Source organism: Xenopus laevis, chromosome 7L (assembly GCF_017654675.1).
Source record: "Xenopus laevis strain J_2021 chromosome 7L, Xenopus_laevis_v10.1, whole genome shotgun sequence".
NCBI lineage: Eukaryota > Metazoa > Chordata > Amphibia > Anura > Pipidae > Xenopus > Xenopus laevis.
In genome coordinates, this window is record NC_054383.1 from 43,795,937 (window position 1) to 44,939,701 (window position 1,143,765).

Sequence of the window (1,143,765 nt, forward strand, 5' to 3'; positions counted from 1 at the left end):
TTTATTATAATACACACGTTTCATTGAGTCATGTTTACTAAGCGTCAATTATGACAGATGACATCTCTAAGCACCATTCATAAGGATATAAATTACAGGATATTCATGGCTTGTGTGTTATATATAGGGACGATTTACTAAAGTAGGTGCTAAGTTGAACCAGTGCAGTTGCCCATAGCAACTGTGTATTTTCTATATTGGAGTAGAGTTATCAAAATGCTTGTAAAATGATCCTTATCCATTTTAGGTTTATACAGTATAGCACTGTTAATTGTACAGAGAAGGGGTGCTTCGCCAATGAGGCAAGTTGAGGCCTTAGGCGGCAGCGCCCCACTAGGTACCAGGGGCAGCAAAAATGCTGCTCCTGGTACTTTAAAGGGGACCCGTCGCCCAAACCAAATTATTCCAAATCCTATTTTATCATGTTAGTCAAGCAAAATGAACTTTAATTACACTGTATACATTATTTGAATATTGTTTCCATCAGTCTGGGAACTCATAATTATAGCAACCAGGAAGGAGCCATTTTGTGGACATTGTTATTAAGACAAGCCTTGTATCATCTCAGAATCTTGTTTGTGCACCAGGGGACAGGGACCCAATGTCCATCCCCATGCCCTGGTTACACAATTAAATCGTTAAGAGAGCTGGGGGAATGCAGGGAGAGCAGTGACATCTAGGAAGTGCTGAATGGAAAGTGAAAGTAATTGTCTGCCCCGCCTCTATGCCACTGGCATAGAGGAGGGGCAGACAATATTTGATTGACAGCTGATATTTTTAAATGAGTTTACAACAGCTATGAATGCTTTAATAAAAAAAAGAAATTGGATTTCATATTTAATTTAAAAAGGACTTTTATTATACAGATTTTTAGATCTGGGTGACGGGTCCACTTTAAGAGCGAATTTACGGGGGAGGGGGGGCAGCAGCAACTGGCGGCAGATGGGCCAGGATCGCCCCTAAGCATAGTAAAGACATAGGGGTAAATTTATCAAAGAGTGAAGTTCCGCCACTAGAGTGAAATTCCGCAACTCTCCATTCATTACTATGGAATTTTGAAAGGCGTATTTATCAATGGGTGAAAGTGAAATTTCACCCTTTGATAAATACGCCTTTAAAAACCCCATAGAAATTAATGGGAACTGGCGGAATTTCTCTCTAGTGGCGGAACTTCACTATTAACTTCACTCTTTGATAAATATACCCCATAGTGAAAACCTACTATCCTGTCCAACAGAGCTTGGATTTTGGTGCCTAAGGCACAGGGTGGATACTTTAGTTGTCTGAGGCTACAAAGAAGTAGCAAAGAATATGATATATCTGCTGTTAAAATGCATGTATTGTTTGTATTTATTATCATTTAATAAAGTGTTACCCTTTAATGAATGTTTGTGTGGTATGTGTTTACCCTTCTCAGAGGAAGCGGATACAGGCTTTGTGGTTAACTATATCTCCTGTCACACTGCACAGAAATCACCAGTATGTGTCCAGCAGTGAAACAATATGTTACTGGTGTCCATTACAACTGCAGTCTTGCTTCCATTTTGTTCAGGAGGCAAGTCACACAGAGCTCAGCAGACCAAAAAGACAAGGATTTACAGACTGACAGGTGAATTCCAAGTGGCTCAGCAAACTGAAAATATAGTGGTTAGAACTCCTCCTAGGAGTGGTGTTAGCGTAATGGCACTTGGTAACATTTGTTGTTCACGGTTTAATACTTCCATGGGCTTCAAGTCTCCATAGTATTGCCATAGTATAACACTAAGATCACCACATGCAAAACCTATTACTCACTGCAATCTAACGTAATCATGGGAAAATGTGTATGCCCAATCCTGTAGTGTATCACCCTTAAAGGCACACTTGACATCCAGCAACATACAGTACATAACATTATATCTCAAGAAGCATGTTTGTTTGTAAGTACATTTAATTATTGGTAACAATAGTTGTGCCCATTTTAATGTGACCGCACTTACAGCTGCATTTTTAAATGAGCCCTAAACTCCTTGTACTCACCATTCATTTGTTCCGTTCCTTAGCATGCATCAGAGGAAACAAGAAGTAGAGCATCTCCTACTTCATGCTGGGAGTGTGCAGAAGAAGACAAAAGAATGGTGGTGTTTATTCTATAAAAAAAAATGTCTATTATAAAGGTGGCAATGGATGCCTATTTGAGGTGTGCTAGTTTGGCCTATATTGACCATATATCTGGGCACATATGGCAGGCTGTGAGTTTTTATCTTGAGAACATCACAGAACATATTAATGAAAAAATCTTGATTGGATTAAGAGCAGTCGTTAAAAAAGTAAAATAAAAAAAATCTGTCACAATTATAACATGCATTTCAACGAGGCAATAACATCTGGATGAACGTCAACTTGCTTCAGTGTTGAACATATGCTTTCCTCTGACTTCTATAGTATCTCACCAGGTTTAAGGTGACAGCATTTTCCATTCCCGTTTTAAAGGCACATTTTTATTATGAATCTTGATTATTCCAGTTTAAAAACTTAAATACAGTATAACCCTGATTTTACGTCAAGCCAGAATTGACACCATTTTGTTGCATTTTTTCCCATAATTTACACTGTTTTGGCATGGTCCCACTGGAAATGTAAAATCGATTTTAATCGAGACCGCATTATTATTATTTTGCTCAAACTGAAAAAACCCATCCAAAAAAATAAATCATCTTTGTGATCAGAACCAGTCCAGGGTTCCAGAACTTGGCTCTGACTATGGGCCAGATTTAATGCAATGAGAAAAGATAATCTCCTGGTTTATCACATTAAAACTTATAAATGGGATTCAATTCAAGGAGAAACAACTTTTCACTGGATAACTCCATGTCATACTTACAGGGATAGCCCCTGCCCCAGTGCACCCATCCGGACCCTCCCCAAAGCTTTAAAAGCCCAATCAACCCCCCCCAAACCGGTGTCTTTTTGTCGTTCTGCTTAAGTTTATTTTTGCTCCTGTTAGAAGCAAGTTTTCTTTTTAACCTTAGGGAAGCATTAGGGCTTGCTGTAAAGTGTCCTAGGGACTGGGGTTTTGGTCCTTGTGATCTTTTTCCCCTAAGCACATTACCCTCATGTATGGCGTCTTCAGTATTTCATCATCTGGATCAGGTAGGCACAGTGTTACTGTAGCTAATATCACTGGTTTGTCCTTGATCCATGTGCCCTCTGGGTCTTAGTATAACCTTTCCAATGGCAAGTGCTATGTCCCCCCATCCGTGTGCCTATCTGGGCATGTCATTTATGGATGGGAGAGGGAGGTGGCAGTTAGTTAATCTGTTGGAATCCCAGGTTTGCCCTGGGGAGTGGGTTATAAGACAGGTTTCCTTATGTGGAACAAATACCCTCCCATTTGGTATATTAGCTTGCTAAGTCCCAGTAAGTATGACATGGAATTGTCCAGTGAAAATAGTATCATACTTACAGTGATTTTCCTTTCATGGACAACTCCATGTCATAGTTCTAATCCCTTTTCCGGTAGTTTCTAGAACAGGGATCCCTGTTTTAAACCTTTAAAACCTGTGAGCAACATTCAGAAGTAAAAGGAGTTGGGGAGCAACACTAGCATGAAAAATGTTCCTGGGGTGCCAAATAAGGGCTGTAATTGGCCATTTAGTAGCCCCTATGTGGATTGTCAACCCACATTGAGGCTCTGATTGGCAGTGCACCTGATTTTTATGCAAACAAAACTTGTCTCCAAGCCAGAAATTTAAAAATAAGCATCTGCTTTAAAGCCACTGGGAGCAACATCAAAGGGGTTGGAGATACTGTTGCCACCTGTCCGGTTTTGACCAGGACACCCCGGTAATTTGAAGAGCTGCCCGGGTCAAAATTTCCTGCCCGAAAAGCTGGCAGGATTCCTCATGATTGAAACAACCACTGGCATCACGACCCCGCCCCTGTCGTGTCACTGCCCCACCCCCTGCCCGGTCTCCACCGGCAGAAAAGTTGCAACCCTAGTTGGAAAGCAACATGTTGCTCACAAGCTACTGGTTGGGGATCACTGTTGTAGAAGCTTATTACGAGACACCATATTGGTTAGGGTTGCCACCTTTTCTAGAAAAAAATACCGGCCTTCCTATATTCTTGCCTTTTTCCTATTAAAAACATTGGCATCAAGCATCATTTTTGCCTGCCAGGCTGGTTAAATACCGGCCAGGTGGCAACCCTAGTATTGGTCCATGACTTTTCACGTGATAAACCTTTTTCTCACTGAATTGAATCTGAGACAAACAATGCCATGAGCCTGTATCTCATGGAAACAGATGGATATCTGACGTCCCTGAGCCCACATAAGTCTAAATAGATTACCTCATAACATGCTAAATTTTAACCAAACAATAAGGGGCAGATTCACTAAGGGTCGAATTTCGAAGTAAAAAATACTTCGAAATTCGACCCTCGAATTGAAATCCTTCGACTTCGAATATCGAAGTCGAAGGATTTAGCGCTAATCCTTCGATCGAACGATTAAATCCTTCGAATCGAACGATTCGAAGGATTTTAATCCAACGATCGAACGAAAATCCTTCGATCAAAAAAAGGTTAGCAAGCCTATGGGGACCTTCCCCATAGGCTAACATTGACTTCGGTAGCTTTTAGCTGCCGAAGTAGGGGGTCGAAGTTTTTTTTAAAGGGCAAGTACTTCGACTATCGAATGGTCGAATAGTCGAACTATTTTTACTTCGATTCGTTCGATTTCGTTCGAATTCGAACGAATTTAACCAATTCGATGGTCGAAGTACCAAAAAAATACTTCGAAATTCGAAGTATTTTTCATTCGAATCCTTCACTCGAGCTTAGTGAATCTGCCCCTAAGTCTTAGATTGCAGAACAAAAGGTGACTCCATTTCATCCTCCAGCTACTGTATTTCTACAGCCAAGGCAGCAGTGCTGTACATGATAATACACATGCTGCTGCTATTTATACTGTACAAATGAGGTAAATATACGTAATAAGCCTGTCAGAGAGGAAGTCAATACAGACACAGTTCAGTATAAGGCCAGAAGCGAAACTGAACGTTACTGTTATGTTTATAGTCTACAGTCTCGCGTCCATTTTGTTTAGAAGGGAAGTGGCACAGAGCTCCACAAATTGTAATGACTAAGACTTCTTGGAGGACAGGCAAATGCCCGGTATAGTGGCACAGCAAACTGAAAGCGAAGTTTAACCTTTTAAATGCCACAGATCGTAGAATCTACGTTCTGTGGCAAAGGTACTTGAAATGCCACAGAACGTAGATTCTACGTTCTGCAGCATTTCCTGTTTCAGGAGCGGAGGAGCGGCTGTTAGAGCCGCTCGCTCCGTTCCTGCTCGATCCCCTGCCCCTAGGCAACGAGCAGAGCAGGGGATTGAGTGGCCCCTGGGGCGCGATCGCCCAGGGGCCCAAAAACAGCAGCAGGCACGTGTTACTTACGTGTCCTGCTGCTGCAGCCTGCACCGGATCGTCGATCTCCGCCCCCACAGCACACAGACAGGAACCACGAGGCAGATGTCTTCCAGGGGCTCTTCCTGATCGCCTGCAACAGTCTCCAGCGATTTTTTCAGGTTAGTGCAACAATTACACACACAAACACACCAACACACACTTATTACAGTAATACACACTTAGATTCACACTTACACACACTTACACATACATTTTTGGGGATTGGGGGGGTCACTTACACTCACTGCACTTACACACATGTGCACACGCACACACGCGCACATAACATGTAATTTACCATTTGTACACACGCACACGCACATACATGGCATTGTGGCCTTTTTTTTTTTTTCTTATCGCATCGTCTCTTTTTTTGGCTGAAAAAAATGTTTTATTGCCATTACGCATAGCGTATTCGCTAACCGTACTGTGCAATACCTTTTGTATGTTATTTCGGTGATTATATTGCAATTTTGGGTATTTTGGTGCATTTTTAGCCATTTTATTGAATTTTTAGCCATTTTATTGCATTTTCAGCTCTGCATATATTGTGTTCACTTTTTTCTAGCCGTATAACCTGTTTGGCCCATCTAAAATATTCAAACTGTGATTCTGACAGCTGATAACACTAGTCTGGAAAAAAAACATTGATTTTTGTGGTTTTATTGGATTTTTTTGCATTTCACCCTTTACTGCCTTATTTTGTTTTGCCTTGTAAATTTTATCTACTATATATCCATTTGGGGGTCTCTGTGCGCCACATAGTTTGGTATATCTATGCATTTTGGGCATCAAAGTGTTCAGTAGACCTCTGGCGTTCATATTTAGGATGTTTTATGCTGATACGTTACGAAATGTGGGGCATATAATGGGGTAAAATTCAAGCTTTCTGACAATTTTCAGAAATTTGATAAAAACCGTTATGTTCAGCATTGCTTTGCAGTTTGGCAGTTTGCAGTAGAAACACTTATTTACCCATATTGGATTCGTCAGAATATGTACTTTCTGAAAATATATGGTTTTCTGGGGTCTCTGTACTGTTAGGGGGGTCTAATGTCGCATAATACACACACCAGGTGCTTATATTGCAGCAGCCAGCGCGTCAGCTGTGAAAATGTATATACACTATTGTCATTTGGGGGTCTCTGTGCGCCACATAGTTTGGTATATCTATGCATATTGGGCATCAAAGTGTTCAGTAGACCTCTGGCGTTCATATTTAGGATGTTTTATGCTGATACGTTACGAAATGTGGGGCATATAATGGGGTAAAATTCAATCTTTCTGACAATTTTCAGAAATTTGATAAAAACCGTTATGTTCAGCATTGCTTTGCAGTTTGGCAGTTTGCAGTAGAAACACATATTTACCCATATTGGATTCGTCAGAATGTGTACTTTCTGAAAATATATGGTTTTCTGGGGTCTCTGTACTGTTAGGTGGTCTAATGTCGCATATTACACACACCAGGTGCTTATATTGCAGCAGCCAGCGCGTCAGCCGTGAAAATGTATATACACTATTGTCATTTGGTGGTCTCTGTGCGCCGCATAGTTTGGTATATCTATGCATATTGGGCATCAAAGTGTTCAGTAGACCTCTGGCGTTCATATTTAGGATGTTTTATGCTGAAACGTTACGAAATGTGGGGCATATAATGGGGTAAAATTCAATCTTTCTGACGATTTTCAAAAATTTGATAAAAACCGTTATGTTCAGCATTGCTTTGCAGTTTGGCAGTTTGCAGTAGAAACACACATTTACCCATATTGGATTCGTCAGAATGTGTACTTTCTGAAAATATATGGTTTTCTGGGGTCTCTGTACTGTTAGGGGGGTCTAATGTCGCATAATACACACACCAGGTGCTTATATTGCAGCAGCCAGCGCGTCAGCCGTGAAAATGTATATACACTATTGTCATTTGGGGGTCTCTGTGCGCCACATAGTTTGGTATATCTATGCATATTGGGCATCAAAGTGTTCAGTAGACCCCTGGCATTCATATTTAGGATGTTTTATGCTGATAAGTTACGAAATGTGGGGCATATAATGGGGTAAAATTCAAGCTTTGTGACGATTTTCAGAAATTTGATAAAAACGGTTACGTTCAGCATTGATTTGCAGTCTGGCAGTTTGCAGTAGAAACACTTATTTACCCATATTGGATTCGTCAGAATGTGTACTTTCTGAAAATATATGGTTTTCTGGGGTCTCTGTACTTTTAGGGGGGTCTAATGTCGCATAATACACACACCAGGTGCTCATATTGCAGCAGCCAGCGCGTCAGCCGTGAAAATGTATATACACTATTGTCATTTGGGGGTCTCTGTGCGCCACATAGTTTAGTATATCTATGCAAATTGGGCATCAAAGTGTTCAGTAGACCCCTGGCGTTCATATTTAGGATGTTTTATGCTGATACGTTACGAAATGTGTGGCATATAATGGGGTAAAATTCAAGCTTTCTGACAATTTTCAGAAATTTGATAAAAACCGTTATGTTCAGCATTGCTTTGCAGTTTGGCAGTTTGCAGTAGAAACACTTATTTACCCATATTGGATTCGTCAGAATGTGTACTTTCTGAAAATATATGGTTTTCTGGGGTCTCTGTACTGTTAGGGGGGTCTAATGTCGCATAATACACACACCAGGTGCTTATATTGCAGCTGCCAGTGCGTCAGCCGTGAAAATGTATATACACTATTGTCATTTGGGGGTCTCTGTGCGCCACATAGTTTGGTATATCTATGCATACTGGGCATCAAAGTGTTCAGTAGACCCCTGGCGTTCATATTTGGGATGTTTTATGCTGATAAGTTACGAAATGTGGGGCATATAATGGGGTAAAATTCAAGCTTTGTGACGATTTTCAGAAATTTGATAAAAACCGTTACGTTCAGCATTGCTTTGCAGTTTGGCAGTTTGCAGTAGGAACACATATTTACCCATATTGGATTCGTCAGAATGTGTACTTTCTGAAAATATATGGTTTTCTGGGGTCTCTGTACTGTTAGGGGGGTCTAATGTCGCATATTACACACACCAGGTGCTCATATTGCAGCAGCCAGCGCGCGTCAGCCGTGAAAATGTATATACACTATTGTCATTTGGTGGTCTCTGTGCGCCACATAGTTTGGTATATCTATGCATATTGGGCATCAAAGTGTTTAGTAGACCCCTGGCGTTCATATTTAGGATGTTTTATGCTGATAAGTTACGAAATGTGGGGCATATAATGGGGTAAAATTCAAGCTTTGTGACGATTTTCAGAAATTTGATAAAAACCGTTATGTTCAGCATTGCTTTTCAGTTTGGCAGTTTGCAGTAGAAACACTTATTTACCCATATTGGATTCGTCAGAATCTGTACTTTCTGAAAATATATGGTTTTCTGGGGTCTCTGTACTGTTAGGTGGTCTAATGTCGCATAATACACACACCGAGTGGTTATATTGCAGCAGCCAGCGCGTCAGCCGTGAAAATGTCTATACATATTGTCATTTGGGGGTCTCTGTGCGCCACATAGTTTGGTATATCTATGCATATTGGGCATCAAACTGTTTAGTAGACCCCTATGTTTATATTTAGGATGCTTTATGCTGGTAATGATACATGGACAATACGATGCTGGAAAGTTGAAGCTTTGAGGCAATTTCCAGATATTTCACCAAAACCGCCAAATTTGGCAAAGCCTTGCGACTCAGTAGTTTGGAGCAGAAAGGCATGGGTACCCATTTTAGATTCCGTAGAATGTGTACTTTCCAAAAGTATATGGGTTTGGGGGGTAAACATATATTTCTGTGTTTTTACCCCGCAAAAATGCAGTCAATGTGTTGATTTTTCATTAGCTGAAGTTACCCACGGGACTGTTTGTATGCGCTAACTTCATTTTGGGGCCTCTAAATGCCAGATACTTTGGTAAACTTATGAACAATGGCCACCAAAATGTTCAGAGGAACCCTGGCAATCATATTTAGGGTGCTTTTTCTTAGTACGTAATGACACATGGGTGATATGGTGCTGGGAAGTTGAAGCTTTGAGGCAATTTTCAGATATTTCACCAAAACCGGCAACTTTGGGAAAGCCTTGCGACTCGGTAGTTTGGAGCAATAAGGCATGGGTACCCATTTTAGATTCTGTAGAATGTGTACTTTCCAAAAATGTATGGGTTTGGGGGGTAAACATATATTTCTGTGTTTTTACCCCACAAAAATGCAGTCAATGTGTTGATCTTTCATTAGCTGAAGTTACCCACAGGACTATTTGTATGCGCTAACTTCATTTTGGGGCCTCTAAATGCCAGATACTTTGGTAAACCTATGAACAATGGCCACCAAACTGTTCGGAGGAACCCTGGCAATCATATTTAGGGTGCTTTTTCTTGGTGCATAACGATACATGGGTGATATGGTGCTGAGAAGTTGAAGCTTTGAGGCAATTTTCAGATATTTCACCAAAACCGACAAATGTGGGAAAGCCTTGCGACTCAGTAGTTTGGAGCAGAAAGGCATGGGTACCCATTTTAGATTCTGTAGAATGTGTACTTTCCAAAAATGTATGGGTTTGGGGGGTAAACATATATTTCTGTGTTTTTACCCCACAAAAATGCAGTCAATGTGTTGATTTTTCATTAGCTGAAGTTACCCACGGGACTGTTTGTATGCGCTAACTTCATTTTGGGGCCTCTAAATGCCAGATACTTTGGTAAACTTATGAACAATGGCCACCAAAATGTTCAGAGGAACCCTGGCAATCATATTTAGGGTGCTTTTTCTTAGTACGTAATGACACATGGGTGATATGGTGCTGGGAAGTTGAAGCTTTGAGGCAATTTTCAGATATTTCACCAAAACCGACAACTTTGGGAAAGCCTTGCGACTCAGTAGTTTGGAGCAGAAAGGCATGGGTACCCATTTTAGATTCAGTAGAATGTGTACTTTCCAAAAATATATGGGTTTGGGGGGTAAACATATATTTCTGTGTTTTTACCCCACAAAAATGCAGTCAATGTGTTGATTTTTCATTAGATGAAGTTACCCACAGGACTATTTGTATGCGCTAACTTCATTTTGAGGCCTCTAAATGCCAGATACTTTGGTAAACCTATGAACAATGGCCACCAAATTGTTTGGAGGAACCCTGGCAATCATATTTAGGGTGCTTTTTCTTGGTGCGTAACGATACATGGGTGATATGGTGCTGGGAAGTTGAAGCTTTGAGGCAATTTTCAGATATTTCACCAAAACCGACAATTTTGGGAAAGCCTTGCGACTCAGTAGTTTGGAGCAGAAAGGCATGGGTACCCATTTTAGATTCGGTAGAATGTGTACTTTCCAAAAATATATGGGTTTTGGGGGGTAAACATATATTTCTGTGTTTTTACCCCACAAAAATGCAGTCAATGTGTTGATCTTTCATTAGCTGAAGTTACCCACGGGACTGTTTGTATGCGCTAACTTCATTTTGGGGCCTCTAAATGCCAGATACTTTGGTAAACTTATGAACAATGACCACCAAAATGTTCAGAGGAACCCTGGCAATCATATTTAGGGTGCTTTTTCTTAGTACGTAATGATACATGGGCGATATGGTGCTGGGAAGTTGAAGGTTTGAGGCAATTTTCAGATATTTCACCAAAACCGACAATTTTGGGAAAGCCTTGCGACTCAGTAGTTTGGAGCAGAAAGGCATGGGTACCCATTTTAGATTCAGTAGAATGTGTACTTTCCAAAAATATATGGGTTTGGGGGGTAAACATATATTTCTGTGTTTTTACCCCACAAAAAATGCAGTCAATGTGTTGATTTCTCAGTAGCTGAAGTAAAGTCCTGATCAATTTGGATGTGCTAACTTCATATTGGTGTCTCTAAATGCCAGATACTTTGGTAAACCTATGCATAATGGGTATCAAACTGTTCAGTGGACCCCTGGCAATCATATTTCAGGTGCTTTTTCTTGGTACCTAATATAGTTTGGGATATGCGGAGCAGCAAAATAAAACCTTTGAAATGATTTTTCAGAATTTTGAATTTTTTTTTGAAAAACCGCTATTTTCAGACAAGCTTTTATGTTTGGTAGTTGGGAGTAGAGAGACATAGTTACCCATTTTGTAATCGGCAGAATGTGTACTTTTCAAAAATGTATGGTTTTCTGGGGTAAACCTACGGTTTCAGGATTTTTTGCCTTGGAATCTAAAGCATGCCGTTTTCTGCCTTAGTGCTTTCAAAATTCGGTAATATACTGCCGGGAGTTTTTGCTGTACAGAAATCCTAAATCTCCCTAAAACTATACATATCTGGTATTGACACGTTCGAGAGACATAAGGCTTTCCAAATCAGTTGGATTTTCATCCCTAAAATGAAATATTTTTCTGGTATAAATTGATATACGATGAAAAATGGTAATTTTTCTTTTTTTTTTGGTATTTAGCACTATAAATTTTTTTGCACAGGTGGAAATACATGAAAACTCCGGCAGATTTAGAAAGCTCAGTTTCTACCGAAAAAAACAATGTATAGTTTTCCTAGGTAAACTATAGGTTTCCCCTCAGAAAATGCCCCTAAAGTGAGAGAGCACAAAATGTTTCAAAAACGGCTGGCATTTCGCGTAACCAAAATGTGAAATTCTGCTGGCACTTAAAGGGTTAAAGTTAGGAAGTGGCTTGAGCTCCTCCTAGGGGTGGTGTTAGATTTGAATCACTAGTCAGGGCTGTGCTGCTGCTCTCCTTCTCCGCCCCATCCTCTCCCTCTCTCTCTTTTTATCTTCTGCCCTATGTCCCACCTCCTGGCTTTACTATCAGCGCTTTGGGCTTCCATTTACACACTGGGTTGGGGGGGAGGGAAAAAAACAACAAAATAATAGGAAGGAGACAAGAGCCAAAACAATAAAGAAACAATAGGAAAAGAAGATCCAGCCTCCTCCAACTTGCAGCCTGGGATCCCCCTGGAGAAGAGAAAGGCTAGGAATATACTAGAGAGAAAGGTAAGAGAGACAGCAGCCCTCTTGCTTCACATCTCTCGCAATGAATGGCTTCTGCTCTGCACATTAATAAGCACAAGCAGAAGAACACACACAATATATAGACGACAGAGAGATTTAAAGGGGAAGTGCCCCCCTGTAGCCCGTGAATAGGCAGAGAACAAAAAAAAATCACCTTGTTTTGCATTTAAGCCTTTCAAACAAAACAGCCGCCTCCCCGTGACAAAGGCTGTATACTGATCTCTTTCTTGCAGTCTATTGAAACATTAACTGCCATTTCTCTTTAATTTCGCTGCCATGTTTACCTTTATGACGGTGGGACGGGAGAGTAATGATCACCCATAACTAAGCAGAATCGTATATTCCTAGCTAAATACAGTATATTTCTCCTTCGCTGTACAGCAGCCCCAACTCGCTGAATCCACATAAATGCATTAACTCTTACTGTGCCTATCCATGGGGCTGCGCTGCTTTCTGCCGCCTAGGCCTATTCTTTGGCGAACAGACAAGATGTGGTTCATTTATTTAGGCATTTGTCTGTGGGAGAATGAGGCACGACTGTAATATAAACCCGGGATTCTCTCTCTATTTATTGTTTGTGACAATTATTGGTTATTAAGGGAATAAATTGCATTACAAGCGTCGGAAGTGTATTTGCGTAGAAGTCATTTCTCTGCCGTTCTTGATACCCTTTAAAACTGGAGCATTTTTCATTTCTATGTTCTCTTCATTGTTTGTATTTTTGGAGGGAAGGATTGAAAAGATATTGCTTTGAAAGCTGAAGTCACGCGCATATTTATTTGTATCTTGGTTAATAGGGTTTGCCCCTTATACCCAGTAAAATCGTCATTATATTTAGGCTTTGGTTTCTTTTCACCAAACCCCCTTCTCTTCCTGCTTTTAACCCCTGAAGCTCCCAGGGGAAACAATGTTTACAGATAGCTGAGGTGATTATAACACCGGTTTTGTCTAACCTGCTTTCAGCTAAAACTCCCAGCATCCTCTCTGAGATATGTTGAGTTGCAGTTCAACAACAGCTCTGTAGGGCTACAGATAGGGTTGCCACCTTTTCTGGAAAAAAATACCTGCCTTCCTATATTCTTGCTGTTTTTTCCTATTAATAACAGTGGCATCAAGCATAATTTTTACCGGCCAGGCTGGTAAAATACGGGCCAGGTGGCAACCCTAAATACAGATTTGATATACTTGAGTGGCATTAGCCAGACGCATTTTGTAACACAACTGTTTGCACAATGGTGTTGAATTACTGTAAGTATTCCCCCGCCCAACTTCACAATGAAACATTCTACATTCTCCTCACAGGATTTTTAAGCTTTTTCTTTATGTCTGGCGTCATGTACAGATGTACTGTCCACATTGTGTGGTGGGGTATTTCAGAGAATCTGATCTCATTTTTTTATCCTGAATTAATCCCAGTGTGTATGTGGGATCTGCAACAACTAAAATTTTACAGTTTTACATTAACATATCTACAGCAAATCCATATTTGAAGGCCATTTGTGGACTGTGGCAGAGCTAGGCCTCTTAAAGAAGCAGGCTGCTTGTTTCACGTAAGGTTACAGACAAGGAGTTGAAAAGCCTCCCTCCATTTTCCCTCTACTGTGTGCATGTGCCTGGTAATTACATTGTCTTGCACACTGGGTGTGCATAAATTATCTGTGCACTGTATTTTAGTTTTCTAAGCCCCACTGTCAGATTGGATCAATATAATGTCCAGCTATTACTTAATTATGCTATTGTTTTTATAGAAAAATTGGCCATTGCAATAATTCACGTTTAAAATACAGTATATTAAATGCAATCTACACTGATGTGACCACTTTTAAACTTGTATATGTTTATTGCTAAAACTATACCTAGTACTTAATGAGACAGTCCTGTAATTTAAATTCTACCTCCTTCTGTGTTCTGGTCCCTGTTATTGTTAAGCAATGCCTTATTTACAATACAGATTTGATTCCACAAGTGAATGTCTCAAACTGACAAAAATCAGACCTGAAAGAAATTGCTGAGCTTTGGTTCTCACATGGCTGTACTAAAATTAATCGTAAGATGTATTTTATTTATTTTTAATAAATGTCCATGTGATTTCAAAAAGGAGAATGCACATGTGGTAGTTGCAGAACTTCATCATGTCACACTACACTCTTGCACACAGGCTTTTTATTCATTTGTTCCTGTGCAGAGTTGAGGTTTTTTTTTTTTTTTTAGAAGTTTAGCTTTTAGAACTCCATTCTTTTTAATGGTTATGTACCCACAACACCATTCTGAATTGCAGTGCAACCCCCATAAGGGAAAGCTTGAATGAATGCTCTGTAAGGGCCCTAGGATGAGATTTCAGTGCTCTTATGGGTATTTACCATCTCTGAAATCTTTCCAAATACTGAAGTGGTAGAGTGGCAACACTGTGCATTTTTATTGTCAGGAAAATGTTCAGTGGTTCCACAACATATGTACTGTACATTCCCCCATAGTGTTTTTATTCTTTAGGTTGAAGAATACTGGATCACATGACCTTAGATGTAAGTGGCATCACAGTGCTAAACCACTTAAGAATGTGCCTCCTATGGTTGTCCCACTTACCTTCTAAGTTCCTCAAAAAAAGTATTTATTTATTGCACTGGCCCTGATATTGATATACAGGTATGGGACCTATTATCCAGAATGCTTGGGGCCTAGGGCTTTCCGGATAACGGGTCTTTCCATAATTTAGATCTTCATACCTTAAGTCTACTAGAAAATCATGTAAACATTAAATAAACCCAATAGGCTGGTTTTGCTTCTAATAAGGATTAATTATATCTTAGTTTGGATCAAGTACAAAGTACTGTTTTATTATTACAGAGAAAAAGGAAATCATTTTTAAAAATTTGTATTATTTGATTATAATGGAGTCTATGGGAGATGGCCTTTCCATAATTCTGAACTTTCTGGATAACGGGTCTCTGGATAATGGATCCTATACCTGTACCACCAGCTCATTGACCCAGTATTTTATATGGGCTCAGTCAAATATCAGTTGGGCTGACTGGTTAAAAAAAAACTGAGACTGGAAATGGTCTTGATTGTGGTACTCGTCTGAAGGGTCTGCACATAATGTGATCTGATCATGGCTTTTGAGAGTTAAATGAGAGTTAAATGACTGGACAATTGTATCCACTACCTCAGTGGCCAAAGTCTAGTAGGCTGAGCAAACATGGATAAACAGGCCGAATTTTTGGGAAGGCCTGGGCCTAGGGCTGCAGGAAGGGCAGCATACCACCCAGCTGCATCCACATTGATTCTGAAGCACTGGGGAAATGCAGGAGATTTGATTTTTTTGACCTGAAGAAGGAAATGTGCGCATGTGTCAAAGGGAGGGTAGTGGGGGCGATGGGCCTAGGGGTGCCCGATGAGTAAATCCGGCCCTATGGCTGAATATAGTTTACATTTACACAACACACATAATGAGGGGCCAGTTAAACTTCCTGTTATGTTTTCCATACACACAGGGCGAACATACTTCTTGCTGACAGGGCCCTGGTCAAGACAGAACTCAAGATCCCAGAGTTGCAAGGCAGCACCACTAACCCGAAAGTTCTGTTCTGTCACAGCTGCACATAATATAATGACTTTTTTTTATAAAAAGGTGTTCTTAACTGCTGCTCATCCTCACTTTACTCAATAAGTTATCATTATACCAAGGGTTGAAGTATTTTGCAATCTGTAGTCCAGCAATATCATTGTATTGTTAAAGCAATATTTCTAACATTTCCCCCCAGCTCTCCAGGATAAGTGACACCATTAAAATCACATTGGAAGAGAATCCTCCAATGTTATTCTGACCTGATGTGTCTATGCATGCGGCCATCTTCTTTCTTCCTGCAGCTTTAAATAGATGTTTTAAACACAGCTTCTCAATCTAAAGATAAATAAACAACAATACAACTTCTGATGTTTGTTTATAGTATAATATCATCAGTGTCAGACTGGCCCACCGGGATACCAGGAAAACTCCCGGCAAGGTGTCAGTGGGCCCTCCTACTTCTAACCTTTTGGCCTATTTCATGGTCATTCTCTTATTTTTTTATGGGAATAAAGAGGCTTAATAACGGAAGAATAGAGTATAGTGTTGTAGGGCCCCAAGGGGTTAATCTGCCCTGCAGCTTTAAGGCCCCCACCTTTTTCTTGGAGTGATCTGCCAGGAGAGGTGTGACAGCTTCCTGCTACACTGCATTGTAGTGTGTGTAAGGAGTGGCTTCTTCCGCCTCTGGATGCTGATCCAGCTGGGTGTGCTCAGGGGGACTGAGTACTCCAGGCCTAGAAGAAGGCATGTGTCCAAGTCGGGGACCAGTAAACCCCGTGAATGAGGAATAGATATACTAGGGCAGACTTGTCATAGTCTCTCTAGGAGAGAAAGGCAGAGAGGTTCGTTAGAGAGAAAGAGCAGTTCTGAGCTCCAACATAGGAGTGTTAGATTGGAGGTATCTCTCCCAGGTCATATTACCTGTAGTATAGGGAGAGGGAATCAGGAGAGAGTGATTGCCCTGAGGTTGATCCAGAGACTACTACTGGAATATGTTGCAGAGGTGAAGTGGGATACCTGCCAAGTCTGTCCCCAAGGGGTGTCAGCCGGTGTCTGCTCTAAGTGAGCCTGCCTACAGATCTGTGTGACCTCTCTATATGCTGTCGCCTCAACTCCTGCGTGAATAGAAACCTGATGTCACTTGCCTAGTGCATAGTTCAATAAACCTTGTTCCTGTTTTATTAAGAACCTCCTGGTGCCCAAGTCTTTTGTTATTGCACAGTAGCCTGTGGGAGATGTAGTTTCACTACACCACACCTTTAATCTTCCATATAGCAAAGGCCCTAATCTGAAGTGTTAGAGTCACGTGTAACCCATGCTTTAGTGCCCTAGCTGGTGAATTAACCCCGTATGGCCCAAATAGGTGTTACAGTGTGTAGAGAAAAGAGACTAGGAGAATAAAGAGGTTGAGTGAGGAGAGGAGATATAAAAGTTTGGAAAGTGGGCCCTCAACCTAAGGTTTTATGGTGGGCCCCTGGTATCCCAGTCCGACACTGAATATCATGACACCAAAACAACACAATAGGGGTGTGAATTGCAGTGTATTCAATTGTAAAACACGGGTGTAATGCCTTCTCGTGCGGCTACCCTCGTGCATACAACACTGCCTGTTTTTGGCAGTGCTGTATTCACGAGGGCAGGTGGTGGGGGGCACATAGGTGTACCCTCTCCTACCCCTAACTTGTGCATCATTCAAATGTTTCAGCATCACCTGTTTCTCCTTAATTATATTAGTAATTAAAAAATAGCATTTAACTAGATGAGCACATTGTGGTTAGTGGAGCAGCTAACCCTTGCATTATTTCTCAGTCCTATTGAATAGGTTTTACATTACATAAAGGTCAACATGTTATCACTTCACGGGGGAGGGGGGGCAGCAGCAACTGGCGGCAGATGGGCCAGGATCGCCCCTAAGCATAGTAAAGACATAGGGGTAAATTTATCAAAGAGTGAAGTTCCGCAACTCTCCATTCTGAAAGGCGTATTTATCAATGGGTGAAAGTGAAACACCCTTTGATAAATACGCCTTTAAAAACCCCATAGAAATTAATGGGAAGTGGCGGAATTTCTCTCTAGTGGCGGAACTTCACTATTAACTTCACTCTTTGATAAATATACCCCATAGTGAAAACCTACTATCCTGTCCAACAGAGCTTGGATTTTGGTGCCTAAGGCACAGGGTGGATACTTTAGTTGTCTGAGGCTACAAAGAAGTAGCAAAGAATATGATATATCTGATGTTAAAATGCATGTATTGTTTGTATTTATATTCATTTAATAAAGTGTTACCCTTTAATGAATGTTTGTGTGGTATGTGTTTACCCTTCTCAGAGGAAGCGGATACAGGCTTTGTGGTTAACTATATCTCCTGTCACACTGCACAGAAATCACCAGTATGTGTCCAGCAGTGAAACAATATGTTACTGGTGTCCATTACAACTGCAGTCTTGCTTCCATTTTGTTCAGGAGGCAAGTCACACAGAGCTCAGCAGACCAAAAAGACAAGGATTTACAGACTGACAGGTGAATTCCAAGTGCCACAGCAAACTGAAAATATAGTGGTTAGAACTCCTCCTAGGAGTGGTGTTAGCGTAATGGCACTTGGTAACATTTGTTGTTCACGGTTTAATACTTCCATGGGCTTCAAGTCTCCATAGTATTGCCATAGTATAACACTAAGATCACCACATGCAAAACCTATTACTCACTGCAATCTAACGTAATCATGGGAAAATGTGTATGCCCAATCCTGTAGTGTATCACCCTTAAAGGCACACTTGACATCCAGCAACATACAGTACATAACATTATATCTCAAGAAGCATGTTTGTTTGTAAGTACATTTAATTATTGGTAACAATAGTTGTGCCCATTTTAATGTGACCGCACTTACAGCTGCATTTTTAAATGAGCCCTAAACTCCTTGTACTCACCATTCATTTGTTCCGTTCCTTAGCATGCATCAGAGGAAACAAGAAGTAGAGCATCTCCTACTTCATGCTGGGAGTGTGCAGAAGAAGACAAAAGAATGGTGGTGTTTATTCTATAAAAAAAAATGTCTATTATAAAGGTGGCAATGGATGCCTATTTGAGGTGTGCTAGTTTGGCCTATATTGACCATATATCTGGGCACATATGGCAGGCTTTTTATCTTGAGAACATCACAGAACATATTAATGAAAAAATCTTGATTGGGTTAAGAGCAGTCGTTAAAAAAGTAAAATAAAAAAAATCTGTCACAATTATAACATGCATTTCAACGAGGCAATAACATCTGGATGAACGTTAACTTGCTTCAGTGTTGAATATATGCTTTCCTCTGACTTCTATAGTACGGTATCTCACCAGGTTTAAGGTGACAGCATTTTCCATTCCCGTTTTAAAGGCACATTTTTATTATGAATCTTGATTATTCAATCTTAAATACAGTATAACCCTGATTTTACGTCAAGCCAGAATTGACACCATTTTGTTGCATTTTTCCCCCTAATTTACACTGTTTTGGCATGGGCCCACTGGAAATGTAAAATCGATTTTAATCGAGACCACATTATTATTATTTTGCTCAAACTGAAAAAACCCATCCAAAAAAATAAATCATCTTTGTGATCAGAACCAGTCCAGGGTTCCAGAACTTGGCTCTGACTATGGGCCAGATTTAATGCAATGAGAAAAGATAATCTCCTGGTTTATCACATTAAAACTTATAAATGGGATTCAATTCAAGGAGAAACAACTTTTCACTGGATAACTCCATGTCATACTTACAGGGATAGCCCCTGCCCCAGTGCACCCATCAGGACCCTCCCCAAAGCTTTAAAAGCCCAATCAACCCCCCCCCCCAAAACCGGTGTCTTTTTGTCGTTCTACTTAAGTTTATTTTTGCTCCTGTTAGAAGCAAGTTTTCTTTTTAACCTTAGGGAAGCATTAGGGCTTGCTGTAAAGTGTCCTAGGGACTGGGGTTTTGGTCCTTGTGATCTTTTTCCCCTAAGCACATTACCCTCATGCATGGCGTCTTCAGTATTTCATCATCTGGATCAGGTAGGCACAGTGTTACTGTAGCTAATATCACTGGTTTGTCCTTGATCCATGTGCCCTCTGGGTCTTAGTATAACCTTTCCAATGGCAAGGCTATGTCCCCCCCATCCGTGTGCCTACCTGGGCATGTCATTTATGGATGGGAGAGGGAGGTGGCAGTTAGTTAATCTGTTGGAATCCCAGGTTTGCCCTGGGGAGTGGGTTATAAGACAGGTTTCCTTATGTGGAACAAATACCCTCCCATTTGGTATATTAGCTTGCTAAGTCCCAGTAAGTATGACATGGAATTGTCCAGTGAAAATAGTATCATACTTACCGTGATTTTCCTTTCATGGACAACTCCATGTCATAGTTCTAATCCCTTTTCCGGTAGTTTCTAGAACAGGGATCCCTGTTTTAAACCTTTAAAACCTGTGAGCAACATTCAGAAGTAAAAGGAGTTGGGGAGCAACACTAGCATGAAAAATGTTCCTGGGGTGCCAAATAAGGGCTGTAATTGGCCATTTAGTAGCCCCTATGTGGATTGTCAACCCACATTGAGGCTCTGATTGGCAGTGCACCTGATTTTTATGCAGACAAAACTTGTCTCCAAGCCAGAAATTCAAAAATAAGCATCTGCTTTAAAGCCACTGGGAGCAACATCAAAGGGGTTGGAGATACTGTTGCCACCTGTCCGGTTTTGACCAGGACACCCCGGTAATTTGAAGAGCTGCCCGGGTCAAAATTTCCTGCCCGAAAAACCTGGCAGGATTCCTCATGATTGGCCAATCACCGCATCATAGCCACAACCACTGGCATCACGACCCCGTCCCTGTTGTGTCACTGCCCCACCCCCTGCCCGGTCTCCACCGGCAGAAAAGTTGCAACCCTAGTTGGAAAGCAACATGTTGCTCACAAGCTACTGGTTGGGGATCACTGTTGTAGAAGCTTATTACGAGACACCATATTGGTTAGGGTTGCCACCTTTTCTAGAAAAAAATACCGGCCTTCCTATATTCTTGCCTTTTTCCTATTAAAAACATTGGCATCAAGCATCATTTTTGCCTGCCAGGCTGGTTAAATACCGGCCAGGTGGCAACCCTAGTATTGGTCCATGACTTTTCACGTGGTAAACCTTTTTCTCACTGAATTGAATCTGACCCAAAGTGTGAGGCAAACAATGCCATGAGCCTGTATCTCATGGAAACAGATGGATATCTGACGTCCCTGAGCCCACATTAGTCTAAATAGATTTACCTCATAACATGCTAAATTTTAACCAAACAATAAGTCTAAGATTGCAGAACAAAAGGTGACTCCCGTTTCCTGTTGCAGCAGCCTCCATTTTATCCTCCAGCTACTGTATTTCTACAGCCAAGGCAGCAGTGCTGTACATGATAATACACATGCTGCTGCTATTTATACTGTACAAATGAGGTAAATATACATATCAAGCCTGTCAGAGAGAGCTGCTATATATACTGTATAAATGAGGTAAATATACATAATAAGCCTGTCAGAGAGAGGAAGTCAATACAGACACAGTTCAGTATGAGGCCAGAAGCGAAACTGAACGTTACTGTTATGTTTATAGTCTACAGTCTCGCGTCCATTTTGTTTAGAAGGGAAGTGGCACAGAGCTCCACAAACTGTAATGACTAAGACTTCTTGGAGGACAGGCAAATGCCCGGTATAGGGGCACAGCAAACTGAAAGCGAAGTTTAAAGTTAGGAAGTGGCTTGAGCTCCTCCTAGGGGGGGTGTTAGATTTGAATCACTAGTCAGGGCTGTGCTGCTGCTCTCCTTCTCCGCCCCATCCTCTCCCTCTCTCTCTTTTTATCTTCTGCCCTATGTCCCACCTCCTGGCTTTACTATCAGCGCTTTGGGCTTCCATTTACACACTGGGTTGGGGGGGAGGGAAAAAAACAACAAAATAATAGGAAGACGACAAGAGCCAAAACAATAAAGAAACAATAGGAAAAGAAGATCCAGCCTCCTCCAACTTGCAGCCTGGGATCCCCCTGGAGAAGAGAAAGGCTAGGAATATACTAGAGAGAAAGGTAAGAGAGACAGCAGCCCTCTTGCTTCACATCTCTCGCAATGAATGGCTTCTGCTCTGCACATTAATAAGCACAAGCAGAAGAACACACACAATATATAGACGACAGAGAGATTTAAAGGGGAAGTGCCCCCTGTAAGCCCGTGAATAGGCAGAGAACAAAAAAAAATAACCTTGTTTTGCATTTAAGCCTTTCAAACAAAACAGCCGCCTCCCCGTGACAAAGGCTGTATACTGATCTCTTTCTTGCAGTCTATTGAAACATTAACTGCCATTTCTCTTTAATTCCGCTGCCATGTTTACCTTTATGACGGTGGGACGGGAGAGGAATGATCACCCATAACTAAGCAGAATCGTATATTCCTAGCTAAATACAGTATATTTCTCCTTCGCTGTACAGCAGCCCCAACTCGCTGAATCCACATAAATGCATTAACTCTTACTGTGCCTATCCATGGGGCTGCACTGCTTTCTGCCGCCTAGGCCTATTCTTTGGCGAACAGACAAGATGTGGTTCATTTATTTAGGCATTTGTCTGTGGGAGAATGAGGCACGACTGTAATATAAACCCGGGATTCTCTCTCTATTTATTGTTTGTGACAATTATTGGTTATTAAGGGAATAAATTGCATTACAAGCGTCGGAAGTGTATTTGGGTAGCAGTCATTTCTCTGCCGTTCTTGATACCCTTTAAAACTGGAGCATTTTTCATTTCTATGTTCTCTTCATTGTTTGTATTTTTGGAGGGAAGGATTGAAAAGATATTGCTTTGAAAGCTGAAGTCACGCGCATATTTATTTGTATCTTGGTTAATAGGGTTTGCCCCTTATACCCAGTAAAATCGTCATTATATTTAGGCTTTGGTTTCTTTTCACCAAACCCCCTTCTCTTCCTGCTTTTAACCCCTGAAGCTCCCAGGGGAAACAATGTTTACAGATAGCTGAGGTGATTATAACACCGGTTTTGTCTAACCTGCTTTCAGCTAAAACTCCCAGCATCCTCTCTGAGATATGTTGAGTTGCAGTTCAACAACAGCTCTGTAGGGCTACAGATAGGGTTGCCACCTTTTCTGGAAAAAAATACCTGCCTTCCTATATTCTTGCTGTTTTTTCCTATTAATAACATTGGCATCAAGCATAATTTTTACCGGCCAGGCTGGTAAAATACGGGCCAGGTGGCAACCCTAAATACAGATTTGATATACTTGAGTGGCATTAGCCAGACGCATTTTGTAACACAACTGTTTGCACATTGGTGTTGAATTACTGTAAGTATTCCCCCGCCCAACTTCACAATGAAACATTCTACATTCTCCTCACAGGATTTTTAAGCTTTTTCTTTATGTCTGGCGTCATGTACAGATGTACTGTCCACATTGTGTGGTGGGGTATTTCAGAGAATCTGATCTCATTTTTTTATCCTGAATTAATCCCAGTGTGTATGTGGGATCTGCAACAACTAAAATTTTACAGTTTTACATTAACATATCTACAGCAAATCCATATTTGAAGGCCATTTGTGGACTGTGGCAGAGCTAGGCCTCTTAAAGAAGCAGGCTGCTTGTTTCACGTAAGGTTACAGACAAGGAGTTGAAAAGCCTCCCTCCATTTTCCCTCTACTGTGTGCATGTGCCTGGTAATTACATTGTCTTGCACACTGGGTGTGCATAAATTATCTGTGCACTGTATTTTAGTTTTCTAAGCCCCACTGTCAGATTGGATCAATATAATGTCCAGCTATTACTTAATTATGCTATTGTTTTTATAGAAAAATTGGCCATTGCAATAATTCACGTTTAAAATACAGTATATTAAATGCAATCTACACTGATGTGACCACTTTTAAACTTGTATATGTTTATTGCTAAAACTATACCTAGTACTTAATGAGACAGTCCTGTAATTTAAATTCTACCTCCTTCTGTGTTCTGGTCCCTGTTATTGTTAAGCAATGCCTTATTTACAATACAGATTTGATTCCACAAGTGAATGTCTCAAACTGACAAAAATCAGACCTGAAAGAAATTGCTGAGCTTTGGTTCTCACATGGCTGTACTAAAATTAATGAAAAAAACTTCTTTTAATCGTAAGATGTATTTTATTTATTTTTAATAAATGTCCATGTGATTTCAAATGTCCATGTGATTTCAAAAAGGAGAATGCACATGTGGTAGTTGCAGAACTTCATCATGTCACACTACACTCTTGCACACAGGCTTTTTATTCATTTGTTCCTGTGCAGAGTTGAGGTTTTTTTTTTTTTTTAGAAGTTTAGCTTTTAGAACTCCATTCTTTTTAATGGTTATGTACCCACAACACCATTCTGAATTGCAGTGCAACTCCCATAAGGGAAAGCTTGAATGAATGCTCTGTAAGGGCCCTAGGATGAGATTTCAGTGCTCTTATGGGTATTTACCATCTCTGAAATCTTTCCAAATACCGAAGTGGTAGAGTGGCAACACTGTGCATTTTTATTGTCAGGAAAATGTTCAGTGGTTCCACACCATATGTCCTGTGCGATACTGTACATCCCCCCATAGTGTTTTTAGCTGGGAAACTAGGTTGAAGAATACTGGATCACATGACCTTAGATGTAAGTGGCATCACAGTGCTAAACCACTTAAGAATGTGCCTCCTATGGTTGTCCCACTTACCTTCTAAGTTCCTCAAAAAAAGTATTTATTTATTGCACTGGCCCTGATAATGATATACAGGTATGGGACCTATTATCCAGAATGCTCGGGCCTAGGGCTTTCCGGATAACGGGTCTTTCCATAATTTAGATCTTCATACCTTAAGTCTACTAGAAAATCATGTAAACATTAAATAAACCCAATAGGCTGGTTTTGCTTCTAATAAGGATTAATTATATCTTAGTTTGGATCAAGTACAAAGTACTGTTTTATTATTACAGAGAAAAAGGAAATCATTTTTAAAAATTTGTATTATTTGATTATAATGGAGTCTATGGGAGATGGCCTTTCCATAATTCTGAACTTTCTGGATAACGGGTCTCTGGATAATGGATCCTATACCTGTACCACCAGCTCATTGGCCCAGTATTTTATATGGGCTCAGTCAAATATCAGTTGGGCTGACTGGTTAAAAAAAAACTGAGACTGGAAATGGTCTTGATTGTGGTACTCGTCTGAAGGGTCTGCACATAATGTGATCTGATCATGGCTTTTGAGAGTTAAATGAGAGTTAAATGACTGGACAATTGTATCCACTACCTCAGTGGCCAAAGTCTAGTAGGCTGAGCAAACATGGATAAACAGGCCGAATTTTTGGGAAGGCCCGGGCCTAGGGCTGCAGGAAGGGCAGCATACCACCCAGCTGCATCCACATTGATTCTGAAGCACTGGGGAAATGCAGGAGATTTGATTTTTTTGACCTGAAGAAGGAAATGTGCGCATGTGTCAAAGGGAGGGTAGTGGGGGCGATGGGCCTAGGGGTGCCCGATGAGTAAATCCGGCCCTATGGCTGAATATAGTTTACATTTACACAACACACATAATGAGGGGCCAGTTAAACTTCCTGTTATGTTTTCCATACACACAGGGCGAACATACTTCTTGCTGACAGGGCCCTGGTCAAGATAGAACTCAAGATCCCAGAGTTGCAAGGCAGCACCACTAACCCGAAAGTTCTGTTCTGTCACAGCTGCACATAATATAATGACTTTTTTTTATAAAAAGGTGTTCTTAACTGCTACTCATCCTCACTTTACTCAATAAGTTATCATTATACCAAGGGTTGAAGTATTTTGCAATCTGTAGTCCAGCAATATCATTGTATTGTTAAAGCAATATTTCTAACATTTCCCCCCAGCTCTCCAGGATAAGTGACACCATTAAAATCACATTGGAAGAGAATCCTCCAATGTGATTCTGACCTGATGTGTCTATGCATGCGGCAATCTTCTTTCTTCCTGCAGCTTTAAATAGATGTTTTAACCCTTTAAGTGCCACAGAACGTAGAATCTACGTTCTGTGGAAAAGTAACTTGAAATGCCACAGAACGTAGATTCTACGTTCTGCAGCACTTCCGGGTTCTGGAGCGGAGGAGCGGCTGTTAGAGCCGCTCGCTCCGTTCTGCTTCGATCCCCTGCCCCTAGGCAACGAGCAGAGCAGGGGATCGAGTGGCCCCTGGGGCGCGATCGCCCAGGGGCCCAAAAACAGCAGCAGGCACGTGTTACTTACGTGTCCTGCTGCTGCAGCCTGCACTGCGCCATCCAGCTCCGCCCCCACAGCACAGAGACACGCAGATCGTCGCAGATGTCTTCCTGGGACCCCTCCACATCGTGTGCAACAGTCTTCAGCGACTTTTTCAGGTTAGTGCAACAATTACACACACAAACACACCAACACACACTTATTACAGTAATACACACTTAGATTCACACTTACACACACTTACACATACATTTTTGGGGATTGGGGGGGTCACTTACACTCACTGCACTTACACACATGTGCACACGCACACACGCGCACATAACATGTAATTTACCATTTGTACACACGCACACGCACATACATGGCATTGTGGCTTTTTTTTTTTTTTTCTTATCGCATCGTCTCTTTTTTTTGCTGAAAAAAATGTTTTATTGCCATTACGAATAGCGTATTCGCTAACCGTACTGTGCAATATCTTTTGTATGTTATTTCGGTGATTATATTGCAATTTTGGGTATTTTGGTGCATTTTTAGCCATTTTATTGAATTTTTAGCCATTTTATTGCATTTTCAGCTCTGCATATGTTGTGTTCACTTGTTTCTAGCCGTATAACCTGTTTGGCCCAGCTAAAATATTCAAACTGTGATTCTGATGGCCGATAACACTATTCTGGAAAAAAAACATTGATTTTTGTGGTTTTATTGGATTTTTTTTCATTTCACTCTTTACTGCCTTATTTTGTTTTGCCTTGTAAATTTTATCTACTATATATCCATTTGGGGGTCTCTGTGCGCCACATAGTTTGGTATATCTATGCATATTGGGCATCAAAGTGTTCAGTAGACCCCTGGTGTTCATATTTAGGATGTTTTATGCTGATACGTTACGAAATGTGGGGCATATAATGGGGTAAAATTCAAGCTTTGTGACGATTTTCAGAAATTTGATAAAAACCGTTATGTTCAGCATTGCTTTGCAGTTTGGCAGTTTGTAGTAGAAACACTTATTTACCCATATTGGATTCGTCAGAATGTGTACTTTCTGAAAATATATGGTTTTCTGGGGTCTCTGTACTGTTAGGGGGGTCTAATGTCGCATAATACACACACCAGGTGCTCATATTGCAGCAGCCAGCGCGTCAGCTGTGAAAATGTATATACACTATTGTCATTTGGTGGTCTCTGTGCGCCACATAGTTTGGTATATCTATGCATATTGAGCATCAAAGTGTTCAGTAGACCCCTGGCGTTCATATTTAGGATGTTTTATGCTGATACGTTACGAAATGTGGGGCATATAATGGGGTAAAATTCAAGCTTTCTGACGATTTTCAGAAATTTGATAAAAAACCGTTATGTTCAGCATTGCTTTGCAGTTTGGCAGTTTGTAGTAGAAACACTTATTTACCCATATTGGATTCGTCAGAATGTGTACTTTCTGAAAATATATGGTTTTCTGGGGTCTCTGTACTGTTAGGGGGGTCTAATGTTGCATAATACACACACCAGGTGCTTATATTGCAGCAGCCAGCGCGTCAGCCGTGAAAATGTATAAACACTATTGTCATTTGGGGGTCTCTGTGCGCCACATAGTTTGGTATATCTATGCACATTGGGCATCAAACTATTTAGTAGACCCCTGGCGTTCATATTTAGGATGTTTTATGCTGATACGTTACGAAACGTGGAGCATATAATGGGGTAAAATTCAAGCTTTGTGACGATTTTCAGAAATTTGATAAAAACCGTTATGTTCAGCATTGCTTTGCAGTTTGGCAGTTTGTAGTAGAAACACTTATTTACCCATATTGGATTCGTCAGAATGTGTACTTTCTGAAAATATATGGTTTTCTGGGGTCTCTGTACTGTTAGGGGGGTCTAATATCGCATAATACACACACCAGGTGCTTATATTGCAGCAGCCAGCGCGTCAGCCGTGAAAATGTATATACACTATTGTCATTTGGGGGTCTCTGTGCGCCACATAGTTTGGTATATCTATGCATATTGGGCATCAAAGTGTTCAGTAGACCCCTGGCGTTCATATTTAGGATGTTTTATGCTGATACGTTACGAAACGTGGAGCATATAATGGGGTAAAATTCAAGCTTTGTGACGATTTTCAGAAATTTGATAAAAACGGTTACGTTCAGCATTGATTTGCAGTCTGGCAGTTTGCAGTAGAAACACTTATTTACCCATATTGGATTCGTCAGAATGTGTACTTTCTGAAAATATCTGGTTTTCTGGGGTCTCTGTACTGTTAGGGGGGTCTAATGTCGCATAATACACACACCAGGTGCTTATATTGCAGCAGCCAGCGCGTCAGCCGTGAAAATGTATATACACTATTGTCATTTGGGGGTCTCTGTGCGCCACATAGTTTGGTATATCTATGCATATTGGGCATCAAAGTGTTCAGTAGACCCCTGGCGTTCATATTTAGGATGTTTTATGCTAATACGTTACGAAACGTGGAGCATATAATGGAGTAAAATTCAAGCTTTGTGACGATTTTCAGAAATTTGATAAAAACCGTTATGTTCAGCATTGCTTTGCAGTTTGGCAGTTTGTAGTAGAAACACTTATTTACCCATATTGGATTCGTCAGAATGTGTACTTTCTGAAAATATATGGTTTTCTGTGGTCTCTGTACTGTTATGGGGGTCTAATGTCGCATAATACACACACCAGGTGCTTATATTGCAGCAGCCAGCGCGTCAGCCGTGAAAATGTATATACAGTATTGTCATTTGGGGGTCTCTGTGCGCCACATAGTTTGGTATATCTATGCATATTGGGCATCAAAGTGTTCAGTAGACCCCTGGCGTTCATATTAAGGATGTTTTATGCTGATAAGTTACGAAATGTGGGGCATATAATGGGGTAAAATTCAAGCTTTGTGACGATTTTCAGAAATTTGATAAAAACCGTTATGTTCAGCATTGCTTTGCAGTTTGGCAGTTTGTAGTAGAAACATTTATTTACCCATATTGGATTCGTCAGAATGTGTACTTTCTGAAAATATATGGTTTTCTGGGGTCTCTGTACTGTTAGGTGGTCTAATGTCGCATAATACACACACCGGGTGGTTATGTTGCAGCAGCCAGCGCGTCAGCCGTGAAAATGTCTATACATATTGTCATTTGGGGGTCTCTGTGCGCCACATAGTTTGGTATATCTATGCACATTGGGCATCAAACTATTTAGTAGACCCGTATGTTTATATTTAGGATGCTTTATGCTGGTAATGATACATGGACAATACGATGCTGGAAAGTTGAAGCTTTGAGGCAATTTTCAGATATTTCACCAAAACCGCCAAATTTGGCAAAGCCTTGCGACTCATTAGTTTGGAGCAGAAAGGCATGGGTACCCATTTTAGATTCGGTAGAATGTGTACTTTCCAAAACTATATGGGTTTTGGGGGGCAAACATATATTTCTGTGTTTTTACCCCACAAAAATGCAGTCAATGTGTTGATTTTTCATTAGCTGAAGTTACCCACGGAACTGTTTGTATGCGCTAACTTCATTTTGGGGCCTCTAAATGCCAGATACTTTGGTAAACTTATGAACAATGGCCACCAAAATGTTCAGAGGAACCCTGGCAATCATATTTAGGGTGCTTTTTCTTAGTACGTAATGATACATGGGTGATATAGTGCTGGGAAGTTGAAGCTTTGAGGCAATTTTCAGATATTTCACCAAAACCGACAACTTTGGGAAAGCCTTGCGACTCAGTAGTTTGGAGCAGAAAGGCATGGGTACCCATTTTAGATTCAGTAGAATGTGTACTTTCCAAAAATATATGGGTTTGGGGGGTAAACATATATTTCTGTGTTTTTACCCCACAAAAATGCAGTCAATGTGTTGATTTCTCATTAGATGAAGTTACCTACAGGACTATTTGTCTGCGCTAACTTAATTTTGAGGCCTCTAAATGCCAGATACTTTGGTAAACCTATGAACAATGGCCACCAAACTGTTTGGAGGAACCCTGGCAATCATATTTAGGGTGCTTTTTCTTGGTGCGTAACGATACATGGGTGATATGGTGCTGAGAAGTTGAAGCTTTGAGGTAATTTTCAGATATTTCACCAAAACCGACAATTGTGGGAAAGCCTTGCGACTCAGTAGTTTGGAGCAGAAAGGCATGGGTACCCATTTTAGATTCGGTAGAATGTGTACTTTCCAAAAATATATGGGTTTGGGGGGTAAACATATATTTCTGTGTTTTTACCCCACAAAAATGCAGTCAATGTGTTGATTTTTCATTAGCTGAAGTTACCCACGGGACTGTTTGTATGCGCTAACTTCATTTTGGGGCCTCTAAATGCCAGATACTTTGGTAAACCTATGAACAATGGCCACCAAACTGTTTGGAGGAACCCTGGCAATCATATTTAGGGTGCTTTTTCTTGGTGCGTAACGATACATGGGTGATATGGTACTGAGAAGTTGAAGCTTTGAGGCAATTTTCAGATATTTCACCAAAACCGACAATTGTGGGAAAGCCTTGCGACTCAGTAGTTTGGAGCAGAAAGGCATGGGTACCCATTTTAGATTCGGTAGAATGTGTACTTTCCAAAAATATATGGGTTTTGGGGGTAAACATATATTTCTGTGTTTTTACCCCACAAAAATGCAGTCAATGTGTTGATTTTTCATTAGCTGAACTTACCCACGGGACTGTTTGTATGCGCTAACTTCATTTTGGGGCCTCTAAATGCCAGATACTTTGGTAAACCTAGGAACAATGGCCACCAAACTGTTTGGAGGAACCCTGGCAATCATATTTAGGGTGCTTTATCTTGGTGCGTAACGATACATGGGCGATATGGTGCTGAGAAGTTGAAGCTTTGAGGCAATTTTCAGATATTTCACCAAAACCGACAATTGTGGGAAAGCCTTGCGACTCAGTAGTTTGGAGCAGAAAGGCATGGGTACCCATTTTAGATTCGGTAGAATGTGTACTTTCCAAAAATATATGGGTTTTGGGGGTAAACATATATTTCTGTGTTTTTACCCCACAAAAATGCAGTCAATGTGTTGATTTTTCATTAGCTGAAGTTACCCACGGGACTGTTTGTATGCGCTAACTTCATTTTGGGGCCTCTAAATGCCAGTTGTGGGAAAGCCTTGCGACTCAGTAGTTTGGAGCAGAAAGGCATGGGTACCCATTTTAGATTCGGTAGAATGTGTACTTTCCAAAAATATATGGGTTTGGGGGGTAAACATATATTTCTGTGTTTTTACCCCACAAAAAATGCAGTCAATGTGTTGATTTCTCAGTAGCTGAAGTAAAGTCCTGATCAATTTGGATGTGCTAACTTCATATTGGTGTCTCTAAATGCCAGATACTTTGGTAAACCTATGCATAATGGGTATCAAACTGTTCAGTGGACCCCTGGCAATCATATTTCAGGTGCTTTTTCTTGGTACCTAATATAGTTTGGGATATGCGGAGCAGCAAAATAAAACCTTTGAAATGATTTTTCAGAATTTTGAAATTTTTTTTGAAAAACCGCTATGTTCAGACAAGCTTTTATGTTTGGTAGTTGGGAGTAGAGAGACATAGTTACCCATTTTGTAATCGGCAGAATGTGTACTTTTCAAAAATGTATGGTTTTCTGGGGTAAACCTACGGTTTCAGGAGTTTTTGCCTTGGAATCTAAAGCATGCCGTTTTCTGCCTTAGTGCTTTCAAAATTCGGCAATATACTGCCGGGAGTTTTTGAGGTACAGAAGTCCTAAATCTCCCTAAAACTATACATATCTGGTATTGGCACGTTCGAGAGACATAAGGCTTTCCAAATCAGTTGGATTTTCATCCGTAAAATGAAATATTTTTCTGGTATAAATTGATATACGATGAAAAATGGTAATTTTTCATTTTTTTTTTGGTATTTAGCACTATAAATTTTTTTGCACAGGTGGAAATACATGAAAACTCAGGCAGATTTAGAAAGCTCAGTTTCTACCGAAAAAAACAATGTATAGTTTTCCTAGGTAAATTATAGGTTTCCCCTCAGAAAATGCCCCTAAAGTGAGAGAGCACAAAATGTTTCAAAAACAGCTGGCATTTCGCGTAACCAAAATGTGAAATTCTGCTGGCACTTAAAGGGTTAAACACAGCTTCTCAATCTAAAGATAAATAAACAACAATACAACTTCTGATGTTTGTTTATAGTATAATATCATCAGTGTCAGACTGGCCCACCAGGATACCAGGAAAACTCCCGGCAAGGTGTCAGTGGGCCCTCCTACTTCTAACCTTTTGGCCTATTTCATGGTCATTCTCTTATTTTTTTATGGGAATAAAGAGGCTTAATAACGGAAGAATATAGTGTTGTAGGGCCCCAAGGGGTTAATCTGCCCTGCAGCTTTAAGGCCCCCACCTTTTTCTTGGAGTGATCTGCCAGGAGAGGTGTGACAGCTTCCTGCTACACTGCATTGTAGTGTGTGTAAGGAGTGGCCTCTTCCGCCTCTGGATGCTGATCCAGCTGGGTGTGCTCAGGGGGACTGAGTACTCCAGGCCTAGAAGAAGGCATGTGTCCAAGTCGGGGACCAGTAAACCCCGTGAATGAGGAATAGATATACTAGGGCAGACTTGTCATAGTCTCTCTAGGAGAGAAAGGCAGAGAGGTTCGTTAGAGAGAAAGAGCAGTTCTGAGCTCCAACATAGGAGTGTTAGATTGGAGGTATCTCTCCCAGGTCATATTACCTGTAGTATAGGGAGAGGGAATCAGGAGAGAGTGATTGCCCTGAGGTTGATCCAGAGACTACTACTGGAATATGTTGCAGAGGTGAAGTGGGATACCTGCCAAGTCTGTCCCCAGGGGGTGTCAGCCGGTGTCTGCTCTAAGTGAGCCTGCCTACAGATCTGTGTGACCTCTCTATATGCTGTTGCCTCAACTCCTGCGTGAATAGAAACCTGATGTCACTTGCCTAGTGCATAGTTCAATAAACCTTGTTCCTGTTTTATTAAGAACCTCCTGGTGCCCAAGTCTTTTGTTATTGCACAGTAGCCTGTGGGAGATGTAGTTTCACTACACCACACCTTTAATCTTCCATATAGCAAATCTAATCTGAAGTGTTAGAGTCACGTGTAAACCATGCTTTAGTGCCCTAGCTGGTGAATTAACACCGTATGGCCCAAATAGGTGTTACAGTGTGTAGAGAAAAGAGACTAGGAGAATAAAGAGGTTGAGTGAGGAGAGGAGATATAAAAGTTTGGAAAGTGGGCCCTCAACCTAAGGTTTTATGGTGGGCCCCTGGTATCCCAGTCCGACACTAAATATCATGACACCAAAACAACACAATAGGGGTGTGAATTGCAGTGTATTCAATTGTAAAACACGGGTGTAATGCCTTCTCGTGCGGCTACCCTCGTGCATACAACACTGCCTGTTTTTGGCAGTGCTGTATTCACGAGGGCAGGTGGTGGGGGGCACATAGGTGTACCCTCTCCTACCCCTAACTTGTGCATCATTCAAATGTTTCAGCATCACCTGTTTCTCCTTAATTATATTGGTAATTAAAAAATAGCATTTAACTAGATGAGCACATTGTGGTTAGTGGAGCAGCTAACCCTTGCATTATTTCTCAGTCCTATTGTATAGGTTTTACATTACATAAAGGTCAACATGTTATCACTTCATTGCTTCTCTTTTGTTTGTCTGTAATGAGCTATTCACTTTCACTTTTTATCTGTACTAAATTTGTAATGCTATGTGTCTGACAGCAGCATAAGAATCTTTTCATGACGGGCATTTAAAATGTGTGAAGCCAGTGGCATTTGGAGAAATTCCAATTGTTTTTGCCCCTACATATGTTAATAGCCGGGAGAAAATGCATGGAATTACCCATATGCTGTTGCAGGTATATAAACATGGGATCCAAATCAGATCATTGCTTATTTAAGGCACTTACTGTAAATAACACCACAATACATTATACACTACAAAAGAGTGACCTGCTACATTTTATATAGCCAATTATTTTAACACTATAAACATAATTAAATTCATTAATTAATTGTATAGGCATGGGACCTGTTATCCAGAATGATCAGGAACTGGGGTTTTCCAGATAAGCAGTCTATTCATAATTTGGATGTTTATCCCTAACTCTACTAAAAAAAAAAAAAGAAATATTCATTTAATTTTGCCCTCAAAGAGAAATATTTAGCCCTCAAAGATAATTATTTTTTTTTATGATGGGCCTTATTTATCAAAATTCAAATTTTTCTGAGTATATGAATAAAAAAAGTCTGACCAAACTAGAATCCACAATTTGACCTTATTTATTATTAAAAAAGGCATGATTCAATCGGATTGGGGAAAACTCAATAAAATCAAGCGAAAACCAGAAACATACAATTTTTTGGGGTTTTTTTCCCAAAAAACCTGCATTTTTCTGATTTTTGCCCAAAAAGTCCAATATAGTTGGATTTTCAGGCTAATTCCAGCGCAGACCACAGACACTTCCTAATAGGATAGCGACTTCTCCCATTGACTTATATACAACCTCGGTAGGTTTGAGATGCCGTATTTCGGATTCTGACTTTTTCCATGCTCGGGGTATAATAAATCAGAAATAAGAAAAATTCAAGGTTTTTTTTTCCACTAAAAATTTGGATTTCATAGTAAAATATATAATTTTATATATATATATATATATATATCTATATATATATATATATATATATATATATATATATATATATAAATATATATAGAATTTAGACTTTAATAAATAACCCCCGCTAATTTTCAGCGAAGCAAAATGGGTCTGATTCGCCCAACACTAGTGTTGAGGAGTCCATGCTCCAGAAATATTGACAAACAGGCGATATGACTGGCTTTTGATAAGCAGTAGGAATGCACTAAATCCACAGTCCTAGGAAAAAGGATTCACCAAACTGAATCTGAAAACCTAATTTGCACATTCAATTCTGAGAAAAATAATTGTATTGGTTGTGAGCAAAAAATGCTCCGTACAAAGCTTTAAAGACATGTAGGTTTAAAGGAGAGGGGAAGTTGCAATCTAAGGGGGGTGCCAAATGCTAGGGCACCTCTCCAAGGTACAAAAATCTCCCCAGGCTCGGGGCACTTGCGAGCAAGTGAACCCCTTCCCAGGCCGGTGTAGTTTTCTGCTAACAAGAGCACCGGCCTGGGGTATCAGGTAAGTCATTTCAGTTCTTGGGGGGTGCCCTAACATTAGGTTCTCCTATAGAGGAAGGGCCCCTTTTTCCCCAGACCCCCACAAGGTTTTGGGTTAAATTCAGCTGAACAATTCTATGATTGTGTCTTAGAATATATCTCGCAGGATAAATACCTGCTTCTCCCCAGACAGGCAGCTTGTGTAACAGTGTTGGGAGCGTAAACAAGAGTGGTAGTGGGGTTTGTTTTGTTATTTTGTGTTTATTTTTTCAAAGCAAGCATTATGTGTGATATCACAAATTGACAGTGGCATTTATAAACACTTTTTAATATCAGTGAGTTTCAAAATTGGATTTCACTTAAATCTTGTAGCAATTGTATATGTAGCTGAAGCTTATGATTGCCAGTTGAACACAAAGTGCAAATACTTTTCTTGTGCCTGCAGCTGGTATGTTTTCAAAATGTCTTGTTTCATTGATCATAAAACATTGTTTTTAAGCTTCAATTATATTTTAAGACCATCAATCCTCCAGGTACCTGTTACCTGTTTTCAAGTTAAGATTACTGTTAATTTCCCATGTGTAAAACAGAAGTATTTTTATTTAGCCAAGAGTGTTCTTACTTGGTAAGTATTTGTGATTTTTCATACTAGAAATGAATTTAAATTTGATATTAAGATTAACAGCATACTAAATTATATATTCTTAAAGGGTTTGTTCTCCTTTGAGATAACTTTTAGCATTATATAGACCAGTGGCTCGTGAGCAACATGTTGCTACCCAAATTCTTGGATGTCGCTCCCAGTGGCCTAAAAACAGGTGCTTATATTTCAATTCCAGGCTTGGTGGCAAATTTTAATTGCATAAAAACCAGATGTACTGCATCTTAGGCTGCAAGTACACATAGGACTACCAAATAGCCAATCACAGCCCTTATGTGGCACCTCCAGGAACCTTTTTCATGCTTGTGTTGCTCCCTAACTTTTTACATTTAAATGTGGGTCACAGGTAAGAGAGGTTGGGGACCCCTGATATAAAGAGCTATATTTTGAGACAATTTGCAATTGGTTTTCATTTTTTATTATTTAAGGTTTTTGAGTTATTTAGCTTTTTATCCAGCAGTTCTTTAATTTGCATTAAGCAATCTGGTAGCTATGGTCCAAAGTACCATAGCAACCATGCATTGGTTTGAAGAAGAGACTGCGATATGAATAGGATGTGGCCTGAATAGAAAGATGAGAATTGACCATTCTTTTGTTACCTTAAAGGCGAACCATCCCTTTAAATAATATATAAATACACAAACAATTTATTGATTTACTAAAGTTTTATTAATTATGTTTTCATTTTAAAGTCAGAGCTTCCAATTTTTATTTTACAGTGTAAAACTTTTGTGATTTTTAAGAGAACATATGGAAAAGTTGACTACCCACTTTGGATTGTGCAACACAGTGCACATACATTACTGAAACTTCACAGTTGTTTCTTGAGCTAAACAGGCAGCTAGTATCCTGTGAGGTACATAATAAGAGCTCCACAATACAATGCAAAGACCTTGCACCTTTCCAATAAATTCAGCATTGTGCTCAAGAGGAGCAGTGTGGGGTGCCATATGGATTTCCCAATGATTTGGGAGTCCAAATGTCTGTAAATCCCTGAAAGTATTTTGTATTACAGAATCAAAATTAATGGCTGAAAGGAAATTATTAAAGGGGTTTTTTACCTTTGAGTTAACTTTCAGTAAAGTTCTGAGACAATTTGCAATTTGTTTACAATTTTTATTAGTGGTTTTTGAGTTATTTAGCTTTTTGTTCGGTGGCTGTCCAGTTTCCAGTTTCAGAACTGTGGTTGCTAGGGTTCAAATCACCCTAGCAACCATGCATTGATTTGAATAAGAGACTGGAATATGAATTGGGGAGGGCCTGAGCGGAAAGATGAGTACCGTAATAAAAAATAGCAGTAACAATAAATAGGTAGCCTTTCAGAGCATTTGTTTTTATATGGGTCAGTGACCCCCATTTGAAAGCTGGAAAGAGCCAGAAGAAGAAGGCAAATAATTAAAAAAAATATAACAAATAAATAATGAAGACCGTTTGAAAAGTTGCTTACAATTCACTATTCTAGTACTAAAAGTTAACTTAAAGGCGAACCACACGTTAATACAATTCCTAATAAATATGTAATATTCTGCAGCATTCTGTAGGTAATGGGTAGTGAGCTCAAGTTGTGGTAATACAGCCTTATTTACACCATGCCCTGTGCTTAGTGCACTCATAAAGACTCATTTTACTTAAATACCCTGAAATTGCTCAGTGAGAAATGAGGGGCGCAACTCGTATGAGGGGGCTTTAATAATTGAATTACAAAGCATTCAAATAAAACTAACATTTTTTATAGCAAGTATTTGTGTGAAAACAAATTTTCATTTTTAGCAGGTCTATGCCAAGTCTTTCATGAAGGGACTCCATTACTGGTACAGGTATGTGATCGGGTTTTCGGAAACCCGTTATCCAGAAAGTTCCAAATTAAAGGATGGCTGACACTCATAGACTCCATTATAATCAAATAATTCAAAATTTTAAGTGATTCCCTTTTTCTCTGTAATATTAAAACAGTAGCTTGTTCTTGATCCAAACTAAGATATAATTATTCCTTATTGGAGGCAAAACATGCCTATTGTGTTTATTGTAAATTATTTTTTAGTAGATTAAAGGCACAGAGATCTAAATTACGAAAAGATCTCTTATCCGGAAAACCCCAGGTACGAGCATTCTGGATAATGGGTCCCATACCTGTATAGTACAGTTATGGGATCCATTATCCAGAAAGTTCCAAATGACAGAAAGGCCCTCTCCCATAGACTTCATTTTATCCAAATTGTTTTTAGAAATGATTTCCTTCCTTTTCTATGTAATAATAATACAGTACCTTGTATAATGAATCCTTATTGGAAGCAAACCCAGCCTATTGGGCTAATTTAATGTTCAAATGATTTTCTAGTAGACTTGAAGTATGAAGATCCAAATTATGGAAAGATCTGTTATCTGGAAAACCACAAGTCCAGAGCATTCTGGATAACAGGTCCCATACCTGTACTATGTTCAATAACAATACAGGATTCCAGGTCAGTTGTTTGTGTGCTGCCAGAAAGCTGCTACATGATAGTGTCCAATAATGCATTTAGCTTAAAGGAATTGTTCAGTGTAAAAATAAAAACTGGGTAAATACATAGGCTGTGCAAAATTAAAAATGTTTCTAATATAGTTAGTTAGGCAAAAATGTAATGTATAAAGGCTGGAGTGATTTGATGTATAACATGTCAGTCTGAACACTACTTCCTGCTTTTCAGCTCTCTTGGTTTACACTGACTGGTTACCCTGGTTACCAATCAAGAGACTTGAGGGGGGGCCACATGGGTCATATCTGTTGCTTTTGAATCTGAGCTGAATGTGGAGGATCAATTACAAACTCACTGAACAGAAATGTACCATGTGGCCCACCTTCAAGTCGCTGACTAGCTCAGAGTTATAAAGCTGAAAAGCAGGAAGTTGGATTCTGGCTGTTTTATTAGACATCTGTTCTAATAAAATGTCCAGCCTTTATACATTACATTTTTGGTAACTAACTATATTAGAAACATTTTTTATTTTGCACAGCCTAACTATTTAGAGTTTTTATTTTCCCACTGAACTGTTCCTTTAATGGATCAGTGCATCCAAAGCTCCCTTTTTTAAATCATGACAAAGCAGATACATCCAATACATGCTATACCACAGTAGAGACAAATAACTACATGTACTAAATACGTAAAACATTCAAGAAAAGAGACTTGTTTGGTTTGCTGAAACAGTTTTGCTGTTGTCAGTTGTTGTGTTCCCACTGAGACTGCAAAACATTAATCAATAAATAACATGGTATCACCATTTTTATAAATAAATGTAAAGGTCTCACACCTTATTAATTAATTTAATGCTTCACTATTTCATCTGCAGTACACATCATTTGGTGCCACTGTTCTGTTGCAGCCCTATAGAATAAAATGCTTGTAAAAATAAAAGTAGTCCTGCCGCTTTCAGGTTTTTTTTTATCAGCAGAAATTTAAGCCAACTCTCGAAAATGACAGAACCCCTTGTTTTTAGCATCTCAACAAGCTTTGCAATCTATGTTTTCTTAAAAAAAAATATAGTACAATGGGAGGTGACACCTATGGATACCGAAACTCAAATCTTCCTGCAAGTAGTAATTAAACAATCTGGCTTAGGAGTAGAATGATACAGTATTGCTAGTGGTATCAGGCTGCTCTGTTCTGAGGGAGCTAGCACACGGGCAGATCCGGGGCGACTAATCGCCTCTTCTCTGGGGCGACAATCTCCCAGAACTACCTTCCCCTTGCCTTCTGCCTGCTATAATGAGAAAACACCAGAGCCAATGCACTTGCAGCGCTTTGATTTCTCGATTTTTCTCACGAGGAAACTTCAGGCGACTTCAGAAATCGAAGTAACGCGAGTGCATTGGCGCTGGCGTTTTCTCATTATAGCAGGGTGAAGGCAGTTCGGGGAGATTGTCGCCCCACAGAAGAGGCGATTAGTCGGCAGGCGACTAAATCTCCCCGAATCTGCCTGTGTGCTAGCTCCCTTATGGTTTATACCCCCTGACAATTTTTCTGTAAACTTGCAATCATTATTTCATTAGATCCACAAGCCACACACCCTTTTTCCAGCTTTTCTGGTCTGCTGTGTTGAAATTTTGGCAGCAAATTAAACTCCTGTTGCCATTCTGGCAGACAGGCCTTGGCACATGTAGAACTCTGCCATATATGATATTACAATTAGGTTTTCCCACTGCATATTGTTAAGAGAGTTTTAATGAATCCAGACTTCAAAAATAATTTGTCTACACCCTCATCGTCAACATAGAATTCTGGCTCAGCAACTTTTCTGCCGAGAATAATATGTATGTATGTATGAATGTATATTATTCTTTATATAGCGCTACTTATGTATGCAGCATAGCTAGATGGTGTTTGTTTTGCAGGATTCCTCAACAAAACAAAAAAAAAACTAAAATGCAGCAATGTGATTTAATAAAGTGATTTTTAAAAAAACATTTTTCTACACCACAATCATGGATTATGAATTTATGTTATACAGGCTATCATTGCCGTTTTGGGGATACTCCTTTTTAGCGTATGCGGGTTCTTTGATGATGCATTTTTAGGTTTCCCAAAACTTTAAAGGAGAGTGAAACCCAACCCCAGACCTCCTCCCTGATTCTCTCATCGCACCACCCATTACTATCAAAAGTGTCTTTGTACCTACGCAGGTACCTACCCAGTAGGGTTGGTAGGCAATATCACTTTTGTTTTGGTTCCTCTTCATTCAGATTGTGACAGGAGCATGCACAGTTGAAGCAAATTTGGACCTAGCTTTAACTTTGCATGCACCGGTTGGCGAGCTCTTACAGAATAAGACCTAAATGACAACGCATGGGGCTTAAAGGAATTGTTCAGCATAAAAATAAAAACTGGGTAAATGTATAGTTTGTGCAAAATAAAAAAAAATTCTAATATAGTTAGTTAGGCAAAAATGTAATGTATAAAAGCTTGAGTGACTGGATGTCTAACATAACAACCAGAACACTACTTCCTGCTTTTCAGTTCTCTTGCCTAACTATTTTAGAAACATTTTTTTGCACAGATTATCTATTTATCCAGTTTTCATTTTTACACTGAACTGTTCCTTAATGGTTCTGCAGAACTGTGATTTGTTACCAACATCCAGGATGCTGGGGAGCACTGAGAACTGATAGGAAATTGCAGTCTCTCTCACTTTTGGATCTACTGATCTCTTATCTGAATGCCAAGAATTCATTTAGCAGATGAAATTATTGGGACATACTGACCAGTTGCTATTCACAGGTGACATTATTGAATTTACCTTTAAGGGGGCCATGCTTGCAGATGATCAGAAAGTATGATAAACAGTAAAACTGCCAATCCAAATCTAGAATGTATGTCAAACATTGGCACAGAACATTTCATTCTGATTGTTCTCCTAATTAAAGTAGTGGACCTACAACACTGCTGCAGAGGGTGCACTTTAAAAGACAAAGACATACTAATTCATTGAAGAGTGCCAAAATGTTATGCTCCCCCCCAGGGAATGAATCCCTGGGGTGGTGCTCCTTTTGGGGAAAAAATGCACCGGCTTTGGGAAACAGCACCTTGCCGCATTCCCAGACAACCCTGGCTTCATTTTAGGATTTTTGCGTGCCTAGTAGAATAACATTGTCATATTTTAATCTATTGCTCCCAGAAATGGCTTTATATCTATATATTATTATATATATATAAGAAATTTAATGTCTATAAATATAGATTGTGATTTTGAACGTTTAATGAATCTGTTTTACAAATGGTCAGTATTTTTCAGATAGAATTTGCATTGTTCATTTTGCAACCAAAAAATCTTTACCTTCATAAAAACTAAGGTTGTCTTGGATAGATTTGGTGGAGGAAGTCAGTCAGTGATTTCCCTTGTCTTACACACTGCTCTTTGGGGGTTATTTACTATAATCAAATTTATCTCATTGTCTCAATAAAAAAAAGCTCAACCAAAATCCCATGTCCGATTTTGCCTTAGGGCTCTTACACACGGCCGTTCCGACCTGCGCTCCCCTGCGTTCCGTCTTTTGGCGTTCAGCCGCAGGGGAGCGCAGGTCGGAACGGCCGTGTGTAAGAGCCCTTACTTATTATTAAATTAACTCTATTTAATTGAATTGGTAAAAAAAAAATCGTAGGAAATCCCAAACCGTACAATTTTTTCGGCTTTTTTCCTGGACAGCTTGTTTTTTCAGAGTTTTTGAAAACCGACATTTTCAAGCTAAACCCAGCACAGACCACGATAACTTCAAATTGAGATAGCTGCTTCTCCCATTGACTTATACAGGACCTCGACAATTCTGGGATGGCAAATTCTCGGATTCTGTCTTTTTGCAGCATATAATAAATCTTGAAAATGTTCTAGTTTTTTTTTTTTATCCTAAAAAAAAAATTGAGGTTTAGTAAATAACCCCCTTGAGTTACCTTGTAATGCTAAGAAGATTTATTCCAATGCCCCCTTTAAAAGCCCAACCTATTAATATTATCTTGTGCTGATTAATACCCATTAGTATATGTACTCACTTTTAATCTAATTCATAGCATAATCTAGCTCTTTTAGCAATAGTTAGTTTCATTAATAACTTACATTAAAAGGAATCTTGAGAAGTCCATAAACTTGTCTAGTTGTGTGAAATATTTTCCTTTAATCATGCTGTTTAAAACATACGTTGTAAAAACCAGTAAAATGTGTTAATGAAGAACAAATTAATTACACCGTTAATATATCTGCTTCCTGAAAGGCATCGGTATTAGATACAACACATTATTCACCTATTCATATAAGTCTAGAGCAGTTATATCTTACTTTACTTATAGCCATGAAAAACATATCTTTATTAAAAAAAAATTAAACATAATTTAACATTTTTAAATAATTTTTCCTGTTTCCTAGCCAGGCAAAGCCATTCTTATTTTCCAATTTTAAATAATGATACGATAGGAAAATTATACCCCCAAAATGAATACTTAAGCATATACTTAGGCATATTAAAGAATCTTACCAAACTGGTATATATATTTAAGTAAATATTGTCCTTTTACATCCTTTGACTTGAACCACCATTTTGTGATGGTCTGTGTGCTGCCTCAGAGATCACCTGACCAGAAATAATATAACTCTAACTGTAACTTGAAGAAGTGTGGAAGCAAAACACAGAACTCGGTCTGTTAATTGGCTCATGTGACCTAACGTATGATTTGTTTGGTTTGTTTGTGTTCACTGGGAATCCTAGGATACCAGGGGCCCTTATTTTTTAAAATGGCAATTTTCTATTTATGATTACCCAATAGCACACACTACAGGTATGGGATCCGTTATCTGGAAACCCATTATTCAGAAAGCCTTTTTGCAGGCAGATTTTTGCTGTCTTCAATTCACTTAAAGCTATACTGACACGTTCCTATAAAAATCAAAGGAGCGTGTCAGTATCAAGTAGTTGCTGCACCCGCAATAGTTCCCATGGAAGCACTGCTCAAAGCTGCCCGCAGCCCCGTGATCCTTTGCGCAGCACAGCTAACTGATCTTCTGTCTTGCTTCCGTGACACTGGGCTGAGGCGAAGCGATCTTTCCATAGGCTGAAGTCCTGTTTTCATTTGTAACTAGCCTATGGCAGGATCGCGCCGTCCCTAGCCCAGTGTCACTGAAACTGCACAAATCTTTTAGCAGTGTCTGAGGGTAACTATTGCAGGTGCAGCAACTACTTAATACTGACATGTTCCTATGATTTTTATAGGAACATGTCTGTATAGCTTTAAGTGAATTGAAGACAGCAAAAATGTGCCTGCAAAAAATATGCCACATGTGCTATCAACCCAAGGGTACTACCACACCACACTGTTTCAAACATCCACTCCACTCAATTCTGTTTTCTCTTGTGACTGCACCCAGAGGCACTGCGTCGGCCTGGGTGCAGTGGATTTTGGTTCGAAAATTTGCTCCCATGCCGACACAGTGGAAGCCATTTATTAACACTGGGCAAATTTGACCATGGGCAGTTATCCATTGTTGCATTTATCTGCTTGAAAAAAACCAAGCACTGATTGTGTCATTTATCAGCACTGGGCAAATAGCTATAGTGTCTGTTGGGGCAGACATAAAAGATTCATTAGTATACATTGAAAAAAAAACACCAAGACAAATTAAACTTTAAAATCTCAAAGTCTTTATTAAGAAATAACTTACCGAAACCCTGCTTCCTCTTAAGAAAGTGATCGGGCAAACCGTCGTGCAGCGCTCGATTTCTCCTCCCTGTCTTCCTTATAGGAGATAGCCGCACGATGGATTGTCGCCTTTTCTGAAGAGGAGCGGAAGCAGAGTTTCGGTAAGTTATTTCTTAAAAAAGACTCTGAGATTTTAAAGTTTAATTTGTCTTGGTGTTTTTTTTTTATGTTATTGCTGTTATTGCTGTTATATGGCAGTGTACTGCCAGACTGCTTGAATACTAACAAATTTTTTTAAAAATGTTTTTAACATTAACTGACGGGATTCTGTCGGGATTTCTATGGTTTACTTTTTATTTCTAAATTACACTGTTACATTGCAAATAATTCACTACCATTTAAATTTTATTCTTGGAGCAACAAATACATGGTATTTTTTCTAGCTGTTATATTTGTGTGGAGCCAGCCATCTCAGTGCATTATGCCTGATTCTAAGCTTCAAGAAGGAACCAGCACTTCAGGATGGAACTACTTTGAGACAGCTATTGTTTCTCCCCTTCCCATTGCATTATCCCACAACCCTAGGTCTTGTTTGCATTGCTAAAAGTGAGAATAGCACCCAAGCAGGAAAAAACAGGGGTTTGCTTTGGTGCTGTTCTCATGTCTACCACTAGGTGGGGCTTTTAGCAATGCAAACAAATCCTTCAGCTGAGGTGTCCGATAGCTGCTATCTGGTTAGCTGCCAGATGATATCACTCCAACTTGCAGTGTAGCAGTAAAGAGTGACAAGTTTCTCAGAGCACAAGTCACATGGCCTGAGGGCATCTGGGAAACTGACAATATGTCTAGCCCCATGCCAAATTGCATAATTAAATATAAAAAAAATCTGTTTACTCTTTTAGGGTGTTGGCACATGCTGCGATTCAGGAAGATCAGTCGTCCAGCGACAAATATCCTCTTCTTCGGCTACAATGTGACTCGCCAACGGGATGTCACTTGAATCACTTAGGTTTTCCAAAGTCACCCGAAGTTTCCTCGTGAGGCAACTTCGGCGACTTTGAAAATTGAAGTGATCCGAGTGCCATCCCGCCATCGATTCACATTCTAGCCGGTGGGAAGGCATTTTGGGGAGATTAGTCGTCCGAAATAAGCAAAAAATTTCGTGGCAGTAATATGGTTTCATATTGTATATACCTAACAGCTTTTAGTGCTTATGCAAGGAGTATGTCAGCCTGGAGGAATGTTTGGGCTATGTACATTACATTGGATAAGAGAATACAGCACAAGGAGCATAGCGTCACGGTAGAGTCCTGCGCGGGTCCATATTTTGGAACCTGACCCGTACTTGCAACCCGCTTGGACCCGCTACCCGACCCGCAAGTACCTTATCTGCAACCCGGACCCGCGACCCACTAACCATCATGAATCAGGAAGTGCTGTCATTGTAAACCGGAAGTGACATAATCTGAAGTAGACTTGATCAGAAAAAAGGAGTAAAAATCACTATTTAGAAGACCCTTAGCCCGCAGAACCGGTGACCCGCGTCTATACCCGGAACCTTTACCCACAACCGCCAGGGTACCGCCGGTTTTTGCGGGTAACCCGCGGGTACCTGACCCGCTGCAGGACTGTACGTCATGGTATACAGGCTAGCCCTGTTGTGGCTGTGGCCTGTGGTCTCTGTAGGGATGCACCGAATCCAGGATTCAGTTTGGTATTCAGCCAGGATTCTGCCTTTTTCAACAGGATTTGGATTCGGCCGAATCCTCATGCCTGGTTCAATATCCAAAATGGGGGATTTGGTGCATCCCTAGTTCTCTACCACTCATTAACTGGCATGACGTGCGAATTAGGGGTTGGGAGGGGGGGTTGACTACATCTCTTCCTCCTCCCACCCTCATGTATATAGCACTATCAATCATAGTCAGCACTATATTCATCAGGGCAGTTTCAGCTGGTCTTTGTGATCCTGAATGGAGTGCAGAGCTCTGCAGCAATTCAGGGACAAATGAAGGCAGTTGGACAGTGCCAAAAATATTGCTTTTTTGGATTTTCTTTTTGCATTTCCCACATTGCCTTCTGTCCGTTATTTTGCACACTGCCTTCCCTTAACTATATGATCGCTAAAATGTTGTCACTTAACAGCGGCACCTTTTGTTTGTGCTTCCTTTTCCCTATAAAATTAGATTACATAAAATAGTCCATATGTAAACACATTTCATATAAGTACAACGTAATGAAAAATATATTTTTCTAGTATCGACTGGATAAGACACTTTAGGGTAGTTAAGTTTTATTCAGAAATGATGGGGTTTATTTTGTGACATATAAAATATGCTACAGTGAAGCCATGGAAAGTTAAAATCCACATAACACAGTAATAAAGCAATTAAGCCTCTTAAGTCATTGCTATACATGTCATACAACTAATCAAAAAACCAACCTCTGTTGCAAAACTGAGACACCCCCCCCCCAGAATCTTTCAGTTCAGATGATACATATGAAGCCACAATTACAGTTTGTGAGCCAATTTTTCATACATTGTCTTCATATCTTTATGGAGCTGGTATTGTATTATCATATTTGTTTGAGTGATTTTACTTTTTTAAGGATTGTGTGTATATCTGAATGTGTCATGGGGAGCATGAACGTATGGAAATATCTGCTATTCACTCCCCATGAAAAACCTGCCTAGTTTTTGTAAAATTGCAAATCACATTGCCTCCATGGAAGATCCTCCAATAACTTTAATGCACTTTTCCCAATTTTCTTTTTGTGGCACTGAAATAATTGTAATGTCCCCCTTTAAGGTCAAGAATACTGGATTAAACTGTTAAAAATATTTTGGATGTAAACTCAAATCCAGGCTCAATTTGTAAATCTAATCTTATACTGTATTTTATTGTCTTTTCAGCCACCGCCTTCATTGAAGAGTAGCAGCAACTAATCAGTATATAGAGACGGGAACCAAAAAGAAAAAAAGATGTCTGCTCGAGGGGGGAAAAAGAAAACCACCAAGCTGTCCCGCTCATCCAGAGCAGGAGTCATTTTCCCAGTTGGTAGAATGATGCGCTACCTGAGAAGAGGAACTCACAAATACAGAATAGGCATGGGGGCACCAGTATACATGGCTGCTGTTATAGAGTACTTAGCAGGTAAATCTTAAACTGCAGATTTGCACTAATAGAAAGGATTTCCACATGCACACTTTTATAGTAGACAATTCATAGTAGAAATATTTGTATTTCTGTGGTGAGATATGGTGTAAAAAGGCTCAGGGTTTTATCTTGGGCCAGCAACACAATTTGCTTAAAAAAAAAAAAAGAAAAGAAAACTATATCCCATGCTTAGGACAATATTTCCACATGCACTGATTACAAAAGTCAGATAGATAGCTGGGAGGATTTAAGAAAAAGAAATTCAACTTTTTTTTTATAAATGGGTCCTGTTATCCAGAATGCTCTGAATCTTCATATCTTAAGTCCACTAAAAATAATTTTATCCAGGGGTGTCCAACCTTTTGGCTTCACTGGGCCACATTGGAAAAAGAAAAATTGTCTGGGGCCACACATGAAATATACAAACACTTTTGATTTGTAAGAGTTAAGAAAATACACAGAAAAGAACTACAATATCAGCTGGATAACCAGATGGAGCTATATACTGGAATATGGGACACCTGGATATTAAATAGACTTATTATTATTAGGGATGCACCAAATCCACTATTTTGGATTCGGCCGCATCCGAACCCTAATTTACATATGCTAATTAGGGGTGGGAAGGGGAAAACATTTTTTCTTCCTTGTTTTGTGACAAAAAGTCACACAATTTCCCTCCCTGCCCCTAATTTGCATATGCAAATTCCTCTGGAACTAAGCGTTTCAAGCTGGGCCGCATTCACATCCATCCTGGGCTGTAGGGTGGACACCCCTGATTTAAGCATTAATTAAACGTAAATAGAATTGTTTTGCCTACAATAAGGATTAATTATATCTTAGCTTCAAGTGCAAGGCACTGTGTTATTGTTACACAAAATATTTTTCAGAAAAGTCTATGGGTGATGGACTTCCCATAATTTTGAGCTTTCTAGATACTGGATTTCCACATAACGGATCCCTTACCCATATAAACATGATTATTAACAAGTATGTATAAAGCTCCAAAATATCCCACAATGCTTTACAAGAAATGGGTGTATACATTGAACATACAGATTACATAAAAATATAACAATTAATACAAGAGGTAAAGAGGACCCTCTAAAAACATAAATAGAGGACTCCAAAAGCTGCACTCTTAAAGGCCTTTGGGCATGTGCTCCATATGCCCATATTTAGAATTACAGGTGCAAAGATTGCTCCAAGTCTTGTAACCCACTGCAAAACAAATTAGATATTTGCTTTTAGGAGACTAGAAAATGCTGCTAGATAATATGTTGCTATGTGTTATCTGAAGTACAGCACCTGCATTACTCACTTTATGCTGTAAAATTGTATTAAAAAAATTATTTTTGTAAACAAATAATATACACCATATTTTATGGTTTGTATGTGCATTAATATTTCTTAGGTTAATAATGGCACATGGGTCTATCCGCTGCCTTTCACACCTTGTATGTGTGTTCGGTGGATTGGCTGATCAGTGAACAAAGACTGAATTTCAGCACGTAAAAACTAATCTATGAATTTTCATGTTGAAATCTGCCCTTTGTTTCCACTAACAGACTGGCCCCTTTCCATGAAGTTAATACTAACTCATCTTGCATTTTAATCCTTATTTAATCTTCCATTTTCTTTCAGGTTTACTGATCACATTCTTCTCTCACTGCCCCTACACCTTCAATTGTGTTTCAATCAAATTACAGACTAGAATGGTACCTGGTCCTGTGTGACCAGCCAAAATATACCATTACTAGCTGTCTCCATAGCAGGAGCACCTCAGGTTTTCCTCATAGAATATACACAGAGTTTTGCTAAAAATCTATGCTAGCAGAGGTATTGCCCTGTAAGAAAGAACAATTCAACAGGAGTATTTCAGTGTGGTCAGTTAATTTTACCATTAGAAAACATTTAACAGTTTAGAAAAAAATATATATTACAGAAATACTGTCATGAAATAAAATCCATATTTGTTTTACATAAACTCTAATGACTGATAATAGTTCTACGAATATTTCCCTTTTGTATGTTTAGCAAATGTAATCAATATAAGTATAAAACTAAAGCTTTTACCATTAAATGACAAACCCATAAACCTGGTAACAAAGGGATTATTGCTTGACAGATGCTGCAGTCTCACTGTAGAGTCGTGACTCACATATAAAATGAATAACAAAAAAGACAGTCTGAGGAGTGCTTATGCACATTAAAACCTTCACTTGGATATTATATTAGCAGATAGAATTTATATAACTTTTATTGGCCTTTTAACTAAACATTTATGCGGAAAAGAGGATAGACCGCATAGTCTTCATAAAACAAGGAAAGAAATATATATAAGACATTATTATAGGGTTATTGGGCTAAATGTCAGTTCTAACAAGCTGTCAAAAACTCAAGGGAAGTACCGGTAACTGCATCAGTTATCCTACAGCTTCAGTGTTCTAGCTGAAGATACCATGTCATATTCATGATGCCACAAGTTAGGGACACAGGGCTGGCAGAGGTTTCTGCCGTTTCTTGCCATCACAATGTTATTTCCTCATTAACAACATCTTTTAACAATGTTTGCCAGTGCACCGGTCAGCTGTCATTGATTATTACATACTACCAGTCCCCCTCAGCTAGTACCATAGTCTTAACTTATGTTAATTCAGTGAGTGGTGAGTTTATTCAATACCCATTCATCTACAATATCCTGCACATATGGGATGCTGGGATGTAGCTGTAGCAAATGTGCAGTTTTTACTTAATTGAATGATGCTGCTACTGTGTTTGTTTTTTTTTTTACATTTTTAGTAATGTTAATCTCTGTCTCTGTCTCATTCATAGCTGAAATCTTAGAGCTTGCAGGAAATGCAGCCAGAGACAATAAAAAGAGCAGAATAACTCCAAGACATATCCTTCTAGCAGTTGCCAATGATGAAGAACTCAACCAGGTACTAACTTTATCTTTGTGACATTTATTGTTTAACTTTGTGCTATAAAATAAACAATATAAATAAATAAGTTGAGGGGTAGAAGCTGGGAACTGGTCAAAGTATAATAACTAAGAGCAGATGCAAAACGTTTTAGGAAAGACCAAACCTACAGGTATGAAGGAAAATGTTAAGATTTTTTAGAAAAAAAATATAACTTGCTGTGTAAGCAAAAAATCTGCCTTTTTTTGCAGGGATTTATAAAAATCTAGCATGTGATGAAAAAAGAATCCCAGGCCTTTGTACAGTAATTAGATTGCTTGTAAACGTTATACTGAGTCAAACCAAATTCTGAACCCTAAGGGGCAGATTTACTAAGGGTCGAATATCGAGGGTTAATTAACCCTCGATATTCGACTAGGAACTAAAATCGTTCGACTTCGAATATCGAAGTCGAACGATTTAGCGCAAATCCTGCGATCGAACGATCGAAGGATTATTCGTTCGATCGAACGATTAAATCCTTCGAATCGAACGATTAAATCCTTCGAATCGAACGATTCGAAGGATTTTAATCCAACGATCGAAGGAATATCCTTCGATCAAAAAAACCTAGGCAAGCCTATGGGGACCTTCCCCATAGGCTAACATTGAGTTCGGTAGCTTTTAGCTGCCGAACTAGGGGGTCGAAGTTTTTCTTAAAGAGACAGTACTTCGATTATCGAATGGTCGAATAGTCGAACGATTTTTAGTTCGAATCGTTCGATAGTCGTAGTCGAAGGTCGAAGTAGCCCATTCGATGGTCGAAGTAGCCCAAAAAAACTTCGAAATTCGAAGTTTTTTTAATTCGAATCCTTCACTCGAATTTAGTAAATCTGCCCCTCAAAGTTAAGTGACTAAAGCACAACATTTTTTTCTGAACATGCACAGTAGGGTCCAGATTTGGTTCATCATCTGTATTTGGAATACTGCATGTATTTACATGTTTTATAGCCTCTTTGTAAAGGCACTGAATGCAAATTCAATATTGTTTTGAAGAAAGGGGAGAAATGTGCTGGAAGTCTCTGATTGTGTACACAAATGAGAAAGCAGAATTTGTTTTTTAAATAGTTTCTTTCAATCAAGACTAATTTAAGTATTTACATATCTATTGCTGTGTGTCATTTATACAGTATGTCGATTTTTGGAAATACAGTACAGAAAAACTTAATTAGTAGCCTTTGCATTTACTTATTTCTGTACACATTTATTAATCCTAGCTGCTCCGGGGGGTAACGATTGCCAGTGGAGGGGTGCTTCCAAGAATTCATCCTGAGCTGCTTGCTAAAAAGCGAGGCTCCCGTGGTAAGGAGACCATTCTCTCTCAGCCAGTGGAGAAGAAGAAAAAGAGTGGTAAATCACCGGGGAAGAGTCTGGCAAAGAAACCAAAATCTGGCAAAAATAAACTGCTTAAAAAGGTAGGTACAGCTGGCCTAATGGGACCTAAAACTTTTTAATTTGTAATTAACATGGAAGCTCATTTTGGAACTACATTTTAATATCACATGCACACTGATATTCTTAGTCCATTTGAAGTTGATCTTCTTTTTGAATATTTTGTTTTTCTGTTCTGCATCTGCCTGGTTGCTAAATTCAGTTGCACCAGAGGCATATAGTATATACTAAACACAGTTTTTGAAACTGAGTAAAAGGAATTATGTCCGCTGGTGTGAAGGCTTCTGCTAAAACAGAAGAAAACAAACCAAAGCATCCATTAGTATTCATAAAATACAGATAACTAGTATGTTCCTTACCTAACCTTTTACAGTTACTACTCACCCATGGGTTTATATAGATGTACTGTATATTATTACGTAAGATTTCTTGATGTGTGTGTTGTTCTTAAAATGCAAGCCTATTTTAGTGGCTAAACATGTGTTTAGAAATTAGATAGAAAGCATAAGAGGGCCTGCTCTGAAAGGACAAGAATGGGAACAATACTTGAAAAAAAGTTTTAGACAGCAATGTCCCAAAACATTTGCCCAGGGATAGCTACGTGTCTAGAAATGACTGGTAGCCATTTGTATTCTTCTATTAATTGGAGTAAAGAAAGAGGGTGTAATAAAGTACATCAAATAAAACCCCTCACTGAACTCTTTTATTTTTCCATAAAAGTCTATATGGCACAACTTTTGTATGTACATCTTTTGTATTTATGTATGGATCACTTTATTTGTAAAGCACTAGAAGAATATGCAGCACTAATCTTATAGTATACAAAAGCGCATGCAGTACAGTATAAGTACTCAAAGATTAAGTGCCTTGTAATATGAGACACTGTAGGCAAGGGGGGGCTGCTTCGAAGAGCTTACAGTTTAAATGGTTGAATAGAATGGAGGCATTGGCCTTTAAGACCAGGACTAAACTAGACAAACTTTATAATTTAAATGTTATAATTCTGTGATATCTTTAAAGGACAAACTGGCAGATGGAAAAGAAGTGGCATCCAGTTCAACCTCTGATGATGGGCCTGGAGATGCATTTACTATTCTTTCATCTAAGAGTCTAATGGTTGGACAAAAGGTAAGCATAATTCACGGATATTGAAATGATACACATTTAAGCCTTGGAACCATTATCACAGTAAAATAAGCAACTACAGACCTATCTTATTGTAAGATGTTGTAGATGTGCTTGGTACGCTAAAACTATTTCAGCTAAATTCAGACTAAATTTTTTTTGTTCTTCTGTAATATTCTACAGAAGAACAGAAACGTAAAGCTTAACTTTGATATTTGGGGGATGATTTATTACCCTGCGAGGTACAGATTTGGATTATGTGATGTAAATAAACGCAAGAGAGCTCTTTAACTCTTTTTTGTGATTTTTATTTTTTTCCTCATGTGAGAGTTTTCTTCCACAATCATGTTTTTTTCAAAATAGCAAGAACACACAAGTGAGCTTGTAAGCATTTTCATATAGTAGCCTTTGGGGGCTTTATAATGCATCTTCCCAACAGCTGCAAAACCTGCCGCTACTGTTAGATAAAAAGAATAACATGGTTATAGACACTATTGATATTGATTCAGTAAAGATGCCAATACATTTCTAGAAATGAAAACAATGTAATATTTGTTTTTACATTGCATTAATTTATTTTGACCTTTTGTTCTGAAATAAAAAATAATAGAATTTTAAAGGTAAAGAAAGCATTAAATAGTTACTGACTTTATTAGTGTCATATATTTGCATCCTTCCCATTGAGCCATACAGTTTGGAAACTTGAACTGTTACTGCTAGAACCACCGTTTATCAATTTTTTGCTGCATTTAAATGGCTTCTTAAAAACACTAAACGTTAAATAATTTCAACATGATGTTAAAAAGTCGTTATTTTACCCCAGTTTGTAATGTTGCTTACAAGTCTCTTTTGTTGATTTGTCTAAGTTTTGACATTTGGCACTGTTTTAAATGATAAGAATTTATATACCAGCGGCTCTTCCAGGAGGTACAAGGTCACTGCCAGCATGTAGTCATATAGGTTAAATTTGGAGGGTTCCAGCAATGTGTATATATTCCATGCATAATTACAAACCTTCAGTCATTTACATTACATTAACTTGAATTGTATAATGATTTTTTTTCACTGAGCTGGCTTTACTTTTGTGCAGTTGTCCTTAACTCAGAGTGACCTGGCACATATAGGTTCAATGAAAGTGGAAGGCATCATCCATCCAACCTCTGCTGAAATTGACCTTAAAGAGGATATAGGTGAGTAAACACATTATCATACATACTTATACTCATCATTTAAAATCTCAGTTATGGCCGGTTCTTAACTACAGTTTCAGGCATAGATGCAGGACAAGATATCTGTTTTGGTATTCATCAGGGTGTTGCGTGATCTAAAAAAACCTTGTTCATCACCACAAGGCAATATACCTAACCTTGTATTATATATACATATTTGGATTTGTTGAACTGATCAAATGATGTCTTCCTTCAACCCAGATTAACTATATAACTGAAACTGGTCACTTTCAACATTCCTAGACATTCCATACCCAGAAATATATTCTATACTCAGCAATGCACTAGCCAGGATCATATTTATTTGAACTGACTTTGCATTTGCAATTAATTGACAAGTCTTATGGATAGTCTAATAACACTTTAGCTAAACCTATTCTCATGATGTTTTTTTTGTTCTCCACAGGAAATGCCTTGGAAAAAGCTGGAGGAAAAGAGTTTCTAGAGGCTGTAAAGGAGCTCCGAAAATCCCATGGACCCCTGGAACTGACTGGAGGTAGAGTTATGTTTTGGCAAATCAGTCAAAATAAAGATACATTTTTGTTTGAAACTAATGATTTTTACAAGGTATCGGCAATTAGCAGAACTCTCCATAAGTTATCTGTGTGCAGCTATTCTATTTGATATAATGTTTATATTATATGTGTATCAGCTCCCAATAACTGTACTGTGCATACAGGTCTAATGGCTAAATAATGTTAATATAATTTATACATCAGAACAAGCAAAATAAATGGATAACTGGTAACTGCTATAATAAAGGAAATATTTTAATAAAACGGTTCTGGCTGTCTGACAGCAAACAGCACAGTGAGATCAAAGGTTTTCTGCAGGGAAAGTGTTAAAGAATCTAAGGTGGTTATGTGATTGTCATGTACGGCTCCCTAAATTCAGAACAAGTGCTAGGCTCCCTGGTCACAGCTCAATCTTCTGCCTGTAGCAGCCACCTTTGGCCTCGTGAGGATACTTCCGCTACTCAGATGTTGCCAGGTCTTCATTTTCAAAGGAGCAAAGCAAGTGCGAGCAAAGGGGCACGCTCGTTTCCAAGGTTTAGGATGGAAAGCAACACCAGGTTTAAACGATAAAGCGCAGTAAGGCAGGCCGGGGTCGGTACAGGCAGATTTGAAGAATAATCAGGCAGAGCGGGTCATTACAGGCAGAGTTCACAGAATTGTCAGGCAGGCAAAGGTCAGGATTGGCAGAATTCAGAAGAGTCAGACAGGCAGGAGTCAAAACCGGAATACAAACAGACAAATCACTTCCCAGGAACTAAACAAGTTAGAATTAGCAATGGGCAATGATCAGCATGCAGCATTTACTGGTCTCCTGTAGCCCAAACAGCTTACTGGATGCTATGGGTTACTGCACCCAATCAAACTTTGTGCCTTTGATTGCGTATGGTATAAGGTTCATTTACAAATGCAGTGCATAGTGCAAAGCGACTGTTGTCATGTTTTTTTGCCCCATGCAGCATTTCCCCCCAGAATTCCAGCAAAAAGTTTGTCCCTCACAATTGCAGCAGAAAATATTGGGGTTGGCTTCCCTAAGGAGACAAAAGGAACTGAATGGCAGGAAAACTGGTGCTAAATTAAGATGATGGCTTATTTGCTGCCCTATATATTAGTGGTGCCTGCACTATTTCAATGTTTTTAAATATCTATAAACGTAACAACGTAAGGCAGCCAGCAAAACAATATTCTAAACATTTTTTTGAAAAAAAAACTTGAATTTTTTGAGATTTATTATATTCCCATGCTGCGAAAAGCCTGCATCCTAAAAACAGCCCTCTCAGATGTCCCTATCCCAATTTGACGATATTGTGATTTGTGCTGGGTTTAGCCCTATAATCTGAAAAATTCTGGGTTTCCTGTCAATAACCCGAAAAAATCGAACGATTTGGAAGTAAAGTCAGAAAAAACATAGGATTTGGGTTTTCTCTCGATTTTTATTGAGTATTTTCACGTTCTGATTTAATCAATTTAATTGCAAAATTGTGGATGGGAGTTTGGTCAAGCTTTATTTAATAATAAAAAAAATAGATAAATTCAGATTTTAGTAAATAACCCCTTTAAATTCACCTCTTAGTATGGTCATTTATGAATTTACTTGCTGCGTCCTCGTATCCCTTACTCAGCACTTGTGGCAGGGCATTTCTTTGCAGCCTGTGTCTCACACTGGATTTTTTACAGGGCACAATAGAGCCCTGTATTTATACCATAGGGCAGGCAGTAAGTACAGGGCCCTGCTGTATCCCGCACCTGACAGCATTCCCTGTTCCATTGGAGGTGGAACAGGGGACTCCTACATTCCATCTGCAGCCCATGTCTAATGAAGAACCCATGAACACAGGCAGTGCTGTATTCATCAAAGAGACACACATTTTACTCTATGTCCTACTTCAGTTTATTTTGACATGTAAAAGAGACCCATATATTCTAAGATGTAAACAATACTTTTATCCTTATAAGTGACCTATCAAAAAATCTTATCAACGTAGCATACGGTATACATATCAGTAAATATTGCCCCTTTACGTGTTTTATCACATATTTTGCACATTTTGGGGGTTGTTTACTAAACTACGAATCAATCATTATTTAATTAAAAAACCCACAACCAAACTCCCATGACCAATTTGACCTTTTTTATTTATTTAAAAAATCAAATCAATCGGATTGGGGGGAAAAAACTGATAAAATCAAATGAAAAACCAAATCGTCTGATTTTCTTTTTCCCCCGAATTGTTTGATTTTTTTGGGATTTTTGCGCCGGATAATCGAGCTAAAGCCAGCTCAAACCACAATATCTTCAAATTGGAATAGGTGCCTCTTCCATTGATTTATATAGGTCTGAGATGGCGGATTTTTGGCTTCAGGCTTTTTGCAGAATCGGGGTATAATATATCTCCAAAAAAAAGGTTAAGTAAATAACTTGCTATGTGATGTTTTGTGTGTTACTCATTGATCATCTCACAGGTAAAATTGCAGGCTCTTCCTGTTACAGGAAGAGTATTGGATTAAAACATACAAATCTATTCATTGGCTGATGTAATCTGGCGTGTTTCTGTTCTCTTTAAAAATTAAATTCAATAAAATAAAAACAAAAATTTGAAACATTGTTGTAAATATGGTTTGTTTTATGTCATATACTGTACATCTATAGAGATCTGCTATATTTAGGGGTACAATTTCCCTATTATAACAATGCAGCTATGGATGATAGTACATGAAGCCTTCAAGATTATGATAATCTCTGCTCTGAAGAAGAGATCTCTTTAACTTTATAATGAAACAGCCATCTTGCTCTGCAATCATATATAATTTCCATGTATTGCATTTTATTGCAGTATTTGTACAGACATTTATATTTAAAGCGTTTATTCCTTACTCTTAGGGGCAAATTCATCAAGGGTCGAATATCGAGGGTTAATTAACCCTCGATATTCGACTGGGGAATGAAAATCCTTCGACTTCGAATATCGAAGTCGAAGGATTTTGCGCAAATCGCTCGAATCGAAGGATTTTAATCCGACGATCGAAGGATTATCCTTCGACCAAAAAAAGTTAGCCAAGCCTATGGGGACCTTCCCCATAGGCTAACATTGAGTTCGGTAGCTTTTAGGTGGCGAACTAGGGGGTCGAAGTTTTTTCTTAAAGACTATCGAAGTTCGAATCGTTCGATTCGTAGTCGAAGGAGCCCATTCGATGGTCGAAGTAGCCAAAAAAACACTTCGAAATTCAAAGTTTTTTTTCTTCTATTCCTTCACTCGAACTTAATGAATGGGCCCCTTATTCTTCTAAACTACTTCTGGGGTTGAGTGGCATCATTCATCTTGAGCCTATATCTCTTTTATATCTATGATGTACTGTTTAAATTTAATGTCATTCATTATTGTTCTTTAGCTGCTCTTAGCCAAGCCAACGGATTAGCCGCCAAGTTTGTCATCCACTGCCACATCCCACAGTGGGGTTCAGACAAGTGTGAAGAACAGCTGGAAAAAACTATAAAGAACTGTTTATCTGTCGCTGAGGACAAGAAACTTAAATCTGTGGCATTTCCTTCTTTCCCTAGTGGCCGGTATGTTGTTTCCTTGCTTTTAACCGAGCTAAATAAACTGTATTATTGTGTCTAGTACAAACAGTCGGTCAGCCAGACAAACATTTTTGTCTGGTTGTGATGAAACACTTTCATAGCATTTCTTGATTCTTTATCATTTGGGAGATATTGGGCACCTAATTCCCTGGCCCACAGTTCCCAGTAGAGCCGGTGGCCAGGTACTGGGAAGATTAGCACCTAGGCAGTAGTCCACAATTACTGAATATTTAAATGGACAAAAAACAATAGATGTATCTATTTATAAGTTATTAACAACTGTAAAGGTTTTTTTTTAATCCATGGTTTTGAATGAGGGAGACAAAGATAAAACATATTAACAATATCATAACATTGCCATAGAGATTTAAGACACCTTGCTTGGTAGACCTCATAATCTAATGGATGACACATAGACTGCAGTGTTTTCCAGCAGAATAATTGTATATATAGTATCATTGCTTTTAGCCTTTTAGATATTGTAGATGCATGTTACATCTTAGCTATCCTTAGCTGACATTATTTTAAGTGAACAAGTATAAATTATTACTTAGGAGAGAATCTAAAGTAATGACTGTATTAGCATGCAGATTTTAGCTGAGGCATAGCAGATACATTAGAAATTATACCTAGATATTCATTTAGTTGTTATTGTTGGAGGTCTAAGTATTAGGTTAGGACTACACGGATGTTTTCGGTGTGATCCGACACACTGCTACAAAAGGCATGCGACGGAAATAAAGTAAGAGATAGAAATGTCGGATGAAGTCGCAGTGTTGATCCGCATTGCATCGGATCACGATGAAAACGTCCATGTAGTCCTACCCTTATTAAACTAAACTGCAGAAGCCATGCCTCTCAGAAATTCCCTGTATTTAAATATAAGGAATACTTGATAAATATTTCAGAGCGTTATATCTTGTTTAGTATATACTTTACCTTTATACCATAGTCTTTAACACATTTTCTTTTCTTTATTGTGAAAATAAACAGAAATGGCTTCCCCAAACAGGCTGCAGCTCAAGTCATCTTGCGCGCCATCTCCAGCCACTTTGCAGCTTCCAGCTCTTCCACTGTGAAGAACATTTATTTCCTGTTATTTGACAGCGAAAGCATTGGCATCTATGTGCAAGAAATGGCTAAGCTAGACACAAAGTAGAGAGCGAAGTTTCTACAGCAGCTTTGCAGACCCAGAATGGTTATGAAGCAGTAACAAAAGGAGTTGAAGATATAGATCTGGTGTTTTCTTGTAATGAGTGTGGAGGCGTGAACCTTGCTTGAAGTTTTGTGGTTTGAGGACAACTTTTGATTTTTATTTCCAGTGGGTGGAGGAGGGCAGAGGAAGTATGTGTGGGTTTTACGATCCTCATTGTGAATGCCTTCTCTTTCTTTAACAAGCCAGCACCCCTTTACATTTTTATAGAACCCAAAAAAAAAAGGAAATATATCCCTTCTCGTCACCAACCGTTTTTCTTCAAGGATGTTGTTCCCCTAGTTTTCTCTTTTCATTTCTTGTTATTTTAGCCTTAGTGTTAAAACAAAAAGTTGAAAAATCTTGTTTTAGATTTGTAGTAATGGATTTTTCAAAAAAAAAATAGACCATGACGTTATTTAAACCAGTTGAGTCACGTTCTTACATTTTGTGTCTTTTTGTCTAATTCACTGGGTAAATGTTGTAGTTATTTCCTTATTTTATCCTGAATTAGAAGTACACCAATAGAAACGCAAAAAAACCTTTGAAATACGTGCTTCTGTTTCCAAACATGCCAGTCACGTTTCTTTTTTCAGCTCGGTACATAATAAAACTTGTTTATGATTGGTCTACAGTTCACCATTCATCCTTCAAAATACTTTGACACACAATATAAACTGCATACACTTTTTCTGTTATTACATCTTTGTAATGTGTATCCTTAAGCTAGCTCAGGATTTCTGTATTCTCAAGCTGTGCTGAAGAATATTTAGCCCATTATATGTTACTTACCTTGTCCCTCTCTCCCTTCTCTTTTTTTTTTTTTACATTTTCTGGATAGGAAAAAGGCTACATTTGTTGTACTAATACAGGTATGGGACCTGTTAACCAGAATGCTCGGGACCTGGGGTTTTCCGGATAATTGATCTTTCCATAATGGATCTTTATACCTTAAGTCTTCTAGAAAAATCATGTAAATATTAAATAAACCCAACAGGCTGGTTTTGCTTCCAGTAAGGATTAATTACATCTTAGCTGGGAACAAGTACAAGGTACTGTTTTATTATTACAAAGAAAAGGTAAATCACTGAAAAATTAAGATAAAATTGAGTTTATGGGAGACAGACTTTCCGTAAAGCTTTCTGGATTACGGGTTTTCGAAAAATGGTTCCCATACCTGTGTGCTGTATTTGCACTCGCTGTACTTAAGGGAAAATAAGTAATACCAACAGCTTCAGGGGAAAAGGCATATTCTGCTTTTCAATTTCTGATTTGATGATAGCTTTTTTTCATACACGCTGACCAATCTCCGCTCTCCTGTGATGGCAGCTGGCACACATATAAGCATGTTTGGGTGGATGCACAGTGCATTTTAGACACATACACTGCTCTGGGGGTGATACTTGACTTTGATAGGCTAAAGGCACACAAAATCAATTTCAACCAGAGCTAAACAGAATATGCTTTTTCAGTAAACACTGTCATTATTACTTTAATGCACATTAAGTGCATGATTAACTTCACTTTTTTTTTCCAGGTTTAAAGCTAACGTAGAAGGTGCCGACTAATACTAGTATTTTTTGCTTTTAAGGGAGGTTGTCACCCCTTTCTAAATCCCCTTTTACTTTTATATGCACAATAAACCAGTTCTGTGCAGAATTCTGTGCAAGCTTTCATAAAATTATATATTTTAAAATGATCGTGTTTTGGTTTTCTCTTAGTAGAGAATCTTTCTGACTTCAACAGCTTAGCTTTATATACCTCACTTTTGCACTGCAGTGATACTAGATAGGATCTGTGACAGAATGCTTAGTGGTAAGTGTATATAGAATGACAGCTATAAAGATTCACAGGGCTGATGCTTTTGCTTTTGGAAGGAGGCACACATGTGTAAAGGAATATTCATTACCCTAATTGAGCACCAAAGTTAGCAAAAGTTTTTCATCATGTAAGATAAATACTTTTCCCAACACATCTCATAACTACACATTGTTTTCAGGTATAAATACAAAGGTAAGATTTTTATAACACTGTCTTATTAACATGTAATAAGTGTTGCTAATGCCCCTGCAGTATTAAAAAGCATAAATACTGTACAAATTCTTAACAGTGATGTTGTATCAGTGCCCTATTGTACAGGGCATTGCATAATTCCCGAAACAACCACATTAGGGATGCACCGACTCCATTATTTGTGATTCAGCCGAATCCCTGAATTCTTCATGAAAGATTCAGCCAAGAACCGAACCTGAATCCTAATTTGCATATATATTTTTTACTTCCTTGGTTTATGACGAAAAGTCACATGATGTAATTGTTGCAAAATGGTATATTATTTTACCTAATTTCATTTTACACACATAAATGTCTGTGTAGGAGAAAATATTAGTGGTCATTATTGTTATTACTTTACAGTCTGGAAAGGAAAAAGAATCTATAACCTCATTTTTAAGCATGGTGCATGTTGCAAAATTGTTGGACACAAATCAGCAGGTTTTTTTTTTTCCCAAAATGCAGCATTTAAGGCAGGGGCAATGCGTCAGAAACATGCGTGTCTGCCATGTTACACTGATTATGATAACACTTTTTGTTTCCTTTTGGCATTTTATTGGTTGCACAGAGATAGCATTAAGTATCAGCAGGGTCAAACATCATGCTATAGAGTTAATAAGCTACCACACTGGATCTAAGGCGGATGATCGAAGGATTGACAAAATGCATCATGCAACTGATTTAAAGAAAAATACTGAGTTTCAATAAATGCATCTCCCTTTTATGTTCTTCTTCAGTGACGTTTTCTTTACTTTTTTCCATAGGTTAGCTTATTTTCCTCTTGCTTACGCACTTCTTATTTCACCTTTTACCCTCTCACCCTTTTGCTCTCCCTTCCTATATACCTCTTCACTCTCACACCAATTCTTCTCTTCTGTTCTGACATTCTCCCTTTAGTTTCACATCCCTTCTTCTGTTCTCCACAATCACTCAACCATTTCTTCTGCTTTTTTTCTTTCGTTATTATATCCTTTCTTTATTATATCCTTCCATTCTGATTTTTCATACCCTGCACACATTCAGCTCTGTCCTCCTGGTATCCCCCTGGTATCTTTCTTCATTTTACAATTGTTTGATTTACTTAATGGAATACGTAAAGGCCAGACCAATACCTGTTTTCCCTGTTCATACATTTTCCTAGGCTATTTGTAAGTGATGTTGTTTTTCCTGCCATTGATAGGACCAGCATGTTAGGGAATGAGACATGTAACTATAGTGGGGCTAAGGGTGAGGATTTTTTTTACAAAATAGAACAATGCCAGGCTTATTTGTAAAAGTGGCCATTCACAGACATATGTAAACCCCCTTTGGCCCCTTCAATCCGAGTTGGTAATTTATCTGCACTTGTATGGGCCCTGTCAGGTGGTCTATTCAATAAATATCAGACCAAAAATCATCATCAGACAGGTTTCAAAATACCATCATGATGAGGTCTGCATCAGCTTATTGATAGCCTGCATTGCCACCTATTATGATGTGATTGTTTGGCCCTCAGTATTAGCCCAGTAACAGTACAAAGTTGCCATATAGGGTCAATATCCGCTTGTTTGGAAACCTCCCTAGATAACCCAATCATAAGGTGTAGCCCCTCTTAGAGCATGCTAGAGAGTCAGGTCGAGAGGTAATGCTAGGCCTGAGGACAATGTAGAGCTTGCCACCGGTACTGTCATAATTACTATTATTGATAGGAACAGGGGGTCAGAGAGTCAGACTCTTGGGCAGTGCTGTGCTCGGGGTTTGCAAAACAAAATGCTGTGCTTATTTGTTAGTGTAGTAACATGGATTGTGCCAGTATTTCGGGAATTCAGTGCCCTTCCTCCTAAGGCTTACTTAAAGCAAAGGATTCTTTACCTGTGTGTTGGGACTCAAGGATGAGTCCCTGTGCTATTTAGCTTGGATCTCCATGACCCACCTAAATATTGTGAATTAAATATAAAGATTAAACAAGGTAAATATGTGGTTATAAAAAAAGTATAAGAATGTTTTTTTTTTGGTTGCTGGCTCCCATTGACTCCCATTTAAATGCAAAAAAGCAAATAAATAATTAATAAACTATAAAAAATAAAAATTGAGACAGACAAGTTGATAAAAATTACATACTAAGAGTTAACTTAAAGTTGAACCAACCCTTAGTAGAGTAAGTAACAATGGGTGTAAGGATTTCAATTGCATTAAACAGATTACCCAAATTAGCAATAAAGTATGGGTCACAAAGCCTTCATGTTTTTAGTAGGGATGCATCGAATCCACTTTTTTGGATTCGGCCGAATCCTTGGTGAAAGATTCGGCCGAATACCGAACCGAATCCGAACCCTAATTTGCATATGCAAATTAGGGACGGAAGGGGAAAACATTTTTTACTTCCTTGTTTTCTGACAAAAAGTCACGCTATTTCCCTCCCCACCCCTAATTTGCATATGCAAATTCGGATTCGGTTCGGCCGGTTAGAAGGATTCGGCCGAATCCGAATCCTGCTGAAAAAGGCCGAATCCCGAAAACGAAAACCTGGATTCGGTGCATCCCTAGTTTTTAGTAGTAGTAGCGATGGGTGAATTTGTCCCTTTTCGATTTGACAAAAAATTAGCAAATTCCTTGCAAAATTCGTGAAATGGTAACATAGTAAGTAAGATTGAAAAAAGACACACGTCCATCAAGTTCAACCTTTTAGTTTTTTTTTAATAATCTGCCTAACTGCCAGTTGATCTAGAGGAAGGCAAAAAACCCATCTAAAGCCTCTCCAATTTGCCTCAGAGGGGGAAAATAATTCCTTCCTGACTCCAAAATGGCCTAGTCCCTGGAGCAACTTGTACTATGAGCTATCTCCCATAACCCTGTATTCCCTCACTTGCTAAAAAGCAATCCAACCCCTTCTTAAAGCTATCTAATGTATCAGCCTGTACAACTAATTCAGGGAGAGAATTCCACATCTTCCGAATATTTAGGAGGAACCTCTTTTCTTCTAATCGGAATGGGTGACCTTGTGTCAGCTGGAAAGACCTACTGGTAAATAAAGCATTAGAGAGATTATTATATTATCCCCTTATATATTTATACATAGTTATCATATCTCCCCTTAAGCACCTCTTCTCCAGCGTGAACAACCCCAATTTGGCCAGTCTTTCCTCATAGCTAAGATTTCCCATACCTTTTACCAGCTTAGTTGCCCTTCTCTGTACCCTCTCTAATACAATAATGTCCTGTTTGAGTGATGGAGACCAAAACTGTACATCATATTCTAGATGGGGCCTTACAAGTGCTCTATACAGTGGAAGAATGACCCTCTCCTCCCGTGACTCTATGCCCCTTTTAATACAGCTCAAGACCTTATTTGCCCTTGATGCTGCCGACTGGCATTGCTTGCTACAGCCAAGTTTATCATCTACAAGGACTCCAAGGTCCTTTTCCATAATGGATTTGCCTAATGCAGTCCCATTAAGGGTATAAGTGGCTTGGGTATTTTTACATCCCAGGTGCATGACTTTACATTTATCAACATTGAATCTCATTTGCCACTTAGCTGCCCAGATTGCCAGTTTGTCAAGATCGTGTTGCAAGGATGCCACATCATGGATGGAATTAATTGGGCTGGATAGTTTTGTGTCATCTGCAAACACTGATAAATTACTTACAATACCCTCCCCTAAGTCATTAATGAACAAGTTAAATAAAAGTGGACCCAATACCGAGCCCTGAGGGACCCCACTAAGAACCTTAGTCCAAGTAGAGAATGTACCATTTACAACCACCCTCCTTACCCGATCCTTACTGCCCCCCGCTGTCCAGCATCTTACTTACCTCATCATAAAAAGCAATCAATTATAAATCAATTTTTGTTGTGTGCTTGGTTAATAATCATTTGTTCTGCCTTTGTGATGTATGTGGTGTCATATGCAAACTAAAAGAATCTTTTAGACTTTTTGAAAGCATCTATGATGTCCCAACAGATCCTGAAATAATGAACTAATGTAAACTGGCAGCCTTTAAGGCAGCAGGTAATATCAGTGAAATTCTGTGTGATATGTATTCACTTAGGTCCATTTCAACTGGTTTCTGAAGGACAAAGCACCATGTACCAATAAACTACCCCTACATACTAGGAAAACAAAGGTTAAATTCATTTTCCAACTGAGGTACAACTAGATGTCAATTAAGGTCCAAAATAGAACATTTATTCTGAAGACACTGAGAATGTTCATATATGTCTTCCGACAAGTTGCCACTCTAAATCATTTGAAATGGTAAATAGTATAGCTGAGACCCTTTAGTCACATTCACTAAGCAGCTCTGCTTCCTTTCTGCTCCATTAAGGCACTAGCACACAGGGAGATTTGCCTTGTGAGGAAACTTCTTTGTATGACAGTACCCTTTATTGATTTGACACACCTCCACTTAGCAGCCATCTTCTGCTTCCTCACTTCCAGCCCAGTTCTTTTTTTTAAAATCACACTGTTTTAATGCATGGGGTACAGTATTTCCTGCTACTGCCTTGCAGCACTGGGGTCCTATGTTTAGTTCTAAATACAACATTATATGCTTTCTTCATAGAGTTTGTATGTTCTTCCCATATTCACATGGTTTCCACTGGTCACATCGATCCGTTTGGCGGCGCACTCAAGGGTCCAAAGAATCGCTGATTCAAACGGTTATTGTAGGTAAAAAATATTACTTCATTAGAAACATCTTAATGCTAAGAACAGCGCCCAAAGTCGCTCGGATGCTGTTCTTAGCATTAAGATGTTTCTAATAAAGTAATATTTTTTACCTACGATAACTGTTTGAATCAAGCGATTCTTTGGACTATTTTTTTTGCGCCGCATACGGATCGATGTGTAAGGTGGATACGTTCTTCTTAGTGACAGACTCAGGAGGGGGGAACATGGGTCACCTCGCCGACCGGGTAAGATCTTTTAACGAATAAAGCAGCATTGTGTTTCACATTGAAGGGGAGGTGTAACAGCTCTGGTTTACAAGTTCTCGGTCCGGGGCTGAATGCACCCGGGCCATTGAATGGGAATGGCCCCTGCCTATATATAGCTATTTAGCATTTAACAACACACTATTACTGCGGGTTGGCTTATTTGATTTAACAAGTGAACCCCTAACATAGCGCTATAGGGTATATGTGTTTGGTTTCCACTGGTTCCCTACCAGTGGCTTTTCAGGTGCCAGTGGCATAACTATTACTGGCTGGCCGGGTGCTGGATGTACACCTGGGCTCCCTCCGTAAGTGTGCGTGATCTTCTCCAGACAAGAGCGTGCTGTTTCACCTGCTTCACCATCATGTCTCCTGTAATGCGTGCCTCAAAGGTAATTAGGCCACTGTCACAGGTACACAGAAGGCCAAAAAGCCGCAGGTCCAATAAATAGCGCATCTCTATGGTATCTTACAGCAGCACCTCTGGTACTTGCCAAAATCCACAGATTGCCAATCCGGGCCTGTTCTCCAAAACCAACTTCAACATATTCTGTATCACTGTATCACTTTACTAAGATTATACATCAGATCCGTCCCCAATGGAATTTACAGTTTAATCTACTGCCTGTATGACCTTACAGATCCGCTCCCTTCCCCAGCTCTGTAGATCTGCAACAAAAAGTGCAGCTTCTGCTTACATGCAGGCAAAAGCAGAAGTCGCGCCGAAAATGCCTGATTTTGCTTTTTCAGGCCGACCATTGCTCCACTCTGTGTATGTGCACGCAAGCAGAAGCTGTACTTTTCAGTGCAGATCAACGGAGCTGCAATGGAGATCTGCATCTCTCAGGCTGCAAAAAACACAGGCTGAGAGCAGTGGAGCCAGCACCCTGTGTGCCCGCCCCTCAGCCTAATGGAGTTAAACATGGAAAAGTAGTTGGGCTGCAAAAAGGTAGCAGGTAGTCAAACCTGTGTTTTTTTTATCTGCAGCCCAGCATTCACTACTTTACTACATATCTTTCAGATGTTGGAGGTTTGTAAATCTCTATCTTGAATAACTGGACTGGGAGCCAAGGTGCTTGGCACAAACGCCAGGTAGGTGGGGATGTCCCCCTGCAGCCATGCAGTGCAACAATACATTTTATTTAATTGCAAATAAATATTTTCATGTTGGTGTTACTGATCACTATTCTACTACACTCTTCTTCACAGATGCCACAACTTTGTTATAAACAGAATCTCACTAGCACCGCAGGGCAGTTTTAGGCTTTGGATTTCACAAACTACACGATGAGAATGTCAGCATAATAAAAGAAAAATGGTTGACAGTAAAACACAGTACTGTTTTATGAGTCAACTAATAAAGCTAAATTCTGACAGCTACTGCACAGTAAAATGTTATTTGTAAGGATGTTCCTAAACCCCTTTTTATTCTATTGACTGTATATAGTGGATATTACCTGTAAGTTTTTATTTTAAGGGTTGTCTGCAGATATAATAGACTTTTTTCCAATGTATGAATGCTTTCTAATACAAGGCTTGAACAAATAAAAAAACATTCTTAACCAATTCTACTTTCTGCTTTAGACACAGGCATAAAAAGGGAAGTCGAATGGTAATAAGGGAATAGCGTAATGCCAAAATCTCACTAAAATATAGTAGAACAAAATATATATAAAAAAAAGTAAAAAATAAAATCCAATGCAGAACAGTTATATGGAACTAAACATATGCCCCTGTAAGTGCCCCCTTGGCTACCTCCATGTGTGCAGCATAGTGCATTGACCTTGTTAACAACGTGCAGTTGGATCTTGGAACATCACAAAAAAAAACTTTTTTTATAACATTTGTGTTTTATTGTGTTTCTTTTAACACAATACGTTGCATTTTTCTGAGTTTGACACTCAGGACAATAGAACAGAGGGGTGCATTTGGAAATCAGAGACATACTAAGTTGCATTAAAAAGAATATTAATACAAAGATGCTCTATTCTAGTTCTCTGGTGTAATGTTTTATAAGTAGGAAGTATTCTACTGAGAAAGTGTTTGAGTCTAAGATGCAGTGCTCCTTCCTTGGTAATCAAAAAATTTCTTGTAGTTCTGCAACTGTTCTGTATACATTTATTTAATAGAGGTCAGAAATAAAACTGATTCCTTTCTGTATCCAACTCTGTCTCTGTCGAGATCCTGAAGCAGATATTTTATGTTGGCAATAGGAGTTGGGGGAGGGAAATTATCCTATCCTCCCTTTTTTGTTAAATGTGTCCAATGTTGATAGGATGGTTTTTGGTTGTAGGCAGTATGTTTGAGTCTTTCAGTCTATTTTTAGCAGGCAACCATAGTAGCTGGTATGGACATGTTTGATGAAATACTTGTTTCAATGTCCAACCATTTCCAGGCCCGGATTTCAGGCTTGGCTGCCCGTAGGACGCTGGGTCCTAGAGACCCCCCATGTGTAACACTTATGTTAGGCTTATAGTGTCTAAAACAGGGGTAGGCAACCCGCGGCTCTGGAGACTCATGCGGCTCTTCATCCTGCTTGCTGCGGCTCAGTCTTGTGGCTTTGGCTGTCATGTTGTCTATAAAGCCCTCGCACTTGATGGAGGCTTCTTCAGTGTGCGGCCGCGGTAAGCAAACGGTTAACTTGCCGCGGTCGCACACTCAATAAGCTGCCAGCAGATGCGAGGGCTGTATAGACATCCCAGGAGTGACTGGCAAGACCAAGCCACAGCAAGATGATTCATCATGGTCCTTAATGCAGTCACACACTCAAGACAAGAGAGGGAAGCTCAGCATGGAGCTTCAGAAACAGAAGTCACATTAAACACATTGTACTTCTGTTTGTTGTATTCTATTGTTGTAACAGTTACAATTAAAAAAAAAAGGTTAAAACTTTTAAAAGATTATAAGCTGTGTTATGTTTTGCGGCTCCAGACTATTTTTCTTAAGTGGAAGAGGGCGGCAAAATGGCTCTTTTGATAGTAAAGGTTGCTGACTCCTGGTCTAAATTTTGCCCTCACCTTGTTAACTATAGCAACCAGTCAGATGGGTGCACCAACTCTGGGTATCTTTGTACTTAAATCAAACATAGGGAGGTATGCAGGCACTATACCAGGCACATTAGGGACTCTGGCCACTGCACTCTGGTTGCAGAATTCTTAATTCCAGGAAGCTATCTAGTTATGTTTACCACTCTACAGTCAGAACCAATACAAACATCTCTGTTTTTCCTTAAAAGACATACAAATGTGTCTAATAAAAGAAAACATAATTCTAAGCAACTTTGCAATATACATTCCTTACAAATTGTCTATGTTTTTTTTAAGTTCAGTTATTTGTATATGTATTGCTATTGAAAGCAGTCTTTGTCTGTCCCTTTCTATTCTCTGCTCTGATGGCTGAGACTGTTGATACAAAAGGCCAGATTCAATTCAGTGAGATACGGGTTTATCATGTGAAAATTCATGGGTGAGATGCAATTCAATGCAGAAAAACTTATCTCACTGTTTATCACGTTATCTGGCCCAATGTAAGACAAATTGATTAACAGACCTGTCTTTGCTGGGGAACTAAGGGGTAAATTCACTAACCTCCAAAAATTCGCCAGCGACAGCTTCGCTCACAGCGCAACACTTCACCAGGCATAGATTTTCGCCAGGACAACACTAATTCACTAATATCCTAAGTTGCGTCCAGGGCGCCAAACGCTGGCGAGAAGTTGTACTAGCGTTACTGCGCCAAGCGTAGTTGCGCTAGCGTTGCCTAATTTGCATATGGCGGGAAGTTAAAGTTGAATGGACGTATATGTTGCAGCAAATACATTACACTACACAAGCCTGGGGAACCTTAATAAAATAAAATAAACTTGTTGTATTGCCCTACACATGAGCCCAGTGTATAGTTTATGTGCCATATGTTAGGAAATGTTGGGGGGAAGCTGGTTACTCCAAAAAAAATGTATGCTCCTTTTCAGCCTATCACCCTGAAAAAAGGAAAAGACGCTAGCGTTTTTTGGGACTTACAAAAATTTTCAACTATTTTTTGAGGAAGTCCTATCTACTCTATTGCACTTCGCCTGGTCTGAGGTAGCGAAGGCAAGTCTGGTGCAAGAGGTAACGTTCAGTAAAATACACATTTCAGTGAATTTGCATAGTTACGTCCATTTGCCAGAGCGCAAATTCGCCAGGCATTAGGGAGCGAAGTACCGCTAGAGTCTATCTCCGCTAGCGAAGTTACGCTAGCGACCGTCACTTTGCAATTTAGTAAATTTGCCCCTAAGACTTCGTTTAAACATTGTTTAAAAAGGAACAACCAGGATTAAGTAAATGCTACTTTCAATAGCAATTGTTTTTTTTACAAATAACTTTAAAATCCCTGAACATTTTTTACAAATGTATATTGCAAAGTTGCATAGAATTTATTTTTATTTTTATTTTGGGGTTGACTTGCCCTCTAAGGAGCTGTGCAGATGAATGCAAATTAGCTGAACCTACCTTCAGACTGCTTGTGTTTCCTCGATTACAGCCCTCTGTTAATCTGTACACGTTGTCTACATGCAAGTAAAACAAAATATTTGTATGGGCACCATTGTAAAAGGGAACAGTTTCCGTGCTCTTTTTATGGCAGAATGCCATTTTTTAAAGCCAGTGTCATGGCAAGGACAACCCACACTTTGACTTTTCAGAGTTTGTCCAACCATTATGAGGAACATTTTATCTTGGACAATCTTAAATTAGTATTGCATTGATGTATCATATCTAACTAATGGAAACAGGCTGTCTGGACATTTGTAGTTATGGCTATGAATATGTAGGCTGTATCTGTGCTAATAAACCAGATGTTCTTTATGTATACTTGGCCACAGGGACATCAAGGAGTCATTTGCTTGTCTTTTCCCATGTTTCCTTGAGTGAGATGTGAATAACGTATTAATAAAGACGTCTTTAACTGCATTGCTTGCCTTAAGATATATGCATATGCTCATTATATGCATAATACTCATATGCATAATACTCATTTTACACTGTATAATGTCTAGCGGTCAAGTAAAATCCAACATTATTGCTATTTTTATTAGATACATAGCAAAGATTTACATGGAACCAGCACAATACAATATGTAACAACAAAATAGATTGTGTGATAAATAGTTTTTCTATGTGTTTATGTAACCTCCATATCTATGCATATCTAAGTTGTCTATATTTATTTCACAGTATCAGATATCACCTCGGATTGGTTTGCGTATTGCCATTTGACTTACTGCTGTGATTAGGGTTGGATAATGAATCCCATACCTGTATTTACATTGAAGATAACTGTCTTTTGTGTCCTGTATTGTGAGAGACAGTAGAAGCTAGGAAGGTGTTATTTACTGCACAGTTGTACTTCTACTATTGTTTTTTTTTATGGCCTCCATTCCCTCATTATGACCTAATATATATAATATATATATATATATATATATAACAAACAAGGGAAAGTTGTACTCACCACTATTTTTTAAAACCATTAGGCGGGGGTGCAATGAGGCTGTGAGGGGTGCAGAGGACTCTTGTATTTGTCTATATATATATATATATATATATATATATATATATATATATTCACATATACACACATATATGTAAAGCAAGGCACTCACAGAACTTTAAAATATGGTGAAAAAGATAACGTTTATTTATTATTCCAACTTTTCGGTCTTCCTTGAAACCTTTGTCAATATATATATATGATATATATATCATACTTCGTGAAGAATCCGCACTCTCAGGACTGCAGGCCAGGCTTCCAGGTGGTTGTAGCACCCCCACAGCTGTCTCTTTAAATGGTGGAACAATGCCTTTGGAAATGGGTGTTGGTCTGGGCAGTTTCTCTCTCTTAAAAGCCGCAAGCGGGGGAGGATTAATCTCATTGAACCAATGCTGGGGTCTAGGTTATCTCTCCCCTTTGAAAGCTAATGGCGGGGGAGGACTAAGCCCTATGATGAAAACCAATGCCCAGGTTGGGAGACCTTATTTTTCAGGTAATGCTCTTATGCCGGGAGGCTTTAGCATTTGAAATTATGACCAGAGGTAAATAGTTAGGCACCGCCATATGGGTTTTACCTTGACGTGGTATGGTGGCTTATCAATCTTATGATCATAATTTTGTAACTAAAAAACCCCCTGTCTTTGTAAATACATGCATCTGCATAGATTACTGATATGACAGGGGACCAGGGAATGTGCATTGATCAATTTTTCTTCTTTTTGTCTATGTCTGTAGTTAATTTGGCCAGATCAGTAGCACTTCCAATGTATTTTAGTACATTTTTATTAAGCCATGGAGTGCTCTCACAATTTTTCCTTTTTGTATCTTATAAAATAAAATAATCACTTTGAGAAAGGCCTTTGATAGGGCCGAAACCTAAGATTGAAGTTCTGTTAATAAATGATTATTTTATTTTATAAGTCCTGAGAGTGCAGATTCTTCGTGAAGTATGACGTAAATATTGAAGTTTCTGCACTCAGGCATACAAATTGATTTTGTCGAGAGTGTTGGTAGCCCTTTGGATTGTGTGTGTGTGTGTATATATATATATATATATATATATATATATATATATATATATAACAAACAAGGGAAAGTTGTGCTCACCACTAGTTTTTAAAAACATTAGGCGGGGGTGCAATGAGGGTGTGACCACAAAATACATATAGACAAATACAAGATTCCTCAGCACTCAACCCATTATCAATATATTTAAGACAGAGACATTTTGTGCATACTGCTACTGAAAAATGCCTTACCCTTTAAACAAAACAGGGATTGTTTGTCCATATATTGCAATATATTTAAGCTGGCCAACTACGTCAAAGTCATCCCATATCTGGCCAGTCCTATGCTCAATTTTCATCTGATTCATTAAGAATTCTATGGTTTAATTATACATTTTATAAAAGGGACGAATACGTTTTACCTGCAACTTACTAGCTGCTTTCAAAGTAAAACTCCCAAACTTGGCTGCCCTTTTATTAGACACCAGTGGGATCACCTGACTATAGTTGGAGGGGGTGGGAGCTACAACATGGAGCTGGTCACTGCTCTTGTGGAACTATAACAAACAAGGGAAAGTTGTGCTCACCACTAGTTTTTAAAAACATTAGGCGGGGGTGCAATGAGGGTGTGACCACAAAATACATATAGACAAATACAAGATTCCTCAGCAAAAACAGGGATTGTTTGTCCATATATTGCAATATATTTAAGCTGGCCAACTACGTCAAAGTCATCCCATATCTGGCCAGTCCTATGCTCAATTTTCATCTGATTCATTAAGAATTCTATGGTTTAATTATACATTTTATAAAAGGGACGAATACGTTTTACCTGCAACTTACTAGCTGCTTTCAAAGTAAAACTCCCAAACTTGGCTGCCCTTTTATTAGACACCAGTGGGATCACCTGACTATAGTTGGAGGGGGTGGGAGCTACAACATGGAGCTGGTCACTGCTCTTGTGGAACTATAACAAACAAGGGAAAGTTGTGCTCACCACTAGTTTTTAAAAACATTAGGCGGGGGTGCAATGAGGGTGTGACCACAAAATACATATAGACAAATACAAGATTCCTCAGCACTCAACCCATTATCAATATATTTAAGACAGAGACATTTTGTGCATACTGCTACTGAAAAATGCCTTACCCTTTAAACAAAACAGGGATTGTTTGTCCATATATTGCAATATATTTAATTGAGCATAGGACTGGCCAGATATGGGATGACTTTGACGTAGTTGGCCAGCTTAAATATATTGCAATATATGGACAAACAATCCCTGTTTTTGCTGAGGAATCTTGTATTTGTCTATATGTATTTTGTGGTCACACCCTCATTGCACCCCCGCCTAATGTTTTTAAAAACTAGTGGTGAGCACAACTTTCCCTTGTTTGTTATAGTTCCACAAGAGCAGTGACCAGCTCCATGTTGTAGCTCCCACCCCCTCCAACTATAGTCAGGTGATCCCACTGGTGTCTAATAAAAGGGCAGCCAAGTTTGGGAGTTTTACTTTGAAAGCAGCTAGTAAGTTGCAGGTAAAACGTATTCGTCCCTTTTATAAAATGTATAATTAAACCATAGAATTCTTAATGAATCAGATGAAAATTGAGCATAGGACTGGCCAGATATGGGATGACTTTGACGTAGTTGGCCAGCTTAAATATATTGCAATATATGGACAAACAATCCCTGTTTTTGCTGAGGAATCTTGTATTTGTCTATATGTATTTTGTGGTCACACCCTCATTGCACCCCCGCCTAATGTTTTTAAAAACTAGTGGTGAGCACAACTTTCCCTTGTTTGTTATAGTTCCACAAGAGCAGTGACCAGCTCCATGTTGTAGCTCCCACCCCCTCCAACTATAGTCAGGTGATCCCACTGGTGTCTAATAAAAGGGCAGCCAAGTTTGGGAGTTTTACTTTGAAAGCAGCTAGTAAGTTGCAGGTAAAACGTATTCGTCCCTTTTATAAAATGTATAATTAAACCATAGAATTCTTAATGAATCAGATGAAAATTGAGCATAGGACTGGCCAGATATGGGATGACTTTGACGTAGTTGGCCAGCTTAAATATATTGCAATATATGGACAAACAATCCCTGTTTTGTTTAAAGGGTAAGGCATTTTTCAGTAGCAGTATGCACAAAATGTCTCTGTCTTAAATATATTGATAATGGGTTGAGTGCTGAGGAATCTTGTATTTGTCTATATGTATTTTGTGGTCACACCCTCATTGCACCCCCGCCTAATGTTTTTAAAAACTAGTGGTGAGCACAACTTTCCCTTGTTTGTTATATATATATATATATATATATATATATATATATATATATATATATATATATATATATATATATATATATATATATATATATATATATATATATATATATATATATATATATATATATATATATATATATATATATATATATATATATATATATATCACACTATATATACACTATATATACAGTATATAAGAATACATTTAAACATTTCAATTAAAAAAAATCTATAAAATTTAATCTATAATGATATCAATACTAAATCTCTAATGTAACAGGGGACTACATATATATATATATATATCTATATATCTATCTATCTATATATCTATCTATATATCTATATATCTATATATCTATATATATATATATATATATCAATTTAAACCCATGATATGTACTGAACAGACATAAAAACAAATTCAGGTAAAAATGGTTGTACTTATGGTGCTCTCGTTTGGATCTGATCAGCAAGCTTTTCGTTGAATTATTATGCAGTTTTTTTACAAGATAAGGAAATAGGAATATCCAGTGCAATAGCATGAACCTTCTGTGGGAACAGTTGGCCAAACCTTAAAAAGAACATTTTCCAGGTTTGATGTAGTGTTAGCTGGTAGGTTTTAGGGGTCTTGCTCACGGGCAGTTTTTCCTGTGATCCCCTGCGTTGCAATTTCTTCCGTTCAGCCGCAGGGGAGCGCAGGAGTAGACGCACTCAATTATTGTCAAGAGGGCTGTACTCACACAGACACATGTATGCGCTGAACGCAGGTGAAATGTAACATGCTGTGTCCCAACCTGCGTTTAGCTCTTACATGCATCTGTGTAAGTACAGCCCCCTTGACAATAATTCAGTGCATCTACTTCTGCCCTCCCCTGCGGCTGAACGGAAGAAAGCGCAATTCAGGGGATCGCAGGAAAAGGCGCCCGTGTGTAAGAGCCCTTAAAAAGTGTCTTTAATTGTATGCATTCCCCAATCTGTTACACACAGTCACATTTGCACAAACATCAGTAAGGGACTTATAGACAAATGTCCATCCAGTCTCTGAACTTCATCTTTAACGAGGCATCACTTGGCCCATATCCTTCCAGCTCTTTGAAACAAAAATATCCCCACTTTTGTACATGATCATAAAAAAACTACCTAAATAAAACCCATTGAACTGTCCGACTCCATCATTTCGTCCCATTGACAAAAGCATAGAAACAGCCCCTAGAAAAAGAAGTAAAGAAACTTTGTAAATTAATTAATACTACATAGACATGTATTATAGACTTCCTTTTATCCAAATAATCCAAACTTTTAAAAATATTTCCTTGTTCTCTGTAATAATAAAACAGTACCTTGTACTTGATCCAAACTAAGATATAATTAATTCTTATTGGAAGCAAAACCAACCTATTGGGTTTATTTAGGGGCAGATTTATCAAGGGTCGAATTTCGAAGAGCAAAAAAAGGCAAAATTCGACCATCGAATAGACTAGTTCGACATTCAAAGTCGAATTCGTAGGATTTTTAACATCGTACTTCGAATTGGACGATTTAATCGTACGATTTCACTTCAACTTTTAAAAACTTAGCCAAATGTTGGCTATATGTTCTAGGAGGTCCCCATAGGCTAACATAGCAATTCGGTAGGTTTAAGGTGGCATAGTCAAAGTTTTTTAAAGAGACAGTACTACGATTATCGAATGGTGAATAGTCTAAGCATTTTCACTTCGAATCGAGTCGAACTTGGCCGATTCGATGGTCGAAGTACCCAAAAAATACTTTGAAATTCAAAGTTTTTCAATTAGAATATTCAATTTGAATTCACTTCGACCCTTAGTAAATGTGCCTCTTAATGTTTACATGATTTTCCATAAGACTTAAGGAATTAAGATCCACATTACAGAAAGATCCGTTATCCAGAAAACCCCAGGTCCTGAGCATTCTGGATAACAGGTCCCATACCTGTACAAAGGATTTATATGAAGGTGAATTTTCCTTGTACCACTAGATATAAAAAAGAAAGGGCACCAGTGGAAGGATATTGTGCTGCTTGATTCATTCACTTTTCTGACTGCAGATGGAGCCCATTACAGATTAAGCAGCTGGTCATGACAAAGCCTAAACAGAATAGTTGCCTCTGCTAGGGATTTTGTGTTTAGTGTGACTATAGCAATCCTCCAGGATATATAAACAATTTCTTTATGATAAATTATTTGCATTTCCATCCAACCACAGCATTCCAGCATTTTTATAAGCAACTTTTGAATGCAATCATGTGATTTTGAACATAATTTAGATTAATTGGGTTGCTTTAAATCCTTTTGGGAATACGGTATTGCTCTAATTGAAATAAAACACAAAGCTATATTTATATGCAGGATGCTGCTTTTTTAAATTATATTTGGAGCATAACGTCACTTCAGGATTATTGACCACATTGGCTCAATTAGCTCATTAAATAAATATGTCAAAGTTGCCACAAAGAAGTCAGCTTTATCATGGAATTAGCCAAAGTGCAAATTTAAAGGAACACAGCCCCCCACCGTACCTGGTATGTATGTTTTAAGTGACTTCCCAATCAAGCTGTTCCGAACATTGGTTGCTGCCACTCTGGCATGAATGCCTGCATTATATGCCATCTTGGGTTCATTAATAAATGCACAGTCCCCAACTGCATAAACATTGGCATGTCCTTCCACCTGAAGATACTCATTGACTTTAAGGGAGCCGTCTTCTGCCATTTTGTCGCCTGAAAGTCAAATAGTCAAGCTGTCATACATTATGCAGGCCTGCAGGGGTACATTTAGCAAAGCAGAGAGGTTACAACTTGAGATAATATTAAATGACAGCAATAAAGGGTTAAAACTGTTTCTGAATACTTCACTGTCATCCAAACAACCTGGGTAAACTTTTTCTTAACAAGACAGGGGGTTCAGCCTTGAGAGGATGGTTTATGCCAGCAAGGAGGAAAAATCAAGGATCATAATGTCATCATAATAAGTAATAAAATAAGTGAAGTAGAGCCAGGCACTTGCAGATTTACTGCAAACAGTTTTATTTCACGACATGTTTCGGGCAAAGCCCTTTATCAAGTGATACCCACAATGCAACCAAGCATACAATATAAAGAGTCAACCACACCCTCTAGTGTAATTAAGTGGGAAGGGCCACTGCTGTAGGGAGTAACGTATTGAGCCTAGCCCTTAATTCATTGTAATATATCTGGTTTTGTAAAAAGTCATTTTGGGCTCAAATTAGTTACAGTCATACAGTGTACAATTATAAAACAATTTATAGAAAAACTATTTTTTTTTTTAGAAAATGTGACCACCAAGAAGCTGGAGTGAATAAATCAAGTCCATAGATTAAAATCCACAGTTTAAAGTCATCATAATAAACCATAATAAGTAAAACAGACTCTATTCCTCATGGGTGTCCCAATTATTAACCTAGTTAATAACTAGTTGAAAACTAGTAGAATGGGGCCCTAATGGGGAAAAAATGACCCTCTGAAACACGGCCTGCCCCTGACCACAAATACACCCCCAAATCACATTTTTTAAATTGGGCTGTTGACAACAGCATACGTCTCTAAATAGGCTATGTAATAAATGGTCTTACGTTTGATACATAACCCATAGCAACCAAACAGAGGGAATCTTTTACTGGGAATACCTTTTTAAAAGGATAATACATAATGCACAGAATTTAGATTTCTATACTGTTTGGCTGGATATGCACAGAATGCAGCATTTAATAGAATAGGTATCTGAGGACAGTCACTGGTAAGCTATCAGCACCCAACAACGAGCAACCAAAAAAGGCCAAGCATGGTCCTGGCATAACAGAACAGCATATATTTTAATATTTCATACCATAAATTTATACTGTCACTATAAAATAGCTTTCGTGGTGTCAAGCATTTTTTAAGTTAAACTGCACTATTTTTAGTGGTACAGCTGGCCAAAAGTCTTAAAAGAAATCTGAATACATGGTTAAAGGCGTAAGTTCACGTAGTATGTTATAGAATGTCCTTTTCCTAGCAACTTTGCAAATGTTCTTCATTATTTATTTTGTATATTTTTTTAATTATTTGCCTTCCTGTTCTGCTTCTTTCCACCTTTCAAATGGGGATCACTGGGAGCCAAAAACCTATTGCTCTGTGAGGCTACAATTTGATTGTTAATATTTTTTTTGTATTACTTATCTTGTTATTGAGTCCGTGCAGTCTATCATTTAGGGCTCTTACACATGAGCGTTTTTACCTGCGCTCCCCTGCGTTCCGTTTTTCGGCGTTCAGCCGCAGGGGAGCGCAGGAATAGATGCATTTAATTATTTCAAATGGGGTTGTACTCACACAGGCGCATGTAGGCGCCGAACGCAGGAAAAATGCAGCATGTTGCGTCTCAACCTGCGTTCGGCGCCTACATGCGCCTGTGTGAGTACAGCCCCATTTGAAATAATTAAATGCGTCTATTCCTGCGCTCCCCTGCGGCTGAACGCCGAAAACCGGAACGCAGGGGAGCGCAGGTAAGAACGCTCATGTGTAAGAGCCCTTAAACCACTGTCTGATTTCTAGGGTGAATAAGACCCTAGCAACCAGGTAGCTGCTGAACTACCAAACTGGGGAGCTGCTGAACTACCAAACTGGGGAGCTGCAAAAAGCAAAATAACTGCAAAAACTACAAAAAAATGATGACCAACTGCATATTGTCTCTGAATATCAATGTCTGCAAAAGTCCATTTAAACATGAACTACCACTATAAGTTATGGACCAGATGTGATATTGTTGGGGAAGGGAGAGTGGATCTGTGAATTTGAGCTAAATTAATTTGTGGGGGAGGATTAGATCTTCAAAGGGATACTGTCATGGGATAACATGTTTTTTTTTTTTTAAACAAATCAGTTAATAGTGCTGCTTCTGCAGACTTCTGCACTGAAATCCATTTTTAAAAGGGCAAACTGATTTTTTAATATTTAATTTTGAAATCTGACATGGGGCTAGACATATTGTCAGTTTCACAGGAGCCCCCAGTCAAGTGACTTGTGCTTTGATAAACTTCAGTCACTCTTTACTGCTGTACTGCAAATTTGAGTGATATCACCCCTCCCCCCAGCAGCCTAACAACTGAACAATGGGAAGGTAAAGCAGTTCCAACCACAAGATAACAGCTCCCTGGTAGATATAAGAACAGCACTCAATAGTTAAAAACCAGGTCCCATTACGACACCATCAGTTACATCGAGTAGGAGAAACAATAGCCTGTCAGTATGTAGTTCCATAGTGCAGCACTGGCTCTTTCTGAAAGCACATGACCAGGCAATGTAACCTGAGATGTCTGCCTACACACCAATATAACAACTAAAAAAAAAATACACTTTTGGTTTAGGAATTACATTTTATATGGTAGTAAATTATTTGCAGTGTAAAAACTACACCATAAAAATCATGACAGAATCCCTTTAAGGGGACATAATACAACATAGATATAAGCTAATCATTATAGTGTAGGAATACAAAGCTGTTTCAGGTTGCAAAGAGGTTGCAGATATGCTTCTATATCAGATGTTCTTTCTGTCCACCCCACTCCTTGCTTACACATACATCAGCTTAATTGCACTTGCACTTTCTCTCTCCAAAGAAAAATAGGAGATAATCCTTAATTACACAGACTTAGGGCTCTTACTGACGAGCCGTTGAAGCTGCACTCCCCTGCGTTCCGTTTTCCTGTGTTCTGCGCAGGAATAGATGCATTAAGCTATTTTCAATGGCGCTGTACTCACATAGGCACGTGTAGGCGCCGAATGCAGGAAAAATGCAGCATGTTGCGTCTCAACCTGCGTTCGGCACCTACACGCGCCTGTGTGAGTACAGCCCCATTGAAAAAAGCTTAATGCGTCTATTCCTGCGCTCCCCTGCGGCTGAATGCAGAAAAGCGGAACGCAGGGGAGCGCAGCTTCAACCGCTCGTCAGTAAGAGCCCTAAAGCTTAACAAAGAAGTAAGGTTATGATTGGCACATTATTCACATTATGTTTTGGTGCTCTATACCAGCCCAAGGCAACCACAGCCCTTTAGCATTTAGGATTTGTACCCCCAAAGGTGGCCCAGTAGCTCCCCATCCTCTTTTCTGCTGATTCACAATATATGCTCTGTGCTGCTGCCAGTTACTCAGAGGGAACAACTCAAAATATTCATTACATGGCAGCTCTGAAACCAGTGTAAATAGAATCATATTTTAATAATCAGCCTTGTAGCTTAGCTAATATGATAGGTCAGCCTCATTATCTGCTTGATGATTTGCGACCACCCCTAAGCTTAGCTTCTCAACAGCCTCCCAGAGCTCAAAGACGTCACTGACACTTCTAACAAAATCCAAGATATCGAGCTCCTGTGCACAACTTTAAGACCTGGATCATTAATGTTATAGAGATTCTGAGCCTTTAGGCTGGTACAGTAAGTTCAGTAAATAAAATACGGTATGTAATTTCTAGCCATATTCATTTTTACGACCACAAGTGCAGTTGCAGTCAAAATAATTTACCCACACCCTGTATGTGCAACATTTCAATGTATTAAAAGGTATTTGCATGCACTTCCTACTAAACATCAGTAAGGAGGAAATGTAGTAAATTACATATAATACAGGTATAGGATCCCTTATCCGGAAACCCGATATCCAGAAAGCTCCGAATTACGGAATGGCTGTCTCCCATAGACTCCATTTTATCCAAATAATCCAAATTTTTGAATGTTTAAATGAATTTCTAGTAGATTTAAGTATGAAGACCCAAATTACAGAAAGATCCATTATCCGGAAAACCCCAGGTCCCGAGCATCCTGGATAACAGGTCTTATACCTGTACTAAAAATATATGGAAAAATGTAAAACAGACCAACTACTACACAAGTGACTGCTCCTGCCAGCATCTCTACAGTTTCATTTAATTTCCTTCATAGGTGAAATCAACAAGGTCAAACAGAGGCACAATATTTGCCATTCTTTGCTTCCCTGTCATTAATGTCATGAATTACACCCCCTGAGAGACTTACCAAAAGCACTACTGTAACTCGAGGAGCTGATATTAAATCCAGTGCAACATAAAACAAGGTCACAAGTTACAACCTCAGAGTTCTTTTCCAGCTGCAACTCTATGTTCTCTTGGGCAACATTCGGAGTCACTTGGTTCAAATTGGTGACTTTTTGTGCTGTTAATAATAAATAAATAAATAAGTACAATACAACCAATGTAATAGTCCCATGGTCATTTATAAGGTACCCATCATCATAAGCATATTGTTTATAAGGGCACTCAAAGTTAATAAAATAAGAATAGCAATCTGTATTACTATATAACCAAACAACCCACTAATATAGCCAAGGTTGTCCCCTTTAAGCCCTGTCTCTCGTCGTTCGGTCCCCAGATGTTGCTGGACTACAACTCCCAGAAGCCTCCAATAAATGGTGGGTCCAGGCATTCTGGGTTTTGTTGTTCTGTAACATCTGGGGTCCAAAAAAAACTGTATCTGAATCAAAGTACTTACCAAGGATTAGTCGGACACCCTTTCTCAACAGGATTTCCTTCACAGTTTTTCTGACACTTGGTTGCAGTTGAACATCTGCTAAAGCAACCTTGGAATGAATTAAAGTGACCTGTGGTGACAAAAATGGGGACATCCTGTAAAATATGTGAAGCATGATGACAAGCTGTTAGGTGCCCCCAGTGATTGTAGTTGCTTACTTTAGACTCTAGGCTGGAACTTCTCTTCTTCCAAAAATGCACCAGCCCGGGGAAGTTTACTTCTCCTTTACTTTACCCTTACTCTTCCTGTGCCGTGGGCATGTGCTTTGGTGGAACATAAAATTATTTGCCAATTTATGTACTGTGCATGTGCAAAAGATGCTGGAGCACTAGAAGAGCTGGAGAGAATATAAGCACTCCTGGCTGCAGGTATCAACTAACTGACCCTTGGTACTAACCAATGGATACCCGGTCTGTCTGAAACCAGACAGGGCCATGTTACATTTTCAAATATATCCAATGGATGAACCAATGTTTATTGTTCGGAAACCCCTCTTAATTCTTTGGATTTTTGTTTATCATTGGCTGATCTTTCAAAGTAGCAACTTCCTTTTAATATATAACATGCTTTGAGGATCCCATGCTGTCACTCTTCAGAGGAGAGTCAAACAGAAGCACAACTTGCAATTGGCCACCTTAAATACATTTTCTCATGATTGGACACACCTGCCTATGAAGTTTAAGGCTTAACAAGCTAATCCAAACAATTTGGTGTTGCCTGTAATCAGTATTGAGCAGTTACATGCATTCAAATAAGCAAAATGACAAGGGTACCCACATTTTTGTACAGCCAGTTTTTCTCATTTGACTTTTTTTTTTCCACCAAACAATGCACCCCCCAACTACTAATGCTCCTCTTCTCCCACACCAAAAACAAGCCTCTAATCCCAGAATCTGGTTAAACATCACCACCAGAGTACTTTGATCCTGCACTCACTTATCAGAACAACAATGGAGAAAATCCAACGCACTTCGTTCAGTCCAATTATATTTTGATGCCTGCGATTGCATCCGACCTGCCACCTGCGTATTGTCGCCGTGCACCAATGTGACGAAAAATGCCTGTGGAGTTCAGCCCTAACAATTTTCCTTTGTTAAAAACCACCTATTAGATGAAGCACCTCACTAGCCTTCTTCTGCAGCAACGAATCCTTATCCTACTCACTTACAGTATAACCCACCCCCTTTTTGTTCCTGTTTTGTTCTCCTCTTCCTTATAGATTGTAACTGAAATTGTAATGTCTAGGGACCTCACCCAAACTGTTAAGGTGGCCATAAACGTTACAATTATGATCTTTCCTGGAAAATATCTTTTCAGGAAAGATTGTTCATTTCAATAAACAAGTGTAGATCTGGATCTTCATATACAGGTAGAAACAATAGAATTCTACCTTTATCTGACGATTCAGCACTAATAATGGCCAATGTTTGGATGATAGATGAGACGGCCAGTATATCCAAGTCTTTTGCCGATATCAGTTGACTCGTCTCCCACCATACACACACACCGAATATCATACACCGAATTAATTTCTTACGATATTGATGCATCTATAGCCACCTTTAAGCATTGTGTTATCTATTGTTACTGTATACTGTAACTAAATTATTACTATACTCCCATTTGTGCTCACGCTTTGTAAAGCACTATGTACAACTGTGGTGCTATATAAATAAATACATACATACATTTGCCTCTTTAAATAAAAAAGAGCACTGTTATAAAAGGTAATATCCATTATTCCTCCCCATACCTCTTTTTCTGGATAATCAGTCTTCACCTCAGCCGCCATCTCAACTCCTGTAGATCCACCTCCGACTACCACCACATGCTTAGCCTTCTGAATCTAGAGAAGATGATCATAATGTTAAACTCTTAATTTTCTATCAAGTGTGATGTGATAAAGCAGTTAGAAGGCACCCAAACTGTGTTCAAAGGGCCATTTTATAATTGATTAAAACTAAATCAGATTTAGAAAAAAAACAATAAAAAAGTGCATGTAGCTAAAGGTACATTAAACCCATTTGTACATGTATAATCCCACAGAGTCCACTGAATCAAGTCACTCCTAGTAATATTACTAATTATTACACGTGATTGTCAATAATAGCAGTGTATAGCACTTTAGGCTTGTGAAATTCCTCAATTTGAATCAGCACAGTCTATTTGAAAATTAATTGTATTAGAGATAATTTCCCCTTGATACAGATGACCCGATTGTCAGGACAAAGTCACAAATACAATATGTTTTCCATGGACTTCCATGGAAGTCAAGCATTTTATTGCAACACTTTTCTTTAAGAAACAAGCTCGAAGCAAGCACAGTTTGCATATTCATATGATGTTTCTGCAAACCACAATGAAGGTTATACAGAATTTAAGCAAGATTGATGTGATGTGATTGTTACATTAAAAAATAGGCAGTAATTACATTTCCTCCAAATCTCCAATATCTCACCTCTTTAACTAGATCTTCATACAGCTGAATAGCATGGTCTTTGGGGATGACTTTATTAAACTTGCCAGGGAAGGGCCCATTACTCCCAGTTGCAATGATGAGGTGAGAAAATGGAAGTTCCTGTAACACAGGAGAATATAGAATGGTAATCAAATTCCAGATAAACATCAGTCAGTGCTTTGTAAAGGTATAAGGTGTGTGGTATAATAGAACAAACTAACTGACCTACAGGAAGTGTGCCATTACACAAAATTAAGCATTCTATCTCCAGGAAAGAGAATACCATCAACATATTGCGGGTTATTTATTAAAGTTCGAATGCAAAAAAACTAGAAAAATTCTTTTACTATACATTCCGAATTTTTAGTTAAAAAAAACTCAATTTTTTTGAGATGTATTATACCCTGAGGATAGAAAAAGTCTGAAAATCCTCCATCTCAGACCTGCTGAGGTTGTATATAAGTCAATGGGAGAGGTCTCAATCCTATTTGGAAGTTGCCTGTGCTTGATTTTATCAAGTTTTTCCCCGGTCTGCTTAAATCGTCCTTTATTTAGTAATAAATAAGTTAAAAATGGATTCTAGTTTGCTCTGACTTTTTACAATAAAATTATCAGAAATTCGGATTTTGATAAATAACCCCCATTGTGTCTTGCTACAAGGCAATAAAGTCACAAAGCAACCTGTTTTAGCTTTTTACTTGTACATGCTTGCTCCATTTTTGGGTCTATTTATAAAACAAGGAATAATTCTGAGAATTAAACTTACTGAACAACACCATCTGAATTAAAATAACCATCCTAGTTAACAGGGCCGGAACTAGGGGTCGGCAGAAGAGGTACCTGCCTAGGGCGCAACAACAGGGGGTGCCAGGCATGTACCTGTAAAACCATGTTCTGCCTACCTCTAGTCCCTGTGCCCTGCTCTCCAGCCTCCCCTCTGTGGCTTTCCCCTCTGTGGCTTTCTCCTCCCATCAGACGATCTCCCCTCCCTCTCGACATTCTCCCCACTGACGCTCTCTCCTCTGATGCTCTCCACTCACTCCCATCCGACGCTCTCCCTCATACCCCTGACTTCCCTTTGCTACTGCGCATGCGCACACAGGTTGCTTTCCGGAGCGCTTGCGGAGGGGGGGGGAGCTTGCGGAGGGTAGAGCGGGTTGGCCGGCCAGGTTGTCTAGGAGATCCGGACTGCTTGCCCCGGCACTACTGGTTAACAACATACATGATGCTTTCAGCATTTAGTAGATCAAAAATATAGTGCATAGTGCCCCAAATCACAGTCAAATTCATTTCAGACAATAGTTGCTCAGAAAAGGTAATTTATATAATCACAAATGAACTGCACTCCATATACTGACTCACCATGAACATCTAGATGGTACCATAGTTATTGACACTCTGGCTACCAAATAACTGTCGACGCACACTGGGATTACACATAAATATATAATATAAACATATAATATCAACAGAAAAACAGATCCAGTGCAAAACACTGCACTCAAATTAATCTTAAAGGGACAGTAACACCAAAAAATTACAGCGTTCCAAAGTAATTAAAATATTATGTTCTGTTCCCTGCACTGGTAAAACAGGTGTGTTTGCTTCAGCAAGCCCATTATAGATTATATAAAGAAGGAGTTGTGTACCCATGCGGCAGCCATTCAAGGCTAAGGTTACAGAGTAGATAACAGGTGCACGCTGTACAATACTTTTTTGTACTCTATTACAAAGCTTATCGATTATCTATTAAGTAACCTGTGCCTTTTCTCCCTTTTCAGCTTAAATGGCTGCCCCCATGGTTACACAGCAGCTTGTTTATATAAACTATAGTAGTCTTTCTAAAGCAAACACAAACATCTACCAACACAGGGCAACAGTACATTTTAATTATTTTAAAAGAATTTTTTTAAAATTTTTTTGGCATTACTGTTCCTTTAAAAATCAGGGTTTATTCGAAGATGTAAAAAACCTCTAGTATTTTTATAAATGGGCCTTGCTGAGTGAACCAACATAGACAACACACCCTGGTCACATCATGCCATAGCATGCAAGAGAATCAGAATGGAATATATAAAGAAATGTATCTGGGCCTGGATACTAACTACGGGCTTTCTACATGGCCAAGATCGTTAAAATTAAACATATTATAAATAACTTCAGGTTAATTAGATTAATTAGCAAAAATATTAAATCTATGAATTCCAAAAACCAAAGCAGGTTCCTTACTACAGTTTCACTTTATTGCACCTATGCAAAGTCCCTCCTATACAGGTCTGACTGGCAGTTTTTGGACTCTGGCAAATGCGAGAGGGGCTGCTGTAAAATGCCATGCACATTCACTATTTAGTGGGCATGTGTACTGTGTACTCAAAATGTCAGGGCCTATTTAAAATTCCAATCCAGACTGGCTCCTATATCCAGCTGTTTGGGCTGTGAATCAGTCTGTTGTTTGGAGGCAGAGCCATTAGTAATCATGGCGCTTCATACTACTGGTGGCCATACATGCAGAGATCCGCTCGTTTGGCGAGGTCGCTAATCGAAAAGATCTCCCCCCAATATACCCACCTTGAGGTGTTCTCCTTGCAGTTCTCCTCCTGCACATCCAAATATAAGGTGTGTGCTTGGGGGAGGGGCTGGTGGTGGGGGCCCCAGAGAGGATGTGTGGGAGCTTGGGGTAGCAGCACTGGTGGGCCTTGCACACCCCAATCTGACCCTGTACAGCACTGCAGAATGTTAATAATAATATCCCATTTAAGGTATTCAGTGCACTAATGTAATAAGAAAGCATTGTCTGCAGCCATATTGACATGAAGCATACACTACACTGCTGTTGTATAATAACACTTCTAATCAAAGTGCCAATACTGTATTTTAGCCTGGTCACCATAATTCATTCACGTTAGCTATTACTTTTTAGGTTAGAATACTGTTTTTTCTTTTTCTGGAAAATATGTAGTAGGTTTGGATTCTACTTCTGAACAGTTTAGAGATGAATGTGTTAACATTGTCAAATATAACACGCTGTAATATACTGCTAAACTGGAAACATACCAGCAAAAAAATCTTATTAACCAATGACCTCCATCAGCATGTGTGTGACTTCATCGTTGTTATTGTAAAGCAAAGCAACCTTACATTAACAACAAAATATATCAAAACTGAGAAGAGATTCAGCAGTGTGGGTATGGAATTGCTTATCCAGAAACATGATATCCAGAAAACTCCAGACAGGCCATCCCTCAAAGTAATTTTCAAGAAAATACAATTATTTTCTTAAAGTTATATCCTTTTTTTTTTTTTAATAAAAAAAAAACTGTACATTGTACTTGATAACTAAACTGCATAAATCCATATTGGTGGTAAAACAATGATATTGGGTTTATTTAATGATTAAATGTTTTTTTAGTAGCCGTAAGTTATGGAGATCTAAATATGGAAAAGACCCTTCTTTTTTTTTTCGTATAATGACAGTTTATTTTTTTTCAGCACAATAAAGATTTAAGGAGAATAATTCTGACAAGTTACTTTCTGATTAACAAAATAATTAAAAAAAAAAAAAAAAGACTTTTCTATAACCTATATTTACAAAAGTATAAAACAATTATACTTCCAAGTGAAAATGTCTCTTTTTCCCATGAGGTATGCAGGTGGAGTGGCAGCCTTCTCCCCTATCTTCTATACAATAAGGCACTTTGGGTATAAAAAGATGACTTCATCTGAACTTTGGCATTCACTAAAATAGTCTTTTGCTTTGTTAGAAGACAAACATGGTTTCTCTTATGCCAAAAAACCCCAATCTTTAGGTGATCTAAAGCAATACTCTGACTTTTATTGCCACCATCCTCCACAAGGTATGACAATCATTTTTACAAAAATTGAACCTCGAATTTGCAGAATTACAAATGTCCACTGTTTGTATATGGTCTAAGTATTAAGTATCATTTTCTGTAGGCTATATTTTTTTTTAACATCTAAAGATAAGGGCTCACTGTTTAAGTTGCATTAGCATTTTGACCAGCACTGTTGCGTCCATGTAAGGAAAAGACCCTTATCAGGTCCCAAGCATTCCAGATAATACCATAACTATAGCAATAAACAGCAAACATATATGACATGGTAGCAAGCAGAAGAATCTTTGTATAGATACAGAATACAACCAAAAGAAACAATGCTGCATTATAGTGACCAGGGGAATAACTACAGAGGAGTCAGACCCTGCGGCTTCAGGGGGCCCAGGAGGTATAGGGCCCCATGAGGCCCTAATTAAAGAGTAATTTTAATATTGGTAAAGCAGGACAACCTTTTGGAGAGTTTGGGGGCCCCTCAAATGATTTTGCGGTGGGGCCCAGTAACATCTAGTTATGCCACTAATAGTGATAATGATTAAAGTTACTATGACTTTGTAGTTTTCCACTTAGTTGTTGCATTTTTTTTAAATACATATTTTAAAATATTACCTCATTGCTTTCTAAAGTCACGAGCTGGGTCTGAAGATTTATTCCAACCACTTTGCCTTGTTTGAAGTTGTCTTGAAAGGTCTCTTTATAGGAAATGAAAGTTTTTCTTGCAAAGCCTGTAACAAAATTCCACACTTTAACCTGCACTCACACCAATAGGGAATCTTCAAAGCAGCAATAATATCATTCACAATTCTACAATTCAAATTACAGCATTATGAAATGTCTAAATGAGTTTATTATAGATAAATGTATCCTTTCTCAGAATAGAGGTCCCCGCTCTTGCTGTGGAGGGATGCAAATGATACAATCAAGCCTCCGGAAACCTGTTATCCAGAATGCTCTGAATTACAGAAAGGCCATCTCCCATGGACTCCATTTTATCCAAATAATCCAAATTTTTAGAAATGATTTCCATTTTCTCCATAATAATAAAAAAGTACTTGATCCAAACTAAGATATAATTAATCCTCATTGGAAGCAAAACCAGTTTATTGGGTGTATTTAAAATTCACAAGATTTTCATTAAGGTATCCAAGTCTCATAACTGTACTTTAAACAAAAAATGCTTTGGCCATATACTATGCAAGCAGTTTGTATCTATGGGGGAGGGCCCATGACTGGAAATGGATTTCCCTACTAAGAACAATAATAAACATTTGTCCTTTACTTGTGTTTGTTAAAACTGGATATAGTTAATCGGCAAATACTGCAGCAAAAAACATAATGCAGCTCCTATGTCTACTTAAAGCAATACTGACACATTCCTATAAAAATCATAGAAACGTGTCCATGTCAAGAAGGTGCTGCATGCTGAGAGAGAGAACCAACTTCATATCTAAACCTTTGGTTTAGAGTCAAGGCACACAGGCAGATTCAGGGCGACAAATCTCATCTTCTTCAGTGTGACTAATCTCCCCAAACTACTTCCCCTGCCTTCCTGCCGGCTACAATGAAAATCGCTGGCGGGATGGCACTTGTGATTCATTTTCCGAAGTCACCCGTTCGGGCTTAGTCGCCCCGAAGAAGAGGAGATATGTCGCCGGGCGACTAATCTCCCTGAATCTGCCTGTGTGCCCTGACCCTTAAGTATGAGATGTTGGTCAGGCAGCATACTTTTCACCATATAGTGTAATTTGTTGATGATTAATAAGGAAAATAAGCAAAGGTTTTCATAATAAAGGGTAAGCTTACCACTCTCTACAGAAGCACGAAGAGCAGCTACGTTATGATGAAATGCATCCCTCATATCAACTAACAGAAAAGGAATTCCAAAGGATTTCAGCTGACTGGCAGCAGCGATACCCGCAAAACCTCCACCAACAATTACAACTCGTACCGATTCATCCACCGAGACCTTGGCTCCCATATTTATATCTTGAATGCCAGGAATGGAAAACTAATAAGACAAAAACAGATTTTCTTATCATGTGACAACCCTGAATACAAAAGAAACATTTGAGTAGATTTGTAACAAGGCTGATTTTTTTTTTAAATAAGTAACAAGTTTAAATTACACATTAACACACAATGAAACTACTGTTGCAGCTTCATTAAAGGAGACATATAGGATAAAGGAAAAAACCCCAATTTTGTAGGTCATTATGAGTAATATATGGTGTTGCTTTTACATGGTGCTAAAAATTAATATTATCTTGAAAAATAGCCCCTTTATTGGAGCTCCCTATAGTAGTTCTCTGGTCCCTGTCTGTGTTTTAAATGAGGGGTGAGCGTGTCCTAACAATCCCTGCCAGAAGCACAGTAGGAGGGGGACAGCCAATCACAGCCCTGCAGTCACACACATACACACAGACAAGCTTCAGTTCCCTATCAGGTCTTGGTAGCTGCTGATTGGTTCCTATCCTACAGTACAGTGAGCTAAGTGCCGCCGGCTCCCCTGCACAGCCTGGGAATTCAGGAAGCAGGAAGTGGAAGAAAGGGGAGGAATTATTAGGGTTTTTGCAGAAATATTCAACAAATCAGCCTGAAACACTACTTTTTTAAGCACAATTCTTCTATATCTAAATGAGTATAATGCACTGGTACATTCTTATTTTTCACACAATATGTCTCCTTTAAATTCAAACAAGCTGGTATGGTGAAATCAATGATTTACATTTTGGACTCATCAAGTAGTATATCTACTGGTTCATATGTGCCTTTATAAACATGCTGAATTTACACATGCACTGGCCTCTATTTTTATGCCATCTACCTTTGCCCCTTTACATATTAAGGTATTTTCTAATTTTAACCTTTCATGTTTCTAGCTACATTGGTGCAACAACTCTCTCAATAACAGTGCACAGGGCTTGTGCCTTGCTTTCATCAAACGTCGGTGGTTCTTCACAGTCAGGACAGTGAGATTGTGGAATGCACTGCCGGGTGATGTTGTTATGGCTGATTCAGTTAATGCCTTTAAGAATGGCTTGGATAATTTTTTGAATAGACATAATATCAAAGGCTATTGTGATACTAAACTCTATAGTTAGTATAGGTATGGGTATATAGAATTTATGTGAAAGTAGGGAGGGGTGTGTGTGTATGGATGCTGGGTTTTCATTTGGAGGGGTTGAACTTGATGGACTTTGTCTTTTTTCAACCCGATTTAACTATGTAACTATATAACCATACATGCGTCTGTTCCATCAAATACCGCTGTTATCTTATTTATGCAGGAAAAAGTTGAAAATTTCCAAAAACTAAGGAGCAAAGAGAAAGGGAAGGAGAAAATGAAGCATCCAAGGTCTATATTATGCTCCTACTAGACAGAGAGGAAACCTTTTAATGATACAGCATAGAGAGTGATTAGTCAAATAGTAGTGGAGCAAACTGCATAATATGGGGCCATGTCAATTGTCATAGACACCTAGTTGGCTCCAGCTTAAGAGAAGGAAACACAAAAGAAAAAAATGCATGTGGTAACAGAGTAAAGTAGTGAAAAGGCATGCTGAACATGTAGAAATGCATATTAAAAAGTGCATACAACTGCAGCATATTGCTTTAAAAAAACACAACTCAGTTCTGGATGCACATGAGTACAAAGGAATACAAGATCATAAAGGAATCAATTAAGCGATATATTTAGGTGTTGTCAAACCTGCATCTCAGATTCATGTATTACAGATCAGAATCTCCCAGCCACATGATTACATATGGCTGATCTGATCAGGAGCCACAAGCTACATAAAACCTTTGGCTGTGACAAACCATGGGCAAGTGTACATCTTAGCAACCCAACAGCAATCAGAATTCATGGAGTAAAATGCTGAAGGCACATTGTGGCTTTTTTTCAGGCAACTGCAGGTAGAAAAAGAAATACAACATTTTGATTGGTTGCCATAGGTTACTGCCCATGGGCAAGTTTGCCCAGTGTTGATAAATGACCCCTAGTAGTGATGTGCAGGTCAGTCTGAAACCGGCGCTTCCTTTTGCTCTCCCCATCCGCGACCTCACATTTACGGCTTCCATTCCCTGTCCCTTTCATGATGTCGGAGTTGGTCCGGCGTGGATCTATATATAAGGGGATGGGGCGGGCTGGACTGGGTTGGGAGGGGCGAGTTAGAGTTGGGTGTGAGGGAAACATGACCTGCACATCACTAACCCCTAGTGTATGTGCACCTTCCATAGAGTAATGTAAAAAAATGCTGCTGGTCTAGTAAATCATCTCAATCAATCAGCAAGCAGCATGTTACATGTAAAGATGGGACTGGATATCACTGAATTTGTCCCCCTCCCCCAACATGTACTTTAGGTTTCAGCTCAAAATAACCCGTTATTCCTGATTACAAAGAGGTTCTACAGCAGCTTTAGCTTTTACTGTACTGATCTGTGTCCAGATAACCATAAGAAAACTTATGAAAATTTTAACTGTTCTAAATTGATACATTTAGTTGATACATTTCTTATCTTTGTCCCTACTGAGAAGAATCCCTGAGATTAATTAAAGGCAGGCAAGAATTAATAATAGTTGCTAATATTCCACAGATATTGTACTACTGAGAAATATATCAACCAATTTAGCAACTAAATTGTAACAGTTTGGAATGCTCCTGGATCACTGAGCTGCCAGACTGAAACACCAAAGGCATGAACATTAAACTTTAAGTTTAAATTTTGGATAAACGGTAAAAAATAAAAGATCGAAAGCAATTGAAAAAAGTATCTGTTTATGGAGAACAATCTGAAAACAACTGAACTGAAAAAGTGTTAGGAAGTTGAACAACCCCTGTAACGCTCCACTGTCCTGCAACTACAGTACATTTTGCCAATCTCAGTTTATTCAGGCTGAAACTACCCAGTCATATATAAGCTTTCAGAGATCACTTACTTACACACAATGTAAATCTGCTAAGTGTGAGCTGCACAGACTCCACGTTCGCTGTCGGCAGGAATGATCACAGAAGTGTCCTAGCACTGAAATCAAATCGAGTGAGTAGCACAGGAAGCATGAGTTGGCAAAATAGTGTGCTGCTCTGCAGAGACTGCTGCCACCAGGTGGGGATACCGGGGATGTAGAATGGAATGCTCAAATTAGTGATTGGAAAATGGCACAAGAATGAATTGCATTTTAGCAGATTTAAAAAGTAGTTTTTACATTGCACAGAACCAGTTAATTCGGCAGGGAGTGGGGCTGCATCATTGTTTTAAACATATTCAAAACCACCCCCATACATGGATCAAGCCCACCATATCATGTTTTGTTAATGGCCTGTGTTAAGACCTATTCCTTTATAAAAAGGAATGCTGATTCTCAGCACAGTTATTTCGAATCATACATAATATTACAAGCAAACTAAATAGGTAAGATCAATTACTCAATTTTAATTTGAGCTGGGAAAAAGTCTTTCAAGCTCAACCCTTCCAAATGCCCTCAGCACACACGCATATATACTGCATATAGGCATGTAAAAAACATCAGCATATCAATATGATACAATTGGAAAAGATCTAGAAAATGTTACTTTGTGGTGTTTCCAAAAATTAAGAGCTCTACCTCTTTCTTCTGTGGAAAAAGTAGGTACACTAGTGATATGTGGGTGAGAAAAACACTCAACTCAACAAAATTTTGCCATTGTGAGACCCGCGCCCAATCTGTACCCATGTCGGATTCTACTGCAGTGCCTCTGGTTCCAAAACAAGGAATCTTCGGGAGTAGAGCAGGAGTGTACTTTCCCTGTCTGACCCGCATCAAACCCTAATTTGCAGTGGTTGGCCATATTTCAACCCAAGCCCACCCAACTAGGTGACAACCGTAAGTCACCGTGGGTTTCAGGTCAATCCACACTTCACTTAAGTACACACTTGGCTCTAATATCTGGAATTGCCCAGACCAAATACACCTTTCTACTAGGGATGCACCGAATCCACTATTTTGGATTGGGCCGATCCCCCAAATCCTTTGCGAAAGATTCGGCCGCATACCGAACCGAATCCCAATCCTAATTTGCATATGCAAATTAGGGCTGGGAAGGGAGGAAACATTTTTTACTTCTTTGTTTTATGTCACACAATTTCCATCCCCCCTAGCAGTTCATCTTTACCATATAGGCATTTGAGGGCCTGTGCCTAGGGTGGCAGCTTTAAGGGGGAGGCCCTTGAATGCCCATATGTTAAAAAAAAGTTTAAAATTAAAAAATACCTTTTCCCCTGCTGCTGGATATATTTCCATGAAACCCAGTGGCAGAGATGGGGGTAGAGGGTATTAGGTTCGGTGAGAGTGACTTCATGCGCATGTGTGAAGAGGTCTGGTGCCTAGGGCAGCACCGGACCAATATAAATCCCTGCCCATCACTGCCCACCAGCAGTAGAATGTCTGGTTCCCACTTCTGTTCTACTGCTTGAATACTGCAGTGACATCTAGTCCAACCAATCATAATGAATACATCATACTTTAGAGCAGCTACTTGAGTTAATAGGCTTTATTTATCCAGAAAAACAGGAATTTCCAAAGTGTTAGGCTATAGAACCATTAGAGACCAACAATTCCATTGAAAATACTTTTACCAGCGGTGTAACTAGATGTTACCGGGCCCCACAGGAAACTTAAATTAGAGCTACAAAACATTGGTAAGGTGACCAATTCTAAAAAGATATATTGAAATTGCTCATTAATCAGGGTCTTACTGGGCCCTCTACTCTCCTGGGCAAATACAGCTGCATGATCTGCTTCATCTGTAGCGGCACCTATGGAATATGTACTTATACTTGTGTATTTATTGTAGTTTTTGGACAAATCTATATCACTTATAATACTTAAAATAACCATAGCTGTTCTTCCACACCTTTCTATGGTTTGTTTGAGCTCTGTTACAGTATGATAGTCACCTTTTATAACCCATATGTAATGAGAGGCTCAAAGTCTGCTCAGCTGCAGTAACCATAGCAACCATTGCTACAGGCTACTAGACCCGACACATACTGAATGTTTACCATATCACTCCCCTTGGACCAGTTATTAATAGCAAGACAAAATACAATACTTTTCAGTGCATCACATCTGACCGATGTCCCATCAATGAACCAGCCCATATTTAAAAGATATGAGATGTAATCTTCCACTCAACATTAACATACCAAAATATCATACAATTTTTATCAGCACGTGTAAGTTGCATGGAGTAATGGTTACATGGATGTTTCTTATTGGTTCAGTGGAAGTGATTCTACACTAGGGCAATGTTCTGCTGCTATGTTGACTTTCATTTCCAAATTAGAATTGCAGACAGGTCAAAACCATCAACATTGTAGGAGACTGGCTAGAAGTGGACTTATTGGTCAGTTTCACCCAGAGGGAATAACTTTTATAGCTTCTAGGCGCCTGAGTGTTTCGGACATTGTGTAATTTATATCTGTGTTAATCTGTTTCCAACATTCATGCAGAATATGCAGAGCAGTCTCCAGTGCTCAGCCATATAGCTTTTTGTCCTGTATATTCAGTTTGGGGGAAACACAGGTCAAATGTAAAAGGATAGTCCACCTTCAAAACAGGGGCTGATTTATGAACCCTAATTCTTTTTTTATGAGCGGTAGTGACATTTACTGCTTGTAAAAAAATTCCTTTACGATTCCCCAGTTAATATTTTAGTATCTAATCTACCCATGCTGTTTTAAAATAATAAACCCAGACAATTACATTTTTCAGTTTCTCTTAATTTTTATTTTTATATTTTTACTGTTTTTATATTTTAGAATTCCCAATAGCATCTGAGTGACCAGGTCAACTCAAGGAGTGTGATTGTAATTTCTTAGCCCTTATCTGTAAATAAATGTAGAATCTGCAGTAAATGAACATTTCAATTTGCTTACTGCACTTGCAGTAACTACTCTCTTGTGTGTTTACTGCCAACACACAAAGCAACTACAGCAAAACTGCAAAATGGGTTAAAAATAGTCACCAGAAGGCAACGTCCTCAGACTGGGCCTGTGGGACACTGGGAAAAAAAATTACCCATCCCCTCAAGTTTGCAGGGGGAGGATTGGGTGCTGCTGGGACTTGTGGTTGGGGGGCAGGGGATGTGGGGGACCCTGAATAGGAAAACCTGATGGAGTCCGACACTGATAGAAGGTTTGGAACCGTCAGAGAAAACAATAGTATGAAATTAAACAGAATCTTTGTATTTCAATGTTTTTTGGGGAATGTAGCTAAAGAGGTGACTTTTATTGGTACTTTTTAGTTTTTTTGGATTTTATTTAAGAAAAGGTTCAAATGGAAGCAATGTACTTGCTTAAGCATGTGCATTTCCAGCATCCTATATCAGAAGCAGCCATATTAATTACAGAACATTTAATAAAAAAAGGTGTTTAGGGAAATGAAGGATAAACTAGTACAGTAAGTAAACTGTCCGAATTGGAAGCAAATTGCCATGTTTTCTGACCACAACACTGTTATTTTAGCTAAAGTGTAGCAAATTGCAAGCAATGCATCATTGTAGATGCAGACTAGCATTCTCTTTGGGAAACTATGTACACTTGGAACACTGCCTCAATAATGACAGTGCACAATTCAATAGGTGTAAGTATGTGCAGCGTATTTGGGCACAAGTTCCCATATTTATTTTATGTTTTATTCAATTTTCATATGAATGCAAATAAAAAAAGGAAAATAGTTGGCTTACAAGCAGGACTGTATGTTTTAATAGGCACCCTAAAAAAAATCCCCCAGTCCAACAATGGACACTTGCAACTAAATCTGACAGCAGATTTCAAGATTTCAACATCAGTTAATTGGCAAGGGGAGGAGGTGAATGTCCAGTGCATAGGTATGTGCTGCACATAATAGAGTGCTGCTCACAGGACTGTGAAAGAGGAGAAGTTAATACACCAGTGAAAAAAACATCTTTTTTATAGCATATCCATATCCAAACAAATATATGACCCATAATTAATTTTAATTTCCATATTGCATGACAAAATCAATGTGTTAGCTAAAAGTAAATACATATATATATATGACATTTATTCAGTTACAGTAGCCGAGCTGCTTATTAGCTACAATTAAAGAGAGGCAATTATGTATTTTATGTGTAAATTGTATTTTCCTTTCTAGAAATACGACTGAATAAATATTGAAAAAGCCAAGTGACGGGCTTCCCCTGGGAGTTCACAGAGTTTTTTCTGCAGAACGACGGCACAAGGGGCTTGTATACTAAATATGAAAAGTGTGGTTGTTTGAGCAAAGCAAATATATACATGAAGCATATTTCTTGTACACATGGCTGAGCTTGTCTGTTTTTCTGTGATTCTGCAACTTGTGAGCAGAGTTGACCCATAAGAAAGAGATTCATTTTGGGGGATAAAAGTTATCCTGAGCTCTGTCCTACTGAAGGAATCGAGGAAGAAAGTCGCTTGTCAGGAAACAGGAGCTGAACACTTGCCCCTGAAAGAGGAAAAAATAACAAATGTAGATTTTTTAACACATTTTCTTGGAATAGAGGTTTACAAAAATGTCCAGATTTGTTTGTTGGCGAAAATGTCCAAAGATTACTTAGATTTGGGCATATAGTTGGCACACACATCTCTCAACATGAATGTGTCTGATTCAAAGCACTTCCCAGCCGTATCACTGCTCTGCCTTTCAGAGTCCTATAGAGATAGACGCTGGAACAGAAAGAACAACCCTGGTAGAACTGTGCAGTCATCGCCTACCTTCTTCTTACCTGCTTTTAAATTAAGTTACCAAATGTTTATGTTTGAACACAGGAAACAATTGCTCCTACATTTATTTTTTAAAGAAAGATAAACCCTGGGGAGAAAAAAATGCTGGAAAAAATACCAGCCTTCCTATTGCTATTATGACAATGGCATAAAGGATAATTTTCACCAGTCAGGAGCCAGCCCTACTCATAGCATGGGTATACTAAATGTTGAATTCTGTCCAATATTCAAAATTGGCATCTATGTTCTTTTTTTAAAAAAAAAAAAAAAATCATAATTTTTGAGAGCAAGCTCCTTCTTCTGTGATGTATAGGCAGCCATTGGCATCCTTGTAATGTGTTGGTGACCTTAGTTTAATACTGGGGGCTTATGGTCCCTGCTACCAGATATAGAATTTCATTAACAAAACCCCTGGGCCAATGCAGAAACCTCATGCTAGCCAGAGCTTACTGGGAGTTGTAGTCTACAACAGCTGGAAAGTCACAGGTTGTACATTTCTGAATTTTTGCCAGTGATTGTAGTCCCCTTTGGCATCTCCCCTGGGCTCTCACTTCTCTAACTCCATGTCTTCCTGACCCCCCCCCCCATATTCCTCAGATACAGTCACTAAGCTCATAGGTAGTCAGGGTGGAGAGGGACAGACTGAGCGAATTAACATCAGCTCCTATGTTTCGGTTTGGTTGCTTCACTTCAAAACAGATCAATGGGGCAGGAGTTGAAGATTGAGTTGAAGAAATTAGGCAGGGGAGTTCTTTGCCCCTCGGGCGGTTTGAGGAGGTTTCTGGAGGTGCAGCCAGCAGCTAATAATCCACATCTAGAAAAAATGTACAAAACATGTAAAGCTATACTAATATTAATAAGGCACAAATTATATCTGACAGATTAACATAAAATTAGTTATTTTCAAAATGTTGGTACTGTGTTCTACAAAACACACATGTAGTAATATTTTTTAACAACTATCAGCCTGCATAATAATTTACTCCACTTTCAATTAAAAAATAACAGTGGTATGTCTTTCATTTTCCCAGGAGTGTTTTCTGAACAAAGATTTTTAGTGAAGCAGTATTCAGTTGTATGAAATTAAATCATGTTGGGGTGCCCAAATTTATGCACCTGTCTAATTTTGTTATGATGAATATTGCATATTTTCTATAAATCCAATAAACTTTTTGTCACTGCTGAAATACTACTGTTTCCATAAGGCATGTTATATATTAAAAGGAAGTTGCCACTTTAAAAGCTCAGCCAATGATAAACAAAAATTTCAAAGAATTACGAGAGGTTCCCACCAGCCCAGTCCTACACTGAACAAATCATAACCATTACTTTAAAAAACAAAATCATCATAATACTTATATCCACCCATGACAACACTGTTAGGGCACAAAAGGCCAGATTAATTTGTTACATAAAAGATAAAAGCAGGATTACAGAGTTGAGGTGATCTAATAAAACCTGTCCCTCAATCAGGAAAATAATGTTCATGAAAATAAAGCTGAACCTAAGGAGCCTTAAGTTGAACTAAGGAGAACATGCATGAAGTAAGCAAAAATTTACAAAAATAAAAACATTAGGGAAAAAGAAACCCTTCGGGAAAGAATAATCTGAAATATTTGTTTTACTTTCTCTACTGTCTTTAGATTAAGGGGCAGATTTACAAAATTCGAGTGAAGAATTCGAATGAAAAAAAATTCGAATTTCGAAGTATTTTTTGGGTACTTCGACCATCGAATTGGTTAAATTCGATCGAATTCGATCGAATTCGAACGATTCGAAGTAAAAATCGTTCGACTATTCGACCATTCGATAATCGAAGTACTGTCTCTTTAAAAAAAAATTCGACCACCTACTTCGGTAGATAAAACCTACCGAAGTCAATGTTAGCCTATGGGGAAGGAAGGTCCCCATAGGCTTGCCTGTGATTTTTTGATCGAAGGATTTTCCTTCGATCGCTGGATTAAAATCCTTCGAATTGTTCGATTCGAAGGATTTAATCGTTCAATCGAACGAAAAATCCTTCGATCGATCGATCGCAGGATTTGCGCAAAATCGTTCGACTTCGATATTCGAAGTCGAACGATTTTAGTTCCCAGTCGAATATCGAGGGTTAATTAACCCTCGATATTCGACCCATAGTAAATCTGCCCCTAAATGTTTGATATTTTTGTTTCTCTTAACAAGGAGAAATCTGATGGCTATAACAATTGTGACAGTTTTAATGTATCTGATGATCAGGCCAATAGGTGTGAGGTAAGCAGAGAGACTAACTCGTAAAAAAGTTACAAATATGTATGGCTTTGTATTAATTCATATTCTATTAAATGAATGCTTTTCTCCACAAGGCTAGCACTGAAGATGGATTCGGGAAACTGTACAGAGTAAGCAATATTTGAACCATGTACAACTCTGATGTAAAAGCGCAGTTCCCATTGTTTTACATAATTATTCCTGTCCTCAGTTGTCTCCCTGTATATTCCCACCTATATTTTCCTATTAAAACAATAAGAATTTACCCAGCGCATTATGATGTTTATATATTGCCTTGATTATTACATTTTACCTATAAAACTGTATTTTTGTTAGAACCCCATTGGTTTTTTAGAGCTCAGAGAAATTGTTGGATCAGGTAGATTTGGACAAGTTCACAATGATAATGATTTGCTATATCAGATAAGCTTTAATATTCATCCCAAATCTTCTTTATTTCAGGCCTGGCATAAAACCTTGCCATCAAATTATTAAAGAACCTTGTGGTAATGTATAATATTTAACTCATTATAATGAGAATTTTGGAAAAAGTATGGTGTTACACCTACATAATAACTGTCAGGAAAAACAAGCCAAGCTCAGCAGGCCCCCCTTATATAATGGATGCCCATAATGCAAAATTCATGAGGATAGGACCAAGCTCTATATAAGTCAATTTTAAGATTCGCTAGAGTTTTTCAGATAATTCTATTGCATAGCAGTTATATGAATGAAGCACTACTAAATTAATTGACCCCATGTAATATTTTAAGGTTATAAAGGCAATGATGTGACCTATAATTACTACTCTCTATAACAATATTATTGATTAATCCCTTAATTCAAACAAAAGGAGAACACATTCCTAGCAAGCAGAACCTGCAAAGCTATAGGATTTAAAATCAAATGGTAATGGAAATTTACATAACACAATGCATTGCATGCTCAAACATTGTAGCAATAGAGTATAATTTTTTCTATCAGTTACGGAATTGCAGTAATAGACATGCAACTTTTACTTTGATGTACAGTATAACTGTTAATTTTTTTTTATTTGACTTTTATGATGTGAGTATATTTTCTATGATCCACAGCACAGCATCAGGCCTTTATTTCATTAACACTGTATCTGTTATTTGAAACTAGGAAGAAGAAAAAGAAATCCACACTGAGCTCTTTTGTCTGCAAACAGTTTCTGGCCATATAAACTTTCCTGCCTTCTATGGAGCTCATTATCAAAAGCCTACCAAATTGAAGGAAGAAGGTCTATGGGTATGGATATATTTATCTGTATAAATAAATATAAGCCATATCTTATACAGAGCACAACATTGATGAGTACAGACCAGCCCTGTCCATACCACCATAGGCCAAGCAGTTAGTAATGGGACCCATTGCAGCTTGTGTTTGCCGCTACTCCCTACCTTGCATCTGAATGAAGTACAAGTTAGGGAACAAGTGGGAGCTAGAGGGGTAGACTTGTAGGTGCTACCAAACACTATATTCATATATACAAGTTAGTTGTCAGTCTGTGTTCTAAAATGGAGTACAGAATTTTGCTCTTTGCAAGATGAAATGCCAGTCCTGTAAAATGTATTTAGATGTATTCTTACCCAGAAATAAGAACCCCTTTAAAAATAATCCTAAATAAGTAGCAAAGAAAGAAAATCCTGTTACAAAAGAAGAGAGAGAGAAAAACTGTAACCATAGGGTTGATTACTTGGCTCTGAATATAAGAACACACTTTAGGGATCAATGTATCAAGTAGAGTTCAAAGCACAAACACACATTAAAACACACAAGAGTGGCTGCATGGAAATAATGGTTGCAATCACACATATTTGGTTAAACCTGGGTACAAATCAGGCATTGTAACAGGGAGATACAAATAGTACCCCACCTCACTGCTAGAGGTATATACACAGTATTAAATAAATTAGGGCTTATGCTCAACAATACAAACAGTATACCTTACAAATATTATTAATATCCTCAAATAGTTTGTAGTGCCCAAAAAGCACATACATTTACCTCTGTAACCACATTTAACAATGTCTAATACACCTGTATTGATATTACACTCTCAAGATCACAAGTGTATGCAAATAAGGGCCCATGAAAAAGCTGGCAATGCAAAATATCGTGTAGAGGGTAGAGGAAGACTTGAACACTTATTTACATACACTTTTGCCTGGGATCCTGGGCGGTAGAAGTGGCATTTAATAATACAACTGCTTTTGGTTGCAGCCCTTTAGTCTTTTCTTACTAACAATTATGCGGATATTGTGCTACTCTTTTATATAACCTATGTATCTGTTACCTGATCCCCATAGCCCTGATTCAATGACACCATAGACCAGGGGTCCCCAACCTTTTATACCCATGAGTCACATTCAAATGTAAAAAGAGTTGGGGAGCAACACAAGCATAAAGAAGTCCCTTGGGGTGCCAAATAAGGGCTATGATTGGCTATTTGGTAGCCCCTATGTGGACTGGCAGCCTAAAGAAGACTCTACTTGGGACTATAATTAGTTTTTATGCAATTAAAACTTGCTTTCAAGCTTGGAAATCAAAAATAAACCCCTTCTTTGGGGACCTTGAGAGCAACATACAAGGGGTTGGAGAGCAAAATGTTGCTCACGAGCAACTGGTTGCCATAGACACATTCCACCTGTTTAAACATTTCCAAAATACATCACTCCAGGGGTTGTGGTAGTCTCTAGAAGCATAAACTACAACTTTAGATATGTATGGGGCCCTATCCACAAAAACATACTGGGAGACAAAACTTACTCTAAATTGTTCCCAGATTTGTTTTAGAAAAAGTTTAAACTAAGCGCCTGATGCATGTTTAACCTCCATGAGGGCTTTGTCCAAGACAAAGAAGGTATTCAGGATGGTGGCAGCCAAATACATTACTGATATATAGTGTAAGATGGCAATTGCGATTTTTATAGTTTGCAGTAGTGGGCAGTGTATGCAATAAAACTTTTCTACTTCTCTCTAAAAGTTTACACCACCTTGAATTGGATGTTAAAGGTTTGCGATGCGCAATTAAGATTCACAATACCATAAAAGCCTAATGAAGAATATTACATTGCGACATGCAAATTTTTACTTGCAAATTTGTTCTCTTTGGGAATTATATTACATTCACCCTATTTCTCTAAAACAACAAATGCCATTAAACGGATACTGTCATCGGAAAACATGTTTTTTTTCAAAATGCATCAGTTAATAGAGCTGCTCCAGCAGAATTTTGCACTGAAATCCATTTCTCAAAAGAGCAAACAGATTTTTTTTATATTCAATTTTGAAATCTGACATGGGGCTAGACATTGTCAATTTCCCAGCTGCCCCTGGTCATGTGACTTGTGCCTGCACTTTAGGAGAGAAATGCTTTCTGGCAGGCTGCTGTTTTTCCTTCTCAATGTAACTGAATGTGTCTCAGTGAGACATGGGTTTTTACTATTGAGTGTTGTTCTTAGATCTACCAGGCAGCTGTTATCTTGTGTTAGGGAGCTGCTATCTGGTTACCTTCCCATTGTTCATTTGTTTGGCTGCTGGGGGGGAAAGGGAGGGGGGGTGATATCACTCCAACTTGCAGTACAGCAGTAAAGAGTGATTGAAGTTTATCAGAGCACAAGTCACATGACTTGGGGCAGCTGGGAAATTGACAATATGCCTAGCCCCATGTCAGATTTCAAAATTGAATATAAAAAAATCTGTTTGCTCTTATGAGAAATGGATTTCAGTGCTGAATTCTGCTGGAGCAGCACTATTAACTGATTAATTTTGAAAAATGTTTTTTCCCATGACAGTATCCCTTTAAGATCTGACTATAAAAAGTACAAATGGAAATAAATGCTGAACCATGCTCTAAAAAATACAAATATTTCTTAAACCTCAAAAATGTGCATTTTTCAGACAATTACTAGTGAAAAGAATTAGAAAACCTCCAAAAGTCTGAATGGGTAAAAAAAGGTCCAATAGGATAAGTGCAGCTCCCATCGACTTCTATGGGACTTTGACTGTTTTTACTTTGCACAGGTTTGTATGAGGGTTTTTCGTGATTATTGCACTGTATAAATCTTGTTTTAGAGTCTTAGTGAAATTTAAAAAAAAAATTTTCGTGAAAAAAAAAGAAATCTGAACGTTAGTATATTGGCCTCAGATTGTTAGTTAAGAGTGATCACTATTCTGCCACGAGTGGAGAATTAACTTTTTGCTTGTAGCACAGAGCCATATTCCATATGGTATTTATTTAATCAGTATAAACCTCTTAGATTATAGCATGAAATAAATTAAGATTGCTCTCACAAGCAATTAATTAAGATCCTTTATTTGCAGTCAATTGAGCTGATTCACATAAGTAATATTTGTTTTCATATCCATTTCTGTGTGGACTGTGCAACAATCTACTGTATCTCCTCTTGGAGTCTTTTTCTCAACAGTAGTGTTTTAGAACTGGCGTGTCCACTTTCTGATCCCTTCCGGAGAGATAAGTTATTAGGGGGTGTGGAAAATAATACAAAAATTTGAATAAACTTACATGTAGTACTCTAAGCAAGCAATCTTAAACAAAGACTTCAACACAAATAATGCAAATAATGTGCTTGTTTTATGATAGACACAATCCATTTTAGAGCATGTAATATTAGCAGCTCATTTGCAATGTTTCAGGCCTCCGTGGGACTTTCCTCAAGTTGTCTGGGGTCTTTTTTTCAATAAACCCTTTTAATATTTTCAACCATTTAATTCTGGATGGTACTTTTATCCTACAGAGTACTGAAAATATGGCAAAATCAGTTAAGCCCTTTGGTGCATGGGGTGCAGTGTGTATGGTATAACATAGATGCAGAAATAAAGTCTAAATAAAGAATAAAGTAATTAAATAAATATAGCAATATGGTGGATATATATCCATCTACAGCTCCAACAGCACTAACCGCACACTCAAGAGTAGAGTTGTACTTACTTTATTCTGTCTTACATTCTCAAGTACTTTCAACCATAAGGCTCATTCCTACTTTTCTCTTTTTTGGGGGTGCGAAACAGAGATATGAAGATGATTTAGGATTCACGTAAAGCATATTTCATATGGGGAAAGTTAGAGGAGTAGCAGCGGGACATTCATTAAAATTTGAATACTTTTGTATTCAAGTTTTTCAAATTAGAATTTTTGAGATTCACAAAAATGAGAATGCAAAAATGTAGCAGCTAAAACCTGGCAAGCTTTTATATAAACCAATGGAGGTGTGTTTTTGACATTCATGCTATTTTATAAGACTCATTTTGTTAAATTAATGAAGTAATGTGAATGAAACTACAGCAAGATCCACAAAACGAAATATATTAGTTTTGGTGACTTTTTTGTAAGGACAACTTTTTTTATAGCAAGTCTAATAGCGTTTTTTTATGGCACCTTTTTTCTATTGTTGGGCTACCAATAAAAAACTTTTATTGACAGTTTTGAGCGAATCTGCCATGAAATGCTTTGTGTGAAAATTCACAAACTGACATTTGCTAAATTGCACTGGAGTCAATGGGAAGGCAAAACCACTGCTACACACATGCCCAACATTGTTAGAGAACCCCCTATTCACTATGCTACAACTGCTTTTTCAATAGAAAAAAGGCTCCCATGTTGCCAATTCCTTAATGTCTGTGAATTTTTACATTACCTCTTGTCATAATGGTATCTACTACTACACTTAGTAATTACTTGCAAACACAGGCACATAAATCCGACCACCATCAGATAATATCTGGGTGCTCAAATCTCATTAATTAATGTGGAAGGAAAGGGGAGAATAATATGATGCACACATTTTTCTTGTCTACCATGCATCATTTGTTTCCATAAATGAAACAGACCATGTGGCAATTTTTTGGTACCAAACTTTGTGCTGGCGGTGAAAGTCAGAAATTTACTGCAAAACCATACCTGATGACAAATGTTCGCTTATCACTATTCCTGATAAAACTGACCCTACTGTGTGTGAATGTGATAAGAGCCTTGTATTTTAAGATCCTCGGGGGTAAGGATTAATATGGATGATGTATAATCTCTGTAAATATATGTAAAATAACATAATAATATGTCAATACAAAGACTTCAAATACGTATTTTTATACTGGTTAGTTTTTATACACATGATGCCATCTGTAGAAAATACACAAGAGGGCGCCTGTTTGCCAGACAAGCACTTTTTGTAAAAGGTAGAGCTGTAGGTAGGTTTCTCTTTATAATGTAGTGCCCATGCTTATATCTGATATTAGTGTTTATGCATTCTATATAGTATTTCATGGGGTAATATGAGTTGAATCCTTGTACAGTGCTATGGATCATTTTATGTACTTTATATAATATATTGTTTATAATATATTTATACTAAATATAATATATTTAAATACTTGTTAATAGTAATCATCATTGCCCCAATAGCACAAGTGTTTATCCATAGTAAATTGCAGCACTCCCAAGTAGTAATAAAACCGCCTTTATTAAAACTGGCACAGCAAAGTTTCGGACCTCCCGGTCCTATTTCAAGCTGACAAAGTATTGGTTGCCCTAGACGCAACTTCGCATGTTAGTGAATTAGCGTTGTCTGAGTGAATTTTCGCCTGGCGAAGTGTTGCGATGCCTGCGAAGCCGTCTCCGGCAAATTTTCGCCGCTTAATAAATTTGCCCTCGTGTATCTTGACCTGACGTGTGCTACTTAAAATTGTAGTAGAACTGTAAATACTCGCAGAGGGGCACATCTATAATCTGTAGGTACAGGAGAGTTTTGCCTTTAGTTAAAGTGATCGACTTTCATCCAGTTAATATTCACAGCCACATTTTTTTTAAATGATCTGCCACTTGGTTTATACTGCTGCCTGTGTGCTGAAACTGTTAGCAATAGACACGTATTGGCACGTAGAGATGCGATGCTCTCGCATACTTCTTTAGTTTACTGTACTGGCACGTCAGTACGTCTATTGCACCTTCAGCCCTATGAAGTATGAAGTATGTAAGAGCGGTGCGTCACTACGTGCCAGTACATGTCTATTGCTAACACCTTCAGCACACAGGCAGCAGTATAGACCAAGTGGCAGATCATTTCACTAATGTGCCCAAATATTACTGCTACGGCTACGCGACTCCTTGTTTAAATGAGTTCAATGATGCTAATGGTTCAAAGAATGTCAGGCTAAATGGTCGGCCCCCACACATTTTCACCTCACCAAATCTGGCCCTCATTGCAAAAAGTTTGGACACCCCTGATTTAAGGCATGAAGATCCAAATTACGGAAAGACCCTTTTTCCAGGAATAGGTCCTGAGCATTCTTCATAACAAGTCCCATACCTGTTTTATTATTATTGTTAAAAATAATAAAAGAATACACATTTGTTTAAAGCAGATGGAAGTATTTATTAATACAGATATTAAATATGCACAATATACATGATCTAATAGGAATAATTCTCATTCATCAGGGTACTTGTGCAATTGCTACATGTACAGTAGCTCTTGTTACCCATTCTCCTTCCAGGTTCCACATAGAGAGTTGCACTTAAAGCACATGCTAACACAATTTCCAGCAACCAAGTGTCTCCAGCCCAGAAATGATGCATGCTGACCCAAGAAAAACACAAGTCACAATGCATGCTATTACACTGGGATTCTGGCATAAAATGCTGCATTGTGGATTTACACATTTTTTGCACCTTTTTGCAATCATAAATTAGCCATAATATATATACTCCAGAATCAAAAATGACTGTTTTACATAACATTTTAATCAAATAATTACAGTTTTAAAAAATTATTTCCTTTTTCTCTGTAAAATAAACATTACCTTGTTTGTGATTCCAAATAAATATAATTAATGTACTAAATGTTTTTGCAATCTTGTTGTGGTATTTTTCTATAGAAATAAAAATATAATTTTATAGATCATTTGGATTTATTTACTAAAGTAGCTCTAAGTTCTTTTATAAAAACACTCCACTCAACCTGCATGGAGTTTGGGTTACCCAGGTTAAGATTTTGCATGTGTATGTATGAATGTTTTATATATAAACAAATATATATATATGATATAATATGATATAAATGATATAATGGCAGAGCAACAACTATACGAGATGTGGGACAGGTTTACAGAAAGGGGCTACCCTGAACATGTGCTTAAACGGGCATTAGAGTCGGCTAGACATAGGGTGACAACCTCAGTAGCTGAGGCTAAAAAAACATCTTTTATTTATTTTAATTGGAGTATTATTCAGGCAGATGGGGTTCTGAATAAGGTGGTCCCAGATAAACTTATGAATTGTTACCAGAGGGGCACTAATCTAAGGGATCTTTTGGTTAAAAGTGATCCAGTGAGGTGCTATCAAACTAGACAGGAGACCTGGCTTCGAAGTGATTTACCTGGATGTTTTAAATGCCCAAGCTGTGTTTCGTGCAGGTTTATGACACCAGGGAATAGCTTTTTACATCCCCATACCGGTAAGCGGTTTCTGATAAAACACCACATCACCTGTACTACAACCCATGTAATTTATATGATTACTTGTCCGTGTGGGCTATCATATATAGGTAAAACTGACCAAACATTGCGGTTAAGGATGGATGGACATCGATCCGCAATTAGTACAGCGTTTCGTGATGGTAGTACGAATAAACCCGTGGCAAATCATTTTCTTCAAGTTGGGCACAGGTTACCTACTTTACGCTATATTGCCATTGACCATGTTCCTCCCCCTAGAAGAGGGGGAGATAGATCCAAAATGCTTCTCCAGAGAGAAGTGTTTTGGATTAAAAAGCTCAATACTATGGTACCGACAGGGTTAAATGAGCACTGCTCCTTCTTGTGCTTTCTGAAACAAAGATAACACAAAATAAGATGTACATTAATATTTGATAAGGTAACTGTGTTTATTTTGCAACATTCCTGTTTGCAAAATATTTGTTACATTTGTTGCAACTATGTAAATACTAATGAAAGTGTCTCCTCATGCTCTCTTCCTTTCTATATGGTTCAGGTGTTGTTTGGTTTAACCCCTGGCTGGGGTGGAGCCTGCATCACATGTCCCATGGGGCTGCACGGGATTGGGTGAGTGTTAATTGGTTTTACTTATTTATGGATACAATGTTTTTAAGTGTGTTATTGGTCTTGACAAAGGTCTTAGGAACAGACCGAAACGTTGACCTCCTTTTAACATGTATTGAATAAAATTTATCTTTTTTAAAAAAGCTACAAAGGATCCCAGTGTGCACCTTACCTTTTTGGATTTTATATATATATATATATATATATATATATATATATATATATATATATATATATATATACACACACACACACACACACTTAGCTGAAATGTTATTTTCATATACAAATGTATTTTTGAAAAGGAAATAGAATTGTTTTTCCCGGTCTAAAAATGTGCTCTGCAGTTGCTTATTATTGTTCTTTCATTCTTTATATTTATTTTTTGAAACAGACCTTTCAATTATAATCACAGTTCTGTCAGCAGGTGTATTTTTAGACTTTACGCAATTACTTCCAGGCATGGCTTTAAAATCAGAAAACTGTAGACTATAATTTTGGGTAAATAGGTGGTTTTATTTGTTCAAGTGTGAATTTAAAGTGACCTTTATGCAGCCACTTACAAAATGATTCTTTTTACAGTCCAATGATTGAACAAGATGCTAAAGCACAAAGTGTAAATACTTATGGAATATAAGCAGTTGTTTACAGCTGTAAATGCAGTTGCGGGGTCACAAATTTTCCCATAGTCAGTTGCATGAAAAATCCCATTCTTAAATGGGTGGTTCATCTTCAAGTTAACTTTAAGGGGTTTATTTATCAAAGTTTGAATTTTAGAGTTTTTTTATAACTCGAATTAATTCATAACTTGAATGATTCCTAATTTAAGAAAAAACTCTAATGGAAAAAACTCAATCCAGCGTGTTTGGGGTTAATAACCAAGAAACTCTATTTGCGCGAGTTTTTAGGCAAAGCCCTCCAGGAAAAAACTTGAACATCATGAAGTCTATTAACATCTTCAAATGGTTCAGGGGACCTCTGCTATTGACTCCTACATGACCTTGATAGGTTTTAGATGGTGTATTTTTGTATTCAAGCTATTTCCAGGGTTGGGGTATAACAAATCATGAAAAATTAAATTTTTTTAGAAAAAACAGACAAAAAAATATTTAACCCAAAAATCCATTAAAACCGCCTCAAAGCGATTTTTATGGCACTTAGTCTGAACAAGGACTTTATTATTAATATTATTTTAAAATAAAGATTTATCATTATAGATCAGAATTGATATGTTTTATTAATATTTCTGTATATGTAGGTTGAAATATGTATATTTCTAATAGATGTAGGTAGCACATTGATTCTGACCACAGAACTATTTGCATGGAGTTTGAATATTCTCTAAGTTCTTGGGTTATATGGGTTTCCACTGGGTATTTCAGTCTTTTTTTCTCACACTTGAAAAACATACAGGCAGTTTCATTGGCCCAGTATAATGTGATGACTCTGGTGACCTTACCTGTGGCTCATCTGACATGAGACCTACTAACCAAAGGATTGCTGGTCAACTGCACCCCCCCCGCAACACCACCACCCCCTGCTGTATTCTTTAGTAATTAATGATCATCTCATGTGATTCTGATACCTTATAACAGTTCTCTGTTACTACATGTCAGTGAGTCACTGTGAGTCTGTGCTAGAGTAACAGACGTATCTGTCTCATAACATGAAAAAAGTGAATTGAGAAGTACAGTAGATCTCACTGTCTGGCTAACGGTGATTCAGTCCTTCCTTGTTTTCATCCATACTGGCACAACCACTAGAGTTGAAAGTTAAAAAATGCACCTTTATAAATGTTTGCTAAGGCAATGACTGTAGTCCCTGAAATATGTGGATATAAAAAGGGTCCTGGTGAGCTTAATCAGTAAGGTAGAAGGAAAACATCAGAGACAAATAAAGGCTAACTAAATAGGAATACTGCATGCTACCGTATCAGAGGTCAGTTATATAAACTCTAAGAAAACAGAATATGATTTATTTTTAGGATATATATAGATTTAGGAGGTATGTAGCCTCATACGGGGTCGGACAGGGCCACCAGACACTGGAAAAAACCCTATGGGCCCTGCCGACCCAGACCTGCTCCCTGCCTGAAGCCTTGTGTGGTGCTGCCCCCTGACCTCCCATCCAGCTCTGACTGCAGTGTGAGAAGAAAAAGATGTTCATCGGGTGGGGTTGTGGTTAAGGCTGGGGATAATTTAACAAAGCTTACAGTCTACAATAAATAGTATGTCTTATAAATCCACTGTGCAGAATCTGTAAAAAGGGTATACAGAAGGGATCTGAAAATACAGAAACAATTTTCTGCTCAAAGCAGTATAATTTTGGATGCACATACATAATTCACAAATTGCTTGAAAATGCTGACCATATTGGAAGTACTAATCAACCAGCAGTAAGGCAGGTTAAAATAGAGTTAAAAGGTTGATCTTGATGGACGTGTGTCTTTTTCCAACCTACCTAACCTACTACGTAATCTGCACCCTCTCTAGGTGCTCATTAATAACACTAAGGGACCCATTTATTAAACCTCAAATTTATTTGGTCAAGTTTTTAAAGGGATATTTAAAAGGGGGATTTATTACTGCTAAAAATCTGAATCGGAAAATACTCCATCTTTTTTTAATAAAAAATTTTTGATTGTTTTAGTAAATAACCCCCTAACAGTGGACACAGTGAAGATATGTGATGTATTTTTGAGGAACTACTTCTACAGGACTTGACTGCTTTTTAATTGTTTTTTTCATGGTTTTTACATTTAATAAATCTCAAATTTTTTGAGCTTTAGAGAAATAAAAAAAATGTCTAGGGAAAAATTACGATTTGTGAAAAAAATAAAAATTCAAATATTAGTAAATTGGCCCCTAAGTAGTTCGGACTGAAAGGGCAGTTGTGCCTAATACTTTAGAAAAGCTTGTGGGAAACACTCATGCAACTCATAACAGCTACAGTGGGTACAGCAGGGTGTACTCTTCATGGAAATATTTAGGGAAAGTCTAGTTGTGTGTTTGTCAGAAAGTATTCCCACCTCTAAAACATACTATTTTGAGTCAGAATTAGAAGTTCTGCCATGTTTTGACCTGGATCAGCAAAGGAAGGTGACTGGCACACAGCCAGACCTAACAATAGATGTAAAACATTTTTCGTGCACTTACTAAACCAAACCTGCACACGTGGCCACCAATAAGTAAAAGAAGCAATAATTACTGTGTAACCAATTGGGAAAATACTTAGCCTGTAAATGATTAACTACAAAACTACTCAGAATAAATGAAAACAATGCATAAGAGGACCCAACATAACAACTACATTAAGGGTTGCAACAAATTAGAACTAGGAAACGCATATATTTGTAACGACCAACCAGAACATTCCTTTCAGAAACAGTACTCTTTTTAGCACTTTTATTATTATTATTAATGGACCCAAAACCACCGTGTAAGTAGATGTTTGTTCTGGAGAACATTGTGCTGTAAGACGTCCTGGGGGCAGGGCCGGAACTAGGGGTAGGCAGAGTAGGCACGTGCCTAGGGCGCAAAGCTGGGAGGGTGCCAGGCACGTACCTCCTCTATCGCCTACCCCAAGTCTGGTTCCCTTCTCTTGCCGACTTTTCGCGCTTCTGCACATGCGCAAATGCGTGCATGCGCAGACGAGCGCAAATGCGCGCAGGCGAGCGCAAATGCGCGCATGCGCACACTATGCAGGTGCCGCGAGTGCCGGGCCTGCCTAGGGCACCTGCCCAAAGTGGCCCGGCACTGCCCGGGGGATTGGCTTGCTCCCTTGACTCACGCGTGCCTGTCCTCAACTCGTGGTGCGCATGCGCGGGTGGCACTTGGTCCCGGGTCTGTTGCTTGTGTCATGATGCTCACGTATTTTGGTGAGCATCATGATGTAATTTTTCGGTGCAAGGTTTTGAATTTTGCCTCTTCTAAATAGCCTTTCCTTCTTTGTGCCCAAGCTGGCTTCTGTTTACAGATCCTGCTATGACATTATATTTTGTGTGATTTCCTGGTATTTTGAGCTCTGCCGGTCTGACTGCGATTTCTGTCACCTGCCTTGACCTTTTTGCCTGCTTCTTGACTACCATTTTGCCTAATCTTTGCCGGTACTTCCTTTTCGCACTCTCTCTCTCTCTGGATCTCTCAAGTTCACTGTTGGTTCCGCAGCAGAAAGCCGGGGACCCAAAAGGGTGTCGGTGAACACTAGAATACGCAGGGGATCCCTTGTGCATGAAAGAGTTCTAGCTGCCATAGAGGTTCCTGACTGACGAGTCGTTACATGTGCATTCTTAAATGAAAAGGAACGTTATTATCGCAGGGGGAAGGGGGGGGGATGCTGGTGCTCCTGTTAGTGGAAATTTGCACTGGCCCCGGTACTTCTGGCATTAGGGAACCTCCCGAATAGGACACAGGTAACAGAAGTTGGGACTTTCCTACTGTTATGTAGCAATACCTGGTGGCCTGGTGGAGCAGGGGGGAATCCCTCTCTTCACAAGGATGCCCGTGTTCTTCCATTTAGTTGTGATCACGTTTTGGCACAGCCATAAGGATGTGTGTCTGGAGTCATTGCGCTTGGCACAAAATTCAAATATTTAAAGGCACCTTGTCCATTTTTTTCATTTGCCCAACCTAGGTCTATTGTCAGATAGTTCCTATTAAATGGTATTTAAAGGCACCTTGTCCATTTTTTTCATTTGCCCAACCTAGGTCTATTGTCAGATAGTTCCTATTAAATGGTTTTCTGTGGCTGTCCCTGCCCTCTGCTGATTCACTGCCTGACCTGACCATTGGCTGTTTTCTGACTATTCTTCTGAATCCTGATTCTGTACTTTGCTGACGGACTGGTAATTGACCCCAGCCTGTTTCATCGACTACACTTTGCTCTAACCCTGTTGCTCCTGTCACACGTTATGATTCCCTTGTCTGCCCAGAACTCTTGCCTTGGTTCTCTCTCTTTAAGAACTGTTGGAATCCGAGTAGCTGAGGGTTCCTCCCAAAGCGAAAAGGTGGCTCTTATAGGCAGAAGTATGAGCTGTGACAGGAACCTTGGTGTCTGTTCTGGGTCTGGGTTTGAAATTTCAGCCCCTAGGTCTTCAGAAGGAACCCATGCAATTGGGCTCTACCCATTTGTTCTCTGAAGAAAAGGACCGTAGACATGCCACTGGGTTGTGCCTGTATTGTGTGGATAAAGGGCATTGCCGTGACATCTGTCCCAGGAGGCAGAAACAGCAGCAGATGTGGGGAGGTCTTTTTAGGTCATGCGGTTTCAACTGCAGTGGGGAATAGACTGAGTTTCATCTCTAAAACGTTCCCATGTCCTTGCTGCTACATCTGTGGAAAGGTTACCTTAAAACTATTCTATATTTGTAAGTGTCTGTTCTAAAAAATGCAGCAGAGACCCATCCTCTGCACAGGCCTTATGCCTGTACTATTGACTTAATTCCTAGCTCCTCTCCTCCTAGGAGTAGGGCATACCCTCTTTCTCTTGCTGAGTATCATAGGCAGATGATACTTATGAGGCATATATTAAGGAAAACCTGGAAAGAGGGTTCAAAAGGCCTTCCTCTTCTCCTGTGGGTGGCAGCTTCTTTTTTTGTAGAGAAGAAAGACGGTGGCCTGAATAAGATCAAAAATCAATATCCTCTTCCCTCAATTATTGAACTCTTCGATAGAGTTAAGGGCACCATAGTTTTTTCTAAACTCAATGGGGCAATTTAACCTACCTAGCCAGCGACGGCTTCGCTCACAGTGCAACACTTTGCCAGGCGTAGATTCTCCAGGACAACGCTAATTCACTAAAATCTTAAGTTGCGTCCAGGGCGCCGAACACTGGCGAAATTGCTCTAGCCTTACTGTGCCAAGCGAAGCGGAGTTGTGCCAGCATTGACTAATTTGCATAAGGTGGGAAGTTAAAGTTCAATGGACGTATATGTTGCAGCAAATATATTATACTACACAAGCCCGGGAAACCTTAATAGAATAAAATAAATTTGTTATATTGCCCTACACATCAGGCCAGTGTATAGTTTATGTGCCATATATGTTAGGAAATGTAGGGGGGAAGCCGGTTACCCCAAAAAAATGTTAAGCTCTTTTTCAGCCTATCACCCTGAAAAAGGAAAAGATGCCAGCGTTTTTTGGGACTCTATTTGGGACTCTATTGCAGGGCCGGAACTAGGGGTAGGCAGAGTAGGCACGTGCCTAGGGCGCAAAGCTGGGGGGGCGCCAGGCACGTACCTGCTCTGATGCCTACCCCATTGTCCGGTCCCATCTCTCCCCGACTTGCACGCGTATATTTTTGGAATTGCGCATGTGCGCACAAAGTTTCACGCATGCGCGCCAGAGTGCATTTTCGCACTTTCGCGCATGCGCGCCAGAAACCATGCTCAGCCGGCGCCGTACCCGGCCAGGTTGTCTGGGGCGCCTGGCTGGGTTGGCCCGGCTCTGCTCTATTGTAAGACAAATTGCTGGTTCCAGCGTATAAGTTCAAAAAGTGTATCGCTGTGAATTCCTAGGAGCCTGTGTCACACTTCCAAAAGGTATAAGATACTGTAATAAAGTTAGAATAAACAGCTTCAAAGCAGTATTTTCAAACTGCATGTGTTTCTTTTATTAGCAGTGCAAAACACCACATGTTTCGGGTACAACCCTTTTTCAAGTAAGGAAGTGCAATTGAACATGAGATTAAATACCCTCCTCCCATCCAGGATCCTCCCCCAATCATGTCAGAATATGCCAAGATTCAACAATCTACACAGTGTAAAACAAATAAATATTGATATAAAAGTCCATACGATCAAATCCAAAGTGTCCTGGTGTATTATCCAAGGTGTAAGTGGTATCCACAAGTCCAGTGATATAGTATAAAATTCATAACCGGGAAATTGCATTCTCAGCCTATCCCTGGTAATAAATGCAAAAATTCAAAAGTACTGCAAAAAAATTGCATACTTAAGGGTAACAAGAAGCATGTATGTATTATTATTTAAAATTTGAAGAGATAAACCAGCATAATTAAAGTATAGTTTATGTATAGCTCTATTGCACTTTGCCTGGTCTGAGGTGGCGAAGGCAAGTCTAGTGCAAGAGGTAAACGTTCAGTAAAATCTGCATCTTAGTGAATTTGCGTAGTTACGTCCATTCGCCAGACTGCAAATTCTGCAGGTGTTAGGGAGCGAAGTACCGCTAGAGTCTATGGGGCAAATTCACTAACTGGTGAAAATTTGCCAGTGCTGGCTTTGCGCACATCGCAAAACTTCAACAGGCGTACATTCGCCTGGACAACGCTAATTCACGAACATCCGAAGTTGCGCACAGGGTAACGAATGCTGGCGAAATTACGCTCAGCAGTTCGAAGTTACGCTAGCGTTGGCTAATTAGCATACAGTGTGCAGTTAAAGTACAATGGATGTATATGCTGCAGCAAATACGTACATTACACTACACAAGGCCAGGGAACCTTAATAAAATGATATAAAGTTGTTATATTGCCCTACACATGTGCCCACAGTATAGTTAAGGTGCCATATGTTAACAAATGTAGGGGGGAAGGAGGGTACCCCAAAAAAAAATTACGATCTTTTTCAGTTTATCACCCTTTAAATAGCAAAAAATGCCAGCGTTTCTTGGGACTTTTCAACTATTTTTTGAGGAAGCCCTATCTATTCTATTGCACTTTGCCTGGTCTGAGGTGGCGAAGGCAAGTCTGGCGATAGAGGTAACGGTCAGAAAAATCAAAAACACAGTGAATTTGCGTAGTAAAACTACCGAAAATTCACCTGGTGTTAGAGGGCGTAGTTACGCCAGCGAAATTACGCCAGCTACCATTAGTAAATCGGCGAAGTGCCAAAATGACGTCACGCTGTCGAATTTTCGCCACTTTTCCCTTTAGTAAATTTACCCCCATCTCCTTCGCTAGCAAAGTTACGCCAGCGACCATTAGTAAATCAGCGAAGTGCCGGAATGACGTCGCACTGGCGAATTTTCACCAGCGTTAGGGACTTCGCCCTTTAGTAAATTTGCCCCAATATGAGGAGTACATATAATCTTATTTGAATCAGGATAGGAGACAAATGGAAGATGGTCTATAACACTCGTGATGGGCATTATTAATATTTAGTAATGCACTTTGGCTTATATAACGCACCTGCCATCTCCTAAGAATTTGTAAACAACATTTTTTGTGATCTTCTGGGTCGCTATGTAGTGGTGTACCTAGAGGATATTCTGATTTATTCTTATAATTTAACTGACCATCATGTCCATGTTCAGGAGGTGTTAAGTAGGTTACGTTAGAATCAGCTATATGCTAAGATTGAAAAAAATGCATTTTCAAAGTATACTCCATCCATTTTCTGGGGTATATTATTTCTCAAAAGGGATAAGAGATGGAGCCAGCCAAGGTTCAGGCCATTTTAGATTGGGTGCAACTACTTTTATTGCAAGCCATTTAAAGATTCTTAGGATTCACCAATTATCACAGGCAATTTATTTAAAAACTTTTCTACCCTGGTGGCTCCGATCACTGCCCTTATCAAAAAAGGGGAAGATCCTAGTGTTTGGCCTGTAGAAGCAGTAAAGGCCGTTGAACAATTGAAAAAATCATTAATTTCTGCTCCGGTGCTCCAGCATCCAGATTTTACCATTCCTTTCCTGGTAGAAGTGGATGCTTCTGAGATTGGTGCAGGAACAGTTTTGTCACAGTGACACCTTGTTACAAAAATTTATCCTATGGAGCTTAATTAGGACATTGGTAACAGGGAATTGCTGGCCATTAAATGGGTATTTGAAGAGTGAAGATATCTTTGGAGGGCTCTGAATATGTGATTACAGTGTTTACCGACCATAAAAATCTTTTGTAAATTTAGACTGCCAAGCAATTAAATCATAGACAGGCCAGGTAGACATTATTTTTTACCTGTTTCAATTTCATTATGACATATAGGCCTGGGTAAAGAAATGCTAAGGCAAATGCCCTTTCCAGAAGTTCTCGAGAGAAATCTGAGTCTGATTCTATTTTATTTAAAGGAGAAGGAAAGGTTAAAACTAAGTAAGCTTTATCAGAAAGGTCCATCTAAATATACCAGTAAACCACCAAAGTAGTGCTGCTCTGAGTCCCCTGTCAAAAGAAACACAGCATTTCTTTCCTTCTATTGTGTACACATGGGCTTCTGTATCAGACTTCCTGCCTTCAGCTTAAACCTCCTTGCCCTGGGCAAGAGCATGCTCAGTTTGCTCCTCTTCCCTCCCCTCCCTTCTCTACTGTAATCTGAGCCCAGAGCAGGGAGAGACTCAGGCAGGAAGTGATGTCACACCATGTTAATACTGCAGCTCATATCCTAAAAATACAGAGAGTTTCTAGAGCTTTTTACTCAGGTATGGTAAAACATTCTACAGAATAAATATAGCATTCTAGCTTGCACTATTGCAGCTAATCTATTGGCAATAAAATGCCTCCGTAGCTTTTCTTCTCCTTAAAGGAAGTGACTGTAACGGCAGTTTGTATTCCTCTTTTTCCAAAGCCCAGGTTAATTTAATTTCTACTGTACCTCTGGACAAACTCCTTGTTCTGAAAAACCTATGTGAAGCAATTTTGGCCGCAGTAAAACCTGTTTTCTTCTGGCCCACACCCTCTGGTGGTCAACATTAAGACAGGATGTTGGTAATTACTGTATATTGATTCTTGTCTAGTCTGTCAACATTCAAAACCATCCAGGTCCTTACTTCAGAGTCTACCACAGTCCCTTTGTATTACCAACAGGCCATGGTAAACCCATATCTCCATGGATTTAATTGTGGAATTACCTCTCTCTAAAGGGAATACTGTTATTTGAGTGGTAGTCGACCAATTCAGTTAAATGTCTCATGTTATTCCCCTTCCCACCCTCCCCTCTGAGGGTCTCTTGCTGAACTCTTCCTATCCAATATATTTAAGCTTCTTGGGGCTTCAGTGAATATTGTTTATTATAGGGGGGGGTTCAACTTGTTTCAAGGTTTTGGGGGGCTTTTTATTCTCTTATAGGCACTGATTTGTCGTTGGAGTGTGTTCTCGGTTTTGGGATACCATGCGTGACAGGTTGTCTCTAAATTGTATTTTTACATTTATGCATTTTGGTTCTTATTAAATAAACCTTATTGTCTGTTTATGGAAATACAAAATGCTTGTTTGGCCTTGGGTGCCCCTCTAGTTAAGGCTGCAGTAAATGAGTAAAAGGGGAACTTTTTATTAGTCTACTAGGACAGGTAGGCCCACCAGGGCCCATAGGTAAGTCCATTTAGCCACAATTTCTTTGATTTAAGTACCTGCCAGATATGGCAGACCTTTCATTTTAATTGTAATTCTACACAATTCTCACAGCTACAAAAAAGTCATACAAGACGCAAGGGCTCATTTACAGTAACTCCATAAGTGGGCAACTTGCACTTTTGCCCACACTGAGTTGCACCTTAAACACTTTTATTAAAGGTACTTATGTCAAAATGTGCTCTTCACTCTTCTGTATAGTTACAGTTACTTCTGTTCCAAATTGGGCACTGTTGTACCTACTGACACAGGGGAACACTGGAGGTACAGTTACCTCTATATCGGCTGCATCACTAGACACAGCACACATATGCCTAAAGAATAGTGATGGGTATTCGGCAGTTCCGACGTCAGTGTCAATTCCGACACCGGCGGAATTGTCGCCGGCGTCAATTTTGATGCCTGCAAATTGACGCTGGCGTCAAAATTCACGTTTTGCGTCAAATTCGCCCATCACTACTAAAGAATTGAACGCAGAGAACTGGATATTGCACCAGTGAATAACAGAAATAACACCAGACAGACTTCTAAAATATTCAGTGCAGCTGCAATCATTCTTTTGCATCTGCAACAACTCCAGAATTCTGGGGAGAATTTGTGGGCAAAGACATGTCAATTGCTGTCAAAATTGTACTTTACTCACTGTGTCTAGGTATGTGAATGGGCACTACTGTATCAATAAATCTAACAAAAGATAATGGGACTTTTTACACTGGGGTGAAGTGCAAAGCTCAAACATTTTCACAAGTCACCACTCACCCCACAGTATTTTTAAGAACCGCAGCCTGTTAATGGTTTGCAAGTTGCATCAACATCATTATGGGTTTTACATATGTAGGACAAGGGTGCTCTCTTTTACACTCTTCTGATTTCATTAGTTGGCGCAAGAAAGAGCTTGTGGATGCAGTGCAAGAGGAAAACTATGCATTGGGGCATATTTATCAACAAGTGAAATTAGAGCTCTCCAAATTCTGCCAGAGTGGAATTCCAACACTCTCTATTCATTTCTAAGGGTTTTTTAAAGAGCCAACGTGAAGCCACCCTTTGATAAATTCTCACTTAAAAATCAAAGAGAGACAAACAGAGAGCAGACTGTGGTGAGCCCTAGTTTGTGTGGGCAATAGCATGTATACCAGGTTCTCCATTGTCCTATTGAACTGTGCACTGCTTCTTCCACCTAAACACTAGAAATAGACAGTACACACTCTTGCATGTAGTGTTTTGGCACTCATTTAGGTTTTTAACTCTTCTTTTTATTCAGGCTTTTATCTTCTCTACATCACAAACTTGTACGTGCATGGTTGTTAGAATCTGAGATTGCACAACAAATCCAAAATAAATAAATCACAAAGGAACTGTTAAATGGACACGGGTATAGTTAAAGCCAAGACAGATCAAATACATAAATAAATAAATAAATAAATAAATAGCAAGAGGTGCTCTTCATAATATGAGGCCTATTCACTAACAATCAAATTTCTCTCTAAAAATGTGTGTTCTTTGTTTCTCTAAAACTCTAAAAATTTGAGATTTAATAAGTATAAAGACCACATTGCCAAGTAAAAGCAATCAAGGTCCTATAGAAGTCATATTGGCAATTTTTTGTCAGACTTTTTTTTTTTTCCCACTAGTCACCCACAAAAAGTGGATTTTTCTAAGTTTTTCGCATTTTTATTCGGATTGTTCACCATTTTGATTTTGTTCTTGCTTTTTATATTTGGATCTTTTAAGAAATTAAATCACATTCATGGCCTTAGAGAAAATGAGTTTCTTCATGGTTTCATAAAGCTCTTAAATTACTAAAATGAGAATGGTGATAAATGGGCCTCCCCATGTTACAGTACTCCCACTCCACGCCACCTTTAGCTCTTACAGTCCACACCCTCATGTAGACATTTGTGATAACTGTAAGTCTAAATTATTTGCTCTCTTGGCTTGTGGTTACTAGAGATGTCGCGAACTGTTCGCCGGCGAACTTGTTCGCGCGAACATCGGGTGTTCGCCATTGTTGGCGCTTTTTTTTGCCCTCTCACCCCAGACCAGCAGGTACATGGCAGCCAATCAGGAAGCTCTCCCCTGGACCACTCCCCTTCCCTATAAAAACCGAAGCCCTGCAGCGTTTTTTCACTCTGCCTGTGTGTGCTGAAGAGATAGTGTAGGGAGAGAGCTGCTGCCTGTTAGTGATTTCAGGGACAGTTGAAAGTTTGCTGGCTAGTAATCGTTTTGATACTGCTCTGTTATTGGAGGGACAGAAGTCTGCAGGGGTTTGAGGGACATTTAAGCTTAGGTAGCTTTGCTGGCTAGTAATCTACCTTCTACTGCAGTGCTCTGTATGTAGCTGCTGTGGGCAGCTGTCCTGCTTCTGATCTCATCTGCTGACTGCTGCAATAACAGTAGTCCTTGTAAGGACTGCTTTTATTTATTTTTTTGTTGTTTTACTACTACTACTACTACTACTATAAGAGCCCAGTGCTATTAGTCTAGCAGTGTTGGGGAGTGGGACTGGTGTGCTAATCTGCTGCTCCTAGTAGTTCAGCAGCACCAACTTTAATTTTTTTTTTTAATATTCATTTTTTTTTATTTTACTTTTTTTTATTTTACTACCGCTGTAGTAGTGTATAAGTTGACCTTTTAGGCATTATTTGCCCTGTAGGCATTTTTTGCCCAGTGTGTTATTCAACCAACTGCCATCTAGCTGTGTGACCTTGTTCACATTCTGTCTAAATATCCATAATATTACCGTCTCCAGAAAAAACACCGGAGTGACTTTTTTCAAGCAGCCATAATATATTTTACGTAATCCGTATCCACCGCTGTAGTAGTGTATACGTTGACCTTGTAGGCATTGTTTGCCCAGTTTTTTTGGCCGCAGCCACTGAAGCACAGAGGCCAGAAAAAATATGCCATATAAATGCTGAAAATAGTCATTTTTTGCCATACGTTGACTCAACGTATATGGCAAAAAATGACTATTTTCAGCATTTATATGGCATATTTTTTCTGGCAACTGTGCTTCAGTGGCGGCGACCAAAAAAACTGGGCAAACAATGCCTACAAGGTCAACGTATGGCAAAAAATGACTATTTTCAGCATTTATATGGCATATTTTTTCTGGCAACTGTGCTTCAGTGGCTGCAACCAAAAAAACTGGGCAAACAATGTCTACAAGGTCAACGTATGGCGAAAAATTACTATTTTCAGCATTTATATGGCATATTTTTTCTGGCAACTGTGCTTCAGTGGCTGCGTCCAAAAAAACTGGGCAAACAATGCCTACAAGGTCAACGTATGGCAGTTGTTTAAAGAGAACAGTAGATTACTAGCCAGCAAAGCTACCTAAGCTAAAATGTCCCTCAAATCCCTGCAGACTTCTGTCCCTCCAATACAGAGCAGTATCAAGCAGATTACTAGCCAGCAAACTTACTATCATCTGTCCCTGAAATCACTAACAGCTCTCCCCCTACACTATCTCTTCCAAGCACACACAGGCAGATTTTTCAGATACATTTTTGCCCTTGATCCCCCTCTGGCATGCCACTGTCCAGGTCGTTGCACCCTTTAAACAACTTTAAAATCATTTTTCTGGCCAGAAATTTTTTTTTTAGATGTTAAAGTTCGCCTTCCCATTGAAGTCTATGGGGTTCGCGAACCGTTCGCGAACCGCTCGCATTTTTGCGCAAGTTCGCGAATATGTTCGCGAACTTTTTTTCCGACGTTCGCTACATCCCTAGTGGTTACGACTAGGGTACTAATTCCTCTCATGCAATGTGGGGTGTTTAAATTAGACACATGACCTTGGTCTTGAACTATCAAAGCACCTCAACTTGGCATCCAACCCTACCACTTGCTAAACCTCATACATAGGACTCCCATGCTGACTAATACGTCACTGAATCTTTGCCTAAGACTTTGGATTTACTTGAACTGTCTTCCAAAGGGGGATCGAAGAAAATGAGAAAACTCCTCCTCTTCCTTTTTGTATTCTATAGGGATCAGTGAAATGCTGTTGAGGTTGAGCTAGGTCACTGTTTCTTTCTCTGCCTCGGGGAATCACTCATCTGAGAGTTCTGCTCCTCATATTAACATAGGGGACACAAATTTAGTTTGCCCCTTCCGCTACATCCCTACAGAAGGTATACTGAGTATCATATACATTTTAAATAATTCTTTGGTGTTATAACTTTATTTGTGTAATCATTTGGTAATACAATCATGATAAACTTGTACTTGCTTATTCTTATGTCTGCCTTAACATTTTTCTCCTTTAAAACATAACAACAAGTTTAAAGTATAAACCTATTTATAGTGATAAATGTATGTCTTATTGTACATTGCCAGAATATTAGAATTCACACTGGAGTTCTTTGGCAGCTCAGAAACACCTTGGGAACTTTCTCTGCAGTATACTGTATATTGTACAGTGAGCTATACATTAATAATAACAGTAATTATCCCCTATGCGATATAATATGACCTAATGCATGTCACATATGGTTGATCTGTGAAATAAAAGTAATCTCTGTTAAACAAGGATTATGATTCGTCCTCCCTAAAACCCACATAAGTGATATTCTTTTTTTTTTTTTTTTAGATACATATTTCTTTAATTTCACTGTTTTCATCCCGCAGTTACTTGTTGCCCGGTATACAGTGACATCACTGGAATCACACAAAGCACACTGGGAATATTTCCATTCTATGATGTTCCTGCTGTGTGATGTTCTAGTTATTAACCCATTGCCTTCCATCAGCATGCTGCATTATATGACCAACGTGCTACAAAATAAATCCTTTCTGAATACTGCTAGACTAATGAGTAGGGGGAAAAAACGATTCATTGAGCTACATGAAAAAGTGACATTCATTTTTTTTTTATTTAAATGTACTCGCTCCACATGCCAAAAAGGGCTGGGCTAGCTCCTGCTTTTTACCACAAGAGTGTTCTCCTTGTTCTCAGTCCATGAAAAAGGCTTTGTAAAGCAGAAGCAAGTAAGGAAGTAACTCAGTAGAAGCCCTGTCACTGTTTCAGGACGTAAGAGACAGAGGAATATTTCACAGGCTTTTTGGACTCTACTTCTGTACACACATACATAAATACAGTATATGTGTGTGTCCCTAATAAAGGACAGATACCAGCTGGTGAAAAATCGAATGAGAATTTGTTCAATGTCTCACTATAGGTATTTTGTAGCTTTATTATACAGGTTAAGTGAGCACTTTATTCTTCAGAGCTGTACTGACCACATTCTAGTTGAAAATGTGGAAATGCCCCAGGGTTTTTTGGAGAGTTTATTCTCACCCAGTGTGCCTAGTTGGATTCTGCATAGAAGTGCATGTCATCCCACGAATTAAACACCTTTGGGGTGTTGAAATATTGCACTGCTGTGCCTGGCTTTCCGTTTTTCTGAATTTGCGTTGTGCACAAATATTCGCAAATGAGATGGGTATTTGCCTGAGTGCAGCCACTGTGCAAGGTTGTTGCACGTGAAAATATCGGCAACAGTAAATTAAATTCACAATTTGCAAAACTCTTTTGAGAATATTTTCTCCACCACCAAAGTCGTGGCGTAACTGAAACACAGAAATATTCGCAGATTTGCAATTATGGCATATTTATGCCCTATTTATGGCAAATTCACAATTCTGTTTGCACATTAAATACACCACCAAGCCCCCTTGTTACTTAATAAACACCCCATTTGCTCTCACTGTGACTGTTCTATTCGAAAAGGAGTATATTCTGAATAATGCTCCTGGCTCACTACTTGTTATATCTTGGGCCTCATGCATCAAAATAAACCAGCAAAATGATGCACAGTGGTAGTATATATGAGTACAAGTAGGAACAAGTCAATTGTGTTTGTTAATGGGTTAAATTCTGTGCAGATTATTACATGAAGCATTGCCCCTATAAATGAGTCATTAAGCCTTTTAATCTGTTATGCTCAGATGATTTATAGGAGTACTTAATTAATATCTTCTTTTTACACATCACTGTACACCGGTTGCTCAGTTGCAATTATACCCTGTTTAGCAGGGAGATTACATGACTTGAAGACCACAAAGAACTGACACATGAGTTGTAAGCAGGAATCAAATCCAGATACCTCTGTAAATGTATGTATGTGTGTGTATTTTAATTTGTATAGCCCTCCTTGAGGGCAAGCACTGTACATTAAAACAATACATTAGTAGTAACAAACAAGGGATCACTGCAATAATAAGTAACAATAAGTGCATTATTAGAAATACAATTCATATAAATATAAAATATAATTACACTCAGTGGCAGATTTATCAAAGGTCGAAGTGAAAATTCCAATAAAAAAAAAAATCGACTTTCGAGCTAATGTTTGTGTACTTTGACTAGGGAATAGTCCAAATTCGAATTTCGAAATTTATCATGTACTGTCTCTTTAAAAATTTTACTTTGTCTATTCGCCTTCTAAAACCTGGCGAACTGCTGTTTTAGCCTATGGGCGACCTCCTAGAATCTGGAGTCGATTGGTGGACTTTGGAAAATCTAGGTTTTTTTGGGGGAAGAAATTTGAATCACACACTTCGAAAGTAGTGATGGGCGAATTTATTCACCAGGCGCGAATTCGCGGCGAATTTGTGCGATTCGCCGCCAGCGAATAAATTAGCAAAACGCCCGCGAAAATTTGCGGCAAAAATTCGCCGCCGGCGCTGTTTCGCAAATTCGCCCATCACTATTCGAAAGCGATATTACTTCGATTCGTACTACAGACCTATTTGATCGAAAACAGACCTATTAGGCCAAAAAAAACCTTTGATTTAATTTCGGTTGGTCTTTTTGAATTCAAATTTCGAAGTTTTTGAAATTCGACCATTGATAAATCTGCCCCTGAGTGTCAAGGAGACAAAAGGATGGAGGACATTACACCTTACACCTTAGGGCTACAGTCTTAATGGGAGAATAACTTACAGACACAATTCGGAGCCTAGTCACTTTACCACTGAACACTTTCTTTTTTTAGACGCCATTTTCTGGTTGATACAAATGTGCTTACTCTTAGGGGCAGATTTATCAAAGGTCGAGGTGAAGTTTTAAGTGAAAAAACGTAGAATTTCGAGCTATTTTTTGTGTACTTCAACTAGGGAATAGTCATACTTCAATTCAAATTTGAAAAAAAAATTCGAAATTCGAAGGTCAGATTTATTTGAAGTACTGTCTCTTTCAAACTTCGACCATTCGCCACCTAAAAGCTGCCGAAGTGCTGTTTTAGCCTATGGGGGACCTCCTACAACCTGTATGGAGGCAATTGGGGGAGTTTGGGAGATCGAAGGTCGAAGTTAAAAAAACTTACGATCGAAGTATGATCGTACGATTCGAAGTAGGCCGAATTCAGCGAACTTCGACCCCAAAAAAACTTCGACCTCCATTCGATTGGTCTTTTTGAATTCGAAGTTCAAAGTTTTTTTAAATTCGACCTTCGAATTAATTTTACCCATTCTTCTCAATGACTGCAGCCATGAATATGGATTATAGACCACTTGTAATAAAAATAGGGCTTCCATTGTATAATGGAGAATAAAATAATGAAAAATATGTAATTTCAAGGTCGCAAGCATTACAAACAATATTTAGAACATGGCAGCCAGTTCAATGAAGTACCAGGGATTTTATAATGATTCTGTGCTATTTCTGTGGAAAAGGAAAATCAGTTACATTTCTATACAGGGCTCCCTTCACTCTCCTGACCCCCTTTAATTTTTGGTTTCTTCATCCCACTTTATCTTTACTCAAGGTGGACATACATGGTCCAACCAGGCATAATATCCAACTAATTGACTTTCATACAAAGGGCCATACATGTGTATTTGTTCAGGCTGACCACCCAAGCAATCAGAACAATGCAGAGCTACAGCTCCTTTTAACTTCCTTTCAGCCGACTGGTGGGACATTCCCATCTGGACTGATATTCTTGATTGATCAGGATTGCAGAATTAATGGTGTGAAGGGCCCCTTGACTGGCCATACATGTCCATGACAATGGTCCATGCACTGAAATTTGCCAAACTGCCCAACCATATATGGGCATATATGACCAGCACTACAGAGCAGGTAAAGTAAGGGCATTAGCTTTGAGTATATTAGTCAATTCGTTTTAGCCACTAAAGAGTCAGTCAGGATAGCAAAAAAAAAAACGAATCATCTCACTAGTTTTCCAGCACAGATATTGGAAAATCCAATCTTGTTTGCATATATAGGCATCAATGGGATAGAGATAGAGCATCCTTGCAGAGTAAAGGTGGCCATACATGGAGAGATCCGCTCGTTTGGTGATGTCGCCAAACTAGCGGATCTCTCTCCGATATACCCACCTTGAGGTGGGCAATAGTGGGCTGATCTGATCGTGGGCCCTAGGGCCCAACAATCGGATCCTAACGAATGTGAACGGACGGTCGGATTGCGGGACCGCATCAAAGAACAGATGCGGCCGTGATCCGACGGGATTTTTTGTCCCATCTTTCGGCCAGATCTCGATTGGGGAAGCCCGTCAGGGGGCCCCATACACGGGACAATAAGTTGCTGACTCGGTCTGTCGGCAGCTTTTATCGGCCCATGTATGACCACCTTAAGTGGAGAGTCAGCAGACACATTCACTTTGAGTTGTAATTTTCCTTTGCTTACAGCAATAGTTGCATGCCAAAATTATGTGCACTCACAGGAAATGTTGTGCAAAGAAATGAACTAAAGTAAACAATATTTACATATTTTCCTAGCAGCTTGATTTTAAGGATAACACGTATCCATTTGTTAGCCTAAATAGCATCTTAAATAGCTTTTTAAATGCCAGTTTTAGCTGAGAGACACTAAAGATATTTGTATTGACATGAACTATGATTACTCCTTGCAAAACAAAAACAAGCTCAGCACAACTGTCTCTCCCATTTGCACAGGAGTAAACCAGAGGCAACAACTAGTTTTCTTGATAAGTCAACAGAAAGTTGGTCAAGGGAGGGGAATTCTGGTAATTTCTAAAGAAGCAAAAAGCCAGTTTAAATATATGCTATCCTTGTTCCAGGCAAACAGAGGTGGCTGGTCACATACAAAAAAAGTCATCTTCAAACGGCCAGTTCTGGAACTGCTAAGAATACAAATAAGCTAACTATTCATCGCTATGTTGGAGCAGTAAATTACATTTAGGCAAATATCAAAGCTCTGTGTCTAATGATTTGGATGATTATTTTTGTCTTGTAAATATTCCATGATGGAAAAAGAAGGAATCATTGGCTGAAAATGTGTCCTGATGTTTGTGCCTGGCACCTGGTTTACTGTCCAATGAAAATATGTGATCTGTTTAGTTAGGAAACCTGTTTGCCATTTTAGGGAGACACATCATTATTAATGACTAATATGAGCTTGCTCACACAGCCCTCACACTCATCAGGATTGCTGTATTTAACATAGTGCCCAAGTTCTATCTGTGGATGCAGATTGCATTTTTATTGGATAATACAGGTATGAGATCTGTTATCCGGAAGCCCATTATCCATAAAGCTTCAAATTATAGACAAGCGGTCTCCTACAGACTCCATTTATCCAAATAATCAAAATTTTTTTGAAATTATTACCTTTTCTCTTTAGTAATAAAATAGTACCTTTAACTTGATCCCAACTAAAATACTATTAATACTTATTGGAAGCAAAACCAGCCTGTTGGGTTTATTTAATGTTTACATCATTTTTCTAGCAGACTTAAGGTATGAAGATCCAAATTACAGAAAGATCTGTTATCTGGAAAACCCCAGGTCCCGAGCATTTTGAATAACAGATCCTATGCCTGTACTGACTGAATTTCTTGATGCCAATTATTTTCTCACGTTTATATGCCTCTTAATTCATAACTACTACAGGTATGGGATCCCTTATATGGAGACCTGTTACCTGAATTATTGGAAAGCCAGTTCCCAATAAAGATTTAATAAGAAAATGGAATAAAAAGGGATTTTTTTCTTAAAAGGCAAATACAGCTAAAGATCAAGAAATTGATAAAATAGGCTGATACACCTAGGTTTCAGCACATGACAAGTTTATTGTTATATTTTGATGGCCTGATAAATGAAATCCCCAAATTTCCTGTTATTTTACAGAGATCCTGCATTAAGAAAAACCAATAGATGTGCCTAGGTGCACATGGTACTCTTGTATGCTAAAGTTTTGTGATCTTGGAATCACACACAATTGAGCTGCTTTTAAATATATGCCTGTCCATTTTATTGCAGTAAATGGCGCAAAACATTGCCCCTGAATAATTTGGCACTAAACCAGCACCTTGTAAGCAGTGAGGAAGATGCAAAACTTAGTAATTAGACTGGATACATATATTACATATGCCACTTTTCTGGTTCTCAGAGTAATAAGCCTGGGGGGGGGAAATCATGATTTGCAAGCAAAGTGTGAGTGCACCACCCATAAATGCAGTGATTTGCAGTTCAACAATAGTGGTGTGCAGAGTAATTAGATTCACAATTTGCAACAAAAATTCAAAAGAGAAAAGAAAAACTCATTCTGGCACTCCCCCACTTTCGAGATACTTACTTAGAAAGCAGAATTTAGAACTATAAAATTAAAATTACATTTTTAATGATCTGCATTAAAAACAGCTATTCAGTACAACAGACCAGACAACCATTAGAAATCACATAGGTTAAAAACCTTGCTCTGAGACACAAATCATGTGCCATATTATTGTAGAGTGCTTAGGTGACCAAATCAGCTAATGTAGGGCAACGTAGAGTCAGGTGGGCTCAGCCTCACCTCTATCCCTGCCTCATTATGAGAAAACAAACCAGGACACCAGTACAACACTATTCTCCCCAGGTGCTCTTCTAGCCCTCAAATGTATTGCTAACTCTATATTGTATAGCTGCTCACACTCAAATTGCATCTGCCACTGTACCGTACAGTCAATACTCAGGCACATAGAGTTAAAACTAGAATGCCACCCTCAGAGAGAAACAACTGATGCACTTTTTACTCATTAAAAAAAAAGCATTGACAAAGGAACTGGGCAGCTGTGAGTATGGCCTTAAATTGATACAGCCACACCCCTTTGCTGACACCTGCCAATCGAAATCACAAATAGCTTGATTTGAAACGATGGGCAAATGGGTAGTCAGTAATTTAAATAACAGACAAGCCTTCACATTTGTGTGCAGTGAATAGTGACCTCTCCTTCTTTACTAATTAACTACCAGTAGGGGAGTGTATATCCTTTAATATCAAGGGCAAAATTCACAACATTGCTATGACAGGTATCCACAATTATGCTGCATATATCGATCCATTTGAAACATCCTATCTGATCACAAACAACTGTGATTGTTACAAATAGTTAGAAATGTCAGCCCACATACAGATATTCAATTATGCTATATATTTGTTAACCCAGGCTATAAAAATTAAGAATAGCCTTACATGATTTCTCAATTGTGACATTACTAAATACATAATTGGCCTCCCACAATCCTAGAAACAGATTAGCATGTGCAGGAATGAACGCAGTACCAATTGCTACACCCCTTCTCGATAAACCTAGAAAAATTTGGATTTTCAGGCAAAACCCACCGAAGACAACAATAACTTCAAATTGAAATAGGTGCCTCTCCCATTGACTTATACAGGACCTTGACAGGTCTGAGATGGCGGAGTTTTGGATTTTTGCAACATCAGGGTGTAATAACTGGGGGGGGTTTTTCCTCGAAAATATTGAGTTTTGCCTCAAAAATCCCCGACCAGAAAAATTTGAGGTTTAATAAAAAAACCCAAAAGTTGTGTCTCTTCTCAAATAGATGTGATTGAGTTATTATCATATAACAATATATGATTTAAGTTATACTTAAACAAATCCATACTGGTTTGCTGAAAAATGGCACTATATTGGTTAGTATGATAATTACATTTGTGTTGGAAGCTTTGGGTTATTGATCCACTTTATGCTAAATAATTAATTGAAGCTTCTGAAATATCTTTGATGGCTCATTGTTTTGCACTGTCTGGGTCTCCGTCATTTTGAGGGGGGTTGTCAGTTTTGTATAAAGAGCAAGCTGTTCAGAATAACATGAGATGCAATATTGGTTGCATATTGAAGCTGAAAAAGTGATTCCTTTAAATGACACCATGTATTTATTTATAGAGCAAATTATAGTCTGGGAATAGTTGCTGGCTCAAGACAAAATATCTCAGTGTGCGGTATTTTTTTTTGTACATTTTCCTTCAGTTGTATTTTTTTACACGCCTCCTGTTTTTTTCCGGCAAACTCAAGTAGCTTGCCAGAAGTCACATCCCTTGTGTTTACATCTGTTAGGAAATAGCTTTCCCTGTTTGCAGGTTTTGGGATGCTCTTGTGAAGCACAAAGTTCATCTTGATCTAAAATAAAAAAAAAAAGGATTGAAGAGAAATTTTTTATTGCAACTTTTTATTACTTATCTTTCTATTCAGACCTTATTCAAATCAATGCATGGTTGCTAGGGTAATTTGGACCCTAGCAAGCAGATTTCTGAAATTGCAGACTGAAGGCTGCTGAATTAAAATGCTAAATACCTCAAAAACCACAATTGCGAATTGTCTCAAAATGTCACTCTCTAAATCATACTAAAAGTTCCTTTAACCGATTACACAATGTCTGTAATATGTGGTGTCAGGTAGAGCCCTGCAGTGGGTCGGGTACCAGCGGGTTACCTGCAAAAACCTACAGTGCCCTGCGGGTTGCGGGTAAAAGTTCCTGGTGTGGGTATAGATGCGGGTGGGCAGTCGAGGGTCTTCTCAATAGGGATTTTTACTCCTTTTTTCTGATTATGCCTTCTTCCGATGATGTCACTTCCCGTTTACAATGACAGCACTTCCTATTTTACTCCTTTTTTTCTGATCATGCCTACTTCCGATGATGTCACTTCCAGTTAAGGTACTTGCGGGTCGGGTACCGGGTCCAAGCAGGTAAATATGTGGGTTGCGAGTATTGGACCGAGGTGGTAAAATATCTTTCAGATCAGCTCCTCCTACCGGGAGTACTAACTCCGGAGATGTGCCTCCTAGGGCTTGTTGATCAGGTGGTCCCCCTGAATAAAACTAAAATACTGCAAAAGACAGTGTACTTCTATGCAAAGAAGCTTGTAGCAATGAAGTGGATGAGTCCTCAAGCACCAACAACCAAACAATGGGTGCAGAGGTTAAATAATAAACTACCTGTCATCAAGCTCAGGGTACAATTACGCTAAAATTCTTATTTTTCTCTTTCCTCCATGTCTCTATGATGTCTGCAGCGTACTGTATGTGTGTGTGCTACAATGCAAGTAGCTCTAATGACTTGCTATGAATATGCTTTAACAATGAAAAAATTGACCAACATTTTTTAGACCTCAAATGAATTTACATACTGGAATGGGAGGTTATTTAAGAAAAAATGTAAATGTCTAATATTCGATCAATTAGTCCCGACCTGAAAATTTTAATGGAATTAGGTTTTAGGTGGTAAATATTCTAATATTCTACTTTATTAGCAACATGTGACATGGAGTCACTTTATACCTCAATAGCACACACATGGGGTTTATTGGCAGTAAAACTGGAGTTCTGAGTATATTGACTTTATTACTACCTTATTAGTTTTCTTTCTGATTTATAATTTCTTTTCTTATTTAACAATATTAAGGGGGTAATTTACTAAAATCCAAATTATTTAAGAAAAAATTTAAAATTCTAATATTCTAATATTCGATATTCGAATAGTCCCGACCCGAAAATTTGAATCGAATTCGGTTTTAGTTGGTAAATATTCTAATTAGAACTGTTTCCATGGTCCAGGTGTGATAAATCTCTCATTGGAAATTACATTTGAATTGGGGGATTAAAATTCCAATGTGTGAATTTTGACACCAACATTTTTTTTTAATTTACTATTCGATCCTTAATAAATCTGCCCCTTATATGCAGTGTTGCTGAACAACGTCAGCAGTTTACCAGTATAATAACTATAAAACTATCATTAAATAGATTGAACTTTTGTATTCCCGATTTCATGGGAGTCTGCAGAAAATTTTACAGGTGGGGGCAAGAAATCACACAAATTACATTATTTTAGTTTCAGAATCTACAAAGCTTTTCTATAATAGATATAATATAATATATATATATTATAATGATATATAAAGTAGTACAAATTGCATACATATAGCATTCTCATTCTGTAACCGTCAATCATTCAAGCGAGAGGATATTGCAGTGTATGGCCAGCTTAATTGTATTCAGTGCATTCACAGGATTTGTATGAGAGACCAAACAACACACAGTTTACAAGGTTATTTTGAATTCTTTCATAACTGTCTTTAATTTAAAGAGTATTTGTTTTTTAAACCCCAGCCTAGTAAGAGTCTGCTCTGTGGATTTACATTTTGACTTTTTGATCTTTCACAAAGCTAGCCAGCATTATACCTACATTATACCTATACCAGCATTATACCTACACACACATTATTCTGCACTAAACCATCTTTATTAGCGACATTAGTACCTTTGACATGTACCTTTAGCAAGGTGAGTCAGTCCAATCAGATAAAATAGCCAGCTTGCTAGTCTGTGTAGAACCAAAGCAGTGCCTTAGATTCATGAGAAATAAAAATGTTTTTGTGGATTGATAGTGGACAAACTGATTATTAATCACCTTTTTAAAGTAACGACAGCAGGAAGATGTGTACAAAATGTCCTTTACTTTGGCTGCCAACAACCTACTTTCTAGGTGGTTGTCAAAGGCATTAACATAATGACAAGAATGTAGAATTTATGTTTAAGCATTCTGTTAGCTAGTGGAAAGCGGCATTATTACCAGAGTGGTGTGGTGGTTTAGAAGGCAAAGGGTTAAAAGATGAGTCATTCAAATAGAAGGCCTGATAGTACAGTACTTATGTTGTGGGAGGAATAGGCAAAGGTGAGCTTAAAGCAGAAACAAAGAGGTAGAAGAAGGACAGGAGCAGGAGATTATAGATATATTTTGCTATATGAATATATAGAGCAGTGAGGAGGCATAGGGCATTAGAAACTGAGAGGTGATTGTGGAGTAAATCATCAGAGTGAAAATATCAATATAAATATGAGAAGTGAATAGAGTTAAAAGATCCAATGAGACAGTGGGACAATGATACCCTGGAGAGAATGGTTGTAGGTAAACTAACACCCTACTTGTACCTATAAGATTTAATAATGTGAAAATAAGTATTTACACAGCTATCTATACTCAAGTTCATATACAGTATACGCTCTATCACACACACACACACAAATGCCCTCCTTCTCTGATTTTATTCTTCTTCACACAGAGGAGGAACAGGAAACTTACTGAGGGAAGGGGCGAAGCTAAGATGGAACTGCATGAGAATAGGCAGCAAATTTAGCTGAATAGCTTTGGGTTGGTCCATTTTTGAAGGGTGCTAACTCCAGGATAGCCTTGCTTAATCTTGTGGCAGCTCTTTAATGGGAATGATAAGAAATGTGCTCATAATATAATGAAGCATAAAACAAATGAATATATATATATATATATATGGCAAGAGAATGTAATTTATTATTAAGTACAAGTCTGGGGGGGGCAGTGCCCCCCTCATGCCCCTATTTGTGGATGCCAATGCCCCATTTTGATTTATTAAGAATTCAGCCATAACCGTTTGTTCTTGTCTAAAAATATCTCTAAATCCTTTTTCTAACTAAATTCATGTATTCTGTCAGTGCACCATCCCCTGCAGAGAATTCAGAGACACAATTTCTCTCACAGGCAGGAACCTTTCACCTTACAGAAAGGGAAAAAGCCTCTGATCACAATATGGGATATCCTGCTGTAAGTCTTCCAAGACACATAACCACATGGACATTACATTTCTGTTATATTTTTTTGACAAAATGATTGATTCTTGGAAAACAAGTTCATTATAGAGGACAGGAAATCTTGTGTGAACAGCAGCCAGCATGTTCAGTAAGAGATGAGAGGAACTCATCTGCATCTTTGGCCTTTTAAACCTATTCAAATAAATAAGTTTTTCATATTTTGTGAAATTGAAATCAGGATAATTGTGTTAATTTCAATCTCTCTCTCTGTCCTCTGAGTTTTTTGCCAATATACACCTAAAGTGGCCCTAGGGCCAAACAATGGGATTACAACATTGGAAATACAAGCAGTCAGAACAAGGACCACATCAACTAGACAATTCAGCCATGATCCAATGGGAAAATCGAACCTGACTGATCGACATCTGGACAATTTTTGGCCAGATATCAATCGGGTGCACGAGTTGGAGGTCTCCAAATTGGTCTAAAGGGCCTTAAAGAGTTTGTTCACATTCAAATAACTAGTTGTTTTCAGATAGATCACCAGTAATAATGACTTTTTCCACTTATTTTCTATGTGTCACGGTTTTTCTAATTGTGGTGCATTAATTTAGTGCATTTTTTTTTGTGTTTTAGCCTGAGAGTTTCTAAGGGGAACATTTCTTAAAAAAGTTAATAATGTGTTGTTATTTTACTGCTGGTAGCAAACAGCAATTTTTTCTCCTCTTTCCCTCTTCCTGCTAATTAAGGGGAGGAGTAAATTGGGTAAATTCTAATCAGGCTTTGTGTTCTGTGGTTTGAAACCTTAACTCTGTGAATTCAAAGTGAGTGTGGGAGCTACTAAGCAATTGTTGTGTGTGATCTAAGTGTTGCATGTGAATCAAGTGTTAAGCTGCGTTAAAAACCTTAAGGCATTTAAAACCAAAAAGGCGTTTGTGAGGAATTGCACTTGGGAGACTGTAAGTACCCAGTGTAAATTTGAGTGCAAGTGGGTTTGCTGTATTACTCAGTGTGTGTCTTGTCACATGTATGTGGTGTTGGAGCAGCAGTTCCATGCAGTATTTACATGTGAGAGATGTCAGTGAGTTTTCATCTTGGAATCTGAACTGAAGACTCTAAGGGGGAATTTGCAGCAGCAAACGTGGGGGAGGAAAGGAGGCTCATAGAGCAACCACTGGCAGGGGCTAGTGGAGTGGGGGAGGAGAAGGGACAGTGGAGGCTAATGAGGGAGGAAGGTTTGTGACAGTCAGAAGGGGATGTAGGGGACAGAAGGGTAGGGGGCTGGTCCACAGCTTCTCCAAAACAGCAAATTCACCATTTTGGCTGAAGATGCTGGGGAGGAAAGCTCTGCACTGGTGTATGGAGAAGGCTGACTCTCAGAGCACCTTGGGAGGCAGTGGCTCTGTTACGGGTGGTGGGGGGAGTGCAAGGAAGGAAAAGCAGGTTCTAGTTATAGGGGATTCAATTATTAGAAAGGTGGATAGGGTAATCTGCCGTAAGGACCCTTCATGCCAAACAGTCTGCTGCTTGCCTGGTGCTAGGGTTCGGCATGTGGTGGAATGAGTGGACAGATTATTGTGAGGGGCTGGGGAAGACCCGGCAGTCTTGGTACACATAGGTACCAATGAACAAGTTAGCTGAGGTGGTGAAGTCCTCAAGAACGATTTTAAAAAACTAGGTGTAAAGTTGAGGGCGAGGACTTCCAAGGTCATTTTCTCAGAGATATTACCTGTGCCACGAGCAACGCTAAGAAGACAGCGGGATATTAGGGAGATTAATGCGTGGCTGAGAGATGGAGGAGGGGTTTGGGTTTTTGGAGAACTGGGTTGATTTCTCAGTCGGCTACAGGCTCATTGCTAGGGATGGGCTGCACCTCAATGATGATAGTGCAGCTGTTTTGGGAGAGAAAATGGCTAGATGGTTGGAGGGGATAGTGGGCAAAGAAAGGGAAAATGGAGGAGTAGATTTGGCTGGGGGTACTGTTAAGGATAGTGAGGACCACATGTCATATGTTCAATATCGTACCAGTATTAAATGTATGTTTGCAAATGCAAGGAGTCTGACTGGTAAAATGGGAGAGCTGGAGGGAAAATATGATGTGATTGGTGTTCGGAGGGACAGAGGCAATAGAAAAGGAGGAGGGGTATGTCTGTTTATTTAAAAGCTTATATAAAGGAGGAGGTGATGTTAGAAAATGAGGGGGCAGAAGTCTTATGGGTAGAGTTTTTCACCAATTGTAAAGAGTGCAACATACTATTTGTAGCAGTATGCTATAGACCCCCTAATGTAAGCTCCTGATTCAAATAGAAAAGGCTGCTAGTTTGGGTAAAGTAATGATAATGGGGGATTTTAATTACCCAGATATTGACTGGAACAACAGTACTGCCAGATCAGTTAATGGGAACATGTTTATAAACTTGTTGTATGACAATTTTATGGCACAGGTTGTTGAGGAGCCAACCAGAAAAAAATGCTATTCTGGATCTAGTGGTCTCAAATGACCCAGAACTTATAGCAAAAGTGCAAGTCATTGAACCCCTGGGTAATAGTGACCATAATGTTATATCATTTAATGTCTGGTGCAAAAAACAATTATACACTGGGGCAACAAAACCCATGTATTTCAGAAAAGCAAATTTTAGTGCCTTGAGGGCTGCCCTTCAGAGCATTGATGGGGGCATTACGTTTTCAGCTAAAAACACAGAACAGAAATGGTTGTTATTGTTGTTTTAGGCAGAGGAAGAGAGGAAGAGGAGGAGGGAAGAAAAAGCAGAGGGAAAGAGAGAAGGAAGGAAGTATAACCTGTGGGCACATTTTGAAAAATCTCTGTATAATTTGCTGTCTCTGGGCTGGATAATCTGAATAAATCGGTTGATCTCTGGGAACCTTGGTTGCATCCTTTTACCTGGCTGTGGTAAATTGCGGATATATGGATAATATTGCGGAATACACAACTGTTGTCATTTCAAATGATATTAAATCATTACTGTTCTCAATTTATTCCCTTAAGGAGTAAAGCTCTAAGAATCACTTGATGTGACTTAATTTAGAAGTAAATAAGTTAATAGGAAAGAAGAGAACAGCATTTAAAAACTACAAGTCTGTTGAGACAGAAGCTGCATTTAATAAATATAAACACTATAATAAATGTTGTAAATCAGCAATCTGGAAGGCAAAGAAAGTAAATGAAGAGTGCATTGCAGCGGAGGCTAAGACTAACCCCAAAAAGTTTTTTAAATATATTAATACTAAAAAGATGCAGGTTGAGAGTGTTGCTCCATTAAATAATGGTGCCAGTATGGTTGTAACAGATACAGAAAAGGCAAATGTGCTAAATCAGTTCTTTTCTTCAGTGTATACAATAGAGGAGTCTGAGTTCCCAGGCTCACTTTATAGCTGCACTAGTGGCTCAGCTCAATCTAGTCATTGGCTGACTCAGTTTATGATCCATAAAGCTTTAATAAAAATTAATGTAAACAAGGCTCCAGGGCCTGGTGGCATACATCCCTGGGTTTCTAAGAGCGCTAAGTTCAGTTTTACACCAGCCCCTATTTCTGATTTTCTCAGATTCACTTTCATCTGGTATGGTGCCTATGGATTGGAGAAAAGCTGATGTCATTCCAATATTTAAAAAGGCATTACGATCTCAGCCTGGCAAATATAGGCCAGTAAGTTTGACATCTGTGGTGGGCAAATTATTTGAAGGCTTGTTATAGGATCACATTCAAAATTTTGTCCTAGTGAATGGCATTATGAGCACCAATCAGCCTGGCTTTATGAAGGATAGGTCATGTCAGTAAAATTTGGTTGCTTTTTATGATGAGGTAAGTAGGATGCTGGACAGTGGGGGCAGTAGATGTGATCTATTTGGATTTTGCCAACGCGTTTGATACCGTGCCCACAAACAACTACTTTCTAAACTAAGGTCTGTTGGGCTTAACGAAGTCGTTTGCACATGGATAGGAAACTGACTACAGGATTGGGTACAAAGGGTGGTTGTTAATGGTACATTCTCTACTTCAAGTAAGGTTTTTAGTGGGGTCCCTCAGGGCTCGGTATTGGGTCCACTTTTGTTTTACTTGTTTATTAATGACTTAGGGGAGGGTATTATAAGTAATGTATCAGTGTTTGCAGATGACACAAAACTATCCTGCCCAATAAATTCCATCCAGGATGTGGCATCCTTGCAACAGGATCTTGACAAACTGGCAATCTGGGCAGCTAAGTGGCAAATGAGATTCAGTGTTGATAAATGCAAAGTCATACACCTGGGATGTAAAAATATCCAAGCCACTTATACCCTTAATGGGACTGCACTAGGCAAATCCATTATGGAAAAGGACCTTGGAGTCCTTGTAGATGATAAACTTGGCTGTAGCAAGCAATGTCAGTCAGCAGCATCAAGGGCGAATAAGGTCTTGCGCTGTATTAAAAGGGGCATTGATTCATGGCAGGAAGCAGTCATTCTTCCACTTTATGGAGCACTGGTAAGGCCCCATCTAAATTATTATATAGAAATACACTGGCACTCAAGGCAATTGAAGTGCAGGGTTACCCCTTGCTGTTTATTTCGTGCGAAATAAACAGCACAAAATAAACAGCAAGGGGTAACCCAGCACGAAATAAACAGCAAGGGGTAACCCTGAACTTCAATTGCCTTGAGTGCCAGTGTATTTCTATACAATTGTCTTTTGGGGGTTGCTGTACCCTCTTGCATTGTGCACCAGGCCACCTGGAGAAAGGAGGGAGTGTGCTCAGCTTTACTTTGTTCCAGTTCAGCCCATCTAAAATATGCCATACAGTTTTGGTCTCCATCACTCAAACAGAACATTATTGTATTAGAGAGGATGCAGAGAAGGGCAACTAAGCTGGTAAAAGGTATGGGAAATCTTAGCTATGAAGAAAGACTGGCCAAATTGGGGATGTTCACGCTGGAGAAGAGGCAGTTAAGGGGTGATATGATAACTATGTATAAATATATGGGGATCGGTAGGTCTTTCCATTGACATGAGGTCACCCATTCTGTTTGGAAGAAAAGAGGTTCCGCCTAAATAAATTTTAGCAAGTGAGGGAATACAGGGTTATGGAAGATAGTTCATAGTACAAGTTGATCCAGGGACTCAATTTTGGAGTCAGGAAGGGATTTTTTCCCCCTCTGAGGCAAATTGGAGAGGCTTCAGATGGTTTTTTTTGCCTCCCTCTGGATCAACTGGCAGTTAGGCAAGTTAAAAAAAGTTAAAAGGTTGAACTTGATGGAAGTGTGTCTTTTTTCAACCTAATTTACTATGTTACTAGGTATTTGTTCCTTGTTTTCATTATAGACAGCTGTTGGAATTGATATAATCGTTGCTAATACTCCAGAGATGCTGCTGAGAAATGTATAAACTAAATGTTTTAAAATTGTAACAGTTTAGAGTCTGCACCTGAATTACTGAGCTGCAAGACTCAAACATCACAGACACGAACATTCAACTTTAAACTTAGATTTTGGAAAAGCAGTAAAAAATAAATAGTGGAAAGTAATTGAAAAAAGTATTTATTTCTGGGGAACAATCTGAACTTAACTGAAAACAGTGTTTGGAAGGTGAACAACCCCTGTGATTGGGAGTTAAATCTGCCAATGTGTGGCCACCTTTACTAAGTTAGGTGCTTAGCATCACCATTTTCCAGGGCCAAATTTCTATTTTCGGCGCCCCTAGTCCAGCCCAGGTCTACTAGATAGCTTTAGTATTTATCTCTGAATAAATTCTAAAATCTTCACCATGTACTTCTCTAAGGCTTTATTTTAAGTGTACATTTTGGGGCCAATTCATTAACTTCGAGTGAAGGAACAGAAGAAAAAAAACTTTGAATTTCGAAGTGTTTTTTTGGCTACTTCGACCATCGAATGGGCTACGTCGACCTTCGACTTCGATTTTGAATCGAAGGATTCGAACTAAAAATCGTTCGACTATTCGACCATTTGATAGTCGAAGTACTGTCTCTTTAAGAAAAAAATTCGACCCCCTAGTTCGCCACCTAAAAGCTACTGAACCCAATGTTAGACTATGGGGAAGGTCCCCATAGGCTTGCCTAAATTTTGTTTTTTTTCCAAAGGATAATCCTTCGATCATTGGATTAAAATCCTTTGAATCGTTTAATCGTTCGATCGAAGTATTTGCGCAAAACCCTTCGACTTCGGAAGTCGAAGGATTTTCATTCCCCAGTCGAATATCGAGGGTTATTAACCCTCGATATTCGACCCTTGATGAATTTGCCCCTTAAAGTAATCCTCATGTTATATATATTAGGGATCATTTGCAAAGCTCAGCTACAGTTGCAGTTGCAAAGATGGCTGCTGTGCAGCTGTTGCATGAATTTGCACCATTAATTAGAGTAAAATAAATAGAGAATTTATGAATCAGAATATTTTATTTCATGCAGATTTTATGCGGGTTTATATATGATGTAACCTATACAAGTTAATGGGATAAATGTATATGGCAAGAGGATTCCTGCAGTAAAAAGTGCTGTAAAAAATATTTTTCTCAGGAGGATCGTCGTTTTTTACATTTTCAACCAGTTGCTAGATTTTATGAATGAATTTTACCAGGAGAACATTTGCAACCAAAAATATACATCACCTACTGTTATGTGGTGTTTTTTTTGGTTATTTTACACAGCATGAATAACAGGCCTCCAGGAAACAAGTACAATTCTTTCACAATTGAACTAAACTATTTGTCGAACCAATGCAAAAAACACTTATTTTTTGATTGGACAGTTAGCGCACTCTAAAAAAGCATCATAATTAGTACATGAAGTTATGAGCAAGTATCGTGAAGGCCAGCCTTAACGTCATTAATGGATATAAAAAAGAAGTGGCCCAAGGACGGAACCCTGAGATATTCAGCATTTAATAATAGTCCAGATATAATGATTTCTGCCCTTCAGCACTTTTCATGGAAATAGTCTCTCTGCCTATAGGTCACTAGTGTTCATTTTATGCAGTAACCTTCTATGCAGTGCAGCATTCAGAGATTAGGAAAAAATTGAGCAATCTTTACCAAGCTCATAAAGGAAAGCAATTATTATTATTATTATTATTATTATTAATAATAATAATAATAATTTGTAATGACAAGCTCTATTCATAAAAAACCCTGCAGGGTCACCATTATAAACATGTTACTAACAGTTAACCAATTGCTGCATCTCAAAATAACTCTCTTTATAAATACTGTAAGATACAAACACTTTTTATTTACTTACTGAATACTAGCTTCTTCCACTTTCAACCTATTTATGTGACAGCCAATAAGTTAAGGTTTCTCTACAATACATATAATAAATACTGCAGATGAGAATGCGGACATGGGCATACTGTCTGCATGTGTTAATACACCTTTAAGAAAATTAAAAATAATTTCTTTCTCTCTTCCTATTTTCCTTGGTTATTCTTTTCTCTTTTGTAACACATTCTGAGTTGGTCAATTTTGTCTTGTTTTTATTGGCTTTAATACTAAGCCCTTGGCAATTGTCTTTAGTCGAAACAACTGCTTTAAGCATTGCTTGTCTCATTATTTTCAGTTCAAAGCATAGCTCTTTGAATTTCCATTGGTCTAATAACCTGATTCTGCATCATTTGTAAATTATAGTAACCACATAGAATTTTTTATGCCAAATACATTGCCTGTTTATTTGGTGCCACAGATGTGAGCATGTCATTGCAAGCAATGATTAGGGGAATAAGCCTCCTAATAAATAAAAGGACTTGCCTACCTGATATGTTGCTTGCCATCACAGGGTCACATCTGGGCCAGAATAAATAAGCTGTGTGCCCTGCATCAGAAATTGTGTGTGGTTTTATTAATTCCATAATGCTTAGTAATACTAAGCCAGATATCCAGGGAACCTATCACCACATGAATTCATGTTTGCAGGAGTTTTTTCTCTTTTTGGAGCACACACATTTTATTACTTTGCTATTCATAATATAATAATATTATAACAGAAAAGGGGTGATGTTTTTAAATGTTACACTTTCTGCAGATTGTGCTATTTTTCGTATATGTACGGCTTTACCTTGATAGATACAAGCCTACAAGGGCCACTGTACCTTCATCTTTTTTTGTTCTGCCTGTGCCACAGACTGGCAATATATGCTTTATGTTGTGTCTATCGTGCCAATTCAAGAAGTAGGAAGCAGCAAACCAGGGGCATGACTTGATGTCACTGAAGTACAGCCCAAAAAGAACCGTAAAAGCTACTCTGCAGGAGAGACAATTCCCTTGGTATTCTCATAATGTGAAATTTGTGCTACCATCAATCATGTCAGTTTAGATATTCCTTTGTGGATATAGTGAATAAACTCTGCTTTCCCGTTTGCGTTTCTTTTCTTACTTCATTCTGTTGATCCATACAGTCCTCCATTTGTTTCCATGTAAATACACTGAAATATATATCAGGTCCTTGAGGCCTGGCATTATTTAGTGCATGATTATCTTATTTCTTTCATACAAATATCCAGTAGTTTCTAAGGCTTACTCACCGATGTCTTTCAATACCTGCATGTGGAATAGTAAAATATTCATTCCTCTTATTGCCTATTTTCTTTCTCTGTGGTGAGTGATCTAAAAGATGCAGTTCCTGAACCACTGGAGCTGTGCCCCCTGATGTGTAACTCACACTCTTTACAATGATTTTGTATTCAGTCTGTTTCTTGTTCCTAGCTATAGTATTTGCTGCACAGATTATAGTTATGGGGTAAACCTTTTGATATGAGGCATAACAAAAGTGGTGAAAAGGTGATAACTTTATTGGCTAACTAAGATGATAATCATAACAAGCTTTCAGTTCCTTCTTCAAAGTTTTACCCTATAACTTTTTCAACTGACTAACATGGTACACAACATTGTACCTTAACAGGTTATACCAACTGAGCACTATATTTAGACTGTGTGTAATGTATATAAATTGCATTCAGTCTATTATATAAGTATGCAGGGTCAGACTGGGCTGTTGGGACACCAGCAAAAAAACTGGTGAGCCCCACCAACCCAAACCCACTCACGGGCTCAAACTTTGCCCCTTACCTCCCACCTTGGCCGCAATAAGAATAACATTTGCAGGGAGGCAGGAGTGGTTGCAGTTGGGGTAGGGGGCACGGGGAGGAGGAGGGGCATTTCAGCTGGGGTGGGGAGCTCAGGGAGGGGTGTTGTACAGGTCCCTGAGGTGGCAGGCCTGGTGGGTCCCAGACCCCCCAGTCTGACACTGTTAGTATGTACAATATAAACATTCTATTTAGTTCTAAATTAATAATATTCCTAGTCTGACAGTGCAGACTTTAATCATACAGATGAAATCTAACAATAATATAGATTTTGTTACATAACATAAATTTATGACTAGATGTACAGTCATGTTGCCAACAATGATTTTCAGTTTTACTGACACAATGACCTTGCTAGAATGCAACTGGTTGAAGGGTACTGATATATTCATTGGAGTCACTGACCAGAAGCTCGAAGGGTCATCAGCCATTCTCATTCACTTTTCACGAGCAGCAATTTTCCTATCATCAGACCCTCTAATTCACGCTTAAGCAGCTAGTGATGAGAGATTTAAGAACAAATGCTTGCTGGCCTCTAGGAACGTTTAAGATAAAAGCATTGCTAATAGCATTGTGAAACTACAGTAGCACTTTACTTTTGAACCTATCTACAGAGGAATGGATCTGATCTTACCATATACTACACTTTCTGAGTACAATCATCTGAGAACACCATGGTAGATACTGTATGTGACTACTGTTATCTGTATTAGTTTATATTCTCTATTACTGCCATGCCAGTAATTTATTTTCTTCCTTGGGGAGTATTCTGATTTCATATAAATCAGAATACTCCCCAAAATGGAATGTATATAGAATTATGCGAATTTCAAAGTTAAGAGACTCAAGACTCTCCTGTGTTTTGTGGCCCCTAAAGTAAGATAGGGGGATTCTAGAGGCTAACACTATGCCTCCCACAACCTGCCCCTCTCCGAAAGCAGCACATTTAAACACAGCACCGTATTAAGAACAAGACACAATTCCTTGCCCTCCATTTCAGGACCACAAAGGACTTATTGTATTTTCACATATAATTTTATTTGTACTGCAACATTCTTTCAGCAATGAATGACAATGTCAATACCTGGGAAAGCCGAACGTATGAAGTTGCCTAATAATGAGGTGACTATGAATATTTTCATTCATCCAGGTCATGGTATATCTAGTATAGGTAATTCTAACACAACTGGACTTGCTGAGTAATCATTGAAGACATTTCACTACTCATCCGAGCAGCTTCTTCAGTTCAACTGACTGGTATGAGAAGTCCTGAGTATATAAACTCTTCCACTAATCCAAGTACAATGGCAATTGTAACTTTTCTGAGGTGACATCTGAAACTCACACAGGTTGTGATTGCTTTGTAGTTACTGTGATATCACAGTAACTTTTTAGAGAGGTGATATCACAGTAACTACAAAGCAATCACAACCTGTGTGAGTTTCAGATTCGGTTAGTTGAAGAGTTTATATGCCGAGGACTTCCCACACCAGTCATTTGAACTAAAGACGCTGCTCGGATGAGTAGTGAAATGTCTTCACTGATTACTCAGTTGTTTTAGAATTACCTATACTAATAAAGAGGTACATTTAACTTGGCTTTATACACCCCTTTGAGCTCATTCAGGAGTTACTTCAGTAAAAGATAAACGCTGATTGGTTTCCCCTGGACTCCAACCCCTCCCAAATATATAAGCCTGTCCTCTAAATAGGCTACTTGACTCAAAATGCATTTTATGAGAAAAAAATGCATAATTTTGAAAACAAATGTTCATAGATTGATCCCTGGATGGAAGTTCATATTAAGTAAATCCATACATTATGTGTGTGCCTTACATTACTCAATAGTCTTGACATGGAGCTTTTTAGTCTCTTCATAATACTTTCCAAAAATTGAAAAAGGAAGAGCCACACACGGTAAGACAGAGGCATCCATTCAGCACAGTTGTTACATTTGTTTTTCCATCTGATTTGTTTCTCCACCTGACTTCCAATAATTAATAGCCAATAATAACTTGCTTGCTCTTAACTCTAACCATAGTTGGTACTGATATGTGAATACTGTCTGGTAAATGTTGCCTTTTCCACAGTCTACAAAACATTAAACAGTCCAAGCTGATGCTTAACTGAAAATCCTGGCAGCCAATGGCGGAAGAAGCTGAGGTTACATATTCCTGCACTAAAGAACTGAGTTCTGTTTCTGAGTTGTTTAATAAGCCAGTACTAATAATATGTAAATGTCAAAGGGAATTAAAGGCTGGAGAGTTGGAATTGTAAAAGTGCTCAACTTTTGGTAATTACTCCTCTAATAATTTCACGTGCAATGCTCTACACAGAATATATTATGCAGTTTATACATGTAGCCCTATTCTGTTACTGTAGGGAATCTAGCACTGATATTTTTTCCTTGTGGAGCTACAGGAGCAATGTTCCCTGTAAGCTATGCATTCATGCGTATGCACACAAATTTCGTGGACAGTGCACACAACAAATTGTGATGCGCACAAAGAATTTTGTTTTAAAACATAATTTTCCATTTATTCTGACCTGTGCACACAGTTTTTAAAAATACGCACATAAGTTTAAAATGTGCATACAAAAAAATGTTCTTGCACGCATAACCAAGAAGGAATTAGAGGGAACATTGTAGGAGTCCTGTGTCTCTGCTACAGGGGAGAGCAGGTACATTATAATTTGGCCTCTACCAATGATCAGAACAGACTGGACTGTGATACCCCTCCCTGGGAACTTCTCTGATCCAGAATCACACATACAGAGGAAATGTTGTTTTGTTTATTTGTAGGACACTGTACCTTTAACTGTACTACATGCTGGCAGGAAAATGCTCTGACTGGCAAGAACGTAGTACTTACGTGCTGATCAGTAAAAGGCTTCCTTGCTGCACTAGTGGCTGTTTGCCGCTGTGCAGCAAGTCCAATGGGCCCCAACCCCGTAGGCAATGAGGAAAGTCGCCTCTCACCAAGGTCCTGCAACCCGATTGTCACAGGACCGACTACTTACTGACATTGTCACAGCACCACATGGACCCATCGCAGGACATCACAGGACCTGACTTCCAGTGCCTCCAGCGCTGCCCACTCACTTCCTGCAACCTGATCCTGGGACCCTCAATGCTGACATCCTTTCTTTGTACATTTACACACTTTTACACACACATATTTGCATTTACCCACGCACACTATACATTCTACTAAAGTTAGCTTTTTTTTGTTTGCTTTCCTGGCCTTCCTTTTTCTTTTGCAAGCTCTTGCACTCTTTTGCACATATTTACACACTCACATACACACATTTACATACGTTTTAGAGCTGTACACACATGCATACACAAACACACACTTATACTTTTTTTTAGTTAGTAATTTTACCATTTTGCCTCGTTATTCCACTAAAAAATGTTGATTTCACAGTGAGACTATTCGATCAAGAATGCTAAATGCTAACCACGCTGTCGGATCCGTTATATTGATATTTCAGTGATTTTCCTAATTGTATTTGATTTTTGCAATTTTTGCAATACTTTTTTTAGCATCATTTTGTAGTTTGATCGTTTGGAGTAGAAACACATTTTTTTTAGCAATTTTGTATTCGTTAGAATGTGTACTTTCCAAAAATGTATGGTTTTTGGGGGTCTTTGTACTGTTAGGGGGTCTGCAGCACATAATATACAGTAAGGGGGCATTGTTCAGAGAAGGCGAAATGGCAGCCGAAAAACCTCATATGCACTATTTTCAATTGGGGTCCGCACATGCCATCTGCCTTACTATATCCATGCATATTGAGCATCAAACTGTTCAGAAGACCCTTGTTCATATTAAGTGTGTTTTACCATTGTATATAAGCAATTGGGTGAGATAAATACAGCATATTACAATAGGTGGAAGTTTTGAGGTGATTTTTGGAAATGTTACCAAAATCGTCAAATTTAGGAAACGTTTGTGGGTTGGAGCTTTAGAGTAGAAAGACATGCATACCTAATTTGGATTCAGGGGAATGTGTACTTTCTGAAAATAAATGGTTTTCCTGGGTGAACATACTTTTTCTATCTTTGTCCCCTAAAAAATGCTGTAAATGTGTGATTTTACAGTATCTGAAATTACAGAAATGATAGCTCGAATGGGGTGTCTTATTTTGGAGCCCCTTTATGCCACATACATAGGTAAACTTATACATATTATACATAAAACTGTTCAGTGTACACCATGTATCCATATTTAGGGTGTTTTATCTTGGTACCTAATAGTATGTGGGAGAAAAGATGCTGCAAGGTTGAAGTGTTGAGGTCATTTTTCAAACAATTTACACATTTTTATAAAAAATTATACATTTAGGAAAGAATTGCAACTTGGAGTAGAAAGCTATATGTTACTTGTGCCCATATTGGTACCATCAAAATCTGTTCTTTCCAATAATGTATAGTTTTCTAGGGAAATGTTACTGTGGAATGTTTGGCCTTGAAATCAGAAGTATGCCGTTTTGTGGAGCATTGATTTGGAAATTTGATGGTGCACTGCTTAGAGTATTTGACCAATACAAGTGAGAAATATCCATAAAACAATATATATTTGGTATTGGCATGTTCGGGTGACATAGAACTTTCCAAATCAGCTGTGTTCACATTCATAAAATTATGTTTCTGATATATTTGTTTATATTATGGGAAACATGATTTTTTTGACAATTAGAAGCCTATATCTTTTTTACAGAATTGGACCCCTCCAGGAAAGGCCCTAAAAGTGAAAGAGTGCAAAATATTCAACAATGATCTGGTAATAGAAGTAACAAATTGGCAAAATGAACTGGTATTGAAAGGGTTAAATAACCTTGATACATACATCCTGCCAGCCAGGAGCAACTTTACATAATATTTCAGATGGCTTTATCTCTAAGCTGCTGGGGGATCCCTACTTATGTGGCAGTTTCTTCAGAATCCTGAGAAGAGCACACTTTTTTTTTTCAGAGCCCTGACAAGGACCCCCTTTTTCTTCCACAACCTAATTAGAGATGCTTTTCTGCCACTCATTTTACACACAGTTCTCTCTAGGATCTAGGGTCGCCAAACAAGTGGATTTCTCCCAAATATGCCCACATTGAGGTGATCGATATCGGGCTGATCCGATCGTGAGCCCAGATGCGGCCCAATGGCATTTTTTACCCTAATCGAGCAACATCTAGCCGATTTTCGGCCAGATGTCGATCGGGACGCTCGTCGGATGGCCCCACACATGGGCCAATAAGCAGTTGGCAGCTTTTATCGGCCTGTGTATGGAGGCCTTTAGTGATGCAATAACCCCACCCTAGCATCATAGCTCCACCCTAATGCTCTCCACCAAACCCCCTTTGTTAGGGTTTAGGCGCCAGCAAAAGTGGCAACCCTACTGGGATCCTGCAGCACCTTGTTTTCACTCTGCTGTTTTTTTTTCCCAGCACTTCCTCTGCAGCACTTCCTTCCTGTCAGCTCACAGATGTGGGGACTTCTCCCCTCCTTGCACAGAAACATCACAGAGAAGAGAAAGATATACATAGCTTCCTTACATATAGCTTTAGGTACAGGGAAACTAAATGGAGGTCAGAGGGATTGGTCTTCACTCTGCATACAGTACCTGTCAGCATGACATTGTCCCTTAAAGGAGAACTAAATCCTAAATAGGATATACTGAACTTATTGCACCAGCCTAAAGTTTCAGCTTCTCAATAGCAGCAATGATCCAGAACTTTAAACTTGTCACAGGGGGTCACCATCTTGGAAAGTGTCTGCGACACTCACATGCTCAATGGGCTCTGAGCAGCTGTTGAGAAGCTAAGCTTAGGGGTTGTCACAAATTATCAAGCAGAAAATGAGGTTGGCCTGTCATATAAACTAATGCTACAAGGCTGATTATTAAATTATGATGCTAGTTGCACTGGTTTCTGTGCTGCCATATAGTAATTTATCTGTATTCATTACTAAGCAGACTTATATTGTGACATTTATATTCTATGAAGTACCAATTTGATTCAAGTGGGGTGCATACAAAATTATTGAATCGGTGGCCTATGTAGATCAGAGTGTCCACAACCGAAATAAATTGTAAATATGTACCGAAAAAAGGGGCCTTAACCTCCAACTTCTAGCCCACCGATATTTCAATGTTGCAATTAATCAGAACATCACTGTAAAAATAAAGTTAAAAGGCAATATTTATTCACCACCATGCCATATGTAAATTAAAAACACTTAAAAACAAGCAGTGCTGCATTTAAAACGAGGGATTCCTCTACTCTGGATATTAGGTCACTAACCGATTCAGTGAATCGGTTATGATAAAATGCATGCACAATTATGATGTAATATATGCCCAGCTAGATCAACTTCTTATAGGCTGTGAGTGGCCTTGATTGTATTAAGTCAATGGATAGTTCATATACTGAAGTTGGGATCCCAATTATATAGTGCACACTGACACAAATGGCATGAAATTGGAGAGGTTTCCCTGGATGCAATGCTCCCAAGTCCATAGTGAAGGGTCAATGCATCCAGGGCAGCCATCAGGGGGGGATAGGGGGGAGAGTTGTAAGGGGCCCTGAGGGTAAGGGGGGCCCTGGCCACACCACACTTACTTGATTAGCCGGGCCCCCCATCTTTCTGAGTGCTGCTGACTTCGGGAAGGCATGGACATTTAAGGGGCCCTGGCCACCAATTTTCTTATAATGTGGGGGGGGCCTGGCCACCAATTTTTTTTCTCATGTGGGGTCCTAGCCACCAATATTTTTAATGGGGGGGCCCTGGCCACAAATGTTTTTTTATGGGGGGCCCTGACCACCAATATCTTTTTATTTTTTATTAACATGTGGGAACCCTAGCCACCAATATTTTTTTTGTTTTTTTACTGTGTGGTGGGGAGGACGGACCTGTAGGTGGGGCTTGCGGTGGGTGCAGCCCAGGGGGGCCCAGGAAATTTTGACGTATGGGGCCCTGCGATTTCTGATGGTGGTCCTGAATGCATTTCATGTAAGTTGGGCAAATCACCCCTGAGTGAAGTTGTGGGGCCAATGTGAGGCTTTAGTGAATATTTGCAGCATTAAAGTTTGAGTTCTGCAGCATGGGTACACTAATGGGATAAATTATCTTGAGACGGGTAGTAGGTTCAATGGTGGATTTAGCGACACAGCAGTCGCAAACTTGCAGCCAAGGTAATAGCCAATCCAGCCTACCGTTGTATCCCAGAAGTAACCCGAAGCCTGGCAATAAACCTGCATCAATGCACAGAAAGAGTTTTACAGACCGTAGTTCAATCACGTCCAGCACCGAACCCTTTGTTTCCAATGGATTGGACCAATTGACATGCCGCAGTGGAACACTCTCCGGCTCACCACAGATCGGGATTTTCAAACACAGTGCTGCGCCTTGGCGCCTCACCACCAAGCATGGCTTTGTCAGGATATATATATTCTATGTGTACTGTTTATTGTGAGTGGGTCCCTAAGCTCAGTAAGTGACAGCAGTAGTGATGGGCGAATTTATTCGCCAGGCGCGAATTCGCGGCGAATTTGCTCGATTCGCCGCCAGCGAATAAATTCGCGGAAAAAAAACCCCGGCGTCGGAAAAAACTGGCGCCGGCGTCAAAAATGGCCTGTTTTTCCGGGGAAGCTAAACGGCGCAATTTCGCCCATCACTAGACAGCAGCACAGAGCATGTGCAGTGAATCAGCAGAAAAGATGATGGAGATCTACCGGGGCATCTTCAGAGGCACAAATCTTCCCTGCTTTAGGGTTGAGGTTGCCATGGGCTTTTACAGAAGCCCAAAACATAATGTACAACATTTCTAGCCAACTTCTTTAGTTAGTCTTTAGTTCTGCTTTAAAGTTCTATTCACTTTGGTGCTCAAGGCAGAGTATTTATGTGGTGCCAGTACTCCATGCTAGTCTTCAGATGGTCCTCCTCATTAAAATATTCCAAAAAATATGCTGTCAGACATCATTTTATGGGTTGTTACTTCTCCTCTATGGGGTCCTCATCCAGCTTGTTGCAGCAGAAAAAGAGGGGTTCATTTAAAAACGTTGCAGTGCAGAATGAGTCACACAGTGAACATATTAGCCCTGTTAATGTTTACATACAGTATATAAAGCTGGGCAAGATTGGAGTATTTATTGTGAATCTTGGGGAGGGGCAATTTTTGAGACTTGACATCACAAATTTATATTGTGATTTACCACTGCTATCTGGTGTGTTTTTTTCCAGCACATTTCTAATTTTTTTAGAAAGAACATAAGAAACTAGGTGGTATTCTGGGTGGACTTGAGTTGGTCTGAGGGCATGTTCAGTAGGCATAAACATTTGCTAATGCTGAAAGGCAAGAGACTCAGACTAAGCTAAATGATTTAGAATTCTGGATCCCTATACTATTTTGTTTCCCAGAGAGATGCAACATAAAGTGTTCCCTAAGAACAAGAATGTATGAAGTGCAAATGAGGATAATTTATTTCAGTGCAAATGTATTACTTTGGACAGGTTATATAAATAAGAGTTGCTCATGTTGAAGAGATTTTTGTAAATGAGACCATCTGTACACACAGCCATATATTACATGAGTGATAATGGAACAAATGGCTCACAAAATTGCTCAAATGGAAACTGTTTTAAATAGAGCCTCTACTGTTGCTTCATTTTTCACGGTGTACCAAAGTTCTTACAGCTTGTTCCCAATTTAGATAGGGTAGATGCAAAATGAATGGAGGTAATATATTATTAGAGGAAGAGAGAAAGGGGAAGAAGTTATTTTCAGAAGAGACAGTTAAAGCCGTCTTGTCTGTTATAGCTGAGCATTCGCTACTCCTTGTTATGGTGAGTCCAGTGATGCATTACAATTGGCATTTATTGTGCCAAGTAAATCAATATGCTGTCATATTAAAATGGATGTGGCAGCCGATAATATGGCACTGCTTTTATTGCTATTTCTGTGCCACGTAGTTTTCTCCTAAACAAATGACTGTTATTTTAAAGGGATTCTGTCATGATTTTTATGGTGAAGTTTTTATTCCTAAATTACATTGTTTACACTGCAAATAATTCACTCTGCAATATGAAATTTAATTCCTAATCCAACAAGGGTATTTTTTTAGTTGTAATATTGGTGAGCAGGCAGCCATCTCAGGTCATTTTGGCTGGTCATGTGCTTTCAGAAAGAGCCAGTGCTGCACTATGGAACTGCTTTTTGACAGGCTATTGTTTCTCCTACTCAATGTAACTGAAGGAGTTGCAGTGGGACATGTATTTTTACTATTGAGTGCTGTTCTCATTTGTACCAGGGAGCTGTTTTCTTCTGGTGATCTGGTTACCTTACCGCTGGTTTGCTAATGGACTGCTGGGGGGTGGGGGTGGGAAGGGGTGATATCACTCCTACTTGCAGTACAGCAGTAAAGAGTGACTGTCACGTGACTGGGGGCTCTTGGGAAACTGACAATATGTCTAGCCCCATGTCAGATTTCAAAATTAAATATAAAAAATCAGCTTGCTCTTTTGAATAAAAGAATTTCAGTGAAGAAGTATGCTGGAGCCGCACTATTAACTGATACATTTTAGAAACATGTTTTCCCATGACAGTATGCCTTTTAAGACAAACAGTCACAAGGCTCACCACTCTAGCATTGATACTCAAAATAAGCAAAGGTTTGTTGGCTGTACTTTGCTAACCGGTGCTCTGAACATTTCAGACATGGAACATAAGGAAAGAGTGAACATGCTTCAGACTAGTTGCAACAGCCTTTTCTTCCCCAGGTGACAAAGTTATATGTGTATCACTGTGCTTAGATTACAGGCCAGTGTTTTGCAGAGCTTTTGATATGCTTGACCAACACCTACATGGCTTTATACTGGATGGTAATCCTAATAGCTTGTTCCTGTGTAATAAACCTGCTGTTTGGTATGGAGGAGTCTGGCCATGGGGAATACCCCTGAAGCGTCACTGTGTGACATAATAATCTACACACGTTCCTCCGCTTCACTTGCTGTGCTGGTCCTATTTCTTGTTGAATATATACTAGAGGGTCACATTATAAAACTGGGGGAAAAAATCAAACAAAAATATAAAACATTATATAGAAATAAAAAAATCATTTTGGTTTAGATTTAGATTGTACCAGCAGCGATAATGTCTGAATTATCTAAATGTATGACTCATTATTGATTAAAAAAGCTGAAGGGAGTATTATTGAAATTCATATACTAAATTAATTGCCCCAGTGAAACAAGAGTGCTTTTACTTTACACAGATTTCAGAAGAATATATTCATTAGTGGGAGTTATTCCCTGCAAGGGAAATGATTGTTACAATCTTTTTAACAGCGTCCAACTAAATAAAATGTCAAACCTCGTACTGAAACACATTGAAAGAGTTTGTTGAAATAACTAACTTGGTTCTGCCTAATCAACTCTAAGACTTGTGTAAAATGACTGGGTCAGTAACTACTGTGCAGCAGATAGAATATTAAGCATGGCATGAAAGAACTACATTTCCATTGTGGATTTCATGAGTAATAAAGCTGAAATGCAAGTAAAACAGATCATTTGAAACATTTGGTATAGAAAATAAAGTGATAGGTTGTGACTTGAAATAGATCCTACATAAATGAAAATACTACCGGAATTTTTGAGGGTGTTTCAAGAGCCATGCAGATGCTGTCTAAAGCTAGCCACAGACACAGGGATTTTAGCACAATTCAGTCAGTTTTTGACCAAACTGTGCAATAAGCCGTATGTGTGTGGCACTTTTAAATGATTGATTTGGCCCATTACCAAAAAGGTTAAATGGCTACTAACATAGGTTTTGGAACCAGGGGTGGTGTGGCACCCCTAAGAATATTTACTCCTGGTTCTGAAATGTTATGCATGTTGCAGGAACTTTTGGCCTTCCCTTTGTCCTACTTTGTTGGGCTGTCCCTGCAAGAAGGAAAGTGGACATAACTACAGGAACAAGCCTGTAAATGGTTTGATATGGTGTTGTTATTCACTGCAGGGAAAACCCATATCAGTATAGGCAGTTGAGATCCCTGTACTAAGTACAGTACAGCAGGGACAGGTTTTAGTGTAGTGGTCCCTGGGTTAGTGACAGGTAAATGCATGCTATAAGTACTTTTTCTTCAGTTGTCCAACCACTACATTTCCTTTTTTTGTCTTCTCCCTGCAAGAAGACAGCAAATAATTTGGCAAGGTTACAAAATATGGAGACAAAATAATATTGTCTTGACATGTCTGAAATCATCTAGATGCTCTGAAAATGCCAAAATTCAATACTTTTCTGAAATTATTAAATGATTTCCTTCAAATACAATTCCAAACCCATCTAGATACCTTGTACAGCTGCACAGTGTTGTGTCTTAAAGAAGGCATTATATACTATCCATGACATTGAAACTGACACTTCCAGTATGCATAAACTTTAGATATAAAAATGCCTCGAATAGATAGACTTTATATATGAAAATGCCTTTTCACCATTTCAGGGCATAATTATTTGTGTCTAAGTCTAACAGCCAGGTCCTCAATATGTTCTTCTAGTTCAGTTTTGTTTATATATTATTAGCAAAGCCTTATTTTGGGGTGTACCCTTATTGTTTCATTTTCTTTATTAAAGGAAGACCTCAAAAGTTCCTGCCCTTCAGAAATAAATTGTCTTTGTTCACAAACCATTAGCTTTTATCACCTGAAGGCTGTGTCTACCTCATAAAACGTTGTGTATTTTGGTTAACTCAAAGTGAAATAAAGTAAACCCCCATTTTGGAATTGCTGCTGGAGTGCCTACCTCAAGAATATTACAAACATAACAACCAAAGAATACTAATAACAAGCTCAATTATAAGGTGCTCCTTCAGCTCTAGCAATTCTTTACCACTATTAAGGTAATAGATAGATTGGCAGAGGCTCGAAATAAGCCATAGAGCCATATGTGATTGTACAGATTTGCAAAATGTTCACCAAAAAAGCCATGTCCATAAAGTACTTAAAGATTTATAGATTTACTAAAGAAAATCTACATTATATAAATTGCTGGATCTAAAGGGAAATTAGGATTAGGAGATAGTTAAATCTAGGTTTAAGAGTTAGAATAAAATAGGGTTAGCAGTTAGTTGAAGCTAGGGTTTGTAGTTAATTGAAGCTAGTTTCAGTAGTAAATTGAAGCTAAGGTTTAAAGTTAGTTTAAACTAGGGTTAGCAGTTAGTTGAAGCTAGGGTTAGTAGTTAATTAAAGCTAGGGTCAGTAGTAAATTGAGCTAAGGAGAAGGAAAGGCTAAAATTAAGTAAGCTTTATCAGAAAGGTCTATATAAATACACCAGTAAATCCTCAAAGTAATGCTGCTCTGAGTCCTCTGTCAAAAGAAACACAGCATTTCTTTCCTTCTATTGTGTACGCATGGGCTTCTATATTAGACTTCCTGTTTTCATCTTAAACCTCCAGGGCTAGGGCTAGGGCTAGTGTTTGAGTATGCTCAGTTTGCTTCCCCCTCCCCTCCCTGCTGTAATCTGAGCCCAGAGCTAAGACTGAGCATGGAAACTCAGGCAGGAAGTGATGTCACACCAAGTGAATATGGCAGCTGCTATCCTAAACAAACAGAGAGAGCTTCTAGAGCTGTTTACTCAGGAATTGTAAAGCATTTTACAGAATAAATTGTGTTATAGCTTGTACTATTGTGGCTAATCTATTGACAATAAACTGCTTCGGTACCATTTCTTCTCCTTTAAGAGTTGAAACTATGGTTAGCAATTAGTTGAAGCTAGGGTTAATAGTAAGTTGAAGTTAGGGTTAGTAGTTAATTGAAGATAGTGTCAGTAATAAATTGAAGCTAAGGTAAGAGTTAGTTTAAAATAGGGTTAGCAGTTAGTTGAAGCTAGGCATGGTAGTTAATTGCAGCTAGGGTCAGTAGTAAATTGAGCTAGGGTTAAGAGCTAGTTGAAACTATGGTTAGCAGTTAGTTGAAGCTAGAGTTAGTTGTAGCTAGGATTAAGAGTTATTTGAATCTAGGGTTAGGTTGACCTATTACCATGATTTAGTTGAAATTGGGTTAAGGATTTAATTGAAACTAGTGTTAGGAGTTAGCTAAAGCTAGGTTTAGCAGTATGTTGAAGGTAAGGTTAGCAATTAGCTAGGGTCAGGAACTAGTCGAAGCTAAGATAAGGAGTTGACTGATTCACCGGTGTTTAATTCTTTATTATAGGTATTTTCATGGAGTGCACATTGGTGTTCTTTTAAAGCAAAGTAGACTGCCTCACAAATTTAGGAGTCTTGGTACAATGAAAGAAGAGAAAACAAAAAGAAAGTAAGAGGCAGGTGTTCTATTTCCAATACCATTAGCTAAGGAAGAACTGTAACTTTAGAAACACCCCTGTTAGTTATACCAGTAATTCATCCCTTCACTAGGTGTAAATGTTATTTTATAGAATTGATTCCATAGAAAATATAATGTCCATTCTACACGCAACTTGTGGCAGCTGCTTCTTATAGTGAACATATGTAAATGCTAAAGAGAAGGGGCCCTAGGCACTACAAAATAGTGATGTGTAGGTTGACCTGAAACCAATAGGACAGGTTCAGATTGAAATTTGAGCGACCATTGTGGGTTTGGCTTAGGTGCAGGTCAGACTGGTGAATTACACACCTCCTCTGTTTCCAAAGATTCCCTGGTCTGGAACCGGAGGCCGTATGAGTTGGGTATGGGTCCTACTATGGCAACATTTTGCAGATTATGGTTGGTGCTGGAGCAGGCCTGGGATTGTGGGGCCCATGAAGGTCAGGGATCACTTGGGTTTTTTCATGGTGTCCAACACTGTACATGCAGGTTAATTAGCACCTTATTAATTTGAACATAGCGTGTAAATGTGATAGGGATCTAAGACTGTAAGCTCCACTGGGGCAGGGACTGCATGGTGTGTAATATCTGTAAAGCACTGTAGAAAAATGTATGTAATTCAGGTTTGTCCAAGTTTCTGAACTGGCTACAGATTGGTTGTGTATGACATCTATACTAATAATTTTTTAACCACGTATGTCTTTTGTGCTCTCTACATTTTTTTTCCTTAAGGGGCCCCAAGGATACTTTGGGCCCACTGGAAAATCTATGTCTGCCTAACTAAAAGCATAACTTTTAAAATGATGTTGCCAAGCAATGCAAGCAGACACTGTGCAGGGAAAATTATTTGAATTATAAGAGAGAAATGCCTCTAAGTAGGGATAGAGGATAAAGTAAATACATGCTACCGTTACTACTTTTATACCCTACAAAGGACAACGAACTATAGAGATGTACTTTCCCTTTCGCATCTCTCCTATATTATTTATAATGTATACAGGGATGCACTGAATCCACTATTTTAGGATCCGGGCGAAATCCCAAAGCCGTTGTGAAAGATTCAGCCGAATACCGAACTGAATACAAACCCTAATTTGCATAAGTAAATTAGTGGGAAAAGAGGGAAAAAGAACCACACACACAATTAAAAAAACTTTGACTTGTTTGTGTGACAAAAAGTCACATGATTTTTTGGATTCGGATTCAGGTCGGCCAGCCACTTGGATTTGACCGAATCCTGCTGAAAAGGGTTGAATCTTGGCCGACTCCAGAACGAATCCTGGATTCAGTGCATATTTATTGAGTTGAATTACAGTAATGCAGGAGTGCAGTATGTTGAGTAGCACCAGGGCCGCCATCAGGGGAGGGACAGGGGAGAGAGTTGTAGGGGGCCCCGAGGGTAAGGGGGGCCGGCCACGCCGCACTTACTTGATTAGATGGCCCCCCCTGCTTTCTGAGAGCTGCCGACTTTGGGAAGGCAGGGTGGGAGCACAGGGGGAGGCATCTTCTGTCCATTTTCTGTTTAAGTCCCGGTTGAGCTGCTCAGGTTTTGGATAGCTCATCCAATCACCATGCAGCTTTACTGGGACTTGAAATTCTGGGACCAATAAGGGAAGAAAATGCTGTCACCGAAAGAAGATGCAGACACCTGTGCTCCCCTCCTCCTTTCTATAGTTGTTAGCTCACTGACAGCAGGTGGGCCACGCTAATGAAGTAAGTGTAACATGGCAGGGACCCCCTAAAGGTAACCCTTTCTGGTCCCTTTTGTGCGGTGGGGCCCTGAGCACCAATTTTTTTTAAACTTCTGGTAGGGACAAATTTTTTTACATGAACGTTTAAGGGGGGCCCTGGCCACCAATGTTCTTATAACGTGAGGGGGGGCCCTGGACACCAATTTTTAATTTTTTTTTACATGTGGGGTCCTAGCCACCAATATTTTTTAATGGGGGGCCCTGACCACAAATGTTTTATTTATGGGGGACCCTGACCACAAATGTTTTATTTATGGGGGGGCCCTGACTACAAATGTGTTTTTTTAATGGGGAGCCCTGAACACAAATCAGGGCCGACCACCAATATTTTTTTTTTCTTTATTAACATGTGGGAACCCTAACCCTTTTTTTTTTTTTACTGTGTGGTGGGGGGTGTACCTGTGGGGTGGGGAGGGAGGACTTGTAGGTGGGGCTTGCGGTGGGCACAGCCCATGGGGCCCAGGAAATTTTTTCGTATGGGGCGCTGCAATTTCTGATAGCGGCCCTGGGTAGCACTACAACCATTTTTTCTTTTTTATAAGTATTTATATACAATAAATAAATAAGGTAAAGATGGTGAGAAATAAAGTGAATTTGGTTCCTGAACAGCAGAGCTGGCTCTAGGATCATCAGACAAGAGAAGGAATGTGATTCTTTTAGTAACTTGTGTTAGATGCTTAGATAAAATTGGGTTAATGTATTCTTCTAGAGAAGATAGATATTAATAGGTTGAAATATTAAGGGTGGCTCCTTAATTGTGGAGGTGGAGGTCATGTCAGTGAAAGTCATAAAAGGGGCCTACATGGCTAGATTCTTTCAGGCAGTTTAGCCAATTGTAACCATACTCACCTCTCACTTCTGCTATCCCGTGGGCTTACCAGTCACAAAACATGACTGTAAACCCATTTACGACTTACCTTGAGTTGAACAGGAATCCCTCTGTGAATATAGTATTTCCACATCTTGGCTGTATTTTGCTCCTATATGACTGCTCAATAGTCATCATTTTTTTCTGTGTGGTGTGCAAGTTAACATGAACTTTGCAGAAGTTTAACCTGACACTCAGATATTGTGACCAAAACATCCATTTTAATGGTTACTTTGTATTTCTGGACCTCCACCAAACAAGAAAGTACCAAATGAGTATATTGCCCGATGAGAGGGAAGAGTAAAAAGCCAACCAAGTTCATCCAGCCTGCACCATATGTTCAGAAGCCTGATCTAAGACACACACACACACACATATTAACATGATGTATTAGCCAGATTTGCATGGAAAAGTATAAATGCATTTCAACACTTCAAAAATAAGTTATACCTGTTTTTATTAGTATATATGTATTTTTATGTACACTAAAAATGAAGATGGAAGATGCACCTCTATAGAACAGCATAAATAAACTGTCATCCTTTTGAAGTAATTGGGTCTTTGCAGTACCTGGCAAAACCTTTTTATAAATGGTATCTTCTATATGCACATTAACCTATTCATACATTGATATATGCTTGAAGTGAAATGAGTTAAAGATAAACTATATTTTTCCCATATGTTCCATCAGTGTATAGTAGTCATGTATAAATGTATCTTTGCTACACCGTTGTTTTTTAAGAGCTTTTACATTAACTAGACTTCTTGCTATTAGATCAGCCAATACATCTTAGTCCATGATTTTAGCTGTATAGTTAATGCTTGATCTATAGCACTATTTAGTAAGAAAGTCCCGTTTGCTTTCCTCTCTGTCAGTTATATGGTGAAATCCTAGCCTGAGTCTGAGGCACCGCTGCTCATTCCTGTACACATACGTTCTTTGTTTAACACGTGTGAGGATCTCAATGATGATGTGGCATTTTATAATCCACGCCATGTGAGTTCATCCACAGCTCTCCATTGGCAACGCATTACTGTAACATAAATGGAACTGAAACAGTTGACCTCATCTTTCAGAGCGAGCGTATAAATGCCTCCCCTTTGATCCGACTTGGGAATAACACAGTTTCCTCATTACTACAGTTTCTGGGCAAATCAAAGCAGTATGTAAGCTTTTCTATCCTAAACATTTACCAATGTCCCAGTGTGATTTATACATTGGCTAATCATGCACAATACCAAGAAATACAACCAAGGAGCTATTGTTTTAGATTATAGCAGCCTTTTGGATTTCATGAAAAGGCCTCAGTAGTCTGCTGCCTGCATTCCTGAGTCAGAAGCCAGCTCAATAAACTCCACACAATCCACACAGTTTGCTGGAACTTTCAGGCTTCTGATATATCTAAAGTTTTGCCCAGGAGGCATGAAATTCTTCACGGTTTATACTACAGATAAACTGTAACTGTGTTAAACAGCTGATACATGAATTGCAGTTTTGTAGTACCCCAGTTACTTTTTAAAAAGCTACAACTATAAAATGATAGTACCCCACACAGTACTATAGAGGCAGATTTACTGCACCAGTACAGTTCCCTAAAGCAACCAATCAGGTATTTGTTTTGATCAGACATATACAAGAAAATGCACTGGTGCAGTTTAAGACTTTGTCCTCTTTAGCATCATCGTAACTTTGTATAAGACAGTAATTTTATTATAGCAGAACTTGCACAGAATCTCTAAAAAACAAAGGGACGTCATATTCATCACTTAAACAAGGAACAAATTAAGGGAGGGGTTGAAGGACTGTGCTAGCCTAAGGAGGGTTGAGGAAAGGTCCCTGCGGGCCTGGACTGGCAATCTGTGGGTTCTGGCAAATGCCAGAAGGGCTGCTGTAAGATCCCATAGACAGTCACTATTTAGAGGGCTGGTGGGAGGCTTTTGGGGCCTCTGTATACTTGGAATGCCAGGGCCTATTTTAACTTCCAGTCCAGACCTGGGTCCCTGCAAGTCAGAGGTAGACCATTATGTACTGCGGACGCACACACATTGCTGGCTATTATTTATATAGCAATTGCTTTGATATCAATGAAATAGTATCTGATCTGCACTAGGGCTGGTCTAAAACTGGCCATAGATGTGCAGATATACCTTCGCTATCGGACGCAATCTCCCAACCTGCCACTAATCATTCAGAACAAATACCGTTAGGCCCATAAATCTTTGGACAGAGACAATTTTTTTTCTAATTTTGGTTCTGTACATTACCACAATGAATTTTAAATAAAACAACTCAGAAGCAGTAGAACTGCAGACTGTCAGCTTTAATTCAGTGGGTTGAACAATAAGATTGCATAAAAATGTGAGGAACTAAAGCCTTTTTAACACAATCACTTCATTTCAAGGGTTCAAAAGAAATCAGACAATCGACTCAAAGGCTATTTCATGGGCAGGTGTAGGCAATTCCTTCGTTATGTCATTATCAATGAAGCAGATAAAAGCCCTGGAATCGATTTGAGGGGGGGGGGGTGATTGTATGTGGAAGATTTTGCTGTGAACAGACAAAATGCTGTCAAAGGAGGCAGATTTACTAAATGGGGCGAAGTGACTAACGATGACAACGATTCGCCAGCGTTACTGTTTTTAGGCACTTTACCTATTTACTAACGGGCGCAGGCGTAACTTCGCTAGCGCTCATTCCCACTCTATCGCCAGGCGAATTTGCGATCTGGCGAATGGACATTACTCCACAAATTCACTAAGATGCAGATTCTACTGAATGTTACCTCTTTTGCCAGACTTGCCTTCGCCAGCTCAGACCAGGCAAAGTGCACTGGAGTGCATAGATCTTCCTCAATCTTACATCATATTTTATAAGTCCAAAAAACACTGGTGTATTTTCCTTTTTTCAGAGTAATAGCCTGCAAAAGTTCTTGAAATTTTTTTGGGTAACCGGGTTCCCCCATACATTAACATATGGAACATTAACTATACAGTGGACTCATGTGTAGGGCATTATAACAACTCTTTTGTCTTTATTAAGGTTCCCTGGGCTTGTGTAATGTAATGTATTTGCTGCAACATATACGTCCATTCAACTTTAAATTTCCTGCTTTATGCAAATTAGCCTGAGCGAAGACCTCTATCGAAGTTGTGCTAAGATTTGCTCGCATTGCCGAAGTAACGCTAGAGAAAATTCGACAGAGTTTGGAGTCCTGGACACAACTTCACATTTTAGTAAATTAGCACTGTCTGAGTGAATTTTCGCCTGGCTAAGTGTTGCGACGGCGAATTTTCGCCGCTTAGTAATTTTACCCCGTGGCAAAATCTACAGTTTGGTACATCCTGAGAAAGAAAGAAAGCACTGGTGAACTCAGCAATGGACCTGGACGTCCATGGAAGACAACAGTGGTGGATGATCGCAGAATCATTTCCATGGTGAAGAGAAGCCCCTTCACAACAGCCAAACAAGTGAACAACACTCTCAATGGCGGAAGCGGTGTGATGACTTAGGCATGTATGGCTGCCAGTGGCACTGGGACACTAGTGTTTATAGATATTGTGACACAGGACAGAAGCAGCCACATTAATTCTGAGAAATGAATGTTCAGAGACATACTGCGGCTCATTTATAAAATCTGGGCAAATTTGCCCATGGGCAGTTACCTATAGCAACCAATCAGTGATTCGCTTTTTAAAGCTAGCTGCAAGTAGAACAATGAATGCAGCAATTGGATTGGTTGCCATGGGTTACTGCCCATGGGCAAATTTGCTCAGTTTTTATAAATGACCCCCACTGTCTGCTCAAATCCAGCTAAATGCAGTCAAATTGATTGGGAGGTGTTTCATAATACAGATGGACAATAACCAAAACATACAGCCAAAGCAACCCAGGAGTTTATTAAAGCAAAGAAGTGGAATATTCTTGAATGGCCAATCAGTCACCTGATCTGAACCCAATTGAGCGTGCATTTCACTTGTTGAAGACTAAACTTCAGACAGAAAGGCCCACAAACAAACAGCAACTGAAAGCCACTGCAGTAAAGGCCTGGCAGAGCATTAAAAAGGAGGAAACCCAGAATCTGGTGATGAACATTTTAATTTCAGTTTTTTAATTTGTCCAATTTCTTTCGAGCCCCTGAAATGAAGTGATTGTATTAAAAAATGGCTTTTTATGCAATCTTTTTTTTCAACCCACTGAATTAAAGCTGAAAGTCTGCAGTTCAACTGCATCTGAGTTGTTTTGTTTAAAATTCATTGTGGTAATGTACAGAACCAAAATTAGAAAAAAAGTTGTCTCTGTCCAAAGATTTATGGGCCTAACTGTAAATTAGTAAAAGAATAAATCAGAAGATGTTCTGCCCCTAACAGCAATAGTGCAAAAGTTATGTCCGACAAATCTGGTGACAGTATCCCATTGATATCATCAGATATCCAGTTGGTGTAGGGATCTCTGTAGGGAATTAAGTGATTTTCCTAGATGTGGCTTAGACCTACACAGTAAGAAATTATACTTGTAATCACTGTTTATTCATCATGTCTCAGGGCAAGGAGTTATTTTATAAAATCTTCCTCCATAATGCCCTTATGGGGAGGATTGCACAATGCTGCCTTTGCCATATTTCTCTTTATACACTTATAGGTGGGCTTGTCCTGCTTTTTTATGGAAATAGTCACTGCAAGTCAGAGGCAGACCATTAGGAACTACAAATTTTATCACATTGGTGGCTAATATATAATTAGCAATTACTTTGATTTTATTATTATTATTATTATTATTATTATTATTATCAGTGAAATAGCATCTGACCTGCACGGACTTTGCTATAGCTGGCATAACAGCAAACAACAATTCCCAAATGCACTACTGAGTTCCAGTTGGTGTAGAGATCTCTGCAGATAATTCTGGGATTTCTGTAGATGCCTCCAACGCCACTGCTGAGACCTATATGGTTAGAAAATATACTTGCAATCACTGCACTCTTTATTCATCAGATCCCAGTGTCAGGACTGTATTTCATAATATGTTCCCTTATAATCCTTTTATGGGGGGGTTGCACAATGCATTGGCTGACTTTGCTGTATTTCTCTTTATGACTTTCAGGCTCTTTCAATAGAGCGCAAAGCAGCAGTTAGTGAGTCTTTTACAAGCTCATAAAAGTGTGTCCCTCTTTTTATTTGTATACTTTGTAATGGTTACCTGTTAATGTGCTTTAATTACCACAGCAGTAAACATAGTTTAATTTAAAAGAAAGATTATATTAATTAACAAAACCAGTTATTGCGCTTAAATCATATCAATGGTGCAAAAGAAAGGCAACTCTTAAAATTGCATTGTGCAGTGTATTAAATGCAAAGGGGCTGTAGCAGAGAGAGCCAGAGAAGGTTGTTACTCCCTAAAGGACTTGCACCCAGTAATTCAGATGCAAACACTGTTTTAAACATTTGCTCCAAAAGTGACACCATCCCCTCTCTGATGTTTCTTGCACCTGATTTGATTTGTTTTAAAACACAATTGTATCTGGATTGAAGCATCTGGCACAACTGTGGTGGATGCAACGCAGAGTACCACTGTAATTCTGCTGGAAATATGGTTGGAAATGCTGCATTACGGGTAAAAACATGTCAATTGGAGCCCAAAATTGCACTATGTATACTGAAGTTTCTCCCATTGTAGCCAAAGGGAAAAAGTCAGACAACAGGTTTTTACTTGGGTACATATTCACATTTACACAGCTTTATAAATATACATTATTTTTTACAGGGCATTTTATTCTAACCCCACAGCTTTAAAAAAGGACCCTTTGGGTGAAAGCTTTGTTCTGCATGAAATGCTTTGTTCTGCATGAAATGCAGTGTAAGAATAAATGCAATTTAATGTTGCTTGTCTCTTGGACAGATATAGTTGGCTAGTTCACAGTAGTTGCAACATTTTCTGATACAATTAGATTTGTAGTTAAGGTCTCCCAATTATTGCAGTGGATGATGGGAATTTAGTTAGCAGCAAATAGTGAGTTAGTCCTGCATGTGCTTTGGTGACAATAGTTTGTAGTAACAGCAGTTCATGCATTTTTTTATGAGCTATGTATTTCAGGCCTTGTCACAAACCACGTTCCTATGATTAGTGAGATAGTAAAGAGACAAGATTCCCTTGCTCCATGCTTTGACCCTGTGCTTTTAAAAATCTTGGGTGCCAAAGCTGTAGATGAATGCATCAGATGCATGATTCAGTGCAAACCCATTTTCACCATAATTTCTGATGATCCACACATCTCTGCAGAAGTCGCAACCCTTCTCCCCCACCTCCAATAATTTATTTTTAACTTTTTGTGGCTGGGTAGCAGGTAAAGTTGTGTCACCCAGGATTTCTGGCACTGAGCGGTGTCTGGGTCGTGGGGCCACCAGGTTTTTCCCGGGGTCTCACCTACCCAGTCCGAACCTGGGTAAGGGGGCTGCACTTGAATAGAAAATTGTGATGGCAAGGAGGGATTGGGGAAATAGTAAATGCAAACAAAAATACCGGAACATGGGTCAACACAAGCAAGGAAGGTGCAAGGCCATATTTATGGCAGAAAATAGTGAACTATCCTTTGTTATAAATGTGGCTAAAAGCCTTGCACCTTCCTTGCTTTTGTTGCCCCATGATTCTATATTTTTGTTTGCTGAAATACTGTTATAGTGACACTGGATGCTGTAGGGACTGGGAACACCAGCGCATATAATATAAAGAAGGTTTATACACTTATAGGTGTGCTTGTCCTGCTTTTTTTATAGCAATAGTCACTGCAAGTCAGAGGTAGGCCATTAGGAACTGCACATTTAAACACATTGGCCCATATTCAATGCAGTGAGAAAAAGTTATCTCTTGGTTTATCACGTGAAAACTCATAGACGAGATTCAATTAGACGAGAAAAAAACTTTTCTCCAAATTCAGCTCCAGTTTTTGTCACATAGACATCTATAAAGTTTTCACGTGATAAACCTTGAGATATGTTTTTCTGGATTGAATATCATATTGAATCACGTTCATGACTTTTTATGTGATAAACCCTTTTCTCACTGAATTGAATCTGGCCCATTGTTGGCTAATGTACAATGAGCAATTACTTTGATATTATTATTATCAATGAAATAGCACCTGACCTGCACTGAGTTTGCTACAGCTGATATAACATCAAACAACAATTCCCAAATGCACTTCTGAGTTCCAGTTGGTGAAGGGATCTCTATAGAGAATTAATGGATTTCTGTAGACACCTCCAACGCCACTGCTGAGACCTACATGGTTAGATGGTTAGAAAATATACTTGCAATCACTGCACTGTGTATTCATCATACTGCAGTGTTAGAACTGTATTTTATAATATACTCATAATCCCCATATGAGTGGGGCTGCACAATGCATCGGCTGCCTTTGCTGTATTTCTCTTTATGACTTTCAGGCTCTTTCAAAAAAGTGCAATGCAGCAGTTAGTGTGTCCTTTACAAGCTCATAAAGGTATGTCCCTCTTTTTATTTGTATAATTGCAGTGATTACTTGTTAATATGCTTTCACATACCTGTACACAGAGTTTAATTTAAAAGGAAATTTTTAAATACCAGTTATTGCCATTAAAGCATATCAACAATGCAAAAGAAAGGAAGCCCCGAAAACTGCATAAAAAGTTGAGCAGTTGTACAGTGTTTGTTATATGCAAAGGGCCTGTAGCAAGGACAGAGAGAGAGAGAGACAGAGAAGGCTGTAAAACAAATGCACTAATGATGTGAATTAATCATTGGTGTTGGGGAACCCTAGAGTTTCATCACACTGGATCTGGTGGTAGCTCCAGGGTTACCACATCTTGTTGAATCAATAGGTGCTCCAGATGTGCTGCAATCACCACTCTAAATTCTAGATCAGGGATCCCCAACCTTTTAAACCCGTGAGCAACATTGAGAAGTAAAAGTTGTTGGGGAGCAACACTAGCATGAAAAATGTTCTTGGGGTGCCAAATGAGGGCTGTGATTGGCCATTTCATATCCCTTATGTGGATTGTCAACCTACACTGAGGCTCTGTTTGGCAGTTTTTATACAACCAAAACTTGTAAACCAAAACTTATTTAAAAATAAGCACCTGCTTTGAGGCAACTGGAAGCAACATCCATGGGGTTGGAGAGCAACATGTTGCGCACGAGCTACTGGTTGGGGATCACTGTTCTAGATGCAACTTGACACAGACACCTTTTTAAAAAATCTGATGCAACTTGGAGTGTAGCCTCAATCCCTCAGGGGAGTGGGCCTTGCTAGTTTAGTAGATTAGCAACAGAAGCGATCCTAGAGGGGGGCGGGCCCTGGTGCGTGACACACAGCCGGGCCCGCCCCCTCTGTATGGCCGCATTTGTTGTGGCGAACGGACTGCTGGGGGGCCCTGAGGGGGCTCGCACCCCCTGCTCCCCCGGTAGTTCCGCCACTGATTAGCAACCCAGTTAAAAAAATGGCTATGCCCTTGATCCAACCAGTCACATCCTAAATAACTTTAAAACCACTCAAAATTTGTAATGAAAGTTTATGGAATAGTAGCTTAAAATTACATTTCTTTCAATGTGGAGGATTCCTTTAATATTAATAATTCAATTTTAATTAAATGAGTTCACCTTGCTGTCTGGCAATACAACTTAAACAGAAAAATAATATAGTGTAGTACTTATGAATGGAATGTTCACATACACTTTTAAAACTTTTATAAGTGCTAATTCACACCCAAATTTTGTTGCGTGCCACCTTAAGGTATATTCACTATATTATTTTTCAGTTTTTTTCCCCCTCATTGGCTTTTTGCCTTTGAGATATACAGCAAACAAATTTCTCTTTGAAAAGTGTCTTTTTAAGGGTTGAGGAGAGCCCTCTTTGATTGCCGGATTGGGGATACACCATTCGTTTTAGAGGATTAATTACTTATATCCAATACAACTTAAACTATGCAAATGAACAAGGAAGGGGCAATAGAACTGAAGTTTGTGTTGTCCAGTCTCTGCCAGGGTAAACCACTGCTGATTTCTGCCTGAAGTTACTGGAGAAGGGAGTAGGTGACCCTAAACTCCAGTAGGACACAGGTGGCCTTCTGATCCATTAAGTGATTGCTTTAAAACTAAAAAAAAATTCTTATTTTTTTATTAAACAATTGCCTTTTTTAAAATGGTATTTTAGCAATGAGAGCAGTTCGCAAAGATGTATGTTACTCTTTAATTGATTTGTGTCCCTGGCCACCACTCGTTGTAGAATATAACCGATGAAACCAATTTCCCTTCAGCCCTTTAAACTCCTTGGTGTTTACAAGAATATATATTATATTTACATAGTAGGTTAAATTGAACTGACAGCAGATTTTATGCAGAACCTCCAACTTATGAGTGCAATCAATTATCCTAGTTTTAACCCGAAGACATGAGCAGCTGGAGTATTACCATCTTTCCCCCCAAACCACAACCATTATTCCCATCTTTTACTTGAAACCACTTCCATTGCAGAGGGTGTCTCTTTTGTACCACTGAGCAAAACAAACACGTTTGCCCTGTATATACAGGAATACGACTGCCTGTTAGGATGAAGGGATTTCCCTTCTCCAGATCAGTTACCCATTTCTAAATGGGCATAACGTCTTACAGATGTTCCTTAATGAGATGTTTTTAGGCATGCACAAGACTATCCCCACAATGACCGAGATCTATTTGTATTCAATTTTGTTTTTAATAAATATGTAATCTCTTTGAAATTTCCTCTCTGAATACATATCAATAACAAGCACATCTGGATTTCATATTACAACTGTGCTAAATGCTCTGAGGATGAGGATTCAAAAAATTCCTTTGTAAGTGTGACGTCTTTCCAGGCTCTGCAAATAAACATTGCTTTATTAACACTTTGCACCTCCAGCAGCCCCCAAAGATTGCAACGGATTCCTAGAATTCTAAAATCCCCCAAAAAACTTCTTATCAAATAATTGTTCATACTTTTATGTAACCTTTTGCTCCCTATAGTTGACACAAGTTGTTTTGGGAATTCTGTTCTCAAAGAGTCAATGACATTTAAAGGGGATGTTCACTTATAAATTAACTGTTAGTTTGATATAAAGAGTGATATTTTAAGACCATTTACATTTAATTTCTTCTTATTATTTTCTTATGTGGTTTTTGAATTATTTATTATTTTATTTAGCAGCGTTAATGTTTGCAATTTTGGCAATCTTGGGTCCAAATTACCTTAGTAATCATTTCAATGATTTCAATGGTTTCAATAAGACTAGAATATGAATTAATTCAAATACTATAAAAAGGAAAAAAATTAAGGCCAATTGAAAATTAACATTAACTTTCTATAACATGCTAAAAGTTATCTTAAAGGAGAACTAAACCCTAAAAATTAGTGTGGCTAAAAATACCTTATTTTATATACTGAACTTATTGCCTAAGTTTCAGTTTCTTAATAGCAGCAATGATCCAGGACTTCAAACTTGTCACAGGGGTCACCATCTTGGAAAGTGTCTGCGACACACTCAAATGCTCAGTGGCCTCTGAGCAGCTGTTGAGAGGCTAAGCTTAGGGGTCATCACAAATTCTAAAGCAGAAAATGAGCTTGGCCTGTAGTATAATCTGATGCTTCAGGGCTGATTATTAAATTCTGATGCTAATTGCACTGTTGTATTTATTTTTCTGGTTTCTGTGCTGCCATGTAGTAATTATCTGTATAAATTACTAATCAGCCTCATATTGTGACATATATGTTCTTTGTGTACTGTATATTATGAGTGCATATATATATATATAGTGAATAAAGTACCCCCTCTTGTAAATTATAAGTTACCGAGGAGTTTCATGACCATATAAAAACACGAGGCCGAAGGCCGAGTGTTTTTATACAGGTCATGGAACTCCGAGGTAACTTCTAATATCCTCATAATTTGCAACTGGGGGTACTTTATTTATTATAATACACAAATTTCAGTGAGTCATGTGACAGAAATGACATCAGAACTCACCGTTTATAACTGATGACATCAGAACTCACTGTTTATAAGGATATAATTTACAGGATATTCATGGCTTTTGTGTATTATATATATATATATATAACACCTGATGACGGCTCAAGTCTAAGAGCCGAAGCGTTGGAATAAAAAACACTTCTTTTTGTTTATAAGAAACCTGCAAGTGTGGTTCATTTGCTGCTTTAGAGATATATATATATATACACACACACACACACACACATATATCAGTAAGTAAATATTGCACTTTTATAGCTTTTACCTTGAGCCGAATTATATTTTATGAAAATGGTTAATTTAGATGAAACAGAGTTTTATGTGCTGTTTTAAGTAATACATTTTTTTAGAGACCTGTAATGTTGAGGGGGTATAGTTTCCCCTTAAATTACAAAGCTAAACATGTGCCCTATACCCCAGCAAAATGCCAGAAGAGCTGCTGTAAGATGCCCTAGACGGTCACTATTTATTGGACTGGTGGGGGGGCTGTTTGGGCCTCTGTGTACTTAAAATGACAGGGCCTATTGTGGATTCTACTCCAGACATGACATTAATTGCATTTTCTCTAAAAGCTAAACTGAAAATCTAAACATTTCTTTATTTCATTAAAGGGCAAGGAAAGTCAAAGGTTCACCACTCATCAACCCAAGTATCTTATTTGTTGTGGCTGCCCTGGTTCCGGAAAGGCCACCAGCACACCCTGGCCTCTTGAAGAATATTAGTCCGGTGCTCAGTAAAAAGAGTTCGGCACCCTCAATTGCACTTGGGTAAGGAAGAAAATTACCGGCACTCGGGACTTAATGCAAGCGGACCAAGCCCTGCGTGTTTATTACGGAGTAGCGTTAACACTGATCATGTCCTAATAATGTTTGTGTTTTTAGGGCGCATTGACATGCAAATGAAATTGTGGCCACAGGAAGCCATATCAATATAGCATGGGTGGGGCAATGTGGGGCACAGAATGTGAGAGCAGTAAATATATACAAGGTAAGGTAGTAAAGGTCTACTAAGCCATAGCAACAGATGGTTATTTTCAAACAGCTGACCAGTAAACAAGTTCCCTGGTCCCCCTCCAACTGCGGTGTCAGTATCGCTTTAAAATGCAAAAATATTAACATACCGTACCACACCTATTCTTCTAATATTAGTTGATTATAATCAATAAGGGGAAACTGGCTTGTGAATTTGAGTATGCAAAACACAATTGCAATAAAACTGTTTGTGAGGGAAACCAAGGTATTTCTGGGCAAATTAGCAGAGTAACTTTACAAAGGAATTTAATTGAGGTGGATAGCACTCTAAGGTCTAAGGGTTGGGGCACACGGTAAGATTCGGGGAGATTTAGACACCCGGCGACGAATCGCCTTTTCTTTTTGGCGAATAATCTTCCCGAAACTGCTTCTGCCTGTTTTCCGCCTGCTAGAATGAAAAATCGCCTGCGGCATGGCACTCGCGGCGCTTCGTTTTCCGAAGTTGCCTGAAGTTTACTTGTGAGGCAACTTTGGAAAACGAAACGCCGCGAGTGCCATGCTGCAGGCGATTTTTCATTCAAGCAGGCGGAAGACAGGGGGAAGCAGTTCAGGGAGATCAGTCGTCCAAAAGAAGAGGCGATTAGTCACCGGGCGACTAAATCTCCCTGAATCTCTCAGTGTGACCTTACCATAAGCAGCAACCACAAATCTAATTATTTGCTTACTGGAGGCTTGCCTTAACCATACCGCCATTCAACCAGGCAAAACTATAGCTCTAGAATTCGTCCATCCATATTATGAGTGGAGATAATGCAAATAAATTATCTCAGAACTTAGAAGTGAAATATCATGGGGAAGATGTGGCTTAATGCTCTTTTATCTGTGCTTACTTGCTTCTATAAGAATAATTTTTCCTTGTCAAAAATATACAAAATAAATAAGGCTTGTGTTGCAAAAAACTTTTACGTTATTTTTTGTAACTAAATAATACAAAACAATTTTGTGGAAACACTTTGATTTTACACTTAACCAATCCTACACAGTTCTTTAGAAGGATCATTGGAGGAGGGATGGTAGTTACTCATAGTACATGTCTCAGTTTTCACCTCCTAAATCTAAGACACAAGCAACAGTTGATGAAAGAGAGGTGCTTGATTACTGATAGGAATTTTCATCTTGTTTTTGTAACTTTGCTTAGTAACTAAAAACACCACTTCTCAGTTTTGTTCTAAAATTAACCTTGTAAGAGGTAGTGAATCCTTGTGTTATCACAAAGGAAGCCGTAAAGCTTGCCCAGGCAATAACAACCCTATTTTGTTCTTCTTCTCAAAGTTCCGATGTTTTACTTGTACTTGTGGGCAAAATCATGTCACTCTAGTGAAAATTTTTTTTTTTCCATGTGTCATATCAGGAAACCTATAAAACCCCAACCACCCTTCAGTCAGTTCCAAAGTGATGGTATGTGTTATCAATAAACCTTTTCTCATAAAGTAATATTCACATCTCTGCCTCTAAAGGGGTTTGAAAATTGTACAGAACTTTATACTGAAAAAACCCCAAAAAGAACATTTTTTTAGGGCAGAACACCTTATTCAAGCCCAATTTATGTGGCTTGTGTTGAACATATTACCTCTTTAAATGTACTATAGTAATATTCATCTGATGCCTGCAGCGCTTATTCCTGGAAAGTGAAAGTGAGGCCCGAAATGTGGCTAATATCTGGCAGTGGTTGCTCATTACCAAAACAAAAGATTCCCAACAGCTTTCCACAAAAGTTAATTTATTTTTTTTTTTTAAATTTTTGGTACAGCTCAAATTCCCTGCAAATAAAATTATTAATCTTCCTTTTTCATACAATAAATAAATAAAATTATGTGGAAATTACAATATTAGAAAAGCAAAATAGCATCACATTAAAAAAAATAGAAATTATTCAAAAACAAATTAATTGAAAAAACATTATAGAACATTATACGATGTAACATTGTGGCTTTAGAGGCAACATGTATTCATGTTTCATCCCTCTTCCACCACAAAATGTTTGGTCTCTGCAAAAATGGCATATGGGGTGTCTGCAGGGAGCAAAGGTGTACCAGACCTGTTATCCAGAATGCTTGGGACCTGGGGTTTCCCAGATAAGTGGTCTTTCTGTAATCATACTTTAAGATCATCATACTTTAAGACAAAATATTTAAATGTTAAATTAACTTTAAAGGATTGTTTTATATGTTAGTTTGGATAAAGCACAGAGTACTTTTTTATTATTACAGAGAAAAAGGAAATTATTTTAAAAATCTGAATTATTTGAGTGTATGGGAGATGGCCTTCCCATAATTGGAGCTAACTGGATAACAGGTTTCCAGATAACAGATCCCATACCTGTACAAGACTTTAAGAAATATATGACGAAGGGGGGCGTCTGAGCACTATGACTGTCATAGAGCCACTTTAACAATAATGTATTGAAACAACAGTTATTGTAGGTGAGTGTATGTTTATGTATGCTTATTTAAAGCTCAATCCTAGTGCTACCATCTTCTCTTAGGGACAGAAAATACTATTACATCTTTTTAGGAAATGGGAATACAGTAAGAAATACTGTACTGAATAGTAATCAAAGAGGGGCTCAAATCAACCTGGTGCCTCTGCAAGTACAAGCAACCTCATAGAACAGAAGAAAAGGAAATGGAGCCACAAAGAAACGTTTACATAAGGTTTGTTAACACAAAGTCTCACCATGAGCAATGTGCAAACCAATGCCAGCAAAGGGGCGAAAGTCACATTAAAGGGGAAAGGAACTCCAAAACCAATCCATGAAGTTCAGTATCATATGCCAGCACTGCAGTATTTACAAGGTGTCTTTAAACATGACTTTCTCCACTCCTCATTGCCACTACTGATTTGTGGATTCCAGGGAGGGGGACTTTCTTTTTTCTGAGGAGGGTGAATGTGATCTTAATAGCAGGTCAAGGGTCTCATATGAGCAATGATTGTCAAAAATGACTGACCAGCTAACATATTTTTTAACTATGAAGCTGATCTCCAAAGGGCAGGAACAGCCAAAAGGGCAGTAAGGATGAATTTTTTAATTGAATAGTGATGCACCATCTTGGCTACCCCTGACTATGGGGTATATTTATCTGTCTAAAATGATTAATAACAAGTTAATTACAAGTACAAAAATCAGCACAACAATAAATATGTCCTATAGAAAATGGACCAAAAAATATATCCTTTTTAGCATTTTAGCACTCAAATTTTAAATTAAAATAAAATGTAGGTTTGCCATTTTTTAACGTTTGAAAATGTTATATATCCAGAATCCTTAGGGTTACACAATGAGTGTAGTTTAAATAAGGTTTATCTAATAAATTATGTACAAAAATATTGTATATAAGAACATAATCCCTATTGCATAGAGGATATACAGTAATTTTTAAGACAATCTTGAACAAATACTTCATCATGCCCCATTATATTTAATTGTGTCATTTTGGTTGTAAATCACAGGAATTCTTGCTATGAAGTAAGATATATATGGTTAGATGGTGTGCTGGCCATGTATTGGTTGCTTAAAATTGCCAACTTGGCATCTCATGTCCAAGTTTTATTGGCCCCTGCATAGGGAATTTGTCACAACAATTCCTGCCCGTCAATCAGACAGATATTCATTGGCAATTTATAAAATCCCATTAGGCGAAGACTGCATTGGTGGGTTCATGTAGTCCTCTCCCTATAGGCCTAATCAGGCCTCCATTATGATCAAACAGTTCAACAGGATTTGTCAAAATCAAAGATCTGCTTGTTTAGCAACCTCGCCAAATGAATTTATCGTATTGTGTATGCCCAGCTTTGTTAAACAAATTGAGATAATTTTTTCTATGAATTCTGATCTTGGCTTTTTGCAAAACAAAGGGTACAGTAAAAGTAATATTAGGTATAATTAAAAAGAATTAAGTGTGACTTAATTTGGGTCACATTTTCTAGAAACTGTAGCATGCAAGTACATAACTTTATTCTGACAGCTGGAATAAAACGATAGGAACCCTGTTGAACCAGGTAGGTATTCTGAGGACAGAAAGTTGCAAAAGTATATAGAAGGCTAGATATATGATCTGAAGGGCTTACGGGACATCTAACAATGAGAGCTTAAGAAAGCCTTATAAATAAATTTAAAAAAAGACAAGCTGAGGATTTACACCTTAAACTCAGTAAATCACAGGAACAGAGCAAGCCTGTACTGCCATGGTCTGACTTTAGAGCCCATAGAAATCTACAGGGACTTACTGGTTGTCAGCCTTACACAGAAAGTATTATGGACCTATAAAATGTACAAACTACTGAAACCCATCTCACTGCTAATTTATGACCATAAGAAGTGTGAGCCTGAGTGAATTAGGTATTTTCAGTTCCCACATACAACCTGGAAATGCAGCTTATGTCTCTCTGCCAGAAACCACCTTAAGATGGTTTTATGTGAAATTTCTGCACTAAGGATTTTCTTGCCAATGCTGTTTATTCTAAATCAATGACAAGGAGAGAGTTAAAATATAAAAATATATATATATATATATTGAGCGACTAGCGAAACATATTTTAAAAACAAAGCCAGCTCTTGACATCCCAACAACTTTTTTAAAAAAAAGTTTAAAGGGGACACAAATATTCTATAGAAGTATTCCTCAAACCAGGCATAGATTCTTGATATTGCTCCATAAAATTACCTCCAATCCTCAAGAGCTAACAGACTAAATGATCCCTCCTTATAAAGTTTGATTACAGTGTTATACTGTCAAGCAAATAGTATTGGTAACCTAGTTGGCCTTAAAACATTGGGCAAAGCAGTTATCAATGCAGTAACCCACAAAAACCAATCAACATGTAGCATAGAGCAGACATTATTCTGAAAGCAAATATTTAATTGGTTGCTACAGGTTACTAAACTAAGGAAATTTTGCCCGTTGGTAGTAAATGAGCCCCTATCAGTGTGCAAATGATATCTGCCATTGGTAATTATGTTTGTAACACCTATACTGAAATTATAGGTTGTCTGATTTGCTTTTTCTCTGCAACAATAACCTTGTACAGGACAGGAATGGGCATCCAGAATGCTGGGAATCTTTCCATAATTTGGATCTCCATGCCTTAAGTCTGCTTAAAAATCATTTAAACATTAATTAAACCCAAAAGGATTGTTTTGCCTCCATAAGGATTAATAATATCTTACTTGAGATCAAGTACAAGGTACTGTCTTTATTATAGATAAAATAGGAAATAATAAAAAAAAAATTGTTATTAAAATGGAGTCTATGGGAGATGGCCTTCCTGTAATTTGGAGCTTTCTGGATTCTATACCTATAATTTGATATTAACTAAATTAGCATAAATCCATGCTGATAGCAAAACAATTTCATTCTGTATTATTAAAGTTTAAATGGTTTGGAGTTGCTTAGGAAGGTGGTCCCTATCTGGAAAATACCTGCTTTTAGCATAGGTATGTGTAAGGGCACAAGTGTGGATCCTGTGGATTGGGTGATACCTTTTACTGGATAGATACAATGATGACCATAGTAAGTTTTCAGAACATTTTAGTTGTTTGAAACTTGAACTACTTGAAAATAAACTACTATGTTCTGTGACACTGCTTATTACCATTTATATAAAAAATTTTACTTTGTGACTAAAAAGATACCATTGATAAAAGGTAAGACATGATATTAATTCATAGCTTGGTCTGCAGTATACTTAAGGGGGGATGTAATATGTTTGCTAGCACAAAAAAACCCTGCACAAAGGCAATTCTGAATGTTGGCAACCATGTTTGCATAATTTTTGACTGATTAAAAGACCTCAATGACTATTTGATCGCAAAGTTTACAAGCAAATAGTTTTTGCGAACGTTTGCAGTGGATGTAATAAAATGTTCTAATCGCAAAATCTTTTTGTGCTAAACTTTTGCTTAGCCAAAATACACAATGTAATATTCGACCAGCAACTGATTTTACAATGTGAGCAGTGCTAAACATTGGCAAAAGATGACATTTTAAATAATGCTTGTGATTTTCAATTACATTCTTCCCATAGTATACTGCAGTTTACATTCTTCCCATAGTATACTGCAGTATCAGTGGGAATTTATGTAATATTAAGCTTGGTATAAATGGGATGATAAAAGCAGACAGCATATTGGTCTATGTATGGGGGGGCTTCGGACATCCTACATAACCAATATCTAACTGAAAATCAAGCAGATACCTATTAAGCAGATTAAGACATCCTGTCGGGCGATAATATCATCAGCGCATTAATGTAGCGCTCGCTGGGTGGGCCGCCATTGATCTAATTGTTTTGGTTGCCAAATTGAGAATAAATATGCTAATTTTGACCTAGCCAAAAGAGCATATCTGAAGGTGTATAGCCATTTTAACAATCACAAATTATCTCTGACTAGGAAGAAGTGAGTTTGGGCACAGGCAGTTTGCTCATATTTTATATTATGCTCTGATGCAGAAAATCCAGATGTTTACAGTTGTCAAGATGGCAGAAATTGACTGCTGATTCTTTTATGCACAGTTGACAGGAAAGGAAAAGATTTACACAAAACTGATGGAAAGAACATGCATGCAGCAAGATAGAGTGAGAGAGATGGAGGCAGGTAACAAAGCATTAAAATGGAAAATGGAGTATAAGATGTTTACTAGGTAATGGTTCTTAGGCTAGATTCTATGTGAAAGACACATAGGGCCTTTATTTAAGCCTTATAGATGACACAAATGCAGCTAACTCCCACCCCTGTGGCTAGTTCATTGTGGGTTCAAGATGATCATTGCTACCTTGGTATGATTTCAAAAAGACCCTTTAATCACTGGTAAAATATGACAAGTTAACTATTTTAAGAAACCAATTTGCAATGTTTGGGCTAAGCTTTCTGCCATCAGTACCCGACGCTGCCCAAGCAGCAGCCTTTCTGAAAAGTTTTCATTATCTATTTATAGTCTTACACAACAGAGACAACAGGTGAGAGGTCTGCTTAGACTTTATGGAGTGTTAGAATAACTTGGAGTGAGAAACAGGTGGTGGTAAAGGGGGGGAAAAGGCTCTCTCTGTTTTGGAACATGAATTGTTTACTTATGCAGAGCCTTAGCTGGTTCTGCACCCATCTGGAAACAGAACAAATTAAATAGCAAAAACATTGTATTAATCTCCTTGTGCTGCACTATAATGTCTACTGCAAGGTATTTTTTTTTTCAAGTGCGGCAGGGAGTTTGAGTGCACAAGCGCTCTCTTGATCAAATGCACTGCATTTAAATGTCTAAAACATATTCATAGTTTCATATAGAAAATAGGTTTAGACCTCAACACGCTCGGTAATGTCCAATGTGAGAAAATATGTATTTTTTTTTAGGAAACAGCCATCCTAAAATGTAACACTATAGTTAGTATTAAAAAATACATAGCAATTGTAAAGCTGCTTCAGAATTAAAGTCACATTGTGCATATGTTTTAAAATCTCTTTGGGCGTATTTTTAGTGCAGAGATCAACCATTCAGCTTGAGAACATTGAATATGCTGGGAAGATGCTTTGTTAAAAAAAGAAGCCAGCTTTCTTTCTCTCACACTAGCCTTCATTTAGTTGCTGGATCTAAGTAGGCAGTTTCTATACATCAGCAGGATTCATCCAATTTTAAAGCCAATCTAAAGAATCAGCCTTGAGCATCTTCTTAGTCACTGCAGTTATAGAAAAAAGCTTCCTAATTTAGGAAACAATTCACTGGAAAATGCATATAGGCTTCAAAGATGGGACTTTGTGGCTCAGCAGGTGCAAATCAGCTCTTTTCCCATCTTTGTTTTGAGGACTTGATAGAAAAGCGAAATATAAATAATTAAATGGAACATTACGTCACCCAAAAATTAACCCTTTCTTCTAACAAACTGATGGAACGGTTTGTAAGTGTCTCTAAATCATTGGCCAGTTTATAACCAAACAACTTCATAGCTGGCTTACAAACATCTTGGACCACCTGAGCCAGTTTGAAGGGTATACTGAACCGCCATTTCTCAAACTGTTCTGAAGAGTTCTTTTGTGTAGAATATATGCCATTGCTATCTTGGGACGCTTGTGTGTTTTTGATGATCCATTGCTCCACCTGCGGAGTAATTGAAATGCCAGCAAATTTGTACATCTCTTTGGCCTTTTGAAGCGGGGACCTTGCAATATCTTCATAACGTATCAGCATGTACCTTCCACGAAGCCAATCTGGTTGCTTTAAACCTAGCTCAGCAGACATACGGATGCTTTCACAGTTGCCCTTTAACTTTTGGACTTCTTCATCAGGTATTGGAGCTGCACCCTCCAAGGCCCATTTTTTCCATGACTCATACTTGCCTGAAAAAGCTACCATGCGTGAAGCTAGCACAGCTCTTGGATCCCGTACCAGCTGGATAATCCTCATATCCAAACGTGGGTCTTCAACTAAAGTGCGTAAATATTCCAGCTGGCGAATGCGCACTGCTTTAACAGCCACGTGCTCTTTATTTAAGCAGGCTTCCATAGCTAGTGTCATGTTCAGGGGGCCACATCTGCGATTTTTGCAGTGGTACCTCTCAAAGACCTTTTTTACAAATGGGGTACATACAGGGTCTTCACATAATGATTTGCTAGAACCTCTACGAAACATGAATCTTGTAAGGTGATTTTCAGGGGGTGGTGAGATAAAGTTCTCCAGAATATGTAGATCACATAGGAAAAGTTGCTTAAGGACATCTCTGTAGACAATTGCTGAACCCACAGCATTGGCACCAACAGATTCAAAAGATACAGTTCTTTCAATGTGCCAGAGAGGTTCAAACAAGTAGAAGATATTTTCCTGCTGATTAAAGAATTCCCCTACAAAAGAAGAACCAGTACGTGTGGTGGCCATGAGGAGAATATGTCGACGAGGACTTTTTGTAATATCTTCAGGAAATGGCTGTTTTCCCCCATATTGCAGAGTGACATTCGCTAATTTGTTCCTGAACTGTGAAAAGGCTGAGTCCAGCTCATTGAGTGACATGAGAGAACCATTCTCTAAGTAGACATCATTCTCTGTACTGTTAGCTTCAAAGATGTTCTGTGGGATTTGCTTCAAATTAAGTTTGTCTGACACCCTAGAGAATAAAACGAAATGCAATTTATTAGAACAAGGTTATATATGAATACTTGTTTAATTAAAATCTAGTAAGATATAATTTATAAAAATGGAGGGAGAAATTTAAAACTCACATCATATCAATTGGTACAGCATTAACTATTATGTGCCAATACATGCCGTGTGCCCTGTTTTGTAACAGAAATTACTAGATCCAGCTCCTTCCAATAGAGAAATACACAGCCAAAAACTATACCTCGCCTTCTTCTGTACATATATATCCCCTGATTTTAAGTTTTTCCTCATTTTACATTGTTGTTTGGTGGTCCCACCTATGTATTATGCATTAAAGTTTCCCTGATTTTACATTTTCCTGGATTTTACAACATTTTTTTCTGGTCCCCTGAAAAATGTAAAATGGGGGTAACAGTGTAAGTATTTGTGTATTTGTGTGGTCAATAAACATTGTGCCATGGCAAAAACTAAAGTGGCACTATTTTGTTTACATATTTATTTAACTACCATGGCAAAAACTAAAGTGGCACTATTTTGTTTACATATTTATTTAACTACCATGGCAAAAACTAAAGTGGTACTATTTTGTTTACATATTTATTTAACGACCATGGCAAAAACTAAAGTGGCACTATTTTGTGTACATATTTATTTAACTAATAAATATGGTATGTGCTGTATTCGTAAGTACGTTTTAAGCCCTGATATTCTATTTGCTAACATTTCTTACTTTGAGATGATCTTGTTTTCTTTCTCGATAATGACCAGAACCACCACAAAACCCAAGAACAGTGCATATTTGGCCTTCATCCTGAGAGTTCTCAAAATATCTCTAAAATCCATAGGCAGGTTTGGTATTTTATCCATGGCAAAGAGAAAACTTCAATGGCTTGTTCCTTCCTTTCTAGTGCGGGGGAGAACTTCCTGCCCCCTTCATGGAGAAGCTACAACCTAGGCATTGTTTCAGGCTTCCTTTTTCCTTGAGCACACGGTCTGTGTTTATCTGTGGGAAGAAGTAGATATATGCTTTGTTTATGATTCTTTTTTAGCAAGATTGCTAGCCGTTTATTACACTCAATAATACTTGTATCAAGGAAACAAAACATGCATTTATAGCACATATGTTATTATGGCCTGTCATTTAGGTGGCATGTTTGGTTTGCACAGTATTAAGTAAACATAATCACAATGATGTGGCTGATGCATGAGATGCTTGGAACTGTGACGTATGTTGTCATTAGCAATGAAATGACACACATACGAGTGCTGTGTCAGCAGTAGGGATGGGCAAATTTTTTCACCTTCTTTCACCGTGGAAATGACGCCCATAGACTTGTATGGCGTCCTGCGTCAAAAAAACATTTTGGCGAAACAAAATGGGTCAAATTTGCCCATCCCTAGTCAGCAGTTCAATTTACATTATTTTCTTTTACTTGTCATAATTTTTGCAGGTTTACACTGTTAATATTACAAATGTGTAACATCAACAATGCCTGGTGTTCTGTCTGCCTTAGGTCTTGAAATCAGCAGGTGGCATTTACTGATCATTGGAAATAAAAAAAATGATTGATTGCTTTGGATTACTAGACCCAAACTTAACAATTATTAGTTTATCACTTATCAGTACAGAAAGGACCACAATATAGTGAAGATAAGTAGAGAGAGTATTAAGAAAGAACGCTCTTCACCTTTAAGTCACATAAGGTAAGTTATGAGGACATACCAATCAATAGTAGACATGTTTAAACCAATACATGTAATGCACAGAGCTAGTGGAGTTTTAATTATATTTTACCCTTACTATTTCCATGGAAAGAAACAAAATCTCTAAGTTGCCTGTCTGGGAGGAAGGAAGAAAGCTTTAAAGGAGTTGTTCACCTTTAAATTAACTTTTAGTATGATGTAAAGAGTGATATTCTAATAACATTTGCTATTATAGTAAAAATATATTTTTATTATTTATGATTTATGAATTATTTAGCTTTGTGTTCAATGCCTTTCCAGTTTGGAATTTCAGGAAATATATGGTTGCTATGGTCCAAATTACCCTAGTGGTTTAAAAGAGAAACAAGAATAGAGGAGGGTCTAAACAGAAAAATAAGTAATGAAAAATAACAATAAAAATAAAATTGCAGCCTCACAGAGCAAAAGTTTTTTTGTCTGCTGGGGTCAGTGATCCCCATTTGGAAAAGATACAGAAGAGGAAAGAAAATAATTTAAAAGCTATGAAGTCCATTTGAAAAGAATAGTCTATTCTACAACATACTGAAGGTAAACAACCTCTCAAACTGTTTTTATGTCGGACATCACACCTCATAATGTTACACTTTTGTGTGTTTTCAAAGTTGGGTATTTTTTTTTCTTTGCTATGTCTCTTTCTTATATTTCATACTGCCGTAGTTGCATTTCATTCAGCAGTTCGGGCAATGTAAATTCAGAAATGACAAAATATTAGATAGAAATTTAAAACATAAAATAACGGTTTGATATTAGGAGAATGCAAAATCTTAACATCTTTTCTTTGCTCTATTACACAGTGGGCAAGAGGAAGCCCCCCACCACGAGTGATGAGTTGCAGGTTTCCGTACTTAACTATAGGCAACTATGATTCATCTTCCTTAGTGGCTGTTAGTCAGCTCACAAGTCATTGTTCTGTATCTGCCACATGACAACCATAAGTTTCTGTTTGTAACAATGATAACAACTGCAGTGTGAAAACCATGGGTTTACTAGATAGTTACATCCCACTCCTAGCACACTAGCAACTTTTTATAGAGGAAAAACACATGAGGGTAATTGCTAAATCTATTTTTTTCTGTAATGATTCATTTTCAAGGATGTCTGCGTGCCAGACATTTGTGAATGTGTGCCGTCGTTTACGCATGTGCACAGGGGTCCAGAGTTCGTGGTTTGGAATCCGGTGGGTCCCCCAATGTCCAGTCTGACTCTGGGCTTCCCTGAACTATATCTGGCTGAAAGTCAGGCAGATATTGAACAGTAAGGTTGAAAAATCCCATCGGGGAAGTCCTCACGGACAGCCTGCATTTACTGTGATCAAGCATTGTCTACCGCAATTGGTATATTGGGAAAAAATCTGTTTGTTTAGCAGCCTCGCCAAACAAGCGGGTCTTGACATTAATGACTAGCTTAAGAGAGCCACAAACTTTTTAGGGATGAATATGTACAGATGAGTCTAGCAGATACGTCATTACATTGAAGATGCTGGCCAGATCTTGACTATTTTATCTTCTCACAAAACTTAGGGGCGGTATATACTAAAACTCAAATTTATCAAATTTTTTTTATTAAAACACAGTCGACCTAACTCCCATCCATGACAAAATCGCTCAACGATAATTCAAATCCTACACATTTTTTGAGTATGATGCACGAATTGTACGATTTTTTCAAGTTGACGCCCCAAAACCCCCAACTCTCCATTATGCAATTTTGGTTCTGGTTGCTATGGTTCAAATTACCCTAGCACCCATGCATTGATTTGAATAAGAGACTGGAATATGAATAGGAGAGGGCCTGAATAGAATGAGGAGTAATAAAAAGTAGCAAAAACAATACATTTGTAGCCTTGCTGAGCATTTGATTTTAGATTGGGTCAGTGACCCCATTTAAAAGCTGGAAAGAATGAGAAGAAAACAGCAAATAATTCAAAAACTATAAAAAAAAATACTGACCAATTGAAAAGTTACTTAGACTTGGCCATTCTATAAAATACTAATAGTTAACTTAAAGGCAGGACCGCTCCTAATCATGAGACAAGGTGAGAACCTTGCCTCCGACGGCATGGAGCGGCCAGTTACCAGAGGTGGCAAAAAGCCTCACCTGGTAACTTTGAGTCCAATTTCTGTTTTTTAACACAGCTCTGTTAATGTAGCAAGCACAATATGGCTAACTGCACTATTGATGCTGCCCCCTGGACCCGCTCTGAGGCTAAAAGTTGAAATCGTGGAACGCCGCTGCTTAAAGGTGAACCACCCCTTTAAATAAACCCAATAGGCTGGTTTTGCTTCCAATAAGGATTAATTATATATTAGTTTGGCTCAATTAGAAGGTATTATTTTAATATTGCAGAGGAAAAGGAAATCATTTTTAAAAATATGTATTATTTGGATAAAATGGAACTTTGGGAGAGACAACTTTATATTTAATAACTACACCATAAAGAAAAAAACCCAAAACCAGTGGATATCATACACAAGAATATAGTATTTCTTCGCATGATGTTATTGGATCACAAACCCCTTTTGGTAAATTTAATAGTACAATAAATACCGGAAGGTGAATTTTAGACACAAGTGTGTATTGTCTTTGCAAAGAAGCGCTAATCTTTTTGTGTACATTTTTGAATCTTTACAAAAAGCTCCTGTGTTTGTCATTCTGCAGTGCTTGTGTTTTTTCAGCAGGAGGGTCAATTTAATTATTACAGTTTTATCCTTTATTGAACAGAATGTCAAATAGGTCCCCTTAGGGCTTATATGTACACAAGTACTTCAGTGATAATTACACTATAAACATAATTTAAAAATGCTTGCAAAAGGACTTCTGTTTCATCTCATTTCCAAAATGTGTTATGATCCACTGCAGTATTTCCTAACTCAGTAAAGTAGGCTGCTCATTTGCTAGATACTTTCTGCTAGGGAAACAGTAGCTCAAGCCATTTCTATGGTTTTAATTACAGTCATCTTGGGAACATATGTTCTATACAATTGCAGAGATATTTCACACAAAGCAAAAGAACTAGACGCTAGGTTTTTTTGTTGCTAAAAATCGCATATTTGGTTTTCAGAAGTAACAAAATAGAGTACAACCATTTGCACTCACATGTATCCAATGGAGAAAAGGGTTGAAGCAAAACACTTTACAACAATTCTATCATTTATAAATAAATTGTAAATTTGCATTTAAGCAATATTTATTATGGGTGTTATTATTCATATGTTAACATATTTAATATTGCATTACAGATTTGGACTGTATGGTATTTGGATTTTGCTCATTGAAATGTATCCATGTTAGCTCAAAAAAATGATAAGAAACATTTCGGCAAACAAAAATTAGAAGTGGTGTCTTTGGGATCCAAGAAGGTGGGGCCTCATGAAGTAACCTCCGCAGTAACCCTAACTTATGCATGAAAGACCATAAAATCCATATTGATGAATTTGTTTCAATAATCTGCTGTTTCCCTAAATCCTTTTTTCCTCTTTTACTTTAATCTTTGAATTGCTAAACTCATTGTTAAGGCACAAGTGGCAATAGGATATAGAATCACGAAAGAGGATCCAGTGAGCACCCTTCTATGAAAGAGCCGGTGGCCATTGAGACAAGTAAGGACAATAAATATTTGGACGGAGACTACTTTTTTTCTAATCTTGGTTCTGTACATTACCACAATTAATTTTAAATTAAACAACTCAGATGCAGTTGAACTGCAAACGTTCTGCTTTAATTCAGTGGGTTGAACAAAAAGATTGCATAAAAATGAGAGGAACTAAAGCCTTTTTTTAAGACAAAAACTTAATTTCAGGAGCTCACAAGCAATTGGACAATTGACTCAAAGGCTATTTCATAGGCAGGTGTGGGTAATTTCTTTGTTATGTCAATATTAATGACATAAGATAAAAGCCCTGGAATTGATTTGAGGGGGGTGGGGTGGGGGTGCTTGTATGTGGATGATTTTGCTGTGACCAGACAACATGCAGTTAAAGGAGCTCTCCATGCAGGTGAAACAAGCTATCCTTAAGCTGCAAAAACTGAAAAAAAACCCTCAAAGAATTTACTACAATATTATGAGTGGCACAATCTATAGTTTGGTACATCCTGAGAAAAAAAAGAAAGCACTGGTGAACTCAGCAATGCAAAAAGACCTGGACATCCACAGAAGACAACATTGGTGGTCGCAGAATCATTTCCATGGTAAAGAGAAACCCCTTCACAACAGCCAAACAAGTGAACAACACTCTCCAGGAGGTAGGCGTATCCATATCCAAGTCTACCATAAAGAGAAGACTGCATGAAAGTAAATACAGAGGGTGCACTGCAAGGTGCAAGCCACTCATAAGCTTCAAGAATAGAAAGGCTAGATTGGACTTTGCTAAAAAAAAAACATATAAAAAAGCCAGCACATTCCTGGAAAAACATTCTTTGGACAGATGAAATCAAGATCCATCTCCACCAGAACTATGGCAAGAAAAAAGTATGGAGAAGGCGTGGAACAGCTCATGATCCAAAGCATACCACATCATCTATAAAACATGGTGGAGGCAGTGTGATGGCTTGGGTGTGCATGGCTGCCAGTGGCACTGGGACACTAGTGTTTATGATGATGTGACACAGGACAGAAGCAGCCGAATGAATTCTGAGGTGTTCAGAGACATACTGTCTGCTCAAATCCAGCTAAATGCAGTTTGATTGGGAGGTGTTTCATAATACAGATGGACAATGACCCAAAACATACAGCCAAAGCAACTCAGGAGTTTATTAAAGCAAAGAAGTGGAATATTCTTGAATGGCGGAGCATTAAAAGAAGGAAACCCAGAATCTGGTGATGTCCATGAGTTCAAGACTTCTGGCTGTCATTACCAGCAAAGGGTTTTCAACAAAGTATTAGAAATGAACATTTTATTTTCAGTTTTTTAATTTGTCCAATTACTTTTGAGCCCCTGAAATGTAGTGATTGTGTTAAAAAAGGCTTACGTTTCCCACATTTTTATGCAATCTTTTTGTTCAACCCACTGAATTAAAGCTGAAAGTCTGCAGTTCAACTGCATCTGAGTTGTTTCATTTAAAATTCATTGTGGTACAGAACCAAAATTATAAAAAAAAAAAAAAAGTTGTCTCTGTCCAAATATTTATGGACCTCACTGTTTACTAGTATACTAAAGAACTGTTTACTACATAGATTAAAATAATGGACTTTCTGCCTTAACCCTTTAAGTGCCACAGAACGTAGAATCTACGTTCTGTGGATCAAAGGACCAAAGTGCCACAGATCGTAGATTCTACGTTCTGCAGCACTTCCGGGTTTGCGAGCGGAGGAGCGGCTGTTAGAGCCGCTCGCTCCGCTCCTTCACGATCCCCTGCCCCTAGACAACGAGCAGAGCAGGGGATCGTGTGGCCCCTGGGGCGCGATCGCCCAGGGGCCCCAAAGCAGCAGCAGGGACGCGTTTCCTATGCGTCCTGCTGCTGCCTGCGCTGCACTTCCGCCCAGCTCCGCCCCCACATGGCTGATGACCGTTGGAGCTGCAGATCTGCTGCGTGGAGCCCTCTCTCATCGATCTGAGGCATCTACCCCAGGTAAGTGTAACATTTGCACACACAAAAACACACAAACACACCAACACACACTTATTACAGTAATATACACTTACATTCACACTTACACACACTCACACATAGATTTTTGGGGATTGGGGGGGTCACACACACTCACAGCACCCATGTACACTTGCACACGCGCACACGCGCAAATAACATGCAATTTACCCGTTGTACACACGCATATGTACATATATGGCTTTGTGGCTTTTTTTTTTTTTCTTATCGCATCGTCTCTTTTTGGGCTAAAAAAAATGTTTTATTGCCGTTCCGAATAGCATATTCGCTAACCGTACTGTGCAATAGCATTTGTATGTTATTTTGGTGGTTATATTGCAATTTTGGGTATTTTGGTGCATTTTTAGCCATTTTATTGAATTTTTAGCCATTTTATTGCATTTTCAGCTCTGCATTTGTGTTGTTCACTTGTTTCTGTCCGTATAATCGATTTGGCCCAGCTAAAATATTCAAACGGTAATTCTGGTGGCCGATTACACTAGTGTGAAAAAAAAAAGCATTGATTTTTGTGGTTTTATTCGTTTTTGGTGATTTATTTGCATTTCACACTGTTCTGTGTTATTTTGTTTTGCCTATGTAAATTTTATCTACTATATATCCATTTGTGGGTCTCTGTGCGCCACATAGTTTGGTATATCTATGCATATTGGGCATCAAAGTGTTCAGTAGACCCCTGTCGTTCATATTTAGGATGTTTTATGCTGATACGTTACGAAATGTGGGGCACATAATGGGGTAAAATTCAAGCTTTGTGACGATTTTCAGAAATTTGATAAAAAACGTTATGTTCAGCATTGCTTTGCAGTTTGGCAGTTTGCAGTAGAAACACTTATTTACCCATTTTGGATTCGTCAGAATGTGTACTTTCTGAAAATATATGGTTTTCTGGGGTCTCTGTACTGTTAGGGGGGTCTAATGTCGCATATTACACACACCAGGTGCTTATATTGCAGCAGCCAGCGCGTCAGCTGTGAAAATGTCTATACATATTGTCATTTGGGGGTCTCTGTGCGCCACATACTTTGGTATATCTATGCATATTGGGCATCAAAGTGTTCAGTAGACCCCTGGCGCTCATATTTAGGATGTTTTATGCTGATAAGCTACGAAATGTGGGGCATATAATGGGGTAAAATTCAAGCTTTGTGACGATTTTCAGAAATTTGATAAAAACCGTTATGTTCAGCATTGCTTTGCAGTTTGGCAGTTTGCAGTAGAAACACTTATTTACCCATATTGGATTCGTCAAAATGTGTACTTTCTGAAAATATATGGTTTTCTGGGGTCTCTGTGCTGTTAGGTGGTCTAATGTTGCATAATACACACACCGGGTGGTTATATTGCAGCAGCCAGCGCGTCAGCCGTGAAAATGTCTATACATATTGTCATTTGGGGGTCTCTGTGCGCCACATAGTTTGGTATATCTATGCATATTGGGCATCAAAGTGTTCAGTAGACCCCATGCGCTCATATTTAGGATGTTTTATGCTGATAAGTTACGAAATGTGGGGCATATAATGGGGTAAAATTCAAGCTTTGTGACGATGTTCAGAAATTTGATAAAAACCGTTACGTTCAGCATTGCTTTGCAGTTTGACAGTTTGCAGTAGGAACACATATTTACCCATATTGGATTCGTCAAAATGTGTACTTTCTGAAAATATATGGTTTTCTGGGGTCTCTGTACTGTTAGGGGGGTCTAATGTCGCATATTACACACACCAGGTGCTTGTATTGCAGCAGCCAGCACGCATCAGCCGTGAAAATGTATACACTATTGTCATTTGGGGGTCTCTGTGCGCCACATAGTTTGGTATATCTATGCATATTGGGCATCAAAGTGTTTAGTAGACCCCTGGCGTTCATATTCAGGATGTTTTAGGCTGATAAGTTACGAAATGTGGGGCATATAATGGGGTAAAATTCAAGCTTTGTGACGATTTTCAGAAATTTGATAAAAACCGTTACGTTCAGCATTGCTTTGCAGTTTGACAGTTTGCAGTAGGAACACATATTTACCCATATTGGATTCATCAGAATGTGTACTTTCCGAAAATATATGGTTTTCTGGGGTCTCTGTACTGTTAGGGGGGTCTAATGTCGCATATTACACACACCGGGTGCTTATATTGCAGCAGCCAGCGCGCGTCAGCCGTGAAAATGTATACACTATTGTCATTTGGGGGTCTCTGTGCGCCACATAGTTTGGTATATCTATGCATATTGGGCATCAAAGTGTTTAGTAGACCCCTGGCGTTCATATTCAGGATGTTTTATGCTGATAAGTTACGAAATGTGGGGCATATAATGGGGTAAAATTCAAGCTTTGTGACGATTTTCAGAAATTTGATAAAAACCGTTATGTTCAGCATTGCTTTGCAGTTTGGCAGTTTGCAGTAGAAACACTTATTTACCCATATTGGATTCGTCAGAATGTGTACTTTCTGAAAATATATGGTTTTCTGGGGTCTCTGTACTGTTAGGTGGTCTAATGTCGCATAATACACACACACCGGGTGGTTATATTGCTGCAGCCAGCGTGTCAGCCGTGAAAATGTCTATACATATTGTCATTTGGGGGTCTCTGTGCGCCACATAGTTTGGTATATCTACGCATTTTGGGCATCAAAGTGTTCAGTAGACCCCTGGCGCTCATATTTAGGATGTTTTATGCTGATAAGTTACGAAATGTGGGGCATATAATGGGATAAAATTCAAGCTTTGTGACGATTTTCAGAAATTTGATAAAAACTGTTACGTTCAGCATTGCTTTGCAGTTTGACAGTTTGCAGTAGGAACACATATTTACCCATATTCGATTCGTCAGAATGTATACTTTCTGAAAATATATGGTTTTCTGGGGTCTCTGTACTGTTAGGGGGGTCTAATGTCGCATATTACACACACCGGGTGCTTATATTGCAGCAGCCAGCGTGCGTCAGCCGTGAAAATGTATATACACTATTGTCATTTGGGGGTCTCTGTGCGCCACATAGTTTGGTATATCTATGCATATTGGGCATCAAAGTGTTTAGTAGACCCCTGGCGTTCATATTCAGGATGATTTATGCTGATAAGTTACGAAATGTGGGGCATATAATGGGGTAAAATTCAAGCTTTGTGACGATTTTCAGAAATTTGATAAAAACCGTTACGTTCAGCATTGCTTTGCAGTTTGACAGTTTGCAGTAGGAACACATATTTACCCATATTGGATTCGTCAGAATGTGTACTTTCCGAAAATATATGGTTTTCTGGGGTCTCTGTACTGTTAGGGGGGTCTAATGTCGCATATTACACACACCGGGTGCTTATATTGCAGCAGCCAGCGCGCGTCAGCCGTGAAAATGTATACACTATTGTCATTTGGGGGTCTCTGTGCGCCACATAGTTTGGTATATCTATGCATATTGGGCATCAAAGTGTTTAGTAGACCCCTGGCGTTCATATTCAGGATGTTTTAGGCTGATAAGTTACGAAATGTGGGGCATATAATGGGGTAAAATTCAAGCTTTGTGACGATTTTCAGAAATTTGATAAAAACCGTTATGTTCAGCATTGCTTTGCAGTTTGGCAGTTTGCAGTAGAAACGCTATTTACCCATATTGGATTCGTCAGAATGTGTACTTTCTGAAAATATATGGTTTTCTGGGGTCTCTGTACTGTTAGGTGGTCTAATGTCGCATAATACACACACTGGGTGGTTATATTGCAGCAGCCAGCGCGTCAGCCGTGAAAATGTCTATACATATTGTCATTTGGGGGTCTCTGTGCCCCACATAGTTTGGTATATCTATGCACATTGGGCATCAAACTGTTTAGTAGACCCCTATGTTTATATTTAGGATGCTTTATGCTGGTAATGATACATGGACAATACGATGCTGGAAAGTTGAAGCTTTGAGGCAATTTTCAGAATATTTTACCAAAACCGCCAAATTTGGCAAAGCCTTGCGACTCAGTAGTTTGGGGCAGAAAGGCATGGGTACCCATTTTAGATTCTGTATAATGTGTACTTTCCAAAGATATATGGGTTTGGGGGGTAAATAAACCTATGAACAATGGCCACCAAACTGTTTGGAGGAACCCTGGCAATCATATTTAGGGTGCTTTTTCTTGGTGCGTAACGATACATGGGTGATATGGGGCTGAGAAGTTGAAGCTTTGAGGCAATTTTCAGATATTTCACCAAAACCGACAATTGTGGGAAAGCCTTGCGACTCAGTAGTTTGGAGCAGAAAGGCATGGGTACCCATTTGAGATCCGGTAGAATGTGTACTTTCCAAAAATATATGGGTTTTGGGGGGTAAACATATATTTCTGTGTTTTTACCCCACAAAAATGCAGTCAATGTGTTGATTTTTCATTAGCTGAAGTTACCCACTGGACTTTTTGTATGCACTAACTTCATTTTGGGGCCTCTAACTGCCATATACTTTGGTAAACCTATGCACATTGGGCACCAAACTGTTTGGAGGACCCCTGGCAATCATATTTAGGGTGTTTTTTTTTGGTGCGTAACGATACATGGGTGATATGGTGCTGAGAAGATGAAGCTTTGAGGCAATTTTCAGATATTTCACCAAAACCGACAATTGTGGGAAAGCCTTGCGACTCAGTAGTTTGGAGCAGAAAGGCATGGGTACCCATTTTAGATTCTGTAGAATGTGTACTTTCCAAAAATATATGGGTTTGGGGGGTAAACATATATTTCTGTGTTTTTACCCCACAAAAATGCAGTCAATGTGTTGATTTTTCATTAGATGAAGTTACCCACAGGACTATTTGTATGCGCTAACTTCATTTTGAGGCCTCTAACTGCCAGATACTTTGGTAAACCTATGAACAATGGCCACCAAACTGTTTGGAGGAACAATGGCAATCATATTTAGGGTGTTTTTTCTTGGTGCGTAACGATACATGGGTGATATGGTGCTGAGAAGTTGAAGCTTTGAGGCAATTTTCAGATATTTCACCAAAACCGACAATTGTGGGAAAGCCTTGCGACTCAGTAGTTTGGAACAGAAAGGCATGGGTACCCATTTTAGATTCTGTAGAATGTGTACTTTCCAAAATTATATGGGTTTTGGGGGGTAAACATATATTTCTGTGTTTTTACCCCACAAAAATGCAGTCAATGTGTTGATTTTTCATTAGATGAAGTTACCCACAGGACTATTTGTATGCGCTAACTTCATTTTGAGGCCTCTAAATGCCAGATACTTTGGTAAACCTATGAACAATGGCCACCAAACTGTTTGGAGGAACCCTGGCAATCATATTTAGGGTGCTTTTTCTTGGTGCGTAACGATACATGGGTGATATGGGGCTGAGAAGTTGAAGCTTTGAGGCAATTTTCAGATATTTCACCAAAACCGACAATTGTGGGAAAGCCTTGCGACTCAGTAGTTTGGAGCAGAAAGGCATGGGTACCCATTTGAGATCCGGTAGAATGTGTATTTTCCAAAAATATATGGGTTTTGGGGGGTAAACATATATTTCTGTGTTTTTACCCCACAAAAATGCAGTCAATGTGTTGATTTTTCATTAGCTGAAGTTACCCACTGGACTTTTTGTATGCACTAACTTCATTTTGGGGCCTCTAACTGCCATATACTTTGGTAAACCTATGCACAGTGGGCACCAAACTGTTTGGAGGACCCCTGGCAATCATATTTAGGGTGTTTTTTTTTGGTGCGTAACGATACATGGGTGATATGGTGCTGAGAAGTTGAAGCTTTGAGGCAATTTTCAGATATTTCACCAAAACCGACAATTGTGGGAAAGCCTTGCGACTCAGTAGTTTGGAGCAGAAAGGCATGGGTATCCATTTTAGATTCTGTAGAATGTGTACTTTCCAAAAATATATGGGTTTGGGGGGTAAACATATATTTCTGTGTTTTTACCCCACAAAAATGCAGTCAATGTGTTGATTTTTCATTAGATGAAGTTACCCACAGGACTATTTGTATGCGCTAACTTCATTTTGAGGCCTCTAACTGCCAGATACTTTGGTAAACCTATGAACAATGGCCACCAAACTGTTTGGAGGAACCCTGGCAATCATATTTAGGGTGTTTTTTCTTGGTGCGTAACGATACATGGGTGATATGGTGCTGAGAAGTTGAAGCTTTGAGGCAATTTTCAGATATTTCACCAAAACCGACAATTGTGGGAAAGCCTTGCGACTCAGTAGTTTGGAGCAGAAAGGCATGGGTACCCATTTTAGATTCGGTAGAATGTGTACTTTCCAAAAATATATGGGTTTTGGGGGGTAAACATATATTTCTGTGTTTTTACCCCACAAAAATGCAGTCAATGTGTTGATTTTTCATTAGCTGAAGTTACCCACGGGACTGTTTGTATGCGCTAACTTCATTTTGGGGCCTCTAAATGCCAGATACTTTGGTAAACTTATGAACAATGGCCACCAAAATGTTCAGAGGAACCCTGGCAATCATATTTAGGGTGCTTTTTCTTAGTACGTAATGATACATGGGTGATATGGTGCTGGGAAGTTGAAGCTTTGAGGCAATTTTCAGATATTTCACCAAAACCGACAATTGTGGGAAAGCCTTGCGACTCAGTAGTTTGGAGCAGAAAGGCATGGGTACCCATTTTAGATTCTGTAGAATGTGTTCTTTCCAAAAATATATGGGTTTGGGGGGTAAACATATATTTCTGTGTTTTTACCCCACAAAAATGCAGTCAATGTGTTGATTTCTCATTAGATGAAGTTACCCACAGGACTATTTGTATGCGCTAACTTCATTTTGAGGCCTCTAACTGCCAGATACTTTGGTAAACCTATGAACAATGGCTACCAAACTGTTTGGAGGAACCCTGGCAATCATATTTAGGGTGTTTTTTCTTGGTGCGTAACGATACATGGGTGATATGGTGCTGAGAAGTTGAAGCTTTGAGGCAATTTTCAGATATTTCACCAAAACCGACAATTGTGGGAAGGCTTTGCGACTCAGTAGTTTGGAGCAGAAAGGCATGGGTACCCATTTTAGATTCGGTAGAATGTGTACTTTCCAAAAATATATGGGTTTTGGGGGGTAAACATATATTTCTGTGTTTTTACCCCACAAAAATGCAGTCAATGTGTTGATTTTTCATTAGCTGAAGTTACCCACAGGACTGTTTGTATGCGCTAACTTCATTTTGGGGCCTCTAAATGCCAGATACTTTGGTAAACTTATGAACAATGGCCACCAAAATGTTCAGAGGAACCCTGGCAATCATATTTAGGGTGCTTTTTCTTAGTACGTAATGATACATGGGTGATATGGTGCTGGGAAGTTGAAGCTTTGAGGCAATTTTCAGATATTTCACCAAAACCGACAATTTTGGGAAAGCCTTGCGACTCAGTAGTTTGGAGCAGAAAGGCATGGGTACCCATTTTAGATTCTGTAGAATGTGTTCTTTCCAAAAATATATGGGTTTGGGGGGTAAACATATATTTCTGTGTTTTTACCCCACAAAAAATGCAGTCAATGTTTTGATTTCTCAGTAGCTGAAGTAAAGTCCTGAACAATTTGGATGCGCTAACTTCATATTTGTGTCTCTAAATGCCAGATACTTTGGTAAACCTATGCATAATGGGTATCAAACTGTTCAGTGGACCCCTGGCAATCATATTTCAGGTGCTTTTTCTTGGTACGTAATATAGTTTGGGATATGCGGAGCAGCAAAATAAAACCTTTGAAATGATTTTTCAAAATTTTGAATTTTATTTTGAAAAACCGCTATGTTCAGACAAGCTTTTCTGTTTGGTAGTTGGGAGTAGAGAGACATAGTTACCCATTTTGTAATCGGCAGAATGTGTACTTTTCAAAAATGTATGGTTTTCTGGGGTAAACCTATGGTTTCAGGATTTTTTGCCTTGGAATCTAAAGCATGCCGTTTTCTGCCTTAGTGCTTTCAAAATTCAGTAATATACTGCCGGGAGTTTTTGCTGTACAGAAATCCTAAATCTCCCTAAAACTATACATATCTGGTATTGGCACGTTCGAGAGACATAAGGCTTTCCAAATACGTTGGATTTTCATCTGTAAAATGAAATATTTTTCTGGTATAAATTGATATACGATGAAAAATGGTAATTTTTCATTTTTTTTTTGTTATTTAGCACTATAAATTTTTTTGCACAGGTGGAAATACATGAAAACTCAGGCAGATTTAGAAAGCTCAGTTTCTACCGAAAAAAACAATGTATAATTTTCCTAGGTAAACTATAGGTTTCCCCTCAGAAAATGCCCCTAAAGTGAGAGAGCACAAAATGCTTAAAAACGGCTGGCATTTCGCGTAACCAAAATGTGAAATTCTGCTGGCACTTAAAGGGTTAAAGGAAGTGTTAACTATTAAAAACATTAACAATTTCTCGGGTGCGTTTCTTTATTTAGTTGATAAAATGCTTAATAGCTTTATAATGAAAAAAAAATCAATGTAATTTGCAAAAGTACTAAGAAAAGCACCCTGAGCAATTTTACATTCATTTTTTAAGGTTTACGTATTTTTTTAAACAATATGCATGCAAGGTTTTATTATCAGGAAATTATCAGGAAACATATTATCTAAATAGCTTCAAAATACAAGTTTTACCTTTTAGTTATTTTCTCTGCAATAATAAGAGGACGCCTTTGCATCATGCTAAATAACTAACAAAAAACTGTCAGTAGCAAAAACAATTCACAAATTACAAAAAACACCATTTACTTGAAAAACTCTGGGTTCCTCACATTCCAGATAAAAGGTCCCATACTTGTTTGTAGAACCTCATTATTCCTAGCAGCTAAAACACTCTGCCATTATCTAATATCTGAATAAGTAATCCACTATCCTTATTGCTGCTAGCATTGTTCATGATTTCTTGATTATTTAAGGGAGAAGAGATGACCATCTGTACGTTACCTATTTTTTAAAAATTTGTCTATATACAAAATGTTACATCAAAATGTTTTCATCAAATACTAACGCAAACCAGAAACACATTTTGTATTAAAATGTCACAATGTTTTTAAAGCTGTCTCTTTCATTTGCCCAGTGCGTTAAAGTCCTCTGACTTTTACGATTCTGTTCAGTTAAACAATTAGAGCCATCTTATTACTAATCCTGCAAAAAGTGCAGACATTCAAAGAGATTTGGAGAATTCAAGCACCGTGGTCACTTTAATCTACACCTTTCTGTATAAATTAATTCTGAAAACCAGCTTGCTTCTCCAGCAGACAAAGGGGCTGGGCGTGAAAATATTCACAATAAAATGCATAATTGTATCTGTAAGCATATTATTCATTTGTTTATCATCACCTTGTATCTGCAACTTCAAACAGCCATGACATAGGCCTATGAGATGGTAAGGGCATTAGACTTTCATCAGGCCCGGATTTGTGGAAAGGCCACCTAGGCCCGGGCCTAGGGCAGCAGGATTTTAGGGGGGGCGTCATGCTGCCCAACCTCACCCACATTGGTTCAAAAACACTCGGGATGAGCAGAAGATTCAATAATTTTGTAAATTTCCCATGCCCAATCCACATTGTTCAGGTCCCGGTTATGAAAATTTGCATGAATAAAGGGGGGGGGCACGGGTGACGAACGGCGGTGGGCCTAGGGGCGCCCGCTATGTAAATCCGGCCCTGCTTTCATGGGTTTTTATAGTCCCCAGAAACTCAAGGGCTACTTATACATCTTTGCAGGTCTTCATAATTTCAGTGCAATCTTTTCCACAGCTGGCCAGCACTTTAAATGATGAGTAACAACATTTTTATTTTCCATTAAAGACTTGCATCTGTGTGTACAGAACATACAAATATAATACAACTTGCCAACAAATGTTTTATTCTATATCAGGTTTTACTTTTATTTTATATTATATTTTATGTTTCTGTAAAGAGCCTCAAATTGTATTTGACCCCTGTTTATCTTCCTGCTTAAAAACAGAGCTCATTGTATTCCACATCGCTTATCTATTTTCTGCTATGTAAAGATGAGCCTTTTGCCATATTCAGCTTGAATGGCTGCCCCCATGGCTACATATCAGCTTATTTATATGAACTGTAGCAGTGCTTCTAACAAAATCACACCAGTGCAGAATAACAGTACATTATATTTAATAACATACAAAAATATTTTGGTCTTACTTTTCCCTTAAGTGACAGTACCAGAGTACCATACAGAGTATTGTGGTAAGATGGGATTTAAACATGAGATGTGCAACAGGCTGACATTTTCTAATATAGGAAACTCTCTTTTACTAATAAAGAATGTATGGATTATGGAGAAAGCATAGCATAAATATCTGAGTCTTCATCTTTTTAAACACTGCCCATGTGTTCATTAATTCTGAATAAGAGTGTTGGGAAATAGTACGATCTCCTCCCTCCACTCCAGCTGTGCATTTATTGTTTCCCTATTAGCAGCATCTGTCAGTGGTTACAATTTTTATGTTTCCAGATGTCTGATATTAGTTTATGGCATTTTTAAAAAGAAAACTTTATAAAATATTCAGACATATTCAGACATTTGTGAATTTAGGAAATTAGGTACAAAATAGCACAAGTACAGTTGTCCACAGCAACTAGTCAGTTTTAACCCATTGTACTACCAGTTACAATATGAAACTAATATTAGTAATTCAGCCATTTTGGGCAATACGTAAAAAAAAGATGGAATAAAAAAATGAAAATATGAATTGCTTGTTATAATGTTACTTCGGGTGAAGTTGGAGTTATTGGTGTTTTAGAGCACTAATCAAGAAAAATATGCTGATTAATAAGGCTCTCTGTGCAAACAACCCTATGCCAAAATGTTTTGAGGATTTTTTTTTATAGAAAATCTAATTCTACTTATATACACTACATCTATGCATTCCCTTTAAATTACAATGCATAAAAGAGGCTATTTAATCATCACAGTTAATTTGTTTTTATGCTAAAGCTTTTGGGAGATAATAAGCTCATTCATATCTGGATATACTTCACAATGGGCTCAAACTGTGCAAAAAGATGATTCAATTTCATATACTTAGAGTCAGAGATATTATGTTACCTTGGTACTGAAACATACACTGACCTGAATGAACAATTGAAAGGCCTGTGTGTCTGACTTTGTACCCATGGCTAGCAATGCAAAACATATATTCCTCCCTTTATTTTAAGACCTGTATAAACTTCCCCATCTGATGACTTCTTTATGCCTAAATATAATATATTCCTTTTAGGTAACACAAATCCTCAAACACCTCTTTGTGTCTCAGATTTTTTTTCCAGATTGACAATTAAAGGTATACCATTCAGCCTTTGTTACTAATACGGAGCTAGCTTCCACCTGTTGTTCATTTTATGCAGATATTAAACCCTGATAAGGGGCTAACAAGTTTACTCTGCTTTAAAAAGCCATACTGATTAATACTCTGTAAAACTTTATTATACCACTAGTTCACTAAAACTGCCCATACATGTAATAATACTATGGTATAAATGAAGATTCTAGTATCTTGTATGTGTGTGGCAATACACTGACCCCAACTGATATCTATGTCCTATGGATATAAGTCGCAAAGAGGGGAATGGGCATGCTGTAAAATATTATCTCTGAATGTACCTTATCTACCTACTAGTGTACAGTGAATAAGCAGATGAGGAAGTAGCAGCATCTCTTTGCTTCATCCTATTCCGATCATGTTGGATGAATGCCAAAACAACTGGAATAATAGAAAGATGGCCAAGCCATGTATATCCCCCATGTATGGTTTTCATCTGTTTGGCCAACAGGCTGATCGGTCAGAAACCAACATGGATGAAGCTTAATTGTAAAACTTTAATCCGAAGAATGGATCATAATGGGGGTCTATGGAGAATCAATGGATGAGGTTCCAAACAATAGGTCCATGGTTTCCTCATCTGAAAACTCATGGGCGAGATTCAGTTAGAGATGCAATTCAATTCAGAAAAACTTATCTCACTGTGAAAACCCTTTTTGAGATTTACGGGGAAAAAAATGAATTAGGTAAAAATTAGGTAAAAAAATTAGAATTAGGTAAAAAGATTTATCTCCTGGAATTGAATCTCATCCATGAGTTTTCATGTGATAAACCATGAGATAACTTTTTTTAATCTGACCCATTCTGAGAAAATTTGCAGTTGGTTTTCATTTTGTATTATTTGTGTTTTTGAATGATTTGGCTTTTTATTCAGCAGCTCTCCAGTTTGCAGTTTCTGCAATCTGGTTGCTAGGGTCCAAATTACCCTAGCAACCATTCACTGATATAACTAAGAGACAGGAATATGAATAAGACAGGCCCTGAGTAGAAAAAGGAGTAATATAAAGTAACAATAACTATACATTTGTAGCCTTACAGAGTATTTGTTTTTAACTGGGGTCAGTGACCCCCATTTAAAAGTTGGAAACAGAAGGCATGTAATTCAAAAACTATAAAAAAAGAAAAAAATTGTCATTTTCTAACATACTAAAAGTTAACTTAAAGCTGAACCAACCCATTTTATTATAGTATTAGTACATTTTACAAATTACTGTTGAAATTGTTTATCTTTCAGAAGTTAATTTACAAATAGGAAGACCCTGGGAATTAAGATCAAAACAAGAACAGGTGGGTGCTCTTTATAATAAACAGACCATAGCTGGTTGTAAATGGAATTATTAATAATGCAGATCCATGAAAGAATAATTGTCTAAAGAAAAATCTACTTACATGCACCTGGAAAGCTACCACTATTGCTCACAATTGTATCACAATTGCTCTTTCTTCTCCATGTCAGTTTAGAACTTATTCAATGAATTCACTCATAGGTATTTAAATTACATGTGCTTCTTATACTGACCGTTTCAGTTCCCTGTACTAGGCACTGTTGTGGCAGCCAGAAAAGCATAAGGACTTCTGGAGGAAAAAACCCATGCCCCCCATTGTTACTTTAATAATCTTATATTATAAAAAGTACGTGGGAGACATGTAATAATAATAGACAAAATATTCACAACGAGAAAAAAATATTCCTTCGCAAGAATAATTTCACTTTAGCACAAGTTTAATATAGCTTTTGTGAGTTTGGAAACTATTTAGCGACCACATCCGGCAGTGGAGAAAATACTTTTATTTTATTTCCCCAATTGTTTCTTACAAACTACAAGTTACAACAATTCAAAATGTACATAATTGAATACCCATTATAACTGATGATATCAGTAAGATTAGGATATAACAATTCACCATGGAAGTCTGCTTATTGGACATTGCTATCTTTACATCTTTTAGTCTGGGGTTCATTATTCCTTAAAATACAGTATATAAATGACCAATTACGGTTGTGGCCCTGAACATATTTATACTAAACATCTCATCGCAAAAATATTTTGGCCTCATTTTTGGTGTATGAAAGCCAATCTGATGACTGCACGTTTGTGTGAGAATGTAGAACAGACTCTCACAGGACTTTCTCCAAATCCCCCTTATGTGTCCTTATCATCTGAACGAGAACTTCACAAGCAGGCAGCCTGAAAAGGCATACGTGGAAAATATTTCCATGGCTATTTATTGTTTTTTGTACTTAATACTGCGATAAGCAAATATTTTTTCTGTATTTAAACTGGAAATGGACCACGCCTTATATATAGCAGGACTGCTCTCTGAATCTGCAACCTTAGATTTCATAAATAAATTCCAAAATTTACTATCTGTACATAATCTGTCAAGTAAGTTACAATAAAAATGAAATAATTAAAACCGCTAATGTATTTTATACAACGTATACAATATTATAGTTGCCAAAACAGAAAATTGCTTTCCATTGAAGAAACCTCCATTGCTGATAAATAGGGAATTATTGATTATGCTTGGGGTCCAATAAAATCCCAGCACTGTTTGCAAAATATGGATTAAGCACCTTTTGCCATATAACTGCAAAGCACTGGACAACTGAAGGCAACACATATTTGTAGATAATATAGTTTTGTGGTTTTTGTTCAAATAGTTAAATGGATGTTCTGTATTCAGCTTAATCTGCAACTGATTCAGCATTTGGCCAAATCTAAAAATAATTATTTGGTGCATCACTTCTCTTTTTCACTTGTCTTTTAACATCCTCTCTCTTTTGGTTTTAGGAAAGCTAAAAAATCCTCACATCCATGATAGAGGCAAACCCTCTTGGTTTTAAACAAATGGTTTTTAATGGCAAACTGAAATAAAGTGCTAAAATTCATGCATAAACAAAAGGCAAGTTGACTGCCCCATCATTAAATATATTTTAACAAACTAGTAGTGTGTGAAAAGAACAAATTTCTTACTAGAATGGCCCCTTTAGTTTTTTCTCAGCTGGGTGTGTAAACAGCTTTATAGAGACCCTGTGCAACATGTGTGCAGCATAGAGGATGAGTTCAAGCTAGAACAAGCATTGAATTATGCATCATACTCCTTTGAAACATTCAGTTCACTTTGTATTGACCTTTAACTTCATTGTAGATGGCAAAGTTAATTATTCAATGCTGTGTGTGTGCACGCGCATACATATTTTTCTGTTTGCCACTTTTGGTTGGGTTTCCTAGTATAACTAGTGTGTGCATTCACAAATCTTTGCCTCTAATCTCAGTTTAGTAAGTAATCTGTTTATGTATGTACAATTTCATCAAATTGCATCCAAACTAGAAGACATACCATACCTTGTTCTGTTTCTGAAGGGTCTGTTGTATCTGTATTTTTCATGGAATCTCTGGCACCTGGAATGATGATAAAGAAGAGTTAGAGATATGTTTCTGCACTGTAGCTAATGTCTCTTACACTGCCTCATCTTGTGCACTAAGCTACCACAACTGTGCAGCAGCCACAAAGACAGTTTCCTATACAGCTCCTCTTTGTTTCCTGTGTTCAAACCATGTTTTTTTACACCTCTTAAAACCCCAGAGCGGTGCTCAGTCAATAACATTTAAACAGACAGTATTCCCATTGTGAAATTAAAGTGACACCCTAAACACTACTCTAAATGGCTACCCATATTTGTCTCCAAATATCCTTATCTTTTCCCAAAGCCATCCTCTGGGTATACTTTAAAAGTTCCATTCATTTAGCAAAGGTGGGCAAAACAGGTATCAGTCAGAAGTACAGTTCAGATATCAGTCAGAGAGGACCCATGCATGTGCCAAAGAGCTGCTGACTTGGTTGAGTCAGCAGATTAAAATGGAGGTCCCACATGGTGAAAACTGTTTGTCACTTGGAAAAAGCACAAAAACAAAACAACTACTGGGAATTGCCATGGTTCACTTTCCATTGTGGAATGGCTTTAGGCACGCAAGCATGGCAAAAGGCAAAACTAGCCTACAGTCAGTCATACACCTGAAGATCTGCTCATTTGGCAAGGTTAAAACCCTCCTTGAGGTGGGCAATATAGAGCTGATCTGATCATTGGGCCCTAGGAACCACAATGGATCACAACAATGGGAATATGGAAGATCAAGTGAGGACTACATCAACGAGCCAATGCAATCCTCGATCCAATAGTATTTTTAGACCTGTCCAATCAATACCAGGCTGATTTTCTCCCATATATTAATCATGGAAGCCAGTTGAAGGGCTCCATACACAGGTTAATAAGCTGCCAACTTGGTCTGACAGCAGCTTTTATAAGCTCATGTAAGGCAACCTTAAGCCTGGCTATATACAGTGACATGGTTAGCCAATATGGTGGCTATAAAGATCTTGGAGATCACAGCGGATAGGTTTTGAATGTACTTTACCTTAAAAAAAAACAAACTGCATATGCATCAGCCTTCAATGACATGTCTTAGGTGTCTAGTCTAGTAAGAGAATTTGGCATCCTTGAGGGAATCTCTCTCATTGGCTACAAGGTGTGTCTAGCCTTTACCACTTCTAAGTTAGTTGAAAAAGTACATAACACAAAAACTTCTTTATAGGTACATAATACCCTAAAGAATCTTTACAGATTCAATCTTTTATTTTATGTCCATTATTTCATTATGCCCCACTTAGCTCATAAGAAGCACGCAGATATATGATCACACTGCTGTATCGGACCCTAACCAAAGTTCTAAGACTTTCAAGACTTTCAAGACAGCAATTAAGTTTTAACTCAAAATCTCACACCAAGCTACTGCTATGGTCCCACCAAAGGGGGGAACCACTGTCAATGTGGGAACCATTGTCTTAAATGTTTACTATTGATTTATTTTTGGTACAGGCTATATCTATACACAACACCTGGAGTGCCAGATCATGTACCCATATGGCTTTCTGCAAAAAAAGTCACCCACTGTGACTATGGTAATTATGCAAGGATGATACAGCAAACTGAGTAAACAGATGTAAACAGGAGCATAACTCTACCGTCAAGTACCCTACTGGTAAATTTGTAATAGCAGGTTCAGCCTGTTGAACATCCCACCAATTTAATACTGTTAATAAGTCAGCAGTTATTCTTCTGGATAAACTATAACTTAACTAGTAATTGTAAGAGGGAAGGTTGGAATGCCAGATACAGGCTATTTAGCCTTTTCCCTCTGTAGTACATATTGCAGAAGTGCAAGACATGCCTATATCATGTATCTTATAAATACTTGTCCCTAATAACATTATATCACAAGTCAGGCTAGAGGGTAGATACTCTTTATATAATTAACTGCATTAAATGCAATGATACATGACACAGACAAACACTAATTGGCCATTACTCTTGGGGGAAGGGTAATAAATAAAACCAGGCACAGCACGACTGCATACTACACACAACAATTTACATTAACATCTGGTAGCAGTATCCTTTCCCCTGAAATTAAAGAGAAATATAATTCTCAAAGTTCATGTGTTATATAGTTAGCTGTGTATTTTGCCTAATTTCTCACTTTCAATATGAATGTCAGTTCTTTTGTGCAGAACACTTGTACAGAACTCTGCCGTGAGTCATGTTTTCAGTACTACCTGGCAATGTAAAACCAGACAGCTTAGAGAAGACAAAACAATTGTTATTATGACTACTGCACAAGGATACATTTTCTTTATCTCATGGGAAGCAAATGCGATAGATCTGTCATGAACCACATAGTAAAATATAACTATTAATCCCATAGCAGATTAGGTTTTAATAGTTATAGAATCTTATCTACAACAAAACACACTGAAAGGGTACATACTACACAACAGAAGGGTGATGATACACAAAATATTTCAGGGCTTACCTATACTGAAATAATTTTGTATTATCACTCTGTACAAGCTATGAGCAAAGTGAGGGTTTGGGTTGCACTTAGCTGGTGTTTTTTCCCCGATCTAGTAAAAATTATGCTTGATGCCAATGTTACTAATAAAGAGGAAAGATCATGGATTTAGGAAGGATGGTATTTCTTTCCAGAAAAGGTGGCAACCTTAATAACAATTATTCACACTGCAGCTATGCTTATATTTCAGTATTGCCAGACATTTTAACCAGGCAACCCATGAATGATGTAAAATCACTGCCTTTTACCCAGGGGCGATTCTATGCCTTTGCCGTCTGAGACGATGCGGGCCCCCCTGCTCCCCAGAAGGGTCCAGGGGTGCCACATCGCTAGTGCAGAGAGCACTCTCTGCTCTAGAAGATCGGAATTTCCAGTTAATGACCGGAAATGTGGCTCTTAAAGTTACGAGGATTGGCTTTTTGATGCCCTGGTAACTCGGGAGTTTCTCAACTTGCCTCATGATGTAATATACTCGTATGGCTTGTTTATTACATACAGGAGGGTTATGGGAGGTAAATGGGGGGCATCACCAGGGGTGTAAATACAGAGGAAGCAGACCCTTCAACTGCAGGGACCCAGGATGTTTAGGAGCCACATGAAGGCCTAATTCATATACACTTTCAATAGGTCAACCTCTGGACATTTTGTGGGCCTGAAAAAGAATTTGCTGTGGGGCCCATTAATATCTAGTTATGCCATGGGAAATTACAGAGTTTGCTCTGTCCAACTTCATAGTGCATGCCTGGCAAGTGATGTTTAAAAAGAAAGAATTGTAGAAATATTAAAGGTATTATAATGTACTGCAGCAAATGTGTGCAAATACCTATAATAACCGGAAGAAAGGAAGAGAAATACACTAGAATGCTTGCTTTCAGTCATTGTTGCACTGTTATAAGGCAATTAATTTCAGTGAGTCATTGTGGAAGTATATTTATTTAGCTGTTTATAGTACAAACACTTAGCTAGTCAACTGAAGCTTGGCATTAACACCCCATTAAGAAGAATGGAGGAGAATTCACACCTCTATTGTTGTTTTATGCAGCCATGTTTTTTAAGCATGGAATGCACTTACAGATCCCTGAAGGAACATTATTCTAACTGGCTATTACGTGACAAAATGTGTGAACGGGAACAGAGTAAAGTCTTGGAACCAGCTTTACTTTACATGAAAAAAAGTTCAACATTCACTAATATATAATGGAAAGATACACAATATATTTTATAACCTCTGTCCATCCTACAGTGCTCTATAGAATATTCACAATATGGTGAGAGCATGTGCAACGGATGTATTAGTAGTGCATTTAAACTAAACTTCCATATAAACTGACATGTTCCAGCAACTGATTTCTCTGCACAAAAGGAGAAAACAGAGTACAGCCACAGCACAGATCATGTATTTTATCAGCACAAAGCACACCACTGGAAATTCAGCATTACTTGTCAGCAATTGCCACCTGCTGTGTCCCCTAGAAAGGCTCTCAGCTGGCACTCACACATCTGCCTCTAGTGTTGCTTCAGCCATACAGGAACCCTGCAGGACACCTTTGGAGAAACCTCCCTGAATTTTAAGATAAAGGATTTGCTTTCTAAAATGGCCCTCTTTGGCACTCCTCTGAAAAAGACAAATATTTGTTTGATCCTGTCAGACAAAGTGTGTGAATCCTACAGAGGCACCCAAGTGTTCTCATTATTCACAATAAACTTTTGTCTTTGGTATACACACCAAAAATATGGACCTAATTTAAATTCCTAACTCGTTACAGTAACATATATGGTCTCTAGTGATGGGCGAATTTGGCCCGTTTTGCCGGAAAATTTGCGAATTTCCTGCGAAATTCGCAAAACTGCGAAAAATTTGCGAAACGGCACAGGTGTCTCTTTTTTGATGCCGGCGTCCAATTTTTTTTGGCGCTGGCGAATTTTTGCCAGTGTTTTTTTGCGGCCGTTTCATGAATTTAATCGCTGGCGGCAAATCGCGGGAATCCGCCGGGAATCCGCCGCAAATCCGCGCCTGGCGAATAAATTCGCCCTTCACTAATGGTCACTGCTACCACTGCATGTGCCTTACTTTTTTTCCATGGGCAATGTTTACCACATTTTATGAACCATAAACCATGCCAATAAATTCAGGTTAAGTGGGCCACAAGGGACTTTATCTCTATCACTCTGCAGAGACACTGACTGGGTTGCTGAGGGTTATTGAGTAGGCTCACTGTCATTGGCTGTGTCATCTGACTCAGACACCACTCATTGCACATCTGTAAATCTGCATTGTGGAGCCATGGCCAGCAAAGGTTAAAAGTCACTGGGGAAGCTACTGCCTAGTGAATTCTCATAGAAAAATCTTAAAAGGTATTCTCTCATGTCTGAAGGCCTAGAGCAAGATTCTATACACATTAGCTATTAGGTTGGGAACTGGAAGTAAAGACTGAGGAAAGAGCAGAGAACTGGGGATTGTGAGGTACCAGAGGGGCCAGACACAAGCATAACCCAGAAGACTAGTCAGGAACAAGGTAGGATAGACAGCAGACAGCCGCAGTCAGGAACAGGCCAAAAAAGTCAATAAACCAGAATTTCAAAGGCAAACAGTAAGGAGATAAGTAAATGCAGAAGGGATGGCAATCAACCCTGATCCTATAAAAGTCTGACAACAGGGAGTCTGCAGTCTGATGCAAACAAATACAAAAAATGCTAAAAACTGTACTTGCTAAATACTAATTACAAAAATCTAATTAAAATAAGGTTATCCCTAAGTGTGTGACAGTTTGGTCACTAAAGTACAACAAATAAAGCAGTCACTCCACGTACTAAATACAGGTATGGAAAGTGTTATTCAGTATCCTCGGGACCTCAGATTTCCAGGGTTTTCCATAAGTTGGATTTCCTTCATAACCTCAAATCTGATTTAAAAAAATAATTTAAATAAAAATATAATATTATATAATATAATAAGGACTAATTATATTTTAGTCAGGATGAAGTACATTGTACTGTTTTATTATTCGCATACATTGGGCCAGATTCAATTCAGTGAGAAAAAGTCATGGTTTATCACGTGAAAACACATGGATGAGATTCAATTTGAGGAGAAAAAACTTTCCTCCTAATTCAGTTTTTTACCATAGATTTCAATTGAGTTTTCACATGATAAACAGTGAGATAACTTTTTCTGAATTGAATTGCATCTCAGATTGAATCTCTTCCATGAGTTTCACTTGATAAACCTTTTTCTCACTGAATTGAATCTGGCCCATTATATTTAACGTTTACAGAAAAATAATGTGAAAGTAGATGCAAATTCTAAGATCTTAATTTGCGTAGAACTGTATCATGAACAAATAAATATCTATTGTCACAACGAAGTGTAAATGGTGTCACTTATGTGTTATTACTCATGTGCCTGTTTCGCTATAGAAGGAAATCAGTTTGGTCCATGAGACCATGAGTGGTTGCGACATTCCTCACCTCTCTTCAACTGCTTTAGGGTGGCACACATCCAATGCCTCAAGATGCCAGACATTTCCCAATCCCAGTAGTCACCCTATTTAAAGCAGAAATCAGCACCAATAGGTCTCAGTTTGTTGCTGAAATACAAATCACCTGACAGTGGAGAACCTCAGAGTATAGATAGGCGAATGTAATAAAAGATGGCCGCTGCCAAAAAAATTGTTTTTTGTGTAATGAAAGACAATGTAATCATGATTAACTTTCAAATATACATTAAACATTTTCAGTGCTTTTAAAGTTATTTGTAAAATCAATTGCCATTGAAAGCAGTATCAGTCTGGCTGTTTATATTTTCTAAACAGTTGGTTCTGACTCCTGACACAATATAACAGTTCATTAACATACCTAGACAAGAAGTGACAAGAAGAGCTAGAAAGTGATGAACAAATACTGCGATGGTTATCCAGCCGATGGCACATTTAGAAGAGATTCAGAAAGCAGCAAACGCATACCTCCCAACTGTCCCGTTTTAAGAGGAACAGTCCCTCTTTTGACAGCTTAAAGGGATCCTGTCATCGGAAAACATGTTATTTTCAAAACGCATCAGTTAATAGTGCTGAACCAGCAGAATTCTGCACTGCAATCCATTTCTCAAAAGAGCAAACAGATTTTTTTATATGCAATTTTGAAATCTGACATGAGGCTAGACATTTTGTCAATTTCCCAGCTGCCCCTGGTCATGTGACTTGTGCCTGCACTTTAGGAGAGAAATGCTTTCTGGCAGGCTGCTGTTTTTCCTTCTCAATGTAACTGAATGTGTCTCAGTGAGACATGGGTTTTTACTATTGAGTGTTGTTCTTAGGGTAAGGACACACTGGACGATTTGGCGCCAACATTTTTAAAAAGTAAATCGCAGCGACAAGACAATCGTCTTTTTGAACAGACGATTCACAGCGACTATTGGCACAGAGCGATTTGTATCCCATTACTCTGTGCGGTACGTGCTCCACCCAAACCGGAAACGGTTTGTGCTTCCCGCTGTAACCTGGCGTCTTTACATGCTTGCGTTCTTGCGTCATTGCGTTCGCATTGTAATTTGAATACAATTGCTGCTACTTATCTGTATGTGTGTGCGTGTCTAGGAGATTTCTGTGCTTTTCTAAGTACATGCTATTTCTGATAAATCGCTCGGAAAAGGGTCTCAGTGCGTTTCGGAGCTACAGGCGATTCACAAACGCGCTGTGGGCACAGGAGCTGGCATCTTTCATTTGGTTTTGTTCAGAGACAAAACGAGCGATATGTCGCCGCGATTTGCTTTTTAAAAACGTTGGCGACAAATCGTCCAGTGTGTCCTTACCCTTAGATCTACCAGGCAGCTGTTATCTTGTGTTAGGGAGCTGTTATCTGGTTACCTTCCCATTGTTCTTTTGTTTGGCTGCTGGGGGGAAAAGGGAGGGGGGTGATATCACTCCAACTTGCAGTACAGCAGTAAACAGTGATTGAAGTTTATCAGAGCACAAGTCACATGACTTGGGGCAGCTGGGAAATTGACAATATGTCTAGCCCCAGGTCAGATTTCAAAATTGAATATAAAAAAAATCTGTTTGCTCTTTTGAGAAATGGATTTCAGTGCAGAATTCTGCTGGAGCAGCACTATTAAATGATTCATTTTGAAAAAAATGTTTTTTCCCATGACAGTATCCCTTTAACTCGCAGTCCCTCTAATTACTGGAAAGTCAGGATTTTCTCTGCACTGAACAGGCAGAAAAAGAAACAATGTTTCTAACTTTTGGCAGAGAGCCCAGAACAGCCACAGCTGCAGATAAGATAAGATACTTTTGTAACAATTTTGAGATAAGCAAATTAGTAATTGTAACAATATAAAATAATAGGTCTCTTGGGAGAAGTTAGACTCACAGCTTAAAGGGCAATTCACCTTCATTAACAAAACTGTAATAACTGAAAAAAACAGAAATATGTTCAAACTTTCATTACTTGCCACATTTTGTAAAATGAACATGGTAATCAGGGGGTGTGGCCACAAAAAAGGGCATGGTCAAAAAAATTTGCCACACTGCACAGGGCAACTTTTTTTGTCCCTCTTTTTATTTCTAAAATTTTGGGAGGCATGGCAAATAACATGAGCGATATCTCCCTCCCACGTCCTGTGAGGTTTCATGTGGCTATCCATGTTTGCATAGTTAAATCATGACATTTATACAAGCTAGAAAAAGGTAAAACAATTGTTATTAACCTGATATGTGTGACTACAATCAGATCAGATTTAGAACATTTTGCGTACCCTGTTCTAGTTTATATGAATTTCATGATTTTTCAGTTTTTGTATTATACCATGCCTGATGATCTATGGCTAACATGGTACAGGAATGGGACCTGTTGTTCAGCATGGTTTTCCCAAAAAAGAGGTCCGTAATTTGGATCACTATTGCTTAAGGCTATTAAAAAAGCAATTAAATCAATAGGATTTTTTTTACTTCTAGTAAGGATTAATTATATGTTAGGGTCAAGTACAAGGTACTGTTTCATCATTACAGAGAAAAAGGAAATCAGTTTTAAAAATTTGTATTATTAAAATGGAGTCTTTGGGAGATGGCCATCCCATAATTCAGGTATTTCTGGATAAGGGGTTTCAGGATAATGGATCCCATAAGCCTGCTAAAAAAACATAAACATTAAATAAACCTCATACAACTGCTCTGCCACTAATATGGATTTATGCAGCTTTGTTACCATCAAGTACCTGTACAATGAACTGGATTATTATTACATAGAAAAAGATAATTTAAAAAAAATGACAATTATTTGTATAAAATGGACTAAAAAAAAATCTATTTGATCTGATCAGGCCAAGTATGTGAATAATATAGAGGCACCTCAAGTGTTCTGTTCCTTCACAATAAACATTTGAATATTATTTAAGCTCGTAACTCACGCAGTAACATATCTGCTCTCTGCTACAACTGCATGTGCCTTTCTATTCCATGGGCAATGTTTATCATCTTTTATGAACCATATAGCAGTGCCAATAAATTCAGGTTAAGTGGACAACAAGGGACTTTGTGTCTCATGCTTAGTAGGCCGCCCACAAGCCCCAGGGATTGCCGATTTATTGAGTTGGTTCACTGTCATTGGCTCTCTGTGATCTGATTTAAACGCTACTCATTGGTAAATCTGTTTTGCTGAGCCATGACCAGCAAAGGTTAAAAGTCACTGGGAAGCTGCTGCCTGATGGATTCTCATGGAAGATATAATACTCTGGTGTCTGCAGATGTCTCATATATGAGATGGTCTTCCCATAATTTGCAACTTTCTGGATATTGGGTTTCTGATATTTAGAATATCCTGGAGTTTTCAATACATAGTTTTATTTGACATTAAATAATAACATGGAATAATTTCTCAAAAATGCCTGCAGTGGAACATTATAACCCTAATACCATGGGGTTTGTTGACATCTGTGGAGCTGGGAGAAGTGATATGGAAACATGATAAGGAGAAACAGTTGCTGCAATAAGCCTATTCCTTCAATCAAGAGACAGAAGCCTTTCAGTAAGAATAAATACAGTACTTTTGGCACATAGTAATAACTGAAGCAATTCCCTTTATACTTTGCCAGGGTTTTGTCTGTGCTATTCTAAACGGAAGGCTATGGCAACAATCCCATCAAGGCAATGTTGAGCAATGTGCAGTATATGGTTAGCAAAATCAGGGGAAAACAATTTCTTCCTAGTGCCCTGCCAAGATTTCCTGGCATTTGTGGAAATGCAGATTAGCCCATAAATCATGATGGTGAAGCCCTTGTAAACTAAATTAGTAAGCATTATAAACCCTACAATAATTTCAATTTTATTGTTTGCTAGCTTATCCAAACAACCAAGTCTGAAAAGTCTAAGAAGGACGTTAAATGGTCACAGATTTGAAAGTTTATGAATTTTAGTACAAACAAATAAAATGGGAAGCATTTTAAATTATGAACCAGATAGGGCTTGCAGACTATTACAAGCACCAGGGTAGTGTTGCTGAGTAGATCAAGCCATTAGCTGTATGTTTGCCAATAACTGCTGCAGCCTTAGGGGCCTATTTATCATGCTGCGTAAAAACGGCAATCAAAATACACCACACATCGCCAGGCATCGCCACACTTATCAAGCTGTGCATGCATTTACACTTATCATGTACTTCAGTGTAAAAATCTGGTGTAAAAGTAAGCATCCGCTTGAAATTGTGACTTCCACCAGATAGTCCTTACTGCTTGAATTTTTCTCATTGATTTTAACTACGCAAATTTTAATTACGCAAAGTCTGAAGTGGTATAAAATAATAGTGCAGGGAAAAAAAATAATAGGGTCAAATGCGGCTTAAAATAAAACACACATCTAGATAAATGCACCAATCATTTCACACAGTGTTTTTCTCACGTTAGCTGTTTTACACAGCATGATAATTTGACCCCTTAGTGTGCCCCATGAGAGTCGACTTTGTATATCTTGCGCCTCTGTTCTCTAAACTTCATTACAGTGGGAAAAAAGTCCTTTACATTTAGGGGCATATTTATCAAGGATCGAATTTCAAAGTAAAAAAACTTAGAAATTCGACCATCGAATTTGAGTACTTCGATAGTTTTTTTTCCAGCGAATTCGAAGTCGAATTTGGCCTATTCGATGGTCGAAGTACCCAAAAATTACTTTGAAATTCGACGTTTTTTAATTCGAAAATTCACTTCGACCTTTAATAAATCTGCCCCTAAATGTATAGAATACTACATAAAAGGGAGACTTAAGCCAAAAAAATCTTTTGGAAATATTCTGGGATGCTGTTATCTTAATTTAGTTATCTTCAAAACTGTTAAAATTAAAAGACTGCTGTCATCAAAATAATTATTAAGTAATAATGGACAAAATATAAAAGTGCTTCAATAAATTTATGAAAATATTATGACTACTTAAGGGCTCTTTTCTAAATGATGCTAGGAGACATCAGGCACTGCAATCATGGGAGTCATTTATTATAAAAGGTAAGAAGAATATTTAGAAAGCTGTGTATTCTTTCACAGATAAAGGACCAGATTCAATCCAGTGAGAAAAAGATTTTCACTTGAAAACTCATGGATGAGATTCAATCTGAGATGCAATTCAATTCTGAAAAACATATCTCATGGTTTATAACATGAAAAATCTAGTAAAGTCTATAGGAAAAACTGGAATTGAATTTGGAGAAATGGTTTTTCTCCTCAAATTGAATCTTGTCCGTGAGTTTTCATGTTATAGACCGTGAAATAACTTTTTCTCACTGAGCTGAATCTGGCCCATAGAGTTTTTACATGATAATCAGTAAGTTACATTCTTCTGCATTGAATTGCATTTCAAATTGAATCTCATCCATGAGTTGTCATGTGATAAACCTTTTTCTCTCTGAATTGAATCTGGACTAATAGTTGATATGATTATAAAAAATGGGGATCTGGTTACTGGAAAGATAGAATCCCACCATATTAGCGACACATCTCCTTTTGCAACATTAACCAGTGACAGACTGTGTTTTTAGACAGCAATGAAGTCCTGTCTGCCAGAAGTTTTTCCATGCAGGCGAAAACCACAATGATATCTTTTTTAGCAATAAAATGATTCTGGAAGCTGCAGCTGGAAACAACAGGGGGCCTCACGTTTGAAAACCAAAACTTATATTTGGTTACACTGAAGGGATTTTTACTGACACAATGTATTTTGTTGCACATGATTTATCATTAACAGTCTTCCCAGGATTATTTAATGATTTTCTCATTCAACTGGAGTTAGCAATTAACACATGATGCACACGTCTGTGGTTAGCACACCACTAAACTACAAACCACATTTTTAAACACATCTAGTGTCCTCATTCAGTAAATATAAAAAAAGATCAATGCTTGGGACTGATACAAAACTGATATATTGTACTATGCTGATATGAACAAGAAAGGTTTTACAAATAAAATGTAAATAATAATAATTTAAATAATAACTTCTATTGTACCATCTGTGTAATTTATTTTATCCATTTATTTATGGGTACTTCTGTGACACATGGAATCAGGTTAAAGGAGAACCAAACCATAAAAAATAATCATGACTCTATATATATCATAATCACTTCAATGATGAGGTACTGTGATGCCTACATGTAATTTCTGACCTCACCATGGCCCACACACCCAGTGGTACTGATATAGAGGCTAGTCAAGATGGTAAGAAAAAGTGCTGTAAAAGGAGGATAACTTTCATGCATCAGTACACTTTTATTTTCATTTTCATATTTTCATTTGATAACTTTCATGCATCAGTACACTTTTATTTTCATTTTCATATTTTCATTTTCATCAGGCACCCTGATTTCAGAACTAGTGCTAGGCTCCTGGTCACGGCTCAGTCTTCCACCTGTGACAGCCACCTTTGGCCACGGAAGGAGCCCTGTCTTACCATGTCTTAATATGAGAGGAGCATAGCAGGGAGTTCTGGACAAGCAAAGGGGCACATTTGTAATACAAGTTTAAGACGGAAGGCAACCCAAACTTCACAGGAATAGTCTGAATATCAGATTAGACCTAACAACGGCCAACGATTTCTAGCCCTAAGCCCCTTTAAATAGTTTGAATTATTTTTGTGTCAAATCGCGATGACGTCATTGAGCACAGCTCGTAAAATGCGGAAGTGTGTACCGTGCGATCCATAGGAGGCCGACACTAAAAAAAGGAAGCACACTGCAGCGGGCATCCCCGCCGGCCCACTAGACCACCAGGGTGAGTTGTTACACAGATGTAACATTTGATCAATTATAAATACATATTATTGCTTAAAAATTGAGACAATGCATGTGAAATTTATCAAAATGTGACATTAAAATGCATTTATATGCACTTATTTGTGCATTTTTCAATGGATCATTCAAGATTACAATCCCATGTACACACTGCATGTGTGCTTCTCTCATGGCATAATAACCCTTCTGTGAGCTGTTGTTCACCTGGCTCAGGAAAGTATTCCCCAGTGTATCATTTTACATAGAGTAGTTTTTTTAACATTTCAGAATTAGCTTTTCCTTACTAGCCCATGGCTCCCTAATCTACGCAATTCATTATGCCTCTGTCTGGTCCCTGTATCAAGGCATACTGTATGTAGACCACTAGCCTTGAACCAGTTGAGTATGAAAAGCTGTTTCTTAAACAGAGGCCAGTTGTATACATCTCAATGCATGTAAATAGGCATGGGCCCGCCATATATAAATATCAACATTCTATGCTCAATGATCAGTAAGGTGGACATTTCTGTAAGACACAGTTTATGAAAAAAAAACACCTCTTTTCCAAATTTACTGGCTTTGCATTTTTTCCCAGTTTACCAAACAGAGGACTTGTACTTCAAGAAACAGTCACTTTATTAACAAGGTCTCCGTGGCTGGCATTATAAAAGAGGTGCATTCTATCTAACACTGAATTATTATTAGGATTATTATCCTACAACACACAATGCTAACTGTAAACTAAACTGCACATCTACACTTGTGAACCTATGTTCATAAACGAGTCCTTAAATTTATCTTGCAGTTCACTGCACAAGTAATTTTTAAAGTTAAAAAGGGAAAAATGAATTTACTTGCCAGCAACGGCTTCGCTCACATCACAACACTTTGCCAGGCGTAGATTCGCCAGGACAATGCTAATTCACTAAAATCCAAAGTTGTGTTCAGGGCGCTGAACGCTGGCGAATTTGTGCTAGCGTTACTGCGCCAAGCAAAGCGAGGTTGCGCTAGCATTGCCTAATTTGCATACGGTGGGAAGTTTAAGATCAATGGACGTATATGTTGCAGCAAATACATTACACTATACAAGCCCTGGAAACCTAAAACAAAATAGAGTTCTTATATTGCCCTACACATGAGCCCAGTGTATAATTTATGTGCCATATGTTAGGAAATGTAGGGGGGAAGCAGGTTACCCCCCCAAAAAAAGGAAAAGACTCCAGCATTTTTTGGGATTTTTTCAACTAACTTTTGAGGAAGTCCTATCTATTCTATTGCACTTAGCCTGGTCTGAGGTGGCGAAGACAAGTTTGGCGCAAGAGGTTACATTAAGTAAAATCAGCATCTTAGTGAATTTGCGTAGTTACGTCCATTCGCCAGAGTGCAAATTCACCAGGCGTTAGGGAGCGAAGTACCGCTTATCTCCTTCGCTAGCAAAGTTACGCCAGCGACCGTTAGTAATTTTCGCCAGCATTAGTCACTTTGCCCTTTGTTTGCCCCCAGGGTCATGTAGGAAAGTGAGGCATATAGTTAAAACAAAACAGATACTGTACTTAAAAACAAACTGCTCACATGTGAAAGGGCATCCCCTAACGTTCCTGTTTCAGAATGTCAAATTCCCAATATTTGCTTAACTGAAAGTTGTAAAATTAACAGAAATGCTGGGCTAAATTATTTTAGTGCACTGGATTTGTTATTTTATATTTTTGTTTTAATAAGCAACTGTTAAAGAGTCATTAACATCAATAACAGAAAATACTTTACATATTCATATATCACATCAGTCTCTTCAGCAGCTAAAATTATTTTTTTTGTCAAAAAAAAGTATAGTTTTTTAAAAGAATGGCTATTATGTAAAGGCGGAAAGAGAGCAGCACTGAATGATAGTGGACCTCTGCTTATCAGCACTTAGGTACTAAAGGAATTTTATGCTCGATAGCTTATCTATTATGCAAATAGATCAGAATTTAAAGTGCCACCACAGTAGGTACACTTGATTTATGATGCCCCTTCATCTCTGGTGCTGGGTGGTGTAGTGTGAATGCACCATTGCAAACATGTGAAAAGCAACTCTCTAAACTCTGGGCTTGGTGAGCATTTAGGGGAACAAATATATTTTCTGCATTATTGAATGTATTACTCTTAGAGGAAGCTCCATTGAGATTTCTTTGTTTAGGTAAAAATTAAGTTGAACCACTGGCCTGCATTTAGAACACATTTTCTGTGGCAACAGTTATACTATGTAAAAATTTGCTTGACACAAGTCTGTAGATCTGTAGTAGTGGAACCCTGAAACTACCACCCCACCAGGCTGGTAGTAATCCAGTATTCAAGCAAGTATGCTTTGGCAGTATTCGTCAGAGCAGGCTAGTCAGGTACTGTGGAGCTCCCTGCAAGTACTTCCAAGTGGAAGGGCACATATGGGCACAAGTAACTTTTATGAATGGAGTTACTGTGCATGCAATTGTGCATCCATTAGTGTGTTGCACTTGTGGTTAATAACTGAGCTCTCATTTGTATGCAAATTTGGGCCCTATAGACCTACTGGAGATGGAATGACAGCCCCCATTGCTAAATGTATTAACAAAATATATAAGCTACTGTATATTCGAGCTTCTAAACAGCAAACATAATTTTACTACTGCAGGGTTTAATGACAATGTTAAGTGCAGGGTTCCTTTAATCAGTGACCTGTGCATCTTGCACCGGATTTTCTTACAAGGTACAAGGCAAGTGGTATGCACAAATGCTTCTGTAGTGCAATTACATTCAGAGGCATTTCAGTGGTGCCACCTGAGGCCTCATTACCAGCCACATGCTTAAACGTTCACATTGAAGCGGGTCTGGGGGACTGCATCTCTAGTGCAGAGAGAACAATTGTGCTTTCTGCACTAGAAGCGCCAAATTTGCATTTTAAAATTCAGCTTTTAAAGTTAATTTTTTTCTAACCTGCCACACACTGCTGCCTTAGGTAAGGTTCTCCACCTTGACTCCTATCAGGAGCATCTATGACTGCACTCCAGCAGTTACACCTCCCCGTTAATAAATGAGTCCTTTGTTCTCCATGATCATATGATGGCCTCAGATAAACTGTTGCATTACTTTCTTACCCTGAGAGGGACAGATTTCTAGGGTCCGTGTAATGCAGTCACTGGAAAACAAATAAGTATGTTTTAGCACAAGAAAATCAGAACAGTGCAAAGAAAATGAGACAGTTTTCTTTGAAATTATTGTCCATGCTAACCTGAACCAATGGGACCATCAAAAAGCAATTGTACAACTTGGGAAAAGGTCATAGTATCTGAGAGTCAGCAGTGGGTTCCTTTATCCTCATAAATGTTTCTATTTCTGGATACCGAAGCTATTTTTACATTTTGTTCCATACATAACCAGAGAATATGGTGCCTTCAAGCCTTTCAAATCCTTCCATTTTTATTTTTTTTGCTTATAGCCTTCATCTTTTACTGAGGCGAGGACAGCAACACCAAAAACTGAAAGGGTTTTCTATGCATTTAAATCAGGGGCGATCCTGGCCCCTCCGCTGCCCCCTCCCCCGTGCACTTGCCTTTTTGCGCCTGAGGGGGTCCAGGGGGGTCCACGAGGGCAGCAGAGAGGGCCAGTACACTAGCGCAGAGGGCCTAACTGCACTCTTTACGCTAGAAGAGCCGAATTACCAGGAGCGGCATTTTGGCTGCCCCAGGTACCTAGTGGGGCGTTGCCGCCTGAGGCGACAGCCTCAACTCGCCTCATTGGCGATTCGCCCAATTTAAATACTATGTACTGTTACCCTTCCCACTCAAATTGAAATAGGGCGATAGGCACATATTTACATAACAAATAACCTGTGTGGTATACAATGGATTTGGAAGCTAAACAGGGTTCAAATGGCATTCTCCTATCTCTACAGAACTGTAGAATAGATAATCCAGGATTCGGTTCGGGATTCTTGTGCCTGGCTGAACACATGAATCTGAAAGGCACAATCCAAATCCTAATTTGCATATGTAAATTGTGGCAGGAAGGGAAATCACATGACTTTTCGTCACAAAACAAGGAAGTAAAAAAAATTGTTCCCACATTTTCCTTTCCTGGTCCTAATTTACATATGCAAATTAGGATTAGGTTCGGTATTCGGCCAATTTTTAAGAAGGATTCGGGAATTCTGCCGAAAACCCAAATAGTGGATTCAATACATCCCTACTGTAGAATAAAAATACATTTTTGCAAATAAAATAGGACAGTTAGGGCAGATTTATCAAGGGTCGAATTTCGAAGTATTACCATAACCATAACTTGGAAAATCGAATAAAAAAGACCAACCGAAATGCATTAAAAAATTCGACGTTTTTTCTGCGGGTGAATAGGCCGTAATCGTTCGAATTCGAAACATTCCAATTGAAGTAACATCGTATTCGATCGTATTCTATTCTACGTTTTTTAAAAGAAACATAGAATTTTCAAAGTCCACCAATTGACTCCAAATAGGTTCTAGGAGGTTCTAGGAGATCCCTCATAGATCTTCACTTTATGTCCTTTAAAGCATGTATATGGACTTCCAAACTCAGCTTTTTGTCCTAAGAAACCCAGCATAATGTGTGTTAATTCATCTAATGGCACATCTTCAACACACTCTCCATCCAAAATATATTATTCCCTCTGAAGATCTACTGCACAGGAAAAGCTGCTGAAATACCAACAAGTTGCATTTTTTGCTTTACTATAAATCACAAGGGGTGCGCATATTACCCTATATTGGTTTGTCAGACATTCCTTTCTCATGTCTGTCATAGCTCCAGGGCTGTTAAGTGAATTTGCTATGAGCAGACCACATCTAGTGACTGGGACTGTAATTGGGTGGGTCTAGCAGCAGCCATTCAGTGCTATGGAATTTGGCCCTGTGCCTGCTTTTTGGCTTTCTTCTCTCCCTTCACTGAACAGAAAAGGAGGCATTTTCCTAGCTAGCGATTCATCTTCACAAAATGTATAGTAAGTCACAGGTCATTTATCTTCTATTCAAAAAGCAAATCTTGTCCTGCAGAATTAAGCCTAATGAGAAATACAGTATGTGCATCTAAATGAAGGGCTTATTGCCACAACTTTTCCATTTCTTAGCAGTGATGGAGCTCTGCATTTGGAAAAACATCCCAAATGGTTGAAAAGCCTGCCAGTGATGTCATAGTATCAATCAGATTAGTCCCGTTATTGACAGGGGGCTGACTTTGAACCCGTGTATAAGCACTGAGAAAGCAGGGAGGAAGTCACTTAATCTGCCATGCCTTACACACAACTGAACAGCACAGAAATAACTAATTCTGTCCAGTACGATGAGAATCCCATAATTGAAATGGCACAACAGTGACGGGGTGTTTCATATCATATTCATAGTTTACAGTTTGTTGGCCTTTGAACTGTGATTTAACCTTATTACACATCTGGAAGTGCTACAACATATTCTTGCAATACTCATATGCCACTATATTACTTATGTAATTTCTTACACAGGTATGGGACCTGTTATCCAAAAATGCTTGGGACCTGGGGTTTTCCGTAATTTATATCTTCATACTAAGTCTACTAGAAAATTATATAAACATTAAATAAACCCAACAGGCTGGTTTGAATCAAGACAAAGGTACAGTTTTATTATTACAGAGAAAAAGGAAATCATTTTAAAAAATCTGGATTATCTGGATAAAATGGACTCTATGGGAGACGGCCTTTCCGTAGTTTGGAGCTTTCTGGTTGACGGGTTTCTGGATAATGGATCCCATACCTGTAATACACAACTATAACCTTTTAAATAGTTCTTAGTGATGTCAGTTATATTTGGTGCTTAGTTACATGATAACAATTTACACCAGGTTAACAGCAGAGACTTCTGCAGTAAATCTCTAGCTGCTGTGACATGGAAAAGAGGTTTATTTTGAGAGCTACAACATTATACTTCCCTTATCAACATGGAATACAAATCTTTGTTCCAGTTTTAGATCTATGGTTACAGTACATCTGTCTAGTACGATAACAAGATATAGGACAAATCTAAGAAGGGCTATGAGATGTACTTATTGGTCTTATATAAGATGACTGCTGAATGAAATGGACTGTTAAATCCTTACAGTTGTTCCTATGGCTTTGTTCAGAGGGTGTGCCTATTTTCTTTTCCTTATTTCAAGGAAGCTTGCAGTTACTTGTTTCATATGGAGCTCGGATGTTTTTTTCAGCTGCCTTGCACCTACCCACCCCCCAACCCACTCAGCCTGGCAGTTTGCATACACTTGTTTCCACCATGCATGAAAGAAGTCACTAGATAGAGCCATAAAGGGAAATGTGATGCCTCTAAACATAATCCGACATGTTAGAAGTATACTCAATAGAAGAGCTGAGGTAGGCAACTAATGCAACAACAGACCAAAATTTGTAGTTACTTTATACATCTACATATCATTGAATGTAGAAGGTTTAATTTATTTAATACAGTGCTGTCACTAACAGCAGGACAATCTATTGGGTTTGAAATCAACATAGCAATAGCAATGTCAGTTTTGCTAAATTTAACCATACTTTCTGATGTTGTTTTCATTTTAATTTAAGGATGTGAGAAGTCACCTTGAGATTCTATGAACTTTTTAAAATCACTAGATCTGATGTGCTTTTATATAATCATGGAACTCTTGGATGGCCTCTTAAATAACAAGTTGCATATGTTATGCATATAGGCATTTACAACAGGCTAATGTCACACATAAGTGTTTTCTCCCCTGGCTTGAAAAAATGTCAGTGCTGCCCTTGCATATAGTAACTGAAAAGAAGGATAAATCTGACCCGTGTGGGCAGTGACAAGTTGCTATTATTTACGCCAGTTACTACACATGTCAGTTACTATTTAGCTCTATGTGGCAGGGACCTCCATCTTTTTGTCTCCTTGACACTAAGCACTTAATAAGTATTGTAACTATATTTTATAGTTATGTGTATTGTATTTTTATACTTATTTGTAACTTATTACTGTAATGACCCACTGTTTCTTCTACTAATTTATTGTTCTGCTGTACAGTGCTTTGCCCTCAAGGAGCGCTATACAAATAAAAATATACACATACATACACACGGCGGCAATAACATTATGTGCATTAATGGTCACAATGCTAAATCTATCAGCACACACATACATCTTTCTCCATGCTCCTGTGCTGGTTATGCCTATAGGGCAGAGACACATTGCAATTCGGGGATATGAGTCGCCGACGACAAATCTCTTATTATTCGGGGTTGGGACATCTAATCTCCCCAAACTGCCACCCCTGCCTTCCAGCCAGATAGAATGAAAATCGTGAAGCGCTCCGAGTGCCATCCCGCCAGTGATTTTCATTCTAGCCATCCCGACTCCCTGATGCCCACATTCCCCTCTTCTGCCTAACATAGATGGGTTCACCTCTCTGTGCTCCATTTGGGGAGTAGCTGCCTCTATGAGAAACTTTGTGCCTTTTCTCTATTTTAAACAAGTTCTTATGTGTTTTTCATTAGTGCTTAATTAAATGTAGGCTACATGCAGTTAACTCATACAGTTTTAAATCACTCTACGAGAAATGACTCCTGTATAACCCCCATTTAACAAAAGCTTGCTGTTTCATTCCTGTGTAAATATAAACGTTAACCAATCCCTGCATCTTGTCGAACAGTTGGCCAACAACCCATCCTGCGATCACAGCACACAGCTGTTTCCCAGGCCATTGTATTAACGGCCATTTAACTTCAGCTGTTTTCCTACTAATTATTTTAATTGCCTATGGGTACTTATCCTGAAACAATAGAAAGACTACAAATCCCAAATTCCAACACAATAGGGAAAATGCATGATGAAACACAAGCCATGCTAGACAACATTTGCCAGGTAAATAAACATCATTGCATACCCTCACGGCTAAGGTCACTGTATGTTAATCCAAGAAAATGTAGCCTGGCTGACAATAGGTCCAAGTCAACTAAAGGTCAAAAATTACCCTTGGAATGATTCTCTTCCAAGACCAGTTAATACAGCTATACAATGCCAGAGAGGTTCAGATACAACAAATAAGGCTATGGGCACACAGGCTGTTAGCAGCTGTTGTCAGCCTGCATATTTTTGCAGATCTGCTCAGTGCCCCTGCTCCATTGATTTGTATTTGGTCAGCCTGTTTTCGGTCAGCTGAGGTCAGTATTTGGGCTGACCTCAGCCTGTGTGTGAGCGTACACAGGTTGAATGAATTCAAATCAATGGAGCAGGGGCACTGAGCAGATCTGCTTCTCTCAGCCTGCAAAAATATGCAGGCTGACAACAACCACTGACAACAGCATGAGTGCCTATAGCCCAATACAGAGGTGTCAGTATCATTTCAATTTACGCATGCCCCGCTAATCTCTTTTGCCCAAAGTTGTCACATGCAACACATCAGGAACCTGCAACCCTAGTTGCCTATCAGTACAGAAGATTCAATGCCTTTGGATTATTTGAGACAGTAAAAAGACTCAAAATGGTTTATTTACGAATTGTGCAACATTTTGCCTCAGCAAGGTCCTAGTCCTGGAGATTTTTATACCATCGACATGAACTTTGTCCATAATTCTACTTATCTACTGGATATCTAGAATATGAGCTAACTGTAAAACGGAAAAATCACCATTCACTGTCTGTGCTGTGGCCAATCCCAGCTTAAAACAAAGGGAAAGGCTATCACTATGTAGAACTGTAGTGTAGATGTGGAACAGATCCAAGGCGGCAGTCAAACTGCAAAAAATCCGTTTATTGGGGAGTGTACAACATGTTTCGGGACAAGCCCTTTATCAAGGCTATCACTAGGGCAGAATCAAGTTGTATGCAGTGTGTGGTTAAGGTGGATATTATTAAGATACTATGAGGGTATGACATATACTTATTTGTAGTTTGGGCATTTTAAACAAAAAAAGAGAGAATTTAAAAAAAATATATATATATGAAACCTCTAATGTGGAAAACTAACTAAATAAGCAGTTAAATAAAACTATGGCGTAATTACACTACTGTATTTATGTACAATGATTGTAAAACACCACAAAATATGTAAGTATCATAAAGCTTTTTTTTTTCTTTTTTTTTTTAAAGAGACAAAACAGCTGTCATAGAAAGCTCACTGATGGTCTGCAAGTGGTTCAGTTACTGCAGATTCAGCAAAACAAAAGCAGCTGTTCCCCCTTCCACTCTGCATGTGAAGAATATAGATATGCATTTAAGTAAAACTGTCTCTCACACCTAGATATTTAATTCGTCTGCAAAACATTTGATTTAGCATGCAGTAATAAAGTTGCTAAATATTTTTTAGACGTATGACAGTTCAAATTTGAACAGATACACTAATTGATTGTAAGCTCTATGGGGCAGGCACCTCCTTTGCCAAATATTGTTAAAAGCAAGTTGTGCCACAAGCAAATTTCTGCACTAGAACAATCAAGCTGGAATGAGGGTTAACGGCCAAAGATGACAGCTGCAAACTGCACTACACACATCTGCTTTTTAGGCCAGATATAGGGGATCAGGCCCCTTTTCACGAGTCTGCTGGAACAGTTGGGTGCCCTTTTGTAACACGTATGCTTTACTTCTCCTTTAAAAATGCTGCATTGTGGGTAACAAAAAACGTGGTGAACGGAGGCAAAACCCATAGGCAGCTCTGGTGTTTTAGAGGCTAGGAAAAAACTTTGCTACAGCCTGTGTAGGTTTTGTTTGTTAGTTACTCATAGATAAAACAATCTTCTAAGTAAATATTTCATGGCAGTAACTGTTTATTTGTAAAGATTAAGTCATTTCCTTAGACTTTTTCAAGATGTCAAAATTCTCAAGTGCTCCAGCCTAAAACTGTAATTATAGTTGTAACTCAGACTGAGACAATTTGGCCTTCAAAAGGAATATGCACAGATTTATTCCTGACTCCTGAAGTGACATAAGTACAGTATATCAAATCCAAGCTAAAATCATTTAGGAGCAAATGAAGATCCTGGTTATACATCAGTATGAACATGCACAGATCCAGTACAGACTTCTGCATGAACATGAACAGAACAAGTCCAGAATCTTGCAGGAACACACACAGATCTAGATTAGAATTCCATAGGAACATGCACATATCCAGTCCAGACACCAGCTGGAAGATGCACACCATCCACACTCCAGCAAGAACATGCACGGATTCAACCAAGACTCGTTCAGGAACACATGGAGATCTAGTCCAGACTACAACAGGATGATGCACAGATCCAGTGAAGACTCCTGCAGGAACACATGGAGATCTAGTCCAAACTCCTGCAGGAATACACTGAGATCCAGCCCAACTTTTACAGATCCATTCCAGAATCCCTTTGGAACTTGGCACAAATAGTTCAACATTCCTATTGGAACTTACATATATTTCAGTCTCTTGAAGGAACAAACAGACTTCAGACTCCTACAGGAACATGCACAATCCAGATATTCCATCTTCACCTTTGTAAGACAAGTGCTTAAACATTGAAGACAACAGGAATCCATCACAATGGGATTCCTCCTATCAACCACCACAAAATTGCAATCTTTGAACGTAGCCCTGAATTACAAGTTAGTCTGCAGCTACCATCAGCTTATTTTATGCAATGTATCAGCAATTCTGCAGTACATTTCTTCCAAGTTGGAACTACTTAGCCAATAAACTAACTTTATTCAGATGTCACATGGTTAAGAGCACAGATTTCTATTGAAAAGGGTATTATACATGACTTGGTGGGATACAGAGCCATTGGAAGTAGATATTCCATCTGTAGCTATTTGAAATTGTACTTCAGTCTGGGACAAAAATTATTTTACATAAAAAAAGCACATACAAAAAATACACAACATTTAAAAGCAGCTATTTAGAAGAAATCTTTCAACCCCCAATAATCACAATACTCATGATTTTAACTACCTGGCCAAGTGCAGTCAGAATGGCAACTGGCATGTTGTTTACGGTGTGTTTTGCGGGGCAGCTTCAATGTCTCAAGCTTCACTTCCAAGCACACAGAAAATTGCAGTATTCATGATGCATACAAAGATTTTAATGTCACTAATTTCACTCCATGTGCTGCTAACATTAAGTTATAGAAGGACATGCATCCATGTGTTTGTTTTTCTAATAATTAAATGGTGTGCCAAAACTTGTGAGGTTGAGTTTAGAAATGAAAGTTTCATTAACAAGTAATTTCTATGTTCCATTAAATCTAGATAATTAGCATTCAACGTTACAATTGCCAAGTGATTAAAGGAAATGATCAAGCAATAATGAAAGTAATTTACATAAATAACAGGATTAACCACTTCTGTAAATACAAAATAAGTATGACCGCCACTCTTTTGTTCCTGACCTGATCTCCTACAATTTACATTAATTATACTTCAGCTTTCACTAGTTAAAGTTAAGATACTAATTATTTCTGATAAAAGGCAGACAGTAATATGTAAATATAACACGTAAAAAACAATAAATGCCACATGGAACACCTGCACTTGTGATTCTCTGTGTTTAGGGCTTGTTTACACCCGCAATCTTTGCTCATTCAGTAGCTGAGCCTTACAATATCTGCAACTATAAATGCCTGAAATGTACATGTTTCTAGCAGCAGTCATTTTAAGCAAGGAAATATGGTAACAGTCCAGCTGAATGGGATTTGTGTGTGGCCCTTTCCCTGGTGCTTATTACACATGCATTGTGTATGTGCTGGTGCACCTCTGGGTATAAGTACCAATCAACACATGCTGTGAATGCCTACAGACTGCACCAGTACAGAATAGATGAAAGCCTTCAGCGCATACAGAGCAAGAAAGGACTGTGATTTTACCTCTAAGCTAGTGCAGCAGCCCAAGGCTAGTTTATGTTAATTTTAGCATGTTTCTTATGATTTTAGCTGCCTAAGAGCTTGAGTGTGATTTCAGCTCCAGTGAGATGAAAGTTGGAACAAACATAACAACCCCTACTCATGTCATAGTCAAAGAAACCTGGAACTCGTTTCACTTCTTTTGTTTCAGTCACTAGACATTCAGAGCAGTTTCAGACTTTTTTTGGATTTCAGCCTCCATCCTCTTGTGGGCCACCATTTGGTGAGGACCAAGGGTTATAGATACTGTATATTAAAAATCCTTGCATCATCCATTCCTCCACAGTACTAAGATGTAGAAAAACAAGCAGGCATTCAATTCAAATGTCACCTTAATTAACCTTTAGCCTGTGCCTCTATAAGAATGTATTAGGATAAACTGGCATTCTCCACAAATTATTCCCACACTGGCCTTCAGGCTAAGCATCCCCAGCCATTGCTTTTGGCATCTGAGTGTGGTCTGACCCACAGTTTGTGAACCACTGTTTTATAGAATGAGAACTATGCATAATTTTGGGCTGCTGACATTAAGGTGGTTGTTTATCAAAGGCTCGAACTTTTGATTATTTATGAAAAAATCTGAATGTAAAAAACTCAAATCAATGCAAAAACTTGAATACTCAAATTGATCAAGTTATCGGTGAAAAAACCTCAAATAGCTTGAATTGATTGAGTTTTTGAGCACAGACCACTGAAAAAACTTGAACATCATGAAGGCTAAAAACATCTTCAAATGATTCAAGGGGCCTCTGCCATTGACTTCTACATGACCTCAACAGGTTTTAACTCAAGTGTTTTATTAGATTTTGGCTTTTTGAAGCTTTGGGGCATTATAAATCTTGAAAAATTTAAGCTTTTTATCCAGAAAAATTTGAGTTTTAACAGAAACTACCCTTGAAACTCGAATTTTTGGGAACACAGAACTCAACCTTTAATAACTAGCCCATTAAATATCACCAATCACTAAAGTAACCAAGCCCTTTCATGGCCAGGGTTGCAAAATACAGCTTGCTGGCCTAAACTGTTAGTCAGTAATGCAAATATATGTAAATATGTACTATGGTGCAAGTGGGTTTTATATTACACTGTTAGAAGGAATTTCCCATACATATCCTTTGGGGCCTATGATTAACTATGGGAAGGAAAAGCATGTCAGTAATAAAAAATGGTTTGTTATATTTAAGGTGGCACTGAAAATATGACACCTGAAAAAAATGACCCCCTTTTCAAATGGAATCTGGATTTCAGCACCAATAGCATCAGTTCTCTTTGTACTTATATATCACGTGACCCATGAAATGCAATATGATGGAGAACTACATTGTTATTTTAGCATCATTAAACTACTATCATGTTAGAATATCCATGAAAATGCTTTTTTTGCAGGCTTATCATTTTAAAATATGGCAAAGCAGATTTCTAGACACAAATAATGGCATCTCTGTGACAGCTTCCTTCCAAGTGAGATATAGGCAGAGCTGAAGGCAAGAGGCTTTGGATTATTATGTCTGGATTCTGTTCCAAAACCTTTCCGCATCTGCAATGTATGAATAAGGAAATCTTTACCATCTAGGATAGTAAATTTGATGATGTCAGAGAGAGAAAGAGCTGTTCACATTCAGGGAATTCCAGCATAAAAATGTCAAAGTCTCTGACAAGAATAAGGAACATGATAGCTGTAAAGAGACTCTTTTGTTACCTTCCTGCAGCTATACATCATTGCAGCATGGCACAGGCACGTGCGGTATGTCTCATGAAAGACTGATTTTCTGGGCTACTAGGCTTTAATTGTACCATTTCTAGATAATTATATATCTGCTTAATATCCTATGTTTTGTTTCATGTTCTCAACTTAATACACATATTTTGTGCTAAAATGTGTATAAAATAATATTTTCTCCTAGATTATCATTATTTGCTCTTAAAGGGGATCACAGGCTGCCCAGAACTGGCAATGTTCAGGAACCTCCAAGTATTATTGTGGTAGACATTCATTAAAGTGCTTGGCATCTGACCCATTCTTCTTTATACCTGCAGTCATTTCAGGGTTCCATTAGCAAGTTGCACCCAAAGGTGCTCCAACTTGCTCCAGGTGAGGCTGCTCAAAGTTTTTGGTCTTGATAAAGATCCCAGAGAGGACTGAAACGTCTAATAACTTTGCACTTTACTTTTTAATAAAAACCCACAAGTATTCCTTTTTCCTACTGAACCAGACAAATCATTACTGATTTTGTCGATGGCATTGCAGGTTTCTAAACAAAAGCAAGTTCCGTGAAGTATACAAACATATGCAAGAAGGAGGTATAAAGGCAACATTTTCCCCAAAACATATACAGCATCTAATCAGGGTATAAAATACATTTGCAAAGAAATTGTAATAATGTAACAGCTATGTACAAAGTTGCTGACTGAATACACAACAAACAAAGGAATGTAATGCATATGAGGCTAATCTGTGAACTAATTAAATTCCATCACATTTGCAATATAGCAAAAATGTGATAATGAAAATTAGTACATGCTGAAAAGTGACATAGCACATCTGTATGTTACAGTGTATGAAGTTTCATTCTACCTTATGTGTGACAATTACAATAAGATTCACTGCGGACTTATGTAAAAGGACAAAAGCAAATACACAATACAATACATAATATGATTAATAGATATAGCACTGTGAGCAAAAATGGAATTTCAGCAAGACAAACCCCATTTCAGAAAGTAGGCAACCTCTGCTCCAGGTGTCACATGTGATGTAAGCAATGGCAGATGCAAATTTTGTGTTGCCTCTATTATTAACCTGAAATAGTGCAAAATAATTTTGGATTTTGGATTAAAAAAAACAGAAAATTTAATTGACTTTTACACTTCAGGAAAAGAGCCATATAATGTAGTTTTCTTCCAAGCAATCTGTGCCAAAGGAATGGACGGCACTCCACTTGAAGAGGAAAAAAGTCTTTATTACAAGCTAAAAATAGGGATCGAAGGCCCTACGTGTTTCGGGATACAATCCCTTAATCATAGGCATGATTCCAAGCAATGTTATGGATATCTTTTAATCTGATTGATGGATTAAAGTGGAAATAGATGTAACAATCACGATTGTTCTTGTGACCATTAGTCACAGGAAAGATTGTTAGTTTTAATACAGATGTGTAGAACTGAATTGTCAGATATACAGGTAGAAACAATAGAATTCTACCTGCATCTGATGATTCAGCAATAACAATGGCCAATGATCGGGTGCCTTCAAAGGTGCCCAATCAAAATTTTCCAGCCAGCCCGATCGTCTATGGTCACCAAAGGTTTCTTATGACAACAATTTGTATTTTTTGCATACACAAATATATATAAAAATCTAATTACTGATTGGTTGCTATAGGTTACTGCCCAGGTGCCATTCGCCTAATGAGCGCTACCTTCACTTATGTGTGGTGCAGATCATTTCCTTGCTGCCAGGATCTGTATTGTATCTACTACTTGCAATTAATGTAACAGAAAACAAAATATATATCCTAGCACAGGGTTTGAGTCAAATCGTTGTGTCAACTTCTTTTTAAGTGGATCATAGAAGCAGCACGTTCAACCAATGACCTGTTTGCTAAATTTTGGGTAAACTATAGAACTGAATGAAAAACAAACTATCCCACTATGAAGTCTATTAAAAATCTGAACATTAAAAAACAGTTGTGATTGCCAGGCCTGACTCTTGCAAGTCACATGGTCTCAAGCATTTGTATATTTTTGTAATCGGAGAAGTAATTATACTAATCTCCAACAGAATGGCAAAACACATCAAATACCATAAACAAGCAATTCATTTCCGTTGTTACAAACAATAGTTCTGTGTATTTTCTCCAGAGATCTCCAATGTGACTCCTCCAGGCACCCTGACACATTTAAAAAGCACCAGTGGTCTGATTTAAAGTTCCTTTTTTTCATTTTGGCATGTATTAAGTGGACATCATAATTAATACAGGGCTGTAGTTCTTACCAAGCACCCTGTGAGCCTCATTCATGCTGAGAACACTCCAACATTTGCTTTGTGTATAACAGTCCACTGTAGACAGCCTAGAGCCTGCTGAGGCCAAGTAATTACTAAAGTAAGCTCTTCTAATTAGTCTCATCTATGTGTGGTCTCCATATCAAACCAACAATCCTTATTAAGCTTGCGGATGTAATTTCCCCTGTTTCTCAATCCTGCACACATAATTCACATTGAAAAAATAACATTTAACAAATACAATTTGTGAAAGAAAAACGTAATTTATGCTGTAAAGAGAAGCAGGCTTCCTGCATTCTCTGGTATCTCAGCTGACACACCCATGATTTTTACCACACTTACTTTTCACGCTTTATTATACCCCGACCCTGAAAATAGTTTGAATCCGAAAATACACCAACTAAAACCTGTCGAGGTCATGTAGGAGTCAATGGCAGAGGTTCCATGAACCATTTGAAGATGTCAATAGCCTTCATGATGTTCTAGTTTTTTTCGGAGGGTTTTCCCCAAAAATGCAATCAATTCAAGCAATTCAAGTTTTTTCCCTACGAAAACTCAACTAATTAGAGTTTTCTGGTTGTTAAGCCAGAACATGCTATTTCGAGTTTTTCCCATTCAAGGTTTTTCATAAATTAGAAACCATTCATTTGAGGTATATAAAACTCTAAAATTCAACCTTCAGATAAATAAACCCCTACATTTTCCCAAATGTTCATACAGTCAGTCTAACCAAATTGTTCCAAAATGTAAAAATGCCACATGCTGCCATTTGGCCCTGACTGATACTTTGCATTAGGATGGCACAATCATTTACAAATTTACCCACTGGACTTTTATTAGAAGAAAGAACCCCATTTATATCAAATTACCACTTAATACCGGTTGCTTATTATATCAATATTTCTCAATTTGTCTCAATTAACTGTACAGCGTGAATCATTAAAAAAAACATCCATTCATTCACCACTGATCCATAGTACTTATTCAATCATAGTGATTAAAGCGCAGTGCAATAAATTAAAGGTTAATACCCACTGCTCCACTGAAGTAAAAGAACAGTTAAAAGAGAATTCAACCATTTTCCAAAAAAAAAACCCTACCCCCCCACCCCACAGTGACCCCCTCCCTCCTCCCCCCAACCTAGCTGCCCTCTGGGGAAATGCCCCTAACTTTAAACTTACCCCTCTGAGAAGATTCAGGCATTGGAGTTCACTGCAGCCATCTTCAGGATCTTCGTGTCTTCTTCCGGCACTTCGGCAATTTCATTCCATTTTGGCGCATGCACAGTTTTTGCAAACCGGCAATTTGCTCCAACTGCACATGCGCCACTTTGCCAGTCTCCCACTCAGCTTACCAAAGACCCGGGAAAGATGGCTGCGTGGAACTCCGACGTGGGGGTAGGGGATTTTTTAAAATCTCCTGTGCACCAATTCCCAGTACCCCCGACCCGATGCTGAAAATTTGCGCATGTGCACAAAGTAAGGGGAGGGGACGTGGGCAATGAACGGCAGCGGGCCTAAGGGCTCCTGCTATGTAAATCAGGCCCTGATTGTACAGATGTTCTGCCACTGTACGTACCCCTCATACACCCAACTGCATAACAGAGAGAGAGCAACGTGCAGACAATCATTAACTTCCCTACATGCCAACACATTCCAATACCCCTTCTTGTCAAATTCCCAGCACAATAATATGCTGAGTGTATTTCCTCTACAGTCTCTTTGTCATGTAAGATAAAATGTCACTGCATTGTGGCTTCTAATATTGTTCTATATTTAACAGGCATCTGACTGAAACTGCAGTTGTGTATCACAGAACTTGCCAATGGTGTTTGTAGATGACTTTTTTTCATTTGGAAATTTTTTGTCTGATCACTAGAGTCACAAAATGGACACGAAGGATAAGATGCTACAGATCAGCTGATAGCAACTACACTCATGTTTCTACGGAGTTGTGTGTGTGTAGAGAGGGCTCACATTGCACTGGGAGCTATTATTGTATCTATATCTCTTCTCTAGTGCTACTTTGTAACAGAGAAAAAAGCATAACCCCCGGGAGAAGTTATGGATCAGGACCATCCCAGCAGTTATGGATCAGGCCTATAAGGAACATCACCCACATGGGCAGATTTAGCATTTCTACCACAGAATAGTGAAAGGTCTCAGCCCCCTTCTCCCAGACTCAGGCAATCGGTGCCAACACAGCAGTTTCTTCTCCTGCTTCCTGGAAATGCCTTTTGAGTTAAATTTATTAACATGATCAACTAAGCCTTTTTATTCTACCTTTTTGCATATGTGTTACACTGATATAGTGAAAAAAAGTGAAAATGGGGCCAAAAAATGCCCACAGCCTTTATTTATATATCGGTCTCTACAAAATATATATTACAAGGTACAAGTAGACACAATGAGTCCCTATTTTCTCTTTTGCATTATTACTGCCCCCCTTTGCATTTCCCCATCAGATGAATTAAGAGTATGTATGACAAACCCATGTATGAATGTTAATTTTACTGTGTGGCTTCCTGGATGTGGATTGCCAACTAATTGCCTACTAATTATCACAACCCACTGAATCTTTGAGCATTCAGTAGACCAGTATGCTCACTGTGTATTCATCACTAGGAATACATTTGGTGCTACTCAAACAGAGGCATATATATATTTTTTTACACCAGAGATATGGCAAAAATGTTGCCGCTACATTTCGCTATCAGCCAATGTCAGTCTTTCATGTAGCAAAGAAGTTTCAGTGTGTAAAGTTGCATAAAATGCACTGCTGCTCAACCAGCAATATTTTACACATATGCCAAATTGAGTTGTACACATATGCCAAGTGTAAGTTTGTAGTGAGTGGCTTATTACTGATCATGAATGCAGAAGCTTTACACCTCCAGCTGTTTCTGAATATACCGCTCACCAGTCCTCCAGCTGCAGAAGCTCTAGTATTTAACTTCTCTATATCAAGGCTGGGAAGCAAAATATGCCTGTTGTACCATGGTGGTGACCTGTAACGTGTTCGAAATAAAGTGTCAGGATAAAGTCTTGTATGGGGGAGGCTGCGGCATGGCTAGTGTATCTGCCATCTGAACTAGACCCTTTGGCTCTCAGCCGCCCCCTCCCTTTAAACCAACAGAAGTAAAAGCAGAAGAAGACAGGGACTGCAGTAGTAAGAAAAGGTGTGGGGTCCCTATTTGTTGGTGGGATGTGGAGAATATCAGTTTATCAACAGCTGGGTGGCTGCTGGTTGGACTTTCCTGGTGTATTCATTGAAACTACCAAAAATCAGTTACACAGTGTTCTCTCAATGAATACATTGTGCTCTAATGCTGACGTTTCGGGGACAATTCCCCTCCGTCCACCCTAAAACAGCCCCGAGTAAAACTTGCACTTACTGAGTGAGGCTGAGTATCCACGAACGCCCCTGGGCTTCTCCTTCCCGACTGCGCCAGCTCAGGGTCCTGTGGTACGTGCGGCTCTCCTAACCGGCAGGGCAATCCACATGCTGCTTCTTCTTTCCCCGGTTTCAGGAGGCTGAAGCCAAACTCAGTCCCCTCCTTAGTGAAATCCCCCAGATAAGCCGGTCACAATGAGTTCTCTATGCGAGTGAGTAAAAGGGCGCTTCTCTGCCCGCAAGGAGCCCCGTCTCCCCAATAAGACTCGGGCTCAGAGTTACAAGCAAGGGATGAAGTTGCTGAATGTGGAGCCCGCTGTGCATCATCTCAGTGTCTGACTAGAGGTGGAGCTGATGTGTCCCCTCTGCCCCCTCTCTGCCAGAGCCCTCCATCTCCTCCCCTCTCTCCCCTCCTTCTCTGGGGATTCCTAGGAACAACAGTCGCTCTGTTGGCTTTGTCTCAGTCACACACAGTTTCACTCTTTGACACTTTCCTGAGAAAAGAAAAGTGCGGCTCGTTTATGACAGTAGCGTTTCTATCCGCTTGTGTTTAACTTGGGCCAGAGAGGGTTCTTAATGTTCCTTGCCGCGCCCCTCCCATACACTCACTTAGGCTCGACCTGACTGGGACTCCCGGGTGCCCCCTGTAGCTGCGCCTCAGACACGACAAGTATCATTTTCACTCAGTCACAAAACCAGCCGAAAGAAATGTAATATAGTATTTCCCAAATTGTCCAGTATGCACAGTGAAAATACATCTCATTAATAAAAGAATATGTGTGAAAATGCACTTTCTCTTAGATCTCTCAATTCCAGAATCACTGACCACTCCCCAATGTCAACCAACCCTGAAATATTCTAAATCTGATGCCCCAGCCCCCTGTGCCAGTACATTCTGATCAGTGTTGGACTGGGACACCAGGGGCCCACCAAAAACCTTTTGACCAGGGGCCCACTCTAAGTATTATTTTCTTCCTCTCCTCACTCAATTCTCCTAATCTCTTTTCTTTACATACTATAATCTATTATTCCATCAATTTAGCCTATTTATTCTCATAGAAAAAGGCAATGACCAAGAAATAGGCCAAATGGTTAGAAGCAGGAGGGTTCGCTGACACCTGGGCCCATCGAGGATTTTCCTGGTTTCCCGGTGGGCCAGTCCGACATTGATTCTGGTTATTTTAGTCTAATACACACTGTCAGCCCTAGCTTATAGTAAACTTCATTAGCCAGCATTCACTGGCATGCTTCCATTACCGAATATTGGGCCAGAAAACAAAGCTTTAGTAAACTTCATTAGCCAGCATTCACTGGCATGCTTCCATTACCGAATATTGGGCCAGAAAACAAAGCTTTAATACGAAAATCCAGGTATCCAAGAAATGGACTCAGAGTATTGCATTATCCCCAGACATGACAGTAAGATCACTGCATTCTACCCAGCATTTTAATACACTCAAAGGAGACATATAACATAACTAAAAAATCCCCAGTCTTGTAGACAGTTATGAATAACATATGGTGCTGTTTTGACTTTGGGCTAAAAAGCAATATTTTCTTTAAAAGCAGCCCCTTTATTGGAGCTCTCCATAGAGCCTCCCTGTTTCAAATGAAGGGCAGGCATGTCCTAAAGTTGGCCATAGATGCAAAGATTTCATCGTACGAATCTTCGATTCGGGCCGTGTGTGGAGTGTCCCGGCATTTTTCGTGCCATGGAGATCAGTTGTTCAGACGATCGGACAGGTAAGAAAATTTCTGTCGGCTACTATAATATCTCTGCATGTATTGCTGATCTGATGATATCAGTTGGAGTGTGTCACCAGCTTTTGTCGGACCTATCTTTCGTACGATTGCTGTCAGGGGCAGAACATTGTCTGATCTTTTCTTTTACTACTTTATTTGATCTGAATGGTTAGTGGCAGGTCGGGAGATGGCACCGAACGATTGTTTGTCTGATATGAAGGTAAATCTACATGTCTATGGCCAGCTTTACAGTCCCTGCCAGAAGCACAGTAGGAGTTGGATAGCCAATCACAGCCCTGCAGTCACACAAGCAAAGACAGGCTTCAGTTCCCTATCAGGTCAGCCTAGGTTCCTACCCTACAGTGCAGTGTGCTGAGTGCCAGGCTCCTTCCATAGGCTAATTACAAATTAAAACAAGAATTCAGCCTATGGAAGGATCACTTCGCCCCAGCCCTGTGTCACAGAAGCAAGAAGGAAGATCCATTAGTAGCGTGAGCGGTCAGCTGCGCAAAGGTGCACGGGGCTGGGGGTGGCTTTGAGGGGAACTATTCCGAGTGCAGCACATACTTGATACTGACACATTCCTATGATTTTTATAGGAACGTGTCAGTATCGCTTTAATGCATTTGGACAAAAAAGTCACCATAAAAAAAAATGCCCATTGACTTTAATGCATTTTGATAATTTTTTTTGCAGTTTCACGAATTTTTCAGATTAGGTCATCACTATTTATCAAGGACGAGATTCAGTTTGGGATGCAATTCAATTCTGAAAAACATATCTCAATGTTTCATGTGAAAACTCTATTGAAGTCTATGGGAAAAAAACAAAGTTTTTTCTCCTCAAATTAAATCTCACCTATGAGTTTTCATGTGATAAACCATGAGACAACTTTCTAACTGAATTTAATCTGGCCCATTGTAGCCATTAAGAAAAAGGTTTATCACAAGAAAAGTCAAGGACAAGATTAAATTTAAGATGCAATTCAATTCAGAAAAACTTATCTCATGGTTTATCAATTGAAAACTCTATTGAAGTCTATGGGAAAAAACTGTAAATTAATAAGGAGAAAAGGTTTTTCTCCTCGTCATGGAATCTTGCCCATGACTTTTTGGGCCAGATTTAATTCAGTGAGAAAACTTTTTCTCACTCTCAATTAATATAAATTAGTGACAAGTGTAAAGTTGGACATATATGCCCAGACTATAATGCCCAAATAAATGTAAATCCCCATACGCTCAGGCACATTTATGGGTGTTGTAGTTGCAAGGGGGGGGCAGTTTGCAGCAGGTAGTCTATAGTGGCAGCAGTAGCAATATGTGGGCAGTAGTGGTGGAGGAGAGTTGGTCTGGAGGTTTCTGGTGGGCCCCGGCTGAGTCAGTCTGGCACTGTACCAGGGCCGGATTCGGATCACGAGTGGACCTAGGCCACGCAGTCCTAGTACCCATCGTCAGTGCGACTGTGCTGTTCAAGTGGCCGCACGAACGCACACGCCGAAGCACTGGGGAGCTGCGCATCCAAATAATTTGCCGTCCTGGGCCTTTGTGGCCTTGCCACAAATCCGTGCCTGACCAGGGTAATGTTTTGTCAGATAACCCTGTGATTGTGTTGGAGCTATTGCCTGCTTTTTATGTAAATATGTATGTTCAATGTAGACATCCATCTATTGTACAGTGTTGTGGAATATGTTGGCACGTGTTAATAATAATAATGATAATAATAATAATTAAGGATTTGGAAAGAAATGAAGAGGACTTCTGATTCCCTTGGGGGGTTTTGGCATCTACATTTTATGTTTACAAATGATTCCAGGTCACCCGCAGCCCAGCAGTATGTGCAGTTCAGACATAAAGATTTCTTCAGTCATCTGCGCTGATTACAAATTTAAACACTGTTGGAGCCTATGGAAGTATCCATGCCACCTCATGCCGTTTGACTGACAGAACTAAACAGGACCCTTAGCTATTTCGGAGTGTCAGTTGAGGTAAGTAATGCTGGGCTGGAGGGTTGGCTTGGGTACATTTTTAAACAGTAAAAAGTTTACGTCTAAACTCATTCATATTGTGTTATATGAAGGTTTTAGTATTGCTTTAATATCAAATGATTTGATTTTGCTCATTTGCATATACAAATTAGGGTTTAGATTTGTTAAGTGATTCTGCCAAATATTTTGTGGGGGATTTGGTATTGGGCCTTGGCTTGCCTCTTCACCCCTTTAAAGGGGTCGTTCACCTTTAAATTATCTTCTATTATGACACTGACAGTGATATTCTGATACAATTTGTAATTGGTTTTAATTTTTTATTATTTGTGTTTTTTGCGATATTCTGCTTCTTTTTATTCAACAGCTTTTCAGTTTGCAATTTCAGCAGTGGTCCAAATTACCCTAGTAACCATGCACTGATTTAAATAAAAGACTGTAATATGAATAGGAGAGGGCCTGAATAGAAAAATGAGCAATAAAAAGTATCAATAAACATACAGTTGTAGGCTTACAGAGCATTTGCTTTTTTAGATGGGGTCAGTGACCCCCATTTGATAGCTGGAAAGAGTAAGAAGAAGAAGGCAATTAATTCAAAAGCTATAAAAAAGAAAGAAAAAATTAAGACCAATTGAAAAGTTGCTTAGAATTAGCCATTTTATAACATACTAAGAGTATTGTGGATTCTGTGTATACTTATTATGGACATAGGGCAATTGGGCTGGAACTAGGGGCAGGCAGAATGGGTACATTACTAGGGATCAGTTACATTTGTGGTGAGGCATGCAGTTCCGAGCAAGATTGCATACTTACAAACGCACTGGTAGGGACAGTTATGGGGCAAGCTACTGGCAGGAAGGGATTGAGGAATTGAGTGACTGCTGGGGATTGGGCTTGGGGAAAAGTGTGGGCATGCAAGCAGCTAGACGATGTGTTGGCTGGGTACTGGGCCAAGTTCAATTGATTTAGTAAATTAGTACTTTGCATGGCTCTGCAAGGCCTAAGTGTTGTTTTCTTAAAGAAAACTCCAAGACTGACAGCTTAAAGCAACTTTAGAAGTATCACTAATGAAAGGGGTAAGATTGCATATAGGTGCCAGTGTATACACAGGCATTAGCGCTTATTTTGGCAGCCTCTTGTCAGTTAATTAGTAACTATAAAATCACATTCAGTCATTTCTGCCAAAACAAATTTGCATTTATTTCATGTGAGTATCCTATTCATTAATAAAATGTTATGGAAGTGATGTTATGTGCCCTGATGATGCTTTCTAGTGAAACGCATGATGACAATGGAGGAACAAGCATGGAGGTTCTCCACACTCCAGAAGTAAAATGTTTTGAGAGGAACCTGCACATCCATAACAGCCAGAGGAGGCTCTTGTTCTTCTTGAGCCCCAAAAAAACATTTTAAAGGCTGAGCCTTCTTCTTCTGTTGCAGAAGGAAAGAACTTTACCCCCTGTAGCTATAGCAATTACCTCCTCCAACTTTGGAACAAACAGACTTCCACCACATATGGGAGATTAAAGAGACTAGAGGGCTCTCCTTGCCAAAACAGATACAGCCATAGATCTAGAAGCTGAGTGAGGTCAACTGCAGCCTTGGACATAAAGGACACCACCATCTTCAACTCTGCTAGGCCAGCACTGATGTCAGTCATATCAGAATCCTGCATAATGGCTTTATCTTAACTGTCAATCCAGAGGGACACTGCTTCAGCCACAGAGACAAGAACCACTGCTGGCTTGCATTAAGCTCCAGCAACTTGATAAGCTTCATGTAACTTAGTCTCAACTCTCCTGCCCCCCCCCCCCATAGGCATAGGCATAGTGCACTGATTCAACTATTGTTGAGAAGAAATAAAGCCTCTTGGTCTCTGATATAATCATGCTTTCTCTGGAACGGTAAGGTAAGGTGGAAAAATGACCATAGATAAAGGCTGTTGCATACAGCTATGAACAGGCTCCTTGTGTGATCCAGTCACTGGTTTATGAAAAGATTTCAGTGAATTTATTATAAATGTATAGAGATTATATTTTGGGTATCTGAAGCAGCAGGCTGAGCAAAATGCATGCTTATACCATATCTACCCCTTCAACACCCGCACCCAACCCTAGTGCCTCATTCTTAGACCTGAGCTGCCCGCTCTGATGTCAACAGAAGGGGCACACAGGCACAAGTCTATAAGAAGTGGAAGCTGGCACAGTAAGGTCGCGTGTGGGGAGAGCGGAAGGAAAGGCAGTCTTGTGGTGATTTCAGGCAGGCCCCCACATCACTACTAGCCAGGAACTGTAGGTGCTGCATCTCCCCTCCACCAAAAAGAGAAGGGGAAAGGTAGGGGGCTGCGATAGGGGCCCTGAGATGACAACCATGGGGGCCCCGCCCACTCAAGTCAGTGACAGCCAATAAGGATTAATTATATCTTTGTTGGGATCAAGTACAAAGTACTCTTATATAATAGAGAAAAAGAAAATCACTTTTAAAAATGAGAGTTATTTGATTTTGTGCCTCTGGAAGAAGCCTTGCCATAATTTGAAGTTTTATGGATAATGAATTTCTGAATCTCATACTTGTATTAAATAACAACAAGCTTGGCAAGAGAAGGGCATTAACATGCATTAAATTCACAAATTAAAGGCTATATAAAAGTTGATAAAGGAGTCATCAATGGATAGCAAGCAGATAACAGAAGACCTCCCAATATAAAATGAAGATAAATTAATAATTGGAGTGGGAAACATGCCAGCAATAAAAGGAAAAATTGCATCCACAAGCGGGGATCTACTTATTTTATACATACAGATATGAAAAATATGGGTAACCATTGGAGAATAGGGGTGGAAAAAGCATTTAACACACTAGACGAAGGCAATAGGCACACGAAGAATCATAGGTAGAGAAAATAATGACCCACAGATGAAGACTACAGGGGGTATATTGGCAAGATGTGTGCTTTGTATGAGGGTTTATGTGCAAGAAAAAACAAAGCTGAAAAATACAGGAGTGTTAACAGGATAGATAACGTCAGAATTGTCTATTACAGAGAAGCAGAAGTGGGTTTTTAGCAACTGCATTATCTACTTTCAAAATTTTCCTTTTTAACATGATACTGACACTAAAAACGAGACTACAGAATATTAAAGGGGATCCTGTCATCGGAAAACATGTTTTTTTCAAAACACATCAGTTAATAGTACTACTCCAGCAGACTTCTGCACTGAAATCCAATTCTCAAAAGAGCAATTGAATTTTGTAATCTGACATGGGACTAGACATATTGTCAGTTTTCTAGCTGCCCTAGTCATGTGACTTATGCCTGCACTTTAGGATGGAACTACTTTCTGGCAGGCTGTTATTGCCAGGCAGCTGTTCTCTTGTGTTAGGGTATTTTATTTAAAATATTCATAATACAATAAACATGAATCAGAAATTTTCAAACAAAGGTACAAAAAGAATACGTTTCAATCAATTACATGATTAATCAAAACAAAATATAAAGACAGAGTAATTTATAGATTTTCCCACATTTTCTTTTGAGCATCTGAAAATTCTGATTCTTTAGTTTTTATGAAAACAATGTCTCTGCAAATTGCTTCTGTAACTGTTTTCACTGATACTTGTATCTGCCCAATAGTCAGTCTGCATCTCATTTGCCACAAATGATAACGCAGTACTGCAATAATAATGTACAAAGTGGCTTTATTTCTCCTTCCAACTCTCTGTTTCTTTACTATTCCATAAGACAATTCTGAGTAGTCTAGATTTTTTACTAGATTCAGTTTTAGATGCTTTGCAACATTTTCCCTTAGAGAACAAGAGACTGGACAATCTACTAAAAAATGTTGTTGGGTTTCTTCTACTTTGCACCCCCAAGGACATTCTCTGTCTGTAACATTAAGGTGTTTCATGTTTCCTCTTACAAACATCTTGCCTTGTAGGGAAAGCCATGATGTGTCCCAAAACTTTTTTGGCATTCTTCTATCTATCAGATACTTTATACTTTCCTCTAACATTTCCTTGGGACAATCTCTGATGCTGATTTCAGAGGAAAAGTAAAGGTCTATTGTTTTCCAATATAGAGATTTCCTATCTAAGGATCTTAAATCTTCTGAACAAATATCCCATTTTTTTAAGATTTTTACTGACTGCCGCAGATAGGTGGGAACAAGGCCTCCTCTTATCCTTACCTCTTTCACTCTACCGCCGAGTAGCCAATCTCTAATAAAAGGCAATGCCCAGTCTCTTACACTGACTTCCCACAAAGACTCTTTCCCCTGCACCACCCCTCCAAAGTTAAACTTCAGAAAAATGGTGCAGAAGAAACCCACTGGACAAGGCATGTCCAACCCTCCCCTTTTCTTCCGCAGGAAGGTGATCCCCCTTTTTACTGGGTTGAGCCTATTCCCCCAAAGCATTTGGAAGAACAGGCTCTGGATCCGGGCATAGAGAGATTCTGGCAATAAAAAGACATACGAAATGAAAAGAAAAAGCGGAATCAGAAAAGTCTTAATAATGTCAACTCTTTCCCTATAGGTCAGCTTCCATGCTTTCCATCGCTGAACTTTTGCCTGACCAGCATTCAGTTTATCTTCCCAATTTACCTTCGCCAGGTCTCCCTTCCCGAATTTCACCCCTAGGATCTTAACTACTTCTGGGGCCACTGGGAATTTCTTGAGTTTAAACCAAGGTTCCCCTTCTAAAGTCCAAAAAGCTTCCGACTTTTCTTGGTTAATCTGAGACCCTGATGCCTCAGAGTAGCTTCTGATACACTCCAAAGCCTTGTCCTCCTCCTCAGGCTTTGATATTACTAGAGTGACATCATCCGCATAGGCAAGGGACTTAAAGGATTGACCCAGCGGAAATGGAACTCCCTCAAGCCCGCAATTCTGCAGTCTCCCCAGAAAAGGATCCAAAGAGAAAACATACAGGAGCGGACTCAAGGGACATCCCTGTCTCACACCAGCTCTCACCAAAAAGTTCTCACCTTTCCAACCATTAATCAGCGGGAAGCTCTTTGCCCCTTTATACAAAGTCCTAATCCATTCTACAAATTCTTCCGGAATGCCATATCTAAGCAAAACAGCCCATAGGTACTTGTGGTTAACCTTATCAAAGGCTTTTGCTTGGTCTAAAGATAGAAAGTATTTACCCCATTGCCTACCTTTACATCTCTCCAGTGCTTCCCTTAGTGACAAAACAGCTCCAAAGATATTTCGCCCTTCTACTGAAGAGAATTGAGATGCAGAGAGAAGAAAACCTGCCACCGCACCCAACCTCTGTGTAAGAATCCTTGCCAGAATCTTTCTATCACAATTGAGAAGGGCAATTGGCCTCCAATTCTCAATGCGCCTCGAATCCTTCCCCTTCGATATCAGAACTAAAGAGGAGTGCTGCATAGATGGTGAGAGATGTTTTTCTTTTAGGCAGGCATTAAAGACTTGGGCTAACACTGGAACCAGATCTTCTTTAAAGGTGACATAGAATTCTGCTGTTAACCCATCTGGTCCAGGAGCTTTCTTTTTCTGTTGTTTGTCAATTGCCTGCCTTACTTCCTCCTCTGTTATCTCTGATATCAACAGGGAAATGTCCAAATTTGCAGTGTCTGATACTGGGGTTGCTTTTAGAAAAACTTGGATCTTCTCCTTATCCAAAGCTGTTTCTTTGAAAAGGTCAGCATAGTAAGTCTCTACAACCCCCAGGATTCCCTCCCTAGATACTTCTAAATTACCCTGGGAGTCATAAAGGCTCTCAACCTGCTTTCTCTTTACAGTCTCCTTACAATTCTGACAAGGGTCCGGGGAAACCGAGGTTCCGTAGTCCCTCTCCAGAACCAGGGACTTAAGCCGGTTGTACTGATGCTGTCTCAACAAATACTTCAGCCGGTTTACTTTTTCCCCTTCCTCCCCTGCCGAAACACACATCTCAAGTTTCCTTCTTAAAGACCAACTCTCTTTTTCTTTAGCCCTCCCTTTCTTAAAAGAGGTAGAAGCGAAAAAGGTCCGGAAAGAATCCTTAGCCGAATCCCACCATTCCGCAACAGAATCGAAAAATTCAATTTTTGAAACCTGCAACTTAAAAAATTTCTTAAAGGCAATTTTGACCTCCTCCTCCTCTAGTAATTCTTTGCCTAATCTCCAAAGGCCTTTACCTACTCCCATACCTCCTGTTCCACCATAATGAAAGGCTAATCCCAGATGGTCTGAAAATTCCATTATAATTTCTCTAAACTTGGAGAAGATTTCTCCATTTTTTATGAAGATGAAGTCTATCCTGCTACTCCTTGTGCCGCATCTATATGTATGACAGCTGTTTCTACCATCGTAAGTTGCTAAATCTATTAGTCCAGCATCTTTAATCAAATTTTTGAAAAATAAACTTTCGTATTTATTTATTTTGCCTGTCCTATCCTTTTCATCCAATACTTGGTTAAAATCTCCTGAGAAAATTACTGGAATTGATGTGAAGAGAAAAGGTTTGATATCAGTCAACAAAGACCTTCTTTCTGAAATTGTATGAGCTCCGTAAATATTAATGAGCCTCATTAGTTTCTCTTCTATCATAATGTCCAACATTAAACATCTTCCTAGTGAAATATCTACCACTTTCTTGACAATCACCTTCTTATTTCCTTTAAACAAAATACCAACTCCTTCTGCAGGTTTGGTTGCTAATGACCAGAAAGATAAACCCTCTCTCCATTCCCTTTTTGCCTCCTTAACTTCCCCCAAAGATGAGAGTCTTGTCTCTTGGAGAAATATAATGTCAGCTTCTGTTTGTTTTAAAAAATCATAAGCCAAAAATCTGGTCTTGCTGGTTTTTATACTACATACATTAATGGTCAAAAAATCAACTGACAGATTCATTTTTTTTGTTTTTTTTCCTTGAGGCCTCACTCTCATCCCCTGTCCTTTTAACTTGTATCCTAGGGTGTAGATTTACCTCCATTTCCTCCTCTTCTAAAGACTCCCACTCTAGGTCTAGGGACACATCATCAGGCTCGTTTTTACTTTTTTTTCGACTGGTGTCTTGAACCTGGTTTTTTCTTTTTTCTCTTTCCTCCTCCTCCCCCTCTATTCGTTCCAACTCTTCTGATTCCTCAACTACTTCCCCCCATGATTTTTTTCCCAAGACCTCATATCTATTTTGGCTTACCACAGTCATTTCACCAGTCACATTTTTCTTTTCTGTCTTCCTTTTCCTAGTTCTCTTTCCCACAGATTTCCATTCATCTACTTCTCCCTCTTTAACAAGGGGTATCTTTTCTTTTGTCCTAATGCTATTATCTACCTCATTTTTTCCTTGCGTTTGTATTTCAGGAAGATTAGTCACATTGGTCACATCAGTCACCTTGGTCACATCAGTCATATTCTCTCTCAATTGCTCTTCTATATTAGGGCAAGCTTTCTTAATATTTCTCCAAGCTTCTGGACAATTTTTAAAGGCATGGCCTATTTTCAAACACAGGTTGCATTTAATATCTTTTTCACACTCTTTACTGGTATGACCAATCTCTCCGCAGAAGGCACATTTCTTAATGCTACAATTCCCTGCGAGATGATTTCTTGCCCCACATTTAAAACAAAGTTTGGCCTGTCCCACATAAAAGCAAACACCCCTATCTCTACCAATGAAAAAGGACGTGGGTAAATGTTTTTGTGAATAGCCTTCTGTATTTAATTTGACTTGAACTTTATAGCCCCCTATCCAAAAGCCTTCTTCATCAAAGATTTTTACAAGTGGTGACATCACTGTACACTGTCTTTTAAGCCATACCAAAATATCCTCAGGATGTACAGTTTCATTTTTCATTATGACTGTAATATTTTTAAGTTCAGGTTTAGAAATGGGTATGACTTTAAAATCCTTCCATTCTTTAGCATGTTTTGTCAGGTTGTAACGTCTCCAAAATTCTTCTAATCCTTGTGCCAATTTAAAGCTCAAGTCAAATTCAATATCAGTAAAACTGAGCATAGCATAGATATCATCTACTACGAATCCCAAAACTTGTTTGACCAAAATCTTTGCTACAAATCTCCTACCTGGAAAGTTTTCCCTTTCACCTACCCATTTTATCTTTACAGCATTCTGTCTTTTGCCATATTCATCCTCCTCCTGCCCCTCCCCCTGTGAATTCTCAAACAGTTTCTTTTTCCCCCACACACTGCCTCCTTCTTTATTGTTTGCACCTGGTTCTAGGTCATTTTCTATTGCTCCAGAAAGGGAAGTGCCCTCTACTGGCTGTTCAGAATTTAAAGACTCATCTGTCTGATTAAAAGGAGTATTTAACCCTTTCGCTTCTGGTGTGGAGTTACTACCAATTTTTTTAACAGAGGGGATGTTAACACTTTCTTGCACTGATACAACCTCAGGTACATCACAAGAAACATTTTCATTTAGTAATTGTGAGATTTTAAGCAGCCTTTCCGTTTCTGCAATCCCTCCCCCACTTTTCATTTCCTCAAATCTTTTTTTATTATAATACAACTCTTTCCACGGTTCAATCACATTCAAAATTGATTTAATTTGTAAGTCCACCGATTCAAAGTCTTTGTTTAAATAAGCCAGTTGTCTAATGGCCTCAGTCCTTTGATCTCCCTTTAACAGCCTTAAGTCTCTGATCAGCACATCTATGCCTTTGGTTAAAACAGACTGTTTGGTCTCCAGGCATTTTAACTCATTAAGTGCTCCGATGATTTTATCATATTCAATTACCAAGCCAACATTCTTTTCAGTGTCTTTTCCTAATGCTGGCTCAGACAAATTCGTTTTTTTTTCCTTTAAATGAATATTTTTCCCCAAACTGACATCTCCCTTTTCCAAAACTGACACAGTCTCTGTGCCTCCTTCCCCCACAGTCACAAATGCAGCCACTTCAGTATCAGGCAAGTTAACACTCACCAAGAGCGATCTATCAGTCCCTGCAGCCAGGTTTCCATTCTGTGCAGCATTTGCTTCCAGGACCTGCTCGGCAACTTCCTGAGCAATCGTTCCTGCTGCTTCCTCCATTGCCTCTGCTGAACTCAACTCTTGCGGTAGCTCTCCTCCTCTCACTGCCGGGATCTCACTCTGCACCAAATCGGAAGGCCCTGCAGTCACGCCGCAGCTCCCTGCACTCGCTCCTGCACTTCCTCCCGGACCCGGATGTCTTCCATTGCTCTCCTCGGCTTCTTCCATCGAAGAGGAGTCATATTCAGGTAGTTGCCGCCTAGTTGGTTTGTTCTTTTTCGTACTTCGTGTACGTTCAGCAGGTACTGGGGACTTTTCCTCCATTGCTCTGCGGTTGCTTCCAAGGCGGGTTCGTCCACCCGCAGGGGTTGCATCTCCCTTCTTCCTTAACCCCATTTAGGCAGGGGTGAGGAGGGGGGGAACCCCCAAAAATAACAAAAATGGAGAAATTAATTATACTGGGGGGTATAAAGGAGGGGGTCACAGAGGGATAGGGACCGGGACTAACTCCCCCAGGACCCGCAAGGGCCTGGGAGAACACACAGTCCTGCAGCACACTTAAAACACGTCCTCACGGTATGAGGGTATATCTTGTGTTAGGGAGCTGCTATCTGGTTACCTTCCCATTGTTCTGTTGTTAGGCTGCTGGGGAGGAAAGGGAGGGGGGGGTGATTGAAGTTTATCAGAGCACAAATCACATGACTGGGGAAACTGACAATATGTCCAGCTCCATGTCAGATTTCAAAATTGAATATAAAAAAATCTGTTTGCTGTTTTGAAAAATGGATTTTTCAGAATTGCAGAATTCTGCTGGAGCAGCACTTTTAACGGATGTGTTTTGAAAAAAACATGTTTTCCCATGACAGTATCCCTTTAATGTACATTGAAAGTTACCTATAGATCATTTGATCGTTTTTTTTATTTTTATTTATATATCTGCTTTTGTAAGTATATTTTGAAGTTCCTAAACCTTAATATTTGGCGTCAGTATCACTCACAGGGAGATTTATTGCCCGTCATATATCTGCAGTACTGTTGGCGACAAATCTCTTGAAAATGCTTCCCCACCAGCAATAATGTAAATTGCTGGTGGGAAAACATATGCATCGCTTTGCTTTTTTTAAGGTCGGCTAAAGTTTCATTGCAAGGCAACTTCGGGTGATTTTGGAAAATGAAGCAATGCATATGTTTTTCCACAGGCAATTTATTTATTGCCAGTGGTAAAGCATCTTTCGGGAGATTTGTTGTCTGCGGTAGCACTGATTTATCACAGCTGACATATCTCCCCATGACGTTTTGTAGCCCGTGAAAAATCATGACAGAAAGGTTGTTTTACACATGCCAATTTACACATGCAGCAATATAAATGTATATTCTGCAGTTTTGTTGCCTGCAGGGAAGCATAATTATTTTTTTCTGCTATTACCCTAAACTGGACTAGTTCTAGTTGCAAATGGGTGGGAGCTTGAAGGGGAGTGAACAGGGTTTGTTAGGTCAATGGCAGGGTTTTGACATAATGGAGAATGGGACATGACCATGTGTGCATTGTTTTCTTTTTTACAGTCATGGAATGTCACTGTGACTTCTAATATATTTAGATTTTACAAAAGGTGGTACATTATTCTCTATATATCACCTTATAACCATATAACCGTCCTTGGTACTGAACTATGTTGGTAAGGTATTTCAAAATGATATGACCATAACAATATATACATGTATCTATTGTTTTTTACTTGGAATTTAACTATAGTATGTATTAATATAATAAGCGGTTTTATATCATTGCTGAGAAACAGTTTTGTTTTTCAGTTATTTAGAGTTTGGTTCTACAGTTCTCTCGTTTGGTATTTCAGCAGCTATATGTTACAATCAATCAGGCAGTGGTTTGAATGAGAGGCTGGAAGATAAGTAATAGAAATTACCTCACAGAGCAATCACTTTTTGGCTTTGTGGGTCAGTGACCCCCAATAGCAAGCTGGTAGGAGGCAAAAGGGGAAGGCAAATAATTAAAAAAAACAAAAAACAATATAAAAAATATTGATGACCAATTCAAAAGTTGCTAGGAATAGGCCATTCTATAACATACTAACAGGAACCACCCCTTTAATCTATAAAATTGAGCTAAAATTTAAAATTTGAAAATATGCAAAGATATTCAACAAAGCATGCCTGACCAAATGGACTGTGCAAGTATAGATGCGATAACGGCCCTAGAGGCAACACAGTGGTGTAGTTATCATTGCTAGGACACAATAGCCAAAAATTCTGTATATATTTCCTATGCCTGTATGGATTTCTTCTACTCTAGTGGGAGAATGTAATAAAAGTCTCAAAGAGCAAAACAATATGCACAAATAATAATAAATATTGCATTTTGCAATGTAATACTCCCCCCTAAACTGTTATAACATTGCAAATTTTAATTGTGCATTGCGAGTTTTAATTGTGCATTGCCCACTTTTAAGAAGAGCTTGAAGGTGTTGTAATCTTTTGGAGCAAACGTAACTTTTTCAGTAAGAAGTTTTATTACATTCACTGGGCACTGGTGCAAACTGTAAAATTCGCTATATAAAGCTATATTAAATTCACGCAAAGGCAAATTTGTTTGCACAAAGGCATAACGTTTCGCATTGCAAATATTTTTTTCTGTTACCGACTTTTATTACATTCCCCTGTAACTCTCCAAAAACATACATGAAGGTAGATTGGCTCCTGGCAAATTAATACATACATTGTAAATGCTACAGGGGAAAGGAGCGTTGTAAATGATGTATAATCTATGTATATGCTGCAGAGTATGTACGTATTTGTGGTTAAAACAAAGTATTGCACTACACAGATTCTCAATTTTTAAAGGGGTCATTCACTTTTGAATTAAGTATGATATAGGGAGTGATATTCTGAGACAATTTTCAAGTGGTTTTAATTTTTTATAATTTGTGTTTTTTTTAGTTATTTAGCTTTTTATTCAGCAGCTCTCCAGTTTGCAATTTCAGCAATCCGGTTGCTAAGGTCCAAATTACCTTAGCAACAATGCATTCATTTGAATGAGAGACTGGATTTGAATACGAGAGGGCCTGAAAAGAAATATACGTAATCAAAAGTAGCAGTAACAATAAATGTGTAGCTTTACAGAGCATTTGTTTATTAGATGGGACCAATGACCCCCATTTGAAAGTTGGAAAGAGTTAGAAAAAGAATGCAAATAATTAAAAAACTATAGAAAAATAAATAATGAAGACCAGCTGAGAAGTTGCTTGTAATTGGACATACTAAAAATGAACTTAAAGGTGAACCAAAAAAGAAACTGGCAAGGATAATTGTTTTATTCAATTCATAATTTCTTTTTTCATAAAATAAAGAGACAGAACAACAAAATGAAAAAAGTTCTATTAAAAAGTAATTCATGGGAGGTGTGAAGGGATGAAACTCAAAACAAAATAGATTTAGATAATAAACTCTCCTGCAGTGATTTATTTCCATAGGCCTAGGGCAAGTGTACAGAATACATGTACCAGTAAAAACAGTATGAAATAGAGTACAATTTTAGATGTTTTTTTGTAGATGGTCCAGACCATGTATATCAGTCTGTTCGTCAATCAGGCAGGTTTGAAAGCTTAAGCTGCCAATACAGCATGTTGACCAGTACATGGTCTCAACCCTATTCCATCTCCAATGAGTCAAAAAGAGTACAGCCAAAAGATTACACTATCCTATGCTTTTTGGTTTATTTATGCCCATCTAAACTGAAAGTGTTTGCCATTTGACTATTAGAATGCAATATATTCAATTTAAGTGCATTATTGGCTTAATTACACGGCTGTAAAAATGCTACAGTATATGTGACATTAAGGGGCCGATTCATCAAGAGTCGAATATCGAGGGTTAATTAACCCTCGATATTCGACTAGGAACTAAAATCCTTCAACTTCGAATATCGAAGTCGAAGGATTTAGCGCAGCTAGTACGATCGTACGATCAAAGGATTATTCCTTCGATCGAACGATTAAATCCTTCTAATCGAACGATTCGAAGGATTTAAATCCAACGATCGAAGGAATATCCTTCGATCAAAAAAAGTTAGGCAAGCCTATGGGGACCTTCCCCATAGGCTAACATTGACTTCGTAGCTTTTAGCTGCCGAACTAGGGGGTCGAATTTTTTTTTAAAGAGACAGTACTTCGACTATCGAATGGTCGAATAGTCGAACGATTTTTACTTCGAATCCTTCGATAGTCGTAGTCGAAGGTCGAAGTAGCCCATTCGATGGTCGAAGTAGCCCAAAAAAACTTCGAAATTCGAAGCTTTTTACCTTCGAATCCTTCACTCGAAGTTAATGAATCGGCCCCTTACAGTCTCAGACTAGGGTTGCTGGACCTACCGAAAACCTCACTGCAAGGACCCCAACCTCTGCCACCCATGCCTCCCCCCACTGCCCATTCCATTCACCCCTGCTGAGGCCCCCCAACCTTGCTGTAAAACCATGCCTACCTACCACACTTTTCCCCCCAGTACAGGGTAGCTTCAGCCATGCTGGCATACACAACATATGGAAATGCTCCTGCTGCCCAACAGATCCTATCCTAGTGCTCTCTGGGGAACTAAAGAGATTTATCCTGGTGCCCCAGATCTCCAGTCCACAGTTCAACCCTGCTCTTAGTTTTAATATGCAAACCTGCAACAACCCTGCTATGATATATGTAGGGAGTATGCAGTTTGGCAGCAAGCTTGACTAACGAAGGGTAATGGAAGTTGTAGTTTACAAACCTAAGAGCCTAGCATTGCAAGCACAGGTTTGATCAGATTCACTTGCCGCAATTCATTGCCATAGCAAGCAATTTGTTCCTAACTCTGACAGAACTGCTTTTCTTTTCAACAAATTACATACCACACACTTCTCTGTAAAACTGCAGTGTTCAAATTATTCCAGCAGTACCATCCATTACACCCTCTTGTTTTCTTTGCTTTTGTATAGAGTGAACAGCTGCAGACTGTTTACCACACAGAAAAAAACAGGTTCTTATCTGTGAATTGAGCTGGGGAGTTGAGAAGCATCTGTGAAATTCAATTGGAGGGATGCACAGATAAATGAGCTTGGAGACTGGTGCATCAATTACACACCATGTACATTCCTTTACAAAAAAAATGATTTCCCTCAGTATGCAAAGTGTTGCCACTTCCTAGAGGTGATACGTATACAAAAGAAAACAAAAATTTCCCATGAATATGAAAGTATGAAATTAGTATTCTGAAACTAAATATACTAACGCTAAGCCCCTATATACACGAAGCATGAAACATTGGTACTGGTACTGGAAAAACCCCTCTTGGTGTGATATAGAAAGAGAATGTGAAGTTCTGTTTAGCATAGAATCTGTTGGACCCGCTAGAAAAACTAAACCCTCTTTCCATTCTCCTCTCTCCTTCTGTCTCTCATCCCCTCTCCTTTCTTTTTCTATTCTCCCCCAGCTTTAAAATTCACCCACAGACCAGAAAATATTCAAATCCAGCAGAAAATATCTCTACTAAGATCACCAGGCCCCTTGCAGGTATTCAGTTGTAGGGACCCCTACTGGGTAATCTGCCCTGCAGCTTTAAGGCCCCCACCTTTTTCTTAGAGTGATCTGCCAGGAGAGAATGACACTCCCCTGCTACACTGCTATATAGTGTGTGTAGGGAGTGGCCACTTCCTCTTTGGCCTGTGGATGGTGATCCAGCTGGGTGTGCTCAGGGGAGCCTGGGCACAGCTAGGCCCAGAAAGGCCCATGTGCTTTGGAAGAAGAAGTCGGGGACCAGGTAACCCCGTGAATGAGGAATAGTTGCACTAGGGCAGACTTGTCATAGTCTCTCTAGGAGAGAAAGGCAGAGAGGTGAGAGAGAAAGAGCAGCTGAAGCTCCAACAAGGATTTGCAGTAAGGGAGTAGCTTCCCAGAGGCTTTATGTGTTGCCTCCAGTCAGGGACCTCAGTGAAGAGGGACTGTAGGGTAAAAGCTGCTTTCCTGACAACTTCCAGGAGGGAATGTGTGTGAATACTGCAAATGCCTAATGGAGACCTTTCCTCTGTGAGAAATGCCTAATGCCTGCAGCTCTGTGTGAGAAATGTGCTATTGCCTCAGCTCCTGTGTGAGTACTAAACCTGTGGTCACTTGCCTCGTGCATAGTTGAATAAACCGTTTTCTGTTTTACTGCAAGAACCTCCTGGCGCCCATCTTTTGTTGTATGCACAGTAGCCTGGGGGATGTAGTTGCACTACACCATAGAGGGAACACTTCCACATGGCGAAGGCCCTGACCCTGTTGTGTGAAGTCGCGTGTAACCCATGCTTCTACTGCTAGCTGGACAGTTTAACTATTTGTGTGCTATGCAGCCCAAATAGGTGTTACATTTGGCTGCCCAACGTGGGGCTCGATTCCCTAAAACCAGGCTGTGCATTGTTTTGTTCGAATCGTACGAATGGATGTACGAATTTGTCGGAGTGTACGAATGGATCGTACGAATTTTTCGAAGTGGATAAACGGAACGCACGAATTCTTCGAATCGTATGGATTTCCTTCGAAGTATTTGGCCGTGGGTTCGGGCTTGGAGGTTCGCCCCGAATTTCACGAAGGCCTGCGGATGTCAGTTGGATGGGAGGAAGATGGATGTCCCGGATGGAGCCATTTCCTGCTCATGTGTGATCCCGGATCATGGATCTGGAAGAGGAGAACCTGGAGGATGGATTCTTCTGATGTTTGCTACAGCTCTTCTATGGACTCCTGCAGAGCGAGATGCCTAGAGTGCTGCTTGCTTGTTTTTTGTGGCTGGAAGGACTGCTGGACTAAGTGGGTTCTTATTCAGGACTATTGATCCCCACCACCATTTCTTCTGCCTTCACCTACTCGCTGAGTAGTGTTTCTGCACCCAAGGACTGGCCTGTGTGGACCCTTGGGAGGGGGAGAAGTATTTTTGCTGATGTGTAATAAAGTTGACCAACTGCAATGTTTATTATGCAATTGAAAATGTTTGATACAGTATTGTGCATGCTGTGTTTCCTTTACAGTGACCATTGTTACCAGGTATGCCTTAGGAGAGGATACCAGAAGTGGATGTGATGGTACTGTAAGTTGATATATGTTGGGGATGTTTAAACCATTGTCGGGACGAAATGGGTTTTTCCCCCGGGTGTATGTAGGGACCCCTACTGGGTAATCTGCCCTGCAGCTTTAAGGCCCCCACCTTTTTCTTAGAGTGATCTGCCAGGAGAGAATGACACTCCCCTGCTACACTGCTATATAGTGTGTGTAGGGAGTGGCCACTTCCTCTTTGGCCTGTGGATGGTGATCCAGCTGGGTGTGCTCAGGGGAGCCTGGGCACAGCTAGGCCCAGAAAGGCCCATGTGCTTTGGAAGAAGAAGTCGGGGACCAGGTAACCCCGTGAATGAGGAATAGTTGCACTAGGGCAGACTTGTCATAGTCTCTCTAGGAGAGAAAGGCAGAGAGGTGAGAGAGAAAGAGCAGCTGAAGCTCCAACAAGGATTTGCAGTAAGGGAGTAGCTTCCCAGAGGCTTTATGTGTTGCCTCCAGTCAGGGACCTCAGTGAAGAGGGACTGTAGGGTAAAAGCTGCTTTCCTGACAACTTCCAGGAGGGAATGTGTGTGAATACTGCAAATGCCTAATGGAGACCTTTCCTCTGTGAGAAATGCCTAATGCCTGCAGCTCTGTGTGAGAAATGTGCTATTGCCTCAGCTCCTGTGTGAGTACTAAACCTGTGGTCACTTGCCTCGTGCATAGTTGAATAAACCGTTTTCTGTTTTACTGCAAGAACCTCCTGGCGCCCATCTTTTGTTGTATGCACAGTAGCCTGGGGGATGTAGTTGCACTACACCATAGAGGGAACACTTCCACATGGCGAAGGCCCTGACCCTGTTGTGTGAAGTCGCGTGTAACCCATGCTTCTACTGCTAGCTGGACAGTTTAACTATTTGTGTGCTATGCAGCCCAAATAGGTGTTACACAGTGTTTATATTTAAAGATCGTATAACTGAGCAGTACCTATGAATCACAGATGTTCCAAGCCGCAGTCTACTGCCCACCTCTTGTCCACTCCTCTGCAAAGGAGCTCAAATGTTGAGCACCCTAGCTTTTAGTTCACATAGAGCTTCAGCCCCCCAAAACTTGCTGCTTCTCTATGACTGCCTAGCAAACAGTGGAACCTGTCAGTGCCTAGTATCAGATGCAGACAGAATAAACCAATGGAGGATCACTTGGCTGATAATAAGTTCCCTTACTGAAGGTAATATCACGGATCTGTAATTCTTTGCATCCTATCTATTGTAAAATAGGATTTCTCCATCTCTTCTACCAATTTGTTGTAGGGCTTGGTACCATGAAATTACCAGCTGACCAAAATACTGACAGGAAACAGTTGCTTCGTTTTAAAGTTGTTGTGCACACCATGTTGAAACAGGCAGTGGGTTGGAGGTGAAACTAACGCGTTTCGTGCCCTAACTCTCCCGGAACTTCCTCAGAGTTGAATGTTTGGTGGAGCTCAGTGTCACCTATGCATGATATATATATATCATATATATATATATATATATATCATGCATAGGTATATATACATATAGTCATTTCTTTACCTTTTCAATACACTGTTTGCAAACCAACATTTTATGGACAACCATTTCAAAATCCCTTCATTGTCCCCACTGCTGAGTGATTTAGTTTATAGTCATTACATAGCAACAGGGCCAAGTTTTTATATTTATATCTCTTTAAGGACTGGGCCTTCTTGCAATGTTTCTCATTTTGTAGTTTGGGTTCAGCATTTGATCCATTTTTCTGTTTTTTTTTTTTTTTATAAATTTGGCCCAATTCCATAAAAACATATTTTATAGAACAAAATGTCTTGCCTTTCTCCCAAAATGGTTTAAGTGATGTAGTTTTATCCTTTCTAGGGGAACTGATTGGCACTTATCTTACATAGAGGCAAAAGGTCACGAGATTTCTGTTGCTGAAAGGTTTCTTATTTCAGCTGTTCCCTCTAAACCATGCACTTATGCACAAAGGTTATGAGGCCAGAGCACAAATTGTGGTGTGTAAAAAGAAGTTTGTGTGAAAAAACATTTAATTAGTGACCCACTCACTTCTGTGTACATGTATTTTATATCCAGCAACACCATAAAATTCAAGTTTTATATGCACTGAAATATAATGTACTGTATTACATTATAATGAATAATTACATGAATAATGAAATAGCTTGCACTGGTAAATATTGGTTGTTTGATTAATACACACTACTATAGTTTCTATAAATAAGCTGCTGTGTAGCCAAGAGGGCAGTCATTCTGGCTAAATATGGCAAAAAGGCCCAGGTTTACATAGTAGATAACAGATAAGTTATATAGAATAGAATGGAATTCAGGATTCGGCAGAATCCCAAAATAGTGGATTGGGTGCATCCCTATTAAATAGATGTGACATTTTTTTATTTTTATCTATTTAATATTACATGCAAACCTAGACAATTCTTTGTAGTTTCCCTTGAATGACACAATTTACATAAACTATTTTACTCTTTTTTTCTATTTGCTTTTACCTCTCTGATCTCCTCCACTTTTCTTGCCTATACAAATCATAAAACGGTTATAAAACATATAAAAACGTTATTTTTGTTATAATGTTTCGAGCATCAATGGAAAAAAATATAACATACAAAAGGAATTTTAGACCATTGCCTCATTTTAAGGAGAGACTAAACAACAATTGCATGACGGAAAGAAAGTAAATAATTTGTTTCCAATAATAAACTTTTTCACTTCATGAAAGTAATTCTGACACATTGCTATAAAAATGCATAGGTATATGCATGTCAGTATGTAGGTTTAGGGATCAACTTTTCAGTTTAAAAATGCCCCCACGGGGGGCGTGGCCTGCATGGCGTTCGGGTAGGCAGCAAAAAGAGAGAGCTCCGTGCGGGGCCGCCAAAAATCCTGCATTATCCTGCTATGGGCGCAACCTGACATTGCTGCCGGACCTGGAGGACACTTTGCGAGACCGCTGTTGAAGTCGGATGGTGCGGAGAGGCAGAGCTAAGCGTGCGGCGATGGTTAGAACTCAGCAACAGCAGGCCGTGCAGTCCCAAGATGGCGCCGGCATGAGCGCGCCACGCGCCGCACAGCCAGAGGCAGAGGGAAGAAGTGAAGGGGCTGCTCAAAAGCTAGTGCAATTTGCCCGGACTCCCTCGCCTGCTACCAACCCTTCAGGTATGTCATCTGGGGTGCGTGACCACCATCTACAGGCTGGGGATGAGGGAGAAGGGACCCCGTCACCTGCAACAGAACCCCCCACACTTCCCACTGATCCAACGCTGGCAGAAGTCCTCCAGACTATTACAAAGAACCATACTGCATTGGTGGGCAAGATGGACGAACTTAAAACTGACTTTGCCATACTTAAGCACGATGTGCAAAAGATCAGGGAGAGAACAGGGGAGGTGGAAAGGCGGGTTGGAGACCTTGAGGACATTGCTGCGCCCCTCCCGGCCCGCATTACTGCGACTGAGACTCAAATTGCACAGCTGGAGCAAAAGGCGGATGATCTTGAAAATCGCCTGAGGCGCAATAATATTCGCATTCTGGGCCTGCCAGAGAGAGTGGAGGGCGCCAACGCTGAAAAATTTGTGGAACAATGGCTGGCCACCAAGTTTGGGCAGGCGGCTTTCTCCATGGCATTCACCGTGGAAAGGGCGCACAGGATCCCAGGGAAACCACCACCTCCCGGAGCTCCTCCCAGACCCTTAATTGCACGCCTCCTTAATTACCGGGACAGGGACGCAGCGCTGTCTGAAGCGAGGAAAGCGGGCGAAATTATGCATGATAATCACAGAATCTCCATATATCCTGATTTTTCTACGGAGGTGAGGAAGCAAAGAGCCAAATTTATGGAGGTCAAGGCACAACTGCGGCAAAGGCATATCCCTTATGCCATGATCTTCCCTGCTCGCTTGAGGATCACAGATGATGGAAGAACACACTTTTTTTCTTCACCAACTGATGCTTTCTCCTGGATAGAGGCAAGGTCACATCGCGCACGGCAGCGTGACTGACCTGAAGGGACTTACAGTTATGCTAAGTTTCTACCTGGACTTTGCTGCATTTCTTCATATCTCTGACCGTCTTGGGACTGTCGGGCTGCGCTATGTCGATACAGCGAGGTCATTTACATGGGACTGCCACACTGACCTCTTTGCTACGATTCTCTGGACAGGTAACGTTAATGGTGTGCTGGGCCGCATCTTGAGGGGGACGGCACCTTGATAATACCTTTGCCCTACGAACTACTTGTCACTAGGCTCTCACGGGTTAGCTACTCTGACCCTTACAGTCACTAACCCCTACATCAGTTTATACCAAGTTGTATTTTTTTGGGTATACAAACTCACCCTACTGAAAGTATGGAGTGGGTGGGGAGGGGGGAAAATGGGTTCTGGGTGTTTGAATGTTTTTGTTATGGTGTCTTTGCTCACGAGCTCTCTGGGTATCTACCGGGCTGCCCAAGGTTTAGGGTTCTGATGTACCACTGTTGCATGCTATTTTTGCTTCCTAGGTATGGCTACGGTTAAATGTTTATCATGGAATGTCAGAGGTCTTGGGGATGCGATTAAACGGAGACTGGTTCTCGACTTTGCTCGCAGAAACAAGCCCCATTTTATTTTACTGCAAGAAACACATCTGGTCGGCAGCAGAATATTGGCACTCAAAAAACCATGGATAGGGTCACAATATCATTCTCTATACTCCAATTACTCGAGGGGGGTAACTATACTGGTCTGCAAGTCGTGTCCCTTTGTGCTAGAGAGGGTGATTACAGATAGGTGCGGTAAATATGTGATTATTCATGGTACTTTAATGGGAAAGAACTTTACATTGGCGAACATATATATTCCGCCACCTTTTGCAGATGATGTATTATATGAGGTAATGGATAAAATTCTTACTCCCCCCCCCCTCCCCATTGCTCCTGATGGGAGACTTTAATGCCATAACGAACCCAGAATTAGATAAGTTGCATCCTCCCAAGGTTGGTACTCCGGCGTTTACCAAGTGGTGTTCGCTATTTAAAATGGTGGATTTGTGGAGAGTCCGCAACCCGTATGTGAAACAATATACCTGTTACTCGTCTAGCCACAATAACTCTTCTAGAATAGACCTAGCGTTAGGATGTGCAGAGACCAACAAAATGGTACAGAATGTAGAAATCCTCAGTAGAGGAATCTCGGATCATTCCCCCCTGCTCCTTAAGTTGCAAATCTCTATGGAACCTGTGGACAGGTTGTGGAGATTGAGTCCCTATTGGGTACACCACGAGAAGTTGACTGAAACCATCCACAATAGTATTGAGTCATTCCTGGCAATAAATGGGGAGGAGGTTCCCTTAGATATAACTTGGGATGCGTTTAAAGCTTTCATACGGGGGGAGTACATTAGCAATATCAAGGCGTTGACCCGCAGCTTTGCAGCCGATATTGAGGCAAAAACTCGGGAGGTGGTTGCGGCGGAGGCTGAGTATGTACTACTGCCTACGGATGCAAAACATAGGGTTTGGCAGGACAGCCAAAGGTCTCTGTCATTAGCTCAAATGGAACTCGTCAAAAAACAAGTCCTGTACCAGAGAGCCAATATTTTTGAGCACGGGGATAAAAATGGGAAACTCTTGGCGATGTTGGCCAAGGAGGACAATGTGTCCATTGCCATCCCGGCAGTGACGCTGGCTACTGGGGAGACTGTCTCCTTGCCAGGGGAAATTAATGACAGGTTCATGCAATATTATCAGGATTTATATGCTACCAAATTGACTACATCACCAGCGGAGATTAGGGAGTATCTGGAGGGACTTAATCTACCCAGACTGGACGAGCCGATTTCTGGTTCGCTAGCGCAGGCAATAACTCAGACAGAGGTGGAAAATGCTATTTCGGCCTCTCCCACTGGAAAAACCCCGGGGTTAGATGGTATACCCATGGAGTGGTACAAGAAACACGCTAAACAAATTGCTCCACTTTTGGTCCAAATGTTTAATGGGGTGCTTTCAGGGACTCATTTACCAGCCTCTATGAGAGAAACACTAGTAATTTTACTTCCAAAACCGGAGAAAAATCCTATAGAATGCTCGTCATACAGGCCTATATCCCTAATTAATGCTGATGCAAAAATTCTGGCGAAAGTTTTGTCCCTTAGACTTGTAGACCATCTCTCCGTTATCATTTCAGCAGATCAGGCGGGTTTTATGCCAGGAAGAACCACGGATACTAACATTAGGCGCTTGTACACAAATTTAGCCATAGACCATGATAATCCAGGGCATAGGTTGGTGGCCTCTTTGGATAATGAAAAGGCCTTTGACTCAGAAGAGTGGGAATACCTTTGGGCTACTATGCTTCAAATGGGAATCCACCCCAATTTTGTAAAATGGGTGAAGGAATTGTATTATTTTCCAGTGGCGAGAGTACGGACCAACTCTAAAGTTTCTAACTCTTTTTCCATTACTAGAGGTACGCGCCAAGGGTGCCCCCTGTCCCCACTCCTCTTCGCCATTGCCATGGAGCCTATGGCTTGCCGCATTAAACAACATGTAGCTATTGAGGGATTGCATGTAGGCCCGCTGAGAGAGGTGATTTCCATGTATGCGGATGACACACTGCTGTACTTAGCTAACCCGGATAGAGCCTTACCGCTAGCCCTAGAAATAATTGACCGACATACTACATATTCGGGCCTGAAAATTAACTGGGCAAAGTCAGTACTCTTTGCAATTGATCCTCTCCTGCCAAACGCTCCTACACACTCGCATGGCTTACAGTGGGTGGAATCATTCAAATATTTAGGTATTCGGATCCATCTGGATTTAACAAAATTTGTGGAACTTAATATATCCCCGATTCTCAGATATATAGAACAAAAGATAGAGGCATGGTCTCGCCTACCTTTGACTCTTATGGGACGAATCAATCTGTTTAAAATGGTACTTTTACCTAAAATGACTTATGTATTCAGACAGGCCCCAATTGGAATACCAAAAACTGTCTTTGCGAAATTAAGGAGTTGCATGGTTTCGATGTTTTGGAATAGTACCCCCTCGAGAATTGCCTTGCGTACGCTGCAATTGCCAACACACAGAGGCGGCCTAGCGGCACCGAACCTATTTCTTTATTATCTTGCCACTCAGTTGGCAGTGGCCCGGCAATGGGCAACCCCAACTTTAACGAATGCAGCAACCCTCCTAGAGGCCCAAATATTGGGTTCGCTGGAAGGACTAAAAAATCTATTATACAGGGGTACGAAACATACAAAGAACTGCTCCCCATTAATGAGAGCAATGGTTAGGGCTTGGAAAACGGCTTCTCAATTTTTCCCGAACACACACCAGGGCTGTTCGATTTATACCCCTCTATGGTGTAACCCTCAATTGCAACATCTCCGCAGTATACCGGACCCGCAAGTGTGGGCTAAATTTAATATCAAATACATAGCAGATATTGTGGAAGACAGCAATTTATTGACATTTCAGTCACTTAAACAGAATTTTTCACTTCCCAATCATATGTTTTTCCGTTACCTCCAACTAAGGCACGCTATGGTAGCCCAGTTTGGGAATCAGCCCATGGATACCACGCCGACCACTCTGGAGTTGGGTGCTTATTCTCCAGACTTTAAAAAGCCTCTATCCAGATTTTATGCGCAACTTGTCCAGGCAGGTAGCACTCCTCTTAATCAGCTATGTGCGAAATGGCAAAGGGATGTTCCGCAGATTACTGACGAGGTATGGGAGACGGTACTTGACGCGACATTTGAAGGGGTCATTAGTTGTAGGGATAAAATGACTCAGCTGAATTACTTGCATAGGACATATGTTACCCCGCAGAGGCTTCATAAATTTAAACCTGATCTAATACCCACATGTCCCAGATGTAAGCATGACCCGGCAGGCTTTATGCATATGGTGTGGGAATGTCCAAGTATACGTGAATATTGGAGGGAGGTACTGCAGATCATTCGCATAAGAACGGATATCTCCCTACCACTGGACCCTATTGTTTTACTATTAAACCGGACAGAGGAGTTACCCCTTGGCAGGGCGCACCGCACCCTCATATCAATTCTTTGCATGTATGCTAAAAAGTTAATTGCTATGCACTGGAAATCAGATAGAGGGCCTACTTCACAGTTGTGGGAACAATATGTTGAGAATGCCATTCCTTTGTACAAATTAACATATATGAAAAGAGGGTGCCCGGAGAAATTTACTAAAGTATGGGATCCCTGGTTGGATGACGACCCTGAGGTTGAGACGCCTTGATCGAAATATGGCGGGTACTATTGAGGAACAATTGGAATATCATTGGTCCAGTATGGGGGGGTCTTTTCTATCTGTATTTACCACGGGTGCCCAACTTAGGAATCTGGGGGGAAAATGTGGGTAAGAATGACAACAAATCTTTTGTTATGATTTATGTTTCTTTATTATGTACAGTTTATTTTTGTTTGCTGTAATTACCCATAGAACATGTATAAGCATCCTTCAGCATAATGTACTACTGTTCTGCAAATATCTGTATAACTATGCTTTTGTGTGCTCAATAAAAGAATTGTTAAAAAAAAAAAAAAATGCCCCCATACTGCTACCAGCACAGTAGTACCTCAAGTTTGGTATGGGAAAGAGACTACTGTGTTTTATTCAGTCGGGCTAGGCTGGAGACGGCCGATTACAAATTAAAACAGTGCTGAAGCCTGTGGAAGGATGGTGCCCCCTCCAGCACAAATGTAACAGAATTGAACAAGAACCTAAACTGTGTCAAATGTCATCTAAGATAATTAATTTCAGGGGGGCCTTGGGTACATTTTTATAAAGAAAAAAGTTGATGCCTAAACTTCCCCAGTAATACTGACACGTTCCTATGGATTTTATAGAATTATGTATCACTTTAAATGCTGCCGACACTCATTTGGTTTCACGATTTTTTTTCTCCACATTTTGTTGTGTTAAAACTTTGAATTAAAACAAATTTAACTGTGGTGTTTATCATTTGATTTAGACAATATACTGTACTTGATACTTTGAAGGACACAAAAGTTAAACAGGTGAGCAGATATTTGCACCCGAACCCTAAGTAATTGATAGAACCACTGTAATTATATAGTGAATAAAGTACCCCCTCTTGTAAAATATAAGGATATTATAAGTTACCGAGGAGTTTAATGACCATATAAAAACACGAGGCTGAAGGCCAAGTGTTTTTATACAGGTCATGGAACTCCAAGGTAACTTCTAATATCCTCATATTTTACAACTGTGGGTACTTTATTTATTATAATACACAAGTTTCAGTGAGTCATATGACAGAAATGACATCAGAACTCACCGTTTATAACTGATGACATCAGAACTCACCATTTATAAGGATATAATTTACAGGATATTCATGGCTTTTGTGTATTATAGAGGTATAATAGCTTAGCTTAACTGGAAGTAGTTCCATTGTGAAGTGCTGGCTCTTTCTCAAAGCACGGATCAGAGACAATGACCTGAGATGACCTGACCAATATTACAGCTACAAAAATTTGTTGGTTTAGGAATAAAGTTTTATATGGTAGAGTGAATTATTTGTAAGGTAAACATTGTAATTAAGAAATATAAACTTACACAATATATACACTTACAACAATAATGGCAGAATGCCTTTAAGACTCCACTAGTCATTCATCCCTAGGGGATACTAGATTCAAGTTTTTTTTTTTAATCTTAATTGCCTCTCATTGAAGGAGTCTTTTGGTGGTAAGTTTCTTCCACTGTTGCACATCTGGACAGGCAGCTGTTATCTTGTGTTAGGGAGCTGGTATCTGGTTACCTTCCCATTGTTATGTTGTTAGGCTGCTGGGGGTGATATCACTCCAACTTGCAGTAAAGAGTTACTGAAGTTTATCAGAGCACAAGTCACATGACTGGGGGCAGCTGGGAAACTGACAATATATCTAGCCCCATGTCAGATTTCAAAATTGAATAGCTAAAAATCTGCTTGCTCTTTTGAAAAATGGATTTCAGTTCAGATTTCTGCTGGAGCAGCACTAATAAATGATGCGTTTTGAAAAAAACATGTTTTCCCATGACAGTATCCCTTTTAAGTAATCAGCCCTGATTGTTGCTTCTCCAAAAAAAAAATTCAAAGGCTTTTTTTGTTTATAACACCTTGGTCTTCATTATACTGTTTGTTTAGATGGGGTCTTCAAGAAACAGGTGTATTTATTTTGAGATCATGTGACACTTTAATTGCACACAGGTGGGCCCTATTCAACTAATTAAGTGACTTCTGAAAGTAGTTGGTTGCACCAGGGTATATTTATGGCTTTTACAGCACAGGTGATGAATAATTATCCAATAAAGATTCCAGTTGTTTTTTTTGGTAAACAATGTATATTTTCCCACTTCAGTATTATATCCTGTATTGTGTAGATCAGTGACAAATTACATTTTTTAATCACAGGATGTACTCCATGGGCACTACATGAACTGATTTGGTGGAAGCATGCAATACACAAGTACAGCCTTGACTATACACCTTACAGTAGATTCTCAGGAAGTTCTGGATGAAGAATAAAGTGGGAATGTTATTAAAAGACAACAAATATTAATAGGATTACACAGGATAAAAATGCAGCAGTATTCATGGTGTTAGTCTATGCATACGTTCAATACTAGTATTCATTATAGAAAAGAATGTACCCTACCATTAGGTTTCAGGTATGATAGGAGTTAATAAAGAAAATAAACAACCATCAGTTCATTGGTAGAAGTAGGTTCCAATAGATTGCTTTAACTTCATGGATACTGGTCACGGGATACTGGGGCTATATTAATTGCTATATTTTTTTTGTATCTCTCTATAACAGTGTTGAGTCAGGGATTCAGTACAGCCATCCTTTTTATTTTTCATCTGATGAAGGTTTATGCCCTCAAATTTTCATTCCTTCTATTGGGATGCCTTTCTAGCAATCTTCTGTGGCATTTGTTGTGGTAAATCTGGGTGACATTAAACTGAACTGGCAGAAATGACAAACACTGTTCATAAAAAGTAGTAAATAGTGAGAGGAAAGTGAGTATTTGTAGTGTGCTGCACTAATGACTGACTGAATTTACTCTACTAAGAAATTCAAATGGCTGTAAAGATAATTTGCTGGCCCAGACCTATGCTACCCACAGGAATGCTCTAATAGTATATAGGAATATATGTGGTGCCTATTTGTTTGGTTATAAAGATCCAAGTAAATTATATGAATCTTAAAAATTGAAAGTTACAAAAAGCTTTTACTTGACCTCATCCTTGCTGTGAAAGGCTGGGTGACATTGGTGTGGCTACCTAGCTCTGCCTTATGATTTACAGTGGAAGTGAGTCCCCAGCAGCTGGAAAGTCAAGTCAAGAAACATTGGGAGCTCCAGGAAGCTCCAGAGTTGTTCTGTGCCAATAGATGCACTTACATGCAACTATATAGAAGTGCAAGGAAAGCCTTTTTAAAGTAACTTTAATGAATGGGATTATTCTCATAACTGACTGCACCAATTTAAGGGCCCCATAAATTACGCCTAATGATTTTAATGTTGAACACAATTATCAAAACTAAAATAAAAACTATTTGTTATAGTTATGAAAATATATATATGGCACTAAACAATTTATGTTGTGCCAAGCATTGCAGATCTGGAAATGGATGCCTTTAAACTTCTGTTTGTAGAATGTATATCCTGATGTCCGTAATGAAACATTACATTTTTATTATATGTGATTTTAGACTATTACTATAAGGCAAATATTAATGTAAGGCAAACAGTTTTTTTATTCTTCCAAAACTGGGATATTAACTGACCATTTTCTATAATGCCAACTCTGCTACAATATGTAACTATTTCAGTGCACTTTGGTTTCTCTGTAACCCTTACATGCAATGTAGTATATCTCTATACCACAATTATTGATACGTTATAACAGTGTATATAGGGATATGTTATTCTCCCTACATAGAAATATACATCCATCAATATAGTTCTGCTAGGTGATAAGATTTCCTCACGTCAAGAGGAATTTTATGTACATATTCCCAAAGACCTATAGTGGGATGGTAAAATATATAGCATTCACTTAGTCTTTGAGCCATATGGATTGAGAAAAAAAATAAAGTATTAACCCCCACTTCTATCAAGGTCTCAGTTTTTATTCAGTAGGGTCAATATATAATTTATTATTCGGCTATTTATGACCGGACACAGTTGTTGTGTGCTTTCAAACCATTAAAAGTATTTACACTTTGAAGGTAATACCAGGGACCCTATGGTTAGCTGCATCAATACACTCCGGCAATTGCAACTAATTGATCAAAAGCATAACTGCAAGAGTTTTAAAAACACATCGTCCATAATTGCACCAAGTACAAATCTGCACATGGCTGTAATTATAACTGAACTGTGGGGAAAATGCTTCATTAAATAAAAAAACATGAAACATTGCCTCCGAATTGGCACTTTGGTCATTGCACTTGTGTTTGTAAATGACCCTTTACATGTTGTTATATTATATAGTTGGAATTGTACTTTTCTTACACAGTGACATTTTCATCAATGGAGAGGTGAAAGAGTTTCTTGAATTTTATGGGGTTTTTTCCTGGACACCTGAAAAATGTAAAATGGGGTTTTGACTGTATACCTATTGAAAGAAATATCCCAAAGGAACTTCATGAAATATCTATATAAGGATATGTCAATGATGATATAAAAAAAATGAATATTTAGTAGAAAATGGAAAGTAAAAAAATATTACACTTAAGGGCATATTTATCAAGGATCAATTTCGAATTGAAAAAAAACTTCAAAATTCAAATTCAAAAAGACCAAACGAAATTAAGTTGAATTTTCTTTTTTGTTGAATAGGTCCGTATTCGGCCAAATTCGAAGGAATAGCGCATTCGATCTAATTAGATTCAAAGGTTTTCCCAAAAAAACTTTGATTCCACCAATTGACTCCAAATAGGTTCTAGGAGGTCTCCTATAGGCTAAAACAGCAATTCGGCAGGTTTTAGATGGCGAATGGTCGAAGTCGAAAAGAGACAGTACATGATAAATTTCAATATTCAAATTTTTGAATTTCTTACAAATTCGAATCGAATTTGGACTATTCCCTAGTCAAAGTACACAAAAAGTAGCTCAAAATTCGAATTATTTTCATTCAAAAATTTATCTCGACCTTTGATAAATTTGCCCCTTATAGTACATACACAGTTACAGTACATGGCAGACGAAACTCTACTTGTTAATAAGAATACTCATTTTATTCTTGATGTAACAATTCACTGATAATAATGTGTTCAAATACATATAAATATGATATTTAGTCAGGCAGAAAGAACAAATTGTCCACTTAGATATGTACAGAGGTCAAATACTGCAATATAATAGTCTGCTAACGAGACTCCAAAGGGTGTCCCCTTGTAGCCATAAAAGTGAGAACCGGGGGCGTGGCCAACCTTGATGGAGGACACACGCACTGCCTAGGAGCTCCGTGCCTTACCTGACCTCACAAGCCTGAACTTTAGCAATCAGCCTACTCTGCAACATAAGGTCAGCTCTATTAACATCAGTGATACCCTGGCATGCACGATGGGCAAGAAAAAACCTAAAGATCAAGCCGCTACTATGTCCCCGTTCCTGCAAAGGCCGCTGACGCAGCGCCGACATGCTGGCAAACAAGATGGCGCCGCAGGAGTTGATGCGCACCACGGCGGTGATTCTCCCAGCGCTTCTCCCTCATCGCTGCCGCCGGACCCTGACAGTCCGCAGCCGCACCACGCAGGTCAGTCTCTCGATCCCCTCCCAGACCACCTTCAACCCGTTACTGCCCCAGTATTGGCGCAACAGTTGGCGCAACTTAAGGAGGCCCTGCAAGATACCATTGCGCAGGCAGTTTCTCGGGTGGTTACATCAGCTATTCGGGAGGTTCAAAGGGATCTGACTGATTTGGGTGAGCGAACGGATAAACTGGAGTCATATACTGACGATATTGCTCAAAGACTGGGCCTTTTGGAAGAGGAGAATTGTTCCTTACGGGATGAATTATCATATCTTAAGGACAGCAGTGAGGATTTGGAAAACAGGTCTAGAAGACAGAATCTACGGTTTAGGGGAGTCCCCGAAACCGTGAGTGGCCCAGAGATTGTGAAATATTTGCAGGACCTGTTCGAAATGCTCTGCCCTCAAGCACCCTTAACCCTTTGGTCACTCGATAGGGCCCATCGCTCATTGGCCTCCAGGCCCCCAGACAACAAACCGCCACGTGATATTATTGCACGATTTCATTATTATGAGGGCAAGGATCGGATAGCTTCTGCGACACGTTCAATGCAGACGGTTGAATTTCAGAACCATAAATTGCAGATATTTGCGGACTTATCCCCAGTCACTTTGGCTAAACGACGGGAACTTCAACCAGTTACACAGAAGCTGCGAGAAAACAAGATTCCTTATCGCTGGGGCTTCCCCTTTAAGTTGATTGTCCACCATCGTGGCACAAGCCACACTCTCCTTAATCCGGCAAAAGGGAATAAGCTGCTGGCTGCGTTGGGACTTCAGTCCAGAAGTCCTGCAACCTCTCCACGTCCATCTCCAGCTAAACCATCGCTTACTCCTTTATGGAACAAGACCCCTATGTCTTCCCGGGAACCCACGCTTGCACTCAGCCCTTCTCCTCCAATATGTGAAGAATGACTTTGCTTTTTGGTATGTTTAATCACTGATTTCTTTCATTGCTACAGGTCAGACGGCGCGATGGTGCCTGGCTTTGCGTTACTCCACGAGTTTTCTACCCCCCCTCATTAGAGCCGTTGGCTCTTTTTTTTGGCTCCTATATGCCTTGGTATATTGAGCCAGGAATTTTTCGATCCGGACTTTTCTATGGCCACTTTGGCATCCTTTCTGTGTGTTTTCTAACCGGAATTTTTACCCAGTTAACCTTGTTTTTTTCTATGTTATTTTCAGCCTTGGTATTTGACTCCCTATATTTTTCTGCACTCAGTTTTGAATGGTTCGGCAATGTGTATGTAATATCTGGATATCCGCTTCATGTCCTGTGGGGTATGCTCTGTCTAGACATGCAAATTATTGTTTATGATGGGTTGCAATTGCTGTTAAGGTTATCTATGAGACATAGTAACCCCTCCCCTGGAGAGGCTTCTTTCTGTGTCAGTTTAATGCTCCCTCTTTGGATGCTACATAATGGTTAAGTTGATATCGTTGAATGTTAAAGGTTTGAACAGTATAACTAAAAGGTATCTGACTCTTAAGGAACTGAGATTGTCGGGGGCGGAAGTAGCTTTTATACAAGAGACCCATTTTGATGCTTCCAAACCTCACAAACTCTCTTCTAAATATTTCCCACATAGCTATTATGCTTCAGGTGCCCAAAAGAAGGCTGGAGTAGCTATCCTTGTCCATAAAGATTGCCCCCTTACGGTCACTCAGACCATCAAAGATCCTGATGGCCACTATCTATTGTTAATGGCTACATATGCGGGAACTCCCATTAGCTTGCTTAATATATATTCCCCTAACAGACGGCAATGTTCTTTCCTCTCCAGGACCTTACAACGCCACTTGGACACATTCCACCCTTACCTTATCATTGGAGGTGACTTTAATATGTCTCTTTCCCAAATCATGGATCGCTCACAACAGGCGCCCAACCAACCTTCCCACAACATGTCCAGAAAATTTAGACAGTTATTGCGACAATTTTCTCTATTTGACGCATGGAGGATCAATCATCCTACTGAGAAACAATTCACATTCTATTCTAACCCGCACAAACTTCATACACGTATAGACTACTTCTTTATTTCGCATCCCTGCTTAGCGCTTCCCTATTCTACTGACATACTCCCCATTACTTGGTCTGATCATTCCCCTATTACTCTCCAATTGCAACTGGCCACACTCCCACATAGGGAACCACATTGGCGTTTGAACGCGACAATACTTCATGATCCTGAGGCGGTTACAACAATTGAGGAAGCGCTGCAGGAATACTTTCGCTTGAATGTGGATTCAATACAGTCGCTGCCAATTTTATGGGAAGCTCATAAGGCTACTATTAGAGGTAGATTCATAGCTCTTACTGCGCAAAAGAGGAAGCTATTCTCTAACTCTTTTACTGACCTTCAAGCCCAACTTCGCGTATTGGAGAGATCTTATAATACCCATAACACGGCCACTGTATTGACCCAAATTTTGCAAGTGAGAGATAAACTTAAGGCAGCCAAATATAAAGCTGTGGAAAAAGCTATAGTGTGGACTAAATTGAGGTATTATGAAAAAGGGGACAAGCAACACACACTTCTGGCGAATAAGCTTAGGGAGCAACAGGTTTCCTCTAGGATAACTGCCATAAAGACTTCGATAGGTCAACTGACTTACAATCCTGATCAGATAGGGCGGATCTTTCATGACTATTATCACCAGTTATATAATTTGGATCTACAATTGCCTGCTGGTAACACCTCAGATGCTGACCCTATTATGGATTTTTTGACGGAAGCTAACCTGCCCAAATTCACGGATTTAGACTTACAGGCCCTTAATAGGCCCATTACCTCAGAGGAGATAGAAACTACGCTTAAAACAATGCCTAACGCTAAAACCCCTGGCCCTGACGGATTTCCCTATGAGTATTATAAGACTTTTCTCCGTATTTTCTCACCTTTTCTTACAAAATTGTTCAATGAATATCTTACCGGTAGCCCTATTCCACATACTGACCTCACTTCCTACTTAGCTCTGATCCCTAAAGAAGGTAAAGATGCAACCTTATGCTCCAATTATAGGCCAATAGCCTTACTAAATACTGACTTAAAGCTGTTCTCCAAAATCCTTGCCAACCGTCTAGCCCCTATCATGCCACGTCTTATTCATAACGACCAGGTAGGCTTCATTCAAGGCCGTCAGGCGGGGGACAATACCAGACGGACCATAGATCTTTTGGAGATTGCTCATAGGCAGAACCAACCCATGCTTTTACTTAGTCTCGACGCTGAAAAGGCCTTTGACCGCCTAAGTTGGCCTTTCCTGTTCACTCTTTTACGTCACCTGAATTTGTCAGGCCCTTACCTAGTAGCACTTAATAGTCTGTATAGCACTCCCTCCACCTATCTCAAACTCCCAGGTCAAGCTCATTGTCCCATCCCAATTTCCAATGGTACGAGGCAGGGATGCCCCCTCTCTCCCTTATTGTATGCCCTTAGCATAGAACCTTTAGCTGCAGTCCTTAGGAACAGCATTGATGTCTCAGGGGTACAGGTCAATTGTGAACAGTATAAGTTGTCTTTGTTTGCTGATGACGTGTTATTAACCGTTACTAACCCCTTATTAACCTTGCCCTCTCTGCACAAAATATTGGAGCTCTATGGCAGTCTTTCTGGACATAAAATCAATATGAGCAAAACAGAAGCTTTACCGGTGCACATACCGCCAACGACTTTAGCAACTTTGAAATCTAAATTTAATTATAATTGGAAAACGACCTTTCTCACCTACCTGGGTACTAAACTCACTCCCTCCTATGACCAATTGTTCTCTCAGAACTTTACTCCTCTTATTGCTCAAACGAAAGCTACCTTACAAAAATGGGATACTCATTCTCTCTCTTGGTTCGGACGGATTGCAGCTTTAAAGATGAACATTCTCCCTAAATTTTTATATCTTTTTGAAACGCTTCCCATTTCAGTACCCCGTAAGACTCTCCAGGAAGTCCAAGCCTTATTCCACAATTTTATTTGGGGCAATAAGCGCCATAGGATCTCTAGAAATACGCTGATGACTCCACTCAAGCAGGGAGGCCTTGGTGTCCCTTCACTTCGGCGTTACTATGAAGCATCCCATCTCAGACAACTACTGGCTTGGTCCCGCTGGGACTCGCATACTGTTTGGGGACAAATTGAAAATGATCAGACCTCAGGGTTCCACCTCAACTCTTATATTTGGTCCGCCAATAAGCCGATAATCCCTGTATCAACTTTTCTACGCTCTACTCAACACACTCTAGGTGTATGGAACTCTCTAAAACACAGACTCCGTCTAACCTCTACTTACTCGTTGAATACTATCTACCAAAACAATGCGGACTTTTATCCAGGCACTTTACAGGAGTTTAGCTCTCGATGGCAGAAAACTGCCTTATACACAATTAAGGACCTTTTGTCTCCCACCAATTCGATCCTTACCTTCGACGAAATTTCCCAGAAAGCCCCAATGGTCAAGCTACGATTGTTCGAATATTTTCAACTGAGACATTTTCTGCTTCCTTACATACGACAGGCCGAGTCCTCGGATCCTCTACCTTTTGAACTTCTAGCTAGGCCAGGCCTACCGCAAAAAGGTCTAATTTCCAGACTCTACAAAATGCTGATAGAAGTCCCACCAGATGTTCCCTTCAGACATCCATATATGCTTAAATGGGAGGGGAGCTTGCAATTACAACTGACCGCGGAAGAATGGTCCGCAATTTGGTCCAACGCCCAGAGAATGGTCACATGTACTAGACAAAAAGAGAACCTATACAAAATCCTCATGAGATGGTACCATACACCTGATAAGCTTCACGCGCTCTTTCCAGACCACTCGGACCTTTGTTGGAGGCAATGTGGTGAAGTTGGGACTTTAATCCATACTTTTTGGTCTTGCACTAAATTACAGCACTTGTGGGATGATATTGAGAAATTACTAACCAGACTCACTAACCTACCCTTACCTAAAGATGTTTTAACGTTTCTTTTAGGGAAGCCATTTCCCCGGCTCCCCAGACAGTCCCAGACCTTAGTCAATCAGATCTTGACGGCAACCAGATTGGCTATAGCAGCCAAATGGAAAGCTTTAGATCCCCCGTCTTTGGCTGAAGTAATCACCCGGGTAAACCATAATCGCCTCTTTGAGGAGAGGATTGCTTTCCTTCAGAACAAATCACAGCAACATTTGAGGGTCTGGACTGTTTGAGTACTCGAGGGTCTGGCACATTGAGACTTTTTGTTTTGTAGTTTGCCCAAGAATGTCTTTGATTATTGCCATGCTCTATGCGGGAATCTTCCTCATACCCTGCTGATATTAGCTATGTTGGAGTTGACTAACCTCGGCTGTTTATTTTGTACCTTTGTCCCTTCTTTCCTCCCTCTTCTTTAGTCTATATTCTTTTCTTACTCCCCCTCCTACCCTCCCGTCTGTCTCTTCTCCCTTTTCTTCTTTACCTTTTTTTTTTCCTTTCCCCTTTTAACCTACCTTCTTTATCGAAGAGGCCTTACACAAATAGCAATTGTTTATTTCTGCTTACGATATGCTGTTTTATGCTGTGAGGCTCATGATTGTGTATGTCTACTTTATTCCTTAATAAAAATTTTAAGTTACAAAAAAAAGTGAGAACCAAAAAAGGAGGGATACAAAAGGATGCCCTTGGGAGTCTTGTTAGCAGACTATTATACTGCAATATATGACCCCTGTCCGCCAGATACCAAATGGATAAGTAAATGTTTATATGATGTATGTTTTATTCCATAGTGCTAGGTTCTGCTGTAACAGTCTTTTTGTCCCTCCATAGAGGAGGCATGGGAAATATCGTTAGGCCAAGGGCTATTTCTAAAAAAAAAATTGTGATAAGTGAAGATGCACATGCCAGAAATATACTAGAATTTATACAATTATTTTATGCCTCAATGGATTTGGCATTGAAGTAAATGGAAAAAAAAAAACTTTCTTCCATTTATGCATAGAAACCTGCGTATATGTAGGGCATCTGGCTTTTTCTGAGACAACAGAAATCTGCACAGGCAGTTAGGGTTGTCTGTGCTAAAACATTTTTTTCACATACAGTAACTGGTAGAAATAGGGATTTATGAGCAAAGTCTTATGTATAGGACAAACTTTGCAAAAAAAACATTTTCTTTCCCATGTTTCTAAAGGAGCAATATGATCCATTGTTTAACGGATAATGGATCTTTCAGTAATTTGGGTCTTCACACCTTAAAGTGGACCTGTCATCCAGACACACAAATCTGTATAATAAAAGTCCTTTTCAAATTAAACATGAAATCCAATTTCTAATTTTTATTAAAGCATTCATAGCTGGTGTAAGCTCATTTAAAAATCTCAGCTGTCAATCAAATATTGTCTGCCACTCCTCTATGCCAGTGGCATAGAGGCGGGGCAGACAATTACTTTCACTTTCCATTCAACACTTCCTAGATGTCACTGCTCTCCACACATTCCCCCGTTCTCTTTACCATTTAATTGTGTAGCCAGGACATGGGGATGGACATCAGGTCCCCCATTCTGGTCCACAAACAAGATTTTGAGATGATACAAGGCTTGTCTTAATAACAGTGTCCACAAAATGGCTGCTGCCTGCTTGCTATAATTTTGAAATCCCAGACTGATGGAAACAAGATTCAAATAATTTATATAGTGTAATTAAAGTTCATTTTGCTTGACTAATGTGATAAAATAGGTTTTTGAATAATTTTTTTGGGTGACGGGTCCCCTTTAAGTCTACTAGAAAACATTAAATAAACCCAATAGGCTGGTTTGGATTCCAATAAGGATTAATTATATCTTAGTTTGGATCAAGTACAAGGTCAATGGGAGACGGCCTTTCTGTAATTTGGAGCTTTTTGTATAAGTTTCCATATAACAGATCCCGTACCAGTAGATAATTTGATTACAAGTGAACAGATAATCCTACTGTATAATGCTTCTTCTTATCTGTATACCAAAGCAGTCGCAACAAATTTTTGGTATGGGGCATGTTTATAGAGAGGTCATTAGTTACAGTAAAAAATTAGCCAGTAAGTGTAAGAGCTAGTCAATTCTGAATTATTGCTTTATAATAAAAATACTAAGCAAATGATTTTTCTTTTATTATGGTAATAATTAAGTACTTCATTATAACTAAGATATAATGAATCCTTATTGGAGGCAAAACAATCCTATTGGGTTTATTTAATGTTAAAATTATTTTTTAGTAGACAACCTTTAGAGTTCCAAATTACAGAAAGACTCCTTATCCAAACCCCCCTCCCCCCAGGCAATGAGCATTCTGGATATCAGGTCCCATACCTGTACTGCTAATTTTATTCATGGCTTTGCTAGCAGATTGCCAGAGAAGAACTCGTCAACTCACTATTCAAACATGTTATGCTCTGTTAAACTGTAATGAGATCTATGTTTATCCATTGATACCTATGCCTCCATGAAGAGAATATGTTGAGCAGGGCACCTTAAGGTTCCCAAAAACATATAAGCATTATATTAACAAACTTGTATTCCTGCTGCAGGAGTGGCCCAGGAGGTATAGGGGCTCCATGAGTTCCTAATTAATGAGTAATTTTATTATATATATTCATAAAACAGGACAAGCTCTGGATATTTTATGGGCCCTAAAATTATTTTGCTGTCGGACCCAGTAACATCTTGTTACGCCACTTATTGTATTGTTTTGTTGTTTTGCATTTATTTATGCAAGCTTAGTTAACAGCAAGGACCTTATTAAAAGCCGTACTACTAAACATCTGTAAACCACAGATCAGCTCTATGTTTCCCATTGAGGGAAGAATAAGCAGTAGAGCAGTTCCCTATTAACATTTCGATAGAAAGGACTATTTGCATATTTCCTTTTGGCTTAATGCCATTGCTGCTTTACAACATTAGCTGCAATCTGTATTGTGACTTATAATTTCATTTTTTTCAAAACTTAGTGGTCACAAAACTAAGACTTGTATTTATTTAAACATTGAAGTTTTTGGTATGCAGTATGTATTTTTAACTGATTTTAATAATTTTATTCCGGTTGAACAATTGTACATCTAAACTTTTTCAAATCAGTTGAACCTCAGGGTTTTCTAGATTCAAATTAAGCTTTGTATGAATCAATAAAGGTGTACCGTATATACTCGAGTATAAGCCGACCCGAGTATAAGCCGAGGTACCTAATTTTACCTACGAAAACTGGGAAAACTTATTGACTCTAGTATAAGCCTAGACACAACTACAGCCCTGTCTCTCAGCAGCGCACATTCTGCCAAAGCGACCCCCCCAGCAATCAACCGGACTTCTTTGCAAAGTTGATGGTGACAGAGAATTGCCAAACGGATTACTGTGTGCATTGTCCTACTGTCCCACTACAATGTGCAGAGGGTGCTGTTTGATATTGCCATCACTGTTATTCTTTCGTATAACCAACAGAGGGCGCTGTGTGATATTGCAGTCACTGTTATTCTTTCATACAACCAACAGAGGGCGCTGTTTGATATTGCCATCACTGTTAATCTTTCAAATAACCAACAGTGGGCGCTGTGTGATATTGCAGTCACTGTTATTCTTTCATACAACCAACAGATGGCGCTGTGTGATATTGCAGTCACTGTTATTCTTTCATACAACCAACAGATGGCGCTGTGTGATATTGCAGTCACTGTTATTCTTTCATACAACCAACAGATGGCGCTGTGTGATATTGCAGTCACTGTTAATCTTTCATATAACCAACAGAGGGCGCTGTGTGATATTGCAGTCACTGTTATTCTTTCATACAACCAACAGATGGCGCTGTGTGATATTGCAGTCACTGTTATTCTTTCATACAACCAACAGATGGCGCTGTGTGATATTGCAGTCACTGTTATTCTTTCATACAACCAACAGATGGCGCTGTGTGATATTGCAGTCACTGTTATTCTTTCATACAACCAACAGATGGCGCTGTGTGATATTGCAGTCACTGTTATTCTTTCATACAACCAACAGATGGCGCTGTGTGATATTGCAGTCACTGTTATTCTTTCATACAACCAACAGATGGCGCTGTGTGATATTGCAGTCACTGTTATTCTTTCATACAACCAACAGATGGCGCTGTGTGATATTGCAGTCACTGTTATTCTTTCATATAACCAACAGAGCGTGCACTGTTAATCTTTCATATAACCAACAGAGGGCATTGTGGGATATTGCAGTCTCTCCCCAAGTGAACTGTTGGTATAGGAATGATTAAAAGTGACTGCAATCTCAGCTACTCGGGTCGGGTACCGCTGACCCGAGTATAAGCCGAGGTAGACTTTTTCAGCACATTTTGGATGCTGAAAAACTCGGCTTATACACGGGTATATACGGTACTATAAAATCATATAAACATTAAATAAACCCAAAAACCTGGTTTTGCTTCCGATAAGAATTAATTATATCTTAGTTTGGATCAAGTACAAGGTACTGTTTTATTATTACAGAGAAAAGGAAATGATTTTTAAATATTCGGATTATTTCATTATAATGGAGTCTATGGGAGACGGCCATTCGATAATTCGGAGCTTTCTGGATAATGGGTTTCCGGATCACGAATCTCATACCTGTACTGTAAAAACATTAGGCAATCCTGGCAGAAGGCAATATAAGGGCTGTCCACTGCTCTCAGCCAGATTAAGTGCAAGGCTTGTTAAACTGTAGGGTAGGACTACATGGGCGTTTTCTGTGCGATCCTACGCGATGCGCAAAAATGCAGGCATCAAGTTGGATGCAACGGAAGTTAGGCAAGATATACAAATGTTGGATTGTGTCGCATCATTGATATGACGCAAAACGACTGTCGGATACAGACGCTGCATGCTGTACTTCTGTCGCATCGGACTTGACGTCTGCGATTTTGCGCAGCACGACGGATCACACAGAAAATGTCCGTGTAGTCCTACCCTAAGATCCCATCAGAGCAGGAGGCCCCAGTGGTGCTAGGGTGATCAGCCACTGCAGCAGAAGAAGCAGTACAAAACATATGACTTGAGTTTGCTGCTGTAGTACTGCTGGTGAAATAATATAAAGAGAAAAACTCTGCCTTTTGTGGTGTTTATATAAATGGCCTGTAGATGTCACTGTGCTCATGACTTATACTGTGCATACTTTCTATACAGCTTGTGGTGTTAGAGTTGCTTACTGTTGTGTAATGGCTGCATGAACCTGCTAATAAAGCACTGTTATATTCTACTCTTCCTCGGCTACCAAAACATAACACCTGTAATGATAGGAGGGGGACACCAACTCCTCATTGGGGGAAGACTCTGAACTGTTTGAGGTGGGGGGTCTGTTACATGTTAAGCCTGGGGCACTGTGATAATAACATTTTTGAATTACTTTTTTAAATTTAGCCAAAGTTGGGTGCTGACTCCCGCTTAGGCAAAGGCAATATCTAAGCAATGATGCTGCTTATGAAGGGCCTGATGCATTTTTTTTTAATGATTATCTTATCTAGGGCTGAATTTGGTGTTAATCAGAATTTGTACCTTATAACATGTCTGGTCAGTATGGTACAAATGCAATCCCTTGGCCTGCATTTCTTCGTAGGCACAATTGACTGCTGACTGACAACTAAATTACTGTCCATTAAGATAAGTTAGTTGCAGTTGCTGTCTCGATTGCAAGGCCTAGAGCTCATGTTTTGCTTTATTTTATTCCCGCTTAGGCAAAGGCAATATCTGAGCAATGATGCTGCTTATGAAGGGCCTGATACATTTTTTTTTAAATAATTATCTTATCTAGGGCTGAATTTGGTGTTAATCAGAATCTGTACCTTATAACAAGTCTGGTCAGTATGGTACAAATGCAATACCTTGGCCTGCATTTCGACTGCTGACTGACAACTAAATTACTGTCCATTAAGATAAGTTAGTTGCAGTTGCTGTCTTGATTGCAAGGCCTAGAGCTCATGTTTTGCTTTATTACTCTTGAGTGCAAGTCATTTAAAATACTTCTTTCACTACTGAAACAAGTCAGCCTTAATTAAGAAATCAGACTACTCGAACCAGGCCTGAGGAAACCACTATCACTTATACAATTCTTCTGCGGGCAGGCCCAGATCCACTGGATAGGCCTAAGCAAAAATGGTTAAAGGAGAAGGAAAGCTACGGAGGCATTTTATTGCCAATAGATTAGCTGCAATAGTGCAAGCTAGAATGCAATATTTATTCTGTAGAATGTTTTACCATACCTGAGTAAAAAGCTCTAGAAACTCTCTGTTTGTTTAGGTTAGGAGCTGCAGTATTAATGTGGTGTGACATCACTTCCTGCCTGAGTCTCTCCCTGCTCTGGGCTCAGATTACAGCAGAGAAGGGAGGGGGCGGGGGAAGAGGAGCAAACTGAGCATGCTCTTGCCCAGGGCAATGAGGTTTAAGTTGAAGGCAGGAAGTCTAATACAGAAGCCCATGTGTACACAATAGAAGGAAAGAAATGCAGTGTTTCTTTTGACAGGGGACTCAGAGCAGCATTACTTTGGGGGTTTGCTGGCATATGTAGATGGACCTTTCTGATAAGGCTTACTTATAGTGATGGGCGAATTTATTCGCCAGGCGCGAATTCGCGGCGAATTTGCGCGATTCGCCGCCAGCGAATAAATTCGCGAAACTCCCGCGAAAATTCGCGGAAAAAATTCGCCGGCGTCAAAAAATTTTTTCCGAAAAACGGACGCAGGCGTCAAAAACGGGCGCCGGCGTCGGAAAAATGGGCGCCGGCGTCAAAAACGGGCGCCGGCGTCACAAACGAGCCGCCGGCGCCGTTTCCCGAATTTTTCGCCGTTTCGCGAATTTCGCGCGAAATTCGCGAATTTTTCGGCGAAGCGAAACGTTGCAAATTCGCCCATCACTACTTACTTAGTTTTAACCTTTCCTTCTCCTTTAAGGGACATCTCCGAAATACAGGATGATATATGGAAAGATGCCCTAAAACAAGTACCTGAACTGACTATGTCTATGAAAGACAGGTATATACAATACAAGTCAAATTTCTTAACAGAGTATACTATACTCCATACAGGCTAGTTAAACTGTACCCCACAGCATCTCACTTGCCCGAAATTACAGAACCTCAGAAGGGACATTCTGGGAGTGCACAGCAATACAGCAGTTCTGGACTGAGGTTATACAATACATTGCGGTAGAACTAACCTGCCTATGCATGCTCCCCCCTGAGTCTACCTTCTTGGTGTCATGAAAGACTCCAGCATGGACTCGTACACAAGATTATGATATCTGCAATTGTTGTATTATGCCAAAAAATCAGTACTACCCCATTGGAAATCTATGACAGCCCCCTCACTCAATTTTTGGAAAAAGCCAATAAATGACTCTCTCTAAACAGAAACAAACATATGTAGGCAGAGGCTGCCCTTTAAAAGTTTAATGCAGTGTGGGGCATCCAGGTAGCAGCGCAAAGATAACAATGTGGTATACAGATACTCAAACATATGGATGAGTGAGCCACTCAACCCCACCTCTTATGGCTCTTGAGAACTCCTGTCTTTCTTTTCTTTTATCTCTCTTTTTCTTTCCTCTCTAAGTTTGTATAACCTGTTGTTGTTTTATGCTTATTATGAAAATTCAGAAATAAAATATTTAAAGGGCAAGTCAAACCTAAAATGAAAATTTGCCTAATAAAAGAAAACATAATTCTAAGCATCTTTCCAATATACATTTATTACAAATTTCCAGTGCTTGTAAAAACAATTGCTATTGAAAGCAGTATTTGCTTAATTCCCAGTTGTTACTTTTTAAACAATGTTGAACAGTCTTAGTTCCCCAGCAAAGTCAGGTCTGTTAATCAGCTGCCTTATGTTACATTGTATTAACAGTCTAAGGGCCCTTACACGCGGGCATTTTTACCTGCCCTCCCCTGTGTTGCGCTTTCTTCCGTTCAGCCGCAGGGAAGCGCAGGAGTAGACACAGTCATTTATTTTGAAGGGAGCTGTACTCACACAGACACATGTATGTGCCAAACGCAGGTGAAATGCAACATGCTGTGTCCCTACCTGCGCTTGGAGCTTAAATGCGTCTATGTGAGTACAGCCCCCTTCAAAATAATAAACTGCGTCTACTCCTGTGCGCAGGTAAAAACGCCCATGTGCAACGGCCCTTAAACATCAGGGAAGAGAATAGAAAGGGACAGGCAAACAATGCTTTAATAGCAATACATATACAAATAATATAAAAACCATATAAACTTTGTAATGAATGTATATTGCAAAGTTGCTTAGAATTGTGTTTTCTTTTATTAGGCAAATTTTTATTTTGGGGTTGACTTGCCCTTAAAAAAAAAGAAATCAGACTAAAACATGGTCAGGTTGCTTCTAATGTTCAATTGTAATGCTACTGATTCTATTTATGGCTACTCCTGAAAAATATTGGATACACTAGGCTCCTTGCAACCAACAAATAAAAGGTATATAATTGCACAGCCTAACCATTTACACACATTAGTTACATGTGGCTCTTATAACAAGAAGTTTCTTTTTATTAAGCAGCCAGATAAATCAACAAAACAGTAGTATTCAACAGCACAAAGCAACAGTGCACATAAATACTTTATGTATTCAACACTTGAGTCCCAGGGGGCATGTAGTTAAGATTGTGCAGTAGATTACTTTCAAGGGCGGGCACAAATACCCCCCTACTGCAGCAATGTTTGCAAACTAAAATTATTGCTTTGCATACCAGTCATTTAGTGTGCCTGCATGCCTGCTAAGAATCCAGGTCAGATATATGCTTCTTGGGAACTCATTTGGGTCTACTGTCCAAACTCAAAACAGCTGGTGATGTAATGCTTTTGATGGAAAGTGACACCTTTTTGCCCTGCATAAAACAGAGGTTTAGGTTAAAAAACTAGGGAAGCACCGAATCCAGGATTCGGTTCGGGATTTGGCCAGGATTCAGCCTTTTTCAGCAGGATTCGGATTCGGCCGAATCCTTCTGCCAGGCCGAACCGAATCCGAATCCTAATTTGCATAGGCAAATTAGGGGCAGGGAAGGAAATGGCGTGACTTTTTGTCACAAAACAAGGAAGTAAAAAATATTTTCGCCGCATATGCAAATTAGGATTTGGATTCGGTTCGGTATTCGGACAAATCTTTCTAGAAGGATTGGGGGGTTCGGCCGAATCTTAAATAGAATCCAAAAAACTGCCTTTTAATATTTGTTTTAATTAAACACAATTCTTGCAATTGTCCACCTTCCAACATGTTTTTTTCATTTTAGTTGTTTTCAAATAGTTCACCAGAAAAAAAATACTATCGACTTTCTATTTGTGACCAGGGGAGGGAGAGTCACCGACTCTGTTAACTGTGCTAAGATGATACATTAATTGATACATTGCTTATCTTTGGCCCTGCTGAGAAGAATCCCTGAATTTCATTAAAGGACAATGAAACCTTACATTACAAGTCTCAATAATACAAGTCTCAAAACAAACATATATCAACTGCAGTCTCATATCCCTAGACCCCTCTGATGTGGGTGCCATTTTTGCATCTTTGACGTCATTATCATTGCAGCCTAATGCGCATGCACAAACTTCTCTCCACATGGTTACCATGGAGACTCGAGCCAAAATGGAGAGCGGGCATTCTGAGGATCAATCTGTGCCTGTGCTGCTGTTCATAGAGACATACTGTATGTTTGCTCCCTATTACAGGTAATGCACATGTGCCAATTTCTTACAGGAGCTCATTGTGTAAGCGCTGGGTCTTGGTGCAGGACAGATGCACTATGGGTACTTTTTTTTTATTTAGTTGCTGTTTTTTTTCTAAAGTACTGGGCAGCTAAAATGTTACAGATACAAGATATTGTACCCCACTGAAGAGCACACAAGAGGTATGTCTGTAGAATGACTTAATATCATTGATAGACTTTTCCTTGTCCTTAAAAGACAGCTGTTAGAATTGATCCAATAGCTGCTAATTCTACAGATGCTGCTGAGAAATGTTTCAACTAATGGAATAAAATTGTAACAGTTCAGAATCAGTGCCTGGATTACTGAGCTGCCAGACTGAAACTCCATTGACAGGAACATTAAACTTCAATTTTGGAAATACCTGGAAAAAACATGGAAAACAATTGAAAAATGTCTTTCTGGTGAAGAAGAAGATAACAACGGAACTGAAAAAAGTGTTTGGAAGGTGAACAGCCCCTTTAAGAATCTGATTACATTACTCATATATTAATACATCAAGAACATCAATAGCATTTGTATTCTTAACGTGCATCTCCTTAATTGTACATATTCAGAATGACAGACGTAATCAATAACTCTTTTATAAAACAGTTGAAACTTTATCTCAATAATGAACATGTATGTGTTCTGGGAAAACATTTTCATATGATAGTGCTAGATCCCATTTCAGCTCCTGAAACTGGCATTATAAAATCTTTCCAAACCTGCTCTAACATCCAGTATCAAATATATTAAACTAGATGAATAGTCAACACACGGGCAAGATACTCATCAGATATTGAATTAGAACAATGGGGCATCTTTTGCACAGTGCTTGGGGGTATGTTGGTATTCAACCTGTAATGTCTAGTGCAGGGATCCCCAACCTTTTTCACCCGTGAGCCACATTGAAAAGTAAGAAGGGATGCAGTGCAACATAAGCATGAAAATAGGATGCTAACAAAGGGCTGTGATTGGCTATTTGGTAGCCCCTATGTGGACAGGCAGCCTACAGAAAGCTCTATTTGGCAGTTCAACTGGTTTTTATGATACCCTTAGTTTCACCCAAGCCTGTAATTCACAAATAAGCACCTGCTTTGAAGCCATTGGGAGCAACATCCAAGGGGTTGGGGAGCAACATGTTGCTCACAAGCTACTGGTTGGAGATCACTGGTCTGTGAGTGTATCCTTCATTGTATACAACAAGCTCCAGAATTATTGGTCCTTTGTCAAATAAACCAGCAGGAACCAAAGATGGAGCGGCTTCAGTTTCTATTTGCCCTGTTAAGCTGAAGAAATAACAAAAAAAAAAGTACCTCCCCTTTAATGAACCTGGATGCCACTCAAACATATATAACCCAATGCTGATAAATACAGTACTTTGTATTTCCAAAAAAACAGCATAGAAGGCATAACATCAGCACACTAGACATTTACCACCATACACTGTATAAAGACTAGAAATCATTTCATTTTTCTTTGGCTTTACTAACAGTAGGGGGCCAATGTTTGTAACTGTAGGATGGGATCAGTGTATACAATCAGGCAGATTTGCAGGTGAGAGCTAGTAAAAAAGTAATGTGCCATTAAATATGATATAACAGATGCAGACTGCATATGGTTCCTAGGATTACATAAGAAAACAAAGGTACATGTGTTTGAGGCTGAAGAAAGTAAGACAAATCCACCCTGTTGAGTTCACAAAAAGCCTATGCGCAGTCATTTCAGGAATTTGGTAACACGTCAGTCCAAACAGGGGAAACAAGGTCTTGCTTCACTAAAGATTTACTTACACACACTCCCAAATACATGCAAACACACTCCCAAATATGCCTATACACATATATGCAAGTACACCATAAACCTTCCCATTGCTTTTGGAGTTTGTTGTGATGTATGCATGTATGCAAAGATGTGTGCAAATCCTTAAAACTTGTTGGTGCTTGGACAGTGTACAGAAACAGAAGCTAAAAGGAATACTACTGGTTCATTTCTAGTGTAATGTGGGCAACCTCCAGCATACTATATATACTGTCACTAGCACTAGTAATGGGTGTGTGGGCTGGCCCGATACCCTTCGGGTTGACCTCGCACGCTCCTTTCTGGGTCGCGGATCGCCGGGTCTCCCAGATCTGCCAAATGCCGGATCTTTATAGACGGCTCTTCTCGCCCTGCCCCTTTTGTGACCTCGTCGGCGGGTCGGTGTGGGTCTATAATCGGGCTTGGGCGGGCGTATATGGTGGGAGGGCGGGTGGCATGCGAGTGCGGCTTGGGAAAAGTACGACCCACACATCAGTAACTAGCAATATTATTAGTAGTAGTATTATTAACATACTTATACAAAATACTGTAGATTGTATTATACCTGTATACTGTACTGTAGAATATTTATGACTTCAGTACCAGGGTTGACACAATTAAGACCTTGTGTAAAAATAACAGAAGGGTTTCAGAGAGTGTTTTTAGTTTCCCATTATGTTTTTTTCTGACTGTTAATTAATTTGCCCCACAGTGTCAAAGATTTAAAAGTTTCCTTCAAAAAGTTCAGCATAATCCTGATTTATCTCCTGCCCTGAAAGTTCCATTGTGCCTGACTCTATCAGCTATATAGCAATAGTCATATTCCATAGGATATTCTCCCACTGCACTAAACTACCACTACAGGCGCCATCTCTTCATACTATGCCTGCTATCCCAAAGTCACAGTCCCTTCCCAGTAACAATTATCCATACTGCTACTATAGGTAACATTCTACTGTACTGTATTTGCTATCCCACAACCACTAGAGACTATTATCCCACTGCTACTATAGGTACAATCTCTTCCCACTATACCTGCTATCCCACAGTCCCTTTCCAGAGTCTATTAACCCACTGCTACTTTAGGCGCCATCTCTCCCTACTATACCAGTTATCACACAGCCGCAGTCCCATCCCAGAGAGTATTATCCCGCTGCTACTGGAGGCACCATCTCTCCCTACTATGCCACAGGCACAGACCCTTCCCAGAGACTATTATCCCACTGCTACTATAGGCACCAACTCTCCCTACTATACCTGCTATCCCACAGCCACAATCCCTTGCCAGAGCCTATATCCCCACTGCCACTGGAGGCACCATCTCTCCCTACTATACCACAGTCACAGTCCCTTCCCAGAGGCTATTATCCTCACTGCAACTATAGGCACCATCTCTCCCTACTATGCCACAGCTACAGTCCCTTCTAATGGCCTATTATCCCTACAAGAAGTACACAACTTGAACCCCATTATGTAAGAGGCCCATGGCAGTTGCCCCCCCCCCCCATCATTCTAAAGAAAGTTCTGTAATAACTCAAAGGACTTTTTATGGCAGCAATATCTGAACCTGAACATATTTCTATCAAGAAATCAAGCTTAAAGAGGAAACAAGCTATTTGGCACAAGTTTGTAAATTATAATTTCTTTAATTTCCACCCATTTGGCTGTGGAAGCAGAGAGTGGTAGTTACTATAGTTTAGTAAGAACCACCCGCTTCATTAAGAGTATGCAACAGAATGAGAATACACATGATAAGCAAAGCAATAATAAAGAATGTAGGAACCATAAACATGAACACATTTTACAGCACTCCATCTGCAATTGGAAAAGGATATAAGCAATCGTCCACAGCAACTTTTTTAGATTTCTAACCCTTGAAAAGCTGCCAGTGTTTCTCTATACAGTGTTTCTGTATACACACTGACACCTTGTGGCTAGAATATTGAACAACGTGTTTTTATCAAGCAAGAGCAATAAACCTTAGCTGGAGTCATCATGAGGGCCATTTAACAATGCCCAGGTACAAAAGCATGAAGGGGTGCAAAATTGCCCCCCTTAGTTCCCATTTCTGAACATTTGTGCCCAGGTGCAAAGAATAACACTGGCAGGTTCAAGACAACTTTGTGCTCACCAACTGCCATAGGGCAGGTTGTAGGGACTCCTAAGAACCTGGAACTCTCCTCCCCAGTGTTCCTTAACTTGTGAGTTGGAATGGTGGACACATACTTTCCTCCTCAGATGCCCCTCATTAATACAGCACTGAGGGGAGCACAGGACCAAAGACCTGCGCCTATGGTGCAAAATTTGTATCAGAGTGCAAATGGGCAAAAACATTGTGGTCTGTGTCTGTGCTTTGTACTTTTAATGCTTCCCTGCACTTGATCAAATGATCCCTTATGTCTCATATTCTTAAACCTATAAAAAGATATAGAAACCAACAGTTACTGCCTTTCTTCAATAGAGGCACAGCTTTCAGTATGTTTATACATGGCTCTGTGGTTCTAAAATTCAAACTGGGGCTTCCTCACATTGCATAACTAGCTTATAGGGCAGACCAAGACAAATGACCAATGCTGTTGCTGGAGGGATACAAGTAATAAGGCAGGACAGTACATATTCCTATCAGATGACTTGAAATGTCCCTCTTTTTAATATTGAGGAGTTGTGAGGTGTACAAGTTGAACATGCCTGATATATGTAATCCTATGGGTTTGATGAAAAACTCAGTAATGCTTTAAAAAACTAATTTATCTTGCCTGTTGAGAAGGGAAGCTGAGAGTAATAAAAAAAATTGCATGTTAAACACAAGATGGTGCCAGTGTTGAATTTAGCTGGGGTTTATTCTATTTTAATACACAAAAATCATGAATATCTAGTAAATTATATCATTATAAATGGCTCTTAGTGATGTCATCAGTTATAAATGGAGCTTAGTGATGTACTTTTTGTCACATGAGTCAGTTAAACTTGTTTATTATAATAAATGAAGTACCTCTTCTTGGAAAATATGAGTTATGAGGATATTGGAAATAACCTCGGAGTTGCATGACCTGCATAAAATAACTCTGCCTTCGGCCTCATGCTTTTATATGGTCACGGAGCTCCTAGGTGACTTAAAATATCCTTATATTTTACAATAGGGGGTACTTTATTCACTCTATTAATATAGACTGTGGCTAAGAGGTGGTGGACATTACTGAAATGAAAAGAATGGGAATATATGTTGGGTAGTTTTTGTGATACTAGAATGACAAATGCTCAACTATACTTAAAAAGTTTCTTATTTAGAGATTATCATGGATAAATAAGTTTAATTTGTTTTAAACTGTGGCAACTGCAATTTTTTTCGGAAAAGGGATATTTTTTCTTAAAGTAATCTAAAGGTGAAGGAAACTTCAGAAAGCAAAAATGTAATATGAAGTAATTACCTAATACAATGGCCACATGGTGAATTTCCAGGGTCTGTTTGGTGCACTGACTGCAAAGCTCATGTGGCTGCATGATCATTTGAAAGATAGTGCACATAATGTTAAAGCTCTTATTATACTATATATATTTATATATATAAATATATATATATATATATATATATATATATATATATATATATATATATATAAATATATATATATATATATATATATATATATATATGACATTTCTTTTGATAAGGATGTATTTTAAAAAATGTAGTGTTCAGCACTGGCTTCCATTATTGGCCCTCACTCAACCATGTAGACCAGAAAATTCCTGCCCTCAGTACTCAGAAGTTGGACAGTACTGGTTTAAAAGAAATGTCTCATGCCCCTGGTGTCCCCAGTCCCCTTCATCTATATATATACTCTGGGAAGACTTAATGGATGAGACAGAGGACATGATATAATATGTAGCATTAAGGGGCCTATTTATCATCCTGTGTAAAAAGTGGAGTAAAGCATTACTGGTGATGTTGCCCAGAGCAACCAATCAGCAATTAGATTTCAACAGAAAACAAAAGCAAAGATCTGTTGCCATGAGCAACATCACCGGTAATGTTTTACTCGCCTTTTTACATAGCATGATATATAGACCCCTATGTCTGAGGTCAAACTTTTTTTTAAAAAAAACGCATCAGTAAATAATGCTGCTCCAGCTGAATCCTGCACTGAAATCCGTTTTTTTGTAAGAGCAACCAGATTTGTTTATATTTAATTGTGAAATTTTACATGTGGCTAGAAATGTTGTCAGTTTTCCAGGTGCCCCAGTCATCTGACTTGTGCTCTGATAAACTTCAGTCACTCTTCAGCCCATCAACAGCATATCAACAGAACAATAGACAGGTAACCAAATAACAACTCCCTGATACATCTGAAAGATTCAGCTGCCCAAATACTGTCATGGTTTTTATAGTGTACTTTTTAATTCTGAATTACACTGTTTACACAAATAATTCACTCTCCCATTTAAATTTTTCTTGAACCAACTAAAGTATTTTTAGCTGTAATTGTGGCTTGTAAGCAGCCATCTAAGTGCAATGTGCCTGATTCTAAGCTTTCAGAAGGACCAAGTGCTACACAATAGAACTGCTTTGAGATGAGCTATTATTTCTCCTACTCAATGTACTGTCAAGACAACCCAAGTCATAGAATAGCAAAGCATGATTTCTTCTGACTATGTGCTATTCTCATGTCTACCACTAAGTGGGGCATGAGAGCACATTTAGCAATGTAAACAATTTCTGACTTCATTTTAATCTTTCCAGTGTTCATATATTCTCCAGCCTTCAGACAACCTGCTTTTTGGAATAGTAAGGGGGTCTGGGATGTCAGACATTGACGGAACTACCACTCCCCCTAAGGGCCTGTTGGAGCCTCACGCTAAATTTCATGTATGTAGGGCTAAAGTTCCCACTGCTTCTTGTCGCATTTAATGTATTTTGAGTACCACTACTTCCGACCCTCTTTAGAATCTGGAATTATTATTCATAGAAGCCAGTGTACCATTATTTGCAAGTGCATAATGTGCGTATATATCTATATCTCCTTTACTGTACATACTGAGAGTAATGATACGCATGGCAGTTTTTCCACAGTGAACTTTAGCAGACAGAGAAATGCCTGAAGGCACCCTAACTTTTTGGAAAGCAGTATAATCAGTTTTGCCTGTTCACCCCCTTGCTAAAATTCCAGAAAGTACAAGCAGTGCTATTAGCCCATGGTGCTCCTAACGTTTGGGCAGAAAAATCCTTCAGAAGAGGTATCAGGGAGCTGTTATCTGGTTAACTGTCCATTTTTCTGTTGATAGGCTGTTTATGGGCTGAAGAGAGAATGAAGTTTATCAGAGGACAGGTTTCGTGACTTGGGGCACCTTGAAAAATAACAACATGTCTAGCCCCACGAAAAATTTCACAATTAAATATAAAAAAATCTGGTTGCTCTTATAAAAACGGATTTTAGTGCAGGATTCTGCTGGAGCAGTATTATTTACTGATGCTTTTTGAAAAAAAAAGTTTTCCTGTGACAGAAACGCTTTAATATGTGCCCAAACAGTCACATCTGCTTTGCACATAAAATAAGCACCATATGCATGTGTGTACAGGCCTCCTATAATTCCTCCAGTTTGTGTAAGCAAAAGGCTAGCTATAAATCAGTAAATAATACATTAAGGGGCAGATTTATCAAAGTTCAAGTTGAATTTTCGAATGAAAAAAAATCGAATTTCGAGCTATTTTTTGTGTACTTCGACTAGGGAATAGTCCAAATTCAATTTGAATATCGAAATTTATCATGTACTGTCTCTTTAAAAATTCGACTTCAACCAAACCTGCTGAATTGCTCTTTTAGCCTATGGGGGACCTCCTAGAACCTATTTGGAGTCAATTTTTTAATCTAATTTGATCAAATGAGCTAAAAAAAAAACTTCGACTGTAATTGCGAAGTTTTTTCAATTCGAAATTCGACTCTTGATTAATATGCCTCTTAGTCACACTACATACACCGCTAGCAGCTTCCCTTCATAACTGCTCTAAATTAACTGAATCCATTTACTGCTGTCACTGTCATAACTAATAATAAATCTTTTTGTTGTTGAATATAACATCTAAATTACACACAATCATCAATGTTGTCAAAAAAGCTGTTGCTCTGACCCTGACCCCATGCACTTTCCTTTACACACAGATTTAAATACAGTTGAAGTGAGATAAAGGAACAATATGTCCCAAATCTTAAAATCAATATAAAATACATCAAGGTATATCGAGGTAACCACTTTATAAACTGCAGATAAGCAAAATGAAGATACAATAATGAAAAATAATAACCTTAATTATATGTTTTTTGAAGTGCTTAGTTTGAAGGTCATGTGATTGGTGTTACTGGAGTTACTGGAGGCAAAGATGTTCCCTACTAAATGAATGTGGGGCCTTGGGATGGAACAGAACACCAATCCCCATTCATTCTTTACAGTAACTATACAAACTAGGGATACCAGATCACCAGAAAATTCAAGGACACATTTAGAAAAGCCAGTTAGAAGCGCAGCACTGATTGCAAATGTATTTAAATACAATCAGAGCAGCCCTGAAACATGCTTTTATTAGACATGCCCCTGCATTTGCAAGTGATCTATAGATTTCCTGAGTTTAATGGTAAATCTTTGTTCCTCGTCTATTCAGATTATAAAACACAAGTCTGACAATTTCAGTTAATTTCCTATGACAGATTTCTTCTTTGTATAAAACATGCTTTCCGTTCTTGTTTCAGTTCCTTTTTTGTTCCTCCAGTTCTTTCAAAATATCACATGTACTTTTTATGGGTAGCTTATTTTCAGTCCTTGAAATTGTAAATGCTCTTCCGTTTTGTTAACCTCGTAGGCACAAGGGATTCAACAGACTGATAAAAGCTATGGACACAGAATAAAGCAAAATCTTAAATCATCATTTCCACTGTATGAAAATCTGGAAAATATGCGATGTGGTAGAGTCCTGCGCAACCCATACCCGCAACCTGCAATCTGCAACCCGCATTCTTACCCGCTTAGACCTTATCCGCAACTCGGACCCACGACCCGCTAACCATGAAGAATCAGGAAGTGCTGTCATTGTAAACTGGAAGTGAGATCATCGGAAGTAGACGTGATAAGAAAAAAGGAGTAAAACCGGAAGTGCTGTCATTGTAACCTGGAAGTGACATCATCGGAAGTAGACGGGATCAACCCGCTACACGCAAACCCGCAGAACCGCCGACTTGCGTCTACCCACACCCGGAAATTAGAACTTCCACCCGCAACCTGTAGGGTACCGCAGGTTTTTGCGGGTACCTGACCCGCTGCAGGAACAAGTAAGGGCTCACTCACAATTGCATACCTCCCAACTGTCCTGCTCTTGACAGCTCAACCCAGCTTGTTACTGAAATGTTGCGACTTTCTCTTTCATCTACTGCACTGAATAGCCAGAAAAAGATACAAAGTTTCTAACTTAATTGGCTTTTGGCAGAGAGCCCAGAACAGTCACCAGGTGCACTAAGATACTTTTGTAACAATTTTGAGATAAGCAAATAAGTAATTGTAACAATTAAGATAACAGGTCTCTTGGGAGAACTTAGACTCACAGCTTAAATGGCAATTCACCTTCATTAGCAAAACTGTAATAACTGAAAAAAAACACAGAAATGTATTCATACTTTCATAACCTGACACATTTTGTAAAATTAACATGGTAATTAGGGGGCCACAAAAATGGGCATGGTCAAAAACTGTTGACGCGCTAAGCGTGGCGACTCTTTTTGTCCCTCTTTCTATTTCCAAGATGTTGGGAGGTATGCAATTGTAAAGGTGAGAGTAGGACGGACTCCAAACCAAAGGGAGCACTTCAGCGTGGAGATCCGATTGTGACCACAAATGTGCTTTAACATACTCTTTTTGGGAAATGGTGACAGGGTCCCATGTGACATCAGCCTTAAGTTTTTTCTGGTATCATTTGTTTGTACTGTAAAAATGAACGAATTTGCATTGGAGCTATCCATGCATGAATCTGTAAGTCATAGAGAAAGAACTGGGGGTAGACACCAAGAGCACCTGCCTACGGCACAAGCATTTTGGGGAAGAGAAGGCTCAGTTGCAGAAATAAGTTTATTGATGTATGCACAGCAGTCATTTATGACCACAATTGTAGTGAGTAAAGTGCAATTTTAAGTACAATTTTTCACCAATGCAGTGTTTTTTACAGAATTCCAGCATTGTTGCGGTTACAAGGGGTGCTCCTCTTTGCTGGAACAATTTACTGCATTCATTGTACCAGTGACTAGGGATGTAGCGAACGTCGGAAAAAAAGTTCGCGAACATATTCGCGAACTTGCGCAAAAATGCGAGCGGTTCGCGAACGGTTCGCGAACCCCATAGACTTCAATGGGAAGGCGAACTTTAACATCTAGAAAAGACATTTCTGGCCAGAAAAATGATTTTAAAGTTGTTTAAAGGGTGCAACGACCTGGACAGTGGCATGCCAGAGGGGGATCAAGGGCAAAAATGTATCTGAAAAATCTGCCTGTGTGTGCTTGGAAGAGATAGTGTAGGGGGAGAGCTGTTAGTGATTTCAGGGACAGATGATAGTAAGTTTGCTGGCTAGTAATCTGCTTGATACTGCTCTGTATTGGAGGGACAGAAGTCTGCAGGGATTTGAGGGACATTTTAGCTTAGGTAGCTTTGCTGGCTAGTAATCTACTGTTCTCTTTAAACAACTGCCATACGTTGACCTTGTAGGCATTGTTTGCCCAGTTTTTTTGGACGCAGCCACTGAAGCACAGTTGCCAGAAAAAATATGCCATATAAATGCTGAAAATAGTCATTTTTCGCCATACGTTGACCTTGTAGACATTGTTTGCCCAGTTTTTTTGGACGCAGCCACTGAAGCACAGTTGCCAGAAAAAATATGCCATATAAATGCTGAAAATAGTAATTTTTTGCCATACGTTGACCTTGTAGACATTGTTTGCCCAGTTTTTTTGGTTGCAGCCACTGAAGCACAGTTGCCAGAAAAAATATGTCACGTAAATGCTGAAAATAGTCATTTTTTGCCATATACGTTGAGTCAACGTATGGCAAAAAATGACTATTTTCAGCATTTATATGGCATATTTTTTCTGGCCTCTGTGCTTCAGTGGCTGTGGCCAAAAAAACTGGGCAAACAATGCCTACAAGGTCAACGTCGTTGACCTTGTAGGCATTGTTTGCCCAGTTTTTTTGGCCACAGCCACTGAAGCACAGAGGCCAGAAAAAATATGCCATATAAATGCTGAAAATAGTCATTTTTTTGGTCGCAGCCACTGAAGCACAGTTGCCAGAAAAATTATGCCATATAAATGCTGAAAATATAAATTTTTTGGTTGCAGCCACTGAAGCACAGAGGCCAGAAAAATTATGCCATATAAATGCAGAAAATATGCATTTTTTTGGTCGCAGCCACTGAAGCACAGTTGACAGAAAAATGATGCCATATAAATGCTGAAAATATAAATTTTTTTGGTTGCAGCCACTGAAGCACAGAGGCCAGAAAAATTATGCCATATAAATGCAGAAAATATGCATTTTTTTGGTTGCAGCCACTGAAGCACAGAGGCCAGAAAAAATTAAACCAGTAGGGTTTGCACCCTAGTTTGTAACGGTGGCGGAGGGAGGAGGAGGACGCTAAAGGACAGCTGTGTGTGGAGTCATGAGGCTTGAAGAGAAGGACAGCTGCATAGAAGTCAGAACAAGTCTTCCGGCGTGCAGTAACCCTCCGAGATCCACCCCTCATTCATTTTAATAAAGGTCAGGTAATCGACACTTTTGTGACCTAGGCGAGTTCTCTTCTCAGTTACAATCCCTCCTGCTGCACTGAAGGTCCTTTCTGAGAGCACACTTGAGGCTGGGCAAGACAAGAGGTTCATGGCAAATTGTGACAGCTCTGGCCACAGATCAAGCCTGCGCACCCAGTAGTCCAGGGGTTCATCGCTCCTCAGAGTGTCGATATCTGCAGTTAATGCCAGGTAGTCCGCTACCTGCCGGTCGAGGCGTTCTTTGAGGGTGGATCCAGAAGGGTTGTGGCGCTGCCTTGGACAGAAAAACATTTGCATGTCTGACGTTACAGACTGGCCAAAGGGCTTTGTCCTTGCAGGTGTGCTCGTGGCAGGATTACTGGCACCTCTGCCCCTGGAATGTTGATGAGTTCCTGAAGTGACATCACCCTTAAAAGCATTGTACAACATGTTTTGCAGGCTGGTTTGTAAATGCCGCATCTTTTCGGACTTGTGGTATGTTGGTAACATTTCTGACACTTTATGCTTGTACCGAGGGTCTAGTAGCGTTGCGACCCAGTACAGGTCCTTCTCCTTAAGCCTCTTGATACGGGGGTCCTTCAACAGGCATGACAGCATGAAAGACCCCATTCTCACAAGGTTGGATGCAGAGCTATCCATCTCCGCTTCCTCATTATCAAGGACTGCATCATCCACGGTCTCCTCCCCCCAGCCACGTACAAGACCAGGGGTCCCCAAAAGGTCACCACTAGCCCCCTGGGAAGCCTGCTCCTGTTGGTCCTCCTCCTCCTCCTCCACAAAGCCACCTTCCTCCTCTGACTCCACTTCTGGCACCTCTCCCTGCGTTGCAGCAGGTGCCTGGGTTCGTTCTGGTGATTCCGACCAGAAATCGTGCGCTTCCAGCTCCTCGTCACGCTGGTCTACAGCCTCATCTGTCACTCGTCGCACGGCACGCTCCAGGAAGAAAGCGAAGGGTATTAGGTCGCTGATGGTGCCTTCGGTGCGACTGACCATATTTGTCACCTCTTCAAAAGGTCGCATGAGCCTGCAGGCATCGCGCATAAGCACCCAGTAACGGGGGAAAAAAATCCCCAGCTGTGCAGATCCAGTCCTACCACCCAGTTCAAAAAGGTACTCGTTGACGGCCCTTTGTTGTTGCAGCAGACGTTCCAACATAAGGAGCGTTGAATTCCAGCGAGTCTGGCTGTCAGAAATCAAACGCCTGACTGGCATGTTGTAGCGCTGCTGAATGTCAGCAAGGCGTGCCATGGCTGTGTAGGAACGTCTGAAATGGGCCGACACCTTTCTGGACTGGGTGAGAACGTCCTGGAATCCTGGGTACTTGGAGACAAAACGTTGGACTATTAAATTTAACACATGTGCCATGCAGGGCACATGTGTTAAATTGCCTAGTCTCAACGCTGCCAACAGATTGCTTCCATTGTCACACACCACTTTTCCGATCTGCAGTTGGTGTGGGGTCAGCCACCGATCGGCCTGTGACTGCAGAGATGACAGGAGTACAGATCCGGTATGGTTTTTGCTTTCCAGGCACGTCATCCCCAAGACAGCGTGACAACGGCGTACCTGGCACGTCGAATAGCCTAGGGGGAGCTGGGGGTGCACAGGTGTGGAGGAGGAGAAGGAGGACCCAGCAGCAGAGTAAGAAGAAGAAGAAGACGAGGTAGAGAGCGATGGAGGAGTAGAGGTGGTGGCAGAACCGCGTGCAATCCGTGGCGGTGACACCAACTCCACTGTTGTTGTTGAGCTACCCATTCCCTGCTTCCCAGCCATTACCAAGTTCACCCAGTGGGCAGTGTAGGTGACATACCTGCCCTGACCATGCTTGGAGGACCATGCGTCAGTAGTCATATGGACCTTTGGCCCAACACTAAGTGACAGAGATGCGGTAACTTGGCTCTGCACATGTTGGTACAGGTGTGGTATTCCCTTTTTAGAAAAAAATTGCGGCTGGGTACCTTCCACTGCGGTGTCCCAATTGCTACAAATTTGCGGAAGGCCTCAGAGTCCACCAGCTGGTATGGTAAAAGCTGGCGGGCTAAGAGTGCAGACAAGCCAGCTGTCAGACGCCGGGCAAGGGGGTGACAGTCAGACATTGGCTTCTTACGCTCAAACATGGCCTTCACAGAAACTTGGCTGGTGGCAGATGACTGGGAATGGGAACAGGTGGTCAAGGTGGAAGGCGGAGTGGAGGGTGGTTCAGACGGGTCAAGGAGAGCAGAGGTAGAGCAGTAAGATGCTGGACCAGAAGGAGTGTGGCTTTTAGTTTGCCTGTTGCCTTTGAGGTGTTGCTCCCAAAGTGCTTTGTGCTTGCCGCTCATGTGCCTTCGCATAGAAGTTGTACCTATGTGGCTGTTGGGCTTACCAAGGCTCAGTTTCTGACTGCACTCATTGCAAATTACAATGCTTTTGTCAGAGGCACACACATTAAAAAAATCCCACACTGCTGACTTTTTGGAAGTGTGCGATCTGGCGGTAACAGTAGAAGTTGGCGGAGTTGGCGGTATTGGCGGCAATGGCGGGTGCGTTGGCCGGCTGAACACAGGTGCCGATACATGTTGTTGCCCTACTGATCCCTGCGGGCTGTCCTCCCTGCTTCTTCTAAGTCTTATTCTCCTACTGCCTCTCTGACTCTCCGTCTCTCCATCTGAACTACCCTCCTCTTGCTCTCTTCTACTAGGCACCCACAAAACATCAATCTCCTCATCATCATTCTCCTCAGATGCATCAATTTCTTCTGACACATCACAGAAGGAAGCAGCAGCGGGGACCTCCTCCTCATCACTCATTATGTCCATCTCTATCGTGTTCTCTGCCAGAATTAAATCTGGTGTAAGGTCCTCATCTCCTTCATCTTCTTCTGGCAATAATGGTTGCGCATTACTCAGTTCAAGAAACTCATTGGAAAATAACTCCTCTGACCCCAGTGAAGAAGGGGCACCGGTGGTGGAGGAAGTGTTACGTGGGGTGGCCATAGCAGTGGAGGATGAGGAGGATGTTGTGGTAAAGTTAGAAACGGTAGAGGATGGGGTGTGCTGTGTAAGCCAGTCAACTACCTCTTCAGCATTTTGGGAGTTCAGGGTCATTGGCTTTTTAAAACTGGGCAATTTGCTAGGGCCACAGGATTGCATAGCAGCACGGCCCCTAGCACGGCCTCTGCGTGGCGGCCTGCCTTTGCCTGGCATTATTTTTAAAAAAACAACAACAACAACAAAAACTCAGTTGGTTTTTCTCGAAACGATAATACACACAGCTAGATGGCGGGTTGAAGAAAACACTGTGCAAATAATGCCTACAAAGTCAACGTATACACTACTACAGCGGTGGATACGGATTACGTAAAATATATGAATGCTGCTTGAAAAAAAGTAACTCAAGTGGTTTTTCTAGAGACGATAATATTATCAATATTTAGACAAAATGTGAACAAGGTCACACAGCTCGATGGCGGGTTGAAGAAAACAGTGTGCAAATAATGCCTACAAGGTCAACGTATACACTACTACAGCGGTGGATACGGATTACGTAAAATATATGAATGCTGCTTGAAAAAAGTAACTCAAGTGGTTTTTCTAGAGACGATAATATTATCAATATTTAGACAAAATGTGAACAAGGTCACACAGCTCGATGGCGGGTTGAAGAAAACAGTGTGCAAATAATGCCTACAAGGTCAACGTATACACTACTACAGCGGTGGATACGGATTACGTAAAATATATGAATGCTGCTTGAAAAAAAGTAACTCAAGTGGTTTTTCTAGAGACGATAATATTATCAATATTTAGACAAAATGTGAACAAGCTCACACAGCTCGATGGCGGGTTGAAGAAAACAGTGTGCAAATAATGCCTACAAGGCCAACGTATACACTACTACAGCGGTGGATACGGATTACGTAAAATATATGAATGCTGCTTGAAAAAAGTGACTCCGGTGTTTTTTCTGGAGACGGTAATATTATGGATATTTAGACAGAATGGGAACAAGGTCACACAGCTCGATGGCGGGTTGAAGAAAACAGTGTGCAAATAATGCCTACAAGGCCAACGTATACACTACTACAGCGGTGGATACGGATTACGTAAAATATATGAATGCTGCTTGAAAAAAGTGACTCCGGTGTTTTTTCTGGAGACGGTAATATTATGGATATTTAGACAGAATGGGAACAAGGTCACACAGCTCGATGGCGGGTTGAAGAAAACAGTGTGCAAATAATGCCTACAAGGCCAACGTATACACTACTACAGCGGTGGATACGGATTACGTAAAATATATGAATGCTGCTTGAAAAAAGTGACTCCGGTGTTTTTTCTGGAGACGGTAATATTATGGATATTTAGACAGAATGGGAACAAGGTCACACAGCTCGATGGCGGGTTGAAGAAAACAGTGTGCAAATAATGCCTACAAGGCCAACGTATACACTACTACAGCGGTGGATACGGATTACGTAAAATATATGAATGCTGCTTGAAAAAAGTGACTCCGGTGTTTTTTCTGGAGACGGTAATATTATGGATATTTAGACAGAATGGGAACAAGGTCACACAGCTCGATGGCGGGTTGAAGAAAACAGTGTGCAAATAATGCCTACAAGGCCAACGTATACACTACTACAGCGGTGGATACGGATTACGTAAAATATATTATGGCTGCTTGAAAAAAGTGACTCCGGTGTTTTTTCTGGAGACGGTAATATTATGGATATTTAGACAGAATGGGAACAAGGTCACACAGCTCGATGGCGGGTTGAAGAAAACAGTGTGCAAATAATGCCTACAAGGCCAACGTATACACTACTACAGCGGTGGATACGGATTACGTAAAATATATTATGGCTGCTTGAAAAAAGTGACTCCGGTGTTTTTTCTGGAGACGGTAATATTATGGATATTTAGACAGAATGGGAACAAGGTCACACAGCTCGATGGCGGGTTGAAGAAAACAGTGTGCAAATAATGCCTACAAGGCCAACGTATACACTACTACAGCGGTGGATACGGATTACGTAAAATATATGAATGCTGCTTGAAAAAAGTGACTCCGGTGTTTTTTCTGGAGACGGTAATATTATGGATATTTAGACAGAATGGGAACAAGGTCACACAGCTCGATGGCGGGTTGAAGAAAACAGTGTGCAAATAATGCCTACAGGGCAAATAATGCCTAAAAGGTCAACTTATACACTACTACAGCGGTAGTAAAATAAAAAAAAGTAAAATAAAAAAAAATGAATATTAAAAAAAAAAAATTAAAGTTGGTGCTGCTGAACTACTAGGAGCAGCAGATTAGCACACCAGTCCCACTCCCCAACACTGCTAGACTAATAGCACTGGGCTCTTATAGTAGTAGTAGTAGTAGTAGTAGTAAAACAACAAAAAAATAAATAAAAGCAGTCCTTACAAGGACTACTGTTATTGCAGCAGTCAGCAGATGAGATCAGAAGCAGGACAGCTGCCCACTGCAGCTACATACAGAGCACTGCAGTAGAAGGTAGATTACTAGCCAGCAAAGCTACCTAAGCTAAAATGTCCCTCAAACCCCTGCAGACTTCTGTCCCTCCAATAACAGAGCAGTATCAAAACGATTACTAGCCAGCAAACTTTCAACTGTCCCTGAAATCACTAACAGGCAGCAGCTCTCTCCCTACACTATCTCTTCAGCACACACAGGCAGAGTGAAAAAACGCTGCAGGGCTTCGGTTTTTATAGGGAAGGGGAGTGGTCCAGGGGAGAGCTTCCTGATTGGCTGCCATGTACCTGCTGGTCTGGGGTGAGAGGGCAAAAAAAAGCGCCAACAATGGCGAACCCAAAATGGCGAACGTCGCGCGACGTTCGCGAACTTCCGGCGAGCGCGAACACCCGATGTTCGCGCGAACAAGTTCGCCGGCGAACAGTTCGCGACATCTCTACCAGTGACATGTGCATGCTGTTCTTCCAGTGTAATTGTGCTAGCAGTCGTAAATTACCCCATTTGCTCATTTTAACCTACCCATGTTAGTTTGTGTCCACAGCTAACTTTTCCATCAGACAGGAAGTAAGTACAGGACTCCATTACAGCCTGCATCCTGCCAGTTAGTCTGACTAATGGGTTGATTAAAATGAAGGATCTGCCATTTCTGGCAGATGACCATTATTATTGAAGTTGAGCAATCACTTTAGATGTGCTAATTACAGCACCAAAGTAAATATTTTCCATAGACTGCAATGGTACCACTGACTAGGGTTTAAAGTTGCTGCCAAGACAATTACATTTATTACAATTAATAATAATATTGGATGAAAACATTGCCCAGAAATGAACAATACCATCCCTTTTAAACAGGTAAATAGTTAATATGTGCCTTCCTTCTTAGCTGAGCAGAGATAAAAGAAATGTAAATGAGGAAAATAGAGTACATCCAGAAACTAATATACCTTTATGCCCTATAAAAAGAGCATTGTGTTTTGATGCCTACATGAGCCTGTGACATCAGTATCTGGCAACATCGTGAATGGCTGAATATCAGTTACAAACGGGATACTAATCAGCTGCACCCTGCTATGACTAGTAGCTACCAGGCATTTGGAATTTCAGTTTTAGTAGACTTTCTTACACTGTAGTAAGAGCTAAAACTAGCAAGAGTGATGTTTTGAAAGGGTTTATAGGTGTCAGGCAATATGAAAATGGGGCTTGACAGCTGTGAATATGTAATTTGGTCCTGGGTCTGATAGCTCCCTAATCAGAAAGTCACTAATGAACATAGCTACAGGCACTATTAAAGCAGTGTTTGTTGTAAAAATATGTTTTAGTGAGATGTACACACTGCTATTCTAACACAATGTTATTCTGCCTTTTTGTTACAAAAAGTATGAAATACTACAGTTTGATAGGCTTTAGCAAGGGCAATTATTGCTGGGGAAATTACATTCCCATGGAGGTATGTGTAAAGACAGGGCTGGCCTGCACCCACTGACTCTGCCGCAGGGCCGGGCCAAGCCGATGGGCACCCTAGGCAATCCGACTGGCCACCTTTCATGCCATGGTGGCAGGGGAGGGCTGCAGACAGGAGGGCAGAATGACAGAGGGGAGAAGCATGAAGTAGAGGTAGGCAGGTAGCTGTCCAGAACCACCCTATCGTTACGCCCTAGGCAGGTGCCTCTTCTGCCTATCCCTAGTTCTGCCTCTGCTCTGTGCAGATTGTGCTTGACATTTTTTATGGACAGTTCAGCCATTTCCCCACCCAGATATGCTCCATGCATGAGTACCAAGCAATATGTTCTTGCACTTCCTCCTGGGGTAATAGGAAATACCTCTCATGACCTTTCAAGTGAAGAAAAAAAAAGATCTTTATGTTCTAATTTAATTAAATAATTCATATTTTTATTGTTATTGGAGGCAAAGCAATCCTATTGTGTTATTTCATGTGTAAATGATTTTTTAGCAGACTAAGGGGCAGATTTATCAAAATGTGTGATTAGAGCTTACCACAATCAACCATTTTTTATTCATTCTAATGGGATTTTTAGAAGTATATTTATCAAATGGTTAACTGTATTTTTAGATACATATACAAAAAGAGCAATTGGGAGCACCCTCCATTGGATGGAAAATGAAAACAAATAAGTGGTCTGTAGGGTCAGGTGAAATGTAGATAAACCAAAAGAAGAAAAAGAAAGTTGCACCCCCCCCACTGTATGGGGGTTATTTATAAAGTCCAATTTTATCTCAATATTTCTGCTTACAAATGCTTATTTATTATTACATTTTCCCGAAAATTTGCTTTGAGGGAAAAATTCTGATTTTCACGAATTTTTCGGATTTTCTCATCCGATTTTCACAAATTTCACGACTTTTTTGGAATTTTCACCCGAAAACTTTGGGGTTTTGCACAAAACCCAGTGCACATCAAAAAATCTTTGGGACTTCTCCCATTGACTTATATGCAACCTCGACAGGTCTGAGATGCCAGATTTTCAGATTCAGACTTTTCCATCCTCAGGGTTTAATAAATTCCGAAAAATTTCTGATTTTTAATAGTCTGATTTTATAAAAAAAATCAAGAATTTTTCGTGATTTTTGCATTCGGAGTTTAGTAAATAACCCCCTATCAGTAAGAGGTTCCCACCATATGAGCGTAGTTAAAACTTAACCTTTAGTCATAAATAGATAAAAAAAAGTATGCCCAGAATTAACAAAAAAGGTTAAAAGGAAATTAGGAGAGAAAGCTATTTAGATACACTTCTAAAAATCCCATAGGAATGAATAAAAAATGGTTGATTGTGGGTGAATTTTTCTGTGGCGAGCTCTAATCTTTTGAAAAATCTGCTTCTTAAAGTAGAGTGATCCAAATTACAGAAAGTCTCCAGGAAAACACCAGTTTCCCAGCATTCCGGACAACAGGTCTCACTAAGGGCAATCCTGTACTAAGGGTAATCTGCTACATGTACCCTTGACCTAAAAGGTTATAAAAGAACTGACTTAAATGTTATCAGCAGGCAGAATTATTTTATCAAAATGATCAGTGTGCTTACCTAAACTTGCATATCAGCAGGTTAAAGCTGGCCATAGATGTTGAGATTTTTAAAAGATCTGATCATCATCGTGAGACCACGATTATCTTGGAATTTTCCATCAACTAAAAAGACCAATTTGCCAGGAAAACAAAGTGTAGCTGCCTGCTTGGCCCTGCAAACATAGATAGATTGCACTGGGACCAACAAAGATTTTTTTTTCCTGACAGATGTCGGGCAAAAACTCATAAGATGTTCGATCGCTCGAATCCCACTAAAAATGGGACGATTGGTCGGACTTCGATAAAATCGGTTGTTCAGCAAGAGAAATCTTTGCGTCTATGGGGACCTTAACTTTACATCCACTCATTCTGGGATTTGTTGATACATCATAAAAATTAAAGCATTGGGGTTTTCTCTGTACACAGACTGATGTCGACTCAAAGTGTTTGGATAATAGGGCTGAATGTCCAAACTACCTCTTATTGCCTGTGTACCAAGGTTTAGACTTCATGTTTTCCCTGGAAACCAGATTGAAGGCAGTCTAGTTTGGAGATCATACAGCTAAAGCTGATTGTCTGGAATAAAATAGCCCACATATTTCAAATAGTGCTCCAAGTATGTTATGCATTCTTTAGGGTCAGACAGCTAAATTCTACCAAAAAACACAGAGCTTGAGGAGGAAACAGTCAGAAGAATTCTGTATGACATAAAAACACAGACAGGGAAATTGGGAAAAATGTGATATTGGCCCTCCTTAAATTTCCCCTTAACTACCTAATTTTTGTTTACAGGCAAAATCGTCTGCAGTACATTACAGTATGTATTCCTATATAATGAATAAGTAAAAAAAAGTTCAACTGTGAGGGTTCCGCTTTATTCTTAATGTTATTTCATACTTCCCAACATTCTGGAAAAGGACCACGACCCTTTTGGGCGCCACACCCCCTAACTACCATGCCCATTTCTGTAGTTTTTATGTTTTATTACAGTTTGACTAATGAAGGTAAAGTGCCCTTTAAGCTGTGAGTCTTACTTCTCCCAAGGGACAAAACTGTTACAAATGTAGCTTAACTATCTATTCTGGGCTCTCTGCCAAAGCCAATTAATATAATTTAATACAAAAGCAGGACTGCGGGTTGAGCTGTCAAAAGAGGGACTTTCCCGCTCAAAACGGGACAGTTGGGATGTATGTTATTTTAATTAGTTTTCTTTTTTTTCTGACAATAGTCTTCTATTCTGACTGCTGGTTGATTGTTATGTAATTTTGTTAGGCTGATAGCATAACATAAACTAAGATTGCTCTCTTATCTTTTTGATACTTGGCACTTATGATATTCATATAAGTAAGTTTAGTTATATATGTGCCCTGATGTAACTAACAAACACATAATGCAGTAAACATAAGACAAACATAAGACAAGTTTTTAGAACGCTAACTAAAACCTATAAGAAACAGGATAGAGCCTGTGGACCTGTCACCCTGTCACCCAGACACAAAAATCTGTATAATAAAAGTCCTTTTCAAATGAAACATGTTTCTATTTTTTATTTAAGCATTCATAGCTGTTGTAAGCTCATTTAAAAATCTCAGCTGTCAATCAAATATTGTCTGCCCCTCCTCTATGCCCGTGGCATAGAGGCGGTGCAGACAATTACTTTCACTTTCAATTCAGAACTTCTTAGATGTCACTGCTCCCCACACATTCCCCCACTTCTCTTTACCATTTAATTATGTAGCCAGTGCATGGGGATGGACATCGGTTCCCCCATTCTGGTGCACAAACAAAATTCTGAGATGATGCAAGGCTTGCCTTAATAACAGTGTCCACAAAATGGCTGCTGCCTGCTTGCTATAATTTTGAAATCCCAGACTGAAGGAAACAAGATTCATATAATTTATATAGTGTAATTAAAGTTCATTTTCCTTGACTAATCTGATAAAATAGGATTTTGAATAATTTTTTTGGGTGACTGGTCCCCTAAACATTACCTAGTAAATGGAGTAGTACGACAGGGTCTCAAAATTTACATCATACATTTCATGTGATTTATGCTATGAAAAGTGGCATAAATTCTAACCAAATTCTCAAAAAAATTTATGAAATTACTATTAGATTATGAACAATGCCAATTTGTTTAAACAAGAAACATGATGAGGACATACAGTACATACAGTGTCGGACTGGCCCACGGGGATACCAGGAAAACTCCCGGTGGGCCCTCCTGCCGGTGGGCCCTCCTGCCTCTAAACATTTGGCCTATTTCATGGTCATTCCCAATTTCCATGAGAACAAAGAGGATAAATAGATGTATTAATAGATTATAATATAAAAAGAAAAGAGAATAGGAGAATAGAGGTTGAGTGAGGAGAGGAAGAATAATAGTACTGAGAGTGGGTCCCTGGTCTAAGGTCTTTGGGTGGGCCCCTGGTGTCCCAGTCCTACACTGTGTGGGGGCCCTCAAGGTAACAGTCCAAGTAGGCCCAGGACCCCCAGTCCAAAACTGAGTACATAGGACCCAAGAATATGAAACAGACCCAGAATTTGATCTCCTGCAAATCAAACTGAAACAAGCAATTAATTCATTGCATAAACAACTTAAATATAAAAAAAACCTTTTTTTATTTTTAACTGGGTTTGGTGGGATTTTGATAATGGCAATGAATATCCTAGAGCCCACATAGAACTAACAATGGATATTCGTTGAACAGTACTATTTCTAATTGGACTCATCTGGGGAGGATGAGCATGTGGTGGAATCTGATACACAACCTGACCCCCCCCCCCTAACAAATCGATCCTTGACAATGAGAGACCCATGTCTGGGGGAAGACAAAAGGGAAGACAAAAGGGACCCAGGCCCATATTAAGGAACATGAAGCAATGGGGATACAATCAAACATTCTGGAAGCAAAAGAAATAACTTGATAAAGCGCACATTTGCGACACATGTAGGAGTTGAGGAATTTCTAATTGTGATTTTGGTTTGAACTGTTCCCTGGTGTATAGAGATGTCGCGAACTGTTCGCCGGCGAACTTGTTCGCGCGAACATCGGGTGTTCGCGCTCGCCGGAAGTTCGCGAACGTCGCGCGACGTTCGCCATTTTGGGTTCGCCATTGTTGGCGCTTTTTTTTGCCCTCTCACCCCAGACCAGCAGGTACATGGCAGCCAATCAGGAAGCTCTCCCCTGGACCACTCCCCTTCCCTATAAAAACCGAAGCCCTGCAGCGTTTTTTCACTCTGCCTGTGTGTGCTGAAGAGATAGTGTAGGGAGAGAGCTGCTGCCTGTTAGTGATTTCAGGGACAGTTGAAAGTTTGCTGGCTAGTAATCGTTTTGATACTGCTCTGTTATTGGAGGGACAGAAGTCTGCAGGGGTTTGAGGGACATTTAAGCTTAGGTAGCTTTGCTGGCTAGTAATCTACCTTCTACTGCAGTGCTCTGTATGTAGCTGCAGTGGGCAGCTGTCCTGCTTCTGATCTCATCTGCTGACTGCTGCAATAACAGTAGTCCTTGTAAGGACTGCTTTTATTTATTTTTTGTTGTTTTACTACTACTACTACTACTACTATAAGAGCCCAGTGCTATTAGTCTAGCAGTGTTGGGGAGTGGGACTGGTGTGCTAATCTGCTGCTCCTAGTAGTTCAGCAGCACCAACTTTAATTTTTTTTTTTTAATATTCATTTTTTTTTATTTTACTTTTTTTTATTTTACTACCGCTGTAGTAGTGTATAAGTTGACCTTTTAGGCATTATTTGCCCTGTAGGCATTATTTGCACACTGTTTTCTTCAACCCTCCATCTAGCTGTGTGACCTTGTTCACATTCTGTCTAAATATCCATAATATTACCGTCTCCAGAAAAAACACCGGAGTGACTTTTTTCAAGCAGCATTCATATATTTTACGTAATCCGTATCCACCGCTGTAGTAGTGTATACGTTGACCTTGTAGGCATTATTTGCACAGTGTTTTCTTCAACCCGCCATCTAGCTGTGTGAGCTTGTTCACATTTTGTCTAAATATTGATAATATTATCGTCTCTAGAAAAACCACTTGAGTTACTTTTTTTCAAGCAGCATTCATATATTTTACGTAATCCGTATCCACCGCTGTAGTAGTGTATACGTTGACCTTGTAGGCATTATTTGCACACTGTTTTCTTCAACCCGCCATCTAGCTGTGTGAGCTTGTTCACATTTTGTCTAAATATTGATAATATTATCGTCTCTAGAAAAACCACTTGAGTTACTTTTTTTCAAGCAGCATTCATATATTTTACGTAATCCGTATCCACCGCTGTAGTAGTGTATACGTTGACCTTGTAGGCATTATTTGCACAGTGTTTTCTTCAACCCGCCATCTAGCTGTGTGAGCTTGTTCACATTTTGTCTAAATATTGATAATATTATCGTCTCTAGAAAAACCACTTGAGTTACTTTTTTTCAAGCAGCATTCATATATTTTACGTAATCCGTATCCACCGCTGTAGTAGTGTATACGTTGACCTTGTAGGCATTATTTGCACAGTGTTTTCTTCAACCCGCCATCTAGCTGTGTGACCTTGTTCACATTCTGTCTAAATATCCATAATATTACCGTCTCCAGAAAAAACACCGGAGTGACTTTTTTCAAGCAGCCATAATATATTTTACGTAATCCGTATCCACCGCTGTAGTAGTGTATACGTTGACCTTGTAGGCATTATTTGCACACTGTTTTCTTCAACCCGCCATCTAGCTGTGTGAGCTTGTTCACATTTTGTCTAAATATTGATAATATTATCGTCTCTAGAAAAACCACTTGAGTTACTTTTTTTCAAGCAGCATTCATATATTTTACGTAATCCGTATCCACCGCTGTAGTAGTGTATACGTTGACCTTGTAGGCATTATTTGCACAGTGTTTTCTTCAACCCGCCATCTAGCTGTGTGACCTTGTTCACATTCTGTCTAAATATCCATAATATTACCGTCTCCAGAAAAAACACCGGAGTGACTTTTTTCAAGCAGCCATAATATATTTTACGTAATCCGTATCCACCGCTGTAGTAGTGTATACGTTGACCTTGTAGGCATTATTTGCACACTGTTTTCTTCAACCCGCCATCTAGCTGTGTGAGCTTGTTCACATTTTGTCTAAATATTGATAATATTATCGTCTCTAGAAAAACCACTTGAGTTACTTTTTTTCAAGCAGCATTCATATATTTTACGTAATCCGTATCCACCGCTGTAGTAGTGTATACGTTGACCTTGTAGGCATTATTTGCACACTGTTTTCTTCAAACTGCCATCTAGCTGTGTGTATTATCGTTTCCAGAAAAACCAACTGAGTTTTTGTTGTTGTTGTTGTTTTTTTAAAAATAATGCCAGGCAAAGGCAGGCCGCCACGCAGAGGCCGTGCTAGGGGCCGTGCTGCTATGCAATCCTGTGGCCCTAGCAAATTGCCCAGTTTTAAAAAGCCAATGACCCTGAACTCCCAAAATGCTGAAGAGGTAGTTGACTGGCTTACACAGCACACCCCATCCTCTACCGTTTCTAACTTTACCACAACATCCTCCTCATCCTTCACTGCTATGGCCACCCCACGTAACACTTCCTCCACCACCGGTGCCCCTTCTTCACTGGAGTCAGAGGAGTTATTTTCCCATGAGTTTCTTGAACTGAGTAATGCGCAACCATTATTGCCAGAAGAAGATGAAGGAGATGAGGACCTTACACCAGATTTAATTCTGGCAGAGAACACGATAGAGATGGACATAATGATTGATGAGGAGGAGGTCCCCGCTGCTGCTTCCTTCTGTGATGTGTCAGAAGAAATTGATGCATCTGAGGAGAATGATGATGAGGAGATTGATGTTTTGTGGGTGCCTAGTAGAAGAGAGCAAGAGGAGGGTAGTTCAGATGGAGAGACGGAGAGTCAGAGAGGCAGTAGGAGAATAAGACTTAGAAGAAGCAGGGAGGACAGCCCGCAGGGATCAGTAGGGCAACAACATGTATCGGCACCTGTGTTCAGCCGGCCAACGCACCCGCCATTGCCGCCAATGCCGCCAACTTCTACTGTTACCGCCAGATCGCACACTTCCAAAAAGTCAGCAGTGTGGGATTTTTTTAATGTGTGTGCCTCTGACAAAAGCATTGTAATTTGCAATGAGTGCAGTCAGAAACTGAGCCTTGGTAAGCCCAACAGCCACATAGGTACAACTTCTATGCGAAGGCACATGAGCGGCAAGCACAAAGCACTTTGGGAGCAACACCTCAAAGGCAACAGGCAAACTAAAAGCCACACTCCTTCTGGTCCAGCATCTTACTGCTCTACCTCTGCTCTCCTTGACCCGTCTGAACCACCCTCCACTCCGCCTTCCACCTTGACCACCTGTTCCCATTCCCAGTCATCTGCCACCAGCCAAGTTTCTGTGAAGGCCATGTTTGAGCGTAAGAAGCCAATGTCTGACTGTCACCCCCTTGCCCGGCGTCTGACAGCTGGCTTGTCTGCACTCTTAGCCCGCCAGCTTTTACCATACCAGCTGGTGGACTCTGAGGCCTTCCGCAAATTTGTAGCAATTGGGACACCGCAGTGGAAGGTACCCAGCCGCAATTTTTTTTCTAAAAAGGGAATACCACACCTGTACCAACATGTGCAGAGCCAAGTTACCGCATCTCTGTCACTTAGTGTTGGGCCAAAGGTCCATATGACTACTGACGCATGGTCCTCCAAGCATGGTCAGGGCAGGTATGTCACCTACACTGCCCACTGGGTGAACTTGGTAATGGCTGGGAAGCAGGGAATGGGTAGCTCAACAACAACAGTGGAGTTGGGTGTCACCGCCACGGATTGCACGCGGTTCTGCCACCACCTCTACTCCTCCATCGCTCTCTACCTCGTCTTCTTCTTCTTCTTACTCTGCTGCTGGGTCCTCCTTCTCCTCCTCCACACCTGTGCACCCCCAGCTCCCCCTAGGCTATTCGACGTGCCAGGTACGCCGTTGTCACGCTGTCTTGGGGATGACGTGCCTGGAAAGCAAAAAACCATACCGGATCTGTACTCCTGTCATCTCTGCAGTCACAGGCCGATCGGTGGCTGACCCCACACCAACTGCAGATCGGAAAAGTGGTGTGTGACAATGGAAGCAATCTGTTGGCAGCGTTGAGACTAGGCAATTTAACACATGTGCCCTGCATGGCACATGTGTTAAATTTAATAGTCCAACGTTTTGTCTCCAAGTACCCAGGATTCCAGGACGTTCTCACCCAGTCCAGAAAGGTGTCGGCCCATTTCAGACGTTCCTACACAGCCATGGCACGCCTTGCTGACATTCAGCAGCGCTACAACATGCCAGTCAGGCGTTTGATTTCTGACAGCCAGACTCGCTGGAATTCAACGCTCCTTATGTTGGAACGTCTGCTGCAACAACAAAGGGCCGTCAACGAGTACCTTTTTGAACTGGGTGGTAGGACTGGATCTGCACAGCTGGGGATTTTTTTCCCCCGTTACTGGGTGCTTATGCGCGATGCCTGCAGGCTCATGCGACCTTTTGAAGAGGTGACAAATATGGTCAGTCGCACCGAAGGCACCATCAGCGACCTAATACCCTTCGCTTTATTCCTGGAGCGTGCCGTGCGACGAGTGACAGATGAGGCTGTAGACCAGCGTGACGAGGAGCTGGAAGCGCACGATTTCTGGTCGGAATCACCAGAACGAACCCAGGCACCTGCTGCAACGCAGGGAGAGGTGCCAGAAGTGGAGTCAGAGGAGGAAGGTGGCTTTGTGGAGGAGGAGGAGGAGGACCAACAGGAGCAGGCTTCCCAGGGGGCTAGTGGTGACCTTTTGGGGACCCCTGGTCTTGTACGTGGCTGGGGGGAGGAGACCGTGGATGATGCAGTCCTTGATAATGAGGAAGCGGAGATGGATAGCTCTGCATCCAACCTTGTGAGAATGGGGTCTTTCATGCTGTCATGCCTGTTGAAGGACCCCCGTATCAAGAGGCTTAAGGAGAAGGACCTGTACTGGGTCGCAACGCTACTAGACCCTCGGTACAAGCATAAAGTGTCAGAAATGTTACCAACATACCACAAGTCCGAAAAGATGCGGCATTTACAAACCAGCCTGCAAAACATGTTGTACAATGCTTTTAAGGGTGATGTCACTTCAGGAACTCATCAACATTCCAGGGGCAGAGGTGCCAGTAATCCTGCCACGAGCACACCTGCAAGGACAAAGCCCTTTGGCCAGTCTGTAACGTCAGACATGCAAATGTTTTTCTGTCCAAGGCAGCGCCACAACCCTTCTGGATCCACCCTCAAAGAACGCCTCGACCGGCAGGTAGCGGACTACCTGGCATTAACTGCAGATATCGACACTCTGAGGAGCGATGAACCCCTGGACTACTGGGTGCGCAGGCTTGATCTGTGGCCAGAGCTGTCACAATTTGCCATGAACCTCTTGTCTTGCCCAGCCTCAAGTGTGCTCTCAGAAAGGACCTTCAGTGCAGCAGGAGGGATTGTAACTGAGAAGAGAACTCGCCTAGGTCACAAAAGTGTCGATTACCTGACCTTTATTAAAATGAATGAGGGGTGGATCTCGGAGGGTTACTGCACGCCGGAAGACTTGTTCTGACTTCTATGCAGCTGTCCTTCTCTTAAAGCCTCATGACTCCACACACAGCTGTCCTTTAGCGTCCTCCTCCTCCCTCCGCCACCGTTACAAACTAGGGTGCAAACCCTACTGGTTTAATTTTTTCTGGCCTCTGTGCTTCAGTGGCTGCAACCAAAAAAACTGGGCAAACAATGTCTACAAGGTCAACGTATGGCAAAAAATGACTATTTTCAGCATTTATATGGCATATTTTTTCTGGCAACTGTGCTTCAGTGGCTGCGTCCAAAAAAATGCATATTTTCTGCATTTATATGGCATAATTTTTCTGGCCTCTGTGCTTCAGTGGCTGCAACCAAAAAAATGCATATTTTCTGCATTTATATGGCATAATTTTTCTGGCCTCTGTGCTTCAGTGGCTGCAACCAAAAAAATTTATATTTTCTGCATTTATATGGCATAATTTTTCTGTCAACTGTGCTTCAGTGGCTGCGACCAAAAAAATGACTATTTTCAGCATTTATATGGCATATTTTTTCTGGCCTCTGTGCTTCAGTGGCTGCGGCCAAAAAAACTGGGCAAACAATGCCTACAAGGTCAACGACGTTGACCTTGTAGGCATTGTTTGCCCAGTTTTTTTGGCCGCAGCCACTGAAGCACAGAGGCCAGAAAAAATATGCCATATAAATGCTGAAAATAGTCATTTTTTGCCATACGTTGACTCAACGTATATGGCAAAAAATGACTATTTTCAGCATTTATATGGCATATTTTTTCTGGCAACTGTGCTTCAGTGGCTGCGACCAAAAAAACTGGGCAAACAATGCCTACAAGGTCAACGTATGGCAAAAAATGACTATTTTCAGCATTTATATGGCATATTTTTTCTGGCAACTGTGCTTCAGTGGCTGCGTCCAAAAAAACTGGGCAAACAATGTCTACAAGGTCAACGTATGGCGAAAAATTACTATTTTCAGCATTTATATGGCATATTTTTTCTGGCAACTGTGCTTCAGTGGCTGCGTCCAAAAAAACTGGGCAAACAATGCCTACAAGGTCAACGTATGGCAGTTGTTTAAAGAGAACAGTAGATTACTAGCCAGCAAAGCTACCTAAGCTAAAATGTCCCTCAAATCCCTGCAGACTTCTGTCCCTCCAATACAGAGCAGTATCAAGCAGATTACTAGCCAGCAAACTTACTATCATCTGTCCCTGAAATCACTAACAGCTCTCCCCCTACACTATCTCTTCCAAGCACACACAGGCAGATTTTTCAGATACATTTTTGCCCTTGATCCCCCTCTGGCATGCCACTGTCCAGGTCGTTGCACCCTTTAAACAACTTTAAAATCATTTTTCTGGCCAGAAATGTCTTTTCTAGATGTTAAAGTTCGCCTTCCCATTGAAGTCTATGGGGTTCGCGAACCGTTCGCGAACCGCTCGCATTTTTGCGCAAGTTCGCGAATATGTTCGCGAACTTTTTTTCCGACGTTCGCTACATCCCTACTGGTGTACTCTTTCCCTTGGGCACCCTATTGGTTCTGCAGAGCATTGGTGGGGAAAGAGCAAGTTTTCCGTTCTGTGCAAGCAACATTTGTGGCGGAGGTGAAGAACAAACTCTGACACAATCGCACAATCCTGGACAGGAGGATGTTTTTCCATTTAAAATTTGATATAAGCAAGTTTTTACATTGTGAAGGATTAGATTTTTTTAAGCTACTTAGCGTAATATAAATTTTTTTAAAGTTATAAAGTTTTGTTTTCTACTGCTCCCCCCCCCCATTTATTGTATTTTAGAATTGATATCCATTGATGTAATGACCCTTTACATATTTATTCAGGGTTCCGATATGTATACTGACAATTTTATAATTAATTCTTGATGGGGGAAATGGATTAAGCTGTCCCTTGTATATTAATTGGAATACTATTTATACACTACAATCTGTTACTTTGTCGCACTCCTTTAGAATTGAACGGATTTGACTATTCTAATAAATTGATTAAAGATTTTTGATATTTAATGCATTTGTTTTCATTATCTATGACTATTATAGACTATAGATCCTTATTACCTCATTGTTGTATTCATTAAGGTTCTTAGCAGTTTCGTAAGTACTATATTGCACATTGTTCACTAGCACAAAATAGTGTTTTTCTTTTCATTTCATGATATAAAACACAAATCATAAAAATACATCCTGCCCACTGGGCACTATCTTTTCACATATTTGATGAATTCCCTCACTAAACTGGGCTCCTTGTGGACTACCAACAAAAACACATAAGTTGGGGTCACCCCTGTACTCACGATACTTCTCTGGGGGATTGCTCAGCTTTTCCTCAATGTCTCACTCAGACATACTCTTTCACTTGGTCATGGGCTCCATCTCCTTCCTGTTCTGTGCCCTGCTCTGAGAGAGCTTCCTAACAGTCTTATTAGTATTAAATACTTTTCCACAGGACAGCCTTTCTGTGGAAAGTGAGCTCCAATACATGAGCTGGACTACTGGATCTGAGTACTTGGCTTACCTGTTCCTTCGAGATTACTCCAGCTTCCAGGACCTGGCCACCAAAGTCTTAATATAGAGAAACCTTCTCTGTTTATTAACACCCTTTCTGGTGCCTACATCTTCTACTTGGAAATCAAAGGAAAAACACACCTTTTTAACCATTTCCTTGGTCACTCTACTACAATATATATATAAACCCACAGGCTCTCTCGACAATAAAGTGTTCATATGCCCGGGTGCATGTTCAACACATTATCTTCATCCATCCCATATAGAACAGCACTCTCAGGACTTAAAATGATGAAAAAAGGTTTTTATTCATAAAACAGCTTGCGACTAATTTTTTGGCCTAGGCCTTTCTCAAAGTATTAACGATGACTAACAATATGCCTTATAAACACTAACAGGCGGGAAAACAGCTGTGATGATGTCACCTAATTAGCAACATTACCAACCACCCTTCTAAAGCATATTAATGAATATTTAAACATTAAAATTCTCATACAGTCTTAAAACCTCACTCATTGGTCTCTCTACTTCATATACAAACAAGTTAAAACAAAGTCCTGTTGTAACAATGTTATATTTATATTATTTGTGTAACTTATTTACACAAGCCAGAACAGGCTTACTATATAAGTATACTTTGTATCCAATCATAACACAGTATATATGGTTCTTTCTATTGTTATTAATATGACAATCTTTGAGTGGGTGTTGAGAGTTTAACACATGATGGTACCTACGCTATTTTAAATGAATGTGTCCATATTTAAACTATCTATGACTATCCCACTATATGGTAAAATTAAACACTCATCCCATAGCTTTACTCATGGCCCCTTATTACCTTATACAAGGAAGGCAAAGGAAAGGTGACCCAACAGGCCAAAGTGGCAAACTGTGAGCAGAGAAAGAAGGAAGCTGTGAGTTGTAGTTGGAGCAGGAGGGGGCTTATATACAGCTGTACAGTGAAAGAGCAGAAAACTGAGAAGCAGCAGAAGTGGTGAGCATTGATGGAGCAGAAAGGGAGCAGTACATGTATTTTAAATAAAATTATAACTTCTGACCTTATTTCCTTTTATATATCATAAAGTGAATTGACAATGTTCAAAAACCATAATCGTGTCAATGTCTCATATACAAGTGGAATATGCTAATTTATATATCACTCTGTGTATGTGACAAAAAGAAATTAAATACTTCTAATGAAAAACATAAACCCCATACTGGTGTGACAAAACAATTTGATATAAACAAATAAAATTGCCATCAAATAAAATAAAGTAAAATTCTGTCCATTAGCCATCAAATGCCATCATACTGTATAGCCAATAAACCAAAAGCAAATAAGGAATGACCATATTCAAAGCAATCAAAGTTATTGGTGCAAGGCATGAAAGTGCACAACATTAAGCAGAGTAAAATTCCTTTTTCAGTGCTTAATAGTACCATATTCGGATAAAAATATTCATAGGAGTAGAACCAATCCAATAAATGAATGCATTCAGTACTGTGATAAGACAGTCAACAGTCATTTGCATATTATTACGCATTATATTGGAGAAGATGGATTCCGTATAGACGTGTCTCACTTGTTAATCCGTAATTTTTCAGTAAATATTTCTGTGAGACACATCTTTATACATTGTTACACATTCATTCATCTTACTATACAATATGGAGCCCATTCACTAAGTCCGAGTGAAGGAATAGAGGAAAAATAGTTCGAATTTCAAATGGTTTTTTTGACTACTTTGAACATCGAATTGGCTACTTCGACCTTCGACTACGACCTTCGACTTCGAATTGAACGATTCGAACTAAAAATCGTGCGACTATTTGACTATTCGATAGTCGAAGTAGGCTTGCTAACAATTTTATGATCGAAGGATAATCCTTCGATCGATGGATTATCTATAATTCATCTATAATTATACAAATTATAATTATATATTATATAAATGTTACAAAGTTGTATTAACTGGGTATCTGAGCTAAGCCCTTTCAAAATATTACAGGAAATTTGGTTTAAATTCTATTAGAACAAAGGCTGCAGCATTCTATACTATACTTCCTGCTAAACCTGCTTTGCATGTTTAATTTTACTTTCTAGTTATTGCAAAGAATTCTACTATCAACATTCTTAATAATTTCTCTGAATAGACATGTCCAAAGCAAGGATTTGTTACAATGATTTGTTTGCTTTTCTTTCTTTATTTATTTAGGTCCACATGTAAGAGGCCCACCTGAAAGAGTCCTAACTAACACATGGATTCACAACTGCCTCAGCAGGCAATTACAATGAAAGTCTATAAATGGGATATTGCAAGCAATATGCCTGTCTGGCCATGGAACAGAAGGCAAAACACTTGAAATGTCCACATGTGGAAAAATCATAAAATAAACTCAGTCTGCAATTGGGCTACAGGTTTCTCAACAGATACAGTATGAAAGCAATAAGACACCTTTGATGATGCCAATGCTGCATAGCCTCAACTGCTTCTATTTTTCAAAAAGCTCAGATAATCTAGGCCTTTATGGAATATAGTTCTCCAGCTGGAATGGCAGCCTGTTCCTGCACCAGACATGTATTAAAACCATGGTAGATACTGTATGATAATGGGGTCATCCTTTCCAACAAGTTGTATCATGTGGCAATGGATTTTTTATGACAGGGCTTTAGTACAGGGCTCAGTGCTGCCTCTGTACTCCGATATTAACAGAACAGTAACGCTGAAAAAACATTAAAGTGTTTTGAAGTAATTATAATATAAGATAACGTACAGTATAAGCTCTATAGAGTACAATGGGACTAGTTATTACACAAAGGAATAAAAGCAGGGACCAAATGCCATTTACAGCTCTCTACAGGACTACAGAATGAACATTTTTTGTAGGCTTTGGATCAAGAAATACAGACTTATGTAAAAAGGAAATCTTCTTGGTCTACGGCTTCAAACCCAGATACAAATATTAGTTCTATATTACTTTGGCACACCATATGGCAAATATCAAAAGGCTAGGTGCTCACTGTGTGGAGCTTACCAGTCAAAATAATGTTCAAATCAGAAAAAACATGGCACATCGGCATTAGACAAATAAAAATCGTAATACTTATATACTTATATATAAAAATGAATCCCCATGTTTTTTAATTCCATGTAAAAGGCATTATACTTTTTTGTATGTGCCCCTGGCGAAGACCCCTTACATGGCTTTGAAATGCATTGGGATTCATTTTTATATACAAGCATTATGTAATAAAAGATTTGCTATTTGTCTAATGCTGGTGTTCCCTGTTTCCTACATTTTTCCCCAATCCCAGGTAGAACTGACACTCTTTAAGCAGAACAGCTTTGCAGTAATGGCCACAACAAAATCAGCTGTTTGAGGTCTGCCTAAACAGATTTACATTATAATTTTCAGCAACAAGAAAAGCTATTTTAATTTTATCAGAACAAAACATACTCCTTTTGTACCAGTTTATCCTGGAGGACATTACATTATAGAACCCAAGCCTTTCACTGTGGCTACTATATTTATACATCTTTTATATCCAATGCATACTTTGCTTCTTTAGACTATGGCCCATCTTCATTGTTGTCTATTGAAGATTACTTGAATTGGACTATTGACTTAAATTGGAAGTGACACATTTGATATCATTGCCAAATTACATTGTCAACTGTAAGTTATTCTTTCAACATACAAAACACCATTACATAGTAACATAGTAAGTAAGGTTGAAAAAAGACACATGTCCATCGAGTTCAACCTTTTTTTTTTATTAACTACCTATCTGCCAGTTGATCCAGAGGAAGGCAAAAAAAAACATCTGAAGCCTCTCCAATTTGCCTCAGAGGGGGAAAAATTCCTTCCTGACTCCAAAATGGCAATCGGACTAGTCCCTGGATCAACTTGGACTATGAGCTATTTCCCATAACCCTGTATTTAGTGATGGGCGAATTTGCGCCGTTTCGCTTCGCCGAAAAATTCGCGAATTTCGCGCGAAATTCGCGAAACGGCGAAAAATTCGCAAAACGGCGAAAAATTTGCAAAACGGCGCCGGCGTCTCGTTTTTGACGCCGGCGCCCGTTTTTGACGCTCTATACAGTGGAAGAATGACCCCCTCCTCCCTTGACTCTATGCCCCTTTTAATACAGCTCAAGACCTTATTTGCCCTTGATGCTGCCGACTGGCATTGCTTGCTACAGCCAAGTTTATCATCTACAAGGACTCCAAGGTCCTTTTCCATAATGGATTTGCCTAGTGCAGCCCCATTAAGGGTATAAGTGGCTTGGATATTTTTACATCCCAGGTGCATGATCTAACAACATTGCCCATAAGCTGTGAAGTTTCTTTTTGGAATCTATAACAGAAAAAATATGTCCTTTACTTAAAGTTTAACCTAATGGCATAAGGGATATTTTGACCACTTTCACTGCTTGTGTTATTAATCAATGATGTACACAGAATATACAAAATATACAAAGTGTTTATGTCTGGTGGTGAACATTATTGTTGGTAAAAACTCCCATGCGCTATGGGCATTATGATGTTTTATGATGTCCCATTGCTTGAAATGTAGTAGTGATCATGCAGTGCCACTCCACTATTACTGCTATTTCTTAACATTTGGTTCATTATCAGTTATTGTTGGTAAAAACTCCCATGTGCTATGGGCATTATGATGTTTTATGATGTCCTATTGCTTGAAATGTAGTAGTGATCATGCAGTGCAACTCCACTATTACCGGTACTGCTATTTCTTAACATTTGGTTCATTATCAGTTTGATTTGCCCTTATGCCCTTATGATTTGCTTAGCAAGCCTGACAACTGTATCAGTGTTTACATTCCAAACTGGGGAGCCACAGATCATACTGAATTAAATAAATAAGCAAAATGAAAGAAGTACATTCATTAACAGATGATCAATTAATAATTATCTTCTTGGTCTGCTTACATCATACCAAAAGTTAATAGTAAACTAAACTTCTCATTTAATTGGAAATACAATATTTTCTACACTCATTTAATCTGTCTTTTGAAATGTGTAGGAAACATGACATATTTATTTAAATATACTATTTGTCACTGGTTCTTGTCAAATGTAAAAGTGCAAACCCAAGGGAGGAAGCTCAATTACGAATATGGAAGCAGAGCTGACCGGCACTCAAAACAGATCCACAGGACCAACGGAATTCAATTAAAAAATAATTTTATTTGTAGAAAACTTAAAAATATATCAGCATCTCCATATACCCTACGCATTTCGCACCCCCAAGGGCACTTAGTCATTAGCTTAGTCATAAGCCCATGACTAAGTGCCCTTGGGGGCGCAAAACGTGTAGGGTATATGGAGATGTTTCCAAAAATGTATATGCAGATCAGCGCCTACGGCAACAGAGAAAGAAACAGGAAGTGACGTTACACAGGAAACACAGGAAGAGCCACAGGGGGATACACACGCCGGCAGAGCCCCTAGATCGAGAGTGCAACCTGTGCAAATATCTTTTCCTATGTGCGATCATTCTTCACACTAAATGTGAGTGCAAATTTGTTTTAAACTTTTTTATACTTTTTAATAAATGGTGTTACACTATCCTGGCTTTATATCTCTCTGTGGGAACATGAGGAGCTGAAGGAGAAGGAGGGAGAGACCTGCTAAACACTACGAGCCATATACTATACCTACAGTTTGTAAGTAGGCAATCCAGCCGAAAGGGTGGTGGAAAAATTGGAAAAACTTTGCAGGTCACCAATAACAGTGGAAATTTAAAGGGGAAATACACCTAAAAAAAAACCTGGACACTGGGGGGCAGATTCACTAAGGGTTGAATTTCGAAGTTAAAAATACTTCGAAATTCGACCCTCGAATTGAAATCCTTCGACTTCGAATATCGAAGTCGAAGGATTTAGCGCTAAACGTTCGTTCGATCGATCGAACGATTCGAAGGATTTTAATCCAACGATCGAAGGAAAATCCTTCGATCAAAAAAAGGTTAGCAAACCTATGGGGACCTTCCCCATAGGCTAACATTGACTTCGGTAGGTTTTATCTGCCGAAGTAGGGGGTCTAGGTTTTTTTAAAGGGAAAGTACTTCGACTATCGAATGGTCGAATAGTCGAACGATTTTTCGTTCGATTCGTTCGATTTCGTTCGATTTCGTTCGTATTCGAACGAATTTAACCAATTCGATGGTCGAAGTACCCAAAAAATACTTCGAAATTCGAATTTTTTTCATTCGAATCCTTCACTCGAGCTTAGTGAATGGGCCCCTGGGTGTTGGTGTGATATTGAAACATGTTGCGCTATTTTTTCTGTTTGCCTGTTCTCTGTTGCCTTAGGCTCTGATCTGCATATATATTTTTGGATAGTGATGGGCGAATCTGTCGCGTTTCGCTTCGCCGAATAATTCGCGAATTTCCAGCGAAATTCGCGAAACGGCGAAAAATTCGCGAAACGAGTCGCGCGGCCCGATTTTGTCGCGCATCAAAATATTTTGTCGCGGACGCAAGTATGTGTTTTAACGCGCGACGTTATTTTTGACGCGCAGTGCAATTTGATGAAGCCCATCTTCTATGGGTGTTTTGTTTGTATAACCTTTTTTCATCTTTGGGCCTACAAATAAAAATGTTCCCCTTAGTTTCAAGCTTTGTAGTCTGTGATGATAAATGAACATGGTATCTTTTGCTTTGTGTCTGAATGTGCTGAATTGGATTGGACTCCATGGGAAGACCAATACACATGCGTGTTTCACTTAGTATACTGCTACACACATGCCCTGCATTGTTAGAGGACTCCTATCTTGAAAAAATGGCTCCCATTTTGCAAGTTTCTTAAACTTTTAACGTTTGTGGATTTTTTCACATTACCTCTGGTCAACTGGTAATGGTATCTACTACTACTCTATATCTCTGTTTAACCAAAAAGTACCATCTGTACTTCATATATCTAATAGTAGATTACTAACACAAGTACAACTAATAAATCTGAACAGATAGTATCTGGATGCTTTGTATCTCAGATAAAAATGAATAAACCATATGTTTATGTGAATGAACCTTATATTTACATCATGTAATTGTAATGATTCTGAAATACTATGTAATGTAATTTTAATGACTCCGATTAAGAATAGTCATCGTTGTGTTATTAGAATCCAAACAATTCCAAGTACCATGTGAGTATTAGTTTAGTCAAATGAAAAATGAACTCAAAATATAGAGATATAAAAAAAATTTTTAATTTACAACATATAGCACAACGGTGCTGTAACAAACAATAAATAAATTAAAGTGGAGGAGGAGCAACTACCCTCTGCAGGTTGTCTACAATGTCCCTAACCTCTCCCAGCTCCTGCCGCATGGCATTAACTTGGTGGACTAGGGTGACCAGGAGCTCAGTCTGGTCGTAGTAGGCATGCTCTGTCTGAGTGCCTACACTGAGCCCCTGGTCGTCCACTGGTCGTGCCGCCTGGTGAGGTGGTGGTGCCACCTGGTGAGGTGGTGGTGCCGCCTGGTGAGGTGGTGGTGCCGCCTGGACAGGTGGTGGAGGCGGTGCTGCCTCATCAGGTGGAGGCGGTGCTGCCTCATCAGGTGGAGGCGGTGCTGCCTGGTCAGGTGGTGGTGGTGGTGGTGGTACTTCCCCATCATCAGGATCATCTTGGATCCATTCAGCTGGCAATGAATAAATTTCAGTTTGAGTAACACAGCAATTGCATTTGTATAGTATAAATTATACAGGATAAGGTGTCATGTTGTAACTACAGGAAAATTAACTTTATTGTAGTTAAGAAGGGAAACCTATTTTTTCCGTTTAAATAAATCTACCTTTATGTGAAGTAAAATTCTTATTAGCCTTGTCACAGGCCTAAACAAATACACATTTGCTCCAAAATACCAAAATAAATAGGAATCAAGTGCAGGGCAAGATTTACATAGTAGGCACCCCTAGGCCCACTGCCATTCGTCGCCCCTGTCCCCTCCCCTTTATTCGGGCAAATTTTTATCATCTGGACAGGAGCAATGGGGATTGCTGCATGGGAAACTATTGTATCTCCTGTGCATCCCCAGTTTTTCTGAACCAATATGGGTGTGGTTGGGCAGCATGCCGCCACCCTAAAATCTTCCAGCCCTAGGCCCGGGCCTTGGTGACCTTTCCACAGATCCGAGCCTGATCAAGTGGCTTTATTGTAGTTAAGAAGGGAAACCTATTTTTTCCGTTTAAATAAATCTACCTTTATGTGAAGTAAAATTCTTATTAGCCTTGTCACAGGCCTAAACAAATACACATTTGCTCCAAAATACCAAAATAAATGGGAATCAAGTGGCTTTATTGTAGTTAAGAAGGGAAACTCATGTATTGCATTTAAATAAATCTATTATAATCTGTTTAAATAATCTCCATTTGACAGCTCATTTACTTGTTATTTAACTTGTTATTTAACTGCAATTATGTCAGTCAGTCAAAGTCAACTGTTCCAATCCTAATTACAGTATTCACTTAAATACATTTTTGCTGTAAAATAGCAAATCATTATAAGATGTTTTCTTTTTAAATAACTCTACCTTCCACCTCCACGCGCAGCTCATCAACAAACGCGCTGTGGCGTCTTTTGAGATCGCTCCAGATCCTCTGGAGCTCCCGCAAACTTAAGCGCAGGCGGTACTCCCTCCACAGCCTGCGCCTCAATCTCTCCATTATGCTCCTCCGGAGCGCCTGGATTCCTCTCACTCCAGGAGGGATATTGTCGTATCCCTCCTGGTGCAGGTACCTGACGAACCTCGTCGCGACGGCGACGAAATTGATAAATTGACTACTGTAACACTCAAATACATTGATTTTTTAAAATAAATTATGATATTAAGTCACACTATATTTGGCAATTAGGCACTATTAGAAGTAACATTATTCCCCTAGCAATCATACATTGATTTAAATAAGAGACTGGAATATGAATAGGAGAGGCCTAAATGTAAAAAAGTAGCAATGACTAACAATACATTTGTAGCCTGACATAGTATTTGCTTTTTAGTTGGGGTCAACTCATTGACCCACATTTAAAAGCTGCAAAGAGTCAGAACTTAGAAGAAAAAGGCAAATAATAAAACCAAATTAAAAGTTGCTTAGAATTTGCCATACTATTGCATACTAAAAGTTTCCTTAAAGGTGAACCACCCCTTTAAGGGCTTTGCACTGGATCTATGAATACGTTGTGTAAAGTGTTTGGAAACAAAGGATGGCGTGTGTTCTCTTTGAAGGTTATGGACAGCAAACTGGGACAAGACTGCTTGTGAAGTTGAAAGTCGCAAAATAGCAGATGCAGCTGAAAGTGGGATGTAAGATGGACATCATCTAGGAATGAAATTCCTCTTTCCATTAAGCAAACTGTGTTGTCTCGTTTATTTAACTCAAGGACAAAAGCATTCATAGAGGACAAATTCAATCTAAATTATTACTTACAGCATGAATTTAAGTAGAGTTTATGGCTATGTTTGTGTCAGCCAGGGTTGCCAGGTTGGTTGGTTTCCAGTCAAATTTACTGGGCTGATGTTTGGGGCCTGTTTGGGCCTCTGTGTAATTTGAATGCAAGGGCCTATTTTGACTCCCAGACCAGACATGGCTTTGGGACTACCATTAAAACATTTCCCTTACTTTTGTACACAGTGATGAATGTATATATGCCATGTTTTGCTTTGGAATCAATGGGAAGAGCAATTCGCACCTATGTTCCACTCAGTTACTGCTATACACACATGCCCTCCCTGTATACATTTTTTAGAGCACTCCTATCATTTCAAAAGAAAGAATAATGACAGAGGCAAAGGACTTTTGGCCGCAGTCGTTTCAGGGGTAATAATAGTGTGAATACATTTGACAACCAAGCAGCAAGCATTGTTGTAATCAATTTTATTAGAGCCAGAAGAATTAAATGAGGCAGGCCTCAACCCCCAGAAGAAATTAGCCAAACAATGGGGCTGTATTCGAAGAAACATTTTTAGAAGCCATGATAGGCCTCAACCACCAGAAGACATTAGCCAACTTAGCGGCAAAATTACAAGCAACCTATTTAGAAGCCATGATAGGCCTCAACCCCCAGAAGAAATTAGCCAACAATATGGCAGTATTCGAAGAAACAGTTTTAGAAGCCATGATAGGCCTCAACCACCAGAAGACATTAGCCAACTTAGCGGCAAAATTAAAAGCAACCTATTTAGAAATCATGTTAGGCCTCAACCCCCAGAAGAAATTAGCCAAACAATGTGGCAGTATTCGAAGAAACATTTTTAGAAGCCATGATAGGTCTCAACCCCCAGAAGAAATTAGCCAACAATATGGCAGTATTCGAAAAAACATTTTTAGAAGCCATGTTAGGCCTCAACCACCAGAAGAAATTAGCCAACAATGTGGCAGTATTCGAAGAAACATTTTTAGAAGCCATGTTAGGCCTCAACCAGAAGAAATTAGCCAACTTAGCGGCAAAATTATAAGCAACATATTTAGAAGCCATGTTAGGCCTCAACCAGAAGAAATTAGCCAACAATGTGGCAGTATTCGTAGAAACATTTTTAGAAGCCATGTTAGGCCTCAACCAGAAGAAATTAGCCAACAATGTGGCAGTATTCGAAGAAACATATTTAAAGGCCATGTTAGGCCTCAACTACTAAAAAAATTTGCCGACAATGCAGCAGTAGTATCTACGATAGCAGTAGGAGCTTTGATAGGCCCCCACCATAAAAAAATTGCCGACAATGCAGCACAGCAGCAGTACTACTAGGGCTAGTAGCAGGCTACAGCAGCAGCAGCAGCAGCAGCAAGGGCAGCAGGTGCAGACAGATGGGGAATGGGCAATACTACTGAGGAGGAGAGTATGGGCAGCAATGGAGAGAGGAGGATAAATCTGTGGAGGAGAAGGAGGAGAGGAGGCTAGTCTCTGCTGTCTGCAATGGGCACTTGGATATCCCCGCTTATCCATGCCTCATTCATTTTAATGAATGTCAGCTTATCCACGCTGCCAGTGGATAGCCGTGTCCGCTTCTCAGTGACCACCCCACCTGCGGCACTGAAGACACGCTCTGACAGGACACTGGCAGGGGGCAAGCCAGCACCTCCAGAGCGTACTGTGCCAGTTCTGGCCACTGGTCGAGCCTCGAGACCCAATAATGCATGGGGTCATCGTCAGGGCGAATGGCATCCTGCACGCTGACTGACCCCATGTAGTCAGCCACCATATGCTCCACCCGCTGCTGGTGGTGGCTTTGGGTGCTGACTGGGCCTGCTGCTGGCCGTTGAGGCTCGAAAAAGCTCTTCCACACACCCATGAGATCTCCGCCCTTGCTGCTGCTGCTGCTGCTAGGCCCCCGTCTCTGCTGGGTGTGTGGAGTAGTGGAGGCCTGAGAAGTGTCAGACTGGGGGAAGGCCTCCACTAATTTTGAGCACAGAGCCTTCCTCAATTGACCCATCCTCCTCTCTCTCTGGCTGGGTACAAGGAACTCCCCCACCTTTCCCTTGTACCGTGGGTCAAGCAAAGTAGCCACCCAATAATCCTCCCGGTCTTTGATAGAACAGACCCGGGGATCGCTTCGGAGGCAAGTCTGCATATGGGCAGCCATGTAAAAGAGGTGCCCCCGACCAACCTCTTCTTGACTGCCCTCCAGATGCAGCAGGTCATCTGGCTCGACCTGCCCCTGCTCTGTACCCTCCCAGCCGCGGACAATAGCTGGGGTGGTTGGGTGGCATGTGCCCTGCTCCCCATGCTGCGCAGGCACCCAGTCCTCCTCTCCCTCATCCTCCTCATCGGGCACCATCTCCTCCTCAGCCCCCTCTGCCTGCCTACGGGGCCTACTCTCCTCCTCCTCCTCCTCAGGCACGTCACCCTCCTCTAGCAGCCCATCCAACGTGCGCTTGAGGAGGAACACCAGGGGTATGACATCGCTAAGACACGCATTGTCCCTGCTAACAAAGCGTGTCGCCTGCTCAAAGGGGGCAAGTACTTGGCAGAGCTGCGTCATTTGCTGCCACTGCTCTGCACTAAAGTACCCCAAATCCGCCCCCTGAGTACCCCTGGCACTGTGCTCCAGCAGGTAATTGCTGACCGCCCAGCGCTGCTCTACGAGGCGCTCCACCATGTGCAGGGTGGAATTCCAGCGCGTCGGCAGGTCACAGATGAGCCGGTGGGGTGGCAGACTATGCTGCCGCTGCATCCGTGCCAAAGACGCGCTGGCGGTGGGGGACCTGCGAAAATGGGCACATACCCTACGTACCTTCTCCAGCATGTCACCCAACCCTTGGTAGCTCTTGAGGAAGCGCTGCACCACAAGGTTGAGGACATGTGCAAAGCAAGGCATGTGGGTCAGGTGCCCTAGGCGGATGGCGGCCAGCAGGTTGCGACCGTTGTCGCAAACAATATTACCTGCTTGGAGCTGGCGGGGAGTGAACCACCGCTGCACCTGAGTCTGGAAGGCAGCCATGAGCTCAGGTGCAGTATGACTCCTCTCGCCCAGGGAGAGGAGTTGCAGCACAGCCTGACATCGCCTGTGCTGCACTGAAGCGTAGCTGCGGGGACGCTTCAGGGGTGGCTCATCCATAGTGGAGGAGGAGGAAATGGACATGTGGGGTTTGCCCTGTACCCCACGGGGAGGCACCTGTAGCCTGAGGGGAGCGCCCCGGCTTGCACCCTCCCCAGCACTCATGAGGGTGACCCAGTGCGCAGTGTAGGTTATGTACCTCCCCTGCCCATGCCTGCTGGTCCACGTGTCAGTGGTGCACCCTGCCGCCAACAGCATGATCCAGCGACAGGGACACATTCTCAACCACATGCTGGTGGATGGCAGGGACGGCCTTCCTGGCAAAATAATGGCGGCTGGGGATCCGCCAGTTAGGGGCAGCGCAAGCCATCAGCTGTCGGAAGGGGGCTGCTTCGACTAGCTGATAGGGCAGCAGCTGCACTGCCAGAAGCTTTGCCAGGCAGCCATTAAGCCTCTGCACTTGGGGGTGGCTGGGGGAGAGAGGCGTCTTGCGGCTGAGGAACTGGGGGAGGGAAACCTGGCGGGACAGGGGCCGCATTGAGGAGGAGGAGGCTGCAGAAGAGGCTGAGCTACACAGTGGCTGCCTCCGACTGTGAGCCCCAGAATCCTCTTCACCTGCTGCAGGGTCTGGGGAGCTAGCACCTCTTCCCTGAGGAATGGGAGGAGGTGGACAGGAAGCACCACTGCCACCCGGTGCCCTGCCACTTTGGTGCTGCTCCCACGTCATCCTGTGATGACGTTTCATATGGGAACTTAAAGCTGATGTTCCCATATGTGACCCTGCCTGCCCCCTTCAAACCTTCTGCCGGCAGAGCTGGCACACTGCTATTGCCTGGTCCTCTGCCTGGCACGTGAAAAAAGCCCACACTGCTGAAGTGCGGGCCACTGCCTTGCCTGCTGTGGAGGGTTGAGGATGGTCCCCACCCGTACGCACATAGGCAGGGCCGCCATTAGAAATCACGGGGCCCCGTACAACAAAATTTTTGGGGCCCCCTGGGCCCCGCCCACACTGACGACCAAGCTCCGCCCCATATCCCGCCCACATCGCAGTTAAAAGACCACACAGACATCAGCGCTAAAAAAGTAACCCCCCCCCCACACAAGTTGTAAAAAGCTATTGATGGTCAGGGCCCCCTTATAAAAAAAATTGGGGCCCCAAAAAAAAAAAATTAAAATTTTTTTTTTTTTAAAAACATTGGTGGCAGGGGCCCCCTGTTAAAAAAAACTTGGGGCCCCAACAAAAAAAAAATGTAAAAAAAACTAAAAAATAAACAAACATTGGTGGCAGGGGCCCCCTTCTAAGTTAAAAACAAATTGGGGCCCCAAAAAAAAATTTGAAAAAAAATTGATTTTTTAAAAAAAAAAAAAAAAAAAACATTGGCGGCAGGGGCCCCCTTATAAGTTAAAAACAAATTGGGGCCCCAAAAAAAAATTTGAAAAAAATTAATTTTTTTTTGAAAAAAAAAAAAAAAACATTGGCGGCAGGGGCCCCCTTATAAGTTAAAAACAAATTGGGGCCCCAAAAAAAAAATTTGGAGAAAAAAAATTTTTTTTGAAAAAAAAAAAAATGGTGGCAGGGGCCCCCTTACAAGTTAAAAACAAATTGGGGCCCCAAAAAAAAATTTAAAAAAAAAATAATTTTTTTTAAAAAAAAAAAAAAAACTGGTGGCAGGGGCCCCCTTACAAGTTAAAAAAATTTGGGGCCACCAAAAAGAAAATTAATTTTTTTTTTAAAAAAAAAACCCCAAAAAAAACAATGGTGGCAAGGGGCCCCTTACGAGTTAAAAAAAAAATTGGGGCCCCAAAAACAAAAGTTTTAAAAAAAAGATTGGTGGCAGGGGCCTATAGAATATTAAAATAATACATTGGTGGCCAGGGGATTAAAAAAAAAAAAAAAACACAAACTGGTGTTCAGTAGAATTGAACTCATGGCTTCAGTACTTCAACTTCGCCTCCTTTCGTGACTTCGGGTCTTTTCACCGCTTCAGGACTTCGGCTGTTTTCGTGACTTCGGGTCTTTGCGCTGCTTCAGGACTTCGGCTTCGGCTGTTTTCGTGACTTCGGGTCTTTTCGGCGCTTCGTGACTTCGGCTTTTTCCGTGACTTCGGGTCTTTTCGTCGCATCGGCTTCGGCTTTTCGGCACTTCCGCATTCGGCACTGAAGAGGCAAGACGTACGGCACGGGCGCTCGTAAGGGGGGCCCGGATCTTCAAAAAAATGCAGCGCTGCCGGGCCCCCCTTCATGCCCGGGCCCGGTACGCTTGTCCCCCCTGTCCCCCCCTGATGGCGACCCTGCACATAGGCTTTGGACCTAGGCGCAGTGCTGCCCTGTTGCCTGCCCCCCCTAGCAGTGGTCGGTGGAGCCGGCTCTTCATCCTCATCAACAACAAACAGTTCCCCCCCTGAACTGCTGCTGTTATCCTCTGGAGCCAGCTCCCAGGGTCTGTCCCTGTCATCGTCCTCCCCCAGACCAGACCCTGCCTCATACATGGCATCAATACCCACATCCAGCATGCTGGTGTCTGACCCCACACCAGCAACTTGCTGCCCTGCCATAAGGGGACCCTGCCCAATATCCCCTATTGATGTGGGCTGTGACATGACCACCTCCTCCTCTTCATCAGACATGAATGCCCCCCCCATTCCTGCCTGATCATCAAAAAGATCCAGGGTGTCTGGGCCCAAGTCCACCTCAGGATCAAATAAGAGGGATGGGGTGTCATCCCACACTAAGCTAGCAGGTGATGCCACCTCCTGCCGCTCACTGGTGCCCGCTGCAGATGAGGTAGCCTGGGTCAGCCAGTCTACCACTGCCTCTGCCTGCTGCGACCGTATGGGTCGCGAAGCAGTGGCAAAAAAATCGGGCACAGTCCTACGTGGACCAGTTGCCCCGCTGCTGCGACCCACAGCCACCTGCTGCTGTGGCATTTGCTGCTGCTGTTGTTGCGGCTGCTGCTGCTGTTGTTGCAGCTGCTGCTGCTGTTGTTGTTGCAGCTGCTGCTGTTGTTGTTGCAGCTGCTGCTGTTGTTGTTGCAGCTGCTGCTGTGATGGCAGCTGCTTTGATGGCAGCTTGTGCTGCGACTGATTTACAGTGCCCAGACTGGGCATGGCACATGGCTGTTGTGGGGTTGGATGCCCACGGCCAGCACCACGGCCTCTTCCTCGGCCACCCCTCCCTATCCCACCCTTCTTCCCACCACCACCACCACCACCCATCCCCCCTCTCCCACGGCCCGTCATATTGGGCAACTAAACTTAAAAAAAAAAAATATATATAAGGGGGGGGTTTGGATATTTCGGGGAAGGAAAGGAGAAAAAAATAAAACCCTCAACTAAATCCCCTCACAAGGAGTACACACACCAGCACAGACAAAGACAAAGACAGTTAGCCCTAAAAAGGGCTATTGGGTGGTGAGCAGGCAAGCAGAAGAGGGAAAACAGTAAACTGAAATCCACAACCTCCACTTGCACTGACTCAGAAAAAAAAAAAGCTCTCTACACAAACTCCACTAGCTAAATCACACACAAATCTCTCACTATCCTGCTCTCTCTACCTCTACCAGAAACGCCACGAGTAATGGCCGCCTCTGCAGCTCCTTATATAGCCAGTGGGTTGGCTCAGGGATGGCTCACATCTTATTGGCTGCTGTGGGTGATGTTTAGTTTGTCGCGCGTCTTTTTGTTTTGACGCGCATTAGCGGCGTCGCGGCTCGTCGCGCGACGAAAATTTCGACGCGCGGCGAAACGAGTCGCGAGGCGAATTTGTGCCGCAATTTCGCGAAAAATTCGCCCGCGGCGAAACGCAGAAATTCGCCGCGAATTTAACCATGTCGAATTTATTCGCCCATCCCTATTTTTGGATAATTTTTTTGTGCAGCTGAGACTGTGGAAAGATCGGCAAGAGAAATTGATTTTAAAGGACTTAATTATTCTCTGTTAATTGGTATATGGAGATGCTGATATATTTTTAACTTTTCTACAAATAAAATTATTTTTTAACTGAATTCCGTTGGTCCTGTGGATCCGTTTTGAGTGCCGGTCAGCTCTGCTTCCATATTTGTTGCTGTACCGCTCCCTAAAGCTGGGGGTCTGGGGCTGGTGCACCCGGACCACTTTCACTGTTTGGTGAGTCACTTTAAATCTCATTCTGGAGCACCTTATTCTTTTTCTATTATTTAAATCAAAGGAAGCTCAATTAAGCTGGCTGGCACTGATTTGCATGGGTCTATATACTTTAGGGCAGAAAAACCGAGGTAGCTATGGACCTCAATATGCACTTTGCAGGAATGTGTAGGATACCTGCAGCTACAACACATATTCCTCTGCCAAATTTCCAATTCAGAAATGGAATAGATTTGTACCTAATTTCTAAATTATAAAGCAGAACAGAATACTTTATGTTGTAACAGGATTTAAGACACCACTTATGATGCACTATTATTTATACATGGATACCCAGGATTTTGAAAATGTGGTTGAGCACCACAATAGTTATCAGAGGGTGGCTTAATTTCCATTGGTGACATCATATTCTGTTTTGCCTTTTTTAAATATGCCCCATTTTGTATAGATCAGACTGTGGGGCTATAAACCCTGATTTTCAAATTTTTATGGGAAAAAGATTATTTTAGAACTCGTGAGAGATTAAGCAGTAAACTTTCTCCCTGTTCTTGTTGTGATTGTATTCTGGTATTATACCTGGCCTTGTCAGATTTACCTTCTGCTGGAGCCCACAAGAACATCATACTACATAGTTCTTCACAATGGATGAAACAAGGAGCCAGTGAATGGAGTGTAACTGATAACACCAAACCAGCTTATGCTAACAGAAGATAAAGCTGGCCATAGACATTAAGGTTCAGTTTCACTAAAGGGAAAATTCACCAGAAATCTCATCCGCAGGGACATCGCCAATTCACTAACAGGTGTAGAGGACAATCCGCTAGCGAACGAGACTGCTGCTAGCATTCGTTCGCACCCTGTCGCCAGGCGACTTTTCACTCTGGTGAACGGTCGTTACTCTGCAAATTCACTAAGATGCAAATTTTACTGAATGTTATCTCTTTCTTCAGAGTTTACTTCGCCACCTCAGACCAGGCGAACTGATAAACGAAGCTCTATCTTAGTGACATCATATCCCGTATGCCGGAAATGCATTAAAGTTGTAAAAAACGCTGGCGACTTTTCTTTTTTTAAAGCGGGATTGCCTTCAAAAGTCCGAACTATTAAAGATTTATGTGTGAACAATTTTTTAAAACTAATTTGAGGGGCATGCCACATTTATATAAGGGTGGGCTCATGTCAAGGGCATTAGAAGATCTCTTCCGTCTTTATTATGGCTCATTGGACATGTGTTTGAAAAAGTGGCCACTTCAAGCATTTGCACCAACATTACTAATAAAGATGTCCATACGACTTTTAGGTACCCGCCCTGTTCAAATTGACCTAAGAGCAAGAGTGCTATCGAAGTTTCGTTAGCCAGAAACTTTCCCTTTTAGCATACACAGGGTTAAAGCACAGTCATTTACACATTTTCCTTCAGACTATAGGGCACTACAGGGTGAATTGTCGCTGTGACCGCTTCACACCCTTTGCCAGGCACAAATTCATTACCACTATATTATTTCACTAGTAATCTTACGCTTAGGTCAATTTGAATAGGGGAGGCGCATAAAAGTCATATACACGTCTTTTGTAGAGATGTTTGTGTAAATGCTTAAAGTGGCGACTTAGTATTACAAATGTCCAAGGGAGCTTAATAAAGACATAAAAGCTCCTCTATTGCCCTAGACATGAGCCCACCCTAAATTGTATGTGGCAGGCCCATCAAATGTGTTAAACAAAATGTTCACACAAAAATCTTTAATAGTTCGGACTTTTGAAGGCAACCCCGCTTTAAAATTAGAAAAGTCGTCTGCGTTTTTTTATACTTTTTATGACTTTCCATAGTACAGGACATGATGTTACTGACATCAGATTGAGGAAGATGTAGCTTTGTTTCAGCAGTTTGCATGCTCTGAGGTGGCAAAGGAAACTCTGGCAAAAGAGGTAACGTTCAGTAAAATCCGCAATTTGGTGAATTTGCGGAGCAACGACCATTTGCCAGAGTGAAAAGTCGCCTGGTGATAGAGTGCGAACGAACAGTAGCGCAGACTCTTTCACTAGCGAATTCTCGTCTGCGCCTGTTAGTGAATAGGCGATATCCTTGCAGATGGGATTTCTGGCGAAAAGTCTCTAGCGTTAGCCACTCCGCCCTTTAGTAAATCTGCCCCTATGGGTTCATTTAGAGCATCAATGACAGACTTAAAGGAAAACTATACCCCCAAAATGAACACTTAAGCAACAGATAGTTCATATCATATTAAGTGGCATATTAAAGAATCTTACCAAACTGGAATATATATTTAAGTAAATATTGTCCTTTTACATCTCTTGCCTTGAGCCACCATTTTGTGATGGTCTCTGTGCTGCCTCAGAGATCACCTGACCAGAAATACTACAACTCTAACTGTAACAGGAAGAAGTGTGGAAGCAAAAGACACAACTCTGTCTGTTAATTGGCTCATGTGACCTAACAAGTATGGTTTGTTGGTATGTTTGTGAGTACAGTGAATCCTATGATCCCAGGGGGTGGCCCTTATTTTTTAAAATGGCAATTTTCTATTTATGATTACCCAATGGCACATACTACTAGACTAGTATATTATTATGAAAATGGTTTATTTACATGAAGTAGGATTTTACATATGAGCTGTTTTATGCAATATCTTTTTATAGAGACCTACATTGTTTGGGGGGTATAGTTTTCCTTTAAATGACTTTTGTTTTTACTATATAAATAAGGTGGGCATTTGTACAAATGAGATATTACAAAAGGATGTACAAATAAAAAGTTACAAACAACAAATAAAAGAAAAAGCAAAAGAAAAGAAAACAGAAAAACCCTTTATACATTACTGGGTAGGAATTGCCTTTGTGCCCCTGAGGCAAGGTGAAAACTGGATACACACTCTCAGTGGTAATGGTCTCCAAGTATATGCATCATTCCCATGCTGTGGCGCTTTCACCAGATTTGCTGCAAAATTCCGTTTCGTCATTGGCTAATTTTCTTTGTAAAACCATGGCAAAACTCTCCATGAAAATTTTTGCAGCAGAAATTGTGAGAAAAGTGCCATGAAAAAATGCCCTTTCACTTTAATGTATTTAGAGAGAGAAAAGATTTGGCATTGGCATTGACTTTAATGCAACTAAAGTAAGAAAAAAACAGCCATTAACATTAACATTAATGAGTTTAGTGCATTTGGAGTGAGAAAAAACACCCATTGATTTCAATGCATTTTGTGAATTTTTGAGTTGTTTTGTGAATTTTTCTGGGCATACTATAGTTTAGAGGGGAGCAATCAGAATGATACCATACATGATGGGTGTCTAATGGTCCTGTTTGGCATCATCAGAAGGCATGTGACCTCATCATAACCAATATTTCATTTATAAGGGTGTGAACTCCAAGTCAGAGGGTATATGGATCTTCTTCTGTAATCCACATATTGTCCCATAACTGACCCCCTGATTCTCTTGGTTCTTTAGCCCTTTCCTTTGATCATCAGTTAAAAGGGAAACAATCTGTTATACTGTACGCTTCCTAGAGAAAATTATCTTGCAGCAAGATAAATGCACCACATACTGACACAGCACCCTGCTGGAATGTTAATTAAAGGTCTCACTGTGTGCTTGTGAGAAAATGGGCCCAGGTTAACCATTTCAATGCATAACTGTTCTAGTACAACAAGCCGATACTGGGGGTAAAGCAATTTGACAAGCGATCATGCACAGGGGACAGGTGAAGTGTAATCCAAGTGTGCACTTCTGCTTTTAAGTGTCACCTTTGAGTAGAACTAGAACAGGGAACTCAAACCTCAGACAGGTTAAAATACCGGAACAGAAACTGTAACAAGGACAGCCATAATCACAGAGCAACAAGGAACAAGCAAGCTTAGTATAATATACACAAATATCTATTGTGTGGCCAGGGCTTTATAGTCTCAAATCTGGAGCCAGAACAGAATCTAGTTTCACTGTTTAATTTACAAACGTTTTACAAAAGAATAACAAAAGTGTTGCAGGAAGCAAACAAAGCAGCATTCCTTTCTTAAATTGCAATAGGAATGACTGATAGTACATAATTGTAATTGTACCATTCACCACTGTAGCAATAAGTGGCTTAATACGAAGTTTCTGGGTCCCAAAGCAAAATCATCTTAAGGCTTTACAACCTCTAGTAATATTTTTTCATAAAAAATATATTGAACCTCATTATCTCTCAGTGCCCAACTGGGAACCCAATCCTCCTGGGCCTCCCAGAAGCCATAGGGGCAAATCCACTAAAGGGGAATTTTATCTTAAATTTTTACTTATCTCAAAGATGTATTTAAGTGCAGCCAACAAGTATTCTGGGCTCTCTGCCAAAAGCCTCTTATTTAATTACATTTCGGAAACATTGTATCTTTTTCTCACTGTTCAGTGCAGGAGATCAAAGAGAAACTCAGGACATTTCAGTAACAATTCGTGACTGCGGGTCGGTACTGTCCCGCAGAAAACAGTCCACTTACACCATTACACAATGTTGCACATAAATGAAGTACCATGGCTGATCTGTGTTGGTAATGCTGATAATACTTTTTGTGTCAGCACATGGAATTTTTGCCTCTTGGGGGGGGGGGGGGGGTGAGTGTGCTGCCCTTCAGAATTATCAGTAATTTGGATCTCATTGGATTGTTTGATAAAAAATCAGTTGAACAATAAATACATCCAAGGGTTGTTTTGCCTTAAAAAAGGATTAATTATATTTTGTTCAAGTACAAGGTCATATATAAATATAACACAGAGTGATACCGGCACTCTCAAAAAAATGTATTACTGTGCCTTCTGTACCTCCAACAGAATCAGCACTCACAGGACTTAAAAATAACAAACAAATTTATTACAAAGCTACATGCTGACGTTTCGGCCCCATCCAAGGCCTTTCCCAAAGTTGTTTGTTATTTTTAAGTCATGTGAGTGCTGATTCTCATGGAGGTATGGATATATATATATATATTTATATATGAGTGCCCATATTATCTTTTTGTATTTCTGCTTGAGCAACCATCTGCAATACTTAGCAATCCCCCAGCTTCCAGCCAAACCTTTTTCTTGTTTTTCTTGTACAACCCTCATTTTATTTATTGCATTTATATTTATTTGTTATGAAAAAATTATCATATATGTAGAATTTCATTTGTTAAAGGGATACCGTCATGGGAAAAAACATTTTTTTCAAAATGAATCAGTTGATACTGCTGCTCCAGCAGAATTCTGCACTGAAATCCACTTCTCAAAAGAGCAAACAGATTTTTTTATATTCAATTTTGAAATCTGACATGGGGCTAGACATTTTGTCAATTTCCCAGCTGCCCCAAGTCATGTGACTTGTGCTCTGATAAACTTCAATCACTCTTTACTGCTCTACTGCAAGTTGGAGTGATATCACCCCTCCCTTTTCCCTTCCAGCAGCCAAACAAAAGAACAATGGGAAGGTAACCAGATAGCAGCTCCCTAACACAAGATAACAGCTGCCTGGCAGATCTAAGGACAACACTCAATAGTAAAAACCCATGTCCCACTGAGACACATTCAGTTACATTGAGAAGGAAAAACAGCAGCCTGCCAGAAAGCATTTCTCTCCTAAAGTGCCGGCACAAGTCACATGACCAGGGGCAGCTGGGAAATCGACAAAATGGATTTCAGTGCAGAATTCTGCTGGAGCAGCACTATTAACTGATTCATTTTGGAAAAAAATTTTTTTCCCATGACAGTATCCCTTTAAAGTCAATTGTCACAGTACAGCAGTTTTTGTCTTTTCTGTATTCTGTATCCCACCAGTGCATTGGCTAGCATCCAGAAATGGGTTTGTTCTGTTGTTTAGGTAATAAAATATTTATCAGCAAGGATAGTATTTTGAATAATGTTTAATAAAGTTGTGGTCGGATCACACCCAATGTCTGTGAAATTATTTGTGGGTAGTCTGGTCTTGAGTGGTATCCACAGTCTCATTCTGAGGTATAACATATCTATCAGTAGGTGCAGTCCTTTAGCCTTTGGATAATACTGGGCAAAAAGTGTGTGCTAATGGTGTGTGCTGGGGACTGGGGGCAGCTTGTAGGCAATTTATTAAAAGTAAATGTTAACATTTATTTTTATATAAAATCAGCTTTTGACCTAGCACACCCTATTTAAGTTGAATCTATTCCAAAAAAAAATGTGAAACTTGAACTTTCCATTTGATAAGGAGCTAACTAACTCCAAAAGCAGTTCCTCTTTTTATATCCGTTACTGACCATAGATCAGCTGTTCAAAAAGAAGAAGGAATTGTCAAACTAGGAGTAAAGGTCTAAACATTATTTCCATGTGAGGTGGATGATGTATAACAATAGACTGGCTGGATATACTCATACAAGAGCCACAAATATCCTGTAAATTATATCAGTTACAAGTTATAGTGATGAGAGTTCTGTCACATGACTCGTTGAAGACAGTTTCACTCAGCTACCCCACATGACCAAAGGGGAAAAATATATATATATATAAATCATCAGCTTTCATTTTAGAGTCAGCTGATGACCAGTTATGCTACATGAAAGAGATCTGCAGGGGACACACAAACCACAATTTAACCCACTTCCTACTGCCCAATTTGAAACATGGAAGTAACAGCATCTTAATCACAAAAGACAGATGATCCTAGTGCAGAAGAAAGACTGGCGAAGCAAGTGGCAACCTTTGCCACTATAAATATTGCCAAACCACATCTCTCAAGTACCATTAATTAGGTTGTTAGGAATACGGTTAGTTGTTGTTATACACAAGTAGTGTCAAAGGTTGGAACTGTCCTGTTCCATATTTTGCCCTTAACCATACCTGTCAATAAAGATGCAAATCGAGGAAAAAAGCATAGGCACAACTACAAGGGGCTCAGATGCCCAACCCCACACTAAGGGAGCCCTAAAATCATAATAAATTAAAAGTATTAAAAGGTCAACCCAATATCATATGCAGAGTTGGGAAATACGAGAACAGATGTAATGGGATTCAGAAACTGATAGTGACAAAACTTTTCTATCAAGTCTAGAGACATACTTGGCCCAGTGGGATGTCAAAATGGTTGTTAACAAGATTCCTATACCTATTTCAGACTCTACCATATCCCCCTCCTTCACAGATACTAAGGAAACTGAGAGGACTAATTATACAGTATATATGGTTACAGAGGAGCCCTAGAATAACCACCTCAAAATGTATAGCACTTGTCGGGGGCATAGCAGCTCCAAGAGGGATAAGTTGGGACCAGGGAGGAAGCTTTCGGGTCACAGTCTAAAGTTAAAGTACAGGCAAGGGTTCAAGAGAAGGCCTAATTGAAAGTCCAGGCAAAGATCAAAAGGCAGGCAGCATACAAATCAGGGTCAAAGTCCAGGCAAGTTCAAGTTCAGAGAAATAGCAATGATATAATACCCAGGTACTGGATCCGACGCTGGAAGGGAGAGCTGAGCCGGGGAGAGCAGCGCCATCAGGTGCTCGGGACAGCACTAAAACGAAATGCAGGCTTGGGATTTCCAGACTGGGATTCTTATTTGAAAGCAACACAGATTAATAGATGTGTAGACTGGGCATTTCATAAATTGTGGATAGGAATAGAGTAAGAATCAGGTCAGACACCGTTATGGCCTTTACCTTGGCTATCACACGACAGACTTATATCTGACAAGACAGACACAAAGCTAGCATACAGTATACGATCCAAATCTGGGATAATCTAGTCAAAACAGGAAAGTGGATAAATACAACCTCCAGATTCACTCCCATATTAGGTAACCCCAATTTCCCACCAGGATTAGACCCTCGCCCTTACAATAACTGGCCTATAAAGAAGCATTAAGGAATTTCATCTTTTCTTACTGTCTCCAACGTCCCCAACTGGAATGTTCTCTTCCCTAATGACAGATCTTATGGGACACTATTGATGGAAATTATCCTTTGAAGCTAATTTCTTCATGTGTAGAGACAAACTTTCTGACATATGGCATGAATGTTTTACTATATGAGTAATATGGACACTGTCACTTTAAACATATGACACCTTTTTATACTTTTAGGTACACATATTTTATATAATAATAATTGTATTAATTATCACATTAATTTAAGATATTTATGGACATGGCCATCATATGAATTGTTGGATTGAAATTGGTATGACATGTCACATGATTCAGAGCACGTAGTCACTTTAATATGGTCACATGATTGGTCTAATCGGATTATTAAAATGATATTAATTGTATATTGTTCTCATCTTAATATTGCACTCTAGCACTTTAAGCCATATAAGTTATGTATCTCTCTATTTATAAATAGTATTGAGCGTTTATGTCCTGATCTGTGAATTTTTTGGGGCCGTTCTCCATACTGTTTCCTGCTTGAAACTATGTAAACAATTGTGTGTCACTCTTAGCTGTGGTTGCCTGGCAACAATGTAAACAGATGCGCATGCTTCCTTCTCAAACGCACGTAGTGTCAGTGAAAGTATAGAGCCATGTCACCAAGTCAGATGATTCATTGGCGGAAGTGACATAGGCGGAAGTGACGTCACATACACGGAAGTATAGGAAGCGCGCGAACTAAGCGCCCTGTTAGTGATTGATCAGAGTATTTATACCTCTATCAAACTCGGTAAACATCAGAATCCCCTTGACAAAGGCCTTGGTGCCGAAACGTTGGGGCCATTCTCATTTTGCTGGTAGGTGTATCTGTTTCTATTTAACAAAGAAACAGGTACTGTTATACAGGTACTGTCATACATCTTTTGGGGTTGCCCAAAGCTTTCTGACAACTGCCTTAAGATTAGGGAAATTATTAAAGAAATAACCGATGTAGAGATTCCAAACACACCAACACATTTACTTCTCCACCACACTACTAAACCGATACAAATCTACCGGAAGTCCATTACCTCGATTATGAGCTAGATGTAGCTAAATCTCCCCTACCCCTAAATTGGAGACAACAGTTACCACCCAGAATTACAGATTGGTTACGTGAGATCTCTATAATAGAAAGGTTTGAAAGTTACAAAACATCTCAAGCACAAGAGATGGAGGGGTATTATCAGAAATGGTTTTACTGGATAAGGTTTAAGGAATCGGACCAATATAAATCTCTAACACAATCCAAATCATGATCACCCATGAAATCTGATCTTTGAAGCATTTCCTGAACTAGCCTGACTCTTGAGTGTAAAGATAAGACCTCTAGACAAAACTGATCACTGAAGGGATACGTCTCAGTACCAAAGACGCTTAATAAAATCATACATGAATGGAAGACTAGGAGAGGACCAAGGGGAGGGGAGGGTGGACTATTGCCTGGGCTCAGTCAAATTTTCATTCAGATTGCGTAACCTCCATAAAAACTTCCATTCGGATTGCGTAACCTCCATAAAAACTTCCATTACTTGTCTAGAAACGTCCTTAATTTTAATAGAAGCTTATGTAACATGTATCAAGTAGTGCAATGCAGAGCAGTGTGATGGGGCAGTTAGAAGTGTAGGGTTTAAATTTAGGGTAAATTACATGGGCCCAATGAATTAAAAAACTAAAGGTTAATTCCACTGACTCCCAATGAATCAACTGATTTGTTAGGACATTAATTCATGTAACTATTTATATGAACTTCTTATTATAGTTACATCTTTCATGCATTCCACTGCAGTGGAACACAAAAAAAATGCACCCCCTTCTTTGAAATAATTTGTGCTCACCGAGGCACAGGCTAGTGTTAAATGTGAGTGGAACACATCAAGTTATCATATTAAATGAGGTGCATACTTATGCATTCAAAGTCCAGATCTTTATCCCACAAAGAGGATTTGAAATGGGCTGTTCCATCACAATGTCCATGCAACTTGACAGATCTTGAGCAGTTTTGCAGTGAGAAATGGGACAAAACTACAATATCAAGATGTATAAAGCTAATAGAGACCCATCCATACAGACCTAAAGTTGAAATTACTGCCAAGGGGGTCTACTAAATATTGATTTGGAGATGCAGTACATGTGTGCAATCAGTTATTTTTGGCTTTTTTCATTGTAATTAATTTAAATCACTTTGCAGATATCTGTTTGACATGAAAGAGTCTAAAGGGGTCATTTACTTAATCAAAGGCAGCATGCATTGGCCATAATTGCACTTTTTCACTACCTTCGGGTGTTGCTGAATTGTTGTTGAGCTATGATTTTCAAAGTGCAGCTATCTTCATGCATACAAAGTTGCCTGTATTCAGCATCACTGTATTCATGAAGGACTAGAGGGGAAGGCACCTATGCCCCCCCACTTCCTCTAACCTGTGCATCATTTAGCAGCACAAGTCAGAGAGCGGAAGAGGGTGTAGGCCATAACAGCGCCCTGTCCTTACCGCATGACAGGCAATAAGAACAGGCCTTGATGCTGCACCTTGCACTGGTGCGTTTTAGTTGCTAAATGGAAATTGTGCAGAGGTAGGATTTTAGGATTTATTCTAGCAAACATTTGCAAGTAGTCTGGTGTGGGTTCCTCTGAGTACTTTGGTCTCTTTCAACACTCCAAAATGCCAGTTTATTTGTTTTTTTAGAAAAAAATTTTTTAGATAACAGTATGTGTGCATAGGATAGGGACCATAAACTCAGAGTGTGTGTGTGATAGCGACCTTAGCCTGTAAACTCTGGTGGGGCAGGGACTAATTTGAATAATGTATAATGTCTAAAAAGCACTGTGGAAAAAGTTGGCACCATATAAAAGATAAACATATTAGGGATGCACCAAATAAGAGAATTGTGAGTGCATTTAAAAATCATTTTACATCTTTGTTTTATGACGATAAGTCACATAAGGCAGAATCCTGACAGAATACCAAACCAAATCCTGGATTCAGTGTAGCCCTAAAACATATGAATATTGTACTACTACATATTGTGGTACAACTTAAACAGTGTTTTTACATGGACTTTAGCGGTGGAATGCAATGTTAAACCTGTAAAGTGTGGCTGGCTCCTAGCTAGAACAAGCTACTGTATATCACATAGACCGCTGCCTTGAAACATATCATTTGTGAGGCTCTTGCTCAAAAGTGTTTTGTTTTAAAGGAAGTGAAAAATAAGGGCTGTAATAAGGGTTGCCACCTTTTTTGGAAAACAATTTCAGCCTTCCTGTGTATATAGATTTTTTCCCTATTAATAACATTGGGATCAAGCATCATTTTTACTGGTCAGGCTGGTAAAATACTGGCCAGATGGCAACCCTAGATGTAATTGGTTATTTGGTAGCCCCTTTGTGCACAACCAAAATTTGCCTCCAAAATACGGTTGCCACCTTTGCCGATGGCTAATCCCGAACAAAGGGGGCAGGGCAGATAGCATTGGGGGTGGAGCAGTGATGACGCCATGCAGAAGTGGTCCAGATGCGCATTCAAGCGATGTAGTAAGCGTCGCGCCGCGTGATAACTTCACGCCGCACAGGGAGCTGTGCTGGTCTGGCCTGGCGCATTGGAGAGACCCCTTAGCCAGGCAGTGGTCGGTCGGTGCGGCATTTGCTCTGAAACTGGAGGCTGGTGACGGGTGTTATTGGAGAACAGTCAGTGAGCACTGAGCAGAGAGGTACAGACTGATCTGGGCTGGGGCAATTTTGGTGATGCTGCTGACTTAGGGGGCACAGACTTAGGGGGCAATGCATTGTTTGTTGGTACTTGGCACAACAGGCACAGACTTGGGGGCAATGCATTGGTGGCACAGACTTGGGGGGGCAATGCATTGGTGGCACAACAATATTTTGGGTGCTGCTGGCTGGCACAGGTACAGATTGGGGGCAATATTTTGGGTGCTGCTGGCTGGCACAGGTACAGATTGGGGGCAATATTTTGGGTGCTGCTGGCTGGCACAGGTACAGATTGGGGCAATATTTTGGGTGCTGCTGGCTGGCACAGGTACAGATTGGGGCAATATTGGGTGCTGCTGGCTTATTAAAAAAACTGTAAGTGATTAGGTGGGAAATGGTCCTACAGAACTGGGGGGGCGCTGATTGAAGTCCTTGCCTAGGGTGCCAAACTACCTTGGCCCGGCTCTGTTTGTATTTAATTGGTTTGCATATATTGCCCAGATTATTGTTTGGGTTTCACAAGGCTGAAAACAGAAACTTGAGACCCGAACAGGGTGGCAACCCTACTCCAAGCCAGGAATTAAAAAATAAGCATCTGCTTTGAGGCCACTGGGAGCAACGTCAAAGGGCTTGGTGAGCAACATGTTGCTCTCAAGTGACTGGTTGGAGGTCACTGCCCTGATGTATCAGATTGTCAATTATTATATACCCTTATAATACACAAAAGCCATGAATATCCTGTAAATTATATCCTTATAAACGGTGAGTTCTGATGTCATCAGTTATAAACGGTGAGTTCTGATGTCATTTCTGTCACATGACTCACTTAAATTTGTGTATTATAATAAATAAAGTACCCCCAGTTGCAAAATATGAGGATATTAGAAGTTACCTCGGAGTTCCATGACCTGTATAAAAACACTCGGCCTTCGGCCTCGTGTTTTTATATGGTCATGAAACTCCTCGGTAACTTATAATATCCTTATATTTTACAAGAGGGGGTACTTTATTCACTATATATACAACAGTGCTATGGAATATGCTGGTACTATATAAACAACTTCCTGTTTACTCGGAAACATACAGACAGGCTCCTCCTACTAAAAGCTGACCATAGAGTGTCCGAGAACATGACAGGAACCTAAGACTTGGCACTCCGATGGGATATAAAATAAAGTAAATTATTTATAATCTCTTTAATAGTGTATCATAAACAAAGCCTAATACTAATAAGAACCGACGTAAACAATCGTGGTTCTGGTTACCACAGGTCACATGATCTAAGTGCGCGCGCACCCGTGAAATATAAACCCCTTTGCAAGCATTTCCCAGTAAAGATTTTAGTTATAAATGAATATGTGCAGTTGCGGTGGCATGAACGGTGAGCCGGGTGAGAAAGTATTGAGTCAAATGAACTCTTAAGCTCCCAGCAATATCAATTCTCTTTCTCTTGTCCTTCACAAGCAAGCGCAGCGCTAAACACATGCACCCGCCTTCTATTCCCCACAGTTCCGCCCCTTCTACTTTCATGCGCTGAGTAACATTCAGCTGACCCGTGGGCGTGGCCTTGCATATTAGCAACCTTCACAAAGCTGCCGGGCCAGTCAGTCAGGTGACTCGTTCTACTAACAGGGTTCGCCATGAAGAAGTTCGCGGTGCTGGTTTGTGCTCTGGCAGTGGGTAAGAGGGTTATACATTAATATATATTAATGATCTGCCTTTAGAAAAGGTTATGTTCGATGCCATTATAATGGTCCATCGCTCGTGGCGTTTAAGGTCCAACACTGTGCGTTTTTTGCCTTGTCATTCTCCCAAAGCCGCCGTTGTTTATGTACACAGCCGTCCTTTAGCTGTCTCTCAGGGTGCCTGTCAGCCATTGCATTCCAATTGTAGCTCAGTTTTTTTTTTTAAAAAAAAATGTATGTGTGTGTGTGTGTGTATATATATATATATATATATATATATATATATATATATATATATATATATTATATTTATACGCACACGCTCTCTCTCTCTCTCTCTCGAAAAACAAGATTTATGGACGGTGCTAATGGCATATGAGCAGAATTGTATTTGATAGCCGCTGGGAATTATGGGGTTTGTAGTTCAGAAGCACTTATAGCTGGATCAAGAGTCACGTGTTGTATGACTTGGGTTTATTGTGGCCATAGTCTGTAGACACTCCCTGGCCTTGTGCTGGTATGTTGTTGTGCTATATATACACTATTTACATGTGACACAAACAGCCAGGCTTCTGTTGGGCAACTAGATGGCTTGTTTGGAGAGCTTAGCTTTTGAGATATGGTTGCAAGTGGAATTTAGATTACATGATGATATATTGTGACTGAGTTAACAAATCTATTTCTCCCAGCACCATTCATTCATTTAGTAAGAACTGAAAGACTTTTCCATTTGAAAGTAAAATAAATGAATGTGATTATTGTTCCATTTATTTGGATTCCAACAAAAAATCCTTTTGGCTGTGTACCTTGCCCGCAAGTGGAAGCTGTACTTTACAGTGCTTCTCTCCGCCTAAAAAAAACAAGCTGAGAGCAGCGGAACCAATGCTCCATGTGTCCTGGCCCTTAGATTCCTATGCTGTAACTCGGATGATATCAACGGATTAGGCCATGATTTCCCCAGGCTACAGTCCTCCACTAGTTTAGATATGCTTTCTGTAGATCTGAGGGTGTTGCAAGCTTCCCGTTCACAATCTACTTAAATGTATACTGTCATGGGGAAATTTTTTTTTTTTCAAAATGAATCAGTTAATAGTGCTGCTCCAGCAGAATTCTGCACTGAAATCCATTTCTCAAAAGAGCAAACAGATTTTTTTATATTCAATTTTGAAATCTGACATGGGGCTAGACATTTTGTCAATTTCCCAGCTGCCCCAATTCATGTGACTTGTGCTCTGATAAACTTCAATCACTCTTTACTGCTGTACTGCAAGTTGGAGTGATATCACCCCCTCCCTTTCCCCCCCCCCCCCAGCAGCCAAACAAAAGAACAATGGGAAGGTAACCAGATAGCAGCTCCCTACCACAAGATAACAGCTGCCTGGTAGATCTAAGAACAACACTCAATAGTAAAAACCCATGTCTCACTGAGACACATTCAGTTACATTGAGAAGGAAAAACAGCAGCCTGCCAGAAAGCATTTCTCTCCTAAAGTGCAGGCACAAGTCACATGACCAGGGGCAGCTGGGAAATTGACAAAATGTCTAGCCCCATTTCAGATTTCAAAATTGAATATAAAAAAATCTGTTTGCTCTTTTGAGAAATAGATTTCAGTGCAGAATTCTGCTGGAGCAGCACTATTAACTGATTCATTTTGGGAAAAAACATTTTTTCCCATGACAGTATCCCTTTAAAGAGAACATAAAAACTATGTCTTGCTAATGTATTTCCAGTAAAAAGGCCCAGTTAAACTACCTTATCAACAATTCTAGTTATAATTTGTGTGGAAATCCCCTTCTCCCCCAGGCAAGACTTTCAATATGTTTCCAGTTTCAGTTAGAATAATAAGGAACTGCTTCATATATGACAAATATTAAGGGTTGGGCATGGCACGCCTGCTACTTTCCCAGCTATTGCTTTTCATGCTTTACAATATTGCATTCAGGTATACCATAAAGAGGATGTCTGTAGTATACAAGTAATTAGCCCTATTCGACCGGCACTGTGCAGTTTATTTCCTCATTTAATATAATCACCATATCATTATGCTGAAAATGTGAGGGGGGATTATGGGTAAAAAAAAATGGCAAATTGTGTCTTAAATTGCCCATTACACTTGCAGCCATAATTGGAGCCAATGCAGTATAGTTTGTTTTAGCAAGACGTGTGTGCGCCATTTCTCTAATGTTGAATGCCCTGTACTGATTGGAATATCCCTATTTTCTTATCTATGTTTGCTTATCTAGAGTGGTCATTGAATGTGCTAAGTACTGGTTTGACTTTAGAAACATGAGTGGATGCGTTCTTGTATGAGGCGAGGTTTTTGTTAGACGCTGTAAAGTGAAAGCAGAACCTGTGTAAAATAAAAAAAAAAACCTTTATGCAAAGTGTCGGGATGTAGTGTTTGCATTATGTGCAAATCACAGATCTGGGATCTTAAGGGTGGTTCACCTGTACGTTAACTTTTAGTAGGTTATAGAATGGCCAGTTCTAAGCAACTTTTCAATTGATCTTCATTTTTTAAGTAGTTTTTTTTTTTTTTTAATTATTTGCAATGTTCTCACTCTTTCCAGCTTTCAAATGGAGGTCATTTACCCCATCTAAAATACAAATGCTGTGTAAGGCTACATATTTACTGCTGTTGCTACTTTTTATTACTTCTTATTCTGACCAGGCCCTCTCCTATTCATTTTCCAGCCTCTTATTCTGCATGGTTGCTAGGGTAAGTTGGACCCTAGCAACCAGATTGCTGAAATTGCAAACTGGAGAGCTGCTGAATTAAAAACTAAACAACTCAACCCACAAATAATAATAATAAGGACCAATATTGCCTTGTATTTCTCAAAAGAATTGTGGTTAGAATAAGAAAGGCCTATGCCAGTGTAGACTGATGGTATCATTAGACAACCCCCAAAATGTGATTTGCTGGCCCCTCCCACAGAGAGCAATGTAAGCACACTTAAAACATACCCCTGAGTAAATGGCTCCTGTGTAAAGTAGTTGTATATGTGACTGGCATTAGATTTGGGCTGAAAAGCACACCTACTGGATGTTTCAGGAACAGGAATCATTTTGTGGCACTTTACACCTGGCAGACATGCTCCAAGCTAAGAATAATCACTTTTGCCATCAGCCTTAGAGGAAGTAATATGTATGCAAGCCTTTGCTCAGCATTAGACCGTGTTCTGTAGGCCTTTGGTATTTCAAACAACTCGGAGGCCTTGTGTTGGTGATTGTAGGTTACATGAAAATGGTGCACAGACAAATCAGTGGGACTACAGATCAGGCTGGGTGCCAAAAAAAGGAGAATCGCTTGCTTTCCAACAGCTAAAAAGCTCTGAACTCTGCCATATAGTTTGTTGAACCTTTACTGAATTAAATATAAAGTAAGATTTGTTCCGGGGTATATTATTCAGTTAATTAGAGCACTGCCTACAATGGTAGCGCAAATCTCAAGGCTAAAAGCTCTTTAATTGCTCCCTCGGGTTCAAATATCCATGATATTTTTTTTATGCAATTCTGTCTCTAGTGAGATCTGTATACTTCCATGCTTTACTGCAGCAACTGCATAGATCCAGTTCAGCTACTGGGCCAAGCATGGAGAACTCCAGACATGCTTTTGAGTCTTCTTTTTAGTAATGGCTTCATTTGTGCCACACTCCTATATTAAATGCCAGGGAATTTTTTGTTGAACTCAAACCTACAGTCGGTAGGTTTTCTAATGTGACTCGTCACCATGCTTGAGTTTCAGCTCATAGATGGTGGATAGGAAGTAAAGTGGATAAAATAAACTTTCAATAAAAAAAATATTCTGCATTATTTTTTAAAAACAGTAGACTGTGACTTTCAATTTCAGATGTTTTCCTGTTTAGTGCATAATCTTATTTCTTTTTCAGTTGCAGCAACTCCCTTGTTTGGGACAGAACAGTGTGCTAAGGGACCTGAAGTCTGGTGTGAGAATGTGAGGACTGCGTCTCAGTGCGGTGCAGTTAAACACTGCCAACAAAATGTTTGGAACAAGCCCACCGTGGTATGCAATTATTCCCTTCGATAATAATTGAATAACAAATGTACAGGGTTTACCAATTTCTATTCTTCCTCTTATTTTATGAGAAATTTCTATTCTTCCTCTTATTTTATGAGATTCTGTGTTTACTTGTCAGGTTCATTCCCAAACTTCATATGAAATGTAGTTTACAGGTTATTCTCAAGTCTTTTGTATTTATATAGGGAAAATATACCACCTCTTGTAAAATATAAGGATATTTGTTAGAGAAGTTCATAACTGTATGAAGGTAAATGTAATGTCTAAAATGTTCGTAATTTACAAAGGTGGTATGTTTTTGATTCCTTCAATTTTTTTTTTTTTCTCTTGCACTGTACATATTCGCTTAATCGTGTTTGCTTTGGTCTTTGTTTTGCAGAAATCTATGCCATGTGACTTCTGCAAGGAGGTAGTAACAGTGTTGGGAAACTACCTGAAGGACAACATTACACAGGTATACATGTTGCCAGTAATATACTGTACATTGCAAGGATTTGTATTGCCTGTCATCAATTACATACTAGCATTAGTGACAATATTTCTAATTATGGAGTAAGTTGCCAGTTTCTCTCTCAGACAGCAAATCTATAGCTAATGCTGACATTTTAGTGCTTAATTGGAAACTGTTTTCCATATTGGAAGTCCTTTTTGTTACAGCTCATGCCAGATGATCAATTGCGCTTCTCTGACTGAATTTATCAAATGTTACATAAAGTTCACATATTAATATATTGGCAGAAGGTAGTTTGCATTAAAATCCATTACCCTAATTCAAGATATACGAAGGAGGCTTCCTTGGAGGCCATGACTGTTGACATTTTTTGTAAGCCTTACAGCAATAAAATTTCTTACATGTTAAAGGTGCAGGGGATACTTCCATTCAAAGTGGGCTTCCACTATTGGTACACACTCAGGCTTGATGCGTGTGCAGTACAGAACAATTACAAATGTATCTGTATTGCACTAAGCCTGAACTAGATAAATTGTGTAAGAGTTGATTTGTATCAAACCCAGCAGTAACTGTGCATTGTTTTTTAGGATGAAATTAAGCAATATTTAAATAAAGTCTGTGACTTTATCCCTGACCCTGGTTTGGCTTCCACCTGCAAACAAGAAGTGAGCGATTACTTCACTATTGTCCTGAATCTTCTTGAGCAAGAACTGGTAAGCAAAATAACCTAGAACAGTGCTGTCCAATTTCTGTGGCACCGAAGGCCGGAATTTTTCTGGCATACGTGGTGGAGGCCTGATAATGGAAGCCAGTGTTGACCCAATTCCTGTGTTTTAAACCACACCTATGGACTGTGTGTTCCTGTGTTTTAAACCACATCGCAAGAACTTTTAATACCGTATCCTCATTGGTCCCACACCAAAAAAACAAATGGTTGGTGCTCGCTGCAGGGATATCACTCATATGTGAAAAATAAAACATACCCTTATATCCATATGCCTCCTCCTCCCATGTGAATAACACGGCACCTTAGGGGCTCAAATCCCACAGGCAGAGTGGGACAGGCAAAGTATGGGACAGGCAGAGTATGGCGCACACACGGAGCATAGGGCACGTAGAATACAGTAAGAGACAGGAAAACCACTCTAAGATGAACAGTTCATACTGTGCTACATGCAGTGACGTGCAGTGACACAATTCTGGTGCCCCTCCAGCAGAGTGTGATTAATATGGGCACTTTCAGTCTTCGTCTCAGGTGTTACAGGTGTGAATAGTACAGGGGATTACAGTCTGTCTCAGTTCTGATACATTTTAAAGAAGTCACAGCAGGCAGATTTATGTGGGGGCCAAACAAAGGGGGGTGGGCCTCCAGTTGGACAGCACTGTCTTAAAAGTTTGAGTTGACATAGGACAAGTGCTCTGAGGCCTACTACTTGAATTGGGGTAACACATTTGGATAGTTTGAACCGAATACTGGTTATAGGTTTGTGTTTTTATGGAAGTGGTCATACATTATACAGGCCTTGTAAAGCTTCATTTCAGCCATGTTTGTTAGAAAACCACTTTTTATACTATTGAAAAAGAAAAAAAATGCCATGATGGGCTTTACCAATGATGGCATTAGAAACTGCCAAAGCGTTGTCCACTTTGCAGCATGCTTGCGTTGAATAGTCACAGGGTCGTTTTCATTGTAAGCAAAGCTAGCAAATCAATTAAGGGATGCACCGAATCCAAGATTCTGCCAAGATCTGCCCGTTTTCAGCAAGTGCCTGGCCAAACCAAATCCAAAAAAAATCATGACTTTTCTTCACAGAAACAAAGTAAACAAAGTTTTTAACCGCATGCTGTGCACACGGTTCTATTTACCCAACTAATTTACATAAGCAAATTAGGGTACGGTTTGGTTCAGTATTCGCCCAAATCTTTCACAAAGGATTCAGGATTTGGCCAAATCCTATAATAGTGGAGTTGATGCATCTCTAAATGAATTTGAAGCTGAACCCAGCAGTCTGTAAATATTTGGAATGTCCCTCTGTATGTTTCAGGTATGCACAACATGCATGCTGCTCTAAGCATAATGCTTAAATGTATTGCATCTTACAGGGGCATCCTACTCCTAAAAAGACATTCTAAAGTAAAAATGTATTCTGCCTATTTTTTAATAAAAAAACCCCCATCCCCCATTTATAAACGGGGCAAATTGTTCCTTATTTACCTTTAAACAAACAAACCACTCCCTTCTCTAAGCAGAAGTCTTTGGCTAGTGCCACATGGGGGTCTGAAATCCGTATTCGCCTCCTTTCCTGCCTGCACCTGAAACCATAGTGTTGGCTTGGGTCCAGGTACCCACAGCTGATTTTGTTAAAGAAACTCGAGAGTTTGACTTCTCGCTCCGAATCAGCCATGTGTGCCTGCACCCAAGCCAACACATCTGTTCGGTGTGCAGGCAGGAGCCAGTGTAGGGCCCGATTTTTCATCTTACATATTTCAGCAAACTGACCAGCCCCCCATTAGCTTTTGAGCAGCTAACTATCAGCTTCTCAGTGGACACTTCATTTTTCGGTTATATGAGTTCCTTCATTGCTCTGTGCAACAGTAACTGGCTTCATTTTATTGTTTAGTGCCAGAAATAACACACTCTACATCTGTCTTAAAAACAGTAGGGATACAATATGTTTAGAACAAGCCCTGTTCATTGAGCTCAGGTTGAAAAGTGGTGTGTATTGTCACTTTAAGAGGCTTCATGTTTAAATACCAAATGCCTTTTTTTTTTTTTTTTTTTTTTTTTTTTTTTCTCTTCACTGGCCCTCCAGCTGTTTATGGGTTTTTTCCTGGTGTTATTTATATCTAATGTAGAACCTGAAAGATCTTGTGTTTATCCTATATAATAAAGTTGATGTCTCTGCGTCCAGTCCCTGTGTCCGTGGGATTGCGCTACTGCGCATGTGCCCCACGGACCGTCTGATTACATATGTTCTAGCGCCCGTTAATTTAACTGGCTTAATGTCTAGTTTTATAATAAACTGTACCAAAGGAAAAATGATTATAAATTGATATCTTGTCTTTCAGAGTAATCCTGGTGTGCTGTGTTCTTCCCTTGGTTTGTGTACATCTCTTCAGCGGCATCTGGCCAGTCTAAAACAACCCACACAATTACTCACCAATGAGATACCAGATGTGGACGCTGCAAAACTGGTTTATCCTTATATTGTTAATATTCCTCAACTCCTCTATCCCCAAGAAAAGACTCTCAAGGAGCCAAAGGTAATTTTTAATAATGGAATTTCAGTTCAGCTGACATGCACACTAAGGGGCAGATTTATCAAAATGTGAGTTTAGAGCTTAATAAATAAAACCTCCCCCACGTTCTGTTCATTCCTATGGGATTTGTAGAAAGTATTTATCAAATGGTGAGTTCTCACTTTCATCCATTGATAACTTTCTAGATGAAACTTTGAGCCATAGTGGTCTGTTTGCGAACACGATTCCAGTTTGTTGAATTCATTGTTTTTCTCATTTTAAAGGGGTGGTTCAACTTTATGCTAAATTTCAGTTTGTTATAAAATGGCTAATTCTAAGCAACTTTTCAATTTGTCATCTTTTCTTTTTTTATAGATTTTGAATTATTTGCCTTTTTCATCTGACTCTTCCTAGTTTTGAAATGGGGATCACTGACCCCCCATCTAAAAAACAAATGCTTTGGAAGGCTACAAATTTAATGTTACAGCTACGTTTTATTACTCCCCTTTCTTTTGAGGTCCTCTCCTATTTATATTCCAGTGCCTTATTCAAATCCATGCATGTTTGCTAAGTTAATTTGGGCCCTAGCAACCAGATTGCTGAAATTGCAAACTGGAGAGCTGCTGAATAAAAAAAACTAACTCAAACCACAAGTAATAAAAAATGTAAACCAATTGCAAATTGTCTCAGAATATCATTCTCTACATCATACTAAACATTTAATTTAAAGGTTAACAAACCCTTTAATATGTGAATCAAACTTGTGACTTTTCGACTGGCAGGTTATTTAAGAAAAAAAAATCAATTGTCGAATGGTTCTTACCCAAAAATGTTAAATCTTATTTGATTTGTACCAATAGAGTTTTTCTCCCAACAAAAAAAACTTGAATGTCAGGAAGACTCTGAACATATCCAAATGGCTCAATGGACCTCTGCCATTAGCTTGTAAATTAACTCTGCAGGTTTTAGGTGGCAAATATTAGGACTGTTTCCATTGTGGTGGTGTGATAAATATCACATTCAAATTTACATTCGAATAGGGGGATTAAAATTCAAACTTGAATTTTGACGCCAAAATAACTGAGAATTGGAATTCAGATTTGCTATTCGACCCTTAATAAATCTACCCCTCAGACTATAGGTTTTTTTTAATTGTCTGAACATCTAGTAAACCATTTGTGAATAATTGAATCCTGTTTGCAGAGTTTTGTATGAAATCTATACAAGGAGTAGCTATACAATTTAACTGTTTATATGTTTTGTTTTTGATCAGACTGGAGATATCTGCAACGACTGTACAAAGTTAGTCTCTGATGTGCAAGATGCCCTCCGAAGCAATTCTTCATTCTCCAAGAAATTGGTGGACCATTTTTTGCAGGAATGTAATCTGCTCGATCCTGCTATTGCAGAAATGGTATACTATTTTTATTTTTAATTCTTCATTATTGGCTAAGGCATATTTTTAAATTTGGGAAAAATATATGTAGCTTATGCAGTAGCTTTTTTTTCCCATTCTTACAGAAATCGAAAAGATATAGCCAATTAATGTCCTTGACCAAAAAACAAACATGTTTTGTACAAAATAAAAATGAAACTTCTCATTCCACTTGAGCACTTATCCTGGTGCTTGGGTTTGCTCTTTCTGGTAGTATTTGCCAAAGGGATTTAGCTATTCACTGGTTAACATACTTGTTTTGAAATTTATTTTATTTCCTTATGGCTGTAAGATTCTAATAAATCTTGGAATTTAAATTTTTAGAATTGTTGTAAAAAATAATCCCTTGTGTTCTACAATGGATAACTTAATGTATTAACCCAAGATAATGTAATCAAAAAACGTTTATACACTGGCCAGTAAACTTTTGGGCCCCCTGATTCGACAACTTATTGATCTGCATCAATTGCTATTTGCCGGCTGGTATGTCTATATATCAGTCAGGTTTTGAAAAACCTGTTTGACAAAGACCAAATTGATGCCCTGGTAGCTATTGCTGTTTTCTTTTTAAAAACCTTATTGCCCATGACGAGGTCGACTTCAGGTAATTGTTTGAAATCTCTTTTAGTGCAAGTCTTACATTAACCAGTATTCGGATATAGCCATACAAGTGCTACTGCAAATGGTAAGTCTACAGTATCATTTTTCATTGCTAAATATGTCATTGTTTTTTTGCTTGGCCTCTACAGTGTGTGTTAGAATACAGCATTGGTTCACTTTTAATTTATGCATGCTCTTTGCTAAAAATTAAATGCTTTAATCTTTTATTTCTCTTTACTAAGCTGTCTTATATCTAAACTGAATCTGTAATTTTGCTACTTGGCATTCTGGTTGCAATGCAGTCCCTTCCTGTTTGTGCTTGCATTAACAAGCACTCGTTTGAATGAAAAGATCAGTACATTGTGTCTGGCCTTTGGATTAAGCTCAAAGGGAAATGATCATCTGTTTTAAATGACTTCTTTGCTCATGATTTATACATCTATGCTGACCTCAGTCTTTCATTTTCTTCCCTTTTTTCTAATCTGGCAAATCACTTTCTTTTTGTTAATCATAAGGATCAGGTATGTGTGAAGCATGGTAGTGTGGTATGTTAATGTGCATTTCACCCCTGTTCTGTCTCATTCAGCTTTTTGATAGTTCTAATTGGCTAAAAGCTTTTATTTAGCCATTGTCTTGCCCAAGTTCCCTTTCCCCGTTTTCAGTTTTCTTTTCTTTTTTTTATTGAAATGAAAGAACCTGGATATAGGGTCTTATTGACTTTCCATTCATAATGTCACTTGCCAAACAAAGCTGAGTTGATGCAAGCATAATGCACGTAGCTATTAATGTTTTGGTTTGAGGTTCTTGGGCTCTTCTATTCCTTTCAAAAAGCTTTGTTCTAGAATGTTTTTTTTCTTTTCATCCTGCATTCTTGTAACTCCCTGCTAACCGTGGCAGCTCTTTTCCAGTACTGAATATACTGATTAACAATGTGCAAAAAATCTTGAAGATAAGTTGCCCTTTTATTAAAAAGAATTTTTTCAAGCAAATTTTGTAACCTTCTGATGATATTCTATATCCCCATCCCTGCTTAACGACAAGTATAGAGAAGCCAATTTTTGGGACACTTTGTTTTCTCTATTGGAGCAACTTATTTTTAAGTTTACTTTCAGTTGCACTACATTGGTAACCAGATTCTGACTTTTTTTGAACTCCCGTTTTGATATTCACTGTAGCTACTGCTTCTTTTATTGTAGCAACCGAAACAGTTGTGCGGTATGGCCGGATTCTGTGACCAGGAAAAATCAACACCTCTGCAAAACATTATTCCAGCTAAATCCCTTATTCCTGCAGTAAAGGTACAACCAGCTGTTAAAGTAAGTATATAAAGTATATATAAAGGATATATATACTGTATCCTGCACGTGTGCTGCTGTTACTTACTGAGCTTAGGTGCCAACTCAAAATATACTGTAGTAACTGTCGTACTAGTGACTAGGAGAACTAGAAAGGCATATTGTGCATCCTGGGAACATGGTCATTTTTTCATCTGGCAAGTGCAGAGCAGCTGTAAGGGGGTTTCAGAGGGGAAATTGTATGGTGTAAAATGTCTTAAAAGTTTTAACTTTTTTAAATACATTGCTTATAGAAATTATCCAAGTCTTCTTTATAGTTTTTTTTTATTTTAATTTTTTTTTATATACTTCAGGTTTAGCCCAGTTAACCATTTATCTAAGATATTATTTATTTTTCTGTTAATCTAATGTGTGTGTTAATTATTCCACTATTGTTTATCTTGCCCTTGGTGTCTCATTACAACAATAATATACAACTCAACAAGTTATTGGTATTCTCTGAATTTGTTAAAATATCCAATTTCTGTGGTGGATGATTTTTAGCCATGTAAGATACAGGGAGAGACTAAACATTTTGGGTGTGGTATGTGTGTATATATAATATTATATTACATTGTTACATAAGTTGTGGTTTTTTTTTTTTTTTTTTTTTTAGATCACAAAGAATCCATTGCCTGGAAACAATGTGCTCTGTGAAGTCTGCGAACTTATGGTCTCTCAACTTGAAAAACTTTTAGATAACAACAGAACAAGGGTAAGAATTTAAATGCTGCTATTTAGGATAGTGTACAGCCACACTAGAAAAAGGAATAGGTACCCTCGTGTAGTGTTCTATGCAGAAACGCAACTTAAATTGCTACTTAATCTAGCCATACAGCATAGCAATATTTGTTGCACATAACAACCTTTTAGTCTGTCGGATGTGCAGCAGACATGGAAGATTATACATTATGTGCCTGTGCACAGCTGCTTGCACCTATTAGTAGCTTACCTTAACTTACCTACTTGTTTAAAAAAAAAAAAAAAAAATGTTAACGTTGCCTATGCTTCAGTAAGCTTCTAAATGATCATGCACTGGAACGCCAAAAAATGGGAATGGCTTTGTTTATTGCAGGAGAACATAAAACACGGCTTGGAGAAAGTTTGCAAGCTTCTTCCTTCTCAATACACCCAAAAGTGCGAGGACATGATTGAAGAATATAGTGATGCCCTGATTGAGCTCCTGGAACAGGAGGCAAATCCTCAAGCCATTTGTACTGCCCTAGGATACTGCAGTGGCAGCAAGAACCTAAAAATTGGTAATCTGCAAATGTGTATCCCTTTGCTCTGAAGACATGGTTTTGTTTGTGTTTTAAGTCATATGTCACATTGTAACATTGTAACATTCCCATTTTTGTTTATATGAATGCACAGAGCTGCTGATCCTTTTATGGATGAGATCAGCCCTGAAATTATCATAAAGGCCCACACTTCCTGCTAGACATTCCTGTACTCCTGTTTTTTTTACTTTTAAATGAGTTTACCGCTTTGCATTTTAGTTTGACATTTTTAAAGGGGACCTATCACCTTAAATAATTCCAAATCCTATTTTAGTATGTTAGTCAAGCAAAATGTAAATCTTGGCATTCATACACCGCAGGAAAGTGCCATTTTGCGGATACTGTTATTATGGCAAGGAAATGCAGAATGGCCCTGCCATTTTACCTAAGGCATATACAGTATGATATATTTTAATAAAAAATACATTTGGGTTTCATGTTTAATTTGAAAATGACTTTCATTATACAGCTTTCTATGTCTGGGTGACAGGTCCCATTAAATGTAATCTTTTTTTCTGGAACAGTAAAAATAAGTGCAGAGAAGGCGGCAGCTGGAGATTACTGTGCTGTGTGCAAGATGCTTATGCGATATGTAGATGAGCTTCTGGAGAAAAATGCCACTGAAATAAGGATCAAGGCTTTTCTGGGTAGAATCTGTAACTTTTTACCAGATTCCATGCAAAATGAGGTAAGTTATTCTCCACTTTTTTTTTTTTTGCTGAATAGGAAGCTTTATTAAACATGCATTGTCACAGTAACACACACACCACACACACACCACACACACACACACACACACCACACCACACACACACACACACACACACACACACACAACCCCCCCCCCACTGCTGTGATGTGGGTTTAGCCAGAACAGCGTCGTCCATAGTTCTCCTCCACTCCCAAGTATGTGGGGGTAATGGATCCTTCCTGTGGGTTTTTTTTGTTTTTTTTTTTTTTAATTTACTAGATTACTGAAGGTGGCTGCTTCTGGCTCGGGCAAAATTAAGATTTTTTTTGCCCTGTGGAAGAGATGTACACTTTTTGGTATATTTGTTGTAGATTTTTTTTAGAATTTGTAGCTCTTCAGCTGTGTGTTTTAAAGCTTGTTTCTTTTCCCTTAAAGGGGAAATTAAAATAAATTTCTGGACAGGGGGCAGAGCAGGCGATATTTGGGGTGATCCAGTGATTGCTCCAACTGACGTGCATTTTGACTAGAATCTCTGAGTTTTAGACTTCTGAAAATCCACACAGGCAGTTGCAAACTGACAGTGGACAGCCCAAGTGGAACTTCCTATATGCATGTCATTTTGTATTTTATCCCTTAAAATGTTCTGCACTAATGCTTTTAGCTGATTTAAAATGTGAAAGTATTTAGTTTCTTATTATTGCTTTTGCTTATCCTTCTATATCCTTTTTGGCACTTTATCAGTTGGTATGAGATTCACCAATCAAAATCACTTGCACGATTTATTAGTCAAGCAGTTGCATTACCCTAAATCACTGTTTGCTGTTTCTTTAATGCGGGGCTCTAATACTTCTAGTGCTTTTTTGCCCTGTGAAGAAAAGTCAAGAAAACTTGCTCAGTTTCACTATACAGAACCCTGTAAAATGTAACTGTTTGCCACCGTTTTATTGGATATTGTCAACTGTTAATTTTTCTAATCTTTTGTTCCTTCTCAGTGTTCTGCTTTGGTGAATGAGTACGAGCCTTTGTTCATTCAGTTACTTCTGGAAGCCCTGGATCCCTCTTTTATTTGCATAGTAAGTCTTTTGTGCTCACCACTTGTTATAACCATAAATCTATCTTTATTGTACAGGCTAATTACATGTTCTCTTATCCTACACAGAAGGTGAACCTGTGCCAAAATAAGAAGGTGCTTTTGGGAACGGAGAAATGCATGTGGGGTCCCAGTTATTGGTGCAAAGACATGGAAACTGCAGCAAATTGCAATGTAAGTAAAGGACCGCCCCTCCAAATATATGGCCCAGCGCTGTGACCCCAGATGTTGTAGAAACATGTATTGACTCCTGGATATATGTCAGAGGAATTGTAGTCTAGTATCACCTGGGTTTGCGAAACACTGTTATTGGCTTTATCTACCCAAGAAACCCTTTCAGTCAATTGCTTGGAGATTGGGGGAAGTCTGTCTGGATTACAGCTAGCCACACACTTTATATGTTAAACCACATTTCCATCCCTTCTTGATTACATTATTGAACTGGTGAAAGGGGCCCTCCAGCCATACTTACCTCATCAGAGTAAACTGGCTACAAACTTTAAGGGGTGGTTCACCTCTCAGTTAACTTTTAGTATGTTATAGAATGTCCAATTCTAAACAAATATTTTCAATTGGTCTTCATCATTTTATTTTAATTTTAATAGAAGAATTTTATCTAAACGATTTTCCTTCTTCTGACTCTTGTCAGCTTTCAAATAGGGGGTCACTGACACCATCTAAAAACAAATGCTCTGTAAGGCTACACATTTATTGTTATCGTTGCTCTTCTTTCTATTCAGGCCTCCAGTCTCTTATACAAATCCGTGTATGGTTGCTAGGGTAGTTTGGACTCCAGCAACCCGATTTCTGAAACTGCAGAGCTGCTGAATAAAAAGTAACTGAAAAACCACAAATCATAAAAAATGATAACCATATGCAGATTGTCTCACACTATCACTCTCTGCATTTTACTAACTGTTAACTCAAGGGTGAACAATCCCTTTAAGAGGAAGCAGTTGTTGCTACTACAAGTCACCCATAGAATTGTCCTATGTATATGGAAAACTCTTAGAAATGTCTTGCTTTTTATAACATTACATTGTGTGCTGTTCCTGCTAATCCTGAGAATATTCCAAGCAGTGGTGCTTTAATGCATGCGCTTGTGAGATTATGAAACCTGGGCTCTCTTGCCCTGTGGGACCTTTTATATATAATATTTATTTTCCAAACACTTGGGAAAGACCCATGTGTCCCATAAAATGCCCCTACCCAGAAAATGGCAATAGATGTGCATATATCACCCTTCTGCGAATGAGTGAGGGAGTCAAGTGTCACCTTTTTGCATAAATGAAACTGTCAACTGCTTTGTGATAGAGTAAGGTCAGAAAGTACAGGGTAACTGTTAGGGCTGCACCGAATCCACTCTTTTGGGATTTGTCGGATCCTTTGTGAAAGATTTGATGGATATTAAACCAAATCCAAACTGTAATTTACATCTGCACATTCGGGCTAGGAAGGGTGAACGAGAACACGCACAGTTGAAACATTGTTTGTGCAACAATGTTATGATTTTAATAATTTGGGATTCGGCTGAATCCCGAATGAAATCCAGGATTCGGTGCAATTACTGTTAATCTTTAACAGCCTTAAAGGAATTGTTTAGTGTAAAAAATAAAAACTGGGTAAATAGTCTGTGCAAAATAAAAAATGTTTCTAATATAGTTAGTTAGCCAAAAATGTAATGTATAAAGGCTGGAGTGACTGGATGTCTAACATAATAGCCAGAACACCACTTACTGCTTTTCAGCTCTCTTGGTTTACACTGACTGGTTACCAGGCATTAACCAATCAGAGACTTGAAGGAGGGCCACATGGGTCATATCTGTTGCTTTTGAATCTGAGCTGAATGCTGAGGATCAATTGCAAACTCACTGAACAGATATGTACCATGTGGCCCCCCTTCAAGTCACTGACTAACTCAGAGTTATAGAGCTGAAAAGCAGGAAGTAGTGTTCTGGCTATTATGTTAGACATCCAGTCACTCCATTATATTTTTTGGTAACTAACTATATTAGAAACATGTTTCATTTTGTACAGTCTATCTATTTACCCAGTTTTTATTTTCACACTGAACTATTCCTTTAATTCTAGGCCCCTCATCAAATGCTTTAAAGGGGGGCAGCACAGCAATTTAGCATCCAGTGCTTATTAAGCTGATGTGTTTGGTTTAAATAAATGCTTTGCTTTTCTAACCACCTTCTGTGTTTCAGGCTCTTGAACACTGCAGGCGTCACGTGTGGAACTGAAATTCCACCCCCCCCCCCCCATCTTGTGAAGATTCCTCAGACTGAAGAAATCCCCCCCCCCCCCCAGTGAAATAATGTGCCCTTTCTGCTTCCAACCCTTTCTCACACCCTCCTCTTAGGTCTCCCTTGAAAGATTTTTTTTTTTCTTGTAGGGAGGAAAAATGTAATTCTTTGCTGTATATATTTGTTAATCTCTAATGATTTCAAGGTTATGTAGGATATTTTTAACATTTTTAACAATCTGATGGGTTTTTTTGTCTGGTTCTCCAAAATATTTTCTTCCCCTTCTTATTGCCTAAAAAAAATCAAGTTCTTCGGTTGGTTTGATCTAGTGCATTTGTCCCATGATATTTACTTAGTCTTTTTTAATAGGATGCCTGGTCTTTTTCCAATAGGGTAGTTTAGGTACAATCTGATTAAAGGACCAGTGACAATTTTTTTTTTAAAGATTTGTACATAAGAAATAACTTACTGATATTCTGCTTGCGCACCTCTTCAGAAAAGGCAGCAGAGTGATGATCCATTGTGCGGCGCTTGATTTCTCCTCCCTGGCTATCTCCTATAGAAGGCAGGAAGGAGAAATCGAAGGCTGCACAATGGATCATAGCTCTGTCGCCTTTTCTGAAGAGGAGCGCAAGCGGAGTATTGGTAAGTTATTTCTTAAATACTTTGTGAATTTAAAATTAAATGTTTGTTTTTTTTTTGTTTTTTTTCGTTATGTACAAATGAATTTAAAAAAAAAAAAAATAATTACTGGTCCTTTAAGGTGGGCTCTTATGCCTGAGTACTGCAAGCCATAACCCTGTCTCTTAAGGATTAAAAGTGCCTCAAATTATAATTAGACCCAAAAATACCCAGAACATTACTGACCGTTGAAATTGCTGCAGGTCAGTCATTTGCATAGAAATGCTTGGCAATTATTTCTTTTGAACAATTATGTTTTTATTGACATACCTGCAGTGATTCCTGTGTTTGCCAATGTTCGGGTATTTTTGAGCATTTTGGTGCCCTAACGTGGGATGTCCTCAACATTGAGGTAAACTACATCTCCCACCCTCTAAAACATATGCTTGCAGTTGAAGCTGAGGGGAATTTGCTAACATGGCATGCTTTGCATGTATGCCTATTCATTTGATTTAGACTAGTTTAGTTGAACAAATGTTTTGACTAATAGATTAATCATGGCTCTGGCAATAATAGTAGTGAACACTGATCTTTCAGCAGCTGAGTTGTCCTGGAATAAAAGTGCAGTCTTACTGGAAGTGGTTACTGTGCTTGCCTCGCACTGCTCACGATCTTATTAAGCCAGACCTGAATTCCATATCAAGGCTGCCCTTCTGTCCTGAGACTGCACCTTTTGTATGAATAATAGAATAATATGCATTTATAGACAACTAGATAAATAATTTAGGGTAAAAGAGGTTTCATGGAAGTCTGTCTTTGTTTTTTCTCTTTAAAGCTGCTAAATTGACAATAAAATTCTTTAAACATGTCCAGTCTCCAGTTTTTGTGGTAATAAATGTAAAAGACCATTATTAATATATTGCCTTTTACTTGTAGTATGGTACAGGTATAAGACCTGTTATCCAGAATGCTTGGGACCTGGATAATGGATCTTTCCATAATTTGGGTCTTCATGCCTTAAATCTATAGAAATTCATGTAAACATTAAATAAATCCAATAGGCTGGTTTTGCTTCCAATAAGGATTAATTATATCTTAGTTGTGATCAAGTACAAGCTACTGTTTTATTATTACAGAGAAAAAGGAAATCATTTTTAAAAATTTGGATAAAATGGAGTCTATGGGAGCTTTCTGGATATCGGGTTTCCGGATAAGGGATCCAATACCTGTATTTATAATGCTAAAGATACAAATGGTATGTATTTATAATAGGGATATAGTTTCCATCATTGACTTCTCTTACTAAAGGCATATTAGTAGTATTAATCTAGTTAAAAACACAGTAAGCTAACTTACTTGCCGGCACAAAAAAACCCCCAGGGAAGAATACAATTCTGTGTATGCTGTTTCCCCTGGGACCCCTCAGACTTGCATGGCTTCTGTTCTAAAGCTAGCCTTGGTCACTTGTACCCTTGTAGTGATGTGCGGTTCAGGATTTTCCCGATACACACGCGCCCGAGTCCAACTTCCCGCTGATGTCACAAAAGGGGCAGGGCAAGCAGACGCGCAGTTATAAAGTCGGAAGCTGGGGGTTGGGGAGAGCTCGACCCGGACCCACCTGCAAAGGTGGGTGCGGGGTTGGCCCACATCCTTGAGGCAAAGCCACCTTTTCTGTGTTTTTATATATTATTCCCAACTCTATAAAAACCCTGTGATGTCTTTGTTCTGTGGTCTGACTCTAAGTTCAGAATTACGGATCTTGTGTCAAATAAACTTTTTTTTTTTTTACCTCAAGTGGTCTCCGGTAACTGAAATTCCACAAAATAACTACAATGACCAGAGACGCCTTATGGTATTGAGTGCTATTCATCTGCTGGAGTGCATATGGGATGGTCTGGCCAGTACTTTGTTACAACTGACCAAAACCAGTTTAAATGGTCTTTTTCACTGGTGATTTTGGCCCTTCCACACTGGTGTTTCAATGTGTGTCTAATGAAATACATTTTTCTCTAGACCAGCCCTTCCTGTCAGTGCAAACACCATGGGGCAAATTCACTAAAGGACGAAGTGCTTAACGCTAGCGTATCACATTTTCGTTAATTCGCCGATTCACTTACGGACGCTGGCGTAAATTCGCTAGTGTTACTTCGCACCCTTACGCCTGGCGAACGGACGTAACTACGCAAATTCACTGACGCGCAAATTTTTCTGAACGCTACCTTTTACGCCAGACTTCCTTCGCCACCTCAGACGAGGCGAAGTGCAATAGAGTACATAGCGATTGCTTAAAAAAAAGTTAAACATTTTTCTAAATCCCAAAAAACGCTGGTGTTTTTTCTTTTTTATGGCTGATAGGCTGAAAAAGATTAAAAAAATTTTTGGGGCTACCCTCCTTCCCCCCTACATTTCCTAACTCATGGCAATTTAACTATACAGTGGGCTCATGTGTAGGGCAAAATAAAAATTTTATTTGCTGTTTTGAAGGTTTCCCAGGCTTGTGTAGTGATGCTACATATTCCTCCATTGTAACATGAATTTTGCGCCGTATACAAATTAAGCATCGCTAGCGTAACTCCGCTTTGCTTGGCAAATTAACGCTATCGAAACTTCGCAACCTTACGCTTCCCCTGAGCGTAACTTCGGATTTTAGTGAATTTGTGTAGCGCTGGCGAAAATATGCCTGGCGAAGTGCGCCGAAGTGGACTCTGACGCAACTACGAATATTAGTGAATTTTGCTCCCATGGGTTTAAGTATCCACCTCCGGAAGCAGGACAGAAGAAAAAAAAATAATAATCTTGGCTCCACCCTCAAATAGACCTTACAATAGGCAATGGAGTTCACAAGGGTGCACTTTTCACCCTTTCCTAAACACCTCCTTTCATCCCTCACAGTCCAGCTGAGACGCAAAGAGGGGCAGACCAACCTGGTCCAATCAGTCTAGACAAACCAGGATACCAGGCCCCCCATAGGCCACATCAGCCTGACTCTCACAGTCCAAGTTCAAGAGGGGTAAATGGTCGTCTTCAAAATTCTTCCAACTCACATACAAGACAACTGGGTACTCTCCATCATCTCCTCAGGTTTTTAAGTGGAGAAAGTCTTACCATATAGTTCACAAATTCAAGTGTATAGTGGTGTGCCACACCCCATCCTTTAGTATATAGTTGAACTATCCTACATTAGAGCTACTGTTCAGCGTGTGCCCTCTACAAAGCTGGGCACTGCAACTGATGGGAACCTCCCCATAAGACTGACAGGCTATATCTGTAATTGCTTTGCTATACACCAAGCTCATGGTTGACTTCTGTATAGATGGATTCTTCTCCAGGCACGTGCAATGTAGGCACAAGCTAGTGTTGTCAATGCAATCTTAACAAAAACCACAGCTTTTTACTCAAAGCCAAACTCATACCTGAAATCCATTGTTTCCACTACTGTAGTAATTTGAGGCCTTTTGTCCCCTAGGCAATCATTAGATTCTGGGATGAGTGACAAATTCATAGGTAGATTTTCATTAAGGCTTGGGTAAGCTAAACCTCCTCAAACCTGTTTGCCTAAAAAAATGTAAAGAAAAAGTCAAAGAAAAAAAATTAAAATCCTCTGCCTGACCAATGTGTCTATTTGAGCTTATCTGGGGGAGTCATACTTACATTGCACAAAAAAATAATCAATAGTAGTTCAATTGATCTATTCAGGTAGGTGTTAGCAGTTAGCTGAAATGGAAAAATGTGTGAAGGTGTGATGCAGCCATTATTGTACCATTGTGACCAGACCTGTGTGAGTTTCAGACAACATCTACCAGAATAGTTCAATAGAACCATTGTGATTGGATAGTGGTTTTCTTAAAGGGGTAGTTCACCTTCCAAACACTTTTTTTTCCAGTTGAGTTCTTTTCAGATTGTTCACCATAAAAAAGTATTTTTTTCAATTGCTTCTCATAGTTAACTTTTTACTGTTTTCCCAAAATTGAAGTTTAATGTTCATGTTTCAATCTGGCAGCTCAGTGATCCAGGAGCATCTGAACAGTTTGCTACAATTAGTGGATACAATTAGTAAAAACATTTCTTAGCAGTATCAGGAATATTAGCACGATTGTATCAATTCAATTCAGCTTTCTCTGGGTCAGCTAACAGATCCATTTGGCTACTTCACTTACACACAAATATGTTGATGGTTGAATGCATGTTTTTTCTCAACCTCACCTACTATTATATTGTGTTACTTTGAAACTGCAGTAAAAAAAAGCAGCTACTGTTTTTTTTTTTTTTTGCAAGGGGACAAAAATATATCTGCATTTCTTTTTGCATGTAAGATGTCTCATAAATGATATAGCATATCCCTTGTGCTTTGTGTGAAAGTAGACCAATAAACATGGTTTAATGTTAAATAACCCAATTATCCCTGATTTCCAGTAATGGGGATGAATTGAACTTTTGTTATAATTTTGATAATAAAGGAGTGCTATGCAAATTATTTTCAAAATAGTCTGGACTTTGTACTTAACCGTGTAGCGTGTGGGCCCATCAGTTAGTAGCTCTTAAGTCAGCCCATGTATAGGACAGATTTCAGGTTGTAGCGCATTTTTAGACAACACTCCTCCCTGTGTGCTCAGACAGGTGAATTACAGCTGTTTCTCCACCAGTGGAAATTCGCTAGTGAAGAAACTGTTGATGCAACATTAGTCTTAGCCTTCCCAAAGTAAAAAAAAATCACCCTCCGCCTATGACAAACCAAATAGTAAAGGCGTCCTTGAAATGGTAGGAATTTAAAGAAACAGTAACAGCAAAAAATGAAAGTGTTTTAAAGTAATGAAAATATAGTGTCCTGTTGCCCTGTACTGGTAAAACTGCTGTGTTCATTTTTACCCAAAATATTTTGTATACTAAACATAAATCCTGCACCAGATGCCTAATCAAACAAAATGATTTATGCTTTCAATGTTGGCCACAGGGAGTTACCATCTTGTAACTTTGTTAAACATCTTTGCAAGACCAAGACTGTGCACATGCTCAGTGTGGTCTGGGCTGCTTAGGGATTGTCATAAATCAGCAAAACAGCACAAGTCCAATAACATCTGCCATAGAAGCAGATACAGCAAGACTGATTAAAGGACAAGGAAAGTCTAAAATAGAATAAGGCTAGAAATGCTGTATTTTGTATACTAAACATAAGCATGAACTTACTGCTCCACAAAGCCTAATCAAACAAATAATTTATGCTTTCAAAGTTGGCTACAGGGGGTCACCATCTTATAACTTTGTTAAACACCTTTGCAAGACTAAGACTGTGCACATGCTCAGTGTGGGCTGCTTAGGGATCAACATAAACAAAGCTGCTTGAGTTCTGCATGGCTGGTAAGTAAGGCGGGGGCTCCCCCTGCTGTTCTTAAGTATGATTGTTTCCCTGCTTAACAGTTAGGGACCGTCTGACAATTCCTATCCACAGCAGTAAATGAAGGGAGAATTTCACTGCATACAGTCAGGTTTCTTATAAAAACGGTACACATTTTCTAATTAAAGTATATTGGAGATAGGTTTCTTTTTCATTAAAGAAAGTAAAAATGTGATTTTATTTTTTTGCCTTTCCTCGTCCTTTAATAATCAGAATATACAGTCTGCACTGGGTCCTGTGTTGTCATGTAATCTAATGTGGATTTTATAGTTTTGTATTGTTCAATACAAACTTTCTTCAACTCTCCAGAACCAGTGGCTGCAGCAAAATAATCCTCCAAATAGAATCCCAGTTTACCTGTTTAAATCTGACTCCATGATATTTGTCCCTGCAGCTGGAGTTGGAAACAGTAAAGGGGATGTAAAGTCAAAAATAAAATCCAATATAAATCTCTACACCAGGGGTCCCCAACCTTTTTTAGCCGTGAGCCACATTTAACTGTAAAAATATTTGGGGAGCAACACAATCATGAAAAAAGTTCTTGAATGTGCCAACTAAGGACTGTGATTGGCTGTTTGATAGCCCTATGTGCACTGGCAGCCTACAGCAGGCTCTGTTTGGCAGTAAATCTGTTTTTTTATACAACCAAAACTTGCCACCAAGTCAGGAATTCAAAAATAAGCACCTGCTTTGAGGCCATTGGGAGCAACATCCAAGGGGTTGGAGAGCAATATGTTGTTCACAAGCCACTGGTTGGGGATCACTGCCCTACACAGTTGCCGACTGCTCTACAGGGAAAAAACAAAGCTGCTTAATTCTGCATGGCTGGGAAGTAACGTGGGGGCTCCCCTGCTGTTCACAATTATGATTGTTTCCCTGCAGAGCATTTAAGGACCGTCTGACAATTCTTATCCACAGCAGTAAATAAAGGGCGAATTTCACTGCATACAGTCAGGTTTCTTATAATGGGATTTTATTTTTTTGCCTTTACATGCCCTTTAAAGGGGTAGCTCACCTTAAATTAACTTTTAGTATGATGTAGACAGTTATATTCTGAGACAATTGTCTTCATGCTGTTTGGTTTCTAATTATTTATCTTTCTGTGCAACAGCTCTGCAGTCTGGAATTTCAGTTGCTATGGTCCAGTGTACCCTAGTTACTATGCAGTATGAACGAGAGACTGGAATTTGAATAGGAGAGGGCCTGCATAGAAAGATAAGCTATAGAAAGTTACAAGAACAGTAAAACTGTAGCCTCAAAGAGCAATCTTTTTTTGGCGACTGAGGTCAGTGACCACTGTTTGAAAGCAGGCAAAAAGACAAAAGCTATCAAAAATAATAAAGACCAATGGAAAAGCTTCTAAGACTAGAACAGTCAATAACATACTAAAGGATAATGAAAAGGTTAAAACTCGGTTCAAGTAACATCTCTTCAAGGCACGTGTAAATTTCAGGTGTGCAATGAATTTATAGTATTACCTGTGGGCATGCATGACTGTATTTGGATAGTTTGGCCAACTCTAACTATACTCCCTGGCAAATCTGGCTGTTGAGTTTCCACACATTGTCCTGTAAGACTGCATGCTCTTGAACATTTCTCCTGCAGATGTAGCATGTCAGTGGGTGCACAGTGTATCGGCACACGAGGAAATGAAAAGCAGCCACAGCTCCTCTATACTTCTTGCAGTTACCTCCATTCAATTTGTCCAACCAAATAAAACATAATAGAAAGTGGTCAGTTGTGCTCAGTCTCATCAGTGCAATACAGTTGAATATTGGCTACCTTAAAGCTAAGGGCACACTAAGCAGATTTTCAAGTTTCCTCCGCTGGTGTTTTCTATAGAAGCAGAGGAAAGTGGATCCGCTCTTGGTTAGGTAAGCCACCCAGCCGGCATTTAACTGGTCTAGCCAGTAAAATACATGCCAAGATCAGGGCTGATGTTAGAAATTTACCAGCAATGTAGTAGCCGGTAAATTTGTAATACACTAAAGTTCAGCAAAAACATACCCTTTTGAGCTGGAGTGATGTCATTGCTCTGCTCCGTTTTGTCATCTCTCCACCCCTGTGACATCACAGGCCTCCCCTTTGTCACCACACCTACCTGCTGGTCGATAAATCATTTTTAAATAGGTGGCAACCTTACTTGGGGCACACACTCCCTGAAGCTCCACTGACAGGCCTGTGTCAGTCAGTGTCTGTAGGTATCAGTGTATAAATGCATGCAATCACATTTTGCACCAATATTCAGGCTCACACCAGGAGCTACAGGGGTGGACATATAATCTCAGATCTGCTTTCCTCCACTTCTATAAAAAAAACTCCTGCACAGTGTCAGTATGCCCTTGGCCTTAGAGCAATCATGAGAAGTTTCTGACGTTTGTTACTAATAATTTTTTCTTATAATTTATTTTTAATTCACACCATTTTTTCAAGTTGGGTTTGAGCCTAGTGTATGAAATAAATACTGTATTATTCTAGTTACCAGATCATTTGAAGGCCGTGTTGTTGAAATGTAGTTACCCAGACACAAGCATGTAGCCAAAGTGATTCAGTCATTTTATCTGTTTTCTTCTCACCCTCTTCATAACAAACATAAAAAAACAATAATCACAAAAAAACCCCACAGACTTAAAAATGAACATAAAATGCACACATAAAGCTCATTTGGAGCGCCTGTAAATGCCGTCTTGAGACTTGCATACATTTGGTAAGCCAGCACTACAGAACCGAGTTCTTGAAAAAGTCCAGGAGATGTTGCTGTGTGACCTCAAAGGCCTATAGGCAGTGTTTAATTTAATGTTCATTTTTCTTGAGATCAGAGAATGGGTTATTCTACAGTCTTCCACTGCCGGCAGAAAAGAAAATCTTTGTACTGAGCCATTTTCGGCATCTCTCTGTTAGCCCTCATTTGTATCGTAAAGGCAAATACCTCAATGCCATGCCCTTTTGCTATGATTTAAAGCACCACAGGTAGCTATTTGATCTATTGCCAGAAATCCTAGTTTCCCAGATGCTTCTATAGAAGCTCTAAACCTCAGACGGTGTAGGCTGGGAGTACATTAGGGGCCAACAGGGCCAGGCGTTTGTGCTTCCTTCTTTCCTTTGTGATTCTTTCCTCTGTGATTCTTTCCTTTGTGCTTTGATGCCTCAGTGTTGGTTCAGTACTTTCTTAACTGCTAGACCAATGAGGCCACCTCTAGTCATAATTCTGTAATCTCCAGGGGTCCCTCCACGACGGTGTCTCTGAGCTTGTGCATCGGTGTTGACTTGGCAGACTCGGTGCGAGCATTTCTGTCATTGAAAGCTCCGTTGTCTGCATTCAGTGTCTCCAAGGATCGGCCCAGGCCTTTCTGGTCATCTTCAGGCAAGCTGTTGATATCGGAGGTCAGTAATGTCCCTGTACTGCCATGGATCACGTGAATTCCATCCGGTCCCTTTAATTCCACTGGCTGCTTGTGTTTGAAGCGGAGAGATCCTTGTCTTGGACTTTGGTCTTCATCCTCCTCATTCTGGATCAACTGTAATATAATGTTAGAGTTTAAATTACATTGGAACATTCATTTAAAGGAGAAGGAAAGGCAAAAACTAAGTAAGCTTTATCAGAAAGGCCTATATAAATACACCATTAATGCTGCTCTGATTCCTCTGTCAAAAGAAACACATTATTTCTTTCCTTCTATTGAGTATACGTGAGCTTCTGTATCAGACTTCTTGTTTTCAGCATAAACCTCCAGGGCTCGGCTTGAGCATGCTCAGTTTGCTCCACTCCTCCTCCCTGTTGTAATCTGAGCCCAGAGCTATGAGTGAGCAGGGAGAGACTCAGGCAGGAAGTGATGTCACCCTAAGCTAATATGGCAACTGCTATTCTTAACAAACAGAGAGAGCTTCTAGAGCTGTTTACTCAGGTATGGTATAGCATTCTACAGAATAAATATAGTGTTATAGCTTGCACTATTGTGCAATCTATTGGCAATAAACTTCCTCGGTAGCTTTCCTTCTTTAAGATTATAAAAACTAGAAGCTTTACTCCTTTTATTCTATTAATGTGAGGCAAGGGGTCACTGAATCATTTAAGTCCCTATAAAAGTTTTTTTTTTTACAAAATTGTGTTAAACAGCAGTTCCCAAGGCATTTTTTCACATCTGTGCACAATCCTACAGTAAAGAAGTCATTTATGAAAGCAAAACCTTCATGGGGCTTTCTGACAAATGCTATTCCAGTAATTTGCTGCCTAAAGAAACACATATTTTTGTTATGTTTGCAGGAGAAACCTGGAAAATCTAAATTTTCTGCAACAACAAGTGGTGTAAATCAGGGCTGGACTCCACAGGAGGTTTTATTGAGTGGTGTTGGATCGAAAAAACACATCCTACAAGTCAAGATGTAGTCGCATGGGTCAAAATAAAATGGGACTGATACAAAAATCTGATATGTAAACTACATGGAAACTGTCGGATGGGAATGCAGCAGATAAAATTTAATGGTGTCTGACGCCTTTTTTTTCCCCTTGAAATGCATTGAATGTCAGATGTAGAAGCATAAGGGGGGATCAGATTTGTAGGGTCCTACAAATGTCATGCTGTTGCTTGGTGTTGCATGGTGTTGGATGGTAAGATCAGATAAAATCGGACAAAATCTGATCAAAATCTCCTGTGCCTAGGGCTGGGGGTTCCCACCATTTGATCATTTCAAGTCTAATGTACTGCTATTCTGATCAGGTTTAAAACCTGCTGTGACCTGACCATAACTTCAGTGACTAATATAAGTGGGGGAGGGGCAAACATCTAGTTACACCACTACTTAATAGGTTAAATCAAGGTGTTACTGATATTGCAGAAAACTTGAGGAGACTGGGCAAATGTTTATACTGCTAAAGGTTTTATCTCTAACGGGGGAATGTAATAAAAAAACTATTCGTAATGCGAAAAGTTATGCCTTTGCGCGAACAAATTTAGCTTTGTGCGAATTTAATATAGCTTTTGCGAGCCCGGAAACTGTTTAGCGACCACTTCCGACAGTGAAAGACCGTTTGTGTATTTTATAGTTTGCGCCAATGCGCAGTCAATGTAATAAAACTTCTTACTGAAAAAGTCGTTATGTTTGCTCCAAAAGATTACGACACCTTCAAGCACTTCTTATGAGTGCGCAATTAAAATTCGCAATGCGCAATTAAAATTCGCAATGCAATAACAGTTTAAGGAACAATATTACATTGCGAGATGTGGACTTTTAGTCTTGGTGCGAATTGTTTTGCTCTTTGCTACTTTTATTTCATTCCCCTGTTTATCTCCTATTTTGGTAAAAATTGTATGTAATCTGCAGTCGGTATACAAAATAATCTATTGTACAGCCTTTGCAGAATATTTATAATATAGTTATTCGCTGTATCCAGCTACACCTGTATAGACTTCCAGCATGTACTGCTCTGTAAACTGTAAACTTGTGATGTTTTTAAACAGGAAATTCCACCCCCCAAAAAATGTGTATAATGCAAAACAATTAAACTCTTAGCAACTTTAAATTACAAAAATTGTAAAGGTGGAAGGAAAGGGTTCCCATCAGGGTTTCATTTTTAATACCTTAAAAGAAGTAACTTCCTAATATGCATGTATTATTTATCCAGTGCCATCTAAGTACACATTTTGCCTAGCAATTATGTCCCCCACAGCTGAAGGAACCAGATCCAGGGAACAGAAAGGAATACCAAAACTTCGGAAGTCTTTACTTCTCCTTTAAATTCATATTGAAAGTTACATTTTCTTTTATTACGCAAAATGGGGGGCTCCCCTTTTAAAAGTATATGTGTTATCAGTAATACAAATATTTGTTTTTTGTTTGCTAACTGCTCAGGACTAGTGAAACTGCTACTTGGCTATGGTTACAAGAGGAAGGCAAGTTTCTCTTGTTATTGTGCATGTAGAATTCTTAACTTTAATTCTTTATTTTATTCCTCAGTGCACAAACCCCAAAATAATTATGCATGTGAGGCATCAGCAATTCTTCCTTATCATGGAATGGCACAGAACCATTAATAATTTTAAAACAGCGTCCTTGTGTTTTGACAGTTAACAAGTTGATTAAAAAATAGATTATTACAGACAGGGAGCATTGTTGGAGTAGTAATAGTAGAGTAGAATTACTCACAGGGTAGAATATGCAGCAAAAAAGGTTAAGTATATCCAAACAGCAGTTCCTTAAAATCAACAAGCTTTATTCCAGGTAACATTTAAAAACAGTGAACAGGGCTCCAAAATAAACATACACTGCCTTGCAAAAGTATTCACCCCCTTGGCTTTTTACTTATTTTGTTACATTCAAACTTGTAAATTAAATGTTTCTTAATTATTTTATGTGATGGATCTGCACAAAATAGTCTAAGTTGGTGAAGTGAAATGAGAAAAATATATATAAAAAAGAATTAAATAATTAGTGAAATTAAGTCCACATGTGTGCAATCTAAGTGTCACATGATCTATCAGTATAAACACACCTTTTCTGACATGGTGCCACAACAATGGTACCACAACAAACCTGCCAAGAGAGGGCCACCTACCAAAACTCACAGACCGGGCAAGGAGGGCATTAATCAAAGAGGCAGCACAGAGACCAAAGGTAATCCTAAAGGAGTTGCAGAGTTCCACAGATGAGACTGGAGTATCTGTCCATAGGATCACAATAAGCCATAGACTCCATAGATCTGGGCTTTATGGAAGATTTGCCAGAAAAAAAGACCATTAAATAAAGTTAAAAATAAGAAGACACGTTTTGAGTTTGCCAAAATGCATTTGGGCGACTCCCCAAATGTATGGAGGATAAGCTCTGGTCAGATGAGACTAAAATGTAACTTTTCAGCCACCGAGGAAAATGCTATGTCTGACGTGAACCCAACACATCCCATCAGCCCAAGAACACCATCGCCACAGTGAAACATGGTGGTGGCAGCATCATGCTGTGGGGATGTTTTTCAGCAGCAGGGACTGGGAAACTGGTCCGAGTCGAGGGAAAGATGGATGGTGCTAAATACTGGGATATTCTTGAGCAAAACCTGTGTCGGTCTGCATGTGATTGGAGACTGGGATGGAGGTTCACCTTCCAGCAGGACAATTACCGGATGCATACTGCTAAAGCAACACTCGAGTGGTTTAAGTGGAAACATTTAAATGTGTTGGAATGGCCTAGTCAAAGTCCAGACCTTAATCCAATTGAGAATCTGTGGTCAGAATTGAAGATTGCTGTTCACAAGCGAAAGCCATCCAACATGAAGGAGCTGGAGCAGTTTTGCTTTGGGGAATGGGCAGAAATCTCAGTGGCAAGATGTGGTAAGCTCATAGAGACTTATCCAAAGCAACTTGCAGCTGTATTTGTCACTAAAGGTGGCTCTACAAAGTACTGATTTTAGGGGGGGGTGAACAGTTATGCACGCTGAAGATTTCTGTTATTTTGTCCTATTTGTTGTTTGCTTCACAATAATAATAATTAAAAAAAACATCTTCAAAGTTGTAGACATGTTCTGTAGATGAAACAGTGCAAACTCTCAGACAATCCATTTTAATTCCAGGGTGTGAGGCAACAAAACATGAAAAATACCAGGGGGATGAAGACTTTTGCAAGGCACTGTGCTTCCTGTTCCTGCTGTTTAGATACACAAACACTCCTTAACCTTTTTTGCTGCATGGACTACATAATTGGCTGATCGGAGACCAGCGTGTGGAGGAGTGAACAACAGCAGGAGGTGCGCCTTAAATGAGAAACAAGGGATAAGGACATGTGACTTCACAGTGCAGAATACACAATATACAATACAAGACCATGTTGATGAATTGAGTTATTATATGTTGATTTATTATTAATAATAAATATACCCTTAATAATCCCCTTTTGGAATGATTGAGGTACATGGTACACTCTTTAACTAGGAGGAGAATATGTGCAGGACAGTAGGAGTATTCTCCCAGGCATGCTGCACACAATACCACTCACCACTTTAGTATTTGAACTGTGAATATTACTTGTTACAATGAGATTCTTTTGTTGTAATACAAAGATTGGAATTGAAGGAAATAGAAGGTTAGAGACTTGTATAGAAAGCACTCCATGCACACACACACAGAGGGGCAATACAAGCAGGCCCAGGGCCACCTGCACATCACTGCAAGCCATTCTACCTCTGTGACCGAGGATTGATCCCCACTACTGGCGGTGGCTTTATGAACCATCCTCTGTGCTACCAATTTTTTCAGCCTCATATAATCATCCAACACCACTTTCAGCAGGGATCCCTGTGTGAGTTTAACAGCAAGGTTAATTCATTATGTCAATAAAACCATATTGGGTTGTATAACTGCAGACATTCTGTTAACTAACAACTTTTGTACATTGTGTTCCCTATAAATAAAAATAACTGATGAATTCATATGAAATTAGGGTGATCTTTTTTAGTGTTAAGCAATTTCTCTCTTTAAAATATTCACATTTTGGGGGTTAGTTAATCTAGCAGTGAAAACTAATTATGGGAACCAAACCTAGCACATCAACAACTGTAGTGTGCAAATTCTGGAAATGCCAGTCTTGAATGTTTACAAAAAATGTGACTCTTAGTAATTATAATGATTGCATCACAGTGATCATAAGAAATATGATTCATAGACTACATATGTAGGGGTTATTTATTAAAGTCTGAATGCCAAAAACTCTCCAAGTTTTCTTTCGTGATTTATTATACCCCCAGGCTTCTAAAAGTCCGAATCCGAAAATCAATCTGAAGTCAATGGCAAAGGTCCCATTTCAAATTTGAAGATATCAGGGTCTGTGCAAAGTTTCAAATGATTTCACAAAAATCTGAATTTTTTTTTCACAAAAACATATTTTTTGAGTTTTTTTCTGAACTGATTTTATTGAGTTTTTTCAATGATAAATGAGGTCAAATCGTGGATTCTAGTTTGGTCTGACTTTTTTTACTTAAAGAATCAGAAAAAAATTGGATTTTGATAAATAACCCCCTAAAAGTTGTAACCCAGTTGTTCTAAGAACAATTCTAGCACAATGTAATGTATAAATTTATGAGGCCTGTCATTATAGTTTTAGGTTATGGACTTAATCTTAATTAGCAAAGTCATAGTAATACAAAATTTCAAAGTAATTACACAAGAGCTAGCCGTTGCATTGCTGTGGATATTTATGTACTGTATACTTTTTATTTATATGTAGGAAGGAGACTTTCCATATGAGGCAGGTTATAAACAGAAATGTTTCCAAATCTCGGCTTGTGACATAAAGAGGCCATGGCCGCATTTTTTTCTGCACACAGCTTTTCTGTTTCACAGAATTTGAGCAGGTCTCTGTTATGAATTTTGGAGACCTGCACCCACCCCAATAAATACTGAGCTGCCTGCATTCAACAGCACTATATTCATGAGGGGGAGGAGTGGGGAATCACATAGTTTCATTTAGATACCAAATTAGTTGGGGTAGGAGGTGGGACACCAACGTGACTCCTCCATTTGGGACCCTGAACTTACTACTTGCCCCAAAGGGCTTCCAGGAAAAAAACAAATATATCATTGTTTCCTTTATAGACACCCTGTTCTCAAACTACATTTTTTTTAATTCATGGGAGAAGATACATTGCAGGTTCTCTATGTACGTTATACCAACCAAATTCATGGAGAGTCTTTAGAATTAACAATTTTTACGTTTTCTGCTTGAAGATATCTAGGTGTGTATTTTATGTGGTTAATATTACTTTAATATTAACTGTTGAGCATGTCAAATCACTAGTAAAAGAATTCCAGTATTTTGATCACCATTCCTCTTATCTTACCTTAATGGGTCCCTCACGCATAATCTGGCCCAGTTTAGCTATGTTGTCATACTCTTGTATTGCTGCTCTGAGGTAGCGATCATCTTCAGGTTTGGAGGCAGTTGGTTCACGGCCAAATGTACCCTAACAGGGGGAGAAGAACAATCACAGAAACCTTTTGAGCACCTCTGCTTTAGGGAACCCTGTGATTAACTGACTACATTGACCTCAACTTACAAGAGTTCTTGCCGGACTGTTCCAGAGGTCTGTGATTTCACTCAGGTTCTCAGGTAAATCATCTTCATGCTCTGCTTGTGCTGCTAACTCCAGGTTTCTACAGAATGGGTCCAGCCATACAGGATTTGCCCTATCAACAAAAAAAAAGATCATTATTGCATGCAAAAACGGTGTTGTTAGAGTTGAACATGCATTTTTTTATTATAAAGAGTATAAATGGTGTGCCTAGCTTGAGGTTCAGTATTTTACATACAACTTATACTAAGTTGCCTTTATAGTGCAAATACTTGTGATTGGCTTGTTCCATATTCCAGCATTTTGATTAATAAATATCAAAAGTGCAATGTGCTATGTTAAAAAGACAAATATATTCGTTATGCAAAAAACTATGAAATAATCACTATACTTGTGTAACTTCTCCTATTTCCACAATTCAGTAAGTGCAAGTGTTATGGAATATACTGGTTAGTCCTACATATTTATGTTTCACTTGAGATCCACATGAATGTTAGTTGTCCACAGAAAACAAACGTACTCATGTTGTGTATAAAATCATCTTCTAGCTAATCCTTTATATAAATCATTCAAAGAATAGTAACAACAATCCCAGGTACAATTCATATCCAGCAATCATTCACATAGTAGTGTGAGTTACATTTACATCTGCGAATAAGCAATTATGAGAGAAAGTGCAAAGGCTACAAATGGCCTTACATCAAGCTGTACATTCAGATTCAAGTTTCATTCAGAAGCAGAATTCCTGGACACTTGGTCCTTGGTTCTCCTTGTCCCCTTTATGTTTATGAATATAAATTGCTTGCTTGTGTGTTATAAGGCCAAAATCCAGCCTGTGTATGGAGTGACAAGAGAGTCTCACAAATGTCAGTAAGCACATATTTTTTCCTGGCAGAGACAATGCTCTTTGTGTGACATTATGCCAAGTAAAATGTAAACAGTAATGCCTTGGGACACCTGTCAAAGCCTACATATGCAGTAATTCCCCTCCTTGAGAGCAAACTACTTGAGACACTGGCCCTAGACTAAAGAACCTAGACTAAAGCTGGCCATATACATGGACAGCTTATTCCTCTGTGTATGTGCCCTCCCCAACTTCATCCCTAACAGAAATCTGGCCAAAAATCAGGCAGGTTTAAAAATCCCGTTGGGGGAAGGGCCAATCGGCTCCTTTATTGTGCCCTGCCTTGGCCTTTTGTTATGAATCAATCACTGGTCTGAGGACCTGATCAATCCAATATGGCCACCTTAGGACTACTCACCCTTCAAAGGAATATTTATTTGTATTGGGCATGTCAAGAATGTCCATGAATCCTCTGTTTCCTGCAAAAGAAAAAAGAGTCATGCAGATAATACTTGTACAGTTCTGCTGACGTTTTCTTGAAACATATTGTTAGTGTAAGAAGTACTGTAATTGTGACACTTTGTTTAAACGGAAGGATACAGATGTTAAACATGTAATGTACATGTACTTAAAGGACAATGAGTAATAGAGTAAAATCAGAACATTTTACTTTACGGCAATAGAATGTTTGCCCAGGCTGCTGCATTTTTTCTGAAAAAGAGCACTCTCTCAGATAAAAACTTAGCAATTGAATTCACTGGGGGTGTCTCCATCCTAGTATATTATAGTTTCCTTGTCCTTTAAAACTCAGAAAATATTTGACTTAATTTTTACACTTGACTATGTATCAGCATTTATGGCACCTTCTTCTTGTCCAACCATCTTTTAGAACAGTAACCAACAAAGACAATAAGCACTGACTAGTTGCTATGATTCTGTGCTGGGGTTGCTGCATGACCCTTATAGACAGGTACAGTAATATTACATGATTTCTAAGGATTTGCTGTTTTTCCAAAGAGCTAGAGACCAATGCAAGTGACATGGAATGTGACTGATATGTTAGTGTTTATTTGAAGGGGTTGAACTTGATTGTCTTTGGTCTTTTTTTTAATCCAGCTTAACTATGTAACTATGTTAGAGGTACTTTTACTTAGTGTGTAAGTTTGGAAATCAAACAAAACAATGTATAAACTGGTATGGCAGCTTCTTGACAGCACCATGGGAATTTCTAAACTTTTAGTGCTGCTTTCAAAAGCAGACAAAGGTAAAGTCCACATGATAAAATAATTGTAAAAATACAGTCAAAGTATTCTTAAAGGTGTGGTTCACCACTTTTAAGTTAACTTTTTTCTGTTATAGAATGGTCAATTGTAAGCAACTTTTCAACTGGCCTTCATTTTTCCCTTTTTTCGTTTTTGAATAATTTGCCTTCTTCTGACTCTTTCCAGCTTTTAAATGGGGGTCCCTGACCCCATCAAAAGGCTACAAATGTATAGTTATTGCTACTTTTTATTACTTATTCTTCTGTTCAGGCCCTCTCCTATTCACATTCCAGTCTATTATTCATATAAATTTATGGGGTAATCAACCAAATTGCTGAATCTGCAAACTGGAAAGCTACGGAATAAAAAGCTAAATAACACAAAAACCACAAATAATAAAAAAATGAAAACCAATTGCAAAGTATCTCACAATATCACTGTCTGTATCATTCTAATTGCTAATTTAAAGATAAACAACTCCTTTAATGAAAGGATAGATTACTGTGACCTACAGTATGCTCTCTCTCTCTCTGGATATACTGTACAGTTACTGTATGAATGGAGTATTCAATTATGGAAAAATAAATCTTTTAAGTTTAATTCAGTGTTTTGGTTCCACATAAGAACCTTCTTCAGATTTTCTCACCTTGTAAAGTCTAATGTAACTGATGCTTTTTCATGGTAGAACTGAGGGGATTGGTGCATTTTGTGCATCATATTTTCTGTAACTATTTTATGGTTTATGGTAAACTATTTATGGCATTAACCCATGTTATGGGTAAACAGTCTATAAGGCGGAGACTGACAACTGCTTAAGGAAGCATTACCCTCTCTTTGTTTTTTAAGCAATGCTATGAAGAGGACATGAGGTATGTGAAAACCTTCTCTTCTAAGGAGTTTTTTTTTACTATGGAGGGTCTCTAAGTTTCCTGTGCTTTTATCAAGTGAAACACAGATGATTGTGTAAGTGAACCTTACAACACATTCTTGACTTCTTTAAGGGAATCATAAATAAATATGAGAACTTACCAGTGGAACCAGCCACAACTGCTTTCAGTTTTCTCTTGTGCCTGCAAAATGTAATTGTGCTTTGTAAGAGAAACAGGAACTGGGCTCTCAGTGAAGTAGAACTGATACTTGCTAATAATGCTTGGCAGTTAAAAATAAGTAAAACATTTCCGCTAACTACAGGCATGTATTATGGCATCGACGCTGCTCTGATCACAGCCGTTATCCTGTAACATGACATCTCTATACACCTAAACCTGGCAACAGATGCTACGATATTTCATACACTTTGGTCAGTTTCTGACTTGACTTTCATGAATGTTGGTGCTTTTTAAGTTTCCCCTGCAAAGTGATTTGAGAATTCTGATTGCATAACAATCCTACTTTTTTGTAGCATTTTTGCAACATTCTAGAATAGTTGATAATCTCTTACCCACATACAACATATATAAGCAAATCCCCACTTTAATAAACCAAATATACAGTCTTGCCGCAGACCCTTTAACATATATTTGAGAATGGGATCACCACCCAAAACTGTTTTCTTCATAGCAAAATAAAATGTAATTCTAAGCAACTCTTCAACTATACTAATCAGTGCACTTTTAAGCAAAATGTAAAATCTTAGCAGCTGTTCAATATACATCAATTAAATATTGCCAATGGTTTTAAAACTATTTGTGAATGTATTTACTATTGAAAGCAATAAATACATGTCCCTTTCTGTTCTTTGGGTATGATTCTTTAAAAAATGTAACATGGCCCTCTATGTATTTTAATGAGCTTTATCAACTGGCTTGCAACGTTGTTTCAGGAGTCAGAGCCAGGAGTGCAGTGACTGTGAACAAATACTGCCTTCAGTAGCAATAATAAATATTTATAAATCCACTGAAATAATTGTAATTACTGCATATTGAAAAGTTACTTGGAATTACAGATTATTTCACTATGCAAAAAACTTTTTTAGGTAAAGATCCTCTTTAAATGTAAAACGAATTATAAAAAAAATGAAAATGTTATCTCATCACTTGCTTTTTACAGTAAACAATGTAGGCCTCTACTTACACAGTGCGATAGTACCAGTTCATGAAGATGAAGAGCATGGCAGCCAGGAAGAGGAGAATAGCCAAAATGATAATTGCCATCTGTAATGATAGAATTTAGAAGTATAGCACATACCTCATACATTGCTGTATAACTTTTTGGCAGAATTTCTACACCCATACAATCAATTCTACTTCCTTCCACAGCCATTTGCTTCTCTGTTAGTCTGACTATATGTTATTACCTTATTATTAACTTATTAAAAGGATTTCTAGTTATGTGCAGCCATGGATACATAGTAATACAAGGGTTCCATGCATTACAGAGTTTACAATTACATTTTTAGCCTTAGGAACAGGGAGATCAGGGAGGCCTTAGCACAGGAATTGATATGGCTCTCATGGAAAGGAGCTTAGAAAAAAAAAACAGCTTTGGCTGCCTTTGGAATGTAAAAATTATGTCTCTCCTACAGTCCGGTAGCTGGTAGTTACATTTATTTTAATTAAATCAATAGCTTGCACATCATATCACCTCAGTTTTATATAATACCCGCAGCCACTACAGAGCCCCAAAGGGCCTCTTAAAAAAATAAAAATAAAATTATATATATATATATATATATATATATATATATATATATATATATATATATATATATATATATATATATATATATATATATATATATATGTATACATAATATATATTCTTACACAAAACCTTGGTATAATGGCAGCACTGATAGCAGTGTACACTGGAGCAGATAAATGCAACTTCAATTGCAGCATGTGTAGGCATAAAGATTTTTAAAGTACTCAACCCCCCACTAATAAAAACCCCTACCCAGTACCCTACATAGTCCCCCCTCCCAGCCCCCCCCCCCGCATAGGTGAAAACACCTATAAGTGCCTCTAATCCTTTACTCGCCTATGGGTGCAGAGTAAGCACAGCGGAGCCTGTGGGCGCCATATTCAGTCTCTTCAGATTTCTTCAGGAAGTGAGTGCCGTATTGGCGCCTGCGCAGTTGGAGCAGTCTTCTGGTTCGTAGCAACTGCACATGCACCAAAAATTACAGAAATTGCCGAAGGGAAGGAAGAGGACCAGCAGAAATCCGAAGAGACAGAAGATGGTGCCCATGATCTCCACTGTGCTAACTCTGTACTTATAGGAAGGTAAAGAATTAGGGGAACTTATAGGTGTTATTACCTATGCAGGGGGAGAGCAGGGAGGGGGTACTATATAGGGCACTGGGTAGGGGTTTTTATTAGTATGGGGGTTGAGTTCTCCTTTAAGTAGTATACACTAAATTGCAGCTATTTGTAGCAGTGAACACTGAAGGTTTAGGATAAGCCTCATGGTGCACACGGGGTACCCAACCAAGGAGCCTGTCATTTGTTTTAATGCACACTTCTCCAAATTTCTGCTAGAAAACACACAATTGAGCAATTTCAGGCTGAAATTTGTTTGTGATTGAAATTCAACAATTCCACAGTACCTGAAAACTACTCAGCAGCCCATTGTGGCAAAGGATGAAAGCCTTCAGTTTGCCTTAAATCACAGGTCTGCCCTTCTGACCAATGACATTGTGCCAGTGCATAGCATCTGAGAAAAATTCATCAGCACATTGTTCCAAAGTTGAAAACATTTACCTAGGGGGGTCACAGGTGCTGAAATTAATTATCCAGACCAAGAAAAAAAAACTTGGTTTTTGCTCGATTTTATCTGTTTTTTTTTTACCAATCTGATTTATTTGAGTTATTTTATCAGTAAATAAGGCAAAATCGGGCATGGGAATTTGAGCTTTTTTTATTGGGACAATGAGATATATTCAGATTTTCGTAAATAACCCCCTTAATGTATGGTGATACAAGTTACTGAAAGATCCCTGGAAAACCCAGGTCCCAAGCATTCTGGATAACAGGTCCCATACATACCAATCATTTAATTATTTCATATATAGATATATATATTGTTTGAGGATAATGTGTATGAAACATAATGCTTTGCTGTAGATTCAGGGCTAAAATTTGTGCAATACTTTTGATGTGTAATAATGTGTGTCAATACTTACTAATTAATAAGACTTCTCTTGAATATTGAATACTGGATACGCATACTTGCTGTTTGCAATGATTTCTTATTGAAAATATTACTATATGTTAATGGTTTAATTCAGGTACCAAAACAAAAGAATGACCTGAGCAGAATTGTGGATTATTATTATTTCCAAGCCACAGGGAAACTGGTAGTGACAAGGTTATGGAGTCATCAAGCAGTGTAACTTGACTTTACCTGCAAGGCAGAAAGGTCTTCAGGCGCTTGGGCTGTAGTAGCAGGTTGGACATCCAAGACATTATAATTTCGGAAGAGCTTTCGTAGTTGCTCTTTATTTTCATCGATCATCTGAATAACTCTGATGAAAAATACATATTCTCTATTACAAAGTGTCAGACTTCCATTAAACTATAAAAAAGGTAACATTTTAGACAGGCAGTTTGAAGAAAAAGATCTAATGGCCAAGTGACTGCACTTCTATTATTAATTTTGACCCCACTTGCCTACACTCCTAGGACCCCTGCAGCCACAGGATCTGCTTCTTCTATAGTTATACCCCTGTATAACTGCCATGTTTCCACTTGTTCCCTCTGCCTTTTACTCTTTTAAGCACAATGCCCTTTGAAAAAAACATTATATTCTCCCAGGTTCCTTAATCTTTCATGATTTATGATGTAGGACAAATAAATCGCTGTATAATTGTATTTACATTTACTTCAGTTTAAGACTGTATTGAAGAACTAAATGCAGAATAAATTGATTGAGCTGGCGCATATGGAGAAGTGTTATTATCATTACGTTCCTCTTTCAACGGTGTTATTTTGTGTTGCATATCAAATATATACATAGAATCTCATAAAAGATTGGTAACATAATAACCTCATTGCCTAGATATAGTATGTAAACATCTGCAGCAGTTGCTCTGTATCAACCAATGCCCATTTCCCTTAGCACATACTCTACATTTACATATATAAAATGAAAACACAACTGAAATTATATATATATATATATATATATATATATATATATATATATATATATATATATATATATATATATATATATATATATATATATATATATAACACTGACACTATCTGTAATAGTTTCCATGTTTCCATTGTCTGATTTTATTCAATCATAATGAATTACAATCATATAATTCTTTGGAATTTTTTTATTATTGGCTGAGCTTTCAAAGTAGCAACTTCCTTTTAATATATAACATGCCTTATGGAAACAGTATTTCAGCAGTGACATAAAGATATGAACATATTGGATTAACAGAAAATATGCAATATGCATCATAACAAAATTAGACAGGTGCACAAATTTGGGCACCCCAACAGAGATATTACATCAATACTTAGTTGAGCCTCCTTTTGCAAATGTAACAGTCTCTAGACAACTTCCATAGCCTTTGATTAGTGTTTGGATTCTGCAAGGCATATTTTTGACCATTCGTCCATACAAAATCTTTCCAGTTCAGTTAAATGTGATGGCCGCCGAGCATGGACAGCCTGCTTCAAATCATCCTATCGATTTTTGATGATATTCAAGTCGGGGGACTGTGACGGCCATTCCAGGACATTGTACTTCTCCCTCTGCATCCATCTTTGTAGATTTAGAAGTGTGATTAGGGTCATTGTCTTGTTGGAATAGTCAACCCCTGCATACTGTAACTTCAACTTCGTGACTGATTCTTGAACATTATCCTTAAGAATTTGTTGATATTGGGTTCAATTCATCTGACCCTCGACTTTAACAAGGGCCCCAGTCCCTGAACTAGCCACACAGCCCCACAGCACAATGGAACCTCCACCAAATTTGATAGTACTGTAGGTAGCAGGCATTTTTCTTGGAATGCAGTGTTCTTCTACAGCCATGCAAAGTGCTTTTTGTTATGACCAAATAACTAAATTTTTGTCTCACCAGTCCAAAACACTTTCTTCCAAAATGACTGTGGCTTGTCTAAATGAGCTTTTGCATACAAGTGACTGTTTGTGGTGTGAGTGCAGAAAGGGCTTCTTTCTCATCACCCTGCCATAAGATGTTCTTTGTGCAAATTGCTCTGAATTGTAGAATGATGTACAGATACACTATCTGCAGCAAGATGTTCTTGCAAGTCTTTGGAGGTGATCTTTGGGTTGTCTGTAACCATTCTCACAATCCCTCGCATATGCCATTCCTGTATTTTTTCTTGGCCTGCCAGATCTGGGATTTACAGCAACTGTGCCTGTGGTCTTCCATTTCCTGATTACATTCCTTACAGTTGAAACTGACAGCTCTGAGATAGCTTTTTGTAGCCTTCCCCTAAACCATGATACTGAACAATCTTTGTTTTCAGATCTTTTGAGAGTTGCTTTGAGGATCCCATGCTGTCACTCTTCTGAGGAGAGTCAAACAAAAGCACAACTTGCAATTGGCCACCTTAAATACTGTACTGTGTCTTTTCTCATGATTGGACACACCTGCCTAAATTCAAGGCTTAAAAAACTTATCCAGCAATTTGGTGTTGCCAGTAATCAGTATTGAGTAGTTACATGCATTCAAATTAACAAAATTACAAGGGAGCAGGGCCGGAACTAGGGGTAGGCAGAGTAGGCACGTGCCTAGGGCGCAATGCTGGAGGGGCGCCAGGCACGCACCTTCTCTGCCTCTGCTATCCCCTAGTTCAGTCCAGTGCGTGTTTGCGCTAGTGCGAAAAACTAGTGCGCATGCGTGAAAAACAATATTGATTTAATTTCAACTGAATACTGCTTCACTAAAAATCTTTGTTCAGAAAACACCCCAATAATTCCTGGGAAATGAAAGACATACCACTGTTATCTTTTTTGTTGAAAGTGGATTTAATTATTATGCAGACTGAGAGGGGTTCCCAAACTTTTCATATGACTGTAAGTTTGAGGGTTAAAGATAGTGTATTTATAATATAATCAATGAATAGAATACAATGGAGCAGATTCACTAAAGGGCGAAGTGGCTGACACTAGTGATAATTCGCCAGAAATCCCATCTGCAGGGACATCGCCAATTCACTTACAGGCGTAGTGGACAATTCACTAGCGAACAAGACCTCCGCTAGTGTTCGTTTGCACCCTATTTTATGTCTTTATTATGGTTCCTTGGACATTTGTTTTAAAAAGTGTAAACTTCAAGCATTTGCACCAACATTACTAATATAGACATTCATATGACTTTTAGGTACCAATCCAGACACATTTCAGGGGCTGCTGCCCCCTGAGGCAGCAGCCCTGATGCCGCCTCCCTCCTGCTCCGTGCTTCTAACTTGTAGCGTCAGAGCGGGTCGAGGAGGGGCTGCATCACTATTGCAGTGAGCACTATTGCGCTCGCTGCACTAGAAGAGCCGAGTTTCAGTTTTTAAAGGTGGAAATTCAGCTCTTAAAGTTACCCGAGGTGGCTTTTTGCTGCTCCTGTTAACTGGCCACTTTGTGCCGCCTGAGGCAAGATTTTCACCTTGCCTCATGGCCGGAGCGGCCCTGTAACCACCCTATTAAAATTGACCTAAGCGTAAGAGTACTAACGAAGTTTCGCTAGGCAGAAATGAATTCTCTCACTACCGAAGTAACACTTCACATTTTACTGAATTAGCATAGTGGTAATTAGCAAAGTCTGGCAGATCGTTTGCTGGTGAAAATTCGCCCTTTAGTGAATTTGACCCAATGTCTCAATAGACTGAATTACCCCTCCCCCCCATACAGGAGTTTTCTCAAGTTGCATTGGGCCCTGTGTTGGCCAGTTATTCACCATGTGTGCAGACAAAATTGACAATAATCCGCAGAATGGGCATATCTACTCAGTCCTGTCTAGATACACAAACATCCTGATTACTACAGCACCCAGTGAATATACAAATGACTATGAAGTTCCCAACTGTAAGTACAGCGTAGGCAACATTACACCTACTTACCGCTCAACATCCAAAATTCTGTTAGTGTCACGGTTCACCACATGGATTAGCATATCTGTTTGTGCAAAGTTCACTTTGCCTTTCTTGTCAACATGGAACTGAAAAAAAAGTAGCACACACAGTTACTAGGTATAGGATTCTTTATGTGGAAACTCATTATCCAAAAAGCTCTGAATAACAGTAAGGTAATCTCCCAGAGCCCATTCTAAACAAATAATTCTAAAATTAATTCCTTTTTCACTGTAATATTAAAACAGTATTTTGTACTTGATGGTAACTAAGTTGCACGAATCCACATTTGTAGCAAAACAATCCTATTGGGTTTAATGATGTTTAAAAGTTTCTTAAGCAGACTTAACATATTGTTATCCAAATTACAGAACAACCCCTTATATGGAAAACCCCAAGTCCTGAGCTTTCTGGATAATAGATCCTATATCTGTACTATGATGTAAGCAATAGCTGTGTGTTCCTACACAAGATGTGACACCACTCAAAAAAAGTGGTACCCAGAAAATTATGTTTGCGGTTTTGCACATACATAAAACAACCTTAGATTAAAAGGGGTGGTTCACCTTTAAGTTAACTTTTAGTATGTTATAGAATTACCAATTCTAAGCAACTTTTCAATTGGTCTTCATTATTATTTTTTTATAGTTTTATAATTATTTGCCTTTTTCTTCTACTCTTTGCAGCTTTCAAATGGGCATGTCTGACCCCTTCTAAAATACAAATGCTCTTAAAGGCTACAAATGTATTGGTATTGCTACTTTTTATTACTCATCTTTTTATTCAGGTCTCTCCTAGTCACATTTCTAGCTACCAGATTGCTGAAATTGCAAACTGGATTGCTGCTTAATATAAAAGTAAATAACTCAAAAGCCTTAAATAATAAAAAAAAATTAAGACCAATTGCAAAGTATCTCAGAATATCACTCTCTAGATCATACTAAAAGTTCTCAGAGGTGAGCAACCCCTTTAAGGCATCTTATTTTCAAACTGTATAAAAGTAATTTCTTTGCTTGCATAGACCAACAATACATGCTGAACTAAAGTTGCACTTAAAGAAGATAACTTTCAAGCAAGTTTTAAAGTAGGTGGTCTCCAGTTATTTGTGACAGTGCATATGTCACTAGAAAGTATTATGTTTTAGTACAGTACAGTTATAGTGCACATATTATACAAGGCATTTGCACCAATGTAAGCAAACGATTGTTTATGTAAGTACCTGCACATCGTCAATGTTCACTATGGCTCCCGTGATATTTGATAACAGGCGTATGAACTCCTCCTCAAATCCGCGAACCCTGTCTGGAATCTCATTAATAACAATTTTCAGCCGCTGGTCATCTCTTAAAATATAGATCCCGACCACAGCAGTGTCATTGTGTCCGACCAGATCAACAGCCATAATGTCTACAATAAAATAGCCGGGGCTATAGGTTGTAAACAGGTCAAATGTCCGAACAATTCCAGTGGTGTTTCCTGAAGGGGGAAACCAAGAGCATCAATTTATCTGATGACAGCAAGCCTTTGATAAAATATTCCAACACTAACATTTTTATTATCAGAAAAAGAGTCAGCATTTTTATATGTAATGAAATGCAAGCAGTTCTATAATGTGTCTGTGATTTAATGCAACTACAGTCTCTGTCTTTCTAAAGACGGGTCAAGTGTAACAAGTCACAAGGACTACAAAAATCATAAGTATTTTTCTCCTCAAAGAAAACAACTAGTGGTAAGTGGTAATAGCTAGTGGTGTCACTAGATGTTACTGAGCTCGACAGCAAACTCAATTTAAAACATTCCCATCAAATTTTAGGGATGCACCAAATCCAGGATTCGGTTTGGATTTGGCCAGGAATCTGCCTTTTTCAGCAGGATTTGGATTCCGAATAATTGTGCATGGCTGAACAGAATCTGAATCCTAATCTGCATATGCAAATTATGGGCAGGGAGAGAAATCACATTAATTTTTGTCACTGAACAAGAAAGTAAATAAAAATTGTCTACATTTTCCTTTTCTGCTCCTAATTTGCATATGCAAATTCGGTTTGGTCGGGTATTCAGTCGATTCTTTCATGAAGGATTTGGGGATTCGGCCAAATCCCAAATAGTGGATTCACTGCATCCCTAGTAAATTGACCTACTCTACCAAGATATATTAAAATTGCTTCATTCATTAATAATGACTTTTTCTGATCCCCTGTTTGATGTGATTGTAGCCTTTGGAGCAGGATCACCCTGTGCTGTCTTCTAAAAAAAAGTCATTAAATTGCAGAAGAAGCTTTTGTATTTATTTATTAACCTTGATTAAGAACAGTGTCAAGACTCCCAAGCAGCTAACCTGCCATGTTACTGTAAGATTTGTGGCACACAGTTAAATCTTTGCTACTATGGGCAACAATTATCCAGACAAATACATTCCACAGTATAATATTAGGAGTGCTTTAAGTATTACAGCGATCTGGCATAATTGTGGGAAAATGTGAAGGAAGGATTAAGCCAGATCACCACAAGTAATCTTATAACTGGAACCCAGGAGATAGTACTACAGCAGGATAGATCTTTAACCTTGCTTAGTGGTCCTCTCCCTTCAGTTATTATTATCTCCCATTTTTAAAAGAAGTAACCAGGAAGTATGGGAAGTGGGGAAGTATGCTTTAATGCACAATTAGTTTCAGCTATCTCAATGAATAGACCCTTTTTAGTACTTTGAAGTTGTTGGTTACACAGATAGACTGGATAACATACTATATTTTCATGATGTGCATGGAGCAATGCTTAGATATAGCTTAAAAGAACAAAGTCTAGGGGAATAGAAGGTTAATTAAAACTAGTTATAGTTGTTTTCCATATTATGCTTCCGCTCCATTGTTGTGGCGAGTGTAATGACTCTCAGAAAATCCATTGTCTGTGATATTGTGCATAGTAAATGCAATATAATATTATGACACCCTTAAACGATTCAGTAAACAGCATCTATAGAGAAGTGTACTTTAGCAAACATTCAATTCCCTAATTTGCTGTGTTAGGAACCAGGTGAAAAACAGTTAGTATTGTTTGTGGCATTTGCACCATTTCTATGTATCTTTCATTTTATTGCAAAATTAACATTATGTAATTATGAGAAAAATAAATACACATCATACAAATGACACTATAGATCCTCCTTTAAGCATCTACTGACATCTAGTGGAATTACTGAAAATTACTATTTCAAAGGCTTCTTGGTGAGTCTTATGGGGGAATGTAATAAAAGTCGGTAACAGAAAAAATATTCACAATCCGAAAAGTTATGCCTCTGCACGAACAAAATTTCCTTTGCGCGAATTTAATGTAGCTTTTGGGAACCCGGAAACTGTTTAGCGACCACTTCCGACAGGGGAAGAAGGTTTGCGAATTTTATAGTTTCCAGTGAAAAAGTTGTTTTGTTTGCTCCAAAAGATTATGGGGGGAATGTAATATAAGTCGCTAACGGAAAAACTATTCACAATGCGAAAAATTATGCCTTTGCGTGAACAAATTTTTGCTTTGCACGAATTTAATATTGCTTTTGCGAACCTGGAATCTGTTTAGCGACCACTTCAGACAGTGGAAGACCGTTTGCGAATTTTATAGTTTGCGACAATGCGCAGTCAATGTAACAAAACTTCTTACTGTAAAAGTCGTTATGTTTGCTCCAAAAGATTACGACACCTTCAAGCACTTCTTCAATGCGCAATTACAATTCGCAATGCAATAACAGGAACAATATTACATTGTGAGATGTGGCTTTTTGGTCTTATTGGCGCAAATTGTTTTTCCTCTTTGCGACTTTAAATACATTCCCCTACTTGACACCATCAAGCAAAATACATTGCAAAATGCTAATTTTTATTCTTATTCGTGCAAACTGTGTTGCTCTTTGCGACTTTTATTACATTCCCCTGTTAGAGTCTAACACTTTCATGGCTGGTTTAGATAAAATTCTCATTCGTAATCAAATACAAATATATTACATTGTGAAACAGAGTCAGGGAGCAGCTAGAGGGCCACAGACTGGAAAACTCTGGGTGCAACACCTAATTAATATACAAACCCGCAGTTGTTACAGGATCCCCAAAACAAGGTTGCGAATATACCCTCCTCATGATATGAGGAACTTTAGGAAGGAAGAAATTTAACAGGATTAAATAGAATACCCGAGAACTTGAAGTTCATCCTCTGGGTTTTGGTACAGCCAAGCCAGTATGCTGAGTTTTTCTACTGAAATCCACAGTGTAGCTACACACAGGCCAACTCTGTGGAGCTACTCAAAGGTTTGAATGGTAGTGGATCTACTTTTTTCAGTTTGCATATAAAATAGAGGCAGAGAATAGTGGATTCTATCCTAAATGTGACAAGCCTTGCCATAAATGTTGTCCTAGCAAGTCCCTACCCTTTTGAACTTTTTATGCCATCTTTCTACACTGCTTATGCTCAGTGATCTCTGGGTCACAGGAATGCATGTAAATGTTAAATGAAGTTGAAAATGGACTCCCAAAATTATATCTGCCCTGTTCCAACAATTTGATCAACCCCAATTGGTACTTTGAATAGGTGGGCATATTGGGCAGAGAGCCACTCATTTGACAAACTTGTCAGACAACCAATGTTAGATGTCAGGCTGGCACAAAACTGAACCACAGTCGATTATTATCTGCTGTTTACTTTTTATTTAAAAGAGGCTCCAACACACCTAACATTGTGTAAAAATAAAACAGCCTTACGCATTTCGTGCCTACATGGAGCACATAATCAAAGACTTGTCCGTTTAACAGCTTTTCCTGACTTCATCTACTTACATATGCCATAATGTAACTTCTTAAACTGAATGGCCTTACACTAAACATCTGCATTGAAATTTGTGTATTTAGCAATGTACATCTATACTGCAGCATATACTTCTATACAATAGATTCTAAATTGATGGGTTGCAGTTTTTAAAATAATCAAATATTGATACTTTATCTGAAAAGTTGTTTTTGCCCGATTGACTGACTGACAAAGCGATTGCTTGATTGCCAAGGTGATTAACAACAAGACTATACTGAGCATGAGAAGAAAGAGCTCATAAGGTTTCTGTAGTAAAAAAAAGTGCCTTATTGTATGCTGAGCTTGAATTCGCTCAGCATACAACCTGTTTTTTATACAACCAAAACTTGCCTCCTAGCCAGGAATTCAAAAATAAGCTCCTGTTTGAGGCCACTGGGAGCAACGGGTAAAATCCGGACAGGTGGCAACCCTAGCAGTAACCCATAGCAACCAATCAGTGACTGGCTGCAGTGTGGTTGGAGAGCAACATGTTGCTCATGAGTTACTGGTTGGGGATCACTGCCTTATATAATATACTGCTATGTTAAAATACAGTAAATCTCACGCTGTTAAAATGTAATTTAGAAAGGTCTGTAGGTGTTTATTAAGACAGCAAAATATGTTGCGCACCCAGGTGTTCAAATAGTGAAATATTTATCCTTACCAATTGCAAAGATGTTCCTCGTCTTCGCTGACTCATTGGAATTCAACCTAATGTAGCGTATGCCCAGGATACTGTAGAAAACCAGGCTGTTGTTTCCCACATCAGCATCTACAGCCAAAACCTTTATCAATTCAGAACCCACCTTGGCATCTGTTGCAACCCCTAGTAAAACAAGTTACACAGGTAGATTAGAAGCACTCTGCACAATGAGTGAAGATTCTTGTTTATGAACTTCTCTTATTCTCTACTGGCTTGTTTTTGTTGATCACATCCAATTCAAGGTGTTGAACTTGATGGACTTTTTTCTTTTTTCAACCCAAATTAAATTAACTATGTAAAGTACTGAATAACCTGCACAAACAATGGATGAAAGACATCTGAATTTAAATATATTAAAATAAATTAATATTCTGAGAAAGCAAATAATTAGGTACAATAATGCCAAATGTTATTATAACAACAGGAAAGCAAAATAAGCAAGATGAAACCAGAAAGACCAAAATCACAATTACACTGTTTTAAGGAAAGAGAAGAATCTTGAAAGCAAATGAAAACTTCCCATTCTAGTCTACAAAGTAGGGTGTATAAAACCCTCACTTTAAAAAATGTTTTTGCCTTGTCTGTGCAAGTAACACTGTCTATTTAATTTTAGGAAAATGCAATGGACCATATTTATTATCACCCCCAGTGTTTAGTAATGACCTGGATGTGGGACCAAAAGTATTGTTTCTAGCTTTGCTGATGATAATAAATTGAGCAAAACTATAAGTTGATAAGTGCAAAGTTTTTTTTTTTAAAAAAAGGGGGGGGGCATTAACTCAAGGGATGAAAACATAATTTTACCTCTTTATAGGTCCTAGGAAAGGCCTGAGCTTGAGTATGCAGTACAGTTTTGGGCACTAGTCTATTAATGAGCTGGAGTGAGTGCAATTAAAATGGTAAAGGGTATGGAGGGTTTAAACTATAAAGGTAGACTGTCTACCTTGTTCTCTCTGGAAAAAAAGAAGCTTGCAAGGGGACATGATTACTCTTTATAAGTACATTAGAGGCATTATAGACAGATAGGAGGGATCACCAGAAGCCACCTCTTGAGAACTTGTGTTTTTTTTTAACCCAACTTAACTTTGTAACTATGTACCTATGTAACATATATGGAGCACCTGCTTGTGCAAGTGCATAGCACAGGACCTGGCTTAACACATTATAATTGTAAAATACTTGTGCTACTACTTTTTAAGTTATTATTCTGGCATTACCGGCAGTATATTCTGGCTTTGTGAACCTTGGTGGCTGGTCATTGATGTCCTCCAGATAGACTCTCACTTCTTGCAATGTGGAATCAGCAGACGGATCAATTATCTGGCCCGAACTATTTCCAGGCATCCAGCTCCTGTTGCTGGAAGCTTTTACAATGATTGAATAGTATGGCTCCTTCTCTCGATCTAAGTTCTTCAGCACTGTCAGCTTCCCCTCTGGAATCAGCTGGAAATTGTTGTCCTGGTTGCCAGCTGGAGTAGAAAAGAAAAATTCAGTGAAAACAATTTGCTGTTTTATTGCAGAATTGCAACAGATTCAATCAGTCTGGCTCTCTAATTGTGTCTTGTTCATATATCTATATTGATAGGATTCAGGTAAGAGTAGAGAGGTCTGATATATAGCAGATACACTAGTTACAAAGTTTTTTACCTTATGGAACTGAACTGACCTATGGTAACTAGCAGCAACAACCTCATAGTTACTTTAATACACAATATAGTAAGTATATACTACGGGCAGAAGAAAAGGTGCTGGAGCTCTGATGGAGCAAAAGTGTGCTCCTTAGCCTTCCATATACAGTACTAAACACTTGTGCCAATTCACAGTGCAGTGCAAGCTGCTCTCTAAGCTTCCAGAGTGCTTAGTGCCAGAAGGTAATCCTATACTTAAAGCTTGCAGACATTCCTACTTGTTTTTCACAGCTGTCCACATTCATGGCACTTGTGTGGCAGATGAAAGGCTGACAGTTCTTGGGTCTACAATGGTAAACAGGGTGACTTCAATGTAGATTTGTCCTTGCTTAAACCAAGTACAAGATCTTACCTCAAAAATGCAAAGTTGTACGAATGGTCACTATTGAAAATGGTAATGGTATATTTCACAGCATCCTGTAGTTTTCAGCTGTTAAGATCCCATATTGTATTTATATACACAGAAATCAGCTGGCCATGTAACGTTCATAATTATTCAGATAAAGGTATGGGATCTGTAATTTGGATCCTCATACCTTAAGTCTACTAGAAAGCCGTGTAAACATTAAATAAACCCAATAGGCTGGTTTTGCTTCCAATAAGAAATATTATATCTTAGTTTGGATCAACTGTTTTATTATTACAGAGAAAAAGAAAATAACTTATTTGGCTAAAATTGAGTGAAATAATTTGGAGCTGGATAATGGGTTTCTATACCTATACTGATAGTTTTGAAGAAGCAAAATAAAGAATTTGCATTATGGGCCTCATACTACAGAGTAATGTGTTGATGATGCAAACCAATGATACCAATAATATTAGATATTATTTTTGCCCTGATATTTGCAAAAATGGAACATAGATTAATCATGCTCCTTTTTATAAAAGAAAGAGGTGTATATATTAGAGCAAGCACACACAGTCATATTTATAAGGTGTGCAGAAAATATTTAGTTTTTAAGTGGTTTGTTTTAAAGCTTAAGAGCAGGAATAGTTTTATAAACAAGCCCCATTATATGACCTTATACTTTACCACACAATACTATGTTATTTTCTGATTTCAGTTTTATCTTCGAATGCACTGAACAAGCAGAGATGGAAGCTTCCAAAATGCTTCATATTATATTAAATTCATTAAGCAAGTTTTAGATCTCACAAAGCAAGACATATATTCATAGGAGAGCTTTATTTATTTTTTTAAACACACACATATATATATATATATATATATATATATATATATATATATATATATATAGATAGATAGATAGATATAGATATACACACACACACAATATATAGATAGGTATGCACACTCAAAAGAAGGCAAGTATGGTATATTTAAAATAAAGTTTTACTTGTTTATGCAAATAATACACACAAAGCCACAATAGTAGGCCTGTATAATACAATACATAAGCTTACATGGTATATACCTAACGTTTAAACATAGCCACAATTACATAACAGTAAACAGTAAGTATTACAATTATACAGCAAGGAGCAGATACACCTACCACCAGTGTGAGAATGGCCCCAACGTTTCGGCGTAAGCCTTTGTCAAGGGGATTCTGACGTTTGCCCTATCGTGTGGAGCTATAAATACCCTGTTCAATTACCACATGGTGTGTGACGTCACTTCCGCCTATGTCACTTCCGCGGATGAGTCATCCGCTTAGCAACACGGCTCTCTATATTCATTGTACTTGCCTGCACTACAGGGAAAGCATGCGCTCATGTTTACTCTGTCGCTAGGTAACCAAAACATGGGGTAACTCACGATAGTTCACATAGCAACCAAATGTCATCCAGCAACACAGGATATAAACCATACTACTAATTAATCACAGATCAAAACAAAAAACCAATTTATCATATAGATAAAACATATAAATATATGTTCTAAAGTGCTTGTGTGCAGAATTAATTGATTTATACCATTGCATATAATAAAATCGATAAAGTTGGTCATATGACCTCAAAAGTGGGTATGTGCTTATAATCATGTGTCTCAATGTATCCAATCGATAATCTGGGTCATATGACCTCTAAAGTGGGTGTGTGCTTATAATCATGTGTCTCAATGTGTCCAATGTGTATAATCGATGACCTGGGTCATATGACCTCTAAAGTTAGTATGTGCTTATAATCATGTGTCTCAATGTGTCCAATCATATGTAGGGAATTCATGTAAAAAGATTTGTTATGACTCATCCGCGGAAGTGACATAGGCGGAAGTGACGTCACACACCATGTGGTAATTGAACAGGGTATTTATAGCTCCACACGATAGGGCAAACGTCAGAATCCCCTTGACAAAGGCTTACGCCGAAACGTTGGGGCCATTCTCATACTGGTGGTAGGTGTATCTGCTCCTTGCTGTATAATTGTAATACTTACTGTTTACTGTTATGTAATTGTGGCTATGTTTAAACGTTAGGTATATACCATGTAAGCTTATGTATTGTATTATACAGGCCTACTATTGTGGCTTTGTGTGTATTATTTGCATAAACAAGTAAAACTTTATTTTAAATATACCATACTTGCCTTCTTTTGAGTGTGCATACCTATCTATATATTGTTACGTTGTGGGGTACCCATTGTAGGGGTACCCTTTTGATGTTTGCACCTCTTGCACTGTTTACCTACAGCATTTGCTGAATTGGTGTGCCCTCCACCCATTACTAAATTCTATACACACACACACACACACACATATACATACCTGCTATGAAGTAGTAGACAATAGCATTAGCTCCTTCATCTGCATCCACTGCTCCACTTACATTCCCCACTACAGTTCCAGGTTTGGAGTGTTCTCGAATGGATAGGGTTTGGTACTGAAGGGCTCCTCTCTGTGTTTTAACATGCAATACATAGGATAAATGAAAAGTGCAGCCCTCTAGAAGTGTTCTGTGCATGGTATTTTTTTCAGGTTATTTTGAGATACTTTTTTGAATCATTTTTTACAAACAGATCTTCACATGACTCTTAAAATTAAGTGAATAAAGCATGATCCTTTTAAAATCATGTATTCATTATAACATTTATGCACCCCTAGCATACACCCCTAGTTCACCCAAATTTCACCCACAGTTGACTTTAAAATTGGCTTCCAGAATTATATAGAACAAATACAGTATGCATTCTACCTGCATATCACCAATACCAGATTCCCAGCCAACCTAATAGTTTGGGGACTGCTGTGGTGGATCTAATGTCTGTGTGTGCACCTATGTTTATGAATTATGGCTATAGAAACTTTTAAAATTCATTTAAAGTGAATCCTTTGGAATATTCCAGGGTGCAGAGGTTGATATGCCTGAATTGAGGGCAAGTCTGTAAATGGTATTCACCAAAAATAAAGCCTCTAGTGTCAAACAAATATTTATAAAGGAACTAAAGAGGAACAAATGATATTTCAAAGCAAATAATAATATTTATTTTGGTGCAAATGTGTTTTGGACTTACAGGAGGACTTGTAAAGACAGGCTCATTGTCATCAATATCATCTAAAGCAACCTGTAGAGGGAGCATTGTCTCATATGGCACTGGTTGACCCAGGTCATAAGCAACAATTATGAGCTGGAACACAAAAATACAGAAGGGATATATGAGCAACACAGTTCAGAACATCATGACTGGAAATAAACTCACTCAAAATACAGATGAGCAATTTTGAAAGTACTCCTATTAGCTTTATTCCATGCAAATATGAACGTATGTACAGCATAGAACAGCTCCACTAAAATTGGTCTCAGCTCTATTTTCTTCTATGGACCTTCCATGACTATAAAATGTTCAATATGTAAAGGGAATGTCTCAATAATGATGTAACATTGGTACATTGGTGGTTATCTAAAAACCCAGTGTGCCCTCTTAATACAGCCTTTATAAAATGTGCCTTTATAACCCTAACTTCTTTGGCTACTTCTGGCCTGTGTTTCAAGCAGGAGGTTTGTGAACTGATCACTATAGTTAATCATTGAAAGTCTTGAAAAAACATAGCATTGTGTGCTAACTCCGAGGAAGAGCATGACTGATTATGCAATACACCAAATGTTTGCAGGCTCAACTGTATGAAAACAATGATGACATACAAATAAGAATATGTATCCTTGGGCGGGCAGATGACTAAAAAAATGTTCTAGTTATGTTCTAGTGCTGGAGCAGATTAGAAGAAATAAAAATGCAGTTAAGGACAGAAACTATTTGATTGTGTTTGTGATTGTGTGTATATTGTGGTAATAATGAGTATATATCTTCAGCGTGAGCTGTAAAGTGAGAGATATTCCATGGCACCTATATTCTGTGACTGTACCATTGTAACAGCCAATAGCTGTTTGTGTGACTCACATTGTACATTGATTGCTTCTCTCGGTCCAACCTCTGGGCAGTCTGAATGAGGCCACTTGTTGAGTCAATGCTGAAATATTCCCAGTCTTTGTTCCCGGCTCCAGTCTTGAGCAGATTATAACGTACAGCTCCATTCAGGCCTTCATCATTATCATTGGCATAAACTTCATATACTGTGGACTTCAGGGGAATTTCCTAAGTACATAAAAAAGAGAATTATTACAAGCAACAATGGGAGGTACCCAATGGCAGGTTTTAGGATAACATTTTTTTCTACTATGCAGTGCAAAAAAACTACTGAACTATTGAAATGCTACCATGTATTGTGACCATACAGTTATTATAAACAACACATATCATTTGGACATTAATTGTGATTCAACTACTGTAACTTGAGTAACAATTATAGTATAAATACTGAGACTGCACCATTTAAATTAGTATAGGCACTTTGTTACTTAAAAACATAAATGTCATTCCCTTGAATAGGTTTACATAATCTGACCATGCAGTAGGGACATGTACCTCTTTAATATGAAGGATGGTGCCATTGGGTGGTCTGACAAACACAGGTCTGTTGTCATTAACATCAATCACATCCACCTTTAACATAGCAGTACCCCAGAGAGGAGGCTTGCCTTTGTCGGTAGCCACGACAGTAAGGTTGAATCTCTCAAATGACTGTAGTAGTCGCCTTGATGTTATTAATCCAGAGTCTTTATCAATGAAAAATGCCTCTGGAAAAAATGAAGAGAAAAGCAGCATAGTTTACATAACAGTATATCAATGGTATAGTGGACCAAGTGGATCAATGTCCTGTACACAAGATCTGCACATGAATCTAATGCATTATGAAAATACAGTGCTGTAGGTGCAACATAGCCCTGTGAGTAATGCCTGCAATAGGCAGTTGAAAAGGGCCCTGCCAAGTCTTGCACTGGTTAGCACACCCTAGCTTATGTGCTTTATGCCAACATATTACCCCCAACCCTCTCCTCCTGAATACAGTGCTGCTAATTACAGGGAGATAGGAGAAGCACAGGTCTTTGGGCTTTATTTTTGAGCTCAAAGACTTGCATCTTTGGGTGCTAAGTACAAAATATTAATAATATTTCACACTTTTTTGCCCTTCCTACCTTGCCCAGTACGCATAATTGCATAACTGCTCTCTATTTTAGTGCAATGTTAACCTATAAGGATTACCCAAAACAGTATTTAATACAAAATGTAACCCTATGGGGTTATTAACTAAAACTTACTCAAATTTATCAAATTTTTTATTAAAACAAAGCCAGCCTAACTCCCATCCATGTATTTAACTAACTTATCAATAATTATTCTAGAAAAATTCGGTGCAAAAACTTTGTGACAAAATTGTGCATCAGTTCAATCATAAGACTTTTTCGAATTGATTTTCTGAAAACTTGACTTTGTTAAATTGTCCCTGTGAAAACTTGAATTAATGAACAAAAACCAGCACAGACAACCAGAAACTCTTGAGAATCGTGAAGGTAAAAGACATGTTCCAATTGTTAAAGGGACCATCTACCATTGACTTCTACATGACCTCGACAGGTAGTATTTGCAACTTTTTGGTATACATAGGGGTCGATTCACTAAAGGTCGTTATTCCTTAACGTTATTTAAGATGCGTTATTTAAGGAAAGATTCATCAAAGTATTTTCACATGCGCTAATAGACATTTCACAAGCGTTAATTCTACATTTCTGCACAGCGGTATTCTTATCACATTGCGATACTTATAGAATAGAATCAATCCTAACGCATTATTCACTAACATCTTTTAAAGGAGAATTTAACCTGTTAAAAAAACACATACCCCCCACCCCAAGTAGACCCCCCCTCCTTCCCCCCCCAGGCTAACTACTCCCCCGGGCAGATGCCCCATACTCCATACTTACCCCTCGGTGCAGATTCTTCCAGCGAAGTTGCACGCATCCGTCTTCCGCAATCTCTGTAAGATGACTGAGAGATCTGTATTTCTGCGCATGCGCAGTTGGAGTAGTTTGCGACAATTGCGCATGCGCGAAGTTACACGGAAGTTGCCGATCTCTCAGTCAGCTTACAGAGATCATGGGAAGATGGATGTGTGCAACTCGGCTGGAAGAATCTGCACTGAGGGGTAAGTATGGAGTATGGGGCATCTCCCGGGGGGGGGGTAGTTAGCCTGGGGGGGGGGAGGGAGGGGTGTCTACATGGGGTGGGGAGGTACGTTTTTTTTCCCCCAAACAGTTTGAATTCTCCTTTAAGCAATAAAAGCATAAAATAGTGCAATAATTACTGTGAAATGTAACACCTCCTAGGAGTAGGCATTACTAAACAACATCAGATAGATTAATAGAAGAAGCTGTAGGGCAGCAATTAAAGACCTTGAGGAACTGGAGCCTTACCTACCGCCACTAACACCTTTTCATGATACCTTGGGCAGGTTCAGAATGCACTGCGTTCTGTCATAGAATTATATTAAGTTTCCCAGGGAAAGGAATGACTAGAATACTGTAAAAAGAGACTTCTACTCTGCCAGTGGTTTCCCGAATGTCTTAGGTGTTATAGATTGCACTAATAACGTGTGACTGTATCAAATTACCTAAAATATTGCACAAAATAATGCACAAAATACGCATGCTAAAAATACCACACATAATTCAGCTAAAATGAACGTAAATATCTTAAGTTAGACAAGTAAACATTTTAGTGAATCGATCGTTAATTCTAAAAATATGACAAGTGATAACATTTTTATACCATGCTATAAATAACACGTACTTTATGGACCTTTAGTGAATTGGCTCCTAAATCTCTAGTTTTCCCCTTTAAAAACTCGACCAGGAAAAGGTCGAGGTTTAATAAATAGGCCTCTATATATTTGCTATCAACATCTCAGCTAGGAGTCATGTACAGAAATACACTTACTTCCTATTTTATATTTTTTATTCTTATTTTATAATAATTATTAACATACCTGACCCAGGGCCCTCCAGATTGTATGTCACCACGCCATTATTGCCCTCATCCAAATCTGTGGCTGTTATGGTTATTACAGATGTACCTTCTGGTTCATTCTCATACACGCTAGTGCTGAACTGGCTCTTGGAAAACTGGGGCCTGCAGTCATTTACATCTAGAACAGTTACAAGTACCTTAAGCACAAGAAAAAAAAAATGGGTTGAATTAAATTGGGTCCATGTCAGATTTATTCAAACAGACAATATCCACTGTTTCCAAAACAGTGAATGTCCTTCAATGGTCCAGTAAAATCCCTGATCTCTGAGGATATGTCGGACTATTTCAAAAGTAAGGTGCGCAAGTGTTATCCAACTATCCAGGGACTGGTTCCATTGCCATCTTGGAGTCAGGAAGGAAAATTGGAGAGTTGTCAGAAGGGTTTTTTTTTGTCTTAGGGGGGCCCGGCTGTGCTGCACTTTTTTTTTAGCCAGACCCCCTGCTGTCAGAGAGCCAAAGACTTCTGAAGGGAGGGGGGAGCTCACGTGCTGGCATCATCTTTACTCTTAACAGCTTTCTCTGCTTTTCACTGGACACTGAAGTTTAAGTCCCAGTTAAAAGAGAAGAAAACCCTTTCGGAGCAAAACCCCTCCCCCCTAGTGGATTTTTTTCACCAACTGCTTAAACCAAATGGCTCTTATTTTACATTAGAAATACAAATTCAAAAACTAAGTGCAATTTGTGTTAGAGTAGGTACCTGCTTAAAGAATCCATTGTGATGTGGTGGCAGGCTTAATAATCCTTTGGCCAAAAGTGTTTTTACTATTTTATCGCTCAAGTCTGTGTGGCCTTTTCACTGTGGAGGTGGACAGGGTCTGGGGCAGAGCCTGGGGCTGGCCTGTGGTGGGTGGAACCCAGCGGCTGAGAAAATTTTGTTGTATGGGGCCCTGCATTTTCTGATGGCGGCCCTGTCGCTGTGTAGGAAACCTCTTCAACCAGATGCCCTCTGCATATGGAAGTGCCTTTTCTAGTGTTTCTACACTGTAGTCATATACCCTCAACCTAAAGTCAGCATTTTTGCAGATTCTACCTGTACTGAATTCTCCCGACGGTTGCTAGTAATGTCCCCAGGATTATCTCTGGCAATTGCTGTAAGCATATAAAGGTCTTTCCTTTCTCGGTCCAGTGTAGACAGGATATATATATCTCCCTGAAATGCAGAAACAAGAATGTTACAATACACATTAGTACACACATTATAATAGCCTTGATTGTTTCAACCTAAAGTCACTTTATAAGTTTGATTTTTTTTCCAAATTGCCAAATTACCAGTTTAATAACACGATAAAGGAATGCGCTAACCCAAAGAAATATGTATCTCGTGGTAATCAAGGTTAAACCAAACAAACAGAAAACTCTATAGGAAAAATATTAAATTAATCAGGGATGTCCAACCTGTGATTAGGGTTGCCACCTGGCCAGCATTTTACCGGCCTGGTCCGTAAAAACGATGCTTGACCCCAATGTTATTAAAAGGGAAAAAAATCTAAATATACAGGAATGCCAGTATTTTAATACTTATGGTAATATGTTGAGAAATGGGCAGGCTAGGCACCAGAAGCTAGACATCCCTGATATACTGTGCTATTAATATCAAACAGTTACCTAATATAATATATTTTTTATACATTAACTATATTTCCCCCAAGGGACACCTTCCATTCTCCCTTTAGTCTAAGTGTATTTTTTTCTTGCCCTTGTGCAGGTTCCTTGCCTGGAACAACAGACAAGATTAAAGGAGAAAGTTGTTTGGGTTTGCATCTCCCATTGAATTACATGAAAATGCCATTAACCTATTAATTTAAATGTAAGTTGTATTTAGAGAAGCACAAAAGCACAAATACTGATTTGGAAAGTGTTATTAAAGTGTAAGAAGAGGTAATTAGTAGAAAGAGGAAGATAACCTTTGCTATTCTTCAATTTTAGTGCAACATCCTATTCCAACAACAATGAAGAAATATCCTTGCTGTGGAACAATTTACATGCAAAGCACCTCAGCACTGCATGACATATAAAAATTCTTTGTCATACATATACATATGTATTTAGAGAAGGAGTGACTTAATTTAATGCATTTGAAATCTGTACTGAATATACTGTAGTACAGGTATGGCGCTAAAATCATCCATTATCTTTTCTAAAAATCCTTTCCCTAAAACTCTGAGATGATTCAAAATCTGCTGCTGATAAGGTACATAATGTTGTGCAAAAATGCTATTATTTTAGAAGACAGTGATTTACTTTATTGGTATCATAAGAACCTTACTTAAAGAAACAGTAAAACCAAAAAGTGAAGGCGTTTTAAAGTAATTAACATATACTATACTGTACTGGTAAAAGCTGTGTATTTGCTTCAAAATACTACTATAGTTTATATAAACAAGCTGCTGTGTAGCAATGGGGGCAGCCATTCAAGCTGGACAAAAGGAGAAAAGGCACAAGTTACATAGCACATAACAGATATGCCCTGTCCAATACAATGGTGTTTTATCTGTTATGTGCTATGACACCTGTGCCTGTTCTAATTTTTTCCAGCTTGAATGGCTGCCCCCATGGCTACATAGAAGCTTGTTTAAATAAACGATAGTAGTCTTTATGAAGCAAACACTCAGCTTTTACCAGTGCACAGCAACAGTACATTATATTTTAATTACTTTGATACACTTTCAGTTTTGGTGTTACTGTTCCTTGAATGAGAATGTTATGGCATTGCTTATCATTGACAGAAGTATATATTATAGACACTGTATCATGTAAATTCTAGTTATATAAAACACATTTCATGCATATCTTTTGCCCTATCATTAATGTAGAGGAATGTCAACAATTCTTTATGATGCTTAATTATACAATTAAGTGGTGCTGATGCAGCAGCCTGGCATATTGTGTGCATATGAGGAATGAGTATGTAAGCCAACAAAGGATAAATGTTTCAAACCAGGGGTGCCCAGACTTCCCCAATGTCAAATTATCAAATTAGAGCCTACCACCTTACGTGTTAGAGAGAAAGAAAAAATGCTAAAGTAGTATTTGAATAAACAACATCCAATTTTAAAGCCATTACTGTATTTCAAAAATGAAAAATAATAGGAAGCACCCTTAAGGACAACCTAATGCAGAGCTGTGCCTCTACCTTTCAGGCACCCTTGTTTTAAACAAACAACACCAAAGTTGCAGACACATATGAAAGGTGCCTTAATATACAGTAAAATATACACCATAATTAATACAATTTTTAACTTTGTACTTTCATTTGATCAGTTAGGGCACTATCTGCAAGGAATTTGCATTTTCTCTCTGTGCTTGGGTAGGTTTTCTTTTGAGTATTCTGATTTAACAGGAAGGTTTATTGGTTTCTGATGAAAACATTGCTGATAACAATGTGTATATAATAGGGACCTTAGATTGTAAGCTCTATTGTGGCAGGGTCTGATGTAAATGATGAAAAATGTCAATGCTGTGTAAATAAATCATATTAATTAAATGAATTGCTCAAACACTCTAATCTTACCTGACTAAGCATTAAGGAAATTAATTATAGTCATAAGACCTGAGCTGCAGATGAGATAGCCAAGTCACAAGGCGGTGCATGTCACAGGCTTTCTCAGCACCTAAGGCTAGAGCATAGGATATGAACTTTCCTCTGAAAGCATTTTAATGCTCAGTAAAGTTTGATATCAGTTACACTTTCTGACATTGAGGCAACAGTTAGTGATTTCTTAAGCTTTAAGCAGATGAATAAAAGTGCTGATTATGTGCAGATATTTTTGTCACATTAACAGGTCCGGATTTCAGCCTCAGGAGCGCACCCCCCCAGTGTTCCTTAGGTTGCGGCCATACTGTGCCCTATGCCCGGGCCTTTGTGGCCACTCAACAAATCCGAGTCTGCACATTAATGTTTATAATTAAAGAAAGCTAAATTTGGTTTATACTTACCACTGTTCCTATTGTTATTTAATGAAGACAGCTCGGGCTCAGTTGAGTTTCCTGAAGGGAACTGAGATAAAGAGGTCACCCTCAAATCAGAACCAATAGCGAGGGGTGCATCTTACTCTTTCATCTTCATGAGCATGCCTTCCTCTCAAGGTATATACTTACTGTATGTACTGTATATGCAAGAAGATAGAGAGGCAGCACTCCGGTTAAAAAGAAGGTGGTTTATTGCAACAGGTTACAAACCAACATCACCTGACGCTTTGCGGGAGCAACTCCCTTAATCATAGGCTATGATTAAGGGAGTTGCTCCCGAAATGCGTCAGGTGATGCTGGTTTGTGACCTGTTGCAATAAACCACCTTCTTTTTAACTGGAGTGCCACCTTTCTATCTTCTTGCTCATCTGATTACAGTGGGAACGCTGGTGGCTGAGCACCCGGTACATCCAATGGAGCTGCACTAATTTAAACACACAGGGGGTAAGTCTGGAGAGGCCAAACCTTTTTTCTACTTTGTATACTGTATGTATATGGCTCCCTGGGCACTGATACTGCTCCTCTCTTTCTATAGGATGGAAGTGCAGCTTTTTGAATATGAAAGAAAGTGTGATGTTTTGTTTTTGGAAACTGGAGGAGGTTGGTCCAGGAAAGACTTTTCTGGGATGTTCATTTGGGTTGGTGGTGGGGGAAGGAAGGCCGAGTGATTTGGTGTGTTTGATTTTTATGTTTTGTTTTATGATTTGTGAGCTGTTTATGGAATGTTGATTATTTAATGTAAAGTGATTTCATAAATAAAAAAAACCATATTGTTATTTAATGGAAAGTGCCCTGGCTGATGCACACTTCGCAAAGACAGATGGACCTCTGCACAAAAACACTCTAAGAGAGATTTACCGTTGTGGGATTTATCCCGAACTTGCCCTCGCCATCCACAAGGCTATACTGGATGAGGGCAAAACGCCCTGAATCTGCATCTGTTGCTTTGATCTGCAGAACTGTTGCACCAAGCTGAATGTCCTCAAAAACTGGTTTCTGAAAATATATACAATACATGGTAAAAGTAAGAAGAATATGTAATTTTCTTGATCACTTGAAGGGTCAGTACACTTGTATTATCCTGAGTCTTACAGTGATTCAAAGATTATTACAACACTCAGATTCAAGCATACTCTTTTTTTTGTTTTGGGAGGCTATCAATAGAAGGTTTTTCATTGGAGAACAATCAAGATGAATATATAGCAAACTGCCTTAATCTACATAATATTCAACCTATGTATTTATTTATGACTATTTATGAGTGTTCTCTTCTTGTTAAGTTAAGCGTTGGTGTTTAGTATTGTCTCTTGATCATTTATAAATTGTATTGACCTTAATAGCCTGTTTTATTCAGAGAAAAACTAATATGAATCAAAAGTTAATTTTCCTTATGACAGAAATAAATCCATTGACACAGAGAGAGTGCAAGCATGTCTGTAAAAAGTAAATATTGTGCTACAAATGAAGAATATATTTTTGGCAATAGGGACATAAAAACAAAGAGCTGTAAATCCCTAAAGCAGACTGGAAGAGACAGAGCATATTTCATTACTACATATTCCTATGCCTTTCTAACTTAGTATAGTTAGCATAAACATTAAAGTAATTCTTTTGCTTTGAATTTACTTTTAGCATGTAGATAGATACTTTGAAAGGCATTATGGGACAATTTGCAATTTGCTTTCATTTCTTATTATTTGTGTTTTTCTTAGTTATTTAGCTTCTTTTTCAGCAGCTCTCCACGTTGCAGTTTCAGCATCTTGTTGCTAGTATCCGTATTACCTTAGTAACCATGCATAGATATGAATAAGAAACTAAAATATGACTATGAGAGGACCTGAGTTAAAACATGAGTTAAAAAAAAAAGTAGCACTAACAACACATTTGTAGCCTTACAGAGCATTTGTTTTTTAGATGGTAACCTCCATTTGAAAGCTGGAGTCAGAAGAAGCGGGCAAATAATTCAAAAACTATAGAAAAGAAATAATGAAGGCCTATTGAAAAGTTGCTTCAAATTGAGTTGTTTGCCTTCCCCTGGATCAACTAGCAGCTAGGCAGGTTAAAATAGAATTAAAAGGTTGAACTTGATGCACTTGTGTCTTTTTTCAACCTAACCTACTTTGTTACTATGCATTTCCAAGGAATGACAATATAATGTACTGTTGCTCTGCACTGGTAAAACAGGTGTGTTTGCTTTACAAATTCAAGCACAGGAGACAGAGTAGATAAAAGATACAGTAAGTGCAGCAGAATCCCATTGTATACTACAGAGATTATCTGTTATCTGCTATGTGCCCTGTGCCTTTTCTCCCTTTTTAGCTTTGAATGGCTGCCCCATGGCTACACAGCAGTACTTTTATCTAAAGAAGAGTAGTGTTCTGAAGCAAACACACAGCTTCTCACAGTATATGATAACAGTATATTATATGTTACTTCAACATGCTTTCATTTTTTGGTGTTACTGTTCCTTTAAAGGTGAACCACCCCTTTAATCATATCGTTTGGCAGTACTATGCTAATGAACGAGGGTGAGGGGCACGTGTGTATATTGCTTGGAATGCCCTCTCTCTCTTTCTGGTAAAATAGCTGCCAATCTCATGGTGAAGATACTAGATTTGGGGTTGGCGAACCCCGTTCTTCAGTGTGATGCTAAAGGCCTTATATTCTTGTAAACCCTTTAACACAAATAGGAAAACATAGAAAATATATTGCTTTTTCAAAAGTCTCTATTGCTATAAAAAGCAAGCGGGCAGCGGGGCTCCTGAAGCCTGGAACTTGCACAACCAGTCCGACACTGCCTGTTATCAAGCCATTTTGGATAAAATAATTTCATCTCATTTCCAAACTGATGGGGCAACTGGTCCTACCCAAAGCGGAAATAGCATTAGTAAGTATTAACAATGGACCATATTGCAATTGTATGGTAACCAACAAGACACCATCCTATAGGAAAATAATTGTATCACTTTCTCAAAATGTTTACTATATGAATCTCTTAGCAGCAGCCCAAATAAATCTGGGAACATGGCATTTTTGGACTTTACACTGTTGTACACATTGTGACAATGGTAGTATTACCTGGTAGGATGGCTGACTGAAAATAGGATTGTTGTCATTAATATCCACAATCTGAAGGTAAACTGGAACCTCTGCTGATCTCCGAGGCGAGCCATTATCCGAAGCCCTAACAGTAAAGTTTAACCACTGCACCTGCTCATAGTCAACAGTCCGGTTTGCAATTATCTTCCCTAGATTTGAAGATTTAAAAAAGGGACAAAATAAGTATGTTAAGTTTTTAATATCCCTTTCTTCTTGTTTAACAGGAATACATGATTTTACAATGTTGTTTTCATAAAGATTTAAAACTATTTGAGTACCTATCACTCATATATTCACTCCTGTTTATACTGCACCTGCCATATTGTCTTCAAGTTGCAAATATCCAGCTGGTACAAGATTGTGAAGGGAGTAGGTAATCTGACCATTGGGTCCTTTGTCTGGGTCAACAGCAGATACAGAAATTAGAGTGGTTCCTGGGGTGGCACCTTCCACAATTCTCTCTGTGAACGCAGTGACACCAAATGGACGGAATCTTGGAGTGTTGTCATTGACGTCCAGTATATTCACTGTTAGTTTTGCTATGGAACATATTAAAACCATTAAGAAGAACTGCATTTATAATACTTGAAACAAAGATAATATTTAACATCACTGGCCGATATGCTGCAGAAAAAACATGAAGAGCCATGCATAGCAATGCAACTTTCTAGTAGTAGAGACATTTTAAAAAAAAAAAGTTACCAAAATGGTTACCAAATGGTTATCATAAACTCCATGTTTAGGCAGGCCCTGGAACTAATTTTCACAAAAGACTATGTTAGAGGCCTGCACAAATTTGGGTTTCAGCCAGTGGCGTAACTACCGGGGGAGCAGGGGGTGCAATTGCGCCAGGGCCCGCACCCCCCGCGCCCACTGCAGCGCCGCATGGAAGAGGGTGGGGGCGGGGCCCGGCTGCACGGCCCGCACCAGGGCTCGCCCCCAACTAGTTCCGTCTCTGGTTTCAGCTATAGTACAAATTCTGGCTCCATGCTTTATTTTAAAGGAGAAGAAAAGGTTAAAACTTTATCAGAAATATCTATGTAAAAACTCCCATAAACACTCAGAGTTCTGCTGTTCTGAGTCCTCCATGAAAAGAAACACTGCATTCCTTTCCTCCAATTCTTTACATACGGGCTTCTGTTTTGAACCTAAAGAATCACTATAATATGCTTAATATCCCCCATTAACATTTGTCAAATTCTCAAGTTCATAAAACGTAAGATCTGTATTGCATCATCCTAAAAATCATTAAAACCAAACTACTCATGGACGAGGGGCCCCTCCATATAGTAAATTATACCAAACAGATATTTATAGTATCAATGGTTACTCAGTACAGTACATAACCATATAACATAAGCTTCTGTATCCCAAGTATACTGGCTGTTTAACATCTTTACACTACAATATGAAGTTGGCCAACTTTACAAGGTTCCACCTCAGTAGTAGTAACCATAATAAGCTTTGCAGATACGTGTTGCCATGTAATTGTTAGAAGCAACTGTTTGTGGGTTGCAGATGGACATAATCCAGACCTTAGAAGTCATTCAGGAGATGAAAAAGCCTTGGATCAGTATGTAAAACAATAGCAGTGGGTTTAGTAAACCAATCTGTTAGATTCTGACCTACGTTTTCCGACCCATTCTTCAGGTTACCCTACATGTTAAGATCTGATCAGAAAGTTTGGACAGTTTCAAATATAATGGATGACCAGATGTGCATATAGTAAAAGGTTTGGTTTGGTGGGCTGGGGAGTTTCCACAGATCAACTGTGATCCAATTCCTCACAGTCGGTGTACTCTAGGGATGCACCGAATCCAGGATTCGGTTCAGGATTCGGGCAGGATTCAGCCTTTTTCAGCAGGATTCGGATTCGGCCGAATCCTTCTGCCTGACTGAACCAAATCCGAATCCTAATTTGCATATGCAAATTAGGGTCGGGGAGGGAAATCAAGTAACTTTTTGTCTCAAAACAAGGATGTAAAAAATGTTTTCCCCTTCCCGACCCTAATTTGCATTTGCAAATTAGGATTCGGTTTGGTATACAGCTGAATCTTCCATGAAGGATTCGGGGGTTCGGCCAAATCCAAAATAGCGGATTCGGTGCATCCCTAGTGTACTCATATTCATATAATCTGTCAGTCCCTTTTCTGTGCCTAAATTGGGCTTTGGCGGATGTTTAAGTGATTGGGGCTGCAGTTCTGTTGCATTTGAGCCTCTGATTCGATGAGTGGATCAGTGCTATTTGCACATCAGTGTGGCAGTATGAGTAAAATAAAGTGTGATCATGTAAATATCCTTTTTTCTTATAATTGTCTGTAAACTGTGAAGGGAAGCTCAAAGTCCTTATTAAAGGGTCAGTAGGCCCCAATAAGTGAGTCCCAGTCAAGCTTCCTAGTTTATACTAGCAAAGTCAAAACAAATCAGCAGTACATAAGGAGGCCGCATTACAATGAACTGTTCCTTAAAGGGATACTGTCATGGGAAAAATCTTTTTTTTCAAAATGAATCAGTTAATAGTGCTGCTCCAGCAGAATTCTGCACTGAAATCCATTTCTCAAAAGAGCAAACAGATTTTTTTATATCAATTTTGAAATCTGACATATTGTCAATTTCCCAGCTGCCCCAAGTCATGTGACTTGAGCTCTGATAAACTTCAGTCACTCTTTACTGCTGTACTGCAAGTTAAAGTGATATCACCCCCTCCCTTTCCTCCCCCCCAGCAGCCAAACAAAAGAACAATGGGAAGATAACCAGATAGCAGCTCCCTAACACAAGATAACAGCTGCCTGGTAGATCTAAGAACAGCACTCAATAGTAAAAACCCATGTCCCACTGAGACACATTTAGTTACATTGAGAAGGAAAAACAGCAGCCTGCCAGAAAGCATTTCTCTCCTAAAGTGCAGGCACAAGTCACATGACATGGGGCAGCTGGGAAATTGACAAAATGTCTAGCCCCATGTCAGATTTCAAAATTGAATATAAAATAATCTGTTTGCTCTTTTGAGAAATGGATTTCAGTGCAGAAGTCTGCTGGAGTAGCGCTATTAACTGATGCGTTCTTAAAAAAACATGTTTTCCGATGACAGGATCCCTTTAACTTGTAGCCTAAGGGCTTTTACACATGGGTGTTTCAACCCAATTTCCCCTGAGATGGATCTCTGGTTCAAAGCAGGAAGAAACACAACCAATTCTTTTGGATTGCACTGTAGGCACTCAGGCAAGTGCAAGCACTGAATGTAGATATAACCCACCAACTTCAAGTTGCCCTAGCCAAAAGCTACAGTTTGATATTTGTATATTCATAAAACATCTTATGTTTACTAAAAGTCATTATCCTCTGTGAAAATTGCAGTGGAGAAAATTTGCTAGATAATATACAGTATACCACAAAGTAATTATGTATTTCTTCATGAAGAATGTAGTGTAGCTAATGGGATACAAAAGTGGCTGCTCTATTATTTAATGGCAATAACTGTGTTTAGTAAATTCGTGAATGTTCACTGGAGAATTTTTACTTGGAAAAAAATGTGAATTTATGCAAAGTTAATTCACCAAAACTTGTTGTATACCCCTTTTAGTAAATTGTTGATATTGTAGACATTTTTTTTATTTTTGCTAAAATTACAAATTTTCAATTTCACCCTTTAGTAAATATGAGGAGTAGTTTCAGTTTATTTCTTCTCCCTGTTTAGCTCAAGAAATAATTTTAAAAATATTGTAGTGGAACAAGAAATTAAGGCTGAGAGCATCGGCTCCAAGCATTGGCTCCATTGCTCTCAGCCTGCATTGTCTTTGCTTAAAGGAGAAACAAACCCTTAATAAAAAAAACCCTACCCCTACCCTACATAGACCCCCTCCCTTCCCACCCAGCCTAGCTGCCCCCCCTGGCAAATACCCCTAAATCTTTACTTAACCCTCCCTGCAGATTCTGTCCAGCGGAGTTCACGGGCGCCATCTTCAGCCACTTCGGTAATCTTCGGAATGAGACTGACGCTTCGGCAATTTACATGAGTTTCAGCGTATGCGCAGTTGTCGCGAAACAGAAAATTGCTCCAACTTCGCATGCGCAGCTTCGCCGATCTTATTCCAAAGGTTACCGAAGAGAAGAAGATTGCTGCCATGAATTTGCACGGAGGGGTAAGTAAAGAGCCCTTTGCCCAGGGGGGCAGCTAGGCTGGGGGGAGGGGGGTTTGTGTAGGGTAGGGTTTTTTCATTAAGGGTTTGTTTCTCCTTTAACATAAGGGGCTGGAAGGTCTGTGACAGTCAGGAGGGGAAGTAGGGGACAGAAGGGTAGAGGGGCTGGTCCACAGCTTGTCCAAAACAGCAAATTTGCCGTTTTGGCTGGAGATGCTGGGGAGGAAAACTCTGAACTGGCATGTATGGAGCAGACTGACTCTCAGAGCACCCTGAGAGGCAGTGGTTCTAATACGGGTGGTGGGGGGAGTGCAAGGAAGGAAAGGCAGGTTTTAGTAATAGGGGATTTAATTATTAGAAAGGTGGATAGGGTAATCTGTTGTAAGGCCCCTACATGTCGAACAGTCTGCTGCTTGCCTGGTGCTAGGGTTCGGCATGTAGTGGAATGAGTGGACAGGTTATTGGGAGGGGCTGGGGAAGACCCAGCGGTCTTGGTACACAATGACAAAGTTAGAGGCGGTGGTGAAGTCCTTAAGAACGATTTTAAAAAAAGTTGAGGGGAGGACTTCCAAGGTAATTTTCTCAGAGATATTACCTGAGCCACAAGCAACGCTAAGAAGACAGCGGGATCTTAGGGAGACTAATGTGTGGCTGAGAGATTGGTGTACGGAGGAGGGTTTGGGTTTTTGGAGAACTGGGCTGATTTCTCAGTCAGCTACAAGCTCTTTGCTAGGGATAGGCTGCACCTCAATGATGATAGTGCAGCTGTTTAAGTTGATGGCTAGAGGGTTGGAGGAGATTTTAAACTAGGCGTGGGGGGGGGTTCAGTAAAAGATTCAGTGGAAAACAGGTTAGATGAGATAGTGGGCAAAGAAAGGGAAAATGGGGGAGGAGATTTGGCTGGGGGTACTGGGAGGACCACATGTCATATGTTCAATATGGTACCAGTATTAAATGTATGTTTGCAAATGCAAGGAGTCTGACTGGTAAAATGGGAGAGCTGGAGGTGCTGGTGGGAAAATATGATGTGATTGGTGTGGCCAAAACATGGCTGAATGAGTTGCATGACTGGGCAGTTAATCAGTGGCGATACTTTGTTTTGGAGGGACATAGGCAATAGAAAAGGAGGAGGGCTATGTCTGTTTGTTAGGTAGGATTTAAAAGCTTATATAAAGGAGGAGGTTATATTAGGAAATGAGGGGGCAGAAGTCTTATGGGTCGAGTTCTTCACCAATTGTAAAGAGTCCAGCAAATTAATTGTAGGCGTATGTTATAGACCCCCTAATGTAAGTGAGGAGGAGGAGGCTAAGCTCCTGATGCAAATAGAAAAGGCTGCTAGTTTGGGTAAAGTAATGATAATGGGGGATTTTAATTACCCAGATATTGACTGGAGCAACAGTACTGCCAGATCAGTTAATGGGAACAAGTTTATAAACTTGTTTCATGACAATTTTATGGCGCAGGTTGTTGAGGAGCCTACCAGAAAAAATGCTATTCTGGATCTAGTGATCTCAACTGACCCAGAATTTATACAAATGTGCAAGTCATTGAAGTCATTAGTGACCATAATGTTATATAATTTGATGTCTGTTGCAAAAAACAAATACATACTGGGGCAACAAAAACTATGAATTTTGGAAAAGCTAATTTTAGTGCCTTGAGGGCTGCTCTACAGAGTATTGATTGGGGCATTAAGTTTTCAGCTAAAAACACAGAACAGAAATGGTTGTCATTTAAAATGATATTAAATCATTACTGTTCTCAATTTATTCCCTTAAGGAGTAAATGTAGAAGCTCTAAGAATCATCATATGTAGCTTAATACAGAAGTAAAGTAGTTAATAGGAAAGAAGAGAAAGGCATTTAAAAACTACAAATCTGTTGGGACAGAATCTGCATTTAATGAATATAAACACTATAATAAATGTTGTAAATCAGCAATCCGGAAGGCAAAGAAAGGAAATGAAGAGTTAATTGTGGTGGAAGTGAAAACTAACCCTAACAAGTTTTTTAAATTTATTAATAGTAAAAAGATGCAGGTTGAGAGTGTTGCTCCATTAAATAATGGTGCCAGTATGGTTGAAACAGATACAGAAAAGGCAAATGTGCTAAATCAGTTCTTTTATTCAGTGTATACAATAGAGGAGAATGAGTTCCCAGGCTCACTTTATAGCTGCACTCATGGCTCAGCTCAATCTAGTCAGTGGCTGACTCAGGATATGATTAATAAAGCTTTAATAAAAATTAATGTAAACAAGGCTCCAGGGCCTGATGGCATACACCCCTGGGTTCTAAGAGAGCTTAGTTCAGGTTTAGACCAGCTCGTATTTCTGATTTTCTCAGATTTGCTTTCATCTGGTATGGTGCCTATGGATTGGAGAAAAGATGATGTTATTCCAATATTTAAAAAGGGATTATGATCTCAGCCTGGCAATTATAGACCAGTAAGTTTGACATCTGTGGTGGGCAAATTATTTGAAGGCTTATTAAGGGATCACATTCAAAATTTTGTCCTAGTGAATGGCATTATGAGCAGCAATCAGCATGGCTTTATGAAGGATAGGTCATGTCAGACATATGTGTTTGCTTTTTATGATGAGGTAAGTAAGATGCTGGACAGTAGGGGGGCAGTAGATGTGATCTATTTGGATTTTGCCAAAGCGTTTAATACCGTGCCTCACAAATGACTTTCTAAACTAAGGTCTGTTGGGCTTAATGAAGTCGTTTGCACATGGATAGGAAACTGGCTATAGAATCGGGTACAGAGGGTGATTGTTAATGGGACATTCTCTACTTGGAGTAAGGTTCCTAGTGGGGTCCCTTAGGGCTCGGTATTGGGTCCACTTTTATTTAACTTGTTCATTAATGACTTAGGGGATGGTGTTGTAAGTAATGTATCAGTGTTTGCAGATGACACAAAACTATCCAGCCCAATTAATTCCATCCAAGATGTGGCATCCTTGCAACACGATCTTGACAAACTGGCAATCTGGGCATCTAAGTGGAAAATGAGATTCAATGTTGATAAATGTAAAGTCATGCACCTGGGATGTAAAAATATCCAAGCCACTTATACCCTTAATGGGACTGCACTAGGCAAATCCATTGTGGAAAAGGACCTTGGAGTCCTTGTAGATGATAAACTTGGCTGTAGCAAACAATGCCAGTCAGCAGCATCAAGGGCAAATAAGGTCTTGAGCTGTATTAAAAGGGGTATAGAATTACAGGAGGAAGGCATCATTCTTCCACTGTATAGAGCACTTGTAAGGCCCCATCTAGAAAATGCCGTACAGTTTTGGTCTCCATCACTCAAACAGGACATTATTGTATTAGAGAGGGTACAGAGAAGGGCAACTAAGCTGGTAAAAGGTATGGAAAATATTAGCTATGAGGAAAGACTGGCCAAATTGGGGATGTTCACGCTGGAGAAGAGGCGCTTAAGGGGAGATATGATAACTATGTATAAATATATAAGGGGATAATATAATAATAATCTCTCTAATGCTTTATTTACCAGTAGGTCTTTCAAGCTTACATGAGGTCGCCCATTCCGATTAGAAGAAAAGAGGTTCCTCCTAAATATTTGGAAGGGGTTTTTTACAGTTAGAGCCGTGAAGATCTGCAATTCTCTCCCTGAATCAGTAGTACTGGCTGATACATTAGATAGCTTTAAGAAGGGGTTGGATTGCTTTTAGCAAGTGAGGGAATACAGGGTTATGGGAGATAGCTCATAGTACAGGTTGATCCAGGGACTAGTCTGATTGCCATTTTCCCCTCTAAGGCAACTTGGAGAGGCTTCAGATGGGTTTTTCTTTGCCTTCCTCTGGATCAACTAGCAGTTAGGCAGATTAAAAAAAAAAAACTAAAAAGTTGAACTTGATGGACGTGTGTCTTTTTTCAACCGCACTTACTATTTAAGACATTTTGCAGCTGAATTGTGTTTTACTTAATCAGTCTTGAATGTGTGTATGTGAAGAGGCAATGAGCAAGGCACTGAAGAGCAGATCATCACTAAATATTGTTTCCACCTTTTCAGGAAAAAATGTATGTATGTATGTATATTTTCATTTGTATAGCACTCATTGAGGGCAAAGCACTGTACAGCAAAATAATACATTAGTGGTAACAAACAAGGGGTCATTGCAATAATAAGTAACAATACAGATTAAGTGCTCAGTGTCAAAGAGACAAAAAATATTGGCCTTCCTATATTTTACTTTTATCTTCTTTATTGATAACATTGGCATTAAGCCAACCTGAACTCAAGAGAGTACTTGGAGATAAGTGCAAGGATTTAGTATGGAATAGAGTTGTGAATTCCTGAACATCAGGGTCAGTTAAAAATGTAATCTGAATGGTAGTGATAAGTTGGTGATGTGTCTAAGCTTGGCAGCTGCATTTATTATAAACCAGAGCGGTGTCAGTCAGGAACAGTGCTGGGTTATAAGTTAACACTGCCCAAGACAAGCTCCCTCCCCAATTGCCCCCCCCCTCAAGGGCAACCCCCACTCTGCCACAACTCATCCACCCACATCCTTCCCACCCACTCCTAGACAAATGGTCTACAAACAATCCTGCCCTGCTTTCCCATCCCTGCATGCCTGCTCACCAGCATTGTATAAGGGCCAGAACCAGGTGTAGGTATGCAGAAGAGATAAAAGTCCAGCATCTCCCTACCATTGTGCCCTAGGCATGTGCCTACCTTTAGTTCTGGCCCTGGTCAGTAGAAGGTTGCAGAAAGAGTCTGAGCAGTTTGATATTTTTTTCTATTTAATCACACTTTTCTGTTTGACACATTTATTAAAGCAGAAAAATTACAGTTTGAATCACACTGTTATTTTATCTTCTGGAAGAGTAGATCCTCACCGGAAAAAAAAAATTATATCTGGATATCTAATTTATCTATTTAGCACATATAATTACCACACATAAATAACAGTTGTAAACAATGGTGAATCATTCCCTAAGTATTTTCCTCATAAAATCCATGGGCTGCAGGCTACTTTAGTATTCTATAGAATTTATAAAGAAACACAATGTCTACTAGTACACTAGACTAATACAGTCCATTTAGAAAGTCAGCTCAGCAAGACATTTAGTTCAATAGCCCAGCACACTATGCAGGAATATGGAGTCTGGATACTCTTTTTACCTGGTTTGATAAAAAAAAATTTGCCAATACTTGCGTGATAGATTCAAAGCCACTTCCAGAACCATAAACACATTTTAACCTGTTCAACTTAAATGAGTAAGCCATAGTAAATAAGGCAAGTTTGGCATTTTAATTTCACTTACCATTTGGTGCACTGACTGACCGGTCAACCACCTCACTGGCATTATCATAAACCGAGATCGTAATATCATACGTAGCCACAAGCTCTCTGTTAAGATTGGATTTTACCATAACTGATCCTGTAAGGGAACAAAGAGAGAAGTGATGTACAAACACATTTATTGAACAGCTGTATTCAGTCTATACAAGTCATTTCAAATTCAACCAGCATTCTTCAACACTGAGTAGTTGAAAGGAAGTTAGTAGTCCATGGTCTATGTTAACACATAGTTACTTTTGTGATAAATTCTAGCACGATTGTCTGTCAGCTTTTAATTTCTATATGATGTATTAATGTTGATTTAAGGTCAGTTAGAGATAACAATTGATTTAAAGCAATATCCTTTATTTCTAGTGGCATTATTTGTATTAATTAGAGCATTTTCATGTTAATTCAATTTTAAAAAAGTAAATGTTGTCAGATTTAATCTTTACAGTTTTGACTATGAATTAATTTTTTTATCCCCATTTGACCATTACATATACTGTACCGGATTCCTCCATAAACTACATTCCACATTGTTCTTAACATCCAGACTTTACCCATACAGCCCACTATTATTATTCCCAATTTCAGTCTGCAAAGGCTTAACAACAACCAATAAAGGGACATGCCTTGCCCTTTACCATCATTAGGTTGTATCCATGCCAGCAATGACTATGAGTTTGGTGCAGCAAACAGTTATCATGATGATGTTGGTGATGAAGGAAGACAATGAATGTGTCAGACAGAGGCTTTTACAAAGAAAACAGATCAAACCTTCAGGATTGTGAGCCATAAAGGAAAGAAAAGATTAAGTTGGTTAGTAGAATGATACTGTCAACCAGTAGAAAAACAGATTGCAGGAACGCATTACTAAGAGGAAGATACAGGACAGAGTATTAGGAGGAACATAGTAAGCAAGGTGCTGGGTAGGAAAGTGCAGAAGGATAGAGCAATGGTAGGAAATCCAAATCAATAGTAAGAAAAGCGAGTAAAGGAAAAGAGAGTATGGAATAAATTATTGATGTATCAGAATAATATACCTGTTTTGAAATTAATTTCAAATACGCCTTGTTGGTTGGGCACAAGACTATTGGTGTCATCTGTGGCCAAAATCTCAATAATGTAATATTCCAGACGTGGGTTAAGGTCTCGGTCTATGGCAGTCACCTCAGCAACAATAGTGCCCAACTCAGCAGACTCTAAGATGCTCACTGTTTGTATAGGGTTGACAAACTCAGGAGGGCAGTCGTTCATATCATCAATAAGGATGCTAACAGTTATGCTTCCAGATAATGGGATGGCCCCACGATCTGCTGCCACAACTATAAGCTTGTAGGTATCTTTTTCCTCCCTGTCAACAGTGACATTGGCTACTCTGATCACTCCCGTGGAGGCATCAATAAGAAACCTATCTTGAGCACCACTTTCAATTCGGTAGCTGAGCTCCTGGTTTACACCACTGTCTGCATCTGTTGCTGTTACCTTTAAGAAAGAGAAACCTGAAAAAAAAAACAATTTTACACAAAATACATGAATGCCAACACAGAAAAGGAGCATGGTTTTACATATAAATTAACTTACTCTTGTATGTAATGACATTTTTGTTCAATGTAAAGCTTTAAATTTGCACTTTTCTGTGAGAGACACTTAATAGTGATTGATGCCTTCTAGCAGATCTCAGAATTGGCTGAATCTAGATTCTGTCTATTTACCTACATGGATGATCTGCATGAAATCTTTCTAGTCTCCAGCTATATTCCTCAGTTCTTAAAACAACATTATATAAAAACAATTTTGTTGGAAAGAAATAGGAAATCACTTGTGGAAATAGTGCGTACAGTATTTTCATATATTGTAGAAATATGTATGTATTATATATAATGAACTATAACAGGCAGTCATTCCCAACAACATCTTCATGAAGTCACCTTAAGTTTCCATGAACTGTAAGTCATATTTTATTCTAAACTTTGCTGTAAAACTTTGAAAAACATATGCGTTAGGGTCATTTAAGTTTGCTGGGTGCAATGTTCACAGCAGACATTCTTCCTCAAGCACTTAAATACAGAATACAGAAGAAAACTATTAGCCATGGGAATTTCAATTTGATTTCCCTTCATACAGAACTCAAAATACACCATAGAATGTCATGTTCTACTCTGAAAGGAAGAACATGAACTAAAGGTACAATACAGGCCCTAAAGACTGTTTTTATTATTCTTTTCAGCTCAGCAAGATAGAGGCAATATATAAGAATTTACCTCAAATATTACCCATGGTTTGTTACAATACTACTGGGCTGTCAAATCAACTGAATTACAAATCACTTTAATTTTTTAGTATCAGATGGCTCTGACATTGCATATCTTCTCGAAGCACAGTATTGGGAATGGCATGTATAACAGATGGTCAGTAGGAGCAAAATTGGCAAGGGAAAACATCATTATTAGTAATAACAAATACTTGTGAAGTAACTTTCCACAGCTACCTTACTCTCTGTTACCTCTATATAGAGATAGTAGGCCAGTCTTTCCACACATGGTTGGGTGCCTGACCTAAGGCAACTTAGGCCAGCTATTTGGCCACTACCTCTCAGTAAAGTAATCAAAACTGACTGTCCAAATTATTTATTTCTAGCACTCTTTCAGTTGGTGTTTTGTGCAACGCCTCTGCCCTAAGACACTTTCTTGTATTTTTATTTCTTACCTGGTGGACTATTTTCCCGAAGATGAACAGTGACACTTGATGGACTGAAGACAGGTCTATTATCGTTGGCGTCTAAGATTGTTAAAACCAATCTTGCAGTGCTGTTCAATTTGCCAATGTCCTCTGCCACCAAGGTCAAATCCAAGATGGGGTTTAGGAAAGACTCTCTGTCTATTACTTTACCAGATTTTACAGTCACGACACCTGCAGAAGAACCAGAACACTCAAAGCTAGATTTTGCTTGTGGTTATCAATGTTTTTCAATTTTTGATTGTGGTTATCAACACCTATTTTGCCACCGAGCAAGGTAATAGTAAAATGTAAAAGTGCATGGCTTAGAATGTGAGCTAGGAAGTTTCATGGAAATGTAATTACATTCAGTAGATGTCTATACTGTTTGCTGCATTAAGAACCCCAAATATATGAATTATCCATGTAACACATCCTGGTCCCCATGGTAAACAAATGTATACTGATGCAATTATTTCACACTGCAATGGTTAAAGTACATCCATCCATAAGCATGTATATAGTGCACTGGAGTTGAATATAACCCACTCTAATATGTTGTACAAAATCATATAATGTATGTATTTTGAGATAGAAACGCATATTACATTTGTAGCATTTATAAATAGATATGATGAAACATTTCCCTAAAAAGTTCAATCATGCAATTCTAGTGCAATATGCATTGCCTTCATGTATTAAAGAATATGCTATTTCTGGAACACATATAAATAAGCAGTCTGCTTAGGAAGATTAAAGGGTCAAACCTTAATCTCGCTCAGTTGTTTCTGGAGACTTCATCCCTATGTAGTGTCAGTGTGTATATGTTTAAGTGCATGTGTATGCAATTAGGTTGCTGATTTCCACTATACAGAATGTGTTTAGCTATATGGTCCAGTGGAAAGTTGCATCGATTTTAAAAAACCCTTAAAAAACACTTAAGCCCAAAACTATTTTTTTTCCAGTTATGCAAATGCTCAAAATCATGTCATCATCATCATTGTTTTATTAATATTTATTGTTTTATTATTACAGAGAAAAAGGAAAACATTTCGAATTATTTGATTAAAATGGAGTCTATAGGAAATGGCCTTTCTGTATTTCTAAATAATGGGTTTCCAGATAATGGATTCTATTCATCCAACAAGCACTTTTAACGTATCTAATAACGTATTATAGAATGGGTATGAAGCCAGTTAACTAGGGATATATAGAGAGCTCATTAGACATCCGAGTGGGCAAACTGTTTAATTATGTAATGCCTTTGACACCACTTTATGGTAAAATTTAAATCAAAGCACTAGTTGAATAGAAACAAATTGACAGGCTGACACATTGCTACTAACACTTAGGGGAACATTTACTTAGCTCGAGTGACGGAATAGAACAAAAAATACTTTGAATTTCGAAGTATTTTTTTGGCTACTTCGACCATCGGATTGGCTACTTCGACCTTCGACTACGACTTTGAATCGAACGTTTTGAACTAAAAATCGTTCGACTATTTGACCATTCGATAGTCAAAGTACTGTCTCTTTAAAAAAAACTTCAACCACCTACTTCACCATCTAAAACCTACCGAGCACCAATGTTACCCTATGGGGATAATGGAAGGTCCACATAGGCTTTCCTAGCTTTTCTTGATCAAAGGAAAATTGTTCGATCGATGGATTAAAATCCTTTGAATCATTCGATCAAACGATTTTTCCTTCGATCGTACAAGCGAAGGAAATGCGGTAAATCCTTCGACTTCAATATTAATTAACCCTCGATATTCGACCCTAAGTAAATACTTAGGCAAAACTTTTTAATACATGCTTTATCTGTGGTCACACACAAACTTATAAGGGGTAATTTGTGGCCCCCTCAACTGTGCCAAATGTATTCAAACAGATGCAATTGTGCTTACATTTTGTGGCAATTCAGATGCAACTTTACTTTTGGAGCACACATTCAAAATTGCATTTGCATTGATGTACTCTGGAACTGCCACAAGGTCAGGGTAGCAGGTCCAGGATTCCCCAGAATCAGTGGGAGCAGTTGCAAACTATTTATCAGAAGAGGCACAGGCAACAGGCAATATTGTGTTTAGGTGTAAGTACCTTGTGAATTGTATCAATATGAGTTTTTCCATTTCATCCAATTTAGAGCACTCACACATGGAAGTACTTTCTTAAATGGCCCCTATACAGTTTTGGTAAAATTGGATATGGGAATTACAAGTGAAAGACAGGGAGCTAAGTGCACAGAACTATCTGCCATGTTTCAGAGCACAGAGTATGTATTCAGCAGCCCTGTATTTATGATGTGCAGGTGGGGTAGGGAAGGTAGGCATCTCCTCTTCCTGTCCCCTAACTTGCACGTCATTCTGGTGCACAAACAGGCACCGATTTTAAAACTGTTGCTCCTTTAGGCTGGAGAAATCGATTGGTGCCCTTCCTCCCCACTGCTGGAGCTCGCACTTACCTTGTCTACTCCCTGTTGCTGTCATTCCTCAATCTGCTGCACTGGGGACTGGGTAGACATGGGATTTAGACAGCTGTCAAATACTCCTGCCCAGTCCCCATTACAGGTGGCATGCCACCCACAGATCTTGCCCTACACCTGGGCCTTTGTGGCCTGCCCATAAAATCATAGCAGACAAGATCATTGCTGGATAGATTTTATGCATGATTATTAGTTAATAGGTAGCAGCTAGAGCACAAAATTAAATATATATCACCATAGCGCAAAAATTGCAACTAAATCATAATAATTCATTAGAAAAATATGTTGTTTTTCTTAAAATACTGAATGTGTATTGGACTCTTGGATATTATATAAAACAGAATGTGGAATAACAAAGATTTGCAGTGCTGACCCAAACTAATATGTGGTTCTTATTATAGTTAAAACAGGTTCTATTTAGGGATAAAATGATGCCTGTAATTCGTTAATATTTCTAGGCTTTCTAGACACAAACAACAATAGCCATAATTTGCCAGTGAGACTATATTCCTTTGTATACTACCTGTATTTGGGCAATGCAAACAAATGGCTTGTTAAAACCAATATTGAATTCATATCTTCAGGCATTATTCTCTAAATTGATACTTGTAAGGTGTCACTGACATTGGCTATACGCTGACTGATAAAAGCTGCCAACTTAGTTCCTTCAGACTAAGTTTCCAGCTTATTGGCCTTTCTATGAGGCCCTTGGTTGCTGCTTCCCAATTAATATCTAGATATTGACTGAACCAGTTTGGAAATCCAATCGGATTATGGTTCTCCAAAGGCCCCCATTTTGAGCTGATTATTGACTCAGTGGCCAAACAATCTGATCATCCCAATTTAACACACCAAGTTGGTGGCCACGTCAACTACAGATCCGCTCATCTGTTAATATTACCAAAGTGCACATCTTACCGTGTATGCCCAGCATGATATATATATACCAGATAAATTAGGACAAGTTATTACAGACTCACCTGTTCTGTTGTTTATGGTAAACAGATCCATCTGAGCTCCAAGTAGTCTATATGATACCACTGCATTTGATCCAATATCATTATCTATTGCTAGCACAGGCCCATTCAAGACTGTCACAGGAGTTCCTAAATTAAATGCAAGTGTCAGAAAATGTTAATGCATTGCCTATTAATTATTTGCTCTGTTCAGTTTTATTGGCACCCCCTCCTTTTAAACCAGCAAATGCCAGTGATTTTGCTATGACAGACAATAATAATGAATGAGAGATACAAGATGAAGCCTTGTGACATATGTTATAGTGATGGCTGAGGCTGTTGCAGCCCTGGCAGACTGAATCAAGTAGACACTCGTAGCCATAAATCCTGCTGGGAAAATAAACAAAATTGTCAATCCTATTTCATGATGTAGTAATTACATTAGATGAAATCATTAATGCCAATGTATTTCATCAGCATCCTTGAATGATGAGTGCTGTGTGTGTATAATTAATGTTGTGTGTGTATAATTAATGTTGTCATCATATGACAGTATTAACAACCTCTTCACAAGAATGTTTTTCTGACTGTATTATTATTATTTGGACTGGGTCAAAGCCTATACAGAGGCCTTTTAGATTGAGAATGCTAACTGCTAGTGAAAAACAAACCTTAATAGCATCATTAAATAACCAATAATATACCAATAATATAATATATTCATAATCAAGGACCAAGTATATATATATATATATATATATATATATATATATATATATATATATATATATATATATATATATATATATATATATATATATATATATATATATGTCTGTTCATCCTGGGTGTAGCATATAACACTGCTTCACAAACAAATGATATAAATATATATGACACAAGGGCCATGAATATCATGTAAATTATACTTTTACAAGAATATCCTATAAATTAGTGATGTCATCAATTATAATCAGTGCTCAGTGATGTAATTTCACATGACTTACTGAAACACCACCTGAAACAGTTGGAACACTCAATTACTCAGGTCCAGTTCATAAATGGGAGCTCACTTTCCATAGGAATGTTGTGCTTTGGAAAGGTGTTTCATTGTAACAAAACAGTTAGTATGACCTCTCTGTGTAGGCCTCAACTCAAAGCAGGAAGGCTACTGGTCTACCTATCTTTCTAAGGAGTCTTGTCTTTTTAACCAAAAATCCTTACAGTTATGTAAAATAATAAAGAGGTTAGAATATGTTTACAGTCTAACATAATAGACATTCATTTACCTGAAACATCATAATACTAAATGTTGAATTATCCTAAAGAATTTGTTAGGAAATGTTCTTTTCCAAGGTGATTATATTATCAAGGTAATGTCAATTGTATACTGAGAACAGATGTTTCATACATTTATAAGAAACTGCTCTGCATGAGGGTGCAGACGTATTCAGACGTAGTGCAGACATAGTCCACACAACCCTCCTCTAATATAAATCTCTCCACTGCTATTCAGACTGTGTTAGTTACAGAAGACTTGCAGTACTAAGTACATCTTTTGAAAGATAAAGATATAAATAAAAACCAAACTCAATTATATATTTTTTTATCAATGCATTGTGCATATTTTCCAGTTAGTTCCTGGTTAGATGAAATATAAGATTAATAAAATCCACAAGTGGTTATTTGTCCTTCTGAATATGAATTTCATTCCAATAATTTTTTTTACAAATGACTCTTGGGAACTACTTTATGCTTTTTTTAAATCTGTTTCCAGTGCCTCACTTGGTGGGCTTTATTTTTAGATCATATCCTTTATACCATAGGCAATTACAGATATTTTTATTTAAGTTTGATTCACTGCCGGTGCTTTGTAACCTGTTTCTGAAGTGTATACTACCTTCTGGAGAGTTCTCTGTCAGTTCTGCAAGGTATGTGCCCTGGGTAAAGATAGGTCGGTTGTCATTCTCATCTGATATTGTCACAATGAGGACATCAAAATCCTGGAGAAGTAAAAAAGAATATTGCCTGATTTTGATACAGATTATGTATAGTGTCAGCACACAAGAAATGCAATACAAGAAAAATGTTTAGAATTTTATTGATTCGTTTTATTGTAATTGGTGTTGACTAACCAAGCATGAATCCACTTGAATGGTAATCATGCTAAAAGTGTTCCAGACAAGAAAACTCTAATTCAGAATACCCCAGAATCTAAAATTATGACATGTGAAGGCGTCATACTGATATCCGTAAAAAATAAATATGTACTTGGTAGAAGGCTTTCATATTTCAGTATTTGTATAAAGGTATTGGATCTATTATCTAGGCTGTTCTAAATATGGGAATCCAATTGGCCATAGGGTGCTATTTAAATAATTTTACATTTTTTACTGATTTGCTTTTTGTTGGTATTTATAAAATAGTATTTGTACAGTAGGCATGAGAGTCCAATCTAAAAGTGCTCAGTCTCCAAGGTCTAACTGTGATTGCTCTGTGTGCGTCAACCTGGACACTTGCTAACATCAAGAGCGGCGACAGGGGTGTTTTGTCCTCCTGTTTACCAGTGGTAGACACATTTCCCATGTGCCATAAACCTTAGGGCCCACACACACAAATCCTTACATTTGTATCTACAATTTAGCAAGTGACTTTATGCACCATCAACATTGATACAATTGAATTTATCATAACCCAACCTCACTAGCCTTAAATAGCCTCACTAGCCTTAAATAGCAATTTACCCTCCTAGAATTCCGAGCATTTTCTGGATTGTCCTTCACAGTTATGGTTAGCTTATACTCTGAAATTTTTTCTCTGTCCAGTTGGCGATTCACATAGACAATTCCAGCCTGCAAATAAAATGTTCAATAGTTAATCCACGCTTGTGCAAATGCTGAAAAAATTATATACGATATTATAAAATATATATCTGTTATAAAAAAAACCTTCTTCAAATTAGTAATTTATATAAAGTAAACAGTAATTATTTATTAAACTTTAAGCATTTTTTCCTCTGAAGCCCTGCACTTTGCAATTCAAAAAACTATCTGGTTGCTAACTGGTAGTTATCCCTGGTAACAAAATAGTGTTTTGTATTGCAGTCTGTAGACAGGCTAAAGAAGCTTTTGTTAATTAACCCTAATACAATTCCCTAAAAATTCTACATTTTAATAAGGCTCAAAACTTGAATTACTTTACTTGTCTATGATAATGTGTTTTGATATCAATTAATTATCAGAAGCAGTCTCACATTTTCATTGATGGTAAATGCATTCTCTAAGTTCCCAGCAGTTATATTGAAGGTCAAGCGGGCATTATGTCCAGTATCTGCATCAGTAGCGAAAATTTGGGTGATAGAAGTTGACATAGCCGTGTTCTCGCTGATTGTTATATTTTTAGGAAGATTGAGGAGAATGGGGTCATTATCATTAATATCTAACACTCTGATTTCGACTACAACCTGGATAAAAAAAAATAGAAATATTCATTACTTTTGATGTTTGCATTCCAGAATTAAAATCAGTTTTAATGGCACAAACGATGATATGATATTTAATGTATATTTGTTGACAGTATTAACTCTAATAACAACTTGAACTTTTGTATTCTTAAATTCCTGAATATAATAGTAGGGGGTTATTTATCAAAGGTTAAATTTTAGAGCCATGTGAGCTTTTTTAGTCCTCGAATGAACTCAAAACTCAAATGGTTTCTAATTTAAGAAAAAACTTGAATGTAAAAAAGTTGAATTAGTGTATTTGAGTTGAACAACCCCAAAAACTCGAACTGATCGAGTTTTCAGCTGGAAAAAACTTGAATCGCTCAAATTGATCAAGTTTTCGAGTGAAACTAATTTTTGTTTGAAATCACAACTCGACCCTTAATAAATCTGCCCCATAATTATAACACCTATTTACATTTTAATTAAACACAATATACTAATATAACTAATCTGAAGAAGAATTATAATTATATAAAAGAGAAAAGACACGATAAATAACAGTGCATATTTATTATGAACAATTTTATCTCCCACCCTATACAACAATGGCGCACATCAAAGGTAAAATCTGACATGTGATTACTTACAGTTGAGCTGAAGGGAGGGTTGCCCATATCTTTTGCCATGATAGTAATGTTATAGAAGGCTATGTTTTCTCGGTCAAGTTCATAATCTTTGCGAACTCTCAAATCCCCCTCCACAGGTGATATCACAAATTCTCCTTCAGAGAAAAACCAAAAAATTGACACCACACAATGCACATTTGGGATATTTGGAAGAAATTAATGGAAAATAGATAATAACATAGCTTATAAATGTAGACCATCTGTTTCTAAAACCTTGTTGAATACAAATGCCACACCAAACATCTGAATGGGCAGGTATCATTTACTAAGTACAGGGTAGGGTGCAATAGGGCAGGCAGTTAGGACAAGGCACAGTTGCGGCCTGCATCTCGTGAAGTATGAGAAGAGGGAGGTAGAGGGGGCATCTACATGCCACCCTGGACCCTTCCTCTTAGATAGAGTACTACCTAACATAGACAGTGCTCTATTCAAGGGGCTAGCAACAGGTCTTGGAGGCCATTCTGCATTAGCTGAATCCAGTGTGGCTCATTGTGGCTTTTTTTACACTTTGCACATTGCATTTTTTTAAAAACAACTCTAGTGTTACCAGAAGGAAATTGCAGTAAGTTGCAGAACACACACATTGGAAAAAATAGTAGGCCAGTGGTATTCAGGTGCAGATATTCTGCCCTATGGAAGTTGGTAAGGACAGGGCTAGCATGGGTCCTCTGCCACTGTTAGGGATGTCGCGGACTGTTCTGCGGCGAACTTGTTCGCGCGAACATCGGCTGTTCGCGTCCGCCGCAAGTTCGCGAACGTCGCGCGACGTTCGCCAATAGGCGTTCGCGTCAAAATCATTCGACCATTCGACCATTCGGTCGCTAAAATCGAACGATTTTCGTTCGATTCGAACGAAAATCGTTCGATCGAACGATTAAAATCCTTCGATCGTTCGAATCGAACGATTTTCGGATGTTCGAAGTTCGCGAACTGTTCGCGAACTGTTCGCATTTTTTGCCGGTGTTCGCGAACGGCGTTCGCGAACACATTATCGGCGGTTCGCTACATCCCTAGCCACTGTGCACCTTGTGCTGGATTTTTCAGAAGTGCTTAATGGATTAGTACCCCTTGCACACCTTTTTTGCTCTTGCACTTCTGTCCAAGGGATCTGCAAATGACCCCTAAAGTGGTTTATGTGCATTTAAATATAATACTGTTGACTGGTACAAAATGTGTGTTCACTTCAGAAAGTCTACTATAGACTACTCTAGTTACAAGCTCTCATTGGGCAGCTGGATGAAGAACTGTACCTGCTAAAAGTAAGTTTCCAAAACATATTGTGGCCATATGAAGGAAGCTACAGCTATTTTCTTACTGGCATACACGTCATATAGCAAACTTGAAGGGAAACTTCCTTGCACAAACATTATTTGTAACAGTGGTTCCCTATTTCTGGATTTCTTAACAGAATTTTGAAACCCTTTTCATCTCTCTTAACAAACACTGGTGAAAATATATATGCTGTTTCTATAGCTCCCTTAGGTTGTGGAAATTAAGGAAATGATATAGGTTTCCACTGTTGATTTAGAATAGAAAATAGTCAACCAAACTATAAGGATACAACACCCCAGAACACCTCTATCATTCTTTTACTAAAGGAGAAGCTGTGTATGCCCAGGAAAGCAAATATAATATCACTTTTGTTGGATAATCTCCAATTATCATACATTGTCATAAAGGCTTTTCATTCACTTTGGCTATAATATAACTAAAATTCTATTTTTTGTGAATTAAGAACAGACATAGATATACTATATTGTTTATATCAGTACCTGTCCTAGAGATGCTTATCTGTGGTATCACTATGTTTCTTTTTTTTGGAATAATTTCTCACAATCACAAGTCAATAACAAGGGAAATAAGGCACATGGAGTTCAAATTGCAACCTATACTGAACTAAAATGCCCTTCATTTACCACCAGTTAATGCCTGGCTATACTTTGACATGTCCTGGATATCCCTGTCTTTTAATGGTTTTTTTTTAATTACAGACATACTTACCTAAAAGATCCCCACCAACAATACTGTACTCCACTTGCCCATTAAGACCAGAGTCTTTATCAACAGCCTTAAAATTTGATACTCTGGGTCCAGGTTGCCCCTCTATGATCTCAAATGGGCCCTCATACAGCTTCGGAAATGTAGGCCAATTGTCATTAATGTCATTTACATTCACTAGGACCTGCAATGATATAATTTTTATTTATTCTAGCAAATGGTAAATATTACTACAATAGCTATGAGTACCATACTAGTTGGCCTTTCTAAGAGAAGCATTTACATAGCAACCTGAGATCCTTCAGATACGCTAGGTTTTTAACCCTACATCTGATACACTATACTATTGTTTATTAATGTTGTGTACAGTAAAAAAGTAATCAAAATCAAATGCTGCACTAAGCATATATCAACTCTATTGCTTCAATGAACATATTGTGTACCAGTTCATAACTATTTCTGATCCACAAGTAAAGCCAACAGATTGATTTCATATTACTGACAATTATAGTGAATGCACAAACTATGACCATTTGTCAGAATATATACCTTCAATGTAACTGTGATTTGTCACTACATATATAATGCATATTTGTGGAATATTGTGGCATAAACCAATGAAAAAATAGAAGATATATATATATATATATATATATATATATATATATATATATATATATATATATATATATATATATATAAAATTTATAAAGTTTCTCAGCAACAGACACACTCCAGGACTTCATAATGTATAATAATTCTTTCTTTAATTTCACCGCATTATGAAGCAATGGAGTGCATCTGTTGCTGAGAAACTTTACCTATGATGTATGACACATCTATATATCAGAGACATATATATCATCATCATACACTGCCATGAAAATGTTGGACAGTGCTGTTTAGACAATGCCATATACAATATAGAAATTTATTGCAAATTCCTCAGAACAAAATTCATATACAAATACAGCGAGGCAGGTACCTACAGTTGCAGTTGATGTAAGGCGGCGCTGTATGATAGGGCACCGGTCTGTTGCAGTCACAATGAGGGTATATCGCCCAAGACAGACCTCATAATCAAGCTCTTTCACTGCTCGTATTAGTCCCTATGGTAATAATATTAAAGTTTCATACACAAAGCCACAATTAACCTATTGAATACATCCCTAGAAACACTTGAGAAAGTGCACCAGTAGCCCGAAACATGTTGGGGCTGATTCACTAAGCTCGAGTGAAGGATTCGAATGAAAAATACTTCGAATTTCGAAGTATTTTTTGGGTACTTCGACCATCGAATTGGTTAAATTCGTTCGAAGTCGAACGAAATCGAACGAATCGAACGAAAAATCGTTCGACTATTCGACCATTCGATAGTCGAAGTACTTGCCCTTTAAAAAAAACTTCGACCCCCTACTTCGGCAGCTAAAAGCTACCGAAGTCAATGTTAGCCTATGGGGAAGGTCCCCATAGGCTTGCCTGTGATTTTTTGATCGAAGGATTTTCCTTCGATCGTTGGATTAAAATCCTTCGAATCAAACGATTCGAAGGATTTTATCGTTCGATCGAACTGAAAATCCTTCGATCGATCGATCGCAGGATCAGCGCTAAATCCTTCGACTTCGATATTCGAAGTCGAAGGATTTCAATCCGAGGGTCGAATTTCGAAGTATTTTTAACTTCGAAATTCGACCCTTAGTGAATCGGCCTCCCCGTGTTAAGCAGTGTGAATAATAAATAATTATCAGCAGTTAAGCTGCGGGTGAGTGCTCTCCTTTCGTAATTTTGGGTGTTTGGCACATCTGTGTGAAAGGATTGATGCATTGCATCTTCACAGTTGTATGCTTAGTGTTGTCGGGCTTGCATTTCTATATGACTCATTGCAATTTGTTTATTATAAAAATAATGATCCACTCTATTATTAATATAAGGATATTGCAAGTAACCTCAAAGTTCCATGACCTGTAAATAGATATTAGTATTCAAATGAAAAATGAAGAACTTACCGGTATATGTAGGAACTTTTGTATAAGTGCAGGACAATGTTCACCAAGTTACTTTTACTCAAAACTCAGAACCAAAGCTTCCAGTAACCTCTAAAGGAGTAATTTAATTAATGCAGTCCTCCAAATGTTGTGTTGGTTAATCTATAGCTTGAGGTACTCAGGATTTTACAGCATGAAACTCTGAACATAATATGTGAGAGCTCAATCCAGAACAGAGCATGTCTTTAAAATGGTAGCTTGAAAACAAGCAATACATTCCTGCTGCTCTATGAGTTCTTCTTACATTTATCTAAAGCAGTTTATCTAAAGTCATTATGCACTTGCACTGAATGCCCAGGACTAATTAAATGATTGGCCCACTAATAGCTGCTATTCACATCTTATTTATCCTGTATTTAAAAATATGTTATAAATAACTAGTAAACAAAGCTTTATAAACATAGAGCTGTTCCTGGTTAATATGGATTAGTAAAAAAACAATAATGTAGCACTTCCCAGTGCCAAATACAGATACAGGTATGGAATTTATTATCCACAATTTGTGAGACCAGGGATTTTTCTGATAAGGTTTCCTCCAATTATTTGGAACACTATACCTTAAGGTTACTAAAAACATGTATACACAAAAAAGTAGGACTGTATAACAAAGATTAAAGGGGGCATTACCATTTAAATGGTAATGCCTTGTTATGGAATTATTGAGTTATGGAATACAAGGTTTCTGGATAATAAATCCTGCTCAGATTACTATAAAACTCTACTTTATAGTGTAATGAAGATTATTAGATTATAATTACCAGGAGCGAAAGGCAGATGCACCCCTCCCATTCATCACCACACATTTACAGGTTATAATAACCTCTGCTCAGATTTCCATTCTGTCTAGTAATAGTGCATGCGTATGCATATATATGTATATTAAATATATTATAAAAGATAAAGGTTGATCCTGTCAAAGAATATATATATGAAACTCAATAATTTTATTAGTGAGTGTACCCAAAAGGTGGAATGTGTCTCTTGGGCAGAGAAAATTAATTTCCAAAACATTGTTTCTGGTATCCCAGGGCATATAAAAAAGCTACATTACTAAAACAAATTCAATATTACCAATGTTGAAAATGTATCCAGTCGTTGTAATTGAGAAAAAAAAATCATTTTTTTATAATTATAAAGCATTAATAAAACAATTATTTTTGCACTATACCTCACTGTAATCAGGAGTTTAAACAGACATACTCAGCTCTGCATAAACAAGCCTCTTTCTTTCTTTCTTTCTCTATCCAGCTGCAGTCTCAGGTTTACAAATAAAGTGATGTTAATTACACAGAGGTTTAACTGGGAAGGGTAAATTGCCTTCCCCTTCTCTAAGATTAGCTCCAAAGAACCAAAAAGTTGAAAAATTCAAGTACTTTCTATTCTCTTTTTTATCTAGTGTGTGTATCTTCCCCCCACTAATACCCACTTGGTATGTATGCATAAACATATTTTTTAACTCTTACCGTTGAATTATTTATACTGAATGTTGCCTGTAGATTGCCTGCAAAAATGGAGTAGGACACAGTTCCATTGGGTCCCTCATCTTGATCTATGGCTGTGGTTGTGATAATGACAGAATTAAGGCTTAGAGGTCCCTCATCCCTTGTGACTTCGTACGGTGGTGATTGAAACACTGGAGCATTGTCATTTTCATCCAAAATGGTCACATACACTGTGGTTGTTGCCTATATAGAGAATATTACACATTGGTAGACAAATCAACAATAAAGATTAAAGGCTTGTTTTTGGCTTTTGCTTATATGAAGGGGGTGAATAATCAGTCCCTGAGAGTTAGCAGTGCAAGTCAAGCATTGTATATAATTATAGGTTGGAAATGACCTATATGAATACTTGAATGTCAATTAAGTTAGACTGGGTATAGAGTTTATCCTGGGTCCAAGTATGAAAACTTTAATTGAGCAGAAAGCAGCTATACAAGGTTGTCCATAACCAAATACTGGGTGCTTCAGAGAAGATAAGTACAGTAATTATTGTATGCAAATGTGAATAGTTGGTCCCCGGGCTGTTGGTCTCCACTCCACAAAATGGTTGGTCCCCATGCTGTTGGTATCCACTAACTCAGTTAATAAAGTTAAAATTCCTTCTACAAAAAAGAATAGTAAAATAAAGGGCACAATAATTCTTAACCAATAGCTGGATCGTTTGTGTTTAAAATTCAGGGTCACAAAGGACAATTCTCAGAATTTTGATGCCCACGTATTATCTTATTCATAAGAAGTGAATTAAAATTAAAATAATCTAAAAAGGAAATCTTGCCATAAATGCTATTTATTTAATTATTTAAAAAGGTGTGATGTGCAACAAACACTCTTTAATTTACTAAATGAAATGTCAGCCAAAAAACAAGTTTTTTCAGTGTAATTTACCCCCTACCATCCAGCTGGAAGACTGAGGGGGGTCTTTGTAACTGCTGGTATTCAAGCTAGTTTATTAGTACCTATAATTAACACCATGCACAACTGAAGTGGAAATGGCCTGAAGATGGCCTCAGAGGAAAAACAATGGCAATTCAGTTTTCACTTATAGGAATTCATCAGTAAGCAATGCATGCAGTAAACATTTGCCATGCAGCAGCATAATAAACCGAATGTAAATCCCACCTAAATTTTGAGAACAATGCTTTTTTCATACTATTGTTTAACTGTCAGTGGCATATGCTGGTCAGGGGTCCTCTGGGTCTTCTTACAACAGGGCCCCCACAACGGCAACTTCCTCTATCATTAGACCCTGCATAAAAGTTAACTATAATTTACTATAGGAATTACACACTTCCAACTACCTCTACAAGAATAAATAACATCTAGAAAAATTAATATTGTAACAGACCTGTGCCACCAGATTTTCCTAATTAATTCCTTATGTTTTGCAATGGCAAAGGGGCAAGAATAAAAATGAGCTTCCAGAACGATGAACTGTGAGACAAGGTTCATAAGGCCCCCACTCACCACTCCAGGCAGTAATTTAAAAGTCACTGCTGTACAGATCAAATGAAAACTACATGATAGAAATAAAAATTAACTTTTAAGTGCTTTTACATATGGGCATTTCAGATTTCTTCTGCGGTGTATCTAACATGCGTTAGTGGTGGAACACATGAAAAGCCCACTGCAAGGGAATGAGGGCAGGATTGTAGTGTATTTAGGAGTGATCCTAGAGAGCTCCCAAAAAAAAGATATGAGAAGGAAAGTAAATTTCAGCAAGCTCTGAATTATGGAATGGTTATCTGCCATAGACAACATTATAAAGAAGCATTGCTTATATTTATTTATTTGTATATATTTATTTATAATAGAGTCTGCAGAACACGGCCTTTCCACAATTCAGAGCTTTTTGAATTGCTTGGTAAAATTTACTTTCCTCATCATACTTTTTGTTTGGGAGCTCTCTAGGATTACTCCTCAATACATTATAATTATTGCCACCCTGAGGCATTACAGAAATAGCCCATTTGGATACAGCCCCCATCCTGACATAAAGGCTCATGCATACAGTTCCTTAGCCTTGGGATATGCTTCTCACCAACAGTTTTCTTTTCTAAAAGTCTAGATCAGGGCTGTTCAACTGGAAATCTGAAGGGCTGGGTGTACACCTCCAGGGTATTTGAACAGCTGCCTGCCCATGTCTCTCAGATGTGGTGCAGAGATTTTGGTAGAGTAAAGTAGAGAACAATATAATGGAACACTATTTATAAATTTGGAAAAAAGCAAGACCAGATGTGCCCTGGTCAGTCAACAAAATATGAAGCATATTTATATTGCTTTATAAGGCAAAGCAAAGACATATTCCTTCAGTTCAAACATTAAAATGAGTATATGAGCTCATTCCAATTTGCAAATGCATTTTTATTGTGCATGCTTTCATGTGTTTCTTTTATCATTTTTAATTCATTCCAGTGTGTAGTGTTGATATCTACGTCAGAAGTTAGTTACAGTGTTGAAACTAAAACTAAAAGCATTACATAAAAATAAATAGGTATGGTAACCCTTACCCAGAAACTAATTATCCAGAAAACTTCATAATTCTGCACGGACATCTCCCATAGACTCCATTTTAATAAAATAATTACAATTTTTACAAAGTATTTCCTTTTTCTCTGTCTTTAGTAAAATAACACAACGATCCTTTATCCCGAATACACCAGGTCACAAGCATTCCGTATAATAGAGCCCATACCTGTACTGCTTCTATTTGACCCATTATTTTACAACTGACCAACTGCACAGAGACATTTCAGAGTTCTTATGAGAGGAAAGCTTTCAGTTACAGCCAGGCTTTATTTATTAATAGCAAAAATGTGAATGTACATGGGTGCACTAGTATGGAGGTCTATTGCAATAAAGCAAGATAAATAAATGCATCTCTTTTTAACCACTACCTTGGTTTTTGCCACACGTTTTCATATGAAGTTACACAGTCATTTTTATTCTACATTTTAGACATTGTAAGTATTCTTCATTAAATCCCATTTACGAGATTAGAACCGACGTTTCTGGAGAAAAACATTCATACAAAAAGTTTTCAAGGAATTAATAATGTAATTAGCCATCCAGATTTGATGCTTATAAGGAAATGTTTCAACATATTCAGGACTTTCTTGGCTTATTTTAAAGTAGAACAGACACCCGTTGCTAAATACTGATAACATATATCAATATATATATAACATATATATATATATAACAGATAAGAAAAGCATGAAGAAACCAGTTGCTTATTTTGTCAGGGGTCCTCCAGGAGGGGGCACTGGACTCTATGTTTACATCAGTGCTGTGCAGTTTCATACTTCTTGGCTTTGTGAAAGCACTACAAGAAATCGCTTCAGTGCCTGCTGACAGAACTGTGCATCTCTCGTCTGTGATATGGTGCAACAGGCATGAACATAGCGCACTCGGCTGGCAGCTCAGGCAATGATGGAGTTCTACAGGACTGCTCACTATCCCACCTGCAGATTATGGAGGGGCTGGCCCCTGCTCTGCCTGTATCTGGCATGTTACCAAGGTAGGACAAACACACTTCTGTTCCTGCTCCTGTCACTAGTCCAGAAAAGCAAACGTGTCTGGGCTCTCTGCTACCAGGTCACTTCACATCTTTTCCCACTCCATTATCTTTAAATAAGTCAATACAGCTGGGAGGGGGCTGCCTAAGTGAATACAAAGTTACTCATCTAGAAAGTCAGTGAGAAGAGAGAAGATCACTTGCCTTTTGTTTCTATGGGCTCCTGTATATTTAGGGGGGGGTACCATCATGCCTTAATCCCTAACTTGTTTAATACAGATATCCATGCCAATATTTCATGGCAGGAATAATCAATCCACAGTCCAGGGCTGGGCTTGAACCAGGGATGTTATTTGTTATGCTTATTAAATAAAGGGAGTTGTACGGCTTTAATGAGCTGGCTGGTTATAGGGAAAGTGTTCATTACATTTACTTCTGAGGTTTCAATGAGTGATTCTAAGTGAGCTTTCTCTTTGCTGTGATCTAAATTAAATCAATAATTGTAATTAATTAGCTCCTACGTCTTTCTACTTGCTGTATGAAATTTGAAGGCAAACTAAGGTGCATCCAGGATGTCAGTATTCTCAGTGGCATGACTACAACATACAGAGAATACTGGCTTACTGCTTTGGTGCTCCGTTTGTCCTCCAATTAATGCCCAATATTGCTTCTGGTCGGTGGAACAAATAAGCTGTTGAGTATTGTGCAGAATGCTTGGGACATGGGATATTTTGGATAAAGCGACTTTCAGTAAATTGGATCACCATTCCTTATATTTACTGGAAATTTAAAGGGGCTGTTCACCTTAAAACTAATTTTAATATGATGTCGAGGATGATACTCTACTTTATTTTCTTAGTATTTGTGTTTTTTGAATTATTTACTTTCATGTTCACCTATCCAGTTTGGAATTCCAGCATCTGGTTGCTAGGGTATAAATTACCCTAGCAACCAGGCAGTGGTTTGAATGAGAGACTGAAACATGGATTAGAGAGACCCTGAATAAAGAAGCAATTAAAAGTAACTAGTATTTTGCCTGCCTGGGTCAGTGATCCCCATTTGAAAGAGTCAGAAGAAGAAAGGAAAAACTATACAAAATAAAAAATGAAGACCAATTGAAGAGTTTTTAAGCATTGACCCTTCCATAAAATACTAAAAGTTAACTTAAAGGTGAACTACCCCTTTAAATAAGCCCAATAGGATTGTTTTGCCACCAGTGTGGATTCATACAGCTTTTTTAGGATCGCTGTTTTATTATTACAGAGGTAAAGGAAAATCATTTTTAAAAATGGTGTGCTTTAAATGAAGTTTATGGAAGACGGGCTTTCAGAAATGTAGGGCTTTACGGGTTTTTGGATAAGAAATCCCATACTATCTTTTTTATGTAATATACCACCCAGTTGTATGCAGGGCTTTATATATTAAAGGAGACATACTGTATAGGATAAATTAAACCCCCTCTAGTTTTGTAGGCAACATTGTCTACTATATGGTGCTGGTTTTACTTTTGGCTGTAAATTAATATTGTCTTCCAAATTAGAGCCTTTATTTGAGATCTGTTCTCTGGTCTCTGTTTCAAGTGAGTTGTGGGCATGTTCTAAGGGTCCCTACCAGAAGTACAGTAGGGGCAGGGTAGCCAATCACAGCCCTGCAGTCACACAAGCAAAGACAGGCTTCAGTTCCCTATCAGGTCAGTTTATCTGCTGATTGGTTCCTATCCTACAGTGCAGTGTGCTGAGTGCCGCTGGCTTCCCTGCACAGCCAGACAATTCAGCGGCAGGAAGTGAAAAAAATCAGCGAGACTAGTAGGGTTTTTGCAGAAATTTTCAATAATGTAACCTGAAACACAACTTTTTAAAGAACATTCCTTCTATATATAAGAGAGTTTAATGCACTGGCACATTCTTGTTTTTTACATTATATGTCTCCTTTAATACAAAATAGGTCCCTGCTTAGTAGAATTTCTAAGAGGACTTTAGGAACTGGTGCATAGGATTAAACTGCTTGCCCAAGGCCACAAGTGTTTGACATATGATTTGATACAAGGCCCATTTGTTTCAGGAGTTGGTTCTGTTAAAATGATTATTCCTTAAAGGTTTTGATTCTTGGAGCCATACTTTTTGAGGGACACATATAACACATAAGTATACCTATGGACAGGCTAAGTGGGGCTTATTTGGTTTTAAATGACTGGTAAAGCATCCCTAGTTTTGTATAATAAACTATGACCAGAGTGATGTTTTGACAGGGAAGTCAGCGAGCGGAAGGAAACCAGCCTTGTGAAAGCAGAAAACTAACCTTGTGGCATCAGCAATGTCTTCATTAATTTTTTTGGAGCTTTTAAAGGTGGCCATATATATAGACAGATTTAAGCTGCCGATTCGGATCCTTTAGGCTTATTTGGCAGCTTATCTGCCAGTGTATGTAGCTCTTCGATGGGCCTCCCAGGCAGATATCTGGCCAAAAACCATCCAGATCTCAATCGGGCAGGTTTGATTTTCCTGCCAAATAAAGGACCACATTGGCTAGTTGATGCGGTCATCTCCTGTCGGCTGGTACTCCCGTCATTGTAATCTGATTTCTTGGCCATAGGGTGAAACGATCAGATAAGCCCGATATCACCCAACTTTTGGTTGGCATATTGGGAGGAAAGATCTTTATCATTTGGCGACATTGCCAAACAAATGGATCTTATAGTGTATGGCCACCTTAAGACATTGGCGGGGTGATTTATGAATGTACTACTAAGTGCGGGACTTTAATCAATCCAACATGCATTCAAACACACTTTTGAGCTTCCATTTGGTTGCCATCTCCAGGGTAGCAGCAATAGTCATACCATACTTGCATTTAGTTAACTGAATGCAAACACCTTTTGACCGTATGCTACAGAAGTGTGTCCTATTTAAAGCACCAGTAGCATCAGAGCAACCTGCAATTATGCTGGAAAATGCTTTATTATGGTTAATAAACAGGATTTACAGTAGTCGAGACAATTTATTTAGATATAACAATAACATATTTTTAAATATGGCATACTGCAGCCTTCTTCTGAAAGGACACATAGGATAAATTAAATTTATCCCCCTAATTTTGTAGGCAATAATATATACTATATGGGGCTGTAAATTAATATTGTCTTCAAAATTAGCACCTTTATTTGAGATCCCCATAGATGTTCTCTGGTCCCTGTTTCAAATGAAGGGTGGGCATGTCCTTATGGTCCCTATCAGGTCCGCTTAGCTGCTGACTGGTTCCTATCCTACAGTACAGTGTGCTGAGTACCACTGGCTCCCCTGCACAGTCTGGGGAAGGAGGCAGCAGGAAGTGGAACAGATGGGCGGGTCTAGTAGGGTTTTTGCAGAAATATTCAATAAATCAACCTGAAACACAACTAAAGGAGAAGGAAAGGTCTTTTTAATTTGAGATGCCAAAAGTCAGGCACCCCCAAGTGATCGCATGTACTTAACTGAAACCTGGGCCGGTGCATCTATTAGGAGAAAACTGCACTGGCCTGGGATTCTTCCAGAAAATACCACGGGTCGATCGTCTTCTGGCTTCTCAAATTTCCCGGAGCAGATGCATGCGCAGTAGAACAAAATAGCCAACTTTTTCATTAAAGTTTGGCTTTTTGCACTACTGCGCATGCACAGCTGCGAGGAAAAAGAAGAAACCAGAACACGATCACTCTTTGGTGCTCGCTGGAAGAATCCCGGGCTGTTGCATGGCCTGTGGTTTCAGGTCATAGTGCTTCCTGCCCCAGGGGAAGGGCTCTTTCTATAAGTTGTTTGCTCATGCAGCAGCTGTTTAGTAAAATAAATATTCAGCCCTTTCATTTGGTTTATTCTGCAGTTGCATTTTCTGTTTCCTCTGAGTGCTACCTGAGCTCTGAGCATGGGGAGATGGCTTTGAACCAGTAATTAAATGTAATTGTCAAGTAAGTAGGCAAATGCCTGGTATTTTTGGTACATGCAGCTGCTAGATTATTTTCTGTGCTTATAATTATAAATTCTTGTTCATCACATGCTGCTAACAAGCCACAGAATACAGTAGTGAGCAAACATCAGCAGTTTTGGAACGTAGTTTCAGAACTTGTAGTTTATGCTGGCAACATACAAATCCAAAAGTACAAAATACAAAAGTGTTTTAGAACAAATCTGAAAACAATGCCTTAATTATAAGGACCAAAACCTTTGGTACTCTTTCTGTGCCATTATTTCACTATTATGCTGGAGAGGAAATGTTAGTTGTTGTATTAATAAGTGACAGACAAGACATTCGCATATGGTGCAGGATAACTCAAAGAGAAAAACAGTGAGTGCTGTGACTTTTTTTTCATCTCAAGTTATTAGATAAACCATTGCATGCACATGCTATTAGCACAGCAGGTAGCACAACACAATTACAGGCTAAACGTGGCTTTGTAATGTGCTTCACATGCATTTCTACTGTATTAGCAGATGGAGATGCTAAATGGGGTACTATCTCTATTATATAAAAAACAACTGTAGCGGATGCTTAATAATTATTATTAACAAATAGCTCCTATTATTTCTTCTTGTAGTTTGAGATTTAAATACTTTATTAGTGTGCTACCTCAACCTTACATATTTCCTACTGAGAACAACTTAACCGTGCTGTAGTGCATTTACAAGCTGTTGACTTATGCTTATGTTAGATGAAGTATGACACAGGAACACTGTGATGGTTGCTGCAGAAAGAATGATTGAACAACCCACAAATAAATCACGTATATATTTAATAAACAATGTAAAGTTTGCCTAGGAGCAGTTACCAGTAGCAACCAATATGATATTTGCTGATTGGCTAAATATATAAACATCTGGAAGAAAAAAATTTGTGTGAAATTTGTAAAAAGGTTCTATTCCCCTTTAACTTTCTCACACATTTCTTTATTGGTTTTTCAGCTAAATATATCCTCTAGGTTGTAAATTATTGTTGGCAGGACCCCATATATTGCAAGCTAATACAAACATTTTGTATGTACATATGAAAATGTGATAATGTAAAACCGAAACATGACAACTAGTTAAAGGAGGCATAATACAAAAGCAGACGGTTTCCTTTCTGAATTGCTTATAATAATGCCTAGTACAAGTCTACCTGACTCACTCATTTTACAACTACATAATTTACTGTGTACTCTTTTGGAGTCATCTATAGAGAGGCTGTTATGGCTAGTGAGGCCCTGCTTATGGCACATATCATGAGCATCATTAGCTCTATTTATGGTATTAGCGCAGTAACTGCTATATCTTTAGGGCAGAATTGCAGTGTTTGCAAAGGTGACACTGGCAAGGGGGGACAGGAGGGGGACATTTTCAAACTGTGTAAGTTATCCCCAAATTCATATGCACAGGGAAATTTACAGTGATGTAATTATGCTGTAGAATAGGGTTAGAATGATCATTCGCATGTCAGTAGATGGGAATGAAATCTATTCAGTTGCAATTAGGAGATAAAAAAAATCATAGAATTAGTTAAAGCTAGCTTTAATAAGCAGAAACAAAGAAGTGAAAGTCACACAAAATAATTAAGTTATAAAGATGCATATAGTGGAGTACCAACAGCAGGCTTTAGGGAAGCAAAATAGTTAGTCAAAGTTCCTTAAAAAGAAGAAGTTTACTCTTATTTACAATAAGAGGTGTTAGTTTACTGCAATAAAGTTCCCTAAAACCCATAAACATAGAATGTTCTGCACAGCTTATCGGTTTAGGTATTGTAATTTAACAGTTGTAGGAATTGCCATATTGCTATATCTGGAGAAATAAATATCCATAGACCTTAGACCTTAACGATGCAAGATCACTCAGTGTGTGTAGAAACGAATTATCTTTTGGTTTGGATAAAGGGTTGGCATGTGCCTGTTATTTCACTGGCCTAGTATGTAAATGTAAGGCCATGGCTGGAACAAAAAATGTATTGACAATAAAATTTCTGGTAAATGTAGGCGCTCCCTTGTTATGCACCCAGTTCACTTAGTCACAAAGCCAAACCATTCTCCTCTTCAGCTTCCCCTGATCTGCCCGACCAAGCCCCTTATTCACCCCAATCCCGACCTCTTTAAATGTGACTGATTACTGGGGTAAATGACCCAATGTTTGCTCAGCAGCTGTTCAGAACCATCCTTATAAAAAAAATAGAGATGCACAACAGATCATATCCATGGCATTGCCACCTTAAATTGGCCATACACAGGTTGATCTGAGCTGCAGAAGGGCTTAGCATATAGACTCGTGTATGAGCCACTCTGATGGACCTACCTGACAGATATTTGGCAGATAATCACCCAGATATCGATCAGGCAAGTCTAAATATCCCGTCAGGGTGAGGACTGCATTGGCTTGTTGTGCGATGGCCTGTATAACGTCATTGTGATTTGGTCACTTGGCCTGAGATCCAAATGATCAGGAACATCCTGATGTAAGGGAAAAGATCCTTTACTGGGGAAAGAGACGCTGATTTGTATGTATGTAATACAAAGCCACCTTTATCCAAAGCTTGTGATAATTCCTTTGCATAATGGACTTCTGTTTATCTCTGCACTAGCCCTATTGAATCATCTCATGTTAAAAAGAGGTTGAAGACCCTACTGTGGGCCGCACCTGGTCTTTTCTTACGGGGCAACTGCCCAATATTTCAGCTCGGTGCCTGACAACAGGCAGTTACTAACTTTAACACCCGCCCTAGACCCCCGGATAGGGACTGTTTCTTAGCAGATGTCTAGGGGATAACCCCCATTATTGTTATAGATTGTTATGGGTAATAGACTCACCCGAGTTTGGGGGGTGAGTAGGGAGGGTTGGGGATGTATATATTTTGGGTTTGTATATCAATCTATTTTGCAGACTATTCACTCTCAATTGCATGGCATAGTAACTAAGCATGTTGCACTTTATATGTTTCTCTTACTGATGTATCTGAAGGGATGGACACTTCCTCTGGCTCGGCATATACCTGCTACTGTATGCTATGGCTAATATATCAATACTTTCTTGGAACGTGAGGGGCCTTAATTCCAAATTTAAAAGGAGCTTGTTGTTTAATTACCTCAAGAGATATCCTCCCTCTATCCTTCTCCTCCAGGAGACGCATCTCTCCCGGCAAAAAGTTCTCGCACTTAAGAAACCATGGGTGGGTTGGCATTTTCATTCTACTTTTTCAACTCATTCGAGGGGGGTCTCCGTATTAATTCGCAAGGGTCTGCCATTTGAACTTCTAAAGCTCCACTTAGACCACTACGGCAGATTCCTGGTAATACATGGCCTTATCGCCAACAAACCCATTCTATTGGTCAATCTATATATGCCTCCGCCATTTGCAGTGTCAATCCTAGATATAATGATGACTAAACTGTCTGAATTCCCACCTAGCCCCCTTTGTATTATGGGAGATTTTAACTGTTGCTTAAATCCGTCCTTGGATAAACTTAGCCCTGACCCACATACGTTTACAAAGCTCACCACGTGGACAGAAGCCTTACAACTAACTGACCCCTGGAGATGGAAATACCCACTCCAGAGAACCTTCTCCTGCCACTCTCTGACACACAAAACTTTCTCTAGGATAGACCTGGCCCTAGTATCTCATGACCTCCTGCCTATGATTGACCAAATCCGATACCTACCCCAATCCCTATCCGACCACTCCCCACTTCAAGTTACTTTTCGCTGGAATCCTGAGGCCTCAGACAAGCTATGGCGCTTAAGCCCTCTTTGACTCAAAAACACTACAGTGGCCGAAGCAAATGCCCAGGCCTATGGCGACTATTGGGTCCATAACGTGGGGTCCACCTCCCCTCTGACTCTTTGGGATGCTTCTAAAGCAGTCATGAGAGGAGCGCTTATGGGGGCAATCTCACAAGCGAGGAATGATACTTTAGACCAGGTTAAAGCTGCGGAGAATGAACTCCGCAATGCTTCAGGAGCACATACACTGAACCCTACCCCTGCCAACTATGCTGGTCTCCTAAGCGCCCAAAACTCTCTTTCCAGGGCCTCCATATCACTAACTAGGAAAGCCTTACTTTACCAGAACCAGCGTATCTTTGATCAGAGCGACAAAAACAGTAAACTTTTGGCATTTTTGGCTAAACAACAGACAACATCCTCCGCTGTTCCCCGCCTTATCTTGGATGATGGCTCAATAGTCGCAGAACCCAAGCTCATAGCACAAGAATTTGCCACCTTCTACCAAAACCTCTATTCTACCACAACTACTCACTCTAGAACCCAACTCGTTCAGTTCTTGGACTCAATCCCTATCCCGTCTCTTTCACTTAGTGACAAAGCATTTCTGGATGCACCTATAACCCCCCGAGAAATTGCTGATGCCATTGCCTCCCTACCCCCAAATAAGACACCAGGACCGGATGGCCTCCCTCCAGACTGGTATAAAGCTCTCTCAGAACAATTAGTCCCAAAGTATCTAGAAACGCTGCAAAGTGCTTTTGATAGTAATTCTCTACCTCCATCATTTACAGAGGCCCTCATAGTTGTCATCCCTAAACCGGGTAAAGATACAACTCGCTGCTCTTCATACCGCCCTATATCTCTCCTAAATACAGATGCTAAAATCCTGGCTAAGGTCCTCACTTCCCGCCTCCAACAGGTAGTCCCTGACCTTATCCACCCTGATCAATCTGGCTTTATGCCCGGACGCTCCACTAACATCAACCTCCGCAGACTCTTTACCAACCTGCAGATTGCCCATACTGAAACAGGCACCAGAGTAGTTGCCTCCCTAGACTCTGCTAAGGCTTTCGATTCGGTGGAGTGGGATTACCTATGGGAGGTTTTAGCCCGTTTTGGATTTGGCCCTAGATGCATATCCTGGATCAAACTTCTATATAAGAACCCCACGGCACGTGTGAGAGTTAATGGCCATATCTCCCCCTCTTTCTTACTAACAAGGGGAACAAGGCAAGGTTGCCCCCTCTCCCCAATTCTATTTGCCCTAGCAATAGAACCACTAGCAATTCTGACCAGACAATCTCCTTTAATCAAGGGTTTAACCTACGGCACTATTCAGGAAAAAATCTCCCTTTTTGCAGACGACCTCCTTATATATTTGGCAGATCCCAATGATTCTCTTACTGCCCTCCTTGACCTGGTCAACCGGTTTGGCTCATTTTCCGGACTACGAGTTAACTGGAAAAAATCTGTTTTATTCCCCATTGACTCTGACCAACCTCGATCTCTACCACAAGAGACCCCACTCGAATGGGCCACCCAATTCAAGTACCTAGGAGTGATAGTCCATACAGATCTCACCAAATACACTACCTTAAACCTCGACCCAATTTTACTTACTCTGACCAATACCTTAAATCGATGGACTAAACTCCCTCTGTCTCTCTGGGGTAGAGTAAATGTCATTAAAATGATTTACCTCCCCAAAATTCTCTACCTACTCCATAATGCGCCAATATTTATTCCCAAAAAATACTTTAAAAGTATAAACCAAATCGTGACCCCCTTTCTCTGGAACAAGAAAACACCCAGAATCGCTTGGTCAAAGTTATGTGCACCATGTGTCAAGGGAGGACTGGCCCTCCCCAACTTCCATTGGTATTTCATAGCTTCACAAATATATTACCTCCACTGGTGCTTTAACCCTGACCCGTATAACCCAAACTCGCAGTTACAAGCTCTTTTACTATCCTCGTGGGAGAGCCTCCGCAACTTTCCCTATCGGAGTCCCAGGGATTCTGGCCAGCTGCCGACGACACTGACTACCCCACAGAAGGCCTGGCTGATGGCTCTCAAAATCTTGGGCCATTCACCACCCCTCCTATCCCCTCACCTCCCACTCTGGAGAAATTCCTATTTAAATCACTTTAGATCTTTGCAACACTCTGCTTTCTGGCCCAGGCAAGGCATTAAATGCTTGAAGGATCTCCTTATCATACCTTTGTCACCCATTGCACGCTACAACTTAAGTGCCAGCCAACGCAAATTCCACTATTTAAATATCTACAATTACGACATACCTTCTACTCCCAATTCAACAGTCTTACCCCCCAGCAATCTTGCCTAGTCATAGAAGATATTCTTCATGATCCCAACCCAGCAAAGCTGGTGTCCCGGCTCTACCAGCAATTCCTTTTATCCGGCCCCAAACCTTTTCAATCAGCACAAGACTGGTGGAATACCAAAATTGTAGGCCTTGACCAAGATAACTGGGATGAAGCAACAGAACACATATACACTGGCCTGATATCGTTGAAGGACAAACTAATACAATATAAAATTATGCACCATATTTACATAACTCCCACACGACTCAAACTGATGGGCCAGATCCCCTGCGACTCCTGTCCCAGGTGTCACCAACAAGCTGCGGATTTCTTCCATCTAATCTGGGAATGCCATTACATACTGAGTTTTTGGACACAAGTCGTAAACTATATAGCGGATAATCTTGACTTCCCGAGAATAATTTCACCTTCAGTTTGCCTTTTGGGGGTCCTAGAAGAGATAATCCCAGCTAAATATACTCAAATCTCTTTTCGTATCCTACTCTTTTATGCAAAAAAAACTGTAGCCCTTCACTGGATGGGTAACCTCTCACCCTCTCTCAATGCGTGGATACAACTGGTTAACAAAGCAGTACCCCTATATAAGCTCACCTACGAAATTAGGGGAACACCAACAAAATTTGATAGAATTTGGGGCTTGTGGAATGACATTGACCTGACCCCTCTATAGTAAGTCATAGCCGAGTCCATCTCCTACTATGAAACCCCTCCTGGTTTGCTATCCTTCGTATCCTCGAGGGTCCCAACCTAACCGTCAGATGTATAGTTCACCTGAGTTTAGTGTCCATCTCAACTGCTCAATAACTGTATTGTGTTGTGCTTGGTGATAGCATATGCCATATTGTCTTCCTGCCTAAATTGTACAGTTTAGTCTGCGAGTGTACTTATTTGTTCTATGTATGATTGTTGTATGTGTTTAAAAATGAGAAATAAAACTTACCTTTAAAAAAAAAAAAAGAGGTTGAAGTCCATAGTTCCAAGTTCTGATTTGTTTCTCTGTTAAAATAGTGGTGAACAAATGAGATATATAATAACTTACTGCATTATTCAGGGATTGTTTTTATAGAATGACTAATGTAATGTCCTTGACACTGAGCATTTTGGTGAGGCCAAATTCCTATATAAATGTTTAGATCAGCTCTTACAAAGAAATCCGACCTTTGATTACTGTATATTGCAAGTGGACGCTGTATACAGAATGTTTATTTAGTGAAATGAACACCTTCTTTCTTAAGCATTCTTTAGCAGATATGTGATCGTTTTCAAACACAATTTTGTTGCACAATCGCAGCTGAAGGTATTCGCAGATGCAGACAGCAGAAATGCCAAACTGGGGGTGATTTATAGGAGATTTATTGACCAAGTTGCCATTGCACCCAGTTGTGCCTCAAACCCCACATCCAAACATAACATATTTTGCCAGGAGCCTCCCAGAAAATGAGAATATGGGTTTTCCAATAAATGTTTGCAGCAGGCAAGGGAGTGATTTATGGCTAGAATCATGCAGGGTTTCGGAATATACTTTCACCTCTCCTGTGGCTTCTGAAACAGTCCTAGAAAGCTTTAATCACAGAGATCATTCCTCCCGCCCTACCACTGATCTCAACAGAGATGCAGTAGAAAAGCTATTGGTGAGTGAATGAGCTCTGATACATTTGTTTGTTTTCATTTATTCACTGTAATAATAAAATATAGTATAAGTACAGGTATCGGAGCCATTATCCAGAAACCCTTTATCCAGAAAGCTCCAAATTATTGAATGTATGTATCTTTAAATATCAACATTGAAATTTCTGCCAAAACAGCAAGACTGAAGTTCCCATGGCAACCATAGACACTTGAAATTCAAATGAAAAAGTTTCAGACTATGGATAAATATATGAACCAATTCACTCAGCCAAAGTGATTAGTTGCCTTAAACTTAATTATTTAGCATAATTTAATGATCCTCTAAACCAATTGCCATTTGTGTCTTGAAATGTAGCACTTAGTGGCCTCTCCAATGTTTAAAGAAAATATATATAATAGCCTCATTTTATGGCAAAAAGGAACATTCTAGATACAGGTATGTTATCCAGAATGCTCGGGTCTGGGTTTTCTGGATAAGGGATCTTTCCATAATTTGGCTTACATACTTTAAGGGGGGATGTATTAAAATTTGAATTTCTTAAATAAATTAGAGTTCGGAAAAAAAATTTTTTTGGTATGCAAGATTAGTAAATAGGCCTCTAAAGCTGGCCATACATGAATAGATATGCTCCTCTGGCGACATCGCCAAATGAGTGGATCTTTCCCCGATATGCCCACCAATGGCAGGGCTATATTGGGGTAATCCGAACATTCGGCCCTAGTATTAGAACGAGGAGCAATGGGTTCGGTTGGCGGAAACATTAATCCTTATTGATCGATATCGTGGCCAGATATCGATCAGGAAGACCCGTTGGAAGCCCCCATACAGGGGCAGATAAATTGCTGAATTGGTCTTAAGGACCGATATCGGCAGCTTTATCTGCCCATGTATGGCCACCTTTAGTCTACTAACAAATCATTTAAACATTAAATAAGTCCAGTAGGATTGTTTTGTCTCCAAAAAAGATTAATTATATCTTAGGATCAAGTACATGGTACTGTTTTATTAATAAAGAGAATAGGAAATACCTTTTAAAAATGTGAATTATTTGATTAAAATGGACTTTCTGGCAAAATGGCCATTATCCAGAAAGCTCCGAATTACAGGAAGGCAGTATCCTATAGACTCCATTTTATCCAAATAATCCAGATTTTTAAAACGTATTTCCTTTTTCTCTGTAATAATAAAACCGCACCTTTTACTTGTTCCAAACTAAGATACAGGTATCCATGGTATCCATTATTCGGAAACCCGTTATCCAGAAAGCTCTGAATTACAGAAAGGCCATCTCCCATAGACTCCATTTTATCTAAACAATCAAATAGTTAAAAATGATTTCCTTTTTCTCTGTAATAATAAAACATTTTCTTGTATTTCTTCCAAACTTAGATATAATGAATCCTAATTGAAAACAACCCCAGTCTATTGGATTTATTTAATGTTTACATGATTTTCTAGTAGACTTAAGGTATGAAGATCCAAATTATGGAAAGATACGTTATCCAGAAAACCCCAGGTTCCAAGCATTCTGGATAGCGGGTCCCATACCTAATATAATAGCAATTTAATTGTGGATAGTAATCCCTACACCATGTTTTCATCTAGTGGAACAAATACCACACTTTATGAAATAAATGTACAGACACATTCATGACTCCTTACATTAAGAGGAAACAATGTTCATCTTTAACTCTCAGGAACTATTTCTGCACCCTCCCTTAGCCTGGCAGAGTCATTCAGCCCCTCCTTTACATTTGTCATGTTGCAGGGATTTTGGAATTTGACGTCCTTGTGCTATTATGGTGGGCAGTGCAGAGGGACTTTAAAACCTGGAATCTATCACTTCAGCATGTGAAAAGATCCATAAACAAAGTAAGGTCCAGTCATTTAACTGAACACTGCACCCCACTTCAAACACGCACCCTGAAGCCATGAAAGATAGAGCTGCCTGCCAGTGCTGCAGTACATATTTATTTCTTCATGGTATGTGAGATGGTTGCAGCAGACATAATTAGTGCAGAGATATGTGCACAGTGACAAATTTAGTTGCTGATATAAAAAAAAATCTAGGAGGAAGTGGTTGTGTGGGGGGAAAAGGTAAACTTTCAGGTTAGCATAGAATGAGTGCAGTGTAAATTGCTTTTTATTTATGCATTTTATTTTTATTCCTGCTGTTATATGAATGGACATTACACACAACTCTGATTTCCTAATTGTAGACACAAAATAGTATTTCCTTTCACAAGCTTTGTAGTCACGTGGATATATATTTTCTGAAATACTGCTCACTATTCATGAGGGCTGAAATATGTTGAGGTGTAATGAAATCATTTATCACTTCATAGGAGGTTTTGTTCCTTTGCAAAGCAGTTCTGAAATGTCTATATAGGGAATAATGCGCCCTTATTGTAAAAGGACCTAAGGATATTAGAAGTCAACAAGCAGTACTATAAGCATATAAAGGTATGAGCTTGTAGACCGAGTGCTTTTATAACGTTTTTTTAACCTGTGTGGTGACATATATCCTTATGTATAACAACAGGGGGTTCATTTTTTTTGTGAATAATGTGACACAAATGATATCACTGAGCAATTATAACTGAAGACATCACTAAGCACCTGATCACCAAGGATATAATTTACAGGATATTCATGGCCTTTGTGTATAGTGAAAAATTGACCTATTGTAAAATATAAAGATATTATAACAGGCCAATGGCTGAATGGTTTCTAAACAGGTCATGGAACTTTGAGGTTCAATCCTCACTAACTTTGCAGATTCATTATGATGCCTTGGAGTTATTCTTCAATCCATCCCTATCATTCTCAGTCTGTGCATAACAGCACTCTTTACTCTCTATTTGTTCCTGAATGCTACTCAGTGCTTCCCAACTTCTGTGGTACAGAGAACCGGAATTTTTTTGGCCTACATGGTGGAGGGACAATAATGGAAGCCAATGTTGACCACTCTGTTTTTAAAACCACACTCACTGTAAACCACACCCATGTTACCAGTACCACAAGACCATGTCCATATTAATGGTGGTAACACACCAAAAATGGTTGGTGATCACTGCAGGGATATCACTCATTTGTGAAAAAAGTTAAGTCGAATTAGGACATACCCTTAAATCCATATACCTCTTCCCCTTTCCCATGGATAACACAGCAACCCCCCCACCCCCCTGGAACATGATTAAAAACGTAGGGCCCCCCTTACAATAATTTTCAAATGCTAACAAACCCCCAGAACAAACCTCTACCATGGTACATAGCTTACCACGTGATTACAAAAGATCAGGATTTCCTCCTTTTTATAACATATTACACTGCTGATTGGTTTGAGATTAGACACTGTTAAACACAGGCTAAATATGCACAGCTGAATTCATTTTCCAACATTCTTTACAATGCAAATCATTCATAAAGTTCTAATTCAGCACAGTGTTGGGACACATTTGTTTTAGGGGAGAAGTGGTGCTAAGTTGAATAAAATATTATGTCCTGTGCTTTCAGCGAAAGAATAAAATATGTTATTATGAGATTATACATTATCCTTTAAACCCTGACACACCACGCTTCTAAAGAGCATACACTGAATACAAATGAGTCTTTTCATAGCCAGCCCATTTTAGTTTAGCACCTGGCACATCTACTATACTCCTTGCTTTTTCCGTATCAAGCTAAAATGGGAAATTTATCATGAAAGTGGGAATTTTTTTTTTTAAAACAGCTAACACACATCTGTGTATGCCATTACATTGAGTCACTCCTGGTTTATCATATCATATTGACCTTGTTCCAGCCTACAGGAAATAAGAAGGTCAGCCAGGATTTTGAGGGACAAGATACAATGCTATATTAAAAACAGGTCATGGGAAATGATACACACCCCTGACATGAACATTTTAAAGTAATTAACACGTTTAACGTTTGCTAACTCCTCTTATGTATGAATGTATTCCATTGGATGAGAGGTTTATTCCAGTGGACATCAAAGCTGAATTTTGCTGGCTGAATATTTCATATACACAACTGAAATAAGGCAGTCTGTGCTTCTGTCACTAATCAGAACTCTCAGTACTAAACATCTCCAATATCATAAAAAGAATGTTGGGACTTGTCCTTCTGCTACTGAAAGATGTTTATGTCTCATCCTTAGAAGAGAATAGTGTACTGTAGACAAAATGAAAGAGGTTGTGAAATGTTTGTTTTTTTATCAGAATAAAAGATGCAATATAGGGAAAATTTGCTGCAGAGACCAAATACACAAATCCCAGCTTGTGCAGTTTAGAAAATAAATATCTTTTTTAGGCAACTTAATGATTTCCTGATGATCTGTAACATCTTATGCAACAAAGTCAATGTGAAGTTCTTCCATGACTCATTAGATCCAGCTATGATAAAGTTTCCCTACAGACAGCGGATTAACATGCCACAATTTACAGTTTAGGTGCAGACCTACACCTTAGGGGTCATTTACAACAATCCTGGGCAGAAATGCAAGAGCACTAAGGGGTGCAAGAGCAGGCTCTGGCCCTTGCTGCCTTTACTTTGCACCTCACAGTAAAGAAAAAGTCCAGCACAAGGTGCAAAGAGTCAATAGGTGCAGGATAGCCCTGTCCTTAGCCTGTCATAGGGCCAGTGGTAAGTACAGTGCACTGTTACTGCCTGCATCTGCTGACACTCTAAATTACGTGAAAGTTAGGAGATGAGTAGGAAGCAGGAGGCTTCATGAATACAGAGCTGCACTGCTTTATTCATGGTGGTGGCCGTGGGTCTCTGTGCTTTGAAATGTAGCGCAGTGACCTGCAGCAATTCAAATAGTATTGAAGACATTGTGCAAAAAGAAATGGCAGATTGCACTGGTTGTATGCCCTTTATCACACTGCTTTTCACTTAAAATATCTTGTCTGTTTTCAGTGGCATAACTAGATATTCCTGGGCCCACAGCAAATTCTTTTTCAGGCCCCCAAAATCTCCAAAGGTTGACCTCTGTATAAGAAATTGTATAAGAATAGGGTCTCATGGGGCCCTTCTACCTCCTGGGCCCCCCTGCTTCCTCTGTAGTTATGCCCCTGTCTGTTTTGGTTTACTGTACCAGTTCAAGGCCTCCAGTCTGCATCTCTGAAGAAGCCCCTATTTTCTTTGGAGCATATTCATAACACTTTCCGTATATTTTATCTTTTTTTCCTTATTGGATATATTCCTTAAGGATATATTTACTGACCAGATGGCAATCCCTATTGAATAACAGCACAGAAACTAACATTTTTATCATCAGAATTTATTAATAATCATCCCTGTTGCATCAGTTGCTATGGTAGATGTAACCATATTTTCTTTTAAAGTTTGGATGTTTTCCAATAATCCCTAAATTTAGCTTTTTAATAGCAGCCCTGAGCACACTGATCATGTGCAATGTCACTGATACTCAAATTGTGGCCTAAGAGGATTAAAAAACATGCATCAAAACTGTTATAGATCTCTGGGCTTCTACTTGGGTTGCCACCTTTCCTTTAAAAGGGTTGTCCACCTTCCAATACTTTTTTCAGTTCAGTTGGTTTCATTCCTCAGACCTCAACTCATAAGCCAGGCTGATAGCTGAGGAGGGCTGCGGTGGGAAGGCTGAGGAAAGAGGGCTGAGGACAAAGGTCTTTTGTAATGAGGGCTGAGGATGGGGGTCTGAGGACCAGGATGGAGGACTGATGAATGAGCCACGAGAGGGGTGATTGCAACAGCAAATGTGGGCAGCACGGAGGTGTGACTGCAGTTTCTTCGGATAAGTGAGTAGAAAAGACGAGTCTGCATACTTCTTTACGAAAGTGTATGCAGGAGCGTGTGTTCTTCTGATGATGTCCTACAATGCGTTCTTTCGAAAGATTCTCTGGGGGGGGTCGCAGACTCTCTAAATTGATACATTTCCTATCTTTGTCCCTGAATCCCTGAGTTTCATTAAAGGCAGCTGTTAGAAGTGATACAGTAGTTGCTAATACTCCAGACAAACTGTAACAGTGCAGAATTTGCACCTGAGTTACTAAGCTGCCAGACTGAAACAACAGGAACAGGAGACAGGAACCTTAAATTTAGATTTTGGAAAGATGGTAAAAAATTTAAAGCAATTGAAAAAAGTCTTTAATTCTGGAGAACAATCAGAAAACAACTCAACTGAAAATGTGTATGGAAGGTTTACAACCCCTTGAATGAAGATATTGACAAGAGGCAGAAATTATGATATTGTTGGGGGGGGAGCAATGATGATTTAGGGGTGGATTGACGACAGGACTGTGATGTGTCAGCCAAGAATTTGGCTAATTCTGTAACAATCTGCTAGAGTTTTGTCTGGGTTTCAGACAAGTGGTTTTGGACCAGTCAGCATATATAAAACCAGACTGGTAGCAACATTAATTGGTAGAGTAAGCTAAGTACAGTATATAAAATACAGCATTTCTAGCCATATTCTTTAGGCTTTATTTCTCCTTTAACTGCTTCGCAATTATGAGGTTTTGTATTGTTACTTTGGAAGTTATCTTTCCAGCATACATAGTAAAGAAAATGGCTTTGAGATTAATTCTTTCAGCATAAATTATTGAAGAACACTGTATTATGAACATTTCTTTCAGCACCAGTGGTGAAAAGTATTTTATCAGACCTCTATTGAGCAAACCTGCCTAATGCTGCATATTATTATTCACTGACATATAAGTGAAATGGCTGGAAATCATATATAGAGTATGTTTTATATGTATAAAAAGCAAAATGCATATGCTAAAACCTTGACTTCCCACTTGGAAATGATATTTCATGCAAATATTTATATTTCTAAAATATCTTACAAATGTTATGAATGTTTTGTTGCTATTAAATTATATGGTATGTTTCCCACTTTCTCCATTGGACAATTTTATATATATTTATTCATAGTGAATAGGGATTTGCGCACATACTCTGAACTCTGTGTCACTGCATATACACAACAGCATGTCTGGGAAGCAAATAATGCTTTTTCAAAGGCTTCCAATGCCTAATGGATTTTGTATAAATCCTTGGTCAATGTAGCCCATGTCAGTTCTGCAGAAAATAAGTGCTTTGATATCTTATAAATATATGTTTCAGACGTGTTAGAACAGAAAAATACCAGAGGCCTATTATGAGTTCATAGAATGCAAATTGCCCGGTCAAATAATAGAAGAAAATAATTCAGCCCAGGTAAATCTATTGCTCTGTATGACTTTATCTAAAACTGCTGTGTTGATCTATGTTGTGCTCTTTTTCTGTGGGTGCAGCTCATTATCTCTGTTATAGTTCATTAACTGAAGAGTCAACTGCAATTACACTCTAGGTGAACAAATACTATGAATTAAATATGATAGCTTATTATGCCAGTGATTTCCATAAATGAAACAAATTCTCCGGAAATGCAATTTTTACAGAAAAATAGCTTTCACAGCATCTTCCCTTCTCAACGACGCCTGAGGCGGAGTTCGCAATGCGACCCCCAGGCTTACCTTATGATCTCCGACGGGAGGTCCGGTGAGGGGCGCATTGCTAGCGACGAGTGTGAAATATCGCTCTCTGAGCTAGAAAAGCCGAATTTCCGGTTTAATAACCGGAAATTCATCTCTTAAAGTTACCAGGAGTGGCTTTTTGCCACCCCTGGTAACTTCTGGGGAGCTGCCGTCTGAGGCAAGGTACGCCCCTGCGTTATGCTGAATGCAAATGAGTCAGAAGGGAAATGTATTTGTGCATTAAAAGAAAACTATACACCCAAAATGAATACTTAAGCAACAGTTTATATAATTTTAAGTGGCATATTAAAGAATCTTACCCAACTGGAATATATATTTAGGTAAATATTGCCCTTTTACATCTCTTGCCTTGAACCACCATTTTGTGATGGTCTGTGTGCTGCCTCAGAGATCACCTGACCAGAAATACTACAATTCTAACTGTAACAGGATGTGTTGAAGCAAAAGACAGAACTCTTCATATGACCTAACAAGTATAGTTTGTTGGTATGTTTGTGTGCATAGTGAATCGCACAATCCCAGGGGGTGGCCCTAATTTTTGAAATGGCAATTTTCTATATATGATTACCCAATGGCACATACTACTAGAAAAGTATATTATTATGAAAATGGTTTGTTTACTTGAAGCAGGGTTTTACATATGAGCTGTTTTATGCAATATCTTTTTATAGAGACCTACATTGTTTGGGGGTATAGTTTTCCTTTAAAGTATAAGTAGGCCTTTTATTTTAAAATCTGACAGACAGAACTCTTCATGTGACCTAAGAAGTATAGTTTGTTTGGTGTGTTTGTGTGCATAGTGAATCGCACAATCCCAGGGGGGCCCTAATTTTTGAAATGGCAATTTTCTATTTATGATTACCCAATGGCACATACTACTAGAAAAGTATATTATTATGAAAATGGTTTGTTTACTTGAAACAGGGTTTTACACATGAGCTGTTTTATGCAATATCTTTTTATAGAGACCTACATTGTTTGGGGGTATAGTTTTCCTTTAAAGTATAAGTAGGCCTTTTATTTTAAAATCCTCTAAAAAGACTCAGCCCCACGAATAACATACCTTTCTTCCTTCATTCAGTCTCAGGAATTTTCTAAATCACTAATTTTCTGAGCTCTACTTCTCTCTTTGGGGGTTATGTAATAAAAGGGACTAAGTTTTCCCAGTAGCAGTAACCCATAGAAACCAATCAGCAGGTAGCATTTACTGGTCACCTTTTTAAAATCTTATTGGTTGCTATGGGTTACTGCTTCTGGGCAAACTTAGTGACTTTTATAACACATGGGTGTTTGCAAAGATAGTCAAAGAGTTGTCTTAAGGTGACGTAGTTAGGTGAGATCTGCACCCCTAAATGTACTGCTTATATAAACAGAGGGGTTTTTTTGTTTAAGGATAACTGATGATATTTTCTAAACAGATTCTTTCATAATATCAAATGGGCATGTATTATACCCAGAGCACATGGCAGGACAAACACAGTATCAGTTTCATGGAAAATACCCCACCAAAACACCTTGCAGGATAAATGAAGTTCCAGTTTCATATATAATATCCCAGAACTCATGACTTGATAAACACAGTGCTAATTTCATAAATACTCGAACCTATGGTTGGATAAATACAGTGCCTATACCTCAGAACGCTTGATGGTATAAATTCCATGTCAGTTTCATGTGTAATAAACCCAGAACACATGGCAAGATAAATGCCACCTCCAGGTATAATACCTTCATCCTGTTTATTGTAGGGAAATTTGCTGCTGTTGGTTTTAGGAGGCTTAGCCTCCATATAAGCCTTCAGTAAAAACGGCAAAAGAGTGCTTGCTAAATCTGTGTTGTTAGTCTGTAGGCAAGGAGCATTTGCTTATATATTTCTCTCTTTGAAGACCATAAAGGTGACCTATGTTCAGTGTCGTACTGGGGTGTGTGGTGCCCATCAGGTCTGCCAACTCAGGGCTCCTACCCACACCAGACGGGAGCTCCAATGAAATCAGCCTGTCTTACCCTTCTGTGTTTGACCGCTTGCAGCATTTTGCTTTACCTTGAAGCAATCAGGAGTGGGGGGACCACAGTATCCTGCAGGGATCCCATCGTCCCAGTCCTGCCTATGTTTTAAAATTGCTAAATAGATGTATTCTTTGAGTTATATGTATGGAGGACAGTCCTTGCTAAATACTGATCAGTATGTTGTGCTAGTTGCTGCTGGTGTAAATGCATAACCACATTATTGTGAAAGCAACTGCGTGCGTACGCTACAGAATTCTGAAATAGGTCTTCTGGTCAGTTGTGGTTTAGAAGTTGTGCAAGTTACAAAAAACACACTGTTTCAAGGATCACATTTCAACAGTTTCTTGTGAACCTTGCATCTTTAAAGGGATTCTGTCATGATTTTTATGATGTAGTTTTTATTTCTAAATTACACTGTTTACACTGCAAATAATTCACTCTACCGTATAAGATTTTATTCCTGAACAAGCAAGTGTATTTTTTTAAATTATTTTTATTAGTTTTTTTACTTTTTAGTTATTTTTTATTTTGGTGTGTAGTCAGCCATCTCAGTTAATTTTGCCTGGTCACGTGCTTTCAGAAAGAGCCAGCACTTTAGGATGGAACTGCTTTCTTGCAGGCTGTTGTTTCTCTTACTCAATGTAACTGAATGTGTCGCAGTGGGGCCTGGATTTTACTATAGAGTGCTGTTCTTAGATCTACCAGGCAGCTATCTTGTGTAATTAGGGAGCTGTTATCTGGTTACCATCCCATTGTTCAGCTAATGTGCTGCTGGGGGGGGTGATATCACTCTAACTTGCAGTACAGCAGTAAAGAGTGACTGAAATTTATCAGAGCACAAGTCGCATGACTAGGGGCAGCTGGGAAACTCACAATATGTCTAGCCCCATGTCAGATTTCAAAATTAAATATAAAAAAATCTGTTTGCTCGTTTGAGAAACGAATTTCAGTGCATTAGTCTGCTGGAGCAGCACTATTAACTGATGTGTTTTGAAAAAAAAAATCCCATGAAAGTATCCACAAAGTTTTGACATTGTCTCTTCATTTTCTAGTTAGCTGTTGAGCTATGTAAGGCTGCGAATGGCTTAAAGAAGCTGAAAAGCTCACATTGTCTTGCCACATCTTTTGAAGGAAAAAGCCTTTTGGCAAGGCTATGATTGAAATGTGTTTGTAGCCTGCAATGTTCCAGTAACATTAAACAGCAGTTTTTTTCTATGTAGCACCATGTAGGACAAGGTATGCAAATTAGCATTAAATGAGACTCTTGGTAATGAATTTAGCTGCATGCAACCGCCCAGCACCACTTAATAATCAACTGGAACTACTTTGTGGTCACCAGCAGGAGGTTACTCTAAGCCTTGTTCACTGGTGTGGCCACATGTGTGATTACTGTCTGCTTCCCATAGTGGGCATCTACATATGTCTGATTAGAAAACATTTAAAATACCAATCTCTATTCTGAGTTCCTCATATTCACAATGGTATTTAAAACCAGAATATATTAAAACAATAACTTCTAACTTGGTGTAAAATTCATAATGGAATGCAACGGCACGGCAGCATTATAATGGAGAGGGTGCACATGTGGGAAGTATAAAATAGAACACTGCACTGTATAACAGTTTACACAGGGTTGGTAAGATTTATAATGATATACGGCACACACTTCCTGGAGGTTTCCTTCCTAGAGCAACCAAACAATGTCAGATTCACTCTTGTTTATGAATTTCTGACCACTTACAAAGGGTGGGTAACAGTAATAGGAAAGAAAAAGCAGGCAGTGTCCGTGCAGTGTCAGAGGCAAACGCAACAGAAAACAAAAGGAGTAACAGCAGGGGGGTCAGAGGCAGACAATAGCTTGCACACATACAAGATGCATTTCCTTAAAGGAATTAATAGGGGAACTCCGGCTTCCAAATCAAAATTTGATAAAGAGGCCCACATAACACAGAAACCCCAAATATACCCATCACAGTTACCTGTTTCTTCAAAAAGTATAATTAAATGCCATTGTCTATGCTGCAATCCAGCTGTTTAACAGATCTTCTCTTCTGCATCATTTGAAATCCTGGCAGGGAAGGAGGGACTAAAACACTGATGTTACAAATTGTAACAACTTCTCCACAATTTACAGACAGCATGCAGGAACTACATAACCCACAATGCATTGCACTTTGATGTTCCTTTCCTTATTGAAATCATGTGTGCAGGGAATTGTGGGGTTTGGAGGATGCAGGCTAAGGACAGCTATTGATACAAAGTAACAGTAGTCAGCCAGCTCAGCAAAGTAGTCAGACAGATCAGCAGGTGAGCAGAGGGCTAGGCTTAGGAAACCATTAAAAATCATGAAAAGTCTGCATATTTTTTTAAATGATGTATATTGCAAAGTTGATTGAAATTATGTTTACTTTTCTTCGGAATCTGAGTGGAGTTGCGGCGCATGCGCAGTTGGAGTAAATTTGAGGTCACGAACAACTGCACATGCACCAAAGTCATGAAAATTTGGACATTTTCGTGGCTTTCGTTGCATGTGTAGTTTGCGACCAGAAATTTACTGCAACTGCGCATAAACTGTACATTAAACACAATTATCATGAAACAGCAAGAATCTATCGAGTCATTAGGATAAGCTTACCGCTTTCCAAGTTGGGCCCGGGTGCTCATGCCCCAGACCTTCAGCATAGGGGAGTAATTCACGACAAAAATAGCAAATAGGCTGGCACCAATCCGGAACATCCAACGAAAAATGGAATCCAAGAGCCAAAAAATTAAATATAAAAATGTATTGCTTTATTTTACATTACATCTAAAAGAGTATTGCCTGACGCGTTTTGTGTCACACATGGACAGTTAATCATAGGCTCAAAAACGCATAAACTGCTCAGATTCCGAAGAAGACCGAAAAAAGAAGATGGTGCCTGTGAACTCCCGAGGCCAGATCTGCATGGAGGGGTAAGTAAAAAATTAGGGGAATTTGCCTGGGGGGGGGGCAGTTAGGCTATGGGAGAGGAAGGAGGTTGGTCTACGCAGGGTAGAGGGGTATGGGTATTTTCTAGTACAGGTTTGTTTCTCCTTTAAAGGGGAACACAAAAACATAACTTAAGCTTTTTGAAAAGTAAACACAATTTCAAGCAGCTTTGCAATATACATCATTTAAAAAAATATGCAGACTTTTCATAACTTTTAATGGTTTCCTGCATGACCTGCATGATAAGGATGAATTGCAAACTCAACGAACAGTTATGTCCCATGTGGCCCCCTTATAGTCGCTGACTAACTCAGAGTTAGAGAGATGAAAAGCAAGTTGTGTTGTGGCTATTATGTTAGACATCCAGCCACTTCAACATTTATAGATTACGTTTTTACCTAACTAACTATATTAGAAATATTTTTTATTTTGCCAGTTTTTATTTTTACACTGAACTGTTCCTTTAAGATAAAACTTGCATCTTTTTCTGTGATAAGTAGCTGATTTAACTTTGTTCTGTTCATCTTATACATAATATTCTATGCACTGTGCAACAATAGGAGTCAATAACATGTTCACTTGGCTGTATATTTACATGTGTCTAGGTTCATTTTTGCACAGATTTTTCATTTTGACTAGAAAAAGTAAAGAAAATTGTTGAGGCAGACACGTATGAAGCTCAAACCTAAAGTTATGGTCATGTGGTTTGTGCTTGACAGGAAGTTGTCAAATCTGTGACCTGAGCAGTGTGTGAGTAGCATTTGCAACTTACACATCAACTGATGTCTCAAGTCTTATCTTTCTTTATATAGATATAATTCTACAACAGAGGTTTTAGCATTGGCATCAGATCCCTTCTTTCCATTTCTGAATTTGATGTTTGTGTGTTGTTGGTATATAAAACATTGCCATGACAGTCACCTTTCATAGTTCTAGGAATATCCAAGACAGACATACCCATTTTTCACCAACACCAGTCCCCATATTTGGTCTTTCCTCCTTACCCAGTTTTAGAGAGATACAGTCCAATAAGGATTTAAAGGAAAACTATACTCCCAAAATGAACACTTGAGCAACAAATAGTTCATATCATATTAAGTGGCATATTAAAGAATCTCACCGAACTGGAATATATATTTTAGTAGTTATTGCCCTTTTACATCTCTTGCCTTGAGCCACCATTTCGTGATGGTCTCTGGGCCTCAGAGATGACCTGACCAGAAATACTACAACTCTAACTGTAAAAGGTGGAAGAAGTGTGGAAGCAAAAGACACAACTCTGTCTGTTAATTGGCTCGTGTGACCTAACATGTATGGTTTGTTGGTTTGTTTGTGAGTACAGTGAATCCTACGATCCCAGGGGGCGGCCCTTATTTTTTAAAATGGCAATTTTCTATTTATGATTACCCAATGGCACATGCTACTAGAAAAGTATATTATTATGAAAATGGTTTATTTACATGAAGCAGGATTTTACATATGAGCTGTTTTATGCAATATATTTTATAGAGACCTACATTGTTTGGGGGGGGTGTAGTTTTCCTTTAAGTATAAGTTCAGTATATTAATATCACCCTCATCATTTCTGTGATCAAACAAAATCTGACTATGTAAGTTGCAGTTTAGCCCAGTTTCTTGCAGTATTTTCCCTATATATATATTTAAGCATGTTATCATGAAGAAAAAAGTGTAAGGGTAAGATTATTATTTAGTCATCCTTACTAGGCATGAGCAAGCAGACCATGTTATCTTGTATTAGCATCAGCCATGCAGTTATGAATAATGCTGGCAGCTCTATAGACTAATGGAAAGGAACATCTGCTTTGCACCTTTACATTTGCAGCAAACTGTGGTGTCTCTGAAAGAAGATCTTGTGATAAACCACAGACTCTGCATAATGTGATATATATGGTGTGGATAAACAGGAAATAACTAGCTCTATTTCACAAAGCTTGTTAACCAGGGCACTGAATTGCAGGGTGACTGATGCATTTGGTTTTAATGGGCCACTAACTAAAATCCCTTAACTTAACTACTGTACATGTAAGGGCTGATTTACAAACGTTCAAACATTCTTGTCTTTTAGAATCAGGATTTTTATAGAATCATGAAAATGGATAAAAAAAAATGCTTTAATAAATAGCACAAAACCACACACGCAAAAACTTGGGTAAAAATATTTGAGAAAAAAAAAATTCACACAAAACCACCAATTTTACTGAAAATAGATTTGATTGTTAGTAACTCAGCTCCATATTGTTAAAGCAGTCTGTCCTTTTGAAAATGTCTGCATCATCTAAACAAATGGTTAATATTTTCATTTAATGATATCTGTATAACAATATTTTATGTAGGGCATTTGGTGGCAGATCATGATATAAAGCTGGCTATAAACCTGCTGGTAAAATAGTTTTGTTTTGTCCGATTTTCAGTAGGTTGTATTGTGGCAGGTTTGATCATTTAATCTGCTGATGCACCCAAGGTTGCCACCTGGCTGGTTGAGGAATATTTGTCAGCACCAGTACTTAGACCAAATCTTTCAAAATGGTGCTTGTCTAAAATGGATTTGACCTTGCTCGTTTATTTGCGGATGCAACGTTTCGGGGCGTGACCCCTTTCTCAAGCTTGAGAAAGGGGTCACGCCCCGAAACGTTGCATCCGCAAATAAACGAGCAAGGTCAAATCCTGCTAGAATTATCCACGTTGTGCTGGTGTGTCTTGTATCTACACTGCTTTCGAGGTTGTCCAATTCCTCTAACATCTAGCACCTGGAACTCGTGTGACTTCGGACGGCCAGGGTGTGTGAGTGTAAGTTTTTCTTTTTTGCAGCTTGTCTAAAATGGCCATATCCATCTGCCAATTCCAGAGTATTTGCAATTGGCTACACCACAAAGAGGAAATTTTTTTTAAAAGCCTTTATTTAGCATGGGTTTGGACCCAGCAACGTGTCAAACCTTTCCTGGGCTTTTATCAAATCACCCAGACAGCCCTGGTTTCGGAAGGGCTGTCCTGGTGAAAACTGCATTTCCAAATTGGGAAATCTGGACAGGATATGAAGTGTATGATGCAGTGATCAGTGTCATAGCTCTGCCCCCTTATGTTACTAACTAAAATGTCATTTGCCCACCCCTGATGTCACTGACCTCTCCCCAATACCACCCACTTTGAAAATTGTCAACTCTAGATACACATTATCTACCAGTGTATGGGACATTGGCAGATGAGAAAATAAAGAGGAGCTGCAGCTCTGTCATTCAGGCCATTAGCCATTGCTATTGGCCTTTTGGTGCACATTTTCCATTATGCGTTAAGTATAAATGACAGGTCTGTTTATGACATATAACAATAAGATCCGTTTCTATATGCAGGAATTATAGGAGACATTGGAGCTGTGAAGCTATGTCAGGTCACATTACACTCTCTCAGTGCAGACAAAATAATTGCGTATTTATGTGAAAGGGATACTATATGAACCACCACTGATTTGTTTTTTAAAAGCAAATACCAAACAGAAACCATGTACAGTATAGATTTTCTTGCTGAGTAAAGTAAGTTTTCTTCCTTGCCTGCGATTGTTTTGTTGGGTAGTTATTTAAGGTTATATATGATCATACATTAGGACTTGAGGCAACTGTCATTTAGGGGCTGACTTTTCAAAATGCAAACATTGTTCTTGTGTTGTGCTGATGCGTGTAATGCAGTTAGAATGAAGAAACTAAAAGGTGGGATGTTGTGTGTGTACTGCATAACCCTAAGTAACCATAAACGAAGGACCTTGGTAAAAATTTGCTCTTTATACGCCATGCGTTTTGTCACTGTACTAGGTTATAAGGAATGATGTTATTTGAATTCAGTTTTATCTGACTACGTCTTAAGAATAGTTTTTGATCAGTTACATAAACAATGCACTTTCCTCTTTTTCATTGCAGATGCAATAACAGCGTTTTCAGTCTCAGCTCTTTATTCGCATATTACCTGCCCTGAAGGTCAAAATGTCAACCTCACATGCACTGTCACTGGCCACGTGTCTGATAAGCATGACACCCTGGTTTCCTTCTGGCATTTTAGTAAGGACAAAGACTGCACTGAGAGGAGGCACACGCGGAACACAACTGAGCGGGACCACCACCATAAAGAACACCCGTCACACAGCGTGCATAATGGAGCTTTCCAAATAACACTCACAAATGTGTCCCAGCCGGACAGTGGTGGCTATTGCTGCTATGTGGTAGAGACCAGTAAAAAGCATCATACCAGGCATTCGTCTCACAGTTACATAGAATTTCAAGTGAAAACTGGTAGGTTTTAGATCTATGAGAACTTATATGTGAAAAATGATACAATTGTAAGAGGCATACAGGCAATTATAAATAAAGTTCCCCACTGGGTACTAGGGATAAATTACATATTTTTTTTACATGGGGGAGTTTGTATCTAACACCATGTAATAAATGAAGAGCTACAAATTCATATTAGAAACTTTAACTGACAAGTTAAGAAGGGGCAGTCAGGTTGAGAAAACTGACAGGTTTAGGAACTTCAAGTAAGCCCTTACAGAACTTACAAAAGCAGCCCTATTAGTAAACAAAGAACAACATGATAGGTAGGGTGTTATAGGGGGATATTTGTAAAAGGTTGAATTTTTGAGTTTTATATACCTCGAATGAATTCACAACTTGAATGGTTTCTAATTTAAATAAAATTTTGAATGGAAAAAACTTGAATCAGCGAGTTTGGGGATAACAACTGGAAAACTCGAATTAATTGAGTTTTTGGCTGGGAAAAACTCGAATCTCTTGAATTGATCGAGTTTTCAGGCAAAAAACTCAAACATCATGAAGGCTATTAACATCTTCAATGGACCTCTGCCTTTGACTCTTACATGACCTTGACAGGTTTTAGATGGTGTATTTTCAAATTCAAGCTATTTCCAGGGTTAGGGTATAATAAATAAAAAAAAATCTCGAAAAATTCAAGTTTTTTTAACCATAAAATGTGAATTTTGACCAAAAACTGAACTTGAAAACTCTATTTTCATGGAAAACAGAACTTTATCCTTAATAAATAACCCTGTTAATGTACATGAATATTTTGAATACTAGTTATTTAGTGTCAGCATCATTTTAAGCAGTCTTGTTCAGAATTGTTTGGTTTTACTTTAGAGAGCAGTAGATTTGTGGTCTACTGCGATGAAAAGTCAGAAAATGTACTATTCTGGGCATTTAGTAATGAAGGGCGTTGCTATGAATCCCTGGTAAAATCAGTTAAGGTGACAGTGCAGCACCCCGATAGATGGTACCATAGACAGTTTTTATTTACTGAAGGGGAGTGCTGGCCTGGCTTATACGTATTATTGTTATTATTATTATTGGCAGGGTGTGTCTAATTAATGGGCACCTCCTATCTACATTATTTGTAAAATTTTACAACACAGGGGACTGAGGGAATGAAAGGAGGAAGAGCATGGTGTTCAGGGACATTTGCCATGTTATCACAAGTTCAAGGGGGAAATGTAAAAAAAAAAGTGTAAATATGTTTCCTTTACATTTAATTAATCTAGGTTTTGCAAACCCACAAAAGTGTGGACAGCCAACAAGTGGAAGGATGAGTGCAGACTGCAGATTTTATAGTTTATAGCAGTATGCAATTTATATAGGAAATAGTCACACTGTTGTTTGGCAACTTTTTTTTCCGAGTTTCATTACATTCCCCCCATAAGTTTGATGATTGAGGTGGAAGTTGATATAGTGACTTGCCCCAGGCCATAAGAAGTTTGTATAGATCCAGACCTCCTTTAATGAGAATGCAGTGAGTTCACCACTCATTCCATTGTAAATACTGACACTTTCCATTCTGCAAATAATATATGACTGATTTTTACTTACATTTTCTAGATGACCTGAACCTTTATACCTGTAAGTTTCTCACACCTACTAAAGATGACAACAGTAAGTAAATATATTACCTTCTGTTTATTAGAGACACATCAGCTTCATCTAATCTCAAATTATTCCAACACTCCATTTTCCTTAATTCTATTGCCATCCATTTCTGCTTTCTTCATACACATTTTTGCTGTATGTTCTATATGTATTACATATGTGAAGTGCGAAAGTGCTAGCTGGGTGGGATCTTTCCTTCTTGGTGCTTATATCTAGGCTGGGGGGATGCCCTCTACAAATCCTGTGTAAAGAGCGGGTTGTTGTGGAAAGCCTTTAGCAACTAACAATTGTAGACCGCTAGGTGCTGGCACGGCTCGTATAATGGTGAATGGTGCCTGGGTGCATATAGGTAAAAATAAATGTAAGACTGAATTGAGGGCTCACACTCACAGGTCTTATGAAAAAATCAAAGTGTTTATTGAGCAAAATACGAGCAAAATGGCGGGAAAGGGAAGTGGGTGACGTCAGAGTGCATAATAAATAAAAAACATAAATATTTAAGTATATACACCAAACATAAATGTGAGTACAACATCAAAAAATAAAGCATATACAAATGTAGAGATGATAAGGACAAGAAATGCGTAAACATAAAGTAAGTAGCAAGAGCAGCGAATGTAGTACAATGTATCGGTTAATTTGCAACATTGTAATCAAGTCCTATGTTGGATGCGTACACGTATAACAATCAAAGTGATCCATCTCGATACATTAAAGTATATCTATGTAGTGCATATAAAATGTCAGTAGCTTGCAAGATTGCCGAAATTCAAAGGCGTGACGTAAGCACACTAAGGATATAGATCAAGCTTTCGTGGGGAAATTGGATGCGGCTTATTATACCAATATTGGCTGTAGGCAGGGTGGAGAGCAATAGCCACTATGTCACAAAGAATGGTCAAAATACCTGTAGTTGTTTGATATGCATAGGCCCAAGCGGGAGTGCAGGATGTTGAGTTCCGTCAGGCTGAGGCTCGTTAGTCGTATTTTGCTCAATAAACACTTTTCTTCATAAGACCTGTGAGTGCGAGACTTCTGCTCCTTTTCATGTATATGTCTCTATACCTTTAACTATACATGTTTCTGCTCTATGTTGTGTTTGTGTTTCTGCTCTATTCGTTTCCCTCATTTAGATTTACAGCAGTACTTTAGTGCAGCAATGACTACTTAGCTACTTTGCACTTTTTCTATTTTCCTGCCCATATTTGTTATAAGAGTCTCTGGGTCTCTAGGATATATATACAAATTTACTCAATAGGCGGAAGCCCCATCACAATGGCAGTTCTGGAAAGGTTAGACAGTCCTGAATCTCTGGCAGCCAAAGTGGTGGGTCTTAAATAATAAGGGGCATGGTTTGGACTGGCCTTGATGGGTTTGGGCTGATAGGTATAAGGTCTGTGCAGGTTGATTGAACGACTACACATTCTGCCTTTAGATTTTTTTATTTTAAGAAATGTTTCCCATTCTACCTAGTTGTCAGGGTTCACCAGCCAAGGGCAAAGTACCTGCTGATATTTTCTGAAGGGCTGTTAGTCAGAGAGACATGGATGCTTTTCTTTTTAACTGCTATTTACATTAGTATGCATAAGGTTACTGAAAAGAATTCTCCAGTAAACAATAAAGAAGTAGGTTTAGCAGTAGACCAAATTTACATATAGAAATGTCTAATAATATGAATATAACTAATATAAATATGATATTTTTATTCCAGACAGCACAGCAGCAGCACTGGCTATAGTTTCCTGTGTGATTGGAGTTTTGTGTTTGCCTCTCATACTATTCCTGGTTTATAAGCAAAGGCGAGCAATCAGCCACAGACGTAAGTAGAATCCACATCCATACTAGCCTGCATTTGTTTTATAACAAACGACAGACCATTGAAACTTGCTAGACTGCCTTGAATAGAAGCAGTCATATAGGGGATAAACAGTTAGAGAAGGGTCTGTAGATATCAGAGTTTTAGATTTAAGCCATAAGTGGTTATTATCAAAGAACAAAGATTATAGAACACACCACTAGTTACAGAATTGCTGTGTTGTAGAAGAAGCTCAAGGTTAAAGGCCATTCTGTTATTAGAATGTAGAATGTTTGCACAGAACAAGGAATACATCTGTTGTCTCATGTCACAAGTATAGTGCAAGGCCAAGCAAGACACATCGTTTCAGAAACTACAGCATAGATACCATTCTGGACACTGTGCTGACACAGACACCTTATTTGGCTATTGTACTGAGACTGTGAGTCTGTCCCTGAGATGGAAATAGTAGAAGAGAAAAACTGCAGCACCTCTTGTTTGCAAATTGTGAAAATGTATCACAATTGGTCAGTAACAGACTGTTACTGACCAACTGTAATACATTTTCACAATTTGCAAACAAGAGGTGCTGCAGTTTTTCTCTTCTGCTGTATATTTGGCCCATGGCAAGGGCCTGTATGCAGCTTTGCACTCTGACCGAAAGGAACTTATATGAGGTGGTTGAAGCACACACAACTGTATCCTAAGATGGAAATAGTGACACAGTTATGCTAAAACAAGAATGATGATTGAATGCCTCTGGATCAGCCCCATGGAAGAAGAAATGGTTAAAATGGTCATCTGTTGTATTGCTTATTGTCCCCCAACGTCCTCACGAGCTTTCAGGACGTGTGAGCTATTATTTAATACTCTGTATTGTAATACTCTGTATTAATGTATACCTCAAATAAAGCTGTCTGGTTAATTTCCTGAGAGAATCTCTTTGGTTCAATTCAGGCCCAGGGGGGACTTCAGGGCCAGGCTCGATTTGAGTAAGTATTTATTCAAATCCAAGAGGCAGGGCCGGCCTTAGGCCAATTGGACCAATTGGGCCCAATTGGGCCCCGCACCTCTGGGGGGCCCCGCACCACAGGGCAGCACAGATAATATTTCCCTCAGCACATGATGCTGCCTGGCCTGCCCCCAACTTTGAGAGTCCAGCCCATCCCCAAATCCATAGGTCTAGCCTGCCCCCAACTCTCATAGGCCCAGCTTTCCTCCAACCTTGATAGGCCCTGCCTGCCCCCAATCCAACCAAGCCTGCTCCCAAGCTGAATCGGCCCAGCCCCAAACTAATTGGCCCAGTCCACTCTCCTATTTCCTCCCTCTCTCTCTTACCCTGTGTGCCCCTATTATGTTACCTTGTCTGCCCCTTTCCTTTCTATTTTGTGCCTGTATGCCCTTATTTTCCTAAATACTTGGTGTGTCAGTAGCCAGCAACACTTTGTCTAGGGGCCCCGCCAACATGGTCCCAATTGGGCCCCACATTTGATAGGACCAGCCCTGCCAAGAGGGACTTACTCATCGTGGCTGAGAATCTTATATCCCTGGAGGACTATAGGAGCATAAATCCGACAGGGTCATTGTCAAATCAGAGGAACATAATGATTTATTTTGATGATTATTATTAAGAAGCCTGATTGACTGGACTAAATAATGTATTAATTAAGGGTCATGGCATTTAAAGGGGTGGTTCACCTATAAGTTAACTTGTGGTATATAATTGCATCACCAATTCTAAGCAACTTTTTTTTATAGTTTTTTTTTATTTGCTTCTTACTTTTTCCAGCTTTCAAATGGGGGTCACCAACCCCATCTAAAAAAGCAAATGCTCTGTAAGTCTACAACTGTAGTTATTGCTACTTTTTATTACTCGTTTTTCTATTCAGGCCCTCTTCGATTCATATTCCAGTTTCTTATTAAAATCAATGCATGGTTGCTTGGGTGAATTGTACCCTAGCAACCAGATTGCTGTAATCGCAAACTGGAGAGCTGCTGAATAAAAACCTAACTAACTCAAAAATCACAAATAATAAAAAATTTAAACCGATTGCAAATTGTATTAGAATATTACTCTCTCTACATCATATTAAAAATGAACTGAAAGTTGAGCAACCCCTTTAAAAAAAAACAAAAAAAAACAGGGTATGTTATGTTAAGAAATAAAATAAAATAGAAGGGAGATGAGAGGCCAAGTGTCTAGAAGAGAAGAAATATCTATTAGCATATCCTTAAATACACTAAATGAATGGAATCATAGATAACAAGTCTCAAATAAGTGACTGTCAGAGAGAGCACTAATAATAACGGACAGCGCATATTTTTGCTAACATTTTGCAATAAGAACAGCTCCTTCTTTGTGCGTCCAGTTTTTTGCAGATATATGGTTGTCATGGTAACTGGAAGCTCGCAGAATAAGCAAAATGCCCTCAAAAGACCATGAAAGAGGTGCATAGTTGACTGAATGCTGAAATAGTTTGTATGAGAATCAAACTCAAATCAACCTCATAAAGTTGAAATAAACATGTCTGTGATCGCACAAAAGGAATTCCGTTTAATAACCCGTATTTACCAAATGTAAGGCCTTAGAGTGGGGAAGTTTACCCTAAAATAGATTAACAGTAACATGCAGCTAGCCATCTTTTTTATACTTCGTGATTTTTAAAGTATTGTACTGTACAGCTTAAACGGTTATTTCACCTTCACAAAACCTGTCAAATAGTACAAAACAAATCATTTTGCTTTAAATTGCTTCCTACTTTTTTTTCTATTTTTCACATTTTCTGAAATGTACTTTTTAAATGCTTTTATAAATTTAAAGTAGCATCAGTAAGCTGTCAGACTTATTGTAAGGTCCTTTCTGCCAATCATATATTACCTTTCTGCCTCTGTGGCTCTGGCATAGTAATATACTTCTCTTCCTCTACCCACATTCCCTCTCCAGCCTGTGATCTTGCATAGTCTACAGCAGGTTCTCCTTTCTGGTACAGGTATGGGATCTGTATCTGGAAACCCATTATTTCCTCCAAATAATAGATTTTTTAAAAACACAATTTCCTTTTTCTCAGTACGGGTATAGGACCTGTTATCCAGGGATCTTTCCATTATTTGGATCTTAATACCTCAAGTCCACTAGAAAATAATGTAAACATTAAATAAACCCAATAGGCTGGTTTTGCTTCCAATAAGGAAGAGTTATATCTTAGCTGGGGTCAAGTACAAGGTACTGTTTTGTTATTACAGAGGAAAATCATATATTTTAAGGTTTTGATTATTTTGATAAAGTGTAGTCTATGGGAGAAAGCCTTTCCGTAATTCAGAGCTTTCTGGATAACGGATCTCATACCTGTATCTTGTACTGAATCCCAACTAAGGGGCAAATTTACTTACTTTCGAAGTTGCACCAGCATCGGCTTCGCTGCACTTCGCCAGACGTAGATTTACCAGGACTGCACAAATTCACGAAGATCGGAAGTTGCGCACAAGTTACCGATCATTTGCGAAGTTATGCTAGCGATGTTACGATCAGCGGTTCGAGGTTACGCTTGCGAAGGCACATTTGCATACGGCGTGCAGTAAAAGTACAATGGCCTTATATGCAGCAGAAAACATATTACACTACACAAGGCCAGGGAACCTTAATAAATGTGTTCTAATGCCCTACACATGTGCCCACAGTATAGTTTTGGTGCCATATGTTATCAAATGTAGGGGGAAGGAGGGTACCCTAAAAATTTTTTCGATCTTTTTCAGCCTATCACCCTATAAAAAGTTATTAGAAAAAATTTCAACTGTTTTTGAACCATCCCTATGTACTCTATTGTACTTCGCCTGGTCTGAGGTGGCGAAGTAAAGTCTGGCGCAAGAGGTAACATTCACGAAAATCCACAAGTTAGTGAATTAGTGTAGTTACGTCCTTTCGCCATAGCACAACTTCGCCTGGCTCAAGGATGCAAAGTAGTGCGAAGTGCCAAAATTACGTTACGCTGGCAATTTTCACTAGCGTTAGCCACTTCTCCCTTTAGTAAATTTGCCCCTCAATTTATTCTTATTGGAGACATTTTAGGTTTATTTCATGTTTAAGCGATAAATAGAAGATTTAAGGTATGTGGATCTCAGTTACACGAAGATCCCTTCTCCGGAGAACCCCAGGTCCCGAGCATTCTGTATAACAGCTCTCATACCTGTACACACACAAGATTCAGGGAAGGTGCAAAGCTTGCTAACTAATTTGTTTAGTACAGATTGCTTAACTTACAAAACAGAAGAGTATTTGACATTTTGGAATTATTTAATAGGGTTACAGTTCCCCTGTAAATGATCTGCACTATGTAGAACAATGTAACAATGTTTTGACACTGATGCATTTATCTCCTACAGGAGCACAGGAATTAGTCAGGATGGACAGGTGAGTGAATGGAAACCACATTATTTATAATTTTCATACATAAATGCCCAAAGGCCATAATGCATTGTTCATATTCATATGTTTTTTTTTTATCAGCTTGAGTCTGTCTCCAACGTGAACATTGTTTCTACCACTATACCAGCTGTTTGGTCCCCAGTACAAATATGCTTCTACAAAACAGTGCTTTGCTGACTAAATTAAACTTTATTTTCAAAAAAGTCACATGAAAAAAGGTTTGCGTCTGGTTCAGATGCCTCATGCAGAAACATGATACATCTGATAAACCCAAGTCCCTATTTCTAACAGCTAAGAAAAGCTTTAGGGTAAGGCCAGACGAGGAGATTTGGGGAGATTTTGTCGCCTGGCGACTTATCGCCGCGTCTTTTGCGCCTGCGCTAATGCACACGCGGCGATGCGTCTTCAATAGTCGCCCAAAGTTGCCTCAGTGAGGCAACTTTGGGCGCCGCATGTGCATTAGCGCAGGCGATTTTGTGCTGTAGCCTATGGGGAAAAAACGCTGAGGCAGTTCGGGGAGATAGTAGCGCAAAAGACGTGGCGATAAGTCGTCAGGCGACAAAATCTCCCCGAATCTCCTCGTCTGGCCTTACCCTAAGAAGTGTAAAAACAAACACAAGTTTTAGAATAGGCTAGGTAGCTGTAAACACAATATTAAAAGGTAAGGTACACAAAATATTTGAAAGCAATGCATCGATTCTCTATACTATACAAAGTGCTTAAAATGTTAAACGCTAAAGCAAGGTATATGAATTAATAATGCAAAGCCAAATGTGTCAGCTTGCATAACAGTCCTAAGACCTGTAACTATGAACATCCTTCATGTGTGCTACTACTGTTATTGTAAGGTTTTCCTCCAATCAGAGGAGACAACAGCTAAACATTTTGTTTTTGTTGTTTTAACAGCGAAGCCCAAGGCATTGAAAATCCCGTCTTTGATGACCCTCCTCCTGCAAATGTTGTGGAGCACAGACCAAGGCTGGTGTTCATGGCCAGTCGTCAGCAGTCAGAATCTGACCGCCACCTTCTTTCTGAACCCAACACCCCTCTTTCTCCCCCATGTGCAAATGAATGCTTTTTCCCATCTCTAGGCAAGTAATTTTTAACAAGTTCCTTTAAGATATTTTATTCCAAGATGCCAGTTGACTTTGAGTATATGTTGTGCCAGTATACCTTGAGTATATGTTGTGCTTGGTAAATTATATTTTGAATGCAACCCTGAAAGGGAGTTATGAGAATAATGGCAGTCTGGGACATCAATTTTATATTCAAGGAAAACAAGAAAAGATGTTGTCCTTGAGTATAATGTTTTTATAGACCAAATAAGCAGTTTGGAGTTAGTTGCCTGCGCATTGAATCAGACGAGCTGCTTCAAAATACTTATTTTCTACACTACAATTTATGTCTGCCTCTGCAAATGAGTTCAAATATATTTAATGTTATATTTCTTTATGCAGTATATGGAAGGAGATATATATCACTGCTTCTGCTTTTTACTGCATTATTATACTGTAAATGTGTATATGCCTTTCTTTAGCGCAGGCATTTTTATGGTCTCCCAGTAAAACATTTTCCAAAATTTTTTATTCAGTTTGTAAGAACTAAAAAGGTAGCAATTCCACAGGTCTTCTATGGGAGAATGCATTCAATTTCAGTGTAGGGCAAGGTAGGCACATGATGGCACATGGCACAATGCTTTATTTTCCCAGCAAAACACAGAGAAATATTATGCTCATCCCTAATAGCAACCAATCAGCAGGTAGCATTTACTGGTCACCTGTTTAAAAGCAAGCATCTTACTGTATGTTATGTGTTACTGCACCTACGTAAAGTCTGTGCCTTGTGTTTATGGGGGTTACAGGGGTTATACACTGTGTATGATCAATGTGATTGTGCTTAATATATCTTTGCATTATCCCTTTAAAGGAGAAGGAATTTGTCTTGCACTTGGGGGTGCAACATTTTAGGCACCCCCAAGTGATTGCAGTTACTTAACTGAAACCGAAGGCCGGTGTTCCTATCAGCAGAAAATTGCACCGGTCTGGGGTTATACAAGTGGGTACCATGGAACGATCCTCTTCCGGCTTCTTGTTTCTTCAAATCTCCGGGGGCAGACGCATGCACAGTAGAACAAATTGCCTACTTTTTAGTTTAAAGGGTTGGCTTTTCGATCTACTGCACATGCGCAGCCGTGCGAAGGAAGAGAATCGCTCTGTGGTGCTCAGTGGAAGAACCCCCGGGCCTGTGCAGTTTTCTGCTGATAGGAGCACCGGCCCAGGGTTTCAGGTAAGAAACTGCAATCACTTGAGGGTGCCTAACTTTTGGCACCCCCAAGTCCAAGATGACTTTCCTTCTCCTTTAAATATAAAATATATAATATATATAAATATAAGCTTATGGGCTTAGTAAAATCATATAATTCAACAAAAAGCTACTCACAAAACAAGATTCATTATCTTCAAAATGATATGCCATGTCAAATAAAAAAAGTTAAATAATTGTAAGCTCTCTCCTAAATGAGCAGTTTTCTAGAGCTAAACAGTAACCATCGACAAGGTTTCCCAAGGTAGCTGGGAGAGATTATTTCCATGTCAGGTCACTCACTTGATTATTTAGACAGAAATGCCTTCACTTCAGCTTTCAGCAACTTTAAAATCACAGTGGGTCCTTTATGAACACTGGGCAAATGTGCACCTTGGCAGTAAGCCGTGGCAACCAATCAGATGTTTGTTTTCATTGTTCTACCTACAGCTGGCTGAGAAGAGCCATCACTCTGTGCAGAATTGAGTCTGTTTGGTCTCAACCCAGAGAGAAAAATTTGTGTTAGTGTTTTTTTTGCAGCAAAAAACTGCTAATAACAAAGTAAATTGTGAATGTTCTCAGAGCAGCAAGTATGCTTTAATTTTCTATTTGGCTTTACCTCCTCTTTAAGAAGTAAAGTACTTCAATGCAATTCCAAATTAAGGGGAGAAATCATATAGTAAACCAAGAATAATGGCACATAGGGACCTTTCCAGCTCTTTGAGGTGTGTCTTTCTAATCAACCCAGAAACACAGTGCCAAAGCAGTCAAATCACCCCTTGCTTGTCAGGTGACAGCAGCCTGGAAAATCAGTGGTCTGTATTTTCTAACTATTAATTCACAAGTGTTTGCACAAGACCGTCCAGGCAATTACAAATAAGTCATTGGGGTGTGTTGCCAGTATCCTAAGTTTATTTTTATTTTGGTTTTGGTACTGCATTTAAATGATGTCTAAATATTATTTCTATGCCAACAAAATTAACCAAATATCCATTTTTATCTTTCAATATTCATACAATTTTTCCTTTTCCCATTAGAACCAGTTCCGGATTCTCCAGACCCAGAAAATGTTTAGAGCCATTGTACATAGAAAACTGCAATAAATCTGGATAGAGACAAATAATATGGAATTATACACAGTACTGAATCATCGCGTTGTGACGGATTTTCTACCATGCCAAACTGCAACATGTAGAAACACGTGGGAAACAAGTGACGCGCTGGATGGCAGGGTCACATGCAGGACAACTCTTTCTTTAAAAGTTACCAACTCTGGACCAAAAACATTTTGTAGGGCGAGTTTTTTTCAATGTATACTAGGCAGCTGCATATGTGCTAGACAGCATCAGTTTTTCAGTTATATAAAATGTAAGTGCAGGACATTGTCATGTCCATTTGCTTCATTTTTTTATAATGTAGATATCTAAATTCTAATATCTTAAAAGGTTGTAAGTTTGCCCTTTTATTGCTTTTGCTTCTGTTAGCACAGTGAAAGCATAAAGCAAACAGAAAAGTATGAAAACACATATTTAACATTAAAAGACAGTTTCATTCCTGAGCGTGCCTCTATTCTGTACTGAGTCACAATGCCTTCACATTTGAAGAATGATTTCCAATTCAGTATACAAGTGAATGCTGAATAATAAATTTGACTTCCATGGATTGACTTCCTTCCCTGATTTGCTTACACAGTTATTCTTTTCTTTCCCTTGTATTTATACTAGTTGGTAGATTTTCTCTTTGAACTGAGTGGCATGTGGAAGAATGTTTGAAGTCTCCCACCAAGTTAAAGGCAGTCGCCACAACAGGCACTTGTCAGCCAAGTGCCATCTTGAAATAAGTGTTTTCTGGCCACAATCAGGTGCTGCCGTAGGCCTATATGTGCACAGATCCCAGCAATGAGAAATCCACCAGCCCAAGATACAATATTTTCAGAAGTAATGAAAAAATAATCTGCATATTTATTTTTTAGTCATTATAGTCCTAATGTTTATTTATTTTGGACCATTTGCTTCATAGACAAAGAGGATAGGAAATGCAAACCAAGAGGGACTTATTACACTTTAAAGAAGAACTAAAGCTTAACCAAAGAGAGAGGATAGAAATATTGTACATTATGTTTTGGGCTTCTATACCAGCCCAAGGCAACCACAGCCCTTTAGCAGGGAAGATCTGTGTCTCCAAAGATGCCCCAGTAGCTCCCAATCTTCTCTTCTGCTGATTCACTGCACATGCTCTGTACTGCTGTCACTTACTGAGCTTGGAGACCCGTTCAAAATACACAGTGCACATAGAATATAAATGTCACAGTGCAACTAGCATCAGAATTTAATAATCAGCTTATATTACAGACCAACCTCATTTTCTGCTTAATAATTTGCCACAACCCCTAGGCTTAGCTTCTCAACAGCTGCTCAGAGCCTACTGAGCATGTGAGTGTCGCAGACACTTTCCAAGATGGTGAAGTTTGAAATCCTGGATCATTGCCGATATTGAGAAGTTGAAAGTTTAGGCTGGTGAAATACGTTTTTTGTATAAAACATGGCATTTTTAGCCATATTCATCTTTAGGGTTTAGTTCTCCTTTAAGGGGTTATTTATCAAAGTTTGAATGTTAGAGTTTTTTATACCTCAAATAAACGCACAACTCAAATGGTATCTTATTTAAGAAAAAAACTTGAATAGAAAAAAAAGATTCTGCAAGTTCGAGTTTGCGAAACCTGAAACTTGTATCGCTTGAAAGTTTTCGAGCAAAACCCTCTGAAAAAAACACGAACATCATACAGGCTGTTAACATCTTCAAGGGAAGATGTTAATTGAAGGGACCTCTGCCATTGACTTCTATATGACCTCTACAGGTTTTTAATGGTGTATTTTCAGATTTGAGCTATTTCCAGGGTTGGGGTATAATAAATCTCGAAAAATTCAAGTTTTTTTTTTTAATGTGAGTTTTGACCCAATAAATCAACTTGAAAACTCGAATTTTTGTGAAAACACAACTCGAAGCTTAATAAATAACCCCCTACGTTTATTATAAATAGAGCTATTCTAAGCAACTTTTCTGGTTGGCAGGGTCACTTTTCCCGGCAACTAAAAACCAATCTGAATGTGATGGTTCAGTGTTATTTCTTTTCCTTCTTTTTTTTATAAATTGCTTATATTTCTTTTTCTGCCCATTTCTGATTTATCTTCCATTGTGACTGCGGCTTTGTGCTTGCACACTGAAGCCCTAGCAATCACATAGCAGTTGAACTTCCAAGCCAGAGACTAATTGCACATTGTCTAGAATACCACTGACTACATAATGCTAATGTTCATTTTAATGTGCACTAGCCCATGGAGTGCTGAACACACAAAGTAAAGAGGGATTCTTTAATTTACTGTACGTTTTTATAATCTTCTTTGTATCCTTTTTTTCTCCTATTTTTTATTTTGGATTTATTTTGTGATGTAATTCTACTGCATATGTTTCTAAAATATTGCTAAAATAAAATATGTTTGTGTACAGAAGTCATGTCATGTATTTATTGCAACTGTGGGTCATACCTCACATCATTTTTTTCAATTCTTTTGACTTTCTGATTTCCTCATGCATCCTATTCATTTCAAGTAGAACTAAAGCTTAACTAAAGAACTAGGGCTCAGTGACGTAACTACCGGGGGAGCAGGGGGTGCAATTGGGCCAGGGCCCGCACCCCCTCAGGGCCCCCCAGCAGCTTGCGCGCCACTGACTTCTTCGTAATTCCGGGCGGTTCCGGGCGTAATGGAGGGGGGCGGGGGGCCCGGCTGCACGTCTCACGCAAATGCTCTGTAAGGCTACACATTTATTGTTATTGCTACTTTCAATTACTAATCTTTCTATTCAAGTCCCCTCCTATTCATATTTCAGTCTCTTATTCAAATCAATGCATGGTTGCTAGGATAATTTGCACCCCAGCAACCAAATTGTTTAAAATGCAAACTGGAGAGCTGCTGAATGATATGCTAATAAATACCATGCATAATAAAAAATTATTTTTACTTAGCATTGGGAGTGCTCCCACAACCCCCCTTTGCATAATAAAAAATGAACCCCAATTGTAAATTGTCTCACCTGCTACATCATACTAAAAGTTGACTTAGGGCTCTTACACATGCCATTTTTTCCTGTGCTCCCCTGCGTTGCACTTTCTTTCGTTCAGCCGCAGGGTAGGGCAGGAGTAGACACACTCAATTATTGTGAAAGTCTGTACTCACACAGACGCATGTTAGTGCCAAATTGTTATTTTTAGTGCAATGGTACCCCAGTATTTATCAATTCATGTGATTTCGAGCTTGGCAGCTGGGCAACAAAATGCAGTTTATTGTCCCTCCATTAATGTTAAATGTTGTTCACCTTTGAGTTAACTTTTAGTATGATGTAGAAAGTGTTATTCTGAGACAATGTGCAATTGGTCTTAATTGTTTTATTATTTGTGTTTTTATAATTATTTTACTTGATGTTCAGCAGCTCTCCAGTTTGGAATTTCAGCAGCTGTCGGGTTGCTAGGGTCCAAATTATCATAACAACCAGGGTGTTGTTTGACTGTGAGACTGGTGTATGAATAAACAAGTATAAAAAGTAATAATAAAATAATTATAGACTCACAGAGCAACATTTTTTGGCTGCTAGGGGCCAATGACCCTCATTTGAAAGGTGGAAAGAGTCAGAAGAAAAAGCCAAATAATTCAAAACTATAAAAAATAAAGACCAATTGAAAAGCTGCTTAGAATTGGCCATTCTGTAACATACTAAAAGTTAATGTCAATCTGAAACACCCCCGGTTATTGCTCGGAATGCTAAAAGCTGGGAATCTCTTGTGTGTCATTGCCTTGTATAACCAAATATGAGCATTGGATCTGTAGTGAAGCAATCTGTAGTGAATTAACATTCTGCATAGTGTGTCTGATGGCAATTGTTCTAATACAGTACATTAGCTATATATATATATATATATATATATATATATATATATATATATATATATATATATATATATATATATATACTGTGAAGAAGAGGGGTGCATTCTCATTGGCCAAGTGGAAAGCTTGTATAACATTACATAGTTTTCCAATCTCCTTTCACTTACAAAATTAGCAATATAGAATATATTATAGAATATAAAACCCTTTTACATTACATGAAATGGGGGGTCTGTATCTCCAGTAACATCATGGGGTTTTGCAGCTGTGGGCCCCAGGTAGCCACCCTCAAGTCCTTGGTATAATCAGACATTTATAGGCAGTCAAAACAACCTGGCAGTCCTACCTGTATATGCTTACACATATTAGTATATTCAGCTTTTTTTTTTTTTAAAAAAAAAAATTATAACCTGAAATCTAGGTTACAAGGAATAAGAAATAGATGGTACATACCTTTCCCAAATTCTGAAAATTGGGACATATTTTGCCTCATTTGGGAGCAGGTAGCTGAATCCTTACAAAAGTTGTTTGTAAAGGGGTAATGTAAAGGGGTACAGGATAAGGGGGTCCACAAACCTGTAATATGCAGGTGATTGTTGTGGATCTATTTTATACAATCTAGTGTCACATTAAAATAATATTCCAATGTGAACACTATCTTGCAAAGATATAAACTCATATCTCTTGAACTCAGTTCACCATCTGGATTACAGGCTGCTAATTACACATAATTAGTTTCCGTCCTTGTATGATTTTTCTAGTGGGTTAAAAAAGGTACTCTGCTCGTTTCTAGAATGTAAGGGGGCATTATGTTTTGACTCACATATTGTATTCAGCTGTTTTGCTCAGGTTGCATTTTGCATTGAAGTTGTACATTGTAGTATGTAACGATGCTGGTTAGAAATCCAAGAACCTATAAAGAAATAATAACTTTTCTGCCAGGGGAGTAGAAGAACTTGACTGACCTGCATAGAACCCTGATCTCAAGCCAACTAAACTGGAAGGCTGACTGCAAGCCAGGCCTGACCCCTAACATCAGTGTTCCACCTTACTAATGTGCTTATCGCTCTATGGAAGAATTCCTTGAAATTTAGAGGTGGTTACAGAAGCAAAGGGAGGACCAACTTCAAATCAATACTAATCCAACAAGGATCCAACAAGGATTAATTACATCTTAGTTAGGATAAAATACAAGACACTGTTTTATTGTTACAGAGTTAAAGGGAATCATTTAAACATTTTTATTATTTCATTAGAATAGAGTCTATGGTAGGTTCTATTCTTGTAATTCAGAGCTTTCTGGATAATGGGGCTCCGGGTAACGGATCCCATACCCATACTGTATATCGGCGGTGCTCTAGCTGTGGCCTTGCAGCCCATCAACTGTATGTGAGTGTTGTAATTCTACTGTAGCTAGAGGTTTCTCATGTTGTACATGTATGATACATAGAGAAGGCAACAAATATTATTCCTAGTTAGGAGTATCATTGTAAATTGCTCCTGCCTCCCCAGACTCCCTGAACAAAGTGCCATTTGGTAACTCTCTACAATACAGGGTCAGACCAATCATGTGCTGTTTAAAGTAAAAAAAACATAACAAGTCCCAACTTTGGCAGTGGTCACATGTTAACTATGATTACAGATGAGAGAAGCTAGAGGGTGGCTATTTTTGATACCTTGGAGCACTTACAGTTCAATTGACAACTGCATTCACTTTCACAATGATGAAATAGGAACACAGGCAACTTCCTTCATTAGGAGCTTTATGTTTTTATGTTCATTTCAGTGGTTTCCTGTTTCTGAGGCAAAAAAATCTTTAGATTATCTTCTCTATCTCTTACCTTTTTTTTTTTACAAAGAAAAATGCTGCAATCCATTTATCTTTCTTTATTGTTTTTATTGAAGTTAATTTGATGTATATTGTAACAATCATGGAATCTGTGTAATTCCTTTTTTGAGTCTGATGTGGGGTATTAAAAGTGACAACGTTTTCACCAGGTTTAGTAACCCATAACAACCAATCAGATCTTTGCTTTCAGACAGGTGGCCAGAAAAGGCATCCAGTTGATTTGTGCTATGGCTAAGTACTACCCGGTGCTACTTTTTGCATCTTATTAGAATGTTTTTAACAGCTTGGAAAAAAATGGTATCTGATTTAATCTAATTAGAACTACAAGCAAATTAAATGGATACTGGCATGGGAATTTTTTTTTTTCAAAACACATCAGATAATAGTGCTGCTCCAGCAGAATTCCGCACTGAAATCTATTCCTCAAAAGAGCAAACATATTATTTTATATTTTATTTTGAAATCTGACATGGGGCTAGACATATTGTCAGTTTCCCAGCTGCCCCCAGTCATGTGACTTGTGCTCTGATAAACTTCAGTAACTCTTTACTGCTGTACTGTAAACTTAAGTGATATCCCCCCAGGAGCATAACAACAGAACAATGGGAAGGTAATCAGATAGCAGCTCCTTAACACAAGACAATAGCTCCCTGGTAGATCTAAGAACAACACTCAATAGTAAAATCCAGATCCCACTGCGACACATTCAGTTATATTAAGTAGGTGAAACAACAGTTGGCCAGAAAGCAGTTCCATCCTAAAGTGCTGGCTCTTTCTGAAAACACATGACCAGGCAAAATGAACTGAGACAGCTGCCTACACACCAATATTACAACTAAAAACAAATACACTTGCTGGTTCAGGAATGAAATGTTATATGGTATAGTGAATTATTTGCAATATAAACAGTGTAATTTAGAAATAAAAACTACATCATAAAAATGATGACAGAATCCCTTTAAGTGAAACCATATGAGCTACAATATGTACTAATATCTTAAGATAGGCAGCAGCCCAACACTCTTTCTTGCTTGTGGGGTGAACCACATTCACTAATTTTTTTTAGGAAATGGAGAAAAACTGTTGGAGCATTGAGTTTATTTGTATAAAGTGGATTAGTAGTTACTGTATAGAAATACAGTGCAGCTGCAGGGAATATCAGGGTCTGACCTTTCGTGGTTAGGGTTGCCATTGCCACATTGCATCTTCTGGAACTCTCGAAAGGGGGGCCGGAGTGATGAAGTTGGGTGTAGGCCACAACGTCAAGGGGAGGGACTATGATACAAATGGCCAATAGTTGTGTCAAGGAGAGTCCTTTACAGATTTCGTAATTTGGAAAACTGGGCATTACAGCCATACAAAAATCGGACTGTCCTCGCCAAAACTGGTCAGGTGGCAAGCCAATATTCTCCTAGCATTGGACTGGGGGGTCCAGGTCCACCGTGGCTGCCAATTCAAGGAGCCCCCTGTGCTGCCCCTCCAGGCCCCCACTGGTATCCCTCCAGGTATCCCACTGGCACAGTCCGACCCTGTATTGTTCCTCATATATATAGCTCTTCCTATCACACACAGCACTGTATGCACCAGGGGAATCTGTAAATTTTCTATGTACAGGGGAAGTGGTAAAGTGCAAAACACATATGACAAAATGTACCCATTGCTTGCACCCTGCCCTACATATAATAAATGAGCCCTATTGTTTTTGAACTTTATAGGTCATTTAAAACATTAAAGGGCAACTGTGGTTATAGCAAAAAACAAACTCTAGTGAAAGTTTATTACTTGTACTTATTTGTTTTGCATATAGTGTTTATTTTTTTCCCTAGATATATTTGTTATTTTCCCTATATATATATATTTGTGCCTAAATTATACTTTTTGGTTGTCAGCAATTTGCAAAGCACCAGTGCCAAACAGCATCGCTGAGATGTTAGCAGTGGGAACACATTAAAAACTATTTATATCTCAAAAACAATAAGAAAATATTTGTGAAATAATTACTATGCGCTACAGATGCATGTTGGCAAAGATGGTCCGCCAGTAATGTAATATATGCACGACTTTCTATTAATGGCCACAACTCCAACCCCCGATATTACATACATTAGATACATTATTTCTGTGCTGTTGAAGCAGAGTTTGCCTCAGGATGCAACAGCTGCACAATTGACCCAAAATCCTATGTTTAACAAGAGACCTAAGTGCTCTTTTGGAGTAATGTAAAAGTAACCCATAGCAACCACTCTGGTTATTAGTTTTCAAGTACGTAATAAGTAAATGCTTCCTAGACTAGATTATAAAATATATAGCAGCAAAGTTGTTTTTATTTTGTGGTGCACAAAGGGTGGAAGGAGCCTAACCTATTGACCTATAATAACATTTTAAAGTATTATGTTGCTTCTCATTGGTGTGTCACAAGCACTTTTTGGTCAACTGCAATATAGACAGCAACAAAATATATGTGAAACAGTTCAACTACTCATAGTACTTAAAGTATTTTATGCTGAAACACTTCAAGGAGCTGCAGGCAAATGTATAGTTTTTGTCTGAATACAGAGTGCCTACTGTAGGACCATTGACTGTACTTTAAATCATGAATTCCTACTTTTGCTGGTTTGGCATTTGGGCCCTTGAAATAAATGTGCAATATGGAAGAGGGTGGTGCTAGTACCATAGTCCATACTCTTATTACTTCTGCCATATTGATATCATTGATATTAGTGATGAACTAAAATTTTTGGCAAGTTTCATTGCAAAAATGTATTCAATGCATTTCGCCTAATTTTCGCCGTTCCTCAAATTTTCGACAAAGCGAAAGGGTTCAGATTTTCCCATCACTAATTGATACTTTAAAATGGCACAGAATAACCTGGCAGACTAATTAGGCAACAATTTATTGTTGTTAAACCTCTTTGAGTCAACAGACACATTAGCTCAGTTGTAGCTCAGAAGAGTTTATAATACAGTGCTATAGCCCTACATTAAAAATACCTCTCACTGGGCTCAAACCAGACTAAGGTGGGAAAAGAGCATTAGCATAGGGCTTGTGACTCCTCTGACTAAGCTCCTGCAACCTGATAAGTTGCAGTGTGGGCCTATGTACATGAATGACCTTTATACATTCCTCTTCTTTACTATCTATACTAAAAGTGCACCCCAATGCTAGGGCTAGTGCTGGAGATTAAATGGACGGATGTGCTAACTGTTCAGTTTAAGAAAGAAAAAACTTACACAGACCCTTGCAGGCAATTGAAAATGGGGCAAACAGAAAAAGCAAGTCCTTGAAACAGGCCAAAGGTCAAGGGCAGACGGCAGACAAGCATAATCCAAAAACAGGCCGAAGGTCAGGACAGGCAGAGAACTTGCTGAATCAGGAAACAGGCCAGAGGTCAAACCGGGGAGTCACAACCAGAGGGAACAGGGAAAGCAACAGGGTTTCCAGATTAGGAACAGGATGAGGAACACAATCAGGAACAGGGTCTAAAATCAGGTGCAAGATCTTCATGACACAAGGCTAGGATAAGGCAGAATGGACATTGATCCAGCACTGGGGAAATGGGGAAACGGACTTAAATAGCCCAGCTAATGAGCTATTGCCCGCAGCTGGACAAGGGGCATGACAAAGCGAAGATGGACTTGGAGGCAGTGTCACAAAAGATATTCTGTCAGGGTCACACTGCCTCCTGTGGTTCTAGCAGGAGGAGCATTGGCAGAAATACAATGGGTCCCTGGTTCAAAACCAGGGAGTTCCTGACATCCAGAGATGGAACCCTTGTTTTGTTTAGATTGTTTAGATTGTGCTGGTGGGAATCCCACAACAAGATAAAAGAACCAAACCAGCAAAACAAATTTTCCATCACTCCATCTGTGTGTGTCCATCTTCTAGGGCCATGTTTGCTTTCATAGATGTCTATACCGTTTGTGTGAATAGCTATAAAACATTTATAAAAATAAAGACAACTGTAACGTGTATTAAATTTTATGAATGCAATTTACAATACTTCTTTAGAATATTCTTTGTCTATTGATAGACAATGAAGTACTGAGTGAGTTACCAAGGAAACAACTGATAATTGCCTATGCTCTGGGATGTGACTTGTTAAGCATTTTCCGATGTGATTTTTTTTTTTTTTAAATTGATGAAAATGAATTTTATAAATGAAATGTAAAGGGACTTGTTGTGTGATTCATATTCAAGGGATGATCTGGTGAAGGGCAGAGGAGGGGGATATCCTCCAGTTCACAAATTCATAAAGTGAATTGCAGACTTGATTCCCAAACACACAGCTCACTGCCAAGACTTAAATAAGGAACAGGAAACGCCTATTTATCTTGCAAAAACATCTGAGGGGTGGGGCACTGGAGGAAAGCAGTGTGCCCCACCCAACTGGCAAACAGATTAAAATGTGTTTCTAAATGATTATTCTTTTTACGAAAGTCTGCATTTTAAAGAACACACTGCAACAGCAGCAGGCATAATACATAATTCTTGCATAACCTCAATATTCTTAACCCTTAATTAATAGAAATTGCTGTTGGTAAAACAATAGTGTTAAGTTAGTAATATACGAGTAGATTTAAGCCTTCCATTGACTTCTAGTTGATAATTCTTTAAATGCAAGTTTGAGATTTTTTTCAATTGCACCACAGCTTCTCTTTAAAACAGGAACAAAGCATAAGCAATGTATTCCTTGTTTTAGTTGGCAGATATTTTACCACTTCTCCCAATGCAAGGTCCTTAATATTATTTCGGTACTTACAGAAAGAGCTGGGTTTCCTTCATCTTCCACAGTTACTACAAGCTTATAGAAGCTCTGCTTCTCACGGTCTGGTGGTGCTGGTCTTGTAGCGATTTCACCAGAGAGCCTGTCCATTCGAAAAGTTAGGTCCTCGTTGCCTTGTGTGATGTAATAAGAGAGGACACTATTCAGCCCTTTGTCCTTGTCTGTAGCATTCACCCGAATAACAGATGTACCACCTCCAACATTCTGAAGTCAGCAGAGAAAGGAAAAAAGTTATATAGAGTTTACTGCCTACAGTATATCATAAGATACCATAAGATATCACATTACCAGATCTACTATCAAAATGGGTAGAATATATAGCATATATAGTGTAAAGTCACTGAAGTTTGTACTACCCCATTGGGGTTATTCTCTATGTCCTAGCTAACATACCTGAGAATTGCTTAGACTTTTTTTTATATTTTAAGGTCTCTTCTTGGGAAACATGGATAGCTGCCTTTAGAATTTCAGAGAACATATACTATAATGGTAAAGAACAGATGTAGGAACTGAAGCACATGAGACATGCAAACATGATTTTCATGGAAGGGGTAAAAAGTGTTGTTGAGTTACAATTCTGTTAAAAAAGGAGCATACCGGGCTGCGCTAGTGTAAAAACAATATAGACAAGCTTCTCTTAAAAACTGGTGGTGCCATGGGTACATACAAAAAATAAACCACAGAAAGCAAGGGACAGAAACTAGTACGAACACACCTACTAGTGCATACATCATGTGCCAGGCACACTGAAAAAAGCACCCTCAGAATGTAGTAAATAAATTTAAACTTGTGGCTAGGGTGAGAAACCAGACTACCATGTATAAAACACAAGACACCTGTGTTTCAAAAAAACATTAAGATGTCTAATGTGTCAGCAACAAAGTATCCAGTAGGGCTAAACAGATGCAAATGGCTATATACCCAGTGATGCTTCATTTTGACTTAATAACAACTTTGTGAAGGTAAACACTGCTAAAATGCAGCCATTGTTGTTTCTACTTGAGGGGACAAATATGATATGTCTTCATACAAACCATATTTACAAATCCAACATTTTCCTTTGAAGTTACACCTTTAATGGACTATCTGATGATCTAGACTAGAGAAATCAGACAACATTGCTCTTGTGTGTCTCTACAGCAGCAACATGTAAATGTTATTTTTACTCTCTCAAGCAGAATATTTTCCTGAATCAATTTGTTACTCCTCAAAAAATAAACTATTTCTTTTTCAAGATGATTTCCAAACACCAGCCAGGGTTAATACCTTCTAAGGTGCCCTATTGCCATCCATATCCTAAGCCTGCCCTACACCACCCTTGTCAGGCTCCTGCACAGTATAGTAAACAAATGCAGTACTATACTGAATATGCACCTGTACTGGGTAGTGCAGAATATACTTAGGAAAAAGATCAAACATGGTGGCATGCTAGAAGAAATGAATCAATGTATATTTAATGAGTTGTTTTCTTTACTTATACAACAAATAACCACTTGGGAACCACTAGGATTATGGATTATGGTTTATGGGGCAATCATGACCCAAGGACCCCTATCTTTATGATAGTAACTTGATAGTAAAGTGAGCCACAGTCGCAAATCAATAGAGATGGAAAGTCATCAGTAGTGGATTAAACAAAAATGTTTTTTAATAGTCCCATGTTCCCCTTGACTTATTTTTAGTACAATAACATTGTGTGACAATTGTTCTTTCATCTTGAGAAAGGAATAGTTCAGTGTGAAAATTAAAAACTGGGTAACTGGCTAAATAGCCTGTGCAAAATAAAAATGTTTTCAATATAGTTAGCCAATAATGTAATCTATAAAAACTGGAGTAACCAGATGTCTAACATAATAGCCAGAACCCAAGTTCCTGCCGTGCTGCTCTCTGATAAGTGACTTAAGGGATAGCAATGGGTCCTAATCATTTGCTTTCGAATCTGACCTGTGTGCTGAGGATCAAAAGTAAACTAGCTGAACAGTTAAGTCCCATGTGGTCATCCTTTAAGTCACTGACTAACTAAGGGGCATATTTATTATGTTGTGTAAAATGAAATCCCCCCCCCCCCAAAAAAATTATGTAAAAAGCTGTGTAAATCTGTGTGTAACACACCAGATTTGTTGATGTTATTTTACATTGCTTCTGGAGGAAGTTACTCTGAGAAAAAAGGCGTAAAAATTTTATGCCATTTTTTACGTCATTTTTTACACAGCAAAGGCTGACCATGTGTGGTGTATTATCCCGCTGTTTTTTACACAGCATAATAAATATGCCCCTAAGAGTTAGAGATGCAAAAGAGGAAGTTGTGTTCTGGCTATTATGTTAGACATCCAGTCACTCCAGCCTTTATAGATTGCATTGTTGACTAACTAACTATATAATAAACATTTTTATTTTGCACATCCTATCTATTTATGCAGTTTTATTTTCACACTGAACTGTTCCTCTAAGCTTTATGTTGGAAGACTTTGTAGTTACAGTTGTATTTACAGTTCTGTATTTACAGCTGAAGAGCTCCCATGACCCAACAGAAAAAATGATTGAATCATACCTCATATACACTGACATTGTAACCAAATGGTTTGTCAAAAACAGGAGGGTTATCATTAACATCAATGACATTCACTGTCAGTGTGTATTCTGATCTACGTGGTGGAGAGCCACTGTCAGAAGCTTGAACCTGGCAAAAAAGAAAAAAAAACAAGAACATTTATATTACAGAGCTGATAAAAGAAGCTTTGCTTCTTAACAGGAACTTACATATTTATAAGGGAATGTCATAGCAGTCATTTATGGAAATAAATCTGTGCATTGTTTGTCTATGCAGTTTCTCCTTATCAGATATTATTGTTTTCTTAATATAAGTTTTTCAAACTTGCAGAGATAGTTAGCAATGCATTCACCACATTTACTATATTCGTCCAGTTTTCTGTACACACTTCTTTCACACTATTCAACAGTAAAAGAGACATAAGGTCTGGCAGGCTGGACATTGTAGTTTACCCTTAACTTTGACTCCTGCAACAGTACTGGGAGGATGATTTACCAATTTCTTTAAGTTTAAAGGGATACTGTCATGGGAAAAAAAATGTTTTCAAAATGAATCAGTTAATAGTGCTGCTCCAGCAGTATTGCTGCACTGAAATTAATTTCTCAAAAGAGCAAACAGATTTTTTTATATTCAATTTTGAAATCTGACATGGGGCTAGACATATTGCCGATTTCCCAGCTGCCCCAAGTCATGTGACTTGTGCTCTGATAGACTTCAATCACTCTTTACTGCTGTACTGCAAGTTGGAGTGATATCACCCCCTTCCCACCCCCCAGCAGCCAAACAAAAAAACAATGGGAAGGTAACCAGATAGCAGCTCCCTAACTCAAGATAACAGCTGCCTGGCAGATCTAAGCACAACAACACTCAATAGTAAAAACCCATGTCCCACTGAGACTCCTTCAGTTACATTGAGAAGGAAAAACAGCAGCCTGCCAGAAAGCATTTCTCTCCTAAAGTGCAGGCACAAGTCACATGACCAGGTGCAGCTGGGAAATTGACAATATGTCTAGCCCCATGTCAGATTTCAAAATTTAATATAAAAAAATCTGTTTGCTCTTTTGAGAAATGGATTTCAGTGCAGAAGTCTGCTGGAGTAGCACTATTAACTGGTGCATTTTGAAAAAACATGTTTTCCGATGACTGGATCCCTTTAAAAAAGGAAAAAAATTGAATCGCTAGTATATGTAATCAGAATCTCGAACATATTCATGATGGTCAAGCTTAAACATGGAAAAAAAGTCAAGTGCAAACACAAATCTATTGTTCCAACCCTGCTGCACTACTCTGCTTTTTTGGAACACATTAGGCAAATAAGGCTGCATGGTTTGGGAGGAGAGTTGCCACTCCAGTAATTACATTGATTTTGGTCTCCTTTAGTGAACTAGAAACATCCAACACCATCATCATCATTATTTATTTATATAGTGCCAGCATCTCATGCATCACTTTGCATGAATTTGTACAAACAGGAGTCTTATTAACAAACAAAGTTACAGATTAAAATAAAAGGAGGTGTTTCCACTGTCTTCTATGGAATATTATTTTCAAGAATTTTTTTGTCTTATAAATCTTAAAAATTCTCATTCTAAAAATATATCATTTTATTTTTTCTATACCAGGGATCCCCAACCTTGTGAACCCGTGAGCAACATTCAGAAGAAAAAGGAGTTGGGGAGCAACACTAGCATGAAAAATGTTCTTGGGGTGCCAAATAAGTGCTGTGATTGGCCATTTAGTAGCATCTATGTGGATTGTCAACCTACTTTGAGGATCTGTTTGGTAGTACACATGGTTTTTATGCAACTAAAACTTGCCTCCAAGCCTGGAATTCAAAAATAAACTCCTCCTTTGAAGCCATTGGGAGCAACATTCTAGCGGTTGGAGAGCAACATGTTGCTCACGAGCTACTGGTTGGGGATCACTGTTCTATACTGTTTTCAGCTTTTACTACATTCGATTCCTCCATCATTGTTTATTAAAGTCTGGTCTGCAAAGTGCCTTTAAGCAAATGTGTTATTAATTCTAACATTTTAAGCAAAAAGATACCAAAATATTTATATCATATCATCAGACATTTAGGATCTGAATAGAAAGATGAGCAATATAAAGTAGCAATACCAATAAATTTGTAGCCTTATAGGGCATTTGTTTTTAGTGACATTTCAAAAGCTTGAAAGAGACAGAAGATGGCAAATAATTAAAAAACTATAAAAAAAGAAAAAATGAAGACCAGTTGAAAAGTTGCTAAGAATTAGCCATTCTATAACAGAAAAGGAGTTAACATAAAGGTAAACCACCCCCATTAAAGCATAAACAAATATCTAATCAGTCATTATGGGTAAACAGACTGGGGAAAATAGAATCATGTTGCTACATATAGTCTTGTGTCTATAAATACCTTCAAAATATATTGCTCTATGACTTCTCTGTCCATAGATTTTATCAGAAACACTTCACCCAGTGTGTTGTTGGTAGTACGGATCTCAAAAATCCCACCGGAGTTTCCAGCTGTTAGAGAGAATGTCACCTTGAAAAAAAATTACACAAAGACAAATTGTTAAAAAGGACAATTGAAGGAATTTGGGAATAGGCTTAATTCCCAATATGCAGATTAAATGCTTACCAGTCCATTGTTTCCATCATCAGGATCTCTGGCCTGGACCAAACCTATTCTCCTGCCTGTAGGGCAATCTTCTTGCACATTCACTACAGAGTCAGACGTCAGATCAAACTGAGGACTATTGTCATTTTCATCCAAAACAGTAATAGACACCTGAAATATTAATCTACTGTGAGCTCGATAGAGAGAAGAATGGTATGGTAAATCCTACAACCAAGAACAGTTTGAAATGTAAAGCAGGCAGTTATACTTCTGGTTTATGTAGCTGAACAAAAGCTGAAAGAAACATCAGGCTGAAGACATCAGCTTGTTTCAGTTAGATTGCTGATTTGAGGTCTGATTTTTTTATGCCTCTTTTTAAAAAAAATTAATCAATTAAGTAATACAGTGGTTGCTCATAATCACAATCACACATGTTGCATATGGAGTGATTTAAAAGAACACCAGATACCTTGTGAGTAGAGTTTCACCTAAGCTGAGATGTAAAGCATCATTTATTAAAGGAGGGCAATGCTATGTACAAAAAACATGGGGGGGTCTGTGGTCCTTGCTTTGGATTAAAAATCCAGTCGCCTTTACAGTGCTGCACTCTGCAGATTTTTAATCTAGTGCAAGGACGGAGCAAAATGTACAATGCGAATTGACACACAATTTTATTGTGACATTATTTTGCTCCAATTTAATAAAAAAAAACCTCTCTGAAAACTTGACTTTATTGAATTGTCGCTGTGAAAACTCAACTTCAGATTATTGGACGAAAACCCCGACTTTATTGGATTATCCAGCGCAGCTCACCATGTCAACAACTTCACTGACATCTGCCACTGACTTCAACATGACCTGTACAGGTTTTAGATCAGACATGTCCAAAGTCAGGCCCGGGTGCCAATTGCGGCCCGTTTTCAAATTTACACTGGCCCTCAACCTCCATCATGAAATGCTCTTGCATACTTCTTTAGGGCTGAAGGTGTAATAGACGTACTGACGTGCCAGTACAGTAAACTAAAAAATTATGTGAGAGCAGGGCGTCACTACATACCAGTACGTGTCTATTGTTAACACCTTCAGCACACAGGCAGCAGTATAGACCAAGTGGCAGATCATTTCACTAATGTGCCCAAATATTACTGCTATGGCTATGCGATTCCTTGTTTAAATTAGTTAAATGATGTTAATGGTTCAAAGAATGTCAGGCTGGATGGTTGGCCCCCACACATTTTCACCTCACCAAATCTGGCCATCGTAGCAAAAAGTTTGGACACCTCTGTTTTTCTGATTTTTAGCACCTTTAAAACCTCGACCAGATACATTTCAGGTTTAATAAATGGGCCACCAAATGTAACTGTTATCACCCTTATCAACTGAAATTCAATGGATGGGTTAACAGGGTCCACAATATTTTGTAAATACAGCATTTTAGCCCTTTCCCATTTAAACTCCAAAAAACAAAACCCTAATCACTATGCTGAATATATTATGCATTGCTTTCACCCATAAGAGAGTGAAGAGACATTAAAGACATCTTTAAAAATTAATTAGGTAATATTTCTTTGAATGGAGTTAATATTTTTCAGCTTCAGTTGTGTGCGTGATAGGAATAAATAAAGAATCAACAGAACATAGAAAAAAGAAATAAAAGAAGGGAAAAAAAACGTACCATGCCAAATTTACAATGTACCATAATTAAGGATGGGCGAATAATTTCTATGTATAGGCATTCAAATTGAATATATACACATTAGGGGGGTGGGGGCAGGGAATGGCAGTTAAGGTGCTCTGAATATCCATGCAACAGCATAGGTTGATGAATCAGCAGTGGAAGTGGATCAGTCAGCATTACACGCCCATTTACCGATCCACCTCAGTCGTGGTGAGCATACCTACTGTAGATCACATGCACTATTGGACAGTATTAAGAATCCCTGACTTGGAAAAGCAAACTCCCTTTATATAATACAGGTATGGGATCCATTATTTGGAAACCCATTATCCAGGAAGCTCCAGATAATGGAAAGGCCATCTCCCATAGACTCCATTTTATCCTAATAATTAAAAATCTGAAAAATGATTTCCTTTTTCTCTAAATTAATAAAACAGTACCTTGTACTTGATCCAAATTAAGATATAATTAATCCTTATTGGAAGCAAACCCAGTCTATTGGGTTACATGTTTATCTAGTAGACTTAAGGTGTGGAGATCCACATTACAGAAAGATCCATTATCTGGAAAACCCCAGGTCCCAAGCATTCTGGATAATAGGTCCCATACCTGTAATAATTAATTTTTCTTAAGAGTGAGAAACTGATGCTTTATAAAGAAGGTATCAAAATACAGTAGCTGTAAGGGCAGAGACACAAGTGAAGATTCGGGGAGATTTAGTCGCCCGGCGACAAATTGCCTCTTCTTCGGGTCGACTAATCACCCTGAACTGCCTTCCCGCTGGCTAGAATTGAAATCGCCCGGCACTCGGAGACCTTCGTTTTCTGAAGTCGCCCGAAGTTGACTCACAAGGAAACGCTCACTCCGAATCTTCGCGTGTCTCTGGCCTAAAGAAGGTAAACTAAGGAAACAGTAAGGATGAGAGCTGTTTGCTAATACTGTGTTTGAATGACAGTTTCCCAGTTTGTGGGCAGAACAATAACACTGTAGTACTACAATAATCATACAAGCACATACTGTACCAGAGCACAGCCACACTATAAATAGAGCTAATTGATCCAGGTGCCATTCTTCAAGTCAGAATATTGTGCTGTTGTGAGACCCTCATTGTTGTGTTAATGACAGGAAATGTTGTTACAATTAACAGATTATGAAGAGAGGGGTGAGAAATATGTAATGAAGTTTACGGAAGACCAAACCCTTGGAGAGGAAGTGGCTTTGTACTTTTCATTAGAATGATATCCTATAGGAAATGAGTTTTTTTCATTTGGGATATAGAGCAGGAATCTGTTATTGTTTCTTCCTGGTTGTAGTGTAGCTATGATGGTCCATTGTCATCTTTTCTATTTAATTCTGTATCTTACATTTTTACAGTGTGAATATGCAGTTTGTTCTGTTTAAATAAATGGCCACATTTTCAACCATCTATCAAGAATGGCAGACCACTGACAGGACAGCTGGAATTGATCTATGACACCAATCAGCCTTCCATACCAAAAGTTCTAAATATGTATTGCATGTTCCTATTAAGATTCAAATTTGCCAGTAACTGTGCATAAATATCCCATGACATGGCATGAGAACCATCTACCCATTTATGTTTCTAGACAATATAAAAACAGCTACAGTGGTTAGGCCTCATTTAAGAAGGTGCAATAGACAAAATGCAAAAAAGATATTGCAAAATTAAATGTTTTTTGCACGTTAAATGTTGGTCCAAGAGTATCAGTTTCAAAGTGTAGTATTTTATTAAAGCAACTCACCACAGCAGAGTCTCTCTTTGGTCCACCATCATCTGCTACCACTATTAATGTGTAGAAATCTCCTTTCTCTCTATCTACGAGTCCTTGGACTGTTATAGCACCCTGTTGACAAATACAACAATGTATAAAGGGCAAACTTCAAGAGAAACAGAATAAGTTATTTTCCCAAAGGACCCACCATTTACTAAAAATATATTAATACTGCATATTTGTAGAATGTCTCAGCAGCGGTGTCTGGCCTGTGTTGTTCTTGCGTCATAAGCCTAAAAATATATAACCAATAACATTCTGTCTGTGTTCGCTTTATACATAGCCACGGTATATAAAAACTAGAATGCTGTCACCGGCAGCTCATTAAAACAGATGCATATCTACTTGGTATGTGTGCAGAGATATTTATATTGTGGCAGTTTTCTATTGTTTTAGGAAAGTCAAATACAACAAATAAATAACTACACCAAAGTTTGACCCAATTGGACTTCAGGTTTGGCTCCCATTCCCTGCATCAGCCCCCCACCCCAGCTGGTTAGCTCCACTATTTAGGAACCCAGTGTTGAACTGGGGTGTCCGAGGCAAAAAAAGAAAAAGTGAATCTTAGCAAAAAAAAACAGACATAAAAATGCAAACTTATCACTTCTCATAAGGTTACAAAATGAATAATGATTTCACAAGAACTCTTCTGAGTAAGACAAAATTGGGTAGCTGGTTACTAATATGCAACAAAGAGGGAGCTGAAATTAATCAGGAGGGTAAATGTAAATCACATAGTTAAAACAAAACAAACAGAGCTGCCATTAATGCATGTGATATTGGTGTTAGCACTACATTTAATAATGGGTTAAATGCAGCACAGAGTGGTTTCAGTAGGTGGAATTCCACTTTTCTTCTTCAGTTTGAGTACTTTAGGATCTTGGGATGATGGACATGGTTATTTTCATCAGTCACAGGGTTACAGATTTCACGTTTATAACATTTAGGTATGACCCACAGATTATATGAAAGGCTGCCAAATGCAAAACCAGAAATAATAATAATGTATAAAATAATGTATGATATTATACATTGGAAATTATACATTTAAGCAGAGGAGCAAAGTTACATACATGTGAGTGTTGTGGATTGGAGGTTGAACGTCTACTTGAAGTTTGGATGCTGCTATGTAATTCTTAATGAGAGATCTTATTTAGTTCTACTCTGTATGTTCACGCTATGGATGTCACACATCCAATGACACAATACTTGACGTCAATGCAAAATTATGTTCATTCATTAAGAAGCAGTCATTTACAAAAAAATGGAATTTGCACAATGGAATTTGTAAATTTTAAAAGGTTCTCTGTTTCTTTAGTATGCCACATATTATTGTACCCATATGCAAGCTTTAATATCGTAGTGGCGAAAGCATGTGCATTAATTATCTACTAGATGAGAGGACATACTGATGCATATACTGATGCAGCTGCTGTTGTGTCAAGGTACAGGGAGTTACAAGAGGGCATAATTATTCAGTGCCCAACAGAACAACAGAAATTAAATGCAGGCGTTTAGCCACAACCATTGCATCCTTTTAGTACTTAATAACAAAGATCTATCCAGAAGATCTAAGGTCTATCAAAGAAATGGCTTTGTATCATATCGATATCAGGATGTATCAGTAGGGGTAATTTACCTAATGGAAGTGTGCAATGCATCATTTTTTTGTACTATGCACACTGTCTTCCTTTCTTGACATATTGCTGTGGGTCTTAGCAATCTGTTTTGGAGCACAGACACCTGCGGTTAGTCACATGCATACAGTGCTGCTTATATTCAGAAATGCTTTTTTCATGACAGGCAGATGGGATGAGGCACATATGAGTCCAAGCACTTGCAGCACACCACTTACATTTTCTGTAGAGTTCTATCACTTCCAAGGCTGCTTCTAAGCCCAACAAACTATTCCAGTTATGTAGGGAAGACTGGCAACTGTCTTTAACACATTTTATTCCAGAAAACTGTGGAACAATCTTTCACGGACCAACCCCTTCCTCGGGTGTGGCTTGTGCCACAGTTTTCTGCAATAAAATGTGTTAAAGACAGTTGTCAGTCTCCAGTGGTGTGCTGCTTCCTGCATAACTGCACACAGGAGTCCTCCCACTTGCTGTCTACACATCCCCTAACCTAGGCAGCATTCATAATGAGTAGCAGAGAACCCTGTCCTTACCACCTATCCTGTGGTAGTCAGTAACAACAGGGTTGGCCTCCACCCTCTGATGTTGCATTCTGTACACTCTGAAGGATTTCTATATCTATACCCCCAGGCAGAAATTCTTCCTGCATGAGTACTAAGGGTGCTCTCTTGTACCATGCTGTGTAGTATCTTTAAGGTAAATATTTCAATTTCATATAAAACTATATAAGTTCATCTTTTGTTAAAAGGGCCTGAAATAGACTACATTGTTCTAGTGGTGTCTATATGGATTGTCATTAGGCTGTAATTATGGTACCACAATTTAAACATTGCCAACTGTGTTATTTATTAACATGTTACTTACTGTAATTCCATCTATTTTGAATAGTGCCAGGGCTTGGACATATGTGGTTGAATCAAACTTATAGCTGAGCTGGTTAAGATTGTCAATGGAACGAGCTTGTACACGAACAACTTCTGTACCAGTGGCAATGTTCTCTACTATAACTGCCTTGTAGGTTGGGCTGGTAAACTGAACAACTTCATCTGGCTCATTCATCAGTGAGACATATATTGTACAAAAGCCACGGTTGAAAGGCACTGCTTGGTCTGTCGCAGACACGTTCATGGAGTATGTTGTCTTTGTTTCAAAATCAAGGTAGTCTATTGTCGTAAGAAGGCCAGTGGTTGCATCTATATCAAATTTTCCATCCGCTCCAGATATTATTTTATAAGTCACCAGCCCACCATCTCCTGTGAACAGACAATGAAAATGAGAATTACAAACAAATAACACAACATAATGTTCGACAATTCAGAATTCCATGTCTGTAAAAGTAGAAAAACACGTTTTCAGTCTGGGTATATACTATATATATATATATATATACTATATATATATATATATATACTATATATATATATATATATATATATATATATATATATATATATATATATATATATATATATATATCCATAATTTGTATCAACACAATGTAAGTCAATTTAAAAAAAAAATCATAAAAACATTAAGGGGCATATTTATCAAGGGTCAAATTTCGAATTTTAAAAACTTCGAAATTCAAATACAAATAGACCAACCGAAATTAAGTCAAAGTTTTTTTTGGCCGAATAGGTCAGTTTTTGATCGAATAGTCCGTATTCGGCCGAATTAGAATCATACAAATCGAAGTAATAGCGCATTCAATTGATTTAGAAGTTTTTTGAAGTTTTTCCCAAAAAAAACCAAACATTTTTTTTCAAAATCTACCAATCGACTCCAAATAGGTTCTAGGAGGTCCACCACAGGCTAAAACAGCAATTTGGCAGGTTTTAGATGGCAAATGGTCGAAGTAAAATTTTTAAAGAGACAGTACATGATATTTTGAGTTTCGGATTTGGACTATTCCCTAGTAGAGGTACACAAAAATAGCTCTTAATTCAAAATTTTTTAATTCGAAAATTCACCTCGACCTTTGATAAATCTGCCCCTAAATAAACACAATAGGATTGTTTTACCTCCAATAAGGATTAATGATATCTTATCTGAGATCACGTACACAGTACTGTTTTATTAGTACAGAGAAAAGGGCAATCATTTTATAGAATTTGAATTGCCTGGGTCTACCCTGTCTTTCATTTACTTATTTTCATAGCATTATGTTATTTGAGATGGTGCTGTACCCGGTACATATAAGCAAAATACTAGAGTAACTAAGAAAACTTCCACAGTTCTAGAGTACCTGTATCCCGATCTGTAGCTCGCACAACTGTCACAGAGGTTCCAATGCCTACTGTTTCTCTGAGACGCAAACGACTGTATTGTTGCTGTGTGAACACTGGCATTTCATCATTAACATCTTCAACATATACGATGACCTGATAGGTAGACATACATAAGAAAAATTGATTTAATAGCTTTAATGTGCAAAAACGAATAATGACTAATGGACATTTCACAGGTGGAAACCTTAAAAACATTTTCAAGGAGGCTTCTGTAGAAGGGATATTTTGCAAGACTGCCCAACAAGACTGGAACAATACACTGAAGTTCTTTGAATTTATACTGGCAGAAAAAAAAATATGGTTATAGTTTGTGTTAGTACTTTGATATACATTCATAATGAATAATATAAACCCTCTTATGAACTTCTCATGGCCACCAATGTTCAGTTTTAGAAAGAATTTCCCATTTATCTGTTGGGCACCTTCTGGCTGAGATTTCTGTTTATATTTTACAACTTTTGTTTCAAAACAACCCATACAAAATGTCTTCATTCCTCATTGGGTATTAAAATAATGTAACGTCTAGTGCTGATGTGACATAGGGGCTGCCTATACTAGTTTACAAATTTGTTACTTCAAAACTAGAAGCCCTCCTAATAAACTAAAATTCCAAGTATTGTCTTGCAAAATGGCACCTTCTTGAATAAAATAAATTTTTCATCCTATTAAAAAACTGATCTGAAAGCCAGAACGTTTAGCATATAGATCAAATAAAGATTGACACTATTCCATATGATCAGAAGTAAATTCCCCATTTGGCTGTAGCTTTTTGTATTTATTGGGGCTATCATCTAAATTTCTGGAATGTTTCTTTGATAATTGTTAACCTCAGGTATGTACAGTAAATCTGAGGCCTGTTACGGCCAAATGAAATATCACCATCCCATGGCTCCTCCATCAAGAGAGAGTGGATTTGTCTCAGTTCACTATTTGGTGAATTCTTCAAAATCTGCTAGATTATGATAATTTTCCTCTAGTCTACCTAGGTAATCTATGTATTTAAGATTTTTTCACGTATGTCCAGAGCATGTGCTCAATCAATATTGCAAAAGGGAGGGGTTACAAGGGGCAGCCCTGTCTAGTAACCCTTGTCATGTCAAATCGTACAAAAAGGATATTATTGATCTGGATTGTGGGAGTGCATTTTCATCTAAATTGACATATTTTACTTGATAGCTAGCATATTTATCAAAAAACTTGGAAACTGAAAAAACTCATTTTGAATAATGTGTAAAAGAAAAAATGGAAAAAAATTAGCGTAAAAATACACCTCCCATCACTTTCTATAGAATCTTACCGGGGTTTAGTTACAAAATCTTTTCTTTTGAATTTTTTTTTCAATTTATTTATTTTCTTGTGTTCAGAAACCTCAAATTAAAAAAACTGAGATTGCATCTGCACCTTGACCTTTACATTACCCATACTCCCTATAATTATTATTTTAAATATCAGAAATCTGAATAAGTAAAAAAACACCTTTTAAATCTCCAAATCAGATTAGAGTGATATATCCTAATTATTAAAGGTTTAGTTCACCTTTAATTTAACTTTTTGTATGATGTCAATAGTGATATTCTGAATCTTATGGGTTTTGGGTACAGTATTTATTCACCAGCTCTAAAGAATTTTCAGCAGAATTTCATCAGCCATCTGGTTCCTGGGGTCAAATGTACCCAAGCAACCAGACACTGGTTTGAATTAGAGTCTGGAATATGAAAAGGAGAGGAAATTAATAGAAAGATAAGTAATACATATTAACAATAACATTAAAATTATATCCTCACATCCGAACGATGGAAAGAGGCAAAATAAGGCAAATTATTCAGAAACTATATAAAAAAAAGTAAAGTCCAATTTAAAAAAACTTCTAGGACATTCTAAAACACACTAAAAGTTATCTTACAGGTGAGCTATTCTTTTAAATCTTTAATAGTTTCTACAAGAAAAAATCCTTTCATATATTTTTTTGGATAGCTACATAAATGTCTATTTTTGTCTTATTTATAATCATTTAGAGAGCTCAAAAAACAGATTTAATGGAATACATTAAATACAACGATTTGGCAATGACTTCACTCTGGATTCCATCTGTTGGACAGAGATTCTTTAGAAATGTGTACTGTTTTTGTACTTTAATACTAAAAACATGGTTATATAATAGCGTACATATACAAGATTTACTAGAATACATTTTTGCCATACTTAAAAAGCTGCAGCTCTTATTCATTCTACTAACCAGATTTTCTGAATGTCGAATGACTGGCACTGAGGGGCGTCGCAGGAGCTGCAGACGCCAGGGGCGATCCTGCCCAATTTGCTGCCCGAGACGGCCTTCTTGCGCTCTATGCACTAGAAGAGCCGAATTTCCGGGTTGAAAACCGGAAATTCGGCTCTTAGTTACCAGGAGAGGCATTTTTGCCGCCCCTGGCTCTTAAAGTTACCAGAGGCGGCTTTTTGCCACCCCTGGTAACTGGTTGCTCTGTGCCGCATGAGGCAAAGTTCTCACCTTGCCTCATGGCAGGAGCAGCCCTGTGCCTGCCCAGCCCCCAGTCAAAACTCATACTTCTATTTTCTGCTTTATACTTTTTACTTGCTGCAGTGGTTTGTCTTTTCAGTTTTTTGATTAAACCTTGTCCTTGAACTCCACTTATTCCCAGTTGTTATTCAGCAATTGGCTCCTTGCAAACCAGCATTCTCTAACATGGGGGACACCAAGTTTTCAGTGATTCTAGACACTTACTACCCCGTACCTGGGGTACTTCTCAGCTTTACTCATCCACACTCTTTTGGTGCAATAGCATCCTCTACGCCACCCTGGTCAAGCAAACATGTGGTACAGAAATTCTTTTCTATTGTTCATTTATGTAGTGCACATGTGCAAGAGCAAAGAATGTCACAAAGTGACTATAATCATTGAGGGTGTGCTTAACAACATGGCATACCATAGTAAATCTTTTCTTGTCATTTAAATGATATTAGTTTTATAAAGTTTATTTAACAAGTTGTCAAAGCTCCCTTGTCTTTCAGTAATTAGTAATATCACTAGATCCTAGCAAAAATTTTACTTATTTAAGCCAGATATCAAAGCATGTTCTTGCAAGTTTACGGCCAAAGCTAGTGGTTTTAAGATACTACTGTTGGAAACTATATTCCTGGATTTAAAAGTAGAGTAATAAATTATAATATTGGTTTAGGATGCATTTTCTTACCCTTACAGAACTTCTCATTGGACCTTGGTCACTGTTGTAAGCTTCCACCACCAAAATATGAGATGAGTTTGTTTCTCTGTCAAGTGGCTGCACACCCCGCATAATTAGTCCAGTATTGATATCAATTTTAAAATTAGTCTTTTCATTTCCTGTAAACAGAAAAAGTATGTGATTTTGTGTAGCCCTAAGGGCCAGTACCAGTCCCTGGCATTGTATTGTCAGTTGTTATGGCCACTCATGATTAACAGAATACCAGGGGCATTCTAGCATTCAGTGCAGGTAGGTTAATATATATGCTATTGCAGTGCTAAAACACCTTAAAGGAGAAGGAAAGGTGTTTTTACTTGGGGTGCCAAAAGTTAGGCACCCCCAAGTGATTAGATCTACTTAGCTGACACGGCTGGAAGATGATTGCTCCATTGTGCTCGCTGGAATAACCCCGGCCCAGTGCAGTTTTCTGCTGATAGGAGCACCGGCCCAGGGTGTAAAGTAAGTAATAAAATCATTTGGGGGTGCCTAATTTTTGGCTCCAATACATTTGGATGAAATGTCATGGTTTTGTTAATTTCTCCACAAGTTCCCTCACAGCTATTCACCAACTCTTATTTTATTGAATAACAAACTCTACTCTGACATTTTTTTAATACAACATAATATTAGACACTAAATTTGAGTTCTGATGCTTTGAATTACAATGTAAAAACAGATAACAAAGTTTCAGTGTTGGAGACGTTTATCATAAGCTCAAATACTTTTGCAAGGCACTGTGGGTACGTGCCTCGGCTCCCAATTTCATTTCTGCTGACTCTAAACTCGTGGGTGCTCAATATAAAAAGGGAAGCAGAGTAAGGCAGTGTTTTGCAGATTGGAGTAGAAAGCACAAAACCTCAGAGAACAGAAACAAAGCCTTTGCAACTGTTATGTTGCAGAGGAGCATTTATTACCTGCTTAGTGATAATACCTATATACTCTTTGAATAATTATCAGCTATGAGTTGAATAAGTCGCAAGCAACATTTTCTCTAAAGTGAGGAAAACTACTAAGAAAAGTGTTAAGGAACCATATTAAAAAGTTCTATAGAGTTGTATTATAACAGTGTGTCCTGCAAATCTCCTGTGAGGGTTTTTAATTGCCTAGCTCCCTGTCACTGATATTAGTTTTCTTACAGGTATTCAGTGGGAACATTTGTAACAATGTAATTAGGAATACTTTTTAAAAGTAAATGTGTTCCTGTTGTAGGCCCACTGATGACAAAGAGAAGGGGTATTACACCTTGGGGACTTCATTTCCAGGCAAATTGTTAGAAACAGAGTCAAGTGGAACATCAGGGAGAAGCCTATGGCAGAAAGTAGGTAATGAAATAAAGAATGGTGTCTGGTATGTTTTGTACAGTATAATTGCATAACAACTATACAGATGTATAGGCGTATACGGTCATATTACTCACCACTGAGGATTCGATACCAGACTCTGCCGTTCTCACCCTCATCTGCATCAGTGGCTTCCAACTAAAATGAAACAAATATATTTTTAATAACATCGACAAACAGGGTTGATTTACATTATAATAGTATTAACATATAATACAAACAAATTATTTTCTTCAAACCCGCTTGGAGACGTTGTCCTTTAGAAATCACACAATGATGCAATCAAAGATAAACCAATGCTTAAAAAAAGTAGGGAAAAAAAGAAAAAAATAGAAAGAATAAATACAGTGTAGTATGTTTGTTTTACTGACATGTAAAGTGATTTAATACTCTACCATCCATGCACATAGTGATAGTTTAACATCTACTTTAGTTGTCATAAACTGAAGTGCAAAGTATATAAAAACTAACATTTTCAACTTTTCTTGCTATAGTGAGCATTTCATTTGTAATTTTAATTTAGCAATGAAGGTTTAATCAGTTATTGCTAAAATAAAATTTCAAATGAATTGCTCACAATAGAATATTTTTAGTTTGTAACAAACAAGATGTTGAACGCTCTGTACTTTATTTTGTGAGTGAATGCACTTTTTGCACTTCAGTTGTGAAAGTTGAAACTGTTTCTATACACTTTCATTTATGACAACATAATGGTACAAATCAGTTAAATAATTGATTATAAGTCAGTAAAACAAACATACTACTCTATATGTTTTTCTTTTTCTATTTCCTTTTTTCTCTTTTTCCTTTTTTTTAATCTCAGTTTTTTAAGTGCTGGCTTGTCTTCAATTGAAGTGTAACAGAAAGATAATCAGTATTCCTCCCTAAAACTTATTATGCTCATTATATTTACACAAAGGTACAAAATATAAAGAGTAAAATATTCAATTAGGATCTCTAATTGTCCCTATTGTGGATGACATTTGCACAGTTTCATTTGCAACAACTAAAAGGAATAACCGCTTTGACATGATTGCATTGTTGATGTCAACAAAATGCTTTGCCTTCACAGTATTTTTTAAATTGCCAGAGGCAGTGGCTCAGTCTGAAACTCCATCATAATCATCATCATCATCATATAGCGCCACCAAGTTGCTGCCCAATATGTTATAACTCTTGGGAAGGGTCTTGCAATGGTGTAGCAAACAAGGGTTACAGATTAAAAATAGGATCTGAGGACCTGCTCACAGGAGCTTACAATCAAGGAATCAGTCAGTGTCGTGCTAGAGGAAGTACTTTAACAAATGTTTAAAAAACATAACTTCAAAATTGCATCAAATATAATAGCAATTGGGGTACGAGCATTTCTTTTAAATGTGACAAAGAAGGTGATGTGAAATACTATACCCATTGTTGAGGCGCTGGGAATGAGTAACTGATCAACGTTTTACCCTTTGCTTATTTGGATCCAAAGTTGGTTTCACAGACGTTACCTCATTTTCTGCTCTGTATATTGTGTTTCACTACTAATGCACAACTAATTGGCTGAATGAATAAGCATTTGGTTTGTTTAGCAGATAAATAAAAAAATATTTATTATCCTTTATGCAGCACTTTACCAAGATTCATAGGTCCTTATCCCAGTAGAGCAAACAATCTACACACACAAGCTAGGGTCACTTTCATAAGAAGATAATTAATTTGCCCATATGTTTTTGACGTATAGAAGGAAACCAACACAGACACAAGGAGAACATACAAACTGCTTGAAGTGCCAAGATCAGAATTCCATGACAGCCGTGCTAACCACTGAGCAAAAGGGAGTAGGAACAGTACACAGCTATACCTGACTGCCCAAAACATTAGGCACAGAACCTGTAACCTAAATTTAAATTCCAGGATTAGTCATACAAATTATAAGACTACCTTACTCACAATGTTATACTTTATTGCTGTCTGTTAATGTCAATCCATCAGCTGAACAAAAATGAGGAGGACCATGCAGGCAAATGCATATTGAAAACATGTTACTCAGGGTTCTCTCTGGCCAGAATAAGAGCTATTAAAGGAACAGTTCAGTGTGAAAATAAAAACTGTGTGAATAGATAGGCTATGCAAAATAAAAAATGTTTCTAATATAGTTCCTTAGACAAAAATGTAATATATAAAAGCTGGAGTGAACAGATGTCTTAATAAAACAGCCAGAATCCAACTTCCTGCTTTTCAGCTCTATAACTCTAAGTTAGTCAGCGACTTGAAGGGGGGCCACATGGTACATTTCTGTTCAGTGAGTTTGTAATTGATCCTCAGCATTCAGCTCAGATTCAAAAGCAACAGATATGACCCATGTGGCCCCCCCTCAAGTCTCTGATTGGTTACTGCCTGGTAACCAGGGTAACTAGTCAGTGGAAACCAAGAGAGCTGAAAAGCAGGAAGTAGTGTTCTGACTGACATGTTATACAACAAATCACTCCAGCCTTTATATATTACATTTTTGGCTAACTAACTATATTAGAAACATTTTTTATTTTGCACAGCCTGTTTACACAGTTATTTTTAACAATTCCTTTAACATGCTTTTAGCTTTTTAGCTTATTTGGGATCTCTTGCAACAAATGAAAATTGCATTATATCTATTTAATATAAATTGTTATTAAAGATTCACAAATGAAAATCCTTTATTTAAATAAATACAGTATGTAATGGTGAAGTGACTAAGGCATAACCTTTTATTTAACTATTAAAGGAAAACTATACCCCCCAAACAATGTAGGTCTCTATTAAAAGATACTGAGTAAAACAGCTCATGTGTAAAACCCTGCTTCATGTAAATGAACCATTATCATAATAATATACTTTTTTAGTAGTATGTGCCATTGGGTAATCATAAATAGAAAATTGCCATTTTAAAAAATAAGGGCCGCCCCCTGAGATCGTAAGATTCACTGTGTACACATACAAACCACATGTAAGGTCACATGAGCCAATTAACAGACAGAGTTCTGCCTTTTGCTTCCTCACTTCTTCCTGTTACAGTTAGTGTTGTAGTATTTCTGGTCAGGTGATCTCTGAGGCAGCACAGATAGAGTCACGAAATGGTGGTTCAAGGCAAGAGATGTAAAAGGGCAATATTTATGTAAATATATATTTCAGTTTGGTAAGATTCTTTAATATGTCATTCAATTTGATATAAACTAACTGTTGCTTAAGTATTCATTTTGGGGGTATAGTTTTCCTTTAAGATGCATTCTTTTCCTGGGTCCTTATATACATTAGTTTCTCAATAAATGCCACTAAATTCATGGACTTAAAGACTGCTACACATAAAGCATTGGTTTTTGCCACTATTCCATTGAATTTTGGCACCATGCCCCTTTCTTTTGAAATGTCAAAACTGAGCTGCATCAGCTGTCATAACTAAGTGGAAAATGTGGTTGCCTAGTTACCCACATCAGCACGTGCAGAGGTCATCACCTGACCTGGAAGTGAAACAAACATTTCTCTTGGTATCCAATCTTTATGCATGATGTGACATGTCCCATTTTGCAAGTTACATGTGGCCAAATAAATATATACCTGTAATCTGTCTGCTTACATGCAATATAATAAGATAGCTTGTGTGGGTTTTGAATGGGATCGTGAGAAAAATTAATAATAATCAGTGGTTATTATGAAGATTATGAACAAAGGATTTGAAGCTCTAAAGTAGATTAAATATATTGTAGCAGCAATGAATAAGCTCCAAGATCCGATTTGTGCTTCAGGTTAATCACTGATCGTGTTAACAGGAATAAGAATCTTGTAGTCAAGGCAGACCCAACTATTTAAGGGCAGTGGTACATGGGGCATTTTTGAGCCCTGCAATTTTAAAGGGCTTGTTCACCTTTAGATTAACGTTTAGTATAATGTAGAGAGTGATATTTTCAGTTTTCATTTGTTTTTGAGTTATTTAGCTTTTTATTTAGCAGCTCTCAGGTTTGCAATATCAGTGATCTGGTTGCTAGGGTCCAAAATGCCCCAGCAACCATGCATTGATTTGGATAAGAGACTGGAATATGAATAGGAGGGGGATTGAATAGGAAGATAAGTCTTAAAAAATAGCAATAACAAGTCATTTGTAGCCTTAAATTTTTCCTTTTTTTGATGGGGTCAGTGAACCCTATTTAAAAGCTGGAGAGATTTAGAAGAAGAGGGCAAATCATTCAAAAACTATAAAAAAGAAAAAACGAGGCCAGTTTAAAAGTTGCTTCAAATTAGCCATTCCATAACATACTAAAAGTTAACCAATATGTAAACAGCCCCTTTATATGATCTGTTCACCTTCCAAACACTTTTTTCAGCTTGTTCAAAAGAAATAAGGACTTTTTTCAATTACTTTCCAGCTCCATTTCCCCAGAATTAAAGTTTACATTTTAATGTTCCTGTTTCTGGTGTTTCAGTCTGGCAGCTCAGTAATCCAGGTACAGTTTCTAAACTGTTACAATTTGCCTCAATAATTGATACATTTCTCAGCTGCATCTGTGGAAAATTAGCAACTATTGTATCAATTCTAACAGCTGCCTTTAATGAAACTCTGGGATTCTGCTCAACAGGGCCAAAGATAAGGAATTTATCAACTAATGTATAATTTAGAAGTGTCAGTAACCCCATCCAAATTGCTTTAGGTTTAGAAAGACATAAGAAGGTGAAAAATGAAACTTTACACGTCAGTACAAGAAAAACAGGTACAAATATGAAAGCATGAAAAAAAATCTTTATTTCTGAAAAAATTGAAAACAACTGAACTGAAAAGTGTTGGAAGGTGAACAACCCCTTTAATTAGCTCCAAAAAGCAGCGGATAACTAACCCACTAATATGAAAAAGTGGGCTGCCACTTGCAGGTGATTTAATTGTACAGTTGCCCCCTTTGAATGCTGGATGCCCTGGGCAGGGGAGTGAAGTTGATGATGATAGTGGCGGCTGGTGATATCCATGGGATGGGCCGGTGAGGTAAGGGCCAGGACAATGACACAACAGTCTGTGGTTGGTTGAAATGTGTACCAGTTAGGACTGAGTCCAGCCAGTTTTGGAATATATTAATCGGACTGTCTTGTTCAAAACTGGCTGGTGGCAGGTTTTGGGTTTTTGTTGCACATTTCTGGTTTATGTCAGGCATCTCTGTTGCAAACTAGGGGGTGGAAGAATTTTTTAAAGAGACAGTACTTTGACTATCGAATGGTCGAATAGTCGAACAATTTTTAGTTCGAATCATTCGATTCAAAGTCGTAGTAGTAGTCGAAGGTCGAAGTAGCCAATTCGATGGTCGAAGTAGCCATATTCAGCCATTCAAAATTCGAAGTATTTTTTCTTCTATTCCTTCACTCGAACTAAGTAAATGGGCCCCATAATGTATTTCATACGGTTCTATTGTATAACTGCTAGTTTAATATGTATAACTGTATAATACTTAAATGTTTTCACTGAAATCAATTTAGGTAAAATTTGCATTTATTTGTATTGTGTGCAAAGCAACATTAATTTACGCAGTAGATTAATAATCACAGTCATAAATATACAGTGATTGTCCACCTTTTCATGTATAAGGCTCACAATGCATTGTCTGTAATGTGCGTGTGATGTCAGTAAGAATGTGCATACACCGCTATAAGGACAAAGTGACCGGTTTAAGAGTCTTTTCATGAAAAAGAAGCACATTCAAGGAAATATGAGCAATACACCCAAGGTCAGTACAAGGAATTCTCAAGGACTTAACTCCTATAATCATTTATTGAAGGATATTTTGTTTTCATCAAAAATAAGAATAATAAAACAAATATATAATAAATGCATAAACCATACCTTTCTAGCAAAAAACATAATGTATGCAATAAATAAATATCTAGAACAATAGCAGGCTCAGCGCTACAATATGATTTCCAAAGGAGCTTTCATTCAGATAATTCGCCCACGAGGGACAGACATTTTTATCTTACTCACCCAGTTTTTCTTACTAATATGGACTCACTAATATATCAGGGGTGGATTAATGCCTAGGCTAACCTAGGCTATAGCCTAGGGGCCCACAGTGTTAATAGGCCCATGTGGCTTTTCAATTTGTTTTATGTATTGCTAAAAAATTTCCCAAGTAGACTGAGCAGGCTTTGGGGCGAATTGAAATGCGCCAGTGACGTCATAGCAGAGGCAGACTGAGCATGACATGCGCCTTGCCTAGTCTACTCCCAGCCAGCAAGAATGCAGGTAATTGGGGGCAGCATGGAACCTGACCAGGTCCAGCGGGGGTCTGGGGGGCCATGGGGGGTTGGGTATAGTCAAGGGGGGTGGGTCGCAGGGAGGGTCGGGGACGGGCCCCTGTGTAGCCTAGGGGCCTCAGGAAGTATTAATCCGGCACTGCTCACTATTAGCCCCTTCTAGCTCTATCCGTACCAAGATGTTTCTCCCTTGAAGCTCAGACGGAACCTTACCAGGGGAGGGATAATTTATATTTATTTACCAGAATGTCATCTCTTTCAGCTTAAAGAACACTGCAGTCAACCACAGACCCAGATGCACCTCTGTATCCAGATCCCACTATAAAGGCCTGGAACTGGAATTCGCCTTTCCACTGATTGTATTTTTTGAAGGATCTTAAAGCACCAGATTTCTAAAGATGAAGCAAAACTTATCTAGAGATTTGACTCAGACAGCCCATCATCTCACACTATTCCAATCTATTTAAATCAAACACCTGTGAGAGCCATTTGCACAAAAGCAAAGTTTGGTCCTGCCAATCAAAGATGTATAAAGATCTAGGCTTTCATTCGCTGATATAAATGATTATGGGTAAGGATTGTTTCATTTAGGGCCTTCAACTAGAGTATAAGTTGAGCGTTCTTGTTTTACTTTATGCGTCTGCCCTTTGGCAATCAAAGTGTATACTGTATAATCAGGGGCGCTCCGCCAATGAGGCGTGTTGAGACACTCGCCTCAGGCATCAGCGCCCCCTGGTTGCCAGGGGCGGCAAAAATGGCGCTCCTGGTAACTAAGAGCCGAATTTCCGGTTTTCAATGCAGAAATTCGGCTCTTCTAGTGCAGGGAGCGCAATTGTGCCAAAAACGATGGCTGCTTGGGGCGGCAAATTGGGCAGGATCACCCCTGTGTATACCAATAATTAAACCTCCCTTTCTTTCTAATTTAAAAACTGGGCCAATTACAATAGCTTAATTTTGTGGATTAAAAAGAATAATGCCCTAGGAAATGTATGTATATATATAATCAATTTCTGCATTGAATAAGATATACACTTTGATTTGCTTGTGACCTATTCATTACACTTTAAAAGCACATGTATAGTTTAACAAGATTGAATATAATTGGATGCCGAGACAGGATCAAGCACAGACAACTGGGGTGGTTCTTCCTTTAACTGAGGAAAGAACAGAAGGAAGTAGCTTGATAGCAGAACATCACAATAAGCTATGCACATCAACACTATCTGCTCTACTGTTTTAGGGATGTGACAGTGCTGCTCTCTAGTGTCCATTATACTTCTCTACTTTTCATAAATAGCAACAAATGTTGTGACATATTGCATTGCTAAACCATATAGTATTTTAAAAAGTTTTTTTTTTAATTAAGATTTGACTTTCTTGAGAAATCCTTCATATGAACCATTCTGTACCTGATCGATAAGGAATGTACTGCAAATCAGTGTGTTTTAAACCTACAGTGACATTTATACAGATCTGTGTATTCCAATAAATATGCTTTAGACCCAAATTTATCCAAATAATCCATATTATTAATGATTTCCCTTTTCCTCTGTAATAATAAAACAATACATTGTACTTGATACCAACTAAGAGATAATGAATCTGTATTGGAAGCAAAACCCACCTATTGGGTTTATTTAATGTTTCCATGATTTTCTAGTAGACTTATGGTACAAAGATCCAAATTACATAAAGATCCATTATCCAGAAAACACCCAGGCCCGGATTTGTGGAAAGGCCACCTAGGCCTGGGCCTAGGGTGGCAGGATTTTAGGGGGGCGGCATGTTGCCCAACTACACCCACATTGGTTCAAAAACACTGTGGATGCGCTGGAGATACAATCATCTTTTAAATTTTCCCATTGATGATGAAAATTTGCACGAATAAAGGGGAGGGGACAGGGGCGAAGGACGGCAGTGGGCCTAGGGGTGCCCTCTATGTAAATCCGGCCCTGAAAACACCACGTCCAGCGCATTCTGGATAACAGGTTCCATACCTGTACTAGTATTGCGGTTTTGGTACTAATTGAAGGAAGCAATATACCAGTTCCTACTTTCAATATACTTTATGTAGGAAAGGAAATATCCAGAGGAATGGTATTATATGCTTTTTATAAACAATGCACCACATTTGCTGTCTACAGTGTATTTAAGCAAAACACATGCATAGGTATATACATATAAATAATGCACAGTGTACTTTTAAGACATGGGGCATCCAAGAATGAGTGCAGACAGGAAGTTGTGATATAAGACAGAGATGGAAGATAGCTCAGGAAATGAGGAGTACGTTTAAAGATTATTATCTTATTGACTGACATTTTTTACTATTTTCTGTAAAGTATACTACATACACTATTTTATCCTGAAAATATAGCTAAACAGATGTAATCGGATGTTTGCACTTTTATGTGTCTCGCCAAACCGCAGTAAAAATAAGCAATGAAGCTCTGAACCACAAACTGCTACACAGATAACAAAAAGATAATACATTTTCGGCTTTCTCCAGTTTTCTGCAAGCAGAAATTAGGACAATTTAACTTACTGGCCTCTTGGCTGCAGAAAACCACTACTTCTGAGTTTTTAGGCTGTAAAATTCTAATGGATCATAATTTGATATTTATTTTCTCGTAATTCTTGACATTCTTTTTCAACAATAAACTTGTGCTTCTCACCAGACTCACAACAGACTCTCGGGCACATTGTAAATATGTTATTATGGTAATGACTGGAGATGCTGAAATGTTAATACTGAAATGGCAAAGGGAGGAAAGCTGCAATTCTTTAACAGCAGTTTGAGAGTACATTTGTTGGGCTACTATTAATGTAATTACTGTGCATTTATGTAGTCAGCACATTCTATATTCTGCCTGGTGCAGTAGGGAAGGAACTTGTTACAGTATTCAGCAGCAACACAATTAAATGTTAGCATTGCTAAGAATACAAGAAGTATGGCCAAGAAGACAACCTGCTTTGCATCACACATGACTCAGGTGTCTGTGGCCCCTACTGTTACCACAGCAATTACAGAAATCTGAATTTATAGTTATAAGTTTTAAAATGTTCCTTTAATATGTGATCAAAAATACAGTATGTCTCGAGTTGTCAAATATACTGTAGATGATTTAATTATATTCCTTTCTTTGGGAAACAACAAACCTTTCTGCTAAGGTGGGTATAGTTGAGCAGTTGACCAAATGATTTGACCTAACTATGATAACTAAGGACAGTATTGTTTAGAGAAAGAATCATCAAAGAAAAAGAGGGGAATCATATTTATAGGAGCATGTTATGAATATGATTTTGTGTATTTACCAAACAATTGGAGGAAATACACTCCTGCTTTTGAGGATATAACTCCTGAAATTACAAAGGAATACTGGCATCATCCCTATAGATAAAAAAGTGTTGGAGTTTGATGTGCCTAACCATGTTACATCTGCATTATGACATAATTGCATTATCCATATACAAACACAAAATGGCGGTCTGGTGAAATAAATTTTAATTTGTTAATGGCAGGGGATATCTGTGGCTAAAATCTGCCACTGGGGACAAGTGGTCCACAATTTACCAGTTCCGATTTAGGAGCCAAATGTAGATCCAATCTGAACTTCTCTCAAGAAAAGCATTATTTGTGTATTATGTGATATATTCCAATGAGAAGATGCTTATATTTGAGATATAGTAAAATTAGCATAATATTTTTAGATTTGTATTACTCTGTTGAGCATTTTAATACAGGTTGCACATGTACAATATGTGCTGTACCAAAGTGCCAATGTACGGTATCCATAAAGTGGTTTAATACACACTAGTTTTATCAGTGAAGGGCAACTATACATTGTATTTGAATTACTTTAAAACACTTCCATTGTTACCGTTCCTTTAATAAAAATATTTTAGGGACTGGTATGCATGGTCTGACTCTCAAGGTGAAACTGCGTAAAGTCATTTTCTGAAAGTCCTGCACTGATGTCTTTGTGTTGGTTCCATTCATAGCTAGAATATTATTAAATCAGTCAATCAGCACGGCAGCACACAGCAGCAAATCAAAGTGACTAAGCCCCTTGGTTGACGCACCAGCTTTCAATCAGACAAAAATGCTTAATTCATAGCCTACAAAGGAATCCTTGTAAACTATTTCAAGGGGAAATAAACTCTAACACTGATATTATATGCAGCGCAAAGTGTTCTTTAAATGACCTTTAAAACTGTTTGGTATTGACTCCATTCCTGGTAACCCCCCATCTATAAAATTCTCCCCTATGCATGGTAATGAATTGGGACATGTTTTTTTTACAAAGACAAAGTAGGGCCATAGACTAACAGCTGTAGATAGAAAGAGTGAGGGCCATATCTCTCAACATTTCCCTTTAACAAGGTACAGGTATAAAAAATAAAGTGTGCAAGTGTGCAAGGTGTGCCCTGGTCTTGATTGAACAGGGCCCTTGCCCCGGGGAATGTTTTGCTGGAGAAAAGTTGTAGGAGCGGTGGAGGTGGGAACAGTGGTTGCAGGGGTAAGGCGGGAGATGCTGAGCATGGTGGTGGAAAGCTGAGGGGAACGTTCTTGAGTGGTGGTGGGGGCAGGTGATGCTGAGGGCTTGCCTTGAGCGCCTTCAACCCTGGGGAAAGGTAGGTAACCAGGTAACCCAGTGAAGTCAACAGCTATAATGTAATACAACTAGAATACTTTTTACCAGGTCTAGTAACCCATAACTATATTTTTGATTTTAGTCAGCTTTTAGTAAATACTTGCTGATTAGTGGCTGTGGGTTACTAGACCTGGTGCAAATGTTGTGACATGCATTACTTTACCTATATCATTTTTAAAGGGTTCACCTTCCAACATTTTTTTCAGTTCCGTTGGTTTCAAACAGTTCACCAGAAAGACTTTTTCCATTTACTTTCTATTTTCTATTTATTCAACTTTTTGTGTTTTTCTTGTACACCTCTGGGGGGCTTCTGTAAACTGTTCTACATTGTTAGATAAGTTGATACATTTCTTTGTTTAGCCCTGCTGAGCAGAATCCCTGAGTTTCATTAAAAGCAGCTGTTAGCATTGATACAATAGTTGTAAATATTACACAGAGGCTGCTGAGAAATGTATCAACTAATGTAGCAAATTCTAACAGTTCAGAATCGGCAACTGGATTACTGAGCTGCCAGAATGAAACACTTTAGACAGGAATATTAAACTTTAATTTTGGTAAAAAAATAAAAGATAGAAAGCAACGAAAAAAAGGCTTTATTTCTTTTGAACAATCTGAAAACAACTGAACTGAAAAAGTGTTGGAAGGTGAACAACCCCTATAATAGAAATGTTGGAAGGAAGGAATCTTGCACAGCTAGATTACAAACTACACATTTTGCCACCATGCAGCCCTATAATTCTGTATGCTTTGTGGGCATTTGTATAGATTTTTGGAACCATATTAAGTCTGGCGATTCTGCCTTGGAACCTACAATATGGTATAGAATTAATTACATATGTCCTTTAAATTAGTGGCAACATTTATTTTTACTGTTTTAAAGAGCATCATAAACAACATAGGGACAAATTTGCCTCCTGGTCCACAGGTTCAGAATTAAAACTTTAATGTCAATATGTAATGAATTTGAATACTGTAGATTTTTTCCAATAACTGCTATTTAATATTATGATCGGTTTGGGGAGACTTCCCATTTTATGCTGGGCATGATGTCCTTTAGCTGGTTCCAACCAAATTAGCAAAGTACGGGAATGCTAAACAGACGGAGGTGAAACTTGCCACTAAAGAAGGAATATAAAGGAGCTCTTTATACAAACCATCACACTATGCAACCACCTCCCCCCAGCCCATCTCAGCTTCACAACAACCTGAAGGCTGGCATTCACTGAACAAAATCCAGTCCCCAGACTATACCAAGCACAAAATACATGGGGGAAATGAGGCTGCCGGGACTTTAGTGTTATTATGCTGTAAGAAGAACAATTAACCCTCCTTTAAATTAACCTTAAATAACCTGTGCTCATACAGCTCATCACTGAACTGATGTGGATCCAAAGCTTGAAAAAGTGCTTGTATTTTGCTAATTCAGAAAAGTTTGTGTCTTCTCTCTTTGTCTGCAGTGCCCACTCCTCCTTCTAGCTCCAATCTACATGATATACCCATCCCCCTCTTCACCAAAAGGCACCAACAAGCCGGAGAACAAGCTAACCAACAGCAGCTAATGGTAAAAGCCATGAGAACAGCCAGTTCAAGTAAGAATATTCCTTAATAAGGTAATGCAAACATGTTGGAAAAAAATACTTTTTCTTTGTTTTTTAAAACACAGTGTTAAAGATGAGTGTCTAACATGTTATTACCCCTGTCTCCATTAGAACTTTTCTTACTGCACTTGTAGTCTTCTTACAGTAATTTGTGCTGAAATGGTTAATGGCTCTAATAAAAGTCAGAGACAAGTCAATAGCAAGTGCAATCCTCTGCTCTTCAAGTTTACAAAGCAGTGAAGCAAAGAATGTTTGATAATCTGTGCCTAAATACATTTGTGAAATTGAGCACTACTTCTAGAAACTATTTTGGTTTAAACCGAAGTCTTGCACAATAAATCAACGCCCAATGTATTCCTGAATTCATTCATTGTATTCACTTTTTAAATAATAGAGTGTTCTCAAATGGAGAAAAAAGAGAACACAATCTGTAGGAGAAACATAGCAAGAAAACTTCCATAAGCCAAACTTCCAGATGCAGCATCTGGTATGAAAGGCTGTGTATAGCACTGGATGGCATCATTTGAAAATACATGCTCTTTTTTTATCATTCTACCAATAATATATAAAAAACACCACTAGTTTTATATATATATGTATATATATATATATATATTTTTTTTTTTTTTTTTTCTTCAAACCGCTGGGCACATATTGCTTTTTGTATAAGTACAGACAGTACAATACTTTTTGTGTAGCCAGGGGATTTAATGATTCTAGTTATCAACTCGCAGCAAATAATAACCCAGGAAGTTACAGAAAACATGAAAAATTGCCCTGTAAACCATAAAGCATAAGACATAAAGCTACATAGCCAAGTTCTGCACATACAGTCATCTTAATCTGTGTGAAAAAAAACTACAGTGATTGTTTACTTCTCACAGGCACATTGCAGTTCTAAATAGCAGTGGGCATTAAAGCGTCTGATTTGACATTGTACACTTATTGAGCTAGTGTGTATCTACACCCAACAGCCTGCATGCAAGCAACTGAAACAGGTATGGGGGTCTTTGTTATATTTTGGGTTACGTAAATAGGTATAAATGAATTATATAAATGGATATATATATATATATATATATATATATATATATATATATATATATATATATATATATATATATATATATATATATATGGTACATACAGGTATGGGACCTGTTATTCAGAGTGCTTGGGACCTGGGATTTTTTTTGGAATTTTTCCATACCTTGTCTATTAAAAAAACTTTTAAACATGAAATAAACCCAATAGGATTGCTTTGCCTCCAGTAAGGATTAATTATGTCTTAGCTGAGATCAAGAATAAGGTACAGGTATGGGGTCTGTTATCCCAAATACTTGGGACCTGGGGTTTTCTGGATAACGGATCCTTCCGTAATTTGGATCTTCTTAAGTCTACTAGAAAATCATGTGAACGTTATATAACCCCAATAGGCTGGTTTTGATTCCAACAAGGATGAATTATATCTTAGTTTGGATCAAGTACAAGCTATTCTCATTATTATCATTACAGATAAAAAGGAAATCGTTAAAAAGAAAAAAAAGTTGGATTATTTTGATAAAATGAGTGTATGGGAGACGGCCATTCTGTAATCCAGAGCTTTCTGGATAACGGTTTCCAGATAATGGATCCCATACCTGTACTGTCTTATTATTATAGAGAAAAAGGAAATCACTTTTGCTTCAAGTGGAGTCTATGGGAGATGATATCGTTACATTATGGGGAGATTTATTATGTGGTGTAAAAAACATCACCAGGCTTCACTGTGTAAAAAAACAGCCAGAGCAATGTAAACTCTGGCATTTGTATGGTATAAAATAATACACACCTTGATTAACTTGCCATTTATTTAACAAAGCTTTTTACACTTCTTTCAGCAAATTTTGTTTTACATAATAAATATGCCCTTATATGTGCCCGTGTACCTATTCAAATCACAAACTCCTTTCATGAGTTTTTTTCTAAAGATTCAAATTCGGACTTTTTTCAGTAGATTGTCTTTGCATGAGTCACTTTCACTTCTGACTGGAAGTCGTGTTAATTGTTTTCTCAGATAAATTGCACACTGTGTGTCTGCCATTTTTTTCTGGGGACATCAAGCTCTATTTATCAGTTTTCCAGTTTGATCTCAAGGTCAATGTCTCATCATGCATTTTGTTTATATGGGTGTTTTGTCAGATTTCCTATTGATCGACTTGTCTGCTGGGTCAGTTCCTTTGCTGATTGCAAGCTGGAAAGCCATTTTCATGCTCCTATGGATAGTAAAGTCAGTAGGTCTTTATCTACTGTTAAAGCTCAGCAATCACACTGGCAACTGCCAGATGTATCAGACTGAATACCTCTGTCATGAAAAGAAACTGTTTGCTATTATATAGCAAACTATGCATTATAAAATAATTTGTATTATTGCTATGCTTTAAATCTTAATATTCAGACAGATAAAACATTGTCTGGGCATCAGATGATGCACTATGGCACAACATGTCATAGTATTTAATTCAGTGAAAAAAGGTACAGAAGAAACGAAATCTTTGTTGAATTAAAACAGTTTTTACCCATAAAATATATTACCATTGCTAATTATGTTCAAAATCTTTAAGGACAGCTATATTTACAATGTATAACAAATATGTTTAGTAATTAAATCAAAATAAGGCCCATCTTTCACCTACAGCATTACCAGAAAACACCAGAAAAGGTTGAAGAGGGATACTGGGAGTGATAGTTTAGCAATACAGTTGATGTGCAGGTTGGATATTCCAGGATGACACACAACTAACAGAGAAAGTATGCAGGGAAAAATAGTTTTTGATGTCCCTAGAGACTGATTCACAGATCTTACTTGCTTGGATGTTTTCTTATATTCCCAGCAGAGAATGAATGGCTGATCATGAGTGCACCATGAAATTGAATCTAACAGCTTGAAATCCATAGATAAGTAACAGCAGGAAGGTTGCAGTTGACAAGGAATGTGACCCCACAACGTCAATGAATTGATGGCCTGAACCACTTTATAATCAGCTCTAACAATAGCTGAACATATTTAACAATATACAGAAAACTGCCAACAACCCACAGACATGGCAATCAAACTGAAAAGTAAATCAATAGGCTTTGAAAATTACATGATAACCTCCACCAACCCAGCAAACTGCCATTGCACAAATACATCATGTAGACAAAAATGTATAGAGCACAGACTGGGGCAGTAATCTTTGTTACCGGCTACAATATAAGGCTGATGTCACAAACACTGAGTTGCCATCAAGAGGAAAGAAAGCAAGCTGCACAATAAGGCGATGTTCGAATTCAAATTTTTACTGCAATTTTGTTTTTGCGCTAAAACTCATGAATTTGATTTATGGCTTCCAAAACTGAACGTGTAATATTTATTAAGCACAATAAATTAAAAAAAAACTCAAGTGCAATAATTTTGCAAAAGCTCAGGAGTTCATGCAGAACTCAATGGGAGTTGTCCTAGGCAAAATGTAAGCGATTTATACAATTTGAGTTATTTTAATTTTTGGTGTTTTGAGAGTTTTTAGACCCATTGAAAATGATGAGTAGAATACAAATTTGCTTCATTTGAGAGAGCTTTTTAGATTCAAATTTTCTAAGGGTGGATCTTCTATGTTAGAGCATTGTTTGATCTCATTTTGGATATACTGTCGGATATATTAATAGTGTTCTGCAAAAAAAAAAGGTACAACTTCTCCAGTCTGGAGGACAAGCACAATTATTTGATTTTTTTAAGGGTGGATCTTCTATGTGAGAGCAGAGTTGGAGACACAGAAATATAACAAAACAGTTAATAAAAATATTGCAAATTTAATGTCCAGTTCTCTGGTAAAAACAAAAATTTGAAATTCGCATCATTACGTTCTGTTTTTTTAGCTACATTAGATTTAACATTGTTTGATCTCATTTTGGATATACTGTTGGATATATTAAGTGTTCTGCAAAAAAAAAAAAAAACAATAGAGTACAACTTCTCCAGTCTGGAGGACAAGCACTTCATAATTATTTGATTCCCCTTTGCCTAGTGATTGTATACAATGATGCAGCATGTATGAGCCTTTACATACTGTATCAGCAATTTAACAGTGAAACAGAGAAATATTATAATTTTTTTAGATATTCTATTGTAAACATAACTCGTATATTATTGGACAACCACTGCCCCCATTCTTGTGTTTTATTGATATTTTACATTAAAGTGATACTGGCGCTAAACAACGACTTTTTCAAATATGAATGTACGTTAAAAGTTATCTATAGGTCATTTTAAACGTTTTTTGCTAAGAGGTTTGTTTTTGTAAGTAATTGTTAGCTGATGTTCCTACACCTGACTGTTTTGCCAACCTGACTGTTCCATCTCAGCCTGTCTAATGCTAACAGACTTCTGCTACACAAATATGGCAGACCCCTCATAGATGAGCATGGGGAGTCAGATGTGTAATGTAAAAGCTTTGAGCAAATACTTTATGGCAAAAGTAGCAAACAAAGCCAATACCATGATCAGGGCCGGAACTAGGGGTAGGCAGAGTAGGCACATGCCTAAGGTGCAAAGCTAGGGGGGCTCCAGGCATTTACCTGCTCTGTCGCCTACCCCATGTCCGGTCCCCTCACTCCCCATCTTCCTGCACAGTGTTTGGCTTTTCTGCGCATGTGTGCATGCCGGCGATATGGCGGGAAAGGTTGCCTAGGGTGCCTGCATGGTGTGGCCCAGCTCTAACTATGATAGATGGAAAAATTGTTTAATTTCTGGTGTCAGTATCCCTTTAAGCTATGTCAATACTTCTCCTATATATGATTTCAGCACCCTCCATTAGATGTCAGTCAATCTTCATTGGTGTTCAGCCCTCTTCTTACTTTTTATCATCTCCTCTCTCTCTCTCTCCTTGCCCAGCATTTAGGGTTAGGTCTAAGCATAGAGTAAGGAGGGCTAAGTACCAATAAATCAGGGATTGTGCTGGTGGACTGAGAACTAATGGAGGAGGGTAAACAACCAATGGAGAAAAGCTGAACATAAGAAGGGCAATAGAGGGAGGTAGTAGAATGATGATGAGTGAGCAGGGTGCAAAGTGTTAGCATGATAAAGAAATGATAGCATGGATCTCATCTGCAGGACAAGGATTTGGGGAGGCAGTTGTCCTAAAATCTAAATGCATATACTCATTAACACTAGAACAAATATTTATAGAATTGTTCTGTCATTAAAGAGGACCATAATGAACTAAACTATTTTTATTGCAGGAATTATGACCACCAAAGAAGCAGGAGAGCTTTTCAACTATGCTGAAAGTGGAACCAGTGTCCTTGGAATCTTTAATATAACCATGGAGAATATAGCAGTAAATGCCACTGAAGAACCTTTAGATTTTAGAGGGCCACTGCCTATAATTATATCCCTTGTGTGCATTTTTCTCCTTCTAGCAACCTGTCTTGTGTTCATGACACTCTGCAAACCTACAGCACTAGATCAGACTTTATATGGTCCACATGAATGCATGCCTTATCATGGAGAAGATGCTAGTGAACCACAGCTGAGGCTTTGGAAAAGGTTAGGATCCTTGAGACGCTCGGTCAGTAGCTTCAGAAGGAGTCGACCTATTACTCAGTTGCAGAGAACTTGTCCAAGACCTATGCCAACAAACCAGGACTGGTCCTTTATGGAGTCCACAAAAATGTGAACTGTTGATCTTAAAAGTAATGTATGTATGTTTCAAAACATAAATTTGGATAAAACAACTGAGATGTCTTGTCTACAAATAAGGGAAGCAATATTGTGCAGAAAATAATCAGATTAAATGTCTCCCCCAATTTTGATTGAGGTATTTTGTGAAGCAACATGGAATTTGAAGGGAAAACAGCATCCATGCAAAATAAAGAAGACACCTCAATTCTCTGATGGTTGGCCACTTTGGGAGATCAGGGGCCTTACCACCTAAATCTCCATATGGAACATACAGTATGTACTTAAAAGCCCATTAAAGGGGTGGTTCACCTTTGAGTTAACTTTTAGTGTGTTATAGAATTGCTAATTCTAACCAACTTTTCAATAGCCCTTCATTTTTTCTTTTTATCGTTTTATAGAAATCATTCAAATTGTTAAAGTCAGTTGGAGGTACTGTATGTTAAAAAAAGTTCCAAATAGAGCAAATAATGTACATTAAGCTGTTTGGTGATGGAAGTACATTTTGTACTGTTTGGTTTACACTGGCACCTTCCGTGTTCCAGGCTTATAGCACCAACCACCCACCTCTATGACCAGGCCCGTATTTGTGGAAAGGCCACCTAGGCCCGGGCCTAGGGAGGCAGGATTTTAGGGGGGTGGCATGCTGCCCAACACACTCATATTGGTCCAGATGATGAAAAGTTGCCAGAAAAAAGGGGAGGGGACACGGGCGACAAACGGCAGTGGGCCTAGGGGTGTCCACTATGGAAATACGGCCCTGTCTATGACATAAAGCCAAGAAAGCTAACATGGCTACCAATTTCTTCAAGGGAGACCAGCTGCCATACCTGCACCTACGGTAACTTCCAATCCTCCCACTAATATACATAAAGGAAGGCTAACTACATATAACAACACTAAGGGGCAGATTTTTCAAGGGTCGAATTTCGAGGGTTAATAAACCCTCGAATTCGACCCTCGAAGTAAAATCCTTCGAATTCGAATATCGAATTCGAAGGATTTACCACAAATACTTAGATCGAACGATCGAATAAAAAACGTTCGAATCTAACGTTTCGAACGATTCTAAGCAATCGATCAAAGGATTTTTATTCGACCACAAAAAAAAAGAAAAGTGCTGGGGAAGGTCCCCATAGGCTAACATTGCAACTCGGTAGGTTTAAAGTGCCAAAGTATGAAGTCAAAGTATTTTTAAAGAGACAGTACTTCAACTATAGCATGGAAAGGTTTTTACTTCGAATCTTTCGAATCATTTGATTCGATGGAATTTGACCCATTCGACCCAAAAAAATACTTAGAAATTCGAATTTTTTATCATTCGAGTTCTTCACTCGAGCTTAGTAAATCTGCCCCAAAGCAAGTATTCCATCATTTTTCAGAAAATATTTGCTCCTGGGGGTTACTTTACATTTGAAGATGTGGCTAAGTCTACCTGTGCAGAGCTCGAGAAATTTCCCTAAAACCCTTTTAAATAATTAAGTAGTGTCCCAAATGATAAAAATATGGAATTCATCAGTCATAAGAAGATGAATCAGCGGTGGTGGAGTGTCTGTCTGTGCGGGAGGGGGATCAATTATTTTCTCTGGATTTTTACCAGGGAATGCAACAAATATTTCATATAAAGAAAATGTGCAAAGAAACCAGACTATTCTTCACCTCAGAATCAGCTGCAGGAAAACTGTAAATTATTGGTGAATGATGCTGTCAGTTTCCTCTTTGTTCTTTGATAAATAAGCCGACCTATGTTGAATACAATAATGCTCTAGTTTCCCAAGGGTCTCCCTGGGATATACTACAAATTCAGTTATTGTTATATGAGGCTATAAACCTCTAAACGACATCATGCAAAACAGTTGTAGGTGACAGAATGCCGCTATACAAGTAATGTACCTGCTAAATTCAACATTTTTCATATTGCCCTTTTCTTCTAAGGCAAAGGCCTTCTCAAGAATATATATAACTGCTTTTGAAGGTTTTTTTTTGGAATTTTATTTGGGGAGCTTCTCTCTTTGATGATTACAACTTATGCCCATTTAATAAAAATCAGGCTGCTTTATGTCGGAAGAAAAAAAATATGAAATTCTGTTATGTTCGTCTTTCTTGATTATAGATGCAGATAAAAAATGCCTTCATATTTCTTTGATGAAAATAAAATAATTGAATACAAAACATATTCTACAGAAGAGGCTATAGTTTTCTTTGTTTTGTCTGGCACCAGGGCTTCGGAATTCACAATAGTGTCCTTAAATGACTACCTTAAACCACTTGTTTCCTATCAAGTGTAGTGATTACTGTCTTTAAATCTTGTCAGGTTGATGTGAAGCAGTCCCGTCAAACTGATCACTGCCCTGTACTGTTTCTGAGATGTTGTGAAAGCTATGCTATGTTTTGCTGTTTGACAATTATATCACCTACCCCAATAAATGCAAATATATTAGGGGTCATTTATCATACTGGGGGGGGGAAGGGGGAGAAGAAGTGCAGAAAGAGCGTGCCTCTTAGTGCTGATTTTGCTTGAATTTCTTGCTTCTCTGGCTGCAACCTACGCCTTGTACCAGGTTAAAAAATCAAGCTCAAGGTGCTGCACCAGGGGGAGCATGCCCCATTGTGGTCTGCTGACTACATAAGCATTGTATTTGTAAAAGTAGCCCTAGGTAGTGATGTACTTACAGCAGAAGAAGACCCTGCAGTTGCAGGTGGGCCCAGAAGTTTAAATTGCCCAGTGAGGTCCTAATTCCAATACTAATTTCAATATATCTTGATAAAAAAAGGTCAACCAATGTTGTGGGGTCCTAAAATGTATTTGCTGTGGGGCCCATTAACATCTAGTTATGCCACTGGCCAGATGCCTATACACTCCAAATTATAAACAGGGATAGGCAGTGCACAAGGCACAAACAATGGGTGCATTTTATGAATTTATTTCACTTTACTTTTTTTCTTTTAAGAATCTCACATGGTAAGTAGTATAATGATAAGTTTCTGGAGCTGTGGCAAAAGGGACACCAAAACTGATTAAAAAAATGACTTGTATCACAAACATACACTGAATATGCATAAACAGTACATATAGACCCTTCTAAGCCCTTATCAGCAGAAAGGTCTACTACTGTTAAACCCTGGTAAATGAGGCATTCTTTGCAGAGAAAAGCACTATTATTTTCCAGCAATCTTCTGTCTTGCATAAAAAAGGGCATTAACTCAAGGGATGAAAACATAATTATGCCTCTTTATAGGTCACTGGTAAGGCTTCATCTGGAGTATGCAGTGCAGTTTCGGACTCCAGTCCTTAAGAGGGATATAAATGAGCTGGAGAGAGTGCAGAGACGTGCCACTAAACTGGTTAGAGGTGTGGAAGACTTAAATTATGAGGGTAGACTGGGGTTGTTTTCTCTGGGAGAAAGGTGCTTGCGAGGGGACATGATTACACGTTACAAGTACATTAGAGGACATTATATACAAATAGATCCACCCATAAAGTGGATCACCGTACCAGAGGCCACCCCTTTAGACTAGAAGAAAAGAACTTTCATTCTTTCATTTAAAGCAATGTAGGGGGTTCTTCACAGTCAGGACAATGAGGTTGTGGAATGCACTGCCGGGTGATGTTGTGATGGCTGATTCAGTTAATGCCTTTAAGAATGGCTTGGATGATTTTTTGGACAGACATAATATCAAAGGCTATTGTGATACTAAACTCTAAAGTTAGTATAGATATGTGTATATATACTAACTTTAGAGTTAGTATAGATATGTGTATATATAATTTGTGTGAAAGTAGGGAGGGGTGTGTGTATGGATGCTGGGTTTTCATTTGGAGGGGTTGGATTTCATGGACTTTGTCTTTTTTCAACCCGATTTAACTATGTAACTATGTAACTATAACACCATAGAGCAACCAACCCCCTGACTGAAATACCCCCAATTTTTATTTCTGCCAAGCCTGTCTGTGTCCTAGTTTTCTTGTATTATATTTTAAAGCGCAACAATTTTGAAGTTTTTTTTTATTACTTTTCAACTTTCAACCCATAAGCATAAGCAAGCATCAACTTTCAAGTTATCTCTTCAATATACAGTATGCTCAAAAAGTCTGATTTATCAAAAGTCTGATTTATTTCAAAAAGTCCAGAAAAAGTTCCTTTTTTTTTTTTTTTGCATTTGTCAAAACAGCTCTGACAGGCTAAAAAGAGCCAAGAGCCGTTTAGAGGTTTTCTCTCCTATGAAGTGTTATTTCAACGAGAAAGGCTGAGTGCAGTTTAACGACAGCAGTGACTGTCCCCATTCAACTGTTCTTCCTCATAACCAGTAACTTCAGTCAATGATGACAAGAAATCTGATGCTGAACAAAGACTACAAGCTGATTGCTGCATCTTTTTTCACTGTAACATTTTCTTGTTATTGACCGAGCTATATTTCCGAAATACATTTGTCTTGTTAATTTAACATTTAGAAAGAACAAGGCTTTTAGCACATCACTGTGTAATTTACCAACAGAAGCAGCCACATTTTCTTTAACGTTTCTTCCTGGGAAACTTTATTTTGTTTTTAAAAATTCAATAAGATGAAAACACCAAAATGCCCTCTATGTATTTAAATTATGTTATCAATTAAAAGGCAACTATCATAGGGGGGTTCGCAAAAACAATACTACTTTGGCCAAAAAATACTCCTAGGGGGCACATGATGCCTGAGTGGGGGGGGCATTTTAAAATTTTTCTTTTAAAAATGTATTCAGTTATTTATGTACCCTGGGTAGGGCTCAGCTGTGCCTCCTGATGCTGCACTCTGCTCCTTGTGACAATTTTTCGTACAGTAAATCATCCCTTAGATGTCAATGTAAAAACAGGATCTTTTCCTATTATTTAAATAGCATTAATTAACTTGGACAACTGCATTAGCATGTAATAATAAACTGATTACTTATATACTCATTTTTCCAAAATATATTATTTATCCTCCCAAAGGACACAACTCGATTTTGTCTGAGTTGGTCAACAAAATTCAAAAGGATATTGAAAATGCTGAAATAAAAGTGATATCAGAGTTAAACTTTCAATCAAAATTTGTAATGATATAATCCGATGAAAAACTGCTGATATTGTGAAACTTACTCACCTTTGTAGTTTTACATGAAAAGTAATCCCTCAAAACAAATATATGTAATTTTAGATTGCAAGTTCTACAGGGCAGGAACAGTCTTCCTCTTGTCTCTTTAATACTAAGACTTAAATGTAACTATATTTTGCATTTACAGTTTATTTTATTATTATATTTGTTCTGTTAATGTATTCTTCTGCTGTACTGTGTTGCATGCACAAGCAAAATTATGAATGCATACATGTAAAACTACTCAGAGAGAACTTCTTTGTACTTGCAATTTATTAGTATGAATTTTAACAACATTGCCACCTTCTGGTCATTTTGGCAGATTTGTTAAGTCACCTAAAAATGTATTTTATCAGAAAAGAAACATTTTTTAATCTTGTTCTAAGCAGAATATGCTTAGAATATGAAGGTCTGACAATTCTCTGGTCCGTAAGCAGAGCAACAGTTGTCTGAAATAGGCAGCAGGTGGCCCTGCCTCAAACTCATTATATTAGCCAGGGGCACTCCACCAATGAAGCGAGTTGAGCTACTAGCCTCAGGCGGCAGCGCCCCCTCCTGGTAACTAAGAGCCGAATTTCCAGTTTTCAACCAGGAAATTTGCCTCTTCTAGTGCAGAGAGTGCAATTGCGCTCTCTGCACTAAGCGACATGGCAACATGGCGACAAGGCGGCAAAAGAAGGCTGCCTCAGGTGGCATAATGGCTAGAATCGCCCCATATATCTGCAGTTTAGAAACGGCTAATATCTTGAAAGAAATATAATGAATGTAAATTGCAAAAGTACTTAGAAGGCACTCTGATCAATTTGTTTTGAGGGTATACATTTTCTTTAAGAAAACAACCTTTATGTTGCTGGACTGCAACCAGGATGCTTGGCAAAGCGAAACCATAAGGTTTTGAAATAACAAAAAACAAAATTAGCAGTGGGGTTGGTAAGAATGATGTCAAGAGCTGGAAAGCCATTGCAGTCAATAAAGGAGTAGTCATGGATGAATTGAACTTGATGGATGGTTTTCATTTTTCAATCCTAATTAACTACATTTGTCCTGCTATTCAGTTTAATACATACCTGTACAATGCTGCTGGAAAAGGCAATATTCTCTGGGACGCTGGCCTCATAACTGCTCTTCAGAAAGATTGGTCTGTTATCGTTGATATCCAACACGGTGACCGATACAGTGGCTGTCCCTGTTTTTCTGTTTCCTGCAGGTCCATTGTCTGTAATAGTCATAATGCAAACATCATTATATACTGCCCCTGTAGTTCATTAGTACAACTGAATCTATCAAGCATGGCTGGTGTGGGGGAATGGCACCATTCTTGTTGGAAATCTACCTCTACTTTAGACTTCCATAAAGTGTCACTGAGACTACAGCTCAGGGAGAAAATGTTCTTTCATAAATTCTACATTTATGGTTCGTTTTCAAATAATATAGCTTAACGTATATCATTTGAATAAACCTTGTGTAATATGCTGAATATTAAAAAAGTCAATAATAATGACAACAACAACAATACAAACATATCTGCTTTCTGGTTGCTAGGTTTTAAGTTACAGCTACAAACTAGGAATGTTAAAGAGTATTTATAGCTAACTTACCAATAGCTTCCAATATCAGAGTGTAGGATGCCATTGTTTCACGATCAAGATTCACAACTGTTCGCAGTATTCCATCTCGAAAGCCAACTATGAACTTGCCATCCTGATTCCCCCCTGAAAAGAGACAAAAAGAGCTAATTTTCCCTTGTTTCTTGATTAAAAAAAAACCCAATTTACTTTACTAACAGTTCTATCTGCCATGACAGCCTCTATCACATCTAAAGATTTTTATTATTTTCCACCCAAAGCAGAAAGCCAGAAGAACCGCCAGTACATTGATGGTTCTGCCAAAACCCTTGCAGAACCACAAACAGTAAAATAATACATTGTACAATCACTATAAATCTAATGGACTAGTTTAAATGTATCATATGTAAATTCTAATTTGAGTTAGACAGTGATTTTCTAAGAATTTGCATTTTTTTTTTAACTATCTCACCTTTAATTTTTTCACCCATTCAGTTTAGTTAAATCCTTAACTAAGCTCCCCCTAGCAACCAGGCAATGATTTCCAAAGGATGTCAAGGAGAGGTCATGTATAATAAGATTCGTTTTACAGGTATATGATCTGTTATCCAGAAAGCTTCCATATCCTCAATTTTATCCAAATAATCCAATTTTTAAAAATTTGAGAAAAAAAGAAACTAACTTCCTTTTTCTCTGTAGTAATAACACAGTTACCTTGTATTTGGTCCAAACTAAGATATTATTAATCCTTATTGGAGGCAAAAAAGCCTATTGGGTTTATTTAATGTTTACATTACTTTCGAGTAGACATTTTTGCAGGCTAAGCAAAGCAGATCTTCTCAGTGCCCCTGCTTTATAGATTCGAATCCTATTAGCCTGTGTGTGCTCACACACAATGGAGCTGAAGCTAAGGTCAGGCAGTAGATGCCTCCTTTTGGGCTGACCTCAGCTTCAGCGCCACTGTGTGTGAATGCACACAGGCTGATTGGATTCAAATTTATAAAGCAGGGGCACTGAGCAGATCTGCTTCTCTTAGCCTGTACACAGACTGATCAGATTCAAATGAATGGAGTAGGGGCACTGAGCAGATCTGCTTCTCTCAGCCTGCAAAAAGAGATGCTAAAAGATATACAGGCATGGGATCTGTTATTTGAAAACCCATTATCCAGAAAGCTCTGAATTACAAAAAGGCCATCCCCCCATAAACTTTATTATAATTAAATAATTACATTTTTTTCAATTATTTATTTTTTCACTGTTATTTTAAAACAGAATTTTGTACTTAATCCAAACTAAGCTATAATTAATCTTTAGTGGAAGAAAAATCAGCCTATTGGGTTTATTTAATGTTTAGATGCTTTCTAGTAGACTAGAGATCCATTTCCGTTATCAGGAAAAAAAACCCAGGTCCCATGCCTGTAGTAAACTGATGAAAAAGTACAAGTTAAGGAGCTCTGTTGTACACAAAAAACAGTAATGAAGAAATACACACTAGGCTATTAATTAGCATGGAACCTGCCAGGGTGCAAGTCAGAAGGAAAGGAAAGTAAAATGTTTAAAAACATAATCCCTTTTCATCACTAGAGGGCACCAACATACAATTTTGTTAGTTGAGATGGAAATTTTAGAAAATAGAAAATACCTTTCAAATACTGTGAACAAAATGTATCAAGCACTAATGTTACAATAGGCTTAACAAGGGTTTGTGACTCCAAAATGTGCTAGCTTATTAACCACGGGTACATATAATATATCCAGTAAATATGCTTGATCAGCAAATTATGTAAGGTCAAAGAATAGTAATTAAACATTTCCATTAGACATTTTTAAAGCTGTTCCCTTTTTCCCAAAAACACAGCAGTTTTGGTGCTACAGCCACCTGAATTTTCATGCCAGAATGACTTTAGGCCCCAAGGAAATCAGTTTGCTGCCCTCTTGTATAGGAGAATGCAGGCTGCAACTCTTCTTCCTCAGCATTTAAAATGAGCTGGGCCTGAAACTGTACTGGAGCATTTTGACAGGTTTCCTGTGTCAAACTTATAGAGAAACTTCCTCTTTTACACATTTTTAATGATAATGAAAGTAACAAGAAAATCAGAATTCAGAAACATAACTCTTTTCCCTATGCTTTGTAGTGTTTTACTGGCACGGTAAAACCCGAGGCTAAATTTAGCCACTCCAAAATACTTTTTAAAATCCATGTTTCAAAAATTTAAACTGATACATTGCAATCATTTCAGCCCTTCTGGATTTTACAGAAGTGTCCCTGATTACTGATGTCACTTGGTGCCAGCTAATAAAGCTAGTAGTCATGTGCCTATGAGTTATTGGATGTTACGAAAATCCTTGATTTGTTAAAACTAAACCAAAGTGTAACTGTATTCAAGGGGTGGTTCACCTTTAAGTTAACTTTTAATATGTTCTACAATGGCCAATTCTAAGCAAATTTTATTATCTATCTTTTTTATAGTTTTTTAAATATTTGCCTTTTTCTTCTGACTCTTTCTAGCTTACAATGGGCGTCACTGATCCCATCTAAAAAAAACAAATGCTCTGTGTTGTCATTGCTTTTCTATTTAGACCCTCCCCTATTCATATTCCAGTCTCTTAGTTAAAACAATGCTTAATCAAATTAAATTAAATCAATAATTTGGACCCTAGCAACCAGATTGCTGAAATTGCAAACTGGAGAGCTGCTGAATAAAAATCTATATAACTCAAAAACCACAAATAATAAAAAATTAAAACCACTTGCAAATGTTCTCAATATCACTCTCTACATCATATTAAATGTTAATTTAATGATGAATAACCCCTTTCATGGCTTAAACAAACTACAATTTGCCCTGCATTCAGGCTACAGATCATTGTCTAAGTAGCCATTGGTAGTTGATCATGCCTCTGTTGTTGGAAGGCTGGGATGTGAAGGGTTGGAAGGATTGAACGATATGACAGCATCGGGACACCTCTAGCACATGTGATTATGCCTAATAGCAGGAGCGGTATTTCTGCTGTAGCTTGCATTCTGGTGGCATTTAGATGGTATTTAAATCCTTGCCATTATTATGTAGTTCAGGCACAGAATACTGCCTTCTGCAGTGCCAGTATCACAGGAGAGAAATGAACTTCCTCCTGCTGCTAGAAATGACACTAATGAATGGAGCCCGCAAGACTTCCATCTCAGGCCTCACAGACTAAGGACAAGGCTTTGTGGAATTTTAATATAATGGGTCTGTGTTAGAAATAAGACATTTGTGGTTCAGCTCAACTTACCACCCCCGATAGCAGGGTGGCTGTAAAATCCGGTAGAACGTTTCACACTTATTTCTACTAAGTGTACATTATACCTCAACAGAAATTTGTATACAGATCTACAGATTCATTCTGGGGGGCGATTCAATTTCAGCACCTGAACTGTTTTTTTAGCCTAACTGAACACAATCTCTTCTATTCCCCCCCGTCTCCACAATTTTCCAGTCAACGTGCCACATAATTGTTATTTTCTTCAGATTGGACAGTAAATTACAGTAATATGTTGTTGCACACCACCTACACTATTTCATGGCAAAATAATATATAGACAATATTTATATACACTAATAATTATGTGAAATGTGTAATATCACAACATCAATTATTATAAACATGCCACTACAAACATTCCATTTCTTGGCTCAGCCATACTAGATTGCTACTTACCAAGAAGCAGGGCCGCCATCAGGGGGGGACAGGGGGGACAAGCGTACCGGGCCCGGGCATGAAGGGGGGCCCGGCAGCGCTGCATTTTTTTGAAGATCCGGGCCCCCCTTACGAGCGCCCGAGCCGTACGTCATTCCTCTTGAGTGCCGAATGCGGAAGTGCCGAAAAGCCGAAGCCGATGCGCCGAAGACCCGAAGTCACGGAAAAAGCCGAAGTCACGAAGCGCCGAAAAGACCCGAAGTCACGAAAACAGCCGAAGTCCTGAAGCAGCGCAAAGACCCGAAGTCACGAAAGGAGGCGAAGTTGAAGTACTGAAGCCATGAGTTCAATTCTACTGAACACCAGTTTGTGGTTTTTTTTTTTTTTTAATCCCCTGGCCACCAATGTATTATTTTAATATTCTATAGGCCCCTGCCACCAATCTTTTTTTTAAAACTATTTTTTTGGGGCCCCAATTTTTTTTTTTAACTCGTAAGGGGCCCCTTGCCACCATTGTTTTTTTTTGGTTTTTTTTTAAAAAAAAAAATTAATTTTCTTTTTGGTGGCCCCAAATTTTTTTAACTTGTAAGGGGGCCCCTGCCACCAGTTTTTTTTTTTTCAAAAAAAAATTATTTTTTTTTTAAATTTTTTTTTGGGGCCCCAATTTGTTTTTAACTTGTAAGGGGGCCCCTGCCACCAGTTTTTTTTTTTTTTCAAAAAAAAATTTTTTTTTCCAAATTTTTTTTTTGGGGCCCCAATTTGTTTTTAACTTATAAGGGGGCCCCTGCCGCCAATGGTTTTTTTTTTTTCAAAAAAAAATTAATTTTTTTTCAAATTTTTTTTTGGGGCCCCAATTTGTTTTTAACTTATAAGGGGGCCCCTGCCACCAATGTTTGTTTATTTTTTAGTTTTTTTTACATTTTTTTTTGTTGGGGCCCCAAGTTTTTTTTAACTTATAAGGGGGCCCCTGCCACCAATGTTTTTTAAAAAAAAAAAAAAAATTTAATTTTTTTTTTTTGGGGCCCCAATTTTTTTTATAAGGGGGCCCTGACCATCAATAGCTTTTTACAACTTGTGTGGGGGGGGTTACTTTTTTAGCGCTGATGTCTGTGTGGTCTTTTAACTGCGATGTGGGCGGGATATGGGGCGGAGCTTGGTCGTCAGTGTGGGCGGGGCCCAGGGGGCCCCAAAAATTTTGTTGTACGGGGCCCCGTGATTTCTAATGGCGGCCCTGCCAAGAAGTATTCTGTGCACATAAAAACATATACCTTGCATTTAACAGCCTACTTGCAAATTGACTAAATCATTATTTTTGCTCAGATTTTATAGCTGAAGGTGCCTCACAGTTGCCATAGTAGTAGCAGCAGTTTCCTTAGTAAGGAAAGAATACAGCAACATTGTAGACACACGGACATAAGGTACCAAATTTGTGATGTTTTACACTCCATATTAAGTAGACAAGCCTGTAGGTAGGGATGTCATACATCTAAGGACACTAAACTAACACAGATATCGCCTGTATTGTAATTGCTTTGACTCCCTGCAAGGCTATAAAATGCAGCTGTGGCAGTCTTGCACATTCCCAGACTTTACTGGGAAATCTTGGTCAGAAGCCGTGGATGTTACACCCCTGCTCACAATATAGTGTACAGTATTCTAGTAAATCTGTAAGAAGGTGTTCGTTTCAGTTTATGGGCTCAAGAAACAGGTGGGGATTGTTATATAATGTATGTATATGTTACCACTGGGCACAGAAATGGTCAGGTTTGACCTTTCTGCACCTTCAATTCTTTTGAACTAATCAATTAAAGAATAAGAAATTAATATATTCAGCTGTATAATATAATTAATTCTGTAACAACCACATCAGCTGCTTGTCATTTCTACCACGGGAGAACATGTTTAAAAATAATACACAAAACTCTTCTAATGATACAAGGAAGACATGAGAAAAGTAATGTTGGGTTACTGATTTCTTTTCTAAGTAGAGCAACATCAGAGCAGTGTTCTGTTTTCCTTCTGAACATGTTGTTCTGGACTGTACAGTCAGAACTGGCCAGCAGGTGACACTGTTGTTACAAAATGTATTACATTAGCACAGGTATGGGACCTGTTATCCAAAATGCTTGGGACCTGTTATGCAGAATGCTTGGGACTTTGGGGTTTCCGAATAATGGATCTTTCTGTAATTTGGATCTTCATACCTTAAATCTACTAGAAAATCATGTAAACATTAAATAAACCCAATAGGCTGGTTTTGCATCCAGTAAAGATCAATTATATCCATATATATATATATATATATATATATATATATATATATATATATATATATATATATATATATATGGATAGAGTAAACGGTGCTGTTTTATTAGTACAGAGAAAAAGGAAATTATTTTTAAAAATGTTAATTATTTGGATAAAATGGAGTCTATGGTAGATGGCCTTTCCATAATTCTGAGCTTTCTGGAGAACATGTTTCTGGATAACGAATCCCATACCTGTACAGTAGTTTAAAAACAGCTTACTAGCTTTGAATTAACAAACACTACATGTTAGAAGAGCACCCTGAGCAAATGTGCATTAATTTTTTTTAAGGTTTAAATATTTGGATTGGAGTCCTTCTCTATTTAAAGGGAAATGAAGACCTCTACCCTATGTTACAGGGTTTTTTCAACTCACATGGCAGTTTTAAACCTTTCCAATTAGTATCTGCAACCAGTATTCAGAATGCTTCAGAATTATAAGCGCAGGTATACTATATATTATGACCCGCACCCCCTACCTTCTCAGATGGCTGGCTGTTCACTGATTCCCATATGCAAAATGTGATTTGGCTCCTAACTTGTGCACACTAATTTACTAGATCGGGTGGGCAATATGCAGTGGACAAAATCTTGTGTATGTGCAGTAATACAAGTTACAGAGTAAGGATAAGAGCCAGAGCAGTCACCAAGATCCTTGTCAATACTGTGAAACTGTAATAATAATAAACTGATATTTCAGACGTTATTATTTAAAAGAAGATACTGTATAATGTTAATGTAAGATAAAATCTTGGGTTTCAATTCTGACTACATTTGGGCCTCAAGTAAAAAGGGCAAGAAATTTCTGTAGCGTTCAAATTAACTCATTATAAAATCCTAATATTATACATGTGTACATTTGTTAATGTTGTACAAGGCTTTGACTAGTAATGTCTTTTCAATTATTTATTATTGCTGGACTTAAAGTTCACCTGTCATACAATATATATTGAAGAGTTCATTATTCCTCTGTTTTAACCTTCCTCTTATCTGATTTTATTAAAGCTGTGTAGAATTAGCTGGGGCTTATGTAAAGGTTGTGAAAATGAATGCACCAATCAGATAGCAACCCTCTCCTATTTCTGTAAATGACCACAGCATGGGAAAACTAGACATGCTCCAGCCTAGAGGCTCACATGAAACTTAATCCAGCAGATGTGAAAATAAACTAAATTCATTTTTTAATGTGAGCTTTTTCAAATACTGGTACTGGGATCTAGCACCCAGAAACATACAACCAGAAAGCTCAAAAACAGCAATTCAATTTCCTATAGTGTTGTGGTAGCTACCACAAAATTTTCATGCAAATTTTTTTGTGTATTTTTTTGCAGGTATTTACCATTTGATAAATATGTTTGAACATCTCCTCCATGTAGGCATGACGATAGTCAAGCATGCTGTGTGATTGCACCACTGTTGGAGAATTTGTGATTTTAGATAACCCTATGAGGAGGATCTAATTTTTAGCCCATGCTGTGCTCAAGTTTGCAATTAGTATGACAGTGACCCCACATTGTGACATGATGAATAGAATAACACAGAAAAAGGTTACATTGCAATTACCAAACTGGCTCTTTTTTTTCTTAAAGGGTTAGTTCACAGCTTTCATATGGGGGTCACTGACCCCAACAGTAAAAAACAATTCCTCTGTGATCTGTATTACTTTTCATTTCTTTTCTTTCTATTCAGTCTCTCTCCTATTCATATTCCTGTCTCTCATTCAAACCTCTGCCTGGTTGCCAAGCTAAACAAGACCCTAGCAACCAGATAGCTGCTGAAATTCCAAACTGGAGAGTTGCTGGACAAAAAGCTAAATAACTAAAACCTGAAGATGAACTACCCCTTTAATATAATTCCTTAGAAGGCTGGCACAAGGATAGTGTTAATGAATGACATTTCCTACCAGTTATAAAATAGCTGAGCTCAGCATTCAATCCAGTGTCTGCATCAGTGCAATTCAGACGTGCTACTATATAATCTCGAGGGACATTCTCGGCCAAGGAGACATTGTAGATGGTGGGAAAGAAAGTCGGGCTCTCATCATTCACATCCAAAACTGCAAATGAAGGACACAGATAGAATATTGGTCAGTTAAACATCATGTAAGGTACACAAAAAAGCCAATGAATTAAAAAAAAAAGGGGGGTTACGTTGTCCATAGTGTCTAAGGGCAGTGCCATTTAGGAGCTTAAATCCATACTGCCCTGAAGCTAGGCGGTATGTTTCCTCTGTCATTATGAATGCCCCAACTGAAAATGGATTCACTTTTTATGTTCAGATCATAAATTCATAGTGCACCACACTTCCTTGGCACGGTGGGTTGAGCCTGAAGTTGTAGCCTTCATGCCATAATTGTGTATACGACAGCAGTGTGGTAACCATGGTTCCACTGTGGAATGGTTATGTACACATCTGATTTATCTAGCATGTGTTTCTATGCTATCACATTCCGGCGGTGCATGTTTATGATGCAATCACACATGAAAATTAGTTTCACAAAGGGCATCAGATGTAGTTTAATCTACTGCTTAGGGCTGCATTCCCAGATAACTAATATATTTGCAAATGTACAAGAATTCTAAAGAGCCATTCATGCCAAATGCATTGAAACACTGGCATTTTCGCTATAATTTCCTTTTATAAAAATGTGCCATTTATCTAAATAGCCATCTTAATTACTAATAATTTATTAATGTGCTTCTGGGTTCTCAAAGCCTTCTTATCTTATGCTCTTTGTGTGTTTTGTTATACTCTTTTGTCTATATTTTTATAAATGGTGTATATATTTGTAGCTTAGTTTCTAACACATCTCCCAGCAAAGACTCTGGAATAACTTTTTTATGTCACTGAAGATGAAGTCTCCCCATGCAACTAAAATGGAGACATTCTCTTGCAAAGCACAGTTAGAATCCTGATACACTGTGGCTCTGCAGTTGACATATATTTTACATTATACAAATTCCATTTTTCTTGTTCTATCAGTTTGAGCACAATGCACAACATACTGATTTGCAAGAGATAATTGTTTCCTTTGTAGGTTTGTCCTTATTTACAAGTAGTGCAATAATTCAGTGCAATGCATCATTTTTAATTAAGTTATTTCTAAGGATTCTAATGTACATGCCCCTGCTGGAAGTTAGCTAGAATTGCATCTGCTAGTATATTTCACACCAGTTGCATTGGTTGGTAATGGGCATTAAGCAGATGTATCATCTGCATATTCTTACATATACCTCAATTGCATGCATGTTCTGTATGGTACCACAATGTATTAACCTTCTTGTTAAAAGCAGCAAAAAATTGCCTAATTGTAAACAACTTTTCAATTCACCTTCATTTTTTTTTTTATAGTTTTTGAATTATTTGCCTTCTTCTTTTGACTGTTTACAGCTTTCAACCAATTGTAAACTCTCTCAGAATATCAGACTCTGAATCATACCAAAAGTTAATTTAAAGGTGAACAACCCCTTTAAATTCTTTAATTCAACCCCTTTAATTCTAGCAGGGAATCATAACATCTACAAATGTAGTTCTATTATATTCTATTCAGGATGGAGAATTATGATGTTTACCACGGATGGTGAGGGTGCTGGTTGAAGTCTTGGATGGAGTTCCAGCATCACTGGATAATACACGAAGATAATACTCAGCAATCTTTTCTCTATCCAGTACAGCTATAGAGGTGATCAGCCCACTGGTACTATTGATAACAAAATCCATCCTTGGCATACTCACAGGCATGCGATATGTCACCTGACCATTTAGACCTTCATCTAGGTCTATTGCCACCACCTGCCAAAAGAATATATATATATATATATATATTTATATCAGTTATTCAGACAAAGGCTGTTTTATCTGAGCAACCAGTTTTATGTCCAGTATCATTTATTCAGGTAACTTAATATATATTAATATATTCCAGATCATGTTTTCTGTTTACTTCTTACCTTTTCCCACTAGCATTGACTATCACTATAAGAATGCAACAGAGAATCAATAAATATTTTTTTTCCTTATTTGAGTTGTATTTAATCGTAAACATCTCAGTTCTAATGTAAATGAATTTTACAGCATCACTTCTGCCCTCCATTAAAAAGGGTAAAAGAACAAATATGAAGGTATTTGCCTGAAATACAGATACTCCAATAGCAGTTCCCTCTGGAATTTCAGCAGTGAAAGGCAGGTTCTGGAAAGTAGGATCATTATCATTGAGATCCAGCAAGTTTACAATAACAGTAGCACTGCTGGTGGCACGAAGAGGAGGACTTCCACCTGTCAAGGGAAAGGGAAGGTTAGAAGGAAACACTTGTTTTTTTCACAAAAACAACATCTGCAAAATAAACTTGTATAAACCCCCCCCCCCCCCCCCCCCCAGGCGCAAATCTCGTGCTCAAGCCCCTTCCAGGACATTTAACTCACCATGTGTTACATGAAATAGATGTTCTTCTCAAATCACTTCTTTAATGGGAAAGTTCATTCTCTCTAACAAACTGATTCCTTTGAGTTAACTTTTAATTTAAAGCTACTTTTCAATTGGTCTTCATTATTTATTTATTATATTTCCATTATTTGCCTTCTGCTTCCAACTTTTTTTAGCTTTCCAATGGGGGTCACTGAAAACAAATGCTTTTTAAGGCTACAAATGTATTGTTATGGCTACTTTTTATTACTCATCTTTCTATTCAGGCCCTCTCTATTTCATATTCCAGTTTCTTATTCAAATCAATGCATGGTTGAAAATCAACTACAAATTCTCCCTCCACATCATTCTAAAAGTTAATTTAAAAGTGAACAACTCCTTTAATAGCCCACTTTTATATATTATGCGTGAAAACACTTAAAGTGGACTCATCACCCAGACACAAAAAGCTGTATGATAAAAGTCATTTTCAAATTAAATATGAAATCCAATTTCTTTTTTTTATTAAAGCATTCATAGCTTTTGTAAACTCATTTAAAAATCTCAGCTGTCAATCAAATATTGCCTGCCCTTCCTCTATGCCTTAGGGCGGCATAGAGGCGGGGCAAGCAATTACTTTCACTTTCCATTCAGCACTTCCTAGATGTCACTGCTCTCCCCACATTCCCCCAGTTCTCTTAACCATTTAATTGTGTAACCAGTGCATGGGGATGGACATCAGGTCCCCCATTCTGGTACACAAACAATTCTGAGATGATACAAGGCTTGACTTAATAACAGTGTCCACAATATGGCTGCTGCCTGCTTGCTATAATTATGAATTCCCAGACTAATGGAAGCAAGATTCAAATAATTTATACAGTGTAATTAAAGTTAATTTTTCTTGACAAACATGATAACATATGATTTGGAATCATTTTGGGTGACTGGTCCCCTTTAAAGGAGAACTAAAGCCTTACTAAAGATTATAAGCTAAAAATGTTGTATATTATGTTTTGGGCTTCTGTACCAGCCCAACGTACGATCTGATGGTGCCCCCTGCTGCCTGAACTTTAAAGTGGACATGGTTACTGTAAAAGAGAAAATCCAATCATATTCACAATTCAGATGATAGCAGTACACACTAGCGGAAATAAAGCATTTTAGGACACCTACGATCTGTTACTGAGATGACAATCTTCCTCATCATTTCAGCCTCTACGGGATTTGGGTTTTCTCTATCCAGCACTATCCCTGTCGTCCGAATTTTTCCAGTGGTGCTGTTCAGGGTATAGAATTTATTTGCTGGGTTGATGCTGTAAACCAGTGTACCATTCTCAGCAAGGTCTGGGTCGATGGCAACCACCTATTGTAGAGATAATTGGACCAGAACATTTGTGAAACAATAATTGATTTACTTACAGCCGAGCAATTGCATGTAATTCTTTGTAGACATAGGGGCCTATTTATTATGCTGTGTGAAATGAAAATTGCCAAAAAAAGGCGTAAAAAGTTGTGTAAAATAAATAGCGAATTTATCAATGTGTGTTTTATTTTACATAATGCAAACGCAATGCTGGAGGTAAGGACAGGGCCCCAATATGGGATGCACATTCTGCCACTCTGTACCTTGCACCCTAAATTATAAACCACAGGCTCCTATTGAATGACATAGCATTAAGCAATATGTTTCATTCAAAGAGTATTGAAAAGGTATCTGTGCTCTGAGATGGAGTGCAGAGGCCTGCAGAGATTTGAACAATACCCCTGTAATAAGAAAAGTACATTACCCTCTACCAGTAATATGCCTCGTTCTTGCTCCATATTAAGCAGATGACATAATGAGACCTATCTACTAAGCTTACTTATTTATCTTTATGGGGGGGCATTTACTATGCCCCCAGGCAGAAGTGCAAACATGTGCCCCCTATATGCTTAAAAATCCAGCACTAGGTGCAAAGAGCAGCTTTTTTCGAGCTTTTGGGGGCAGTTCAAGAACATGTATCATTCTTATGTATGTTGCTTTTGCAACTAAACTAATATGCTGTCATGTTTAATGTTAGGGGCACATTTACTTCGAAATGCGACCATCGAATTATAGAAATTCGATAGTCAAAATTTTTTTGAGTGAATTTAGCCATTTTCAATCGAATTCAAATCGTTCGAACGATTCGAATGATTTAATCGATCGAATGATTTTCAAAAAAAACTTTGACTTCTAAAAACGTAGCCAAATACTGGCTATAGGTTCTAGGAGGTCCCCATAGGCTAACATAGCAATTCGGCAGGTTTAAGGTGGTGAAGTGTCGAAGACAAAGTTTTTTAAAGAGACAATACTTTGATTTTCGAATGGTCGAATATTTGAATTTTTTTCAATTCAAATTGAATTTTGGCCTATTCGATGGTTGAAGTACCCAAAAATGACTTAGAAATTCGAAGTTTTGGAATTAGAAAATTCACTTTGAATTCACTTCGACCCTTAGTAAAAGTGTTCCTTTAAGAGCATTCATCATTTCCTAACTCAATTCCTATTTTATGTACCATTTTTTAATCTTTTGGCAGACAATAGTTAAAATGTGCTTATTCTCAGTTCTCATTAGATACTGAATGCCCAATTGCCTTATTTACATTACTTTATAGAAAGTGATGAAAAAATTTTAATTACATTTCGGTCTACGCGTTATAAATCCTCAGCAAATAGTTGAGGCTGGTATGTTTTTATCCAAACGCTTAAAATGCTTCATTTGTTTTACAATGTAAAGGAGCCATGTGTTTTAAACGGGCAGTTTACTTGAGTAACAGGCTCAGAGATACAGGGATATTTTTTTTTACAGGTTTCTTAAAGGAGAACCAAACTGTGGCATATATGTTGTTTTCAAAGACACAAACTGAACAATCTGATGTACATTTCCAACGTCAGAATTGCAGAATCTTACACTGAATTGTTTGCCTTTTGCTGGTCTCCTTTCTTCAATTATCGTGTTATAATTATATCTATAAATACCCACCAACGAAGAACTGAGGGTATCCATAATAAAAGAGGTCATACATTACAACTTAGTTAAAAAGACATTTCTATTTTAAAATGGCAATTTTAGTAAATAAGATATTTTATTTAGGCGTGTAAAAAGATTTTAGGGGTCATTTATGACCAAACGGGGGGGAAGTGCAAGAGCACTAAAGAGCACAAGGCCACTCCCCTTAGTGTTTATTTAGAAAGGCATTTGCCCCACTGCATGTTTTGCTCTTTAATCAGCACCAAATAAAAATTCAGTGCTCATTGACGAGGGAAAGGACATGCTTACTGACTGCTTTAGGAAAGCTGCTGGCTGCATGTCCTGCTGCTCCTAACCTGAGCCTCAGGGGTTCCATACACAACAATAGCAAGTAGGTAATCAGATGGCACTCACAACAGCAACATGTGTTTATCATGTGGGTTCTGTAATAGCATAATTAAGAGAAAGCTTCAATCATCCATCTAAAGGTTTTACCAATAAATTGAGGGATTTTGCTACCTGTAACACCATGGGTGTCATATATATCTATATATGTTGAAATGACCGTAATAAAGCATGTTTAGGTAAAACTAATAGAGAAATCGGGGTAAGAATAGGTGAACTTAAAAAATTATGTTACACCCGTGAGTAAACATTTCAAAACACAGGGCCACAGTAGTAAAGATGGCTTGTGTTACAAGTAGTAGTTGTTCCCTCAAGTGGTGGTGATTATAATGAATTAATATTACAAATGAAACAATGTGGGCTGATAAATTAAACACTACGGGGCAAATTCACCAACCTCCAAAAAATTCGGCAACGACGGCTTCGCTCACAGTGCAACACTTCGCCAGGTATAGATTCGTCAGGACAACGCTAATTCACTAAAATCTGAAGTTGCGTCCAGGGCGCCAAACGCTGGCGAAGTTGCGCTAGCGTTACTGCGCCAAGCAAAGCGAAGTTGCGCTAGCGTTGCATACGGCAGGAAGATAAAGTTCAATGGACGTATATGTTGCAGCAAATACATTACACTACACAAGCCCGGGAAACCTTAATAAAATAAACTTGTTATATTGCCCTACACATGAGCCCAGTGTATAGTATATGTGCCATATGTTAGGAAATGTGGGGGGGAAACCGGTTACCCCCAAAAAAAAGTGCTCTCTTTTTCAGCCTATCACCCTGAAAAAGGAAAAGACGCCAGCGTTTTTTGGGGCTTTTCAACAGTTTTTTTAGGAACTCCTATCTACTCTATTGCACTTCATCTGGTCTGAGGTGGTGAAGGCAAGTCTGACGCAAGAGGTAACATTCAGTAAAATCTGCATCTTAGTGAATTTGCTTAGTTATGTCCATTCGTCAGAGCGCAAATTCGCCAGGTGTTAGGAAGTGAAGTACCGCTAGAGTCTATCTCCTTCACTAGCAAAATTACGTCACGCTGGTGAATTTTCGCCCACATTAGTCAATTTGCCCTTTAGTAAATTTGCCCCTCCATGGGACTCAATGAATATCTGTTGTTTCTTTTGATAATGTGATGCTTTTTCTGCTGTAATATGGATGTGACTTCATTTCATGGATATATGTATCTTAATATACAGTTTATGTTCACAGCCACCATGGGATACACATGGAGGATATATCGAATTTGGACTATTTCAGTATTCTATTGAACTTTTGTTAAATTATTCATGATTTTTTGATTATGCACCTTGTAAAGTTACTAACTGAGGGATGAAGCGTCTTTACTACCTACTTATACTGTACCTGTTTCCTGGTTAATCATTGTGAGAGCACTTGAGAAAGGGGGTGGATTCCCAAACGTTGCAAGGAGATTATTTAGAAAATTTAGTTGTGAGTGCCATCTGATTACATACAATTGGCCAGATTCAAATCAGTGAGAAAGCATTATTTGCTGGTTTATCATGTAAAAACATATGGGTGAGATTCAATTTGAGGAGAAAAAACTTTTCAGTTTTCCTATAGATTCAATAGAGTTTTCATTTGATAAACACATTTTCTCATTGAATTGCATCTGGCTCTATGGGACAATCTGGAATAGAAATTGGAGATATGATTTCATCATGAAATTGAATCTGGTCCAATATCTATGCTGTGAGCTGTAAACAACTGAAGTTCTGTCTTCCTGACAAGGAAGCCATGACTCATTTATGACTTATTAATGCTTAATACAATGGTATATTTTCACAATTATTTTCTGACCTTCTGTGTTGGGACAATGTAGCTGGCAGTAGGGACACCCTTAAATATTTTGCCTTAAACTAGTTGCTTTCAAACACATTTTCAAAGGGGCTTTACTAGGCAGTAAAGCTTAGCAGCGGTGCTGAGTTCTAACAGCCATCTAAATCATTAATCCCCAATGAAAATCGAATTTGTGGATTAACGATTTGGTCAATTATTTTCCACACTGGAATGCTTATGCCGATGTTAAATCAAAAATTAATGATCTAATATTTTTACCACTGTAAAAATCAGTCTGCAGCAGGGCCTCTTATGTACATGCGGAGTTTAAAAAAATATATTCTATTCAATAACCAACTATAAATTATACACATTATAAGCATTTGTTGCTATGAGTTACTTCACTGGGGCAAACATTGTGGGTTTTTTTGCATTGTGCTATAAGTGTAAAATAAAAGCGTGTCACCTTTTGTGGCTTGGGAGTCCAGACAGGGGGCAGGGCCGGTGATTAAATTCCAAATTTGAAAATCCGGACAAGCAGTTGTCATCTGCACAGCCCTTCTGAAAACCGGGCTGTCCAGATGAAAACCTGACAGGTGGCAATCCTAATGATATACCTTCTACCTTCTCTATATTAAGCAGATCACATTATCAACATGAGACCTATACCAAGCGTATTTGTTTAATCAATTCCTAATAAACAAGACATAGATGTCATGACCCCCATTAATACAGGAAATTAAATTTAATAATAACAGATAGATGCTATTTTTAATAACAGAAACACTATACCTGCTTTCCCACAGTTTTTTCACAGTTAATTCCCAGAGGCTATTATCCCACTTCTGCTATAGGCACCATCTCTCCCTACTATACCTGCTATGCCACAGTCACACTCCCTTCCCAGAGACTATTATCCACTGTTACTATAGGCACCATCTCTCCCTACTATACCTGCTATCCCACAGTCACACTCCCTTCCCAGAAACTATTATCCCCACTGCTACTATAGGCACAATTTCTCCCTAGTATGGCTGCTATCCCACAGCCACAGTCCCTTCCCAGAGACTATTATCCTCACTGCTACCATAGGAACCATCTCTCCCTACTATACCTGCTATCCCACAGTCACTTCCCAGAGACTATTATCCCACTGCTACAATAGGCACCTCCTCTCCCTACTATGCCTGTTATCCTACAGCCACAATCCATTCCCAGAGATTATTATCCCACTGCTACTATAGGCACCATCTTTCCCTACTATACCTGCTATCCCACAGTCACACTCCCTTCCCAGAAACTATTATCCCCACTGCTACTATAGGCACAATTTCTCCCTAGTATGCCTGCTATCCCACAACCACATTCCGTTCCCAGAGACTGTTATCCCCACTTCTACTATAGGCACCATCTCTCCCTACTATACCTTGGTATCCCTCAGCAACAGACCCTTCCCAAAGGCTGTTAGACCATTGCTACTATAGGCACCATCTCTCCCTACTATACCTGCTATCCCACAGCCACGGTCCCTTCCCAGAGACTATTATCCCATTGCTACTCTAGGCACCATCTCTCCCTACTATATTTGCTATCCCACAGCCAAAGTCCCTTCCCAGATGTTATTATTATCCCTACTGCTGCTATAGCCACCATCTCTGCCTACTATACTTGCTATTCCATAGCCACAATTCCTTCCCAGAGGCTCCACTGCTAAACAACTAATTTCACCCTACTATACCTTCTATCCCATAGCCACAGTGAATATTTAAGGGTTATTTCAAACTGCTACAGAAACCATGTTGCCATACTATACCTGCTATCCCACAGCCACTGTGATACTGCCATTATTCCTATTTCAATTGATAGTATCTCATCCTACTTTACCTCCTATTCATAATCACAATCCTGTCCCAGAGACTATCTGACCTTACCTCACAGCCACAGTTCCTTTAGAGGTCTTTACACTAATGCCACCCACATCATCTCACTTTACTATACCAGCTATACACCAGTCCATATTCTGATGTCATTTTACTCACTGCTACTATACACCCAATTTCATCCATCTGTACCTGTCTACCCACAGCCCATTCTTTGAGAATATTATACCCACTGCACTAGACACAATTTCACTTCACTATACCAGCTATCTCACAGCAACAATTCCTACCAACAAGCAAAAATAACAAATAAAAAAACAAACAAATACAAAAAGCATTGTAGAAAGGATACCTATATTGGCTAACAATAAAAATACATTGCAAGCTTTCGGAGCACCAAGGCCCCTTCGTCGGGCAAAATACAAATCACATGTCAGGCAGTTATCCCCACCACTACTAAAAGTGCTGCCATCGTTGTCAAGAGGTACTCTATCAAACTCCACATTTTAGAGTCATCTCCTTGGATTACTTAAAGCACAGCTCATTATCGTCAACTATATCTACTGAGGTAGTCCCTAGCAACTAGGGTTTCTGAAATTATCAAGCAGTTGAGATATTATTGACATGCTAAGTGTCAAATATAACTATAGGTAAAAAAGAAAACTAGAAATCAGTATGATTTCTACTGTATGCAGCATTTTTGTCCAAGAGTAAACATCTCCTCTAAATAATTGTTATAACTGTGGATAAGATTAATAGATGCCATCTTAAAATGGAGCAACATGCATCCCTTCACAATACATTAACAAGGAATAATAGTGTTTCCCTAAAATGGCTCAATTTGCTATGTTTGCAAATCTATTCATTTCTGTTGTACACTCAAGCTATTATTCTGCTCATAGACACAATTGAGCAAATCTCCAAATCTCATATTTGCTGAAGCTGAAAACAACTGGTCACAATAAAAATGAATATTATTTTCTTCCTTCCATGGAAAATTTCTTACATGTAGAAAATGTGCAATTCTTAGTAAACAATCGGCATGTAACTAATGCCATTTAATAGGAGACTATGCGGCTTTGGAACTGTCAGTCAGATTGTATGCAAAAACCTGCGCCAAAGTGTTAGCATAAATATTAGGGGTATAATTGCCTTCTGTTTACACAAAAATCAAACTATTTCACTGTTGCACCTTTCCCAGTTACAGTATGAGAAAGCTAATAAGGAACACTGGCATCTAAAAAACACTATACGCTTCAGGAAGCACAATCAGAATCATGCTACATTGACACATGGTGTTCCTAACCACAGCATAACCTTAACATAGGAAAAGCTATATTAAAATTAATTGTGTGATGAATGCCACTTGCTTTTGTTAAAATACAATTAGAGGAAGAAGTAATGATGTTTGATCAGTACAAAAATAAAAATTAATTTAATGCGTTATTAAATTTCTATTAAGTTAATACATTAACATTCAGAGGAAGAAAATAAATATTCAGTAAGTATGAAAGAACCCGAGGACAGGGGGTTTGAGTAAACGTTGTTAATTAAATCCAGTCTATACAAAATGCCGGGAAATAAAATGTATTTTTTTTGCTAAATCAGGAGAGTCAAATTTTATATATTTATATATACTTATATTCCTTTTCAATACCATATTTTGAAAGTGTATTTGTGCACATTATCTGCCATGGATTTCTATTTCTCAATCCAGAGAAGAAATTCCCCTGTGACTAAGTTATTATGTAACATTTTTCATTCTTAATTCTGCTCAGTAATGTCATTTGGGTTTGCTTTTCTCTTAGTTCTCTTGAGGTGTTTTTCCTGTTCTATAATACCATTTTTTTGTTTCTACAGACAAAGGAAAATATTTCTACCAACATCCTGATAATAGCCAATATTCTCTAAAGCCAGAATCAGAATCAAATAGAAAATCCATGTCACTTGAAAACAAATTTTGTAAACAACAAACCAACCATTTTACCTGACATCCAAGGCCACATATCAGAAGCCTCATGGCAAAAGTGACTTTGGGCCGGATTTACATAGCGAGCACCCCAAGCCTGCTGAGCATGTCCGTCACCCCTGTCCCCTCACTTTTATTCACGCAAATTTTCATCATCGGGACTGAAGCAATGGGGATTGGCACACGGGAAATTTAAAAAACTATTTTATCTCCTGCACATCCCACAGTGTTTCTGAACCAATGTGGGTGTGGTTGGGTAGCATCTTGCCCCCTAAAATCCTGTCACCCTAGGCCTGGGCCTTGGTGGCCTTTCCACAAATCCGGGTGTGATCATGACCCCAAGATATGGAAGAATGTATTTAGCCCTGAAACATTATACATGCAAGAAAAAGCAGTCTGGCAACTGAAACTGTATCTCAACAGGCACTTTGTGGATCTGATCATCTGTGATGTAATCTGGTCCCTCTATTTTCATCTGTGTTTCCCGGCTGCCCCTATTTTATTCCTGCTCTTGGAACTCTTTCAGTGATTGGCAAGAATATTACAGTAGTCACATGATTTTTATGATGTATTAGTAAGTTTACCTCTAGTCCTCCTCAAACTGTGTCATCGGTTTTTTTAAATTCCAAGTGGCACAGAATGTCTATTGCACATTTTGATTCTTGGACATTTATCATATGTTGATGGTAAAGCAACTTAAGAACTCAACAGTTATTGAGAAATATTAAGCTGCTTTACCATCAATGTATATAGGAATTAGGGGTAAGTGTAGCGATAGATATTTCTATACATAAAAATGCTAATGTACCAATGGATTTGAATGGTTCTCTACATGTCTGGGCACCTGAATGTTTTTGTTGAAAAAACACAGGTGAGAAAAAGCAAGAAAAGTTGGTAAATATATAAAAATCTATATCTCTTTGTCTTAACCCTTCATTTTTGTTTAATTTTGTCTCGACCCTTAGCTCTAAGGAAAGAACTGTAAATATATCAGATTAGTTATCTTGAAACACCAAGTATAGCTAGATGATTTGCAACTCTGTTTGACAAATCCTCCTTGTCCTTAGTTCCTTTTTGTAGTTATAACATAGCCTCGTGGCAATGTTATACTGTATGGCTCATTTGATTATATCAAAGGTTATGTAATTGACTAAATTTCCTATATAATCTTTAATCAAGCCATTTTCTTTATCATTTTCAATGACAGTACTAGTGATGTGCTGGTCAGGAAAAACTCAACCTGTACCTGACCCTAACCTGTAAAATCCTAATGCACACCTGACTCTAACCTGCAAAATGTTGCCGTTGTAGGACCCATACTCAACCTGTACTCAACTCAACCCATACTCAACCGCACATCACTAGGCAGTACATATCCTCCTGTTCTCTATCCCCCTTGTTTTATACATTATAACTGGTTCTTTGTTTCCTCAAAATTAAGGCCCTGCATTACTCTTTTATCCTCTTTATAAAACAATACCCATTTCATTTTCCCTATAGAAGAGTATTGGTACAGTGGCTGTACTGTGAATTTCCAACATACCGTAGTGACATCTGAATCCGGGGGTGTCATTTCCACCAGGTTAATAAGATACGGTTCATCTTTCCATTGTGGAGCATTATCATTAATGTCGAGCAAAGTAATATTTACCTAAGTTAAAAAAAAAACAATCTTATGATGTATATTTATGGAAAACTTCTACATAACAAATACACATACAGTATATGAACAAAATATTTTATATGAGAAAGAATGACAAGTCTGTAAGTTGTGAGGGCAGTCTGGAAACATAATGGGAGTAGTCGTATACATATTAACAGAAAGAATGTAGGAATAATTCCGCTTTCCTGAACTGTCTCTATCCTGGGTTTGATGTGGAATACAGAAAAAACAATTTCCGAATACCAGGTTAACTTCTGGTACGTTAAACAATACTGAAATTTCATAGCGCAGTTGTAACATCTCATGTGGCTTTAAGCTTTTCAAGACACAAATGCAATTCATCACAAATGTATTCGTATTGCCTTAATTAACACTGCTGGTTATGCAAAGTATTTAATAAAATGAACAGTGTAAGTAAAGTCATCACTTGCAAAACTTTTTTTACACATCACTTGAAACTGCTAATTGAATAGCACTTCTTTTGTGCCCTGTAACTTCTGCTTGCTCCTGTTACCCACATAAGCATATTTGCATTAACGCTGGCTACTAATGATCATTTATCACTAATAGTGTAAAGAGGCCATAAAATATGCACAAAGCCCTATGCTTCCTGTTATTGTTGTTACTAATATACTATTGATTAAATGGAGAGGAACTTATTGTTGACTTGTGTTCACATCAGTTTGGCTTTTGATAGGCAAATTAACCTACAATATTTTTAATATTTTTGCCAAACCCAGATTTTTGTGAAGGCCTAGGGCAGCAGGATGCTAAGGGCAGCATGTCACATAGGCAGCATCTACACTGGGCAAGACATTTATATTGCTGTCCAAATGTCCTGCCTGCAAACTCCCCAGTGCTGCTGGTTGGCTTGGTGCAAGAGCAGTATTGTATGTGGGTGGGTGCAGCAGTCTAAAAGGCACTCTGCCATCAAATTCAGCCCTGTATGTTGCTGACGGTAGTATCTAAGAAACTTCCTTTATTCTTCTTTTCATTTTATTAGCTATATTATTTGTGCACTAGAAAATTTATTATTTTCTACAATAGAAGGCTAAAAGTTACATAGAATGTAAGACACTTTATGATCTTTAACCCTAGCAAGAAAATAGCATAATATAAAGGATATCATGGTCAGTACAGTAAATTATTGCCTTTAATGTAATTATTTTCAATATATAAACAGTATATTTTCCCCATTTAGGACGGTTAGTTCATTGTGGTGCATCCTTAACAAAGGTGATTTTAGCATTCAATAAATGTAGATCTTTGCTGTGTGACCTGCATTGTATGTTGCCAAATTTTCCTTTTGTGGGCATCTGTGATGAACACAGCTTTTGTAGTAACACATGATGTAGCCTTTCATTTGGTGTCCAAATGTCCGTTAAAATTGTAATAAATGAAAATCAATTACACTTCTCAGATGAAAAGGGGAGCAAAAAAAAAAAAAAGTTGTTTGCTATGGTAGAAATCTACTGAAATTCTGTAGTTTGCTTAATTATGGCATAACAGAGACAGCCTATATAAGAGAAGAGTAACACAACCTATTTGCACACAGCTACACACCAATTTCTAGGAAAACAACCGTGGGGCCATTCCTACTTTCTTTCTACAATACAAATGCTATAATTCTAGGAGACTGAGCTTGACTTATTGGGCAAGAGCTTGAACAAATGTATTTCTCTGTATTCCCCCAAAAAATGCATTCTGTTCCAGATAATTAAAATTAAAATTGTATTCTTAAAAACTGTTATGAAAACTTCTGAGAATAAATAAATGGACGCAAAACAGTTTCCTCTTGTTTCTCTCTTGGGCCCTTATGATTAATTCCTCACAGGAAAGAAACATGTAAGGCAGTTAGTGTAGCAATGTGTTTGTGTAAATATACAGTAAGTTGTAATACTGTTTTGGGGAAAAATAGTTCACATTTCACGTTTGCGAGTTGAGAATTCTACTCTATGTGGAGTGCTGTGATTATCTGTAAAACTTTATAGACTATATTAACAGACTCATTGTTGGGATACAGACCGGTATTAGCGGGTGCATTTATGTTTTTTATGGGGTGTCTATAAGGATCTTTAGTGCATCAGTTATATAGTTACATGTCTTTTCTTGGAAGGCATATTTTTCACATAAGAAGGCTGCTTAACCCTGTTGCCAAGCAATTATTAAGATGACAAAATAATTAGTTGTGATTATCTTATTGTCTTTTGCAAGGCTACTAATTTAAGCAGCACTCAACACACTGCTAATTGATAGACCCTGCATTACTCAATTTAAGAAAGCTGCAGGGAAAATAAATTAATTGTCCAAGGTAACAGGGGGAGAATACGAGTGGTCTTAGTAATGAAACCCAGTCTTTCCTGACTTAAACAATCATTTAGATATTCCTTCTTTTGGAAGAATATTTATGAATATAATGTATGTTTCCTTTACAAGAATATTATTCTTTATTAATATAATGATGCCATAAGGCATGACATACCAGCAAACTACTATAGAATTACAGTAGACCTTGCATTTATATTTTGCCCCCAGGACAACCCGAGGAAAAATTCTGCTCTCCCAAATGTACCAGGGCCCACAAAGCAATCCTCCACCAATGCCATGCTCTGGTATGAACCCTTGTAGTTAAAAGGAATTCACATAACACTATACCTCTGTGACATGATCATAATACAGACCACAGGTCTCCAGGTAGAAAAAAAAACTTGTACTATAAAGGTGCTGGGACCCAGACAATGTGTAGTTTCTCAGAATCTGGGACTACTTCTGGAAACCCTTACATTTTAAAAGCCTGCTCCTTTAGAACATTGTGTACAGAGCCTTCATAGTTTTTATTTTTTGTATCAAAGCTTTATTAGTTATAGTGTTTTGTGTAATGTCATAATGTCATTTACTATTAATATAGTTAATAGTAAAAGTTAGTCGTGAGGATATTTTACATGTACGCCATTCCAAAAAAAATATTTTTCCCATTTTTATGTGAGACTTTTTTCATTATACCTCAATTAGAAATTCCAGGCTGTTTTAAAAATTGTTTAAAAAATTTCTACTATTCACTCTTCCTGCTACTTGAAGAAGAAATCCTGATCTTGAATTCTACTGATGGCCACCGGTTGCCCCACTTGAAGACGATGAGAAGTGCTCCAGAGTTCTAGAGAGCAGGACAATATTATGTATGCAGGAAATCTGCCTTGCATGTTGCTACCTGCTGTCCGGAACTCAGAGGCCTCTGATTGTATTGAATGCCAGGCAGTCAGCAGCTGTTGGTGGATCAGGATCAGTTTTGCAAGCAGCAGAACCAAGATCACTTTGAAAAACATAGTTAGTGTTTTTTCCTACGAAAAATATGAACAAGTATTTTCTGAAACCACAGGTTGGGGTATATTAATGAAAAAGACGAAAACAGCTTGGCAAGTAAAAGCTGGCAAGGTCCAATAGACGTCAATGAGTAAATTAAAGAGAAAAGTCTTTAATAACTTCATTTATTTTCTCAGTTCATTAAAAAAATGTTTTAGCCTTATTAAAATGAATAGAACAATGTGAATACTTTGTTGTGTTTCCTGCTTAAATAAGTTGCTTTTTTCTTGACCTTGGAAATAGGCCTCATATCATTGTTAAATTTTTGGATATATGCTCTTTAATAATATATTATATTAAAATGATAAAATTCCAATTATTTCACTTGAATATTAAGAATATTGAATGCATGTATGTGTCCCTTGTTAGTAAGAGGATTGCATTTCCCAGGCAGACCTGGGATCTATTTTAGTCTGAATAAGGTCAATTCTAAATTCAAAACCTTTATTGTTATTCGGTATATTTTTCCGTTTATCTCCATCCAGGAGGGAATATTTTACGGCTGCCATTTGGATGTGATGGAGATTCCTTTAGTAGTTAAGATGCGATTTACCAGTTTCTGGTCTGAGTCTTGAAAAATAGGTCTCCTGTGGTAGGGCAATGTAGGCTTTTTGATATTTGAGTTCTTTCAATGCTAAGAAATGTTTTGTAATGGAATTTAAACCCTTACAATGTTGTTATAAAGATATAAACACATATTTAAAAAATGCCAAAATATATAATCATAAATTGAACATATCAGTAGAGTATAGGCTCTCTCTAGGTACATAGCCGAACTTAGTAACAGCAAGGGATACAAAAAAAAAGTGCAGACATTTTACACATATGTCATAAACAGTGGCTCTAATATTACACTACAGTATTCTGCTTGTGACTGTAATGGTGGTTTTATATCATTTCCTTATATAATTCTTCTTGTTTTATTTTACCAGTAACCCATTCACAGTATAAATATGTTCTTACTGTAGCAATGCCGATTTTCTGATTGGGTCCCACTCCACCATCCACCGCACGGATAATTAATATGTACTCTGACTTGGCCTCTCGATCCAACAATGTTGTGGTAGTGATTTCCCCTGTTAGAGGTAAAGAAATATATATAAAGCTTTCTCAGCACTGCTATAGGCAAGGTTAATTTTTCCTAATCCTGCTTCCTCAACAGAACCCCATTATTTAATGGAATGTCACTTGCACCTCTAAAACTAAACACCCAAGAGAGATTTCAAACACACACATATATATGTATGTATATATATATATATATATATATATATATATATATATATATATATATATATATATATATTCAGTGAATAGACCTGTATGTGTACAGAAGATCATTTCATTCATAGTAATACAGTTTTTTTTTTTTTTTTAAAAATACATAATTTATCATTAATGGGGCAATAAAACTATAGCTTTGGGGAAGTAAAATGAAGGGGCCTCATTTACTGTGTTAAAAACAGGCATAGTCCATCAGGTTTTAGTTTTACCTTTTCCTAGAGTTCTAGTCTAATTGCTAGCACTAAGGACTAATGCAAACCTTCAGAGGGTTTTTTTTTAATTTTTGAGTGGCTCAGCATATAAAGCTCAGGCAAAATAAAATAAAAAAAACCCTTCTATAAGAAAATGTAAAGAAAGAGTCAGCTAAATGAAAAAAAACAAACTAATCACAGAGTAATGCCATTAGTAAAATTACACAAAGTGGTGCACTTGATGATGCCAGACCATAAACCAAAACGTCTATATACAATTGATATGTGCATTCAAATATGCTTTGTTTCCAAATAAATTTTGAAAGAAAAGTAACACGGTGTGCATGCAATTATCAGAGTTTTGGATTCTACAATCTTGGCATGGCACCAAAATTATAACCACTTGTATATATACAGGTAAGGGATCTGTTATTCAGAATGCTTGGCATCTGGGGCTTTCCAGATAATCTTTCTGTAATTTAGATCTTCATACCTTAAGCCTACTAGAAAATCATATAAAAACATAAAGGGGCAGATTATCAAATATCGAGGTGAATTTTTTAATGAAAAAAAAAAATCGAATTTCGAGCTATTTTTTGTGGACTTCGACTTAGTCCAAATTCGGAAAAAATTAGAATATCGGAATTTATCATGTACTGTCTCTTTAAAAATTTTATTAAAAATTCGACTTTGGCCCCCCATTTTACGTTTTTCAGGGGACCAGAAAAAAATTATGTAAAATTCAGGAAAATGTAAAATCAGGGAAATGTATTATGTATAATATATAGGTGGGACCACAAAACAACAATGTAAAACTAGAGAGGTACATTTCCTGAAGAAAATGTGAGTGGTGCTTGCCGTGGCAAAACTCAGGCCCAAATCTGATTGGCTGTTGTTGCCCCGCCCCTTTTTTTCCTAATTGTGAACCACAGTCACTCAGTGACTAACATACCAAAGTTTGGGAATGCTGTCATTTAATGTGTAAAAATGGCAGCATTTCTATTTTTTTCTATTGAAAATCAATGAATGAAATTTGATTGGTTGTTGGTGGCTCCGCCCACTTTTTCTAAACTTGAAGTGGAAACCCCCAGCGACCACATTTGTGATATTCAAGGTCCCTGACATCAATACTGAGAGAATGGCAGCCTTCTTAATTTTTCCCATTAAAACCAATCAAAGAAATCTGATTGGTTGGTTTTGGCTCCACCCACTTTTCTTAATTTTAATCCCAGTCCCCCAATGACCAACTGTGCCAACTTTGAGGAGGCTGCCATTAACCGTCTAAGAGCGGCAGCAGTTTAAAATTTTCCTATTTAATTGAATGGCTGAAATTTGATTGGCTGTTGTAGACTCCGCCCACTTTTTGTAAATTTTGGCTGCAGTTACCCAGTGACCCACGGTGCCAAGTTTGGGAGCTCTGGCTTTATTACTGTGAGAATTACAGCTGTTTACATTTTCTCATTGAAGTCAATAGGGAAAATCTGATTGGTTGTTTGCGGCTCCGCTCACTTTTTTGGGTCCCCAAAATAGGACAGAAAAGTCACAACACCCCATTCCCGAATAAGCTGAACGGTTTGACACCTCATTCATGGGTCTGCGACAAACTAATTATTCGATAAATTCCCCATTATAAGTCAATGGGGCAAATTTGGGGACCTCTCCTGCCCCGGGGGTAAAACTTATACCCTCGTGTGGGGTATCATCTGACACAGGTCGCAAACCTCTTCAAATGTGGTAAATTTAACGTTTCTACAAGATTCCCTCTCTGCGCTAGAATCCGTCAAAAGTTGGCCTCAATGTTAATCTATGGGACTTTTCGGGGTGGTTAATTGCCCCCGCAAGGGGCAATTAACCACCCACCCCTTAGAAAAGTCATACCACCCCATTCCCGATTAAGCCGCACGATTTGACACCTCATTCATGGGTCTAGGACAAACGGTGCGGGACTAGTTACGCGCCAAACTTTCATACGGAAGAAGAATAAAAATAAGTTTGCAAGATAACAGTAGTGATGCTTTGCTTCGCAAGCACCACTAAAAACAAGATAACAGTAGTGATGCTTTGCTTCGCAAGCACCACTAAAAATAAGTTTGCAAGATAACAGTAGTGATGCTTTGCTTCGCAAGCACCACTAATGAGGGAAAACTCAAAATCAAGGGATGTAAAATTGAGGTTCTACTGTATATATTTATCTGGAGGGCTTGAACTTGATGGACTTTTCTCAACCCAAATTGACTATGTAACTTAATCACTTGTTTCTCTATTAAAAGTACACATTTTAGGCACAATAACTGGGAAAATAATCGGCTTTGGCCATTTATAATAAAATCCCACAGGAGTGCAAATGTTTAGTTGTTGTATTTTTTTCAGTGGATAAACATATAAAGAGCAGTAGAGTAAATAAGGATCATATAGTAGAACAAAGGTTCAGTACTTGCAGTTCCTACAGGAGATAGAGCAGCGAGAGTTGCTTAAAGGCAAGATGCCTAAGGCAAGTAGCAAATTATTTCAGATGGAACAACATTAAAAATGCAGACAGGTCTTTTAGGCTATACGTGCTTCAAAAGTTTTGCACCATCAATTAATTACCAGGCTTAAAAAAAATTAATCTTTAAAAAGCTTTAAATATTTAAATGTCTTAATGATGGATCTTGCCACCCGTCCTCCAAATTACTTCCAATTAAGAATACGCCTTAGCAGAGCCGGTGCGACTAATTTTCTACTCCTACGAAATGTACTTATGTCTTTACAAAGCAGCAGTCGGTATTGTCTGAGCTGAGGTAACGCACTATTGCTCTGTTGTTTTATGCTCTGTGAGGCAGCTGAAAGGATTTAAACCAGTGTAAAGGCTGCAAATCAGCTGGTGTCCACTCTGCATTGCATACGGCTGCCAACAATACTTTTCAGATCAAGGGTTGTTTTAATAGCAACTTTTCAGCTCACAATCTTTTGTTAATTAGCATTTCATTAAAAGCTGATATATATGTAGCTACGGCTTTCAAACACACTTTCTGCTGCATCATCCTGCCTGCAGTTTTCTGTTTGCTGCCTTATTGTAAAGGTAAAGTGCAAAAAGTGGTTTGCAAATTAGACATTTGCGAAACCACCGCCGGCAAATAAATTTGCAAAACCGCCGCGAAAATTCACGGGAGTCAAAAAAAAAAATGGACGCTGGCATCCATTTTTCTTGGACACGGCACAATTTTGCCAAAAACGGACGCCGGCATCCAAAAAAAACAGACGCCGGTGTCAAAAAAGAGACGCAGGCGCCGTTTCATGAATTTTTCACCAGTTTGCGAATTTCGCTGGAAATTTTTCAACAAAGCGAAACGCCACAAATTCGCCCATCACTAGCAAAAATCTATGTCATTCAACAATAAATCAATACAGCTGCAAAATTTCCATCCTAGTGTGGCAAGTGCATGCAATGTTAAGTCATGTTATGTGCAGGTATGCGATACGTTATCTCAAAAACCCATTATCCAGAAAGCTCCTAATTACCGGAAGGCCATTTCCCATAGACTATTTTTTTTTTTTTATTAAGTTTGAAGACAGAATAAAAAAAATAAACATACAAAGGAAATGAAAAGTAGGTAATTTGCATCAATTAAAGTACAGTGGTGTTAATGTAACCTTACATTCATTATTAGTTGTGCTCCAGTTTAAGTAATATCTAGAACATATCCAGTGCATGCTTAAATGTCCAGTTCCCTATGAGACTATATGATATATCAGTCATACATAACAATGATCCCATAGACTCTATTTTAATCAAATAATTTAAAAATGACTCCCTGTTTACTTGGCTTGGCCTAGTGTTTTCTGAATACGGTATCTTTCTGTAATTTGGATCTCCATGCCTTAAGTCTACCAAAAATCATTTAAACCTTAAATAAACCCAGCTAGATTGTTTTGCATCCAATAAGGATTAATTATGTCTTAGACAGGTTCAAGTACAAGGTACTGTATTATTACTAAAAAAAAAAATGAAAATGTAATTATTTGATTTAAAAAAAAGTCTATGGGAGAATAACTGTAATGTGGAGCTTTCTGGATAACAGATCCTATACCAATAATAATAAAACAGTATCTTGTACTTTATCCCAACTAAGATATAATGCATCTTTACTTTAAGCAAAACAATCTTGTTGAGTTTGTTTAATGTCCAAATTACAGAAAGTTCCTTTATCCAAAAAACCCCCAGAACTGAGCATTATGGTTAATAGATCCCACACCTGTATTTCAGCTTCAAGCTATTCAGTTGGCACAGTTTGATATTTACATAGGTACAGGGAGAGGTTTTAGAACCGTGAACTAAATACATTAATTTGGTGTAAACCTTTTCCATATGATTTTGTGGATAAAATATTGCAACTCATTTTGCAACACAAAAAAAGCTTAATAAATGGGACTCATAGTGCCACTGTGATCAATTAGAAAGAACATTTACCCTGACTTTTAATTGGTGAAAGAACATTTTTCTACATTTGTTACTAAATCTTTTCCACCAGCCAGGGGACTTTTCTAGTTCTAGAGTAACTGCTTTCTTGAGTTTCTGTTCAGTTTAAATCAGCTTTATAACCTGCAGGCTACATTAATTAGTCTTCCAAGTTCTTGATGCCACCTAATGTTAAAACTGGAATCAAAATAATAAATAGTCTTAATGGATGTCTAAGAAAATGGATACACCTTCTACTATGCCCTGTTTTGTTCATGCAATACTTTGTTACATACCCGTCCCACTGTTTGACAAAAGTGTAACTGGTGTGATATGTGTCATGAATAACAGATAACGTTTATTACAGACATAATGTAATGGAGGTCACAAAGTTTACAGTTGGTGAAGTAAAGCTGATCATACACAGGCCAATATTAACTGCCTACTTGGCTTTTTGGGGCTCTCAAGAGGCCTTGCTTGACTGTTATTTGGCGGAAAATTGTCCAGATATTGGACAGGTTAGATCATTGGAGCTGGACCACGAGTGCATTCATTGGGTCCTTGTCCTGAGGGTCTCCGCAATATGATGTGATCATTGGCATTCAGGCCAACAATCACATCAACCTGACTTGGCACAGTGTATGGGCGGCCAAATTGGGCAGATATTCGCTTTTTATGGAGAGTGAATGTCAGCATGTATGCCCACCTTAACCTGTAGCAATAAATCAGGTGACTAGTCAATGATACTTTCTATTATTTGTGTGAGATTAACTATCTATTGCTAACCAAAGAAATCAAGGCAGACATTAATAGTACAAGTATGGGACATATTGCCTGGAAACTAATTATCCAGAAAACTCACAAATATACCAATGCCATTATTTCTGAATTTAAACAACTGTTTTAACATTTATATTTTCTGTTTAGTAATACAATGGCTGCAAACCATCCCCACTATATTTTTTGTTTATTTTTATGTTTAATATTTTTAATATGTTAATCCAATAGCATGGCGCTCCACGGTACGGTAAAACAGTACAGTAAATACAGTACAATAAAACTCCAGGTCCCAAGCATTCTCTATAATAGATCACACACCTGTACATACACTGTACCACATACCTATTATATTACTAGAGCTTAGCATTTAAGTACAGAAAAAGGTTGCACCTGATCGAGCGTTAATCCGAAACTGAGGGGAGCCATCCAAAGAATATATAATAGATTCCTGCCCATATTCTCTTGAACGGTCCAGATCTGTGGCATTTAAAAAAAGTACAGTTGCACCTGAAGGCAAAAGAGAAGGATACATCTCAAACATTAACTCCAGATTCTTTATCAAGATGGCAAATTCAATTTGTCTTTGTACTGGGGCTTTGGGGAATTTCACAATAAATCAACCTAATATACTTGCAGCCCAGACGGGGAGAGAGGGAATTTTCAATCAGCAACTATGTTTAACATGTTTGTGCACTCTGAACATCACCTGCTATAATGTTTTCCATAACCGTAATGATGTACGAAGGTCGACTGAAGGTGGGAGGGTTGTCATTTTCATCCTGCAAAAGAAATCCATATTGAATATATTTGTGTACAAACACACTGTAAACATTTTACATGTTTTTGCTTGAACCTTTTCATTATTTTTAATACATGAATTTGAAATTCGACTAATTGAAATTTAATAATAAAATCAAAATTTTCAACTCAGACGAATTTAAACAACCTGAAAATTTTAATCGAATTTGAAACGAATTTGATCAAACTCAATTCGAGATTTTTCTCTGAAAATAACTTGAATGTCAGGAAGGCTGCAAACATCTCTAAATTGGTCCCTTGACCTCTTCCATTGAATTGAACAGCAATTCGGCAGGTTTTAGGTGGCGAATAGTTGAATTCCAATTCTTAAAAGGCCAGAGTATGAAAAATATGAATCATGTTTGGATAACTCCTTAGTAAATTTTGACAGTTTTGACCGTAAAAAAAAAATGAAAATTCAAATTTTCAATTCGTCCCTTAACAAATTTGCCTCAAAAGGGGTTATTTATCAAACTCCGATTTTATCTCAACATTTTCTGCTACAAACTCTGATCAAATCTGCTCTGATTTTTTGCGCTTATTTATTATTACATTTTCCTGAAAATGAGCTTTCCGGGGAAAAATCTGATTTTCACGATTTTTTCAGATTCTTCACCGGAAAACTCAAATTTCTTATGATTTTTTGCCCGAAAACCCAGTGCACATCAAAAAATCATGGGGACTTCTCCCACTGAATTATATGCAACCTCGACAGGTCTGAGATGCCGGATTTTCTAATTCAGACTTTTCCATCCTAGGGGTTTAATAAATTCTGAAAAATTTGTGATTTTATTAAAAGTGTGATTTTATCAAAAACAAATCACGAATTTTTCAGGATTTTTGCATTCTAAATGTAGTAAATAACCCCCTTAGTGTCACATTAGTGTGGAAACTATATGCTTGCATTCAATATGAGCCCTTTAAAAAGTAAACCCTCAAAACAAATGAAAAGGGTAGTTCGTCTTTGAGTTAACTTTTAGTATAACGTAGAGAAGGATACTCCCAGACAATTTGCAACTGGTTTTAATGTTTTATTATTTGTAGGTTTAAAGATATGCTAAAGGTGAACCACCCCTTTAATGTAATATTGCTCACAGTGCTTTACTGTACACTTTTGCAATATACAAAGGGGGAAAGAGTGGTCTATGTTTCTATGTTTGTATTAACAGTTTAACTGCTTGGCTTAAATGTATCAACCTTGGTATTCACCACAGTCAAATACGTTATAAATCTTTCTTGAAAAACATAAAAAAATGGCAGTTTGATTGATTGCCCATCAAGGGCAAAGAATCAGCTTAGAGATACAGTTCACTTGTTAATTAGCATGAGCTTATGTATGAATGACTCATGACTTATTAAGGCTCAAACAGGACATCAATATATTATTACTAAATATACCATTGGGCTTTAGCGGATAAAGGAAAGATATATTTTCTGACAACTACATAGTCTTTCTTACATACAGAGATTTTTATATAAGCACTGCTCAGAGTATTTGTGAATAATTGGCATATATTTCAGAGGCAGCTGGTATATATAGGTAGAGTTGTTCAGATCTGATGTCCTCATTATGGCATTACACTTTATTAGCAGTTTGCTCTACACAAGGAATATTGTGACCCAAAGATCTTCAAAGCAAAACAGTGTTTTATTAGCACCCAGTCACCAGCGGATGTGAAAATTAATCTAACAAAGGGGTGTCTCTTTATCCTCCTCCTCCTCGCCCTCCCACATGGTGATAAATTAGCCGTCTTTCAATGTTATGTTATTGCATTATTGCTAAAGCAAGCAAGGCTTGACAGTTGCTTAGAAAAGCCGTAGATAGACGCAAGAAGCCAGTGACCTTTTCAAGTCAGGTTTTTAGACTGAAGTGATTATGCTCTTCAAAGAGAAAGTGGGAGAGTTATTTCAACTGCACCAATACCTCCCACGTCCACAGCTTTATCTCCACTTACCTACTTTATTTTAATAATCCCATGATAATTTCTCTCAGCAAAAGAAACATAGAAAAACAAACAATTTCCTTTAGAGTTGATTTTGATTATTTCTATGTTCATGATTCCGTGGCTGTTCCTGGTATTTTATAATGGACATGCTGATAAAAGGTCCCTAACCCAGATATTCTGTCTATTCTAATTCATTACAACCACTGAATGGACAATTACAATTAAGACAGATGCTCAAATAGATTGGGGTTTTCAAGATGGTGATTAAGTGCTCTATCCATACCTTTTTAAGTATGGTCAATGATTTATATTTCTAAATATTTGTATCTTTAGGGCTCTTACACATAGGCCTATGCATTATTTAGATGCAACTGAGTGTATATTTGTGAGTTTGAAACCAACTTTTATTATAATGACTTCTAAATTCACGACAAGAGCAAGAAAATGCAGCAAGTTGCATCCAAAAAACACAATTAATGCAATAAAATCCAAGTTTTATGAGTATAACCAGCTGTTGCATTTAGGTGTGCACAAACACATACAGAAATGCCACATACAAAAAAAGAGCCCTTATAATATGATGAAAGGTTAAACTATCCACAGTGTACTCAAGGTAATAGGTCAAGAGTGGTGTGTGCTTAAGGGTGGGGCCATTAATGTGTTTTATGATTGATGGAGGAAGGGTGCCCAAACCATGATTGATCCAGCACTGCCTATGATATATTGTTAATATACAGTATTAAAACTTACAAAGACTTCAATGCTGACAGGGACAGTGCTGTTGAGTGAGGGTACACCGGAATCTTTTGCCATGACTATCAATGATATAACTCCATTGGAGATTTGTTCATAATCTAGTGGCCGGGTCACTGTTATCACTGCAAAAAAAAAAGAAAAGAAAGAAAAATATGAACACAATAATCAAAAGTATAGTCACATGTTGAAAATAACTCTGAAAATAACACAACTTTTTATTTATCAATATTTATCACCCCATGCTTTATTTCAGAGTGTGGAGTGAAAATGACATGCTCTCCAATGATTTCCTCCCTTTGCACTGAATTGTGGGAACATTTGCCCTTTTTGACTTCAGTCTCTGGTAAATCATGCATCAACCGTTTAACACAATGCCCAGTCAATGCAATGTTATATTATGTTGGTTAATCATGGAATTCTAACTAGTTACTTTGCCCAGATGCCAGAATGTCATGTATACCATTAGCCTAACACTCTTAGGGGCCTATTTATCATGCAGTGTAAAAAGTGGAGTGAAGCATTACTGGTAATGTTGCCCAGAGAAATAAATCAGCAATCAGATTTCACCAGTTACAAAACAAAAGCAGAGATATGATTGGTTGCTATAAGCAACATAACCAGTAATGTTTCACTCCACTTTTTACACAGCATGATAAACAGTTTGACAGCATGATAAATGTAATCAGAGACAACAGAAGTAACAGAGAAGCAGCAGTATTGGACAAAGATATAGTTTAGTTTAATATGAGGATACTTTCTACCAGGTCACAACTGAAAATCACAGAGACTTGGTCACATAAATAATTTGCATAATAATGCTGTGTATACAGTCATATGAAAAAGTTTTCAGAACTCCTCTCAGCCTGCATAATAATTTACTCCACTTTCAATAAAAAAAGATAACAGTGGTTCATTTCCCAGGAACATCTGAGTACTGGGGTGTTTTCTAAAGAAAGATTTTTAGTGAAGCAGTATTCAGTTGTATGAAATAGAACTAAATGTGGAAAACTGTCTGTGCAAAAATGTGGGTACCCTTGATATTTTGCTAATGTGAATGCATGTAACTGCTCAAAACTGATTACTGGCAATACCAAATTGGTTGGATTAGCTCGTTAAGCAATGAACTGCATAGACAGGTGTGTCCAATCATGAGAAAAGGTATTTAAGGTGGCCAATTGCAAGTTGTGCTTCTGTTTTACTCTCCTCTGAAGAGTGACAGCATGGGATCCTCAAAGCAACTCTCAAAAGAACTGAAAACAAACATTGTTCAGTATTATGGTTTAGGGAAAGGCTTCAAAAAGTTATCTCAGAGGTTTAAACTGTCAGTTTCAACTGTAAGGAATGTAACCAGGAAATGGAAGGCCACAAGCACAATTGCTGTAAAACCCAGGTAGGCAGGCCAAGAAAAATAAAGGAGTGGCATATGAGGAGGATTGTGAGAAAAGATCACCTCCAAAGACCGGCAAGAACATCTTGCTGCAGATGGTGTATCTGTACATCATTCTACAATTCAGCGCAATTTGCAAGAACATCTGTATGGCAGGGTGATGAGAAAGAAGCCCTTTCTTCACTCAAGCCACAAACAGTCGCCTTGGATAGTAACCCACGGGAAGGTTTAGGAAGACCCTGACCCATCCACTTGTTACATATGCAAACCTCATTTAGACAAGCCACAGTCATTTTGGAACAAAGGGCTTTGGACTGATGAGACAAAAATTTAGTTATTTGGTTAGAACAAAAAACGATTTGCATGACGGAAGAAGAACACCGCATTCCTACCTGCTACTTACTTTTAAGGTAAAGGTTCCATCGTGCTGTGGGGCTGTGTGGCTAGTTCAGGGACTGGGGCCCTTGTTAAAGCCGAGGGTCAGATGAATTCAACCCAATTTCAATAAATTCTTCAGGATAATATTCAAGCATCAGTCACAAAGCTGAAGTTACACAGGGGTTGGATATTCCAACAAGACAATGACCCTAAACACACTTTGAAATCTACAAAGGCATTAATGCAGAGGGAGAAGTTCAATATTCTGGAATGGCCATCACAGTCCCCCGACTTGAATATCATCGAAAATCTATGGGATGATTTGAAGCAGGCTGTCCTTGCTCAACAGCCATCAAATTTAACTGAACTGGAGAGATTTTATATGGACGAATGGTCAAAAATACCACCATCCAGAATCCAGACACTCATCAAAGTTTATAGGAGGCGTCTAGAGGCTGTTACATTTGCAAAGCAGGCTAAACTAAGTATCAATGTAATCTTTCTGTTGGGGTGCCCACATTTATACATCTGTCTAATTTTGTTATGATGCATATTGCATATTTTCTGTAAATCCAATAAACTTTATGTCACTGATAAAATACTACTGTTTCCATAAGGCATGTTATATATTAAAAGGAAGTTGCTACTTTGAAAGCTCAGCCAATGATAAACAAAACTCCAAACAATTAAGAGGGGTTCCCAAACTTTTTCATATGGCTTAGCATGGAATATCCAATTCTTGTTATTTATGGCTACAACAAACTTCAAATGAAAAAGGGGTACAGTATTCAATCTTATAGATACTTGGCAATTTGTAAAACAAGTTACTCTATTTCTGGCATAATAAACTTCTAATCCAAGGTGAGATATCTGCAGATCTCTGCATCCAAAAACTTTATTATGATACAATACAATACAACCATTGGTATATGGACCAGCAACGTCCCTGTTTTCTTTTCAGCTCGTCCCCTTTTTTGGATTAAGCTTTGCAAAGCAAATACAAAGTTATCAGCATATCAAGGTTATCAGATGTGTTCCACCCATCATTTATTACAAAACAGATTCAGGATATCTATGTGTATCTGCATTACAAGATTTCACAAAGCAAACTTACAATATGTATAACATACATTATATTTATAACATGAATACAAGCCTCATCACATACCTCCATAACCTTCAGAAATGGAAATTTCGAAATAGCTCTTGAAGGCAGATGCATTCACAATGCTGTATGTAATCTGGCTATTTGGTGCTGAATCTTCATCAGTTGCCTAGTTCAGCAATAAAAAGACACTTTATATAGCTGGTGACATTTACTATGTAAATACCCTCTGTTATGTTGCTTCTGTTCATTACTTTTTATGGCTACATTCCAGGAAGAATAAATCGAGGGATATACATATTTCCATGATCAGAAAAGAACAACCACAATTGTTTTAATTGATCCAGTCATATAATACTAGAACGTTCAAAAAACATCTCTGTTATAATAGTTAAGGGCCAATATATACATTTTTCTGCAAAATAGTGCTAAGTGAAGGGACCCACACTATTTGTTTTGCCTTGGGCCCAAACACAGCCAAGATATATTCTACCAATCAGCAGGCTGTCATTAACAGCACTATAAAAGACTAAGGGCCATTCTACAAAGTATTTTTCCTCATAAGAGGTCCTTTGCCATAACTGCTGGAAACAATAAAATCTAAGATAAAGAAATGTAATTAATTGTTTTTCCAAGTGGATGTCAAAGTTATTTTTAAATAGAACATGAGAAAATCGAATTAATGTATTGGAGTGAAACATATCTGACCAGTAGTGATGGGCGAATTTGCGCCGTTTCGCTTCGCCAAAAAATTAGCGAATTTCGCGCGAAATTCGTGAAACGCCGAAAAATTCGCGAAACGGCGCCGGGTCTAGTTTTTGACACCGGAGCCCGTTTTTGACGCCGGTGCCCGTTTTTTCGATGCCGGCGCCCGTTTTTTATGCCGGCGCCCGTTTTTGGCGCCGGCGTCCGTTTTTTCGAAAAAAAATTTTTGACGCCGGCGAATTTTTGCAGCGAATTTTCGCGGGCGTTTTTCACGAATTTATTCACTGGCGGCGAAACACGCAAATTCGCCGCAAATTCACGCCTGGCGAATAAATTCGCCCATCACTACTGACCAGTTTTAGTACTTCGATGCTTTATAAATAATGTCCTAAAATATTTAAAAAGAAAAAATGCTATTATAAATGTGATTATTTTAATGATAAGTTTGTGATCCTTGTGTATTATGCCCAGACTACCTATCCTTATTATAGTGATGGTACATAATCAATGCTGTGGTTCAAATAATATCTTGGAAAATGCAACTTTTGGCTAAACTCTCTGCACAGCAGTATTAAGTCACTGTTCCTCAGTAAGCTGTTGATTGGAGGCGTTTTTTTTTAGTTTGGATAATTAATATTCAAAAAAGATTTAATTATGCTGTTATATCCAGTTGTGATTAATCAACTAGCATTGCCAAGAACTGGTTACTGAAAACATTTAATGCACAGAATAATATTAACATGAAATTTGCTTTTCTCACTCTGAGTTTGACAACTGTGACTACAGATGGTTCATTTTCACGGATCGCTCCCAGGTAAGACTCCTTTTGAAAGATGGGCATATTATCGTTGACATCCAAAACATTGATGCGAACACGTCCTGTTGTCTCCTCTCCTCCTCCATCCCTAGCAATCACTGTGAGGGTGTATCGCTGAGTGTTCTCAAAATCTAGACGGGCAATGATGGTTATTACTCCTGTGTCCTGGTCAAGCAAAAATCTATACAATAAATAAAAAAGAAAACAGTTAATTTTATTTAAGTAAAATAAAGCAAAGAAAGGGTTACATCTGAAATTGGAAGCCTTGTAATTATTTATGAAAGCATGTATAGTATAGGTATAGGATCTGTAATCCAGAAACCCATTATCCAGAAACTCTGAATTACGGAAAGGCTGTCTTCCATAGACTCCATTCTGTCCAACTAATCACATTTTTAAAGGAATTGTTCAGTATAAAAAGTGGATAAATAGCTAGTATGTGCAAAATAGAAATGTTTCTAACATAGTTAGTTAGCCAAAAATGTAATAAAGGCTGTAGTGACTGGATGTGTAACATAACATAACAGAACACTACTTTCTGCTTTTCAGCTCTCTTGGTTTCCACTGATTGGTTAACAGGCACTAACCAGTCAGTGACGTAGGAGGGGGCCACATGGAACATAACTGTTGCTTTAGAATCTGAACTGCTTATACAGCAATTCGGCAGGTTTAAGGTGGTGAATAAAATTATTTGAGTTCTCAAAGGGCTAGAGTATGATAAATCTAGAAATTTGAATAAAAACTTGATATCGAGTTTGGATAATTCACAATTCGAATTTGAGAGTTTTGACCAAAAAAAAAAATCGAAAATTCGAATTTAAATTTTCACTTAATCCCCTTAATAAATATGCCCCTTAATATATGAAGATCCAATTACAGAAAGATCCATTATCTGGAAATTTCTCAAACTAGGTAAAGCTAGCCTTACTTGTGAATCTTTCTCACCTTTCTGAAAGGTGAGAATCCAAAGGAGGTTTGGTTTCTGCACTAGAGTATAAAGGAAGTAGGCAAATGACCATGCTAGGAAAGGCAGGAAGTGAAGACACAGGGAAGTTTAGGGGAGGAGTTATCATCCACTAGGTAAGTATGGGTGCCAACTGGCTGGTATTCCGGTAATATACCAGCCAAGGCAAAGGCCTGTATTTCAAATTTACCAGCAATGTACTTGCTAGTCAATCCACCACAGACCTGCCTATGATCCACCCCTTTCTCTCCTATACTCACCGAACCCCCAGATGATTCTATGTTTGGGGACACAACTCCACCCCTTGATGTCATCATTCCGCCACTTCCATGTCAAACCCCCACTCTATGCCTCAACTCCCTCATGTGGACTTGCCCCCAGCCCTGGCTGGTATATGTCTTCTAAAAACAGGGAAAGCAGCAGCCCAACAGCAGTCCAGAATTACAGTCTACTCACCCACTGAGCTGCTTTTTGAGGTTGAAATCTACAGTATGTTATACTGCATGGAAAGTTGTTGTGGTTGCAGTTATACAGTTACAGCTGAAAGTTGAAAGTTTGCTGCCTTGGGGCTTATGTCCAGTGATTATTAAGGTTAATGTTGATAAATGCTTGATGTGAGTGTGGATCTCGCAAGGGGTACATGGTTACTGTACCTCACTTCATTTGCCAACTTGACTCAGGGCAGTCTCCCAGATGTCCTGGGTTATTATATCACTTGCCTCCCAATTCCCTTGGGCATGGCTATATCAACTAAAAAGATGATTAAATTAAAAGTATAATGTACCTGTGTAGTCCATTGACTGAATAAGCTCGCTACTTCATCATCTATGTATCAAATGTGTGCATGAGAAAACATTCTTTCAAAATACTTTGGCCCTTACCTGTCAGGATCATCACTGAAGAAATAGCTCACTTTTCCAAAAGACCCAATATCATTGTCAGTTGCCTAAAGTAAAGGTAGGAATTCATCATTATGGTTCTTCTATAATCAATCAGTAATACAAATCATTTGTTATTGCTATTGTTTTGCCTGCTAGAGATTTAGAAAATCAGCAATACATTACAATCATCAAAAAAAATGATTTCTAGTATCCGCTACATAGTCCATGCTTGCTAACTCCATAATGCATAGAATTGAAACCTATTTGTTGATTCTCTCCACTAGCACACGTTTAGTAAATCTGCATAAAGCATATTTATTAATTAAACCAGCTAAAAGATATTTATAATAGTGATTTATTCTGCACTGGAAAGAAAAATGTCAGGCAGTCTTATCCTGGATTCTATGAATGAGTGACAGTAGCACCCCCACATTCAAATCAGTAAATATAAATTATTAAAGTAATTGGAGTGATAGTTTAGGGGGATTTTAGTAATCTGTTAAAATCGCTAAATAATATTTGATTGTCTGCATTGTACATTTTTGCTTGTTTATGCTAAAACGAAATTTTTGAAAGAAAAATAGCTAAATAATACGTACAGCTCTTGTTTTCATCTGAGGATACCAATAATCTATAACATAAATGACTGATTCTGTACCTGATTTTTACCTGATTGTTTATCATTTACAGCATCTCTACCCGGAGGAGCTGGCAATCTAGTTACCCTTCCACACACACAAACACATGAGAACATACACTAACACACACTAGGTAAATGTCTCATTAGGAGCCAATTAACTGTCCATATGTACATACAAATTAATTAGGATAGAATGATAAAAGCAAGTCGCTATGGTTGCTATGGATTACTGCACCTATGCTTATAAATTACTTTGTCCATTCTGCAAATATTGTTGTACATTGAACTGTTTATTTGGGAGTTTTTAATTACCTGTATTTACTGATCATAACAGTAAAGATAAAGCAATTTGTGTGTTGATATATACAGTACGTTACTTAATCTTGGTTTCTAGAAGGTATTTACTCAACTATCTCAACAAACTATTAAATCAATATATTTAATACATTAATTTATGCAAACCACAAAAGTAGTAAATAAATATACAAAGCATATATAACCCTGAATACATAACAAGCTTAGAGAAATACTAAATACTATAAATTGCATGTAATGCTTAAATGTTGTTATTTTCATACATGCAATTAGTTCCTTCACTGTAGTCAGGCTCATGTGTAAGTGCTTAGCGGTATATAATATCACACAGAATTGTATGTATATATGCATGTATGTATAACATATATATGTGTATATACATTATATATATATATATATATATATATATATATATATATATATATACACACCAATGCATATAGTCCGCACACCATGAGGTAGAGATAACCTGGGTGCTAGTCCAAGAGGTAAATGTATAAAAATGTAAAGAAACAGCACTCCAAGGATTTAACAAACAAAATATAGTGTCAAAAATAGGTAGGTTTATTGAATCCGACGTTTCAGTTCCTCACAGGAACTTTCATCAGGGAAAACAGAACACAGTGCACAGTGAGACGCTTAAAACAACATTTTGGCGCCAAGCAGGGTTGCTAGGCAGCAGTAAACACAGTGAGTGACACCACGGGGCCCCAAAACATGTGGGGAAAAATGGTAAGTGATTAGTGTCAAACAGTGGCATGAAGATCGAGTACAGACCTCTTCACCAGAACAGCGCAAAAATGATACTAGGGAACCATAGCCGCACTATGTGAGACACATGGAGCATGGGGACGTGTCGCGCATCCCATATAAGGTCCTGTAGAGGTGGGTGTGTTTAACGCAGCTCAGGCTTCAGTGGGGTGGTGCGTGCTGAAACGCACAGTAGGGACGCCCATTGGTAGCTCGGCTCATCTCTCCTAGCAAAGCACAATGGTGTTCGCCGTTGTTGGCAACTTGGACACTGTAGTACAGTGGCAGCGCCGCACATAGGTGCGGTACTGCACAGCTCCCTACATTTAGTCCAGGACAGTACAAATGGAGGAGTTTGAGCCTAATATTAGCACCTGTGCACCCTTGCTCGCCGCACCACCTCGCTCGTGGACCCACATATCAGGACCGTCCAGTTGCTCGTGTGGGAGGAGCCAACCCTTCCACTCTACTTTCTATGGTTCCCAGTAGTTAATAAGTGCGGCTATGGTTCCCTAGTATCATTTTTGCGCTGTTCTGGTGAAGAGGTCTGTTCTCGATCTTCATGCCACTATTTGACACTAATCACTTACCATTTTTTCCCCACACGTTTTGGGGCCCCGTGGTGTTACTCACTGTGTTAACTGTTGCCTAGCAACCCTGCTTGGCTCCAAAATGTTGTTTTAAGCGTCTCACTGTGCACTGTGTTCTGTATTCCCTGATGAAAGTTCCTGTGAGGAACTGAAACGTCGGATTCAATAAACCTACCTATTTTTGACACTATATTTTGTTAGTTAAATCCTTGGAGTGCTGTCTCTTTACATATATATATATATATATATCCGGAAACCCGATATCCAGAAAGATCCGAATTACGAACTCCATTTTATCCAAGTAATCCACATTTTTAAAAATGATTTCCTTTTTCTCAGTAATAATAAAACAGTACCTTGTACTTGATCCCAACAAAGATATAATTAATCCTTATTGGAAGCAAAACCAGTATATTGGGTGCATTTAATGTTTAAATGAATTTCTAGTAGACTTAAGGCAAGAAGACCCAAATTAGGAAAAGATCCGTTATCCTGAAAACCCCAGGTCCCGAGCATTCTGGATAACAGGTCCCATACCTGTATATATATATATATATATATATATATATATATATATATATATATATATATATATATATACATGTATATATATATATATATATATATATATATATATATATATATATATATATATATATATATATATATATAAAACGCTACTAGGATATGCATCATTGTACAATTTTACAATGTATAAAAAACACATAGAGCAGTAAGTATTTTAATAACTAGTGTAAATAAAAGTATAGCATAACCTCCATTTTACATTTTTCAGGAGACCAGGAAATAAACTGCGCATAATTTGGGAAAATGTAAAATCAGGCAAGTGTTTTAAAACAACTTATTCTTCAAGTACTCAAAGGATATAAGCACAAAAGTCTATTTTCTTTGAAATACAATATTTATTGTGTTAATGACAAGGGTTAAGCATCACAGCATTAATATTATACTATGGATAACACGTACAAGACCTCCATGACAGTCACAGTATGACTGTATGAGGTGCAGACCAATTGGAATTACTATTTACAGACAGAACCATGGCAAAATATGCATCTTGTTAATATTTTAACATTGTAGAAATGTTGTATATTATTTTTTCGGGCTTCTATACCAGATCAAGACAACCACAGGCAATTACCAGGGAAGATCTGTGCCTCCAAAGTTGCCCCCAGTAGTTCCCCATCTTTTTTCTACTTATTCACTGCACATTCTGTGCTGCTGTCAGTTACTAAGCTTAGGGACCAACACACAATATACTGAAAATATACGTAGATTATATAAATATCACAATATAAGGCTGATTAGTAAATAATTTAGATTATTGGTACATGGCAGCTCAGATATCAAAACATCGATCAGTTTAGCTTCTTAACAGCTGCCCAGAGCGCACTGAGCCTATGGGGTCCGTTTACTAAAGTGCGTTAAAAATATTCGCACAATATATAGACAGAATTTTCGCCAAATATGTTATCGCCAGTTTACTAACCTGCGGTAAATATAAATTTGCGAATTTTCTTGCGCAAGAATAATTGTTCGCCAGTTATCGCATTTGCTGAAAATAACGCTACGTACACATTAACGCATGGTTTACTAAACAGCGAAATGTGCTAAAGACAAAATTAACGCCAGAATATTCGCAAACTTTTACCGCCACATATGAAGTGGCGTAAAAGTATTTTTTCTGCCAGAAAATTCTCAAGGGGCAGGAAATATCCCATAATAATGTTTTTTTTTTACCCATCATTCTTTGCTGACAGGAGAGAGATCTGTAGCTATTGCTGACAGGATGTTTTGGCTTCTGCTTCTATCTGGTGCAACAGCAGCAGTTTCAGCTCAGAGTCGTATTATTGGCAGTGGCATCACAGTCCAAGGATTCGTCAGCCTCTACACTTTTTGGTTTCATTGGGATTGGCTACATTAAACTGTGCATTTCTATGAAGCAAAGAGATTGACTGGTATCATTTCCTATGATTCTATTGGCAGAAGAGTTTATATGATGCAGACATGTTTGATTGGTATTACTCTGGTGATGTTTTTGCATGGTATAATCATCAGTCAATAAAGTTTATAAGTTTTGAAGATGCATTTCTGGCCATAAATGTCACAGTAAAAATTGCCATAATAACCGCCATAAAACAAGACTATTTTATAGCATAAATATTCGCAAAAACGTAATTTTTCGCCAGAAAATTCGCAACTCGCTAAAATTACCGCTAACGTAAGCTGGTTCCTTAACGTAGTTACTGCAAGTGATCGCAATGACTTCTGAGCGCATCGCTGTTTAGTAAACTTAGTCGCTGCGAATATTCTGGCGTAAAAATATTCTCAGCGATAACATGCGGAAACTTAAAGTCAGATTTACCGCACTTTAGTAAACGGACCCCTATGTGTGTTGCAGACGCTCCTAACAAAACTTCTATGATAACTTTGAAGGCCTGGATCATTACTACCATAGTGATGATGAACCTTTAGGTTCAGTAGCGTAACTAGAGGGGGGCAGGCCCTGGTGCGTGATGCGCAGCCGCGCCCCACCCCCTCCGTACGGCCCGCAGTTTCAGTGGCGCACGGGCTGCCGGGGGGCCCTGAGGGGGTGCGGGCCCTGGCCCGCTCGCACCCCCTGCTCCCCCGGTAGTTCCGCCACTGTTTAAGTTGGTTCAACAAGCTCAGTATATAAAATATACCATTTCCGGCCATATTAATTTTTTAGGCATAGTTCTCCTTTAAGCCTCTGGTAGTCGAATACGAGAACAAAGCAAGTGACATAGCAGACAGTGTCCACTCTGAAATACTTTAACCGGAACCTGCTCCTGTAGCAACTAGCAGAACACTTGGAAGAGGACTGAAAAAAACTTACAGAATTTATTCATATACTAAACCTTAGCATTGGTACTTTTTAAAAAAAAAAAAAGTACCGTGCAAGCAACTAATTAAATACATTTAGCTACATTTTCCCTTCATAAATATCTACACTGAGTCTAGCTTTGAATTCCAATCTGAAGAAGTGAACAGAATTGTCTAGTTTCTGCTGACTGATGATAATGTCAGCTACGGAGAATAAAGACAATAAGTAAAAGGATTTCCTACAAACTGCTGTCCCTTGTTGATGTTAACAGCAGTAAATTATTTTACAAATATCGTATTGCATTTAATCTTCTTTACACCCAAATTTGACAACTTCACATAATTTAAATCTTTCATGGTATCATTATGTAACTTACAGCTGTGTATATAGTGCCAGAAATTGGGTACACTGTAATTCAGCTCTTACTGAATTAAATATTTTAATGAACCTTTTTACTGGGAGGATATTGAAATTGGTTATTTGTGCTGTGAGCTGGGAATTTAAACTGGAGGATTCAGTGCTTAGAGTGATGGGTGAACTGGCATTGGAATGATTTCAGAGTCACCATCTAAGATGGGGCCACACCCTGGCATGATGGGTAATATACCCTAGGACCCCGCAGCAACAAAATATATATAGGGGAATGTAATAAAAGTCAGTTGCGGAAAAACTATTTGCAATGTGAAAATGAATTCACCTTTTCGCAAACAAATTTTGCTATGCGTGAATTTAAACTGTTTAGTGACCACGTCACAACAGTGGAAGACCGTTTGCAAATTTTATAGTTTGCGACAATGTGCAGTAAATGTAATTACTGAAAACGTCATTGGGGGAATGTAATAAAAGTCGCAAAGAGAAAAACAATTTGCACCAATAAGAATAAAAATCAACATCTCACAGTGTAATATTGTTCCTTAAACTGATATTGCATTGCGAATTTTAATTGGGCACTCTTAAGAAGTGCTTGAAGGTCTTGTAATCTTTGGAGCAAATATAACAGCTTTTCCAGTTTTATTACCTATGTTACTAATGTTACATTTACTGCGCATTGGTGCAAACTATTACATTCACAAAAGGTCTTCCACTGACGGAAGTGGTCGCTAAACAGTTTCCGGGTTCGAAAAAGCTATATTAAATTTGCGCGAAGCAAAATTTGTTCACGCAAAGGATTAACTTTTCGCATTGCAAAAAGTTTTTCTGTTACCGACTTTTATTACATTCCCCTTGTTATGTTTGCTCCAAAAGATTACCACACCTTCAAGCACTTCTTAAGAGTGCGCAATTAAAATTTGCAATGTGAAATTAAAATTCATGACGCAATAACAGTTTAATGAACAATATTACATTGCGAGATGTGGATTTTTATTCTTATTGGTGCGAATTGTTTTTCTCTTTGCAACTTTAATTACATTCCCCCCTTAGTGTTGTATCCATAATTGCCCCTATCCTGCACCAGTCAGTTGGATTCATTTATAAACACTGGCCAATTGTGCACCTGGGCAGTAACCCATGTCAACCAATCAAATGTTTGCTTTAAGATAATTTAATTATCAAATTTGCCCAATGTTTATAAATGAGCCCCAGGGTATTTCAAAATCTTTCTTCTCCCTTTTATGCCGGTAGCTTCTGCATCAAACAATGCAGTGATAGTATGAATATATAGCAAATTATTATGTTTCTTTGTTTCTTGAAATATATAAACACAGTATAACAATTAAGGAGGTTTTCCTATTGAAGTTCTGGAGATACTAAAAGATTGACTGAACACAAATATATCTCTCACAACAAACGTCATTACTAGTGGCCCTGATGCAAGTGACAAAGTGAGCAGCTGATCCCCAAAAGGGTAATTGAATTATCTTAGGGCTTCAGACAAATTTTTTTATTCCCAGCTTGCTTTTGCCTATCAATAATGTAGATGGTTTTAGTGGATTAAGTCACTATATTAATTTAGAGATGTTGCCCCTACCACCAGCACTAAAACAGGACCATCTTTAATATAAGAGTGGGGACATCCAAATAAGTTATTAGAAGAGGCTCTGGTGTGCCAAGCCTTAAACATACACAAAAACGGGAACTGCAGAAGGTCATACAAAGTGAGCATCCTTTCTATAACAAATTTATTTTTCAACAAACTTGGGGAAACAATTTAGAATGGACTTCTAGTGTGAGTGATTATGATCATTTACAGATCACACATGACTGCAGGTAGAATTTGGACCTAAGACTTGCTTTGCATAAAACTTGCCCCTGCCTATGCTTGTCATGTGATGCTCTACTGTGTGCCCTTGTTCTTGACTATACTCAAGGCACAACTGATTTTATAGTATAACTGTATGTATTAATTATACTTTAGCTCTATTAGCCAGTTGGTCTTTTATGAATACTTTTATATGAGAACATTTTGTTTTTATGAAACACTCTAGTGATACATTTTTAAATTATGGGCATAGGGATAAAACTAAAATTTAAGTACAGGTAGCTTGTTCTCTGTTGTTCTAGGGAAAGAAGCAGCTGATCCTTACTGAACATAACAGGAACTAATAGTTCATATAGATGTGGATTGTGTAGATCTTAGCACTTAGTCAGACCAACCATACATACATGAAAGCAATAATTATATCTAGTGTGGCATATAATAATTATTATATGCTTGAGAAAAGTGTCATTCTTCTGCACTTCAGGACATTACAGTTTTAGTCTACAAAGGCCAACAATTCTCTACATTTCTCCAGAACAAATAAATGGCTAATTAAACATTAAACAGGAGAAGTCAATGGAGAGCTTTCATCAAGTTAAATGTGTGCTTTACTTCAGGCAGTTTTACATTCAGAAACACACATCTGTCTTCTGGATAAAAATACCTGTGCATGTTTTATATAAAGTAAGGTTTGTACATCTTTTGACGTCTCCGGTCTTGCTACAACTACAACTTTAAGCATCCTCTCAAAGCTATGAAAGTGAGCACTAAGCAGCTGGCTCTTACATCCCTTAACCCTGGGGTAAAGTAAATGATCTCAATTATGTTTTGGCTTTGTTACTAATCCAAGGAGACTATAACACTTTAGCAGTGAGTAAAAGTGTCTCAGAAGATGCTCTCAGTAAATCTCTATCTTTTGGTTAGCAGATTTACAGCATGTTCACTAGCCTGCTGTCTTGCCTGACAGTGGGGACTGACACACTATATTGTATGCCCATGTTTTGAAGGAACTTCACACTTGCAGGTCTAATCTTGGTCAAAAAGTTTTTCTTACTCAGGGTGTAAGAGAGAGAGGCTGGTGTAACTGCAACATTTGCTTTGCATTAAATAAATCTTTTTGTCCAAGATTAGACCTGTGAGTGCAGATGCCTTTCAATACATGGACATCTGTTATGTGGACTTCACCCAGATGCAATGCTTCTGATACACATGCATGGCAACATTCTCTTACAATATTTAGTATAATTTAGATCAAAATATAAATGTCACTACAAAGATAATTAGTAATAGCAGCTCAGGATTTAATAATCAGCCCTGACGACTACTGGTTGAATCTGGTTGAGTATATTCTTATTTGTGCGAACCAGGCACTTTCATCTCACTGTGTCACCAAAAGACAAGAATGGGCAGATGTTAGCAGTTTTAGCATAGGGATACTCCTGTTAGGAATCATCACAAAAGGAATATTGCTTAATTAAGTAGTGGATAGATGAAGATGTACACAATTTTAATAAAGAAGGATGTCCTGAGGATATGTACAGTAAATTAAGCTTTGCATTATCTATGAAAAGCACTTCAGTCCTGCCAGACACACAAGTGGAGTCCTGACATAAGAAGCCCCAGACATATATCATAATATAATCATATGGAAATAACTATACTTCACATGGCCTAATCTAAACTTGTCAATATTTCACTTATGGGTCTACAAGAAACATAATTATCTTCTATACATACTGTGCTGAACTTTTATCTTTTTTAAACTTACATGCAATGAAATTACAGCCCAGCCCATTATTTTTATTTAAGCTATTGTTACATTGTTCCTGCTATTGTACGTGGTTTTGTATATCGTATCTGTGAATTACAAGTATTTCTTATTATAATTTTCAGTACTCCTTCACGAAACTCATTTAGCCAATGTGAGTTAATAGCTCTGCATTCTTTCCTAGGGAAACCGGTGACTGTAGCATATTATTTCAGAAGGTGCTCCAGGTGGTAAACCTCCCACCATGACAAACAATAATGTGAGGTCTTGGTATTCTAAATAGAGGGGGAAATGTAACAATGGATTTTGATCAGTACTGGCATCAGCTGTTAATGTGGCTTAGTTCTGTGCCACCCGTGGAAAGCAATGTTCTGCCCCATTTGAAAAGCTGAAGAACTGCATTCATCAAGCCCTCTCTTTCCTAGTCTGGCCAATTCTATGACCCACAGCTTTTTAGACTGCTTTAAGACATTGGCTCGCAAAACAAATGTGGCCCATGCATCTGTCCAAAGGGATCCAGATGGCCAACAGTTAATGATATTCTTTTTTTATAGGTTCAATTTTATATCTGAAATATTTACAGCACAATAGACTGGAGTGATATAAGACTCCAATAAATTGTTCTATTAGAAATATCTTTGGAACTAATAACACATAAATAAGACATAAACCCCAGTGAAAGGCTACTAAAATGGATGCATGTAGCAGGGTCTGTGTCCCCTTATCTTGAAAAGGTGTTTTGTGCACAATAAATCCATGCTGTATTCTGGTGTTTCTTATAAACATAAGACATAACATATCAAAGGCAACAAGGGTGCATACGGAAAAATACATCAAGGATATTTTCTATTCTATTGTATTTGTAAGGATTGACTTTGTGTTGCAATTAAAATAAATATTGTGATTAGAAAAGAAATATGGCAAAAAAAGAAGTTAAATATTGGCAAGAAGCTTCTGCCCAGTGCCTTGGAAAGTATATTGTGCAGCCAGTTGCCAGTACATAGCACAAACATGATTATGGCCCAATGCCTCTGCAGCTTAAAACCTGATTTACAAAGATTAGGCCTATGGTAACCATTAACATAAATCTACAGCACTAGATCTCCCCCTGTGCTACATTATTGCAGGAATTTACCTTTACCTAAACTGAAAAGGTATATCATTTGTTAAACATGCATTTGTTTCACCCTGCAGTCATTCATTGATTTACCCACATACTTCTCTGCAAAAGAAACTGAGCTTGAAGAGGTGTACAGGGAAAATGTACCATGAATAAAATTACCTTACAAATGCAAAAAATATATATTTATTTCAACACATTCCTCCTATATATATATAGTAACTGGATTAGTATTCCAAGCAACGAATCATCTCTTCCTTATTCTTTTTACACAATTCAGAGAGGTAGTAAAAGTGACTTTTGTCTACTTGTTAAGGGTAATGTTTTCGTGGTTCCTATATATTTCCATTAATTCAACAATCTAAAATTGTCTTGCTTCAATACACATTTAAAACAACAGGACTGTTTAGGAAATATTAATTTTGCAAGCATTACTGCCCTTTGCTGGCCTGCAAGTTTCATGTCACTCCCTGCCGATATGTAGTAACTCAAAGCTCCATTAGATGCCTGTAATTCTGTCTCAAATGCTGGTCAGCCTCACATTTGTGAAATGATTCAAAAGAAAAACCATACCAAACTGTTTTTCTCTTGATTCTTTCTCATGATATTCTTTACCTGTAAAAGATGGATTATCATTGATGGGGGTATTAGCTATTGTTAATTTTGATATTCACTACAAGTTTTTTTTCTTGCTTGGAATACCTCAAGGTCCACCAAAGTGTCCACTGACCACAGTCTAAACCAGGGGCCCCCAACCCATGCGCCACATTCAAATGTAAAAAGAGTTGGGGAGCAACACAGTCATGAAAAACTGTGATTTGCTATTTATGTGGACTGGCAGCTTACAGGACAGTCTGTTTGGCAAAATACTCTGTTTTATGCAACCAAAACTTGCCTAGCCTGAAATTCAAAGATTAAGCACCTGCTCTGAGGCCACGGAGAGCAACATCCATGGGGTTGATGAGCAACATGTTGCTCAAGAGCCACTGGTTGGGGATTACTGGTCTAAAGCTTATGTATAACATATGTGTTCTCAGGATAAAATATATTTCCATATAAAATGCATTTAGGATGCTTCTGTGAATATTCATTACTATTTATAAGGCTGGTGTGTTCAGCTGACATTAAAAATATATTTCTGTCTTTATTGAATGTTGATTTTAACTTACTTGAACTGAAGAGCAGACATGTAGCTAGAAATTACTATGATCTATGATCCAGCTACGTGTTATTAGAATGAATAATACAACAACGTAAGCACAGGGCACACATGAAAGTATTAGAGTACCTGTATATGTGGTTATATGCTATATATATATATATATATATATATATATATATATATATATATATATATATATATATATATATATATATATATGTTTTCCAATGAGTATCCGCACTCCAAAGCGGTTATCAATGGTGGGGTCCTTTTAAAAGCTTAATTCTTTTATTATTCATTCTGTAATGTCCAACGTTTCGGTCCACATTAGGACCTTTTTCAAGGACCTTTTTTATATATATATGTGTGTTCTTTATCTGTCTAATCATTCTCAGAAGTTAATATATAAGGACTGTTGTAAGCAAAGAGGGATATTTGCCTATCATGCCTATGTATGTAACAAGATGGTAATTATAGTGGAAGACATAGTTGAATTCAATACATATGGGAAACTATGTCCTAAAATGCATAATTCAGTTCTTTTATACTTAAAAATCAAACCTGGGTTTTAGCCTCAGAAAGAGTAGTACACATGAAAAGGCATTTCTTCCAAAGCTCATCAGTGGAGTCTTTTACGCACAAGGAGTCCTTGAGATCACTGCCACAATCATTCATAACTTACAGTAAGTGAAAAAAGATCAATGCTTCCCAAAGATGAGTGTGTTTGTATGATTTTCTGGATCCATAGATTATTAGCAGCTAGTTGCTGTCTTTTGGCTTCAAAATGGTTCAAAAGAACATTAGAATATACAGTTTTTTTTCAGCATCAAATAAATGATATCACATTTGTAAAATGTAATAATATACCAGGAACTCCCCTTAGTTCTCTATTTAAAGGAACTGTTCAGTGTAAAAATAAAAACTGGATAAATAGATAGGCTGTGCAAAATAAAAACTGTTTCTAATATAGTTAGTTAGCCAAAAATGTTATGTATAAAGTCTGGAGTGACTGTATGTCTAACATAATAGCCAGAACACTACTTCCTGCTTTACAGCTCTCTTGTCTTTCACTGATTGGTTCATGATAAGGATCAATTGACTACCTCAGAGTTAGAGAGCTGAAAAGCAGGAAGTGGTGTTCTGTTCTGTTACACATCCAGTCACTCCAGCCTTTATAGATTACATTTTTGGCTAAGTAACTATATTACAAACATTTTTTATTTATCTATTTACCCAGTTTTTATTTTTACATTGAACTGTTCCTTTAATAAATGGTGAATTTTTGCTATTTCATCAGAGGAAATTATATTGAGGGATGCAGCTACAACAATACCGGAGTTAAAGGTAAAACTTTTTTCTAGGAAACTGGAAATGTAGCCACTTTGTTGATGGTGGGAGGCATAAAAAGAAACAAACAGGAGACCAGTGGAATCCCAACCATAACTAATTGTCAATGAGCTGTGGGAATAATAAATCCTATATGGCACCTTATCTTAACCTAGAGTTATCGAGAAAAATGATCTACTCATTCTTATAAAGTGTCACAAATGGAAGAGATTAATTTTACAACAGTTTCTAATGAATGTGATCCCATGTGAGTTGGATGAGAAAATATTATGTGCTCAGTTTCTGTTTGGTACTTTTGATTTATAACCAGTAAGGTTAAACATGGTTTGCCACTGGGAATGGTTTATGGTACAGGGAGCTGTCTGACAAGAGGTACAGATATGGGATCTGTTATCCAGACTGCTTGGGATTTTCTGGACACAGGATCTTTTTGCGTAATTTGGATCTTCATATCTTCATGTCTTCTAGAAGATCATGTAAACATTAAATAAACCTAATTGGTTGGTTTTGCTTATAATTAATGATAAGGATTAATTATATCTTAGTTTCAACTAAATACAATGTACTGTTTTATTATTAAAGAGGAAATCATTTAAAAAATGTTTTGAATATTTGGATTAAAGGGAGTCCCATAATTCGGAGCCTTCTGGGTAACAGGTTTCTGGATACAATTTGGGATTGAAGTATTCAACTTTCTCAGAGATTATTTGTGTATGTACTGTATAGCTGACTCTCTCAAAACTAAAAATTAGATTTCAATTTATTTGGATAATCAAGAAGCAGTTTATCATTTATCAAATCAGTCAGGTTTAAGATGACTCAATTAAGCCATGGATCTGCATTACATGTTAATATAAGCATTTCTAATCATCATGGCTAAATAACCTAGCCACATCTCCAAAAACATAATGCACATTTCTTTTATTTTCTTTATTTTTTGTCTATTTGGGTGCATGATATAACTCTTTTTCTTTGTCAGACGCCATTCTATTTGTCTTACACTTGGGCAGTATGTCTTCAAGAGAGGTAGCAATGGTAAGTTAACTTGAGGAAGCACTGACTTAACTTTTCTATCCACCAAAACTGTGGACAAGGGTGGGTTTGCTGATAAAGCAAACTTTTGCTCTCTTGGATCCGTACTTAGACAATGCATAAATTATTTGCATGTAGGTCAGATTGTGCAAAATGAAAAAGCTATCTGGTGCCCCCAATCATATGAACCTCCATTACACACATAGCCAGAGATATATTTTGTGGTGACAGAGCCTGCAGACATTTTCTAAAAATACATTGCAGACATTTATAAAACCCTGTACTGGCCAGCTATTGCTAACACAAACATTTTCAGAAGGATGATGGGAACTGGCGCTCAAAAATAAAAACTGGTATGGACTGGACAGCGCCTTTTCCTACTGTATCTGCTGTCCTGCAGTTTATATCCCTTTCAAGACACTTTTCTCGACTCATCTCGAAGCATGGATGCATATGTATATGTACACAACATGGGTTGTCAAATCTGGCATTCATGAATGACATTTTACATCATTCTAAGGCAGCAGTTGACTGGATGAAGATGATAGCTGTTGTAGTTCATCAAACAACTCAAGGGTAAAAGTATTGACATCACTGTGCTAAAATGAAAGCATGAACTCAAGACAAAAGTACTGAACCATCAAAAATAGGCTTAACAATACAATGTACTGTGTCCTTGATTAACCAATGCACCGGTGGAAGATCAACCATGCGTATATGGTTACAAAATTATATAGAAAGATAGGAATAATAAATATGTGACATTAAAAGCTAGTGTCCTCCCTATGAAATGGAGATTTTGCAGGCAGGCAATCCTTTCTATGCACTTTCCTCAGTGTTGGCATTGATAAAGTTCTCCTGAGATCAAGTAATTTATTTAAACAATACACTCTGTTCATGTAGCTGTGGAACTGACAAGGCACATTATTGAATTAGTCACTTCTAAAACAAGTTTCAGAACAAAACCTACACATATTATCCCATTTCCCTAACTCCCCTGGTCTGTTACATAACCAGAACAATCGCACTTACAAACTTGTGTTAGAACTGATGTACCTCATTGAAAGACTGCTATCTAAATTCCCAATAAAGCTGTGCACAGTTGCTGGAGCGACACATGCACTGCAAAGCAGTTCCATGAATATTATTCTGTTTGCTTTAAAGGCAACACATACAGAAAAATATGATAAAACAAACCGACACAAACTTATTTAGTCTATTTACATAATGATTACATTTTTAATGCCACATATGTACTAATTCAAGTCATTTTGATACTGAAAGGTATTAACTATATTATACAGTAAATAATACAACTGTGGAAAGGAAATTTATGTAATTGCCCTATTCAAAAAACAAAAAATGGAATGTATTCAGTGGGGGTAATTTATCAACACTGGGCAAATTTACCCATGGGCAGTAACCCATGTCAACCAAACAAATTGCTGCATTCATTGTTATACTTGCAGTTGGCTTTAAAAAGCTAATCACTGATTGGTTGCTATAGATAACTGCCCATGGGCAAATTTGCCTTGTGTTGATAAATGAGCCCCAGAATGTTTTCCTCACTGACATAGTGTCCAAGTCCCAAGGTGATGCCTAATCAATGGTATATATACATACATAGAATTACTACATATAGTACATATATAGAATTGTCTTATATAAATGAAATGTCCATTAAATGTCGATTTCCACGGTCTTCAACTAAATGCCACTACCATGTAAGAAGTTTGTTTGTCTTAAGCTTGCTTAAATTGGCTAAAAAAAGTTATCTCTGAGGGATTGCTTTAGTATATTTTCTAAATGTGTTGTGCACAGGATACTCAAAACGTGTCTTTGCCCTATGGTTTGAAGGATTGCCGGATAACTTATTTTCATTTGGGAGCTACTATCTGTTCAAGGGACTATGCACTTTCCTCCATACTGGTTCCTTAGTTTGAGTTGTAGGTTTTTTGGTTGTTTGTTTTGGAGGCTCTGAAGCTGATTTTTTTTAAAATTTGCACTGATTTTATTAGTGAGAATTTGCTAAGTTGTTTTGGTTGGGGAAAGATAGAAAGAGATGGGGCAAATGTTTAAAAACACAGAGGGGAAGGTTCCATTTTGGGGACAATTAAAGGGGTGGCTCACCTTTAAGGTAACTTTAAGCATGTTATAGATGTCCATTTCCTAGCAATTTTGAAAATTGCCTTCATAATTTATATTTTATTGTTTTTGAGTAATTTGCCTTGGTATTTTACCTCTTTACAGTTTTAAATAGGGGCCACTGACCCCATCTACTTCCTACTAAAAGCGAATAATAAGGTGAACATCCTCACACTTTTTATTTTCCCCATACCTTTGTATTTCAGAGGGGATGGGTAATTTCTTCCAGGATTTGGAGCAAAGGGCTTTATTGTAAATCTGTAGAAAAGCATCATCCAGGAGTAAACTTCAAGCTTTCCTGCTACATAAGTGCAAGTTCTAAAGAACAGGGTCCTCTTTACCTTCTGTATCAATCATTACATTACAATCTGACCTTTTTCATTTATTTTCTGTATGTTTGATGAACTTACCCTTCTATTGTACAGCACCGTGGAACATCTTGTCACTTTATTATAAATACTTCATAAATACAATAACTCTGAACACATCAAGGCTTCAGTAGTTCAACTACACATTGGTTAAATCATTGCAAATAGATCTTATACCTACACAACTTTTCCATTCATTTTTAGTACTTTTTTTCAGTGGTAACGGGAGACACAATGAAGGGTTAAATTTAATGGACATTTTTCTCTCTGCAGCCAAAATTATCTACAGTATGTATTTTTGTATATACTTGCCACCTTTTCTTCTTGTTTATTTCTTTCCTAGGTATATATTTAGTATGCCCTAAAAGGTTAAAAAGTGACTTCTGCAATTAGGAAAAATGTAATAGTTGGGATAATGCAATGAGCTGGCCAACAATACTGGCCCATACAGGGCAAATTTAAAGGTAATACTTTAATAATTTAATACCCTTAATTTTTTTAACACAACTTATTACAGATAGATTACTTTTCATGAATTTTCTTACTTCTAATGTGTTTTTCATTGAACAGCAGATTAATAATTATGACTGAACCACTGGGGGTTTATAAACACTGGGCAAATTTATACTTGGATGATTGCTTTCAGTGTTCAACCTGTTCAACCAGTGTTCAATCTAGCCGAAAAAATCTAATCCCTGATTGGTTGCTATTTGCCCAGAATTTATAAATGAACCCCAGCGTGTGCTGCACACGGTGAGCTTCTTGTTGTAATAGAAATACAAGTAATATCTAATATAAGCATAGCATGTAAAACAGCATAGAATAGCAACAGACCACATGTCACTCAACCCTAATTATCAGTGTTTGTTTGGGATCCTTTAGCCTTTAAAAATGTTTCCTTCTGGATAGGTAGCCTAAATAAAAGTTTGTTTGAAGTAAAAAAATATTTTACACAAGGTTTATATATAATTCTAATGTGGTGCACTAACGGCAGTTTAAATTGGATTTTTGCTTACGAATATGTGTGCTTTGCTCTATCCAACACTCCACTTGTCTGGATACAATGATGTATTGCTCGTTTAGTGGAGCAGCAGACTATTGGCATTACCACCAAACTAATTTTCTCATCGCACAGTTTGTAATTGCATTTGTAAGTACTTATTTCAATGATGGACAATGCTTAGGGGGAGAAAAGAGTATGTACTAAAGGCTAGAGCACTCCGTCTGAGATTCCTGCTAGTTGAAAGAGCATTGTTTAAGAAAAACCTTTGGTTTTATTCCTTCCATCCATATCAGATGAAATAAAGGTACTGTACTACAGTGCAAACTTTTGGTGCAAAAACGAAGACAGAAACAATTGAAAACTGCCTTAGGCTCTCTCCGTTTCTTCTCCCATGAATATAAAATTGTGTTCTGCTATTTGCTTGAGAAATTGGAATAAAGCCAAGCGAGCACCAGCTGTGTGGCTAATTTTTATTTACACACTGTATTTTTTATAGAATCTTTTATTATAGAACATCAACAGGGGGTAAAAGAGTGTCAGTAACGTATATTTAAGCACTAGAATCATCATATCAAATTAATTACTAGGTCTGTACATATAATATTTGTGCTGTGTTGAGCACTGTGGGGCTCATGTATTAATGGACCACAGGGCACAGGGTTCTGTAAGCAATCTTCATGCAACAGAGAACTCTATTATATGAGATATCTAACACACTCCAAAAGGTGTTTCTTAAAGGGATACTGTCATGGGAAAAAAAATTTTTTTCAAAATGAATCAGTTAATAGTGCTGTTCCGCCAGAATTCTGCACTGAAATCCATTTCTCAAAAGAGCAAACAGATTTTTTTTATACTCAATTTTGAAATCTGACATGGGGCTAGACATTTTGTCAATTTCCCAGCTGCCCCCAGTCATGTGACATGCTTTCTGGCAGGCTGCTGTTTTTCCTTCTCAATGTAACTGAATGTGTCTCAGTGGGACATGGGTTTTTACTATTGATTGTTGTTCTTAGATCTACCAGGTGCTGTTATCTTGTGTTAGGGGGCTGCTATCTGGTTACCTTCCCATTGTTCTTTTGTTTGGCTGCTGGGGGGAAAAGGGAGGGGGTGATATCACTCTAACTTGCAGTACAGCAGTAAAGAGTGATTGAAGTTTATCAGAGCACAAGTCACATGACTTGGGGCAGCTGGGAAATTGACAATATGTCTAGCCCCATGTCAGATTTCAAAATTGAATATAAAAAAATCTGTTTGCTCTTTTGAGAAATGGATTTCAGTGCAGAATTCTGCTGGAGCAGCACTATTAACTGATTCATTTTTTCCCATGACAGTATCCCTTTAATTTGGCCTTCTATTACAGCAGACCACAACAAGAATAGAGAGCACTGGGGCTCATTTATAAACACTGGACAAATTAGCACCTGGGCAGTAACCTACTCATTGGTTGCTATGGGTTACTGACCAGGTGCAAATTTGCCCACTGTTTATAAATGATCCTCACTGTCTTTTCAAATGCTTCAGGACAAGTGGAAGACTAGGTGGTCTAGGCCCCAGTGGGGCTACCACCTCAGGGGCATGCACCCCTCTTAACCAGCCACAACCCCCCTCCATGTTGGGGCCCCCTGCCCCAGCGGTATCCCCTCCATGTGTTATGTTTTTGCGGGGTAGAGGAAAGGGTGCAGAGCCCAGGGCAGGGAGCAGCTCTGGGTTGGTTTCTGCATTGGGTTTTTTCCCAGTGTCTCATTGGGGCCTAGGGCGCAACAATTGGGGGATGCTGTGCAGGTACCTTTTATGCCTACCCCTAGTTTGTAATTGCTTTTTATCCCCACTCCAGCACTTCCCTCTGCCACTTCTCCTACCCACTCTGTCCCTCCCCTCTGCTGCTTCCCCTCCCTTATGTCACTGCCCCCCTCCTCAACGTCAAGGTGCACGCACACGCACAGGGGGATTGAGGTTACCATCCGGGTTGCCTAGGGTGCCTGGCTGGCTTGGCCCAGCCCTGTGCCAACCTACCATACCCAGTAGCGAATAATACATTAGGATGCATTTTCTGGAATAGGATAGCTTGAAAGACTTGCATAGGAGGTATTTTTCTGGAGCTAGGATAGATGGCATTCTTCCTAAAGGGGCTGTTCACCTTTGAGATAACTTTTAGTATGATGTAGAGAATGATATTCTGTGACAATTTGCAATTCGTTTTCATTTTTTATTATTGAAGTTTTTGAGTTATTTAGATTTTTGTTTAGCAGCTCTTCAATTTGCATCTTAACCAATCTGGGGTCCAAATTACCCTAGCAACCATGCATTGATTTGAATAAGAAGCTGGAATATGAATAGGAGAGGGCCTGAATAGAAGGATCAGTAATAAATAGTTACAATAAAATACAGTTACAGAGCATTTGTTTTTTTAGAAAGTAGTCAGTGACACCCATTTGAAAGAGTCAGAAGAAAAAGGCAAATAACTATAGAATTATAAAAAATAAATAATGAAAACCAATTGAAAAGTTGCTTAGAATTGGTCATTCTATCACATAATAAAAGTTACCTTAAAGGTAAACCACCCCTTTAAAAGCTAGGTGGGGCCAACAACCATAACTGCCCAGGGCAGCAACAAAGAACCCTGGGAACACAAAAATTTATTTTCTTTATGTACCATGCAGAAATGTATAAAATACATTGATAAATTGCCAAAAACCCTCATATATAAGAGTAGAAAATTTTAAAATATTAAATGAATACCTATTGGAACATTGCTTTGAACTTAATTTGCTTTCATTAGGCCAATTTTTATTTTTGACTTTACATTCTCTTTAAAATTAAACTGATACAATGGATAGTTAGAGAGCTGTGCTGGTGTAAGTCACTGTTTTGTTAGTTCTGATCTTACTGTCTGTTTTAAAATACCAATAAACAGAATTGAAAAGAAAGAAAGAGCTCTGCTATTAAACGTATGGTGCTCCCTGGATATCAGAATGAAGGAGCCTTGACTGTGTGGGGGGTGGCAAGGAGAGGAACGTTTAAGATAGGAGCCATGGGCACTGGTGGGTGGAATGCTTGCTAGAGTGGGGAGGGGGCTGGTGGCATGGCAGGTAGCCAATCACTCCTGTGGAGTTGTTGTAGCACTTCAGGGGTGTTATGGTCACTAATACTTTAATACTGTTATTTGTTAGTGTGGTTTATTCTAGGAAAATCATTTTATTCCTGGTGTTAATAAAGCTGTAGCCTTTCAAATCCATCCTGGACTCCTGGTGTGTTAATTCCAGGGGCAAGGGAGAAGGGTAGGGGTGACATATTTTGGGAGGTAGCTAGAGACAGAAGATGCCATGACAGCAGGGGTGCTTCGCCAATGAGGCGAGTTGAGGCTGTTGCCTCAGGCGGCAGCGCCCCACTAGGTACCAGGGGCAGCAAAAATGCTGCTCCTGGTACTTTAAGAGTGAATTTCTGGGGGAGGGGGGCAGCAGCAACTGCTGCTGCCTCAGGCGGCAGAGGGACCAGGATCGCCCCTGCTTGACAGTGCACTTGATATGCAGCCTACTGTACATGACACAGATTTGTAATGCAGAAGGTGAAAGTGCCTCCAGCCAACAGAGCATAGCCTAGAAGTAAAGAATGAAGTGCTGTGTGCAGCTCAGCTCTGAGACGCCAGAGTGTGGATAATGTCAGCAGTAGATGAGTGAGAGTTTAGATGGAGTAAAAAGTATTAGGAAAGCATAATGGGCTCAGAATGGATAATCAGTTAAACTGGAGGGATAGATGATGGCTTAGATAGAATTCAGGATCAGCTGGTAGATTTACACTCAAAACTACTTAGGGTAAAAATAAGCAATGCCTTCATAGTACCACTGTCTGCACATGACCTAATGTTTGCTGGCTGATATTGAGTTTATTCTTTTGTCTTGCGAGCATAATGAATGCATTTAAAGGGCCAGATTCAATTCAGTGTGAAAAAGGTTTATCTCATGAAAACTCGTTGACAAGATTTAATTTGGAATGCAATTCAATTCAGAAAAAACTATCTCACTGTTTATCACTTGAAAACTCTATCGAAGTCTAAGGGAAAAAAACTGGAACTGAATTAGTAGATAAGTTTTTTCTCCTCTAATTGAATCTTGTCCATGAGTTTTAACGTGATAAACCATCAGATAACTTTTCCTCAATGAATATAATCTGGCCCAAAGTGTGACTGAGCAGTTGCGGATGTCTATTCCATGCAAGCCTCAACTTTATCACTGTCCTTGTTGAAGCATTTTGATTCTACCCATTGTCAAGAAAATGTTGGGCATCAAGCATTTTAACACAGGATTCTAAACATAATGCCATGTACCAGTCTAAGAAATTTGGAAATCCAAATGTATGGCAGCACCAATTTCTAGTGTTGCATAGTAGAAAAGTATCCATTGCTCTTCTGAGTCTATGAAAGAATTCATAATGTGCAAGAGTTTGGAAAAGGGTTGTGTCTAATACCTTTAACATTATATAACATCCACATTCTTTCTATGCCAGTAGAGACCCACTGGTAATATTCCTGCATCCTCACAAGGAGGCAGACATTGTATAAATAAAATCTAACTAAAACAGGCTCTTTCTTCTCATATAATTTGCACTGTTTGTATATGTTGGTGCAATGGATATAGTTGCTTATGAATATGTTTTACAAGAAGGGACAGTCGTTGATGCCTACACTCAGGTGCCACTTTATTCACAAACATGACTTAAATGCCATTGCTTTAAGGTAAAGTTCATATCATCAGAAAAACAACTGAACTGAGCAAATAACCCGTCACATGACTATGATGCCTTGGATATACATTCTGAATTTAAATTGGGCCTATGATTCATCTACATCTCGCTGTGCAGCCTTCAGCTTTCCACCTGTCAACTAGCACTGTATCTTTTCAATCACAATATTCAATAGATGCTTCTTCCTGTTGACATTTTATCATTTCATAACATGTATAAAGTTAAGCAACAGAAACTATGACATGATGTCGGTCATTATAATGCATTCTGTTGAAGCATCGTACATCACTCCTATGTTTTACAAATTCACAGAAGCATATTAAAAATGCATTTTGTTGTTTTGGGTTTATATTGATGAATTACAAAGAAAAAAAAAGAAAAAAAAAATGAAAAGGTTAAGGTAACATTTATACATTATCCTAATGTCTATAAAAGACATGACCTTATGTCATGTTAACATTATAATCCACAAGACTGCTTTATTATAGGCAGGAGGTAAATCACAACAACAGGATCTTGTTTTCAATTGGAAAAGTAAGGACGATGTCACAGAAATTGGCCCCTTTGGCACTCACACTTTTGGCATACCTTGCCAGCTACCAGCAAAAAAAAAAACACGAATTTCATGCACGTTGGAGTCATTTTGTCTGGTTTTAGAAATTTGCCTTCTAAACATTATTACGGGGATACTGTCATGGAAAACATGCTTTTTTCAAAACTCATCAGTTAGTAGTGCTGCTCCAGCAAACTTATGCACTGAAATCCATTTTTCAAAAAAGCAAACATATTTTATATTTAATTTTGAAATCTGACATGGGGCTAGACATATTGTTTCCCAGGTGCCCCCAGTCGTGTGACTTGTGTTCTCTTTACTGCTATACTGCAAGTTAGAGTGATATCACCCCCCCTAACAGCAGCAGCCCATCAGCCGAAAAATGGGAAGATAACCAGATAACAGCTACCTGGTAGATATAAGAGCAGCCCTCAATATTAAAATCCATGCCCCACTGTGACTCCTTCAGTTAAATAGAGTAGGAAGAGCAATAGCCTGTCAAAACGCAGTTCCATAGCGCTGGCTCTTTTTAAAAGCATATGACCAGGCAAAATTACCCGAAATGGCTGCCTACACTCAAATATTACAACTAAAAAAAATACACTTGCTGGATTAGGAATGACATTTTATATGGTAAAGTGAATTATTAGCAGTGTAAACAGTGTAATTTATAAATAAAAACTACACCATAAATTCATGACATAATAACTTCTTCAATAATACTTCTGCCATGTTCCCAGACTTCAATACAGATACCTCTGCTCACCTATTTGTCATGGCAGTTAGTGACAGGCACAGCTGGAACCACCTGGCTTCCTTCACTGCTAACTCGCTTCCAAGTATCCCCATGTTTGAATAAAAGAAGAGCTTGAGCAGATTATATTTTATCAGTATGTGTGACAGCTGGTCACAATTCTTTGTTTAGACTTGTGTTTATATCAACAAGAACTATAAGTGTCCCAAAGATAGTGATAAACAAGCAAAGGCCTGAACTCCCATGGAATATAAATAGGGATTATTTATAAACCTTAAACAAATTTGAAGTCAGTAGACATCACATTGAATTAAAAAAAACTGTTGATTTTTTACTTCAGATCATTTTGGTATGTCAATGTCTTTAGTGTATGAGCGCTAACCAACATGACTAACCCTCTAATGCAACAGAGACTAGTAAATATGACTATATACTAATATTTTTTATTAATGCTCAAAGAGCATGGCTTTTTCTTTCTTCATGCTAGATGACCTTCGCGTTGCCCATCCTAAATGAGACTTTTAAAAACCGGGTAGGCTGTAATATTGTGTAGGTCTCATGTGCAATATCGGAAGGGTGCAAATCAACAAATAAACACATGGATGGTATTGGTAATGCATACATGAGCAGCCATTTACCTTATAAGGAAGGAGAGGGCATCCTCTGGCATGAACTACTGTAGTTGTGCAAATTTTGATGCAGTCTTATAAATACATGGATGCCAAAATTGCACTTGTGCTTGCAAATGAGCTCATTGTCTCATTGTTACTGACATAGGAAGAGTTTGATACCTTTGAACAGCAGTAATGGAAATATATTCCAAAACGTAGTATCACGGGGGACACCAATGATCTAATAGCGAGTGTGGTAAAAGTGTACGGAAATTGCCACAAATAAAATGGGTAGAATTTGGAAAATAAAATAAGCAATGAAGAAGAAAGTATGGCACATGGGCAAGAGGAAGAAATTTGCACATAGGAAAGAGTATGGCACTTGAGGTGAGGTTGAGAAAATGCAGATAGAAAAACGGATACGTTGAGGGAATTGGGCTGAGATTGCAGCATGAATGGGGGAGGGGTGCTCAACAGGTTGTTCATGGGACAATGATAAAAGGGGAGAATGGCACACAGAGAATAAGAGAGGGCAGAAAGGGAAACAAGCATAATACAGAAGGGAGCCAGAGAGAGAGATACTGGCAAGAAGAAGAGACCACATGAATGAAAAGCAATAAAAAAAGGTTAAGGTTAAGGTTCAATAAATATATCATAAGAAAAGGAGATTTAAAACCAATGGAAGGGATAGAGGGTAAATGGTAACACATAGGTTATTCCCTGATAAATGCTTACATATGTTTATATATGCTGTTTCTAAATATTGGTCACAGAATTAAACAGACATTAATAAAAGACCAAGGGTAAATGCATTATTTGCCAAATTTGTGTTGGGAGAGACCAAGTCCCAGAACTGCTGTAGTGTGTTTTTTCTCACTGTGCATTTACGACTGTCCTTAGAAATACATTGTCTTTTTCATTATTAAATAATTATTGAAATGCATCATTCAGACACATCTTGCTTGCTGTATGTTTTGATGTCACTACCTGCTCTGCCACATTATTATTGGTAATGAAAAATATGTGTTTATCTACCTGGTACAGAACAGTCTTCTTTGACATAACATGCTGACAGCTGTTGTGTAAATGGATAATTACTTTGCATTTTCTCTTCCCACTTAGTCCTTTTAAGGACTTATTATACATTTGTTCCGTATTGTTAGGTATTGTATTCAGTATTGCTAGGCATATGCATTGTCTCTGAAGACACATTCTCCTGCTGTGATAGTACATGATTGCTGCATGCAGTCTAGCTAAAACAAATCCTATAAAATGTCTCAAATCATGGCAGATAATGCACTATTTTGTGACCATTAGCACTCCAGTATTTGCGCCTGTACTAATGACAAAGGAGTGCATCTATCTTTAGACGCCAGCTACTCCAAGGCATACTTTCTTATATGTTTGTTTACCCTTCATTTATTAGATTATATTAGTATTGATTATACACACCATGGGACCCATTTACTTAGCTCGTAGAAATAGAGCTAAATCCTTCGACTTCGATATTCGAAGTCGAAGGATTTCAATTCGGCAGTCGAATATCCAGGGTTAATTAACCCTTGATATTCAACCCTATGTAAATCTGCCCCCATATATCTAGTTTGTAACTAGTACATTTATTGGCATAAAATGCTTTCTTGGGAAACTTTATTGTTTTTGATGGTGATAGTTTTAAAGATTCCATTATTCACCAATACATTTTTTATATTGGTTGAAGGTGAAAGGGTTTTTTATTTTCCCTACAGTTCAGCCAGCACTTTGTTTACACATTTATATATTGAGCTTGACTGTAGCCCTGTACTAAGTGAGGTTTGACACTTTGCTCTAATTTGTTTAATGCATAGCAAGTATGGTTAGCCAGTGAGATTTTGAATTAGGCCTACTGCTATGTTGGTTGGATTAGTAGCAGTAGCACTCAGCAACGTTCCAGAGGTCCTTGCCACCTTGAGGCGGCCTTTCTTATGCCATCCCCCTCACACCTGCACTCACATTTCTGAGCGCTGGAGCAGGCCAAGGGGGGAGGCATCTCTCTAGTGTGGAGATGCATTTGTATTCTATTTAACATTTTTTAATGATATCCCTTTCTCTGTAATACTAAGACAGTACCTTGTACTTGATAACTACAGTAGTATACATCCATGTGGATGGTAAACAATCCTATTGGTTTGTTTTCATTTTTAAATATTTCAATTAGTAGAGAAAGATACTTTATCCAGAAATCCCCAGGCCCAGGGGTGTAACTACAAAGGAAAAAGCTGCAGGGGCTCCAAAAGGTATAGGAGGCGCCATGAGGCCCAAATAAAGTGCAATTTCAACTTCTCAGGCCCCAAGCATTATGGAAAATGGATCCCATACCTGTGTGATGGTTAACAGCTCCAGCTACTCTTATATTACATTACTCGTGTTAATCTGGTAAATTGACTGCTTGGGGGTCTCCTATGTTAAAGAAGGAACATCGTTTTCCAATCGGCTCAAGGCCTCTGCTTGTAGAAGCAGCTGCAAGCATTGCTGAAAAACTGTGACGGAAGCCAAATGCTGCAGAGTGATTATGCTCCTGTGCACAAATCAGGAGACAAGGGCATGCTATACAATTTGTTCAGGAAACAATAGCAATGTTTGACAAGCCATAAGGATTGATGTAGCAGAAATTTACATGGGGGAATGCATTTTTTAAAGAGTTCCGTCAACCATTAGAGAGGTGCAGCAGTTAATAGTTTCAGCATTTTTCATACTCTGAAGCTCAGCTGAAAGCACTGCAAAAATTAAAGGGCATCAACCACGTCCTTCAGTTTCTGAAAATGGAAAATTAAGTATTTGGTGCAGTTTTCCTGAAGCACGTAATATGCTTTACATATCAAGCATTACCATACTGTGTGTGTGTGTGTGTGTATATATATATATATATATATTGTCCTGAATTTGACACAGTTTTTATGGGTAACACAGCCCCCACAGGGGGAGTGGTGATCCTGATCACATGGGTCATTTGAGAACACGGGGTTGGGTGAGAGTAATTGGTTTTAGCTATTTATTCACAAAAATGTTTTTAAAGTTGTGTGTCTTGAGAAAGGTCTTAGGCAAAGACCGAAACGTTGACCTGTTTTTTTAAAAAGATGTATTAAATAAAGGAAAAATTTTTTAAACTCTTTAAAGGCTCCTGGTGTGCACCTCGCCCTTCTGAGATTGTATATATATATATATATATATATATATGTAATATGCTTTACATATCAAGCATTACCATACTGTGTGTGTGTGTGTGTGTGTGTGTATATATATACAAAAATTGCTTGGAGTGCCCGCACTTCTGACATTCAATAGTTGGAGGTGCTCGATCAATTGATCAATCATACAAGAATAAGGGATCAGCACACTCCTTTTTTTCAAAGGTGTATGAATGCTTTAATTTTTGCATTTTTATCCGACGTTTCGGACCCTGGGGACCTTTTTCAAGGATAAAAATGCAAAAATAAAAGCATTCACACACTTTTGAAAAAAGGGAGTGTGCTGATCCCTTATTCTTGCATTCTTATATATATATATATATATATATATATATATATATATATATATATATATATATATATATATATATATATATATATATATATATATATATATATATATATATATATATATATATATATATATATATATATATATATATATCTATATATATATATATATATATATATATACACACTACTTTGACATAGTTGACCAGCTTAAATATATTGCAATATATGGACCAACAATCTCTGTTTTGTTTAAAGGGTAAGGCATTTTTTCATAGCTTAAGGCACAAAATGTCTCAATGTCTTAAATATATTGATAATGTGTTGAGTGCAGAGGACTCTTGTATTTGTCTATATGTATTTTGCGGTCACAGCCTCATTGCACCCCCGCTTAATGGTTTTAAAAAATAGTGGTGAGCACAACTTTCCCTTGTTTGTTGTAGTTTATACAGGAAAAGTGGCCAGCTCCATGTTGTAGCTCCCACCCTTTCCAGCTATAGTCAGGTAATCCCAGTGGTGGCCAATAAAAGGGCAACCATGTTTGGGAGTTTTAACCTTATAAGCAGCAAGTAAGTTGCAGGTAAAACTTAGTCCCTGTGTAAAATGTATAATGAAGCAATAGAATTCTTAATGAATCAGATGAAAGTTGAGCATAGGACTGGCCAGATATGGGATGACTTTGATGTAGTTGGCCATCTTAAATATATTGCAATATATGGACTAACAATCCCTGTTTGTAAGGGTAAGCATTTTAAGTTGCTTTACAGGGATCCTGTCATCGGAAAACATGTTTTTTTTCAAAACGCATCAGTTAATATGATACTCCATCAGAATTCTGCACTGAAATCCATTTCTCAAAAGAACAAACAGATTTTTTTATATTCAATTTTAAAATCTGACATGGGGCTAGACATTTTGTTAATTTCCCAGCTGCCCCTGGTCATGTGACTTGTGCCTGCACTTTAGGAGAGAAATGCTTTCTGGCAGGCTGCTGTTTTTCCTTCTCAACGTAACTGAGTGTGTCTCAACGGGACATGAGTTTTTACTATTGAGTGCTGTTCTTAGATCTACCAGGCAGCTGTTATCTTGTGTTAGGGAACTGTTATCTGGATACCTTCCCATTGTTCTTTTGATTGGCTGCTGGGGGGGTGAGGGAGGGGGTGATATCACTCCAACTTGCAGTACAGCAGTAAAGAGTGGTTGAAGTCACATGACTTGGGGCAGCTGGGAAATTGACAATATGTCTAGCCCCATGCCAGATTTCAAAATTGAATATAAAAAAATCTGTTTGCTCTTTTGAGAAATGGATTTCAGTGCAGAATTCTGCTGGAGCAGTTCTATTAAACAATTAATTTTGAAAACATTTTTTTTTCCCATGACAGTATCCCTTTAAGGCACAAAATGTCTCAATGTGCTAAATATATTGATAATGGGTTATTTTGTGGTTACAGCCTTGTTTAATGATTTAAAAATTAGTGGCGAGCACAACTCTCCCTTGTTATATATATATATATATATATATATATATATATATATATATATATATATATATATATATATATATATATATATATATATATATACACACTATATACACATATACATGTGCTCAGTATAAGCACTGATTCCATGTCAACATGTGAATTTTTACAGCAAAAGAAACCTGCTCAGGTCTAGTAGGCCTGCACCTGAATCACTGACACCCAACCCGTCGTGTGGACCTGTAACCATTATTTTATACTATTTGAACTCCATGTGATCCGACCTGCAACAGCTTCATCTGCAACCAGACAAACTGATCTGCTGCCCCACACTCATACATCTGCATTTGCTACCTACAGCCCATTGAATACCTGTGATTCTTATGCAGCTACCCACTTGTACCATCAAACTACAAGGCTCTATCATTAAAATACTTATTTTGCACTTTCATAAAAGTCTACTCTATCATTTTCTGTGCAATGCATTTGCTTAAAGTTTGCTGTTAGTCACTAAAAAACTTCACCTAGCTGATTCCATCACGAGTCATGCAGGCCAGACTAGGAATGATTAAGTTGTATTCAGCACACATCTGCTGCAAATTATGTGCATGTTTATAGCAATTACACTTACCCTTTAATTCAATATCAATATTCATAATTTGTGTATGTATTTACGAAAACTCACATTTTTCTCATTTTTTATCAAAAACAAAGTTTACCAAACTCCCATCCATCAATTTAACGCATTTATCAAAAAATCAGCTTAAAAAATTTGGCGCGGGAAAAGTCTCAACAAAAAATCGTGCAACAATTCGGATCATACAGATTTTTCTAATTTGACACCCGAATTATATGATTTTTTTTTTCCAGTTGTCACCCAAATATGCCATCTTTTTCAGATTATCATACAAAAACCAGTGCAGATCACGATGTCAAGAAACATATTCAATTTGTAAAAGGGACATCTGCCATTGACTTTTACATAACCTTTTTTTGACTTTTTTCCCCTCTCAAAATATTTTTCCCCCTAAAAAACAAGGCTTCTTAAATAGGCCGCTAAATGTATCTATAAATAATGATACAGTACCATGATTTTTAGGCATAACATATAGAAAAAAAATACCTTCGACTGTGCATTAAACCATAACAATGAATAATGTTGTCAATGCATATGCTTTATATTATTGTTGTTAGTAACAAGGAGGCCAGACCATAACTTTAGCTGGAAGTATAGCAGTTTAACAGAAAATATGAGAAAGTTCTGCTCTGCATGAAGGATTCCATGTGATGGAGATTATTTTGTATGAGCACTAAAGGTACCAGTGTGTTTAGCACCAACCATCAAAGAGTTTTGACTACTTTACTTCAAATTACAAAATGATGACAGCAAGTATCAGTTTGGTTGCCAATAGCATAGTGTTGTGTAAATTATACACATTACATGTACTGAATGTTTTCTTTAAACATACTGCTTTGTTAGGAGTTATCATTGCAAGTGTGTGAAACGACCTTTTTTATGACTTTCCCAAGGCCCCAATACAATGGTCAGTACATGTAAGGGATCCCTTATCTGGAAACCCATTAATCAGAAAGCTCCAAATTATGAGAAGGCAATCTCCTATACAATAATTCTATGTTTTTTAATTATTTATCTTTTTTCTTTAATAATAAAACATTACCTTGTACTTGATGGCAACTAAGATGCATAAATCCATAATGGTGCCAAACAATCTTATTGGGTTTATAATAATTTTTAACCAGACTTAAGGTGTGGTGATCCAAAGTCCAGATTTCCCATATCCCCAGGTCCCAAGCATTCTGCATAATAGTACCTATACTTGTAATATTATCCTTAATTTATACAGCACCAGCATATTCTTTTATAGAAATTATACAGTCCTTAATATAGCTCTCTGCCCCAGTTTAGAATCTAAGGGGGTTATGTAATAAAAGGCACTAAGTTTTCCCAGGAGCAGTAATCCATAGCAACATATCAGCAGGCAGTATTTACTTGTCACCTGTTTAAAAGCATACAACTTATTGTTCACGAAAAATTTGTGATTTTTTTTAATAAAATCTGACTTTTAAAAAAATCAGGAATCTTTTGGAATTTATTAAACCCCAAGGATGGAAAAATCTGAATCTGAAAATCCGGCATCTCAGAACTGTCGAGGTTACATATAAGTCAATGTGAGAAGTCCCAATGATTTTTTGATGTGCGCTGGGTTTCACGCAATTCCCCAAAGTTTTCCCTGAGTGTTCAGGTGAAATATCTGAAAAATTTGTGAAAATCAGATGAAAAATCCGAAAAATTTGTGAAAATCTGATTAAATATCTGAAAAATCAGATTTTTTTCCAGCAATGCAAATTTTCTGGAAACTGTAATAATAAATAAGCGGAAAAAACCCAAACAGATTTGATTGGAGTTTGTAGCAGAAAATATTGAGATAAATTCAGACTTTGATAAATAACCCCCTAAGTGTCATTTATTACATATGGGGATATGTGTTTATCTAATAAGCTCTACAGTCAATTCTATCAGGACCTTCTTCTAAGCTACACAAACTTTTCTACAGTATCCTAGCTGATATCGCACATGGGACTAGAGGACATAGAAGAATATTGCTGTGATAGGTTTTTGAAACATTAATATGTAAGCAAATGCAGGTATCAGAGAGGGGCTAACATGATGCTTTCCTGCTCCTTTTCCTTATTTATAGCCTTATTACTTTTAGCTTAGTTACAGAACCGGTTTCAGATTCCATTACAGCTGAACTAATGGAACATTTACAACTTCCAACAATTACAAAAGTGTCAGGATCATGAGGCTGGCGATGCGTGGAGTTGTGTTTCTGAAGCACTAACACCTCTTTACAATGTATGCAATAAAGATTTAATGGCTGACAGGTTCACTTCCTTTAGCAATATATTAAACACATTTTAATATGTTGGGCCCTTCACGTCAAAATGTTAACATTCTCATTCAATTAGAACTAGTCAAACAGTTTTCAGGTTCAAAGCAATGATTTATGTTCAAGAGTGAAGCAACCATGTAGATGCATCAATGCGCCAGACAGATGTGTTTCATACCTTTCAAGTACCCAATGCACATTAGGAATTATTGTTTTTTAATGAGGACACTGAACTCTGACATTGAATTTGATTTTATGTCACGTCCCAGTATCGGATTACCTTCTGAAACCTGCAAGCCACAACAGCCATTTAGTGGTCATATGGCCATGAGTTGAAAAAAATTGGGTTGCGCGCATAAACATTGTATATAAATAATTCAGACACCCATTGACTTTAATGCATTTTGCCAAAATAGGCAATGTATAACAATTGTCGCTGGGGTCTAAATTTACACGTGTTAAAATAATTTTGATGCTCATTGACTTCAATGCATTTCGCGAATTTTTCGCCGTTTCGGCAAAGCCGGACAAATTCGTCCATCACTAGTTATTTTAAATATTCTGTAAGTGACCAATGCAAAAAGGGCATTGTGTAACTCTCTAGCAATGGAGGGTTATATAGATTTCAGAAACGTGGACTGTGGACCTTTTTGTGCTGAACTTCATCTATATTGCCAAATATGCATATGGGATTGTCTAAGATAAGTGGGCATTAAATACCCAAGCAGTTTAAATAATAATTCTTGTAGTATTCCATGCTTTCCATCTGCATTCAGATTTCTAAGGAAAACAGTATACAGCATTCCAGTGGAAGTGATTTATTGAATTACCTTTAAGAAACATTCATCTAGTTTATAAAGCTGCAGGTCTTATGAAATAATAATTCTGTAGCTTTTGGGGTTATTATTGTTGGGTATATTATGAGTCAATTCCCAGACTTCAATATGTTGGAAGTATATAAACCATCTTGCTTTATGCCTTATGTCTTCTGTGAATGTTATTAGTACTGTTATTAAGCTGTTTAAAATACTAACCACATTTATATCCTGCCTGGCTCCTCTGTGAGTTCCAATGAGTTTGAACCTCCTATGGCCACAAATCATTTATTCCATTAGACTGTGCATCTTTTGTGACACTGATTGTTGACAAAGGAGAATCATCTTTTCTCTTAACTCTTCTCTTTTGCAGTTTCCTAAATAAAGCTGCACTTTAGGGCTCAGTCAATGGCGTAACTAGATGTTATTGAGCCCCACAGCAAATTACTTTTAGGGCCCCCCAAATATGCAGAGGTTGTCCTGGTTTACCAATACATATTAAAATGGCTCATTAATTAGGGCTTCACGGGCCACTATACCTCCTGGGCCCCCCTGCAGCCGCAGGGTCTGTTTCCTCTGTAGATACACCCCTGGGCTTAGTAGGGGCTGGAGTAATGGTCAAAAGTAATGAAGTAGGGTCAAAGTATTGTTACTGTAAGTAAAAATAATAACCTACGGTCACAGTTGAAACAGCCCATAAATGATAATGGATAATCTGCTTAACTCTCTTTTCCTTACAAGGCTTCGTTTCTTCCATCCACCTTGGTTCAAGTACACAGAAAGCAAAAAATAATTTCAATTTCAGCCCAAATACAAATACTTTGCTTTAGAAGCACAGTCACAAGAAGAAAAAACAATTACAAATGATATTGCAGAGTGTTACTCAGGTGCCAAACTGTAATTGCACAAATGACTCCATGCAACTAGAGCACAGGGCCCATCCAATATATGATATTCACATTCCTGCCTTGTCCTTTTTAGATCCCTTTTTCTGTATCTATTTGAAGTGGAAAAATCAGAAACAGGAATTGATGGGAAACAAATTGCCTCGTCTGGAAACACAGTGACTAAAAGAGTAGTAGCGGCAAAAGCAATTACAGAATGTCAGAAATGTGTCAAGACATCAGAAATGACCCATGGTTATTATTATTATCCCAACAGAGCTGTCAGTCTGAAGAATTTGGATCATCTTGTAGTATGTATGTGAGCACTAGAGGACAGTAGACCAACTAGACACAGTGTTGAATTTTTAGTATAGGTAATTTTATGCAAAAGAAGAAGATACAATTTTAAATATGAAATACTCTGTCTACTTTAAAATAACTAACATTGGTTTCCACTTAAATTGTTTATGCAAAAGAAAAGGATACAAAATAAAAATGTACTTTATAATATTGTTTTTCAATAAAAAAAAAATCACAGATAAAATGATAAAATGTTGGTTATAATGGTAATATATATATATATATATATATATATATATATATATATATATATATATATATATATATTATAAATTTATAGTCATGTTTTATATTAATTCTTTGAATGCCATAAAAGCCCAAGCACCTCTGATGTTAAGACAATGAGAACTAAAGCAGCCATTACAATCTCTTATGCCAGTACACAAATACATGAAATACCTATACAGTGTCAAACATGGAAAGCGTTTTCAAATCATTGTGCTATTGTGCTCGATTTTTCTGGGGGTGGAAATTGCAATTTCTGAATTTTGTTCAAATATATTTAATAGGCTGCCCTAGATTATATAATTTCTAAGACTACAATGAACTGTTAAAAGTACATGTTTAGCATATTTTATTGTATTTGGCACTGCTGTTGGTTTGCTAATTGTTAATTCTAGGCAGATTTTTTTAAGACCCTTACAATATCAACATGCTACATTTGCATAAAAGTCTGCTTTAGTTGCAGGATATCAAGTATGTAACCCCAGATCTCATCCTAGTTGTTATTTAAAAACTCCTATGAGGGAAAAACAAGGTCACAAGGTTTGAGAATCTTTGTTCTATGGGCAGTGGTTCCCAAACTGCGTAACTGACTAGTGATTGGCAAATTTCTTCCATTTCGGCAAAAAATGAAAATCGCAAAACGGCAAAAATTTACTAAACTCGAATCTTGCCTCTGCGTCAATTCACGTAAATTTTGACGCTGGCGTTAAAGTTGATGGACATCTGAATAGTGTTGCCTCGCAATGGTTTTGCCGCAAGCAACTGTTCCAATGAGTGACAAAATTTTTTTGATGCCGGCGGATTTTTGCGGGCATTTCGCAAATTCCCACCTGGCGAATTTATTTGCCCATCACTAGAACTGACCCCTTAGTTAGTCCCAGAGCAGTGGCTGGGAATCTTATCCAGGGTACTAATAGGGTACTATTTAGGGAGAATGCTTGCAGTTTACTGTCCCAGATATTAATGGGACGATTGCTGAATGACTAATACAGCAATACATGTATATAACTATAACCATGTCATGGACTAAGGGGGCCTGACCAAATGTTTGACCTGAAAGGGGCCTGAACCAAAAAAAGTCGAAAACCATTGCCTTAGAGTAGCAAAATTTATTCTGCCCATAGTGTTAATTAAAATAAATCTATGCACATAGCAGTGCAGTGAAACACTAAGGTTGCCATATTTTCTGGGAAAAAATAACAGCCTTCCTCCCTGTTATACATCTTTGGTGATTTTTCTCAACTGTGCTAGTAACATACTGGCTAAACTACAACATTAGCCTCATGTTCAGAGCAACTGTTGGAGGAAGCACACATTTATTTTCCCAACTGGGAATGATGGTTGTAAAAGTAAACATAAAACAATGATCCATTACTTCTTATTCTAAAAACAAATAGGAAGAAATATTTTCAATGTCAAAATGTAATCAGAATACATTATCAAAACAAACGCAATTCATGCTGACTTTAGACTGAATTTTGAAACAATATTTATGTGTATTTAAAAGCCCTTTCATTTCTTTCTCTGTATAATGGTCATGCTATCTAGGCAATGTCATAGTAACAAATCAAACCACCATTGTATCACAGTTCTTCACAGTGATTTTGAGCATCCTGGTGTCTATTAATGGGCTTAGATTAGGTGCTACACAAGTGGAAACTTGTTATAATTTTTGGCACACAATATTACAGTTGTCCTAGTAACAGTTAATGTTTCAGGAAGAACCTCGGTGATGTTATAGTAACTGTTAAGCATAATTGCTTCAACGTCTTCATAATTATGGGCTCTAAAGGCTGGTGTTGGTAGTACTGTAAACAATATATTTCAGACAGGATTCATATAACAGTCTTGTCAGAATGATCTGCTATAAATATAAAAACAAACACTATCTCAGCCATGAAGCATAACAGGACTGCACCAATATAAGAGAAGGGAGGGATGTGCATCCACAGGTGTAAAAGGAAAAATTGCCTTATTTAAGCATATAGGTTATTCTTCTTCCAACATATTCTCATTCACATGTATTTAATACTATAAATAATTCAAAATGTATCTAAATTATAGATTTCACTGACTTTGGTTTCTTAGACAGGCCATCATTTAATGTTTCTGCCCAAACAGTATATTTTGTGTGAGGTTATCAATTAAAACCAGACAAAGCAGACAAATAATAAAAATAAAAACAAATTCCAGATTGTCTAGGAATATTACTCTCTACATGCTAAAAATGTAATCTAAATGTTCTCACCCTGCCTCATGGCAGGAATGGTAGCCACGGATAACAGCAAGGCTTGCAGGATGGGCAGCATGACCCAGGCTCAACACGTGCAGGTGCACAATAGGTGCATTTGAGTTATGGGGGAGGTGTTAAGTTCAGGGGGAGTAGGTGGCCATCTTAATGCTAGGCTAGGGTTAGCTTGCCATCATTTTATGGTAGGCAGCAGAAAGTAAGGTTCCACACTCGCCCACGATAGTTTGGAGTGGTCTTTTTTGTTTTCGTTTATTTTCGTAGTTGTCACTCATATGGCCAAAGAGGACTGGGGTACACTTGTTCTTAGTTAGTTTGTGGGAGGGACAGGCAAATTGCAATAGGTTCTTCTCCACGTAGGTATTTGTCACAGCAATGGTGGGCCCTTGTCAGTCTGCTGGGATAAATTTTGTGCCTTTAAGAGAGGCATAGCTTGGTGGGATGGTTTAACCCCTAAGGTGAGTGACCATTATTGGGGATGGATTTCAGGTGAGATACTCAATACGTGATGGTGGGCCCCAGGTAAGGTGGAGGCTCTATAATAATTATGTTTGTGTGGTGGTGTATACTCTGAGCTAGGATCCTTTGCAGATAGACATTATTGCTTAAGACTATGGCAGTGCAGACTGACAGGAGATCAGGTGATATTTAATGCTATGTATGTTCACAATGTTTAATTCTACTTTTATAAATTTTTAATGGAAATTTGTATGTGCTGTATATTGATATTGTTATGCTATGGACTGTATTGTTGTATCTTTAATAAAGCCGTGACCAGTATCATTCCAACATTATAGTGTCATGTATTTTATTGGGTAGTGAGGTGAGGAGTGAGGATGCAGTGGTTGATGCCTGGAACACGGCCCTGCTGCAGGAACAGAACTGGATCCTTTACTGGCAAGGTACCACAGGGGTAGTGACCCATTTCTTCCTCTTCATTGGAGTCTCAGCTGCTCAACTAGCTGGTTACCTCTATATCTCACCACCACAGTATGCTCCATGGATCTGGCCTACCACCAAATATAAAATAGTATATTAAAACTCAGCAAGCATTATATGATACTCTATGATAATTAGATCACTGCAGGTAACTATTTGTCCCATCACAGCAATTATGTGTGTTCCCATTTATTATCTAATAGACAGAGATAGGCAGCTATACTTCAGACTGTACAAGACTGCTGTATGGGGAAGCTCATACATCAACCCTACAAAATCATACAAACTTGCTCAAAGAAATGTTTGTATGGCTTTGCTTCTAACACTGTCTAAACACTGAAATAAAATGGGAAAGTATTTGTGCAGTCATCGAAAACCTCCAATTCTACAAAGCAGACTAGATTTTAACTTCAGACATGGAATAAAAAGCAAGCAGGCAATTTGCAAAATACATTTTATTGTAAAGTGAATTAACAGAAATTAGGCAAGTCTCTAATTTCAGCCCATTGGCAATTAAGGAGTAATTAATAGCAGGTATTTTGCACTGAAACAAAAACCCATACAAGGGCTGTCCAATTAAGCTGTCAACGATAAACACTTTCATCGAAAAGGTAAATTCAAGACAAGGACTCTTAAATAAACTTTGCATTTTCCTGTGCCGTGTCTTGTTTCTGTGGATCATGCATGGGTACTAATGTGCATTATTTCTGTGAAAAAGCATTGTTTTTGCCTGAAAGGTGAAGAATTCCAACTGCCCCTAACTGGGAAAGAAATTGTAGCAAACTGAAAAGCTTACAGTGGTAATTGAAGAGAGTAAGAGCTCTGAAATAGGTTTAACCCCACAGAATTGAGAAATCAGTGTTCCCTGCTCTACGCATATTTTGTGCAAGTTTGGGATATTCCACATTTCCTTAACTTCTGCCAGCCCCACTCTTCCACTATTACTATTTAAAAAGCTTTACATCTTACATATTATTTCAAAAAGTATTGTTCCCATTATGCAAATTGTGCAGGAGGACATATTTCCAAATGGAAGAGAAGCCATTTTAAGTCTTTTTTTTTACTGGATTCTCGAATGGCAATAACCTAGAAAGGAAGAAGAGGCCTAGATGGTGTATTAACCTTTGTATAAATGGATATTAATGCGCTCAGATTTACTCACATGGAGATGGCGATAATCAGACAGTTCAAATATGTGATCGCTCCTTAATCCAGGTGTATACGGCCCTCCCTACTGCATGCCGGAAGATGAATAATCACAGTGCATTCAGTCCTCTGGGAGTAGCGGTATGCTGCAGCGGTCCTTGCGGGTGTATTCGCCGCCCCGGTTCGCCGATCTTGTTAGGTAGAGCTGGGAGATGAAGTTGAGCAATAGGCAGTGGATCAACCTCTTTCAGCTTCCAAAGGATAGCGCTCAGCTTGTTCTCCACACTTCCAGGTGAAGGGTTAGTCTCCACTAATCCTTTTTTGGCATTAACACATTCAAGCCCATTTCAGGGAAATAAATAAATACTTTTATTGGAATAAATAATTAAATATATAAAAGACTTTACAGAGCTATTGTGTTGCTCCTGGCCCAACGCGTTTCGTATCTTTGAATACTTCTTCAGGGGCAAATTACCTGCATCCCACCCTTGGCCACAATTTAACAGGTTGGTGGGTGGGTTTACAGATTTGCATAATTAGTACAATAAAAAAATTAGAAACATTTTCAGCTAAAATAAAAGTTCTATACGATCTTGAATTAATCGGTTAGAAAACATTTAAGATCTATTTCTATATTTAACCCTTTTGGGGTTGATCCACTGCCTATTGCTCAACTTCATCTCCCAGCTCTACCTAACAAGATCGGCGAACCGGGGCGGCAAATACACCCGCAAGGACCGCTGCAGCATACCGCTACTCCCAGAGGACTGAATGCACTGTGATTATTCATCTTCCGGCATGCAGTAGGGAGGGCCGTATACACCTGGATTAAGGAGCGATCACATATTTGAACTGTCTGATTATCGCCATCTCCATGTGAGTAAATCTGAGCGCATTAATATCCATTTATACAAAGGTTAATACACCATCTAGGCCTCTTTTTCCTTTCTAGGTTATTGCCATTCGAGAATACAGCGCACTAAATCTTTATTCACATTTATCCACAAGTGGGCCCACATTCTTGGTGCAGCTGTTCCCCCTCCCCCCTTCCCCTCATCTCCCAGCTAGCGCGGACTACAACTCCCAGCACCCAATCTTTTTTTTCACTGGGTCTCGTCATGTTCCATCAGGATTTAATACATTGAGATAACCCCTAGGGATTGAGGAATTGATGTGTCCCTGAGGGAAAAACATAGTCAAAACTGCTCATTTATGAATGCATCTGGACATTTGTGGTGTTTATACAAATGGCCTGTAGATGTCACTGTGCATACTTCCGGACAGCTTAAAAGTGAAAGTTACTGTTGTATAATGGCTGCAATTGTCTCTGCTAATAAAGCATTGTTATACTCTACTCATCCTCGGCTACCCAAAACATAACAAATTGACGACGAGATGGTTCTTCTACCTCTGCAGCAGCCTGCACCTTTTCTTCCAAACCCTGGTGAGCCTACCATACCTTTTACTGCTTGGATCCTTATGTTTGAGAATTACATTATTGCTGCTGACCAAGGGGAGATTTCTGCTGCTTGCTGAAAGATATAAATTCTGCCAACGTGAACAGCTAATGGCAAATCCACAGAACAATTTGTAGCAGCTTTGAGAGAGCTGGTTGTTACCTGTGAGTTTGGGAATCTAACAGATGAAATGCTAAGAGAACAAATAGTGGAAAAAACAAACTCACCTCGCATTAGAGAGAGACTGTTCCTAGAGCAGGATTTAACCCTTGCAACGGCTATTACAGTTGCTAGCAGGGCCGGACTGGGAGTAAAAATCAGCCCTGGCAAAAAAATCAAAGCAGCCCACAAAGAAATGCGTGCTGGTATTTTATTTACACACAAGCATATTTTATATATATATATATATATATATATATATATATATATATATATATATATATATATATATATATATATATATATATATATATATATATATATATATGTGTATATATATATATATATATATATATATATATATATATATATATATATATAGGACAAAGGTTGGGATATCGGCACTCACAAGAGTACATTATCCCTTATAATACATGAGTGATACTCAGAGTTCCCTGTATAACTCAGCCTGCAGCCTTGTGTCTTTATATGGTCACAGAACAACCCCTCAGTGACTTCTTATATCCTTATCATTTACAGTAGGGGGTACATTATCCCTTATAATACATGAGTGATACTCAGAGTTCCCTGTATAACTCAGCCTGCAGCCTTGTGTCTTTATATGGTCACAGAACCCCTCAGTGACTTCTAATATCCTTATCATTTACAGTAGGGGGTACATTATCCCTTATAATAAATGAGTGATACTCAGAGTTCCCTGTATAACTCAGCCTGCAGACGTGTGCCTTTATATGGTACACTGTAGTGTCTTTTTTTAATTAATGTAGTTATACAGAATAATTCATTAAAAAATCAACTGGTCATTATTCAGTTATATGGTTTTTTGTTTAGCAGCTATCTGGTTGCTAGGGTCTTGTTTAGCCTAGAAACTAGGCAGTGGCTTGAACGAGGGACTTGGGGTATATTTATCAAAGAGTGACGTTAGAGGTCGGCACAGTCCACTACTGTGAAATTCCGCCACTATCCATTCATTTCTATGGGATTTTTTATGAATTTCTCTCAGTATTTTTCAATGGGTGAAAGTGAAAGTTCATCCTTTGATAAATAAGTTTTTCAAAATCCCATAGAAATGAATGGAGAGTGAAGGAATTTCACACTAGTGGACTGTGGCAACCTCTAACTTCACTCTTTGATAAATAAACCCCTATGAATAGCAATACATGAGTTACTTAATAACAATACATTTGTAGCCTTTCAGAGCAATAGTAAGTGACCCTCATTTGAAAGCAGAAATAGGTGGCATTAATTTACAGAGTAAACACATTTTTGTTGTTTACTCTGCAGCAGCTGTGACTTTAAAGGAGAAGGAAAGGTCCCAACACAATATTGTAGTCAGGGCAGCCATCAGGGGGGGACAGTTGTAGGGGGCCCGAGGGTAAGGGGGCCCTGCCATGCCACACTTACTTGATTAGCTGGGCCCCCAATCTTTCTGAGAGCTGCTGAAGGTATGGATGAAGGTATGGACGTTTAAGGGGCCCTGCCCACCAATTTATTTTTTCTCATGTGGGGTCCTAGCCACCAATATTTTTTAATGGGGGGCCCTGGCCAAAAATGTTTTTTTATGGGGGACCCTGACCACCAATATCTTTTTATTTTTTATTAACATGTAGGAACCCTAGCCACCAATATTTGTTTTGTTTTTTTACTGTGTGGTGGGGGGCGGACCTGTAGGTGGGGCTTGCGGTGGGCGCAGCCCGGGGGCCTAGGAAATTTTGTCATATGGGGCCCTGCAATTTCTGATGGCGGTCCTGATTGTAGGTATACATTTGTCCCATGCAGGCCTGCTAAACCCCTAAATTTATTTTTACCAATTATGAACAGCAAAAAAAACACTGTTCCCTACCTCCCCTTTTAAATTATAGTAAAGCCATAATGTAACATATGGGAAAAGCTGTCTGAAGCAGGCTAAAAAACATTCAAAGTGCCACACAGCACACAATGTATAGTACAGATGCACCCCCACCACAGAATTTGAAATGCTGGTCACCTCAGAGCCTTTGCTGCGGTTTCTTCCTTCTTCAGACTGATGAGACACTGATGACCCACTCTCCAGTCCACTTTCAGCACCAGCTCTGCTTTGCCCTGAAAAAAATACCTCTCTCCAGCTTCCCTCAGTAATAATACAGCTCTTTGTAAATAAACCAGCATGTGGTGACGTCACGCTGGTGTCCTCACCCACTAGTTCCAAATTTCTGCAGTCCTGCCCCCCCCCTGCTCTGTTACATTACAGTGCTTTGTGCAGGTGGGAGGGGGCTGCAGACGTGAGCGTTGTGCCATACAGGAGAGTGGGGGAGGAACCGGAGCAGAGGCACACAGAGCAGAGGGAGGCTGATAACAGGAAGCAGACGGCGGGTCCTGGATTAGTTTAAAGATAAACTAATTAAGTGGCCGCGCCGTCCCTGCTCTGGACAGGTATTACACGCCAGTGAAGAGACGCTGCTGGCTGACACTGTAGTTAATAGCACAGAAAAATTAAAAGCCGAGAAGTGAAGTGCCGCATGTAATCAGACAGCGGGCGGCCCACTTAAACAAAGGGAGGATCGGCCCCTCAGGCAAATGCCCGAACAGGGACATTACCAGTCCGGGCCTGGTTGCTAGCCAAATTGAAACAGCAGTGGTAGAGGCTAAAACTCTCAGTCAGGGAACTGCTGGGAATGTACAGCACTGGGGCCTAATAATGCACAGTCACAGGCAAAATACAGTGCTAAGGAAAGGGATTCACCTACACTGCAAAACCATAGAGCAAATACAAATAGAAAATTCTGCTTTCACTGTGGTTCAACACAACACACTGCAAATCATGTTACATGTCCTGCAAAAGCTCATGAAGTCACTACTACAAATGTTACAGTAAGTGTGGATAAAGCTGGTACATTTATTCCAGAAAAGTTTATATGCACTGTCAGTGTCAGTACTGCTTCTGCTGACAAGGGACACTCCATTAACCTGATGCTTGATACTGTTTCTATACTACCAAAGGATATTTTCTTGAAATACTTTGCAAAAGATCCACTTGTTGCACCTGCCCTGAAACTGGTCAGTTACTTAAAGGATCCAATGCCTGTACTTGGTTGCTTGCCAGTGACTGTACAATTTGAATCAAATACTGCAAAATGTGACTTTTACATTGTGAATAAGGGTATTGCTATAGTTGGAAGGGATCTATTTGCTGCATTAACCCTACAATTAGTTGATGGTCTCATTACTACAGCACCAGTGCCTGCCACACAGCCTGTTTTAAAATTTCACCACAAAGCAACACTTCACTGGGTTGTGCAAAGAACTTTGTACACAAAGTTAAGTTGAGACCAGATGTAAAACCAGTACCATTTCCTGATTCAGTGTGGGAAAAACGCGTATCTCAGAGATACTCTGAGGAAGTGCCAAAGGGCACAAAACGCGTCAGTAGTAAGGGCATTGTGCACTTTTAATGTTTGGTAAACAATAAAGCTTTAATTCATCTTCACCAGTTTGATCAACTTTGTATTTTTGATGCCGTGAGGAAGTTCCGCTGCCAGGGAACACAATGACGGACAGGTGATTGTCGTGGACCAATCAGCACAATACTTGTGAGAAAGCTGTTAACTGCAATAGGCCTGAAGAAAGTGAACCTATAAGGCGTACTAAGAGAATCAGAAAACTACCTGCATGAACCCAGGACTATGTGATGTGAATAATGTATAGTATTGCTTTAAGATGCATTGTTGTTGTTTATTACATTTGCCCAAATGCTTTCCTACTATAGGGGGAATATGTGGTGTTTATACAAATGGCCTGTAGATGTCACTGTGCCCAGACTTATACTGTGCATACTTCCTGACAGCTTAAAAGTGAAAGTTACTGTTGTATAATGGCTGCATGAGTCTCTGCTAATAAAGCACTGTTATACGCTACTCATCCTCAGCTACCCAAAACATCACAACATTCAACAAGTGTTGCCTAAACATGACTAAACATTGCATATTTGTGCTAAGAGCCATTATATCCGCCAGTCTGTTCTGACAGATGAAGCAAGCCTACTAACACAGGGGTACCCTGGAATTTAAAAAATCATGCATAGACATAATTTTCATTATCCAATACTGGCTGATCGCAACTGCATACAATTTGTAAAAATGTGCAGGAGTAATCCCACTTGCAGACCCAATGAGGCAGGGATTAAAAAGCTGCATTATAGGTAAATATGGAGAAATGATTCCAGAGTTGAACGTCGCACACTGCACTTGCGGCCTTAATTGAGCCCTAAAGTGTCAAGATAGTTTTATATAGCTGGGTGTGAGCTAGCTGTAGGTATGAAGAGGAAGCAAACAGCAGAATAAAGAGACAGAGCACAGAGGCTAGGACAGACAGTAGACAGATGAGCTTGGCAGTTAGAACAGGGTCAGAAGAAATCTATGAGTAGACAAAGGCTAGACAGAAAACAACCTATTTAAACCCATAAATGTGCCAAACAAGAGGTGTAGGGCATAACAACAATTCCTTGGCATCTATTCTCTGGAGACATTCCTCAGACAGCAATTATCACCACTACAATTCAACAATTCCAGCTGTGACAAAGGGTGTGCCAACAAAGTCTTATACAGTAGTTACTGGGCTATATATCTAGAAATGCCCCAGGATATAGAACTGTTTCACATAAAAGGAACCTATTAATATATTTTATTGTTACTTCACAATGGTGGTTTTGCACCATTGCCCTAGGTGCCATATGTCAGGAGGCCTGTCACCTCAATATGTGATTTATGAGCATGTGTTCTGTTAGTTGCAAACAAAAGAAAACCTTACACTATATTATGCTGTGCTGCAAGGTGTTTGTATGAGGAATTTTCTCTCCTGCGTTGACATGTACTGATATGTAAGGAAAGTACAGAATCTGGAAACCCATTATCCAGAAAGCTCCCAGTTATGCGAAGGCCATATTCCATTTCAATAAAATAATTCTAATTTTAAAAAATAATCCCTTTTCTCTGTAATAATAAAACAGTACCTTGTACGTAATCCCGACTAAGATATTATTAATCCTTATCTGAGGCAAAACAATCCTATTGGGTTTATTTAATGTTTAAATTATTTTTTAGAAGACTAAAGTATGGGGAACCAAATTACATAAAGACCTCAGGTCCCTGGCATTCTGGATAAAAAGTCCCATACCTGTAGGTTCTCTCCATGCTTATCTGGGTTTCCTCCCACACTCCAAAAACATACACGTAGGATGCTATTGCAAGTTCTCTTAGAATATTACTCTCTGCATCATACACAGTACATGGCTACACAGCAGCTAATTTATATAACTAAGTTAGTGTTTCTAAGCCAAACATGCTGGTTTTACCAGTGCAAGGCAACAGTATGTTGTATTTTAATTACTTTAAAACACATTCATCTTTTTAGTGATACAGTTCCTTTAATTTAAAGATGATCTGCCCCATGTAAAAAGTAAGTAAGAAGAACATGTTTTCTGACTTATAGAATCAACCTGCTGATTATGAATCTTATGTCTCAGAATAGAAAACAAATACCCACACAATATTCAGGTTTAACAACACATTTGCCATCTATTTTTAACCTTTCAGGTCACCTTTTCTGTATCCAATTCAGTTTTAGACAGCCTCGTGGCAAACACTTTTCTGGGGGGGGGTTTTGTCTCTTACTTGCACATAAATTGATTATTTATCCCTGTCATTTTTCCAAGGTGACACAGTATGAAGTAGACAATTTCCAGGTTTATTGATGCTTAATGAAATGGCCAGAGTATGTCTTCTGCTAATTAACCACATTGATTTCATATCCTCATGTTGTCCACTTAAATGGCAAACCTTGCATCTAATATATTGAAAACCCCACACAATCATCTGGCTGATGTCTCAATCACACCTCTAGTGGGTCCCTAATGAATACAAGAACTTTGAAATGCCATAAATGAAGGTCAAGGTCCAGCAAGGGAAGTATAAATCAGCTTACTGACCCCTGTGATATTTTAAACTTATTTGTCATCTTAGTTACTGCTCTATGTGAGACTCTAAAAAATCCAATTGAGAAGCAAGCTTGCCATTCTTTCCTAGGTGGAATGGATAGCAATATAAGGTTCATAACCTTTAATTTTCCTTTGAAAATGCATCATGCAGGATTGAGCTGAGATTTAAAATGTTTACTTTTCTCTTGTACAGTCCTATGTAATTATTATGGCTATTGTGCTATTACATGTTTCTTTAAGAATGTTTACTGTGCCTTCTATGAAATGTAATAATGACAATATTGATCACTATCAATAATATTAATGGGTCCCTCAAATACCATAACTGTTTGTACTAATGAAAATAGCTGCAGAACCATTTCCCATTTGCAAATGACCTAAAAAAGACTAAAACTACAACAGAACTACAACTAAAACTACAACCAGCCCATCCACAAGTTCCATTGACCTTGGCAATGGGTAATGCAGGACTTAAATTAAGAAGCTGTACTTGGGAAAAATGGTAACACAGTATTATATAATAATCCCGACTAGACAGGGGATATGGTACACTAGCTGCCTTTTATAATCCCCAGAACACTACAAGGTGACTTCCCAAGCTGCCTGCCCAGAGCAGAGCCTTTTGAACTTAATGTAATACAGCACAACATCTGTCACAACGGTCTCTCGTAAACATAGCTACGGCTCTCAGGAGCTTCAACATTCCTCATTGGCTGCTAATCGGTAAATCATTCTTTAGGCTTTGACACCTCACGATCAGCTTGAGTCCTGAGTATACAATTTAAAACTGGATGATGCAAAACACTTGGTGGACCTTTACTGTGGGTATATTTACTAATATGCTTTGGTGAATTGGTGAATTTTCAAGTTATGATTTTAAAAAAAATTGCTACAATTTGGCCATAGATTGTATCAGTTCCTTCATACTGTATATACGCTAGGCATACTAGTACTTACTGTATACTAGGTACAAACCCTGCTTTGACTACAGCCCCTCAGTAGAGGATACGGTTTCATTTCAAAAGCGCTGCAACTGTGTTTTTCTCCCACCTTGTTGAATTTAACACCATTATTTTGCTCCATTATATTTATGGTGTGAAGTCAATGGGAACAATTCAGACAGCAGGTAAATTCCCAAGGTACTCTCTGGGGCTCATCTATCAACATTCAAGTTGTTACCACAATTCAAATGTTTTTGCACTAAAACTCATGAATTTGAATTATGAATTTTGAAAAATGTTTAATATTTATTAAGTTAAAATTGAATGTAAATCTTCAGCATCTAAAAGCTTGCATTGAAAATGATGAGTAAAATACTAATTTGATGCATTCAAGTCTCTTATCACTGTTTTATTCAATCACGTTTTTTATATTCTGATTTAATATAGAAGGAAACATTCCTGTTTTATAAAATTTTGAGTTTATTACAAGTAAAAAGATTAAAAAACTTCAGAAATTCACATTTTGATAAATAGGACAGTTACAGGCATGATATTAGAATGTCCATACCTGTACATTAGAGGCCTATAATTGTTGGACACATAGGGAATAGTGATGAGTGAAACCGTAGAAAAATTTGCAAAAGGCATTACAGTCAACTGCCATCAAAAGACAACGTAGTATGCATCGCAAAACAATATGGGCCTGTCAATGGTTTGTGATCAGCCATTGATATCTCCTACAATGAAACAGTTAAAATATTTATCTTTAAATTAATCTAGTGTTAAAAGATAAAATGTCCTTATATTATAGTCCTTATATTAAACTATGGATTGATAGAGAAAAAAGTAAAAGTGCTATGAGCAAGAAGTGCCTCATCTAAAGGCTGTTAGAGGCAATAATTCCTCCTTTGTCTTGCTCCATCTTTATTGGACAGAGATGAATTGATAATAATATTTAAAAGTAGCAGGGAAACTCAAGATTAAAGTTTCCAGGCAATTTGGAATATCTTCTGATTACTTTCCTATTTACAGTCTGACATTGCTTTCTATTGTTCCTCAGACCCCCCTTTCCACAGCTGATAACGAATTCAATTTTCTTTTAAACGCTAAAGAAATTGGAAAATATTTTGTTCTCCTTAAGCACAGCTGGAGACTCTGGACCCCAGGGAAGGCACCGAACAAGGAAATCAATTAAGATGCTAAAGCTGGTCAGAAAGGAAGACAGACAGAGGCCTGGATGGTACCTGCAAAAAAATGTAATTCTCACCTTCTGCGCTTTCCGTGCTGAGGGCAAGTGTGTTTTATGTGACAGTTTGGCAGCGGATGCTCATCATGAGTCAGAAATGCGGAGCTTTAGTTTAGAAACTCAATTTTTACATGCATCAGAAAGTCTTTGAATTACTGTTTTAGACACATTCATTCGTTTTTTTTTTTTTTTACAAAGGTTCTGCTTCCCAAATTTTAAGCGACTAGTAATCTGTTAAATAAAGTTATTTTATGACATTCCAGTATAGCTCCAGAATCCATATGCAGTATCCACAGACAGTTCGCTTATGTTTCTAGCAAAGAAAATGGACAACACGCCATTCGTTGCAACAGTTATAGTGAATTAATTTGTGTGCCAGGTGCCCAGTCTGTATACTGGATGCACAGATGGAGCAGACTATTTTGGTCCTATGGTACACCTTCCCATATCCTTTTTACTGCTACAGAAAGTATGTTCTGTGTGCCATTTTAGCCAGCTGTCAAAATAAAGTAAAAGCTATCTGTATGTACAATTTGGCAATGCAACATCAATAATATACTTGCCTATTTACTGTACACCCTTTGGCAATTCTTACATTTAAATAAGACATTTTCATGGTAAGTGCATATGGCTGGAAAGACAATCTTAGGATATACAAAGAGGAATGCATAAAATAAAAGGAAATAAAAATATGTATTTGATGACTTGCTGATATTAACTTTATGCTGTAAACATGATAAGGCCTAATGAGATATAACAAACCACGGCTGACGGAATTAATTTATCATAAGTGTCATAAAGCAAGCCTCATGGAACGGGCAGAAATAAATGGGATAAGGCTATTCAAGGCACTTAGAAATCTTTACAAATCTAAGTAGTTATTATGTCAGTTAGTTTTATCTTATTATAGCCTATATTCACACCTGCAAACAGAGCTATATGCTGAGTCATTTGTACAACGTATGTGATTTCTAATTCAAAGTATAATCAGGCAACAGGGAGGTGGATTAGAAGCATATAATGAGCTCTAGCAGTGAAATTACCAAATCCATCACTTTGGGTTGCTTAATGTACACATAGTCTGACCTCTGCATATCACCTGCTCATGAGTGCTACTACATAGTTTTTTCACGTGTGTTCTTCAACTTAACTTTTTTTCTAGTAGAAAACAACACACTCATGCTGTCAGTCATTGGTGATTTTACCTGCTAAGGAAGCACTCTGATAAACCATTTATCTTTTTTTAGCATGTGTCACACATTGGGATGCAATGTTATGTCAATGACGGTTCCCCTGTCACATTATAGTGAAGCAGGGCTAAAGAATTCTAAGTGAAGAGAATTATTCTTTCATGTAAAATCATCCACATTTCCAGGAGCAGGACTGAGTTCATAAGACCTTATGTTAGACAGGCTCACTCGCCAGAATTCACCTATTGATTCTGACTTTCTGCTTCTTTTCTGCTTCTTTTCACAGCATTCATGGATAGCTTGGGGGCCCCATGTTTTCTGCTATTAATCTACTGACCTTTCAAAAATCACAGCATGTTCTTTGCCATCTTTTATATAATCCGGCATTACACACTGGGTTTTCACGCCTTAGGATACAAGGCAGCTGTGATATAGTCTCACCCATGAATACATACTGTAGATGGAGTCATTTGTGCAGCCAGTAAAAGCTGGTAATAGAGTAGAAAGGTTGTGGCACTTTGCATCAGCGATCATAACAATGTATATATTAAACATATACCCATAATCAAACATGCTACTGCATTGCTCATTATCAGTTGATACTAGATTTCAAATTCCAGATTTCAAATGACAGAGTTACAGATTTCTATGGAGGTTGAAAAAAACAGGACCTACATAACCCACTGTCCATGTCACTTCTTAAATGTTTATGCATCAGTATGTTTTACAGAGGCCTCTGTAGGTATAGCTAGCACATTGCCACATAATAGAGTTTGAAATGGGCAAATAACGTGGACAAAATATTAATTTGCAGTTAATTTCTATGGTTTAATCTGGAAAAGATCCAGAATCTTAAATGTTTATGCATCAGTATGTTTTACAGAGGCCTCTGTAGGTTTAGATTCTGGATATTTTCCAGATTAAACCATAGAAATTAACTTCAAATGTTTTGGCCACGTTATTTGCCCAGTTATTTGGAGCTACACATTGAACTGCTAAATTCATTTTTTCCATACATTGTCTTGCTTCTTCTAAATAGTAATTTCACCACTGACAAGTATTCTGAATGACTGGATCAATGGTTCATTGGTTATATAGTTTACCATTTAATCCCACGTTCATCTCTTTGGAATCTTGGACAAGTAATTCAATCCACATGTGCCTCAGGCTTTAAAGTTTAGATTATTAGCTCTAGGGGTCAGGGGGCTTACAGTGCCTGAAAATAAATATATGTATACATGTGTAGTGAGGAGTACATTTAGTGGTGCTAGATAAAATGAATGTTTATAAATAAAGTTAAAAATATATATATTTATATATTTAAATACATATATATATATATATATATATATATATATATATATATATATATATATATATATATATATATATATATATATATATATATATATATATATATATTGAGTATTAGTATCTTTGCAATATATATATATAATATTTTATATGCGGCCTCTTTTGTTGGACCTCAAGCAGCAGCATCATATTGGCAGAAATAATTAGACAAAAGCTAAATGCAAGTAGTACATAATGTGAAAAATTAACTGTGCACCTAAAATAAATTTTCAGCATTTGTAATCCCCTGATATAATAATATAGCACTGTCTATATTTACTATTTTTTTGTATAGAAAGGAATTTGGGCTATGTATTTATATTATAATAAACGTGTCACCATAGTCTAAGTAACCTAGTGAAGCTCCAATCTCACTTAGGGCAACAATAGTTTGTTTGGGCAAAAAAAAAAAAACATAGACACATAACTTGCTCTCATATTATAATGGAAGTACAAGTATGGGATCCATTATATGGCAACCCGTTATTCAGAAAGCTCAAAAGAAAATAATTCACATTATTAAAAATGATTTCCATTTTCTCTGTAATAATAAAACAGTAGCTTGTACTTTATCACAACTAAAATATAATTAATCCTAATTATCCCAAATTATTTTGGGTTCAAATAATGTTTAAATTATTTTGTAATAGCTTTAAGGTATGGAGATCCAAATTACGGAAAGACCCCACAAATCCAGAAACCCCCAGGTCCAAAGCATTTTGGATAACAGGTCCTATACCTTTATTTTGTAATTTTTGTAATTTTACAGTTCTGTGCATTAGCATGGAGTAGGTTTTCTTTTGGGAACCTCTGTGTAAACTTAATTCAGATTATCAGATAGAATGTGCAAGAAAGGTGAAAGAATACAGTAATATCAATATGCTACAGAAATATTGTTCACTTTCAGTAATTCAATACAAATGTGTAAGTCTTTAGCTCCACTTTAAAGTGATGTATTAAACCATTAGATGAACTATACAGAATTTCCATAAAATATAAAAATTGCACCTGAATTATTGGCTTTGATAGCATATGGGCATTTACTGTTGTCGCCAAATTTCTCTAACAGTTGAGAGGTTAATCACAAAACAAGAAGACACTTCTAGTGACAGTCATCAGAGACCTGTTTGCATTTTAAATGGCTCTTTATTGATATAAGCTGTTCTCCATCCCACTGTGAGGACATCGTATTATCCGTGTATTTCTCCAACTGCCTAGTGCTTGCGGCTGGCTGAAGAAATAGAAGAAAAGTGAGAGAGAAAAAAAAGAACACTCAAGATCGATTTCTCTAGGTCCTGGTGTGAGATCGATGAGGCGAAAGAAAGGAAAACTGAGGGCTGAAGGGACAGCAGTAGAGAGGCTGTGACTGTGCAGAGCACATAAAAGGTGACCTAATGAATCCAGTGATGAGAGTTTAATTAGTAAATTGACTACATCAATTGACTGCTAAGCAACAATTTAACCTGTGCCTTTGCCAAAGATTCCTTGGCTGTGAAAGTAGAAATGTTTCAGCGCTTGAGGAAATGTGTGCAACCAATACAGTGTGCTTCGTATGCAGGGAAGTATTTACAAAACATTCTCCCCCACTGGATTTCAAGACAGATGTAGACAGCAGGCACAGGTGCTGGGACACAGGGTCTTAAGTCACCTGTCCAGGGAGAGAAGAAATAGAGGGAAATATCCACTGTCAGAGAAAGAGCACTTAACCTTTATGTCAGCTCCTCCTATGACAATGCTAGCCTTGCTTTTTATACTGCAAATGCACTTGAGTAGTATAAATTTTACCCTCCTGTAAAGTTGATTGAAGGTGCATGTGAGTATGTCACCATCACAGGGGCACGGATAAGTGCTGACAATGAAGACAGGTTCTCTTTGGCTGTGAAGAGCACATGTATTCACATGTAAATGTGTACCTTTATGCATGGCCTTAGTGTTATCACCTGCTAAAACTGGTCAGGAATTTAGAATTGAATGTGTTGCTCCTTTGTATTCTATATTCATAATAAAAAGAAATTGCATGATACTTGCATGGGTACACATGGGACTATATACTGGGACCCCATGGCCCGTATAGGGTTAACGGGTCTTGATGCTGCTAGGAGAGCAACTTTCCCCCGCCCCCTTTTGTCTTTGCAGGGTTCCGATTGGTTGGCGGTTCCCGGGCAAGTGACCAGGGCAGCTGTGATACTCACCATTCAGCGCCGGGACGTGGAGGAAGCAGGAAGCATCATCCCGGCCTTCCTCCCTGTTAAATGGTGGATTTAGTCGCAGTTGTGGAGGGTACCTTTGCAAGGACCCCCAGGGGAAGTTAAAAGGGGGTATTCATAGTGAGTGGAAGTAGCCTGGTAGGCCTGGGTCCTCATGGGAATGTAGACAGCAAGGTTTAGGGCTTGGGTAGAAATGGAACAGGAACCTATCTTGGCAGTATGGGTACAGTCACCCCACCCCCATTCCCCTCTCCCCCCGGGTGGGGGAATAATATGATAAAGGTTAAAGGTCTGTTATACAAACGGTTGTTAAAAGGTTAAAATGTTATACATGTTAATTATTCTTATTACTGTGTTAAAATAAACAACTGCGGCCATCTCTTTCCAAACCAGTGGTGTTTATGTATTAATTGGGGTAGGAGGTATGTGGTGGGGGCAGAAGGGAGAGGTGCAGAATCGATGCTGCACCCGTCATGTATAGGTATAATAGTATTGAACTGCTGGAAATGTCTGGTGTTGAGCAGAAAAGTGATATTTTGGCACAAATATTTATTCTTTTAAATGAATAAACACTGGCAATATAAAAAATATGATCACATGATCATCAGCTGTAATGCATAACCTCATATGGTTACACTGAATATTTAATGTATTTGCTTAAACTTGTTATGTAAAACTATATTATACATTCCTGGATAAATAGGTCCCATACACTGATGTGACAATCTAAGTATTTTTTCTTTCCTTTAGTCTTTTTGATTCTTATTCATGATTTTGCATTTTGAAAAAGGTTAAAGTAAGCGGACAAGGTTAAACATTTTATAAAGTCTTACAGATAACATACTTTATTTTATACACTCTTTTTAGCAAGGCATACATTTTCTTTAGTATATCTTCTATAGAGCAGAATGCTTCTTGAGTCTGCATATTACCATACAGCAATCAAGTTGGTAGTATTTTACTGTGCTGTATTGTATGTCTTATCAGTAAAGCCAGAAGACCTGCCACATATGTGGTGACATACCGATACCCCTGGATCCTCTGCAGTTTTATAACTATTTAGTAAATAATCAGATTTAGATTTTTTTTTAAATGCATTCAAAGCAAAGTTAAAATGGCAAATAAAGAGGGAGATAGAGGCTATTTACCCATTTCTCACTGCCATAGCAACAGCCTTGACTCCATCTATATACTTTCTCTCCAATCAAATCCACTCTCTTCACTCGCTTCATAATTCAGAATGGATAGTGGTGTCCTAGGCATTTCTGTAAACCAGGCATAAAGGGATAGCATACACAGGTATGAGATCCGTTATCCAGAAAGTTCTGAATTACTGAAAGCCCATCTCCCATAGACTCCATTTTATCCAAATAATGCAAATTTTTAAAAATGATTTCCTTTGCTCTGTAATAATAAAACATTAGCTCGTACTCGATCCAAACTAAGATATAATTAATCCTTATTGGAGGCAAAATCAGCCTATTGGGTTTATTTAATGCTTATACGATTTTCTAATAGACTTTAAGTATGCAGATCCAAATTACAGAAACATCTGTTATCCAGAAAACCCCAGGTCACGAGCATTCTGGATAACAGGTCCCATACCCATATAAGGTGTACTTTACAGTATATCACTAGAATAAAAGTAGGATTGTTTTCATACATGTTCATTAGCTATGAGCAAAACTGTCCCATTTACGTGGAAAAAATCCCAAAAAATTCAAGCTATTCGTGTTTTCATTTTAGTTTAAGGCAATATAATTTCATGAAAAATGCTCGCTAAAATCTTTACACCTGTTGCACAGCACCATGTAGAAATGTCAATTCAATATAAAAATGTGGTATACAGTCTAAGATACAAGCCAATTCCCAAGCAGGTATCTTAAAACTAGCCTGTTATGACATTTTAGTGTGAATCTCCAGTTTGAACTTGGGGGCAGATTTACCAAAAGTCGAAGTGAAGGTTAAAATTAAAAACTTCGAAATTCAAAGTGATTTTTGGGTACTTTGACCATCGAATAGTCCAACTTCGATTTGAAGTTGAAAAAACACTTCTAAATTCGAATATCGAAATTTATCATGTACTGTCTCTTTAAAACTTTGACTTCGACCATTCGCCACCTAAAAGCTGCCGGAGTGCTGTTTTAGCCTATGGGGGACCTCCTAGAACCTGTATGGAGGCAATTGGTGGAGTATGGGAGATCGAAGTTCCAAGTTAAAAAACTTCGAATCGAAGTAGATTGAAGGCGCTATTCCATCAATCGTACGATTCAAAGTAGGCTGAATACGGACCACTTCGACCCCCAAAAACCTTCGACCTCTATTCTGTTGGTCTTTTTGAATACGAAGTTTTTTTAACTTCAAATTTCGACCCTTAATAAATATGCACTTTAGTGTTCATTAAGTGCATCTGGAAGTGCAGAAAGACTATGTTTCTCTTATCATTAATTATTATAAGGCACAAATGAAATCTGGTAGAGAGGACAGTTACAGCAGTTGGATAGCACCTAATGTTTAAGAAAAAAAAAGAGATTTATGACATGAACACAAAGCAACCACTCTAGCTACTGATCTTACAAGCACATTATGTGTCCTTCTGTTAAATGGAATACCTCATATATCACCCTGAGCCCTCCACCTGTTGTTCTAATGATAATCTTTTTTTGACAAATACTGCGGCACTTGATTCATTTAAGTGCAACTATTACCGGCTACTTCCAATTAGTTTGGTTTCTGTTATATTGGAAACATTACCTGTGGTCATTGCTTTGACTCATGAATGCAGATTGTAGGGAACTGTATTGATTTTTTGTGTTTTGTTGTGTAATCATTGTTTTAATCAAAAGTGACAGGACAGTTTAAAATGTTAAAAGTATGTAATTTTATCATTAATACTTTATAATAAGATTTAAAAAAACAAAAAACTGGACTATTTTCCCATCTCAAAGTGCTGAGTACTAAATGTGAACAAAGTATATCAATAAAGTAATCAAATGTATATCAACTTGTTTGGTTAGCGGTGCTGCAGCTTAATTCGTAGGCAGCCAGTATGGATCTTGCTGCTCTTGCATTTCTAGTTTTCTCTCCTTCTCTTTAGAGAAATTTAATTACTTAAGCTATCTTAATTTTTTAATTGGTTCAGCAGAGCAGATGAGCTTTCTGGGAGATACAAGACTAATTGTTTTCTCCCTGGCTTCCCCTTTATGAGTGCCAGGCTGTGATCAGGTGCATTAGACATTCTGAAAAATGCTCCATGCTGAGGCTCAAGGCTTCACCAGGCAGCACCACTTGAGTTCTCCTGGGTGACCTACTCTTAGTAATTATGCAATTTTCTCTCTTTGCCTCTGTCTATTATATATACAAAAATAAAAACAACACTTATTCATAACATTAACCATGATGACTGATAAAAAAAAACCAAAAATAATAAATTGGCAATAAAATAAAATTACACAAGAAAAGAACTTTCATTTGAAGCAACGTAGGTGGTTCTTACAGTGAGGTCAGTGAGTTTGTAGAATGCACTGCCGGGTGATGTTGTGATGCTGATTCTGTTAATGCCTTTAAGAATGGCTTGGATGATTTCTTGGACAGACATAATATCAAAGGCTATTGTGATAGTAAACTCTATAGTTAGTATAGATATGGGTATATATAATTTATGTGAAAGTAGGGAGGGGTGTGTGTATGGATGCTGGGTTTTCATTTGGAGGGGTTGAACTTGATGGACTTTGTCTTTTTTCAACCTCAATTAACTATGTAACTATGTAAGGTCCGCACCATATACAGGTATGGGGTCCATTATCCGGAATCTTTTATCTAGAAAGCTTTGAATTAAGGGAAGGTAATCTCCCATAGATTCCACTGTAATCAAACAATTCAAATTGTTAAAAATGATTTCCTTTTTTAATTAAAAATAAACCAATACATTGTACTTGACCCCAGCAAAGTTATAATTTGTCTTTATTGGAGGCAAAACAATTCTTTTTGGTTTAATTAATGTTTAAATGATTTTTTAGTAGACTTAAGGTATGGAGATCCAAATTACGGAAATACCCCCTTATCTGGAAAACCCCATGGCGCCGGCCCAAGCATTCTGGAAAACAGCACCACATTCTGCAATGCTTCTGCAATTTGACATGTTCCTTTATATCTATATCTATACAGACTGTCAGCACCATTGGACACAAGACATTGCTGCCATTACAATTGGCAGGCATTGCGGCATTTGCCCTCCATCACCTCATAACCTGCACATTTGTATTACACAAAAGATAGGGGAAGGGAAGTCTAGTTGCTTTATTCTGGAGTGCAGAGAACTGCCACACATTTTCAAGATGCAAATTGCAGAATAAATAGCAGATTGCACCCATTTTTTGCACACTGCATCTAGTAATTAATTCCCTTTATATATTTACTTATTCAGGGGTAAGATAGGGTTTTACAGCTGCTCAGTCAGAGTTCTCACCTATGTAACACAAACTATTTTTCCTTGTGGAAATATAGTGACATTGTGACAATAATGCAGAAGATACACCATGCAAAGCTACAGTTAGAAACACAGTCAATTACAATATTCACTCTAAAATTTAATTAAAATTCAACTATGATATTGTGTTATTTTTACACAGAGATGTTGAGTACTTTATTCAGCTTCCAAGTTCATTCTTTTTTTCTATTTCTTGTAAATTACCATCCCTCAACTTAATACAGTCCTAAAGGCTTCAGGCCTAACTAAGAACATCTGTGCTAGTGTACTAGATAACAGAGATCTGCCGTAACTCTGATTCTGCTGGTTTGCAAAGCCTCCAGCGGTACATTTCTATAAGCAACTCACACATTCTTATTTACCAGCTGGAAACTGCTACTTTTTAAAGCAAAACCCACACCACATTTAGCAAGACAGTTAACTTTAAAGCAAGTAAGCAACTATTACAGAAAACATACCTTATCCAACAATACATTGTGTTCCTCATAAGAAAGCAATATTTCTAAAAAATATATTTACGCGTGAACAGGACTATTCTAAAACCACTTGCAGTGGTGTTATATCTACGCTGTGCATCTCCTGCCAGAATAAAAACCACTACAAGGAGCAGAGCTTAGTGAGGGCGAGCAAAGCCCTGTTCTTAGCGCCTGTCATAGGGCAGATGGTGAGGAGCAGGCTCTGTAGTATGCTGCAGCCACTGGCGCTCCCTAACTTGCATATATATGTTTACTGATTATGGCTCTGAACACAGAGGGCACAGCATATAAACAAATTATAAAGGCCTGCTTTAGTGAAAAAGAGGTTTGTAGCTCAGTTGCAGTTTACAAGTGAATACAGGTTTACTAATTCAGAATTATATATTTTTCTTTATAGCAATAGAGCTGGTAAAAATATGCGATAATTAAGCTGAATATATAAGAAGTGCCATGCACGGCCGACCATTTCATACAGCTTTCTTAATTAGCAGCTTAACCAATGTTTTATTAAGCCAACAGAACAGCACCAGTGTACATGTCAGTTTGTTCAAAGAATCAGGACTTGGTAGTTACACACAAAATTATTTTGTATAGTCTAAACAATGATTGTTGGTTTGTGAAGCAAAATGTATATTCCACATCATTGCCACTGCCAGCTGCAATAACTCTTGGCAAACAGGAATAGTAATTAGTGACAATAAAGTGATCAGTGATAAATAAATGGAACACATGTTGCAACACTTTCTGAAATGCTTGAAAGTACAATGCCATCTCATAATATCTCCCACCAAGCTTCTCGGTTCACTTGACATGGGTCATTTGTCATGTTATGAGTTACATCAATGCACAAATGCACAAAGCTGCAGAATATATTTTATAAATAGACTATTATAGCAGTTGAACATAAGAATATTGACATAGAGTTGAGGCCCAATTTTCTTTTTTAAATTTAAACTTATTTTTACGTATGTTAAATTGTATAGGCCAGGCAGGTGTTGTTCATTAGGTACACACTGTCACATTTCTGACAGCTTTACTTATCATTACATAATTATTTATTTTGTGCTTGCTGAAAAATTTTTTAACCATAGAGAATACGTGTTTTCCCCTGACATCATGCAACCAGCAGAAGGTTACAAAATTAAAAAGGAATAATTAGAAGGTAGTCGTGCTTGCCAAGAAGAATCTACCATAGAAAGAAAAATCCTGAAAGGCCAATAGTCGAAGTACTGAATAATATGTACAGGCTCCCAGTAACATTTATGGGGTCATTTATTAAGGTTTGTGTTTGCCATGAAAATTAGAGTTTTCAAAGGTTATTTCTTTTGTCGAACTCACATTTATTTTTAAAAAACTATTTTACCCCAACTCTGGAAATAGCCTGAATCCCAAAATACACCATCTAAAACCTGTCAAAGTTATGTATGAGTCAGTTGCAAAGATTCTTTGAACCATTTGAAGATGATAATAGCCTTCGGGTTTGGCAACTTGAACTCACTGAATCGAGTTTTTTACATTAAAATTTTTTTCTTATATAAGAAACCCTTCGAGTTGTGAGTTCATTTGAGGTATAAAAAACTCGACCTTTGATAAATAACCCCCTAAATAAGGCAAGACAAATCAAGCTTTTTAAAAAAAAGCATCATTTTTTGGAACCCGATATCACAAAGTACTTGCTATACATTATAAACAGCATTATTGGTAGGGAACACAGATTGTAAGGTCAACTGGGGCACAGACAAAGTACACATTCCATTTTGGTACTACAGGTTATGTGAAAACTCGTTATCCAAAAAGCTTTGAATTACGGAAAGCCTTTTCCCATAGACACCATTTTAATTAAATAATTCACATTTTGAAAAAGTATTAACTTTTTCTCTGAAATAATAAAACAGTACCTTGTACCTGATCCCAATTAAGATATAATGAATCCTTATTGGAAGCAAAACAATCCTGTTGGGTTTATTTAATGTTTAAATGATTTGTAAGTAAATTTAGTGTATGAAGATCCAAATTATGGAAGTACCCTTATATGGAATAACCCAGGAATCTCATAAATCTGGGATGCCGGGAAATCCATAACCTTTTCTCATAGGCAGCACCGTTCCTCCAAGGGAGCAGGTGGCACATTTTTTCTTGGTCAGAATGACTTTAAGGGCTATTGGTTAGTGTTATCAGGAGGATGCTCACCTTTTACCATAATTAAATTCAAAAGCATTTGGTCATTATTTAACAATGATTTCAATTATTCCTCTTGTATAGTGGAATATAAAAATATCATACAATTTAACCCTAGCCAGTCAAGGCCATTCCTATAGTTTTGGAAAAAATTGAGGAAATGAAGGAAAGATCTACAATATTTTTCAAGGATCCAATGGGTGTAGATGATGAATTGCTCTCATATTTGGAAGAATTTCCAAAATCTACTCATCTATCATCAAGATAATGCAGGTCTGCTCTCTTCACATCTGAAAGCCAGTGTGCTCTAAAGTGTTCATATTTTGTACAAATCAGTCTCAAAATAGAGAAGCCTGAGTTTCATTGTAAAGTGGTTTGCTGATTTACTGGGGTAAAGCCCACTTGGTTTGTTCTTGGATTTTCCATTGTAGAAGCTCTAAAAGGCTGAACACCAACCCCTTTCATTTTCTCAAATGACGTTTTTTTAGTGGGAGGTTCAAGAGAGCATGTTTTCCATCTAAAACTCTTGCTGACAAATTATCATACAATGAGCTTTTTGGTAGTTTGTCGAATAAAGGAGTTTTGAGTAAATCTATTTCTTGTGTCTATATAAAAGTGACAGATTTGTGTTAAATATTACATCTGTTTTAATGATAAATAGGAACCAGATATTAGCACCTTTGATGTGACACAGCGGTAATAACACCTTAATTAATTTTAAAAAAATATCTGCAATACTAATTAGATTGTTAGATTAGAACTTTTGGTTTAAAAAATTAAGATATTAGCAATATGGTAAAGACATTAATTTTTAAGTAGATATTTAAGAACAAATCAATATTGACTTGAGTTTTTATGATATATTGAATCAATTATCAGGAGACATACTTACCTGAATTTTTAGAATGGTGGTTCCAACAGTAACATTCTCATAAAGGCTGATGTTATAAAGTGCCTGACTAAAGATGGGGCGATTATCATTCTCATTGATGAGGTTAATTTTCACTCGAGAATATCCAACATGGTCTAAAACACTTTCATTTGCAAAGAGCTGTCAAATATAGAACACAAGACAATATTTAGGGGGTATTGCCAATGAACACAACTCAAAGCAAATCATGAAAGGAATTTACTTTTTCAGTCCCCCCCCAAAGGATATAAATTACTTCATATACTATTTAAGATACACACACTGCGCTTCATACGAAAGACAATTTTGGTAAATAAAAAATGCATAATTTTTGGTGGAAAAAAAATTAGAGGGAACACTACTCAATATATGACTTGTCAAAATCAAATAATAGCAGCTGCACTAACACCAGGAGTGCTGCCCCCAGCAGGATAGCAGAGGTACAGTAAACCTACCAACTAGTGGGACCCCAGATGTCTGAGGATGGTCCCATTTTTTAAATTATTGAATTGTTTCTTATTATAATCATCTTTAGATTTGATATTCTGGATAACACAGCAAGATAATAAAATATACCCAGAAATTTCAAGAAACATACTAAGTAACCAGCACAAAGTGATGGAAAGTGGTTAGAAAGATTTATTCCTGCTGAGAGGATTTTAATTGAGCAATACATTCACAATAAATAAAACATGGTGAAGAGACCCAGCTCTCCAGTGAATCTATCCCGACATTTGTCTAACCTTAGTAATCTCTCAACAGGCTCTTAATATGATTAATGCAACACACACAGTAATGACAGACTAAATTCATTACTCTGAACTCTCAGGTCCCCACTATAGTTCCAGGGCTACATTAGGTCTCAAAGAATGCAGAGTGCCCATACGATTTCATCAGTAGCTGATACTGGTTCCATAAGGGCAATTTTCTTTTCACTATACTTTTTAAACAGCCAAGCGCACAATAAGTCCATCTGTTAGCATCTTCATGACAGCATTATCCAAAAACTTTTCCAAGCCCTGTGCCAACTATTTGATATACTGTACATTGTTGAGTTATTTAAGGACATCTATGTAAAGGTATAATGAAAGGAAATTTTAATTCTAAGAAACTAAATTGGGCCCCAGCAACAAGATAGCTGCTGAAAAACTGGAGAGTTGCTGAACAAAAATGAAATAATTAAAAAACTATTATATACTGTACATTGCTCAACCTATGATTTCTTTGTAAATGTCATTGGTAATGAAAACAGTATCTATCTGTATTTTGCTATTCTGTGCACCGGGATCTACTATTAAAATAAGGTAGCACTAGTCATCTCCCCTGCAGCTCATATGCCATTTCCCACAATGCCTTACTTGTTAAGTTATCAACATATCTGCAATCAAAAATAATCACAACAGTCTGCAAGGTTTTAGGTAATTAGGTTTTAGGTAATAAATTGTTACCTAGAGGGTATGCTACTTGGGGCTAAATGGAGTATACTACAGGGAAAAAGCAATAATAACATAAAGAAAATGATTAAATATAGGAAGGATTACTGTGCTGTCACCTGTTAGTTTTAGGTAAGTACCTTTAAAAACATAGTGCAGCAACATGATGCAGAACACGAGCAGTCTTTGCATTGTAGAGAAAACAGATTTCTCTGCACCTGTTTCATTTGTACAAAATCTTTCCGCATTGAAACCACTGTAGCCAGTAAGACTGTGAAAGAAATTTTAAGGTCTAACCAGTTTTGCAAACAATAGTTTTCTAGACTTGTACCAGATTGTTCCCTTACACCTCAACATACTCTAAATGCTAATTTTTGGTTCAATCAATATAATTCTGAGTGTGCAAACTAGAGCTGATAGATATTTACATATGCTTTTATTTCAAAAGGGAAAGCTTAGCCTTATGACAATCTTCTCGACTTTATAAATGGGATTTACATTTTATATACACTTCTACAAGCTTTTGTTTTGTTTTTTCTTTTTTTGGTTTACAATTAAATTTGTATTTATATTCAAATTTATATGCCCTTAAATGTAAGAAATTCTGTATTTTACATTTATATGCCCTAATTATCTAGCTGGCAAGAAGCAAACATGGAATAGCTGTAGTTTCCCTGTTTAGCTCAATAAATAACAATAAGAAAGATTTTTAATGATTAAAACAATAGGCAAAATCTATGTTCAGCAGAGCCAAGAGGTACTGACGTACAAGGTAAGGCCCTCTTGGACCCCCGCCTGTTTCTCTTTGCCACTCGCTTTGGTCACCCAATGCCCATTCATTCACCATAAATTCACACTTTCAAGTCCAAAATCTCAGACCTCAATGCTCACCTCCTACATCCCTGCACTCAGCCTCCTGCAGCCAATGTTCCCTCTAATTCCTTTTTGGCTTTGTGTGCCAAAATTTTATTTTAAACTTGTGTGCCCTATTCATTGAACTCAAGTTGAACATTGGGAAAGTATCCGGCCTCTTGAAGGGGTTTATTTATCAAATGTTGAGTTGTTTTTGCCATGAAAAATGTAAGTTTTTAAGGGTATTTTTCATTCAAATATTTTTTCGAGATATTTTATAACCCCAAACTGGAAATAGTTTAAATCTGAAAATACACCATCTAAAACCTGTCAAGGTCATGTAGAAGTCAATACCAGGGGTCCTTTGAGCCGTTTGAAAATGTTAATAACCTTCATGATGATCAGGTTTTTTCGGTGGGTTTCGCCTGAAAACTCGATCAATTTGAGTGATTCAAGTTTTTTCCACTGAAAACTCGTTCAATTTGAGTAGTCAAGTTTTTCACTCAAACTTAACTGATTTGAGTTTTTTATTAAATCAGAAACCATTTGAGTTGTGAGTTCATTCGAGGACTAAAAAAAGCTCACATAGCTCTAAAATTCAACCTGTGATAAATAACCCCCTATGGTTTGGCACCATAGGGGGCTAAAGAGATCTACACACACACACACACGTGACCTGACAAGCAAAAAAGAAAAACATAGTGACTAGATGATAAAAATGAACAACTAAGTAGCAACAGTAATCATCAGTATTGCAAATTCAATATAAAATAGTATTGCTGAAAAAATGTAGAGATCCAAATTTCCCATATATATATATATATATATATATATATATATATATATATATATATATATATATATATATATATATATATATATATATATAAAAATCCAAAAAGTCACCGATGATGGCATTACAGACATAAGTCAACTTAGGCAACAAGTTAAATAAAGTGGAGGTTTATTGGTAGACCAACATTTAGATTCCGAACAGGAATCTTCGTCAGGGATATATATATATAATGCAAATATAGTATGTTTTCAATAAACATTTAAAAGCATGCTTTGTTGGGATCCCTTATGAACAGAGAGTCCTCTGTCCTTCTGGCTAGAAGTGTTATGTTATCAGCAAGGGGACAAGTTAACTCTTTCCTTCAATAGACTGTACAGATGAGCAGCACTGTGAAATTAAATTGTCTATAGAGATTAACGCTGCTGTGAATTCAATACCCAACCTCTGAGTCAGATCACAACCCCTATCCAGGAATACTGAGGGTACAGTACTGAGGAATCAAAGTTGATTAATATGTCTATCATTTCTATGAATATTTAAGTGCCTTAAGTAATCATTAGTAAACTTAAAAACAGAACTGGTATATGTGAGTCTACTTCTAGTTCGGTTCCATGGTTCAAAGCTTGCTCGGCTGAAAACAATGTGTCAGATCCGGATTCTTAAAACAAAGTGCAATGCAATGCACACCTTACTGTTTCTATTACCATGAGGGTTCTGGTAAACTTTATAATAATCTATTGGATGGCTTAGCAGCCACAAGCTCCCAAAAGCTTTATGTGGCCCTCTAACAGCAGAAATAAAGGGAAAGTGCAAAGCTGGCACACTGATGAAAGGAAATGGTTGGCCATAATGTTGACAACAAAAGAAAAAACAAGGGAAGAATATGGAGTGATAGCAGGATGAAGAAAAGGGGGTTGTAAGGGTTCAAGAAAGGTCAGAAGACAAATATGACAGAAGGTGGAAATATGGAAGATGAATAGAAAAACATTTTTTTTGCCCTACTACAGAATTGAGGTTCTGAAGTAGAAATACCCTGGGCTATTTGAATAGGAGTTAAAGGATTTTTGATTGTATCATTGATTTGATATGGTTGCATTATTATTATAACCTCGACTAGGAATCCTACAGGATTTCCAGTTTGATAAGTCTGCTCAATGAAATGTATCAAATAATTTATTTTTAAATTATACTTGTTGTGATGTCCTATTTACTGCTATTTTCTGGTGTATGACACAAAAACATCAATATTTGAGGTTGTTTTTGCTTTCCACGGGGTGATCAAAGTAGGCTTCTTATAATGGACAACCTTTCCAGGGCAATGATTCTAGCATTTTGCTAATTAAAATAATAATAATAAAATGTCAAACACAAGTGGATGAATGATTCTTACCGAGAATTCATAACGTTGTATTGTCTCAAAATCCAGAGGAACAGCCACACGCACCCGGATGTCTGCTTTCCCTTGAACAGAGGTTGGGGAAATGATGAAATGGTTTGAGTTATTCCCTACCAAGTAAACCTCGAAGGCACTGTTCAAACCCTGTGGAAGAAAACAAGGTTAAAAAAGCAATCAGGACAAAAATAATACACATGAAGCATCTCATTGATTTTATATTTACTAAGGAAAAGAGCAACAAAATTTGAGAAGAGCAGGAGTTTATTTCCTATAAACTACAGAAACGTCCATGGTCCAAAATTGTTAATAAAAAATGCACATATTCACATTGTTGGTTATTGTAAGCTTTGCTACCTTCACAATTGAACTTACTTGGTTGGGAAACAGTGGTGATAAAATGCTCCATACATTATGCTAGTAGCTTCTGGGTCTGTTTTCTGTTGCAGAATTGAATGCAAGAATATTTGACTGGGTAACTTCATGTTACATGCTCATAAATTATGGACCTACAAATAATCTCATAATCCTACTGCCCTTTTCCAACTCAGTGGTAGGTGTTGGCGTATGAAGAATCCCAGATGGTTGGGTACATCTTTTCCTTCATTGGCCATGCTGAAGCTAGTTTCTTACCTTCACTTTCTGGTTTATTCAGGGATGGTAGGACAAGATATTATGGTATCTGTTAAACATGCATTTCTTTTAGAGATATGTGGTCATAAGTGGTCACAGAAGGCAGAACTGCAGAAGGCAGAACTACGTCAAAGAAGAAACGGTAGCAAGCCTACACAAATGGGAATAGACAAGACAGCTGGAGATAGGAAAAGGAAACAGTAGGCATAGGCCGCCGTGGCAATAGTAACCAACCATCCTGTTAGGATGTTCAAGGCTTTATTTTCTTTATTAATTACACTGTTAAATAAATCCATTTTTTGATTAACAATCACTTGCACCTAATACCCAATCCTTTCTTAAAATACTTGCAGTTCAAACCTTTCCTACTTTGTGAGGACACTACTGATAAAGGGTGTGAAATTGGTCCACTGGTCAGAAGTTTTATCTGCACTCATTTGCATTCTTTACTTCCATTAACTTTGTTAGGCAGGTCCTTACAGCTGGTAACATGGAAGGAAAGTCATTTTTGCCTTCCTGCTGCCTTGTTTAGCATTAATATCACTCATGAATAAATTACACAGTACAAGGAATTGCTATATATATGTGATCAACAATGTTAACAGTAAAATGCCCTCCAAAGCACCAAGTTATATGCAGGATCTCACACTTCTCGATCAGTCTGAACTTTCTCCAAACAGAACCACAAGCCAGATCTTAAACACATCATAGTAAATTCTAAGAAAGAGAAATGGGATAGGCATCTCAAGAGAGTGCTAATACAATGAAGCATTGCTGTGCCTGATAATTTACCCTTACTTTCAATGACACACGTCATATAATCCAGTCAACTCATTTGCAACTTAACAACTATTTTATCTATGCATGACAGCATTGTCATTGCAAGAGAATAGCATATATTGGAAAATGAATTGAATTAGGAAAATGTGGAATGCAGTAGTTTTATTGATTTGCATGTTAACTCTGGAGAAAATGATTTAGAGGTGACTGTATTATTGAACTAAACATTAGAAATACACATTAGTTTATAGAATGGAAAAAGAGGTTAGAAAGGAAACATATATAAATAAAAAAGGCTTTGGGAAAAGAATGTTCTAGGTGGAGATTGCCAAATAAGGGCTATGATTATTTGGTATGCCCATGTGGACTAACAGCCTGCAGGAAGCTCTAATTTGAGCCTCCAAAACTTGCTTCTAATCCAGGAATTTCTCTTTTCTGTGGTCATAGAAAGCATGCACATTGTTCCTGCTACTGCGACCAATATACAGGTATGGGACCTGCTATTCAAAATGCTCTGGACCTGGGATTTTCTTGATGGGGGATCCCTTAAGTCTACTAGAACATAATTAAAACATTAATTAAACCCAATAGAAGGGTTTTGCCTCCCATAAGGGTTAATTATAAATCGGTTTGGATCAAGTACAAGGTACTGTTGTATTATTACAGAGAAAAAGGAATAGTTTTTAAAAATTTTAATGATTTGGATACAATGTAGCATATGGGATATGGCCTTCCCGTAATTTGGGGCTTTCTGAATAACTGGTTTCTGCATAAAGGATCTCATACCTGTACTGTACACTAGTAGCGCCAAACTACAGTAAGAAACAATCGGATAAGGTCTTCTTCAATTTCATTTTTTTCATGTCTTTTTACTCAAGAGGAGGATGTCTTAGGATATCATTAGGGGAGTAAAAACAGAGGATATTATCTATTTTCACTGGACTATGCGTGATATTAGGAGACCTAATTTCAGTCTTTGCACGCTGGCTATGACCTACCTGTGTATCAAAGTATGGTTGGTCAATCCCATTAAAAAAAAACACTCGCTCTATAATTATTGCTTGGGAATTGTGTTATAATACACAATAGGATGATTTCAGAATGTATTACTTCCTGGTCCAGGTGTGTATATAGAATTTCCTGGACCAGGTGTGTGCTGAACTTGTCACTGGTCACATTTTAAGAAGGTTTCCTGGCAATTAAATGCGGCAGTAGAGTCATTTAGCTTACTCTAACCTTACTTTATAAAAAGTGTATGGAAATAAAATATAATTCTGTTAATTAATAATTTGGAAATATCGACCCCTGATTCTGACATCTCTAATCACATAGAAAAAGAGTGCACGCAAAACAAGGTTACGATATGATTAACATATACAAAAGGTTGCTTGTAAAACATCAAAATGAATATGACACCTGTTGAATAATGAAAGTTTAAAGGTCTGCATATCCCCAAACCCTTTATTAACAATAAACCTGGAAGGCAGCTTTTTGCTTAAAAGAGCAAGCTTAGCACTTATCACTGCCAGGAAATCTTTGGACCGGTACTGCATGTTCCAATGGTGTTGAGTGCACTGTACTAATAAAGCTGCCGGTTTTCCAATTTTCCCCCAGAACAAACTTCTTTGAGGAGGGCTGCTCAATTAAATGCCCGAGGGAACTCTAATGGTGGAAATTACCTGAGCATGACAGCAGGGAGCTAGAGAAGAGATCAGAATTTGCTCTCAACTCTTCCACTTCAGTCATATAAATGTAGCAGGGTAAAAAAGCCAAACTCTCTGTTACACACTGGAACCAAAGGCAGAAGGAAATTTCATAAAGAATTCCTACTCTTTTTAAGTATACTTAAAGGAGAGCTAGGGTATGCCATGCAATATTTCATTAGCATGTTATATGGATCTTTACATAATAATATAGTTAAATTGTCGCAGCACTTTTCTTCTGTTTATAGGGTGTATAAGACAAATAATGGCACATCAGAACGAGAACCCACTTTATATTGGTAAAAGTGCACTGAATTTGCATAATTCACAAAGGAGACCTCCTTGCCAGTGAAACCTACTCATAAAGATGGAACGTGCAATTAGCTGTACATTTACAATGTGCATTTAGTTCAGATGGTTTACCATGTCATTTTAGCACCTCTTCCAACTGAAATGAATGCATGTTGTGCTATGATACAGTGTTACTGCCAAAACAAAGTTTGCTCCCTCTGTATATGAAATTAATTTCCATTCACCCTTTTTACTGTATAGGTACACCTATTATACAGAATGCTTGGGAGCTGGAGTTTATCAAATCAGGGATGTTTTTGTAATTTGTATCTCCCTACCTTAAGTCTGCTAAAAAAATCATTTATCACCGATTTAGTTACCATCCAGAACAAGGTACGTTTTTTTTTTATAGAGAAAAAGGAAATACTTTTTAAAAAATGTTAGTTATTTTCTTAAAATGGACTCTATGGGTAATGACCTTCCCATAATTTGGAACTTTATGGATAATGGGTTTATGGATAAAGGAACCCATACCTGTATTTGCATTATTACTCACACTTTTTTTCCCAGTGTTTTTTTTCTTATTACTTACAGCAGCCAAATGTCAAGACTTTTTTTCTGCCTCACACTGGCAATATTTTACCTATGGTGTAATAATTCTCTTCAATTGATTTATGTATATAATATAAATACAGTATATGCAGGGCCGCGCCGCACAGGCGCCCAAGGCAAGCCGGCGGGTGGCACTCGCGTGCGCATGCACAATAAAAGCGGTAGTTTTTACTTCTTTTGTGCTTCTGCGCATGCGCGAATTGGCGTGAATGTGCGCATGCGCAAATTGCAGAGAAATACATTCGCGCGCATGCGCAGGAGCGCAAGAAGACGTAAAAGCTACAAAGAGTCGGGCACCGGACTGGGGGTAGGCGACAGAGGAGGTGCGTGCCTGGCGCCCCCCCCCCAGCTTTGCGCCCTAGGCACGTGCCTACTCTGCCTACCCCTAGTTCCGGCCCTGAGTATATGTATCTAAAATATAACACTGTATATGTCAAAACTATTATTTAAAAGTAAAATACTTTCTTGTTGGTCAAATGTATAAAGGAATAATCTTTTTCAGTAAAAATATCATCATCATCATTATTATTATTATTATTATTAATAATAATAAGCCATAGTACTATTTTAAATTATAGAAGTATGGGATGTGTTTTCCAGAAAGCTCTAAATTATGGAAAGGTTGTAGAGCCATAAACTCCATTTTATACAAATTTAAAAAAATTATTTCCATTTTTTTGTAATAATAAAACAGCAGCTTGTACTTGATCCAAACTAAGATATAATTAATCCTTATTATTGCTAAACCCAGCCTATTGGGTTTATTTTGTTTACATGATTTTCTAGTAAACTTAAAGTATAAAGATCCAGATTACAGAAAGATCTATTATCCAGAAAACCCCAGGTCCCAAGCATTCTGGAAAACAGGTCCCATACCTGTACTCTCATGTATTGACTTTTGCTTATTGATTTATTTGCTTTGTTTTCCTGCTATCAACTTTAAAGGGCATGTAAAGTCTAGAATAGAATAAGGCTAGAAATGCTGTATTTTGTATACTAAATATAAACATGAACTTACTGCACCACAAGCCTAATCAAACAAATAATTTATGCTTTCAAAGTTGGCTACAGGGGGTCACCATATTGTAACTTTGTTAAAAATTCTTTGCAAGACTAAGACTGTGCACATGCTCAGTGTGGTCTGGGCTGCTTAGGGATCGTCATAAATAAAGCTGCTTGAGTTCTGCATGGCCGGAAAGTAAGGCTGGGGCTCCCCCTGCTGTTCATAAGTATGATTGTTTCCCTGCTCAGCAGTTAGGGACCATCTGACAATTCCTATCCACAGCAGTAAATGAAGGGAGAATTTCACTGCATACAGTCAGGTTTCTTATAAAAATGGTTCATATTTTTTAATTAAAGTATATTGCAGATAGGTTTCTTTTTCATTACATGCCCTTTAATAAGCAGTTATTTCTCTTTCTTCCTCTGGACAAAAGATAAAAAAATCTATATTTTTGCTGTATTATTTTCCTTATTATCTCCCTTGTCCTGAATCTGTCTGTTTTTAAATAGTGTACATGTATATCTATTGGCGCTGGGAACTCTGGAGTTACCATCCTCAACATGCTGATAATTCCAGGGTTCCCAAATTGTTTGCTAATAGCTGTCACTGACATGAGCAGGGGTGCAGCACCAATCAGGTGAGTTGAAAAACATCGCCTAAGGCGGCAGCACCCCTCTGGTTCCCAGGGGCGGCAAAAAGCAGCTCCTGGTACCTTTAAAAGCCAAATGTCCATTTTTTAAACCAGAAATTTGGCTCTTCTAGTGCAAGAGAGCGCTCTTTAGCCAGAAACACCCCTGGACTTGAGCCAAGTAAATCTCATGCTAATGACATTTTTGATACTGTTGCCAATGATGTGCCAAAAGTTTGCAAATAAAGCCATCCCCACACTTAGGGGCTTATTTACCAAAACTTAAATTTATCTCATATTTTTATTAAACCAAGTCTGACCAAATGCCCATCCATGACAGTATCTTATTTATCAATAAAATAACTTGAAAAAGTCGGGTTGGGAAAAAACAATAAAATCAATAGAAAACAAAAACTTGAAACGCGTGTTTTTTTTTTACTTTACTCCCAAATCTCTCGTTATCACTCGAAACCACCAAGTTTTTCAGATTATCGGGCTGAACCCAGATAAGACCACAATATCTTCAAATTGGGATAGGCACATCTCCCATTGACTTGCGCATGACCTTAACAAGATGCCAGGATGCCAGGTTTTCAGATTCTGGCTTTCAGAAAATGTGTGAGTTTTAGTAAATAACCCCCTAAATATAGTCATGTGTGACAAAAACAGTAGTGTGTGTTTTAGATGCTGCAATAACTGAGGCTGAAGCTGGGACACTGGAAATCTGGTGGAAAACATGGAGAATTGTATCTGAAAACTGCACTTTGCAGACTGCACTGCTGTTGTAAATGAGGCTTGAAATCATTCACTATTGTCAAGCTAGCATGCAAGTACCAAAAACTTTATTAATACGTGTAGGGCCAGCTTAACCCAGGTTCACTCTTCACTGGCATTTTCCACCATCATCTGTCGTGTTCGGAAAGGCTCCAAGAGAATGAAACTAAAACAGCATAATAAGTACTACATGTATTTTAACACACCATCTGAACATTTGGCATATTACAAAGAATGTAACATCAAACGAATTAACCCTTTAAGCTACAAAGAAAAGATTTGGCAAGTTGACATTTCCAGATATACACAGTTGTCATGGTATTTGCAGATTTCACATCACTCACAACTTTATTAACAACTACAGTCCTCCTTGTTTGTAATGTTATCTCTCAAATTCATTTGCAACCCTAACCATTCATTGTGTGTTTATTGATTTCACCCTCTCTCTTCTCTGCTTACTTGCAGGCACTGAAGACTTCAGGCTCCCTGCCGTAAATCTGAAAACGATTCCCTTATTTTAAAGTTTATCTGCAGCCCACAAAAGAGCAAGGTTTGATGGGATTAGTATTTAGCACTCATTCATCTTATCCAGCCCTCCAGCATTGCATCACTTGCCTCTCTTTATGTAAGCCAAGGAAAGAAGAGTTGTTGAGATATTGGGGAATTTTTAACTAAATTTTATTTATCTGTACAGTTTCAAGGCCAGATTGGATTTTAAAAAGTATGTTTTTTTGGGTTCCAATAAACAATCTGCCTGGTTAGATATACAGCTTAACTACATTAAACATATCCACATAATATAAGGCAATTTAGTGATTCATTAATATTATCACGTATAATGAAAATGATGAAACTCTGCACAACAATGTATTGGGCTTTAACCATACTCATGGATGTACACATATTAAGTGGACAATTTAATTTTTTTGCTTCCCTGAATCAATCATTTTAATTTTAAAAATTGTGCATTAGACTAATCACAGTACTCTAAACCACAAAAATGTCAATATATATTAAGTGCAAAGAGCATGACAAATGCTAAAACAAAACGTTGCCATCTAAAAGCTGGCGCAGCCATGTAGAATTCAATTGGAGCTGTCCTGATCAAATTGTAAAATCTTCATTTACTTCAAGGTTTATGAGATTTTTCTGGATTTATTTTGGTTGTAATTGCACATAAATTCTTACAAAAACGAGGACTTTAAGATTTTATGTTGTACTTGTTCCTTTGCTTTTCATTATTCTATTTTTATAATATTCTATTAATTATAATTCTTTATAATTAATGAGACATTCATACTTTTTTCAAGTGTGAGTTTAGTCGAGGTTGAAAAAAAACTCTAAAACTGCACAAATCTGAAATTTGATAAATAACTCCCTATGGGGCAGATTTATCAAGGATCACATTGAAAATTCGAAGTAAAAAATGTAAAATTTTGAGCTATTTTTGAGTAATTAGATTAGGGAATAGTCCAGATTCAAATTTGAAAAAAATTTGAAAATAGAATATCTAAATTAATCATGCACTGTCTATTTAAAACTTCAATGTCGACCATTTGCCATCTAAAACCTGCCAAATTAATGTTTTAGCCTATGGGGGACCTCCTAGAACCTATTTGGAGTCAATTGGTGGACTATGAAAAATCAAAGTTTTTTTTTTAAAATACTTCTAATTGAATTCGATTGAATACGATCTTACTTCATTCGAACTATCGAATACAGTCTATTCACCTACGAAAAATAATTTTTTTAATAAATTTCAGTTTGTCTTTTTTTTATTAGAATTTCAAAGTTATGGGAGTTCAAAAAAACTCCCATTACTTCAAAATTCGACCCTTGATAAATCTTCTCCTATGTGTATTTATACATTTATTTAGATAGCCTTATTTTCTATTTAGCCCTAACTATCACTAAACATATTGCTGCTTTATTTGTCTTATACAAATATCAGAAAAGTTATATAAAATTGTGAGAAAAAATTACAGTAATATACAGTACATAATTTAGTAGAGGACTTAAAGATTTTTTTTCCCTGCTTTAAACAATTTTTTTTTACCTTAAATAAATCTCAGGATGGGGATCTGTCTGATTTATTATCTATAACTATAGTCATATACGGTAGTTGCGACACACTGCCAGTGTTCAGTCTTATATTCAAGCTTTACTTGGTGTTCATAAAAAGGAACCGTATCCTAAAGAAGATGGATGCTGTTTGATTTATGAAGCCTACAGTACCATGGTCATAGTTATTGGAAACCTACACCAAGTCTCTTTGACAATTGAAGAGGAAACATGTAGGGAAGCATGCATTTTAACAGACACTTAAAATTAAAATTAAAATGTCAATTACATAATATTTTAGCGTTTTAGATGTTTTACACAAAAAAAAAAAAATCTAGCATGTTCTCAAGCCTTGTAGGTCACTGCAATGAAATATATACAAGGCATTTTGCTCTGCAGTGTCAGCTGCTTATTATTAATTCTGCTACTGGGGTCAGAATAATTTCTCAGGTGTACAAGGACAACTACTGTATCTTGTGTGTATCAAGATACAATAAGTGCATGTGATAGCCAGGCATTAGGAGGCCTGCTTTGGATGATGGAGGAAGAGATGACCTGCATCTTTTTCCAAATTAAGGAAACCTTAACGGTCCAGATGTAGTTAATTGAGAAAAACACATTTCCTACATGAATTCCAGATTCAAATTCCATGAATTGCTGATTTTCCCCCTAGGCTACAATGCAGTTTTTATGTGGTCAACCATGAGATATTTTTTCTTATTTAATTGAATCTGGTTATTTTTTTATTAATAAATAGTGAAGAGCTACTGTATATCAATTGTTGTAGTGCTTAGTGTAGGTTTTATTTGAGCTTGATCAGTTCCTTAAGAGATGCAGATTGGTATGGATAGTGCCAACATTATTTATTTTTATTAATTATTATTTTATATTATTTTATTATTATTAATAGACTGTGGACATTTTTATAAAGTGTCAGAATTTGGCGCCAAAGGTCAACGAGAAAACCTTAGACCATGACCCACTCTCCTAACTATTTTATATGAGGTTTATTTATTGTCTTTTATATTCTCTCTTCTCTTTACATATATTTTTCCATTTTCCTTTTCTCTTATCTCTGCAGTGAAAGACTTCTTAAAACAGAAGGCCATATAATATATTAAATAAAGTATTTTGATTTTAAGGCAATGCCATGTGTTTAGCCTTCTGTTTTAAGAAGTCTTACACTGCATGTCTTGCATTACAAAGGGCTCTTGACTCCTTTAAGCCTTTCTGTGATGGTTGGTTTCTTTGCTTCAGTGTTCTACAAGTCTTACCCCCACAGAAGCAAAGTTTCAATATGTTGTACTGATGAGATCTAAAGAGATAAGAAATAGGCTGTCTGCAACTTTGAATACATGTATCGGATCAGTTATCGAGAAATCAATTATCCAGAAAGCTCTGAACTACCGAAAGGCTGTCTCCCATAGGGGCAGATTCACTAAGCATTGAATTTGAGCTAGCATCCATTTCGCTCACATTGCAACACTTCGCCAGGCTTAGATTCACCAGGACAATGCTAATTCACTAAAATACGAAGTTAAGTCAGGCGAAGTTGTGCTAGCATTGGCTAATTTGCATATGGTGGCAAGTTAAAGTTGAATGGATTTATATGTTGCAACCAATACATTACAGTACTCAAGCCCGGGAAACCTTAATAAAATAAAATAGAGTTGTTATATTGCCCTACACATGACCCCAGTGTATAGTTTATGTGCCATATGTTAGGAAATGTAGGGGAAAGCCGGGTACCCCAGAAAAAATTTACGATCTTTTGCAGCCTATCACCCTGAAAAACGAAAAGTTGCCAGCGTTTTTTGGGACACTATTGCATTTCGCCTGGTCTGAGGTGGCGAAGGCAAGTCTGGCGCAAGATGTAAAGTTCAGTAAAATCTGCATCTTAGTGAATTTACGTAGTTACGTCCCTTCACCAGAGCGCAGCTTCGCCAGGCGTAAGGGAGCGAATTACAGCTAGAGTCTATCTCCTTTGCTAGCGAAGTTACGCCTGTGCCCTTTAGTAAATCGTCAAGTAATGAAATGACGTCACGCTTTTGCTAACTTTAGTAACTTCGCCCTTTAGTGAATCTGCCCCTTAGACTCAGTACCTTGTATTTGATCCAAACTAAAAATTAATTAAGATTCATTTTCCAGGTTCCAAGCATTCTGGATAAAAGGTCCCATAGCTCAATATGGGTCTGGATTATTTGGCGGTATATGTGCTATTAAACCAGCAGTTGTGGGTGTCATTTGTATGTCTGTTCTCATAATAAATTTAAAACTGTGTATATTTGTTTATAAGGCAGTGCTTTATGTGAAGCAGGAGGCATGTTTTAAGAACGCTTTCGCATTGTGTTTTGCATTGTGAAAGGCTCTACTGCTCCATGTGATAGTTCCTTGCTCCTCTTATTTCTCATACAGAAATATGGAATTTCCTTAGTATTAGCATACAAGACGTACAGTAATAGTTGGGTGAGCAGGAGAACCCACTAATAAATAGCAGGTTTTCCTTGTAACATGATTGGCAAATATAAGTGATATGCATCCAGTTTTTAGAACACGTATTTGAGATTGTCAGTTCATGTCTCCCATAGAGATGGCGCGAACTGTTCGCCGGCGAACTTGTTCGCGCGAACATCGGGTGTTCGCGCTCGCCGGAAGTTCGCGAACGTCGCGCGACGTTCGCCATTTTGGGTTCGCCATTGTTGGCGCTTTTTTTTGCCCTCTCACCCCAGACCAGCAGGTACATGGCAGCCAATCAGGAAGCTCTCCCCTGGACCACTCCCCTTCCCTATAAAAACCGAAGCCCTGCAGCGTTTTTTCACTCTGCCTGTGTGTGCTGAAGAGATAGTATAGGGAGAGAGCTGCTGCCTGTTAGTGATTTCAGGGACAGTTGAAAGTTTGCTGGCTAGTAATCGTTTTGATACTGCTCTGTTATTGGAGGGACAGAAGTCTGCAGGGGTTTGAGGGACATTTAAGCTTAGGTAGCTTTGCTGGCTAGTAATCTACCTTCTACTGCAGTGCTCTGTATGTAGCTGCAGTGGGCAGCTGTCCTGCTTCTGATCTCATCTGCTGACTGCTGCAATAACAGTAGTCCTTGTAAGGACTGCTTTTATTTTTTTTTTGTTGTTTTACTACTACTACTACTACTACTATAAGAGCCCAGTGCTATTAGTCTAGCAGTGTTGGGGAGTGGGACTGGTGTGCTAATCTGCTGCTCCTAGTAGTTCAGCAGCACCAACTTTAATTTTTTTTTTTTAATATTCATTTTTTTTTTTATTTTACTTTTTTTTATTTTACTACCGCTGTAGTAGTGTATAAGTTGACCTTTTAGGCATTATTTGCCCTGTAGGCATTTTTTGCCCAGTGTGTTATTCAACCAACTGCCATCTAGCTGTGTGACCTTGTTCACATTCTGTCTAAATATCCATAATATTACCGTCTCCAGAAAAAACACCGGAGTGACTTTTTTCAAGCAGCCATAATATATTTTACGTAATCCGTATCCATCGCTGTAGTAGTGTATAAGTTGACCTTTTAGGCATTATTTGCCCTGTAGGCATTTTTTGCCCAGTGTGTTATTCAACCAACTGCCATCTAGCTGTGTGACCTTGTTCACATTCTGTCTAAATATCCATAATATTACCGTCTCCAGAAAAAACACCGGAGTGACTTTTTTCAAGCAGCCATAATATATTTTACGTAATCCGTATCCATCGCTGTAGTAGTGTATAAGTTGACCTTTTAGGCATTATTTGCCCTGTAGGCATTTTTTGCCCAGTGTGTTATTCAACCAACTGCCATCTAGCTGTGTGACCTTGTTCACATTCTGTCTAAATATCCATAATATTACCGTCTCCAGAAAAAACACCGGAGTGACTTTTTTCAAGCAGCCATAATATATTTTACGTAATCCGTATCCATCGCTGTATTAGTGTATAAATTGACCTTTTAGGCATTATTTGCCCTGTAGGCATTTTTTGCCCAGTGTGTTATTCAACCAACTGCCATCTAGCTGTGTGACCTTGTTCACATTCTGTCTAAATATCCATAATATTACCGTCTCCAGAAAAAACACCGGAGTGACTTTTTTCAAGCAGCCATAATATATTTTACGTAATCCGTATCCATCGCTGTATTAGTGTATAAATTGACCTTTTAGGCATTATTTGCCCTGTAGGCATTTTTTGCCCAGTGTGTTATTCAACCAACTGCCATCTAGCTGTGTGACCTTGTTCACATTCTGTCTAAATATCCATAATATTACCGTCTCCAGAAAAAACACCGGAGTGACTTTTTTCAAGCAGCATTCATATATTTTACGTAATCCGTATCCACCGCTGTAGTAGTGTATACGTTGATCTTGTGGGCAGTATTTGCACAGTGTTTTCTTCAAACCGCCATCTAGCTGTGTGAGCTTGTTCACATTTTGTCTAAATATTGATAATATTATCGTCTCTAGAAAAACCACTTGAGTTACTTTTTTTCAAGCAGCATTCATATATTTTACGTAATCCGTATCCACCGCTGTAGTAGTGTATACGTTGACCTTGTAGGCATTATTTGCACAGTGTTTTCTTCAAACCGCCATCTAGCTGTGTGAGCTTGTTCACATTTTGTCTAAATATTGATAATATTATCGTCTCTAGAAAAACCACTTGAGTTACTTTTTTTCAAGCAGCATTCATATATTTTACGTAATCCGTATCCACCGCTGTAGTAGTGTATACGTTGATCTTGTAGGCATTATTTGCACACTGTTTTCTTCAAACTGCCATCTAGCTGTGTGTATTATCGTTTCCAGAAAAACCAACTGAGTTTTTGTTGTTGTTGTTTTTTTAAAAATAATGCCAGGCAAAGGCAGGCCGCCACGCAGAGGCCGTGCTAGGGGCCGTGCTGCTATGCAATCCTGTGGCCCTAGCAAATTGCCCAGTTTTAAAAAGCCAATGACCCTGAACTCCCAAAATGCTGAAGAGGTAGTTGACTGGCTTACACAGCACACCCCATCCTCTACCGTTTCTAACTTTACCACAACATCCTCCTCATCCTCCACTGCTATGGCCACCCCACGTAACACTTCCTCCACCACCGGTGCCCCTTCTTCACTGGAGTCAGAGGAGTTATTTTCCCATGAGTTTCTTGAACTGAGTAATGCGCAACCATTATTGCCAGAAGAAGATGAAGGAGATGAGGACCTTACACCAGATTTAATTCTGGCAGAGAACACGATAGAGATGGACATAATGAGTGATGAGGAGGAGGTCCCCGCTGCTGCTTCCTTCTGTGATGTGTCAGAAGAAATTGATGCATCTGAGGAGAATGATGATGAGGAGATTGATGTTTTGTGGGTGCCTAGTAGAAGAGAGCAAGAGGAGGGTAGTTCAGATGGAGAGACGGAGAGTCAGAGAGGCAGTAGGAGAATAAGACTTAGAAGAAGCAGGGAGGACAGCCCGCAGGGATCAGTAGGGCAACAACATGTATCGGCACCTGTGTTCAGCCGGCCAACGCACCCGCCATTGCCGCCAATGCCGCCAACTTCTACTGTTACCGCCAGATCGCACACTTCCAAAAAGTCAGCAGTGTGGGATTTTTTTAATGTGTGTGCCTCTGACAAAAGCATTGTAATTTGCAATGAGTGCAGTCAGAAACTGAGCCTTGGTAAGCCCAACAGCCACATAGGTACAACTTCTATGCGAAGGCACATGAGCGGCAAGCACAAAGCACTTTGGGAGCAACACCTCAAAGGCAACAGGCAAACTAAAAGCCACACTCCTTCTGGTCCAGCATCTTACTGCTCTACCTCTGCTCTCCTTGACCCGTCTGAACCACCCTCCACTCCGCCTTCCACCTTGACCACCTGTTCCCATTCCCAGTCATCTGCCACCAGCCAAGTTTCTGTGAAGGCCATGTTTGAGCGTAAGAAGCCAATGTCTGACTGTCACCCCCTTGCCCGGCGTCTGACAGCTGGCTTGTCTGCACTCTTAGCCCGCCAGCTTTTACCATACCAGCTGGTGGACTCTGAGGCCTTCCGCAAATTTGTAGCAATTGGGACACCGCAGTGGAAGGTACCCAGCCGCAATTTTTTTTTCTAAAAAGGGAATACCACACCTGTACCAACATGTGCAGAGCCAAGTTACCGCATCTCTGTCACTTAGTGTTGGGCCAAAGGTCCATATGACTACTGACGCATGGTCCTCCAAGCATGGTCAGGGCAGGTATGTCACCTACACTGCCCACTGGGTGAACTTGGTAATGGCTGGGAAGCAGGGAATGGTGTCACCGCCACGGATTGCACGCGGTTCTGCCACCACCTCTACTCCTCCATCGCTCTCTACCTCGTCTTCTTCCTCTTCTTCTTCTTACTCTGCTGCTGGGTCCTCCTTCTCCTCCTCCACACCTGTGCACCCCCAGCTCCCCCTAGGCTATTCGACGTGCCAGGTACGCCGTTGTCACGCTGTCTTGGGGATGACGTGCCTGGAAAGCAAAAACCATACCGGATCTGTACTCCTGTCATCTCTGCAGTCACAGGCCGATCGGTGGCTGACCCCACACCAACTGCAGATCGGAAAAGTGGTGTGTGACAATGGAAGCAATCTGTTGGCAGCGTTGAGACTGGGCAATTTAACACATGTGCCCTGCATGGCACATGTGTTAAATTTAATAGTCCAACGTTTTGTCTCCAAGTACCCAGGATTCCAGGACGTTCTCACCCAGTCCAGAAAGGTGTCGGCCCATTTCAGACGTTCCTACACAGCCATGGCACGCCTTGCTGACATTCAGCAGCGCTACAACATGCCAGTCAGGCGTTTGATTTCTGACAGCCAGACTCGCTGGAATTCAACGCTCCTTATGTTGGAACGTCTGCTGCAACAACAAAGGGCCGTCAACGAGTACCTTTTTGAACTGGGTGGTAGGACTGGATCTGCAGAGCTGGGGATTTTTTTCCCCCGTTACTGGGTGCTTATGCGCGATGCCTGCAGGCTCATGCGACCTTTTGAAGAGGTGACAAATATGGTCAGTCGCACCGAAGGCACCATCAGCGACCTAATACCCTTCGCTTTCTTCCTGGAGCGTGCCGTGCGACGAGTGACAGATGAGGCTGTAGACCAGCGTGACGAGGAGCTGGAAGCGCACGATTTCTGGTCGGAATCACCAGAACGAACCCAGGCACCTGCTGCAACGCAGGGAGAGGTGCCAGAAGTGGAGTCAGAGGAGGAAGGTGGCTTTGTGGAGGAGGAGGAGGAGGACCAACAGGAGCAGGCTTCCCAGGGGGCTAGTGGTGACCTTTTGGGGACCCCTGGTTTTGTACGTGGCTGGGGGGAGGAGACCGTGGATGATGCAGTCCTTGATAATGAGGAAGCGGAGATGGATAGCTCTGCATCCAACCTTGTGAGAATGGGGTCTTTCATGCTGTCATGCCTGTTGAAGGACCCACGTATCAAGAGGCTTAAGGAGAAGGACCTGTACTGGGTCGCAACGCTACTAGACCCTCGGTACAAGCATAAAGTGTCAGAAATGTTACCAACATACCACAAGTCCGAAAAGATGCGGCATTTACAAACCAGCCTGCAAAACATGTTGTACAATGCTTTTAAGGGTGATGTCACTTCAGGAACTCATCAACATTCCAGGGGCAGAGGTGCCAGTAATCCTGCCACGAGCACACCTGCAAGGACAAAGCCCTTTGGCCAGTCTGTAACGTCAGACATGCAAATGTTTTTCTGTCCAAGGCAGCGCCACAACCCTTCTGGATCCACCCTCAAAGAACGCCTCGACCGGCAGGTAGCGGACTACCTGGCATTAACTGCAGATATCGACACTCTGAGGAGCGATGAACCCCTGGACTACTGGGTGTGCAGGCTTGATCTGTGGCCAGAGCTGTCACAATTTGCCATGAACCTCTTGTCTTGCCCAGCCTCAAGTGTGCTCTCAGAAAGGACCTTCAGTGCAGCAGGAGGGATTGTAACTGAGAAGAGAACTCGCCTAGGTCACAAAAGTGTCGATTACCTGACCTTTATTAAAATGAATGAGGGGTGGATCTCGGAGGGTTACTGCACGCCGGAAGACTTGTTCTGACTTCTATGCAGCTGTCCTTCTCTTCAAGCCTCATGACTCCACACACAGCTGTCCTTTAGCGTCCTCCTCCCTCCGCCACCGTTACAAACTAGGGTGCAAACCCTACTGGTTTAATTTTTTCTGGCCTCTGTGCTTCAGTGGCTGCAACCAAAAAAACTGGGCAAACAATGTCTACAAGGTCAACGTATGGCAAAAAATGACTATTTTCAGCATTTATATGGCATATTTTTTCTGGCAACTGTGCTTCAGTGGCTGCGTCCAAAAAAATGCATATTTTCTGCATTTATATGGCATAATTTTTCTGGCCTCTGTGCTTCAGTGGCTGCAACCAAAAAAATTTATATTTTCAGCATTTATATGGCATAATTTTTCTGGCCTCTGTGCTTCAGTGGCTGCAACCAAAAAAATTTATATTTTCAGCATTTATATGGCATAATTTTTCTGGCAACTGTGCTTCAGTGGCTGCGACCAAAAAAATGACTATTTTCAGCATTTATATGGCATATTTTTTCTGGCCTCTGTGCTTCAGTGGCTGCGGCCAAAAAAACTGGGCAAACAATGCCTACAAGGTCAACGACGTTGACCTTGTAGGCATTGTTTGCCCAGTTTTTTTGGCCGCAGCCACTGAAGCACAGAGGCCAGAAAAAATATGCCATATAAATGCTGAAAATAGTCATTTTTTGCCATACGTTGACTCAACGTATATGGCAAAAAATTACTATTTTCAGCATTTATATGGCATATTTTTTCTGGCAACTGTGCTTCAGTGGCTGCGACCAAAAAAACTGGGCAAACAATGCCTACAAGGTCAACGTATGGCAAAAAATGACTATTTTCAGCATTTATATGGCATATTTTTTCTGGCAACTGTGCTTCAGTGGCTGCAACCAAAAAAACTGGGCAAACAATGTCTACAAGGTCAACGTATGGCGAAAAATTACTATTTTCAGCATTTATATGGCATATTTTTTCTGGCAACTGTGCTTCAGTGGCTGCGTCCAAAAAAACTGGGCAAACAATGCCTACAAGGTCAACGTATGGCAGTTGTTTAAAGAGAACAGTAGATTACTAGCCAGCAAAGCTACCTAAGCTAAAATGTCCCTCAAATCCCTGCAGACTTCTGTCCCTCCAATACAGAGCAGTATCAAGCAGATTACTAGCCAGCAAACTTACTATCATCTGTCCCTGAAATCACTAACAGCTCTCCCCCTACACTATCTCTTCCAAGCACACACAGGCAGATTTTTCAGATACATTTTTGCCCTTGATCCCCCTCTGGCATGCCACTGTCCAGGTCGTTGCACCCTTTAAACAACTTTAAAATCATTTTTCTGGCCAGAAATGTCTTTTTTAGATGTTAAAGTTCGCCTTCCCATTGAAGTCTATGGGGTTCGCGAACCGTTCGCGAACCGCTCGCATTTTTGCGCAAGTTCGCGAATATGTTCGCGAACTTTTTTTCCGACGTTCGCTACATCCCTAGTCTCCCATGCTTGATGTAGACACCACCAATAATGTTATAGCAACACAATGTTGACTGCAGTTGAACCTAACATCAGGTTAATATTGTCCTCTGGATTTTGTCAGTGGTAACCATATCCTATATCCTGTGTGTGTCCCTACAGATTTTTTTTGCTATGTGCCCTAAGGAAGACAATGTATATCCTGAAAGTTGGGCACATCATTTAAGAAAAATGTAACAAACATGTACCTACAATTGACTTCTATATGGTATAAAATGAATGTTTATGTGCCAGCTTAATGGCTTCATGATGTCAATTGAATGCCCTTAACAAGTCGGTTTTACATTTACTTCAGTGGCTGTGTGTAGATATGTGCTTATTTTGTGTTTTCTAGATAAGCCTGTGTCTCTCTAATCTATTGTACCGACTGACAGAAAATCAAACTAAATAGACTTGTGTTCCTTTTATCACTCCCTTTTCTGCTTAGCTACATTTTAATTAAAACTGATCAAATATCTGCACAAGTAAAATGACTCCCCCTCCCTCCCATACATGGAGGATAAAGACATTATATACAAACAGATTTTATTAAAAGTGAAAAGTGCTGGCAGTAGAAATCACTAGTCAAGTTGTAGAAAGCTCTTTTGTTAGGGTTACGTTTATACTGATAGACAGTGATAGATTTGAGCTGGTTTTACAACCTAATTTTCTCTGTCTCATTTCAGGATTAGCCAGGCACGGTATTATTTTTGACCAATTCTTTGTCCCTTGGGTTATTCTATAAGTCAGAATTTATGGGGGTAAGATAAATTAGCTAGTGTCTTGCAACGCTAACTCTACATGAACTATGTTGGGATAAGAGAACAAAGAACTTGGAAAAGTGTGGCAGCAAATGTGCTATGTGACATATCAGTCTCTGGTTAACCCTTAATCAGCCAGTAGTACTTTTCCTGAGAACCATAGTAAGTGTTTGTGGCAACTGCACAATCCAGTTCATTAGTAATATGGTTGGTGAGTATATTCTGGGTCACACATAATAAAGGAAAGAACTAGGAGTCAAATGAGCTGTGGTTTACCTGGATCGGGGCAGATTAAATTGTTCTTAAGGTGTAACAGGGAGACAGCATATTGCTGACCCATATAAAGGGTCAAATCCATGCCATGCCTCACTAATATTTAATAGTATCAGGTGGAACATTCCATCAGGCTGTGGATATACATGATCCTTGTAGTCCCCTCCACAATGTTATCTCTGGGCTGAGATCAGAATGATTGCATCATGCCAATTTGGATGACCAGTTTTGAAAGGCCAAGTAGACAATAAGTCTGGTTCATTGTGGTGGAGAGAAATAAATAGTTTTACCTCGATGGTTACTAACGTCTGTTGATCTTTCTTACACTATAACATTTATCTGCCTGCAGTATTGGCATAAATAGCAAACAGGGTTATTTAAGGCTGAAATTTATTGAGGCCTTAGACCAGCTTTCTACATGTTGTCTAATAATATCAATACGATAGCTTTATATGAACTTTGTGGAATAAAAATTTGGATGGAATAGGGTCTGAGACCACAATGGGATTGAAATGCCTACCTTCAAGTACATTAGGTTCTTTAAATTTTAAAGGAGTGGTTCACCTTTAAGTTAACTTTTAGTATGTTACAGAATGGCTAATTCTAAGCAACTTTTTTTCTTTTTTAAACCTTTGGAATGATTTGCCTTCGCCTGACTGTCCAGCTTTCAAATGGGGGTCACTGACCCCATCTAAAAAGAAATACTCTCAAAAGCTGCAAATTAATAGTTTTTGCTACTTTTGATTACTCGTCTTTATATTCAGTCCCTCTCCTATTCAAATCAATGCATGGTCATTTGGATCCTAGCAACCAGACTGCTTAACTTGCACACTGGAGGACTGCTGAATAAAAAGCTAAATAAATCACATAAAATAAAGACATAACATAAAACACAAATAATAAAAAATGAAAACCAATTGAAAATTGTCTCAGATTATATCATACTAAATGGTTATTTAAAGGTTCACTCCAAGGTCAGTCTAGGACATATAAGAGTTCACTTTGAGTTTAGGCACATTGTTGTGAGTACACATTACACCACATTGATATAATGTGCTGCTTAGATCAGACTCTCAGACACATACATTCAGATTTAAGATTTTATTTGCAACTATAATCTTAGGAAGGACAGGGTTAGCAAATGGGTCTGCCGCTCAAGGACCTTCATACAAAATAGATCATTTATTGTCAGTCCAAGGTCTGGAGCATAGTTACATAGTTACATTGTTAAATCGGTACGGTGAACCCCAAACTTGACAGCCTACCCTCATAATTTAAGTCTTGTATCCCTCTACCCAGTTTAGTTGCACGTCTCTGCACTCTCTCCAGCTCATTTATAACCCACTTAAAGACTGAAGTCCAAAACTGCACTGCAAACACATGTTTATAATAATAATTTAATAATATTATCAATAATTTAATAATATTATTAATAATGTAATAATAATAATAATAATAATTTTCCCAGAATTTAAGTATAATAATGGGTGCTTGTTCAGTTACAATTACCAAAATGTGTACCATGTACAAATATGGATGAAAAATAGCATACATTTTGCTGGATTATTTCAAGTTGCAGCACAAGCTTTTCCCCCTGAATTTGTGTTGGGATGGAGTCACTTCCAGTACAGTTTTAATAACATCATCAATGTTTGATTCACTTACTTCAAATCAGTTGCAGATATTTAGTGAACGAATGTTATGGTTATTAAATAAATATCTGTAGCCTTTTCTTTCCAACCAAGGTGTTTGGGTGTTTTACTGGAAAAGGGTGTTGTAGGGCCAAGTAGGAGGGGGAGAAGATCTCTACGCTGCACCTGTTATGGAAAGTCCAGGCTGATACAGGCATGGGATTGGTTATCCAGAAAGCTCTGAATTACAGGAAGGCCATGTCCCATAGATTCCCATTTTATGCAAATAATACAAATTTGTAAAAATAATTATGTTTTTTTCTGTAATAATAAAACAGTGCCTTGTACTTGATCCAAGCTAAGATATAATTAATCCTTATTGGAGGCAAAACCAGCCAATTTGTTTTATTTACATGATTTTTCAGTTGAAAAATGTATGAAGATCCAAATTATGGAAAGATCCCTTAAACAGAAAACCCCAGGTGCAGAGCATCCTGGATAACAGGTCCTATACCTGTAGTAATTCCATGGTTCCCTTTCATTAAAATGCAAACTAGGATATATAGTATAAGAACATTTGTGAATAGCATCCAGGCATGCTCAGTACAGCACTCAAACTACCGTTTATAAAATAGGCCCAGAAATAACTCACATGCAAAAATATAACTGGCTGCTAGCCGCCATGTTTTTTTCCACAGTTGCATGCTGCCCAGACATCAATGTGTGTGACCACTCCAAGCTGCAATGTAAAAGACCCTGCACCCATGTATTAATCCAGCAATAAGCAGGCATATACCCAGCATTAAGCAGGTGTCAAATTGTGAATTAAAGAGATAGTTTTAAGGGCAAACTCAGAAATGGAATACTGGGACACGCAGAAGCAAAGCACAGAGTGGAGAGTAATGTATGCAGCATCTTCGAAAGACAGTGGCCTGCTATAGCCTACATAATACTGTACTTTGAAAGGACAGAAATCAATGTGCAGCATATTATAATCATTGTATTTAGATCTATACATTTCCATCAGTTGCTCTGATTTTATTTTTTGTATTTTCTTTCACTTCTCTCCTAATTTTCTTTCAAGCTGGTGCAGCCTAGATCAATCGGAGCCTGAATCACCTTAGCTTATCTCTCTTTCCCTTGTGATTGATTTTCTTTCTTTATGGTCAATTTGCTAGTGTAGTCCATGTATTGCAAATTTCTCACTCTGCACTTCCTCTCCTCACTGATGTAAAATTATAATTCAGCTCATTGTGTGTGTGACATCTCACCAAATGCTTTGTCACCCAGGCATCTGCGAAAGCTTTCAAAAGAATGTAAGCAGTGCTACAAGCTTCCATGCAGAAGGCATACACATACACCTTTACAATTTGCAGCTGGGGGACTTGGTTGAAAAATAACTAGTGAAAGATGTAACACAGGACCTGAAAAGAATCTCTCATGATACCGTTTGACAGATCTCATATCTTCTAAAACAGAAAAGACAGCAGGAAACTGGTTTCAGTATTGATTATTCAAAGTGTGAATATATATTGGACTGGCTAACAAACTAACTAGTGTGCAATAATCACATTATTAAGGAAGCCAGAATATGTGGTGCTATATTTGTGTTTGTGTAAGGGAATAAACTGGAAATTATGTATACAGTCGATTGTAAGTTAAAGTCAGTAAAGTGTTCCTTGATAAAGTCTGCATTTTATAAAATAATTGCAGTATTTTTCAGGATACACAAGTTTCAGTGCATCATGTGGCACATGGTATCGCTAAGAATTGTTCTTAAGGATATATATTATACAGGTTACTAATGGCTCATGTGTTATACAGTCTGATTATTTACAGTGGACTAGTTACTAGTTAACACATGATGATGAGTGTGGTCATCCAGAGCGGCCTCTCTGATATACAGTAGGTTGAAATGTGTATTGTTGGACTCAGGCCAATCTTTTGGAGATTTGTTGCACCAAGCCATTTGAATAAATAGTAATGAGAAATTTTAACCCCCGTTTTGACATGAGCTCAATCACTTGAGTGTATGTAGAAAAGATGCATAAAGACTATCTGAACTTCTAGATATAAATTTGCCCTTTATTACATATGGAGGTTTGTGTTTATGCACAGTTTCTACATAAGCTCAACTGAATGAGCTCATGTCAAAAGGGGGGTTTAAAAAATGCATCATCGGCCAAACAAACGTATAATAGATAATAAATGTAGGTCCAGTTCTTTTCAAAATTAAACATCTATAAAAAAGCTGTTTTTATTAACATACATTATTTAGAAAAATTATATAAATATGTGGTTTTTTTTTAAAAAAAAAAACTTTGAGCTTGTTTATCAACTCTAAGCAAATTTGCACCTGGGCAGCAATAAGTGGTTCTAATCACATTTTTGCTTTCTTTGTACTGGCTTGGGCTAGGTGTCATATAACTAAACTGCCGCATTCTGGCAAGAGCACCATTATTTGATATTTTATGTATTTAGGTGCTTCCTAACCCCATGCTCTGGGAAAGGTTGAGTATGGACAAAGCCTTTTATAGAGATTTATTATAATTATAAGGTAAACTATGATGTCTATAAAAATCATCATGTTGTAGTATAAGTAAATTTTGTTGCAGTTTTTGCCAGTTTTTGCCATATTGAAAATATCTATTGGTGTACTCAAGTTAACATTCTTTCTTTTTTTTTAAATAGAGAATTCCAAATTGTTGACTTGTGCTGGAATTACTTGACTAGACCAGGAAAATCACTAAAGAACAAATGTACCTCAGCCTATTAGTATTTATCCCTACAAATGTAAATTCTAATTACCAACTACAGAACAGGTAACAAAGCATGAAATGGTAAATTAACATGAGTTCCAGCTGTTATATGGCAGCAGAGATTTAACAAGAGTCACACTCACCTCATCTCTATCTTGCACTTGAATATACAGAGGTAATGCAAAGCCAAGCTGAGCCAGCTCGGGAATGCTAACTGTGTACTCTGAACTATTAAACTGTGGAGCATTGTCATTCATATCAATAACCAAAATGTTGAATGTGGTATTCACTGTAGCTTCTGATGGACTGCGGTCATCAAGAAGTTCTGTTCCCTTAAAAAAAAAAAAAAATCAGGCATTGTTAGATGGGCAAATACATTTTCATAAATATTTTATAACATGATAAACATATATAGAAATACAAACAAATATTAATATACTCTATAAACTACAGCACTATATAAAGCCTGGTGATGAAAGCTTGCTGTTAGGTATGATGGAATATTTATTAGGTGTTTTGGTCAGTTAAGCTATATACTTTGGGCTAGGAAAAGCCTCTCTGTTTTCCTTCTGTGTACTGGATGTAATACATGCAACCACACAAACTTACAGCCCCTTGGCAATATTCACATACTTGTGATATGAAATACAGGTATGGGATCTTGTAACTGGAATCCCGTTATCCATAAATCTCTGAATTACAGAAAGGCTGTCTCCCATAGTCTTTATTTTATTAAAATAATCCAAATCTTGAAAAAATATTTCCTTTTTCTCTGGAATAATAAAACAGTAACTTGTACTTGATACAAACTGAGATATAACTAATCCTTCTGGGACTCAAAACAATCCTATTAGGCTTATTTAATGTTTACATGATTTTCTAGTAGACTTAAGGTATGAAGATCCAATACATGGAAAGCTCTGTTATCCAAAAAAAATTCCAAAAACTCACTGCCCTGAAAATATCATTCACAGATATGTTGTTTTAATAAAACAAAATAGGGCCACAAACAATAAAATAAACACAAGAAAATGTTAATATTTGCCAGAGAATTAGTAGAAGTATCAGCAATGTGTGCCAAGTGATCATTTCAGTAATTCTTGAAAACCTTTTACATAATCATACATACTGTAATGGTTCTATAATGTTGTAAACTTTAGTTGCAGTATTTGTACAGGGCTTCAGTTTGTCCACAGGCAGATCTACACAATTGTGTTTGCAGGCTAATCACCAATGGTAATAATTAAAAAGCTAATATCAGCCTCAAAGATAAATTACCACAGGGACTGCAGATTGTTTTCAGTATGGATGATGCAGTGTAGGCAAACATCTTGATTTACAGAAAAGTACGAAAAGGAAAAAAGGCAGAATCACTGCCTCAGTTGAAATGACAAATTGATCATTGTGTAGACAAGACCTTGTCAATGACACAGATGACTTTATAAGGAAAAAGGCCTTTAGCAGGCTGCTCCCATTGCTTCCTGTCACAATACTGTATGTTCTGTCCTATTCAAGAAGATGTGAGCCATTATTTTTCTTATTCCAATTAAAGGCAGGGAATGAAAGATATGGGTACCTGAAGGAGCACTATGATGATAATAGGCTATTGAACGAATGTGAGAGACTAAGGAGAATCTTATCATAGGTCAAGTGCTCTAATCATGTGTCACTTTCCAGCTCCACAAAAAATGGGCCCCTACTGGAGCTGAAAGATGATCGGTGCTCCTTTGGCATAGCCTGGGAATGTTCCAATCAATTGGACTGCTCAGATGTGCCTGATTTGTAGCCATTTAAAAAGTCCCATACCAAGCACAACTCAGAACACGTTTCCAACAGCAGGCTAGCTCCCTAATGATTTTAATTATAGGCCTATGATCCAATAAAACAGATACAGGGCAGGAGTCTTTCAGGACAAGTGGACTTATATCTCTAAGATGGAAATGTAAAAAATAAGAACAAAAAATAACATTTTGCAATATAATCTTCATGAGATATTCAGGGACGCTCTGCCAATGAGGCAAATTGTCGTTTCTGGCAACTAAGAGTCGAATTTCTGTTTTTTCAACCCGCAAATACGGCTCTTCAAGTGTAGAGAGCACAATTGCACTCTCTGCACTAGCGACGTGGATGCCCCCGACCCCCTCCGGCGCTGAAAATGTGAGTGCCGTGGGGAGGGGGGGGCAGCAGAACGAAGGCCGCCTCGGGTGGCAAAATGGCCAGGATCACCTCTGTAGATATTTATTACATTTCGAATTTCAATTGCACACAGAGCACATTTAGGGCCTTGTTAAAGGTGATGACATTTCTTACATATTGCACACTGGTGCAAACATTCTTCCACTGGCAGATGGGGTGGCTAAACAGTTTTCATTTGTTGTTATGCTGTATGCTGATGATATTATCCAAATCTGTTTAGCAGTCTGTTTATTATATTATAACAGCAGAAACTGAGACTTAAATCTCTTTCTATCAGGGGCCTATCGGCTCCTAGCAGAGAAGTCCAGACCAAGGAGGAAGCTTAGGAGTTAAAGACAAGTTCACGGAATCCAAAGGGGTCAAGGCATAGGTCAAGTTCAGGCAAAAGATCAATAGGCAGGCAGGTGAGTAGCAATAGCAATCTTCAGGCAGGGTCAAAAGGTTCAGGAATCAGTCAGTAGCAAAATTAGAAGCACCCTGGAAACACAAAGGAAATCCTATCATCTGCATCAAACCCGTGACCTGGAAGGGCTTTTATTTTAAAATCTCTCGGCGTTCCTCGTCGCGCTGACGTCACGCGTCTGGCGCAATGATGTCAGTGCGTGGCACTGGACGCCACCATCTTGGATGGGGAGCGAAGCGCTCCTGACACTTTCTTCCTATCAATCTTCACTTACATTAAACAACACCATCTCAAACTGAATCCAAAAGACACTGAAATAATCATCCACCTAAACCATTTCCTTCTTCCCCCTGTACTATTTCTATTGTTGGCATGCTCATTAACCCTGTCAACACATCGTATTGTCTGGGGTAGTCAATGATTCCTCCCTTGTTTTCTCTAATATTGACACCATGTCCAGAACATGCCACTTCTTTCTATGCAATATTGCCAAAACTCATCCATTTCTTTTACAAATAACTGGCAACTATCATGCATCTGTTTGGTAGGGAAACGACGCGCTAAGTCAGAATCAAATGATCAAGCAGCACCGATAAAAAAGGTCCACTAGTCCACGTATGTAATGCCCCTGAAGAAGTATGAAGCATACGAAATGCGTCGGGCTATTCATTGCTGAATAAAATTATTATTATTTTATACAAAAACCACTATGCCTAATGAATATCTGTATATATATAAAACTGATCCAAAACCAAGCACTACACCACCTGGCGATTAAGCTGTAGCATCTGCCACGAGGATTGGAAACCATAATGGAAGCCCTACACAGGCCCGCCAGCAACGTAGGAGGGAACGACAGTAGCGAATCTACCTCTGGAAACCGCACCAGCGAGACTACCGGATTACCAGGTTTTGTGGCTTAATAGTGGCTTAATAGTAAGCATTCCAGTAAGTACAGACGACCACAGGCTCTTAGAATAAGAACCTGACAGTACTTCACTATATGTGATTTATTCTGCAGGGAACACGGCAAGAATAGGACAGATCACGGAAAGAACACTTCTATACTACAAGCTTGAAATCTACCTCTTGTGAGTAGTTCCAAGAGGTAGAAGTTAATACACTATATAGCATATTCTTTTTTCTTAGGAACGGAGGAATATAGCTTTTCATTAATAGCACACTGAACCTGCCTTACATAACTTTCATGCATGTTCTCAGCCTATCCCACCTAGATTACTGTAACCTACTACTAACTGACCTCCCTAATTCACGTCTTCCGACAGCCTAAATTAAACTCTGCTGCAAAAATTCTCCTCCTCTCATCTACTTAAAATAGGCCTGCTACTGCTAAAATCCTTATAATGGATTCCTACAAAGCAAAGAACAACATATAACTCCTTCTCATGACTTCCGAAGTCCTTCATTTCTCTGAACCTCACTACATCTCTTCTCACTACAAGTAGCACAATAAAATGAAGCATACATACATAAATAACCAGAGATGTCAAAAGACCTTGACAGATATATGGTTGAGTTGACATTCATTTATTTAGATTTATTTGGAACCCAGTGAAATACTGTAGTTATTATACCATTTAATATTACATGTAGATAACATGAGGATTATGAAGGATTCGTGGTTTATGTCTATATAAATTTATTTTTATACTTTGAATTTTGATAAGCTGTTCAGTTCAGAAGTAGTCAGCATCTAAAAAAAGAAATACTTTTCCATATTCTGGTGCTTAATACGACCTAAGGATATGTGATGCATTCCCTAGGTTTCATAAATTTAGTAATGCCCCATGTGGTAGGAACAATTTGGGTACTTTCACTGATACTGGGTATACCTTACTGGGACTCACACATGCAAATAGGAAGCCGAGGAAGGGAGTCACAAAGTCTGGCATGTTTAATCATAGGACCCTTAGAAGAAAATTTTATCAGCAAAAGCTAGTGATGGGCGAATTTATTCGGCAGGCGCGAATTTCACCGCTAGCGAATAAATTTGCGAAATGCCCGCGAAAATGTGCCCGAAAAAATTAGCCGGCGTCAAAAAAATTTTCGCCGGCGTTGAAAAAAATGAGACGCGGCACCGTTTCGCGAATTTTTCGCAGTTTCACGAATTTCGCGCAAAATTTTTCGGCAAAGCAAAAAGGCGCAAATTCGTCCATCACTAAAAATATCACAAAAGCTATTTAAAATGCATTTTATGTTACAATACACATATAATCATATACCAACCAACACAGCATTTCTGATATGTGCAGTCAATATAGCATTTCTGTTTCCAGAGTCTAAATAATGATGAATGTGAAATGAACCAACCATGTTGCTACCCAGCTCATTACATTGCAGATCATTGGTCAGAAGTCTTAAACAACCTTTTTTAACAATCACCTTTTAGTACAATTACGGTACAATTATTTCTAAACTGATTGGCTAATGTGCCAGTTGCCAACCAATATATAAATATATATTCTGTAACAACAATAAAACAGTACATTGTACTTGATCTTAACAAAGCTGATTGCAGGGGTTTAATACATTTTTAAATGCTTTTAAATGTTAAATGTTTTTAAGCAGACATAAGGTATGGAGCTCTTAATTACAGAGAGATCACTTATCCAGAAAACCTTAGGTTCCAAGCATTCTAGATAACAGATCCTATACTTTCTCAAATCAAAATGACAATGATTAAATATAAACATATTAATAAATGCAAATTAAGACATAAAACTCTTTGTGCATATTAACCAATGCTTATATATTTCACTGATCAAAAATAGACAATAAAGTCAAATGAATGCCTTCTTAAAAAGAATAAGAAGCATCATTATCAAACATCAAATGGTGAACCGTGCATGTTTCATGAAAGATTCTCAGCCATCAAATTGGCCTATTGATCTAGATAATTGGTAAAAGGTGTTTGATCCATAATGAATTGATCCAATTTGTTACGAAACATCAATGGGTGCTATGCCATGAAAATTTGTTACGTTTTCATTGTCATGCCACCAATTTTAATATGGTAAATATATATTTTTTAATACTGAACGAAGTAAGGGCAAACTCTTAGGCTAAAAGAGAGCATGAGAAGAAAGGAAAAGGCACACAAGTAGGAGACAAAACAGATTGATTTGGAATTTAAAAGGAAGATTAAGATAGGGCTAAAGGAAGCCAGAAGATGAAGATGTCTGCAGAGCAAACAAAGTGATTGTCTGTGTTAAGAGGAGATAGAAATCTTGTAATTTGTTAAAAACGGTTGTGTCTTAGGCAATAAATACACTAGTAGTCAAAAAAGTTTTGCTAAAGGGGATTACCAACATCATCAGATAAATAGGGATATAAATATTTCTGAGTGCAAACAACTGAAATTGTGATAAATGGAATATATTTAAAAATATCTGTGTGTATGGCCCCAAACCAATGTGGCCTTTGAGCCTTTAAAACAGGCAACATCACAAAGTATATTTACTCACATATGTTACATGTGACTGTGATATTTTATGTATAAAATTGGGTCGATAACTCTTGATGGAGATCTGTCTCATTTTCAACTTTGCCTACAATGTGACCGTGTATGCCTTACATAAAATCCCATTGCATTGGCAAAGTGCACTCTTTATTAGAATGCCAGTAAACTCAAAAGTATCTAAAAAGGTTAAATTGTTCCAGTTTAGTCATTGTGGACTCTTGTCCTTGGTTTTTAATGAAAAATTGCACACTTTTGTTAAAAAACCCCCCAAAAAGTACAAGAGTTCTACCTGGCAATGTACAAGTCAACACAGAAGAAATATTGTCCTAGGGCCCTGTATATAGATGGAAGTGTTGCAGTTAAATATTTAACACTGGTGGATTATTGGTGTTGTTGCTAATTGCTTTCAGTTAGAAATTACCCCCAAAAAATGCACCACAAGAACAAGTGGCACATTTTCATGCAGTTTAGAATACAATCACTAGCATTATAGCAATGTGTTGATGCAGCCTATAACAGTGGTGTAGTTATAAACCCATGTACTCTGCTGCAAATTTAGTACCCAACAACTCACCATGTCACCCTCAAACACCTATACCCCTAGCCATAACCTGTTTTGGTTATTGATGGTTTAAAACCCAATATAGTTTGCTTTGTTGGCCTTTCACATGTCAGTTTTTCTGACTTCTGTGCTATTTGGTCCATGGCCCTGTCCCTTGTAGTGTTTTAATGGAGAATGCAACCCTCTACCATCTGTATGTATATGTAAATTTAGAGTGCCCATCTGATATATTACATTGGATTGTGATTAGCAGGCTTTAGAAGTCAGCACAAACCACTTTGTTTGAGGCCCCATTTCTGTCCAAGCATTATTAACTCATTTTTTTCAAAACAAATGAGTTAATAATGCTGCCCCAGCAGAATTCTGCACTGAAATCCATTTTCAAAAGAGCAAACAGATTTAACATGGGGCTAGACTTGTTGTTAGTTTCCCAGGTGCCCTCAATCATGTGCTCTGATAAACTTCAATTACCCTTTACTATTGGACTGCACGTTGGAGTTATATCACTCCCCCCAACAGCCAATCAGCAGAACAATGGGAAGGCAACCAAATAACAACTCCTTAAAACAAGATAACAGCTCCCTGATAGATATGAGAATAGCACTGAAAAATCCAAGTCCCACTGCAACCAGTTACATTGTTTGAGGCCCCATTTCTGTCCAAGCATTATTAACTCATTTTTTTCAAAACAAATGAGTTAATAATGCTGCCCCAGCAGAATTCTGCACTGAAATCCATTTTCAAAAGAGCAAACAGATTTAACATGGGGCTAGACTTGTTGTTAGTTTCCCAGGTGCCCTCAATCATGTGCTCTGATAAACTTCAATTACCCTTTACTATTGGACTGCACGTTGGAGTTATATCACTCCCCCCAACAGCCAATCAGCAGAACAATGGGAAGGCAACCAAATAACAACTCCTTAAAACAAGATAACAGCTCCCTGATAGATATGAGAATAGCACTGAAAAATCCAAGTCCCACTGCAACCAGTTACATTGAGTAGGAAAAACAATAGCCTGTCTGAAAGCAGTTCCATCATCAAGTGCTGGCTCTTTCTGAAAGCACATGGCAGGCAAAATGACATGAGATGGCTGCCTACATATCAATATTACAGTTAAAAATATACTTATTGGTTCAGGAATAATATTTTATATGGCAAAGTGAATTATTTGTAATGTAAACAGTGTAGTTTAGAATCCATTCTTCAAACAAATCTATCTGATTGCATGGATCAGGACTGTTCACCCACTACTCATTTAAATGCTCCTGGTCTTTCCCACTAAGCCTAATTAACTTGTCAAGACTCCTGATAATTCTTTCAATAAAATGTACAGAGGGTAGTTACCTTTACTGTAAGTAAGAATCCAGCAGTGTATAACGGATTCTCTCTGTCCAACTGCCCATTCAGTGTTAAGGCACCACTGATGTAATCCAGAGCAAAGATGCTGTTAGTGTTTCCTGAGGGGAAGAAATCATAGATAAGTGCTCCAATAGTCTGATGTATCCATACATATCATACCATAACACTGAAATCTGCACAGCCTCTTAATACCATAGTGGATCTATAAACAGTATAATTATGTTTGTGGAAACTAAACACATAATTTCAGAACAGATGGAATAAGCAATAATTTAGATCATAGTCATTCTCAGTGGGTATAAATCGCATGAAGCAATATATTAACGTGATTAAACAGATATCTTTATTGTGGCTCTGGAGAGAAGTCAATGATTCATTAAAAAGCATTAAAGTAAAGTCCTGGTTATTAAACACTATTCTAGCAAAATGTAGAAATATATGATATTAGGCTCCAAGAGAACACTTGCTTCTGTGATCAACATTTTTGCCAAAAGAGACAACAAACATTAAGATTCTCATTAGTAACAACTGGCAATGACAAAGCTCTCTACCAAATGTGATTTTAGAAGGGGGTAGAAAAGTAATAAACAGAGAATTGTCTGTTAGAATTGTTTAGAGAAGAGGCCATGCCATCATCTTTTATTATTGTATTACTAACATTGGGCCAATGAGCCCCAGTGCAGTAACCCATATCAACTAATTAAAAATTGCATATAGAATAATAAAAGCAAATCTCTGATTAGCTGTTATGTGTTACTGCACTGGAAATAAAATGCAAACTATGGGGGAAATTTACTAACGAGTGAATTTTAGCCTCAGAAATGCTCTGCCATACTTCATGCAACTTTGTTAATTCACAGCGCACAGCGCACTTATTCATCAAAATGCGAAGTTACGCATTAGCACAGGAGTGCTGGCAAGGTTTCACCAGTGAAAAAAAAAACAGGCGCAAGCATTTCTAAGTGAACTTAAGGTAGCCTTACTTTCTTCCTAGCGAAACTTCATCAACACACTTATGCTTAGGTCAATTTTAATAGGGCGGGTACATAAACGTCATATATATGTGTCACAGTCGGCACCCTAAATCCAGAACAAGTGCTAGGCTCCCTGGTCTCTGATCCGCTTCTGGCTGTAGCAGCTACCTTTCACTTTGGGAGGATCCCTCCACTAATAAGATGCCGCCAGGTCTTCATAAGAGAGGAGCCAAGCAAGAGTTCTGGACAAGCAAAGCGGCACGATTGTTTACCAAGGATTTTAGATGGAAGGCCACACAACTCAGGAGGAACCAGACAGAATAGCGTGGTCAGACAGGCCGAGTCAGTACAGGTAGAGTTCAAGCAAGGTCAGACAGGCCAGGTTGGTACAGGGAATGTTCACAGGATAGTCAGACAGGCTAGCGTCAGGATTGGAGAGTTCAGAATAATCAGGCAGGCAGGCAAGGATCAGGATTGCAGAGTTCAGAATAGTCAGGCAGGCAGGCAAGGGTCAATACCAGTATAAACAAGCAGGATTCACAAGGAATAATGACCAGGGAACTAACCAAGTTAGACCTAACAATGGGCAATCACTTAAATTCCAAAGTCCCTATAAATACATTTGAATTTTGCACCAAAGTGCAATGACGTCATCACACCGGCGTGTAAAACCAGGAAGTGTGCACCGCGCGCCATAGGTGAACCAACAACAAAAAGGAACCACACGGTGGGCGTCCCTGCCGGCCACTAGACCACCAGGGTAAACGTCCCTTACAAAATGTCTTTATTGAGATGTGGGTGAAATTGCATGAAGTGGCCACTTATTATTAAAAATGTCCAAGGAAGCAAAATAAAGACAAAAGAGATCCTCTATTTTCCTAGACATGAGCCCACCCTAAAACAAATGTGACATGACCTTCAAATGGTTAGAAAAAATAAAAAAAATATATATTTAACAATTACAACTTTTAAATATAATCCCACTTTAAAATATAAAGTTTTGTCTTTTTTTATGACTTTTCGGCATTCAGGATATGATGTCACTGACATAAGATTGTTAAGGATTTAGCTTCATCTTATTAGTTCGCCAGGTATAACCTGGCAAAGCAGACTCTGGTGAAAAGGGTAACATAGTGGAAAATGATTGTCCGCCTGAGTGAAAATTCACCTGGCCCCAGGGTGCAAAACTTAATTAGGACTGAGCTCTTTCACTAGCGAATTGTCCTCTATGCCTTTTAGTAAATTGTCCCTACGAATTGTCTTTTATTTATGTCAACCATCCATCATCTGGGAAAGGGGAAATTTGCGCAGGGCCCACCACCACACATATTTGAAACAAGATCTGGAAATTTCTTAGAAAGGGTTTGAAATTTGCTAGCTTAGCATCACCACTAATGTGAAAATGTTGATAAATGGGCACCCAGTCTTTGTTGCCCACACCATTTTCACAGCAACCCTAAATCTTTCTTTCAGGTCCAACAAAATGTATCCCTGTGAGGCCTATATGCTATACGAGAATTTTCGAATCACTTTAGTGCATATCTGTAAGAGAGAATCTGACAGAGAATTATCTGTTCCTACAGAAACTAGGATTCAACAACGTACTTAATCAAGGCATGAAATAATTAAAATTTATTAAAAGTAAAAAAAAGACAAAGGCTATATCACAATGGATTAATCTATAATACATGGCGGTGACAAAGATACCACATCATATGTGAATGCTGGTCACTCAGATCAGGAAAAACAAAGAAAACATGTCCTAACAATATCAGTTATCATGATACTTGATACAGCCTTCCGTGTCAGGTAAAGTGATCAAGTCTTCAAAAGATGATGGCTGTAAGTATAAACCTTTATTTCTTGCATCAAGCCTTCAGTTATAAAGAGGAATTGATAGCTGTACAACTGACATTCATAAATCTTTTTTAACTGTATTTTACATATTTACAAAATGATTTATAGGAAGCATAATATACTTTTCCCATTGGTTCTACAGTAATGTTAAATTTCCACAAAAAAATATATCTGCTTTTTTTATTGTTTTTTCGTATCTGTATAGTTTATTTTTATGACAAGGTAACAATAATTCCCAGTGCAGTATAAATCCATTTAACAATACTATTTCCTTTATCCCGACAGAAAAATCGGATCTTTTAGGTTTCCCACCTTGGTATGCAAAACTATTGTATGGATCCTGCCATCACTTTGTTTATTAAAATGCCCCCCTGCTAAGCTCATCTATCTACTTTTTTTGCTTTATATTAGTACAGGTATGAGATCTGTTATCCGGAAACCTGTTATCCTGAAAGCTCCAAATTACAGGGCAGCAGTCTCCCATAGATTCCATTTTAATCAAATAAAACCCCATTTTTTTCTGATTACCGGGCTAAACCCAGTACAGACCACAATATGTTTAATTTGGGATAGGGACATCTATCATTAACTTATACATGACCTTGACAGGTTTGAGATGCTGGGTTTTTGCAGCATCAGGGTATAATAAATCTCAAAAAGCCCGACCAGAAAAAATATAGTATTAGTAAATAAACCCTTAAAGGGGTTGTTCACCTTTGTGTTAATTTTAAGTATGATGTAGAGAGTGATATTCTGAGACAATTTGCAATTGGTTTTCATTTTTTATTAGTTGTGTTTTTGAGTTATTTGGCTTTTTATTCAGCAGTTCTCTAGTTGGCAATTTCAGCAATCTGGTTGCTAGGGTCCAAATTACCCTAGCAACCATGCATTGATTTGAATAAGAGACAGGAATAGGAGAGGGTCTGAATAGAAGAAGGAGTAATAAAAAGTTGCAATAGCAATACATTTGTTTTTTAGATGGGGTCAATGACCTCAATTTGAAATTTGGAAAAAGTCAGAAGAAGTAGAAGGCCAATAATTCAAAAATTATAAAAAAAAATTAAAACCATTTTAAAAGTTACTTAGAATCAGTTATTTTATAACATACTAAAAATTAACTTAAAGGTGCACAGCTCCTTTACAGAAAGATCCCTTATCCGAAAAATCCAATAGGTCCCATTCCTGTATATGGCACTCTGGCTTTCTCTGAAAATGCCATAGTGGCTAAATAACTGTGCATCATTTCCTGTGATCTACATTGTTAATTAACTGTGTTGCAGCTTTTTCCAACCTATAAACATGAACAGGACAAATTCAGGGTGATATTGGCGCTATACCTCCTGTTCAATATCCCTTTTTTAAACTCTTCCATTGTCATAACTTTGCCATTGCTTTCTGGAAGTCTTAACTGGAAGGAAAATGAGACACCCCTTAGAGGACAGCAATGTGCACATTTTGGACAAAGATACAATTTCTGATGTCTTCAACATGTTGAATCAGCACATCCTCCTTAGTGATTAATATGTATGGATTCCTGTTCTCCTAGCCAGATCTCTGTCTCAGCACTTCTAAATCTGCACCATCATGCCACAATTTCCATATATATAGAATGGCATCAAAATGTTTTCTCATGCTCTAGGACAGGGCTGCTGAGAATGATTTCAAATGTTAGTATACTATAGACAGAAGACAAGCAAAGTGATTGTTGAATACCCTGGTTTAAGTTTTCCCTTCTTCTGCCCTATGCAGAATGATATTAGTGATATCCTCCATACTACATGTACAGGTTCTATAGTGAGTTATGCTGGTCTACAATTATTTTATATGGCTTTGGACACTATGCTGTCTAAAATGGATTTGTAAAGATTTGCCAATGTAAAATCAGTATGGCAGGTTCCCACAGAGTAAAGCTCACCATAGATGCGACGATTCTTCTTGCCGAACAACCGATTTTAGGGAAGTCCGACCAATCCTTTGAAATTATCGTGCGGTTAGTGGGATTCAAATGATCGTACATCTTATGATTTTTCGGCCGACATCTGTCAGGAAATTGATTGGCCAGGTCAAAAAATCTTTGTCGGTCCCAATGCAATCTATCTATGTTTGTAGGGTCAAGCAGGCAGCTCCCCTTTGTTTTCCTGGCAAATTGGTCTTTTTAGTTGATGGTCAATTCGTACGAAAAGCTGGTCAGCCTGTAGCACCTCACTCTGCTAGAATAGGTTTTATTATATAGTATTAAGTTATCTTGATATTTAAGTTAACCTGACAGAGGAAGAATGGTTTAAATTGTGGGATAACCTAAAACATAGTTCGGTTAACACATTCCTGTCAGAAGCAGGTTACAAGGTCCTCTTTCCTTGATACTAAACTCCAGTCAAATTAACAATAATATATAATGGATCTAATAATCCCTGTTTCCAGGGGCACCAGAGTAGTTAGATTTTGGGTGAGAAATGTATAACTTGATCTTCTCAGTACTGCAATTAAACCACGAAAAGATCCATAAGAAACACGTATGGGATCACCACCCAATGGGGTCCCCAAAGCATTAACATTAAATCACATTATTCTAGCAGCCAGACAGACTATAGCAAAGTCTCAGAAGTCTCTCAGTATAAATTACGCTATGTTTGAAAATGAGATTATTTGAATTTTCACTAATGAGAAACTAACAATTATAGCTACAGAGGAACTTCATGGGGGTTATTTATCAAAGGTTGAATGTTAGAGGTCTTTATACCTCAAATGAACTTGAATGAACTCACAACATGAATGGTTTCTTATTTAAGAAAAAACTCAAATGGAAAACTCGAAAAAAGTTCTAGTTGCGAAACCTGAAAACTCAAATTGATCAGGAAAAACACAACTTGACCTTTAATAAATAACCCCCTGGAGTTAAATTGACACCACATTATCGCCAGTTATATAGAGCAAATTTCGTGCCCCTGGTAGATCGGATTCGGACAGATATGCTGGATTGGGGGTCTCATAGTATCTCTTGATTTGGGCGCATAGCCGCTGTCAAAATGACAGTGCTCCCTAAACTTCTATACTTGTTTGAAACTTTGCCAGTCCACCTCCCTGTCACTAATTTGGACCATATTCAGAAATTGTTACTTAAATTCATATGGGGAACAACGAAACCCAGACTACCGCGTTCAGTGCTCTTAGCGGGGCGGCATCAGGGGGGCCTTGCGGTACCAGACGTAAGCAAATACTATGAGGCCTCACATCTGCGCCAAACTCTGGCCTGGTTACAACCTCAGGCACCTACTAAGTGGGCTCGATTGGAAGCCACATGGACCCTCCCCTACCATATCAGTAACCTGATCTTAACAAACCACCCTAGAGTCCAGATATCTGCATTGGCCCCGAAGCCTATTACTTTCACCCTCTCGGTCTGGAACCGTTGCTTAAAGAAATATCGGATTAGCAAATGCCCTTCTGCCCTGCTGTTGCTTTCTGCTAACCCGGACTTCCAACCTGGCCAAGGGCCATCATATCAGTTGGATTGGGCAGCCCATGCGTTTAATAGGATACATGACTTTGTTAACCCGCTGAGGAAGCAGTTGTATACTTATGACGAATTGTTTAGAAAATGTAATTGGAACACGGGGAAAATGCTGGAATATCTCCAGATCAAACATTATATTACATCTTTGTTTGGGCATCACCCCCAGATAGAGCTGACTCCATTTGAGAGAATATTGAGTGGCGGCTTCCCTTGCAAGGGGCTGATTTCTCAATTATATAGTCTGCTTAATACCATTCCAGGCGAGCCATTCCCTAAACACACTTATATGCAATACTGGGAAAAAGCATGGGGGAAGGAATGGTCCCCCTCCCAATGGGGGATGATGTGGGAGAATGCACGGAAAATGACGGTGTGCACCCAGCAAAAAGAGAGTATCTATAAAACAATGATGAAGTGGTATTTTACCCCAGACCGCCTCTCTAAAATGTTTGCTCAATGTAGTCCTTTATGCTGGAGGGGCTGCCTACACAAGGGCACTCTATTTCATGTTTTATGGGATTGTCCGAAACTAGCACTTTTTTGGAAGGATATTGTTCAGCTGATACTGAAGGTTTTTAAAAAACCTCTGGTTATTGAGATGCCCCACTTGTTATTGGCCCTACCTGTCACTGGTGTCGGCAACGCTGGTCAAAGGTGGGTTAATCAGGTGTCGACGGTGGCACGGTTGGCGATCACCTCCAAATGGAAGTCCCCTACCCTTCCTACTATTCGGGAGGTCATCTCACGGCTTGATAGTAATAAGAAATTTGAGGAAATTACCTCCTGAATAAGTAACACCTTACATTTATATGATAAAGTCTGGGGTAATTGGAACTACTTCCTCACGACTGCAGATGCTCACTCTTACGATGTCTGATGATTCCTTGTATCTTTTTTTTCGTGTGCAAGGGACTGGTTCCCTGGGCTGATTTCGCCTTATACACTTGAAGGTATCGAGTAGGGTTGGCTCTAGTGATGGGCGAATTTATTCGCCAGGCGCGAATTCGCCGCGAATTTGCGGCGAATTTGTGCGATTCGCGGCTGGCGAATAAATTTGCGAAAATTCGCCGATAAAATTTGCCGGCGTCAAAAATTTTTTTCCGAAAAAACGGACGCCGGCGTCAAAAACGGGTGCCGGCGCCGTTTCGCGAATTTTTCGCCGTTTCGCGAAATTCGCTAATTTTTTGGCGAAGCGAAACGGCGCAAATTCGCCCATCACTAGTTGGCTCTTATTTTTTGTTAACCCTTCCCCTCCCTTGTTTGCTATCTATGATTTCTCTTTTCACAGATGTGTATTACATGTAACCAACATTTGCTAATACTATGCCATTGTTATTTACCCTGACTGTTGGGCATTTTTGGAAATGTATGTACTTTCTGTTTTTTGTTTTCTTTTGAAAATCAATAAAGTGCAAGTTACAAAAAAAAAAAAAATAAATAACCCCCTAAAAGTCAAATTTTAATGGTATTAGAGGTTTTTTTTAAACTAATTTTCTCTTAAATCATGAATGCTATAAAAGATCCGAATATAAAAAGTACAAATAGAAAAAAATGCAGGAAAAATATGAATCTCTGTAAAACCTCTTATATTTTGTGTTTTTCAGATAATTACTAGCAAACAAAATCCGAAACCCTCTAAAAGTGTGAATAGCTAAAAAAAAGTCCAGCAGGATCAGTGCAGCTCCATTGACTTCTATAGGACTTGACTCCTTTTACTTGGAGAAGCTTTGTATCAGAGTTTTTTGTTGTTTTTACACTGAATACATCTTAAATTTGTAGAGTTTTAGCAAAAAATGTTTGAAAAAACAATTTTTAGAGAAACAATTAATTTGTGGAAAAAAAGAAAATCCGAATGTTAGTAAATAGGCCCTAAATGTTTGAGCTCTGTCATCTATTTTGGGCAACCACTAAGGTTAAAATTATATTTCTAATGGCAGCCACTTCTCATTATCAATTAAGTGTTCCTGACCGACACCCTACTGCGGTTCCAGCAAGTTTCACAATAAAAAAAAACTGTAAGACATGTCAATGGGGCATGAAATAGTGCAGTCCAGATTATACTGACAGCGCATGTATATTCATTTAGAGCAGCATCATTTTTTGGTAGCAGCCCCAATACCTACCTTTGCACTAATTCTGACCAGTGCTAGTTCATTATTGAGTCAGCAGCTTATTAACCCATGCAGGGGTGAAACTACTTAATCATCTTAATAATAAAATAATAATTAGATAGAGGGCTAATAACTAATGGGCCTGCTTAAAAAGGATGCTGGACTTTGTTCGTCATTTTAAAAATGGGCTTTATTCTATATGGTTTTTTTTTCAAACTAAAAGGAACACTAGTTTTACAGATAAATGTTTGTTCTATCTGTATTGAGCTATTCTGTATATTACCTCTGCCTTATTGCAATACCAAAGCTCTAATAATGTGTCCAATATATTTCTGCTGGCAACTACATTTAATAAAAATCATATACCATATATGTAGATTGACAGCTGTAAAAATAATGAATTCTATGTACAGCATTACCATTCCACCATAAATTTACAATGAAAACAGTTAGAAAACAAAGACATGGTTACATAAAGTAAATAACACATATTTGATGAGAAGAGACCATGATTACCTAAATAGTCTATGCCCTACTAAATACTGTAAGATGTTATCTCCTCCAAAATTCTACTTCATATAATTCAAATTATACAGATTTTCTACCAGGTAGGCTATCAATATCTAAGTTCAGATACTATTTAACAAACTTAACACATATGGGTGAAATACAAATGCTACAAACAATGCAGAAGGACAATTCCATTTACAGAGCAATATAGTCCCCAACTCACTTATATGTTAGGACATAAAACATACTGTATAAAGGGTCAAACAATGGATCATTTATGAATACAGTCCAGTGTGGAAAGTACACTTTTTTTAATCTAGAATACTGCATTTTCCTCCATAATTCCAGTATTATTGTGACCACATGCTCATTTGGTATTGGGCATAAGTTGCAGATTGTCAGAATGGAGATTGTGTTATTACCAGTGCACGGTGTTTAATGGCATTAGAGTGTGATTCTTTTGGTGCAAGTCTGATGCACATATTGAGGAAACCCGCCATGGGAACCGGGAATTACTGTCACATTTTGGGTGGTAGTAGCTCCCCAGTACATTTGTGCACTTAACGCAATGATATGGTTTAAGGAGCATATTTGCCCGCAAGAAGCTTTACTGAATCGTGCCAATACAGTATGTGTGACATTTTTAATGAAATTATGTATTTTAAATCTATTGGTTTTAAAAAGCCTATGATTAAGTGCTGGGATATTTTTCTTAAACTTTGTGATGTGCAAGGGTTTTTTTTTTTGTTGTGTGACATTTGTGTCCATTTATTGTGACTCATTTGTGACTACATTACTAAATAGCTGTTACAATCTGAATGATGGCACACAGCCAAGTGCACAATCTTGGCATGGATGGATATATAGATAGATAGATAGATAGATAGATAGATAGATAGATAGATAGATAGATAGATAGATAGATAGATATAATTTTGAAGGATCCTTGAGTGGCAGTAGGAAATATGTGCCGGTTCCCCACTATTTCAAAATAAGCATCTTTTGGGGAGTCTGGAAGCTGGGTGTAGGAGTGCTTGGGGCTGCTCTTCATCATCAGAGGGCCCTTTAGGATCCTTTGTAATTCAGTATCAGCCACATATTGAATCACTGGTATTTGGTTAGAGCTTAGAAAATATTTGCAGCACAATATCAAAAAATACTTATCTTGAGATCACACCTTATTTGTCCAGGATTTCTAATATAAAAGTATGTTTGTACATTTTTTCCTGCAGTGCTTAGGAAGCACTGACTTTCATGAGACCGGTCTGCAGTGTTCTGTGCACAGGTGAGGATAATTCATTAATTCAAACCTGCTCAGTCAGGGCTACACTCCATTGAAATGAATCTAGGTATCTTGACGTGGTTCATGGAATTTGCAACAGATGCACTTTTCAGTGCATAAATATCCCATCAGCCACTAGGGCCATTTCTCTTACTTAACCTTGAGTTCCACCTTGCAAACCCTTGACTCGTACAAAGCTTTCATTTAGTCAATGCTATACAAGTCAACAACAGCACACAGGAGAAAAAAGAAAAGTTAACTTTGCAAAAAGTTTCCACGGAATCTACACAGCCATTTCAATTAAAAAGAAAAAAACCTGCAAGCCTACATATAATGGCAGAACCCAGTTTAAGCTAAAAGGACCTAAGTACTAAGAGCTGCTGAGTGTCATCCAAATCCTGCCTCCCAATGTATATTGCATATTGTGGGGAAAAAAGGTTTGGATAATTAATTTTTGTGCTGAAATAAATGCTGGAAAATACATTGTTAAAGGGACCTATACATGCCTTTTCAACATAAGCTGCACAAATAGGGCATGTGCTGAAAATACTGTACTTTTTGCCTTTTGTTTTAATATAATAATAATATTATGAAGAAGAGGAAATGTTTTACGGATTCTATTGTTTCTGGCACTTATCAAGAATATAAAGCTAGTTTTACTTTAGCACATCCTGTCAATTCCATTTCCACAGAAGCCGATAAAGCAAATTACCAGTCTGCTGTGAAGCACCTGATAATGAGCTGCTTCATTACTGATGCTTAGATAAGGGAGAGATGGGATAAGACCCTGAATAAGTCAGTCCTGCCTGGCTTGGTTCTGGCTGTTCTCTGTGATGGCACCAGGCTTGAATTCTACCTTAACTATAAGGCGTATAGATGGTATGTATTTTATATAAAATTCAGTCAGATTGACAGTGTCTGGCTTTTCTTACTATTGCCAGGATTCTGTTCTCATTTTACATTATTATTAGAAAATGTGACCACAGTTAAAAAAAAAACCCTATCAATATTCTAAGTATCCCCTTTCATGCATATGCAGTCATGTCTTTATATATATATATATATATATATATATATATATATATATATATATATATATAATATATATATATATATATATATATATACTAGAACCTGTTACATTATATTTCATGCTTTATGTCTTCCATAACATTTTAAGATAACTGCAAATTAATCTTTATTAACCTAGAAAGCTTTCCAAATAGAATGTCTTTGTATAGTGTACCTTATTACGGGGTAAGTAATTTGCTTAGTCTAGATATGAGTAATGAGAAGGTAAAGTCACTTAGGCTCAAGATTTTCTTCATAAATCTGCCAAAATGTTTTGTAGATCGACTTGAGGGGAATAATTATAGTATCTCTACTTCCAACAAAGCCTTGACCTCAGTCAGCTGCTGATTTTATTGGCCTTACAGAGTACCTACCCAGCATATCCCATATAAAACAATGTATCACAACCAAGTAGAGAAGAGACATAGCATACACAAGATAACCAGAGCAAAGCACACAGCAAAACATAGCTGTATATTCATGTAAAGTATTAGAGAAAATGTTTAACATTATTTAATTATTTAATTAATATTATTTTGTAAAACAGCAATTGCTATAGGTTTTTCAGACTGGATGTGGCTCAGACAAGTAGGGATTGTTGTTGCTGTACCAAATAGGTCAATAGGCATATTTGTACCTTGCTTAGAGGAATCTGGTGCAACAGGGCTCCATGGGGTTTTGCTCCATAACCACCTAAAATGTATTCCAACAGAAACCAGTGCAATACAGATAGCAGGTTTAAAACATGTTTTTACCCCATTAAAAGGGTGGTTCACCTTTAAGTTAACTTTTAGTATGTTATAGATTGGCCAATTCCAAGCAACTTTTCAATTAGTCTTCATTATTATTATTATTTTTTTTTTAATTATTTGCCTTTTTCTTCCAACGCTTTCCAGCTTTCAAATGGGGCTAACTGACCCCATCTAAAGAATCAATGCTCTGTAAAGCTGTAAAGCTGTATTGTTATTGCTACTTTTTATTACTCTTCTTTGTATTTAGGTCCTCTCCTATTCATATTCCAGTCTCTTATTTAAATCAATGCATGATTACTAGGGTAATTTGAACCCTAGCAACCAGATTACTAAAATAGCAAACTGGAGAGCTGCTGAATAAATTGCTAAATAAATCAAAAACCACAAATAACAAAAAATGAAAATCAACTGTAAATTTTCTCAGCATATCATCCTCTACACTACATCATACTAAAAATTAACCCAAAGGTGAACAACCCATTTAAAAAGAAGCTCAATGTTGCATGGGAACTAGCCCCCTTTCCTCTTTTGCCTTCAATAAGTTAGGTATCATCCCCTCTTTAATAATACAATGTTTTCTCTAACAAAATAGGGTGACATCAGTAAATACTTGTTATCCCATAATATTTAATTGTATTTATTTTTGTATAGTACTACCGCACACAGAATCTTTTCATCCCCAAATGTATCTTTATAGAGTTAATACATTTGGTTCTGTGGCATTTGGAGATAGAAAGGAATTTGACAATGGTCTCAACCCTCATTTAATTTTATATAAAGACCTAAATGTTTATGTTTAAAGAAAACGATACCTATGTAGAAATTTAAATATTTGTTAAAGAGGTGGTTTCCCCCGTCTGCTACCACCCTTGAGTTAACTTTTAGTTAAGTTTAGTTATAGAATGGCCAGTTCTAAGCAGCTTTTCAGCTTTATTATTTATTTTGTATAGTTGTTTGATTATTTGCCTTCTGACTCTAACTTTAAATAGGAGACACTGATGCCATCTAAAACACAAATGCTCTGTAAAGCTACACATTTACTGTTACTGCTACTTTTGACTACTCATCTTTATATTGAGGCCCTCTCCTATTCATATTCCAGTGTCGTATTCATATCAATGTATGGTTGGTAGGGTCATTGGGACAATAGCAACCAGATTACTGAAATTACAAACTGGAGACCTGCTAAATAAAGAGCTGAAAAACTCGAAAAACACAAATAATAGCCAATTAATTAAATTAAAACCAATTGCAAATTGTCTCAGTATACCACTCTCTACATCATTCTAAAAGTTACGGTAACTCAAAAGTGAACAACCCCTTTAATCAAAGAAGAAGGGACAATGTGGATAAAAAACAAAAGTTGGCAACATAGGTTTGTAAAAGAATTTTGGGAAATACAATTCTGCTACAAGTGATGCAAACATGATTGTCTATTCTGAAACGTGCAGCCTCTAGATCCTGTTATCATAGAGTAACCCAAAAAATGACTACCATATCATCTGCAATACTTGCAATTAACTTTCCCAGCAGTTCCCAAAGGAGATGTTATGCAGCTGTTAAATACTTCCTCGAATATTTTTCCTCCTACCCAAAAATGTAAGTGGAATGAGAGACTGGCTGTGCTCAAACTAAAAAACAGGCTGATCACTGTTGCCTTTGATGTGTTCTGCATGATTCTTTCCCATGATAGTTGGCCCTGCTGAGCTGCACCCACTGGTCAGGATTAAGGCTTGCTTGTCATGCAGGCAGCTACATCAGGGTGTGAATGAGCAATATGAATATGCTTAGAAGGATGATATGAAATGCATAGCAAGACAGAAACCTGGGAGGAAGACTTCCGGATTTGGTTTGTGATATGTAGGTTCTATAAGGAAATCGCATTTGTTATTCAGATAGCAAACAGTTTTAAAAAAGGCAATGTTAACTTTCAAACTTCTTAACACCTTTGGCACCAGAGCGTTTGCCAATTCTTGCTTAGGCAGACAGCGGATTAAAGGAAATCTTTAATTAAAAATGTGCTAATCCTATTTCCCTTTAACAGCGACCTTAAGCAGTGTGGTCTAGTTTTCCCTTCTCATATAGATGTCAGTTTGCATAAAGCCTCATGTATCATATGTACAGTACATCTGCAGAAATGTTGCCCATTTATCACAATTGTTATCTCTGGGTTCATCTAATGCAAGATAATTTGAGCGTGTTCAGACCATGTTAATGATTTTCTACGACACTTATCAAAAAAATGTTTGGATGGTATATGCACTCATTTAAAATCTTGCACTTCCAAAAGACTTTAAATAAATAAATAAATAAAACATGATACACATCCATTATAGAAATTAAATATGTAAAAATACATATTTGGTAAACTAGCTATATAAAGCCAATAATAACATTTTGCCCAATAAAATTCAAGGTAATTCTAAGCAACTTCTGTCAGAAGGCCTTCAGGATAAAGGAGTAAGCAGGTATTGGTGAACAGACAGAGGTCCAATGGCAAGGTATCCAAAGGGTCAAGCACGATTATAATTGGATTTTAGGCATTGGTCAGGGTTAGGCTATTTATTAACATGTATTTATATAGCGCCAACATATTGCGTAGCACTGTAAAGTAAATGAGATTATACAACTACATCACATGAATTACATATATAGAATATATGGAGTAACAAACATCACAATCAATACAGGTACAAAAAGGTGAGGAAGGCCCTATGCATAGGCATACAGTCTAAAGGGAAGGGAGTAATACACAAGGTTTGGGAGTGGGCAAGATCGAATTAAATGGGTGAGAAATGTGGTATTGTATGTGGTGTTGCGTTTGGTAGTTAAGCAGAGTGAGGGTAGGCTTCTCGAAAGAAGTGCGTTTTAGAGGAGGGGTGCAGCCCTTGCAAAGTCTTGAATGCGAGCATGTGAGGAGGTAATGAGAGAAGAGTTGAGTAGGCTACAATCAAGATATATAGGAACAGGCCAGGAGTCAGTAATACATACTTGTTTGTGTCATGTTGCCATAAAGATGTTAGCTCCAATATTGTGAGTGTGTTTTCAGGTGGAACCCTAGGTAGCAGATTTACTATGTATCTGGTACCAGTATTGTTCTTATTGTAGCAAAATTGTTGTAATCCCTATATCTATGATTTGTACTTTGATGGAGAAACTTAAAGCCCCCTAAAGTCCCACACAACTCATTTTATTCTGGTCATCCTAGCCATCAATTAAGCAATCACTTACTCAGGTAGGCAATTAAAAAATGCCTTTTTCATTTTCATAATTCAGTTACCTCTTTAGCAAAAATTCCCCTAAGATTTGTTAACTTACCGGAAACTATAGTATAGCCTATTCCTCGTGGTCGCCCTTTGTCTTGGTCAATAGCAGTTATCATTCGCACTGTTGTTCCCTGTAAAAAGAAATTAAGATTTATATGCATATAATATGTGGAGACCAAATCACCACATGGAAGTGAAGTACAGCTCTTTTCTTGGTCGGGCAAAGGCTAATTGCACATTCTAGTAGTGTTTATCAACCAACTTACATGTCTTTATAAGCCTATTTTTTATAGTGTAACTTTACTATAATCTAAGACAAAATAGTAAATGTAAATAAATAATGAGCAACAGGGTACATGCATTGAACCTACCACCTCTCCTAGAGGCAAAGTGAGTTTCTGGACAATGCATTTAAAATCATTATCCAACAGAAATGCCAGTTTGCAGCATAGCAGCTGTGATGAAAGCAAGAACAATGAATAATTTTAACCAGCATGCGTAAATAGTTGTTTTAAGATCTGTTAATGTACAATATGCCTGCTATTATACAAATAAAGTACGAACTTTATCCTAACAGCACCCACTACTTGCATTATAAGCCGAATTAAAATTATAAGTAAAATTCACTGGTTGTTAATATAACCTCACAATAACCTAAACTAACCTAAAGAAGATTCATATTATTATTATAGTTAATTTCAAAAGTACTGATATATTCCACAGGACTGTAGAAAGAAAACGAACAATATGACAGACAGAAAAATAACAATTATGGCTGGGGCATTAGCCCTTATGGGCTGAGTATCCGATCCAATAGTGCCGCTTATGGGTTAATATCTTACTCCTCCCTCTTACATCCAGGGGTGTTGGTATGACATGAGGCAAGCCTCCAGTAACACTTACCCATGTCTGTGCCTCTTACCAATTGTGACAGTTTACACTTATTTAAATTAATATTTGTTACCCCTGAATGCGTATGAAACTACACACAGGAGCAAGTTACCTATAGGAGGCTCCCAAGTGAAGATTTTAGGATTTTAGAAAATGTACAAATATATATAGTACTCTGGAGAATATGTTTAGATACATAAGTGTTAAAAATAAATGTGATGTAAAAGTTATACAGTTAAACTGGTTAGGGTATTTTATTGTAAGATAAAAATATATTTATGATCATTTCAAGTAGGCTTGCTGAATCAGGTTTGGTTACCATATTTAAGGGATTCTGTCATGGGAAAACTGTTTTTTTTAAAAAATGCAAACGTTAATAGTGCTCCTCCAGCAGAATACTGTACTGAAATCCATTTTTCAAAACAGCAGTTTTTTTTTTAATTTAATTTTGAAATCTGACATGGGGCTAGACATGTTATTAGATTCCCAGGTGCCCCCAGTCATGTGATGTGTGCTCTGATAAACTTCATTCACTAAGTTTACTGCTGCGCTGCAAATTAGAGTGATTTCATCACCTCCATTTCCCTCCCAGCAGTCCATCAGCAGAATAATGGTAATGTAAAAAGACAACAGCTCCTTAACACAAGATAACAGCTTAAGTCCCACTGTGACTCCTTCGGTTATGTTGAGTTAAAGAAACAGTAGCCTGTCTGAAAGCAGTAGCTTGAAGTGCCTGCTCTTTCTGAAAGCACAGGATCAAGCACAATGACCTGATATGGAAGCCTACACACCAATATTACAACTAAAAATATACCCTTGTTGATTCAGGAAAAAACATTTATATGGTAGGGTGAATTATTTGTAATGTACACAGTGTAATTTAGAAATAAGAACTACATCATAACAATAATGACAGCATCCCATTAAAGTACATGAAATGGTGTATATAATGTCATGCAGTGTCTGTGCATAAACTTTGGTGAATGATGCCCAAGGTGTAGCAGACTCTGATGCAAGGGAACCCTATACGCAACACTTGCCTTCACAAGTCAATAGATACACAAATACCTCTTGCGGGTTTCACCTATAAGAGCTTAATGTAGTGCCAGCTGAATCACAATGAATGCGTTAGCACTCTCACACCCTGCCCCTGTGCCAATTGTTAAATTACAATCAGTACCCTTTTAATAGCTGCTCTTTTTTGTTGCAATTTTCTAACCAGCTAGATCAGCAATAGGATACTTGGTAACTGATGTTTATAAGAACTATTTGTGTGATCAAGCTCTGATTCTGACACAGGGAAGTCTGGTTTTGAATGTTTGTGGCCTTTGGCAAGTCATTCTATCTCTTTGTACCTCAGACACCATGAACTAGAATCTAATCTCTATGCAGCAGTGACTTAAAATATGCATGGGTTCATGACTGTAAATAAAATGAGTGCCACTATATGACTATAAAGATATTATATATCTATATCATTGAGTATTTCAGCAGAGACCAAGTAGAGAAACCAGTAGAAATTAACAGAATACAGAAAGAGCTGCAATTCTGTATTTATTCCATTTAACTGCACAGCTTGCGGCTGTAACAGAATTTAAATGAATGCACCATCATATTGCTGCAATGTTTTCTTAACTGTACCAAGGGCTGCAAAAACATTAATTTATTTTGGTCTGGTACAGAAAATGTCAGGACTGGAATCTGCATATATAATGAGAGGCAGGGAAAAGAACTTGCTTCAGCTCTCTGTGACATAGAGATAAATATTGTCATCCGACTGGTTCTTTGCTTCCAGGAAATGTATGCCAGGAGTAATACAAAGGGTAACAAATATGAATTAACTCTTGATGAGCCATGCATATCAAACAATATAAATACTGACAGTTGTTACATTTACACTATTGCAAATACGGGGGCAATGTATACACCCTTCTATTGTACACAGCTGATAATTATGTTTTATAAACATTTGTTAATAATAATAATAAATATAATAATACTCACTGAAGTCAATTGGTAGTGATACTTAAGATTTTCACCTGTCTGGCTGCAATTAAAGCACCCTAATAAAGCATAACCTTAAGGGATATTCTGGAGGTTTGAGAATAGTCCTATACCATGAATATACCATATATAGTCCTATACAATGCCTAAAAGAGTATTCAGGCCTTTGAGTAATATTGAATAACAAAACCTACACTAATTTATTCTTATTCTTATTTCAAAACCTTTAAACTCAAAAAGGGTAATTTATGTTTCCTCTGGTCAATATTGCAAGAGCACTAAGAAGTGGCAGAGCATGCCCCTTATTTCTCTTTCAAGCTGTACTTCTGCCTCGAAAAAAGTCTGTGATGAATAAAAAAATCTGCCTTGAAGTGCACAGCACAGCATTAGTGGGCACAGGCCAGCCTGCATCTGCTACCCCCTAACTTGTGCATCGTTCAGATGATGAGGGGCAGGAGGGGGGTGATGCCTACATACCCTCAAGTGAGTATCCAAAGGTCTCTGTGCTCCAAAAAAGAAAGCAGAGACCTATGGCATTTATAGAACACAAAAGGCAACATGAAAAGTGCAAGAATGGGCACATTTTGGAGGTCATAAAAATGTACCAGTACTAAGAGATTATACAGTCATATGAAATACTTTGGAAACCCCTCTCAGCCTGCATGATAATTTACTCCACTTTCAACAAAAAAGATAACAGTGGTATGTATTTCATTTCCCAGGAAAATCTGGGTGTTTTCTGTACAAAGATTTATAGTGAAGCAGTATTCAGTTGTATGAAATTAAATCAATATTGTGAAAAACTGGCTGTGCAAAAATGTGGGTAATTTTGCTAATTTGAATGCATGTAACTGCTCAATACTGATTACTGGCAACACTAAATTGGTTGAATTAGTTCGTTAAACCTTTAACTTCATAGGCAGGTGTGTCCAATCATGAGAAAAGCTATTTAAGGTGGCCAATTGCAAGTTGTGCTTCTGTTTGACTCTCCTCAGAAGAGTGGCAGCATCTGATCCTCAAAAGCAACTCTCAAAAGATATGAAAACAAAGATTGTTCAGTATTATGGTTTAGGGAAAGGCTACAAAAAGCTATCTCAGAGGTTTAAACTGTCAGTTTCAACTGTAAGGAATGTAACCAGGAAATGGAAGGCCACAAGCACAATTACTGTAAAACCCAGGTAGGCAGGCCAAGAAAAATACAGGAGCGGCATATGAGGAGGATTGTGAGAAAAGATCACCTCCAAAGACCTGCAAGAACATCTTGCTGCAGATTCCTTCTTGCTGTGGGGCTGTGTGGCTAATTCAGGGACTAGGGCCCTTGTTAAAGCCGAGTTCAACCCAATATTAACAAATTCTTCAGGATAATGTTCAAGCATCAGTCACAAAGTTGAAGTTATGCAGGTGTTAAATATTCCAACAAGACAATGACCCTAAATCTACAAATGCATTTATGCAGAGGGAGAAGTACAATATTCTGGATGGTCGTCACTGTCCCCTGAGTTGAATATCATCCAAAATCTATGGGATGATTTCAAGCAGGCTGTCCATGCTCGGCAGCCATCAAATTTAACTGAACTGGAGAGATTTTGTATAGATGAATGCTCAAAAATACCACCATCCAGAAACCAGACACTCATCAAAGGCTATAAGAGGCTGTAACATTTGCAAAAGGAGGCTCAACTTAGTATTGATGTAAAACCTCTGTTAGAGTGCCCAAATTTATGCACTTGTCTAATTTTGTTATGATGCATATTGCATATTTTCTGTTAATTCAATAAACTTAATGTCACTACTGAAATACTACTGTTTCTATAAGGCATGTTATATATTATAATAAAAGCTCAGCCAATGATAAATAAAACTCCAATGAATTAAGAGGAGTTCCCAAACTTTTTCATATGACTGTTTGAGTGGGTACCTATATACAGATGGGCAGTCACATTCATCCCAAAACATTCATGAACATATGTGAAGAGGGTGTAAATAGTATGTAATGAATTCCACCATTTCTGTCACATGCCCCTCAGAAACTGCATCTTAGAGAAAAGGGAATAGATACATAAGAGAATAGCTCATAGTGTTTTACTGAATAAAAAGAATATGAGCAATATTGCCATATTTCGAAAGTTATAATCTTCCCAGGAATTTCCCAATCACTGAAAGCAAAACTTCTATTTATTTTATAGATGCCTAGTCCCTGTTGATGAAAATAATCCCACAGCATGATGTCCATTTAAGAGTACTTACTACATACGGTAGACAGTGTGCTGTTTGAAGTGTGGATAGTGTTATATTTAGGCATATTGCAAGACATACTGCATTAAACTTTGGCTAGCAAGATCGATTTCTGTCTCATGCCTCTGTTCACATGATTCTTTTGTACCACCCTTCAAAACAGTCCGGACCAGACTCATAATTAAAGTCACATAAGGTGTTCATAGTATCAACACAATCGAAACATAAGACTGCTCCAGGTGTGCTGCATTGTTTCAGTCTCCTGTTTTCATATTGGGTGCTTACTCTAGTGTAGGAGTGCTGGTCACAATAAAGTTGTGCAGACCAAAAAACAAAAAATTGACACACCTCTGCATAATTAGTTTAAAAGTCCACCTTTATTAATGACTTCTAGAAAATACAGAAATCATTAATAAAAGGTGGACTTTTTAACTACTTATGCGGAGGTGCAGTCCATTTTCCATTTGTTGATAGCATCAAGCTGTGGCGCTGCTATTCATAGCAGGGACTGGGCATCTTGTTAAGATAGTAGTATGGATTTTATAGAATAAAAACAAATACTGATCAAAAAACCTTATTTTGGCCTGGAGGCTTAGTTGTGAACATTGTTCAATATGCAAAGTGCAAATTTAGAAAGCAAATCTTTATATTTTTTTTACCCATAATGCAGCATTTTACCCCCCATATTTCAGTTTAATAGCAGGTGCAGTAGTGTAGTGCCTGCTGCAATCTGAACAGATTTACTAGTAGGCAGTCATTTGTGTCTATAGTAGCAAGCCATATTGTAGGTAATTCCAGTGTTACTTCCAAGCTTGTGGTAAGAACCTTTGTGAATGACATAAATGTGCACCCAAGTGTGTCTATTAAGCTTGTTCTATAATCGCAATGCAAATAAGAAGGAGAGGAATTACTTGTAAACTGATGCAAATCGGACTGGGAGAATCATTAACAGTGAGCAAAGTTGCTCCATATTAACCCAAAAAGAAGAACTAAAATGTTGTTATTGCTAACTGTATTTCTAGGAATTGTTCCTGCTGGAACCATTTGATCTGCAGGGAGGGAGGACCAGCTACATATTATTACTGTTGGTTGATACTGTGATACTGAACAGGCAGGTGATTGTAAAATGATTATGATTATTACATTTACATTATCATTATTATGACATTTACATAGCACTGTACATAAGTGTACATCATTTACAAGCAAACTGATAAATTGGGTAACTTATGACCCTGCATACAAGGACTTACTATTTCTGGTTAATTAGTGCATTGGATATATACAACATTAACAGCAGAGGGTTTAGAGGGTGTGGGGTCTGCCACAGTGAATAAATATTGTATTTATGTGTGTACATATTCATGTTTTGGAGTTCAGCATTTTACTCCTGGTGATGTTGGGAAGCACATTCTGTAAAAATGATAATAGACATACTGTAAGTACTTATAAGGATTAATTTCAACAATGACCCTTTGTTCTTAGGAAGACTACATTATTAACTCCACACTTGCTTTCATTCTCAAAACTAGGATTGTCACAGTAAGCTTCACAGGATAGTGTACACCTGTTGATGAAGGTTGAGCCATAAATCATTGGTTACTAACCTCTGAATAGCATAGAGCTGCTGGGTCTTGCATTTACCAAAAACAATGTAAATCACTTGTGTGATGGCATTCCCAAAGCTTCCAGTACAATTAAGGTAATTATTTTAAAAGGGGAGGTGTGCAACAAAAATTGGAAAGAAAATGAAACATAAAGCAAGAAAGAAGTAATCAAGATTCAAGTTCAGCTCTAACAATTTCATTGGGCTTTAATTCACTGTTCCGGTAGAAGAGATAGGTAGGAACTCCAAATCTTCCATTGGCAAAGGAGACTATTTCTCCTTTTAAATGACTGTTTTAAATGACTGGGGAAGGTGTCGCTCTATCTGACAGAGCTCTAGTCGCTTGTCAAATACAGAAGAGTGGCTTTGAATGATAAGTGTTAGACAACTGCACTATACATTTTAAAGCACTAGAAAATAAAAAAAATGTTGTAAGATTGTACGATATAGAGTTTGCTCAAGTTTGAAAGAGGTCATGCTATTGTTAGATGAATGCATATAGAACACTATAGATTATATTTACACAGTTTCCCCTGAGACGACAATCTGACAACTCATTCTTATTGTTCTGATCAGCAGCAGAACAACTTCCATTATGTTGAAAATAATAAACAGAGGAAAGTAGCCAGGGGAAACAAGAAGAATAATCCATCTTGCTGAGACATATAAATTAACATGTAGCTCAAGTGAATTGTATCAGATTAGGAACATACATTAAATGACACTAACAAGCTAATGTTCTAAGAGCCAGAGAGTAAAATAACACAGAACCAGGATGTCTGAGTGCTTGTTGATATTTCATACAGTGGAATATTACTACAGTATAATAAGAAATAAGATAAGGCGTGTGTATGTATTTATCTTTTAATATAGAGAAGACACTAGAACACTGAGGTTTGAGATGAATGCTTCATAAACAAAGACAATTTTAATGCAGCGAAAGTTAATCTGCAAAATATTATATCATGTGCTAAAATTAGCTTTTAGCTCCTATAAATGCACCATATGAACTTCAAACATATGTCTGTATGACTATTTATCTACAGTATATCAAATTACAGGTATGGGATACCTTATCAAGAAAGTTCTTTGGGAGATGGGAAGGCCATCTCCCAAAGGGTCCATTTTTAATGAAAAATTTGTGAAACACATTAAAGTCTATGGGCGACTTTTTTTGTAGCAAAATATATTTTTCTCACTCCAAATGCATTAAAGTCAATGAGTGTTTTTCTCAAGTATTTTCTCATTCCAAATGCATTGAAGTGAATGTCTGTTTTTCTTGGTGATTTTCTTTTTCAAGGCGAATTTTTGTCACACTTTTGCAAATCATGGCGAAAAACGGAATTTCGTTGAGGATCCATGCATACTGAAATAAATTGCTCATCACTACAAATTACAGAAAAACCTGAATAATAGGTACTATACCTGTATTATATTATTATTATTATTATTATTATTATTATTAATAATAATAATAATACAGGCACAGGAACTATTTGTTTTTTTTCCAGATAAGAAGACTTTCTTTCATTTATGGGTTCATGTTCGCCTATGCTAATTTATAAGGATATTAAAATCTTTTTTGGGACAATAAAATGTTATAAATTCATTGAGTAAGTGCTGTTATACATATGGAATAGCTACGTGACTACACAGTAATTAAACTGCTCACACACCACCATTAAAAAATTAATTCCAATTGTGTTTCTAAAAGTTCCCATTTCTATAGCACCATGAGCTAAGCATCTATGATGTATGCCTACCTATAATGTAAACCTGTGGCATAATAGAAGAGAGAATGGATACAGTGGCCTTTCAGTATTGAAGAGCCCATGGCACGTCTAATGGAAAATGTGTTCTTTCTGGTTTGGTGTAGTATTGGGGGAAGCGAAAATTCCTATATCTCCCACCTATGTTACCCATGAATTCAAAAGTTTTTTTACACTGGTAGTTTACTGTGTAAGCAAAGTGATGCATTTGTTCAGACTGCAGATTGTAAACATATTATACTTAAATACATTGCTGAAAAACTACATTTAAAGTTTAGTAACTTGCAGTTAATTGTTGCTTTTTGGTATATACTATAAATTATCTGAGCCACATAATGGTATTATTTACTTGTTATCATTGTGTGTCATAGGATTTGACCACTCATGTTTCACATTACCATTTTGATAGAAGCTGACATGGAAGCTACACATGTTCAGGCATCATTAAGCATCAGACTGCACTCAATGTATCAGTTCACATGTCAACATATGAAGGCACTTTACGGTGACACAAGTCAATCAACACTGGGATATTGTAGACTTTCACATGTTAATGGTCACTGGTTTAAAGAAGATTATATCAGAGATTTTAGGGCCTGTAAGGATGCATTGAGAATGTTTCAACAAGTGAAATGGCAGACAGTTTCATATTAAGTGAGCATGCTGGGGGTCATCAGATAAAGTATCTTTAAGTAACTGCAGGGTCCTGAAAGCATAAACATCAATGCCCACCCAGAGGGAAGAATGATGGGATTCCAAGTGCTTTCTCTATGGTTCTGAATGCTCACAGAAGTATATGGAAAAACCATTACAGTCAACTGTTATTGCAAGGAATACAGCAAAGCACTGGGTTTAGTATAAATATAATACTTCTGTGTTGCCTTTTATGTCAGATTAAACAAAATTTGGTTGAAAGACTCATTACAAGCAACATTTTAGCACAAAACCAATTCATGAGTGGTCTGGGGTACAAGTTTATAGAATAAATGTGACCCAGATCTCTGATATGCTCATTAAAATGAGCCACTTCAGACACTTCCGAGTGAATGGTTATTTCATATTTAGTAGTCATGTCTTAGTAAAAGAAAAAAAAAGCTATTATTTTTATTTACAGATACTTTAACACTGATACCATAACACACTATGGCATATTTAAATTTTTCTTTGCTGTTATTGTGCACACAGCATGAACATGAACACCATGGTAAGAAGTATACAGTATATATTTCGGGATTATTTTCTATGAAAATGGCAGTGTATTTATATGTAGGGGAGTGATCTGTGTACTAACAATTCAATTATCTGCCTCGCAAGAATCAAACATGGAGCTGAATTTTTCTGTTTGCCCATTTGCACTAGAAATATCAAAAACAACAGGCTAAACGTATAGTCTTCACAAGCTCTATTCACTGAACTCATTAAAAAAAGGGTTTATGCTGCCACATTTTATAGTCTCTATCAGATAATTAACCCTTATTAGAAGCAAAACAATCCTACTGGGTTTGAGTCATGTTTAAATTTTATTTTTGTAGACTTAAAGTATGAAGATTCAAATTGCAGAAAGATCCATTATCTGGAAAACCCCAGGTCCCAAACATTTTGGATAACAGGTCCCATACCTGTATCAGTCTTTCAGCTATAGTTACATGCATATACTGTATAGGGCAAAAAAGAATCATTCACCACAAACCTCAACCCCATTGACCACTACGACTGGAAAGGGGATAGCCCCACAGTTTCAGAGCCATAGGGCTGAATCAAAACTGAAACCTGTTTTCACCAAGAAAATAAAGTTTACGAAAATTCGAGAATAATTTTGCAATAAAAAATTGCATAATCTGTTTTCCAGTTTTCAGTTGTTCAATGCTACATCAAAGTACCATCTCAGTCTGTTAGGATTGGAAAGTACAATTTTCAGTTAAAACTGACGTGAAAGTGTTAGGACAAAATAGAATACCTAGGACATCACTGCTGACAGGCTGGCTTATTCGATACCTGCTTCTGCTAATATATAATGTTATAATAGCACTTATGAGTCATTGGGAATACTGTCAGTTTTATTTCTTAAGAAACTCATATGAGTATTGATTACCAGTTGAATTTGCAATTTACATAAAGGGTAATTTACTATATGTTTGGTGACTACTACTACTTATTTTAAGGATTCTTTAATTCAACAACTATAAAACAACTATAAGAATAGAAATTCTAAGCGACTTTATTATTTATTTCTAATAGTTGTTGGATTATTTGCCTTCGTCTTTTGATTCTGTCCAGCTTTCAAATGGAGGTCATTGACTCCATCTAAATAACAAATGCTCTATGGGGCTACAAATGTATTGTTATTGATACATTTTATTACTCATCTTTCTATTCAGGCCTCTCCTATTCATATTCCAGTCTCTTAATCAATGCAAGGCATGGATAATTTAGACCCTAGCAAGTTCATTTAAAGGTGAACAACCCCTTTAACTTTTTGTAGTAACTTTGAGTAACTTTTCTGTCCAATAAACCTTCAGGGAAACCATGCAATGGAAAGTTACAAAACGTTAAATGATTAACTGATTTTTGAACAGTATACTAAGAAGAATTCTAACAAAACATTTTCACTAATGTTTGACCCTCATGTGAATTTAGATTCTTACATATTTTTGTGCAATCATTTTAAATTCTGCTTTAAACTGAAAGTGAAGACAGTGGTTGCTGAATGAAGAAAGTAATAAAAATAATTGACTTTTTAAACTTCATTTTATTTCCATCCGCACTAAGAAAGGATTAAAGGTTTTACGGAAAAAAAAAATCACAACCTAGTGTCGCAGCTGGAGAACCCATAAGGAGTGAAACCAGGGCCTCTGCAAAGCTTCAGTGGTAGATCTAGAAGCTGAAAATCCTATTTCTCACTTCTCAGCCCCAGTCAATAAGCTGATAGTTATCCGTTTGCAGTAATTTGCTGCAGTTTATACATCCTTTTCACTTTCTATCAGCTCTTCACCAACGACAGGCTTGACATTCTGTTACTTGAGGGAGGAAATTAAAATTTGATGCAATAATCCTACGTAAGAAGGACTTTATTGAGTAATATATACACATTAGACTGGGTATTCTCAACAGCTACGCTGATACAAAATCAATGTCATGCTGTTTGTTACAGATAAAGAGGGAGCAATATGGTAGAGTCAAAAGAGAAGGAAGCAAGGACAGCTGAATAGTGACAAATACAAAAAACAGATACAAAAATAGATGTCACTAAACTGCAAGAAAAACAAGAAAATGGACTGTTTCTCCAGAGTATGAATAATTCTATAAGCATTCTAGATTATATATCATCCCAAACTTGAAATGGACATTATTTTTAAATGTTTAAGCAAACTTAATCTGAACAAGGGAGCAGGCCCTCAAGGGCGGTGAAATTTTAGGGGTGGCATGCTGCCCTGCCGCATCCTAAACTACATTGGGAACTCAGAGTTCCCCTGCGATATGGCGCATGCGTGTGCTCGAGGCGGGGGGAGGGGGGAGTGGATGTGCGTGTGGCTAGCGGGCTCTAGGAACCTGAGGCCTTGGTGTGCCAAGCAGGGAAATCTGGCCCTGGGAATACATTTGTGGGTTCTTAACTTAATTTAGCTTTAGCCAGACCACTTTTTTGGATTTTCTCAGACTCACTTCCATGTGATACTTATGGATTGGAGAAAAATTTCTATAATATTTTATATATAATATTTTATATTTAAAGGAGAACTAAACCCTAGAAATTAATATGGTTTAAAATGCCACATTTTACTTATATTTTTCTTATTGCGCTAGCCTAAAATTTCAACTTGTAACAGGGGGTCACCATTTTGGAAAGTGTCTGCGACACTCACATGCCCAGTGGGCTCTAAGCAGCTGTTGAGAAGCTAAGCTTAGGGGTTGTTGCAAATTTACAAGCAGAAAATGAGGTTTGTCTGTAGCATAAGCTGGTGTTACAAGGCTGATTATTAAATTACGGTGCTAATTGCACTGGTTTCTGAGCTGACATGTAGTAATTATCTGTATTAAGTAGTAATCAGTCTTATATTCTGACATTTAGCGGCAGATTTATCAAAGGTAGAGGTGAATATACAAATGAAAAAAATGGAATTTCAAGCTATTTTTTGTGTACTTCGACTAGGGAATAGTCCAAATTCGATTCAAATTTGAAAAAAAACCAAAAATTTGAATATCGACATTTATCATGTACTGTCTCTTTTAATTAGACTTTGACCATTCGCCATCTAAAACCTGCCGATTTGCTGTTTAAGCCTATGGGGGACCTTCTAGAACCTATTTGGAGTCAATTGGTGGACTTTGAAAAATCAAAGTTTTTTTGGGAAAAACTTTGAATCGAATTCGATCGAATGCTATATTCCTTCAATTCGTACAATTCTAATTCAGCCGAAAACAGACCTATTCACCAAAATAAAACCTTTTTCTTTTTGAATTTGAATTTTGAAGTTTTTTCAATTCAAAATTGACCCTTGATGAATATGCCGCTTATATTCTAAGTGCATTGTATATGGTGAGTTGGTCCTTAAGCTTAGTAACTGATAACAGCACAGAGCATGTGCAGTGAATCAAATGTTGATTGGGCAGGTTTAAAAATACCATCAGGGCAAGGAATGGATTGGCTCATTGATGAAGTCAAACATGAAGTCATCCATTCAGATTAGATGAAAGGAGTTTCCATCTTGAGATGTGGAAGGGGGTTCTACTGTTAATTTGTGGAACTCTCCCCCCAAAGCTACTGTATTGGCATAAACATCAAGAAGTGTCAAGAAAATGTGGATGCATTTTTAGAAAGTAAATACCAAGTTACTGAAACTATCTGTAATATAAAGTTGACACAGGGGCTATAATAATTTTCCCCAATTTCCTTAGGCAGATTGGAGAGGCTACATATAGGTTGTTTCACCTATCTTTGGGTCAACTAGCAATTAGGCAGGTTGCACTTTGGCAAACAAGTTGAACTTGATTACTATATACAGTACATATGTACTATGTTTATGTTTAACAAAAAAAAAGCTCAGATTCTGAACTCATATTTTTCGTCTGTCTACACAAATGAGGAACCAGCTAATGAAGGTTTCCTTATTAATAGTCCCAATTCTAGTAATACAACTAATGATGCATGGTTCACACATAAAGACATTCAAAAGAGACTTGAACATGTTAAGATAAACAAAGGTCCAGGGTCAGATGGTATTCATCCCAGGGTACTTAGCGAGCTTAGCTCTGTGATTGCCAAACCTTTCTACTTAATTGTTTAGGATTCATTGAGGTCTGGCATGATGCTGAAAGACTGTTGAATTGCTAATGTGGTGCCTCTATTCAAAAAGGGATCCCGTTCTCAGCCTCAATACTATAGGCCACTTAGTCTGACGTAAGCGGTAGGAAAGCTTTCCGAAGGGTTAATAAAGGATAAGATACCGAATTTTGTAGCAAATAACAATACTTTGAGTTTGTGCCAACATGGTTTTATGCGTAATAGATATTGCCAGATTAATTTAATTTATTTTTATGAGAAGGTAAGCAGGGACCTCGATTCTGGGATGGCAGTTGATGTGATTTACTAAGACCTTGCTAAAGCGTTTGATACAGTGCCACACAGAAGGTTACTAGTTATATTAAGGAATGTTGGCCTGGAACATAGTATTTGTACCTGGATAGAGAACTGGCTAAAAGGTAGACTACAAAGAGTGGTGGTAGTTGGTAGATGGAACATTTTCTAATTGGACCAGTGTTGTTAGTGGAGTACTGCAGGGCTCTGTACTAGGTCCTTTGCTTTTCAACTTGTTTATTAATGACCTGGAGGTGGACATTGAAAGTACTGTTTCTATTTTTGCAGATGATACTAAATTGTGCAGAACTATAGGTTCCATGCAGGATGCTGCCACTTTGCAGTCTGATTTGTCTAAGTTGGGGAACTGGGCAGCAATCTGGAAAATGAGGTTCAATGTTGATAAATGCAAGGTTATGCACTTTGGCAAAAATAATATAAATGCAAGTTATACACTAAATGGCAGTGTGTTGGGAGTTTCCTTAAATGAGAAGGATCTAGGGTTTTTTGTAAATAAAACGCTGACTAATTCTGGGCAGTGTCATTCTGTGGCTACTAAAGCAAATAATGTTTTGTCTTGCATAAAAAAGGGCATTAACTCTAGGGATGAAAACATAATTATGCCTCTTTATACTTCACTGGTAAGGCCTCATCTGGAGTATGCAGTGCAGTTTTGGACTCCAGCTCTTAAGAGGGATATAAATGACCTGGAGAAAGTGTAGAGATGTGCAACTAAACTGGTTAGAGGGATGGAAGACTTAAATTATGAGAGCAGACTGTCAAGGTTGGGGTTGCTTTCTCTGGAAAAAAGGCGCTTGCGAGGGGACATGATTACACGTTACAAGTACATTAGAGGACATTATAGACAACTAGCAGGGGACCTTTTTACCCATAAAGAGGATCACCGTACTAGAGGCCACCCCTTTAGACTAGAAGAAAAGAACTTTCATTTGAAGCAATGTAGGGGGTTATTCACAGTGAGGACAGTGAGGTTGTGGAATGCACTGCCGGATGATGTTGTGATGGCTGATTCTGCTAATGCCTTTAAGAGTGGTTTGGATGATTTCTTGGACAGACATAATATCAAAGGCTATTGAGATACTAAACTCTATAGTTAGTATAGATATGGGTATATATAATTTATGGGAAAGTATGGAGGAGTGTGGATGCTGGGTTTTCATTTGGAGGGGTTGAACTTGATGGGCTTTGTCTTTTTCAACCTGATATAACTATGTAACTATGTAACTATGTTACTATGTACTGTATATACACATACATACACTGTGACTTTCTCTACCTGGAGGTGGCACTTACCTGATACACTGTAATACTAATATTTGGAGAATTTAGAAATCCCTGTTTGTAAAAGGCACAGACCAAACACAAAATACTTACTGGAGCTGAATTCTCATAGATGTTTGTGCTGTAAGGCAAGTTGATAAATATTGGGTCCATGTCTTGTATGTCAGTGATTGTTATTGCCAGGTTAGCCAAAGTAAACAAGGGTTTGGTCTTGTCTTGATCCTATGAAAAAGGAGTAAGAAAACAGCAGATAAATTTAAAGAAAAGTAGATGCAAATTGCATAGTTTAGATAAAATGCACCTAATCAAATTATTAAACGCTGTTTGGGTACTGAATTATAGTGTGAAAAATTTGTTGACACACGATTTGTTGTGTGTGTCCCTAAAAATCCCATACAACTGAAGCTTCTGAATTACATTGAACTGTCCACTGTGGTGAACTCTAGTTTCATAAATAAGTCCCCATAATTTGGCCCCTGTGACACTTGTTTAACTAATTCAATGGAGAAAAGGTAACAATGCAAAGCAAACAAAGCTTAAAATGTTTAACCTAAACAAATGTGCATGCTATTCTATTTTTAAACCACTTTTATAATGCTAATTATAAGACAGCAGGAAGGGAAACAGTTAGGAGATAATTCGCACAGATTCTCTAGCTATATCTCTTGCAGTGGAATTTAAAGAACTAGTAATACAGCAAAGTGAAAATACTTTTAGTTGCCTGTTTTCTTTTCATCCAACACAAACACATAAACTATTTCAAAGCAACATCCTATTTTACAGGAGACTAGATTTCCATTATATAATTCCTTTTAAAGTTCTGTAGACTGTAACGAATGACATTTGACCCCTGTTTATCTTCCTGTTTAACGAAAGCCTTGTATCCTACATTGTATTTCTTGTCTGCTATATAAATATAGTCCAGTATTATCTTAACTGGCTGTCCCCACGGCCAGATTTGTATTTAGGTCTGGTGTCACCCTAAGCAATGGACATCTACAGCACCCCTGAGCTTGCAGAATGACGTTGCACACAATGTGGGCATGACGTCACTTATGCATTTACATCAGTTCCGGGACCTTTTACCCCTCCCCCCTGGCTCTGCCACTAGATTTCATTGGTAAATGCCCGTGGCAGCTGGGGGAGATTTTTTAATTTTTTTATTTTTAATTTCAGTTATACAGGTATGGAACCTGTTATCCAGAATGCTCGGGGCCTGGGGTTTTCCAGATAACAGAGCTTTCCATAATTTGGATCTTCATACCTAAAGATGACTAGAAAATCATGTAAACCTTAAACAAACCTAATAGACTGGCTTTGCCTCAAAAAGGATTCAATATATCTTAGTTTGGATCAAGTACGATGTATTGTTTTATTATTGCAGAGGAAAAGGAAATCATTTTGAAAAATTTGGATTATTTGGATAAAATGGAGTCTATGGGAGACGGTTTTCCATAATTCTGAGCTTTCTGGATAATAGGTTTCCAGATAACGGATTCCATACCTGTATAGGCACCAGAGGGCTGTTCCCCAAATGCTGCTGCCCTATATATATATAAATAAGCTCCTGCCCAAAGCCACACAGCAACCTATTTATAAAAACATTTCCACAGCAAAAGCTTTAAGCAGTGCATGGTTACAGTGCATTATATTTGTATTTACATAAAATGGTTAAATTGTTTTGGTGATATTGGTCCTCTAAAAAGACCACATCAAGAACACTTATGCATCCTCAGTAAGAGCAGTTCACTAGTTTCAAGTGTCACAGTTTCATGCCAAAAATGATCATTTCAGGCCCACGAATCTTTCTTTTTATATCTTCAATAGAATGATAATCTACAATTTAATGTATATAAAGTTGAATTAATGCAACTGAACATTCTGTTCAAATATAGTGGCATTATAATGTATGGAAGTAGGTGCTTTCCTTCTTTGCCTGTATAAATCCATTTGTGTCAGCCGGTGACTGAAATTGACCGAACAGCATTATAATCTTTCTCCTTCAATTGCTGGTGTTGCCTCAGGATATGTTCTATTTCCACAGTGAAAATAATTTTGCTACCAGTGTAATTATTAATTAATAGAAAATTATGTGCAATTAGACTGTTAAAATCCCTTCCATGGAGCCTCATGAGAATGATTAGGTTAATAGATTTGAAAGTGTTCTTACCCAGCAGCATTAATAGAGCCACAATCAGCTAAATGTGCCATATTGTTAATGGAAATATCTTGTCAGTATAATATCTATTCTCCTCTGCCATACAGAGCCAGTAAATATATATTGCATGTGGCTGTGTGATGAGTATAAGTACTGTTCTGCTCTGATGGGAGATTGCCTTTAATATCTGTGCTGTTGTGTCAGGTAATCACAGTAAATTTGTGTTCTGTATTGCTATTTAATCACATGTTCCAGCTGAACTGAAATCTGTTTCAGACAGCTGGAATTATTCACTGCTGTAGAAACTGTTGGGACACCAACACTGAAATTTTCCCAGTAAAATGCTTATTCTACATAAAATTAACTCAAAGAGCAGACTTCACAAACAGATGTGTAAAATCAAGTAGACATTTATTTAGGTGTACATGGAGGTAGCCTTACGTGTTTTGTGTTTACAAACTTAGGAGGGTTATTTACTAAAACTCACATTTTTCTGGTTGAGCTTTTTGATTTTAGTATACCCCGAAGCTGCAAAAAGCCAGAAGCCAAAAATCTGCCATCTCAAACCTGTCGAGGTCATGTATAAGTCAATGGGAGATGTCCCTATCCCAATTTAAAGATTTCATGGTTTGTGCTGGGTTTATCCCGATAATCTGAAAAATACAGGGGTTTCAGGTACTAAACCCGAAAAAAAACGATCAATTTTGGAGAAAAATCTAGAAAAATTGTAAGATTCATGTTTTCGCTCAGTTTTGAGTTTTTCCCCGATTCGATTTATTATTATTTAATAATTTATTATTTTTTTTTGCTTAATAAAAAAAATTAGATAAATTCAGACTTTAGTACGTAACCCACTTAGTCATAAGCAGCCTAGACTAAGTAATAAGTAAGGCCATTTATATACAATGTATACATACTTTAGATACTGTATGCATATATATATATATATATATAAAACAAAAGTCCAGAAAACTTTGTGCACGAAATAAAAAGATTACGTTTCGAATATTCTGCGTTTTCTCAAGCATTCGTGATTAAAGTGACATCACATCCTATTTAAAGGTATAGGTAACACACACCTCATTAGTGTGTAAATTAGTTCAATCAAAATGCAAATTAGTTCAATTTAGAATACAACATATTGTTTGATCAATATCCATACATTCTCAACTTCAAATGTATATATATAACTTCAAATGTATATATATATATATATATATATATATATATATATATATATATATATATATATATATATATATATATACTCTGTCATCGACACACTATTCGAATATTCTTTGCTTCCGGGTGCTGTGCAAGGTTGAAATGTAGAAACAGGCTGTAGCGACACGCACGCACTCAGAATAAATGTATTCAGAAAAAATGATACATATTTACAGCATCAACGTTTCAGTCTGTGGTCTTGGACCTTTGTCAAGATGCATTACCACATATTAAAAGATAAAAATAAAGTTACAAAATATAAAGGTTAAAAAGTCCCGCCTTGTTGGTGACCTCCCATCCCATCGTATTAATGATGTTATTAACAAGCCTAAATAAAGGTCTAAAACGGTCTTCCTACAATGTGCCTAGTACAAGGGTGTATGAGTGTGGTACTTAAACAACTTAGCTCTATATTCTGTGTCTGTACAACTTAAAATCAAATATTGCTGAAATTGTAATATCTTTCCTATGCCTGCTCATTGACATTATTGGTTCCTTCCATTCTTTCCATGGCAGAGGAACATCACATTTTTAGTTCTAAATGCAGAGCAGAATTTTGCAAGGACACACACTCTCTCTCTCTCTTTCTCTCTCTCTCTCTCTATACCTGGCACTGAAAGAGATGGACAGATAGAAAAATTATTTTATGCAGGGAAAAAGGACCATGTAACTGTAGAACGGGCTGATTACAGGGGATTAACACTCATTTAAACTCTATTCAACAACACAGCATGAACACTATCTGCAGAATAACTGCAAGGATTTGCGGTTTAAGCACAAGTGGGGTGTTTCTTTTCTGACTTATGATTTCACTTGTTAAGGTGTTATTATTGATAAACTCAGAAGAGAACTGTTGGTAGCCTATTTTGATTGTATGGAACTTCCTAAGAATCTTAGATAAACTTTACATTTATGCAAATTATTTCATGTTGTTTTAAAACTTGTATTGAAAGATGTACCATGTATTAAAGATGGAAGGAAAGTTATAGATACGATACTTCAAAACTTTCTCTCTCTAGTTACTTGGGCAAGTCAACAATAACACTCTGCTCATATTGTATTATTATGTATCACTACATAACTACAAAAATCAGAGCACCAAGATTTGATCTTTGTCAAATCAATAAATAATGACAGTTTCATTGTTCTCAAACACTGTGTAGATAACTATATAGCGGCCCATATATAAAGGAACTGTTCAGTGTTCACCTAAAAAAATCAATTTACTAGTTAGCATTGCTGTCTGACCATACTGGGGCTGTGGGTTTGATTGCAACTATGTCATGGGACAGGGTAACTTCATTGTAAGTTCAATTGAGAAAAGAACTAAAAGAGTGAAATATGTTGGTCCTATAAAAATGAGTAAATGAGCCCCCAAGTAATGATCATTTTGGTGATGGTACAGTATCAAAATTTGCCAACTGAAAGTCAAGTCATAATAAAGTATCACAGCACTTTACACGATCTAAATCAAACTTAATAATAGCAGAATTTCTGTATTTGAGGTGTTGAGGCACAAATCCACATGCAGGTGTGTAGGGCTGCTTATTGGACTGCCAAAGTTTGTCTAAGTCTAATTAGTTTCTTCTGCTGGAACACCCATTCAGACAGATCTAAAACATCTAATGGATTATATATTTAATTTCTAAAAACTGAAGAGGACATGGAAAACCAAAAGAGGGATTTAAAAAAAACATATGCTGGTAACATTTGCTAATTAAAAGAAAGGAAAGTATGAATTATTAAGTACCTATGGTAACACTTTAAACTTCCTTTTAAAAACATTTGCTTAAAAGCTAAACACCAACTATAAAATATATACATTTTTTCCACAATTGTAGCAACCTTGGCACAATTGTTTTCCCAACTGGAGGCTTTTACAGAAGATTTTCCACTGAGAAAAATGGTTACTGCCATAGACTTGAATGTTGCTGAAATGATTTTATTAGTCTCTTAGGGAACACCGAGGCCTAAATGATGGATTTCTTTCTTTCACTGGTAACATACGTTGGTTTAAGAAGAGGCTACAGAATGTTATGGCATGTTGTCATCTTAGTTTAAAGGGAAATTATATCACAGAGGAATCTGAGCCGTAGAGCCTTTATATAATGTATCAGCTTTGGCAAAACAGAACTGCAGTCTTTTTTTTAAGACTAATGTGCCAAATGGTAATTCAAATATCTGAAATAGTCTTTCCAGCTTAGTCCAGTTATGACTGAGCATGTGATGAGCTGATGTGAAGGAGAAGTCAGGCCAGCTTACAAGTTCCTTAGCCATCATTACTTATATGACAGATAGCTCATGCCAATAAGATGCTCAGTAATTAAAATAAATGTAACTTGTTGTGTAAATTCCATGTTTCTGGGTTCTCCAGCATTGATTTTGGGAGAAAAGGTTACTAAGCAATGCGTTGTCCAGCTCATGGTGCTGTATCTGGCAAAGTATGCAAACTGTCAGCATGGATAAGGATATCAAAGGGTTTATTGCTATGGTTGTAAAATTTCAATAAAGAAAATCTTGCAAAAAAAAAGGATATCAAAGGGTCTAAAAATAAACTTTAACACTGAACTCCATGGATTTAATTATATTTTCTGTGTATTAGTTTGAAAGTTTATACATATAGCTATGAGTGCAATTATCATTGATCAACAGGTCTTTTTTTCCAGCATGAATAAATTAATGAATTAAACTTTAGTCTTGCCATCTCTAACAATTGTGAATGATTTTTGCCCATTTATGGCTGCATTCGATCTGGGAACTGAATAACAGGATCACTTAGAAAATCAAATTTTAAGAGGAATCTAGACATTTGCATTTCCAAATGCATCCCTAATGCTTAGATGGAGATTAGCTTTCCATAATAAGCAATGAGAGCTGATTTAAATAACTCATTCAATGCTTAGGGGCTTTACTTGAGTAGGAATTGGTTAGAAATGAGAAAACTGGAGAACCAAACTGAACACTGTGAATACTCAAATTTTTAGGGCATTTGTCTAGTTACAGTTGTTGTGCCTTACTAAGGAGCTAAACATCTAAGAGAGAGTTATATAAGGATATTCATGAATGCACAGTGGCAGTGCTAGAACTGGGGCAGGATGCGGCGGGATGGTATCCCACCACTTCTTTTTTTTTTACTACATTGCATCCCATCGGGCGGATGCAGTGATTCCAAATACCGGAGCTTTTTTTTTTTAACTTCAGAGAAAGTGGAGTGCAGGGAACTGTTGCTCTAACCTTGCCACTGTTTTATTTATGCAAGTTGGCAAGAAGGTTAAGGGTTAAGTGCAGGCAAGGGAGTGGAAGTGAAAACAGGCAGGAGAAGTTGGTGGGGGTGGATAAGGGTTGAAGATAAGGAGTAACACACACAAGCAACATGTGGGATAAGGAGCGGACCGTGCAGTGCATAGAAAAGGAAACAAGTCACAAGAAGAATGCCTGTAGAGAAAAGTAAAGAAGACGTTTGCATAGAGAAATGGCAGAGAGTGACTAAATAAAATTAACAGAGAAGGAAAGTGGGGCAGAAAGTGCAGCAAGGGCAACAGCAAGGAGAAAGGAAAGGCATATCCAGTGCAGGTACTGGGAGTTTTGCTGAAATCTATATAAGCTCCTATCAGTTTTCATCTGTGCTGGAAGTTAGATTTATAGTTTGTTAATTGGAGAAGGCCCAGTCAACTTACCATAAACCATTCTGGGCAGAGATCATTAACTATACTAGCTTTTCTAGGCTACTTGTGTTTTGTTGATTCCCACCAGAATTCCTATTTTTTCTCAAAAAAAAAAAAAGTGTGAAAAGTTTTTCTTAAAAAAAATGCATATACAGGTATGGGATTGATTATCTGGAAACCCGTTATCCAGAAAGTTCAGAATTATGGATTGACTGTCTCCCATAGGCTCCATTTTATAGAAATAATCCAAATTGCGGAAAGCTCCAAATTACAGGAAGGTTGTCTACCATAAACTCAATTTTAATTAAATAATTCAAAATTTTAAAACATATTTCTTTTTTCTGTGTAATAACAAAACGGAATATTGTACTTCATCCCAACTAAGATATAACTTATCGTTATTGGTGGGAAAACAATACTATTGGGTTTATTCAAACTAAAATGGTTTTTAGTAAACTGTGGTATGGAGTTCCAAATTACAGAAAGACCCCTTATCTGGCATACCCCAGTCCCTAAGCATTTTGGGTAACAGGTCCCATACCTAGGGTTTAGTTCTCCTTTAATAAACATGGAAATAGCAGAATGATTTTGACTTAAAGTGGTTGAAACTAAAAAGTACTGGTGGGCAAGGCTTATTATAATGGTGGGTGTGGTTTATATTTGTGGGTGGGGCCAAAAATGCGCAACGACGTCAAACATACTGTTCCCTCCACTTTTTTGATCCGAATTCAAGCACTGCACAGTGATAATGTATGGAGAAAAGTGGCAGGACTAAATATTAATAAATCATACATCTAACAACTTGTTCATTATGATTTTGAAAGAGCAGGTGACATAACAGTTACTTAACAGGTGTTAATTCAAAGCACACCTGTAAATTGCATCTTATTCAGCCAAGCTCAATTAGCTGCCATTTGAAGCAAGGAGCAAATATATATATACTGTATATATATGTGTGTGTGTGTGTGTGTGTGTGTGTGTGTGTGTGTGTGTCAGTTTTCATTTAAACTTTTATGCATGAGTACAAAGGCTGCAAGAATAATGGAAAAATGGCTTACCGTTGCATTGACCTGAAGCTGATATGCCTGAGTGATCTCATAATCCAGTGGAGAAATCACAGTCACAATACCACGTGACTTGTCTATACCAAAAAAACTGGAAGGAGGCTGGATTGAATACAGTACACTTCCCCCAGTACCCTGATCAGGATCTGTTGCATTAACAATGAATATTGGTGTTCCCACTGGTGTATTCTGCAATAAATCAAAGGTACAGACAGTGAAAATGACAGCTGAAAACATCAAAGCAAATCAATATAACCCTCATACTATAATCTCAGTCCTAGAGCAATGAAATGTTTTATGCAATGATTTCACTAGCAGTAAATTAACTAATACACTTAGGGTTAGTTTTATCAAAGTGTAAAATTTGAGCTCACCACAGAAACACTCACCCACTTTGTATTCATTCCTATGGGTTTTTGAGAAGCATATTGATCAATGGGTGACGATTACCATGTGATAAATATGCTTCTAAGAGCAGGAGTTTTTTGTGATCATCTCTAATTTCGCATTTTTAAAAACTGCCCCTATGTCAGGATGGAATACATAATGTAAACACTATTCCCAATTCCCACAATTCATGTAGAGACTAGAACCCAAATAAATAACACATTTCATAATAAAATCCACACTGGACCCTATTAAAAACTGGCAACCCTTTGAGCAGCTGAATCTGCCAAATTACACCTCCTTCTAGAGGTCCTGTCAATGTTAAATATGATGTGAAATGATCTTCCTTTCTAAATAATTCACAAACTGAAGTTAAGTTGAACCTTTTCATAAGCTGGATGCAGATGTCCATGGTATTCACCTAAACAGTTGCCTGTATATGATGTGCAAATATACTGCAATCCTAGTTATACCTTAATATTTTTTTAGTGCTATGCAAACATATAAGCTAGTCAAAACACACGCAGTAAGCTATTATAACAGGTGTCTTCCCATATGGGTATCTTACTTGCCCTCAATAAAGCAAGTCAGTTGATAGCTTGAGGAGATTTTCTGGTACAAAGAACAAACTATTTGCTATTGCTATCATCTGTAGCTGTACAGCCACTATTGATTGAAAAAGTTCTGCTACGGTAGAGTACTCTTTAACCCTCAAGCAGAGCTGTTTACTTAGGGAAACTGTGCATGGGCGCATCCATTGCTGGGTTACTGTTGAGAGACTGCAGCTTTAGAAATTCTAAAATAAGGATTTATTGAACAAATTAAATTTCTTGGCTTAAGAAAAGTTGTTACATTTTACTAATGTAATACAGTTAGAAAACTGAGAAAAATAATCTTATTAGTTTCTTAGGGTTAGTGTACCCTTTTATTCTGCAAACCCCAGTGAGTATGTCCTGAACCTAACAAAATTACCCATCAGTCTATGGATAATCATCAGGCCTATTGCTTTCACTGGTTGAGGGAATACAGGTTTAGTATCCGACTTTAAACCACCTTGACATGTTATACTTAACTAATATGGTATATTGTCCACCTGCAACTTATAATTTAAAATCGTTGACATTATGCTTCCAAATGGGGGCATTGTATTGGAAAATACATGATTTGATTAAAAAATTAAATATTGGCAAATTTTGTGGTTCCAAATTAATTTACTTGTGGGCAATGCCACCTTAGTAGAAGAGCAGTAGTTTCTGAGACTCTGACAGTGAGTGAATTGCTATTTTCCAACCATAAAAATGACTAGAATTGAAACACATCTGTGCAGTAACAATGCAAATAACACACAAAATGACAGGCCATCTGACCAAACAGATGCTTGAAGGGCACTCAATGAAATGCGATAAAAGAAAAGGTGAATGTATAATAGGATGAAATAGACGGATAATAATCCATGTTTCTAAAACTACAGGTTGACTATGTTATATCAAATTATTGGGTTTAAAAAATTAATAATTTCTCGAGATTTATTATACCCCCAACACTGGAAATAGCTTGAATCCAAAAATACACCAACTAAAACCTGTTAAGGTCATGTAGGCAGGGCCGGGCCAAGGGGTAGGCAGAGTAAGCACATGCCTAGGGCGCAAAGCTGGGGGGGCGCCAGGCACACACCTCCTTTGTCATCTACCCCCAGTCCGGTCCCCTATGTGTCTGACTCTCTGTGCTTTTTCCTTCTTTTAGTGATCCTGCGCATGCGCGCAAAAGCATGCTTGTGCCAATTTTGCACATGCGCACGCGAGCGCCACCTTGCGCATGCGCACGCAAGCGCCGCCTTGCACATGCACACTCGTGCTAAGCCGTTGCCGCATCCGGCTGGCTCGCCTAGGGTGTCTGTGAGCTGCAGCCTGGCACTGCATGTAGGAGTCAATGGCAGAGGTCACTTGAACCATCTGAAGATGTTAATAGCCTTCATTGTGTTTGTTAATAGCCTTCATCGAGTTGTGAGTTCATTCGAGGTATAAAAAAATTCGAATTCGACCATGAGCCACCTAAAACCTGCTGAATTGCTGTTTTAGCCTATGGGGGACCTCCTAGAACCTATTTGGAGTCAATTGGTGGACTTTTGGGGAAAAACTTTGAATCAAATTTGATCGAATACACTATTCTTTCGATTCATACCTATTCGATCGAAAACAGACCTAATCGACCAAAAAAGAATATTTTAGAATATAATAGTTTTTTTTAAATATTCCTTTTTAATTCCTTTTTAAGAAAATAATGATAACAATTCAACTGTCATACTTCAAGTAATTTACTGCAGAAAAGTTTGTGAAATACAATACCAATTACACACAAACTGGGCCAATCAAAACAGTTATCATGAGCCCAGCCTAGTGGCCTAACCACTGGTACTATCCTGTAGCCATTAGTGCCACCAAATGCTGCAAAGTGAGAGCGAAGTCAGTGTACAGTATGGGTCATATTTATTATGCTGTGTAAAACGAAATTCAACTAAAAGACGGTGTAAAAAGCTGTGTAAAATAAATGGTGATTTTATCAATATGTGTTTTATTTTGCACCATGCAAACGTTAGATTTTACACCAATATTTTTTTTACTCTAATAAAGATGCACTGGGCCAGGACAACAAAAAATGGAGAAGCTACATTTCTGGGTACTTTTGTTGGAGCGCCAAATAGAGATCTTTTTCATTGCTTCTTCATTCATTTGTTACCCATGGTCAGTGCATGCATATTAAAGTAAATATTGCTCTGTGCGCTTTCATTTTTAGGCAGGGCCGCCATCAGAGGGGGACAGGGGGGACAAGCGTACCGGGCCCGGGCATGAAGGGGGGCCCGGCAGCGCTGCATTTTTTGAAGATCCGGGCCCCCCTTACGAGCGCCCGAGCCGTACGTCTTGCCTCTTGCGTGCCAAATGTGGAAGTGCCGAAAAGCCGAAGCCGATGCGCCGAAAAGACCCGAAGTCACGGAAAAAGCCGAAGTCACGAAGCGCCGAAAAGACCCGAAGTCACGAAAACAGCCGAAGCCGAAGTCCTGAAGCGGTGAAAAGACCCGAAGTCACGAAAGGAGGCGAAGTTGAAGTACTGAAGCCATGAGTTCAATCCTACTGAACACCAGTTTGTGGTTTTTTTTTTTTTTTAATCCCCTGGCCACCAATGTATTATTTTAATATTCTATAGGCCCCTGCCACCAATCTTTTTTTTAAAACTTTTTTTTGGGGCCCCAATTTTTTTTTTAACTCGTAAGGGGCCCCTTGCCACCATTGTTTTTTTTTTGGTTTTTTTTTTTTAAAAAAAAATTAATTTTCTTTTTGGTGGCCCCAAATTTTTTTAACTTGTAAGGGGGCCCCTGCCACCAGTTTTTTTTTTTTTTTTATTAAAAAATTTCAAAATTTTTTTTGGGGCCCCAATTTGTTTTTAACTTATAAGGGGGCCCCTGCCACCAATGTTTGTTTATTTTTTAGGTTTTTTTACATTTTTTTTTGTTGGGGCCCCAAGTTTTTTTTAACTTATAAGGGGGCCCCTGCCACCAATGTTTTTAAAAAAAAAAAAAAAAGTCTTTTTTTTTTTGGGGCCCCAATTTTTTATAAGGGGGCCCTGACCATCAATAGCTTTTTACAACTTGTGTGGGGGGGGTTACTTTTTTAGCGCTGATGTCTGTGTGGTCTTTTAACTGTGATGTGGAGTGGGCGGGATATGGGGTGGAGCTTGGTCGTCAGTGTGGGCGGGGCCCAGGGGGCCCCAAAAATTTTGTTGTACGGGGCCCCGTGATTTCTAATGGCGGCCCTGTTTTTAGGTATTGTTAATTATTTTTTTATTCAGGCCCTGACCTAATTATATTCCTATTCAAACCACTGCCTGGTTGCTAAGGTAAACTGCCACCAGACAGTTGCAGAAATTCCAAATTGGAGAGTTGCTGAACAAAAAGCTAAATAACTGAAAAACCATAAAAAATTAAACATTAAGGGGCAGATTTATCAAGGGTCGAATTTCGAAGTACAAAAAACTTTGAAATTCAACCATCGAATTAAAAAATTCGAATTCAAAGTTATTTCAACAAATTTGGCAATCCTGTGGTCGAATAAAAATCGTTCGATCAAACGATTAAATTGTTCCATCAAACGATTAAATCGGTCGATCAAACGATTAAATTGTTCGATCAAACGATTAAATCGGTCGATCAAACGATTAAATTGTTCGAATCGAACGATTCAAATGATTTTAGCAATTGATTGAAGGATTTTTATTCAACCTATAAAGACTTGGTTGTCGAACTTCCCCATAGGCTAACATAGCTCTTCGGCAGGTTTAATTTGCTGAAGTATTGAAGTCAAAGTTTTTTTTAAAGAGACAGTACTTCGATTGTCGAATGGTCGAATATTCAAACGATTTTAACTTTGAATCTAAGTCAATTCAAAGTCGTAGTATCCTATTCGATGGTCGAAGTATCCAAAAAAATTTCTTAGAATTTCAAATTTTTTTACTTTGAGAATTCCCTCAAATTCACTTCGACCCTTAGTAAATTTGCCAAACTAATAGCAAATGTCAAATGTCAGAATATCAATGTCAATACCATACTAAAGGTTAATTAAAAAGTGAGCAACTCCTTTAAACCACAGGTCTAACACCTGTGCAGAGACGTGCAACTAAATTGGTTAAAGGAACGGAAGACTTAAATTATGAGGGTAGACTGTCAAGGTTGGGGTTGTTTTCTCTGGAAAAAAGGCGCTTGCGAGGGGACATGATTACACTTTACAAGTACATTAGAGGACATTATAGACAAATGGCAGGGGACCTTTTTACCCATAAAGTGGATCACCGTACCAGAGGCCACCCCTTTAGACTAGAAGAAAAGAACTTTCATTTGAAGCAACGTAGAGGGTTCTTCACAGTCAGGACAGTGAGGTTGTGGAATGCACTGCCGGGTGATGTTGTGATGGCTGATTCAGTTAATGCCTTTAAGAATGGCTTGGATGATTTTTTGGACAGACATAATATCAAAGGCTATTGTGATACTAAACTCTATTGTTAGTATAGGTATGGGTTGTGATACAAATGTGATGTGTGTGTCTATGACTGACTAATTGATAGCCAGAATAGAAAGGACTGGGGTCAATACAATGAAGCATAGGCAATAGATATAATGATTAAGGCTCCTGTAGGTTACTAAAAGGCAAAAGAACAATTCATATAAACATGTTGTTGCAAGCGTGAATCATAGTCATGAGACTGATATTTGCTGCCAAATTCAATAGTTCCTGTAGGTTACTAAAAGTCAGACTCGCCTGATGTTGTTGTGCAACATCAGGCCCAATCAGTAATTGCCTTGTGGGATCAACCCCACGAATGAAGTATAAGGCTTGAGATTTTCTCATAATATCTAGGGACTTTGCCACTGCTGACGAGCTGTGTGATGTTGTTATGGTTTGCTGCCTCCAAAATGCCGTGTCCCCCGGTTGGAGTGATGATATAATATCTAGGTAACGTATTAATTCATTAACCCTGTATATATTAACTCTTTTCACTGATAAGTGTAAGTAATAAAAAGTGTTGCATGACAATTGATTTCCTGTTTTAATACAGTGAGGTGTGGGTGGGGTAGGTTAAGCTACCAATCATAGCAATACATTTAGTGGCGCTGCGTGCAGGGTAACTTAATCTTTGTCCGATATGTTTCGGAAAAAGGAGAAAGTTATCTACGAATCTGCAGAGGCATGGGAAAAGAGTTTACAAAATGCAGAACCAGTGAATGTAGTACGGACCTTAGAGAAGTTTCCCTGTAAATCAGGTGATGTAGTAGAAGAGATAAACTCTCTAGATGTTGTAAATACTCTAGAGAAGTTTCCCTGTAAATCAGGTGATGTAGTTACCCTAGCTCGTAGGAGTTGGGTGTTGGCTTCAGCATACCGTATTGTGCACACACGGCTATGTGAGGCAATCGAGGAAAAAAAAACAGCTTCAACGGAAAACGTTGAAAGCAGAAGGAAAGTGTTTAACTTTGGAATGTAATGTCAAAATCTTGCGAGATAAATTGGAACACTACCAGCACATAGCTGAAAAGACTTCTGTGTTGGTGGCTAAGTATAAATATAAATTTTGTTGGCATTTTGCCAAAGTACTTGGAACTTTGCCAAGAGGCAAAAAATTTTTTGGCACTGTGCCAAAAATACTTTGGCGTTTTGCCAAATTTTTTGGCAGTTTGCCAAATAACAGAAAAAGAGAAGAATAATGTTTGGAAAAAGGGAGAAATCCAAAATTGTGAAAAAGAACCCCAAGATATACCCGGCTGGACCGAGTCACCTTATTGTATAGTGGCACAAGAATTATGTACACATGGGTTAGCAGAACAATGGGATGAGAAAGTAGAAGAGATAAACCCTCTAGATGTTGTAAATACTCTAGAGAAGATTCCCTGTAAATCAGGTGATGTAGTAGCACTAGGAAAAAGAGTTCCATTAGGATTCTGGAATAGAAAATTATCTGATGTAGGTGAAAAATATACGCCTTTTGAAAAACAGCTATTGGCATGTAATTGGGCATTGGTTGATACTGAACAACTAACCTTAGGACATGAAGTACTTTTAAGACCACAAATACCAATTATGCAGTGGATAATGTCTAATCCTAAATCAAATAGGATAGGACATGCTCAGGAACAGAGTATAATAAAATGGAAATGGTACATTTCCGAAAGGGCAAAAAAGGGAGGAGGACTCAGAATAGGGAGTTAGCCAAGCCTCCATATGGGTGAAACATGATTTTCGCCCATACGTCGATTTATCCATACATAGGAAGGGGGGGGAATGTTCAAAAAGACATGTGTACCTTTTTGCAAAATACTGTTGTAACTGTATTTCATGTGGATGCTCATGTTACTCTTGACTCATTGGAACGTTTGTTTAATTCTCAAGCAGATGCTGAAGCAGCTATTTACAACATCCAACAAAGAAATCATTGAAAAAGAAACATAATGGTTCTCATTTCACTGGAAAACAAGTAAAGGATTATGCAACTGACAATAATATAGAATGGGTATATCATATTCCCTACTATCCCAAAGCAGCAGGGTTAGTCGAAAGAATGAATGGTATTCTGAAAGCAACCCTAAAGAAATTATCAATAATAGGCCTATAACTGATTCCACTACTCCATTGATGAGAATGTTAAATCCTAATTTAGTAGTATCAGCTGCAAAAATTGATAGTATGATCTATTGGAAATTACATAAGGATGCCCAAGCACCTTACAGAGGAACACCAGCATCGGCTGGACTAGATTTATGTTCTGTTGATACTATAATAATTGCACTTGGACAATTAAAAATGATTCCTACTGGTCTGGAATGCAAAATTCCTGATGGTCATTATGGCCAAATAACAACCAGATCTAGTTTTGCGCTAAAAAGAACCATAGTAGTAGGAGGAGTAATTGATTCAGATTATCAGGGAGAAATAAAGATACTAATGATGAATCTAGGATTAGATTCAGTTATTGTGTCCAAAGGAGAAAGAACCGCTCAACTTTTACTGATACCTATTTATTTATCAGAAATAAAGGAAGGTGAGCCACCAACAGAATTAACAGTACGAGGAGATAAAGGGTTTGGGTCCACTAATACTGTAAATGTAGGAGCTAAAATATGGGTACAAAATATACAAGGACCGCCCTCTCCCGCCGAAGTTATAGCTGTTGGAAAGAATAAAACATTGTTAATCATGAAGCCTGGACAAGAAAGATGGGAATATGTCCCACAGGAAAAATGTTATCTACGAGAATGATTGATATTTGTTTATAATTACAGATAAAGCACCATTGGTCTTTCCTTGGAATCCTTGGAATCTGGTGTTTGGCATCAAACGGAAGCGCATGGACTCCGGGGATACGAGTGACTAATACCCATAATTCCACTCGCAATTGGGGATGGAAAAATGATACTTCTAATCGAACAGAATATATGGACCAGTTAAGAAAAATGGGTATACAAAACGTAACTGGACAATATAATTGGACTTTTACTGCCAATAGTAAATGGATAATATGTGCAAATGCTACTAACATTGCTGGAAGAAGAGTACCTTGGCAATCTTTATTGCATGTCTGGAATATAGATTCTGCTACTCAAAACCTCGGACATATTAAGAGATTGCCGGCTACCTGTATACCTGTTGCTACAATAGGACAAAAAATTATATTGCATATTAATATTGTATTTCCTGCCAAGAGATCATGTCATAATGCGAGACGAAAAAGAGCATGGTATGATACCCTTTTAAGGGGGATATGGTACATTGGCAGGAACGTTAAATAGTTTTGACATAGAAACTTTAGCTAATAGAATGCACAAGGCAGGAGGCTTAACTAATGATGCTGTAATGTGGCAAGCTAAATGGATGCCAACTATTTGGGCACCATTACAACAACAAGTTGAAATTGATAAAAATATCAATAATATGGAATTGGAAGTTAATAATTTCAGTTTGAATTTTGATACTAACATGAAAAAATTTGTTAACTGGACAGTATGTACATTGCAGACTATTTATGAACAACAACAAAAAGATAATATGAAAACTTTATTAATGACGGGTAATGAACAAGTATGGAGAACCGTGTTTAATAGAACACAAGAATGGATACAAATATATCCACATCAAATGGTCTGCAATGACACCATATGTAAAGGAACTGTGATATTGTTTAATATAACACGTCCGACTATTATGTGTAAGTATATAGTAATGCCTTTAATTATCTCTGGATATTTTTGGCAGCCTCTATTTGTAGGAGCATATATAGATAACAAAAATAGAACACACAATTTAGAAAATTGTGAAGATACATATAATGGGAAAGTTTGTAAATTACAATCATCAGTATATGAACCATGTTTATTACAAAATTCTATTAATCAGTGTTTGTGGACTGTCCTTCCACTATCTTATGAATGGATGTTAGAAATCAGTCCACAAGTGATATGTGTAGTCACTAATCAATCTGTAATACCTAAAATGCAGACCCCTTTTGTTGGTTGCATACACAATGTTTCAGCATTTACATGGCAAAATCAAACATTTTTATTATCTCCAAATGAGATGATTAATATTACCCATATTTGGACCCCTCACGTACTAGATCCACCCAATTGGAATTTGTCTTTACATCGCTTAGAGCGAATTATGAATTCTTCGAACGAAGTACGTGATGTTATTGTACGATTGAATAACAGTTTGGCAGCTCACCAATTATATACTACCATAGTAGCTCAAAAAATTGTAAAGTTAGGTTCAACCATTGCAGATGCTACATCTCACCATTGGTATGATGTTTTCACTGGGTATAGCCCTTCTGCTGAACACATGTTCTCTGTCTTGATTCATCCCTTGCTCATCATCATGATATGTATGTGTATTCTAACTATTTGGAATTGTTATGTCTTCTATGGCATGTGTTGTAAACCAACAACACAACAAATTAAAATGGTAACCTACGGTCGCATTAATCATTAGGGGCCGAATGTGATACAAATGTGATGTGTGTGTCTATGACTGACTAATTGATAGCCAGAATAGAAAGGACTGGGGTCAATACAATGAAGCATAGGCAATAGATATAATGATTAAGGCTCCTGTAGGTTACTAAAAGGCAAAAGAACAATTCATATAAACATGTTGTTGCAAGCGTGAATCATAGTCATGAGACTGATATTTGCTGCCAAATTCAATAGTTCCTGTAGGTTACTAAAAGTCAGACTCGCCTGATGTTGTTGTGCAACATCAGGCCCAATCAGTAATTGCCTTGTGGGATCAACCCCACGAATGAAGTATAAGGCTTGAGATTTTCTCATAATATCTAGGGACTTTGCCACTGCTGACGAGCTGTGTGATGTTGTTATGGTTTGCTGCCTCCAAAATGCCGTGTCCCCCGGTTGGAGTGATGATATAATATCTAGGTAACGTATTAATTCATTAACCCTGTATATATTAACTCTTTTCACTGATAAGTGTAAGTAATAAAAAGTGTTGCATGACAATTGATTTCCTGTTTTAATACAGTGAGGTGTGGGTGGGGTAGGTTAAGCTACCAATCATAGCAATACATGGGTATATAGAATTTTAATTAAAAGTAGGGAGGGGTGTGTGTATGGATGCTGGGTTTTCATTTGGAGGGGTTGAACTTGATGGACTTTGTCTTTTTTCAACCCAATTTAACTATGTAACTAACTAACTATGTAACACACCAAATGAAATTGCAATATAGAAATGTCCATCCAAATGGCTGCTCTGGTTATTTTTCTTTTCACCTTCTTTTCTCTTTTGTTTTGTTCAGTTCATACATTAGGAAATATTTTTATTAGCATGTTTTTATGAAGTGCAAACATATTCTGGGTATAACAGGTCTAAATACTGAACATATAGATTATATTAAAGAAAACTCAATAAACAATACAAAGGGTAAAGAGGGCCGTACACGAAAGAGCTTACAATCTAAATACAAAATAATGACTCTACATGCAGAACAGTGATATATGTCAGTGTATTTATAAGTCAGTATTTAATTTTGGCACTCGGGTGATAAGCTTTATTGCAGTAGCTGTGATAAGATCGAGGGCAACTGGGGGCAACAGGGCAGGGGAAATTTTTCAGCACAAATGTTGGGAGGGTGGAAGTGCTCAATTCTGGAGGGGAGGGGGCAAGCCCGAATTTGTGGCGAGGAAAGGCCTGGGACTAGGACAGCAAAATTTCAGTAGCTCCTTAGTGTTTGTGTGTGTAGGGGGTGCATGCTTGAAGGTGGCCACTAGGCCCATGTGGCCTTGGGGCACCTGCAACCGGGCCGGCATTGGCTAGCCATGCCAATGGGAGCATCTCTATATGTGACACTGTTACAGGGGAATCAGTGTAAGTACCCCACAGTAGTTAAGTCAGTGCAAGTGGATCAGAAACATAATCTACAAGCTACTGTTTAGGTTGCCAAATTAAATATGGCACTTCATTAATGTGCGTTGAAAGAAAAAAAAGCCTGTTTAATTGTGCCTCTGGTTTCTGACTGCTCCTTCCATTTCATTCTAATATAAAAATGTAATATTTAAATAATAAGTAGGGCCTTCTGATCCCAGTAACCAGTTTGGTTTGTATGTTTAACAGAGAATATCTAAACACATTTAACCCATTTATTCCATTTAACACAGAAAACTGTGACACAGCATCCCAATAATGGTGCTTTGGTATGCTAATGAAAAGCTTAAATGCATTAAATGAGTTAAGATGACTTTAGATAACACAGTCTCTTCAGTTAATCCCGAGTCATGACACATTTAACATACAAATCCAAATGGCTTCATCTGTATGTGTAACTATTGTAAGACCTATTTTTGTTATAAATGAATATAAAGCTCTCCATAAATTGCTGGTGTCACATAAATGATAATGATGATAAATATTTTAAAGGATCAATAACCAAATGTGGAGATATCACTGTCTGTTTACATCAATAAAATGAGGCATCTACTTAGGTACTTTTTACTTTAGGTTTTTCATTGTCCTGTGCAAAACATCCACAGTATAGTAAAATAACTTGGCTGAGGAATAGAGAGCTCTCATAGATCTCCAGCAATCCACAGACTTGCTTTAAAAAAATAGCCTGATTTACTGCCAAACATGTTTAAATAATTCACGAGCCAGTATACACATTATCAGCAAAATGTACATGCCTAACAAACAGTAATACATTAGTAATCACTGAACTATTATGTAGTGTTCACTCCTAATGGACTTTCAATGGATAACTTGTGTCATTAGATTGCTTGCTATGGCGCTGCTTGTGAATAACCCAGTAATTCCTATAATAAACTCGACATCCCCAGTGAGATGGAAATGCATGACTGGAATCGTTGAATGTGTAATGCCCATTAGGATCCTACCATCCATTTTGGAAAAAATGGTTATAAATAATCTTTGACAACCTAGGAAAGTCAATTGTAATGGATTCCTTAAAGAAAGATGAGAGAATGGTTTTCACCTCACTTTTCTGCTCACATAAGCCCTTCAGAGCAATGACATGATAAGTGGATTGTGTCATATTGCTTCTGTATATATTCAAGACAATAATCAGATTTCTCATTGGATCAGGCAGTGAACCAGAATGGATATAAATAACTGAGAACATGGTCAAGGATTGAAGGACATTTTATGTAAGAAGGAAGAATGGGACAATTTGCTAAGGCCAACTTCCAATTCCATTTTACTTTTATACCAAAGATCACAAGGGCAGATTGTATTTATTTAAAAGTAATTTTCTTAGTTTAACCTAAAAGACACCAAATGCTGCATTTTGTACAAAATTATTTTAAAATGATTTCTAGTAACATTTAGATAAAAAAAAAAACCATGGAATAGGGATCAAGTAGACAGGGAAGAAAATATAACTGCCCACTGTATACAACTTTAATATAGTGAATAAGTACCCCCTCTTGTAAAATATATTATAAAATAAAGTATATTATAAAATAAGTATATTATAAGTTATCGAGGAGTTCCATGACCATATAAAAGCATGAGGCTGAAGGCCGAGTGTTTTTATACAGGTAATGGAACTCTTCTATACTTTGTTTAAACTAACCAATACAACAAAAATAGACATTATGTAATAACATAAACATACATATGTTTATTTTTGTTTAATAAATAAAATGTAATAAAGTTTTATTTTCACATTTCTTCCTTTTCTAGTTTTCCCCATGTTTGCATTATTTTTTTTTTTTTATACTACAGTTGTACTAGGCTGTGAACGTTATAGAAGAGACTTCAAACAGAAATCCCTTGGCCATGCTCAGTTACACCATGGTCATGCCTATTTTTAGTGATGGGCGAATTTTCGCGAAACGGCGCCGGCGTCCATTTTTTTTGACGCCGGCGAATTTTCGCGGCCGTTTTGCGAATTTATTCGCCGGCAGCGAATCACACAAATGCGCCGCAAATTCCATCACTACCTATTTACAGACTCAGACCAGCTTGTTGTATAAAGACTCCTTGAGTGCCCTGAGACTATTGACTATGTATAGGTATATACACAAGGATAACAACAGGCACTCCTGTGCAATAGCCCTACATATCTCAGGGTCCTATCTTATCAGTAAATTCATGCTACATTATAAATAAACCATTTATTTGGACACAGAATGCAACTTAACTCTTTATTGACCATCCTCCACTACAAGTTCACAAAACTTTGGTCTCTAAAAACCCCAACAGGCCACCATTCTATCTGGCCAATTACATTTTAGCATTCCATAGCATATGACCAAATGGATCTTTCAAAGGTGCTTAAATGGCAATCTGCCATCTATTTACCCCCAAATCCCACACTTCCTATTTGACATATCAGATTGCACACTTTAATGCTATTGAAGAAATGCTCCTTAAAAAAGTAACACCATAAAAGAAAACCGTTTAAAAGTAATTAAAATATAATGTACTGTTGTACTGTTGCCCTGCTTTGGTAAAAGTTATATGATTGCTTTAGAAAGACTACTATGGTCTATATGATTAGGCTGTTGTAGCCATGGGGGCAGTCATGTAAGCTAAAAAAGGAGAAAAGGCACAGGTTACTTAGCAGATAACTGATAAACTCTGTAATAGAATACAATGTATACAGGTATTCTGCAGAGTGCATCCGTTATCTGCTATGTAATCTGCGCCTTAAATGGCTGCCCCATGACTACTCAACAGCTTGTTTATATAAACTATAGTTTCTTAAGCAAACGCACCAACTGTACTAGTGGAGGGAAATAATACTGTATATTTTAATTAATTGAATACACTTTAATTTTGCAGTGTTACTGTTCCTTTAAGGCACTATAGAAAAAAAAATCCATGTAACTCGGTGCTGAGCCTCAGTGCATTCCTTTACCTCCAAAACACATGTCTACAATCAAATCTGTGCCATTCCATTGTAGAACTACTTAGCACCACTTTGTGGCAAAGTAGAACATATTTTACCAAGGGGTTTTCAAATTTGCTGAGTATGCACTGTATTTCCTGTAAATCCTAATTTGATGTACCAGACATTGCCGAGTACAAGCCCACCTGCCTATGACAGCATTGGAGAAGTTCTCAGAAACTGTTTCACAATGCAGTGTTTTGTTATTTAAAAAAATATATTGTATTTATTGTACATTGCTGTTGCTAGTATATATTTATATATTTGAGAAAAGGTGTTTTATCCACTTGCATTTTAAATTTAGGGCTACTTCAAAAGTTGTTAAATTAAAGCCCAGCCATGTACAGAAATCGTGTTGCTATCAGTGCTCTATATCTAAGAAATATTTGCTGCCGAATATACAGTGTTTTCTCAAGGCAAAGTCATTTAAATTGGTAAATGTGAGTAGGCTACTGAATTAATTCAAATCCAAATAAAAAAGCAAGTGTACATAAAAGGGAGAGATATACCTTCTGGTTCATGGCACACAAACATCACCAAGCTCTCTCAGTAAAAAAGCTTAGTGCATACTGATGCAAAGGATTGGGGGGGGGGTGTATTTGGTTTTGTTGTCACTGTGTCAGTAAGATGCTGAGAAAAGACAAAAGTTATGACAAGGGGCTTTACTTGCCCTTTTTCTCTCCTGTGATTTGCCTGAAGAACTACTTGTATGGTTTTTTTTTAATTTGTCGCAGCAATTTTGTGTCATTCATGCACTTCTGAGCAATCAGAACTTTGCCAGAAAAAGAGCATTTGTTAAATGGATATATTTAACATTTACATTATACATCATTACAGGCTAGCTTAACAAGAAGGATACTAACTATTATAGAAATACCTAAATGAATGCATCCCTTACTTAGTGCCCCTAGTTATGAAGTGAAGTGGACAAGGGCACTATTTAAAGGGAGAGCTGCAGGCGTTTCTGCTCTGTAAAGCATCTCACATCATAGACAATCTCTGACAATTTACTTATTTCTATCCTTCACAATAGACTGGAAAATGTAGGCACACCACTTTTTAATTATAAAATCCTTATACCATACAGTAATAACAGGAGTATCATTTTATCTCTAGCTCTCAAATCTTGTAACAATCAATAAGATGTTCACTTTCAACCAAACCTATAAATGCTGCCTGCTGAATGGTTGATTTGGTTTACTGGAATTGCTGTAAACTTCACATTTTATTGTCCTAGTGCACTGCACAGACTTATTCAGACAAAATCTACTTTGGAGGTTGAACTCTTGGTTAGGAACCCCCCTTAGGTCTCTACTAAGTTACAGATATAGGAAGAGATTTAGCCATAGTTCCAAGTATAGTGCATCAAATGCATTCTAACCTCAAATATTGCCCTAAATGACCTTCAAGTTGTTCTTTCAAAATTGTTTGGGAGAGACAGTGGCTTAACTTCACCACTCTCTAACTTGCACTTTTCTCTAAATGCCATCGCTTCAAGCTAGGGCCCAACAGTTTGGAAAGCACTGCCCTAATATGCTGTGAGTTTCCAGAGGTATATTTTGTTGTTAAGGCTTATAATGTAATGTAACCTTCATTTATAATGCTATTCCATATGATAATTTGTAGTTACATTGCTTTTGTTTTTGCCTATTCTTGTTGCTTTTTTACATTAGAGATGCTATTTATTAAAGGTCAAGTTGTGTTTTATTGAAAAATGCAAGGTTTTCAAAGGGTAGTTTCATTAAAATTAAAACATTTTTTGGAAAAAAAAATAATTTTTATTTAGATTTATTATTCCCCAAAGCTGCTAAAAGTCAGAAACCGAAAATACTCCAGCTAAAACCCATCAAATGTATTGTGGGGGTTCACTCGCTGGTAGGCTGCAAAAGAGGCGACTTCACACACCAGGATCGGTTTAAGGGCTTCCTGCCAGCGTTTATTTTCCAGCGGCTGCAGAAATTTCCCCTCGCAGGGGGAAGGTAACCGAAACACAGCAGTTCAACAGAAAAAATCCAACCTTCTGGTTCACAAAATAAATGCTTTGCTTTCTCTCCTGAAGCTGAGCAATACCAGCAGTTTGTCTCACACACATTCAGCACTGCTGTTCAGCATCAGGTGTACTAAATAGGCCTAGGGCCTCTTGAAAACCTGGCCTACGGATTTGGGAATCCGCCCCACCCTACTCTTGCGGGTTCCCAGTAAGACCAGTCCCGGATCATCAATTACAAAAACCTTGCAGAGAGACATAGTGTTGCTCTGCTAAGAGCACTACTGGTCTCACCTCAGTAACAATATCTGAGAATCCGTGGCCCAACATACATTCCATCAATCACTTTTCCCAGGGAAACTGGGGACCTTTTTGTCACCATACCACAGTATGTAAAAGTTAATGGCAGAGGTCCCTTTAACCATTTGAAGATGTTTTTTGCCTTCATGATTTTCGGTGTTTTACGCTGGTTTGCACTTTTAAGCCTATAAACTCGATAAATTTGAGGTATTCGGTTTTTCCCCAATTTCATTCAATTGAGATTTTTACATTGAGATTTTTTCATAAATTTGAGTTTGTTCAAATTGTGAGTTTATTCAAAGTAGAACAAATCTCAAAAACTCAACCTTTGATACATATCCCCTTAGATGTTGTCACCTTTAGTAGTATATGAACGAATATATAAAAAGCACTCGTCTTTTCAAATTCATTTGCTTGAAATGTACAATCCTAGGTGTGAATTATACTGTAGTTAAATGGCTCTGCCACCTTTAACTGTAATGACAGCAGCTGAATACTTCTACTGGCTGATAACAACAGTTTCACATTGCTGTAGAGAAATGTTGGCTCACTTTTCAGGTTTTTGAGCATGAAGAGCTCTTTTCAGGTCTTGCCATAACGTCTCAATTGGATTTAGGTCAGGAATTTGACTAAGCTATTCCACGATTTTGCTTTTATTCCACTCATTATACAGTTGGCTTACCTGTATGTTTGGAATCATTAGGGGAGATGTAATAAAAGTCTAGCAAACAGCAAAAAAAAACCTTTTAAATTAGTAATGTAATGTTATTCATTAGCCAGGAAATATTTAAGACCTGCTTTAAGACCATAGACTGCACAATGGAAAAAAAACATACTGTATACATATCATTTCAAATCCGTTAAAAGCCTACATTAAGGGGCATATTTATTATGCTGTGTAAAATGAAATTTGCCAAAAAAAACAGTGTAAAGAATTTTAAACCAAGCGATCACCAGATTTGCCATCATAATTTACCATTGCTTCTGCTGAAGTCACTCTAAGAAAAAATATGTACGGTGTTTATAATCCATATTTTACACAATGAAGACTGGCTATGTTTGTTGTATTATCCTGCCGTTTTTTACACAGCATAATAAATATGCCCCTAAATCTGCTTAAAGATAAAATACATGCTTCCTTCTGGGGGCAGAAAAATGGAGGACCATCACAGCTACCACCATCATGCTTGAATGTTGATGGAAGTTCTTGCTGTTAAATACTGCCATGACGCCAGCCATTTAAGCTGAAAAAGGAGAAAAGGCACAGGATACTCAACAGATAACAGATAAGATCTGTAGTATACAATAGGATTCTTCAGAGATTATCTTTTATCTACTGTGTATCCTGTGCTTGAATGGCTGCCCCCATAGCTTCACAGCAGCTTGTTTATATAAACTACAGTAGTCCTTCTGAAGCAAGCACATCCATTTTACCAGTGCAGGGCAACAGTACATTATATTGCCATTCCTTCAAAACACTTTTTTGGTGTAACTGTTTCTTTAAGAAACCTCCAAGTGCCTTTTGTCAAATCATTAATTTCTCAGACTTGAAGCACTGTAAGCACTCAAATACTAGCTATCTAAAACTGGGTTATTTACATGTTCTGTCTATCATTAGCCAAAATAGAAGCATTTAATCACATTTTTTCTGATTTTCAGAAAAATGCTTAATTACACATCACATTGTTCCACTCTTTGTTTTTTACTTTTTCAAAACACAAAAATGTAAATAGATTGAATACTGAAACCATGCCTTGGACTTCTTTAGAGGCTCACTTGGTTTTCATGCCCATTTTTTTTTCATTCAAACATGCACCTTTTTTTTAATTGATGAATCAAAAAATATTTGGAAGAATCAAAATTGTCCTCACACCCCATATGTAATAAAAGGAGCAGTAACCCATAGCAACCAATAAGATGTTTGCTTTTAAACAGGTGACCAGTAAATGCTACCTGCTGATTGGTTGCTATGGGTTATCGCATCTGGGAAAAATTAGTGCCTTTTATTACATAACCCCAATAGTGTTTTATATGTGTAAATGCAGTATATATTTAGTTATTTGGGACTGGAAAAATATTGTTAAATGTATTTGCACTTTGGCCAAGGTGGCAATGATATTAAAAAGTTTGGTATAAGTGGATTCTAAAATCTCATAAAAGTAGCAATTTACATATTTACTGAAAATGAAAAAATATCAAAGCCTCCATAAATAGCAACCAGTGGTTGATAAAAAAATTAGTGGGAGGAATTTACTGTATGAATATTCCCTCACCTAAAATTAGGTCTCCATGCACCATACAAAGAGTTAGAACCAATCTTTATTGAGTGGGGCTACTGTTGTATTGCTTCATGTTTTATATTAATTGGGTGACACTTTATTTTAATGGCACATTAATTAATGCCCCGTTCTGAGGCAATCTATATTTGAGTTCTAGTGACATGTACATATTAATACAAATGAATTTCATTATGAACCACACTTTAACAAGGAAAGCAAAATCAATCTGTAGCTATAGGAATGCTTTAAATGGTAATGGCATATAATTAGAATAGTAATCTGCTACATTCATCTATGTCATATATAGACAAAGGAGAAAATACTAATAACATTATTTTATTCACAAGCTCTGATTTGGTGCAAAATAGGGGTATTTCATTTAAAAGACAGAATATAATAACAGATACTTTTGTTCCTATATTTTATCAGGGCTAATAACAAATACTGTAGCTATCCCACAGCCAACACTGAATAAATGCAGAAATAGAGAGCTCAGTTGTGGGCAAGCACTGCTTGGAGACATTTGGTAGGCAGTCCAGAATAAAAGGCAGGAGCCAGTTAAAAATGAACATCATTATTTCACACTGGCTTTTGTTTCTTGTTAAAAGTGTAAAACTGGGCTAAATAGTCACTTCTGCTACATTTATATTTACAATATGTGTATTTTACTCTATTGTGAGTCAGTTATCCGGTGATATATTTGGAAAGAGGGCATGTGGCCAGTAAAGGGAGACCTAAATGAAAAAAAGAATGACTGGCATTAATAGATGATTGAAGCTTCTGGTAAAATACAATTAAGGGCACATAAAGATTAATAGCGTAAAGAAGAAGCCTTTATTATAAACATTCACTAAACTATTGTAAAAATAGTTGTTATTTTTTTTAAGTACTACATAATTTAAAAATATTTATAATTTAAAAATATTTTAATCTAAAAATAGGGTAAATGCCTTTTCTGGTGTTTTGTAGCCACGACAAAATGCAGGCTACAAATATCATTGCCCTTAAGTTCCTCAACCTAACATTTTTTCACTTGTTGCAACCAACCCAATCATGCTATGAGTCACTGACAGATTTTACCTGGTCTACAGTAAGTGGCTGTTCCCAGGATTCAGCAGTTTGCAAAGCACTAATAACAAATAGCATTAATAGATTGTTTGTTAGGAAAACAATATTTGATTGAGGAAACAAAACTATTTAAATCTATATTAGTGAAAAAGATTTATTTAGCATTAATTGCATTTATTAATAACATGAGTGGGTATATATGTGACATGTGACACTTAGGCCAGTGTTAAAAATTGTTAGCAGCTTGTAAGATTGTAAGGCATCCCTTAGCCTAAGGGAATGAGGGACATAGGTATTTCTTACAAATGCATCTGAATGCTGCTCAAATACTGTATGGAATAGGGACAGATCTGGCAACTGAAGTACCATTACCATATGATTACCATTATCATTTAATTGTAATATCAAGTTAATTTAAGTTAATTTTAATATTCCTATTAGTGATCAGTAATAAACACTTTCCTAAGTAATGAGCATTAGTTTAAGTAGCCTACAATTTAGATTGTGTGCTAAGAGACTAATAAAGAACATTTTATAATAGATTGGTATTTTGCCTGGCATGATCATTTGCATTTATCTGTCTCACAGGTGCATTGTCCCTTTAAAAAAAAGTTAATTTCTGTTGCAAATGATTATATCAGTTTTAGAGCTAAGGCAAATTAAATGTAGAGTTTTGAGTATATCTACTGACTAGTAGCAATCACAATAGTAAAGAACTTCATGGGATAGCTCCCATATGACAGTTGTTGGAGGTGACTCAACTTTTTTTCTGCCCTAATGGCTTTAAACTAAGGCAGAGTAAGACTAAGGTATCAATTTCAGGAGTTAATTAAAATACACATCTTAAATAAAAAGCTTGATAAATCATCCCGCATTTAGAACTGACTATTCACACAAGTTTTTCCTCAAGCATTTCCTTCAGCTAAGTTGACTTTAATAGACTAAACCAACTCTGATCTAATGTAAAATAATGTTGTATATTTTTGGAGAAAATGTGAATGCACGTCTTCTAAAATATTACCACTTTTAACTTGTAATGAATTATACCTGCTGTTTTGAGAAATGGGGATGGACAGTGTTAAATCATCAAGAAATTTCCTTGATAACTAGCACCCTAAATTTAAGAAAAGTAACACTGTAAATTTACTTGGAGTGCTTCTCTAAGCATTTTAGCAAATTATATTAATTTCTGTTTTTAGTGGTTACTGAGTTTTATAGTTTTATACTGTTAGACAGACCTCGGCTCAGCAGCTCTCTTTGAAGACCAAGAGTGTCATCAAAACGAAGGGGCCTATTTATCATGCTGTGTAAAAAATTGCAACCAACCAGCAATTAGATGTCAACAGTTACCTACAAGTTTGAAAACAAAAGCAAAGATCTGGTTACTACGGGCAACAGCACTTGTGATGTTTTACTCAGCATGATAAATCAGCTCCTATATGTATATGCACTTTCTGGATTATGTTAACCCTAGGGTTGCTAACTCTAGGGGGCTATTTACTAACATTCAGATTTCCTTTTTTTCCACAAGTCTTTTTTTTTCATTTCGCTAAAACTCCAAAAATTAAACTGGCCATAGATGCAAAGATCCGATCGAATTGAGGATTCGTACGATTTTGAGACCATGTTTGGAGAGTCCCGTCATTTATCGTCCGGTGGAGATCGGTCATTTGGTAGATCGGACAGGTTAAAAAATTGATTTAGGCTGCCGATAATATCTCTGCATGTATTGCTGATCGTACGCTTTTCAGTGGGAGACTGTCAATAGCTTTTGTCGGACATAACTTTCGTACGATTGCTGTCAGGGACAGAACATCAGCTGATTTGTTCTTTTCTACTTTATTTGATCTGAATGGTTAATGGCAGGTCGAGAGATGGGGAAGTCCGAATCCATCTTTGCATCTATGGCAAGCTTTAGAGATTAGTTAAGTGTAAAAACCACGATAAACTCTCATACAAAACTTCTCCAAGTAAAAGCAGTTGAGGTCCCATAGAATTCAATGGGAGCTGCATTGATCCAATTAGACCTTTTTTTTAAGCTTTTTTCAGATTTTTTTTTTTTTCAGACTTCTAGAGGTTTTGGCTTTTTTTTTCATTAGTAATTATCCTAAAAACTTAATTTTTTGTATTTTTTCTGAACTTTTTTTCCATTCTTATTTTTTATATTGGGATCTTTTAATAACTTCATGGCATTCATGATTTTAAAGAAATATAGAGTTTAATCATGGCTTCAAAAATCTCTAACACCAATAAGAATGACTATTTATACAAACCATACACAATATACATCATTTATACAAACCATATTCAAAGCCCTGGAGCTTTTAGCCCATAAGGGTAATTAAATTGTCTAAACTGGATTTTCATCTCTTTACTTATATCCATGGAGAACAATGACTGGCAAATACATATTAGTTAACTCTGAAAATGTAGTGGATTCTCTAAACCTACCAAACCCCATTTTAAATCCAACATCGGGCTTCCATAATTTGTATCTCTACACGTTCAGTCTACTAAGAAAATTATTTAAACATTAAATAACTCAATTACGATTGTTGTGCCTCCAAAGGTTTAATTATATTTTAGTTAGGAACAAGTACAAGGTACTGTTTTATTATTACAGAGAAAAAGGAAATAATTTTTAAAAATTTGAATTATTTTCTTAAAATGGGAGATGGCCTTCCCGTTATTCTGAGCTTAACAGATAACAGGTTTCCATATAATAGATCCCATACCTGTACTTGTTAAGGATAAACTAAAGATAACAGACCAAAAGTAGGGCTATTTTTTCCTTCATATTTTATACTAACATATAGAATCATTACATTAATCAAAAGGGACACTCAAAACGCAATTTCCTTTTCTCAGACACCAAAGGTCTTAGGTCTGTACAAGTACAAACAACCAAACTAATATGGCATGCTATCACAAATATACATCTCTGTGGAGTTCCACTCTGTAATTCCTGATTAAACTTTCTTGTTCCAGTGATTAGAGCTGATTTCTGCTGGCTCTATAGTTCCCACTGCTATATGCTGCACTATTATTAAAGCAGTTTTTCTCCTAACAAGAAAGTACTATATGCTACAGACTATTACACTTGCATGTTGCCTTCTCCTTTCAACTAAAATATATGTTATTACTATCACCTCTCTAACATCAGGTTTTGATTTTTTTGGATCATAAATAGATTATGCAGCTATGAAGACCAAAAAAACATAATATAATGTAATTTTAGTCAGAACTCGCAGCATCTTTCTATGTTTCCCTATTATGTGTAATTTTGTCACGGTGGGCAGAACAGAATACAAGAGAGACACTGAAATGATCCTTATTGCAATACAAGCAAAGGCAAATAATTTCAGTCCCTCTACAATTCATGGCTTCTTCAGTGCAGATTCTCTATCGAAACTTGTATTGAGTAAAAGGGCACAAACATTTTCAGATCTTTTGTAATCTTTTTCTTATTTATTAAACATACTGTATTGTATTCCACAATAATATATTGTTTCGCCACTTTCTGAATACTGAATAGTTCACCTTTGTTCTCACTATTGCATGAGCATTTTATGTTTTCTTGCACCTGAAGCTGGCATTATCCATGATATTCCACATGTTTCTAGTCTGAGAAATGTATGGAAAATGATATTGATATTGGTTATTGGTTATTGAATTTGGCACAGCAGGTTCAGAACTCTAATATATTAAAAAGTCTTGCTTGAAAATGTTTTTTCCTAAACATTTTCAAACAGTAAAGAGGTAGTTTACCTTAAATTACATTTTACTATGGTGCAGACATGACAATAGGGCTCATTTCCAAACACAAGTGAAATTCCTCCCCCTCCACCAATTCTAGTCTAATGTGGCTTTTCACCTGCTACAATTGCCTTCAATCCCTTAAAATACAAGCAATTGCGTCTACATTTTGATTTATGTGTGGTGTCATTTTAAAAGGCAATAAATTAACTTCAGCTAAAGATGCTTAAAGGAATGGTTCAGTATCAACATTAAAACTGGGTAAATGGATAGGCTGTGCATAATAAAAAATGTTTCTTATATAGTTAGTTAGGCAAAAATGTAATGTATAAAGGCTGGAGTGACTGGATGTCTAACATAACAACCAGAACACTACTTCCTGCTTTGCAGCTCTCTTGTTTTCCACTGTTATCAGGCAGTAACCAATCAGTGTCTTGAGGGGGGGCACATGGGCCATAGCTGTTGATTTTAAATCTGAGCTGAATGCTAAAGGTCAATTGCAAACTCACTGAACAGTTATGTCCCATGTGCCCCCCCCTTCAAGTCACTGACTAACTCAGAGTCAGAGAGTTGAAAAGCAGGAAGTATTGTTCTGGCTATTATGTTAGACATCCAGTCACTCCAGCCTTTATACACTAAAATTATATATATAACTAACTAACTATATTAGAAACATGTATCCGATTTGATGGTCGAAGTATCCAAAAAATTACTTTGAATTTCGAATTTTTTTACTTCGAAAATTCCCTCAAATTCACTTCGACCCTTGATAAATCTGACCCTTAATGTGAATGTTAGCAGATGACCCAAAATTGTTTTTTAAACACATTTGGAAAATCCTGGACCTGAGCTACAACTGAAATTTATGTAAAGAGACTTATGAGCCTTTTGATTGCAATTATTATTAAGTTCCAAAAATGATACAGGGTACTGGGTACTGATGTTTAAATACTGAATTGCTAAAATAAAGATGACTTCCTACTGAATTTTGTAAATGATAATAAGTCAGTAAGTCGTTTATTTGATTAATCTTTATATGATTACGGAACCCCATGGCAACTTATCACTTACAATAGGGGCACATAATTCTGTACATGATCAAAAGAAGCTTAAAATGCCTATAGCATAACTATATCTCTTATGTAGAACATGAACACTAAACAAATGCACTTAATGATTTTAATAGATATTCCCCTCAAAATGCCAAGGCTAAGGGCATGGAGCATTTATAAATGAATATCACCATTGTCAGTTTTCATGCTTGTCATGTCATTTTTAAGGCGCTTCCTGTTCCATGTAAAACGTTCACACTTCAGTGGACTTATGGATTGTAATAGCCTCTTCATCAAAGGCCAAACTTGTTTGCGTGTTTAGCTATGCTGAACAGTTTTACTGAATGCTAAAAAGAGCTGCAGACTTCCAAAACAAAAGTCCACTCAATGCGTGGAAAGAAAGGTACCTGAATATTACATATTTCAGAGAAAAGGCTTATTATTATTTTAAATTAGCTCCTATTATTGAATACTGTAGTAAATAAACAACTGGTTAGAATGTAAAATCATCTGTTCAAAAACATTTATTGATGCCACCTAAGAACCTAATGCTGATGTCCACTATCCACCACCTAAATAAATGATATTTCATGGTATGTTTAACTTACACTACTATTGCTCTGGGGTATGCCTGGTTTCAACTTTCCTGTCCCTGAGAGTTCCTGTTATCAGAGTTGACAACTCTTGCAATTTTTGGTGGGAGAGTTAGGAAACAGCCTGCAAGTGTCGTGAATACATTAATAGCAGAGCTGGATTTTGAAAAAAAGGCTGCTGTGTGGGTTCCGTTTAGTATTAAATTGCAGCAAATATATTCAGTGTTGACTCTGAAAGCCTTTTCCCTAGATGAAGAAGCTTTCCTCCTCCCATATTGCAAGCACCTGCTGAATAGGATATTCAGCCTTAAAATTTGGGAGGTGCATTCTGACCCTGTTTGTCACTGACAGTGATATGACTTTCACCTGAGGGAAAATGAGAAAGAAGGATTAAGTAGTACAGGTATGGGACCTATTATCCAGAATTCTCAGGACCTGGGGTTTTCTGGATAATGGATCTTTCTATAATTTGTACCTCCATACCTTAAGTCTACTAAAAAATAATGTAAACATTAATTAAACCCATTAGGCTGGTTTTGCCTCAAATACAGATTAATTATATCTTAGTACAATGTTCTGTTTTATTATTACAGAGAAAAAGGAAATACTTTTTAAAAGTGTGGATTACTTGGATAAAATGGAGTCTATGTGGCAAATTCACGATAGGGCGATTTTTCGCCTTAGAAGGCTTCGCCACACTTCACGCCACTTTGTCAGATGTTAATTCACAGCGCAGCATTTGTGTTACAATATGTGTGCGTACAATGTGTGACAAACAGACAATAGGCAATGTGCAAAAATCAGATGCAAAGTATACTCATCTCTTAGAAATTTTCCCATGTGACAGATGATATTTAAGTGTGTCAGCCTATATGTGTCAGTACATATCCTAAACAGTCTATGCATGAAAGACATGTGAGCAGTAAATATGGGGAATGAGTGGACCTGATGGTGAGATATTAGAAAGAGATAGAAGGGCTCTTGTAAATAACTGGTTGAAAGAGAGAGATTCTAGAAATCTGATAGGGGAGAGGCGGTGGTGTCATGGGGTTATCAAGTGAGGTAAAAGGGCTAATTGTCATGTAATTCTGACTAGATTTTGAGCATATTCTTTCTCAGATTAAACACAGCAGTGGAGAGTGGAAAACGCTGAGTTTATGTACTATAGATTCATTTTCATACACAACAAACTTCATATGCTGCAAAATGATTTTACAGCTGTTTAGGTTTATTATATGTGCCATGCCTGATGGGTTTTAGTGCAAACAAAATCCTCTGTGTGGCTATTACATACACAGTGTCTAATTGTGCTCACTAATTGTTATCTTATTTAATGCTCTGTGTTGTTATGACTTGTACTATGCCTGATTGTGCTCACTGGAGGGATTCATATTTAGGATTTACACTCAGGGGCATATTATTATATTGTGTAAAAAAACAGTGGGATAATACACCACACATTGGCAGACTTTGCAGTGTAAAAAACAGTGTCAAGTTTTTACGATAGAAGCAATGTAAAATAACTTGTGATAATCTAATCGTGCTTACTGATGCATGTGGTAGTTACATATACCATGCCCATCTGTGCATAGTGATGATTTTAACTACATTCTTACTGCATTGTTGATCACAAATGCTCTGTCCAAAATGAAAAAAAAATAATTTACCTGTACATTATGGGGCCCATTTACTTAGTTCGAGTGAAGGAATAGAGGAAAAACAGTTCGAATTTCGAATGGTCGAATATGGCTACTTCGACCTTCGAATGGGCTACTTCGACCTTCGACTACGACCTTCGAATCGAACGGTTCAAACTAAAAATTGTTAGACTATTCGACAATTCGATAGTTGAAGTCTCTTTAAAAATTTCTTCGACCCCCTAGTTCGCCACCTAAAACCTACTGAGGCCAATGTTAGCCTATGGGGAAGGTCCTTTTCAAAGGAATATCCTTCGATCGATGGATTAAAATCCTTCGAATCGTTCGATTCGAAGGATTTAATCGTTCGATCGAACGATTATTCCTTTGATCGCTCGATCGTAGGAATAGCGCAAAATCCTTCAACTTAGATATTCGAAGTCGAAGGATTTTACTTCGACAGCCGAATATCGAGGGTTAATTAACCCTCGATATTCGACCCTAGGTACAGTAAATGTGCCCCCATATCTGTGGTTGCATAATGCACCTACAAATAAGCAAGTGAAGAGAAATGAAAACATCTGTTTGACCAGGTAATGTCAAGAGTCACCAATATATCTCCACCTGAGTAGGATCTTGCTCTGACTCCTGCCTAGGGGGGAACCCAGCTATGGTAAAAGGAAGGGCAGTTCAAGAAAATATATTAATTGCAATATTTCAGACCACCACATCAATCAGTCTGTGCAATGAAAGCTGACCTGGGTCCTGGCTTTAAATGTAAATGCTTAATCATGGTGATGGTGGTTGTGGAAGCTGTGAGAGAATCATATGGTGTTTAAACTTTTTAGCTGCCCATCCCACTTCACAGCTCCACATTGGGCCTTGAGGTACATTGAAACAGCAGCCTCTTTAGCTGGTTAGGCAATGCAGTTGAGGAGGAGGGCCTGCGCAGGGGCCACAATGTGTTAAAATGGTTTACTTCTCATTTAATGGGAATTTCAACTTCAAAGAACCATGCTAGTTCTAGTGCACAGCGTGTCTTGGGAGTTATGCAAAACATATTACAATGGGTGTCACTTGACAAATTTATAGCTTTTTATAATCCCTTTTCTATATAATGTCATAGGCTACACATTAATATTCTGACATCTGTGCATTCCAGTCCTAGTATAGGGTAAAATACAACCAACCTTTAGGACTTAAATACAGTAGGTACTTATTCATTTCTTTGGTCGCATAATATCTTAATCTATACATTCTTCTAGGAATTTGATGAATCATTATGATAGAGCTTTTAGTGGTTTGGTATAGTATGGTGTACCACATTTATTCAAATTGGTGAGTAGAGATAACATTTGGAATGTTCCATAGCAATCAGGCAGAATATAAGTATACTGATTAAACAGGCAGATATATAAAAAGGGATGTTTTCTAAAATAAAACAGGTAGTATACTTGGAAAACTACCATGATCAAGTTAAGTTATAAACAAGATCTGAACAGTTTATTAAACTTGATAATGATGATGCTTTAGTATGTCAGCTGTACCTTCTTGAAGAATAATACAGAATCAAGAACTATTAAATTAACTTGCAGCCCAGTTGTTTTGTTATATTATACTGATACTGGGAAGAGGAAATACAAGAGGGCATAAAGTGCTTAGTATACAAAGAGCTATGGTGACAAACCCGCAGTTACCAGAAGCCCTACAAGCGTTGGAACGACTTAACACTGATGCTACACTATACAGCTTTGTTAACAAAATTATGCGTAAAGGAGGGACAGTTCAAGACCCGATGGTACAGCATGTGGAATCCATAGTTCTCAGATTTTAAAGGGGATTTAAAGGTAAACAAATAAAATCACATTTTTACTTTAATGAAGAATAAACCTATCCAATGTACTTTTTACACCGTTTTTATAAAAACCTGATTGTATGCAGTGAAATATCCCCCTTCGTTTCACTTTCTCTGACTGCTGTGGATAGGTAACTTAAGATGGGAAACAATCCTACTTTCTAATAGCAGGGAAGCAATGTGCAGGGTTATTTTATGTTTTGTTTGCATAACTTGGCTAGCCTTAGCTAATCTCTATGCCAATCAACCCCTGTACCTTCCTTCCCTTCCATGCAAAACTCGGGCTATTCTGTTTGTTTCCCTGTAGAGCAGCCGCTGCAGTCAGAGCAAGTAAAGGAAAGGAGGAATTTCACTGCATACAATTGTTTTTTTCACAAAAATGGTACAGATTTTTTAATTGAAGTATATTGGGATAGTTTTCTTTTTCACTAAAGAAAGTAAAAATAGGATTTTATTTTTGCCTTTCCACCCCCTCTAAATTTGTTACGAGTACAGACAGCATAGATGTCAGTTTCTCGTTAATTATTATATTAGTTATATGTGCTTTAAGTTGGGGAATTGAAAGAAAAGGTTGGAGCCAAGATTTTAAAATAAGTATAAATAAAAGTGGTCAGTTTGTACATCCTTTCCACCGTTACCTTGCCTTATCACAATTTTTTAAGGTGTTATGGGTTAGGGATTTTACTTTTAAATCATATTTTAAAGGTTATGTTTTGACAGAGACATATTCTCCAGCTATACTATTTGGTGGGGTGGTGCAACTACATGGGTCATCCTGCTTTTTTCACTACTTGTATTATTATTGTCACTCTGAACACCACCTACCAGTGATGGGCGAATTTGTCCCGTTTCGCTTCAGCTAAAAATTTCCTGTGACATTTGCAAAATGGCTAAAAATTTGCAATAGTCCATTTTGACGCCCGCATCAATTTTGAGGTCTGTGTCAAGTCACATAAATTTTGACACCCACATTAAAGTTAATGGGCGTCAGAATAATGTTGATGTGGGACAGTTTTGACATGATCAACTTTTCCGACGAGCGTCCAAATTTTTTTGACGCTGATGGATTTTTGCTGCAGTTTCGCAAATTTATTCACTGGCAGCAGAAATTGGAAATCCGCCGTGAATTCGTGCCTGGCAAATTTATTCGCCCATCACTACCACCTACTGCATTTTTTGTGGGAGGTATTTACCCTTAACCATTTTGTTGTGTTGATACATTGTGATGATGATGCAGGTAAAAAACATAAAAAATGTATCAATATATAAATGTATCAATTTATGATACATGTATCAATTCATTGAAAATGTTCCTGAAAGTCAAGGAAGTTATGTTACATGCAGAAAATATCAAACTGCTGGGTATCCTTCAGAATTCCCCAATTCTGATCTGATAAATCTGTCTCAAAGTGATATCTGTTTTCCACTTTCCGGTGACTGAAAAAGCATGACAACTGTTATAATTGTCACAGCTTCACAAGACCACTTGTTGGCATCTTAGTTACAGACATGTCCACTGAACACGTAAAATGCACACTTGTCTTTCTTTTTTAGGTTATGTCCTAAAACATAAGAAATATTAGGCTAATCCATACTCTTGGTTCTTTCCAGTCCACAACATGAGATTGTCATCAACAGGCATTGCAAGTGCCAATGGAAAAGGGGAAGTTATTTAATATAACAGATTCCAGTTTTATTCCCTATTATAAGTTTGGCACGTGAATCCACTGGAGCTTTACTTTCTCAAGAGTTCTAATATGTGAATTATTAGGTGTTAGACCTATAGCTAAAATGAAAGATTAATTTTATTAAAAATCAATATGCATCAGTAGTCTGAAAACAGATACTAGGACTGGCGGGAGTTTGTGTAAATACCAAAAGTAAAGAGAATTCTAGCTTCCACGCACCCAAGCTGTGTGTGTGTGGAGGGGGGGGGCATTTGCACCTAGTGTTTCATGGAATTAATGTACATTGAAAAGAGAAACATAGACATCAACTTCTACCATCCATATTTGACAAAATAAGTTAAAGTTAGTAACCAGTAAATGCTACCTGCTTATTGGTTGCTCTAGGTGACTGGACCTGTTTCAAATGTTGCACCTTTTTTAAGTAGTATTAAGTAAAGGAAAAAAATGATTGCCAGCATAATTCACAAGAGATAACATCTGTTTAGGTTCACAATGTGCTGATGCTTGAATTAGATCAAGGCTACTTAATATACCTAAAACCCATAAAGTGATGGTAACTGGGTGTTATGAAATCTGCTTTCTGTTACCTTACCTAAAATTGAATAATGACAAGTCCCCCGGTTGATCCACAGAAATTGTGAACAGGTGAATCTCTGCAAAAAATGCTCAAGTGAGTATTTTGGTTTGGAGGTACATCTGCCATCACCACCAGTCAAGGCTCTTATCATTAGATAATATTAGGAGTGGTGATACATTTTGTCCGCCTTTGCCATCCAGTGGAAAATAGCAGCTGATAAAATGTTCCTCCCCACCTGTCTTGGACAGGACACCCCATGTGCTATAGCAAGGGTACTAGATCATGTGAAAACGTAGCATTTTTTGAAAGCTTCCCTGATTTTTCAATTGACTTGATAACCTTAAAATACAACCATCATTTATGCCCACAGAGCAAATGTTAATCTACATTTAATAACCACTGTGTACTAGAACTGCCCTTATCACAATGTTATATAGCCTATCCATTTGCAGTGTTGAATATGCAGATGATCTATGGGCTAGATAAATCCAGAGATGCCAACTTGAGCGAGTTGAGCTTATTTAATGCACCTCCACTCCTCTGTTTCACAGAAGGTTTCACTTCAGTACAAAATCAATTTAGCAAAGGCCTTCTGAGATGATGTCTTGTTCAGCAAAAAATAATAATAGAGAGACCACAAAGCTGAGCAGTGTCTTTATAGAAGTGTTGGGCATACAAGGTGACAGATGCCAAAATGAAGATTGATAATTGGATAAAAGAGTGCTTTTATCCTGTATTATCCATTATACAAAATATGTAGTAAGTGCTAGTGTAAGGGCAAGGGAAAATATTCCCTATAATTAATGAAATTATGTTCCATTAATTTCCCATTAAACACTACAGTATAACACATGTATACAACATGTCCTTTCTGCGTTCTTACATCCATGCATTTAGAGCAGTTGCCATTCTGTTACCTAAAAAAGATTGTTCTTTAGTCAACAAACAGAACATTACAATCTATCTACAAGCAGTAGTGGTGAGTGAATAAGTCCCGTTTAGCCGGAAAAAATGTGAAACCAAAAAAATTAGTGAAATGCCAAGAAAAACCCACAAAATACTTTTTTTTTTACATTTTTTTTTTTGGTGACTTTTTATTGCAGTGAAATTTTCAGAGCTGCTTTTTGCATTTCATTTCACGAAAAAAATTGCAGGTGAAGTGTGTAATTTCAATGTGAATTCATGCCTGGTGAAAAAAATCCACTCATCGCTAATAAGCACAGCGATGATATCTGCTACACTTTAAAAACACACAGGCAGGTTACCTGGTCCAATGTGAGTGTGAATATGATAGGGACCTTAGATAGTAAGCTCCACTGGAATAGTAGCTAATGTTAATGATGAACAACCTCTGTGCTACACAGTATGTTAGTATAATACATATAATAACCAGTTCTGGTGCTGATTTATTTGTCTCTATTGAAACTAGGGCTGGGTGAATTTGCGAAGTTTCGACGAAAAATTTGCGAAACTGCGCCGGCACTCGTTTTTGACGCCGGCGTCCATTTTTTGACGCCGACGCCCGTTTTTTTGACGCCGACGAACTTTCGCCAGCGAATTTTCACTGGCGTTTCGCGAACTTATTCGCTGGCGGCGAATCGTGCAAATTGCCCGCGAATTCGCCCATCACTAATTGAAATGCATTTGCTGTGAAAATTATTATAGCAACTCAAAATTAAGGGGGAGATGTATTAAGGTTCGAATGGTAAATTCAAATTTTCTAATTTTTTTTGTCAAAACTCACAAAATCGAATTGAAATGCACCAACTCGAATTTGAATGTGAGATTTATCACATCTCGACCATGCAAACAGTTCTAATTCGAATATTCGTCAACTAAAACCTGCCGAGTTCATGTAAAAGTCAACGGCAGAGGTCGGTTGAACAATTTGAAGATGTTAATACTAGTGATGAGCAGTGCTTGAATTGGACTGATAAAAGTGGAGGGATGCTCTGTGTGGTCAGTGTAGCGCAGTGTGCTAAAACAAGCCCCTCCCACAACCGTAAGCCAAAACCATTGTTACTTTCTGATTTCATCCACTTTAAAGCAAAGCCATTTTGCTATTTCCTTTTTGGTATTTCCTTCTAATGCACAGTTTGATTGCTGGCATGCATAGATGGCATCCATGTGCATCCATGTGCACAAAAGATCAGGAGTCAAATCTTGCCCTGACGCGCGTTTCGCCACAGCTTTCTCAAAAGGCAAAAAAAATACTTGCCTTTTGAGAAAGCTGTGGCGAAACGCGCGTCAGGGCAAGATTTGACTCCTGATCTTTTTGTTTTATTTCACATCGGTGAACAAAAATTGCACCTTTTAAATGAATAGGAACTCTTTCCTAACTATATCTCAAACCTGTTTTCCCTCCATGAACTGATTGGTCTGCGGTTTTTTAGGGTTAAATAGCCTCTCCTTCCAGACAGTAAAAGATTAACTAACGAGACCGCAGCCCTTTCAGTCTCTGCCTTCTCCCACTTTGTGGTGCTCCTAGGGATTTAGAAAAAACTTAATTAGTTATCTTGGGAGCAACTCCACCAACTACCTTTTTTCACAATTCCTCTCTTATCCTCAAGGAGCGGTGGGTTAATTTGCAATTGAGTAGTACTGTATTAAATCTACTCAATCAACTTTTTCATTAATAGCACTAATCACTTTTTTATACTATTACCTCAAGTATTATGATACAAACCATGTAAGAAGTTTTTTATTAATTATTTGAGCACAGGCACCTTATAAAGTATTTTATGAATTATAATTTTAAATTCCAATAGTAATTATCAGGAAATGTTAAATTAACTAATATTAGCGGCTATTAGAATCCACAACTGCTACAATATACAGAGTTGGTGTAGTGATAATTAATACCTCCAGTTATATTTATCTAAGCAATGCACTTTATGTTTTTGGTATAAGTGGATAAATTTATATATTCTCAGTAACTGAATGAATGAAAAAGTTGGCCGCTGGAAGAACTAATTTTATGGTATATATAGAGGTGAGGGTCGGTTTTTAATCGTTGAAGGCAATCTGCAGTCACAAAGCAAGGTTCTTTCCTCTTTTCTTCTCTCCACGATCAATTTTATCCTTGCGTGTGTACTGTCTTAATACAAAACAATTTATTAAAGAAAGTTAGTAAAATCCCTTTTTTTATAACTTCGAAATTCAACCTTTGATAAATCTGCCACTAATTGTATAATTATATTCTATATATATATATTCTTTATTCCAAGAATTCAGAACAGGCATTCGACCTGTTATCCAGAATGCTTGGGACCAAGGGTTTTCCGGATAAGGGGTCTTTCTGTAGTTTGGATCTCCAAACTTTAAATCTATTAAAAAATCATTTAGACATTAAACAAACCCAATCATATTGTTTTGCCTCCAATAGGGATTAATTATTTCTCAGTTTGGACGAAGTACAAAGTACTGTTTTATTATTACAGAATAAAAGGGAGTCATTTTTAAAAATGTTAATGATTTGATTAAAATGGAGTCCTTACCATAATTCAGCATTTCTGTAGTTTTTGAAAAGGTCACTGTTAATTCCAGCTAAACCTCCTCTTAACTTGACTGGATTTGCAATTTAACAGGCCTATGTGAAGTGCTGAACCAGCCCATGGGGTGTAAAATTAACCTATTTTTACAAAATGCTAAGAAATGCTAAGAGCAAAATTCATTTTTGTTACAGAAAAAAAAATCTACATTGGTTAAGCATTTGTTTGAGCATTTACAGATCTAACAGGGCATAATAAGTACATCACTGTCCCCTTTAGCAGCCAATAAGCCTGTGGGAATTTTCTTTTTTCATAAAAAAAAATGTTCACTTGACGTTTTTGTTAAATGGGTAAACTTTCTGAAATCCAACTAAATAAATAGTGCAAAATATATATAAACATAAATATACATTCTGAATACATTATACTGTATACATTCAAGCATACATAATTACACAGACACACAGGTATGTGATATATCATCCAGAATGCTTCAGACTTGGGATTTTTCCTGTTATTTGAATCTCCATACAGAAAACATTTTAACATAAAAAACATAAAATAAACCAATAGGATTATTTGCCACTGATATGAATTAATTCAGCTTATCTTAAAAAATGACTCTATGGGAGATGGACTTTCTGTAATGTGGAACTTTCTGGATATAAGATTTCTGGATCATAGATCCCATACATATTAGAAATACAAATGGCTCTAAATGAATCTTCTTAACCAAGGTAAAGCCTGTCAGTATAGATTTATTTTAATGCATGGGCATTAGCAGTATGTGCTTTGTACAATATTATATATGTATATATATGTACACTATAAGTACAGCATAATATATAAGTACAAAATTACAGGTAAAAGGCCCTGAAGATCTGTGCTTAAAGGGGTTGTTCACCTTTGTGTTAACTTTAACTAGAATGTAAAGAGTGATATTTTGAGACAATTTGCAGTTGGTTTTCATTTTTTATTTGTGGTTTTTGAGTCATTTAGCTTTTTATTCAGCAGCTCTCCAATTTGCAGCTTCAGCCATTTGGTGCAAACATGCACTGATTTGAATAAGAGAATGGAATAAAACAATTCTGGGATAAAACAATTCACTATGGGTACAAAACCTGGTCAATGGTATACATTTTTACTGTTTGTCTACTGCAAATTAGGTCCTCTTTTGGCAGCGTGATGCTTAATGGCTTTGTGCCCTTTCACTACCAATTTCCAGCATAAGCCACCAATAATTATTGGTACTTGTAGTTTCACATCTAGATTTTACTGATATATGGAAACACTGCCATAATAGTCACCCTTTTAGAGACACAGCTCAGCAAATCACAAGCCCATTCTAACTTTTAGGCTGCACCTTTTTATCCAGAAGTTTGGAAGCCTCTGATTATACAACTACAGATATTATATTCCCTTATTCGGAAACCCAATATCCTAAAAGCTCCTAATTACGAGAAGGCCGTCTTCCATAGGCTCCATTGCAAACATTTTTTTCTCTCCTCTGTAATAATAAAACAGCAGCTTGTACTTGATCCTAACTAAGTTACATGGATCCATATTGGTGGTAAAAATCCTATTGGGTTTATATCACATTTTAAATGATTTTTAATAGACTTGAGGTATGGTGATCCAAATTACAAAAAGATCCCTTATCTGAAAAAAACCCAGTTCCTGAGCAGTCCTGATAACAGATCCTATACATTATACCTTATGTAGCCTTTTTATCAATATTATTTCTAGGAAACTGAGCCTTTTGCTGTCTGAGAATTGTAAGTGAAGTTTGGAAGAGATTGCAGTAATTTTAACTTAGTGAAGTTAAGAATTAGTTTGAATACCCAATTTTTTTTTATTGCACTGCTTATATTTGGGAATTTATGAGTCTGCACAGTATTCTTTGCTTGTACAGGAAACTGAGGAATCAACCCTTTAGCAAAGCTACACATACAAGTCAATAACACAACAGTTTTGTTACTTTGAAGGTGCCTTGCATCTACTAGCTGTTGCATTTACACTTCCTAACACCAGGGGCATTCCCCTAAAAAACAATTGAACTGTGCTTATGCATTGATTCTTTTTATACCTTTGACTACAATAAATGGAAACTCACCCGGAAAAAATAAAGAAAGCATCTGATTGACTGCTAATTTACTATATTAAAAAAGTAAGAACGGAGATGCTGACAGAACCAGCAGTGGCTGCCATTCTCATGATTTGCCTTTGCTGCTAATTGAAGCTATATAAACCTGACATGATTATGTGCCTGTCGTTAATAGTTCCAGTTTGCCTTTAGTAACTTTTTTTTTTATAAACTTGCTAATAAATGTACTTTTTGCAAAAAAATGTCAGATGCACAGAGCTTGAAATGAAGGTCATTAATTTCTAGACTGCACGTAAAATAAATAAGTTAATGGCCTTGGGACAGTGCTTACAATCCTCGTGAGCGAATCTGCCTGTGCTACTAAGAAGGGTAATGAAATGGCTTCTCTTTTATAAAAATCTATGGCATAATGCTTCCTTTGATATGCACAACTGGTGTATGAGTATGGCATTAATTGTACTTTTTAGTATAAATTCCTATTTCGTCCAAACTTAAAAAAATAATCAATCACACAGCTTTTACAATCAAAAGTAAAACATTTCTTCTATTTGTAATAGTACATACTGCAAACTCACCAGTTGGAGTAGATTACATGGTTGCAGCCAGATACAAGACCCCAAATAAAGAAGGACATAATATTGCAGTTGTAATGGATTTCTATTGGCCACCAGACCCTGGGTTTCTACACATGGAACAAAGGGCTAAACTCAACATGAGATTTTATAGGATGGTGTTGGATCGACAAAATGCATCCTACAAGTCAGATAATGTCACACGGCTCAAAATATAATGAGGTTGATTAAAAAATCAGTGTGCTAACACTAAATGCTGAATATACCATGCAACAGGTAAGGTTCAGTAATAACAACAAAAAAATGTAAAATAAAAAAATCATTCAACACATGATAAAACTGACAAGGAAATTTTATGGGAGGTGACACAAAAGAAGCCATTACTTGAAAAAAATCATGTGAATGCACACCTGCTTTAAAGTTAACCATTTGTGAAACAGGAGAAGGTTTTGTGGCCAGATGAGACCAATAGCATCTTGTTGGAAGGGAAGGAAAAATAGAGGAGGCAATTTAAATGTAAATGCTGTAAGAGAACCTGTTTCAGTCTGTTAAAAAAATGAACCTTAATTGATTAGGATATTCATCTTTTAGCTGGACAATGATTTAAAAAACACAAGTCTTCACCATACCTCTTAATGGTGTAAATTTAAGCAGGGCAGTCCTGTATTACAAAACCCCAATAGGTTGCTTGACTTAAACTACCCCACGTTTTAATTTTCAATGTTTGGGTGGTTAATTTCGAAGAGGTTTAAGAACATAAGGTAAAGGGTATTTTATAGCCAAGTAAAAGACTTGATCTCAATCTAATTGAGAATCTGTTGCAATATGTAAAAATTGTGATGAAAAAGTGTCATCTGACTTGGCCACAACCTTAGGAGTTTACTAAATATGCTGGGTTTTGTGCCGAAAAAACCTTGGTGATCTTCATCATTTTACCCAAACAAGCTTTTGAACACCTTTCCGCAGCTTTTAGGCAGTCTTAAATTGGCCTCTTAAAGATGTTACTGCTGAAAACCATGGATCTACAAAACATTAAAGGCTGGGTATTGATTAAATATGTCGCCATATTTCAGTGTATTTTTAACCTATATACAGATCATAATGATTGATGATGTATTGTTAGCACAGATTATTGTATTCATACATGCAGATGAACAGTGTATATACAGTATTTGAGAGGAATCTGCCAATTCCCCCCAGGTGAAATAAACCTTCATCCAAAGGGAACATGGTTCAAACAAAGGTCTATGTATGTAAATTTGGAGACTTTACACAGCACTTTGAATAATACAGAAATCTCTTTTATATTTTAGCAAATGGTATTTAAAAAGTACTTTTTGTCATTGCTGATCTGGGGAAAATTTTGCTCTTTACTGCATTTCTTTAACTGAATGCTAAATTGAATAATTTCAGACACTTTAATAAAATTTACCATTGAAAATTCTCAAAAGCTGTGCTAACAGTAATCGTTTCAAGCAATAATGTTGTAGCTAATGTGAGCAACTCAATTACTAGTCGGGGCAATGAAAAAGTATAACAAGTCCATATATACAAATTCCATAAAGAATAATTTTCTTCATGAAATTATAAAACACAAAAACCCATTCGACATAGTTTTAAATGAAACTTTAACACGTTGTTAGCAAAATTTAACAAAAGGGCAACTAAAAGTCTGCCCATAAACTTATCTCAGGAGAGTACAGGTATGGGAACCTGTTATCCAGAATGCTCTGGACCTGGGGTTTTCTGGATAACGTATCTTTCCACAATTTGGATCTTCATACCTTAAGTCTACTAGAAAATCATGTTAACATTAAATAAACCCAATAGGCTGGTTTTGCTTCCAATAAGGATTCATTCTATATTAGTTTGGATCAAGTACAAGGTACTGTTTTATTATTACATTGGAAAAATAAATAATTTTATATAAATATAAAACAACTACAGTTTTTCTATGAGGCCCAGTTTGTTGTTCTAGGCCAGGGCTGTCCACGGGCCGCACCCCCCTTCTGTGGCCCCCATATGCTCTGTCTGTTTACCATATGAAAGATTTAAATGGTATCACTACAGAGATTAATTGGCCCCTGCATTGTTTAAACCTCAAATTCATACTAATCCCCTGTATTGTTCACACCTGTGGTCCCCCTGCATTGTTCAGATTTGTGACACCCCTATTGTTTATATTCCAAAACCCTGTACTGTTCACACCTGAGACCCAGACTGAAACTGCCCACATTGTTCACCTGTTCAAACCTTATTCAAAATGCTAATGGGGCACCAGCACTGTATGTAGTACATAGAATAATAGAATAATAGCTTTCCCTGTCTCCTGCTCTGTTCTGCATTCCCTCCCTGCTTGCCCAGTGCTGTTTGGTAGTGATGGCGAATTTATTCGCCAGGTGCGAATTCGCGGCAAATTTGTGCGAGTCGCCGCCAGCAAATAAATTCGCAAAACGCCCGCAAAAATTCGCCGGCGTCAAAATTTTTTTTTTGAAAAACCGTACGCCGGCGTCAATAACGGGCGCCGGCGTCAAAAACGGGCTCCAGCTTAGAAAAAACTGGCACCGATTCGCGAATTTTTCGCCGTTTCGCGAATTTTCGCGAATTTTCCGGCGTAGCTAAACTGCGCAAATTCGCCCATCACTACTGTTTGGGTGTGCCATTCTCTGCTTGCCCAGTGCTGCTTGTGTGTGCCATTCTCTGCTTGCCCAGTGCTGCTTGTAAGTGCCATTCTCTGATTGCCCAGTGCTGCTTGTGTGTGCCATTCTCTGATTGCCCAGTGCTGCTTGTGTGTGCCATTCTCTGCTTGCCCAGTGCTGCTGAGACCCAGACTGAAACTGCCCACATTGTTCACCTGTTCAAACCTTATTCAAAATGCTAATGGGGCACCAGCACTGTGTCACTGTATGTAGTACATAGAATAATAGAATAATAGCTTTCCCTGTCTCCTGCACTGTTCTGCATTCCCTCCCTGCTTGCCCAGTGCTGTTTGGGTGTGCCATTCTCTGCTTGCCCAGTGCTGCTTGTGTGTGCCATTCTCTGCTTGCCCAGTGCTGCTTGTGTGTGCCATTCTCTGATTGCCCAGTGCTGCTTGTGTGTGCCATTCTCTGCTTGCCCAGTGCTGCTTTTGTGTGCCATTCTCTGCTTGCCCAGTGCTGCTTGCGTGTGCCATTCTCTGCTTGCCCAGTGCTGCTTGTGTGTGTCATTCTCTGCTTGCCCAGTGCTGCTTGTGTGTGCCATTCTCTGCTTGCCCAGTGCTGCTTTTGTGTGCCATTCTCTGCTTGCCCTACGCTACCTGTGAAATATAAGCCTTTTAAGGGTTTGTTGTTAAGGGCCCCTAAGGTGTTTAATCATGTGTTGGGGGTTGTTGTATTATCCACAGGGGAGGAGGAGGAATATGGATCTAAGGGTATGTTTTAACATGACTTCAATTTTTCACATATGAGTGATGAGGGATTTCCCTGCAGTGAGCACCAGCTATTTGTTTTTTTGGTGAGCTACCACCGTTAAAAGGATATTATCTTAAAAGTTCTTGTGGTAACATGGGTGAGGTTTATAGTGGGTGTGGTTTAAAAGGGGAAGTGGCCAACACTGACTTCCATTATCGGCCCTCCAACACATAGGCCAGTAAAATTTGGCCCTTGGTACCACAGAAGTTGGACAGCACTTCTAGGCTACAAAAGTTATTCAACACAGGCCTTCCTACATTACTTTTATAGTAACATGCAGAACCAGAAGTTTTACAATGTCTTGAAAAGTGTTTCTGTTGTTTTGCAAGAGCCTAGACCAGCAAAAAATAGAGCTGCCTATTTGTGCTATTATACTTTTTGTAGTTTTGAATATAAATGTCTTTTTTTGCTCTAAAGAAGGAACATATTGTATGTTCCACATCCTAGCTCTGTATTTACAAGCAGTAAAGTATTTTCAAATGTATTAGGTAAGTGAATTTTTGGAAACACAAGGGAAGTTGCCCACTGAGCAGGATCTTTTATCACTTATCAGCCTTCCATATCAAACACATTCCTGGTACCGTGCTAACTGGAAAGAATACCTGCAGAGGCAATTACTTGTATGCAGAATTGGAGAACCAGAATAAACATAGCTGAAGCAACTTCAAGCATTTATATTCTGTAAACCTTAACTGGCAAATGGTTATTATTAAATACATTGAGTTAAAGAAAAATATTCACCATTTCTTGTGCATTACTAAGGAAAATATAAAGCATACCTAACAGCAAGCAAACAATAGTTTTTTCTATTCATATCCATTTTTCCATAGTGTGCTGCTTAAAAAACATATGGGAAGCACTTGTCACCTAGAGCCATTGTTACTTATACAACATGAAAGAGATATTTCAAGTAATGATGGACACATTTTTGGACTACTACAGATTTGTGATTTAATTTGTGCTTTTACAAATGAAGAGAATATCCTTAAATTTGTCCTAGAATTTCACCATACATTTTGCTTTGCTGGAATAAAAACATGCCCGTTGATTCCAATGCATTTGGGCAAGCAAAAATGCCTATCCACTCCAATACTTTTGGCATAATAAAAAATGCCCCTTGACGCCAGAAAAAAACATGGTGAAGAAAACACATCCACTGACTCCAATGCATTTGCGGAGAGGTCACGTTTTGTGAATCTTTTTTAGCAAGGTGAACTGGGGCAGTTTTAAGGAGACAGACCTTTTTCAAAGTTAAGGACCATGTTAGCAATTCCATTTTGAAGGTTGAACAATATCTGAACCATTGTTCATATATGGGTATGTAATCCATTATCCATTACAGAATAGTGCCTTTTCTGGAAAACTCCCAATAAATCCCAACAATATATGACATCCATGTACTTACACATGGTTTCACCTTTGAATAACCCTAAACCAATCTGTTATGGTCCTCCTCTATAAATATTATAATCATACACAGGTATGGGACCTGTTATCCAGAATGCTCGGGACCTGGGGTTTTCCGGATAATGAATCTTTCCTTAATTTGGGTCTTCATGCCTTAAGTCTACTAGAAATTCATTTAAACATTAAATAAACCCAATAGGCTGGTTTTGCTAACAGTAAGGATTAATTATATCTTAGTTGGGATCAAGTACAAGCTACTGTTTTATTATTACGGAGAAAAGGGAAATCATTTTTAAAAATTTGGATTTTATGGATAAAATGGAGTCTATGGGAGACAGCCATTCCGTAATTCGGAGCTTTTTGGATATCGGGTTTCCGGATAAGGGATTCCATACCTGTATTATTTATTAAAGCCCTTAAAACACTTTGTGTCATTAAGTTGATTCTTCTAGCTGAATTTTAAATACAAGTAACAACTGTTACAAATTCCTATTCTATAAATAATTTTAAATAGGCACTAAAGGAAATGTAAAAAATGTAATTTTACATTTTAGTGAAAATGGACTATTTTTCTAATGAACTATCATATTTGGGTTTAGTTTTTGTCTAAACTGATGCTGATTTCCTAAGACCTTTGAATTTTCCCTCTAGTAATTCAACACTAAGCACTGTGTATTGATTTTATCTGACGAGTTTGAACACCTGCCTCATTGATCAAATAACTATATAATGTTTATATCATGAGCTATTGTTATTGTATACAAATGGACAAATCAGAAACTGAAAAGGGATCAACTGTCTCTAAAAGCAGATTCATATAAAAAGAGAATGCAAAGCATGTTTGACTCCCTGATGTACATTGCTTAGAATTTCATTTGATGCAATTTGTCATTAACAAATATTTATATATTTTATAGACCTGTATTGTACAATAGAAGAGAGTGCATATGAAATATACAGACTACATACAAATTCAGACTACAACTAGAGGTAAATAAAATAGTCACATATATAGTGAATAAAGTACCTCCTCTTGTAAAATGAGGCAGAAGGCCGAGTATTTTTATACAGGTAATGGAACTCAGAGGTAACTTCTAATATCCTCATATTTTACAACTGGGGGTACTTTATTTATTATAATACACAAATTTCAGTGAGTCATGTGACAGAAATGACATCAGAACTCACCGTTTATAACCGATGACATCAGAACTCACAGTTTATAAGGATATAATTTACAAGATATTCATAGTTTTTGTGTATTATAAACTATCCTACAGTATAGGATATTATCTTAATAATTTAAACTAAATCAGTTAGCTATCAATCCATTTGCCACCTAGTTGTGCAAACCAAAGGGTTATGATTTCTACTTACATTTTATGAACAAAAACTCCAGATCAAATGACACTTATCTATTAAAGGCAGCAATATTTTTTTTTCCAGTGCATTGTATTCTATGATATGATGAACACATTGCCCACCATGAAGCATTGCTCTGGAAACTGTATAGCAAGGATGACAACAGGTGGACATTCTGTGGGCAGATCACTCCACATCAGGCCTATGGTTTTTCATACTATGCAATGCTGGGGAGCAAGGGGCACCTGACCTGAGTCCTATACCCTAGCCAACTCACATGCAGGATGTTGCTTTAATAAACTCTCAGCTCAGTGGGTTGAGAATACAGTTATGGGATCCGTAATCCGGATACCCATTAACCAGAAAGCTCTGAATTACAGGAAGGCTGTCCAAATTTAAAAAAATATATATTTTTCTCTGTAATAATAAAACAGTACCTTGTACTTGATCCATCAGTCATGTTTGGAGCCAAAACAAGCCTATTGGTTTTATTTAATGTTTAAATGTTTTTTTTAGTATATTTAACATATGAAGATCCACATTACAGAAAGATCCATTTTCCAGAAAAAAGTGATCTATAAATAAGTACATGATTTACTTTTATTTTCATGCGAATACATTTGATTGTGTCCGTTTGGATTTATGCAACATTCCAATCTGATCACAATTATGTTGTGACTGAGAGATTGTTTACAAATAAAATTAACAACTATGCAGGAAGAAAAGATTTGTATCCAAAAAGTGTGCCCTTAAATAATTATGCCCCAGTATGTTTAATACATATTGTCAGCTGTATGACAAGCTAAGCGATACTTGGAAACCTTCAAAGATGCCAGCAGAGATGCCAACTATTTCTAATAAATGCTAGCTCCTGCAGAAAATGGCAACAAGCACAGACTGGAAAGTGTAAGTGTCATGTTTGTGATGTATAATAAATAGCTTGGTGATATGGAAAGACAAAAGGATTATATACAAGTTTCAAATGTGTATTTCTAACATAACAGGTAACTGTTTTTATGGCAGGAAATGTAAGGAAAGGTACTGATAAAGGGCAAGGGACCTGTGCATCTAAAGGAATCACAAATCTTCATGCTGACGGTTTAGGATATAGCCAGTTCTCAACTTTTGTAACTTCTTCCTCCACTGATATATGCACAGGTTCCTCAGTGCACAATCTTTTCTGGCTCTCTCATCAAATCTCTTGGGCTGGTGTTTCAAGGAACCTCAATCATTCCAATCTCGCTCCAAGCAGAGGAAGAGAATGGCTTTCAGCTCAATTACCCTTCACATTCCAATTCCATAACGCCTGAGTGAGGCTTTTTAACCAAAAACAAAAAATAAAAAAAAGGCCAAAAAAAAATCAGTCGCAGCTCAAGCTCAGACGTGCAGAATGGACTGAAAAAGATTGTCTGTTGTTCACCTCTTATCTACCTGTACTTTCATAGCATTGTGTTTAGTGCCCTAGTCTTTATGACCTACTTTTATTTGATTCTATTATGGTTAGACCTTCTGCTATAGGGTCTTTGCATTGCACATGACCTGTCTGGATTTCCAATGTTTGCACTCTTGGCTGTTCATCTTATAAGCCCAACAGAGACAGAATTATCTCACCATCTTTTTTTCCTTTTAAATTCTATAATCAGAATACACGATTCCACAATGTGCTTAGAATGAAACTAGATGCTACCTATTGACTTATATTATTACAGTATTGTAAATATTATATGTTATATGCAAATTATATTGATCTTCTTGGACATCTTTATATAACATACAAAGGTCTCTGAGTAGCAAATGGCAGGGTCCACTTACTAAGATCTAGGTACAACTGCAGGAGCACTAAGGGCCAAAAAATCACTGCACTTAAAGTCCAAAGGCTAAAGGGTTTGCACCTAGCCCTGGATACTGTCCTAACAGGAAGAGAACAAGGGCTGTCAAGCATAAGACTGCACTGTACATGACATACCCTTTTATAGGCCAGCAGCAAGTAAGAGTTGTCCTAGTGCCTTGCGTCAAGCAGCAACTTGCATGTTCTCAATAAAGTGCAAGCTAGCGCTGTTTAACGGGACACAAATTAATTTTGAAATCTGACATGGGGTTAGACATATTGTCAGTTTCCCTGGTGCCCCCAGTCATGTGACTTGTGCTCTGATTAAATTCAGTTACTCTTTACTGCTGCATTGCAAGTTGGAGTCAAACCCTCCTCCCCCCCCAGAAGTCCATCAGCAGAACAATGGGAAGGTAACTAGCTAACCGCTTCGTGGTAGATATGAGAACAACACTCAATAGTAAAAATCCATGTCCCACTGCAAATCCTTCAGTTACATTGAGTAGGAGAAACAGTAGCCTGTCAGAAAGCAGTTTCATAGTGCAGCACTGGCTCTTTCTGAAAGCACATGACCAGCCAAAATGACCTGAGATGGCTGCCTACACACCAATATTACAAAAAAAAAAATACTTGTTGGTAGAGGAATTAAATTTTATACATGGTAGAGTGAATTATCACAGTGTTAACAGTGTAAATTCGAAATAAAATCTACACCATAAAAGAATAAAATCCCTTTAAATTGAAGATATCAGTGCATTTCAGATGGATCATGTGTTATAATTCTATTGGCATTTTTTAAACAAAATCTGTAGATCCAATGAAGCATAAAAGTTAACATACAAAGGGACATTTACTTACCAGGCTCAGTATGCAAAGTGCAATGTTTTACCCTAGTCTGTCCAAACGTGATAGGGACCTAAAATTGAATGTTCCATTGGGGCAGGGACTCAAACTCTATAAATCGCTAACTAAATATGGCGGTATATAAACTTTGTGCTCAAAGGGGGTTGTTTAATTAAAGACAAGTTTGCTCAGGAGCAGTAACCCATAGCAACCAATCAGCAAGTAGCATTTACTGGTCACCTGTTTAAAAGCAAACATCTCATTGATTGCTTTGGGTCACTGCTCCTGGGCAAACAGTGCCTTTTAATACATATGGGGGTTTGACTTTTATTAACAAATAAAGAAAACTTTACTTAATAAATAAAGCAAACTTTGCACTCTTTTGGGGGTATGTAATAAAAATCACAAACAGAAAAACAATTCATACCAATAAGAATAAAAATTCACATCTTGCAATGTAATAGTCTTCCTTAAACTGTTATAGCATTGTTTTAGCATTGCAAATTTTAATTGTGCATTGCAAATTTTAATTGAGAAATTTGAAAGTGCTTGAAGGTGTCATATTTTTTGGGAGCAAACATAACAACTTTTTCCGTAAGATGTTTTATTACATTCACTGCACATTGCCACAAACTTTAGGATTTGCAAACTTTCTTCCACAAACTTTAAAATTTGCAAACAATCTTCCACTGTCGGAAGTGGTCGCCAAACAGTTTCCAGGTTCGCAAAAGCTATATGAAATTCACGGAAAATTTAATATTGGTCGCTACAGCAAAAAACGTTTGCAAGTCATTTCCAATGTGAACAAATGTTCGCAAAGGGAACGATTTTGCCTTTGCGAACACTTTGCCCTTCACATAACAGTAGGATAGAAATTTATAAATTTTATAGCTTGCAATAGTGCGCAGTGTATGTAATAAAACTTCTTAATGAAAAAGTTGTTACATTTGCTCCAAAAGTTTATGCCACCTTTAAGCAGGTGTTCGCAATGCACAATTAAGATTCGCAATGCAATAAAAGCCTAATGAAGAACATAACATTGCGACATGCACATTTTTATTTGCAAATTTGTTCTCTTTGCGAATTTTATTACATTTCCCCCACTGACTTTTATTACATTCCCCCATTTGTCAAAAGTCAAAAAGTCAAAAGCTGATTCAGGGCATGCGGTAAAAGTTAATCTAAAGTATTGTAATTGTGGTTACTAAACTGGCCTAGAATACAAGGCAATCCAGTCAATAAAATCTTTGAAATGTGACCAAGCAAAAGGGTGTGCACAAATCAAGAACACTACACCCATTTATGCTTCTATACACTTCTAATACAGGACAATAATGGTGCTTGGATACAGATAGGGCAAACAGTCCATGGAATCTAAAATTTTGGGATAGTGGATATGTTTAAAAGAAATAGCAAACACCTCAGAAATGTACTTGCTTTTCAGGCAATTTGCATTTTAAAAGAGAAAGTAATCTACAAAGTCTTCTTTTTGATCTTGTTTACATGTGAGAAGCGCACCCAGGCACCACAGTCAGTTTGCTGACAATCTAATGTTCCCTTTATACCACAAAGGTATTAAATTGTAGAAAGTTATCTGATGTATACACTTAAAACATTATTTCCACATCATTTGGGCTTTTCTGCACTAGTAATCTTGTTGCTATTTTTCTTCTCAGTGCAATACTCACACATTTCAGGAAGGGATAGCTCTGATCTCAGATGACTGATGAGCTGAGCAAGAGGTTTCCTATCAAGCAGAAGTACTAGCCAAGCCTAGCAATCTGCAAGGTGAAATGATGGCCCACTTGCCGTTTTACTCCAATCATAGGTCAGTTTAACCTCTTTTATTCCGCATAACTGACAAGATATAGATTTCCATTAGGAGTAAGCGTTAGCAGAGTGACATATTATAATTCTTCAGCTAGAAGTACTAATATACCCAGCAGCATTGTACAAACCAATATCAAGGCACAGAGAGGTGAACTAGACACAGGTTCAACAAGTCTGATTTCATAAAGGCACTCAGCATACAAAGTGGTGTTGATCATGACTATATTGCCCTGTTGTTAAATTAGCAGAATATTGGGGGAATGTAATATGTAATATGAATGTAATAAGGCATAGAGGATGGGCAGACAATATTTGATTGACAGCTGAGATTTTTAAATGAGATTACAACAACTATGAATGGTTTAATAAAAAAAAAAATTGGATTTGTGTTTAATTCGAAAAGGGCTTTTATTATACAGCTTTTTATGTCTGGGTGACAGGTCTGCTTTAAAGATATTAAAAATACAACCATAAGAATTAATTTAGGGGGGCTTTATGAAGCTATGTATAAAGTCAAGTTGTTTTTCTGATACACATCAAAAACCTTTCTGGACATGGGTGAGTAGAGGTAAACTACTCATAATACCTAAAAAGCTCACCCAGGGTAACATTGATCTCATGATTCATCTGCATGTTTGCACACTCAAAACAAAAACAATTTGGCAAAGAAGGTGGTTTAAAAAGTAAATTTTTACTATTTGTTCAGAAAAACATTTTATACAGACAATGCCTTACAAAATCTGGCATGATTTAGACAATATTAAAAAGTAGCAAAGAGTATTAACCACCCATTAGTTATATGCAGCAAAAAAGAAATCAGCAAGGGAGCGGATACACCTACCAGAAAAATGAGAATGACCCCAACGTTTCGGCACCAAGGCCTTTGTCAAGGGGATTCTTGACAAAGGCCTTGGTGCCGAAACGTTGGGGTCATTCTCATTTTTCTGGTAGGTGTATCCGCTCCCTTGCTGATTTCTTTTTTGCTGCATATAACTAATGGGTGGTTAATACTCTTTGCTACTTTTTAATATTGTCTAAATCATGCCAGATTTTGTAAGGCATTGTCTGTATAAAATGTTTTTCTGAACAAATAGTAAAAATTGACTTTTTAAACCACCTTCTTTGCCAAATTGTTTTTGTTTTGAGTGTGCAAACATGCAGATGAATCAGTAATGTGGGTTACCTGAGGTAGGGGTAACACTTGTTTCTGCACCTCTAACTAATCTTTGAACTTTTCTGGTGTGCCCTCCATTCATTATTAACATTGATCTCATCTCAGGGTCCTCTTCCAGGCAAGCTCTATTAGCTAGTGAAGAGTGAATCGGTTTTTTTTTGCAAAATAAATTGTAAAACTCAAGCAATTCACAAAACTGCAAACAATTTTCAAAATGAATTAAAGCCAACTGGCTTTGTTTGCCTGTTTTCCACACAAAATGCATTGGCATCAATAGGCATTAATAGGCATTTCTCACTGTGTTTCTTGAGTGAATGGGTTTTGTTTATATTTTCCACTTTGGAGTCAATAGGTGTTTTTTTCTCACGTCAAAAATGAATTTTTTTCACAGGAACCTATGCCTGGTGAAAATGTACTTATTTTAACTAGAGATGTCGCGAACTGTTCGCCGGCGAACTTGTTCGCGCGAACATCGGGTGTTCGCGCTCGCCGGAAGTTCGCGAACGTCGCGCGACGTTCGCCATTTTGGGTTCGCCATTGTTGGCGCTTTTTTTTGCCCTCTCACCCCAGACCAGCAGGTACATGGCAGCCAATCAGGAAGCTCTCCCCTGGACCACTCCCCTTCCCTATAAAAACCGAAGCCCTGCAGCGTTTTTTCACTCTGCCTGTGTGTGCTGAAGAGATAGTGTAGGGAGAGAGCTGCTGCCTGTTAGTGATTTCAGGGACAGTTGAAAGTTTGCTGGCTAGTAATCGTTTTGATACTGCTCTGTTATTGGAGGGACAGAAGTCTGCAGGGGTTTGAGGGACATTTAAGCTTAGGTAGCTTTGCTGGCTAGTAATCTACCTTCTACTGCAGTGCTCTGTATGTAGCTGCAGTGGGCAGCTGTCCTGCTTCTGATCTCATCTGCTGACTGCTGCAATAACAGGCAGATTTTTCAGATACATTTTTGCCCTTGATCCCCCTCTGGCATGCCACTGTCCAGGTCGTTGCACCCTTTAAACAACTTTAAAATCATTTTTCTGGCCAGAAATGTCTTTTCTAGATGTTAAAGTTCGCCTTCCCATTGAAGTCTATGGGGTTCGCGAACCGTTCGCGAACCGCTCGCGTTTTTGCGCAAGTTCGCGAATATGTTCGCGAACTTTTTTTCCGACGTTCGCTACATCCCTAATTTTAACTTCCTGAGATGTAGCTGTCACATAACCGAACTTAACAACAACATTAAGAGTTATGATGGGAGCTAGAATGATCCAGAAAAAAAACTACAGATTTAACAACTTGGTTTGCAACCCTATCCAATAACATTAAGAACAATTTACAGCATAGCATCTGAAAGCTTCATGCATTATTATAATGCTACCAAATTGCTGCCAAGTGGTGTTTCTGTAAGGGCGGTTTACTCAGTTGAGTTCTCCAATATGTTTTTCTAGTTTCACCTTTCTAATTTTATTGTCCCACATTTGCCAATTTTAAAAGAGGCATCCTAGATTAAATCCATTTATGAGATCCATTATCTGGAAACCCATTATCCAGAAAACTTTGAATTATGGGATGGTCATCTCCCATAGACTAAATTTTAAAAACAATTTCTGTTTATTTTGTGCTTGATCCAAACTAAGATATAATTAATCCATTTTGGAAGAAAAAAACAGCCTATTGGGTTTATTTTGTTTACATGATTTTCTAGTAGATTTAAGGTTTGAAGATCCAAGTTACAGAAAGATCCATTATCCAGAAAACCCTAGGTCTCACGTTTTCTGCATAACTGGTCCCGTACCTGTACCTACAATTGCTGAGACACAGTGGGCACTGTAATTGCTAGGGGTCCAAGTATATATAGAGCCCATTGAGCACAAACAAACAGTATATACAGAGCAGGGTGAAATATTGTGTGGCCCACTACCTTACAATTACAACACTAACTTGAGGTATGGGTAATGATCATTCATTTTAAAAACAGCTGAATATCAGAACCTTACATTTATTTATGTGGTAAATTCCCCTGACTCAAAATATTGGTCTGAACAAGCTTTTTATGTTGGCTGTATGGAATATTTCTGTTTCCTTCATACGGACACCATCCTATATTCAGTATTTAAATAATATTGAATATATATATATATATATATATATATATATATATATATATATATATATATATATATATATATATAGATATATATATATATATATAGATAGATATATATATATATATATATATATATATATATATATATATATATATATATATATATATATTTATAAAACATATAAAACAGTTGTTTCTATGTTGTATCTAAATAATTGCCTAACTAAGAACTATCACAAATGTATTAAGGAAACCTACTGAATAGGATAGTATAAATATTAATGATTTTCCAATATGAATATTCTTTCATATACTTAATTACATTAATATTTAAAAGTACATGCATTCCAAAGGAAACTAAAGGAAAAGCTTTTCAACGACAGTTAAATATCTGCCCTTTAATATTCAGATTGAAATTAATTCGGTCTGTGTTTTCATTTCACTTGCTACAGATGAATTTGCACTTGATGAAGGCTTTGGGTAATGAAAACATTTTAAATTGTCAAAAGGAAATGAAAAGAGTGCAAATTGGACAATTTATTATGAATACATGGGCTGACTGTGGGGGCTTGTTCTGTACTTGTCTATTTAAAAGGAAATTAGACCTTGTGATTACAACATAAGTAAAATCACTTACAGCATTATCTGGTCTAGCAAAGAGATAGGGTTTTAATAGATGTACAATAGGCAGCCACTTAAGCTTATTAAATACTATAGGTAAGTACATACTTTCGGTAAAGGCTCCAACTTCTGAAAAAAAAAATTATTATTCCAATGCATAGTAATTATAGGCTGCTTCTCGAATACAAATTACTATATTATGTCGGTGCAAAGAAATTACTGAATTAACTCCAACTGTACAGGTAGTATATAATGCTCCCCTGACACATGGCAGAGAATTATGAAGGATTAGGTATTCTTAGCTTCCCCCAAAATATTCAAGGATATTCTATTCATCTAGTAAGTCCATCTACAGCTACTCTACATTGCCCTGTATGACTGCAGAAGAAGTAGACCGTGCAGTTGCAAGGGGGCCCAGGAGTGTAGATGGCCCAGCGTGGTCCTAATTAATGAGAAATTTCAATATATCATGGCAGAATAAGTCAATTTACCAATATTATTCATCCCTAAATTGAATTTGCAGAGGGGCCCTCTATCATCTAGGTACATCACTGGTGTCACAGTTAATAGTGATTTTTAGATATTAGTTTAATGACATTCCATGTGCAACAGTGATTTGTTTTCAGTGTGTACGATTGTGTATTAATGTGTATGACTTTCAGAGTCCCAACCACAATTTTTTTACAAATTGGTTAATAAAAAATCACAGGGGATTCTACATGCCTGTCTTTCCTTGGCCAGGTCAACACATATAACCTTTGAAGCATAATTCAGCTTCTCGCCCATCTGTATAATATCCAGTCTAAAGAAACTCCTCACTTTGAACAGTTTCAGCTGTCTGGACTGAGAGGTTTCCCCTATGGAATGGAGGTGAAGTAACATCTCAGGAAGAAACTTGTTCAGAAATGTAATGATGATAAAGCACTTGCCATACATTGGGTAACATACATTTACTCTATAGCTTGAGTACAATATTATTTACAATCATCTTCAAAATTCAAGCCACATCTAAAAAGTGTGACTACTAAGTGCAATAAACATGGCATTGTAAAAAGTGTTTTGTTAAAGTAAAATGAGATTACTTATGGTTGGTATCGAAGTCAATCAAAAACGCCCCTGTGCTAGGAACCTTAAGGCTTTGGAGTATGTGCAAAAAAAACTATGTTTGTTTTATTTTTATGTAACTTGGTATGTAATACACTTCATATTCTATTTCGATTTCCATCTCATGGTAAATGCTTCAATTACTTTCATTAACCTTTCCAAAGAAAAAAGTCCCTTCTCTGCCTATATCCCTGAGGGTTGCTGGGTCCAAGAGCTCTGTAACTCTCGAAACTAATATCATAGCAATATGCTCATGACCTATCCTCTGAAAAAGTGACTTACATAAGCATTTTTTAAAGTCTTTAACTAACTCTAAATGGCAGAAAGGGCAGGGATTAATAGATGAAGAACATTAAAACGTTTTATAATATGGAAATTTTGCTGAATACAAGGCAGTCACTAGACATTGCGTGATTATTATTTATAGTGCGCATGCAATGTGTTTTATTTCTCAAATGGAGGAAAAATAAACAAAAAATACAGCCACACCCATAAGATGCAAACAGTAGACTTGTCCACTGTGTTGCTCTGTGTTCTTATTTACTGTATATTAAAACAAAATGACTAGGTTTGCACGACAACCTCAGATAATCAGCAAGATTAGAGGCAAAGGTGGGTCTTTGAAGATCATTAAGTGGGACATCATTCTCATCAATACTCTGTCGATCCTACACTTGCACAACTGAATGACTGATTTTTTTGCAACTTGCACATTGCATTCTGGTATGTAAATGACAACTTATTTGTCTTGCACACAGATATTTAAACTGTGCATAGTCAGTGCCCCCATTAGTCCTTCTATAGGGTCGCAGCAGCATATAATGTATTTAATGTTTTTGCACCTGGGGTGCAAAACCAGTAAAACATGCTGTTTTTTAGCGCTTCATTGTGATCCTTTTTAATGCAATAATACATGTTATAGCACAAGGCATACAGGACTACAGTGTAATGCTGACACAAGTTACAGCTCCAAGTTTATATTCAGCAAACAGCTGGTGACACAGGTGACCCACAGTAAAAAAGGTGAGAACTGGGCTACTGCTGGGAGTTACCCCTGCCACTCTGCTAATTTACATTCACAGGTAACATTTTCATTTTTTGCTGCTCTTCCAAAATTCATTTGTTTGTCAGAGGACTTTTACGTAATATGAATCAATAATTATTTGCTATAATTATGCTGTAGACATATAAAAAGTGAAGAAAATAGAAAGCATATTATAATCAGAACCTTAAATGATGTCGACTACTTGGATCCCAGGTGAGCAAAATATCTGCAAAACTAATATGAAAAAGATTAAAAAAAAATAACAATATACTGTCTTTATGCAGCAATAATTATTTGGTCTAACACAGTATAACCCATTTTCTTAGCTCAGTAACATACTGGCCCATAGAGGTTACTATCTACTTTTAATTGGCATGGATCCCTTCTTGAGTTTATGAATTAACATATAAATCAGATAAGAACTATAAAAGCTCATTACTAATTTCTAACTGTGCTTGTCTTCTATGCCTAAAATTTTGCCTGGTTTGGCTGCAAGTGACCTATAGGAACACATACTTCAAATGTTACCAGAGACACTCACAAGTGACATTAGCAGAGAGTGCTATACTATCTTATAGGAGTTCTTCACCTTCCAAAACGTTTTCAGTTCTGTTGTTTTTTCAATTACTTTCTATTACTAATATTTAAGTTTAAAGTTTCTTTTTCCACCTTATGTCTTTCTGAAGCAGCTCTGGGAGGGGGTCACTGAGTCGTAAACTGCTCTAAATTGATACATTTAAGTGATGCATTTGTTATTGTTGGCTCTTCTGAGCTGAATCCCTGAGTTTCATTAAAGGCAGTTGTTATAATTGATAGTTGTTAATATTCCACAGATGCTGCTGATAAATGTAGCAAATGTAGCAGCAGATAGCCACTACTATCACTGCTGAGCATTCTAAAGGGCTAATGTCCCGTCATAAACTCATTTTGAAATACAAAGAGAAATTGTCCCCCAGAAATCCCTTCCCAAGTGGGAGGCAGACTTGGTTTACTATCTAATGGACATCTAACAGACATCTAATGGAAACAAGCCCTAGGAGTTCCATCTGTGTTGTCCATGGACTATAAATGTAGAATGATACAGCTATACAGTATGCAAAAAGCTTATACCAAACGTTATAAAATCAATGCCCTACTGTAATTGCTACATACTACCACTTTATGGTTGTGTCCAAAATTGGATAGGTATTGGTCTCAAATCCTTTTTCACAAAAAAAGAAACCAACAAAAAAATGCAAAAAAAAATTGAATAATTCTCTTAACTCAAGCACGAGATCATGCTGTTTAGCTCACTTCACTGTCTTCTATATATACTGTAATACATTACCTGTGGCTGCTGTCAAATAATGATGAGAGAAAGATTTTGGCATGTATAGATTTGCTGCAAACTACCACGTTTCACCGTTGGCAAGGATTATAGCAAATCCACAGCAAAAATTCACCACGCAGCTTGTTTCGCTTTGCGAGACAAAAAAAAAAACACAAATAGAAAAAAAGAAGCACAACAGCAAAAAAAGAGGCGTGACAAACGCACAAGTCATTTTATCATTCCCCTCTCCTTCCACAATGAGGTCTGAGCTGTCCCACTATCTATATAAGGACATGTACATAAATATATAGGATTTATTCATTTTAATATTAGTAATTTATAAACTATAGATGGTACTTTTGCAACAGACATGTTTTTTAACAAATTGGCAACATGAAAGCCCTTTTTTTTCTAGTGAAAAAGCAGTTGTAGCCTAGGTGGTCCTTTAACAATGTAGGGTATGTGTGTAGTAGTATACTTAGTGAAAAATACTAACTAATGTACAGAAGTTTGCTACAAAAATGTTGTGCGACTTAATGTCGCTCATCATTACTGTAGAAGACTCTTCAATAAAGTGTCAGTTGTTCACTTTCATACAAGTCTGTAAGCATTCACATATATTTCACCCTGCAATGTGAGGTCCTTTTTATGAATAAACCTACCTGAGTTTAAAAAAAAGAAAAGTTAAGCTTGTTAAAATAAGAAATAATTAATGCTTTGGTGATCCCTTGCTTGGCCTTTACAAAGCCAACAACAATAGGAAATTAGAACGAAAAAGAAATGCGTTGTAATAAAATATCTGCTCCGATTTAAACCTCACCTACCAGCTGAATGACTTTTATTATTTCCCTAAGGTTTAGGATGAAGCATAAAACTACTTCAAATAGCAAGTGAACAAGAAAGGAGGAAAAATTACATTTTTGCTGTAACAGTGAACATTTTGCTGCCAAGCAGGGCTAAAGTACCTTTCCTTGGAATAAAATAAGGCATCTCCATTAATTAAATGCTAATTCCACAGAGCTGGGAGATCACACATATAATGCTTTCTTCATATGCACAGCTCAGAATCATTGCAATAGAATTCTATTAGCCCCCAAAGATTTGGCTGCAGAACAGGTTTGGAAACCAATGCAATTAAGCATATCATTATCATTAAAATAATATCTTAATTTTAATTACATTGAGAGAAATAGATGCTGGTACACGCAGGGCATCTCTGGCTCCCTAATGCCTTGGGGGGACACAGTGACCCCTCTGTGCTCCTACCCTGGAGAATATCACTTCTGTCTCATCATAAAAAGATACTGTTACGCCTGCAGTTCCTACAGTAAGTATTAAAATTTAAATTGAGAGAGGCACTGTCAAGTTTTATTAAAGAAGGTTGTCACCTTCCCAGTAGAGACTGCCATAAACCACAATGGATTGCGCCTCCCCCCTCACCAATATCATCCATTAAAATAAATTGGAAATTTTAAGAGAGTTAAAGAATGTTAATAATATCATTACGTGTTCTATGTCACAAGAATGTGTGGCTATTTATCAGGTGGAAAGGGTCTGCACAAATGAAGAGGTAATGCAGTTTAAAGCAACTTGTAGACTTTTATTGATATGCTCAGAAGTGACAAAAAGCTTATTTTTAATTAACTCTTTAGTGTGTGATTCGGATTTTAAAGCATTAGCATGGATTCTCTTATACCAGTCAAGTGCTATGCAATGCTTCAGAGCAGTAAATGATTTATAATGGTATTAGTCCAGTAAATTAATATTGCATGAAGAAGTTCTCTGTATCTTAATACAGTTTGCATTTCAGGAATTTCTTTAAACACAAGGGTGTTTAAAACTGGTTTATCATGAACGAGTAAAGGAAGCCTAATAAACTCAATAGTCTCTAAAAACTTGTAAATTGTAGTTTCTTCTCTAATTGAACTACTACCAGATCTGCCATACTTGGACAAAGGTATACATTTCTTTGCTAATTTCTGCCCCTTGCGAACTTTGATATACCTATATAACCTATATATGAAACTTGATACTACACAGACATCACCTGCTGTGTTGTAAATGTTTGACTAGGCAAATATACAATGCACTTTGAATCGGTTATCAGTATATTGATATTTCACTTAAAGTCTTAGGGCTATTCCACACGGGGAGATAGCCTTGCGTTTGCGGTCGCGGCGACAAAGCGCCGCGCCAGTCGCCGCGACCGGCGCAGGCGACAGTTTTGTATGGGCGCCTATGTAAAAACGCCTGTGCTAACCACACGAGGCGATGCGCTTTTCAACAGTCGCCTGAAAATGCCTCGCCAGGCTTTTTCAGGCGACTGTTGAAAAGCGCATCGCCTCGTGTGGTTAGCACAGGCGTTTTTACATAGGCGCCCATACAAAACTGTCGCCTGCGCCGGTCGCGGCGACTGGCGCGGCGCTTTGTCGCCGCGACCGCAAACGCAGGGCTATCTCCCCGTGTGGACTAGCCCTTAACATACAGCAGTGATCTTCTATTTGAAGCCCTGGTGTTGTTGCTAAACAATTATGGGGTGCCGTTTGTCCCAAATACATTCTGTATACAAAACTATCCCTAATACACAGAATGAATGTCTCTCATGTTATATAAGTATTTGTGACCATACACAGATAAAAAAATATACAAAAGACTTATTTCTATTAAAGAATGAAAACAAAATCTGGTTAGTGCACAAAAGGATGTCATTATATCACAAACTCCATTCTGTACAGTTTAACAAGCAATCTGTCACACAAATGTATAACCTCCATGTAACGGACACACTTATGTGCAGAGTTACTTACAGAATGAATTATGTAAAAACAAAGTTGTACATAATATATAATAGTGTAACTAACTAGTGCTTGTCAAGCTAGATTTGACTGACAAAATAGATATCTGTGAAAGAAAGCAAGATTTTATAGTACAGGATTCATTCTTTCCACAAAATGACAGTTTTGTTTCACAAAACAGATAAAATAACCATTCTGTGAAGCAACACTGTCAGTCACATTACTGAACCAATAAGAACAAAGCTTATTGCCATATACAAACAAGATGAGAAGCTGCCAGCTCTGCTCCACATGGCTAAGGCAAAGTATCTGACCTGCTATAGAGAGCGCCCTCTAATGTCCCCTGTGCTGCATAGTAATAAACATGAACAAACCTTTCCTAAAAGAGCTGCTGTTAAACACTACAGGTTCATAAATGGAAGTTTTTACAAATGGCTGAGAAATATAATGCTGCACTTATAATGATTGTAGAAAAAGAAAAGTATGCAAACATATATATGATCATTTTAGGTGATATGGCTATTCTTATTGTAGTAACCTGCTTCTGTGGCCATTTTGGTTAAGGGCATTCCTGCTGTTTTGCCATTATCTTATGACTTACTCCTATTCCTCTTCCTGTCTAAGCTGAGAGCAATAATGGGACAGGCAACACCCACCCGCCATCTTCTATTAAATGTACCAGAAGTTACTGTGCTTGTCTGGCTGCTTTGCCTGACTCTCAGAGACAGTTATACATTTTGTATATGATAGTTAGACTCCAATGTCTCCTCCTAGCTGTAATCTTGCACCAATTAGCTTGTAGTAGTAAACTTATAGTTCAACTACTACATAATAGATTTAGCCAGAGACTTGATCATGTGCATCACACATTGTGTATAGCATGATGTGTAGGTTATATGAGCAGCCACTCCTGAGTACTGTGTGTAAACAAAAGACTTCAGGACTTCAACTTCACCTCCTTTCATGAATTCGGGTCTTTTCGCCGCTTCGGGACTTCAGCTTCGTCTTTTCGGCACTTCCGCATTTGGTAATATGTGAAATGGCCGCACGGCTCGGGCGCTCGTAAAGGGGACCCGGCTTTTTGAAAAATGCAGCACTTCTGGGCCCCCCTTCAGGCCCGGAACACTTGTCCCCCCTGCTGGCGGCCCTGGACATGCATGTGACATGGGCACACTTGTGCTCTCTGCTCTAGTGTTTTGCCCCCCTCTACCCACTCTGATGTGAAAGGGTTAAGCACTGGGCAGGTAAGGGGACGGCATCATTAGAGTCTTTTGTTATAAATAAATATAAAGCATTGTATAGCTTGTTGCTTCTATATAAATAGATTATGATCCCCTTACATTGCCCCTGCCTAAATGACCCCCTTTTGTTTACACACAGTACTCAGGAGCGGCTGCTAGAGATGTCGCGAACTGTTCGCCGGCGAACTTGTTCGCGCGAACATCGGGTGTTCGCGCTCGCCGGAAGTTCGCGAACGTCGCGCGACGTTCGCCATTTTGGGTTCGCCATTGTTGGCGCTTTTTTTTGCCCTCTCACCCCAGACCAGCAGGTACATGGCAGCCAATCAGGAAGCTCTCCCCTGGACCACTCCCCTTCCCTATAAAAACCGAAGCCCTGCAGCGTTTTTTCACTCTGCCTGTGTGTGCTGAAGAGATAGTGTAGGGAGAGAGCTGCTGCCTGTTAGTGATTTCAGGGACAGTTGAAAGTTTGCTGGCTAGTAATCGTTTTGATACTGCTCTGTTATTGGAGGGACAGAAGTCTGCAGGGGTTTGAGGGACATTTTAGCTTAGGTAGCTTTGCTGGCTAGTAATCTACCTTCTACTGCAGTGCTCTGTATGTAGCTGCAGTGGGCAGCTGTCCTGCTTCTGATCTCATCTGCTGACTGCTGCAATAACAGTAGTCCTTGTAAGGACTGCTTTTATTTATTTTTTTGTTGTTTTACTACTACTACTACTACTACTACTATAAGAGCCCAGTGCTATTAGTCTAGCAGTGTTGGGGAGTGGGACTGGTGTGCTAATCTGCTGCTCCTAGTAGTTCAGCAGCACCAACTTTAATTTTTTTTTTTAATATTCATTTTTTTTTTATTTTACTTTTTTTTATTTACTACCGCTGTAGTAGTGTATAAGTTGACCTTTTAGGCATTATTTGCCCTGTAGGCATTATTTGCACACTGTTTTCTTCAACCCGCCATCGAGCTGTGTGACCTTGTTCCCATTCTGTCTAAATATCCATAATATTACCGTCTCCAGAAAAAACACCGGAGTCACTTTTTTCAAGCAGCATTCATATATTTTACGTAATCCGTATCCACCGCTGTAGTAGTGTATACGTTGGCCTTGTAGGCATTATTTGCACACTGTTTTCTTCAACCCGCCATCGAGCTGTGTGACCTTGTTCCCATTCTGTCTAAATATCCATAATATTACCGTCTCCAGAAAAAACACCGGAGTCACTTTTTTCAAGCAGCATTCACATATTTTACGTAATCCGTATCCACCGCTGTAGTAGTGTATACGTTGGCCTTGTAGGCATTATTTGCACACTGTTTTCTTCAACCCGCCATCGAGCTGTGTGACCTTGTTCCCATTCTGTCTAAATATCCATAATATTACCGTCTCCAGAAAAAACACCGGAGTCACTTTTTTCAAGCAGCCATAATATATTTTACGTAATCCGTATCCACCGCTGTAGTAGTGTATACGTTGGCCTTGTAGGCATTATTTGCACACTGTTTTCTTCAACCCGCCATCGAGCTGTGTGACCTTGTTCCCATTCTGTCTAAATATCCATAATATTACCGTCTCCAGAAAAAACACCGGAGTCACTTTTTTCAAGCAGCCATAATATATTTTACGTAATCCGTATCCACCGCTGTAGTAGTGTATACGTTGGCCTTGTAGGCATTATTTGCACACTGTTTTCTTCAACCCGCCATCGAGCTGTGTGACCTTGTTCCCATTCTGTCTAAATATCCATAATATTACCGTCTCCAGAAAAAACACCGGAGTCACTTTTTTTCAAGCAGCATTCATATATTTTACGTAATCCGTATCCACCGCTGTAGTAGTGTATACGTTGGCCTTGTAGGCATTATTTGCACACTGTTTTCTTCAACCCGCCATCGAGCTGTGTGACCTTGTTCCCATTCTGTCTAAATATCCATAATATTACCGTCTCCAGAAAAAACACCGGAGTCACTTTTTTCAAGCAGCATTCATATATTTTACGTAATCCGTATCCACCGCTGTAGTAGTGTATACGTTGGCCTTGTAGGCATTATTTGCACACTGTTTTCTTCAACCCGCCATCGAGCTGTGTGACCTTGTTCCCATTCTGTCTAAATATCCATAATATTACCGTCTCCAGAAAAAACACCGGAGTCACTTTTTTCAAGCAGCATTCATATATTTTACGTAATCCGTATCCACCGCTGTAGTAGTGTATACGTTGGCCTTGTAGGCATTATTTGCACACTGTTTTCTTCAACCCGCCATCGAGCTGTGTGACCTTGTTCCCATTCTGTCTAAATATCCATAATATTACCGTCTCCAGAAAAAACACCGGAGTCACTTTTTTCAAGCAGCATTCATATATTTTACGTAATCCGTATCCACCGCTGTAGTAGTGTATACGTTGGCCTTGTAGGCATTATTTGCACACTGTTTTCTTCAACCCGCCATCGAGCTGTGTGAGCTTGTTCACATTTTGTCTAAATATTGATAATATTATCGTCTCTAGAAAAACCACTTGAGTTACTTTTTTTCAAGCAGCATTCATATATTTTACGTAATCCGTATCCACCGCTGTAGTAGTGTATACGTTGACCTTGTAGGCATTATTTGCACACTGTTTTCTTCAACCCGCCATCGAGCTGTGTGACCTTGTTCACATTTTGTCTAAATATTGATAATATTATCGTCTCTAGAAAAACCACTTGAGTTACTTTTTTTCAAGCAGCATTCATATATTTTACGTAATCCGTATCCACCGCTGTAGTAGTGTATACGTTGACCTTGTAGGCATTATTTGCACACTGTTTTCTTCAACCCGCCATCGAGCTGTGTGACCTTGTTCACATTTTGTCTAAATATTGATAATATTATCGTCTCTAGAAAAACCACTTGAGTTACTTTTTTTCAAGCAGCATTCATATATTTTACGTAATCCGTATCCACCGCTGTAGTAGTGTATACGTTGACTTTGTAGGCATTATTTGCACAGTGTTTTCTTCAACCCGCCATCTAGCTGTGTGTATTATCGTTTCCAGAAAAACCAACTGAGTTTTTGTTGTTGTTGTTGTTTTTTTAAAAATAATGCCAGGCAAAGGCAGGCCGCCACGCAGAGGCCGTGCTAGGGGCCGTGCTGCTATGCAATCCTGTGGCCCTAGCAAATTGCCCAGTTTTAAAAAGCCAATGACCCTGAACTCCCAAAATGCTGAAGAGGTAGTTGACTGGCTTACACAGCACACCCCATCCTCTACCGTTTCTAACTTTACCACAACATCCTCCTCATCCTCCACTGCTATGGCCACCCCACGTAACACTTCCTCCACCACCGGTGCCCCTTCTTCACTGGGGTCAGAGGAGTTATTTTCCAATGAGTTTCTTGAACTGAGTAATGCGCAACCATTATTGCCAGAAGAAGATGAAGGAGATGAGGACCTTACACCAGATTTAATTCTGGCAGAGAACACGATAGAGATGGACATAATGAGTGATGAGGAGGAGGTCCCCGCTGCTGCTTCCTTCTGTGATGTGTCAGAAGAAATTGATGCATCTGAGGAGAATGATGATGAGGAGATTGATGTTTTGTGGGTGCCTAGTAGAAGAGAGCAAGAGGAGGGTAGTTCAGATGGAGAGACGGAGAGTCAGAGAGGCAGTAGGAGAATAAGACTTAGAAGAAGCAGGGAGGACAGCCCGCAGGGATCAGTAGGGCAACAACATGTATCGGCACCTGTGTTCAGCCGGCCAACGCACCCGCCATTGCCGCCAATACCGCCAACTCCGCCAACTTCTACTGTTACCGCCAGATCGCACACTTCCAAAAAGTCAGCAGTGTGGGATTTTTTTAATGTGTGTGCCTCTGACAAAAGCATTGTAATTTGCAATGAGTGCAGTCAGAAACTGAGCCTTGGTAAGCCCAACAGCCACATAGGTACAACTTCTATGCGAAGGCACATGAGCGGCAAGCACAAAGCACTTTGGGAGCAACACCTCAAAGGCAACAGGCAAACTAAAAGCCACACTCCTTCTGGTCCAGCATCTTACTGCTCTACCTCTGCTCTCCTTGACCCGTCTGAACCACCCTCCACTCCGCCTTCCACCTTGACCACCTGTTCCCATTCCCAGTCATCTGCCACCAGCCAAGTTTCTGTGAAGGCCATGTTTGAGCGTAAGAAGCCAATGTCTGACTGTCACCCCCTTGCCCGGCGTCTGACAGCTGGCTTGTCTGCACTCTTAGCCCGCCAGCTTTTACCATACCAGCTGGTGGACTCTGAGGCCTTCCGCAAATTTGTAGCAATTGGGACACCGCAGTGGAAGGTACCCAGCCGCAATTTTTTTTCTAAAAAGGGAATACCACACCTGTACCAACATGTGCAGAGCCAAGTTACCGCATCTCTGTCACTTAGTGTTGGGCCAAAGGTCCATATGACTACTGACGCATGGTCCTCCAAGCATGGTCAGGGCAGGTATGTCACCTACACTGCCCACTGGGTGAACTTGGTAATGGCTGGGAAGCAGGGAATGGGTAGCTCAACAACAACAGTGGAGTTGGTGTCACCGCCACGGATTGCACGCGGTTCTGCCACCACCTCTACTCCTCCATCGCTCTCTACCTCGTCTTCTTCTTCTTCTTACTCTGCTGCTGGGTCCTCCTTCTCCTCCTCCACACCTGTGCACCCCCAGCTCCCCCTAGGCTATTCGACGTGCCAGGTACGCCGTTGTCACGCTGTCTTGGGGATGACGTGCCTGGAAAGCAAAAACCATACCGGATCTGTACTCCTGTCATCTCTGCAGTCACAGGCCGATCGGTGGCTGACCCCACACCAACTGCAGATCGGAAAGTGGTGTGTGACAATGGAAGCAATCTGTTGGCAGCGTTGAGACTAGGCAATTTAACACATGTGCCCTGCATGGCACATGTGTTAAATTTAATAGTCCAACGTTTTGTCTCCAAGTACCCAGGATTCCAGGACGTTCTCACCCAGTCCAGAAAGGTGTCGGCCCATTTCAGACGTTCCTACACAGCCATGGCACGCCTTGCTGACATTCAGCAGCGCTACAACATGCCAGTCAGGCGTTTGATTTCTGACAGCCAGACTCGCTGGAATTCAACGCTCCTTATGTTGGAACGTCTGCTGCAACAACAAAGGGCCGTCAACGAGTACCTTTTTGAACTGGGTGGTAGGACTGGATCTGCACAGCTGGGGATTTTTTTCCCCCCGTTACTGGGTGCTTATGCGCGATGCCTGCAGGCTCATGCGACCTTTTTGAAGAGGTGACAAATATGGTCAGTCGCACCGAAGGCACCATCAGCGACCTAATACCCTTCGCTTTCTTCCTGGAGCGTGCCGTGCGACGAGTGACAGATGAGGCTGTAGACCAGCGTGACGAGGAGCTGGAAGCGCACGATTTCTGGTCGGAATCACCAGAACGAACCCAGGCACCTGCTGCAACGCAGGGAGAGGTGCCAGAAGTGGAGTCAGAGGAGGAAGGTGGCTTTGTGGAGGAGGAGGAGGAGGACCAACAGGAGCAGGCTTCCCAGGGGCTAGTGGTGAACCTTTTGGGGACCCTGGTCTTGTACGTGGCTGGGGGAGGAGACCGTGGATGATGCAGTCCTTGATAATGAGGAAGCGGAGATGGATAGCTCTGCATCCAACCTTGTGAGAATGGGGTCTTTCATGCTGTCATGCCTGTTGAAGGACCCCCGTATCAAGAGGCTTAAGGAGAAGGACCTGTACTGGGTCGCAACGCTACTAGACCCTCGGTACAAGCATAAAGTGTCAGAAATGTTACCAACATACCACAAGTCCGAAAAGATGCGGCATTTACAAACCAGCCTGCAAAACATGTTGTACAATGCTTTTAAGGGTGATGTCACTTCAGGAACTCATCAACATTCCAGGGGCAGAGGTGCCAGTAATCCTGCCACGAGCACACCTGCAAGGACAGCCCTTTGGCCAGTCTGTAACGTCAGACATGCAAATGTTTTTCTGTCCAAGGCAGCGCCACAACCCTTCTGGATCCACCCTCAAAGAACGCCTCGACCGGCAGGTAGCGGACTACCTGGCATTAACTGCAGATATCGACACTCTGAGGAGCGATGAACCCCTGGACTACTGGGTGCGCAGGCTTGATCTGTGGCCAGAGCTGTCACAATTTGCCATGAACCTCTTGTCTTGCCCAGCCTCAAGTGTGCTCTCAGAAAGGACTTCAGTGCAGCAGGAGGGATTGTAACTGAGAAGAGAACTCGCCTAGGTCACAAAAGTGTCGATTACCTGACCTTTATTAAAATGAATGAGGGTGGATCTCGGAGGGTTACTGCACGCCGGAAGACTTGTTCTGACTTCTATGCAGCTGTCCTTCTCTTCAAGCCTCATGACTCCACACACAGCTGTCCTTTAGCGTCCTCCTCCTCCCTCCGCCACCGTTACAAACTAGGGTGCAAACCCTACTGGTTTTAATTTTTTCTGGCCTCTGTGCTTCAGTGGCTGCAACCAAAAAAATGCATATTTTCTGCATTTATATGGCATAATTTTTCTGGCCTCTGTGCTTCAGTGGCTGCAACCAAAAAAATTTATATTTTCAGCATTTATATGGCATAATTTTTCTGTCAACTGTGCTTCAGTGGCTGCGACCAAAAAAAATGCATATTTTCTGCATTTATATGGCATAATTTTTCTGGCCTCTGTGCTTCAGTGGCTGCAACCAAAAAAATTTATATTTTCAGCATTTATATGGCATAATTTTTCTGGCAACTGTGCTTCAGTGGCTGCGACCAAAAAAAATGACTATTTTCAGCATTTATATGGCATATTTTTTCTGGCCTCTGTGCTTCAGTGGCTGTGGCCAAAAAAAACTGGGCAAACAATGCCTACAAGGTCAACGACGTTGACCTTGTAGGCATTGTTTGCCCAGTTTTTTTGGCCACAGCCACTGAAGCACAGAGGCCAGAAAAAATATGCCATATACAGTAAATGCTGAAAATAGTCATTTTTTGCCATACGTTGACTCAACGTATATGGCAAAAAATGACTATTTTCAGCATTTACGTGACATATTTTTTTCTGGCAACTGTGCTTCAGTGGCTGCAACCAAAAAAACTGGGCAAACAATGTCTACAAGGTCAACGTATGGCAAAAAATTACTATTTTCAGCATTTATATGGCATATTTTTTCTGGCAACTGTGCTTCAGTGGCTGCGTCCAAAAAAACTGGGCAAACAATGTCTACAAGGTCAACGTATGGCGAAAAATGACTATTTTCAGCATTTATATGGCATATTTTTTCTGGCAACTGTGCTTCAGTGGCTGCGTCCAAAAAAACTGGGCAAACAATGCCTACAAGGTCAACGTATGGCAGTTGTTTAAAGAGAACAGTAGATTACTAGCCAGCAAAGCTACCTAAGCTAAAATGTCCCTCAAATCCCTGCAGACTTCTGTCCCTCCAATACAGAGCAGTATCAAGCAGATTACTAGCCAGCAAACTTACTATCATCTGTCCCTGAAATCACTAACAGCTCTCCCCCTACACTATCTCTTCCAAGCACACACAGGCAGATTTTTCAGATACATTTTTGCCCTTGATCCCCCTCTGGCATGCCACTGTCCAGGTCGTTGCACCCTTTAAACAACTTTAAAATCATTTTTCTGGCCAGAAATGTCTTTTCTAGATGTTAAAGTTCGCCTTCCCATTGAAGTCTATGGGGTTCGCGAACCGTTCGCGAACCGCTCGCATTTTTGCGCAAGTTCGCGAATATGTTCGCGAACTTTTTTTCCGACGTTCGCTACATCCCTAGCGGCTGCTCATATAACCTACACATCATACTATACAGAATACGTGGACTGTGCACATGATCAGTCCCAAGTCTCTGGCTAAAGCTATTATGTAGTAGTTGAACCATACCAACCAACATTTTGGAAATAAAAAGAGAGACAAAAATTTTTTTTGCATGTAGTGCAGCAATTTTTTTTGAGCACACCCACTTTGTGGCCGCACCCCCTAATTACCATGTTCATTTTACAAAGTTTGGCAGGTTATAAAAATTTTAAAATATTTCTCCTTATCTAAACTGTTTACTTTTTTTCTTATCTCAAAATTGTTATAAAGCATCTTAGTTGCACCTGTAAGCTGTACTGGCCTCTCTGCCAAAAGCCAATTAAGTTAGAAACTTTGTTTCTTTTTCTGGCTGTTCAGTGCAGAGAAAAGAGGGACTTTCCAGTACAAATGAGGGACCTCAAGTTGAGCTGTCAAAAGAGGGACTGTCCCTCTGAAAAAGGGACAGTTGGGAGGTATGTGTGCACATGATCAGTCTCAAGTCTCTGGCTAAATCTATTATGTAGTAGTTGAACTATAGGTTCACTACTACAAACTAATTGGTGCAAGATTACAGCTAGGAGGAGACATTGGAGTCTAACTATCATATACAAAATGTATAACTGTCTCTGAGAGTCAGGCAAAGCAGCCAGACAAGCACAGTAACTTCTGGTACATTTAATAGAAGATGGCGGGTGGGTGTTGCCTGTCCCATTATTGCTCTCAGCTTAGACAGGAAGAGGAATAGGAGTAAGTCATAAGATAATGGCAAAACAGCAGGAATGCCCTTAACCACAGAAGCAGGTTACTACAATAAGAATAGCCATATCACCTAAAATGATCATATTTATGTTTTGCATACTTTTCTTTTTCTACAATCATAAGTGCAGCATTATATTTCTCAGCCATTTGTAAAAACTTCCATTTATGAACCTGTAGTGTTTAACAGCAGCTCTTTTAGGAAAGGTTTGTTCATGTTTATTACTATGCAGCACAGGGGACATTAGAGGGCGCTCTCTATAGCAGGTCAGATACTTTGCCTTAGCCATGTGGAGCAGAGCTGGCAACTTCTCATCTTGTTTGTATATGGCAATAAGCTTTGTTCTTATTGGTTCAGGAATGTGACTGACAGTGTTGCTTCACAGAATGGTTATTTTATCTGTTTTGTGAAACAAAACTGTCATTTTGTGGAAAGAATGAATCCTGTACTATAAAATCTTGCTTTCTGTCACAGATATCTATTTTGTCAGTCAAATCTAGCTTGACAAGCACTAGTTAGTTACACTATTATATATTATGTCCAACTTTGTTTTTACATAATTCATTCTGTAAGTAACTTTGCACATAAGTGTGTCCGTTACATGGAGGTTATACATTTGTGAGACAGATTGCTTGTTAAACTGTACAGAATGGAGTTTGTGATATAATGACATCCTTTTGTGCACTAACCAGATTTTGTTTTCATTCTTTAATAGAAATAAGTCTTTTGTATATTTTTTTATCTGAGTTTGGTCACAAATACTTATATAACATGAGAGACATTCATTCTGTGTATTAGGGATAGTTTTGTATACAGAATATATTTGGGACAAACGGCACCCCATAAACAATGACTTCCAGAATACCAAAGCTACTGTTTATTGCGATAAGCAGATACATAGTTGTACTAAGTTTTTATATAATAGTTGGGGAAAATGCTTATTTGTTTACTATTGTTACTCTGCAAAGTAGATATTTGGAGATCCACAAAGCTTCACCTAACGTTGCCTCCAGGCCAGTATTATACTGCCCTAACCAATAAAAAAAAGATCATGCTTGACATCCATTATATTAAAGGAATACTGTAATGGGAAAACAAGTTTTTTTTTTAAATGCATCAGTTAATAGTGCTGCTCCAACAGACTTCTGCACTGAAATCTGTTTTTCAAAAGAGCAAACTGATTTTTTTATATTTAATTTTGAAACATGACATGGGGTTAGACATATTGTCAGTTCCCAGAAGTCATGTGACTTGTGCTCTGCTAAACTTCAGTCACTGTTTACTGCTGCACTGTTGGAGTGATATCACCCACTCCCTAACCCCCCTCCCCCCAGCAGCTCACCTAGCAGTCCATTTATATTTTTGCATAATGTTTTAGCAGATGTCATTTTCATACATGCCTGTTAGCATCCTTGAGAAAAAAAGTGAAATGGCAAGATATTGTACTGTGAGCTTACTTATTAGGGTGGAATACAGAGAAAATTCTAGCCCAGTTTATTTGCTTTTGACGTCATACAGAAACTCTTGAAACAGTGACATTCTGCAAATAGCATTTTAATTTGGAGCTCTTATTTATTATAAAGAATGTCACTAAAACATAAAATGCACATGTCCTTATATGCAGGCACATTAAATATAAAAATAGTGACACAGAATTAAATTCTGAAATACAGAAAAACACGTCTTTGCACCCAAACAATATGCTACAATAAGGCTGCAAGGAATGGAGCGCACATCTGAACAGATTGGAAAGCCATAAAACTCTATTAGAGTGCCAGTCAGGCTGACAGGGATTAACATGGAATGAATACAAGGCAACTTAATGAGGTCTGTCAAGGCACACATGGTGAATAGGGATGTAGCGAACGTCGGAAAAAAAGTTCGCGAACATATTCGCGAACTTGCGCAAAAACGCGAGCGGTTCGCGAACGGTTCGCGAACCCCATAGACTTCAATGGGAAGGCGAACTTTAACATCTAGAAAAGACATTTCTGGCCAGAAAAATGATTTTAAAGTTGTTTAAAGGGTGCAACGACCTGGACAGTGGCATGCCAGAGGGGGATCAAGGGCAAAAATGTATCTGAAAAATCTGCCTGTGTGTGCTTGGAAGAGATAGTGTAGGGGGAGAGCTGTTAGTGATTTCAGGGACAGATGATAGTAAGTTTTGCTGGCTAGTAATCTGCTTGATACTGCTCTGTATTGGAGGGACAGAAGTCTGCAGGGATTTGAGGGACATTTTAGCTTAGGTTAGCTTTGCTGGCTAGTAATCTACTGTTCTCTTTAAACAACTGCCATAACGTTGACCTTGTAGGCATTGTTTGCCCAGTTTTTTTGGACGCAGCCACTGAAGCACAGTTGCCAGAAAAAATATGCCATATAAATGCTGATAATAGTCATTTTTCGCCCATACGTTGACCTTGTAGACATTGTTTGCCCAGTTTTTTTTGGACGCAGCCACTGAAGCACAGTTGCCAGAAAATTATGCCATATAAATGCTGAAAATATAAATTTTTTTGGTTGCACAGCCACTGAAGCACAGAGGCCAGAAAAATTATGCCATAGATAAATGCAGAAAAATATGCATTTTTTTGGTCGCAGCCACTGAAGCACAGTTGACAGAAAAATTATGCCATATAAATGCTGAAAATAATAAACTTTTTTGGTTGCAGCCACTGAAGCACAGAGGCCAGAAAAATTATGCCATATATAAATGCAGAAAACATGCATTTTTTTGGTCGCAGCCACTGAAGCACAGTTGACAGAAAAATTATGCCATATAAATGCTGAAAAATATAAATTTTTTTGGTTGCAGCCACTGAAGCACAAGAGGCCAGAAAAATTATGCCATATAAATGCAGAAAATATGCATTTTTTTGGTCGCAGCCACTGAAGCACAGTTGCCAGAAAAAATATGCCATATAAATGCTGAAAATAGTCATTTTTTGCCATATACGTTGAGTCAACGTATGGCAAAAAATGACTATTTTCAGCATTTATATGGCATATTTTTCTGGCCTCTGTGCTTCAGTGGCTGCGGCCAAAAAAACTGGGCAAACAACGTCGTTGACCTTGTAGGCATTGTTTGCCCAGTTTTTTTGGCCGCAGCCACTGAAGCACAGAGGCCAGAAAAAATATACCATATAAATGCTGAAAATAGTCATTTTTTTGAAGCACAGTTGCCAGAAAAAAATATGCCATATAAATGCTGAAAATAGTCATTTTTTGCCATATACGTTGAGTCAACGTATGGCAAAAAATGACTATTTTCAGCATTTATATGGCATATTTTTTCTGGCCTCTGTGCTTCAGTGGCTGCGGCCAAAAAAACTGGGCAAACAACGTCGTTGACCTGTAGGCATTGTTTGCCCAGTTTTTTTGGCCGCAGCCACTGAAGCACAGAGGCCAGAAAAAATATACCATATAAATGCTGAAAATAGTCATTTTTTTTGGTCGCAGCCACTGAAGCACAGTTGCCAAAAAATTATGCCATATGCCATATAAATGCTGAAAATAGTCATTTTTTGGTCGCAGCCACTGAAGCACAGTTGCCAGAAAATTATGCCATATAAATGCTGAAAATATAAATTTTTTTGGTTGCAGCCACTGAAGCACAGAGGCCAGAAAAATTATGCCATATAAATGCAGAAAATATGCATTTTTTTGGTTGCAGCCACTGAAGCACAGAGGCCAGAAAATTATGCCATATAAATGCAGAAAATATGCATTTTTTTGGATGCAGCCACTGAAGCACAGTTGCCAGAAAAAATATGCCATATAAATGCTGAAAATAGTCATTTTTGCCATACGTTGACCTTGTAGACATTGTTTGCCCAGTTTTTTGGTTGCAGCCACTGAAGCACAGAGGCCAGAAAAAAATTAAACCAGTAGGGTTTGCACCCTAGTTTGTAACGGTGGCGGAGGGAGGAGGAGGACGCTAAAGGACAGCTGTGTGTGGAGTCATGAGGCTTGAAGAGAAGGACAGCTGCATAGAAGTCAGAACAAGTCTTCCGGCGTGCAGTAACCCTCCGAGATCCACCCCTCATTCATTTTAATAAAGGTCAGGTAATCGACACTTTTGTGACCTAGGCGAGTTCTCTTCTCAGTTACAATCCCTCCTGCTGCACTGAAGGTCCTTTCTGAGAGCACACTTGAGGCTGGGCAAGACAAGAGGTTCATGGCAAATTGTGACAGCTCTGGCCACAGATCAAGCCTGCGCACCCAGTAGTCCAGGGGTTCATCGCTCCTCAGAGTGTCGATATCTGCAGTTAATGCCAGGTAGTCCGCTACCTGCCGGTCGAGGCGTTCTTTGAGGGTGGATCCAGAAGGGTTGTGGCGCTGCCTTGGACAGAAAAACATTTGCATGTCTGACGTTACAGACTGGCCAAAGGGCTTTGTCCTTGCAGGTGTGCTCGTGGCAGGATTACTGGCACCTCTGCCCCTGGAATGTTGATGAGTTCCTGAAGTGACATCACCCTTAAAAGCATTGTACAACATGTTTTGCAGGCTGGTTTGTAAATGCCGCATCTTTTCGGACTTGTGGTATGTTGGTAACATTTCTGACACTTTATGCTTGTACCGAGGGTCTAGTAGCGTTGCGACCCAGTACAGGTCCTTCTCCTTAAGCCTCTTGATACGGGGGTCCTTCAACAGGCATGACAGCATGAAAGACCCCATTCTCACAAGGTTGGATGCAGAGCTATCCATCTCCGCTTCCTCATTATCAAGGACTGCATCATCCACGGTCTCCTCCCCCCAGCCACGTACAAGACCAGGGGTCCCAAAAGGTCACCACTAGCCCCCTGGGAAGCCTGCTCCTGTTGGTCCTCCTCCTCCTCCTCCACAAAGCCACCTTCCTCCTCTGACTCCACTTCTGGCACCTCTCCCTGCGTTGCAGCAGGTGCCTGGGTTCGTTCTGGTGATTCCGACCAGAAATCGTGCGCTTCCAGCTCCTCGTCACGCTGGTCTACAGCCTCATCTGTCACTCGTCGCACGGCACGCTCCAGGAAGAAAGCGAAGGGTATTAGGTCGCTGATGGTGCCTTCGGTGCGACTGACCATATTTGTCACCTCTTCAAAAGGTCGCATGAGCCTGCAGGCATCGCGCATAAGCACCCAGTAACGGGGGAAAAAAATCCCCAGCTGTGCAGATCCAGTCCTACCACCCAGTTCAAAAAGGTACTCGTTGACGGCCCTTTGTTGTTGCAGCAGACGTTCCAACATAAGGAGCGTTGAATTCCAGCGAGTCTGGCTGTCAGAAATCAAACGCCTGACTGGCATGTTGTAGCGCTGCTGAATGTCAGCAAGGCGTGCCATGGCTGTGTAGGAACGTCTGAAATGGGCCGACACCTTTCTGGACTGGGTGAGAACGTCCTGGAATCCTGGGTACTTGGAGACAAAACGTTGGACTATTAAATTTAACACATGTGCCATGCAGGGCACATGTGTTAAATTGCCTAGTCTCAACGCTGCCAACAGATTGCTTCCATTGTCACACACCACTTTTCCGATCTGCAGTTGGTGTGGGGTCAGCCACCGATCGGCCTGTGACTGCAGAGATGACAGGAGTACAGATCCGGTATGGTTTTTGCTTTCCAGGCACGTCATCCCCAAGACAGCGTGACAACGGCGTACCTGGCACGTCGAATAGCCTAGGGGGAGCTGGGGGTGCACAGGTGTGGAGGAGGAGAAGGAGGACCCAGCAGCAGAGTAAGAAGAAGAAGAAGACGAGGTAGAGAGCGATGGAGGAGTAGAGGTGGTGGCAGAACCGCGTGCAATCCGTGGCGGTGGACACCAACTCCACTGTTGTTGTTGAGCTACCCATTCCCTGCTTCCCAGCCATTACCAAGTTCACCCAGTGGGCAGTGTAGGTGACATACCTGCCCTGACCATGCTTGGAGGACCATGCGTCAGTAGTCATATGGACCTTTGGCCCAACACTAAGTGACAGAGATGCGGTAACTTGGCTCTGCACATGTTGGTACAGGTGTGGTATTCCCTTTTTAGAAAAAAAATTGCGGCTGGGTACCTTCCACTGCGGTTGTCCCAATTGCTACAAATTTGCGGAAGGCCTCAGAGTCCACCAGCTGGTATGGTAAAAGCTGGCGGGCTAAGAGTGCAGACAAGCCAGCTGTCAGACGCCGGCAAGGGGGTGACAGTCAGACATTGGCTTCTTACGCTCAAACATGGCCTTCACAGAAACTTGGCTGGTGGCAGATGACTGGGAATGGGAACAGGTGGTCAAGGTGGAAGGCGGAGTGGAGGGTTGGTTCAGACGGGTCAAGGAGAGCAGAGGTAGAGCAGTAAGATGCTGGACCAGAAGGAGTGTGGCTTTTAGTTTGCCTGTTGCCTTTGAGGTGTTGCTCCCAAAGTGCTTTGTGCTTGCCGCTCATGTGCCTTCGCATAGAAGTTGTACCTATGTGGCTGTTGGGCTTACCAAGGCTCAGTTTCTGACTGCACTCATTGCAAATTACAATGCTTTTGTCAGAGGCACACACATTAAAAAAATCCCACACTGCTGACTTTTTGGAAGTGTGCGATCTGGCGGTAACAGTAGAAGTTGGCGGAGTTGGCGGTATTGGCGGCAATGGCGGGTGCGTTGGCCGGCTGAACACAGGTGCCGATACATGTTGTTGCCCTGCTGATCCCTGCGGGCTGTCCTCCCTGCTTCTTCTAAGTCTTATTCTCCTACTGCCTCTCTGACTCTCCGTCTCTCCATCTGAACTACCCTCCTCTTGCTCTCTTCTACTAGGCACCCACAAAACATCAATCTCCTCATCATCATTCTCCTCAGATGCATCAATTTCTTCTGACACATCACAGAAGGAAGCAGCAGCGGGGACCTCCTCCTCATCACTCATTATGTCCATCTCTATCGTGTTCTCTGCCAGAATTAAATCTGGTGTAAGGTCCTCATCTCCTTCATCTTCTTCTGGCAATAATGGTTGCGCATTACTCAGTTCAAGAAACTCATTGGAAAATAACTCCTCTGACCCAGTGAACAAGGGGCACCGGTGGTGGAGGAAGTGTTACGTGGGGTGGCCATAGCAGTGGGGATGAGGAGGATGTTGTGGTAAAGTTAGAAACGGTAGAGGATGGGGTGTGCTGTGTAAGCCAGTCAACTACCTCTTCAGCATTTTGGGAGTTCAGGGTCATTGGCTTTTTAAAACTGGGCAATTTGCTAGGGCCACAGGATTGCATAGCAGCACGGCCCCTAGCACGGCCTCTGCGTGGCGGCCTGCCTTTGCCTGGCATTATTTTTAAAAAAACAACAACAACAACAAAAACTCAGTTGGTTTTTCTGGAAACGATAATACACACAGCTAGATGGCGGGTTGAAGAAAAACACTGTGCAAATAATGCCTACAAAGTCAACGTATACACTACTACAGCGGTGGATACGGATTACGTAAAATATATGAATGCTGCTTGAAAAAAGTGACTCCGGTGTTTTTTCTGGAGACGGTAATATTATGGATATTTAGACAGAATGGGAACAAGGTCACACAGCTCGATGGCGGGTTGAAGAAAACAGTGTGCAAATAATGCCTACAAGGCCAACGTATACACTACTACAGCGGTGGATACGGATTACGTAAAATATATGAATGCTGCTTGAAAAAAGTGACTCCGGTGTTTTTTCTGGAGACGGTAATATTATGGATATTTAGACAGAATGGGAACAAGGTCACACAGCTCGATGGCGGGTTGAAGAAAACAGTGTGCAAATAATGCCTACAAGGCCAACGTATACACTACTACAGCGGTGGATACGGATTACGTAAAATATATTATGGCTGCTTGAAAAAAGTGACTCCGGTGTTTTTTCTGGAGACGGTAATATTATGGATATTTAGACAGAATGTGAACAAGGTCACACAGCTCGATGGCGGGTTGAAGAAAACAGTGTGCAAATAATGCCTACAGGGCAAATAATGCCTAAAAGGTCAACTTATACACTACTACAGCGGTAGTAAAATAAAAAAAAGTAAAATAAAAAAAAATGAATATTAAAAAAAAAAAATTAAAGTTGGTGCTGCTGAACTACTAGGAGCAGCAGATTAGCACACCAGTCCCACTCCCCAACACTGCTAGACTAATAGCACTGGGCTCTTATAGTAGTAGTAGTTAGTAGTAGTAGTAAAACAACAAAAAATAAATAAAAGCAGTCCTTACAAGGACTACTGTTATTGCAGCAGTCAGCAGATGAGATCAGAAGCAGGACAGCTGCCCACTGCAGCTACATACAGAGCACTGCAGTAGAAGGTAGATTACTAGCCAGCAAAGCTACCTAAGCTTAAATGTCCCTCAAACCCCTGCAGACTTCTGTCCCTCCAATAACAGAGCAGTATCAAAACGATTACTAGCCAGCAAACTTTCAACTGTCCCTGAAATCACTAACAGGCAGCAGCTCTCTCCCTACACTATCTCTTCAGCACACACAGGCAGAGTGAAAAAACGCTGCAGGGCTTCGGTTTTTATAGGGAAGGGGAGTGGTCCAGGGGAGAGCTTCCTGATTGGCTGCCATGTACCTGCTGGTCTGGGGTGAGAGGGCAAAAAAAAGCGCCAACAATGGCGAACCCAAAATGGCGAACGTCGCGCGGCGTTCGCGAACTTCCGGCGAGCGCGAACACCCGATGTTCGCGCGAACAAGTTCGCCGGCGAACAGTTCGCGACATCTCTAATGGTGAATTAGCTTTCCAAGTGTAGCAATGATCCCCAAATTTTCAGGTATGGGATCCGTTATCCAGAAAGCTCCAAATTATAGGTTGGCCATCTACCATAGGCTCCCTTTTATCCAAATAATCCAAATTTTAAAAAATGATTTCCTTTGTCTCTGTAATAATAAAATAGTAAATTGTACTTGATCCAAACTAAGATATAATTAATCCTTATTGGAAGCAAAACCAGCCTATAGGGTTAATTTAATGTTTACATGATTTTCTAGTAGACTTATGGTATGGAGATCCAAGTTACGAAAATAATATCTTATTCTGGAAAACCCCAGATCCTGAGCATTCTGGATGACAGGTCCCATACCTGTACAAACTTTGGCAGCTTGACCTGTTAGGGATTGCTAAAATCTGTATATATAGTCTGTTTTACAATGCATTTACGGTATCTAAGTACGTGCATTTTCAGCTGTTTTTAATAGGAGTTTCAGGATGGTATATTGTACTGTTATCTCCCTAAAATGTAACCAACATAATATACATTCCTTATATAGTCATAACACAATATGCTTGTATGTTTGAAACAAAAGTTACAGAAAGACGTTGTTCTAAAATAAAACCTTGTCTCTATGATTTGTCTTAAAGGGGCTGTATACCCCCTTGTTCTAAATTCGTTCTATGCATAGGCATACAGTTTTTGCTTATTGTTCTAATCACAAAAATCTATGGCTTTTGTTATTTCTTGAGCTAAAGGGCAAAAAGGGAAGCTGAATCTTCCCCATATTTGGTCCTTGAAAGGTAGATAATTAGCCAGTAAACAACCCCCACCTTTCTCCCTTTATTGTAACTATTTTGTTGACAGGAACAAGGGATAATCTGAGTGCCGGCAATTTAATTTTCTTCTTCACAAGGACCAAATATGGAGTATATGGAGTAGCTTCTGTCTCCCTGTTTGCCCTATTTAGCTTAAGAAATAACAGAAACCATAAATTCGATTTTTTTGCAATTAAAACAATAGGAAAAAAGTATGTTACACACAAGTCCTATTCATTGCACACATGTTGAACGAGGGATACTGTCTCTTTAAGAAAAGGCAGCCATGACTTGATTTTTAGGAGGCTAGTGATACAAAGCTCCACTTGGAATGCAAGCCTAAATTAGCTACTTTTGACCTCTATAAGAGTCCCCTAAAATAGATCAATTTCACAAAAATGAGAAAAATACATTTTTATTTCATCATCAACCTGCAATCCTTTTCATTTTATATTCTTATGAGCAAAAAACATAGCTGACAAAAAAAATCCCTCCGTTCCTATAAATGTGTTTGTAATTTGAGTTTTTAGGAGATTGCTGAGTAACAAATGGGCCATGAATGATTACTCTGCTCAAACAAGAACTTGATATGGGGTCAAGATGATCCAGAAAATAAAAAAATAGACAATAAAATGATAGAAAACAACATCAATTGAGAGCAATGGACTGTATCTTATGCTCCTTAAGCTCAGTTATATGCTAAAATAAAAACATCTCTGTCTGAATGTCATCAGCAAAAAGAGGTTCCTGTAGATAGTAAAATGTGCCGTAAATATGTGTGAAATCTTTTTTCTTATCTTGTAAAATGCAAATTGATCCTTGTAATGGGAGGTTCAATTGCTTTATTCTGTGTAATTTGTGACTGAAAATTCTTTAGATTTGTAGTGATACAACTTATATTATATGGAAATTTCTTCTCACTTACTAACAAATTAATATATAACAGATCTGATTTGCAAATCAGAACATCCCAGCAGCTGCAGTGTCTGCAACTCCTGTTTGGTCATTGTAGCAGCAAGGTTACAAAGTGACTTCTCTAATATAAGCTACATCGGTTGACCTTCAATGGATTTCTGCAGGTGCTCACAAGAGCTCCAGTGAGGGTAAATTCTGCACTGGAGCTTTCAGAGTATTTTTTGTACAGATATTGGACCTGTTATCCAGAATGTTTGAGACCTGGGGGTTTCCAGACAACGGATCTTTCCATAATTTAGATCTTCATTCCTTAAGTCTACTAGAACATCATGTAAACATTAAATAAACCCAATAGGCTGGGTTTGCCTTATTACAGAGAAAAAAGTAATAATTTTTTGGATAAAATGAGTCTATGGAAGACAGCCTTTCCGTAATTCAGAGCTTTCTGGATAACAGGTTTCCAGATAACAGATCCCATACCTGTATTCCCTCAGATTTTGCAGCAGTATTGTGCTTACTACATGGGGACATTTGTTCTTGCAATTGCTATCATTCTAGATTTTCACAATCTAGTTAGTGATATATAGAGAGAGTTTACTTTATGAGTCAGTTTGACTGGCTAGTCCTTCAAGGCAGGTGAACCTGTGGGTGAACCACTACTTTTATGTCGGGGCAGGTTGTACAGTGCATAAAACCCTGCATATAATAAATTGCCCCCCAATGTCTGCTCGGGTGCTGCATGTCATGTCAGTAACACCATTTAAATCTGTTGGAATAAAATTAAAGGAAAGTGAATAAATATCTACTTTGTAACATTTCCATTAGGCAAATCCATTGAAAATCAATAAAAGAACATCAAATCTTTTTACAGTATATAGAATGTATCTCTCTCTAAGTCAATAGGCGTTCTTACCTGCGACAAATTTTACACGTGCAACAATTTTTCTCTCTTTAAATGCATTGAAGTCAATGGGTGTTTTTTCTTATTGCGACTTTTTTTGTCCTAATGCATTAAAGGCAATGGGCATTTTTTTCTTATGGGTGTTTTTTCTCTGCAAATTTTCGGCACAGTTTCACGAAAAAATTTGCACATAGCGAAATTCTGAATTTTGCACGCAAATTATCACCTGTAAATACTTGTAAAGTAAAACAAGGAGTCCGCACTCACTGAAAAGTATATTATTAACTTATTGATCTGTCATATGATATAAATAATACACATTTCATTTGTTTCTCTATCTTTATTTCAACTTGATGACTTTCTTAACGCCCTGCCGGATGGATCAAGAAAATTACATGTAAATTACATGTAATGTATTCACAAACTAATAACAAAATCCCCTATGTTCACAGCCTGAGAAAGGAAAGAGGAGATCAAAGGCCCAAGGCAGGAGGATGCAAGCAGGCTGCATATTAATGAGTCTTTTCTTTTGTAGTCCTCAATTACTTAAGACAACTTGATTTCACAGACAGACACAGATGTAGCTTCTTAGATTCACTCATACACTCATAAGGAAATGAAAGGAAATAATGGTAACCTTCAGCGTTGAATCTACAAGTGCAGTTATGAATTCTCATCCTTAATTAACCTCTTCACATTCAGTGACCAAGCTGCTTAATTAGCATTAGTAGTGTAGAAACAGAAAGTCTAATGGTGTATGCAACATTCCCCTGTACAGATGGAGGCTTATCGTGGAATATGACTACTGTGGGAGCCAAATACATTTTAACATAGTTTGGCAAATTGCATTTTTTTAAAGCCTGTTTCATTAGATTGGATTGTAAGTTATGCTCAACATCCTGTTAACAGAACACATTCTAGCACCAATTATAGGAATATATGACAAAATTGTATATGCATTATATGTAAACCTTTAATATGATTAAATACGATTTATAGGAATTAATTCACCCATCTGAAATTGTAGCCACTATTGTCATGAACAGCGCCCTAAATCCAGAACCCAAGCGAAGCTCTCTGGTCTATGCTCTCACTTCTGCCTATAACTGCCGCCTTTCACCTCGGGAGGAGCCCTCGGCTAATTGGATGCCGCCAGGTCTTATTTGAGAGAGGAGCAAAGTTAACGGTTCTGGACGAGCAAAGGGGCACAATCGTTTCACCAGGATGGAGGAACGCCACTTGGAATAGGCAGGCCGGGCCAGCACAAGCAGAGATTAGTCAGACAGGCCGGGAATCAGGGTTGGAGAGTGTAGTGGACAGGCAAATGGTCAGGATTGGAGAGTTCGTAGTTAACAGGCAGGCAAGGGTCAAGATTGGAGAAATCAGAGAAGTCACAGGCAGGCAAGGGTCAATACACAGAAGAACAATCAGGATTCAATAGAATAAGCACCCAGGAAACAAACTGAATTGAACCTAACAACGGGCAATGTGCAATAATACAAAGCCCCTTTAAATACTTGGAAATTTTGCACCTTTGCGCGATGACGTCCGGAAGCGCGCCATAGGAGAACCGTCATGTGGTGGGTGTCCCCCCTTAAGGCATGGCAGGCGCCCCCGCATGCCAGAGGGTACTCCACTGGACCACCAGGGTAAACGCTATTCGTTACAATGATGTTGTAGAAGACTGAGAAGATCCCCCATTTACTTCACCAAATGAAATTAGAATCCTTTCTTATGACAGCTGACTTTTATAACTTTTACTTTATATGTTACCGGTGAGATTTTTTTTTTATCACTGCTGAATATATTTAGATGATACACCAATAACATCATAAAACTAAACAAAGGAAAAACAAAATAAGTAGTTTACAAAGTGCTGGGCAGGGTGCAAAGCACAGAAAACTGACTCAAACTACCAGATTTGCACACCGCCCCACACTAGGCACCAACTGAATTTCAATCAGGTCCTGCTTTTAAGAATATACAAGTGGCTTCTCTCTTCATAAATAACATGTTGGTTTACAACCTTGGGATGACTAATTACTATTACCTAACAACTGAAAAAAATTGTATTAAAAAAAACACTCAATATATTTATGTAAAAGGTGAAGAATGATACATCCGAAATTCCAGGTTACATACTATATAGTATACTGTACACTGCATATCAGTGGTCCCCAACTAGTAGCTCGCGAGCAACATGTTGCTCACCAACCCCTTGGATGTTGCTCCCAGTGGCCTCAAAGCAGGCGCTTATTTTTGAATTCCCGGCTTGGAGGCAAGTTTTGGTTGCATAAAAACCAGGTGTCCATAAAGGGGCTACCAAACAGCCAACAACAGCCCTTAATTGACATCCCCAGGGAATTTTTCATGCTTTAGCATGCCCAACATCCTGTTCGGTTAACAGGATGTTGGGCATAACTTGCAATCCAATCTAATGAAACAGGCTTTAAAAAAATGCAATTTGCCAAACTATCTTAAAATGTATTTGGCTCCCACAGTAGTCATATTCCATGATAAGCCTCCATTTGTACATGGGAATGTTGCATACACCATTAGACTTTCTGTTTCTACACTACTAATGCTCTTTTTTACATTCAAATGTGGCTCACGAGTAAAAAAAGGTTGGGAATCCCTGCTGTATATTATATAGTATAATGGCATTGGCCTTTTCTTAGAAGTGATATATTGTGTTAGACAATAACACTGCCAAAAAATGCCCATTGCAAAATAGTAGTTATACTTATCTCGATACATATATATCTTACACACGATAATTTGTGAAATGGGAAGTTTATCGCTTGTGCAAATGAAGCTTGACACCACTGAATTCCACCATATGCCTCAGACAATACATGGTGGTATGTATGATGACATCCCATACAACTACATCTTATAACCATCTAAGGCTCCCCACTTTTCTGATTGTTGGTGGGATTTCCATACATATTATGAAGGCTCTATGTATGAGCATAGCAGAAATCAATAAAAAGCAATTGCCTGACTTTATTGGATTCAGTAAGATTCGCTGATCAGTGAGCACATGGAAGTTATGCACAGGAGACGTTGTAGGACAGATATTTAATGGGGCGTTAACTTTTAGTAACTTTTAGTATAGTTATAGAATGTCCCATTTCTAGCACTTTGCAGTTGGTATTCATTATTTCTTTTTTAAAGAGTTTTAATTATTTGACTACTTTTGATTCTTTACAGCCTTCAAATTAACAGCCAAACAACTATTGCTCTGTGAGGTTACAAGTTTATTGCTATCTTTAAATTGTATGTTATTTTTTTATTCAGTGTCTCTCTTTCTATCTTCCAGACTCTAATTCAAACCACTGCCTGCAGTGGCGGATTAATAGGATGGGAGGCCCCTAGGCTACACTTTCCACAGGCCCCCATTCTAGGCTACTCAATTTTTTTTCTATTTATTTTTATCTGTGCTGCTGAGCCTAGGTCTGCTCAGGACAGTGGAATGGCCACTACCTGCTGGGAGAAGTTTAGGCAGGCAGACAAGACAAGGCAAATATGTGCGTGGCGTGCATCCAAGCTCTCCAAGACGTATTGAATTTGGAGTGTGCTAGTGACATCAGTGGCACACATTGAACCTGACATGTCTCAGAGAATATGCCACAAGCACTTTGCCTTGTCTGGCTGCCTAATATTCTTCCAGCAGGTACTGTACACCTGTGCTGACTAGACACAGGCTCAGAAATACAGATAAAAATACATTTGTTAAAAAAATAAAATAAAAATAATTGAAAGATGGGCCCCTAATTACTCTGGACCCCTAGTCTACAGCCTATTGTAGCCTATTCATAAATCCACCCAGACTGTCTGGTTGCTTGCTGCAGCAAAATTTGTCTTTAAACTAAACAGTGTTTAAAAGCTTGGGGGAAATCCAACATACAGTGTGCTCTCAGTAAATGCACAGGCCCGCATATGTGGCAAGGCATGCTGTCCAGCCACAAACTGAGAAGCACTGGGCTCTAGGACCCAGCGACCTACAGGCGCCCAAGCCCAAAATCCGGGCCTGCCTATTCAGGCCATAATTTAAATGTATATCACTGTAGACATATCACTGAGGCTCATGTGAAACATCTAATGTTAAAGTCACCTTAAAGGATTAATTCACATTTAAATTAACTTTACAATGATATAGACATTGATATTTTGAGACATGTGTCAGTTGGTGTTCATTTTTTTCATTATTTAGATTTTTATTTAGAAGTTTGGAATTTCAGAAGTTACCTGGTTGCTAGGGTCTTATTGACCCTATCCACCAGGCAGAGATTTAAATAAGGGACTAGAAGATGAACAGGAGAGGGACTGAAAGATAATGAATAAAAAGTAGCAATAACAATAAAAATGTAACATCATAGAGCAACAGTTTTAGGCTGCTGGAAATAGTGACCTGAATTTTAAAAGCTGCCAAGAAGCAGAAGAGGATGCAAATAAAAATGCCACCTTTTATTTAGTGAACTTATTGCACCAACCTAAAGTTTCAGCTTCTCAATAGCAGCAATGATTCAGGACTTCAAACTTGTCTTGGAAAGTGTCTGCGATACTCACGTGCTCAGTGGCTCTGAGCAGCTGTTGAGGGGCTAAGCTTAGGGGTCGTCATAAATTAGCAAGCAGAAAATGAGGTTGCCCTGTAATATAAGATGATGCTACAGGGCTGATTATTAAATTCTGATGCTCAGTGGCGTAACTAGATGATACTGGGCCCACAGTAGATTAATTTATATATAATCCAAAATATCCAGAGATTCTTCTGTTTAACTACTATATATTGAAATTGCCTCATGGGGCCACCTATACCTCCTTGCCCCCCTGCAGCCACAGGGTCTGTTTACTCTGTAGATAAAGGGCTTTGGGCCCGAAACATGTTGTGTGCAATAAAGAGCACTTAGCAGCAAGTTCTGCCTCTTCGCTTGCTTTCTCTCAGCCCTTTTGTTGAATTGCATATATCCTACACCTGGAGCGGGGGTGCCTTGCTGAGATTGAGAGCATAGCTGCCAGTTCCCCAGTCAACCTTTTATATTACTCTGTAGTTATGCCCCTGCTGATGCCAATTGCACTGGTTTCTGAACTGACGTAGTAATTATCTGTATTAATTACTAATCAGCCTTATATTGTGACATTTATATTCTATATGTACTGTTTATTTTGAGTCAGTCCCTAAGCTCAGTAAGTGACAGCAGCACAGAGCATGTGCAGTGAATCAGCAGAAAAGAAGATGGGGAGCTACCGGGGCATCTTCAGATACACATATCTTCCCTGCTAAAGGGCTGTGGTTGCCTTGGGCTGGTACAGAAACCCAAAACATAATGTACAACATTTCTAGCCTACTTATTAGTTAAGCTTTGGTTCTCCTCAAGCATTTTTTCAGAGCTAAAGGTGAATTGCTGCATACTGCCTAATGAATTTGCCTCTAACACTTTCACAACGCATTTAAGCACCACTAGAAGAAGAGAGCATGCCTTCAACTTTTATTTCACGTTACACAGGCATTACCTGGGTAATGCCTGTTCATTATGAACCTTGCTTCTAGATTGTACGATTGGAGTGTTTTCTGTTGCACTTGTATTTGATCTCTTTTCAGTTTTTCACACAGTTCATAAGAGATACTAACCTCTGCTATGCGCACTGCGTACGGCTGGTTGTGGAAGGTTGGAGCATTATCATTGACATCACCAACTTGAATATTCACTTTACCCTTGATAACCTGAAAAACAAATACACCCATAGTATATCAGGAGACTTCATTTTGGTCATTTGAAGCAAATCTGCATCCTTGTGCTTGTAAATTATTAAATCATAAATAACATTATTGCATGCAAATATCTGGTTTCACAAGACTCACCTATAATGGTTTAAGGTGTAAGCACTAACAAAACATGGAACTGTTTGTGGAAAAAGCAATATAATTACAACTTTAGTTTAGACTGGTGAAGCTGCTGTATCTAAGTATTTGGATTTTAACAATTAAATGAATGTATATTATTTGAAGTATGAATGACGAGTTTATAAAAATATTTCAAAATATGCTGATTAATAATACTAATTATAATAATAAGCTTGGAAGCAAATAAAGGGGACATATGATAAAATTAAATCTCCCATAAAAAATATGCCTGTTTGCAATGTGATTTCCTTAAAAAACATATAAAACTTTCACATTGCATTCTATTTTTTGCGTAGGAGCCTCAGAAAGAATAAGCATCGCTCTGATATCCTGCGATCTAGAACTCAGAGCACCACTGCTTTCCAAATCCTGGCGGCTGCCGGTAGGTATATGCGAGGAGTGAAGGAGAACGCAATGTAACACAACAGTAAACAGTGCACAGTATTTGCTTAAAACAGATTGGAAACATGTTCCCTTTAACAAAAAAATTGAAAGAAGAAGTTTAACCCCTTAGTGATGACCCATAGAATCTAGATTCTGAGATAAAATATCCTCACAGTGAGGTTCTAAGTTTCTCTTTGACCAGTGCTCTCTGCATGTTAACTAGCTACACACGGCACAACAAGACTATAGGAAAGCAGCAATTAAAGGGTTAAATTGTCATCTACCCACAGGCAAATTCTTTACCCTCCTGCCTTGATTTGTAACAATATAATTGAAAGTTTAAAAAAAGTAGATATTTCCATCTCATGACCTACAATGTAGCACTGAAGCATTATGATACCATTTTTATATGGAATAATTTTAAAACACAGGTATGGGATCTCTTATAAAGAAGGCTCAAAATTATTGGAAGCTCAAGTCCCACAGAGTTGATTTTTAGTAAATCATTTTTAAAAAACTGAATTATTTTAGTTTTCTCTGAATAAATAAGAAAAAAAAGCAAGAGATCCGTTATCTGTAAACCTATTTTCCAGAAACCTCCAAAATACAGGAAGGCCATTTACCACAGACTCCATTTTAAAATTCCTTTTCTCACTAATAAAACATTAGCCTGTACTTTATCCCTAAGATATAATGAATCGTTATTGGAAGTAGTGATGGGTGAATAAATTCGCCTGGCGTGAATTTGCGGCAAATTTCCGCGTTTCGTCACCGAACAATTTTGCCGATGTCAAATTATTTTTGATGCGGCGTCAATTTTCAAGTTTCACTAATTTTTCAACGTTTCCAACGTTTTCACGGGAAATTCACAAATTTTCAGACGAAGCGAATTGGGAGAAATTCGCCCATCGCTACTTGGAAGCAAAAGAGTCCTATTGGGTTTAAACATTGCTCACATTTTTTGGTATGGAGATTCAATTATGTAAAGCCTTATTATCCAAAAAACCGCAAGTCCTGAGCATTCTGGATAATAGGTCCCATACCAGTACCATGTAATGATGGGAAGTAAGCTGCATGACTCCATATTGTTGGTAAAACAACCCTATTGGGCTTATTTAGGGTCAGATTTCTCAAAGGTCGAAGTGTAAATTCGAATTAGAATTCTAGTTTTGTTATAGCCAAAACTGACAAATTCGACTAGGGAATTATTAAAATTCGATACAAGTTGTTTTAAAAAATCAAATTAGACTTTTCGAGATTTATCATACACTGGCTCTTTAAGAACTCAAAATTTGACTATTCGCCACGTAAAACGGAGTTGTTTACAGCCTTCCTGACTCTAATCAAAATTTTAAAACTCTTAATTCAATTAGATTTGAATTTGATTCAGGTTCATCCTATTCACCCGAGTTTTGAAAATGTTGATTTGTTTACTAAATTTCGATTGGTCGAATTTCGAGTTCATGGGAGTTAATGGGAGTTTTTAAAAACTCACATGAACTCGAAATTAATGTTTAATTATTTTAGTAAACTTAAGGTATGTTGATCTAAATTACAGAAAAAAACCTTCATCTAAGCATCCTTGATAATAGATCTAATATCCATAATTTTGCTCTCAATAATTTATTATGTGGTTTACAACAAAGAGAAATATTTACCGATATAGACCAATTCAGTGCACATTAGTTCTAAATAGCTGCTTTCCCTTTACTTAATTGCTCATGTGTACAGTGACTCCTGTTGGCAGTAATTGGACAGGAGATACCATAAATCATTCTTTATTCATCTGAACCGTTACTTCCTGTTATCTTGTCATGTTTTAACATTCATATATTTTCATGCTATGAAAAGGAAAAGTCACACATACCCCCTGGTTGTCACTGACAGAAAATTCAACTGTGAATTCTGATTTAGTCTGAAATGAAAAGAGAGAGAAAATAATACGATTAGAAACAGTGTTTATCTTGTGACACCAGCACTTAGCTAAAAGCATAATTACATGCAAAATACCGCAGGGAATGTTGCAAAGGAGGAAACCCTCATATAATTACACTTGGGGTTCCAGAATGTAATCAGTACTAGTGTGAAGTGCAGATTTTAGATTGAGTTATAAATGCAAGAGAGGCCGAATACAATTATACATGAATAAAAATAAAATGGGGCTATGGGTATCCATTTCTTCCATGTCCCATCCCTGCATTCTTTAGGAAGTCCCATGGGCACAGAATTAAACTGAGCAGCAATAAGTGCTCCTTGTTCATAATCCTAACAGATACACCTTCTTAACTATCTTAATACATAACAGTTTCTGTCCCAATTCATTACTATCATTAATTCCATCCCACTTTGGAAGCTTATGGCTTCATAAGTTCATAAGGAAAAATGCCCTACCAGTGCACAGACTGATGTATCTCTGAAATTACTCTACTGATGATTTCACCTAATGTTAATGTAGATCAGATTCCATAAATGTAAGGATGTTAATAATTAGGAAAATTATAAAAATTTATACGGAGAAACTCTTAAAGGAGAACTAAAAAATAAGTATATTATACCCTGCAGAGACATTTCAAGCTTTCCCTTATACAGAGAAACTTGGAGACATGAAAGTGTTCATAAACACGCGGTACATTTGCACAGGGCAGTAACCCATAGCAACCAACCAGTGACTGGCTTTTTACAGGCAGCTGCAGGTTGAACAATGAAAGCAAACATTTGATTGGTTGCCATGTGCAGATTTGCCCAGTGTATGCCCAGTGTATGAATGAGCCCCACTGTTTGAGTTGTGATGAAGAGAGCAGCTATTGGAAAGATAAGTGGTCATTTACAAATGTACCTGTAAGTGCATTTACTCTAAAATGGACACAGTGGAGAACATATCAACACAATTCATTCTTCTGATGAATGGGGCACAAGTGCACCTATTGACACTGGGGATCCCTGGAGCTACCATGGATCTAGAACTAGTGGTAGCTCCAAGGTTAACTCATTGGCAACCCCTGTCTATAACACCCAGATGTGACTGCAATACTACACAGTTTGGCCTATCTGGCTCTATGATCATATACTAAGTGTGAATTTAGAGTTTAGCACAGTAAAATGATAAATCTGACCATTTAAGCCTGCTCCACTGTGCTAGTTACATGGCACAGCAAGGGAGCCCAGCACCTGTCACCCAGACACAAAAGATCTGTGTAATAAAAGTCCTTTTCAAATTAAACATGAAATCCAATTTCTATTTTTTATTAAAGCACTCATAGCTGTTTTAAGCTCATTTAAACATCTCAGCTGTCAATCAAATATAGTCTGCCCCTCCTCTATGCCCGTGGCATAGAGGCGGGACAGACAATTACTTTCACTTTCCATTCAGCACTTCCTAGAAATAGCTGCTCTCCACATATTCCCCCGTTTTCTTCACCATTTAAATGTGCAGCCAGGGCATGGGGATGGATATGAGATGATGCAAAGCTTGTCTTAATAACAGTGCCCACAAAATGGCTCCTGCCTGCTTGCTATAATTCTGAGTTCCCAGACTGAAGGAAACACAATTCAAAAATGTATATAGTGTAATTAAAGTTCATTTTGCTTGACTGATGTGATAAAGGATTATGAATCATTTTTTAGGGTGACGGGTCCCCTTTAAAACCTGCTTGAGCAGGTACTAGTCATTGGATGCAACAACACCTAAATATTGCACATTGAGGGTAAAGATAATTGACCTTGCACCCATTACATTTGTTGGGAGGGTAGTCAGATCTCAAAGTAATATTATCATTAACCCCCTCTCTCACCAATATTCCACATATGAAAGGCACACAAACCTCCAGGCGTCATGCTGCTCAGTAACTTTGCACATCCAGGGTTCACGGCATACAGGCACATATTTACACAATTCCATACAGGCACACATTTACACAATTCCATACAGGCACACATTCACAGGATGCATTCACATATACTATACAGAGGATTTCAATTTCTGTCAGCAAAAGTTGGGTTGCCTCCCCACCTATCTCAGCAATTCAATGCTACCTTTGCTATTCTGGACAGGTTTTTTCCTGTTGTCAGACTCTGGCCGGAAGCCGTATAACACTTCTCACTAACCTATCCTAACCACTTGGGTCCCTATCTGGTTGATGATTCAAAGGGAAACTATCTCCTGTACTCGATAGGGCAATAGATGGCCATGCTACATAGTCCTATCTCTTACACCTAGCGCCTGCTGTATTTTACACTTACCTCCTCTCCTCCTCCAACTGGTCTCATTGCTGTGTCCTGCTATCGAAGCCGTAGCCTAGGAGTGTGCATGTTTTTCACCCTTCTGCTCATACTGCCTAGTGGCTGGGGTTAAATCACTAACTATACTGCCACATATTAGCTAAATGAATAAAGAAGATCTTATCTAAAATGGTTCTGCTGACAAATATTGGCCATTTACAGAACGAGCATGCAATAATAACACAAAGCATTTCCGCAGCCACACAATCATAACAATAGGTGCCTATAAAAAAAACATATGTATGTGCCTCTTCGACAAGCATATCATAGCTATTGTGATACTAAAATCTACAATTAATACATATATATATATATATATATATATATATATATATATATATATATATATATATATATATATATATATATATATACACACACACACAGTAGTTTATGTGAGTGTAAGGGGGGGTCAGTGTGAGTGTTTGTGGGTGCTTGGTTTCATTTGGAGGGGTTGAACTTGATGGATGTGGGCTCTGGGTATAACAAAATACATGAAAAACGTTAGTTGGATATAACAATATCCTAAATGGTCACAACAAAATATTGTGTACCCTGAAAACATATGGGCCGAGCGGCCACGATAAAATTTGCCAAAACTATTTTCTGCTTTTTGCTGCCAACCATAAATCTTTGTGTTTCTGGAATAAGGTAAAGAATAAGATTTTCTCCTGGCTGTTAATGAGCATGACTTGGACTCAACATCCACTTTTACGTTATGTGTCATTATTGCTTATAGCAAGGAGCAAATGTGGGTGCAAGACAGATCAGGAGTCCTACAGTTACTGCCTGAAGTCAGACATTAAGTAAAGGACTCCCTTGTGCAAAGCACTGCTTCTTTGACTAGTGTGCAAGTTTGCAATAGACAGGCACAAACGGGACTGTGCTTTAGATTTAGGCAAAGTGAATGATGCCCTTACAATTTTGTGCTCCAGCATCATTGTAAATAAACCCTAAAGATCATTTTCTTAAAAAATATCCACTTAAGAAATATCTGCAGTTTAGGGCATAATATACACAAAACAGTGATGTAAAGAGGTATATTTATGTTTTATTGACAAAAAAAAACAGTGCCCAAAGTAAGTTGCTTCAGGCTTGCAAAACTCCTAATATTTGCCAGTTAATTTACTGCCCTGAAGGAAGATGCTGGGTGATTTAGACTGCCTCTCTCAGGTGCTGCTATCAGACAACACAGTACAGCTCAGTGAGACTTGCATGAATCTATTCCTAGCCCCCTGGCACTGCCTGCAGTTATCTTCAACAATGCCAGGCAATGCAGGCTGTCAGTTAGGCTGCTGTGGATAAATGCACAATAAACCCCAGGACAGTAAAATGGCTTCAAGGAAGACTTGTGCTTTTCCTTTAGCTTTTCCCATGTGATAAATGAATATACACATCTAATAGTTTATGAAAGAGGCAGCAAGCAAGCTATTCATGTATTTGTTTTAATATGTTATGTCTAGCTTACACTTACACAGCCCTTAGGTAATATAGGTCATTTTTAAGTATGTAACCAGCAAAATTGTTGCAGCCAGTCATGAAGATAAGGTCTGGCTATAATGTTGTCATGTTTTTATGGTGAAAAAATAGAATTTTTAGAATCTGCAAAGTAATGGAATAGTTGGTCTCATATTAAAGAGTTGCTTTGTTTCAACACCTCCAATAAATAATGGCATCATCTGAGTGCTGTCCACCTTATTACATGCAGTAGACCAATTATATGCCATACATATTTACTAAATTCAAATAATGAAGTCATATTATGAAGTCTATGGAGCCTCTGAGCAGACTGGGGGCATTAAAAGTCCTTTGCAAGGCCACATCTGGCCCATGGGCTTGTAGTTGGACAGCCCTGATCTAAGTCAGCACTACTGGACCAGAGTGAATGGTGCAGAGGACAAGGAAAGTCTATGTCTGGCCTAGGCTCAAGGCACACCGCACACACCATTATTTGTGAGGTTTATTTCTTCATGTCTACAGTTGTACAGTACCTCTCGATCCAAGGGCTGCCTCAGCCATACCACACCAGTTTCACTTTCCACGGCAAAGAATTTCTTGGCTTCATCTCCTACAACTCCAAAGACCAATTTGTCATCATCCAAGTCACGAGCAAGTAGTTGTGTAACAGAGGTACCTGTGGAAAAAAACAGCAATACATTAAACAAACAATTTTAACAGGCCATTGGGTTTGTGAATCACCCTACATTCCAGGAATATGTCTATTATTTAACTGTCTGTCAGTATTTGTCTCTGAACACCCTCTGGTTCTTAAAAGCTGACCAACTGCACAGAAGTTTTAATGAATGTTTTATATCTGGGAGTTTAATACAAACCAAGATGTAATAAGTTTGTACATTTATCATGCCACATAGAGGAAGCAGGATGCTATATATGCAAGAGCAAATATGAACTAAGTACAGGTTAAAAAAAAGGGAGAGAAAGAGATACAGAACATGATTTATAATTATCTTTCTAAATGCCAATAGATTCAATTTAGGACATATTTAGAAAGAAGAGACGTTAAGTAATAATTTTCTACTTTGGCGTCATAGATTGTGCTATATTGTTATTGGCTATTTATAATGTTTTAAAAGTTTCTTGGAAAGTCAGAAGGAAGACAATTGGGGGCAAATTCCCTAACCGGTGAAAATTCGCAAGCGACAGCTTCGCAGCCATCGCAACATCGAACACCAGGCGTAAATTCGCTAGGACAACGTTAATTCACTAAAATGCAAAGTTGAGTCCAGGCCCCAAACGCTAGCAAATTTTCAATAGCGTTAATTGCTCATATATGTTGCAGCAAATACATTACACAAGTCCAGGGAACCTTAATAAAGAAAATAGAGTTGTTATAATGCCTTACACATGAGCCCACTGTATAGTTTGTGTTCCATATGTTAGAAAATGTATGGGGGAACCCGGTTACGGACCTTTGCAGGCTATCACTCTGAAAAAGGGAAAAGACGCAACAATTGAGGAAGTCCTATTCACTCCATTTCACTTTGCCTGGTCTGAGCTGGCGAAGGCAAGTCTGGCAAAAGCAGTAACATAAAGTAAAATCCGCATCTTAGTGAATTTACGGAGTTACGTCCAGTCGCCAGAGCGAACATTCATCTGGTGATAGAGCGTGAATGATCGCTAGCGTCGTTCTCTTTCGCTAGCGAAGTTATACCTGCACCCGTTAGTAAATCGCTAAGTGCCTGAATGACGTCACGCTGGCAAATTTTCGCCTGTGATAGCCACTTCGTCCTTTAGCAAATCTAACCCATGGTGTCAAAGTAATTTATACACAGTGGTTGCTGTTGCATTTATCCCTAGAAATACATTTTTTTATGTAAGTGCTCCTTGTTTACGAAGCACCAGTGTAATATTGTCATATTGTCAAATAATTAATTACCCAGAGATTTAACACACAAGTTAAGATTGAGGGAGTTATTACTAAAACCTGTTTTTGTCTAATTTTTTACCAGAAACAAACTCGACCTAACTCCCATCCACGAATTTGGCTAATTTACTAATAATTAAACTCTAAAAAATCAGAATGAAAGAAAAATTCTAAAAATTCAAGATTTTATGACTAAATTAGAATTTTTTGAGTTTATAGGCTTAAAAAATTCATTTATCGAGCGAGTTTTTTGAGCGAGTCAAGCACCCTGAAACACTTGAAATCGTTAAGGCAAAAGACATTTTCATATGGTTAAAGGGACCTCTGCCATTGACTTTTACATGAAATTGACAAGTTTTAGCTGGAGTATTTTCAGATTTTTTGCTGCTTTAGGAAATAATACATCTTGAAAAATTCAAGTTTTTTTCTCAAAAAATGTTATTTGAAAAAAAACACGACCTTTAATAAATAGACCCCTGAATGTTTTTTTTTTTTAGAAAACCTCTGCAAAAGTTAAGATCTTAAATATATTCCAGATTGTGTCTTTGAATCTCAAATTTTAAAAAAAAAATGTCAAATGACAATATATTTTTGATTGAAAATCTGTGCTATCTAAAACCTGTTGACATCCTATAGAAGTCAATGGCAGTGTCTTACACATTCACAACGATTCAAGTTTATGGGGTTTTTTGGGGAATTTTACAACCTTGGTGCAATGAATGGATCAATGGGAAAAAGCCCAGTTGTGGAAAAAAAAGTTGTATGATTGCTGGCCCCCTCCTTAATTCAATAATTGTAAATTAGCTTTTACAATGCAGTTTTCAGTAGCAAAACCCAAATTTTTTGTTACCGAAACTCATGTTCCTCCTTGGCAGTAACAGCCAATTCCAGTTTTGCCAAGTTGCAAGATATGTTGCTTATCCATTTTACAGTAAATGCTGTATGATTTGTTTCCATTTTAAATCCTCTTGCAGAAGTTTTGTGATCCGTCATTGAACCGTACATAATATTAGGATGAGCCCTGTTGGTACTTTATATAAGATCCATATTTTCTTCTTAGGATTCAGACAGGCTACTGATTTCACTAGATAATCTCCATTTATCTTGCCTGTGCTTTCATATGCACTTTCTATCAATGCCATTGTTTGCTCTCTTTCTGCCGTGTGAACGGAGTTTGACCTCCAGCTTCTTCACTTCCATCTTTCTTTTTCCAATGCAAAGTTGTGTATCAGTGTGGCTGTGATCTCATAACCTGGCTTGTGTTGGGAGGACAAATGCAATTAGCCTCAGTGCTTTTCCCTTGTCACAAACCTTTGCCTGACTCTTACACTTGCCTTTTCTTCAGGGAGATTAGATCTGACCGGGAGCTTTTGGAGAATGACAGGAACAGTTTTTTAAAGCTCTCTTCTAAGGTTGTAATTTCAAGTCAGGCTTTCTGTGGAGCAGGCTGATTACATTCAATGCCCTATGAACATTTTAAGTGGTGTTTTGATTTTGCTCTCACCTTAGCTATACGCTAACAACCTGTATTATGGTGCTTAGAATGAAACTTTGCCTCATAGCAAGGAGTGGAGTAAAAAACACAGAACTGAATGGTACTGAAAGTGTTTATGCAGTCCTTGTTCAAACTTAGGGGCCTGTTTATTAACATTAGAGATCCCCAATTTGAGAAAACTATTTTGAAAAAAAAAAAATTCCGAACGCAAATATTTATCACATTTATCTTTGAAAAAACAATTCAAATGAAAACAGTTGCCAGCTAAAGCCTTGTGAGCTTCTGTATAATGGAAAGTGTATGTATAACATTCAAGCTTTTTTATTTGTGATTGGATTTGTAAATATTTACAGAGCAATGTTTTTTTCTGAGAATTATTTGGATTCTGCTCCAACAAGCTAAATTTAGATTAAATGGATCATGGTACTGCCATGCATTATTTAGGCTCTTAATTTGATCTCCACAACATTGGTGCAATCTTACTAATCAACATAAGGATACCAGATGATATTAAAATCAAGGACAATTGCAAGTTGTTGCATGCTCTGATTGCACTAATTTATTATCTATGCGGCCCTTCAAGATAGATTTTATAGAAGAGTCCATTATTTTCCCATTCTAAAGGTTGGGGATTCCTGGTCTAGAGATACCTGTGTGACACCAAGGATTGGTTGTCTAGAGGTAACATAATTCTTTCAAAACAGTACAGTGAAATTATTAATACATACATACTTATATTTATTAAATAACATAGTCCAGAGGGTGTACACTATATAGCAACAAAATCTGGGTGCTAGTACAAATAAATACACAGGACCAAGGACAGAACTTCTAGGATTTAAAGAATTGGCAAACAAAAAATGTAAATGCACAAAAAGAAAGGTTTATTACTTATATTTATTATGTTTAGTATGCTAACTTGAAACTACAACAATCTAGTGGTAAAATGAACTTTTAGTTCAAATAAGCATCACCCCCTATCGCCAATTAAAATTCAGAGATTACTTTCCAGGGCAAGACTGTCTTTCTACACCTAAAAAACTAAGGACACATTTCGGACAGAGAAGACCGCTGGATTGAATGAGGTGTAAATGAGGCTATTCATGTTAAAGTGGAGAAACCATCCCAAAAAAGAAGACGGGGCCTTCTACACCATCTGTGTGCTACATACAATGCTGTTCTAACATCTTTACCTCAGCGGCTTCACAAAACTTCACACCTCTGCAATTTACACAAGTAACACCTGTCTCTTTGAGTTGCATGACTCATTGGTAATTCTATCACAATAACTACACAGCATTCAGAATCTCTGTGAGTTACAGTTGTCACCTCTGGATAGTTACACTGCACCATTCTGATTGAATTATTGGAAGAGTTTGTATGAAGAGGATTTCCTGTACCAGTTAGTTGAACAGCAGAAGTTGCTTGGATGAGTAGTGAAACGTCTTTAATGATTACTCAGCAAGTCCACTAGATATACTTCTACTAGATAGTTTACTTTATTATATTGTAACAGGCATATTACATGGTTTTGAAGTCGGCATAAGAGTTCCACTGCCTTATATATACTGTATGTATTGAATATATGGCAACCTTCATGCTGAGGCTCACTGCCCCTAAATATTCATTGTTCCCTTTCTATGCAGTGTTGCAAATTGGTAGTAATATGGAAAATGATTTGTACATCAAGGAAAAGACACAATGATTTGAGCTGCTACTTTTTTTACGTGTAGCCACCACTTATAAAAAATACTAGATATAATAAATCTGCTGCCATAGTTATGTGAGTTAATATTTTTACTAGCATGTTATAGAGGTCATTCTGAAGATGTGAACATTATTAGTGCAACTGGTCTGATCTGAACTGACACCTCATCTAAGAATGATAGATAGCCTGCAGTCAATAGAGTTTGTGTTTAAAGCTTTCCTAAGTCATTTCATGGAACCCGATTAACCAAAATAAAGCTTAACACAAGATAGTGACAAGGCTTTAAATAATAACACAAGAAATGTAGAATTCTGGAACCATTAGATAATTATAGAAAGAACAAGTGAACTTTTTTTTTTTTTTGCAATGTCAGGCGTGTCATTTAAGTTATGAGTATGTCATCATTATTGTAGAACCTCTATATCAATTATATTGTAATTGCTTTATATCAAAGCAAATGTTACTATAAAGTAAACATTTTCTAGCCTATGGAGGTTCTAGTGGGTGACTTTACTGATAATTAGTTGGTCTTATAGCAGCTGAATAAAACCAAGACTATTGGACCCCACAAAGCAGATTTGTTTTCAAATAACCTGCCTACACAGTTCAAAGCACCCACTAAGAATTTTTAAAGATCTGTATGACAACGTCTGTATGTTTTTTTGAATATACATCAACAGGAATCAATAGTAATGTAGACAATTGTAATAATTGAACAAAAGTTTGATACCATTGTTTAAATTCCTGTTGAGTGCCCTCAATTTTATTTGGTATTTACATTATAGAATACCAGCACAGGTACTTTTTTGTGACTTTATGATTGTGCGATCTTTCCTGGTCTGTATGTATATATTACACACAAGTATCATGATGAATATCCTGTAAATGATATACAGCGCTGGTTAATGTACTCTGTTATAATTGGTGCTTGTTAATGTAATTTGTGTTTCAAGACTCACTGAAATGTATGTAATATAATTAACAAGTAGCCATTTTGTAAAGTATGAGGATATCCTCGGCCTGCAGCCTTACGATTTTAGATGTTCAAGCAACTCCTAGGTGACTTGTAACATTTTACAATAAGAGGTACATTATTAACTGTTAACACAGAGCTGATCTGAACTGCATGTACAGCTTCCGACACACCAACTTCTGTGTGAACAGTAACTTGGTTGCTTTATAGAACTCTGCATAACACTTCAGCATAACATGCAATAGGAACTTTTCATAGAGAGCATAAACAGGAAGAGGAAGAAGAAAATGACACAGGGTTACAGGTCAAGCATGACATCACATTGCTAAGCAACAATAGACCCTCCCTGCATTAAGTAACATGCACTGGAACAATCTCTGTCTGTTGTTTTCCAACATTCACTATATATATATGCATTATATATACCTGGATACAATGCTGTGTTACTAATAAAAACACTTAATTCACAAGATTAAAAGAGTGTGCTGATCCTTCAACATTCTATATATATATATATAATACACAAAAGCCGTGAATATCTTGTAAATTATATCCTTATAAACGGTGAGTAGTGATGTCATCAGTTATAAACGGTGAGTAGTGATGTAATTTCTGTCACATGACTCACTAAAATTTGTGTATTATAATTAATAAAGTACCCCCAGTTGTAAAATATGAGGATATTATAAGTAACCTCGGAGTTCCATGACCTGTATAAAAACACTCGGCCTTCGGCCTCGTGTTTTTATATGGTCATGAAACTCCTCGGTAACTTATAATATCCTTATATTTTACAAGAGGGGGTACTTTATTCACTATGTATACAGTATATATACAGTATATGTTCCCTTCACCTCACACCCAGAAACTTTGAAGACTCACTGAGCATGAATTCAGAGACATAAATGAGATCTTATAACACTTTTCAGCAACTAAATGGACATTATTGAATTTAACATGTTTTTAAAGTGTTCCTTGTATTAATATGAACAGCACAATTTTGGGAATATTTAACGTCACATTCAGTTTTTGTGTGATTTTCAGTAAAGTTGTAAGGATAAAATCGCAGATGAACAGCCCAAGGCAAGCCTGAGGCTTCCACACATTCGTCTATGACCAAACACCTTCAAACAACCAACAGTTTAATCAGTTTATAAGGTAAAAAAAAAAAAAAATCGATTTTTTTAAATAACAACAACAAAGATGAATAGGATGGGAATAGGATGGGGTGCGCCTAGAAAAAACTGGGGGGCACATTTACTATGGGTCGCATATTGAGGGTTAATTAACCCTCGATATTCGACCATCGAAGTAAAATCCTTTGACTTCGAATATCGAAGTCGAAGGATTTACCGCAAATGCTTCGATCGAACGATCGAAGGAAAAATCGTTCGAACCATTAAATCCTTTGAATCGAATCGATTCGAAGGATTTTAATCCATTGATCAAAGGATTTTCCTTCGATCAAAAAAAGCTTAGAAAGCTTATGGGGAAGGTCCCCATAGGCTAACATTGGTGCTCGGTAGGTTTTAGGTGGCGAAGTGGGTAGTCAAAGTTTTTTTTTTAAAGGGACAATACTTCGACTATCGAATGGTCGAATAGTCAAACGATTTTTAGTTCTAAACGTTCGTTTCGAAGTCGTAGTGGAAGGTCGAAGTAGCCAATTCGATGGTCGAAGTAGCCAATTCGATGGTCGAAGTAGCCAAAAAAAACTTCGAAATTCGAAGTATTTTTCATTCTAATCCTTCACTTGAGCTAAGTTAATGTGCCCCTTAAAGTATAACTAAAAAAGTATGGCAGAAATGTTGTATACTGTCATTATGTTTTAGGTGTTTATACCAACCCGAGGCCACCACAGCTCTTTAGCAGGGAAGATCTGTGCCTCCAAAGTTGCCCCCAGTAGTTTTGCATCTACCTTTATGCTGATTTACTGCACATACTCTATGCTGCTTACCTTAGCTCAGAGACTGACTCACAAGAGAATGTATATATAGCATATACATGTCATACTGTTAGGCTGATTAGTAAATATTACAGATTATTGGTACATGACAGCTCAGCTTTGATGCCGGCGCCCATTTTGACGCTGGCAAATTGACGCCAGTTTCACAAATTCGCCCATCACTAGTGATGACCTCTAAGCTTAGCTTCTCAACTGCAACTCAGAGCACATTGAGTATGTGCATGCCACAGCACTCAAAACAAAATTCAAGATGGGGAGCTCCCATGACAACTTTGAAGGATTGGATCATTACTACTATACAGAAGCTGAACCTTTAGGCTGGTGCTATAAGTTCAGTATATAAAATATGGTATTTCTATTTATTTTAGGATTTAGTTCTTCTTTAAAACTACAGAATGTGCTTTTTGCATCAAGTAGTAGAGTGTCCTTCTCTGGCTGCATTTAGTACATTCATGATGTAGCTATATTAAGACTCAGTTTAGTCTTCAATGATTTTGATACCACTTGCGGCAGCAAAGTGGTAAAAATTGTATATTATCTTATGGTTTTAACCAGTATTCAAAACTATGTGAACTTCAACTGGTCTGCCATTGTTCTCCATATCCCTGTACATAATGATCAGGGTGAAAATCTATATGTCACATAAGGCAATCCCAAACCCCAGTCCAGCTAAGTTATCATGTTAACATATATATAACTTAAGGAGAGTTCAGGTTTTTGGAGAGGCCTTAATATACTATCCCTCTCTAAAATAAAATGTATCGTCCTTCTCTCTACAAGCCACACAATCAAGCAATGCTTAGTTCTCCCATGGGTCGAATATGGTATATTTAAAGATCTACAAAAGCTATGGCAATGATACACACAATATTATATATATTTCACTTCAATGAACAATTAAATTAACATTGCTAGTGAAACTGTACAAAATCACAGCAAATTATTGTTGTGTGATGTTCTCATTACATTTTGTTCCAGGCCTGGTAATATGCACTTTTTTTTTCAGTTAAACACCGATTAGCCTTCAGGCATTTTATAGAATTAAAGTTTGTAATAGACAAGCAGTGCCAATACTATTCTTAAACAAAGAATTTTTATATACTTTAGACAACCGCTAAAACGTTAATCTCAGTTAAATGGATTGAACAGGAAGTTGCGTATATTCCTAAATCAATTTGTGCTCCATCAATGGTTCAGCACTGGTACAAGAATCTCTCAAATAAATGGAAACAGTACAGAAGTACAGCTTTTCCAGCTTCATAAAAGGCCACGAGAGACCTTAAAATGTGGCATCCATGGTTTGAATCAATGTTTGTCCAGTAAAGGCTAGAAATAATTATTTTTTTTTGTAGATACCTAAAAATGGGTTAACTAGGAACTAAAAGTGGCCAAGTCTATACATGCACTGCTTCCCATGAGCAACAGAAATCTGGGGAGTCTTTTGGAAAGTTATTATCATACTTTATATCAACTTAATGAACTTTTTGTCTTTTTACTAACCTACTTTATGTGTAAGCCTGTGCTCCACAGCCTGGTCTTGTTGACATTTATTACCAGTGTCTAGGCAAATATATATATATATATATATATATATCTGAGTGTTTAATAAAGCTTGGTCCAGGTAACAGAACCAATCATTTATATATTAACCAGTTTGATGCCTGTTTTGCATCTTACTACCATAATTATCTAAAATGATCACACTACAATTACATTCTGAATGATGTCCTTTTCTTTCATAAAAAAAAAGATTTATGCGATTCTGATTTTCCTCTAATGAGAATTATGTAAATGTTCATTTCAGTACTGACAACAGGGTGCGAGTTACCCAGAAGTGTGAGTTATATTTATAACAGTTCTATTTTCCCACTGTGGTGGATGACTGGGAGATCCAAGATGTGTCTGGGTTCACATGTGTCATTTATATAATTTAAAACAATTACACATAAGAAACAATAAACTATATTAAAGAGTACAATTACATTTTTATCAAAGGTCTAGGATTTATTGTCCAATAAATATTTAAATATATAAACTTGTATAGGTTATGGAAATTTGTGTAGTTATAGATTTACCCTTCTATAGATATATCTAAAAGCAAGAATAACAAACCTGTACCTCTCCATATATTGCAACTCCTGGGGCATGCTTAGTTGCTTACTAAATGCTGAAATATTTTATGTTTGGTCTGTATATTCATCTAAAGTATGGGTGTTCGGAGAAAATTTTCTGGGGGGGGCAAGTAGGCAAAGGCATCAAATTACTTGTACCAATATTTTGGTTTCAGAATCTACAAAGCTTTTTATAATATAAAAAGTAGTACAAACTGCATACGTGTAGCATTCTCATTCTGTTACTGACACTTTAGGGTGGTGGCACATGTGAAGATTCAGGAGAGCGACAAATCTCTTCTTCGGGCGATTCATTTGACTTCAGATTTCCAAAGTCGCACGAAGTTTCCTTGTGAGGCAACTTTGGGCGACTTCGGAAATGTATGCCATCCCGGCAGGAAGGCATTTGCGGAGATAAGTCGCCCGAAGAAGAGTATATTTCTCACTGGGCGATTAATCTCCCCCGAATCTTCACGTGTGCCACCACCCTTACCATCAATTGGATCATTCCAATTTGGCCCAGCATGTTGGGTGACCTAATCAGCCTTAGATATGCTCAATCAGTGACCTCTCCAAGTGAGCGAATAATGCAGTGTATGGCCAGCTTAAATGTATTCTGTACTGTATAACACAGTTTACAAGGTTATTTTGAATTCTTTCATAACAGTCTGTAATTTAAAGAGTACTTTTTTTTTTAAACCCCATCCTAGTAAGGGTCAAGGGTGTCTGCTCTCTGGATTTACATTTTGACTTTTTGCTCTATCACAAAGCTAGCCAGCATTACACAGTACCCACACACACATATTCCGCGCTAATGCATGGCATGTACATTTAGTGCTATGACATATACATTTAGCAAGGCAAGTCAGTTCATCAGATAAAATAGCCACCTTGCTAGTCTGTGTAGAACCAAAGCAGTGCCTTCCATTCAAGAGAAATAAAAATGTTCAAGTGGACTGAGAGTGGACAAACTGATTATAAATCAACTTTTTAAAGTAACGACAGCAGGAAGATGTGTACAAAATGTCCTTTATTTTGGCTGCCAACAACCTACTTTCTAGGTGGTTGACAAAGGGTTAACATAATGACAAGAATGTAGAATTTATATTTAAGCATTCTGTAAGCTAGGGGAAAGCTGCATTATTACCAGAGTGGTGTGGTGGTTTAGAAGGCCAAGGTTTAAAAGATAAGAGATATCCAAATAGAAGGCCTGATAGTACAGTACTTATGTTGTGGGAGGCATAGGCAAAGGTGAGCTTAAAGCAGAAACAAAGAGGTAGAAGAAGGACAGGAGCGAAAGGGGTTGAAGTTCAAATATATAGATTATATAAATATTATGGATAACATATAATATTTTCTATAATATTATAGATATTTATAGCTAATATATAAAGGAGTGAGGAGGCATAGGGGTATTAGAAACTGAGAGGTGATTGTGGAGTAAATCAGCAGAGTGAAAATATCAATATAAATATGAGAAGTGAATAGGGTTAAAAGATTCAATGAGACAGTGGGACAAGGATCTGGAGGGGTCAATCTGCTTTGTGGCAAATACCCTGGAGAGAATAGTTGTAGGTAAACTAACATCCTACTTGTACCTATAAGATTTAACAAATGTGAAAATAAATATTTACACAGCTATCTATACTCAAGTTCATTTACAGTATACTCTCTATCACACACACACACAGATGCCCACCTGCTCTGATTTTATGCTTCTTCACACAGAGGAGGAACAGGAATTTACTGAGGGAAGGGGCAGAGCTAAGACGGAACTGCATGAGAATAGGCAGCAAACCCATTTTTGAAGGGGTGCTAACCCCAGGATTTAAGCCTTACTTAAACATGAGGCAGCTCTTTAACAGAAATCTTAGGAACTGTGCTCATATAACAAAACAAAAGAAAAAAAAAAAAATATATATATATATATATATACAGTATATATATATATATATATAGCAAGAGAATATAATGTATTATTAAGTACAAGTCCAGGGGGGGAAAAGTGCCCCCCTTGCCCCTATGTTAAACCATTCTCTGTCCCATTATGGCAGAGCTGGACCAAAGCTGAACAGTGCCCAAGGCCGACCCTTGCTGTCATTCTCCCCTCTCAAGCTCCCTCCATTCTAGTTTCCCCCACCCATACCTTTGGCAACTTCCATATAGCTCCCAATCGCACACACCTCACTTGTAACCATTAGTAAGAGGATGCAGAAGAGGAACATCTCTAGCCTACTCTTGGTTCCAGCCTTGCATTACAGCTCAGTCCATGCAGAAACCTTATCCTACCTTCTACATGGAGACTGTATGGTCATAAAATAATTTTACCAATACCTTTGCAAGCTACAGATCATAACCCCCCTACCTCCACCTATATCCATTGAGGGTAAAAAAAAAGTTTGGGTTCTCCTTGAAACCAACTGCTTAATCAGAGGCGATCCTGTAGGATGAGCTGCATTCTAATTTGAAGTAAATATATTTATTTACAAGTTTTACCTTTTCCACTTTCACCATTAGCTTCTTTGAAAGTATACTTGTATTTTTAGTGCTTAAGCATTAAGTTTTATTGGTATTTTTATGCTTAAGCTGCCAGTGTCATAACCTTTCTTATTACCTGCCACATCCATTATATCGGCATATTTATTAAGCACCCACAGTTCAACTGGAGCAAAAATTAATTGACAGGAAAAAGGCATTGATTGAAACAGAACATATTTATAAAATCCTAAGGTGGCCAGTCTTTCTGACTTTGTTGATGAAGCGATAATCATACAATGGCCATCAGACAGGAGCCTGGGTTACCTCACTGCAGTGTCAGCTATTGCTCAGGCTTCTTTTAATGATCTGTGTTTAGTCGCCCACTAGTACATTAGCAGCAGAGGTAAAGGGCTCTACTAAAGATTTCCCTGTGATGGCACAGTTAATGTGCTGTGGCTAGTTAATGAGCAAAATACTGTCTGCAGCAAATAAAGCACAATTAAATTAAGGAGGGGTTGGAAAAAAACTTTCTTACAAAATATAATAGTTTAGCAAGTAAGTAAAGTGCAATATTAGCAAAGACTGAGTTAGGAATAATTATAATGTCTGGCAAAGCTTGTTACTAAATTTCAATCATTTAATTGTAATTTTAGCTTGACATTCACTCAGGTTTTAAACTATTGAATCTTAAAAATAAAACTTCACATATGTGTTATTTGATGCACTCTGCTTGGAGGAATTGTCAGTGAACAATATCAGCTTGTAGCCTGTCTCAATAAATTCTATCTTTGTGGAAAAACACTGGCCACATACCATCATATTGTCCCAGCAAGTCATTCCTATGCTATATGGAGATAGATGTGGGAGAACACATACGCCAATCTGATCATTTCATTGTTTATTTCACCTGCATGTAAAAAATTGCAATCCAGTTTTCTGCAAAAGGGTCACCATAAAAAAATGTACAGGTATGGGACCTGTTGTCCAGAATGCTCGGGACCTGGTTTTTTTCCGGGTAACAGGGCTTTAGGTAATTTGGATTACCTTAAGTATACAGAACAAATCATTTACATATTAAATAAACCCAATTGGATTGTTTTGCCTCTAGTAAAGATTAATTATATCTTAGTTGGGGTCAAGTACAAGGTACTTTTTTTTATTACTGAGAAAAAGTAAAAAAATTTAAACAATTATTGATTATAATGAAGTCTGAGGGAGATGGCCTTCATGTAATTCGGAGCCTTCTGTATAATGAGTTTCCAGATAATGGATCCTATATCTCTACTTAGTTGCAAAGTCTTCTCTTACACTTCATCTGTGTCTCAGATGCCCTTGCACATGTTGATGTTTATAGCTTAGTGCTTTCCTTTGAACATTATCAAGTCTTTTCAGTATCAACTCTACATCAGCCTCAGTTTTATTTGAATATAAAATTTGTTTACCTTAATTTTTCAGTTTTCAATTATTGATTTATAACTAGTCCTCAGACTGCAATGCAGAATTAAATGTGTTTGATTCTCCCCCATATCTAGTACCTGTGCATCCACCAGCAACTAAGCTATATCATAGTTTCAGTTACTAATTAATCTTGAATATTTATTTTCTGGTATTCCATTAAATATCTTACATGTAACATGTATAAGTGTCTGTCCCTTACAGAGAAGCAAAAAGAGATTTGGAGCTTATTATGGTGCCTTTCAGGTTCCAGTTATGATATGGATCTGATATTCTCATACTACAGTATATATATTAATTTACATTGTTAAGAGGTAAGAGGAGGGCCAAGTGAAATGTTTGATTATAAAGGTGGGACTTGAGTAGTATTGCATTGAAGATTTGATCACTGTCTTTGGAGCTGTCTTAACAGCAGGTGTTAAAAAAAAGAATAAAACATTTTACGGCAAAGAAGTTTACGAAACTATTTTTGTAGTTTGAAAAAGTCCCCTTGGGGCTGGCAGTCTAGGGCACATAGACAAACACAAGAAGTTGTCTGCACTCAACCCAGTATCAATATATTTAGGACCAAAATAGGGATCTGTTATTCGGTATATTTATCAAAGAGTGAAGCTAGAGATCACTATAGTCCTCTTTATTCATTTCTATGGGATTTTTAGGTTTCAATATTTTTTATTGAAATTTTTTTTAAAATAGAACATACAGTCATATAATATGACATATCTTATTAATAACAGTAAAATGTTTACATCACAAGATAAACACAGATAAACGGACCAGGTCTGAAACTTTAATGTATAAAGAATTGGTTAATAGCTGTAATTATACATTAAAACATTCTTACAACTTTATTTTTGTTGTTTTCCTAAATGGAGCAGAGCCTAATAGAAACTGGGGGACCAAGATCCTCCCTGCTAAGTTTCCAAGGGTCACATCCATCCCTTAAGGATATATGCAGTGCATTTGTGTCCTTTTAACTAATAAACTTTACGTATTATTTTTATTTGTAGATATGTCTACTATATTAAGGTCTATGGGATTTTTAAAGGTGTATTTACCAAATGGTGAACTTTCACCATTTGATAAATACGCCTTTCAAAATCCTATAGAAATAAATAGAGAGTGGCGGAATTTACCGGAATAAACTCCTTTATATTTTACATACTACCTCCTAGTGGGCAAACCATAGCCTAAAGTAAATCCCAGTGGACCCAGGAAGGGAGATAGCTGCCTGGGTATATCACTTAGGTGTCCAAATGCAAAGGGGGAACTGCCTGAGTAAAATATACCCAGATCTCAGGGTCCCTACAAATGCTTACAAGATTTTCTAGAAGATGTAATGTGTGAAGATCCAAATTATGGAAAGATCCATTATCTGGAAAACCTGAATCACGCATGAGTTCTAGGATCTCAGCTACTTAAAATGCAGCCGTGTAAGTGTAAGATTAATTTTGGATCCTTTCAGTACTTATAAAGACATCATTTATGCCTAGCCCTGGCTTTTCATAATCTTCAAGCGTGCAGTGTATATTCTTGATGTGCTGGAAAGGCAATTACAGTAATTAATGACAGAGTTCAGAGTTATCAGTGTACTTTCAGCCATCGAAGCTATACAAGTGTCTTTCAACCTTTTCATTACACTGCACTGTTACCAAAACCATTATTTCCTTAACCCAGCCTGATGTGTTCTATCACTTGCAGACTGGCACCCTCTGCAAGCCAGCAAAGACTATCAATAACTAGAGTAATTTCTTCAAACGTTAATAAACAGCTTCTTTGCAATGCAATGCATATTTTGCTTTTTAGTTTCTCTATAAGCAGACTAACTCCTCCTTTTTGGAAGGAAAAACAGCACTGTCAGGTAGAAAGTAGGTATCCTGTCACGTCTGGTTATCTGCATCCCTGCCACGGTTGCCGCTAAATTGCTTGTTGATAAATTAGGCTATTTAAGAGCGAGTGATGCTGGCATTACTGTTATTAATGAAGCTGGAGTACAAAGACATTAAAAGTAGCCTGGCTTCTAGAATGCATCCTCATGTGTGAGTAATATGCAGTTCAATTATGTGGCTTTAAAACTGATTCAAGAACAAGAGAAGGATATACTGTGCCAGTATAAATTGGCCAGCGAAGGTTACTTAGATAATTATGCAGGAATTAAACCAACAATTAATTCGTTAGCAGCATTAATTAGCAGATTCTATCTTAAAACACTCAATAATATGTCCATACTTTTCAAGTAAAGTCAGACTTGGTGCTTAAAAGAATGGCTCATATACAAAAACAAGTCCAATTGCAAAGCACTAAAATGGGTGTGAGTTTGGATGTACTTTGCTTCTATGCATGTCCTTACAAAATGTAGCACCAATAAAAACATTTAGCCTGCTTTACACACACACACACAATTATTATTGATTCCATGTGGTAGAAGTGACTCCATTTGCACACAATTTAACAAAGCAGATTCAAATGTGCATCCACATTAATGAATCATGTTCATGTTTTGTTATTTGTTACCAGGTGCCCAAGCTGCAACTGATTTGTACACTTTACACAGAGCACTGCTTAGGTAAATTATCTAGATAACAAGCTTATATTAAGGCTGCAAACTCAGTTCAAAACAGATTATTGTTTATTATAAGTTTATTGGTACAGGTATGGGATCCATTATCCCATAGACTCCATTCTATCCAAATAATTCTTAAAAATGACTTCCTTTTTATGTAATAATAAAACAGCACCTTGTACTTGATCCAAACTAAGATACAATTAATCCTTATTTGAGGCAAAACAAACCTGTTGTGTTTAATTGATGTTTAAATTATATTTTAAGTCAAAGTGAAAGTAAACTTTATTGTCATCTCAGCAGTATACCAATACACAGTGAAGATACAAACCCTAAAGAACTATTTGGGGTTATTACACATACAGTAGCTGAGATTAATGTATGCACTTTCCTTGGGTATGTTCTCTACCGGTTTATAATCACTTTATGGAATAATGCATAAAGATTTATGTTTTAGGCTGGTATATACATTCTCTCACTTGATATTGATATCAACATATACTCAGGACATCTCTAAAAGTTAAAATTATTACAGCTGTAAAATCATAGCGATACATAAAAATGATTTAAAATGGCCAGCATGTTAGCAAAACTGATATTCAATACCTATAACTTGTATAAAGCATTGTAAAAATGCAAAATGGGGGAGGGTGGATGAGATGTTTCTACCTGCTCAGATAATAAGAAAGTGAACTGCTACTTCCCCTGACATCACATCACTCTCTGACTCCACCCTTGGGCCCCGGCCATTTGCTGATTTAATTAATTACTTCTCACCTAAACACAGCTACATGTGATTCTGCCCATCTCTAACCTAGACTAGTATAATTTGGCTGCTGGTCATTTGGATCCCTTGTCATGCAGCCCCTGTGCTTATAGCTCCAGGGCTTTCCTTTCAATCATGCCAGTTATTATTGTGAAAAAAAGAAACAGTTCAACATATGCAGGAAACACATTTAACACATTTAAGCAATGAAGAACTATAACTTCCACAGAGGTACCTGGTAGATCCTAATCTTGGTGAACTTTCTTTATCGTATCCATGTAATAGGGTAACCAAAGCATGTTTTCTAATTCATGGTATCAAAGGGGACCTGTCACCTAGACATAAAACGCTCTATAATAGAAGTCCTTTTTAAATTAAACATGAAACCCAAATACTCTCGAGGTACATCATTAGTACGGGGGGGGGACAGAGACTTTTCAGTACAGGCACCATGCTGGTTCGTGCAGGGTCTCTAGTGGGGGGCAGTTAAAAACTCAGATGGTGATTTCATACTCCTCTAAAGGAAATATGCAACATTTATGTCCTAATATACGTATTTGTATTATTCTTTATTTATTTAGTCTTATTAAGAAAGATAATTCTGCCAGATCAGATTTTATACTCTGTTTAACGGGGAGCATTTGCACTTCCTTCAATTTCCCAAATTAAATGTTGTAGTAATAGCACTTTTTAAGTGACCAATTAACCACAATAATATTTATTTCAGACCATATTTTCTCTTCACACTTTTATGCTGTTCCAGTGGAACAAGTGCTGAACTCTACCTACATAAATAAACTTCTACAACAGGATGTGCATTTTGAATCTGAGTAGACAAATGCTGTATGTGAAAGGGATTGTTCAAAATAGCTTTAGTGTCAAAAAGCATAGTTATAAATAGACAAAAGACAATAAGATTGATTTGAAATTAATCTCCTTCTGGTGTCAGTTACCAATAATAGACTTATCTGTTCCTAGATCAATATGTACAGGTAGAATATGTAAAGAGTCAAATGCTTTTGTTTCATTGAAAGATGAAAATTTAACCCCAGGTAAAAACTGGTTCAGCTTTAGCTCTAAGTCAGACAGATGTTTGGAGATGAGGAAGAAATCAATGAAAGGCATGTTTGCTGCTCCCTAGTGACACATTCACTGTGTTTTTACTGATGCTGCTACATGCTCTCCCCAATGTCTCTGCTCAATAGAACTCACATAAAGGACTTTGGTGTAATGTACTGTTTACAATCAAACTCGAGATGAGCCAGACTAGTATAGAACAACAGAAAGAACAAATATCAAGATGTTATGTCTAAAAAGGACAACCAGGAAGGGTTGTGAACTTAAATAAACTGCCTGTGAATCTAGATGAGGTTCATTCATGGTAAACCAACCTACAATCCATACATGCAATAAGGAACCACTGATATCAACATTAAAATGATTAGTTTTAAATAGCATTTAATATTTTATCTTGGAAAAAGCCTGCTAACATTTGCCATGTGCTATATGGCATTGGGGTTCTGAATTCCCCCCCCCCCAAAAAAAAATTCATATAAAACTAAAGGGTTGATTTCTACAAGGTTGTAAAGAGATTTGACCTAAAACTTTTTTTTTTTTTTTTTGGATAAAACTGGCCTTGGCAGAGTTATGGCAGATGAGAGACAGGGGCCCTGGACAGGTGTTTAAACAGAGTTATTTCTGCTATTTATTATCACCAGAGGATGGACCTCATTCTTTTTGGGTCTATATAGGTTTTTTCCACTCAAAACAAAAATAAGGCACAATTTCTTAAGAGGCATTCAGTACTATATGCTTTGCTACAATCTTTTGAAAAAGACACCCTCTCATGAAGTCTTACTGTAAAGCCCATAGTGAATCTATCAATGGAGGCTTCTTCCCACCAAAAGCTCTACCAAGCCTCCAGCCTCCAGGAAACCAAACACTGCTTTTAAACAACCTGAGGAAACACAAGTTGGTTCCTCCAGTCACCTGGACAGAGATAAATTCTTTCTTGATGTATTTCTAGAGTGTGGTCAGTTTATGAAGGTTCTGAATATGTATTTCCTGATACCAAAGCATACCAGTCCAGTGTTAAGTTTACCATATAAATCCATGTAATAGATAGCCAATTACCTTTAAGTTCAAACAAAGCATAATAAATGCAGAATCATAAAATGCCACCAAGTTATTAATCTACCAACCTTTAAAATGAGAGGAGACGTTAGTAAAAATCATAGAGATAGCAATGGGGTATTAATATTCATGTTGCATAGAGTTATAATACTGCAATATAAATTACCTGCCTTAATTTTAAGAGGAGAAAATAATAAATGCAGTAAATATGATAATTAGGAATGTATTCTGTTTTAATTACATTCATTAGGTTATTAGTATTACATAGTTATTTAAATGCAGGTCAGATTTGATTTATTGTTTCCTAATTTATTTGTTGCACAATTATAAAACTATTATTCACTACTAGATAAATTTTATAATGCTTTCACTGATGGTTGTGTGAAACTAGGAATAAAGTCAAGAGTCATAGAGTCAAGAGAAAAAAAGGAGGATTCTTATTATCCTTTTTTTATTGTGCAGTGTTGCTTTAGGAATTGATCTCTGTGACTGATGGACTTCAGCTTTAACCTTACATAACATGCATGCATAATATTTAGATGGAACAACATTGTAATGCTAGATTTATGTTTAAAAAAAAATAAAAAAATGTGTGTGTATATATATATATATATATATATATATATTATAAATTTTATAAATATATATATATATACTTTGTTTATTTTTTTTAACATAAATCTAGCATTACAATGTTGTTCCATCTAAATATTATGAATAATATTGTGAATAAAGTACCCCCTCTTGTAAAATATAAGGATATTATAAGTTACGGAGGAGTTTCATGACCATATAAAAACACTTTATTTATTATAATACACAAGTTTCAGTGAGTCATGTGACAGAAATGACATCAGAACTCACCGTTTATAAGTCATATGAAAAAGTTTGGGAACCCTCTCAGCCTACATAGTTATTTACTCCACTTTCAACAAAGAAGATAAAAGTGGTATGTCTTTCATTTCCAAGGAACATCTGAGTACTGGGATGTTTTATGAACAAAGATTTTTAGTGAAGCAGTATTCAGTTGTATGAGATCAAATGTGAAAAACTGAAAACAAAATGTGTGTACCCTTGTAATTTTGCTAATTTGAATGCATGTAACTGCTCAATACTGATTACTGGCATCTCCAAATTGGTTGGATTAGCTCGTTAAGCCTTGAACTTCATAGGCAGGTATGTTCAATTATGAGAAAAGGTATTTAAGGTTGCCAATTGCAAGTTGTGCTACTGTTTGACTCTCCTCTGAAGAGTGACATCATCAAAGCAACTCTCAAAAGATCTGAAAACAAAGATTGTTCAGTATCATGGTTTAGGGGAAGGCTACAAAAAGCTATCTCCGAGGTTTAAACTGTCAGTTTCAACTGTAAGGGATGTAATCAGAACATGAAAGGCCACAGGAACAGTTGCGGTAAAACCCAGGTCTGGCAGGCCAAGAAAAATACAGGAGTGGCATATGTGGAGGATTGTGAGAATGGTTACAGACAACCCAAAGATCACCTCCAAAGACCTGCAAGAACATCTTGCTGCAGATGGTGTATCTGTACATTCTTGTACAATTCAGTGCAATTTGCAGAATATCTTTATGGCAGGGTGATGACAAAGAAGCCCTTTTTGCACTCACGCCACAAACAGAGTTGCTTGTTTATGCAAAAGCTCATTTAGACAAGTCACAGTCATTTTGGAACTGATGCTTTGGACTGATGAGACAAAAATTTAGTTATTTGGTTGTAGCAAAAAGCGCTTTGCATGGCGAAAGAAGATCACCGCATTCCTAGAAAAACACCTGCTACCTACTGTGAAATTTGGTGGAGGTTCCATCATGCTGTGGGACTGTGTTGCTAGTTCAGGGCTTGGGCCCAGCATCAGTCACAAATTTGAAGTTACCCAGGGGTTGGATATTCCAACAAGACCATTACCCTAAACACACTTCGAAATCTACAAAGGCATTTATGCAGAGGGGGAAGTACAATATTCTGGAATGCCGTCACAGTCCCCCAACCTGAATATCATCGAATATCATCAAAGATCTATCGGATGATTTGAAGCAGCTATCAAATTTAACTTAACTGGAGAGATTTTGTATGGACGAATGTTCAAAAATACCGCCATCCAGAATCCAGACACTCATCAATGGCTATAGGAGGCATCTAGAGGCTGTTACATTTGCAAAAGGAGGCTCAACTAAGTATTGATATAATAATATCTCTGTTGGGGTGCCCAAATTTAAGCACCTGTCAAATTTTGTTATGATGCATATTGCATATTTTCTGTTAATCCAAAAAACATTTTGTCACTGCTGAAATACTACTTTTCCATAAGGCAAAGAATTGAGTGGTTCCCTTTTTCATATGACTGTATACACACACACACACACACACATATACATACATATATATATATATATATATATATATATATATATATATATATATATATATATATATATATATATAAATGAACAAAAACCAGCACCAAGGGTCTTCCAGTGATGAAAATATTGTATTGTTACATAGTATGCAAAACCGACGTTTCGGTCCCCATCGGGACCTTTATTAAGGTAAATAATACATACAAAAATCTTGTTTAAATAACCTCCACCCACAAGGTAAGGAGGTGCTCATGACATCATGTGCATAAATTATTTTGAGGGAACGGATAAGTATGCACCGTTCCACGATACGGGCGGCATTGGATGTAAATTATGATAGAAGAAAAGTTAAACAAGATATATCAAAACAACCCATTGCACAACATTGGTTAAATGCGAGGCACCCTATTTCTGCATTTAAGTGCATGCCAATTGACTGTGTAAAAGTCCCACGGAGAGGTGGGGACATGGACCAAATGCTACGCCGCAAAGAAGCGTTTTGGACATATGAATTGGGATGTGTGGCCCCGAAAGGTCTCAACACTTCACTTCAACTGAACTGTTTCTTAACGAACAGATAAGAACCCCCCAGTACTGTAACTGTTCACTGAAGATATATGCGGTTCACCTGACAGTAGTGCTATAGTCCTGTGTAATACACATTTGGCATTAGAGAAACGTATTAATAATTGGGAATGCGATATATGTCAATAGATTTTGACTTTATGCGCAAAATGTGTTTAAGTAAATAAGTCAGTTGGACTAGGATTATGGGTAATTTGTTACACCGTGAGGAAGCTAAATTGGTTTAAAATGATTAGCACTGTTATTTAAATAGAAGCACTTTATGCATTATGTTGTTGCAACACTTTTTATAACATATTTAATATATTTATTATTATATATCTTAACACAAGTCGGTCATTTTAGAGTATTTTACTGCTGTATAGCCATACTTATCCGTTCCCTCAAAATAATTTATGCACATGATGTCACGAGCACCTCCTTACCTTGTGGGTGGAGGTTATTTAAACAAGATTTTTGTATGTATTATTTACCTTGATAAAGGTCCCGATGGGGACCGAAACGTCGGTTTTGCATACTATGTAACAATACAATATTTTCATCACCGGAAGACCCTTGGTGCTGGTTTTTGTTCATTTATCTACATATAATATACCACCGTGCACAGGGGCAGCTACAAGGTAGCTAATTAGGAAAGGTGGTGCTGTCCACAGACCTGTTTATATATATATATATATATATATATATATATATATATATATATATATATATATATATTGTGGGGATTTGCTCAATTGGTGGCTGCAGTGCTTGCATAACATGAGGTGAACAGTGGAGTGAACAGTGAACAGTGGAGTTTGTAAACAGGACCAGGCCTACTCGTTTATTCAAAATAACAAAGTTGAAAACAGCTTACTTCAGCATGGCATAAATCCAAACAGTCAGGAACTTTCAATGCCTTACAAGCCCCAGTACCTCTCCCACACAAAATCCGTAATGGACCTAGGAATGGAAGCTTCATCCCACTCAATGCTCTACGAAGCCTCCAGACTCCAGGACCCAGACCAGAAATTCAAAACAACTCGGAGAAAACTCATAAGCTGGTTTTCTCCCTATATCTATTCCCTGGAGCCCCTCACTATGTATAGGTAAGAAACCTAGGTGAAATATAGACACCATTTATTACTTTTCAGCTGGTGTCTCACAATATATATATATATATATATATATATATATATATATATATATATATATATATATATATATATATATATATATATCTATCTATCTATCTATCTATATATATATATATATATATATATATATCTATATATTGCAAAGCTGCAATGCAAAAAAAACTGCCAAGCACTAAAAATGATGGTAAACACCTTTGGAATGATATATGAGCTAATGTAAGAGACAAAGAAAGAGAGGATCATTGGTTGCCCTGCTAAATTATTTTTGGTGGGCCAACATATCACAGAGAGCTATAAAGTAGATAAGGGCAGTGAATAACAACTGGCATACAGACTTACAAGCCTGCAGAAGTAGTAGAAAGATGCAGATGATGAAACAGAATAAGATGAAATGACGTAACATAGTAACATAATAATATAGTAAGTTCGGTTGAAAAAAGACACATCCATCAAGTTCAACCTTTTAACTCCTTTAAAAGCCTAATTGCTGGCTGGGGAGGATTTAGCCCTTAGTGAAAAAACAGCGTTCAACGGACATTGATTACAGGTAATGCTAAAATGCACATAAAATATAAAACAAGTTAGGGACCGCCATTCGGGGTTTACCTTGACGTGGTATGGTGGCTTATCAATTTTATGATCATAACTTTGTAACAAAATAACCCCTGTTTTGGGTACATATGCAATAGCATTTATTATACTTATATATACTTTAAAGCCTTTAGAGTGCTCCCACAACCCCCCTGTTTTGATATTGTATATTTAGCCAGGAGCTGTGGCATAGCTTCAGTGGTTGTAGCACCCCATACCCCCCCTTTAAACTAGTGGTGATCCTATGCTTTTAAAATTGGGCGTTTGTTTTGGGAATATCTCTCCTTTAAAAGCCTGATTGCTGGCTGGGGAGGATTTAGCCCTTAGTGAAAAAACAGCGTTCAACGGACATTGATTACAGGTAATGCTAAAATGCACATAAAATATAAAACAAGTTAGGGACCGCCATTCGGGGTTTACCTTGACGTGGTATGGTGGCTTATCAATTTTATGATCATAACTTTGTAACAAAATAACCCCTGTTTTGGGTACATATGCAATAGCATTTATTATACTTATATATACTTTAAAGCCTTTAGAGTGCTCCCACAACCCCCCTGTTTTGATATTATATATATATATATATATATATATATATATATATATATATATATATATATATATATATATATATATATTGCAAAGCTGCAATGCAAAAAAAACTGCCAAGCACTAAAAATGATGGTAAACACCTTTGGAATGATATATGAGCTAATGTAAGAGACAAAGAAAGAGAGGATCATTGGTTGCCCTGCTAAATTATTTTTGGTGGGCCAACATATCACAGAGAGCTATAAAGTAGATAAGGGCAGTGAATAACAACTGGCATACAGACTTACAAGCCTGCAGAAGTAGTAGAAAGATGCAGATGATGAAACAGAATAAGATGAAATGACGTAACATAGTAACATAATAATATAGTAAGTTCGGTTGAAAAAAGACACATCCATCAAGTTCAACCTTTTAACTTTTTTGACCTGCCTAACTGAAAGTTGATCCAGAGGAAGGCAAAAAAACCATCTGAAGCCTCTTCAGTTTATATCAGAGGGGGGAAATTCTTCCCTGACTCCAAAATGGAGACTAGTCCCTGGATCAACTTGTATTATGAGCTATCTTCCATAACCTTGTATTCCCTCACTTGCTAAAATGCCATCCAACCCCTTCTTAAAGCTATCTAATGTATCAGCTAGTACTACTGATTCAGGGAGAGAATTCCACATCTTCACAGCTCTCACTGTAAAAAAACCCCTTCTGAATATTTAGGCGGAACCTCTTTTCTTCCAATTGGAATGGGTGTCGTTGTGTCAGATGGAAAGACCTACTGGTAAATAAAGCATTAGAGAGATTATTATTTGATCCCCTTATATATTTATACATAGTTATCATATCACCCCTTAAGTGCCTCTTCTCCAGCGTGAACATCCCCAATTTGGCCAGTTTTTCCTCATAGCTAAGATTTCACATACCTTTTACCAGCTTAGTTGACCTTCTCTGTACCCTCTCTAATAAAATGATGTCCTGTTTGCTGCTGATGTTGCTGACTGGCATTGCTTGCTACAGCCAAGTTTATCATCTAAAGGGACTCCAAGGTTCTTTTCCATAATGGATTTCCATAGTGCAGTCCCATTAAGGATATAATTGGCTTGGATATTTTTACATCCCAGGTGCATGACTTTACATTTATCAACATTGATTCTCATTTGCCACTTAGCTGCCCACATTGCCAGTTTGTCAAGATCCTGTTGCAAGGATGCCACATCCTGGATGGAATTAATTGGTCATCTGCAAACACTGATACATTACTTACAATACCCCCCCAAGTTATTAAAGGGCTTGTTCACCTTTGAGTTAACTCTTAGTATGAAGTAGAGAGTGACATTCTGAGACAATTTGCAATTGGTTTTTGAGTTATTTAGCTTTTTATTCAGCTGCTCTCCGGTTTGCATTTTTAGCAATCTGGTTGCTAGGGTTGAACCACGCAATGATTTGAATAAGAGACTGGAATATGGATATGAGAGGTCTAAATAGAAAGATGACTAATAAAAAGTAGCAATAACTATAAATACGTATCCTTAGAGAGCATTTGTTTTTTAGATGGGGTTAGTGACCCTCTTTTGGAAGCTGGAAAAAACAATAGAAAATAAATAATGACCAATTGGAAAGTTGCTTAGAATTGAGCATTCTATAGAATACTAAAAGTTAACCTGAAGGTGAACCACCCCTTTAATGAACAAGTTTAATAAAAGTGGACCCAATACCATGCTACCGTGCTAAAAAAATCAAACAATAACTTAAGCAGGAAACTTTTTATAGTAAGGCAAGTAAAACAAATGAGCTAAGGACAAATGGAGAATATTTCAACCACATTTGAAATGGGCTGAAGGCTTTGCTAGCTTAAAAGTGGCATGTAAAACCAATAACTTCATCTGTTTCATGAACAGAAGCTGAATTAACTAAAAATTTTACTCATCTCCTTGCTGTTGGGCCCCAGTTGGGTTACTTAATTCCACTTTTATTAATATTATGTTTCATGTGTGCACTGTGCTGAATTAAGCAGTATGTAACATCTTATATTCCAAACTATCTTCTTTTGGTATATAATAATAATTTTCATTCCAACTAGAATGCAAAGCTTATAATGCCAAGCTTCTATATTATGTGCTGGCAGCAAAATTCTATTGACTGTGCATTGTCTTCAGCATAGAACTGTAGGAAATTTAAGTTGTATTATTTATATTGATCCCGAATTGTTATGGAAATCGGCACTGTATGCTAATTTAGCATTTTTACCCTATTTTTATTATCTTTCCAGGAATGAATTTAGCCAACAATGGGCTGAATTCATGTTTGTATCATAAGGCCATTTTAAGATAAGAAATAGTGATGTCTTGGGAATTGGTTGCCGGTACAGTCATTTATTTTATAAGCAGCTAGGGAATAGGCCAATATCTATGTAAGAATCACACTGCAGAACATTAAAGAAGTTTGTTAAAAAAAATGAACTCAACTCAACTTAGATAAACATTCTGGTGGAAAAAATAGTCCTATTCAGTATTCAATTGTCATAATAAAACAGGACATTCTAAATACAGGCTCAGTTTATCTAGCTCACCTTACCTACTGTACATATTCCATTTTTCTTCCTTTTATTCATCTGCATTCCAAGCTTCCATGTAACAGACAAATGTTTGTTCTTTATTTCATTCCTGTAACCTCTGTTCTAGCATGTGTCACACATTTTACAGTATAGAACAGATTCCTAAAAATTTATTTCTAGCTAATTGGTTAGCTAAGCTCAGGACAGAGGTTTCCAATCTCCAGCTTACCCAAGGGGTGCAATATGAATTCAGTATACCATAATAAGTTACTCTGAATGCCCCGGGACAACATATTGCTGCTTACTAATGATCAAACGTAGGCTCAGAATTGATAAGTACATGGACACTTTTGCCTGTTTCACCTATGGTTAATTGCTGCTATGCCATGCTCCTCTCATGTCTTGTTTGAAGCTCTACTTTATCCCACAGGTGCAAGCTGTGCCAATATGCATGCAACTTACTATCTGGCATAACTGTTCCAGTCCAGTGGAGTAACTATAGAGTAAGCAGATATGGTCGGACTGAGTTGGTGGGACACCTGGGAAAAAACCTGGTAGGCCCTGCCGACCCAGGTACACACCCCTCCTATAACCTTGTATGCTGTGGCCGCTTCCCCCCGACCAACTGCTTGACCCCAGTTGTGATCACGAAAAGTTACAAAGGGAGGGTTGGGGGGCCGCCTGATAGGGCAGCCCCAGTGGTGGGGGGTCTGCACCACAGGGTCTGCTTCCTCTATAGCAGCTCTCTTTCCTCAAATGTGCACACCTTCTGCAAATTATTAGCAGTGAGGCAGTACCCTCTGAAGATTTATGTTTGCTGGGGGGCCAAGCACTCTCCAGCTCTGCCACTAAGTACATTATATCATAAGTTGTATTGTAAACACATGTGTACAATATAGTAGTGCCATGATTACTAGAGCTTGGTGGCTCATCATGTCACTTTATGATTTGTTATTATTATTAACTGAGATTGTTGACCTTACATATTGCTACAGAAATGGTTAATACATTTGGACATCTAATATATATGTTATATATTTTGATGCTTTTTGTATATAGTGGTAAGTTGTTCTTTATGCTATACTGGCACGTATGGGTCTTCATTTCCACATAACATTGACAAATCAGCCTTACTTGTTGGGCAAGGGACTTATTAAGCTAGGAATCCTTTATAGGTTATATGCAGCTCCCTATGACTAAAGGTGGCCATAGATGCAAAGATCCGCTCGTTTGGCGACATCGCCAAACGAGCGGATCTTTCCCCGATATGCCATTAATGAGCATGGCTGTATCGGGGGTAATCTGATTGTTCGGCCGTATGGGTGAACGATCTGATTACAATGTGCAATGGGCTCCGGCGGGATCGGTTGCGTCAAAATCAAACCTGACCGATCGACCAAATGACCGATCTCCGCCAACGAAAGCTGTCGGCACTCTCCACACACGATCCGAAAATCGTACGAATCCTTGATTCTTACAATAGGATCTGTGTGTCTATGGCCAGCTTTAGTAAGGGCAGCCCATCCCAGATCAGTGTACCCTAATGCAGCAAGTGAATCCTTCTTTATAAATATACTGTATAAATTTACTATATTGCTCTGTGGAGACAGATTGTATTCTGGACACTTTCTATATTCACATCCACGTTCTTTAAAATACTATTTCTTACACTAATAACCTACAGTTTGAAATATTCAAAGTAAACTTTCACTATTATTATTGTGTTCCTTTAGCCTCTTAGACTCTAGTGGTTATATCTGATATAGGCAGTTATTTATTTATCTGCTAGTCCTATGTGGGTGGCGCTTCTCTTAGGGTCTGCCCTATGTCTCAGTCCATTGTTTGGAAAATGAAAATACTGGGGGCTGATAGCAGTATTTTTCTTTCCATTGAAATATAAAGATTAATTTTATTATTTCATTTAGTTAATAATTTTTAACAGGCCAAACGTCTCTCCCTTCAGAGTTCTATCCTAAAGTAATCTGGAGAATGGCAGCTCTCCAACAATATGTCTCCGTTCAAACCTGGGGATACAATTCTTTCAATTTTGCTTTGCAAGAAAGGCAACTTACAATGGTCAGAATTGAGCCAGGAAATATGTGCAGCCAGAACTGGTGATGCAGCCAGAAATGGTTGTGGACAAGGGGACGACACAGTGAACATCACACGTTATTCACGTACAGAATAGTGAGCTCTTGTCTTGGAGGACTGTTTCAGCTTTGTGGAAGACAGGATAGAAACTTTGCTGTTTTATAGCACTTTCCTGCCATGAAAATAGTGTTCTAGGGGGAGCCCTGATTAAAAGTATAGTTAAACAGACATGGGTATATACTATACATTTAAGGGGTCATTTAGGAACAGAAAGGCAATGTGCAAAGTGCAAAAAATTGACACAATCCGCCATTCTTTAGCACACTGCACACTGTATTCCTGCTGTGAAAAATTGGTGCCATTATGGACCACAGAGATCTGCATCTTCCCCCCAAAAAAATGTATTGCTGCCTGCATTTACAAACACAGATTCTCTTTCAGAGACCTCCATCAGACTCACCCAAACAAGTTATTCATAAGTGTCCATTTCTCAAAGATCCACTATGCAGGCACATAAAACCCCAGAAAACCCCAACGCATTTCATTAACTTGTGCTTATTTTTTAAGGGTGGCTATATAATAAGATATACTAAAGAACATTATATTTTTGTAGCTAAGAACTACCTTTCATACTTAAAGGGATACTGTCATGGGAAAAAAAAAATTTTTCAAAATGAATCCGTTAATAGTGCAGATTTTTTTAAATTCAGTTTTGAAATCTGACATGGTGCTAGACATATTGTCAATTTCCCATCTGCAGGCACAAGTCACATGACCAGGGGCAGCTGGGAAATTGACAAAATGTCTGTGTTAGGGAGCTGCTATCTGGTTACCTTCCCATTGTTCTTTTGTTAAGATGCTGGGGGGAAAGGAAGGGGTTGATATCACTCCAACTTGCAGTACAGCAGTAAAGAGTGATTGAAGTTTATCAGAGCACAAGTCACATGACTTGGGGCAGATGGGAAATTGACAAAATGTCTAGCCCCATGTCAGATTTCAAAATTGAATATAAAAAAATCTGTTTGCTCTTTTGAGAAATGGATTTCAGTGCAGAAGTCTGTTGGAGTAGCACTATTAACTGATGTGTTTTGAAAAAAACATGTTTTCTGATGACAGGATCCCTTTAATAATTAAGGGTAGGACTTCATAGACACCTGCATTATAAGTATTTTGTGTTGTTTTTGTTATTGCTCCTTTTGTCACGTTTTATATGTTACATAAAGTGAGATCATATATCATTAAGTGGAACCAATAGCAAATTATTCACATTGGAATTGTGTTAATGGCCAGTAACAGGGTTGAAGCCTTGATGTGGCGTTACTGCTCACATGAATAAACATGTGCTAATTCAACTAATGGTGAGACTGTGAGTAAAGTATATTCATTGGTAGAATTTGTTTCACTTGGTTACTTTGTAGAGGATTTGAGAAGGTCCAATTTGTCCTTGAGATTTGTGATCAAGTTTTTAATGTTATGGCATCAAAGAAGATCTAAACAGGATGCCTGCAAGTTTGGCTATTTGGCTGTAAATTGTTAGGTTTTATCTGTGCTATTAAACCATTTGGTTTTTGATGCATTGTTGTCCACAGGGGTATTGGGGGTGATTTGCATGTCTACACCCATAATTCCTTATGCAGCATTTAAAATCTCTAATTTTTGGAATAAGGCAACACAGTTAAGGAAGGTGCAGGACTCATAGCCACATTTATTTCAGAGAAAGGAATGTGCACAACATTTTGGGTTCATAGCCCTTTTTCAGGCTAATGCAAATCTAAGGGGGAAATGTAAGTTTAATTACATAACTTAATTTTTTCATAAAAACAATCATCAATTTTCAATGATTATAACGTTGTTTGTAAATGTAATCACTGTTGAAACCCTATTTGCTTTACTCAACCTCTGTAATAAGGGGTACTCACCCTGGTGGTCTAGTGGGGGGATGGCAGGGACGCCCGCCACACGATTCTCTTCCTTCCTAAGGCTCGCACGCCGTGCGTCTCTCCTTTTTAAAGGAGGATGCGCACTGGTGTCATGACGTCATCACAATTGGCGCGAAATTCAAATGTTTAAAGGGATATTCAGGTTTTGAATCTTTGCCCGTTATAGGAGTTTGTTCCTAGTGCTTCTGAGCTTTAAGCTAAATCTGTTTGAACCTGTTTTGATTCCTGTTGTGACCCCTGCCTGGCTTTGAGGATTCTACTCTCTGTATCCTGACCCTTGCCTGTTTACCTACTCCGATTCTGCTTAACCCTCTGATTGACTTCCTGGTTTGACACTTGCCTGCTTGACTTTGCTTATTCTCTGCCTGCCCCGACCCGGCCTGATCTGACTACTCTATTGCCAAAGCCTTGTACTACGACCTTCTGCCCAAAGTCTCTGGCTAACAGTTGTGCCCCTCTGCCCATCCAGACATCTGGCCTTGCACCTCTCGTTTAAGTCCTGATGTCATCCTCCCGAAGCCAAAGGCGGTCACACTACAGGTGAAGCACGAGCTGAGACCAGGGTGCTTGGCATTTGTTCTGGTGTTGGGTGCTAACCGTGACAACCTCCTTATGATGGGTTTGCATCTTTCCTTGATATTCAGAAAGCTTAAATTCAGACAGCCTACATTCCCTCAAAGTCTTAATACTCTTAAACAATGATGTAGAATAATATGAGTGACCTCTATATGGAGAGCTTCATGCAAAGATATATAGCTTTGCAGCTTAAACAAATAACCATGAGTCTTTATTGAATTTCCACCATATTTCCTTCAATTTATGCTCAGTTAAGGCTCTTCTGTTCCTTCCCAAAAGAGACAATAAGAATAAGGTTTTAAAATAAGGATGACAAGTGGTGTCTGACTGCATTAATATCACACTGAACTTTCGACTGCCCTGCCACTTACAGCCAATACCTCACTCACTAAACCATGAAATAATATTTAAGTACCTTGGTATCTAAATAATTTAACATAAATAAACTGATAGGAAGCTTTATTCTAACAGTATCCATTATAGCTGTGGTGTGGTGTTTCATCTAAAGCAGGCATATTCAGTTTGCAATATGAAAAATATGTTATATTTATTAGAATGTTCATGTGCAAACAATACTTATGAAGGACCTCTAAGCTCCTGAGAAATAGGGGAACATATAACATAAGAAACATAACATAAGAAAGGATTTACTCAAATATAAGGCTCACATTTGGGTTGAGCTCTTCTTCTGTTCTTTCCATCCATGACCTTATTCTGCCAGCTAGAAACCTCCATTTATATACACACGCCGGCCATAAAGTCAGATATGGGTGGGTTGGGCGCGGGTCTATAAATAGAGGTACCGGGGGTCAGGGCGAGTTGGGAGTGGGTGGGTAACGGTTGGGTAAGGGTCACATTTTTGTTGACCCACACAGCACTAATAAAAGGACAGGCATATAATAAAGATAAAGATTATTCCTCCTACGGAACTAGGGATTATTCCTCCTACTGAAATATACATTTTGTACACATATTAGCTATATCTTAATAAATGATTATGATTGAGCCATTAGACAGTGCTCTTTCCATGTATCGCTTGATTTGATTCCAATGATATAACATTACTCTCCAGCTAGAGTATGGTGATATCTTTAGAAAACCAAGCACAAGTTGACAGGTCAGTTTGTAGTTAAAGCAGGGATCTTTTATATCACAGGTTAATAAATCCATGTGTTAGATTTATTAAGTCTACAGGTTTGGGTTTATTTGATAACAAGTTTGCAGTAACCCATAGCAAGCAATGAGAAAACAGTTGATTTTAATGTGTGATGCAGACTGCATTGGACACTCCAGCTATGTTGTAGGTTTCCAAAAACTGCAAGTCTGCCCAGGTTGCTACACAACCTGGTAATTCGCCAAGCCTCAAAAAGGAATGCATTGATAACATTTTCTCATACATTTCAGCAAGTCAACAGCAGTTTTCTTAAATAATGGACTTAAATAAAGCAACATCTGGCTGCACTATGATATTGTTGCTGCGTCATCTTACTCAGAAATGGACACACCCAAATCATGACACTGTGGTGCACCACCAAGACGTTTCTGCTTTAGACTCAGGGTCTCGGGGTCCTGCCAATATTCATGATGCAATTCCCCCACCAACTTGTAATGTAAGTGAAATCTATACACTCTTGTCATTAGCTTCTATAAGCAGAGCACAAATCTGAAACAGAATGTTTATTTTCAGCCAGAGAAACTATGGGTCTTATTTATCAAACTCTTAAAACACACAGTTTTTCATTTTTTTACTGTTTCTTATATTTATAAAAATAATTAACATTTGCCAAAAGTGACATCACCCCCCACTCCCCAAACTATACAAACACTGTGTATTTTCCCCTTAATCCTGCTATTTATTATTTTTCTGTTTGCTTGCTTAAAGCTGCCATTAACCATGATTATATCCTATGGGAAACGTTTTGTGTTAGACCACACTATGGAAAATGATTTCGTAATTGAAAGCACAGATATTTTTTGCATGGATAGTTCAGAAATGTAATAGACTTCGGTTAGAAAGCCACGTTTGACACTGGAAAAAATGTTTGAAAGGTTTTGATTTCTAATGAACATTTTTGATGCCAATAAATAGTATAAGGAACATGTGAATTTTTATGGAAGTACCAATGGCCAAACAGGATCCTATATATTTTGTTCTGTTCCCACATGAAGGCGAATGAAGGTATAACTAACAATAGCTGTGTGACTTCCTACCTTCGTATCCAAGCAGTGGGGCAGACCGGACCGGCAGATGCTCAGGTTGGATGGATCCAAACGTAGACACAGGGATGAAATCAGCCTGGGTTTATTTGATCCAGAATACAGCAATATACAGTGATACAATACTGTTCTGTAGTAGTGGTATCAATACTGTCCTGTATATGACTTTCCTGAGGCTAACTGCTGGTCAAAAACTGATGCCTTCACAAGCCCAAAATGTCTGAATGTCCAGTCACACAGTAAGGAGGCACTGAAAATGGCTGCCGGAAGTGACAAGGACTGAGCTGCAGAAAACCACGCCCCTGAGAGGAAAAACTTTACTAACAAGAACAGAGGTGTGCAGCATGCACATTTTGTCCAGCAGAAAGCAGCAGTACAACAATGCACAGAAAATAACACAGATAAGAGGATTGATAATAATGTAAGCAATTAACTATGAGGAGAACAGCACACTCCCCGTCTGAAATTTACTTTGGAGATTTCACTATGACGAATGTCCATGAAATATAACACAAACCTGCAATAAAAACATGTTAGAATGCAATAAACATAACAATATAGTTGGCTTTCTTGGCTTGTAATGAAGAAGATATCTATAGTTCAACTTCAGTCCTGTTCATCCTGCAGGAACGTTCTCAATTGGTAATATCAAAATGAGTTCGTTAATTGGCCTTGCGAACGTTTTAAGCTCGCCCTTCCTGAAGATCTTCAACTCCACTTTTCGGACTTTGCCATCCTTGCTAGGGAAAACCTTTGTAATTAGTCCCATAGGCCAGGCAATCCTTTCGGTTTGTTGCTCCTTCATCAATACAAGGTCTCCTTCTTTCAAGTTTGGTTTTTGGTGTTGCCATTTTCTTCTTCCTTGAAGAATATTGAGATACTCCTTTCGCCATCTGTTCCAGAAGTAATCCGCCAGGTATTGTACACGTTTCCAGTGTTTTTGGTAGATATTCGCATGAGTAAATTCTCCACTAGGCATTAATATATTCTCAGTTTTTTGGGTAAGTAGAGTAGCTGGAGTCAGTATGGCTGGTGCTTCAGGATCCATAGACACTGGCACAAGGGGTCTTGAATTGATAATAGCCGAAACTTCAGCAAGAAGGGTGACAAGAGTCTCATGCGTGAGTCTTGAAGAGTTTACATCCATCAACATAGAATTTAAGATGTTGCGTGAGATCCCGATCATTCTCTCCCAGGAACCCCCCATATGGGAACTATGAGGAGGATTGAAGATCCAGGTGCAACCTTTCTCCGCCAACTGATCTTGAATGGGCTTAGTGTCGATGTTCAGTTCTCTACAGGCTCCAATGAAGTTACTTCCTTGGTCTGACCTCAACTGTTTCACTGGTCCTCTGATTGCGAAGAACCGTCTTAAGGCATTAATGAGACTGGATGTGTCCATGGATTCTATCACCTCTATGTGAACGGCTCGCACACTCATGCAAGTAAATAGCACAGCCCAACGTTTACTGTTTGCGTGACCGCCACGGGTTCTGCGTGCGGACACCATCCATGGCCCAAAGACGTCCAGGCCAGTATAGGTGAAGGGCGGTTCTGAACATAGTCTATCTGCAGGCAAATCAGCCATTTGTTGGTGTAGCAGTTTCCCTCTTGCTTTGCGACAGTGCACACAGTCATGCAGTATTCGGGCTACAAGTTTTTTCATACCTATAATCCAAAGACCTGCAGACCTTAACTTGCCTTCGGTGATTTGTCTGCCCTGGTGTTCAGCCTTTTTGTGGTAGTGTCGGATCAGCAACACGGTGATATGATGTTTGCTGGGAATAATTAGAGGATTTTGTTCTGCAACTCCTAGGTGGGCTTGATTCAAGCGACCACCAACTCTGAGCAGGCCAAAACTGTCTATAAATGGATTTAGGTTGGCGAGAGGACTTTTTATAGGAATCTGCTGTCTGGTGTACAAGCACTTCCATTCTACGTTAAATTCTCCCTGCTGGACGTGACGTATTATGAGAGACTCGCTATGAGAAATGTCCCCAGCAGAGAAGGGTTTATGGCAGACGTGCCAACCATGACAATCTTTATCTTCCTGAGCATTGCGATAACATCTAGCGATGTGCACTAACCTTGCAATAGTTCTGATGAGTCTCATCCAACTGGAGAAACGTTCAAAGCGATGACAATGGAGGCTGGAGGCTTGCCTTGCTTCAGTGACTAATGCACTCACTTCAGCGCGGATTTCTGGATCATTATCCGGATCCTGGATGCTGAAGTCTTCCTGTACACGTCCATCCGCCTCTTGTAGCAGAAACTCTGGACCTGTAAGCCAAGAAGAGTTAGTAAAAGAACCTATAGACATAGGCCTAGTGGCATGATCTGCTGGATTGAGTTTGGATGGTACATAGTGCCATTTTTCAGGTTTGCTGTTCATGGTACACTGAAGAGAGTTAAATCTGGATAGCGCTTGCTCTCGATTGTTCGGGAGTCTTACCCTGGTGGCTCGGAAGGGTAATGGAGAAACCCAGTGATTGGTTTTGTCTTTAAAGAACTCACTGTCCATTATCTTGACAAACTCTCTGTCCTCTACTGACAAGGCTACTTTATCGTCATCTTTGGTTGTGTGAAAGACCGATCTCCCCAAGTTGTCAGGTGGTTGTATGAGGTCTGGAGACTTCTCTTTCACTTCATAGTGATGAGGACACGGCTTAATGCAAGTTGTGCGTCCATCTCCACGCACGTACGTTTTGAAGGAGTTAATTCTTGGTTGATCCGGGCATACATTTCCTATGACTACCCATCCCAAGTCCAGTCTCTGGGCAAATGGCGCGTAGTCGGGACCATTACATTGTTGGCGCACCTTGTGCACTCTTAGATTGTCTCTGCCGAGCAGGAGTAGAATCTCTGCGTTGTTGTCCATAGGTGGGATAACGTTGGCAAGGTGCCTTAGGTGTGGCTGGTGAAATGCAGCTTCTGGGGTAGGGATCTCATCCCTATGGTTAGGTATTTGATCGCATTCGATCAGTGTTGGTAGGGGTATTTCTGTATTCCCATTGATGGGAGAAGCAATGAATCCTTGTGCCCTCCTTCCACTAGTCTCTATGCGGCCCGAGCAGGTGTTTAAGATGTAGGGTTCTGATGGTCCCTCTATTCCAAAGGCACCGAAGAATTTAGGTCCTGCTAGGGACCGGTTGCTTTGGTCGTCAATGATAGCATACATTTTTACTGCCTTTTCTGGTAGTCCCTCTGGATAGACCTTGATTAGGCATATTCGGGCACAACATTTCTCACTCTGGCTGTCGCCACATACTTCCAAACATGAGCAGGAAACGGCGGTGGCTGAGTTAGCGTGATTCTGAGGCTCCCCGCCATGACTTGGAGCAGGACTGGTGGTGAAGACAGCTGGTGAGTCTCTGGTGAGTGGAATTGGGTGCATAGCTGAGGCATGTCTTTCACTATGACACTCCTCACACTTGATGATGGATTTACAGTCCTTAGCCATGTGCTCCAATGAAGCGCAGCATCTGAAACATACCCCAAGCTCGCTGAGAACTTTCTTCCGCTCCTGCATGGTTTTAGATCTAAACCCTCTGCATTTGTTCAGTGAGTGTGGTTTTTTATGAATGGGACATTCACGATTGAAGGACTTGTCTACTGATGAGGTATTGTACTGTTTACCCGTGGGTGCTGCAGGTGGTGGTAGGTTAGTCTTTCTGACACTCACGCTGCTCTTAAAGTCTCTGTTTTTATGCAAGACACTTTCATACCTTGAAGATGGTGTCGCTGAAGCTGTAGTGTTGAACTCCAGGAAATCGAGGCTGGGGTCATTCCTCATCTGGGACTGTTCATCGATGAATCTGCAGAAATGAATAAATGGGGGAAAGGTGACGTTATGCACTCTTTTGTACCTTGAGACTGATGCTGCCCACTTTTCTTGCAGACTGTAGGGTAACTTCACGACGATTGGGTTCACTCCATGGGCTGTATCGAGGTAGCACAGGCCGGTCAAGCGAGGGTCTCTTTTGGCAAGCTCTAATTCCATGAGGAGATCACTCAAATCCTGAAGCTTATGGACATCCTTGAGATTGATCTTTGGGACGTTCTGCAGTCTCTTGAATAGGGCTTTCTCTATTGCTTCTGCACTGCCGAATGTACGTTCGAGTCTCTGCCAGGCAGCAGCGAGACCTGCTTCTGCTTGTCCCACATAGACAGTTCTGAGGCTCTTAATACGACTTGTGGAGCCTGGGCCCAGCCATTTGATCAAGAGGTCGAGCTCCTGCTCTGCGGTCAGGTTGAGGTTGGCAATGGCGGCTTCGAAAGTTGCTTTCCAGGCTCTGTAGCTCTCTGCACGGTCATCAAATTTTGAGAGACTTGTGTTAATTAGCTCTCTGCTCACCATAAACCTGGCAAACTCGGACATATCCGATTTCTCACTGCTTGTTGCCATGACAACTTGTGATGCCCCCGGGGCATGTGGGCTGCGTGGCGTGAAAGGGTGAGATGCTTCTGGGTAGAATGATGTTGCTGCAGGGTTGAGCTGTGGTCTAGCCTCTGTAGATTGTGATGACTGCTGCTTGAGCTGTGGCGGTAGGCCAGGAAATGCCGGGTAGCCTTTTTGCTGTAACACCTGTCCTTGGTAGGGCACATCTGGGTGAACGTCATCAGGTTGCTCAGGTGCTGTGGGTGGCACTGGCACTGTAGGTAGAGTTGACTTGAGGGTTTCAATGTTGTCGGCTTGGACAGTACTGCAAACTGGGGGTGGTGCAGGTAACTGCTTCAGTACATAGTCACTGGTGCGATCAGCTGGATCATCTATCTCCTGTGGTGGCAAGCAGACTGGGTCAAGGCCTTGGCTCAATGCTTGCTCAAGTAGTCAATGCAATGCAATTTCCTCTTCCATCTCTGATTCAAGAATCTTTATTCGAGCCTCTGCTTCTGCCCTCTTAGCCTCTGCGTCTGCTGCGGCCCTCTTAGCCTCCGCCTCTGCTTCTGCTATGGCCCTTTTAGCCTCCGCCTCTGCTTCTGCTATGGCCCTTTTAGCCTCCGCCTCTGCTTCTGCCCTCTTAGCCTCTGCGTCTACTCTTTTTGTCTCTGCTTCTGCCCTTGCGAGAGCTTCTTTTTCAGTGAAGGAACGTCTCACCTTGGATTGCTCTGCATTTATGCGGGCCTCTAGTAGTCGGTCGCTTAGGGCTGAGCTTCTTGAGCACGATGATCTGTATGACCGAGAGGAATGTTTAGATGAATTTGATCTGTGGGATCTAGTTTCTTGCAGATGGGAGATACGGAGTTCCGCTTTATCTTTAGCGCGCAGCACCATGGCGTCTCTTTGTCCGTCTATTAATTCTGCCTTGCTTAGTTCTGACGGGGCTTCATCATTATTAGCATCTTTTAGAAAGGTTATATACCTTGTGGACAGTCTCTTATATCTTTCATGAGCTGTATTCAGCCGCCCTATAGCAACTTGTAAACTTGTGGCATCACCTGAGGATTTAAGTCCTGACATGATGGAAGAGACTCGTTCCCATAGCTCTTCCAGGCTATCGCATAGCTCATCTTTCTTGGTTTGATAGTTTTCTCTGACCTTTATTGTAGGTTTGAGAGAGCGTCTTGGTCGCACGACTTGGTCTGCTGGAAGTGTGGAATCTGCTTCCTGTTCTTCATAATGATCAGTATCAGGTTGCATTAGCATTGTTTCATCACTGGGAACCTGTGCGAGGTCTTTTTCGGCCATTTTGATTTAAGGTGCGCTGTCTCTTTAAGAAAATAAACTTTTGAATTGGGGGCTGTAAATAGCAGTGCAGCTCCGCCGAGGCACCCTGACAAGGTTCCTAAAGTGTTTTCAGTGAATTGTGGGGTTTGGATGGAGGGGGACCCCACGTGCATTAACAGTTCTTGTACTATGCGAACAAAGGTTAATACAGGATGTAGAAAATGGCTTGATGGGTTGTGGAGGACTTTCAGGTGAGAGTATAGATACTGCAGACACGTGGTGCTTGCTCTTTGGCTTCTGTGACGTGCACTGTATCTGGGCAGATTTGCTGCAGGTGGGGCTGTTGCCAGGGAGATTCCTGAGTGTGGTACTGAACTGTGAGGTAATCTGTGGCCAGGGTATGGGCATTAAGGCAGTTTTTGACTGTTCTGTTCCCACATGAAGGCGAATGAAGGTATAACTAACAATAGCTGTGTGACTTCCTACCTTCGTATCCAAGCAGTGGGGCAGACCGGACCGGCAGATGCTCAGGTTGGATGGATCCAAACGTAGACACAGGGATGAAATCAGCCTGGGTTTATTTGATCCAGAATACAGCAATATACAGTGATACAATACTGTTCTGTAGTAGTGGTATCAATACTGTCCTGTATATGACTTTCCTGAGGCTAACTGCTGGTCAAAAACTGATGCCTTCACAAGCCCAAAATGTCTGAATGTCCAGTCACACAGTAAGGAGGCACTGAAAATGGCTGCCGGAAGTGACAAGGACTGAGCTGCAGAAAACCACGCCCCTGAGAGGAAAAACTTTACTAACAAGAACAGAGGTGTGCAGCATGCACATTTTGTCCAGCAGAAAGCAGCAGTACAACAATGCACAGAAAATAACACAGATAAGAGGATTGATAATAATGTAAGCAATTAACTATGAGGAGAACAGCACATATTTCTCTTTATTTGTCGGGTGGTATAAATTATATAAATAACATATTATTTAAAGAAATTGTATAAATAAAATGCAATTCTTCATTTATGTTACACAGCATAATAAATAGGCCGCTTAGTGTGTGATTCACCAGGTGCAAGAACCCTGGAAGCAGCACCTCTTCAAGGGAATTGTTAAAGGACCAGTAACATCAAAAAAATTTAATTATTTTAAAGTAATAAAAATACAGTGCAGTGTTGCCCTGCACTAGTAAAACTGCTGTGTTTGCGTCAGAAACACTACTATTTTTTATATAAATAAGCTTACTGTGTAGCCATGGAGGCAGCCATTCAAAGGAGAAAGGCTCAAGTTACACAGCAGATAGCAGATAAGCTCTGTAGAACATTATGTTATCTGTTATCCACTAATAATCCTGTGCCATATAGCCGTTTTTCAATTTCCGCCATTGCTACTAAGCAGCTTGTTTATATGAACTATAGTAGTGTTTCTGAACTGAACAGATCAGTTTTACCAGTGCAGGGTAACACTACATGATATTTTCATTACCTTAAAACTCTTTCATTTTTTGGCATTACTGTTCCTTTAATCACAGTGCACCTGTGTGTTTGTGGAACCCATACTTTTCACCTTTCACTCAGTTGCACATATTTTATCAAACCAACTGAACTGGTGAATTTCTGTATGTATGCATACAAATCATGTATCTTTATAAATCGGATCTGTTATCCAGAATGCTTGGGGCCTTAATATAAGGGGTTGTTATACCTTAAGTCTATTAAAAAAATTAAATAAATCCAATGTAAGAGAGTGTGTCAGTGTGTTTGACACCAATATGGATTCATACAGCTTAGTTACATCAAGTACAAGGCACTGTTTTATTATTACTGAGAAATCGATAAAATAAATGCAAGGGGGGATAATCTTAGAGTTATTCCGAGCTTGCTAGATATAAAGTTTATGAATAACCGAAAAACTATACCTGTATATCTGTTTTTGATATGTGAAACAGGGGCAAACACTTCTCTGAAAGTAGCTTCACTAAACAAATAAGAGACCCTACTATTAAACTCTAGTTTTTATTTACATTATATCCAGTGTAGGTTGAGAACTTAGAGCCTATGAGAAGATAATTGCTATTTACTGCTGTGACGGTTTGGTACACTGCTTGCTAACACAGAATGTATATGGCTGACAGCTTTTTGATGGTCTTTGTGTAGCTATATCATTTAAAATTAAAACTATTTAAAGTAGATTTAGTGATAAACTGAAATATACACGCCAAGGTATTGTCTGTTTGACGTCTGCATTTCACGCAGCAACAACAGGTCTGCCTGCAGCCTGCCAGCTGTCACCTTGTTTGATTCTTGCTGTCCTTCTGCAATGAGCAATGCTCTGTCCAATCCAAGCACATTGTGTGGTCTGTCAAATGCTTCCCTTGACTAACTCCACAGCACACCTGTCATGCACTTTCACATGAGTATGCTGTTTTTAGCATGCAGGTCTTTAGGTCTATATTGAGTCTATTTAACTGTTAGGGGGTTGTTTATCAAAGGTCGAGTTTGTGAGGTTTGTGAGTTTTATTTCTGCCTCAAACTCACAAACTCGAATGTTTGGTTATTTCTGAAAAAATTTGAATGCAAAAAATTCAAATGAAGGCAATCGAGGGGAAAACTCGAATACTCAAATTTTCAAGTTATCGGTGAAAAAAACCTTGAATACCTTGAACTGAAAAAACCCTGGAAATCATGAAGGCTAAAAACTTCAAATGTTTCAAGGGACTTCTGCCATTGACTTCTACGTGACCTCGACATGTTTTAGCTGTGGTTTTGGATTTGCACTTTTTGCAGCTTCAGAGTAAATTTGAAAATCATAAATAACGTAAGGCTGTGGACACAATAAATCTTTTTTACTTTGCTTCAACAACCTGGTGGAAGATTGCCTTTATTTGAGTGCCTGCTCCATTGTACATTTCGGTTTGTCCGCTCCCTATGCTGAGGGCTCAGGGTGGTGCACCTGGGCCACTTCCACAAAGTGTTAAGCAACATTCACTTATTTGGAGATCCTTTTCCAAAGTTTAATTATTTTTAAAAATTATTTTCTCCACTCTTTGATGGTTATTCTCCTAAAGCTCTGCTTGGATACAGGTCGCTTATCCTACTAATGCTTTTATTATATGGTTACATTTAATAAGCTATAAACACAAAATGTCTCTGTCATGAGTATATAACTGTAAGTTGTCTTGTGCAGTCCTCTTATAGACGGAGAACATTAATGGATATAGTGATGTCATTGTTTTACATATTGGTGCCTAACCGTTAACTTTTAGCGAGTTATAGAATAGCTAATTCTAATTAAATTTTCAATTGGCCTTCATGTTTCCTTTTGTATAGTTTTTTAATTATTGCCTTCTTTTCCTCACTGTTTCCAGTTTTAAAATGAAAACCAGATGCTCTGTAAGGCTACAAATTTATTGCTACTTTTTATTACTCCTCTTTCTATTCAGGGCCTCGCCTATCCATATTCCAGTCTTTTATTCAAACCAGTGCATGATTGCTATGGCAATTTGGACCCTAACAATCAAATGAAATAGTAAACTGGAGAGCTGCTGAATAAAAAGCTAAATAACCAAATAAAACCAAATAAAAAAAAAGGAAAACCAATTACAAATTGTCTCAGAATATCACTCTCTACATCAAACTAAAAGTTGGTGTAACTTGAACAACCCCTGTAACATGCAGTCCAACAATTTAACAATGGACAATGGGTGTGAGAACAAACTAGGTATTATATACAGATGAAGAAGGCATAATTTAGCTCAGGGATTTGGAACACACAATTAAATTCTAAATGAATGCACCAAATCCACTATTTTAGGATTCGGCTGAATCCCAAATCCTTTGGCTATACAACAGAACCAAATCTGAACCCTTTAAATTAAGGAAATGAGGGGGAAAGAACCATATGTGCAGCACGTGTCTAAAAAATGTTTGACTTTGTTTGTGTGACAAAAAGTCATGTGATTTTTTTGGATTGGGTTCAGCAAGGCACTTGAAATCAGCAGAATCCTGCTAAATTGTGCATGCTCCAGTGGAGGGGTAAGCCAGCTGGCCCAGGGATGCATTTTCAGGCTAATAACAGCACACCTGACCTGACCATTAAACTACCACTAGCACATAGGAACCCTTGTGAAGCCACGGCTCAACACTTGATTATAATCCAAAAAGTCACTAAGGCCTTTTGCTCAGGGCATTTTATCCTTCATGCAATTTGCCCTTGCATTCAAAGCATGTGTCAAAGGAAAAGCAGATAAAAGAAAGTTTTATAGATTCACAGTCCACTACTTCATTTCTAGAATGCATTTTTTGTTTTCAAATGCTGAAATATTTAAAAAAGTGCTGCACGAAAGAAAGATGACTGTCTGATTTGCCTGAAACCACTCTAAGGCATACTTGGTTTTAATAACAGATTTCCACCCTTTGGGAGGCAAAGCCATATAATATGTCCCAAAACCTGAGAGCTTCAGTTCTCAGTTCTACCCAAAAGTCACAGACTGGGGTCTCATCTCCTTCATCATTAATATTACTGGAACCCAAGGAGTTTGAAGAGTTCAATGGTAAACATGATGCAGAGTTAACAGGTTCTCAAACACCATTTTTATTATTATTTTATATAATTCCATATCTTTTCAGGTTACACAGACTACTAGTATTTATCCTTGAAAAAGCATGCACAAAGTTTTTGCTAACAAGCTTGTCTGAGTTGCACATTATGATGTCCTCTTTAGGCATGGTTCATCAGTGCAGTGCAAAGGAGCTCTTGGGCGTCATCTTACGTATCTTCGGTCTTCATCTGTAAGGGTCTTCTCGTTCGTAGCAACTGCACATGTACCAAAAGTGCCACGAACTGACAAAGGGAAGGAAGAGGATGTGTAGAAGACAAAAGATCCGGAAGATGGCACCCATGAGCTCTGCTGTGCTTACTCTGCACCAATAAGTGAGCAATATATTTGGAACACTTTCAGGGTTAATGAACTACGCAGGGGGGGGAACAGGGTGGGGGGGTCTATCTAGTATATTAGGTAGGGGCTTTTGTTATTGGGGGGTTTAATTCTAATTTAAAACAGAATGTAGTAGCCTTAACATTGTGTTCATGTGTTTATTGAACATAATGCTTCTCTTCATCACAAGCAAAGAACTGCTGAAATCTGCTTGGAAATCTCTCTCCAAGAACATTTATATACCACAACAAAAATAAATATTCAGGGTATGAAAACTTTAATTTCCTGCATGGTCATAAGCCTGTACACATGTATACTGTGAAGATCTGCTCCTCCAAGGCAAGGCCTAATTAGTCCATACATCAACTTGGAGTAACAAGCCAGTGCTAACCCATACAACTCTATTGAATCATCAACAAGAATGGATAATTTGTGAATATGAGCTTTTATGTGGATAAATCATGGATCTGAAAACCTTTATATTTAAATTTCCTGCCAAGATTTAAACTACAAGATTTGGCAGCTAATTAAAGCATCATTAAATTATTATTTTACATATGGAAAGGGTTTTAACTGATTGATGCATATGGAAGATATAGCCACATCCTTTTTCCTACTGAAAAAAAATGGAGTTCTGTTTGCAACGTGTGCCAGATGCCTCAATGTGGTTGTATGTATTTATACCTTTATTTAAATGGCTTTTTTTGTGTACATACAGTAAAAATGCACAAGCAAAAAAACATTGCAATTAATAAATATATACAGCAGAAAATATAAATATATTCAGTAACTTAGATTTAGTAGTACATGTTAAGAGACACATGAGGAAGGAAGACTCTGTTCCATAGAGCTGATAGTACCCTGTACTATATAGCTTACAGCACCCGGTTTCATAAAGCTTACATTACATTTACATATATCCTGTTTCTTTCACATCCTATTATTTATGGCTATGACACATAGAAGACTTTGGTCCCCATGATCCTCTCAATCAAATCACCACCCCCAACACAAACACTTTCTAATTACTTGAATAAGGAATGCGTTGTCTACTGCAAACCTTTGTGTCAATAGGTAGTTAAGCTAGGAAATGCAGACATTCCTGTTTCTTAGAGATATGTACATACTGGTACAAGTGAATTAGAAGCCATTATTAGGGCAGAGACACGCTCAGAGTCGGGAAGAGTAGTCGCCCAGCGACAAATCTCTTCTACGGAGTGACAAATCTCCCCGAACTGTCTCCCGCCAGCTAGAATGTAAATCGCTGGCGGGATGGCTACTGGTGTGCTTTGTTTTCCGAAGTCACCCGAAGTTGCCTCACAAGGAAACTTTTGGTGACTTTCGGAAAACGAATGAGAACATAATGCAGTTTGATTGTGCCTAACTGTATATACTGTACATCAGTAATCCCCAACCACTGGCTCGTGAGCAACATGTTGCTCACCAAGGCCTTTGATGTTGCCCTCAAGGCAGGTGCTAATTTTTGGATTTCTAACATGGTAACAACTTTTGGAGGCATAAAGACCACGTGTACTACCAAACAGACCCACCTGTAGTCTGTTGGTCAACATAGGGGCTACCAAATAGCCAAACACAGCCCTTATTCTTTTTCATGCGTATTGCTCCCCAAAGTATTTATATTTAAATGTGGAGACCCTAGTTATACCTTGTAGACTGTAATAGAAGCCAGCTTTAAGGTTTATGCCTACAAAAACTAGTTCTTGTAAAAATCAGGACAGCAATATAAAAATTATAGCTGGGAATCAGTAGGCAGATTAAAATAAATGAATTTGGATTTCATTTTTGTTAGTATCACTTATCCATTATTATTGCAGATATTGCTACTTAGAAGTCTGTCATCTAAATTCTGCAGTACTTAAACTAGGTATGGATTTGTTTATAGATATGCCTCTGAGCTCTTTTAAAAAGATGAATCTGTAGAATGCCACATTGATTCCGTATAATGTGTCATCGTGAGATTTAAACTTCTGCTTTCCTAGGAGTTCCAAACATGTCAAGACCTAGAGATATGTGTCATTTTCATTCAGATGAATCAATAAGAAACTCAGCTTCACAGGCTCACTTGTAGTCAAGAAGAGATTCCCATCAGATAAAACTTGATGGACACAGGAAAAAAAATTAAAATCCATCCTTGGAATGTAGCTTTCATGTAGAATTCCTTAGTTGTATAGGTAAAACCCTAACCTCTCTGCTTTGTCTATGCACTTGAGGACTAACTATGTAAAAAATACCGGGATTTTATATCTTATTATTCTGTTTTTAAATAAGGAGACAGCAAAGTGTGTCAACTGTGTGATTTCACTACCACACTAGTGCAACTGCAATGCCATTTTGACAACTGCTACCTGTTGCAAGAACGATGCTGCATAGTTCAACTGTTTCTGGGACTAGTGCAGTCCATTTGCCAATTATAGAAAAAAGATTTCTGCTACTCTTAGGGGCACATTTACTAAGCTCGAGTGAAGGATTCTAAGTAAAAAAAACTTTGAATTTTGAAGGTTTTTTTGGGTACTTCGACCATCGAATAGGCTACTATGACCTTTGACTACGACTTCGATTCGAACGATTCGAACTAAAAATCAATAGACTATTCGACCATTCGATAGTCAAAGTACTGTCTCTTTAAAAAAAGCTTTGACTACATACTTCGGTAGTTTAAACCTACCGAAGTACAATGTTAGCCTATGGGGATCTTCCCCATTACTTTGCTAAGGTTTTTTTGATCAAAAGAAAATCCTTCGATCGATGGATTAAAATCCTTCGAATCGTACGATTCGAAGGATTTCATCGTTCGATCAAACGATTTTTCCTTCGATCATAGGATTTGCGGTTAATCCTTCGACTTCGATATTCGAAGTCGAAGGATTTTACCTCGAGGGTCGAATTCGAGGGTTAATGAACCCTCAATATTCGACCCTTAGTAAATGTGCCCCTTAGTAACAGTAAAAAGGTTATGTACACATTAATTATATTCCCATTAAGAACATGATTCCATTGTCTGATCTATTCTTCAGCAAAACATGTGTGTTCATTATTTTCACTTGTTGCAGTGAGATCATTTACTAATGTTAAGTTCATACAAGAGGTCTGATTGGCCAGTTTAGGTGATTGTGGCTACTTCTGGGGTTGTTATGATGGGGCATCTCAGTCAGTTGAATACTGAATTTTCATAATAATGAAGAAATTATTTGATTTAATATCTTTATTTTGCAAGTGCTCAATTAGACGATTTCACATGGGCAGGAGGCAGATTTATTTTCTTTCTATGTTCTACAATATTACTGTATTTCTATCAATAGTACATTCCCCCCCCCCCACTATTTCCAGTATTCACATTCAGGTATCCTGACTTGCACTGACCAATAAGCTAAAGACAGCTATAGGTAAGTTATACATTTCTTTGTTCTCTCATCAAGAAAACCACTATCTTGATCAAAAAGTATATAGCTAAGGAACAAAATTGCATTGATATAGAACGCAACTGCCAAACCAGAAGATGTATCTACATTCAGAATTCCAGTATGCATGGATTTCCTGCTATTTTAGGTACAGGTTTGCAGGGAAGTTCTGTAGGTCATAGACCCTCAATCAGTGGTTTGTGAGCAAAATGTTACTCTCCAACCTCTTGGATGTTACCCCAAGTTGCCTCAAAGCAGGTGCCTATTTTGAGTTCCTGGCTTGGAGGGAAGTTTTGTTTGCAGAAAAACCAGGTGTACTGCCAAACAGAGCATCCCTGATACTGCCAGTCCACATAAGACTACCAAATAGCCAATACCATCCCTTATTGCCCCCCTCCAAGAACTTTTTTCATGCTTGTGTTGCTCCCCAATTTTTATTTACAAACGTATGGGGCTCATGGTAAAACCATTTCAAAGATACTGAAGTCCATCTGAATTACCACTTTTGATCCCATAATTGTGTGACATTGTCTTCTTCTCTCCTTTGAGGGTCCAGGAATTTCACGATTTTTTTGTGAAAACTTTTGAATTTCATAATTTTTTAGTGAATCCATTCGAAATTCACAATTTTTTCGTGAAAACGTTCAAATTTCACGTTTTTTCATTAAAACTTTAGAATTCCACAATTTTTTGCGAATTTGCGAGAAATTCACTATTTTTTTTTTGCCCATCACTACCCATTTCCTTTTATGTAAAAACGAGCTGTGCCAATTTTCCTCTGGTTACAAAGAAGCTTATATCACAAACAGTTAACAGTAGCAATTTTAAAAGGTTTTAAAGTTCAGTTTTTAGGTATTTTTCTCAATCTTTTAAGGGTTAACTCATAAAATTACTGTTTCAGTCCTGAGCCCCAGAGTAGATTTATTTAAATAGCAGATATATTTCAATATTATTATGATTCCCAATAATCTACAATGCATACTAAGCACAAAATTATACAATCTGCGCCCTGGCCTTCTTTATTTCAGCAGTCTTCTGTCAGTGCTTCCCTTGTGGTTCAGGAATGACGGATGAGCTGGTAGGATGTTTTCCTGCGATTTGTGTCTCTGCAGCATGCAAAATGACAGACCTTGGGAACCTGTGTATTAATACTAGAGATTTATAGTCAAATCTGTCTCGCATGGGGACACTTTTTCCCAGGAAGTTCCCACCCTGAAGGTCACGTTACCTGGGTGAAAAGTGAAAGTCATCTGAGATGTTTCAATATTTGTATTATTATCTTGGTAATATGTGGATAAACACTTAAAGGGGTTGTTCGCCTTTTAACACCTAACTTTACTACAGGTATAAGGCTCTGTACATTATTTAAACACTTATGAATATGTTCTCATTTAAAATCCCAACATAAGAGCTCCAAAAACCCATCTTTCAGAGTCTGACTTCTCTGGAATCAGAGTTGAACTGGGTTGACGATACACCAGGAAAAAACCCAGTGGGCCCTGGCCCAGACCCGTTATTGGCATTGCCCTCCCGACCTCCCCCCTGGTCCCCGCCCGGAAGCAGAGTTGCAGCTGGGGCGAGGTGTAGAGGGAAGGGCATCACTTGTATGGTTGAGAGGGTCACATGGTAGCTTGGTGATGTCAGTGTATTCATTGCCCTTACTTTCTTCTCATTTTAGTTATTTGTTGTTGTTTTTTGTCCCACACTCCCTCTGTATTTCATTTGGCCTCTGACTCATCTCTTGAGGTTGAGCTAATAATCATTAGTTTGGATCTCAGAGTTTAACTTCCTTGTAGCACCAGTATCTGCCTTCCCCTCATAAAATATGTTTGACAGGAGCACCAAATCATATACTGTAGTTTTTCTCACTGCATTGTGTCACAGAATCTGCTTTCCTAACTTTTGAATGCAGCTCGGATCGCATAACTTTCTAAAGGCAGCACCACACTGCAGTAAAAAAATCTGACAATCCGAGTCAGAGTCAAAGACTGGTTAGTCAAGCAAATTCTGTGAGACAACGCAGTTTGAAAACTATGCAATCCGAGTTGCAGCCTAAACAGCAGAGCCCCCTTTTCACTACCAGTGATTATTAGCAGCACTGCTGCAGGAAATAGAAAATCTTACTGGAGAATAAACATGCAGATTTAGGTAGAAAGAACCCTCATGCGCAGTAGGTTTTGATGATTAGAATGCCAGCACGCTACTTGCTACTGGAATCAAGCTCTAAAAGGGGTCGGCGATCCCCTGCCTGGAGAGAATAAACCTGGACCTGTCATTCAGCAGATGTATATTTAGAGATAAATATCTAGCAATCTGTAACAAATTAGAAAATTGCCTTGATTTACATTGTTTTGATTTACGTTGCCATGAACTTTTTGCTTTTATATTTGCATGGGCTTGTTTTCATCAAAAAATGTGCCAATTCTTTTGAGATCTGAGACACATTATTTACTAAAATCTGAATGAATCTCATAATATTAATAGAAAAAGCTTGACCAAACTCTCATGCCTGATTTTAGCTTTGCAGATTGTGAAAAAAACGTATTAAAATTGAGTAAAAACCGGAATCGCTCAAATTTGACAGGCTTTTTTCCCGCATTGCTCAATTTTTTCGAGTTTGTGCCGGAAAACCCCAAAAAGGCTGGAATTTCGGGCTAAACCCAGCGCATACCACGATAACAAATTGGGATGGATGCCTCTCCCATTGACTGATACATGACATTGACAGGTCCGAGATGGTAAATTTTTGGATTCAGACTTTTTACTGCATATAAATCTCGAATAATTAGAGTTTTGTCCCAAAAAGCCCAACTAGAAAAATTTGAGATTTAATACATAACCCCCACACTCTCTGATGTGTTAATAAATTCTTTGTAAATTCTCTTTATTACTTGTTTATAAATAAGGCAACTCTCAATCATATGTATATAGGCAAAGAATTTATTTTGCTAATAGCAGACACTTTTATGATCTCAGTAAGCTCACTCAGCTCCATTCCCCGCCACTGTGCACATGCAGAAAGATAAAGATTTATGGAACTCAATCCTTTAAAACAAGCGTGAAAATTCCACTAGCCTGCTAGCAATTGGAATAGCACCGGTTTCGTTTAATACGGGTTTTATAAAAATACTGAAAAGAATAAGACATTTTTTCTGTGTCTCAAAAATTAAGGCAAGAGTAGTCTCATTACTCAGTATCTACATTTAGTAATTTGAATAAAACAATAAAATAAATAAAAAAAACAGTTCCTTCCTAAGCCTCTTGTAAAGCGTGCTCAGTCCTACATTCCATCATGATATAGAAACATTTAGATATGCAGTATGCTCTTCCATATTTTGTGGTTAATAAATTATCAACGTACAGGCAATTTCCACTACATTTACGTTGGCATGATAATGAGTCTTTTGAGTTATGTCACAGGAGCATTACTTTTCTTTATATATTATGCCTTTAAATATTTAAACCAATGGCCTGTCTCAGCACCAGACTATATAGGATATTTGTTATCATAGCACTTCAAATGCACATTTATGATTCTCCATTCATTTAGTGGACAAGTGTGACAGTTTGAAAGCCTTGCTGCGGTATTATGCTAGTTATATTCCCACCGATAGTCCACAGCAAAGGTATATGAATTTAGTTATATTTATATATATATGTAGATAGCTATAAATATGTAAATTGGTCTTTAGTAGTAATCCTTGTTAAGAACTCATTATAGTGAAAGCAATTAAGCTGCATTTTTAAGAGAGTAATACCATTTAAATAATGAAAAGAAAACCAACTGTAATTTCTCTGCTGTAAGCAGTCTGTAACACTTGTAATGGTAAATTGGGCAGGTAAGCTATGTTGCTGACTAGTATTATTCGGAATCAGACACTAGGGGGCAGATATAGCAAGGGTCGAATTGAAAATTTTAAATTTCAAATTCGATTTTTTTAAAAAAAAATGTAATTAGATTTTTGAGATTTACCATGCTCTGGCCCTTTAAGAACTCAAATTCGACTATTCACCACCTAAAGCCTGCTGAATTGCTGTTTAAGTCAATGGGAAAGGTCCAGGGATTTGGAGTTGTTTGCAGTCCTCCTGATATTCAAGTTTTTTCGGTTAAAAAAACTAGAATTGAGTTTTTTAAATTGGAATTTGATTCGAGTTTTTGGGTCGATTCAATTCCTTCAAGTTTTAAAAATTTGATTTTATCAATACACTTCGATTGGTCGAATTTCAAACTTTTGGGAGTTTAGGGGAGTTTTTAAGAACTTTGATAAATGTGCCTATCTCAAATTTGAACTTTGATAAATGTGCCTATCTCAAATTTGTGAGCTTACAATCTCAAATAACTTGAAAATCTTGAGTTTAAAAAAAATGGCTTGAATTTTGTCTAGGACAAGTCACATTGACTTCTACATGAACTCACAAGCTTTTAGATACTGAAACTTTACATTCAAGTTTTACGAGTTTTTTGTGTCATCAAGGGTCGAATTTCGAGAGGTTAAATCCCTCGAAATTCGACTGGGGAATAGATTCGAAAAGAATCGAATAGGAAATTCGGGCGAATTTACGTGCTGGCGAATAGTCGAATTGGCGAATATTCGCCAGGCAAATAGGCGCTCGTTCGAATATTCGCTCGAAGGATTTTCATTCGATCGAATGCCTTTTTATTCGATCAAAAACTTGGAAAACAAGGCTATGGGACTTTCCCATAGGCTTTTAAAGCAATTCGGTAGGTTTTAGGTGGCGAAGTAGGCAGTCTAAGTATTTTTAAAAGAGACAGTACTTCGACTATCGAATGGGCGAATAGTCGCAGCGTTTTTGCGCTCGATCCAGTACTTCGACTATCGAATGGCGAATAGTCGCAGCGTTTTTGCGCTCGATCTATTTGAATCATTCTACTCAGGCGAATTTACGCCAATTCGATAGTCGAGGAGCACAAAAATTCGAAGTTTTTTTACTTCGAATTCTTCACTCGAAGTTAGTGAATCGGCCCCTTAATGTTACTTTCTGATTGGACATAATCCCAATCAGGGACTTTTTTTCTCCTGATAATCCTAATATAGATAGACCCAAGATCCGTTAAGTTTTGATCTGAAATGTTCAACCTGCTTATCATACCTGCTATGGATAATTCTTGGTTTTACCTCAATCAAATTCATAGACCCATTCGTCTGTTGTAATTGATAAGGCAATATGCTGGCAAAATATGAATTTAGACAATACAAGTTTTACCAAGTTTATTTGTTGAATAGATCAATGATATTCCAATTTTGGACACAAATTTGATCTTAACGAGTATGTTTTTGTTTTTCATTCATATAAGGCTACCAGAGGGCATTTGTTATTGGCATTTGATTCAAATAGGAGAAGTAGGACAAGGCTCCCCCAAATTCTCTGTGTTCTATAAGTAAAGTAAATAATCAAGACGTTTCAGGGGTGTTACGAATGGTATCCCAAACCCAGAACAAACCCCAAGGTCCTGGCCTCAGCTCACACTTTCCCCTATAACAACAGCCTTTTGCTTCTGGAGGAGCCCTCCACTACTCAGATGCTATCAGGTCTTATAGTGAGAGGACCAGGAAGAGAGTTCTGGATAGGCAAGGGAACCAAGTGTTTACAGGAAGAACAGAGAACAATGAGCGTGGTCAAATGACAGGCCTAGTTGATAACAATCAGGCTGTGCACTACAAATTCTGGGAGACAAGAGCTGAGTCGAGGTAATAGGCCACGTCAAAACCAACAGTATCTCAGTACAGAACAGGATCCGAGAGAATGGTCAGTAAACGGCAAAGGTCAAGACAGGCAGCAGACTAAGAATAATCAGGGACAGGCTTGGTGAAGAACAGATTAAACAGACTAGGAATGTCACCCAGGAACTATTGAAAATAGACCTACGTTGGGCAGTTAGTTATTTCCCGTGGCCCCTTTAAATATTTGAATTTGTGTCATTTACAAATTGGCGCATGAAGGAAGAGGAAACATCAACTCAATAGACCACCAGGTACTCTCACAAGGGGTCTTTCACCCCATTCTCAGTGTGCAGTTTTTAACTGAATAAAGATTGTTTTACTGATATAGAGTACATTTTTCGAAACTGAAGTCTCCTCTATGCTAAGCATCATGGCCCCCTTCTAATAAAATACACTTTCCAACAGAAAAGAAGAGAGATTACCAAACTGATTTCTCACTAATGAAAGGGTTATGTATGTATGGCATCCATTTATATTGGTTTGTATAACATCTCATGCATTTGCAGACATTCCAAACTTTTAATGGTATTAAGCACATATTAGTCAGAATAAATTAGATATTACATCTTAGTTTTTGCCTTCCTTGTCCATGAGACTCCAGATGTCTGTAAGTCAGAAATGAAGAATAGCGGTGGGATATCACCGGATCTATTCACTGTCCTCCAGATGGGCAGGAGCTTGCCAACCCACTTTTTTATAATTATTAGGTTATCACTTTGTACACAGAAACAGATGCACTGCTCATTTCCATCATGGGGGCCACTTTTTACATTTAGATGTTCAGTTTGACATCAGTAACATTCTTGTTACTTACTATTCTATTGTAAAACATGCAAAAGACTGAGAACTAAACCTCAAAAATCTCTATGACAAAGCCAACATTTCCATATTATTTGTCCTTGGAAACATTTTGTTTGTTAATTTCACAGTGTTGAATTAGTTGTTCTATGACTGCAACTATAAAGGAAAGAAAGAAGGACCATGGAAACTAAACTGAGTGGTAATTATAGGAGTACAATGTTCTTTTTGTAGTTTGCCAGGATCATAGCCAATAACAGTCAAACAGATACAGGAACTGAGCTCAGTTCTCCAAAAGAGAGCGTACATTAAAGATTTCAGAATCTTAGAGGGTAGGGTATATGTTTCTGGGCCCCACAACCCATTACAATTTATCATGAGTCTCATACTATAATTCCAATGTGGAACAGCTGTTAAAGACATTTTTTACAGAAAATAATTATTTATAATCTAGATCAAAACGTCAAAATGTACAGCGATCCAGGGTTGAAGCTTCAATGTTTAATTAACAACAAAACGTTGTATTTGCTCTAAAAATGGAATAGGAATTCTGGATGACACATGGAACTTTCTAATGTCTAATCCTTGTTTGTAACAAAAATGTATTTAACAATAGATAGAATGACTAAAGCTGCACCAAAGTTTTATTTGTGTAAAACTGTTGCTTTTAGTAGAAGCAATAAAGTGGATCACCATACCAGAGGCCACCCCTTTAGACTAGAAGAAAATAACTTTAATTTGAAGCAACGTAGGGGGTTCTTCACAGTCAGGACAGTGAGGTTGTGGAATGCACTGCCGGGTGATGTTGTGATGGCTGATTCAGTTAATGCCTTTAAGAATGGCTTGGATGATTTTTTGGACAGACATAATATCAAAGGCTATTGTGATACTAAGCTCTATAGTTAGTATAGGTATGGGTATATAGAATTTAATTAAAAGTAGGGATGGGTGTATGTATGGATGCTGGGTTTTCATTTGGAGGGCTTGAACTTGATGGACTTTGTCTTTTTTCAACCCAATTTAACTATGTAACTAACTATGTAACTTTACTTTCATTGTAGTTTTCAATGAAAACTTGTGCCACAAAGGCAATAGCAGAGGTATATGGGTGCAAGATCAGATGATAAAGGAGAACAACCGGCAACAACATCATCATACATTTTATCATAAATATCACAGATCTCCCACAGAACTGGACTTTGGGATTGTGGCTGGGACAGGGTTGCTCGTGGGGGTAGTGGGAAAGGTGTGGACACCCCAAGTCCGACGCTGACTGTAAGGAAGCACCCACTGTCCATACAAGCACATTGTTTTACCTCTATTGGGTATCTTTAAAAAAGTAAATATAATAATGTTACTTAGTTAAAGAAGGTATTGCTCCCTGCATTTTGACATCTATTTTGAAATAAATACATTAGAATATCTCTCCTGATGTACCAAATAATATTAAATAACTGTGACCTACAAACTGGTGCTTTATAATTTAGCATGTTAAGCAGAAACAGTGAATAGAGAAATATATCAGTATATGCTATTATAAATACATTTAATGGGCTGCAAAGTGAGACAGCAAAATAGAAACATAAAAGAAGAAGAAAAAATATTGCTACAGTATATTCAGACGTCACGGTAGACAGCTTTCTCATTTGAATGTCAGCCTTTTAAGAGCCAAGGTAGGAAGGAACCATGTGTCTCTATTTTATCCAAACAAAGAAAAAATATTTCCCACCACTGTGTCCATAAAATAACTCCATTATTCTTACATTAATATCAATAAAGATGTCAAGCTGTCAGATAAGAAGTTAATCTTGTTCTGAGCACAATTAAAGATGCTATTATCCAGCCACCTGGGGCCAATTTGGCTTTTGACAAGCCAGCGGGTTTCATAGATAAAAGGGACAGGAACATGATTGGACTAGTGGATTGTGCAGATCCCATTAGTTGGAACGATCACTTATATTCCTAACTGAAGCTCTTCAAACATTTTGCTTGCCTTGAACATGGAATAGGAATTCTCTATGACACTTGGAAGTGTTTGATGGAATATTCTATTTTGTGAAAGCAATGAAAGGCAGCAAGGCATAGTCACTGTTATATTATACGTATGACCAGAAGCTTTCATGTTCCTAAATTTTATAGAACATATCATATTAATACAAAATACATTATGAATTAACTCTTTATGAACATATTCCTCTTCTAAGACCACATTTTTACATGTTTAACACAGCTTGTTTTATTCTTTGTAGTTGACTTCAGATGGATAATCTCCTACTATTGTTTTCTAATACAGACAGCTAGAATAATAGTCAAAATATAGTATAAGACTCTTATGGTTTGAAAAGAACTAAGAACAAGGACATATGATGGTATATTCAGTGGCTTTGGATTGATATTTTAAACCTGACTGATCAATCTTTAGTACAAGATGGTTGTGTGGCCATACTCCTACACAAGAAGCAGAATCTTGTGATGAATCTGGTAAACTCAAGGCCCTAAAGTAAACAATTCAGTTTTAATTGGTAAAAGAGGTGTGATTTTGTGACTTTGGTGTGCAAGATGCATCAGTAGAGATTGATGTATCTATATCTTCTAAATCTGCCACCTCCCCGAAGGGCAAGATACTTTATTACAATTGTTTTTTGCAATGTACAGAGGGCAGCAATGCTATATATATATATATATATATATATATATATATATATATATATATATATATATATATATATATATATATATATATATATATATATATATATATATACATTTTTGTTCAAGCAGCACAAAACAGACTGCATATCATTATGCTACTGAGCACTGCTGTTTATTGTTTTAGGATGTGTATGTTACCTAACATAACTTAATTTAACTGCCGCTAAAGCTGCAAATGCAGACTGAGTTCTATTAACAGCACATAAATTCTATGAAGTCTCTGCATTTATGCATTCAGTGGTAATCACATCTCCTGACTCATTTTCGCACTGCCAGGAGCAGTCTGTAAACAGAAGGCTGGCCATACAAGTAAGCATGAATTTCCCTTCTTTCAATTAACAGGTTTGTTACTGAGGGGAAGTGTACAAGAGAGAACAGTTGCAAGACTTTGCATTTGGTGCACTATTAAGAAATTCTAAATAAAAGGTGCCATAAAAATATATACATATTACTTTAAGGCATCAATGTTGGATGGTTAAAGGTAGCGACAGTTACACCAAGACCACAAAAAACTAGGATTCAACAATTTCACACTAATATGTTTTAGCTTTCCAGCATATTGCAGTACAGAATAGTTGGGACCTGGAGTTTTCCAGATAAGGGGTCTTGTAATTTGGATATTCATACCATACGTCTACTAAATAATCATGTAAATATTAATTAAACCCAATAGGATTGTTTAACTTCCAATAAGGATTAATTATATTTTAGCTGGGATCCAGTACAAGATACTGTTTTATTTTTAATATTTTTTTTAAGATTTGGATTATTTGATTAAAATGCAGTCTAGGGGGTAGATTTACTAAAGAGCTAAATGGCTAACGCTAGCGACTTTTCGCCAGTGTTGCCACCCACAGGGACATTGCCAATTTACTAATAGGCGCAGGCTCCAATTCGCTAGCAACCGGAACCATCGCTAGTGGTGATTCGCACTTTATCGCCAGGCGACTTTTCGATCTGTCAAAGGGACGTTACTCCACAAGTTCACTAAAACGGATTTTACTGAACGTCACCTCTTTCGCCAGAGTTGCCTTCACCACCTAAGACCAGGCCAAGTGCTATAAAGCAGCTAGATCTTCCTCAATCTTATGTCACTTACATTTAATCCTATGAGCCGAAAATGCAGCACAGTTCAAAAAACGCTTGCGTCTTCTGTTTTTTTCAGCGTGATTGCCTGCAAACAAACTTTTTGGGACATTTCCTAACATATGGGACATTCATTTTGTAGTGGGCTCATGTGTAGGTCATTATAATAACTCTATTGTCTTTATTAAGGTTCCCTGGACATGTGTTTTAAAAATTGGAATTTGTAAGTATTTGCGTCAACATTTAACATAAAGGCGTCTAAACAACTTTAAATTTCTCGCCCTATGCAAACTGACCGGAGTGCAAGATCACTAGCGAATTTTCGCTAGGCAGAAATGAATGCTAGCGCATCTTTGCTTTGAAATGCTCTAAATGCTGAAGTAATGCTTGTGAAAAGTCAGCAGCGAACGGAGCCCAGGACAAAACTCTGCATATTAGTGAATTGGCGTAGTGTGAGTGCATTTGCGCTTGTTGAAGTGTTGAGATGGGTGCGGAACGGACGCTGGCGAAAATTCGCCTGTTAGTAAATTTGCCACTATGAGAGATGGTCCCATAATTCTGAGCTTTCTAGATAATGGGTTTACACATAAAAAATCCTATACCTGTACTTATATTTCTAACCCTAACCAAAGCTAAATGCTAACTCAAGATTTGTTTGCCTAGCTCTCAGCCCTGAGGTAGAGTCAGTATGAGTTACTATTGATAAAGCATAATAAAAAAATGGAATAAGAAAAAAATATCCCAAAGCTGCAGTTAAAGGCACAACATTCAAATAGTTATCCGGTATATTTTAAGAGAAATACATTTAAGAAGAAAAGAATCATAGTATAGCAGAGAATTACTTAAACAGGGGGTCTCACTACTGGGAATATATTAGGCAAAACACACTTTATTTATTTCAAATTTTTATATACTCATACGGTACATATTAAAAAATTGGACATAGCCGCAATATGTTAGGTGTTGAGTACCCGGGTACTTATACGGTTATTATCTTTACCTTTAGTGAAACAAATGCATTGATGCTACACCTAATCATTCAGTTTTTTAATATGTATGTGTATTTTAAATTTGGAATAAATAAAGTGTGTTTTGCCTAATATATTCCCAGTAATGAGACCCCCTGTTTAAGTAATTCTCTGCTATACGGATTCTTTTCTTCTTAAATACTATCGATAAAGTTCAGAGGTACCGTATAACTTGAATTTCCCCTTCAAGAATATTTCTGTGGCCCATACCCCATTGCAACTCACAATTCAGTACAACCCCTGCTAGCTTGTAAATCTCTTGGCAGTGGAGTAACTAGCCACGGCCGGGCCTGTGTGCAGGATGCACCTTCTCCTGACACATGCTCAAAAGTTTTCCCTGCCCTGCCACTCGTGATATGCCTTATTGTGGCTCCAGCAGGCCTGAGGGGGTGCAGGCCTGGGACCTCCTGCACCCTTGATAGTTACACCACATTTTGTAGCAATTGCAAAATATTTTTAGATCTTTACACCTTGCAGCAGGGTTCTACTCTCCCTAAAGTTGCATCATTTATACAGTTAATTCGTTTGATGTATATTCCATCTGTAAACCCTAGATGTGCTATTGAATGTTAATGCACTTATATTGTAATTGAAAGTGAGGCAGGGTATCATTAATAGTGGTTAAAATGTTATAAAGGAATTCTGCAGGGTGTTTGTTGTCCTTGGCAATTGCCTGTCATCACTCCACTATTGCTAAGTATTATATGCTATGCTAATGCTATTGCAAAGTATTTTTTACTGTAAATCATTTAAGGCACCACTCATCACATTAAGAGTAACGATATTAACTGTATAGGTTGTTTATTCTCAATAAGTTTCAGTTTTGAAGTGTGCCGAGACTCCTGTTTGCATTTCCTCATGACAAAGGAACCTATTTAGTATAAATGTCCTTGGATCCAGGTACATGAATAATGGTGTAGTGATCATTTATATTTTTAAATGTAAGAAACAAGTGGCTATTGACTAGTCTGGTGCAGGCTGGCCCAACATCCACAGGTCAGGTGGGTTTGGGCCGACCTCAGAGCTTTTCTGCCTGCTCTCCCAACCTGCTACCTTACACTGCTGGCTTCCTGCTTCTGCCTTCTATTTGTATAGGTGCACACTCGCTTCGCCCCTTTTCTGATGTCATTGGTGGGGCGGGCCTCGGGCCTATAAATAGAGGGGAGGAGGCAGGTCGGGGATGGTGCAGGTCAAGAAAAAAACCGACCTGCACATCACTACTAAAGATATAATGTTTATTCATTTTAATGTTTAGTCATTTGAGGATTGCTTGTTGAATTAAAGTAAGAAGCTGCATGCATTCTTTCCATGTAGCTATGCAAACCAGGAATGCCTTAGCTTCCTATTAACTTGGATGGTCACTCTATACTTGGTCAATTTTCAATTTTCTTTGACAAAGCCCGAACATAGCAAGTGAAACTTGTGTCGGGCGTACTTTGTTTTGTGCATTTTTGTAAGGCAGGGCGTCAGAACTTTGCTTTAATGGGGCAGTGACCTATCTTCGAACCGGAAGGGGACTCAGACTGGGGTGAAGGGGTGCAATGGTTGGTGCGGGTAGCATGGGTATATTTAATTGCTTACAATTAGGTTATGATTTAAGGCTTCAGTTTGGATAACAGTGAAGTGATCAGGCAGATCCAATACCCGCTCCCACAACAACTTACACATATGCTGTCCACCATTAGCCTCTAGTTAATTCCCTCTCCACTAGCCTCATTTTTATTTATTTTTCTTTTGGACATATTTTTTAAAATATTTATTAAATGTGATGTGATCAATTTTCAAAGCCCATCATGACAAACTGATTATATGCAAACAGCATAAAGAGGGAGAACTATAATTCAAAGGCCATTCACTGATTCATTCTCAGTTATATCACAGATCTCTCAACACACTCAAGAGTAGCTTGATGCACATCACATTTCCTTTCAGTCTTTGTTTAAAGCAAACAAGCCCTTTTATCAATGATTTTCTTTATTTTATTTCCTAGGAAGTCTTTGGGAGGGAAAGGTGAAAGAAATGCCATGCTGAGGATATTAGGCCAAATGAAGCATCTGTGAAAAGGGAATAACTTTTACTTTGAAATGGAAAATCTTTCTATCCAGAAAACACAAGCACACATACTGTAGAAAAGCGCCTTGGTTTGCATGCAGGACTGCTAAAGTAATATCAGACTTCCCTGATTTACAAGAACAGTTCCCTGGTTAATGTTGTCACCAGAACTATACCTGGTTCTGTTTTAAAGCCTTGGACAGAAAGGTTTGTACAGTTTGTTTATGAACTATATATATATGATGTAAGAGATTACTGAAAAATTGGCATGGTTATTTTCCTTACCACTGTTCTGTTTTCGAGTCTCCTCTTGTTCCCCTGATTTTCACATTCAGATCTGATCAGATGGTAGAACTAAAATGAAGGCTACATCTACTAGTATATATCTACTATCTGCTCCCACAATCCCCTTCATATTTTTGTGTCTGATAGATTTTTTGTAGCAAACTTATATATGGATGTAAGGCCCCCAAAACTGCTCCCATTTTTTGTAGCAAACTTATATATGGATGTAAGGCCCCTAAAACTGCTCCCAACAATCTGAAAAATAAAAAGAGGGACAAAAAGATCTTCAGTGTGCATCGTAGTGAAAATGTTAGTGCCGGGCCCAATGACTCTAAATGCCACACTTATTTTCCCAAAATATATCCGCAGACATACCAGTATAACTACTATAGAATATGGATAACAGGCATATTAACCCTAGTCATGCCAGTATAAGTACTATAAGGATGTAAAGCCCAAATATGTCAGTATAATTACAACTTAAAATAAAAAAATTGCATATTAGCCCCAAATGTGCCAGTATAATTACTACAGAAAATAAGGGCATTAACTCCACACATGCTAGTATAACTACCACAGAAAATGGATAATAAGCACATTAACCCTAGATTTGCTAGTATAATCGAAGTAGAAATAGCCAACAATGAGCACTCCATTAACCCCAGACAAGCCAGTAAAATCACTGGCCAATCAGCATTACATTAAGATATGCCAGTAAAATCAATGTAGAAGTGGGTAGATTAAAAGCATGTCCTCATCTACACTTACACAATTAGAATACCTACATCAAAGTTTTCATCTTTCATAATGGTCCCACGCTGCTTTTCTCTCTCCTTCCCATAAAAAATCAAAGATGGTGGTGCATTCCACAATGAAACACATGACCATCCAGGATTTTTTTTTCGAGGAGCAAAGAGCTAAAAAAAAACAAAGCAGGGCAATGCAAGCCATTTCAAGGGGTTGCCTACCTTTAAATTCACTTTATGATGCAGAGAGTGATATTCAGAGACAATTTACGATTGGTTATCATTTTTTTTTTTGAGTTATTTAGCTTTTTTTTCAGCAGCTCTCCAGGGGCCAAATAACCCTAGCAACCATGTACTGACTTGAACAAGAGACTGGAATATGAATAGGAGAGGGCCTGAACAGAAAGATGAGTAATACAAATAATAATAAAAATAGCAATAACAATACATTTGTAGTCTTAGAGGTTATGCATTTTTTAAATGCATGACCCCCATTTGAAAGTTGGAAAGAGTCAGAAGAAGAAGGCAAATAAATCATAAACTATATGAAAGAAAAATTTGGAGGGCAATTGAAAAGTTGCTTAGAAATGGCCATTCCATAATCTGCTAAAAGTTAACTGAAAGGTGAATCTAACTTTTTAAGAGGACCTGCCACCTTGAGACATGAGTGATATATAGCTTTCCCTCTTTGGTTAAACCCTTTGGTCATCTGTTTTTGTCTATAGCTGAAATGGATTAGAAAATATCCTACATGTAAAAAAGTGTTTCATAGGTGCTGCCATCTTGAAACAGGACCCTTTGTTTTCTGTGTGTGGACTGTGCCAAACTGCCAAATCTCATGCATGCTTAGATATAGAGGGGCAAATTCACTAAGCGCCGAAGCGCCGAACGCTAGCGTAACTTCGCTAGCGTTTGTCATTTTCGTTACTGCGCAAATTCACTAACGAACGCTGGCGTAGTTTCGCTAGTGTGACTTCACACCCTTACACCTGGCGAAGTTTTGATAGTGACGTAACTACGCAAATTCACTAACTCGCGCAGTGTACTGAACGCTACCTTTTACGCTAGACTTCCTTCGCCACCTCAGACCTGGCGAAGTGCAATAGAGTAGATAGGGATTGTTTCAAAAAAAGTCAAAAATTTTTCTAAGTTCCAAAAAACGCTGGCGTGTTTTCTACATTATGGGTGATAGGCTGAAAAAGATCGAAAAAATTTTTGGGGCTCCCCTCCTTCCCCCCTACATTTCCTGACTCATGGCAACTTACCTAGACAGTGGGCACATGTGTAGGACAAAATAAAATTTTTATTTGATGATTTGAAGGTTTTCTAGCCATTTGTAGTGCTGATACGTATTCCTCCATTGAAATTTGAATTTCGCGCCAAATTAGCCTTCGCTAGCATAACTTCGCTTTACTTAACGAATCAACGCTAGCGCAACTTCCCAACCTTACGCTACCCCTGAGCGCAACTTCGGATTTTAGTGAATTTGCGAAGCGCTGGCGAAACTACGCCTGGCGAAGTGTGGCGAAGTGCGGTGAAGTGCGGCGAAGTTACGCCTGGCGCAACTACGAATGTTAGTGAATTTGCCCCAGAGTATCTGTGATAGACATGCTCTGCACCACTCATGTCACACCAGGACTTGATATTATTTAAGATTGTTTGAAACGCCTTCTGTATTAGCACATTGTGTGGGCTACTTCTAAAAATCTCATAAACTACGAAATTACTGAAACGCTAAAACCTACTAAGAATGTGTAGTCCTTGGGGCTCATTTATAAACACTGGGCATATCTGCACCTGGGCAATATCCAATGAAATGTTTGATTTCATCATTCAACCTGCAGCTGCTTGTAAAAAGTCAGTTACTGATTGGTTGCTATGGGTTACTGCCCAGGTGCAAATTTGCCCAGTGTTTAGAAATTAGCACTCTTTAGCTTAAAGTCAACCCCAAAATAAAAATGTCCCTAATAAAACAAAACATCATTCTAAGCAAATTTCTAATATATATTTATTAAAGATGTTCAGTGCTGTTATAGTATTTGCTTAACTCCTGGTTGGTACTTTTTAAATAATGTTGCAAAAGTCTTAGTTTCCCAGTACCAAAGTGAGGTCTCTTAATCAGCTGCCTTGTCTTACGTTGTATCAACAGTCTGAGCCATCAGGGCAGAGAATAGAGAGGGACAGCCAGTACATATACAAATAACTTGAATTTTATAAGGCAAAACATTTTTTTGGGTTGACATTCCCTTTAAAGGGGTTGTTCACCTTTCAATTAACTTTTTGTATGAAGTAGATATTGATATTCTGAGACAACCTGCAATTGGTTTTCATTATTCGATTTTTTTTTTTAGTTATATAGCTTTTTATTCAGGAGCACTCCAGTTTGCAATTTCAGCAATCTGGTTGCTAGGGTCCAAACTGTCATAGCAACCATCACTGATTTGAATAACAGACTGGAATAGGAATAAGAGAGGCCTGAATAGAAGAAGGAGTAATAAAAAGTAGCAATAACCATAAATGTGTAGCTTTACAAATAATTTTTTTTCTAGATGGCGTCAGTGAAAGCTGAAAAGATTCACAAGGCAAATAATTAAAAGCTATAAAAAATAATGAAGGCCAATTGAAAAGTTGCTTAGAATTAGCCACTCTATAACATACTCAAACCTAACTTAAAGGTGAACCAACCCTTTAAGGCAAAATGGAAAGACATTGCAGGGTGACTAATCTCCTTTTCTGGCAGGACCATTATATCGGGGCATCGTATTTTTAGTGTTTATCACATAAAAGGATAAGTGTTCCCTCAACAGTGTTACAGCATTATGTGCTGCTTTAAGGTAGATTGTGTGCTTCAAAGCATAGTCAAAAATGGAGAGGGGAGTCGAACCTAAGTAAGAAATGCAGCAATGCAAAAGGCTAATGCCCCTTTATCCTTATGTGCTTCCATGCCCCTTCACCTTTCAAGCCTCTCGCTCCACCACAATGTCAATCTATCTCCAAGCACATCCATAATCTCCTTTCTCCTTCCGCCCCCCTCACCCACACTGCCTTTCACATTATTTAATGTAATATGCAGGGGGTTAACGGAGCTTTCAACTTTTCTCGCTAAGACTCTGATGGTGACTCCTTTTTGCCTATAAACAGGAAAACATCCTTGCTAACTTTAAAATGACAACTGGACCATTCTCTCTGTAAATATAGTACTTTGGATAATATCACTATATTTGCAGCCTATTTACAATCCAAATTATACATATAGGGGTTATTTACGACTCAGATTTTCCCCCTTTTTTTTTTATTAAAACAAAGTGGACCTAACTCCCATCCACAAATTTATCTAATTCATCAAAAAATCAAATTGAAAAAGTCGGTGTGGGAAAAAGTCGCTCCAAATCATGCGTCAAATAGAATCATATGACTTTTTCGATTTGGTACTCAAATCGTTCACTTTTTCAATTTGGCACCTGAAAAACTCAACCTTTTCGGATTATTGAACGAAAATCAACCTGAAACCCGCGAAGATCATGAAGGCAAGAATGATCTTCAAGTTGTAAAAGGATAAAAAGAGTATTTTCAGATTTGGATTTTTAGCAGCTTTGGAGCATAGTAAATCTTGAAAATTAGAATTTTTCCCCTAAATAAAATCAACCAGAAAAAAATCGAGGCTTCATAAATCCCTCAATTTTGATTTGAAAAATGTAGTTTTTTTTAAATATGTTAAAAATGAAAACCAAACATCTTATGATATATATAAAAGATTATATCATATCCCTAAGCAGTCCTTTAGCCATATTTTAATTTTATGCTACACTTTCTATTATAATAAAAGTCTCCTGTGAAGTAGTACAGAATGGGAAAAGAAGTCTGAAAGAAAAATTCTCTCAGCATGATGGAGAATCATGGCCTAAGTAGAAAATGTGTTTATGAGCCCACCAGGCCTTGATGCTTAATATGGTGATCATCAAGTGAAATCCTAAGGAATTGTTAGAGGGAGAAGAATTTCTCCCAAAAGGCTGTGAAATATGACACTATCTATGTGTTGCACGAGAAGAAAGTTCATTATTTGCCTTGGTAACCTGTGCATATTTGACTGCTTTGCAGTATGACAGGAGGATTAAAACCTCACCTCAGGATAGCTGTAAAGAGGAAAGATGGTGTCCCACAGGAGGGGGTTAACATTCATTTCAGAGCAGGGAATGTAATGGTTTAAGAAAAGACAGTGAGAAATATTCTTCATGCAATTTTGTCACATCTAATCTGGACGCTGCCAAGTGTGCCTGCCATTCTGTGACCAAACTGATGTTTATATATCTATCATGACTGTTTTGGTACTATATGAAGTATTTTTCCTCACAATACTTCTTCTAGCAGCAGAGAAAACAGAGGGACATTTAGCATCTTCAAGCATCATCATTTCTTGTTTATCAGAGATAGCCAGGCTTGTGAGAAGGTCAGTATTTCTCCAAATTGCACATTAACACACAATATAAACTATATATAATATATTCCACTCCATGATAAGTTCATAGCTAGGCCTATTCTACTTCTTTCCCAGAATTACTCCTAATTCATAAAGTAACCCTCCTTTACTGATGACTCAAATCACACCATTCAGCCCCAACTTCTATACCTTACCCCCTAATGTAATAAAATGCACTAAGTTTGCCCAGGAGCAGTAACCCATAGCAACCAATAAGATGATTGTTTTTAAACAGGTGACCAGTAAATGCTACCTGCTGATTGGTTGCTATGGGTTACTGCCCACAGGCAAACTTAGTGCCTTTTATTACATAACCCCTAATTCTCTGTACATTCAATATTTCTGCTTTTTGATTGACCACATACAGTTTTTTACTGCTATTAATATATATGGGAACATAGATGCTAATTTTTAGTGATGACAAAACTGGCCATTTTTGCTTCACTGAAATATTTGTAAAATTGCAGAAACATTTGAGAAAATTTGCCAAAATATTGCCAAATGCAATGGAGTCAGTATTTCTTTTTGTGTTTTTTTTCCAGTCCAATGAAACACAGCTTTTATAAGCAAAAAAAGATACACAGAAAAATTCTAATAATGCTGTTGCCATTTTTCAGTCAAAACTCTAATACTGCCATAGGTATTTTTCCAGTAAAAAACATTGTAGTGCAGATTTGCAAAAATTGCTCGGCTCTTCATACCATAAGGGGGTTATGTAATAAAAGACACTAAGTTTGTCCAGGAGCAGTAACAGCGCCGGATTTAGTGGGTTCGTGCCTTGAGGCCACACGGTCCTGGCCGCGCGGTCCTAGTGCCCGCCCACATATCCTCCTCCCCGCAAGCGCACATGCGCACCAGCACAGAATCGCTGGGGAGCTGTACTCCCCACTGCTCCCCGGAAATCGGCTGCTGCCCCTAATATTTTGCCGACCTGTGCCCGGGCCTTTGTGGCCTTGCCACAAATCCAGGCCTGAGCAATAACCTATAGCAACCAATCGGCAGGAAGCATTTGCTGGTGACCTGTTTAAAAGAAAACATCTTATTGGTTGCTATTGGTTACTGCTTCTGGGCAAACATAGTGCCTATTATTACATATGTGGGTAAGTCTGCTAAAAATGTAAACATCAAATTAACCCTTTAGGATTGTTTTGCCAGCAATATGGATTCATGCAGTGTAGGATCAAGGTACTATTTTATAATAATAGAGAAAAGGAAAATAATTTTTAAAAATTAGAATTATTTTGCTGAAAATGGACACTATGGGAGATGGCCTTCGGTAAAACTCTGCTTTCTTGATAATGGTCTTCTGGATAATGGAACCTACACCTGTATCATGTTAATGCATGCAGCCACTGCCTTATTCTTGATACTGTAGTCTCTAACAATAAAATGGCTTTATAAGAAACCTTGGCATATTTGATGTACATGGACTCCTGATCTCCATTTTTTTAACCACAAAATAAACCACCGCAACCAATGAGAGATGTGCTTTCAGTTGACCAATAAATGCTACCTGATGATTAGTGTCGTGGGTTACTAGACCTGTAGCAACCTTTGCACCTCTCGTTACATTATCCCCCTTGGAGCTGCAAAATAGTATGGCTGTGTTTGTAACTTGCAGAACCTTTTCTAAAATGTTGTGCTAAGAGACAGGTCACAGGCTGAAACAAAATATTGTCATTGATTCTAATTTGTGTTGCAGTCAAAACAGCAACTTTCGAAATGCAAATACTTGTTAATGATGCAACTCCATGAATTTAACATACCTTTCCTTGGAACTATGTGAAAAAAATGCCTAAAATATTCTTGCTGATAGCTGAAATCTCATTATCCAGTCCCAAGTCTCAACACTGGTTAGAACAGAAAATGTATATTCACAAATGATACAAGTTAATGGGGGTAGCTTTCCTTGTTATATGAGTTTGTCAAGCTACTGAATAGGTCAGTATTTTTTCCTACTGCGCTAGAAACACATACAGCCCTATATTTAGGTTGGGTGTTGCCTTAGGTACCGGACCTCAGCCTGCCCCTTCTCCCCACTATTGCTGATAGTTGGACAACCCACCGCCCCGCAGCTTTGCCTCCGGATTTAGCAGCAAGTATCTGGCAGCAGTGCTAGGAGATTTTCTTTTAAAGAGGTTTCTGTATTTACTCGAGGGTCGCCCCCTTATACGTGCCACCCTAGGCATGGGCCCATGGGTTCCTATATGTTAGATATGGCTCTGCACACAGACGTGCATATACTCTTAATGGCACTTTCATTGCCTGTAACTTAACTGTTGTTTTTTAAGTGTACAGGTATGGGACCAGTTATCTGGAAACCAATTATCCAGAAAGCTCCAAATTACAGAAAGCCCATCTCCCATAGACTCCATCTTAATCAACTTAAAAATTATTTTCTTTTGCCCTGTAATAAGGAGACAGTACTGTGTACTTGATACAAACTAAGATATAATTAATCGTTAATGGAGGCAAAACAATTTTATTGAGGTTAATAAATGTTAAAATATTTTTTTTTTTTATAACTTAAGGTATTAAGGTATGAATACTGGAAAGACCCCTTCTACAGGAAAGCCCCAGGTCCCAAACATTCTGGATAACAGGTCAGACTGGGCTGGCCCAGACCCCCTCCCCTACTCTGCCGGGCCCCCCTAAAAAACTCTGGGGGGCCCCCAGAGGTTTGGAACTTGGTGATCCCCCCAATCTACAGTCCTACCCTGTCTATAAACCTATTTTTTATATTTTGTATAAGCAATAACATTTGAATGAAGTGGCTCCTAGAAATGTGTCCCTCTTACTAACTGACTGTAAAAGCTTTACAGAATAATAGTTCTTTAATACTGTATGACAGGTAATACAAGTGTTTGCACACCTAATTTTCTCCACCTCCAATGCTTCTATATGATTTTCCAAACTCAGTCACTCTTGTTTCCAGGGCTCACTGTTGCAGCTAAAAAAAATGCCAGTAAGCAATAGACAGAATTGTAACAGAGGAATAGCAACCACAGTTGCTAAAATGACTCAAGGGAAATGAAGGGGGGGGGGGGGGAATTATATTCTCCCATTGTAATCTATAAAAAATGGTACAGAATAAAAAAATACAAAGCATAGGAAAAAAAGTCATAGTTTTTGTAATACTGGAAAACAATAGGTTTTGTGGAGTGAGCTACCCCTTCAACAAGCCAGTATTAGACTCATTGTAGGGGTCATTTACCACTGCAAGCACAAAACTGGCCACAGTTGCACGAAAAATGTTATTCATTTAAGGTACTTATGTCAACATGCACCTCTGTATAGTTGTGCTCAGCACCGCTGTCTTCCCCTTGCCTTCTGTTCCATAATAGGCACAGTTGCAGCTATTGATGCAAGGGAACCCTGGAGCGTTTGTCACTTCGAAATCAGGTGGTAGCAAATCATGGCAAAGCAGTTGCACATGAAGAATAAGGGGCATATGTCACTCTCACACTAAACACTAGTAACTTACATCTACTTCATCTCGATTTTTCAGTGCAATTGCATCCAATAGCTTTAAATAGCAACTGCTTAAATTTTTAAGTGTAGGGACCTATAGGATTAATATGCCCCTATAGCTTTAAATCCCTACCCTTCCTCCTTTTCCCTAGTTGCCCATGTATCTAGTTCATATTTATTTAACCAGTGTTATTAGCCAAGAGGTGTAATGACCACTTCCTACCATACTTCCATTTAGTGTTTGGAAAGGGGTGGATCTTCCTCTTTGGCTGTTGGTGTCCTAACCTACTGGTTGTTCCCATTGAGCCTGGGTACACCAAGGCCCAGTAAAGCCATTGCCCTAAAAGGATCTAGAACTTTAGTGATTAAGGCGAAGACCAGGGAACTCCGTGAACGAGGTTAGCTGAGGTTATCAGGTTATATCTGTTATAGACTCTCTAGGAGAGTAAGATAGAGAGCTTAGATATCAAGAGCAGCTTTGTGCTCCATCAAGGATATGTTTCAGGGAGTAGCTTCCCAAGGCTTCTTGATTGCCTTTAGTGAAGGGACCACAGTGGATAGGGTGTCAGGCTTAGACTCCTTCACCCTGACCACTCCGCTGGGTGGGATCCCAACCACTTCAAGGTACATCTGGAATTCCTTATTGCTGCTTGACTACAATGCCTTATGGAAGTCACATTCCTCAGCTGTGTCATTCCGCCTATTCTAGCATGTTATGTTACATCTGCCTATACCTCATCTGATGTAAGTAAACCTGGGGTCATTGTTCTTGTAACATTAAACTACCATTCTTTTGTTTCACCATAAGCACCTCCTGGCATCAAATCATTTCCTAATTCACATGTACAAAAGCCTGAGAGTTGTAGTTGCACTACACCCTTATGGGAATCTTCCACTTAGCGAAGTCCCTGACCTGAAGTGTTGAGTCACAGTGTAACCCATGCTCCTAGCTGGACATTAACTCCTTGTGGTCTGTATAGCCCAAGGTAGCGTTACATTAGTATCAGGCTCAACTCCCACTGGTGACTGTAGTGACGCTTGAATTATGGGTTAAAAATGCTGCAATGTGGGGAAAAATTGTGGCAACCAAAACTGCACTTAGCCCACTGCAATTGCAGATGCATATTGCCTCTTTTGTCTTTTTTTACCCACACATATATTAACTCATATAAAGTTACTGCATTTAACAGTGCTGAACAATAGAGGGAGCTTTACTGCTCTAGATATAGTATGCACTATCCTGTTAATAAGCTGTGTGCCCTATCAATTGGCCATATAATAACTGCTCTAGTTTTAGGGGCACATTTACTTAGGGTCAAATATCGAGGGTTAATTAACCCTCGATATTCGACTGTCGAGGTTAAATCCTTCGACTTCGAATATCGAACTCGAAGGATTTAGCGATATTCGTTTGATCGAACGAATAATCGTTTGATCGAATGATTAAATCCTTCGAATCGAACGATTTGAAGGATTTTAATCCATCGATCGAATGATATTCCTTCGATTTGGCTAGAAAGCCTATGGGGACCTTGCCCATACGCTAACATTGAGGTTAGGTAAGTTTTAGGTGGCGAAGTAGGTGGTCAAAGTTTTTTTTAAAGAGACAGTACTTCGACTATCGAATGGTCGAATAGTCGAACGATTTTTAGTTTGAAGTCAAAGTCGTAGTCGAAGGTCGAAGTAGCCAATTCGATGGTAGAAGTAGCCAAAAAAATACTTCAAAATTCGAAGTATTTTTTATTCTATTCCTTCACTCGAGCTAAGTAAATGTGCCCCTTAATGTAAATGATATTCCTACTCAATAGGCACAGATGTGAAAAAGCAAAATGGCCAATAGGATGCAAATTAACTAATTAATTCCTTGCAAAGAATATCGTGTTTAGCTTTTTTTGTGTCTTGTAAAATAACACTTCACCCTATTCCTGTTTTCTATAAACTGTTGCAGCCTCTGCCTTATTTGCACTTCCAAGTGCCTCATCGTGAGAAATGGAAATTAAGCTAATTTCATATACTATTAAAACAGTGCCAGCACAATCTGTTTTACTTTTTTTTTTACACAAATAGAACCTATAACCGGTGTTTTTACAGGATGCAGTGATTTTAATATTTGAAATTAAAAAGAACAGTTAAAGAGATGATGGCAGAATAGGAGGTTTCGTTTTCTAACATCTGCCAAAAGCCCTTTCAAAAAATTCTAAAAGACAGATATTCTATATTATTTGCAACTATTACAATTTAGGATTCACGAGTATAGAGAAAACTCCAGATGTTTTTGGTGTGACCAGAAAAAGAAACCGATATTTAATTGCAAAAAAATTCTGGGCTGCTATTACATAATAACCCGCTTTTTGAGAACACATTAATTATCATGTGCACTACTTGCTACTTGAGTAACCCTTCTCTGAATTACTGAAAATTGTAGGCTAGTGAATTATTTGTCATAGGTAAACTAATAAGCAGTTTACAAGAAACTGGATAAATTATCTACTTTTCTGTAAGTGATACAAGGGATCTTCTGCCACTATAATCAGCTTTTGGTCCCTTCCAAATACATAGGCCCATAAATCTTTGGACAGAGACAACTTTTTTTCTAAGTTTGGTTCTGTACATTACCACAATGAATTTTAAATGAAACAACTTCTGTCTTTCAGCTTTAATTCAGTTGGTTTTTTTAACACAATCACTTCATTTCAGGGGCTCAAAAGTAATTGGACAATTGACTCAAAGGCTATTTCATGGGCAGGTGTCAGCAATTCCTTTGTTATGTCATTATCAATGAAGCAGATAAAAGCCCTGGAGTTGATTTGAGGGGGGGGGGTGCTTGTATGTGGATGATTTTGCTGTGAACAGACAACATGCGTTCAAAGAAGCTCTCCAAGCAGGTAAAACAAGCCATCCTTAAGCTGCAAAAATAGAAAAAAAACATCCGCCACTCATAAGCATCAGGAATAGAAAGGCTAGATTGGACTTTGCTAAAAAAAAAATTGAAAAAAAGCCAGCACAGTTCTGGAAAAACATTCTTTGGACACATGAAACCAAAATCAACCTCTACCAGAATGATGGCAAGAAACAGCTCATGATCCAAAGCATTCCACATCTGGTGGAGGCAGTGTGACGGCTTGGGCGTGCATGACTCTCAGTGGCACTTGAGAAAGGGGCATGACCCCGAAACGTTGCACTTCGCAATAAACACGCAAGGCATCTTGCTTGCATTGACCCTGTGTGCCTTGGGATTCTTTCTGCTATACTATTTGTGAGGCGGCCGATTCTCTACCTTTGTGCACCAGGTATCGTTTGTTATTTGTGTGTGGGAGCATTGATATTGATTTATTATGCCTGTGGCACTGGGACACTAGTGTTTATGATGATGTGACACAGGACAAAAGCAGCCGAATGAATTCTGAGGTGTGCAGTCAAACTGATTGGGAGGCGTTTCATAATACAGATGGACAATGACCCAAAACATACATCCAAAGCAACCCAGGAGTTTATTAAAGCAAAGAAGTGGAATATTCTTGAATGGCCAAGTCATGGCAGAATATTCTTGAATGGCAGAGCATTAAAAAGGAGGAAACCCAGAATCTAGTGATGCCCATGAATTCAAGACTTCAAGGCTGTCATTGCAAGCAAAGGGTTTTCAACCAAGTATTACATATATTTTTTAATATGTTTAATTACTTTTGAGCCCCTGGAATGAAGTGATTGTGTTAAAAAAGGCTTTAGTTTCTAACATTTTTATGCAATCTTTTTGTTCAACCCACTGCATTAAAGCTGACATCTGAGTTGTTTCATTTAATATTCATTGTGGTAATGTACAGAACCAAAATTAGAAAAAAATTGTCTCTGTCCAAAGATTTATGGGCCTAACTGTAGTTATAAGATCCAGGAACCACAATTAGGTTTGCTAACCAAGCATTATATAGGTTTTCCCCAATATTTGTTTTCAGGCCTCAGGTCTCAGTTGATGAAACCTGTGTCCTACTTTAAACTTTACATTTGGATTTTATGCCTACAGTTATTAACCCCATACAAACTTCAGTATCGTACACTAGATTTCAATTCATATTAATTTCTATCTTTCTAAAGCCAGAAATGATAACTCAGCAATACACATCCCAGAAAAAAATATTGTGTCCATGTGTGGATAATAGAGTTAATGTACAAAGGAATAGAGGGAATAGAGAGAGCTGCACCCCTTCCTCAGATATATATGTGTACAAGGTTTCAGGTTTCAGTTTGTAACTCTGCTATTGTTACCATCCAGAGGCTATTATGAGCTGTAGTCTAGCTGGGCACTGATATTGAGCAGTTAGGTCTGGTTCTCAGTATCCTTTCTAAATCATTCTACAGGAGTTTAGATTGATTGAGGCTCTGTGCAACCAATCAAGTTTTTAGACTCACATCTTAGCAAATATACTCTGTATAGAACTCTCTCTCTGTGCATTGGAGCATTTTAGTGCTGAAGTGCTTTCCCTAAACATTTGCCATAAAGCAGCACAATATTGTCACAAATGTCACTACATGCTGTAGCCTTAATATTTGATTTCAACCAAGAACCAGGAGTCTCAACCATGGAAATAGTTCCAGGCTATTATTACTCATCACCAAGCTTTAAGAAGATAGCATTCTTTTGGCATCTGCCAAATCCAGACTGCCAGATGCTGAAGCGTTAATTAACTTTCCAAATGACGGGTTCCCACAGCTTCATAGGCCAATGCCAGGGACCTTTACACTACTTCAACCAACAACTGACATTGTGCATAGTGATAACTGCTCTTCAATGAAAATCCCGCACTCTCAATCAGTAGTTGTATTTCCTGACATTTATTCCAGATACGATATGATACTCAGTATTTAGGGGCCTATTTACTGATATCTTTTTTTCACAAATTGTGTTCTGTAAAACTCTTAAAATGTGGGATTTATTAAAAGGGTTGTTCACCTTTAAACTGGTAGAGAGTGATATTCTTACACAATTTGCACTTGGTTTTCCTTAAATATTATTTGTGGTTTTGGAGTTGTTTTGCTTTTTATTCAGCAGCTCTCCAGATTGCAATTTCAGCAATCTCGTAGCTAGTTATTAATTACCCTGGCAACCATGCACTGATTTGAATAAGACACTGGAATATGAATAGGAGAGGGCCTGGGTAGAGAGATGAGTAATAAATACTAGCAATGACAATGAAGGTGTAGCTTTACAGAGAATTTATTTTAGATGGGATCAGTGACCCCCCATCTGAAAGCTGGAAAGAATCAAAAGAAAAATGCAAATCATTAGAAAAACTATAAAAATAAAATAAATAATGGCGACCAATTGAAAGGTTACTTAGAATTTGTCATTTTATAACATACCAAAAGTTAACTGAAAAGTGAACCACCACTTTAAGAAAATGTAATGTATAAAGGCTGGAGTGACTGAATGTCTAACATAATAGCCAGACCTTCCTGCTTTTCAACTCGCTTGGTTTCCACTGATTGGTTACCAGGCAGTAACGAATCAGTGACTTGTGGGGCCACATGGGTCATAACTGAATATGAGCTGCATGCTGAGGATCAATTGCAAATTCACTGAACAGTTATGTGACCCCCCCCCCCTTCAAGTCGCTGACTAATTCAGAGTTTGAGAGCTGAAAAGCAGGTAGTGTTCTGTTATGTTAGACATCCAGTCACTTCAGCCTTTGGGGTCCGTTTACTAAAGTGCGGTAAATCTGACTTTAAGTTTCCGCATGTTATCACTGAGAATATTTTTCCACCAGAATATTCGTAGCGACTAAGTTTACTAAACAGCGATGCGCTCAGAGGTCATTGCAATCACTTGCGGTAACTACGTTATGGAACCAGCTTACGTTAGCGGTAATTTTAGCGAGTTTCGAATTTTCTGGCAACTAATTACATTTTTGTGGATATATATGCTATAAAATAGTCTTGTTTTATGGCGGTTATTATGGCAAATTTTACTGTGACATTTATGGCCAGAAATGCATCTTCAAAACTTATAAACTTTATTGACTGATGATTATAACATCCAACAACATTACTAGAGTAACACCAATCAAAGATGGATGCATCATATAAACCCAAGAGAATCATTTGAACAAGAAATCAAGTCAATCTCTTTGCTTCATTGAAGTAGCCAATCACAATGAAACCAAAAAAGCATAGAGGCTGAGGAATCCTTGATGCCTGCTGCCAATAATACACCTCTGAGCTGAAACTGCTGCTGTTGCAACAGATAGAAGCAGAAGCCAAAACATCCTGTCAGCAATAGCTACAGATCTGTCTCCTGTCAGCAAAGAATGATGGGTAAAAAAAAAGTATTATGGGATATTTCCTGCCCCTTGAGAATTTTCTGGCGAAAAAATACTTTTACGCCACTACATAGGTGGCGGTAAAATGTTGCGAATATTCTTGCGAAAATTTAGTCTTTTGCACATTTCGCTGTTTAGTAAAGCAGGCGTTAATGTGTGTGTAGCGTTATTTTCATCGAATGCGATAACTGGCGAAAACATATTTTTGCGTAAGAAAATTCACAAATTTATATTTACTGCAGGTTATTTTATTTTATTTTTAAATTTGTCTATATTTTGTTAGAATATTTTTACCGCGCTTTAGTAAACAGACCCCTTTATACATTACATTTTTGGCTAACTAACTATATTAGAAACATTTTTTATTGTGCACAGCCTATCTACTTACCCAGTTTTTATTTTTTACATTGAACTGTATGTACTTATGGGAGATACCTGTAAATGTAAAATTACCTGTATGTGACTAAAATATATATTGAAAACATTCAAAGGCATGGTAATTTCAATTCCTAAATTGCACTGAAAAATCGGAAATAAAGTAATAAATATAAAATAACATAACATATACTTATATTACAATGGACTGGATCCAGTATAATGCAGTAGACAGAGAATTCCACAAACTGGCGTCAGACTCTTTGTATCTGTGTAACTATATTAGAATAATGAGGGTACAAGCAGCTCATGCATTTGATAAACTCTGTTAGCGAGACAATGGGCCTAAAGAAAGCTTTTTTTAATCTAAAATAGAACAGATGGACATCAATGATGCTTTATGAGAAATTAATCAGGATGGACCTGTAGCAAACCTTGGTCTTTATTGGCCTGATCCATCCTAATGAAACCTGAGTTCTCCAGTGGAATAATCCTTGACAAGTCTGATTTACTTGTTTAAGCTGATCCAGAGGGAATGGTCTATTATTTCCACATTATAATACTCACTGAATTATTAGTTTTAAGAGAATTAACCATCCATGCTTTATAAACATCTGGGGATAGAATGTAACAAAGAATAAGACTATGGTTATTATTTAAATATAGGTTTTGATTACCTTTTCCCAGTGGATTAGAGCAAATTTTGAAAAATTTGAATTTATGCTAGAAATCTTGAATGGGATTTATCAAAAGTAATCATTAGGGATTGGCCATTATAATTGTATAAAACTGTTTTAAGGGACAATATTTAATTACAGTATAGTAAAAAATTTCTTAGCAATGGGCTTATTTTATTTTATATAAGTTTTCACAAGATAATGTTGAACATGGCTGGATCTAGGGGTAGGCACAATGGTGGTGGTGGGGTGCTAGTCACTTACCTCCTCTGCCTGCATTCCCCATTTTTCAGCACTCCATGATGATGATGAGGTTGGTTTTGATATTATTCCGTATAGAAGCAATAAAGGCATAGGGCACTCTGGAAACCACTTGCCGATCAGACCAGGAGTATCAGTTAAAAAGTAAAAAAATATTTATTTAGACAACCATGTCAAGCTTTACGTGTTTTGTGTCAATTTGACACTGAGTCATAAGCTATAACATATATATCTAAACGCTTGACATAGTTGTCTAAGTAAAGATGTTTTTTTTACTCCTGGTCTGATATGCAAGTGGTTTCCAGAGTGCCCTACACCTTTATTGCTTATATACGGACTGGGGCAGGAGGGCCTGGGGCAGGAGCACCTGGGCCACTGCGTCACTCCTTCACATTCATTGGGCAGCTTTGTGCTTATACAGTAAAATATAGATTTTAAGTACCCTGATTTTAAGTTTTCCCGCATTTTACATTTTTTACTTGTAGTCCCGCCAATTTATAATGTATTTCAATGGGTGCATTTCCCTGATTTTAAGTAATGTTCTCCCACATTTTACATAAAACTTTTGTTCTGATGTACCCAAAAAAAAGTTATTTTTCCTCTATGAATGTTATTATTTGTGAAATAAAGAGGTTTAAAATACTTAAACAGATGTATATATTGCCATGGTCCTGCCTGTAAATGGTCAATTGCAATTAGTCTGCCCCTTATACAGTCCTGCACCAATCACTTATTGCTTTAGGTTGTGTCTGTAACTGAAAGAGAGTCTTGCACATGCCCCCCATAGTGTACCATTAACGCTGCAATGCTTAACCCTTGTTATTAACACAGTAATTATTGTATCTCAAAGTAAAACTGACTCCTGTGCTTATATCCTTTCAGTACTTAAAGAAAAAGTTACTTTAACACATTTTCATGATTTTACATATTCCCGGATTTTTTCCTGGTCCCTTGAAAAACATAAAATGGAGGTTCTACTGTATCTGGCTTTTGGGATATTATTCCTCCTGCTCATTACCTTATGTGGGGGAGGGGCAATTGAGAGTGGTTCTTTTTGCCTCAGGTGCTTCATTAGTTTGGCCTAGCACTGAGTTTGAATCTAAAAGTTGCTTTCAAAATAAAGACAGTGTAAAAAGATTTCATTTTAATAAGGATTCTAGTGTGCATTGTGTGTATATGCCATTGTGTGTTATTGCACATAACATTGCAGTACAGGTAAGAGATCCGTTAACCAGAAACCCATTAGCCAGAAAGCTCAGAATTATGAAAAGTCTGTCTCTCAAATAAATTTTATTTTTACAATTGTAAACATTATTTCCCTTTTCTCTGTAATAATAAAACAGTACCTTGTAGTTGATCCCAACTAATATATAATTAATTCTTATTAGAAGCAAAGCCAGCCTATTTGTTTATTTAGTGTTTACATGATTTTCTAGTAGACTTAAGGTATGAAGATCCAAATTATGGAAAGATCTGTTATCCAGAAACCCCAGTTCCCGAGCATTCTGGATAACAGGTCCCATACCTGTACATAGAAACGTGCTGTAGTTATTGGTGCCTCTGATGCTTTTCCTTCATTAATATAACCCAGTGATCCACAACTAGTGGCTTGTGAGCAACATTTTGCTCTCCGACCCTTTGGATGTTGCTTCCAGTGGCCTCAAAGCAGATGCTTATTTCTGAATTTCTGGCTTGGAGGCAAATTTTAGTTGGTATAAACCAGATGTACTGCCAAACAGAGCATCCTATATGCTGGCAGTACACATCGGGGATACCAAATAGCCAATCAGAGCATTTATTTTGCTCCACCCAGGAATTTTTTTCATGTTTGTGTTGTTCCCAACTCTTTTTACATTTGAATATAGCTCACATGTATAAAAAGGTTGGGGATACCTGATATAACCCCAGCCTCTATGAATGCCACAGACTTCTACATATGTACAAAATTTAGTATTTTGTTTTGGATAAACATAGCACACCATAGGAAATTTGGACATTTCAGGCTGAGCTTATCAACATTATTGTATGATTTCATTTAGAAAATGTAATAGTACATGGAAACATAAAACACTGTTAATTCATAATTATGTTCACCTATTATAGGGGCAGAGATTTTTGCTACAAGTAGATTTTACTTTCATTACTTGTAACCTTTAGCCACAAAAGAAAATAAAACTAATCTGAAGGAGCTAACTCAACATAGAATTCTGCAGGCATAGGACAGGGGATATAGGTGAAAGGCTTGAGGTTAAGAAACCAATGACCACTAAGGACATAGGTGTTTGGGTGTGCAATGGGGTAGACCAAAACCAAATATTGCAAATATTGCTCTTGTGTTCATAGGCCTCTAGCTATGCCTTTGAGCATATGTTTCAGTAAGGACCCATATGTTTAACTGCCTTACTGGTTTGGGAAAACACCTATTATGTTTTTCTCTCTATTTTGATTAGGAAGTTCTGGTACCTGTATCCTGGATACCTGGGCAGGATGTGTTCCCTTTTGGTCTTGGTACTGTAGGTGGTAACCACTTTCTTTTAAGTATGATAATACGTGGGAGCAAGTTCTTCCTCCTTTTTCACTTCAGGGGGCAGTAGATGCTGCTGGAGAGCCAGTGAAACAAAGAACCTAAGGGAGTGAAGCCCTTATCGAAGACAGGGAACAGGGTCCCCATGAATGAGATATAGGTTATAGGTGTAGCTCCAGTTATAGTACACTCTAGAAGTGTAAGGCAGACATATTGAGCTAGAAATAATGGTTCCAAGCTCCAACATAGCAGTGATAGATTGGAGGTATGTTTCCTAGGTGATACTGCTTGTTAGTGCAGTGAGGATTTGACTGGAGATTCCACCAAAGGCTATTCAGGTCCACTAAAGGGTGTCACAGAGGTAAAGTAGAATTCTCTCTACTGTCCTAAGAGCGGAAGTGTGTGATATGCTGTGTATACTGCTGTGACCACTTTACCTCGACTCCATCAAGGCTACTAATGTGGATACTTTTTTTTTTTGTGTGAAATAAATATTTGTTATTAGTGATTAGAGATGTCGCGAACTGTTCGCCGGCGAACTTGTTCGCGCGAACATTGGGTGTTCGCGCTCGCCGGAAGTTCGCGAACGTCGCGCGACGTTCGCCATTTTGGGTTCGCCATTGTTGGCGCTTTTTTTTGCCCTCTCACCCCAGACCAGCAGGTACATGGCAGTCAATCAGGAAGCTCTCCCCTGGACCACTCCCCTTCCCTATAAAAACCGAAGCCCTGCAGCGTTTTTTCACTCTGCCTGTGTGTGCTGAAGAGATAGTGTAGGGAGAGAGCTGCTGCCTGTTAGTGATTTCAGGGACAGTTGAAAGTTTGCTGGCTAGTAATCGTTTTGATACTGCTCTGTTATTGGAGGGACAGAAGTCTGCAGGGGTTTGAGGGACATTTAAGCTTAGGTAGCTTTGCTGGCTAGTAATCTACCTTCTACTGCAGTGCTCTGTATGTAGCTGCAGTGGGCAGCTGTCCTGCTTCTGATCTCATCTGCTGACTGCTGCAATAACAGTAGTCCTTGTAAGGACTGCTTTTATTTATTTTTTTGTTGTTTTACTACTACTACTACTACTACTACTATAAGAGCCCAGTGCTATTAGTCTAGCAGTGTTGGGGAGTGGGACTGGTGTGCTAATCTGCTGCTCCTAGTAGTTCAGCAGCACCAACTTTAATTTTTTTTTTTTAATATTCATTTTTTTTTTATTTTACTTTTTTTTATTTTACTACCGCTGTAGTAGTGTATAAGTTGACCTTTTAGGCATTATTTGCCCTGTAGGCATTATTTGCACACTGTTTTCTTCAACCCGCCATCGAGCTGTGTGACCTTGTTCACATTCTGTCTAAATATCCATAATATTACCGTCTCCAGAAAAAACACCGGAGTCACTTTTTTCAAGCAGCCATAATATATTTTACGTAATCCGTATCCACCGCTGTAGTAGTGTATACGTTGGCCTTGTAGGCATTATTTGCACACTGTTTTCTTCAACCCGCCATCGAGCTGTGTGACCTTGTTCCCATTCTGTCTAAATATCCATAATATTACCGTCTCCAGAAAAAACACCGGAGTCACTTTTTTCAAGCAGCCATAATATATTTTACGTAATGGCGAAAAATGACTATTTTCAGCATTTATATGGCATATTTTTTCTGGCAACTGTGCTTCAGTGGCTGCGTCCAAAAAAACTGGGCAAACAATGCCTACAAGGTCAACGTATGGCAGTTGACAGTAGATTACTAGCCAGCAAAGCTACCTAAGCTAAAATGTCCCTCAAATCCCTGCAGACTTCTGTCCCTCCAATACAGAGCAGTATCAAGCAGATTACTAGCCAGCAAACTTACTATCATCTGTCCCTGAAATCACTAACAGCTCTCCCCCTACACTATCTCTTCCAAGCACACACAGGCAGATTTTTCAGATACATTTTTGCCCTTGATCCCCCTCTGGCATGCCACTGTCCAGGTCGTTGCACCCTTTAAACAACTTTAAAATCATTTTTCTGGCCAGAAATGTCTTTTCTAGATGTTAAAGTTCGCCTTCCCATTGAAGTCTATGGGGTTCGCGAACCGTTCGCGAACCGCTCGCATTTTTGCGCAAGTTCGCGAATATGTTCGCGAACTTTTTTTCCGACGTTCGCTACATCCCTATTAGTGATGTCCAGAAATCTTGTTTGTGCAGTGGAGATATATAGTTCTGCAATACTTCTATCTTCCATCACACATATATATCAGGGTCCTGGTGAGATAGAGAATCTGAATGTAACTAGTGTTCTTCCCAGCAGCTGAGAGCTGGGTTGGAAAAACAAGGGATTGATTTTTTAATAAAATTACTTGTAACTTACATTGTTCATGGAACTTCACTCGGATTGCAGAAGAAATGACTGCAATTTTACAGCACTGCATTACTTATTATGCAGATGTTTCCTTGTTCACAAAAAAGTTTTTTGTTTTCTTGTTATTAATTATAGCATCTCTTTACAAGTCCTCTGTTAGTATAGAAATATTAATTGCATCCTAAAATAAATGGATATTTCAAACCCCTATAAAAATCAAATTCTAGACTCCAATAAAACTACAATGCACTGTAATGGTTAGTTAACAAAATACAGTTCTTGGAAAGCTATTTGATTTGTAGCTTCTGTAGAAATAGAACAGCAAATCACTGCAATTATAATACAATCTGCAGATGAAATTGGCAATATGGTACATTTTCACTGTTGACACCTTTTCTTTCAAAGTATTGATGTTTTTGAGAAAGCTTTGCCTGCTAATAAATAGGTAAATAAATCTTGTCCAGATCAGCTTTAGCTTTGTAGCAAGGGAAGTAAATGGAATCACCTTTTGCTGTGTGCTTAAGACAAGAGTCTCTCTCAGCGTAACGACACAATTCCTCAGTCTGAGAAGTTTTATTTTTTGTGTGCCTCTAAAATCTTTATAGCATTTAAAAACCATACAGCTATTTTTTAGGATCATAACCCACATCGTTTTTATACCCCTTCTACAGCATCTATAAATCAGCTGTACTTGTGACAAAATTGAACTGTAAATTAAAAATAAAGCATTGCATTTTTGTTCACTTTAATATTGTACTTTATGAGGCAGTTTAGTGTAAGATGAAATTTGTGCAACAACTTTTGATTCTGATATGGAGAAGACATTAACAGAAAACTTCTCCAATTTTCTGCTGATCACAAAAGAAACCCTTTTATGTCAAATAACTTCCATGCACAACCGCAAAAAAAAGTGAGAATAATTAAAAGCTTTGAAGTAGTTTCCTAAAACTTTATACATAAGTTATTATGAAGTATTGTCAACAATACTTGACTCAAATTCTGGACAGATGGTTGGGGAGTACAAGTGGTAGTAAAAAGTAATAATTATTTTTATCTGTGAACAAGTTTTCCAATTTTTTGAGAGAATTTGTGACAATAGTTTTTTTTAAATTGTCACGCATATAAAAGTTGTTGCGCGTCAAAATTATTCAGACGCCCATTGACTTTAAAACATTTGAACAAAATAGACCCGTATATAAAAATTGACGCTCGCATCAAAAATTTGTAGAATTATTGCAGTTTCGCTAATTGTTTTGCCAAATTATTCAGCGAAGCAAAACGGGACAGATTGGCAAGATATTAGGAATAGGTGATAGTAGCTCCAGGGTTCCCCTGCTCCAGTTGGAGCATGTGATTCATCCAAACATACTGATGAGGCACTAAGTGCCAAAATCCAAATGGAAAAGGAGTGCCTTTAGACACAAGTACCTTTAATGAATGATACTGATTGATCACAGTGGGAAAAGTTGCACAACTGCACTTAATAAATGCCCTTTTTATTTAATAAACACACCAGTTTTATATAATTTCACCCCAAGTTTTGATCTGCAGTAAAATCTATCCCAAAATATATTTAATAGACCAGAGGTTTTCAACCTTAGGGCCAGATTCCATTCAGTTTATCACATGAAAACTTTATTGTGGTCTATGGAGAAATCTGTAACAGAATTAGGAGATTTGTTTTTCTCGTATTTTATATTGGTCCTTTATATTTTATTTAAGACTCCTGGTCCTGACCTGCATCAGGGGGGCACAGGGGGTACAAGTGTACTGGGCCCGGGCCCCCTTGACAGCGCCAAAACCATGCCGCCTCTCCTGAAGTCCTGAAAAGCCAAAGTGCCAAACAGCCGAAGTTCCGAAGCAGCGAAAAGACCCTAACCGAAGTTGAAATCCTGAAGCAGCGAAAAGACCCGAAGTCACAAAAGGAGCCGAAATTAAAGTACTGAACCAGCGAAAAGACCCAAGGTCACAAAAGGAGCAGAAGTTGAAGTCCTGAAGCGAGAAGTTCAGTTCTACACCAATGTGTGTTTTTTTATTTTTTTAAACCCCGGCCACCAATGTATTATTTTAATAGTCTATAGTCCTCTGCCACACCCCTGCCACCAATGTTTTTTTTTTTTTAAATATTCTCTGGGGCACCAATTTTTTTTAACTTGTAAGGGGGGCCCTGGCGGCTGGCGTCAATGTTTTTTTTTTATAAAAAAACATATTCTCTGGGGGCCCATTTTCTTTTTAACTTGTAAGGGGGGGCCCTGGCACCAATGTTTTTTAAAAAAAAACTTTTATGGGGTGCCCCCAGCAACCAAACAAATGTATACTTTCATTAGCGTCACCATTGTAGGACAGTAACCCATGTTAACTGCTGATTGGTCAGTGGGCCTGTATCAATTTTATTGACTACCAAAATTTACTACATATGTGTATTTTTCTTTAAACGTGTAGAGGAAATACAGTGAAGGCAAACACTGCTAGTATTATTTATTGTTTTGTTTCTTTTCTCCTGAATAAAAAATGAAGAGTAAATGGCATTTCAGGCATTTCAGAGGGTTGCACTTAGTTTATACACTATCCATCATATTTCAGTAAGTTACAATTACTCCTCGTGGTGATTTGGGTTGCTCTGTTATACTGATTAAAATGAAATAAACCCATATTTGCAATCCTAATTATTCTCAGACTGCTGTAATCTATCACTCTACCTCTTTCTAAAGTACTGTTCCTGGGGGAATATATACATATATATGCATAACATATGTGAGTATACTTTTTAATGTTTTAGATAATGGAATTCTAAGGCTTAATTTTTTATTTTCTTGTACTTTTAAAGGTAAAGTAATTGTGTAACGGGAAAACAACGCATAAACGCTATCTAAACTTCCAGATATAAATATAAATGCATTTTTTTCAACTGATTCCACAGATAAAAAGAAAACCATAATAGTCTGTCTGCCTTTACTTGGACCAGTTTGTAACCAGTTAGGTTCACAGTGTAATGCAAGTACTCCCTCACACTTTTCAACTGTGAAGTGATGGATCATGGGAATTGAACTTCCTCAGTCTTCCACGGATTCTCTGGAAATAAGAAGTCCCAGAATCCAGCACTTTACAATGAAATAAAGTGAAGGAAGGCTTGCATTACACTGTGAGCCTAAGGGGGTTAATTAGCGTATCATTTCAATCTTTGGAATTAGGTATGTCCATGTTGGTTAGTTTTAGCAGCATAGATAGTGTTTATGCACCTTTTTTTTTACATACACCCAGCTGAATGAACCCACGTAAAAAAAGAAGGGTATTTGTAATTATTTAAACTTTCTTATTATACAGATATGCAGTTTTTTTATGGCTGAACCTCAGCTTACTCTCAGCAGAGTGCTCATATAAAAATACAAGCAAAACAGAATATTCCAATAAAATCTCTAAATTACTCTACATTTTAGTTCCTGGAATAACTGACCATAGCCACAAAATAAAATTTCAACTCCCCCCCCCCCTATGAAAACCAGAAAGAAAAATAGAATCCCCAAAAAGTAAAAAGCTGACTAAATGCAAATTAGTTGTTATTTCTTATGGTGACATTAACTTTCTGTAACCAAACAATAGCTTCCAATACCAATATCATTAGAATCAAGGTATGATAGAGTGTAAGTACAAACCCAAGGCTATACACATTTATGAATCAATTGATAGGCACCACATCAGTCCTCAGGCATGAAGCAATATTTTCCATCATCTCAGGTGGTATATACTTCAAATGTTGCTATGCAAAATCTTGTATCATATTCCCTGCTGGGAGTTATTATCTTTCCCTTGTCCATTTAAATATATAGAGATTGATGGAAAAAAGCATTCCTTGGAAAATCTCTGTTTGTTTACATGAGAGGAATAGGCAATAGGTACCAACACCTGACATAAACTAGTTAGCAAAAGCTTACTGGTTGTTGTAGTTGATATGCCTGCTCATGGGGAAACGCAATATTGGAATATTGACTTGACTATGTCAAGTCTGTAAATAGTAAGAATTACAGATTCTATTTTACAATTTTCCTTTGCAGTAAATTTGTTTCTCGACCCTAATGACCATCAGAGATTAACAGGCAGAAGTCTGGGTTAAAAAGCAGTCAGGCTGTGTGAAAGATAAGATAAAAGATAAGATAAAAAAGAAATAGTAAAGGAAACCCATACCCCCAAAATTCATATTTGAACAACAGAGTTTATATCATATTAAGTGGCATATTAAAGAATCTAACCAAACTGGAATATATATTTAAATAAATCTTGCCCTATTACATCTCTTGCCTTGAGCCACCATTTGTGATGGTCTGTGTGCTGCCTCAGAGATCACCTGACCAGAAATACTGCAACTCTAACTGTAACTGGAAGTGTGGAAGCAAAAGAAAGAACTATGTCTGTTAATTGGCTTATGTGACCTAAAATGTATAGGTTGTTTGGTATGTTCGTGTGCAATCCCAGGGAGCTGTCCTTATTTTTTAAAATGGCAATTTTCTATTTAGGATTACCCAATGACCCATACTACTAAAAAGTATATTATTATGAAAATGGTTTATTTACATGAAGCAGGGTTTTACATATGAGCAGTTTTATGTAATATATTTTTATAGAGACCTACACTGTGTAAAGGGTTTAGATTTCCTTTAAGATTAAAACTGTTATAAGTAAATGGTTTAACTATTAATTAAAGCAGAATATATCAAATTAGGTCAAGTTGTTTAAAGAGACACTTTTGTACACATTTGTTTGAACCAGGTAAAGACCATAATTAAAAATACACCATTGTGAACACTTGGAAATCCATTAAAATCCAGCTCAATTATTAAAAATAGAACCCATTAATAATAAAAAAAACATGTCAATACCAGCATTAGGGCAAAGTAGATGAATAAAGCATGATTCTGAAAACTGGTTCAGATATACAATAGAGCTTGGATATATATCAAATAATTAAAGAATTCTACTTTTGTCTTTCTATAATGTTAAGTATATTTGGCAAAAACAAATTTCTAAAATCCAGTTGTAGAGTTTGCATGATAAAAAGATTCACTCACCCACAGGCGTATCTTCACTAATCAGCAAGAATGTGTCGAAGAAGTAGTTTAAAAAGTATGGCAGTCTGTTGTAGCCCAAACCTATTGAAATAAGAGTGTATGTTAGCATGAATAACATATGCAATGGTTGTTTAAAACTGCATAGTAATATCATACAGTGTAATGCAATTCAGTCACAGCTCATTGAAAACAAAGCAAAAACTCAACACAAACAAGTTTTATTGTTTAAGTGCAGATCTGATCATCTATATGACTCCATACAAATGCAAGCGTAGGGGAGTAGAGCTGAACTTCAATTAAAATATCTATATAATCTCTGCATTCTGTACAGGTATGGGACCTGTTCTCCAGAATGTTCAGAACCTGGGTTTTTTTGGATAAGGGATCTATCCGTAATTTGTATCTCCATACCTTACGTCTGCTAAAAAAAATTATTTAAATATTGATTACACCCAATAGGACTGTTTTGCCTCTAGTAAGGATTCATTATATCTTAGTTTGGAATCTGGATCAAGTACAAGGTACTGTTTTATTATTACAGAGAAAAAGGAAAATTATTATTAAAAATTTGAATTATTTGTATAGATTTAAGTCTATGGGAGATGGCCTTCTCATAATTTGTGTATAACAAGTTTCCAGATAATGGATCCCGTACCTGTAAAGGTACGGGATCTGTTATCCAGAAAGTTCAGAATTACGGAAAGGCCGTCTCCCATAGACTCAATTTTATCCAAATAATTAAAATTTTTAAAAATGATTTCCTTTTTCTCTGTCATAATAACAGTACCATGATTTTCTATTAGATTTAAGGTATGAAGATTCAAATTACAGAAAGATCCAGTATCCAGAAAGCCACAGGTCCTGATCATTCTGGATAATAGGTCCCATACTTGTACTTTGAAGAGATTAAAAAAAACACACAATTAAACAAAAACAAAATTTTCACCAACTAGTTACCCCATCTATTCTGTTGGTTAAATGCCTATTTAGTTCTGTTTAAATTTGTTAATTCTTAAATACTACCCCATGAATTACTTTACAGAACAAGTCCCCATTGTCTTCCTGAAATGAAACTGTATTCTTTCTTAGGTTTCCTGTACCCTTTCTCTAATATTTTCCAACAATTTCTATACTCAAGTGCCCACACAAAAGCAGGTATTCATTTATATGAAGCTAAGACAATAGCATGTCAATTTAATATATATTTATTTTATCAGATATTGATTGGGCTGGTGAAAAATGATGATACTGATGACCAATGTGGTTTGTCACAGAACTGAATAGACCCCCCCATGTGATCTGTTCATTGACTTAATTGCCAAGTAACAGAATCTGCCTGATTTGTTTTTTTTAAAAAGAGAAATTAAAAGGGAGGTAATATCTGTCTTAGCACAATAAAGACATTTCAAAGCTTCTCTGCTGGATTCTTATGGGGGAATGGAATAAAAGTTGGTAGAAAAAAATGTGCAATGCAAAAAAAGTATTGCTTTTTATATTGTTGTGCATTTTTTTGTCAATTTACATTTCATTACATTTCACCCTTAAACTATTTAGCTACAGACTGAGTTTTCAGTTCTGCTTTTGCTCTGCTGATTCATAACAGAACATTTCTCAAAAAAGAACTGAAAAGGACAAACCACGCTTCCTTAAACATAAACCATTACCAGTGTAATGGTGGGAGCTTGGCCGCAGAAGAATACAATTATTATTTTAACACATGATTAATACCTAGTAATTTTTGCACACTTGAGTGTCTTTCGCTTATTAAGGATTAAATGCGGATACTGTTACTGTACATGAACACAATCGAAACTCCTTCTAATTGCCTATTTTCCTTTTTTTTTCCTGCTCACATACTACCAAAATTAACTAGAAAAAATATAAATCCAGTGTAACTGGATTTAATGCAACCACTTAAAGGAGAACTGAAGCTTAAATGAAGAAGAAGGCTAGAAATGTTTTACATTATATTATGGGCTTCTGTACCTGCAATCACAACCCTTTTGTAGTAAAATCTGTACCTCCCCCCAGTAGCTCCCCATCTTCTTTCCTGCAGATTCACTGCACATGCTCTGTGCTCTGCATTACTGATCTTAGGGACCCACTCACAATATACTGTACATATAGAATATAACAGTCAAAATATAAGGCTGATTAGTAATTAAAACAGATGATTGTAAAATGGCAGTACAGAAACTAGTGCAACTAGCATCATAATTTAATAATCAACCATGTAGCATCAGCTTATATTAAAGGCCAACCTCATTTTCTGCTTTATAATGATAAGCTTAGCTTTTCAACAGCTGCTCAGAGCCCACTGAGCATGTGGTGTTGAGTGTCGCAGAAACTTTCCAAGATGGTGATCCCCTGTGACAAGTTTGGATCATTGCTGCTATTGAGAAGCTGAAACTTTAGGCTGGTGCGATAAGTTCAATATATAAAATATGGTATTATTAGCCGTATTAATTTTTAGGGTTTAGTCTTCCTTTAAAATTTGGAAATCAGTCACCTTATGAGGTTAATTGACAAGCACAGTGGCCAATAGCTAAGCTTGAAGTAGAGACAGCAGATGTCTTCTAAAATGATTCCTTTAAACACAGATTTAATTTTTCAGTGCAAAAATACATTTTTTCAAATCAGACCCTACTGAATGCTAGACAGAACTGCAGCTTTTTCACTTGAAAAAACAACATCTAAACAGTTATTTCACTTTGTTATGTGATATTTCATTTGCGCTCAACACTGCTTCTTACATCTGAAACGTTGCTGCATTCAGGTGCCAAACAACGAAAAAAAAAACTTGTTGTTTTTTAACATTATACACAGAGCTTGGAGACCTTCTATATCTTATTGAAAACAAGTAATGTTAAAATGTTTAACCCTTTAATTGCCATAGAACTTAGAATCTTTGTCTGTTGTAGGTTTGACATTGTGCAGTATTTCTGGGTTGGGAAGTAGAGGGGCTTATTTTAATACTGCTCTGCCTGACCCCTGCCAATCCTTGGACCCCATGCAATGATCAAAGGGGGATAAATAAATGGTCAATGGATGTGATTGTCCTTGAGGACCCAAACAACAAACATTGGTGTTTTTAAGTTCTGCTCCCTCAATCACCATTCCCCTCAATCCCCTGTGACTTGTTTGACCTTCCTTTGAATCTTGCAGCCCTAGAGCATCTCTCAATCAACTTTTTGAACCCTGTTGTTCATAGTTAGGATGTAGGGATGGGTGAATTTTTTCGACTTGTTTCGCTGCACAAATGACGCCCATAGACTTGTATGGCGTTGTGCGACAAAAAAAGAAGACGTGTGTCAAAAAAATTTCACCGTGCAACAAAATGGGGACTTTAATGGGCGTCAGCGACATCTTGCCGGTGGCAAATTTTTGGCAAAATGAAACGGGTCAAATTCACCCATCCCTATTAGGATGTCCAAGGACCGAATCTGAATCCAAATTTGCATATGCAAAATAGGGATTGGAGGGAAATTGCGTGACTTTTTTTCACAAAACAAGGAAGTAAAAAATGTGTTCCCCTTCCCACCCCTAATTTGCATATGCAAATTAGGATTTGGATTTGGTTCGGTATTCGGCCAAATCTTTCGCATAGGATTCAAGTGTTTGGCCAAATCCAAAATAGAAGATTCGGTGCATACCTAGTTATTATCATTGATGTAGAATAAGTATTTTATGATTATAGATGCTTTGGAATGCATCCTGAAAAAAAAAAACATTGGTTCCTTGGATAAAGTTCTATTAGTAGCAATTTGGCCTTGCAATCGAAAGTGTTCTTAATTCTGGTCCAGTTCTTGGAAAAATCAGTAGTGTACTACTAGAAGTTTTTCAGGATGCTAGGAATCCATAAAACTAAAGTCATATGAAAAAGTCTGAGAACCCCTCTTAATTCTTCTGAGTTTTGTTTATCATTGGCTGAGATTTCAAAGTAGCAACTTCCTTTTAATATATAGCATGCCTTATGGAAACAGTAGTATTTCAGAAGTTACATAAAGTTTTTTGGATTAACAGAAAATATACAATATGCATCATAACAAAATTAGACAGGTGCTTAAATTAGTGCACCCCAACATAGATATTACATCAATACTTAGTTGAGCCTCCCTTAAAATTTTGTGATTTATGATACAGCAATGTTTGATTAATTAAGGTACATTGAATAAGCTTCTTTAAACAGGTAGGTCTTTAAGGAGCGTTTGAAAGTTTGGAAAGAAGGAGAGAAAGTCTGACAGCTCGAGGCAGAGAATTCCAGAGAAAAGCAGAGGCCCGAGAGAAGTCTTGTAGACGAGAATGGGCAGAAGTGATGAGAGGAGAAGTGACTCAAAGGTCAGAAGCAGAGTGAAGTTGCATTAAGGAGTCTATTTGGAGATAAATGAAATATAGGGACAGGCTTCATTGTTAAGGGCCTTGAAAGTAAATGTGAGTAGTTTGAATTTGATTCTAGAGGAGACTGGGAGCCAGTGAAGTGATGCGCATATGGGAGCAGCTGATGTTGAGCGGTGAGATAGATAAATGAGTCTACCAGCAGCATTTAGAACAGATTGGACTTGTGAAAGGTGACTTGGAATACCTACGAGGAGTAGGTTGCAGTAATCAAGGCAGGAGTTGATAAGAGACTCAATAAGTGTTTTGGTTGATTCTGAACTAAGATATGGTCGTATTCTGGCAATGTTGCTGAATACAACAAGATTTTGCAAGTGTTTGGATGTGTGGTGAAAAAGACAGATGCGAGTCTAGGATAACTCCTAGGCAGCATGCCTGTGTGGTCGAATGAAATTTGGTGTTATTAATGAGTGAGATCTGAGAGACAGGGGAAGATCTTGGAGGAAATATAATCAGATCGGTTTATAAAAGATTCAGTTTCAGGTGGTGCTATTACATCCAGGAGTAAACAGCAGAGAGGCAGTCTGTAACTTGGGAAAGGACATACGGAGAGAGGTCAGAAGTAGACAAGTAGAGTTGGGTGTCATCAGCATAAATGTGATATTGAAATCCAAATGACTGAATAGGTTTTCCTAGAGAAGTAGTATAGAGCGATAATAGCAGAGGGCCTAGAACAGAGCCTTGAGGAACTCCGACAGAGAGAGGGAACATAGTAGAGGTAGAGTTATACTAGGCAACTTTAAAGGGATACTGTCATGGGAAATATTTTTTTCCCAAAATTAATCAGTTAATAGTGCTGCTCCAGCAGAATTCTGCACTGAAATCCCTTTCTCAAAAGAGCAAACAGATTTTTTTGTATTCATTTTTGAAATCTGACATGGGGCTAGACATATTGTCAATTTCCCAGCTGCCCCAAGTCATGTGACTTGTGCTCTGATAAACTTCAATCACTCTTTACTGCTGTACTGCAAGTTGGAGTGATATCACCCCCTCCCTTTTTCCCCCAGCAGCCAAACAAAAGAACAATGGGAAGGTAACCAGATAGCAGCTCCCTAACACAAGATAACAACTGCCTGGCAGATCTAAGAACAGCACTCAATAGTAAAAACCCATGTCCCACTGAGACACATTCAGTTACATTGAGATGGAAAACCAGCAGCCTGCCAGAAAGCAAGTGCATGCACAAGTCACATGACCAGGGGCAGCTGGGAAATTGACAAAATGTCTAGCCCCATGTCAGATTTCAAGATTAAATATAAAAAAAAATCTGTTTGCTCTTTTGAGAAATCAATTTCAGTGCAGAATTCTGCTGGAGCAGCACCATTAACTGGTTCATTTTGAAAAAAGTTTTTTTTCCCCATGACAGTATCCCTTTAACAAGGGCCCCAGTACCTGAACTAGCCACACAGCCTGACAGCATGATGGAACCTCCATCAAATTTGACAGTAGGTAGCAGATGTTTTTCTTGGAATAAGGTGCTCTTCTTCCACCGTGCAAAGTGTTTTTTGTTATGATCAAATAACTAAATTTTTGTCTCATCAGTCCAAAGCACTTTGTTCCAAAATGACTTGTCTAAATGAGCTTTTGCATACAATAAGTGACTCTGTATGTGTTTGTGTGAGTGCAGAAAGGGCTTCTTTCTCATCATCCTGCGATACAGATGTTCTTTGTGCAAATTGGGCTGAGTTGTAGAATGATGTACAGATACACCATCTGCAGCAAAATGTTCTTGCAGGTCTTAGGTGATCTTTGGGTTGTCTGTAACCATTCTCACAATCCTCTGCATATGCCGCTCCTTTATTTTTCTTGGCCTGCCAGACCTGGGATTTACAGCAACTGTGCCTGTGGTCTTCCATTTCCTGATTATATTCCTTACAGTTGAAAGTGACAGTATAAACCTCTGAGATAGCTTTTTGTAGCATTCCCCTAAACCATGATACTGAACAATCTTTGTTTTCAGAGTTGCTTTGAGGATCCCATGTTGTCACTCTTCAGACAGCATGGAACAAAAGCACAACTTGCAATTGGCCACCTTAAATACCTTTTATCATGATTGGACACACCTGCCTATGAAGTTCAAGGCCAATACTATTCCTGTTGGACAGAGGTAGTTACCATGTAGCAGGCACATGAGCAACACTTGTCCTCACACAGGGGACACACTGGAGCCTTTCAATTCCCTCCCTCAGGAGGATCATACAAAGCTGGTACAGGCATCCACAGCATCTCTAATCCTTAAACCAGGCTCCCAAGCTGTCCAAGCCAAGCACGAAAAGGTTCCTTCAAATCAGCAGGGAAAGTACTATCCAAAGTGCGAGCATAGTAAAGCCATTCTTTTCACAGTCTCTCCATAGTCGAACTCCCAATTCTTGAAGCCCTGTACCCAAGCCCTTCAAGGGCCTCACCATCCTTTGGGCAGTTTCATCTTGCTCAGCCCATGCACTTCCAACTGGAGTAGAAATGGAAAGAGACTGAGCACATGGCAGCTCAACTTTTTAAAGAAATTATGCAACAGTGACACCATAATAAAATAGAAAGCATGGTGATTACAATAATGATGATTTTTTTTCCAGAACAAAACCAAGTTTTTTTTGGGTAAGACTTAAAGCATGCCAAAATTGTGATAATTCCATTGGGCTTTTGCCTGCAAAAAATGTTTTTGATTTTTCAGTGAAACAAAATGCATAGCAAAAATCTTGCAGGGATTCATAAACATTTTTGCAGTTGCCAAAAACATGAATTGTGCCACAAAAAACGGTGCCAGCCAAAAAAGTTCCCTCATCCCTGATTATAATATTGTCCTAGGAATACAGTAGGTAGGAGGAATATAAATTTAGAATAGTAAGTAAATGATGTAATCACATTTTCTGGCATAGGATGTAGTACAGATTATTATTAAATTTGTAAGTAATTATGTGGGTTTTGCTACCATTGGTATGTATCCAACACCCATGATATTGCGCTAATGTTTAGAACTGGAAGCTTTTCATTTGAGTTTGCTGGGAATACTCTGGGAGACAACTTGTCTGTAGGGTAATGCACAGACCATCTATATTATCATAACTACAGTAGTTGAAAGGTGGGTTAAATAAAGACCAGTATGTTAGTGGAAATATCTATCTGTAATATCTATCAGTGGATATTTTTCTGCATGTGGTAATCATTCTGCTATGTTTCAGATGTCAGGAATAATAGCAAGTATTATGACTGTTGATAACTCCAGTCACATGTGGTCCTATGGGTAGGGTTGGGCGAATTTGACCCGTTTCGCTTAGCCAAAAATTCACCACCAGCGAAATGTCGCTGACGGCAATTAAAGTCTATGGGCGTCAAAAATTTTTTTTGAAGCGCGTCTTTTTTTTTTTTTTTTTTGACGCACGCCGCCAAACAAGTCTATGGGCGTCATTTTCATGATGAAACAATGCGAAAAAGTTCGCCCATCCCTACCTATGGGCACTAGTTTAACTAATTTTACCCCATGACAAAGTGGCAGAAAGTGTTGTTTACTAAAGTGCACCAAGCCTATTTGTCGTCTGTTTAATTGCATGTTTATATTTTTGGAGGCATGATTGTGTGGATTTATCATTTTAATTTTTATAATTTTATAATTTTTAAATGTTCATTGGTAACACCTGCCAGAATCATCTACATTAAAGCTTGGCAACTCCTCTTAAGTACAACACTATGACATACTAAAAGTTGTTTATTTTATATGTAAATTTTTGCAGTTTACATGACAGAAGAAATGTGATTTACAGGCCAAGTTAAAATGAGTCAGTGAGTGATACACAAATGTAGATGTTAATATTCATTTTGGTATATATACATATATATATATATATATACTGTAGAAAAGACCAGCAACACCGATATATTTTGTGCAAAAATTCAAGTGTATTGAAAATGCATGTACAGCCAACGTGACGTTTCGGTCCTCTCAGGGACCTTTCTCAACGTCACGTTGGCTGTACATGCATTTTCAATACACTTGAATTTTTGCACAAAATATATCGGTGTTGCTGGTCTTTTCTACAGTATGTAATCTTTTTTACCTTGCACCCGACTTTGAAACAGTTTAGCGGAGTGCGGCCCCACAGGAACTATATATATATATATATATATATATATATATATATATATATATATATATATATATATATATATATATATATATATATATATACACATACATACATACATGCATACATACACACACACACAGGACTGAATCACACTAAAAACCAAAAATATAAAATATTTTTACATTCTGTAACCATAAGAGATAATCATGATTATATACAACATAATAATAAAGTGCTGAAAACATTCTTGCCAATGCCTTGTCCTGGAACTGATTTTATCCAAGTTTCAATATACTCATAATTCACATGCCCAAGTTCGGCCGAACCCCCAAAACCTTAGCGAAAGATTCGGCCGAATACCGAACCAAATCCAAAGGGGAAAACATTTATTACTTCCTTGTTTTGTGACAAAAAGTCATGCGATTTCCCTCCCTGTCCCTAATTTTCATATGCAAATTAGGATTTGGATTCGGAAGGGCAGAAGGATTCGGCCAAATCCCGAACCGAATCCTGGATTCATTGCATCCCTAGTTCTTTGTAATACGAGTGTGTATGAACATAATATTGTTTCATTCGTTGCTGTACTCCAAATGAATTCAGAATACATGTAATTCCAATGCATCTACATATGCAAATAGTAAAAGGAGACAAAAATGTGAAATTGCAGATGGGGAAGGGCAAAAAAAAAAAAGTTATGTTTAAAGGACAAGTAACACTTGAATTTTAAGTAAAAAATCCATTCCTCCCCCTTCCAATATTACCCCTATCCTGGACAAAGTTAACTCTCTTTAATATTTAATACATAAATAGAGCAACAAAATCTAATTTCCGGTTTGTTTTAAAACGGCGATGTGGCGACCTGCACTTACGTGCGCGCTCCAATGTCCTGCTAGCCGGCTTCTTTCTAAAACCGGAAGTTACTGGTGTTGCGGCTGTTCAGCCGGTGACTTTTTATTAGCTTGTCTCATTCTCTATCAAGCTTGGTAGCTGCTCAAACCCCCTCCTTCCCTCTCCTTTCTCAGCCACCTTGTTCTCCACAAAGACTCACACAGAGCAGAACGGGCTCCGCCACAGTACTACATATCACACAGTGACTCACTGACGGAAGTTACCGGGGCAGCTGCTGTTCAGCCTCTGCTCGGTGCACAGAATGGCGCCACAGAACAGTCTGTGATGAACTTTGCCCGCTACGTGGTGTGTGTGCAGAGAGAGAGCACAGAGGCTGAACAGCAGCTGACCCAGCAACTTCCGGCAGTGAGTCGATATGTGGTGCTGTGGCGGAGCCTGCTCTGTGTGGGGAACAAGGTGGCTGGGAAAGAAGAGGGGAGGGGGAGTGAGCAGCTACCAAGCTCGACAGCGAATGAGACAAGCTAATAAAAAGTCACCGGCTGAACATCAGCATCACCAGTAACTTCCGGTTTTAGAAAGAAGCCGGTTAGCAGGACATTGGAGCGCGCACGTAAGTGCAGGTCACCACATAGCCGTTTTACAAAAAACCGGAAGTGAGATTTCATTGCTTTATTTATGTATTAGATATTAAAGAGAGTTAACTTTGTCCAGGATAGAAGTATTATTGGAGGGGGGAGGAATGGATTTTTACTTAAAATTTTTTAGTGTTACTTGCCCTTTAATGTTCCTGTCTATGGTGTTTCAGTCTGGCAACTCAGTAATTCAGGTGCAGATTATAAACTGTTACAATTTGCTACATTGGTTGATACATTTCTCAGCAGCCTCTGTGTAATATTTACAACTATTGTATCAATTCTGACAGCTACCTTTAATAAAACTCAGGGATTCTGCTCAGCAGGGCCAGACATGTATCAATTAAATTCATTTAAAACAGTTTACAGAGTTGTTGACCCCCCTCCCAGAGCTGCTTCAAAAAGACAGATGAAAGTGAAAAATAAAACTTTAAACAACAATATTTGAAAAACAGTCACAAACAAATAATCGCAAGTAATTGAAGAAGACTTTATTATTTCTGGTGAATTAACTGAAAACTAGTGAACAACCCCCTTTAAGGCATTGGAGGTCTACGAGACCCCCACCAAGGACATTCACTCTATCCTTTTTTTCTGATATAATATACTATAATCAATATCAAGAACTATATAAATATATACCTATAAAATCTACTCTACCCTAGTGTGAGGCTATGTGTGCAGAATCTACCTGACGTTTTTTCATATGCATGTGTTCACTTTCTATGTACAGTGCACTGAATGCACATGATTTTACTGAGAGAGGAGATAATTAATCTCTAATCTCTAAGCATGTGAGCTTTACTGGAATCTAACGTTGAGTGGAACTGGGTGCACATTTAATTTTTTTGACAGTTTCCTTCTGTTGCAGAACTTTAAATAAAATGAATGTTAATTATATTCTAACATGAGAGGTGTTTGTGAGAAGATTATTACTCAAATGATAAGAATAAAAAAATGTCACTCTTACAGACTGTGACATCTCAAAACTGTGAAAAATTCGGTTAATCTGACTGATTTTTCTGATCTCAGTTTAAGTAATGTGTAGAAAAGCAATGAGGTAAAAAAGTGATATCAATTGATGTGACAAAAATAATTACAAATAAAAAGGTGTTACTTTGAAAACATATTGTCAGCTTTGACAATAGCATAATAGTATATATAGCATATGCGCCTGTAATGTCTGCCAAGAATTCAGACAAACCCCAAACTGCACAGACATGCATGGGTCTAGTATGGCACACATCCATCACAAGAACTGAGTGGAAGATGCAATAATTGTGACATAGGACATAGATCAATGGTGCCATGCTCCTCTCACAACCACCAATAACTCTAAATAATAAAAAGCGTGTTGTGAAAAATACTCTGAAGAGTTTTTCTTGACAGGTTTATAGACACCAAGAAATGCAACATTCAAATGGAACAGCAGCTAATGAGGGAGAAAACCACAGGGATAATAGTAGCTAAAATATACACTGCAGAAATGAAGCTGTTTCTTTCCCTGCAAAACAGGTCAGGAAGCAAATATATTCTGGAGATGAAATAGTTGGAGCTTACATGAAGTCTAAGAAGATAAAATCTAAAACTGGAGGGAGGAAGGAATGTATATACTGTATAAATGCACACACATGACTTTAAAACTATCATAATGGTTTGTTGTTATGGATTCATATCTATCATCTATCTATCTATCTATCTATCTATCTATCTATCTATCTATCTATCTATCTATCTATCTATCTATCTATCTATCTATCTATCTATCTATCTATCTATCTATCAATCATCATCATCTATCTATCTCTCTGTCTTTATTTGTTGATTTATTCTACCATTCTTTTAAAGTACTACCTTATACAGGTATGGGATTTAAAATCTGAAATGTGTTGGACCTGGAGGTGTCCAGATAAGTGGGCTTTCTGTCATTTAGATTACCATACCTTCAGATAACTGGGTTTATGCAGCTTAGTTACCATCCAGTACAAGATACTGTTTCAGAAAACAAATTTCTGAAACTTTCTGAAATTTTTAAGAAAATAAGAATTATTTGCTTACTAGGCCTCTATCGAGTATGGTATTATGATATTCTGGAACATTGTTAATAATGGGCTTCTGCATAATAGAGTGCATACATTTTCCCGAAAACTTCTGTTTTGCATACAAAGTTGGTGGAGTTCGATTTGTGTGATAGTGTCATATTCATAGTGCATGCATTCTTAAAGGGATCCTGTCATTGGAAAACATGTTTTTTTCAAAACGCATCAGTTAATATGTTATATTAATGGTCATGTGACTTGTGCCTGCACTTTAGGAGAGAAATGCTTTCTGGCAGGCTGCTGTTTTTCCTTCTCAATGTAACTGAATGTGTCTCAGTGGGACATGGGTTTTCACTATTGAGTGTTGTTCTTAGATCTACCAGGCAGCTGCTATCTTGTGTTAGGGAGCTGTTATCTGGTTACCTTCCCATTGTTCTTTTGTTTGGCTGCTGGGGGGGGGGGCAGTACAGCAGTAAAGAGTGATTGAAGTTTATCAGAGCACAAGTCAAATGACTTGGGGCAGCTGGGAAATTGACAATATGTCTAGCCCCCATGTCAGATTTCAAAATTGAATATAACAGAATCTGTTTGCTCTGAGAAATGGATGTCAGTGCAGAATTCTGCTGGAGCAGCACTATTAACTGATTCATTTTGAAAAAAAATTTTTCCCTTTAAAGGAACGGTTCAGTGTAAAAACAAAAACTAGGAAATAGATAGGATGTACTAAATAACATTTTTTCTAATATAGTTAGTTAGCCAAAAATGTAATCTATACAGGCTGGAGTGACTGGATGTCTAATGTAATAGCCAGAACCAAACTTCCTGCTTTTCAGCTCTCTAACTTTGAGTTAGTCAGCGACTTGTAGGGGGGCCACATGGGATATAACTGTTCAGTGAGTTTGCAATTGATCCATATCATGCAAGTCAGATTCAAAAACAACAGTTATGACCCATGTGCCACCCCCCTCAAGCCACTGATTGGTTGCTGCCTAGTTACCAATCACTGGAAACCAAGGAAATTGCAAAGCAGTATGTAGTGTTCTGGCTATTATCTTAGACATCCAGTCACTTAAGACTTTATACAGTAGTTTACATTTTTGGTTAACAAACTATATTAGAAACATTTTTTATTTTGCCAGTTTTTATTTTCATACTGAACAATTCCTTTAATGTTACACATGCCTATGCCAGCCCAAATAGTATAAAATATCCCGGACACTGGAAGCACACAGAAGTCTTATCAAAGCTTCAGTTGTTTAATTTTATGTTATTAAGGCTCTGATTTCTATCCTGCATTGAACTGCATTTGGAATGAATATGCATTAGAAACATGCACAGCTTCTCACTTAAAACATTTATTTGTGCATTTTATTCACAGCAAAATTTCATATTGATACATTTCAAAAACACACCACAGTGCAGTGTCTCCCCCGGTCTGCCTACCTTGTGTTAGCCACTCCCTCCTTACACGTTTCACGCTATTGGGCGCTTCATCAGAGGAGGCGTGACTGGTACGGAAGCACCCAATAGCGTAAACGCATCAGGAGGGAGTGGCTAACACAAGGTATGCAGACCGGGGGGGAGACACTGCACTGTGGTGTGTTTTTGAAATGTATCAATATGACATTTTTCTGTGAATAAAATGCACAAATAAATGTTTTAAATGAGAAGCTGTACATGTATCTAATTCATATGTAGTATTTGGAAGTGCACCTGTTCTTTCTATAAAGATAGCTCACACCCCAAAACTCTAACGTTTAATTAGTAAAGAATATCCTTACAATGTAAAATGTTGACTTTACAATAAAAATATTGAAACTTTTCTATGAACTCTGGCTGTACCAACTCTCTGAGAAATGTTTTGTACATAATTACATACGAGTAGAAAAACCAAATGACAGAAAAAACAATGACTAAAATAACAAACAATATGTATGAAACCACAATTAAACTCTATTTCTCTAAAAGCACAAATGCCATGAAAGTTATTAAAAGATCCAAATAAAAAAAGTATGAATGGAAAAAAAATGAAAAAATTTCAGTTTGTTGGGCATGGGCAATTATTAGTGAAAAAATATCCAAAAACCTCTAAAAGTATGAATGGTTAAAAATGTCCAATAGGATTAGTACAGCTCCCATTGACTTCTATGGGACCTCAACTGCTTTTACCTGGAGAAGTTTTGTGTTCTTTTTCACTTAATACATTTCAAATTTTTAGGATTTTATCAAAATAAAAATAACCTGAATTTTTAGAAAGAAAATACAATTCATGGAAAATAGGAAGTCCACAATTAAGTAAATTGGATCCTTATTGCTCATTAACTGAAATAAGTAGGAGTTACAATCAGCAATCATTTTTGTCTCCATTCATCTTCAAAATAACTTTTCCAGTTGAGGGGCTACATCTAAAGATAAGGTACTTAAGTTGCTCTCTCAAATTACTGATAAAATAAAATTCTGTTTCATATACTTTTTAATGAAAACCATTTTTTATACCTTTTGTGACTTTGTATTTACTCGCATCTTAATTTTTGTAAGACAAATTTACAGAAGTGTATGCTGCTTACCCAAAGAAAAGGACTGTAGGACCACAAAGGTAAAAAGGAGATATCTGGAAATCTTGTTGTGCTTCATAGTTCCTATAAAGTAATGAAAGTACAGATTATTATTATTATTAATAACGTATTTAGAATATATATAATATTCTGTACAATACATTTATGTATACAACACAAAGATTACATCCAAAAAATCAATGAATGATGCAAGAGCGAAAGATGAAATACATACAGGGTGCAAATTCTGTATACCATTACAACTTTTACAGCTTGCTTAGGTTTTAATATTGTTAAATCCTGTATTTATTGGCCTGGTATCTGCATATGATGCTTCTAAATTACCTAAACAGAGTCCCACTGTGTTCAGCAGAATTTTAACACAAATTTGGAATTAATGAAAAAAGCCCCCCAGTATTTCATCTTAATATTACTAAAAATAGCAGTGTTTCAAAAATTATGCATATTTTCCAAAAATTGGATTTCGCAGAATACCAAATACTCGATAAACTAATGTGAATCTGAGCTGTAATCTGCATCATCAAATCTGAGCAAAATTTTAAAAATTACATAATCTGATAAAAATATTTGCATTTATTTCAGTGCTTTATAGTCTACAGATTACAGATTATTTTATTGGTTCAGATTCAGCCTTAAGTGGGGTTGTTCACCTTTAAGTCAGCTTTTGGTATGATAAAGAGAGTGATGTTCTGAGACAATTTGGAATTGGTTTACATGTTTTATTATCTGTGGTTTCTGAGTTATTTATCTTATTCAGCAGCTCTCCCAGCAATTTTAGCAGTCTGGTTGCTAAGGTCCAAATTACTCTAGCAACCATGCACTGATTTGAATAAGAGACTGGCACATGAATAGGAGATGGACTGAATGATGAATAAATAGTACAATACATGTGTAGCCTTACAGAGCATTTGTTTTTTTTTCAGATTGGGTCAGTGATCCCATTTGAAAGCTGGAAAAAGTCAGATGAAAAAGGCAAGTAATTTAAAAACAACAAAAAAATAATGAAGACCAATGGAAAAGCTGCCATTCAATTACATACTAAAAATTAACTTGAAGGTGAACCACCCCTTTAATGTCAATGCCTTACAGTCTACAGGCTACAGATTATTTCTTTGGATCATTACTCCATCACAGGCTGTATGCATCATCAGCTTTCAAGTTTTGGAAACTTATCTCAGCCTGTAAAAGGTCCAATTTCAAGTGCAACTAGATTACAGCCTCCATAACAAGTAAAACTGTTAGAAACAGTATCTTATCTTTTATTATGAATGCTGGTAAATGCAGTGCAAAACAAATATTTAGATATACTTTTATCCTCTTTAAATTCTGAGTTTTCTTCATTATCTAAGTTTGATGTTGCTATGAATAACAGAAACTGCAATGTATAGCTTCCATTCCCTGGCTACCATAGAAACAGATGGTTGAGCAAGTCCAATAAATTTTGAAATTCAGCAACATTTACCATTGCTTACTTAAAAGTGTTACATTTCCACAAGCAAATTAATATAAAACAGAGACCAAGATTAATCAACAAAAAAAAAAGGTGTCCAGTGATTTAAAAATACCACAATCCTAACTATAATTCTTTTGTAAGATACTGAGTTACAGGGTATTCTGGGACATAAGCATTCAAGACAGCAATGCTACATTTATTCATGGTGCATCTTACAGAGACCTCTCAACAACATAGCCTCTCGTGGAACAGCCTGGTAGGCTGATAGAATGGCCCATAAAAACTAGTAATGCAACATATAAAGTATCCTGCTCTTGTGGAGCAAAAACATCCACAAAGCTTATATTTTTCAATGAAAAGCAAAAAAGTGGGTGGTTGCTTTGATGTGCACACGTACAGTATATGTACAACACGCAGAAGCGTGTACACAGAATTTTAATAAATAGGAACTGATCAAAAATTGACCACACTTTCTAATTTGGTAACATTTTATATGGAGCAATGTTTTTGTTTGTGGAGAAGTCTCCTCCTTTATATGTAATATCCACATTTATCAAAGCTGATCTTTTAATAAGATACACCAAAGACACTATAGAACTATACATTTAAAATATGATCAAAATATGCAAGGCAAAGACAAAAATCCTTGGTTATCCTTGAGTTATCCTGTTAATATTATAATGAAGTGTTCATGCAGACAGACAATACGATAGAAAAGTACTACACACCAAGGTAGCAGTGCAATTAAGAGTCTTTATCAAGTTTAAATAGACCACATATTACACCATAATCACATGATATAAAAATTATAACAATTTTCACAAAAGAAAAACCTTTGGATATCAAAGCAGAAACTCTGGGCAAGAGAATTACCCCAATGTTTTGGTAATTATGCCTTTGTCAAGGGGCATTCTCATAGACAACAGAGGTGACACATATTTCAGGCTTTTCCTCTGTTATACTTTATAGTGAAAGGTGTTTAATCAGCATTTATTTTCTAACCATGACTACATAAAGTATCAAATCTATACTACATGTACACAAGTGTAAGTTTATGTGTGAATCTATGGATAGCTATATTGTCTAAAGATTGTTTTGGCTAATATATAAAAAAAAATATTTATGGATGCATCCACTAGTATCTACTGGTTGTCATTTCATAATATAAAAATGGACATATACCTTCTCAAAGATTTTTTGCACCCCCTAGCTTTCCAAAGTAGGTCTCCCAAATATAATTCCATATGCAAATTAATTCTCCAATGAGAATCATCAGTACCAGTGCTGTCAGTAGACGTAGTTATCTACCTATTGCTTACCAGTATTACACTGTAATCAAACTAAAAAAGGATGGGAAATGTGCTGTTTATGTGTTAAGAATTTAAAAATTTGGACAGGGTCTAGTAACACTTAGCAGCCAATCAGAAACAATTGTGTCAGAGCAGATATCAATTTTGTTGCTGTTGTTGACTAGACAAGTTTTGATCTTTAAGTTTACTATGTTTACAGTGGCATTTGATTTATAACTTATACTTATAGGAAATTGCCTCTGAAATCCTAAAGGGAAACCATTGCTATTGTAATTATCAAATAAACTGTAGTGCATGCTTAAAGTGACCCTGATTCCTGAAATAAGCATATACATTTACATGTACACAAAAAACTGCATAAGGGTGCATACTAATTTTCAGGTTCAGTTGCTTTTATTATGTTTTTCTGTAAGATTTTACATATAAATGGTTTAATATAAAAAGTATTAAAGCATATTTGTGAAACTGAGCTATTATAAAACATCCACTAGAATTATTATATTTGTAACTCAACAATTTCCCTTTAAAGAAGGCCAGTATTTGTTTTAGTGGTGAGCCCAAAGCAGTGGTCAGCACCCTTCTGTTTTCATTACATTCTGTAAAGACTGTTACTTCACAGGCAAATATTTCCTCTGGAAGATCTCAGTTGAAGGAACTGTCAGACTCCCTTATCAATCCACTGTGACAACAAAATGATATCCTAAATATATACAGTAATAGTAGCCCAGAACATCTTTTAACGCAACTAATCGCTTATATTATAATAATAATATAATACTATTATAATACGTAATATTGACAATTCTAAATTCTAAATTTTAAATCCCAGTCAGGGCCGGAAGAGGCACGTGCCTAGGGTGCAACAGTGGTGGGTGCTCCCCTAGTTTAGGACTGGAGGGTCTCAATTGCTGGTAAAAAGAACAATTCTCTGAACTTTTCAGGCACCAAGCAATCGCACAGGAAGGGTGGGGGTGTACACGGACAGAGACTGGTTGCCTGTTTAATATGGCCTCGCCCTGATCCCACTAGAAACAGGGAAAAACGTAAATTTGATTGATTATCTTACAGTGTTAACTACAGCTTGCAAACTATGTATGTAAATTAACCACAGCATTACTATGGAGAGGGAGTGCTGTCCAAGGTGCTGAACATTACAAGTCTCAGTTCAAACCAAAATTACTTGCACTGTTTGCAAGATTGAGATTCAGTGAATGTTAAGGGGGTTATTTAGTAAACTCTGAATGCAAAAATCACGAAAAATGTGTGATATAAAAACGGACTTTTAAAAAATCATGAATTTTCCGGAATTTATTAAACCCTGAGGATGGAAAAGTCAGAATCAGAAAATCCGGCATCTCAGACCTGTCGAGGTTGCATATAAGTCAATGGGAGAAGTCCCGATGATTTTTTGATGTGCGCAATACCTCTGAAGTTTTCAGGGTTTTTGGGCAAAAATCTGAAAATTCAGAAAAAATCTGGAAAATCTGATTTTTTCCCGCAAAGCAAATTTTATAATGAATAAGCGTAAAAAACCTGAGTGGATTTGAGTTTGTAGCAGAAAATATTGAGATAAATTCAGACTTTGATAAATAGCCCCTAAATGTTCAGCAGAACCAAATGAGAGTCCTTATAGCCATGTTAAGCTCATTTATCAATGGCAGGGTTAGGTGTAGTAGAGTCAAGGAAGGGATACAGAACACCTCTATGTATGGAATAAGAGGAAGAAAGAAGCACAATATTCCCTACTGACCGGGTGCCTTTTATTCTCTTGCACAACTTAGCAATAACACCATTTCATGATACCGCTCCACTTCACATTGGATTTGGTGGGGAAGGCATCAACATTAAACAGTGGTCCCAAGGAAGAATGGCTACCAATTTCAAATTTTTCCCTCCTTAAATAAACTAATTTGGAGATACCATTACTAGCTGAGTTTCAAACCTTTGACAAATACTTTGTTTTTGTTACAAAAATCCAATTTTTTTACTAATTCCATGTTGGAATTAATTGTGTCTGTCTAGTAAGTACATTTATATATGAATGTAAAATTTACAAATGAAAGTGTAGAGTCAGTCACCAAACTCATCAATACGGATGCGTTGACCAGATGGCCCCAGGCCATGATTATTTTAAAACAATGTGACTTTTGTGTTTGGGTTGTCAACAAGAAGTTGTATTCAATAAGAGCTTTTATATCAACCATTAAATCACATAAAATGTATTTAGGAGCCCAAACTTTAATCTGCCATCGTATTTCCCCCAATAATACCAGTAAATTGTATTTCATTGTTGTTGATAACCATGTAAGCTGCCTTTTTTAATCATGGGATACATTTAAATTGACCTTATTGCATTTATGGGTATAATTAGTATTATTCTAGATCCAGATAGAGACTATTCATATCACACACTGACTAAATTGCTTAGCTGAAGTACAACAGACATAAACAAATAACTCAGTTTCAGAAACATACATAAATGTGCTGGACATGACCGGTAACAAACATTATGTTTAAATTGGCATCTAACTGCCATTGCTCTTTATACATAAAACGAAAGAAACTGAAATTTAATTTCTTCAGAAACATGATCTTGTGTTTTATCATTTCCATTACCTAATCAACTGCCTGCAAGAGTTCTGCTTGATAATTTAGTTGCTTCAGGAAAATACAATTTGCAACATTTTTCAGTATTTCCAAAATCTAACACAAGCAAAAAAATATTTTTAAAGTGATATAATAAGTCATCAGTTGCCTCATTTGCTAATATCGCTGCTAAAGTTGTTCAAGTGCCAATAGAAACCAATATCCAATTAACTCTGAACAGTCTATTACAAGTTAGAAAATAAAAATAAATAAATAAATAAAGCATTTTCATTAAAATATTACTTTTTAAGTACTAAGGGCCACCCCTGGGGTTCATACGATTCATGGTGCACACAAAAATACCAAGGGCACACATATATTAGGTCACATGAGCCAATTAATGGACAAAGTTCTGAACTTTACTTCCTCACTTCTTACTGTAAAGTTAGAGCTGCAGTATTTCTGGTCGTGTGATCTCTAAGGGAGCATAGAGACCCTCACATAATTGGAAGGGAAAAGATGTAAGGCTAATATTTACTGATAGATATATTCCACTTTGGTAAGATTCTTTAATAGGCCACTTAATATGATATAAACTATCTGTTGTTTAATTATTCATTCTGAGGGTTTTGTTTTCATTTAAATGCCCCACAAATGCTTATGGGTTCCCCTTCACCACATGTGTGCACCACAATGGCTCCACATTTACATCTTCAGGGTTCATATACTGTTTCAGTGGTCCTAATGACCACCCATAGTCATTGATCTGCTCATCCCTCTGCAGGAAGGCGTACCATTTACATTTGTTTTCCAGCCTATAGAAGAATCACACCCATGAAGAAGCCGAAGATATGCAGGACAGCATTGTGCACATCATTAGGTGATATTAGGCCATGCAGGTATTGATGGGGCCAAATTACCAAGAACCACAGCCGAAGTTGACCTACAATATAAAGTAGGATCCCATAGTCATCCATCTGATCAGATCACCAGATTGGCTAGCCAAAGCATTTGACTATGGGAATGAGTAATATGAGTGTTTGCTCCTGCACAGATTCATATTTACAATTAACTATTCCAAAAATATTTACCAATAGGTGGTTTAGAATTTGTTTTTTGAGAAAGGCTTTTGAAGAATTCTTCTGATGAATATTTTCATTAATTTAATAGCCAAAGAAATAGCCAAAGAAAGAAGTGGGCAGCTTACCTGTTAAAAGAAAATATTTTTCATCCGTTGAGAAAATAATACGTTTTTATGCAGAAGATTGCAGTGTTTGCCTGTGTAGGCAGACTTTTTAAACCCTTTCCTTGCAGTGTATTTACATATATATATAAATATAACACATTTTAACAATATAATAATAAACCAATGATAACAACAAACATATGTAATCTGTTAGGTCAAGTGCCATTACAGTTGTTTGCATATATATATCTCTATTTCTAAACCTTCACAAGGAACACAATGCTTTACAATTTGAATAAACATAACAATACAATTGCAGTATGGGGAATAAATAATTCACATGGGATAACTGCAACAGAATGAAAATGTATGGTAGAAAAAAGAATCCGTAGTACCACATTCTGCATCATACTGAACAGCAATGGAAAATTGTTTGCTAAATGACATTTTTGTGAATAAGACTGTATAATGTAGGATTGTGCTTTGCAATGTAGTATGTTTAACTTTTCTGTGTCATTTTAAAATTATATAAGCCATTGATGCTGAAACATGTTCTTTAATACAGCTTACCTCTGGCTTATGAAATATTTAGAATTGCTAATGACCCGATTTGGGATTCAGCTGAATCAGTCTTTTTCAGTAGGGTTCAAATGTGGCCAAATCCTAGTGCCTGTCCAAACCAAACCCAAACCTTCTGGTCATGTGAAAACTGGAATCAAAACTTTTTTTTAGTGCCCCTCTGTATTTGGTTCTGGGTAAAGCCAAATCCTTCATGAAATCCTTAAATTGCCCAAATATCAAAATGGAGGATTTAGTGCCTCTCTAGTTACAGGAAAATTCTTAAGGTTGGTGATTGTAGTGAATAGGAAACCATAGCTGTTTTTATCATCCTGCAAGAAAGAAAAAGCTAGAATGTAAATGTAAAATGTATTTCTTAACCAATTATTTCAAATAGTTTAGAAAATGTAGTTGAAAACTATTCTTTTTTTCTATTAGAAACACAAATGCAGCATGTTAAACATTTTGGGTTCATATACAACTGCAAGTGCTGTGTGCAAAGTATAATTCTGGATGCAAGTCACCATGTTTTATACCAACAATACAATGTTTTTCCACAATCTCAAAATTGTGTTTGCTAGGGGATCATGTGCCTGATGCAATTGCATTTAGTAATTAGAGTTGGGACGTTTTCATCATTTTCTTTAGACACATGTATAGGGATGTAGCGAACCGCCGATAATGTGTTCGCGAACGCCGTTCGCGAACACCGGCAAAAAATGCGAACAGTTCGCGAACAGTTCGCGAACTTCGAACATCCGAAAATCGTTAGATTCGAACGATCGGAGGATTTTAATCGTTCGATCGAACGAAAATCGTTCGATTTTAGCGCTCGAATGGTCGAATAGTCGAACGATTTTGACGCGAACGCCTATTGGCGAACGTCGCGCGATGTTCGCGAACTTGCGGCGGACGCGAACAGCCGATGTTCGCGCGAACAAGTTCGCCGCCGAACAGTCCGCGACATCCCTACACATGTAGTCTATTGACAGACCACTGTGGTGATCTGAAGTGGTTGCTCCATGGTTCCCCAGCATCAATAGGTGCAGCTCTGCACAATTCAAAACAGGAGGCTACAATTGCAACTAGGTAAAAGTTCAAGTAGTGCCTTTGGACACAAGTACCTTTAACCAATGGCATCAATTTGAGCAATGGCTACAGACAATGCTTCACAACCACAGCTCTGGTTGTGGTTCATAAATGAGCCCATTATCTTTGGTCTATATAGTATGTGTTCTACTGAAACATACTGAGAAGCTCTCAAGAACCTGGGATGTAATTGTAAGCAATTGTAATTCAAATCAACTTTTCTGAATACATTCATTATTAATATTCAGTTGAAAACAATTTCTGTCTCCCCACATCTATCTTCCTTGACTATTTATCCTATTGAAATACTGTATTGGTATTGGTCATCTCTCCTCCAACCAAGTCTCCAATTCCCACAATACTATGCATGTTCCCTGATTAACAGACAAAAGAAGTAGAATAGCAGGTAAGGTCTTGTGGGAATTAGAGTCTTGACTGGAAGGGAGCAGATTTGTGATACATTGTTTCTGTAGTCATGTAAACTGAGAAGAGAAGAGCAGAGGACACACAGAAACGGCTTTCAGCTGCTATTTCATTTTCAGCTCACTTTAAAATAGTTGAAATGGTTTGATTCATTTGTATTGGAAAGGTGCTTAGAATTATATTCTATTTCATTATGCATAAAAAAATTCATTGTTGTGCAGACATCAGCTTCAACACCTTAAACAGAGAACACCAAACACCGAATTAGAAAAACAATACACCTATCTGATCAAAAATGATTATATCTTGTGTATAAACATGGCATATATCTTCAAATGCACTCAGATCCTTTTGTCTTGAACAGATTTAACTCTGCTGCTTGTTCCTCTGTGGAACATTAACAAGGCATACATTTGAGAGATTCAACCTGTTCAGAAACACCAGGAGACATTTTTCTCCTTCTGTAAGAAGAATACTGACACATTTTTACAAGTGTTTATTAGAGATCAGAGTTTGCGTCAGTATAATTTTTAACTCAATTATTTGCTCCCAGCAAGTAGATCACATCCCACGGTAAAATGGTCCCCTACTGTGGTGCTAAAGTTTGGAAAGCAAATGACTCCATTACAGTAATTATTTGAGTCCAAGTTGCCATTACACTTTAAAGGCACAAAGCAGCTCTAGTGATAGAGTTATCTAACAGAAAAAAGTGTAAAGCAAGAGAAAGTGACATTGGCTTTCATGATATCAGTGTCAGTTCTTTTTGATTTTCTAAATCCCTAAGAACTGCTCAGAAGCTGACGTGTCTTGTGATTAGTTTTATCAGCATGGAGACAATTTATCTTTGTTTTTCTCATTGATGATTAATAGGTCTGAAGAAACTGAAGGAAACAGCTGGGGATTTAAATACAGTCTTCTTTTTTATGTTTGCTGGGTAGAATATTACTTATCAACATATCATATTATATATTTGATCATAATTATTCCAATTACTGATTAGGGTTTTAATGACAAAGTAAATGCACTGAGGCCTTAAAACCTGCAACAATATCAAGGTACTGTGAAATATGAACAAGTTATGATGTAAAATTTCAGAATCAGAATCAGACCTATCTACATACACCAACATAAATCCTACAACCAGTGCAACAAAAGCATTTAAGGGTAGAGACAGATTCGGGGAGATGGCACTCGGATCGCTTCATTTTCCGAAGTTGCCTCACAAGGAAACTTCGGGCAACTTCTGAAAACAAAGTATATAGAATGTAAATCACCTGCGGGAAGGCAGGGGAAGGCAGTTTTGGGAGATTAGCCACCCTGAAGAAGAGGAGATTTGTCGCTGGGCGACTAATATCCCTGAATCTGACCGTGTGTTTCTACCCTAAAAGGGACATCAATTTTGCATTACAGATACAGATTTTCTAGTAAGAATTACTCTAGAGATCTGCTGTTATTCAACATATTGAAAAACAAAGTTGGTAATATACTTGGAGGAGGATCCTTTTGCATATCATGGGCTTCTGGTCCCCAAAGGACCTCAACAAAGTTTTAGTTCGAATAATCCCTTTCTATCACTAAAGAACTAACTTTAATAATGCTTAAAGTAATCCAAAAGCATGTGGGGAAAGAAATACTACCCTGTACTATAAACAGGCTGTAGCTGTGTAATGTAAGCTAATATACATATTACAATATGCTCATGTATATGTGTGTTGAGGTTTGCAGGACAGTCAGGGGCCCCAGAGAAAAAGGGGGCCCTGTGATACAATTCATGGGTTGTAAAAGAGGTGGGGCTTACAGGTGCATGGGCAGGGCAGTCATGGGTTGTTTATGTATACCAAGTGGCAGATTTATCAAGGGTCGAATTTAAAATTCAAATTTCGGATTTTTGAGTTTTTTTGTGGCCAAAACTGTCAAATTCGATTAGGGATTTGTTCAAATTCAATTTGAGTTTTTTTTAAAAAAAATTCTAATTTGAATTTTGAGATTAATCCTATTCTGGCCCTTTAAAGGAGAAGGAAAGGTTAAAACTAAGTAAGCCTTATCAGAAAGGTCCACCTAAATATACCAGTAAACCCTCAAAGTAATGTTGCTCTGAGTCCTCTGTCAAAAGAAACACTGCATTTCTTTCCTTCTCCCTTCTCTGCTGTAATCTGAGCCCAGAGCTGTAGGTGAGCAAGGAGAGACTCAAGCAGGAAGTGATGTCACACCGAGCTAATACTGCAGCTGCTATCAAACAGAGAGCTTCTAGAGCTTTTTACTCAGGTATGGTAAAACATTGTACAGAATAAATATAGCATTCTAGCTTGCACTATTGCAGCTAATCAATTGTCAATAAAATGTCTCCATAACTTTCCTTCTCCTTTAAGAACTTGAATTTGATTATTCAAAATTACATTTTTTAAATAAATTTCGATTGTTTGAATTTCGAGTTCATGCATGGGAGTTTATGGGAGTTTTTAAAAACTCACATGAATTCGAAATTCGACCTTTGATAAATGTGCTTCCCCGATAGAGCAATTCCCTGGCACACAAGACTTCTGTTTGCAGGGCAAGCCCTTGCCTTTAATAAAGCAGAAGTGCACTAAAATTAGAATTTTTCAGTTTTAGCACAAAAAGTGATAAATCCGCTTCATAGCCTCTTTTCTTTACACACTATAATCTAGCCTTCCATCTTTGTCCTGACAGAAAAAATGACAATGATATATACCAGATGATTAATAGCAGGAGGGTCCACTGACGCCTGGGCCTACCAGGAGTTTTCTTGGTGTCCTAGTGGGCAAGTCTGACACTGCTCCTATTAGCTAAATAGATCACAAAGTCATGCCTAGCATACCCTGTAAGATCAAGCAGTTTCATGCACCCACATTGTACTAAGGGACCAGCTAAACTATTCTAACGGACGCATACAATTAAACAATAAATAAATAAGTATAAAAAATATTTTCATGGTAATGGAACCTTTTCAATGTATGTATAACATCACTGGAGACAAAGCTCCTAATGCAAATAGAAAAGGCTGCTAGTTTAGGTAAAGTAATGATAATGGGGGATTTTAATTACCCAGATATTGACTGGAGCAACGGTACTGCCAGATCAGTTAATGGGAACAAGTTTATAAACTTATTGCACGACAATTTTTTAGCACAGGTTGTTGAGGAGCCAACCAGAAAAAATGCTATTCTTGATTTAGTGATCTCAAATGACCCAGAACTTATAGCAAATGTGCAAGTCATTGAACCCCTGGGAAATAGTGACCATAATGTTATATCTTTTAATGTCTGGTGCAAAAAACAAAAATATACTGGGGCAACAAAAACCATGAATTTTGGAAAAGCTAATTTTAGTGCCTTGAGGGCTGCCCTACAGAGCATTGATTGGGGCACTAGGTTTTCAGATAAAAACACAGAACAGAAATGGTTGTCCTTTAAAATGATATTAAATCATTACTGTTCTCAATTTATTCCCTTAAGGACTAAACGTAGAAGCTCTAAGAATCATCCTGTGTGGCTTAATACAGAAGTAAAGAAGTTAATGGGAAAGAAGAAAAAGGCATTTAAAAACTACAAATCTGTAGGGACAGAAGCTGCAATTAATGAATATAAACACTGTAATAAATGTTGTAAATCAGCAACCCGGAAGGCTAAGAAAAGAAATGAAGAGTTAATTGCGGTGGAATTGAAAACTAACCCTAAAAGGTTTTTTAAATATATTAATAGTAAAAAGATGCAGGTTGAGAGTGTGGCTCCATTAAATAATGGTACCAGTATGGTTGTAACAGATACAGATAAGGCAAATGTGTTAAATCAGTTCTTTTCTTCAGTGTATACAATAGAGGAGTCTGGGTTCACAGGCTCACTTAAAGGAAAACTATACCCCCCAAACAATGTAGGTCTCTATAAAAAGATATTGCATAAAACAGCTCATATGTAAAATCCTGCTTCATGTAAATAAGCCATTTTCATAATAATATACTTTTCTAGTAGTATGTGCCATTGGGTAATCATAAATAGAAAATTGCCATTTTAAAAAAATAAGGGCCGCCCCCTAGGATCGTAGGATTCACTGTACTCACAAACATACCAACAAACCATACATGTCAGGTCACATGAGCCAATTAACAGACAGAGTTGTGTCTTTTGCTTACACACTTCTTCCTGTTACAGTTAGAGTTGAAGTATTTCTGGTCAGGTGATCTCTGAGACAACACACAGACCATCACAAAATGGTGGCTCAAGGCAAAAGATGTAAAAGGGCAATATTTACTTAAATGTATATTCCAGTTTGGTAAGATTCATTAATATGCCACTTAATATGATATGAACTATCTGTTGCTTAAGTGTTCATTTTGGGGGTATAGTTTTCCTTTAATAACTGCACGAATGGTTCAGCTCAATCTAGTCAGTGGCTGACTCAGGATATGATTCAAAAATCTTTAATACAAACTAATGTAAACAAGGCTCCAGGGCCTGATGGCTCTAAGAGAGCTTAGTTCAGTTTTAGATCAGCCCTTATTTCTGATTTTCTCAGATTCACTGTCATCTGGTATGGTGCCTATGGATTGGAGAAAAGCTGATGTTATTCCAATATTTAAAAAGGGATTACGATCTCAGCCTGGCAATTATAGGCCAGTAATCTTGACATCTGTGGTGGGCAAATTATTTGAAGGCTTGTTAAGGGATCACATTAAAAATTTTGTCCTAATGAATGTCATTATGAGCAACAATCAGCATGGCTTTATGAAGGATAGGTCATGTCAGACGAATTTGATTGCATTTTATGATGTGGTAAGTAAGATTCTGGACAGTGGGGGGCAGTAGATGTGATCTATTTGGATTTTGCCAAAGCGTTTGATACTGTGCCCCACAAACGACTGCTTTCTAAACTAAGGTCTGTTGGGCTTAATGAAGTCGTTTGCACGTGGATAGGAAACTGGCTACAGGATCGGGTACAGAGGGTGGTTGTTTATGGCACATTCTCTACTTGGAGTAAGGTTCTTAGTGGGGTCCCCCAGGACTCAGTATTGGGTCCACTTTTATTTAACTTGTTCATTAATGACTTAGGGGAGGGTGTTGTAAGTAATGTATCAGTTTTTGCAGATGACACAAAACTATCCAGCCCAATTAATTCCATCCAGGATGTGGCATCCTTGCAACACGATCTTGACAAACTGGCAATCTGGGCATCTAAGTGGCAAATGAGATTCAATGTTGATAAATGTAAAGTCATGCACCTGGGATGTAAAAATATCCAAGCCACTTATACCCTTAATGGGACTGCACTAGGCAAATCCATTATGGAGTCCTTGTAGATGATAAACTTGGCTGTAGCAAGCAATGCCAGTCGGCAGCATCAAGGGCAAATAAGGTCTTGAGCTGTATTAAAAGGGGCATAGAGTCAAGGGAGGAGGGGGTCATTCTTCCACTGTATAGAGCACTTGTAAGGCCCCATCTAGAATATGCCGTACAGTTTTGGTCTCCATCACTCAAACAGGACACTATTGTATTAGAGAGGGTACAGAGAAGGGCAACTAAGCTGGTAAAAGGTATTGAAAATCTTAGCTATGAGGAAAGACTGGCCAAATTGGGGATGTTCACGCTGGAGAAGAGGCGCTTAAGGGGTGATATGATGACTATGTATAAATATATAAGGGGATCATATAATAATCTCTCTAATGCTTTATATACCAGTAGGTCTTTCCAGCTGACACAAGGTCACCCATTCCGATTAGAAGAAAAGAGGTTCCGCCTAAATATTCGGAAGGGGTTTTTTACAGTGAGAGCTGTGAAGATGTGGAATTCTCTCCCTGAATCAGTTGTACAGGCTGATACATTAGATAGCTTTAAGAAGGGGTTGGATAGCTTTTTAGCAAGTAAGGGAATACAGGGTTATGGGAAATAGCTCATAGTCCAAGTTGATCCAGGGACTAGTCCGATTGCCATTTTGGAGTCAGGAAGGAATTTTTCCCCCTCTAAGGCAAATTGGAGAGGCTTCAGATGGGTTTTTTTGCCTTCCTCTGGATCAACTGGCAGATAGGTAGGTAAATAACAAAAAAAAAAAAAAAAAGGTTGAACTCGATGGACATGTGTCTTTTTTCAACCTTACTTACTATGTTACTATGTTACTGTGAATAATGCAACATAATCACTTGTATACAGAGGTGTAAGCTGTATTTGCACATTGAATTAAACTTGTTTTGATTATTGCAACTCTTTTAGCAAATATAAATTAAACTAAATTACACCTTTTCAGGTGTATTAGAATGTGGGAAAGTGTTGCCTACTGAAGGATAAAATCATATTTGAAAATTAGAATAATATATATATACTGTATATATATCTTCATATGAGCAGCACTCCTCCGCCTTTGGAACTTGCCTCGGGTGCACGGTAAATGGTTTAGATAGTGAAGGAATGACCAGCAACGCTGAGATATTGTGTTAAATGCTGAAAAGGTGTATTTAAAAATTACATGAAAAGCCGACGTGACGTTTCGGTCCACACAGGGACCTTTCGCAAGCCTTGAGAAAGGTCCATGTGTGAACAGAAACGCCACGTCAGCTTTTCATGTAATTTTTAAATATATATATATATATGACTTTCTTATAGTAAGCAGGTTAAGAGGAGCAATTTTCTGGAGGGCCCAGCATGATATAACAATGTAATACATATATGTGTATATTGTAAGCTTGTGGGATCCTCAACAGATGTTTTCTTCTCTTTAATTTATTCAGGCACATAAGTGATCATTTCATACTACAAAACATAAATCACAATAATAAATCCTGCCCACTGGGTGCTACCTTTACACATTTGATTCTACTAAACTGGGCCCCTTGTGGACTACCATCTCATAGGTTAGAGTCATCTTTGTACTCACAATACTTCTTTGGGAGATTGCTCAGCCTCCTGGCTTTTTTCAGTTCCTCACAGTGTCGGACTGGCCCGGCGGGACACCGGGAAAATACCCGGTGGGCCCCGACCCTTAATGGGCCCCCGCCGGGCCAGACACCTCTCCAGATATCTTTAAAAAAGTTTTCCTCCCGCAGCGCCGATCAGCGCAGCGCCTTCTGCGCATGCGCCAGGCGCCTTCTGCGCATGCGCCAGGCGCCTTCACGCTGGTGCGCCAAGCGGCGCCTTTGTGTGCGCGCGCTCAGCGCGTCGCAGTAGGGGTTGGGGGGCGGGTCGGAAGGGGCCCTGGACAGTAGTCCCGGTGGGCCCCGGGCCCCCCAGTCCGACCCTGGTTCCTCAGTGAATCAGACTTTCAGTCTCTTGGACATGGCTCCCTCTGCTCCTTGCAATGACAGGCAGCACCCCAGTCCCTCTGGAAATCCCTTACACAGACATGTATCCTTTCTGCTCTGTGCCCTGCTCAGAGAGACCTTCCTAAGCTTTCCACTACAATTAAATACCTTGCCACAGAACAGCTTCCAATATGCGAGCTGGACCACTGGAATGGATTGTCTGGTTTGCCTATTCCAGAGCACTATTGCTTCCAGGTCGAGACAGCAAAATCCTATACAGAGACTTCTGACTTCAGAATGATGGTACTTTTGTGCCAGCTCGAGTCACTTAAAGGGTTAAACAGTATAAATAGTATAAAGGAAATGTATTGTTACCAAATTAACATCTGTGTTTAATAGAATGTATTCCTTCAAAAATAGGCTCAATTGAGCATCTGAATGTTTTTTATTTTATTTGTGTTTACATAATATTGGTGCCCCCCTGCAGGTAGGTAGGTTTCACTGTTTCTGGCACACACAGCATTTTGCCTGCCACGTTTTTCCATTCCTACAGCTCCAATTTTTTTTAAAATCACAGTGCAATGTTATTTAAATACATTTATATTTATTTAATGTGATATAAAAAAAATCACCAAGTTCCTTTTAAGAGGTTGTTCACCTTTGAGTTAACTTTTAGTATGATGCAGAAAGTGATATTCTGAGACAATTTGCAATATGCAACAGTGTTGGTCTGAACTGGGGAGTGTGGATGGAGAAGACAGGAGCAACTTTGAAAGCACAGATTTATGATGTGCTTGTAAGTATAATCTGAAAGAGCAATTTGGTTAGTGTTGTTAGCAACACACTATTGGTGCTATATTTTACTGGTGATGGGTTTGTGCTGATCTGCAAACCAAGAGTAACTGCTACAGAGGAGAAGTTGTAAGATAAAGCAAGTTGACTTACTAACACTAACTGGGTGATTACTGACTGTGTTAACTAACAAAGGAGTGTGCCAACTAATCCTGAACAGACCAAAAGTGAGAGAACATCTAGGAGAGTTGCAGGAGAGTGGATTTTATACATATTTTTTACTTAAGTCTGAATGGGGACTGAGTAAGTGAGGCCAGTGCAATTTGTTCCTCATAAAGGAATTAAAACAAGAAAGACGTAAAAAAAATCAATGAGAATTATATTTTATTCCGACTTAATTAAAAGAAAACAAGTTAAAGAATATACATTTATAAATGTTACATTTATATTTAACTGCTTGCTTATTAATCATTTTAAAGTGAGTCTCTTTTCATAATAACTGGAAATCATATTGTACTCATTTATTTTATGGTAAATCAAAATGCTTCATATTGTAAGAACCAAATTAAAATAAATCTCAGTGCACTTAATAATAATACTTAAAACATCATGTGAAAATCTGTGCTTTAATCTGCTTCAGATAGTATGATCAAATGTACTCTCATTTGTTGGTTAAATAAAATTGAACGGTCTGGTCACTGTTAAGTAAATATTGGGGTAATTTCATTGCTGCTTCTCTTCCACTCCAGTCAATATCACTGTCTTATCCACCTGCTCATGCTTTCCCTTGTGTATCATTAGATACACAGCTCCTGTGTATAGAAGCAGAATAAAGACACAGATGCACAGGAGCTAGTTAGTAGCGGATGTTACCGTTTTAACCATTACTTTACCAGTACAGTGTTGCCTACTAACTTAAAAATCTGCATTGCAAACATGTCCACTTATCAGGTACTGATTCTAATTGCCTGGTTTTATTTGAACACATTTTATATAGTGTACATTTTAAAGATTTGGCCAAACACTGAACTTAATCTGAACCTTAACAATGAATTCTATGGGGCAAATTCACTAAGATCCGAAGTTGCGCCGGCGATAGCTTCGCCACACTCCGCCGCATTTCGCCAGGTGTAGTTTCGCCAGCGCTGCGCAAATTCACTAAAATTCAAAGTTGCGTTCAGGGAGGCGAACGGTAGCGAAGTTGCACTAGCGTTAATTTGTCAAGCGAAGTTACGCTAGCGATGCCTAATTTGCATACGGTGCCAAGTTAAAGTACAATGGACGTATGTGTAGCACCAAATACATTACACTACACAAACTGGGAAAGCTTCATATAATAAAATAGAGTTGTTATTTTGCCCTATACATGTGCTCACTGTATAGTTTAGGTGCCATATGTTAGGAAATATAGGGGGGAAGGAGGATACCCCCAAAAAAATGTACGATCTTTTTCAGCCTATCACCCTTAAAAAGGAAAAGACGCCAGCGTTTTTTGGGACTTGGAAAAAATTTCAACTTTTTTTGAAGCAAGCCCTATCTACTCTATTGCACTTCGCCTGGTCTCAGTTGGCGAAGGCAAGTCTGGCGCAAGAGTTAACGTTCATGAAAATCCGCAAGTTAGTGAATTAGCGTAGTTACATCCCTTCGCCATAGCGCAACTTCGCCTGGCGTAAGGGTGCGAAGTAGCGCTAGAGTAGGTCCACTTTGCTAGCGAATTTATGCCAGCGCCCGTTAGTAAATCGGCGAAGTAACAAAATGACGTCACGCTGGCGAATTTGCGCTAGCGTTAGCCACTTCACGCTTTAGTGAATTTACCCCTATATCTGTGAATAAATGTTATATGACAGTAAGGGGCCTATTTATTTAAACTCAAGATCAAGTTTTTTTGAGTAAAATCAAAAGAAAGGAACAGCAGGCGCTGTTGTTTTTAAATGTATAATATTAGCAGTATAAAAACTGCTCATATATTGAAAACTAGAAAAAACAAACTAATGTAAATTGCAATAGAGTTCAGAAAAGCAATTTTACATTTTCTTTAATCAATGGCAATAGACCTACAACATACAGTATATTATTTTCCCATACCTATTAGATCATTCCATTTCAAATAGCAGAATAGCGCCCTTCTGTGTCACAGGCAGTGTACTGACCTTGCTGTTAGTAGGAAGTTCTAACTCAGGTGGAACCCCCAGCCTTGCTTTCATTTGAAAACAGAATACCTGCAGGCCATTGTTTGTCCTGTTATTACCCTTTATTTATTTATGAATAACACAATACCAACAGTATCATAATCTACATCAGTTCATTTAACAGTGAAGCTTTTAATGTAATTTTGTTGCCAGAGACCTTGCAGTGATTTTATCAGGAATCATTTTACTTAACTATTATGTTTTTAATTGTGGAAGGAAACAAGTAAATCCATCAGAACTCCAAAAAGATAGAAAAAACATACTAACTGATCAACACCCAAGACTCTAGCAATATCAAACGGCAATACTAGCCTTTCTACAAGAAACCTAGAATATCAGCAACAGCATTGCAACTGCAAGGAGTTATTATCCCAATGCACAAAAAACAACCACCTTTGTCTGCATCTTTAAATTCAAGGTATAGGGGTTATTTATTAAAGCTTGAATTTTTCAGGTTGGGCTTTTAAAGGGAAAAATTTTCCAGGAAGAAAAAAACCCTCAAATTTTCGAGATGTATTATACCATGGAGCTGCTAAAAGTAAACTGTTGAGGTCCTGTAGAACGCAATGGCAGATTCCCCTTTTCCAATTTCAAGATATCGTGATGTGTGCTGGGTTTTGTACAATAATCCAAACAATTCAGGGTTTTCAGGTGATAACTCAAAAAAAAAAAAATTATTTCACACCACAAAATACACATGGGAACCCTCATATGAAATGGATACAAACAGATGTTTTGGTCTCAACATCAAATGGCTTTCCTTCTTTTCCTATATATTAAAAATTCCATATTCACCTCCCACAAAAAAACAATTGGCTTCCTTGTTCTTGGGTCCAAAAAGACCTCATCAAAGATTGGGAAAGGACAAAAACAGGAGATGAAACTGACAAGACAGAAGGTTAGTATAGGTATGGGATCTGTAATTCAGAAAACTCCTAATTAGGGGAAGGTCATCTTCCTTAGACTTAATTTTAATCAAACAATTAATTTAATTTTAATTTAAATAAAATGATTTCCTTTTTCTCTGTAATAATAATACAGTACCTTTATTTGATCCCAATTAAGATATAATTAATCCTTATAGGAGACAAAAAATCATATTGTTTTTATTAAAGTGATACTGACACAAAAAAATTTATTTTCGAAATATTCATTTAAAAGTTACCTATACTGTAGGTCATGTTGATTGTTTTTCTCTGATAGTTTTGCGTTTGTAAGTAATTGTTACCAGGGCCGGATTTGAGTAAGCGGCTGCATGTAGGTGCCGAACACAGGTTGAGACGCAGCATTCTGCATTTTTCCTGGTTTCTTGGCCTACATGCGCCTGTGTGAGTACAGCTCCATTGAAAAAAACTGAATGCATCTACTCCTGCACTCCCCTGCAGCTGAACGCATAAAAACGGAACGCAGGGGAGTGCAGCTTCAAACGCTCGTCTGTAAGAGCCCTGACTTACAAAGCCAGTCATTCAGTTTGAGCTATATTCCATAACATAAGAGAGGAATGAACATGGAAATCCCTTTGTTGCCAAGTGTGGAGATACCCGTTTGTTTTAAAATCTCTGTCCATTTATGCAACTCCCCAAGGCACTAAATGAACAATTAACATCCACTTACCTTCTGCCTCATTTTATCCATTCTATCCAAATTAATGACAGCTGAGAAGGAACAGCTGGGGCAATCCAATAGCAGTTTTTTTTTTTCTTTAACAAAATGTACTTTAATGTATGAAACCAGTGGCAAAAATTACCATTTGTTATAAATAAATGTTATATTTATACATTACCCTTCTTTAATACTAAAGCAGCACACCACTGAATCCAAACTCCTTAACTCCAAACCGCGATACTGTACATTATGATCATTTCAATGATTTCCCTTTGAAAATATGGGTAGGTGTCACCAGATTTAATTATATTCAGAACAAGGGCAGGTGGTACAATGCTCTCACTTTTCTTAAAATCAGTCACTGCCCAGCCCCATTTGCCTGCTCCCTTACTTAGTATTCTTACTCTTGTTCTCTATAGCTGTATTTAGTATATACTGCATGAACCTTTTTAACCTAGATAAGCAGATAAGAAATTTAACATCTGAGGGTCTAAAGCAAGGCACACAAAATAAGGCTTTGCGATATTATTTCCTTGTCTGATATAAATTAAATGACATCTGTCCAACCAAACTATGGGCATTTCAAATATACATCTAGGAATTTAACCATAAATATAGGTATATGCATTGTCAGTGTTAACATTACTCACTATAGTGATAATAATAGCATAATGAAAGCATAATAAATTGTGATATACGCGGCTGTATTTGCTGGGGTACACAATTTTGCCTGCATCCTGACTGTCTTGGATGTGCCAAAGAAAACAATTTTCTATTTATTCTAAAAATATATCACTGGCTGCAAAGTTCCTTTATTACATTTGAATCGGTACACATATGTCTGTGAATGATAATATGAGCTATTTTTTTTTTAAAGAACCTCTTGAATGTGGCCAAGCCCTAACAAGTCAAAGGGACAGCTGTTAAAAATTCAGTCTGTAATAAAGGCATAAAAGCATGGGGAGGAAAAATAAAGGAAGCTGGTATTAGATTTATTTGTTGGGTCTCTGCTCTCTGAGAAGCAGCCAAGCTTTTTTTTACCCTTTACAAGGCATTATTTCTAGGTCATTGCATCCATTTTCATTTTATTCCAAAGACTCCCAAGATGTAGAAAATACAACAATAAATGCAGATAAAGATAAATCAAAATACACTCTACATTCTTAGAATTTCTAAAAAGATAAAAAAAAATCAACCCCCTGGAAAGAAAATGTAATTAAGATTGATAAATACACTCCTTCTTCGCAACAGGGAATTTATGTTTCCCTAATAGGCATTTTTATGTTCCTGTATTTGCACATTTCTAACATTTTAATGAAGGGAAGGATGTGCATAATGAATTACAGGGTGGAAAATACAGTAAAAACTTGATGTTTTTGTCACTTTGATTGTCAAAACTATTTAAAAGTAAGGGAGCTACAACAAAAAGTATTTTCAACCTAGAATCTACCAATGATGCAGATGTGTTGATAGGTCGATGGAATTTTGGACTTTGGGCTCATTGAAACTTCTATCAGATCTTATACTGAAGTTCACCACATTTAAAGTGATACTGACACGTTTCTATAAAAATAGGAACGTGTTGGTATCAGTGAAAAAAGCTGCATGAGAAATATAAACAGCTAAAATCCCCCCAAAGCCGCCCCCAGCCTGGCGAACCTTAGTAAAGGTGACCCTCCAATACCATTAAATTTCTGAGTTGTTCCGGTCACGCTAGGCTGGGGGTGGCACGATCCCTCCTTAGGCTAATTACAAATGAAAACAGGACTCCAGCCTAAGGAGGGATTGCGCCACCCCAGCCCAGCGTGACTGAAACAACTCAGAAAGATGATTTAATGGTGTTGGAGGGTCGCTTTACTATGGTTTGCTGGCTGTGGGTGACTTTTAACTGCTTATATTTATTGTGCAGCTTCTTTTTACTGATACTGAGATGTTCCTATTTTTATAGGAACGTGTCAGTAACACTTTAAGCAGGGGTATCCAACTGCAGACATGAGGATACCAAGAGATGTGTGCAACCTGTTCAAGGGCTCCACAGACCTCTTTATAAGTATTACTTTATATTAATGCTCAAAGCAGATACCCATTGCAGGGAAACATTTTACTCTATTTACTCTTGGCTTCTTATCTCTTCACATGGCTGCAATCAGGCTGGGGGGGGCATGTATGAAGGTATGAATGCGCACCATTCTCTAAATCTGTGAGACCGCCGATCTCCTGGACCTCAAATTCTTGATACCCATCAAACAGGACTGGAGAAGGGGAAGGACAAACGGAAGAAGATTGCATTGTTGACCACAGGTTTGAGTAGAGAGACATGGAAGGAATTGGAATTTTTCATGCAGGGAGGGAGCTTGAGCTTGACACAAACTGGGTTAATAACCACCTTGATTTTGAAAGGACCTATGAATTGAGGGGACAAATGGAGGAGCAGGTCTGCAATTCTTGTCAGCTGCCTTCTTTTGGTGAGTTGAAGCCTTCACCAAGGCCTGGTGCCCCAAATAGACTTAAAATCTTGCACAACCTCCTCAGCAGCAGGAACCTGATTAATGAAGAAGGAAGAGCCAAAGGATTCTGACCATAGATCCAAAAAAAAGTCCATGGTCAAATTCAGCCCATGGAAGGAGTTCAAGCCAATTGTAAGGAAAACCGCTTACCCTGGTGGTCTAGCGGTGTGCTCCTGGCATGCGGGGGCGTCCGCCGTGTCTCTGGCAGGGACGCCCGTCGCCTGCATCCAGGCTGTTCCTGTGCCGGCTTGCCTTAGGGCGCGCGCGCGGCGCGCGTACATTATTTAAAGGCGCATGCGCGCTGGCGTGTGGCGTCAGCGCGCATTGGCGCGAAATTCAAAAGTATAAGAAGGGTAATTAGGTTGCATTACACTGCCCGTTGTTAGGTTCAATTTGCTTGTTCCTGGGTGTTATTACCTTGATTCCTGTCCTGATCTACTGTGTTTGACCCTTGCCTGACTGAAACTTCGCTGTCCTCTCCTATCCTGAAACCTAGCCAGTCTATCGAAGATTCTACACTCTCCATCCTGATTTCGGCCTGTCTGACTATTCTTACTGCTTGTGCTGGCCCGGCCTGCCTGTTCCTGGTTGTTTCCTATCTTCTAGTACCCTTGTAAACAGTTGTGCCCCATTGCCTGCCAGAACTTATGCCTTGCATCTCTCGTTAAGTCCAGGTGGCATCGGAGTAAGCCGAGGGCTCCTCCCGACGCCAAAGGCGGTCATTTAACTGGTGAAGTCGAGCCGTGACCAGGGTGCTTGGCATCTGTTCTGGTGTAGGGTGCCGACCGTGACACCAATATAATGGTTCTGAGAGCCCAAACAGCAAAGAATCTGCTCCAGAATTTGATTGGTTCTCTCTGTTTGACCATTGCTCTGTGGATGGTAAGCTGCAGAAAAATTAAGGCCAATATCCAATAATTTACAAAAAGCACCCCAAAAACTGGAAATAAATTGAACTCCTTTATCAGAAACAATAGAAGAGGGAAAACAATGGAGTTGAAAAATCTCTTTGATAAAAACCTTTGCAAGAAAAACTGGAGCCGGGAGACTCTTTAAGGGAATGAAGTGAGCCATTTTGGAAAACCAATCCACCACCACAATAAAGGATCTGCAGACTTGGGTAAATCAACAATGAAATCCATAGAAATGTCAGTCCAGGATACACTTGAAACAGGTAGTGGCTGCAAGAAAACCACAGGGAAGAGAGCATGGAATTTTCTGCTGGGCACATATGGAACAGGCAACGACAAACTGAGAGATGTCCTTCTTCAGGGATGGCCACCGAAAGTATCTAGAAATAAGATCCAGGGATCTTGATGCCTGGATGGCATAATCTGAGGTGTCCACTTCAAAGGGTAAATGAAAGGGTGAACCAACACTGGAGCTGAAGCAAAAGCCACCTTCAAAGACTCAAAAGTCTTTTGAGCCTCAGGAGTCCAAGCGAATTGACATCCTTACGAGTGAGTGCAGCAATAGGAACCTCCGATAAAAATCTGCAAACCCAAGGAACCTTAAAAAGGTCTTGAGAAGGTGACCACTTTGATCACAATACAGGCATAGACCAGAATTCCTTCTTCGAATCCTCTCTTTCAGAGACAAATGAGTTGCCCCTAACTGCATGGGTTCTTCAGCAGAGACACAAGGAGTCAAAGGAATTTCTGTTGTATGTACAGCAGAAAGTGAAACCCTCCGGACATGGGATTTGTTTGACACACCCTCTATCTCATCCGGGTGTCCACATGGATTACCAGAGAAACTAAATCTTCAAACAGAGGAGGAAGAGCTCTGGGAGCCAGTTCATCTTTTAGGTTCTCATTAAGACCTTGCCAAAAAGCTGTGACCAAAGCATTGTTATTCCAAGAAACCTCAACAGCCAGAGTACGAGAAGTTTATGGAGTATTCTGCAGCAGACATATTACCCTGGGACATCCTCATTAAACAAACGGCAGAATTTACCTTACGACCAGGAGGGTCAAAAATTTCATGAAAGGTAGAAATAAATACAGAGGAATTGTAGACGATAGGGTCATCACTTTCCCAAAAAGGTGAAGCCCATGCCAGAGCTTTTCCTTGTAGCAAGGAAATTATATAGGCTACCTTGGATTTTTTTCCGAAGGGAATCTCTGGGGAGCAATCTCAAACTGGATGAGGCACTGATTGAGGAACCCCCTACACACCTCTGGATCCCCAGAAAAACAGCAACAGGTGCCTAAATATTTCGGTTCCGAGGAGGAGCTACAACCGGGATTGGAGGAGTAGGGAAATGACTTCCCTGAGCACCTTGAAGTGCATCCAAGCAATTCAAGAACTGATGGGTCTGAGCAAGATGATGCTGCTGTGCCAATGAGAAATGGGCAATGAGAAAGGTGGGGAAGTTAAACAGATAATACTAGAAGCTGGGCTTGGGACGAGAAATCTTTTCATCACTTGATGCATCTAGAAATATTCTAGAACTATTCTTACTGTGCATGACTTGAGCCCACATGTATATCCAGTTGACCAGGTGCTACTCTTAGTTATGGTAATATTATCCATGTAATTGTCTAAAGATTACATTATCCATGATTATAAATGAAAACGTTAAATCAGGAAAATGCATTATGTATTAATATATAGGTGGGACCTGAAAACAAACTGGGAAATGAGAGAAAACTTTCATTCAGGATATGTAAAATTGATGTTTGACTGCATACCAAAATTCCTTTTACTTTTTGTTATTCCTGCAAAATTACTAGAAAGTACTTATTTCAGTTATATAATCACATTTGTGCTCTGTTTAAAATTACCAGGATCACAAACATCACAATCTATAGCCTATCGGTGCATTGTAGAGACTATATAAACCATCAAAAAGCTCTTTATGAAAATTCAAATAGAAAGGTTTTACACATATTTATAAACTGCATAAGCTGAATTTAAAAAGGGAAATGAGTTACAAAGTGAGAAATAAAACAAAGTGTAATAAACATAACTTCAAAATATGCTTCATTTATGCACAGGTTTTACAAGATTTTGCAAGAGTTCCAGAGTAGGCACAAAGGAAATCACATTGTTACTTTATATGAGCTATCAGAGTATCATTGCATTCAGAGTGAGCTTTGTATGACATCTGGAGACACACGCCAAACCCAGCAGGCTTCTCTGCAGGGAATATATGAACAGTGAAAAAAATACAGGGGAATGGAATGGGATTTGCTATTGTATATGGTGCAGGGCAGAAGACTTACTATTGAGACATTAGCACATGTCTTAGCAAATCTAAAAACAGGAATGAGGGCAATAAAACCTTTAGCATTCCCTAGTGCTGAATTCTAACTTTTAATAGCAAGCCATAGTTTTTTAGTAATAGAACCGCATTTAAAAGAGAATTTTGGTTGTGAATTATATACTGCATGTTACCAAAAAAGACAGGGTCTATTGAAATAGAAATATTAAAAGCTGAATACATATATTCAATTTGCACAATGTGTCCAAAGTCCTGTGAGTGCTGATCCTTTTGGAATGGATGGAAATGATTCACTGATCGTGCACCCAGGCATATGAACACTTTATACACAGTAACAGACACTTTACTTATATAAGACCTGATGCACAGTTAGGGGCAGATTTATTTAGGTAAAAAAAAACAAAAATTTTTGGAAATAGCTTAAATCTGAAAATACACCATCTAAAACATGTCGAGGTCATGTAGAAGTCAATGACAGAGGTCCCTTGAACCATTTGAAGATGTTAATAGCCTGCATGATGTTAGAGAATTTTGGTGGGTGGGTTTTGAGCGATTCAAGCTTATTTTTGCCAAAAACTTGATCAATTTGAGTTTTGTTGCCGAACACTCAAGTTTTCGGGGTGTTAACGCCCGGTTTTTTCCAAATGAGTTTTTTCATAAACTAGAAACCATTTCAAGTTGTGAGTTCATTCGAGGTTTAAAAAAGCTCACATAGCTGTAAAATTTGACCTTTGATAAATAACCCACTGTTATAAAAGGCATGCAAACAAGTACAGATTCCCCAAGCACGATGTTGGGAAATATTTGAATACATGTGTGACTGTGTACACTTTATACTGACCCAGAAAATACTTTTGTTACCATCTGTTTTGTTACCACTAACCACTAGTCAAAAGCACTCAATAGGTATGGGTTCTAAAAGCACTAGGAAGAAAGCCAAGTAAACATCACATATATAGCGTATCTGGTATAATGTGTTATAATGTCATATCTAGTTCTAAGTCTGCAATATAATTGATGTAGGTTGAATCTTACAGCTCTAGGATAGAATCTTACTTTCATCCCACAAAGCAGCAATTGCGACAAGCAGAAATGTGTGAATAAAAAATTTGCATTCAAATTTAATAATTGTACTACTTTCTTTTTGGAAATAAGTCTACATTTTATACAACATTAGATTGTACTACTAATCTTCATGAATGGCTCGATGCTTATACACAGTGGTAAGAGGAATTTAAGAAAAATAGCCATAATATGTCCCAAAACTGCCAATCATAGGAATGTTTTTTTTGGGGGGGATGAGATACAGTTATTCAACAATATCACTTTAGTATATATTGCTGCCACTCTACTTTAAGTCTACAAAGAGACAAAAACAGGCACTGTACTCCCTGTCATATGACTTTCACATAGAGGATTGTGCTGTGTATAAAAAAGGGCATTAACTCAAGGGATGAAAACAGAATTATGCCTCTTTATAGGTCCCTGGTAAGGCCTCATCTGGAGTATGCAGTTCAGTTTTGGACTCCAGTCCTTAAGAGGGATATAAATCTGCTGGAGAGAGTGCAGAGACGTGCAACTAAATTGGTTAGAGGGACGGAAGACTTAAATTATGAGGGTAGACTGTCAAGGTTGGGGTTGTTTTCTCTGGAAAAAAGGCGCTTGCGAGGGAACATGATTACACTTTACAAGTACATTAGAGGACATTATAGACAAATGGCAGGGGACCTTTTTACCCATAAAGAGGATCACCGTACCAGAGGCCACCCCTTTAGACTAGAAGAAAAGAACTTTCATTTGATGCAACGTAGGGGGTTCTTCACAGTCAGGACAGTGAGGTTGTGGAATGCACTGCCGGGTGATGTTGTGATGGCTGATTCAGTTAATGCCTTTAAGAATGGCTTGGATGATTTTTTGGACAGACATAATATCAAAGGCTATTGTGATACTAAGCTCTATAGTTAGTATAGGTATGGGTATATAGAATTTAATTAAAAGTAGGGAGGGGTGTATGTATGGATGCTGGGTTTTCATTTGGAGGGGATGAACTTGATGGACTTTGTCTTTTTTCAACCCAATTTAACTATGTAACTATGTAACTACAGTATGTGTATGTTGCTCTAGTGACCCTTGTGTATTTCTTTTTAACTTAGGTTTGTAAATCCAAAAATCAAAAACATCATGAGTAATGCAATTGTATATGCCGGTGTAAAACAGACCTCACCCCCTTATGTTGCCCTTTCATTAATTTTAATTTTAAACATTAGCTGAATTTATGACAATAATTGTGTGAAACATTACCCTATTTTATGGCAAAAAGTGTAAAAGAGCCATTATATTAAATTATATTATATTACAGTGCTGTCCAATTTATATGGTACAGAGGGCTGGATTTTTTCTAATCTACATGGTGGAGGGCCGATAATGGAAGCCAGTGTTAGCCACTCCCTATTTTTAGACCATACCCACTTTAAACCACACCCATGTTACCGCAAGACCATGTCCACATTAATAGCACACCAAAAAACCAGATGGTTAGTGCTCACTGAAGGGATCAGGGCCGGAACTAGGGGTAGACAGAGTAGGCAGCTGTCTAGGACTAGGGATGTAGTGAACAGTTCGCCTGCGAACTTGTTCGCGCGAACTTCGACCGTTCGCGTCCGCCTAATGTTCGCGAACGTTTGGGAACGTTCGCAATTTGAGTTCGCGACCATTCGACCGCTAAAATCGAACGATTTCCATTCGTTCGAACGATTTCCATTCGTTCGAACGATTAAAATCCCTCGACCGTTCGATTCGAATGAAAATCCTTCGATCGAACGATGAAAATCCTTCAAACGTTCGAATCGAACGAAAAAAAAAAGAAAAAACGCGTTCGCGAACACCAAAACGGCGGTTCGCTACATCCCTATCTAGGACGCCATCATTGAGGGGGCACTTTTAATGGGTTTTTTTTTCATTTTTTTTTCAAGCATTTATTTAATAATTGTTTTCAGTAATCATGGTCACTCAGTTGGGTGGAATCCCCCTCCTTCACCTTCTCCTCTTGCCAGCAAGTAATAGCTCCTTCTGTGCGGTGTGGAAGTGCAGCGCGACTTGCGTATACGCGTCAATGACGTCACTGATGCAGTTGGGTGGCAGAGAGCTGGCGGCCTACTTGGTGTGGCTCACGCTTGCTGCTCTCAGCCTTGCACAGTTGCACTGAACTGAAGACATTCTTTATATTATTGTGAAAGTGTGAAGCCTCCTGCTGGCACAGCCAGGTACAGATTGGGCTGGGCGCTGGCACAGGTACATAAATAATTTGGGGCAATATGATGTGATCAGACTTTTGGCTGCTGCTGGCACAGGTAAAGATTAGGGGCAATATGATGGCTGCTGGAGGGCTGTATAATGAATGGCTGCTGGGCTTGCTGGTACAGGTATGACGGGGGCAGTATAATGGATGCCTACTGGCACAGGTATGGGGGGCAGTATGATGGATGGCTGCTGGCACAGGTACAGGGGGGCCTGTATTATGGATGTCTGCTGGACTTGCTGGTACAGGTACAGGGGGCAGTAATATAAATGAAAAAGTGTTGTACATTTTTTTGCTTTCTTTATTTAATAACCATCAGGGTAAGGAGGGAAATGGTAATGCAGGACCGTGGGGCACTGATTGAAGCTCTTGCCTAGGGTGCCAAACTACCTTGGCCTATGCAAAGTCCAAAGCACTGCGGCACACTGACAAGATGAATGTGTTTATATTCGTGGTATTTATTGGCTCCAATTCAAGTAGACAAAGGGCAACGTTTCAGGCCTCACAGGGCCCTTTATCAAGCCAGGGCCCTGTGAGGCCTGAAACGTTGCCCTTTATCTACTTGAATTGGAGCCAATAAATTCCACGAATATAAACACATTCATCTTGTCAGTGTGCCGCAGTGCTTTGGACTTTGCATGTGTATTCCCTAACCCATGGCAGGTGGAATATTTTACTGCTGAGCACCGGATTTCGAAAGAAAGCATACAGAGGTAGAGCACTTCAACATTGTGTGAAACTACCTTGGCCTGGCACCCGCAGGGATGTCACTCATATGTGAAAAAACTTAAGTCATATTAAGAAATGCCCTTAAATCCATATGCCTCCTCCTCTCCTGTGTATAATACAGTACCCCAGCATATGATTAAACACCTTAGGGGCCCCTAACAATAATTTTCAAATGCTAACAAACCCCCAGAACAAATACCAGACTTATGTTCCATAGGGATCCTAGGTCAGGCAATGTATGGCAAACACAGGGTGCAAAGAGCAGGCAAAGTATGGCAAACACAGGAGCATAGGGAAGACAGAGCAGGAGACAGGAAAATCAGGACCACTCTAATATGTACTACATACAGTGACACAGTGCTGGTGCCCCATTAGCATTTTGTATAAAGTGTGATCAGGTGAACAATGTGGGCAGTTTTAGTCTGGGTCTCAGGTGTGAACAGTACAGGCTTTAGGATATAAACAAATGAGGTGTCACAAGTGTGAACAATGCAGGAGGATCACAGGTGTGAACAATACAGGGGATTAGTCTGAATTTGAGGTTTAAACAATGCAGGGGCCAGTTAATCACAGAGAGTGATACATTATATTAAAGAGAAATTAATACATATACTTGATTGCGCCAGTTATCTCTGATATGTTTCACAAAAGCAGTCTATGATATGTTTCAGAGCAGTCTCTGATATGTTTCACAAAAGTTTAGTCTAACAATCATGCAGCATAAGGTTTTATCTTTTTAATAGCGCAAACCAAGGCTACACATATTGCAGACTTTCTAAAATTGTGATGCTTGCTTGCAATACTGGTGAGACCAATGTGGATTGCTTGCTCCCCATGAAAAGAAAACCTCTTCTTCTGTGCTAAAATTGCTCCTCGGCCAAGATTTATACTGAAATGTTTTTTGAAAAAATGGTTTTTTTTTGTCTGGGGTCTACATTAAACTACATATGTAATTCACAAAAAAAAAACATACAATGCCCTGCAGATCAGCAATGGGAAAAGATGACCTTGTTATCTAACTGTAATTGAATGTGTTTTTACAGAATATTGCAAATAATGCATTTGTCCAAACAATGTTTTAAAGACCAGTTCTGAAGACGAAAAGACATTTCAGGTTTAAACTGAATGCTTGGACTGTTTAACATTATTTCTGATATTGATAACTGCAATACATTTTTCAACCAATATATTGATGAAGGTATTATTCCTGAAGCTCTGTATCTGTAACGCCACTGAACGCATATATATCTTTCCCCTTATTGTTTCCAAACTTTAGATTTAATTGAATTGATTCTGTTCTTCTCGGCATGAAACTGACATTTTGACTTAAGTGTTTCCTTTTTAAAAAAGGAATTAAAATGTAATTTTCACTAAACACCCTCTAAAGATAATTAGCCCCCTTTTCCCTGATGAATGTGCCAAATTTATTATTGCGTTATTGTGTTTTGCATTATCTCTGAAAGAGCTCCAATCTATTCCCCTTAAAGCCTGCTGAAAGCGTTGTCCAGAATCGAATGGAATAGCTATGGGAATGGTCTATTGCTGATCATAAATACAGCAAAACAATGAACAGACACATATGAGCAGGCACAAAGCATAAACAAGGGCTCTGTGGGATAGGGACTTAAATTGGAAAAGAATAGGCAAATTCAGAAAATGTGGTTTGCAGATTAAATATGTCAGTTTGAGTCATAACTTCCCATCTTAAACATATATGTTGGGCATAGATCTATGCAAACGTGCATTTGATTAGATTGCACTGAATGTGAATTTGCAGGAAACCATGGGGGACTCTGCAAGAGAGTCAGCTGTTTTTTATTGCTTGGAAGCCTGAAAGCTTAAAGCAGAGGGCTATAACTGGCAGTAATATGAAAAGTATAAATCAGAAGAGCCAGACTTTTATATCACATTGAATAAAAGATAAAAGTTCAGCAGCATCTATGAAGTTGAGATTTAGAGTTCTGTTAATGAATGCAATACATGTAAAAAAAAAAAGCTGTTGACTTCATATCCATAACAGAACTATATATTACAGTACTAAAAATAGAACTGTAAATTATTCAGTATATAATCAATAAAGAAATATATTCCCAAATAAGCAAGTTTATGCTATTACCATACATGCTAATAAATGTAACAATGATTCAGTTGGAGAAACATCCACAAGACAAGCAACGCAACTTACAATTAATTAGCACAATTTTAGGATGAGGAGTTGGAATTAACATGTAATATTTTTCCTCCAGCACTGGAATTTTCCAAGATTTTCCTCTTGTGATGTCTCCAAGAAGCTAGCAGGAGAGCCAAACATATTCAGAGGGAAGGTAAAGATCACATTACAGTGTAGGGTTAGGGTTGACCGCTTTCACACAAGGTCAGAATAGAGACACAATATCATCAAAAGGGTTGGACAGATGGCAAAGTGCAATGAGATACTCTAGCAAAAGAGCTCTATAATGACTAGTGAGCCACTGCCGAACAAGGTTTCTAAATAGTCCTGAATATACAAATAGCAAAGCAGCAAAACAGCTCTGGGGAATCAGGCTTGCTTACGCCCCGTAGTAACTAATAAACACAGTCTTAAGGGCCTTATCATTTTTTTTATCACAACTAGTATATGGCATTGAAAACTATAATCTGTAATCTGTTATCATCAAATATTCCAAGTGTAAACAAGACCACTCCAACATTTCTCTAAAACTCAGATCTGTGTATCTTTAATGAAATTTCCTATTTTACATTAGTGCAATTTAATAAATATATAATTCAATTCTTTGTAAAAAAAAAAAAATCAGCTCCTGGATGATTAAATACTCCACAGCAACTGCAAGTTTCTGTTCTTACATTAAACCCAACATTGTTCTGCCCCAGACCAAAGTCAGAATGGATGGAGTGGAACATAAAGACAAGAAGTACAGAGGTTAGGAGAAATGTATACAGATTTATCAGAAAGGTGCTGGGTGGTTGGATGATGACAGTGCTACTTTACGGTACTGATGGACCCATGGCAAATATGCCATTTGTTGGCTCCAGCAGCCCCCTACCCTTTCATGCTGAAATAAAGGGTGTATAAATTAACCTAACAATGTCAAGGCAGTCATTCAGCCATCTAAACCTAAGCCCCATCAGCCTCTCCCAATGGTGAATCACCCCAAGGAAAACAAAGTTTAAGAATCACACACTTAACCAATAAACTAGGAAAATATCCGAACCATGGTAAAGCTTGCCATAAACTCAACAGAATTGAATGAGATTGAATGTTGTGACAGCCATCCATTCAGATGTGTAAATAATGGAAAAGTTGTCTTTACCTCTTCCTCCCCTGTCCTCATATTTCAGTTTCTCTTTAACAAAACCCTAGCAACCATAAAGCTGCTGAAATTCTGGAGAGTTTCTCAATACAAACTACTCCAGCGCTACTGGAGTCCTGTGTCTCTGCTATATCGAAGAGCAGGTACACTATAATTTGACGTGCCTCCACCAGGCTCTGGACAGAAATTCTCTGATCCACAAGCACACACAGAGATAGGGTTAATAGTTTTATTGTCAGGACACTATATCTGTAAATAACTTTGATACATACAGCAAGCCAGCCAGGAGCAACTTCATATAATATTGCAGATAATGTGGTCTCTGAGCTGCTGGGGGGAATTCCCATTTATCTGGCAGTTTCTCCAGAGCCCTGAGAAGGAATCCCTTTGGCTTTCCATGCCCTAAAAAGAGCATGCTTTGCTCTTCAGAGCCCTGACAAGGAGAACTTTTCTCCCTACTGATTTTACATAATTACACAATAATATCTGGGACCTTACAGCACCTTTCATAACTCTTCTGCTTCTATCCCAGCACTTCCTCTGCAGCACTTCCCACACCTCCCATTTAAAAAAAAAAAGTGTGCCATGCTCAGCACAGCAAATTTTTCGACCACACCCCCCAGTAACATTGTCCATTTTACAACATTTTGCAGGTTATGAAAGTTTGAACACATTTTCAGGGAGTTTTAGAACAATGTTTTATATTTTATAACAGTTTTACTAATGAAGGTGAATTGTCCTTTAAGATGATCAGTTCTCCCAAGAGACCTACTTATCTTAAATAGTTACAATAGTTTATTTACTTATCTTAAATTGTTACAAAACTATCTAAGTGTAGCTGCTGACTGTTTTGGGCTCTCTGCCAAAAAGCCTCTTATTTTAATTCAGTTTCATAAACTTTGTATCTTTTTCTGGCTGTTCAGTGCAGGAGATGAAAGAGAAAGTCAGGACATTTGTATCCAGGACTGCAGGCTGAGCTGTCAAAACCAGGACTGTCCTGCAGAAAACAGGACAGGTGGGAGGTATGACTTTCTTTCTGTCAGCTCACAGGGATGGGACTCCTCCTCCTTGCACATAACTCCTCCCCTTCATTGTACAGAATAACACAGAGGAAAAGACAGGCATTCACAGCCCCCTACAATAGGACAAGAATTTGCTTTCAATACAGTATAGTAAACTGACAAAACAGAATTATTCTAACAAATTACATGTATGGGACCTGAATGCTCGGGATCTGGGGTTTTCTGAATAAAGGATCTTTCCTTAATTTCGATCTTCATACCTTAAGTCTGCTAAAAACTATTTGATCATTAAATAAACCCAATAGGATAGTTTTCCTACCACTGGGAATAGGATTATTATTATAGTTGGGATCAAGTAAATGGAAATATGTTTTAAAATGTTGAATTGTTTCATTAAAATTGAGTCTTTACTTTCCTCCAAGTGGTCAAATCTGTAATAAAAGTACCTGGTGGTCTAGCGGTGCGGCGGCGTGGACGGCCGCCACGCCGCCGCGCTCCTTCTTCTTCCTCCTCCCAGCGCCATTAGGGCGCGCGTGGCGCGCCTGCGTGCCTCTTAAAGGCGCAGGCGCGCTGGCGTGATTGCGCCAGCGCGTTCTGGCGCGAAAACGCACGTTCTGGGGCGTGGAATTCTTGCCCTATAAAAGGCCCATTCTGACTGCTGACTGATGCCCGTGATAGAACTTGTTTCTTGTGGTTCCTGAGCCTTGTGCGTTTGATCTGTTCTGAATCTAGTCTGTTTGATTACCCGTCTTTGACCCAGCCCGTTCCTGACTATTCTGCATTCTGTATCCTGACCCTCGCCTGCCTACGACAACTCTTCCTGCTTAACCCCTTGATTGACAACCCGGTTTGACCCTTGCCTGCCTGACGATTCTTGATATCTGCCTGCCTCAACCCAGCCTGTCTGACGATTCTCTTGCCTGCTCCATTTGTACCGTGACCTTCGGCCCAAAAGACTCTGCTAACAGCCGTGCCCCTTCGCCAGCCAGAACATCTCGCCTTGCACCCCTCGTTAAGTCCAGGTGGCACCCAAGTAAGCTGAGGGCTCCTCCCGAAGCCCAACGGTGGTCACACTACTGGTGAAGCCGAGCCGAGACCAGGGTGCTTGGCATTTGTTCTGGTATCGGGTGCCGGCCGTGACAAAATCACTGTACACAACGCCATCGGCCTATCTAAAATTAAATGGGGATGTTGGTGCACCAATCCATATTAGGAATGGTACACGGCAGGGCTGCCCACTTTCTCCCCTGCTTTATGATCTCAGCATAGAGCCGTTGGCTGCCAAAATAAGGAAACATCCAGATATCACGGGAATAATGGTAGGCACCAATGCCTGTAAAGTATCACTCTTTGCTGAAGATGTTCTGCTAACTCTCAGAAATCCCTTTATCTCACTACCCAGTCTTCACCATATCTTACAAACTTATAACCTGGTGGCGGGATACAAAATTAAGTCAGAAGCCCTTATGTTCCACATAGGAGGATCAGCAAAGAAGGCTCTCCAGGAGGACTTCCACTATAAATGGCAAACTTCACACATAAATTATCTAGGAGTCAAACTGATACCAAATTTCCATTAGCTTTATAAAGCAAATTTTATATCTTTGGTGGCTCAAATTACGAAGGACATGCGGGAGTAGGGGTCCCATGGTATCTCCTGGTTCGGGCGTATAGCAGCAGTTAAAATGACTGTACTCCCCAAATTACTATACCATTTGGAGACCATTCCAGTCCAAATCCCTCTCTAACTCTAAATTGGGCCATATACAAAAATTAATATTTAAATACATATGGGGTACAAAGAAATCTAGAATACCACATTCAGTGCTCTTAGCAGGGAGGAGTCAGGGAGGTCTTGCAGTACCGGATATAGGGAGGTACTATGAGGCTTCACACCTGCACCAAACTTTAGCATGGTTACACCCACGAGCGCCCACTAAATGGGCTCATTTAGAAGCCACATGGACACTCCCTTACCACATTAGTAACTTGATATTAACAAACAACCCTAAAGCACAATTGTCAGTATCAGCCCCAAAACCTATAAAATTTACCCTATCAATCTGGAAGCAATGCCAAAAAAAATATCAGATTAGCAAATACCCATAAACCCTGACATTGCTCTCGACAAATCCGGAATTCCAGCCCGGTCAAGGGAAATCATACCAATTAGATTGGGCAGCACACGCATTTAATAGAATCAATGATTTTATTGACCCATTAAGGAAACGTTTATATACATATGAGAAACTTTTAAAAAAATGCAAATGGAGTATGGGGAAAAAGATGGAATATCTCCAGATTAAACACTATATTACAACATTACATGGGCAGCAGTACCAGATACAGCTATCCACATTTAAGAAAATATTAGGAAGTAGTTTTCCATACAAGGGTCTTATCTCACAATTGTATAACCTATTGAATGCTCTACTGGAGGAGCCATTCCCTAAACACGCCGATATGCAATATTGGGAAAACGCATGGGGAAAGGAACTGACCCAATCCCAATGGGGGAAAATGAGGGAGAACGCACGTAGAATGACAGTGTGTACGCAACAGAAAAAAGTGTACATAAAACCAAGATGAAGTGGTACCTCACCCTGGACAGGCTTTCTAAAATGTTTATGCAAAGCAGTCCTATGTGCTGGAGAGGCTGTCTACTCAAAGGTACACTACATCATATATTATGGGCATGCCCAAAACTGACACACTTTTGGTTGAAAATTGTTTATTTAATAACAGAGGTTTTTCAAACATACTTAAATATAGAGATGGCCCATCTGTTATTAGCCCTCCCTATCACTGGAATTAACAACGCAGCTCAACAGTAGGTTAACCAGGTATCTACGGTTGCCCGATTGGCAATCACTTCAAAAAGGAAACCCCTTAGTAATTCCTACAATCAACGAGGTTATTTCTAGGCTTGAAAGCAAAAAGAAATTTGAGGAAATGACCGCTCGAATAATCAACACACTGCAATTGCATAGTAAGTTATGGGTAATTGGGACTACTTTCTAACAACTAAGGAAGCTGACTCCCAAGATTGATGAAAAAGCATTTGTTGATATATATATGTAAAAGAGATTGTCCACTTCATTTTCATTTTCCTTTATTTTCACTATGTCACTTTATAGTGCTCTTTCCTTTTTTCTGTTAACCCTTCCCCCACTTCATCACTGTCTATGGTTTTTTTATTCATATTGCTATGTTATATGTGTAAAATGCAATTGCCAGTATTGTAAAAGTGTAAGCAAACACAGACAACTGGCACAACTGGAAACATCTGTACTTTATTGTGAAAATCAATAAAAAATAAATAAAATAAATAATGCAATTTAGGCGGCAACCTTCCTGTAATTCAAAGCTTTATGAATAATGAGTTTCCAGATAATGGATCCTATACTTGTACCACTTTTCCTGAGATGCTTGGTTCAAAAGCATAGCAGCCTGTGTGTTTTACTAAAATATAAAGCACAATAAAACACTAACTACAGATCATTTATATTTTTCCTGCTGAGGCATCACAAGATAATCTCAATTTTGTAATGCAGCAAGGAATTAACTATGACTGGGTCACAGACTAGTTAGAAGTTCAGTGCTAGATTTGGACATCATCACCTTTGGCCAAATAAACCTTACAACAAGCGATCAAACTGATTTAACATTTCCGAAATACACTTGATAGGACCTCAGCCTTCAGTCTGTGTGCTTCCTTTTTAGCCCTGTACTTTGGCAAAACCAATTTACATGTAAATGAGTCTGTTTAAATGCATAATTGAATGTATGATCAATCACTGTACATCACTACATTGATGTATAACTATACACATTATGTATGTGGAAGGATCTTGACATATTGATGAAACTCAAAGCAGCTTCCCCTTTCAGATTTTTCCTTTCTCGTGAACACAAAAGTCCACTAAATCCTTACTGTATTCATGTACTATAATTGCTATTAAGCCTTCCAAATTACGTTTCTGTTAAATAAAGTTTGCATTAGCCAGGGAAAAAACATGAAACAACAGGGCTTTTATTTTTTTTATTTACAGCTAGTTGTCTTATTCCCCTTTCCTGTCTAATACAGCACTTAAAAAACTTTTTACTTTCAATCTATATAACAATGAATCAGGATGTATTTCACAAATATAATTAACATATAGAATGTTGCAGCTTCTAATGTACGTTGAAGAAATGGACTGCAGTAACCATAAAATGCACTATAACTTCTAGTTCTTTGCTTGTTTTGTGTATTAGTAATGTACTTTGAAGCTGATTTATAATCAGAGAATAACCAAGAAACACTTTAGGTTTTATATGGGAAAATGAGCAAGTTCCATAAGTCCGTAATCCATAGTTAGTTTTATTTTTTAAGTGCACAATGCAAATATAATATACTAAAACAATGAAATAGTATCTAGACCCAAGGAGAAAATACAACACCACCTTTCAAATAAATTAAAACACAGAAACAAGGAGCAACAATTTTAAGAAGCCCCATTCCAGCACTGAGTATAAATCAAAAATAAATGTTGCCACTGTTCAAAAAATTAATAAATACTAAAAACTATATTAAGGGGGTTATTTATCAAAGGTCGAGTTTGTAAGTTTTTTTTCTACATCAAATAAACTCACAACTTGAATGTTTGCTTATTTCTGAAAAACCCAGAATGTAAAAAAAACTCGAATGAATGCCATCGGGGGAAAAACTTGAATACTTGAATTGATCGAGTTATCTGCGAATTTTTTTTTTTTGAGCGCAAACCACTGAAAATCGTGCTATTGATTTCTATATGACCTTGACAGGTTTTAGCTGGAGTATTTTCAGATTTGGGGCATAATAAATCTCAAATCTCAAAATTAGATATTTTTTGTTATCCCGACAAATTTGAGTTCTTACCCAAATTTTTTGGAAGAAAACCATTAATAAATAACCCCCTAAATTTATGTTCAATAGCCTCCATTCCCAGCCCAACTAAATAGCTATATCACTGGCTACCAATAAAGGTGTGCAATACAGAGCAAATGAAAGAATGGCAGTAATGAAATCTAACAGATCTCTAACAGGTTCTCCATGAAAAAAACTCCTGTGAACACAGAATTATAGCAAGTATCTCTTATGAGCTTTGATGTTATTTGCTGCTAATGATTTGCACTAATAAATACTTGAACTGAGTTACTTTGCATGCTATATAATTGATTGTATATTATATGCTGTTGGACCCACTGCACAGTACTTACTAATAGATATATATCCCAAATAAAGTATTAAATACATTATCTATATACTATCTGAAATGTACCTAGAATGCCAGCCTGAGGTCAGTTAGGAGGATTTTTTTGGATGAACAAATGTTGGATCTATAGGCTGACCTAAACCAAAAACATTAGAAAACCTGGATCATATATATATGTAACTTTTACCCAATGCTCTATTTGCTATACAAAATCTTAGCAGCTAGTGTAGCTCTGTAGATGTCACTGATGTCCAGACTTCTTTGTGGAAATATGGAGGATACTGCCCAAATTCAAATTTTGTGTGTATAAGCACATCTACAAATTCCCACATGAAATAAATGAAAAATGCAACTTCTGTTTTATATTAAAGAGCCAGTTTTATTTAAGCTTTAGTATTCTATCGAGTAATGCCTTTCTGTGCTTGATGAACAGAGTGAGCAAAGATTACTTCCATTTTCTCTTTGCATTTAAACAGTAAGAGGGTGCTTAGCAGTCTGATGTTATACTGTATATTCTCAAAACTCCTTTCACAGTTCAGGGTTAATGGTATCACAGTCTTACATTTACACAGTCACTAGTTGTTTTAGTAGTACCTTGTCCTTTGCTTCATAGCCCGGGGGTGGTACGACCTGAAAGATTATGTCTATTTGCAGTATGTGAGCATTACAAATGAATATTTGAGGAAGCAGCCAATACCAAAAGCACAATGGGATTGCAACTTCAGAGGGGTTCAACATACCTAAAATATTTAGCGTTAAATACAGTTTATAAGGGGGAAAAAAATTTCTTCTTAACTAATGGCATTCCTAAAAAGGCTGAATACCTTCAGACACATACAAAAAGACTTGGAAAGTGTATCTGAATAACGTTAACAATACAAGAGAGGAATTTGTAGTCAGCTACCAATACAGAAAATATAATGTGCCAATGCCAGAAATGGTTGGCTATGATAGAGCTATGGTTGTGGGTCAAGTTGTCAAGATAAGGGCTGGTATTGTCTGTTGATATTCTTAAATGTGTTGTAAGCCTTCCTGACTGGTATGTAATAAGGGCTCAGATATCATGCAAAATAGTCAATTTAATTGGCCAATGACTGCATCAGCCCATGGATCGTGGTCTGTTTGAACACCTACCCCTGATCTAGTTGTTAGTATATAAGTAGAATACTCAATTCAACCCATTTTGCTTACCAATAGGATAACCAAATATAAATCTTCATGTGCTTGTTTGGTAAAAATCCCATATGCTAGTTTTGTGGTAAATCATCTCAGAAAATCCACCATCAAATAGTAATCTGCATGGCAATGTATAGAGTAGAATGCCAAAATAGCTTCCATTTGAAAATCAATACCTTCTGTCACCCCCTTTCCCTTCTTTTCCCTTGCATGTTGTAGACAGAAATATAAAGTTAGCAACTAGCTTTACTTCTTACTATACACCATATTCCATGTTGTTTTGTATTGGGCAAGTGCAGCATATGGGGGCTAAAGATATATATTGCATTAACATCTCTAAGCATACTGCATGCTGATACTTTACTTTTTATATTATACTGTATACAGGCATGAGTGTTTTCTTTAGGAGGGTTTGTTTGTGGCTTTTAATAACATTAAATGTAAAGGGGAAATAACACGTCAATAACAATATTACTCCATTCAAATGTTGCTTGTCTGTGACTCCCAAGTCCCAACATACCATATTTATTATGAATAGTTAAAGCATACTTGGAACTATGGTTGAGCAATACTGTGGTTGGATTTTCAACACCAGGGATGGTAGTAGGACCATCAATGCTTTCGGATTTTCTAGAGGAAAACCTTTTCCTTATTCAGGTGAACAGCACTTGAGGCATTAAACATATTATTTTCAAGCGCTGAACATCAGAACAGAATGATGTGCCTTGTATTGCTTAATTATTGACATAAACAGTAATTTCCTTTTGTTGGTTAACAACAAAATGACACAGCACCAAAGTTTACTAGACAGCCCTCTAGCATATGTAACAAGCTTGAGACAGCTACTACTTGGAGAAATATGGAGTGCAATGAAAGAGTTTTATGAAGGTCCAACCCTTTAACCACAGGGGTAGATTCATCAAAGAGTGAAGCTCTCCACAGTGCGCAGAGTTTAATTTTTAAGTGTGAGGCACAGGAGCAGATGCAGGGAGATTAGTCGCCCCAGCGACAAATTGCCTCTTCTTCGGGATGACAATCTCCCCAAACTGCCTTCCCCCTGCCCTCTGCTGGCTAAAATTAAAACCGCCTACGGCAATGCACACGCGGCGCTTCGTTTTCCAAAGTCGCCTGAAGTTGCCTAACGAGGAAACTTCTGCCAACTTCGGAATATGAAGCGCCGCAGGCAATTTTCATTTTAGTCAGTGGAGGGCAAGGGGAAGGCAGTTCGGGGAGATTGTCTCCCCGAAGAAGAGTTGATTTGTCGCTGGGGCGACTAATATCACCGAATTTGCTTGTGTGGACTGACCCAGGTGTATTTATGAAATGGTGAACTTTCACTCTTTGATAATTAAGCCTTTAAAAATCCCATAGAAATGAATGGAGAAAGGCGGTATTTCACTCTGTGGACTGTGGAGATCTCTTTGACAAATCTACCCCTATGCATCTTATGTTTTTGAATGTCTTTTCTTCTTCATCTTCATCATCATCGTCATATATGGAGCCAGCAAGTTACAATATACAATAGTTTATAATAAAGAAGGGTCATTTAAGAAAAAGGGTTATAGGATAAAAAAGGGTCTGATGAATGAATCAGAGTTCCCTTCTCACATGAGCCTGCAATTTCTTCTATATTAGGGGTTTCCCAGTACCCTTCTCACAAGAGATTACAATTTCTTCTATATTAGGGTTTTTCCATCTCTCTCTCTCATTAGCAATATACCAACTGACCAAGAGGCCAATTGCACATAAAAGGAAAGTACTCATGCCTAGAGATAATCATATGGTATGCCAGGTACACAAATCATAAGACACCTACACTAGACAATTCTGAGTAACAGAATTTTTAGTACAGGAATGCATTTCATCGTGTGGTTGCTTAAAAATTACTAATCATTTCTAAGTATTTGGTTGGCTTCTAAAAGTTGCACTGTGATGTGAAGTGATTATCTTTTTTGTAGATGAAACAAATTTACCTGAATAAAGCAATATTAGTGGGTTAATAATACACAGATAAGAAGACTCATCAGATTTAAGATTTATGAATAATTTTCACTCAGCAGGTAAGAAGAACAAGTGGAGGAGTTTGAAGAAGGGATTTGCTTTCCGTTTTACGCCTTCCACGGCACTTGTCGAATTTAATCTACCAGCCCGAGATTTGTAAAACAAATCCTGCTAATTAGCACACATTAGCACACTATCAGTCTACTGTATAGACCTGTGGGGAAGGGAGGGGATGAAAAGCAAAAGGCTTTGTCATGTAATCTGTCCTGTGGCAGCCATACACAGTTTAGCATCCCCCAAAGACCCTTTCACTGCAGTAGCATCAGGTTGTTAAATAATTTAATTTTGTTGCTTTTCTTAAAGCTTCATCTTATTGGGCTTATGGGTAGCAAATGCCACTGAGACACACAAGTTTCTTATGAAGAAAGAAAAGACTGTTATTTAACCCCAATTCACTGCTAAAGCAGTCTAATTACAATGCTTTTTCTTTTTTGCAAGGTACAAGCAAAGAGTTTTGCCAAATGTTTATTATACTTAAACTGCACCTACCATTATTGTGTCACTGTGTTACTTACTCCTTTTTAAATTAACATGTTTAGCTGAAAATTCCAGCTGTGATTGTTTTGTACTTACAAATAAATATTTATTTATCTCAAAAGGCAGCACAGGAACAGGCAGCGAATGCACAGTTTATAAAAATGATATACAAAGGATTGTCCATTAAATGGTTTAAGTACTCTTGATTTGCTCCTAATTTAAACTAGTACATTGCACTCTTCATGCACAGCTATTAACCCAATGGGATGTCATAAATAAGGACTGAGACAGAACAAATGGATGCCGAGTCTTGAATGCTGTGCACTGCACTGCTATTAGTATCTTCTTGCACTTATGCTATAATTAAATGTTAAAATGGCAGATTTTCTTATTTCTACTCCTGAGTCGCAGGACACCATAAGAGGTGACTGCAATACAAAAATATCATTCTGGATCCTGTCGCTCTCAGCTTTTCCGGTTCCCCCACATTGACAATGAGGTCATAAAATTAAACATATGCTTGTGTGCTATTATAAACCTAGCTTTGTGAGGATCTGATAGAAGCAGCTGATGTCTAGACTTGGAAATGGGTTACAGAGCAAATTAATGGGTACCATGGACAGGTGATGAAACTGCATGATGAATTTACATGCTGGGTAATAAATAAAAGATGTACAATATAGATATTCAGCAGAGAGAATACATTTTCAAAATACACGTATTAAGAATACAAACAAATTGTTTGAAATCTGCATATCTGGAGATTAAGGAAAAATTGAATCAGGCACACTGTGATACAAATGAAGATTTGGTATCACAGAATTCATTCAAGAGAATGGATTGCAGTGATACACAATGGTATAACCAACTGATTGCAGGGTATGAATTTTTTTATGAATCTGTTTCTACTCATATCTATTAAATTTCTACTTAAATCTTGTTCAGAAGTTCTAATATATAGGCAGCCAAATGGGGGGGGGGCAGATTTAACAACATGACATTAGCCATGGAAAGCCAACAGGGCTAACTGTTAGATTTAACTACATATGTGTTATTTTATCCATTACTAGCTTGGGATGCAGTTTGTATAATGTACTTTTACAGTTTAAAAAAAATGTATCTGTTTCAGAAAAAATTCTGGATTTCATAAAACGAGAAACATCCAGAGCACCACAACTGCATATAAAAAAAGCTGCAAAATAATTATGTGTAACTGAATTGTTTAAACAAAGCACATTTACTTAATCTTTCCAAATTATTTACTTCTGCCAACATCATTGGGGAAAAGCCAGCTGACTTCTGGAGCATATCTATACTAATGGGATTAAATTATTACTTTATCGAAGGCTACATTAACCCAGTTAAATATGTAACCTACACACTGGCAGTGTCGGACTGGCCCACCAGGATACCAGGAAAACTCCCAGTGGGCCCAGGTGTCAGTGGGCCCTCATGCTTCTAAACTTTTGGCTTATTTCATGGCCATTCCCTATTTCTATGAGAACAAAGAGGCTAAATAGATGGAATAATTGATTATAGTATAAAGAGAGCAGACTAGGAGAATAGAGGTTGATTCAGGAGATGAAGAATATTAGTATTGAGCGTGGGCATATATATATAGATACATATAGACAATTACAAGAGTCCTCGGCACTCAACCCATTATCAATATATTTAAGACAGAGACATTTTGTGCATACTGCTACTGAAAAAATGCCTTATCCTTTAAACAAAACAGGGATTGTTTGTCCATATGTTGCAATATATTTAAGCTGGCCAACTACGTCAAAGTCATCCCATATCTGGCCAGTCCTATGCTCAATTTTCATCTGATTCATTAAGAAACCTATTGCTTCATTATAAATTTTACAAAGGGACGATTACGTTTTACCTGCAACTTACTAGCTGCTTTCAAAGTAAGTATATTGCAATATATGGAAAAACAATCCCTGTTTTGTTTAAAGGATAAGGCATTTTTCAGTAGCGGTATGCACAAAATATCTCTGTCTTAAATATATTGATAATGGGTTGATTGCTGAGGACTCTTGTAATTGTCTCTCTCTCTCTCTATATATATATATATATATATATATATATATATATATATATATATATATATATATATATATATATATATATATATAGAAGATTTTACTAAAATCCCAGTGTGCATTCCTACTTGTGAGGACTTATATACATATATATATATATATATATATATATATGTATATATATATATATATATATATATATATATATATATACCGTATTGGGTTTTAACAAGCATGTAATGGTAGGACTTGGATCTAGGGTAGAGTTACAATGCATTTGGGTAAGATGGTTGACGTTATACCATTCTCATTTGTTTTGATGCTTGAATATAAATCTATCACCACAAGTATTGATTGGGCCAGGGGCAATCCTGGCCCCTCCGCCACCTGAGGCAGCAGCCCCCCCCTCCCCCGGAAATTCGCTCTTAAAGTACCAGGAGCAGCATTTTTGCTGCCCCTGGTACCTAGTGGGGTGCTGCCGCCTGAGGCGACAGCCTCAACAAGCCTCAATGGCGAAGCACCCCTGGATTAAGCACATGTACAAGATATTCCCTGGGCACATCACCTTGCGATTTGGCTTTTGCAACCGATACCCAAATTGAGAGCCCAGGAGTTACTTGTCAATTGTATCTAAGCTATACAAGGCCTTGTTTGTGTATGCTAAGCCCAAGTTAATGAACGATTTACACAATTTATACAAAGGGGACATTTGGTAATTGTGTGGCATCAACATCTTTTACATCTTTGAAAATAATGCCCTTGTTTTCATTATAAAAAATGCAAAACATCTTTAGCACCTAGTGTTTATGAACAAAAATAGTATTCTCATTAGCCAAGAAAAAGCATCTATATATATGTATAAATAGCTGGCACATTAAAACATATTTAATTTAAGGTTCATTTAATCTCAGCCTTGAAATAAATTTGCACTGCCGAATGCTGATTGGGAAATTATTTGATAGCACCCTTGTGCGAAAGGGAGGTCATTGTCATGAGTGACTTATGAAAAGATTACTGTAACCATGATGATTCTAGCTTAATTACAAATCCTTCTGTGTAAAAAGGTATCAAGGGCTTCAATCGTTTTTTCCTAGATGGAAAGATTTGCCAAGCCTTGACATACTTAAAAAGCAATATAAACCCTGGCATGCATTCTTAAAGACACTGTGATACAATAACACTGTTTTGCTGATAATAAATTTAGTGCATAAAATATGTTGCACAGTGAATGCAGACTACTAAACAGTAGAAATCAAGATACTTTGTAATCCTCCCAATGATATAATCGCAGGTCTGTGAATACATGCAGAACTTATGATGCTGCAGAGATCAACTGACCAGGGGTTTCCAAACTGACACTCTACAACTTTACCTCTAGCCAAAGTTTATTATTTAAGAGCACTGACTGAACCCAAACCTTGCAGACTTGGTATTCACCATCACTGAGATGACACTAACCTGTATGGCTGATTAGATAAAAGGACTATGACATATTTGGGAACTTTCTCATAAATTGCAGAATGTCCCAAGGTTAAAGCGGATGCTGAACTGTAGAGATACAGAGTCACTTTCTCAATAAAACAAGCAGCTGGTACAGAATCAAACTGTGTTATAGAGTTTAGTATCTCATCCTTATGTTTTTTTTTCCAGAAAGGCACATCATCTTTAACTCTTCCCATATTCTAATAACATGATAAGCAAGGAGAAAAAAAAAACAGGTCACTCACTATTTTAGACTCACAAAAAATTATTAATTGGAATTCTAACCCAATAACAATCACTACTGATTATATAAAAGTGTTTTCAATATACCTGAGCCTTATCGGGACTACCTATGCTTCTTGTTAGGGAAATATCCTAACATGAATGCGAATTACACAAATTCATTATACACAATGAACAGCACCCCAAAGCCTTTCATTGAATATATCAAAATCATCAATTCCATTAATTCACATGGTTTCCCAGTTGTTCTATGCATTTCTATGGAAAGGTGCCTATTACTATACCCCATTCTTTTTCGTCACTGATTTCTTTACGTCTGTAATTAGCTTGCTAGCTACTACAGCCTAGTTCTAAGAGTGTACATTATTGTGTTGATGCTGAAAATATTGCACCTTTTTCTCTGCCTGCTCTGATATGGTTAAAGTAATAATACGAATATAATAGGCTAACTTGGGTTTATTTAAATGTATTTAAATAGTGAAACCAAATATTAAACCTCCCGTCGAACCTAATTGGTCTTAGTCCCAGGTCTAAAGCACTAAATATTATAAAAATACATTTTGAGGCTAGTGATTACATGGGTCAGAAAATGTTCCCTGCAGGGGTCAGTGTATTTGCCTTCATAATCAAGTCTTTTACAGACTTTTCTATTATGAGCCTAAACAGAATACAGAGTGTATATTTCAGTGTGAAAATGCAAAATATCTGCATCTGCACACAGACTGAAAAAGTAGTCTCTCATTGCAGATGTCGGAAGGAGGGGATGGGACTGTGTCACTTTTCTGTGCCTGTGTAGAAAATGCACAGGGTGTAGAAATTTTGCTTTCATCTTCCCACGTGCTTTTTCACACTGAACTGAAACACATCTATATGACTGGTACTCTATAAGAAGGAATACAATTTTTAATATACTTGGGACTGGTGTGTCTAGCTCTCTCTGTCAGTAAACTCTGCATTTATACTCATTGGTCCAGAAGGTAGCAAAGTTGGTAATCATGTATTTCCAGTGAAAAAAATTAAATAATATATATTTGCAGGAAATCAACAAACTGCATTAAACACAGGCCTTAAAGGCCTTGAGTTAATATGACTGCTGTAAACACTTTTTTTGTCTAACTGGTAACCAATGTTACACTGTTGGGAATTCTACAGTAAGGAGGTATTAAGTGCTAGATTATCTCAGGGCTTAAGTAACTGAACTGACTTTGGTAACCAGGGTTAGAGTTTCCCTCAGCTCATCATGACTACGAGAAGTCACGCAATCACCAAGTTCCTCATGCAAAAAATGTATCATCAGATTAATGCTACATTATTTCTTTCTGAAAAAGCTTTAAGAAATAAGGGAAAGGTATGAATTCTTCAATAGTTATGAAACTGCCTTATTAAACAAAATTTCCTGACATCCAATATATTAATCTATGCAATTACTGGACTGTTAAAGGGGTTGTTCACCTTTAAATTAACATTTAGGGGCACATTTACTTAGCTCGAGTGAAGGATTAGAAGGAAAAATACTTTGAGTTTCGAAGTATTTTTTTTTGGCTACTTTGACCATTGAATTAGCTACTTCGACCTTCGACTACGACTTCGACTTCGAATCTAACGATTCTAACTAAAAATCGTTCAACTATTCGACCATTGGATAGTCGAAGTACTGTCTCTTTAAAAAAAACTTCGACCACCTACTTCGCCACCTAAAACCTACCGAGCACCAATGTTAGCCTATGGGGAAGGTCCCCATAGGCTTTCTAGGCAATTTGAGATTAAAGGCAAATTGTTCGATCGATGGATTAAAATCCTTCGAATCGTTCGATTTGAAGGATTTAATTATGCGATCAAGCAGTTTTTCCTTTGATCGTTCGATCAAACGAATTGCGGTAAATCCTTCGACTTCGATATTCGAAGTCGAATGATTTAACTTCGATGGTCGAATATTGAGGTTTAATTAACCCTCAATATTCGACCAATAGTAAATGTGCCCCATAGTATGACATAGGGAGTGATAGTCAAAAATAAAATGCAATTGATGTGCTTGTTTTATTATTTGTGGTTTTTACAATGTTAGCAATCCATTTGCTAGGGTCCAAATTACCCTAGCAACCATGTATTGATTTGAATAAGAGAATGAAATATGAATAGGAGAGCAAATTAATAGAAATATAAGTAACAGAATGTAGCAATAACAATACATGTGTAGCCTTAAAGAGCATCTGTTGTTAGAAGGGGTCATGACCCTGATTTGAAAGCTGGAAACAGTCACAAGAAGATGGCAAATCATTCAAAAACTATGATAAAGAAAAAATGAAGGCCAATTGAAAAGTTGCTTAGAATTAGCCATTCTATAACATATAACAAATTAACTTAAAGGGATACTGTGATGGGAAAAAATGTTTTATTCACAATGCATCAGTTAATAGTGCTGCTCCAGTAGAATTCTGCACTGAAATCCATTTCTCAAAAGAGCAAACTGATTTTTTTGTATTTAATTTTGAAATCTGACATGGGGCTAGACATTTTGTCAGTTTCCCAGCTGCCCCTGGTCATGTGACTTGTGCTCTGATAAACTTCAATCACTCTTTACTGCAGTGCAGCAAGTTGGAGTGATAGCACCCCCTCCTGTTCCCCCCAAACAGCCTAACACCAGAACAATAGGAAAACTGTCAACTGACAACTTGTAATCTGACCATTAAAATCATGTTCAATAGGCCATATAAGACAAGCCCAAATTTCTTTTAACAAGAGTCCTGTGGTTTCTTCCATGAAACCATTATAAGCTGTGGATGAATTAGAAACTGAAAATAGAGCAATTATCTTGGTAATAATATTACCATTTGAAATTACACAAGTGGGTTTCTATAAATGTTATTATACGTGAAAATCAGAGTAGCAAAAAAAAATATTCGGAAGCTTCAGCGTCCACAGGACAGAAAAACACCTAGTGAACTCATCTGTACCAATTTGTCATTTGGTGAAACATCTGGATCACAGTTGTAATTGAAAGCTGCAACATCGGGAAAAAGCTAGTAATCAGCACCCAGCACAGATTTCATTTGACATCAGTAAAACTCTAATGACCCAATTAAAGTTCTGATAGATCCCTGACAGCACAGTAGGCTACTAATTTTTTGTAAAATTTCTAGTTAAAGCTTTTGGATTTTGTCTTGTTTTTAAAGAAACTAAATGTTATCATCCATGTACTGTGCATATACAGTATTATAGATTGCCGCAGTTGTAGGAAATTCAGTTTTTATTAAATAGCGTGAAAATTTCCAACCTGAATTCTGTCTCCTAAAAACTTTGTCATGAAAGGGTGCAATTTTAGCAAGCCAATAAAATCTCAGCAAATATAAGGGCAATATATATATAATATAAGAGGCAAATCCTTTCAATAATTTAGAAATACTGGGCTATTCAGTATGAGATGGTTTTTCAATTCTCTTCAAGGGAAACTGTAACAAATATATGAATCTGCAGTGGATGCAAAAAATCTTTTTCGCAAATAGCCTTTATTTAATTTTTTCTTATGAGATATATTTAGCTATTCTATCACTGTTCTAAACAGCAACTAAAATACAGTATATTCTGTAGCATTAGAGAAGCATCAATGGCAGGGGGTTTGCAGTTAGGGTCCAAATTACCCTAGCCACCATTCATTGAATTGAATAAAAGATTGGAATATGAATGGGAGAGAGACTGAATAGAAACATGAGTAATGCAAAGTAGCAATAACAAAACTTTTGAAAGTCAACTTGAGGGGGAATCACCCTTTAAAGGAGAATTCAACTCTTAACTTAAAAAAACCCTACCCCCCTACCCTACATAGACCCCCCTCCCTCCCCAACCTACCTGCTGCCCCCCCGGGAAATGCCCCTAACTTTTTACTAACCCCTCAGTGTAGATTCAGGGATCGCAGTTCATGACAGCCATCTTCCGGGTCTTCGTGTCTTCTTCCGGTGCAATTTCCCTCTATTTTGTTGCATACGCAGTCGCCGCGAACTGGGAAATTGCTCCAACTGTGCATGTGCCGCTTTGGCGGCCTCAGTCTCAGATTACCGAAGACCCGGAAGATGGATGCTGTGAACTGTGAACTGTGATCCCTGAATCTGCATGAAGGGGAAGTAAAGAGTTAGGGGCATTTAGCCTGGGTTAGCAGATAGGCTAGGGGGGAGGAGAGAGGGTCTACATAGGGTAGGGGGTAGGGGCTTTTCTTTAGTTAAGAGTTGAATTCTCCTTTGAGGCAAGGGCCAGCCAGAGCTGTATAATTTTAGAGCATCAAATAATTAATAATAATAGATTGCTTATTTATGAAAAAACCCGAATGTAAAAATGTAATTGAATGCAATCGGGGGGAAAAACTTGAATATTAGAATTTATAGAGTTTTCGAGAGCAAACCACCATAAAAAAAAAATAATAATTATGAAGGCAAAAACATATTTGTATTTTCGGATGCAGAGTTTTTAACTTCTTTGGGGAATAATATATCTTGAATAATTTTGTTGTTTTTAACCTGAAAAATTAGTGAAACTAACCTAGAAAACCCCGAATTCGACTTGTACACTGTAAGGAATGAAAGTTCTAAAATACTTTGAAGGACTTGAGTGTTCTGCTTTCCCTATCAATATCTTTCTCCCTCTGCATTCTTACTGATTGGTCAAGCAGATAACAGACCTGGTAGCAATGCCAAATAATAGTACGTCTGATCTGCAGAGTACAAGATCGGCCATATAGCTTACATGGCCCAGACAGTTCCATTCATATATTTCTGGTGGTGAATATCTGCAGCTGATCAACCAGTCGCATTAACCACAGTACTAAATATAGTTCATATGAATGTGTTCACTGTACATTTGTGTTATTATGACTAATGCAAACACCTTTTCTTCTGGCTTGAATCTAGTGTTATACTATGGGGAATTGGGTAGTACACAGTTATTAGCTGATAGATTAGCTCATGGCTTAAGTAATTTAACTAGCAGAAGCTTAAGTAACTTAACTGACTTTGGTAACCAGGGTTAGAATTACTGTCAGCTCATCATGACCATGAGAAGTCACGTAATCACCTATGTAAGTTCCTAATGCAGAAAATTAATCATGCAAGCAAAACAGGCACATTTTATTGTTTGATGAAGTTGGGTATTCCCTGGTATATATATTGCTATGTAACACGAGCAACAATAAAATAAAGGATATTTTACCCTTGGGAGTATTTACTCTTGGGAGTTGATACTGAACAATAGGTGGTAAAGGGTCTGACTGTCTTAAGTAGTTAAGCATGAAAAGTTATGTTACATTATTTCGTTCTGAGAAAGCCTGGAAAAATAAGGGACAATTATGATTTCTGTAATGTAATGTTAATGAAACTTCCTTATTAAACAAAAAGTTGGATATTCCCTGATACTTTACCCTGTTAATTTACAGCTGTATGATAAAGTAACTAAGTGTGCAAGGTATGATTTTTTTTAGTTGTAGTAAAAACTTCCTTATTAAATAAGATATCTTGGATAATTTAATTTGTCTCATTGTACATTATGTCTAATAGACAAATCATAGTTCAGATGCAAGAGTTGAGATTATGAAATGTAAGTGGGGCAGAGCAAGAGACACCTCCACAAGAAAGGAACAAAGTAAGCCCCTTACCCTTACAAGTTGTGTACACAGTATATTGTGCAATACATAAAAATGTGATCACAAAACACACACCATACAATATTAATTATCTTAATTTATATAGCACCAACATATTTTATAGCAGTGCTTTATAGAGACTATATATAACTCCCTGCCCAATGGAAGCTTAAAATCTATTTTATATATTCTATCAGGATATTCTATCAGGAACCAATTAACCTGCTTGTATGGTATCATAGAAGAAAACCAGAATAGCTAGAGAAAACCCACACAGACACAGGCAGACACAAAAACTCCTTAAAGATAGTGACCACAGTGGAATTGAATATAAGACCCTAGAACTCCAAGGCTTTCATAACAATAAGGGGCCGATTCATCAAGAGTCGAATATCGAGGGTTATTTAACCCTCGATATTCGACTAGGAACTAAAATCGTTCGACTTCGAATATCGACGTCGAACGATTTAGCGCAAATCCTACGATCGAACGATCGAAGGATTATAATCCAACAATCGAAGGAATATCCTTCGATCAAAAAAACTCAGGCAAGCCTATGGGGACCTTCCCCATAGGCTAACATTGAGTTCGGTAGCTTTTAGCTGCCGAACTAGGGGGTCGAAGTTTTTCTTAAAGAGACAGTACTTCGACTATCGAATGGTCGAATAGTCGAACGATTTTTAGTTCGAATCGTTCGATTCGTAGTCGAAGTCGTAGTCGACGGTCGAAGTAGCCCATTCGATGGTCGAAGTAGTAACTTTTTGAACTTCGAAAATTCACTTGAATCCACTTCGACCCTTGATAAATCTGCCCCTTAGAGTAAATTAATTTAAAGGTGAATACAATGTAGAGAATGTTTCCAAGCCAGTATTATAGAATGTAATATTGACTTGGACAATCTTTTGTGCTCCTATGCCAAACTGTTTATGAAACATTACTCTAAATAAAATGTTGACACATGCAACTTACAAAAATGTGAGGAACATTAAAACCAGTTGATGTTAAAATTAAAGTGTACACAAATCTAGCATTATACAACAAGGGCTTGGTTCAAGTTGGAAATTTCAATAATAAAAAGACTGGACTACAGCTTAGTTTACAATCAAACATTATAAGGTTATAAATAAACTTGTTTATGTTACCCACAGAAATATATTGTAAGAGTAGAATGTTAGCGTCAACTGTCCTGTTAGAAAGGCTGACCATAGGAATTAATGTACTGTATGGAACATGGAAGGGTTCAGGTACTTTAACAAAAAAGGTCGTAGGAATTCGATGTGATTTAACCAGTTAATCTGACTGATACTTCAAAGTGCAAATATGCTTTTTTTACAGATATGGAAAACTATTTATATTTAGCATCTACCCAATTAAAGATCAGCAGTATTTCTCTTGTATTAGTTATCTGCAGGTGCATATAGATACCTATAAAGCAGAACTCCAAATGGGTGTTAAATAGGGATGGGCGAATTTGACCCGTTTCGCTTCGCCAAAAATTCGCCGCCGGCAAAATGTCGCAGACGCCCATTAAAGTCTATGGGCGTCAAAAATTTTTGTTTTGACGCACACTGCCATACAAGTCTATGGGCGTCATTTTTTTGGCGAAAAGAGGCGAAAAAATTCGCCCTTCCCTAGTGTTAAACTCAATTCTGGTCTGGTCTCCTAGCTTTCTTTCTTGCACCTTGCTGAAATGGAAATATAAGATCCTTGATTCTCCACCAGTTGTGGATTTGATCTCTTTCAGCATTAATAGCCCTTCAAAGACTAAAGATTCTAGGGGTTGCACAGCAGTCGGCCAATCAAGATATGGTAATGTAAAAATATAATCTGTACCCATTTTAGTATCCTTGAATGAACGGTCATAGTCATAAGCGAGTGTTCTGTTGTCACCAGTCTCCCTAAAGATGCATATGGCAGAATAGTGTGAAAGATCACATTGAATCCATGAATATAGATATAGTTTTGCTCAATTTCATATGCATGATATTACATAAGGATTGCTGGAGGAGGGAGTAAGACATTTTTCTTGTACTGTATGGCATCCTATGGGGAACAAGTACCTGATCAGGTATCAAAAAGTGAAAAAGAATATTATAGTGACATGTCTGTGCATTTAATTATCAATTATACCTGTATTTTTTTATGTGTATATCTTTTTAACATGAGAACAAAATGAAACATGCACTTTAATATGATTTGCTCTGCTCTAACTTTCCTCTATTTCTGTTAAGATAGTAATATCCCTATCTTGTCTAGAACCTTCCTGACATGTATCATTCAGAAACTTTATTTGCTCATGCACTTCCTTCTGCCAAGCCATTCAATTCACTAGCCCCATTCCCCTTAAATCAGATCAATATTTTGCAATTATTAATGAACTTACATTTAAAACCCCTACCACCTCCACCACACATTGTCCATTGCTATTGTGCCTCGGGTTGTAAAAAGGGTTATAAAATTGCTAGTGACATCAGTAAGGCTAACGGTTCCACAAAGTGAGCCAAATGCATACGAGTAGGATGGCTGCGTGAATCCAAAGTGTTCTGTTACTATACTTGGATTCACTGGGTCTTTTCCAATAGCATCATATGAATAGCAATAAGCTGTGTTTGTGGCATTAGCATTTGGCCAGCAATATACCGAACATATGAATCACACCTACAGAGCCCGCAAAACTAGGAATACTAAATATCTTAATATACAACTGGCAAATGTATCAACAGATTATACAAACGTCTGCAATACTATACTCTAGATCTCATGCCTTTAGTAACTGTATACCTGTGCCATGCAAATGATCATTATGCATATTAATAGAGTTAAGTGTATGGATGTTCATATAATGCAGAGATCGCCTTACTATAAATAAAGCAACCAAAGATGTAACATAAATAAACCTGGTTTCAGAAGTTCAATACATACACAACAAAAGACCCTTTGCCAGTGAAGTAAAACAAACCAACTGATTTTGATGTATTCCTTTAAGTTATACTTAAAAGGGATGTTATACCAAAAATAAAATGTTGCCTAATGAAAAGAAATGTAATTTTAGACAACTTTCCAATATACTTTAATCAGGGTTTTAAAGCAATTTTAAATATAATTGCAATTAAAGTCAACATTTTTCTGTCTCTTTCTGCACTGCTGGTTTTGTCTCTTGAAACAATGTAGTCGCTCAGCCTTGCATGCTTCTAAGCAGTTTGGTCAATCAGCTGGTTCCTGCTACATTGTTTTAAAAGTCAGAACTACCGGGGCAGAGATTAGAAAGGGGCAGACAGATACTGCTTCCTATAGCAGCTATAGAAATTATATTAAAACCAATGGCATTTTTAACAGTATCATTCATTAGGCAAAATGTCATTTTTCAGTTTACATCCCCAGTAATACGTAGATAAATGTCCATATGTAGAAAGGCTGATTACAAGAGTAAACTATAGCAAGCCTCTAAGAAGAATAAATATGCAATTAGTGTTGCACGGTGGTTTTTAAAAGTCATTTTAAGTAACTTAAAATTGAGACTGGAATGCAGTGTTTAAAAAAAGCACCGTTTTTAGATTTTTCCTTTTTAAGTGTGATTATGCAGCTGGTGGGCTATAAACAGAGAACCACCAAGTAAAATTCAAAACAGCATACAACATGTTAAAAAGCAATGCATAAGCAGTCGTTACTATCAATTAACACATCTTTTCTTGATATTGCTTAAAGAAAAAGAGAAAGAAAGAAAGACAGGAATCTGGGCCAGTGAAGAAAGATGGAAATGAGAAATAATAAAGCTGAAGAACAGATCTAGGTATCCTGGAACACGTGCAGTGTATGTGTCGGATCCAAAAGTTTGTCCAGAAAAAAAACCTAAGCAGCTGTAGTAAAAACCACCAACAATGGGAGAAAAGGAATAATGTCCCAAAAGGGAGTGCAGTGTGGGCTGATAGGGCAGAGATGGGAGATGTGTACAGTTATTCTGTTGCTGAGATGAGAAATGGAATTGCTCTTTTCTCTGGCATGATAGTGCATTTGGTATAAAGGAGAAGCTCATTATTGATAGCATTATTAATATAGCTGACAGTACCTGGGAGCAGAGCGGTGTGTGGGGGCCACAGGGGACACAGTGCTTAGGTACAGGAGATGGCTTGCCCTTCCCTTTCTGGATGCTCCAGGGCTGGGATTCCTTATTTGTCCTCCTCCCTCCTGTTATGAATTCCTTGCAGAGGGTACAGTAGAAGTTCAGGAGCGCTGCAGTAATGCTCCCCCTCTTCTCCCTCCCACCCGGTATCCCCTCCACCCCTAAAATGAACATCCACAGGCACCTTCCTTAGCAGGTCTCCGGGGGACAGTGCAGGAGCTGCCAAACAGCCGGGGTGCAGGAGTCAGGGATGTGCGAGCATTCTCACTGTGACAAAACCTAACTTTTATGTCTCACACGTATATTCCTTCAATTTCTCTAGCGGTCAGATCCAAAGGAACAGTCCAAGACAATATCTTCTTTTGTCTCCTTTTTGCCACAATTGATCTCCAGTGTTGCACCCAGTAGGAGTGACGGAGCCCAGCTGGGGAACGAGCTGAAAGAGCCAAGAGGAGACACAGATCACTTTAAGAGCAGCAGTTCCTATTGCCAGAGCATGAATATTTCAGTATGGAACCTGCCCTCCCTCTGCTCGTGTCACGCTTGTTGCTGCTTGGGAGATTGCACAGATCCCTCCACAGATGAGCAGAGCTAGAGGCAGGGCTGAGAGCTGATCAGTCGGTTAGATCCTCCTTTTGCTATTGATCAGATGGCCCCTCTCATTTAGGATTTCTCTAAAATGACCGGGGGTTGCTTGCTCCTCAGGCAGTGAGGGCTGGAGGTGAGCCGGTGCTACACTGCTCTGTGAAGTCTTCAAGCGCCCCCTTCCTACTTCCTGAGCTGCCATCGGGAATAGAGAGATCACACTGCTAAATAAATGGGAGAATATTCTGGCAGCATCCTCTAACGATGTCACTTGCATTGTTTAGCTGAACATGTGGGACCCTTAAAATCCTGTGTGTGTGTGACAGCCTAGTACACACAAATCATGCATCACAAATATGTATTTGAACCCCCAAACTAACAAGAAGCCAAGTCACATAATAAAAAGATTTTTTGGAAACAAAATTATATAACTGATACATGCTGGGAGGAAGGACACATTCCTTACTGTTAGAAAGGAAGCAGGGACTGATAGTGGAACAATTACTAGAACAATGTATCATTTATTGGTGTGGGGGGGTAGGGTGTATGTGTAAATGTTTAAGGGTTGTGGACATGTGTGTGAGTGTGTGTGGGTATATATATTTTTGTGCAAGATAGAGAAACTTAAAGGGGGGGGGGTTCACCTTTATGTTAACCTTAAGTATGTTATAGAATGGCCAATTGTAAGCAACTTCTCAGTTGGTCTTCATTTTTTTTTTAAATTCAATTATTTTCCCCCATCACTGGCCCCCGTCTAAAAAAAAAAAAAAAACTCTGTAAATCTATAAATTTATTCAGGCCTTTCATTCAAATTAATGCATGGTTGCGAGAGTAATATGTACTCTAGCAGCCAGATTGCTAAAATTGCAAATTGGAGAGCTGCTGAAAGCTAAGTAACTAGAAAAAAACCCACGAATAATAAAAAATAAAATTCAATTGCAAATTGGCGTATAATATCACTCTCTACGGTGTCGTGCATGGAGTAAGGTGAAAAGCAAGTAACCTGCGGGTAGGAATTTTGGATGCAGGTATGGGTGCAGGTATGGAGGCTGGGTCATGGATCTCAATTCTCAATATCAGCAAGTTTTACCTCTTTTTCTCCCCCTGTTTTTTTAACCCCGCCAACCGATGATGATGTAACTCCAGTTTGCAGCTGGATTGGGTTGTGGGTAAGGTAGTTTCAAGTTGGGTAGGGTAGCAGAGAAAATGCATGGTTTGCACCTAGTTTTTTTGTACTGTAAATGTGTAAGGGCGGCCATATACGGGTAGGTTAAAGCTGCCGATAACGGTCATTTAGAGATCAATTCGGCAGTTTATCTGTCTGTGTAGGTTGCATTCCAAAAGGGCTCCCCAATCAATATCAGGCCAAAAATCATCCAGAGATTGATTGGGCAGGTTTGATTTTTGGCGATCGAGGACCACATAGTCTAGTTGATGAGGTCCTTGTCCTGTTGGTGCCCATTTCCTTTGTTGTTATCCGATCGTTTGGGCCTAGGGCTGAACGATCCTATTAACCTGATATCGTCCTGCCTTTGGTGGGCATATCGGGCTAAGATCCACTCGTTTGGTGACCTTCAACAAGCATGTGTGGCCACCTTTAAGAATGTGGGCATAAGATATATAGAAATGTGAGTGTGTGTGTGAAAAAGTTCGAGGGTGTGTGTGTGTGTGTGTGGGAAGGGTGTCATGCAATTAGGCCATAACTGTCTCTAACACTACAATATATTATTATATTATCAGAATAATAAAAAGTTAGATGAAAAATTTAGAAGTAATCTGCCAATTAATTCTCTACCTAAAATCCCAGACTTTCCGTTTTGTATTTCAAAAATGGATTCTGAAAAATTGATTCTAATCCCCCCTGCCTGGCCCCCACCCTAGCCACAACCCCCTCCTGCTCTCCATGCCCCCACCCCTACCACAACCCATCCTCTGCACGTACCTTAATCTTTTTCGGCCCCACACACATCCCTTCCCACCCGCAACTAGTGATGGGTGATTTTGCAATAGCCGTCAAAATTATTTTGACGCACGTCAATTTCAAAGCCTGCAACAATTTTTATACGTTCGCCTATTTTGTCCAAAAGCATTAAAGTCATTGGGCGTCCGAATAATTGACGCGTAAAATTTTTTATGTACACGTCTATTCTGACGCACGCCAAAAGGTTCTCGATTTTTCAGCGGCAAAACCCAGAAATTTGGCACTAGTTTGCGACTGCTGAAATTATTTGCCTATCATTTAATCATATGGAAAGACAAATAGTAGATCCTTTGTCTCAAACTGATTGCAAAATAAACCACACAGTTTGAAATTCAACTCTTTTGTTATTCTCCCTGTCATGATCTCAGCCTCTTGTAACTAGGAGCCCAGTGATTAGGGCCACAATAAGTAACACTTGTACGTGCAACACTTGTAGCAGCACCTTCATATGACTCCTAGAAATGACACTTGGATATAAGGCTCACATTGTACCACACCACCATTCCTGGATGGAACATCTGCTGTGAATTTAAGGCACATGTAGGTTTAAGTAAATTACAGGGGAAATGATAATGCCAGTTTTATTCTGTAGGGTGTGTGGCAGGTGTTAATGAATGTGTGTTAGCCAAAGCATATGCCCTCTCTCAGCAGGCATTTACACTCACAGTCAACAAAACACAAAGGCAAAGGAAACTGTCATAAAATGCAAACAGTTGGTTTATAGAACCTATTCATGATAACTAAAGTCAGTGGCATTGCTTGAACTGCAAGGAATCTGACTTTTAGAGATAAGCAAGGATCTCCCTGGGCTAGCCGGGCAATAATCACCTGCTCTCTTGCAACAACAGCCTCCATGTTTGTTAGGGTGCTGTGTTTGGATACAACTTGATTTATTTTACAGAAGGAAAACTGCAGATATTATGTTTGTTATTGTAAGGGATTATGATATGTATAGATATGATATACAGTGGTGTGAAAAACTATTTGCCCCCTTCCTGATTTCTTATTCTTTTGCATGTTTGTCACACAAAATGTTTCTGATCATCAAACACATTTAACTATTAGTCAAAGATAACACAAGTAAACACAAAATGCAGTTTTTAAATGAGGGTTTTTATTATTTAGGGAGAAAAGAAATCCAAACCTGTGTGAAAAAGTAATTGCCCCCTGAACCTAATAACTGGTTGGGCCACCCTTAGCAGCAATAACTGCAATCAAGCGTTTGCGATAACTTGCAACGAGTCTTTTACAGCGCTCTGGAGGAATTTTGGCCCACTCATCTTTGCAGAATTGTTGTAATTCAGCTTTATTTGAGGGTTTTCTAGCATGAACCGCCTTTTTAAGGTCATGCCACAACATCTCAATAGACTCAGTCAGGACTTTGACTAGGCCACTCCAAAGTCTTCATTTTGTTTTTCTTCAGCCATTCAGAGGTGGATTTGCTGGTGTGTTTTGGGTCATTGTCCTGCTGCAGCACCCAAGATCGCTTCAGCTTGAGTTGACGAACAGATGGCCGGACATTATCCTTCAGGATTTTTTGGTAGACAGTAGAATTCATGGTTCCATCTATCACAGCAAGTCTTCCAGGTCCTGAAGCTAGCAAAACAACCCCAGACCATCACACTACCACCACCATATTTTACTGTTGGTATGATGTTCTTTTTCTGAAATGCTGTGTTACTTTTACGCCAGATGTAACGGGACGCGCACCTTCCAAAAAGTTCAACTTTTGTCTCGTTGGTCCACAAGGTATTTTCCCAAAAGTCTTGGCAATCATTGAGATGTTTTTTAGCAAAATTGAGACGAGCCTTAATGTTCTTTTTGCTTAAAAGTGGTTTGCGCCTTGGAAATCTGCCATGCAGGCCGTTTTTGCCCAGTCTCTTTCTTATGGTGGAGTCGTGAACACTGACCTTAATTGAGGCAAGTGAGGCCTGCAGTTCTTTAGATGTTGTCCTGGGGTCTTTTGTGGCCTCTCGGATGAGTTGTCTCTGCGCTCTTGGGGTCATTTTGGTCGGCCGGCCACTCCTGGGAAGGTTCACCACTGTTCCATGTTTTTGCCATTTGTGGATAATGGCTCTCACTGTGGTTCGCTGGAGTCCCAAAGCTTTAGAAATGGCTTTATAACCTTTGAAATTGAACTCAGGTGTGATAAACCACAGTTAAGTTATTTTTTAACAAGGGGGGCAATCACTTTTTCACACAGGCCCATGTAGATTTGGAGTTTTTTTACTCCCTTAATAACGTAAACCTTCATTTAAAAACTGCATTTTGTGTTCAATTATGTTATCTTTGACTAATAGTTAACGGTTTTTGATGATCAGAAACATTTAAGTGTGACAAACATGCAAAAGAATAAGAAATCAGGAAGGGGGCAAATAGTTTTTCACACCACTGTAATCTGCTTCCTGGGCAAGCGTGCTATGTTTGTACTGCTGGTAACGCACATCAAAAATCACTGTTTAATCAAACACATGAAACAAATTTCAGATTCGCTCTGAACACTTTTCCTACCCAAATCAGATTGCGTAATCCAAATGTGATCTCCACCCAAAAAGTGTTTTTTGCACAAAGACAAATTAATTTTAAGCAACTTTCAATAGCTTTATCTTAATGTAATTGCTACTAAAAGTTATTTGTAAATGTAATTGCTACTGAAAGCAGTGATAATAATGTTAATTATCTCTGCTGGTTCTGACTCCTGAACCAATGTAGCACAAGAAATTCATTAACAGACCTGGAGGGAATCTGACTTCTGCTACATTGTTTCAAAAGTCAGAACCAGAGTACAGAAAGGGATAAACAAAAATTGCTTTAAAATGCAATTGCCGTTACAAATAACTTTAAAGCCATTGAAATTGTTTAATACATGTATATTGGATAGCTGCTTAAAATTACAACTGCTTTCATATATATGAAAAATGTTTTTGAATGGAGGACCCCTTCCACAATGTAGAATTAGTAAACCAGTTTTCAGCTCACAAAAACAGAAGCTTGCAGAAATAATTCTGAATGTAGTGAGAAAGCGATCATGCTTTTCACTATAACTGACTGTAAATGTATTTACTGTGCATCTGTTCTATGCAGAGCTGACATATATGTGGATAATATATTAATAAAGGCTGACAGTAATACATATATTAATGTAGAGAATCACCCAATAGGAGTTTGTTAGAGGTGAGTAACACGAAAGATTGAGTCTAACGAAACACTGCATTGCTGCCTCCTGCTGGAATTTTACAGAAAGACGAGATTGTTCTTTCATCTGATGAAGGGGGTGCCCAAACATTCTGTATTTTATAGTTTGTTGTGGGTTTTATACACTGTCCTGTTTTTAATCCATGTGCCTTCACAGTGAATACATATTGGCCTCTATCTTGACTAATTATTAACATAGGCTTGCCTTGCTTCCTGCTAAAATATGGTTGTGGGATAGAAATGAGTACAAATAAGCTGTAGACCTTTAGCTTTTAGATCCATAGGACCACTATACCTCTTATGTGGGGTTATGTAATAAAATATACTTAGGGGCACATTTACTAAGCTCGTGAAGGATTTTAAGTAAAAAAAAATTGAATTTCGAAGTTTTTTTTTTGGACAGTTCAACCATCGGAAAGGCTACTACGACCTTCGACTATGACTTCGACTCGAACGATTCAAACTAAAAACCGTTTGACCATTCGATAGTCGAAGTACTGTCTCTTTAAAAAATACTTTGACTACATAATTCTGCAGTTTAAACCTACCGAGGTACAATGTTAGCCTATGGGGATTTCATCGTTCGATCGAACGATTTTACCTTTGATCGACCGATCGTAGGATTTGCGGGAAATCCTTCGAATTCGATATTCGAATTCGTAGGATTTTACTTCGAGGGTCGAATTCGAGGGTTTATTAACCCTCGATATTCAACTCTTAGTAAATGTGCCCCTTAGTTTGCCCAGGTGCAGTAACATACCTCCCAAAGTTTTGGAAGTAAAAAGAGGGACAATTTTTTTTTTCGCAAGTAGCGCAGCGTCATTTTTTGACCACGCCTCTTTCGGTGGCCACACTCCCCAATTACCATGTTCATTTTACAAATTTGGCAGGTTATGAAAGTTTGAAAATGATTCTCCTTATCTAAACTGTTTTTTTTGTTACAAAGTATCTTATTTGCACCTGTTAGCTGTTCTGTGCTCTCTGCTAAAAGCCAATTAAGTGAGAAACTTGACAGTTGGGAGGTATGCAGTACCTCAATCAGCAGGCAGCCTTTAACTGGTCACCTTTTTAAAATCAAACACCTTATTGGTTGCTATGGGTTACTGTACCTGGGTAAATTTAGTGCCTTTTATTACATTTGGGGGCGTTCATAGAAATTCCCACCTGTAAAGATTGTGGTCAGTAACAAGTCCATACAATGCTAATAAGAACCAATATTGGGATCAATTCTGACATCTTTCCTTAAAGGTGTGATATTTTTAGACAATTTACCATTTTTTTTCTATGGTTTGTGATTTTTGAGTTATTTTTATTTCAACAGCTCCCCAGTTTGCAATTTGCTAGAGTTCAAATTACCCTAGCAACCACGCATTGATTTGAATAAAAGACTGGAATATGAATAGGAGAGACCTGAATAGGAAGATGACTAATCAAAATTAGCCATAACCAGAAATTTGTAGCCTTACAAAGTATTTATTTTTTAGATGGGGTCAGTGACCTCCCCCCCATGTGAAAGCTGGAAAGAGTCAGAAGAAGAAGGCAAATAATTAAAAAAAACTATAACATATAAATAATGAAAAGTTGCTTAGAATTGGCCATTCTATAACATACTAAAAGTTACCTTAAAGGTGAACCACCCCTTTAAACTCTGTGAACAATAACATTACCCTCCAACTGAATTTACTTATATAAATATTAGTATGTAGTTACAGCAGAAGCAACAATACAGGAGTTGGCCAAGTCTTGTTGCACAGGAGCACATGTAGCAAGGAAGGTTTCAATGTGACCCAAATTGAAGTCAGAGGTGACTGAATTGTTCCTTAGCCAATTTCAAAGGCTCCAGTATGTGCCAAACAACAGTAGTTCTCTTGGTTACTGGCAGATTAAAATACCAGTTACGCAAGCGAGTTGCCAACACACAAACCAGCAATATGCATTTTTCATAAGCATCGTGTATTAAATGTCAGGTGTGGCATATTCTTGCTGGAACTGATCACTCACATGTACATTACAGTCAGCTAAGCCAGAGATAATATCACTGAGCTCCTGAAGAAATCAATTAAACTTGTCACTGGCCACATGGTAGATAACAAAAACAATTGGTGATAAAGGGCAATACAATGCATTTTTACCTGAAAGAACATGTAAAAAAAAATTCACATCTTATCAGTTTCCCTAAATAACAAGCCAAGAGAAAAAAAAGGAAGAGCAGTAAAACATACACTATTCCTTTCCCTGCAGAAAAGCAGCCACCATCTTATACATATTAGGGTAAAGGAACAAAATATGTCAGTGCAATAACTACAAGCATCGTTTGGAACCCTGATAAGCAAATTCCCATTGCCTGTAATGTGATCCATGGTAATGCACTGCGTTTGTTCAATTAATCTTTTTTAAATAAAGGGTGACATTATGGACACCAACCCTCAGTATGTATAATGGAGCTTCCAAGGCAGGTACCAGGAATAAATATGATGCATTTTATATGTTATTTTGAAAGTAAGAAAATGGATAGAACTCGGTTTTCTTGTACTTTAAAAGGGTTGTTGACCTTTGAATTAACTTTTAGGGGCATATTTATTAAGGGTAGAATTGGAAATTCAAATTTAAATATTCTTTATGGTCAAAACTCTCAAGTTCGAATTGTTAATTATCCAAACTCGATTCAAATTCTTTGAATTTTGAGATTTTTCAAACCTATACTCTGGGAATAATCTGAATTTGACTATTTGCCACCTTAAAACTGCCGATTTCATGTATAAGTCAATGGGAGAGGTCCAGTGACCAATTTGCTCTCCTGACATTTGAGTTATTTTTGAGAAAAACTCATTTCCAGTCTAGTTGAATTTGGTTCGAATTTGATTAGAATTTGATTTAAGTTTTCAGGTCGGTAATATTTGTTTAAGTTTTAGATATTCGATATATAATAAACTCCCAATCGAATTTCGAGTATATTCAAATTTATTAGAGTTAAAAAAAAACTCACATGAATTCAAAATTTGATAAATAGGCCTCTTAATATGCTGTAGACTGAGAGTGATATTCTGAGACAATTTGCAATTATTTAAATGTATTATTATTTGCGGTTTTAGAGTTATTTAGCTTTTAATTGAGCAGCTCTCGAGTTTGCTATTTAAAGCAGACCTGTCATCTAGACATAAAAGACTGTATAATAAAATTCCTTTTCAAATTATACATGAAATCCGAATTCGTTTTTTTTTATTAATGCATTCATAGCTGTTGTAAACTCATTTAAAAATTTTAGCTGTTAATCAAATATTGCCTGCCCCTTCTCTATCATCATGTCCCCCATTCTGGTGCACAAACAAAATTTTGAGATGATGCAAGGCTTGTCTTAATAATAGAGTCCATAAAATGGCGCCTGCCTGTTTGCTATAATTCTGAATTCCCAGACTAAAGGCAACAAGATTCTAATAATTGATATAGTTTAATTAAAGTTTATTTTGCTTGACTAATGCGATAAAATAGGATTTGGAATAATTTTTTCGGGTGACAGTTCCCCCTGGTTGCTAGGGTCCAAATTACCAGAGCAAGCATGCATTTGAATAGGAGACTGGAATATGAATAGGAGAGGGCCTAAATAGACCAATGAGTAATAACAATACATTTGTAGACTAAGAGAGCATTTGTTTTTAAGATGGGGTCAGTGCTGGAAAGAGTCAGAAGAAAGCGGCAAATAATTAAAAAACATTTAAAAATAAATAATGAAGACAGTTGAGAAGTTGTTTAGAATTCACCATTCTATAGCATACTAAAAGTTAGCTTAAAGGTGAACAACCCCTTTAATTGACAGTTGTATCATCGCACTTTCATATTCTAGTAAATACACAAAATTTGGATTTTGTTATTCTTACTGATGATGAAGCTTAAAGATAAGTTTGAAGCAACAGGGAGCGCCATATTCTATGGCACATGGAAAAAAAAAACATTTTGCCAATAGAAAAGTAAACAACTGGGAAAAAATATGGTCAAAGTTTAGCAGATGTATAATATAATAATAAAGACACCAGTAGCAGGCGTTGTGTCATTGTGCTGTTGTATCTTCAGGCATAAACAGTAATTGGTGACTAGAGATGTCGCGAACTGTTCGCCGGCGAACTTGTTCGCGCGAACATCGGGTGTTCGCGCTCGCCGGAAGTTCGCGAACGTCGCGCGACGTTCGCCATTTTGGGTTCGCCATTGTTGGCGCTTTTTTTTGCCCTCTCACCCCAGACCAGCAGGTACATGGCAGCCAATCAGGAAGCTCTCCCCTGGACCACTCCCCTTCCCTATAAAAACCGAAGCCCTGCAGCGTTTTTTCACTCTGCCTGTGTGTGCTGAAGAGATAGTGTAGGGAGAGAGCTGCTGCCTGTTAGTGATTTCAGGGACAGTTGAAAGTTTGCTGGCTAGTAATCGTTTTGATACTGCTCTGTTATTGGAGGGACAGAAGTCTGCAGGGGTTTGAGGGACATTTTAGCTTAGGTAGCTTTGCTGGCTAGTAATCTACCTTCTACTGCAGTGCTCTGTATGTAGCTGCAGTGGGCAGCTGTCCTGCTTCTGATCTCATCTGCTGACTGCTGCAATAACAGTAGTCCTTGTAGGCAACGTTGACCTTGTAGGCATTGTTTGCCCAGTTTTTTTGGCCACAGCCACTGAAGCACAAAGGCCAGAAAAAATATGCCATATAAATGCTGAAAATAGTCATTTTTTGCCATACGTTGACTCAACGTATATGGCAAAAAATGACTATTTTCAGCATTTATGTGGCATATTTTTTCTGGCAACTGTGCTTCAGTGGCTGCAACCAAAAAAACTGGGCAAACAATGTCTACAAGGTCAACGTATGGCGAAAAATTACTATTTTCAGCATTTATATGGCATATTTTTTCTGGCAACTGTGCTTCAGTGGCTGCGTCCAAAAAAACTGGGCAAACAATGTCTACAAGGTCAACGTATGGCGAAAAATGACTATTTTCAGCATTTATATGGCATATTTTTTCTGGCAACTGTGCTTCAGTGGCTGCGTCCAAAAAAACTGGGCAAACAATGCCTACAAGGTCAACGTATGGCAGTTGTTTAAAGAGAACAGTAGATTACTAGCCAGCAAAGCTACCTAAGCTAAAATGTCCCTCAAATCCCTGCAGACTTCTGTCCCTCCAATACAGAGCAGTATCAAGCAGATTACTAGCCAGCAAACTTACTATCATCTGTCCCTGAAATCACTAACAGCTCTCCCCCTACACTATCTCTTCCAAGCACACACAGGCAGATTTTTCAGATACATTTTTGCCCTTGATCCCCCTCTGGCATGCCACTGTCCAGGTCGTTGCACCCTTTAAACAACTTTAAAATCATTTTTCTGGCCAGAAATGTCTTTTCTAGATGTTAAAGTTCGCCTTCCCATTGAAGTCTATGGGGTTCGCGAACCGTTCGCGAACCGCTCGCATTTTTGCGCAAGTTCGCGAATATGTTCGCGAACTTTTTTTCCGACGTTCGCTACATCCCTATTGGTGACTAAAGCTCATTTATGATGCGCATTAAGTTGCGCTGTGAAAATGGCGCACGTAGACTCCAATGGGCGTCAAAAAATAATTGTTGGGTGTCAAAAAAAATTTGTTGCCAACAGACTTCAATGCATTTCGCAAATTTCTGATACAGCAAAACATTGCAGATTCGCCCATCCATACTCACTAATGCTCATTACTTATAGTTTTGAGTTGGGGATTTAGTGACCAATAAGTACTTGTGTCTCTACCCAAATGTAAAATACTTACATTATATCAATAGAAACACAAAATAGTTTAAATGTTATCTAGATTTGGACATGGTTCCATGTGGGTGCACTAGGAATGCCTTTGCTTTATATAAGCTTAGGCCAGCCCATAAACACATGTATGATGCCACAACTAGAAATAGTTGGGTCCAGTTGCCAAAAGTGGTTGTGGGCCAGGTGTGAATGCACCCCCTGCAACCCCTGTAGTTACACCACTAAGAAATTGCCTATCATCACCTATATATAATAGCAGCCTGCTTCTGGCAAATGTCCTTGACCACACAGAGGTTTTGTGCCAAACATATTTATCAACATTCTTGTTTTATTGGTTTTAGAGTTTTTTTAAACTAAGATTAAACTCTATTTCTCTAAAATCAGGAATGGCCTGTAATTTATTAAAAGATCTGAATATAAAAAGCACAAATGAAAAAAGCACTGAAAGATCAAAAAAAATGCAAATACCCTCAAGTTTTTTGGGCAATTACTAACAAAAAAAAATCCAAAAACCACTAAAAGTCCAAATTGTTTAAAACGGTCAAACAGAATAAGAGCAGCTCCCATTTATACAGGACCTCAACAGCTTTAACATGGCAAAGTTTTGTATTAGAGGTTTTTGGTGTTTTTTGCACTTTATTAATGTCACATTTTAGAGTTTTAGAGAAATAAAACTAAAACATTATTAGAGACAAAAATTCTATTTGTGAAAAAGTTTAAAATGTAAATGTCAGTAAATAGGCCCCTTAGGGATGCACTAAGCAAACATATTGTGGGTAGTGATGGGTGAATTTATTTGACAGGCATGGATTTGCGGCAAATTTCACCGACTGCAAATGTTTTAGTGACACTGCTGTAAAAATTTGCCGTGGAAAAACTGTCGCCTGTCACAATTGTTGCACATCAAAATTATTTTGACGGCCGTTGACTTTGTTGCATTTGGACAAAAGTGTTGCACGTGTAAAAATTGTCTTTCACAAAAAAAATTGCTGCGCATCAAAATCCGCAGATTTTTCTGTGAAGCAAAATGGGACAGATTTGCTCATAACTAATTGTGGGGAAAAATAGAGGGGCTCATTTGCCCTTGTGAAGTAACTTATGAGAACAAAACGTTTTGATCAGTCTACACCAGGTACCATAAAGCAAGCAAATCTCTGATGGGTTGCTATGGGTTACTGCATGGACAGGGGCAGATTTGCCCAGTGTATGATAGTATTTATGAACAAATATTTATTAAAAATGCTTCATATATTTTTCCAAACAGAATAAAAACAAATGATTAGTTAGAAGCAAAAAGCTTGCAATTCACCTGACATGTCACTGTTGGTATTGCAGGTTTCTTTGTGTTCTATAAGCGGTACACAATCTCAGTATGAATGTGTTTTATTGATGTCCCAAATGTGTTCTAACGATGTTGTTTTTAAGTGATTATCAGTCATCCCTGTAATCATCATACCATTAAATAGAATATAGTTCTGTCAATGCTAAAGCACTTTCCTTGGCTAATTTGGATCTATGGGATTGATTCAATTTGTAATAGCAGTCATGTCAACTCTCTTCACTGCTTTCCTTTGCGCTTCACTAATTTGTAAGCGTCTCAATGATTTTTTTTTAAATTACCTTCTTTTAATTTCCCATAGAGTCCCTTCTAAAATGCAGTTTTGAGACATAAATCTGCAAAATCTGATACAGAACATCTGGTATAGTCAGTTCTTCAGTCCTTGAAGGAAAGTATATCCTTTTTATAACTGGGGTTTGCTACTGCGTATTACCTAAATACAGGTTGATGATGATGCAGTACAAAAATGGCAGTGCAGTGGCTCATTGTGTAGTAGCAGTGGGGTCCTCAGTTTAATTCCAGCTTGAGTTCCCCATATCTGTTTCTCTTAAGTACTCCTGTTTCATTCACCCTCCAAGAATATATAGGTGGACTAATTGGCTCCAGATATAACTGGCCCTACTGTGTGTGAATGTGATTTGGACCTGAGGTTGTAAATGAAGTATAATCTCTGCTGTGTACAAGTGTCGGCTCTATATATAACAGCCAATAAAAATGGATCTCTTGTATTAAAAGCAAGGTGTTACGAACATATCCTGTGCCAGCTGGAAAAAAGATTTCTCAGCTTTGGTACGGTATGTATTTATTTATTTATATAGGGCTACTTACATACGCAGAGCTTTACAGAACAACAAATTAAAAGCCCAAACAGGGGGTCATTATAATGGTAAATAAAAATAAATACAAAGTACAACAGTAAATGCAAAGTGCAGCTACAATAAAGCTCAAGAGCTTAGTGTCAAAGAGACAAGGGAATGGAGGTCCCTGCCCTGTAGAGTTTACAATCTAAATGATTAAGCCAAATGCACAATTACAATCTGCTCAGTTAACACATATAAATTATTCACACAAGTAGGTTGATTTCTGACCACTATGTAGCTGTGTTTGGGGTACCACTGACCACTCGAATAAACTCACAACTCAAATGTTTGCTTATTTATGAAAAAAATTGAATGTAAAAAACTCAATTTAATGCAATCAAGGGAAAAAACTTGAATACCTCAAATTGTTTGAGTAATAGGCTAAAAAAAACCTTGAATGCCTTGAAATGATTGAGTTTTCGAGTGCAAACCACCGTAAAAAAACTGAAAATCATGTTTTGGAAAACACAACTCAACCTTTAATAAATACCCCCCTAAATCTACTATAAAAAATCATTAAATAAACCAAATAGAATTGTTTTGCTTCACACAGGGATTAATTATATTTTAGTTTGGACCATGGTCAAGGTAATGATTTATTATAACAGACAAAGAGGAAATCAGTTTTGAAGAGTTGAATGATTTGCATGTGGGACCTGTTATCCAGAATGCTTTGGACTTGGCATTTTCCAGGATAAAATATCTTTCTATAATTTGGATCTTTATTATAACAGACAAAAAGGAAATCAGTTTTAAAGATTTGAATGATTTGCATGTGGGACCTGTTATCCAGAATGCTCTGGACTTGGCATTTTCCAGGATAAAATATTCTGTAATTTGAATCGTCATACCCAATTGGCTGATTTTACTTCCAATAAGAATTAATTATATCTTAGTCAGGATCAAGTACAAGGTAGAGAGGAAAATAAATTGGATTTTAGGAATTCTATGGGAGATTGCCTTCCCATAATTCAGATTTTTGCGGATAACAGATTTCCAGATAACAGATCCCATACCTGTAATGGAGTCTCTGGGAGATGACCTTCCTGGAGCTTCCTGGATAATGGGTTTCCAAATAAAAGATGCAATACCTGTAAAACTGCTGTTTTAATATAATAGCAAATAGTTTTTTAAACATTTTAATCATATGATTAAAATGGAGTCCATGGGAAATGGGCATCCCATAATTAGGAGCTTTCTGGATAACGGGTTTCTGGATAACAGATCCCATACCTGTACAATCACACCATAGCAATTTAGTGTGTTTATGAAGTTAATCGTCAACTTGAAACTGCAGGGAAATACCAATTTGGCCAATCCTTGGATCACTGCAATTTGGCTATGTACAGTACTGTGCTTATGACTCATTGATAAACCTATCAGAGATTATCTTTAAATGAAAAAAATATCCTTATTTAAGTTTTCTTTTTAATGCCCACTTGTAGGTGCTGAGCACATTTCCTATATATGAAATGCGTTTTGTGGTATCCTTTGCCCTGAAAGGTTTTACTATCTTAAAAGCTTACTGAATTAAACCTGCATTGGGCTTAAAATCCTGCAGTGACAGAAGCGATGACCTCCAGATTGGATCTGCTCGAATCTCTGCCATGAAGGTCTCTGACATAAAACATAATTGAAATGTTGCTTTTTTAGAAAAGGGAAGGAGAATTTTGACCACTATTTGATCACACTATCCTAGGCAAGCACAAAACTTTTTCACAAACCAGTCAAATCATGTACCAAAAATATGCTCCTTTTGTAAATGTTGTTTAAAAGATTGGTTCACCTTTAAGTTAACTTTCAGTATGTCCTAGAATGGCTAATTTTTAGCAACATTTCGATCAGTCTTCATTGTTAATATTTTATAGTTTTTTTAAAAAAATTTGCTGCCTTCTTCTAACTACAGTATTTCCAGCTTTAAAACTACAAATGAATTGTTACTGCTACTTTTGAGTACTCATTCTATTTAGGCCATCTCCTATTCATACCAGATTGCTGAAATTGCAATCTAGAGAGCTGCTGGATAAAAATCTAAATAACTCAAAAAAGATAATAAAAAAATGAAAACCACTTTACTCTCTACATCAAACTTCACCTCAAAGGTGAACAACCCCTTTAAAAGAGAAGGAAACCCCCTGAGCGCAAAAATCCCTCCCCCCTCCCCTGTGTTGCCCCCCTCCCTCCTCCACCCTGGCCTACCTGTCCCCTGGGCAAATGCCCCTAACTTGTTACTCACCTCTCTGCCCAGGTCCTGTCCACGGAGTTCACAGGCGCCATCTTCTCCCAAGCGGTCTTCTTCCTGCTTTGACCGGCGTTTTTGGAGCATGTGCAGTAGGAGCATTTACCGGTACGGATCTACTGCGCATGCGCCGAATGTCATAAAACTTCGTGACTTTTGACGCATGCGCAGTAGATCCGTACCGGATAAATGCTCCTACTGCGCATGCGCAAAAACGTCGGTCAAAGCAGGAAGAAGACCGCTTGGGAGAAGATGGCGCCTGTGAACTCCGTGGACAGGACCTGAGCAGAGAGGTGAGTAACAAGTTAGGGGCATTTGCCCTGGGGAGACAGGTAGGCCAGGGGGGAGGAGGGAGGGGGGCAACACAGGAGCGGGGGGAGATTTTTGCTCCCAGGGAATTTCCTTCTCCTTTAAGGCACAAATGCAAAGTTCCTTTAAACTATTCGTTCCACATTTTTTATTTTGCTTTCTTTTGTCACATCTCTCAGCTGGTTCACTTACCTGTTTATCAAGTGAATAAATGTAAATATGTTTAATGAAAATGGATCAAACTATTATTGACAAAATGTGATAAAGAAAAGTAATTTTGTCTTGGTGAAAATTCATCTAAACCAATTTCATGTGTCAAAAAGGGCCTCAAGTGCTTTTATTTTTTTACATTGTAAGTTGGCATGCTAAAAAAAGCTGGTGTTCCTCAGCAGAAGGAGGAAGGAGTTTGGAAGCAACTTGCCCTATCACAGTAGATAATGACCCAGGCCCTGTGCATATTATCAGGTTCCAAAGCCAGGTTACTTTGTGATCCTTCAGCATAGTGTTCTTGTTCTGCTTTGTTATACATTGCTGACGGAGGCCATAAGCATCTTCCTGTTCTGCACAACTGGGCATAAGAAATTTGCTTCTCTAAGGCTATTGATTTCTTCTAAGAAACAGCAAATGCAAATCGAAACACCATTAATTTCTGAAAACATACATGCACATAAAGGAGGGGCTGTTTCAACTATTCTGGGTCACGAACCATCTCTTGTCACTTTGCAGCATCACTCAATTTATTACAATGGCAGTACAGTCACAGATATCACTTGATAGCTGAATGAAGAAATCTGGAGGACTAAAACATTATTATTTATTCCACTAAGTTTTAGCCCTTCTGTATCCACAATACTTTGTGCCAATATACTCTTTCTTAAGTAAAAATACAGATGCAGCTTAATTCAACTAATTAAATATTCATTGCCGTTGGTTTATAATCTGCTGTGGGATTGCGCATACTCAGTCATTGCATAATGTGTAACATGATACAGCTTTATTTATTTATATTCCACGCGGAGAACTACGGAAGATCACAGAACGCACATAATCTGGGCACCAGATGAGTGTGAGGCTTCATCATGATAAAGAAGCTTTTAGGGCAAGGTCAAATCGGCAGCCAGACAAATACAAGAGGTCCTCTGCATTCAACCCATTATCAATATATTAATGACACTGAGACATTTTTTGCATTTAGAAAATGCCTTACCCTTTGAACAAAACAGGGATTGTTTATCCATATATTGCATATGTTTAATCTGGCCAATTATGTCAAAGTCATCCCTGGTCTGGCCAGTCCTACACTCAACTTTCATCTGATTCATTAAGAATTATATTGTTTCATTATACATTTTACACAGGGTCTAAGTTTTACCTGCAATTTGCTTGCTTTCAAGGTTAAACTCCCAAACTTGGTTGCCCTTTTATTGACCGCCACTGGGATCACCTGACTGTAGCTGGAAAGGGTGGGAGCTACACACTGTAGCAGACAGCACCAACAGGAATATCTGTTTAAAAAGCCTTTATTTTGCTTTTCTTAGGCTTAATGAAACGTTACAACGTTTCAAGCCAAACAATGGCCCTTTATCAAGGGTGGGAGCTACAACATGGAGTTGGCCACTGCCCCTGTATAAACTAAAGCAAAAAAGTGAAATTTGTGCTAAACACTACATTTTAAACCATTACGATGGCGTGCAATGAGGCTATGACCACAAATTTCATACAGACAAAGACAAGATTTCCTCTGCATTCAACACATAAACAATATATTTAGGACATTGAAATATTTTTTGCATTAAGCTACTAGAATATGCCTTACCCTTTAAACAAAACAGGGATTGTTTGTCCATATAATACAGTAAATTTAAGCTATGTCAAAGTACTACATCAGCTGGTCTGGCCAGTCCTAAGCATGATCCATTAAGAATTCTACTGCTTCATTATACATTTTACATAGGGACATTGGCATTGGTTAGGCTTCCTGGCATTGTCTGGTCTTATTTAATTTGCCCTTTATAGGAACTGCATATTCTGTGGTATTTCTAATGCAATGTATAGCTGCTGGAGGTATGACATTAGGCAATTCCTGTGATGTCAGTGCTGATGCTTTGGGAAAGCTTATCGCAATATGATAAGTATCGCCTAAATCTCATTGGCTGACTCAATCCAACACAGGCAATAGCCCAGTTACAGACACTCCCCTGAGGTTGCTGAAACTCTCCCAGTTTGGTTATTCTGCAGGGTAAATATTTGCATAATTCATCTATATTGGCAATTTCCAAAAAATTTGGTTCACTAAAAAAGGTTCTGCTTTGTTTTGATTTAATATTACCCACATAGTCCTGGATTTAAGAATATTAATGGAAAACAATGTTATTTACTAATGGAGGAAGGATATTTTTTATCATCAAGATTAGCAAATATTTTGGCAGTAAATGAAATGTAAATCCTATTTAATAAATTAGTGTTTCCAATGTAAGTGTTGACGATGGTACAGCGTAACCTCAGGCAATACCCCAACTTTCTTTGCAGACAGTAGGTAACTAATTATGTGCAAATGTCACTATTTGAAAGTACATGCCCGAGACTTCCCAGTCATTTTCCCAGCTCAGCAAGTACAACAGAGAAAAAGGTCATCCTGGCTGACCAAATGAGCAACTACAGGATGCACAGAGAAAAAATCTTCTTCTTATAGTTTCCATTAGTGTTGCCATATTTGTTCTTTAACATTTGAGAGAACCTTAGCAGATGCAGCCCCTACTGATGTTCTTTTATCCTTGGGTGATTTTCTTCAATTATTTATTTTTTTCTAAAAATAAAATTGATAGATCAAGGCATATAGAAATAACAAATGGTAGGATGTATACGGCATGATATACAGAAATCAAATTAATGACAGGTATTAGGCTTTTATGGTGATGTAACTAATTCACATATTAAAAAAAGGCTAAAAAAGTTTGAAGCATACTCGTATAGGTCTATAATACTGCAATTAACAAGAACAATTTAAATAGGAATAGAAGACTAAAAAATAGCTTTAGAATGAGACATAATTCACAAAAAATACAGATATAAGGAGAAATGTTTTTAATACTCTGGAGAGTCCATTCATTATCTGATTTCTAGCCAGAAACTTGGAAGCTCATCAGATCAAATCAAATTTAAGGTGATAGAACTGCTCTTTTTTATATTTATGTGGGATGTGGCTATATCATGCCACAGACTCAGTATCATTGTATGCCAGCCATCATGGTTAGTATTTAAACATATATTAGTAAGGACAACCTCTGGATATGTTGGGGGCCTTAATATTAATTTGCTATGGGGCCAAGTAACATCTAGTTATGCTACTGTCTGTTCCAAAATATGGCTGTTTGGTGACATAATTTGGCTTCATTACATGGGCCATGTTTATCAAAATTAATTTTTATGCAATTTGAAGGGTTTATTTACTCTGAATGAAAAAATCACAAAAAAAAAGAAATTGTGATTTTTTTTATAATTTATTAAATCCCGAGGATGTAAAAGTTTGAATCATAAATTCCGGCATCTAAGACCTGTCGAGGTTGCATATAAGTCAATGGGAGACGTCCCAATGATTTTCTGATGTGCGCTGGGTTTCATGCAATACCCCGAAGTTTTCGGGTAAAAATCCAAAAAAATCTTGAAAATTGGATGAAAAATCCAAAAAAATCGTGAAAAACTGATTTTTTCCCCGCAAAGCAAATTTTTGGGAAAATATAATAAATAAGAGCAAAAAACCTGAGCGCATTTGATCGCAGTTTGTAGCAGAAAATATTGAGATAAATTCGGACTTTGATAAATAAACCCCTTAGTGTTTTTTTCTACTTCAAATAAAATCCAGATATAAACAACTCAATGAATAAAACTGATTGAAAACACTTGAGTACCTAAAAAGCAAGTTTACAAACTCAGAGAAAAAACTAAAAAAATATGAATTGCAAAAATAGTCGTTTGCCTAGGTAAGCCTTTAGATGCTGAAGTTTTACATTCAATTTTTTTGAAGCTTATTAATGACTTGATTTGAGGGGTTATTTATTAAGGTCGAGTTGTGTTTTTCCCAAAAAAATCTAATTTTTCAAAGGGTTGTTTCACTAAAAACTTGGATTTTTTGGGATAAAACATACATTTTTCAAGATTTATTATGCCCCAAAGCTGCTAAAAGCCAGAATCTCTAAATGTATCAGCTAAAACCTGTTGAGGTCATGTGGAAGCCAATAGCAGAGGTCCCTTGACCATTTGAAGATGTTTTTTGCCTTCATGATTTTCAAGTTTTTACAGTGGTTTTTGCTCAAAAACTCAAGAAATTTCAGGTATTCAAGGGTTTTTTTTGCCAATAACTCAATCAATTTGAGTATTTGAGTTTTTACTCCTGATTGCATTCAATCTAGTTTTTTATATTCAGATTTTTTTATATAAATAAGCAAACATTCCATTTGTGAGTTTATTGGAGGTATAAAAAACCTGACAAACCTCACAAACTTGACATTTGATAAATAACCCCCTTTGAAGTTATAATTTGTATCATAACTTCTAGCACAAAAAAACTTGAATTGTTGCAAAAACACAAATAAATCAGCCCCTATATGTTACCAAACTATGCCATAAAAAAATTACAAAGAGCACAGGTCAGACTGCAGCCTCTGACCTGCAGCCTGTGTGTAGAAACTCTACTATGAACTGGAACTTCTTCTTGGTTTCCCTTTTCAATCTAAGGAAAAAATAAACCCAAAGTGAATTCTTAAACCTGGCATGTAATTGTGGAGAATACAGTAATCCCCTACCATAACGTTCCCAGAAAAATATTCAGTCTAGATTTCCAAAGACCTCAGTACATCAGTATGTTCTCTTCCCACTAAATGGCTATCTTGGCAGTACTATTCACATATTCATTGTGTCCATATAATGAGCAGAATGTGGGTTGCTGCAAAATCCATTTGCAGGATTAACCTCTTGTCACGGTGTATTAACTGTGCAATTATTTCAAAGTTTTGGTTCTAAATCCAGCAAGCAAAAAAATGATATTAGGAGCCCAGGAAAGTCTCAGGTGTTCATAATATTCTGTAGCCATCTGGTGACTTGAGCTTGAAATACAAATCTGTAAAAATGGAATTAGTGTCCAGGCAATACCTGTAAACAGTGGGCATTTTCAAGTTACTGTAAGTCATGCTATTCTCACAACAATACAGAAACACCATACAGTATATCTCAGAGGGAATGCTCAAAATTCAAAGAATGTTGTATACTCTCCCCAATTTGTTTTTAGAAAATCAAAAGTATTTGTTAAGATACCATTAAAATCTGTCAATTGTTTTTGTAGGTCAAGAGGTAAATTTGTACAGTCTGCATATACATGTAACAATTTAGTTAATCCTTCATATGGAAAGGCCAGGTTGGGCGGAGCACTACAAAAACACGAGGACAGGGTTCTTCAAAAAAAAATGTGTATTGTACTATGTAGATTTTTGCTTATCCAGGTCAAGATATACAGTATTGAGTAGAGATGCTGTACTGTAATTTTCACGCAATGGTTCTTGTTTAGCATTCTTGAGGACATATTTTTCAAGCTAGAACCACCATCCCTAAACAGAGGAGGGGTTCTGTGACACTGCCTATAAATAACATATTTTTTAATTTCACAATTTACACCTCCAGTCATCAATATCAAAAAATAAACATATGCTTTGATAAGTTACATGATGCCATTGTGATTGGAATATTTAGGAAAGGATGTAGCACAGGTGCCAAAATCAAAGCTCACTTTTGTACCAGAGAGGGTTCAATTGTGCATGCCCCAGACCTTCTGCTTGAGATGAAAAAGAATACCAAAATACAGCAGGTACTCACAGATCCCACAAGCAGTGGTGGTAAGAGTAGTAGAGATAGCCTTACACATCACTTAATTATAGGCTGGATCTACAATGCCAGTTACATTTTGGTACCTTTGGGATTAGATCATAGTTTCACATCTCAATTATTGGGAATTCCCTACTACATTGGATTAATTTGGATGACTGGTGAAACATTATCAAGATTGGACGTATTGCTGCTAAAGACTTCTTGGCCAGAATAGATTTTCTTTGTTAAATTGGTTTGGGTTGTGTAAACAGATATGTGACCAAATACTACCTAATTGTCACAGCAAGTCTGCCAGTGTATTATACATGAAAGGGTAGGGGAAAAGTTGCATACAGGCAAGTTATAGCAAAAATAAATAAAATTTACCTAACTGCTGTGTTGATAGACATTCAGGGTACTGCCTAGATAAGTCCACCCCACCACATCCCTCAACATAAAATACAGATTTAAGGGGATGAGTGTGAGTTTGTGTGATGCTTTGTTTTTTCAGTTAATAGATGTCCCCTTGTTAACGGCACTAATTACTGTTCGTGAATAGATATTTATGCACATGTTGGCATTAAATCAAGGATGTCCACTGTGCTGCAGTCCCACAGGTGTTGCTGAATCAATAGGATCCTAGCATCTCTGTGCAGGCAGTCTGGCAGGGGAGATTGCTAATTCAGTTTAAAATCACCTAGAGGGGCAAATGTTGCTGCTTAGTCAGATTAGTAGATATGTGGAGAATATATATATATATATATATATATATATATATATATATATATATATATATATACTTGTTCATTTTAAGCTATGTTATAATGCAGAAAAAGTTGATTATCAAAAACTGTCTCTGTAATTTAAAAAGTACATTATCCTTTAAACATAAAGCAATTCTCTCATAAATTCTGAAAGCAAAATGGTCTTGTGGCTGCAAGTGCAATTTGTCAATATCGCACCTTGCATATGTCGTCATGTAAATGGTATTTACTTTTTATAATGCAGTGCCAGAAGCAATGTGCTAATGGGATGCAACAGTGTGAAGGAAATAATAAAGCATTTAAACTGTTGGAAACTATTTCTCGGTTCTTCTATAAGGAAAGAGGCTGCAGGGTCAGGATACCCTGCAAACAACACATTTTCTGCCTGGATAAGGTGTTATTTAACCCTTTGTAGAATGCACAGTATGATCTGCAGAACAAGATGCACCTCTCATACGGCCTGTGTAACTACTGGTGCCGCAAGCATATTCAAATCTCTCATACATGACCAAACATCATAAATAACAGCAAATAGGATAGAAAATGAGAAACCCTCCGCCACAGCACAAAAACAAATAAACCTTTCACTGAAGCCACAATACAGGAAATAAAAGATATACATTGGTGCGCTAATAGAAAGCTCTTGAGTATTAAAGTAAAATTGAAACATGCACAGGGATAAAATAAGCAGGCAAACATTTCAGCCAAGACAAAATCAATGCATATATGAAGGGGAAAGAAATAAAACATACAGCATATTGAATGTGCACCCATAATGTACAAAGCTCACAGAGAGGCAAAATAACCGAGAATAAGTACATAGAATAAGTCAGCTAGTCATAATGCATTTTACTATTTATGTATTTCTTTAAATGTATTAGAGCTATTTTGAAATTTTATTTAGAATTGTTTCTGACAAAATATATAATGTTTCTGCACCAAAATATAAACTAATGCAATTGTAGATTTATAATTGGACTAACAGTGCTTGTCAGTCTTATTGTATTTTATTAGAGAAGCTTTAACTTTATGGCCATATGTATCTGTTTATATAACCCAGACCACAGCATCTACATTAAAATTGCTTTTGGTGGGGGTGCGTGGCTAACCACGGATTGGGAAGGACGCACAATAAGCAGCTCCTCTCGTAAAATAGAAGAAAACACTGCCCAAAGTGAGAATTATAAAGCAAACTCACTCACAGATTGCAATACAAGAGACACAAGTCAGAGTGAATCTGAAAACGGCAGGAAGTAGCTGAGGCGGACCCAATCCAGAAAGAACAGGCAGTGCGGCCTGAGACCACGAGGCGCCATTACACATTGAAGATCAGCGGCACGAGAAAGGAACAGACAGAAGGGAGCTGGGCTGCCTAAAAAGTCAAAAGCAGAAGCGGTAAGCAATACCGATACCCCTCAGCTCCCCAAGTGCCGATAGTACCGGTGACAGTCCCACGGCTGAGGCGCACCATGCTGGAACGCATGACAGATAGAGCACAGCACAGCCATTACTAGCAAAAGGGATTACAAGACACCATCGCAGAGGGGTGCTTAACAATACAGACGATCCCCAAGTGGGGTTAGTGCCAGCAATAACACCACGGCTGAGGCGCTCCACGTTTGAACGCACAATATTTCATTAGCTGTGCTTTATAAGCAACGGAGAGGCCTAGGATTACAGAACGCCACGGCAGAGGGGTATTCAGTGTCAGAAGGCGGATAGCCATTACCATAATCTCCGTTACTCCCTAAATATTAACCAACAAAAATTCTAATCCTAAAGTACTACAAGCCGGAAAGCAAAAACAGTGCACAACTATAACACTGCACAGCCAAAAAAAGGACTCTTTGACATAAAGTCCACAGAGGGGGGGGCGTGGCCAAATGCCGGACTAGCAGGATGTGCTTCTGAGGGCTCCATGGTACTATTGATCCTGAAAATACACTAGTTAGCTGTAACTTGGACCTCGCTGAGCATTGCCTAATGCACGCTTATTATGCGTAGCAATAGATGACAGAGAAAGCCAAGTGAAACGATGCAGAAGTTGGACCGGTTTATAAGGCGACCTGCCTAAGATGGTGCTGCACTTCCGTCTCCCTTCTCTGCAACAAGTGAGGACGTGCCGCAGACAGCATTCGCGCCAATACTCACTGCAATAGCAACCTGCCAAACAACACTTGCCATGCACATTGAGGAGGTTAAAATAGACCTTTCTCTGATCAAAGTGGATCTGCAGGCAGTAAGAGAGCGAACAACAGCTGTGGAAGCCAGGGTCAGTGCCATGGAAGATATGTGCACACCAATACCAGTGCAGCGCACTGAACTACAGCAGCAATTAAAGCAGCAGGCCTCCCTTTTAGATGACTACAAGAATCGTCAGCGACTCAACAATGTGCGGGTGGTGGGGCTCCCGGAAGGCAATTCTCCCATTGATTTTGAGGAGCAATTGCTTAAATAACTTTTGCCAAATGCACCCTTTACCACGCACTATATAGTGGAACGAGCACATGGTGTCTCAGGCCGCCCTAGACCTCCGGGAGCTCCCCAACACCCTTTTCTAATTAGATTGCTTCACTTTAGGGATAGAGATGCGGCTCTCTCAGAAGCAAGGGCAAGAGACCAGCTGGTATATGAGGGGGCCAATGTATTGCTTTACCCGGACTACTCAACTTTTCTGCAAAAGCAGCGTAGTACCTTCACGTTAAAGGCAGCTGCGTGACTTGAAGTTGGTTTACGCCATGTTGTATCCAGCTAAACTTAAACAAAACCCATTTCTTCAACACACCTGAAGAGGCCTTGAGTTGGATTGAAGCAAGAACCAGGAGGAGTCCCAGACCATAACCACTTTTTCAGCGAAACTCTTGCTTAACAGTTGCCTGACCTATTATTAATAGATTCAAACTCTCCCCTGGCTGTTTGGCAAAGAGTAAAGCCAAATACGCGAGACCTTTGGTTGCAATCCCTATTACATGATGAAACTAACTGTGCACATATTCAACACATATAAATCTCAGAGGAGTTGATAGATGGCTTAAACCACAGTGCAGAGAATTTATAAGCAACGACCACATTTCTCCCGACATGGTACCTAGGAACAGCTAAGCGCTGCCATCAACTTTACTTGGGCACTAATCTTTGACTCCGGGCTCATTGTATACAAGGCCTCTCATACTGTATATGCGCAAGTCATCACATTTATTTTGGGATTACACGAAACTTCCCAGCTCTGAGTGTCATATACTGTACTTCAATATGGCGTGAGCTCTGACCTACCACCACGGAAGCTTTTCGACCACAAGATTTGGATCAAGCTTGTTTCGGGCAACCAAACTCCCCAGTTGATATTATGTTCAGGATACTAAGCCCACCAGACTGTGAGGGTTGGGCAGGGTGGGGGACAGTTGGGTGGGGGCTTAATTTTTGTGTAAGTTTTAACTATGTATTTTCTACCTCCTTTCAGTCTTTTCTTCCTTCTTCCCTTCCCTTCCCTGGCTAGACAAGCATGTATCTGTATGGCGGGCTGAAGAGCCGCAGGGTGTCCAGAAACCAGAGATTTACTTGTCATGAGTAAGTATCCCTTGCGCACAACACAAAATGGTTACTATCAAGTTAGTGTTTTGGAATTTTAGGGGCTTAAATGATAAGGTGAGCGGGCACTGGTCTTTAACTATATGAAATCTTACACCCTCACATTCTCCTGCTCCAAGAGACCCATTTAGTTGGGAGGGGGGTCCTGGCTCTTGAAAACCGTGGGTCGCATATACTCATCACACTACATACTCGACATTTGCTAGGGGCACCTCAGTCTTGGTTAGGAAGGGCTTCCCATTTGACCTCATTGAGGTGCACTCGGGCAGGGCAGGCAGATACCAAATCCTAGCATGTGCTATGGCTGGATTTCCCATCTTCTTAGCGAATATCTACATTCCTTCCCTATTTATAGAAACAATACTGCATGCTCTATATCAGACACTATTGCAGTTGCCCCCTGCCCTGGTGTGCATCAAGGGTGACTTCAATAACTGTTGTAACCCACTGTTAGATAGATTGTCCTCTCCCACAGTGACTACCTCCAAACTTGCAGATTGGGCCAGGGCGTACAATTTGATAGCTGTATGGAGCTGGAAGTACCCTACATGTAGGGAATTCTCCTGCTCTTCTACTACATATCAGTCATTATCTAGAATAGATCTAGCACTGGTTACCTCGGATCTCCTCCCCAAAGTTAGAAAGGTTAAATATTTGCCACGAGCAATCTCAGACCATGCCCCTTTGCTCCTTTCACTAGATCTCCTGTCCGACCCGCACACAAAAACTGGAGGCTGAGCCCATACTGGCTGAAGGTCCCTAGTGTGGTTGAGGAGTTTGCTGACTCCACCAAACAATAGTAGAATATAAATCATGGCTCAGCGGACCCCTCGACGACCTGGGATGCTTTTAAGGCAGTGTCACGCAGTACCCTGATGAAGGCAGTGTCACGCGGTACCCTGATGAAGGCAGTTGCTAGAGCTAGAATTACCTATAAGGACACTCTGCAACACCTGGAATCAGCAGTGGCCCAATCTGAAACAGAATACATTGACAATCCCACACCACACATGGGGAATTTGCAGCAGCTCTTAGGCGCCTGAATTTTCACAGGGTAGAACTGCCAAAAAAACAACTCTTGCATGCTACCAGCACTGTATTTGCATATGGTGACAAAAATGGCAAACCCCTAGCCTTCCAAGCTAACCTTCCTAATTGTGCTTCTGTTGTCCCCAGAATACTCTCATCAGCAGGAGAGATGTTGACCTCCCCATCTGAGAAAGCCTTGGAATTCAGTAACTTTTACTCCTCTCTTTACACCTCTACTGCACACTACTCTACTGAGAGACACCTATGACTAAGCGCCGGAGGGTGCGAAACGCATAAGGTGGGCCTTGTGGGGTCAGTATGTATCTGAGTTTTAACGCTAACTTAAATAAAAATATATTTTTTTACTGAAAAAAGCCTTGGGACAGTTATCTTTGGATATAGGAATTTTTTGCATATGATTGCCTGTGAACTGGGGCGAGTCCCTCAGGCTTTACTAATGCAGAAATCAGAAGTGGATTCCCAATTGATGAATATTCTAATACCGACCTGCACAATTATCTTAATGAGATTCCTATCCCCAAAATTTCAATTCAGCAAACTAAATATATGGATTCCCCAATAACTCCGCATGAGATTGCAGAAGCTATATTATCTTTTCCCTCAGGCAAATCCCCAGGCAAATCCTCAGGCTTTGTTATAGAATGGTACCGTATTCACATACGGAAGATAGTACCCAAATTGCATGAAACCCTGATGTATGCCTTTGAGAATTTCTCCTTGCCCAAAACATTCTCAGATGCAACGATTGTTGTCATCCCCAAACCAGGGAAAGATCCCACACTGTGTCCCTCTTATATGCCAATTTCATTGCTCAACATGGAAATTAAAATTCTCGCTAAAGTCTTGGCTAAGCGTCTTGTCAAGGTGGTGTCTACAGTGGTGGAGCCAGGTCAGACTGGTTTCATGCCTTCTAAATCTACTAGCTTTAACCTGAGAAGGCTATTCTTTAACTTGCAGCTAAGGCATTAGAATGTGGGCTCCAGGCTGGTGGTTTCATTAGACACCGCTAAGGCATTTGACTCAGTGGAATGGCCATACATGGGAGGTAGTAACTAGAATGGGTTTTGGTCCCTCCTTCACGAAGTGGCTTAAGCTGATGTATAGTGAACCGAAGGCATCCGTCAATGTTAATGGCATTACTTCTTCACCATTCCACCTTACAAGAGGTACTCGCCAAGGGTGCCCCCTCTCCCCACTAATCTTTGCATTGGCAATTGAACCCATGGCCATAGCAATTAGACACTCCCAAAGAGTAAAGGGATTCATATATAACAATTTAGGAGAAGGTTTGATTATATGCAGACGATACGCTGCTATATTTAGCATTCCCACATGATTCTCTCACCTCTGTGCTTGGGATTGTCAAGCAGTTTGGTACATTCTCGGGCCTCCAAATTAATTGGTACAAGTCCATAATCTTTACCCTTGACGGACAACTCCCGGCAGGGGCGGACTCGGACTGCAATCTCAAAGTGGCAGATCATTTTAAATACCTGGGGATAACAATACACAAAGATCCGACACTATTTTTACAGCATAACTTATACACTTTACATTGCAAATTTAAGGATACACTCGCACACTGGACAAAACTCCCTCTTATATTAATAGGCAGAATAAATATATGCAAATGATCTATCATCCTAAATTTATGTATATACTAAGTAATACCCCCTGCCACAAACCCTGCAGCCCTGCTTGATATAGACCACACGCAATCTGAATTCATCTGGGGAAATAAAACACCCACGTTGTCCAGAGTCACTCTCAACAACTCGCAGGATCAGCTGGGACTGAGCTCTCCCAGTTATGAGCTTTACTACCTTGCCTCGCAGGCCTCACATGCAGCCGGTTGGAAAGTGTTTGATGCAGACAACCCAGCATCCATAATATCACTATATCTCACTTCCGTAAAAAGCCCGCACAATGCTTTATATAGGAAAGATATTAGCCCTCTATTACCTGTTATGGATGCCACAAAGAGAGCCTGGGACACAATGGTACAGGTCACTAAGGCCAATACCACACTATCTCTGGACGCACCTTTATGGGGTAACAGTAATTATCCACATTTAGCTACATTTTTAGAGGTGGGAACCTGGACTAAGTTTTGGCTAAAGCAGTTGTCCCAGGTATACACTGATGGGAGTCTTCACACGTTGGCTAAATTTCGTCAGACCCTCTCTCTGCCTGACCTGTCCGAATTTAGATATAACCAAATTACCCATCTTTGCTCTGTGCAATTTCCAACTTCTCCTCAGCAACTACAATACACAGGGATAGAAGAATTAGTATCTCAACCCACCAAGACGAAACTCCTATCCCATACGTTCAAACACTTAAATTCCAATAGATATGATCCCCGACCTAGAGTAAATGTATAAGTGGGAGAGAAGTGGGGTTAGTGTAGACCCAGATGATTGGGAAGAAATCATAGACAACCTTTATAATCCGTTAGTGAGACAAGCTTATACAATTTAGGATCATACACCAAACATACCTCACCCCTCAGTAACTATATCCTATGGGTAGGGTAGCTTCACCTGGCTGTCCAATGTGTGGTGCATCTGTTGCCATTTTATGCATCTAATGTGGGACTGCCTAGTGATACTGGAGGACAATTGTGAACTTTATGGCTACTGAACTAGAACTTTCGCCAAATACTCAGCCCTGCTACCTGTCTTCTGGGCCTCCTTGATTCTGTGATACCCAGAGTGAACACTAGATGTCTGATGAGGCTGCTCTTCTTCTACACAAAGAAAGTGGTTGCCTTTCATTGGATGGGATGAGTAGATGGATTGGACTAATCAATTCGCAATTGGAACTATACAAGCTCACATATCTAGCCCGAGGATGCCCAAAGAAATGTGAAAATATATGGAATCCTTGGCTCGAGTCGTCAGCCACTTCAATTAACCAATAGATGATCACTTACAGCCCCTTTTCTTTTCTCTAACTAGCTTTTCTTCCTTCTGTCTTTTCAAGTTTGTTAAAATTCAATAAAAATTTATCTTTAAAAAAAAACTTGCTTTTGGTGCAACATGGCCGACATGAAACAGCAGTTCTCTATATCTACCATGTTATAATGATGTTGTTCCACATATGACATGTTACAATATGAACAATTTTCATGAAGATGCTGTAGTCCAAGATGTATTTACAGTAATCTGCCAGATACAGTACTTTCTTGGAGACCAGTATATTGTGATGAAGGAAATTAAAGGAGAACTAAAGCTAAAAAAAAGTCAGCAACAAATGCTTTACATTATGTTTTGGGTTCTGTCCTCCACAGCCTATCAGCAGTGAAGATCTGTCCCTCTGAATATGATCCTAGTAGAGCATCATCTTCTCTTTTGTTGATTTACAGCACATGTTATGGACTGCCGTCAGCTACCTGTGCTTAAGGACTGAATCAAGTAACTGGACACAGCCATCATCATCATCATCAACAACATATGATGTCTAAACTGACATTGTTTCACAGATAAGATTGCCCATAAGCTTTTCTTGTGTTATATTCCTCTAACAACATACCATGTGCCTAGTACTAAGTAGGCATGCTCTGATGCCATTTAGAGTTGTGAACAACTGACAAATGGAGTTGCAATAGAAGGGACAGTTTATATAGGTTTCACAAAAACATGAAAGTTATTAAAAGATCAGAATAAAAAAAGTATCAACAAAAATAGTTGTTGAAAAAAATCTGTAATTTTTAGTGAACAAAAAATTCATACTACAATGAATGTTTTTATCTCCAAAAAACCTCAAAAACTACAAACGGAAAGGCTGACCTTTGCAAGAAAAAAAGGTAAATTCTATTGACTTCTACATGACCTCAACAGCTTTTTCTTGCCATACTTTGGTATTTGTAGATTTTATGGCTTTTACACTTGGCAAATTATGAAAAAATCATGGATTCAGTAACTATACAAAAAACATGTTTGTTGTCTGCACTAAATAGTACAGCAGGTTCTCTACCCACCATGTAATGAAAAAATTGCTGCGGAATGTGCATTTACCTGTTGTTTATATGGAGGTCATATTTTATTATTATTATTATTATAATTATTATAAGTAGTAGTAGTAGTAGTTCTGAAATAAGGGAAGGCCACCTCCCATAGACTCCATACACATACACATGGATAGGAAACTGGCTACAGGATTGGTACAGAAGGTGGTTGTTAATGGTACTGTCTGTACTTGGAGTATGGTTCATAGGGGGGTCATTCAGGGCTCTGTAATGGGTCCACATGTATTAAATGTGTTCATTAATGAGGAGAATCTCGTAAGTAATGTATCAGTGTTTGCAGATGACACGAAACTGTGCAGCCCAATAAATGTGATGCATCATCTTGACAAACTGACAATATGGGCGGCTAGGTGGCAGATGAGATTCAGTGTCGATAATTGTACAGTTTTTATGCACCTGGGTAAAAATATGCAAGCTACTTATATCTTTAATGGGACTGCACTAGGCAAATCCATAATGGAAAATGACCTTGCAGTCCTTTTAGAAAATAAACTTTACTGTAGCAAGCAATTCCAGTCTGCAGCTGCAAGGACAAAAAAGGTCTTGAGCTGTATTAAAATGGATTCACGGGAGGAGGGGATATTCTTTAACTTTAAAAAGGCCATATCTAGAATATATCATACAGTTTTGGTCTCCAGTGTCATGGGCGGTTCTTCATTAAGGCTTGGGGAGGCTTAGCCTCCCCAAACCTGTTTGTGTTAAAACAAGCCCCTTTAAAAACAATCAATTAACTTATTTTAAAAAAAGAATCAAGTAGGTGAGCTGAGCAATGCGTTTACTTGTGCTAGTTTGGGGGAAGGGGGTAGCTGCTGATTATTGCCTTTAAAAGAGCACTTCCTGTGATTTCACGTGTGACCCATGAGTGATGATGTCATCACATGAGATTTCGGATTGTAAATCTCGCGAGATTTCATAATAGAAACAATTAGAAACCCATCTAAGCGCCTTAGGGTAGTTGTGAAACTGAGTTAAACTTGGTGTTCTGTGGCCAGAAAAAAGAAACAAAGTTTCTCACTATTGGCTTTTAGAAGAGAGCACTGAACAGCTAACAGGTGCAAATAAGATACTTTGTAACAATTTTGAGACACAAAAAAACTGTTTAGATAAGGAAAAATAGTTTCAAACTTTCATAACCTGCCAAATTTTGTAAAATGAACATGGTAATTAGGTGTGTGGCCACAGAAAGGGGCGTGGTCAAAAAATTTTGCTGCGCTACGTGCGGAAAAATTTTTTGTCCCTCTTTTTACTTCCAAAATGTTGGGAGGTATGATGCAGCAATAGTCAATGTCTAGGGGCCCCTCGTTTGAAAGAAGGTAGCATTAGACAGTGTGCTGTGTGCCATAGCATAAATTCTTGTGTGTATTTTTGTGTAACTGGTACTCTGGACATCTTTTAAAATATCCTACAATGTCATAAAAAATTATGAACGGACTTCCATATGTTGTGAATTCCCCACTCTTCCCTGCATATGTAACAATCTAAAGCAGTGCTGTCCAACTGGTGCCCCCCCCCTTGTGTGGCCCCCACATCAAAGTCTGCCTGCTGTGTCTGTTTACCATGTGTATATGTTAAAGGGTATCACTACAGAGATTAACTGGCCCCTGCATTGTTTAATCAAGTTCAGACTGCAATCCCCTGTATTGTTCACACCTGTGACACCTCTATTGTTCACATCCTAAAGCCCTGTACTGTTTACACCTGAGACCCAGACTGAAACTGCAGACATTGTTCACCTGTTCACACTCATACAAAATGATGAAGGGGCACCAGCACTGTGTCACTGTATGTAGCACATCTTAGTGGTCCTTATAGGTTTCCATAATGTCACATCTCCTGCTCTGTTCTGCCTTCCCTGTGCTCCCTATGTGTGTCATATTCTGCCTGTCCTATACTCCCTGTGTGTGCCATTCTCTGCCTGCCCTATACTCCCTGTGTGTGAGTAATCATCATTAAGTATGCCATATTACATATATGTAAGGTACATGCATATAACATTTGCAATGTGTTCTAAATCACCCCAGTGAACATCCTCGCTTACTTTATTTACCCCATTGTAGTATACCTGCTCCACACTTCCTCCAATGCCCCAGCGATCCTAGACTGGGATCAGTAAAGCTCAGACCTAAATTTTAAAGCCTCAAATTATTGTGTATGCACTTTAGCCAGAGAGTGAAAAGGATCTCTGGGGCATCAGGAAAGATGGCACAGCAGCAGGAGCAGAACACTAGGCTGGTGCACTTTTCAGCACACAGAAACACTGTCCCAGGAAGGTTAGCAGTGATAAACTGGGGGGGGGGGGGTCTAACACATTGGCACCACCCAGTGAATTTCCCTTTCCTTGACCTTTAATTTTGCACCTGTTTATATTCTTAGAACTCTCTAAATATAGGAGCTCTGGCATAGGGTCTGAGGTCAGCAGTTATAATTACTGGGGTGATGCCTAACAAATTAGCTAGATGTTGGAATATTGTTGGTGGGATTTGTTTCCATTCAGCCACAATTGCATTAGTGAGGTTTTGCAGTGATGTTGGATTTGAAGCCTGGCTCACAGCCAGGGTTCCAGTTCATCCCACAGGGGTTCAGTTGGGTTGAGGTCAGGGCTGTGCAGTCAGGTTCTCCAACTCCCTGCTCAGCCAACCCATTCTGTACCGACCTGGCTTTTTGCATGTTGGCATTATTGTGCTGAAACTGGAAAGAGCCTTCCCCAAACTATTCTGCAATATAGGAATGCCAGATGTGAGATGTTCCATTAAGGTTCACGTTCACTTGTACCAGGGGTCCTTGCACCAACCACGATAAAAAGCATCAGAAAATGATTCCACCTTCACCGAACTTTATGTTTTATACATAGTTTTAGCTATAACACGTGTATTTTAAATAGGTTCCTAAAATTACCAATAATGACGTCTTTTGTTTTGATTTTTCATTACATGCTACTGTACACAAATGAAAGAAAGTGTATGGTTTCTGCAGGTTTCTGCTGGTTTCAACACTTTTTTATTACTTATTTTGTAGAGATTTTTACTTAGAAGCAATATTGTTTAGACTCAGCATATCTAATTTGAAGTTTGAATACACCAATATAAATTAGTTGCTTCTAGAATATTGTTTTTAATATATTTGAATGTATTTTCATGCCGGGATCCGCTCCGTGTGTCTTTACCCAGGCCTAAGCAGTGTGCAGACACACCAAAAAGCAGATTATTATTAACATGTATTTATATAGCGCCAACATATTGCGTAGCACTGTGCCAACATATTGCGTAGCACTGTGATAAGAAGGGCTGTTTTTCTGCCTGCACTTGGCCCATGTGCTAAGTGACAGGTGAATTACATTTGTACTACATAATATGCAACTGAATTGCAACTGAAAAATTGCTGGTGAAGAAACTGTTCATGTGATACCCTTAGCCTCCCCAAACAAAAAAGTCACCCTCCGCCTATGTCCAGCGTCCAAATGGCACATCTCAGCTATGAGGAAAGACTGGCCAAGTTGCGGTTGCTTATGCTGGAGAAGAGGCATTTAAGAGGTGATAGGATAACTTTGTATACATATATAAGGGGATCATATAATAATCTCTCTAATGCTTCGTTTACCAGTAGTTCCTTCCAGCTGACACAAGGGCACCCACTCCGATTATAAGAAAGAAGGGTTTTTTTTCGGAAGGGGTCTTTTATAGTGAGAGCTGTGAAGATGTGCAATTATCTTACTGAATCAATCATACTGGCTGATACATTAGATTCTCCACTGGAAATAATTGAAATCAATAAAACAATGCATCACTTCACACTTCCAAAGTTGCCACGGGAGATAATTTAGGTTGATTTTTCGATAATTTGGTTTTGCCACCAGATTTCAGTTATTTCCAAAGGAGACACATTTTTTGTAAGACTTGCCGCCCGCAGTTGTGCATAAATAATTGCAGGTGACAAGCCTCCCCTTCGACCACTGCACTAAGAAGGGGTCGGATGGCTTTTTAGCAAGTGAGAGAATACAGGGTTATAGAAGGTTGAACTTGATAGACGTATGTCCTTTTTCAGCCTAGCTTACTTTGTTACTGGCTAACAGAATGCTAAATAATTTATTTTAATACACATTTGTTTTTTTTATTATGTTGATTGGGACAAAGCCTTGTATGGAAACAAATTGCGATAATAAATGTAAAATTTATAGTGCAGTTTATTTATTTTTAACCATTTCATAAATATTTTGTACAGTTGCAAATGCAATCCCTTTTTGGGGAGTACATATGAAAACAAGTTATTATAAGAACAAGTCATCAGGAAATAAGCTAATTAATATAATGGCAGTTTGTTTTGGTGCTTTACTAAATCCCCACAAAAGAAGGAATGTAAGAAAAGCGCATTTAGAAACATTTCAAATCAGAGTATTTCCAAACAATAAGCAAGTATAATGTTGCTCATGTGTCTAATAAGAAATTCATACAACAAGAACAGCTGCATATTAAATGTCTGATGAATCCAACTGGCATGTCTGTTTGCCTGTGATTTGGTCCCATGGAATATTGCTTCAGCAGAGATCTGAGATGGAATTATGCTAGTAATTAAACATGACAGTAAGCACAATAAAAAATATCTTTCGGTATAAAGTCAAACACATGCTTGTGAATGTACACCAGGAATAGCAAAAGACTGTTCACAACTGAAAGGTCTTTTCATACAGAGTTCCAGTCACCCCCTGTGGCCTTAACAAGATCTCCAGGTTGTGATTTAGATGAGGAATATTGCAGATTAAACTCCTAGTTTCTGTCTGTCACAATATACCCGGTGTCAGATCCTTACCACATTCACATTAATATAATTTTCTAGTTATCAAAATGAGGGTTTGTGTACAGGATTCTGTGGCCCACTTTGAGCACTGATTATTTTATGGAACACAGAGCAGAGGTTGACAATAGGGATGTGGGGGTAGAGAAAAATTCAACATACGCCCAACCCTAACCCACCCCTCCACCACCCACACCCCACCCTAACCTGGTGCACCTCCAAATTTATAGAAACACTCCATGCAGGCATGAATCTATAAAAAACACTTACCGGAGATGGAAGCCGGCTCAGTAGCGGAGCTGCGGCTTTACCCACGGGCCTGGTGGGTTCGGGTTAACTTCAACCAGGTGTAAAGTAAAAATCTAATTGAGACTTTTGTGAAATCACCCCTTATTATGAACCTTTATTTATAGGTTATTTATAGGTTCATCATTTCATGTGTCTTTGTATAACTGGAGAATAAAATGTAAATTCCATGTCACATTCACAGAATACAGAAGGGTCACGTTCATTAGGAGTCAGTTCACCTGCCTGTTTGTTTTTGGAAGGAGGCAGGGAACTACTATACAATAGTTCAGTGATCCACAGCCAGCAGCTCATGAGCAATATGTTGCTCTCCAACCCCTTGGGTGTTGCTCTCAGTGGCCTCAAAGCAGGGGCTTATTTTTGAATTCCAGGCTTGGAGGCAAGTTTTGGTTGTATAAAAACTTGGTGTCCTGCCAAATAGAGCCTCAATGTAGGTTGACAATCCACATAGGGGCTACCAAATGGCCAATCAAAGCACTTATTTGGCACCCAAGAACATTTTTCATGCTTGTGTTGCTCCCCAACTTCTTTTTCTTCTGAATGTTGCTTATGGGTTCAAAAGGTTTGAGGACCCCTGCAATAGTTGCTATGGCAGAATTGAATTAGAGCACACCTAACTATGAGGAGCAAATCATATTTGTCAAATCATATAAGTATTTGTTTTTGTTAGTAAATGTGGCAGCTACTACCTGCTGCAAGGTAACAGTGAAAGAACCAGGCACTGATCTGTTTCTATTACTCCAGGCTCAAATACAGAAAATTTGCACATAATATTTTTACTTCAGACGTGGAGATAATCAGCCCTCGCTAATGTAAGCTGTACTTATGAAAACAAATGAGCTTCTTGGCAGGTGGAACTAAAGTTAAACAGACTAATTATAACAAGCAACATGTAAATATTCAGCAAAGGCAAACTCTTTTCCTTCAGAATATGATATGCTACTTTAATATTTATACACACTTTATAGTGCATCAGCCAATCGTGAAACTCTATTTATCCAAATCGTTTTGTATCTCCTGCAATATGCAGCTGCCTGGTATTGCATTAATGCACGCTTTGTGGAGTAAACGCACCAACCCACACATTAGCATCCTTATGGCCCTGAGTCTCTGATCCTCTATGGTGAGGCAGCAGTTGTCTTGCAGCTGTCTTCTCCACAGGATCCTGGAGGCTGTAACATATAGGAAATCAGTGTTTCTGCAGCAGTGGAACAAGTAAATTGGAATCTTTTCTGAGCTGCCAGCGCACACACTTCTCACACTGAGACTGCAAAATGGCACTTACAACAACATCCACAAGCGTCTGTGGAGACAGGAGTACACATCCATGCAATATATTTATTTAACGTCTTGTCACGTGAAGGATGAAGGAAGAGCAAAGTCATTTTTAAAGATATACAGTTAGGTCCATAAATATTTGGACAACATTTTTCTAATTTTGGTTCTGTACATTACCACAATGAATTTTAAATGAAACAACTCAGATGCAGTTGAACTGCAGATGTTTAACTTTAATTCATTGGGTTGAACAAAAAGATTGCATAAAAATGAGAGGAACAAAAGCCTTTTTTTAACACAGTCATTTCATTTCAGGGGCTCAAAAGCAATTGGACAATTGACTCAAAGGCTATTTCATGGGCAGGTGTAGGCAATTCCTTTATTATGTCAATATTAATGAAGCAGATAAAAGCCCTGGTCACATCGAGGGGCGATGTTGGATTCCTGTTGTAGTTTAATGAATATCTGGACAAATGTATTCGATCAATTAGGTTTACATTAACACATAGCTTTGTGTCGGTTACCTTCCTAGATACCAAGGTTTATGTAAAGGATGGGAAAATGATCATAGATCATAATAGTTTATTGTGATTTGACAAGACACACCCTATGGCTAATATTTCCTTCCTTCCTAGACCGCAGTGTAAAAGGCATAGTGTCAGAGGAAGAAAGGTTTACTGCATGGTTTGAAGAGATGACATCTAAATTTGTCCAGAGAGGGTATCCATCAGCATTGTTAGATCAGGAGATTGCTCATGTGAGAAGTCTAGATCATGAAACACTTATACAGGAGAAGACACATGAACGTAACAAAGGAACTAGAATACTCTTTGTGCACACATCAAGTCATTTACAAACATTGGCCTCCCTAATATAGAGCCTATTGGGAGATTACAGAATTTTGTGGGTCTCCTATGTTGTCCTATAGATGTCCCTGTAATCTTAGCGATAGACTTGTGAGTGCTGAATTGGATTCTACTAGAAGTAGTCCAGAGAGTTCTAGCCCCCTTAAGGTATTGACTGTATCCTTGTGGGAGATCAGTGTTCCAGTGTAAATGCTTTTAAACATCCCTATTCTGGACGTAAGTTTGACATACAAGGTCACTCTACCTGTGAGTATGTACTATACATGCTGAAAAGCCCATGTGGGTTAGCATATGTTGGAGAGACAATACAACTGATCCGTTATAGGATCAGTCAACACAAATCCACATTATCTCCAGCTCATTTCTGTGCAGCCCAACATACCGCTGCTACACTCAGATTACATGTGATAGAGTCTGTTGCCCTCCATGATGAGGGGGGGCAGACTCTCATAACTCCAAAAAAGAGAAAAATTTTGGAAACATACTTTACAGACACTCCACCTGAGGGTTCTCAACAAGGAGTATGAACTTTAAACATTTATTTTGTTTATTTGTTCTGTTTAGGGGATATGATTGAGGACTTGCATATACGCACATATACACATATTTAAGGTAATTGTCGATTTAAAGTGCCATAATTATATAATCTCTGTGGATAGTTACATATGTTACGTTACATTGTACAGCATAGTAAAGCTATTTTTCTGCATTATACAGTTTAGACCTTTTTGCTTTTTTCATATATATATATATATGAGAGAGAGAGAGAGAGAGAGAGAGAGAGAGAGAGAGAGAGAGAGAGAGAGAGAGAGAGAGAGAGAGAGAGAGAGAGAGAGAGAGAGAGAGAGAGAGAGAGAGAGAGAGAGAGAGAGAGAGAGAGAATATATTCACAAACTCATATACAGTATATTTAAAAATATTTGGTTAATTTTCTCAATGCTTGCTGTTTGGTAGGATGATTCTAAATTATTTAACATTTTAACTGACCTCCCACTTTTCAAATGATGTGTAGGTACAGAGTAAGTTTTCATTAGATGCAGAATTAATTATTCAGTGTTCTAAAGATTGGTGCATGGCATTCCTGCAAATTGTGACAAGATTAAATGTTTAAGATTAGGTTATAACATTCACTTATAACAGATCTGCATTATAGATCAACAAACGTTAGAAACATTTAAACAGTGTAAAAATGTCTCACAATGAAGAGCCTGATATAGTTTTTGTTTTTAGTTTCTGTGAGATTATCCCTACATTTCTCATTCAGCATTGCATAAAGGGGGCTGTCCACGGTGCTGATTTCATACTAGAAAATTCCCAACTGCTATATAGGCATTATTAGTAGTGGATTGAGGAAATTCAAACTATTAAAGGAACCATACAACCAAACAATGAAAGTGTTTTGAAGTAATGAAAATATCATGTACTGTTGCCCTGCACTGGTAAAACTGATCTGTTTGATTCAGAAACACTACTATACTTTATATAAATTGAAAAAAGGCTATATGGCACAGGTTAAATAGTGGAAAACAGATAACACCATTGTGTTCTACAGAGCGTATCTGCTATCTGCTGTGCAACCTGAGCCTTTTCTCCTTTGAATGGCTGCCTCCATTACTACATAGCAGCTTATTTATATAAACAATAGTAGTGTTTCTGAAGCAAACACAGCAGTTTTACCAGTGCATGGCAACACTTGATTATATTATTATTACCTTAAAATACTTCCTTTTTTTGATGTTACCGTTCCTTTAAGTGGTTTTACATTAAATCTGACACCCCCATCCCATGAATAGGATAAAATAGTGAGAATTTAATTATAACTTAAAAATAAGGATTTATAAAATGGGAATCAGAATAGCATGTCTCAGCAAATTCATTATGCAAGTAGCCAGAAAACTGACCAGATATAACCAGATATAATGCACTATATTAGTATATGGAAGACCTCATATTAGAAGTTAACTATAAAAAGTTTTCCATTTGACTTGCACCAGCCTAACCCATGACCCAGTGTATGGCAGTTTATTAGCATGACATGGGATGACTTGGGAATAACTTATTATATAGAGCATCTACAACCTAAAAAATTGCCATCGAAAACCTGCCAAATTGCTGTTTATGCCTATGGGGGACCTCCTAGAACCCGTTTGGAGTCAATTAGTAGACTTTGAAAAATCGAAGGGTTTTTTTGGAAAATTTTTAATCGAATTCAATCGAATGCACTGTTACTTTTATTCATACAATTTGAATTTGATTTAAAACGGACCTATTCAATCAAAAACTGACCTATTCAGCCAAAAAAAACGTTGATTTTTAGATAAATTTCTTTATTAATTCGAATTTCGAATTCATGGAAGTTCAAAAAAACTCCCATTACTTCGAAAATCGACGCTTGATAAATGTGCGCCTAGGTATTGACTGTTTAGACACATAGGGGTAGATTTATCAATGGTCGAATTTCGAAGCAATGGGAGTTTTTTTGAACTCCCATAACTTCAAATTAAAAAAAGACCAATCGAATTCGAAATTTATCAAAAAATCTACGTTTTTTCAGGTGAATAGGTCTGTATTCATTTGAAACGTACGAATCAAATTAATAGCGCATTCAAAGTTTTTCCAAAAAAAAAAAAACCTTAGATTTTTCAAAGTCCATCAATTGACTCCAAATAGGTTCTAGGAGGTCACCCACAGGCTAAAACAGCAATTCGGCTGGTTTTAGATGGGGGATGGTCTAAGTCAAATTTTTAAAAAGACAGTACATGATAAATTTTGATATTCAAATTTTTGAATTTTTTTCAAATTCAAATCAAATCTGGACTATTCTCTAGTTGAAGTACACACAAAAAAAAATTAAATCTGCCCCATATAGTCTAGTGCAGTGCTGTCCAACTTCTGAGGCAGAATATGGCATGCACACGCAGGCAGAGCATGGCACACACATGCAGGCAGGGCATGGCACACACAGGAAGAGTATGGCACATGCAGGCAGAGTATGGCACACGCAGGCAGAGTATGGCACATGCAGGCAGAGTATAGCACACGCAGGCAGAGCAGGACACACACAGGCAGAGTAGGGCACACTGCACACAAAGGCAGAGCATGGCATACACAGTCAGAGCAGGGCACACACAGGCAGAGCATGGCATACACAGTCAGAGCAGGGCACACACAGGCAGGGTAGGGCACACACAGGCAGAGCAGGGCACACACAGGGAGCATATGGAAGGCAGAACAGAGCAAGAGACAGGGAAACCTATCAGGACCTCTCTAATATGTACTACATACAGTGACATGGTGGTTCATTAGCATTTTGTATAAAGTGTGAACAGGAGAACAATGTGGGCAGTTTCAGTCTGGGTCTCATGTGTGAACAGTACAGGCCTTTAGGATATAAACAGTAGAGGTGTCACAAGTGTGAACAGGGGCGATCCTGGCCCCTCCGCCGCCTGAGGCAGCAGCAGTTGCTGCTGCCCCCCCCCCTTCCCCCGGAAATTCGCTCTTAAAGTACCAGAAGCAGCATTTTTGCTGCCCCTGGTACCTAGTGGGGCACTGCCGTCTCAACTTGCCTCATTGGCGAAGCACCCCTGAGTGTGAACAATGCAGGGGGGTCACAGGTGTGAACAATACAGGGGATTTAGTTTGAATTTGAGGTTAAAACAATGCAAGGGCCAGTAAATCTCTGCAGTGATACCATTTTAAGATTACACATGGTAAGCAAACACAGCCGGTAGGTGGGGGGCCACACAAGGGGGGTCACGGGACGCCAGTTGGACAGCCCTGGTCTAGTGTACTCTATTTTGACAACGAGTAAGCAAAACTATAAACAGAAACAACCCCTTTCCTTTGCTCACAGTCTGTACAGAGATATAAAACTATGTCTAGAATTAGTTTTTTCCCTTGAGAGAGAAAATGTCATACTTCATCCTTGTATTTAGTGATGTGCATTAACTACTACATGTGTGTACATGTTTTTCCGTTACTGACATTTTTGTGTGCTCATTCTTGGTCAGTGTTGAGTCATACAAAAGGTTAAATTAGTGCTGAATACATTGCCCTTCAGTTGCCCATAAATTCAGAGTGCTTTTTGTTATACATTTCATAATGTTTCACGGTACTAGAAATACTGATCTAGTTGATCATATATTCTACTATTTTTGCTGTTCCAGTCACCTGAACTCTTTGCACTTTGGACATAACTGGCACACCAGTATACAGTGCTTCTGTGGATCACTAGTTTAAATGTCAGCAAGGAGACCTATTTCTTCATCCTTCAATGAGCAACAAAATAAAATACCTGTTTCAACAGAATACAGATAAATCGTGAGACTTCTATTTGTGGTTAAATATTCTGTAATTTATAGTAAATAATGTGCAAAGCATAATAATACATTTATTATTAAAAAAAAGACTGTTTACCTCACCTGTACTGCAAAAATGCTAAATCAGTACTTGCAGTCAACAAATAAATCTAATCTATTTATAGAAAGGGAGGAGTTGGGAGGTAGGGGTTAAAGCATGAACCAACAGACCTGTGTTTTGTTCTGCTTTTATATGCAATAATGTTGCACTTGATTATATATGTTAATGTTAGGAATACTATTGCAGTGTCAATAAGAAAGAGTAAAAAAGTAAAACCCTTTTTTAGAACTGCACATAGCATAAATTCTAAGTCAATCAACACAACAACATTAGGACCAGCAAACAAATCGTGCAGTATATAGACCATAAATGTTATCCTAATTATCCTTTAGGATGATTCTTATACTCATCTTTGGGGGCCCAACCGCACAGAGTGGGAGCATATACTAGAATGATCATGCAGACTTGTAAAATGCCCTACTGATAAAAGAAGTTCCTCCAACTCTTTCAAAACAACACATTGCTCCTTTTGTCTCTCACTGCATGGAAAGAAGTTCTGGCCATCATTATGTGGCTAGACATCTTAAAATGTGCTTCTGGTGCCTTGAGTCCAAGAATTTTTCTAATATTCTGGAAAATTATGTTTCTCAACATATAAGCTTGGTTTCAGGTATGTGTGGGCTATTCAAATTTTAGTTTTTAAGGTCCCACAACTGCTATCAAGGTACTATAAGTAGGTGAGATAATTCACATGCTGGATTTATGAAACAAGATTTAATTCATGTTTTGCATGGCTCATACATGACATTTGTGAAGCAATTAAAGGTTTCCTATTGATGACTCTTCCATTCAGATCATGTTTGTGCAAGCAACCCTGCAATGTGGAATGGAGTATTTGTTAACATAAATATGATGCTCATGTGCATCCTTACATTACAAAATTATTCTCCATGTTCTTCATTTGTTAAACAGCATTTTCCTTTCACTTTTGACCAATAATCACGTAAACCAGATGTGCAACAGCAGAGACCATAACCATTCGTGTCAGTGGATGGGTAATTCCAAGCATTTTCCTAGCTGTCTACCAAGGAAATCATGTTGGTGGAAAAAATGCTGGAAGTCACCTATATGCCATTGCCATTAGAAATTTCTGAAATCTTTGTAGAAGTAACCTAATTTGCTTCCTGCAGGTCCTGTTCAATCATATGAGGGTATGCCTTTGCATTTCTGGCCAGCGTATGAGCAGTTCTCTCTGGTTTACTTACAGATCTTGCCTTGACTTTTTTTATCTTGATAACATTACAGACAGTGAAAATTGAAAGCATTTTACAGACTTCTTATCAAGTTAAGAAATAAATTTTGTACTTAACACATGCCTTAAGCAGGTAGTAAGTACAAAGCTGGTTGCAACCAGAATTGGTACACAAATCTGTGAAGAAATGTTGGATTATGTATAAAAACACTGTGAGTGATTGTGGCATTTTTGTACACTTTACACTCCTTAAACCGTCCCTCCTCCATAATACATTTGTACTTATCATAAGTTGTAACAACCACTGGGTGGCTCTTTTGAGCTCTTTAACTTCCATTTCGAACAAAAGTGAAAACAGAAAAGATAACACTGAGTTATCAGCTTCTGATTATCTTCTCAAGAGATCCTGCATCTGAGGGTTCAAACACATATATTATAGGTATTCATAACTGCTGGCAAAGTAATTGCTTTGAAGGTTGAAAATGCATTTCACAAACATTCCTTATTTAGAACTCGCTTGAGCTGAGCAATTATGTGCCGGCAATCACACACACTCTTATATCTTTCTTCCAGCAAATGAATCGCGGTAATGATATTTACTGCATTCCTTATTAAGGAGGCCCGTAGTTTCATTATTTTATTTTGGTTTTGCTCATTTCCATAAATTATGGGGCTTGCGTACTGTAATACATTTTGTTGATATCATATTTCTTTTGTCTATGACTAGATAAATGATGGACAGGTACATGTGTTCCTCTAGAAACTGATGTACTACAACTTCCACCAGTACCAAAATCACTTTGCAAAGATTACATTGGTGGGTCTCCATTCTCCCTCAGCTAACAGTTCTACCATATCCCTTACTTAATACTAAGGTTACCACCTCTCCAGGTTTGAGCCGAAGATCTGGCCAGGACAGGACTTTAAGGTTGTCATTACATCCAGTAACTAACTTATATCCAGAAACGTCATTGTAATTAGGAGATTTCTCCAGATATGTGCAGTTACAAAAAGTGCAGACCTTTCTGGGGCTCAAGACAGTTAAAGTGATTCTGTCATGATTTTTATGGTGTGGTTTTTATTTCTAAATTACTATGTTTACACTGAAAATAATTCACTCTACCATGTAAAATGTAATTCCTAAGCCAAAAAAGTGTATTTTTTTAAATTTCTAATAATGGTGTATAGGCAGACATCTCAGGTCACTTTGCTTGGTCATGTGCTTTCAGAAAGAGCCAGTGCTGCACTATGGAACTGCTTTCTCACAGTCTATTGCTGCACCTACTCAATGTAACTGAAGGAGTTGCAATGGGACATGGATTTTTACTATTGAGTGCTTACCAGGGAGCTTTTATCTGGTTACGTTCCCATTGTTTTGCTGATTGGCTGCTGGGGGGAAGGGAGGGGGGTGATATTTGGGTAGAAGAGGAATACTAATACAACTCAATTAGGGTTTCCTGATTGCGCATAACCTATAAGTGCTTACACTTTCACTCCCAGCAATCCAGTTAGCATAGTCATTTAAAATTTAACTGTTATTATCATTGCCAATTAATGTCTCCTACAAACCATTAGATACCACCATATACATCACTATACAAACTCACTGTGTGACCTTCAGTGGCGCAGTGCCGGACCATGTCCATAAAACACACTATACAAACTATGCATAAGGCGGACAAGTGTTTGAGCACAAAAACTTAGCCTGCTCGCTTTACCGTTAAGGCATGTAACCAGTGGATCAATTGCCAGTATAAATAGCCCCCCCAATCCGTTAGTACCCAGGCGCAATCTGACTATCTACGTGGGGAGCGGTATGGAGCTTGTCTCACCACCGTCCACCTATACCACCCTAAGTGTTTCGCCGCATTACTGGCTTCTTCAGGGGCATACATTTCCTGATTACATGCAACAATGGATATATAAGAAACATATCTTGGGAAGTATTTTCTAACATAAATACAAATATGAAGTTTACATGGTATAGCTCTTCCAGCTGAGAAGCCATTATTGGTGGATGCTTTGTTCAGAAATCACTGTAAGGGCTGATGGTTACCACCCCTGTCCTGGTGGACCTTGGAAATATGCCAACTTTTTAATTTATTAAATGTTTCACCATACACATGAAAAACTCTGCTTGTGTGTTCAGGGCACCAGTTATTGCCTTAAAATACAAAATAATTCTCCAATCATATTCTAACCTCTGACTCTGACATGTTCTTCATTTCTGCTACTGCATTGTCCTGTGGCTTTTGATCAATATTCGCCTAAATCAGAAGTGCAACAGCAGGGACAAGACCAATTACCATTCAAGTCAATGGAAGGGTCATTCTGAGGATTTTATAAGATGCCTACCAAGCTGGAATCCTGCCTATATGTCATTGTTTCCGGTAATCTTTGCAGAACTAACCTAACCTTTGCAACTCCACCACAAGCTCTCCCAAATGTAGTAGTCTTTGCAAACTTTTATAACCTCTATAGGTCAAGAAGATTGTTAAAGTCTTCTTAAGACTATGCCAGTTGTGGAATTTTATCTGCTGGCACTTTTGTTCCAGAGGGAATATCCTAGATATAGACTTCCTGCACAGAAATCCTAATAATGCTATAATTTACCCCTTTTATTGGAAAATGTTATTGGGCTTTTCCAGCTGATTAAATGAGTGGTCTGCCTACAGTTGCACATTATGTTCAATGCTATAAAAATGTAGCCCTCCGTAAAAATACAATTTTAATAATGTGTGCATACAGCAGATTCCCTACACATTTGGGTAAATTGCGCTTTTTTATGCCATCTGGTGAATACCTAAGTGACAGATGCAAAAGAATGAATACATTTTCTAAATACCCTAAAAGAATAATATAAATGATTTAGCTAGTTACAAAATCTGAGTGGCGAGCAGAGCATGTGTCCCTTATTCTTTTGCTTAATTTATAAGTAACAAATCAGCGGAGAACTACCTGTCAGGCCGTTTGTATAAGATGCTTTGTTAAAGTGCACAGGTGGGTGGATATATATATTTTACCAATAAAACCCAGAGTTACTTGGCAGCTGCACACCTGTCCCCGTGAAATGTAATTGCTAAAGATAAACCTCAGTTTATATTTACTGTTATAAAGTAGAAATATGACACACAAAGAATTTGTAATGGGAACAGCTGGAGTTAAACGGTATTCTTAAAATTTAAGGAACAAAATACAGCTGCAGTTTATGTTGCAGGGAAATACCAGTCCCCAATTAATACAGCAATTCCTCCTTTAATAACATTTTAAAGAATCTTCATGATTCAGAATTTGCACAATTCAGAGGGCATTGCATACTGGGCTAGAAATGTGCAGCTCTCAAATGAATATACAGTACTATGAATATTCTGCTCTCTTATGTCCCGTTTTATTCTTATTCTCACACCTTTCCAACACCTTGTAAGTTTGAAGAATATGAAAAGGGGCTGCATAACTTTCTTCAGTAGTGTAAAAGAAAAGCAAACCTTGTTGTAATACTATCCCTTAGTTCTCTAAAGAAGTTGAACAAAAACTGAAGCAAGAGAATCCACAAATGAGAATTCTTCTAAACAAAAGCCTAGTTACAGATGTAAGAACATACGCCAATAAGAATGCTGCTAACCAAACGTTTTCAGTGCTTTTGCATGTGGAGATAGTTGTGTGATTCCAGTTTCGTTATATAACACTGTATTAAAAATGAGGAGGACATATTTGTTTAGTGCTAGGAAAACTGTGTTTAAAAACCCAGTCCCAATTGCCAGTACAAAGATCATGGATCCAGATTTACGCAGATTACATGGGATTCTTAGAAGAGGGTTATTTTGCATGTTGCTTTAAAGTCTTCAATTTGAAAGCAGAGGTTATTTATGAACACAAAAGCACTGTGAAAATTTCATTTTTTTGCACACGAATCAGTATTTTTTTACCCATAATGCAGTATTTGTCTGTTAATTCCATAGTTGCAGCCATGTTGCAGGCTGCATTCACCTCAGTTAAACTGATGCTTTAAAACAGGTGCCATTGTAAATGACCCCTACAGAATTCATAATCATTTTAAATTTCCTTTTACTTTAGATGTGTCAGATTTTACCCAAAATAAAAACAGAGCTTTTCTAGTAGCAGATTAAATTGAAAAAAAATGTATCAGCCAGTACGACTGATTCAGGGAGAGAATTTCAGATCTTCACAGCTCACTGTAAAAAAACCCCTTCCGAATATTTAGGCGGAACCTCCTTTCTTGTAATCGGAATGGGTGACCTTGTGGCAGCTAGAAAGACCTACAGGTAAATAAAGCATTAGAGAGATTATTATATGATTCCCTTATATATTTATACATAGTTATCATATCACCCCTTAAGCTCCTCTTCTCCAGCATGAACAACCCCGATTTGGCCAGTCTTTCCTCATAGCTAAGATTTTCCAGACCTTTTACCAGCTTAGTTGCCCTTTTCTGGACACTCTCTAATTCAATAATGTCCTGTCTGAGCACTGGAGACCAAAACTGTATGGCATATTCTAGATGGGGCTTTACCAGTGCTCTATACAGTGGAAAAATGACCCCCTCCTTCCGTGAATAAATATCCCTTTTAATATAGCTCAAAACCTTATTTACCCTTGATGCTGCTGACTGGCAATGCCTGCTACAGCCAAGTTTATCTACAAGGCCATCAAGGTCCTTTTCCATTATGGCTTTGCCTAATGCAGTCCCATTAAGGGTATACCTGGCTTGCATGTTTTTACATCCCAGATGCATGACTTTACATTTATCAACATTGAATCTCATTTGCCACTCAGCTACCCAGATTGCCAGTTTGATGCTGCAAGGATGCCACATCATGGATGGAATTAATAGGGCTGGATAGTTTTGTGTCATCTGCAAACACTGATACATTACTTACAATACACTACAGTCATTAATGAACAAATTAAATAAATGTGGACACAATACAGAGCCCTGAGGGACCCCACTAAAAACTTAACCCCAAGTAGATAATGTACCATAAACCACCCCCTGTACCCGATCCAGTAGCCAGTTTCCTATCCATGCCCAACAGCCCTAGTTTAGAAAGCAGTCATTTGTGGAGCACTATATAAAAGCCTTTGGCAAATAGGGATGTAGCGAACGGCGGAAAAAATGTTCGCGAACATATTCGCGAACTTGCGTCCAAAAATGCGAAACCCCATAGACTTCAATGGGAAGGCGAATTTTAAAAGCTAGAAAAGACATTTCTGGCCAGAAAAATGATTTTAAAGTTGTTTAAAGAGTGCAACGACCTGGACAGTGGCATGCCAGAGGGGGATCAAGGGCAAAAATGTATATGAAAAATACATTGTTGACACAGCGCTGTGTTTTGTGCTGTAAAGGGCAGAAATCACACTACGTCATTCAGGTGATGTTTCTGGACACGGAATGTGAAAAAGCTCACACAGCTAGGTGGCACTTGGTTAACGACTGGGCAAACAATGCCTGCAAGGGCAACGTATACAGTAGTGGATACGGAATATATTATTGCTGCTGTAAAAACATCACTCAGGTGATGTTTACGGACACGGAATTATTATTGTTATTTAGACAGAATGTGAAAAAGCTCACACAGCTAGGTGGCACTTGCAGTTGGGAGTGCACTGGCACTCCCAACTGTCCCTCTTTTGACCACTCAACCCCCTGTCCCTCTTTTGTACTGGAAAGTCCCTCTTTTCTCTGCACTGAACAGTCAGAAAAAAAACAGTTTCTAACTTAATTAGCTTTTGGCAGAGAGCTCAGAACAGCTAACAGGTGCAAATAAGATACTTTGTAACAATTTTGACTCTGGTTGGTGCTGGTGGTGGTGAACTACTAGGAGGAGCAGCACACCAGTCCCTCTTTTCTCTGCACTGAACAGCCAGAAAAAAACCAGTTTCTAACTTAATTACCTTTTGGCAGAGAGCTCAGAACAGCTAACAGGTGCAAATAAGATGCTTTGTAACAATTTTGACTCTGGTTGGTGCTGGTAGTGGTGAACTACTAGGAGGAGCAGCACACCAGTCCCTCTTTTCTCTGAACTGAACAGCCAGAAAAAAAACAGTTTCTAACTTAATTGGCTTTTGGCAGAGAGCTCAGAACAGCTAACAGGTGCAAATAAGATACTTTGTAACAATTTTGACTCTGGTTGGTGCTGGTAGTGGTGAACTACTAGGAGGAGCAGCACACCAGTCCCTCTTTTCTCTGCACTGAACAGCCAGAAAAAAAACAGTTTCTAACTTAATTAGCTTTTGGCAGAGAGCTCAGAACAGCTAACAGGTGCAAATAAGATACTTTGTAACAATTTTGACTCTGGTTGGTGCTGGTAGTGGTGAACTACTAGGAGGAGCAGCACACCAGTCCCACTCCCCAACACAGCTAGACTAATAGCACTGGGCTCTTATAGTAGCAAAGTAAAAAAACAAAAAAGAAAATAAAAGCAGTCCTTACAAGGACTATTGGGTTATTACAGCAGTCAGCAGATGAGATCAGAAGCAGTGCCCACAGCAGCTACATACAGAGCACTGCAGTAGAAGGTAGATTACTATTCAGCAAAGCTAACTAACCTAAACTCACTGTCCCTCAAATCCCTGCAGAGTTCTGTCCCTACAATACAGAGCAGTATCAAGTAGATTACTAGCCAGCAAAGTTACTATCAACTGTCCCTCAAATCACTAAACAGCTCTCTCCCTACACTAGCTCTTCCAAGCACACACAGGCAGAATGAAAAAACGCTGCAGAGCTTCAGTTTATATATGGAAGGGGAGTGGTCCAGGGGGGAGAGCTTCCTGATTGGCTGCCATGTATCTGCTGGTCTGGGGTGAGAGGTCAAAAATAAGCGCCAGCTAATGCGAACCCAAATTGGCGAACGTCGCGCGACGTTCGCGAACATTCGGCGGACGCGAACAGCCGATGTTCGCGCAAATTAGTTTGCGGGCGAACAGTCCGCGACATCCCTATTGGCAAAGTCACTGCACCAGTAGCCTAATTAAACAAATGATTTATGTTTTCAAAGTTGGCCACAGGGGGTCATCATCTTGTAACTTTGTTAAATATCTTTGCAGTGCCAAGACCACGCACATGATCAGTGTGGTCTGGACTTCACTTGGGAAGTTAAGCTTAGGGATCGTCATAAATTATCAAAACAGCACAAGTCCAATAATATCTGCCATAGAAGCCAATACAGCAAGACTGATTAATAATAGGAATATACAGACATCGCTGGGTCTGCAGATACGAATCTCTACACAGTTGTTGGCTGCTCTACAGGGAAACAAACAAAGCTGCTTGAGTTCTGGGAAGTAAGGTGGAGGGCTCCCCCTGCCATTGAAAGTATGATCAGTTTCCCTGCAGAGCAGTTAAGGACCGTCAGAACGTTTTCTATCTGCATCTGTCAGAGCAAGTAAAATGAAGGGGGAATTTCACTGCATACAGTCAGGTTTATTATAAAAACTGTACACATTTTTTTAATTAAAGTATATTGGAGATAGATTTCTTTTTCATTAAAGAAAGAAAAAATTGGATTTAATTTTTTTGCCTTTACATCTTCTTTAACTCATCATAAAAAGCTATCAAATTTGTCTGGCATGACCTATCTTCATAAAGCCATGCTGCTTATAATGCCTAGGACAACATTTTGAATGTGATCCCTCAACAAGCTTTCAAATAATTTGCCCACCACATATGTCAAACTTACTGGCCTATCATTGCCAGGGTGAGATTGTATCCTTTTTTAATTATAGGAATTACATCAGCTTTCCTCCAATCCATAGGAACCATACCAGATGAAAGTGAGTCGGAGAAAATCAGAAATACAGGCCGGTATAAAACTGAATTAAGCTCTCTTAGAATCCTAGGGTTTATTCCATCTGGCCCTGGTGCCTTGTTCACATTCATTTTTGTAAAGCTTTAAAACCATATACTGAGTCAGCTACTGACTAGACTGAGTTTAGTCAACAGTGCAGCTGAAGTGGGTCTGGGAACTCTGACCCTATTGTATACACTGAAGAAAAGAACCAATTTAGCACATTTGCCTTTTCTGTATCTGTTACAACCATACTGGTACCATTATATAAAGGAGCAATACTCTCGACCCGCATATTTTAACTATTAATTCTACTATTGACTATTATATTTTTGATTCTTGAATATTGAATCATGTGAAGAAACCAATGTAAATCACTATTTATGGTTACATCCAAAGATAATGGGAATTTGGAGCATTCATTTCTAATAAACTGCAATTTTCAGCCCATCAGCCCATCAGCAGGCATAGAACAGTTATGATCCATGCCTTCAGAGTTATCCACAGCAGCTCTCCATCTTTGATCTTATTTGGCCATCTTATGAGTGTGTTGCTGTTGACAAGCTAAGCTTAGGGGGTTATCAGAAATCAAAATTTAACATGGTAGCATATGCCACATGGTTGATTATTGATAAATTCTGATCAGTGACGTAACTAGAGTATGCTGGACACCCCTGCAAAAAATCCCGGCGCACTCCAACCCCCATCCTCCCACCCACTTCCTGCCCCGCCTCTGCCCACTTCCCATCCCTCCTCCACTCCTCCCACTCACCATCCCTTCTCCGCCCACTCCCTGCATCCGCCCACTACAGCCTGACTTGCATCCCCCTTCTTCGCTGCAAGTAAAAGAGCGGCTGGGTTGGAGGGGGTCCTGTATTAGCTATAGAGGAAGCATACCCCACAGTCTGGGCCCCACTGTTCCCTGGGCCCCCTCTATAGTTATGCTACCGATTCTGATGCAGAATGTAGTGGTTACCATTTTGCCATGTCATATGAATCTGATAAAACTACTAATCAGCCTTGTATCATGACTTTCATATTTACAAATAGCATATATGTTATGCTCAGTTAATTGACAACAGCCCAGAGCATGAGCTGTGGATAAACTGAAAATAAGAAGGGAGGGAATTCGTGGAGGCACAGATCTGCACTGGTAAAGGGCTGTGATGACCTTGGGCAGGCAAAGAAGCCAAAAGCATAAGGTGTAGCATTTCTAGCCAAATTTTAGTTGAATAACAGAGGCAGAATGCAGAAACTGGAGCAAATTTACCTATACTAGATATACTACAATTGACCTTTTATCCCTGTATTTGATGCTAAGTGATGTGGCTGTGATTGTAGACATGGCCTGATCAGTGTTTATCAGTCATACAGTTACCTGTATTGTTTTTTTCAGACCATTCCCAGATCACAGATAGTGAATGTAAAGGAAAGTAAGACAAAATTACCAGACTGTCTCACAGAGAACAATCTTCAGCATCTAAAGTAAGGTTATAAATGAAAATACCCTTTTTAAATTAATTATCATCACACCAGGTCTTGGTAAAAATCTAATTTGCCTCAAAGCTATAAATGACTAAAGCAAAGTGCCATGATATGTCATTGATAGATTAGGGAACATCTTAATGGAGTCATTAATGTTTGTGGCTGGGATTTAAGTCCTCACTGTGTTAAAATGTGCAACACATACTGAATTCTCAATGACATATTTTACTGTGCTGGCTAAGAACATATCTAAAGACTGCTACTGGCTACACTTAAGGTACCCTGGATCAACTGTTGCTAATCTATTAATCCCAGAATGCTCAGCAAACCAGCTGCAAAAGGGAGCCTTCATTTACACAAATGTGGGATGATTCTAACAGATATTACTTTCTTATAAGAATATATAACAGCTCAGTATATATGATATGAATATATAATAAGGCACAAACTGGTCATTAGCATGCAAACAAGCTAGGCTAACCATAAATGCTATTATTAATTATTAAAAAAGCACAGGCATAGTTTATAGCATTGCACAGTTGGGGATTAATACTTCCAATAATTACTTATACAAACTGTTACAAATACTGTGGAGAGCCATGCTATACTTTTGAGTAAACTTACAATTGTTGTACAGCAGAGAAACATTTAAAACACATATAATGAATGCTAATATTGGGGACATTAAGTCATATATATATATTGAACATACAAGAGCTTAATTAGATGATCAAAGACACTGTTACATAGTTAATTTAGTTACCCGCAAAAAGACCAAAGCCTGTTTAAGGTCAAACCCTACAAACACCCCCCCCATATATGTATACACACATACCTATTTATACACGTGTGTGTGTGTGTGTGTGTGTGTGTGTGTGTATGTATATATATATATATATATATATATATATATATGTAGCGCTATAGTAAATTGTGTGTTATTTACACCACTATTGAGCTCCACTCCCAATAAATGTGCACCGGATGAGACCTATAATCTTAGGGAGTGAGCCCTCGCAACAGTGTGGAGGCAGGGTGCAGAGCAACTGTAACTGTATTCAGGGTATAATAATTGGGCGCCAGTGGTTCTTATAACTTAAACATGAACTGGTTTATTGAACATACACAATCCTCAGTGGAGTATACAATAGAGCATGACAGGATTTAGCATCACATTGAATAGGCAATACTCACAGCACCATATGGTCAGTAATAGTCCCCACAGGCAAGAGGACAAGCTCAGCAGCAATAAGGGTACACCCAGCTTTCAGCCTTTTCCCTGAGTGGAACATGAGGGGAATCTATCTACCCTGTTCCTATACACTTAGTCCCTACTTCTGGGCTATTAGTACCCGGGATCTTAATCCCTCTGTCTCTCCTCGTCGGAGCCTGGAGCTGCTCAGCTGAATAACCTGTCTGTCTGTCACTCCTAGAGTGACCTATAATGGTGAGTAGCCTATTCTTACTAGACCTGACCTGTCTAGGTTCCACAGAGCTCTGCCTGCCTGTTCAGGTCAGAGCCAGCACAAGATGGACGACTGAAAGCATGGCTTCAGAGCCTTTTATATCCCAGCACAGTGCCATCTGCTGGTCACTGTGAGAAGCAGCAGGGGCCTAGCTTAGAGCAGAAAGAGCAAACAGTACCCCTCCCAACTGTATTTTAGGACCCAAACAGGTGTCCATAACATTGAGGGACTGCCTGCACAAAATACTAGGGGTGGCTATTTTACACATCCCTACATATACATACACAAGCACTCACCTATACTAAGATTACCGTAGAGTTTGAGATTACTGTATTTTTGGATATTATGCTTGTGCAAAATGTCGTCCAAGCGTTAATAATATTAACAGTTCCATCTCTTTGTTTGTAAATAAGTAGAATGAAATGTAATTTAACATGTAAATATCAGTCTACACATACCAAACAAGTAGGTGATAGATCAGTAGCTTCTGCGTCTTTTAGCCCTGGTCACCAGCACAAACAACTAGTCTGGATATTGCTCACTCACACCTACACCCTAACTGCATGCATAGTGCTTGGCGCGTAGATCGGCTCCTAAGCTTCTCACCTGAAATCTCGCTATGATGTCACTACAGGTTAAGGGAGGCTTAACCCCCCCAAGCCTTAATGAAAATCTGCCCCTGGACTGATCCCATCATGGGGGCAAATTCGCTAGTGACCGATTCGCCCACTTCGCATCACCGGGCGAAGGACAACCAGGCGTAAATTCACAGGACAACGCTAATTCCCTAAAATGTAAAGTTGTGTCCAGGGTGACGCATGCTGATGAAGTTGCGCTAGCGTTACTTCCCAAGCGAAGCGAAGTTGTGCTAGCGTTACTTCGCCAAGTGAAGCGAAGTTGCGCTAGCGTTGGCTAATTTGCATATGGGGGGAATTGAAAGTTGAATGGACATTTATATTGCAGCATATACATTACACAAGTCCAGGGAACCTTAATAAAATAAAATAAACTTGTTATAATGCCCTACACATGAGCCCACTGTATAGTTTATGTGCCATATGTTAGGAAATGTAGGGGGGAACCTGGGTACCCAAAAAAATTTTTTACAGTCTTTTGCACCCTGAAAACAGGAAAAGATGCCAGCGTTTTTTGGGACTTGGGAAGTCCTATCCACTCCATTGCACCTGATCTGAGGTGGCAGAGGCAAGTCTGGCACAAGAGGTAACGTTCAGTAAAATCCGCATCTTACTGAATATGCGTAGCTACGTCTGTTCGCCAGAGCGAAAATTCACCTGGCGTTAGAGTGCGAAGCAACGCTAGCGTCTATCTCCTATCTATGCAAATTAGGGTTCTGATTCGGTTCGGTATTCGGCCGAATCTTTCACAAAGGATTCGGGGGTTCGGCCAAATCCATAATAGTGGATTTGGTGCATCCGTAATACATAAGTCAAATTAGAGTACAAATCTTCTTTTTTGATCCAATTTATGGCAAGGCCAATGTTTACGGCAACCCTTGTGACTTTTTCTGAAGGTATATATATATATATATATATATATATATATATATATATATATATTGGCATATAAAATTGCAATGAAAAGAAATTGCCTCTTTTAGCATATGCATTATTTACTAAGTCTGTGTACTCTGGTAAGTGTTAGCAGACTGGATGTCTAGCTTTGGTACGTAACTATGATATGTTGCAGCACTGTCACCAGAGAACATCCATATGTACAGGCTGAATAATGGATGACAAACAGTCTCATCAGAAATGAATTCCGTGTGCAGTGGAGGATTGTTAGGACCTGCAAATATTGTCAATGAGAGTTTGTAAATAAAGACCGCAATTATTCCATAAGTTTTGAATTACCTTAAAGTTAAGTTTCGGATAAATTAATGTTACTATCTTTGTCTAGTATCTCAAAACAACAGATGATTGCATTGCATACGTATTAAAAATAATAGCAGAACAGTTTAATGTATTTAGACTTTTTACATACATTAAACATACAATGCCACTGTACTAGCAAATATTTTTGACTGACTTATTTGTGTCTCTGTGTGAGTGTAACACACATAAATTTATGGATCTGAAAATTTAACATATATTTCAGGTTTATTAAAGGATAAATGAACAATAGCAACATGCTTATCAGAATAATGACATGATAACATGTTAACAAGTATATATATATATATATATATATATATATATATATATATATATATATATTTATATATATATATATATTTTATATATATACACATACTTGCAGAAAAGATCAGCACTTCTCAGGTCTTAAAATAAACAAAAATGTATTTAATAAAATAGCAGCAGACTGACGTTTCGGCTGACTCCTCAGCCTTTCTCAAAGTGCTAAAATCAACTCAGAAAATGTCTTTTAACCACACAGTGGGAAAACCAACAGTTACAGCATCGTCACATGATCAAAGTCGTTAATAAACACCAATTAAATATTCAACTAAATATACTTCCAGTCTATATGTGTAAAATGTACCAGTTCTGAATTAAAAACAATAACATAGTAGCAATACGTACTTAGCAGAAGCAGGGAACGTTCCTAAATGTTGCTAGTTCTACCTATATCACTCATATAACATTTCATTACTAAATTGCACTCAAAGGAACAGTTTACGTTAATTATATTGCTCTTGTGAAAATCATTGAGTATAACACAACGACATATCTCTCTCACCTTCTTCTACTGAACTGTTAAAATTTATATTGTAAAGCTTGACCTTCGCTTAAATTGTCGCACATTTACTGTCCATTGTGAACCCTATTTGTCTATATTCATTACCTATAGAGTAATGAATAATCATGTATAATGCCTCTACGGGTGTCCTCGAATTATGGTTCCCCTCTGTTATTATTTTAAATATGTGTTACTGTAAAAGGACCGGCCAGGACAACTCAGTAATATGATATATTATATGTTATACTCCATAGTCTTAAAGGTAACAAGAGACCACTATTACTATGGATGATCACACCATCAAAGAATGAATTATGATTACCACCCATAACAGATGCCCCCAGGTGCCCTTGATCGTGTATCTACAAAAATGTAAAGGAAAACGAAGCACTCCCTGAATCCCTATCAAAACCACCATTACTACAAGCACTCTCTTGTGTGAGGAACCCATATTATACTAATCATTGTCAGTTTTAACACAATATCACCACTTATGTAATCATTACACCATATACTGATGTGCTAAATCCAAAATGAAAAAAAGAGAGCATGAAACCTTTTGGATAAAAAAGCTTGATACTTTGTCTCCCAAAGGACTTAATGAGTATTGCTCATATAGCTGTTTTCTTGCCAAACGGTAAGATATATAAATAATGTTTTATCTCAATATATTGGATATTGTGGATTGCACTGATAATTTCTCCCATTGTTTTGCTTCTTTTTTGTATCTAATATAAGCTCATTAACATAAAGGGGTGTGATGTCATCAACAAGGTGGGAGATTTAAAATCTTTATATTGTGTAACTATATTTTCAGTTTTTAAAAATGGTAGTGCATCTTGACAAAGGTCCCAGGCCATGGACCGAATTGTTGATGCTCCAAATATGTACCGTATATACTCGAGTATAAGCCGACCCGAGTATAAGCCGAGGTACCTAATTTTACCTACGAAAACTGGGAAAACTTATGGACTCTAGTATAAGCCTAGACACACTACAGCCCTGTCTCCCAGCAGCGCACATTCTGCCAAAGCGACCCCCCCAGCGATCAACCGGACTTCTTTGCAAAGTTGATGGTGACAGAGAATTGCCAAACGGATTACTGTGTGTATTGTCCCACTGTCCCACTACCATGTGCAGAGGGTGCTGTTTGATATTGTCATCACTGTTAATCTTTCGTATAACCAACAGTGGAGGCTGTGTGATATTGCAGTCACTGTTATTCTTTCATATAACCAACAGAGGGCACTGTGTGATATTGCAGTCACTGTTATTCTTTCATATAACCAACAGAGGGCACTGTGTGATATTGCAGTCACTGTTATTCTTTCATATAACCAACAGAGGGCATTGTGGGATATTGAGGATTGAAGGAGAGCGATCCAACACTGGATACGTGAGCGCACCTCAGCGGGCCGCGTGGCAGGTGTAACCGCTAGATCCGCTCTGGCCGCGGCAGACAACAATCCAATAAGATAGGGTTGCGGACACCTCCAAATAGTATAAACACGTGCGAACCGAAATGTTTAAAAAAGATCCATCTTTATTGAATAAGTTAAAAAGTAGCGGGCAGGGGAAAAGGGAAAACAGGCTCAACGCGTTTCGTGAAGCTAAGTCACTTCATCAGAAGTGACTTAGCAATCTCAGCTACTCAGGTCGGTACCGCTGACCCGAGTATAAGCCGAGGTAGACTTTTTCAGCATATTTTGGATGCTGAAAAACTCGGCTTATACTCGGGTATATACGGTACCTTCTATGTTGAATAAATATTGAAAGTTAAAGAACCGGAGTGCATGTTGCCACATTGGTGGCAGGGGCCCCCTTATAAGTTAAAAACAAATTGGGGCCCCAAATAAAATTGAAAAAAAAAAACATTGGTGGCAGGGGCCCCCTTATAAGTTAAAAACAAATTGGGGCCCCAAAAAAATATGTTTTAAAAAAAGATTGGTGGCAGGGGCCTATAGAATATTAAAATAATACATTGGTGACCAGGGGATTAAAAAAAAAACCACACAAACTAGTGTTCAGTAGAATTGAACTCATGGCTTCAGTACTTCAACTTCGCCTCCTTTCGTAACTTCGGGTCTTTTCACTGCTTCAGGACTTCAATTTCGGCTGTTTTCGTGACTTTGGGTCTTTGAGCCGCTTCAGGACTTCGGCTGTTTTCGTGACTTCGGGTCTTTTCGGCGCTTCTGGACTTCGTTTTTTCAGCACTTATGCATTCGGCAACGCAGAGGCAAGACGTACGGCTCGGACGTAAGGGGGGCCCGGATCTTCAAAAAATGCTGCCGGGCCCCCCTTTATGCCCGGGACGCTTGTCCCCCCTGTCCCCCCTGTCCCCCCCTGATGTGTATATATATATATATATATATATATATATATATATATATATATAATCTACAGTCTGGTCATTTCCCTATGGGACCAGACTGTAAATTATATCCCTATAAACGTCGCGTTCTGGCGTCAGAACGCGCCGTTTATAGCTTAATGCGTCAGCAGTTGTCACTGCTGCACTCTCCCTACAGCTTTCCTCCTGCCTGTCTGCCTCACTTCCGCCTTCACGCTGCATGCTCCTATTAAGGTCGTCCTGCCTTTCCTACCTCTCCGTTCTCCATTTGTCTCCCACCCTCTGCAGTGTCTCTCTTCCTCTTCTGTTCCCCCTCCATTACTGATCTTGCTTCGTCTGCCTCGGTCTTCCTCTTCCGCTCCTCTGCCCCTCCCACACCCTGTCACCGTTTGTTCCTGTTTCTTCAGCGCTCCAATCCAGGTAACTTCAATATTGCTCCGTCTGCCTCTCTCTACTGCTCCCCCTCCTTCGGTCACACTCCATCTCCCCCTCCCACACCCTGTTACTATTTGTCTAGATCTGTTTGCTGCTCCCACCCTCCAGCTTTAAACTTTAGTCTCGCTGCGTCTGTCCCTCCCACTCATGTACCTCTTGTGCCATCAATCTCCTCTCAGTTCTCAATCAGTTCATCTCTGGAGTTGCCCACCCCCCTGCATTTTACACCCTTCGTGCCTTTCCCCTTCTGCCACATTTTATCTTAAAACCAAATGACTGCAACTGCACCCATGTGGTCAGAATGCCACAGAACTTAGGTTAAAGGAGAAGAATCACACAGGGAGACAATAAAAAAAATAAAAACACTGTAGATTATAATGGATAATGTATCCCCTACAGAAAATTATAAAGATATTAATAGTCACCTCGGAGTTATGTGACCTGTATAAAAGCACTCGGCCTGCGGCCTCATAACTCCTCAGTAACATAATATCTTTATAAATTACAGTAGGGGGTACATTATCCACTATATATATATATATATAAATATATATATATATATATATATATAAATATATATATATATATAATATATATATAATATATATATATAATATATATATATATATATATAATACACAAAAGCCGTGAATATCTTGTAAATTATATCCTTATAAACGGTGAGTAGTGATGTCATCAGTTATAAACGGTGAGTAGTGATGTCATTTCTGTCACATGACTCACTAAAATTTGTGTATTATAATTAATAAAGTACCCCCAGTTGTAAAATATGAGGATATTATAAGTTACCTCGGAGTTCCATGACCTGTATAAAAACACTCGGCCTTCGGCCTCGTGTTTTTATATGGTCATGAAACTCCTCGGTAACTTATAATATCCATATATTTTACAAGAGGGGGTACTTTATTCACTATATATATTATATATATATATATATATATATATATATATATATATATATATATATATATATATATATATATATATATTAACATTTACAAAAATGCTGTTGCACTCTAGGGACTAGTAAAAGGCTCTATTAAATCGACGTTTCGACCCTGAATGGGGTCTGGGTGCTGTCCTCCAAGGAAAATGTAACATTTAAAGTTGCAAAGATGAAGCTGCACTCACAGGACTTAAGAAGCAATAATCATATTTATTTAGCACGACTGACGTTTTAGCTGGAACACCAGCCTTTCTCAAAGTGAACCTGAACTATAAACACTGGTTATATAAAAAAATACATTATGGCGGGAAACCAACCACAATTCGAACTATTTTACAAAATCCTTCGACTTCTCCCAAATACTGCCTATAGGTTCTAGGAGGTCCCCATAGGCTAACATAGCAATTCGGCAGGTTTAAGATGTCAAAGTTTTTTAAAGAGACAGTACTTCGATTTTCGAATGGTCGAATAGTCGAAGTATTTTCACGTCGAAGTCGAATTTGGCCTATTCGAAGGTCGAAGTACCCAAAAATTACTTTGAAATTCAACGTTTTTGAATTCGAATATTCACTTCGACCCTTAGTAAATGTGATCAGCACTAAGTGTTATTTCTTGTTTTGCACCTGTTTACACTGTATGTATTTTGCACACGGAAGTATACCTTTCGGTATACACGTCACTTCTTTGTTGTCTCATTGGTTTCCCGCCACAATGTATTTTTAGACCGGTGTTTGTAATTCCGGTTCACTTTGAGAAAGGCTGGTGTGCCAAATAAATCTGATTATTGCTTCTTAAGTCCTGTGAGTGCGGCTTCGTCTTTGCAACTCTATATATATATATATATATATATATATATATATATATATATATATATATATATATATATTATATATATAAATATATATATATATATATATATATATATATACTCATCACGCCTTTTCAGTTTTTTTTTCCTTTTCTGTCATTAGAAAACATAGCCTTCAATTTCTGTAACAGCATGTGAAATCAATCAGAATAAACATATTTGAAATCACTGAGATCTATATATAATATTCCATCAAATGAACAGCTAAAAAAAAAACATACATTTAGAGTGAATTGTCAGCAGACTTTATGCATATATTACTGACTGATGTCCATATTGAAAATGACAGATGGCAATGAACACAAAATTTTGCCATTATTTCTTTGCCCAGGCCTGTGACAGACATAGGTTGGGATTTGGGAAGAACCATAAGAGGCCAAATCACTTTAAAATAAATAAATAAGTAAATGAGATTTTCCTATGTTGTTTCTGTGTGCACAATGACTGGTCTTAAGTTTTTATACATTGAGTAAGCCCAGCGCTACATGAACAAAATAGATGTACTCTTTTATTTAAAAGTAATATTTTGTTAAACAGTTAAAGGGGACCTGTCACCCTAAGAAATAATTTCAAATTCTTTTCTATCATGTTAGTTGAGCAAAATAAACTTTACTTACACTGTATTTATTATTTAAATTTTGTTTCCTTCTGTTTTGGAATTATACAATCACAGCAAGCAGGCAGCTGCCATTTTGTGGACACGTTTATTAAGGGAAATTGTGTATCACCCCAAAATCTTGTGTATGAACCAGAATGAGGGACCTAATGTCCATGTGCAGTGCCCTACACAATTATAGAGCCTGAGAAAGGAAGGGGGGAATGTGAGGAGAGCAGTGACATCTAGGAAGTGCTGAATGGAAAGTGAAAGTAATTGACTGCCCCTCCTCTATGCCACGGGCATAGAGGCGGGGCAGGTAATATTTGATTGACAGTTTAGATATTTAAACACCTTTATAACAGGTATGGATGTGTTAATGAAAAAATTTTTTGGGGTTCCATATTTAATTTGGAAAGGACTTTCATTATGCAGTTTTTTATGTGTAGGTGACAGGTCCACTTTAAGTAAACAATCTACCTTACACGTAGGGTCTCACCCAGCAGCATGTTCATGTGTCAAACAATGACCAAACTCTCTTTATGCCTGCCTCTCCTTCGCAAGACGCGGCCTGTATCCCTTATTTAGATACTATTCCTGGGCCACATCTCTTTTTTCTTCAAGTACAACTTTACACATATAAATGAACACTTTTCAGATGTAATAACTGGGCAACACATGTCAACACTGAGAGAGCACTATAACAGGAACATTCACAAAACACTAGTCTGCCTTACTGCACCAGGAATCTTTACTTGTTATTCTAAAATGAAAATTCAACCCCTCCTTAACCATTTTAGCTTCTCTCTCTAATCCCTGTATTAATATAGCCATGTTGCCATCCTTCTGACCATCACTGGACTAAATCCTTTATCCCAGCCCATTCATATTTAGAATACCCAATATGCCAATACTGCTACCCTGTATGGCAACTGCGTATATCCAATTGCATTCAGGTTATCAACCAATATGGCCTTCTATCATCTCCTTTTCCTTTCCCTTTCCCTTTCCCAGTGTTCAGTGTTTTCAACATGCCAGCCTGCATTATTAACCTTTCTGTTTCTCACATTTGATTATGACCACAGAGAATCAAAAGTTTTGCAGGAAGAAATCATTTTCCAGAGATGTTAATAATGAACTATAGCTCATTTATTTGTAAAATTATTTAATTTATGTCCTTAACTACAACACCAACATTGAATTAAAAGAAAAAAAGCCCAATGAATGAAGTATGTATAAAGCATATAAAGGAGGAGAACATTTTTATTAACAATGCAGCACACCTTAGTTTCTACGGAGTTTTCCATTAATTAAAAAATATTTAAGTGTTTAATTATATTTTTCCTATAGAGTTTTACCTGGTCTTAGGAAGACCAAAATGTCTGTAAAAAGAATGCTGCGCTATTCACTTTGTGCCTCTGTTCAAGCCATTTTATGCATCCACCATAAAATTGCTGTTAGAGCTGAAACATGAGAAGGGAAAATATAGAATCATATTTGTACAAAATCAATAGTTTCATATCTTCAAGCCTTTCTGCAATCAATATCAAATACAACAAGGCACAGCTGGAAATAATCTTCATGCTGGTTTTCACTAGTGCAAGTCAAATGGCAGAAATAAAACTATAATGACTATTCTGGTCAAGACTCAGTCCATCAGCCACTGGTGCTGAGGAGGGTGACCACCACTGAAAATCTTGACATCTCTACAAATAACAAATTGATGGCCTACAGTATGTTGAACCCCTAACATTAAACATGTCTCCAGTAAAGGAGTGGACTCACCTGTGTTTCCTATAATAGGTATTCTCCCCTTATTCACTGTTATGTTCATGCAGATAAAGGCAATGCCCAATTTTGAAACTACGTGTACATGAATGTGATATAAATGTATTTTTCTGATAAACTTATAATCATACTAAGGGTATTCCCTTTTAGAGGAATCCAGATATGTCTGGAAAGAGCCTTTGCTTTAGGAGAGTCCCTAACAGACAAAAAGAAGGATTTAAGCTCTCCTTGAGCATTTAATTAGCCTTCATAAATTGTAGAATTTACAATTGGTTGAATGGAAATTATCTGTACTATCCTATCTGTACCTAATGTAAAGAGGTGTTTGTCCTGTCCCTGTAGCCATATCATATGAATGAGGTTGAGGTAATTGTTTTGATTCCCCTGAAAGACAATACGTTTCCTGTAAAATGCCGGGTGCTTTTGTACTTTTTAAACATAATTCCATTGATCAAGCTTACAGTATGTTAGATCAGTTGTGTAATGACTCTAGATAGCAGTTTGAGAAATTTACTGAAAATAGCTCAGAAAGGATTAGAGTTGTACTAATTGAACTGTGTATTTAATATACTCACCATATACTTGCCTAAAGAGAATAAAATTATCAATTACAACCTAAAAGGCAGGATGCAAAGTGCAAAAACACTCAATATGTCATTTTTTGTACATTGAACCCTGCCTTTCTCTCTTGACAAATTGGAACCCAATGAGAGGCATGCGTGAGGTGGAATGTATGCATTCTTGCTCCCTGTCGCTACCTGTCCACTAACTTGCATAACATTCAGATGTGCAAGATAGTGAACATCAGTAAAGGTAGACCGAAAAGGTGGCTTGCATGCACTATCCCAAGTGGTAATTGAAGGGCTGGCTAACATCTGCTGACAATATGCTTTGCATCTCACACCAGATTTTTGTCGTAAGGTGCTTAGTGCTGCACTGCACCTGCCACAATTTGGATGTGAATGAGCCCTAAGGGACCGCAAAAATGTAACTTTAGTTTTCCAAATGCAAATATATGTCACTTAAAATGTGCCTATAAACCATTTTCATAATAATATACTTTTCTAGTAATATGTGCCATTGCCTAATCATAAATAGAAAATTGCCATTTTAAAAAATAAGGGCCACCCCCTGGGATCGTAGGATTCACTGTACTGTATGTTAGGTCATATGAGCCAATTAACAGACAGAGTTGTGTCTTTTGCTTTCACACTTCTTCCTGTTACAGTTAAAGTTGTAGTATTTCTGGTCAGGTGATCTCTGAGGCAGCACACAGACCATCACGAAATGGTGGCTCAAGGTAAGAGATGTAAAAAGGCAATATTTACTTAAATATATATTCCAGTTTGGTAAGATTCTTTAATATGCCACTTAATATGATATGAACTATCTGTTGCTTAAGTGTTCATTTTGGGGGTATAGTTTTCCTTTAATTCTTCATACTTATAGTTAATGAAATGTGATATGCACAGTATTCTCTTTTCTTGGTAGTTTATGGTTAAAGTTTATCTTTCTGTATACAATTTACTAGTAGTACTAAGGTCTGTTTGCTTGAATTCCATTATTTGGAGGAACTGAACAATTTTATTTCTGTTTTTTCCATCCTATCCTAAAATCATGTCAGAGGGTTCCCAGGTTTTCCTGACTGCCTGTACATAAAACTATATGGTGTGTAATCCTGCCTTAAAAAAAGATGGGCAAAGATGTTTGCCTTTTTTGAGAGTGGATTGTGTCAGCAGGTGACTTAATGTAATAAAAGTGGCAAGTAGAAAACTTTACATGTAGATGGTGTGCTTTTTGCTTTAAGCAGTTTTGTTAGCTATGCTTCGGAGGCACAAGCTATAAAACATCTTTTCAGGTTTGCAAACCCTATATTGTATATACAAAGATAAAATTGCCCTCACAAAATAAAAACTGTTTGCATTGCAGATATTTTCTCTGTTAATGACTTTTTTTATTGCTTTAAAATGTACACTCTTTTAAAACTATAAGAAATAAAATAGCTTAGTGAATACACAAATATAGCATTACTCAGAGAAAAGGACTTCAAACATTTTGCAATAATGACATTTTTTTCTTGTATGTCAGAATTTACTTTGTTACCCAAGTTGGAAAACAGTCATTATTTTTCCTAAAAAGTAGGTCATCAGACCAGAGTATTATTATTACAAAAGAAAGGAGAAAAGTTGGAGAACAACAGACGTCCAGGTCTTTGCACCCCCAAGTGATTGTATCTAGTTACCTGACACCCTGGGCTGGTGCTCCTATCAGCAGAAAACTGCACCAGCCTGGGGTTCCTTCAGCGAGCACCACATTTTGCACCCCCAAGTGAAAAATGACTTTCCTTCTCCTTTAACAAGTTGTATTATATTGCCCCACTATAATGTTTGCCTCTACCTATGTCCTGTACTTCTGGGGCAGATTTCAGGCTAAAGGTGGCCATAAACGTTACAATTATGATCTTTCCTGGAAAAGTTATTTTCCAAGAAATATCATTCGTTTCAAGACACACATGTACAGCTGAATCGTCAGATATACAGGTAGAAACAATAGAATTTTACCTGTATCTGACGATTCAGCACTAACAATGACCGAAGTTTGGGTGCCTTCAAAGGCGTCCAATCAAAAATTTTACGGCCAGCTCAATCGACGAGCCGACCTGCCAATATCGCCCGCTTGTCTCCCACCATAAACGAATATCATACGAAAATTCGTGCCGGATTGTGACACAAATATTTTTATTTGAGGACCAGAAGATCAGGGGGAGCGGGTCTGGGCCAGCGGGGGTCCATGAGGGTTGGGCTCCCATTCTGACCCTGTGTATGGCCACCTTAACATCATGGCACGACTGTTTTTGATACCTTTATATAATTTTTTACATGATTTCGTATAAACAAGGCAAAATTACAATTCATTTATGTGTGTTTCTAGGTGTGTATGTGTGGCCCAAAAAGCTGTGGAATAGTTAATAAGGGATGCGAAAGAGAAAGGATAAGTTGCCAGGTGACAGATGATTGATGAAAGCCGCATATCATAGCTAGGCATGCAGAACAAATGACCAAAGACACCTCAGAAGATAAGGCCTCCACTTCCAAACAAGCCATGCATTTCTAATGTGTGACAGTAATAAATAAAAGCATTTCAAGAAGCATTGTGGGACTCTTCTCTCTTTACTACAGTCCAATTATTAGAAAATAAGAATAAGGCATTCTGTTAGAAAATGGATTTCTGGGATAAGACTAATAATCTTTCAAAATCTAAGAAATTAACTACAGGATAAAATGAACATGCTCTACTAAATTACAAATAGAAGGTGGCCTAGACCAGTGCTGTTCTATTTGGCAAGTTGTAAATCACTCCCCAGTGATTCCAGTTTTATTTACTTTAGGCCCAGGCTAGCGGTCCACTTCTTCCAGTTGGGATTACATGCACCAGTGCTTCTGTCACAAATTCACTTGCCTGGGACACTGTTCTTCTCAGCATCACACCACTATACTCTTATGGTGCCCCAGCAGCCTCTAGGCTGCCATGGTATACGGACATGCACAATACCAAAATTCTTTACCAGTGCTAGGGCACTGGAAATGTCTGGCAGCCTGCCCAGGGTCTGAAAAAGCATTCTGTATATAATCACTGGGAGATGCATAACAACTTGGCACCCCTAGCGATTCCAACTTTGTCATTTATATACAGATGAAGCCACTTGGATTTGTGAGTTAAATGCGTCATGACTCATGGTTAATTGAAGAAACTGGGTTATCTAAAGTCATCTTAACTCATTTAATGCATTTAACCTTTTCATTAGCATACCAAAGCACCATTGTTCACAATGGTGAATGCTTTAATTAGATGGGATGTTGTGACACAGTTTTCTGTGTTAAATGAGATAAATGGGATATCTGTGTTTAGTTATTCTGTGTCAAACAGACAAACCAAAGTGGCTGCATCTGTATGTATATACACTGTATATCTGGGCTACTATTGCATTTTTTCAAGAACATGGTACAAATAAAATGTAATTGCTTTTAAACATACTAATAATGACTCTAAATTATGTATAATAATAAATAAACCCTCACCCCAGGCAGACGCACTTTGCAATTTTGTATCCTGCAAAATGAAAGCAATATGGCAGAGCTGCACACAACACCAGCTTTGCATCATGAAAATATTCTTTGGAAAAAAACAGTTTTTGAAATTGTTAGATTGCAGAGTATGCATATCAAAGAATACAAAAGAAAGTAAAAATGACATTTACAGTTCTATCCCTGCAGACAGCACTGGCAATTATACCACATGCTCTAAAGTGCTCACAGAATACTCAAACCTAAGCAAAATATCAGAATGAAAACAAATTCAGAATTGCTAAACAACACTTCCAAGAGGTTTCTTTGTTATATAACAAAGAGAGCACAAAGTTAATATTTTGCTGATGCTGAAATCAAAAACAGGTTATTGTAGTATGCACTTTATCCAAGATAAGATGCAACACATAATAGAAAAATTGCTCTATACAGACGCCCTCAAGGTGTCACATGTTATTGGATATTCAGAGCTGCAAGTTATTGCCATAGAAAAGAAAACTACATGCACACCACCACAAGCTCTCACTTAAGTAGAGCTCCACAAAAGTCAAACAGGTAGATTGGATAAGTTGGCAGGGACAGGAAGGTAAAGGCCTGCAGGAAAATAGAGGAAAAGTAAGTATGTGGAACGATGAACTGAATAAGTTGTTCCAACTGCATGCAGTGAACATTGTCTCATTCCTGAATAAAACGGATATTAAACTATAAGCTATTGGTTCTTAACATTGGCCCTTCCCCCTCGGCCTGTGTCTCACTTTATCTTAACCAAACACTGACATATAATGAGTCAGACAAAAATTGCAGTAGCTGATATATGAGGGAATGTATTTGGGATTTTGGAGCCTTAATTAAAATCTACCTCTGCCAGTAACTAATATTTAAGGGGTAATTTATGACCACAAGTGCAGTGAGCAAGTCAAATTCCAACAAGCAGCATGTTTTCCTGCAATTCTAACAATTCTGTGGTCAATGGGGGAAGCTACACCTGGCACAATTGTGGGCAATGTGTTCAATTGTGTTCACCCTTAGAAGCTAATTGGATGCAATGGCCAGTTGGCATATTTTGCGTCATTTGTTGTGTACATGTGCTCTATTCTTTTGCATTTGCACTATGGCAATCAATGCCAGGCTCTGTGAGAACCCTGGAGCTACCAACTGGTAAGTGCAACTATACAGAAAGGCAAAGTGTGCCTCATACCTCCCAAATGTCCCGTTTTTCACTGGACAGTCCCGATTTTGACAGTTCAACATGCTGTCCCGGATTGTTACTGAAAGGTCCTGACTTTCTCTTGGATCGCCTGCACTGAACAGCCAGAAAAAGATACAATGTTTCTAAAACTAAATTGGCTTTTGTCAGAAAGCCCAGAATATGTGGCAGGTGCACTTTGATACATTTGTTACAATTTAACATAAGCAAAGAAACAATTGTAACAATTTAAGCAAAGAAACAATTGTAACTATTTAAGATAAACAGGTCTCTTTGGGAAACTGATTTGCAGTTTAAAGGGCAATACACTTTCATTAGCAAAACTGTAATAACACATAAAAACCACAGAAATGTGTTCAAGATTTCATAACCTGCAAAATTTTGTAAAATGAACATGGTAACTGGAGGGTGTGAAAACCATTTTGCCACTATACACGCGGCAAATCTTATTGCAGAACTTTCTCTCACAGACACATCATACACTGCCTGCTTCCTACTTTTCCCCTGGCACAGAGCTCCCCTCCCCCAGTTGATGACATCACTCCCCAAATTTGCAGTGCCAATTAAAGGAGAAGTAAACCTACATAGACCCCTCCCTCCTCCCCCAGCCTAAGTGTTACCCCAGGCAAATACCCCTAAGTCTTTACTTACCCCTCAGATTCTGTCCAGCAGAATCACAGGCACCATCTTCTTTTGCATGTGCAGTTGGAGCAATTTTCTGTTTCGCAACTGAGCATGCGATGAAACTCACGAGAATTGCTGAAGCACCAGTCTCCTTCTGAAGATAACCAAAGATGGCGCCTGTGAACTCCGATGCCTGAATCTGCACTGAGGGGTAAGTAAAAAGTTAGGGTAATTTGCCCAGGGTAGCACATAGGCTGGGGGAGGAGGGAGGGGGGTCTATGTAGGGTAGGGTATGTAGGGAGTAAGTGTTTTTTAACTTTTTTGCTTATCCTTTAACTGCTGTTTGTTCACAGCATCTGCAATTCTCCCCACATGCAGAGTCTCACAGAGCTTTCTGGGCGATATGTACATTCCCTCTAGAGTTCTCCCAGACACCGTATGGCATAATCACCTGTACCCTGTAGGCAGTGGTGTAACTAGTGATTGGGCCCCAAAGCAAATTAATTTTAGGGCCCCCCAAATATCCAGAGGTTGACCTGTTTTACCAATATTTATTGAAATGGCTCATTTATTAGGGTCTCATGGGCCCCCTATACCTCCTAGGCCCCCCTGCAGCCACAGGGTCTGCTTCCTCTGTAGTTACGCTCCTGGGAGTAGGTTTTTAGATTGCTTTTTATTTGGGTTTGTTTGTGATTGTAACTGCTGTTTGCTCACAGCATCTGCAATTCTCCCCACATGCAGAGTCTTATAGGGAATTCTGGGAAATATGTATCTTCCCTCTAGATTTCTCCCAGATAAAGTATGGCATAATCACCTGTACCCCTGTAGGTTTATAGGTTGTTTTTCATTTGAGTTTGGTTGTAATTGTAATTTAATGAAATTATTCTCCTGCTGTCACAGCATTCCTAGTTAGTGAAATATCAAAATACTCTTTTAATTGTATTACTTTTTCCAGTAACTTTTAGATGAACTTGCAGCTAATCTCACAATCCAAAAATTGTTTGTTTTGAACAGTGCTTTATCTGGCCCAACCATGCTGAAGAGAACTTGTTACCCTTCAACAAACATTTCTAGCACTGAGCAGTGAAATGAGTTTGTCTGTGGGCAAAGTACCTCGATTTATCAGACTGAAGAGTCACTATTTCTACCATTTAGGCTATGTTCATTTTTGACTTTTGTCTGCTACAAGGTCAAAGTCCTATTTTACATGCATCTATGGGTACATTAGCAAAAAACATAAATATACCTAATTGCTAGATCTATTAGAAAGCCCTTAAATTACATCAATAGGGGAATCAAATATGTCACTTAATAAATTATCCCTTTTCAGACCAAAAGCTAATAGTCCTGAAAATACATAACAATTATTTATTACTTAATGGAAAAAATAACATTCTTAGCAATAATGTTATACACAGTCAAATCTTTAAAAAGGTTAAGAGTATTTCAAGAGAACACAGTTCAACTAATCCATTAAGTACTCAGTAGGGCATCATGCATAAAGTGCTTGATGCAGACAAAGGACTCTCCAGTTAAATAGAATGCATGAACCTGGGACTTAAAGTTTATATTATACTTTTCAACATGAGCCACTTACCAGATGGAACAATGTTGAGTGTTCCTAGTAAATGCTTGCATCATCCTTTCCTTCCATCAGGCTTCCCTTGGGTTGAACTCCTCCAGCTCGGCATGCTAATGTTGTGTTATCTCCACCATAGTGTATAATGCAATGGATCTGCCTAAGCCATCCACATACTTGGCTTGAACCACTGCCAAAGAGAAGCTTACAAAATACGAGAAGGAAGAAATCACCGGCACAACAGGTTATTTCCAGCAGGGAAACCCTTGCTGGTTTATTTTGCGGATGCAACGTTTCGGGGCGTAACCCCTTTGTCAAGCATACCGCATAAGCTTACAAAATACAACATGCTACTGCACATCAAATGATGTAATACCATCAGAAGAGTGGTTACTTGCACTATATCAAGGTATTAAATGATTTATTGTAAGATCAATTAAATATACAGTGGCATACTGAGCAAAATATTCAAACAATCAAACTTACAAAACCAAAAGGATTTTAGTCCATAAAGAAAAATAGTTAAAATATTTTACATGAAGATTTGCAAATGTAACCTTCTAATATGAAAACCTGGTTAATCTTGATCCCTGATTCCACTTATACTATCAGAAGAATATGTAGTTATTTATCCCATGGTATAAGTGAACCTAAAACAATAATGCAATAAAAAGCACTTAGTTTGCCCAGGAGCAGTAACCCATTGCAACCAATCAGCAGGTAGCATTTATCGGTCTTCTGTTTAAAAGCACACATCTGATTGGTTGTTATTGGTTACTGCCAGGGCAACTTTAGTGCCTTTTATTACATATGGGGGATAGGCTTTTAAGGTTTAGTAAAGCCCAGAGAAAAGGTAATGTTTATGTAGTAGTGCATAAGGCCTCTGGGCATCTTCTCATGGCCTTCATTCCTATGCTTAGTAAATTAGCTTCCCAATTCACTTCCTGTGTTTTGTTGGAAGATAATACCCACTGAACACATTTAATAATTGTAAACATCAGTCACTCTTTAATGCTGCACTGCAAGTAGAAGTGATATCACCCCCCTCCCATTCCCCTCCAGTAGCCCAGCAACAGAACAATGGGAACGTCGGATCATCTACAGCTCCCTGACACAAGATTTCAGCTCTCTGGTAGATTAGAGAATTGCACTCAATAGTAAGTCCTACTGCGACTCCTTCAGTTACATTGAGTAGGAGAAACAATAGCTTATCTTAAAGTTGTTCCATCGTGACATGCTGGCTTTCTATAAAAACACAGGATCAGGCAAAATGAACTGAGATGGCTGCCTACACACCAATATTACAACAACAAAAATGCACTTGTTGGTTCAGGAATAAAATTTCACATTGTAGAGTGAATTATTTGCAGTATAAATTAAGAAATAAAAATGACACCACAAAAATCATGACAGAATCCATTTAAATATATATTATTGTACCCCTTTAACTAGTCCTCAGGAAGCAAAAGTCTCATACAACCATCAAAACAGCCAGGGGCGTAACTATAGAGGAAGCAGATCCTGCGGCTGCAGGGGGGCCCAGGAGGTATAGGGGCCCCATGAGACCCTAATTCATATAAAATTTCAATAAATATTGGAGAAACAAGTCAACCCCAAAACATTTTGGGGGCCTGAAAAATAATTTGCTGTGGGGCTGTCAGGTATTGCTGGGATTCGAGCCAGGGACCTTTGGGTTTCTGGCTCGATGCCTTAACCATTTGGCCAGGTGAGCAGCCTGTAGGGTTGCTTGCTAGGTATAACCTGGCCTCTGCAGTCCCAGCCCAGCTTCCGCCTGATTGGCCTCTCCAGCCCCAGCTCAGCTGCAGCCTGTTTGGCATCTACAGCCTCAACCCAGCTGCTACCTTGTTTAATCAGCCAATCAGGGCTGACTCTTCCCTATTTAAGGGTAGCTCTTAGACCACTGCTTGCCAGAGCATTGTATGGTGTTCCTAGTACTGCGGCAGCGCCCCTAACTAGGTAGTTCTAGCTCTTGCCCCTTTTCCCTTGTTATTCTGCCTTGTCTGCCTGTCCTTGTCTTGCTTTACCTTATCTTGTACCTTCCCAGCCTTGACCTTGATCCGACCTTACCTTGTACCCCTCTTGCTATCTTGCTCCAGTCCTCTCTTGCTCCAGTCCTCTCTTGCTATCCGCTCCAGTCTCCTTCTGCTACTGTCTTGCTATCCGCTCCTGTCTCCCTCTGCACTCTATCCCCCAGTTTGATCTATGCCCGCACTGTCCTGTCCCATCCAAGCTGTTCCACTCCTGCCCCGTCCAGTCTGTTCCTGTTGAGTCGTCGCCCTCTTCTTCCTGCCTAGTCCACTCCTGATCTTCGCCCTCTCCGTCCTGTTCTGCACCTGATCCAGACTGACTCTTCGCCCTCATCAACCTGTTCCTGCTTTCCCTTCAAGTGTTCCCTAGGCACATACAGCTCCTGCCTCAAGGACTCGCCCTTTCCCTTCAGTCTCTACAGCGCCCCCTACCTAATCCTTGACAGGGGCCCAGTAATATCTAGTTACGTCACTGAAAACAGCAGCTGATCAGATGTGCATTTATCAACATAACTAAAGTACATAAGCAGCACTTTTAAATATCAGTTTATTTTGTAGCAGCTAATGAGTGTGACCCATCCATGAACATCAGGAGATTAGAGCAAAAGTAAAAATTCTCAGCCATTTTTGTAAGAAAATATGCAAGAACCAATATTTCATCCTGCGCAACAAGCTTGAATCACAAATGTTGAATATGGTGCAAAGGGCAATGCTGGCTTCAAATTGCTGTGTTTTTAACTCACAATAGAGGTTTTACTCATACTAAGTTCTGACTATTGCAACTAATACATAATGCACAAATAAAGGTGAAAATTAGCTTCTGTTTAGCAAATAGCTTGCAAGAAAATTTCCAAACTTCCTAACAATGAGTATTGCTACATTTGGTAAACGGCACTAAAAGTTTTGTTTGGTGCAAGACAGTAGTGAATATGGATGCAATCCTCTAGTGAAACTCAGGGTTTACTTAAATGCATGCATGAAATTGATCAGAACTAGTGATGGGCGAATTTGCGCCGTTTCGCTTCGCCGAAAAATTCGCGAAACGGCGCCGGCGTCTCGTTTTTGACGCCGGCGCCCGTTTTTTCGACGCCGGCGCCCGTTTTTGATGCCGGCGTCCGTTTTTCGGAAAAAATTTTGACGCCGGCGAATTTTTTCGGCGAATTTTCGCGGGCGTTTCGCGAATTTATTCGCTGGACGCGAATCGCGCAAATTCGCCGCGAATTTGCGCCTGGTGAATAAATTCGCCCATCACTAATCAGAACAAGATTGGTGCTGCTGCAAGTTGTTTTGCACACTTATGGGCACAATAACCTTTATGAATAGTGTCTGTGTGTGCTTACTCTTGCATCTATTATTGCTTGCAATTGTAAATGAGATTTTACATTTTCCTCAAATTCATGTGTGAAAATTCACAACATATCAGTGAATGCCCACTTAAACATGTTGATGCAACATTTATTCTGTTTAAAAGTGGTCATAGATGGGCCGACCCTTTAAAAAATCTGTCAAATCGATCCAAGGGCTTATTGGAGAAATACTGCCAGTGTACAGTAGCAAAAGATATAGAAAGTTGGATTGTGAAGTAAATGTACAATAGATGTCTTGTATGTAGGAAAATCTGTGAGCAAAATCAATTACACCTTTACAGCAATGACACATACGGTAAGCATTTTAACTGCTGCTGCCATGTGTTGCAAAACAATGGAGGACAAAATTCCCCTCTCTGTCTGACACCCCCTTACATGATAATTTTGACACTGCAGTCCTCTTTTCACCATTCCATGTGTGACCAGTAGGGTGCCTTTCATTTATTACTGCTGGGAGACAAGACAGGCAAAAAGTGATGTCTTGTTTTCCTCTGAATGGCAGCTGCAGACAAAATAAGCTATGCACCATAGCCCTTGTAGTCCCTTGAGTAAACAGAAGAATAATTATATATAACTGCATAATACAATAATTATAATATTTAAAGTAATCATTGCATACAGATGATATAACCTATATATTAATACAGGTATAGGTCTCCCATAGCCTCCATTTTATCCAAATAATCAATTTATTTAAAAATGATTTCCTATTTATCGGTAATAATAAAAAGCAAAACAGCATAATGGGTTTATTTAGGGACACATTTACTAATGGTCGAATATCGAGGGTTAATTAACCCTCGATATTCGACCATCGAAGTTAAATCCTTCGACTTCGAATATCGACGTCGAAGGATTTACCGCTATTCGTTTGATCGAACGATCGAAGGAATAATTGTTCGATCGAACGATTAAATCCTTCGAAACGAACGATTCAAAGGATTATAATCCATCGATCGAATGAAATTCATTCGATCAGAAATTTGCTAGAAAGCTTATGGGAACCTTCCCCATAGGCTAACATTGATGCTCGGTAGGTTTTAGTTGGCGAAGTTGGGGGTCGAAGTTTTTTTAAAGAGACAGTATGAATGGTTGAATAGTCGAACTAATTTTAGTTTGAATCGTTCGATTCGAAGTCGAAAGTCGAAGTAGCCAAAAATGTTCGAAATTCGAAGTATTTTTTATTCTATTCATTCACTCGAGCTAAGTAAATGTGGCCCCAAATGTTTCAATGATTTTCTAGTAGACAAGGTATGAAGATCGAAATTACAGAAAGATCTGTTATCTGGAATACCAATGGTTCCAAGCTTTCAGGATAACCATTCCTGTGCAAACAGAATATGTCCGAGAATTGTGAAGCTGAGATTAATAAAGATATTTGCCTAAGAGAATTGCGGGAGCATTATTTTCATCATTTTCAAAGAAAAGTAGTATGGCCTGCAGATTCTAGTATTCACAACATATGTTTTAGCCAATTATCATTGCAATTGTAATCAGTGAATTAGCTCTGCCATCCCAGCAGGCATGCCCCTGCCTCTCTCTTTCAATTGGTATAGGAGGATCACAGTAAGATCACTATTCTTGCCAGAAAACTAATGTTAGTAGGTTTGTTTGTTGTTTGACAGTTTACTGTGTATCTCACTCTACATGCCTAATGCTAAGAGAGCAACCTAAAAACAGCACAGAAGAATAAGAATACTTATTAAATACATATATAAATGCTGCTAATTCTGTGCACAAAATATGCTGATTAAATAAACAAGTTTTGAATGCAAAGCTGTAAGACTTAAAAAGGGGGCAGCCATTCACCGAAGTGATGCATTATGGGACGCAATGTCCCTCTGCTATCCAGCGAATGTATGCACCACAACACACAATGGTGGGCATGGTTTGCTTAAGTGTTAAATCTGGCCAGAGGTGCTCTGAGTTAACTTCAGCCTGCCCATATACTATATAACCCTCCGCTGTCAGCTCACTCAATGACCTACATAAGACAGAAAAGAAAATTGTATATAGGGTTGAGAAATTTTCACATGAAACAATGCCCATAGAGTTCAAATGGAGAAAAAAAATGTTGCACGTCAAAAAAATTAGTCGCCCATGGATTTTAATGCATTTCGGCGAATTTTAACCCGCAGCAAATTTTTGGCGACACGGGTAAAATTCGCCCATCCCTTGTCACTGTGGTCTGACTGCCATCAGAGAGATTGAATATGACAATTGAGCCAACTTTACCCACACAACGGATGACAACGGATGACAATGTCTTCATTATTTTTTTAAGTTCATTAAGTTTTTAACAACGTTCTCTCGTCCAAAGTCAGATTATGACTGGATGAAAAGGTTCTTTTTGAAAGCTGGAGATTGTTCAACTCTCTCTACTTGTTTATGGAATAGATTAAAGGGATACTGTCAGGGAAAAACATGTTTTTTTAAAAATGCATCAGTTAATAGTTAACATAGTTAATAGCTAAAATCCATTTTTTTAAAGAGCAAACTGATTTTTTATATAAGTATTTTTGAAATCTGACATGGCTCTAGACATATTGTCAGTTTCCCAGGAGCCCCCTGTCATTTGACTTCACTCTTTACGTCACTCTTTACTGCTGTACTTCAAATTTGAGTGATATCCCCCCACCACCAGCCGAACAACAGAACAATGGGAAAGTAACCAGATAGCAACTCCCTAACACAAGATAACACCTCCCTGGTCGATCTTATAACCACACTCATTAGTGAAAATCCAGGTCCCACTGTGACACCTGAAGTTATACTGAGTAGGAGAAACAATAGCCTGTCAAAAAGCAGTTCCATAGTGCTGCACTGACTCTTTCTGAAAGCACATGACGGGGCAAAATGACCTAAGATGGCTGCCTACACACCAATAATACAACTAAAAAAATAACTTATTGGTTCAGGAAATACATTTTAAATTTTATATGGCGGAGTGAATTATTTGCAGTGTAAACAGTGTAATTTAGAATTATAAACGACACCATAAAAATCATGACAGAATCCATTTAAAAAAGAACGAATACCATTTTACAAGTGGGGTTTCAAAACTTTGCACCCCCCAAGTGACTACTTTTATTTACCTGACACCCCAGGGCGGTTCTCCTATCAGCAGAAAACCACACCAGGACAGGGATCTTCTAGCAAGCACCACGGAGCGATCCTCTTCCTGCTTCTTTGGTTTTAAAATTCCCCGGGCAGATGCATGCGCAGTAGAGCAAAATAGCTGGCTTTTTAGTTAAAGTTTAGCTTCTCACTCTACTGCACATGCGCAGCCGCAAGAAGACATGAAGAAGCTAGAGGAGGCTCTCTCCATGATGCTCGCTAGAAGAACCCCGGGCCTGGGTGGTTTTCTGCTGATAGGAGCACTGGGGGGTAAGGCAGGTAAAAGTGCCTAACTTTTAGTACTCCCAAGGGAAACATTTTATTTATTTTCCTTTAACAGTATCAACTCTAAAATGGACCAGGTAAAAGCTTGACTTGCATTTGAATTTATTTGCATCCCTGATGAGTGACTGTCCCACTTTGCCCATATTAGGGTCACTTTCTTTTTGGAATTCTGTGAGTTGTATGGCACTGCATACGTCCTGAAAGTTAGTTAACTCAGAAAAGGGAAATTGGGGCTCTGTATACTAATACAAGTGAATGTTAGTTGGAGTGTTAGAAGGCAGTGTATTTTAATTGATATTGATATCCAAGTGTCAAATAAATCAAAGCATTGTACATGAAACACAGAAAAAAATCTCTAGCACTCGGTCTAACCCACACTGTGATATTGACCAGCTGCTAGAAAAACCCTTGTGCCAGATCTCAGTCTAACCTACAATCTAGAATTGACCAGCTCCTATAAACAATAAAGAACCAATATTAGGACACAAAGATTTAGAGAAGCTTGCTTTTAGAAATAAGCATTAAAAAAAATAAGATATTAGTATTACAGTTTGGCCAAAAAATGTAAGCTCATGTGCCACATCAAGACCACTCATTGTATGTGAGTCCTATACTATTTGTGAGCATTTTAAGTTTGTAGTGCATTTAAAATCAAGTCCCCCAGCAGCCAGTGTGACTGAGTAGTAAGACCAGTATGCACTAACCCTTAGCTCAGGAGCTCTAGTGAGAAAGCAGGGAGCTTTCAAGCCCCAGCCAACAAACAAACACCTGTGAATAATTCCCTTCCTACAATATCCATTAGCATTCTAAGTTTGTAGTGCATCAAAAATCAAGTTCCCCAGTAGACAATGTGACTGAGTAATAAGACCATGGTGCACTTCCCCTTAACTCCTTAAGCTATAGTGAAAAATCAAGGAGCTTTTAAGCCCCAGCCAATTAACATACATCTATAAACAATTCCTTGTTTTAAAGGCTGAATGGCAGCTATAGGCAATTTGGCAACAATTTATACGCGAAACACAGAAAAAAATGCCATCTCTCAGTCTAAACCACACTGTGGCGTTAACCAGCTGCTAGAAACACCCTTGTGCCAGTGTTCTGTCTAACCCACAATCTGGAGTTTAACCAGCTGCTATAAACAATAAAAAGCCAAAATTTGTACACAAAGAGAAATTGCTAGTGCACGGTTTGACTTTAATAATAAATAGTACAAAAATTAGGCCCCTCATTGTATGTGAGTCCTACAAAACATTGTGTTGGACAGAAAGAAAGACCTAACTTCAAATGTCTCTCCTCAGTGTCAGTCAATATACGTGTATATTCCATTTAGTCATAAACAGATCATGTTCACTAATGGATATAGGAAATGTTTTGATCAAGAGACCCCTCTGGATCATATTTAAGAACAAATATTTCTCAAAAGTGGCAAGTTCCCACCATAATTTGGTTTTTCTCTTTGAGAGATCTTCATACTTAGGAAATATTTTATTTAGTTTAATATGTTTTTCAGTTCTTATGGCTGTTGAAAAGACTGTTTCCAGTTTTTTTGACCTCTTAGAAAAAGAAACTTCCACAGTGTTAGAAATGACAGACTTCAAATACACAGTTAATATAACAGGTTACATCAGTTATTAATAATGCAAGAATGTACAAGCAATTTTTCAGTGATTTAAAGAATTGTACAAAGTCTTAAACTGAGTATAGAGTGTCAACAAACACACCGTGAGTTTAGACAGTATGCTTTGGGATAGTAGGGCCATCAAAGTGTAACTGGTTATGTAAATACACCCCTTATATCATTAATCAATTAATGCTTTATTAGTCTTCAGTCTTTTGTCTTCTGTCATATACACTATCTGGGTTTTTTCCCGGTGTCGTGCCGGCCCAGTCTAACTCTGGCCATTTAAGGATGGGAACAGTCAGAAGAAGAAGAAGGCAAATAATTCAAAAACTATGAAAAATAAATCATGAAGACCAATTGAAAAGTTGCTTAGAATTGGCCATTCTTTAAGGGTTTAAGGGAGCACAACATGATACATAGTAACATAGTAATTTAGTAAGTTAGGTTTAAAAAAGTGAAACGTCCATCAAGTTCAACCTTTTTAGTGTGTATCTATCTATCTATCTATCTATCTATATAAAGATATATATATATATATATATATATATATATATATATATATATATATATATAGATATACACATACATACATACATACATATATATAGCATATCAAGTTCAACCTTTTTATTGTATATATATATATATATATATATATATATATATATATATATATACATACATACATACATATATATATATATATATATATATATATATATATATATATATATATATATATATATATATATATATTTATATATATATATATCCAGAAGAAGGCAAGCACTCACAGGTCTTACAATGCAAATGGTGAAATTTATTAAGATGAAAAAGTAACTGACGTTTCAGCTAGCCTTCTAGCCTTTCTCAAAGTACAACACATAGTACAGACCAAACATTTAAACACCCAGTGGTGGGAAAACATAATTGATGATGTCATCAAGTGTCAGAGGGAGTGGACTAAAGTGAAGTGAATAGGTAAAGAATGCCCAAAAAATTATATAAACATTTTTATAGAATTAGGAATATCACAAGCCACTCGATATATAACGTGGTATCTTAATATGGAGGTAAAAATAAAAACAAATATCAAACTAAATGAATTGAATTGATATTGATATTTGTCTTGTTTTCTGTGAGTGTCACTATTTCCTGTATATATAATTGTTATACTATTGCGGGCAACCAGTCGTAAAAGGCAAAGGGAGGCAATTTCCCATCTCCCATCTCCATGAGTATTAATTTTTACTTGCGGTGATCGTATTGTGATGCAATGAAAAGTCTTTTTAAGGAGATTTGTTGCCCATGGTTGTGAAGATTTAATTGTGGCTGGCAAATCTCCCCCTGTGTCATCATATTATTAACAGAGGATCTCCACCCTAAATTATCTGTCTTGCTGTTTATGTTCTCTGCACTTCTGGTTCTGACTCCTCAAACAATGGAAAGCAGCCATCAGACTTTTATTATATTGTTCCAAGAGAGGCAGAGTACAGAAAGGCGTTAACAAATGCTGCTTTCGACTGCGAATTCAGATTCGGCCAAATCTTTCTGCCCAGCCAAACCAAATCCAAGTCCTAATTTGAATATGGAAATTAGGGGTGGGAGGAAAATTGCGTGACTTTTTGTCAAAACAAGGAAGTAAAAAATGTTTTCCCTTTCCCATCTAGATTCAGTCCGTTATTCAGCCAAATCTTTCGCGAAGAATTCAGGGGTTTGGCAGAATCCAAAATAGTGGATTCGGTGCATCCTTAGTCACAATACACATTAGGGCAATAGCATATAATACATACTAGGTGTGAATTACAAAGATCTGGTTTTTGACAGTAAATTTACATTTATCTTTCAAAGTTCAAAGTTCCCACATTTTGTTATTCACACTGAAGCAACATGATGGTCACTAAACTTGTTGCCTATCTCAATTACAAAAACACATTCTGGCCACCACATATTCCTGTTTCTTGACATGGATTTTAAAGTTGCATATAAGGCTTATTCAACAAGAGCAGGGATTGTTTACAATATGTTGCAATATATTTATGCTGGCCATCTATATCAAATTCATTCCTGGCCTGTCCTACACTCAACCTTCATCTGATTAATAATTCTATTGCTTCATTATACATTTTACAGAGGGACTAAGTTTCACCTGCAACTTTCAAGACTTGCTTTCCCAGACCAGGAATGAATTTGATGTAGTTGGACAGCTTAAACACATTGCAAAATATGGACAAACAATTCCTGTTTTGTTTAATGGGAAGGGCATTTTTTAGTAGCTTAAAGGAGAAGGAAAGGCTAAAAGTAAGTAAGCTTTATTAGAAAGGTCTATATAAATACACCAGTAAACCCTCAAAGTAATGTTGCTCCTCTGTCAAAAGAAACACCACATTTCTTTCCTTCTTTTGTGTACACATGGGCTTCTGTATCAGACTTCCTGCTTTCATCTTAAACCTCCAGGGCACGGCCTTGAGCATGCTCAGTTTGCTCCTTTCCCCTCCCTCCTCCCCTCCCTGCTGTAATCTGAGCCCAGAGCTATTAGCGAGCAGGGAGAGACTGAGGCAGGAAGTGATGTTACACAAACCAATATGGCAGCTGCTATCCTATACAAACACAGAACACTTCAAGAGCTGTTTACTCAAGTATGGCAAAGCATTCTGCAGAATAAATATAGTGTTATAGCTTGCACTATTGTGACTAATCTACTGGCAATAAACTGCTCCAGTAGCTTTCCTTCTTCTTTAAGGCACAACATGTCTCAGTGTCCTTAATATATTGATATTGGGTTCAGTGCAGAGAACCTCTTTAAAATTTAGTGGAGAGCACAACTTCCCCTTTATTGCTATAGATGATACAGGGACAGTGGCCAGCTTCAGGTTGTAGCTCCCACCCTATCCAGCTATTGTCAGGTGATCCCAGTGGTGGCCATTAAAAGCGCAACCATTTGGGAGTTTTAACCTTGCAAGGAAGCAAGTTGCAGGTAAAATGTACAATGAAGCAGTCAATTTCTTAATGAAAGTTGAGCGTAGGACTGGCCAGACCAGGGATGACTTTGATGTAGTTGGCCAGTTTAAATATATTGCAATTTATGGACAAGCAATCCCTGTTTGCAGGGGGCATTAAAAAAACAAAAATGATTGTCTCCCCCCAAATAGAGTATGGGCTCTATTAGTGCACATCTCCAGTAAGGGAAAGAAAGAAGGAAAAAAATGAAGATTTTATCCAGAATGAAGCGTAGGGCAAAATCGAACCTAAGGTGCATGACCGCTAAGGGCCACACACTTGCACTTCTACCCGGGGTAACAGTAAATAACAACAACACAGAATAAAAACTATTTTGCCATAGGTGCCGAGTATTTCAGCACTGGGAACCAAACACCTATAAGTATATGATACATGATTTGGTACCTCTCCAAATGCTGTGCTATGTTTGTTTTTATGGGATAGGGTATTGTAACCTTAAAGGGGTTTACATAAAATGTATAAGATTTTTTATAATTGTTGTTGCACATAGTTAATCATTATGCTGAGATACTCAGGACCTACAGGAAAATAGTCTGGCCTCACTTAAAAAAACACCTACTTTGCTTCAAATGAAAGTTATTTCTGAAGGGGTGGCCTCTGGTACGGTGATCCTCTTTATGGGTAAAAAGGTCCCCTGCCATTTGTCTATAATGTCCTCACAAATTCAAGCGGCTTCATCTGTACTTGTCCCCTCCCAGGTGCCTTTTTTGTGCATGCACATCAACCCGGCAGCCCAGCTCTTACCTCCTGCTCTAAACTGCCAGCCAGAGGGGTGATCAGAGACGTCTCCTGTGACTGATGGAGCTGACCCGCACGTTGCACTTGTCACACACCATCTGCGAGCAGCCGGTCCCTGATCTCATGCGAATATGCCCGGTTACCTCTGCTTGTAAGTCCCTGCAAGTCAAGCAGCTGAGCGATTGCGCTTGGGACTGAGCCTCAGGTAAGAGCTGGGCAGCCCCTTACCTGAGGCTCAGTCCCAAGCGCAATCGCTCAGCAGGAGGTAAGAGCTGGGCTGCCGGGTTGATGTGCATGCACGGGAGGTACCTGAGATAGGCGGGTGCTGGGGGAATTCCCCCAGCACCCGCCTATCAGACAGGACGAATTCCGGGTTGAAACATCGTATTTAGTCAGCCATTCATCAGAAACTTAGAGAGAGCCTCCTGGTACCGAATAAACCCGTCTTTCTTCCTACTTTTGTTGAAGCCCATAGAAGCGTCTTATTGCAAGGGGCCGTGTACATTTGCCTTGGAAATATTAATTGTAATACTTTTATTTTCGGGTAACAGTGTGGGGGCAGCAGGGCCGGTGCAAACTTCTATGTTTTTACTGCCTAAACACAGTACATGGTTTGCGGAGCATTACAGTCATTGTCTGCAGTCATTGCGGTCAGTCTCCCCAGCGCCGGTATCTGCCCCGCTCCATATAATCAGGCTCAGTCCGGACTCCCAAGCGAAATCGCCCAGCTGGTTCTCTTCAATGGAACCCACTGACATCGCCTTCCTACTGCTGCTGGATGAAGGAGTTTGAAGAGCTGTGAATATCCAGGGAGGAGAAATCGAGTGCTGCAGGATGGATGGTCGCCCTTTCGCCGTTTCTGAAGAGGACAGGAAGTGGAGTTTCTGTGAGTTATTTCTTAATAAAGGCTTTGCTATTTTAAATTTTAATTTGTGTTGGTGGTTTTTTTTCGTTCTACTCTAACGAAATTTATTGTAAAAGTTTTTGATGTTACTGGTCCTTTAACCCCTCTGATTGACTTCCTGGTGTGACCTTTGCCTGCCTGACTACGTTTATACTCTGCCTGCCCCGACCCGGTCTGATCTGACTACTCTATTGCCTAACGCCTTGTACTACGACCTTCTGCCCAAAGACTCTTTCTAAACAGTCGTGCCCCTCTGCCTATCCAGAATCTCTTGCCTTGCACCTCTCGTTTAAGTCCTGGTGGCATCCAAGTAGCTGAGGGCTCCTCCCGAAGCCAAAGGCGGTCACACTACAGGTGATGCATGAGCCGAGACCAGGGTGCTTGGCATTTGTTCTGGTGTCGGGTGCCGACCTTGACACATGCCTTTTCTTTCCCACCTCAACAACAACAAAAAGGTTTTGCTTTGCAAGACGTTCCTTGCTTACAATATACTGACGATCAAGCAGTATTTTAAAGACTTACCATTTTTGTTCTGTGTTTAACCCTGTGAAAGGCATTTCCCACCTAATATGTTTCAGAGATGAAACGTATACATATAATATAGATATATTTAGACACCGAGTTGGCCCGAATCCCCAAGGAAGTTGAAGCTTATCTTTTATGGTGATACTAATAATAAATGACTCATTACATTTTTCTTTTAAAAATTTTTTATTTAGCATTAAGATGATTTGTTCTTTTCATGTGGTTTGGCCCACCACCCACCCTAAACCATATATATTAGTTCTTGTTCTAGTACAGCTTCATTTCTTGGTATCAGGTTTTTCTGTTTGGCTTCTGTTCTTTTTCTTTCTTTCTTTCTTTCTTTCTTTCTTTCGCATTAAGATGATTTGTTCCTTTCATGTGGTTTGGCCCACCACCCACCCTAAACCACATATATTTCTTTCTTTCTTTCTTTCTTTCTTTCTTTCTTTCTTTCTTTCTTTCTTTCTTTCTTTCTTTCTTTCTTTCTTTCTTTCTTTCGCATTAAGATGATTTGTTCCTTTCATGTGGTTTGGCCCACCACCCACCCTAAACCACATATCTTTCTTTCTTTCTTTCTTTCTTTCTTTCTTTCTTTCTTTCTTTCTTTCTTTCTTTCTTTCTTTCTTTCTTTCTTTCTTTCTTTCTTTCTTTCTTTCGCATTAAGATGATTTGTTCCTTTCATGTGGTTTGGCCCACCACCCACCCTAAACCACATATATTAGTTCTTGTTCTAGTTCAGCTTCTTTCTTTCTTTCTTTCTTTCTTTCTTTCTTTCTTTCTTTCTTTCTTTCTTTCTTTCTTTCTTTCTTTCTTTCTTTCTTTCTTTCTTTCTCATGCCTCTTCTTCCACATGCTGTTTTTCATTCGTAGCAGTTTCACTCAGTGCTTCAGGAGAATCAGAGGCATGATATAGCTCAAGAAGAAGAGAGTGAAAAGTAAAAAGAGCACAATGACTGTTGCAATCACGCACTCTCTATGCTTGAATAATTGCCTGATGTTGCGCCATCCAGTAAATTTAAGCATTTTAAAAATGGTCTGGAACCAAATAAATGACGTTTCTGGACGGATTGGTTCACTCAGAGTTGGATTTGTATTTGGGGGATCTCTCCCCTTGCCAGCTGCTCTTTCTTCTGCTTCTTTCTCCGTAAGGACCTCTAATGTCAGTTCAACTTTGCCTGTTAAACTGTATTGTTCATTCTTTTCTATATAGCATGGCCACCATCCTTTCATGGATTTCTTTTTAAACAAAGAAACCATCTTTGGCTTGTGTATTAACTTCAGGGAACACTTCTCCGGTTGTGTTGCTGGTATAATAACATTGTTTAAATCCAGCTCAAGGCATCCTATGTAGTCATCTCTGGAGAACTTATCATTATCCCATATCTGAACAACAAGTTTGGGTGGCAGCTTTATCTCTGTTGCATCAAGACTCCATACGTGTTCCTTTTTTGAAATGATGCACTGTTGTTGTGTTGGGAGGTAATCAAATGGAAAGACAAATCGCCAGTTAAAGTTGCCTTCTCCATCCAGAGATGTGTAATGTACATCTGTTCTCTGTTTATCATCTTCTTTGCCAAGAAGCCACCCTTTGACGTAAATATCGCTCATTTTCTCTCCAAAGTTAACATCATCAAGGATGACATCTTTGGTGTTCCAGACAATCACACGTAGAACATATCGCTTAGGTTTGCGAGGGGTGATATTCACAGCATGTCCCGGAGGTCCTAAGTTTCTTGGGAAAATATCCACCCACATTTCCACTCTTCCTTGTGGAATGTCGGGTTGGCAAGCGCTGTACAATGTCCTCGTCTCAACATGTTCTGGAACCATTCCCTGATTACGAAGGGCTTGTAGAGCAAGGCATTCACTTGCTGGTCCAAGGAATTTGTGAGCTTTTTCAATACTTGCTAAAGTATACTGCGACCCAGAAAATATCAGTGTTCTCCCGTCATCTTTATAGACAGGAGGTTGTTTTGCTCTACATCTGGCTAAGTTCTGTAGGATTTCTGATGGCTTCTGCTGATCTCGCCATTGATTTACTCCAGATATGCAGTAGGTTTCTGGCAGTCCGCAATGGCTTCTAAATCGAGAAAGGAGTCTGTTTTCAAGGTCGATGGTTGTTTCACCGACTTTGTCATCTCCTGATATCGCATCATAGTCATAAACAGAGATTTTCAGGTCTTTGTCTTGTGGTATAATGCAGCTCAATTCGTACATTCTTCCGAACACTGGATTTAATGTGTTGGGTACATAGTTCTCCCGGTCTGTAACCACATTCTTGTTCAAGGTCAGTTTGATATAAGGATCACACAATCCATTGTTATCCTTTGGCTGCAGGTCTATGCCTCTCACAATGTAAACCCGCACAATGCACTCCTGAGGCCCACTATCAGGTAACTCACGGAAGTATTGTGGAGGTAGTGGGGCATCTGTATCCTCTGGGATCTGATACATACAGAAAGATCCCTTAAACTCTCCTGCAACAGTTGGCTCATGATCATCATATGTAGCCTTCCCTGTATATAGCTTGTATGTTTGACAGAAATCTGTAAGTCCGAGGAACTCTGGGACTCTCTCTAACTCACAGTCGTACACTTTTAAGGTATCATATTTCCTCTGAGTGTACAGGTCAGCCTTGTCGTGTTCTCCTTTAGAGGCAAAGTACTTTGCCCACCAATCGACATCATCTTGCTCCTCTTTAGCTAATAGAGTATCTTCAGCATCTTCCATATCTATCACAACATCGGGACATGTAGTGATAGGTGCAACTCTAATGTCAGGAGCATAGTCTTGATTCATGGTGCAGGGATCACAGTGGAATTCTTCCAGCTGCTCAATAGTACCTTGCCCTACAACTTCTTTCCTTCCAAAATACTTATTGGCTATAACTTTTATAACAATGGGTGGAGTGTATCTTTCTTCTTGTGGTAAATACACTTTCATGAAGAGAACTGTACACTGGAAGTTTGGATTCCTTCCCAATATTCCAGTTATCGCAGCTTCAACCATTTCTCCACCACATTCTACAATAAGAGTTGCAGATCTTGCAGATTCCAAATGACTTATATTTCTTAGGCCCCAAGTAAGTATCTCAATGCCAGTTAGCTGTAGCACAGGCCGAATTCCTTCTGGCACCATATAAATATTTGGCGCCCTCTCCGATGGAAGAACAGGAAGAATGCATCCATTGTTTTCTTGAAGCAAAAGTTCGGCGGCCACAAGAATGTCGCCACAGTGTCTTTTTCCCATTGTAACCGGACACCAGAAAAGTTTTGGGGTGTCACTTAGATTTGGGTTCAGCTTCACCATTGGGAAAAATAAGCTTCGGCCAAGGAAATCATCTTCTCCCCCTGGGTCACTGTCATATAGTTCAATAATAATGCTAGGGGGATTCTGCTCTGTTTCATGGGGCTCTCCATAAATTTCAATGTCACTAAAGACTAATGTTTGGTCCCATGTTGGATTGAGGGTACAGTTAATTATTTGTGTCCTCTTGCTTTGGTAAAGGAAAGAGACGTGAGCATATGGATCTGAAAAGCTGTCTCTATCCATTGGAGTGAGCCCACGAGCCTGATACAGGTAACATCTAAGATGGTACGTGTAAGCTCTGTCATATGTACAGGAAACAAACGGAACATGCTCCCTGTAAAAGTCTCTTTGGTCTCCTTTCTGTTGATTTACATGCACAAGATTGCCTTCCAGGTTAAATATGGAAGATGTTTGACCACAAGAGACCAAATTTCTTATCCAGCGCCTTCGACGGAAAGTGTCAGTGCTGCATTTCTTCGTATGAAATCTCCAGCCTGACACTGCAGCATACTCCCATCCATTGTCCTTCTCTGGTGGCATAACCTCCTCTTTGGGAGTAGAGACTTTAGATCTCCTGCACACCAGCCTTCGGCGTCGGTGAGTATGATACGTCTTCTCTGATGAAACCCAGTGCTGTGGCTGGTTATCAGGAGAGGAAGCCTTTCCATATTCCCATCCATTTTCATCCACAGCCCGGTTAACATCACATCTCCACATATCGTCATCCCACATCCATTCAAGAGGGCAGTCAATTTTATCTGGTGAAGACAATATTTCACCAGTAGCATTAGTGTATGCTTCTTTTGGCATTTCCCATTTTCCATTTGAAAGCCGCCTCTCATGTTCAAACACTTCATCCATAATTTCTAGGTGCCCGTTATAATCTTCATGTGGTAAGCTCCTTTCATTGTCGACCTGCCAATCGCTTTCCCATTTCCAGCCTTCAGGAACCACAAAGCTTTTCTTTTTTAGCTTCACTGTTCCGGTGGCATCAGAGAATTTGTAGTGGTTTAGCAGGAACCTGGAGCTCCATTTACCTGATAACCGTGACTGATTTTCATACATTTCCGCATGAACACTAAAAGTTCCTTGCCTGGAATTGTTCCATTCACTCTCTGCTTCAGACAGTCCCAGCCAGAGGCTCACACGCAACTGAACTGGAACATGCCTGCCTTCGCTCTTGTCCAGAGGGAACTTAAGAAATATGGTTTGTATCTTTCCGCAGAATTTGCCACATGCCTCTTCACCAGTTTTGGAGAAGAGAATTTGATGGGCAGGGATACGGGCATAGGCCACTCTCTTTTGCTCCTTTATCATCCAGATGATGATGTCTGGCATACTGTTTTGTGGCTCTTCAGACAGCTGTTGTAATCTGTCTATCCATTCCTCAATCATAGGTAAAGTTGACTTTACATCTGTTACTTCCCTTCTTATTCTAGTAGCTGCCTCCCCGATGTGGGTTAGGGCAGATATCCGAAGTTTTTGCCGATGCACATCTAACTCATTAACATGAATCTTTCCATCCATAGAAGGCAGTGGTTTCCTGATATCTTCAATAAGCTGGTCTAATAAACTGTGCCATATTGAAACCACTTCTGTCTCTGTAAGAGTTGTTTGTAGTGCTAATTTCAAGGAAGATAAGCCAGATTGTAGTCGATCCGTCAGCGCAGAGAGAATATTCACTGCATCCAGACGATGGCTTATATCTTCCCAATAAGGTGTTAATGCCACTACAGGTTTTGAGGCATACCATGGTAGGTAATAGTAGACATTGCCATCAAATAGAGGTTGTCTATATTGTGTTACTGATGGCAGTGCCTTACATGTGCTGTCAAATTTGTTGCCATAATTGCCAATGCTCACTTCAAACTGTATGGCTTCACTGGCATCTTGCAGCATAGTAGCAGAATGGAATACTGCGCACAGGCTATATTTCTGCTTGAACTGGTATTTCTCAACTGCAAGAACATCCTGTTGAGAGATGTCTTCAATCCTCTTTGTGGAGTCATCCAGCGTAGAAGTAAGCTCCACTAAGATCCTTCCTCGATAAGAGATACCTTCTCTTCTTCCATAATTCAGTTCATCATAGTGGTCGGGATAGCATTTGAACTCCCTTGGACTTCCGTACAGGTTTATATAGCTTGGTCCAAAGGTTGGTAAAAAACCGTCATTTAGCCCAGTTCCTTCTAAACCAGTAGCTGGTAAAGAAATCTTGGACAGGGCCAAGTTGGCTGTTCCCACTATGTCGTTCTTATTTGCTCTGTCCCAGTCATACACTCTAAGCCTAATATTGTCACACATTGATGGAATCTTCATAGGCAGAGTGATGGCTTGATTCCATATGGGACTGCAACTGTCCTTAATTATTTTCGTTTGTACCTTCTCCCCAGCAAATGCAACTTCTATAAAAGGATCTGCTAAATTCTTCTTGTCACCATTTGACTTGAAGAGTCTCTTCATGCTTCTAAAAAAAGTATCATCCATCTGGGGAATATCATTAGCTCTGTAGATTTTAACAACAGACGTTACAGTCTGCCGATCTACCCCACTTGTTAAAAGTAGATTCTTTTCCACATCATCATCTTCATGGTGTCCTGTCGTTTCAGTCGGTGTCTGGTCTCCTCTTCCAAGGATAAAGAGGCTTATCTTTAGATAGCCTCTTGTTGATAAGCCTGTATCTTTAGGATTACTCAGTACAACCCATTTTCTCATAATGGCGTGACCTGGTTCATCATATATGAATCCAGCATCAATCTTAAATTCACCAATAAGGCTGTCTGCTCTAAATGCACGAGACCTAAGTGCCTGAATGGTTATAGGCTCCATACGCAGATCTGAAAGTGATCGACGCATGTCGTAAGTCAGCATCTGATTAAAAGGAGGATTATTGCCACGTGATATTCTCGTATGTTCAGTCTGGTGTCCAATTTTAACCTTTACAACTGGCTTGATATTGTTTCCAATCAGCCGACGTCCTTCTATTATCCGAACCAGAATCTTAAATTCTTGAGCATTTCCATTCTTCTTCACTCGTGTGGGAATGTAAATTGGCTGGTTGGTTTGCTGTTGTGTTTGCTGCTTAGGAAGGCTAGGAATTCCACTCACTACAGCTCTTCCTTCCTCAGCTACAATCTCAGCAACTTCGTGAGTCTGATGAGTTTCCTCTATCACTGGTTTCTTTGATTTTTTATTGAATAATTTTCCTATAATCCGAAAAGGTTTTTTAATAGTTCTGGAAAATGTTCTAGTCTTGGAGACCTCCATCTTGTCAACTGATGGTGATGATCAGATGATCAGATGAAGATCAATTGAATATGATTAGACTATGACACAAAGGTAACTAACTATCTGTGCCAGTAGTCTCAGATGAAATGATCTCTGAGTTGGCTACACCTGTATTTATGGCACAGTTGTTACTATGGCAACCCAGGTGTTTGGGATAAACAGTATTGTGATGTCACAATTGTTGCCATGGCAACCCAGGTGTTTGGGATAAACAGTATTGTGATGTCACAATTGTTGCCATGGCAACCCAGGTGTTTGGGATAAACAGTATTGTGATGTCACAATTGTTGCCATGGCAACCCAGGTGTTTGGGATAAACAGTATTGTGATGTCACAATTGTTGCCGTGGCAACCCAGGTGTTTGGGATTAACAGTATTGTGATGTCACAATTGTTGCCGTGGCAACCCAGGTGTTTGTGTTTCAGCAGTAAATGATGTCACAATTGTTATTATGGCAATCTGGTTTAAACCAGTCTAAACTAGTCTAGTTGAGTCTAATCTAGCCAGCTATGTTTTAAATAACAGTATAGTGTGTGTAAGAAACTACCTATAATGGTAGCCATAAAAAAAGACATAAAAATAACCTCATCAAGGTTAACTAACCCCCAGTGGGAGGGCTAAACACCATATTGGTACTGTTATCAGTTAATACTGTACAAACATAATATAATCTACAGACATCATTATTTTTGTTCTCAGTCCAAGTTCAAATCAAAACTTAGAAAGCAATGCATAAATGAAATACACAAACAAAATATACATCATAAGGGAACTATTGACAGGAAATGTAACTAATGAGAAATATAATTAATAATGAAATGATGTTGGATTGAATGTAAATTTAGAAGTAACAAGTTACATCATGTTCATTATTCATGCCTAAATGGAATCTGGTAGCAAAAGTGAAAATCCATTTCGTTTGCAATTGGAATAATATTTTTGTTAAATATACCCTTTTTTATCCACTTTTGGTCAAGGAACACCCTCACACACATATAGAAAAATGTTATTGGAAGAGCATATGGAAGTGTTTAACTACATTAGTCTCAGTGTTGATATGTTCACGGGCCCTGTCTGGCCCACATGTTTTTGCCAATATTCTGACACGAAATTAAATTTATCAAGTGACGTGTGTTACAGTTGATAGATAGATGTTTTATCTTAAATGTTTCTTTTGTGGTATTGGAGGAAAATTTGTCTCCTACTAGTATGTACTAAAAAGAAATACATTTATGTGATCCACATTTAAAAGAGCTCTTGTGAGTTAGCCACGTTTGTTTCTTATGGGTATAGATCATACTGCAGGAGGGCCCAATGACCAAAACGGTATGTGCACGTTTTTTTACACACTTACATACATTTTATACACTTACACACATATTTTCGTAAAAATTGCCAATTTTTTTATTTATTTTGTACACTTATTTTGTACACTTCTGCTCACTTTTGCACACTTATTCACACACACACATACACACACACACACACATATATATATATATATATATATATATATATATATATATATATACATACATATACATACACTTACATGCATTTATTTATTTATTTTTTACTTTTTCATTTTACTCTTCTTATTTTTTGTTTTTCACCTAAAAACTGTTTATTTTGGCAGAGTGACTATTGGATCAGGTATTTTGACCACTAATTACTGAGATCAGTTTAATTGGTTTGGGCAAGAAGTAGTTGGTTTGGAGTAGAAAGACATGAATACCCAATTTGTATATGTTTTTCTGGGGTGAACGTACTTTTTTCTACCTTTGCCCCCTACATAACTATGTAAATGTATTGATTTTGCAGTACCTAAAATGACAGACCATATGGAGGGTCTTCATTTTGGGGCCCCTATATGCCACGTGCTGAGGTACACCTATACATATGGGACATAAAACTGTTCAGAGGCTTTCATATTTGGGGTGATTTGTATTGATACCTAATAGTAGGGAATGTGGGAAATAAGATGCTTCACGCTGGTAGTTTTGAGGCTATTTTTTGAAATGTCCCCAAAATTTCCAGGTTTAGGAAAGGTTTGCAGCTTGGTGCGGGGGTCTTCATTTTGGGGCCCCTATATTCCAAGTGCTTAGGTATACTTATACATATTGGACATAAAACTGTTCAATGGACTCCTGGCAATCATATTTGGGGTGTTTTACATTGGTACCTAATGATTGTGGGATTGGTGAGTGTGGGAGATATGATGCTGTAGATTGGAAGCTTTGAGGTAATTTTTCAAACAATTCACCAATTTCACCAATTTCTAAAAATATAACTTTAGGATAGAATTGCTACTAGGTAGTTTGGAGTAAATAGATATATTTACCCATTTTTGATTTGCCAGAATCTGCTCTAATAATGCATAGTTTTCTAAGGTAAACCGACTGAGTGGAATGTTTGGCCTTGAAATCAAAGGTATGCCATTTTGTGGAGTGGTGCTTTGGAAATTTGGTAGTGTACTGCTTAAAGATTTTGATCTATACAAGTGATAAATCAAAGGAATAAATTAAAGGTGTATTTTAAGACCAATGTGTTCAAAAAGTATATAATTTATTTATCAAACAAAATTCTTAAAATCTGGCCGGCCAGGAACACAATAAATAGATAATCAGTAAAATTACATAAAAACAATTATCAAGTTAGTCCAGGTGGGTGGTCACTCGTTTAAATTTTAATAATACAATATATACTCCTTGGTTATGATAGGTGCTTGCCCCATTTGTGAAATAACAAGGAAGGCTGTGAGTAAGTTCTCCAACTTGGAAAAGTTTTTTTGTGTGGGGTATGAGTTATAGTTCTCCAATTTGATGAATAGGTATAAGGTACTTTTCTCAGTGGATTATCAAGCTAATTTGTATAAGGCTGTAAATGAAAAATGGGTTTCCAAAGGGATTTGCTGTGGCGTCCCCCACTCCCTCTTTTTTTCCAGCTGTAAATGCCCCCGAAAATAATTTAGGACAAATTGACTGGCTTGAAAGGGGTTAAAAATCATTAAAGTTCGAACACAGGTGTCTAATTATTAAAAATTGGCCAGTTCGAATGTTACGAATCAGATGTGAGGGGTAAGATAAGGTAGAGGAAGCCTTAAGAATGGTAGTAGCGGGACAGGCAGCTGAGAAGACGCAACCTAGGGCACTCCCGGGGCTCCAACACTTAGCCAGACCCAATCCTCCCCACTAAGACCACCACTCACCCACTGAGACATTCCGCAACAGCCGGGGAACTACCCGCCACCTGTTACAGGCAAAATAAACTTCCTGGCGCAAACAGAACTGGAAAAGGCTTAACTGCGGACCCCATCTGAGGCCCGACTGAAGCGCAGTCCCCGCAAAAACACCTGGGGACCCCAGTGGAAGTTATCATAGGCACAGTGGAGAGCAGCAACAGTGGGGTGAGTGATCTTGCAGCCCTGCGGGCCCCTTCTGCAGCCCGCAGTAATTAATGTGCAGCAGAGCCAGTACCCTGAGTCCAAATAAACATTAAAGGGATACTGTCATCGGAAAAAAATTTTTTTTTCAAAATGAATCAGTTAATAGTGCTGCTCCAGCAGAATTCTGCACTGAAATCCATTTCTCAAAAGAGCAAACCGATTTTTTTATATTCAATTTTGAAATCTGACATTTTGTCAATTTCCCAGCTGCCCATGTCATGTGACTTGTGCCTGCACTTCAGGAGAGAAATGCTTTCTGGCAGGCTGCTGTTTTTCCTTCTCAATGTAACTGAATGTGTCTCAGTGAGACATGGGTTTTTACTATTGAGTGTTGTTCTTAGATCTACCAGGCAGCTGTTATCTTGTGTTAGGGAGCTGCTATCTGGTTACCTTCCCATTGTTCTTTTATTTGGCTGCTGGGGGGAAAAGGGAGGGGGTGATAATCACTCCAACTTGCAGTACAGCAGTAAAGAGTGATTGAAGTTTATCAGAGGGGTGATAATCACTCCAACTTGCAGTACAGCAGTAAAGAGTGATTGAAGTTTATCAGAGCACAAGTCACATGACATGGGGCAGCTGGGAAATTGACAAAATGTCTAGCCCCATGTCAGATTTCAAAAATGAATATAAAAAAATCTGTTTGCTCTTTTGAGAAATGGATTTCAGTGCAGAATTCTGCTGGAGCAGCACTATTAACTGATTCATTTTGAAAAAAAATGTTTTTCCCATGCCAGTATCCCTTTAAGCCCACAGCAGGAACTACACACAACCAGCACCCTCCAGTAACAACACTGGGTGACTGACCCCCTGCCAATCCGAGATGTAACCTCAGGATCAAGCCAGGACCCCCCTGTTTTTTTGGGGGGGGTTTTGTTTTTTGTTTTTATTAACTATTCTTGGAGCACACAAATGGTAGTACTACCGGCTTCTATAGCACTTCCTCCCAATGGGTGATCATAAGGCATAAGACAGCTCCTCATCAGTGTAAATGTAGAAACCAACCACCAATCCCTGATTAACCGTGCCCGGTCTAATAATCTGTCAAATTTGCCGAACCTCAAACGCTACTTTGATAATCCTGTATCAACTTAACTGCGATACATCAAGACCAAAGGGAAATATGGGCAAATATGGGCCAAAACTAAAGAATGAAGCGGCATGTGCATAGCTCCCAACAAGTGCCAGATAAGGAAGGAAATAGCGAGTTGCCACCAATCTCTCCTCAGTCTGATCAAGCACCCCCTGAACCAACACTAAGTGAAGTACTAAGGGCTATATTGAAGAACCGTACAACAGCTACTGCTCAACTTGAGGAACTTAAAATATCACTGCTGAGACAGGATTTGCAAAATGTAAGAAAATAATACTTGGTAAACAAAGGAGGTATTTAAAAATTTTCTTTTATATAGTGTATAGCAAACAAATATATATCAGACAAACTGGTATATTATGTACAACAATATTAGCACAAATACACTTGCCATTGATGAGAACACCCCGACGTTTCGGCACTATAGTCTTTCCCCTTGACATAGTGCCGAAATGTTGGGGTGTTCTCATCATTGGCAAGTGTATCTGCTCCCTGTGGTTTGTCCCTTTTTGCCTTGATCTTGTAACTTGGTGGTATGTATGTATTTGTGCTAATATTGTTGTATTGTTGTGATATACAAGTTTATCTGATGTATATTTGTTTGCTATACACTATATAAAAGAACATTTTTAAATACCATCTTTGTTTACCAAGTTTTATTTTATTATTTATATATTCTTATATATGATTTTGGCTAACTGACTGTGGGGTTATCCCAGGGTCATCTGCACCTCATATTTCTTAAAAAAAAGCACTTTTTTCCCTTTTCTAATACTGGGAGTGCCCTCCATTAACTTATAAAGACCAGCTACATATTCGACCCACCGCTTTTCAATAGATACTGGTGACCTAGTAACCAACAACTGATCCGCCCTAGAACATAGCGGGTAAGAATTGCACATGTCATACCCCATCAACCAGGTACACCAACTTCAGTTACCTGTACAGTTATCAGTGACTATGGGACATACAGCTTTTTGGGTGGAAATTGAACATCCAGTACATTATAATGACTATTCTCCAACCTGGCAGATCACTAAGATACACTCTAACCGGGCCAGGAGGAAAAATGGACACACAAGACCTACTACTAGTTACATTCCAGGTTTAAGATGGCACCCCACTACTGACCGTTTTCAAGGTCTACAGTTATGGGTATTAGGCCAACCCAAGTTTGGGGGGTGGGTAAGGTGGGAATCAGGGAAATGTTAAAATGTTGTTTAACTTTTGTTTTAACTATTGCTTTCCTTTGTCAACAAATAGTTACATAGTTACATAGTTACATAGTTAAATTGGGTTGAAAAAAGACAAAGTCCATCAAGTTCAACCCTTCCAAATGAAAACCCAGCATCCATACACACATTCCTCCCTACTTTTAATTAAATTCTATATACCCATACCTATACTCAGGGCCGGCCTTAAGCCGATTGGACCGATTGGGTCCAATTGGGCCCCGCGCTCTTAGGGGCCCCGCACTAGCCAACCTTACACAGACATCAGAATCTTTCCTTCAGAAGTCACAACGTATTCCCAACCTATACGCGTAACACAGCATTAATTAATCACCACAACTGGACAGATGAAACTCGCCTGAAAAAGGAGCTAAATCTTCTGATAGTTCGCTACAATTATTTATGCCCTCTCTCATCTGTCTAAGAGTTAAAGCCCCGGTTCTGCTCTCAAGAATATGATGTAGAGGCTGCAGAGTGAACTATGACCTTTCGTCCAGCCAATCACATTCCGGCATAGAAGAACCGGGTCATAAACACTTTGAGATAAGAGATCAGCGATTGCTAGTAATATGCAAGTGGCTGCTGCACCGCTGCTTCTCCTCTGCATTCCTGCGCACAAGATCATAAGAAGAGGGGTACGATAGCTAAGGAGGAGGTAAAAAAATTAAGAAACCGTCATAAAAGAACATTAAGATAGAGATTTAAAAGCACAGTTGATGAGTAAAGTAAAGTGAAAGTAAGTGGGTAAAAGTTAAAAAGGGGAAAAAAATTAAGTGATATTATAAAAAAGGAGAAAAAGCCACAGAATTACAGAAAAGGAAACAAAGCACAAGGTGTTTTTTAATTTCACTAAAAATCGATTCCTGCACCAGAATCAACTGGGCTTTTGTTATAGCTGTGATAGAGAAAAAATTTAAATATCTTCCATTCGCAGCTACTTTATATAATATTGGCAAAACCAGAACTGAAGCCCTTAAATTAAATACCTTGGGGACCCCCTAACAAGAATTTCCAATGCTAACAAATCCCCACCAGGTTCATTTCTGCAGGCAGAGTATGGCACACACAGATAGACGATGACACACACACAGAGAGCATAGGGCGGGCAGAGTATGACACACACAGAGTATAGAGCAGGTAGAATATGGCACACACAGGTAGCATAAGGCAGACAGTGCAGGGGCGGACTGGAGCCTTGGGGGCCCACCGGGGCTGCAAGCGAAGGGCCCTCCTTGCAGTCCCCGGGGGCCCCCTCCCGACGTCCTTTTCTCTTGCCCACGGCAGACAAATACGCTGACACAAAGAAATGTGTGCACATACGCAAAATACCGATATGCGCGCACATGCGCGAACAGCTTTATTTCTTTATGGGCAATCGAGGGGAGCAGGTCTGGCCCAGTCCGACACTGAGACAGTGTATGACACACACAGGGAGCATAGGGCAGGCAGTGTACGACAAACAGTGGGCATAGGACAGGCAGAGTATGACACACACAGGGAACATGTGGAAGGCAGACATGGAAATTTATCAGGACTTTGTGCCCCTTCAGCAGTTTGTCTGAAGTGTGAACAGGTGAACAATGTAGGCACTTATAGTCTTGGTCTAATATGTGAACAGTATACAGGTATAGGATCCCTTATCCGGAAACCCGATATCCAGAAAGCTCCAAATTACGGAATGGTTGTCTCCCATAGACTCCATTTTATCCAAATAATCCAAATTTTTTAAAATGATAACCTTTTTCTCCATAATAATAACACAGTAGCTTGTACTTAATCCCAACTAAGATATAATTAATCCTTATTGGAAGCAAAACCAGCCTATTGGGTTTATTTAATGTTTAGATGAATTTCTAGTAGATTTAAGGCATGACGACCCAAATTACAGAAAGATCCGTTATCCGGAAAACCCCAGGTCCTGAGCATTCTGGATGTCAGGTCCCATACCTGTATATCTTTAAGGGTGTGAATAATGCAGGATTTTACAGTCTGAATTTGAGGTGTAAACAATGCAGGGCCAGTTAATCTGTCTAGTGATACCTTTTATACGTTACACCAGTCATAGCAGGCAGACTTTCATGTGGGGGCTACACAAGGGGGTTGCTGGTTGGATGCTCATGGGCTGCCAGTTGGACAGCACTGTAAAAATGGCGAATGGGGGAGCAGGAGAGACTGGGAGAGAAAATCTAATAATAGAGATCAATAAAAGAGAAAGTGAGCAACACTTGCACATTTTGTTTATTTTTATCTATAATGTATATGATTGAGGGTCTGTGCCCTGCATTGCTTGTGTACATCGCAATGCCCTGTTGGCAGTGCAGTTGTGATATAACTGTGCTTTGTTTATAATCTGACAACATTGTGCTTATCTAGTAGTTACAGTGTTCAGCATGTGGCAAATTGTGCCATGAAGTGCTGGGGGCAATGGAACAAGGAAGAGAGGTAAAAAGGCAGGTTTACAGCAGCAGTCAGCAGGAGAAAGAGCTACTGTAGGTAATGGAGTCCGTGTTGTGCCAGCCAGCTATCCAGTCTAGGGGGCCCCACCACAATGGTCCAAATAGGGCCCCGCACTTGATAAGACCAGCCCTGCCTATACTAACTATAGAGCTTAGTATCACAATAGCCTTTGATATTATGTCTGTCCAAAAAATCATCCAAGCCATTCTTAAAGGCATTAACTGAATCAGCCATCACAACGTCACCCAGTAGTGCATTCCACAACCTCACTGTCCTGACTGTGAAGAACCACCTACGTTGCTTCAAATGAAAGTTCTTTTCTTCTAGTCTAAAGTCTATCTCTGGTCATATCTTTAGAACAACAAACAGTGCCCATACTGCAATCTCAGGTATACCCCTTTAAACATGTCAACCTTTAACATAATTTAGTGGAATATCAGGGGCCTTAACTCTAAATTTAAGCATAGCCTGATGCACAACTATCTCAAAAAGCACAAACCCTCTATCCTCCTTCTGCAAGAAACATCTTACAGGGCAAAAAATTCTTTCCCTAAAGAAACCCTGGGTGGGATGGTCCTATCATGCTACTTTCTCCACACCTGCAAGGGGAGCATCAATTCTAATCAGGAAAAACATTAACTTCTCACTAAATTACAGATACTTTATTCTCCAGGGCACGTTGTGTAATAAACCTATCACCATTGTTAATGTATATATGACCCCACCATATAATGGGGCCCTGTTAGACCAGATTGACACCAAAATAGCAACCTTGTGTATCATGGGCGACATCAACTCCATAATGCACCCCCTGGCAGATCGCCTACATACTCAAGACCCGGGCCCAACTAAACTAGCACAATGGGCGGATGCCTTTAGCCTTGTAGATGTTTTGAGATGGAAGCTCCCAGAGGCTAAAAAATACTCTTGCTATTCAACCACACACCATACCTTCTCAAGAATATATCTAGCACTTGTAACTACTGACATCCTCCCTCTCATTCATAGGACGCAGTTCCTACCACACATTCTCTCTGGCCACTCTCCACTCCTGCTCTCCCTCCATTGGTCCACTTCAGTGGGATCTAGATTGTGGAGATTAAGTCCTTTATGGCTGAATAACTATACAGTACGGGCGGCCAACTCTGAAAGGTATTCAGACTACTGGGAACAACACATAGACTCTGCCCCCCCAGGCAATTCTATTGGATGCAAGTAAGGCGGTAATGCGGAGAGTACTGACGAGAGCTATAACACAAGCACGCCGACAAACACAAGACATAATAGAACAAGCAGAAGAAGAAACAGAGCAAGCAGAAAACAATTATACTGCAAACCCGTCACCACAGCCTTATGTAGTCCTAAAATCAAAACGCAATGCCCTAGAAAGTTTTCTGAGTTTTTTGAGCAGAAACCACAAACTCATCGGATATCGGTAGGGACATCAGCACAGACACTGGGACCTTCCCCATTGACTTATACAGGACCTTGAGAGATTTTAGATGCTGGGGTTTCGGATTCAGACTTTTAAGACCATCAGGCTTTAATAAATTCCGAAAAATTCATAGTTTTTCTTTTAGTCCGAAAACCACGAATTATTCGAATTTCAGATATTCAGAGCATAAGAAATAACCCCCTAAATCTCAACTACCATTTGTAAGTGCTCTTATAGTTTCTCTGCTTTAGACAAGAACAGGATGGTAGAAAACACTAACAGAAAGCTTTAGCTAGGCTGCAAGTGTGACTGTGCCAGCTGAGCTGAGACACATACTCATGGTTATTTCAGTCAGAATTTTGCATTGCCACATTCCCAAATGCCTGCTAATTCTTTCTCTGTGGCATAAGCAATGGCCCAAAATATGTCTATATGTTTAAGATTTTAAACACCCAACTGGTTGGGTACATACAATTGTTTACCCAGAGATCTAGTCTTTTTAGCTAATAAAACTCTCTTGGGTAAAATGCAGCAGGCAGCAAAAAAGAACAAAAAGTATCAAGTCATATATAATTACTTTCCCTATTCTTACCTATTTTTGTGCCTATTATATTTGTAAGGGTTATATAAAGTTTATGTGGTTTTTATATAAACATACTATGGGGCAGATTCACTAAAGGACAGTGGCCGACGCTATTCGCCAGAATCCCATCCAGAATCCTATCCACAGGGACATTGCCAATTTACTAACAGGTGTAGAGGACAATTCACTAGCAAACGAGGCCATTGCTGGCATTTGTTCGCACCCTATCACCAGATGACTTTCTGCAAATTCTAAGATGCAAATTTTACTGAACATTACCTCTTTCGCCCCCTCAGACCAGGCAAACTGATTAGTGATGGACGAATTTATTCGGCAGGCACGAATTTGCGGTGAATTCTTGTGATTCGCCGCCAGCGAATAAACCGCTGTGAAAATTTTCCAGCGAAAATTCGCCAGCGTCGAAAAAAATGGACGCTGGCTGGCGCCGTTTTGTGAATTTTCCGCCGTTTCCGCCGTCGCAGGAAATTCGCAAATTATTCAGCAAAGCAAAACGGTCCAAATTCGCCCATCACTAGAACTGATAAAACAAAGCTACATCTTCCTCAATCTTATGTCAATGACATCATATCCTGTTTAAAGCAGGATTGCCTTCAAAAGTCCAAACTATTAAAGAGTTTTGTGTTTACATTTTTTTCCAGACATTTGAGGGGCATGGGACATTTGTTTTAGGGTGAAATCATGTGTAGGGCATTAGAGGATCTCTTCTGTCTTTATTATGGTTCCTTGGACATTTTATATAATAGTGGCCAAGCATTTGCACCAACATTATTAATAAAGACTTCCATAAGACTTTTAGGTACCCACTCTATTCAAACTGAGCTCCGCGTAAGAGTACCAATGAAGTTTCCCTAGGCAGAAATGAATGCTAGCGAAAATTCACTATGAAATGTTTGCACTGTTGAAGTAACACTAGAGAAAATTTGCCAGTGTTTGGCTGCTGAGACGCAACTTCACATATTATTGAATTAGCATTGGGGAAAATCTGCCCTTTAGTGAATTTTTCCCTATATGTATTCTTAAGTTAGAGGAGTTGTCAAATATCTGCTTGGGAACTATCCCTTAGAGCCCTCTTTAGCAGGAATGTGTGGGTGGTGGAGGTTCCTGCCAAAATAGAAAGTAGATTTTTTCAAAGCTATATAGTTTCCTAAGCCATCCATCAAACCATTGCTTTTTTATACTATTTGGGGAACTTGAAAATTACTTTCACTGGTGCTAGGGCAACAGGTTACAAGAAAACTATTTTCATTTGCCTGTGCCACCAATACATTGATTTATACCTTTAATAAATATGTTCCTAAGCAATAGAAATCTTAGAGACCCAGTTGAAACAACCCTTCCCCCATCTAGAAGGGGGAGAGGGTTGAGAATTTTGCTACATGCAAACTAGGGATGCATTTTTTTTTGTCGACCCACAACTGACTCTAACCTCTCCACTTCTGGTCCTAACCTCCCCATTTCTGACCCCCACCCAGCCCACCTGGCAAACCTTTGTTCTTTATATTCCTATGCAGCCCCACTCTCTGACATCACTAAAGTGGGCAAAGGCGGACACAAGTATATAAGTATATGAGTGATGGCAGGTGGACAATAGATCAGAAAGTATGTGCTAATGGCAAAGATAAGATCCATGGGAAAAGTTTAGCTGGCCACCCACCCATGGTTGACTGGTAAACCCACAAGTCCTGCAGGTTTTGGCCAGCCAACATGCTAAAAGTTCTCCTGCTTTTTTATTTCATGTCTTCGACCCTATTGCTAGAGAGATATTGTCATGGACAAACATGCAATGTAGAATGAATTAACTAACAGAGCTTGTCAAGCATAAACCTCTACTGAAAATAGCCTATCAATATTTACTTTACAATTGAGACATTTGGCAAGCCATTATAGTTATTTCTCATGAATCCTTCAGTCTCCTTATTTGTGATTTGATAAGTCTGTAGTTATAGAGTGTGCCCTGCAAATGTATGTTGCCTCGGAAGCTTATGTGAACAGAGCCTTGGCTATTCTGCTCTTGGCTTCAGCACAATGGGCAGGTAACAAGAGAATGGTTCCCTGGCACCTCTCTTAAAGGATGTTCATTGGGGCTAATAGCATGTTCCAGTGGAGAAACCATCTCATATTTTAGAAAAGAAACAGTCAAAACTGCCCACGCTGCCTCCTATTCCCTTTAAGACAACACATTATCCTATTCCCTTTAAGACAACACATTTGTCTGTTTTCATAGCTTCTGATATCACAAAAAACCCATCCCGTATGTAAAGGTAATGAGCCTTTCAGATCAAGGAGAAATTATCCCACTTTGTTTTGTTTCTGCTAGTAAGGCAACATGAGTACCAGGAATTTAATTTTTCTATGCAAGCATACAAACATCTTTCCCAAAATGACACCAATTTCTAAAATATTACACATTACTACAAAGCTAACAATACTTTAGTCTCACAACAGACAACATTGTACCTTTAAATTTTCCCTACACTTACACTTTACCTGTAGAGTCCACCTCCATTTTGCTCTTGTCAAATGTGCTTTCCCATGGTGTGTGATCTCTTTTTGCTTGCAAATATTAGACTTTGTGATTAACATTGGCAGCCCAGAGAATTAGATATCTCTCAGTCTGTCAGTGGAGTTAATTACAACTAATTAGCTCTAATTCTGGTGAGCACGATACCTATAAGCTTTTGACTACAAGACAAGAATATTTACAATACTGGGTATGCAGAAACACTTATTTAAGACATAAATAGGTAATGTTGCTTTTTTAAATAAAACATTTTATTGTATACTCTCATTTTATTGAAAACATGCTGTTATCTGTTATATTTCATATTGCACAGATACTGAAGCCTTAAATGAGTTATGTGATATTGTATGTTACAAATGATTTATATTACCTTTATGGTGACCCAACAATCCCTATATCTATGTCCTCTATACATTAATGTATAAAATGTAATCTACCAGTGCACTATACAGCAATGTAACATTGTGGTACCGGGCCCTCCTGCAGCCAACGAACCCGGTTCTTACTGCCCCTCCCTGCCTATTTTCTGCCCCTCGTGCTTGCCCGCTACAGATGGTTTGCAGCAGGGCATGTAAGAGCAACTATAGAGGAGGCCGACCCCACGGTCCAGTGCTCCACGTCCCTCGCCCACCCCCCCATGCTTGCAATTTCAGGGGTCTATAGTTATGCCATTGGCACTATATCTGCCTGGGTATAGAGCATTGGCACATGAAAAAGTAAAGAGGAGCTGCAGAAAATTCTATATGCACACCGGTAGAAGTAGTGAAAGAATGAACCTTTGGCAGGTGTCAGATATACATTATCCACCAACCTGCTGTGTATATTTAGAGTAATATTTTTATAGGGAATAAAATTATGTAAAATTATCTCTCTCTCTCTCTCTCTCCATCATAATCAATATCTATCAATCTATCTATTGTTATAAATCTATAGATTTATCTATCATTTATAAGCAACTCAATAAATTTGAATTCCAGCAGTACTCAAAAATAACAGTTGCCCTATTTCTTTGGCTTTCCTTCTATTATATTTCTTGACACCAAGTGCATCTCATAATTAAAACAATTAGAATATATTTTATTCATAGGTATTTTGGAATCAATGTGTCATATAAAACAGCGATCTCTGAGCACAACCTCAAAAAGTATAAGCATTTAAGATCATTTTAACGAAAGATGAGCAACAACTTTACTATTAAAGGTTTTTTTCCCTGCATTTCTAATCTACAGTGCCCTCTAATGCTTATCACCAGTTATTACACTACAGGAGTAGGGAAAATAAAAATAAAAACTCTACCAATTACAGATATATGCATGACAATGGAATCTGTAATATATATTGATGCATTTACAATGTAAAAAAATGAGGTGGTTTTTAAAGGGATAAAAAAAATGTACAACATTGCAGACCCTGTATTATAAGTTGTGGTGTTCACTGTCAGTGCATACAAATGATATCTTCTTGTTTATCCCAGTTTAGTCTTTTATCCATTTTGTGATAATGTTTTTGCCTTGCCATCAAGGTTTAGTGACACCCATCATCCTCTGCTGCCCATCTAATGCATTTGCAATAAACTGGAGCTTGTGTGTGCCGGCTGATTGACGGTAACAATTTTTTGTTGTAGCAGCATGCCAGTAGCATAGTTGTAAAAATTTGTGTTCATCATAAGTGGCCCCTGATGCACAACCAGTAAACTTTTAGAGCCAATTGTTTTTTGGCAAGTTTGACAATTTCCATGGAAGTGCTTTTATGCAGTAAGAAATACCTTGTGTGAGCTTGCCCATAATACAGAATACAGCAAATATAAATACTTTCCCACAACTTGGCACCACCTTTAGTAACATTTAACTGGAAGCTACATGCATAAGAGCACTAAAACAGTTGCTGCTTCTAGAACTAGGGGTGCACTAAATGCAGGATTCGGTTCGGGATTCTGCAAAGATTCTGACTTTTTCAGCAGGATTCGCCAAACCAAAGTACCTGGCGGAACCGAATCCAAATCTAAAAAACCAAGTGACTGTTCATCACACAAACAAGGAAGTCAAACAAGTCATACTCTTTTTACTCTTTCCCCTTCATTTCCCCAATTTGCATATACAAATTAGGGTTCAGATTCGGTTCAGTATTCGGCCAAATCTTTCACATAATGCATATTCGACCGAATCTTAAAATAGTGGATTCAGTACATCCCTATCTAGAACTGTAGCATAAAGTTAATTTGCCACATTTCAATTCTATTGTAATCCTTGTTTTTTAGTGGCCATATTTCATATATTGCCCTATTTTGAGGACCTTTAGTATTCATCTTCCATTTTGAAATAAATAGTTAATAGGGGGGGCAGCGGAACAGTATTATGGAAGGTATAGATGTCCTTCAAATTGTTTAGAGGTATTTCAGTGGGGTCACATACTAGAGAGGGCAGCTGTAACCTTTGTACCTTATTCACTGAATCCTCTCTGCTTAGTAGCAAGTTGCTTTGTGATCATCAGTCCCTAAATGTCACCTGGCAAGCAACATGTACTAATTTAAAAGTTCAAACTCTGCATTACCAGGGAACTGATTGGATGAAGCCTGCCAAAATCTGAAACAGAAGACGAAAAATTTCCTTAGGGAGACATTTACAAATAATGCAAATGTCTGGGAACTTGACAAATGTTATGAAAAGAATAGACCAGAAAGATGTGCTGTAGAAAATACTGCAGGGGACACATCTTTCAAAAGAATACTCATCATCTTATCACATATTCAAATGGGGGATACAAGTGAAGAAAATCTTGTTAAAATTAAACAGATGACTGTAAGGGTGTCTACAGCTTAGACATTTCTACTCTGGCTAAATGCAGCAGTCTCATTTCAAAGGCTAACATGTGTGTACCTTCTGTAGGATATTTTACTTTTCTAAAAATCAGTATCCTTCATACCAATAAAATGTTTAGATTTAAACAAGTGAGCAGTAAATGCTACCTGCTGATTGGTTGCTACAGGTGACCAGACCAGGCATCTTTTATTAGATAACCCTAGTTGACCTGTTTTGCAGGATTTTGCCAGGGCAAACTACTTCATCATGACAAATATCCATGAAACATATTGCATTCCCTTATGTAGAAAAGCAGGAATCATCTAGATTTCAAATTCCTTTCTGTAGCTTTTGTTCCTCAAAAAGCAAAATGAAAACAAATCGGCAAATTCGTATATCTTTCCAATGAACGTTTTGATAACTAGTTAAGAAAGATTACAGAACTTCATACATTAAAGTATAGAAACATCCACAACAGGCTGTTTGAAATTTAGATGCTAAAACATTTTTATTGGATTAAAATTACAAAAGTGATGCTAAAAACAAATTCTAACCTGAAGACTGCTCAGTTTAGTGGTACTTTATGAGGAATGCTTGGTAAGGTGATACCAAAATAGGAGTGTGAGGGAATTTTATCACCAACTATTGGAAAGAGGATATACCACTTGGAAGTGACAGCTGTGGATTGATTTAACATGTAGAAAAAAGCAGACAGACAAGTCTGAATTGCCTTACTACAAATGTGAATCTTGTGTGTAAGCAGGCAGAGCAGTGCCATCAAATATAGCTCATATAAAACTTATCAATTTATTATTCAAAGACTGAAGCATTGGCATCAATATGTGCCCTGATCTATACAGCCAAATTTACAATTTTCTGGATTCTTACATTTCATGCTATATTAATACATAACTAGCCAGATATGTATATTGTAGATATGTAGTATTGTCTCAACTCATGGATAGGTCTTGCATGGGCAGATTGAGGGCTGTAAAGATCTTTAATTTTCTATAATATTTACAATGTTATATACAAAAGTCATAATTTGATGCCATTACTAGGCATAAAAAACCTCGGTGTTTAGTTAAATACTGCACTTTAGGAAGGCCAGAAAACGTATTTATAGGATTAACATTATTAATGGCTTTTTTTTTTTAAAATATACATTTAAAATTACTTAAACATAAATACAATAAAATATATAACTAAGGGGGAGTTTATAAAAAAGCATGCAAGATCGAATACGCATTTAAACCATTCAGTACCGAAGTCCCCAGTTCATTTATCCATTTAATTTCTTCCTGGGATATATATTTTTTCCTTATCGCCACCCCTCCAGCTTGGTTCCTTGTGGCTAATCCCTATGAATGAGAGTACACTTGAATCCTTATTATGTACTCTTGCGAAATGATCAAATAGATTATGTTTAGTAAATCCTTTCTTAATATTCTGAATATGGTCTCCTACACAGGTCTTTAATTTCCTTGTCGTTCTCCCTACATATATATTATTTATTGCAAGGACATTGTAATATATACTGTGTACCACATTCTTATTATTATAGGATATACTTTGTTTAATAGTATATGTTTTGTCCTTTTCAGTAGAATTAAAGTTATTAATCCCCTTCTTTGAGAAATGTGTGGTTCTGCATGCAATATAGTTTATACAAAAGTTAAAACCTGATTTCCCAGGCAACCACTTTTTCTCCTGCTTCTGACTTTTTAAAAAACTGGGTACTAATTTTTGATATCAGCAATATCCTTACCCATTCTTAAGACATGCCAATGTTTCCTTATTAAAGGCCCTGTTTATGGTCATTATTAGATTGGGTAACAAACAGGATTTCTTCCGAACTGCTCTTAAGTCATTTTTCCTTATATAAGAGAAGAGAAACTCCCTCATAGTGTCCCCTATCCAATCCCTCGCTGTCTTTATAATTTCATTCCTTCTTAAAGGAAAACTATACCCCCAAAACGAATACTTAAGCAACAGATAGTTTATATCAAATTGAATGACATATTAAAGAATCTTACCAAACTGGAATATATATTTACATAAATATTGCCCTTTTACATCTCTTGCCTTGAACCACCATTTCGTGACTCTATCTGTGCTGCCTCAGAGATCACCTGACCAGAAATACTACAACACTAACTGTAACAGGAAGAAGTGAGGAAGCAAAAGGCAGAACTCTGTCTGTTAATTGGCTCATGTGACCTTACATGTGGTTTGTATGTGTGCACAGTAAATCTTACGATCTCAGGGGGCGGCCCTTATTTTTTTAAAATGGCAATTTTCTATTTATGATTACCCAATGGCACATACTACTAAAAAAGTATATTATTATGATAATGGTTCATTTACATGAAGCAGGGTTTTACACATGAGCTGTTTTACTCAGTATCATTTAATAGAGACCTACATTGTTTGGGGGGTATAGTTTTCCTTTAATAAATGTATCTCCCAGTTGATGACAAGCTGCAATAAAATACGCTTGTTCTGTACAATTGCATCTCACCCTACCAAACTGTCCCAAAGGGATATTGTTTACCCATTTTCTATGGTGTTTACTGAATATGGGATAAAACCATTAATGTCAGGAGGCTTATGATACATTCTTGTCGCCAAGGAATTGGTTTTTGTAAAAAATAGTGAGGTCAAAAAAAATTACCTTCTGTTGGCTATGTTGACTGGTAAATTGTATATTCCAATTGTTGTTATTAATATATTTTAAAAGTCATTCAAGTCTTCTGAAGATCCACCCCAAATGAATAGAGAATTGTCTCTATAGCGCTTCCATATTAGTAGTCCATTAGGGTTACCAATCAGATGGTATTTTATGCTCACATAAAGTCATAAATAGATTGGCATAACTTGGTGCCACTTTACTACCCATACCTGTCCCTTTTAGTTATAGATAAAAGGAATCCTCCACCCAAAAGTAATTATTCATTAATATAAATTCCATACTGTCAATAATACATTTCTTATGTTTATCCGCTATACTACCATCCAGGGTCAAAAAATGTTCCACTGCTTTTAAACCCTTATTATGTTCAATGATAGTATATAATGAGCAGATATCTGACTAAATAGTAGTGTGGCTGCCAAACAATGGAATCTAGAAATTGCATTGTATATAGAGAGTGGCAAAGACATAACCAGAGGATGAAGAAGGACATCTAAATAGTTCACTGTGTTGTTTCCTATTAAACCCAACCCTGATACAATGGGCCTAGGCAGTGGGTTTTCCACACTTTTGTGGATCTTGGGAAGGATATACAATACAGGGATTTAAGGAAACTCAATTTTAATGAAATTTTAATCCTCTGTAACTATCCCATCCTTATATGTGCAATCAACCAACCAAGAAATATTTTTGGTAATATTTCCGATATGTGGTATCATCTCTTGTAGTGGTCTATTAATTTCTCCTGGCACAAAAACCTATGATATGATAATTATAACAAATAACTTTGGGGTTTGGGAAATAACTAATTGTACATAAAAACCAACCACCAATGTTAAAAGTTAAAATTGGTCCAGTCTAAACATTTTATTTCTTGAATGAAATACACATGAATTTCACCATTTCGTACTTTAGCCATGGAAGTTACTGTTTCACTAGTCCAGTGAAACATAATAACGGTATGGGATTCATTATCCAGAAACCCATTATCCAGAAAGATCTAAATTAAAGGCCATCTCCCATAAATCTTGTTTAATTATTTCCTTTTTCTCTGTGGTAATAAAACAGTACTTTATACTTGATCCAAACTAAGATATAATTAATCCTAATTGGAGGTGAAAAATTTATTTCACATTTAAATGATTTTTTATTAGAAGGTATTATGGAAAGGCCCCTTATCCAGAAAACCCCAGGTCCTGAGCAATCTAGATAACAGGTCTAATACCTGAATTATATTTTATGTCTCCAGAGGAGGCAGTGTGGACAGTACATTTACTTCAGATGATTAAAATAAACTTAACTGGAAATTAAAGTGAAATTAAACTCTGTATATATATTTGTGTTTATTTCCTTTATATGCTGTGTAGCAGAATAGTTGTTTATTTCTTTTACCACAGTTGAGGGCAGCAAAGAAATGGTTAAGCTATGTATTTTCTTTTTTACAGAGGCTTTTCACTGTTTGCAATGTGATTGTCAGCGTACTGTAACTACCCATCATTCTAATGACAGGCAATTATACCAGCAATAAATAAACATTTGTGTTGTCCCAGATTTATATTCCGGCTGTAGTGGAAGGTTAGCCTATAGCACGAACTGCTGCCTCACCATGATTACATTATTACCATTTGTTCTTGCCCCCTCCTAACCTATGGGGCGAATATCTATTTTCAGTCTAAACAGGTTATGCACAGGAGAAAGACGCTAATAACCAGTACATAAGGAAGGCATAGATCGGCTGGGAGCAGTCCTATTTCTGCCATCAGTGGGAGATAATTAGCTGTCTGCGTGGGGAGAAAACTTACAGAACCAGGATATACACACACTTATCAGACACTGCCAGGGAAGATGGGAAACAACTACCTGGAAAAGTAACTCTGGAAAAATACTTTGTAAATAATTGAGGATGAAAAGTTTCTTGCTTTATCTAATTTTGAAATAAACATCTCACTTATTCTGTCTTTATTATCACAAGTGGTGGTTTTACTTAAGTTGCTGCAACTTTACTTACACGCACTAGCATAAATCCACGAATAATCCACTGCAGGGAATGAGTTTCTGTTCCACTCCATGCTTTTTTATGTATGTATTCTGTGGATATGTTGAACACTTAACAAGAATAGGTAAAGAGGAAAAGTGCGAGAGACTAGGAAATACATAGCTAAGGCATTGTCTGGAAAGGAAACATGAGGAAAGCATTATGTCTACCATTGTAATATAACTGACCCGGGGGCCTGAATCCTTAATGAAGTAACAGAATCCTGGATTACTAATGTTCTTATAAAACTACATTCCTTTAGAAGATCCTCATTGCTCTAGCCCTGTTTATTCTAAAAAAATAATAAAAGGTTTTCAGTCTTGTGTGCCTTTTTATGGTCTTGAAGTGACTAATACTATATTTTACAATAGGGCATATATTATTCCCTATATAATACACAAAAGCCGTAAATATCTTGTAAATTATATCCTTATAAACGGTGAGTAGTGATGTCATCAGTTATAAACGGTGGGTAGTGATGTAATTTCTGTCACATGACTCACTAAAATTTGTGTATTATAATAAATAAAGTACCCCTCGTTGTAAAATATGAGGATATTATAAGTTACCTCGGAGTTCCATGACCTGTATAAAAACACTCGGCCTTCGGCCTCGTGTTTTTATATGGTCATGAAACTCCTCGGTAACTTATAATATCCTTATATTTTATAAGAGGGGGTACTTTATTCACTATATAATCTGCTTCAGAAACATATGAGGGGTCATGATTAGTGATGAGCGAATCTGTCCTGTTTCGCATCGCCTAAAAATCAGTGAAACTTGCAAAACGTAATGAAGTCAATGGCCATCCAAATCATGTTGTCGCGTGACAATTTTGACGAGAGCGAAATTTTTATATGTGTAACTCTTTTGTCCAAATGCATTAAAGTCAATGGGCGTCCAAATCATTTTGACTTGCGACAATTTTTACACACGAGAATCTTTTGTCCAAATGCATTATAGGTGACCTGCTGGGCCGGATTCCACCCCAAGGCCATGGCCCCCCGCCACAAAGTCCTAGCGCCGATCGATTACTGCGCACAACGCTTCCCAAGCTCCGGAGCACTGGGGAGCTTTGAGTCCCCAGTGCTCCCTAGGATGTGGCTAGGCGGCATGCCGCCCCTAAAATTTTGCCGGCCTGGGGATCTGTCACCCTAAGAAATAATTCCAAATCCTATTTTATCATGTTAGTCAAGCTAAATATACTTCACTTGCACTAGAAATATATTTTAAATATTGTTTCTGTTAGTTGGAATTCACAATGACATCAAGCAGGAAGCTAATTCGATGAACAGACAGCACCACACTTGAGATATATTCCTAAAAGGCCTTTATTCCAAAAGGGCTTATTTCAGGACAGACAAACAGCAGCGACGTTTCAGGCTCACAATCGCCTTTTTTCTACAGGAAGCATTTTGTGGACACTGTTATTAATGAATGGTTTGCATAATGCCAAAATCTTGTTTATTGGCCAGAATTGGACACCTGATGCTGCCATGCACTGGCTTCACAATTATATGGTGAGGAGGGAGGGGGATGTGGGAAGGCATAGAGATGGGGAAAGCAAAATGTGATTGACTGCTGAGATTTAAAACAAGTTTATAACTGGTGTAGGGATATAGAGCCTTGTCCTAGTGTAATGTGTCTGGCAGATGCCGGAGGGTGTCCCAAGGTGGATATATAGCAGAGCAATGTGCTCACATTTGCCATTCCTGCTTTCACTTTAACTGAGAGAGGGTGGACAGAAACTGCTGCAAAGATGTAAAGGGCAAAAAGCTGGAGGAGCCACTGGATGGCTGGGGTGCGGCAGCCCCAAGCCTGGGAGCTAGACCAAGAGGGTCTGAAGCTCCTAAATGCAAAACTGGACTTTTACATTCTCGCACTATGGAGAGTGCTGGGAGCTATAGTTCAGCTGGAAGATAAAGCAAGTTGTGTGCTTGGCTAGGAGAGTCTGGAGCTTATGAGGATCTCATTGCTGTGGATGCCTGTTCCAGCTCTGTGTGAGCCTACCCATCTGTGTGAATCCCAAGGGTGAGTTGTGCATGAGGGAGGGTAGAAAAAGAGACGATCCAGCTTGTCTCCTGTGTGAGATACAGGCTTTGTATACTTTTATGGAAAAATTATAAATAACGTTCAAAAATAATGTTATGATGGATATAAAAAAGGGTTATTTCCTGATGTCAATATCTCTTTAATGTCTCAAAGGGGCACTTAAACCAAAAAAAGTCTTAGAAACACTGATACATCCTAACAATGCTCAAATCATTTGGTATTGTCTAGTCTTTCTTGAAAAATGTGATGACTTTATCTGCCATAAACACCCACATTTTAGATTGCCCAGGGCTGGAACTAGGGGTAAGCAGAAGAGGCGCATGCCTAGGGTGCGACAGTAGTTGGAGCCTAAGACACAAATCCAAATCACCACTCTGGAGAACCAATATCATCAAACAAGTGATCGTTTATTTGGTAGCCTAAGACACAAGCCTCATCTGTCACCTACCCCTAGCCAGGGCCATTGCTCCCCCCACAGGGACTGTGCCAGTAAGCCACTGAGGAAGAAACCTGGTGGGCCCTGCCAGCCCAGACCCACTTCCCACGGTCGCCTGAGATGCTACTCCCTGCCCTCCCACTGATCATGACCACATGAAGAGATAAGAAGGTATGCTGGCCTGGGGAGAGGGGTTGTGACTGGGGTAGGAGGGTTGTGAGAGTGGCAGGGAGCCCAGGGGTTGGTGGGAGCCAGGGGTGCTGGCCCCCAATGGAACAGCCAATCTGACACAGGGGGCAAGGACACGCAAGGAGGGAGTTTCCGAATAAGTACCTTTCCTGCAATGTGTCAATATTCAAAATGTCTGTGTCCATTTTTGCATGACCACAATTTTATCTGTAGTTGGAAATTAGTCCTAAAGTGTTTTCCATTCAGATGAATGGGAAATGGCTGCAGATGCTACTTGCTTATTGCTTGCTATAGGCTACTTGACCTGGTGAAATTTATCACATCAAATACAATTGTTGTGTGCATGATACCAAAATTTGTTCATGGGGTTAATGGGATGGTTTAAAATATTAAATAATAAACATTAACAGAGTTACAAAAGAGGAGGAGTCGTTTTATCTAAAAATACTTGGTTATGCACCAAATGTCAAAAAGGACATAAAGCTTAAACTAGGTAATTCGACTAAATTGTAATTTTAACCAAAACCTTTAACTTAAACTCATTGTAGAAACTTACTGTCTTACATGTAAATTTGACCTTTATTTCCAGTAGCTTTCTGTTGAGCCATCATTTCTCTCTGAATGCTGAATAAGTACCATAAGAATTTTGTTTTTTCTAATAAACCTGTCTAACTATTACCTGTTAAAATAGAAGAATTTCGATATAAAGCCTGAGGCCACAGAGGATTAGCTTTTGTTCTGTAAATTAGTATTTTAGAAATACAAATATTGCTACCTGGTTAACTGGCTCATAACAGATATATGTATAGGTATGGGATCTATTATTTGGAAACCCATTATCCAGAATGCTCTGAATTCCGTGAAGCCCTTTTCCCAAAGACTCCATTTTAATTAAAAAATTTTGATTTTTAAAATTGGTTTCCCTTTTCTCTTTAATTAAGAAACAGTACCTTGTACTTGATCCAAACTTAGATATAACTGATCCTTCCTAGAGGCTACAAACTCCGATCAAATCCGCTCGGTTTTTTCCACTTATTTATTATTAAATGTTCTCAAAAATTTGCTTTGCAGGAAAAAATAAGATTTTAACAAATTTTTCACTCGAAACCTCCAAAAACGTCGAGGTATTGCACGAAACCCAGCGCGCACCAAAAAATCATTGGGACTTCTCCCATTGACTTATATGCAACCCCGACAGTTCTGAGATGCTGGATTTTCAGATTCTGACTTTTCCATCCGCAAGGTTTAATAAAATTTCTGAAAAAATTGTGACTTTTTTAAAAGTCCGATTTTATAAAAAAAAATCACGGATTTTTTGTGATTTTTGCATCCGGAGTTTAGTAAATAACCCCCTTAATGTATGGAGATCCAAATTACAGAATGATCCCTTATTTGGTCTCCACAGGTCCCGAGTATTCTGTATAATAGGTCCCACACCTGTATCATGTTTAATTCATTATATCCAGTATACTGTATGTATGTATACATTTATACTATTATGCCAGTCTAATTGTAGGGCTATTGGAATTGCAGCTTCAAGCTCCCCCCAATCAATACACCCAATAAACTGCGGAGTTATAGACGGACTAAGGTGTGCTGTACTCTCAGATAATATGATATTTTTGCCAGCTTTTTCTTGCCTAAATAACTTGGGAACTCAGAAGAGTTGAGATCCATTCTATCCAACAGAACAAACCAGAATGTCTTTAAGTGGATTAGTTCTATACATGGACTTACTAATGATGTGTGGGTCATATGAGTATAAAGACCAATGTCATATGTCACTTGTGTGGCTTGTGCGGCAAAGCAAGGTGAGAAAGGGGGCAATGATTGGTCGACTTGAACCCACCTGATTACCAAGTAAATTCTTGATTCAATGGAAGCCTGTGGGAATATCATGTAACTACTTTTCTCCTGTAATTGAGATATAAATGTGAGGAATGCATGAGAAAAATACCATGCAATAAATGTTGATAAATTTGTCATTAAATGGCAACCACAGGCCTAAACATGTTTCCTATTAGTCTTCTGCTACAGAAAGGGCTATTGCCATCTTTGTACCTTCATACAGTTGTAATACCTTTGGTTGCAGGGTAACCATTGAGGGTATAGGCAATACTACTGTATAAGATTTTGCTGGCATGTCTGGGGTCAATGTTTGGAATCCATTTCTTGTATCAGTAATTGGTTGCTGTATATGATTCGGTATGTTCAAGGTATACATGTTGAATACACCCAATATGTTGAATATGTTGGCGCTTTGTAAATACAAGCAAATAATAATAAGCAAAACTACAATAACCTATATATACTGGGCACAATGGGCAGGTCAACATTAGTCATGCAATTTTTGGCCCAGTTTTGATATGGCTTTTAGCTAGTTATGTGACTGATTTTGAATGTTTTTGAAAATTAGAAATGGCAACCCTGATCTCCCACCAGACCAGGTAGGAGACTGTACTTCTAGATGAAGGAAGGAGATGATAAAAAGTTAACAATTTAAAAGCTGTAAAGAAGAAGAATAAATATTTATTTGTTTATCATGTGTGATTTAGTTTCTGAATCATTCGTTACAATTTATTAGTGTTACACTACTATAACTGAAGAATTACCCACCAGTGCTGCAGGCTGTAGTTTGGAAACAGATATGGAGTCACAGGTTTGCTGTCCTTGCACAAGACTAAGATCCTGTCACATGCAATGCATATATACATATATAAATAGTATTTAAACTGAACTGAGTAGGCCAAACAGCATGTGATTATTCACGGGGGTTGCTGAAGGACAGGCTCTTAATAATTGCGTGAGCAGTTTTTTTTAAACTTTAGAAAACAGGAACAATAAAGTCACTGGACTTCAAGAGAACTTACTTTGATTCTTGTGCCAACTACACGTGGCCTTGGGCATGTTTCTTAATCTCTGGGATATATTAATAGATCTTAAGATCTGGCACCTTCCAAGAAAATATAGGAATTGTGTCTGTATACCTACAATCAACACTACAATTAAGTATGATGTAGACTGTAATAGTCTGAAACACTATACAATTAGTATTTGTTTGTTTTTTTATAAAGCAACTGCTGATTTTTATGCTGGAATTTTACAAAGAAGCTACCTGATTGACTAAAATCAATACACAGCTTGATAAATATGGCTATGCCTGGCATTTAGATGTATGATGTTTATTTGATGGTTGCTTTTGGACAGCTTGATATATAGCCCCCAAATAGGACACATGGGAGAACAAACAAAAATAAAAATATACACATAATATATAATAATATACATAAAAAAAAAAATATATATATATATATATATATATATATAAAGACTGTATTAGTTACAGTTATGCATCATATATGACTTTGACCTATGGTATTTGATATGTTGAGAGGCACCTTGTGAGTGCAATGTGAGCATAAGGGGAGTCATTTATATTCAGAGAAATCATCACTATGTGGAGCACAGAATAACTACCCTATAATTATCGTTTTGGGGGGAACTTGATTTGAGAGCACATAATGTAATTTATTATTGTTTATCAGGTGGGGGATGCAGGTTATTTACTAAATCAACCTGACACAAAGGGGCCGATTCACTAAATTCGAGTGAAGGATTCGAAGTAAAAAAACTTCAAATTTCGAAGGTTTTTTTGGGCTACTTCGACCATCGAATGGGCTACTTCGACCTTCGACTACGACTACGACTTCGAATTGAAGGATTCGTAGTAAAAATTGTTCGACTATTCGACCATTCGATAGTCAAAGTACTGTCTCTTTAAAAAAAACTTCGACCCCCTAGTTCGGCAGCTAAAAGCTACCGAAGTCAATGTTAGCCTATGGGGACCTTCCCCATAGGCTTTCCTAAGTTTTTTTGATCGAAGGATATTCCTTCGATCGTTGGATTAAAATCCTTCGAATCGTTCGATTCGAAGGATTTTATCGTTCGATCGAAGGAATAATCCTTTGATCGTTCGATCGCAGAATTTGCGCTAAATCCTTCGACTTCGATATTCGAAGTCGAAGGATTTCAATTCCTAGTCGAATATCGAGGGGTAATTAACATTCGATATTCGACCCTTAATGAATCAGCCCCAAACTGTAATTTAAATGTATTAGTTAGGTGTGTGTTCTACGGAAAATCTAACCTGTTGATAGGCCCACCCTAAGAACCCAGGGATTAAGTACTGCAAACTAGTAATTCCTGTCTTTTCTATTTTGTCCAATAGACCCAAACGAATGGGTCAATTTTGATAATGTTCTCGTTAGGAAAATAACTTACAGTTCATTGCAGATCTAGGTACTTACATTTTCATTCTGATTTGGTCAATTGTATATAAATACACAGCAATCATCTGAAGAAAAGAATAAAAGGTGACAGAGACAGCTGTCCTCCGTCGATCCCAAGTTTTCAATTCAATTAACAATCTCTGCTATAGCTTCTTTCAGGTGCTGAAGGTGTAAATAAGAAATAGTTATTTATACTAGAATTAAATAAAACAAAAATATATATACATATATTTAACACTAGCACTAAGAAGGGAAGAGAATGAATATATATATATTTTTGCTTAGTGTATTCGCAAACTGGCATTAAAATTTGCCGAATTGCATTGGAGTCAAAAGGAAGACAAATTTCACATGTGTTTTTGCTCACTATAGTGCTACACATATGCCCTACATTGTTAGAGGACTGTGCTACAACTGCTTTTCCAATAGAAAAAAACTCCCATGTTGCCAGTTTCTTAAAACATGTCTGTGTTTTTTTTTCGATCGACTGTATTTTTATTTTGGATTTGCATAAAAAAGCAAATGCAACAGTACAAACAGCCAAGGGTAAAGAAGAGAGATAATTCTGCTCAATGCACACATGGATGAACCATGCAATTTTGGTAATAAACATAAACAAACAGAAATATGTTGTGTGGTACAAAGTAACATAACTAATATAGATGTACGGACTGGCACAGCCTGATAATATTGTTCTTCTTATATGGCCCAGCTTGCGATCCTGTGTTACAATCAGGGCCGCCATCAGGGGGACACAGGGGGGACAGTTGTCCCGGGCCCCACAGCTATTTGTGTATAAGGGGGGCCCGGCCATGCTTCGTTACTTTATTAGCCTGGCCCCCCTGCAGTCAGCATGCTGAAATCTTCAGAAAAGAGCAGAGGAGCTCCGTGCGTGTATGACCAGTCTCCTTTTCACTTCTCTGTATCGTCATTGGTTGATTAAGTTTAAGTCCCAGTAAAGTTGTACAGGGATCGGATTGGTGATCTTCCCCTCTCCTCCTCAACCAATGAGGATACAGAGAAGTGAAAAGGAGACTGGTCATACACGCACGGCTAATAAAGTAAGTGAAGCATGGCTGGGCCCCCCTTAACCCTAGCAAGCAAGTTTATTTAAATTTTGGGGGGCCCTGCCACCAATGTTTTTTTTAAAAAATATTTTCTGGGGCCCCAATTTTTTTTAACTTGTAAGGGGGGCCCTGGCACTAAGGTGTTTTTTTTTTAAAACTTTTAGGGGGGCCCTGGTCACCAATACTTTTTTTAAAAAAAATATTCTCTAGGGCCCTGGTTACAATTCTCTTCTTGCCCACTCTTTCCAGGAATGGCAAATTACCTACTAATATTGTAGCATAGAATAGTTGGGACCAGTATATGAATATGGATATCCACAGCTTTCTGCTGATACATTATGTTGTAGCTCATTATAATAAGTATTCCACATGAATCAGTTTTCCTCTAATGCTAGTGCTGTTAGATAAAGCAGTTAAATATTCCATGCACCTATTCTATTTATTAGGTTCCAAAAGGAAGGAGAGGAGGGGTCCTCCCATCGTGCAGCTATTAAGCCCTTTGCAGCTGTAAATATGCAATTTAATACTATTTGAGTTCTCTTCCCAGCTCCTAGGAATGGGTGTCCCAACAAATGGGTCAGAGGGTCGCTTTAGAAGTCTCAGCTAGTAAAGCTTTTGCCACTAAGGCTTATACCGTAGACCATAGGGGGGTTATTTTGGGCCTGGTTCATAATATATGAAACAATAATGCTGATGTTGCTCCACATTGCCAGCAAATCGTGGCACCTTAGGGAGGAGTTTATATAAAAGAGCTGAGGTGTGTTATCATCCAAACAATACCTTATCAACATTTTCTTTAATGGAAAGTGTTGATCCATATCTGTTTCCACTGGTCAATTGTAATTGACATTATTGTAATTGACTGACTTTAGCACCTTATATATTTGGGGTATTTGGCCCTTTCTCTCCCTGACTTTTGGTACATAAATGCTCAAAAAAGGGGAAATCAGGCAGTTTTATAGTTCCACTTAAAGATTTAACAGAGTGTCTCAGCTGAAAGTGCACGCAATTCTTAAAACCATAGAACGTATGCCCATCTACTATCTGTTGTTTGTCTAAGAAATTTCTAGTTTGCACATCAAACATTTGAAGAAATTGAAATGCTGCTATAATCTGCCAAAGTTGAACAAAATGTGTCTTCAATCCTAGAGGGAAGGCCTCCTTAAAAAGAAAGGGGGAGAAAGGGCTTGGCCTGTCAGGAGGGACTAAATTGTCCTTGCATTTGGACCATATCTGTTTAGTAAATAGGATGGTCCTGAGGGGCTAACTTTCCCAGCATTGGTCTCTTATTGGTCCATAGAAGTGTACTAGGATGCACGGGGCAAGTGCAAGTATCTCTATTTCCATCAATTTAGTGTATGCAAATTTAAAGGACCACTGTAACACCTGTTTGACCTGTGTAGCTAAGTAATATGTATACAAATCAGAAACATACAGACCTCCTGGTGCCCATTGTCTTTGCAAAATACACCTGCATATTCTTTGTCTCTTATATATATATATACACACACAAGTTTTGAAAACTCTGCAGGACTTGTCTGGAAACAGCTACTGGGAGGGTCTTAAAGTATGTGTATTATGGGGGTGGGAGTAAAAGGTATATTGCTTTTATCTTGGATGTCTGATCCTCCAAGACCGGTAATGTCCGTATAAGATGACGGAACATTTCTGGAGAGATCTCTGAATCTCTTTGGGGAGTAGTTTTTTTCACCCTAATGACATCTTTCAGTTGAGAAACTTCTAAATTAAAATCTCCCCCTAAAACTATGGGATCATCTGGGTATTTCTTAAAGGAGAGCTAAAGCTTAACTAAAGAAGTAGCTAGAAATGTTGTGGGGGTTTTTTTGTAACATTTTGTTGTGGGTTTTTGTACTAGCCCAAGGCAACCATAGCCCTTAAGCAGTAAATATCTGTGTCTCCAAAGATGCCCCAGTAGCTCCCCATCTTCCTTTCTGTTGATTCACTGCACATGCTCTGTGCTGCTGTCACTTACTGAGTTTAGGGACCCACTCGCAATATACAGTACATATAGAATATAAAAGGCTTGATAAAGGGTCCAGTAGGGCCCGAAACGTTGCCCTTTGTGTGTTTGTATATGGGCTAATAAATCACTGAAGATTTTTTGCAATACTACCAAAGTGCTACTGGATTTTTTCACTGGATGCAACAATTGACCCAGCTAGCAGGCAAGGGTCTTCCGGTCTAGCACCTGGAACCTGCACATGTGGATACAAGAGGGTAGAGCACTCCTAATTATTGCTATAGAATATAAATGTCACAATATAAGGCTGATTAGTAATTCATACAGATAATTATTACATGGCAGCAAAGAAACCAGTGCATTTAGCATCAGCATTTAATAAGCAGCCCTGTAGCATCGGTTTATATTACAGACAATCCTCATTTTCTGCTTGAAAATTCTACTTGATATATATTTATATATAAGTTCAGTATATATAATATAGCATTTTTAGATATATTCAGTTTTAGGTTTAGTTCTACTATAAAGGAATAGTAAAATGAAAAAATGTAAGTGTTTTAAAGTAATGAAAATATCATGTACTGTATCTGTTTGCTTCAGAAACACTACTATAGTTTGTATAGTCTATATGGCACAGGTTAAATAGTGGATAACAGATAACACCATTAGGGTTAGTTCACACAAGGAGATTCGGGGGGATTTTGTCGCCTGGTGTATTAATAGGAGTTTTTTCAATATGCTCAATGGCTCATGGTAATACTCTGATTAAACCCAATAGCTCATTGCAATGCTTTGCTACAGAACTATATAAAACTATAACACATAGAACGGTTCTACTGTTGAACCCAATGTCGTATGTTGAGCCCAATATAGTGTAAAAAGACAGCTTTATAACGTATAATTGTGTATAACAAAGCTTTGTATCATAGTATACAAGGCGGCCTTATAATCTATAATCCTGTATAATGAAGCTTTGTGCAAGAGAAATCATGGGAATTAGTCAACTTGATGACCTAATACTTGTTCTTTATTCTTATTCTGGATATTTTCATTTGTACTCTCTAATATGTGTATGATTTCTGAAGTCGTTATCAGACTTTTCTATATTATAGCTAGGGGCACAATGTGCTATTCAGATACCAGTTAGCCAAGATAAGATCTTTGTTTCGGATGTGCTTGTTGGGAGTCTAGCCAGATCCTGATGAGCACATGGGAAGCAAGATCTGTTATTAACCAAATCCTTATATCTTTTTACTAAATTACTATATGAGCTCATTATTTGCTAAGCCTATATAAACTGGGGGTCTCCATTCGGTCAGTTGAGATTCGCTTGTGGGGTTTACGTGTGACAACCACAAGGCCTGTGGTATAGCCATAGGGTCTTTGGAGCCGTTTGAGCCTCGATCTGCAGACTGTTTTGTGGATCTCCCCATCTTGAAGGCAGAGAGGTGTTGCTTGCATACTTTGCTCACTCGGTAATGTATATCTTTTTCATTCTATGTATGTAATAAACCTTTGCTTATACGTAGCCAGTGTGTTTCAATTACTTCCGAGAGACTCATAGAACCACAATTAAAACACCTGGCAACCAATCGCCTCGTCTTCTGGGCGACAATCTCCCCAAACTGCTTCAGCGTGTCTTCCCATAGGCTATAATGAAAAGTCGCCTGCGCTAAAGCACAGACGGCGCTGCGTTTTCCATAGTCGCCCGACGTTGCCTGAACGCGATTAGTCGCCAGGCGACAAAATCTCCCCGAATCTCCTCGTGTGAACTAACCCTTAGGTTCTACAGAGTTTATCTGCTATCTGCTGAGTAACCCGAATATCGAATGTCTGTCATCCTCCAGATTTCACTTTTTTATGGTGCATCTCCTGAAAAAAAGCTATGTCTGCGTTTATGTTTTTTAACTCTTTAAATACGACTTTTCTTTTTAGTGGGGAGCACCTTTTAGATTAAGAGAAACAATATTAGCCATTAACATTTTGATATGCTACTCTCTTGGTAAATGCTACACGTTGGACACTGGGTGGTTTGCAACAGAAAGCCTGACAGAGCTCAGATCTCCAAAAATGTCTGATTATAGTAATGTACCTCTCTAAGTACCACACATTTAAAAGTAAAAAAAATTAAACTGTAGCATTAAGCTGAGAACATTATCAAGAGCACATAACAAAACTTTTGTAAGTGAACAAAAGAAGTGTCATATGAAGGAAGCGTGGAAAAATACTCATCTACCATCTGGGGCAAGTAGTAAGCCGTAAGGCTAATGAAGCCAATCAATTATTTTTGATATCGATTAATTTGAAAGGGTATCCCCCATCTGTAGGGAATGTTGCTGTCTCTCAATTGTTGCATAAGCAGTTTCAAGGCTCTCCATTTCACTAAAGTAATAGCTGAGATGTCGTTAATTTGGAAAGTGGCTCCTTAATATGTGATAGACTAACGACTCCTGGTCATTTCAATGATTAAGCCTTTACTCTCATGGTTATGTAAGCAGATAATGACATCTTCTGGTGACTTAGCATCTCTGCCCATGCTCCATATGTCAGAGGGGTGATCTGGTGCTAGTGAAATAAATAAATTGTGCAGATATGCTTTACGATGCATATGTTTTTTCTGTGGTTAAGATTTTCCAGATCCTCGCAGAGTAATTTTAGTTGAGTATAATCTGTTTCCAAGGCATTATGTTCCTCTGCCAGGACATTATATGAGGCTGTCCGCTCATTTAAGGTGTTTTCTACCTTGTCTGTGCAGTCAACTAGTTCAGAAATATCAGCTTTTACTGTTGAAAGTGCTTGAGCCACCGCATCTGTTATAGTATGAGTGAGGGAGTGCTTTAAAGGAGAAAGAGTAATTTTAGTTGAGTATAATCTGTTTCCAAGGCATTATGTTCCTCTGCCAGGACATTATATGAGGCTATCCGCTCATTTAAGGTGTTTTCTACCTTGTCTGTGCAGTCAACTAGTTCAAAAATATCAGCTTTTACTGTTGAAAGTGCTTGAGCCACCGTATCTGTTATAGTATGAGTGAGGGAGTCCTTTAAAGGAGAACTAAATCTTAAATAAAGAAGTAGGCTAAAGAAGCATGCTTGACAAAGGGGCATGCCCAGGAACATTGTACTGCATTAATAAAATTGCAAGGGCTTACCCTGCTAACTGAATTCCTGTGTGCCAGTGATTTTTCTACGTACCTTGGTTGGGGCATGCCCCGAAACGTTGCACTGTATTAATAAAATTGCAAGGGCTTACCCTGCTAACTGAATTCCTGTGTGCCGGTGATTTTTCTACGTCTTCTTTACTGTACATGTTCTGTGCTGCTGTCACGTACTGAGCTTAGGGGCAGTCTCAAAATATCCAGTACACATAGAACATAAATGTCACAATATAAGGCTGATTAATAATTAATACAGATAATTACTACATGGCAACACAGAAACCAGTGCAACTAGCATCAGAATTTAATAATCAGTCTTGTAGCATCAACTTATATTACAGGACAACCTCATTTGCTGCTTGATAATTTGTGACGACACCTAAGCTTAGCTTCTCAACAGCTGCTCAGAGCCCACTCAGCATGTGAGTGTCGCAGATATTTTTTAAGATGGTGACCTCCTGTGACAAGTTTGAAGTCCTGGACCATTGCAGCTATTGAGAAGCTGAAACTTTAGGCTGGTGCAATAAGTTCAGTATATTAAACATGGCATTTTTAGCCAAGATGATTCTTAGGGTTTAAGCTGTTTAGACAGTGGCAGAACTACCGGGGGAGCTGGGTGTGCAATGGGGCCAAGGTCCGCACCCCCTTCGGACACCCTGGCAGCACGCGCTGCTGATTGCTGGCAAAAACCGCATACGGAGGGGGGCCTAGCTGCACGTCCCGCACCAGGGCCTGCCCCCCTCTAGTTACGTTACTGTCTAGTTACAGTACGTTACTGTGTTTAGCTGTTGTAGCAGAATGTCCTCTGTCACAGGAGATGATTGTGGTAATGAATTTTATAGCTCCTGGGTAATTATTTGTGGAGGGCTTGGGCTCTGTGAGCCTGTTAATGAAGGGGACTGATGAATAGACAAGTGCGGAGTAGGGTCTTCCTTCTTGCTGCCATCTTGAATTATATGCTGGGAAGACAGGCCTGGGTATTTGTTCAGGTAAGGGGACATCATACCTGCCACATCTTTTGCTTTTTCCACCCCATTGTGTACTGCCGTTGCTACTTTATCCTCCGTTATTGTTTCAAGCTGTATTTTTTGCTTTTTTTGTCTCAGAAAGCCATGTCGCAAAGTTTTGCCATGGGTTTGTGAAAATTTTCTTTGTCTGTGAAAAAGTTTGCAGCAAATATGTACATGTTGACATTTTTTGCTCATCACTACTAATAACAAGATAAAAGCTATATAAAACCATTGGGGGTAACAGTTACATTACTATATTGCCAGGGGTATCCAGGGCACCTTAAATGTCCTTTATGTTGGGCACCCTTACAAGGTTACAGCTGGTGTAATAGTCACTAAATAAGCACTCACCAAATTTTACTATAAGTGAAGTGGCCTTCAGTCCAGCCAGCCCATAGCTGTTGACAAGGTACTAAGCTAAGAGCAGCCAATTCATATGGGCAGAAGGTTGGGTCTGCTGCATTCAGCCTGACTATTTTTATTCAGGTTGAGAGAAACAAATCCACTGCATGCCCGAGCTACATTCATTTGAACCGCTTCCCCTTCCCACACACAGTGCAGCAGAGGTCTGCCTGAAAGTGTCTGCTTTTGTGTATTTGGGCTGACCACCAAGGCTTGTGCCTGTACACATGTGGATCTAATTTAAATCAATGGAGATGTGGCATGGAGCAGATCTGCTTCTCTCAGCCTGAAAAAGAGAGCAGCGGAGCCTTGATCCATATGCTGACAGCCTTAGAGTTCAAGATCTACTAAGATCTTTATCAGTTTAAGTAGTTTGTATGTAGCTTTATGTCTGTGACCCTATGATATAAATCTCTGTATGACTATGAAGTTTTTCATTCATCCAGGTCATGGTATATCTAGTATAGGTCAATCTAAAAACAACTGGACTTGCTCAGCAAGTCCAGTTGTTTTTAGATTGACCTATGCTAGAGAAATCTGTGTATGGACAGTATGTAATCACATGCAAACTGATTACATACAACTAGAAATAAGTTTCTGTATGTGAGACTGGTGACTGGAGCCAGTTGGGGAAGATAAGACCCAACTGGCAGTCATAGGAGTGGATTCAATTTCCATCTGGGTGCATTACATTGAATGACTCACCTACATGCACTGAATACCTAGACAGATGACTATGAAGATTTTCATTCATCCAGGTCATGGTATATCTAATATAAGTAATTCTAAAACAACTGGACTTGCTGCTTAATCAACAACTGCTCAACAAGCGAATGGCTCAGCATAGGAGGATGAACTCTACAGAGCAAGACTCAGCTGTCTTTCTACACCTAAAAGACAAGGGACACTCCTTTGAAGATAGCAATGTCCAAATCTTGGATAAAGAAGACCGCTGGTTTGAACGAGGCGTGAAAGAGGTGATTCATGTCAAGGTGGAGAAACCATCCCTGAACAGAAGAGGGGGCCTTCAATACCACCTGTCTGCTACAGACAATGCTGTTCTAACATCTGTACCCCAGAGGTTTCAGAACACTTCACACATCCATTCATGCAACTCTCACAAGTAACACCTGTTCTAGGAGTTGCATGACACATTGGATAATCCTATCACAACTACACAGAATCAACAACACTGAATTTCAGATGTCACCTCTCAGAAGAGTTATAATGTGCCATTGTGATTGGATTAGTGGAAGAGTTTATATGCTGAGGACTTCCCACACCAGTCAGTTGAACTGAAGAAGCTGCTCGGATGAGTAGTGAAACGTCTTTAATGGTTACTCAGCAAGTCCAGTTGTTTTAGAATTACTTATATTAGATATACCTAGACAGATGCCAGACAAATATTTGCTTGTGCATTTTGAATTAGCAATTCAGTGGAAAGGCTACTGGGTACAGAGATACCTACTATACAACTTTAATGCTATTGGCACAGGAAGCTAAAGTGACATGAAACTGAACCTAAGCTTCCCATGACAACCAAATACAAATGTACTTGTGTTGCATGCTATGGAGAAAATTGCTCATGCAGTGTTTATTAACCACAATGAAATCATCAGCTGACTGAGCCAGCATGATGTTTACATTAAGTATATTGTTAATATGTGTGTGTTTGTGTGTATATATATATATATATATATTATGTATTGCATCTGGCAGGATCTTAGTCTTATGCAAACCTGTGACTCCACTGCTGGTTTTGAGCTAAAACTGGTTGGCATTTATACTTGGTAACAAACAGGGTGTTGCAACACTAAATCATTCATAAGAAAGTGTTAATAAGTCACATGTAACATAATTTCAGCTACTGGAAAACTTTTGGGCACATAGAAAGCCAGATCACACCATTCAATAAACGATAAGACAATTGCTCACACACTAAATACCCCCTAACAGAATATTATAAACAATAAATAGCTTTCCCTGATAGAAAGATGGATCTGTCATATCAAACAGGGACAAAGCATTGCATTAATGCAGGTCTGGACTGAGAGTTTAAATAGGCCCTGGCATTTCAAGTGCACAGAGCCCCAAACAGCCTTGGACTGGGGGGCCAAGGGCCTGCAGCCTTAGGGGCCCCCCACACTATTCCCAGCCACATTTACCTACGCGTCACAACAGGGAGGTTAACTGCAGTACAAGGAACAGTCAGACCCCAAACAGCACTATACAGGTCCAATAAGTCTATGGCAGTAGTCTATGGCATCTAAAAGTACCCATCTTCATCTTGACCATTTTAGTGTCCCTATTTAAGATGGGTCAAAAGAAGGAGGGTTGGACATGTTGTGTCCATTGGCCTTCTTTGGCACCATCTTCCTAAAGGTTAACTTTGTGCATCTGTGTCAAAGAACTGATGTTCCGTGGGTAGGCAGTGTCAGGGCCTGGGTATAGGGTGAAGCAGGTGCGGGTGTGACATAGTCATCTTCCATCATACTTTGTCCTTGCACTGAAGCATTTGAGGAGATGGGATATCGGAGTAGATGATCTTGGTACAATCTCACGGCGTTAAAAAACTTCGAATTATTGAAGTTTTTTTTGGGCTACTTCGACCATCGAATGGGCTACTTCGACCTTCGACTACGACTGTCGAAGAATTCGAAGTAAAAATCGTTCGACTACTCGACCATTCGATAGTCGAAGTACTGTCTCTTTAAAAAAAACTTCGACCCCCTAGTTCGCCATCTAAAAGCTACCAAAGTCAATGTTAGCCTATGGGGAAGGTCCACATAGGCTTGGCTAACTTTTTTTGATCGAAGGATATTCCTTCGATCGTTGGATTTAAATCCTTCGAATCGTTCGATTCGAAGGATTTTATCGTTCGATCGAAGGAATTATCCTTCGATCGTTCGATCGAACTATCTGCGCTAACTCCTTCGACTTCGATATTCGAAGTCGAAGGATTTTAGTTCCTAGTCGAATATCGAGGGTTAATTAACCCTCGATATTCGACCCTTAGTGAATCGGCCCCTAAATGTCTACTTTACTATTCCTCTTGCCTTGAAGGACTGCATTGGGGACACTCTGGTCAGGAGCTTGCGCTTCCTCAATAGCAAAAGGCTGCCTCTCAAGCTATTTGACCTATCCTGGCTCTCCCTTCAGGGAAAGCTCTTTGTCAGGGAGAATGTCAAGTATTTGTTGGTGATCGACCGAAACTGCCCCTGGGGGTGTGGTGTGGAGGAGACCCAGGAGCATTTTCTGCAGCATTGTCCCTTGGCAAAGAAGGTGCGCTCTCAGATCTCCCGAGCTCTACATGCTCCGCTCCTGCACACCCTGGGCTATGCTGAACTGGCCTATGGAGTGCCTGCCAGACAGCGCAGCCACGACCATGTGACGCTGTACCTGGTGATCACAGTATATAAGTACCATCTATGGCACGGGTGATGTTGTTATAGTTTTGGTTCGGATGTGACTCCTGAGGGCATTAGATCCATCATTGGAGAGTTCTGCTATATAAAATCTTTAGAGTCAGCTCGCTCCTGGTATACCGCTTCATTATGGAGGGGATTTACTCTGTAGCCTTAGTCAGTGCCGGGCCAAGTCAGCCGGGCGTCCCAGGCAAATTGCCCGACTAAGTTGCCTCCCCACCGTTCGTGCTGAGGATGCGTGAGTGTGCATGCGCGGTAGAGCCGAGGCAGCATAAGTGCGCATGCGCGAAAGAGCCAAGGACCTGCGAGTGCGTATGCGACAAAGAACGAAAGTGCGCATGTGCCGAAGAATGGAAGCACGTATGTGCACACTCGTTATTTAGAACTGCTGCTGGTTAAGGGCACAAGGGTCCAAACTAGGGGATGGTGTCAGTAGAGGTATGTGCCTGGCGCCCCTCTGCCTTTGCACCCTAGGCATGTGCCTCTTCTGCCTACCACTAGTTCCGGCCCTGGCCTTAGTATTAGTTTAGTATTTCTGTCATATTTTTATTTCAAGAACATGATTCTGCTTTTTTTTTGGCATTGTTGATGGATTTCAAGCCTTTGCGTTTATTATTATGGCAGATGCCTTGTTTTTGGGTTTGGGGGTCTTATTTATCTTTTGGGAGGGGGGCGGGGTTAGGGAGGTGGTGGGCTCTGGATATTTTGGTTTGGTGGAGGGGAATGGAAGCCAGATTGGACAGAGATAAGACTTTGAAACTGGCTATCCATTAGGTGTTGTTGGAATTGGTGAGGGTGTGGGGAGGGGAGGCGGTCAATATGGACAAAGGGGTGGACTTTGATAGTTGGCTGTCCTCATTTGGGTGGAAGGGGAAGAGAGTCTTCTGGTGGTGAATATCTTAAGTGGACTTATTAAACCTGCCATTAATTTTATGTTAGTTTAAGAATTGTATTATGGTTTATTTCAGTATTGTATTTATTTTAATAAAAATCCCTATTTAAGATGGGCGTTCTATGCACACAACTTACAGCGTTTAAAAATAAAAATATGATTATTTTAGGTTACACCCCTTATATGACCTGACCATAGGCAGTAATAAACATACTTGCACTCAACCCAAGCCCCATCCCTTTTAGGGTACATTTTGGTATCAATAGTTTAACATATAATTCAGTGATAATTACGTCTCATATGATAAGCAAACTGTTATCTGTAACGGCCCAAGGAGATGAACACAGAAATGACAGCTATCTACATGCTAGAGAACCCAGTAGCGTAGATCTTGCTCATGTGACTTTTAATATCATTGTACAATGTTGTACAAAGTTTTGCTTAGCTTGTGCAAAGAGATTTCTGGCAGTAACCTCATTTCTTATGTTTAATCACAGTTTATGCCCACTCTCTGTGAATTGAGACCTATACCAATATTTCCACCTGAAACTAGCGGATTCTTTCTGTTTCAGAATTCAGCACCGGGTGACTTTTTCATTCCTGATCAGATATTGACCATAAAAAGGATCATGTTAACATCATATTTTGACCAAATAGCTGCTGGCTTATCACTTTATGTATGTACTGTATATATATATATATATCTCAAACAAGGAAAAGTTGTGCTCACTACTAATTTTTAAAACCATCAGGCGGGGGTGCAATGAGGCTGTGACCACAAAATACATATAGTCAAATACAAGAGTCCTCTGCACTCAACCCATTATCAATATATTTAAGACAGAGACATTTTGTGCATACTGCTACTGAAAAATGCCTTACCCTTTAAACAAAACAGGGATTGTTTGTCCATATGTTGCAATATATTTAAGGTGCCAACTACATCAAAGTCATCTCATATCTGGCCAGTCCTACGCTCAATTTTCATCTGATTCATTAAGAATTCTATTGCTTCATTATACATTTTACAAAGGGACTAAGTTTTACCTGCAACTTACTAGCTGCTTTCAAAGTAAAACTTCCAAACTTGTTTGCTGTTTTCAATTGTATTTGATTACCAGTGGATTACACAATTGATCGGTATATTTTGCCTTGGTGACAACCACATAATCAGTAGTGATAGTCATAGTAAGAAGTCACACTCACAGAACTTAACAAGAAAAAGTAAAAAATTTGTATCAACGCCCTCAAGGTGCAACTAACGTTTCGGCTGACTCCACATCCTTTTTCAAAATAAAAGTCATGTGAGTGCTACATCTTACTGTGACTATATATATATATATATATATATATTTAGCAAATTGTCCTGCACTCCTTGGATCGTAAGTTAAACGTGTTTATTTTCAATGCACGTTTAACTCACGATATCAGTAGTGCGGGTCCATTTACTAAGTTGTATGATATATTTTGACCCACGCACCAGAATTAGTCTTTGATCCGGTAAAAGTGTGCGCACAGTATATACACATATATATTATATATTTATATATATATATATATACACACACACACAGGTATAGGATCCGTTATCTGGAAACCTGTTATCCAGAAAGTTCCGAATTATGGAAAGGCCATCTAAAATTGACTCCATTATAATCAAATAATCCAAATTTAAAAATGATTTCCTTTTTCTCTATAATAGTAATAATAATAATAATAAAATAGTAGTTTGTACTTGATTCAAACTAAGATATCATTAATCCTTATTGGAAGCAAAACCAGCCTAATGTTTACGTGATTTTCTAGTAGACTTTAGGTGTGAAGATCCAAATTACAGAAAGACCCGTTATCCGGAAAGCCCCAGGTCTCGAGCATTCTGGATAATAGGCCCCATACTTGTGTGTGTGTGTATATCTATATCTATATATATATATATATATATATATATATATATATATATATATATATATATATATATATATATATATATATATATATATATATACACACACATAGGTCTCGAGCATTCAGGATAATAGGCCCCATACTTGTGTGTGTGTGTATATATATATATATATATATTTATATAGTGCTACTTGTTCACATTGTATAATAGATGGATACCTTTACACATACAAAGGGTATTTTAATCATTTCATCTAACAGTAACTTCTAGATGAACCCGCAGCCAATTTCACAATCCAATTACTGTGTAAAACAGTGCTTTCTCTGACCCAGCCATAAGAGGTCTTGTTACCCTTCAACAAACATTCCTACCAGTGAGCAGTGAAATGAGATTCTCTGTGGGCAAAGCACCTTGATTTATCAGACCAACACCACTAACAGTACAGGTTATGGTTATTTTCTCCTTTGTCCAAACTTCCATTTATGGGTGAATCGACAAAAAAAGTCTATATAAATGAAAATAATACATTTGTATAATAATAATATAATACATCTTCTAAAATGACATCAAGCACTTATTGAAACATTTAAGCCGGTAAGTTATTTACTAAAATCCGAATTTATCAATCAAAGCTCGACCAAACTTGCATCAACGATTTTGCCTTATTTATCATTAAAATAACTAGAATAAATTAGATCTGGGAAAAATTTGATATAATCAAGCAAAACCTGTATGGTAGATTTTTTTTGGCCTTTTCTTCCGAATTGCTCGATCTTTTAAGTTATTGCCAGAAAGCCCCAAATTTTTCTTGCAATAAACCCAGTGCAAACAGATATCTTCAAATTGGGATAGGGACATCTGTCATTGACCTATACATGACATTGACAGGTTTGAGATGGCGGATTTTCAGATTCAAGCTTTTTGCAGCATCGGGGTATAATAAATCTAGAAAAACTCAAGGTTGTTTTCATTGAAAAATGCCAGTTTTTGCTCCAAAAAGCCTGTCCACAAAATTTGAGTTCTAGTAAATAACCCTCTTAATTGTATAACAGGAAAGAAAGTTTTAACCGGCTTTGGTAGATCTTATTAGTCAATTGGATTATCCAACACCTACAGCTGTGGGAAATCATCCCAGCATGCATTTTGAATGAATGCAAATATGTTTTAAAGTTATTGAAAGAATGCTTATTTGTAAGCAGGATGTGTTTATAGGAAGGGGTTAAACATCACTAATAACAGATCATAAATTATTTAGAAAAAGCATGTAGCATGTGATACATATGTCGTTTTATATTCAAGCTAAATCAATTTTATATTTTGAAGGCTAGTGGACAGTTGCTTTGTACTCATTATTTGGGTTATATAATAAAAGGTTCAACAATCAGCTATAGCAACCAATCAGCAGCCAGCATTTACTGGTCACCTGGTAAAAAGGGATTTGGTACAGTAACTCTCTCATGGTTTCTATTGAGCAGGGACCTGACACACAACAGTAGTACTCACAACCCAACCCACTACCTGTGTGTAAACACCCCTCTACATGTATTTCAAACAGGTCATTGATACTGCAGAAAAAATATTCAGGTACCATAATCTCCCAAAATATAACACCTAGAGGGTTATATACTAAACCTCGATTTTTTATGTTTAAAGTTTTTTGGGCAAAAATGCAAAAAAAAAAAGAAACTTTTTTCTAGATTTATTATACCCCGAAGCTGCTAAAAGTTAGAATCTGAAAATCCGCAATCTCAAACCTGCCGAGGTCATGAAGAAGTCAATGGTAGATTTCCCTTTTACAGTTTGAAGATATTGTGATCTGCGCTGGGTTTCATCCGATAATCTGAAAAATTCAGGGTTTTTGGGGGATAACCAGAAAAAAATTGATTGATTCTGTCGTCAAATCTGCAAAATTTGTACAATTGGGTTTTCGCTCGATTTAAATTAGTTTTTTCCGAACCTCACTTTTTCAAGTTATTTTATTGATAAATGAGATCATTTGAGTTTTAGTAAATAACCCTCCCCCCAATGTCTTAAAATGTAAATAAAATAATAAAAAGCACTAACTTATTGGTTGCTATGGGTTACTGCACCTGGGCAAAAGTGCTTTCTATTACATATGGAGGTGTCAGACAGAGGAATTTTGAGGGCTTATTTATGTAGCATAGACAAAAGTACTTGAAATGCTAATGCATGTAATTGGACCACATAATGCATGTTGCTGGGTTGCAATAATTGCATTTAAATTGCAGTTGGTGGACTGCTGGATTTTCTACATGTGTATCTGATTTTTTAGATGCTCTGTTAACCTTAAGGGCTCTTCTGACCTGCGCTCCCCTGCGTTCCGTTTTTTGGCGTTCAGCCGCAGGGGAGCGCAGGAATAGACGCAAGTCATTATTTGAAATGGGGCTGTACTCACTCAGGCGCGTGTAGGCTCCGAACGCAGGTTCAGACGCAACATGCTGCATTTTTCCTGCGTTCGGCGCCTACACGCGCCTGAGTGAGTGCAGCCCCACTCACGCTCATGTGTAAGAGCCCTTACAAAGTGTGTTATTAACTTGCGCCTACTCCTGTTGCAATGTGGCAGTTGTGCTTTAACACGCCGGATTCTGGGCCGCTGAGCCTACAAGTAATGTGGTGCACCGAATTGGATGCCAGCTGGCATGCCCGAATTGGACGCGCAGTTGCCGCTGGCTCCCCTCGACCCCCGGCCATTGCAAAAAGTTTTGCCCTTTCACCGGTCCCTGGCCCAAAAAAGGTTGAGGGCCGCAGCTTTAACACATTTGACTTCCTGTCCTGTACTCAGCACCTGACCAGTGCTAAACACAATCTCTAATGGTTTCCTCAGTATTAAGCAACTTTTTCCAGTAATACTCGAAGCATTAATGTTTTCAAACACAAGCAACAGTCAATATAACCACTAAATTCTATGTTATTGGTTTCTACATTTGCAACATGTACTGGCTTATTAAGTCTGACATTTAGGGGCAGATTTATCAAAGGTTGAGGTGAATTTTCGAATGAAAAAAATTCAAATTTCAAGCTATTTTTTGTGTACTTCAACTAGGGAATAGTCCAAATTCGATTAAAATTTTAAAAATACAAAAAAATTTGAATATCGAAATTTATCATGTACTGTCTCTTTAAAAATATGACTTCGACCATTCGCCATCTAAAACCTGCCAAATGCTGTTTTAGCCTATGGTGGACCTCTTGGAGTCAATTGGTGGACTTTGAAAAATCAAGGTTTTTTTGGGGGAAGAATTTAATCGAATGTGCTATTCCTTTGATTCATACGATTCAAATACGGACCTATTAGATCGAAAATGGACCTATTCGACCAAAAAAAAAACTTTGACTTAATTTCGGTTGGTCTTTCTGAATTTCGGATTTCAAAGTTTTTTCAATTTGAAATTCGACCATTAATACATATGCCCCTTATAGTGTTTGAAGTTGCAGAGCAACATGCTCTGCAACTTCAAACACTATAAGGGGCATATGTATTAATGGTCGAATTTCAAATTGAAAAAACTTTGAAATCCGAAATTCAGAAAGACCAACTGAAATTAAGTCAAAGTTTTTTTTTTGGTCGAATAGGTCCATTTTAGATCTAATAGGTCCGTATTTGAATAGTATGAAGTTGAGTTTGATGGCCAGTGATATGTGCAACTGCTTCTATGCAACTACACTGGGTCAATATTTGTGATTCTGATTTCTATTTATTACTTTTTGCATCTACTGAAAATGTATGAAAATATAAACAATACAGGTATAGGATCCGCTATCCCAAAAGCTATGAATTACAGGAAGGCCATCTCCTATAGACTCTATTTTAATTAAATAATGTAGAATTAAAAAAAAAATCCCTTTTCTCTGTAATAATAAAACAGTACCTTGTACTTGATCCCAAATCAGATATAATTAATCCTTATTGGAGGCAAAACAATCATACTTGGTTTATGTTAATGTTTAAATGATTTTCTAGTAGGCAAAGTATGGAGATCCAAATTACAGAAAGACCCAATATTCGGAAAACCCCAGGTCCCGAGCATTCTGGATATTAGGTAAGGCATTTGTTTTCAACATCTATATGACAGAGGAAATGTGTAAACAGCATTTACAGTGTTCCATTCCAGGATATCAATGCACTGCAAGTGAAGAAAAGGACTGACTGCTCATTTATGTGTATAATAACCCCAGTGTGAGACTGGCCACTATCACCCTAAATTCACCAGGCCCTATGATTATAGATGAGTGTATATAAAAGGAAACCAGATGTGCACTCACAAGACCACTAGATGGCAAGTTACTGTCACTTATTTCAGTTAATTATTTATTTTATAAAGCTCCAAGTACTGGTAGATTTTGTAGCATCATACAAAGGGAAATTCTTTGACATAAAAGCAGTGAAAACAGCTTTACATGTGTATTTGTGAATTGACAAAGTACTGTTTTTTTTGTAATTTTAAAATCTGACTATTCAATCTAAAACAACAGAAAGGCTTTAAAGGGCAGTAAAAAAGGTAATGCACAGGGTTTTCAGTTGGGCATAGGACTACTATGGTGTTTCCCAAAACCAGCAAGAGAATTTCTAGAGCACGTTTCTAACAGAATTTACATTCTGGATTTTACAGACACAGACCACCTTCTCCTCATCCTGAGTGTAGTGAATTCGCCGTGTGCCAACGCTAGGTGGTGCACTGTGAATGAAGATTGCATTGGCATAAGAGAAGAAAGGCAGTGCCATCGAAACCCCAAAATTAAGTTCAGACAGAAAATCAGATAAAACTTAGAAAGCAGCACAGCATTAAAATAAATTGGCCCTTGACCATGTAGTATAGTGAATAAGAATAGTGAACAGACCATATTATTTTGTAAAGGACAACTGAAGTCTGCGTAATTGCTCAGTTGAAGAAAGCAATAGGGTGGCTTAGACACATACAAAAACATATGTAGAGATGAAACTAGGTGTTCTTGGTACACAGTGAAAATAACATTTACACTGTACTGTCTAAAATACACTCAAGATACTACTTAAAATCAGGTTACAGTTGAACCCTGCGTTTACCTTTACCTGGGGACCGAAAAAAATCACTGTAAAATTTGGGAAACTGTAAAATCAGGGAAGAAATGGATGCCACTAACCTGCGCCGGACTGCAAAGAAACTATATCATATCTGGGAATTTTCAGGGATTCCACTCTTGCCATATCTTCCCTTTAACTGATCCTCTGTCGGCAATAGTGTTATAAAACCCCCAAATTGGATACCTGAGACTGTGAGGCTCATTTACCAAAATAACTGAGTTACATGGGTAGTAACGTATATATCAGGGTCAATATTCCCTACTAAACTGGCATTTGTGCCTAATCAGAAACAGGTGCAGCATACACACAATAAGAATACAGGGACACCTGATTATGTACAAGGTGTGTGTTCCTCATTTGCATCCTTCTTTTCTACGAATGTAACATGTGTATATTAATAAATGAATATATAGCTGTTTTGTTTAATTTAGACATTTCTATGGTTTTAACGTCTTGCCCTAAAACAACATAAACAGTGAAGTAATTATTTTTATTCTGCTACTTCCCAATACTTCACAGTGACTTTGGGAGGAGGAGTAGGCAGCAAATCAAATTAACCTTATCCCTGTAAGCCCAACTGCTGTGGCGTGCACAGGCTGCCATTTGGGGAAAGTAGAGGCTTGTTTAAACAGAGCTCATTAAATTTATTTAAATAAATGATAATGATCACAGTAGGGATGGCGAGGTAATAAAGAGAACAAACAACAAATAAGTAATTCTTTAAGAGGCAGAATGGAATCCGAGACAAATCCTATTTATTGTGCTTCTGTTAAACAATATACTGTCCCTTTAAAATAGCCAGTGGCGTTTCCTATGGCCTAATGATTAGCCAGAGAAAAGCTGTCCTCGCTTAGTTGGTGTGACCTTTGTGAAAAGTTTCACTACCTCTTTGTAACAAAGTCAAGCAGATCAAGAGCAGAAAGAAATGTCTCCAGTTTCCTTTGTAATTAAAAAAAAGTGCATAGATGAAAATGATTATGGCACAACAGTTAAAATAGCTTCAAAGGTGATTTATGCTCCTTGCGTCCATTCATCTGTACCATGGAAGTCCAACCAGTGGATTGCCAGCTGTTGATCAACAACTCCCATGATTTCCTATGAGCTGCCATTAAACAACTATAGTCTTCATGATAGGCGTCTCTGATCTATATTGCAGTAAAGCACCAAAATATTTTTTGTAAATATTTCTTATTCCACAAATTATGTACTGGTGGTTTAAAAAAAATGTACACATAAAAACTTCAGCTCGTAATAGACAAGACTCAGTAATAAAAACATGTAAAAGCATTAAAACATTTTCTCAGGCACAAACAAGCACTCATTTTTATCTACTTAGGTCTTTTTCAAATAAAATTCTGATTAAGTTTAACGTAAGGAAAGTCGTCACAAAATGGTCTTTCCCATGTTGGCCTGCTAATACTCTAGGAATGGCTGACTGTTGAAAGTCTAAATTAACTGAGCAAGGGAAGAGAAGGCTGAACCAACAGCCAAGCCTAAACCTAAAAAGAAAGACATAATAATGGCTGTGCCTTCAGCCAACTCTTTTGGGACAACTTTTGGACCATAGATCATTGAGAGTGTTCCGAGGTATCCGTTGCTTAAGCCAAAGAGTGAGAGAAAAAATACCGGGTAGACATCACTCTGGAAAATCACTGTAGCGATGTGCTTTCGGGGCTGGTAATTGCAGAACATAAACAAGGGAATAAATAAAGTACGGAGAAAAACCAGGGTTGGCAGGATCTTGCTGTTGGGTCCAGGGCTCTGGACCCATGCAGTGACCTGCCGTCCACAAAAGTCAGAAAAGTTATATATGAGGAAACATGTGATGGGAGTGAAATATATTGTTGTCCAGACGTTGCCGCTTTCTCTATTAACAGACTCTATGCTTGCAGAGATGGTTGGGAAGATGATGATGCTGATGAAGAAGTTATAGAACAAGCAGGTGGCTAGCACTCCAACCTTTCTCAGAATGGGGACTATTGGTGGAGAGTTTGCTTCCAACGTAGGGCGACTGTCTCCAGTAGCAGCACCTTCCACTGAAGAACTGGAGGATTTTTCATTAGAGATGCTCAAGTAATACCTACAATAAATAACAGGGATATTTGCTTTAATCCGATTTGTGTTGCCTGTACCATAACTGCTTTGAGAGATATACTGTAACTGTGATGTACACATAAGATAACTATTAAATAACTCAGATGTAACGTGATCTAATGAGCATTGACTGAAACCATAATACACAAATAATACACTTAGCTTTACTCAGGAGGCATATTCTGGGTGGCATTTCATTGAGGGGGGGAAATTCCCCTTGTTCTGTGAGGCCACAATTTTATTGTTTCATTTAAATACACTTTTAGTATCATGTAGAGAGTGCTATTGTGCTATTCTCAGACAATCTGCAATTGGGTTTAATTTTTTATTCTTTATGGTTTTTTGAGTTATTTAGCTTTTTATTCAGTAGCTCTCCAGTTTGCAACTTTAGCAATCTGGTTGCCAGGGTCAAAAGTACCCTAGCAACCATGCACTGATTGGAATAAGAGACTGGAATATGAATAGGAGAGGACCGAATATATAGATAAGTAATAAAAAGTAGCAATACATGTAGCCTTGCAGAGCATTTGTTTTTAGATGGTGTCAGTGACGCCCATTTGAAAGCTGGAAAGAGTCAGAAGAAAAAAGAAAATAATTAAAATTGGAAAACTTGCTTAGAAGTGGCCATTCAATAACATACTAAAATCTAACTTAAAGGTGAACCATCCCTTTAATTATTTGTCTTCCTTCAGAACCTCTCCCATTTATCGTCCACTCTCTCATTAAGGGAGAACTAACTCCCCAATTAGAAAAGGCCCGTCTACTACCCTAGAAATTCCCCACCCCCTGCTTCCTACCCACACAGTGCATTATTCCACTGGACAGCATGCTATCAGTATGCAGAGTAGTGCAGTGGAGCCATCTTCTGGGTCTTTTGGATCCTCTTCCTTCCCTCTTCCTTCCCTTCGGAACTTGGTGCATGAACAGTTGGTATGAATACCAGACTGCTCCAACTACACATACGACGTCCCCTTACTAAAGAAGACCGAAGACCAGGAAGATGGCGCCCATGAGCTCTGCTGCACTACTCTGCATAAATAAGTGAGCATGCTGTTCAGGGACACTGTCTGGAATAATGCACTATGAGTGTAGGAAGAAGGAAGGGGAGACTAAAGTCCAATAGGGCAAGGGCTGATGTGAATGACTTGTAATTTTTGTAAAGCACTGGGTAAATAGGTATGTGCTATATAAATAGTATATAAGTAAAAATAAATAAATAAATACAGTAGCTGCTGAATTTCCAAGTGGGAGAGCTGCTGAACAAAAGGCTAACAAACTTAAAAACAGCAAAAAAAATTAAAAATGAAGGCCAATTGCAAGATTGTCTCCGAACAGCCCTTGAACTGTGTGTTTTACTGGCTCTTTAATTGCATGGCAAAGTACAGAAGGAGGGATAGTTATTACACAGATTTTTATAGGCAGAAAAGCAGGTTACAGGATATCGGCTTTTCCAATAATAACAACAATGGATACTGCTGCAGATGAAATGACCTATGTGCAATATCACTGAAACTACTAAGCAAACTCTTCAAACTGCTTTAAATTGGTCAGAGCACAGACATGTTGCACCACAAACCACATTATTCATAAGAAACAAAATTACATGAAAAAAGTGGATAAATTAGAAACTAAACAGGATTTGATTTAAGCCAATGAATACATTTGGCTGTGTTTTCAACCTGAACATGCCACTTATAGTACTGCAGAAGGAATACGTGTAGAGAGCATTTCAGTGGGAGTGAGTAGATGTTGCCAATATCAGTTCTCCTTTGCTGCTGTACAGCAGCACAGCCACATTATCTGAAGGAAATAGAACTGGTACCTGAAACTCATGTTTCACTCTGTGGTTTTGTTTTCCCTGAGGTTGAGTTGTTCATTACTGCAGCAAAAGCTTAGAAATCTGCTGCCAGACACAGTTTTGTAATGTAAAGAAACTTCATCCATAAGCAAAATCCACATATCAGCTCCAAAATAGCACAGTCCTATTGTGACTCACTCGCTGCATTTGCATAAACTGGAGACTATGACATCACAGCATGGCTAGTAATATCAATGTGCAATGGCTTTAAAGGGGAACTATTGCAAAAATTAAAATTAATTAATATAAGCTCCAGCATACGGAAATAAAAAAACATTCTAAATACAATCAATTAAATATTCTGCATCATTTCTTAAATAATCAAGTTTATGTTCACTATTCTTCTCTCAGCATTTGTTTCTCTTCATTGCTTTTTTTTTGTCAGATATTCATTGACAGCTAGATCCAATATATCTTATAGGGGGCTTCCTTTCCTAGCAGATGGTGATTTTAATAGAGTGAACTTCTACATCTTCTAAGCAAAAGGAGCCCCCCTATAAGATATATTGAATCATTCATCTGACACCCAACTGCTGCATGAAGAAAGAATGAAGACAAACAGATGCTGAGAGAGGAATGGAGAATATAAACTTTTTAATTGATTGTATTTAGAAAGTTTCCTATTTCAGTATGCTGAAGCTTATACTAGATTTTCATTTTCACAATAGTTCCCCTTTAAAAATAATATCCAGGTTTCTGTTATATTAACAATCCAATTACGTAACAACAATGTGGTTTTGTTTGCTGTGCCTTCCAATAAAATAAATCCAGTAGCACACTGTAATTGATGCAAAATCCGTGGTGATTTATTCAGCGGTGATCCTTGCCTTTTCGCCGCCTGAGCCGGCCTTCCTTTGCCGCCCCCACCCCTCCTCACGGCGCTCACCTTTTCATTGATGGAGGGAGTCTGGGGCGGTGCACGAAAATTCGGCTCTTCTAGTGCAGAGAGCTCAATTGCACTCTCTGCACTAGAAGAGCCGAATTTTTGTGTTCAAAACCAGAAATTCGGCTCTTAGTTACCAGGAGTGGCATTTTTGCCGCCCCTGGCAACCGGGGGGGGGGCGCGATGCCGCCTTAGTGGCTCAACTCGCCTCAATGGTGGAGGACCCCTGGATTTAGTTAGCCTTTATCAAGCCACTACTATTACTACTATTGTTTGCTGTGCCTATGATGGGCTCCATGATCCCACTCTTAGAGGGGTTGTTTGCTTACTTCTATCCAGGGTCTGGCTACGCTCTGCCCCTAACACTAGATAAAATAATATGGCTCAAGATACAGAGCACAGTGTCAGCAGACACATGGCAGCTGCTGTGAGCTATGCCCTCTGGCTGAATGAAAAGAGGGGACAGAAGGGAATACTTCAAGGTCATGCCAGTCAAGAACACTGTGCCACCGAAAAATCGAAAATCCTGCTGCACAAATATGGCAGCCCCCTCATAGATGAACACAGGGAGTCAGATAGGTAATGAAAAAGCATTGGGCAAATACTTAATGGCAAAATTATAAGTAGTATGCAAACTCAATTTTATGGTAGAGGTAAAAACAAGGTTTAATTTCTGGTGTCAGTATCTCTTTAAGGCAAAATGGAGATCTTGTGCATGGAAGAACCTGAGCAGGAACATAATTACACATAAATGCACATAGAGGAGATGAGAGTTTAGAGCTATTACCTGGAATATTCCATACTGGGAAGAATCAGATACACAATGATGCATATTAACGTGAAAACGACTGCAGTAAGAAAATAAGCAAGAGCGCTGTCAGTGACGTCGGATGCTACTGCCAGGTCTAATATGGCTGCCACTGCACTTATAGTGCCGCCCATCGCCTGACCTGCAAAGAGAGAGAAAAGGAAATGTTTTCTTTATAGAAGGCAACAATAGGATTATATAATATTAATCTAATGCTCTTGTCTACAAATCAAGCAGTACATTCCAATAAAGTGTTACCATTCTGTCTGTGGATAACTATCCACTTGAATCATTTTCACTTATAGCCAAAGAGTTTGGGTAACTGTTCCAGTGTTTTTAGGTTGATAGTTCATGTGCCTTAAATTAGTCCAGGACAGATGGAAATGCGCTCAACAGCTATAGCAAGTGACTGGCGCTACATGACTTTACAAAATTGACATACACACTTATGAGTACTACTGGCAGCCATAGGCTAGAGGCCCAGGTGTAACATTGTCTGTAAGATGGCACTGCTATAGATCATGGTGCACCCTATAATACCATTCTCAGAGGGTTAACAATGACTTCCATAATGCCTTCTGATTTTCAAATTTGACCCAAATGACAGAGTAGTGCTGCTGTGAACTCACAAAGCAAGGTACATCTAACAGGACTCCATCAGCAGATTGAGTTGCATGTGTCAGTGTCCATGTTCTACCTAGATTATCTAAAGGTGGCCATATACTATAAGATCCGCTCGTTTGACGATGTTGCCAAACGAGAGGATCTTTCCCGATATGCCCACCAAAGTAGCGAGTTTTCTGGCTAATCCGATCATTCGGCTCTAGGGCCGAACAATCGGATTACAACAATGGCAACTGGTGCCGACTGGATGAGTATCACATCAACTAGCCAATATGGTCCTTGATCACAAGGGAAAATCAAACCTGCCCAATCAATGTCTGCCCGATTTTTGGCTAGATATCCATGGGGAGGCACATCGGAATGCCCCGTACATGGGCAGATAAGTTACCTAATCAGTCTAAAGGACTGATATTGGCATCTTAAATCTGCCTGTCTATGGCCACATTAGTAAAAAAAGGTGGAAGACACAGTCATTTGTTCAGAAGATAAATCTTCTATAGCTAATATAGTCCCTTTGGGAAATCCCATATCCATATTTATCAAAATTCTGATTTTTGTAATTCTAGGTTTTTTTCTACTTTGAATAACCTCACAATTAAAGATAACAAGAATGTTAAATAATTTATTACAAAATCCAGATATAAAAAAACTTGAATGATTTAAAATTATTGAAAAAACTTGAATACCTCAAATTTGTGAATATACAAGCTCAAAAATATGCAAAAAACTGCGAACTGGATAAATAGTTTTTATGGAAAGGAGTAGGAATGAAAGTGAGATGGAACATTTACTAGGAAGTGGGAAGGAGGGACAAACTGAATTAACTAGTGGCATGATTAACATTGTAATATATTAACATGTTATAAAGAGCAGATTGCAAATTATATGAGTATGGAGTAGAGATCACACAACTGTATTTAGTGTGTTTGTGTGTTTCAAATATATTTCAGCTCTGTGTGTAAACAACATTGAAGTGGGCAGAGCAAAGATTGAAGTGACATATTCAAAACAAAACCAAACTGCTGCAAAAAGAGAACAAAATACATGTAATCGGTAATGTACCGTTATAAAAGCTCTGTGTCTCATTCTCTTCATTAATAGGGAAGTGATTCTATATTTTCCAATTCTGCATTGATAGAGAAGTTAAAATGATGACACTGAATGAAACTGAAGCCTGTCAAATGCATAAAAATGTCCTAAGGGAGACACAAATAATAAGTAACAGAAGTGTGTTTTAACTTATAAAATGGCTCTGAGAGACGCACCATATACAGTCCTGCAGGGAAAACATCACTCATAAAACCATGCTAATTATCTTATCAAATATGCAAATGAGAGAGATCCTAGGGAAGAGTATGTCATTTAAGGAAACTCAGAAATGACTGGAAGAGATGAGCGCCTGCAGCGTGCCTATTTGCACTGCTGGTAATGGCAGAAACATTCAAAAGGCTAAAAGCAGCAATCCTGCCTCTTCAGAAATAATTTGTTCTCTTTCCTTTTACAGAAAGAGCAGATCTGGGAATTAAAATGCTAAGAAATTCTTAAGTATTGCAATTATTGGATTGAAAAAACAGCAAGAGAAGAACTGTGATATTTTGCTTACAGATTTGTTTTTATTGTGAGGGTACCAGTTACCCAGAAAAATGAAACAAATTGCAGTCATTTCAATATGGCTGTTAATATATTTTTGTGTGCCATCTTGGGCAAAATGCTCTCATAAATAAAAGCAACAAGGAAACCGCATTTTATCAGTTTTCCAGATTGGAAAAAAATTGTGATTGTGGGAAATAGCACAGTAACAAATCCGGAGCAACTTTTTTTCTGCTATCGTAGCCAACATGTTTCAAAAAAATGGAATCACTACAAATGCATTTAGCTGTGAAAAAAAAAACATTTTCAGTGAGGCTGTAAATATCTTGTTGTTGTTTAAATAAAGTTGAAAAAAGCAATGCTTCTGGAACATACACTTTCCATTGACTTCCTAAGAAACTTGACAGCGTTTAGTGGCCAAGGTCTTTCATTCAAATTTCCACAATTTTTTCTTAAAAAAACTTAAGTTTTAAAACTCGAATATATATATCACAAGCACGTCCCTTAATGCCAATGCAGGATACACTTGGAGCCAGGGTCCTGCTGCTCTCTCACCAAGGGCTGGATATCTGGTACTCAGTGCAGATAGCAGCGTCAGAAGATGCAGCTCAACCCTGTCCTTACTACCTGCTTTCAAAAAGGGCCCTAACTCAGGCTCCTGGAGGAGGGTGGAAATGTCTATGAGCATCCCCCCACTCTTGACTAATACAATGCTGACTAACACAGTCAGGGAGGGAGGGAGGGAGTCACAAGTCTCTCTGCTCCAAAATGGCCGACTGCAGCCTTTGTTTTGCACTTTGCAGGCTGTGCTTGGGTTCACAAATTTTGTGCCAGTCTTCATATTTCTTAGTTACCTAAATATTCCTCTGTATTGTCACAAAACCTCAACCGGTTTCCATAAAATACATCAGTATGGCTATAGTACAACAGGCTTGAAAAAAATGTATGTTGCTCAAAAATACCTGTTTTTCCCCCAGAAACTATGTAAGCAAAAATAAGCTGTTATTCAAAATAAAATGTAATTCAAGGCTACAATTACTACCATCCTGCCTAATGCCATGACTGTGCTGGTGCTTTATAAATGATTGATGCAGCCAATTAAATTCTGCACTTGCCTGACCACTCATTATTTTTATATTGCATTTGTGATGGTTTAGAAACATGGAGACACACATTATGCCTAAAAATAACAGAAACTGGAAAAATCTATTTTTCCACTTCCTAATCTGACATTGGGAAAGGCTGTCACTACTCTCATAGGAGACCTAATTGAAGAACTGGAAATATATGTTCAAAGGAGAAGGAAAGTTATAATCACTGGGAGGTGCCATGCTGCAATCTTCTTACATTTCTTAGACTTTCCCTTCTTCCCCAAGCCAGACATTGCAGATTCCAGATCCAAAAGAAGATAACAGTGACATGGTGCCCCTATAGTATTACTACCCAAGCTGGTACACTACCAAGCAAACAGGAGTACCAGTACAAAGTACTAGGTATGTGATTATCATCACTGGGGAGTGCCTAACATTTTATCCCTCCAGTAATTATTCCTTTCCTCCTCCTTTAAAGGAGAACTAAAACTTAAAGGGATACTGTCATGGGGAAAAAAAATTTTTTCAAAATGAATCAGTTAATAGTGCTGCTCCAGCAGAATTCTGCACTGAAATCCATTTCTCAAAAGAGCAAACAGATGTTTTTGATTTGATTTAAATGGATTCGAGTTTTCAAGTTAGTAAAATTTGTGCGAGTTTAAGATTTTTAATTTTTTTATCAAACACCCCGAATCGAATTTCAAGTATGTTTGAATTGAATAGAGTTTAAAAAAACTCACATGAATTCGAAATTCGAAAGTGTACAATGGTTCAAATCCAGTGTTTGGCTTTCGATTGATTGATCTAATTTAGATCCCTTGAGACTGGATTATAGTAGGAAAGTGTGAGAACACAGGGTCTTTTGCACAATTTTCTGCTATAGAAAAATAAAATGTGCCAAAATCTATAACAAATAGTATCAAATTCCAACCATGTGGTAGACAAAAGTTCTTTCTTACCAGATATTAAAGCCTGGGAATGTTTCATTGGGAACTGTCCTGTCACGCCAAAGACGCTGGCAGAAAGAATGTTTGATGCTCCACTGAGAATGACCACACATGATAGCGTTAATACAAAGAATTCCTTAGTCCAAGCAGATGTATCAATTTTTACCAGCACTGTGGTCAATATAAAAATTAGCAGCATGACCACTAACGAAGAGAGGATTCGCACTTTGGAAGAAACCCTGAAATAGATGAAAGAAATCAAAAACATGCAGTAACCCCAAGTCCTGATACGATTTACTTGAGTTATTTTACTAATAAAACAAAATCAGCCATGGTCAAGCTTTTATATTTTAATTATGAGATCAACTAGGATTATAGTAAATAACCCCTGTATGTTAATAAGATGTCAGGGTGTCTTATACCTTGCAGATCTACATAAGACCAAATAATTTTTTGAATTGCAGTCGCCTTCTTTCCAAAATCTCACAGACAAAAACAATGTATATGATGATGTGTAGCTGTTTTTTTTAAACAAAACTGTACAGGGCTTTTATTACTTGTTTAAAAAAAAGTCACCCCCCCACCTAATAAAGAGATGCTTCTCTGGCCATTGAACACTGTAACACTGGTCTATAGACAGAGGAAGCACAAAGACCAATAAATGCAAAAATAAGGATAGGCCAGGTTAACTAATGAACAAATCTCTGCCTGACTTCACAAGAAATTTTTAAACCTAACCGATACTTATATCGCCAACTTTCAGACAGATAAATATTAGACAGGCAGCCGGGAAGCCCCAATAAATTTGCAACTCAGTATAGAAGGGCAAGTCAGCAGTTTTTATTGGCCACTGTGGACAGTACCCTGAGTTCCCATTTACACAATATGTACAACAAATAAAAGTGTACCCCTTTAGTTGTCTGGTATATAAATATGAGCTGTATCCTGTTCAATATACTGGGGAAGAGGTTAAGGTTTTGTTTGTAATTAGGGTGTGTGTAGAAATACGGATCCTCCTAATGACAGGCAATTATATGAGCAATAAACATTTGTGTTGACCTATGTATTATTTTCAGAGTTCAGAATACATTTAGCCAATAGCATGAAATGCTTCACCATGATTACATTATTACCATTTGTTCTTGCCCCCTCCTCACCTATGGGGCGAATACCGGTATCTATTTTCAGTCTAAACAATGTATGCACAGGAGAAAGACACTAATAACCAGTACATGAGGAAGGCACATATTGGTTGGGAGCAGTCCCATCAGTGGGAGATAATTATCTGTCTGCATGGGGAGAAAACTTACAGATCCACGATACACACTAGATAGTGCCACGGTAGATGAGCAGAGCTAGCATAAAAACTAACACTGTAAAATGAATTTTATAAGTAACTAAGAATGAAAAGCTTGTTGAAGTATCTAATTTTGTGATAAACATCTTATTTTGTCTTTATTATTACAGGTGGTATTTTCCCATGAAACGAGGAGAGTACAGGGATTCTCCATGTATAACAGGCTCCTATGAAGTTTTACTAGTGATGGCAAAAGAGAGTACCATCGCTTTAGTCATAAATTACAAGTAACACTATAATTAGTCCCTGTTTTTCAGTGCATAAAATGTAATAGCAATACATAAATCTCAAATAAAATGATAAACTCTGTTACAGCAAGTCAGCCAGTAGACACTATTACAATAGTCTTCAGTAAAGATACAGGCAGTGGTCTAAACTAAGAATTCCCAAATGTAATCCCAATAAATGTACTGCTTTGCAGCCACGGTGCTGGCAATATACACCTTGGACTCCTTTTGCATTGTCACATCCCTATAACTAATACCTATAACTTTTTGTGAATTTTATATGTTTCTTTTAAACAATTCATGGTATTTGTAGTAAATTGTACATTGTGCAATGAACCTTTATAGTAATAGTGACGCGTCACTATGTGGGGAAGTTTCGACTTTTTCAGTGCAAAAACGCCACCCACAGCTCAACGGAACCAGCTGTTAGTGAAGGTCAATGAAAGCTTCCGTCAGATTGGGCAGGAGATGGTGCCATCCTTGCATAAGCTGACTACAACAAAACACTACTCTAGCCTACTGAAGAATTGCATTGCCCCCTGCCCAGCATGTCTGACACAATCAGACAGAACCCTAAAGCAATGCCAGTTTGCCAGCTTCGGTAGGTAATGCTGGGGGCTAGGGGCTACTAGCCACAGATATATGATTGGGCCTTACTAACACCTTCCTAAACATTTTCATAGCGTGTCATTATTGCTTTAAAGGGGATCCGTCACCTTAAGAAATAAATCCAAAGCCTATTTTATAGGTTAGTTAAGCAAAATAAACTTTGCTTACACTATAAAAATTATGACGTTTTTTTTTCTTGGACTTCACAATCACAACAAGCAGGCAGGTGCCATTTTGTAGACACTGTTATTAAGGCAAGCTTTGTCTCATGCCCAAACCTTACCTTGCCCCTTGCCAGAATGGGGCACCTGATGCCAAAGTTTTGACTGCTGCTGTCTTCCCCCTGATGGAAGCCACTGTCTAAAGGCCCCATGTAAAACTAGCATTCTAATATATATATATGCATAAAAATGACAAAAAGGACATAATACATTAAAATGGAAAAAGTAAAGCATTTGTAATGTATAACCAAATCCAAAGGTGTAGCAATACATCCAATACATTACAATTTGCTGTAAATCCTGAATACATCAAGAAATTAGGTATTAGCATTGACAAACCTTACCTGTTGACGAGAAAGAAATTCAGTATGAGACATGGCACCGATGGAACAGCTGAAGCAATGGAGAAATAGCTTTCAAAGTAGTCCTGTCAATAATGTCAAAAAAAGAAATACAAAAATATTATACAAAAGTATAGTGCATGCATGTGCCACTGGCACCCAGAATATGTTTCAGGAGCACACTGCTCATTTACAGAGGGCTGTGGGAAAAGGAGCAATGTTGTCCCAAAACATATACAGGTATGGGATCCGTTATCCGGAAACACGTTATCCAGAGAGCTCCAAATTCTAAAAAATGTATGTCTCCCATAGACCCCTTTTTATCCAAATAAGGACAGTCAGAGATTTCTCTCAATAGTAGCTGTAGCTATAGATAACTTTAAAATCACTGAAACTTTCCAATGAAGCTTGGAAAGTTGCTAAGAATTACAGTTTCCTTCACCACAACTTGTTTTTTTTTTTTGGGGGGGGGTTAACTTTAATAAGGAGCACAGAATTCAGATATGCTTGGGTTAATAATTCCTGCTACGGTTTCTCTCATACGGATAACCTGGCACAGTGAAGCCCTATGTGTATCTGCATTCAGCCAATGTGCAATCATGTGCAACTTTAAGTGGAAGTGTGGGTGTAATTTATTTAATTTGCGTAGTTTGTTTTTCTTCCACGTCACACAATTTTTATTTGGCTATGCCCTATCTACTGTAAAATCAGATCCAGAGACATGTACGTACATAGATTTGCTTCCAGCTTCTTGACCTGTAACTTACTCAAACAATAGCAGTGAAATCACACAGTGAGCCAAACTGGAGGTACTTACTGCATGAGATATCCTTTTGGTGAGGCTGTATTCTAAACAGAAACAATGTGGTGCAGTGCATGATAGCTTCCCTACTCATGGATGTGGTATGTGGCAGAATCCACCAGACTTTCTTCCCTTTGGGTCTGGCAACATGGCACAATAGAAAAATGTTTTTTACCTAGTATCCTAGGACGTACTGTATACCTACTTTGTCAGTGACACTGCATATGCTCATTGTGCTCAAGGCTGCTTTTCAGAAGTTAGGTTGACCAGCTTCCTAGCTGTAATGAGCATCTCAATTAATTACTAATTAGCCTGGTGTTGTGCCTAAATGCATATTGTGAGTTGGTTCTAAGCTGAGTTAAGTGACAGCAGCCAAGATCATGTGCTGTAAATCAGAAGAATAGACTGGAGTCACTGGGGAAATTTTTGCTGTTAAAGGCTGGTACAGAAGCTCAAAACATAATGTGGATCATCAGTATTAATATGTATTGAATACAGTTACCTAGATTTGAATTCACTTTTTTTAACTTCCTTCCATTACACACTGCCCCATGCCTATTGATAACATGAGTGATGAGCTGGCCAGAAATGTTCCAATCTGAACCCTACCCTAACCTGCTACTTCCCAACCTTCACCCAGCCAAAATTCCTATTCAACTTTATGACCCATACCCAACCCAGCTACATTCGGATGACTGATATACGGTCGGATGACTGATATATGGAGGGGTCAGCACTATTACATTACTTAAGGAGAGGGTCCCTGCTTAAAGGAACAGTAATGTTCCTGAAGTTTAAATAATTTTCATTAGTACTCCAGTCTATTGGAAGCATCCTACCAGCCCCATATAAACAAAATAAGTGCTATACACACCCAAGAGTTAAATAAATAAGGATTGACATACTTTCTGCCTATACACATTGTATGAAGGAGGTCACAAAGCATCCGCAGTACTGTGCTGCAATACTTTTATTCCAAAATACACAACGTTTCGAGTCAGCAAGGACCCTTTCTCAAGTGTGAGTGCACTTGAGAAAGGGTCCTTGCTGACTCGAAATATGTTGTGTATTTTGGAATATTCATAATTATAATTATAGTTCTTTGTTTGAGTTTCCTACATGTATAATATGTGTATAAATATACTGTATACTATGTCAATCTGATAACCCTAATAATAGGAAATGTTAAAGAGCATACACAAAAATGTATTGCTTTCAATTGTCCACAGATTCAGCATTAGTTCCACTGAACAACTGGATTTGGTTAAATAAAAATAAATAAACAAATAGGAATTAGATGAATCCTAAACTAAATCCTGAAATCCCTAACTGATTTAGAATTAGATCTGTTGTGCTTGCAGTCATGTACATTTACGTTTTTCTAAAGACTTGGTGATATGGTTATGTTCCTAAAATAGATTTGTATGCGTTTGTATTACTAGGATAGAATAGTCACCAGTCTAGCCCTGGGGTAATTACACTGACACTACAACATGGTTTAGATTCCAGGGAGCACAGAATTGCAATGCTGGATACTGTTTATTGTGATCTCCCCCCTGTGAAGTAGTTCCACTGTTGGGTAATAACTTCTGTTACTCCTTCCCAATTATATTTTCATTTTATTAATCATAACTGCCTGGATCCATGGGTGCACTCTTGGTAGAAAACTCACTGCTTTATTTTCAAGCAATTCTGTTTTGTTAGGCTCCTGTCAAGCTACAAAGGGCTCAGACACCAAAATGCTGGAACCCTTGTAGGGAAATGGGAGAAATAAATGTGTCAATGTATATACCTCAGGAATGGGCAAGGGCATTTTTTTTACATTTCAAGGAAATGTGACAGTATTGATTTAACATAACTACAATCTTGTAATGCTAGCACAGAACAAGGCAAAGTTGGATTACTACAGGTTAATCATAACAGTTTTAAACTGTAAGGGCCCTGTCACATGGGGTGCTTCATTGCCCAGCAGGAAATCACCTTTCCTACGGGTGATGAAGCACCCAACATAACCTGCCCTTTCACATTAGTTGCAATTGGTGCATGCAGAAGTAGGCATTTTTTAGAGATTACCTGTTGTAATTCCAATTTATGCGAATGTTTCAAAACAGCATACTCACGCTTATGTCAGAGACATCATGCTGCTGTATTAGCGGTGCATCTGTGCAGTTTCTGAACTTGTATATCCAGTAGTGTTTTGCAGTGCAAAAAAAGTTCCAGGGCAATGAAGCCCCAACGCCAAGAATGAAAAATATAATGTATGTGCAGTTGTAATGGTCCACTGGCTTATGGGTGTAATATGGTTTTACTCGATGTTCTCCCAATAAGGATTCCTGTTCAGAATCGGAATGAATATGGTCTGAGGACTTATAAACTGCATTTGCACTTTGCAAAGAGTCCTCAGACACTGTAACAGAAAAAAATACAGATTTGTTTAAGTGCAAGAAAAAAACAAAAGTAAGTTTTAAGAAGATCCTAGCAAAACAAATTTGTACCAAAACTAGTGATTGTGTTGCCATTTATACTAATCAGAGCATAAGCAATACAAAGTCTTGTATCAGACCATATGTATTAGAAATCAACCCTCTTTGTGGGAGACTGGTAAACGCTTAAATTGAGTGGGTTGGCTGCCTTTAAAATGTCTAACACATGGTTCCAAGCAGTGCCTAATTTGGAAATACATATACCAGAGGAGTTGAGATCCAAAGGTTATCCGGTTATGTGCTGTAAAAGGTAACACAGATTTAAGACTGGGGTTCGTTGCTTCCTTGACAGTGAACAATGAAGTTAATTTTCCTGGTTTACTGAATGGGGATGTAACCACCAGTAGGGGTGAATATAGTTTATATTTAGATTTCACCCCTTTATATAATGCGGTGGCCGCCCTGGTATATGACCAACTGAAAATACAGGGTACCATCATAACTTTTAACAATTATTTTTGGACACCAAAAAAAAAGACTAAAGAGGTTTCAGCATGATACAGAACAGATCTAGAAAATAAATATGACACATGAACCCCCTTTAAAACATTTGCAAATTGTAATTGTTTTTTGAAAAAGTATTAGAGTCAAATATTCTTCTACAGAGCAATAGTGAAATACACAAGGTTATTCTGGCAATGGTGGCTTTAAATGGAAACAAGCACTCCTTTTTTTGACAAACTCATTCTGTTGAGCTTTCGAAAAAGATGCATAGATACTATCTGAACAGCAATAAATAAATAAATATTTATTTTTTCGTTAAACCCTTTCCTCACCTTGTTCCATGTTGAAGTAATGAATCCTGGGACATAAAGACACTTTGCTTTCCAGAGAAACTGTTCCCTGTGCACAACATCTCCTTCAATTTATATTCCTCTGTGCTGGTTGAGACCACAATTCTTGCCCGCCCTAACCCAGCCTCCACTTGCCCCATCCCCAAAGAATGTAATGCAGGAAATTTCCCCACCCATTAATGGCTCCTTACACCTCATTTGCTATAAGCTTCGTGAAATGTAGTGCATGTTTTTCAAATTCACTGCAAAGCAGAGGGACTACAAAATGCAATGCTAAGCAGTTTTCCAACATTCCTTTATTAAAGGGGTTGTTCACCTTCCAACACTTTTTTCAGTTCAGTTAGTTTCAGATAGTTCGCCAGAAATAAAGACTTTTTTCAATTACTTTCTATTTTCTTTGTGTGACCATTTTTCTAATATTGAAGTGTAAAGTGTAATTTCTCACCTTATAAAGCAGCTCTGGGAAGGGGGGATCACCGACCCTGTAAACTGTTCTAAATTGATACATGTATTTGTTACATTTGTTATCTTTGTCCCTGCTGAGCTTCATTAAAGGCATATGTTAGAATTGATACAATAGTTGCTAATACTCTGAGAAATGTATCAACTAAATGTTGCAAAATTGTAACAGTTTAGATTCTGCTCCTGAATTACTGAGCTGCCAAACTTGATTACCAGAGACAGGGACATTCAGCTTTACACTTAGATTTTGGAAAAACATTAAAAAATAATTATTGTTAAGTAATTGAAAAAACTTCTTCATTTCTGGGGAAGAATCTAAAAACAACTGAATTGAAAAAAGTGTTTGGAAGGTGAACCATCCCTTTAAGTAAATGATGCTTTCAATAGCAATTGTTTTTACAAGTGACTTTAAAAGCACTGAACATTTTTAATAAATGTGTATTGAAAAGTTGCTTAGAATTATGTTTTCTTTTATTAGGCACATTTTGATTTTGGGATTGATTTTCCCTTTAAATGTATTTGTAAATGCAATTGCTACTGAAAGTTTTGTTTATGTCTTTCTGTTGTGGGGGGAGGGGGTCTGACTCTTAAAACTAAGTAACAGGAGTCAGTTTTCATCAAGGTCTGTTAATCAGAAAGCTTGCAACATTGTTTTCAGGTATCAGAGTATGTAAACAAGCAGACAGTTCTTTGAATTACATTTACAAACAACTTTAAAGGACCAGCAACATCAATTTTTTTTTAAAAAAAAAAATTGTTAGTATAGATGAAAAAAAAACCACAAGGACAAATTAAACTTTTAAACCGCTAAGTCTTTATTAAGAAATAACTTACCGAAACTCCGTTTGCACTCCTCTTCAGAAAAGGCAATCCATCGTGCGGTGCTCGATTTCTCCTCCCTGCTTACCTTATAGGAGATAGCTAGGGAGGAGAAATCGAGCGCCGCATGATGGATCGTTGCCATGTTGCCTTTTCTGAAGAGTAGCGCAAGCGGAGTTTCAGTAAGTTATTTCTTAATAAAGACTTAGCGATTTAAACGTTTAATATATCTTTGTGATTTTTTTTTCGTTCTATACTAACAAATTTGAGAAAATTTATGTTACTGATCCTTTAAAGGGGTGGTTCACCTTTAGAGCCCCATGTGTCATAACCAACCTGCCCTTATTGAAATTGTGTAATTTTACTTGTGTCTTCTGCCTTCAACTGAATGGGAAGTGCACCAGACCCTTAAGACTGATACTACCATTCATAAAAGCACCCATGTCATGGACCGAAGTTCCACTGCAGTAACACAAGGTTGTAGGGTACACTAAAAATAGCAGGTATTGGGTAAGGTATTTGGAATATAATTATGGGAAACAATATATTTAGGGATCAGATCTCATTTATCGCTATCTACCCACCTTAAACCTTATTTAAAGTCCAGTAACATCACAATATGAAATGATTGTTTATTATAAAGTATTTAAATTGGGCGTCTGTTCCCCAGCACCTACATATAAACTATTTCTAGGCAACAAATATCCTATTTTATATGAAAATGTTTCTCGTTTTTAGTAATGTAGAGAGCCATGAAGGTCATTGGACTCCTGTGTATCTTTCTATGTAAGAACTAGCTCCACTGCATTCTACACAGCAAAATTGTCACCTTCCTATGTAAGAACAAACCCCACCGGATTCTACACAGCAAAACTGTCACCTACAATGTAACTGTGTGCCCTATAGCCCAATTTCAGCTAAAATTACCTTCCCCCATGGATAGAGCAGTTTATTTATACCAACTGTAGTATTTCTGAAGCAAACACACAATTGTTACCATGGTAGGGCCACAGTATGTTATGCTATACAGTATGTAAATGAATTCAAAACTCATGTTTTGGTGTTACTGGTCATTTGAGATATCCTGCAAACTATTAGTTTTGAGGCAGTACCAAACTGGCCTGTTATGGCAAGTGTCTAAATGTACTTATGAATCGTTTGTCAGGTGATTGTTGCTTGGACCTAAGGACTATCACATTTCTAAGTGATACGAATCTGTGCTTTTCTTTCACAGGGATGTGCTAGTGGTTATAAAGAGGGCCAGAGTCCTGAGTGGCACTGCTTCCTGAACACCTAAAAAGCATGGCTGCCAAAGTGCCCACAGTTACTCCATGTGTCTCTACCCAAAGAAGTGATTGAATTATGCCTGCTGTGGCATGCAGCACAGTTAACCATGGACCAATGCAGTCCCTTTTTTATTAATCTATAACTGTGTAATGCATGTTTTTTTTTGTTGTTGTATGAATTTGGCAAGTTCCCAACAATGATCCCCAATCTTGTATCACTACAAAAAATGTCTAAACTGCCCCTCGTCATCAAATGTAAGCAATACAAATAATTTTCCAGCCTACATGACTGACAGCAGCTCTCCTGATCAACTATATGCCCATGTCATTAAGGTGATAATAACCCACTCTGGGTAAGCGTTCATGCTACCATTTAGTGTTAAGAAAAATTAGTTTGGTTTTTTTTTAAAAAAAAAAAAGGATCATTATCACCCCAATATATTACGGAGAGTTGATGCCTCCTCCCTGGGAGTGTTAAAGAGAGCAGGCAACACCAATTAATTTATTCATTTTTGCATACAGATGCCTTTGTTGTTATACATCATACATCGGTAACTGTGGCCTATGTAATTTTTAAATTTTTTCTCATTTATTTATATAGTCTTGAAAAATGTCATGGTACTTCAGAGACCTTACACATTATTCACATCAGTCCCCATACCAGTTCAGCTTACAGTCTAAGGTCATATACATACTTCCAGAAGAAGAAGCACATGCCTAGGGTGTAACATGAAGGGCCTCTAGGCATGAACCTCATATGTAACTAACCCCTAGTCCAGGCCCTTGTCCCCCACCACCTGCAAGTCATTTAACTCTACCCTGACAGCAGCCGTTCCCTGCCTGGAATAAAACAGCAATACTGACCAGTATGTCATCAATGTATCTATGCACTTCACTATGGGTATATGTGAAAATAAAACAGATTAGTCTTTGTAGGTTGTTATACGCTGAGGTGCTGAACCTGATTCACTCTACAATCTTTTATCTGACACAGTTCTAATGTGCTATGACCATGAAGAAGTGTTAGACTTTCTAAGTAATGCCTGTAGCTGCTTCTTTCGGAGAAAAACTGAAAAACCAAGGGAACTGAGTAAGGTGATGGAACTCTGGGGTAACTCCTAAGAAACGCAAAGGATTTGATAGCCCTATGCTGCCACATGCACGTTAAACCAATAATGCCTAAATGTCTTATACACACAAATGCAATTGGCCTTGTTTGCAAATATATAACTGCTGTGACAGTGATTTGCAGAACGCAAGGTCCCTTTTAATCCTACAGCTGCACTGTGTTTTTGTTATACGTTTCTGATATATAGGTGGCTCAGTTGTAGGGAGCCAGTGAATGCTCAAATCCCACACCTCTGCTCCCTCCACTCCCCACAGTCACTGCATTAGCAAAACAAAAGTAAGATCTCCTCCTCCGATCAGTAAATCAGTGCATGGAACACAGTCCTTCTGGCCCCCAGCCACACTGTGCTTTAGGCTGCCCCACTGCCCAGGCACCAGCTTTAATGTTTACTTTCCCACAGCTGCTTTGCTAGGAGGAACATCCCAAGCGCTCTGGATGGAAAAGAGTTAAAACTCTTAAGACTCTGCCCCTTTTCAAGAACGACCCCTTCTACCGACTACCGTATGTCTGTGCCTAGACATAATTTGATACACTGCAAATAGAGAACCCCAGACTCCCACCTCCAATCAACAGTAACCAGGTTCTACTCACTTTTGAACACGTCACATACATTCAGAGACCGGTTTTGTTAGAAATGCGGCACACAGGGTTCCAGCCCGGGTCTAATACTCCTTATTGCTTCCTGCTTCTCTTCCCGACTGAGCATGGGGCGTGGCTAAGCGTAACCCCTCCCAGGAGGCTGAGCCTGCCCTTACACACACACTGTGACAAAAAAAATCACTATTGTCAGCACAGTGGGAAGGATCACGTGCTGCTTGTTGTGAAATGCAAAACACTGAATGACAATTATATTATTCAAGATTTATTTCAAAGTACAGCGAAGCTCTGACATAAACAACCCATATATATATTTATTTATTGTATATTTATAGCGACTTTTTACCCTTTTTGGACCTAAACAGTAAGCTACTCAGGAAGTAGAGCTTGGTTGCACTATTACATCTCTCAGCTGGAGCCCCACATTACTGTGTGAAGGAAGGGAGCAGTGTTGTTTAACTACACCTTTCTTACTCCAGAGCAGTAGGAGATGAGTCCTTATACAATTATAATTGCTGTGATTATTACTATTATTATTATTACCTGTTATATATATATATATAGCACTGACATATTTACACAGATTATACATCATTCACATACATCATTATACATCAGTCCCTGCCCCAGTGCAATTTTCGGAGTGTGGAATGAAACCAAAGGAAAATCATACAGACATAAACTTAAGGTGGGCATTGGCATAGATGCAAAAATCCACTCATTTGGCGACATCGCCAAACGAGCCGATCTTCCCAGGATATGCCACTCTCCACACACGATCAGAAAATTGTTCGAATCCTCGATTCGTACGATAGGATCTTTGCGTCTATGGCCACCTTTACAAACAACTGGTTACTTACAAGTGTTGTTTCAGGACCACAAAGATGGCTGCAATCAGTTGCATGAAAAATTCCATTCAGTAAAGGTTTAATATCCTAGAACAGAAATCAGACACTCTATTGCATACATCTAGTAAGGGTATACCACAAGTCAGAAGATTTGTTTATATGGTACCAGGATATAACAAAATGAATGATGAAGACACGGAGGGAAGGATGGATTAACTTTTATAAGGATTTATGCAGAAAAGACTGCTCAAAAAATTGGTTTTAGCAGATGGTTGGAACCATTGACTTATATTTACCAATATTACTAGGGATGGACAGAATCCACTATTTTGGATTCTGGCGAACGCACAAATTCTTTACGAAAGATTCAGCCGAATATCGAACCAAATCTGAATCCTAATTTGTTTATGCAAATTAGGGGTCGGAAGGGAAAAGCATTTTTTACTTCCTTGTTTTGTGACAAAAAGTCACGCGATTTCCCTCCTGTCCCTAATTTGCATATGCAAATTAGCATTCGGTTTGGCCATGTTGTCCATGTTATTGACCACTTATGTCATAAAAAAACCTTTGTGGCAGGGAGGGAAAGATGGATTTAACTAGACTGTTATGGATTAGACATTCCTACCAAGGTTGGAGATTCTGAATTGGGATGTGGTAGTTGTAATGGTATGCAAATAAAAGCTATATCAAGGGGTGCGGTTAACATATTGGTGGAAGCATTTATTTACTAAAATAAGCGCAGAACTCCCCATTTTTTTTTTTTTTAGTATGGATTACTATTCTAGACCAGGCTTTAGATCTATGTTATATTACTCTTTCAGGAGCGCAAAAAGTTTTTCTTCAGAGTGCAAGCAGCATTTAATGTGATGCCAAAATGTGGCAGGCATGGTATCTTTGCACTTACAGAACACTTGTGCCCACGGGATTGCTGGTCAGTGTCCAGAAGCACAGCAGCCCCATACTTACTGCTTGCCTTATATGCCTCCCCCTGCCAACCCCTCTTGGATCAAGTGCTGCATAACGCAGGTAGTTTTCAATCCAAATGCCATGCTGCACGTCTCTGTACTCTGAAATGCCCCACACCAGGGCGGAAAGAGGGGTTGGCAGAAAAGACATTTGCCTAGGGTCAGTTCTGGGCCAGGTGCCCTAGGCAACCTGGTCGGTCCCAGCATGCAAAAAGGATGTGTGCTGGTACATACATGAAAAGGACACATGTACGCGTGTGCAACAAGGACTCACCCTAGCGATAGGGGACTAGATAATGGGGTATGAGGCAGAGTTAGGGTTGCCACCTTTTTGGAAAAAAATACTGGCCTTCCTATATATTTAGATTTTTTCCCTATTAATAACATTGGGGTCAAGCATAATTTTTACTAGACAGGCTGGTAAAATAATGGCCTGGTGGCAACCTTAGGCAGAGAAGGTACATGCCTGGTGCCCCCCCCCAGCTTTGCACCCTAGGCACATGTCTACTCTGCCTTTCCCTAGTTCCGACCCTGCCTAGGTTGCAGCAGTAGCGACGTGCTAGGCACTAGTTCAGGCCCTGGTTGATCAGGGGAACTGGTGGATGACTTTCAGACCAAGAGCTAGCTATTTTGTGCATACAAACAGTGACAAGTGGTGGGGGGGGGGCATGTATAAGTGGCATTCTCCCCCCACTCATCACTGAAGGGGGGTGGAGGGGTATGATTAAGAGCTTTGGGCACCATTCTAACCAGATTCATTGATTCAGGTAGAAATATGGGTAGATTGTAATAAACCAGACTGTCCTGTTTAATACAGAACATTAAACTGTGTGCGTATTTCCATCTATAAACATGTGAGCTTCCATTTAGTTTATTTTAGCTGAAGTAATTTCTCTAGACGCCAGAGTAACACAATCTAAAAAAAAAAAAAAGTTGTAATATGGCTAAGGCAAGCAATATGGCATTTCCAAAACTGAAAACACACATTGAATATTTGTTTAGATGTGAGTAAATGATACCAACATCTTTTTATTCAACGATATTCCCATATTGTGACATCAGAGATAATTAGTGCTGCCTCCATTAATGAATGATTTGTACATATCACCTCCTTGTAATGCAGTGCTTACTCAATAAAGGTCAGTAAACATTTCCCCTTTGATTATCTGCAGATTCAGTCACCTTTGTCTGGATCAGAGGTCATTATTGATGAGTCAGAAAATCTAACAGGTAAGGAGTTTGTGGGGTATTCAGTCACAATTATTCTCCTGCTGAGCTTATATTTGTCCAAGCCATCAAGACAACACAGTTCATCCAAACGTTATCCTATTTAACCTGGGCACGGACAGTACAGTCTAACACTCATGTTCGGTATTAAAAAGTGTGAACTGCTCTGAGACTGTCATGTTTTCATGTCATGGGCACAAATGTGCTCCACTTATAATTGTAGTAATCATATGAGTAGAGTTTTAATCACAAAGTAAACTTTGGGCTAGGGCCAGGGCAGAGAATCTGCTGCCCTGCTGCTCTCCTTCTTTTCTTCAGGCAGGGTGGATATTGGCACAAAACGCAAAATGTCAGCACTTAAAATCCGCCAATCGAGCAGAGACAGTGCTTCCAGGTGCAGGCAGAGCAGGAGCGGAAGAGCTGTGGGGGAGTGGATTCACAGGCTGAGATCCACAATCATCTGGCCCTAGATTTAGGGGACTATGGTGCAAGAGAATCTTTAGTGTGATCCATATCACACTAAGAATTGAATAGCTGAGACAACAGCCATCTGAAAGGTCATGCAATGCTCTGTGCTGGGTGTTTCTGCAAGCACACAATCATAAGTAAAGTACTTAGATGGCTGCCCACAATATTAAAAAAAATATATTTTGAAAATAAAATTTTAAATGTCACACCAAAATGCTCATTATTTCCCCTGTATTTAAGATTACTGACCATTACTGTTCATTTCTAGCATTTTCAGTCCATCACTGCCACAGAGGGACTGGATAGTCTTTCGGTAAAAAAATGAACTTGGATCAACACTGTACTGTAACTGTAAATGCAACTGTTTTTGACAGGTTGAGGAAATAATTCAGAGAATATGATTTTTGGTTGTAAAACTAATCCTGTACCTGCTGCTATGGTTGTGCCAGGATCAGGGTCAGACTGGGCCAGCGGGACACCAGGAAAAAATCCGGTGGGCCCCGACCTCATGGGCCCCTGGCGGCCCAGACCCACTCCCCTAATCTTCCGAGCCCCAAAACGATGTGTGGTCACAGGGGGCCCTCGGAAGTTTGGAACCCTGTGGGCCCCTTGTGCTCCAGATTATTATGTAGATATTTGTGTATATGTGACAAGTAGGGTTGCCACCTTTTCAAAAACAATTTACCGGCCAGTTACATAGTTAGTTACATAGTTACATAGTTACATAGGGTTGAAAAAAGACAAAGTCCATCAAGTTCAACCCCTCCAAATGAAAACCCAGCATCCATACATACACCCATCCCTACTTTTAATTAAATTCTATATACAGTACCCACACCTATACTAACTATAGAGCTTAGTATCACAATAGCCTTTGATATTCTGTCCGTCCAAAAAATCATCCAAGCCATTCTTAAAGGCGTTAACTGAATCAGCCATCACAACATCACCCGGCAGTGCATTCCACAACCTCACTGTCCTGACTGTGAAGAACCCCCTACGTTGCTTCAAATGAAAGTTCTTTTCTTCTAGTCTGAAGGGGTGGCCTCTGGTACGGTGATCCACTTTATGGGTAAAAAGGTCCCCTGCCATTTGTCTATAATGTCCTCTAATGTACTTGTAAAGTGTAATCATGTCCCCTCGCAAGCGCCTTTTTTCCAGAGAAAACAACCCCAACCTTGACAGTCTACCCTCATAATTTAAGTCTTCCATCCCTCTAACCAATTTAGTTGCACGTCTCTGCACTCTCTCCAGCTCATTTATATCCCTCTTAAGGACTGGAGTCCAAAACTGCACTGCATACTCCAGATGAGGCCTCACCAGGGAGCTATGAAGAAGCATAATTATGTTTTCATCCCTTGAGTTAATGCCCTTTTTTATGCAAGACAGAACTTTATTTGCTTTAGTAGCCACAGAATGACACTGCCCAGAATTAGACAACGTGTTATCTACAAAGACCCCTAGATCCTTCTCATTTAAGGAAACTCCCAACACACTGCCATTTAGTGTATAACTTGCATTTATATTATTTTTGTCAAAGTGCATAACCTTGCATTTATCAACATTGAATCTCATTTTCCAGTTTGCTGCCCAGTTTTCCAGTTTAGACAAATCACTCTGCAAAGTGGCAGCATCCTGCATGGAACCTATAGTGCTGCACAATTTAGTATCATCTGCAAAAATAGAAACAGTACTTTCAATGCCCACCTCCAGGTCATTAATAAACAAGTTGAAAAGCAAGGGACCTAGTATAGAGCCCTGCGGTACTCCACTAACAAAACTGGTCCAATTAGAAAATGTTCCATTTACCACCCCTCTTTGTAGTCTATCTTTTAGCCAGTTCTCTATCCAGGTACAAATACTATGTTCCAGGCCAACATTCCTTAATTTAACCAGCAGTGGCGGAACTACCGGGGGAGCAGGGGGTGCGAGCGGGCCAGGGCCCGCACCCCCTCAGGGCCCCCCGGCAGTCCGTTCGCCGTTGAGAATGCCGGCATATGCGGCCGTACAGAGGGAGGCGGGGCCCGGCTGCGCGTCACGCACCAGGGCCCGTCCCCCTCTAGGATCGCCACTGTTAACCAGTATCCTTTTGTGTGACACTGTATCAAATGCTTTAGCGAAGTCTAAGTAAATCACATCCATCCCAGAATCGAGGTCTCTACTTACATTCTCATAAAAAGAAATTAAGTTAGTCTGGCAAGATCTATTACGCATAAAACCATGCTGGCACAAACTCATAGTATTATGAGGTGGTGGGGGCGGGAACAAAACGGACGGGCCATGTCACGCAATGTCCATAAGACGGAGAAAAGGTACTCCAACTACACTGCCGGTAAATTTGTAATACCGGCCTTGGCCTTGGCAGGTGTTATACCGGCTAGGCCGGTAAAATACCGACCAAGTGGCAACCCCAGTGACAAGTGGTACAGAATGGGTGCAAATTTGTTGGTTCATTACTACATTCATTGGCTTCTGCTTTATCTATTTTCAATGATAATATTGTATACCTTATGCTTGTTGTGCATCACTTTAAACATAATCCTTTGTTATTTTAAGGAGGAATGAAACTTAAAACACTAGGGGCAGATTTATTGTAGGTCGAGTTGTTTTTCACAGGTATTTTTGAGTCAAAATTTTTTTCCAGTACTTAAAAAAACAATTTTTTCAACATTTATTATACCCTGACCCTGGAAACAGCTTGAATCTGACAATACACCATCTGAAACCTGTTGAGGTCATGTAGAAGTCAATGATAGAGGCCCCTTGAACCATTTGAAGATGTTAAAGGAAAACTTTACCCCCCAAACAATGTAGGTCTCTATAAAAATATATTGCATAAAACAGCTCATATGTAAAACCCTGATTCATGTAAATAAACCATTTTCATAATAATATACTTTTCTAGTAGTATGTGCCATTGGGTAATCATAAATAGAAAATTGCCATTTTAAAAAATAAGCGCCGCTCCCTGGGATCGTATGATTCACGGTCCATACAAACATACCAACAAACCATACTTGTTGGGTCACATGAGTCAATTAACAGAGTTCTGCATTCTGCTTCTACACTTCTTCCTGTTACAGTTAGAGTTGTAGTATTTCTGGTCAGGTGATCTCTGAGACAGCACAGAGACCATCACGAAATGGTGGTTCAAGGCAAGAGATGTAAAAAGGGCAAGATTTTCTTAAATATATAGACCAATATGATAAGATTTAATATGTCACTTAATATGATGTAAACTATCTGTTGCTTAAGTATTCATTTTGGGGGTATAGTTTTCCTTTAAAAGCTTTCATGTCGTTCACCTTTTTTTGGAGGGTTTTGCCTAAAAACTCAATCAATTCAAGCAATTCAAGTTTTTTTTGCTGAATTCGACCTTTGATAAATAACCCCCTAGGTGGTGCTAATTTCTCAGGTACTTCCCTGTGATCAAAATTATTCTACTTATTCCCTGGGCTGGTTCCTCTTCTCTATAAAAAACAATCCAGAGTGCCATTCTGGAATGTTTCTCCCCACTGCCAGGTATCCCTTGCACTGGTTAAAGATGGGTGTATGCAAATCTTTGCTGTGCATGCACCTATCCAGGGTAGATCAAGGGATATAATTTGGGGAATGTCACTCTGCAGGGAAGTACCTCAGACCACTTTGTTTTTTAAAGCAAAGGGCAAGCCAGCCAGGGTAAAACCAAGCAATTAAAAAAATTAATAATGTCACATTTTTTATTCTGAACTTATTCTGAACTTATTGCACCAGCCTAAAGTTTCAGCTTCTCAATAGCAGCAATGATCCAGGACTTCAAACTTGTCACAGGGGGTCACCATCTTGGAAAGTATCTGCAACACTCACATGCTCAGTGGGCTCTGAGCAGCTGTTCAGAAGCTAAACTTAGGGGTTGTCACTATTTATCAAAAAAGAAAATGAGGTTGGCCTGTAATATAAGCTGATGCTACAAAGTTGATTATTAAATGCTGATGCTAATTGCACTGGTTTCTGTGCTGCCATGTAGTAATTATAATTTATCTGTATAAATCACTAATCAGCCTTATATTTTGACATTTATATTCTATGTGTACTGTATATTGTGAGTTGGTCTCTATGCTCAGTAATTGACAGTAGCACAGAGCATATGCAGTGAATCAGCAGAAAAGTAGATGGGGAACTACTGGGACATCTTTGGACACACAGATACTAAAGGGCTGTGGTTGTCTCGGGCTGGTACAGAAGCTCTAAACATAACATACAACATTTCTAGCCTACTTCTAGTACTTCTACTTTTAGTTCTCCTTTAAATGGATGGGTCACCTTTAATTTAACTTGTAGAATGGCCAATTATAAGCAACCTTTCATTTGGTCTTCATTATTTATTTTTTATAGTTTCTTTCATTTTATGCCTGTTTCTGACTCTTTCCAACTTTCAAACGGGGGTCACTGACCCCATCTAAAAAAAATGCTCTGTAAAGCTGAAAATGTATTGTTATTGCTACTTTTCATTACTCATCTTTATATTCAGGCCTCTCTTATTCACATTCTCTCATTCAAATTGCAGTGGTGAAGCTGAGGAATAAAAATCTAAATAACTCAATAACTACAAAAAATAAAAAAATTGAAAACCAATTGCAAATTGTTTCAGAATATCACTCTCTACATCATACTAAAGGTTAGCTCAAAGGTTAATATCCCCGATCACTGGGGCATGCCAATTAGCTATGTTAATTTGAAGTTTCATTCTCCTATAAGGAAATGGGATTGAGTTTTAGTGGCATATTTATATAGATTAGAATACACCACACTAAAATACTGTGTACTCTTAAAGCTTTATTATGAATGTTGGCAATTGTGTAACTGAGTATAACATTGTAGTGTAAAAAGAGATGTTAGCTGGAAAATGTTGTGTAAAACATGATGCAGATTAAAGGACAAGGAAAGTCTAAAATAGAATAAGGCTAGAAATGCTGTATTTTGTGTACTAAACATAAGAATGAACTTACTGCACCACAAAGCTTAATCAAACAAATAATTTATGCTTTTAAAGTTGGCTACAGGGGGTCACCATCTTATAACTTTGTTAAACATCTTTGCAAGACTAAGACTAAGTGCACATGCTCAGTGTGGTCTGGGCTGCTGAGGGATCGTCATAAACAAAGCTGCTTGAGTTCTGCATGGCTGGTAAGTAAGGTGGGGGCTCCCCCTGCTGTTCATAAGTATGATTGTTTCCCTGCTTAACAGTTAGGGACCGTCTGACAATTCCTATCCACAGCAGTAAATGAAGGGAGAATTTCACTGCATACAGTCAGGTTTCTTATAAAAACAGTACACATTTTTTAATTAAAGTATATTGGAGATAGGTTTCTTTTTCATTAAAGAAAGTAAAAATGTGATTTTATTTTTTTTGCCTTTCCTCGTCCTTTAAATGCAGCTACTGTATTAGGAAATTGAGTTAAAGTATTCAAGGAAATAAATAAGGAGTAATAAATTAATTTTAATCTCTCTTGGGAATTCTTGCATGTCACAGCGGGTTCAGCAAAATGTTAATTGGGAGAAATCAGTGAAAAATTGATAACATTTGTAACAGTTCATGCCTTAGTTCTGGCGAAGTTACATAAAGTGCCTGGCATTTCAGTTTTGTCATTTGTGAGCCAGAGCAGCATGGGGATATTTCCCAGTTTAAGGTTAATTCTGGCAGGTCACAGTTGCTCAGTTCCACTTGCTGAAAGAAGCATTTATGTTCTGGATCAAGAACTGCAGTCCTGACTTCACTAAGCAAAATAGATTTGGATCAGCGAGCAGGTATGGTGCAGTCAAGGGTAAGAGCGTAGAATTTTAGCCCTGTGTTTGTCGGAATTCAGCCTCAGACCTCCTAATTTATGATATATGTGCAGCCAACAAAGTTTTCATTTTGGGATTAGGTAGCCAAGTTATTAATGCACAGCTTTAAGACACCCATCCTGAATGATCTAATGTCAGAATTAAAAGGACAAATTCTTGATTACATAAATAGATTGCAAAAGTGATTAGAGCATTCATGCACATATGTATGGGATCTATTATCTGGAATGTTTGGGACCTGTTGTTTTCCTTTTTCCTTTTCCTTTTTACATAATCTGGTTCATGATATCTTAAAGAGATACTTTTTTTTACCTCTATCATAACATTGTCTTTCCATGCTGTTTATAATCTTGCAATAAAAGTATTTTCCCAAAGCTTTCACATTACCTATCCGTTTCCCCAGGTCCCTCTATGAGGTGGCTGCCATATTTGTACTGCAGAAGCCAGTTAGAATTAGCCAGTTAGAATTAGAAATTCTAACTGACAGGTTGAGAAGGGACAGTCAGGTTTGCAAAACAGTCAGGTTTAGGAACTTTAAGTAACAACTACTTACAAAAGCAGCAGTATTTTAGTGACAGTATCACTTTAAAGCTACTTAAAACAGTAAACATTAAATAAATCCAATAGTATTGTTTTGCCACCAATGGATTTATCTAACATCAGTCTGTTCATAAAACATTTGACAGACATCCACTGCCAACCCCCCCACCCAGACACACAGGGCAGAAAACACAGACACAAGTTACATAGCAAAACATTTTCATTTATTAGGCAAAAAACTTTTTTTGGGTGGAGATCCCCTTTAATTTGGGTCACTGTAAAAATATACTTCATAGCCTGTATTGTCCAGATCAGATGTCAGGTGAGTTTCCAGATTGGCCAATTGTCCATTTAGGTTGTTGTGACGAACGGGTGGATCCCTGCAGGTTCCCAGCCTTACAACTGAACTACACGGTATGCCTTCTTCAGATCGAACTCTCTGAGAGGAAGCACATGCGATGAGATGAATGCACCAAATATAATGTAAATAATAGAAATGTCGCATCTACAAAGTACGTGCATCCGACACAACTGTCGGATGAAGACGCAACATACTTACATTATATTTGGCTCATCCGTCTTGTCGTATGCACTTCCTCTCAGCGCGTACGATCTATAGAAGGCAAACCGTGTAGTTCAGCCCTTAGGGAGAATGTAATACAGAGACAGGAAGGGGGTGGTGGATGACAAGTACTGCGAAGAGTAGTCTATGGAGGTGTCCGGTGGAGTTCTAGCTAGAATAGTGTGACATAGCAGAAAATACCCAGTAATTATAGTATCTGAAATAGAGTAAGGCCTTGTCTTGCAGTTTCTTTCCAACTGAGAGTGCAGGACATACTACCCCAGCTTGTTGTGCATTAAATCCATATAGTTTGCACTGTACATAAAAGTATATTAGTGATGGGTCTGTTCTCACTGTGAACTATCACAGTGCCGAATGAAGTAATAGTGTGGCTCAACCGATTCCAAATGTAATACGGTTACGAACCATTGAATTAAAACATATACTGGTTTATTGAAAACGCTTAAAAATAGCAAAATAGCGGGCAGGGGAAAAACTTGACGCGTTTCGTGACGTAAGTGTCACTTCATCAGAAGAAACTATCACAGTGCCACCTACTGGCAACAATGCAGTGTTTTTCTCTAAGAGTTGTCACATAATTGTGGCCGCTTGGGGCTTTGCAGCCTCTGCAATTGTGCCTGGTTCATAAAAATGAGCCACTTGTGTTCATGTTTGCAGATAACATTTTCTGAGTAGGGATTGTGTCACTTCCTACAAGCAGTGTTAAAATTGTATTGGCATGTGATTATTTTGGTGCAAATCTGCTGCCCTTAGTTAAAAAAAACACAGATAAAACCTTGGAATTAGTGCAACATTCACATTATTATGCACAATCCAATAGAACAGGAGGACAGGCACAATGAGGTGCAGTTATACAGAAGTGCAAAGGTCAAGTTTGGATGCAAGTACAGGGATCGGACCTGAATGCTTGGGACCTGGGGGTTTTTCCGGATAAGGGGTCTTTGCATCATTTGGATCTCCACACATCATCTATTAAAAATCATTTAAACGTTAAATAAACCCAATAGGATTGTTTTGCCTCTAATAAGGATTAATTATATCTTAGTTGGGATCAACTACAAGGTGTTGTTTTATTATTACAGAGAAAAAGGAAATCATTTATATAAACGTTTGAATTATTTGATTAAAATGGAGTGTATAGAAGACTACCTTCCTCTAATTCAGAGCTTTCTGGATAACAAGTTTCTAGATAACTGATCCCATACCCGTACCCGTGAATAGCGTCCAAAAGTGAAACGTTTGTATCCATTTTCGAGCCACTGCTTTGCATGCAAATGAAACAAATTCACTTCCTCTTTTTTTTCTAAGGCTACGGACACGTGTAGATTACGCAGAGGTCAGCTTTTTAGAAAACTGTGCTGCGGACCACAACGAAAATCAGTACGTGTGTCCATAGCCTAAGAGTACAGATCTGTCATGACATATTTGGGATTTTCTTTCGGTTCCGTGCAAAGATCTGATGTCTATCATCTGTTCCTGTAGTAAGATAATACTGATTTTCTTTAGAAATGTATCTTTCAAGGGGAGTATGGGTAATGTATTTTGTACGGCAAAAGGACCACAGTCTCAATTAGCTTTAATAATTCTCTGCTCTTCATGATTTTATAACCTAATGAAGCTGAATGTTAAAAAGAGACATTTTTAAAGCAATGATGATTTCAGTCCTGCTTCAGATAAATTGAATAAATAGTGTTACATTTACAAGAATCTTAGTGCTCTGGTGTAATATTGTTTCAGTTGGAATGTGATACATATACATTCATAGAGTTATACTGCCAATATGTGGTAGGTTAATGGAACGACAACCTTTGTACAGGCAGAGAAATATCAGAGTAACGTATTTAAAACATATTTCTTCTTTAGTTATTTATGGGTCTTGAAAGGGAGACCTAAATAAAGGGGTAACTATTAAAGAAGCTCTGTTTCCAAAGCTGGATTACTATATATTTTATTTATTCTATAACTATTAAATGCACGAGAAGCAAAAGAACATGTTCTGCATATTTGTATTTTAACACTGAGATTACAAGACTCTATAGTCAGAGACATATTTGGACACGGTGCTGCTCTAGGCACGTAAGAGCCGATTAACCCCTCCCCTAACCAATGGACACATGGGTAACTCCCCCTTCAGTTGGATTTAGTTGCAAGTGTTTATTTTTAAATTTTTTAAATATATGAAGGCATCCTAGGGCCAGGTAAGGACTGGCAATCTGTGGATTGTGGTAAATGCCAGAGAGGGTTCTATAAAATGCCATAGATAGTGACTTTTTAGTTGGCTGGTGGGGAGCTGTTTGGGCCTCTTTGTACTAGATATTCCAGGGCCTAGTTCATATCCCAGTCCAGGCCTGCCTGGCTGCCTAGGGCCACCACCCTAAAGCTGCTACCCAAGCTCATCTGGACTGGTGCCTTTATTAAAGGGGAACTCCGGGTTCACAAATAAATCTTGAGTACACTGGCCTTAATATGTAAAATAATATTAAGCATCCCAAAATTATATGATTTTACCTGTTTTATGATCCATAAAGCTAGTTGCATTCATCTGTTTGTTTTCAAAAGTCCTCCAAAGTAGGCATGTTAAATGTGCTTGTGACATCATCATCAGTTATTCAAATTGTATGGCCAAAAAGGGCATCCCCCATAATGCCTCTCTTCATAAGTCATTTCCTGGACAGAGACTTGGGGTGCAGAGTAAAGATGCAGTGCCACAATGGCCATGGATGTATTTACACACACATACTGGCTGTTTGCTGCCTCTAATTAGTTGTTGTTACTCTGGGACCCGGGCATGCGCTGCTCCCTCCTCCCCAATGCCGCCTTAAAGGCACAGGGCGCCCAGTCCCTGTCTGGCGCACAACTCCCGGCTTCCAGGCCCATGGTGAAGGCAGACGGGAAGGAAAGTGCCTACTGCAGCTTTTTTAAGTTAAGCCCTCAGTTGCCAGTGCCCCTGGCACTTAAAGGCAGCTCGGCCTATTCCCCACCTCCCACTGTCTTGTCCCTTATTAAATCTGTTCAGGCACCTTACACTGGCTTTGCAGAAAAGACAGTGAACCAGAGAACAGACACACACAGGAACTGGTCTTGTAGAGATTAACTTTTGATACAGGTTAGCACAGCAACATATAACAGCTGCGCACACTGCAAAATGGTGGCTTAGTCTTCCACACACACTCTCAGTACAGGAACAGAACACGTGACCAACTGCTCCTCACTCCTTCAGTCACATTGAGTAGGAGAAACAATAGCTTATCAGAAAGCAGTTCCATAGTGCAGCACTGGCTCTTTCTGAAAGCACATGACCAGGCTAAATGACCTGAGACGGCAGACTACACACAAACATTACAACTAAAAAAATATTTATTGGCTCAATAATAAAATTTTAAATGGTAGAATGAAATACTTACAATGTAATTCAGTAATAAAAAAACTAAACAATAACAATCATGACAGATTCTCTTTAAACGCGTCCTTGCTATACTTGATAAAGTTTTTAAATAGAGGGTTAGTGAATATGGTTCCACCATTCAGTTGTAAGTAATCTACATTGTTTCTGGGGACTCAATGAATGAAAATGCCATTAAAAGATGGAAATTCTGCTCTTACTAGAGACAACTTTTTGCTGCCCCTGGTAACTGGCTGCTCACTGCCTCCTTCCTTAATAGTGGAAGTTGTGCAGGACTCACTGATAAATCTTAAGTTATTAATTAGCGCTCCAACATAGCGAACTATGTACAGACAGTTGCAAGATGGAAGTATATCTAACTATAGAAAGCAAGCAGAAAATTAAGGTAGAAAATCCACTACGAGTGAGAATACATATTTAAGAAACAACATTCATACATGCAGCTCCCTCTAGTGGTACACAAAATCAAGAACCACTCTTGAGCAGAATATCATTTCTTTCATGGGTTACATTCTCTCATAAAGTCTCATGAAGGATATGAAATCTATCTTTGGGCTTCTTCAATTACTGTTGACAGTTCATAAGGGAATTTCTCAAAATTGTTTCTACTTTTACTTCCCTATATAATATATATAATATAGCAAAGTTTCGTTATATTCCAGAGACTCATTAGAAACATTAGGAAATACCCTGCTGAAATAGTAGATGTTTGTAATTTACAGCTGTTTGTAAATATTTTTCACACATTTATAGATTTCAACTGATATTACATTTCAGCAACTGAAAATAAGATATTTATTGGCAGCAATCGTTCTGTTTCAAATTAATGGTTGGACTGGCCTTGCTGGGCTCTGGAACATTTGCCTGGTGGGCTCGGTCCTTAAAGGGATACTGTCATGGGAAAACATTTTTTTTTTCAAAATGAATCAGTTAATAGTGCTGTTCCAGCAGAATTCTGCACTGGAATCCATTTCTCAAAAGAGCAAACAGATTTTTTTATATTCAATTTTGAAATCTGACATGGGGCTAGACATATTGTCAATTTCCCATCTGCCCCAAGTTATGTGACTTGTGCTCTGATAAACTTCAATCACTCTTTACTGCAAGTTGGAGTGATATCACCCCCCTCCCTTTTTCCCCCCAGCAGCCAAACAAAAGAACAATGGGAAGGTAACCAGATAACAGCTCCCTAACACAAGATAACAGCTGCCTGTTAGATCTAAGAACAACACTCAATAGTAAAAACCCATGTCTCACTGAGACACATTCAGTTACATTGAGAAGGAAAAACAGCAGCCTACCAGAAAGCATTTCTCTCCTAAAGTGCAGGCACAAGTCACATAACCAGGGGCAGCTGGGAAACTGACAAAATGTCTAGCCCCATGTCAAATTTTAAAATTGAATATAAAAAAACCTGTTTGCTCTTTTGAGAAATGGGTTTCAGTGCAGAATTCTGCTGGAGCAGCACTATTAACTGATTCATTTTGAAAAAAACATGTTTTCCGATTGACAGGATCCCTTTAAGGACTTTTTTTCACCAATCCTTTTATTCTTTTTTCCGGATACATTTTTTTGGTCCTCAGTCATGTATTTCTGATGTCCATTCTTAGGGGCAGATTTCTCAAAATTCGAGTTGGCATTTTTTTCTTGATTCAATTAATATATGGAGAAAAAAAATCAGGCATGAGTATTTTCTGAAACCTCAAATAGTTGTAATTTATTATAGAAAAATCAGGAAAATTCATCAGGAAAAACTTGGCAAGTGAAAGCTGGTGAGGTTGTGGGAATATTCTAACAATTTTATTTATTTTCTGTAAGAAATGTGTACAGTTTATATTCCACTGGGCACTTGACAGTGGTCTGAACACTTGTGCTTAATACTGTATATGAAGGTGAGGTAGAAGTTAGGGTAAAAATAAAGCCTAAAAGCTATTTTGAAGTAGTAAGGATTTTTGGCTAAGATTATATATATATATATATATATATATATATATATATATATATATATATATATATATATATTTATTTATTTATTACTGGTGAGATTTGTCTGGTGGTGTAGATTCACTGAACATGTTAAAGGGAACCTGTCACCCCAAAAAATTATTCATAATCCTATTTTAATCCTATTTCAAGCAAAATAAACTTTAATTACACTATATAAATTATTTGAATCTTGTTTCCTCCACTCTGGGAATTAATAATTATAGCAAGCAGGTAGGAGCCATTTTTTGGACACTGTTGTTAAGTCAAGCCTTGCATCATCTCAGTTTTTGCACCAGAATACGGGACCTGATGTCCATCCCCATGTACTGGTTACACAATTAAATGGTAAAGAGAATGGGAGAATGTGTGGAGAGCAGCGATATCTAGAAAGTGCCCAGGGCATAGAGGGGCAGACAATGTTTGATTGACAGCTGAGATGTTTAAATTATCTTACAACAGCTATGAATGCTTTAATAAAAAATAGAAATTGGATTACATGTTTAATTTGAAAAGGACTTTTATTATACAGCTTTTTGTGTCTGGTGACAGGTCCACTTTAAGCCTTGGGATATTAAGATTTATCCTTCTGGATATGGATTCTTGCATAATGATGAATATAAAGCTAAGTTGTGGAGATAAGATAAAGTAGTTCGCTTAACATAGTAGCTTGATAGGTTTAATTTATGAGATAGCTCATTGTTCATTGTTTTGATATGAGGTCCATGTATACCAGGTGGCCCTGTGGCTGCACATACTTTTAAGAGATCCCTAAAACATATACCAACGTTTCTTTCAAAAACATGTGAAGCATAGTACCAGGATGATGTTTAGATCTCCAGGATTGGGCACTTGGTTCAGGATAGATTTTAATGTTTCCATACCTCACAACATTTGAAAATCAGAAAAAGGGACAAAAAGTTCTGCCGTGCAAAGTGCAGAGAAATGTATTTGGAAATGTCCATTTTGTGGCCACACCCCCTAAATACCATGTCCATTTTAAAAAATTTGGCAGGTTATGGAAAGTTTGAACACATTTCTGGGGGGGGGGGGTTTAGGACCATGTTTTGTGTGTTCTTACAGTTTTGCTAATGATGTTGAATTCCCCTTTTAAGCTGTAAGAGACCTGCATACCTTACATAGTTACAATTGTATCTTTGCTTATCTTAAATAGTTACAAAATTATCTAAGTGCAGGTGCTGAGTATTCTCTCTCTAATTTAATTAAGTTTTAGAAATGTTGTATCTTTTTCTGGCACCAGTGCAGGAAATGAAAGAGAAACTCAGGACATTTCAGTAACAATCCAGGACTGCAGGCTGATCTGTTGGGAGGTATGTGTTGTATATGAGGTTTATACCATCTAGTAAAAAAAAAATATGTTGTAGAGCTCCGGAGGTCAGAGAAGGAGCATCAGTTATTTTCATATTTTCTTCTTTTCCCCACTTTATTATATGGGAAAATTTGACACTGAAATATTCAGTGTCAGAGGCTGTGAGATGGTACATTATTCTTCAAAATCTTCAAGAAGGGAGTTGTTGAACTCCTTGTAAATAATGGGATAACTTGTATTTAAAGTACTCAGTTGCAGGTAGGTTCAATTAATTTTTAAATTGATTCCATTGAGGAAGCCACTAGGGCAGTGATTCCCAACATGTTGCTCTCCAACCCCATTGATGTTGATCCAAGGGGCCTCAAAGCAGGTGCTTATTTTTGAATTCCTGGCTTGGAAGCAAGTTTTTGAGGCATAAAGACAATGTGCACTACCAAAATAGCCTCCTGTAGGCTTTCTCCTGCTGAATGTGGCTCATCTGTAAATAAATACATTGGGTTCCTTCTCTAGGGCATAAATTAAACACTTGGTATTTTGTATAAGTTTTTTATATAGCCTGGTTGACAACCAGAGGAGAAATCATGGTTGCTCAGAATTGTTGTTAGAAATGTTGACTAGCTGAATAATCTGTTTTTATGTTTGAGGCTGTCCGAAATATACCACAGGAGCAGAGAAACACAGGAAACTTAAAGGTGTGCTCTACTGTAAACCATTCAGCTGTAAAACATTGAGAGCTAAAAATATGGGTGACCAAACCTTGTAAAGATTCTTTCATGTGTTAACCTGGTGAACAATGATATAGGATTGTTACGTTTATATGTATGCCCACTGTGTACCAGGGTTGACTAACACCTTTAATAAAAACAGCTACATAGGATCATACTTTTATCATTAGGACGTCATTTAGAACTGCATAAGTTAAGAACCACACAGCTTTTTTTTATTACACTAGGAAATATAATTTATTGCATAAAAATTAATTTGTTACAATAGGAATGCTAAACATTATTTACAATATGTAAATTACAGAATAGACAGACAGGAGTTTGAAGGAGATGCCATAATGAAAACCCAGGTGAGGCAGAAAGTCTCAAAATCCCTCCGTCTGTCAAGAGTCCAACACCAAACCCATACGTACACAGAAAATGTAAATGATTTTCCGAAAAAACAGTACATATTATTTAAGAAACAAAACTGTTCAGAAAATAGAATGTATCTGACACATGGAACAGTTATCAAACAAGCATACAATACTTTGTTGCCGCTACATATCCTGATATAAATGAAAATGTCTCCAACTTGGTTTCGTTTGCATGGAGAGAGCTGATCTGCTCTACCTTTACCTGCCATCTGGCCTGAGGGCATAAGTTTACTGGTGGCCATATTGATATGACTAGTGGCACCAATAACACTGATGTATAAAAGGGGAAACAATTCATAAACGGGAAATATCAAATATTTGATAATCTGCATTAAGATAGATCAACAAGAATAAAATGAATAATGTAGGAAAAGTATTTCTTCTTAACCACCCTTAATGTGACTGTACCCAAGTAGCTGAACTTTTAACCCATCAATGCGGTGGTTACATCATAGCCTATGCAGAACAGATTGATACTAAGGCCAACACATCACATTGATAATTACTCTTCCAGTTTGCTTTGTAAGAGTCAATCGTGGAGTACACCCTTGAACTTCATGTGTTCCCGCACCCATATTCTTATCCCCATCAATCTGTATAATACTCTTCAGCTGGAACCCCAAATATTCCACTCTTTATTAGACAACTCAGTAGTTATATAAAGAACACTTCATTAAAATCATCTTCAGTGAGCCTTACAAATCAACAAAAGCTGCTAAAATAGATAAAAAGGACCCATATTCCTTTGGTTTCCATATATACAGTGAATCTGAAATCAGTAACATTAAGGTTATTTTTAAATACTTATAAGCTATTAGTCTTAAATGTCAACTAAAGTCCCAAATCCACGAAGTGTTTGTTTGGATATATGGCTGCTCTACTCTTACAGAATGTTTGTAGATCTGCCCCTGCAGTTGGTCTGTTGAAGCAGAATGGTAATCCTATGTATTAATACATGGAACTGGTAGTTTAGTTGTCATTTAGACCTTATTGGTAAAGTTTCATAACCAGGCCATTACACTGTTGTCATCAGTCAGTATCACCTTATCTGATGCATTCATTGTCACTGAAATAAGGGACCTGAATACCTCTAATGGCTTTTACGTGCTCATATATCTATATATATATATAAGGACTACAATTTCATCTGAATTAATAGATTCACAATATGGTGGTAAAGTAAAAAGCAGTGCAGCGCCAAAACATCTGTAGGGAATAAAAGCAACATGAACCATAACAGGAATTGAACTGAATTTGTCTGACCAAGCAAACCCTATGGCCATTTCAACTAATGTGGGTACAAAACCATGGAGAGACTGCCGCAGGGCTTTGGAAATTTCCTTGAACATTTAAAAAAGCATTACCATAGGAATGCCCATAATGCTTTATAACTTTTTGTATTTCCACAGGAATACTACACGCAAAGAATTCAAACTAACTGCATATTTAGAGTATTAACACAATTGCCAGTCCAAGCATCAATGACTTGTCAGAAAATGTAAAATCCCTTGCATTATCTCATTATCACTTCTACCATGCTTTCCCACTTCACTAAATTGTGTTTTTAACTCCTAAGAAAGGGTGTAAGAATCATGAAACGAAAAGCATTAGAATACACTGATAATCTAGATTTAAGAATGGATAAAAAGACATATTTAGTGAAGGATTTATGTTGGGTTTCAAAAAACTTAAGCGAAACATATGCTGGAAATCGTACAATAAAGGGGGTTGTCTGGTTCCATGTTCAATTACTGCAATATGTAGTCAAAGGGAGAAACAAAACAGTGAATTTAAATCAATTTAGGCCAAGTAAAGTTGGGCTGTTACTGGCCACTGGCTTTTAGCTGGTCCTTGCCGGACAACCTGAAATAACATTTGTGTTGTGGTGCAATGCTGACATGGGCTTTCCTTGCTTGGTCTTTCGGCTACATTTAGCAGTTAATGTTGCTAGTGGCATCACACCATCCCCTTTGGTCACAGCACTGATTATTTTATGCAAGGGGATTATGACATAGATTAGTCATGGGAGGGATAAATGCACAGTTTGAAGTCTTTTTATGGAGAAAAGTAAGGCTGCTTCACCAACACATTTCTAAATATAAGGGAAATCGTCTAACAAATCATACATTCCTTTCTCTATATTGCCATTAGACAAATACAAATGTGAATAAATATGGTTTAGTAGGCCTTTAAAGAAGAACTAAACACTAAAAATTAATATGGATAAAAATACCATATTTTATATACTGAACTTATTGCACCAGCCTAAAGTTTCAGCTCCTCAATAGCAGCACTGATCCAGGACTTCAAACATGTGAAAAGGGGTCACCATCTCTGCGAATTTGTCGCTGTTGCAAATTATCAAGCAGAAAATGTGGTTTGTCTCCAATATAAGCTGATGCTACAAGGCTGATTATTAAATTCTGATGCTAATTGCACTGGTTTCTGTGCTGCCATGTAGTGATTATCTGTAATTTCTAATCAGCCTTATATTGTGACATTTATATTCTATGTGTACTGTATATTTTGTGTCCCTAAGCTCAGGTAAGTGACAGCATCACAGAGTATGTGCAGTGAATCAGCAGAAAAGAAGATGGGGAACTACAGGGGCAAATTTAGCCCTGCTAAAGGGCTGTGGTTGCCTTGGGCTGGTACAGAAGCCCCAAACATAATGTACAACATTTCTAGCCTACTTCTTTAGTAAAGTTTTAGTTCTCCTTTAAGGAAGTGCAGCTTCTAGCTGACAACAGTGACCTTTGTTTTTCTTTTTGTCCAAAAGTCAGAGCTCCTGGTTAGTTAACGCTGTGGCCTCTTATTTAATGCCAACGCCTAGAAAATGACAACTCAGGAGGCACGTAACACTACTACTCAATCATTCACAAATACTGTAGAAGAGACTATGACCAAAATGAGTATGTAGTTATAACTCTACACTATGTACTCAACAGTCATGTCATTTTACTATTTTAATATTTTAAGCAGGGGTTGGCCAATTTACTCATGACCCCAATTGCTTCCAGTGCTTTAAATTGAAGGGCTGTTGGACTAGAGACAATTTGTAGCGCCATGGACATTTCGGGGCGTCACATAATACTGACTATGAAAAATAAAAGGCAGTAGGTATATTTTGAAGTAAATGTTAACAGACAAGTAATAAAAATATAAAATATCTTCTGGTCTAACATATCTAAATATATAACTAAAATTGCTATACCTTTACATTTTTGTACCAACTTTGTTTAAAGGGTTGGGGACTATGGGATATCCTTTTTCTGAGAGAAAACACGAGGGGTAATTTGATTACACTTGGGCAGAATTTTAAAACCAATAAGGAGTGCAAGAGAGTGATTATGCAGAGTTTACTATTGCCTGGGGCCTGGCAGGGAACATGGTAAGTACAGGGCCCACCACAGCCTGTGTCCATTGTCACTCCCTAACTTGGGCATCTGGAAAATGGGGCCTCCTACCTACCTCATGAATATATTACTACTGAATGCGGGCAAAATTTATCATGGACCACAGAGGCCTGAAGCAGATTGCCCCATTTCTTGCAATTTACACACTGTTGTCCCAGGTCATAAATAACTCCTAGTGTAGGGCTGTTGCTATTCCAGTTGTTCTGTACACCAACCTAGCTGGCGGCGCTTAAAGAGATAGTGACACCTGAAATTAAACTTTTTTTTACATCTATCATAACATTGTCTTTGTATGCTATTTATAATTTAGCCATAAAAGTTTGCTGATGGTTTTATGTTACCTATCTGATCCCCCATGTTTCTCCCCATGTTTATGAGTGGGGTGCCATATTTGTGCAGCAGTAGTCTGTTAGCATTAGAAACTTTGACAGGTTGAGAAGGGACAGTCAGGTTGGCAAAACAGTCAGGTTTAGGAACATCAAGTAACAAATGCTTACAAAAGCAGACATATTAGTGAAAAACGGTCAACATGACCCATAGGTAATTTTTTGTGTACATTAATATTTTGAAAAGTTGTTTTTTAGTGTCAGAATCACTTTAAGAGGACATATGTCCCATTATATTTAACAGGTGATTACTTATTGTTTGTTATCCATAAAGCTTGAATGACTATGACCATACAATATGATTATTGTGAAATAATGTAATTATATATGATGTGCCATATGAAGGTGACTGTTTGTCAGGGGTTGAATTGCTGCTAATTTACTTAAAACATATTCTGATTAAGCAACGTCTGTTTCATATATACTTGTCAATAAACAAAGTTTTTTTCCAATTTGTGCTTCCATTCATGATTATGACCAAAAATGCCTTAAATGAAACAGCAAGCATTCCAAGTATCAAAACAAAGCATTATGAAGTGAAGGTTCAGTTACATTACTAAGGCATAACAAGTAATATTCTGTTGAAGGGATGCCAATGATCACATAAAGCTTCTTTGTAAGACCATACAAGCTGTAATTCATGGTCAGGTGTTGGTGAACTGATCTGTGCATCAGAAATATAGCTGCTCATCAAGATGTAGATTGTAGACCTAAATATTTTCAATTAATTCAAAATGTTTATGGTAAAGAAATAAATAGAAATATTCACCATTCATGCTCCAACACTTGTGTGGGTCTTTTTCAAAATCATCTATTGCTCAAATGACAGTCGAAGGTTCAGAAATTGTAACGGACATTTTGAGAAATAAAATACATTAACAGTAAAAGCATGAGTAAACGTAGGAGGATATCATATAAGCAACTATGGGCAGCACCTCACTTCTACAGGGATTGCCCCAGTGTACGGTAATGGTAACTGCAAGAGAAATAAGAAGATCAGCATGCAAGGGACTAGTATAAAGCTTATATTGTGTGTGTGTACACATAATAGTTATCTTTTCACATGTTCACCGAGTACTGATGTTTTTCATACACACACACACACTACAATAACTAAACCAGTCAAAGACGGCTCTTCAACATATAAAACACATCATTAAAAAAAAAAAAAAAAAACACTAGTGGAGCCACCACAATTTTGTTTTTAGAAAGGCACACAACATGTCCTAACATACCACTACATTACCATACATAAGCCTTTGCCAGCATTTGGATATTTTATAAACAGCCCAGAACCGTAATAAGAGTTAGCCTAAATTAGATACAAACAATGCAACTGTCCCAACTAAACTGCATTTAATCTTTCTAGGCCAACGTATAAAGTAACAGTAAAAAACTATTAAATTATTCATAACACAGGCAATAAAGTCATGGGTTAAATTAAAAGATCAATGGAAAGGCACTTCGGTGTCAAGGCCCCTTGGGTTAGTAATAGTCTCCGAGAACCCTTCTCAGATGAGGGGCTCTGCAGTACAATTTGATATCCAACAACACTTTTGTTGAAAATGACATCACCAATATTGAATTCAGACTTGGGGCAAAAAGGCTTTTGGAGGGTGTTAAGAAGGCTATGGGTCCTACTGCCAAAACTAATATTTTGTTACTGGAAAAACCAGAACATTGATGTACATATTCATTAGTTATCACTACATAGACATACACCATTTTTTGGTAACTAAATAATATCAGCAGAATAACTTCTGCAAAACAGAATATCTTTGGCAGTCATGCAAGAAAGAGGACCCAAATGAGTCAAAGAGTTTGGGTTACACCAAGGTATATAAAATGAGATCCCTTCTATATTTACACAGCAGATATTTTTAAACACCGATACCCTACCTAACCACAAAGGCATAGCAGAAATCTGAACATGTCACACTGCAGAGCAAATTTGATTTTATTTTGAGGTCTTCAAAGATCCACATTTGTCAAATGGATTTTTTGCTATAATTCTGGTGAGCCACCTTCATTAAAAAGTAAATTTAAATTCAAAAGACCATGAAATGAATGATTTGAAGGACATACCAGGGAAGTAAAATCTTTGATCATACTTTCCCAAAAGCCCCTGAGAGAAAGAGAACCTGAATTATTTGTGTCCTCCATTTATCTTGTATTCTAGTAAGGCCTGTAGACAATAGGTCGTAGGCCCTTCCTGCAAACAAGAGCTGCAACTGACTTCCTATAAACCCTGAGAGAAGAGCCTATTCTAACAAAAAGTAGCTCTATGCCTCTTTCTATAAGTAAGTACGACAGAAGCATTAAATGAGGATCAGCAATGGAAATGTGCAAGCCCTTTAAAAAAATATAACACCTTTCAAAATCTCCCTCTCATGAAAATCTGTCTTGAAAACAGGTATGAGTTACATCAATAGACATTAATTACATCTGTCAGTCCTACAAGACTGAAAACATGGATGGAAATGAAGAATAAAGCCTTATAATACTGTTTTCACTGCCTAGCAAGGTATCTAGCAGGACTACACACAGCTATTTCTCCTAACTACATTTACTCAAAAATCTAGCAGTTTAAAAGGTAGTTTGTGCCCTGCACAATTATGTCTCTTGACTACAAAAATACATCCACCCTGGTTTTTAAATCGCTGAACGGGTTCGGCCAGTGACCATCTATACAAAAAATATGATT

General features: G+C 38.3%; 10 protein-coding genes and 1 long non-coding RNA gene across 20 annotated transcripts; 6 read left to right on the plus strand and 5 right to left on the minus strand.

Annotated features, from left to right (window-relative positions):
- The first annotated feature begins 12,164 nt into the window (after nt 1–12,164).
- On the plus strand, nt 12,165–60,039 carry macroh2a2.L (macroH2A.2 histone L homeolog). Of its 2 annotated transcripts, none has more exon segments than NM_001087412.1 (9): nt 12,165–12,434; nt 47,169–47,409; nt 50,248–50,354; nt 51,593–51,790; nt 52,788–52,895; nt 53,983–54,082; nt 54,528–54,617; nt 58,024–58,198; nt 59,207–60,035. In NM_001087412.1, coding segments are annotated over 8 exon segments (1,116 nt in total). In that variant the 5' UTR covers nt 12,165–12,434; nt 47,169–47,237; the 3' UTR covers nt 59,373–60,035.
- Nucleotides 60,040–76,018: 15,979 nt separating this feature from the next.
- On the minus strand, nt 76,019–94,112 carry aifm2.L (apoptosis inducing factor, mitochondria associated 2 L homeolog). 2 transcript variants are annotated; one of them, XM_018225488.2, is made up of 9 exons: nt 94,025–94,112; nt 90,885–91,089; nt 89,691–89,806; nt 85,231–85,350; nt 84,526–84,618; nt 82,734–82,842; nt 82,242–82,397; nt 77,737–77,937; nt 76,019–76,409 (listed from the first exon to the last, which is right to left on the minus strand). In XM_018225488.2, exons 2-9 carry the CDS (start codon nt 91,057–91,059, stop codon nt 76,255–76,257), a joined length of 1,125 nt encoding a protein of 374 aa, XP_018080977.1. In that variant the 5' UTR covers nt 91,060–91,089; nt 94,025–94,112; the 3' UTR covers nt 76,019–76,254. The 2 variants fall into 2 exon arrangements, with proteins under 2 accessions (XP_018080977.1, XP_018080979.1); XM_018225490.2 differs by having other exon boundaries at nt 94,021–94,107.
- An 84,492-nt stretch (nt 94,113–178,604) lies between these two features.
- chst3.L (carbohydrate (chondroitin 6) sulfotransferase 3 L homeolog) lies at nt 178,605–237,243 on the minus strand. Of its 3 annotated transcripts, XM_018225492.2 has the most exons (5): nt 236,647–237,243; nt 220,468–220,508; nt 204,548–204,604; nt 183,255–183,527; nt 178,605–182,528 (listed from the first exon to the last, which is right to left on the minus strand). In XM_018225492.2, the coding sequence occupies exons 4-5, from the start codon at nt 183,389–183,391 to the stop codon at nt 181,277–181,279; spliced, it is 1,389 nt and encodes a 462-aa protein (XP_018080981.1). In that variant the 5' UTR covers nt 183,392–183,527; nt 204,548–204,604; nt 220,468–220,508; nt 236,647–237,243; the 3' UTR covers nt 178,605–181,276. The 3 variants fall into 3 exon arrangements, with proteins under 3 accessions (XP_018080981.1, XP_018080980.1, XP_018080982.1); XM_018225491.2 differs by lacking the exon at nt 220,468–220,508; XM_018225493.2 differs by lacking the exons at nt 220,468–220,508; nt 236,647–237,243 and adding an exon at nt 220,307–220,453.
- A 108,622-nt stretch (nt 237,244–345,865) lies between these two features.
- psap.L (prosaposin (variant Gaucher disease and variant metachromatic leukodystrophy) L homeolog) lies at nt 345,866–363,929 on the plus strand. 2 transcript variants are annotated; one of them, XM_041568544.1, is made up of 15 exons: nt 345,866–346,022; nt 349,922–350,055; nt 350,450–350,524; nt 351,109–351,234; nt 353,591–353,785; nt 355,035–355,175; nt 355,825–355,881; nt 356,312–356,317; nt 356,993–357,112; nt 357,747–357,845; nt 358,206–358,389; nt 358,935–359,098; nt 360,094–360,174; nt 360,261–360,365; nt 362,402–363,929. In XM_041568544.1, exons 1-15 carry the CDS (start codon nt 345,983–345,985, stop codon nt 362,435–362,437), a joined length of 1,563 nt encoding a protein of 520 aa, XP_041424478.1. In that variant the 5' UTR covers nt 345,866–345,982; the 3' UTR covers nt 362,438–363,929.
- Nucleotides 363,930–370,992: 7,063 nt separating this feature from the next.
- cdh23.L (cadherin-related 23 L homeolog) lies at nt 370,993–959,886 on the minus strand. 2 transcript variants are annotated; one of them, XM_041568893.1, is made up of 68 exons: nt 959,072–959,886; nt 902,117–902,188; nt 887,553–887,633; nt 799,940–800,082; nt 795,538–795,585; nt 793,014–793,106; nt 708,122–708,316; nt 700,110–700,238; nt 684,690–684,768; nt 669,286–669,398; nt 661,441–661,629; nt 637,817–637,966; nt 633,328–633,486; nt 572,256–572,320; nt 570,354–570,591; nt 568,952–569,057; nt 566,013–566,140; nt 563,225–563,297; nt 562,909–563,025; nt 556,789–556,901; nt 552,346–552,453; nt 542,938–543,127; nt 541,489–541,634; nt 540,932–541,151; nt 539,263–539,415; nt 531,406–531,519; nt 530,875–531,023; nt 506,576–506,636; nt 505,129–505,277; nt 501,877–502,012; nt 500,496–500,884; nt 497,962–498,063; nt 494,542–494,691; nt 494,317–494,445; nt 491,916–492,044; nt 489,341–489,568; nt 435,581–435,802; nt 433,062–433,181; nt 432,076–432,256; nt 430,036–430,169; nt 429,197–429,406; nt 428,688–428,795; nt 427,844–427,946; nt 425,968–426,093; nt 422,492–422,695; nt 420,826–421,284; nt 419,763–419,879; nt 410,644–410,868; nt 410,309–410,478; nt 408,089–408,226; nt 404,292–404,411; nt 403,221–403,398; nt 400,763–400,974; nt 400,238–400,432; nt 399,353–399,466; nt 398,607–398,736; nt 395,408–395,659; nt 394,152–394,313; nt 389,880–390,136; nt 388,652–388,749; nt 384,955–385,075; nt 382,684–382,763; nt 381,640–381,680; nt 379,767–379,827; nt 378,490–378,619; nt 378,274–378,396; nt 376,619–376,732; nt 370,993–371,971 (listed from the first exon to the last, which is right to left on the minus strand). In XM_041568893.1, exons 2-68 carry the CDS (start codon nt 902,181–902,183, stop codon nt 371,654–371,656), a joined length of 10,062 nt encoding a protein of 3,353 aa, XP_041424827.1. In that variant the 5' UTR covers nt 902,184–902,188; nt 959,072–959,886; the 3' UTR covers nt 370,993–371,653. The 2 variants fall into 2 exon arrangements, with proteins under 2 accessions (XP_041424827.1, XP_041424826.1); XM_041568892.1 differs by lacking the exons at nt 376,619–376,732; nt 539,263–539,415; nt 540,932–541,151; ... (21 more) ...; nt 902,117–902,188; nt 959,072–959,886 and having other exon boundaries at nt 531,406–531,512.
- On the plus strand, nt 438,953–481,297 carry vsir.L (V-set immunoregulatory receptor L homeolog). Its single transcript, NM_001092299.1, is given in 7 exon segments — nt 438,953–439,136; nt 467,257–467,625; nt 469,222–469,275; nt 470,981–471,088; nt 475,445–475,472; nt 476,394–476,578; nt 478,826–481,297. Coding segments are annotated over 7 exon segments (870 nt in total). The 5' UTR covers nt 438,953–439,048; the 3' UTR covers nt 478,864–481,297.
- On the plus strand, nt 518,625–525,664 carry c10orf105.L (chromosome 10 open reading frame 105 L homeolog). 2 transcript variants are annotated; one of them, XR_005962456.1, is made up of 3 exons: nt 518,625–518,709; nt 518,860–519,012; nt 519,885–519,980. XR_005962456.1 is itself a non-coding variant. In XM_041568895.1 (3 exons), exons 2-3 carry the CDS (start codon nt 519,980–519,982, stop codon nt 524,694–524,696), a joined length of 456 nt encoding a protein of 151 aa, XP_041424829.1. In that variant the 5' UTR covers nt 518,737–519,012; nt 519,885–519,979; the 3' UTR covers nt 524,697–525,664. The 2 variants fall into 2 exon arrangements, 1 of the variants encoding a protein (XP_041424829.1); XM_041568895.1 differs by lacking the exon at nt 518,625–518,709 and adding an exon at nt 524,260–525,664 and having other exon boundaries at nt 518,737–519,012; nt 519,885–519,998.
- Nucleotides 713,587–718,565, plus strand: LOC121395400. Its single transcript, XM_041568894.1, has 2 exons — nt 713,587–714,323; nt 714,393–718,565. Exon 2 carries the CDS (start codon nt 716,872–716,874, stop codon nt 718,039–718,041), a length of 1,170 nt encoding a protein of 389 aa, XP_041424828.1. The 5' UTR covers nt 713,587–714,323; nt 714,393–716,871; the 3' UTR covers nt 718,042–718,565.
- Nucleotides 755,911–805,720, plus strand: LOC121395401. Its single transcript, XR_005962457.1, has 3 exons — nt 755,911–756,146; nt 793,583–793,668; nt 803,841–805,720. It is a non-coding gene; the product is annotated as an uncharacterized LOC121395401 (long non-coding RNA).
- Nucleotides 959,887–1,045,972: 86,086 nt separating the features above from the next.
- Nucleotides 1,045,973–1,051,788, minus strand: LOC108696272 (myoferlin). Its single transcript, XM_018225496.2, has one exon. It carries the CDS (start codon nt 1,051,705–1,051,707, stop codon nt 1,046,014–1,046,016), a length of 5,694 nt encoding a protein of 1,897 aa, XP_018080985.1. The 5' UTR covers nt 1,051,708–1,051,788; the 3' UTR covers nt 1,045,973–1,046,013.
- Nucleotides 1,051,789–1,098,661: 46,873 nt separating this feature from the next.
- On the minus strand, nt 1,098,662–1,119,094 carry slc29a3.L (solute carrier family 29 (equilibrative nucleoside transporter), member 3 L homeolog). Of its 3 annotated transcripts, none has more exons than XM_018225498.2 (6): nt 1,118,940–1,119,094; nt 1,113,496–1,113,782; nt 1,110,577–1,110,659; nt 1,107,831–1,108,057; nt 1,103,546–1,103,708; nt 1,098,662–1,100,003 (listed from the first exon to the last, which is right to left on the minus strand). In XM_018225498.2, coding segments are annotated over exons 1-6 (1,395 nt in total). In that variant the 5' UTR covers nt 1,118,941–1,119,094; the 3' UTR covers nt 1,098,662–1,099,369. The 3 variants fall into 3 exon arrangements, with proteins under 3 accessions (XP_018080987.1, XP_018080986.1, XP_018080988.1); XM_018225497.2 differs by lacking the exon at nt 1,118,940–1,119,094 and adding an exon at nt 1,114,635–1,114,786; XM_018225499.2 differs by lacking the exon at nt 1,113,496–1,113,782 and having other exon boundaries at nt 1,118,940–1,119,067.
- Between the last annotated feature and the right edge of the window lie 24,671 nt (nt 1,119,095–1,143,765).

Bases quoted from the DNA above. Each gene is read 5' to 3' on its own strand.
- macroh2a2.L (XM_041568382.1), top strand. From the start codon at position 47,238: ATGTCTGCTCGAGGGGGGAAAAAGAAAACCACCAAGCTGTCCCGCTCA. The intron at 47,410-50,247 runs GTAAATCTTAAA...TCTCATTCATAG, and splicing joins TGTTATAGAGTACTTAGCAG to CTGAAATCTTAGAGCTTGCA. The intron at 50,355-51,592 runs GTACTAACTTTA...TATTAATCCTAG, and splicing joins ATGATGAAGAACTCAACCAG to CTGCTCCGGGGGGTAACGAT.
- LOC121395400 (XM_041568894.1), top strand. From the start codon at position 716,872: ATGCACAAGGCAGGAGGCTTAACTAATGATGCTGTAATGTGGCAAGCT.
- slc29a3.L (XM_018225497.2), bottom strand. The intron at 1,108,058-1,110,576 runs GTAAGGTTTGTC...CATCTATTTCAG, and splicing joins AATTTCTTTCTCGTCAACAG to GGTTTCTTCCAAAGTGCGAA. The intron at 1,100,004-1,103,545 runs GTAATAGCTCTA...TATTTATTGTAG, and splicing joins CCCAGTATGGAATATTCCAG to GTATTACTTGAGCATCTCTA.
- LOC108696272 (XM_018225496.2), bottom strand. From the start codon at position 1,051,707: ATGGAGGTCTCCAAGACTAGAACATTTTCCAGAACTATTAAAAAACCT.
- psap.L (XM_041568544.1), top strand. From the start codon at position 345,983: ATGAAGAAGTTCGCGGTGCTGGTTTGTGCTCTGGCAGTGG. The intron at 346,023-349,921 runs GTAAGAGGGTTA...TTTCTTTTTCAG, and splicing joins GGTTTGTGCTCTGGCAGTGG to TTGCAGCAACTCCCTTGTTT. The intron at 359,099-360,093 runs GTAAGTTATTCT...GTTCCTTCTCAG, and splicing joins CAGATTCCATGCAAAATGAG to TGTTCTGCTTTGGTGAATGA.
- aifm2.L (XM_018225488.2), bottom strand. From the start codon at position 91,059: ATGGGAGCCAAGGTCTCGGTGGATGAATCGGTACGAGTTGTAATTGTT. The intron at 85,351-89,690 runs GTAATATTTTAA...CCTGTGTTACAG, and splicing joins TGACTTTAGAAAGCAATGAG to GAACTTCCATTTTCTCACCT. The intron at 82,398-82,733 runs GTAAGTACTTTG...TATTATTAACAG, and splicing joins GGGTGTCCGACTAATCCTTG to CACAAAAAGTCACCAATTTG.
- chst3.L (XM_018225491.2), bottom strand. From the start codon at position 183,391: ATGGATAAAATACCAAACCTGCCTATGGATTTTAGAGATATTTTGAGA. The intron at 182,529-183,254 runs GTAAGAAATGTT...TTTATTCTCTAG, and splicing joins GAAAACAAGATCATCTCAAA to GGTGTCAGACAAACTTAATT.
- cdh23.L (XM_041568893.1), bottom strand. From the start codon at position 902,183: ATGAAGCACAACAAGATTTCCAGATATCTCCTTTTTACCTTTGTGGTC. The intron at 506,637-530,874 runs GTATGTATTAAA...GTTTCATTTTAG, and splicing joins TTTCCAGCAGCATTGTACAG to TTGGAAGCCACTGATGCAGA. The intron at 371,972-376,618 runs GTAGAATGGCTT...ATTATATTACAG, and splicing joins ATCAATCCTCGGTCACAGAG to TTGATCCAGAATGAGGAGGA.